Raw genomic sequence first — 1,123,643 nt, forward strand, 5'->3', positions numbered from 1 at the left:
CATGGTGAAGAGGATAAAAAGTGAATATTTTACGAGGCTAATATGCATAAACGGATCTGTGAAGGGCAAAGGGTGTCAGAACACACACACAGAATTGTTTCAAAAACTTCAAGTAAGCATTACTTGTAAAATACACTGCATAAATTTTAGCACCTGCTTATAATTTCTATTTGTACCTCAAAGTAGTGAGTGTGTTGTGTTACAACTTGAATTAGGGAGCTGAGAAATGCTACTGTTCACAGCCACCAATACCTGAAAGACGTCAGCAATACAGAGCAAAGTATTTTTCTCCAATGCGATATAGGAAAGAAAAAAAGAAGATACATATTCACATGAGAAAAGTGTCCTGCTGTATTATGCAAACTTTTTTTTCAGGATAAGATCAAACCAGTTGAGAGAACAATATGGATACCTCTCGAAAGATAGGAAGAGTCGACAGATAAATGCGTGCAATTAGTAAGGAAATGATTGGCGTCATCATTCTTTCCCTGTCGCTATAGTTGAAGTTTCACCACAAGATCTGGATGACGATGGCTGTCGGTTCTGCCCTGGCAGTAAATGGACTTCTGCTACTGTGATTGCGCTTGTTTTCCCCTTGCACAGGTTCTCCTCCACGAGATTCCTCTTAATGTTTGTCTTTAGAAGCTGTTCGCATGGTATGCCGATGTAAATGTGACATTTCTGTCAAATACCTCCTTTTCAAGCTGAGGTTTCCGACCAAATATTTTGAGAGATGGTGCTTGTTTTTAGGCATGAGAAATGCAATGTAGCCTACCACGCAAGTTAAAAAACAAAAAAAAAAAAAAAAAGACTGGGTATTTCTTTCTCCTAACTCTTTTATCTTGGCATATTTGCACTTGGTACCTAACAAAAAATAGCTGTTTGGAGTTTAGCTAGAGTCTGAACATATAGATAAGAATGATGGAAGAAAAAAAAAAATCTATTCTTTGAAATAACTAGTAAAATGTTATATTTTAATCCTGTTTAAGATACTGTTATTATTTCACTACATCATTTTTATTGCAAGATCTGTCATTTTGGTTCTTACTAAATACTTCAATAAGGTCGTATGCTTTTCAGAGAAACGTTTTCTCCCAGCTACTCTCCATCTTCTGAGGGGAAAAAAAATGTTTCTTTTTCTAGAGATTTACAGCTATCCCAGCTTTAGCTCTAGCTCTGTGAAGGATTGTCAGGCCTAACACTGGTGGTCAGTAGTGCTGTGCATGCTTATCAAAGGCAAAACCTGTTGATACCGTCGTCTTTGTGCTGTCCAAGCGCTCAGAACTTCTCCCACAATGCAAAGAACTTAAGAAATTTCACTTTTTCAGCAGTGGGTGGGGTTTATCTAAAATCTAGCTCGATTTTAGCTAACCTTGTAGTGACTTTCAAAATCTTGAATACAGTTGGCAAAGAGAAGGCTTCGTGAGATCTTTCACAGGTGCAGAAGATTTGGGGGGGTATTTTTTCTTTTTTATTTTCTGTGGATGTAATACTGTAAATCAATACAGAATTTGAATCTTTATTTTCTGGGGATGCCATACTGTAAATTAATACAGATTGTAGACTGTGAGCAGGCAGTGGGTGCCAGAACCAACAGCAATAACAGTACAGACTGATACAGTAAAAAAAGGTCACTTCTACTTTTTCTTTAGGAAGTGAAGTATTAGCATGGCTTTGTACTGGATACAGTAAGTAGAATAACATAGCTGGGTCTTGGGATATAATTTACAGCTATTTAACCACTGAAATTGGTAAAGCTGATGCAAGGCACGAGCACTTTCCCCTGGGTGGCAGAACTACTCACTGGTTGACCGATCAAGGTGATAATCATTGCTCCTGACATTGATTTAATTTGTACACTCCTCCAAGCAGGCACTGATAGCCTTGTGGTTTGGTACGGCATCTGCTATATTTTGAGTATAAGCAAGATTGAAATGACCGACTGTGTGGCTGTAGAAGGGCAGTGTAATGCCCACTGCAAGGCAGAACAAGGAACGTCAGGAGAAAAATACAACCTTTTTTTTTCTCTCCTTTGTTTAAATGTGTACTACTATGAGCAAGACTGTAAAGAAAGTCCCACAGATCTATCGGGGACCTGTTAGGAAGCTTAAAATATTTATGCATTAGTGGTAGGTAGTCCTTGCACCCAAGATTCGCCTGAGTTGGTGTGGGGGAAAGGACAGCGTGGTTGTGGTGCGTGATGTGTGTGTCTGTCTTGGTGCCTTCTGCTGGCAGAGTGATGGTACAGCACGATTGCTGAGCATCCCCCCGCCCTGGGTTGAATCCTTCCAGAACCTGGTTATGTAGCTGGAAAACTCACACAGTCAGCAAAACGGAAAAGAGATTGAGAAACAATCTGAATTTTTAGCAATGGGAGAACAGCACCAATCTCTTGACACAAATTTCAGCTTACATGGTGGAAAAACATGTAGTGGGAACGGGATGTTTTGGGCCGGTCACAACCATGAAAGTGCTTTCTGGAAAGTGTCACACACTCCTACGGGAATACAACTTGATATTTTAAAAAGTCTCTAATGGATCACAGCCATGGTGGTTCTGGTTTCTTATGGTGGTTGTCCCCAGGTTGCTTCTGTGTGACGATCTCAGTGGTTGGGAAGTGGCTTCTCCTTTTTACATCTGTTTGCCTCTAGCAAATGTCAGTTGTAACTCAAAACTTTACAATTAAGTATATTTTAAAGCTGATGGATGGTGATAAATGCTTCTTACCTTGTAAGACTTATAATTGTGCTGCAAATGGGGGTATACATTTGAATGCTTTCTCATCAAGCCTTAGTTCGTGGCTGTGCAAAGGCATGCAGCTAGCCAGAAATAAAAAGGGCAGCAGCTTTCTCCTGCTTAGCACACGCTTGCTTGCTGACCCTTCAAATGCTGCATGCAGAAATGCTAACTTTAAGTTACCATTGACTGTCTCATTGTTTATAGTGTGAGAAAGACTTGCATTTATTACAAAGTATTGATAAACCACAAGGTTTGATAAACCCAAAGAATGGTGCAGTTTATCAAATGAATTTTGAAGGCAGCTGGTTCTCCCAAGCCCATTAGATGAGTACTGAGGAATATTACCTTTTTTCTTTATTATTGGAAGAAGAGAGTTTCAGTAATTTTGCTGTTCGGACTAGGAGCACTAAGCCCACCTGATCAAATGATAAAGCTGTAGCACAGACCTGGATCAATAGTGTAGCAACAACATGAGCAGAATCAGGTAATTCACTCCTAGCATAACAAAACCGAAGCTTTCAGGGTGGCACAAGCCTGGATGGCTGGAACGCAGTTTATCTTTCTGGCAGCGATTGTTGCTCTTTACCAATACACGATAAAATTATATTGTTCCTTTTGCGAGCCACCCAACACGAGCAACGCCAACCCTGCAAACTGTTTGCACATTGTGAAGCAACGGCTGTTTGCGATGCTGCCGTGATACCCAGAATGAGTTGCAGCGTTCTGAGGAGTGTTTGCCCGTCCCCACATGGATGCCATAGAAACATATAGGTGGCCACGGCATTCAGGAATTGCTGCCATCTGGCTCCGTCTAAACAGTGAGCATGGGGTAAGCAGGCACGGGGAGCCCGTGCTGGAGTTCAGCAGAAGGGGACGCAAGCTCCCAATCGCGGTTGTGTGGAAAGGGCTACTTGGAAATAGTAAGTGGTTCTAGCCTGAGGAGGCTGAAATTTGTGTGCTCTCAACCTGGCAAGGAGCAGCAGTTTCCACAGAGAGCTGGAGGAACCACACAGAGCTGCTCTGGCAGCAAATCCATCAGGGCACTGTGGGCAGAAACACGGAGACCCTTGGAGTTACCATGCTTTGTATAGGCCTGTAGGTTTTAACCAGTATTTGGCTTTCAGGAGGTCCCGGTGAAACTCTAGCTCTGGGACGGGCTGACCTTGCTTGGCCTGGCAATAGCTGCTAAGTTGTTTGCGCTGTATTCAGAAGTGTGTTTGGGGAAGGCACAGTGTCTATGCAGTGGCTCTTTTGCATTTTCTGAAAGAGCAAGGACAAGATCCTGCGTCAAACTGTTAAAAATCTTTCTCTTCACCCTCAAAGCTCTGCTGAAATGCTTAAAGAATAGAAAAAATCACCTTTTTAAGGCAACAAAGGTAAAATTAGCCTTTTTTAGTGCATGCCGCTCAAGACTTCGTTCTCTGCTCCCAGAAGACTGTGGACATGGCACCTGGCAAAGTCAAATGCGAGGGCAGGTACAGGGCTTATCTCATTGCAGCAGTTACCAGCAACTTTGCAAGTGCCTGTTACCAGAGGAGGTGTTCCTGGCAGCCCTGTGAGTGCTACAGAAGCCCAGTCAGAGGTTTTAGGGGAGATTTTTGGGGAGCTGGGGACAGGATGCTTACAGAGAAGGGCAACTTTGGTGCAGAACTGAATGTTGGGTTACACTGGAGGGAGGTTTAGTTTTGTTTCAAGAGTTTAGGGAGAATATAAGCCTTTGTATTGATAACACCACAAAGCGGTGTTGTACATCAGTGTTGCGGAGACTGATAGTTAAGGGCTCATTGGTGAAATCCATCGTTGGTTCTCCTCAGCAGTTAGATTTGCAGTACGTGTGTGCATCATCTCTCTGGCTGCCCGTAGATTATCTGTTGTCTTTTGAGGCATATAAATGAGGCAAGTTTCCATTTCAGAGGGCAGTGGTCTCATAAGAGTTTGGCACCCTGCAGCCAGGCGTCTTGTAGAAGTGCTCCCTGCAGTGCAGTAATTTGCCACCGGTTATGTGGGCTGGAGCTGATGCTATTTCATTCCACCATGAAATATGGTCATGTGAGAATCAAGCCCAACTTCTCGCAGGTACTGCGTTGTGTAACATGCTCCCGTTTAGCAGACTGAGCCGTTCCTGTGGGGCTACTGGAAAGTTATGTGCTATGTGATATAATTAGTCGTTCCCAGCCATGCCCCGCTGCAACGTAGCAGTGGGTCACTGTTTTTCATGAGAAAATGTGGCAAAACCACAGTGTTCGGCACTGCCGTGGTTTTTCTGCTACTCACCAAGGTAATGCTTTAGATTCTCCTTAATGCCTGTGTTGAAGGCCAACAGGAGAGTTTAGAGAAACTCTACTTTGCCATGATTGTTTTTAGTATCTAAGAAATAATTTCTTATTTCCCCGATAAAGGTCAGCAAGGGAAATTGTATTAAGGTCATTATTTAATCTGATTAATTTTTCACAGGTAGAAAGATTATTATTTTTTAATGTATTATATTTTAGAAATTAGACCTAGACAGCATCTATCTAACAGCATTCACAAAGAGCTATTTTATTTTAACTTGTTATCTCAGAAGTGCTGGTAAGAGGCTGTTTGAATGAAAAAGGAAAGTGCAATTTTTAAATATATAAAATATTAAGTAGGGTCTGCCCTGATTTAGTGTTACAAAAAGCTACCACAGCATGCTAGTCCTAGGAAGAGGGGGTAAACAAAATGGCGAACGCTGATTAATCACTGTTTAAATGAGAAACACAAAGTGTAAGAATGCAGTAAACTACAAAACTTAATACCATCATCAAGCCAAGTGAGAATAGTAAATATTTGTCTCTCCCATCAGTTTAATTTACTGATACATGTTTTTCCCTTGCAGATGGAAAAATCTGCATAGTTACACTATCAATATGCATAAATAAATGAAGTATGAGGATGTGAATTCTGAGTAGACATCAGGGCACAAAGTGGCCTGTAGGCACCTTGAAAGACCTTCACAATGTGGTGAAACACTAGTTGCAGATAGGATTGTTAAGGCCGAGTGAGTTAGAAGCACTGGAAGGGAACAGAAGTGGTGCTCCCAGATCTCACATTCAGAAGCCACGCTTGGCTCAGCCACTGGCTCCTTCTTCGTTTCCTTGAAAAAGGTGAGCAAGGGCAGTAGACAGGACTCTGCACAGTGCACGGAGAGATACCCAGTCTAGCACGGGTGCCAGAGTACAGCCATGCTGGGCATTGTGCTGCCCAGGCTAATTATTCTGCCAAGATGACAAATTACAGTCCCTTTTTTTCTGGACTTACAGAATAGCCATGCCCTTGTTTGCTTGGAGGGGATTTGCTCTCTTTGTGCACATATGCGTGCGTATCTGTATGCACGCATTGCCCCACCTGTCCATCATCCTTCTCCATCTATAAATGTATTGCTGTGACATAGACTGTTAGCTAAAATAGATTGTCCTGTTAAAACAAGCTAATGGCTAAGGAGAGACTACTGTAAAAGAAAGATGGAAATTCTGATTAAAAAACTGAATATATCTTAAAGGGGACAGAGGAGGGAGAAAGAGAGAAATGATGAAACATGCAGCACTCATTATCGCTATGCAATACTGTGACCGCCAGACCCTGGCAGCTCACGAAGCGGGGCCCCGTGGCTGCAGTACTGCGGTGCACACTGGGAGGACTTTGCAGCAGCAGGCACTGCGTGGCGGTGCAGCACCTCTCCCTCCTGGTCCCACTTGCTGGACACATGCCGTGGCTGTGACTGAAACACAGACCCAGAGCTGCCTGCGTGCTGCCCTGTGCCCACAGGCACGAGGCATAGCTCCCATTGAAGCCGGAGCATGTTTCTTGTGCCACTGTGAAGGTAACACAGCTAAATAGCTTCTTGTGCCAAATGAGTTAGGGTTAGCAGGAGCCAGTGCTCAGCTGTAGTCTCCACAAAGGCAAGCAGAAAAGTCACATTGATTTCAGCAGCTGCTCTGTTTATGACACAGCTTTCCAGCCTTCATGATAACCTCCACATCCTCAAACTAATGAAGGTGTAGTCGCTAAAGGAAAAATGTATAAAAAGACAGCAAAGCTTCTGAGGTTTAAAAACAAGGTAATAAGCTGCAAGTACAATGAAACACCCCATCTGCTGCTACTGCAGGACGTGTCACCTTGATTTCTTGTGCTTCCTTCCCAGCATCCATTCACCTGGCATGTTGCATGAGAAATCAGGTGAGGGTAGGATTTGCTTTTTAGGAATTTTGGGGGTGGATTGTAGAAATGAATAAATCCTAGGCTGTGATATACGTTCATCTGAGTGCTGCTAGTTTAGCCTCCACAGAAAATACGCTCTACTGTTACAATTTTGGGGCAATAAAATCTAATAAATCATATGAGACAGCAGCTGGAACTACAGTCCTCCTAAGGTCCACTTAAGAGCTGAGACTTTGCCGGTACGTAAGCACACCACTCAGCTGTTGGCAGTACCCTGAGCACACGTAAGTGCAAAACTGTGGCTGCTACAGCTGGACAGGTGTACCTTTTCCAAATTCCAGACCTTCTTTTGCTAATCTATAGACTGCTTGTAAAAAATAATTAAAAAAAAAGGGTGGGGGGAGTATGGTCTTGATAGTTAAGGCCTGGGGTAGTTAGTCACATAATGTTGCAGATAGGCTCTGAAGGGATAGTATCAACCTTAAGTCCTTCTTGAGGAAGCTTCCTCCATTGGCCAAAATAGAAAAAGGTGTTTATTTGCCGATTAAAATCAAACCATCTCCCAGAATTACATAAACTTGCATCGAATGTGTTTAGCACGTGCGGGGATTTTATGCTTGTAGTATACTATAGTAGTTGAAGGCCAAGCTTGTTGCATGCATTTAGCTAGGGTAAGTGCCCAAGTACAACTTGCCTGCTGAGCCTTAGTGTGGGTTTTGCTGCAGCAAAGGGGACTTCTGTGAGGCTATTTCATATGAGAATGTGGCCTCAGCTCTTATTACTGATACATATTTTAGAAGCTTTAATAATAAATGAAAAGGCTTATAACTATTGGAATATGGACCCTTCCTTTCATTCAAGCAGCAAAATGCTATATGGATTTATAAAAGGAGACTATCTTTATGAATGCACTGAAATAACTACAAGAAACACTGTAACATGGGACTGGGTTTGAAGTGCTTTTTTTATAGTAAGCTCATTATGGAAGCTGTTCACAACTCGTCTTTTTCATGCATAGCTAGCTTGAGCCACATTAGTTCTGTATTGCAGAGTTCAGGGCTCAAGGCCATATTCCTTTTAAGTGTAAATATGTAACTCCTCAAACTTGATTCCCCGCTGTAGGTCCCACTCCTGTTTTCACATTTCCTTTTTGGCAAGTTGGTTTACGGGCATTGATTCAGTGCTGTTTCTATAAAGGTGGATTTAAAAGCAGATCATCTGTGTTGAATGCCAGAACTGGGACACAGAAATATTGGTTAGTGCTAGTAAAGCAGCCTGGCTACAGCACGCGTTAGATAAACAGGCAGACTTTTCAGTGAAAGGTGTCTTTCCAATGACGGTTCACCATCCAAGGCAGTCTTCTCTCTGTCTTTTTTGCAAGCAACTTCTGCAGCAGGATTTGCATGGAAGGAGCGTTTGGCCTTTCCTAGCTTCTTTCTCATTTCATGCAAATATGAAGTAGAAAAATGCCATCTCTGCCGTGACCTGTCTGATGATGCCCAATTATTTTGACTATTTTTGGTTCCTGATACATGTTGGGCTGTGCCCTGATGGCCGAGAACTGTCAGTGATGACTCCAGGAGCTCTTCCTGTAGTTGTACCTATTGATTCAGAGTTCAGCAACTTGCAGGTAGCGTTTGGATTATTTTTCCCTATATGCATTTCCTTACATTTATCTCTGCTGAAAGTCACCTACCTCCCTTTTTTTGCCCACTCATTCAGTTCTGTGAGGTTTCTCTGGAGTTCTTGAGCATCATTTTGGCATTTGACTACACAAACCTGCTGGTTTATTTGGTTTTGTTTGCTTTGGGTTTGTTGGTTTGGGTTTTTTTAAAATATATTCTATAACATGGAGTGAAATAGCATTTGGTGGACAGGTATTCTGTGTTGTTGCTGGTGACAGTAGCATTTATTTGTATTTGAACAGTGCAATATGAATGGGACGTTCCTAGCAGTCTAGCAGTAACATGTGAGTTTAGCTGGTCTTTAATCCCTCTCCATCTTTCTAGGAAAGGTTATATTTCTATATAAATGATAAAATAAAAGGTCTGGTCAGGTAGGTAGTGCTGGGGAGATCTTATTTACAGTTGAATACAGCTCTGTGTGGCTGAACTGAAGAGGAAAATATAATCCCCAAACCAAGCAGGGAAAAACTGAGGCAACAAAAGGTGTGAAGATTAGAAGCGGGAGTCACACATGACAGTCTCGTGCTCCCGCAAGTGACTTTACTTAAGTGAGCTAATGAAGTTCTTGTAAAAATACATACACTATAATGTAGTTTGATTACTTTTTCCTTTTTAAACACCATGTTTTTGTTAAAAGTTCAGCCTGAGCAAGCATTCTGCTGATGACCCTACTTTTACAGACTATCGTGCTAACATTGCTAGTTTTAGCCTGTGCATTAATTGATTTGCAAACCACACGGAGTGGATTCGTTCTCTTTACTACTCTACATTACAACAAATGCTGCAGACTTATCTTTTGAAAAAGGTATAGGAAAGAAGTTTTCAAGTTTTACAGTCTTGCTTAATAACACATTTCCAGAATCTTTCTAGGTGAATCCAGAGAAAGGAGTGCTAGTTTTGATCTTACAGGATCACTAAAATCTCCAAAACCAACCAAACAAAAAGATTTCTTACAGTAGCGCTTCTCATTAATTTTAAATTCTAAAGGCACACTGAAAAAACACTCTTGTATCATGATCACTACTGTTGCTTCTCCTTCAGTGCCCAAACCACTTCTTATTTCCTCCCATGAAAACCTTCAGAGTTTGGTTTTAAGAAATACTGTTCCTACTGACTTCCTGCTTCATCACTTCTAAGGCGTGGTTCTGTGGTGCCTTCTTTCTATGCTGTATTACACATCAACTGTCCATTGACCTTAAACTTGCCAGACTGCATTAAAAAGCTTTGGTTTTGTGACATGGCACAGGCATCTGAAGTCTGGCCAGTATGTCAACTAGCTACTGCTGATTGCCTTTACTTTCAGGAATTCAAGTTCTTTTCTAAGTGATTGTTTTATTTGCAGATTTGACTGTGCTCTTTATATTTGGCAGAGAGCCCTATTATCCGTAGTTACACCTGTATCTTGTGGGAAGCGCTCACCCCCTGCACTGCAGCATCACTACACCAATGTGCATATATAACCAGTACTTCCCAGATGCCTGGTCAAAATTAGTCCATCAACAATTAGTTCTCCAACAGTTGTGAGGTACTAATTAGCTCTCCTAAGATTTGAGGACGTCTTTTTTTCCAATGTTCTTGTTACTCTCTGTTTTTCAGTTTTATTTCCTAGGGAAACAACACTTATGTGACTGCAGTGTCCACCCACCTGTCCCTCCTGCTCTGAATAATTTCTGAAGCAAATGACCGATTTCATCCAAATTTGAAGGAGGGTTAGCAGTCTCCAAATTAATTAAGTTTCCACAAGCTTCAGGAAAATTGACAGCTGGGTAGAGGAAAGTGAGAAGCAAATGAATGCTTCTGTGCCCCCAGAGGAAGGCAAGAATTCAGCCGTTACCCATTCAGTTGGCCCCAAGCAGATGGCCAGCCAGGACGCACTCGCTTTCTCCATGACCGCTGGGGGTGTCCTGGTGGCCTTGGGACACCTGATGTGACTGTGGTGGCAGAGGGACGGATGAGAGAAATCCAAATACTTTCTTTGCTCATGGCGCAAGTTACTTTCTTTTCCTACTGTTGTACACAGCCAAGATCTTAAAAACCATTAAAGAGCCAGTCATCGTTGTCTGATATGTACATCTGCCATGAGATGCGAATGTGCTCGTTGCTGTTGCACTTTGACTAGCAGAACATTTCAAGCACTGTCCTCCAGCATAGACTTAAAAACCTTTGACTTTTGGTTTTAGTTAATGTTTTGAAGATATAATAGGAATTTAATATGTTGAGTAAGAACAATTATTTGCTCACTTATAATGAGAATTATGGCAGCTGTGTAATACAAGTTTTTTCCCACTAAAATGAAGTTCTAATTAGAATGATAATGTCTGTTCTTTGGCAAAGATTTTGAAGTAATTGCGAGGTCACCTACAACTTTGTTTGAATAGGCAGTTAATTCTCAGTTTCATTTTAGTCGCTAACTTCTGTGACTTTCACCATAAACCCACAGCCTCCCACTAAATGTAGTTTCACAATAACAGAGTTTCAGTTAGCTAGATAGTAAAGGTTTCTTTTGCATTTTAGCAAAGAAAGGCACCGTACAGACAATTCAGGGTGATATTTATTGACCCTGTATATTCACTTCCTAAAAGTTAAAAGGAACAGAGCTTGTGTTTAAATCTTGATTTTCAGTATATCATCTTAAATGAACTCTAAATGCTGATAAACCTTACAATGTGTGCTGCATTTGAGGTAGAAAGTGACATAAGCAGCTGTGCAATATCAAGCTTTCATGGTAGCCGAGTGTTAGTAAGTAGTACAGCAAACCACGGTTAAATATGTGCACGTTAACAGAAACCTTAAATTGTGCTTTTGTTGTTCTTCTGGCAGTTTATAATGTTTTACTCTAAGGCAGGCGTGACTCTCTGGATGGCTCAAGTTGATCAGCACGGGGCCACACACCTCTTCCCTCCCTCCCGGCACTCTTCTCTGTCATATTCCCCTTCTCCTGCTCTGCTGCCCAAACCCCAACCTGCAGCCCGCAGCCCTACCTGTCTCGCGACTTCTCTGCACCCTCCGCCTATGCCACCGTCTGTCTTCTCCTGCACTGTGCGCACCGCTGGGGACAAGCCTCGGCAGCCCAGCAGGTTCTCCCAGCCCTGGAATATAATCAGAGGTTTCTATGGGTGGACAGGTTTTTTTGCTTGTAGTTTCTATCTAATGGATCAACAAAGTCTCTTAAATTCCCCTCTGTTAAGAAAAATTAACAGGATATTTGCAATGTGCAACATGCAGTATAAAACCAGGAGCTGAAAGGAGCCAGAACAGCAGTTGGACATGAACATAAACTGACACCTGTTAATGAATTTTGCAGATTAACGGTTCCTGCAGGCTTAAAAACTTAAAGCCTAAAATGGTCTCTGCACATTCAGCTGCAGAACTGATTTAGTCATCCTTTCCCTTCTCTTTGAAATTATTTTTGCCCTATAAAGTTGTAGAAGAGTCCCCCTTGTGGTATACGCCATAAAAGCAACAGGCAGGACTGATTTTATCTGGTCTAATTTTCCCCTCTGGTCTGCAAGTTAAATGCATAGCGCTCTATTAGATCAGAAGCATTAACAAATCAAAGCGTGCCCTGAGTTTTTCTTGGGGAGTTTTGCAATTGGTATTAGAACATCAGAAAGTAAAGATATTAAGACTGATTTTCTTCCACTTATCGCAGCTCTAAATTCACAGCTTGTCAACTGGGGGCTTCGTTACAGCTTCTGCAAAATGTAGTACTGGAGGGGTGAGTGCAGAGGGTGAGAAAGCTGCAAAGAAGGCATTTTGCAGGATTTTCCTCAAGTCTGAAAAGCTGAAGTGGGGGAGAGGAAACAAGTCGGTGGGTCTGTGCTTCCAGAAATCCCACTGGTGCTGGGAAAGATCAGAGCCATTCAGTGTGGCTGTCAGCACTGAACTCGCCCCTTGGTGTTCCGGGAAGAGATGCAGCATCTCTTCTTCTGGCCACTGCCACTTTCCTTCTCCTCCCTAATGTATTCAAATTTGTTTTTATTGAAGTGTATAAAAGTTTGAGCGCTGCGTGGGATGGCTTATGGAGCTGCGAATTATCATTTGCATGTTGTTCATCTCCTAATGTGTTTTCTGCTTTACTCCTCCACTGTGGGTGTGTTAATAACTTTATCCACTAATGAGCTGTTCAGGGCAGTTGTGCTTTGTGGGCTGCTCTATCTCCCTCGCAATGCAGAGGGCTTTCTTGAGCGCACAGTGATTTTATTGGCAATACATCTGGTTCTGATTCTGCCAGGTCACTCTGTCCCCAGCACGAGTGTGATTGCATTCAGCTCCAGACAGCAGGGAGGAGAAGGAACTGTAGTTTTTGTAGCATGTTTTGAAGGCTGAATTAGTGTTTAGGCTGTCTTACCTGCTGATGAAAAGAATTCCCCTCTCCTTTGAGGGCTCACACCATACTTCCCCCCCCCCCTTTTTTTTCCTTTTCTTTTTTTCAATTGCAGCAGCCGCTGCGCCTGTGTCCATTTGTTATCTCTGCACAGCGAAGGAGGAATTCATAGCTTAGAAGCTTGACACCCTGCAACTTTGATGCAGCAGCGTTTCTGGATAAAGCCTGGTTTGACTGTAACTGTTTCCTACAGTGTGGGAGACAACAAAAAATGAGGCCCAAACTATGCAAGAATTCTGCACTTCCGTGTAGAGTGGTCTTTAAAAGGGATGTCCTTTCCATTAAACCAAGGATAGTCAACCACCCCGCTCTGAGGGTTGGCCACACAGACCCTCTGGAAGCATTTAAGGGCTATAAACTGTTTACCCTACTAATTCACCAAACACGCAGTTGCTTGTGAGGCTTCCCCCTCACCCTTACCCCTGTAACGGTCCCTGGTCCCTCCCTTCGCCTGGGACCAAGGACAATTTATCACGTGGGATGGGGTGGGGAGGACGTCCTGTCTGATGTGCTCTGGTGACCAGGAGACAGCCACAGTTTGGATGATTTCTAGTGGACTGGTTGTACCCAGGGGCACTGGAGAGCACATGGATGCCCAGCCTAATCTCCTTGTGGGAACAGGGGGGGCATGAGACATGGCTTGCCTGGACCAGCTAAAAGAGGGAAGTCTGTAACAAGTAATGTTTTTCCCTTTTATGGGAAAAGTCCTTCTGTGGGATGGCTCAGGTTGGGCGTGTAATGGTCCCGTAACTTTTTCCTATCTGCCTCCCTGATCTGGGTACCATAAGAACTACCCAACTAACATTTCTTGCTTTCTCTGTCTTGCCAACCTCCAATTTAAAAAAACAAAACAAAAAAACAAAACAAAAAACCCTAACCAAACAAACAAAAAAAGTATTTCTTGGGCTGCACTCAGAAACCAACCAAAGGCTTTGCTCATTTATCTGCAGGGTGCAGAAAATTTTGCATCTTCTTAGATGCAAAATTGTCAAAAAGGTTTACAATTGGGAAGAGAGGGGAGACTGTTTCAGGGCGTGTGTAACAAAGGGAAGGGCCCAGACTCCTGTGAGGAGTCTGTGACACTGTGAGGCCAGTGTCTTTCACGGTGAGGGAAGAGAAGTGCAATTTTTCTAGAGTCGCTTAAGCATTCAGGGAGGAGTTGGGGGACCCAGGGTACGTGTGGGTCTGCCTTGAGGTCATCTGCAGAGTTGGTGTCTAGCTGCCTCCCCAGGTAGGGTGCTAATATGTCCTGGGGTAAATCTGTTTGCTCCTTCTGATGGCCTGTTGTTCAATATGCAGCTGTAACACATGTCCATGTGAGGACCAAGCAAACCCTTGGATCAAACCAATGCGCGAGGTGAGACGGGAGCATTAAGCTCTTGGTCAGACCACCTCGCAAGTATGCTGTGAAGGCATTGGGAGTAGAAGACCTCCATACCTCCTGAAAGAGCTGTGCAGACCAAAGCTTGGGGTAATTGTCTTAGATGCCCCTATATCCAGCTCCACAATGCAAATGCATAGCCAGGACGTTCCTGTTCTGCTTGAAAAAAAAACCCTGGGCTTTATTTGGGGAAATAGCCAGTTTTGGAAGTTGAAGTAGCCTTTGGACAAAGCAGCAAGGTTCAAGATGCACCGTATTGGGAAGCTGAGGGGTGACTTAGACCCCACACCCTACTTCTGAGCCCTCCTTTGCTACAGCTTAATAGTGGTGCAAAATAAAAAACAGTAACGCGAGTTACAGGAAAACAGGAGAATGAGATTTTTTTGGTCCAGTTTAGAACTCCCTTAAGGGCCAGAAATTGGAGGGTTTCTGAGCTGTCCTCCACCAGTGTCGCTGGATGTGTTTTTGTGCAGTCTGAGTAGGGCCCAGAAGATGTCACCACAGGACAGTAGGAAAGCAGGCGAGAGCCTCGAGTCCTCTTAAAAACACAGAGCAGAGTGCCAGATCTATGCAATAACCAGCCCAGGCAACCTCTAGGGTTTCCGTTGTTGGATTTCTATTTAGAAAACTGTGGTGGTTTTTTTTTTAATAATCAGATGAACATCAACACAATTATGGTAAGAGAAAAGCCAAAAATGTGTTAGTAGTTGCAACGCTTTTTTCCAGGGAGGATTTTTTGGTAAAGATTTGCATTCTGGAATAGATATTTATAAGCAACTTACAAGACAAAACTGAAGACTATTTTTGAACAGTCTCAAAAGCAGTCATGGGAAAAAACTCATTTTTCTCCATAAAAGGAGTGGTCAGATGGTCAAATGAGTGGGTTTATTAAAAACAAGCAGTGTCCTGCTCTTGTTTTTGCATTGCTCTGGGGCTGTTCCTCTCATTTCCTCTTCCCTGCCATAAGTTTAACAAGTTTCTCATTTTTACTAGAAAGCTAAAGGGTCATTTTTTAAAGATAACAATGATGTACGAATAAATAAAGCAACTTTTTCTTTTGCAAAGTCAGCGTATAAAAAATGATGCAAACAAGTATATCCATGATGTGTCAAAGCAATCCACTTGGGACTGAAACAGGCATCCACAAAAGCTTTATGAGATCTGCAGCTGTATGCTGAGATGTATTTTAGTTGCTTGCACTTACTTAACTCTTGAGTCTCCAGTCTAGTCCACTGGGAGATCAGAGTGTAAAACTCATCCTATCCAGAGCCTTACAAAAATTGCCACGAGCATACATAGTAGCTCCAAGCAGCTTTGCCCAATTGTTTCTGTAGAAAATACCAATCTCTACAATATTTCCCAATGAATTATGTTTCTTATTTGCCAGGAGTACTAAGACTTTGAACACACTAATGGAAGAAATCTATATGCTATGCTACGTGCTAAAAGAAAGGGGTATGTTGCACATTGTTCCTAACGCTAGGCTTGTGACTCCTCTTTTCGAGTTTGCACATCAAAACTGTCACAACACTTCAGTTACGGTAGAAAAGATTTAGATCTATCCACGCTGTGGTCCCCTGGCTGCCTTCAACACAGCATATCCCCACTTCGCAGGCCGTAAGAAAAGCAATCTGCCTTTATGCTGGATGAGTTGGGCTCTTACAACTCCCAGCTGCTGCCTGTTTCTCCACCTCATTCCTCTGGGTCACCACCGTCCTTTGGGTCACATTGTAACATGACCCGATTTCTGAAATGTGTTCCCTTTGCTGGTGCTATTTGAAGAAAAATATATCTCAAGAGAAGCCGCTCAGTATAGGACAGCTCAAAACAAACTACTTCTCAGGCAGTTGCAAAACTTGCCAACATCAAACAAGGCTTCAAGTCACACACATGAGGTGTGGGGACAGTTATTTAATAACACATGCTTTGTAAATGGACAAAGTTGTGAGCTTTCCTTTAGGTTCAGTTTTTTAAGTTATTATCTATTTATTTATTTTTAAGCCATAGCAAAGTTGCATTTTTTTCTAGTGAGCCTTAGCAATACAGCAGGGAGAGAGTCCCAAGGGAGGGAGTTTTTTCCTTCCTGTGTTGAGGCCTGAGACTCATACCTTTGACACATAACTTTTCCTATTTTGTGGCTTGCGTTGTCAGCTGAGTTTTGAGAGCCCACCAAAGTAACAATTCACTGTGGTCACTCTAATTTAAGACTAAGCCAGTGCTGCAAGCAGACATCATCATGAGCCACTGCGCTGGCCTGGGGCTGTGCACAGCCTTTATGGGAAGGTCAGGGGCATCCTGGACCCATGCACTGTCCAAGTAGCAGGTCTTCAGGGTATATTGCTGTTGTCCAAATAAATACACAGGTACCAGCAGAGGAACCCTCTCTGGCAGAAGGTGACGGAGAGATACAGTTCCTGACAGAAGCACTTCATGAGTACGCAGCCTACATTCATCCATACAGATGCCATAATTCACCAGGCTTGTACAGCACTGCACAAACTTTCAGCAAATAAAAAGGCTTTTATTTATTCAATAAAAGCTAAAAATAACTAATACTAACAAATAAAATCTTTCCCCAATGGTATCTATAGCTCCAGACTGACTCAATATATACATCCCTGACAATTCTTCCTATAGCTAACTAATGCTTTTGTAAGGGACATCAGCAAAGAAAAGTTCACACAGCAAAGAAAAGTTTCATTCAAATATAAACCCAAAAATATATGCCCCTGCTTAAAATCATTAAGGAGGACAAGCCAAATTGAAAAACCTCATGTTAAAAGAAGCAGGTGGGCTGCAAAGCCAAGGATTCAGCTTCAGAAGTTTTCAGAAGTTATCTGATCAGCCATAATCGCTCACATGCATCATGGTGGAGTCATTGTGGCACTATTTTCTTCTGTTAACTATGTACCAGTGCATAGGTAAATCAAGCCAGTCTTCTCTCATGCACTGAAAATACTTGCGGCATCTCAAAAATTTGAAGAAATATGGTTTTTCCTTGTCTGGTTACCAGCAAGCATAGAAATAGACCAACTTTGGGGGATTATGGGATTATCTCCCCTTTTCTATATGCTGCTGATTAGGTGAAGGTATTTACTGTCTCATTTTATACCCTGATGAGTGAGGTCTTTACTGTGAGACAACAGAGGAAAATTTCAGGCCCAACTTTCTGATCTCACCACGTTCCCATGAAGAGGACCTCTCTTCTTGGTCAGGTGCAGACAGTCATGCGTTAGCTCTGCCTACTCTCAGTGCCTGCATACCCTCCCTCCAGAAATTTGTGGCCATCCTAGCACATCTGTGTTTGGCAGTCAGGATGGGATAATAAGGGCAAAATAAAGAGTCTGATGAGCTTCCTGATTGATGCTGCTGCCTACTGCAGGCAGGAAAGAGTCTCTGCCTTCTGTGGCCTGTAGGTAGCACTGACCAATACACAGTTTAGCCAAAATGAAACCCAGCCAAAAGTTGGAGAATGGGATGAATAAATCTGGATTTCTATACTTTTTCCTTTCCATACTGTAGTACTGTTCTAGACACTTTGACAAACAATCTTGAGAACTGATGCTCCAAAATCCAGCTTTTCATGCAAACAGTCATTTGGGTTTGTACCGTGAAGTCTATATTTTATCAAAAAGTGATATGTTGCATTGTATTTGAATTGCTTTCCTGTAGGATTAATTGTGTTTGAAGAATGTACATTTTCCTTTTACCTTTTTCATTGTAAGTGAACCATTGCATCTTTGCAAATGCTTGTCTTCTTTTTTTTCTTTTTTATTTTTGAGAGGGTTTTTTTTAGATTTTTTACCTAGCTAGCATAAACTGAAGGAAAAAAAAAGTAAGAACACAGATAGTCCTAAAGGGATGAACTTAACGTTTTGAATTAGAAGCTGAATGTAGCAGTTGAGAAGTATGGTAACTCAGTCACATAGTTAAAAGCTGTCTTCTATGTTGGATTGCAAAATCAGTTGTTTTAACTGCCTGGCTTTTGAAATGGATCTCTGATAACTGCTGCCACACAGTTCAGTTTAGCTTCAATGTAATTTTAACTCTCATGTTCCAACACTGTACTTTCATTCTATGCTGTCAGCATCTTTACTGACTTCTAGTGTAACTAATAACCATCTTCCTACCCTTTTTTCTCTACCTAAAATAGTGCAGTCACAACATCATCACACTAGATGGCAATGACATCCACAGAAAAGGAAAACAGACTTGAGCATTGAGTTCTGCTGAGGAACTGAGTTATTTGAGAGATTTCACCCCCTCTTATTTCAAAAAGAATATTATATTGGCTAGAGAAATCAAGGTTGAAAAAATAAGGCACCAGTGATTTACATAAAAGAACTTGCCAAGGCGTGTAGGTGAAATGTGTGTATGAGGACAGCACAGCTATTATTTCCAGGGCTGGTTAAACTTTGAACACTATTGATGTCAGAGAAATGAAGGAAAGCCATACCTTAAAAACTGAATACCAATGTCTAAAACTGCAGTGGACGAGCGAAATTACAGTATAATTTCCTTTCAGCACGTCGTTTCCATAATTCTCCTTCAAGCCTTGTCTTGGATGTGTGCTTTGTGTCTTGCTTCTTCCTTCATTTTCTTTCTTAATTGAACCATGTAGCTGTAAATCCAGAAATTAATATTTTAGGAAAAAGAACGGGGGGGGGGAGGGGGAAAGCCTTTTATCTGTTAGAAATCTACAGATTGTTTGCATAGTTGAGTCTTTAAGGGCAGCAATGTCACAGAAGTGAAATTTGCTTGGAAATGTGTACTTTGCAATGTGTTGCTTCCAGTAGAAAAAGGATCAAAATGTTAATCTGACCTTGTGTTTTTGTACACATATACATATGTACACACACACGTATATATTTATAAGTGTACATATACATGTTTATATATAGATGTGTACACAATCACGTGTATTTATATTACCCCACAGCTTGGATGTAGGTAAAACTTCAAAACATTTCTCCCCTCCCCAGGTCAGCCCCGCGCAGAAGGCTCATGTGCCTCTCTCAGGCTTTATCCCAGAGAAATTTTTGAGCACATTCTCCCTATGATCCCTTGGCTTTTCCAGCACTGTGTGTAGCTTCTGGCTCCTTTCCCTTCCCTCGCAGCAAATCAGCTTTGGAGCGTGTGGAGCTGGAGCTATCAGCTGGTGCTTACTGGGAAAGCCCCTCTTGGCCACTCCTGCCGCAACACATTCCTGAGTGCTGGAAGTAAGAAAAGGGATACCACAGAGTCAGTACCCCGCAAGACTAATGGGGGAATCTTCCTGTCTACAGGTGGCCTTGGTTTAAAAGGCCAAAGCCCCCTATGCAAGACCAAAGCAGCTCTGTACGTGAGGGTGGGCTGTTTGTACTTGCCTAAGTGGGTCCTGGCACGTGCCACTGCTCTCTGGTTCTCTGTTCTGGTGGGCTACAGAGACCCAGCTTTTACAAGCCAAACAGTTTACCCTGCGTAACCTCAGCGTAAGGTGAAGGTTTGCTGTAGGTACAACCTGCAGAATACACATCCGCCTCTTGGTTAATTGCCTTGTCTGCCATCCAAATGCTGAATGGACCATCTCCTGAATGCCATACACTTTCTTCCCTAGCAGTCGTGTGAGATGGCAATGACCTTTCGCAAGAAAAGCTGGAAAAGCTTGGAGGTTGCAAGACCCAGGTGCCAAGCTCAGGGGTTTATTTCCTCATTAAGGGCAACTGTGTGTCTGCTTGTCTGGCTCCAGTGCGTGCAGCTGTGCTGTCTGCCCACGAGGACCCAGATCAGTGGGGCTTTGCTGCTGAGCTGAGCTGTCTTTTGCAAAGGTAAGCAAGTACGTGCAAGGAGGCCTCACACTGCTGTGTATTTAAAAAATACACTTTTCAGAAATGAGTTCCTCATGTTTTCATGTAATTGACTTTTCCTTCCTGAAATGAGCACCCTGTGTTATGCTGCCAGCTTTCTAGTTCTTTCACCGCAGCAAAAACCAAAATTCTGACATCGTACATTGCCCATCTGCCCAAAGCTAAATATTTTGTTTTTAAAGTTCATTTGAAATTAGACATTTGTTTTGGAAATATAGGGTCTCAGAAAAGGTAAGTAGGCTTTATCTCTAAATCTTGCTATTTTTTTCAAGCTCTTGACAACGTTTCAATGTTTATTCAGTGGAACTTTTGCTATTGACTTAAAGTAATAACAGACCAGCCCCAAATCTTCCAAATGGACTCTCTGCTGCCAATAAATTATACTGTATTTTCTTACTTAAGGGCATTTCTTACACTTAATGTGGGAATTCAAAAGGTTATATATAGAACTGGGAGCTATACAAACAGAATTATGTTTACAATGTAAATGTTTACCATATAATCTGACCTGTTCGTGCCTCTTGGCTATGGTGCTGTTATTAGCTAGTCTGGCTAGATATTTTTAGTTTTCCCTGTTTATATAGCATCTTCATATACTTTAAATTTATCCATTCATTTTTTACATGGAAAAATTTATCAATAAATAGAATTTTGGGAGGAAGACATTGGTATTATTTGGAGAAAATATTTTAAACAAGTAACAGACTTACTTAAACTGTATCTCCTAGGGTTATAAAGTTGCCTGCAAATTTAAAGGAAATTTAAATCACTAGAACTTATTTCTGTTAAATTCTATCATGCTGGAGAAGTTTTGGAGGAGTAAAGAAAAATTAGTATTAAAAAAGGTGAACACACCAGTATAGGCTGGTTGGCTTGACAATGAGTCTGAGGCTGGATATTGGAAAGATATGGCCAGATGCAATCAGTGAAAGATTTAAGACAACGTAATTAACACCAATCAAGAGCATTTTGTGAAAAATAATTCTTGGGAAGCAAATATGAAATCTATTCTGACGGGGTCAAAAATTTAATCAATAAAATTAACTTTCAGTAGTGGGGCTGCAAAATCATTTGCAGCACTTAAAGTCACAGGAAAGAGCATATCATGTGGTTTTAAATTGAGACTAGTCCATTTAGGAAAGTGAACAGTACAGTTCAAACAGGAGTCAGACTCTGATGGTGGTGAGTGAAGTCCCGCAGCAGCCAGCCTTGGTGAGCCACTGTCCGTTCTGCCCTTCAAATCTCAGAGGTGAGGTGGGCAGAGTTCCTCCAAAACTCGTTTAGATAGTCATGTAGACACAGAAAAAGAAAAGCATTGCTAACCCCAGTAACTGTAGATCATAGGCTGTTAATAGCCTGTTCGGGATGCTTCAAGGTTGCAGTGATACTTGCGTGTATTTTTTTTGTCTCTGCTCACAAGGCTGATGTTTACTTTTTGTTTTTTAATTAACAGTGAAAATCTAACACCATTGTTATTACCTCATTAACCCTAGTCCCAACAAAATCAGGAAGGTTGGCAGCACTGAAACAAACATTTTCTATCAAATATGGAGCCTCTGTATACTTTTTACCACAATGTACACATTAATCAGTATAACTGCACTGCACTGTAATTATACCGATTAATGTGTACATTCATCGTGAAAAGTATACAGAGTTAGAAATACTGGTGCTAAATTGTTTGGTGCTGTTTTCAGGACAGCATACATATAGAAAAACCAGGATTGGAGACCAAAGAGAGGATCCTAACAAGGCAATGCATAAAGGAGAAGATATCTCCTCTTGTAGCGTCACTGCGGATAAGGAGCAGAGAAGAAACCCTCTGAGTGTGCAGAAATCCCAGGGCAGGTAAGGAAGGGCTTTCAGTTAGTCATCCTAACCCACAGGTCAGATTGCACTGGAAATAAACAGCAGGATCTGACCTGTCAGCAGGGCTCTGCAGGAAACCTACTATCGAGGTTTGCTCAGGACAACCTGCCTCACTGTAAACTGAAGTCAGCTACATGTCTGGGCTGTGAATTGTATAAAATATCCAACCTTCAACCACACAGGTGGTGCAGCACATTCTTGCATGACAGCATTCACTATTTGTCCCGCTGGGAAAATAGTGTCAGGCTTACTCATTCGTACAGAGGCATCCTTTTCACAGGACCTTCGCAAAAGTGAGAATAAGTCTTGATCTTGAGCAAAATGTGACAACTACTTGCTGATAACTGCAGTTCCTTATCAGTGTTGTAAATGTGATCAGCCCTTGATCAAGTGCAATGTTTTAGGCCTCCTGAGGGTGGTTACAGGTTCCCAGAGAGGTAGTTTCCCCCTCCTACAGTTAGAATTAAATTCACAGCTTTAAGATACAATAATGTTATTTAATCCTGGGCTAACGCCCCTTTATGCCTACTTACCTGGCAATAACACACCCTTTATGTGGCTTGATCACAAAGGTGCTGATCTGAATCGTTTAAAAAGTCATTTTAAAAAGTTAACTCCAGATAATATAAGGCACTGCAAGGCAGCTGTTGCAATTTGGAAATCATCCTAGATCTTCAGTATGAGGGAGAAGATAAATGTTTTTCCCCCTTTCTAGGGCCTCTGTTGTGGCATTAAACCATGGGTTTGATTTTATTCATTGTGTTCTTCCATACCTGGTGCAAAATGGTGTCTGAACTTTTTTCATAACTGGTTTTAGGATAACTCTCTTGAATCCATCTTTTATCACCAGATGTGCAGGTTGGCAGCTTGTTGGATATAACTGTATTTCATGTATAACTGTATTTCTCTGGCTCTTCTCAGTTTCAGTACTAATTTATATAATGAATGATTTGGTTATTTTGAAATTGCAACTACAATAAATTGAGGGATTCTGTTATACCTTACACCATTTAAAAAATGGAATAACAGGTATAAATGACATAAACCAACCAGTAAATTAGCAGTGAAAATACATTTTGAAGAAACCAACACAATCAAGCCAGAATTGCATTTTCTTCCCAGAAGGTAGTCACTCCATCAGTTCCCCAGTGAAGTTATTGAAATCAGAAATGAGGTAAATTTGCCATCTCTTAGATGGAATTGATCATTTATAAAGTACAATGATTTCAGTGGTGGGGGAAGAAAGGGTTTAGCAAGGGCTAAATAGCCTGCAGGAGTGCTATTGAATGAATTTAGTCTGTCCAAAAAGAGTGTATTTTGTGCCAGATTTGTTGAAACCACGTCTAAATAAGATTTTGCAGAGTAGCCTGTATCTGAGTGCCCCAAATGCTGTTGAACTGGCATGAGTGATAGACAGCTTGTTTCCATGTCACGTGTCAGGGAACTAGAACAAATCTGTTACAAAGGCAGGGTGAAAATTAAAGAAGTGGGAGGAAAACTTGCACAGTCCTGTCACTTAAGTCTGTAAGCACTAGCAAAAACCAAGGAGGAACAACTCGCATGGGATAAAACCATACCAGTGTGAAGGTGGGTAGCAGAAAAGTGTTTGGAAAAACGACGAGAGGCTTCAGCAAACCTCCCCCATCCCCCTCTGCAGAGATTTAATTTGCTTCTGGTGCCAGAGCAGGTGAAAACAGTTTGAACGAAGAGGTGCAGCCTGTGGGGAATCATGAAGGGCTGCTTTCTGAGAGCCTGTAAAACTCGGCTTGAAGAGAAAAATAATTTTTAAAGAGTTTCTTCTGCTTCTTTTCCTTCCTATTATGTTGTCTCTTTTCCTCAACCTCACCTCTTGTTTCCCAGGAAGCGGCTAGGCAAAGGCCCTGGTGTTGAGTAACTGAATGGGTATTGGGAGTTTTTCTCACACCTTTTTCTCTGAAGGACATGCTTTTGGGGGCTGTTTCGGTACCAGAGCTGGCATATTTTGTGAGTGAAAATACTCTTTTTTTTTTTTTCCTGAGCGTTTTCCTCACAAACTGCTGGGTTTCGCTGCCGACTGCCTGACAGCTTTAGCATCAGTTTAGCCTTAAAAGAAAGCCGCGCATCTCTGATGCCCCTTTGCCTCAGTTCAGCCCCCAAAATGGCGGACCCAGCTGCAGAACAGACCCAGTATAGCCGACGTTTGGGCGGGAAAGCTTTTCACCCCTCGTACCTTGTCCCTTGCAGAGCCGCGAGTCCTCGGGTGTTACGAGCTGCCGCTGAGGCCGGGCTTTGGCTGCGCCTCCCGCCTTTTTCGTGGCCCAAGCGCGGTGACAAACGCCGCTGCCGTCGCAGCTTTGGGGCTGGGACACCGAAAGTCGACGGCGGGCGGGAACGGGCCGTCACGAGGACGAGGCGCGCGAGCGGTTGCCAGGCAACGGCGGGCGACCGTTGGGCCGAGCGCGCGCGGGGCCGCCTGAGGGAGGGCGGCCGGGCCGGGCCGGGCCGGGCCGGGCTGCCCCCGGGCCCGGTGCGGGCGGAGGGCGTCGAGAAGCGGCGGCAGGCCGTGAGGGGGCTGTGCGAGGCGGGCTGGGTGCGTGAACACCGGCCGGCGGTGCCCGGGGGAGGCGGCGCGGGTCGCGGGCGGTGTTTGGGGACAGCTCTGCCCGCTGAGGCAGCTGTGGGGGCGGCGTGCGAGGCCTCGTGTTTCTCTGGTCACAAGCTGGCTTCAGAGAGGCACGGTTACTTCTAGACGATCCCTTCCCTCGCTTCTTAGAGAGCTAACGCAGGTATAAACCCTTTTGTTCCCCCAGGGTGCCGGTCTGCGCCGCTAAAACGATGAAGTGTTGAAATAGTAACAGGCATTGCAGTCTTAAAGCTGCGTCTGGCCGGACAGGAGTCTACAGAGCGACAGGTTTAACCTGCAGCACCAGTTGCTTGTGCCTCTGTTCCTACGTCCTCGAGGGTGAGTTAATTTGTAAAATTCACATCAACTGCAGAGTCTTCTGCCTCTGCGCAGATGAGTTGTGGTTCCAAAGTCGGACAGCTTAGTCTGAGGCTGGCCACATTATTTAAGTAAGGTAACAGATTTGGCCTGTCGCTAGAAAGGCTTGGTTAGGGGAGGGAGTACGGAAATTTTTCTCCAAAACACTCAGGTTTATGCTGCTGGTTGCTTAGGTAAGTGGCATGCTGTTCGCTCATGGAAGTGTATTCCACCCACCTTCAGTGCTAGTCAATAAGGACGGATCATTTTGATCCCAGTTGCCAAACTTTTGGACGTCTTCACAGTTTCCGAGTTGCTTACAAGGCAGGGGAGCCATGTGTTGGCTGAAAATCTCCATGCATGCTCCTGCAGCTTCAGTTTTATGGAAAGACAGTTGTTGATTGAGGAAAGTGTGGAAATGCTTGGATTTGTGGGGAGATGGAGGGAAGAGTCCTATCTTTCAGAGATAACTGAGTAAAACTTGTTTTATTTATTGTCCCATCCCACTTGTCTTAGTATTGTATAGGTTCCCATATACGTACAGATTTTTGGCATTGCTGGGTCCCAGTGAACATTGGTTCTTAGTCTGAACTAATATGCTTGAAGCAAATAAAAATTATGTCCATCTGTGTCTAAGAGTACCAAGAATTTGGCCACTATGCTGTTGTCTGCAAGGAGAGTTGGGGACATACGCTGATGTTCCCCACAGTCTAGAGGTTCATCTCCAGTGATGTTCAAAGTGTAATTTGACTTTAAATGGATTCAGACTTACCTGTGGGGCACCTAGGCTGCAGCCGAATGCGATCAGGGAATCACAATCTTCTGTAGGGAGGACTTTAGAGAGAGAGCAGCTGGCAGCCAGAAATACTATTGGTTTTGATTCACCTCCTTCACGAAGCTCATCATAGCTTGGGGTTTTGTTTCTGGAGTTGTCGGTGCTGCAATTTCATCTCCTCATTTGAAGATGTAGGGGGGAAAAGTTGCACTAAAGGGTGGTAGTAGGGGTATTGATGTGCGTGCAGGTGGTTGGATGCTGATGTACAAGGGCATCTATTGAAAGAGTGTGTGTGTATATAAAGTAGCAGATTTTTTGTTGGTGGTGGTTTTGTTCTGAAGCTCGATTTAAGTGTAAGTTCTTCTGGACATTTCTGACTATTGTAAAAGTGTTATGTTTGGAATATTGTCTAAATCTGAGTGAAATCAGATACAGGCTACAAGTACATGTCTTGATACATTTTGAAAGTTACGTTAACAGACATAAAAACGTGCAAAACACTGGTTGACAACTATTTGCATGGTATTGGCATCAGTGCCGAGTTCAGATCGGGCTCCAATGCAATGCTGAATCTACAGGTTATAAAGAAGGCATGCAAGATCAGACACCCTTTTTATACTGCAGTTCAGCCCCCGAAACATGGCAGAAAGCCTATACATCAGGTGAATGTACTTAGTAAGAGACTTACTGTTGGGTTTAAGTAATCGTACTTTGCGTTGTGCTTCTGTTATTCGACAGCACTACACATTATCAAACCATGAGGTTTGCGTTGCCGTATACTGTTAGAGCTGAGAATAGTTTCTGGCTTGTGGCTTATGTGTGTAAAGTTATAGTTTGTGAAAGCTGTTTGCAGTCTTCAGTCTACTAAAAGGTCCAAAAGGCTGCATGTTGCACCTTTTTGTACTGAGACTTAATGTGGTGAAACTAAAACTGTGGGGTCACAAAATTTCAATTCTATACAGAGCCAAAAGGGTAGGAAAGGCCGTGTTTTCAGATGTTGCAGTTCTCTGTAAACAAATATTTCAAGGGTTCCCTGTTATTGCATATATTGAATGCAACATAAAGCAGCAATCTAAGTGCTGTTATTGTTCTATGGACTCATACTGTACTAGGCAAAAACACACGCTTTGTGTGGAATTGCTTGTTACACATAATATCCCTCTACAAAAGAGATATTAGTGTGATGTAGTTCACGTGGCCTTCTTTGGTGACATCACTAGAAATGCTTACTGTGAGCTCTGTGATTTCTTTATTATGGCCCAAATGTTGTGGGTGTCAAGATATTTGTCTGTTGTGTAGGCAAGCTGGTATGCCAATAACTTCTGGCTCTCGAAAACAAACACAGAACTCCCACTGCGGAGTAGAAGCCTGGAGGCTGTACTTCAGGGCCAGGAGTCAAGTCCAGCAGCACTCAAATTCAGCAGCGGGTCCAAGGATTTTAAACTGGAATTAGCAAGGTCAGAAAAGGCAGGACTCCCAGAGGACGTGCCTTGGAAATGTCAGTTAACCCACAACATCATGAAAATTATTACAAGTAACAGCTGCTGCATCCTACTGTAATTGTATACTGTATTTTGGAAATCTTGGGGATTTTGTTCAGTCAGACCTGGATACCAGGATAACCTAAGCGGTATATTAGTTTTTAAGAAAAATTAAGTTCTGCAGTGAGAATTTGATTGACGGTGATTTGAATGCAACTGTTAAATTTCTTGGTGTGGAGCTGGGAATATCACGTGTAGACTCGTGGTCTCAGATATCACCTCTGCAAGATGCGCGTAAGCAACTTTTTCATATGAAGGAATGATGCTTTTCTAGACCTTTGGTTGTTTCTTCTTGTGAAAATACTATCCCTTAGGAGCCTTTCTTGCACTAGCACTTGCTAATACACATTTCTGTTGTGTGAAATTTTGAAATCTTCAATAAAACTGAGGTGGTTGGTAGGCTTAAAGCCACCTAGTAAATTTAAAGCCTGAGAAAAGTTTAAGCAGAAAGAACAGAATAAAATTCTTCTCCAAAACAGTGTGACATTAACTGTGATTTGGACTGTGTTGAGGTTTATATCCAAATTCGTACATGCTAAGACTATTTTTGGAGTCTGGACTTAAAGCTAGCGTATCTATGAAGACTAGTGGGTAAAGCTTTCTGTCCTGAGTAAATCCAGAGCTTGAAGTTTCACACCTAATTCTCACGCTGGTTTGCTCAGAACAAACTCCTCCTTCCCCCAGGAAAAGAAGTTTGAAGGTTACATGAGAAATTAGGGCAGGATAATTGTATCATTGAGTTACATAAGCCCACAAGGTGACTTGTAAAGGCCAAGGAAAAATGTGTTAGAGAAAAGGAGAGTCATGGGAATTCAGAATCAAATTGCTGACGTGTATATCGTAATCTAGGATGAGCTTCTCTTAATTGGCAGTCGTGAACCTTCCACCCTGTGAATCTCTCTCCTAGGATGCAGGAGAGATGCGTAGACCTATCTAGGACCTACCCAGCAGTGATTTGTACAGTGCAGGTTCGTATTTGGCTTCTCAGGAATAGTCCTACTGCTATCTGGTATTTTAGATTGCTGCTGGATAAAGATAAGCTTCCCTTCAAAAGTGGGTTTAGTTTTGGGGCAGGTATCCAATCATCCCAGCTGGGTTTGGTTTGGGTTTTTTTTGAGAAATGCTTCTTCTAGTTCATACACTGTAAGAACAAAGACCTGACCTGGGAGATGGTGGCTGGAAAACACCAGCAGTTGCTTGCAGGCAAAAGGCTGGATATAGTCACAACGGCAACCAAGTCACAGGCAAGTGCTGTCTGTAGCACTCGAGGTTACAGAGTCAAGATGCATGTGGAGTTGCGAAGTTACACAGCAGTTTGGTAGCAGGTCCCATGAAGGAACCGACCTCTCCCTTATGCTAGTTCACTGGTTTTGGTGAACTTTTTTGGTAAACCTGCTTTTAAGTATGGGCTCACGCTTGATGTATCAGTGGTGGTACTAGGGGGTTGGTCTGGAATTCTTTCTCTCCCAGTATAGTGCCAGGCATTGAAAATACTTTCAGTTTGCTTTAAAAAATGGTCTTGTTTTCTGTAAGCCCGTTTCTTTAAAAGACTAGTGAAAGAGGAATGAGTTTACAGGGTCTGGCTATGTTTCTTCAAAAGCTCCGTTTTAACCATAGTGGTATTTCCAGAAAAAGACAGTAGAGGGGGCTCGTGAAATACACATGCTTTGGTAGTTTCTGCAGTAAAATACCGAACTTCTTCATTTTTCTGCTGCTCGGGGTGGAGGATGGTGCTGAAATCGTTTTTCAGGCATACAGTGCACCACCACTGTAGACTGGAAGCTGAGGATAATTTTGAGAGGATGCCAAGTGAGATCTACTATGGGAAAAAGCCTAAGGCACCCGAGGAAGTTAACTTTGGGTTATGTTTATTTTTCGGTTTTAATGTATGGAGTATATATGGAGCATGGAGTGACCTCAGTTCCTTCACTGTGCCGCTTGCAGTCCTAGATTCAACAGAATGAGCTTTTTAAAAGGCCTTTGGAGTGGCTTTTGATATTTTATCGTCTTGGCAAAAATTTCTTTCTGTTTTCAAATAATCACAAATTATGACAGCATCCCTCTGTACAGAGATACGACCAAATAGTGGATTTCTCACGATAATGACCCAATCTTAAATGTGACATAAATGTAGAAGGGATGGGAAAGGTGAGTCAACAATGAACAAGAGCCATATGGGTAGTATAACCCAGTTAGCAGTATATATCATGATGCAGCTATAATACACACACATAAGCAGTTTCTTTGAGTGAGAAGTTATTTCTTATTTAATCAAATCTTATATGTTTTTCTATGTTTTAGGGGTGTTTCTTCAATGGGGTTTTTTTGTGCTTAATGTGTCAGCATGTTTGCTGTTGGTAAGACAAAGTATCACGAATACTAGGAACAGAAAAACAGTCCTACTGTAGTAAACCAGCGTCGTTCTAAATGTTACATATATGACAGCATTTTGTTCTTTTCCATCTATGTTTTAACCATCTAAAAGAAGTGCTCTAAAAGCTACCAGTTGCAGTATTTCAGTGCCTGGTCTGCCAGCGTGCCCGGGACACTGAAATACCACAGGATTAGCACATTACTTGTAAACAGAACGAATATACTATTGACTCAGAACAGTATTGCAAACAGTAGGACATAATACAACATCGATTAAATATGTGCTTAACTGTTCTCTTAATGTTTACTGTGCTGTTGAACAGATTAGAAAGGTGAACAGATTTCTTTTTAACTTGAGGTTTTTCTCACTGAGACACATTTGCTATTCGATATGCTACCTTCTGACATGACTTAACTGTTGACAGGAATGACCTTTGATTTGCTGTCAGTGACATCGTAGTGAACCTTGGTCAATATTCCCTTGTAGAGACATGGTCATAAGTGGTGTGTGGTGTGTTTAGTTCCACATTTCCCTTCCATAATAGCAATGACATAATAACCAATGCACTACTGGAACTAGAGTGTATTTTTTTTTTTTTCCCCCCAGGTAATTGAATTCATATGGATTTTGGCCTCATGTCCTGTAGGAAACCGCAAGTACAAGGTGCTGAAAAATCCCCTGTAAAGCTAGGGAATGAAAGTGGACCTTTACAGACTAGAGCTTTTGCTGAAACATTGTGTCCTGGAAAGCGTATTACAAATGTTCATTCTTAATGGCGTTTAGATGATATCTGAAAACAAAACCCTCCCAGTAAAATAGCCAAACAGGGTGATTTTTTCCATGCAAAGGACTACAGTCCTGTTGTGTATATGTGTGTCTGATGCAGAGTAGTATTTCCTGGGGACTGTGGAAATGTATCAAAACCCATAACAAGCCTGTTAATAAAAGTATCTCATTCTGAATACATATTTTGTCCAAAGTACTTTGTCAGTAAAATATCGGGTAGGTATAAAGTGCCTCCCCCTTAATTCTTCACGGACCAAGTGCTGTAAAATATGTTATTCACAAATCCTTGACAGAAGGATTGTGTTGTAATAAGAGAGCTTTTTTTATTGCAGAATAAATAGGAATGTGTGTATATAGAAGGGCTCAATCATGCCAAAAAGACGCACCATCTCTGGCAGGCCTTTTATAAAGCTGAACAATATGAGGGGTTGTCTACTGATTTTGGACTTAGACTTGAGGTGTATTATTGATGGCTGTTCCCCTTCTCCTTCTTTAATGGTCCAGGAATGTTGTCTGCCACAGTGTTCATGTGAGCGATGTGGTTTGGGTTTGGGTTTTGTGTGTTACCGGCAGAAGGAGGTAACTAGAGTGGTACTGTGAGCAACTGAGGTGAGGGCAGGAGCCGATGTCCCGGCCATGTAATTGGCTGCTGAAGAAAAGCAACCTCCAGCACCTGTTATATGCATTCTGCCTTCTCATCGTCCAGTGATTTTTCTAAGTACATGAGTTTTTTTCCATTTTCTTTCAATTTTATCCGGTTTCCTCATAGTCCAGGTCCTGTATGTCTAGTACACCTGCTAGCCACAGCCTCACCTGTAACTTGTTTTCCTTCTGGAATAGCAGATCCCAAAGATGTGGTAAATCTTCTTCCACCTTTCCTTAACATGTCAATATATGAACTGACTGCAGAAACTGGGTTATTGGGGCTGACTTGAGACCGGTCTGCTCCTGTGGCTGACCCTGAGTGAAAACCTGGAATTAGGTAGATTAGGGATCTTTTGATCTTTTGTTCCTCCGTACTGAGTTTCATTCTGTCACTAGTGGCTGGAGATTAGAAGTCCAGAAGTGCAAACAGCCAAGTATCGAAGTCTAGCTTATGTATTGAAACCTGACACAAGGTTTGGTAGAAAGGTGCTGTGCTGCTTTACAGCTCATTTCAGCCTCGTGTTGCGCTGTGCACACATGACAGAATATCCTTGCATCTCCTGAGCTGTGCCTGGTGTGGAAACCAAGTGTACAGCTCTTCATTGCTTTTTGCAGCTTTACTGCAAATTAGTTTTACCTTGAAGTTGTAACAAAATTGTTCCATTTGTTCCTCATACTTTGATCTTGTGGCCTATGTTGAAGAGTGAAGTAGCTGGGCTAGGAGGAGGTGTTTTACAGGCAGCAAAAATCCTCTGGGAGCTGGCTAAGCAAATCCAGGACTACAGCAGAGCTGCCGAATCTGACATGATCCTAAATAGTAGAAAACTTCAAGTTCTCAAGACTTCTGAGATCTTAAATATCAATCAGAGGTAGAATAGAACCCATCAAACCCTTCCCTTTCTCTCTTTGTTCTTTTTTTTTTTTTAGTAAGAAGCAAGTAATTATGCAGTCACTTCCTGTTGAAAGAAAAGGATTCAACCCAAACCCTAATGCTTAACCCTGTCACAAATGTCTGTTGCTTTGGGGAATGGGGAAGCAAGAAATAAAGTAAAAGTATATTGTGCTATTTCTTAAGTAAACTGAATATGAAAGGCAGAAGTATTAATGACGAACCATAAGCCTTCCCATGTAAAGAAAACTTTGAGCAAAATTAATTGAATTACTTTAGCATTTGTTGCAGCAGCTTTACAAATTGATGTATTTTTATACTAAACTAGTTTTTTTCCTTATGGCAGGTGTTTTATGTGAGGGTTAGTGCCAGCACAAATCTTTCTGTCTTCGAGCTGCTGCAAGCCACAGATGCTACCTGCAGGACCAGAGATCAGTCTATAGGAGTCTAAAGTCTATACAGTCTATTAAATCTAAAGAAGGGGGGAGGTGAGGGGAGAGAGAGATGGGGGGGGGGGGGAAGTAACTATAGCTGAAAAGGTGTGACTGTGCTCCATTTTTCCTATAGATCTTGAGCTGTGTTTTTATCTATGTGATTTTGTTCTAAACTATTACTGTTATTTTTCCTCTTTTTTTCCTGATAAATACAGAACACTACTCTGAAGTGTGTCCACCACATGGCCTCTAATAGAAATCAAACTGGCCAGCCTGGATTTTTATAACCACAGCAAAATTAAACTTTTGGGTGTACTATTTTAGGTCCTAGCAGAGACTGGAGGAGATGATAGGAAATGCCTCTTCTCAAGACTGTACAACTCCAGTTTTAGTTGAGCAATAGATATTGCCAACTTAAATGTCTCGCCGAAATGTCTCACCTAATTAAATGCCTCAATATCTAAATGGAAATCCTTTTCTACCCTAAATCAATATGATTTATAGGGAGACCTGAGAAAAAGGAACTGAACTGAATATTTGTAATGAGAAGGAAAAAATTTCCTCCCCTCTTCTTCCTTTGAAAATGAAAAAGAACCCCCACCCATTAGCCGAAGTCTTGCCAAACTTACAGTTACTGGAAGCAGCTGAGTGGCTGGACAAGCTGGAGCTGGATTAATGAGCAGAGTACAAGTGGGCTTATTGGCGCAGAGGTCCATACTGTATGGAGCATTCATATGAATCACTGGGTGAAATGTCTCCTGCAGTCCTTGACATAAGTCTTTCATGTTGAGGTACTTCCAGTTAAGTGGCTCATTAATGGTGCATCTTTTGCATCATCAGATTCCCTCAGGAGTTGTCTCAAATTTCCCCTCATCTTTGTTGGCTTATGTACAGCAATATCCTTCTAAGTCCTTGGCATCTGTCCCCTGTATGTAATTATGTGGAAATTAATCTCCTTGTATCTGAATAGCTCATTTTCCAAGATTAACATGAGGGCTGCTTGCATTATTATTAAAAAAGCACCTAGATTTATCAAACAACTCTGCAACACACAGGCACATAAACTTCAATGTGTAAATAATACGCTAATATTCTAGCTGTCTGGTCTACAATCAGATGTTGGAATGCGAATGCTTTCTTTTTTCTGTGAAGACAGCAAATGTTACATGTTTTCCACTATGTAAATGGCCTTAGTTACCATTAATCAAAATTGCTTATCAGCTGCAAAACACACTTCTAGATGTGCATCTCCAGGGCAGCCCAAAGCCAAATGGGTGACAGGCTTCTAATAGATATCTCATGAAACCCTGTTCCGCCGGCACTTGTCTTTGTTAAAGCTGCACTGTAGTCCATGTTCTCATCCCGTGATACAGGGTGTGATATGTGTGGGCTGATCTTAGAAACCGTGACTCCTTCATGCTAGAGTTAAAACAAGAGCATGAAAGCAATGCAAATATGCAACCCGAACACATGCAAGTCTTGTTCCCACAGATCCCCGAACTTTGAGGGTTTCGTGGAAGACTGTAAAAAGCTCACTTAAAAGAAGCATCCAGTCAAATCCACACAGAGGTTCTCTCAGAAGTCAGATATCCCAGTGGGCTATGCTATCATTTCCCATTTGAGCAAATGTGCGTTTCCAGTGGTATATGCTGTTACTAAGGTAAAAATTGGAGCCCATACTAGTACAGGAGGTTGGCTTCTCTATGGACAGCAGAACAGAAAGCGGGTCAGGGAATGGGCTAGAAGTCAGCAGTGAGACTGCTTCACAAGCAACTAGTTTTGCACTTGGGGCTGAAAATATATAATCCATAAACTGCTTTGAACTGTATATATAAAAATGTGAAGTTCCAACAGATTCTGTTGGTAACTTTCTGAGCAATGGTTTCCTGTTACTTTCCATGCAGCAGAGAGTTAGCTGTGTTAACAAAATGAGAACTGGATGTATTTAAAAGCTGCTGCCCCATTAGAGTAATATGATTCACATGAGCATAGACCTCCATGTGTTTGGGAAGGTGGCGCAGCCAGTAGTGCAGTAACAACAGCCTAGACAGTCTGTTTGGTTGCTCAGCCTCACATCAGTCCCTAGAAAAGCACATCCTCTTGGATTCCATTTCCAAATATTTTAAGAGCAAGAGGATAATCAAGGATGCATTTGTCAAGAGCGAATTGTGCTTGACCAGCTGATTGCCTTCTCTGATGAAATGACTGGTTATATGGTTGAGGGGAGAGCAACAGACACAAACTACCTTGATGTTTAGAAAGGCTTTTGACAGGATCTATCACAGCATTCTCATTTGGAAGCTGTGGAAGGTATGGGCGTGAGGAACAGCCAGCCAGATGGGCTGAAAGTTGCCTGAGCTGCCAGGCTTGAAGGGTAGTAATGATGGGCCAGATGTCCACCTAGCAGCTGTTTAAGAGTAAAGTACCCCAGGGGTTGATTCTGGGGCTGATATCGTTCAGTATCTTCATCAACAACCTGGATGAGGAAACAAATTGCCCCCATGGCAATTATTATGTTGCCCTTTATATATGTGTACTAGTTAGTAACAGAACCTGTGAGGCTGCTGTATTTTCTGGTGGTAGACTTGGGAGTTTTGCTAGTGCTGGGTTTTGCAACACATGGTCTTCTGTGAAGTTGTGGAAAACTTCTAAATAGGCTGAGTTTACTTGCCAGTATTAGAATCAAAAAGGGACCCTGGTAAAGTAATATGTGGGACCTTGCTAGGTCCAGTTCCATGAGCAGCTTAAAACCTTATAAACAAGGTGAAGCAGTCCAGCCCCAAGAGCAATTAAATTATTATTTTAGCAAATCTTATAAATTTGACTTGCTGGAGCAGTTTAGTACCTTCATGCAATATAAAAATTATATTACAATGTGATTCTCGTGCCAAACAATAGCACTTCGAAATAGGTCCACTTTCCTATCTTGGTATAATTTTCCAGAATAGCGGCTTAATTAATTATTTATGCTGAGAGGTCTTTTGCTCATACACCACCTTCAAAATACAAGCTACAGGACTAAAATCTATTAAAAGATGTAATTTTTTTTCTGATATAATGTCTTAAATTCTGAACTAATTATGTAGTGGCTGGAAATATGCTGTGATCCCACATAAAATAATTTGCTAGGTGAAAGGACAAAAATAGTAGCTTAATTTTGGTGGTCCCTGAGGAGGGCAAAAGTAAAATATTGTTTCCAATACAGAGTTTCAAGATTTTGTGGCATTAATTAAAAACATGTTTTGGGGCTGTTACCTGTTGAAGGCCTTAGAACTTGCAGTGCCTACTAAAGTGCTCTAAAAAGAAATAACTTCAATTATGCGTCACAGATGCTGGTTCTCACATACAGGTTTGTGTTCTCATGATGCTTGTTTTGTAAGAACATAATATAAGAAGGGCAATACTGAGAAAAAATGTGCTCTCCCAGCTTCCAGTCATTTTCAACTCAAGGAACCTCCTAAGCCCCATATAGTTTCTGAGGGCTAGGAAGCTCGGTGAACTTTTCTTCCATGTTTGTTTGCATTTTCTCCCTGACTACATGTGAACTGTTTGCATCCAGGACATCTTATGGGAAGGAATTATATGGTTTAACTAAGTATTGTGTGAAAAAAGTACGTTCTCATGTGTGTTCTTGAACCTGCCACCTGCTAGCATAATTTGGTAACGCCCGAGGTCTTGTGCTGGAAGAGACAGGCAGTAGCTGGCCCCTATTCAGCCTCTCCTTGCCACTCGTGATTTTACAGATATCTGTTGCTCTCTTGTATCATCTTTTCTAGATGAGAAGGTCCTGGTGTATGCAGTCATTCTTTGTATGAAGGAATTAGCTCTTCAGACCACTGGCCATCCTTGTTGTCCCTCCTTGAACTTTTTCCAGTATGGGTCAATCTTGTTGAGGATGGGTGAGAAGGACCAGAACTGCAAAAATTATCCAAGCTCTGGACAAAACATGGATTTAGACAGCAGCATAACAATGTTCTTTGTTTGCTTTTTTAAGAATGCTGAATGATTTCTGGGTTTTGATGACTGTGTACTGAGCTGATGTGTTTGTTAGAATATCCTGTGTAACCCTAAAATCTCGCTCTTGAGTTGAAATAGGCAGGATGTCCCCCATCGTTGTATCTGTGAAGTTAGGGCTGTTTTTCCACTTACGTCACTTTACATCAGAGCTGATCTGTCATTTTAACACACTGTTACTCAGTCCTGTAGGTTCTCCTGCAGTTCTTCACAATCTGCTCTTCTCTTTACTAACTTAACATACTTATTAGACTTTGTGAGTTACTATTTATCCCCTTTTCCATGTTGTTTGTGAATACCTTTCCGCATATACTGCAGTGTAACTAGTGGTTACCACCAAGCAGCCAAATGCATTGGTTGTTTTGAGGTAGAAAAACTGTAGTTGCTGAAGAATGATGGAACTGATTCTGGTTTAAACACGGGGCTGTGTTGCGAGTGTGTTTGCTAGGTCATTACTGTTGATTTTGGACCTTACGCCCATTACCTCAGGTCCACTATCTTACCCACAGCAGTGAGACTGGGGCTGCTGTTGCAGGATCCCCTCAGATAGTCTGCAGTTTGTTTCCTTGCTCATAACCTTCAGTCCTACCTTTCTAGGCAGGGCATACAACAGGGAGCCTGTCTCTGCTTCTTGGCAGAGAGCTGCTGACCACTGGCTTCTGCTTTCTTTGGTTTTTACTAATTCTCCTACTTCAGTCTCCATGGTTTTTAATCAGTCCGGAATGAATTCCTGCGGACCTGCTTGGGTAGGCTTCTGCTCAGTGTTTGGCATGTTTCTGCCAGCACTTGCCCAGCCAGCCTGAATCTGGCTTACTTTTATCACTTCAGGCTTATGTATGATTAAGCAAAATTTCATTGAAGTTGCCTGTATAATTCTGCTTAGAAACAGTTTTCTGTGGAATACAAAATAGTTTTCTGTTAATATTTTCTATGTGAAATACACGGAGATACCTTACAGAAACCCAACTTTGCTGATACAAGTTCATTTAAAAACCTAATCTAATTCCTTCAATTTAATTGGAAGAATATCAGTTGTTAATAAAAACAGAAACCAGAGAGAAGTTTGATTCTGCATTGGTATTCGTAAGGTAGAAAGCTACGATGCTTGGCAAAAGTCGTTCCAGCCCAATTTCTCATCCCCAGCAATGGCCAGTAGTGGGTTTTCAAGGAAGAACCTAAAGAACATGCTGTTCTCCTGCTATTTTTTGTCATAAGCAGAGGTAGTTTTGCAACGTTTGTCTAACATTCCCTAGACGGAGAGATGCACACACAGGCAGAAACTCTGTGCAGCAGTTGGTCAGGGTCAGGGCTGGCTGCAGGGTGCCTTGGGATGAGCTGGCTGTACTGCCCATGTGCTGCACAGCTGGCCCTTCCCATGTGCAGGAGTTGGCACCCAGAGCTGATGCATCCTGAGTGCCCTGGGTTTGCTCTGCATGCGTAGGCCGTCTGTGCAGCACGTGGGCAGCAGATGTTGTGTGGCTGGACAGTGCTGGGCATGCATCGTGCACGTGTGCTGTGGGGACAACTGTGCAGTGGGCTGCTCTGGGGGCATTGCTGATCATCTTGGTCATCTGAATGTCTCAAGCCCGCAACCTGTATACGGACAAAACATCCTTTGCAAAAGATGATGTGTCCCAATGAATCTGGATAATGCAGGATACGCTTAGCAATAAAGAGTTTTTAAATAGCCACTGCAGCTACATTTCTGGTGCATCTCAAAGTTTGGGACTAACCTCTCTTCTATTGAAGCCAGGGCCAAAAATCACACTTGTTTCTACCAAAGCCATCATTGGGATCCCCTTCTGCTTTCACCAAAAATCCTACTGACAGTACGTATGAGAGGAATCGGACAATAGGGAAGGGCAACGTGCAGTGAAACCAGCGCCTGTTTAAATCATGGCAGTTGTGTCAGCGACTTGTCTGGAGTCAAGACTTGGGCCATGGCTTTTAATTCTTCCGGTGCTGAATTTCCATTCTGCTGACAGTGAAGAGGAACGACTAAAATCATTGAATTCACTGGCTATAGGAGTAGGTTCAGCTCATTTCTTGGTGCAAGTGCTCTTTGTCTTGCGTAATTCCCCTATTGTTAAGAAAAATCAGTCTCGATGCATCTAACTCACAAGAGTTCCACAAGGCTTGCAAACATCTCTGAGGTACTCACAGCTGCTGAAGTGCTTTTGATTGACAGTACCACTTTCATGTAATTCTTCCGTGTTTCCTTTTGTATTGTTTTCAATTACAGTAATTTCAACAGAGCTGTCTACAATCAGAAACTATGGAAATTGAATACAGAAAGATGTAATATTTCAAGGAAGAGTAAGTATAGCAGTGTCATTTTTTTCCTAGAGAAAGGATATAGATTTCTCAAGACTAGCTCTGTATTCTCAGTTTAACTGGCAGACAGGAAATGTTTTTTCTTTCTTTAGGTCCCAAAGGATGTTTCTTTGTTAGAAAGCCAAACCTCCATTTCCTCTATTTCTTATAACCGATAGCAAACCTGGTGAACATAGAGTAGACTTGGCACCAAATGCATGAACTTGTAGCCTATTTCTTTTACAAACCAATTTCGTTTGAACATTGGAAGTCTGCCTTTGTTTTCTGCTAGATAACTTGGTAGGCAACTAATTGATTTTTCTTGTGGCCAGATGCTGGAGCCTACCCTGATGTTAATGAGACTTCACTTACACAGACAGTCTCAATGAGGTTAACAGCAACCCGTGTGTGCATGGAAGTCCCCAGTGCAGCTGTTCTATGCTGAGAAATGTTAGCAGTGGCTTGGTCTCAATCCCCACTTTGACCTGCAACAAATTCCCCCTTTCTTCCCCAGGATCCTGTGCATACACTGAATATGGCTGGACAGCATAATGCATACATAGAGGTACCCAAGCTAGCTTTGGTAACAAAAACAATAGCTATGTACAGCCACAAACCTGCTTTTAAGAGGGCTAATTGTAGTTTGGGTGGCAGAGCATGCTGTCCAAATTGCTGTGCAGCTAACACATGGACTCATGTCCTGTGAAATGGCAGGATGGAAATTTCAAGAGCATTTTGAAACAAATCAGTCTTGTAGCAATCAAAAAGCTGTGACCGCAGCCAAGTGGTTAGGTTGAATAAGTCGGGTATCCAGGATGCGGAATAAGTGTGGCATGATGATTTGGAGCAGGTACTATGTAGCTGAGAGGGTTGGAGAAGTATTGCAAGGATATACAGAAGTACCATCTTAAACAGCGCAAAACTGAGACACAGCAGAAAACAGCACTGGAAGTCAAGCTTCTGGCTGCTTCTGGCTATTACTGGCATGTAATTGTCAGCTGGAGGGCTGCAGGAGCAGAAGCATCGTATGGCTGAAGCTGGCCTCACGTTCATGGATGTAAGACTCTCAGCATCAACTGTGTCTTTGTATTTTTCTGTATAGGGGTTAGGAACCTTGGTTGCTGGAGTCTGCCATCTCTGCAAACTGGTCTGAGTCAGTATCTGCAACATTACCTCTTTGCTGTCTTTATATTATCAGTGGATGATTTTTTTTTATTTCCTTCAGATCAGGACATAATACCTGTGTGCTTTAAAGGATTGCTGCCTAATGAGTTTCTGTGATTCTGAACTCCAGTGTAAAGTTTCTCAGCCATGAGGCTCTCCTTTGCAGAACTGCTGAGGTTATTTTCATTTACAATGAAATGAGAGGTAAAGTTTAGCCTCCCATTTTGTTTGGTTTTGTGCCCACACCTCTGAATTGCTTCTGCAGCAGTTTGTCTGACCATGCAGCTATAGAGACCAGACAGAGACAAGGAAGGCTTCAGCTGTTAGATTGTCACTCAGCTGGCAATACTAGTGTTTAAGTTGGGTTTGGGGAGTTTTCTAGCTGATAAGTAGATTTATATGTTTGAGTTTGATTGTTCTAGGCTGACTGTTGTGTTTACTTCTGGTTAAAAAGTTACTTTAACAACCAGTTGCTTACTTTCACCACAGGCAGACGTTCATGCTTTATTGGTGGATTAGCCACGTGTTTCTTGTTTAAAAGTTCCAAAATATTCCCGCATGCTGCTTGTCCTTGATGTGTGAAGCACAAGGAGAATGGCAAATTTAGGAAGCCCCTTATAACAAGCATACAAATAAAAATTAAGAACTCATTAAGGACCAAATTATAGGCTAGAATTGTGATAGTTGGATATCTTAATAAAAAAAATTTGTTCTGCTTGCAAACAGCCTGCAGAAACATTTTAAAAGATTATCTGTGAAGACAGTATTTTCAGAAATAAATACTACATTTTCTTAGAGGAAACTATAGCAGTGAAGGAGCACAGGCAAAAAAAGAAAACATGCGAGAAACAGGGCTATTATGTTGCCTGACTTGAATTGTCTACTTTACTTATCCTGAGGTTAAATTTGATCTTGATAGTCAGTTCTGCGATGAAGTAATTTGCTGTAGCACTCTGTTGCACTACCATTCAAAGAAAGCAATGAGGCTTTTTGACTGGTGTAGTCCAGCTTTTATAAAATGGGAAGCTAAAATTGTAATTTTATTCAAGCCATCAGTAAATGTCAGCTGTCTTAGCTGGCAAGAAAAATAATATAAATTTTAATAAACTTGATTAAAAAAGTTTTATGGTACAAGATGAGTAGTCAGGCTCTGAAAACACATGTAGATAACTACTGGTCAGTTTTCATGTAAATACTTGATATGAAGTTAACCACTGTTAATAATTTAATCATCAGGCTAACTTTGATAAAAGGCCGTCATTAGCACCTACCTATTTTGTCTAATGCTGAGACACCAAGGTTGTTTTAGGTCATGTTCCCAACAAGAATGTGTTTTGTCCATTTGTCTCCAACTGCATATTCTTTGTAAAATCATAATAGCCGGATGTGGTTAGAACATCATACATGATATTACAGCTCTTAACAAGGCTTTTCCAGGAAGAGATGTTGGAGACTTGTCTGATATAGTGCTTACACCCATGTCCCAGCAAAAATACTGACATCTTGTCAGACCGGATGCCTGTGGTTAGCTTACCAACTACAAGAGAGGAGCAGTGAGGCTGTATGAGCTGGTGATCTTCACAACTATTTCACTGGTCTTCAGCAAAGTCCCTTGACCCTTACTGCAAAGTTATGCAATAAGGTGCTTTTGTTTCACTAAAACAAACAAACAAAAAAACCCCAACCCAACACCCCGTCAGTCTATCATTAACTTACTCGAAGCGAAGCAACAGAACTGTACTTTTCGGATAGAAAATATGGACTGTGATCTTGTTGCTACCGCACAAAGCAAATGTCACCTATTTGCAAAGTAATTCTTCCTACATGTTGATGGCTGGCTTCGCCACTGAATTATTTTTAAATGGGATCCATTTAAATGCAATCCACTTTTTTAATTTCCTCCTAATTAGTCTTCTATAGACATTATGTAGGTCAGTGGTCCCTCAAGATAGAGGTGACCTGCTGCAGGAAGGATAAATAGGAGTCCAAGGTTTGTTCACAGGCCTCACAGATCTGTGTTGCTCTTCAGAGGGTTGATTTTCTTTCTTTCTCATTCCTTTGAAAAAAAATCTTTGGTCCAAAGCAACCTTGAAAAACATAAGGTAAGTGCAACCAGCTCAGATATCTGAATCTGTGAAGAAGCTAAAACGAGCTCCCAGAAATTAGCTGGGATTCATATGCCAGTTCTGTGATCTTTTTGACATCTTCTGAAGAGAAATACTGCTCGGAAGATTTCCAACTAGTGTTGCCCAAAGCAGAGAGTAAAGCAGAGTTCATTGGGCATGATGCTGAAGACAGACAATCTAAGACGTGTAAATTTGTAATGTGGGGGGGCTTTAGGATGCAATGACACTTTCCTGAATTGGGGCTCAGTTGCTGGTGGTCTGGGAAACATTGCCATGGTCATGTTAGGGTTTTGTGAGAAGCTTTCTTTGCTTAGGCTTAGTCCATTGTATAGGACTGAGATCTCAGAAAATGAAATGACAAATAAAGCATCCCATTGCTTCACTTCAGCTGGGTTTTACTTTGTTACAAAAAATCTTTCAAATGAAGAAACTTACCAGAGCATTTTATTGGAAAGAACCAATTGTTCGGTTGCTGTAGGCACATGAGATGGACCTCGGTGCTTTCTGCATTCACCCACGGACCTTACTTAACTTGTGGAAGCCATATCCTGTAAGAAATCAGTGCTCATTCAAGCAGTGTTTGGACAATGCTTGGCACGCAGGAGGGCTGATAGAGCTGACAGGAGCCTGACCAAAGTATGCGTGTGTTTATACAGCTTGTGCTTATCACGGGGCAGAACTTTCCTTCACCACAATAATACCCCAGTGGACACTGCTCTGCTGATGTACGGAGGTTCGCTGTTTCCTCTTCATTATGTGGTCACTGCCTTGTGGGCAGAGGCAAGGTACTGAGCTACATGGACCTCACCAGGCCCAGTACGGCCATCCTTGTGGGTACCTCCTGTGTAGCACAGGGAGAGGAGCTCAGAGAAAAGCAACGTGTTTGCTATATGCTTGACCCAGATACTGATGGGAAGAAAAAAATCTTTGAGGTTTTACTATGCACACTGGTGTTTTGCTTTCCATAGAGAGCAGTGGTGAGCCAGAGAGGCAGCTGTTTCAGCGGGGGAAATACAAATAATACAAATACCAATGGCAACGGGTCTCTTGTTGACGAAGAAGCTCTTTTCCTGGTTCCGATGACCCACTGTAATATATAAATCTCCAATCTGATATTTCCCCCCTCCCCATTCGTCAGATGAACTGTAGGTTTCAATAGCTACTTAAGATCCTGTGGTTGAAATAGGATCCAGGAGGTGTGTATGTTTATACTTACCAGCTGCCATAGTAAAAGCTCTGTGGTTTGATGATCCAATTTAGTATAAATCACCACTTTAATGCTCAGTTATATATCATAGTGAGACATCAGCCTTTGAGAAGGGTCTTTGCGGTTGTTATGGTGCAGTGATGAGGCCAAAAATGCTTGCTGCTCTGAATAAGGATCATTGTTAAGGTGGACTGACCTACCACTGTGTTCTACCAACCCTTGCAATGTATAACACATCCTTTCACCAATCCTTGTTTAAACTGCAGGCCTTGAAGCTACATCTTTCTTAGTTGCTGCACCAGACTCTCATGTAAACTTAGCACAAATGCTTTGTGCTGCTGCTTCAGAGCTGTTAATTGGTGCCATCGCTTGGTCGTTGTTTTTGCAAGAAAATCATGGTGCATCATGTGCTTGCTGATTCAATTTGGGGTGGGGGTGGTGAAAATGTCATTTGTTCCTTTTGAAGTAGATTTCACATTTCTGCCCCATGTGCCATTTTTCCTGTGCTGTAACAGTTGGATTTCCAAACAGACATTGTGGAGCCTGGTGTGTCCAACAACTTTTAATAAGGGTTTCCAAATGTTTCAGGCAGGAAGGCCTAAATATTAATGCTCCTAGGAAAACAAGAAACTTAACCCACTTCTGCTGTGTGGAATCCATTCATTATTTCCAGAGGTGCTGCAGCTTCTCAGATAAGACTTCTGTGTGTTTTTCTGTTTAGGAGCTAATTCAAGTTTAGCTGCATCCAGTCAATAGTGTCTCTGTTGCCATGATGTCTAAAGATGAAGATCCCACGTAATAATTTATTCCTGTCATTTGAGTATGAGGCAAAATGTGTAAGTGAGAGAGAGAGAAGAAAAATAGATGAAGTCCGGGAAAAGAAAATTGAGGTGTTTCTGTAAAGCTTGCGGAGGTGATGAATGCTGTTGATGTAATATGCAAACAGCAAAACAAGTGGTTTGGCAGCCACTGCAAAGCAATTTACCTTGCTGACCAATATCACCTCACTTGCATTTGGCAGCCACTTGCAAAGCAATTTACCTTGCTGACCAATATCACCTCACTTGCATTTCTGTGCTCCTTTTATGGCTCGTGCACTCCTGCGGTTCCTAGTCTCTAGCTCTGTGCCTGGGTTGGCCAGGGCTGTTCTGTTTCTGTTGGTGCCTAAAAAATGATGTTGCACAACTGCTTGTTACTAAAGATAATAGCAGCTTCATCATAGCTTTCAGATCCTCTGTGGGAATGCATAACCTCCTGCCCGTTGCTGTGGAGCGTGCATGATGGTAGAAACAAGGCTCTGAGATCCCCTGGGATTTTTCCCAACCTGCTCTGGTTCGAGTGGGTATCAATTAGATATGTTAGTCAAACATTGAGAGGACACTGTTCTTAGCCTGGGCTTTAGGACACAGAACAAGTGAGAGCCCTCAGCCTGATCCAGATTTCACTGAAGACAGCTAAAACACTGATGTGGACCCATCTGCTGGGGAGGAGGCCACATTTTCTGGCTGGACTGCATACTCTATGGCATAAAACCGCTAAAAGGTATGATAGCAAGATTGAACCCTAGCTCTGTGGGAGCTGTACCCAGTTTGTAGCGCAAAAGCTGCAACACAGCACTCAGAACGTGACTGATCACATCTCGGATGCAGACACTGCTCTGAGGTCCCATTAGAAAGGGTGGCAGGCTGCTCTAACCGTGACCTTCAGTCTGAGAGGGTGGGATAGCCCAGCTGAGACTGTAGCAATGAAGTGTCCGTGGGCTGAAAATGTCAGTCCTGTTCAAATCCCTGTAGCAGCAAAAAGTTTCACGTGCGCTGTAAGATGGTAAGTGAAGGAATAAATATCATAAAGTTCCCTCACTCCCTGCCTGCAGTGACAATGTTGTTTGGAGCCTGGATTGCAGTGCTGGCACTGTGGAGCCTGAGCCGGGGCTGTTGGTGCTCCTGGACCTGGGAGTGTGGCACTGGGGCTGCTCCAAGCAGGCATAGCTGCTGAGGCTCTGCTGGTAAGTCCGAGCAGGCCCTTGGAATACCCCCACAGTGCTGCATCTCAGCCCCTGACACCGTTTTGTTAGAGCTGGAGGCAGCCCCAGCATCTCTCCATCAAGGGCAGCCTAGCTCTGACCAGTGGCCTGTGGATGTTAGTTACTGGTACTCAGCTATCCCTGTTCTGTGGGTATTGGTGGGCTTTCTTTTGGGGACTTGTATGAGCAGTAATAGTCACCTGGGTTGCCCCAATGACCGTGAGTCAAGTGAGAACACGTGTATTTAATCTGGAAGGCCACCCCTTATCGGATGAGGAGAGCAAGAGAAAAGGATTGGGTAAAAATTGCTGGGTATGATGGACACTGTTAAAATGGATGCAAGCAGCAAGCACCAAATACTGTGCACCTCAGTGAGTTCTGGCTCACAGTATGAAAATATTGTCTGGAGAAGATGAATTTTGACCTTAGGGTTTTGGTTCTTAGTATTTCCTCAGTGTGGCTTTTTATACTCGGGTAAGAGAAATCAAAATGAATATTTAATGTGAATGTGTGTGGGCACAATGCTGGCTTGCAAAAGCCAAATCTACACTTCAGAAGTTTCTGTAGCAGTGTCCATATAGGGGAAAAAGCATAGATGTTATAGGTGTTTGGTTTCTTTGTTATTGTTGCTTTCCACTGTTTTATGTGGCCAAGAAGGCTGTGCCAGCTGACATGCTCTGGTTCCTACAAAGGTTTTAATGTCCCTGTGACTGAGACAGGCTGTCTGTTTTGGTAGATCTCAGGAGTGATCTTTGACACAACTGATCAACTTTTCTGTTTGATTGATAATTGTGTAGGATAATTATGTGGCAGCCTGGTTAAGTCTTATCTCAATGGAGACTATTCGCTTGGCTAATTCTGGTCAATATGAAGCAAGCTCCCTTTCCTGTGGTATACCATCAGCGTTTCATGTATTTGCATTGTTATTGTAGCAATGGTAAGCTGTCTTTTAACAGGCATATTAAGTGGCCATAAAACTGCATGTTTCAAAGCACAAATGTGTGTGCTTAAGTTTTTAAGCCAAGGTTAAGAGTGGGAAAGTATAGCTAAATCTTTCTCAATAACAACTATTTTGCATTTCAGTTGGCAAGTCCCAGGTGTGTTTCAGACTAATTGCTTCAAAATATGCTTGCTCACAGCCGTAGGCCAGCTGTGCAACGACAGCTATGAAATACTCAGAATTTAACAAATCTGGTCTTTTAAGCCTACGAAACCACATAGTCCACAGAAATGCTTGATAGGAAACGGCTCGCTTTTCTCCTGTACCTCTTTGAGACCTTATGGAGTTTTCTGTTTTCTGCTCTTGGAGAAATGCTCTAATTTGGTGCTTCAAAGGTGCAATAAGCTATTTTAAAAGGGCACAGTTTGGGCTGTTTCCCCTTGCAATAACTTGAAAATAATTGTCTTATATACTTTATATTTCCTGAGACCTGTTTTCTTCCCCTTGCTTTTTCCTGGGTGAGGAAGTATTTATAAAACCACCACTTCAATTCTGTCTTTCCATATTGTAGTGACAAAAGAGGTAGTCTGCACTAATGTCACAAAGTATCACTGAGGGGATTATTAATACTTTGGTTCTGTTATCACAGCTTGTAAATACCAGTCAAATTCTGGCAGAGGTGTATTTCTTCCCGAAAGCGCAATGTGGTAAGATGTTAAAACTGTCAGTGATTCAGAACAAACTCTTCACTGTAGCAAGTGTGATTGGAAGGATACTTGTGTGATTAGAACAGGCAGCTTGGGAAAACACCTTTGAAATCATCCCTCAAAGGCGCCTTGCTGCATGTTCTCTGCAGCCTGCTTGGGAAGAAGGTAATAATCAGTAATTACATGGGAATGTTAGGCTGCCCATCTGCACACTCTTATCTCCACACTTTGCTATACCCCTACACTTCTCTTCTTCCTAGCAAACCTGACTTTTGCTGCACTTCAGAGCTAAGTACACTTTTGTATTCTTTGCGAGAGAAAATCATAATTATTGATAGTAGGCTCAGAGTTGGCTTTAGCAAAGAAGAGTAGGGAGGTGAACTGTGGTATTTGCCTACGGTTGAAGAGATGAGCTGGCTGCTCTGAGGGTAGGCTGAGCTGCTAATCCTTCCCTCTTGCTTGTACAGGCCTATGCTAAGATGCCTTTGGGCTGGCTTTGAAGGAGGACTGATTCACTGGAAACATCTACTCCCATGTTCTTGCTTTGCAAGCAACCATACCTTGTAGTGTGTCCCACATCCAGAAATTTGGATTAGGAAGAAGTAAAGGAAGGTTAAACAGGCAGTGTTATGGTGGACTGGAGAATCAAAGAATAACCTTCCCAAAGTCATAGCTGGATGTGGTGCTGGGGACACATTTTTCTGTGATGATGTATTTTTAGTGTAACTTCACAGCATCCCCTGCTCAGCACTTCTGTTACGGAAGCTGCTCACCCCACCTCCCTGCTTCTTTGACTGTGCCCTGTCTGCACCTCTCCTGGCAAGTGCCCAGACCATTTTAGAAACATCTGCTCATCTCTGATGTAGCGCTGGCTTTGCTAATCTACAAAGGGATTCACTACTTCAACGAGAGAGTTTGTGTACTTTTTATATATGTAGAAGTACTCGGAGGGGGCGAGGGGGAGAGCTAAACCAAACTCTCAAAGTATTGGAAGGGCAGCTCCTACTGTGCATGCTTGCCTGCTCACACACGCACACGAAGCTGGGCGATGGAGCATCAGGAAGGAAAAACAACTGAGGGTTACCTGTAATTATGTACATTTGTACTTCTCATTCTCAGATCTTTTCAAACCACGATTATAAATTGTCTTGAAAATGTGGTAGTAGCGTGAATCCACTAAAATGTTGGCAAGTGTGGAGTGAAAGATATCTGCTACTACGTACCTCCTGACAATGTGCAGCCCAGTTCTCCCGTTTGCAGCCCACAAGAAGAAAGCTGAGTGCAAACACCCTGAGCTTGCAAATCCAAGCCTGAGGTGAGGCCATCCCCTCTTGAGCCAGCTCAGGGCACAGCAGGAGACTCTATTGCTTGGGCCACCCCTGCACAAGACCGTCCGTCCTACCCGTATAGCAAGAGCTCAGGTGTGAAGGGAGGCAGCGCCTGCTGCCTTCCCCACAGCAGCAGCTGCTGCCTCCCACCTTAGGGCAGCAGAAGGAGAATGCCCTTCTCTCCAAGACCTCTGCTGGCTTTTCCTCCCACTCCTGTCCTTCATCTTTTACATGTTGAGGAGGACTCTGTTCTCATTTTTCTGACCCGTCCCTTCACCCTAAGGGGGTTGGGGCAGGGTAGATCGGTCTTTGTAGCAGGAGTAGGTAGGGGACTTGTGGAGGCCTGCTGGTGCAGTCCTCAAAGGAAAATGATGAGAGCAAGTGATGGGAAGGGGGCTTTCCTCCTCCCTCATGATTTTAACCCCAGTGCCCCCTCCTCGCCTGCTCTGCATCCTCCAGGACACATTCTGCTGCTGCAGAAGGAAAATCGAACCTTGCCCCTGGGGCTGAGATGCCTTGAGTGCTAAAGTCTCCCTTGTCTGCCAAGGACACTGTCCCACATAATAGCCTCTGTTTGGGGTGTGACCCTGCATGGGCATTGTCCTGGTTTCGGCTGGGATAGAGTTAATATTCTTCTTAGTAGCTGGTACAGTGCTGTGTTTTGGATTCAGTGTGAGAATAATGTTGATAAAACACTGATGTTTTAGTTGTTGCTAAGGAGCATTTATCCTAAGTCAAGGATTTTTCAGTTTCCCATGCTCTGCCAGCAAGCAGGTGTGCAAGAAGCTGGGAGGGAGCACACCCGGGACAGCTGACCCGAACTAGCCAAAGGGATATTCCATACCATAGAACGTCATGCTCAGTATATAAACTGGGGAGGGTTGGCCAGGAGGGGTGGATCACTGCTTGGGCATCGGTCAGCGGGTGGTGAGCAATTGCATTGTGCATCACTTGTCTTTTCTTGGGTTTTCTTTTTTTTTTTTTTTGTTATATTCCTTTTCATTACAGTTATTATTATATTCTTATTATTACTAGTTATTATTATACTTTATTTTACTTTAGTTATTAAACTATTCTTATCTCAACCCACGAGTTTTATTTTTTTTCCCAATCCTCCTCCCCATCCCACTGGGAGGGGGGAGCGGGGAGCGGCTGCGTGGTGGTTAGTTGTTGGCTGGGGTTAAACTACAACAGGCATAGGTATTTCCTTGTGTTCTGGGAAATTTTAAATACTGGGAATATAGTATTACGGAAGAGAGAGAGCTGGGAGGGACCTCCAGCAGTCGGTAAGTCCAGCCCCTTACCAAAAGTCAAGAATGGTTGCAGCTAAGCCATTCCTGTGAGATTCTTGCATCATCTCAGTTGCAGAAGACTTGTAACCTTCCTGGACACTCTCCCTGTATTTACCTCTCCGTTAAAAACCCTCTGTTAACCTCTCTGTTACTTCTTACCCTAGCCACTGCAGATCCAGAGAATGGGTGATCTGTTTTCTTGTGGCCTGCAGTGGCTTTTTATCAGTTTGAAGATGGTTATTGTGTGTCTCCCCTGTCTAGCCCTTCTCCAAGTACCCTGGAATGGATGTGTCTGGTTATTCCGGATGGATGCCAAAGGAGCGACTCTCTGGACTCGCTTCAGCTGGCTCTTACCTTCCAGGAAGGGTGTTGTGCAGTACAGGATACTGCACTCTGGCAGAGACCTCCCTGATGCAGTGTGAAAGTACATGGTAGAACATAACCTTTCCTAGCTGAAAGTTAAGCTATTCTGCTCAGGAGAGAAGAGAGCAAAGGGCTACTTTTAATTTATTTTTTTTAAAAGAAGTAGTTAGAAAAAATATTTGAGACAGAGGGGAGACAGGTTGTTGTCATTTTTATTTAAGACAGCCTCGCATAATATCTTTTTCCTCCTCCTGATAGACATGGATCCATCCCTGATGACATTGATCCACCTTCAATGGATGTATTGGGAAATGAGAGTCAGGCACTGTAATGGCTCTGTGTTGTTGGCAGGATGTCTCCTTCAGGTGCTTCAAGGGGGGTACTCCTGTCCTTGCTGTGATCTAAGCCTTTCTTCTCCCCAAAGCACAAAGCTGGCTTAACACTTGCTGACAGTTGTGAAAGGAATTAGTTTTCACTTGTACATTATGTGTAAGCTGTAACTGGTGTTGCTATTACGCAGTTGAACTCTTCCCTCTTCTTCCCACCGAAAGATCTTGTAGTAGAAGACAAAAACATTCTTTATAACGCTGTAATGAACGTGAGCAAAGCAGTTCTCTTACTACAACCCTGAAGTGCTGAGCAGTGAATGTCGATCAACTGAAATCCCCCTAACTTAAATTGTATATCTGTTCATTAAAGCTGCATATAGGATCACAGCGCTTTGCTCTCTCAGATTGGAGCCTTCTTTTTAACCCTAACATACCACAAAATTTATCATACACAAGGAAAACACTATTTCTATGCAAACTTCTGCTTCTATTTCTTTTCCATTCCTTCTTGTTGTGAGTTTTTCCCCTGGTGTTTTATATTGTGCCTATTATGTTAGTATCTGAGTAGTTCCTTGGTTTACGATTGTCAGGCTGTGTTGGAAGTTAAGCCTTCCTGTGGGGCTAGGTGTTCCTCTAGCCTGCATGCAGATTAGGTACGAGCAAAGCAAAGGAAGGCTAGTGAGGTCTGAATCTTGCCTGGCTGCCACCTTGGCCCTCCTAGGGGAAGGGCAGGTACAGTTAATGAACGGTGTTTGAGGAGGCAGTTACGGTCCTGAAAGAGATGCAAAAGGCGACGCTGATGGAAGTTTTTGAAAGAACGCAATTTTCTTATAATCTCCCATGTTGTACAATGTTGTTCATGTTCATAAAGATATAGTAAAAAGGGCCACGTCTCTACTCTTTGACATGCAAAATGTTTCACTTCAACTGTATCAAGAAGGCTCAGTGTCAGAGAGGCACTAAGATACTATGAATGACCAAAACTTTATTGTTGTTGTTATCCTGAAATGCTTGCATATTGTCCAGAAACCACCTCTTGCTGACAGTCCCATTTTCTGCATGCTTCTGAGAAGCCTATTGAACTGGATTTCCTCCCAGACATTTTCGGTAAACACCAAAAATAGGTTTTTTTCTCTAGCCTTGCCATGTATGATTAAGAAAGATCATTTATTATGGCTTATTGTAAGCCGCCCATTTATAATGGCGGCACTTAGAGAGTATTAGTTTCATCCATCTTCTAGTGCTTTTATAAATAGTGAAGAGCAAACATGTTTTTAATGTTTCTTTACAATAACGAACAACATTATTACCTCTGTTAAAGCATAAAAAATAAAGCAAGTTAGAAGCTTTCATCAAAATATCTATAAGCAGTAAGGTGGAAACTTTTACTGCCTAGCTGCTGGGAGTGTACATGCATACAGGTGATTCAGCTGAATGCTTGTGAAAATGTACATATAATTGCTCAACTTAATCATGAAATTTATGGGACAGTGAATGAAATATCTTGCTGTGCTCTAGAATAACTGTGTTTATGGTGGCCTTCAGGAACCACAACTTCAGTTATATTAGAATATTTTTCTGACAAGCCATAGCTTCTTTTAAGCCAAAGGCATGGTATTACAAAAAGAAGATAGCCTTTGATTTAAAAATTCATAGGACAAGATGTGGAGATGATCCCATTTGCATTTGGGATCTGCTTGCAAATGACCTCTGCGTGCTGTGTCCTATTCATGAAATTGCTGTTTCTTTAATGACTTTTGTGCACATGTAGTCATTTTTTTAATGTTCTGTGTGTACCAGGAAGAGAGGCTGATGGTGGGAGGCTGTCAGAGAGTAAACCACTTGCGGCAGTGGACTAGCAGAAATGTGTGAAAGTGAGCCCGGCCAGGTTTGTTGATGGGGAAGAAGTAATGTGCAGTGGCCCCTCTGGGAGGGGAGAAGAAGGTCACGAGGCTGATATGGCTGGTATCAAACTGGGAGCTGCGTGGGAAGTTGAGACAAATGCCAGAAAGCCTTGGGCAAGAAATGAAAAATGATAAGCAGCCTGAGCAAGGTTAGGAAAAGGGAAACTGAGCTGTAAAATTGCTGTTGCTCAGAAAATGAGCCACGAACTATGCAGAACAGGCTGGACTTCTATAGGGGTAAGGATCCTCTGCACAATGAATGCCCTGGGGAGAGGAGGAAGCAGAAACTGGGAGGTATGAATAGGGGGGTTCATTGTGTCTTGTCTTGGGATTAGTGTTCTTCAGGTTATTCAGCAAGGAGCAATTACATCTCTATTTCCTTTAATCTGATAGATGCCTCTGAGCAGGTAAGATGTCACAACCACAGGGGCTGACCGAGGGAGGAGAAAATTTGTTAATATGAAAGGAATCTATTGGCTCTACACTAGGGCCATGGAAGTCCTATAGTGAAGGGTGTCTGCCTCTTCAGTCCTCTCTCAAATTTCTATCCCACTGTTGCCCTTCCCAGGGCAGGAAGGATGTCCCTGAGCCCTCCTCCCCAAAATAGCGAAAGTCACTTTTGTCCCATGTTGTTGGAAAGCTCGGGACTGGTTCTGCTGAAAGGGCTCCAGATTTATCTGTCACTAATCAGATATGATGACTATTCTGGGAGATTATGGACCTCTTCAAACTCTCTGTGTCTTCAGGAGACCAGCCTGGGAATTTGACGTTTGTATATATTTAGCTCTAGAAAGTATTGCCTTCCAAAACAAGATTTTTATCAAGAAAGGTGATAGAAATATAATGGGTACACAGTCAGGAATACTTTGACGTAACAGTAGCCTGAAGAGATAAGATACATGAAATGCTTCTATAGTTTTACACACAGATTTGAGAGAGGATTATGAATGGATTTGAAAGAGAATTTCTGATTCATGCATGTATGATTTCTTTCACTAAAGATTTCTGATATGCTACCATTAATATTTCGGTCTATTTTTAGACAAAACAATGGTATAGCTAGGCAGCTGGTCTGTAATTATTGTAAATGCGATAGTAAATGCAGTCAATCAACAGCTTAGAGAAGAGCTTATTGGTATGCCATTGGAAAGACAGTGAGGTGGTGACATACTGATTTCTTTGAGATGTACAGGTTTTGACAGTAGCTAGATACTCAAAAGCGCAAGTCATCAAAAATATTCTTTGTTGCTTTCTCTGAATTTTTCGTAATCTCTAACATGTCGCAACTCTGCCTGTGCATTAATGTGCACTGTCCAAGCAGATGTGTTTCTATTGCTATCCCAGTGACTCTGGGGAAAAAGGGCCAGACCGCTCCAACCTCTTATCTCCTTTTGCAAGCAAAATGCTCCTCAGCGAACACAGATTTGTAGCAGCAGAAATGTACGTGCGCTCTCCCTCCATTTGCATTTTAATCCTATCTGGAAAACAAAACTTCAAATAGCACTTCACAATCTATCTTAAATAATTAAAAGAATCATTTCTGTGTATTGTTGAAAGATATGAGGAATCTAATTTAAATCCAATTTCAGCTGGCTCATGCTGGCTTTTAGTGTCCCTCTGGCGCTTGCTTATCTATTTCAAAAGTTGGTGAAATTCTGTTGAATTTCTTCTTTTCTTCCCCTCTCTCTATTTTACACTTGGGTCTTTTTCTGACACTGTCCTAAAAAGGAACAGTGCAGAGGACCACAAGATAGTCCTACTGATTTCAGTGAAACACTAGAATTATCTCGGAACTGCTGCTTTTATTGGTAAAAGGGTACACTAACAGATAAAGCTGTAAGTCTAGCGTACTCCGTAGTGCTGTGCCTAGTGACAGGAAGAAGGCCACTGAACATACAGTATTGCTTTCTGTAGATACTCGTTTTATATCTTTGTAGAGCAGATTCAGTGCTGCTGCGCTTTCTACTGAAAACCACACGTGACTGTCAAGTGCGTGGTTTTGATCTTTACATCACCCCTGCAGAAAGTAGTGTCCACGTTCAGTGTTTCAGTGAGAGGTGGAGAAAGAAGGAGGTGCCTCCTTCAAAAGTTTGTCTCTCCAGCAAAAAGGCAAACTGGTGGGTGGGTGGGTGATGTGGTTTTGGACAAAAATGCTGTGGTCTCAGTGGATATTAGTGTAGGAAACAGTGGAGAAGGGGACAGTAGCACCCTGTACACAGCATAAAGCAGGTGGTGTGGTTGGTATTAGGGAGGGAGATAGTGCAAGATCATTTTGGCCAAATAACTGAAAACTTACCAAATCATGGAACGCGCATAAATAATAAAATGAAGGAGGTTAGCTGGGCAGCTGAGAGTTGAATATGGACAAGACCCTTGTACTTAGCTGGAAGTATTTCTTCTGTCTAAGTTTGGTTCACACAATAGAGAGAACTGTGCCAAATTGATGTGACGGTTGCCATAAGCGCGTTGTATTATCTAACTTTTCCTTTGGTGTCCCTACTTGAACAAATGAACCGAGTAAAGCTTTCCTGGAACTGCTTCCCAGCTTGCAGAGCTTGCTTCCAGCACGCTGTGCTTCTCAATGAAGCAGCTAAATTTCAGGTAGAGGGGCAGGGAAGTCTTTTCTTCTAAATATGTTCAAATCTTTCTGAATGGACTTCGTTTGCAGGACCCCAAACTAAGTGATGGAATACCCACTCCTGGCATGTTGAAAGCTCCATACATTCAGAATTAAGCCCCCAGCCTCAGCATGATGGTTTTAGGTGGTGAAGTGTGAGGTCTTGGCTCCCAGTACAGCCAGTGGAGAGAGCTGGGCACCACAGGGTGATATGTGGGGAGCTGTTTAAAGGTGGCTGTGGGAAACGGAGTGGATATGAGCTCTGCCCCATCCCAGATGCTTTTGGGTGCTTGTTCTGAGGTTGCACATTGGACATTGCAGGAATCAGGGCCCACAATTCTCTAATAACAACTGCTAAACAAGGAAAGCTCTCCAGTTTCAGAGCAGAGCTGCCAGAGGATTAAGCAGCAACTTCCTTAATACTGTGGTTTAATTAGTAAAGCGTGGGCTTGGGGATTATAGATGTGAAGGTTCAATTCACTTGTAGTCTTGAGACCTCGCTGGCTGTTGTCATCAGGGAGCCACTGAGTATTGTTTGGGGCACCCATGGGGGCTTCTGCACGTGATGGCACATGTACTTTTGAGTTACTCACAGTTCTGGTTCTCTGACTCTTAAGACTTTTTGCGTTCCTAATTTTGCCTTCCTATCATTTGGAAGCAGGAACTGCTGTTGTACATCCCATCACCTACGGGGAACTGAAGGTCAGATGCTACTTTCCGGATGCTAGTTGCCAGGCTGTTTTGCTGTAGCCTCCTGTATTGCTGACTGGAGAGTGGATGGGGCTGCCCTGCCTGTCTTCCCCTGAGAGCTGTCAGTGTGTGACAAGGGAATGATATTGGTAAGATGATGCAGGTGATGATGCCACTGCTTTTTTTGGACTGCAATAGCATCTCAGTGGGAGCTGCGTGCCATGGCCAGGGAGCTGGGTGACCTGCATCATCACAAGTGCACACATAGAAATTGTGTGTTTGTCAGACTGCTCTCCTGCAAGCCCAGCTAGCAAAGGGACTTGAGCTTTGCAGTAAGAGACCTGCTTCTTGCCCCGAGTCTCTAAGTAGCTTTTCAAAACATGATTCAGACTCCTGAGTTATACAGGCTCTTGAGAAAACAGTTTCGTTGACTGGATAAAATCTCAAAATGTCAGTGTATGAGGCCTCTTATTTTGTGATGTGTTCTGCCCAGCAGCACACTGCTGCTCTCGAGTAATTGCAAAGAATATGGGCTCATGTGCTGGTTGTTTCCATATCTTATGTCAAGACAGGGGGAAAACGGGGGGGGGGAAAAGATCCTGTGTTTCATCTAGGGGACAGGTAAGGAGAAGGAAAACTCCCCCTAAAAAAAAATGTGCTACCAAAATTCAACTGTGTGGAAACTACCTCTCTCAGTTCACTGAAGGGATTGATCAGAACCACCTGAATTTTGCTACATATGCAGCTGTATGAAACATTGTGAAAAACAGTGCAAAAAATGCAAGTGCTGAGGTTTCTTGAGTGTTTTCAATCTGTAGATAGAAAGCGCAGCTTGCACTGGGGCAAATGTATCTGCTCACTTAAAGCCTAGCTTAAAGAGTGAATAGTTTTAGTACATCAGAGCAGTCTCCTCATGCCACACAAAATAAAAACAAACTCTGGGATGCAACTGGGAGAAGCTGGTGTTTAATAATTCCTGGATATGGAGCTACTACTGGAGCTACTACTCCAGAACAAGCAGCTCCCAGAGCTTTGAGATGTGGAATCAGACAGGTAATGAGAAGTCCTCTAGCAAAACTTTGCCCTTTTTTTTTCTGTTTGTTTGTAGTTTTTGTTGTTTGATGGGGGCACGGACAGGACAGGACATGACAACACAGCTCCCCTCCTCCAAAAAAAATATAAAGTACTATTTTAGTCCTCTAAAACTCCTGAAATAAAGGATTTAGGAGGATGTAGTTGTATATTTCGATATACACCCCACACCTTTTCCTGTGCTCCTTCTAACCTCAGCCACGAAGTCAGCAGTGCAGAGTGCAAAGCAGCCATCAGATGGGGATGAAAAGACTGGCTCTAGAGAGGTGAACAACAAGCAGGAGGGAAAGATGAGAGTGAGGGGAGAAATAAAAGGAAAAGGTGTGAGAGACAGGCAAGTGGGGGCAGGAAATGGAGTTAAAAATGGGCAAAATTGTCAGGGGCTGAAGGGTCTGTTGTACTGAAGAGGGCTGAGAGGGAAAACCTGAGCCAGGTAGAAATCTTTATAATAGATGTTATTTTACCTTCCAGCTGTTCTCACCAGTAAATACACGGTTGTAGGCAGACAGATGAAATAAAGGCTCCATCGGCTGCTGAGGCTCCTGCCAATCCATCCTGAGCACCTCTCGGGAGGGGAGACTTACAGTCTGATTGTAAGCGTGTGAGGAATGGGATAAGAACAATAAATAGCTTGTTTTCGTCTCTGATTGAAATCAGAATAAAATGCTGGCGCAGAGATGACAGACTAGCGTAACCTATTATGCTATTCAGACCCACTTTGTTTTTCATGTTTAATTGTATGGTAAAGCAGCAGGATGCTTATGGAAGCATAAGAGGCTTCCAGAGAGGGCTCTAGCAAACTATGCAATCCTGAATATGAAATAGCAAAACTGAGAGAGGTTATACATAAAAATGTAGTGTTATGATACCTACTTTCCTTTTTCTGTATCTTCCATCATTTCTGACTTCTGAAAGCTGTCTCGCTGTGGTAGGTTGCTTGGTGCGGGTGTCCCAGCAGATCAGAGTACTCAAAGGATTAAATATCTGTACTTGATGCTTAGCAGGCAAGTGAGATTTGTGAGCTAGTAACTTGTTTGCACCAAGTTCCCTTTTGGGCAATGTCAGGCTCCAGGGCTGCCAATCTAGCACCTTTCGGAAGCTCTGCGTTAACAAAAACGGAAACTTGCTTTTGAACACAAACACGTACTTAATAGAATAATGCTTAATTTCAGGGCCTCTCTGAGACGCGGGATCTTTGTCTGAATTCCTTTGACAAAAGAAAATTGAGGGTTTGTTTTTTTGTTTTGCTGTGTTTTTGACTAGGGCTCCACTAATTAAGTAGCAATTTAGTTGCTTACACTTTGAAGTTTCATTCATTACCTGTCCTGTGTTAAGTCAACAAAAGGCTACATCTAAGGCAGTGAGTCTCAGGTCATCACTTTTTTGGCTGCCTAATTAAATGTAATTACTTTATTTTGTGCCGGGGTTCATACTTGTAACATTGCCTTGTAATAATTTAAATTGCATGTATGCTGCAGGGGGACTGTTTGACGCCAGAGAGGAGACGTTCCTGCTGTCCTTCCTTGCAATAGCATGCAAGTCAAAAGTACAGAGACGTCATTTTCCTACCTACTTATTAGCTGCCCTACAGGAGAATCACCAGTAAGGCACTCATTTTATAGGGACAGGATGTATAACGGACCCACTATTGTGCCTAAAAATAGCCCGCGTTCAGGACATGCTGGTATTAGCCACAGAGGGAATCCTAGACATCTAAAAGTGAGTGACCTTCCCATGGCACATGAGCTTTGCATCCGTTCTCTTTTATTTTATAATTATGACAGATCAAAAGCATTACGCTGCCACTCATTATCTCTTTAGAGGGATTTGAAGAATTACTGTCCTCTTGACAAGCAGAATACTTCTGGTGCTTCTATTTGTTGAGATCAAGCAGCAAACACCCCTCAAACAGAAAAATCACCTGTATTTCATTTTTCCCCTCATGCATTAGGAAAAAGGTTTTGTTGCAGAAAAAGTAAATGAGTGGCCCAGCGCAGTTAATGAGCTCTGGTAAAGCTCCCTGACCCATGGAGTAAGTACAAGCCAGTCCGAATTTTGAGTCAGACTTTAATGATTAATAATACGGTAAATCTAGTCTCACTAGCACTAATAATAGGAGTCGCCTTTGGCTCTTTGTTGGCCACTGAAATGAGCGCATCTTCGTGGTGTGTCGGAGCCCTCCCTTTTTGTCAATGGTGCCAGCAGGTCTACAGTGAAGCAGTTAAAACTAATGTGAGATCTTAAGTCTCTCAAGCTGCATTCAAGTTTAAAGAGGCAAGGGGGCGGGGGAAGCCAAACAACTTCTGGCTTTCTAAGGGCTAGATAATTTGTGGAGTGTTTGGAGGAACATCACAAAGAATACAAATGGAAAAACAATTAATCAATTTAATGTAAAAGACGGATGGGGGCTGTTTCTTTCCAGAAACAACGTCATATCAGTATTTGGGTACAAACAGGAAGCAGGAGTTCATTTATAGTGTATTTGGTTCAATATAAAATGGCTTGGGGGGGGAAGACTAAATTTTTATGGCAGTTTTGTGAGGGGCAGCAAGATACAAATCAAACATGCATGTATTTGCTGTGGGGTTTTGGTTGGTTGGTTGGTTGGTTTGTTTGTTTTTAAATAACTGTTAAGAAAACCTGATTCCTGCTACATATTGTTTCCATGTAAACACCTTTGGAGATTCAAGTGCGGGCTATGCCTGAGCTACTTCTTTATCTTGCTGCATATGCTTGGCATCCAGCCCACTAGGTTTATCCTATTTGTGACAGAGAGCACATGTCACTTGCAGAAAACAGTGGGAGATATTAGGAAAATGTTTGCTCTTTGATTATGGTAGTAGGCCATCAGGATTGTAGTCTGTTTCTTAATCTGCAGGAATACGGGGAGGGGGGACTATATGTTCAGCTGATCCTCTTTTGTGTTTAGGACCCCGTTATATGTCGCATCAAGAGAGTGTTTTATATGAGGGATGAGGATGTTCATCTCCACAGAGCAGGCTAGACAGCATGAAAAGCATTTCAGTTTTGCCCCAGTAGGTACATAAGCTAAACTATATAATTTACTTTTCTCTTCTGACTTACATTTACACTCGCTTACAGCCTTGTTTGCCATCTCATGATGGCATAAGCTTATTGAAATAGGGAGCCTATCAGTCTGTGTTCGCTTTTAGATGTAGGGATATCATTAATGATTAACTTCCATTGAATATCAATTTAAATCGGGTCCATGTAGACCATTCATTTAGAATCTTGCAAACGCAGAGTCCTCAGGCTCAGACCTCCTTAGCAGGCTCACGTAACCAAATTCATTTAAGGATGAGGTAAACAAGATTGTGGTAATACAGGCAAGAAGTCTTTATGGACACCTACTGCGGAGCGTCAGAAGCGTGCTTTGCATGTAACTAGTGGTTCGGTTGGAGAGGAACATAGAGCCGTGCCTACTACTGATGAAAAAGCTTGAAACACATGGAAAATGCTCCTGCTCAAATTCTGCCTCTTGTGAAGCCCTCTGCATGCTATGCTGGCCATGCCACGGAGATCAAACTTTGCATTAAAGGAGTAATGGAGGGCTGTCTTCATAGCTAAGTTTGTACAGCCTCCTAAACCAGCAGGTCCCTGGTTAGGTGTGTCTGCCCCTACAGAGATTCTGGGCTATGGAAATTCAGTGGCAGAAGTAGAGCTTGTGATCTGCAGTGGGGGCCCTCGTGTAGAGCAGGCTGAGATGGTCTATCTTGCCTCTGCAGATGGGCTGTCTTAGATGAGCAGGCAGGTGGTAGAGCTATTTAAAGCCAAAGAAATGAGGAAAAGCTGAGAGCTGCTATAAAATGTAATCTGCTCTGTGTTTTCTTCTCCAAACGGTAAGAGACCTGTATTAAGAGAGACTGAGGCGGTCCCCATCTTACCTCCACATTTCTTGCCTCTTGCTTTGCCAACGTTCAGGGCATCCAAGTCTGGCTTTGTCCTGCCAGAGAATTACAATGGAGAGGAATTTGTACAATGTACAATAGAAGCTAAAAAGAAAGAAACCACTCTTCCTGTCATTCTGTGTGAGGATCGTGAGCCGGTCTTCCTCTGTTTGGGCAGAAGAACAAGTACGACCCAAGTCACCAAGCAACTATGCAGCATATTAAAAAAAAACCAAACCAAAACCAAACATGGAGGTGTTAGCTGGCTTAAACCAATGCATAACGGTGCATGTTTTACTATAGCTTAGATTAACACTTACGTTCCAGTTTGCTTCCTACCAGATGGTTTCAAGCACAACTTCCTCTTGTAGTGCTCTCGGTGGGCTCTTGCAGGATGACTGGCAGAGTTCCTTTTCCAAACTGAAGTGTCTCAGTCTACACTGTCCTTCCTTGTCCAGGAGCTGTTCTGTATTTTTGATAAGACTGCTCTGACTTACACCCCCAGCGCTATCTGTTATAGCCTTTCTTGAGATGAGGAGGCCAGAGTATTCAGGTTGTGGGTAAACCATGGATTTGGCAGCATAATGATATTCTTGGTTTCGTGTGCTGTTTCCTTCCTAATAGTTCCTAATGTTTGAATTGCTTTTTGACCTCTAATGAACACTGAGATGATGTTTTCGTGGACCTCTTGACTATAACATCAAGCTTTGGTAATGGTCAGCTCAGCTCTCACTGTTTCTGTGTATGCAGTTAGAATTTTTTTTTCCCTTATGCATCATTTTACATGTATCAATGTTGAACTTGATCTGACATTTTATTGCCCAGCTTTTCAGTCTCATATGGTCCTTCAACAATTCTTATCAGCCCTTATTATCTTAAATTGCTGAGAGTTGTTAGCAGACTTTTATCATCTCTCTGCTCAGATCATTTTGTTAGTATGTTGAATAAGGTTAACCATTCAAATATAGTCAGGGCAAGTCAGTTTGCGCATAAACTATTTGTGAGATGGTTCTTACGTTGGGTGTAAGTACTGTTTGGCTCCCTTAACGCTACTTGGATTATTACCCACCATTACATTTGAAAGAGTATTTGGACCCAGCATGAAACTTGTGAGGCCCTAAGAAATCTCTCCACCAGCTGCGATCCTGTTGCTCTCAAACAGATTCGAAGGGATTTGGGAGCAGCAGTCACATAGTCTCCCTCCAATAGATTTCTGGGCTGTGTATAGACAAGATATGAAGCCAACATCCAGATCTTTGTTTGCCAGGAGCCGATGAGGCTCAACTTGAACATCAAAAATACCAAAACAAAATACTTCCAGCCCCTGTGTCCTGTTATCAACAGATGGTATTGATAGGCTGTTCCACAGTAAAACAACAAAGGTCTAACCAGGATCTTTAACAAATTGCCAGCAGGGAGGCGGGGAGGGAGGATAAAGGAAGAAGAAAGATGGTGCCTTTAAATAGAAAGGAAGGAAAGGGAAAAGATAATACTTACAGTTTTATAATTGCACAAGTCCTGGGGCCAGCAAGAAAAAAAAAATCCATCCTATTGGAGACCCACAAATGGCAGCAGAGTAGGAGAGTGAGGAGAGGAATGGAATTGCTCACAAAATTTTGAAGCCTTTCCAGTATTAGAAACCTTGAATGATATCGGGGGAGCACCAAACCACTCAGCAGCAAGTATCATGTAGGTTAATTCAGTTTTCTTGTGCGCGCAGCAAATGTCCTCCGATCTGTTGTTGTCGCACTCAGTTTCAAAGGAGGAACTCCATTTTTTACAAAATAGTCATTGAAAAGTAGCTTTGTCTTTCTACCAACTCCAAAGACAGGACTAGGTAAGGGCACCTACTTTTGAGAATAGGGTAAGCAGCACTACAGGAAACCACAGACTGGGAAGCCTGACTTAAGAACTGGGCAAATAAGGAGGGACTGTGCTCTAGACCAGACTTATCTGATGCTTTGATAAACATCATATATCTGAGAGGAGCCCGTGGGGTGTCTGCAAAGGCAAGTTAAGTAAGTCTCACATTTTTTGAGTTCTTTGAGGGAACCCCATTGCTGTGTGTGTCCCGACTCCCAGATAATACAGATTTTGAAAAAGTATTTGGCAATTAAAGGCACTGTGGGATGAGAGGGAAGGTATTTACATGGTGAGTAATTAGTTAAAAGACAGGAAAATTGAGCAGGAGTAAGTAACCAGCCTTCAGAAAGGAGAGAGATCACCAGCAGGTTGTGCGAGGATTTGTTCAACGTGCAATATACTGAGAAATGAGGGGGAGAACCATATGGTGACAAAGTTTGTTGATGATACCAAGCTTTTCAGGGGAATAGGCTTGAGGGCCAACTACAATGGGCTGCCAACGCACATTGAGACTCAGTGACTCATGTGACAGGACATACAAAGCAGGGACAGTGGCGGTACATGAGAGGGTGGGGGAAGAGCACTTACAGCTATAAGCTGACTCTTTCCACCTCGGTTATAACTAATAGCGCTGTGAAAACACTGGCTGAGTGCAGCAGCAGTGAAAGGAAGAAGTCACATGTCAGGAGCGGAGATGACTGTAACACTGTGAATCTGTTGTAGGTCGGTGTAGAGCAGTCTGTGCAGTTCTGGTCCCTTCATTCCCAAAAGGATGTGGGCAACTGGAAAAAGCCCAGAGAAGGTTGATGGGATAAGCAGAGGTCTGGCGTGACTTCTGTATGAGCAATGACTAAATAGGAGGCCTCATCGGCCTGGAAAAACACTCAGGAGGATATGATAGAATTATATGAAATAAGGAGTGTCGCAAAGAGGGTGACTGCAGACCAACTGTTCAATGCCAGCATAATTTTTTTTTTTTTTCCTTTTCCCATTGTAACCAGGTTTCGAAGTTCTGGTCAAGATCTCCAAGTTTGGTCTTAGTCTGCCAATATCTTTTGCCCGTGAGTGATGGCACTGCAGAGTGGAATGGATCGCAAGCAAAAAGCAGGTATGTCTCTAAGTGTTTTGAGGTTTGGTGCATACTTTAAAAACCCATTAGCTGAAATACTGTCTATACTTTTATGCAGCGGAATATCAATCTCAGAGCAGTTGCAGAAGAAAGTACTTAATATTGAATTTTCTTGCCTTTAAATTTGAGTTATAATGATACACTGTTGTGGCTTTGCATTTCACAATACAACTCTAAAAATACTACACAAACACTTTAAGATACTTTCCTCGTGATTGTAATGTCTGTCTTGGCAAATGGTGTGCATTATAAAGATATATTGTAGCTGTATTGAAGGTACATGTTACACCAAAAAAATCCTCATTAAAAACAGATGGTATATTAATTATAAATGTATGTTCTTTTTGTAAACTGAAGTTGCTCTTAAAGCACCTATCAAAAAAGTTCAAGTAACAAACCCTTTTTTTGCTTATGTATTCCATCCTCCTTATCTATAGGGGGAAAAAAAATCCAAAGAGTATAGGGGCTCGAGCTGTAATGCTGTTGCTATTTTCTTGAAGCTTTCAAATAACTAAATGTTGCAAATCAAATCTTGGTGTGCTGCATAAGGAACTCTGCATTCTCTCTCCCTATATAGCTTTTGCATCTCAGATTTACTATCGCATGTCAGAATAACTTCTTCAGAGGGGTTGTGTGTATATATAAGAACAAGGTGGTGCATGGCGATCTGAGGAGAAATTCTGAAGAGTAGATTAAGTATTTTACCTACACAGTCTGGAGGTTGTGATCATTTAAAAATATGTCTTGGGGGGTTATAAAGAACCTTTTTCAGGTATAAGGTAACACTAGTAAACAATGGTTAGCAGAACTGCTGAAAATATTGAGTCCATTTAATCCTCAAGAGAATCCTTTGAAATCCAAGAAATGTATAATAAAGGTTGCTGTAGAAGTGGGGTGAGAACATGCCAGATTTCCTCTTAGGCAAACACTTTGTTCCCAGTCAGGCAGACTGGATATTCAGCATCTGAAATAAAAACAGTGTCTTCATAAGCCACCATCAGTACCTGACTCACTCTGTCTCTCCACACAACTGCTTCAGTCATGTGTCACGTGCGTTCAGTCATGTGGTTTCTCCTTATTCAAACGCCTTCCTTGATCCGTGCTATTCTGGATTCATTATTCTTTGCTCTGATGAACTGTAATCATCAGACTCTTGATTTCTCTTATTTTGATTGCAGTTTCTTTTGTGATCCTACAACATTGTAAATGCTGCTGTTTTCTCTTGATGTCTCTTGGGCTATCTTACCACCTCTGTGCCTCAGACACTTCCATCTGTAATGTTACTGCCCAAATTCTTCTTTCACCCCTGTTTTCTAGTGCAATCTTTTTTAGCCTTTGAGGTTTTTGCACTTTGTCTGTTTCACAAGGCCCGATTCATGCACTCCCGGTCCCTCTTTCCCATATGTGTTTCAGGTTCTACTCTGAGCTCCTCCATTATGTCCACAGGGCCATCCACAACCACTTGTCACCTCCTCCTTAATAGGATATTAAAAAAAAAAAAAAAAAAAGTAGGTCAGTTTGTCAGTTTGCTGAGAACATTTCCTCTGAATTTATCTTTCAAGCTGTGTTTAGTTTTTCATGGGTGTGAAAGGCTATGCTGATGACTGACTGATGGCCTGGCCTGTTTTCTAGGTAAGCTCTGACCAAGTTTTATGGCAGAATGATGCAAACATTTATAAGATGCTCCATTTTTTAAACAGTAGAAAGGAGAGAGAAGACCTACTGTAAACTGAGCCAGAACAGAAGGAAGGCCATTCAACTATTGACTACATGTTTTTCCTGTCATCTTCTCATTTCAGTTAATCTCTGAAAAACTAAGGTGTTTCAGCAGAGGTATCTGTAGTTACATGCTTGATCGCTGTGTGAGTGTATGCATGGCCAATATTTCTGTCGTTACACTGGGATAGATACTGCAGTTAATTAGCCATTACCGTGCTTTGGTGCTTCGGCAGCTGCTGGGGACAGTTAGCTATGGCATTGCTCTAGGCTGGGAGGGAAGTGAGGAAAGAGGTTATTCCAGTAAGTAAGTGCCTTGCCTCCTGTTTGTAGCTTGGCCTGTTGCATCTTGCCAGACACACAGACTCCTCCAAGTACTTTCACAATCATCTCTTGTCTCTTCAATTACCACTTCCTCCTCCCCCTGCCTCTCTCTTCCGTTTGACCTTCTGGTAATTCCTCCGGCGCTAGTTCAGAACGGTGCAGCAGGCTATACTACCCCCTCCAATTAAAGATATAAGTATGTGGCACATTAGAAGTTACCTAACAAGCCTCTAACCCCGCCTCAAACGAGAGCCCGCAGTCTCATTGATCTTGCTTGACGCATTTTGAATCCCAAATTTTTGTAGGCTGCAGTTAACTGTCTGTCACAGCAATTTCAGGTTTTTGGAACTTCGCTGTTGCTTTGCTTTTTTACTTTGTGCTGTCAGCCAGGAGTAGTAGGCTTATCCTTCCAGATTTAGGCACAGACTGATTTCCCAGGTTCACATATTACACTCGGGGTTTATTTTTAATTCATAAAGACCACTTGAGGTAATGATCAGCAATCAAAGAATACGCAATTATCACTCTTGCAAACTTTCCTGTGCCTCAGTAATTAAAGCAACAAATTAGTTAAAGGCTCCAATGCGGAAGAAGATTGGTAGACTGTGGTCAAGACACACATTTACGGATTTTCCCTTAAGCTGCTTTTCTTGAGGAAGCTTTGATAAAGACCATATGATATCAATTATCATTAACTCTGTGTGGTTTCTTTGCATTTGGAGCTCTCAGACGTTAGTAGACAGGAGCCCTGTGTTAAGTCTTTAATGTATAACTGGTATTTATGCTGCATAGCCTATTCTCATTTTGATTTGTCAGCTGACATTTGAAAGGGAAGATTTGAGACAATTTATATGCGCAGACTGTGGCCTGTTGTGCTGAGTGACACTTCCTCCTCTGATCTGATTTGAGAGAGCTATTCTAACAGCAGCAACAACATATTTTAAATGCCAGATTCAGAAACAAACATTTTAATTATACCTCACATTCAGTTACTGCCTGAAAAAACTGAAGGATGCGTTTTGTTAAGGTGTCACTGCCAGAGCTTGACAACAAAGTCAGCATGATTTAATAAACTGATTTAAATCCTCTCTTCAGAGAGTGCACCCTCGTATAAAGTCCCTAAACATCAAAGTCTCTCTTGTCTTGAGCTCTGTTCTACAGTCTGTCAGTGTGAGCCTTCCTTCACAGGCAGCAGAAGGAATTCAGCAAACATGTAGATGTGATTCATTCTTAAGATCTTCAAATATGTGGATGAGTCACTGATAAAGTACATGTAAGTTGTGCTGACCAGATTTAGAGTGCAGCAACCAGCACTGGAAATTACAGGATGTAGCTGGGAACAGATGAGGGAGCCTGAAAACTCTTATAATTGAGGAAGTACATATGAAAATCCACAGCAGGCTGGAGAGTTCATTTCACTGAAGGAAGGCAAAAAGAAAAAAGCCTACATAATTCATTCTGTTAGGATTTACAGACAAGTTTAGGCCTGATATAGTTCACAACTCCTCTTTGCTACTTTTTCAGTTTGGGGTTCTCAGCAATTTGGGGAGGTGGGGGGAAGGCAGACCAAAAAAACCAACCCTGAAATGTCTTTAATCTGTAACTTTTTGGAAGTTGAAAGGCTGCATGTGATTGATTGGCAATAGTGGCTCACATGTTAGCTGAGCTTTGTGTCCGTGTCTGATCTGGATGCTGTGAGCTGGGGGGGAGTCGGGGGCTGTAGCATGGATGTGGATAACCAGGAGGCGGAAACATCTTAAGAAATTATATTTTCATTATATTTTGATTTTCTTTGTTAGCAACAGATAGATAGAGCTAGATCATAAAAGCTGAGGGAACCTTGACAATTTTCTCCTGACCTTTTGTTTACGTGTCAGAGCCCATGGGTTGCTGCTTTACTCCGTATATAAGAACACCACGATTTCAGCGACAAGGAAGGGGGAGTTATGTTTGAACACACCACGTGTTCTCAGGCAATGTTCTTCAACCCAGACAGTGAAACAGCGTGCAGCATTTTATACCCTGTTGGTAGCGAAATCAACTTTTGACTCCCAAGAGAAATTTGGAGACTTCAAATGACACTTCTATAGATTACTTCAGTCAATTTGACTGACAGCTACATGAGGTTATCACCTTCTGCTATTTGTCTTTCTGACTTAGCACATCCTTTTGAGGCAGTCCGATGCTACTATGCCTTGTGTCATGTTTTACTTAGGGCTTTTCTTCTGTTCATCTGAAGCCTGCATGGCTTTTTTTAAAGCTACAGTAGTCAGCATGAAGTAGTACAGGTGGTGTTTTCAAGTGTCGTAACACAAAACTTGTATATGTTTTGCAGCTACTAAATACGCAACAAACCAGCCTGTTAAGCAGCCAAATTCCTGCTTGATGTCAGCACACAGCAGGGCTCCACCTGCACAGCAGGCCTGGACTTGACCTTGTGATTTTTCACACTGATTCATCAGAAGGTTATTGGGCTGGGATGTTGCTATAATCACGGTGTAATTGGAAAATCTTATGCTGTTCAATCACCTTTAACCACCTACTCATGTAACTATATATGAGCAAACATCTTCAAGGACAGCATGCCAGGGATGCAGTTTCCCATGGCTATCAAGAAGAATTAAGTGGGTTGCAATTTTTCTCAGAAAGTTTCAGAACTTTTGGGTTATTGAGTGCTACAATCAAAAATACCAATTCAACAGCTTTTAAAAATATCGTCACCTTTTTTTTGCTAGACATCATTTAAAATAGTGGTGCTGTGTTAATATTTCCTATTTTTCAACATTTTCAGTCTTTCTTTTCCCTGGCCATCTCTTCATGATATTCTGAACACCTCAATGTTCAGCTTGCATTTTAACTTCAGATGTCTAATAGTTCTTGCTTAGTTGATTAGAAACGCTTGTCCTATACTCCTAATTTCTGAGATTTTTCTCAACCAAAGGTAGTGGGAGCATAGATGGGCACAGGTTTACCTTTTCTTCCCAGATTTTCCACACCAGGTTACACACTGCATTAAATAGAAACATGAGAAAATCCCCTATTTATTTCTTCTGTGAAACTCTAATATTTGCAGTGTCCTCTGACCCAGGCACACAGTGTAAACTTCGCAGATTACAGGTTTCTGTAGCGACCCCTGATGTTATTGAACAACAAAGCCTAGGTTTTTTACTTGAATTATTGCTAATTTCAAGCTTCAGACTATCATCTGCATTAAACTTAACATCCTGGCACATACAGGGCTGGTTTAATACAAGACTTTCATCCCTCCAAGAGGGTGGCATTCCAAAATGATGCTAAAAATTCAAGATGGAACTGAGCTGAGTGGTTGATCTCAGGGTGTCTTCACCAAGAGAAGGTCTCTTCACACATAGAGCCCATGCCTAGAAGAAGTTAGAGCCTGAGCATGTTGCTGTCCAGTTAAGATGACCCAGGCTTTTGGTAAAATCTCTCCCGGGTAATGACGCCCCCAGATCAAAGAGTGAGTGGCAGCATAGCAGTAGAAGAAATGGAGAGAGGTAGAAGGAAAACAAAGAGATTTTCACCAGCCACTTGAAAACTGCTCCATCTTATAAGCACTGTGACAGGCAGCTCAGAAGAAAACCCAGACAGGAGAGATGAAAATTTCCACCGGCAATTTGAAAACAAGGGAGTTTGGAATGCATGCCCGTGTTAAACAGAGGCTGGCCCCTGGCTTAAACACAGCCCTTGCTTAACCAAAGCTAGCTAAGAAAAGCTTGCGGTGCTCGAGACGTGCAATTTCTGAGCATGGTTAGTGTTGTAGTGAGAGCTACCAAAGAAACAAAAATTTAAATACATCACAACAGCAGAAATGCTGTGTTTTGATTGAGTAGTTTTGCTATTGACAAGGATTTGAATTAATGGAAATAAATCATTTCCCATCAAAGCTTTTCATGAATTACCCCAGTCCTTTCCATTTTAATAGCAGATTAAGGCAGGAAAAAGTGCTCGCATCAATCTCGCACTGCTACTGAGATTACGTTTAGTGAAGCCAGGAATTAATTATATTTACTGAGGTACATCTTGACCATTCATTGAGCTTTTTGTTATTGCTGCATTTTGTTAATCTTCCTCAGCAAAATATGCTGGAATTGCTTACCCTTTGTCTAGGCTTTTACTGTTTACACAGAGCCATCTCCAAACTAAATATTATGCATGCACTGTAAAGCCTGCAAAGCAATACTCTTAATCTGCTGGGTTTATGCAGTGGAAGTTGAATAGGTTACTGAAATGTATAGTGATCCCATCACCTCTGCTCCTTAAATTAAGACCTAGTGGGATATATCCTGCAATGCCCTTTTCTCAATTTTCAGGTTCTTATGAAACAATACTTAAAAGGATGTGGGAGTTAGCTTTAAAAATCCCATTAGTAAACTGGATTAGCATCCTGACAGTGTGCAGCTCCGAAGCAGACACCGGGAAGCTAAAAATAAGGTGCTGTTTTAAAGACTCCTGTAGAGAAAGCATGCCCTCAAACTTCTCTTAACTCGCATGGACCATCTTTCATTGCCTCACTGTGCGGCTGTGTTATTAGGACAGAGTCATGACAGGCTGCATGGCAATTATGCTGTGTGTTTCATTGCACGTACAGCTCTGCCAGCCCTGCACAGCTTGCACTCTGGAAGCTAGAAAAAACCCCGTTAAATGCAGTTTTGTTTGTCTTTTTAAAAGAAATTATTAAGAAAAAAAACCCTATGAGGATTAATTAATTAATCGGTAATGTGATCACCATCTGAATAAGACCTAGGCAAAAAGCCTCCAGTAGAGGGAGTGACCAAATTAAAAATCCCATCTAAACTGCCTCTGAATTATATGTTGCTGGTAAACATTTTTATTCCTCAAGTGTATGTGCCCTGGGAAGCAGGGAACTATCTTAAACAGGACTGTGTTTTACAGACCCTCATGTGTGAGGCTGACAGTCACACTCCCACGTGTGAGCCAATGCAATTCAAATAGTGACATTTAAATATGTGAACAGGATTAAGAAGAGTTTTTCCTTTCTGCAGTTCATGCACTGTGGCTGCTGTCACCTGGGTTTACTGCTCTGCATTGCAATATTCAGTATGTCACAGGCATGCATGACAATAATCACACTGCCTTTCCCTTCAAAAGAAACCCAAAAATCCCAGCTTTGATCCTCAAAACCCTCACTGAGCTGAAGTCCAAATACGGGTCATATTTACTTCTCCTTCTAGAAAAATATTCTGATTAATCAAAAGGATTAAAGATTGTATAGCTTTTAGGTAGCACCTAAAACACTGGTAACAACATCTTTGAGGTACCTGTGTATTTCCCTGATGATGAGGCTAATCTGTCTGTCCTCTTTCAAATCCATCTTTATTAGCCTTCCACAGTCACCTAGGCAAATGCACATAAAAATGACTCTCTTCTTCAAAGGCAGCTCAGAGAAACTAGTCCTAACCAGGGTGATGATGAACCATAAAAACCCCTTTCTCAATGAACTTTGGAAATGCACATTCTTTCCATCACATCTCAGTTTAATCTTTTTTTTTTTTTATAAAGTCTTTTTACGTACAGCATGAGTACTCTGAACTGGGATCTTTATATTGCAAGGCATCAGACAGTGGAGATAGAGTTTCAGAAGCCTCTCTACTGAACAGCTCAGAGCAGTATTCAAAACCTGTCCTAATATAAAAAAATAACATCTATTTAAAAATGTGATTAGAAAAGCAGTGTTTGGGGATGCTAGGGAAATGGTGCACTTGAGAAAAGAATTGGGGGCAGTGGGGAGGAGGAGAGAGAACCCCACCTAGAAAAGAACTTCCAGCATTGAGTTTAAATACGGTTTTTGATAGACAACTAGCTTTTTGAACGATCCCTTACCTTTGTACTTTCTTGCAGCTTTCAAATGTAGTTTTTTCATTTTGTACCTAAGCTGAACTGTGTGTAAAGTAGTAGTCCCATTTCAGGTGAATTTTTAAGTTCCATAAACTTCATAATTGTAGCACACAAACACTTTTTCCCAAAGACAAACAATATAATATCCTCTGGGGAAAACAAGAGGTCTCCAAGTTTAGAAAACAGGCTGGAGTGATCATTAGTGAAGCACAATTTCATGGCAGGAAGTCGGCTTGGATCCCGTCTATGTATCCCAGACATTTTATGGTCTGGATACAGAAGGCTCATATGGTGAATGTTGGGGTTTTTAACAGCCATATTTTGGGCCCATAAAATAACCAACTACAACAGTTAATTTTCACCCACACACCCAAATTGCTAGTTGGTATCACAATTTCAGTCCCCTGACACCCCTTACACAAACATACACTATTCACCACCAAAAAAAGTAAAACCAGGAGGGCAGTCTTTGGGGATTGCAATGAAAGTTAAAAAAACACACACCCCATACACACAAAAACGAGCAGCAGATGACTGATTATACCTTCCAGCAAGTTGCAGAAGGAAACAGTTTACAGAATGTGTTGCCTCACAGCTCTTCCATCTCTCCATCACCTCCCTGTCCTTTTCCTTTCTTTTCTGCTCTGGTCTCTGTCGTCCTCCTTTCATAAGCTGTTGTAGCCCAGAGCAGAATCAGCAGCTTCCAAGAGTGCCAGCAGCTTTAAAGTTTGCTTTAACTCTTTCCAAAACAGCTCCATGTGTTTTAGCAGGAAATACAACAGATAGGTTGCGACTGTGTTGTTTTGTATTGTGAGAAAATGTAAGCAGGCAGGTAGGTTATCATCTACTCATCCTAATGAGCACTTAGCTCTACTTAAAATACTGCTACGCCACAGAAGAAAACTCATCTGAAAATGAACAGCATGACCAAGCTAAATTGTGAAACACATTAACCTTGTTGGTCATTCAGTTCAATAAAAATAAAAAAAAGGGAGTGAACACTTACTAAGATGGAGATTTTTTCTTAAGCTGTCTGAAGGATTTGGCTCCCAAGTCCCACTAGAAGTTAGTTAGAAGTAAGCCCCAAGTCCCAGAGGTGGTTTTGAAAAGCTTGCTTAGTGCAAGTTTATTTTCAGCAGAGACACATGTTAATGTGTAAATATCTATCTTGAACTAGGATCCTCTTGTTAGGAAGATATGGGTGATTAGGGATGCCTGGAGGATGTAATCTTTTTAGGGAGAGGGGTATTATTTGATAAATTATAGCTAGCTACTCGGTAACTTAAACTGGGTTGAAATTAAAGTGGAAGTTTTCTGGGGTGCATAGGTCCTCCTGAGCTGTATGAAATGCTGGGCTAAGCAGCAAGAGCAGGATGCTGGCTCAGCACGTTCTAAAACAAGGAAAACGGACAGTGGACTTGAAAGGCACAGATTTATAGACCAGTCCTGCATTTACAGAATGAATTATGTAGATGATTTAAGAGGCCCTTTCTCTTACCTTTTTAGGTCCTGACCACTTTCTATGGGAAAATTATATCAAGCATAGAAAGAGGTCAAAAAAGTCTAAGGTACTGGAAGAACTAGCTGTAAAATACAGATTTAAAGATGACTAAGCCACTCCAGCCAGCCATGTCACCTTTCTATTTGCCTCATCTAATCAATCTTGCCTAAAACAAGCTACATAGTGTAACACATTGCATCTCCTTTTACTGTGTGTACAGACTGGTCATCTTCTTCCACCCAGCTAAGCCAGAGGGGAGCTCAGCACATAGCTTGTAAACACAATTCCTTTGGAGTCTGCATGGGAGAGGTGGTGTTTTTCCCGAAGCCACGTCCCAGGAACTTCTCTCCTCAAATTGCTTCTGTAGCATCATTTCATAGTTCCTCATAAAGAAGACAACAGCTTCCTTGCGGCCTTCCTGGGCAGAGAACATGTGAAAGAAGCTGTAATCCTCCTGACCTTTCCCTGCCAGAAGATGTTTTATCCTGTTGAGGGACTCAAATCACATTTCCTGGGTGGAACTTGCCTACGCCGCACACTTCAGCGTTCAGAGCTGGTCTGTCCTGGCACCTTGCCCTGCGATCCCACGGCATCCTTCAGGTGGGGTCCCCAGCTTCACCTCACACACTAGTTCTTTGCAAGACTTTGGCCTAGTTTCCAGTCACCAAGTTTCTTCACTTGCTTGATCTGTATCTGTCTGCAGTCTTCCAGCCTCAATGAGTGTCTGGACTAAGCCCTGACAGCATGTTTCTCTTTGTTTACCTGAACATGGGATGCACTGCAGTAGCTCTCAACAGCATCCTGGCCCATTTTACTAAAAATATATGTATTACAGGTACTATTGCTGCTGGTGAGCCAGGGACGGGAGGGGATTTACAGCTCCGGTAGCACCAGCTCTTTAGATGTATTTTTTATTTTTCAAATGCAGGTAATTTGGCCGGCAAAAGCTGCTGCTTGAGAACATTTGAGAAACACCATCTCAGATCAATGTGCCTTGTGAGACTGGCGCAGCAGACAGCTTTCACTGGTACTGTTTTAAAAGTCTGTAGTAGGGTTTGTGCTATTCACGCTAATTCTGATGAAGTCCCATGTAACACGTCAAAGATAAAACATGTAGGTTTTCCAGACTGCAACATTGTTCAGGTAGTGGTGGTTTTAAGAGAAGGGTTAAGGCCAACCTGAGTTCAAACAGAATACAGTGTAGCATATCCACATCTTGAAACATGACAGCTTTGTGGGGTACAATGAATGTCTGACTTTACAGATGCATGGAAATTCAGACTGTAAATCCATTATTCTGGCATGTTGGGGAGAGTAGTGAAAAAATAGCTCTGCACCCCACTCATCAAGATTATGACATACTATGCAAAGTATTGTTTATCTACAGCCTTACTTATATTCCCTTTGGGGCCTGAAATCCATGTCTAAAAGACAGAAGAGCTGCAATGTTGTTGTCTGGCATGCAGAGCTCTCTTTTTTGAAATGTGATATATATATAGCAAATTTCAGCTTTAAATATGTAACAATAGCAACAACACTCTTGAACTAACTGTTTACACCATTGTGGAAAACAGAGAACTTCTGCCATTTATCACTCAGCTTGAACCAATACTTTTACATTTCAGAGGCAAGTTTGGGGCAAACCTTTTCTGGCTTTAATTTTCAAAGATTTTATTTTGTTTCTGATCAAAGTGATACAAAATGAGCCACAATGAACTTAGCCAGTATAGCACCACTAGAACTAGTTTCCAGATAGCTCATTTTAATTTTCTGTAAATCAGATTACAATAGTTAGCCTTATTGTGTGGTTTGCGTGATGGCAAGAGAATTTAAAAGCAAACTTCAACACTCAGCAAATTCATGGAAATCCAATGACAAACTTACTGAGCTAAAAGCAGCTAGGGAATGTTGAACATGGGAGACTGCAGTCTAACAGAGCACAGCTGGCAGCCTTAGTTTAATGATTCATCTTAATAATTACCATGGAAAATTAAAAGATTTAATCCGCCTATAAAAGACGCCTTCCCAGTATTTGATGTTCTCTTCCAAGGCAATATCAATTAATACAATGGAGTGAAATCTGAACCACAGTGGAGAACCGCTGAAATACTGGCTCAGGTCAGGGAATACCACCATGCGTTAGGAAAAGCTTTGGAGTTGCTAATATTGGTGGGAGTAGGTTTTTTTAAGAATTACTCCTCTGATGCATAATGTGGAGCACTAATCTAAACTTGAAGGGCCATAATCCGCCATGAACTCCACCATCGTGGACTCTCTGCAAGTTATCTTACATGCTGGAGTAGTGTCAACTGGCAACAGCAGAATGCATACTTGCATCAGCACAACTGAAAAGAATTTAGGTTAAATGTTTGGCTACTGCTTCTGTTCTGATGTCCACAAAATGGAATATACGAATGGCTGCCTGCAAATTCAGTGTTCCCAAGTGCAAGAGACATGTTTTTCCACAGACAATATTTTGGATTGTCTTGCTTACCAGTTCCAAAATGCCCATCTAAAAATGTGCTAGAAATTGATATTTGGATTAAAACAAATCTTTCAAACTTGCAGTGGTTTTATAAGGCAATCCTGCATGTAATTCACGAAGTAAATTGGACGTAGCCTCAAATACAAATTCTAATTAGTTTTCCTTCTCATATATGGGTAGTATCATAACTAACACTCTGCATCTGTATTCAGTCCATCAGGTTGGTTCCTGCTGGAGGAGTGTTTTCAACTATTTTAAGCAACCATATTTTATGCTTTCATAGGCTGGGTTTGTAGCGTAAAAAGAATGGTGACTCCTGCTTTTAAAACAAATCATTACATGTTTGCTGCTATTTTTCCCAGAGCCCTTTGCACACCTTTTTCTACCAAAACCAGAACAATCTGTTCTTTTATAGAAAAAAAGAAAAAATGAGGTTAACCCTGATCAGAGTATAGCCTTTGCAACCGTTTTCATCCCAGAATTGCAAGAGCAGAGACAGAAGCTGTGGCAATATGCTGTAGCTGAGGAAAGCATTTCCACACCTAGCGACTTCGAATGCAGAGTAGGGCTGCAGCGGCTCTCGCACATCAGACAGTGGATCAGGCTGACCTGGCACAGGGGCTCGTTGCAGACGTGGAAGATGTGAGCTAGTCTACAAGGGAGCGTGTTTGCAGGCAGCAAGCCAGTTGTGTGCAACCATTAGCTCAGGAAGCTGCTGAGCTGTGGAGTGCAAAAAGCTGGGAGGGCAGCCCAGGGAAAGACGGGTGCAAAAATTGCTTGTTGTGTGTTTTATTGGGGCCTTCGGTACTGGGGACAGTCTGAAACAGAGGCTGGAGCAGATGATTCGGGAGGGCTGTCTCGGTATAGCTGTTCCTATATTATGTTCAGGGCATGACATTTAGCAGGTGTGAACTTTCCATGCTTCCTAAACCCTGTTGGTACAAGTTTCACTGACACTGGGGAGAAACAACCGACCCAGATAAAAACCACTCATCTAGTGACATTTACTCCTCTGTAGTATTTCAGAAGCCCAGGTCCAGCCCGTGCCAAAATTGCAGGGCACATTTTAGATACTAGTGTGCAGTACTCCATTTTTTGTAATGTAAGTGGGAAAAGCCGTGATTCGGTGAGTTGAACCAGACATCAGCTTTTTCCTTGCTGAGGGCAGATGACTCTCTCTCTCTCTCTCTGTATTTCTCCTATCCTGTTGTTCCTAATATCTGCCACAGGGAGCAACCCAATCTGGCGTTGGCTCCATTTTGAGTGTAAAGCTCAATCTAACAAAGTTTTAACAAGTATCTTCTAAGCAAAATCACTGGATTAAGTAGACTCTTCTACCTTCTTACTCCTCCCCTCTTCCTCACACCCTTCCTCTTACTGTTCCGTCCTGCAGCACATCCCTGCCCGACTGTACCCATAAGTGTACCAGGAGACTCCCCTCAAAACTAACCCATTTCCTTTTCTGGGCAATTATTCCACCAGACAGGTTCCCTAGGCTGGCAGCGCTCTGTGAAACTGCTTGCGGCAGGCTTTGCATGGGGCTGGGAATGAGAAGATGCTTTAGCAGTTTTGCTGACAAATGTTTTAGCCCAGTCTAAGCAGCGTGACCTGGGTGACCTGCGAGCATAGGGGTGCCTGCCTGGCGTCTCCCCGGGTCTCTTGTGTGCGAGAGAAGGTCTGCGGAGCAGTGAGAAACATATTTTTTGAACTTTTCCCAGTATGTAGGCTGTGCCACTTCAGAACTTTCAGAACTAAAAACACTAAAGGGAAAAAAACCCTCCCTTTTTATAGCCTACTGTCTCGTTGAAAGTGATTTATGAAATGAAGCTTCCTGCCCACCCAGTGCACAGAACAAATACAGACAGTGCTTTGAAATAACTACAGTACTATGCTATTTTCAGTAATATTTAGCTCAGACTTAGCCAAGAAAGCCCACTAAGCTTAGCAGACAGACATAAAAAGAAACGCTCTTTCTGCATTTTTGTGTGCGCATGCATCTATTTTAGGTTTTACTCCTCTTTTCTCCAGTTGCATAGCTGACTATCAATGCAGCAAAGTCCCAGCTCAGGAAAATGCTTTAAGCCCACTTCTCAGTACAAGTAACAGCTCTTGAGCACACACCTAATTTTAAGTGCCTTAATGAACTTAAGTATGTACTTACATTGAGATACTTTTATTTGCTGTAGTGAAACTTGTTGAATCCATTCACTTCAATAGCAGTGGAAAATATTGTGGTCCATGTACTTGTATAATTTGATTATATTTTGTGTATGTGTGTTTAGGAAGTACTTTTAACTTTTCTGGGACTACGAGGTTTTATGTTGTCACAAGATTATTACCTGTCACAGCTGGCATCAGGAGCGCAGCTGAGGAAGAAGCTCTAGCTGACACTGTCTTGGCCATCACCTACTATATTTTCTTTACACCCCTTTCTTCCCTATCTGCAAATTTTGAGCCGTAACTTGTTTTCACAATTACATTTAGGAGAAAAGATAAAAACAAGCCTACCAAGTCATTTAGGTCTGTCAAGTCCATTTCTCCTGCCTTCAGCAGTGGGTGCCTAGGGAAGAATATAAAATCAGATTGAGCGTACAGTGATAGTTCTCCAAAATACTCTTCCCTTTTCCCCAGTGATTTGGAGGTTGAAGGACTTCTTAAGCTAGCAATGTTATTTTTGCACTAGGTGGACTTTTATTTGAAACAGTCTAATGCTTTTGAATGCATGTAGAGCTCAAGCATCCACTCTTGCAGCAAGGAGTTTCACAGTTTAATGGGATGCAGTATGACAGTGTCTCCTTGGCTGGTTTTAAACTTGCTGTCTGCTGGTTCTGTATGACACTGCCTGGCTTTGTGGCATGAGACAGCAGATTACAGTTCCCCTTTGCTCTTCTCCGTGCCACCCAAGCAGTCACAGAGCACTCTGTCATCTCCTGCCCTCCCAGGTATTTATTTTCCTTATTAAGAGTCCTCCTTCCTGCAGGAAACTTCTGTTGGCACCAATGAAGATGCTTGCAGGAGTGAGTGCTGGCAGGATCACAGCGTTACTCAAGACCAAGAGAGCAGTGCTTCATTTAGGTATTGTGAGTACTGTCTGTAGCGGGCATTTCTGCCTGCATCTGGATATCTGGATCCTTAATGTAATCCAGTGTTTGTCATAGCTCTGTGGAAGTAGGGCTCCTGCCACTTGGCTTTCTACCCTGAGATTTGTGGGATACATATGCATTTCAGTTTCTAACTGTTCCATCATGAGAGTATCCTCTCACATAAACCTATGAAATATATGTAAAGCTTACCAGCTTATCTCAGTTCACCCCCCACCCTACCCCCCTCCATTTTCTAATTTTCCTGGTTCAAGTTGCTTTTGTTATTCTGACCAAGCTCTGGGATCTGTCTCACTGATGAAAGAGACGTCAGTGGTGCAAAACAATCTAGAAATCTCATCATGTTCAAAACACAGTAAGAAAGGTCTCTCTTCTTGGTGTTCCCACGCTGTTAACACGTGGTTTTCTTATTGTGGTTTACTTTATAGATCAAAACCATGTGCTGTATTAGGAAATGCTGTGGAAGGTCCGTTTCTCATGGTAGTTTATCAGACGAGATCCTTTAGAACATACATTAAAAATACATCAAACAAAATCATTATTATAGTTCACTATCTCATTTTAAGGGAATGGTAGGAAAGCACCACCAGCGATAAGGACTTGGACTTTGTGTCTGTGTTGCCATGTAAGCAGATAAACTCCCCTACCCAAATAGGTCTCCAAAGAAATCTTATAAAAAGATCTTTTAAAATGAGAAATAACATGTCGTTTTAGTTTAATGATGTATTACTCAGTTGCATAGTCAGATTTAAAAAGCGCCGAGACTCCACTAGATAGAAAAATAAGTAGTAGTATTTCATTTACATCCTACGCATGACAGTACATGTCACTGTTTATTCTTTCATGGTCAACTAAGGTAAATTTTTTGATGTGCTTTTTCCTCATTTAAAACCCATTTGGGATGTTTGTGTCTTACAGTCCTAAGACCTGAGACGGAGTATGTCTTTTACTGCTCTAAGAAGTAGGATAAAAATTTCAAAGGCAGTAGCTGCATGCTCTGCAGAAGAGCCCAGGTATAATGGGATGCTTGGTCCTCAGCCCCATAATTACGAAAAATAGTACCTTATCAAAGACTAAGATGCTGATTTGCAGACTTTCTGATACATGACTCAGAGATGCATTGCTCCTTTTATATAGCTGTTTTTCTTTCTTCTCCTAATTCAGGAGAGTCTTCAACCCAGCACTTTCTGTCATGCATTAGTAACTCTGAAAACATGTTTACTTAAGTACAAAACCACATTAGCTCAGCATTATTGTATGCCTCCAACACACATAAATTACAATATATTGTGGGGTAGGAACTTTGATCAAGAAAAGCCCACACTGAATTAACTTGGAGGTGGGGAGGAGGGTTGGAGCATTAAATGCTTCTTGTCTCCTTTTCCTCTCATCCCTACGATTCTCACTGCCAGTCAGTCTTTCCTGTTGCTCGCTATGTCTGCACGGCAGGCTACAAGAAAATAAAGCGCTGACAATAGTAGCCCTAGGAAAACTACGCTATTTCATGGATCTAATCTCCTTCTCTAACATTCATTTCCACATGCAGAATCTCAAGTGTCACTCACAGAAAATCCTCACTTGTTCTCACCAACATCGTGTTTCTCACCCTAACAAACAGCACTGGGGTTCTGGAGTAGAAAAGCAGCCTTGGGAAGGAAAAATGCTATAGAGAGACCCCAAAAAACATAACTGATAGCCAAGATTTTTCCCCATCAGAGGGTCTATACTAGGATTTTTGCCCCATCAATACTGCAGGAATCTTGTACGGTAGAGACAACTATTTAGCCTGGGCAGTGAAGAAGGTGCTGTTCACATACGCTGTTGTTGGTGGAGGACATAAATGGTGAAGGGTGGCCTCAGTGCTCCAGACAGGGCTGCAGCAAGGGCCCAGCACACCTTCTGCCACCAGAGATGCCAAGTGCCTGCACACAGTCCGGCTGGCCCTCGCTGGCCAGCCCTCCTGCTCACTGCAAGACACCCTCTGGATGGGAGGTGGGCAGAGCTGAGAAACAAAACCAGCATGTTTCTTCCTTACAGACCCAATACATTTGACCCAGTATGATGTCTTGCAGGTCAACAAGTCTAGAAAGCATGTTCCCCCTCACCCCCACCATCTGATAAAATAAAGAACACATCCTCCCAATCCTATGCTATTTTTTTTTTGTGGAAGCTCTGCTCATCCCCTTTTGGAGGACCTTTTGACTACCATTACGTGCTGCGCTGAAAGAACTGGTATATTGCTGCTCTCAAGTTGATTCCATTGCCATTGATGCCAGCACCAGAAAGGACACAACAAATAGCTTCACTGCCTGGGTGTGATTTAAAGATTGAGGAACCAATATTGCTTCCATTGAAGCTGGAAAAAAACTTTGCTCCTGATGCAAGTGGAAGCAGAAATCAGTCCTTACTTGTATTTGAAGTGTTGATTGATTTTGTTAATTGGACATCATGATACACTGTTTATTAGCTAAGTAAAAGCACAGATTCTTCCTGTGCCAAGTATTTGATTTTTTACTTAGTATTTGTTTGTAAGCATAGAAAGCCATAAAGGTTGAGAAACTTTACACTCAAAGTGAGTGACTTGCTCATCTATTTATATATACACAAGTGTACAGAGCATTGCATGATAGTTTGACTCTGATACTACCACGTTTTCTGTATTATTCCTCACTTGTTTTTTGCAAGTTCAAACATCCTCTAAGCCCTAGGCTGTATCTTGTGCTGTACATGTTAGTAAAAGCCACGTACAATAAGAAATTGATACTGCTGTTGTATGCATATTTGTCCTTTTAAAGGGTTTGGATCCTGCAAATAAGTGATGTGTCTTGTCCAGCAGTCCACCTTGTTGCAATAATCCTGAAAAAAATCTTTCCTTCTATTTAGTTTGGAGGCTTATTACAAAAAAGTATATTACAAGAAGTATAAAGTTTAGCAATGTGTGAAAACAGAGAGGAAGAGTACTAAGAATTTTTTCTTGTGCATGTATTCATCAGACCACCTCGCTTTCCTTGCTACATCGGCTCTACAGTTTGTAGTTCAATTTATTGTGAAAATTAAGCTACTTTAAAAAATAAAGATAGCATGACATTTCAGAGAAATTATCAATGGAGAGCATCATTATGTCCCTCGATGTCACGTAGATTAAAGCTGTCATCTCTCTAGCTCCAGAAGTCTTGTTTAAGAAGTGGACCCAAAGATAATGAAAGGAGGATGGGTTCATTGCAACTCCACAGATATTCAGGGCAAGGTACCAGTGCAAAATGAGCCGTAACTAGTTCAGCAGTCCTACAGAGTACTACATACAGTCCACGAGACCTTTGGCAGCACATCAGCCCATATGCTACTCCACGCCATCATAGCTAGTGTGGGGGGGCATCAGTAGGGAGGGAAGACATGGCTTTTGTACTTGCATAACACTTGTCTGGTGAAATGTCAGATCAATCACCAAAAATGGCAAGTGAAAGTTTATATAATGATATCCCTGTATACATTGTGGGCTCCACTGGCTGTACCTTACACAAGAAACAAGATGAAAATCTGCCTCAGTTGAAGCCCAAGGCACTTTTTCCTAGTAAATATTTGTTATGGTTATGCAAACTAACATTAAAGAAACACATATATTCCATAACATCTGCAAGGAACTGCTGAGACATGTTTAAATATTTCCTATGCTGCACATTTTATTTCTGTGTTCCTCAAGGCTGTCCTAAGAATTAACAATTATAGTTCATGAGCTAATTCACAGCAGTGATAGCAGTTATAGGTATTGTAGCTGCCATTAATTTTTATTATTTAATATAACCAAGTAGCTGATAAGGGACTTAAGCTTTGCTTTATGTTAAACTACCATGCCACATTATGGTTATCATGTTATTCTGCACATATTATGAATAAGCAAAAAAAGAACTAGAGGATTGAAGGAAGCCTTTCTCCAGGACTCGGGTAATTTACAACACACAAGGAAACTACCCATGTTTGTTAAGGAGGGTTACCTAGTTTATCTTTTCTCTGATCAGAAAAAGAAAAATTAATTGATTTAAGGTCACTGTAAAGGTCACATCCCAGGGAACAAACTGGTTATGACAACACTTCTCATTTTGAGAGAAAAATTCAAGCCAGTACTGCTCATGGATTTCTACGTGCTCATACAGGCACCCTTCTCTAAGCCTGCTAATGCATTTGAATTTAACTCTTGGTACAGTGATACAGCTCTTGTAATAGCAGAAATGGATTTATATGGTTTGATTGGTGTCTACAGAAACTCTCTAGCAGCATCAGTTTATGCAATAACTTATGTTTCACTATATGCAGATCATCTGTGTTCAGGTCCATTGAGTTGTCTTGTGCTTTTGCAGGCTCCTAGTACAATATGTAGCTTTAAATGATCCAAGATGGCACACTCCCAGCAATTCATCACAAGTACAGCAGGGTTCCCAAATCAGAGTTCAGATATCACGCTTGTCATGCATAAACTTACTGGAATGAGTTTGCCAAACACAAATAAAACAGTGTCTACTGTCAAATGCTGTCAGAAATTACTACTAATCCAGACATGGCTTTGCTTTAACCTGACAAGGTACAAGGGTAACCGGGCTCAAGTACACTACACTTTGCTGATTGCCTCATTAAAGCTGAGGGAGCCTTTAGGAGTGCCATTTGAGACATAAGAAAACGCTGTGCTCACATCAGCAGCCCATCAGGGTGCTGTCACTGGAAATCTGCTTTATGGCAAGCACATGGGCCTGGCCACTTTTAAGGTCCATCCACAGTATCGGGGGAGATGCACTCGATCACAAGTTCATCTAACCCTTTTTGAACCTGCTGGTGCTGCATCAGTGGCAAGTCCCAGAAGGTTATCATCTGACTGGCACTGTAAATTGAGCTGTGGTTTCAGAAAACCATCAGTGTTAACTCTGGGATGTTTTCTGACTGTAGCTGCCAGTTCAGAGCTCAGCATTAGGTGAGTAGGCTCTGGTTTGTTTTTCCTTAATACATTGCCTATGTTTATCTACACTGACACTCCTCTACCTCCTTTTTACCCTTTCAGTCTGGGTGAGAGATCCTGATGCAGTTTCTCATTGTCAGCAAAGCATTTGACCACCCAGAAGAGCTCAGTGTCATCCACAAGCCTGGAGATTTCACTGCTTGCTTCCCTCCTCAGTCATCGATAGGACTGGCTTTATGCCACAGCTTCAAGGAACCCGCTCAGCCCTTCCCCTCTAGCTGCCTGGCACAGCAGCAGTTTGCAGCGACAGGTTACACGCTCTGGCTAGGAGTTTTGCAGTCTCACAGCTAAATTCCTTCAGGACTTTCAAGTGATGTCATTCAATCCTGGGCTTTAATCACATCTGTCTAGTGTAACTCAAACTGACCTTGCTCCTCTGACCAGTCTCTGCTGCAGAACAGAGATGTAATGTCTCCAGTACTTTCAGGAGGAGAGGGTGATGCAGTTACTATTTTGTCTGGCACAGCCTTATTATCCCCAAGTGCCCCTTTTACACCTTTGTCACTGAGTGCTCCTATTGATTCCCAGGCTGCCTTTCTGTTTTTGAGGCATGCAAGAGTGTTTGCCATCAGCTTGATCACCCTTTCCAAGGCAGTCTGCAAACTGTTTCAGCCCTCCCCATGTTTTGCTAGCACCTGGCCTGCCCCACTTGGAGATCCCTGTTCCCCTTCCTATTATTGAAGGCTGAGCTTTCCCTATAGCATTTCCTTAGCTTCCTTGCTAAACCATACAGGGGCTTCTTAGACCACTTTTCTTGAGTTGCAGCACAGGCTTTACCTGAGCTTACAACACAGTAAATTTTGAGCTGCTTCCAGTTTGCTTGTAGGCCTCCTTGTACCCTTCAGACCCATGGCCACACACTCTTCTATACAGCATGCCCCTAGCACTCCTGGACACTCAGCAGCCTGACAACAACTGTTTCCACTGATTTTCCTGCCTCCACCAAGTCCGAGAGCCCCACTGTACCAGGGCTATCATCTCACATCAGGTATTAGAGTTCCCCCATCTTATCTGTCAGGCTCCTTGCACTGGTAAGGTCTGCCTTCACCCCTTCCCTTCCTGCTGCATGTCCTACTCCCTGGCACTGCAGGCAGTCTGCTTTGCCATCCCTGTTTATTGCAGCTGTGCTGCTCGTACGTGCCCCGGCCTTTCTGGGGTGTGCTGAACATAAGACACATCTTCCTTGACAGCCCAAAAGAGGCGCTCCCCTGAGCCTGCCAGCTTTCCCTGGCTTCTCACCAAGATACTCCTCCACAGCCATCCCCAGTGCCAGCACCTAGTCCTGGGGCAGTTACAGTGCAGCCCATTCCTCACGCACAGAGTCCCTCTGCCCCAAAGACTCTCAGCCCTCCTCTCTGCCCCACTCCTCGGCCAAGCACCGAGCTCCAGTGCTTGCTGCCCCTTGGACAGACAGTGATTAAGGGATAATGCCAACCACAGGGCTCCTGCACTGAACCACCAGCATATCCCTGCTCCCCACCATGCCATCAGTATCCGTGAGGTCCACAGCTCCCCCAAACCCAGCCCTCTGCTGTGTCAGTACACTTGTTTTGGCAGGCATTATCAACCTGCTCACTGGCTCTCCTGGGGACAACAACCAGCCCTCCTCCATCACTCGTGCCCCATCCTGACCCCAAAGGTCCCTCCAGTACAGGAGGAAGATGCTGCTTTCAAGGGAAAAAACATGATCCCCCCTCCTCACCAGCACAGCCACCTCCTGGCCCCAGGCTCCCCCTCCTCAGCATAGCAGGGGCCATGCAGGGCCAGAACTGCCCCACATCAGCCACCAAGGCCGCAGCAAGGGAGCTGCAGACAATCCGGTCTGCAGCTGCCCAAGCAGACTGGTCCCAAGGGAGCAACCCCATCCTCAGGGCCCAGAGCACCTCACCCCCCAAGCCTCAACTAGCAACCACCTACACTGAGCTCTGTGCAAGAACCCAGGGGCTTCCCACTCTATTGCTGGACTGATACCTCTGTTCTGAGCTCTGATTATTTTTTAGTTTTTAAAGGTTCAGATTAATTTTGTTTCCCCTTTGAGAAAGGGATTAAGGCATCAGCTGACCCTTGCTCTAGCCTTATTACACTAGCAACAAGACAAGATCTCACTTTGCTGAAACAAACCCATAAGCAAGCACATGGGAAGAAATCAGCTGACCCAAAGTCCACGTGCTTTCCTATAAGGTATAGATACTCACCAGTCCAACCCCTCAGGCCAAACTGATGCAGAGAGCCCCAGGTTAGGGAGATACCACCCTTTTATTCTCTCCTGGGTTGGAGGAAGTCCCACTCCCTTGGCAGGATTAAGGCATCACATGACACAGCCTCCAGCCTCCACTCCCGAATTAAATAATCAGCAAATTCAGCTGGCCCTTGCAAAGTCCCACACGCTCACCTGGCCTGTAGCCACAGCCACCCCCACTGATCACACAGGCCCCACACTCCCAACATTACTCACCTGAAGGAGCCACACCTCGTCCTTTGCCTGCCTTTCCTGGGCAAAACTGCGTCGCCTACACCCTGCCTTTGGTGACCCTTGTTTTACCGTGAGGTACTCATTCAGCTGTGCATCTGTCTGCCTGCCCAGCCTAAAAACCGCTGCGGTGGTGTTCTTTGTGAAGTCAATCTATGAAAATTTCTTCCATTTCAAACATTGGGGCCCCTAGAGTGCGCTTTGCTTTCCCCGGCTGCTGGGTATGGCACGTGAGCAGGCACAGCCCACACCGGCAGTCGTGGTGGGGCACTAGCATCCTCATTCATTCCCCTGCGCATCATCCCAGCCAATATTTTATCAGCAGCTGCTGGTGAGCCACAGGGACGGCTACTAAGACAAACTTCGGTCAGAGGGAGTCATGATCCACCAGTTGTCAAATTCACCTGACATCTGCTGGATCCTAATAGTTGCCCCAGATGAATGATGCCATATGACGAGCAAAAATACATTTTTTAATGTCTTTTAATAAATGTACAGCCAAACAAGAGCTTCACATCGATGCCTCTGTGACCGTGGTTTGCGTCACAGGCTGAAGAGGTGACCATCAATTTTATGATGCCTGTGCACACGTTTCATCTCCGAGCCATTGAGGCCAGCATTGCTGAGAACAAAGGGTAGACAGAGTTGACTTATACACACGCCTGTCTTCTCTGACATAGATCCGTCTTCCATCACATGGCTTTCATATCATCTTGAAAAGAGCAGATGAGGCTACAGAAGCTGTCAAACTCTCTCAGCTTGCTTAGCATCTTTCAGACACTTGCTTGACTGATAATACACAATGCCTTAGGCTAATCAATACAGACGCAGGTGCTAGTCCCCACCTTTTTCCTGAATTTCCTCGTCTGTGAACTGTATGTGTTTCTATAGGCTATATATACTGTACTAAGATTGAGCTGTAGTGTGTCAGAACTGCAAACCTGTTGTGAAGTTGAACAGCACCTGCTTGACACCTGGTCAGAGTGATAGACCAGAGCCTTAAAGTTCAGTAGGAAAAAAAATAGCTCCTAGAAAGATGTCATGCTAAAAGGAAATCAAGAGAAAGATCAGATAAAATGTAGAATCAAAATACTCCCTCTGTTAAGGTCCCCCCGTCTCAGCCTATTTTGTTCTAGCAGTGCCATAAGTGAATTTTCACTTTGGAAATACAGCTGCCGTAGTTTTGTTTAACAACTGCACAGCTTTGGGCAGCAGCTCCATCACTGAACACTGCTGGGTATTACGCAGACTGAGTGAACACAGATGCCTTACCCCAAATATTTACAGCTAAGCAGACAGATTTGTGCAACTAAACATACTGAGCAGAGCTGATGTGTGGTGACTGAAGCAGTTGTCATTTCTCTGCCTGGTCTCATTTGTGCCTGGAGACTCCCCGTCCCTATTCCAACCTTTGACCCAACCCAGGGACTCACTGAAGTAGAGCCAACGGGGATAGCGTGGCCAGGGGCAGCCCCAGCCTGGGGACATCGACCTCCTCTGTGGGGACGGGCTGAGGCCAGGCACAGGCAAGTCAGGGTCAGGATGCAGATCAGTGGGTCCACGGCCAGGGTGGCGGGTTGACCCTGGCCAGCAGCCAAACACCACCATACCTTTCGCTCACTCTCCTCTCCCAGGGTATAGGGAGGAAAATGGAAGGGGAAGAGACTCATGGATCGAGATAATGACAGTTTAATAAGAAAAGCAAAAGCTGTGCATGCAAGCAAAGCAAGAAGAGGAATTATTCACTCTTTCCCATCAGCAGGCGGATTTTCAGCCACTTGCTGGGAAGCGAGGCCTCAGCATGGGTAGTGGTTGTTTGGGAAGACAAATGCCATAACCATGAATGTGTCCCACCTCCTTTCTCCTTCTTTCCATGAGCTTTTACTGCTCAGTACAATGTCATATGGTATGGGATATCCCTTCGGTCAGTTTGGGTCAGCTGTCCCAGCTGTGTCCCCTCCCAAGCTCCTGCCCACGCCCAGCCTACTGACTTTGGAGTGGGGAGGAGAGAGAAAGCCTTGACACTGTGAAAGCCCTCCTCAGCAGCAGCCAAAACACTGTTGTGTAACCAACACTGTTTTAGCCAGAAATGCAAAGCAGGGCTCCATAGGGGCTGCTATGAAGAAAGTTTATGTTATAACTCCATCCCATTCAGACCCAGTACAATCTCTTCCCCTTATCCCATACCATTTGCATCATGCTCAGGTCCCACATTAGCTATACATCTAAGTATCCTGTGATACTTACAGGGGATGTGATACACCCAGTCAGTGCTGTGTTTCTTGGCCTAGGAGTCTATGAGGTTATTTTGCAAATCAGTCCCATCATCTGACTCAATTCTTTCTGGCGTACTGTGTCACCACAGAACTTGCCTTTCAAGGCCTAGGATGATGTTTTGGGCGGTGGTATGGTTTACGTGTTTCCAGCCACCAGGTAGTCGCTTCCACCACATTGAGCACGTAGTGGTTGCCTTGGCAGGTTTGTGGCAGCTATCCAACATAGTGAACTTGCCAGGCCTCACCACGTTGATATCCCAGCCACCACCCTCTGTTCCAGGGAGACTTCACTCACGTGGATCACTTGATTGTGACACTTGTTTCGCATTCATGGGTGACCTCAGTGGTCAGGTCTATCCCTTGATCATGAGCCCATCTGTATGTTTCGTGTCTCTCGAGATGTCCCAATGATTCATGGGCCCACAGAGCTACCAATAACTCACCCTTACATTCCCAGTCCAGGTCCACCTGAGCCACTTCCATTCTGGTAGCCTGGTCTACCTGCTCGTTGTTTTGATGTTCTTTGGTAGTGCAGGTTTTTTGGCGTATGAGCATCTACATGACATATCTTTACAGCAATGTTTTCTACCTGGGCAGCGATGTCTTGCCACAATTCAGCAGCTCATATGGATTTACCTCTGCATTACCAGTTGGTCTATTTCCATTGCTGTAGTCACCCCCACAGGACATTTGCCACCATTCATGAGTCAATACAGAGACAGAGTACTGGCCACTTTTCTCATTCAGCAATCTCGAGGCCAGCTGAATGGCATTCACTTCTGCAAACTGACTTAACTCACCGCCTTCTTTGGCAGCTTTGATGGCTTGTTGTGTGGACTCCACACAGCAGTTTTCCACTTCCAATGGTTTCCTATAACATGACAAGATCCATCAGTAAACACAGCACAGTGCCTTTCACCTTCTGATGACTCGTATGGTGGAGCCTCTTGTGCACAAGTCACCTCCTTGGGCAATGCTCTGAAATCCCTGCCTTCTGGCCACTCCGTGATCTCTTCCAGGATTCCTGGGCAGTTGGGGTTCCCCATTTGAACCCATTGTGTGACCAACACTACTCACTTACTCCATGTAGCGTTGGTTGCATGATGTGTAGAGGGAACATCCAGTGCAGCACAGGCAATCATGGTGCCAAAAGCTGTGCTTCTGTACCAACAGCTCCTGAAGTGACTCATACACTGCTAGTATCTTTTTTCAGTCGGGGTGTAGTGCGCTTCAGATCCTCAATAACCCAGGTCCAAAACCCTAGAGGTCAACCTTGGGTTTCTCCAGGTGTTTTCTACCTGAGGCTCCAGGTGAAGCCATGCTCCCGCATGCAGTAAGGAGCATGTTTTGCATGGCTTTGCACTCTGGAGGGCACCAGGAGCCCTGCCTGGGGCCTGTCAAAACCTGGTGAAGGCACTCTGGAGATATGCACTGGCCATATGGGACTCTTAAAGGGTGATCAAATGTTGCTGGTTGGTCCTTGGCTCTCAAGTCGACGAATTAGCTCATGGATGGGAACCAGGGAGTCTCGGTTGATGTGATGCTGTTGTTGGTGCTCTGTCATGGTAGCAATTGGCACATGCTGTTCTTCAACATGCAGGAACCCCACAACAGAGAGCTCCTCTGAGAGGCTGGGCAAGGTAGGCAGCTGTTTCATCTTCTCTGTATCCACAGTGGCTACACCAAAGCCTCACCAGTACCCTTTTGTGTCCTTGAAGTACTCCCTTGGCCTGAGGTAGTCTAGGCCAAGAATACATGGGGTCTCTGGGCTGGTCACAATAGGATGCTTCTGCCACTTGTCCTCTGTTGGGCTCACCTCAGCCTCCAACACAGACAACTATTGGGATGCCCCTGTCACTCCAGAAATCCAGATGAGTTCTGCCACTTTCCCTCTTGGTCACACAAGAGGAACCAGCAGGTGCTCAGGGACCAAGGCAGGCTGTCTCCATGGGGCACTCTGACAGCCAAGACACTGGCCTGTGGGGACAAGGAAGGAGAGAGAGTCTTTTCAAAATGTCAGAGCAAGCGGGGCAGTCTCTCCACAGTTGGTGTATCAAAATCTGGCCAGTCCATCATTGCCAGGGTGTTGGAATATGATGCTGATGCATTGCAGACCAACCTCATCCACATGGTCCGTGTACACTGGATGTCATCCCAATCTTTGGAGATCTGGTCGTCATCCAGGTCACTGTAGATGACTTCCAGCACTACTAATTCTCTCAGTTACGGGATACCTTCCTTCATGGTGGTCTACTTCCCTCGATTATTCACAAGGTCATATTTGAGGGGATATCTTGCCTTCCCATTGGACAGGAGCCGCCTCCAAAGGCTGTAGATTGTTGCCTGTTCTCCAATTTCTTTGTCAGGTCCCCACGCCTAGCAAGGGATTGCAGCAGCTGGGCTTCCTTACCCTCTAATTCCTGACTGTTGGCCTCACTATCGCAGCATCGGCCACTATTGCAGCAATATGCTCCCCTGGCTGGCGGCTGTAATCTTTCTGCATAACTTGAAGTTCACACAGGGTTAGGGACTGGGTAGTTTCCACCTCTTGGGTGATTTCCCTCACGTCCTCCTGCTTTTTTGCTGAAGGACCAGTTTCCTGATCAGACCCTCCTTCCTCCTCCTCCTCCTCCCTTAATAATCGATGCTACAGACCTGTCGAACACAACATCCAATGTTTCTTTTTAACTGCAGGAGTGATCACTTTAGTTGGTGTTTGGGTCCCTGTCTGATCCATGGTGATAACAGGATCAAACAGTTTATGTTAGGGTGTGCCAGAACCTGTGCAAAAAAGCCAAACACCTCAGTCCCAGAGGAGACAAGGGAGGTGTGATCCCAGCTTTTATTGCTGAGCACAATGTCATATGGTATGGAATATCCCTTTGGTCAGTTTGGGTCAGCTGTATTGACTGTGTCCCCACCCAACCTCTTCTCAACCCCAACCTACTGACTTTGGAGTGGGGGGAGCAAGAGAAAGCCTTGACACTGTGCAAGCACTGCTGGTGTGTTACCAGCACTGTTTTAGCCACAGATGCAAAGCCCAGCACCGTACAGGCTGCTACGAAGAACGTTAACTTCATAACGCCATACCAGCTAGCCGCAATACCACCAGGCACAGGCTGGGCCAAGCACCAGAGCCTCAGGTTAGAAGCAGCTCCCATGGGATGGGATCAACCCTGGGTGAGACCTTCCCACAGCGCCATCTCCAGCCTTTCTCCATAGTCACCAAAGGAAGGGGGCAGCTCTCAGTGAGCCCTGGGCCCAGGCAGGCAAACCTCCAGGGGGAGGCAGATGCTCTCAGGACCCTTACACTGACCAAGCCAAACTCACCGGTTGAGTTGAGCTGGCCCCAGTCTCAGCCCCAGTCATAGGGTTGTTACACAGAAAAGTGACATGGTGAGCTTTTCAGTAGGTCCTGTGGTCCCACTGCGATGAGCTACTAACTAATCATTAGATGTGATGTGTTCAAGTATAACACGTCAAGCATAGCGTGTTGAAGAATCACCTGTTAATGGCGCTGCAGTCATCACCTAATAGTGAAATTCATAATTATTAATTATTAATAAATAATTGATAGAATTATTAACAAAGTGAAATTATTAAATAGTGGGGGGAAAAGTGAAATTGTAATTTCACTGCAATTTACAGAGTTTTCATCTCTTTCTTCACTCGTTTCCCACCCTTCACAGCATGTGTCCGTGGCGGGAATGCTGCTGAGCAGAGGGCTGCGGAGTGAAAGCCTCAGCTAGGACTGAGCTCCTAGAAGACAAACCCCTCTCACTCACATGCAAATCCAGACTGGCTTTTTTGGTTTTCCCCTCAATAATACTGAAAACATATTTCACAGGTCTCTCTTTTTCACTGAAATTAGTGACTGTTCCCTGTGTGCTGCTGACCCTGCAGATCAGGTTCTCCTAACCACTGTAATCACTGCTGCTTCTCCCCCTACTCCCCCACTAGACGGTGCCCACACATACTGGAATGGCACGTTTTAGTCTTCTACCTTAAGACAGTTCTCCTTTTCTTCTGTTTATCTTACATCTTACGGAAGAGATCTATTATAGTTCCGTGTTTGCAGCTTAGATATTGGGCCGCAGAGAGCTGTGCTCTGGAAGAAGAGCTCTGTAGAGGGAAAAAAGGGAGATTAGGACCAAGCTATCGAATATGCACTGTCACACTGTACGTGGTTGTAAAGCTTGGCCAAGACCAAGGTAATATGAGTAAGCATGTTATGCCAGTAGGGACTTGTAAACTTTTTTTATCAAGTAGCAGCTCAACATTATATAGTGAGGACCATTTTTTGATGTTATTAAGACTTTTACTCTATTATTTATCTATAGTATATATCATCTACTGCTTTATTATGAGCTCAGAATATAGATTATAGAATATATCCTAAAACTGCATAAGGTCATAGACTCACAGAAAAATTTAAGCCCAAATGTAGACTTAAAGCAGGGCCCACTGCCTGTCCAGCAGCATCCTAAGATCATTGCTAGGAGAGCTGCTCCCTGGCCAGTCAGTCCCAGCCTTTGGTGGTGCATGGTGGCTGGTCTTCCCTATTTTTTTGGTGAAGTTCATGGAGCTCCCTCCAGCCCATTCCTGCAGCTTGCTGTGGTCCTGCTGAATGGTCACCCTGCCCTCCAGCACCTCCATTGCTCTGCAGTTTGGCATCACCCACAAATTCAGTGAAGGTATTCTCCATCCCATCATCTGGGTTGCTGACGAGGTTAACCAGTAGTGCCCCCAGCACCCCAGAATTCCACTCCAGCTGCGCCCCAAATGCACTTCAAACAGTTGACAGCCCCCCCATTTGGGGCCTGGCAATCCAGCCACTGTTTCCCTCACCTTATGGGCCACTCATCTAGTCCATAGCTATCAGCTGGGCTGCCGGCATACTGTGGGCAGCTTGTACCGAAGGGCTTGTGTGGTGGGTTGACCTTGGCCAGCTGTCGGACACCCACCCAGCTTCTTTCTGGGTAGAAGAGAGAGACAGGGAAGAAACTAAGATGAAAAAGCTCATGGGTTGAGATAAGGACAGGGAGATCACTTACTAATTAACGTCACAGGCAAAAAAGACTTGACTGGAGAAAATTAATTTAATTTATTGCCAATTAAAATAGATTCAGATGATGACAAACAAAGACAAAACAACACCTCCCTCCACCTCCCACCCCCTCCTTTTTCCAAACTCAATTTCACTCCTTCATTCCCAACTCCTCTTTTCCCCCTCCACCCTGAGTGGCACAGAGGTGGGTGAGGAGTGGGGGGTTATGGTCAGTCCATAATGGTTCCTCTCTGATGCTGCTTCCCCCTCACACTTTTCCTCTGCTCCAGCGTGGGTCTTTCCCATGGGCTGCAGTCCTTCAGGGAATATCTGCGTGGTCTGGTGTGGGATTCTCCACAGGCTGCTGTGTGTATGTCTGCTCCAGCATGGTCTCTTCACAAGGTGGAGAGACCTTGCATTATCTTATTCAGTATAAGAAATAGTCAGTATCCCAAATCCTAGAAGAATGTGGTTTCTTTCCAGCAATATTTTGAATCCTGCAGAACTGAATGCATTCTTAAATAAGAGATGCCCACAATTGCTTCTCATTCACAAATGGTTAGGAATTGCCACAGTGGGTAGACTAAACGTCCATTGCGCTCAGTGTCCAGTCTATGGTGTGTAGGGGAAGATTTTACGGTATGGGAAAGGCAGACAATTTTGTACAGCCTTCAGAATACTGTCAGGTGTGCTTTTTAGGGTGAAATGCAATACTAATGTCCCCCAAAAAAGAAAAAAAAAAGTAATAGGGTAGTAGGACAGGAAGAAGGGTCTATGAATATTAGTTTTATCCTATTATAGAACCACATGGGAAAATGCAAAGCCAAGATGAGATTTCTATTTGAAGAAATAGAAATTTCTTCAAATTTCTTCAAGATGAGATATTCTCAAAATGTTGCGCTCATCATTTGTAAAGTCAAATACTTAATAACTAGAAAACTGAGGATGGTAGAATGGGAACAGGGAATTTATGTAGCCTGGTAGCAGCGTTTCGCTTTTTTCCTTTGTAGGATGGGCCAGAATCACAGAATGGTTGAGGTGGGAAGAGACCTCTGGAAATCACCTTGTCCAACCCCCCTGCTCAAGCAGGGCCACCTAGAGCAGGTTGCTCAGGACCATGTCCACTTGGGTTTTGAGTGTCTCCAAGGATGGAGACACCACAACCTCCCTGGGTGACCTGTGCCAGTGTTCGGTCACCCTCACAATAAAAAAGTGTTTCCTGATGTTCAGATGGAACCCCCTGTGATTCGGTTTGTGCCCATTGCCTCTTGTCCTGTCACTGGGCACCACTGAGAAGAGCCTGGCTCTGTCTTCTTTGCAGCCTCCCTTCAGTTATGTATAGACATTGATAAGATCCCCCGTGAGCTTTCTCTTCTCCAGGCTCAACAGTCCCACCTCTCAGCCTTTCTTCGTAGGAGAGATGCTCTAGTCTCTTCATCTTCTTAGTGGCCTTTTGCTGGACTCTCTGCAGTAGTTCCATGTCTCTCTCATACTGGGGAGCTCAGAACTGGACCCATGTCCTGGTTTCGGCTGGGACAGAGTTAACTTTCTTTTTAGTAGCTGGTACAGTGCTGTGTTTTGGATTTAGTGTGAGAATGATGTTGATAACGCTCTGATGTTTTAGTTGTTGCTAAGTAGCGCTTATCTTAAGCCAAGGACTTTTCAGTCTCCCATGCTCTGCCAGCAAGCAGGTGTGCAAGAAGCTGGGAGGGAGCACAGCCGGGACAGCTGACCTGAACTAGCCAAAGGGGTATTCCATACCATGGAACATCATGCCCAGTATATAAACAGGGGGGAGCTGGCCGGGCAGCGCGGATCGCGGTTCGGGAACTAACTGAGCATCGGTCAGCGGGTGGTGAGCAATTGCATTGTGCATCACTGGTTTCCCGCCCCCCCCCCTTTTTGTTGCGTTCCTTTTCATTACTATTATTATTATATTTCATTATTACTATTGTTAGTATTATATTTTAGTTTAGTTATTAAACTGTTCTTATCTCAACCCACAAGTCTTACTTTTTTTTTCCTTTGCTTTCCTCCTCCTCACCCCACTGGGAGGGGGAGGGGGAAACGGCTGTGTGGTGCTGAGTTGCTGACTGGGGTTAAACCATGACAACCCAGTACTGCAGGTGTGGCCTCACCAGTGCTGAGTACAAGGGAAGGATCACCTCCCTCAACCTGCTAGCAACACCCCTCCTGGTGCAGCCCAGGATACCATTGGCCTTCTTTGCTGCAAGGGCACATTGCTGGTTCATGTTCAATTTGGTGTCCACCAAGACCCCCAGGCCCTTTTCTACAAAGCTGTCCTCCAGTTGGGGAGCCCCCAGCATATACTGGTGCCTGAGGTTATTCCTCCCCGGGTGCAGGAATGTGCACTTCCCTCTGTTGAACCTCATGAGATTCCTGTCTGCCGATTTCTTCATCCCTCTGGATGACGGCAACACCCTCTGGCGTATCAGCCACTCCTCCCAGTTTGGTGTCATCAGCAAATTTGCTGAGGGTACACTGCCCCATCATCCAGATCACTAATGAAGATGTTGAACAGGTTTTTGCTCAGTATTGACCCCTGGAGTACACCACTCATTACTGGCCTCCAACTAGATGTCGTACCATTGTTCACCACCCTCCAGGTCTGGCTGTTCAGTCAGTTTTCCATGCACCTCATTGTCTGCTCATCCAGGCCATGTTTCAACAGCTTCTTCGTGAGGATCTTATGGGAGACAGTGTCGAAAGCCTTAGTGAACTCAAGGTGGACAATACCCTCCACTCTTTCCTTTTCTACCAAGCCACTGATTTCATCATATAAGGTGATTGCACTGGTTTTGGCTGGGAAGGAGTTAATTTTCTTCATAGCCGCTCATAAGGTGCTATGTTTTGGATTTGTGGCCAAAACACTGTTGATAACACAGTGATGTTTCAGCCATTGCTGAGCAGTTTTAGACAGCATCAAGACCTTCTCTGATTCTCATGCTGCCCTGCCAGCGCATAGGCTGGGGGGTGCACAAGAAGTTGGGAGGGGGACACAGCCAGGACACAGCCAGGACAGCTGATCCAAACTGGTGAAAAGGGATATTCCATACCATATGACATTGTGCTCAGCCATAAAAGCTGGGGGCAAAGAAGGAGGAGGGCTAGTGGGGGATGTTCAGATTTAGGACGTTTGTCTTCCCAGGTAACCATTAGGTGTGATAGAGCCCTGCTTTCCTCGAAATGGCTAAACAGCTGCCTACCGATGGGAAGCTGTGAATGAATTCCTTATTTTGCTTTGCTTGCACACGCAGCTTTTGCGTTACCTGTTAAACTGTCTTTATCTCAACCCAGGAGTTTTCTTGGGTTTGACCTTCTGATTCTTTCCCCACACCACTTGGGGGAAGGTGACGGAGCGGCTGTGCAAAGCTTAGCTGCCTGCTGGGGTTAACCCACAACAGTCCTTTTTGGCACCTAACATACGGCTTACAGGGTTCGAGGTAACAACAGGTTTGATTGGCATGTGCTAGACCAAATGTATAGCTGTGGTCGCTGTTTAGCTACTAATTGGCAGGCTCCTGTGCTTGCCACAGGGCTTGCTTGCCTTAGTGTATATTAGAGTGTTGTACTTGTTAGTGGCTGCTTTTGGCTTTTGCAGTGCTGCTTATCATCTTTCGCTGCTGTGCTGGGGAACATTTTGTTATCAGCAATGGCCATGTGCCAGGGCTAGGGCATTGCTGCTGTTCCTGGGCTGCTGTACTGGACAGGCTGGAACTCCAGTGTGAACTCAAGTGAAAGGGACTATGACCTGGGGCTAAGGCCATGCATTAGCAGGTACTCCCCTGAAAGGACTGTGGCCCATAAATAAGGCCTGCCAGAGCAGATACACACTGAAGGGACTGCAGCCCGTAGATAAACCCATGCTGGAGCAGATACACCCTGAGGGGACTGTGGCCCATAAGTAAGGCTTGCCAGAACAGGTTCACCTGAAAGGCCTGTGGGCCGTGGATAAGCCCACACTGGAGTAGGTACACCCTGAAGGGACTGTGGCCCATGGATAAGCCCATGCTGGAGCAGGTACACCCTGAAGGGACTGTGGCCCATGGATAAGCCCATGCTGGAGCAGGTACACCCTGAAGGGACTGTGGCCCATAGATAAACCCATGCTGGAGCAGATACACACTGAAGGGACTGTGGCCCATAGATAAACCCATGCTGGAGCAGGTACACCCTGAAGGGATTATGGATAAGCCCACACTGGAGCAGGTACACCCTGAAGGGACTGTGGCCCATAAATAAGGCCTGCCAGAGCAGATACACACTGAAGGGACTGCAGCCCGTAGATAAACCCATGCTGGAGCAGATACACCCTGAGGGGACTGTGGCCCATAAATAAGGCTTGCCAGAACAGGTTCACCCTGAAAGGCCTGTGGGCCGTGGATAAGCCCACACTGGAGCAGGTACACCCTGAAGGGACTGTGGCCCATGGATAAGCCCATGCTGGAGCAGGTACACCCTGAAGGGACTGTGGCCCATGGATAAGTCCAGGCTGGAGCAGATACGCCTTGAAGAGGCTGTGGTCCGTAGATAAACCCATGATGGAGTAGGTATACCCTGAAGGGACTGTGGCCCAGCAGTGACGTAACCCAGGCTGGCTTTTGTGCCCAGTAATTCCACACAACACACCGTCTCTCCTGTTCTGAGTAACCACTGTAACACATGGAACCCGTCATGGACTAAATGAACTCAATGAACATTTTATGGACATTTTGCAGGGGTGGCTAGACATCTGCTTGCCAATGGGAAGTAGTGAATGAATTCCGTATTTTGCCTTGCTTGCACACGCAGCTTTTGCTTTATCTATTAAACTGTCTTTATTTCAGCCAATAAGTTTTCTCACTTTTACCTTTCTGATTTTCTCCCCCATCCTACTGGGAGGGAGCAGCTATGTGGAGCTTACCTGCCAGCCAGGGTTAAACCACAACAGCTGTCCAGTGCTGTACTCAGAGATGTCTGACTACAGTTGGCAGAAAATGCTCTCCTGAGCTCTGCTTCATTTTAAAAGATGACCACTGGACAAGGTAGTCCCCTCAATGGACAAACATCTTTCTCAGGTCTGGGGAAACTGGTTAAGGTTCATGTTTTGCCTAAGGAGATTTCAATGGACACTTTTTTGCTTATCACCACTTGCAGGTATAGGCAATTTCACCATCTCTTCCTCCTTTTTTCCCTCCTTTTGAAACGAATAAAGCATTTACTGGGTTCAGAAGTGTGCTGGAGCCAGGCTGAAGAGCCTGCACCACAGTAGCAGAAGAAGTCCTGGGTTACAGCTGCTATTGGAAAGTATTTTGTAGAGTAACATTTTGGTGAAATATATATATGAGTTCACTGCAGTCCTACACCAAAACTTAGGTACCTAAATTTTATATTGTTGCAATGATGTCAGGCATTGTGGCAGCCAGGCTCCTCACAGGGCTAAAACCTTCCTGACAGCACTGGCAGAGAAACAGCTCATGGTGATGGTGAGAGAAGACCACTGACAGTGAGTGCTTTCAGGAGGGGCTTGTGATGGGACCGGCTCACAGCTTCTTTCAGAATCAGACATACAACTCACAGGACCACTTACACCTGCAAATCTTTTGGAAAGAGATTGCATTGCGTTGCAATTTATTTTTAAAGTGCAGCTCCCAGCTCTCTAAGCAAATTGGTAGCATCAGTTTCTAACTCAAGAGCATGCCCTTCAGTGACTGCTGCGCAGATAATTAATGATCTGTGGGACTGCCACACAAACCCAATTAGAAGTTGCTCATCCAGACTGTGGCCCATTTCTTGGGGCCTCAGCCCAGCAGGCAGTGATATTGGATCATTCGCTACCACTATCTTATCTCTGGCTGGTGCAGTTCACAACCTTAGTTTTAGTATACTAAAGGGTTAAATAGCATTAGGGCAGTTGAGTCCATTAAGTCTCTGACTGAGCAAAGCACTTAAGTAAGCATGCACTTAGTTTGGTTATCCTGAACAATCCTTACCTACCCAAACAATCCCCTAGCAAAGGAAGTAAGCCAGAATTCACAGGATATAACCTCCTTTTACCATTTGCAGGAAGTGTCTTAAGTGGTTTCACTTAAGCTTTTGCTGGTGTGACTCTGTACCCCCATTTATAAATACTTCTGAACAATGAAATAATGGGAATAGGTTGAAAGGTTTGGGATAGATAAGCTAGTCTTAGTCTTTGGGATTCAGGAGCTGTGCTGGGATAAAACCCCTTGAATATGTACATCTAGAAAAATGTGCAAATAGCCATGATCACAAGCCCGTCTTCAAAGTCAGGGAAGGGTTTTATCCCCCCCCGCCTGCCCCCCCCCCCCCCCCCAAGATAATGAGAATCCTCCTTCCTTTGCCCAGGGTCGGTGGATGTTGTCTCCCCAGACTCATAAAGCTAGATTGTGTCCAAGAAAGTTATCCGGTCCGGAGCTGCCCCCACGCAAGCTCAGCCTGTTCTTAAAGACTGCAATCCCCCACCTCTGCTGGGCAGTTCCTGGGCTTCAGGGTCTTACAGATGGTGTTTCCTGCTGACCTGAAGCCTCCTTGTCTCAGGACAATCCCACGACAATCCATCCACGATGACCATAACCCAACACTGTTCGCATCACCTTTGCACTGCCCTTTTCTGAGTCCCTCACCTTGGCAGCGATTTCAGTCACTCCTAAATAGAGATGGATCTCTTCATTTTTATTTTCTAAAATCAGCGTATGGGGTGGGGTTTTTTAATGGTTTGAAAGTACAAAACCAACTCCTTGTACTATTCTTGGCCAAACATATGTAAAGTCAGATGACCCTGACACTTCTGACACATTTTTGTGTCCTGACACATTTTTATGTGACAACAACAGGTATCAAATACTTGAGAACATGCTCTCAGCTGGACAGAAGCAATACAGCACTCCAGTCCCTTCTCTGTTCTTAAATGGTGAAATCTTGCACAAAGCCAATGATGCTGAATTTGTTTAGAGTATGGGTAGGTAAAAGTACTCAAGTACTCAAGTGCTTATACAATGTAGTCTTTTATATTTGCAATGCTGTAAAAGATACTGTAAAAACATCTGAACAGCAATATGTTGTTCTGTGTTTTCATGATCTGATTCCCATTTATTTATTAATTGCATTTGTAATTCGGGTCCTCAGGTGGGCTTCTTAAGTTGTTCCAGCATCAGAGAGGAGGCTGCAGACACAGGATGACAGGGAATAGATCACAGCCTGGTCAGGATGACAGGTCTGTACCAAGGACGGCTGACAACTGTTTAAATTAAGCAGCGGATGTTGGGTATTGGCAAACCATGGGTACTGCACTTTCCTGTATCCCAAGGCCTCATGTTAGACAAATTCTCTGCCTCTTTAATTCCTGTATGTCTCTAAACAGTCAAGCAGTATTTTTTGGACTTGACCTTATGTGCAAATTACAAACCACATTCAGACCTGGAAGAAGATACTATATTGCCATGGATTTCAGCAAAACTCTTTCTAGCTTGTCCAGCTCTTAATTTAGCTCCTCTTGCTTATAGCATTAATAACTTCATAAAGGAGGCTAATTAGTTCAGAGACTATACAATTAGCAGAGAAACCAATGCCTTCATCAAAACGAGAATAGCTCTCCAGGAGATGATCTGGTCAACTGATTATACTGAGGCTCCATGACTTCAGAGAGGATCGGGTGATGGGCAGTGAACCCTATGGCACATTCTAATTCTCCTTGCGGCTTTTGCCTTTGTGAACTGCCAGAGTTATCTTACGGGACTTTCCTGTCCTGCTTCTGGGATCCTTATCAGTTATTGATTGTGTCCTGCAGATTAAAGGAGTTGTTTCTGTTCAGCAAAAAAACTCATTCTCGGCCAGCACCATATGGGAGTGCTTCTGCAAAGTGTCCCACTTTCTGCATTTCTCTTCTGCCTTTGACAGCAGGAAGGTATTTGAGTTACGTTATCCGCAGTGACTAGCCCCTGTACCCCGGAGACCCTGAAACAAGGAAATTATGCTATGGATTAGAAATTCCACCCCAACAACCTTTCACAACTTAACCCTTTGTACTCAGACTTCTAAAATCAAGGCAACACTGACCGTTTAGGCTGTTTGATAGATTTTCCTCTAAGCCAGTTGCTTGGTATAAGGCAAAGAAAATAACTGATGGGGTTGGGAGAAACATCAGATGTATTAAATATATCTTTTTCGTCTTTATTTCACCAAAGCTTTGTGTGTCCAGTTAGTATTTTGCAACATACAAAGATAAAAATACTGCTAAAGGTGGCACCAAAGCCAGAGTTGTCTGGCCATGAGACCACATTTAGCCCAGACTCCCCTCCAATATCATTACCAAAAAGAAGCAAGTTACAACACTGTGGGTTGAGACGGCATGAGCCAGCACCAAAACCTTAACCCTGGTCCTGCCCTCAAACTGCACACTCCAGGCTCATCCTGCCTCCCACTGTCTGTCACAGTTCAGACCCCTGGAAATTTGGCCATAGCTCTGGAGCCGCCAAAATATCCTGAGCCTCTTTTGGCTTAGCTCAACGGTGCAGCGCTCCAGTTGTGTGCTGGGGAAGCCAAAGGCACACTATAGCACGTGAGGGATCACTGAAGTGTGGGAGATGATACCTGGCCATGAGCCCTCTGTCTCAGTCTGTAGCCGTTTTAATAGTGTGGTGCCGTTCTTTGATATTTATAAGGTAAAAAATGTGTCCTCTCAGTTACTCAGAGCAGCCCAGTTTTCTGTGCTTAGCAGACGTTATGGGGAACACGTCCGGCTTCTAGAGCTGCACCAGGGCTGCAGAGCTAGCGAAGGAAAATACTGCCCAGGGTTCTTGCTTAAAGAGAACAATTTTTCAGTGTGTTTTAGGTAATTTTGTTGGTTTGGAATTTGCATTTCACTGTAGCCAATTGTGGAGGAAGTACCAACAATTCTGTTCCTTTTCAATATGGCCATAATTACGTGTACTTTAATGTCCTTTGCAGGGTCAGAGTAGTATCTGGGGTCTTCATATGCGTGAGACTCAGCCTCCCAGTCTTTGTTGAATAAACTTTTACAAGAGCCCTTTTTTGTTTCTTACAATGTCCAGTGCTTATGTGGAAATTTTCATAAATTCTTTTGGTTTGCTATTGGTATTGTAATTAAAATAAATGTGCATATTATGATGCACAGTAACCTGCAGATATTTTGGGAGTTTGTGCATTCAGTAGTCTCATGCATCTCCGGATGTCATTTATCAAAAACAGATGTTCTTTATATCACTATGTCTTGTATCAATGTCTATTTAAAGTTAAACTGAGAGCAACCGAAGCCAAAAGAAGCATGCTTTGATTTAAATAAATCAAAGCATATCACAGTCATAGCAATTAATAATCCAAGACTGGAGCAAACATGAAGAGTAGGAGAAATCCATTCAGACAGGATTGGTTTTGTTTCTTGCTGCTTTTCTAAAGCTTATTAAAGGCAGCAAGTCTTTGATTAAACTAGATCAACTTCCACAAAAATCCCTCGGTAACAATAGGTATTAAGAGGCTCAATCCTGGCAGCCTGAGCAAACAGCCTGTATAAATCAAGGCTGGGGTTTTGGTTATAATGGTCCCTTACTTATGACAGGTCACAGAAAGCGATTCTTCACTGGAATCATTCTCAGCATTAAATGCAAAAGCTCCTGTTAATGATACAGGATGAGGTCTCAAGCTGTAATTATGTTACTTGCATCATGTATCAGGCAGAGATATTAGTGAAGCACGACTCAAGTAATTATAGCTGCAGGAGAAGGAGCCTTGGATTATAAGACAAACTTCAAATTGTACCAGAGCAGCAAAATCAATGTCTGGTTTTATTCTTGTTAAAGTCGGTTAGTATTTTGTGTGCCTTCAACTGGAGGGCATCTTCTTCCCATCTTCTCCAGCACGCATTTACCACAGTACCAATTCTGATCTGACCGAACGCTGTTGTCTGAAGAGGCCACCCTGGAAGAGCCAAAACTTCAGAAACACTTTTGGGAAGTGGCGAAAGAGTGTCCTGTTGAGAGGGCCCCAGTCTCCAGTGCAGATGTAAGAAGGGAATCACTGGAGAAGAAAGTTACTGGTGGAAAATAGCAGAAAATTAATCTTTATGTTTAGAGTAGGTGAGAAAGTCTCACCAAACCTTTCAACTCTTTCTCCTGAGAAATTTTGCTGTAGTAGTGGAAGACACACAGCGCATTTCTAAGGAGAAAACACATTTTCTTACCACAAAGCTAAAAATAGGTATTCGTTCTATGAAACTGTACAGTGATGATACCATTTTCCTGTAGGTGTAATTATTTTGGAACTAGGAATATGTATATATATATTTAGATACTTGTAAACATTCCCCAGTGATTTGAAAGATTGGTACAATGACACCTCTGACGTTTTGTTGGCACACTTGAAGGCTGGCCTAGGAAAGACATCCACAGGCCAAAATCCTGCCCTCTGCTGCATGCAGACAAGAAGGGCTCCATAGGGTGCAAGCCAGCGTGCCGAAAGAAGTGTGGCAGCATTAAGCAATAATCCTGTCACATTTTCTGCAAGCAATAGGCTCGTCATGTTTTCTACAATACATTATTCCTTTGCCTTTCTTTCCTTTGCCAGCTGTAGCCCAAGCCGCTCATTCTGAACATGGGAAAAAGAACATTTTGTGTTTCCAGAGAGGATGGCTCAATCAGAAACATTCACAAAAGCTGGGACCGTAGAATATTGGTGAAAGCATCATTATAAACCTGAAAAAAAAAATAATATTGTGGTCAGAACCTTTTTTCCCATCCAAAATGTATTTATTTTTTAGTTTATCCAAACAATTTATAGCAATTGAAAAAGCCAGAAAAATGGGGGGTTTCCCCCACATTTTCACATTTTTTTTAATGTTTCACTTTTTGTTCCAAAAGGACTTTTCTACCTGATGCCAGCTCCAAGGGCAAGTCATAATCTTGACTGGCAAGCATTGCCCCCCCCGTTCTCCTTTAACAGCAGCTCTTTGCTCATCTGCAGAGCCAGCCCTGAAATCATTGGGAACATGAGCCAAAGGTGTTGGTAAGCTTTAGGTATAAGCTTGCTATATCCATACCCACTAAAGCAGAAATTAAAATGATTGGAGAGAGTATAGCTGCACTTAGTTTAACTAATGACCCAGATGGCAGATTGGAGGCATTTATTTGTTTTGCCCTTACCACTCGGATGGCAGTGCCTTGCCCTATCAGAGATTTCAGCCGTTCGGGAGCTGCCATGATGTTGCATCTCTCGACACAGCGTGTGCCATCGAGCGGCGTGGACCGGTGCACGTGGTCTGTCTGCTCTCCAACAACCGCCCAGGCACCCAAGGGGACGGGGGAGCAGACAGCAGCTTTTCTCCTCTTTTCAGCAGACGCTCAGAGATCTGGTACTTATTATCTTCTGAAGAAAGGGCACAGGTTTCTGCAAGCAACTTGAGCTCGTATCAGCACTGAGATGGCAGCGCATGATGTAACTGGTCAGTCCAGAAAGACAAATTGGCTTGAAGAGGGAAACGAACACAATGCTCCGACCCTTTGGCTTAATTACTTTCTGCTCCCATCAACAGGCCGGGGTTTGGCAAGCAAAACACGAAGCGAGGCAAATGGAGACGCTTCATGTGAGAGGAGGACGTAGCCCCATCTAAGCCAAGAGATGATATATTGCTTGCAGAGCTGACTGTGAAAACAACGGCGCCTAAATAAAGCTGTGAATCATCCCACCGTCTCACACCACTTCCACTGGAGTAGCTTCCCTTCTGAAAAAATGTGGCAGACCCTTTGATTGCAAACATTGCAAATAAATATGTCAGTCCTGGCAACTCTTTGGACAGACTGTCGGTAAGCGGGTACGTGTCCCCCCAACCCCATTGGGGTGGCTGCTCCCTTGCTGTGGTGCAGGATGGGACCATCTCCACCATCGAATTAAAGTGAAAAAATGTCTTGATCCTTGGTCCGGTTCTGATGCCTTCCAGATCCTGAAATGACTGATCATTTTCTGAGCAGAAAAAGAAATGCATGTGACATTTGCCTTGATTAATGGTTGACGCTGAGTATGAGTGCCGCTGGTGGGGTGATTAGGGATAGGTTTTAGAGTCACTCCGATTGCCTTCAGGGCTTGTGGTGCAGGCTCTCAAACCAGGAGAAATACTTGAAGGAAACCTGATGAGGTTAACTGAGCCAGCCCTGGCTGAACCAGGGGAACCTGATGCGCATTACTTTTTTGGTGCATATGTTGAGTGAAAAAATATACCCCTAAAGGCTTAGCATGCGTATTTGTTTTCTCCATTTTTCTTCGTGAGATGTAACTCCCAGGTACTTGAGCTCATCTTCATTTAATTTACTTGGAATATTTGGGGGATGAAACAGGATAGTGGATGTACCCCATAGCTACAATCTGCTCAGTCTCATCTAGTCACTGAAACCGAAATGCGGTTCGCTTTGTGTTTCACTTACTTAAATTCTGAAAAACAAGAGGCAGGGAAAGCAAGGAAAAAACCTAGAGAACGGGTGAAGTGAAAAACATGCACTTTAGAAAGTGTGGGGGGAACTATATATACATAAGTCAATAAATAGAGCGCCTATTTGGGCTGCTGTGCACTTTGAGAGGTGTTCTGCTCTCCTCGAGGTAGAAAAATATGTTTGGTTTTTTGTAAACTGTGTACCTTGGATGAAAACAATATGATTTGAAATGGTGGTGAAATACACTTTTCTACCCTAAATTAGCAAACAAACTCTGTGAACCTGAAACAGACTTTGCCAAATTCACAAAACCTCAAACACCGCAAAGTTTGCCACCTCTAACTTGAGCTCCAGGACGGTGTGAAGGTGTTTGAATGGTGCAGCATAAGCCCGAGATCTGGGGAGTGTATTAGAAAGATGAATATTTACTGAATATATGAGAGATATAATCAGTGGAAACTTTTGACATGCTTTATTAGCTATGAAGTTTCAAAAAAAGCCCAGAAGAAATGCTCTTTGAGCATTGGCCTGTCGACAGAGATTTGGCTGAGTTTGCAGGCTCTGGAAGCGTGAAAATCCTAGAAGCCCCTTAGGAACTTTAAGTTTAGTGCTATAAAACAGCTATCTCAGGCTTAAGGAAATCACAACCTTAGCAGTACATCTGTAAAGTCCAGCAAGCCATGAACCAAGCTGATGATAGAAAACTAAAGACACTGCAAATAGAAAGTTTCTGCCTCCTGTCTTTGACGATGGTACAGCCACACTTGATGCAAGAGAGCGTAAAATAACACGCCCGTGGGAGCCTCGCAGCTTGGTGCCCACGGGGCCGTTCCTCTGCGCACACAACTGCTGCTTGCTTTTGTGGGCACAACTGCAAGCTAGATGTGGCGTACCCTCTTTAGCAGGCGTTTTGCCTGTAGGCTTTCTTGCTTTTCACATGGGACAGCGAGACGTTCTTTGATATTCTGTGAATTCATTGGTGGAAGTCAACAGAGACTTTATTTCTCCCTTCGTTTCACTGGAGGAATACCAGAAGGGAGTGGAAAAATTTGTTAATCGCAGACCGATTCCCCTACAGGTCTTACTTGACATGGCTAGAAGGAGCTGAATCGATGGTTTGGAAGAAATGAGAGGCTACTTTTGGGTTGTTTGAAAACATGTTGACTGTCACTGTGAAGTCTAGCCCAGGACTCACTGTTTAAACGTGCTCTTTTTAACGTCCTCACAAAGTCACTACACATTCACTGGACAAGAGACCAAGCTTTTGGCAGCAGAGAACTGCAGGTAGAAGAGGTCTGAGAGTTTGGCAGCAGCTAATCTGCGGTCTTCATTTAAAACTTGATCAAAGATACAATTTAGAATAAATAAATGGCTGCAGCAAAGCCATGAAATTCAAGGAATGGTGCCCTGAAGAGGTCCAAGGGCTGAGCCAGTCTTTCAAGAGTTTCTTAAACCACTCATCATGCATATAAATGTAATTTTACCAAAAAACTGTTTGCTTTCAAATTCTTTCCAAAGCATGGTAGACCATGGATGCTTAAAAATTTGTTCCAATGTTAACATTAAGAAAATGTATACTTAAATAACGGTTTAATCAGGATAGGTAATGGAAAATAAGGCAGAGCAAAAAAGCCAGCATTGTGTGTTTTGTCCCATCTCACAAATTGTGTGTTTTTCAAACTGTTACCTGTAGTTGGATTTTGTTGTCCCCGTTTAAGCCCTTTGATTGCTGAGCTGGAAAATCCCAGCACTTGAAACCCCGGCCATGTTTGTCCTTATGCCAGTAATGTAAAACGGTATATAGGATGCGCGTAGGAGAAGGAGTCTTCAAAGTGGTGGGACTGTTTAAATGATTCCACGGCACTAAAGGACAGAGGAGCAGGGACCACCTGGAGGACTTTTCTTCTGTCCCTCCAGCTTTCTCCTGAGCGCCAAGAGCCATGAATCTGTGTAACTTGCCAGTTTGGGGAGTAAACTGGCAGAGTGACAGCTCACGTCTTTGTTGAATGCTGCCTCTGTGGCGGAGGGAAAATAAGTGTGATGTAACAGTCAATGTGAATGAGCACAGGAGGAATTTAATATATGTGACTCCAATTTTTGGCAAGTTATTTCTTGCAGCAGTGAAATAAATACTCCACAGTTACAGGCTCATTGACTTCTTTTATCACCAGTAATAAAAACAAAGCAGTGGCCCGAGTTGAATTTTTTTTTTTGCATCGCTATTTCCAGGAGAAAAAAGAAACATGCTGCCTTCGGGAATTGAATACGGGTATCACACCTAGAGCAAGGGATTGCATTATTTTTTCCGTGTCATTTACTGCAGTTTTGACATACACATTTTATCCTGTTGAAATGTTGAGTAGGAAGGCAAAAAGGGGAGCACATCAGAAAATTTATCAGATGGCTTTGTGGGAGGGGTGGAGAGCGGACTGATTTTCCATCTACAGCTGGATGCAGTTTTAATAAATGCCAGGATATCCAGGGGGTTTGGGATAGCTAACTATGCTAGAAATGTTTTAGTGGTAAGTCATTAGGTGAATGAAGTTCTCCTTCCTGAACTTAAATGGGATTGTTAGAGATTGTTAGAAATCCTGAAGGAAAGTCATGTCCCCCATTAAAAAAAATACGCTTTTGCTAAATTTTGCTGAGGGCTTTCCTTTCAGAATTGCACAAACACAACTTACCTGGCGTTGCATTTAAAAACAGCAAAGAAGTGGAGAAGCAGAAGCGTATTATTAATTCTCATTGGGTTTTGCTTAAATCTCAAACTAGAAGAAAGATGTTGATCAAATAGGAAGCTTTCAGCTTGCTTCCAGCTTTCTCAGCCGAAAGGACAGAATTTTGCTCCTGTGAGAACAGCGCAGATTTAATCCGGTTAAAATCATATTAAACCTGCAAAGAGTGCCACCAAAGCTACAGCTGGAACTACATCCGTTGCCAACCTAATATGACCTTCTTACAGTCAAAGGTTTTTCAAAGGCACTGCTAGGAATAATAGAAAAGAAGAAAAGGAAGCAAAGCTTTGCATCCTGAGCTTCGAGATGGGGTACGTGTGTTCTCAAATACTCAACAATTTTTTAGGTAAAGCCTCTACAGTTTGACCACTACATCCGGCATAGCTAACGCAGTACATGGTGAGTGCGTTCACACCAAATACCCTTGAAAGGCTGTGGGAAAGTTGCTTTGTGAAGGAGGTTCGTCAGGAGAGAGTGGTGGGTACTCAGAAGGGCTGGCATTCGCTCCGTGAGGCTGACTTTCTCAGGTTCCCTCCAGAGTCAATGCCAAGAAAGAAGAGACGATGACAGAAATCCTTTCCCTGCAGCACATCTGGTTGTAGCTAGACTGCTTTATACTATACGCTAGTGGTATTGCAAAAGGATGTGCTTTTCCATATGTTGGGGAGGGGGGGAAAAAGCAAACAAACAAAATAAAATCCAATCGCACAAAATTCCTTCCTTTCTTAATTTCTCTCCAGAGCATGGAGAGAGTCTGCACAGGAGATAATTAAAAGCATGCTTTGCATGAGCCCTGATGCTGTGCAACTTCTTCCCTTGGCCTAAAACTAATTAAGGAGGGGTTATTTTTTATTATTATTACTATTATTTACAGGACAAACCACGCCTATTGTACAAACGGCACCTTTTCCTGAAAAGCCGGAGCGGGCTGACAAGCTGTTTCCTCCTCTTGTATTGACGGCAGCGAACGGCAGAGAGCAGATCTTCCTGCAACGCAACAAGCCCGGAGCGGCTCTCACCCTGTCCTGGCACACAAGCAAGAACACGCAACATCTGAGTGCTGGGGGAAACGGGACACTCGAGCTTATTTTAAAACTCTTTTATTAAGGTTTGCAGTTTGCTAATTGCTTTGCTTCCTTCCCCCGTAGGGTTTTCAACAAAATATCGCCGACCAAGGACGGCAGCATCTCATCTCCTATAAACAGCCACGCTTAACAGCAGTGTTTCCATCCAGCATGTTGTATTTTCCCTTGCCACCCAGCTTCAGTTTAATGAAGCTGACGTGTTTTCAATTAGTTTTAAACTCCACATTAGAAAATATAACCATATATTTCAAGTTACATGTAAAATTCAAGCTGGAATCATGTTCACAGCAATGTGATTGGGTTTGGCTTCTTCCACGCAACTCATTTCCTTTTTTCCCAGCAGTCTGTCGTGCCGTTCCTGGAAGCCCAACGTTGCTCTGACATGCCAGGAGAAGTGGCTTTTACACTATTTTCTTTAGCTTGTTGATTTGTTTTGTATGATGTCCAGGAGAATTATTGCCTTGCAAGTCGCTGATGCTTGATCTCTAAACTCTGGCCATGCTCATGGCAGGTTACACACCCCAAAGCCGTTTCCCAGGTTTGTGGAGCACATCCTTGCTCTTTTCCTCCTCCGTAAGATGGTGAAGCGGAGGAGGATGTGGAAGGATAGGCTCCTCTTTGTGCCGTTCAACTACGATTTGTATAGTGTCTCAGCTGGAGCCTGTCGCTCAGCCTTAGGCTTGGAGGTCTTTCAAGATCGCTCAAGGCTGCCATGGGAATGGATGTTCACGCCGGGAGGGGTCTGACAAGAGCTAGGCACCAACCAGAGCTACTCCACAGGTTTTTCCATCTTCTTACTGGACGTAAGCAGCTAAAACCTGCCTGCATCCCTCCTGCGGGGCCATGGCCTACACCTCCTCACCCCACACCCACCCCCTTCGGTGTGAAGACTGTGGCGAGGCATGGTGGTGCCCAGCTCCCCATCTCTCCCCAAAGAGATGCCACCGGGGTTACTTTTCCAACGTGACAAAAGGGACTGAAGCCGAAACCTGCGGCATGCTGACTGCTTTTGAAGCAGCCACAGCATTTCACCCCCTGTCACCTCACAGGAGAAGGGGGTCTGTGCTGAGCGAGTTGCACCAGAACCCGGGGACCAGAGCAAGCGGCGGAGAAAAAGATGCCTTAAGCATCCCTCCCTCCTCACCGAGCAAACCCATACCGGCCACCGAAGAAAAAGGGAGAGGGATAACTGTGCTAGCGATCCCACAAGCTCCCTCCCCGTCTGAGCGAGTGAATCCTGCCTTTAAATCAAGGCTTCCACCAGCGAGCTCCCCGCCGGATGTTGCTAGACACCGCTCCTTAATGAGACTGACGTGTATTTTTAATGTGGTAATCTTCTGGCTCTGGCAATTGTACAGACACCAAGACTACAAAAGAGTCACTTCAATGCAATGAGCTGCCAATGAGCCTCACGTCAAAAAGCCACTCTGCCACAGGGACGAAGACATTGCAAATAAACACTTGTGGGGAACTCTCTCTCCTTAAATAACACATTTATAGAGCATCCAGATGTTGGTTTAACACTTAACGATTGTGGGAGAAAACAAAGCATGAAGGGCTGTGTTTGGTTTGGTTTGTGTTTTTTTTTCTCTCCTTGATCTCGTATATTGAGTGTGTACAAACAGATATGGTCTAAAAAAAGTATAGGAAATCCATATATATGTATGTATGTATGTATGTGTGCCAAGATAGTTATTGGTTCATGATAATACCTTGGTACTGTGAGGATGGAGGTGGGAGGATGACCCTGCGAGAAGCGTGCTCTGCAACGCCGGGAGACGTGACTTCGCTTTGCTTTGGGACGGTTGCAATGAACCCATCTTACCCAATTTATTTCCAGACTGGTTGCAAGAAGCACAAGGTGGGGGCGGGGGGGAGAACAACCCCCCCAAACCTTGGTAATGAGGTGCCAGAGGTCCTAAAAGGAGATTTGAAAACTGAGGAGCAGGAACCAGATGAAATCTTACGGCTTCGACCGGGGCTTTGCAAACGGTGCAGCGTGCTTGCCTGGTCCTTCAGGGGATGGGTCCTGCCTTTGAAACTGAGGTGCCCCAGAAGGTCGAGGATCACTTGCGAATAGAGAGCGTGGACCCACCACTTCACTCCCAGGACTTGACCACCAGATCGAGCTGGGCGAGCCTGCCAGGCAGCCGGGCATGGGCGAGGGCAGGGACGCTTCCCCAAACCCCAGCAGCTCCATCCAGAAGAACCTGCGAACGCTTCAGAGAAGCTCGTTACGGTCCCGGGGTACCGCTCGGAGCGAGAGATGTGTTTGGAAGCGAGGGGAAAGAGCTTGTGTTTTAATGAGTCACTTCACAGCGAGATTTATGTAGAGGAAATCTGGCTGCTTAATCCAGACTTCCTCCTGGCATAGCCTATTTTTTGCTCGCTGTTGTTCTCCTCGCTTCCTTTGTTCCTCGGGTGGGGGGAGCCCTCAGCATCCTACACAGCTCTGCCATCGGAGAGGCAAGAGCAGTTCCAGCTGTTGCTGCTGGAGATCAGACCGCCTTCCCGCTCCTCTCGGGAGCCAGGGCAGCCTCACCTTCCCGGCCATTTCACAGCTCCCCAAGCCTCCCCTGCTGCTCTTATTGGATCCTCCAATTGCATTATGTACATTCTTCCCCTAAAGCAGCAGTAATGCTGAGCAATGGCTATTTCTACATGGGAAGAAGCGGGAAAACAAATAGTGGATGGCATTGATAAATCCAGTTCTGGACATCCATTGCCCAAAGAGCCTGCGGGAGTGTGGACATTCCCAGCCAGCGTGAAGTCATTAAACTGAGCATCGCTGCTGGGCTGCTTGTGGGACTCTTAAAGTATTGAAAACATCGGGAAACACAAACTTAGATTAATATGGGGCTTGTCGTGCATGGGGCAACCCCATTAATATGAGGCGACTGCGGGAAGCGCTATTCCAGATTAAATCACTGTAACAAAACAAGGTCCACGAGCACTGGTGTCCTCCGGGGACGACAGCACTAGGCACTGGGCAAAACTGGTTTTTGAGGCTCCACCACCAAGCCCAACGGCCACATGCCTAAATTTTGCCCCCATGGGAAACTCCTCTGTGCTATCACTGCATAAAATCTATTTTGCAGACAAGAGCTGAAAGCACAGCGACTGTTACTAAATTGGGCTATTTTGGGATAGCTTTGGGGGAGAGGAGCATCCAGGCTCCTGCCCCGAGGGCTCCTGGCATGTTTGACACCAAAGAGTCTCTGGATGAAATACAGACCCCCTCACCTGAGCCCGGGGTGTCTGCGGGGGTTTCGGATCACAGCTGAGGTGCCTGCAGTGTTTAGGCCCCCTTAGATAAGGCAGGAGGCTGGGGATTTTCAAGGTCAGAGTTTGGGGTTTAAGCACATAAAATGCTGCCCGAGTTCGGCTTTAGGCACCGAGACCCGTTGTCAAGCTGGTTTTAGCTTTTTGATCACTAAAGTGTCCCGGTGGCTTCTCCATGGTGAAGGCACCAGGGGACACGTGGGCTCATCCGCTCGACGTTTGCTAAAAACAGAGGCCAAGACTTGAACAAGGGTTTGGAAATCTCAGGTCAGTTTTGCGGAGCAGCGGGGATGCTGCATTTGAAGGAGAAAATCACAGTTTTGATATTTTCAGTGCTGACCATCCTCTATATCCTGTAGTATAGCCCAGCAAATGATGAGTGAGCCCTCCCCGCAGCCGGCTTGACTCTACCTTTCTCTTTCCACCCTGACCTTCGGGATGCTGCCAGGCACCCACAGCCCCCGCAAGGCTGTGCTGAATCGAGGGAAGTTATGATGGGTTCAGGGTTTTTTTTCCCCCCTTCATTCTGGCAACTTTTCTTCCCTCCTTGCCCCCAAACGTCCAGGCCAATTAGGATAGAGATAGACATAGATAGAGCAGAGGTTGAATTATTTGGTTTTGGGTTTGGTTTGGGGTGGCTGGTTCTCGGGGGTTCACACAAGTCAGAGCCTTGCCTCTCCCTCTGCGGGCAGCATCCAGCACCACCCACCGAGCCACAGCTATCTGAAATCCTGTCCTCCGGCACTTCGTCCCTCGTCCTTGCCGCCGTCCTTGCCGCCGTCTCCTCGTCTGTAGGCAGGAGCGCTGCTCCTGCCCGCCACCGGGTCACTCCCAGCCCCTTCGCTCTCTGCGCCTCTCTTTACTGCATCCTGAAAGTGCGCACGTGTGGAAAGTTTCACTTGTGCCCTTTTTTTGGTGCGCTCGCATAATACATATTTCCCGGCCTGAGTTTCCCTTTTCCCATGTCTAACACACTGTTTCTGAATTTTCCAGCTCCCAACTGTGCTACGTTAGTGCCTTTACTTTTCCCATCCCCTGGCCTGCGACTGACTGGCTGGGTCTCCTCCAAATCAGGCTGTTTGCTTTCCTCAAATCCTCATCCTCCGAAAAAACTCGAAGCATGACGATTATTTCAGGGCCTGCCGTAAGTGTCGGAGACGATTTAATGGAATGCCACTCGCAAAGACTTTCTGCAAAGCATCCCTGCACGCGTGCTCCTCTGAGCGTCTGTTTTAACAAATAATGCTTAATAATACCGAGTTAATACCTGAACTGAGGTCACACTCCCCATGCAACATCCCCACCATAAAATTCAGCCGATATAGGCTCTATCTCTTTTTTTTTTTGTCTTGTAGGAAACTCTTATATCCTAGCTGCAAAATCTGCCCTGGAGTCTGGCAGAGTGGAACGAGAAGCCGTCGCTTAAAAATCAATTCATGGTGGTCTCGAGCTATGTTTTTGTTCTGGCACATTAAACAGAATGAAGACATATGTCTGAATTTAAGACATCCTTTTGGTTCCCTGTATACACGAGCCAGCCGAGAAATTTGAACTATTTCAAAGCGCTAGGAAAAAGAATTGTAGGCACATCCTTTGTTTAGGCATATATTTTTAATTATCCTGCCTTTTAATATTCCTCTCCATTTGAGTATAATCAGAGAAAATAGATCCTGCTGGGCATTGTCATGCTTAATAAAAGTAAGACTGAACATCTGCAAATTTGGCGACAGTGTGGCGCATATGATGCACCAGCGGCTGAGCTGCATTCTTGTGTAATTATAACACCACATGCAGCTGTAATAGTGTAATTCTCTGTTTACATTAGTTCTAGCACTTACCCTAAACTCCGCTGGGTCGGGGTGCTAAGCGTTTGCAAACTGGTGGTGTTTTTTTCCCCTACCAAAGAAAGCCGAAAGGACGGGAGGACGGTACGTTGTCTGCCCGTCGGGGAGGGATGGGATTCGGGGGAATAACTCGTGCAAGGCAGGAGCCTGCCCCGCCGTTGCAAAGCAGGGCTGCTGTCGCCGAAATTAGTCCCGTTAGAATTAAATCAGTGAAAGTGAGAGCAGACTTCAGGCTTTCTCTCTTCCTATGGGTTTGGGGTTTTTTTTTTTTGGCAATGCGAAGCCCACATCCTGCAGCGGCTGAAGCACACACGCTTAACCGTGTATTCTGCAAATTGCACCGCTGCCCCCAGGGAAAACACAGTTCTGCCCCCACCTAACCCTTTGCGGGATGGAGAGCCAAAGGCAACACTTTCTCCGTCACCCCAGAGAAAGCTGGGCCATCCCGCCCTTCTGCGGAGCTGGAAGTCAGATATAAACTCTTCCGAGCGACCGATGCACGTGGGCATGTGTGGGAGGGAAAGAAGGAAGGTCTTCTCCTTGCGGGCAGCTGTTTGCCTCCTGCACGCTTCACCTCCCGCCTGGCTGCTGTACGTGCTGGGTGTGCTCTGTCCTTCCAGGGCTGGGGAATAGGGAAAGCAGGCAATAGGGAAAAGTGACCGAGGAAAGGGAACAAGATGCATATTGACGTTCCCAGCCCTGGCAGACATGCAAAGCTCAAGCTCTCAGCAAATGTAAGCCTCTCGCTGAAGCGTGCTTTGCCACCAGCCTTCCCTGCACCAGCGCTTCTCCGAGAAAAAGAACTGAATTTAGACCTGTCAGCTGGGTAAACGAGCCTGGGATTATTACAGATGTGTTCTGCCCTTGTACATCCAAAATCTTGCTGCACTTTCAGGTTGTTTCTGTCCAAAAGCACTTTGGTACCTAACTTAGCTTCCACAGCTGTATCATTTAGCTTTCCCCCTGAATGCAACAGCTCTGCGTTTGCAATATTGTGTGTCCCGGCATCAGCCCACTCACAGAAATACAAGGGTGACGATGCTGTAGGCGCGCGGTCACCTCAGCCCCAGCCAGAGGTGCGGGACGGAGCGGGTGGAGGATGTAACAGACCTCTGATGCTCTGGACTGTTTTGGGGGACAGGGATGACCTCCCCCTCCTGCCCTAAATCAGCCCCCTGCAGTAGCGATAGGAGGAGATAATTTTTACGCAGCATCGTAATTTCATCTCCAGGAAGATCTCGACCTTTCTCTGGGACCAAAACTGGATATTCATGTGCCAAAAAAATGTCCCAAGCCATAAGGAGAAAATGCAGGTGGTGAGTAAATAAAGCTATATCAATCACGCCCACCTAGCAAACGGGGGCTTCACTGGCCCGAATCTCCCACCTTGCAGCCTAACGTTGGAAGCTGTTAAACCATTTCCTAGGAGGCTCGGGGTGGCACCTCCGCTACGACGGCTCAGTCCTGACGTTTTGGGGGCATCTACCAACATGCAGCACTGGGCCTAGTAAGAGGAACGGAGATGTTTCTTCTTCTGCAGCTGGCGGAGGGCAGTGCCGACGGTGCCGTGCTTCCCAGCGTGCTCCTACGTGGACTCACCGTGCCCTCCAAGTAACTGTTTTCCCCGGACATTAGTGCAACTCAGGTGCTTCTAAGGCACCCTTTTTTATAAAGGCAGTGCCAAACTGAAGCTCTGCCATACCCTTCTGGCTGTTCTACCCAAAAATGGAGACCTGTGGGCTGGCAATGTAACATCTGATGCTTGAATGCTTCGGAGCGCAACCCACAAATCTGAGCATCTCCATCTTTCAGTGACTTTCTAAACCATTGTGCTGTAGGGGGAATAAAATGATCCCCCCCCGTACTCAGCCTGACGTTCACCGTCGGTGTGGGAGCTGCTTTATATGGCACCGAAATCGCAGAGCTCGGAGGGTCCAGGAAGCCGCCCCCAGCAACGACGGCGCTGCCGAGAGTGAATGCTCTTATTATAGCGTTGCTTTAACTAACAGGCAGTGCTTTCCCTTTGCACATGTGCTCGGCAGCTGCCTGGCCGATCTTTTGAAAGGATGCCACAAGATGCAACACCAGATGCTCGAGTTTCCAGAGAGGCCGATAACGGTGGACTCGACTGTCTTGTTCTTGGCTGCTGCGCCAGAAAGGAAAAGGATAATAAAGGACCAGCTCACCACGGCAGGGGCCGCAAGCTGGGAGTTTCTTTATGTAATTTAAAAGCAATATGGCCAGAGAGGGAAATGATGTTGAAGGTACTAGGCCAGTTGTTGCATCTTCAAGCGAGATGGGACCTTTGGCTGCTCTGACCTCCTCGAGCTGCGACGATGACCGCAATCCCTGGGGTTACCTCACCTCATTGTAAGGCTAAGGCACGGTGGTGGTTTGCAGTTTACAGGGCCTGTCTAGTGTTCCAGTCTACCATCTTATGTGCTGATGACAGCAGCGAACGCTAGCAGGGAGTGTGTACCGTTCCTGTTCACACGAGCGGCAGTTTCTCTGCTCGAACGCGCTGCCAGAGATGGGCTTTGCCACGGGTTTCGGGATAAAACAGGCTGGGATGGGAAGAGGGAGGTCAAGATTTTAGGTCTAATCTATTTTATGCAAACTATAGCTGTGTCCTATGGAGAGTAAAAGAATATTGCGTCAGTAACCAAGCTTTAGAAACCTGCCTTAAATCTGGCGTGCCTTTGTGTCTGAAAGACTTTTTATTACAGTTCAAAGTGCTTTTGCATTTCGGTTTCAACATAACACGTTTTCCAGCGTATTTTCATGACTCGCTTTCATGGCTGTATGCTTCAGCGCTGTAATTATTGTACCAAGAATACTTCAGAGGTGGCTTGCAAGCAAGAAGGCATGCAAAATCATACCTCCCTACTGATGTGTCCGATGGCTTTCCAGATGATTCAGGCAGGCCTATCAAGGCAAGAGCAATGGGAGGGAGAGGATGGCACGACCTGCAAAGTGCCCGTTGCTGCTCCTGCTGAAATCCCTGGGTGCAGGATTCAATCTCGGGCCTCTTGACCGAGTTGCATATTAAATGAAGTGCAATCATACAGAAAGCAGCTACCGTTACCGACATAACCTAGAAATACACGACAGCATAATGGCAGCTGTAAAACATCATTAAACAAAGCCATTACGAAATCTTCATGGTGGTCTTCTGCAATGGCTCTGGGGGCAAGGAACGTAACCTGTTCCCAGCCCCTGCTTGATACGAGAGGGAGGGTGAGTTGGCAGATCGACGTTAAAGCTTGTCCCTTGGTGTGTGTGGCTTGTGATATCCCCCAGTACGGTCCAAAGAAGATTTGATTATTGTTTGTTACACCGTATATATTTGTAAATGTATGTGTGCGCACACTGTATTAATCCCAGATGTCTACTGCTCTCTGCAGAGACCAGGAGTTTTTCCCATCCTTTGCGTCTTAGCTGGGTTGCTTGGGGTTTTGCCCTCCTCTGTAGTGACAGCGAGGGACGGGCTGTTGGCTTAGCCCAATGACTCTGTCCTGCTCACGCTAATTTTGGGATCAAAACGCCATCAAATTTTCATGACTTTTGGTCCGTACTAAAAGCCTTGTACTGACCAGCAGGGAGTGTTTGGGGTATGGAGGGCGGGTGTTCCCTGGACTGATTTCTTTTTGCTTGATGGCTTCTGACCATGAGGGCTGGTTGTCCTGTGCCGATGGTCCTCTGCTTCTGTAAGTGTGCCGGTGAATACGTCTGCTTCGGCCCTGGAAGAGGTGCCCTCCCAGCTGCGTGCTGTAACGGGGGGAGAGGGGAAGACGCAGAGGGTGTCAACACCACGTGGCATCCCAGGAGCTTTGGGCAGCATCTCACCAGGCAAACCACTTGCTTGATGCTCCAGGTGTGACACCCAGCCTTGTGCGCGTCTCTTCTGCAAGTGCACAGCAATGGGCAATACTGTCTTCCAAAAAAAGCTCCTTCCCTGGCACATTTGAAACAAACCTGAAGAGCCTACCCCAAATCCTCCGCAAAGAGATTTCCCTTGGGAAGAGCACAGCAGTGTTGCTCCATCCGCGATGTGACCACGCTGTGATATTGCAGCGACATTCCTTGTATTCCCTATGCATTATAGCGTTATGTATTATCTCATGCACCCACCCACACCATTCCACATTTATTCATCATTAAACAAATACAATCAGCCCCCACATTCCAGAAATGCGCCGGCTTGCAGCTAATTAAAACCACCGTACACTTCGTTATCCCAGCTTTTCTTTGGCTCCGGTTTCCACAGTCCAAAAGAAATGAAAAGGAGTTGGTTCTGGCACGGCTTTTCCTCCTCTGGCTCTGCATTCCTCGGGGTCTTCTGGGAATTGCTCGAATTCTCAGATGTTGTTAAACAATCAAAGAGTAAATATTCCATCACATCCTGATTTTTCTAAAATGGTTGTGGTTGCAGAGACCAGCTTCTGTAAAGGGGGCTGAGCCCAGCAGGCCTGCAACTAGTGGTTACTGAATGGCCGCAAATTAAAGGCAGCCAAAAAAAAAAAAGAAGCAAGCCCGGACCACAAGCGAGCGAGATCGAGACGCGTGCTGAAGTGTGGATGACTTTTGTGTCCGCCGATCGCCAAAGGGAAGGATGTGCTGGCTTTAGAGGGACTTCCAGATTGCAATGCGCCCCTTCTCTGCATTCACCCCGAGTCCCCCGATAAAGTCCCGGAGCCCGGGTGAAATTTAAATGCACAGATTTTGTGCAAGAGTTGCAAGCTTTAATGTACGCGTCTTCATAGCTGCTGTCCTCCTCAAACCATCACAAGTGGTGGTGTATATCCAAGGGGCTTTAAATTGTTGTGGAGGTCAAGTTAGGCTGTGGCTGTCCCAGAAGAGGGCAGAGGTGCTCCTTCCAACCCAACTTGGCATTGAGGTGGCTTCAGGAGTTGGTAGTACCCGCCACCAGCTCTGCAGCCTTCGCAGCACCTTATCTGACATCTTTGGAAAGCGTGACATTCATCATGTTGCTTCTCCCGCTCCCAGCGTGTCACAATCGAATGGCGTGGGCTGTTAAGAAAATGACTGGCATTAAAGAGAAAAAACTTGGGGTTTAGCTGGAGAAATCTTTCGGTTGCAAGCATACTGGTTAACTGCATGGCTCTGTACCTTCATGAGCAATTAAATTTAGATGGCAGATCTTGAACGGTGACTTCTTAAAAGTGGTCCCATGTCTGGGGATGATATTGAGAAATTTATTCAGACTGATATTGTTCAGAAATTTAAAATGTGCAACCAGGAGCAACTTTGTTGGTCCTTATGTATTTCTTCTCAACAGCATACAATACAGATAAAGGTGAAATATGAGTAGACTTATTTTTAAAGGATTTTCATGTAATCTTTTTTCATTTAAATGCCTATTAGTTAAAATCACATCACGGGGACAAAACATAAGGTGTTAAGCTCACTGATTCAAACATTAATCCTGGCCTCAAGGATGAGTATTTTACCACACCATGAAAATAATACCTCTCTACCTTTTAAACAAACATCTCATTTGCTTAAAAGTGAAAATTTTGAAAGCTATCACACAATTTTTAGGTTCAGTGACATTTTCAAGCTGGTTGCAAGGTTTAGTATAACCGTGGAAGTCTGCAGGGGTAGGAGGGGAGAGGTTTGTAGGAGAGGCAATAGCATCTGTTGGAGCAACGGAGATTTGGAAAAACAGAGAAGTGTTGGGCAGATTGCCTCCACTTTGCATATTTTTCTTTTCCTTCCCTTGTTCCCTCCCCGTGGCTTTGCTGCACAGAGCATCCCATCCTTCGGAAATAAATGCTGTATTTTATCCCCCAACAACAACATAAAGTGACCGTCCCTCCGCTTGGGTGTTGTGTTTGCCCAAGCAGCAGGTGACTTCTCCGGTCTTCATCCGCTTCAAATCCTCTCGTTCCTCCTTTTAAAACACCCTTGCTTTCAGGAAGGCCGAGATGAGTTTCCATTAAAACAAGCCCTCCCTCCACTGAATGAAGGCCAGCTCGGGTGGCACAGCCGCCAACTCGCCGAGGGGACGAGCCTTTCATCTCCCAGCTGCCCTTCCCGCCCGGCTGTTTGTCCCGGCCCCAGCAGCAAAGGTTGTTTGTCTTCGGTGCAAGACTTCAGCCCACAAAACTTTGAAGTTTCCTCCCTGGCTCAGTGTCACCTACTGTTCCTGTCAGCAGCGGCCAGATAAACCTGATGGGCTCAAGGTGTCCGCTCTAATGCCTTCATTGACACGTAGGCCTGTCTTCAAACGCTTGGGTAAATGGCTGAGTGTGGAGATAGTAATGCGTCATTAATCCCCTGCCAGATAAGCGTCCCAGCGTATGTGCTGACCCTCGCTTCCTAAGGCCCTAACAACCCCCAAATCTTACACATTAGCACCTCGCCGAGATCAAAGATTTCGCTTTCCTTTCTTTCTGCCGTTACCTACTGGCAGGGTTTAGGCACCGAGCCCTCTCCGGCTTGAGCATGTCTTCCCCGAGTTACAGAGCAAATGGTTAAATGACACTCGCGTGAAGGTCTGCGTGCCTGTCCGCGGTCATTTCCCCAAAGAAATAATCTGGGAGAGGGCTGGGAGAGGAAACGTTTTCTCTTACAGGATGGAGACGACATACAGCAATTTTATTTTTTTCATTGCTCACGTGAGTTTATAATAAAAGCGGTAAAATCCTCCCAAGGCTTATCATTATAAATATTGTGTGGAATCATAATTTTAAACAATACTTGATACTAAGCTATATTATCTAACGTGACGGAAGGGATATTGCTTGGTCTTTCCTGAAAATGCCCTGCAAAGCCATTGACTGCTCTTGTCCTGCACGACAGACCAAGCCCAGAACAAGTGCTGTGAAAAGAGTGTCCTCTGTGGACAGGTCTGCAACGTGCAATGAACACACACGCAGCATCTTACAAAAAGAAGGTAAGACATTTTTCATCAAAAGGCTATTTTAATTTCTCCTTTGACATGCTATGGAGCACCATGCATCTGCATGAGCAATAGCTATGGACAAGTACTGCCTTACATGTAACATCTTTAGCGTAAGTGTAAAGTGTGCGGTAAAAGCGAATACTGGCATCAGCCATGCTGCAGCTTTCGGTGTTTCAGTCAGTCATGCATAGTATGTAACGTGTTTTATATAGAGGTGCCCGTCTGTCGTGGTTTAACCCCAGCCAGCAGCTAAGCACCACGCAGCTGCTCCCAGTCGGGTGGGGAGGAGATAAAAAAAAAAAGGTAAAACTCATGGGTTGAGATAAGAACAGTTTAATAACTGAACTAAAATAAAATACAGTACTAACTAAGAATAAGAATAGAATAATAATAATTGTAATGAAAAGGAATACAACAAAAAAAGAGAAATAACACCCAAGAAAAGACAAGTGATGCACAATGCAATTGCTCACCACCCGCTGACTGATGCCCAAGCAGCGATCCGCCCCTCCTGCCCAACTCCCCCCAGTTTATATACTGGGCATGACGTTCCATGGTATGGAATACCCCTTTGGCTAGTTCAGGTCAGCTGCCCCGGCTCTGCTCCCACCCAGCTTCTTGCACACCTCCTCGCTGGCAGAGCATGGGAAACTGAAAAGTCCTTGGCTTAAGATAAGCGCTACTTAGCAACAACTAAAACATCAGAGTGTTATCAACAATATTCTCACACTGAATCCAAAACACAGCACTGTACCAGCTACTAAGAAGAGAATTAACTCTATCCCAGCCGAAACCAGGACACCGTCTTTAAAAAAGTGTCAGAATGTTTAAAACAAACAAAAACAATGATATTATGTTGAAGATGTTAGAGGAGTTGGATCTACCTCAACCAGCCACCTCAACAGGCAACCAGATCGGAAATAGGGGCATCTGGAGAGGAGTAGATGAAGACTCATGTAAGCCAGCTAGTAGAAAATGGTGAAAAGACAAGTGTAGTTAAGGCTCAAAGAAATCAGTACGTCTTTTCAGGCAAGGTTCATCACCCCGGAGGTCTCAGGAGGTCTTGAAACTGCTGCTGGGTTTTGCCCTAATACCTTTTTTTAAGAAACAAAAAAAGGTCCTTTCTTCCCAAAGGCACCCTCCTCCCTCTCCTTATGCAATATCTCAGTGATTAAAGCATCTGTTTAGGACGTGGGAGATGCACATTGAAGTTCCTCCTTGCCTGGAGGGGTTTGGACCTAATCTCCAACATCAGGAGAGCATCCAGCCAGCTGGGCAAGCGCATGAGCCGGAGGAGAGGGAGGAGGAGAGGTCTCCCGCCCACCCGCCCAGGCCCACATCACAGCTCCTAGAGGGCTGGGTAGCATAAAATTAAAAAATCCTCTCTTTAAAATGAAAAGAAAAGGGAAAAGAAGTGTTCCTGTAGGTCATACATCATACTTTCAAAGAAGAGAGCTGGCATCTTCCTTTTTACCCCCAAAGATAAGTAAGAAAAAATAATATCCTGGTGAAACCAGGATTTAAATGAAGTTTCATAAAGTTTTAATGAAGTTTCCTGAAGTTTTCATTTTGAATGAAGTTTTTCTTTTATGCTGTTAAACAACTCCTCCTGCCCATGAAAGAGCTGGCAGTGACTTTCCCAGGACAAGTGAAGGGTGGTTTCTGTACACGGAGGCCAAAGCTTTATCACCCATGGTTTGTGCTATGAGCCAATTCCTTGGGTAGGAAAGAAATGATTTAGAAAGCAAATGCTCGTAGCACATTTAGCAAACGCTGCGCAGAAAAAATGATGCTAGGTTTGGTTTGGCTGTGATGGCTTGAATGTGCCACTCCTTTAACCACAGAGGATGCTTTACGCACTGGCTTCTCCTGCTCCATTCGTTACAATAACTCCTGTCCTGGACGTGTGGCAGCGTTACCAGTAGTGAAAGCACATGAAAAAAAATGCTATTAGTAAAGAATATATTATTTTAACAGTGTTTTAAGTCATCCCTTCCAGAATAAGGGGGTTAAGCTTGTCATCAACCCATTTCCAACGTGCCAAACTGTTCCTACCACAAGTCCAGTGGGATTTCTAACTCTGTTTTGTTCAAAGGGGTGGATAATGGATGGAGGAATGGCTCCATACTAAGTTGGAGGAGATGATGCTTATCGTTAGCCTTTGCGGTGATGGACCTTCACCGCTGAGGTCCTCCCTTGCCCCCAGGTCCTGGGAGGTCTGCAGTGAGCCATAGCTTCCTCTGAAGCTGCAGACACAGCGGTGGGCTCTGGACCTACTAGGACCCCTTGCACCAAACTGGAATTGGGGGCAAGGTGCATCGGCTTTAGCTCAAAAATGAGCTGGATGTATCCGTGGGAGTACCTACGCAGCTTTACACTTAGAGACTAGGGATGGGATTCGGTCACCTACATGTTATTTGAGGTGCTATGGGGGGTATGTGGAACATCGGCAGCTCCTGTTCCTCAGGGTACAGGTCTCCTGCAGGTCCTGCGTCGCATCTGCTGGTCCCCTTTGGCTGGAAGTGAAAATGAGTAAGTGTTCGTAAAGGGGTTTTGGGTCTCCTGGTGGGGTCTAGCAGGCGAGGAGGATGCTAGACCGAGCCATTATCTGAAGTCAGGCCGCGGCAATCGGCAAGTGGAAGAGCAGATGTGAGATCTTCCTACTCAATCTCCTGCCTCCCCTTTTGAAGTGTGAGATTAATGACCATATCAGATTGTTGACTTTACAGAGGCTGTAGTCGGGGCTAATGTCATAGTGTGATACTTCAATAGCGGGAGGACGATCCTCGTGTCTGACAAAAGCAGCTAATAAACAAAGATAAATTGAATGTACTTCCAGGTTATTAATGACTTCCCAGCACAGTAATCTCTAGAAACAATAGGGAAATGTTTACTCAGCGGGTTATAGTTTTACTTAGGTTAATGGCTGTTGAATTAACTGGCAGCTCGGGCGATGCATCAGTGCGTGCTTCGCAGCAGCATCCTGCAGGGACGGATCAAATGGTATGTTTTGGGTTGCGGGGGGGAAGGAGAGCTCAGCTGTGACCTGTGTCTTCTCCAGTATGTGGAGACACTGGGAAAAATAATTGGAAGCACTCTTCGCCCAGTGCCGCTCAGAAGATGAAGCGCTCTGTTTATCTGCCCGTGTTTGCCTAGTCTTTCTTCTTCATCTTCAAAGCACTCGGCTAGCATTATCCCATTAACGTCCGAGCGGGAAAGGTAAGCAACAGGCACCAGCGTGGGGACAAGCCTCTGTGCTGCTGACGTCCGCAAGGGAGCTGGCTATGGGGGACATCCATCCCAAAATGGTGCGTATTCCCCATACCCGGGGCAAGGAAAGGCCCACGCTGCTCAGGTCCTGCTCCTTATGGGATTAGGATGCTGCCCATGGTAAGAGCTGAACCACTGCTGCCCGGACACGGATTTACTGGGAAAACTCAGAGGCGGATGCCTGGCCTTGATAAATCATTTCCAAGAGATAAAATGAATCCTCTCGCAGGGGTTTTGCTGGAAATAGGAGCTGAACGTACACATGCACGTTCAGCCGGGCACCTGAGCTACCAGCAGTGACTGTTTGCCCACGGGTAGGGTTATACTGGCTTTAAATACAGGACTTCTTCCCATTTGAAAAAAAAAAAAAGGTTTTCTTTTTTACACATGGTTGCCCAGTGGAAGTAGAGCCAAAGTGTAAATGGAGCCACCGAGAAACTGAGGTTTGTTTTTCTATCGCTTTTCCGAACAATTTGAACACTGTAATTTCGGCATGTGGTTCTGCTGAAGGCAATCCCACCAGGACGCTGCAGGACGTAGAGCAGTTTCTCCATAGGCAATGGTTCTTTAAGGAAGAATTTATTAATTTCTTCTTCTTTTTCTGCCTTCCTTCCAGCCCAAAATTGCTGAGAAAAAGCTTGCGAGCCCGGGTGCCTAGGAGGAGAGATGGAGGGGGCTGCACCAGGGGTGAAAGCGGTATGGTTTTAGGAGAAAAAAAGGTAGAATTCCAAATATTTGGAGTAGCAACACAATCCCAACGTTGCTCTCAGCTTTGCAAATCTTTGGGTGTCGCTCTCAATGAATTCCCCATCCGCTGCCAGCCAGAGGGCAAGAAAACCAACGTGAATTACATCTGGTCTCACGCTGCCAGGAGCGACGCATGTGGTCTCACCTCCAATTAAAACCTTTATAATAATAAAAAAATAACAATCCCCCATGCTTTCTTACCTCGCTGGCAAGGGCGCCGCGAAGGGCAGTGCCTCGGTTTCCGCGCGCAACGTCTTGACATGTCGTCTTTTTTTTTTATCGGGCGCTTAAATTATAGCTCCATCGTCGGCGGTCACCTGCTGAGCGGCGCTGTCGTTCGCACTCCCCATCTTCCTGTCTGCTGGTCATGTCAGAAGGTCGCGCAGCGTGAGCGGGCTGATTTATGGGCTCGCCGGAGCGCACAAAGGCTTGCGGAGGAAGTCGGAGCTCTCCCGCCAGCGCCTTTCAAGGCCGGCGAGTCGGGCGGCGCGGGGCTGCCGTGAGGAGCTGCCGCCCAGATGAGGCCGCCGCGCCGGCAGCGCGGTGCTGCAGGGAGCGCGCCTGCCCGAGGGAAACGGGCTGCTTGGTTGGGTTTTTTAAGCAAAGGTAGAGGGGGAAAAAAAAAAAACCATAAATAATTTAAAAAATCAACAGAAAAAATAATTTTTAAAATCAATATAAAAATAATTTTAAAAAGTCAGTATTAAAAAATGGATACTTCGCCCGTAATATCCATTGCTTCTTATTTAAAGAACTGATGCTGCTCTTCAGGGATGTCTTATTGCTTTGGGAGTGATGCGTCTCAAGAGAAACCCAAACCTCTTTTTTTTTTTTTAAGCCGGGTTTTCCCCTTGCGCGTTTGCTGCCCAACTTTCCCATCGGTTCCGTCCTCATCCTCCTCTGCCTGTTTTGCCCCGCTGGGTTTTCCAGCTCCGCACAGGCAGGTCGATGCCCTCCCCACGCCTGAGTCATGCCCGGCTTGCAATAGCCCATGTGAAAAGGTCGAGAGCTGAGTTGAGGTCACTGGCAAATATCCCGGGACCTTTTTAGCCTCGGTTTCAGCATTTGCTGCCTGAAGTCTCATTGATATTTAGCATTTTAAAAAGCTAAATAAATGCAGCGGTCCCCACATGTGTCCTGGGGGTATTTTACTTGTGAGGGAGCACTATTGTCTCGAGAGCAGTGTAATATTAATCAAAACAAACCCGCTTTTTTTTCTTTATATTTTTATTTTACTGTTAGGAAGAAGGATCCTTATGCTGATTTACTAATTTTTTAAAATTTTGGGGGGCTGATTTTTCGTGCTTGTGCGGATCACTTCCACGGCAAGTGTACGTTCAGCCTGCGCTCAGCTACACTTCACATGCGGCATGTGCTCCGTGGGAAACAGGAGACCTGTTATATGTCCCGATGGCTGTGTTGATTTATGATATTAATCTTTACAAAGAAAGATTAAATTCTTGTTTTGTAGCCTTTTTTCCTTTTATGCTTTCCTGGTGGAAAGTGCTCCTGCGGTTTATTAAAGAGAATGGCAGGCTACCTTCCTTAGGTGAACACATAGGGGGAAAGCATTTCAATTTTTGTGTTGATATCCCATGTCCTTGCCATAATAATTGTAAATCTCTTTTGAAAAAGTAATTTTCTAAGGCAGAAAGTATATTTATTTTATGGCTGGGTTAACCGCAAAGGGCAGTTATCGTTACATTAAGGTGTGTGCATGTATGTGTATAAAACCAATGATATATATGTATATTTAGATTATATGTTGATATATATAGAGTACCATCATGCGTATAAACATTTTCTTTTTCACTTGGGAATGAAGGATGAGGGGAAAAAACCCCAAACAAGTTCTCTGGCCCCAAAATTCAATGAAAAATTACACTCCAAAGTATTCGACTGCATTGAAAGGGGAAATACTGCAACAGTAGTTTTTCTTGCGCTGGTTCATCACTGTGTTGGATACAGTTAAAGGAAAAGTTTGCATGAGTCTCGCGCAGCAAATCAAAACGTTTCAATGAAAGAAACCAGCTTTGAAGGGACCACCTACCATAAACATTATTCTGAAAGCCTAAATTCTTAACACAAGCATCCAAAGAGTAAATGATAAACAGATGAGGGAGCAAACTGAAATTTCACAGAGTTGTAACTTTAACTTTCTGCATGTGTCGAAGAAATATGTCTTTTAAAAGAGCAGCGGAGCTGTTTACTATTAACAGCATCACTTTATTTATATACACAGCACCCGGCACCGTTCTGATCCACTTGATCCGACACTCGAAGGGGTTACTCCTCGGCTGCCAAGCTGCAGTTTCATTTACTGTAATGTAACTTTTATTTTTGCTGGTCACTGGTGTACACTACATTACAGTGGTCAGATTGCATGCATTTTTTTCTTTTTTTAATCTTTAGATCTTCTATACAGCATATTTCCAGGTGCATACAACTCTTATTACTGACCACACTGGGAACAAACAAATTGCAGCAGCTGCAATGCAAATTTGGGCACTTAATAGCCCTGGATTGGCTTTTTTTGTTGCCTTCCTCGAAGTTGTCCATCACTTTCTGACCCCTCCAGCAGCACTCAGCACCTGCCGTGTCCGCCAGCACCCTCCGGCCAGCCACACCACCCACTCGGCCGTGCCCCGCCGTTTCCGAACGATTTCTGCTGGTTTAATTTTGCCATCATTTTATAAATTGGTGACAAATTTATAAACGAGTTCGACAGCTCATACAGCATTTGGATGTGCAGCTCAAGAGAAGACGTCAGCTTATCGCCACTATCTGTTTGGAGTCAAATTGAAGCAAGAATCTGGAGCGTGACTTTAAAAATGCCAACCAAATTCACTTGAGCACACCGATCGCTTCAATATATCGCGAGCCGTGTACAGAGGATATTTACGGCTGAGAACAACAACAACAACAAAACAACTCAGCCAAATTGATTTTGCTGGCTGTCGGGTCACTGTAAAAATCCTGGAGTGCTCTGAATAAAAGGCACCACCTGAAATATAAGAGGACAGTGATGTCTCGGGCCAAATAAAACACACCCACAAGACTCTTTGGTAATAAATAAACAAACACATAAATAAAAGGGTCTAATGAACGAACCGTTTGCCTTTCACAGGATGCTGTGGAGCCCCGAGCGCCCAGGCGCTGCATCCTGGTGGCTGCTGGCAGTCGCAGTCCTCCTGGTGAATCACTCCCAGCATTTGCAAATATATTCCTAACCAGCAAGTTGCTGGCTTGCCCTGTTACATCTGAAACAAAATTATTCGGTCCAAAGCCTTTCGATTTTGGAAGCGTCACACAGTTGTGACAGCCTGACCTGCCCAGTTAGATTCGTCTTGTATGGAGGAAACCAGACTGGTGGTGGTGGTGACTGGTGTCACCTTCTAGAGACACCACCATGGTCCAGCAAAACTGGGCGTCTTGTGGAGAATGAGGCTTTCGGTGCTTGTGGTGCAACATTTAATTTCCTATCTATGAATAATGGGAAGTTTGGACTGACCTGAGGTTTTAACACCTTCTTGGCCCCAGAAATTCAATTTGTACTTCTGAGGCAGCAGGTCCTGGATTTTTCTGTACCTGAGGCAACATCCCACCTTCACTGTTCAATACCGGTGACCCCAGCATTTCAAGATGGGAGTTTGATAAAAGCCATAGGGTTAACTGCCCAAGGACACCTGGGATGCCCATGCCCTACTAGCACCCTCTTCTTCTGTATATTCTTCTTTAAAAATCCTTTCTCCCCTATCCCTAGTTTGGAAAGTGCGTGAACACCACAGATCCATGGGCATGGCCGGATATCCCAAACCCGACCCTGGACATGGCCTCCCCTTTCCCCGCCTCCATGGGTCCCAAACTGAAATGAGCTTGCATGGTCTCTTTTGAAGAAAAATTAACTGTGCCAGGTAGTGGTGCAGCTGAAAGGGAGCATGGACTCTTCGTATTTGGGAAGGAAAAAGAAGGCAATGAGCCTAAATCCAGAGCATTTCACGGTCGAAACCCCAACCATTTCATTACGGGAAGCCCAGGTCCCCTGTAGCTCCTCCTTGCACCTCCAACCTCACCTAGCAAAGGGCAAGGAGTCAACACCGGGTGAATTTTTGGGGTGCTCCATGCTACCGGCAATGACCAAAGGCCATCCGGACAGGACTGAAACGGTGATGGTGTTTCAGTGTGGTGGCCATGTCTTTGGGATCCCAGTCCATGCTGGGATCCCCAATAACAGGGTTTGGAAACAGCTACCTCGTGCTCCACGGTCGATGGGATTCAGTTGGCGTGCGTGTCCGTCCAGGCTTTAATGAAAGGATCCTGGGCGAAAGCTGTTCATCTGCAGTCTCTCATTTCAACGCATCCCTAAGTATACTGTGTGCGCCCTGCAGAACTGGTAACCTACTATCAAGGGCCTGATACTGCGAAAAGTGGAGCAATTCCTGGGAGGTGCTGAGCATCCGCAACCCCCAGAAGTCCCTCCGCGCTTCCCAGCACCAAATAAACAGGGAGAGTTATTCCAAGGTCTGCAAACCAAAGCAAGGATCCAACCCGAGCCAGCTCTTGCCCTGTGTTATTTGCATCTTGCTATGTTTAACTCCAGATCACAGTTTTTAGTAAATTGGGCTCGAAAATTATTCGAGCGGGTTAGAGTTTGGCTGGCGGCTGGCAAACCTTGGGTAGTTATTTCCTGTTCCTGTTATTTAGCTACTTTTACATTTGTCAGAGGAGTTAATGCGGTTGCCTTTTAGCAGCAGACATCTCTTCTTTTTACGCTGGAAAGTCTGTAAGAGAGCAGGACGACGAACTGTGACCTGGGGCCAGCAGCCCTGCTGCTGCTTGAAACCCCAGGAGGAGGATGTGGTGGTGGCCAGGAGTGGGACGTGGGCTCTCCAGTTCATACCTCTGGATACCAGACCTGGAGGCACTCTGGCAAACAATCCGTACTAGAAGAAGCCAAAGCTTTGCTTTCCAAGATTTTGGCCCTAAAAAAAAAAACCGCGTGTTCACCTACAATTCTGGACATTAATCTTGGTCCCATTGTGTGCAACGAAATAATTTGTGGGTTTTTTTCCAGCCTGCCTAGAGACACTTTCCAACAAAGACGGTGACGCAGGGATGGATTTGTGCAACAAGACGGCTGTAGCGGTGGAGCCCTCTGGACCTTGCGCTGCCAGAACGACCGCTATCCAGAGCTGTATGACGACTGAGGATGTGGCGATGCAATATCTGGCTTTATAAGCAACTCATGCAGACGCTGTACCCAGTCAGAGAATGGACCCTCACGCAGCTTTGCTCTTACTCAGTTTTCTTTCTTGAAATTACAGGAGTTAAAGAAAAACCAACAAGCCCAGGTATGCAACAATTGGCACGAAAGCAATTTCAAATGGGAGCCTCTCCGGGTGTCGGCCACACAGCAGGAGCGTCGCCGCTGCATCGTGATGCTACCGTCTCGCCTTTTAGGACTAAAAGCATCCCTTGGCTAATCGTCAAGCCCGAATTCATGTAATCATTATTTCAAGTCTGTGCTTTAATTCAGTTCACTGCTTGTAGAGCATAATAAACCCTACTTCACCAAAAAAAACCCCAACCTTATAATTTTGGGGTATGATTTTTTTTTTTTAATTAATTGTGATGAAACATCTGATGCAGTAAATTAAGAGATATCAAGTCTACGAGAAAAAAAGCTAGGTCCTATGTTAGAAAAATAGTTTTTATGAGGAATCAAGTGCTGGCTTGAATCACTTTCTGTCCTTCTGCTCTTTACACAGAGCTGCGCCGTGGTGTTAGCTATATTATACATGATCATTCGCCCAAAGCTGTACTCTTCTTCTCACAATAGCTTCATTACTACCTAATTCACGAGCAGTTCAAGGGCAGCTAGACACTTGCCTTTTCTTTCTATCAACCACCGTGACACAGGGCATAGTTTCACTTTCAGTGCAAGAATATGGCCCCAAACCCCATCATTGTCATTGTTATCCCGTCCCATGCGAGAGCCTTGGACATCGCTGGCGAGGAGTCGGATAATTATAGGACTGAAGTCCACCGAATAATGCCAAATCGAAACCATTCAGGCCACGGTGGTTTCTGGGATGCTTCTTGCTGGAGTGAAACCTACTCACACGAGGAAGGGCTGGCTGCTGGGACATGGTTTTGGGCAGAAGGGCTGAATTTAATGTCAGCCTAACCAGACCAAACACGGTGCTAGTTGTGTGCGCTCTTCCCCAGTACGATGGTGTAAATGCTTTCTTAGACATCCCCTGGGGTGCAGCACTGGGGAAAGACACCCCGTATTTACCTTCCAACTATGTACAGAGTATATTGTAATGCACGCGCTACTTTTACTTACAGATTATAGGGTTTTTTCCCCCTAAACTGTCATGCTTTCCTCCAGTTAAGTCATACTCACAGGTACAAGACCAAGCCTTGGTGATCACGGGACTGTAGTAGAGAAATTTTCTGTGGGTGTTGAGCTGGGGGAAAAGGTGGCTTGGAAATAAGGGCAGCAAAGGACTGTTCCTGTGTCCTGGGAAAAAAGGAGCGATGCCCTGGTTGTAGGCAGATGCTAAGGCTCCTGTATTCTTGCTGGGCACGTGAGCAGCTCTGCAAATTTTTGCTGGTATACCATTGAAATCCACCTCTCTGTCCCACCAGAGCCTTGGAAAAGCTTTGTCTTCTGAAGCCACCATATGCCAGGGCAGAATTAAACTCAAAGCTCAGCTAAAACGGGGTGTGGGCAGTGGCGTGGTTTTGCCATTCTGCCAAAAATTGAGCCCTGTTGTCATCCTCCTCCCATTCTGCACCCGGCTGGATGTGCTTTGAGCAATAACAGGTCGTGCCAGCGTCTGACAAATGACTCCCGTGATGCTGAAGGCCACTTTGCATTACCTGTGTGTGCGACCAGCTGAAACACGGCATGAGTTTTGCTAGGCACAAGCATCACTTCCTGATGCCATGGCAAATCACAGACTGAGCTCTACTACTTCCAGGCTGAGCCAACAAGAAGAATTAAATACAGACAAAAATTAAGGGAATGAAGATGATAGAGGCTCTGCTGTTGCTAGCTGAAAGGAAAACCAATTTTGGACTGCAGCGGCAGAGGGCAGAAATCAAGATGCTCTTGGGATGCCTCTGACCGCCGGTCCTGCAGTACTGCACCACAAGCTGAATCAGGAACCAAATCTAACCCAAATTAGGTTAGAAAAACTTTGTGGGGCCACAGAAATGGAGTTGAGGAAAGGATGCGGAGCTGAACCTGACTGTCAAACCCACGACGGCGATACTAGCCACAGAATAGCTCTGAGCTAAAGGTAAGTGGAGCACAAAGATGCGAGTTCCTCGACATGCAACACATAGGTCTCTTTTTTTGGTCATTTCACTTTAAAAAAAATTTGTTTCAGGTCCCTGTTTTGCTAGACTGTGAATCCTTTAAACACAACAGGGTTGGTTCCTAGTTGGGGAATAACCACAAGCCAATTAGAAGTTAAATTGTTGAGCAGTATGCATCTAATTGAAGTCTCTACTTTCTGCCTGCTATTTTTAGTGTTTGGACCGAGCTGCAGCCCCACGTAGGGTATAATCATGTTTATTTAAGAGCAATGTGTACCTCAGTGAGAAAAATAAATCCAGCAGGCAGAGTTGTTTTTTACCAAATATACATGGGCGGGTGGTACACTTCAGGTCTAGACTGCTCTGTCTCTCGTGTTGTACGCTCTGTCTCTCGTGTTGTACGCTATCTCCCATCGGGCAGGCATTCTTTTTGCTTGGGTAAGCAAGCTAAGCGCTCAGGTATTTGAGGAGCAATTTTGTGACAGCAAAAAGTGATCGTGTTGGAGTTTCTGGGTAGCTTCCAGCAAGGGGAGGCATGGGAAATGGTTATTTGCTGGAAGTTCTCAATGTCTGGGCTCTAAACAGTCAGGGGACTGGTGGGACTGGGATGGGACAACTTCATCATCAGGTTGGATGTCTTGAAAGTCAAGGCATTTTTGTCTATGCTCGCTGGATGACTAAAGGGCTAGGAAGGGGTGGAAAGGAGAGAAAGCAGAAGGACAAGGGAACCAAATCCCATCAAAAATAGAAGAAAAGGATCTTTCCAGCAACTTGCCAAGTGGACATAAGAGGGCCAAGACAAGTCAGCAGTAAATCAGAGGGTGGACAGCCACACGATAGCCGCCATCGGGTTGCGCGTGAGACCACCAGGTCAGTGCTATAAAAGGTGGAGAAGAGCAGGGGATAAGGATGCAACCACGTGAGACGCATGCTGGGAACCAGAGCGGAGATGAGCAGATTCATAACATTACGTACAGCCTGAATGATGAGGGAGAGCGAGCTTAAGAGCTTTAAGAAGTTTTTCAGCCAGAGGTTGCAACAGGAGCTCTGGCTCTGCCAAAATACCTCATCAGTCATCTTAGCTTTAGCAATGATAAGAAGAGAGATAGGGAGGCCGATTTGTGCCTTAAAAAGCTCTGTCTGTACCGTGACTGCTCGTCGTGACCTAATCGGCTTGTTTCCTTAAAACACCCCAAGGAAGTAAACAAAAACAAAGCCCCAGCAAAATCCAGTGTTATACTTGTTCTTTATAACATCTGATTTTTCATATTCATCTCTATTTTATATATGCCTGTTGAATAGCTCATGTGCATGCCAAGTCACATTGGGAGGAAAAGAGTGGGTTTTTTCAGGAATTTTGCATGCATTCCTCTTCCTCACCACAAAAGGGGTTTGAGTTTGTTTCAGTGAGAAGCCATAAATTTTATTCAAAAAATTCCCACACTGATTTATCCTACCTCAGTGGCTCCACAAAATGCAAAGCCAGTACTAAACAGAACCCAGCAGCACCCCTCCTAAAACACAAGCCTGGAAAGACAAGTCTCAGAACTTCAGCCTAAATCAAGAAGCGTGTGCCCTTGCTCCTTATCTTGTTGCACAGCGTTAGATGTGAAATCCTCAGATGGAGTAGATTAGAAAGTTATTAAAATGATGTTGACAAGGAGGAAATAAAAACCAAAATATACGCAAACTGATGATCTGAAGCTCAGCACTGTTTAAGGGATAAACTAAGAAATTGGGGTTGTTGAGTTACCCAAACACTCCTATAGAATACATTTAGCTTTGTAACAGGCAGATGCGGGCAATGGTCTTCAAATTTTAAGAACAGTGAAGGCTTTTAATAGTAATAGGCTACTTAATAGTAAGACGTGTTCAGGACTAAGGTGTTACAACAACAAAGAAAACTCCAGATTTTAAAGGCTCTTGCTTTACTAATTATTTATTTAGTTACATCCACAGCTTAAGACAGAGTCAGATCTAAGAAAGGATCAAGATGCCCAAGTAATAAGGGTCTGGCTTTCTAGGCCATTGTATTTCTGACACAATGAAGAGTTGCCTAAAAAGAAAAGCTGAAAAACGCCATCAGGAACACGACGTCAGGTCCGGTCCCATCTCCAAGTGGTGTTTAAACACTTCTTGAAGCTGGTTCCCCCAGTCTAAAGATGATGCTTGGGTTGCACAGCCACGTTCACATCAACACAGTGGGCAGGACGTCATGAGCTCGCAGGACGTGGCACCACCCATAGGACATGCCAACAGGACCCTGTGCAACATCAGAAACTTCATGGGGCAGAACCTGGCCTTTTCCCAAACCCAGAACCAAAGTTCAGCAACATGGACAGACGATCTGTTAAGCAGCAGACGAGTACGGGCAAAACACAGACATGAGGGCTGCAGCTAATACCTGGGGTTGCTCAACAGCACGAAAATCAGGCGCTAGACAGCTTTCAAACGTTAGAAGCATCCGCCGCTGTTTTGCTGACGCTTACTGTATGAACTTGAATAACAAAAGGTCAGATAGCAACCTATAGGGTGGCACGCAACTCAATATTCAACTTGTCAGTAAACTTTTTAAAAGCAATGAAACGTGGAAGATGGGCAAGGGAGAAAACTAATATTCTTCTGTCCAGCTGGTTGCTGTTGTGGCATTTTAATATGCTATGGTACCATGAAGACTCCACTATAAATGCAACAGGCATTTATAATCCACACGATACAAATAAGTCCACAGAGGCAGAAACAGGATATTTTGCTGGAGAATAAAGGAACCTGGCAGAATTACGTGCCGTGATGATTCCTTGTCCCAAGTTGTCCAGAAAAACCTTGATGGGCTTAAAGAGAGATCCAAATAAGCTTTACAGGTCAGATGGAAGCTGGAGGTCTCTTTTCCCAATATAATATTTGGCCAACAATTAAGTGATATTTTTTGAGAACATGATATCTAACCCAAAATAAATGTAAGTTATTTACAGCTCTGGAAAACCCTCCTATTTAGAAATTTTCAATGCACATGACATGAACTGAAGGAAGGGTTTCCCCCTCTCTGCTGATCCCTTTGGCTTGCAGTGCATAAAAATATAACCTGGGAAATACTAAACTGATCTCTCCAGGAGCCCATCACACCTCTCCTTGCCGGCGCCTCCACTTAGTGCAGTAGGACCATCGCAGCCGCTGCCAGCTTTCGACGACATTGAACTTGTGCTGTTCTCAGCCTCTGAGCTCCCCGGAGAATATGAAATCCTACAACAAGGATTAAAACACATCAATAATTTGGGTCACAAGGGTTTCCCTTTTGCATTCCTATGGCTTTCTAGTTGATCAGACAAATAGGCTGACAGCAGCTGCTACCAACAGGCGCTGCTGGCTTTCTGACGGAAATAATATCAGACTGCTCCGGCAAAGGGCATCCAGCTCAGGAATGGGATCAGCCCTTTATCACTCTGCTAGAAGTAGAGTAGATCACTGGCATGTGGCCAGGTTTCATGGACTAGAAAGTCCCCATCTGCCTCCCAAGGGACTCCTCACGAAGGAGGAACTGGAAGCTCTCCCCAACACATGATGGGACAAAATACTTCAATATCGCCCATAACGGTGCCTTGTCTTGACAAGAGGAAGCCAAGACAACATCTTGCATGAATAAGCCTTCTCTAAAATTCACATAATTTTACGTTGAGTTTGAGTAGGAGCATTGCCCGTGAATGAAGGTGTTGGCCCCAACCAGCTTGGGGACAGACAGGCTGGGCTGTTTCCTCAGCAAAGATGCCTGAACAAAGGTAGTGTACACCCTGTAACCCTGACAGTCTTAAAAAAAAATTGAAAAGCAACACGTAGAAGCAGATTTCTGCACAAAGGATTTGGGGTTTAGGCTGAAAGCTCAAGAGCCCGTGAGATTAAGTGGTCCCTGTGGATGGGAGTGGAATAAAGTACGGTCCAAAAACAGCTCCAGGCTCTTCCCTTACCTCCTCTCTGAGTGCAGCCCACGGGTTGTGGTATGCAAGAAGTAAGTCTCCAAATAGGGGAAAGATCTGGGCTCGTTGCTATCGTGGCGATCGCTCATCCCCCTATACAGGCTGGGCTGCAGCCAAAAGAAATTACATTTCTTGGATGATCATTTATGGTCAGGCATTCCTCCTGGCTAAGGCAGCTAAAGCCTCGCTACTGTGAGACGTCTGGGACAGCAAAGCCACCGTGATAGTGAAGGATCAGTGCAGGCCAGTCCTTTGGGAGGACGGGCAGTTTGGGGCCACCTAAAATCATCAGAGACCTGCTCATATACAAGTTAAAGAGGGAAGAGGAGGGCAGAGACCCCTGGCAGACGTTTGTGATGGAAATCAGCTCCATTAGCATTTCACTTCTCCACTTCCCAACCCACACCCCACAGACCACGGCCTGCGCTCACCAGCTGAGAAAGAGCTGCCACTCGCATGAACCTTCCCAAGCTCCTCCCGGAGATGAGATGACCTCAGCTTTTGCACCCACTGTGCAAAAAAACCTGCTTTTCATTAGAGGAAGAGTCAACGGAGGCTCTCCACACTTCTAAAAAATGGACCATGGCAGGACCTTTTATACCATCCGTTCTCATTCTGCTACACATCAATGGAGAGATGCTCCTCGAATGTGCAAGCTAAAATAAATTAAATTATTAAAATTAATTATCGTTTTGATTTACTGTTCCTTGTGTGAATCCAGTTATTCTGAAAAAGAAGTGTGAAGTCCAGGTCCTACCTGACCAGGATTATCTGACTTCTTACCAAGTTGTGAAGTTGTCATTTTGAAGTGCCGCCTGTACACCACGAGACTGGCTATAAAGCTACAAACCCACGTGGATCAATAGAAAATAGAGAATTAAATGTTAAGGTGCAAGAACAAAACTATATAGAAATACTTTCGTCTGTGGTGAACTGGCTTTCAGGATTTAAAAAAAAAAAAAAGAGCAAGCGAACCAATTTTGGAACATGTTCTTCCACACTTTGGCCTTCTGTTCATTAGTGATTTATGATGGCGTTGGCGTATTTTTAAGTCAACCTCATAAAACCCAGGAATATTAAGTAGTGCACCGTAAAATTAAACATTTTGGGTTTTTTTCCCCTCAAAGCTCGTCCACCTTAAGGCAAAAGTGGTTAGACAACCTGAACCGCTACAAGAAGTCCTTCATTGGGCAGGACAAATACGGATGGAGGATGTGCCGCTCACGTCAGCCTGGAGTTTCAGGAGGTCATTTCAACAAGGACATCAGGACGGAGGGTGAGATGGGGCTCAGAGTCGCTGCTGGCTTGCCAGGGTTGTTCGTCCAGTGACGGAGCTCTTGCGCAATCACTTATTCTTCTCAAAATCAGCATCTTGAACCAATTACGTGTTTTAGAGGAGGTTTGGTTTGAAACTAAAAATAAATAAATAAAAATAGACCGACACTGCCCTGTGGGTCTGACACCCACATACTTGCAGCCCTAGATCTTATTCTCCAAGAGGCAACAGCAGGGCCTTAAGGAGCCAGTATTCAAGAAAAACAAGACAAAAGTAATAATTAAATAAAACCCACCCCCAGACACTTATAGTATCATCCTTCCCACTGCCAATAATCAGCATTTAGAGAATTCCTCAGCCAGTAATCGCACCCGAACCTCTGCCTTCTATGAATTTGCCTTGTCCCCACGCGACTTTTAATTTATGAGTTTTCATTTTGTGGCCACCAGTTACACAACTTGGCCGTGTGCTGGGTTTGTTTCAAAGCCGCTGGCTGAACAGTCCATCTCCTTCTTGCATTGTAAGAAACAAAAATAACCACTCGGTCACCTCCTCAGCATTGTTTACAGCTTCGCAGACCTCTCATACCCTCCCTTAGTCATCTCTTTTCCAGCTGAGAAGAGCTGCCAAACCTTGCCTTGTATGGGAGCGTGCCCTCACCTCCTTAGCCTTTATTTTTCATAGTTCTGCTATACGATATGCTTCTGGAGTCGCTTGGTATTGCCATATTGTCCTGCAATATTTTCCTAGTCTGCTACTGGGATTTTAATTTTTTTTTTTCCTTCCAGATTTACCTATCCTGGCTCTAAGTTTGCCCTACAGACTTACTATTAAAAAAATCTCAAGCGTGGGGGGAAGAAAAAAAAAAAAAAGGCAATTAGAGCTGAGAAGCCCAAGTCGCAGCACCCATCCTTCTAGGACATCATCACCTCCTTCCACCACAAGCAACAACTATCTGTTCCCAGGGCTTGCTCCCCCGTTATTTCAAAAGAGGGGGCAAACCTTTTGTTTTCTCCAGCAGCAGCAGCAGCCTCATCCCTTTGGTGAGGCTCCTCACCAAAGCCTTTGCCATCAGCTGGATCGCCTTCCTCTGCCTCCTCGGTGATGCCTTTAACCGCCTCTCCTCGACTGGCAGAGCACCACTTTCTCATGCAAGAACTCCCGCTGGCTCTTCGCCCGCTCCACAAGATCCATCCATTCGCCTACAGCTCCTTCTCTTTCCTCACCCAACCGTTCAGCTTTGGGATTTGGAGAGGTGGTGGTGGTGGTGGGGGGGGGGGAAGACCACCCCTGCCAGATGCTCGGAGGGGGGAAAGGCTTAACATCCCATTGTGGTCCAGCTGAGCCTCTTCCCCCTCCCCAACCAACCCTTTCATCGGAGCTCCGGCCATTTGCATGCTGATGGACTTATTACTCACTTAAATCACCTGCTAATGAGTCCCCCTCCCTCACTGAGAGGTAGATTAGAAGCTCTGCCCAGAAGTGCCCTCCTTAAGTATCTCAGTTATCCTCACCCCCTTCTTAAGGTGTTAATTAGGGACGCAAGTCAGGCACTGGGGGGGGGGTGTCTGTGTGTGAAAAGCTACTTGGGGGGAAAAAGAAAATAGTAACAAACATCACTTTGGATTAGCAAGGATATAGTATATCTGTTTGAAGGAGCACAAGGTATGGAGGAAACCATACCTTTAATGCTCTGCAAGGGGTGGTGAGGAGCTGGGCCACCTGGATGCTCCGCTTCCCACCCCAAGCGAGATCAAGGTTTGCTTCACCAAGGCCTCAGCTGAAAGGCTGACCATAAAGAGCAGCTTCAGCAGGTGGGTTAGCTCCCCACAAGAACAACCCAGCCCCAAATATAAGGGAAAACAAACCAAAAAAGCCCCCAAAGCTTTCTGTATTGCGTTACATCCATAAAGGTTTTCACCTGCTCTCTCTGTTCAGGGCTTTCATCTTTCGGAGCCAAAATGTGCAGTTTTCTGCTCTGGGTCAGGAGAGGTGAGTATAAAAACAAAAACAAACAAACAAAAAAAGGAACTTTTCTCATCTTAATGCCTGTGGGTGGATTTAAGGACTTTTGTAACCCTTTCTTGCACTGCCTGAGTATAGAGAGGAGTTTTGTTCCTCAGACAAGCGTTTTCAGTGGCATGGGGGTTTCGTGTTCAATGCGATGTGAAGATCGGTGGAAGCAAGAGGAGCGTGAGCATCTGTTTTAAAGCTTTGTTTAAAAAAAAACCCGGGATATTTCTTGTGCTACAGCTTGGGGTCAAACTAGTTTCTGAGAGGACTTAGGAAGAAAATTAGAAGAAAATAGTATTTGCCTCCCCGAAAACTCGTTTCACCACAAATCACAGTAAAAACTGCGCCGTGTCCCATCCTCCCCGCTTCTTCCCTGGTAAGATTAATGCCTTCGTGCCAATATTGTCACCGGCTGCAGCAGAGAGGGGCTTTCTGATGATGCTTCTGTGAAAGCATCTTCTTGAAATCTGTATCCACAGCACGGAAAAATCATCTCAGGAAAACCATAGTGTAGTTGGAAGAGTGATTCCATTTTCTTTTTCGAATCATTGAAGCCATCTGCGTTTATACAGCCCAGGTAATCTCAGGGCTGGGGTGGGGCTCTGGGGTTCTGGGATGTTGCTCTATTATTTTTAGCCGAGTGCTGCAGAGGTGCAAGGTATGTAACAAGCCGGTGGTTACGAGTCCAGAAGGGGCTTAAAAACCCCCCTCAACAATTAGACAAATTAATAGCAAATTGGCCTGTAAAAGGATATCGAAGGGAATAGGACCTTTAAAAGCTGTAATACTGCAGTGGTAGCTGTTAGGAGGAGTATGCGAAGGAGTGGACCGCAGACACGGATCCAGCCCACGCAGACCCCTTACATACTGTCCTCTACCACCACGGGGGCTCAAACCCCGCCGAGTTATGTGCTGCTTTCTTACTCTGCCCTCCGTTAGACCCTTGAAAGGTAAAAAGCTTCGGCGGGGCTGTCACCAGCTCCTTTCCCGTGCCTCCACTAGGGAGGCAAGGCACCCAGTTTAAGGGCTGAGCAGGGCAAGCGCTATACCCTCGTGCTCTGCATAGGGCTGTGCTGCCCATATAGCAGGGACGACGGGATCGTGCTTATTTATGCTCTGCCGGGGCTGAAGCCGCCCTTCCACTGCCTGTGCATCACATAGGATTTAATTGGGAGAAATGAAGGGGAAGGGTTATATTTGCAGAAGGCTGTAAAGCTGCGCCGCCAGCAACCAGTGACTAAGGGAGGTTGCTTGACAATGTTCCGTTTTTTTATTGTTATAAATAACAATATTTAACTTTATAGAGCTTTATTCTTTGCTCTTCCAGCCCTATAGCCAGGAACAGCAAGTAAGCAAGAGGTGCTAAACCTCCTCACCCACCAAAGCCTGCTGCTTCTATGAGTTCTACTCTTTGCTTAGAATAAGGGGGGGTTTCTGTCCTTTTTTTTTTTTTTTCCCCCCCAGAAATAATGTCATTAGAGAGGAGACGGGTCGGGGAAGCGCATCCTGAGACGCCTTTTACTACAGGGGTTACTGGATTGTGTGTCACGTGCTTAAATAACGTGTTTCTCCGTACGGATCAGAGCATGAGATCCAGATCCGGACACATCAGCCAGTTCAAAGTCAAGGGCTTGCCACATCCCATCTTTTGCAAGTCAGATCAATATGTGTTCGACTTCCCATAACCCTTATTTTTTTCGAGGTTGCAAGTGTTAATTCAGGCGTTTCTGAAATACAGAGCATCCGCCGGTGGGGGGATGAATACAGGAGGGACCGTGGTGACGCTGCGTATTTATTCCTTGGGGCATCCCGATGCTCCCACCCATCTTCCAGGTGCCTTTGCCCTGTACTGGGGGCACAGAGAGCTTTTGCTTCGGCCTCCCTGAGACCACGTTTACGGGTCAGGGCTCAGGTACTATTTAGCCACATTTCTGAGCTGCTGTTGGCACTAAATGAACATTTCGACTTCCCAGGCTGCCGAAGACCTAACACAGCTTCAGGTTCTGGGGGCTGAATGATGCCCAGGGCCAAGGGAAGACTGAAAATCTCTCCCTTCAAGAAGTGGGGTTTTAAGTCTTAACAGACATGGGGTCATATTGTCACCATTTTTTTTTTCTAAGGGATGTTACTAAATCCAATTTCTTGGTGCTCTACTTGAAGAACAAACCCTGAAAGTTCAGATGGGGCGGAAATGGGAAGAGATCCTGACTGCACGCTGAGGTGTGGTAAGAGGAAGGGGGGAAAACCCCCACAAAACCATTGCTTTTGTGAAATCTAGCCATGAAACTAATTATTCTGGAGATCTGCTGTGTTAGCATCCATCCTGCTGGGCATGGGCCACAGGAGACAGATGCAACCTGTGCTTTGGAGGTACCTTACGCCTTGCGTCCGTGCTGACTTGAGCTGCTCCTCTCGCCTAAGAAGGGCTGCTAAAAATGCTCTTTCCCCCCTCAGACTGAGAAAGTGAAGGATATCAAGGCATAAGAAGCATAAAGTAATTTTTGATTAATGCACAGACAAGTACAGAGATGGCCAAACTGCCCGAAACAAAAGAGAATGGAGAACGCGGCACTAACGATGACAAGAAATGGTACCCAAGGTTTTTCAGACCGAAATAAATAACCACTTTATTAAGGTGTCTGAAGTGCCGAAGAGTGCTGGGTATCGCCGCAAGGCCATCCTGGTGCCGAAACGTGTCTGCGAGGAGGGAGCTGGGTGTGACGGTGCTGAGCTCCATGTCCACCCTGGCGCCCTTGCGAGTGGGCAAGATTTGATATAACATGATTCTGAACCAAAATGATGCGTAATTGCGATTTAGTGCACCATAGGTGTATTTCTCACTGTCTTCAAAGGTGTCAAAGCTGTGCTGGTCTGTCTGGGAAGGAGAGAGTGCTGTAACTGTGTGGAGAAAAAAAAACCCTAAGCCTCATGACAGTACTATATGTACTAGGGATAAAATATGCCACCATTTACGTCTGATCTGAACTTATCTAAATAGTCACTGATGCTTTTATTTATAGCCAGGTACCTTCATTGCTCCAGTGCCATTAGCTTTCACTGGGCATAATTGTAATTAGTAATAATATGTTATGAAATAGTAAATTTTTAAAACTATATATATTTTAAAAAGTATTTTTAATTTTTTCTTTTTTTTTTAAATTTTTGAAGCCTTGCACAATGATTAAAGCAATGACTCAAGCCTTTGAGTCGCGAACTCTTTCAGGGGGCTGCTTCAAACCCCAGCCCATGCTGCAACTCTGGTAAAAGCTGTTCCCGAGGGCAGACCCGGGACGGTGAGACTTAAAACACATGCCGTCCAGCAACGCCACCGCGCAACATCGCTGCGACCTGCGGCTCGCCATTTAGCTTACGGCATCCACAGCTCTGGCCGCAGTCGCTCTGGCTATAGCAGCCTTTCCTCGGCTGCTGCAAATAGTTTGATGGGCGCAAACGCCCCGGTGTATTTAGGTGGTTTAAGGAGCGTCAGTGTTTTACCCTCCAGTTTGGGGCAGCTTTGGCTGTTCTCAGCCTGCCTGGATGCTACCCAGCCCCAGCCTTGAAAAGAGCTGGAGGGAAGCTGGGGATGATCGCTCGCCCATGCAAGAGGAAGGCTCTTTTTTAATCGTTTCCCTCTACGTGGGGCTGCGTGCTCCCTCCTTTGCGTTTTCTGTAGCTGTGAGCTTGGTTCAGCACCAGCTGGCACTTGCAGACTCCTGCAAGAGCTGCAGCTTGGGTTCACGTTCAGTAATCCCACGTTACCAGTGCAGCCCCCGAGGTCCCTCGATAGGCAGCGTTAACACTGGAGGCACCAAACACTAGTGAGCGGGTTGCATTTTAAAGCAAGAGGTGGCACTGCTGGAGCATCCCTGCAAACGGGACACGGTGCCCTCAGAGCCACCCAGGGATGTCCTGCTTTACAGTCCGATTTGGACTTTGGGTACAAAGCACTTTTGGGTTGTACAGGGAAGACCCCAGGACGGTTTTGCATCCCGAACATCTTCCCCAGACTGTAGGCAGGCCGAGGGCAGCCTGCCAGGCAGGCACAGGACAGAGTTGCCAGCACCGCACTTGCTGCCCACCAGCCCCATTGCCGCACATGGCCCCCGCTCTCGCTCCCCGCACGTTTGCAACCACTCGCAATAGGCGGACAGTATTAGAAGCTAAAGGGGGGGGTGGGAAAAAAAAAAGCATGCTTGCAGCTTTCCCTCCCTCCAAGCCATCCCGAAAGGGAGAAAGCTCACAGTAACAGGCTGCGAAATGAAGTGAGAAATAAGTCTTTATTGTGCAGGGAGCAAAGATTGCGCTGATGGAGCCGTTGAGATTGCTGTGCTCCTCAGCACCCGTCCCGTGGTCAGCCGTGCGCCGTGGTCCAGCACAGCCCCTCCGGTGAGCCTTTGCTCCCTCCTCACCCCAAGGAAAAATTGGGCAGGAGGGTGTTTCGCTGCCGCCTGCCTTTCCCGGAGCCCCGGCCACGGTGCCCGTCCTTGGCCCCGCATCTGGTGGCCAGAGGGTATCGGTGGCTACCGTGGCACACTGTAATTCCTAAAAAGCAGCTGAATAAATAGTGGTAACCGAACAGCCTTTCCCATGGGGTGCTGGCGATGAGCCACCCCACTTTCCCCTCTCTCTTTGGGCATTTCCACCCCGGGACACATCACCCCTCCCGTGGGGCAGGGAGGGACCACGGCGGCCACGCGCAGGCAGGGACGCGCAGGCAGGGATGCGCAGGCAGCTCGGGCTGATTTTAAAGAACGGTTTATTCACTCGCAAACAGACGGTCGCATCCCTTTGACCTAGATTTAAAAACCCAGTGTGTACAAAGTCACAGTCATGGCTTGAAGAGCACAAGGCAGCACCCTCGGAAAAAAAAGTCATTAAAAGTCCCGGCGTTATGTACAGCTAAGTGCCAGCTCGAGTATTCACAACACAGTAACGTACTGCAATTAGTCGCTTAAAAGTAGTTCCCTTGAGAAACAACCTTCCACTCCGGCGGGGCCGGAGTCCGTCCCGTCCCGTCGGTCCGTCCATCCGTCCGTCTGGCGATGCTCAGTGCCGCTGGCAGGTGTGCAGGCGGGAGGCGTCGGCGGGGCCGTGCTCTCGCTGGAGGCGGCACGCCAGCCCCTCGGCGCACTGGCACCGCTGGAAGATCTCCAGGCCGTGGGTGCCTTTCCGCCGGTGCCGGGTACACACCTGCCCTTCCCGCAGCACCGGCTTGCAGATTTTGGACCAGAAATGACGGGCGCAGCACAGCCCGGCCGCGCAGTCCGACGAGCGCAGGCAGAAGTCCCCCTCCTCACCTGCGTGGGGACAGCGTGGCACGTGCTCAGCCTGGGATGCTCCCACGGGGAATGGTGGGGCAGGGCGGGCATCCCCCATGGGGGACAGTGGGGCAGGGTGGGCATCCCGGACCGACCCCACGGGGGACAGCAGGACAGGGTGGGCACCCTTTGGGGACAGTGTGGGCATCCTGGACTGACCCCATGGGTGACAGTGGGGCAGGGTGGGCAGCCCCACAGGGGAGAGTGGGGTCACAGCACCGGGGACCCCCTTACCTTTGGCAGTGGGGAGCCAGGCGGGAGCGGGCGTCCGTCGGGGCAGAGCCTCAGTGCCGATCTCATCCAGCTCGGCGGCTCCGTGGGGAGGCTCCGGGGGGGTGCAGAGCCCTGCGGGAGGCAGCGGGACGGCTGTCAGCCACGGGTGAGACCCCGACATCCCCTCCTGCAGACACCCCCCGGGGGGGGTGGGTGTGTGAGTGTGTCCCCCTTCCCCAAGCCCTGCCGCCCCTCACCGTTGCTGCAGGTCGTGCCGGGGCAGCACATGGCGTCACGCAGGCAGCGCTTACGGCGTCTCCGGCAAGCCAGGCAAAGCGGGGCGCCCCCGCCGCGGGCCGCCCCCCCGCAAAACTCCTCGGGGCCGCAGTCCTCGTCCTCGGCGCAGGGGAAAGGCTGGAGGGGGGGGGGCAGAGAGGAGGCGGAGGGGGTCAGCGGGGCCGCCAACCTCCCCCCTCCCAATCGCCGGTGTGTCCGTCCCCCCCCCACCCCCGCTTCCATCCCCGGTGCATCCCCGCTCCTACCTGCCGGGTGGCGGCCGGCGGCGGCTTGTTGCTGCCGTCGAAGGGGGCGGCGGGGGCGGCGCTGGCCTCGGCCGCCCCCCCCGGGGGGGGTCCCTTGATGGCGTTGGAGCTGAGGGCGCCGCCGGGCGCCGCCGCCCGCCCCGCCGGGGCCGCGCAGCTCAGCGCCGCCAGCAGCGCCACCAGCCCCCGCATCCTCGTCCCGTCCCGTCCCGTCCCCTCCCGGCCCCTCGTCCCCGGTGGTGTCCCGCCGGTGCAGCAGCTCCCGCGGCCCCCGAGCAGCAGCTACCTGCGCTGCCCGCCGCCGCCTTTATACCCCCGGGGGCTGCCTCCTGCGCCCGCCCCCTCGGGGAGGAGGGCACGGCGGATGGGATTTCAAAGGGCCCCCGGGGGGGGGGGTTGTGCCGATGAGCCCCCAAAACCACCCCCCCACCCCGCCCCGAGGGCTCCGTCATTGGCCGCCGGCCCGGGAGGGGGTTTCGCAACGGCGAGGGAAGGACCCCCCCCCCTCCCCCGGCATCCCCCCCCGGTCCTCGGCCAGATGCTCCGCACGCCCCGACGCCGCCGCTGTCTCCAGCCGGGCGCGCCGCCTCGCCCGACGGGAGGGGACGGGGAAAGGGGGGGAAGGGGGGGGCTCACCCCATGCAACGCCCCCTCCCAGTGGCTGGGAGCCGCGGTGGGGTGCAGAGAGGACCCCCTTTCCCCCCCCCCCACCGCCCCCACCCCGTGGTGGCAGAGTCGGTCCTTTGGTCTCCTATAAGTCTGCACCCCCCCACCCCCTCCCCCGCGCCCTTCCTGGCGCCAGCGCAGCTTTGCAGGAAGGGAGGGGGCCGCTCCGCACCCCCCCCCCGGCCCGGGGTGCGTGTGTGTAGGGGGGAAGGGACTTGGGGGGGGGGGGGGCTCAGCCCCGGTCCGCACCCCCCCGTCGGTGTCCGTCACCCCCCACTTCTCCTGCCCGCGCACTCGCCTGACCCCAGCCCGGGCAGCGCCTCCGTCGCGATGGGGGGGGCAAGATTGGTGGTGGTGGTGGGAGCTCCCGGACCCTTTGATGCGGGGAGATCAAAGGGGTCGCCCCCCCCCCCCCACAATTCCCCCCCCCTCCCCCCGGTCCCTGCACCGGCGCCCTCGGGGCGGTGCGGGTCCCCCCCGCCTCCCTCGGGTCCCCCCCGAACCCCCGCCTGCCCCGGGGCAGCGCGGCGCGGCCGGCACCACGGCGCCCCCTGGCGGCCGCGCCGAGGCAGCACCGCCCCCCCCCGCTCCCGCCCCCGGGGAGTTTGTGCAAGTGCAGTAGCAAACCCCACTTAACGGCGTTGGGTTCTCGTGATATGAACTGCCTCCTGCTCTTCTTCCCTTGGGTTTTGTTGTGTTTTTTTTTTTTAAGCGGGGTTTGAAAGAAAAAAAAAGACGGGTGGAAAGCCTGAACACCCCACCCAGCCCACCGTAAATATTTATTCCCGTCAGGGTGGGCCACGTCAGACGTCGTCGCCGCCGTCTTGCAACCAAAACCCCACCAGCGCTCGCCCACCTCCAGCGGGACGGGTATCGCTGCCGCGCTGCGGGGAGCTGCTATCGGGTAGTTCAGGCCCAAGAGGCTCAAGCCGGGCTAATAATTGGCTGGGAAAGTTTCGGCGAGCACCTAACGCAGGTGCTGGCGGAAGCGGTGCCGCTGAGTCAGCGGCCGGCGGACATCCCCACCGCAGTCAGGCGAACCGGGGCCTTGCTATTTTTAGCCTGCAAGAATGAGGGCCACACCTTGCCCCGAAATCCCTGTGTTCCCCTTGCAGTTTCAGGTGAGGGCCACGTCACCCTGGGCTTTTCATTGTATTATCAACTTCTATCTGTGATCGCTGCATCCTGCAAAATCATTCTGTGATGTTTCCCGGCTCCTGCTTCGGCAGTTAGCAAATTTATCTCCCTCCTGGGAGGACGTTTTCTTGCTCCTTTCCCCAGTTTTTACCTGTCTCTGTGGCCATACAGCACTGAAGTGCACCCTTAACCTTAACCTTGCTGAGATTTAAAGGAGACAGTTGTGTCACACGGGGGCCGAGCACTTTCCCAGGGATGGATTTAAATCCATCGGGATGGGCAGAGGCTCAGCATCCTGAACTAATCCTGCATCATCCTGCATACAGAGGTGATGTCTTCACGCCATCCCATGGCTGTGCTGCTGTTCATGGCCGTGCCTCCCATCACCACCTCTTGGCATCTCCCGGAAGGGACAGTGACGACAAGGACACCGTCGTTTTTTGACACGGGCGTTGTTTGCAGTCACACCCCACCTGGGGACGACGCAACCCGTGTGGGAAATACGGTCCCTGCGTACCCTGGACTCGCTTATACTGGCAGCAATCAAAATAAAAAGCGAACTCTTCATCCCTGAAGAGCAAACATGCTGCCAACGTGCTTATTGCTTCGTACGTTCACAGAATAATTTGGGTTGGAAGCGAGCGGTGGGGGTCACCCGGTGCCAACCCTGCTCGAAGCAGGACCCCCGTCGGCCTCGGACCCCTTCGGCCGGGCTGCTCGGGGTGATGCCGGTGCCCAAGTAAGCACTGAAGTGTAGTAACTGGCCATTTGCCTTTGCATCCTGCAAAAAATCTGGATCCCGGTACTAATTTCTAAGTACCATACATTTTGTTCGGTTACCTCTTACTGCGTATCGTCATAAATGAGAATAAAAAACCCAATTTAATCGCTAACCAGAACTCCTCTCCCAAACTGGGCTTCTGCTGTGGAAGAAAGCCGTCGACACGCCGTTCAAAAGTAATTATTTTTATTTCAACTCTATAAAGTATACAACAGGCACTCGGCAATTACAGCTGCAGGGAAAATACAGAGCAAAACAAAAGCGGTTAAAGTTTATGAAAAAAAGTTTTTAAATCTACATCAAAAGAGTGCAACCGGCCGACGACCGGTGGATGACTGACATTTTTCCGACAAACAGAACCTCCTTCATGTAAGAAGAAAACTGGAGAAAATAAGAATATAAAACAAAGGGCTAGTGTAAAAACAGCGTAAATTGGGACTCGGGACGCTAGGCAACTCCAAACGAAAATCTCCCCTTTTGCCGGTAAAAGCCCTAAAACCGCCCAAGTCTCAGCGTTACGGCTGGTTTACGCGGCCGGGGAGCTGCGGAGGACGAGGAGCTTCCGGCTTTTCCAGCTCAGCTCCGCGGGAGCGCCGAGGGCTCGCCGCCGCGGTGGGTGGCGTACAGGAGGAGTCGGGGGGAAAAGCACGGATCCTGTTTTGTTGAGTGGTGCAAACGAGCTACGCCTTTGCGTCGGGGTTTCAGGTCAAAAAAACGCAGGTCGGGCTGCGCACCGAGTCGCTCGTCCTTTTTTGTTTTTTTTTTTTTTTTTTCTGGGTGGGAGATTTCTAAAGGGGTTTGTGTGAGACGGGAGGTTGGCGCTGGACGGCACGATGGGTTGAATCTGCACAGCTTAGCAAAACAGGAATACCTGTCTACGGACTGATAGGATGTCATATATTAATTTGACCCGCACATAACATTTATACATTTCACAGAAATGACTCTGTATCTCATTAACAGATACACAGCTCTGGTACATTGAACAGAAATAAGAGAACGACTTCATCATTTCTGTAATTCATCAATATTATATAACAAAGGCTTAGAAATCGGTAGCAGAAAGAACTGTAAAACGCAGCAAGCTAAGAAAGGACGACATTTTGAGGTGTGTTTGTCTTTGTCATGCAGCATAACACCAAATTTGTAATTTTTTGTTTTTATAGGATGCCATGGATTTAAGGCACTTGCAACAATGCCAGATAGCTAGTCATGTTCTAAAACTATGGGACAGATGAGTTAACAGTACAGCTGACATAAAGTTTAATAATACTGACAATTATGACATTAATTCAAGTCTACCTTGAGCTAAAAACATTACATTACAAATAAGGAAATGAAGTAATAATGCCATGGAACTCTAAAAGAAAAAGTTATTATGTGTACCACAAAATATCAACACGAAAATACCTATTTACATAAATATTCGCTCGTGGTCCTGTTGTTAAATAAGAGTTTGCTATGGGTAATGCAGCGCTGTGAGAAGCTACGGATCGTCTGTGTCTTAACGACACCCATCTTAATACACTCGGTTTAAATACGGGAGCCGACATCCCCTTACGTAAATACGCCGTCGTCCCATATATTAAAAAAGGAGACAAAGAAGAAAGGACAGTAAGTGGAAACACAGAGGCGATCCGTTGTTGTGAATATATCTCTCTCTCTCTAATGCAACTCAAATATATTACTTATAAATGAAGGCGTTTATCATATACATATGCTAAGTACGTTGTTTAAAGTATGCCTAGGAAAGGTGATGAAAGTCGAGGGAGGTGTCCGATAGCAAAATAAACTTACATTAGGTACAGCGCGTGCCGCACGCCGCAGGTATTAATTGCCGTGCTTGGCACAAGGAAAAAGGGATAGGAAGGAAGAAAAACAACTCATCAGCCCATTTTAAAACCTTCTTCCCGTAACATTTTTGGGTTGCCCCCCAAATCGTCGTGATAGTCTTTCCTCCCGGCAACCCCTTGACTGACAGCTGCATCTCAGCTACTAAATGTCATCATTTTGGGACAAACTCCTCTCTATGTTCTTCTGTAGGAAGTTACCAACCGCAACAAGTTTTCTCCTCCGATGTCGCCGTGTCGTCGAGTGAAAAACCAGGCGGATGCGAGTAAAGAATTCGGCTTTTAGGCAGCAGCCGGTTTGCTACGATGCCTAGGGATTATTTTAGCCCTAGTACTCAGCATCGGCTTTCAGCCGCTGCCATCCCTCAGATAAAGGCTGAAAAGCGAGCGTGTATTTGCCCTCTACGAGTAATTCCCGGGAGACGTAGTTACTGTCTTTTCCCTATGGTTTTGAAGGCAAACAAGGTTTTAGTGATTAATGAATAGCGGAAATAACCTGAAGTTACTGTGCCGACGGTGTTGCCTCACCCTTTGGAAAATCAAGAAGGAAATTCAGCGACACCGACTGGTTTCAAAGGCGTCGCGATGACCGAGCTCTTTAGTTTGCTGGCGAACAGCAGACATTGTCAATGCTGTCAAAGAACGGGAGAAAATACCTTTTTAATACGCTCTATTAAGTCGCTTTCATTAGGAACATGGGAAAGAGCTGGGATTTAGCATCGGGGAAATAATTTTTTACTGTTAAAACATACATTTTCTGCGTACTAGGTAGGCAAAAGTCACATGAATGACTTTTCAGCAAAAGTTGATCTTTCGACTTCCAGCGTACACAACAGCTCTTGGCAGCTCTGAGATGAAACGGGGCAGCATCTGCTAATTTGCTGGGGTCTGTTACAGAGACTGAAAGCTGATGTTTCTTGTTGGTACGATGGGATAAACTTTTAGTCCCATGTATACGCAACAAACAGGCATCCAGGACAGGATTCCTCTGTTACGTCCTATAAATCAGAAGAGACTGTACTCAAGCAAAGGAAAAGCAGTGGAAGTGAAAGGCGTACACACGATAATATTGTTTTCCCCAGCTCTTTTTTCCATACGAGCCGACTCGGCTCTAGCCAGCCCCGTGCCTTAAACACAGTCACTGGGGACCCGGTACACCGGAGACACGGAGGCCTCGCACGAACACATCCAGTGTCGGTTTTCCATTTAATTCCACTGACTTTCCTGTGGAGCTCCTTACTCTGGTGAGGCATGAGGATTACATTTTTATGGGCAATATTACCAACAGAGCCAGCAAACTGGCCCAGTACCACCTTTTATTTTAATTAGCTTCGTACTATATGCAGAAAAGATGCAGACACGGAGACGTAAAATCATCTAAGAGCGTGATGGAGAACGATGCCTCTTGCTACATATTTCTGAAATGGTGGTTGACTGAATAGGTATATTCACAGACGAGGGATGTACATAGCACCTATAAAGTACATTACGGGTCTTAGGTTTTCCCTTTGGGTTCTAAAAAGGTAAAAGTTAAGCTTAGTTTTATGCCTAATAGCTAATCAATAAGACCAGTGGGCTGCTGTCGCTTTATTACAGGACCATTATTTAAGCACTATTTTATATGTAAAATGGATTAATTTTATGATTTTTTTTCATGCAGTTATGTATTTGTACCAAGGGAAAGGAAAAACAACCCCAAACGTCGTGTTACAGTATGTTCTCAGCTGTACGAGAGAAGCGACCCATATCTGCCTTAACAGCATCTAGAGCAGTTGTGCTTTTGTTTCACCAGGCTAAAAAAAAAAATTCTCAAAAATAAAGAGGAAAGGTAACATTCAGTCTTGTCATGAATACTGCTCGGAAAGAAAAAGGACAAATTTTACCACTGCTTTGACATGAACTCTTTGACCAGTACCGTTGTGGTCCTCCTTTGCTCCTACACTGGCCTACAGTAGAAGACCTACGGAGTTCGGAGGGTGGGAGTAGCCCAAATCCTGCACTGTATTTAGCTACAGCACTTAATAAATTACTATTGATCCTACTGATAAAGCCAGTACCTTGCAGCTAGAATTAAGTGCGTCTTACACTACGTATCTCTCGACTTTTATAATTAAGAGCGTAGCAAGATCGTCGCAGTGATAGAAAACATATTTCTTTACTGGTGAAAGGCTTTGCGTCAGGACCACCATGTCAACTGCTATTTTAAGTTCGAACATAAAACATGAAGAGCACTATTGTCATCTAAGCAATAAGTCCTAATGCCACTGTAGTTACTGTAGCAGCATCAATCAAGGCATCATGGTGACCCCGAGCACTAATCCTCCCCAATTCTTTCGGTTTCGCTGGCAGCCATGTCCCAGGAAGCTGTCTTCAGCAAGGCAGAAGCAGGTAAGAGAAATACATTAAAAATCTATGTCCCATCCTGAGTTGTCGTCAGGGGGCGGTTCATCACTGTCCTCCGGGAAGCTGTCAAAATTGCTTGTGTCTGTTGGAGATGCAACCTGCGGAAAGAAGAGAGTGACAAGAAGGGGACGGTCATCACAGCGGACCTCTGCAGACATTTCCTCTTGATCTCACAACCCTCATCGTTCAAGAGCATTCACTGCTAACTGCAGCCAGCAAGAAAAGTTCTGCATTCAACAACTTTCTGCCGAATCCCAGGAGGACTTCCCACAGCCCCCCTACTCTAATGATCCAGGCCCTCTACGGTCTCTAGTTCAAGAGCAACTGTCCCACCCGTTGGTAGAAGGTCGGCAGAAAAGCCTTGGGCCTCCCCAAAGCCCACGATTTCCATTTTATGGCTCCAGGATCCTGAATTGGAGGCCGTGAGCTGGGCCCCTGCGGCCTTCGAGTTTCCTGACAAGTACTGCTCAGCCTATGGAGCCTACCAGAGAAACCCATTTTCCTAGGATGAAGGTCAAGTACGTTTCTTTTCTGGAAATAACGTCATTTAAAATCTACCGTAGCTAGATAATTTCTAATTTTCTTGCTTTACGATGATGACTGAGACCTTCTTCCAATGAGACCCTGATACATTCAATGCAATTTAAAAAACCGAAACAATACAAAAACAGACCAGCAGCTCTCCAGACCGAAATAATCAGTGTCTTACTAGAGAAAATCGGTACTTTAAGCTGTACCCCAAGTAGCCAGTGCAGGCTGGAGGGGACTGCACTTGCCATAGGAGCGCTGGGCAGGAAACACTTGCCGTATTTTTTTGGCCGCTTCACTTGTGCAGCTGGTGGAAAAGCCACGGCCAGAGGCCAGCCTACAGTCCAGGAGACGTATTTGACGCTGGATGCTGCTATAAGCTTGGGAAAAGACCATTTGATCAACAAGAGCTCCAGCTTCAGCTCTAAATTGAATTTGCTGCCCAGCTGCATCAGCATTTTCCTGCTGCTGAAAACATCTCAGGGAAAATTAAGATTCTTGAATACCCAACTCATTTTGAAAAAAAAAATTCCTGTAAAAGCTTAGTGGAATACTACAGAGTGATGAGATGCTTCACTATGTACTGAATACTGTAATTTAATTTTTTTTGAGTTATCCAGCTCTGTTTATTTTGTTGGTGCTGGCACTGTTGGGTTGGAGAGCCTCCACCCTTCAGGTCCTCACCCTTGGGGTGCTCCACACCCTTGGGGTGCTCCACACTTGCCCTCCTCCACAGTCCCATGGGCTGGACCACATCCCTCGGTTTCTCTCAGCCCATGCCATGTGAGCTCTCCTTCTGGGAGCAGAATCATGGAATCACAGAATGGTTTGGGTTGGAAGGGACCTTAAAGATCATCTAGTTCCAACGCCCCTGCCATGGGCAGGGACATCTTCCACTAGATCAGGTTGCTCAAAGCCCCATCCAACCTTGAACGCTGCCAGGGAGGAGGCATCCACAGCCTCTCTGGGCAACCTGTTCCAGTGCCTCACCACCCTCACACTGAAGAACTTCTTCCTTACGTCTAATCTAAATTTACTCTCTTTCAGTTTAAAGCCATTACCCCTTGTCCTATCACTGCATGCCCTTGTAAAAAGTCCCTCTCCGGCTTTCTTGTAGGCCCCTTTAGGTACTGGAAGGCTGCTATGAGGTCTCCCCGGAGCCTTCTCTTCTCCAGGCTGAACAACCCCAACTCTCTCAGCCTGCCTGCCTAGGAGAGGTGCTCCAGCCCTCTGATCATCTTCGTGGCCCTCCTCTGGACTCGCTCCAACAGCTCCATGTCCTCCTTCTGTTGGGGGCCCCAGAGCTCAACACAGAAGCGTCCAAGATGTATGTACAAGACACCAGCTACCAAAGTATAAGAGATGTAGTTGGTGTGGCCGTTCATGGAAGACGCACACGAGCTGGAGCATCTTGCGAAAGCCCCTCCACAGCGATGGACAGTGCGTAAGTGGAGTGAAAGCATCTAAGGAGCTCCCCGGGGCTCCTCTGCAGATGTCCCCTCTGGGAGCACCTAGCAGCGCAGGCACGGTTTTTTGAACTCTGGTTAGATGAGGCTTTAACGGAAATAAGTTCTGCTTTGGGAAACAGATTGCCTTTTGTGTTCATCTGACAAAATAAAAAGACTGAGTATATCCAACATCTCAAATGTAGAGGGTTTTCTTTTTCTTAGAAGAAATACGATTTGGGGAAAAACAGTTGGGTGAGTTGTTACTCTGCTGATTGACATTGTGTGATTCCCCACAGCTCTGAGGCCCAGGCCACCTACGTGGCCTGCAGTCCTTCACTGTCAGAGTCATGGGAGCAAATGTCCCTCTCAATGCCCTCTCCAGCTGAGAAGGGACACTCTAGATTTATCTCCTGTCCATCCAAGAAGATAAAGTGCAAACATCAGTATCAGCTTTCTGATCGTTTACCAACGTAAGGGCTTGAGATGAATTATGGCGCAGGGATCCGCATGTTGTTCTCAAAGGCAAGAGCTGTGAGGCAAGACAGCTAGCACGTCTTTGGAAGAGTCAAGAGGCAGGAGAAGCTTTTAAGGACAGCTACCGTCACAGATTTCAGCTGTGGTATCAAGGCTCAGCTGCTCCCTGGAGCAATGTCCTAGCAGCAGGCTGTAAATTGAGATCTTTCCTAAAATCCCATGGAATAAGAGCTAAGGAGCAGCTTTCGATTGCCTCACTAGGAGTACCACATAACTGCTAATGAGGGTTAAAGAGCCGGGGAAGGCCTTTTTTCTTCAAAAAAAGATAGTTAGTCTCTATGTTTAGCCCTGCTGGCTCCTTTACAGCTATCAAGTAGAGGTGCATTGATTGAAGGAAAAATGGATTTCTTCCCCCAGAAACCTGTATTTTGGGTCCTTTTCCAGATACGGCTCTCACTGGCAGTTGGGACTTTTGCCAAAGCAACGGAAAAACTTGCGGAAAACAAGGCTGAGTGGGACAGACAACTTTGGGGTTGAAAAGATTCACTAGTTAATGGAGGCAGGTTTTGGAGAGGATCTCAGGAGTATGTCTAGAGAAGATATTACTCCTAAGAGCTCTAGGAAAGAATGAGCCGTGTAGAATTGGGATTAGGGCAATGTATGGCTGTCAGCACTGAATTGTCCTGGAAGAAGGATTCCTCTGAAGAGGGAAGGATGCTCCCGTCTGCTTCGGACAGCCTTGATGGTGGTGTGCCGGCCAAAAGGGTGACAGCAGATTACTCTCTTGGGAGCAACCACAGACATGTTCCCTGGTAGGGAACCAGTCCCAAGAATGCACAGCCTTGATGATGCCGAGAAATAACGCCAACGAAGTGAACGGGGTGCTCACACAACCCTTTTCTCCTACCGCGTTGGACCTAACTGAAAAAGCACAGAAAACGTCATTTCCTACCCAACAGGCAGGAGAGCGGCCTTCCTCTAGGCAATGCCAAAGGAGCAGAGACCATTTCTGGTGCTGGAGCAACGTCCCAGCTTGGGGACGTCAGGGAGCAATTCATGCCCATAGAGAGCAGATACTGCTGAAGTCACCGCTGCCGGTTGCGCTGCCTGAGGGTTAGACGTGCAGGGTCCATATGTGTATTGGGTAAAAACAGTATTGGAAATGCTCTTACTGAACTAAAAATCCACTAAAAAACAATTGGAGAAACATAGTGGGGCATTTTCAGGCTACACTGACATCCCGCACAGGTAAACCACGAATTGTAACTGGATGTAACGGTGCAAACTTGACTTTATTAGTACCTGACTTGAAATGTGGTGAAGAATACTGCTGACAATAATAGTCATTAAAAAGAAGCTTAAGAGAAAAAACACGGTTTCGATTTATAAAACATTTATATGTTCTTTGGGTATCCCGCTTTAGGCAGTTATTTGCGAAGTCCTGCTTTCTCTCCCACTGACTGCCAGTCACTTCAGCAGCCCACAGGGCAAAAAAGGGGGGGATGCAAAACCCTCTTGCTCTTTCGTAGCTGCTAAGAAAACTTTGGGATGGCAGATTTAGCCCCGGAGCCGTGCCTGCCGCTGCTGCAGGAGGTGCAGGAGCACGGGCGGACAGAGCAACGGGGTGCAATTAAACACGATTGCTAATGTCATTCTCTCGGTGATCCCGCGGGAGAGGCACGGAGAGAAAGGGATTAAGCTGAAACAAGGAGGGGAGGCTGCAGAACAGAAGGGGCCAAGGTAATTTCTATCAGCTAATCCTGTTTGGTTTCCCTTTGCGGCGGGCTTTGTGGGTAAAGAGCTCACAAAGACATCAAAGGAAGAGCTTTGCTCCAAAGGAAAATGAGTCGAGCTGTCCCTCCGCGTCTGCTCCCAGTTAAACATAAACTAGGCGGTAACAGGGCTTTTCATGTAGGACACGGACACAGGAAAAAAAGGGTGAAAAGCACAAAAGAAAAGACAGAGGGAAAGGTTAATGCAAAAGAAAAGGGAGATGGCATACAAATCCCACTTGCCTCGTCAAAAGAAATAAGAATAAAGGGGAAAGAAAGAGGACACATCTGAGAGAGGGGTTGAAAGTGGCAGCTCTCCACTGAAATGTGAAAAGTAGATGAAGAAACAAGCGGAGCAGGTGAGGAAGAGAAAAACATGTAGCAGTGAGTGATCCTGCCCCGATCTCCTGCTGCAAAGAGCACTTCATTGCAGTCATGCCCTCCCCAAACCACCTTCCCCTGGAAGAGACTGCCAGGAGACCAAGTATAGCTGGAAATGTCTCTAACGTGACTTCTTCAAGCATCTTCAGAAGAAATAAAGCACATGCTGTTGCCACTTAACTCCAGTGTATTAGTGCCTGAAGCTCACAACGTTCTTGTAAAAGAAACTTATCGGCCAGGAAGGAGAAAGTAAGTAGGAAAACTTACACTTGGTATGATAGGAGGTGTCAGTGTCCCTTTTCGTAACCCTTCCCAGTTAAAGCCTTCAAACCATCTAGAAGGGAGGGAATAATGAAACAGTTAGACATACGGCGAAAATCTCTCTGTAGCACAAAATGAAATTTAAATTGCTTAAACAGTGGGTTTCAACTCCCGTAGTCATCTTCAAATTGTCCAATTCGCCTTAATCATTTTTCCTGTCATCTTTACATATGTTTTTGGGGACTGAAAATGAAGCGTGTGTAGCAACCCAGTGGTGATGCTGTGGCAAGTACAAATTACCTACGCTCAGAAGAAAACCGTTCCTCACTGCAGGTGTCCTGGCAGCTGCTCCTTCCTTTCTATAGGGTCGATCCCTCCCATACGAGACCCTTAATGTCCTTTCTTTGTATGACACTGGGAGCTAAGGGCATGCACAAGGACGTTCTCCTCCTGGTATGGGCACCTCGGGTTTGCTCAAGCTACGGCAGCTTAGGTGGGTGGATGAGCCCTGAGCTGAGCTTTCAACCCGTCCACCCAAAATGTCCATCCAACCCATTGCTGCTGCTTTGGGGATGAGAGAAGAGAAGGACCAGCATGGATGGATGAGATAACCTGCTTCTGCCATGGCTCTCTAACTTGTTTTTATTTCCTTCCAGCAGCGTGAAAACTTATGAGACATCGCTTAACAACTCTCTCCCATCAGACACAAAGGGACGATGAATTAACATTACAGGTAGAGAGAAAGTGGGGGGGGGGGGGGGGCAAGGGAAATGGAGGAAAACCTTGGAAAGTGATTCTGCAAACCAAAAAAATCCAAGCAGGCAGTGGCCGAGTTGGATTGCTTCCAAACGCTCTTCTGCAATTAGAGTAATTAAAGCGTAACGGTCACTGTGCCATGCGTTTTGCTCATAGGCAAGGCTAGCTTCTATACCAAAACACTGGGGGGAAAAAAGTCTGATGGAAATTCAGTAAGTGTCTAAAGCACACTAGAAGGGAAAGGCCAAAGGAGTTTAAGAAGAGTATTTTTTGCTGAAAATTCAAGTGCTTGAAATGCATGTTTCCGTGGGTTGCATCTGATGGATGGTGGAGAAGACACTTACTTGTGCTTTTGGATATCTTTCACTCCATTTTTCAAGTTCCCTAATCTTTCTGATGGATTGTCCCTATAAAACGAATAACAAATCGGTGACTTTCTTAATCCTTCTGAACGATTCATTTCTTTGCAAGCAAGATCAGGGTGATTCTATTTCATGCGCTTACCTGCATAGTTTTTTAATTAAATTAGCAGCATTTTTGGCAATCTTCTTTGGAAATTCAATCATGTCTATTCCCCTTAATATGATGTTATAGGTCTTCATGGGGTCTGGGCCTGAGAAAGGGGGACTTCAGAGGGGAGAGGAAAAGGATTAAAAGCTTGTCTTTAAAATAGCACTGAAGATTGATTACAAAAAAAAACCCAAAGCAAAACATAGTACCCTACTGAAATGCGAAAAGGTAGAGGACAACTAGCAATGCTTTGCTTCCTCTGATCTTAACCATTTCTCAGCCAAGGAGCTGAGATACTGTCAGCGGTGCTGGCTGGAGGGAAGTACCAAAGAGCAAAGTCATCTTTTCTGCAGCAGCACATGCTAAACCTCTCACTTCCACGATGGCCCATGTCCCAACAGCCCGAGGAACAAGGGTCCGAGCAACGCTCGCTGGCTTATTCTCTGTTTGATGTTGTGACATGCTTTCAGTAGGGATTAATTAGGTTTCCACTGGTTTAACAGAATAGGGGCCTGGGTCTAGCCCCCAAGGATAAGCAGGTTGAGGTGACGGATCCTTTTCCAGCTCCTGTATCCCGGGAGTGAGCGATGGGGGATGAGGCGAGGAAGTGTAAGGAAGCTCTTACTGCCAACACGAGCAGTAATATATACATCCAAAACTAAATAAGGGAAGGGATGGATACAGGGACTCAAGTCCCCACGGTGTCAGGTCCACCTCCTCTTTTTCAGACGTGCGGCAGCCCATCACTGCACCTCCCTGGCTGAATTGCAAACCCTTTCCCCACCACGTTCAGCTCACTCTCAGTTACAGTTCAGGGCCAAAAATGAGGTTTTGGGCGTCATTTCACAGCACCTCCTAAAAAGCCTGCTCGTGTCTTGCCCTTTGAGAGCTCTGCATGGAATCTGTGATTTAAAGCGGAAAAACTAAGTCTGAGGTTCAACAGCACAGTGCTGTGCCGCTACAGCACACGCCAGCTCTGAACCTTCCCCTCGCCTAATCAGGGTGACAACGGCAGAAATATTCGGATCTATTTTCAGCAGCGGTGCCGGCCCCGATGCCCATACCTGCCAGTCAGGAGTTCATACATTAAGATTCCCAGTGACCAGTAGTCTGCCGAAATGTCGTGACCTTTGTTCAGGATGATCTCGGGGGCTACGTACTCCGGAGTTCCACAAAAAGTCCATGTTTTCTTTCCAAATCCTATTTTCTTTGCAAAGCCAAAATCGACCTGCGGAAAGGAGAAGAGTACCATCAGGGCAGAGCACGAGAGGGAATGTCAGCCATGTGCTCTGCTCCTCTTGAAGTGAAGCAAAGCCGAAAGGAGGTTTCCTCGTGGGAATATTCTCCTAACTAAAGCATCGCGAGTCATTCCAGGACCAGGCAACCGCAGTGACCTTTTCGCCAATTTATCCTTTGTAATAGAAAAGGAAGATTCTCGTGAGGGAAGAAGAACAAATGCCAGCACCGAGGGTTTCTTGGGAGATGTAACTTTGTATCATTCACAGCTCAGGCTGATTTATTTTGCTTTTGTTTTTTTTTTTTAACTCCCAGCCTTAACCCGAGCAAGGAACTATTTAGGCTAAATACTGACCATTTTGGCATCTACTGAAAAGTCCAGATTTCTCTCCCAGTATAAACAGCGATGCAGGCCAACAAGTGACCTCCCCATTTGCTTGAGGCTGTTGGAACATGCTGGTGGGCTCACAAACTTAAGCGTGCCCCTATAGCAGTGCCCCTATGGCACTGGCAAGCACGGGAAATCAGATTATACTGGGAACCGAGGCTGTCTTTTGGGGCCCAGGCAGAGCTCAGGTTAACAGGCTGACTGTATTTTTAGCTCTACCCCCTCTGCCCTCCCCTGCCTCGGCGCTGTGCTTGCCCAGAGCTGTGGTCTGTAGCACACTCTGGTGTCCCTTGATGGCTGCAAGATGCTCCTACACCTTGAGCTGGTCAGGAGCAAAATGTCCTACGTGGTCACAGTCCCACAAAGGATCTGGGACACTTCTCGTGCTATCACGGATGCGTCCACGAAGACCAAAATGTCTAAGGAGCTGGGTCGGGGTTGGTGACGGGACCAGCACAAACCCCAGTCCAGATCCTCCTGGGGTGGGGAGAAGGACAGTCCTGCACCTAATCCTCCTCAATCATCCGACACCTCGCTGGACCCCCCAGCCTTAGCGAAATGCTGTGGAGGATAAACTCTGATGTCATTCATTAGGCTTAGCGTCACGGTGACACACGGTGGCTGCCACCAGGCCGTAAAGGTCCATGATGGTGATGGTCTGACTTACTGCTCCCACCTGCTGACGCCGCTCCCGAGTTTCCCTTCCCAAAGGCAGGGAAGAGTCCCCAGGCCAAGAGGCAGAGACCTTGGCCCCCCCGTGACTCTCAGGGAGGGCATCAGCCCCTCTTGGACGCACCTCTTTTTAGGAGTGCATTGCCCTGTCCTTCACTGGTGGCTTCCCAAGTGCCCACATCCTCCAGCACCTCCCACCGAGGGAAGTCTTTCTTTTCTTCTCCCCCTCTCCATGGTCTCACCCGGCATTTGGGGTGTACCTTACATGCAGGGCACATCTACAGTGATTTCTGAGGCAAAAAAGTAGTATGAGTGAACAAAACAATACAGTGACACCCATCAGTAACTCCCTAATTTGGGGGGTGGAGGTCTTGCACGCGCTGCCGTCCTGGTTTGAGGAGGTGGATCTGGCAGGGGGACAGCACCGAGAAGGACCACGACCTTCTGGGAAGAGCAGTTTCAGGCAGAGCCTTACGCAATCGTCCCAGAGGAGTTTGCACAGATCAGTCAAGTGTATTATCGGTGCTAAAACACAAGTGGCCCTCCTAAAGCAAGCAGCTGTATTGGCCACGGTTCAGCAACACAGTCCAAAGCAATTAATAATAACAGTTGCTTGCCATGACAGGGTCATGATTAATATTTCCATTAAGAACGCCTTTTTTTATTGCTTACACAAAGGACCTGACACAGAAACAGCAGCTTGCAAAATTTGCTTCACCAGTCCCCTAATAAAGCCCACAGACGCAAGTCCTCCCCCTCTCCCACCAATATTTGAAGACACCTATTTTCAAGTCATCTTTTCATCTTTCAGTAGCTCCAAAGCAGCTGGGCGGATTTCCCCTGATGCTCTTTTCTAAACATTTCCAGTTCAGGACTTCAGATCTGAATTTCAGGCCGGAATTCGTGTTTCCCAGCTCAGCTGCACCCTGAGCCTCAGTCTGCTGGAGGCTTGGGAAAACATCCCGGTGGTGGGTGACAACACCCTTGCCCTGATCTCATCTCAGCATCTACTGATGGCCACCATCAGAGACAGGACCCTGGGCTGGGTGGGCTTTGCTTCTGACCCTCTGCGGCTAATCCTCTGTTCTCCTCTACGCCTAGCACCAGTTGTCTGGTAGTAGCCGTGACTTTTTTTGGCAAACCAGATGTTGCAGGCACTCACCAGTTTGGCATAACCTCGATGATCCAGAATGAGGTTTTCTGGCTTGAGGTCCCTATAAATGATCCCTTTGGAATGCAAATAGGCAAAAGCTTCGACCACGCATGCCGTGTAAAACCTGGTCGTCGAATCCTCAAACGAACCTCTACGTAAAACGAGAGAGGGGAAGGGGATAAAGCGATTAGATCTCTTCCCTTACTGGACTTCACTCTACTGTTAAAGTATCTCTACCGTTCAGGAGAATCACTCTAATACCCGGAAAGCGCCTGTTGCTAAACTCACCTTTATATATAAATTTAATTGCATTTCCATTTCTGAAGTTAGCATCTTTGCCTTCAATCCACCTTCATATCAAACATTTGAATCTAAAATATTTTTATTTATTTAATAAAAAAGTATTTAGTTCTATTTTAGAATTACATCTCGTAGAAGTAAAATTTACAAATACCTTCTAAGTAAAAGGCGATTTTTTAGTATAATCTTTGACTTTTGGGTGATAAAGCTATTTTGAGCTGTGGAGACCAAGAACTCCCCTACTAATGTTCATAACCGAGACAAAAAGCAGAAAAATTATAGTTGTTGGGACTTGGAAGTGTTAATTGCCAATTCAGCATAAACTGCACTTTTGGATCCTCGTTTCAGCACCAGTTTGCAACCAGTTTTCCGAAGCAAACCATATCCCCCTGCCCGCCGGGAGCTGGCGGTGGGAGCTGGCTGAGCTCAGAAGCGTGTCTAAGCTAGGTGGCAGCAGAACCACAATTTAAAGCCGAGAGAATTGAAGACGAAATTATCAGGCTTTGACAAAGACGATGAAAAATACAACCCGGCACCTGCTAACTTTGCTACGCTTCTCGTTTTAATGGTCCAGAGAAGGCAGGCTGTTAGGAAAAGGAAGAATTACAAAAAATCCGTTCTAGGTAATTAAAAAAGAATTTAATATTTGCTTTCCGATCAATCTTTCCAATGCATTCCTTTCGCTTTCCAAATTTCATTAGATTATCTTCCAATTAGGAGCCTACTACATAGTTACACGTGATCCACCGCATCTTTTCTTGCCCCCGGGGGTGGATTACGTGCAGGTCCCACGTACGCGCTGCAAGGTCAACCCCTCCCGAGGCAGGAAATACCAGGGCCGCATTTGCTTGTGCATTACGGCGCCGTATGTAATTACATGCTTTCCTAACTATTTTTTTTTTCCACGGCACTTCTGCATCCTGACGGCGTAGTGCTCCTTGCAGGGTGTGGATTTGACGCATGATCCTGTTTCCCACTTTGATGCGCGGCCCTCGTTTAATACGTGATCGCTGGACACGCAGAACTATTTGATTTCCTCCTGCTCATTGCTATCATACCTGACTGTGTCATAAATATTAAGAAATATTAATAGGTATTATTTATCACAGTGTCTCCGTGATAGAGGTGGATGTTGCTATTCACAGTTACAGAGGGCGGGCAGCAGAGCAAACGCTGAGATGAAAAAAGCAGGTCTTCCTCTGGAATGGGAAATTGTGATTTTTCAGATGACTTGGAAGAAATCTGCATTTTTTACCTTGAAAATGCACTTTCCCACGGCTTTCATTCGCAGCTGTGAACTCTCACGAACGCCGCTGCCGCCCGAGGGCCTTGGTTTAGAAGTCCAGAGTCTAAACCGGCCACGGCAGCAATGCCTAAAGGTGCCGCGCTGGAAGGACCCTATCTCCGGAGCGTGTCTTGCAGGAAGGCAGCAAGACTGGCCTTGAGGTTGCACCTCCTGCAACGCCTGGCCGCACCCCGCGGGCTCACTCTCTGCCATCGTACGTGGCGCCCAACGTCTCTGCCACCCTTAAGACAGCCCCACATTTCTCTGTCGGGTGCCTGAGCCTCCAGCCAGGCTCTCAAACATGAGAAAAGGTAGCACGGGCACCGAGGACACAGCCGTGATTTCTGCGGTTGTAAAAAGTTCTTGTTGTAGGTAATTAAAAATTAAATTAATTAATTAAATGAAAATACGCTGCCAGCTCTTCAGGGGTACCCTTTAGAGATCGAGATACAGGGAAAGGGCAGTGAAAGACTTGTCGTAGATGCAATTTATCACATGACTACTATCGCTACCTTCTCTATTTTTTCAGAGAGGCCATGAGAAAGTAGCTCTGGCGAAGTCTCCACTTACATAAAGCCTTGTACGTGTCGGACGCAACCTGCATCAGTCTTTCTTCTCAGTTATGACCAGATTCACTTGGTCTCTAGTCAACTGCACAGGAACAAAAATACCTCCTCACCCTTCTGGGATCTTAAATTAAACCTGGCACGCTAAGATCCCGATTTTGCCCGTCAAAGATAAAAGACCTTTGGTTGTCTGGAGGCGTATGAGAAAATATTCCACTTTGTAGGAAAATAGTTTCTTACAACTCACCTGTCCCTGAGAATTGTCCAGAGCTCTCCACCTAGACAGGCTTCCATCAGCATGTACAGGTACTTGCTGTCCTTGAATGTCCTGTAGAGCCTGTCGTTGGCAAATGAGAAAATCAGAAATAAATCCACAATACAAGCGAAGGCACCAATCGTTCCCACATCTCGCAGACCGTGGGCTTCACCCCACGAAGCACCACGGAGACTAAGGGGAATCTTTCAGAGCTAGTGCTACATTTAAGGAGATCGTTTCAATGTCTTTTCTTGGGTGGGAAATATTTCAGCAGAAAAGGATGGGCGTCTGAGTGGCGAAGTGTATCGCGGACCTCAGAAGAAGAGGTCACCACTACTCTGGGTGCTACATATAAAATCTGCCATTTCTAACGGCATAACCTGACACTTGGCTTGCCAGGTGTGCTTGAAAGAGACGTTCGCCTACCATTTTTTCTAACATCCGTATCATCTTATTCTTCATGCTACAGAGCCCGGCTGCAGATCGGCAGTCTGCCTTCCATTTGATCATTTCAAAGGCACGCCGCCCAGTTTGTGATTCATTTCAGAACTTAAACCCACCGATTTGGTGGAGCTTAAAGAGACCCCGCTGACATGCAGGTATCTAAAAGTGCTCTTCCTCTTCCTCCCAGGGACTGAATGGGGAGGAAAAATTGCCTAAAGGGATGGATGGGCCAGGCTTTATGAACCCGTCCTCCTTCCCAAGTGCAATCTAAATCGTGCGGTAAAATCCATGCTCTGTGTTTAATAAGATACATCAAACAAATGGAACTATAAAACTATGGAAATCAAAACAGGGAATTCAGTATTAGCTGTTTTACTTAATTTTAATGTTGAACTACTTTTGTACTTCTCGTTACGTGTGTGGGTATGTCGGCTCAGGTTGCCTGCAGGAACGAGCCTGCTGTATGTGGATATTGGAAAGGTTTCGTTGCAGCTGCACTGTTTAGAAATCAATTTTTAAAATGCGAGCTCTGCAGCAGAAGGGGATGCTGAGGGATATTCTGTTATGGCGTAATTGCTGCACTCATGGGAGTTTCCAAGAGTTAAAAATTAAAGTGCTGATGCAACACGATATAAATTAAAACAGGTGGTTCTGCAGATTCTAGCTCTTCCCAGCTAGTGATAAATCCAGTCACTAATATCTTTTATGGAGCTGCGTGATGGACCGGGGGGAAAACACAGCAGGATCTGATTCCTTTCGAAGGCATTCAGTTAAATATTAACTTAAGGTACATGGCAAAACTTCCCGGCAGCTACAGCTTGGCTCTGATACGCTTTCACATCACGACGCTAGACAACATTTGTCTCCTGTCTGTGTTTGCGCAGCATCCAGCACACAGCTTAGCAGCAGTCACCCGCTCTATTTTTGGCCTGTTTTAACAGAAAAAAGATCCCAGCAGGCGCAGCTGTGATGCAGGCAGGAGTTTGGGTACTGAATATGCTCAGTACTTATCTACCTGGGAAATATTCTGTACTATTTGCAGCCACAAGAAGATTTAAAGGAAAAAAAAAAAACAACTAGTGTTTTCAGATCTTTCCTTACTCTAGTATTACCTATGTCGGCATTTAAAACCTCAGTTATAACGTGCTTCTCAGAAAAAGTTGGAACAAACTTACTGACCATTTCATATGGTTAAACGTTATGGGTTTAACAAAAAAAATCCTATTTCTTGCCAGTTGGACAAAACATAATTTATCTTAATAAACATTTCGTCTACATTAAGGTTTACAGAAATCCTATATATTCAAGAATCCAAAACATGAGTAACTAAATATTTTTAATTGCTCGGTAATTTAAATGCTACCGAAATAAGGCATTACTTTCTCTAGTTAAGGTAGCCCTGCTGAAAATTGCTTTCCCGAAAATTTTATTGGCATCAAATCTGGTCTAAAACGTGCAGAAAAAAAATAATCAAATATTGTTTATCAGCTGTAACGGAAGCATGACGTTTATACATGATGAAACCGCACTATTTCAGTAGATCAAGCAGTCTTAAGTTTGAAATGTCACAATATTTGAATTCATTTTTTATTTATTTTCTTATTCATCTAAATATTTGCAGATTCAGTGCAGACATCCACTGCTCAACACTTGTCTGGCCCTTTACCAAACCCAGAGCATTTTGGTCTGCGAGATTCTTAGTTTATCTACGAGTAAATTTTATTTAGTGGTACTTAGCCTCTTCTGCTTCTTTTGCCCGGTTTAATGCATTTTAATAACCAAACTGAACTATTCTTCAAAGATTTTTAACGAACAGTTTCATGATGAATTAAGAAAATAATTGAGTTCTTTGGGAATTCTGTCTTTCCCGTTCTGATATCCCAGGGGTTGTGTCCTTGCTCCAAGATCATTTTAAGCACAATTAATCTACCAAAGTGATAAGACTTCTGCCTGTAGCATCCAGAAAAGTATTATCCCAGCTGGTCCAAGAAAGGGTATAAAACAGATTATGAATAATTTTAGGATACAAACTATCAGACAACTTCAAATCCCCGTGGATGTGCAAAAGGAGAAGCGAGGGGGAAAAGCAGACCCAGAGTTTGACAAACCAGGTATTTTCTAGCTGCGGCACACGCAATAGCAAAAGGTTGAACTTTATGACTTTGAAAGTCCCTTCCCACTGCAGGATTTCCACGGGCTATTAAAAATAGTTAAGGGAGGCTTGTTACTGTAAAGGATGGGAATTATTGCATGATACGGAAGGAAAAGACCTACGGCTAATGCATCCTTTTTTCACTTGCCTGCTGGAAGAATAAGAAGTGGGAATGAAGAAGCATTTATTTTATTAGCTATGAGTATCAGTGGCTCCATTAAGAAATGTTTGCAGGCTCGGGCTTTTTATTTAGGAGGGGATATTTCTGGAAATGGTGTCAAAATGTCCCTCCGCTTGGCTGGCCCCACACTTCACCTCATCCCCATCCTGAGGACAGCTCAAGCTTCAGAAAATAAATCTATAGGCTGAAATAGCCTGCAAGGTATATTTGGCTCTAGCCTAGGTAACGGGGGCATGTTTGTGAATTGAATATTATAGCGTGAAGGAAACTGCAGCCGGGTAGGGTGTCGGGCTGCAGTTGTCACCCATGAATCAGAGGCGAAGCCACGGGCTCCGAGGGAATCCCAGGGATCAGCCCCGGGAAGGAAACACCCCCTCAGCGACTGATGGGTGGTCGTCCCGGCCACGCGCTTGCCTTTACATTTATCAGAGGGGCTTGGTTTCGCCCCTGGGCTAGTACGTCTCTCCGGAGGAGTTTTTGGGAGCGGGGTTGATCTCCTCCGGGAAAAGGCAAGTGCTTCAGGCATCTCCCCGAGGGTGGGACGAAGCACCCTTGGCTTAGATGCGAGGCTGCGCTTTTAGATACCTCCAGCTCGGTGAAATGCATTGCCCTGCCAGAGGTCCCCACCACCCAGCGCTCTTATCCTGACCTAAACCATATAAAGAACCATCTCCGCTTCCTGCTGACAGATACTCGCAATCCTTGAAGAGTCAGAGAACTTTGCTATTAGGGTTAAAACAAACAAAAATGCCTGCCACCTGATTTTATTCGCTGAAGAATAGCATCTGCTTAGGTTTGGAGAAGGGGTACGGCTTTAGCGCATTTGCCCATGATGAGTCAAGGTATGCTGAACTGGATTTATCCAATACACCTGAAAGAGAAGCGCTGGATACAACTATTTATTCACATGGCAGCGCATGACCTCAAAAGATTAAACCCTACTTTCCAGCTTCCCTTTGTGCGAAGGGAAATTCAGAAATTCAGAAAAAAGAGGAATATTAACCTTGAGCAGGGGCAACGCCGAGTCACGCTGTGTACGTCTACACGGAGCATCGCCCGCCGGCATCGGCAAGGTCTGCCCAGGCTGCGGGCTGGGGGTGTGCTTGCTCCAGGAGCCACGAAGCCATGTGAGCACAGCATGGGGTCAACGCAAACCGGTTAAGACCTGAGTTTAGTTTAGGCTTGGGCAGATGTCCCCCATGGGCAGAGTAATCTCACGCTGGCCTGCAGAAGACCTTATTCCATGCACTGTACCGGCAGTGCCTTGCAGGGAAGCTATGGCTAAAGGGTTTTTCTGGTGATGGACAGATTATTCCTATGTGGTTTTATGAAATGCCGAGATGGGCTGCGCTTCGCTCCCGCACGGCAATGCGTAAGGCAGAGGGACGGTACCTCACGATGAAGTCCGAGTGCGCGCTCTGCATGATCTGCTTCTCCGAGCGGATGTGCTCCTGCTGCCTCGTGTCCACGATGTGACGTTTCTTCAGTATTTTCATGGCAAACGTTTTCGATTCTTCGCTTTTCAACTGGACCTTGGGTAAAGCAGGCAAACGCGTTGGTTAGAAGCAGGGCGCATCCCCCTGCCAAGCTGTGACAGTCCAACTGCATGGGGACCCAGTAATCCCACCACCCTACCTTCAAATAATTCCTCTCACCTCTTCAGTCATCAGCCTCCCTTCGGTATGAACCAGATTTCTAAATACTCGGCCTATTGCTAAATTGAAAAGCCATTTCTAAAACTCCATGTGTTTTAGGGAAAACCCAATCATCAGCGTTACTCTCAGGTCAGAAGATGTTGCTAGCTAACGTACAACTTTCACAAAGCCTTTTTCTATAGCTAGTAACAACTGCACCGGCTCTGGCAGGGAAACGCAGTCCTTGGATGCTCGTAGAGGATGAGCAGAGCTGGCTTTTCAACGGCACTGCTTGGTCACGTCTTTACTTTTAACCTTAAGCCTCAGCAACCTATTTTTAGCCTGATTTCCCCGAGACGAGGTTGAAGGGAGTTGTTTGCTTGCTTGCCGGCGTAACCCTGGTAACTTCTGAACCCTGAGCCATCCCCAGCCCGCTCTGAGGGACCGGTATCCATCCCAAAGACAGCTGGAAGGCAGCCATCCTTTCCATCTTGGCCATCCCCTCTTAGTCACCACCAAACGAGAAAGGAACCTCGTCATTGACCTACCAGGCCTCTTAATTTGCTACATTCCCCCAGCAGCTGCTCACAATAATACTGCCAGTTAAATGCTTCTCCCCCTTTATAGTAAGAGGTGCCATTTGGCCACTTCTATTTCGGTTTTCTTGTAGGGATTTGGCTTCAGCCAGCAGACGAGCGGCTTGTCTGTCGTCAAGCCCCATCAGAAATCCAGCTTGCCTTTTAGGCTGGGAGACAACATTCATGCAATCGCAATTTGTTTAATATAATATCTAATTTTATATTTTCTTGGTAACAGAAATGCGGGCTGATATGAGACACGGCACCTTCCACACTTTTCCCCGGTTGCATACCGTAACCTTGAACAGCTTCCTCTGCGTCTGCTTTGTTCACGTAATGGTTCAGGTCGCAGAGAAAATGCAAGGAGGGACGGCATCCTCAGCATCCTGACTTTGTCAGAAATCAAACCGGTACTCTGATGTCCACGAAGACACATACAGCTTAAGAAAATCAAACCCAAAAGGCTGATTCTCAGCTGGCAAAGAGATTTCCAACACCACCACACGCGATTCAGAAATAAATGCTAATAAATGAGAGTCCACCTGTTTATGGCCAACGTTTTCATCATTAAGTTCTTCAATATGTATATATGTATGCATGTATTTCTCTATCTGTTTTAAAACCACCGGGGTTTCGGTCCCCAGATTCGTGGCTTCTTATTTTCCCCGCAGCCACAAGCATTTCCCAGCCCACATGAAACTTTTCTTTTTCCAAAGGCGCTATTCTGCATTTCACACTGAGACTCGTAATTATTATCTTTGCGTGAAGCCTGTGTTTGCCATTTAATCTTCAGGGAGACAGGGTACAAAGACCTAAACAATCCACATAAAAACATTTCTCCTCATCTATGCAGTAGAGCTGCCCAGTTATTTACTGAACTGCTGCTACACGGCGCTGCCTTCGCTATGGGGTTTGACCACAGCTCAAAGCAGAAAGAAATTCTGCATTTATGGCAGACTGAAAGTGATAAAAACATTTTTGGTTTGGGGTTAGGGTTTGGGGTTTTTTTTGTTTGTTTGTTTCAGTTTGAATAAATGGCATATGGACTTTAGTTCAACTGTTTGAACTAAATTATTTGATATTATCCCCTCTCAATCCAACCAGGCTCTTTCAGGGGAGCAGGGAGAGGAGTGAGGTGACACGCAGGGAATGAAGGCATGATGAACGTTAAGGTAAAATCTGGGCTGAGCAGAATTCACCAAAACTTGCCAAAAAAAATGAAGGTTTAGTCTGGCTAAGCATATACTTCTGGAGAACTTATCCCTCTTGCTTTTGAAGGTAATCCAGCTGGCTTGGTTTCCCTTCAGACCTGGGGATGGACAAGCACAATCAGCTGCCACACAAATTATTTCAAACAGAAGTCTGTGCAAATGCCTGTTAGCTATTACAGATCAGATTTGTTTTCTTTCAGCCTGTATTTTTTAGGGTTAGGCTGTCCACAGACAAATAATAAATGAACAGTGGAGCCAAGAAAGTAGCTCCAGTAGCAAGTTTGAACACTTCTCGGTCAATCTGGACGTGAAACAATTAAAAAAAAAGAAAAAAAGAAGGAAAAAAAAGGTATTCAGCACTCTAAACCTACTTGAAACATAAATTCTTATTTTCCTAATGTCAATCTGTACTAGATATCAGTGTTAAAAATAAACACAACCACCTGGTGAAGGCTCAGATGAATAAATTCCAATATTTTATAATAAAGAGTAGTATGAGTAAATCCCCATGTGTCCCCTGCTGGTATTATCATTTTAATACCATGGATTCTGACTACCTAATTTTTGTGTCTTTCATTAAAAAGGCTATTTCTTTTATTAATTACTGTTTTTTCAAGGATGCCTGGGCACATGATGGAGAGTCTGGGGAAGTAACCTGCTTTCCCATACGCACCTGTACAGCTTCAAAATAAGTACAGGAAAGGAAATTACTATAAGGAAGCAGAAGGCAGTGGTTTTATTCGGTGTTTGATGACGTTATCACTGCCACAAATGTTTAAATATAGAACAATCAGGCGGCTACAATTAGCTAATGCAAGACTTTGACCTAACGCCACAGGAGAATTTAGATCCATTTTCCATTCCCACTCCCGTCGTGCTTCAAACCGCTGAGGATTTGCGAGAGTTTGAGAGCGCGAGGGGATTACTTTGCATTAAATGTGCTGATGCACCAAAACAAGCTGCCGAGATGCAAAATCTAAGGCTTCCATTTTGGATCACCTGGTTGTCCATCCTGCAAACTTCTCCTTCTTCAACACGCCTGAGTCCTCCCCTTGCTTTGGTGTTCCCGCCAAATGTGGTAACTCTGAGGACTATTTTAATGATGTAAAGCTGGGGAACTCCAGGTCATTTCTATTATTCTTACAAACAGTAGTTTTTAATATTAAGCTCATGTTGGTTAACAGAAAAAAAAAAAACCAAACATGTCTAACCCTAATCTCATTCCAAAAGTAGGGGAAAAAAAAAAAAAAAAATCCAGGAGTCCCCTGGACTTTTTATTTAAAAAAAAAAAAAAAAGGGGATTAACGTTGAGCAGATGAGAATGGGCTGCTAAGAACACCCTGCCCTCCAATTATAATGAGAAAAATAGCAGAGGGAGCCACAGAAGCCACAAGGATTTTGACTCTCAGCTCAGAAGGAGGGGGGGTACGTTGGGCAGGAAGCTCAGCCTCCCAAAGAAACCCACCACAAAAATCTCCCAAATGCTTCAGAAAAGGGAAAAGCGTGCAGTTTTCCATGGAAGGCAGTTTGCAACGGAGCCATCCTTGTTACACAGCTCACGAGATCAGCTTTCACTCACTTGGAAGCCACGTCTTATATTTCAAAGGCCCCGGGACTATTGATTTGGTGGAGACCTGCTGGAGCCTTGGGTTTCAACCGCTCTTCTCTGAGAGCAGCCGAGCCGCTAAGAGGATCGACACAGGGTAACCACCGGCCTCCATCTCTCACAATCTTTTCTTTGCAATTTAAAAGAATTTCTGGTCCCTTCCCTCCTCCTTTTTTCACTCCTCTCCTCGCATTGATCTTACCTAGTCATTGCCCTTTCACCAGCGCAAAAATCTCCCAAATCATCTCTCTTGGACATCCAGTGCACTGATGGTAAGAGCAAACATCAAGGCCACTGTAAATGTCCACATTCAACGATAATATTGAAGTCGCATATCTGCGGAAAGGCCCAGTGGCAGGGAAAAATTAGAAATAAAATTGATAGCACTGAGTATACTCCTTCCCTTTCTCGCCACCATCATACACACGTTTCAGCTTGCCATTTTACGTCCGTCTCATCTTTGAGCTCTGGCACGTGGTCCACGGCTGCAATTCCGCCTCCAACCGGCACGGACTTAATCGCAAAATGCAAAGCAGGCTGAACAGCAAACCTCCGCCAAGAGCAGACCCGTACCATCCTTTCCAGTGCAATAATCCCCAAAGTAGTGAACCCCGGTAAAGCTGTAGTTACTACTGATGCTCTCCTGGTCGGATGCCCTCCTGGTGAATCTGGTTGAGCTCTTGCCCTCTCTGTTACAAATGAACCTCTGGAGGAGGATATCAGCCCTTTCAGTTGTGGAAAAAGAATATATTTTCTCTCCAAAACACAAGAAAATGCAATAGGGAACGTAGTTAAATAAAGTCCAAACACCACCTTAAAGAGGTGATGTACAAAGCCAGAGAGAGAAAAGGTAAAATTAATTAGATTAGGTCATTCTGCTGGATTCTGATCCAGGAAATGAACTGCATCCCAGTGACAAAAGTAACAGCAGAAATGTTGTTTATAACTGAGCCAATTGTAGAACCAAAACAGAATAAGAAATAGTTGTTTTTATTTTGCATATATACGTATTTGCATAAAGATATAAAATACATATAAAACATATTGCATATATGTTTATATGCATATCCAATATAAATATAAGAAATATCTATACATTTTTTTATATTTTGCAAAATATTCTGGTCCAAGCACTGCAGCGATGGGATATCACACTCACATTTGGAGCCGTGGCTGCATCTTTAACTGGTATTAACTGGACAGGGCTACATGGGAAGAGTCACACTCCTCCATCTTTTAGCCCCTTCCTGTCACACGAGTGCACAGCCATCGCTGACCTCCTGAAGAGGCAGCTATTCCTGTCCTCCGCGTGTGACACCCGTCCTCCGCGTGTGACACCCGTCCCCCGCGTGTGACACCCATCCAGACCTCTGAAGCAAGGAAGCCCCACAACACCGGGCTGAAGCAAGCAGCTTTCTTCTGCGCTAGCCCCACAGCCGCCCTCTCCCTGCGTGCCTTGCCGTCGTGCGGGAAGCATCGTCCACCCAGTGCCACGGCCTCTGGCTGTGCTTCAGCGTGGTGCCCCATTCCCGTGTCACCAGGTGGTTTTTTTGGCAGCCTGAGTCATCGTGACAAAGCTAGCCCCGGGCGAACCCAAACAGATGGGTCACTATCTGAAAATACATTCAAGGAGAAGCTCACTTGAAGAGGACACGAGGACACGGCAGGGAAATGGGCTTCATTTTGCTGCTATTAAGTTGAATTCACAGACTACCTTTAACTTCTCAGCGTGGAGAAAACACTGCTGCGTCAGTAAAGAAACTTTAAGAAGTCCCTTAGGAAGGGGGCGAAGATGTGTTGGTAGCGAGTTGAGCAGAAGAGGAACGCTACAAGATTGGGACAAGACGCAAACACAGCAGAGAAGAGAAAAGAAGAGGAGAAGGAGAGATGGAGAGGAGAAGGAGAAAAAGGAGAAGGACAAGAGAAAGAGAAGAGATCCAACCTCTTTTGCTTTCCCAAGTCCTTTTTTCGTTAGACCTCAGCTAGCTTCTCCTGGCCTCCTCGTGCTTATATGAAAATGTTGGAACCACCCCAAAAGCGTTGCTTTGCTTTATGGTGTGTAAACTGCTGCAACTTCCAAAACACACAGTGCGCTCGAGGTCTGATTTTTTTTTTTTAAACACAGCTATATTTCATGTACAAATAAATATGGTTTTACACCTTAGTGCTTTTTCAGACTTTCTGGGAAAATGGATATTGATGAGACAAAATCCAGACCTCGATGGAAAAAAGAGTAAATGGGTGTATCTCTATGTTTCCTATCCTGCCTCTTTCTCTGCCTCTATTTACTATAAATCACGTATGTGTATTACATATAGTCTGCAATGTGAGCAATTTCCATGCAACTCCAGCGAGAGCTGAACTGATACAATGCAAGCTGACCTTGAGAAACTGTAAATGTTAATAAATATTTACCAGAATGTAGAACAATCCCCCAAAGAAGGATTTCTTTTCAGTGAAGACTAGTGAGGTGCCTGAACCTTGCCATACCTAGCCTCAGGATGTGCTATTTTAACTGCACCTATCTCATTCGTGCCCCGTCTTCTTCTGTTCCTGCATGATCTTCTAGGAGAAGACAGCAAAGAACTTCTGATTTTCTGAATTCCCATTTACCGCAGACGTTGTGCCTGTAGGTTACAGCTCTTGCACGGCTGTGCGTTTTCCAAGAAGCCCTACGATTGTGGTTTTTTTCTCCAAGGAGCTGCTACAGATAATATTTGCCACTATGGTACCTTGTGCAGACCCCTGAAGCCATGAAAGAGCAACAGATCCAAGGGCATGAAAGCAGAGCTGAACACATATTTATATTTATAGTTTATCCTTCCTGCATTTTGGCAGCTACATAGAGGTTACAACTGGAATGGTGTTTGCCACTCAAAAATCTCCAGATTTCTTCTCACCGATATAACGGAGGTATTTGAACACGAACTTTCACAGCGTCTGGACACGGCGCTCACAAAAACCTTGCTCAGAAGCCTTTTCTGCTGATCTTCAAGGGAGCTGGCCGGGCTCCCAGCTAAATGGGAACACACAGAGAGCGGAGTTTGTGCAAGTAAAAAATATTCCGTTTACTCTGGAGATGTGGCTTTTTCCTAAACACACAGTAACGGTGAGCTTTTAGGAGCCGGACAGAAGCTCTTCTTGAACTCGTGTCCACGACTCACAGACAAGTTTCTTGTTGCTCGTGCCTCCCGCTGAACCACCCGTGCGGGCACGGCGATACCTCTGTAACGCCAAAGATGCTTTGCCAAAGGGCTTTTGCTAGCTGTGCATTTTGCTATATGTGTATTACTCGGATATAATGGAGCCAGAAATCTGCGTTACCGCGACACGTGAATGTCTTTGTATCACGTTAAATAATAACCGACTCAACCGCAGCGCTCGGGAACTGAAGTGCAAATGCTTTCGCTCGCTGGCTACGTCCACGGGCCTTTATTTTCCGCTGTTTCCCAGCTAGATGCATTCGAACCAACAAAAATAGCAGCAGCTGTTGCTGAGCGCAGCACTTGCAAGCTGAGCTCTCCTAATCCCAACAGCTGAACTGTTGCACGAACAAAGCGGCGACTTCTCCCCCCCCAGCAGAAGAGTACAGCGTGCTTTTAGTACTAAATATATTTATGTTCTTCCAGGATGAAACAGATTACCCCATAATAATATTCTTTGCCTTACAACTTGCTTTCTTGCCAGCATTTCTTTTCATTAGGCAACCGAGGGAATATCTTTCTTATATTTATGCCTCGAAGCCTGCCGTGGTGCTCAGCATCGCAGATCTCTCCGTTAGGGTTTTGAAGGTACTTTGCCCACCTCTTTAAGGCCAGATTCAGCCGCTCTCCTGACCTAAGGCTTAGAGAGAAATTGTAGTTTGCATAGCCAAATTATAAGCAGGCTACGCTGTGCTCCTCACTATACCCTTTCCACCTCGTGCTCAACGTCACGGTAGTTTTGGGTTAGCTGCATGCTGCGTGCAAACAGGCACGGCGATTGGACGGGGTCAGGCTGGAAAATAAGTCAGGACTAAAAAAACAAACCACCTAAGATGGAAAGAAAAATCAGGGAGTGAAAATTAAGTCTTTAAGATATACTGTAGGCTGAGATTTTGAGGGATGAATCAAGAATTAATTACAAGTGGGCAGCAGGGTGAAAACCGTCCATGACAGTGACCTTATTTGCTTTGAAGAAGTCTAGATTCAACTGGTTGGGAAAGCACTAAATATCGTATCACAATCTGAGTGCTATGGGACTCTACAGGAAAATAAATTGCAAAATCACACTCTATGAATACACCTAAGCACACACTAAAAAATGCACAGTCCTTAGAAAACCTCAGCTATTTAACAATTAAAGTTGCTTAATCAAATACTCAACTGTGCTAAAACCCTGTAATTCTATGTTTTGATCCCTGTACTGAAAATTGATATTCAATGCTTGACAACCCGCACAACTAAGTTTTTTATAAGCAAGGGCATTGGGAAATATATTAAAATTTGTGTCTTTCTATAAAGCCCAGAGGTAAATAGTATTTTTCAAAAATGTCTAGAAGGAAAAGGCTAAAAAGCACTGAGGAATGTAAACTGTTTCACGCAGAAAATCATTCCAATAAAAACTAAATAGCAGAAGAAGGGTTATACAGCTAAAATATGCAAAACCAAATGGAAAAACTCACTCCTGTGGTTTCTTGAAAATATCAGATGGACCTAAACTCTCCAACCCCATACAGGATCCTGCCCCGCTCCTGAGTTTGGCTTTGTCTGCAATACAGCACCTATTTTTACGTCTTATTCCTGCCTCCAACCGGAGCTGAAGCCTCTGGCTTGACAGCTCATATCCTGAGTCGGCCTCTGACAATATTTGACGGGCTACAAATGGCATCTCATCTTTCCAAACCTTGACAACATCCTTTCCATTAACAGACAAGCCCTGAGAATACGTTTCCATCTACAAAGGATGTATTTAATTCCATTTAGAATTAAAAATCAAAGGAAAAATAAAAAAATAGCTCTGCAGTGGTCCAGCCCCATCTGACGGTATCATTAAAATTAAGCTTCCTGCATATAGTTAAGAAGGGAAGGAAAAAAAAAGGGCCAAATCTTCCTAACCAGCATTTTGCTCGGCTCAGTAGCAGTAGTTTTGTTGTCAGATGAATGCAGGATTTACTCAGGTACCTGACCTTCAAATCCCTCACTGAAATCGCAAGTTCTTCGCCTTGACGGCACCCAAAACGCCCATTCTTTCAAAAGGAAGGAGGCCAAAGGATTCCTGACAATTCAAAATAAAAATTAAGAGGTTTCAGAGAGAAGACTGATCTTTCTAATAAAAAGCTTTGTAATAGCTGGAACAAAAGGATAGCTATGCCATTGGAAATTTCCACTAATAAAGATCTGAATTATGCATCTGTCAGTCTATTGGAAGACAATTATGGCATTTTTTTCCTCGCCATCTAATTAATTCACTAATGGTTTTGTTTACAAAACAGGCTAGAGGCTATAATAAATTTGATTGCACTTCATAATCGGTGGCCAGATTTCTCTTAGAACACGAATAAAAATGAAAAATGCCGTACTGTCTGTTTTAAAAAGGTCTTGTATAGCCCCAGTAAAATGTGGCTGAAACTAAGGCTTCATTTTTATGTGTATGTCTTTATTAATCTCCATATTGTAAAGGCGTTTAGCTTTTAGTGGCCACCATCAAGCCAAACGGACTTCAAGGGGGTCTGTCTAGTATATGGCACCATAAATCACTTTCATTAATGGCTTGGACTATGAAGTAAGAAGAATGTTATTAACTTTGCACCTATTAAAATCAAGCCAGAGAGGGCTGGGAGCACTTTTGAGAAGAGCAAGGGAATTCAAACTGATTTTTACAAATTGAAACGATGACTTGAAATAAAAGGGACGCTATTTAGTAGTGGCAAAGTGCTGCCCGTAGTTGTCCAGCTCTACCTGAGCAGAGGAAGGTCCAGGTTGGACTAACGCGCCTGGTTTGGGCATCGTCCCAAAGAGGTGAGAGCCAGCTGGAGACTGAGGAACAAGAACGATCACAGGCCTAGAAAGCACGAATTAGATGTAAAGCTCAAAAGAAGCACATTTATTCTTTCAAAGAAAAGAGTTCTTCAGGTTCACGTGATAATGGTCTTCAAATATGTATAACCCAACCTCAAGGGTTGTATGTATTTGTACTTCAAGCCTACTACAGGCTACAGGAGGGAGATGTTAAATATTAGGAAAAACCTTCCTGGGAATCTCCTTCCCTAAAGACTTCAACAACAAATTAGGGAAAACCGGTCAGAAGTGGTTAGGTATATTTGACTCTGCCTTGGTGATGATCTCTTTAGGTCCCTTTCAGCCCAAGGTTTAATGACCATATGGTTGAAATATGTGCTCTAAGTGCCACCGACTTCTGCAAAACTGCTGAACGTTAAAACATATAATTAAATGTTTTGTCAAGTCAGGGCTAAAAACCGAGACTGTCCTTAATCCGCCTATTGCCTGCTGCCTTCAGGATGTCCCAAGCCATATGTTACCCATAGGAGCGCAGAAGGCACAGCTCCCTGCAAGCTTGCGTACGTGCAGGGACGGTGGGTAAGTCTATAGGTTTTCACTGGCAAATCTGTCCTGAGAAGTGAACAAAGATGTAGCTGAAACCAAGTCTCAACCAAGCTTGCGATGGGGAGTGGAGAAAATCCATTATTTTTGCAATTTTGTAACAACAGGAGTGATTTAAAATCGCCTCCTTCCCCCATTGCTGAGTGATTGTTGGAAGCGATAACTGCATAAATCAATATAACAAAAAGGTATGTGGTCAGGCGTGGACCTGACTTTTGGTCTACCTGTGCTCAGCCATCACCTACATGAACTGATTTCACAGCAATAATGACTCTAATCCTGTATGTTCAGATACTCCAATACATTTATTTCAGAGCTGTCTAAAATAATCTTGATTTAAATCCAAAATAACCGACCTGGGGCAGACGATTAGAAACACAGGATTGAAATTAAAAGGAAATTAAAAGAACAAAGACAAGAGCAATAAAGTTCAGGAGAGATGATTTATGAAGGCTGAGGACACCTGACCTACATCCCCGTCCTCTGCAAAGTGGTGCTTTGTGGGCCATGAACCTGAGATGACGTTCCCTATTCCAACGGATTATTGAGGCACCTGGATCCCAACACAGAAGGTGCTCAACCGACGCAGTGCTGAGAAGCCGAGTTGCAAAAAATACTGGATGCATCTGTTAATCCGTGCTATTAAAAAACAAGAAGTCACTCCTACTGTTTTCCTTCTGCCCTGCTACGGGAGGTGTCCATCAGCTGGGCGAGCCGTGCCCCAGAGCAGCTTGCACCTACTTGGCAGCCCTCCGAAATGCGGGAGGGTTGTCCTAGGAATGTGGCACCGCCGGCCCTGGGCAGACTGTGGTCTCTCCAACCCGTCTGTTCGCTTTTCAAACATTGAGGATCACACAGGTCCTGCTGTAAGTGAACAAAAGCCTTTCTTTGCTCTTGTTCCAGTGGCAGAGCTGATCCCCGTCTAAAATAGCACAGCCACTACTCAGCTGGTTTCTCCCCTCGAGAGAAGCCTGGATAAAAGTTGATTACATAGTCCAGCTGGGGATGAAGAAGGAGAACAGCATCCATAAGGACAAGGCATGTTGCAAGAGGCATCAGGTAGCCATCCAAAAACTGAGCAAACAATGTACCACATCAATGCAAATCTGTTGGAAATGTCTCTTGACATACAAAAAATAAAACTACCTAGAAAAGCAAGACAAAAAGATATTTCCACGTGTAATCTCCACAGAGTTGAAAATAATTTAAATTTTGGGCTGTCTTGCCTAAAAGCCAGGTACTTGTGTACAAACGCATTGAAGGGGTGACCTCTCCAAACAGCCAGCATTCACAGAGGTGTCTGGAAAACCAGCGTATATTGATACAAGCCACATCTGGAAATTAAAATGCAGACGAATGGGAGCATTATTCCTTCTTGGCCAGCAAGACCCAAACTAAGCCCTAGACATTCCAGTTTCCAACCAGACACCACCAGTTGCCCTCTTGAAGGGTATGTAGATGCCCTGGCGGGGCTTGCCCACAGTGGCCGAGGTTAAGCTATAAAAACCCTCTTCCGTGCAATGTACTTTATTTATTTGATCAATTTTAGTCTTGGAAAGTGCAAAAAATGTGAATGTTTTCCAGGAACAAATTCCAATGCTGCTGTGCACTAGCAGGCTACCGTAACACACTCAGGCAATAAAAGAGACAATTCCTCTGATACATTTTGCATTAGTTCATTTTTTAGCCTTAAGTTATAAAACATATTTTTCATGGAGAAGATAGAAGCAAAAGGTAGCAATTCTAGGCTCAGTTTTGACCACAAGAATATTTTCTGGTTTCAATAACAAAATTTCCCTTGGTGGTAAAGAAAAATAATAAAACCCGGAGTGTTGAGCTAAACTTTTAAATATCTTTTATCCTTCTGTGGGTACTTCAGTATTATTTAAGAACTACAGAAAATGACCTTACCCAACATTTCCCTGCTTAGGAGAGCAGGGGCAGTGTGTTAAACCCCCCCCCCCGAAGAAAACCCCTACGAGGTGATGGAAATGTTTCTCCCATCTGCGGCTATGTAGGCGGCATCAAGGCTTCTTGAAGGCTTCTGAGATTTGGACATCTCCTAAGAATTAAGTATCTCTACCTGACTGTGATCTGTGGTATGTCGAAATGACAGAACACGTCCACTCCTGCTCTTCCTCACACCTGGCCAAATGTCACACATCGCTAAGATTTCAACATTTCAAGATGACAGTATCTTAAAGCTTCCAAATTAACTCTGTGAGCAGCCAGAGATAGAGGACTGGCCCATGGCCATCAATAACAGTCCAATTTGCTTTCTTATCTGCGCGGTTTGAGGTCCCATAAGCAACTCCTCATGAAAACAAAGTCATGCACCTTCCCAGGAACATCTTCAGTTTTCAAACATCTTGACAGCATGCGTCAAAAAAGCCTTAAAAATGAAAACAGACCTCACAAGCTCCTTCACAAGATTCAAAACAAGCCCCAAATTGGTGGGTCACCTCAGGCGGAGAAGCCAGCGGTGATGTTAATTTAGGAGACAAATCTCCTGAGCTTTATGCTGTTGTCAACAGAGGGTGAAGGGCCTTCAAAAGGGAGGTTGAGTGCCACCCGAATGAAACTCCGGCTCTAAAGCATCCTCAGCAGCAGATGACTATAGAAGGAGCAGGGAAAGGACAGCCTTCCCAGGCTATGGGTGAGCTCTTGTGACTCTCTTCCAAAACAACAGTTGCTAATATAAATAATTAAATCAATAAAGAATAAATCCAAACCCCAGGAAGGGACCAGCGCTCTCACAGCCATGCTCTCCTCCGCACGATTTCACATACATCCGAACAGGAAAAGTCGGAAATAAATCACATGGAAGAGCGAGTCGCACTTTTAACACAGAATTTACCCGTTACGTCACAAAGAATCACCGCAACACTTCATTTCACCGGTTTTCCAATTCCCAGCACTACGGGTGCGTTTGGCTCCCGTAGGCTTACGGAGCGGGGATTTCCCCAAAGTTTCGTAATGGCAGCAGTAACTCTGTTCCATTTTCTGCCCCTAACTTACAGGAGTTCCTAACATACTGTACTAGTGTCTGGTATCACAAGCTCCTCTGTGGTCAGCACCGTGATGTAAACTAAGCTCCCTCTTTCTATTCTAAGTTTTTGTATTTACATGATATTACAAATGGGTCACACAACGGCTGCCGTTACAGTCTCCTCCCGCTCAGGCTTTGTTTTAATAAAGACTCCAGAGCTCTAAATCCAAGCAGAGCAAAAAGCAAGCTCAGATTTTGTCCCTTCTCTAAAATTCTGCAAAAAATAAGCAGTTTTCTGTGACGTGTTGTCATAGTTCAGACACTGAATGCACAGCTTTCATGATAACCAAGTAGAACTACCTCTAGACCTGAATTAGAAACTGCTTAGAGGAGACATCGTACCGTTACTCCGGTTCGGGTTAAGTAAAATTTTAGGTTGCTCTTTCAATCTTAGCACCCAACAGCCACACAATTCTTCAGGTTGTTTTTAAAAGGCAATCAATGCCATAAACATAGGACCACTTGGAGAGAGGAGATGTGTGCTCCTCTCTCAACCTAGTACATAAATTCTTCTTGGTTACTGCAAGGCATTTATTTGTACTTCTTTATTGACCAGGAAATGTAATTCAGCTTTCTTGAATCATTAGAAAATATATAATCCCACCACAGAATTTTCTTCCAGTTACTCAGGTGTAATAACAAAGAAAAATTAAGAGACTCGTAACACAGTACTTATTCTAGGACATCACACAAACTTCAAAGAAGAAAAGGTTACCTACCAGCTCAACTCGTCCAAACCCTCCGACTCCAAGGGTGTCAATGATGTTGAAATCAGACAGTTTCAGGTTGGCGAAGAAGGCAGCTTCGGCTTCGTATCTGGATTTTTTTATGCGAAAAAACGGAAATTTCTTAGAGGTGCAAACATGAGTACTGCGCAATACTGTACCCGAATGGCGTGAGCGTGGAACAGCCTTTACCTGCTTAATTTCCATCTTATCTCTTACAGTTTGCTTTTATTCACACTCATCGTTTTGCTGGTCCCAATTATAGTATCGTTCCGATGTGCACCGTTTCCCAAGTGAGAAAAGCAAACATACCTACTGCATGCCTACAATGCAAATGTCTGGTACTGCAATTCAGCTCCAGCTACCCAGCAAACGCTACATTTTGACGTTTTCTACTGATCTTCTTGTGGGTGCTTTTTTTTTTTGGTGTCTTTAAGTATTTTTGGAAGATAAAGTCTCTCATAGGAGTTTCTCTTATCCACAGGCTGGCAGTAGTTTCTATAAATTTTTATTGAAAGTGGCAAGATCATTAAGGTCCCTGGAGAGAAATCACAGCCAGGTTTTATGAAATCAGATCCGATAAGCTGCGGGCTGGTGTGCAAATGCCTGAAATGAATGACTTCAGTCACATATCAACATTCCTAGAAGAATATCTTCAACTTCTTTTCCTCCTATAAACTCACTTGGAGTAGACGTCCCAACCCAGGAGGTCCCAAAATCCAGATGCTCTCTCTTAAGCCCACGTCCAACTGGCTCGCAACACAAGTTCACCAAGCCCTTGAGTAAGGAAGCATGCAAATCGAACACATGCAAGCCTGCCAAAATAAGCTTCCCATGACTATCCTCATGAATATGATTCCTCTAAAATAGCTCCTTGTCAAGGTTTATGGTATTTTTAGAAAGGCTCGGAGGGGAAATGGATGAACAGGATCCACCCACTCAATAAAGTTTGACATTCAGCTGCCGGAGAAGTCCCCGTGCGTGTACGACCTTTGGCCGCTGGGGACACAGACTTGTATGGGAAAAAAGCGTTGACGGGATTATGGAGAGAGGCATGGACGGTGTAAAGGGGGAGCTGGCTTGGTTTTCAGTACTTAATTTTAGCCATAATATCTTGCAATTAACCGACAGACCATAATCTGCTATTTCACCTGGATGCTTCATTTGTGCATGATAACGCTAGCATAAAGATAAATCATCAATAGCGTTAGCCACGATCGCATATATGTATCCACCTGTCTATCTTTTTAATGTACCTTGTCCGTCACGCCTGTCTCTAATTCAATAATGGGATGGAATTGATTTATTGACTTATTCCCTTCAAATCACCTTCTTTAATCTATTTAAAACTGCGATGACATTGGGGGAGAAAGAAAAAAAATTTAAAGTTAAAAGGGAAAAATAAAAAGAGGCGTCAAGAAAGGTGAAAGGTCACATCATCAAGCCCCAAATCCAATGCGATAAAGCGCAATTTTATCTCGGGGGTGCTGTCGACAAATTACTTAAGCTCTGTTTTATTATTTATACTGTCACCGGATCCTCTCGATGACCTTGCTCCTGTGGCCACAGCAGCCTGATGCATCCGATTTTGGAAACCAATCAGTCCCGAGCCTGCTCTGAACTTGGGATAACCTTGTGTGACACAGCTGCTTATCGATCGCTTTATACTCATCATGAGGTGCATACTAAACCTGTCACGGAAAAACCTTTGCTAAAGGAAAGACATATTTATACGTTCCCTTCTAAATCACAGCAGACACATCATTTTAGGGGTGACAGAGCAACGAGATGGGTCTAATTTTCACGATAAATGTGTAGACCACTTAAATACCCTTAATGATTTATAATTGCTAGGAAGATGAAATCCCAGCATGGAAAATTTCCCTTCAACAGCCAAACAACGGATGCAAAACTTCAGGTCAAGAAGCCCTGCGTTACCTTTGCCCAAGGCTTGGGAGCGGAAGGAAGCCATCTTGTGCTCCCAGGGAGGCAGGGGACCAGCTAGGCCCTCTTCTCCCCTGAGCAACTAGCGAGGATTTCTCAACGCTGAGCAAGCAGGGGATGAGAGAGGCCAAACAGCAGTGTGTCAGAAGGGTTAGGGTCTCCAAAAACATACGGGACAGAGAGGGGAAATGTTTTTTTTTCCCTGTAACACCTCTTATCCTGAAAGACGGCCAAGTCCTACAGAAATGACGTGCAGTTCACATCGTGTGACGTGAGAGGACAACAACTAGGTAAGACATGGCACGGTGCTGGCAAGGCAAGCAGGAAGCTAGTCCCAGCCCCTGCAAATTCCACCAATTCTCCCGAAAATCCCTCGGTTTGATGGGAGACGGGATCTTGCGCTCCAGTCCCAACTTCTTCATCGTTTTGTGTGTTGAGTCGCAGAAGCCGAAAGCTCTGCTGATGGCTTTTAAAGCAAAAAAAAAAGTGCTCATTTATTATTTTGCTCAGAAAATGTGCTTGCAGCATTATTGTGATTGCTTTTTTGAAATCTCTTGGCTAATTCTCTTTGACAGACTGCTTACGTGTAGTTAGTACATACAAGTGCAACGAAGCATATAAAACAAATTGGATGCAGTTTTCTAGATACTGTGCAACAGGCATCCAAAACCCAAACGAAATTCCAAAAACATATAGCGAAACCAAACCACGTGTAAAATCAAGCAAGCAAGCAAGCCCTTCACATGCTTAGTAACAACAGTCACATCTGAATTCTGTTTTATTCCCAGCTACAAAGGTCAAAGTCCACTTTCAAATCAAATTCCTATAGACTAAGAGGAGTCATGCACTTCAGCCCTGCGAAGCTTAAGAATAAATCTCTTCAGTCACTTAAATAAGAATATCAAAATGCAAATATTCCCAAGCCATCTCCTAAATCAGAAATCGGGGTCTAATCCTCATCCTGAAATTTTGAATATCAATTCTCCTTCTGTCCTCCAACTTCCTTAATTTGAGCGTGCCGTTCCCTAAACAGAAACTCCCAAGGTTTTGCAGCATGTGCTCCTCGCTCGACAAAATTATAGCGAAAAACGTACGTGATGTCTTGTTTTATCACCTCCAAAAGAAACGGGATTGGGAGGGCAGCACAAAGAAATACGGAAGAAGTTTAAAAATTAATGTTGGTGTGTCTGTAGGAAAACATTCGGTTCTGGACCAGGCTGAAGAAATCTGCTACGCTCAGATACTGGGAAGGATGCTTGGGATATTCCCTGGGAATATAACAGAGATGGGATGAATGGGAGAGACAATTTGACCACACTTGTGCAAGACGATGTGGAAATAACTCAGCACTCTGCGGGAAAAATACATGTGTGCCAGGTCAGGGCATATTTCTTCTGGGTACCACTTTGCAGATGCCACAGTCTCTTCCCATCCGGTACTTAGCAGTCTAATGAGAAAGGCAGTTATATTCTAAATACGCAGCTGTATGCCGGGGCTCTGAGGCTTTTCAAACAAGAAAACGATTTTTTGACCTCTGGAAGAGTTGGTGATTTAAGTTCCTAAATTAATAGGTAAAAAAGGTGTATTGGGAAGACATCTCGGGCAAGCACGGAGGCGTGAATGCAGATCAGCATCACATCCACGTTCGGCGACGTTGTGGAGCTACGCAGATGCAAGGCTCAAACTTTCTATGCTGAGATTTCTGGCGTTTTCTGACTCTAGTTGAATTAGACACATTAAGAAAGAGCCCTTCTCTGGATATTTTGGTAATTGTGCTTCTTGCCCCAGCTATCACAGGCCAAAATGCCCGGAAACTCGCAGCTGGAAGTGCACAAAAAGAAAAAATACAGAGAACGTGTGATCCAAATAGGGAGAAACAACAAAAAGTCTGTTCTTTAATCAAGACCTTTTGAAATTAAGGCTCAGATTTGCACAAGAGCTTGTGGGAGGCTAGGTATCAGATGCACCAAGTATTGGGCCAGGTATCCCAATGCACTCTTAATGGGACTTTTTTTACTTATTAAAACCAGGTTTTGTCACCTCCCCTACCAAACCAACCCTGCCCGAGCTTACAGACCACTCCTGTAGCTAGCAAGAGAGGTATCTTCTCCATAGGGGATGTCAGAAAACAGCACAGAGAAGATGTTCAGATCTAGGTCAAACACGAGCCATCCTACAGAATCTCCCAAGCTCTTCTCCAAGGTTTCTTGCAAATCTGAATGACAGAGGTACCTACCGAAATCTCACTCAAACGACTGGCTTTCTGTAATGATCTTGTCCTAATGAGTATCAGTGCCCTCCTACGGAAGAGTTGGGGCGCGGGACCATCACTTCTTTCTCTCCCTCCAAATAAAATACATACTCCTAAGGAGCTGCTAATTAAAATGCCTTGATTCAGCCTCCTCTTTGGCACGGACAGGCATCACATGCAAGAAACCAGAGTAATCAGAGGGATCAGGAGTAAATACCATCGTCCACATGTCCCGTTACTTTGAAACAGCAGCGCAGGAGCCACAGCCCAAGCATTTGGGCAATGCCTGTTACGCAGAACGGGAGAGGAAAACATGTGGCTTCTTGCACTGCTGGAGGTTTCCAACCATTTAAATGAGCGATTGCCTCCTAGGACGATTACTCTGAAACACATTTCAAGCTTTTCCTCCCAAAACTACAAATAAAAAAAAAAAAAAAAAAAAAAAAAAAATCTTCTTACCTAGGCAGCTACAAAGGATAAATGAGAAAATGCGAGGAGCAAAGGTTTGCAATTACCCAACTGCTCAGCTTCACTAAACTAGCTCACGATGCCTATCACATGAGCTAAATGTGTTGGGAAACATTAGACATCTGTTACCAAACTGTCATCTTGATAGAAAACTTGGCTTCTTTCCACCTGCACGCTGCCAACTAGATGTAAATTGTAACCAAATGGGAACCAACCACCAACTCCCTGATAAGAGCGAACGTAACCATTTTGGGTGGATAAAACCAGAATTTTGGAGCCTTCCTCAGTGACTGACACCTGCTCGTTTAACAGCTATTTTGTCAGCCTCATATTCAGTTTTGTCAGCTGGCCTCACCACTGTATCACCCATCGCTGAGGCACTGCACTTCTGCAGACAGAAATACTGAATCTCTGCAAAGACTAGAATAACTTGAGTTGCAATACTTGGATGGTGATGATCGGACCCAGCCTGCAAGAAGACACATGTGAAATGAGCCTAAGAGCTGCAGGGGGTTGGGGGGGAAAAATACATCACAAAAGGAAACCGTATTTCTGTGTCCACTGAAGAAGAGAGTCCATCTCCTTATGGTTCTTAAGATACAACTAGATTCTTAAGATACAGCTAGATTCTTAAGATATAGCTAATTTCTTTTTAGCACGCTGCTTCAGCTGATGCGGCACTGGAAAAAAAATGAGTTTGTGATAAAGGAAAGCAAAAATTGCCCCGAATTCTTCATTTTGTGACTATTTTTTCCCTATACATCTGAACACACATATTTTAGCCCTGGTGAAATAACCCACCTGGGTCTAGTCTACTCATGGCACCTGGCTGCTGTTCACCTGCCTGGCACCCTGAAGTCACGGCAGGCTTTCCGGATTGGATTCATCCTATTGACTTAAGAGAGATGCAACTCCAAACGCGAATGAAAAGTGGCAGAGGACATGGATCCCGCTCATGTAACGAGGAGGCTTCGTTATCTCAAAGCGATGTAAGGAAGAGCAGATGCAGCAAATGGTGGTAGGGCTCCCATGCCTTCCCTTCTGCGCCAGCCAGCCCTCTTCCCCGCCTGCTCAAATGACTCCGAAAAGCTCAGGTTCATGTATTTCTGAGTGATTTTGGACAAGGGGAAACCTATGAATGGTCATATGGGTGAAAGCGAAATAAAAAGCACCTCGTGTCGTGTCCACACGAGATCCTTACCTTCAACTACGCCCTGTTTGAGTGGGGCTCAGAAGATTTAGCCACATTCAGGCAACAGACAGAAGCATGGCACAGCGACAGTGTATTTTACACAACCAGCAAGATCCAGAGCCTGGGAATGCCTGAAAGCAAATTCTTGAGAGGCATTGAGAGCAAATCTGTATTTCTTTATGGTGCGTTGCCACTCATCCTCTCAGAGGTCCCACCCCACGTGCAAAACCCTTCTTATCTAGCATCCCCTCCAGATATCAATCCATTTGGGTCAGTACCCTTTTTTTTTTGGGGGGGGGGGGGGGGGGGGGGGGGGGAATGTCCCTTGACAAACCATTGCAGCAAAAAAAAATACCCAAGGGTATGAACCCAAAACCCTGTTGCGGAAGATCATAACATGATCGTCGGACTTCTAAGAGTCTGATCCTGCAAGGTGAAGAGCACTCTCAGGTCTCCATAGACTTCTATTAGCTGAAAGGGAGATGCTTGCCCCAAAATTACACTCAGGCAAAGCAGGCAGCGATAGCCGAGAATAACTATTTCCTAAATACCGTCCCTCTGTACGGGAAATGCCTATGTTTTGTGTTTCTTCCTCTGGGTACCAGATGTCCATCTCTCTCATGACGCACAAACGCACCTTTTAACTTCCAAATGTCCCTTTCAGATAAATGCTGGTATCGGTAAGAACAAAAATGTCAAAAGACCAGCTCTTTACCTATTTTACTGTCAATCGCATAAGGTTACAGAAAAGCTGAATTCTTTTCAAGCTCCGTCACGTTATTACAATTTATTAGCTCGTTCACAAATACAGGATTGCAAAATTGTTCCAGGACATCTCCATTGGCAGTGAAAGCAGGAAAATGCCGATCAAAGACAGTGAGCTGTTGGATAAAAGTACCTGCACAAGACGAGTGTGATATCTCCCATTGGCAGTAAGCTGTTGCCCACCCGAGTTGTATTAAGCAGGGAGCACTGACATGCCATTGCCCTAAATCCAAGCGGGGTTTTCTGCCCTTTCGCAGAGACAACGGACTGATGGCATGTCAGCATACCCATAAATAATTTCTGCCTGGTATCTGCTATCCTAATGCTAACCCATTCCTGGGAGGGATGGGTGCTACGGTGTTACCCACAGATCTTGACCTGTTAGAGAGGATTTACTTGCGGACGAGGATTTGCTGCCCTGCACCAAAGACGACCAAGGAGGAGAACATCAAACTCATCTTCTACGCTTCCATTTTTTCTAATTGCAAACAACACTGAAAACGTAAAAGGTGTGTATCGATCTATCTACATGTATCTGTAGATAGATAGATATAGGGAGAAAGTATAACTATATAACCCAGCTTTTCCTTAATTCAGGTCTCCTTCTTCCAGACCATCCTTCTGAGGTCAGCAGTGCAGTGGCTTTAACTCCCAATTTAGCTGCTACCACTTCCTTCTACCTCTTACACCTTCGACTGAAAATCCAAATCAAGAGAGATTTCGTTTGGATTTTTAAAAGCAATATGCTAGTAGCGGCGATGCAATTGAAAGCTACAGCTGCACGGATCATTGCATCGCAAAGAAAGGCTGTCTTTCTTTTCAAGTTCATGTTGTCGGGGCTGGGAATTTCTCTTGGACCCACCAGCATTTGAACTCACAGCATACTTGCCTTTAATGACTTTCACATCAGGAGAAATAGCATACCTCCTGGTTTAGATTTTCTTACAGAAAGTGAACATTTGAGTGGCAGCTAAAACAGACATTAAAGCTATGGCATCTCTAACTTCCTCTGGAAGGGGAAGGAGATCTGAAATTAAAAACATAAAGTTAAAAAACTAACAGAGAAATTATTTTTTCCCCCTACTTTAAAAGCACATTACTTTTCAATTAGAACTCGGCGACGTGAACATGATATGCTGTTATAATAAGCTGTGCTCATCGTAAGTTTTTTCAGTAGTTAAGCAAACAGAAGATTTGTGTGAATTATGGGGCTTTGAAGACTTGCTATTGCACGGAAACCAATTTCACTGAGAAATGTAATTGAATGCACTCAAATACAGTCAGTTAAAACAGCTCAGAAAGACCTTCTCATCATCCAGGCTCTTTGAAAAGTCTTAACTTTGAAGCTAATATTGTTGAACTCCTAAACGTGCCAAGAGATTGGTAATACCTTATTAAACAACTGATGCCTATTGGGTTCAGCACCTCCCGTCCAGCAACAGTATGAGCACTGCAGTGGGACCTCATCTGAACACAGGATGTGCAGGGAGCAACTTGATCAGGAAAAAAAACCCCCTAAAATCCAAATTTCACCTTTTTTTCAGATGTTCGCTGTGGGATCCTCTCCTCTTGTAACACGGGGAAATGCATCACTCCCTTTAAAACACACAACTGCTCCCGTGTTATCCAAGCTCACAATCAAACTGCTCAGAAAAAACAACCCTCCTTTCTCCAACCCAAGCAGACAGGAGGGTTTTGTGTAAACGTGGGTGTAGTTTGACTGCTTGCACCCCGTTATTACACACCCACACAATGCTCATGTGCCAGAAACAAGCCAAAATTTGGGTGGAAGAACCAAACAAACTGGGATATAAAATGCCAGCTGAGCGGGGGGTGATAATGCCATACAGGTATGAAGCGGAGTGCTTTTGATAGAGCACAAGGTTATCAGGATGGTTTTTAGGGATTAGGGTCCCTGGTTTTCACTGAAAGTCAAAGGGAGGTCAACACTGAAATGCGTATTTTATTTTCTAGATGCACGTGTTTCTCCTTCAACTTCTAATGAAACAGCCTGATGCTTCCAAACAGGACTCTCTCTCAGGGTCCTACTTCGGGAAGTCCTGGTTTCTGCTTTGGTTAAAATAACATTTGCGCTTTTGTAATACGCCTAACGGCGAGAACGTCCTGAAATAGTTCAAACAAGATACCCTACAGAATAGACTGACTTACAAAAACAAGACTTTAATCAATTTTAATTAAAAGGGGCAGAGGGAGGATGTGGAGTATTCCTTCCTCTGGTGGTGTTTCCTGTTCTGTACAGTATTAAAAGATATTGCTTAAGGAGGGGGGGGTGTTTCTTCTCCCCCCCTCCCCCCCCTTTTTTTCTTTTTTTTTGGTCTTTTTTTAAACTCTGGATGTTGCTAGCTGGAGACCAAAGAAACTGCCTCATTGCCATTGTATTGCATCTCTGTCTTGGCACAGCAGTGGGGGACTGAACCCAAAATAGTTGCTGATAGCACTATTGTGTATGGTATGCTGGCTTAACCTGGGTGGGAAACTCATTGGCGACAGTGGAAAAATAAAACACGACTAACTTTTCCTGACTCCAAGACAGGCAGCAACAGCACAACCTGAAATTCCACGCTAAACAAAATCCTAAGGAAAAGCAAATGATTTTTCACGGCACGTCAAATGCTGCACTCGGACCTTGACATCTTAATTTCATTTCAATGAAAATAACATCAAATATAAAATGAAAGATCATTTTAAAATGTTATTTATCAACATCTTTTTTTCCCCAATAAATTCATGTCCAAATCAAGTATTTCCGTAAGGCATTTCCTTGACAATCCAACATTTTCATTAGAAAAATTCCCACCAGTTTTCCTTGGGCAATGGGTATCGTCACAGTTGCTGGCTGGAAGAAATACTGGTTTACTATCCTCCCTTTACACATAGCCCAGTATCATCACATGCTGATGCCAGCAGGTATGCGGTACTGGGGTTTTTTTGAGTTTTACTGTGAATTTTTTAAGGATATTCAGCTGAAATATTACACCCACTAGATAAAAGGTAGCTATTATATGCTTTAGCTCACTATAGTCCACTGAGAGTTTCACGTCCTGGCCACCCCATCCCTACTTCCAAGAAAGCTGTCGGCATTTTCTTGGGTTTGGGGATTTTTTGGGCTTTTTTTTTCCCCCCCTACAGCTGTGCTCATTACAACAGAAGCGTGGGGTAAGGATCAAATTGCAAAGAAACATTTATCATGCATGCGACACATGCATCGCAAAGAGAAAGCTCTTCTGCCTGGCTGAAGCGAATAAACTGAGAGCACAATGCACTTCAGCTGGCTTTTTTCTCTCTGCTATGCCAGCACCCCGCAGTATTATGCCTTAATGGCCTTCTTGGCACATTTCTCTCCTCACATGCTAATGCTAATATGAATAAGCAACCTTTCAGAATAAAATACTAGATTTATGATGTCGGGTTGCAGCACAACATCTAACATCCCACTGCGGGGTGACACGGCTGGAGTCAAATGCAGTTCATTGAAGGATTGCCAAGGACTTTTTGCCTATAGCGTATTAATTCCTGTACAACTCTTCCTAAATCATGGGTCACTACCGAGATAAAATTTGGGTTTAAATCCCCAGATTCACCAGCTGAATCAGCTATAGTTTGGGTATACTCGGCAATACCGAATTCTACTGTAGCGCTCACACCCTAACTTTTAAAGTAATACAGAGTCAGTGAAAAATAAACCTCCTATGGTGATGCTAACTGCCCTTGAATAATTTAGAAGGAAAAAGAAGTATTATGGTAAGGAAGGAGACAATTCACTAACTTCCCTCTATTCTCCTCATTAGCTCTGAATTTAACAGTTTGGATCTGTAGACAAGAAAATATATTTGGAAGATAAGGCATCAAGGGTTTTTCCTTTCACCTTTCTGATTGACTTCAGAGGAAATACCTACAGATCCCTTATTTTTTCCTTTAGAAAACACCAAGGAAAACCCATGCTTAAGAAAAGTACTCAGGAAAAAAGCATTTCACATTAAAACTCCAAATGAGCTCTGTAAGGTCAATAAATCCCAGCTCCCAAACTCGGTTCAAAGGTGCCACTACGTACCACAGAAGAACACCAAAGTTATTTTAAGGCAACTTGTTGGGAGTCATTGCGGAAGAGCCATGGCCATGTTACAACCTTGGAAAGTGAGATGTGATCTCAAGGAAAACTCAGTCTAATTACAGCTTGAAATTGCTCAAATCACTGTTAGTTCTGCTCGTTGCTCTTCCGCTTTACAAAATCTCACAATCTAATTGCAAATTGGATCCCATGAACCCCAAATCAGCTCATCTAAGCACGTAAACACTGAATGGCCCTTTTGCCTCCAGCCTTAATGTAGAACTCTGTTGCTTGCCTAAGTAAAGGCTCACCATGGCAACAACAATGCTCAGATTAAAAAGACTTGGTTGCCATTTTCTTCTCTTAGGATTTTTTTAAAGAACGTGGAGAACAGATCAATGTATCGCTGATGTTAGACATACTTATTTGTCCAGCTCCCCGTGTTCACTACTTATTGCACATTTGTTCAAGTCCCACGGGTTTCAGACAACAGCGTGCCGCTATGTTTTGCCCTCGTTTCTTTTTTCAAATGGCCTTAATCCTCTAGGAAAAAAATCACTTGCTAGATGGTTTCCAGCTTGACGGCTGCCAAGAAGTAAGAGGTCTACCTCGAGTGAACTTGTGTCCCTTCTCCAAGGGTTGCCCAGAGATGTTTCTGCAATGTTTCCTGCAGCCTCTTCCAAATTCTCAAGTAGACCCATGTGTGATAGGATCTGGAGATGTTGCTGTAGCAGATGGGTGAATGACATTCTCTTAATCCAGTGGCTCCCCCAAAACGCTCACAGATCATCAGTGAGAGCTACTAATTGCACTGGGGTCGCTGGACTAAACCTCCCGAAGCCTTACTGCAAAACTCTCAAGCTTTTATTCCTTCGGCTAACGTTTGAGCGCTCCAGCCATGCCAGCACTGCTGGTGGAAGCTGTTGCATCTGGCATGTTTCATCCTAATTTACTTTGGAAAAAAAAAAAGGTGACATATAAGGGGAAGGCGGGGAGGAGGGGAATATTACATAAAATCCTACCGAAAAAGCGGGAGCAGGCAGGAAGCAGATTTTTCCTTACAAAGCAAGTACGTGTGCACACAAAGCGAGGTTTTTCGCTCCGCTTCTTTATTCTGGCAGACAGATGAAACTGTGGGAAGAGATCAGTGAAACTGGGTTCCACATAACCAACCCCATCCCGGTATCACCCTGTGTCAAACCCACTTTTAATTTGATTTATCTGCCAAGATTTTGCTTTCTTGTGTGAGTATCGCTTTCGAAAGCAAAATCAATGTCTTGGGCCATGCAGGTCCTTTTGGCTCTGCGTGGGAGAGACTCCGCAGAGGCAGAAAGTTGCCCCTGGAGCTTAACAATTCTACGCAAATAACGAAGGCCAGTATCTGGCAAAAGTCAAGAAAAAGCATCAAAACAAAGGGCCAATTTAAAGAAAATCCGGAGAAAGAGAAAAATCAAAGCAACTGTGCATGCACCGTCCCACAAACATCTAAGAAACGTCTAAGAAAGAAGAACAGGAGAACTAGAAGGTCTAGCTCTCAACAAGGCTACGGCATGACAAACATACAGGGGGCACGAAATGACCACCGCTGAGATAACATAATAGCAGCCACAGAAGACACTGGAAACATGAAGGCTACACCAAGTAGCCCATCCTAAGGAAAGAGTGATTTGTTGTGTTACATCAGGTTAACAAATCAAATTATCAAGTCACGCAGATCATCTGTAGATGGTAGATGGATCTCTAGATCATCTAGATGTAGATTTCTACATCTAGATGTAGAAATTCCAGTCTAAACAGGGAAGGAGAGTATTAAGATGAGATTACTGACCACTCCTCAGACAGGCAAGAGTGGCTGTGATCTGCTGAAGGAGCTCCGACAAGACCTCAGCAAAGACAAGACACCCAGCATGGGTGCGCAACAAACTCCAGATATGCTATCTGTCAAGCCTAAATCTTTAGGCACAATTAATGATTAGTTTACGACATGGCTAATCAGGTGGCCCAAGAACAAAGAAAACTTGTGACTTGATGCCAAATGATATGCAAGACCCATTTCAAAGTACTACCATTGAAGAATCTGCCTGTCACAGAAACCATGATGTACTGAGATTTAACACGGCTGGAGGTCTGAAAAGAGGTTTGAAATAAAAGCACCCCTCTTGCACTTAAAAACTCAAAAAGGGAATTCAAAGAGTAGCTAAAATAGTTGATTAGGAGAATTAAATCCTAGCAGCAGCACGTAGGTATCTGGAAGCATATAGCAAACATACCATCTATCAAATGTGGACCTAGGATAGGTCAAAAGGAAGTCGGCGTGGCTGAACAGCAGGATGAGATAGTACATTAAAAGCAAGAAGGCATCCTTCAAACATGAAGCGGTTTCCAACAAATCAATAAAGAGAAAAGAAAAAAAAGAATCAAACCCTGTCCGGTTGAAAGGAAAAACACCATAAGGCAGAAAAAAAGTAATGCAAGTAACAACTTCAAAAGGCTTAAAAACAAATAATAAATCCTTCTCAATCACAGCAGCAGCAAGGAGCCTGACCGTAGGCTGTAGGGTCTCCAGAGGCTCATGCTCTAGAAAGAGCACACTGAGAAGAACAAAGCCCTGTGAGAAAAGCTCAGTGCACTTTTTACCCCTGGGTTCAGCATGGAAGATCTTGGGGAGATCCTCCCACCGCAATCTTCCTTCCCAGGGGAATCACCAGAGTAACCGCCTCCAATTGAAGTGTCAGTAGGGAACCCAAGCCGACCAAAGGAACGTCAACCCATCTCCAGGCCCAGATGGCGTTCACCCAGCACTTCTGCATGAACTCAAGGTGAACTACTAACTGTGGTTTGTAACCAGCTCTGCTCGCCGAGGGATGGAAGTGGCTTTTTGATGTGATCCAGAGCGCTGTACTCGACCAAGCCCAACATCTGTCCTAACAGAATTAGTTGACACATGGATAAATCTGACTTCTTTGGGGAAGAGCCAACATGCTTCATGAGTCTACTGGAGTTCTTTGAAGGAGTCGACAGGCACATGGGCAGGAGAGATCTGGTCGATATAGTTGGCTTGGATTTCCAAAAGGCATTTGACAAGGTTTGAACGGCTGTTAGAGAAATTAAGCTGCAGTGAGATAAGAGGAAAGATCCTTGCATTGATTAAAAAAAGGTTAAAAATAGGAAACAGCAGATAGTAATAAATGGCTGGTTTTCCTAATGGATGGAGGCCAACAGTGCTCAAATCTTTCCTGCTCAACATCTTTGCAGATGATCTGTAAAAGGGGGGAATAAGTAAAATGACAACATTGGTCAAGGATATTAAATCACCAAACACAGCAAACAAAAGCCCAAGGTGAAAAATTGCACAAGGACTTAAAGATACCGAGGGACGAGATAATACATCCGCTTGAAATCCTGTAGAAATGCAGTGATGAACATCAGGGAAAAAAAAAATCCTGATCTTACCCATGCAGTAATGGGTTGATTCATCCACCTTTACGCCCCCTCCCATCTCAAAACCTACAGCGCAGAATTGGAAAAGGTACCGAGAAGTGTGATGGTAAGTGTGCACAGGTCTGGACTGGTTTCTGCTGCAGGAATGACTGTGTTAGGGGCTTCTTCCCGGGGAAAAAGACAACTCGGGTAGGAGATGACAAAGCTCTAAAACTTGGGTGTGCCATGGAAAGCAGCTAAGCAGATTCTGGGGAAAAAAAAACCACCAAGGGCTGCTAAATATATTGACAGCACCTATATGCAGGAAGTCCCCGAGTCCCAAATCACTGGAGACTGGTGGATCACAAATCAATACGCATCTCTTTGCTCTTATTCTCCTTCCTAGGCACCCGCTGTTGGGCATGGTCAGAGATAAGATACACGGTTAGCTACATCTTGGTGCAGTGAGGCCACTCCTACGTTGGCACTTCCAATGTATCTGTACATAACTGGAATAAATTGAGAAACTCAAGGCCCCTACTTGTAATGTATAATAGCATTAAAAAAAACCCCAGAGAGTTGTGTTTCACAGTGCCTGGTGCCTGATCTGGAAGCCTGTTTGTGTTCTACATGGTGAGAGATGAGCTGTTCAATCTTACAACTTGTCTTGACTAGATAAAAGGAAGTTTTTATCAGACATTTATTTAACACATGGCGGCTAACATGAGGAAAAAGCATAGTTCTCACTTACTGATGCTAAGCCTAAATTCACCACATGAGAAAACTACCAAGTGCTTTGTCAACATTTGAATATTATCATGTGCTAATTAGAGAGAGAGAGGAAAAAAAAAAAAAGGCCCCAAACAAACCACCCTAACCCCCAAGTTTTTCTACTGCAGATAACTCCCTGGCTTGAAAAGTGATACAAGCTGTCTCATTTCGGGAATACAAGCAAGCTGGAAGGCTCAAAACTCCTCACATCACAGCAGTTCAACAACTCATTTGCCTCTCTTCTAATGGAGAAAAATATTTCCTAACGCACCTCCCACGTACTCAGCTCGTTTTGGAGAAGGGCTCATGGCATCCCAGGAGCAGCTGACCATGACTTGCATGGTTGAGCGCTCCCCAAAACACACCTCCAAGCCATGCTCCCCTACTACAACACTGAAATGTCACTGGCTACACATCATCTACTTGGTTCAGTGCCCCAGATTTGGAAAATTTAATTGAGTAAAGGTACCGATGGGTGTACTAGCATGCACGGGCAGGTGAACCTAGAGAGGACCAAGGGGCTCTGCTGAGAAAGACCAATGGTAATTCAGGGGACATCGGATCAAAAGCAATGAGTTTCCTAGAAGTTTCTTAGCATCCCTTTGCAGGCTCCCATCCGTTTTCCAGCTGAGACAACTTCTGAAAGGCACTTTCCCATACTTCCACTGGAGGGCAGGAATATCCCACGTTTCCACAGGCGACCCTTCAGCTCATTGCCACACACCCATATGCTTAAAACAGCTTTAGCAAGGCCTTGCCTTCGGGAGACATTCTTGTACACTTACAGACTTTAATTTGGTTTCTATCCTGCTTTTATGAGTAGCTCCATTTTTTCAAAACAACATCATTATTGTCATAAAATAACTACAATATTCCCAGTTTACCCCCATATCAATACCTCCCCTCCCAGCGCCCCCTTTGCCTCTGCTCCCTGCATTACCTGCAGCACTCCAAGGTCCCCTATTTTCCTCACCTACCTTTCCTATAGGTAGCACAAATACATTGGAAGTATGTACGTATGTGCTGATCAGCGGGTTAACATCCTCACTGCTTCCCCAGGAGCCAATAAAAACATTTTTAAAGGCCTGCAGAGCTGATCTGGGGAGCCATGGCTTGTATCGTCTGTATCTTTGTTAGTGAAAACTATCATCAAGAGCAGAAAAAACTTGATATACTGTCTTCCATAAAGGGACATATTGGAGTTACGGAAGGGGTCACACCTAAGGTTGATCTGCTTGACAGAGTTTATTTGGTTTCCAAAAGGCATCTCAGAAGGTTCCCCAGCAAAGGCAATTAAAGACACTAAGCTGCCAGGAGACAAAAGGAAAGGTCTTCTCGTGGAGGAATAACCGCTTCAGAGAGTGGAGGTCCATCACCTGCGATCCTACGGGGTGCTGTGCTGGGGCCTGTGCTGTTTGACGGATTTAAAATTCATATGGATAAAGGTCCAAAAGCAGAGCGCTGAGGTCTTCTGTTGACACTAAGCTATTCAGAGCAGCAGAAAAAACATGAAGAGCTGCAGAATGACCTTAGGAGATTCAGTGACTTGCCAATGAAGTGTCAGATGAAATGAAACAGAGATGAACTGATAGGCTTAGAAAAAATAACCCAAACTTCTAATGTCAGAAGACAGGCTCCAAGATGATCGTTCCCCCTCAAGAGTTTATAATAGTCCCATGACAGCATCAGCTCAGTGCTCAGGCATGGTCAAGAAGACAGACTGAATGTCAGGGATTAACAGGGAAGGAGCAGAAACCAGCCTGCCTTTATACAAACCTACAGCACCCTGTACCTCCGTGGCCTTCTAGTCCACCCTGGTGCAGACAGAGCGCTGCTGGGAAACACTCAAAGAAAGGCAACAGTGCTGGTCAAAGGGAAATGCCTCAACGTGAATAATGACTCAGCAAGCTGGGACTCTCTGGCCCGAAAATTGCCTGCCATTTGGCATTTTCAAGATTTACTTAATAAAGGGAGACACTACTTCACTGAAATCTGTTTTTTTGGAACGACCGAAATGCTTAATATCTGGGGTAATGCTGAACATGGTCTGCTATAAGGAACTCTTCTCCACGTTTAAGTACCTAAGTTTTACAGACTAATTCTTTCACAACTGAAACCAAAAATGTCAAAATTTTCTTGCTATTTGCTATAATGACCCTACGTTAGCTCATTAAACAGGAAATAATTCTGCAGGTGAAGCTTTTTCCACTTTGTCTCCTTCTCTGCCATTTACATTTACATCTGAGGACTGAAGACGGGACAGAGTAGGATGGCGCCAGCTCCAGTTCTGCCTTAGTTTTTCTGACTTCTGGTTAATTCGCTTCATCTCTCCGTATCTGTTTCCTTATCTGTAAAATGAAGACAGACTAGGAGACTTATTCAAGAACAGATCACCTGGGGATGTCTGGCACCAGGTCAGAGGTCCACTTTGCTTAGTATCTCCTCTGGAGAACAGCCACGAGGAAGAACATGGAGAAGCAGAGCAAGCATGTAGTGATAGTTCCTTGAATACTCTTGCGGCCTCTCGAGGCTGGATGGGTTTGCAGGAGCTATTGTAAAGGTGTTACATGAAGGAGCAGAGTTTTGCACACCAAAACAATCCTAGGGGTCACGAACCTCATGAGAGGCTCCGTAACAAGGGCTTTGGGACCAGGAAGCATTGCTTAGCATCCTCCTTGGCCCACATAAGAGGAGGACTGTGCCACTGTTTCTACTATTGTAATAAATCCAAGTTTTTTCCGTTAAACTCTTAAGTATCTTTGTGGCACAGGGATGCCTAGAGCTGCTTTTTCCCACAGAAACCTAAGCAGGCACAAAGAGATGATCCCCTCTGCTCCACGATACAATACAAAGCCCAGATCACAGCAAGGATTTCTTCCACTGCAAACACTTCTCCAATATCAGCCGGTGGTCAGTCTGTTCACAAACACTTTCCAAAAGTCCATTTTTGTCCTCAGAGAGGATCACACGCTTCCTTTAACGAGTAGGTTTTTCTCCTCCCTCTTCCAGCATCTTTAATAAACAACAAAATTCTAACTGCTGCTCACCAAGAGGATGGAGAGACCCAATAACACTTATTTTTTAACGTAATAAAATAATACTTAACCAAAAGGTAAATAGTGACTTCTGGGGAAGAACTATATAGCCAAACACATGGTTTCTGATAAAGATCCGTCTTCCTGCATTTCCCCTCTGCTAATGGCTACGCTGTCACTTGAAACTCCCCAAAGAGACTTAATGCCTTCTTCTTTTCCTGGAATTAGCAGCGGTGGTTTCGAATTAGCTTCCCTTTGCCTGAAAATGAATTAGAAAAGGCCTGAACTCAGCTACATGCCAAACAAGCCTAATTTTGTGAAATTTTACTGTCAAGCACTTCAGCATCGAACGCTGCCGACTCCTGATTAATACCAGGCAAGCCAGGGAGGGTCAGAACTCGTTTGTAAGTGATACATGGGGATTAGGAATGTCTGCATCTAGCAGAGCTAAATAGAAGTTTGCTTTTTAAATAGGTAGCAGTGGTTTATCTTATTATGGTATAAAAATATGTGTTTTGTTTGTTTATTTTCTAATAGAGTGGGTTTCAATGCTTTCTACGCAAGGCTATGCAAGACCTGCAATAGCCCTTTTGACAGCAGTCGTCGTATTTCCAAAGCTGCCGGGGCTCCAAATGGGCCAACCCCCTCCTCTGGGTTCACGGGGGAAGGACAAGCCTATTTCAGCCAAAAAGCTGTGGGGAAAAAAAAGGCTTTTCTCCCAGAGCTTCCAACCCCAGCAGCAGCCGCTGGTGTTGAGCGAGCAGCTACGTTGAAACATGCTGCCCTCTCTGCCTCCACCGCGTACTTGCCTTCCCTGGTATCTGTTTCCTGCTCAGCTGCTCTAATACTCTACATTACTCCTGTATTTCTCTTGATTTCTCTTACCTACTGTGCAGCTTTTCTATTCATCTGCAGCGCAGTGCAGGCTGCCCTCCCAAAAAGCAGTGAAACGTTGGCTGGAGATGCTCCTTTGCGATCCCGGACACTTAGGACCTAAAAATATTGGCTCTCAAACATCAGGTCTATGCACCACTCATTCTTTTTCAATCTCCAAGGCGAAGGAAATGGGGGCCTTTTTGGTAGCTGCATCTTCTTGAACAGATATTATTCCTAAATTAATCTTGTGCCTCTGTTCCGGCAGCTAGGTGTTTCCTACTACGTCGTCTTTACGTGTGTAGTTTCATGTTTTATTGCTGTTGACACAACTGGGCTGCAGCAGCATCGACCCATCCTTTCTGTGATATTTTTCATTTAATCCTTAGTTTTTACAGCAGATCCTCATTATGGCTGAACCAAGGGGTAAGAGGCTTGCCAAAGACACCTGCAATTTGGAGTAGCCTCCTTCAGCTTGTCTGTGCTTGGAAGCATCCTGATATGGTTGGGACACTCCCCATGAGCACTAACTGATGTTAGGTGCCTACTTAGGACTACTCCAGATGTAAGTCGCATGGGGGAATCCCAAAAGCCTGAGGAGACCAGGAGAGATGCAGCTCTGCCTGCCGCTGCCCAGCTTTGGGAAGGAGCGAGGGAGCCCCAGGCTCCGGCATCCTGCACTCGGATGTGCGTGGGAGTCAGCAGTGATGAACCGGAGGGATTATGTTTCCCCCGTAAACCAAAAGGTCGGGTGTCCAGTAGATCAAACGATCGAGCAGTGCACAGCAGACAAGCTCTCTGAATACAAGGGCAGAGGTTTGAGATCATCGCAGTTTTCTTCCTCCAGCTCTTCCTGCGGGGGCTGGACCACAGTTCCTGTGGTTATCATGGGGGTCAAGAGGCTGCGCGCTGTCTGAATTGGGAGTCCAGATCTTGTTTCAGGAACTCTCACAACGATGGGGCTACATCTGCCGCCTGGGTCCTCAATGTCTACTACACAGTCAACCTCTTTGTGCAATCTCTTCTCTGCCACCTACGGATCTGAGCTATGATGCTACAAAGTGGTAGGTCAGATTTATCAATCCTACCAGCTGAAAGTCTTCTACACCCAGTGGAGCCCTTCTGAGATCCCCAAGAATATCCTAGCCCACAGCAGATACCAGCAAGCTGCTCTTCTCCAGCTTCTCAAGTCCGAAAAGCTCATTGCCAGTCAAAAGACCTTTCCGGTCCTCTTAGGCTCACTTAGCACCCTGGCAGTTTTGAGAAGGGTAAACCTGGACTCCGTAACCAATCCAGTTGTTTTAACTGAATGGGCTATGTCTTTAGTAAACCTTTATGAAATTGTCAACATCATTCCAACCTGTAGGCCACTGGAGAGGCCCAGAGCCTCAGTGGAGGTAGGAAGAGACCGCTTTCTGGAGACCACAGGGTGCTGCCGTGAGCCTCCGTACTCTCCCACCATGGGGATGTGCAGCACCAGAAGGACCAACGGAGAGCTGGTGGCTAAGGCTGCTGCATCACTGCTTACCCTGACAAACACCTACAAAACATAAATCCCCAAAACCACCTACGAAGCAGAAGGGAGGGGAATCTAGTGGCTATTTTATTTATTCTCTTCTTTTGGAACAATTAAAAGATCCTTTGAGGCACAAAAGGATGTTTCAGAAGGCTGCAGAGGACAGAAAGTCATGCCTGTATAATCCAGGGAAACAGCAGCATTAAGTGACACAGGTTTGCCCAGGAGAAGTGGAGAATGAAGTTTTTCTCATTACAAAAAAAAAAGGAAAACTCAGTTTGAACAAGGGTTTGGCCCATGGACTCCCACCTTTGGTAGAAACTGCAAAGACAATTTCATGGCCAACAGACAGCTTTTACATATATATAAAATATATCTATATGGGGGTAACACCAACTGTAAAGAGATGCCTGAAAAGAAAGACCCACAAAACCAACTTCCTGGCATGGTTAAAAAACTATTTCTAGATGCTGTGTTAAAAGGTCAAGTGCTCACCACTCCCCTTTTGAACGTAATTTTAAAATCGCTTTACTGCAAGAACAAAGCGACCAGGAAGCACAGACGGTGAGACATATCCTGAAGTTGTAACGTGGGACGATGGAGATAACATAACAGTATCAATTTCTGATGTAGTACCTTGGATTAGATCTTAAATGCTGTTTTTCAGATCAGGAAGCCAAAGGACAGAGCAAAGCAACTTGCCCAGGGTTAGTCATGGTGCTGTTCAACGCTACTGAGAAGTTACAGGTTTTTAGCTACCCTGCTCCTTCCAGACCCAAACAGTGGGAGCAGGGGAAGCCACACAAGTTCATCTCACACTACAACTTACTAAACCTAACTCAGCCATACCAACTCAAACCAACGTCAAGGAAGGCAGAAGCAAGACGAAAAGCCATCTGTCAAGAGCGGGGTTATCTCGAGGTGATTGCCACATCAACCTGCGGAGAAACGCGGGTTCTGGAGAGAGCCTATAGACCGGATGGTCTTGAATAGGCCTGCTTGGCCTTACAAACAAGCATTTGTGAGAAAAAAATAGCCTAAAGATAATACTACTTAGCATCCCAAAGGGTGCCCTTGTTTCAGCTGATTCTGCGAGGAATATCTCGCTGCTGATAGACATTTCTAGATGTTCAGCATCGCAGCTGTGAACATCCACCTTGAGGCACATGAACGTTAAAACAAATGAATGACGTGTTTCAGGAACTGCTTATAAGTCTTACTGGTATTAGCCCTACCAAACCCCACCGTTTCAAAAGCCTTTTTTTGGGTATATCCTTGCAAAGTTTGCCAAATCCACTGGTTTTTAAACCCAGACCTGTTGAAAGACGTAAAATTTATCTTTACATTTTTAGCATAGCCTTAGACGCTCTGTATTCAAAGCATTACATTCACATTCTTCCAAGTTAGACTGAAATGCAACCATCTCCTAAGGCATTCATATACGCACCGTGGCGCTGCAATGACTGTCCTTAAGGAGTTTTTTCTAATTATTTCCTACTAATTATTTCAGCTCATCTACATTACTCACCTTGATTCACCGACAGATACTGACGCAGCGGATACTAAATGATACACTGTAATATATGAATTAGAGTATGCTTCTCTGCAAAACGTATGGAATTGTACGTGAACATCATGTTTCCAACTCATGAGCTGTAATTAATTATACCAAAAGGAGAGGGTTTTTTTTGTTTTTATTTGCAGTGGAGCACTTTGCCCTAAAATAGCCATAAGGGCAAGCAATGCAAATTGTTATCTCCTCCTCGGAAAATGTAAACCTAACTTTCAAGCATCATACACGGATTTTCAAAGCAAAAAGCATAAAAGCACCCAATCAAGATGTTTCTGGAAGGAGGAAACTCCATTAGCATCAACTTTCTTGCCTTTAACTTGCCTTGATTTTTCCCTTCCCAGTTTATTTGGCTCTAAGCGTGTTTGTGCCTGGTATACCACGCTGGCAATTCAGCAGAGAAACGGAATTATGTTTTTGAAGACCTCTCTTCATCTCTTTATTCTCTATTGCCGTAACAGCCCAGGTTCCCATAGAAACTGAGAGTAAAGAGCGAAAGCGTAAAATACGAATGAAGAGGTCTAAGCTGGCAGTGTTATGTTTTATTAGATGTATAAATATGACAAACTGGTGCTGGGTACGGGCTCCTTCCTAATGGAAAAGCCAGATAACGCTACACCTTATCAAATAAATACAGGGCATAAAAATTTTAAAGACTGGAGTCATTGAGTGCTGACTACTAACAGGTTGATACCGCTTTCTGAAATTGAGTCTTTTTCCAGATTATTCATTTTCGGAGCAAGCAAAATATTTCTCCTTATCTACAGGTCTGATCTTGAGTCCCCCAACCGCCCCATATCGCTATCGATTCTCATCTATTGACACTGGAGCTTTGCATTGCGGGAATGGGGCAACAAGCACTAATTTCACAGGGGTTCAGGACCTTGTAAGGTAGACTTTATAATTTTAAATGAACACTGGCGTATAGATTGAAGTTCTCCGAAAAATCGCTTCCATTGTAAAAATGGTTTTCTGAGTAAAGACCAGTCCAGATGCTTGCTTCATACTTGTGAAGAAGCTGATGTATTTTGAATGTGTTCCTGGATTATTCTTTTTTTAACAGAACTAGCTTCAAAAATCTAGTGAAAGGGGTTTATTAAAGATGCAGGACTTCATGAAAACTATCAATTTGATTGCCCCGGTGAACTGCCAATATGATAGTAGGTTTCTTCACATCATAACAAGATCACTGAAAATGGGAGAGAGATACTAACGCGACTATAAATTATTTCAAGCTCTGAATAGTTTTTAGAGGTCCATAATAAAATATGATTGAACATATGTGAAAGTAGTCATCTTCTTCTAAAGACACTTTCAAGCACCCATATACAAATATCCCATTAGTGTTTATCCCTGAGCACCCTCGTTGTGCCGTCTCCGAAGGGGTGACACAGATCAGCCTCTCCTGAGCCCCAGCAGTAGAAGAAGTGATGCCCTCTACTAGAAATGTTCATCTTCTAAGCACTTCCATCCATTAAAACTTGTGGAAAATTAGGAAAACTTTAAAGCAGCTCAGTTGAATATGATTTTTTTTTTCCCAAGCCAAACCGTGACATTCAACATTCACTGACTCGAAAGGGGATTTCATTAGCAGTGGCTCCTGTTGACTTCTGGAGCGGTATGGCCCCTGGCACACCTAGAGCTCAGCTTTTTTATGTTTGGCTCCTCTATTAAATGGCATAGGACATGCTGCAGGTCATACAGACATTTGAATTTCTTTCCTCCATCCGTGTTCAAAACAATATCGCAAAATGCTTGAAGCCATTCAAAGAGACTCGCTACAAAAGGACCCTTCACTCGAGAGACTCCTACCTCTGTATATGCCCTCATCTGAAACCGTCACCAACCCTTATGCATCGCATTAGGAAAGGGAAGGTACAGGACTGCTTGTTTCCAGCCTTTCTACCTTCTATTTCTCTCCTGAGAAGTCGGAGTATTTTTTCCATTTCCAGTACCTGTCCTGGATAACAAGGCAATGATAAAAATCTGCCTGCTTTAAAAAAAAGAGAGAGGTTGAAACACATATAGAAACAAGAGAAAATACTCTTAATTTTGCTTCTGCATTTAACAAGTTCACTTAAAGGAAGTTTAGGTTACCAGAGTTTTGTCTGAGTCGATTGGAAGAAAAGCATTTAATTATATTTAATTTTAGAGGGGGCTTCATGAGGTGCTGAGCGTGGTCCACGACCCGGGGAAGGCTGTTCCCAGCACTCAGTCTTGCAGGACTTTACCCTTTGCAAAGCCTGCAGCAAGAAAAGATGAAACTAACTCCCTTTTTTTTTTTTTTTTTTTTAAATGTCAGCTTCGATACTTAGCAAGGGCACATCTGAAGCAGCAGTAATCCCATGCAGGTCTTGCTTTCCCGAGACGTGAACTTTGGAGCTGTATTTTCTCGTTGATACGCTGTTTTTCACAAGCAGGAGGTCACGCCTTCGCTAAGCACATGCTCAACTCTTAACAAACGTTTTCACGTCCGAATCTGACCCAGATGCAAAAGGTAACGATTCAACTATCGCACAGCTATTAAAATAGCTTGTTTGGAAGCAGTGGGGTTGATAATGGGATCGCAAAACATCTTTCAAAGCTAAACTTAGGGCATTCATTTCCCTAAGTGTATGAAATCAGAAAGCAAGCTAGGAAGCCGGGGGAATTTAAGGAGCTGGCTAATGTTTCAAAGCAGCCAAGTAGGTGGGTTTTTTTGTTTTTTTTTTCTTTTTTTGCAAAAGCAGCATCTGTAGGGACTCCCTGGCAATTTCCCTGCATGTTAAGAGTGTCACAGCTGCTTACTGGCCTGCTGCCAGCCCATTCCTGATCACCGGCTCCGAAAAGCATTTCAAACAGTAAGAATTACATTTTGCCATCCAAGATGAATGATATCACTCCTGCACAGAAACAGCCTCCAAATGAAATAAGCAATAGCTAGCCATTAAAATCGCAGTGTGCGAGAAATACGCCTTTATTAGAAAGCATCCTCTTTAAAGCGGAAAGGATTAGGAAATGCACGGAAGTCTGGCAAAGCTTGCGATTTAATCCGAGACTAAGTTCGGTACAAGGATCTGAACGTGCACCTGTAGCTCTGACGGGTTCGGGTGGAGGTACCGCACAGTTACTCGCAGTAGATCAACAGCTGAGCAAATTGCAACTGCAATTCCACAAATGCTTTTTGAGCCCCATTGTATCAGACTAATCCCTTGCTTTGCTATCAACAAATTACGTTATTTGATGTCTTCTGTAGAGCAACCCGACAATCGCATCTGAAAATGAAGGAAGGAAACCTAAGAGGTATTAAAGACAGAGTGCAAAAACGTCGGCATGTGACGGTACGCTGCGCAGGTAGAGCTAGAAACACTTCATTCCCATCACTAAAATGAATTTTAAATACAGCCGTGAATGAAGTCCTTTTTAACTTACATCAGAAATTTCATTACAATAGCCCTATTATAAACCGCCAGGTAGTTTTACATTAACATCTAATATAATGGGCAAGATCAGACTTTGATCTTCTCTTTAAAGGTTTAGAGACACCGAGCTTTCTCACGTCTTCAAAATTTCACGTTATCTATATTTTTGATGTTTTATCTTGCTATATCTGCGTAAAAGCTGTGGGATCAGTTAAATCATGAGAACAGGTTTTCCTTTTTTTTTTTTTTTTTTTGCAGACGATTTAAAGATTTAGAGCTCAGCACTTCTCAAATCATTTAATGGAGCATTCAGTCAGGCACTGAGAAAATACAGCAAATGCAACCGAAGGCAAATCAATGTAAGTGGAGCACAGCTTAGTCAGGATAAATAAGTGCACTGCCCAGCTGTGGGGTTTGGGATGCCCTAAGTGCTGCGAACAAGCAAATGGAAAAAATAATAACATTATCGCACGGCAGCAGTTTCTCAGGATCCATCAACGATATTGGAAGCATCAGGTTTTTTTAAATAAACCTCCTTTACCCGGCGTTACAGAGTAAGTTATTGTAGCGGCAGGCTGGCACCTTCCCATTGCACCCAAAGAGGGGAGCGTCGCGTCGTGTGGGTCCCGCCGCCAGCTGCCGGCAGCGGCGAAGGCAGAGACCCATCTCGGCAGTGTCATTTGCTCTTCTACAGCACCTCTTGGCCTGCCTTCGATTGAGCGCTTCACGTTTGGCAAAATTAAGAGAAATCAAGGTTCAGAGAGTCTTGCGGTTGAGCGCTGGCAATAGAGGTGGCACCACGCTGCCAAAGCTGCAGTGGTCTAATATTGCTCATGCTCTCTAGGTAAGGATGAGATGCGGGTAGAAATCCTGAGTTTAATGTGGACTGCATTTAGACTGTAAGCTATACATGGAAATTAATTTGAGCCTTCAGGAAAACTGATTAAGTATTCTTTACGGGGAAGAAGGGAAAGAAGAAAAAAGGATTCTTTCGGTGGATCAGCTGCTGGTGGGATGGAGGTGTCAGCAGTAACTTCAGAGTTAAGGCTGCATTGAGTTTTTCACTTACAGCGGGATTAAATTTCTTCCATTTCACAGTTCGGTGATTGAATTTCATCTTTGAATTTGACACAATTACTGTTCAGGGCTCAACTGAATTTGCTATCCAGTTTTTGGGTACCACGCCTACTAACTTTAGCAGGGAAAACAATTAATATTCACTCAACTTTGAAATACGGACCTCCACCCTCCGCTCTTTCCCCTCTCCCTGCTGTTTAAAACAACTGCATACACCAACATTTCAAAACTTTGGAGCTATTCCCATCACATCCCAGGCTGGGAAGTTTCTTGGGTGAGCGGGAAGAAACTTCTTTATCTGGCAACATCTTTTCCAGCTCTGCCAAGACAATTTGGCAGCGGGGAGATGATGCTCCCCCACCTCCTCCCCCAGTGCTTCCCTCCCGGAGCCCAAATCTCTTCTTCCCAAACCTTCCCCAGGTACCACATACTTGCCCTTCAGCTCTCACTGGCTCTACGTTTCCTTCTTTCCTTTCCCTTACCAACGCTTGGACATAAAAGTGAGGTCTGATCCAACTCCTGGTAGGTCTCATAGGAGCTGGTGAGGTACAACCAAGGACAACTGGTCTAGCAGGCAACTCCGGTGCTGGAAAAGCCACAAATGATCCCACAACTATTTCCAGCAGTTCCAAAAATGAGTAGCTCCCTATAATAGAAGGATCACTGAGTTTTATTTATAATATATTTGACTCGGTTCAAGTGCCTCTCTGTTATTTAATTCAGAAGATGAAAGTGGGACAGAAATAGCCCATCTTCCAGTGGCGTAATCCTTACAAAGCTATTTAGATAAATCTTCAGGACAGCTTAAAAATGTGCTGGACGCCAAACGTACAGACCCAGGAACTCTGCAAAAATGTTTTAATGCTACCTTTGCCTCTCCAGCCCTCATGGATGCCAAAGTTTGCCAAGGTTTCTGTTTAAAGCTACCAAGACTGTGCCACACGAAGCCCTAAGTGACCATACTGTGATTAGTAAAGCATTCTCAGTAGCTTCCGAAAAAGTATTTAGATAAATGCCAAAGGAATGGTTAATATTTCTAATGCACAGACCTCCATTTCCACCAAGTGCTACCACGTACAACTGGAACTGCCAAGCACACGGATGCATTCGCGGCACCATTTTTCTGTTTCCTCTGGAATGAGACTCATTATCATCCGAAAGCTTTCTGCTGCACTTTTATTTCATCAGTACGGGCCCTAATTCTATAAAACAAATGCAGTACAGTATTATAATAGCAGCCTGCTTCAAAGCTGCTGATTTTTTTTCACTAGTGCTTCCATCTGACATCTGACACAGCCGATTATCATCTCGAAAGGTCAAGTTAGCAAGAGGAAAGTATATAGATTATTAGCTAAATAAAAATGACCTGTTTTTAAAAGCTAATTTAATATATCCCTCATGAGCGACACAGTGCATTACACAGTGCATTTTCTCTAGAGGAAAGCAGCAATAAAGTCTACCCGGCGCAGATCTCTGCATGAGCAGTGCAAGTCTGCAAGCAAACAGCAATTCACCTTCAGAAAAGAAAGTCACAACTTAGCAGTCTCCACTATCTTCACTTAGAGATATCACCCTGCGTGTTATCTTGACAGGCTCTTGTCTTTTAAAATGATTTCTGAGATCTTATTTTCTAAGTAAAGACCTATTTATTACAGCAGTTGGGAAAATCCAATAGCCAGACTTGGATACAAACTACCAGTGGCTTCAGGAAGAGATTACAAATTATTGGAGGCTAAACTCTGTTACAAGCAAAATTCTCCAGCAGAAAGAAAAAAAGCTCTTGCGTACCAGAGGCCAAATAATGCCATCTAAAGTCTCGGTTTTTCTAAACAGTAAGATATTTAAACTCATACAAACTTAACAGGTATCAACAATCAGTTACGATTTCTCCACAGCACTCACCAAGTAGGAGAATTATTTTAATTATTTACACAGCTTAAAAGAAATGATTGCAACCTCCGCTTTTTATAGCGTTAACGAGCTTTCTTTGCCCTTTCTGTAGATCCCACGAGGTTTTCCCCCAAGTCTGGCACCGCAGATAGCCAAGGCAAAAGCTAGTTCCCATACGGTCCCTAATTCAGAAAACAATTGACACAGAGGGAGATGGAGCCAATTATTACAGCTCTCAGGCTGCCCGGACCTGCTAATGCTCTAAGCCAGAAAATATTTTCTCTTGCAGAAAAATTGCTAATCTAATCGCACTCCGTGCGTCGGTGAATTATTTCAGCCAAAGTTTTCAAAAGCTGTGGCCCAAGAGAAAGTCAGACCTTAATTAAATCATTCTCTTTAATTGGTTGCTCCCATTTTGGAACGTCTAACTCCGAAAATCTCCCTTTTGGCAGGGGTTAAAATCTTTCTTGGCTTATCTTATCTGTATTTCTAAAAGAAAACAAGATAAAGAAATAAAAAGCATCCTTTCTTAATACACGGGGTTATTATCCACACAAAATCCGCAGACTGGCTGGATGTCAAAACCACCACGTCCCAGCGTGCTTGCAGACACAGCATCTGCATGCAAAGCTTTCCCATCTTACCGAAACAGGAGTCTGCATGAAGATAAGCTGCTTTCTGCTGTGTGCCACGGCCCATTTTTTTGGAACTGAAGGACCAACTCCAGCCTTAATACGTTTATGGAGAGGTTGGCCAGAACTTGCACCTATAGACCACCAAAGAGCAGACATCTACACCACAGGCACACCAACACGCGTGACCAGATCACCGCCAATCACCTTCAGACAAACACTGTGATCAGGTTATTAATAAAGAGCAGGCTTTATACGCAAGGTGCATTAAAATATCTCTTAGCCCAGCTGAGGAACGTGTGTCTGAAGCAAGTCCCCTGACAGGTCCTTCTCACCTCTCTGAGTGGGACAAGAGCGCGAGAGCTGGGCTCCTCTCAGGTGATGCTGAACTGGAAGACATGCCTCAGAAGCTGATTTATGTGCCTCGAGCACTGTTTAACATTGAGTCCAGGGAACCAGGCTTGAAGTAGCCCAAAGGAAAACCCCACTGAAACGCAAATAGTCTGTACAGCAGGTGCTTGTCACCAACTTTTCTTTCTCTACGCATCTATTCCTCTGGATCTGTGCTATTTACTAATACTTAGACCTATCCACGTGCAATAAGCTTTCAACTCCTAGAGACAACTTTAAGTATTAAAATAACTCTCAAAGACAACCTCATGAAGCAAAAGAAAAGGCCGTATAGGCAGGAGACACACGTAGAGCCAGCAGCGGCCCTCCAAGAAACACCACCGAGGAGCCACACAGGACACTCGAAAATACTTTTTCTCTTGCAAACACGGTGGCAAGGGAGAAACTAGAGGGACCGGGGGATACGGGGCTTTCATCTTGCAAAACACAATACTTGGACGCAGCAACGGGGGAAGCCTTCAACAGCAGATGGCACCTGCACACCAGCTACCAGCCGCCGGGAGACGTCAGGAGCAGGCTTCAGTCCAGCCACCCACCCAAGCACTCGCTTACGGCCGGGAGCCAAAAACTTTTCCTAAACCGGCATCTTCAAACAAGCTAGCGCTAAAAGGCACTGCAGTACATAGTACCGTTTTGTAAGCAGCGAATGAAAGGAAACGGGGCACCGTACCACCCTGCTTGCTCAAACTATAAAGCTGTATCTGTACTTTTCTCGTGAGAATAAAGTCAATTTTACCTTGAAAGCCAGGGTGGAAGGGGAAAAGCACGTACAAAGTATGCATATAAAATTGAAAAATATTAATAACCACCCTCTGCACCAAAACTAAGTCAAGGAACTGCTAGGATGCTTTGTTACGAATAAATGTAGTGAGAGAGGCAGTGTAAAGTGAAAAAAGAGACGACTCCGGCCTGTAAAATAAAAAGTTTGGATGTAGCTCTTTACTAAAACACAGCTCAAGTGAAGATGAAGGGTGTTTGGGGCCAGAGGTGCCAGGAAAGGAAAAGGCATCGTATGCCTACACAAAGGTCCCTGCCTCCTCGAGTCCTATGAAAAGGAGACAATTTTGGCTGTGAGTACCAAGATGTATTCCCCCAGGGCGGCAACGCAGCTGCAATGAAAAAAAAAAAATTCAAAAAGTGCAATCAAAATAGCCCACGTCTGCAGAGAGCCTGGAGCAACAGCATGAAGGCACCAGTGTGTGGACTTCAATAGGGTATTAATTTCAAGCCCCGCTGCCACAGGAGATCAACATCAGCAGATAATTCTGGATGTGACAGGAGAAAAGGAAGGCAGGGACCCTGGTCGTCGGAGTGGATAGGCTCTGCTTGGCTGGGCAAAGCCCAGGCAGCTGCCAGCTTTCCCAGCTTGGTGGTGAGGGCCACCTTGTTGCTGTCCTTGCCTCTGTGACACAGGAGAGGCTCTCCCTTGCTACAGCCGTGTCACGGAAAGGTCGGACCAAGCCAGAGGGGAACCTCATCTGATGACCTTGTTAGTGGTTGAAATACTGTGCAGAGATTAACTTCAGGATTTTTCTGGACGGGGAAGATGCCAGCATAAGGGATTCGTGTGCCTGGAGCTAACGGCGTTTGCTGAACCCTCACCTCACTTGGCATCAACAACTGCAGTAGCAACCACCTGTTTCCTCTTGGATTTACGAGAGCTGCAGTAGTGGCTCCATCTGGAAGTAATCTACACTTAGATGGGTCTCCTGCTTATTTAAGTATCATCTTCATGCCCTAGATACCAACGCGGCTGGGCCTGACACTAGGACACGAGCGCTATTCTTCTGAGACTCCCATTTTCTCAGAATGTGAACTAAATTAAATGTTTGCCTCTGCCCTTCACCTTTTGGTAAGGATGTAACTATAACATTCATTAGTCGATGAATTTATTAACTCGTCTGAATACATCTGAGGAGTGGAATATTAATTATCTAGTCTCACAGATGATACGTCGATGATTTCGGATTTAAGAGATTGAACACAAAGAACGGACATTAAGAAGAACTGCCAATCCCAAGCTTGCAAAAACCAGGGAAAAGTGTCTCCAAAATAGGTATTAGTTGGGTAGTAAGATATTAGTTGTAAAGAAGTAAATCAGTTCTGGTGCTGGAGTAAGCTCACGTTACAAAGACGATCTCTGTAATCATGAGGATAAAACCGGGTTCTTCCATTTAGATGAAAGCCACAATTTTTCTAGTCACCTGACTTTAAGGAAACTCACAAAGCGGCATCAAAGATGACTGAGCTTGGGCACACGAGCAACTCTGCTGAATTCCACTGCTTTCAGCGGCCCAGGTGCACGCTTGCTTTCCTAGACTGAGAGATGTCTTCTTGAGGGAAGGCCAAAGCCCTTGAAGAACACAACTTTCTTCAAGGTCTGCTTGACAGGGACTCCTGTGTACCTTCCCATGGGAGCACTGAGACAGCCTTGTGTTGGGCCTCTCAGCTGCCCGTGCAGGCCAAGAGCCGGGCATTTAGGACACAATCCAAAGGTGCCCGTGCAGAACAGAGAGACACCTACAACCGTCACGGGCAGTATGCAGATACCTAAAGCCACGGTCCCCCTGTGACACCTCATTTAGTGGTGCAGGAAGCCCCTCTGCTCACCTGAACTATTTTTGACTGGTGGCATGTATTTTCTTTGCCTTCAAGAGCCGAGCAGAGCTTGCCCTTTCCTTCAAACTGTGCCCAAGGGTAGGAAATTGTAGCTCAGTTGTCTACAGCAGTTTGATTGCTAGAACATCTTCCCAGGTCCTAGGAGCACCCTAACCGTATCTCAAAGCTTGGCTGGGAAAATACCAGGCTGCCAAGAGAGAAACTCAACAAAAAGTTGTTCAGCCCTTTCAGACCTGGAGGACTGTTGGATACATGGAAAGATCTTCTGACCCTGTAACTTCTGCCTAACATCCTCTCAAGTCATGTCTGCACTGGGACTACCAGCTCTGTGACCCCAGGGTCACGCTCTAGCGTGGAGATAAAAAAACCCCACCAGTGCCACCAGTTGGGTAGTCATTTCTGCAACGAACTCCTGCCCATGGCCCAAGTCCTGCTTTAGGAACATGAACCCTGCGTTGGATGTAGTCTAAACCTGTGCTTCTGCTGAACAGGAGCCTATAAATTAACAGGAGTTTAATAATCACCTTGATATGGCAGATTTATATGAAAATACATTTGCTGCCATTTTGTAGATATTTTTATACATATCATTTCAGTTCATATTTCTTAACTGACAGCAACTGATAAGAAAATATTAACTTGATCACATTTTGGCCCTGAACGTGGCCACCACACCAGCCAAAACCAGGCTCTGACACAGTGTAATGATGTCTCACAACGACGTCCTTTGTATTTACTCTGCGTGGTTACATCTGCTGAACATCTGACCTTTGCGTGGATCATCCTGATCCACCTGATACACGGTGAGACATGGGTATATAGAAAATTTCTATCCATCCAAAGGCCTTCTGCCACCTGCCACGCAAGCACTGAAAATGAGACGCTAGCTACAAGGACGCAAAAGAGAGGAAAAAATATTTTTTTTTATGTGATTTGAGTTGTGTAAAGCTTCACCAAACCTAAATGCGCTTTATGTGTCGAGTTCTTCCCTTTGACAAACTTCCCCTTGGAAAAGCTAGGCCCTTGAAGGAGAACTAGCTGGAGTTAATTAACAGCTGCTTGAAAAGTAATCCAGGTTAAAATTTCTGTCAAGTAGACTTTTCCCCCAGAGGAGTTTTATCTTGTGAGACACAGAAACAATAACTCTCAAGCGACAAAACTTTCTGAAACAGCTCACAATGCATCTCGCTTTACTCTCCAAGTAGCTTTGCCATTTTTTCCTCTTCTATTCATCGTTTTGCAGGCATGCGCTTGCTTTCAAGGAGCCGAGCAAACGCGAATATGGTATTTGACTAATAAATGCCTTCTCTTTTGAAAGAGCATTCCTTTTTTTAAATGGTTCTCCAGGCAGACAGCACTGATCCCTTGTGCTTTTTCAAAGTCAAAATGTCAATACACAAAGGGCAATAACGTCCCTGTCACCTACAGTCTCGAGTGACAGGACTCAAGCACAGGCCTCTGACTTTTCAGATAGCAAAGTTGCCAGCAAAATTGATCGATTCCTCCTTTTGGGGAACAATTCCTCCTTCACCAAGAATCCTTCGCTTTGCCCTTCCGTTGGGATGAAATACTTGGCATTATAAGAAAAGAAGAGGAATAAGGAAGATAAAAGCTCCAAAATGTTAAGGTCAACATTGGCCCACTGGTTCCCAAAATGAAGAGTTTATTCAAAACAGGTCCAAAACTGCAGGTCCCCCCCCCAAGACATGTTATAAAGCGCACAAGGGATCCTAAAAGTCACAAAATTATCCTGAAAAAGCCTCCGATACTATCTGCGTACACAAACATTTCCTGTGATAATAAATTACTACGCGATACTCTATTAATAATAGAGCTTACAATCGTAGACGTAAAAAGAGAGACTATGAAATGGGGAATGGCAAGTCCTATTTGCAAATTTTGCTTGGTGCCAATGGGTTGTGGTGTAACCTTATAAAAGCTTCTGTGATAATAACATCACGTTATTACTAAAACCAAAAATCCCCAGTTCCATTACCAATGTTTTCTTCCCTTTTGTTCACATGGAAATCAATATAATCCAAATAGTAACACTAAAAAAAAAAACCAAAACACTAAAATAATAATAGCACATGCCTGGGATACTTGGGACCATCTCTCTGAAGCTGCTTACGTTAATTTTCCAACACTTTGTAAAATGCTTCGCATAAGCTGCTACTGGCATTAAAATGCCATGTTTTCAGCTGGTACTAACAGCTAATATATATACAATAATATATATTTATCTATACTGCTATAGCACTGTGTCCATTTGACTTTGCCTTCTGTGCCCAAAATACCTATTTTCTGGGATGGTAAAAGAGGCTAATAGCCTCCTGCCTTTTTAATTAAATCAACCAGAATTTTAGGGAACTTAAGCATTTGAAGAAGAAAGCTTACAAGTTTGATTTGGGGCCGGGAAATACTATTCTAAACTATAATGCAACCCTGGGGTGCCTTCTAGTACCGTAAAATAAATTAAACATGATTAAAAATGTATGTCAAATATCACTCAAACATGATAAAAAAGAAAATACTATCTTAATTTGTGGGTACTTGGCAACATTAGCAAGTCTTGTGCAAGAAACCAAGTTTCTTGGCATGCATATTTACTTTCTGAAACAAAAAGTTATTTTTAATCAACTAACTAATCTCATTTTCTCTCCACAGAAGTGCCAAAGACCTTTGTTATACACTATTTCAAACCCCTCTGGTTTAATGAGAAGTTACTATGTATAACTTAAGAGTAATCTTAAATTTAGATGGCTGCAGACCACTGATTAACAGTCACACCGAGCATTTGACTTGAAGAGAACACCTATCCCCTTCTTTAATGTGGTAATAAAAAACATCAGGAAAAAAGTAAGATGATTTTATAAGAGGAAGAGTAAAATAGTTTTGTATAGAGCAACTTCAGTTTTCTTTTAACCAGCTTTTGCCTTTGAATCACACTGGCTTATATTCAGTAACCCTCTAATCAGAACATGTTCCTCTTCAAAAGCTTTATTGTTGCTATAGAATCAAAGTACAGACATAACAAAGTTTTCTGTTAAAAACAAACTGTAGATGAAGAATGAATGAAGAGTGGGTATTTTCTGGAAATATTTTAAAATACATTACAGTTCACTTCTGAAAGGAATGAATATTTATAGTACAACTTCAGATGAATATATTGCTTCACATCAAAGTAGCTCTAGTATTAATTCAAAAATGACAAACTCAATTTCCCATTTTTCGTCTCAGAACACGTTTTGACTTTGTGAAAATGTCTGACAGTTCTCTAAAGAAACAAATCATATTCAACAACAATTTCTTGCATTACCTGAGCTTTCCAGGATCTGTAATTTCTCACCTTAAAAAATATTTTAAGAGAATTATTTTGCGACAAATTTTGAAGATCCACCACGTCTGTGGACTCAAATATTGTGATTAAAGCGGACCTTGGGACCACTCGTCTCTGGGCACTGACGTGAGGAGACCCATCTCCCTCTGGTCCTCCCACGTTCATGGAGAGAGCCAGGGAGACAGAATGAGGCTCATCCAGAGGAAAATTCACAGTAAGCACCTAATTCACTACTTTTTAAGCTGTTTTATACTACTGTGTTGAGAAAAAACAGGGTTTTTTCTAATTACAATGATGTACCATCAACAACAACGAGGTTAAGATTTTACGCTGAACGCAACGAGCAGACACTTACTTTGCTTTTGCTTCTGCATCTTCATAGGCTTTATTGGAAACGTCATCTAGGCCGCCAATCAGATGTTTGAAGGAGCTGTAAAAACAAAGGGGCATTTTTAGAGGAAGAGTCTCCATTTGGGAGCCAAGCAAGCCAACACGGCTCTTCGGCAGCAACCAGGGGCCATCCCTCGATGCCGGGGATGGCCGTGACCGACCAAACCGGGGCCAGGGCCGGGCATCTGCTGGGAAACACGGCCTCAGACATGCTGGAGAAGGGGTGGAAATGTAATAACCAATGCCAAGAAGATCCCAACTTATTTATCCACCTTTTTTAGGGACTGAACCCCCTGCAATTACTGCTGAAGTTTTCCCTCCCTCCAATATAAGTTTTAGGGTAAATCTGTCACCGTGGCTGGCAAGTCCCATGATGGTGAGGTGCCACCACCGTATCCCTGTCCTCCAACCAGAAACCCTAGAAATCTCCCTGCTTTCAAAGTGAAGGATAATCTTTATTTCTGTATCTTAGCTTTCTCATCTTAAGAAAAACAGTGACCAAAAACACAGTACAGAGAAATAAAATGGGCAGCAGGGGGGGGAAGCAGAGAAGGAAAAGAAAGTGAGGGCAGAAAGGCAAACAAATTGTCGTAAGTCAAATTGCTTAACGACATTTAAAAGGAAATTTGGCTTTAATTGGGTTAAACTGAGTAAGATGGGGTGACACGTTAGGAGTGCCTGATACACCTGGTGCTGAGCTGTCTTCTGTACAAGCTGCGAGTAGCTTGAGCAGTCCCCTAACACCATCCTCTGTCCCAGGGGAGATACAAAGGGCATAGACATATCGGAAAAAGAATTAGAAAATCTTTTTATATCGTGAGTGACTCAAACAAATGGACCCAATGACCATTTAATAAACTAACAAGCCACACTCCAGAGAAAAAAAATAAAAAAATACAACTGTTATGTCTTTGGTAGTGATATTACACAGTGTCAGAGACTAAATAAGAAATGGAAATTGAATACCTTTAGTAATTTTAATAATTGAAATCAACTAATAACTGTAACTGAAAATATTCCAGATGAAAAGCACAGTTCCCTGCTATACATTTCCATTATTCCCAGCGTGTCTGTCACACATAGGGTTTTTTTTTTCCCAAGAAAGAAAGCACCACTTGCAAAATGAGGAAAGAGCTAGGCTAATTTGAAAGGATGAACTGCTGCAAAACTACAGTCTCTTGACTAATCTCTGCCTTAAGGTCACAGCTTCAGAAATGAAAGTCCTGCAGTTGCTCCAGCTTCTATATGTTCATGACACTCCTGAGGCACTAAACATAGAGCCAAAGAACAGAAATGGCTATTAACAAGGTGAAAAAAAATTAACTGAAAAGTTGAAAAAAATTAAAAAAAAAAATATCACCGTTTAGGACCATACTTACGAATTTAGGAATAAGAACAGAATATTTAATATGGCCCTCTCTCAACGAAGATTTTTAGGATGGAAGAGAATTAATGCTGTTCAGCAGGTGAGGAAAATACAGGGCAGGTTAATAAAGGTAACAGTCTGTAGGTCGTTTGCATTTTTCCCCCTAAATCACTTGGTTTCAGCTCACATGACATTATATAGGACAAAGAGCCACCGATGAAAAACCTACTGACCGAAAAGCTCCAAACCCCAGCTGTTCGTGAAAACACAGCAATGAGCAGAATTCATCGACCTGATGTATTTGGGTTGAGCGGAGGGCAGCTGTGGGAAATGCAATACGAGGTTAACCAGGGTGATTTCACGCTCCCTTTGGCCTCGAGCGCGATGAAACTGTTCGGACCGCGCTTTGCCCAAGCAGCTTAAACACGCCGTATGGTCTTAAGTGGGTACTTAAGGTTCCTGCTGCATCAGGAGATGCCTGACCCTAAGCAAGGTACCCCGTGTGCACGTGGCGAGCGGGGACACGACTTCCAGAAGAACGAAAGGAGGCTTAATTATCTTGCTTTATGAACAGCAGCTGGAAAAAGCCATATTTTACCCATTATTGTAATAAATATGAGGCAAGAAGTCACAGTCGGGAGAGGTATTTATACTGGTTTGGATCTAGAGCTCCTGTAACGGGCCTTTCCAGCATAGCCTTCTGCATAATTACAGTCATTACCGCTCTGGAAATATCCTCTGCCCACACAAATTCCCGGAGTTTTCCACTTTGTTTAATTCGTAATATTTTAAATGATACAATCTGCGAAATCATTTACGCAGCACAGGGAACGCAATGGGAACTCATTAATGAGGAAGAGAAGGCAAAGACCCCTTTGCTCTGGTATGGAAATTGCGTTAGGATTTTTTAACAAGGCAGGCTGTAATTTTCAATATTAAGACGTGTTAATCGCCAGAGTATCTTTTCAACCCCCAATTCCTTACTCAGCAGTGAAAATATGAAAAATTCAGCTCATTCAACACATCAAGGTTTATGTTTCTTGTGCTGAGACGTGCCATAGGATGAAGCCAAACCCTTGAAAGATGACAGTGAAAGCAAAGCAAGATGTGTACGTTAATGCTCACTTGCACCACAGATATGTAGGCAATTAAGTGAGACACAATAACACTGTAATCCTCCTGGAACACTATAAGACATGACCTAAAGCTTAAAACGCAATTTAAAATAGCTAGGCTTGGTTTGCTTTCATGTGGTTAGGAAAATGTGGCAGGATTTAACATCCAATTTTTTGTTGGCAATGCAAATAAATCTTTGTCTAGTGAAACATTATACGGGCAATTAAGAAAAAGTCACTGAAAGGAGTAACAGCAGTTTGTCTAATATCCTTAAGTTTTTATTAAAACACCTTAAGCAATACTTAGGACTGGGCAAGACACTGAAGTTCACTTGAGTCACTTTTTTATTGCCTATCTCAATGCTGTTGAAGCATCATCTCGGTCACAACTTCCCCAAGAATTTAATCAGAAAACGGCTCGGTTTTTTTCTCCGCATAGCCTTCTCTCTTAATTTTTTCTATTCTCTCCTCATAACCAATTTTCTCCATGGATAAACTTCACCCCAACTGGGAAAAACAGTAAAGCAGCGAAAACTAAAATCTCCAATGAAAGAGTTCAGCTCAGCTTGTATATGGTCAGTCATGCTAGGATAATACTTTTTTATTTATTTTTCTCCAATTTCCATTGCCAAGAGGGTTGATACAGCAACCTTTCTTGACACCTCATAGCTATCTCCGTTAAAAAACAAAATCAGGCTTTCAAATACAGACAAAAACGTAAAATCCAAAGTGGAAAATCTGAAAATATCTGAAATATTTAAAATGTTTCCTTAAAACAACCGGTATCATCTTGAGATGCGTAACCGAAGACGACAATAAGCAGAAAAACCAGCATTTAGCACTCCGTATCTGCAGATACCACGTCGTTCTGTAGCACCAGCAGCAGCTGTGCCTTGAGTTTTCGTGGCTCTCACCCCTCAGCTCCTCTCTCTAACATTTGCATTAGGCAATTCTGTACTCCCAGCACCCACAACATTTACATCTGGTAAATCTCAGCGCTCCAGGAAAATACCGTTATCAACATAAATAAATTATATGGAGGGAAAAAGTCAGATATAAATAAAAGATGAACCTGAATCAACTTCAGTGTAAATATTCTTACAGTTCAGGAGAATCTATGAACATTTTCAAACACTTTTTCAGGTTCAAGAAGTACAGGTGAAAAAAAATCAAGTTTAAAAAGTTGCACCAACTTCTCTCTCAGGGTGTCACCAGTGATCAAAATGTTAGGAATGGGTTTTGAACCTTTTCCTCCTGTTTTATCTCCATACAAAGTAGCTGCAAGTAAAGCGTGTCTGTACGTGTTTATTCAAATTGATTTACAAAACAGATGCTCAGGGTTGTCCCGCTTGTGTCTACACGATTTTTATCAGAAGATGTTTTATAGAAAATTTCCTAGAGGGCCAATCCATCACATCCAGCATATCATAATTGTTAACTTTTCCCCAATCAGTCCAACTCTATTTGTGCAACAAATCTAATAACCTCTCTGGGGAGCTTGAAAATTCACTAAGATGAGCCACGACAAGGCCAAGCTTACACTTTGGAGGCAACAACGTCGTGCATCTCCCACAATTAGCTCCTTGCTAGAGGATGAATTACTGCAGTATCACTATAGGAAATACTTAACTAGCAAGTGTCTCAATTTTATTTCACATAGGGTCTTAGCAAGTGTCCTGGTTTCAGCTAGGACAGAGTTAATTTTCTTCCTAGTAGCTGGTATAGTGCTGCGTTTTGGATTTAGTAGGAAAAGAATGTTGGTAACACACTGATGGTTTTAGTTGTTGCTAAGTTTATATTAAGTCAAGGATTTTTCAGCTTCTCATGCCCAGCCAGCAAGAAGGCTGGAGGGGCACAAGAAGCTGGGAGGGGACACAGCCAGGACAGCTGACCCAAACTGGCCAAAGGGATATTCCATACCATATGACGTCATGCCCAGTATATAAACTGGGGGAGTTGGCTGGGAGGGGGGATCGCGGCTCGGGAACTAACTGGGCATCGCTCAACAAGTGGTGAGCAATTGCATTGTGCACCACTTGCTTTGTATAGCTTAATTCCTTTAGTATTACTATTGTCATATTATTATTATCATTATCATCGTTTTTCATTCCTTTCTGTCCTATTAAACTGTCTTTATCTCAACTCATGAGGTTTTTTTTTCCTGATTCTCTCCCCCATCCCAGGGGTGGGGGGCAGTGAGCGAGCAGCTGCGTGGTGCTTAGCTGCCGGCTGGGGTTAAACCACGACAGCAAGTCATAAACACAGAAAGCCTATGAACTGTAAAGAAAAAATTGCTCTTGAATTAAAAATGAATAAAAGACATCTGACAACTAACAACTGTTATAAAATATTAATATGTTTACCTAGACCATACATTTGATCCGAAGAAAACTGTGTTTTTGCAACAAGCTGTCTGGCTCCCCAAGTATCCAAAGGCTTCTACAAATGCCTTGACGTGGTCAGATGTATAGTTTTACAATTCCCATGAACAGTATGTGGATTCTGCTGAACTTTTCAAGCCAACTTCCTAAGCCCCCCAGTTGGGTCTATGCTTCATGGTTGGCAGGAAGAACATCTCCTTCCTTCCAGACAGCCAGGCAAAATCAACCCGGTCTCCCCATTAAGCTTGACCATGGAGAAGACGCCAGCCTGCCTGGTGCTGAGATCCCTTAGCAAAGCTGTCATCCTCATTTGATCAGCCTTGTTACCATCTCGTTTTATTTTCCCTATTAGGTTAGTGGAACCTCTTCTTCAATGACAGCGTGCATGGACATGTTGAAACTTTGAATATAAAGTGAAATTCCCTGGAAATTTTTCCTACCGATTACTAAGTTGTTTCTTTGAAATGCACCTGACCAGGTAGGACTACACTATTTTTTTTCTGGCAAGATGACATCTCTTAATGTTAGAGCAAATAATCTATTTACTGTCATAGTCCTCTTCCTCGGGTGACCAAAATTAATGGTGCTCCCAATGTGATCACTGTAGAGCTTGTACGACTGCACCAGAGCAGCTACCTCACCTGGAAATCCCACCTCTGCCACTCGCTTCGTTTTCTATAGGTTTTCTAAATACTGGTAGCGATCTCAAACCACCTAGTCAATTCTCTTAAGCTGGTCCCAAACACAAACTCCTATAAATCCCTATAAATTATTTCCTAAATGTGTTGGCTCTCTGTGATGCAGATTTCTAAGAACTGAAGCCCATTAGATGAAGGAATTGTAGGTGCCCCTGTCCAGCTGATTTCCTAAAGAGCTCCTTTAATTTCTCAATTTCCCATTTTTAATATTGAGAATCAGAGTTACAGACCTACTTTTTAAACTATTTAATTTAAGCTAAATCAACAAATTATCATTTAATCCAAGGTTATCTTCCACGGTCCACTCATCACCGCTTACCAAAAACCAACCTGTGGCTTTGTGTTCATTATGTGCCAAAACCTGCTCCAACCAACCCTGCTGTTTCAGTGACCACTTGTTACACTACCCTATTCAGGAACATCTGGGTTTTTCCACTTTTAGTAGCAATTATTTTTCCCTCTTCTCTAGAAATTTACAGTCATTTGTAACAACACAGGTCCAGAAATCTCTCTTTCCACAAAAACTTTTCGTATTTATGCCATTCATGTCTAAACACATCCATATCCAAACACATCCAGAGGTCCCTTCGCTACTACTCCTTTACTATCTTCTTCAAAGTGATGTTGACCCAAAACAGATATCCATGCTGGACACCTCCTCCTTATTAGGCTCCAGTCTATCGAATCCCTATGAAATTAATCCCTGTCACCTTAATCATATTTTTCTCCAGCTGCGTTTCATGTGTGGTTGCTCCTCCACCGTATCTCCATTACCTCTGCACAAATTTTGTGCCTTTACTCCTGACACACAACATGCCTTTCTGTTTTCGGGATAAGCCCGTGATTCCCTCTGCTCGGGGGACCCCAGTTTGCCCTCTCTGGCTCCTTGCACAATCCCCAGTTTTGCAACAGATTCCTTGCAGAATTCCCCATAACGGCTGCAAAATCTCCCTTCTTCGCATGGTCACAGCCTGGATTTCTTCACAGGTTCCAGTTCTTGGCTAGAGCTAGGTGTTCCTCCTTGCTTTCTCATCTTCAGTAACGGCCTGCTGCTTATGTTCATTCCCCAGCACAACAAACCTATTGCTTTATGCCTTTTTTCCGTCTGCTAGCTCATGCTTCCCCCCTCTTCATGATCATTACCTTGAAGAGTCACGGTCCTTATTGAGACATCTGCCATCCACTGATGTCTCAGCTGGTATCTGCAATGCTTCAGTTCTATGTGCATCCACTTCTCTGTGTCTTCAAAATCAATCCAAGGTCCAGAATAATTTCCAGTTGCAACCCAAACGCTCATGTTTTTTCCCTCGTGAACTATAGCATGTGATATATTGTCCGTACACAGCTTCCAGCTCAAGGATTACACGCACTGATCTTCAGTAACTTCCATTCCCTGAATAAATATACTTCCCCTGTTGCTATTAACTTACACGCTGTTCCATTTTCTTCCTTCTTATTACCTTAAAAGAACACACCACATCTTCCCAGGTTTACTGACTCCCGCCACTTATTGGCTTCTTACGTCTAGGCCAAAATGGTATCAACAGACTGAGCTAAAGCACTCATTTAACACAATAAACACTCACATTCACATTTCTTCTATGCTATGCACGCTAGTATCAGAAAATACAATGCAGAGTCTATGTGAAATAGTTCACCTAGTTTAAAAGAACAACCAAACTAGAAGTTCAACACTGAGCCTGTATCTTCTTCACTGTTGGGTTCAGATTATCTTCCTTCCTAAGGACATCTTCCTAAAGATTCATAGAGTCATAGAATCGTGGAATAGTTTGGGTTGGAAAGGAACCTTTAAAGGTCATCTAGTCCAACCCCCCCTGCAATGAGCAGGGACATCTTCAACTCGATCACGTTGCTCAGAGCCCCGCCCAACCTCAAGTGCTTCCAGGGAGGGGGCATCTACCACCTCTCTGGCCAGCCTGTTCCAGTGTTTCACCACCCTCATCGTAAAAAATTTCTTCCTTTTATCTAGTCTGAATCTCCCCTCTTTTGGTTTAAAACCATCACCCCTTGTCCTAGCGCTACAGGCCCTACTAAAAAGTCTGTCCCCATCTTTCTTACAAGTCCCCTTTAAGTATTGAAAGACCGCAATACGGTCTCCCCAGAGCCTTCTCTTCTCCAGGCTGAACAACCTGCCTTCATAGGAGAGGTGTTCCACCCCTTTGATCATTTTTGTGGCCCTCCTCTGGACTCGCTCCAACAGGTCCATGTCTTTTCTGTGCTGGGGGCCCCAGAGCTGAACGCAGGACTCCAGGTGGGGTCTCACCAGAGCGGAGTAGAGGGGGAGAATCCCCTCCCTCGACCTGCTGGCCACGCTTCTTTTGATGCAGCCCAGGATACGGTTGGCTTTCTGGGCTGTGAGTGCACGTTGTCAGCTCATGTCCAGCTTTTCATCCACCAGGACCCCCAAGGCTGCTCTCAATCCCTTCATCCCCCAGCCTGTATTGATACCAGGGGTTGCCCCGACCCATGTGCAGGACACAGCACTTGGCCTTGTTGAACCTCATAAGGTTCACATGGGCCCACTTCTCAAGCTTGTCGAGGTCCCTCTGAATGGCATCCTGTCCCTTGGGCGTGCCAACCGCACCACTCAGCTTAGTGTCATCTGCGAATGTGCTGAGGATCCACTGGATCCCACTGTCTACGTCATCGATGAAGATATTAAATGGTACTGGTCCCAGTACGGACCTCTGAGGGACACCACTTGTCACTGATCTCCATCCAGACTTGAGCTGTTGACCACTACTCTCTGGATGTTGCCATCCAGCCAATTCCTTACCCACCAAACAGTCCATCCATCAAATCCGTATCTCTCCCAATTTAGAGAACAGGATGTTCAACTCGCAGGTTGTTCATGAGCAGTATTTATTCATTCACACGGGAGCGAAACGCAGCGTAATCTGACGTTAAGCCTTAGCAAAGTTAGCTGAAATTTCTCCTACAGCTTGGTTGGAGCCGGATGATGGGCTCCATCTCACCTCCTGTGTGGTGGAGACTGCTGATGAAGCCAGAGAGCGTTAAGGACCAAATCCCACTGAAATTCATTATTCTGGTAAAGGAAGGGACTTAAAAAGATAATTGCAAGACGGAAAGAATGTCAATGTTGTCCTTCTTATTTTCAGGACAAGGACAAGTGGGAACAAAATGGATTAAGTCCGTGGGACACATCAAATGCTTGCTGCACTGCAGGTTGTTTTCTTTGTTAGATCATGACTCTGCTCGTTTCTACATCAGAAAAGGATGCTGAAAATCCATTGTTGCAAAGCCTGTCTACATAGATTTGCAAGAAATAGCTATACTACTTTTTGGGTGTCTTTGGGGTGTTTTTGTGACTGTCATGGCCTTCTTGTTTCACAAGGAAATTAAAAAGCAAGGCAGCACCAACATCATCAGAGTTTGGTAATTAAAGATCCATCATGTACTACCGTTTGGCTTTCCTCATGGTATTTACAACTCCCACTGCTTCACCCCTGTAGCATTTTAATACATATTTTTTGAATTTCAGAAATGATTTTAGGCAAACCATTTCATCTTCTCATGCATAAGCAACATCCCATCTCAAACCCAACTCTCCCAGAGCTTGCTTGGTGGCCTGGCTCATCCCTCTGAAGAAAGTTTCCTGTATTATTACCCTCAAAATCCTCCAGCGACTAAAACAGCCCTACAACTGCTCATAATATTGCCAAATCCAGCGACCAGTCTTCCGTCTCTCTTAGGAACAACTCGCTGTGATACCATAGGTGCGACTCTTACCGTTCAAGTGTTAACTAGATGGGAGTACAGCAGCTGTATTAGCAGTGCGGCTCTCAGGTGTCGTGGAACAATTTGTGGATGTCTTGGGAAGGCTTTTACAAGGAAGCTGGAAGAGTAACCGTGATGACAAGATAATGCCAATGGGTAATATTAATGCCTACTGTCAGTAAGACTGAAATTCTCCAGTTTCTCAGAGAAATGGATTGACTGTTAAGGAAATTATATTTTCCCATAACTTGTTCTTTGGAATTGCAACATCAATTTTGCTGAAATGTTTCAGATCGAGACACACACAGAGCATGAAAATTGCTGCTTCAATAGTTACATTTGATTAAGCAAAGAGCTTGTCTTGTAATACAAAATATTAGGCAACCTTAATGACATGTGTTACTCCTCCTTCTGCTCAGAACAGCTTCGGACTGTAGGTAAAGCTGACTTCCAGTTTCCATTGCTACCTTGCGTATAACTCAACGTGAACGTTTACCATGACCACCATAACAAACCAAATGTCATAATATTCTGTGTATCTGGAAATAAAGAAATGCTGTTTTTCCTCATTAACAGAACAGCATCTGCACAATTTTCCAAATTTACAGAAGTCTTAGTAGATTTTCTCCGTATTAAAACTAGCTTCTACAGTTAGTCGCATGCCTATAAGATAAGAGAAGAGCTATGACAAGAAAGTCAGAACTGGTCAGGACACAGGACAACCTTCCCTGAACTATAAATAGTGCTATAAATAGCATTACTTTACTTGCACTATAAATAGGGTTCTTATAAATAGTGTTACTCTGCTACTAATTGCAGAGCACTACTAGAATCTCTGGTATAGATTAACTACAGCTTCATCAGTTTAAATTTAACTTGTACTTCCTTACTATTTCAAGGGCATTACATATGGAGAAAAAGGCACAAGAGACAAGCAAAGGAACAGTCTGTAAAATGATCAGGAATGCCTGACTCTGCAATTACTAGTTATTTGGGTTTTTTAATGCTTACAGTGCAAACCAAAAATACCTCTTACAGAAGTGTTCAGAAAAAACACGTAAATTACTTGTTGCTTTGTATTTCTCTGAATTAATGCTTGCTAAATCATCTAATTATGCGAATTCTTCTTCTCTTTGCCCCACAGAACGACAAGGGATAGCGTGTCTTTTATCTACCAGGCTACCTTGCTTGTGTATGTGAAAGAAAGCCACTCAGCTGACAGTCCTGAAGTTCACCATCTGTTTTCAACGGATAGATCATAATTTTTTTAAATTGATCACAAACAACTAACATATCAGAAGACCTAGCATTTTTGAAGGATTATTCCCCAGTTCAGCCGTTACAGAACATTAGATTTCTAGAAATGAAGGACTGTAAGAAAACTGAAGAGATAACTGAATACAAAACACTTGTACTGAAGTAGGATTGAGTGTATGTGGATCATGCCTACAAGACACTCTGGCATCTCTCGTATATCTCATCAGAATACAAGAAGGGCTTCAGAGGTCACTCCTAACCCAGCATCCGACCTTTGACAGTGTCTTGCATCAAGACTATGTGCCCAGGGAAGAGTTCAAGGACAGAGCAACCATTTGGGACATTTGCCTTGGTACTCTCCTATGCCTCTCCGAAACTTCCTAGCCCAAAGGTAGGTCCTACATATTTCATAAATCCACAGGATTTATTTTCCTTTTGAACACTTGCAAACCCTTCTCATTTTCCTACGGCTCTGTGAGCGATCCCCGCGTGAAGAGCCGCCTCCTTTTGGCTTTCACCTCCCTCCTGCAGGTTTCTTTGGGGTCTTGCACTGGGGGAGGCAGTGAAAAGTCAATCCCCATTCATCTTACCCATGCCTCCCATGGTTTCACAGATCCATACTACACTCCCTCGGAAGGATTCCCGTGGAAGAACTGCCCGTACCTTTTGATGGTCTATGCCAGTGCTGCACTGCCCTCACAACTGGAAAACCACCTCAAGAGTCATGTTGGATTTTCAAGGTAATGCTGATTTTTTTTAATCCCATTCCCAACAACTGTAGAGAGCAGCTAAATTTGCAGCACTATTTTCTGGAGCCCAGCCATTTCTTCTCTAGATTAAAACCCCCTAATTCCTTCAAGCTCCCTATATAAGACATCGTTTTACTCTTCTGATCTCCTCTATCTCCTTTGAGCCGCAGAGCTTCAAGCAGGGCTACGTTCTTTGGACGAGGGCTCTCCATCCCCACACGGACTAGAATAACAACATCTTGCTCTAACATTTGTCAGAATGACAATGCCTTTGTCAGAAGGACAACGCCTTTCGTGACATTTTGCCGACACAAACTCAGTCTGTGTGCCACCACAACGCCTGGATCCGTTTCCCCAGTAATGCTACCTCCCCACTTATTTCCATTTTGTCTTTCTGCGCTTCTTAATTGTCTGCATTTGTCACTCCTGAGTTTTGTCTTATTGATTTAGGGGGACCTTCCCTCTACTTCATCAAGGACACATACATACTGTGACTGTAGTACTCAAAATTAAAGGACCTCTCTGGAGAAAATGATCAAAGGCTCTAGTTAAAAACTGTAGAAGGTGCAAACTGGGGATACACCCTACCCCAAGGCAGGAGAATGATGTACTTACTCTCTGTCTATCACCAGACAAGTTACCGCTTCAGCCGCAATGACGTTGGCTGTTCTGACATCCTCCCTGAAAGAAAAAATACATTTCTTAAGTAAGCTGTATTATTTTCATGATAATCTTTTCATTTCCAAACATATTGCATTCTTAAAGCACTTCAAGAACAAATTTCTGGGTTTAACAGCTTTTCCCCTATATCGATTTGAGGTTCATCATCCGTACAGGCTTCAAGCACGCGAAAGCTAAAAACCACGCAGGAGCGGAAAAAAAGAAACAGGTTCCCCTTGTAAATAAGACATCCAGCCACGCACCGGCCCATGCTTTTCATCTGTTTTAGGCAAAGTCTTGTTTCTTACTATGCACGTTTGTGCATAGCAACAGTTGTATCAAAATATTAGCTATCTGCATAGATTTATTTATGAACATTTAGACTTCTGCTTATGTCCTTCTCCCCCAAAACCTACATAGTATCTCAGTGTTGGAACACAAAGCATCTAGTTAAGTAGGACGTCAGCTCTGCTACTCAGAGCAGGTACAACGTATACGGTAGGCTATAGGACTCGCTGTGCATTTGCTATCTGAGCACGGAGGCGGCTGGGACTGTGCCTATAAAAGGGGCCTGATTAGGACGGAGCTTTTGAAAGGTCTCGGCATTAAAACACTGCGCTGGTACTTTTCACCAGCTTTTTAGAAATTAAAAATACTGCACTTAGGATTTTTTCTGTATCTTCATTACCAAATGCTTTGTGTTCTCCCTTTCCCTGCCCCGCCGAGAATTTGGCCATGGCCTGCCCAAGCTATAAAATATGAAGTTAATTCATTTTAATCAGACTGATTTGGTGTTTCGCCAGGGTTTAAGAGATGCCGTTGCATTTTCTGTGTTGGCCAAACAAATGTACAGGATTCAGAGTCACCGTTTTATTCAAATCCACTCCAAACCTTTCCATGTATGAAGGATAAGTGGATTACAGGCAAAAGAGACCCAGCTCTTTTAAACACACCTAATTCATTTAGACTGGAAAACCACTGTACATTTCCACTGAAGCAGAAAATGAGATTTAAAAATGCCGTTAGAAATAGCAGTTCCCCTGTTTAAAGACTGGAGGTATTAAAGCAGTCATATAGTAAAAAAAAGGGTGGCGCATGTGAACTCATACAGGAATATGCACTCTCTCTTTTAGGTAATCATTAATTAATTACTTTTGAGCTATCTTTAATATCTTTAAAACAGAGCAAGCAGAAATACAAATGAAAGAAACATTAATATTCAAGCCTACATTGGAATGCCGTCTTTGAGTCTATTTTCAATGAAATTAAGTGTGTATTAGTGCTAATTTATCCATACCGATAAACAAAATCAGGGTAATTTAAAGCAAGTAGAAAGAAGTAGCCGAATAGCAGTAGACAATTATCTCTATTAACTTGTAAAACTTTGGTAAATAGAGAGAGGATAAGGAATGATAATATTTAATATCCCATTAAGTTGCTGTAGCCAACTTTTGCTGGTATAGTAATATATTAAAACGAATATGCAAACTTTTTGGTTGTTCATTAATTCCAGTTAAAACTTAATATACTTGTCCCATTATCTCAGATGCCTTTCTGCCACAAAAAGACACTTTATACCTTTATAGTTATAGATTATAGACAGGATTATAGTTACTCTATGATTACAGACAAGTAAAATACAGGCATTGATGGCTTCAGTTCAAACATTTTAAATAAACCTTAACATTAGAGATTAACATGCACAAGTAACTGTTACGGTTTCCACTATCTTGTACTTAATAAATCCTTTTAATCAGCATGAAATTAATGCAGAATGAAGGCACTTTCCCAAAGGGCATTTCACTTCGCACAAACACCCGAACCAGAGGGATGGCAGGGTTTTTGTAATGCAGAAAGTCACGCAATTCTGAGGTTTCCTTATGTTCTGCATGAGTAGAAATAACTGGTAAGTCAGGGAAAAACCAGGTTTTTTTTAATGAATGATAAAGCGGCTCACATATGAAGTGTGAAATCGCTGTCTTTGGGTATCTCCAAAGCCATCCTGCACACCCTTGCCTACAAACCCCCCTCTGCCCGCAAATACCGAACGAAGGGACTGACGGGGGAAAGCAGCTTTCTGTTTCCACAGTCTAAATCAATTGTAAGCGGGTTTATAAACCTTGCATGCTCTCGTGGTAGGGGGTGTTTACCAATCAGGCTGCAAGCAGGTCTAAAAATCTCATGAAGTTTCTAGAAACAGAAGGAAAAAAGCAACGTATTTTCAGTTCTATGCAAACGTTAAACGTTAAATGTGCCTCAGCTGTGAAATACAAGACACACTCAGACTTCCAAACACCGCCAACACCTCACATAGGCTTAAAAATGACAAACATACCTAGGGCCATGCCATCGATCTACGAATTAACCTCAGTCACCTTCAAGCAAAACAAAATTGTCAGTCTATCTTTTAGAAGGTAGTATTTCGACGGGCAGCCAGCAGCTACAGCACATGGCATTAAATGCAACAAGTAATTATTAGAAGTACACAGCGTTAAATTCAAAAGTAATTACTAAAAGTGCACAGCATTAAATGCAACAACTAACTATTAAAAGTGCACAGCACTAAGTGCAAAAGTAGCTATTAGAAGTGCAGGGCATTAAATGCAACAAGTAATTATTAGAAGTGCACACCATCAAATGCCACAAGGAACCATGTGAAAGCCTTGCTTGCGAGCACTGACTCGGACACTTTCTGGACTTCATCGCAGGAGTATTCATCGCTGCTCCCCGAGAAACAGCACTCTCCGTCAGAGGAATCGCCTTCACTCTCCGAATACTCCATCGCTCCTGTTTGCCTCCACCATTTCGTCCCGGGAAAACTCCTGCTTCCTTCCAGCCCGTTACTATATTTTGTCCTCTGGGCGAGCTCTGGTATTTTACAGCCCCTCCAGCTTCAAACTTTGGGACATGGAGAAAGGTCACAGCTGCTGGGGGGGGTGTGTTTCTAGGGTGCAACATCGGGAAATACAAGCAGAGGGTATTTTGGAGCCACAAAGAGGTACGCGGCTACACACAAGCGGGCACGGCTCCTGCCCCGGGCACGCGCTCCAAAACCGGGGCAGGACACCTTGTCCCACCGTGCTTCGGCTCCTTAACCCCACGGTGGAATGAGATGGCAACGTTATCCACGTTCCTAAGGCTCTTCCAAAGTGTGTTATCACACCACTACAAACATGAGGACATTATTTAAGAGATGAAATGCATATATATATTTTTCTTGTTATAGTTTGTTGCCCAGTTCACCACATGTAACTCGGGAAGTTCCAATAAGTTCTGATTCCAAGTTCCAATTTTGCTTCTGATAAGCTGCCAACAACTTAATTTAAGAACGATGATTTTTCTTTAACCGTTTCCAGGAACTTTTCTGATAAAAGTGTACTGATCACACTATTTATAAAGCTGTGTTGGAAAACGCAAATATGAAAGATATAGGCAGCTTTAATCAGAGATAAGGTCATACCTCAGCCTCTGTTCCCTGATTTTACCTTAGGCTGTAAAAATTTGTCTCAGATTTAAAAATCTTTGAGATGATTCCTATCTTTTTGCTTTTTTACCTTCCTACATCCCCTAACTCATCAAAGTCCTGCTCCAAACACTGGCTCTCCTAGCTCCTACCACACCTAACCCCTTAATAATGCCGATATAATTCTTCAAATAAACGGCAACTACACTTGGATGATTTAATTTAACAATGTACCGTTACATTTGCTTGAAACTTGCCGTTACGCCGCCGGCAAACGCTGCTCTGCGTTCTTCCCAGAAGATGGACGCAACTGGTGCAACCTTGGCATGATGTCTGCCCAGCTTTTGGGATCGGTCCCCTCCAGACGCAGCCTCCCGGCACAAAATAGCATTTATTAGGAGGCACGAGTACCCTGCTGCAGGAAGTATCACGTTTACAGCTAAGCCTCTTCTTGCTCGTCTCCTGACTGGCATTTTGTCAGTCAAAAGTGATTTCAAGCTAAAATACAGTAGAGACATTTTTAGGTCTCTAGGGAGGCAAAACCCTCTCTTTAAAGGCTAGAGCAAGGACTGGTTCTTCAGAAGATCACCAAATTTGGGTACTGCTCCTCAGAATACCCAATAAAGATAATTTTTATCTCCCATGTGAAAGTCACGGTGTAATCAGAAAATGCCCAGCAAAATAATAAGGGGAGATAGAGATGCTGGGTTTTGAGCTATTACCACTAAATTCAAGTTAATAACTGATTTTTCCCATGGTTTTTTTTTTTTCCTTTCACTTATTTCCGACATGCCTTGTCCTAAATACTTTAAATCAACCTCATTAAAAATACTGTAACAAGGTCAAGTGTACAGTGCCGGAAAGTGGTAAAATGCATTAAAGAACTTGAATATCAGCAAATTAGGAACCTCCGGATAGTCTTCCTGGGGCAAATTTTTAAAACTCACCAGGGAAGACCTAATTTTTTCTTTCCCTCTTTTCTTTGAAAACCCTCATTAACACCATTCTCAAATTTAAATGATCTAACCAGTCATTTCCAGAAGTCCCACGGGACTTGAGCTTTCTACCATAGACCTCTCCCAGGCAAGAGCAGCTTCTGCAGAGCAACCACCAAGGACCACACGCTGACCCATCTACTCTTGGTGGCTGGTCAAGGTCCTTCGGTTACTTGGTCAAAGAAAAATGGGTTGTCGTCGTCATTTTGAGAGAAAGAAATGAAAAAACCCCAACAATCCTAAATATACTTTTTGGGATACTGCCGCAGCCGATAGCTCTTTGGCAGTCTACAAGCCCGTTTAGATAGGACGGCCATCGCTCTTCCCAGGAAACACAGTCTGATCAAGACAGGTGTCACCTGTAGGAAGTTTTATCTGAAACATTAGGACTATCCTTGTAAATGATCACCTAATGCACACGGAAGCAAAAACGTGGGTTGATTTTATGGTACTCTCAATCGGTACGGTTTGTGCTGCCCTGCGCCCTTCTTTCTTACTTTTTCTCGGTAGCCATCGCTGAAGTCAAGTCAACGCAGACCTACAGAACGGTGACGTGGTCCATCCTGATTGATGGTGTAAGCCATGGTCTGTATCAGCTACCTGGATCTACTGACTGATTTCCATAGGGGAAAAACACCCCTTGTAGATGGATGTTCGGTTTCCCAATACTTCAGCTTTCTGAGAACACAACATCCATTTGCCGTCGGTTTTGACTATAAAAATATGTTACTGGAATTAATAAATACAACGCGGCCTACTAAACTTCTAAAAATTTTAATGCGAGCCTAATAAAATGTGCAACTTGAAAAAGCTTCACTTGAAAAGAGTTATGCCGTTTAATAAAACCTATGCAAATCCCCATAGGCATTAAAATCACACCTTCTATAAAGGGAATGAAAGGCGACAGGAAAGCAATTTTCCTTCAAGGTACCCCAATCTGAAGGCATATATCAAAATGCACACGCGACCACCCGCGCTCCTGTGCAATTTAGGCTGTATGGCTACTGGGAAAAGGAAACTTTTCTTATAGAACAACAGTTCAGTTCGTTCAGACAAAATGGTTTAAAAATACTATTTCACAGGTTTTTTATTCAATATAAGCAAACCGTACAACTCTCCAAAGAGGCTAGAAAATGTACCAACCCCTTCCAATAATTTGTTTTACATCTTGTGAGCATATCATTAGCACTTATTTACTGTTTCTAAAATATATTTATACTCCCAGCGGCTCCAGCTGAAAGGTTTAAGCCCTGCCAAGGATTGCACAATAGGATTTACAAAAAAGAGCCCTTCCTGATAACTTATTTTAATATTTCCAAAGTTAAGGACTCAAGAGGTGCTGAACAGGTCTTTCAAGACTCTGTTGGTCAAAAAAAATACCGCTCTGTCCTTACTGTACTGACACTTCTAAAAGCAAACGAAACTCCCAACAACTGCTGCTAAGATTATGCCAAGTTTTAACTCAAAATTCTCCCAACAAGTCACAATGCGCTGGGATCATTTCAGGATGCCATGTGAAGTCTGTCAATCATTTTCTGCTTCATATTAATGACAGATGTTATTTCATGAAAAGGGGAACGCCTGGAGGGCTTCTCCTTCTTTTCAGTTTCATGAATGACGGAAAATCAAGTCCAGTTTACATAAAATATAATTTATTTTGGCATTAATGCAAATGTCCTAATTTAAAAAAAAATTATATAATTTTTGCAATCTTCGTATGTATTTGGGGAAACAACCGCTGTTACAAATACGGCACGGGACTGTGACTGCTCCCTTGTCTGCCTTGCCAGTGCCTACAGCCCAGCCTTGAACAAGCCATTTCACTATCTGATTCCTGTATTTCACCATATTCCTATATAAGAATATATTTCTTTCACTATATTCCTAAATTTCACTATCTGATTCCTACATTACAACGAGAAAAATACTTTAATTTACTGCGTGATCCCCTGGGTCCACAGACAGAAGAAACTATGCAAGAGATGGCTGCGGTTATTTTTATTGGATTATAGATCTGACGTAGCGATGCTGCTGAATTAACAAGTGTTACGTTATCAGGCTACCTATGCTGGTATCAATAGATGTAATGCAGATAAATATTGCCAGAAAACAGTATTAATTAAAGCAGAAGCACTATCGCAGGCACTATCATCTATAATATGGTAATATTGAACCCACCCCTGCCCCTTGGAAGCGAACCGGGAGATGCAGAGGGCAGAAAGTATTGATAACACAGAGACCTTCTGTTACATTTTTAAAAGTTGGTGTAAAATAATCAGCCCCAGCTAGCCACCTTCACATTTATATACATGCTCATAAGCTGCCAGCGATTCAGGAAACCTAGAGGGGGTTGTGTCAGCTGAAAACTATTCTGAGGAGAGAAGGGTACGCGCTCCTCGTGATCTGAAAGCAGAGAAAAAAGGTCTTGCTACCGCTTGATTACCACGAAGCTGGCACGAGGATTTGCCCCTTGCTGCGAGGCATAATCAGGTTTTTCTGCTAACTCCTGGCTGCAAGGTAATCGTGGCTGCAACAATATGAAAGGGTTAGGAACCACACGCGTCACGGCGTTAATAAAGAGATAACTCTTTATTAACTTTATTATACACTTTCGGTATATTCTTACCATATTTAATCCATAATTGATAATTGCAAACTACTCAGGAAATAATCTATGACCTCTGCCACAACTAATTTAACCCACAAGCACTTTTCCTGAGCGGTAAGTTACTAATTTGCCATTATTTATGAAAACAGCTATATTAAAATCAAATCAAACTGTGATCCCAGAGTTCAAGTAACACGATACATCTATTACAGACAAACAATATCAACACCGCGCTCACGCAACGTCATTTTAAACCACGTGCAAGAGGTTCACGTGGTCACAGTTAAATCTCAGAAGCAGCTAAGGTATACAACACTATCTGCACACGTATTTTATAGGTGAGTAAACCAAGGCACGAGGAGCTCGAGTGAGGTGCACTAGATTATACTAGATTAGCCTCTGCGCTACCAGAACCGAGAGCTGGCTTCTCTTCAAGAATTAACGAGGCCGCATCCCTTTGGCCTAATGTCTTTACTGCGTTGGCATGCTCGTAAAGCCACACGCATGTGATCGCTGCAGAGGCAGGGATCAGGTTATCCCTTAACTGTGCCACTCGGATACCGCGCCAGCCTCCCTAGCTGTAACCACTATATTTATATCCCAAACCCTACACTAACACAGAAGAGTCTTCAGTCAGATTAGTGGAAACGACTGCATCTAAAGCAGCTTCTTACAGGCTGAGGTCCGCACATAGCCAGATTCTTTTTTTTCTTCCTTCAAGTATTTCTATGACTGTTATGTTCTTTTTCTTGCTTGGCTTCTTTGTGCGTGAGAGCACCGGGACAAACACCGTTTGTCATGCTGAAGCGATGAGCAGTGTATTTGTCTATTGAAACCACGTCTCATCGCAGGGATGTCTGGCCTATCTGCAAATGATAAGAGGCTCTTTCAGTTGGGAACATTTTTTAAGGGTTTATTGTGAATTCATTACTTTTTTTTGAAGAAGAAGAACTGTATTTTAAACAATGCTCTTGTTAAATTCCTAAGCACTGCCAAGAAGGGAAGGGAAGCTGTAATGAGATTATGGCTTCTCTATGGATGCCAGCAGCAGGATCTAGACGACAAGCTGTGGGAGCTATTTTTTCACTACCACTTGTCCTTGGCTGACACTACCAGCCTTTATCACCAAGCTTCCTGGGTACCAAGTTCCCACTCCCCTATACTTCAGGTCACTGCAATCCCACCTAAGGCATGTGGTTTGCATCATACTCTTATCTGCCTCTTCCCATGGCCAATGCCCTGCCCGTGCCAGTGGATCCGAGGGCCCCCACCCTGGTGACTGTGCCCATCTTACCTTCCTCCCCATGTCACCGACTCCTCCGGGTCCACCCACCTCTTCTGCACTTCTGCAGGCCAAATTCACTGCGCTCCTCTATTACCCCACAAATCATTTGACTTTCTTGCATACTACCCAACTGCTGTCATTGATGTCAAGGACTTCAAAGAGTTTGTCATTGCCCTGAGTGCGCCAATAGGCTTTAGTTGCCCCGAGCAGCCTCACTGGGACCTTCACCCAACATCTTCTGCCCATGGTCCAGGAGCCCCGTTTCAGCTCAGCCTGGGACTCTCAGTTGTAGGTACAGACTTGTCTCTTGTCTCCAGTCCTATTTCTTGGATGGACTTGGATCTACAATGTAGCTAGCTTGCGTCCCGTCTCCTGGATGGACCGTGCCTGATGCTGTAGCCTTATTTCTAGCCCTGTCTCTGCCCATCTCCTGCTGCTCCTGGCAGGACTCCCTGCGTGGACCCGGGACCTAGGCCATCCTCTCCTTGCGTCTGGGAGTGCAGGAGCACCCTCTTACCAGCACCCACCTCAGGACCCAGTTTCACTCAGAATGGGTTTCACTTGGCTAATTCCAGCAAACCCTTTCTTGCATTTGCTGCATGGAAGGTCATGCCAATAACGGGAACAAAAGCACCACGAGCAAGAGCAGAGAGCGCGCAAACCCTTCATTTTGGACTAGAACAAGAAAATTAACATCCTGGACACCAACAGTTAACGATGTGAAGGACCACACTGGCGCCTGCTGATACGAGTGCAGCAAGGGAGCTGGAGATGCTCGCTGCTGCTCTTTCTTCAGCAGCCTTCTCATGTCTTGTTAAGAGAGGTTTCACAGATAGCTTCCAGACTAGCTAGCAGGGTTCCTGTGAGAAATCAGCGTCCTCCGCGAACTTCCCAAAGCCTCCTGCTGATGCAATTATCTCTTCTGAGGCTCTGCAGGCCTGTGCTTCCCATCCAGCTTGTGCTTTCATTTGAGCACTGCTCTATACTGTAGCACGGAGAGACCTGACCCAACTTACAGCTGGCTGGAGTGAGCACCAGCAGCACGCAGAAGAGCTGCAGAGACTGAATCAGCCCATGCTGGGCTCCACACCGCCACACTCGACTCCTCTGATGGGTCAGGTTAACTCCCGTAAAGCCAACGAGAGCATCCCTCTGCAACATCATGGTCTGCGGTGCTGACGTGCTGATGGGGCTGTATTTTAGCCTGAGTACTCAATTTCTTATTCTGTGTGTTATTTTATGGTGGGAATAGCGCAGAAGGGAAAATTATGGGCAAAGTTTATCATCAATAAAGATGTTAAACTGCTCATTTTCTTCTGTCTTATTTTCTCCTGTCTTATTTTCTCCTTTCTGTCCACAGAGTGACGGAGCAGATTTTATACTTTGGCTCCGTGATCACCTTAAACTCATCTAAGATAAATCAAACCTGCGGCAGGCTTAGTCTTCTGGCAGATCAGTGCAACTCACCCCTTGGCCAGTAATCATTGGCACGAGGGAAAGCACCAATGAGTAAGGGTACCAGTGGAAAGGGACGTGGTGGGAACATGTGGCCAAGAGGGAACAGGGCAGTTCAGGACCAGTCTCTGGCACAAACACAGCCATACGGTCACTTAGGGTGAACCTATAACCACATCCTAAATGATCTGTGCTTGCCTAGAGGATACGCACGGCCAAATCTTCATCCTTGTCTTGTCTGTTGAAGGTGTGAAGGTGGGACTAGAAATCCCCCCGTCTTTCAGACGCTCAGTTTGCACTCCCTTGTGAGTGACCAAAGTAACTCCCTTTAAGAAACCACTGACTAATTATAAAACCTCCCAAGCTATGGAAAGGCTGCATTTCTAATATAAACCAGCACAATATCACTGCTTAAAACGTGCACCAAACCAAATCAAAAAAGCAAAAGATGTTTTGCCTGTGAAAGACATCGTCACAAGAAACCTTTTTTTTATCCATTAGAAAGTATTCATAGACCTTAATGAACAATCTCAGCAGTAAAAAAAGAAGGATACAGTACCTTTTAAGAAGTACTGCTAAAAACCTCTTTGATTATGCTCTATCACCACTAACATATTTACTAAGAAAAACCCCAAACCCAGTTACGTAATGTCTGGAGAGCAGCATACCAGAGTCTTAGAAAATAAAGTGAAAAATCTGAAAAATCAATTTGCTGCGGACCGAGGAGAAGCTAGAAACTTTGGAGAAGCCCTGAAAAAGCCAAAAGAGATTTCACGCTCCACCTACACTGAGCCTAGATGAGCAGGGGAAAGTCCTTTCAAGGCAGCATTTACAGTCTTCATTCAGTAACCACAATACAAAATAAATCACAACTTAAAACAAATATAACCCCAAAGTTGCTGATACTCCAGGCAGTCCTATCCAACTCATAACCGTAACTTCTCTGCAGATTTAAAAATCACTCCAGAATTGAGTTCGTGGAAAAATGTGCCGTCGTCCTGGATGGCGACGCAGAGTATTTCATCGCTCTTCTATCGGCAAAGCAGCTGTGCAGCACACATCTTCATTTGCATGGCATTTTACATTTATGTAGTTAATGCTAATTACTGCAGAGGTGGATGTATTTATTTTTCTAAATCTATTTCAGAAGGAAATGATCGGCCATGTCTGAAAGCTGAATTGCACTAGAAATACATATGGTGCTTTGTGGCTGGTACCGACTCTCCACTTGTCCTAGTGAATTCACGCTCACATCCTACAAAAGCAGAGGACGCGACACCTGAGTACTCACCAACGCACAGAAAGAACGATGTTTTTGGCTTTCTTACAGCTTACATTAACTCAGGTATGGCTGCCTTTGCCTTCAGGAAATATCCTGAACTCCAGCTGGCTTGGGTTTTTTTGTGTGCCTGTAGAAACCTATACTTCTATATTATAACACGATCTACACCATAAATTAATTTACATTCTAATTTTCACAGTCACTTACTTGAGATGACAGACATTGTCCTACTGCTTTTAAATATTCCCTTTTACCATTCTTCTTCATGCTAAGGGTTTTGTAGGGCGTATCATGATTTTTATTTTATTTTTTTATCTTGCAATCTTCTGGTGGAAAATTTCCATGACTTTCAAAGATAAAACCTTTAATTTAATTTTGGGATCACTTTCTCTCTCTCTGCTATATTAAGGGATGGTAACATATTGACTTCACTGTCGAGAAGAGCAGATATATCCATTTGTTTGGTCCCCATTAGTACACAGAACTGGACCTCAAACTCGGACTCAGACTCTAAACCACTTTTGGTTTCTGGGTCTGTAGAGTCGGGGCCGAACGCAAAGTCCTACCAGAGCTGGACTTCCCGTGAGCTCTGGAGTGGGAAGGGAACGGGACCACCTCCTGGGGACCCTCTTTTCTGGTTCTGGACATCAGCTGGAGCCGGTGGGAATTTCCTGAATCTCATGGATGACAAAGTCCATGTTCCTGCTATTTCAGGTATGCCATAAAATAACCTTCACAAACTTACAGATTCAAATTAAAATCAGTTTTGTCAGTATAGCCATCGAAGATGCTTCCAGAACCTGTTTCTCTAATGGTTAGTCACCTTGTCCTGTTTCCCAGTCTAAATTTACTCATTGCAAACTTAAATCTAAACCAATGGACCAAAACCATCCTCAAGTTAAAATAATTATTTTCTTCCCCTTTATATACAAAACTCCAAAACCTTCTCCGATTTTATTTCACCAAGTTAAATGAATCAAGGTCTCCTAACTTTTTGTCTTAAACTCTTTCGGCCTCTCTGTATCTGGACCAGCATGAATTCATCCTCTGGACCAGCATGAATTCATCCTCTGTGAACATAAGTGTCCTCAGTGGTTTGGAATACTCCAGACCAGATTTCACCGGGGTCTTCTACAAGGGTACAAATATTGTCCCGTTGTCACTGAGTACACCTCTGAACGTCTCCTAGAACTCCATCTCACGCTGTTTAATTTCTGCATCTGCACGTGGTGCCGCATACAATCTTGTGTTCAAGTCCAGACAGATGATACCTGCTGTGGTTCCCTTCCCAAGCCCAAAAATAGGGTTCTCCTGCACAGACACAACACGTAGCATTTTCCTTCAAGCTTCTGCACCAAACTTGGAAGGAAAGGATAATTAAGGACTGTATAACATTGCCATTTTCCAGCGTGTAGCTGCCTGAATGGGCCCCTCGCTTCTGATGCCTCTTGTTCTTCCCAGTTACGACGGTGCTCGTGACTTGATAGATTCACACATCCAGTTTCAGAACCTAGAATGATCTGAGCTTGAGGATGGAGATGATAAGGTCCCCTAAGTCCGAATCGACTTTCTTTTTAAAGCTTTGATTATCTTTTATTTGTAATAATTTCTACGCCTTCACCTTCATCTTGGTCACAGCATGGCCAGCTATAACAACCACCTCCCCTCCAGTGCCTACTCTTCATTTAGTAAAAAAAAAAATAAAATAATCAAGGTTTTACTTGATAAAACCAAACAAAAATCTCACAGTTACTTGGCCTGATCCCACTTCAATCACAGGACAGTTTAACAAAGAAAGCAAGAGCTGGCCCTGCTTGGAGGAGCAGAGCGAACCAGAGGAGCTCCAGAGATCCCTTCTGACCTAAGCCGCTCCGTGCTCCTGTGATGAGGACAAGACGTACAGTATTTCCGAAAACATCAATTTCAGTATTACACCAAACATCTGGTTTACAGTCTTTAAAGAAATTAGATTAGAAAAGATAAAATTACAAGTACCAGAGTAACCAATAACACTCTACTGAAAATAGAGCTTAGACTTGAAAAAAAGCCTAATCTTCAACTAATAAAGATTACTGCTCTTAAACAATGTGTTGCACACATAGGATGTGACATGTCCCTACCACAGGATTTTGCAGATCTCGTTTTGCAGAATGTGTTTCCCTAGGAAAGCCAAATCAAAGCAAGGAATCACAGAGCAAGCATCCAAGACATGATGTTTGACTCTCCACAACTCTCCTCTATCCACCAGCTGCAGAAAAACATCAAAATGAACTCTGCTAAACATATCCTTATAAAAGGAATAATCCCCTAGATTTATTATCTGAGAATATTGCAACTGCTAGAAGTACACTATACTGATAAAAATTACTTTCTTTAAAAAAAAAAAAAAAAGGGCAACTTTAAATTAAGTTTTACAACTGACGTGTCTAAGAGAATTACAAACAGCGCCTGTGACCAGCTCTTCTCTGGTGCTGCGAGAATCCTACCCAAGGAATTGAATTGACGTGGAAAAAAAATGCATTAGTTTCTGGCACCGGTGGGTGTGACACTTCTCTGACCTACAGGAAATTATGCTGCTGGGCGTACGATAGAAGTGTTAAAAGAGCAATTAGGGTTGTCACCTAGCATATTCCCAGGAGAAAAGTGATGGATCCTCAATTCCCAGCCTCGTCTCCTACCGACGGCAGCATGTTGATGAATATTGCTACTGCTCTGAACAACCCCGACAAAAGGTATTTTATCGCAGCAACAGTTGCTGGCCTCAACAGCACGATGTTATACCAGCTCTTTTGTACTGCAGAGCAGCCGCTCTTCTTCTGGGTGGACACATACCACCCTGACACAATGGATTTTATTGCTTTGAGGGCTCTGAGGGCTAGTTTTATATAATTTTATATGAGTTTTATATGACATGCGCTGATGAATACCTGAATATCAAGGTGGAAGATTCAGCAGCCAGCACCAGGGAACACACGATAAAGATCTAAGCAATTATGATAGCCATAATTTAAAACCATTATAACCCTTCAAGAAACTTTCTTCTCCTTTTATAATTTACATCAGCCAAGCAGATATTTAAGAACAAATTGTGATGAATCCCAACATCGTGTTGGAATACGAGGCCATTTAACACGGGAAATAGCAGAACGACTTGCATCAGCAAGTATGAGCAGGTAGAAAATTTGTTCTCCCCTTCCTTCACGCATCCAGCGTGCAAAGGTATTGCACGGCAGGACTGCAGCTCTCCTCCAGCTTCTCAGCCCTCCGGTCCATGTACAATTTGTTGGACCTTCATCAGCTTCATCTGGAGCAAAACCCTCCACAGGCCGCAGTCCCATGCAACAGCACATTAAAAGGTTCCAAATAAACCGAGTTAAGACCATACCTCTTTTGGTGAGGCAGACGTGCCCCGCTATGTATTGTATTTCAAATTCAAATCTGAATTTTAAATGATAGATGGACCTGAAATGAAACCATAAATTCTCACACTTTGAGAGCTGAGTGACTTGCTCCACAGATGCAACCGATGTGAGTCCAAGCTCCTCCTCCGACGGGGTGAAGTGCCTCTCTGGGTCTGCACTAAACCACTTCCAAGTGTTAAAATGGGCAATCTCTTACTGAAATTTGATAAGGGATTAAAAGGTTTAAAAAAAAAATGCCTGGCTGAAGAAGAAATATGAGTCAAAGCTTAAATAAAATGATCGAGAACTTTGAAGCAGGTTGGCTTCCAACCATTTTTAATCAATTCAACATTGAATTGCATTTTACCTCAATATATAAAAAGAAAATTGTGTCTATCCAGAGCTGGAGAAGGAGAAAGTTTAGATAGGATTAGAATTTGTGCATAAATCCCATTAAAAAGAAAACTTACATTATCTAAAAGAAAGCACTGCGGGTTTTGCTTATGGTTTGTTGTCATATCAAGTTGCTTAAAACCCACTGGTTTAGTAATAACGTCTACAGAACAAGAAAAAGAAACCTTTTTATATCACTCAATAGAAACAGAAAGATTACCTGGGCTTTCTCCCCTACAATCATTATTTAGCTCAAATGCCAGCAAACCGCAGCAGAATTTTAAATAGGCTATACTTGTAATTTATGGGTATCACTTTTCATAACCCACGTACAGCTTTACAAAACGACTATGACAAGGATTACTTGGTACTGTTTTACTATATTATGGCCTATGTCATCTTCTATAACCACAAAATACAAACCCTGCATCAATGATCGAGAATGGGATATTGCTTTTTTTTTGTTTAAAATCTCCCTACAATTTTCATCCTACCTGCAGTGATCAGAGCAGTGGCAAGCTCAGAGATCTTATCTATAGAAATGAGGTCTCCGGCTGAATTATATAGACGGCTTTTGAACATAGTAGTCTAAGTGGTCTGCAAAAGTCATCTGGAAATCAAGAATTACACTTCTTTGTAAGTGTTCTTACATTAATATTCACAATATGGATCTTTCTTGCTTGGCAGTAATAGTACCACTAAGTGCTCTTGGGATGTCAGTCTCTCTATGGGAATGCAATTTCTGCTCAATTAATTTTCTAAAGATGTGAAATCCTGGTGCATTCATGACATCGCGAAGTTTTAGATAGAAGTACTGTCTTCCCAGAGTATTAAAATTTCATATGCGTATTTCAAGGAAGGATTGCCATCAGCCTTATGTAGGCAAAATAAAGGCATCCCTAGGTCAACACTTCTCGATTCAAAGACATTTTTTGAAAAATATGTAAATTTTTTGGAGAAAAATCCATGAAACAACATTATATTGTTTTGTGCTTACAACCAAGAAGTTAAACTTAAAATAGTTGTTAATAGCTTTTATTCACCATTCTTTGCGCGTGTTTGCATGCGACAATGTGTTCGAACTGGGGGTTGGGGTTATTTCAAGTCGCTGGGCCACGTTCTAAAATGAGTATCACGGGCTGAGCCCTGTTTCACTTATCCCACAGCAAAAACACACAGACAGCGAGGCAGAAAACCAGTTGATAAGAATTCTTAGATCCCACAGAAAAAGACTAAAAGAAAGAAACTGTAAGAAAATAGGTTTTCACTTCACCTTTCAGTACTAAAATATAAGTAAGAATATGTCCTGGTTTCTGCAAAAAATTCAAATGCACTAAACAGCGAGGATTTTAATAAACTTTTCTCTCTGTATCACTGCTATCTTATTAGAAGACTTGATCTGAGTCCCCCAGCATCATTTAATGCCACATATTAAAGCCACGTGTTCACTAAACGCGTAAGAAAGCTAAATATTAGCAACATTTTGCTGAAGATGCACGAAACCACATTATTTTCTGATATTCTATATATATTTTATATATATATAAAGATAATAATACCACATTATTTGCTGATAAATAGCACTTACCCAGCTTCACAACTAACAGCTAACAAAACCCACGTGAACACCCTTTCCTTTGGCCCTTTGCAGTCATCTTTGTCGGTGAATGAGGTACGAGCCAAAGTCTAACGTTGCCAAAAGCCGGTACCACCGGGAAAGGTGGCAGATGAACCTGGGAAGTCTGCCTATACACCGGCCAGGAGCGGTATCCTCACCTCAGCTGCTCACCCGCGTGTTAACACCTGAAAGCCCAAAACATCGATTACTTAAAGCATCGGCGCCCGCAGCCAGGATGAGATATTTTGCAAAAAAATCCCCCTCTCTATTAGTTTTAATCAGCTTTTCTTAGCGCTTCGGGGAAACAGAGGGATTCCTGGCAGCGGCGGGGCACGAACACTCGAAAGTCAGGTACTTGGAGGCCGTTATCTGACGCAGGGTCTGCTCTGCCTTTTTACTTGGCAGAGGAACTCGACTTTGTGCTCTCCCTTGGGGAACCCATCTGCTTGGGAAGGGAAATCCAATAAAACACAACAGCTGCGAGAAGGCACTGAGGAGATACGCTGCAGATAGTCACATATTCAGCTGAAATCCTTCTCGTCGCAGTCTTTTAAGGGTGAAGAAGAGATGGCTATCTCCTCCCTTATCCTTTGCTACCGAGTCATGCGTGGAACCTTATCTGGTTAAAACGGTGTAATTGCACCCATCTCGTCACGGCTGGATTCGTGGACATCCCGCCGAGCATCCCTCGGTATGTGCCAAAGACAATCCCTTCGCACAAGGCGTAAGGAGGTGCGAGCGGCCGAGGGGCCGCAGCAGGTCTTCTACTGAGAGTCCAACCAAATGATCCCTGAGGTCTTACAGCCTATCTGAAGACCACAAGAAGGTACAAGTGAAACTTTATTTCCAGCTCAGTTCTATTTGCAATTACAAACTGAATTGCAATAATAAATTGAAATGGAAGTAATTCAATCTTAACAGGTGATTTTTCAGGGAGACATCAGGTCTTTGGTGACGGTAGTTCCTGCATGGTCGGTTCCTTCCTTCCCAAGCTTTTTCCTTTCCTATTCACTGCCTTCAAGATTTTTATCAACCGTGTTTATTTTTACATACTGAGCCCCATCAGGGCTGCATGAGTCTGTGCTAGATCCAGGGATTTAGGACTTTCTTGCATTTACTTTTAGTATGGAACCCCGCACATCATGACTGTAAGACTCCCATCCTATAGACCGATGCCAGAAATGGGCTCTTTGTATTATCAGCTTATGTGACAAGGATGCAAGTTAGACTAGATCACCTTGTCTCAGAATAAATATAAATGTTCCCTATTTAGAAATATGGAATAAATATTTCCAGTTCAATTTCTACAAACAAAAGTTAACACTTCCTGTACCTACAACAAGGATTTCAGAAATACTCATCTGTATATTTTCCTGCCTTGCAAGCCTAAAGAACAAAACCTTACTCATTTAAAACTTTTTAATTTCCTTTCCAGAAATGCTCATTTTAACATGTTTTAGAAAGATTTTTATGGTAGCAGGCTTTTGCATGCTTACTAAGCAGCATCACTCCAGCCTTTTCTTCACTGAAACCACTGTTGCTGCCTCCTGCTTCAGTATTTAATTCTTGTCACCACCACAAAGACCTTGTGCAGTATGTCGACCACGATAGATAAAAGTGAAAGTCCTCTATTTAAGGAAATAAACCCAAATTTCTTCTGGAGCTAATTATATACCAATTGTTTATGGGTCAAACCGATACAAGTATCAGAAAAACATACATTTAGGAGCTTTTTTTTTTTGGTTGCTTGGAAGCAGTCACCGCAGGAGTGACGTCCCAGTTTGGCCCATGCAGGCAACTGGAGTCAATGGTGTGAAAGCGGAGCTCTCTGCCTTGTAAGCAGCTTCTACAACAAAATTTACTTGCAAATTTACAACTACCAAGTCTTAAAAGTCCTGCAAATGACACTGCTGGGGTGTTCTGCACTTGCAGGCATGACTGCAGTGTCCCTTACTCTTTTCGTACAGCAACAGTTACAAAGACTTCCCCTACTTGTGCTTGCAACGGTTCTTTTTTCCCACTCTCCACTCATTCCATCTTTTTTGTCCCCTTTCAAGTTTTAATTTCACTTTATTGCATTTTTTCTGCTCTTCCATCATTGCACAGAGCCAGCATGGGGAAAAAAAGGCACATTTTGCACCAAAAGGCAAAATACAAGTGGCACGAGCGACCCAAAGAAGAAGCCAATCCAAATTTATTAGCATTTTTGGGCCGTACTGGTTTTTCTTAAGTGACCCACATTCATCACGCAACGCTTGTCGGTCTTGCAGCTGGCATAGCATTAGGCCAAGATGCCGAATTTCACCGTATTCCACCACACGTGACGCAGCGGGGTCCATCGACAGCCGTCAGAGCTCCAGGAGCGCGTTTCCCATTACTGAGATGGCAACAACGCTTAGAAATCATCCTCTGCTGATGGGAAAACCATTTCCAGTGGACCCACTCCATCAGGAGTATGCCCAGTGCCTCTCACAGAAATCTCTTAATAATATTTATATGATTTCGCACAGTGTTTTCAGAAGACCAGAAAGACAGAGAAGAGCAAACGCAGTTGTCTATAGGAATTAATATCGATATTTTTGTAGGTAAAATGTGGCTTAAGTTTAGTATGGATGAAATGAAGGACTACAGCAGAATCTGAGTGACGTAGCGCTGATACTAGGATGTTAATACCTACTTGCTTGCCAAATCTATTAATGATTTAAACCAATTATTCTTGTAATTTATTCTGAATTATTGTAATGAACTAGTGTCTCACTAGCAAGTAATTAATAATATTCCCTATGTGAAACAACCCAGAGGTACGAAATGACTAATTTTTTCATTAAAAAAAAAAAAAAGTGCACTAGTATCCTACCACACACAGCACCTTACTATTTTAATCAGCCAGTGGGTGACAAGAGTGTCTTTAAGATGTATTAAATGTTAATTATCACATTCAAGGACAATTCAATTAAATCTCGGGCAAATCAGAAGAGTTCTAGAAACGAGAGCCTTGCAGACCTACCCTGCACAAGGTATGTACCTACCAGCCTGGATCACACAATACAAGGCTAGACAAAGCCAAAAGACCGAGAAACTTGCACAGGTAAAGAGGAAACCATTTACTTCCATACAGATTTCCTCAAAATAAACAGCGTTGCAGTTGAATTGAGCAGGGGTCACATTTTAAGACGTTCTGAACAGTACAAACTGCTTCATATGTACTAAGATGACTGGGTTTATATATCTACGCCTGCATGTTATTGTTGCTTTTCTAAGTCTTTTTACTTTTCTTAAAAAATCGGTAACACTACTAAGCTCTTACGAAAGTATTTGGAAAATAAATAAAAAGTAGCAAACCACAGAATTCTGCAAAGATTACTTGCAGAAAAGTAATTTGCAGAGCAGCAGCAACAGAATTTGGCATACAGAGCCACATGAAACGGTCTTTGACCCATTTTCTTCATGAAGGACTCGACAGCTGCACTTTAGCATATTATTTAATAAGTCACTAGAGATAAAAACAAATAGAGAATAGAAAAAACCAAACTCTCCAATAATTACTTCACTTTGGGATATATTGATATCTTAACCTTGTTAAAGAATCAAAGAGTTTGGAGGAAACAAAGTCCTATTATTAGTAAACCAATTAATTTTTCAAAACATACTAATGAGCAGAATTTCATCCAGTTAAACAGCATGAATAAAACCTGAGATCAAAGTCTAGCTAATGAAAACAGATGCTCTTCTCAGTAACTTGTACGGAATTAAACAATCAGAATAAGAACTTGGGGTTTCTGTTTAGGTTTTCCTTGTTTAAGCTATTTAAATCAAGGAAGACTAGTATAATATTTTATTTGAACAAAATCACGGGAATTTGTTACGTGTCTGATTCTTTAGAGCTTATTCAGGCCAAATTGCCATCAGAAGAGACCTGCTGCTTACAAAGACAGGACCCGCTGAAGCAGAGAAGAACCCAAACCTCTTGTTCTCTTGTTCACCTCTCTCGTTCTGGCTAAGACATGAAAAAGGCGTGCACAAAATAGCTTTTAATTTTTCAAATGAAAATTGGAAAAGCAACGCAAACGCTGCTTCTCCAGTTCCGTATCACCAAAAGATGACTGGGACAGACAGTAACCTCTGGACCAGCCACATGATGCCTCTACAGCTCAAAAGTGAAGGCACCAGTGACCATCTCTGTATGGTCCTCTGGACCCGGGGCAGCAAACATGATACTTCACGATCTGCAAAAGTAACAAAAGCTCATTTCCAATGATTTTGTGTATTTTGTTCTAGGAATGAGTGTAAGAACCTACTTATACCTTAATTTTTTCCTTTCAAAACTGGACAAAGCTGGCATGAAGGCTTACAACCTACCAGTGGACGGAGAAGAGAAGCAAAACAAGGAGGTGGGAAAGGACAACTAAATTGGATAAGCAGCGTTTCCTTGGGCAAGGAAGGACATGGAGAAAACTGAGGTCCTTCAGCCTTCACTGAGCATCTATACCCCATGTATACATCCTCAGTGAAGCCCACTCGCACTCTCCGATGATTTGAGAAGCTGAGGAACCCATGTCCAAGACCTGCCTCTCGTTAGTCCCTACAGCTCCTGCAAGAGACGCTTAGGACTAGAAACGGCACGGGGACTGAAAAAAGATGACGTGACCTGCAAGCGATGAGGTATTGACTGATTGCAGACGAGTAAACTAATGAAAGCGTGCCCTAATTAAACCGTGTCTCTTGGAGTGTATCCTTCCCCAGCAGGTCCTGACTCACTGCAGCCGGTGCCATGTAAAAGCCATAAATCACCACAGATTATGTCAGGAGGGAATGCTTGCAAAGAGTCAGGACAGTAATTAGCAAAAGTCCGCAACGCTACTGGCAAATGAATTCTAGCAAAGCCTTACCAAAGCCTACCATCAAACATGCCACCTTCATTTCAAACTGTGTGCACATCAATAACGTGCTTCCTATCAACTGAGTTGCTCATTTTGTGGTCGGAGTGTTGGATGAGACCACGCTCCTGCTCCTCTCTGTGAACACAAGAAACCACATTATTCTTATAATCTCATAAATCTCATCACGTGCTCATAATAAAGGAAAGAGATAAAATACATGCTGATGACCATGATGAAATCCAGTACAGTGCATTTGATCATGTATAACATTATCCACTAAACTATGCCTACCGAGATGAATAAATACCATCCTTTGGTAGAGTTTTCATGTCTTGCATTATCAAGTTAGACCTGCTGTTCATGAAAAAGCGTATTTTTTTTTTATCCTAGCTAAATCGGAAACGTAAAGGTTTGCCTACGTGGCAGAGCCGTGCTGCGCGGAGATAACCCAGCTGACTTTGAACATCCTAAAGGCGTCTGGGGACTGGCAAGTCTCACTCTCTTGGCACGGGGCTCTTAAGGACACAAATTCAGCCGGCTGGATTCCCATATGGTTACTGGCACATACGTTGCCTAATTCCCTGAACAGGGTGGCTTGCTTTTTTTTGCACAAGCAACGTTTTTCACGTAAACATGACTGCTTTCCCCTTGTGTTTTTAGAAATGACAGGCAACTTAATCACATATATTCAAATACTCTCTTCGGTTAGGAAAGCAAAAGAGACGAACTAATAATGGAAAGTATGGCAATAAAGTGCAAATAATTTGCAAACATTGTAGCCATTTGAGTATGCAAAGATTGCCAACAAAACGATCAGCAAAATCACAGGTAAACCGAGGACTTCTGGAGCTGTTGGGGAGTATCAGCAATAAAATCTGTGAAAATTGCTGGGCTTAGGGGTCTGAAATAAAGCCCCTTTTCCTGTGGTTGACTTGTCTCTCTTCAAGCCTTGGGTACTGATAACATCTTGAGCCTGGACGGAAAATGAAGACACGCAAATTGTGAAGCTGTCCAATGCTTTTCCTGAGTGCCGGGAGGAACACAGTGTCGCGGTGTCAGTGTCTCATTACTAAATCAAAGCTCCTGACAATTAAAATACTTCCCTTCCACTCTCTCACTATCCTTAATCCGGAATCACCACATGGGAAAAGTATCTTCTACAGCCATAAAAGGAAAAAAAAGGAAAAACAAGGCTATAAGGTTAACTGCAATACTTTATTACAAGCCTTTCATGAACAGTTTTAAAATGATAAAACATCTCCTAAATGAGCTTGCATTCCTCTGAGATGCCCTGCTTAGAGAGGCGATATCCTTATCCGTAAAACATCAGATATTGCTCAAGGACACACGCTGGGGGTTAGTTTAAAACCTAAATCTTTCCTAAATTCTTTGTAGCATCAGGGCAATAAACCAACAGCACAAAAGGCTCAGACTTTCGCAGTGTTCAAAAGATTTTCAAGTCTCCTAGGTAGAGGGATCTCTCCAAAACTGCCAAATCATTTAAGCCTTTCTCCAAGTCTCTAGGAACCTGTCCAGAAAGGACACATGATGCAAGATTAAAAAAATATACTGTGATGCATATGGATTAACTCCTTTGCTCTTGTGGACAGCCCGGAATCCATGCAGATCAGCTATATTCCCATTTTCATTACAATAAAAGACTGGGCTCAATAGCTTGTTGAAGCAAATAGCTGCAATAATCCCTGTTAAATGCCAGACTGTTTGGTTCAAATTACTTCTGTTGGTGTTTTTCTCCCCAGGAGCGTCTTTTTAAAGCAGCAGCCACAAGTTGTCATTTAGGAAGCTCAGGTTGGATGTGACGGAAAACTTATGAAAAACGTAGAGCAGTGCAACGGGTCGACTGGTGACCGACTCGCCATCCTTGGAGATTTTCAAGATTCGGCTGGACAAGACAACGATGAATTTGCTCCAGCATCTGTGACAGACCCGCTTCAAGCAGGAGGTCAGAGCAGAGACCTTCAGAGCTTCCTTTCAGGCAACGCTCATCTGATTTTTGCCTATCTATCTCCTGTACATGAGTCCCTCCTCTCTCCAGTAAATTCAACTAATTTTTAAGGATCGTGTAATACAAGGGTCACTTTCTAGACTAAAACATACTTTCACTCCGGCACTAAGAACTGCTAAAAACCATGGTACAAACTCCAGATCACCTGAGTAACAAGAATCAAATGCCTTTTTATGTCGCCTCTCAGTTTTCCTTAAGGCAGGTATATTCAGAGAAAGCTTGAAGAGAGCACTAAGAGAATTTTAGATGAGGATTTCAGATGCAAGATAGGAGCGAAAATCACAACTGAGTCACCTTTACTTTAAAAGCACTACGTTAACCTCTGGTAATATTAGATGTTGGAAATACCTGGCTTCAGAACAGAGTAATATTGAGTTTAACATTGAATCCAGCTTCTTTTGCAAAGTTTCAGCCATTACCGGAGGGAATTTCAGAATGTCCAAGGTCAAGATATTAAAATCACAGGGAAGCCTTCACCAGCAGACGCAGTGGGTAACACATATTACCTCCCAGTTATTTGACGGAAGAAAGATTTACTCTACAGCTTTTGCACAAAAGCTTGCGCGTAATTTCTGCAAAGTCTTTCCAGGCTATTTATGGACTGACGCATACACTCCGCTCCTTTTAACTTCCAAATATTTCCATCGAGTTTTACCTTGCTTAATTCCTGTCCTTTCAGCGCAGAGATGCGAAGACACTCCCGACCACTTCTGCAATCAAGCGTGTAGAGGAGCTGGCTCTGGACTGGAGTTGCACACCAGCTTGGCATGAAGGAGCTGTATGTCTTCAGTCTATAAAAGCAATTCCTTGGCAAGGAACTTCATACATTTCCCTCTTAATTTCAGTTTGTTTGGTTTTCCCCCCTGGGTTTAATGTGACCCCACCTACTCAACTGTAGAAGACTAAAAATGATTTCGAAGGTTACAATCCAGGACCAGAAGAAGCTCATCTACGTATTTCACATCACCATCTCTACCACAGCATGGTGCAAAAGTCCCTCGGGCATTGCAAAAGACATGTAAGAATTAAAAATAAGGGTATCCTCACAGTAATGCCTTTTGTCGATTTTTAGCTAGATTATCATCGGACTCTGTAGGTAGCTAGGGTCTGGCGGCCGGAAGATATCGCGCTGTACGGAAAAGTAGGGTCCCTCTCCAGATAGCCAATAGCGTTTAGTTTATGGTGTAAACAGACGGAAGTGACGTTGTAAACCTGAGCTATATAATGCTGTTCTACTCACTAATAAATGCCATTTGCCGTCCACCACATTGGTGTCTGTGAGCTGATGGCCCGAGCGGCCTGGGGTTGGTCGCCGTGCCGTTCCTGAACCAAGTCACCACGCCTACGAAGGCAACAAGTGGTGCCGAAAACCCGGGAAACTCGCCTGGAATCGGGTGAACGGCGACCGGAGCGGCAGGACCAGCCCGGCGGGGAGGACGCTCCCGGAACAACAAGGAGGATGGAAGCCCTTGTGAAGGTCGTATCAGAATTACATAAGCAGTGGGGTATTGATTGTAAACTCAAAGATTTTATTCTCGCAGTTGCGAGGCTTTTGCAAATTGGGGTCATTGACCAGCCGGTGGATATTCTCCACCCCGAAGTGTGGGATGAGTGCACAAAAGCGTTAGCCGAGGAGACGATGTCCTCGGGTTGTGGGAAAAACCTGGGGTCGTGGGGGAAAGTCGTACAGGCTCTGCAGAGGGCCATGCAGGAGCGGGAGACCTGGAGGGCGGCGGGGAGCTGTTTGTTGGCCACCCCGAGGCAGGGAGTCGTGGCAGCCACGCGGACTTTGCACCCCCCAGACGATGACGATTTTGCTGGGCCTGGAGATCGGCAGGAGGGTGGCGCGTCCCCTCGATTCCCGAGCCCCGACCCGCACCCCGACCCGCTTACGGAGGGACAGAAACGAGCCAAATCCTTCTGGGGTGGGTTGGCCGAGGAGGCCAGGAGCGCTGCGGAGAGGCCGGAGTCCGAGGAAGTCTGGGCTAGACCACCGCCATATGCGCCCCAACATGGCGCCGAGCACAAAGGGGAAGGGCGGGACGAAGATGCCTTTGGCGGGAACAGGGAGGAAGCGCTAGTAAGCGCACGCCGCCGGGAAGGAGAGGGGAACGTGAGCGAAGGGCGGAAAGCCAATCAGAAGAAATGCCCTTATAGGGTAAACACCTCGCCGAGCAGAGGGCGAGGCGAACCAAGAGGGAGGGGCGAGCCAAGAGGGAGGGAACGGCCCGCCCGCAAGGGAAGCAGGCGGGGCCGGAGCCCAACAAAAAGGTACTGGAAACCGGAAGTAACCAGTCAGTCGAGTTCCGACTCCGGATCAGACACTAGCTGGGACGAGTGGCTCGCAACCGATTCAAACTTAGAGGAAGGAGAGACGGAAATAAACAAAGTTAAGAACCGAAATAACCCTGTTCAAATTAAAGAGAAATCACGAGGAGAAATCCCTCTCACGGACTGGAGGAAAATAAAGATTGCGTGCGCCGGTTGGGCCCCATCGGCCGCGCTAGCGTTCCCGGTCCGGGTGATGGATGGGGGACAGAGGGTCCACTCGCCAATAAACCCTAAGGATATACAAGCGATTGTTAAGGCGATCGCGGATAAAGGGCTTAATTCTGCCATGGTCTCCACCCTCATAGATGGTGTCTTTGGGGGAGACGATATGCTCCCGTTTGATATAAAACAAACTTGTAGATTGATCTTTGACGGGGCAGGAATGATAGTTTTTAAACAAGAATGGGAGGACAACTGTGCAAGGCAACTGGCCCAAGTAACTGGAGCAGATCATCCACTGCATGGCTCCAGCCTGCAGCGGTTAATGGGCACAGACCCTATAATGATTACCCCCCAGGCCCAAGCCCAGGGCCTACGGGCCCATGAAGTTATGGCAACTACTCGTGCGGCCAGAGAAGCTATTCGCACAGCCTCTAGAGTTATTGCCAAGCCATCGTCATGGTCCACAATAAAACAAAGTGAAAGTGAGAGCTTTACACAATTTGTAGATCATCTCCAAGCAGCGGTCGACTCTTCGGCCCTGCCTGCGGAGGCAAAAGGCCCGGTCGTAGCAGAATGTTTACGTCAGCAGTGTAATTCGACAACCAAAGAAATTCTGCGATCACTACCGGCGGGGTCAAGTATCGCGGACATGATTAAGCATGTCGCGAAGGAAGAGCACCTAGCCCCGATTCAAGCGGCTGTTCGTACCGCAATAGCTAATGTGATGGCATGTTTCAAATGCGGTCAGGTGGGCCACATTGTGGCAAACTGCCCTCGATCGGGGGACCTACTAACAGCGCTTCCCCCGCGCCAGGACCGACCCAGAGGACCGTGTTGGGCCTGTGGTAAGAAAGGACATTTTGCTAAGGACTGTAGATCTAAAACTCAGGGAAATGGGAGGGGGAGAGGGCACCTGGGCCACGCACAGCCCTCTCCCACTTGGGACGTGAGGCGGCCCAATTATGCCAATCCCGGATGGGGCAAAGCACTCCCGAACCCGTTGCCCCCTCGAGAAGCGACCAATTTTATGGTTCAACCGACGACCCAGCCGAACCTGTCCCCACCTCAGGGACGGCAAGGATCACCCCTTGGGGGCGAGACCCCAGGGTGGCCCTGGCAGTAAAGTGTGATAATCCGCCAGTGGTGTGGGGGATCTGTTCCCTCTACAATACCTTAAATGGCACCACCATTCGTGTCCCCTTTTTGATCGATACCGGAGCAGATGTTACAGTTATCCCTGAGACAAACTGGCCCCCGCATTGGAAATTGGAAGACGCCCCCATGGTGGGTGGAGTCGGGGGATTATCCCGAGCTCGAAAGAGTGCTCAATTGGTAGCAATCACGCTTCACACTGAAAAAGGACCGGAGAAAACCATTACCCTCTTCCCATATGTCATGCCAGGAGTCCCACCCCTGTTGGGAAGGGACGCTCTAACCCTATTAAAAGCCAGGGTGACAAATTTACCGTAAGGGCCACTGCCGTACACCCACTTCCACCAATTAGACTGACGTGGAAATCGTCTGACCCAGTGTGGGTCGAGCAGTGGCCCCTGTCGAAGCCTCGAATGGATGCCCTTCTCAAGATAGTTGACCGTGAACTACAGCGAGGTCATACAGAACCTTCCACTAGCCCATGGAACACCCCAGTTTTTGTAATATCCAAACGAACCGGCGAGGGGTTTCGCCTCCTTCATGACTTGCGTGAAGTAAACAAAAAAATCCAACCAATGGGTCCTGTTCAAACGTTGTTGCCCATGAACTCTATGATACCAGAAGGACAACCTTGTGCTGTCCTTGATATTAAGGATTGTTTTTTCTCGATACCTCTGCATGACGAGGACAAGGAGCGGTTTGCTTTTTCTGTTGTGTTTCCAAACAGCCAACGCCCCAACTTACGTTTCCAGTGGAAGGTGCTGCCTCAAGGAATGATTAACTCGCCTACTATCTGCCAAATTGCGGTGGATCGGGCGTTGACACCGGTCCGGCGCAGTGATCCGACCGCAACCATCATTCAATACATGGATGATATCTTAATCGCCGCGCCGTCGGGAAGTCAGGTGGACCAGTTAGTGTCAACAGTCTCAGAAATTCTGAAAACAAACGGGTTCGAAATCGCGAGCGCGAAGATTAAAAGAGGACCTTGTGTAAGTTTTTTGGGAATGGGGATCACAAGTTCTTACGTGACCCCTCCCCAAATAAAAATCCGTCGACGCATCAAAACGCTCCATGATATGCAACAGTTAGTGGGATCTTTACAATGGCTCCGCAACATTGTCCTGATCCCTCCCGAAACCATGGCCCCCCTGTATGATCTCTTAAAAGGAAAGAACCCATGGGAGCAAAAAGCTCTGACGACGGAAGCAATGAACTCTCTTGATTTCATTGAGCAACAGGTATCGTCAAGCACGCTTGCCAGGTGGAACCCGGATGTACCACTTGATCTGTATGTACATTTCACAGAAGGGGGGGGAGTGGGAGCACTAGCACAGGGCCCCCCTGAAAAAGCTCAACCAATACAATGGATAGTTCTGGGAAAACCGTCACGTGCATTCTCTCCAGGAGTCGAGTGCCTTGGTAATCTCATCATGAAAGGCAGAAAACTCGCCCTAAGACACCTAGGCATCGAACCCACCAGGATATACCTACCCTTCCATAAACAGCTCCCGACGCAATCAGTGGCAATGTCAGAGTATCTGGCCATAGCCCTCGTCGGATTTGGTGGAGAAGTCCGGTATGCTACAAAACCCCCCTGGACTCAAATGCTGGCAATTGTCGACATCGACCTCCCACAGAAGATCATGGATCGGCCCCAACGGGGACCAACGGTCTTCACAGATGCATCCTCAGTAACCTCAACCGCGGCGGCGGTATGGCAGTCGGGAAGAGAATGGCACTGCATTAAAATGACCGATTATGCGCTTTCAGTCCAGCAGTTAGAAGCGATGGCCGTAGTACTGGCGTGTGGACTGTTCCCAACGGAACACCTCAACATAGTAACCGACTCAATGTTCGTGGCCAAGCTTTGCTTAGCCATGTCAGGGCCCGGCGTATCAACATCCACAGCAGCGCTCATACTAGAAGAAGCGCTTTTTTCCCGAAAGGGCACCGTATCGGTCATCCACGTGAACAGCCACGACCCAATCAAAGGGTTCTTCCAAACTGGCAACGACAAAGCAGACGCTGCCGCAAAAGGGTTGTGGACGTTAAGAGATGCCCGTCAATTGCACGAGTCACTCCACATCGGAGCTAAAGCGCTAGCGAAGAAATGCGGGATCTCAGTCACTGACGCAAAACACATAGTAGCCACGTGCCCCCACTGTCAGAAAGCACCACTGTGGTCCAGTGGAGTCAACCCCAGAGGCCTTAAGGCATCCGAGGTGTGGCAGACGGACTTTACGCTCTGTCAGTTGCTGAAACCTCGAGCATGGCTAGCAGTAACCGTAGATACATATAGCGGAGTGATCGTAGCCACGCAACACCTTAGAACCGACTCCAAAGCGACCATCCAACATTGGTTGACGGTCATGGCGTGGCTTGGCGTCCCTAATCAGATCAAAACAGACAACGGTCCGAACTTCACTTCTAAATCAGTTCGGGCATTTGCTTTGAAATGGGACATCACTTTGACACATGGCATTCCATATAATAGCACAGGACAAGCTATAGTCGAACGAGCAAATCGGACTCTGAAATCTAAAATAGAAGTGTTGGCAAAAACAGAAGGTTTTGCCAACGCCGTTCCCCCGGGAGTTCAAGCACGCCTGCTAACGACAGCCCTTTTAGCGCTAAACCAGTTCCCTAGGGGAGAAGAGGTGAATAGCCCCACCCAAAAACATTGGGCCACTCGAGCGCTAGAAGAAGGCCCGTTAGTCATAATTAAAAATGAGCTGGGAGAATGGGAGCAAGGGTGGAAGCTAATCCTTACAGGGCGAGGGTATGCCGCTGTTAAAAAAGATGGAAAAGTTAAGTGGTGTCCGCTTAAGTCCATTAAACTGGACCTTCGGAATAAAACTAATGAAAATTGTGAGTTTTTGTTCACAGGATTGGATCATCGGTCGCCCCCGTAACCCGTACACCCCGGTGACAAGAGAAGATGACAAGTTGGCAAGCGTCCTGTCCAAGCCTAGGAGTTCCGCACTGGCAGAACCCAGACAACGGCAAACTAGCCTCCGCAAGGGGGGGCTACGATGCCTTTGTGTGATCTTGATTTTGGAGCTTGTCACTATAGGGCAGGCAGAAGCAGATTACTATCACCATCAGCCATTCAAATGGACCCTTGCCAGGTGGGAGGATCAGCACGTGATTAAGGAAAATGTTACAGCAGGACCTCCTAGCTTCGCTGTCGCACTATGCAGCATGATAACCACACCACCTTGTTTGGAAAAAATGCCCTATTACCTTTGTCCCGCATCTAATCCAGGAAAAGGGTACTGTAACTATCCTAACCAGTATTATTGTGCATATTGGGATTGTGTTACTGTCGCTTCTGCTTGGACCCCTATTCCCCGAGATAAATATCTATCAATATCAAGGGGACCACGAGGTTGTATACCAGGTGGGTTTGTTCCACCATGGGAGTTACACCTTGTTTGTCGTTGCACTAACAATGGCTACTCTAATGATCATGGGAGGGGCGGGAATAGGTACAGGAGTAGCATCCTTGGTACATCAAAGTAAAGAATTTAGTGCCTTGAGGATGGCAGTAGATGAGGACTTGGCTAGAATTGAACAATCCATAAGTGCATTAGAAAAATCAATCAGATCATTATCTGAAGTAGTGTTACAAAACTGAAGGGGATTAGACCTGATGTTCCTGCAACAAAGGGGGTTATGTGCTGCATTAAGAGAAGAGTGTTGTGTAAGAGACACTATGGCCAAACTGCGAGAAGGATTGGAAAAACGGAAAAGGGAACGAGAGGCACAACAAAGTTGGTTTGCATCATGGTTTAACCATTCACCATGGCTGACCACCCTGATTTCTACCTTGATAGGGCCAGTCGCGATGATTCTGATAGCACTGATCTTTGGACACTGTATATTAAACAGGCTCGTGTCGTTTGTTAGGAGCCGGCTTGAAAAGGTTAACAACATGTTAATAGAACGCCAACAACTGCTTTAAGAATCATCTGCTTTAATATTTTGTTCAAAATTTCCTTTAGCTATCCCCAGTTATACCCTGTTACTCCTAGTTACCCCCCAGTTACCTCTTGCCTAGTGTGCCTTATGTTTTCTATTCAAGTTTGTGATATATATTTTAAGATTGTTATAAAGACGATATATATATTCTTTACAGATTGTTATATTTTAGCCAATTTAATTACTCATAGGGAGGGGGGAAATGTAGGTAGCTAGGGTCTGGCGGCCGGAAGATATCGCGCTGTACGGAAAAGTAGGGTCCCTCTCCAGATAGCCAATAGCGTTTAGTTTATGGTGTAAACAGACGGAAGTGACGTTGTAAACCTGAGCTATATAATGCTGTTCTACTCACTAATAAATGCCATTTGCCGTCCACCACATTGGTGTCTGTGAGCTGATGGCCCGAGCGGCCTGGGGTTGGTCGCCGTGCCGTTCCTGAACCAGGTCGCCACGCCTACGAAGGCAACAGGACTCTTGCCAATGTTACTGCTGCTTCACTCAGAATTGACCTGGGCTGGTCACCTCAACACTCAAGTTACCTAAGAGAACAGATGGCTTAATTTGGAAGAAATTTTAAAAAACTTCTTTGTGACATCAGCCCAGGCAAGATTTAAAAAAAATTAAACACTAGGAAAATATAAAGTGGATTTGGACCGAAGAGAGCAAAGGCAAGCCAACAAAAGCATCATCCCTCTCTCCTTACTTAATGCTTAGCCCCTCTTGCAGAGTTTATTTCCTTTTCACTAGTTTGTGATCTCTGTTTCAAAGGGAAAAAAAAAGTACAAGACTCACATTATTGCACAACTTCTTTGTAAAGTTCCCAATCATCTTAGATCCAAAATTATGCTATGGAATGGGAAAATAAAATAGTACCTAGGACAAATGATGATTAACCTGCTGTAACAGCCATTATCGTCTTTATAAGATCATGGCAAAAACTATTCTAAAATGTTCCAGCTTCTTCTCAATTCTATAATTGAAAACATTTTTTCATTTAATTATAACATGATTGAGGAAATAATGGAACTTAGCAAGTGCCTTAAAGATGTGCGTTTTACAGCTTTAGACTTCAGGAATCAAGAACTTGATTTTACAAAGCCCAGAGGCTGGGGGGAAAAAAATTGAATTTGATAGTAATATAAAAATTATATGAATTTAAATCTCTGCCAGCCCCTTTAGCAGTCAAAGTGAAATTGCTTCATTAGGGAAGTCCTGCCATATAAGCCTATAACACTTGTTTCAGCCTGAACAAACCTAAGATCAAATTGAGATGAAGGTTGGCCACAGCCTTAGTACTTACAAATTAGCTTTTTCCCTTTTTATTGAATATAAACACAATTAAACCTCTGAAAATGGCTGCGTTCAATCCAACACATGCAGCTCAACGTTTCCCCTCTCATACTGTTGGACTTGGGACGATTTGCGTGGCACTGACGGCGTAACTCCTGAGAGCATCATTTCCATCTGCAAACTGGCCACAATCACTCTGTACTTCAAACAGCAAAAGCCTGCAGAGACCTCGGTAACAAACATATACATTTGCTGAAATAAATATAGGAAAGATACTTATTGTCAGCAAATTAGCATTTCCGAGAGGGTCTAGTGGTGAAGACCTGTGTATTTCCTAACTACGGCAGGAACAATTTATTATGTTGGCACCAAAATCTACACTCCAGTTCAAGGCCAAGAGAAAGTGGCTGGCTGGTGAGGAACAGAAAAGAATATATAGAAGAAAGCTGTATACAACGGCTCAGAATGACAAGAGGTGGTCTTAGCACATCGCTAGGACTCTACTCCTGGGAAACAACTTCAGACGCCTGGTAGTAAAGATGAGCCTGAAGGAGGACTAGAAGCCTGGCCAGCTTTGCGGGTCTTTCCAAGGAACTTCTCCCAGGCTGGGGGGCATCAGGAAGAAGCACAAAGATACTTTTTAGACACGTGCAATAAATGGGCATTTATGGGCATAAAATAAAATCTATTTTATGCCAAAATCACTAGTGACTATGGGAAAAGGTTGGATGGGGGTAAGTCATGCAAGCAAAGATGAAGAGTTGGTGTTTGAGGCAAGAAAGCAGAGGAGTCGGGACTGAAATAAAAATGTCCTGGGCAAAGCAATCATTTAGGATAACAGTAATTGCAGCAGCAGTCTTACAATGTCTTTGGAGTAACGAAAGACCATAAAACCTCTGGAGGATTTTGCCATATGAAAGCATCCTGGAGACTTTCTACACAGAGAACTTGACAGATCCGACCTAGCTTGGAGGTGAGATTTTAGAGAAAAGCCTGAAGATGACACGCACCTTGGAGACATGAAGGCCAGACAGGATGGCACTGCTGTGCACGAAGGAAGAAACCAGTGGGAAGCCTGCATAATTTATTGGAAGCGCACTGGCAGCCAGTTGTCTCTAGGAGGTATCAAAGAAACAGCTGAGATGCCTGTTTGGAGGAAGCCAAGTCCAGAAATGAGCTGTGAGACATCAGGAGAGAGATAATGAGCTGAAGTTCCAGTGAAGAGAGGAAAAAGACACGAAGGAGGAAACAACCCCTGCAAACCTCTGCACGGAGGCTGAACAGACACGGCTTCTCCACCACGTATAGTAAGAAGAAAGTTGGAGATGCCAAGAGAAGGCAATAGCTGGCAGCTCTGAATTTCAGTGACAACTCTAAAAGCATAAAAATGGATTGCTAGTCCTCTTTTTTTTAGGAATGCTTAAGAGTAGCTTTACTAAAAGACCAACAGTTGAGTTGATAGACCAAAAGCTGAAGAAAGGAAAGGAAAAAGGGAAAAAAAAAAAAAAAAACCAATCCATGCATTTAGGGTAACGCATGGACATGCATTTGGACATGGCCCTGAGCGACCTGCCCTAATTAGACTTGTTTTGAGCACGGAGTTGTACCAGATGCCCTCTGCAAGTCCCTCCCAGCTTAAATCATGAGTCGATGATGCTGTAATACCAGAAGACAAGAAATCCCAACAGCTTTCAATACAATAAATAGTGGTAAGAAGAGAGAAGAATGGGGCAGCAGCTCACATCTCTGTGACTGCGGAGGTCAAAATGTGCTCATCTGGTGAGGGATAACATCTGAGAGAGAGCAAGAAATGAAGGGAAAGAGTAAAGGAAGGTACAGATTATAGACAGGATATATGTTAACGCAGGCCATGAAGATGACTCCAAGAAGAGACCAGGTGAGAATTTTTTTGCATCTGTAGCAGCAAAGGAGGAGGACAGAGTTGCGGTGGGACATGGGGCAGCAAGTCAGGAGAACTGTGTCTTGTCCATTTTCTCTTCGAAACGAGAAAAGCAGCGAGCTATTGGGCAGAGGAAGGAGACGCAAGCTTGACGAATGATGGTCAGGGAATGAAGACAGCCGGGGGACTGTTGTTTAGTTGGAGAGATGGCAGAACGGGGAAGACCGTAATCATAATTGAGGAAATCAGCCTGCTGCAGGATTTCTGCCAGCGTAGTTTGGCAGCACAAGGGCAAATGGATTTGGGGATAAGGACCTTGCGTTTAGAGAAGGACAAAAAAAGAGAGGAGGTCTGGAGCCTTAAACCTGCAGAGAATCAACTGCCGCAGGGCTGGGCGCAGGAAGAGGGGGCCACGGGAAGGAAAGGAGAGGTCCTGGTGACTGCGAGAGGGGCTGGATGGGCTCTCAACCAGCCGGATGCCTACCAATAGTGCCAATGCGATGGCGAGGCTTTAATAAAGCAGGTAACTCAAGTCGTGGAAAAGGCAGCATGGTCCAGTCTATCCCATAGACCTAGAAACAAAAGGTTAATCCCAGCGCTGAGGCTGGGCTCCTCTTTCATCTTTGTTCATCGGCAGCCTGACGCATTGAAGGAAGACACCTAAGGCTCCCATATCCATCAAAGGTGTCTCTTTGGGGAAAAAACAACACCGTCTATCAGGGCGCTGTGGAGCGCCCCAATAATAAACCTTTGTTTAAGCCCTGTTGACAGGGTTTGCAGTATCCCAGCTATGACGGTTAGAGGGGAGCTTGCCAGCACAGTTCCCATTCCAGCTGCGGGGTCAGACCGGTTCACACACTGTCCCACACTATTAGCACAGCTATAGTTCATTCCCCGGTTAAATTCGACTTAAAAATGGAAAACTTGAGCCCCAGACAAAGTTTCTGAGGGTCAGTGATAACATAGTTCAGCCTAACAAAATCTTAGTAGGTCATCAAGCACCTGTAAGGAGCACTCCTAAATAATGCCACATGTAACAACCTGAATCTTTTGTGTTAAGTAAACAGATACCTTAGGTGAACATCCACATCGACGTTACAAGCAAGTAACACACTCTCCTAACAGGAAAACCATTTTAAAAAAATCGGCTTTCAGACATTTGTTACGGGAGCCAAACATACAGGTAACACGAGCTTCGCACATAAAGTCCCGATGCTGTAACGGGAGCGCTGCCGTGTCTTGCAAAAGCTATGCTCAGATTGCGCCTTTGCCTAAAATAAGACCTGACTTTGTTTCGTGATAACACAATCTATTTATTTTTAAATGTTAAAACGCTCAGGGTGACATTTCCAGCCAGCCTAGTTGCTCTCCGAGATCCCAGGGGCGAGGCTGGCTCCAGCTCCCCTTTCGGAGCCCCAGCGACACCCCACAGGGACAGGGACAGGCTGGGACAACACGTATTTGCTTTAACGTGCCGAGTACTTAAAAGCTTAACTGTATCATTTGCATCAACAGTCAATGCAACTTACTTCATGTTCAGAGGCTATAACCGAAAACGGAGCCATCAGAGCCCGATTCGCCACTGCCGGCATAAACAGCCCCTCTGTCAAGTCTTGAAATGGAGAAAAGATCTGTTCTAAGACTTAAAATTGATGTGAATAATAATTCAATTCAAAGCTGGGGTCTGGTAGACTGATGACTGTCAAGAAACAGATATATATACAACATAGGGATAGCATACGGTGTATGAAACTCCTTGTACTTACGGGGGGAAGATGAGGAGGAGAAAAGCAAACCTTAAGAGACTTGGTCTAGAGGCCCTGCGCCCAGCGCCCAACCCCGACGTGCATCTGCTCCGACAATAAAGCCATTTTCACAAAGGGTGGGTATCGCATCTCACCTCATCTCACCGAGCTGCCAGCCCAGGTAACGTTTCTCGTGCTGTGCTCACGCCTGGATTAGGAGTTAATTTGTCATCACCAGTTTACAGGACACACAAGCACATCTCCCACTGGTAGTGCAGCCGGCACACGTTTACTGTCCCCGACAGTTAGGCCCACCCAAAGTGAAAAGCTTCCCACCCTGTAACAAAGCCGTGAAAAAAAACTAAAAGCCAGCGAAAAAGGTGGGTGGAAAAAAAAAAAATCAGGCTTATCCCTGCGTTGTTACCGGGCTGATATTACTTGCTGAGCGATGCTTTGCAGATGACAATGCCAATCCGTGTTTCAGGGTGATACACCGTGAGCTACGAAGGTAATTAGCCCAGTCAGATATCATTAAATGCCGACGCAGACATGATTTCTTTCTGTGGTTTATTAGCCAGCTTGGTCCACATGGTCTGAAAGTTGTTTTTCCACCCTGGGACACAATACCTACATAATCACACACCGGGTTTTCCGCAGCCATCTTCAGCTGCTTTCCCGCCATCCTCCCCTATAACAAACTGCGCTAGGTTTGCTCTTCAACAGAAAAGATCTCCAGGATGTAAAACTGCTGGTGCCTGACGTGCTCCAGGAAAAGGAGCCACTTCTTTAATCAAAAAAAGCAACAAAGGAAAGAGGATTTCTCATTGCGGCAACGTTTTTACCTAGCGTTACGGCGGGGCGCTTACGCCGTTGCTTCTGCCCCCCGTTTCCAGCGAGATGGCCGGCACGCAGCCCCAAACGTTGCTCCATTTTCTCGGCTGGGAAAGGGACGGCACTGGAAGCAAAGACTCTGGGTTGTGAAAAAGTTCAACTGCTTGCAGAAGCGCTCCTCGAGGCTGCCCACCGCTCAGGGGACAAGCCGTAGCTTTGCGTAAGGGCCAGACTTTGGAAACGCAACAGTGAAGTCTTTTGGGTACAAATGATGTTATAGCTCTGCCACCGAGAGAGACTTTAGCCCGTTACCAAGCACATTGGTCAGACAAAACAAGCTGGCAAACCAAAAAAACCCCAAAATTGGACACTCCGGGCTCAAACAGATTCTTAAACTAAATGCCATAAAAGAGGACATTGCTCTTTTGATGCCTTCTTGTCAATTTAAATGAGCATTACTTGAAAAGGGTGATCTTAAAATCGTCTTTTAATACCATAGCGTTCCTAACAAAATAGAATTAAATAGGCGTTCATACAGACAAATAGCCAGCTCCAGTCCTATAAATATTTCATCCTTAATTTTGAGCGTGTCCGTGGCGGTTAACTATGTTACTTAATGGTTGAACGGCCTTAACATAAAATCTGGAGAATAGATGTGCATCACTAGGCTTCCCACTGGTAATGCTTATTATATGCAGCAGCTCAGAGGCTTTTTCTTTTTTTAGTCCCAAAGAAAATACAGTCGATGCCTCCGAGTGGGATTCAGCTGCCCTCCATGAGGCTGGGATCCATCCAGCCCAGCTGCCTGCATGTCCCGGGCAGCTCCGGAGGGGACAGATGGCAAAGTGGTTTCAGCGTAGGATGAATCACCCCTTGAAGGGTCACTGGGTTCCTGTAAACCTATAGACTACTGACCCCTAAGCAAAACTGGGTGGGATATGCAGCTCACTGGGGAAAAAAAGTCTATAAATTAGAAGGGGCATTGATTATTTCATGGTGTTGCAGCACTATACAATCCATCCAACTTTCCTTAAGTGCTAATTTATCTAGTTTCAGCGTTGCTACACAATATTCCTCTTCCTAACTCATAACCCACTGCATTACTATGAGCAAAACCAAAGTCATCAGGATTCTGGGGTTGCTGCACGTGGGAGATAACCCGCAGCCAGTGGTCGATGCTGGAGAATGTCACGGTTGGGATCCTGATGGGCAGGAGAGCTCAGAAAGGGAATTAGGTTGTTGAAGGATGACACGTTACAGAAAAGACATCTTAAAAATAGCAAGTCTGTAGCGGTGAAGACCCTTTTCCCCTGCTGAATAACCTGGATGACATAAATTAAATTAAAAAGTCACTATGTGTTTTTCATAACACTGAATATGAAAACATGATCAAGAAAATAACAGATTATTAGAAATATGTACTCAATGCAAACTTGCACCAACTCCTTCTTCCAAGGATGGGGGCCTAATTTACTATATTATGGCTAAATCATGATTGTGTTAAAATCACTAGCTAATTTAAATGGCCTACCCTTTGTATTTAAATTACTCAGCACGCAAAAGGAAAGCTATGAAAATATATTATTCTGTATTTTTAGAAGTGGAATTATTTTAATGTGCTTCTATAAGGAACGTTCTACTATTTTTAAATCATGAGGCTTAATACTAAGTATTTCACATAATGATGGTGCCTTACAATGATCACAAAATGACTAGGCACTGCATCCCAGTATTGGGTTACTACGCATCCTTGCAGAAAAAAATCCTCAATTTTCTATGCATGAAAAATTTATAAGTGATAGTTATTTTATATGGAGTTACAAGCCTGACACACCAGACCAAATCCATCCCGGGTATGAAAAGAAGAGGAGATTTGAAGAGGAGCCACATCACGGTATGCTGTAGTAAGTTCGTCTATAAATTAAAGCAGCCATCCCGGGAGGTGCCATAAGCAGGCATTGTTTTTTTAATGCCATGAAATGTGACGACACTCAAGGACGTACGTTTAAATGCGTGCATAGCTGCGTAAATGATATAGGAGCTAGGCAAAAAACCCCCCCGACAAACGTAGAGCGTTTTTTTGCTCTTTTTTTCCCTCTATGATTACATATTATTGTAAACCTGCTCTGAGGGTTAGCTAACATGAATTATCTTGTCTGCACCACGGGTAGTTACGCAGAGCAGCTGGCAGGCTGCGAGTTCGCACGCAGCATCCCCGGCAGTCATTCGTATTTCTGCCTCCGCATCCCTGGTAGGCACCCTTAGTTATTTTTTAAGGAAGTCAAGAGAATTATAATTCGGTGCTGTCGTTTTCAGTTCCACTTAACGCTTACAAACCTGAACAGAGCTAGTGGGAGTATTTTGATGGAAGCATTTTCCCAAGAAGACGTCCGATTTCCTCTGGAGGTCTTCTACAGGGATTTTTTTTCTCCTCTCCCTGTTAACACATTTATTTTGGATTACGGATTTTTTTTTTCCAACTAGAAACCATTTGTCATAAACCAGTGTTTCAGCATTTTGACAAAAGCATCATAATTTTGAAATTTTAGGATAAAATGTTTTGATTCAATCCTCAACATTTATTGTTGACAGTAACGTGTTGACATAAAGGCCTTATTGTTTAAGAATGTAAAAACCCCAAAATACTACAAGTTGCTGCAGGACAGAAATTAGGTGGGGTTGTGGGTTTTTTTTGTTTGTTTTCTTTTTTCTTTTGCAGAGTACAAGTATTGTCTGCAAAAAACCACAAAAAGAGGCAAAGGGGAAGAGTTTGGAGGATTCAGCCAGCATCAGAAGAAGCCTTCAGCCCTTCCAGGCTATTTCACATCCTCCAAATGAGAAAAGCAAACTGCAATCTCAGGTTTATACTCTTTTAAGTAAGCAAGAACTACCAGATCTGACCCCTGCAATCATTTCTACCGCTAACCGGTTTCGCTCATCCCAGTTCACACAAGAGGATACATCCCCCAAATTGTGCTATTTTAAAAACTTTAAAGTCAGAACATATATTTTAGATGAATAGTGCTCTAGCAGCTTTGTTACCCAATAAAAAGCAACAATATAATACCTCCGTGGTATTTCCCGTGCGTTACCGATTTCAGCAACAGGGTTTCTTTCAAGCTCTGAAGTAACGCTAAGGCAAAAAGACATCAGAAAAATTCTCGGAGACGTTCACTGCAGTAAGTGTAAGCAAATATATTCATAACTATAAAACCTCTGTAATTCTGCTTTCCTCCATCTGGCACAATCTTGTTGCCCAAAGTTATATATATTTTAAACTCAGCAGGAGAAATATTGTGCCTGCTCTGTAGGACTGCATCCTCAAAGGAAAGCAAATATACAGTTTTAGTTCCCAGGCCATGATTCAGTTGTAAAAAAGCCAGAACTATTAATAAGCTGTGCTCTTATAAACTAACGATTATTATCTTTAAGACTCAAAACAACCTGATTATTTATTAACTACATTTGAGTCACGAAGTTGGCTCTGAGCATGATTTCCCTGTAGAAATTGGAGCAACCTTATTTATGTACTTTTTGTTAGAAGAAGAGTAGTAAAATTTTGAATTTACTGCTAATTGTCTCCTAATGGCCATGTTTCCCGAAAGAAGTTCTTTGTTTGATAGAGTAAATAAAAAGCCAGATATTTGTTTTCTTTTTCTCTTAGACAATAAATAAAAAAAAGGGCATATTTTGTGCACAAGCCTTCTATTAACACGACTGGCGATATTCCTTCAGTAACTGATGTATGTTCATGATTATGTATTTTATGTAAACGGGCTTGTGAAATGCAAAGCGGCCGCTCCAAACGCAGTACGAGGCAGGCGATTGATAAGGCACAAAAGACTCCAATTCTGGTGTTCGCTGATCTTGCTTAAGTACATAATCATTTGTTTCTCCTTCTTAATGCGGTGTTGACTGTCGCTCGACTGAAACGGGTTTTGTTCAGTGTTATTATAAAATAAAGCTGCATCTCATTTCCAAGTCAATTGCCCTGAAATTCAAGAAATTTGGAAGCAAGATATTTAACAATGGGGAAAATCAAGCAGCTGAAAACCCCCGATTCATCATCTCACCGCTTAACTCCAGCCCTACTCGAGCTTTTTAAGTGATCATCTAAACACAGACACTGAAAGAGCCTTTGTGGGTACGATTTGTTGCAATTGCTCTCCTTGCTGTATTACTTTGGTCCTAAAGAAACCCTTTACCTATTCAAGCCTGGAAGAGTAGTTCTTGCGTAACTTGCCACGCGGAGCAAATCTGAAAAGCCGCACGGCTTTTTGGGAAGGTTCACCAACACCTGCTTGACTAAGATGTTACCAGCTTTCTGTATCACCAGCACACAAATTAGTAAAAAACCTCAAATTATTGACTGAGCAGCTTTTTGTCAAAATGCAGAACGATACTGCAGTCGGTTTGCTCTAGTTCCAACAATCTTTATATAAAAAGTGTGGTTCTTGTTAAAGAAAAAGTAGGACTGAGTGCCAGAGATCTTACCAAGTCATTTAAGATGCTAGAAACTGTAAACATAGTAAAGAAAAATTATTATTTGTCTTCACATTAAATAGCTTGTTGCCACATCTATAGTCTCAGACAACAGACTCTCGAGCTCTCCGCAAATCAAGAAGTCAACCGCACATCTGAGAACCTGGAGGCATCTTGTAGGAGGAGCAGATGGCCCATCCAAAAAAAAAAAACCCATTAAAATTGGCATTTCTTCTCATCCTGCATACTTAAACTGTGGAACTAATTGCCACAGAAGGTCATGGATTTTAAAACTGCTTGCACATGTTTGAAAAGTAAATGGACAACCCACCAAGGATTATAAATTATTAAAGCCACCAGCTCTGGTTCAGGATGTTCTTCAGCAATTGATTCTGGTTGCTGTAAAAGACAGGACACCAGGCTAGATGGACCTTTGGTTTCACCTGGTGTGATCCATTCTGTATTCTCATTTAAGACAAGAAGAGTCAATAATATCAGTTCATTCCTGTCGGAAAAGCACAAGGTAACCTTCATCTCGGTAGTCACAACGCAGTGCTCCCAGGCGGGATGCTGTTAGAGCCAACACATCTTGCTCCGTCCCTCTGGGTCCTCTCCCCCTTATTTCTTGATATACGGGGTGGCTGAAGTCGACACAGCTCCGAAAAACCACCCCAGATTTATTTTTACTAGGTGACAAAGGCATAGCTACGTTTTTGTGAGTTAGAGCACGCCTAACAACAACCGGGGCGAACCTGCCAGCTCATTTTAAAAGGCTCTGGATGAGTCCCTTAATTGGGACCCTCTTCCCTGCCAGGGAACTTCCCAGAGCATCAAGAGCTTTTGGCAACCAGCTGAAGACGCTCGCCGCAAGCTCCTGCGCAAGCCAACGTAATATTGGCTTGTGTTTTATGAAGAAATAAAGGGTGAAGAATGTGTACTTGGAGAAAGTGAAGCAAGTACATTAGTGATCAATACGTGCTTGCAATAATGTAATTAAACAAATCACAAAGGCCCTGATGAAGATTTCATAATTTACTTTGCAACAGCAGTATCATAAAATATCTTCATCTGTGCTAGAGCAATGCCTTATCTAAGGGCTTTGAGATCAGGGCACCCAAACACCAGAAGCCAGCCTGGACAGGACAGGGAGACATTTTAGTAGGGTTTAACTACTGCCGTGGTGTGCCCTCAGGAGATCAATCAGACCGAAGGTCCACCCGGCCACCTCTCCCGACCCAAGCGGGGGCCAGATGCCTGCAGGAAGAAAGCCAACCCCGCGGGGAACCATATGGTGACACCGTCTCGGTGTCACTTTGCCTCCTCGCTTCCAGCTGTCCGGGCTTTTGAGCTCTTACCCTCCAAAGCCTCCGGGAGGGTTTTGTTTCAGGGGTTTGCCAACAGCTTTTCCAAACCCTTTAAAAGCTTCTGGTGTTCCCTGTGTCTCGGGGCGATGGGTCAAAATCCATCAGCCATCACCCCCGGCTCCCACCTCCCAGGTCTCGCCTGACTTTATGGGCAGGGATCTACCCGGGGAGGGGAAGAGGATGGGAAATGCAGCCATAACGACTAAAATACCTTTTAAGATCACCCAATGCTTGTAATAAGTGTAAAAAGCAGCTGACGTAATGGATGAAATAACTTCCAGCTTGTCCTTGGAGGCTGTGTGTCGCGTCCACGGTCCACGAGCTACTCGCACAGTATTGCAGGTGCCGGGCAGAAGAAGGGCTACAAAACACCCTGGACTTAAAGAAAGCCCCGTTATTTAGCAACAGGGGTGATAAAAAGTGCTTCCCAACCCGCTCCCTCCTATTAGCCAAAGTGAAAAAGGTCTTTTTTGGTTCTTTGTAGACTCATTCTCCTGCACATCAACATTTGAAGCACTGCTTCAATTTTGAGATGACCACCACCACTACGGGTACATCTTCATCTCCACAGGACTCCTGGCTGGAAAACTACATTATCCTGAACTGAGTATCTACCCTGTGGCTGTTTTTCTTTCTTTTTCTTCTTTCCCCTGTTCCTAACTGGGCTGAAATGAGAATAGTGAATCTCTTCGCATTGCAACCCCTGGCATGACAGGAAAGCAAGGAACGGCTTCGTGCCAAGGCTGTGAGCAAGAGAAATCGCTGCAGGTGGGAACCTTCCATAATTTTCCCAGCCAGGACCACACAGCCCATTTTCCCATCCCTTTTCCATCACAGATCCCATTTGCTTTCTTACACTCTAATTTTGCTGCTCCCCAGACCCTTCCCCAACACACTTTGGTGGTCGGATGCTTCTCTCCCAAGCACACTGATTGCAACAGAAGGACTAGTACTTCTCCCTGGAGAAACAGAAATTAATCTATATTATCCTATAAGATATATATAGATATCTTTTATTTTTTAAATTTTAAATATATATATATATCTTGTAATGCCAGCCTGAGATGAGACTCCTGTTTGCCACACACATACTTGTGTGACCGCCTCTATGTCACAGAGCAATAAACATTTCCAATCCTCCATCCCATTCTCTTTTCCCAAGAAAATTCAAGGCAATTAGGTTAACAGGTCAGCAGATGGTAAGGTTTTAGTGGAAGCACAGTATCACGAGGAAGGTGTCCGATGAAGCTGAAACACGACTCTTGACGTTGACTGAGAAGTTCAGTCAAGGACATTGAAAAAGCTTTTCGAGACACAACTGTTCAGGCATAGCGAGGGCTGAGAGAAATGACAGGGTATTTAGTAAATTAAAATTTGTTAGATACCTCCCAACAAGTGATTTGTAATAAGCAGAAATTTGTGCATATTAAATAAAAAGAAAAACAGGCAACGTTTGACAGCAAGGGAGTGTGAAAAATACCCTCTTTTACTGCGAGAGTGAAGATCAGTGTGAACAGGAGCATCCATTTTACAAAATAAAATAAAGATAAATTTAAAATAAAATAATATTAAATTTAAAATAAAATAAGATAAGAAAAAATAAAAGCCACTCCAGCCTGCACTTTTCCTTTCCAGGACAGCCAAGGCGGCTGTGAAGTGTACGGGGCACTGCGTGTGTCTTGCAAAACCGAAAATATTTGAAGATGCCAGCATGCAAACCCATTTTACCATTTACCAGGTTAGCTATTTTCTAACTGCTGAGAATTGGTCTTATTCCCCCAGCATTTGAACCGAGTAAATAAATCCCTGTAGTCCTTCAAAAGTTATTAGTGAGCAACAGGGGAAAAGAATTTCTGGGGAAAAAAAAGAAATGAAACAGGTAAGAAGATCGAAAGGGCAAGAAAGAAGACAGCAGGGCAGCAAGGTGGGGCACTTAAACAGGTTTCGGCAATTAAGTTTTTAATGAAAAACCGAATTTTTAGGTTCTTATCTGGGAAAAGGAGTAATATAAAGGTCAGTTTAGCAGTAGCATCATTGCAACTACACAGAAGCAAACTCGGAATTAGAGCAGGGATAAGAGGAGCCTGAGCGGGACCCCAGCACCTCTTGCAGCATTTACAGAGATTTAAAAATGATTAATTCTGGAGTCTGACTCATAACCCTGGCTGCAGCAAGAGAAAACAACCATATATTAGAAAAAGAAACAGATCGATAGCATTGCCAATACTCTGATGTCCTATTTATTGATGTCTCATTCTGATCTCAGCCATCAGCTATTGGACCTTTTAAAAAGTTTTTGGGATTACATTCAGTTCCTACATTAATTTATGAATAAATAAAGCTCTGACATTGCCAGCTGCGATTCCGATTTAAAGAGGCACTAACATTTCCCTGCGCATTACTACTTTTTTCTGATGCCTGATGCCAACATCCGTCACAGCAATTCACACTATTTTAAGTGGGAAACATGGTATAAAGTTTTTTGGATGGTCAGCAAGGAAATTGTCTTTTGACACTCCTACCCATACAGACATACACGATTTTACTGCTCCTGCGAATTATCAGCGCACAAAACATACCCCAGGGATTTGGGGGAGTTAGAGGAGAAATGGTTTCTGTAACATTGGGAAAATAACTACGCAGGAGCCTCCAGAGACGGAGATATAAATGGGAAACAGTACAAATTTTCATGAAAGGAAGATGTGTTTTTATGTCCCACGAGAGACAGGTACTACCATACCCATTTTGAAATCATCGTGAAGGTAATAAAAAATTTATATATAAATCTGTTACCGTAGCTCAAATATCGCTATAATTGTCACCATGGCAGAGCACCTCCTGCATGACTCAAAGACCACAATTTCTTCTTCACCCTATGCACCACAAACACCTTTTGAAAAAATAATAATAAAAAAACAAACAAAAAAATCTGTATTTTATTCTTTACAAATGAGAAAGACGAAGGGAGGACACCCTTTGGCCGGGGCTCTCTGCACCAAGCAGGAGCTTCCTCCGGCAGCCCCATCCGCAAGCCGACCCCGGAGGCAGGAAGGCTTCCCAAATTCCCACACCTTTTCCATACGCCGTGCCCTAAAATAATTCATACCAGTTGCCAAGATGCCCTCGTCTCCTCAAACTGGCTGTCACCCTGCTGCGGTTTTGCTCACAGTCAAGTGAGTATGTGGTTCGCTTTGGCTTAATTCCATCGCAGACACATGCCCCCGTGGACTTATAAAGCAACACAACTGAAGATGATAAAACTCTAAGCGAAAAACAAATAACGTCGTTATTTTCAAAGACAGCTCACATGGACAAACGAGCAAACTAAGCTGCTTTCAAAATAAAACTGTGTTTCCATAACCCTGTTTTGCTTCACCAGTGTCCACCCCAGCCACGCTGAAGTAGCTACCTCTTCTGGTAACTGCATTAAAAACTCTCCTCTCAAAGACAACGGCCTAGAAATACAGTAAAACAGCCTTCAAACAAGCTGCCATTTTCATCTTACGATATAGAAAACATCTTTGCCAAAACCATTTCATATATTTGTGTAAGTTTAAATCAAAGCGTGGCATCCATATTTCCATTACTTTTTTCAGTACAATGCACTCCCAGCATTTCTATTTATACATAGATACATAAAACAGATATACAGGTATTGTGGAGGCCAGGGCAAGCCCTGCCTCAGCTTCAACGTGGGCTACTCTCCCAAATTCTTCCTCTCTTGCCACTACCCAGGAGACTTGAGGCTGCCGAGTGTTTAGGGATCCCCTCCTTCAAAAGGCAACGCGCTCGGCAGAAAATCCCAGCTACGGGGCCTCAAGAGTTGGCCAGTTTGGTCAGCGTGTTATGAACCGAACTATGAACATTTCTTTCAAGATCCCTCTCCTGCTCACCCAGGTGGGCTCCATCGCCGCCTCTCCAAAACATCAGCCCTCTGTCACGTGCCACCGCTCTTTTGCCCCACGGTCTGGAACTCCTCCTGGATCCCAAAGCCGGGTGAAACCCACAGCACCCAAAACGACAGCTCTATCTAAATGCAATATATGATGTAATATATAATGTAACAGTGAGGAGGCAATGGCTCATACTGTTCCGCTTTTGAGTTGGCCTATGGGAAACAATTTCTGAAGGAGAAAGAGCCTTCTCTTATATTCCTAAAGATTTGCTTTTCTGTCCCCTTTCCTTCCCCCATCGTTCTCTGGAAGACTGTCCGCCGCTGACTAAACCATGTCGCCCATCCAACGCGATGGATGGATGGCCGCTCCAAAAACCTCATCTCTGGAAGAGGATGCGGTGTGGTCCAGACAGATGCCCTCGTGCAAGGATTCAGCGCCGTGAACGCCACCAAGGCAGCACACCGTAATTATTAGCTGGTTTTGGTACGCGAGTCACAGAGTTGCACTGAGTTATTTTCCTTTGCTTATTTGACTGAATTGTTATTTCCCTGGTGATAGAAATAATTACTGTAAACAGCCTTAAAAAATGTTTTCTTTCCAATTAAGAAAACATCACCAAAAAATAACTGATTGTGAATACACTCTAAATTATGTATCGCTATACTGTAAATGATACCTCTGCTATCTCGGCGCCAATTAGCCAGGAAGGTAAGAGAACGGCGTAACAGTTGGGAGCCTTGAGCGTTACCGTAAGATGATGTGCCTGATCATTTCACGACTTGTTTTGTCCCTGCCGGTGTGCAATGGGATACTGCGAAAGAACGCGTGCCATCTGGTGCGAGCACGAGAAACAGAATAATGAATATCATCACCCGATGTCTGTGTCAGCATACATATTTCTGGGAGAGACTAGAAGATACTCGTTATCTGTCCTCCGGCTGTGCAGCACTACACTGAATGGACGCTGTAACTATTATTTTATATTGTCAGGAAGAAATGTCTTTTAGTTGTTACTACATCCTACACATATGAAATCACAACATGATTTAACAGCATGTAATTAAGTATTGCTAAGCAAGTCCCGGTAAAGTTTTGAAAAATTAGTCAAAGATGAAAAAGTAAAGAAAATACACTAAAAATTCGATTTTATCTTGAGCTGTCAGCCATAACCGTATTTTACAGTTGTAGAAACACCCTAAAGTTTTCCCAAGTTGCTGAACAGTGATGTCTTACACAGTCCTGAAAGATACTCATTTATTAGCAATTTATCGAGCTGCTGGATGCTTTACACTACAATATTTTCACACTATTCAATTTAAATCTAGCTACAGAACTACTGAGCTTATTAGCAAACTGGAGGTATGGTACTTCAGGCATGCCATCTCCCTAGCAAAAAAATATGTCAGTATTATGCTTTCCTCGCATGTTGAGAACACGCTCTCAATTATTAAGTTTCCATTTAGTTTCAGAAGATCAAAGTTATTATGTATTGAATATTTAAATATACGCAGACAAGTATTTATTGTAAATTAACTAATCTCAGTCTGAGCCGGTTAGCCAAAATACTGCATTTGTAACGCTGAGAAATTCTCATCACGGTGGTGCTGCACGTCACTGGAACTGTTTAGGGATGCAAGGTAGGAAATACCTTTTATTCCCCGTATTGGGTTTTCTTCAAAAGATGATGTTGTTTGGCACACTATTGCCTGCTCTCGCTATTAGAGTGGATGCCACGATATATTTGGTGCTGTTTTAAAAACATACCAGCTCTAAGAGTCAAGTTTCTGTGAGGCTCTAAACAAACAAAGAAAAAAGGGTTTCTATCTTACGTGTTTCTGGAGGGAAATTTAAAATTATAGTTCATCTCTAGCTTAGTATTAAAAAAGTAACCAAAATAAGGACATTCATTTAATAACCATATTATTTTACAATTAAGGTATAGATGTGTAGGGGCAAGACTAGAGTTTTGTGCTGGATACATCTGCCTGGCTGCCAAGAAGTGACACGAAATTTGGCCTTCAGACGTTCTGCCGCCTTCTTTTTGGAAGAAGGCTGATTTAGGAGGGATTGAACACCTTACCACAGCATCAAAGAGAAGCCCAATAGCTCTTACGCACAGCTAAGTACCCAGGATGGGATGAGTGTTTGTCCATTAAGATGAACGGGTGCCCCAAATTCCTGCCTAAAGCACATGTTTTACTATTCTTAGTCTTATTCCTCCCTAAGGAAATAAAGCATATTTTTATAATAATCACCTGTTGAATACGGATTTACAGTTTCTCTTCCTTTAGTTCAGCCTCAAAGGAAAAGGTTTATACAAAACGGGTCACTCGCACACAATTCCCACCTCCACCAAAATCATATATACACAATAAGACAATTTAAAAACCACCACCCCTGCCCTGCCTTCAGCCGTCTACCTCATCAAGACGACCACGATTATGCTCTTACCACACGTGAAAAATACTCCAGAGTTGCAAAACGTCAAACATTTTGACCTTCAAATGCACAGTCAGGGAAGAAAGTCCAAAGATGAACTATTTTCTGATGCCTACAAACATGGGAAGATGTACATTTGGCCACTCAACTGCAGAACCAACCTTATTTCCCCATTAAGGTGCCGCCTCCTTGCAACACGCACCACCAAGTGACAACGCCCGACTCCAAAAGCATAAACCCACTCCCAGTCTCTTTCCAAATTGCAAGAGCCCTCTGAAGGCTGCAAAAGTCCTTGAAAAATTATCTCAACGTAAGAGCTACATCGTAAGGAGCACTTACCCTTGAAGGGCTTTTTCTCCAAACCAATCTCCCTTCCCTAGAGTACGGAGAAAGACCGGATCTTCACTGGGGGAGTCTTCACGAGTAACATTCACCTGTTGAAAAGCCAAAACCCCCCAGCATTTAGAAAACTTTTAATAAACAAATGAAATTTGTTTGTTCAGAGAGGGATTCGTCATCTCCCGGATCTCTCAGGAAAAGCTCCGGTCCGTATCTCCTCCGAGAACCACGTAATTCTCCAGAGTCCTGCACTCTTCCCCCTCAGCATCACCAACCAACCTTCCAAGAAAACGAGCAGTTATTTTCCACTAAGGTACCTACTCCTCTTGCAAAAATGCAATACTTGTAGATTTTTGAAGGTTTTAACTCTAAACAGTGAGTTGGCTGCACAAGCACAGTCATCGCCCGTATGGAGGCAGCAGCAGAAACACGTTCCAAATGTTTTCTGCGTATCAGACAGACACATGGCATAGGCTTCTGTTAGCTTTGTTCCGCACGATTTCTTGCGTTGCTAAGTTCACTTAAGGGAACGGAATAACAAAAATAATATACATTTAGATATAATTGAAATGAAACAGTTTGGAGCACTACAGGATGAAAGACGCCTCCTCTCCTTTTTACTATCTCTCAAATTCAGGGAGGGGATAACTCTAGCTGGAGCAAAAAATCAGGTCTTTTCATTGACGTTTAAAGGAAAATACCATCTTGTTTTTTATTTTTTTCTTTTTGCAGTGAAAGAGAAAAGCAATTACGGCTGACGGAAAGCAGACTTTCTACCCACTGTAAAACCATGGGTAGTATAACCTAGAGTAAGCCTAAGTTGAAGAAGCTGGCACTGCAACAACAGGAAGATGACTTCACATCTGTGAGTGATGATTTCCTCTCACCGGGGGGTCCTTTTTATTTTCCAAAACAATTTCAAAAGAAAAATAGCAATTGATCATCTGAACACCCTTGGCTCTGGTTTCCCGTGCCAGTATGGGATATAAATCCCAGCTGCCATGTAATGACAAAGCCCCTGACATCCCGCTGGGTGCTGAGGATGGCATGACATACCAAGGATGCAAAGGTCTCCATGACAGATGAACGTTCTTGATGTAATGGCCCTCTCTGAGAAATATTTCTTCCTTTTCACCTGTTATCAGAGGTAACTCGTACCTCTTATGGTATGAGAAGGAGGGTGAAATACAACCCCCTGCTATCAGTGCGTGGTGGGGATCACCTCTCCCAACGTTAACCATCTATAAATCTAGTTGTCCAGTCTCTGTCTATGGTGAGTGGAGAGGGACAGGCATTTCCAAAGCCTGAGCTGTCCAAAATTTAATTGGGATGAGCAACTCTCTGGAGGTAGCTCACATACATGGGAAAATCTCTCATCTGCTTCTCCTTTTCAGGCTGTTTAGCTCTATTCAGAGCTTTTGCATATGCAAATTCACAAAGCCAAAATCTGGGATGTCAGACACATCCTTTCGGATTTAGAGACATTCCAGTTGTAATTTCACTATTAAATTTACAATTGTGGCCCGCACCTTCTCCCATCTCTTTTATGGATGGTAAAACCAGTGGGTTTGAGTCATTAACGAGCCCTCAGTCTACATCACGCTACATTTAACATCTGCAGTGACTCATCGAAGATCAGGTGAGGGTAGGGAACGCGTAAGGGATGAGCCAGGAACATTTGTAGCTGATGAGGGAAAAAAAAAAAACCAACTTGGGCAAACAAAGGCAACTTTAATGCAGATTTAAGCCCTTCCTCCGTGACCTCCGCTGAACTGAAGCAATGAGTGCTAAGGGATTACGGGAGTGTGATTTCTACGTGGTTCAAAGCGATGAGCCATTTGAATAGCCACGGCACCACTGAAGAACCTGCACGATCCAGCATTAAATTGGTGCCATGCCATGGCTTTTTAAGGGGAAAACGGTATACAATGGCACAGCATGGCACACGTCGTCTCCAGGTACAGGTAAGGTACAGAGCAGGCACGGAGCAGCAGCACTTAGCAAGCAGAAGGGACCGAGCTGTTTTCATCCGACTCATTATTCAAGAGATTTCTGCATGCAGGGTGTTTTGAACATACTTTTGATTTCTATTCACTTGGACTTGAGAAAACATGCTAAAATAAACTAAATGAGCTCAGGAGTGGGATCAAGTGCGGTGGATGGAGTCGACGGAGAAAAAAGGGAAAAGGATTTTGCTCCTAAAAGAACTATCCATGGAGCATGGGCTGAAAGAAAACGAAGCAGAAGTCTTTCTAAGCATTTCTGAGAGAAGTGCCGGGCTCAGAAACGTAAAAAATCTTCTCTGTTCACTTGACTGTCACTACAGACACTCTGACATAAAAGGCAAGGCAGAGTTTTTATAAGTAGCTCTCGCGATGCTGCTGAAGACAGAAAGTACACGTGAGGTCCCAGGCACATGAGCTGCAGCCAGCATTTTTTCTGGCTTATTCAACTGCCTGGGTCGGGTTTTAGCATGGGACACGGGACATTATGTGCCCCTGCTTCAAAAAGTCCCAGGCAGTATGCATTGTTTTGTTAATTCTATATTTCATTGCTATTTATTCCATGTTTCACTGCTGAGGCTCTATTCCTCCTATCCTGGGCTGTATCCTTAGCATGGGTTAGTTATTACAGCCACTGTGTAGCTCTTACGTCCCAATAAGAGGCATTAAAATTAAACCCTCTCCAACTCTGTCCATCTTCTATCAGTCACTGATACCTCTTTTGCAAATCAGTAAGCTTGGAAGAGAAAACTGGGCAGAATTTAACTGTCCCTGTGGGAATTCTGTCAAGCCACCAAGATCCAGCTAAGGGTCTGGGAATTTCTCAGCAAGCCTGTGTCTGTTGTATTATTTTAGCTCCCTTTTTCTGGCCATCAGCCGTTATAGTAATATAAAGTAGCAAAGGCCAGGGATAAAGCCAAGGAGCATCTCAAGCAGGACTACAGGGCTCTGGAGCAACGGCCAAGGGCATGGGTGGTTTTCTCCTCCATCCTGCAGGCGAGGTGTAAGGGCTTGAGGAGGTGCAAGACAACAACTGGTTGCCCAGCTGGTGTCAACAACAGGGATATGGTTTTTACAACCAAGGGACTCTCTTTGGAGACTGAGGACTGCTAGGAAGGGATTGGGATCCACCTGACCAAGTGGGGCAAAAGCATCGTTGCCAACAGGCTGGCCACCATGGCAAGGGGGGCTTCAAACACTCAACGGGGGCGGGAGGCACACCCTCCCATTATTTTTGCCCATTAAAAAAGGGTAAAAAAAAAAAAGGGGGGGGGGATTTGAAGTGTGCATCATGGTTGTCCTTATTCTGGGAGAAGAGGAAATATTATTTCTGAGTGGAGGGAAGCGAAAGGGCATGAGGGAATACCATTGAACTTGGATTTCTGAGGTCCACGATTATCTTAATTTCAGAAACTTGTCCATGACTATCTTATTCATCTGAAAAAGACCATTTTTTTCTTCCGATGAAGACCGGCTCCCAGAGATAAGACAGTGGAAGATGACAGTGAAAATCTAGTTTTAGTACCCGAGAGCTGACAGCTGCCTCAGGAGACAACCCAACGGCGTGTACAACCCCCACACTCTTCCTCTGTGGAGGCCATGGGGGTTTGCTACCCTTAATTACGCAAGGCCAACGTTAATATGTGCCTTGGTGCAAACATCAGACCCACGAACCAGGAGGCCGGGGTTGGCCTACTTTCAAGCATATTTATCCATTTGAGTTTACTTTCAATGTACCACATCTCATCTGCAGTGGGAAATCACTGTGTATTCCCTTGAGTATCTCCATCCTCCTACATGGAAAGAAGCCAAATGTTTCTCAAGCGTAATAGTATTAGGCCAGCTAAAAAAATAGTAAAAAAAAAAAAAGTTGAACGGAAGGAAAAAACTCATTCTCTAAAATCCCATCAGGATTTTATGGGAAAAGAGGTCAAAAAGCATATTTTCCCTGTGAGCAGTGGAACAGAAACTTAGACCTTTTTTTCTTCCCCAAGGAGAGAGCTCAGACTTCTCTGGCTTCCTATTATTTAATTTGGAGAAGCTGAGAAGCGATAGCCATGGGAATGAAGTCTGGAAGTCAGCCTTGTAAGAGGGATAACTTAGCAAAGAAAACATTGAGTATTGTAGGGTATACTGTTAAAAAAAAAAAATTGAGCTTTTTGGTCATTTACTGAGAGACTCAACAACTGTTTTCAACCCCAAAGTGTTCACTGTGAGCACATGTGTAGAACAGCATGAGATCTATTTTTTCCCCTTCAGGCCACTCTTCCCTACAGATACAGCGCCAAGAAGTTTAATTAAATGTCAAGTGTTGCAACATTTGTGCCTCGGGGAAGGGAGAGAGAAAGCGCTGGCTGGCGCTGAATTTCGAGAGCCATCGTTGCCATCATCCCATTTGCCTTCGAAGGGTGTCAACTTACCTTTCCTTTGCTGATTATAAAGAAAGTGTCCCCTCGAGCACCTTGTCGTATAATATACTCTCCGCTTTCATAGTGTGTCTGTGAGGGGGGAAAAAAAAAAAAATATTAAGATGAACAAACAGACTCGGAGACTGTTACTCAGCAGATAGTCTGGCAGTTTTGCAAGATAATGCTTATGGAAACATAACCCTGGACCGATTTTACCCCAGTCTGACATTGGCCGTGATATAAAAGTTGTCCTGTGTCAAGGAATATAATAATTAAAATGGAACCGTTTATGGCTTGCCCATTTTTCTTCTTACTGTGCTAGTGCCAGCTTTTGCCCAGATGAATTATCCTCACGGCCCAAATCCATTTACACTAAGTAAACCAGACAGAGGAATTTTCAACAGAGAATATGGTACATGAACTAAAGTGCAGTAATATGTCTTTTGTAAAAACAGTTCTCTTCCTTTTTTTTTTGTTGGTTTTGGTATTTTTCCAGCTTTGCTAGCAAGGGCTTTGTTCAACAAATAATTTTTGCTCTTCTCCTCTTATTAAAGTAGTTTAATTCGTCTTTTTTGCCTTATTTCGTGGAATATTCCTTGCTAAATTTATGTCACAGCTTATCAATACTTGCATCTAAACTTAATAGGATAGCTTCATCCCTTGTATTACCCCATCAAAATCAATACGCTTTTATACTTCACCAAAACACATAAAAGCCAATATTTTCTAAATAAAGACTCTACATTCACATTTAGCCCCCCCCAAACCCTGGCATTTTCTTCAGAGATGCTCTGCTCCCTGCAAATTCAACAAACATCAGTTCGATAGCAAGCAGAGACAGGGGAATGCTCAGAGCTTCCCACCCAACATCTTTACCTACATCTCCCACCGGACAAACGACTGCTGTTTTTTTTTAATCAAGCCCCCGCAAAGAGCTGCAGGCATCAGGTCTGCTGTGCCCCAGCACCCATTTGTGACAAAACCTCCCCAAAAATGTCCCGTGCTCTGCCTCGGGTGTTGTTTGAAGCTACACTAAAGCACAAAGCCCCAGAAAAGACCGCCACATCTTTTAATCCCAAAGGATGGCTAAACCACAGCAAGGATGGATTTGAGCTAAGACAGAGGAATTAATCAGAATCGTAGAATTTGGATAAGCTTGAGATGTTTTCTTTCAAGGGTATTTTATTGACCTGCTTTTATTTATTTTACGCTCAACCTTTTTGGTGCCATCTACAGACTGGTAACAGACTCCAACATGAAAATAAATAGGTAAAGGCTCATGTAAACGCATCTGAGAAAAACAACTCCTTGGTTTGGGAGCGTTGGGCATATGGGGATATTAATGAAAAGTAACTGTCCTAGGAAAAAGAAAAGATAGCTATGTGAACTATAATACAGAATTAATTACGTTAGTTCTTTAAAATACATATCGTTAGGCTGTGGGTCCTTACACCATCCTAGAAAAATTCTGGGCAAATAAAATCAGAAAGTCAAAGCAGTATGTTAGTAATTAATACTCTTCAGACTCTCCAGAAGATTAATAAATTAAAAAATAAAGTTCTCTATCAGAATCACAAATACTGAATATTATTGCGTCAGTCTTCAGAAAAGGGACCAGAGAAGGTGGGTCAGGAAGACTGACTTGTGGGTTGCCCTGAACCTGAACGGGCTCCGATGGATCTAAAAACCACAGCATTTTTCCTCTTTTCATGTGCCAGAATGGGAAGAGGAAAAAAAGCCTGGAGGAGACAGCGGACACAAACTCGCAGAGTTTTACTTCTTACGTGGGGTGTTTCTCCACAGTAGATTTTGAGGATGCACATTTTTGAGCATCCAGGTTGAGACTCCTTGAAAGGGCCTGATTTTAGAAGGTGTTGGGATCATACCCTCTCAAGTGGAATCTCGTAGGCACCCAAAAATCTAATGATTGAAAATACTGCTCAAAAGGTTTCCAATTTTAGTACGGGCAACCTATATTCATTAGACATATTAAACTGCTCCTGCTTATATGACACTTGTGCAATTTTCAGCTGACAATGCCTTAGAGCTGACCCTGAACTTCTGGCCAAATAACACATTCAACATGGCAAAACCTTCTTCCTAAAAGGCCATTTTTTGGTCTTAGTCACCAGTTACAACTGCACCAACCACTTAGCGCTGAGACTCAGTCCTGCTGCCGTATCTGATTCCTACCCTTGAGTCCTCCCAACCTTCCCACCCATGAGTCCTCCCAACCTTCCCACCCAGGCTTCCACACAAGGAATGGAAGGAGAACAAATCTGAGCTTTGAAGGATCTGAAGCTGCCTCTTACTTTAGCATCTCTTGCCTAATGTATATATTTTTTTTCCCTGGGCTCTAATCTCATTCAAAATACTGCAAGTCCTTCTTCCAACATTCAAATCATATTCCTTTAGTCCCTCCTTGAATGCCCAATCACGCAGAGCTTTCGCTTGACCTCCTCCTCATCGGCATCTCTCTCCGTGCCCTTCCTGCGGTCCACATCTTCGTCTTTATGTATTTCAGCCCATTTCTTTCACAGCTAATTCCACCTGGCCTTACCGCAATTCTTCTTGCTTGAATCAACCTGTCCTTCCCCATCCTCTAACAATGCTCTTCCTCTTAAATCCTCCTTTTCTAACACAAATCCACTCATCCGTGTGCTTCACCCTTCTAACCAAATTATTTCTGTCCGTTTAAACTGAAAGCACTGTTCAAAGCAGGCAAAGTGCGTAAGTGCTCGCTTACGACACATGCAAATAAAAATAATTACAAGCCTCTTGCTTTCAGCCGGCCACGTGTAAGGTAGCAATACGTTCTCAGGTACATACGGTATCATTATACAAAGTCATCTGAGGAAGCGCTTTGGTAAATGCTGCACATATTCATGATACAGCTGATTTATATTTTAGCAACACAAGCTCCATTTCACCTAGAGAAAACCAGTCCCAGAACGATATGAGGAAAATCAACAATTCCTATAGCTTTACAATGGTGTGGTGGCACATACAAAGGAATAATATTTGAATTAAAATCACAAAAAAGAAAAGCAATTAAGCAAGTGGGTTCAATGTGTCTTTACTAGCTTCAGACTGACCCCACTGCTTCTTCTGGACTTGCATTTGCAAGATTAAATTCAATGGCTGAGCTCTAGCAAGCTGTTGGAAGCCAGACTCTGTTGAAGGGGATCCTTCTGATGGACACAACAACAATTTGTTGGCATCTTCTTAAATTCTAGCTTCAAAGCCCTGTATGTACTGGTCAAAGAATTTCCAGAATGCCTTTAAAACAGGTAATAAATATTTCTATCCCACCTTTGCAGGCGCAAATGAATAAAAAAATTATGCAACTAGTGCAACACCCCAGATTTGGGCTTAGAACTTGAACCTTTTTGTTTTTTGACTTTTCTCCCAAGAGAAAGGGACTCTGGACAGAATACTGTATTTTCAGAGGCAATACCAAAGATCAGCGATGAAAGCTAATTTAATATCTCAGATAGATTTCACTGAAACCTAAGCATCGCATAGGTTTTTGAGCGTACTTCTTAAGACATAGCTCCTTCAGGCCACAACAAAATTAGAGCAAAACACAGAAATTAATTCCTAGCTGGAAGAGTTGACCAGACTATATTAACTATTCTTACATTTTCTTCTCTCCAGCAGAAAACCGGAGCTGAAATCCAGCGTAAAAATGGAACGGAGAAAACCCGAACAGAAACGCAGGCTGCAGAAGTACAGCTGTATGACCTGCCAAGGTCGAGATAACCAGGCAGCAAAGCTAATAGTTACACGGGTCTTGTGTGTGCAGGGGGAAAAAATAAAAGGTTAGAAGCTAAGGCGTAGAGGCCCCAGTTTGGCATCAAAGTCTGAGAAAGTTGGCGCTCAAGAAAACAGCGATGATAAAACCGAGAAATTACTGCTGGGAACGCTCGTATACCAGCAAGCCACAAATGTATATTTTATAAGCTTTGGCAAATGGGGATAAAGGCTCAGCTTCAATGAATTATAAATGCTACAAAATTTAGAGCATTTGTCATGCTAACTAGACTGTTGTTTTATAAAGTAACACCGGGCCCTTAAGGTACTTCTCTATGGCATGAGAGCTGCTTTATCACCTCTTGAATAAGCTCCTGGCCCCCTAGTACGCCATTTTCCTACACAATAAAACATTTTCCCAGTCTAAACCAGTAAGGGGTTGCATCCTTAGCAACGCAGGGACGTCCATGGGAATGCAGAGCGCAAGCCAAGCTTGCAACCCAAATGCTCATGCATTTATCAGAGGATAGTTCAGTGCTCCAATAAGAGGCTTCTTCCTACGAAAATAAGTGATAAAATAAAAATAAGAGATTAAAAAAGACAGTGTCTTGGTTTTTCTGGGTTTTTTGGCACATGCAACACATCCAAAATTAAAGATTGAAGGTTTCCCTACAAAGCAAGTTTTAATTCTTCCATTAATATTCGTGGCTTTGATTTCAGTATCTGTCCTATACATGGTTTAACTCCTATCCTATAAGCATTTAAATACTTGTAAAATAAAGGTTCCAAGTCTTTCCAGTGGAGCTCAACTCTGAACTCAAAGCCACAGCATTATATTTACAGAAAGAATGTGTCAGGCAGGGAAAAAAAATAAAAAAGGGAAGGCTCTAATTAGCTTTCTCAGGCAAAGAAGAACAGGTCCTTCACCAAAATGTTCTAATAGGAAACAAACCCGAAATATGTATAAGCAAGAGAAAGTTATGTATGTATTACATAAACTCAAATTTCCCTCAAATCTACTTCATCAACACCAAGGCAAGCCTGACAGGAGGAGGGAAAATAAAAAAAAAATGAAATTAAAGAGCCAGCCCAATTAGTATTTCAAAGTCCTTGGAGCGTTTCTCAACTGCCGTAAGCCAGCACAGTGTCAGCGGAGTGGTCCAGCACCTCAGACCAGCCCATCCTCTGACCCCTCAACCTTTATTTCTCTATAACTCCTTTTTTTTTTCCCTTGCAAATTCTGCATAATGCCAATTTGTTAATTCTCGGATCCTTGCCTCAGACAACTGCCAGCTTTTAGTCTCTTGTACAGTGTGAAATAAGAGTTTTCAGGATCAGGAGCACCCTTATTTTTAACAATACCTGGGATTTTTTTCAAACGTCTTTTGTGATTAACACAAAATCAAGGAGCTGAACTAATAGCTGTTCTTCATTAAAAAAATCTAATTGGTTTGTTACAAACTAATACAGCATACTAGAAGACATTTGCAACAAGGAGACCTGTGTAATCATCTGTTTTCCTTTATAATCCTCATTTTCTCACCAAGAACTTAAAGGGATCATTGAGTTTGACCAAATCACATTGAAAAAGGGCTAGATCTCACCTGTGGGAGCTACAGCCCATCTGGGCAACTCCTTCCCTTCACGCTTCTATATCACATAACATCATGTAACATTAGGAAGGCTGGAGAGGATAGGTTTAAATAGCATTTTTGATGGATTAGGGGGGCAATGCACGGCTTTTGAACTGAATGAAACTCAAAGGAAATTTAAAACAATTTCTAGGCTAGACCTGTAAAACTAGCATGAAGGTTTCTGGCTAGTCCATCTTGTTGGCCATCGACAAGCTAAGAGCCATCCCAGTGACACCAGTGACTTGTCTGTGCTCCTGGTGCAGTCCCATTTTAGGAAGCAGCAATGGGAAGAGGCTGTCAGGTCTCATTTCTGACCTACCTCCAACCCCAGGTCTCCGAAAGGAGCCGCTTATGATACGTGGTCTCCTCAAAAGAACCGCTCGCTGGCTCTGCTTGCTTGCGTGGCTGGCCAGGTAGGTGAGCAGAAAATAAAGCATTTCTCCCAAAGCATGGGAGACCCACACGATCTCTCACCCACTTTCAAATGCGAAGTAAAATATATCAACTTAGATCGCTATGGATTGATAAATACTTCCCCCTCCCCATATAAACCAACACCTTGATTTAAAAGCAATTCGGACAACGCAGACAGAAGAGCAGACTCGCATTTATCTTGATTTTAGGAAGAGCAAGAACTTCAACATCTGAACGGGGATCAAGTAGTGAACACTGCACCTTGCTCCCATCCTTAAGCTCTCCATTGCCATCAACGTTACCATCATCTTCAGCTACTTCAGGTTTTAATACTTAGGGTGAAAGCCTAAGCATGTCTAGAATATAGTTGAAAGTGGAAAGGCATACTAAATTGACACTACTGGAGTGAAACCACAGAAATCAAATTTCTTAGAAAAATGTTTCTCAAATATAAATGAAAGCTGTTTGGTGGGTCCAAGCTAGATGTGGATATAGCGAATATCCAATGTACATTGTACATACTGAAATCTAGGTATCAAACAGTCAGAGCCCTGTATTAACTGTTACCGTCACTCCAAACTATCATTTCCCCTTAGAGAAAAGATAAAATTGAAATAAAGTTGTTCAAAAAAACCAAACCAAACCCTAAACAAGGCCAGTTTCTATGCAACACCAGAGCCGCATTTTAATCCAATGCATGTACTGGTCTGTGTCTAAATGGCCTTCACATGTTTAGGTTCAAATCAACCTCAGCATACAGAGAAGCTTCAATCTTTCACAAAATACCTTTTCCAACCTAAATTAACGCAAGTCCTGGAAGCTCTTCCTCTCTTTAAAGTCCTCCTATGTGGCCCATCAGCACAAGTGCCTCTCTCCTGGAGATCCCCAGCTTGCCCAGTAAAAGCAGCTTCTACAAAAATCTTTCCCCCCGCCCCTTTCTTCTATTGCCAATTTTACGTAAAGCTAAGAAAAAATCCTAGCGCCAAGGGGAAAAATGTGTTTACTCAGTGGGTTTGATAGGGTAAGACACTGATAAGCCTCCCTGATGTGCTCAATGTACCGCACAGAAGAACTAGCAGAGACACAGAGCACCCCTTGATCGAGTCAGATCATGCTCTAAAAACAAGTAAATACCCTGCTTTATAAAATCCTCCATCCCGTGCAGAATGCCAACGCGCCGCCCCAGCCTTGAGTGGAGAAACACCCCATGTAATTAAAGCTCTCTTGAGAACTAACTGGATTTTTATGAGACCAACCTTGCGTTGAATATTGACAACATTAGAAACAGTGAGGCATTAGCTGCAACAACAAATAGCACCAAATTTTGACAATAACTGCTTTTTTGAGTCACTCTGCTCCCCGAGACCAAAACCGCAAGTCCTCCCCAACCAACACCTCCCACTGATAGAAGACCCAAACGAATGGGCTTGTCTGAGCACAGGTACAAACCAGATCGGGTGCTCTCAGTGATCACCCGATACCAACCCTCCCAGAAAAGTTATTTGTGCAATTAATTTCCTCTGCTAGCCATTACACAAGTATAGCATCACACACTGCATTTGCTTCCTCCTTCTTTTCTTCTTTGTTTGCAACGGTGCCATCGTGGCTAGAACGAGATGCGGGTGTTTGAAATCTGAATTTCTGTACCTCCTCCTTCCCAGAGAGGTTTCTATCACAACCCTCCGTTGTGCACGGAAACAACTCACAGCTCATAAACTCACAGTATTCCACTACCTGGAGGAAAAAATCAGCGTTCTTACTTCCCAACGCTATACCTGAAGAGCCAAAACTTTGTTTGGTGGGAGCGGCCAAAGCAGAGCAGCTCAGATGGACACCCCTCCAAGGCTGGCCAGATGCACGCACAGCATCTGAGCACTGCGCAGGAGCTAGCCTTGTCCCACCATCACCTGTGCCAACCACAAGAGCTTCAGACGCCTTGCCCTGCTTTGGGCACTCCTCGCGTGCCACCATGTTGCGACGAAGTCCTCCTCCACAGCACGCTAGGGGACACCTCACCCACCGCGCAGAGAAAACATGAGCTTTGCAACTTCAGACACCCATGTTTGGGTGAAGGCTTTGGTCCACTGCCCTTACTTTGTCAGTCGCCAGCTTCAACTGGAGCTTCTGTTCCCGATCACCATCAAAAACTGAGAAGCTTTTAAAGCCCGACCAAGTGTTGGCACAGGCTTCATGGAGAAACCTTGATGCTGGAGACCAACCCAACGGTTAAACTTCAGAAAACCTCATTTTTCCTCCAGCTGGATGCCTTTGACTGCTGTGTTTATACTGAGAACATTTAGAAAAAGCTGGAAAACAGATTGTGTGTTTGGAATGCTACGTAACCTGCGTCAACCGTGGCGCCGAGAGGCCAAAAGCCTGCCAAAGGTCACGTCAGGGGAGCAGAAACACAAAGGTGGCTTTGAAACGAGGAGTTTCACTCCCTGCAGCCAGGTTTGCACCACATAAACCAGCGAGGGTAATACAGGTTTGATGACAGTGCTCAATGTATAATCCATCTCCCCCAAGGTGTATTTCAAAAACAAAAAAACAAATAAAAACAACCCATCTAAATATGTTATTTTGCTGGCGGTTTAAAAAAATATTCACAGAACCATCAGCAAAACTCCAAACACAAGCAGCTTTCAAAATACTTTTGTTTCTGTTCTGGACTTTATGCCTTAAACATTTTTTCAAGTCTGAAATGACAACAACAATGTTAACAAAACAGAATTTAAAAAAAAAAAGGTTATTAGCTGAAAAATGCTGCAAAACCAAGCAGGTTAATATTGGTCTTCTGTATTGAATTCCTTAGGAATCATAAAACTTTGTTTTCCTGGTTTTACTATGTGTCTCACTCTCATAAATTATCTAAAAATGCTGCTCCTTGAAATAGCCAAAGGGCAAAATTATCATATTGCGGTCCTCTCCTCATTTATCCTGTGAAACGAAGCGCAGTGGGTGGCTCTGATTTTTTGACACTCGACACGTCTCAATATCCCTCCAAACAGCAGCTTAACTAAAGCAAGTGGGAAATTAAAATCTGAGAAAGATGCATGGTTGCTGGGAAGCGAGGGTTAACTCATGCCTTTTAAATTCAACAGCATTACGGAGCACAGGGTTGGGAGAGCAGATGAGGACGGATAAACCCAAGCGACGGGGGATGCCGCTGAGCAGCTCCTCCCATGCCCACCCGCCACCATACCTCGGGGGATGAGGAAGCGGAGGCTGGCCCACGGTGGGCTATCACAGCAGGAATTACTACGTTATCAGCACACCTCCACCATCCCAAATGGTTGTGAACTTGAGCTGGAAACCTGTGGATGACCCTACGGCAACCTGGGGTTGCAAACCCCTGTTTTTAGATTCAGCTGGCTCTAACCGAGCTGCAGTCTTCCGCAGGAAATTTTTCTCACTAATGGATTACAAACTTACTCTTCCTTCTTAAAAATCAAGCCGTTTGAATTCAAACTAGGTATTTGAAGATATATTTTAAAGTCAAAGCTGTTTTGTAATAGTTATAGGAGACTGTCGCCTTGGTAAAGCCTTGTGGTGAACATTTTATTTGTACTGCACTGATTCACTGTGGCTTCTTAATGGACTGTGACAGCAAAGAGAAAACAACATGCTCCTGGGCACGTTTTGGACAGGCTGGGTGTCTTCTCCAATTGTGGTCTCTTCTGCAGTTTACAGGTTGCTTCCAATTCCTGCGAAAGCATCCCCTGAACAGCAATAGTCTTAATGCACCTAAAGGGACTACTCGCGTCCGGACGTTCAAGTCCAGTGTATGGAAGAATACAAATCACTCCAAACGGTGGGTTTATCTGTCCTCGACTGAGGTTGTCTTTGCATCCTCATCAGATAGGAGGTGAGGATCTGGTAACAAAACAAGTTACAAATCAAACAACAAGGAGCAACTGGTATGCTAAGAAATCCCTTTTCCTTAGACTAAAAAAAAAAGTTGATGGCATACCTCCTAATATCAAGATATTATATCTGCTTCTGAGAACTCAGTCACATTGATTTCTCCAGGTAAAAGGAATATAACAGGATGTACAGGAGCACCCAAAGAGATATATTCAACAATTATTTCGTTGAAGCAAAAGCAAGTACAGCCTACACCTACTCCACTGGGTACGAAACGAAATGAATAAAACAGCAGTCCTACAACTGTCCTCTGCTGTTTCTGAAACGTAAAGATGCGATAAATGTTGCTAATTTGAAGTTCTTTGGTTAAATGATTGCTTTAATTTCCTGGTTGTTTCTTTTGGGGTTTGGCACTACTGTTCCATGAATCTGAATTTCACCATGCTGTGCAGAGAGCCAGTGGGGAGGGAGCATGCGACATGGGTAGGGATGGAGCTGGGGCTGGCACCCTCCTTCTCTTCCTTTGTCTCAAAGCCTCCTCCAATTTCAGTGTCCCACAGACATACAAGACATCCATGAATCGAGCTGGAACCGGTCCTCTCCCATACGAGCTGCTGGGTGGTACCCACCAACACTGCTGGGGACAAGGCAAGACAGGCGATGGAAATAAGGTTATAAAAATGGAAGTTGTGGAACAGAGAAACTCAGCATACTCAGTTTAGAGCAAAAGACAATCTCCAAACTGTGATTTTTCCAACTCTGACCAGAGCTCTGACGACTCCTTATGTGAAGCTGCCGGTCCTGAAACACAGGCTGAATTTTCACCATGAATTCAAGACTTTTGCATTGACCTGTAAATATGACATTACAGTTGTGATCATTCAGGAGCTTCCTGAAGGTTGACTTCTCGCATGGGAAGAAGCAGCAGCGCCACATCTCTGGCATTTCCACAACCCAGAGCACACAGCTGATCCATTTGGTTTCCTTTTACAGCATAAATTCAAGGTCTTCACACCAGAACATCCAACCTTAACGCGACTCTCCTCATGGTAACAAATAATGGATAAATAGGACCACTTGTAACTTTTGAGAGATACATACTTACACAAGATGTATCAGGTTTGACACTAAACAAACATGTCTCATCAAAGAAGTCCCCTAAACTAAGCAATACTAAGGAAAAGGGAATGAAATAGGGATAAACTTCAGTGGTATCATCTTCTAGGCATGAAAAACACAACATTGCCTTTTTTGCTCTGATTTTATCATCTTTCTTCTAGATGCTGCTGGACTTCAACCCAGTGCTCATGAAGTGCAATTTTCAGGGATACAGAAAAGGCAACACAATGTATAAGGGACCACATTTGGCAAACGTTGGTCCAGGTTCCTGCGTTCAAAAGGGAAGACGTGCACAAGATGAAAGGAGCTTTTCGCTCTTTCCTCTTCCCACTCCTGAGCATCTTCCTCACCACCCAAGGTGGCGGGCGGCACTGTCCTGTGCTCCCCGCGCCTTTTTCAAATGAACAATTTTCTGCTGGAGCAGCTTCTCTCTTTCGGACTCCTCGAAAGTCAGCACAGAGTCCTGTGGTGAAAGGAGGCTCATCCATCCCCTCCCATATAATCATAAGGTTTGCTCAGCTCTTCCTTTCTTGGAACCTTCTGATCTGACATGACTAAAGATCTCCTGGGCAGGAGGCAAGTCCTGCTGTCACCTCCAAGTTTCTTTCGCAGCCCACTCTCAAAACCAACATTTTTGAGCAAACCTGAGCGTGTTCAGGGACTCTTGAATGCCCATGGGACTGGCTGAACAGCAGAAGCTGTCCTGTGTAGACAAAGATTTGTTGAGCTTCAAAGATTTTTATACAGCCACCTCTAAGACTAAAGGATGTTGCAGAATATCAAGCAGATGATGAGACATCTACAGACTGTCAGCCAGGATGATTTAGACTGGACGAGCCCATTAGCGTTTGTAATGAAGACCTGAGATACAGTTTTCATTCCTAAATGCACCGTCCACTTTTAAGGGAGAATGAGGAAGAAAGAGAATCTTAAAAAAGCATTATTTAGTTTAATGCATTATTGCTAAAGAAATCGCCTGCCTTAATTTGCTCTAAAAGTAGACACAAGGCATTAGAAACCACATTGTAAATCTCGTTCCATCCCCCCTGTTACTGTAACGCAGTCTAACAACCGGTTTTGGAGAGCAATCAGGCTTCCTAAGTTGCAAACAGCCTGGGAGGCCACCACCTCTCAGCTACTTGTTCTCCGCTGTGCTGAGGCAAACCACTGTTTCGCTGTTTTTGTCCGCAAAACAGATCAAGTCGTAAAACGCTGTCACCAGCTGGTGCAGAGGCCACCGCCGTCCTGACCCCCAAGCCTGACACTGTCCCTGCTGCCCCCCTCCAGGTCAATGACAGCTTCCTTGAGCGGGAGCACGTAGGGCAGAGGTTCAAGAGATGCCCAAGCTGTTGCCTGCAACCCAACATCCTTTTATAAAGTCAACTTGTAGGAACATAGCAGAAGCTCAGAAGTGCTAATTTTTGGAGGCGCAGCCACTGAAAGTGGGTTGTCTATCCATGTACATACACAGCAAAGATTGACATGAAAATATAAGAGGAGAAAGAGGAGACAAAGTAGATGGCAGCTGGTGAAAAGGATGACTGGAAATCCTGATGCTCTTGGAGAAAGACCACATGTAAAGATGCTCAAAGGATGAGAAAGGGTGAAAGGAAGGATGGGGGGATCAGAGAAGGAAGCTCAGCCCTGCCGTCTGTCCGGGTTTCGGCTAGGACAGAGTTAATTTTCTTCCTAGTAGCTGGTATAGTGCTGTGTTTTGGATTTAGTAGGAAAATAACGTTGATAACACACTGATGTTTTTAGTTGTTGCTAAGTAGTGCTTGTACTAAGTCAAGGATTTTTCAGCTTCTCATGCCCAGCCAGCAAGAAGGCTGGAGGGGCACAAGAAGCTGGGAGGGGACACCGCCAGGACAGCTGACCCAAACTGGCCAAAGGGATATTCCATACCATATGACATCATGCCCAGTATATAAACTGGGGGAGTTGGCTGGGAGGGGGGATCGCGGCTCAGGAACTAACTGGGCATCGCTCAACGAGTGGTGAGCAATTGCATTGTGCACCACTTGCTTTGTATAGTCTAATTCTTTTAGTATTACTATTGTCATACTATTATTATCATCGTTTTTCATTCCTTTCTATCCTATTAAACTGTCTTTATCTCAACCCACGAGGGTTTTTTTTTTTCCCCCCATCCCAGGGTGGGGGGGGAGCGAGCGAGCGGCTGCGTGGTGCTTAGTCGCCGGCTGGGGTTAAACCACGACACCGTCACACATTGATTTGGTATCGCGAGAGGCCACCAGAAGAGATCAACTGCAGAAGTGCTGTCAGTGGGGGAGAGCTTCATTTCCTTAAGTGCAAAGAAACAGGAAAAGAGGAATAAAAGTAGATTAATGGGCAGGACGATCTTCTGAGAAGAAACAAGCATTTCAGGAAGATGAGAAATGGAGGAAGGAGAGGATGCTGAAAAAGCTGGAAAGTTCAAAGAGATACAGATGGGGATGAAGAGGGTAAAAGGCCAAGACAAACCTCAAAGATGATGAGGGAGAACTCAAGGAGAGGTAGTTCAAGGATTAAGAGAGCACAGAGATGATACAGGTGGGTGAGAGCAGCACACTGGGACAGGCTACGGAGTAATGGGAGAAGAGCTTTAGCAAAGAGGGTTGCTCAGGAAGACGAGAGAGGAACTGATATAGAAAAAACAGGATTTATTTCCATGAGAGATGACGGTGATAATGAGAGCCAGCAAATTAGTCGGGTGAACGCTGATAGTGGCGTTAGGCCACAGATCAAGCCGTCAATGAATTGGGGTAGAAAAACCAACACTTTGCTTGCTAGCTAAAATAACAACTGCTTCACAGATAATCGACATGAAATGTGGAGAATTAGCTGATAAGTAATTAGAAAAAGGATACCTAGGCAACAGAATGGAATTAATTAATCAGTTACCCTGACTAAAAATTAGCAAAGAGTAAAATCAAGTAAAATTAAGTTTAAAAAAATATATATGTATTATATAGCAAGTTGCATGGGGTTGATGCTGACTTGGTGGGGGTGGTGAGGGGCAATCAAACTGCCAGTTGGAAATGGGAAGTATTAACCTCAGCAAAAAGTTTGCATGCCCCTGCCCAGTCCCGCACATTCAATTTTGAGTATAAGCTCTTGTAGGGTTGAAATCTCTATCTGAACAACCCCCGTCCCATGCCATTTCCAGCCTACTTTCAACATTAACGCGCCGCTGTGACTCAGATTGCTTCATTTCAATAGACCGTTCAGGAAGGGAAAGGTGCTTTGTTTTTTAAATACAGAGACTGAAAGGTCTCCGTCAGCAATACGACAGCATATTGACTTTGACAGCTTTGTTTTGAGGAAATACAACCAGAAACAATATCGCACTACGGCAGTGCACCATAAAACGTCTCTCCAATCGCAAACAACTTAAGTATAGGGGTTTTTAATTAAATTTCATTGGAATGCAAGACAAGTAGCTGCTCTTCTCTCCTTCTTTCCTGAATAGCTCTGATTTGTTTTTCTCTTCATAATGGAAGAATGTGTGTGGAACACTAATTTCCCTCCGTACATCCAAAGACCGGTTCCACAACTATTAAAATGGCAATCAATTCCTTGCAAAAATGAAATTGGAAGTAAACAATGTAAATCAACATATTTGTTTCGTATATTTTTCTTAATTTGCTCCAAATTTTGTATGCTTATTCAGACAAGTTATTTGCATTGCCATGAGGATCCAAAGTAATTTTCTAATCTATCACGAGGAAAAAAAAAAGCATATTAATTGAATATATACAGCCACTCTTCAAGTAACCTGCGATGAAATATATTTTCTTTTGGTGGTCTGAATCAAAAAGGAGACTCTACCTTTCCAAACGCAAATGCACTTCAAATTGTCACTACAAACCAACTTCACTGGAAGCAAAATTGTGAAAAGCATTTGATTTAGCCAGTCTCTACAGAGTTTTACTGAAACAGGTAATTTGCCCAATTCAAACACCTGAATTCACCAGTTGCTTCCAGTTTGGAAACTTCTTTAGGGCTTTGTGTAGGTGACAACCAGTTCTGACTTAACACGTGAGCCTTGCAAGCACCAGATGAATTAAACACTATCACAGCTTATACTCCCTTTTATACCTCCGCGGATTTTGGCTGTCGCTAGAAAATATTCTCCTTTCCCCTCGATTTCTCTCATTAACTGCACAAAGGAAAAAAAAGCCGAGTTTTATCAGCCTGCATGCATACAAACTCAGACTCCACTCCCAGTCTGCCAACAAGCACTCTGGATTACAAAGAATTTTGGAAGTGAATTACACTGGAGTAAGCAAGATGAAATGTTTGCCTGAAATATATTTATTAAAGCAGCAAGTGAACTTTTCCTCTGAGTGTGCAATGAAATGGGAAAACCCCAAAGCTCTATGATTTTAAACAGTAATAACAACTTGTCGCAACGGAAATAGAAGTTGCCTTGAGCCATGCACCCTAACCTGGGTTGCAACTGTCTTCTTGACAAGAGAACTTGTCAAATTCAGACAAAAACTGTATTTTAATATAGAAATACAAAATATCCTCCCCTAAGTACAGAATTCAGTATTTATTACTGTTAATATAGACTTATTACTGCTAAAATAGGCTCATGCAACTCCAGCCACATCAATTTCAACTTTGCTATGAAGCTGTTACAAAGAAAATTTTACTGGACCTTTCTACTGCCTACAACTTATTCCAGGCTTTTGCGCAACTAGTAACGAAACACGAAGCTCTAAGAAAAAAAAATTATCACATTATGAATTCAGAACATGGTGAAAGTTTAGGTTACTAAAAGATAAAGCACGTCAAGAATTAACCCTGCAACAGTAACATCTTCATCTATCTCTCACACAATGACCAGACATATAAATATTTGACTGACTGCATCTATTTTGTGCTTTAAAGCAGCTTTTTTTGAGTATATCTTAATATCAGTCCTGAAAAGAAAACCAGACCGACACTGGGAAATGTAATCTAGGTCAGATTTTTGGCACAAGACGCAGCACTGCTAATGGACAGCTGACTATTTCCTTACCGGGCAAGGACAGCGCATCGATCCAGAGATGACTTCACTAGGGTTTTTTTTTGAACTCCAAAGCACAGAGAATTATATCTTTTGTGGCTTTCTCTGTGAGGAATTTGGAAAGTTACAATTTGGATTTACAAGCGGAAAAGCGTGGGATCGAGTCTTACTGCAACAGAGATGGGATCACCCGTCTTCACAGTTAATAAACCCCACTCCTACACAGCCAAGGAAAACCTTCACCCTGGTGAAAGAACAGCATAAAACTACGTGCTGGTAACAGCCATGTTATTTACATTTCCCGGTCTCTTACGGCGGACAGAAATCAGAAGGGACAGGAGAAGGAGAGCACATCTGTTCCACTGATGCCCGATTTAGGACATCAGTATTTTCCACTGCAGCGGTATCATAACTCTTCCCAGCAATGAGCTATTCTTTGCACTTGTCTTCTCTCTGAATTACCAATAGAGTCAGTTATTTTCATTTTATATGAATTTGGAGATACTTTGAGTCTTATTTTTCAGCACAAGTGTAATGTTGAATAGAGGAAGGGCATCTGAAGGACACAGATCTTCAGCAAGACATCCCTTCTTGCCTGTTTTCCATGACTTCCAGGCGAAGAATGAAAGACAGACTTGGTTGATCCCAAGAAGCCTGCGGCCGAGCGGGAAGCTGAGTTTCAGCCCTTCCCAACATACAGCTGGCTTTCAGGGGGGGTGTGTGTGTGTGTGTGTATTTTCCCCTCTTTTTGGGGATGCCCAAACACGCAGCGAGCTGTGCTGAGCTCAGGCGACCTCCTGACACCCCAGCTGTGCACTGGGACCCAACTGGGGGAAATTCAAGGATGAACACTGAAGCAGCCTCTCTGCGCTACGGCCCCTGAGCATACGGCAGCGTGACAGCAGCTAATATTTCATTTCTGATGCTAGGCATCTGTTACCAAAGCTGCCAGCTGCTGATGGAGAATCAAATGACTCGAGAAGGGGAGCAAAGTGCTCTTTAGTGCGTCTAGCAGGAGGCTTTGGGGACACGCAAACCCGACCCAGCGCGCTCTGACCCTTCACCTCCCATCTGGTGTGTAATACCAGGGACAACGAGCATTTACCCATTGCAAAGCTGGGTCTTCTTCTTGTCCATAATGCACCTCTGAGATCTGACTACAAGTAATCTTATGTAAAAAAACATTTTCAGAAAAGAATAGCCGACTTCTTCACCGGCCCTCATGTTTGCAAAACTCTCCTCTTTTTTTAAATGGGAATAGCATTAGTTTTCCTGCCATGCCGGCAAGTTAGGTCTGAATACTTTTAGTATTTCCACTTGATAGAAAGCAATGAAGGAGTGACCTGAGCTGACTTTCAATGGTGCGAACCTGTAAATCCCACCTGGAGTTCTTGGTGGGCATGTACTACAGGACCAGGCTTTACCTTCACCTTTCCGAACCCCTCACCAGCGAGGGAGGCAAAGCAGCCAAGGAGAGGGCATCACAGCATTAAACTATGTCAGTCCCAATTCCTTAGGCTATATTGTCCTTAGGCTATGGGCTACGCTAGCCATTCAAGTTGCCTAAATAGCTATTAGGCTGCTTAAAATTGTACCAGAGAGTATATAAACCTAGACTCCGCTCCGAGGTCAGAAAGATCAGGTTAAATACCCCTTGCTGTATACTAGCAATACTGCATTATGCACAGTCCAAAATGATACATATCTCTATTTCCTTTACATTGTCTTTTAAATTCTTGGAGAAATACACATTTTTCTGATCCAAGTACGCATTTCAGAGGCTAATTTCTCTGCTATCATACTTAATTGCTATACGTTTTGACAATGAGATTTTTTTTGATGGAAGCCCACACCCTGATTTCATTCCAGATATCCATTATCAATGCCAATTGGCACGGCACCGGTGCCGCCTTCAGCTCTGCAATACAGGCAAGGATCTGCCAGGAGCCAGCAGGTTACAGAGCCCGTCCCAGTCCAACCCTTCCTTCAAGGTAAAGACGGATCTATTATGGAGATGCTCCAAAAAAAAGGTACTGAAGACAGATCTGTTACAGGAATGCTCTACAAAGAGGTTCACGTCCAAGCTTAAGTTACACAACTTTTGGCGGCCTCTTGTGACAATGTTTTCAGATTATAAGTTTCCTCCCTCTTCTACTACTACAGGGTCTGAAGCCATATACCCAAACACTTGTGTATGACCCCCAAATACAGTCCCATGCTTTTATTTCCATAATCCCTGAAGACTTCAAATGAGAGGAAGACGTTCCAAGCTGTGCTCAACTCCCTGGAAGCTGTGAAGATTAGGAACGCATTTTTGAATTTCATGCCTTCTTAGGGTCAGAAGGAACCATCTGAATCAACTCATCCTCAGAAACACATAAAGCCAAACCCCAAACCCCCTTCCTCTAACCTGACAACCCATACACAGTCAAACCAAAAAGCTTCTCCTCCAGAGAGACACCCCATTTCCACCGAAAGGCGGCACGGGAGGAGGACTTAGCCATTACCAAGCAGTCTGTCCTAGCGGCTGCCAAACTTATTGTATCACCAGGGAGCCCTGCAGTCACCCGTTACCGCTTCCGGCCTCCTGTCCCCTCACGAGCCCGATCTGGCAGACAGGATCTGACCCCTACGGCGGTAAGAAATTCCACTTTGGGAAGCTTCACGGGAAATTCCCTACTAAGAAGGACAGAAAGCCACAAGGTATTAAAAATGTAAATAAGAAAACTTATCTCAAATGGTGTTTTGCTGCATTCTGCGCAGTATGGAAATAAGGCCATTTCAATTTTACCACATCAGTAACTCCATTTCTAATGTCTTTCTCCCTTCCTCCAGTGGCTTAGTCTTGTGGTTATCTATTAAGACATCCAGTGCCTACTATGCCATGGATTAAGCGGAAAGCCATTTCATCCTATCATAAAGACACTTTTCAATTACTATTATTACAACTTGGAGATACTGCAAATCATGCACCAATAGTGGGAAATAAGAAGTTAGTTCAAAAATGTATCCCCAAGACCTTAATTGAATGTTTAATAATATAGAGGCACAAAAACGAAAGCTACTCAAGTGAGTGTGAGCAAGTTCATTTCCCGAGGAAAATAAACTCCCTGAAAAAGAAACACCTGCCAGCCGGGCTGTATTTTGAGAAGCCACCAAGGTCTGGGGACGGGAGGAGGACCTCTCCATTTTAATGCTTGATCTTTTGCCTAGCACAAAGCTGGGATTTAATGACCGGCTCCATTACTAGAGGGTCTTCTTCAGCTGGTGCAGGGAGACTCAAAGCTTGATGTCCTGGCACCATTCCTTGGGTGGCCACAGGCGTCTCCACGACCACATCTACTGGTTCTCTTCATTTTTCCTAATTAATCCCTGGCATGACTTGCTCATGAGGCTACAGCCTGCAAGCCAGCCTTGTTCAAAATGCCAGTAGGTGTCACTGTGGGCAATGGGATAGGAGAAACCAGCAGAATAGAGTTTGATTCAAAGGGAAAACACCCATCAAGTTAATTAATATTTGGTTTTTTAATATAATTGCTAATTATATTTTTCTGCTTTTACAGATAAAAGTGCATTGTCTGCGCCTCACAGATAAAAGGAGCTTTATTAGAAACAATCCACTTTTTCTGCTTCAGACCATTCAGTGTTAAAGACTGGAAATCACGGAATATTTTCAAGTAAGCACAAGGCTGGATTTTGTTTCTTTGGTTCACTGTCACCAAAATTAGCCTATACATGTACATATGTATGTATTTAACTAGTGATATGTGGGTTAAAATTAGGGTTTTTTGGAAACTGCTATTAAAATAAACTCCCGAAAGGAGATGCTCAGCAGACCAGAGACATGCACACTCTCCCTCCAGGCTTCCCGTGAAGCCAGCGCAGCAAAGCCAAACCCTCAGCCTCCTTCTCCCCCACGCTCGCCCAAAGCCGTGGCACTGAGCAAGTACCTCATCAACGGGGAGATCCATCCCGTAAATCATGAGGTGGCTGAGAGAGCTCAGGCTGTCAGAAAAGCTCCTTTTTAATTCTGATATCAGGCCCTGGAGAGGCTCCATGCAAACCAGGCTGCTAGTCCTGAGCTTAGGTGGCTGGTGCAGGAGGAACCAGGACTGCTGCAGATGTTCATGTGTTTTTTTTTCATAGATATAGTTCTTTAACATTATACAGCTTTGTTTTATCTTAAAATTAGTAGTCAAAGCATTATCATTATTATCATTAAAAAAGGGATCATTTGCTATATGAATCTGTACCCTGCCCATCACACTGGAGCAAGACGGTGCCATACCTTGCTGCTGATACTCACATCCCTAGAAACAAATGGACTTTTAGAATAGTATTTATCTAATGTCTGATCTAGACTTTCCAGTTCTATTTTAAACTTCCTCGGATGGAAAAGGAAATATCCCAGCAGTGTTTTTGACCCAGAGGCATTGCTGATGTCCCAAGGACAGCAGCAGCCGTGGCTCCGGGCTCTGCTGGGGAGAGGGGCTTGACTTGAGCCCCATCGGCTGCAGCAGAAGCCACCAGAGGCACAAATTTGAATTATATTTCAGTTTGAATTGAATATATTGTATTTGCTGAACACAAGAAGCGAAGGGCAACCACCGACCCATTGGCCCCAACCTGTCTGCAGGCAAAAGCAGCAAATAAAATGCACAGAAAAACAGAATCCACATGCGCTTTGCCCAAATGTATGCTGCAAAGCCTCTTAAAACTGGAAATAGTAAAATAATGGATATAGGAAAATTAAGCACATGGCTGGATCACAGAGGAGACGTTTACTTGGATCTCCTGAGTCGCACCCTATGACCTCCCTGTTGTCCCATGTGCTATAAAAAATTCACGTCCATCTTGCATGTTTCTAAAAAAGAGTCTGCAAATCTGCCAGTGCAAATGATAAATTATGGATTTACTTAAATCCTTTTTTTCATATCTATGAAACCCTGGAAAACATCTAAGATTACCAACAAAAAACAATTTCATGGTTTTTTTGGTTTTTTTTTTTCTTTCTTTCTTTCATAGCTGTGACAGACTGTCTGAAGAATCCGCTTATGGAGAGCATAAAAATATATTCCAGATAGGCCAGAGCTGGGTTTAATCCAACCTATCAAAGAGCAAACACTTATGCCCAAAAACCTGTGTGACCTGAGAGCGGCAATGGCAAGTGCGGCGGCTTTATAAATTAGCATCTTATCAGCGACTTACCACTGAAAGCTTTAACATCCACTCAACCCAGTTACCGAAAATAATAAAAATAACATACTGGAGCTCCAAAGCAGCATTTTGGTAATTTTTTTTTTTCTGTTCTGCTGAAAACTGTTGCACGCTGCCTTCGCCACGTGCCCTGACGGTGACCATATCGTTGCTGGAGTGGCTTTTTATACCCACTATCTGGCTGAGAGGGGTTTATTAATGAGAGAGGGATGCCTAATGCAGGGGGACAGCGTAATAAGCTGGAAAGGACAACGCTACGCGAGAGGCAGCCGAAAAACAGGCAACTATAAAACTCTTTTGGAGGATACATTAAAAAAAATTATGGCAATACAAACACCGTGCTTGAAAATTCTGGCGCCAGCATTGGCTTTTGCATCTTCATTGCTGGGTGCTGTTGAACAGACAGGACAGCTAATGTTTGGTGCTGATGAGCAGGCTACGGCTTCTCCAGGTGGCTCCGCAACTGCGTGGCAAGCTACCGTGCTGCGTTAGCAGCCGAGGAAATCTCTCTTTACAACCCCAAACTCCTACCCTTCTGAGTGTCCTTCGGGATTCTCATGGAGATTTACGTTAATATGTGTATTCCACATGCTTCGGATGGCCATAAGAGATGTTATTCTCCAGCTGGGGTGCTTTGACCTAACTTCAGTGGATTTTACAATTTGCACTGGGAAAAAACCAACCCAGATCCTGTGTTTGTGGTTTAGGAAATAAGCCCAGAGAAAAGGGCAACAGTACTTCTGACAGGGAATTAAATAATAATATCCTACTGTCTCCGGGGGAATCCGTCTCCCTGTAGAAATCCTCCGGAAAAAGATCCCTCTGAAGCCACTGGGATTTTCAGAGTAAATGCAAGCTACTTCTTGAGAGATTTTAAAATTCATTTCATAAAAATCAGTTAAAAAGAGAACCTAATTCCCTGACTGCAAAGCATATTTGGCAGAAGCCCTCTGCGACCGGCAGGTTTGCATTGCTCATCGCCTGCACCCACCGCAAACACCCAACAGGTCCCACCGTGAGAAGACCCGAAGCTGTTATCCATGCCGGGCAGGTGGAAGTCAGGGAAATGGCTTCACGTGTGTTCATCGCAGGGATTTTATTGGAGAAAAGAGGGGTTTAGTGGTAAATGACGAGAAGGAGGGGACGGGGAAGAAAAGGCAATAGAGATTTTCTGGAGAAAGGGCAAGAGAAAGACCCAGCTGACCCATAGGGTCAGTGGACAAAACAAGACCTGTCTGAGCAAAGCTGCAAGGGCAGCAGCTAAGGTTTTAAAAGCCAGGGGTGGACTTAGCCAAGACCTTGGTAGGGAACGGGGTGCATCAGGGACAAGAGAGTATTTCTTGCTAAACTGGAGGCACAGCGAACCCTGCAATGCCGATGCCCACGAGACCTTGTAGGTCCCTTGCAGCCCGGAGATGGGATATGAAGCAGAAAGGGAGCCCAAGAAAGATGAACAAGCCTTAAAGAATTTCAAAACTAACCTTTAACATGTTTTGCCAAGGCTTGTCAAGGTAGCAATATTACGCTACTTCTAAAGAAAACATTCCTATGATAAGCAGAACACCAGTGTAATTTATTTTAGATGTACACATGAGAAAACCAAAAAAGATTACTTCAGCACTAAAGGATCACCCTAGTTGTACACAAAAACATTCACATCCAGGGTCTAAGGTACTTCTTTGCATACAACGGTTTTAATCATCGTTTCATCAGTACCATTAAATAGTCTCTGCCCTTTACACTGAGCAGAGGCTGTGATCCGCGTCAACCTGCCTAAGCCAAAGGGAGAGGTCCTGCCCCACCACCTCTCCCCGCTTCTGCTCAGCGGCATCGGCCTGAGCCTTCATTTGCCCCGCCAGCAGGCAGAGCAGCAATCCCTTGCTTGATTAGGGGGTTTGTCGAAGGGTGAATCCATCCCTAGCTCCTGCTGATGCCAATGGTTCAAACCAGAGCTTACCTACCACCAGCAAGGAGCCCAAGTAAACTAGAAAAGGAAAACCGGCATTCAGATGAGCTTCTTGGCACAAATCCTGCTTTTTTTAATCAAAGTCTTATTTTTTTGCCTGTTAAATCCAGCCAAGTCTCAGCAAAGGTCTGCAGGGACCTAAACTCAGCAACCCTTGCACAGGTGAGGGGGTTTTTTTGGGTTCTTCTCCCCAAGACACATAATGCATAACTCATTCAAAGTCCTGGCCACATGGATGCTGAACCTTTTCCCTATGTTCATTATATCATCTACATTTTGGAAAGGACAGAGATCCTACCATCTCCTCACGCATTCCTAATAATCCCATCTTTATACTAAAGCCATTATATCCATATTTTTAGAAAGTTTTCCCTATTTACAAACCCTCCTATGCTGTTTTTCTAAAGTCTAGATGCTCTGTTGGTATAGATAGCACCAGCGTTTCCTGCATTACACACTCTTCTAGCAACAAAATTGAGAAAAAGGAGCCAATCAGTCAAGGACTTGATTACACCTTGACTTTCCAGCACCTTTATTTTAACCAGTGGCACTCTGTTTTCCTCAACCACGGTCATATTAACCAGATAAAGATTTAGCCACTTTTATCTTGGGTATTCATGAGTTTCTATTTTCCGTTTCCCCCCTACTCTGTTTTTCCATCCCCGTTATTCACAAGACATTATTTGGTTGATTTTTGTTTGCAGAGACCCAGCGTTGCCTGGCCCAAAGGTGGCTTTCTGCACCGCTCCCACCGAACGGAAGAAGCGCGGTGGGATGCACCTTGGGTGCCAGATCCCAAAGAAGTAGAGGGAAAAAAAAAAACCAGGTGCCCCGTATCAGCATTGTCTCATTGAGTTTTTCTGCGTTTCCTTTCTGCTAGGACAGAGTGGCCACGGAAACCATCCAAATAATCACATGCATTTTTCAGTAGGATGGGAGAGTTAAATGGCTTTTCAGTTTGGTTGCGAATTTTGATTTTAACAGACAACTTGTCCTGCTGTCCTTCAACTTGCTTTCAAATGAAATAACAGCCTCAAATCCGAACAAAAGATTACGCTCTAGATAGACTGAACCATTCACCTGATGAAATTTTGAGTTTGTTTGCAAGCTGCTTCATCAGACAATAATTTTTTAATAATTTCTTTGTTACTTGTATGAAGAGCTTGCTAGATCCTTGTCGGTCGTGCTCTGAGCCCATGAGCTCTGCTTGTGCATTGAGGGTCTCATTTTAGCAATCTCACGGGATGCTCCAAGTGTCCTCTTCAACCCACAAAGCTTTTCTCCATTTGCATCACCCTCTAACAGTAAGTTCTGCAGATCTACTAACTGCTGTGTGAAGAAACACCTCCTGCATTCCTGCCATGGCAGAAGAACAGAGCAATCAGGATGGTCATTATAATACGCACATGGATGACGATGTTCCTGACAAGCATCTGCAGGGACCAGGGAGTATTTAACTCCTTCCCTCTGCTGTGATAAATTAAGCATGAGCTTATTTGTAATTGCCCAGAAATGGTCAGTGCCCACAATAAAGAAAGTCAAAAGCAAAACTTCTATCAGTGTGACACCTTTTTTCCCAATGCAAGTGCTAGAGCGGCTTCCGAAGTAAGCATCACTACACAGTCACGTCATCGTCTACAGAGAAATAATCACGCTTCCCTCTTTTTCTCCCTAATATCTTTTAAAATTAGATTTAGCTAATTCATCTGCATTTTGTACTCTGATAAAAACTGAAAGAGGCAGAGACATTTTCCAATTAGATCAGCACTCCTTGTTTCACGCACTGGAAGAAATCGCTTTTAATTCTTTGAACAGCTGTGATTTGTGGTGGAAAATACAGCATACGTGCACTATACATACACACATATTCCATGGGTTTAACGGCCAGAAAAAGTTTGTCAATGACTTAAGAGGAGGATACTATTCTACTCCATTGCTCTGGACATTGCAACTGAGTACTCTATTGTACTCTTGCACATCATTTTTCCTAACTGCATTTTATTTTCGAATGCTTTTTTTTTTTTTTTTTACAGTAGACTCAAAAAGCTTTTTTCCTGGAGCACCTGCAAAAACAAAGCTATGCTTTCATGAATGTCATTTGAAAAATTAATATAAGTACAAATCAAGTTAAAATTTTGTCCATATATGATTGAATCAATCATGACTGAATCTGTTTTGTTGCTCCCACAGGCAGCACTTCTCTAACTATATCCCACAGCTCCTTTGGTAAATATACCTCAAGAGAGTGCTGCCTTTAATCAAAAAAGATAAATCATAAAAATTAATTTTTTCCGAACCAAACATTTTACTCTTCTCTCTTTATTTCTAATTTCCCCTCGAATCTAGTTTGTGCCTTTAAATCAGATCAATACCTGCTGCCGATCAGCTTCGGTCCAGGCAGAACCTACTGCTACCTGCAGGATGGACCAGCAAAGGATTACGTAGACCTGGTTTCCTTCACCTAAGAGTGATCCTCAGTCTTATTTAGGCAGGAAAAAAATACTAATTACATTGAAAGCTAATTAATTTTGCAATTTTCTTCCTGTTCTATTCACTGTTGCCATGCAATTCTGCATAAAAGGAGGATTGTATTCAGACTCCATTAATTAAATGGAGGCATCCTCAGAATTTCTGATCCATACTAATTGCACAACGTAGAGCAAGAAGGACGGCTGGCATCTTCGCGTGAAGGCTGGCAAAACATGACAGCTCTGCCTAAGCCAGCTTGCGAAGCTGAACTACGCAATGAAACTTTCTCCAAGATCACCGTTCTTCATCAGGCGCTGCGACGGAAGGAGCCCCACTAGCAACAGAGATGAATTTTGTTTTTCTTTTACCATTTGCGCCTTATTCAATTCATCCTTTAATGGGGGGGGGGGAGGAAAAAAAGAGCGGCAAGCAACCTTCATCACATAAATTTACAGCAGCATTAATGAAATGGCTGCAGACAAGCGCTGTGATCCGTGCTTTCAGCACTTTGAGATCACACTCCCAAGATGTGCTCTGCATGCAGCCAGCGAGCTGCAAGTTTTCAGGCTTGGCATCATCCGCCTGCGGTATTTAACACATTTCTCTTCGCTCGTACTGCTCAAATAGTTTGGCAGCGCCGTTTGTCTCCGACCATATATGTGTTGGGATCAATGATGTAGCCAAATCATAGCTGCCTGGGTTTGGAGGAAGCACATTGCTGGCACTTGGACCTCGTAATGCATTAAATTAAATTAAAATTTTGAAGTATCAACGCTTCTAGTGAAATAATTTCCAAAATGCACACTGGGAGACATGGGAAACGGCAGCCCCAGGGCCCTAACGCACTCCCAAGCCAAACTGTCCAGCTACAGCAAGGAAAACCTAGGACTAGTTAATGAAGTGGTTTGCATACTTGATTTAGGGCAATATATTTATATTATATTTAAATATCTATTTTATATTGCATATAATATAACTATTACATATTTGCAATAGATCATAAAATATTACACACATATTTATATACATATAGCAATAATATATATATGGCAAAGCTATCTACAGTTCTGGCTACACAATATACAAGAAGAATCCATTTGACGTAGCTTAGATTTGACATTATCTACGCAAAAAGAATCTCCAGTATTTCAGCAACCAGACTGAAATTGCATTTGTTGCTTTCTGTCGCTCAAACTGCTCAGATTCATACATGTAACACCTTACACGGATTAGTACGCTAAATCCCAAACAGCGAAGGAACATCAAGTACACAGGATTTAGAAAATGCTAGAGTCGAAAATGCCAACGAAACCTTAATTCAACCCCCTTCTGTGTATTTATAACTACAAAACTTTTAAATCACAGATTATTTTCTCCAGCTCCCCCAGGCTCTCTGAATTCCTGCCCCTTTCCCCTACCTTGAAAGCCCTGTATAACTCAACGGAGCTGGGACAGATATTCAGGCGGATAACAAGTCCATCCCTGACACACGGGCAAAGCAATCTCCTTCTTTGAAACAGGATTAGTAGTTTGGGTTGGGAAAAAAAAAAAAAAGAGAACGATCACCTGTAGGTCAGTAGCCGCAATGAATAATTTTAAATCAAATGGCTAAGTCATCAAAATCATAAGCAACTGGAAATGGTTTCAAAAGAGACAAGGTCAAGCAACCTTAATTATACTTATTGTTACCTGAACTACTGATTTGAGATATAGATCTTTCAGGGATATAAGGCTTACATTTGAATGACACAGAGGATACCCTTGAAAGAGGAAAAACACTACCAGAAAGTGAACCAACTTCAAGATGGAAAAGAAACCCCTATTTTTTGCCCCAAAGGAGAAAAAAAAAAAAAAGAAGGAAAAAAAGCGAGGCAGAGATGCCAGCCCAGAGTCTCCGAGCGCTGCCGGTGCCCACTACTAGCTCATCCCCCTCCTCAGCCACGCCGGGAACAAAGACCCTGGACCGACCTTCCTCTTCCTCCAGACATTTCAAACACCTATCTCAAGCTCGGCTGTCCTTCTGCCTGCCCGCTGGTTTCCCTTTTCTCAGCATCTACTCTCCTGCCTCCTGCCAGAAGTACCGATTTCCTCCTGCTGAGCTCTTGGAAAGCTCTTCCAAAACGCACGGTCCGAGCTGAAGGCCAACGGATAGGAGGCCCACCCACCGCCACCCCACCCACGTCTCCAGCGGTTCCTACTTGTTCTCATATACACAACCTCACGGAAAAAGGCGCCAGGCTTCAACCGGGAGCACGGCAGGGAAAAACGTCGCCTTCGCTCCATCAGCGAAGTGCCACTCGTCTGATTTTGTCCCCTCCTAATCGCCAAGAGAAAGCAAAGGTGCTTAACAGTGGGCAAACGCATGTCCTATAGGCACTCCGCTATGCCATGGGGAGATGAAGCACCTATACATTTACCATGAGGAGTCACATCTTGAGAAATTATACTAGAGGTTGGGCATTTTGGGGCTTTTGTTTGGGTTTTCTCCTCTATGACCATAAACTCCCTTTTTTTATTCTCTCGCCTGCGGCGTAGTTCCTGGCAATTTGATCCACTCCTTACAGACTCGCCGTCCGCCTCCCTTAAGGATTTAATTTCATTTAACGACTGGAGTTAATCCATAAAAACTAAAAATACTGGCAACGACAGTACCTTCCAGCTAATCACTGGGTGAGACACCAGACGCTGCACGCTGTCTGTGCAATATTAATAGTGCCGTGACGCAGAGGGCTTTTCACAACACCTCGGAGTCCTTATAGATACTAGTTTCTCCATTCCCTTGAGAAAAAGAGGTGAAAACTCTGAGAGACCTGAAGCCGGGGAAGATGCTCTTCCCTCTCCTCCCAAATTTCCATCGGGGCAGCGACGCCGCTGCGCTACCTTCCAGTACAGGGGCTGGCAGAGGGGACGGGACCCTACATGTCAGCGATAGCGTCATGTATGTGGACGGCATCTCAGTTGCCCTAAGTTATTCTACGGGTGTTTCGATGCATTTTAGTTTCCTTTAAAAAAAAAATATATCAATACTTTATTCCCTTCTGTTATAAACTGCCCACATTATAATGAAGTGCCATAACGCTAAGGCTACATGTTCTTAGAAGAGAACTGTTTATTACCAAAAATCCATTTATTTTTGTGATCTATAGCTGATACATATTAAGGGTGCCTGATGGAGGGAAAAAAAGACTACTTTTTTTTTTTTTTTAAACTCTAAGGAAAACAGAAAGTCTGTAATCAGAAAAGACAACCATAAATTGTTACAAAGCCTTCAAAAGTGGGGAAAGAAAGGTCAAGGCTTTTGCATTTTCACAAAGTTTTTCAGGTTTATTAAAAAAAAAAAGTGACTTTTAAGCTTGGCTATTAATCATCTACAGTGAGTCTTTCAATTTGCAAAAAAAAAATTCCCCTCTTTCACCCAAGGAAACTAAAATTATTCAGATGTTTCACGAATAAAAATAATGAGCAAGAAGGCACTTCTACTGTTTTCCAAAGCAGATTTGCGTTCATCCAGAGCAAAGATATTTATACAATAAATACCAACCCAGGTATTTAATCTGAGATACGCAGCACTCGGATGGGGGTAAGGCACACAGCTATCTTTAAGCAGTATCCTGTCAGCTCTTATCTTTTCCAGCTACGTTAATCCTCCAATATTTAAACATAAACACGTTGATTTTTCTTTACCAAAATACAGCACAGTGAAACTATTTTGCCACCGGTTCAATGCCGTTAAGCAACGGAGCCGTGAGCCAGAGGTATTGGGCAACAGGTTTTTTTAGGAAGGAGCAGCCCAGGGCGTGATGCTTGAAGAGCCAGAGAGAGGTCAAGAAGGGCTTTTGCAACTGAAGAAAAATATGAAAAAGCAGGAACTAAGAAAGAAAAAATAATAAAACATTGGGATAATACTAATTCTATTCTGAAAATCTAAGTATTAAACTTTTACTGGACTCTAGTGCTATGTGTTCCCTCTTGCATCCCAGACACACAGCAAAGGCGGATGATATGCACCACTCTGCTAAAAAATAAAGATAAAAATCGTTCCCCATACAGAGTAACTGATGAATTTGGGTCCTTCATCCCTTGCACAGCACGAGCACCGTTAACCTTTGCTTCCCCGCCTCTCCCAAACAGCTAACCCCTGCCAACAGCTTAGTTTACGCGAAGCGGAGGCTGAGCTGACCACAAACCCGTGCTTTTATTTTGACTCAACATCCACTAATTTAAATCTTTCTTCTCATCCTACCCCATAATTTGGATGAATCTCGCAGGAACCTTGCATCAAATGGGTTCTGGGCCAGCAATTGCAAATGATTTGAGAGGACTGTCCTACAGGCAGATAGAAACCTCATCTCCTTAAGACAGTGAGCTACCAAAACCCAAGTAAAACAAAAATTAAGTCTTGAGCTACAGAAACATATTACTTGTTGACTCACACATTATGTTTGGCAAGCACAAGGATAAACGGCGCAATAAAATCGGGGCCAGGCAGTGCTGTTCCAGCAGAGATGGCATTACAGCCAAACTAAATCAACCTCTGTGCTGGAAGGGACGCTCGGCTTCCCAGGGCGGTGAAAATCACTGCAGCGTTACCCAACGGTTTGAGAGATGTTAATGAAGTCACCTATACGTTACATTGATGCTTGTTAGTATGCAATTTGAGAAATAGTAATGTAATTTTAAAAAACACAATGGGAGAAGACAGAAGGGTCAGGTTTGGGTGCTGGGAAAAGCTGTGCCAGGGTTTAGCAGTGATTCCCAAATCCTGGGACTGGGACTATAGGTGCAACCTAAAGCTGCTTGAGATGGTGTCAACTGCAATGATCTACAGCTGGAGAAACCTCCGTCCCCAGAACAAGGGCTGGAAATGGGGTAAATTCTTGGCAAAAACACAGCATATCAGTAGCTTGGGTTTGAATGTGCTAAAATTGAACTCAATAGACTTGTTTCTACTCTCACGTATATAAATTACGAGCAATTTCATTGACGGGACTGATCTCGCCCAAGTCAGAAGCCACTGCAAGAGCAAAGGAAATTCCCCTGGGTTTTGTTAATTCTCGAGTTATCCAAGGAACTTGTTGTAGTATTTCCATCAATTCTAGAAATGAAATTATGTTATCAAACACTGACCTTTTTTCCTCCCCACTGTCTTTATAATGTCATTTCCAAGTTTGATTTGGATAATGGGCAATTAGACCAGCTTTTTTTCCTTGCTTCTGGATTTTAGTTAACAGTTTTTAGAAATTATTTAAAGAATGTAGGACAGAAGTGTTGCATTATTCACAGCACTGTATCAAAAGAAAAACTGCATGAAATCTTGATATTAAGAAAGAGGGGTTTTTTTTTCCCCCCTGCCTCAAACCGTGCCAAATCGGTCACTTTTATCCAATCCTTGTTACAGCAACAGAGAGGATAAAATAAAGTTATTGCTGCTTAGTTTCAATAGGTTAGATACTGTTAAATACAAAATGCGTAGTATCACAGTAGAGAGGTTTTTTAGTTTATGTAAAACGTGGTATGTTAAATCAAAGGCAAACGCAGAGGGAGTAACAAGGGTGATTCCAAGTGGGAAATTGGGAGCCATATCCCAGTACAGTCTGGGACGACCAACCCCTCTTGCCACAGCCTCCACCCTGGGGGTACAGAGTTATCCCCACAGACGCTGCTTTCGTCCCTCATTTCTTCACTGATGTTTGTTACGATTTCTTTTCCCCCTGCCATGAAACCTGAAGTGTCCCTGGAAAAGTTTTATTGACTTTATTCTTTTCCTTAGCTCTTGACAAGGAACTTAATGCTGGTTATGCGATCCAAGCAAATTAAACTATCCGTTTCTGCTTAGGCATGCTGTTTCGAGATAGGCAAATTTAATTCATAGCCTATCGAGTTAATATGCCTTTTCTCTCTAGATCTGAACACTTCTCCGGCAGTAAAGGAAATAAAGCTTATCTATGAATATGCAATTATTCTGTATGACAAACAGCTGCTTTGTTGGGATTACAAAATTTATCTGTATACTAAATAAAAAGGCAAGGAACTAACAATGTCCTATCAATGCTCTGGGGAAAAAAATAAATCAACTTAAATGTCAGCGGCGCCATTTTTTAAAATCAACGGCAGAGGTGGTACACATGAACATTTTTCTATAAACATATTTATTAGGGTTGCTCGTGATGGCAAGGCACGTACGAGAAAAACCAACAAGGAATGAAATAAAATACTGTGGTACACAGAGACTTCCTGCAGTTAAATCATACAGGGCTACATTTTGAAAAGTTTTATTAACAGTTTCTGTAATATTTAATCACATGCAATTCTGCAGGCCCAGAACAGATCGCTATGTGAGTAAACTATGTGAACAAACTGCCTGCAATGCAGTTCAAGTATTTTACATCTATTTTACACGTTCACTTACAGGGCAAGGTCGGGGTTTTTGGTTTGTTTTGGGGGGTTGGGTTTTTTTTTGGGGGGGGGGGGGCGGCAGGGAGGGTGTGGGTTTTTTTTTTTCCCTTAGGTTTTTTGTTGTCGGGTTTTTTTGGGGTGGGGCTTGTGTTTTTTGTTTTTATTTTTAAATAAAGACTCATTAAAAGCCTGACACTAATGAGATACTAGTTATAGCCAGGCAGGCAAAGCACAACTCCATCCATACCATCAAGTATCTCAACACATATTGCATCGCCCCTCTCCGCTGTAACTCCTCCGGGACCAGCTTTTCCATGACACCTCCTTTAAGGCACAATATTCCCCTCTAATGTAAGTGTCCCATCAAATTTGAAAGGAGATGGTATTTTCACATCTCCCCTTCTCCACCACTGAACCAGGGCTGGAGAAGAAGGATTCCCTTCTGCATACCGCAGGAAATTATTGTTTCGCTCCCCAACTGGATACAAATCCAATTAAAAATACGTAAGCCCTGTTCAAAACTAGATTCATTTTTCACCCAGCTCTTCTCATCGTCTCGACATGCTGGAACAGTCAACCATAACTGAGAGCAAAATTGTGAAGCTGTTCTTTCGGAAAAAAGAGCCTGGATATTGCCACCAGACGGCTCGCAGACTCTGAACTCATTAGCTCTCAAAATTAAAAGCACTTACCTCTTCAAGGACATCTGCAAGCTTACTAAGTATCTCCTCAGGAAGGCTCTGGAATGTGGGAACACTGCAATACAAGAGAAACCTCGATTAATGGATCCCTCTATACAGGTCATAAATCTAGCTGCATTTCTCTCATCTCTCTTCCAGAGATATTTTGCCCTCATCATCTGGGGCTGAACAAGCGTTCACCAGAAAAGCGGCAAATATAATGGATATCTGATCCTCTTCTAGCAGCCAAGATGTATTTTGTGACGATGGGAGAGCACTTGCAGTAAACATCTGGAGAACCACTCGTAAAGCTGGTAATCAACTAAGAATCAATTAAGGATTTACTGGAATTAATCTGTGCCACAAACCTGCTCAGTCACAAGTATGACTGTGCAAATTTTTTCTTGGTCTGCTTCCTCCCCAGCAGAAATAAATAAATAAAAAAGGGCACAAAAGATCAGCTCCAGCCAGCAACAGATAAAAGACTGACTGAAACCACACACAGGCGTAACAAATGCAAAGCGGGAAGCCAGGAAGGGTCAGCAACAAAAACCAACATGGAACCACTGTAAGAATTATTGAAGACTTCATCGGGAGTTTTACATCCAAGTTTGTTTGTTTTCTTTTGCCAAAAAGGCAACTTTTCCACTTGTTTGGTAGCATTTCCCTTAGCAAAGGTCTCCCAGGCCAGGCTGGACCTGCTGGTTGAGGTGAGAGGGCAATGCAGCAATGAAGAGCCCACCAGCCCAGGGTCCACAGGACTCAGATTTAATTCAGTCTGGAGCAGGATGAGGGCTATAGAAGTTGGGTCTCCAAATCTCCTGCAAGTACCCTGACCTTGAAGCTGTACCTCCACTACCTTATAGCCCGCCCAGCGAGGTTGTGGGGAGTCTCCCACCTTGGAGATATTCAAAAGCCATCTGGACGTGGTCCTGGGCAACCAGCTCTAGGTGACCCTGCTCGAGCAGGGGGGTTGGAGCAGACGACCTCCAGAGGTCCTTGCCAACCTCAACCAGTCTGCGAGTCTGCAATACCTTGGTCTCTCATCCTCTACTTTCCATAAAAACTCAATGTTCATCAATATTCCCAAGTGATGCTAAACAAAACACATAGACACAACCTACATTCCAGAGGCAGAAAAGCAGCGCTGTACCTGCTTTAATTAAAAACACTTGTCATCGGTAGACTAATTAGCAATGCAGCTACATGAAATATTAGCCCAAGCCTAGCACTGAGCCGATACAGCTCTACTGAGGCTATTTCCAAGAACAGTTCCCTCAAGAGTTGCTTTATCACGCTCCATTACATGGTATAAACATAGTCCTACGCTCCTAATATTAAATTGAGATCCCCGATGCGTTGCTCTGATTTCAGGAACATTGATGATCAGGTGCAAAGTGAGGAGGGAGGGAGCTGTTGGGAGGAGTTTCCTGCTGAGAGGTAAATATAACCCCAAATAAATCACGTTTTTCCTTTCACACAAGGTTTCACATTTTACTTTGGATCACATAACTGCATAAAAGTTATTCTCCACATTTTGGGGAGCTAAAAAACCCAAACCAAACCCATATGGTTTTTTTCAATCCTGAACTCTGGAGAGCAAGTCCTGGCATGTGCCTTTGGGGTAATCACCCCACCTATGTTTCGTGAGCCCTAAATGCTTTCTGGATGCGCAATTTGGTGCCTGCTTCTGCACCCAGAGAAAACCCACCCACAAAAGCAAAGGGATGTCTGAAGACCTTGCAGAGGGCTTGCTAGCAAAACCCCAGTATTTTGTCGGGGGCCAAGCACAAAGTGCCTGGTGAACTTCATTTGTGAGCACAATTAAAGCAGAATTTGCTTTTATTAGCTTAAACAGATGCTATGCTGCAGTGGAATTAGAAAGTTTGGAAGCCTTCATTATGTTTAAAAAAAAAATAAATAACTTCAGCTAAATGTATTAAATGGTAAGACAGAATTGGCCAACTAAGTGCAGGAAAATATGATTGTTCATGCTCTCAACAACATCTTTTGTTTTTTCCTTAGGAAGCACTCTTTTTCACTGGAAACACATGGGTCCACAATGTAACAAGAGCAAACAGAAACAACTAAAAAGCAATTATATGATGTCCTGGCCTAAGTATAAAGTCAAAGTTCATTATACCAACTCTAGCATTTCCAAATGAGGAATAAACTTATGAGAGAAGATAATAATCCCGGACATCTGGACAAATTTTATTGTGGTTGCACCATTATACTCCCAAATTGGAGGAGAGTGCATCACAGCATATTTTTTCACAGATAATTGTGTCTGTGCAATCCAAGGGAGGGTAGCGGAAAACATCTATTATAGACCAAATGCATAAGAAACACGGAAATAGCATATGAGCTCTGAACAAATTCTAAATCTTACTATTGAGAACTTAGGATATTAAGTAAACAAGGAAAAAGTTGTAAGCATTTCTCTTAGGAAATTAACACAGCAATAGAGCAGATAATGAGAAAAACAACTTGCTCACAAACCAAACTTGAACTGCATCACATCACAGAATTACACACTTAATAGCACAGATTTATGGTGGTTTATGGTGGGCTAGTATCCTTCTAAACAGCTAAAAGAGACAATACAGCCAAATTATATTTGAGTCTCTTAAGAAGAGGTCTTATAGGACTGCCCATTACTTCAGTACCAAAAAAACCTGTACTGAACAAACGCCTTTATAAAATAGCGGAGAGAAAGCATTTATTGACCTGTTAAAAGATGTTACAAATTCAGGTCAACAGAACTGATGATAACACTGATAGAAGAACAAGATTTGAAAAGATGCTCAAGTGTATGAGACAGTATTGAATGCTTGGCTTGATTCTCCAGGTCAATAAAAATATACCCACCCCCCCCCCCCATGACAACGTTAAACAGATTCATAAAATAGATTCTTGCTTTCCTCCAAGATCTGCCTGTATTATTTAAAGATTTGTATACAAAAATCAATGTTTTGGAGATTATTTCCATGTGGGTACTTGCACTCAAAGGAAAATGGAGCCTCAGCTCTAAAGGGAGAGCTTAGAGGAAAACAGCCGAGCTGCAAATTGCTGCAAGTGGGAAAACACACGCTAGGAAGACAAACAGGAGCAGAAGGCTCAAAGGAAGTCTTTGAAGATGCTGCAACACAGCAAGAGGTAAGAAAAATTATATTCCGTTTCCTACAATTTTGTGAAATTTGTGGAAAAAGTCTGAAAATATACAAAAGAGAACATTCAGCACTTGAGTTCGGATGTATTCATTATTTATGATAGAAGAAATCACAGCAAATACAGCTCCATCTCATCAAGAAATGACTTGCTCTGTGCCTAGCAAAGCTGGATCAAGTAAACCCACACTTCCTCTGACAAGTTCTTCTCCAGCTGCTTCTTAAGACCCATCAATAATGAAGATTTTAAAACATCCATGTCATCTACTCTAGACAGTAACAATTGCTACGGCTAGAAAAAAGACAGTCTAGTATCTAATGTTGAAGTCTCTCAACGAAGTTTAAAACTCATGACTCTTCTTCCTACCTGCAGCACACGTGAAGGACTTCATTCCACTTTTCTCCACAACCATCTCCCCTTTGGAATGGGATACGGAATATCCCATATCGGAATAGAGATGCTTTCACAACTGACATTCTACTCACTTGCAGCCCCCCTTGCTACTCAAAGTTATTTATGGTGATACGGGTGTTAAAAAGTATTTCTACACAATTATTTATGCCTATTTTATAGACCCTCTTTGCAAAAGTACAGTCCAAGATCCACATGAAGATCCAGGCCACCCTACAAAGGTAGCACATAACAAGCCAAACCAGATCCCTAACTTAAGGAAATCGGGTTTTCACAGCAAATGCCAATAAACCCAATACTTTTTTTTAATCAGTCCACAAACATCGCAATGCTTTATCACAGAAGATGTGTGACTGCCATCGCAGGTAACAGGATGAGGAGCAACCTCTGACCTTCTCCGGTCTCCCTGCCCCAAGCCTCGTCAGACTCTCCTTTGAGCACGAAAAGGAGACGTAGCTGCACTGGTGGAGGAGCTGCTCATGCTGGCAAGGAGAGGTGACCTTTTGCTGGCTATATTCCACGCTATTCAGTCACGGAATACTTTGTAGGAGATGACAGTCCATATACCCGGTGAGGGCACCGTAGGGAATCGCTTGCTGTCTGCGGGAACGGCAGAGCAGCTATTCCGGTTGGCTCCGAAAGCGACACATTTTCAGAGAGAGCTCAACATGCTGAACAGAGGCTGCCAAAATAGGGGAAAACAGCTGCGCCAAAATGTCCACGTTGAATCTCCGTCCTGATACAAAAAGCAAAGACGTGCCCACCCTGAAGGCGGTGAAAGGAGGCGTGAAAGGTCAGTTTTCCATCCCTGGTGATCTGCAGTCACTGAGCTGCTCTCAGCTTTTAGGTAGGAGCAACATCCCCCATTAGCAACGCTTTGATTCATCCCACGGGATTGCTTTTGTACTAAACCAGCAAGGGCTTCCAAATAATCCTGGCTGTAACCCAAGGGGTTGATTTTACCCGAAAAAATATTCAGTGGCAGAGATGCCAGCACTCCGACAGGACATTTATCTTCCGACACACATGAAAACTGTGCAGGATCCTTGGCTGTCTTCTTTCTTCAGCCCAACACAAAAGCAGCTATTCACTTTCTAAATGCATTTCAAGATGTGTTCCCCAAACTTTTCAAGGGTGTTCACTGAAAGTGTTCACCCAGCTTTGCAGTTGGCGTCAGATGGTCCTTGTGGGTTAACTCCGAAACAAACCCTTTATTATTATTGGTTGGCACCATGCAGGGTAAGCATAGTTTAAAAATCAAAACAGATCAGTACAAGGAAATGAAGTCTGTCTGCATTCCCCAAAACTTTTTTTTTTGCACCCAACTGCAATGAAGGTTGAAAAATGCTAACGTCCTTGCTTTACCACTTTTGGCATGCCCCTACAGCACTGTCTCTCTGCTCCGAAAGAACTGAGGCTAAAGCTTACCCAGCAGAAGCTGACGCTTGATTTAGGATACTCACAAAAACCAATGTTTTGAACAAATCAAGCTGGAAATGCTACGTCCAGGCAGCCGCCCACTGGCCATCAAGTTGTGTCAGGTAGGGACTGCCGGCTCTGTCAGGATCATGGCCTCAAAAAAAAAGAACTAAGAAACGTGTTTGCAGCCTTATTCATGAAAGTTTACAAAAATTTACTGTGCAATCTTTCATGTTATCTTCTCTTTGCCTTCTTAAACCGGGACATGTTGCACCAGAGAATCCCACGTAGTCCCACCTTTCCCGTGTTGACATCTGTCCTGAGATCTGGTTAGTATTGGTTAAAGTGGGATCTTGTAGAAGACAGTTTCAGAAGGAAAAAATAAAAATCTCTATTGCTCCTTCGCCACACTCATATCTTAGGGGACAGACCCTGTCCCTGTCATGTATGTTAATACAGCCATACAGAGGAAAAAAAAATGCTGATTATGGATTAAACCCTAACCCAGCCAGGAAGGCAGAGAGCGGAAGCGCAAAGCAAGACCTGCCTCTGTGTTTTGCATCGTTCCGTATGTGGGATTTCATTCCAGTACTTTAAAAATGCATTTCCATCCTGGTAAGCAAGTTGCACGCTGAGTTTCAGATCATCAGCAAAACCATCTCCCAGGGTGCTCGGAGATGCCATGAGGATTAGCCGGGGTCAGAAGTGCCCGGCAATGCCAGAGTGCTGAGATCATCCAGTGACTGGACCGTCTATCAGCTTGCTGGGGAAAAAATGCAAAAATTTTTGAGGAGGTGGTAGGACGGGAGTCTCTCTTGAACGGTGAGAACAACTGCAAGTAGTCCCTGAGGCCGACCCAGCTGCCGGATGCCTCTGTGCAAGAGCTAGCGTGCAAGAGAGGCAAGCGTGCCGAGTGAGAGAGCTGTATATTCATTTGGTGTTGCAAACTGTTGCATTAAAATACAATTCCTCTTTTCCGTCAGATTAATAGGTATTATTTGGAGGATAAACTGCTGGGTTTTTTTCATACGTAGTACCCACCCCAACAGAAGTGGCAGAAAATAAGTTCAGAAAAGGTGTATTTAGTTTCCAGAAACTCAATCCTTACCCTATTACAAATGTAACTGATAAGTCAAGGCTAGTTTTCCTGAAGCAATTTCCTGCACGTTTTGCTTAGCTTAAAGAGTATCAGAGAAAAAGGAGAAAGGGAGATGGAGAGCGACAGTCACGCTCGCATTAATTACGCTTACGGCTGGCCTTGAAAGCAGCTCATACAATGCAACTCTTCGGAAGAGAGGATAGATTTGTTCTGCAGGTACTGTAGATGATTTGTCTGCTGTGCTAAAGCTACAAAAGCATTAAAATTATTTGCAATTGTTAATCTCGGAGAGGGTGAAAATGTTATAGCTACAGATTTAAAGCTCTGCCACTCATAACACAGACCTCATTCTGGTAAATAAACTCCTGAAAGGGGTTTGTAGTATATAACCAGATGTCTGGGAGAAAAAAATTTACTAAGACCTGCTATACATATGAAAATGGGAGAGTCGCAGAAAGCAAATGAACTGATCTTCTTCCTTATGAGCAAAAGATTAGTAAAGCAAGTGCAAAGGGTTGTGTTTTTTTCCTCTCGTGATGAAAGGACAGCAACGATGCTAACGGATGAAGCGGTCTGCCGACATCACGAGGCCAAAACTCTGATTTCCCTGTGGGCAACGCACATGGGGCAGGCGAAACGATCGCAAAAGGATGCGGTTGCACACTTATTTTGGTCCAGGCTCTGTTTATGCTCAATAGGCTGCTCAGGTACTCTGGAGTATTATTTTGCCTTGCTTCTGTCAATCCCTGTCTTTCCCTGACAGAGGTTCATTGTCAGAGACAGCCCTCCTACTGCATCTCATTTTGCAGTCATTGGGGAGACTGTTCAATTTCAAAAAAAAAAAAAAAAAAAATTGTTGCTGTCATGATGAGAGGGAGGGAGAGAAATTAGCAGGTATGTAAACCCCTTCACCCATTTTACATGCATTCACTCAAGGTTATTCATCTTGAAAAGCATAATTGCTCCCAAAGAGCTACAAATGCTCACCAGCAGCAACTGCTTTGGAAACATCACTGAACTTTAAGCAGGCACAGTTTTGGTGACTCATCTCAAGACAGAGGATTCACACTGCCCAGCACTGCTGCTCCTGTGCCAGCCTACGGAGGAAACCTATACCTGCTATTACCACTTGAGTATGTTACGGGATTTTTTTCTGCTGTAGCAGTTGGTATTTCTTCATATTTGCAAATCAAATTATACCGATAGTCCTAAAGGAAAGCTTCCGTACCTTCCAACTCACCCGTCTTTTCCAACATTATTATACAGGTTATTAAAGATAACAGCTGTCGCAAGAAGCCTCGCACCCCTGTACCCTGCCTGTTTTGTTTCTGTGATCCTGCATTCGCAATACAGCCAAAATTACATTGTCCTTGCCTTGCAATGTAATTATTACCTCTTCAAAACAGTTTACTGTCAAGGAGTTTCCTCCAGCATTTTTTCCCCATTCTCTGCGAGATTTCATAGGAAATGAACCCTCACCCTTCAGCCTCCGTGGATGATCCCAGAGTGGGTGCACCGAGCCCGATTTCTGCTTCTACGTCTTGACTGAAACTACAACTGCATCACTGCGGCACCGGAATAAAGTCAAACAAATACCATTATCTCACACAAGACGCTAATAGCATGCCTAAAAAATGAAAAGACGTTTGCGACTGATTCTCGTGCTGTGTCTCAAAAGAGATCCTTAAACACTGATCAATATTTTGAAGACACAGTAGAGTTTAAAGAAGCGACAAGTCGCATTTGCATGCACAGTCCGTTTTGTCCCATTCCTCCAAATTGGGTATTTACAACATCTTCAAAACCAATTGAAGCCAGGCGTTTTGTCTCTAACAGATTTCTACTGCACTTGACAGCAAATTGTCATAATAATATCTTTTTCACGAAGACACTGACAATATTATTTCCAAAGCACGGACCCTGGTTTGCAATGTTCGCTGCTGTTGTAATGCTGCTTCCCGCCTCCCTCCTTTTAACCCGCACCGTTAAATGAACATATTAAAAAAATTACCATACTTTTCTGTCTTCCTGATTACATATATACAAAAGAAAAATAAGCTGTAAATGTTTTCAAGGTCATCCAAATCACAAGCATGTCATGTTCTCCCAGGCAACTTCTTTCGGCGCCCACCAAGCCCAAGGGACCTGAGAGTTGGGTCCCTAATATTGAACTTTCAAAGAAAAATTACTCCCCGACACAGATGTTTACTGAATCTACACGATTCACAAAGCAAGCATTACAAAAATTTAAATATCTCCTTTTTTTGTTATTGTTAATTACTACAAGAAGAGTCAGAAGACTTTTTGCACTATAGCAAATGAATAATATAGGATAAAAACATATGGCAATCCTGCCTGACACATTCCCACGTAGTGAGTTGGCAGAGGTGACCCCGCGGTTGGCAGTGTCATCAATTGCCAGATGCAGCAAAAAGCAGCAGAACTGGCTTCGGGGGCAATCTTGAGCTCCTCGCTCCGGATCGATGCATCTGAGATAATTTACTGAGGGACAAGTCCAAATAAAAGCACTTTTGATCATCACCAAGAATAGTCTTCCAGGTATTGACTTAGTTACCTCCTCCGCAGAGAAATAAGCTACAAAAAAGGCACCAGAGTCCAGAACAGTTTGTTCCTCTTCATGGTGGAAACCCAGGACAACCATGTTTGCATGAGATAATGAGAGTGGCTCCCCGTAAATTCATCTCAGAGTGCTTGATAGAGGCATTTGAGACCTTCCTACAGACAAGTGGTTTTGGTGCAAACCCCAGGTAACACCAGCAAGTACTGCAAGACATCCAGGACATCCTAACCAGCCTAATTCAGTGATTCTAACCCAACACACTGATGGGCAAAAAACCTTTTCCTTTCCAACTTCTAACCTGCGCAGGCCCGGGGCAGCATTGAATAATTACTACTCAGTTGGAGACACAAGAGGAACACTGACTTTGAGATTTGCCCGAAGCAAAAATACACAGCCAGCAAATCCCTTCCTATTTTAAGCAAAGTCATTCTCTTGGCAGTGCGCTCATTTGCCGGTCGCAGCGGAAAGGACGGCACACGTGTTTTTGATTTGGGGATGTAATTCAGGACATTTATCCTCTGTGAAGCTCTGAAGGCCAACAGATGGCGGCTCGTCTTAATTCCTTATTTCTAATGGCTTTTATTCATACTCTTGGGACTACTGCTGCTGTTGCTCTTTGTCTTTTCATAGAAGAGCTCTGTTATCTCTGAATGCCTTTTTATAGATGTTACAGGGACCTTTGCCTGAGTTGAGTTTGGATGTACTTGAAATGTGTAATACTACGTGTTTTAGGAGGCTCAGCATACCAAATACCTTTAAAATGCCTCTAAAGCCATAACTGATACACCTCTCTTTCTCCAGGATAAGCCTCAGTCCCCTTATTGAATTAAAGAAACGAGAAGAACAATTTAATCTTTGAGTTTACAATGCTGTTGATTTTCTTCTCGCCTCCGTAAAACCCTTACATCTTGGGAATCCAAAATTTGCTACGTACAGTAAGCCTCCGCAGCATTTTTTTTGTGTGCTGAAAATAAAACGCAGCTGAAAATGAATTAAATGTTGAGGATTTTCAAGTGGTTTGGATTGTATTGGAGAAATAATCAAATAAGCTTGACAGATTCGAAATGCGGTTTGAAAATTCAATTGTTTAAGAAAACATAATCTTGGGAATATTACAGACAGGCAAGCAATATAATGGGTAACAAAAAACTCAACCAAAACAAACAAACAAAAAAACTTGCCGGGAAGATGGTTTCAGTTATTCAACACAACTCTCTTCAGCTGCTGTCAAACTATCTTTACTTACCGCTTCCTCTGCATTTGCTCAAAGAACAGCCCATCTCGGGGCTGCAACCTTAAAACCGGCTTCCAGATTCTTGATTAGAAGACATCTCTGTTAAGACCGGGTACAACCCTACGCCCAGGCTCATCCCAAAGTCCCTGTCGGGAGCACGGCACCCAACCCACAACAACCTTCAAACTGGAGCATCTCGGGTTTGGATGAGCATCAGCGCGAGCAGAGATCCAGCCAGGCGGATGTACTGCAATGGGCAACGCGCTCCAGGTACAAAGCGGTTTGGAGAAGGGAGGAAACTTTCTGGCCAGCAGTAAGCAGCGAGAGCGACCAGCCACGGGTCAGTTGATCCGCGTAATGGCTGCTCTCGTGCCGGAGGGGAAACCCTCGGGAAATTCTGCATTGGATCCAACACGCATTGGATCTGTCCCCACTCGCATTGCAACAGATGTTTAACTTTGCTCTATCCAGCACGTCCTGCTTTTCCACTGTTTTTTTTCCACTGCAACATGAAAGCTTCCCTAACTTCTATCAATTTGTTTAACTAATTGCTAATCAACAGAGTACAAAAGATCAGCACGTCACACAAATGCCTCCGTATCCCACGAAGGAATCTCCACAGGCACACTGCTACACCAATCCTCCTGAGCTGACAGGGGACTGAGATCATTGATACTCAAGGATCATTTGCCTGTGGTTGAACCTCTAAACCTTTTCCACTTGTCCTGTTTCAAAAGAGCGATGAAGATCATATTGAAACTTGAGTGTTTGGGCATTTTTAGTGGGTACTCCCTGAGCCAACATGGTTGATATTTAGATAGAGAAATAATACACGGGGAAGGCAGGACACAATATCAGGACTTCTGTTGCAGACATGAAGCAAGTAGAACGGAAACCTGACCCTGAAATTAGCCCACAGGTACGCCAGTGAAGGAGAAAGGACAGGGGAGATAGATCTAAAGGGAATGAAGTTGACGTCCTCATTTTTGGTGCTCAATCTTTGCCCTGAGCCCTGTAACCCAGGATGCGCCGCGCTGCCCCTCTGTGCCCATGGCAGCATCCAGTGAGCCTGGCTATGCGCAGAGCCTGTCCTCATGGAACAGTCAATCTAGCACCCTATCAAAAAATTATTTTTAAAATATAATTTATGCCAGTCAGCTTTTTTTTATCATAGAAAGAAGGTAGTCATGATAAGATTACGGCTGGCTGACAAAGGCAAATGTGGTTATTTACTGTACGTTGATTTATTCAAGGCCACATGGCATCTTGATTAAAAATGCCATTATATACGTTGAGAAGGAAACACTTTAGATTAAAATCTGACTCATTGACAGATATCAAAATATAGTGAAAAGAAGTGAGCAACGGCTGTTGAAAGTACTTCCCATAAATCCATTTCTAGTTCACTGTCATTTCTGTTTTATTGAAGATCATTCCTCAAGTTTGCAGATGAGGCAATTTACTCCTCTCAGGTGATTAACGTCTAACAAAATGCCCCTTAATAGTCCAAGTATTCAATAACTCATTTTTCGAACAGGCACGTAGATCACAGCCGCAGCATCAGAGCGAGCACGCAAGCATTGACTTAGAATGAGGTAGCCAAGTCCTCCCCAATAACCTCCTCCAAAAAAGCTCCATTAACATTCTTTGGAATAATGAATTTGTCATTCGATACGGGTTCAGAGTAATTATTACCTACATGGGAGAAAGATCGGATGGTGAAGATCATCTTACAGGTGAAGGAAGGCAAGGTCCAGTGGAATTAGAAATCAGATAAACTGAGCTTTTTATCTCATTTCCCAGTTTCTAGCAATAAGGCAAGTACTAGAACAGCATTATCTGGGACAGAGCCATCTTCATTTGGGAGCCTATAAGACAAGGTTGGGTATTTTCTTGTAAAGACATGCTTTCTTCTCTAATAAAAATTCAGTGGCATATGTCTTTGGAGGTTGTAACAGATCTTAGTGGTTTAGGGAGCCTGTCACTTTTCAGTTGTCCCTTAGACATCCAGGACCTCATGAAGACAGCACTGGGAACAGCTTACTTCGGAAGGGTGGAAATTTACTGAAACATCAGTTTAACCTGTCATCTGAAAACACAGAGGAACAAAAGCTCCTGGATTTCTGGTGCCATTTGGAAGGGTAAATCTCATTAGCCTGGACTTGTAAATCCAGGTCATGGATTGCAACCCTGGTTTCCTCCAACAGACGATCCAGGACATGCTGAGCATCTCCCGCCCTACAACTGCAGTGGACTAGAGGCTGTGTTGGACAGGACATCTACTCCCTTCAGACTTCTCTATGTTGGTTTGATTAGCTCTATCTCACCTCCTGTTCCGAAGGAGGGTTTGGACCAGATGACCTCAGGGACCCTTCAAACACGAACTACTCTGTTATTCTATGCTCTGAAAGAAAATGCTGATTTCTTCTGTATCTGCTCTAGATAAGGGCTTACACTTTCTTTAGTTGTTTCGAATATCAAGCCAAATCGATTTTTTAAAATAACACCTTTTATCTTTCCACCCTAGCGCGAAGCATTACAAATCCTGTGTATATGGATGTGTTTGTGCACACGCATATTCCAATTTGCTTTGAAAGTTATCTTCAAAGTTTCGTATATCTAGCAGTTTGGATTTTCTTGTTAAAATCAGTATCTTATTGATTTGCAGTGTGCTTCGGCCCGCTGGTCCTCCTTAGCCTCGTTGTTAGCAGCTTAACAGAAGACTAATTCACTACAGGTCAGCTGTAATTTTGTAAATTATTAAGAAGTCAAGGATTTTTACTGTCCCTCTGAGGACACTTTAGCCGAAGCCTGATTTGTCTTCATCTATAGTTCAGTTCAACAGCATAATTCCTGCAAGCATAGTCTTTGAGATCATTTTCGTTGTATGTAATGCCCTTTCTATTTTCTCTACACTTTAAAATATGTATTTCTAATTGCATTGTGAACTGCTGGGGCACACAGTGAGTTTGTCTTCATTGAGCTGTAGAAACTCTTTTCATCTTCTTCCAGAAATAATTATGCTGGTTTATCGGTGTCTATATGAAGTTTAAATTATTCTTCCTAATATGCATTACCTTGTATTTTTTGAAGTCACAAGTAATACGCTGCCCAATTCCCACAGTTTAAGTCACTCTGGTGATTACTGGCCTCCTTAGTTTTCGGTAATCTATGAGTTGTATTTATTGGCAAGTCACTTGTGCGATATTTCCAGAGACAGTATATAATTGAATTTAAAATGCATTCCTGATGCTCATAAAAGCAATAAAAATGTCACCTTCTGCCGCACATTAAAAATTCATCCATGCAAGTAGAGGACAAATGCATAAAATGATCATTACGATGTGCAAATCTACTAGATACAGGAAAACGAGACCGGTCTCTGACTGGACATAAAAACATTTAATAGATCTGCGCTCAAATGGCAGTATTTATTGAACTTTTTCTGAAGTTGCCAAAGAAAAAATGCTCCCGTTAGTCACTTGACTAAGTCCACTTTAGCTTGCTTCAAAAATGTGATTTGTACCATTATTAACAAGAATGTGGATCCTGTGTGAAATTAGAATTAGTTCCCTGAAATAAAACCCCCAGAATATACCATTTCACATTAGGCGATCCTATCCAGACAGTCAAATTATCTATGTGACTACTTTTCTGATGAACATATACGCCAAAGGGGAGACTATTAGCATTTTAAATCTATTCCCACTCAGAACAGAACTTCAACACTTGCTTAAGGTTCAGAAACTCATCCCTGGGTTTGCCGTGGACAGCTGCCTCCGTGAAACCGGGCCAATGGAGCTGCTGTCACATGTCCCTTCCCTTCTAAAATGCTGTCCAGACGCACCTTCTAGATTCTTGTCTCTCTAAGATTTTTTTCCACATCTAAATTTGTATTAAAATCACCAAAAGATTCAAGCCAGCCTGCTCCCGTGGACGGGACATGGAAATAACGTTCAGAAAATCCAACTATTTTTCTTGACTTGAGCACTCTTCTCAACCAACTGGCTGTTGTATTGCAATGCTTTTTTTTTTTCCTCTTTAATTTTTATCTTACCTAAAGAAGCGATAAGCCTTTCAGGGAAGTCTGCTCAACTCTTATTTTTGTCTGCTCAGCACAAAGTAACATTAACAGGTAATTAAGCACATTGTGAGTCATTAACTCCTCTCAAGATTCCCAGGAGACTTCTTAAAATTGGATTTAGAAGTAGAAATTAAAATCCATCTTTTGCTCACATGGATTATTTTTCATAAGTGTGAAATATTGCATACGGTCTTCTTTTCCCACGTCAGAATTGACTGATTTTGGTTATTGCAGCCCTGGGGTCAAGCCCCAGTCGTTCCACCCCGCCGTGTTTGGCAGCCTTGCTGAGAACCCGGGACCGGCAGCACCACAAAGTGTGCACGGGCTGATGAGTTTTCCTCCTCTGCTCGTCCTAATTCAAATGCAAACGCCTCCAGGAACTCAGCGTTGAGGATTTTCTATGCTCCATGTTGTTATGGTGCTGATAGCTTGTTATTCCTAAGATACTTTGTAGAGTTATTTAAAGACAACAGTTTGAAATGATTTAACCTAGCAGAATATCTCAGTTCACGCTCCAGCAGCAGGCAGGTTAGACGGAGGTGGTTTGTATCGCCGGCCTGACGCTGCTCTGCATCTTCATCTTCTCACTCCGAGTAATTATTTTCTGACCAAAATCTACACTAATAGGGGATTTATCTTTTAAGTATCAGCATCAAGATGCAGCTGATGCCTTCTAAAGGGGCGGAAAAACCCTCAGAGCAGGAACCTTCTCCCCAGAACCTCAAAGTACACACAACAAACAAAAGTTGTAATTTCAAAACCAAAACCAAACCATCATTTTAATTAAAACTCGTCAACAATTGCTCAGGAAAGCCAAGAATACTTGCTCCTCCAAATCTAGTATTTATTAAAACAGACTCATGCAGTTTTGGCCATTCAAAAACTATTCTTATGTGCTACCGCAGTTTGCCATATGGTTTTGCTTGGAAGATCTCAGGAAAATACTTGCACCAAGGAAACACCAAGTGTGCCGAGCAGGCTGTTCTCAGCCTTTCCTGGGGAAATTGCTCCGTCTGGCAAGGAAAAATGCCTGCCTTGGCCAGCCAAAAAACCATCTCATGGAAGCGAGACTCTCCTGAGATCAAGGTTAAGCATTGGTGAACATCTGCACTTCTTTTGGAGAGTCTCTTCACTTAGAATCTCGTTGCAGCAGAGATTGAGAATGGGCCACCTCAAATATCTGACAACACCACGGTTAGGACATTATCCTGAGGAGCAGGTTTAGGTCAGCCCAAGAATGAGAAAAGAACTCGATCTTGATCTATCAGACACAAATCAGTATGTGTGTTGGTTCAAAGTAGATTGAAGAAAGAGTAGAGCTCTGTTTCTCTCCAGTTTGGTGAATGCTCCTGCACTCACACTCAGTTTTTCACTTCTGTTCGAAGCTCCCAAATAGGAGCCAGATTCTTTGTTTTCTTCAAATCAACATGAATGTAACACAATGCAACGAAGGGGGAAATGTAGTTCATTAAAAAAGCCTTTCTTTTTTTTTCTGGTCAGTTCATGAATCAAAATCCCTCTACCCCAGGCACTCCCACCTTTACACACATAAGTAATACGAGCAAAGTCATTAGAAAATTGGCCCACATCACTTAAGAGAATATTTTCACGCACACTGTGACACAAAGAGAGACACTGTGAACTAGGGGGAAGGAAGACAAAATAATCAATTTACCAAACCTATAATCTTTGGGAATTTAGTGATCAAATAAGTTAATTTTACTTGGCAGGATTTCACACTAAACAAAAGCTTCTGAACGAGATCTACTGTCGTACATGCCAATGGCTACTTTCTGTAACAATTTATTTTCTGCTAATTATACTTGCCTATCTTTAGATCAATACTTTCTATATCTTCATACTTCAGCTTGTTAAACCATTCTGAAGGGAAACTACTATTTGTATGTATAAGGCAGACTGCCAAGTCTCAAGACAATTACAAATAATAAATGAGATACACATCTAAACAGCTATTTCTAATCACATTAAAGGCTTTGTACTTAATCTTTCTTGTACTTTGCTAATACAAAACACAACAACTACCAGGTAAAAAATACGTACTCTGCTCAGAGAGATGAATGAAGATGTGCTTGGAGAACGGCATACGCAGGGCCTTTTCTAACCTTCAAGCATACCACAACAAAAACAAGAACTTACCCTATTCAATGTGTTTTCCTGTTGGAAAAGCATCTTCACATCTGAATGGGCAAATAACCTTCCTATTCTCACATTATCACAATACACCGCTCCCGTAACAACACACCACAATGTTCAAACCAGCACCAACACGGTGTTGCTCCTGCAACTATGAATACTTCTGGCACTTCAGAGCCCACTGCTGTCTTAGCTACCCGACTTCTTGACTCCCTCATACTCCTGCTTCAACCGGTTTTGTACATCAGTGGATGTAGTCTCCATCCAAGACCGCAGACTTTGCACGCCTGTATGCTGCACTGTCCATCCAAACAAGCTGCATTCGACAATCACAAGCTAAAAATACCTCAAATACTCAGAATAGCGTGGACTCAGGCTGAAACAATAGTAAAGGCATGAGTACCTCCTTCAAAGCATTCCCCTTGGAGTGAGTTTCTTTCTTGTAAAGACTACTGGTTCACACCAAAAGACATTACAAACATTTTTTCTTGCCTTTGAAGATCAATGTCCAATTTCGTACCGTGGGTTATTTAAAGAGAAGAATAAAACCCATCACCTTCATTATATTTCTCACCTTGTTCCAACTTACAGGACAGAGAAAGAGAAGCACGCAGAGGACAGACGCAATGTTTGGAACCATGTAAATCACAGAGAAGACACAGAAAATAACCCTAGCAGCTGGCCAGGTAGCAGGACAAGCTTTATGAGCCACCACCATCCATCATGCTCTACAACCCGTGTCCAGACTACGATGTTAATCTCATACTGCTCTCAGCCTGTTGGGCGAAACTCAGAAATCCACTGCTATCGCAGCACAGTGATAACCCCGGTGATAACAAACTAAGAGGTACTAGATAACTAAAAGCAGTAGAAGTTACACTCAACGATAGAAAAATATTAATTCAGGAAATATGTGACATACTCCCTTTGCTCCTAGGTCCATCAGCAGTCATGGGTGGTTGTAGGGGTTTTGTCTGAGTATGAAGAGGAGGAGCAGAACCTGCCACTCTGAGCAAAGAAAGAGTAAAAGCTCCCTAAGCCACCTTCTTACGATTTATTTCAAATATTCGTTAAAGCCAATTTTCTTCTTTTACCTGCCAAATTAGCTGTTGACGAGCTTGCCAAGCTGTAGGCATGCAAGACAAATTAGTATTGCAATATATAGGATATAAAAGTGGATAAACACAAATGGATTGCATTAGTGTAACACATTTAAGCATCCCTCATCCTGAACATTTTGCAGAGATACAATCTAAATACAGAAAGGATCTCTTGTCCTTATGAATCATTGTTATTATCCCATGAATATAACGCAATATTATCACAATATTTCACTCACACCTCTAATTGCACCCAAATAGCAAACTAGCAGCTTTTTCTATGCTGAGGCTTCATCTCCAACGCAGTATGCTTTCACATCTCTAGCAGAAGCTACAGCATCTTTTTGTAATGTCAAGTCCAAAATTAGATGTGCTATTCCTTGCCAAAGAGTATCAAAGGGTGGCCTCACTGCACGCTTCCTAGCAGACAACCCAATGGAGGGCTGGAGTTTAATGAGCTATTCATTTGGAAGCGTGCCCGGTTCTTTACTTAATTTGGCCTTTAAACTCTAATACAGTTCAGAGTACAGGATGTGTTCCCAAGTTATGCGTTGCGACAAGATGAATTCAAAGACCCTGTCCCTATTCTTCATCTCAATACGGTTTGTTTTGTATTCAGCAACACAGTTTATTTGCAGTCAGCAACTGTTTCATCCAGATTACTAACAAAGACTAAAATCTAGACCAATTCATGCGTTTTATGCTCCCATATGCATGGTTCCAATTTGCAGAGGAAGTAATAATTCATTTTATTTCAAAGCTCCTAAGAGCCAGCGCATCCTATTTCATTTTTGCTTGAACAAACATAGACTTCGACACGTATTAAGCCCCAAAGGATTTCCAACCAACAAAACATGATTACACGATCTTTATTCAAACGCGTACATCTGAAGGGTTTTGTGTTTATTAAGAGTTAACTGAAGTGACAGCTAATCAGACTCTTGAAGAAATCTTTGTTCTTGTTGAAATACATTTTTTGCAAAGGTTTACCAAACGGCCCGGGGGAAAAAAAAAAAAAAAGAAAGAAATATTTCAGGGACAAGTGGCACATCAATTTCCATTTTTCCATCAGTCTGTTTCTCATCCACAGTTGGGTTAGCTGGGCAACGTGATAATTGTCAGCCATCCATAAGGAAAGATGAAATGAAGGCTAACGCCTTTGATATGCAAGTTTGCTTACAAAACCGTATGGGTGGTTTGGTTTTTTTTTCACTGTGGTTCTCTTCAAAAGTACCAGCCAGCCTTTTCCAGCAGAGAGAAAAACCACTTCTTCATAACCTACCTAAATGTATTTAAGCAACAGTTATCAAAATGCCTCCACTTGTGAACCTGTATTGGATCTTTCTGAGTTACAGAAAATAAATGTCAATTAGATAATGTGAGAAAACAACACCTTTCTTCGACTTTGCCACGGTCTTTTTCACCGACCCCATTAGAGGACGGTTTTGGCTGGCAGACGAAGGTGTTGCTGATATTGCTCCTATCCTGTGACCATTTCTTTCTTGAAAGAAGAACTGGCACCACCTAAGTACCACACTACTCTACGGACGTAACTCCAGTTATCCCAAGTTTTCCTCTCTTCCCCAGCCACGACAATTTAACTTCCAATGCTCTGATTCAGGCCGCGCATCTTTCAGACCAGGCAATCCGTTTTAGATCTGTGTTTCTAAAGCATCCTTTATAATGGAGCCCGAAGCATGTTTTTAGCCAACACCACATTACTAAGCACTACTAAAACCGGTGGCAGGAGAAAACAGCAACGACAGAGGCTGTTTTCATCAAGCCTAAAGCCTTGTGCAAAATGCTGCGTCTTCGCACTGCAAAACCACTTAGTAAATACTACACAGCTTCACACCAAATTTAAACTTCAATGAATCCTTCATAAAAAAGTGGACTCCAAGTTCACACACTAACTTACTGATATTGTAATTCCTGCCTGAATGTTTCAAACCAAATCTCAATGTCATCAGATGTCTTCTATCTCCACTCAAACCCGAGACACGACTTTGAGGATTTGGGAATGGTGTAAGCATGGGCATGAATTCAAGGACCAGCTATAAGGGACACAGTCAGTTGAGACACAGTCATCAAACATTAAATATTTACTATTTGCCCTCAAGGTAAACCTCAAGGTTTGAAATTTTACTCATGTTTTCATTCCCTTTCCAGACCTCAACTTTCCTGGCTGTGTCTTCATGCTTAGGACTCACCGCCGTAGCAGAATCTATTAGTGGCAACTTGTATTTGTCAAAGCAATGTAACAAGCCTGATAATAAAATTACTCCATGTTTCACTCATGCAAAGCGAGTGGAAGTTGCACACCAAGGTCTTCTCTGTAGCTTCATCAAAACCACTCTGCAAGTTCTGGGAATAAATGAAAAATTTCATCCCACAGTAGCTAAACACAGAGTTTGAAGCCTCAGACAGCTTTCTTGCACACACTGCTATCGTTTTAGGAATTTTATCACGTCCGTTCAGTTCTAGACATGATAAATAAAAGGCTAAAACTCAACTATATGTAAGCCCTGTTGCCACTGTGACCTCCTCAAGTGCATCAGACCTCCACATTTCCTATTTTGTCATGTAGTTTTAACATTGGAGCTGGATCTCTGAATCGGAAAAAAACCACCCAGCAAACCTCACGGTCCTTCAGTCAGGATGGCTACAAACAGCTACAGCTCGAGATTCCCACCACGCTGCAGTGGTGTCACCATGGCCGGGAGGAGGAAATCCCCACGCACCCTTCAGCTGAAAGCTCGTGCGTTGGCAAACCACAACCTTGAGTGTGCAGAAATATATAAAAGAGCCTAAAATATGATGCCGAACTACATGCAGGCTATTAGAAAGGTAACTGCTGTTTATTGTCATTTCGATGCCCATCAGGCATTGTAAAAATAAGCCGGTTTAAGACCGAGCAATGAAACTAATGTAAAGAAACAGCACTTAGGCATCAAGTTAGCCTTTTCTACTAGCGATTAAGCAGTTGCCATGGAAATGAAGCTGATCCTGCCTGACCTATTTTTCTTATATGTGGTGGTCATCATGTGAAGAATTACTTCTTGCTGTGGTATTTTGCCTCGATAAATATCTAAACTTGAAATAAAAAGATCAGGTTTTTAAACTACTCAGCCATACACAACCCCCCATTTTTTTTCCATCAAGGCTACTGACTGCAAAAGTCCCAGCTATATTTATTTAACAGTCAATTTTTAAAGTACAGTTCACATTTTCAGACTTTATTTGAAATGTGAAGTCATAGGAAACACATGCCACTACTTTGAAGCCAAAGGTATTTAGAAGTGCTCATTATTGCAACAAAAAAAATGAGATTGAAAAAGGAAGACAGCAAGGTGATGCAAAAACACTACACACCATGAGCCTACTAGACAGCAAAACAAAGATGATGGGTACAACTCCTGTTAAGGAAGTGGCATTTTTTATTTAAGAGGTCTACCCAGCACTGGCTGAGTAACCAGCATACCCATGTCGGTCTTCTGCCACCGCTCTCCTCTGTGGCTGGGCATGGCAGTAGGGCGGGCTTTTCCCCTCATCTTGAACCAGCTCTACGTTAGTTCAGGGCTATCCGCTTGCTGCCAAATCGCATTGAATTCCACTCTGCCTAGTGCCAGCTGTCCAACCACGACACCAAAACACAAAGAGGCACCAACAAGTTCAAAACCGGCCCATGAGATTCCTCCTGAAATCCTTCCACAACAGTAACCTCAAACAAACATATACTTCGACATGCCTCTCTTGAGGACAGAGATCCCCGCCACCTCTCTGGTGACCTGTCCTGACCTGCACCATCTTTCCAGGAAAGGTATTTTCTCTCTTGTCCAGCCCAAACCTCCAACCTCAACTCATAGCCGTTGCTCCTTGTTTTACTACTTGCCAGCATCAAGAAGATTTTGACTCCGTACCTTTGAAACTGCCCCTGCAGCAGTGGGACACTGCTCTTAAATCCCCGCTTAACCCCCTCTGTGTCAATCTTAAGAGGTGTATCTGGAGTCCAAAACACATTGCTCCAGGTGTGGCCTCTCCAGCACCGAGCAGAGGGACTAAATGCTTACCCTGACCTGCCAGCTGTGCTCTTCCTAATGGACTAGTCATGATGACAGTATGCTGTGCTCCTACTTAACTTGGACCCCCAGAATGGCCCAGGTCCTTTTCTATAGACCCCCGATCCAGGCAGTCAGTCCCCAGCCTCTGTCGATGCATGGGGTTATTCCACCCCAGGAACAAAACCTCTACCCTGTACTCCATGTTGAGTTTCACAAGGTTGCTTTTGACCCAACAGACAAATTTCTAAAGGTCCCTTTCAAATGAAGGTGCTCTCTTTGGCTTGGCACCGACAGCCCCCTTCCCCTAATTTATCCCTGGATGCACACTTGCTGAAGAAGACTCTGTCCCACCAGCCAGGCTGTCAACGGAGACGTGGACTATCTGCCCCAGTATCAACCCCCACCGTACTCCACTTTTCACTGGCCCCAGCTAAACATCAAAGCCGTTAATTACCTCTCTCCAAGCCCGACAGTCCTGCCAACTTTCAACCCATCTAACCATCCCTGCATCCAGCCCATTCGTCCTCAGCTTCCAAATGACAACGCTGCAGGCAACAGCGTCAAAAGCCTTTCTAAACCCAAAACAAATGACATCCGCTGCTCTCCCCTCATCCTCGTAGTCATTTCAATGTGCAAGGAATCCATCACCGAGAGAGCAGAAATTTCTTCCATTACTTCTGAAATATTCCATCAACAAATTATTCAGCCCTAAAGCTGCATTTTTCATCAAATAAATGGTTTGCCAAAATGCTTTGCTTGGCATTGTGTATTTGCAGGCAAACTCAGATTTTTCATTAAGATCAAAAGACAGTTTGGATACACAGTTTTCAAACACGAAGCCTAAGATATCCTTCTAGCAATTAGTCTGTACTCAAACTTTTCCACCAGCTGTGGAAAAAAAGGCACTTTTTCTACTACTTTCTCTCCCTAACATTGCACATATTTTAAGCATTTCAATTTGCACGCAGATAAGCACGGCTTCCTTGGAGCCCACTAGTAATTCTCTAAAACTTTTGTTTTCACCGGAGACCTCAGCTGGTTTTCCAGTTACCAACTCAAGACAACGAACGGTTTTGCAAGGAGAAAAAGTACCAGCAAACGTAACCCAAAGGCATGACTGACCCCGGCCAGACCCAACGCTTGCATACGAGTGCTGGCAAGAGTGTTTCTCTGCCATGGATTTTCATGGATAATAAAACACCATCGGTGAGAAGCACTGGGATTCATTTAACATAACTGGGCCACTGCCTATTTAACTATCACTTTGGACCGAAAGAGAAAAAGCAGTAATAGCCTGACACTGATTTCTGGAAGGCACGTTGCATACAGAATAACTAATGAAGAACATCTAGGATGTTCCTTACAGCCCAGTTTTCAGTATCTATTGGTTTAGGGTGCAGGCTGAGAGACTGTTCAGTTCCATGCAAGCATCTCTAAACGTGCCTCATTTGGGCAAATACATTTATTAGCATCATCAAAGTACTCATCTTTGTTTGTAGATGAAAGTGCTTAATCAATTGTAATTGAAAATCCGTTAAATAATTTAAGGCACATAAAAATGTTATTTACTCCCAAGTCTTCTAACAAGCTGAGGGCTTCCATATGCGACCAAATATATTGCAGTGAAATTCAGGTATTTCTTCTCTGAAGAGGGCGGGGGGGAAGATACAGAAGCCAAACTTCAGCCTGTAACCTGTCAAGAAATGCTCAGGTTACTCACTCATTTGAAAAATTAACAACAATAAAGATAATAATCCTCCTTTCACATAGGAACTGATGTATATTAATATGTGATTATTAGCTGAGCGAAAGGAATTGAAGTTTGGAAGCCTCCAACTGCATTTCTACCAGTACATAAAAAGTTTCGGAGTGGCTGCCACCGAGGCGGCCAGTCTCACTTTGCCTGGTCAAAAAGCAAAATATTTTAAAGCAGGCACCTGGCACTGCCGAAATCCTTCTCCTGAGCATCGCTGAATGATTCCTTTGAGGACAGGAAACTGTCAGCTGCTTTGGTAGGTATCTATTTGTAATTTGAGCATGAAAATAGACACAAGAATAGGGACTGTCTGGGGCGATAACATGTTGGATAGGCGGATCAATGTTTTTTTATGAGAAATGTCAGACACAAGGATGAGCTCTGAAATGGCTGTGACTATCAAATGGCTGCACACTAACCAAGGGCTCCAAAACCAGCTTTGGGGCCCATGAGGGAACAGAGTTAAATGGGTCATGGGAAACTTATCCTTGAAAAACAAGGTTAAGAAACAGACCTGGATCGTCAAATCTATCATGTCGTCTTTGCTTTTCACCCAACAATGTGAATCTGCCTTGCTAAGACCTTGAGAGCACTCAGATGCAAAACGCACCTCCTCAGTCTACTGTGCTTGTGTTTTCCCTTTGATTTCCAACCCATTGATTAATGGATTAATAATCCCATACTAATCACTTAAAAGGAGCTGAAGGGCTTTGACCTCTTTGGATGGGAGCTCTGGACACTTGGCCCAATTCAGCCACCCTGGTCAAACCATGAGCGTGTTACGTTTGGGCACACAGGCAGCATGACAAACCGGGAACATCTGTGGCCATACAAGAAAGATAAATGGACAAGCATCGCATCCCTTGCTATTTTCAACATTGCCAGTAAACCGTATCAGTATTGTTTTATAAATGACGGAGTAAAGACTACTGCATTTTGCCTGGATAAAGGCCACAGGACTGAGTTTTCTGTGATTCCTTCTAAACTTTAAAACTAGTATCAATACTTGCATGACCCATTCTCAATGGCTATCAGTTCAATTACAAATAAGAGATTAGTAAATTGGAAAAGTCAGATAATAAACCGCGTACTCTGATTTCTGGTGCAACACAGGACTTAGGACTTTTTGAACTAATTGCTTAAAGCAGAACACAATTTTTAGAAAAATATTAAAACTTGATTTTGAAATGACTGATACAATCCATCATAATCTTTTTCATATTGTTTCAATAGTTAAGAATTACCTTTGCCATGACACCAGGCTTATTGCTGTCCTAGCTCAACTTCTGGCCACATCCTTCCTTCCTTTTTTTTTTTTTTTTTTTTAAGAGCCTTTTACTAAAGACTTTTCCCTGCAAAGACTCCTATCAACTGCGACCATGTTACTCTGTTGTCTTCTCTAGGTTAGACTAGATGTACTGAGCTCCTTGCGTTCCTCACTATCAGGCATCTTTTCCAACCCCATGCTCGCTCCCAGGGCTCTTCTCTCAACTCTGCGCAACGTACCTGCCTGTGTCCCTCCTGAATTACAGACAGCTGAGTTGGGCGAGACCTTGCAGCTGCAGCGAGCACACCATACGCAAGCTCATGCAACTGTCCTGGTTTCGACTGTCGGTTCGACGACTTCTTCAATCTTTTTTGGCCTAGCATTGCATTAGTTTCATTTCCAGCCACTGATGCAGACCCTCCAACCCTTTTCAAAGCTAGCTTTCAGCGCTTCATACCAGGTCAAGCTCCTCACAGGTGTCTGATTACAGAATGTCACTGCTTCCACACTTACCATCCAGATTCGTTTCCACAATAAAAGACCAGAAGAAAATTTCCCAAGGCTTCCTTCTCACAAACCCACTGCTTCTCACAATCCTATCATCATCTTTTACTATCTGAATCCCATTTCAGTTGCTATATATTTTGTCCAAGATCAACATCAGCCCATTTAATCAACAGCAGCCTGACATAAACTCTGTCTTCCACTTCTGGAACCTCTGAGCTGTTGCAAGGTTCATTAAAATCAGTGTTAATGACCAAAACCCCACCCTCAACAACTCTTAAAGTAATTCTTTGATGCAAGCTACCTAGACTTGTTGATTGTAAAATAACTAATTCTAATACCTGTTGAATTTCATCATCAACATACTGAACAGTTTGATTACTGTGTATTTCCATTTCCAATTCATTTTTCTTTCTTTAGACAGCATCACCATTTCCACGCCTTACAACCCAGAGTGGGACCAATATTACGACAACTATCAGTTTTTTTCCTCTTGCATGGCCTTTAGCCCTATTAGTTCTGTATTTTTTCTCGTATGCTTTTGCTTCTTTTATCACGTGTTGATACTTTACTTTTCTATAGTTCCTACTTCATCACAACCACCTTTCCTCAGATATTCCGAAAGACAGAGTCATTAATGTCACTATGCTTCAGCAGCTGCCTGTTGACTTAAGTATCTCCCAGCTATCACATTTCATCTCAATGCTGTTTCGTCATCTATCTACCTCTTCTACTCTTTTGGCATGGGGTCCCAAACCGGGACTGTCCCCAACTGGCCTCTTTGGACAGCTGAGTATCTCTGGGAGCCCACGGGTGGTTTTGGTTCAGGTTGGGCTGAACTGCCACCCTACACTGCTTCACCGGCATGCCACCAAACTGGGCAAGTATCAGGGGTATCTTCTAGTTCCCACGATGGCATCGGGGATATCTTCTATTTTACAAGATCAGAAACTGCCTCTTCCCATCTCTCTACAGCTTTGCAGAACGTCTCTCTACTTAATCCATCCACTACGAGTCACAACTGCTACTCATCGTTGGTCATCTTGAAACAAAACGTAAACGCGAAGCATAAACCGTGCTCTGAAAAACCTCCAAAATGTCTCATCTTCTGTAATTCATCACAATTCACCCATCTTTAATGCTTTAATACCAAGCATCACTGTTCAGCTCTATTCTGCCACAGTTAGGGTGTGAACGACTAACCTGGGCATTTTAAATAGTTCACAGATCAAAGGCCCAGAGATTATCACCATATAGCATCTGCAAAATAACAACCTAACAAGTCTTGCCCAGTTATTCTGGTCTGCCTCCTCAGCTCATCTCTTGTAAGGGAAACCTCAACAAAGCCATCCAAGGCTGTCCAGGATGTAGCTAACTGCTGCAGATCTTGACTCGGAGATCATGCTACCTTTCCAGAGTCCTAAATTTTAAATCACACTATAATGTGATCAGAATAAAATAACCTTAATATCTAATAATTTCATCTACTTCAATATTTGCAGTATAAACCCCAAATCTTAATGACTACATTTTAGCAAGCAATGGAAAACAATCTTCTTGGTGTATACATAGCCACAAACATCCATATATATTACAATAGAAAATGTTAATTTGGTAAGGACTAATTACTTCAAACAAACTCTAATACCTTAATATATCTCCAGTTATGCCTAATGTTCCGCATCGAGCTGCGAAGAGCTTGATTTCTTCGCTGCTGCAGAAAACACAAATGTTTAAGTCGTTTCTCAGCCTGGTTTGCTCTGGAGCTCAGAAAGCCGCTCTCCTCCGCACCATGACAGCAACTAATAGTTAGGCAGTGAGCCAGGATTGGTTTTCACCTGACACAAAATTACCGACAAAGAGTTTTCTTTCTCCAAACAGGCAGGATGTCGGCTGTACCCATCCCCGACGGCTCGGAAGCACCACTGTGACAACAGAGGACCACATTCTGGTCCCATTTGTATCAGGGTAAGACCACACTGACACTTGGTTTACCAATGATGACGTCCTGTTGATCGATCTTTACCTGAGATCACAATCTACAGGTGTTGAAAAGTAAAATGTGATTCTCATCATGGGAAGAAATGATAACTGATGACAAATAAAAAAAAGACAGCATTCACCCTAAAAAAAAAGGGGGAATTTGGAAATTAAAAAGTAAAAACAAACACCTTTATTTTTAAAGGCTAACAACCAAGAGAAAGAGTCCAAGATTTAATTCCTGACATCACCTTGCCTTCTTCATTAATCAGCAGCTATGTTAAAGCAGGGGGCTAAACCACTCCAGAAATACAAGCGTCCCTAGAGCTCTAGCCTGCATATAACCCTGCAAGAACACGTACAAAACATCACCAAGAAAAGCTCTGCTGTTAACTGATCATACAGAACGGATTAATTTATTGATAGTCGCAGCCTTATTCTGGCTTGTCGTCAGTTTTTCGCTGTCTCTGCCTTCCCCGCAGACACCGACCCCCTTGCCAGTTTGCTTCCCACAGCTCCTAGGCTGGTCATCTTCAGCAAGTTTTACAAAAGAGAAGCACAGCCCATCCTTGCACCTACCTCCAGCAAAACTGCAATAAAACCATTTTGGAGCTGCTGTTGGACAGTGTTTCAAATTCGTTTTTTTCTTAAAAGAATGAATGAGACACTCCATCGGTCTTCCTGAGAGCATCTGCTTTGTGAGGCTCGCCATACAACGAATAAGGGTATTTTGACTGATCTGAATCATGAATTTCTTTGCTTTTCAACCGCTGATTGTTTTTTTCTGCTCATTTAAAAAAACAATTTCTCTCTTCCAACTTAGATGGCGGGATTGCTGACTCAACTGAATTCTTTTGTTGTTGTTGTTGTGTTTTACCCCTGCAACAGTGAGTCTTTATGCTTTATCCTTCCTGCTTTCTACGCAAGGTTACAAAGCTTCATCGCTACTACCTTTTAACATTTAGCAGTGAAGTAACTGTCTTTCTCTTTTCTTTCTATGCAAATAACCTTGAAGAGCCCAAATGGCTACTTGTGGACCTGCAGAACAGATTTTACCTGGACCATGTTGACTTGGAAGCACTACAATAGAATAACCTATAAGGAGAAGGCAGCGATTTAAACCAAAATAAGATCTTGTGCCTACTGAGATGATGAGTGCATCTTTGAAGGTGTTTTTGCTCGCTGACAGAGTCACTATGGGGGGAAAAAGGACATATCTGGCTTTGTTCTCCTTTGAAATGTAAAGACGTTATCTCACATAGCACAGCAATCCTACCAGCAAATTAGATTTTACCTCACCAAGAAAACTCCGAGTTGAATGAAAAAAAAACGGGCAAAGAAAGTCAAATGCTTCAAAATCCTCACCATCCACAGACATCTTATTACCGCTACCACCTGTGGCCTCTGTCGCACAGCCCGCTGTTTCCATTTCTGCACCCCCTGGTCCCTGCGACTGGCCGTTTCCCACTAGACATATTAATTCATCATTTCTGCAAAGCCCTAAATTGCCCCATGGATGGATGGTAGGAGCAAAGTCACTGTCGGTCACCTGCCTTGGGTAAATTATTTACTGCCAAATTGCAGATCGACAGCAGTGGCAAAAGGGAAATCAAAGCACGCCCCATTGAGACTCGCCGCGACTCCCTCTTCGGTGTGCAAAGGCTTAGGTCTGTGCAAAGAGGGTAGGTTTAGATCGGACTAAAGAAGAAATGTTCTACGATGAGGGTGCTGAGGCACTGGGACAGGTTGCCCAGAGAAGCTGTGGATGCCCTGGAAGTGTCTAAGGTCAGGCTGGATGGGGCTTTGAGCAACCTGGTCTAGTGGAAGGTGTCCCTGCCACAGCAGGGGTTGGACTAGATGATCATCAAAGGTCCCTTCCGACCCAAACCCTTCTACGAGTCTAAGATTCAGTGACATTAAAACAAGATACAGACTTATTCCCATTTGTATTAATCCACATTTCAAATAGAGCTGACACCAAGACCACTGCCATCTTCAAGACAGTCCAGGGGCTGCTGTCTTCAACCCCCTTAATGCACTTAATCAGGTTACTGCAGCTGCCTTGATTGAAATGCTCCCACAATAAAAAAAATAGCAATTATTCCTCCCCCTTCCTCATGCTCTGAATCAACAGGAACATGAGACTTTTGCCTTCTTTTCACTTCTCCTCCCTTTTCCTTGTGGTGCATTGCCTCTAATAAAGCTTTTCCTTAGATTAAAACATGCTTGGTCAATATGAAACTTCTGTCATTTAAAAAATATCTGCCCTAGCCCCCTTCATATGCATTAACAGCATTCACAAGGGATTACAGAGGCTAGATTGTGGGTCCTGAAATAATTCATTACAAAAAGTATTTTAAAAAAATCTTAACCTGGCCTTCTCTCCACCCAAAGATGAGAAAGACTATTTTTCTTGTTAAAGGGCAAAAGAAAATCGACAGTTTGATACCGTGGCGCATCATTTCAGTTCTGCTTCAGCGCCTGCCTGTGCACCCTGGTGCGGTGAAACCACCTCCTCACGCTCAGTCACCTGCAAACAGAAACTTCCTTCGAGATATCCTCAAGTGTCCCCAGCACAAACTGAATTTAAAGCAATGTGGTAAAAACCAAACAGACCAGACAGACAAGATTTTGTGCAATTTCCAAAGCCTAAACACGGCTTTTTTTTCCACGCAAGGCTACTGAAATACCACAAAACCTGTATTGCAGGCTGTCTTCATACTTTATGCATGAGCCCGAGAGGTGCAAGGACCTCCTGAGAGCTCCTGTGGGCACCTTGGGTATCTTCACCGTCTGCAGCCTTTCACTCAGCTTCTCGCATAAAGCCACCCCTGAATCCTTCCCACGCCTGCCCAAGGAAATACAACAGCCTTTTCCTTCTTTCTACCTTTAGACCACACCTAGTTTGCTTCCTGACATCTTATTTACTCTCCGGTTTGCATCCTGGAGGCTGCTGCCGTCCTCTCCTGCTGTGGTAACTCATTAACGCTCTTCCCCACCGTGTCTGCCTCAGCTGCCCACCCGTCTCCAACCCGCTATTGCTCCCTCTTGCTTTTATCTGGGGGGGCTCGGTGATCCTTGGCAGCCCATTAGCTGCACTTTGTTGACACACGCACAGATTCGTGGCAGTTCGCATGAATTACAGCCTGGGATGTGGCTCTCTGTGCACTCTAGTTTGTCATTAACACTGAGAAATCCAAGCTGAGAAACACAAAGCTAGTGGTGGTATGCGTGGCTTTCTAAAATGTCCGTTTTCCCCAGCGCTCGCTGTAACACCCAACTTATCTAACCAAAATGCAGAAGATTTAACACATGATTTATCTAACCAGACTTTAGAAGACTAAAGTTTCAGTCTTGCAAACCCTCTCAAGTCATCTTAGCCTTCCCCACTAAAGCTCCAGGTATAACTCAGTGTAGCTCCTCACGGCGTGGTGAGTTTAACATGACCTTCAGAGAGTCAGGGGCTAAGCTGTACTTCCATCTCATCTTAAAGAAAAAAACCAAAACAACTGAAAGGGACAGTATACAGAAATTTTTTTGATTTGTTGCATACAAGTACAAATTCATTCTTCATTTTGAGGATCAGTGAGGAGTCCTATAACACCATTAAACCTTCCTGCACTAACTGTGCTCAAAGTTGAGTTGATTTTCTGCCCGCTTGATCATCCCTCTTGCCTATCCTTTTGCTCACAATCATGAAAACAGGGTAATTTTAACCCTCACTGTGGACTCAAGGTGGCTGTAGGCCTCAGCCAAGAATGAACTAGGTGGACGTCTACTCTGAAAGAGTCCCCATTGTTTCCAGGTGCCCACTTCAAAGCCGGCCCTTCTTGTGATGTGGAAACATTCCATCCGCTCATGCTTTCCAGCTAAAATTGCCACATAATAGACATGCTCTAATGCAGATCAGTCATTCAATCTTCCCGCTCTTAGCAGACCTGTGGGGTTCACGCGGCGTGAGGCGACAGAACAGTGCATCTTCAGAGAGAAAGGAAGATACTACTTGACAGCTCTCCAAACTGGAGTAAAATTGTGGGTGGCATACGATCCGCCCCGCTTGAGTTATACTAACAGGAAAGAGAGGGCTGAAAAATGTCACGTGTGAATGCTTCAGAAGAAAGAAACGATTCGGAGCTTCCTACAGACAGGAGTCAGAAAGCCAGTTCAGCTGCAAAGCAGTCAAATTCTGTATCTATTACCCCTCCCTGGTTTTACTCTTTCCTGGGCTTCTTCTTATGGTCAGTATGGGGCACGGTAGAGGAAGGTGAGCTGATTTTCAAGTTTTGTCATCTCATCTACAGCTCTTGGGAGATGCTGTTTGGATGTTTCTGGCCTTCCCAGCTCCATCCAGCAGATCATAATCGGTACATAAGCTTTCTTGTCACTGTATCAATAGCACAGTTCATGGATCTCACGTTTGATCTGGTGTTCGTCAGCCTGGACAGCAACAGTGAAAGTAAAAGCGGGGTAACTTGACAGAATTCTTGGTTGCCTCTGAGGTCAGATGGAACCTGATCATGATGTAACAGTCCAGCTTGTTCCCCCTACAGACACTCCTTGGACTGTCTTTGAAAATTTGGACATCCTGAAGGTGGGTGACGGCCAGATCTTGTGGTTGTGAACACCCTTCAAGACAACGCTCTTGGCCTTCAAAGTCTTGGACTGCACACCTGTCCTCGTGGGGATGGTCCTCTCCATTTTGGCTTTGAGCAACATCTTGGCATGAAAAGGACGCCGGTCTAGATGGGGTCCTGGTTTGAACCAGTACCTCTATTCATATATTTAGCTTTGCATTAAGAATAGATGCATTTATTTGCCTTATAGAAATAAATTCCCTTTTCCTCTTTCTCTGCTATCCCCTCTGTTTGCTTTGTCTACATTCCAGTACTCCACAAAAGTTGTCGTCTTTAAGCCAAAACCCGTTTTGCAGATTTAGTCAGCTGAAACAATCTTAATGTACATACTTCACCAACTCACCATCGATCTCCACCTCTCTTTTTCCAAAGTCTCTTCTCCCTTTGCCTCACTCTCTTAATTTCTCTCCCACTTCTATCCAGTATAATTTCACCCTAAGATGCACTTCGGGAAACATTTCATGCGAAACCGCAGGCAATCTTTCAAAGACAGTCATTTAATAAAGCTTCACACATTTTTGTATTTGCTTTCCTCTCACTGACAAACGACTCGCATGAAATGCAAAACCTTCACTCTAAAATCATTACGCTACTCACATCGACCAATTTCAGTACGCATTGCCACAATTAAATACGTGGCTACACACAAAAAACTTCACGACCCTAATTCCCCACGCAGATAAGCCGTGGGTGCATAAACTCCCATTTCTTAGACATAACCAGCTCAGTTCTGCCGTGTCTGCCCAGATCAAAACTTCCCACTTAAGCCAATTTGGAGTTGGATAAAACTGTCAACGAGACTCAAGATCAAGCCAAAGCGCTACAACAAAATGTTAAAAAGGCTGAAGAGTGAGCATTTCTTCAGCCAGATGAAAGGTTTTGACATTAAGTTAAAAGCTTGGGCTAACAAGATACTTTAATTTTCTTTCTACTAGCACTACTGAATTTTTATTTCTAAGATTGAAGATCGTGTGTGTATGTGTGAACTTCCTTTAAGTTTCCACTTCTAAAGCTAGATCCTGCCTCCGAGGCGACACAGACATCATTTGTTCTCTTGATCTGTTCCAGGGTCTTGGATGAATCAAAGTTTACACGGTGGACCGGAACATGAAGCCTCTTTTTATGGAACATTTAGGAAGGTTTTTTTTGTAAAAAAAAAATACAATATTTACTCTTCCAAGGCATTCTGGTCTTTAAACTTTTATGATTTAGCAGGAAATTATTACACTTGCCACAGCATAAGGCTTTTTCCCATCTTTTATTTCCTGGACAAATTTATTTCATAAATAGCTGTTTCCTTAACTGAAATATTCTGATCTTGCTTAAATAGAATTATTTTTAGTACAGGCTTGAGAAGGAAATCATTCTAACGTTGTAACAATGAACACTGCAGTGAGACGTACAGTAGACTTTAACACAGCTGTAACCTCCACTGCAGAATGATGCTCTTTCTTGCTTGTATAAGGGCAAATATATTCAATGATATATAGAAAGCACCAAGTTGGGTAAAAACTAAAGAAATGTTCAGCAAAAAACCTATACCATAAGGAGTTACTAAATCTACAGCCCAATATTATATTTTAACTTTTTACTGTTAGCTGCACTACAAACTAGCTTGATCTAGCATTGATTTAGGCACATAATGAGCTACCGAAAATTTGTGTTTCAAAGGGAATCATTGCTATGATTTGTCATTCAGCATATACACAGGGATCAAAAAACACTCTGGATTTTCCATCCCTCACTTGAAGCAGATGCTGCTAGGGAATTAGGCCATCTTTTGATCACTTCAAGGATCATCCTTTGACTTTACAAGCAACAGAAAGGGATACACAGACCGGTTCCTCATAAATACGGTGAAAAAGAGGATGTTCAACTTGCTCCTTTCTCCAGTATATTGCAGTTGATTTATGTAAGTCAGAAGAGTTATCTCAAGTTTTATAAGCCCATGAAAACTACACACTACTACTCCTCGGAGCAAACCGGGTGACAGCCTTCTGGCCCAGGACCTATCGACAAAGTAGATGTGGATTTCTTGACCAGGAAATGTACTTTTTACGGTTTTCTTATGGCGTTCAGATGAAAGGCCTGGACTATACATGCTCTGGACATAAAAGGGTGAAACTAAGAAAACAGTAACTGACCTGTGTCATCAATATGTTCCTTCTGTGGAAAAACACGGCAAAACCACAACACTGGCGGAAGGGGTAATATTTCACATAATGCCTACAAGGAGCCCCAGGGACACCAGTGCTCAGACTGCATCTATTTTCAGCAAGATGAATGAGCAGATACGAATACTCTCATTTCACCCCCAAAAGCTGCATTTCTATTGTATTTTGTTCGTAGATGAAACTACGTTATTGAAGAGAATGACCGTTATGTTGTTGTGACTAATGACAAGATTAGACAGGGCAACTTTTTGAGAGCACTGCAAGCAGAAAATAATGCTTTCCATCCCCACTGACTTTTCTGTGAACAGGTACCATTTAAACCTTTGTTTCTATTCCGTTTGATTTCTTAACAAGAGCATTTTCATTCACTTATTAATTAGGAAAGAAAAAAAAAAAGAACACAGAATAAGGTCAACAATTGACATACTCCATGTTTTCAAGACTTAACCTATTTTTTCCTTAAAAAGATTTAGAAGGAAAGCATCCTTAAAAATGAGCATTTAATGTAATAAATGGAATTTATGTTGAGCTTGAGACAGCTATTGATGCACAGAAGACACAATGGGTAGGCACCATTTTGTAATGACCTTCCCACAGCTATCCGCCCCATCCTACAATTGTTGCGTAGGAAGAAATCTTTTCCTAAGTTCAAACTGTAAGATTTAAAGAAAAAAAAAATTTGCTTGCCTTAGGTCTTTCTAACGAGCGTTAATACGTGGCTCGACACACTGTAATAGGCTATGTCCAAGAAGCTCAGACACAGTGTGAGAAAACGCTTCTTGGTTTCCTCCTCACAATATTTGCTTTAAAATTAAAGCTGGGCAGGCTCTGTGGAACCCGCATCCAAATTAATCTTGACAATCTTCTAGAAAATCTTTATTAAAGCTCAAAGCTTAAGAGCTTAATGTGTGCATAGTTTCTGCTTTGAACCAGCCAGAGGCTCTAACCCCCAGAACTGATCTTATATTCATTTTTTGGTTTCATTCACCGGCACACAAGAAAGGCCAATGCTTGTTAACGTTTGAATTTATGATTTTTTAAATCCTTTCAGTATGGCAACAGGTTTTGTTTTCTCTCCTGAGTCTGCTTGTTAATAACCATAAACTGAGACACCTGGAAAAAGCCAGACTTTGGTGACTACGCTTTCATGTCATCCCTGAGCAGCAGAACATCTCCATGGAGCTCCTGGTCCTCTCCAGGGAAACACCTTGTCCTCATCAGACGCCGTGCTACCTGGCTAATTATTTTAGTTTTATTATTTTTTTATTATTATTTTTATTCATGACTGAAAATAATCACAGGTGAAACTCCAGGCCACAAGGAGAGGCCAAGAGGTGGGATGTCAACCCAGCCAAGGACCAGTGTAGCAAGTTGGGCAGGTCGCTGCTCCCAGATCCGAGCAGCTAACGGTGCCCCAGCTTCAATTAATTCCTCACCCGTGGTCCTGGCTGAGCCGCGGTACAGCCACACTCGTGCCCAGGGTATCGGGCCCGTGGGATCACCTGCTTGGCTCCACTTGTCCTGCCCCATCCCTAAAGCCTTGCCTGGAGATCACAGCACTGTGGTCACCCTGTGGGACAGCCCCATTTTGTGACTCCCTGACAGTATCATCACAGAGATTTAGTTAGTATATATATATTTATGTATCATTTTTTCTCTATATATTTTATATATGATATATTAAATAATAGCTATTTATATTTATTATATTATAGTATTTTTTCTACATCCCTTTTTCCTCCCATACTAACTGGAGAAAAACTAATTAGAAGTTGAATGAATACAGGCTACTCCTAGAGTTTATGTTACTGAATGCCCAAATGAATGTACTGTGCACGTTTTTCCAATTTTAGAAGTCTTGTGTTTGAAAACACATAAAAAAGCAGGTCAGAAACAAAAGCAGATCAAGCACGTGACACGGCAGGGTGAAAATTAGCATGGACACATTAGGGAGACCTGTTATCTGTCATCTGATATGGCTGTGTGGGATTAATTTTTCATCCAAAACATCCTTTTTAAGGGGTCTATCATTACTCAGGTCACTAGTTTGCAAACTGTAAGATCTTCTAGATCTTACAACAGCGCTCTTCCCCAAAAACCTCTCTCTGGAAAAAAGAAGCAACTTCTGGAAACGAAGCAATAATTGCTAAAACATTTCCCTACGTTGAAAATTAGCCGCATCCAAAATAAAAAAAAAGAAAGCAATCAAGTACAGCTTCCCCCTCGAGAGAGGTGAAAAGGAGCCCAAATCTGAAGGATTTTGGTCACATCCCCATCCACCATCAAGAGAAATCATCTCTCGGGTATCATTTTACCCCTCGCACTGCTTCTGCACAGCGAGGGGTTGTCGGTTCAGGGGGGAAATGATGCAGCGGGGAATGTTTTGAGCGGGGACAAGCCTGTTGTAGTGAAGCCTTCGTAATGATGGGATTACTTACAGCGTCACACTGACTTGGGTGATTTTTTTCTCTAGGATTCGGTGACATTACGCGTCTATGTGGGATTGCTTTGCTGACATGAAACATAGCCCGTTCCTCACTGCTGTGGCACACTGAAATTATTGGGATACTAGACATCGCTTTGGCAAGGAGCTTTGTTCCAGTTTGAGATGGCAGCACGAACCGAAAGAAAGTTTGAAAGAGTCAAATTTAAGGAGTCAAAGACTTGGCTTTCTTGTTACTCCTCTAACCCATATTTTACTGCAACCTACAAGTTTCTCTAGAAACTTGCTTTTTACCTCTAGAAGCACAAGAACACACTTTGGATGGACTTGCTTCTTTCTACAGCAGTTTACAAACCAGATTTTTCCCTAGGGAAGATGTGGTTTGTTTGTTTGTTTTTTTTTAAATGGGTATTTTCTTTAGTAAGGTAAGCTTCGAATGACTCATATTAAAGCTTTTTCTCTTGCACCTCGGCTGCATGACTATTTGCCAATGAATAACTCACAACGGGAACGAAACTAAACCGCAGCAAGACTCCCTCCTGGGGCTCGCCCTCCTTTCGGCTGGAGGATACAGCTTACAGATGGTTAAACAGCAAATTAAAAAAAAAAAAAAAAAGAGATGAGAAGGAAACAAATCAAATACTGCACTCACAAAAAAGTCAAAAGATGAGGACGGCAGTTTCACTGTATTTTTTGATAAAGTAAACAAGTGTCATACCTTTTTAAAAATTCCATATACTCAGTATGCTTGATGAGGCCTGTCCTCATCATTATTGTTTGAAAACATTGCCGATCAATAGCCCAAAGTTTCACATTTACGAGAGCTGGAAAAAACAAGACAAGGGGAAAATGTAATTAGCAAAATGTCAAAATTTGAAAAACCTGTTGTGAACTGCAGAGGAAAACGAATTCATTCATGAGAAAGCATGAAAATGGGTACACACTTCAAAACAGTAACATAAAACTCATCCACTGGACAATGGACTAAGCATGCACTGAAATGATCTGAAATATCCTCCATTTTAGCTGTAGTACACGGGCTTTTGGAAAGATCACCTAAAAGCAACTGTGAGATGAGAAGAAATCAATGCAGGCTGAAAGCAAGCAAGAACTAGGGGGTCAGTTCATCGTAACCTGGCACACATCATTGCCTATGACACCGAGTGATTTGGGGGAAATTTTTAGCGCATTATGCGGTTTCCAAGACAGCAAAATTCATTAAGGTTTCATCCTACTCCCAAACTAGATGACAAATTTCTCCTTGATCTCGAGAGATTTTCCAGAACCGAGTCCTGTTATATCCTAATAACTGAACACCTCCCAATTCCGGAAGTTTTGAGTAATTTTTTTCCAACTTGACTTTTCAGGTCTCTGATAAATTCCAAGACTTCAATGTTACACACCATACGCTACATCATATACTTCAGAAGCAAAGGCTCGGTGTAAAAACAAGCATAACATTACCATTGCATAAAGTACAGATGCTCAAAGAAAACAGGATCATGTGAATTGGATGCGCAGAACCCCAAATGGTCCAGATTTTCATCTCTGATGTGGCTTAGGCATTTGCATTAACTATAAATGCTTGCATACGTACAGTTTGTAATAGAGCTTCTCCTCAGAGAAGCAGTTTAATTAAACAAAACTACTCTGAAGACCTCTGCGCTTGTATTAATTATTTTTTCAGAGAGTAATTGCAATAAATTTCATCCCCATATCCCATTCCACTACAGGAAACAGACATGAGCAAAAAGACTTTCAGCAAAATATTTACAAATATTCTCACCAATAAAAATCCAAGAAATGACTTTGCTTTTATTTCCTGGTCCTTTAGTTCACAAACACCCTGGTTAATGAGTTTTTATCCCTAACCACATCTGCAGGATGCAAAACCTTCAAAGTGCAAATTCAAATTTTTCTTCTCAAATCGCATTGCAGAACTAAATGAACGCATCCCATCATTTAAAGCCTCTTCTCATTTTCAAGACAGAAATTCCTTTTTCAGAAGCTTTTTTAGTTTTATAATCAAACTGATGGGAAAGAATAACCTATAGCTTTAGTATGAGAGATTTCTGTTAAAAAAAAAAAAGTCTTTCACTCTTTTCAGAGTGGAAGAGACAATTCATATGAATGGGATTCTCTATTTTTCTGGCTTTTTACTGTCTTCTGGAAAATAGGGGTTTTAATTGATTTTTAGATGAGCTCTATAATAGAGGAAGAAATGAATATTATTCAATGGGGGTGTGGGGGGGGACACGACTCACTGAAAAGGACAGTCTCCTGCTGTACTGGCTGGTGATGATGAGGGTTGGTATCAAGTCAGTAACAACTCAGAAAAATCCCAGTAAATTCACTAAGAGCAGGAAAATGCTACCTTGTAAAGTAGGTGCTTTCTATCTAGGTGAACAAATGTAGGTGATTTCAGCCAGCCTGGCCATTTCAGGATGGTTTGTATTCAGCGTGATGTACGATTGTCAGACAAGGTAAAAAGGTGACTTGCTTAGTCATGAATGGTAAAAACACTGATAATTGAATATTTTAAAAAAACATGTGGTGAATGTGAAAATAATGAATGAAATAGCGGTTGGGGTTGGTTTTTTTTTGATTGGACTAAAATATCCAACAGCATCCCAGTGGCCTATCACAAACATGTACCATGAACACATCTTATTAGTTCATCAGAAGTATTTTTTCCAAAGTACAGCCATCCTTTAGAGTAAAATTCAAGTTTTCACCTATATTTCTTTCATACAGTCTTTGTAGCAAAGGCATGAGTGTTAAGCTGACACCACTAGCTGAGTAAGCTCAGAAGAGAGCAAATACTTAAATTCATCTTTTTTTTCTATTGTCTCATGTTACTCTGAAAGACAGGGCATCCTTCCTATAAATAATTCTGTCTGCTGCTGCTTCCCAATGTATTTTAACAGAATCATCATCTTCGATCGGCACCTGGGACCAAATTCCTGTTGGAGTCCGTCACAGCCTTCAAGATCATGGCCTCCGAACGGCAGAGTCCCCATCCTTGGCCTGTCGGATGCGTTTATAGGCTGTACCTCATTATGCCTTAAATCAGTGACTGATGGCAATCAGCTAACTCTTATTTTTCATGTACGTAGCGAACGATGAACGTACTCAGTGGATTTTCCTTCCCGCAATGGGTTCAGCTATAGCTGCAAAGATACCACCTATCTCTGAGGTCCACATGGGTACCACGGAGCCGGAGAAGTGGTGAACATTTACTCATTCTCCTCTGATCCCCAGATGCTTTACGAAGCACTACATCGTATTTGATATCAATCCCCAAAGACCACAAAGAGTTGCTGCTGCATGGCCCACGCTAGGTATGTTCTCACTCGGGTCTCTTAATGCACTTAGGTAAATGGCAGACGTAATTTAGTACCTCTCGAGCAAAATGAAGATCCATTTATTGCTGCTAGAAATTGTTCTGTTAAAACAAATCTCTGCAGCTGGCAATCTTCAGGGGAGCACAGGACCAGAGGCTTACTTAACGAGCCTAGAACAAATCACATTCCCCTGAAGGTATCCCCTAGTAACCCAAGTTATATATACATACAACTATTTTTATACGTATGAATATATATATAAAATCACATATATACACACACTTATATATAATTATTTATAATTTAATATATAGTAGATGTAATACAATTATATAATAAATTTCATTATATGATTTTTTTATATATATCCCCAATTATACACGCAGCTGTGTACTAGCTAACTGTACGAACAAGCACCATGCAGCTCAGGAAAAGTTAAGTGCAGACAATGCACTTCTGCACTGCTAATTATAATCACTACTCATACTTTATATGCACATTTATCCTGCCTAATGATAAACAGATGTTTTAATACTGGCTAATCACAGTAGAGCTTTAAATGTCAATACGACCCTTATAATCATGCGTGAGCATCATCTCCTGTTACGCTTAAAATCCTCTGTAAATGTGTTAGAGGGTTACTGAAGGAACAATACAAATTCTGTAAGATTTGACGATATTAACAACTTCAAAGAGATAGACTTATGAGTGCCCTGAGATGAAAAATATGTATATGGGACGTATACCACAAAGTCTATTCTGCCATGAATAACCGAGTCATAACAGATCGAGACAGAGGTGACGCAGAGATTTTCTTGTTCGTCCCTCTGCAAAGAGCATGTGCTGGATGTTGGAGGTAAAATTTTCTGTGAAGCTTGATTTCAGGAGAATATCTTATTCTCTGACTGCAAGAACTACAACCATAAAGGAATATGATAAATAACATCATGAAAACAGATGTGTGTACATATACCTGTAATGGGAGTTTCCTAAGACTACCCAATAATATAAAATATTATACTGCAATCAAAGCAGCTGAGCTGGAGTTACAATACAATTAAAGTTTATTGCCTCTTTTACATATTTTTTCATACTAAAATGTTATAGCTGGGGTTTCGTTTTATCTTTGTAACAGCACATAACGCAATCAGTGATCATCCTAGAAGCCACCAAGATTTTGGCTGGCACACAAAAAAAAGTAGCAACGCTGTTAAGGCAGCAACATGCATGCTCACAAACTAAGGTATATTATAAAAATATATATTTGTCATAAACACTCCTCCTTCCTCGGATCGGAGACACGGATAAAAATAGGGATGCCCAGGACTAGGACCTTTAAATGACTGTTTAGACGGTATCACCTTAGGAGCCACAGCTCTCCAGGTGAGGCTATCGGACGATGCTGGGCAGCCTGCAGTCGCTGCAGAATATTTTAATTGCGTGTTAGAGATGAGCAATCCCATCAAAACAAGGATTCGGTGCAAGCTCCTGACAAAGGCGCTAGATAATTAGAAAAACATGGTTAAAGCACTGAGAGGTTAAATTAACTCAGCAAAGGCACAACTTCTTATGCTTTCCGGGAAGATTTCCTTTGAGAAACGGATTCATCTGAATCCGACAGTCCAGATCAAAGTGATGCAGTGCAAGGGCTGAAACCAAAGCAAAATGCTCCTGGATAACCAGGGAAGAGCAGTAAGAGCTGAAGCAAAACAATCGGGATTTCATGGGTCAAAACTGGACAGGGGTGGACATATTATCATTAAAGTTTAAATCTGAAGTGTTCATCGTGGTCAATGCTCAGTTTCTGATAACAAGTGGACTGAAATCATTTCAATCGTTTCAGAGTTAGACCCCTCTCTACGTGAAAAGCAGTGATTTAAGCAAATAAACAATTTCAATAAACAATTTCAATAAACTTCTCTTTCCCAAAACAAGAAGTTTTTTTCCAAAAAAAGAACTTTTCTTCCTATTCATTTACCTGGGCAACCTATGAAAATACATCCCATTTTAAACAGGTGAAAATACTTCCCCTGGGATACGGAGACCCCAACACAGCCCAAAGCTTGGGCTACGTCCTGGCTGGTTTATCCAGGTCCACGGGCTCGCTCATGTGCCAGGAGGTCTCTGAGCATCAAGGAAAGCAAGATAGAGCTATTTTCTCTGGTTGCAAAGGATCATATGGGCGTATCCTTCATGATGCAGCACAAACCTGATGGATTCAGCAGCTTAGATCCTCTCTGAGTGTGTTCCCCCCTATCCAAGGCAGGGCACAATTTCAGGGTGATGCAAAGGAGGAAAACTACAAGCAGATTTTTAGGTCATAACCAGTCTCGAGCTGAACCCGCAGATCTTCCCACCACCCGATGGGATTTTACCACCGGCGCGTGCACAGCCGCAGTCTCCGCGGGGCCACCCCGGTGTCTTGCACCGCTGGGTCGGAGCCGGAGGGACGCCGGGGACAGCAGATGGGCACAGGACGCGGCGCCGAGGAGAAGGCGGCCAGAAGGCTGCCCTTCTCCTGCTCGGCTTTGCACTCTTAAAAGACATTTGCAACATTTTGGCTTCGATATGTCTCTTTCTGAAACCATAGCACCATGTTTTAAACTGCAATTTTTATTTATCTGGTCTTTACTGTATATACTGCTATCAGTTACACAGTATTATTTTGGTGTCAGTAGCGGTAGAATACGTATTTCCATAAAGATTAGAGAAAGACATCAGATTTTCTCCATTTATTGCACTAAATAGGGACTATGCATTATTGATCCTCTCCAAGGCTTAATTCTCTTAGTTTTTTTATACTTGTCGTCGTGTCCTCAGCCTGCTGAAGGACAAAGTTTTTGCTCTTTTGCTTCTTTTCTACTCGTGGACCCAACAGCTGAAAAGCCTGAACTTCAGGCTCAGATCCAAGCTACTCCTTTTCTCTGTATCACATGCAAAAGCAGTGAAACGGGGGAAACTGCAAAGTTTTAAGTGAAAAAAGTATTTACAAAAGAGCAATATTAGTATTATTTATGTGTTATATAATATTACTTATTATATGTTAATATAGCTGGGGAAGTCCTTCAGGCGCAGTTGCTACGATGCACCCGAAAATCAAGCATCATTTTGCGTAGCATTATTGCAAAACCATCTTCCCAACACAGATTTTAAGCACGGGTTGCTTTTCTGCAAAGCCAGGTCAATCACAAACCGTCCTTTTAATCACAGCCAGCGCAGCAAAGCTTTATCAGTAAAACATTAAAAGAGGCTTTAAATCCTTAAAATCAGAGCAACCACCAGAACAGTGCCCAGATAGGTGTATTATTTCAAAATGAAATGCAATACTCATACAGCCCTGCAATCCTTTAGCATCTCTCCAAGTTTTTAGAGGCTCAGTGAAGCCTTTCCAAGTTTTTCAAGGATCACCGAGTGAATCATCCTCAGCTCAAGCGCTCGCTGGCGGTGCTATTGGACCTGAAACTTTTTATTGCCTTGCACTGTAAGCCAGAATTCATCACCTCGCTTTTGCTTTTAGGCTATTTTATTCAAATAACTGTTTATCTGCCCAGGAAAGCCTCAGGCAAAGAAACAGCGGCATCTTCGTGTCCTTAGGGCCTTTCTAGCAGCAACGATATGTAAAATTTCCACTCACATTGAACCATCCTTCCACTTGGGTTTGATTTTGCAGGGATTATTGTGCAAATTACCGTCGAGGAGAACGCAGTCATTTCCAGTTACTTGTGTTACGTCATGTATATCGTATATAAGGATGATGAAAAGCACATTTAACTAAACAGAAGGAGCACACCGAATTGTTTTACCCCACCAGCCACACCGTGAATCATGAATGGGGGCCCAGCAGACTCCATTTCGGGATACGACATGGAGCAATGCAAAGGGGATGTATTTAACAGCTGGAGCAGGAATGAATTTCTCTATTCTCAGATGTTTCGAGTTTCTAACAACGATGGCACCGGTACAGTGATGACTTCATCCCGATGCTATCTGTTTTCTCACTAGGTCCTTTCCCGTAACTCCCCAGGGGGATTTTGTCACCTCATACCGTGCAAAGGAGTAATGTTACGTTTGGCCAAGGAAAGACGCAGCATTCAAGCAGAGACAGATAAACATTTAAATATGCTTTTTCTCCCAATACAGTTTATATCCATGTGCTCCTGAACTGGGACAGTTTGTTAAAAATGATGTTTCATAATAAAAAATGAAAACATACCCACAGAAGCAGGAGAAAATATTAATATTTTTATTGCATTCTCAGGCCAGAGCTGTGGCTTTTCCTGGCACACAGAGCGCGGGACAAGTATTAAGGAGAATTAAGAAGGAGGAAAAAAAAAGGGGGGGGCAAAAAGCTGCCAGCGGGCCTAAAACTAATCCTAACAATGGAGAACAGGACGATTTTGGATGCCTAGGGTTTGGCACGTAAGGATGCTCAATGGCAGGGTTATGGCAGCGCTTCGTAACAATTTTGGGGGCGCAGTGTCAGGATGGCAGGAGGACACTCCAGCCATGGTCCTTCTTGTGGTGCCGGGCTACAATCGGGGGGTTTTTTGCCCGCACAGTGGCAATCCTGCACTGCGGCATAGGTGCAGGATGAGGTTGTATCATTTCCATCTACCTCTTTGTGGACTGCCCATTTGGTAATGGTCTTTAAAGCAGAGGTCAAATATGCACTTTTAGGAGTGCCTGAAATTATCAGCATATTACTGCGACCTGAAGTACGTAGAGCCAGATTTCATCTTTACTGTGATCTGTCACATTTTTTTTAATCCCGTCTCCCTCCCTGAGCTTGACTAACTTGAATTTTGATGTCAAAAACGTCTGTACTACATACATTACAAAACCCCATTGCGCAGAAGTTCCTGGGCTGTATTGCTCACGTGAAGGACTGAAGTAACTCCTGTTCAAAGGCAACAACTGCTTCAACACTTGAGCTCTTTTCAGGTCATAAATAAAATTAATTTCCTATTTGGATTTGCATGATCTTTCAATAAAAAAGAGCCTCTGCTTTGCCACGGAAGGGTGCACTTAACACCGTGCTCAACCTACCCCAGCCTTTCCCCCTTGGCACCAGACCCCATCTCGGTGCCTAACGCAGAGGAGGGCAGGCAAGGAAATCCTCAACACTTCGGCACGACTGCACCCGAGTGTTTACAGCAAGAGACGCTGTTGCATGTGTATCTGGGATTATTGGTCATTAAAGAGAGCTGGCAATCGTGAGACACCTCGCAGGAGGATGCTGCACCCGTGCATGTCACCTCTAACTCATCTCCCGAGTCTCCCGGCAGGCGATGCTGGATGCTCACCTACACGTGGTGTAGATGCAGATAAGATAATCTTCACTTTGCACGAGAGGTAAGTCCTTTTTCTTTTGAAAACCACACACCGTTTGCACTTTCGTAGTACTCGAAGCACAAGCCGGTCCTGAATCACATTTTGGAATCAAGATTACTGTAGATTTACAAAAATGGGCATTTTTAAATACTAAATGAATAAAACATTCAAAAACTGATTAATAGGCAAGTCTCAGAACTGTATTACTTTTTAAAGGACTGTTTTTGGCTGCTGTTTAAGCACTGGTCACAGTGGTGACTAATAATATATTCAGGTTATGTGAGGAGGAAACAAAGCAGGAAGGACACGACTCAATGAAAGTTCTCCAGATAGCTCTACTTTTGCTACAATAAACTATGAAGACCCCGGACATCCCAAGGAACTGTATATATTTTGTTACATAGGAATGAAACACGCCTGGATAAGATCACATACGATTACGAAAAGAAACTGATGGAAACTGTTATTAAGAAACTCTGCTCTTTTCCACCAGACTAAATCACCTCTAGCATTAAAAAGCCAGTGAACCAAATTTTAGGGGTAGTAACATTAGCGATGAAGACATCTGGGAAAAACTGGGGCAAACAAAATGAAACACTGCAGGTGTACTGTAGAAATGACTCAGTGGAAATTACGACCACACTGTCTGTTCGTCTTTAGTAAGAAACCAGTAAACAGAATAGCACTGTTGCTATTTAATTATAATTAACAGAATTCACTATTGGTTTTACTGTGGCTTCGGTACGTTACGCTGGAGAATGTGGGCTGACTCCTTCTCCCACTGAAGTGACTGGGCTCTGCGGAGTCCACAAAATGGTCTATTTCAAATAAAAATTAAAAAAGGATCAATTCATCCCATTGCCCATGTTATGCTGCTGTTATTCTTTGAAGGAAGAGATGCACTTGGTGTCTGAAGGACACCGACGGGAGACCTTTCCCCCTTGTGCTATGGACTCGCTGTCCCCGCCGTTCATGCGTGTGATTCAGAGGAAGAGCTGGTCCTACCCCAAGCTCCCCCCCCCTTGTCTACCCCAGGGAAGCCTTGCCTCTTTGATTCTTTTGCTGTGGGCAGTCCCCCCCGCCGCCGTGAAAATCCTGTATTGCAACAGGAGAGGAATGAATATGTATAAAGAAACAGCAACTGGAGTCTAGATGACTTGTGCGAGCCCCGAGGCCCTTGTAAAGCTTCAAGTCAAACATTGGTTGACTTCAATGGAGAGGATTTCATCCTTACTCCTCCATCATACGGCTTACAACCTAAAATACCCTTACACTTAAGATCTGACAACATCTATCAGCCAGTGCTAAGTACAATAATCTGTATTAGACACTATGTAGGATCCCAGGACTTTTCTTGCCAGAAGAGTGAACCGAGTAATCCAGCCTTCTGCCCTAACAACCACCTTCACCCAACGGTTCAAAGAAAACTACGTGTCTCCTAATGAATTATTCAGGAATAACCCCAGCCTGGGTCTTTTTTATTAAGGCCCACAGTGTTTGGCTGAGGGTATATATTGTCATTTGTTTTTATCTAACATCATTCCCAGTCTTCCTATGGCCTCCCAAAGATATCTCAGTCCTCTTCTGAAGACGCGTAACTTCTTGGTCTTAATGACAAGCCATGACAAGGATTAATTAAGCATTACGAAATTCTTCAATTCTATCAGGTTTTTTCCTTGGAATTTCAAAACATCCACATCATCTGTACTACAAAACCTGCTAATTAGATGTCCTAATATGCTCTTTTCAAGCTAACTGCTATTTTACATAACCTTTACTATGTCATTTCTTATTCATCCCTTCTGTATAAATGTAGTTCTACTCTTCTTACATTCCTATGATACAGAAGTTTTTCTAGGTTTTTAATTAAACTTACCTTGTATGAGCAACCGCTCACAAACTACTTAAGAAATTGTATTCATTATAGTATTGAATGTCCATACAAAAGATGAAAGCTGAAATAGTTCCTTAAAGTAGTTTAGGCAGAAACTATTCAGACCAATTTGAAAGCCACAAAAAATACTTTCAAGTACTGTTTTGAGTCTGATGGAGAGTGGTGTGCGTTAGGTGAGATTAACGGAAAACCAACAAGGGTCTAATGCAGGTCAGAACCCTAAAATTTAGTTGCTCAACTCATTTAATGCAACAAACACAAGAGGGGTTGAAGTAAAATGTCTCCAATTTTTTGCAAAAGGAAAAGGAGAAAACAACCCAAACCTCTCATGGGGGTGTAAGATTCAGCCTGGGACGCAGCACCTCATTGGCACGCCAAGGTCATAAAAGCATTACCAAGAAACCTTGTGTCTAAGAGTAATGAGCAAAGGAATACATTCACATTTTAAAGAGACCTGCAAATCAGTTCTAGCTCGTTGCCTAAAGGAGCCCCAAGAACAAGGAAACTGAATATACCCAATTAAAGAAGGTATCTTAACACTACCCTAATTTGGAAGGGAAGGCATTGAGATATGAAGAAGCCAGCTTGGGGGCCAATTTAAAAAGCAACGGAAAAAATAACAATAAAGAGATGAGGCAACTCAGAGAGACTCCCCGTTGTGGAAACCAGTCTCCTGCAATACAGGTGGGGCAGCACCAGGGGTCTGTATTTTGGGAAGGGAGGAATCGCTCTGCTGCTAGCAAACAAAAATGGGTCAGAAGACTTGCATGTGACTTAGTGGTATTAGGACAAAAAGGTCCTAAAAGCAGAAGAAAATCCCAGGCGGCAATACCTGTGGCTCCTGGGGTCTGACCAGGAACGCTGCCAACAGCCTTATGGAAGAATCCGTAAAGGCGGTATAAATCCGTCCCGCAAGTTGTTCCGTTTCTTGAAGCCGTCAAGGCTGGACAAGCATCCCTTTGACGGTCCTTCTGCTGAAAGAGCCTCTTTCATACTTCTCATTTGAAAAATGTACACGTTTTGGTGTTCACCCTGAAAAATGATCTTGGGAAGTACAGTGGCTTGGCTAGTCGGTAAAGAAATAAATACAACGAGCAGGCACGAAAACACAAACCTACAGGGCAGAACCTGGGGTTAATTTTTAAGATGATCTGCACAAGTTTAGAACTCGTTTGCTTATTCATAGCAGGCAAAGGTTTAAATGAATGATTAAAGCCAGCAGTCAGTATCCTAAAGAGACATATGCTTGAAAATTGTATGGGGCTGACTAGTTTAGGAATGATCGGAGAACACAAAAGAGATTTTATACTCTATTTGAACGAAAATATCGCTTTAAGGATACAGTGCTGCCAGATAACGTCTGCTTGTTAAAGTAATAAAAAGAAGCGCACATGTAATGCCTTTTCTAAAAAGAAAGCTGAAGCACTTTATAAGCAATAATTATGCTCACAACATTTGTGAAAGCTATAAAGCATTATAGATTGATATCACTGGAAAAGAAGAGAAGAAAGTGCCTCTGCCACTGCTGGCAGAAAGCTTTGCTAAGACTTCAGCTCTCCTGAATTCACCGATTCTCCGGCAGACATGCCCATCTCTTCACCTCAAAAATAAGCATTGGTTCTTTCATTGCTCCATTACCACCCAAGGTAGTGCTAACACCTAAAGCCAGGTGGAAGTTATCCTCTTCTTTCCGCAGAGTCATCACCAGACCTCCAGCAGTCATGGAAAAAGGTGAAAAAGATGGTTTAAATGTTTAACTTCCCAGCAAGCCACAAAGTGATGAGGTCCTTTCCTCCACCCTTACTCCAGGGTCTCTCACTGAGCTCCGCAACAGATCTTGATATTAAAAGACCTAAAATGAGCAGGAGTTTCAGCTTCATCGACTGATTTTTTTCTAAAGGACAACATCATACAGGTCCAAGAAATCTATTTTCCACTCTGAGTTATTAAGAACGGTTTTGTAAGGAAGAAAGGTTTTTAAAGAGCTGTTCACATATAGCAAAATTAATGATACTTTCTAAAAAGTAACAAACCATTATTTTACTGCCTTTTTTTTTTTTCAGCTCTAGGTGCTACTTGACTATTTAGCTACAAAAGTAGCTCCTACGGCCAACTTCCCATAAAGCTTATTCAACCAGATAGATCAGCGTGAAGCCGTGTGGAAATCCATTTACACAGCCAGACGCTCACTTATAATTCTGCACCGTGGGACGCTTTGATTCCTGAATAACAACAATACGAACGAGAAAAGTGCCATATATGCCTTCACTAGGTGTAACTAATTGACCAGGGACACCTTTCTGGCGAGATGCTTTTTATTGATTGAAAAGCTTAATAAAAGCGGCACATAGTATAGAACAGATGAGTGGGGTTTTTTTTTTCTTTATGTAACAAGTACCAAAATATCCCTGTGCTTACTTTCTCAGCCCTGGTATGCATAAAAACTCGTTACAGCTCCAGCGGACAGAGTTTGCTGCAGGAGCTAATGGGATCCCCAGGGTCCCACTCACGGTTCCCGGATCTCCCCTTGTAATGAAGCCATGCCTGGGACGCATCACACGGCCAGGGCCGTAGAGCAGCGTCTCCGTGTGCTCGGCTCCGGAGTTTCCAAAAGGAGGATGACCCCACTAGTTTTTAGAGCTGCTTCGTAGCTTTTACGGAAGCAGCATTGTCATATATTTTTACTTCTTTTACGTACCAGCCAGTTCAAGTGCGTGTCTCGAATTTATTTTGCTACTGAAGCTCATAGCTGCTCACTGGGGCTTTGGATACGCAAACTTAAAACGTATTGTGAAATGATGGCACAAAAAAAATAGAAATACAAAGGAAAAGCAAAACCGCGGCTGTCCATATGAAAGCAAAGTAATGTAAAGCATTTCTTTTTTACATGATGCTATTAGTAGAATTAGTAGCAATTATTAGTAGCTTATTCTGCTAAGCAAAAGGACATGCATGTAAACGAAGGATGAATTTTTGGACTGTGTAATACTAAGCAAAGCGATGGAATAAATCATTCTGTGAATAGTGTAAAATCGATGACAGCTGAGCTCTATAATCCACTATGCAGCAATGGCCCTAGTAGGAGACTATAAAATGGAAATAATCACAAAACTGAGACATTTGCACATTCCTAACTAAAAGAGAGGCAGAGCCAGGGCACAACCTTTGCCAGAGAAGTGCAAGGCTCCAGGGCTGGTGTTCCCCTTCTCCAGCTGGGATATTTGTTTCATCATGAAAAAGACACCACGGAAAAGGGACAGATGGGCAGGTTATCCACCTTTCAGAGGCTGTAAGGAAAATATCATTCTCCCCAAAGCCGTGACATGTTTTGAATCCGACTATTTAAATTCTTATTGCCACCTTCTCCTTGACCTCCTCTCTCTTTTCACTACAAACCTGAAATGTTATTTTAAACCAGACCTTTAATTACTCTCTGTGATGTTGTTAGCAGAAGAAAACTGTTTTTTCCCCATTTAAATTAAAATTCACCTGAGTTCCTAACCACTAGTCACATAAACTTCAGTCAGCACCAACTCGACCAAGTACAGCAGCAGAAGGGAAGATTTTGTTGCTTTGCACCATATTCAACTACATATTTTCAGCAAAATACTATACATAATTCTGAAATTTAACGTAGTACAAAATTACTCCATTGCTGCCACCTGCAAATAATGCTAAACTGTCAGATATGAGCTTGAATAACAGTATTTTGAGAAATCCAGAAAAGTTAAACTGCATCGTGGCGGCGCACTAGCAATATTAAGCAATTACAAACCTCAACAACACAGAAGCTTCTCTCTCTGTGATTAAAAAGAATTCAGTTTGCTAACGGAACTTTACAATAATTCCACATTTTTAAACTATTTCCTTCTTTCCCAACAGCAGCATTTCCAATGCAACAGTTAAATACCCCATCCCCAATCTGCTCCCTGCTGTCTCAGCTAACGAGGATTACACACTTTTGCTTTGCTGTGTCAAAATATGCGAGTTCCTGGGTCTCGCACAAACCCCACTGCATGAAAGCTCAAGATTTTTCTCTCGAGCACAGACTACTTGCGGCGAGCACACTTTTTAGGAACTTGTCCCATCAGCTATCACTTAGACCTGTTTACTTTGCACGTGCTTTTTAAAGGGTGTCTTACAGATGCCACGAGAGCAGCAACGACAGGCTTAAACCCCTCTGTTCCTGCTGTTCATCGCCCCTAATTGCCTCTAAAAGTAATCCCAGCTATAATTCTTTCCATTTCCCTGTAAGCGCCCGAGCTAGCAGACAGGGTGTCCACCTCTGCACGCTCTTCTCCATAAACCAGGAGCTTCCCCAGATTGGAGATATCCCTCCCGACAAACCGCTTCACCTCCAGCCCCACAGGGCAAGCTGCAGAACTGCCTGGAAAAATGGCTATTTTTGTTATGACACTGAAAAAACCCTTTTTTTCCCCCCCTCTCAATATTGCTTTTGGAGAATCTAAGCCATGTATAAACCCTGTGGTGTTATGCACCGGGTATTAAAGATCTGTCCTAATGGTTTAGCTGTACTTAAATAGCATGGAGTAGGGTGCAGAGTATGGGCTGGATTAATGCGTCTGTGTGCCACATCCACTCCTCAGGGTTACGTGTCTCTGCCCTCAGGAAAAGCTGCGTTTTGGGGGACTTCATCTATTGAACAAATTCAAAACCCAAGCGAGACCTCATCCACAGGAGATGTAGGTATGTGAGGTAACAAGATGTCTCTGAGATACCTCCATGAAAAAGGGCAGAAGACCCAAAGCCAGACACTTGTGTAATATAAGTCACACTTATAGAGAAAAAAGGGTCTGGTTGTGCTGTACAGAAGTAACTGAATTACACAAGATGATAATATTTTTCTAACTCTCCACCTGAGGTTTAAGCTATGACTCGAATGCTCATCTTCTCTTTCTTTACGTCTTCTTTTCTGTACTTCCAGTCGCTGCAACTTCTTTCTCCCCCTCATTAATTCTGACACCTTCAAGCTGTTAAGTGCTGACCCATGGGAAGAGCACACCAGCTACAGCATTTGGCTGGGGGGAAAAAAGAATACAGCAACGCTACCAGCTAATGCAAACTAGCTATCGATAACCTCCATATCCATAGACCAACAAAACACTTAAGGGCTGTGTGAGAACCTTTCTGCTTTCAAAGAGAAGGGACTGTGCCTTGAGAGACGTGCAAGCCAGGTAATTCAGTCTGCCTCTACGTTTTTTTCCCTAAATTTTAATTATTAGATGATTACAGGGGAATGATCACATATGCTTGCCCTGGTCATCGTCTTTACATTAGGGATCTGCTGCTGGTGATACCTGGACAACGTAGGGCACCCGGGACGGTCATCCTCACTCGTGCCGGTAGCAAAGCACCATTGGTAAAAGCTGTGATCAACTACGCTGACAGTAGGGAGAAAATCCTGGGATGCTAAAGCTTTTTCTTTTGGCTCACGCATCATTGCATAGCCTAAAGTATTGGTAAGCTTTTAACAGCTCCATTAATTCAACAGCAGACACTGGCATTTGCCGGTGCAACGCCTATGAGAACGAGAAATGTAAGTGCAGCTTTGCTTCTGCTCGCAAAGCAAAGAAAAAGTCACATTTCTGCTCAGTTCTTGACCAGGTTTAGTTCTACAGAGTGGAACAGCTGGCAAAAGTAACATATACAACCAGTCATTTAAAAAACATCTAAACCAGAACAGGGGACATTTTTGCTGCAAGCTGGGTACAGCTGCTGAACTGCGCTGTTGTTTCTAGCAAGAGTCACAAAATTTCCTCACTTGAGCTGCTTCACCATTTGTCTGTTTTGACAGCACGTTTACTTTAGCAAGGTTTAACAAGCAATCACATTCAGGAGTCTACACTAAATTTTATTCAGTACCAGAATTAAAATTTTAGGATATAATTATTCAACAAATCATCGCCTCCTTGATAAACACGTAATTCTAGCCAAGGCAGGGATCGCAGGCTCACCCTTCCTTCAGAAAAAACGAGTTGGGGCTGGACTGTCATTCTTCCCAAAGTATCCACACTTCTACTACCCAAAGCATCCCCTATTAAAACAAGACAATAGCACCTGATACCTACTAATCAGATTTAAAATGTCTTTCGGGGGGATTATTTCCTCCCTGTATCCAGACTTCCCTGTGAGCGTGCAGATAACTGCGATCGGGTCCTGCTGCTGATCCTCCTTCGTCTAATGCTGTTTTAAATTTGTTTATTCACACCAAGATTACCCTATGCCTCCCCAGCGCGACCGGCTGCCTCCAAGACCACGGGGATGGTGGGGAGGCATCTCCAGCATCTCTCCCCCCAAGCAAAGCGGCGCTGGGAGTGCAACCCACCGACGGAGAAATTAGACTGCAAAGCTTTTTCCCTTTGGTGCACGGCTTGAAATCCAAATAGGTCGAAGGGGATCAAAAATTAGCACCATGTGCTGGTTGTTTGCTGGCTCAAGTAAAAAGAGATGGTAGCTTCAAGTCCAGCTGCATGAAGATAACTGTGCAAGCAATTAGCAGACAGCTTCCTCTCCAGTAAATCTTTTATCCCTTTCCGCAGTGTGCTGATCATAGCAAAAAAGCCCACAGATTAAATCATTAAAAATAGCCTGTACATCTGATGGGTCCTCCAGGGGAAGGGGAAGGGTTTTTGCTATCCATACGATGAGTAAACTGGCTCTGGGACCGTCAAAAGCTTCTCCTGCCTGCCATCATTCCCTCCCCACCCTCTGCCATGCATCATACGTAATTTAATGATATTTCTGCTCCTACGTAGCTTTAATGTTGCGTAAGATTTGATGTCCGGTTGTGATTTAGCCCGTTTGCTGTGTTTTTCCGGTCTCTGTGTCTATGTCTTCCTGAAACGACCTGATCTCTGGGAAAGGACTTTTCTTGCTTCTCTATTTGGAAACCAGTGGACAATCACAGTCTGAATAAAGCAAAAGTCAAACAGCAGCAATAGCATCGGATACCGAAGAGCATTGGCAAGGAAATGGAAAAGGGCAATTTTAAAATATCACTTATGAAATGGAAGGACTGAGCATTAATGCCTCTTGAAAACAAGGTCTTGTTATTCATCCGATGAGAAAGCAGGAGGTAGAAGATATGACATTGCCTTAAAGCACCCTGAGAACTTCCAAAAACATTACCGCCTTGATATTTGCCTAAGCACAGACAGCAATGGCTGGCCTCGCCACATAGCATTTAACATGAGACCAGAGAGAAATCTCCCCCACCTTCCCCAAGTGACAGGACAGCATCTGTCCCCTCCTCCCTTTTTGGGGAGAAACCCTCCTCCTGCTCTGCACCAAGGCATGTGGTTCAAACACTCAGGTCAGACAGTTGAAAACTGGATGGTGAGACAGGCGAGAACTACGCGATGGTCCCTCCAGACCCCGTGCTCCAGAGCCTGGTCACCTCCGTCCCCCCTCAGAGGCCAAACCCTCCACCCACCCACCCAAGCTGCTGAAGGGCAGACAGTGTCGCAGCAGGAGCTAACGGTAGGAAAAAGGGATAATAGTGAAAAGAAAGAAGGTTTTCAGGAAGGGCTGGGGAGGTGGAGAAGACGAGCGAAGGAAGGGAAGGGATGTCACACCAGGAGAAAGGCACAGGAAGGAGCAGCAGAAAGCAAACAGGAGGGCACCTTTCAGGTAGCGCAAGAGCCACTTTGGGGTGGTGCGGGAACTCCTCATCACTTGAGAGCCTTTTTGGGGCGTCTGCTTCATAAGTCAGTGTGGGAGGACCTCTCAGGGTTGCAGGAGCAGGTCTGGATCCACCAGCACTTGGATCACACGTGGGTGGGAGATCTGGAAGGTTAGTCTCCACCAGAACAGAAGTAGTTGGCATGTGCCAAAACCGCTTTGCGTAGCAAAGCGACACACGGCGAGCAGGGACGAGCAGGGGACTCCCTTTAATACCAGACTGCTGCTCTGAACCAAACTTGGAGGTAGACCGAGCCACTGGCAATGCAAAGGGCATAAAGCCTGCTTAAGTACAGCTGCTTATTGGCAGAAAGAGCAAAAAAAGCTAAATATAAGGAATTTTTCTGCAGAAGGAAAGAGGGATATAAAGAAATTAAGGCAACATTTGCTGCAGTGGGTTTTCTGCCTTGCACTACTCACCTGCACACAAGGCTGGGAAAAAAGGACCAGCCCCAGACTGCACGGCCAAAGGCGCACACATAAAGAAGTTGCAATTTCTCTCTTTGCTTAATTTGTTTCCTCTGGGAGATTAATCCCCACAAAATGACGGGGCGGGCTAACTCCCCTTTCCATAGCAGCCCATAGAGTTTTGCAGCTTTAGTTTTGCAACACATCACAAGGCACTACCGTCAGCTCAATGTGCTGATGGCTCCCTTCCCATCCCTGAACCCTGGGAAACCCACCAGCCTGCCTGGAAGAGAGGACCTCAGTTCTTCACTCAAAGGTAGCCGCACATCAGCGTACAGGAAAATTATTAACACTTGTCCTGAGCCTCCAAATTTTGCTCCTCTAACCATCCGATCTAGGCGGCAAAAACATTTTGCCTGAGCAGAGGTAGATGTTCGTTTTCTTTGGATGACAGCGTATTTAATGTGATTCATGAGAAGCTATTTTCCAAGCCGTTAAATACATAATACAGAAAGAAAATAACACTGCGTATTTCATTAGATAAACTTGTGGGTTTTCAATACATGCTGCAAGGGACAGTTTGGAATAAAAAAGTTTCCAATGCATTTATTGAAGTCATTAAGGGGCATACAGCTACAATGGCTGTTGATTAATACATACATCAAATAAAAATCCCTTGCTGATACGCAGAAGCATCATTCCATCATTACAGATCATTTCAACTTTGATGAAAAATGCTGCTAACTTAAAACTAACTGTGGTAGCAGGCATCTCGGCTGTACTGAAGCACTTCAGTGATCAGAAATCATGTTCAAAACTGAATATTAAAGAGACTTTTTTCTTCCTATAACAACATTTATTAATTATTTTAAAATTTCTCCAGTCCCCAGCCAGCAGCAAATTTTCATAATTCACATAACACTTGATGTTGCATCCCAAAGGCAAGCAGTAAATGAGGTTAAACCGCACTGAAGACTGCCTACCCTGGAAAGTTTGCTCTTCTACTTTGGAGCTAACTACATGTCACTGCTGCTGTGCAGGATTTCTTTTATTTTTTTTTTTAGTTTTGAGAGCCAGCAGTGAGCTCAGCTGTTAGGAAAAAAAGACACAAAAGAGCGAGCTAACCAGCGCGGAGGTATAAAACAAGAATCAAAACTGGACTTGGTTGTTTGCAGTTGGTAAGGAGGGCGTGCGAAGCAGTAAGGGCAAACGAGAAGGTGGCCATCACAGGGAAAACCAGACTTAGATAAACCTTAGAATAACTTAAGGTGAACTTAGATAAACCTCAGTACAACTTCAGGTACACTTGGGACAGGTAGAGTTAGGAGAGACCGTGGCAGGCGTGATGCAGACAAGCCCGTGAGCCTCAGCGCACAGCAGCGACGCTTCTGCATCTGCCCAGGTTTCGAGATGAAAGAGAGGGAGGAGGTGGACGCTGAAGAAGAATCTACTCTCCTAATCCATAGGGAAGGCATTTTACAGCTCACTGCCAACAATTCAAGCAGTTCAGCCTATACAGCCAAGCAGGCTGGAGCAATTCCAGGTATCTATTTCTCCCCTAATGAACAGGAGCTTGAACTTCTTATTAAACAGAGAGAGGGCATCACACCTCCTTTAAGTGCTCCACAACCAGATCCAACAAACCGCCAAACCTTCTTGAAACAGTAATTTCTTCCTGCCTGTACCCTGAAATTTGTTACCGTATGTTTTTCTATACTAACATTAAATGACGCCTACCGTTACACATTTAACCTCCCATAATAGCCATGTTTCAAATACCTTCGCAGCACATACTTCTTCTGATTCAGGGAATTGTAACATATTTATGCCCTAAGATTTTGATTCTGCAAGACATGGAACGTGCTGGACAGGATCCAAAGCAGCCCGTACGTGCATATATACATTAAGAGAGCAAGTAACTAGATTTCAGCAGCATTATTTATGTGCTTACAGCTCGCTGCGATTCCACGTATTCAATTCATTTGGCCTGTGGGCCAGATCCTACTGCCAAAAGCGCCGAGAATTGACTGAATTAGGCCTTTAATGAGAAAGAAATTGTTTTCTGCAAATCCGCAAGCTCTGAAATGAAGAAAGAAATCAGACTGAGATGAGACACAGCGAGAGCCGCAGCAATAACTGCAACGCCGACTGGTTTTTCCATAGTTATTCCTTACCATGCTTTGTCGGCAAAATAAGGTAGGTACATTACTGGCCTTGGTGACTTTGACCAGTGAGAATTTAATCCTTAACGTTCATTTTTATCACTTTGAATCTTTGCAAAGTGTGTATTTTTGTGTTCTTCAGAGATGAGCTTGCAGGCTTATTAAACATGGTTCTTCAATACGTATTCAAATGGGGATTCAGAACACACTTATTTTAACAGAGCTTTAATAACAAAGAGTTGAAGGCAGCTACAGTTAGTTTACTGAGGCCTGGGAGTTTTAAGTAGCTGCTTTTAATTCGGATCTTGAATTTTTTTTCCCTACTTTCTCCTCCACAATCCTTCCAAAAAAATGGCTTAAGGCATTATCTGACTGACAGGAAGCAAAGCAGATAACGGCAATGTACACCCAACGCACCTCAGTCATTCCTATGCCAAGTAAAAAGCCAAATACTCTTCTCCCCAAGCCTCGCAGCTTGCCAAATTTCTGCAATTACGCTGATCAAAAGCTATAAAAAAATAACCCTTGAGAAGACAGACTGCATCTGCGCTCCTACTCCAGCCATCTCTCTCTGTGGCCTTCTAACCGGCAGATCAGGTCTCCTTCCCAGAAATAGTGACCACAGTGCCCAGAAAATTAAGATTTCATTGGAAAGTTTTCTACAACAAACAACAAAGACAGCTTACAGGAGTGGAAAAACATTCATTTCAGAACTACACATTCTCTAGGCATGAGGGGCTTAAAAACTCAGTAGCCTAAAAAAAGACAGGACAGTAGTAATAGCCAAGTACAAATCTGCATTTAAACAAACCATGCAAAAACAGGTAGCAGAACTAGGATCAACTGCAGACACTTTCTATACAAGCGCTTGAAAATCTGTAAATTAAGAAACATGAATTGCAATGTCTTATTTTAAGCTGAAAATACTCAGCATCTCAGAAACTTGTTGGAAAGGACTTTGTAGCACAGTACAAAACACCTGGGAAACTGCAAAGTCAGAATTACTGGACAGCCTCACCTATCCTTCTTTGACCCAGTGAATACCCACACTGTCTCAATAATACTGAAGTCTCCTCTTAAAGCAGTCTTGGTCGAAAACCAATTCTCATACCACTGCAAAAGGTCTGCTTTCAAAGGTTTCTGCTGAAAAAAAGTCACTCGATACTCAAATTTAGCATCCCCGTGAAAGTGCAAAATCAAAACTACTGCTACCGCATGGGTAGCCTCAAAAGAGAAAATAACACAGAAATGAGGAAAATTGTTAAAAGGAAACGAAAGAGAGCAGCCAAAAGGGAAAAGAAAAATTAGTGGTGGCATAGAAATTGTTTTGTTGCATCCATGACAGTTTTGGAGGAAATGTATACCAGCTATCCCCAAAATGACTTTAAAGGAAGCAATAAAAAGCTGCAATGGCTGACCAGCAAAGTGCAGAAAGGTATGAGAAGGAAAAAGGCAACCTTTAAAAATGGTGATTGTACCTAGATGAAGAAAAAAATAGAGAACAGCACAGACTCTACCAACAGAAATGCAAACCCATGGTGTGGTACCCAACAGAGATTTTGAGGAGCATCTGGCAGACGGTAGCTAGTCAAACCTTTTCCAAGCACATCAGAAGAAGAAAGCTTTCCAGAGAACCTGCAGGACCTATGATGCCAAGTTTTAAAACAAGGATTGAAAACAGATGAAGTCAGAGCAGAAAAGCTGGATCAGGACCAGACCCCACTGTTCGGTCATGAGGAGCTACAGGAGCTCCCTGGCTGTCTTACTATCAACAGGAGACAACACAAAAAGAAATTAAACGGCCAGCAGAAAGGATTTAGAGCAAATAGACAGGGTAAGGAATTGCCTAGATCAGTTCATGCCATCTTTAACATATACGAACACACACTGTTCTGACTGTCAATCTAGTAATTTTAGCATGTAGCCCATTGCTTAGATCAGCCTTCGCAATAAAGGAAAAACAGGGCGGTAAATGCGATGCAGCTTTTTGAACAACTCCCAGAGGCTTTAAGAAAATTGCACATCGCTCAGTCTGACTTCTAGTATCAGACAAATCAGTAAAAATTACAACACAGTGTAGGTATGAATACATATGAGGAGTCAATACAACTTCTCCTGAGTGTCTGAGCAGGGTGTCAATCCCTTGGTTCCTTAAGCTTAGCATGTGGACAGGTTCGACCTCGCTGTAATGTGTATTTCAAGTAAGTTTTTGACATGGCCTCTTAATAAAGGTTCTGACAAACTCAGCTGTTGCAGGGTAAAAAAAAAGGGAATATCCTCTTCTGCAGGAGGGTTAAAAGATGCAAAGCGCACAAGAATCTGGGGATCTGTAGTGGGATTCCTGCTTTCCAACATGCTCTGAAAAAGAAGGGCAAGGTGAGCGTGAAGGAAAGGGGATGAAGTTTGATGATCACGTAAAACTTGTTGGAGGTAAAAGCTGAAGAGGAGCTGCTGATGGATACTGTGTAACCCAGACATAAAACTGGGCTTGGATTCAGTGCCAATGGATGCAAAATAACGCACGAGGGGAAAGCTGACCTTACCAACAGACAGACAAGAGTGTTACGGCTGTGCAGAAGTCACCATGCAACGGGCTCTTAAATTACCAGCTTGGTGTTCAGTCATGGTCAAAAAGAGAAAGTTATTAGGAAGAGAAACAGAAAACCAAGAAGAAAATCCTGCTGTGACGCTGTAAAAACCCACCGTAGGTCCCTATCTTCAATCCCACACGCAGCCCTGATCCCCACGTTGCAAGGAGGCTAAAGCATAGCACAACGGAGCACAGAAAAGGGAAGGGGAGGAGGATTAGGGGCATCTGGCTCCCATATGAGGGGCCTGCTCCAGGACTCCTGGAGGCTGGAAGGGAGCTACAGCCTACTTCGGATGTGCTCAGAAGAGGCCGGAAAGAGGTGGTAAGGTTGGGTAGACATAACAGATGTCTGTAAAATAAGAAACGGTGGATAAAGGTGAATATTGGGTAATTTATCACTGCACCTTCTCACATGACAAGCAGTAGATATTAAACCGAACATAGAAAAGGAAAGGACAAGGACTTCACTGCCACATTCTCCAGGAGCCAAATCTATACGTTGTTTGTAGAACAAAAATTAGAAAAAGAGAACAACAACATGAGATGCTGAACCGCTACGGACTCCTCTTCTGGCTCAGGACATCACCAAGCCACCTGTACCCAGAAGCTGACGGACGCCAGCAGCAGCAGCGCTGCGTATCTGCTGTGCTCTCGCCCTTCCCTGTCCCTCAGTATCATCATGGTCCTGGCAGGCGCAGACTTGGGCGGCGTGGCGCTGATTAACATCACGTTCATTAAGCCAAAGAGGCCTCTTGTTGATGAGCGCGCCTGCCGGAAAAGCATGCATCAACAGCGGCACCGAAAACATCGACGTGGGAAAGGACCCTTGGTTCTTATTTAGAAAGGAAGGGATAAATTACCGTCCCTACAAAGAGGTTTTTCCACGCAATTCTTGTGAAAAGACTGTTAGACAATTAAAATCCTCCAGTAAAAAAATGTGAGAAAACTACCATGTAAGCAAAACCAGTGAAAATAATTATGTGACAGCAATTCAAATACCTCACACACTAGCATGAGATTAGAAAGTGGCAGAGTTTCGAAGGGTTTTACATTACTAAATGCCTAAGAGAAAAAAATCTAGTACAGAAATGAGCTAAAGGCTCAGATAAGAACCCATACAAACTCAAATGCAACCTGAGTCTTGTCAGCAGCACAAGAATAAATGACAGGCCAATGCATAGGAATGGTGGCTCTTTTGTATTTTACAGTACAAAGCTCTACAGACATTCGCTGCACACTGATACCTTTCCCCTCTCCTCTCGTAGTTGCAACCAGAGAATACGCTTTGGAAACACTATTTTTTCTTTGTAGGATCAGCTACAGCTCTCAGATCGAGTTACTGGGGTCGTTGTCATTGTGGCTTCAATTGCACAAAATATCCAAGCTTGGAAAATCAGTGTCACTGGGGGAAAATAATTTCATTTGAGATGTAATCATGCACTCCTCCCCTGCACTAGATTTAAAACATATGCAAGCCTGCGCCATGGAGGACATGTAAGTCTGACAAATTACATTAACATTGCCCACCTCATGGATAAGCAATAAAAAAAGTGATGAACCATGTAGGTGGTTTTCTTTTTTTTTTTTACCATGAAGATGTTGCCCTTTCAGGTTAGGCTTAACCCAAAGTTGTTTGAGAAAAGCAGCTAATTCCTTACCTCCAAAAATTTGAATTTTCATGCTTTCCAATCTCCCCTGACAGAAGTTAGGTTTGCAGAGGAGGGACCACCAGTCTTACACTTCAGATCTTCAACATTCGTTCTAGAGCATGCATTTAAACGTGGTTTCTGTTACCAGATTACCGCAAATCCAATTTTCCTATCAAGTGAATTGCAATTAGAAGAGCAAAAGGCCATAAGGGACTACGATATCATGTATATCACGACCATTTGACCAGATCTGAGAGACCAACGTGACTACCCCAATACTCTTCCAATCACCTGCAAATGTTACCACCGGAGCGTTTGGGATTTATTTTCGGATCACTAAGAAATACGTGCAGCTGACCCACACCAGTAACTGCAACTTCAATACGTTCTCTCATCAGGAAACACCTACTTAGTTTCCATGTGCCTTGCACTAAGTGCTGGAAATCAAGATGATGAGCAGCACCAAACCAAACGCCCTAAAGCAGCCTTAGCACATTGGATCTGCAACAAATGTAAGTCTTCCCGGAGGAAGAAATCAGGCACGTCTGGCCAACGCTGGTTTCCATAAATACAGACTGGTGGCATTGCAAATAGGTCCAGCCTTTAATCCTTCATCAGCTGGATCTCGTAGAAATGTTCCCATTATTTCACCCAGCATCAATACCAGCAACATTACGTATCTGCCTGTTTGAACAGATTTTAGCCCCTTTTCAGCCTCGATTGTGCAGAAATTCAAGATTAATCCCAAACAAGCACCAGGGGGTTAAATCTCCCAGACGCCTGGACTGCTGGCCACGTGGCTGTCCCTACTGCTCCACAAATGCTTACATTTAGGAGACAACTTTTAACATCCTTCTTAATTATCAGAAATTGCTCCAGGTCCAGGTAAAGCAAGCTCAGCAGAGAGATTTTAAAACAGGGTCAGGTGCTTGGCTCTGCTGAAACCTGGTTAGAAAATATTTAGACAATGGGTTATTTCAGAGGGCAGAGCAAGGCATAATTATCTTCCCGAATCACATTGTTCTTTCAATGTTTTCTGCATCTGATACTGCCTCTTTGGTAGTAGTGGCAATAAGCTCTTAGATAGGCAAAATCCTACAGGAGGTGAAAGAGTATTTTAGCAGCAGCCTCTACTAAACTATACGTAACATGAAACTGCTCCCTTGCTACGACCCAACTCTTCACGTAAACGTTTTGGAAGTCTTCTAAAGCTCAAGCAAAGTGTTGCAACTCGACCACTGTCATTTAAGCGGCAGTGCTGCGACGGTTCATCGCATTTGCAGTGTTGACAGCCTCAAACCTCGGTGACCGCCAGCGGTTCTGCTGTTCCCAAGCAATCACACCCACTTCTGCATCAGTTTAGTATCGACCTGCTTGCAGCTTCGTACTCCAAAGCAGCGAGTAGCTTTATTTAACGAGACTTTTATTGGAATCCTTTTAGAAAATTGCTGGGACTATGGATCGTTTGGACATTCCAAATCCATTCTTATAGGGTTGCTCTTATCTAATCTTGATTAATCCTCTCCCAAGATTAGACTTATCAATGGGAAGTAAAGAAGTATATTCGTCTATAAAATGTATTTTTATCAAAATGCCAGGCCTTTACACTACAAAGACTCAAAGAATATGCAACAGGAAGAAGTGGAAGCACGGTTCCTCTACAGCTACAACCATTAACATAGGACTCCAATCTCTTGGAAGGAAAAGCCTCACCATTTTTGATGCATGCCGACACACAAAGGGTTTTTGATTCCAATAAGCTTGTTTCAAGGCTTGTAGTATCTTTCATCATGCTCCATTTCTATAATTTTACTTTCTTTCCAGCTACACCTAGTTCATTAGACATATCAGAGGCATATTAAACTAACTACAAGTAGGTACAGAACCACAGCAAAGCAGAGGTTACAAATCTCTATCCCAAAGCAGACTCCTGGCCTCTGACAGCTTAGGACAGCAAGGCAATCTTCAGGTCATCACGTGTGCGACCTGGTAAACTGAGGGCAAGCAAAAAGGCTGAGCAGGGGAAAGAAAGCTTGCGACATTGGGCAAGTGTAGTCCATGCAATTAGCTTCACATTTTTCAATTACTCTTCAAATCCTTAAGTTTCACATAGGTGCTTTAAAAGATGATTTCTGCCACTTGCATGCATGCACACGCTCCAGCCATTAGGTATTAACCCAATTAATAAGAATTTCCCTCTTCCCGTCTGTACCGACACCCATAAGCTGTCAGCCGAACTCTAGCCCACACCAGCTGCCGCACCACAGCCGATTCCTCCCAAAGGGCATCAATACAGGGATGGAAAGACAAGGACTCATGTTTAGTGAGCCCCTATAACAGCCGTATGCACAGAGCAAGTGAGAGGATGCCTACAATAGCCTTCAGGCTCTCGTAGGACAGTATTCCTCAATGCCACAGTTCAGGCAAAGCACCAAAAGCAGCAACTATGTCTAAAACCAAATAAAATCCAGTTTTCATCTAGTTAACCGGTGCAGACAGCCCAACCTCTTTTCTGTAGCCTGCAGATGAGATTTCAAAGCCATGCAGGATGAGGCTCAAAAATTTTGGAGGCTTGAAGAGTTAATTTAGTTTAGGTTGTTTTCTGACACCTGAAAATAAAGTGATCTTTCTATTTCCCCAGGAAAGCTCTAACACGGAGTTTGCAGCCTCGGCCCCTCAAATCAATGTGGAGCCAGCAAGCTGAGCCAGCGTTACGGGTGGCGAGTTGGGCAGATGAAGACCACTCTCATGAGCACAGTCATGGTCACACGGGGTTAGACCAAAGGTCCATCTCCTCCCATGCTGTTGGTCTTCTGAACCTGCCACCTACTAGTAGCTTCATTCACATCTCCTGAATTCCTGTACTGGAAGAAATGGACAACTCATCTGTCTTGGGTCTTCATGCTACTCATGATCTTACAGACCTCACTCATAAATGCTCTGTTGTCTCTTTTCTAGATGAAAGACTGCTAAGTTTATTTGGTATTTTATTGTATGGAAGCTGTTAACTGACTTCATTACCCTTTTCACTCTTCTTCCAACGTTCTCCAGTTCGACTAGAGATTTTCTGAGGCTTGGAACCAGAAGTGTACGCAGTATTCAAGATATACACAAGCCATGGATTTACACAGGGGTAGAAAGACCTTTGTTCTCTCTCTTCTTTTTAAATCTCTGTTTCTCTCCTAGTGCTCAATTTAGCTTTTTTTGAGAGACCACTGGGCTGACATTTCCACAGCACAATATATCATAAACTCAAGACCTCATTCCTAAATTATAAGCCTCAGCTCAGAAGCCATCAGCTTATAGAGAAAAATAGAAATGCTCCATTTTCTCTGAAGCTTTCAATTTCTCTGCCTTCATTCTCCTTTTTAACACCCAGTCACACATCTTCCTAAGATGCTCACAATGCTCTTCACAACTCAAAACACTCAATTTTGATTAAAAAAAGTATGAATAGTCTGGATTAACCACAGCAATAATGGAGGAGGGCTCTGCACAGGTGACGAAGGCGGGAAACCTCTCTGCATCCTTCCCAGATGCTCCACATGACTGCAAAGACATTTTCTGGTGTTACAAAATCTGAGTCAAAGATAAAACCTGTCATCGTTTCTTGCTGCTCTTTTAGCAACGGATTGGCTGAATGCTGTGATCGCACAGATTACGAGCCAACGTGCCAACGGTGAAAAAACCCAGAGTATTACAGCATCCCCCAAAATACTAAAGGAGACCGTCAATCTGTTCGGATTGGGGCACATCCATTTAGACCTGCCAAACTTTTGCTGGAGCCTATTTCTCTTAATGTACTTCTTCCAGGGGGCTGCCAGCAGGGGTTTTTGGATGGTTATATTGTAAAAACGCCCACTATATACAATAAACTACTGACAGTAGAGATTGTTGGGTTTTCTCCCCTCTAATCATCTTCAGCAGTTGTGCCACTGATTGACTGTAATAGCTTAAATACAACGAGATACAGAATTGGTTTGCATTTACCAGCAAGACCATCACTTGCAGCACAGAGCCAAAATACTACTCTAAAAATAGCCTCTTCTTTCAAAGAGCAGAGAAGCAAATGAGACTTGGACGATGCATGACTGTTGAATGAAATGCTATTTTTCTCCGATAACCGAGATTTTTTTATAGGCATTTGTCATCTTAGAGAGATAATTTTAAAAGTACCTACTACATAACATACATTTAGAAGTAGTGACTGCAAAGTCAAACACTATTTCACTATTAGCAGCCTTCCAGTACCTAAAGGGGGCCTACAAGAAGCCGGAGAGGGACTTTTTACAAGGGCATGTAGTGATAGGACAAGGGGTAATGGCTTTAAACTGAAAGAGGGTAGATTTCTATTAGCTGTAAGGAAGAAGTTCTTCACTGTGAGGGTGGTGAGGCACTGGCACAGGTTGCCCAGAGAGGCTGTGGATGCCCCATCCCTGGAAGTGTTGAAGGCCAGGCTGGATGGGGCTTGGAGCAACCTGGTCTAGTGGAAGGTGTCCCTGCCCATGGCAGGGGGGTTGGAACTAGATGATCTTTAAGGTCCCTTCCAACCCAAACCATTCCATGATTCTACTCCCTAACAAGATGCCATTTTAAATAATCCACATTATCGGTATGTTCAGATTATTAAATCTGAGGAACACAAAAAAAGAACAAAGAGTAACATGCAGCGGGAAAAATACTTGATGGGCCTGCCATATATTTTACAATGGGGTAATCAATACTCAAACATTCAGTGATAAAAGTAAACACCTGTTGATTATTTTATAATAAACCTACAAAATAACTTAATCATAGATTTTATACTTTATGTATAATCTAGTTGCTATTTAGTTTTTCACTGTATTTTATTACAATTCTACCACTTTTCAAAGCCAAAAATTTCACAGTGAAGTCCTGACCCCGGTGAGGGGACGCTTATTTTAACAGAGAAATGGGATCTGGACCATCAAGGCTAGATTCCACTTTGTTTGCTGATAGTCTTCCATATGATTGAACCTTCCACAGAAGAAGCTTCTACATTTAAAGCCATTTTTATATCCCGTCTCCACAGAAATAATTAACATCTAGGACGTGCCGCAGAAGGATTTGGGTGACAGAACGAGTGCCCTGGATGATGCCGAATGAAGCAAGAAGTGGAGATGGGCATCTCCTTCTGCAATCCATCACAGCAACACGTTCACTGTTTTAGGTCATCACGGTGCCAATGGGGCAAAACCAGTATTTGGGCACGTTCTTCTCTCTATTGTTGGAAATTCAGGTTCTAGACAGATTCAATGTCCAACGACAGCATTATTATATATACTACTATATATTGCTATTAACTTTCTACTATGTTATGATTCAGAAATAACTTTGGTCTCGGGTATCACTATACAGTAACTATATCAGCTTGTCAAAGTAAAACACAATTATTAAAACCAAAAACCTGTTAAGGTAACCAGTAAATTCTTGCATATCTGTAAAAAGAGAAGCTGCTAATTGTAGAATATAAGATCGTAAGCAGAGCATGAGAAAAACAGATATCCCCGATTACTCTGACAACACACATCACGGCTAAAAAGCTTTAATAGTGTCCTATTTTACGTTAGCTCAGCCCACTTTATCCACCCTGAATAACCAAGAACAGCCTTCCCCTATCTCTCAGGGTTGTTTTTGTTTTCTTTAATTTATTTTTTATAAAGGAGGTTAGTCTTGGGAAGCCTGTGATTTTCTTCTGTATCTATGATACAGAGACCAAACAACAGCACGCTACCTCCCCACTGTATATGGGATCCCGGAGCTGTAAGCACACCCAAGAGCTGCTCCATCATGGACACTATGACTTGCTTACACAATACTGGGCTTTCACTGGGATAGTCTCTACATTGTAATTCGTGACGGAAGGTTATTTATCCCCACCACATTTATGCTCAGCTCCTAGGAGAGTTTCACATCATTTCATCTTCCAGCTAAAAGAAAGAGCATTGCCTACACCTGCAAACAGGTGAAGCGCTTGCCTGAGCTGTAACAGTTTCTAAACTAAATTTGTATTCCCTTTTCCTTGCGAATCCATGGGGAAAGACTCAAAATCATATACTGAAGAAATTACTGTCTTAAATTGGCAGTACTTTATGATCCAGTCATAAAAACATGATTATCAGACAGGCATGGCAATCTTTTGGATAGTGATGGGTGTCTGCCTGGATTTTGGTCTCCTTGGGAGCCACAGCACATCCAGACAACAGAAAACCCAAAATTCTCATGTTTCTGGGCTCTATTTTTAGCAAAAGATACCGAGTTATCTAAGGAATGGAACAAAATAGACGAAAATGATCTTTAACACGCTGTTATGTTTCATAGGCTGGACTAGTTCAGAAAGAAACAAGCTATTAACAAAAGAACATGTCGGAATTTTAAAATGCTAAAGTGCTGTTCGTTTGTTAAGTACTTTTCTGGTGTTTGTGCATGAAAATGTACTTCCAATTTAATAACCTTCATATTCCAATTTTGGCAAACTTTGCTGTTGACTACAGAGAGCAGCTTTGGCTCTCCCTGGGGCTATGCAGCTGCCATGAGATGGTAAAAAGGCACAAGGTATCATCTACCGATTGCCTTTCAACTTAAAACACCTTTCCTCAACGGTGGTAGAAAAATAATTTGAAGTTAACTGGATGATTTTATGTTATGAAAAGAAAAAGTTCTGTGCTTGCATCATGTTAATTAAAAAAGAAAAAAGAAAAAGCATATCTAAATATGAGCTCCAGCAGCAGTGTGCAATCCCAGATTAGGTTAGTTTTAAACTCATTCCCAGACAAAATTTAGGATCACAGTTTCAGCACCAGTTTAAGTCTATGGATGCTGAAATCCAGTGCAACCTTCTCATCAGACAAGGGCTTTGAGAGGCAGAATTATTATTAATCTACCTATTTGTGCCATGTTTCTGCCAGCTTTGGGTGAAATGTCATGAACACCAGAAGAGGAAAACAATTCATTGCTAAATCATACAGCTGAACTTCTCTTTAATCAAAACGGGTTCATTAGCCGAGTTTCAGCAGCACAGGTCGCAACCTTGAGATGAAAAATTTAGTACGAGTTTAAAAGAACGAACCTGTCCAGTATGCCAAGGACGTATCAACAGAGTGGGTTTTAATTTGTATATCAACGTAAAGAACATCTAATTTAAATGTATGTCTTTGAGTGTTTAATGGATCAATACATTTGTGTAACGCATGTGATGAAACAAGTCAGCTTCTGGACCGAAAGGGAAAAAGGCAAGCAAAGGAGAGTGAGAAGATTTGCCTGGATTTCAGTCTAGCAATTAATTCCCTCCTTGGATAGAAACACAGTAATCACAGTAATTTGCAGTTTGCTAAGAATATACAAATTTGGGTGAACCGTCCTTTTACAGCTTAATTAGAGGCTCTGAGACGCTGTCACAGGTTTTGTATTTGCATCGTGTTGCTTACCGCCTTGTACATTATTTTGCCTAACTCATCACTGCACCTAACGGAGCTGGATGTGTACATTCTCTGCAGCTGAAGAATTTTTAATTCTGAATATCATTAACAGCAATTTCTTATATTACAAATTAGCTGAACTACATTAGAGTTATGTCTTCATTGTGGAAAAAAAATGTTGGTAAGAACACCAAGTCACAAATATAGAGGGCTAAGCAAGCATTCCCGGGACAAGATGAACTTTCTTTTTTGACTGAGTATGCAGATTGAGAGCAAACTCTACCCAGAGATATATAATTCAGCCTGGGAAGAAAATGACCTTCAAGTGCTGTATAAGGAATATGAAGCATTAACATCTTGTATGTGGAAATAAATAACATATAAAATGCTACCTAATGTAATACCTTTCAGGGATGCAAAAGCTTTCATCAGTATCACGAAGATTCAGGTAACTGGACTTCTGAAGACTTTTCCTGATGTCTAAAATTATCTTCTGAAATGCAGGGGAGGGTGTTTGGTGGTGGGTTTTTCTGTTGGTTTTTTGTTGTTTTGTTTTTTTTTTTTTAAATAATCACTGCATGGATGCTCAGTTTAAAGATACATGCTGATGAAAATACGTTTTAGCTATGGACAGTAAGAAAATGTAGTTCCAGAAACAGGAAAGTGATGCAATTTTTTAAACTAAAATTCTGTATTTTTGTGAACAGCCCCCTCCCCAGAGACCGCATATATGTGAAAACTTCGGACAATTGGGTGTTTCAAATGTTGCATTTCTCACAGCTAGCAAAAAAATAGTAATTTTCACTTAAGAACAGAAAGGTTAAAGGACAGAAGACTGAAACGCAGGAAATGTAGGGAAGGTTCAGTCCAAACCTCAAGTCTCTCAAGGAGATAACTCAGCATCGCCTCCAGAGTTTCAGTCAGGTCTGACCTGAAAAGGTACACCACAGCCAACCCTGTGAGATTTTTAAACATCCCTTTTAGGCTTACAAAGTCTGTAGGAAAACCTTAAAATTTATACAGTTAACAATAAAAAATAAACTGCACAAGGGTGTATGTTTAGCATTGGCTGGGAGCCCTCTTGAGAATTGTATCTGGAGAAGATAGCTATTTTCTTCTTCGTATACTGTCTTGTCCTAGATGTTGAAAATTAGCCATATAAAACTGTATTGTAGGCAAATTGCTTCCTTCTTTAGGAAAGCATTTATTTAAAGTAGTTTTTGCAGGGAAGTTTTTCACTTACACTCATTAAATAAACAAAAAAAAACCCCTATGAGACTTCCAGAGAACTGTCCAGTTGCGAACCGATGCTTTGTTCAGAGTCAAGCTGTAATAAATACATTCATCCTTTGAATATGTCAGCTCCTTCTCAGTCACTTCTCAGCTGGTTAGAAAAAACTTTTTAGGAAAAATTACTAATTGGCATAACTGGAAAATGTTATGGGAGATGGGGAGATGAGTTGTGACCCACCTATTTTTCCTTGAACATAAGGACATATTACTCTCGTTTTCCCTTTTCCGTAATTTTTATGTGCATATAAACTGTCATTCATACAAATCCAAACAAGATTTTTAATGATGGATTCAACATTAAAACCAGGAGCCCTCAAAAAAAAAAAATCAACTGGGATTTGCTTTTACCACCTATTCCCTGACAAAGCTGCTTTTGGAAACATTTTTGCCTGTACACTGGTTGCAGGACAGAAGCTTAGTATATTAAATTCATCAACCTCATTCATGCCTTAGATATTTAATTATCATATTTATTCCCTACCCTACATTTCTTTAACCAGGCTATGCAAACAGGAGACATGGAACAAAGTTTACACACACTAGGTAAGATACATATTTCCCTTGGAACCTCTCCAAGTTCAAAATGTAAGCAAAAAATAACAATATTTGCATGCAGTTAAGTATTTCTGTTTTCTCAACATTTCAGAGCAGCTCAGAAACACCACGTGCTGGAGATGCCTGCTGGGATGGCTGAGGTGTTGTCCACAAAAAAAGTCTACGAAAACCAAACCTGCGTGCGTGGGTGACGTGGAGCAGTGGATGGGTTCCTGCAGGTGTTCACATTGCACGATGCTGACCCTACTCCCTAAAATTCAATTTTAGGACAGCACTGAAAACCTGCAACTGTCTTATCCAAAATCTTTGCAGCTCCTTCTGCCTATAAAGAGAACACCACTGTTTTCACCACAATCTCCATTACTAGGCAAAGTCATGCCCCAGATGCACCAACGGTCCCACCCAACATAAGAGTTAAAGCACTATTTGCTCAAATGCTGGTTCTTGCTGGCATTACTGGTCTCACTCTTATGTAATCCTCCAATTTCCACATGTTAACAAGCATTTAAATAGCTCTGAAAGAAAGCCAGAGGAAATCTAAAAGGGATCTACCTTTTGCAAACTGGGTCCTGTTGCATTTGGCATGTGCTGCTGCTTTTCTCCCCTGGAATAGGAGTTCAGTGTCTCCACTCAACCTTTCAAGGTGTCTCCACCTTGTAATACAGCCTAAAGACATTATGAATGTCAAGCAAAAGTATTTTTAAAAAGCCATTTTTAGTGATTGTCATATTCCAGCCAGTTACAAGCGCAGTAAATGAACATAATTTTTACATAAGTTCAATTATATTCAGCTGAGGCCAGAATGGCCACGACACTGCCAACTGTACAAATCCATCTGTGCTGGCTAAATGCATTCAGATTAACCCCTAATTCTTGTACAGAAGGAACTGACTCCTTCCTTGAAAATGAGCCTTTTTGTCAAGATACGGTGACGCGAATATATCATCACTAAAGAACTCGACTCACTGGAGCTTATCTAGAACAGAGAAAAGAGTCATTCCACTATTTCCTTTCCTAAACTACAAGGAACTACCTAAAAAAAAAATATTGGAAGAGATGACAAGGAATAAATAAATAAATAAAAGCTGCTAAATCCTTAACATTTCTTTTCAGCTATTACCTGGTAAGAAAACCACAGGTAGTTTAACAGTGAAACGCAGTGCTAGAGCCGATGGGAACACTGTGTGTGTTTGCTGGAAGGGTACCCAGACTCAACAGCATCTTGTTGCCCGGTGCATTGACTCGCTCCTTCTGCAGCGCAGTCCAAACTCCTGGGTAAGCGCAAGCCTGAGACAGGTTTTGTGTGGTTTTTCCCAACCGCAGCCAGCCTGCAGCACACCAGGCTCTGCCCAATACCCAAATTACAGTAGCATCCTCTGTGCTATGTATTTCTGTACCTTTATTTTCTCTTTCTGGTATGGTAATTGCTGTGCAGATGAGCTACGGCTAGCAAACCGAGGCTGTTCAGCTGACTTCTTCCCAAGTCTGAGCCAGCTGAATGCCTTGAAGGTTTGCAAATTACTCCTTGAATGTTAATGACAAGTTCAGGGCAACCATAAAGAAACTGCAGTTTATACCATGAGAAAAAGAAAACAGCATTAACTCTGAACCTTGGGAAACCATCTTATCAGGAACTGAAAAGCCACCCCAACCTTACTGACAAAATATAGCGTCCTGACCAACCAAAGGAAACAACTTTATGGGCTGGAGGAGTCGAACTCAAATTTAAGCAAGCACAGGTTCACGATTTCACGGAGCAGAGGTTTCGGCACAGATGTAGGGAACCTCTCCAGTCCCAAACCAGCCCCCTGCGGTTACGCACCATCAAACCCTTCCCCCAGCTGATCAAGGTCTACCTAAAAACCAGCTCTGGACCCAGCCACTTTCTGCTAGAAAGCCAGTTCAGTCCTCAGTGCTGCTGCACTAACTTGTAATTATTTTTTGTGCGTGTTGCTTTTTTGTGGGTTTGTTGGGTCGGGCTTTTTTGTTTTGGTTTTTCTGGGGTCTGGTTGCTATCAAGCATAGATGTAAAATAAGCCTTAGCCCAGCATTAGGTTTTTAGCTGCAATACCAGACATCGACCATGTTCTGGGAAGGAAACAGCCGCCGCCTTAGGGCAACTTTGGTGGTTTCTTTTGTTTTGCTTTTTTTCCTGAGAGTTACTCAAAATGTTTTGTATTTGATCTTATCTGATTTTATAAAAGGATAATCAAAGTGAAAGTTGGTTCGTGTTCAACAGTAATCTAGATAAAAATAAGCTAGAACTTCAAAGTTTTGAAAAAGTCACGGATTTTTACATATTTCAGTGGCATACTAAAATAAAGACTTTACTGCTGACATTTAACACTCTTCTGCAACTTAAGTAACAAAATGTATAAATGATGGCTTCATCACATTTCCTTGAAATATGACATGGAAAATCCGAAACAATGATAGAATGAAACACTTATGTTTTTCCAAGCATTATTTCCCTGTGGAGAAGAGAAATATTTCAATCTATTAACTCCTAAAGTCAATGGGGACAGAAAGGACAAAGGTCCATGCACTGCTTCAGACACAACTACATCAATATATAGACATATCACAGATGGACACAAATACTCATTCTATACAGATATACATATCTACATATGTGCTTATCTAGATATCTATGAATGTAATATGTGTGTGTATATATATGTATTTTAAATATAAAAAACGTGTCTGTAAAGGTAGAGGCTCTGTTTTCTGGATTATTATTCATGCAGCTAAGCAAGGATGTCAAAATTTCCAGGAGCGAATCAAAGCAAGACCCAATGCTGATGGATGTCTAAGGCAAGGGATTTTGATAGCCAACATTGCAGTGTCACATAGGAATAACAACTGCCCTCCAACTGCAGGGCTGTCAAACATCAGCGTGTCTCATCTCCCTTTCCTCTGTCAGTGTAAAGAAGCAAGATTAAAAAAATACACAGTTACGCAGGCTGTGGGTGATGAAGATGCTACAAGTGGGACAACATCTAAAAGAAAAAACTCCATTTGTACAAATTTACCTGTAGGCTCTGTTGTCAGCAGTTGAACTATTTCTTCCGGAGCTAATTTTAATTCAGCCAAATATGCAAATCTTATTAAAAGTACATAGGACATGGACTGTGAGGCCATGTCACTACTTTTAGCTAGGGTAGTATACGATGATCTAATCTGGGAATCAATCAAGAATCACTCAATTACTGCAAGGTCTTAAATTTCTTATTCTTTGCCAGGAACTGAGTCTATTTTTGGATTGACATCAAACTCTGTCAGTTGTAATCTAGCCTGATACCCGAAAGGCCTACAGTACTTAACCCCAGAACAAGAAATATATCCTGACAATTTCTCCCACAGAAATCCCTCATTTGCATGGTTTGTACCGAGACCCCAAGGCTCAGCAGAGGCTAAAAGGTCTTTCATGAACGTTGACAACAAGTAACAAGTCTTAAGATGAAAACAAAGACTAAAATGTCAGAGTAGAACTGTTTTGCTACTTGTAAGACTCTATTTTATTACTCATTGATCCAAGTTAAGCTTATTATTTCATGCTTCCATCAAAAGAGCAAGGTAAAAATGATGCATTGAATATGAGCAATATTCACATAGCATTTATGAACTGCTGGAGATTACAACGTTTGGAAGTAACTGCAACCTGGATCTTAGCTTAAAACCATATGATTTGCATTTTTTGTCACTCTCTTTCTTTGGGAAGCACTTAACACTTCTTTTAGACATGCCAGTATCTAAGGGAGCAGTGGGATGGAAGGAGAAGACAGAGCTGTGGGGCTTCTTTAGCTTTCTTCTAATTTGACGCCAAGCTTACGCGATAACACCTTCTCCTACACTCCAAAAGCTACTCATCAATAGTGGTTTGTATTCAAAACAGGACTGCTACCTACTGAATTACACTGATTATGAGCAGAAGCAATCATCAAGCTGGTAAACTTTGCCTAAAGCATTTAAATCAACTTTAAAAACTTCACTGAGTATTTCGGAAAGCCTGTAAAAAAAATATTAAAACAATCTAATTGACTTAGGCACTGAAGTCTCATTTCCCAGTGCTCATTATAAAAGAAGCAGCCAGAGTCCCATTGATTTTTTTTTTTTTTTAAATGGTGCTTTGGTTCCTAAATGTCTGGTGCTTCTGAGAACGGGAGCCAAGCACTTTAGCCGATCCCACATCTTAAGCATTTAATGCATAGTGCAGACTGCATTACCATTACTTTCTCCCTTCCTCAAGAAAGCAAAAGAAGTTGCAAAACACTGAAATCATAGGAAAACAACTGTGGGACATGACACTGCTTTTTAGAGACAACTCAGCTACAACTAGACCAATTACCATGGCTTCTGATACAGGTTTCTTCTCCAAAAACTCCAGGACACCATCGGTTAGTCTCATATTATAATTTATCCCAAGGTACTCATGCTCCTACCCATCCGTGAAACTTCAAGGTTGTTTCTGCATTTGATATGACTTCTTGCTGAAGTACAGGATACCAGAGACCTCGTCATCTCATCCTCTTGGGCTCTTTCTCAGTCAGGTCTTCCTCTTTGTAAGCGAGGTAAATTTGGGAAAGACCAAGTGAGGGTTTTTTTCATGCCTCTGCCTTGCTTTGCGTTCTTGAGACATGACTCACAAATTCCCTGACCCTACTGACTACTAGCAAGAACACTCCCTTCTCTTGCTTTTCTGAGTATTCTGTGGTTGACAGCATCTTTTTATTATTATCCATATATCACATGCTCTCATATTTGGAAAGTCTGTACCTCCTGAATTCACAAGGCAGCCCTTCCTCGGCTCGCCTCTCCTCAACAAGCTGCATCCTTCTTTATCAAATTTCCAGGAATGTAAAGTACCTCAGCAATCCTCGGTACTGTAATTAAGTCATAACGTTGATTACATACTCAGCCTTCCAATATCTTGTTTATTCTTCCTTATTAGCATACAAATATCCAAGATATTCATTCACTGTCTAGCAACTTTTCAAGGTGATGCTTATTTCAAGGCAAAGTACAGGCATATCTGAAATAGTTTTAAACTGAAAAAGAAATATGTCGGTCTGCACATACACAGAAAGCGCTAATGACTATTATAAAGCAACCCACACTTCACTATTCATCAAAAACAAACTTATCCTGTACTTGTCTTACTCATAGCTGAAAAAATTCTGCAACAGCGGTCTAAAAAGTAAGAATTTTCACTACAATATGTTTGAATAGAAAAAAATTTTAAAAAGTATAAAATTACTACTTACTATGACTATGTGTTTGTATATATGTATCCATAGTTGGTATATGTATATATACATATACACACACACAAAAAGAAAAAATCACAAGCCTTCCTGGATTAGCAAGATCTACAGCCTGTCCAACAGGCTGGCACAATTTTCCATGACAGAAATGCGACTAGGAGCAAAAATAAACACAATTTCAAACTAATACAGAAGGTTTTAATATAGGGTAACATGAATGGTTAATATTGTAAATATTATTTGTCGGGCACATGCACAGGACTCATTTTATGATTAAGAATGGTAGTGCTCAGCTCTTTTCTAAAGGCAAAAGCTACATGTCTCAAGAGGGAACCCTAAACTTCTCATTAGATACCAGTGCTTGATTTTCAGCTCTGTATTATTTCAGACAGAGAAACCCACGAGAACCTGAGATTTAAAATGGCAAGTAATTTAGGCAAATATTTAACTGATTGGAATTAGGTAATAATTAACAAACTTATTAAAAACTTCAGAAAAATTCTACGTTTGCTGAGCATAGCATGTGGTTTACACTGTAGTTCAACCTTTAAAAGCTCATCTCTCCTTCCAAAACGTATATTCATACTTCATTACATTGCAGTAAGGTAATAACAACTCAATTCACATTCAGTCCTGCTTTCTCTTTGCCCTGCCTTGCCAAAAGTCTGCCGAGCGTGGGCAGGAGGCCTTCCAGGTAGGAAAGGACCCGACGTGCGCAAGCCTTCACCGTCAATGTTAATGGAGTCTCAACGATGCTGTCAACATGCTGTGACTAAAATTATCTCTGCACTGGAGATGATGATTTCGCTCGTATTTATTGAAAAGTAATTAGCCATGTTTGCCCATCAAGACACTATATTGCTTCATTTTAGAGGGTTTAAATTAGCTTCCATTTAAATTGTTTTGTAAGAGCTTAGAGTTTAGTTTGTGTGGCACTGGATTAAGGCAGAAACCCTGAACAAAGTAAATAATCTCTTTCCTTCTGGATGGAAGGCCCCATTCTAGTCTTATGTAAAGCGTGTTTTTTTAATTATATTATTTCCTGGTGTCTGGTACATAATATGCACCAATTTTAATCATGAGGATAGATACCCGACACTTCCAACCTCATCAGAAAGTTTCCCACGGCTAAGAAATACTGAGTTCAAGTATCCTTAGACTTGATTTATGAAGTATTAAAGGCAATTCACATTCACATTTGTGATCCGTAGATCCAATTCTTTTCCTGCTTGAGTGTATTTTCACTGAAGAGTGAGACCAGGTTACCAACAGAGGCCGTGACAATGCAGCCCGTCTAGGAAATACAACGTACCAGCAGGACTTTACAGCGGCAAAAAGCAAGCAAACCCACCCACCCGCATCTATGAAGTGAGGGATTCCCAAAATACCGGGCCAAGGTCTACCTTCATTTAAACCAGAGCAATTTTTCTATTCTCAAATGGACGGTGTTAAAGATAATCATGGTTCTCGTGTTGGAGTTAAAATTGTATGGTATTACAAAACTGATGCTTACCGTACTTGATCACACTGGAATTTGGGTGGGGTTTTCTGTTTTAATAAAGATTTAGGCCTTGAGAAAATCATTAATCGGTGAGACGGAGAGGTGGCTGGTTACACAAACAGTATTTCAGATTTCAGTGTTTTAGATTTCTACGAATAGTATCTTAGATTTCATCCGCCGTGATACAAGATCAAAGCAAGAATATTACAACTTATATAAAAGGCAGTCAACTGGCAAAACGTGCCTTACTGGGGAATAAAAGAGCAAAGATTGGAGAATGGCTAAGAACGTATCATAGGCATACTGGAGAACACATAAGCTTAAGCTGGTGCTCGGCATCACAACACAAATACATTATTCTAACTATAAACAATATTCTGCTTTGGTGTCCACATAACTACTTGCTTTTCAGTCTTGAAATATGCACGATATCATGAGCTTTACTAATAACTGGTACACTGCGTTTTCTTTCCATTCATATCCAGAGAAATTCTCATTTCACATGTATAGAAATAGAATTACATGATATTGGTGAAGTGGTTCATCTGACTTTTCTGAATTTCACTAGTTTATCATTTCTTACAGCTCTAACTCTCTTGCAGTAGAGTTATTCTCAATTAACACTTGCTAAGTGAGAGGGTAGATTCTCTGTTAAAATGTCTATTTTGGGGAGAAAAAGAAGGAGAAAAAAAGAAACTTCCTTTGTGGCCTACAGGTGAGAGAAACTGATGTATGTCTGAGGGACTGTAATTACGCCAGAAGGACACTTCGACACATTCAGAGTACTTTAGGGACTAAATCCAACTACGGACTTCAGTTGCCCTTGGGATTCATTTTACTCAAGTACTTGCCAACGTTTGCTGTACTAAGAGCTGTACTCCAGGCTAGACATCCTCATGCTCAGCTATTAAACTGGCAGAGCCAGCAGATTTCCACATCCCTCACTCAAGAGAATTAAATATATGTTTTATATATGTATGCTGAAATATATATGCTATATAAAATATAAAATACATATTTTATTTATATATCTCTATATCTATACATATTTATATAATAGAAATAAAACATGTATGTATTTCTATAATAAATAATATTTATACTTTATATTATTATTTTTATATATATGTATGCTGAAATATTGGCATTTTGACAAACTCCCCAAAGCAAAGCAGCTCAGGGCTCATATCCTCCTCTATGAATTGCGCTTCTCCCGGTAAGGCAAACCCACCAATTTCAATAATCACCTTAATTCTGAATTTTCCTGATTTTATTAGCTTAAATGGGACTGGTAATCCAATTGCACCCCAGACTCCTTTAAATCAGACCACATGCTCTGCCTAGAGCCTAAACCACCCACGATAAATTCACGCTGTACCCACGCACTCCAATCAGCCCATTCAAACCTCACAACTGCCTACCCTGGCCTGGCATATTTTCCAAATAAAAGGCAACTGCAAAGATTGAAACAAATACGGGCTCTGTCAAATCATCACTTCATGGCTTATGAAACTTGAAAGACTGAGCGCAGGTCCAGCCTCGTGCTTCGGCATCTAAAGCAAATCCAGCCGAGATATTAAAATTGACTGAGCCTCTAATCTCTTGGACTGACCAAGGCTACGTTACCAGTAATGGAAAAAAAAAATAAAAAATGAAAAAAAAAAAAAAGAGCTACAACTATAAAACTTTGTGTCTTCTTTCTGAAATTGGTCTGTAGTGCACTAAGCCCTTGATTGTGAACTATCCAAGGGACAATTTCTGAATAGAATATGCACAGGGCTTAATTCAAATCTGTAGGTAACATCATATCAACAGAAATAATTTATTATAAAATAATAATATTAAAAATAAAATATATAGGACTCTTGTCTTCCTTTTAAAGAAGAGATTTGTGTTTAACAGCCAACTAAATCAGGAAATACAGAATAATTAATTTTTTATGTTTTCCCCTATCATGCATTTGAAGGTATGAGCAAAACTGTATGAATGAATTTTTACACCTTGTTAAATATATTTTATTTTTCCTTCTGTATCACCCTTTTCTCTAGTCCTGTGTATGTATTTCAATTCTGTTTAAGAATTTTTTTTAATGTATGCCTACAGAGTATGCAAAATTGTTTCCCTTATTCATTTCTGATGACCTGATCACTCCAATACCGAACGTCTCATTCACCACAGCGTAAAAGAATAGGTCACACTGAGCCGTATAATCCTGTAAGAGTAACTCAAAAATTCATCCATGCAAAATGTTCATGACCCACATTTTCCTGACTCAAGATAATATATGATACTTGTCCATCACTGTCCCCTTCCTGTGACTTGTACAGGTCATTAATAGATTTTTGGGCACCCTTCTGTGTATCAATTCCCAGGCCATCTCTGAACACCAAAAATATCTGCTCTTCACCCCGCTTCTCATCCAAGCAACACCCGTCCCGTATCTTCTGATATTGCACTGACAGCACACATCAAAAGGAGTCCAAACTAATCTGAGATTAGCATCTCGCCCACTGATCTTTCTCCGTGTGTCTTTAGAGTACGTGGTTCCCAAAGTATTTTAAAAAAAAGAAACCACTATGCAAACAGCAGGCACCGAGTAGCATTGAGACTTTCACAGGGATCCTCTGATGGAAGTCAAAACGCAATTTGACACATCACATCCATATCTTCTCCTGATGTGAAATAGAAAGCAATCACATCTGCCTCATGGGTAGCAAAATATGCATAACATTTAGGGCATAGAAGTTATCGGAGCGACATTTCCCCACCCTGAGGCAGTGCAGAGGACTCGGTCTCGCTTACAGCTCAATTCTGCCACTCATTTAATACCGTGCCCATGTTCCCCTGCCCCTGGCGACCACCACCAGGGAATCAAAAACCTTGTCTTAAGGGCATTTCTTTCTTCCAAAAAACGCATTTGAGGAAAAAACAATGAAGGTCCATTCTGCACTGCCCCTTTTGTGGACTTTTCCCAAAGGCGGCACGAACGAGCCATGGCAACATGACAGCCCGACACCAAACCTCCAGCACTAAGAGTCAATCCATGGCCATCGGAAGCTCGTTAGAGCGGTACTTGGACTTCAGTGATCTTTATGGTCCCCCAAGGATCAATACCGGGCCCCACTCTGTTCAACATCTTCATAAATGATCTGGATGATAGGACTGAAAGCACCCTCACCCAGTTTGTTGATGACCCTAAACTGGGTGGTGAGGTGGACACATCAGAAGGGGGAGCCATCTTACAGAGAGACCTGGACAGGCTAGAAGTAGGGGAGAGCAAGAACTGTACGAAGTTTAACAAAGCCAAGTGCAAAGTCCTGCACCTGGGATGACATAACCCAAGAGCCCAGTACAGGCTGGGATCTGTGTGGCTGGGAAGCAGCCTTGCTGAATGGGACCTGGGGGGGTCTGGTGGACAACAACCTGAACACGACTCAGCAGTGTGCTGCTGCAGCAATGAAGGCAGATCGGATCCTGGGCTGCATCCGCAGGGACATTACTAGCAGAGACACGAGATGCGATCATCCCACTCTGCGCTTGTCAGGCCGCCCCTGGAGTACTGTGTCCAATTCTGGTCCCCACAATTCAAGAAAGACATGGACAGACTGGAGAGGGTCCAAAGGAGGGCCACAAAGATGATCAAAGGGTTGGAGAACCTGCCCTATGAGGAAAAACTGAAGGAGTTAGGTCTCTTCTCCCTGGAGAAGGCTCAGGGGGACCTCAGTATTACAGAACTTAAAGGGTGGCTACAAAGATGACAGAGGCTCTCTCTTCACAAGGAGCCACAGGGAGAACACAAAGGGCAATGGTACAAGTTGCACCAGGAGAGGTTTTATTGAGACCTAACAAAGATATTTTTTACAGTGAGAACAATCATTCACTGGAACAAGCTCCCCAGGGACATGACGGAGTCCTCAACACTGGAGGTTTTCAAGAAATGACTGAACAGGGTGTGAAATAACCTCAATCAGGCTCCCTTTCCCACGAAAGGTTGGACCAGATGATCTTTCGGGTCCCTTCCACCCTGGACTGTTCCATTAGTCTATGATTTGACAACACACATAGTTTTAACATATAAATTTGCTGCTTCTCAGCCATATCTTACCTCCTTTTTAAAAAATATAGATGTTATCCCCCTAGGTTTGTGATGAAATAAATTGTCCACACTTTCCTGGAGAGTCCAGCAGTGTATTGCAAGACTCGTGGTTGGCTCAGCTTATTTTTGAAGGGAATCGCTGAGAACAACAGCATACCCAAAACTCAAACCCAACTACAGTCGCTGATTCCACAGACTTTGGGTCTTCTGAGAGAAAGGTCAACATGATCTAGAAGCAGAATTTGAGAATTTAGGTTTGTAATTGAGGTTTAGTCAAAAGTTTATTTCTCTCTTTAAATCAAAAGACAACACTGATTGACATAAGAAGTCTTCTTAACAGAGCAGAACAAAACTCTGAGTGCTGGCAGGAAATGTTACTTGTTACAGGCTACAGCCTGATACCTTTGCGTACTATTTGGCACCTCTCGCCACAAGATCAATAGCTTAATTTTTATTATAAAGATACTAGTCCCATCAGCAAGGGGCAGCAGTTGAGGACTCAGTCCAATCTTTCTCAACAGAGCAGCTCTGATCATCACCTTATTAAACAAACATCAGATATAATCTGCTCTGCAGTTTTAGATAGCTTCTTACAGGAAAAATCACAGTGAAGGGTGTTACTGGAGAACAGCACTGTGTAAGTGAAACTTAAGTTTCCCTTTCTGCTCCTCAAGATACCTTTTATTACTCTGGTTTTCAGATAAGCATTTCTAAAGGATAACTTCAGCATATACTGCCTTTCTTTAATGAATTCTCCTATTATTCAGGAGTGACAAAGTTCTCCAGGAAACTACACAAATCTGTAAGAACTGTAGAGAGGAATAACCAATAAAAACAGGCAATTCTTCAAAACGGATACACACACACAAAATCTCAAGAGTCCATGCAAAATTTCTGCTCCCCATCTTAGAGTATTTGGGGATCCAGAAACCTAAAGCCAGTGGGATGCTCAAAAGCTGGGTTATAGGGTTCCAAAAAATCAATAGTAAAATCTATAAAACGTTGTTTAAATAGAAGTTTGATACCAAACCAATGTAACAAACTAATTAATGGCGAGAATATCTGAAGGAAAGATACTGCTGTACAGTCTTTTACAGGAAACTATTTCAGGGAATGATGGTACTTTGATATTCAACAGGAGCCTGACGGATTTGCTGTCTTCTAAAAACAAAACTCAGATATGTGGCCACTGAAATGACCAGATTCCCTTGCCCAGAGGTCTGATTTATTATAGCGTCGCTGACATGTTCTCCTGTTCTCTTACCATGAAAGCATCTCACCCTGCTGAGTTGAACACACTCGGTTTAGGCTACAGTAGCGACCGCTCCTAGGCAGAGAGGACAAAACCATACTGCTGGGCTCGACACGCCTGGGCGCAAGATTTGCTAAAGGGAAATTGCCTGGGAATAATCCTGACAGCTTCTATTTTCAAACATGCAAAGTTTATGATTTTAGTCTGAGTTATCTTATTGAAATCCCATTTTACATCGATAATTTAAAAGTAATTACAAGGCTGAGGCTTTACCTAGCGCATTGTTTCATTACAACATCGTTTTAAGACAAAAATGTGTTAAACTTTGGTTACAGAGGTATATCTGAAGGTTTTCTTTTCTTCTGTGATGATGGCAGCTCTGAAAACAAGAGAACTCCCTGGTGCCAACATCCGAAAACATGGGAGTCTGAGAAAATACATACTCACTCTATTTCTGAGAGAAAACGGCCTGGATATAGCTACTGATATAAAAAGGCTTATGCACTGGGATTTTTTAAAATATGTATTTATACAGATAGACAGAAAAGTGCGTTAAGAATCAAGATCAGAAGATACAGCCCAGGCTTATTCCTATCATTTTAGCAAATGTCAAATGAATGAAAATACATGTGCCAGATAAGAGTAAATCCACGATAGCGAGAATCAGCAAAAGAGATTTTTATTCTGCACATTTTTATATGCAACCCTAGGACAGTATCTGCCCAAATGACTTCTATTTGCCATCTAATGAGCTCCATTATCATCCTCTAAAAGACAACACCACTACTCTACTTGCAGAGCAGCAAGGGGGGAAGCAGCGAAGCAGAGATGTTGCGTTACTAATGCTCAGTTAGATGTGGAGGTAAAAGATATCGAAGTGATTACGCTAATGCAACCGTAATGCAAAAGGCATATACTGTGATGTAACCTCCACCTTGGATTGAAATCCCTGTCCTGGCTTTTGCTTCACAGCACAGGCTCTGCAGAGCAGTATCCCTCCGGACACGACAACATCAGGCAGTCTGGAGGTGGCGGGGAGCACCGAGGGGTCTGAGACACCACGGTTTTGGAGTTAAAGAAAGCACAAAACAAGTGGAAGGTGTTAAAAAAGCATTAACTACTTGGCAAGGTTGCAGTTATTAAGGCTTTAGAAACTTTCTGCACTAACCTAACTTGACTCATTAAAATCCTGCACTGAAAATAATAAATTTCTAAAGCATCAGGATCAGTCAAAATTTTTCTTGTAATGCATACAAATACATTAAGCCCTGAAAAGACTAAAGGTAAATACAATTTGGCTGTATTTGTACTAATGCCAATTTCAAACAGTTACTCTGTTGTCTTAGTTCTTTATTTTCAGTTTTCAGTCAAATAAGCATCTTCCTATCCAAAAGCATTTAAATAAATATGGAATTTCTAGACCACGTGGGATGAAGTCATTCATTAAACCCCAAACAGAGTATACACATACTGATATCCAGAAGTACACATAATTCTTTCTGAGCAAAAAAAAAAAAAAAAAAAAAAAAAAGAAGACTCTAAACTTGACTTGACAAATTTTGACTACTTAATTTTTGCAGCAGCACTTTCGCCTGCCTAACACCATTTCTAAAGATAGAAATAAATCTGAGGTACAACCGCTGCACAACCCAAGTTGTACTTACTGGAAGTTTCCTCCCGGTCCCAGAGGAGCCAGTGCTGCCCCAGCATATCTACCTTTTGCTTGGGTGTATTTACAGCAGCTGCAGCCTCATCTTTGGTGGCTTTTTGGCAGATCCAAGAGATTTACAGAGCCCTGTGGCTGGGGTTAGAATGTCCTGTGCCATGGTCAAGCTCAAGCACAGAGGTGCTGAAAGAAGGGGTGCAAAGGGATCCCGCATTTACGCTGCACTATGAAAACACACCATGAGCATCCAGCTCCGTGCACACCCTAGGAGTGGGAAACTGCAGCACGCAGTAAAAAGTCTACTTTCTTATTTCCTTTATTCCCTTTTGATAGCATTAATACATTCTGCCTTCAAAAAAATAATTCTCCCCTTATCTCTCCTCTGCAAGCCTTCATCAATCAAGTCTTCACTGCTGTTTAACCATCTTTGCCTTTGCTAGACGGGTTCCCAGCAGCTACCAGACCAGAGATCCCTCTTGGATCTCCCTCTGGAGAAGGACTGAGTTTGCAGAGGGTGGCTGGGAGTCGGTGCTCCCAATTCTGAAGAGGATTTCTCAGTTACACCACCTTCCTCTGACTCTGGTGTTTGCTACCTGGAGATACACTCATTGCAAGCAGTGATTTTTTTTAGTTGAAAAGTCTAAAGGAAAACATCTAATGCAATAAATTCTGAAGTAGAAACATTTTTGCTGGAGATAAAAAGACATTACAGAACTATGCACATTCCTACCTTGTTCATCTGTGTCCTAACACCATTAATATACTAGGATATAAAATGTCAAGATACTTCATTTGATATTAATATGCTCAGAGCTCTCAGGGCATCTTTGCCTTGGATTTGGGGAAAATGCCATGACGTGGAGGCAAACAGCAGGACTCTGTGACAAACATGCAAGCAGATACCCACTCCTTGGTCTTCCACCACATTACTGTGCCCCCAAAAATCCTTTCTGCTGCAATAAACTGCCCTGGGCTGCTCTTCCCGCCAAAATGATTTCAAGAATCATTTAAATTCTCAACTAGCAACAACTGGGCTCACTTCACCCTTAGTATCAATCCAATTTTGTCCTGAGGTCAGCATGGTCAGGCTGGCTCAGGAAAGCTTTGGCACTGATTTGAAGAGGCACTTTTGCAGGTAGAGAAGGGTGGGTTAGGAAAGGGGATTTTTAAAAGCTCCAGGATCTGGATGGCAGAAGCAGCTCGTATTTGGGATTCAGCATAACCACATGTGGCTTATCTGCACCACCTTCTTCACACCTCAGGAAAGACAGCGCTATTAGATTTTCCAATAGCCGCTAGAAGACTTCTAAGACGGGGTTTTTGTACTTGGGAAGGACCCTTCAAACTCTTGGCTGTTCTTTTCCAACCACTTGAGATGGCCATTTAGTCACTGCACAGTCAACACCGCAGCGATGCCCCAACCTGGCCAGAATAGCAAGGCTGGAACAGGAATGAACCTATCTGGTCCAAACCCACCTAATTCACAGTCTGTGGACTTCAGTGTGGTCTGAATCTTCACCACAAGCCACCCAGGTAAAAAAAAAGGACTTCACAAAGGTGGGAGATTTATCCCACTTGCTAACAACAGGGTAATTTAGGTCCTCTACAGGTCATCACATCTTCCACCAAACACATAGAGTATTTGAGGTTCTAGCTCAAATTAACAGAAAATGAAGTGTCACATGTTACCGAGTCCCTAACTAATACAAGGATCACATGCAAAATCAATTTAAAGCAGATTAAGTCTGTGATACGCCCAGCTCTTCCGTATATGTTACGAACAACCACAACATTGAGCATCAGGGAGCAGCCCGCTTTTTAAGGACACCTCACAAAAAAACGCTCCCCTCAAAGATTTTTGTATTTGGGAAACGAGACAGTTGACAGAACTGGATTCAATCGATTGATGCGGAAAAAAACTAATAGGGCTGGCCGGCAAGGAGCTTCCTGGCTGAGTGCGCAGACTAATAAAAGCTGTCTTTGGGGTTTCAAGTAATGCTCCGGCATATCTAAAAGCTACGGACAAAGCATTTCCCTTTTACAGTCTCTCAAGCTTAAAGTGCATCGGGGCAGTCTCTTTGCTTTTATAATTTAGGAGGAGTTGTCAACAGGCTTTCAAGACTCTTTCGGAGGCCAGGAGATTGATTAGCATGGGAACGACGTGGCCAAATCCAATTTATTTGGAAGAGCCGGCTCTTCCAAATAGAGGGAGAGGCAGAAGGGGAATGGAAGAAAGTCATACAGAAGACAATAGAAATTATTTTCTATATGTACAATATGGGATTTGTTACCTTTCTGGCACCAGAGTAGAGCTCTATAAGATTCCTGTTATGTCATTAAAGACAAACCCAGCTATTTTAACATTAGGGTGCTTTCACTGTTTCTGGAATAGTTAAGGAATCTTCCTTCACTGGGGTTTCATTCACTTGAGGAATATACAATATCACCATAATACCAGTGCATTAGAGATGGGTAAGACTTCATTTTATTTCTTCACAGTAAATTCTAATACTTAAAAAAATAAAGTAAAAAAGTTTAATTTTGAAATTTGTTCTGAAAATATTTTGTATCCATTAAAGACTGTTCAACTTTGCCTTCATTTTTAACCTGCATTATTTCTAACTAATATAATACGTAGAACAAAAATTTCAAATAAATTACCTGTTAAAAGAAAAACAGCTTGAGGCCAAATGGAGCAATCTCACCCTTTCCTAGTGATTTATTTACTTTTTTTGTAACCAAAGCTAAATGCAATTAAAATCAACATGTTCCTGTACAGCAGTCTTGGCATAATAGAGTATTAAAGAAATCCAACAACCTTCTAATGAGCGTTAAATGTCACACTAACAGTTGATATAAAGACACCAAAGTAGATGGTATTGAATTATTAAATGTAATATGGGTTATTTTTCAAGCATGATGACTCCAGCATCACCAGGGAGCTGCAAGTAACTGTAACTGGCAATCTGACATCTGAAATTATTTTAAATAATTAATGGTACCTAGCAATGCTTTCTGTTCGAGTTCTTATATTGTTTAGATTAAAATTAATCATTGTGGGGGAAAAATGCACATCTGCTAACAACCCTCTAGCAGAAAGTGTAGATGTTGACAAGCATCTGTTTCCATCAGCCTGGGAAGAGCCTTTGGTTTTCTATCAGGAATTCACAGTTATAAATAATCCACACCTTCCAGATCCGGCGGGTGACATTTACCACCTCCCTTCAACGGCAGGATGGGCGACCTTCTCGAAGGAAGCTGCCATGTTGCTCAGCTGTACTTAACTCCACATCTTCAATGAGTATTTCCACTAAAATTTCTTCTAAAGCTTTGCATGCCTTTGATCTGAGACTACTAGCATGAGCTACTACATTTTTTTTTAGTAAACCTTTCTTAATTCAAGGTACTATATTTGCTGTTCTTTGATTAGAGGGTGCAATCTTTGATGAGAGAGAGATGTGTTTAACGTTTCAAGTATCAGTTCTCCAGAAATCCTGTCAGAGAGACATCCCTTCTCATATGAAGGCTTCAAAAATATTATTTTATCATTCACATTTCCCTACACCAGAAAACTCCCACTGACCCTCCTCTTGCTCTTCTTGTTGCGCTGATTTATACTGCTGCTACGAAGAAGAAACCCCATGTTTGACATGTTCAATTCTCTAGGAGGCCCTTGACCAGTGATTTCCCAGTAACTACCCCAATAACAGAATATATACATCAGGGACTCATATACACTTAGTTTTGCTTCTGGACCGGCTTGCACTAAGCAGCAGTTACATAGAATATTCATATGTATCCTGGAGATGTACATCCTCAATCTCCATTAAAAAAGTTTCTTTTTCTTTCCCACTTCCAAATAATGATTTCAGGAAAAGACAGACAATATCCAGGTAGGACTTCTGCAAATATTCCCACCGAAGCGCAGTTTAGCATTACTGTTCCTTAAGCTGGAAAATAAACGCACACGTTGGTGCCCCTTGCCCCACCTCTCTGCAGCTCATTGCCTCCTACAGCACAGGAGGAAGTATTTTTCTTGGAAATCAAGTATTTCAGTGCATTCTTTGTAATGACGCCATTAGCAGATGCTGGTTCACTGCTTTACCTATGCTCGCCTGCGTCCTTGCAATAGAAAGAAGTATTATCTGTTATAACCTTACTGCCACTCTCTTTGCTGGCATTCTATTTTATAAGATGATTCAGAAGTCATTTCTGAAGATGGCTGATCAAGAAGTGTTTAAATGACACAAATATAAAAAAAACTTTCTATGGTAAGATGTTTCCAAGTGTCTGGATCCTGTTTTATCTAAGATCTGAGACCAAAGCTATCCAGAATCCCTTGGGAACACCATGAACTATCACTTTTATGTATCAGCCCAGGAGCTAATCTCACCTGTGGCCAGCCAGCAGCAAGAGCTCTGCAGCACCTCAACGCTTTGGACTTTACTACCCTGAGGTTACCAGTGAAGCAATGCTTTATGACACATTTCAAATAACGTCTTATAGAATATATTCACCATGCTGTTCATGACTTCTAGCTGAATTTTAAAAAATAATTTAAAAAAGGTATATAAAGAAACAGTAAAGCCTGAGCTTAAAATTTCATTGCTAATATTTGCATTAAAACTAGTAATTTCTGGTCAGTAACAACATGATGTCATCCGCTCTGGCAAGGAACAAATCGGCATATATGCATTTCATCTTAATTGCCGTGAATTCTGCATGGATTCATTTATTTTTTACTTTGTGGTCTGGGCACATTACTTGCTTCTGAGAACACCATCCCGTTGCTTTCTTCAGCTATGGAGAACACAGGGTAACACAGAGCTACACAAACAGCTTCAGGCTTGGGCTCAAGAGCTTGGAAGAGGAATACACAGCCGTACTGCCAGACAGGGAGAAAAGAGCTTTAAAGGAGTTATAAAGTATCTTGAACATGCCGAACAGCAGCATGTTTTGAGTACCTTTGCCTAAAGTGAATGAAACGAAGTAGAAACTGCTTCTGTGATATTACTTATGAAACTATCTGTTCAGCATCTTAACGCATTGGTAAATTTGTGTGTAAATTTTTCATACCACAAAGAAAATTTACTATTTTCCACTTCCGCCCATTCAGAAGGAAGCACCACATGAACTTAGTGAAATACCCTAACTGGAGAAGGCATTTCACTTGGACTGACCTTCTCTTTCTGTTCAGAAAGTTAAAACTTCCCTACATTAAACAGCAACTGCAGATCAAGAAGTTTATACACAACATCAGTCCCATGTCAATTTTTGGTACAGATCTACAACCAACAGCAGCAAAAGGTTAACAACCGTGTATCAATCGGAAAACGGTTCCTTGGAGGACTGACCTTGGCACGGGATGGTGGAGTTATCAAAAAGCACATCTTCTCAACTACGGCAGAAACAAACTACACCTCAAGGCAAAACTCCTGCTATCAAAAAGGAAAACATAAACCCAGCCCTGTCCATCACACCCTCCCTTTCTGCATCCCTATTCTACATCTCCTTAAGCGATCGTAAATACTGATGTACTGACACAGCGTTTGCTTTTAGACCCAAATTGATGAGTGCTGAAGTGCGGCAAGACAATTATAAAAGCAGGTAGAGCTTGTTGAGAGATTCCCAGGGCACTTTTTTAAGCTGCCCATATGAGAAAGCTGCTGCAGGTCAGTCCCCTCAAATCCACTGTCACTCCCAAAATGTCCCGGCTCTATCAAGAACCCAAAAAGAGTTATAGAGGTACGGACAGACTGTCTTCTAGGTGAGGAAATAAAGCCTTTTCAGGTGGAAAAAAGTGCAGCAGGTTGCCAGAGAGGCTGTGCTCCATCCTCAGAGGTTCCCAGGACCCAACTGGATGAAGCCCTGAGCAGCCTGGTCTGACCCCAGAGCTGCCCTGCTTTGAGGAGCTTGGACTAGAGACCTCCTGAGGTCCCTTCTGACCTGGATTATCCTGTGGCCGATCATCTTTGCCATTTCATTTGGATGGATTTTTTTTTTTTTTAGTTCAAAATAAATTACAAGATTAGCGTCTGTTTAATCTGTAGCATGGGAAGACTGCACTGGATGTGCAGGGAAAAGTCAATGTGGCAGATGGGAAAGGAGAGAGTAAAGCAGTTCACGGGACTGGAGTGGGTTACATACGTGCTAGATAATGAGAGCCATCAACCCTTCTCCTTGGGCAGCCTCAAAAGCTTTGGTACCTGAATCCTGGACTAAGTTACCTGCGAAATCAGAGCAGATTCCATAAGATGTTCCCCACATCCTCACGAGCAGCACTTTTACAGCATGTCACACTGCAACACCTTCCTCCTCCTCTAATTCCTTTGCAAATCATAGATACTCTCCTATTTTAGATACTTACAATTTTTTCATTTAGTTATCCATGACAAAGCATAAGTATTTTAATCAGCAAGCACATTTTTATGAGAAAACATTCTTTCTGAATAACAAGGGCTAAGTAGGAATTTCTTGTTCCAATAAGTATGTATCCAATGTAAGTACCTAGAAAATGTAAAAAATACCCAAAACTCTAACTCAAAAGAAGCCAAACACTCTTGATTAGTATCATATGCAGAGAATCCTGTGATACCAGGTAAAGGAGATCTAAACGTTTTCCCAACAAAACGTACTTTCAGGCCAGGAATAAAACCAATCTGCTCTCCAGAAGCAATGCTCCCAGCTGCGCTTGCACCACAATGGTAGAGATGGCTATGCGTTGAGTTGCTCCATGTAAAATTTCCAGGGAAAACATGCTACATTCCTTAAAATGTACAGAACTGATATAGACTTAAAGATGACCTTGTGTTCAACGCGACCAGAGCAACCCACCCACCCTTGCGAACCTCACTTTTGCAGTCCTGGTTGGCATTAAGGCTCCCCGTGTCGTAGCCCAGCATCGCTCCAAACAAGTAGAAATGCAACTTTCAGGTCTGCTGAACAGCACGTTTTATCGATAGATCACAATCGCAGGAACATCTGTGCTAAATAACTCTGTATTTATTCAAACCCACAACATGGATAATTTCTCATTACTCATCTGAGATTCCCCAGGCCCTGCAGCTTCACTGCAGGCCAGGATGCAACAACTGCAGGGAAACAGCGTCAGGCTGGCTTTTCTCACTGAAACTCTAGATCTTAAAGACTTTAATTATATACCCACGCCATTTATTCCAGTTTTTTAGCATTTGCCCATCAAAAATGCTATAAGAGTCCCAAAGGAAAAAGTGTGACTATCTTATGTGGCTCTATCCCTATGACAGATGTTAGCAATGAATATAACAGCTATTAGGATCGTGATGAAGGGGAGAGAAAATGAGAATTATGACTATGGGATGACTTGGTTACACCTATATTATGGACTGGTATAATGAAAACACAGAGCAGGGACAGTAGGTTTGTTGGTTGGGAGCTGGATGAAAATAATCATGCTTAATCTCACCAATTAAAACAACTTACAGTGAAAAATTGTTGCAAATGAACTTCCCCCCCAGGAAATGTTCTTTAAACAGCCTGGGAACCAGCCAGGTTGCAATTCAACAAAATTCACGTAGACTGGTAAAATATTTTACTGTCAAGAAAATGTAGCAGTATTTACACGGGAAAAACTGTTTTCTTGTAAACAGCTCCTACGGTTAGCTAGAAAGGAAATACTAAAAAAAGAAAGCCTAAAATAATTTGTACTATGCAGTAAATCTCTGAAACAGACTCCGCAACATAATTGCAATACAGCTAAAGATAACTTTATGGAGCCAAAAGGAATTTCTGAAGCCCATAATACATCCAGCTGCAAATATAGAGAGCTCTGCTATTTTTATGTATAATTTATAGCAGAAAACACTATCCAAAAACCCGCACCTGAGAGGGAGAGGCGATACAATGAAAGCGCTTACTTGCACACCTTGCTCCTCCTTACTCTACAGAGGTAGCATTAAATTTTGGTAAGATTGGGCTGCGACTTTGGAAATTTAGTTTCAGGATAAATTCTGGTTTGGTTTTGGACAACTTAAGTGTGCTCGTCCTATCTTCTCTCTCCCTCAGATCCCATCACCGCTTTAATAAAACATAACGATAATACCAAATTACCAGGAAATAAAATGGAAAAAGGAAAAAAGATGGAGGAGGTCGAGGCAATTAAGTTTAGGTAGTAAGCACTAATCATAAACACTAAGCTAATGAGCACAGTGGTTTTAAATTGCACCTCGTAATTAAAGATATTAATTTAAAAATGGTTACATCATGTCTCATTTCCCAGCTTTTCATACTTCCGTGCTGTAGGAGAGGATGAGAAGGGGTATTGGACTACTCCTCCTGGCATCTATCACTATACTCTTGGAGGGTACGACACACCTCGCCCTCCCTGAATGCATCAAAAATAATCATGCTTGTAATAAGAGATAGCGATATTCTTCACACTCAATAGCCAAATGATGTTTATACACATGCTGGAAACGCGCAGAGATACCAAAGAGCACGTTATCTAAATCCTGCAGGCTCTCTCGTCGGGGCTAGCCAGGCCGATACAGAATAATGATGTTACCCTCCTTGTCTTCCTTGAAATCTCTCTTTAAAATGCTCCCCACTGGCTAAAAATAGGGCTGGACTTAGCGAGACCCCTGCATCCACGCTGCAGAAAGCTGTTTTCATCCCTCTGCTACTCCCGGTCATATGTGCAGATCAGAAATACTCTCTTTCTTGCTCCTCAGTTGTGCTATTTGAGTTTTGCTTCTGCTGGGGACAGGAGCCTGGCAGGGGAAGCACAGGGCAAGCAGAGACAGGGGCTCTCAGCAAATTAGTGCAAATCAGGAACATCAGCAACAACAGTTCAGGGTTGGGGTTTTTTTTAATCCAGACACTGCCTGGCAAACTATAATTGGAGCTGGGGAAAGGGCAATTCCCTTTATTTTAATCTCTCTCCACTAATTACATGCCTTTATTCCAAAAGCACAACATTTTGCAGACATGCACGCTGACTTTGGGAAGGTAAATCAGGACTGAAATCTAATACTAGATTATTGGTATAAACACCTTTGTTAAAAACAGAGCCTAAAGACAGATATTCTTTGTTGTCATTTCCAAAAAATTAGACTTTATACAAATGACCGCAGGCAGCAAAGCTAACACGCCTACCTCCTCAATCCTGCACCTGCCTCTCCTTTGAGCTGAGAATTTAATAAAACGGTAACAGGTCTCCCAAACTTGCACTTGTTAAACACAACTGCAGGCTATGGAGGTTCGCCCCATTCTGCCACAGAAGAGAGAAGATCTAGACTAAAGGTTTTTGGTCTTTAACCAAAATTATCAGATCAAACCTAACCCATCTTTACTTCCTAAACCCCAGTAAAAGCTCTGGGCAGCACGATTAAATTGCACCCAGTACTGTCGTGCATCTCAATTTGAGAAGCGAGGTGTTTTTGAAAGACTTGTTAGGTGTTTTTATTCATAACCAAACTGCATTTACAGAAACCTTTTGGCAGTCAGAAAGCACTGGGTGTTGAAGGGATGCGTTTAGACCTTCAGTTTATTTTTTTTCTTCTTTAAGCATATATGGATGCAATCAAACTCCTCCTTTCTTGTCCAAGAGGAACATGGATAAGGAGGAATGGAAAGGAATAAAGTCAGGCTCTTTAGGGATTATATCACTCTCCTCCTCTGTTATTCTGAAGGAAAAAGAATGCAGCAGAAAAGGTATTGTGTCCATGGGAAAACGCAGAGGGGATTTCCACCCTGTTCAGCCCAATTTTCCTCCCAGGCTCTCCCATGGAGGCTCAACCCCACAACGCCAACACAACATATCTGCGCTCTGTATTAGCTTCAACATTTACAGCAGGACTATTCATATACACACATATAAATTTATATAGATTTCTTTAAACATTTTGGGGGGGTGAATCTCATTTTCTCAGTAATTAATTTCAAATTCCAGCTGGTTTTCCACTCAAAATGGGAAGGTTTCAAGAAGCGGCTGAAATTCCAGGATGAGCAAAGACACCTACGCTAACCACTCACCGGGAAAAACCACCCAGCCCCAACACTCGTCCCATACCCTTCTTTTATTTTCCAACTAACAGTGATGAAATACGACAGCCCGTTAAGCCAAAAGCCTGAGCATCCTTCCCTGCGTGCTATGGCAATCCCGCAGCCCGGGTTGATCCGGTGTCCTGAAAACGAGAAATGGCAGAGAGAGGAGGCGGTGCAAACGCGATGAGAAAATCTGGCCAAGCCAAGGATGCAGCAGCAGCGTCCTATCAGGGAGTTAAACAAAAGCAATTGGAAAATATAATTTACTTGGTCTTATTTATTTACTTGCTGCAGGTTTCTCCGGATAGCCCAGAAAAAGCTGTCACGCGCTGACGCAAACACATTTTTTCTACAGCACTGAGTGTTTCCCCAGGATCTGCTTTTTCCCTTTTCTCATTCTGAACTAACCTGTGATTGTCTTAACTTTTTTTTAAAGTACAGGCAACCCTTACCAGCACTTTGCCCAGATGCAAGTAAAAGGAAAACGTTTCCCAAGGGAAAACGTGGGTCTTTAAAATGCAGTGTTTACCAACCCGGCATTTGATATCACTTCAAAATAGGAGATCTCAGCAAATAGGAGGCCTTATAGCCAGAATCGATATGGTATGGAAAAGAGAGTGATATCAAAATGTGTTGTCTCTTCTGTGTATAACACACAGAGCTAATACACCTAATAACAGAAGTAGGTTTGAGAACATATTAATACTCCAACAATTTTACATCATCTTGAATAGCGACTGAACTATTTAGGCAGAAATCATCTGAAGGATAATATACACACATTCAGGAAACTAAGCTGAAAAGTGGTTTATCTTCTGTCCAGGCTCAAAAAAGGGCCAAGATGACCATTTAGCAACCTCCGACGCAATGTCGTGGTGCCAGCAGTCCTCATTTTTGTGAGAGCAGGCAAGTGCCAACAACTAAACACTCGAGTGCAATAACCGCTCGGTTTAGCACATCTGCTCTATTGACCTTCAGCCTTACATCTGCGCTCGTGCTCCACAGCATCCCCGGCCCGCCAGATACAGGTTCAATTAAGTAACACTGAATAGCTCTAGGAATAAAAGTCTTTCTCCCTCTAAGACTCCAAGAAGTTTCTGTGTTCCTAGTAGTTAATAAAAGCCAGATTTAATGTACAAAGGAAGATTCAGAGATAAACGGGTTCATTCCTACATACTCCAGTGCAGTAGCACACCACTAACCACTTCCTGTTGCATACTTATATGTGTTAAATATTGCGTACACAAAAAACCCAATACAGGCTGCTTCTACAAGCAGAGGGTAAAAAGCCAAAGTATCAGTTACTGAAAATAAAAATGCATTCTGTTGTTATGGCAACTAAACTTTTTAACAACATTAAGGAAATGATAGCTCATCAAAAGCTGCATCTTGTTGTTATAGCAACAAAAACGTTCAAAGGAATTGCTTGTAAAGATTTCTCTCTTTTCCTTTGCATTTTTATAAACACTCCAATAGAATAATACGCTCTTATTAAAAGGACAGAATATTTTGCCTTTTTGCAAAACAAGCAACATTCATAGTGATTTAATGAAACAATTACTTTTGGTACTCATTTGTGGGCTAGACTGTTAACCGTGGATCCCAAGGAAAGGGGATGCTTGTTGCGCCAACTCCAAACCACTGCTGTGAGACTCGTAACTAATTATGATATTGAGATTGTAAAAAGTTTGATGCCGGAAGCAACATTTTTGATGGGGAACAATTAGTTATAATTAGTATTTTGCTTTACTAAATGCAGCCTTAATCCAAGATGCACCGTGCAATTTGTATAATACAATTAATTTTCACACAGTGTTTAGAAACAGCAGGTTTTGCCAGATTTTGAGAACCAGGATAGACGTAAACAAGAAATATTTTTAGAAGCCAGATGTAATGGATCAAGGAACATACCTTCTCTAGGTATTCAATAGATTTGTTGAGCTTGAACTGCTGATGACAACGGTACTTCTCAATCTCAATTAAATCTTAATATAGCATACTGCATAAATATAATTCAGTACCAGCAGCAGAAAACTTTATGCCAGCACATAGCAGTAGTGTGTTTTATAGACTGAGAATATACCACCTTTATTTATGGTAAAATTAGGGCAGTGAATACATTTTGTTCAGCTGTGTGTGTGCAGAGGATATAAAAATGTAGTCATTTTGTAAAAATACAGGACCCTAAAAGAAAGTCTTCAAACCACTGAAATATTGCATCATAAAGAATATAATAGTGCCCCAAAGCCCTATGTATTCTGGTTTTAAAAAGTGCAGAAAGTAACCGTTCCTCACTTGGCAGCATAATCCTGTCAACTAACAATCACTTTTTAATCCAAGATTATGGAATAATCAGAGATACAAATAAACATGGCAGCCCGGCTGATACAGACTGGTACAAAAACGCAATGGCAGAGATCTATTGCTGGAACCGGGTAACTCGTACGAACGAAGCATTTACTGTCCCGACTGAGAGCACGCTGCTAACGACGCCTGCCGAGGACCAGCCCTCAACGCTTCTAGCTTCTTTGCAACATCACTTTCTCCTTCCCAAAAATACACCTGAATCCGTACCAAAAGTTTAGTCTTAACTAGAAAAGTTTCCAGGATGGGGATCTCAGCATGCTGCCTGCTTTGTGGTACAGGGTTTTCATTTATGGACGGTTCTGAAATACGGAAGGTTTTACACATAGATTTTTCTTCTCCCCCCCCCATATTTCTTCTAATGCATTTTCATGTCTTCATTTGTACCTAAGCATCAGCATACTCCAACAAAACTGCCCGTGTGCCTGTCTGTATGCGAGAACAAAAAAAGGCCATTTAACTTCATGAACCGATGGATATTTTAAAATTAGCATAACTGCCTCTAGCTGTTTGAAATGTAAATTCTATTTTTGGTCTCTTTTTCGAAGGAATCCCAGCCATGCAGACACACAGCCTGCCTCTGTCCCTCCCAAATACCCAGTGACCTTTTGGCCGATTTTGTTCGGATATGATGGGGGTATAATTAAACTACGCTCAAAAGCTATTAGTCACGCAAGCCTTCTGCCAACAGGTGACTGGGTTTGAAGAGGAGATCACTTGATATTCTAAGTGCCAGAAAATAGTTCAAACATTATTAGAGACTCTGTGAAAGGCCCTAAGTGCCCCAAATAGGAGAAAAACTTCAGTCTGAATATATGTTTTCCTAGATGTACCTTCTCCTAGACATAAGTTTTCCTAGTACAATCAGGAAAATCAGGCAGCGTGGCTTCAGGTTTGCAAAAATATCACATTAATTTTTGTAAGAAAAGCCACTCTGTTAGGTGGCAGCAGGGACAAAAGCCGCGTGGACTTTGCTTCCCCAACACGGGTATTCCTGTTCCTCACTTAGGGGAAAAGTTACAGGACAGATATTAATCCTGACAGTCAGGCAAGCGCTTTCATCCTAAACACAAAGCAAATAAGATCTGGTTTTCTACCCAGTTTCCTTAGCAACTGCATTGTCTCTTCTGAGCAATAAACCGGGGATTGTACAATATTACCTAACAAACCAACCTCTGGCATTCACACAGGAGCTACCTGCCAGCATGAAGCTGCTTCCCAAAGCAGGCCCTGAAACTGCAGACGTGTCTGCATGGTCCTCCACCGGATGGGGACCTTGGCTTTAAGTGGGTGACGTCCCTCGGAGAAAGCTGTTTTGTCACCACACACGGCTACCCGTGCTCGCTTGGATGCTGAACAGGAGGCACCCGTGCGGGTACAGTCCGGGAAGCAGCATCGAACAGGCAGCTACGAACTTATTTATAATTGCACACGCTTCAGATGGCTTACTCTGCCTCGGGGGCACGTGAACAGGTATTTACTACATACCGAATATCCCCTCCTAAGAGAGAGATCGAGAGATGACCACTCTGGAGTCTTTCATGTGCATCTCTCGCTTTTCTACCCATTCCCAGCCAACTCCATCCGCACACGCTGCACACACTGATGCAAGGCTAAGGCGGATGATTTTTGTACCCGCAGAGGATCCCCTCTTCTGCATCGCATCTCTCCAAGTGCCTTGTGAGCTCTCTGCAAGGGCCACCTCATTACTTCTGTTGCAGCCGATGACATTCAGCTGATGAGAACTGCTACTGACACATTTCCTTCTTCTTTATAGAACTGCATTACAAACTAACTCAACCAACAAACCCAACTGTTACTCGCCTCAAAAAGCATTAACAAATCTGCTTTTACAGGTTACAAGTTCTGGCAGCATTCACTGGCCTTTAATTTCAAAGGTTTGAGAAAATCCAGGAGAGCAGCACTGCCCTTCTGATGACTTACTGCTAAGGCATCCCTTCCACCAACGCTACTCCACACAAGTTTAAACCCAAAAATTCAAAGAACTCCTTGATGTGGGACCTTTTTTAAAATTTAAGGTTATTTTGCAATATCCAAAGTGTTTGTTTTCATATGTTTAAAAAGCTCAGAGGCAAATACACGTTGATTTTACTATTTGGGCATTTAATTTTCCTCTTTACTCTGCCAAAGTAAAAATTTCACCTTATATGAAAAAGGAGGCCATTCACATTAAAAGCACTTCATGTATATTTTAAAGCAACGGAGAACACTTGCATTTAGATCATCGAATGCTGTGGCAGGAGGGAAGCCCTTCCTGAGGCTTAACTCGAAAGCTACAGCAGTAAGAGATTTTATTGGGATTCAATTACTGTTTATTACGTTCAATTTTGGTCTGGGCCATCTCCTGGAAGACTCGTGTATTCTCAGCTCCCATAAAAAGCAGAGGATGTTCAAACACTTCAGGTACACTAGAAAATACTAGAAAGTATTGCTGGATGGGAAAGGGAGAACAAGGACCTTAGTGTGCCGGAGCAGGGAAATGTGGCTATCGGTCCTTATCGCAGATTATTATAACACAACGGCCAAGTCCAAGCCACGCTGGATGCTGCTCGAGAGCACCTGAAGACACAGCACTTTACATTGAATAAACTTCATAGTGGTTTGCTGAAATGCTTATAGAAACAGAGCCCGAACACTACGAGCAACCAGCTTGCTGTCATTTGCTATGAAATTAAAGATTGCCTATGGTGACAGATAGAGCACACGGGTTTTTTAAACTTATTTTAAAAACCAACTCCTTGATCCTACTTATAGATAGTTCCACGATCCTACCTACAGGCAAAGATCAAGTAGAGTATATATGATTGCATTTTGTACAAAATTGCTTTCGGCAGATCCTAGTAACTCAATAAGCAGAATTAGCTCAGCTGGCTTAACAACACAGCAAGCAAAAGCATCCTTGGGTGCTCAATATGTCTTGGGTGAACTGGGTGGCAGCAAGTCCCTGAGCTTATTCACCACCACTTTAGCTGGTTACCTGAAGGGAGTCCAGGACAAAAGCATGTTGGAGAGGCGCACGTAGGATACCCTTGCAAACGTACTGCCAACCCCCTGTTAGTAGGTTTACGTTATGCAGAGGATGACCAAACTTTTGACTTGATGGAGAAGGGAATGGTGAAATAATCTGATGTGATTCCGTAACAAAACGGAATTCCCTCCATCCTTACCTCTCTGACACTAACTGCTAGACTGTCCATTGAAGGAGGAGATGTAGACCTTCCTCCTCTAAAATATTTTCTATAGTGATTTGGTGCTGCCTAATATCTTGTAGATACTGAAATAATTGATTGAATAAAAAACTACCCCCAGACTCTCTGTGCTCCTTTCATCACTGCTGCCATAGTTTCCAGGGAAGCAGGGAGAATGACACAGGCTTTAGCATCTATCAAGGACATGACCTCATTCTTAAAAACCAAAATAAAACACAAAAAACCTACTATTTTTTTGTTCAAATAAAGCTATACTGTATCTGAATATAGTCCATGCTATACTTACACAGATTTACTAATATACTTCAAAAGCAGACACTCTCCTTGTCCAAAGGCAAAAATCCCTCCTTTACTGGACATTCTTGTCCTTCAAATCTCTTTTTTTTTTTTAAAATGTATCAGAAGAGAAGAAATGATTGGGACTGGCCTAATTTGCTGTGATGTCAAGAAATCTAAATGAGATCAGGAGCTGCCCGAGCCCCATCTTATCCTCTATGACTCTGCCTGGCGACGTGGTGAACCTACAATTTTCATCATTATGGAAACAGACACTGCAAATGCAGCTCAAAAGCACTGTCTAAATTTATAATAGATAATACCTACAAAGGTGACCAGAATATGCCACAAAGAACGACCAGAGCTCTCCATCTCCTCCAGTTTTCCCAGGGAATGGTAAGAAAACTACATTTTTGGAGAAGGAAAGAAAACTGGATGTCATCTGCTACCGCAGACGAACACAAAATAATCATTGTCTTGACACTGTTCTGCAATATTTGTATTGCTGCTTTGAGTTACACTGACAAGTTAATCGATGCCATGTCAGGATGTTGCTGTGATTATTTTCTGTTTTGCTGCACGTCTCTTCGATGACTAATTGGCTGCTCAGCCATTCAAGGTTGAACAACAACGATGCAAACGTTCAAGCAACTGCACATATTATTATAGTCAATGGTATTTTTAATTACACGGAAGCAGCCAACGCCGCCGATCATTAACAACGATGACATCCATTTATACCATAAAGCGTGCTTAGCAAGCTGTTGCTCTATAAGGGAATATGCTTAAATGTTGATTTAAAATACTGAATAGTAACAATTCTTCTGATGATACTGAGGCATTGAAAAGCTGCCTTCGCCTCCACTGCGTTTTGGTATTATAGACATTAAGCTGTCACAGGCATCAGGCTAGCAGAACAGCAAAATGAGCAACTGCAGAAACAAACACTATGCCATTAAAGAAATTGGAAGAAAATTCTAAATCCTTTTAGTAAATGATAAACCCTGAGGAGTTTTGTGGAAACTATTAAGGAACTGGATATACATTTTTAGAATTAAAAATAAAAAAGAAGTCACAAGTAGCACTTGGGTCCGAGAGGTCACATCCTGCATCTAAGCCATCAGGCTGGTATGGAGATGATCTTGACCTAAAGAAATGAACTTTCTTTCCCAACATTAAAGAAATGCTGAGAATATATGACAGAGAAAAGACATACTGTATCAAAAGGCCTTCCTCTTTGCTGTTTTTGAAAAGGCTCTTCACCTTTTGAAAAAAAAGAAATTCTGCTTCAAACTACCCTACAGAAATGTCTACAAATATTACTTATTGCCATGAGCACTCTAAGAACAGTAATCATCATTAGGAAGTAGCTCGTTGCAGACCTTGGTTGCCTCCTACTTGAGAGGGGCTGAATGCCCTTGGTATGGAGAAAGCTGCACGTAGTACTCTCATGATGCTAAGAGTTTATTACAGCAATAATTTTACCAGCAATAAAGACTTTGTGGCCAGAAAGTCCAAAGGATGGGGGAAGAAAGTGCAAGGAGCAATCCACTGGCCTGCCATACAGCGGGAAGGACGCAGGCTGGCTTCTATAGCCATTAAAAGCCCACTTATTCAGCTCTTAAGTCTCAGAATTCTTGAAGGAAAGCACGCCAGTGATGAAATTATGAAAGTCTTCTGCATTTGACAATATGATCATGAATAGCACTAAAAATCATCAGAAAACTTGCAAACGTAAAAGGGTGCTAGAGCTGGATAACAACAAGTGAATCATGTATTTACCAATTCTGGAGAAAAAGGGAATAAACCAGGAGAGCAGAACACTTTAGGGAACCACTTCTGATGATGCTGGACACTGTTTTGGAAAGAAAGGACAAGAAGTAGACCTGCTACAGTAAATAAAAAAAATAAACCCAAGAGGCTGCTGGTTCAATAAAGAGTATTTGAGCTACGCAAAATAAAATGCTAGCAGGTACCAGTTAAGAAGAGTTTTGTGGATTCAGGAGTTGTTCAAATCAAGCAAGAGACTACGAAATAGGGGGAAATGAAGCCAAAAGAAATACCAAGGGACTGGTGAGACGAAGCAAAAGCCAGTTCTTGTGCACCTTGCTAGAAGATGTGGAGCTGGGAGATGAACGAAAGCTGCAGAGGTGTTTTACCAGCCTGAGAGCAGAGAGATTTGTGAATCTGGTAGAGAACAGAAATCTGTTAGGTATGAACTACAGAAAATACTGAAAGATGGAAGAACTGTTTAATCGCTTTTTCGTGCCGAGACCAACATTTCTTAAATACTTGCGAACGAACTAACGTCGAGGAGCCCGAGGTGAACAAGAACACCAAATAAAAATGTTGGCAATGCTCCTGCTGAATTGCTACAAGAGAAGACTGTGTTAAACGAAAGGGTTCGAAACAAGTTACAGAGCATTAGATGTCTGAAAAAAAGTCTCAAAGGAAGGAAGGAGGCAGTCCCATGTACAGCAGGGCAGCTAAGACATAACTAGGGGGAAATTTTGCTTTGAATTGACCCAGAACCTAGTGACTACTTGAAAAATGAAAAGACAAAACTGATTTGGGTCCAATAAAATTTTTGTTCACTCTATGTTGTGATGTTTTATCCTGAACTCTGAAGAAAATTTCTTTGGCATTTAAGAAAAGTGTTCCCTGAAGATTATGGATGCCCAACCTCTTCTTAGTCCACATTCTGGTTTCTTTCAACACAGCAGAACCCGAAGTGAAAATCAGGATGCCACAGAACTGATTGGGGATCATTCAGCAAAATCCTTTCCATTGCATTTTCCGCAAGCCAAAAAGTGCATTTTGCATTTCAATCTCTATTTCAAAATCCTTTTTTTCCTGAACTTTAGATTCCACAAGAGGATTTTGCTATAGATAGCACCCATGACACAAAGCAGCTATTGTAGGAGCCAAAAAGAGGGCTGAGTCCGTGTGTTGGTTGTATCCCATCAAACAAGTGGACCAACTGGCGCTGCCAAGCTGCGCTGGAGAGATCCGATAGCGCTGTAAGTGCTATTTCCGAATGCACACTACCCACTTATCCCTGCCGCCGACCTGCCTTTGCTGACTCGTTATTTGTAAGACACAACAGAGAGGAACGCAGGGGCTTTACATACCTGCCTTTCCTGCGGAGCCACGGTTTTTATTTCTACACCACCATTTCCCCACTCGTTATTTTTAACAGATTAGCTGACAAGCGGCTGGGAGAAGTTTGGGTTTGTTGGCTGGATCTGAAGAGAGATGGGAGGGAAGGGAGGAGGCTGTGCCAGCAGTAGGAGCCGTTATATGTACCATATAACCCATACTCCTCGCCTCAGCCCATCCTATCCTCCCATCCCATAGTCTTCTTCCAGTTTGTGAAGGGGCATGTCTGCCCAGCACAGGTTGCCCACTCACCCTCTCCCTAAAATCAACATAAAACACTCTCTCGCCATCATTTTTGCAATCCAGAAAGCTAAACCATCATTGCTGCTCTCTACTTCAAGGTTCTTCCTCGACATCACAAAAGAGCATCCTTCACGCTTGGCATTCTGAAGTACATTTAATACGTACAAAATGAAGCATTCCTGTTATTTCCCTGAAAATATTACAGAACTGATAAAATAAATGTATATTCTGGCAGGAATTTTGCAAGAGAGCTCACGTGTATGCCTGCAGAAAACACCCATCTGAGTTACAGGGCAAACAGGAGCCCATCCATGCCAGTGGATTCGCTTTAGGCAGGGGAAAGCATTTTTCCAGAATTTATTATAATGGCAAACTTTCTTCTGGGAAACCACATGCTGAGTTTTTCATACACATCAAAGGATCAGCTATTTAGCCATTACACTGTATCAACTATCAAATCATTATTCTGGCTTATTGCTGGCTTCACAGCAAACTTGAGTTGCGCAGGGTATTTATATAATTACTTTTGAGTACAATTTTGGAACAGATGTGAACTAAAAAGGCACAGGGACCTCCAGGCATATTGGTTCGAAACCAACACACATATATAAGAACATACAGCATGTTCAGGTGATCCCAAATCTTTCAGCACACCAATGGGCACCAGTATCGTATAGGCAGCTCTGCCACTGCCTTGATCTGGGTCCTACAGAAGTCACTCTGCTTCTCTGCTTTTCATTACTTTGATTAAAACAGAAATACTAGCACATCTTAAACACACGGGAGATGCAGGCGTTATCAGAGTGGTAGCAATGCACTTGAAACAGAAAAGCATCAGGTAAATGAAAAACTTTATTAACGCACTGCTAGAAAAGCTTGTTAGAATAAAGCAACTTGGAAAAAAAAAAACCCAAACTTAAATTTGCCTCATGGTCCAAATCATTTAAAGCTCCAGTTTACTGCAAATATTGTCAAAGCATTTCTAAAACTGTTAAAAAATACAGGAAACAATGCAAGACAGCATGTTCCCATCATTCCAGCCTGAGTTTTAGGATGCGGAGTCTCAGCCAGCCCTATTTGCTACTTGTCACTATCGATACCAGTTTAGTGGGTTGTGCAAATTTGGTCAGCTCCTTGATGCAAGCTCATGGAGCATCGATTACTATCAGTTCTCCTGCACAATGCCTATTTTCATCAACATCAGCAGTCCCAAAAGACAGAGGTGCATGGAGAACTATTCACACAGAGGATGAGAGCTAAATTATTTTGGCACAACAGCAGGAGGAAACGTGCAGGTGGGTCTGTCATCGGGACAGATGAACAGAGGATTTAGCTCTCAAATTTCTTCTCTTGCAAGTTCACAAACGCCACATTCATGCTATCGATCTCCTCCAAGTAGCAGCACGCTGGCGCTCGTGGTACAGCCGCAGAGCCCTTCACTTTGGCGTCAGTCCCTCCAAATTCAAACCGCAGGGAAAGGCGCTGCTCTCCCTGGTACAGGCTTCCCATTGTGTTCAAGTGAACTCTGCTCTTTGAAGGGACAAAAAGCAGCAGAGGCAAGTGACACAGAAGTTACGAAATGCCACTTTAAAGTAGTTATTTGCAGCATCAAAGAGTGCTGAGAAGAAATGGGGATAATGCTAATATCCAGACTGAAATGCATTAATAATTGCTACGACGACTTCAACAGCAACAACACATTTTCTTGCTCAAACTCATCCTAACCGGCTTCTTGAAAGAAGCAAACCTTATTTATCACTATTTCTGGATAAACACCATCAGAAGGGTAAATAACCCATTTCTATCACCGTAAGCAGAGAAACCCAAAGTAGATGCCCTCTTGAGTATTCACAGCAGGCTGCGGGCTACCGCAGGAGCCCTGCCACTTAATTGCTCATCAATCACTTGCAGCTCTGGCCACAGCCACTTTGTACTGAATTCACATCATCCCATTTGCTCTCCCCGGCCCCTTGGACCACAGCAGCATTCTGTGTCATTTTGAATGTATATGATGTCCTAACGCAAAACCAGATAGTTACGATGTTCCCTCGGCAGCATTGTTTGTTTGTAAATGCCCCGTCACTCAGAGCAGACTGACGGTGCTCACGCACTAAGTCAACTGACTTGACAGATCATCTCATCTTTGCGTCATCCTACGGTGACAAACATTTCCTGCTGGTAATTTGTTCTCTCTATGAAAGTTCACATTGGGAAAAGGAAAAATGCTGGGTTGATTCGTGCACAGTGTTCGAGTGCGGTGTTCAGCCAGGGTGGCTGCATGAACCGGGGAAGGTGATCGAAGCCCACCCGCATGCAACACAACATACCATCTAATTCCTGTCTGTAAGAAATACACACTGAGGTTTGGTGTACAGATTTCGGGTGACCATTTCCAATGTTACAATCAATTCATCTTTTGCCAAATGAAGTTAAAAAAAGAATCCTGCCATTTCTTTATATCAAGTTTAAGTTGACATCAGTGGTCGTTGCCTCTGTATCAAAATTACTCCAAGTAGTGCTTGGGGTTTCTTTGCCATTTCAAATACTGTTCAAGAAAATAAAATGTTATCATTCGGTGATAAAAGACCCATATATCTCCATGTCTAGCTGATTTATAAACAGGAGGTGGATTTTTTTTCTCTTAACTGTTCAAGCTCTGATGTAATCCCATCCAGGATGGCACCCCGATCTCAAATTTCATGCTCCCGGTACAGCAAAATGACCGTGGCACAGTCCACGGCATGAAAGGCCACCTCTGTCCCTAAGGCTTACTCTAAGGGTCTTCCTCCAAGCAGCTCATCTTTCTGCTGCTTCCATCTACCACCTGAAAAAAAATCACACTTCAAAGTGCAAGGCTTAATCAGTGGATTCAGGAGAGGAAAAAAACCCATGCAGACAGCCCTAGGGAGAATGCCTCTTTGCCAGAGAAACCAAGACGTCAAAGATCAGATGAGAAGGGTCTATCTGCAAAGACTGCAAGGAGCAGAGTACTCCGAGCACTCAGGCACACAGACTCATCCATCAGCTAAGCCAAAGGACATAAATTAAAGCACCGCTACAGCCGTCTGCGGCAGCTCTTACCCAGGAGTTAAATTGCTTTAGGTGCACTGTAACTTAATCCTCTTCAGGATTAAGGCCACTTCATTCCTGAATGAGAGCTTTGACACAGAGCTCTAGTGGTGCTTGAACTTCTGGCGAGGGCGAGGGACAAGCAAAGCCAGAGTAGAAGTGCTCCAGTGCTGGAAATCAGAGGACACATGGGCAAGACAGCCTGGTAGCAATGGGGATGTGCACACTGATACATCAGGGTTGAAAACTTAAGTTTTAGCCCTTTCATACTCCACCATCGCAAAAAAATCCAGCAAGGCCGCTCATCTGCAGAGACTGCTGTTAAACTGCCCATTCACAGCACTATTTGAAGAGGGCTGACATTAGTTTTTATTAAAATACTGGGGCTGGAGGGGAGAAAACTGATTTACAGCTGGCCAACAGAAGCAATATTTCCACCAGCTCCCATTCCCAACTTGCACAGGTGAGAAGAAATTGTACTGAACTTATTATTTCCTCCGCTTTCGCCCAAGTTGGCATTAAAATATACTTTCCAGGACTCTAAGGATGCAAACACGAGCTCCAGACCCTGGCGGAGGTCTGGCTACAATGTGCTGTGCCTGTCCATGGCTGTCCCCTCAGTGGTGAGGAAGAGATAGCAGGAGAAAGGATCCTACTGTTTAGCTACAGGCTATTGCAGAGATAATGAGAAAAACTTGTTCCTCGGTTATGTCACTTCTGCCCTAAAAAGGACACATCTTCCCACAGTTAAAAGGATTCGCATACTTCTCTCATTTAATCCTCACTTTCTTCTCCGAAAAATAAAAGTACTGACCTGAAATGAAGCCTAGACTATGACACAGGATTTAGATTAGCCAGACCCATCTCTGGAAAGCAGGGATGGTACAGCCTGATAAGGCACCCAGAGAAGCAGCTTTATATTCAAAACCCAAAAGGTTAAAAACACCTGTGTTTGCCAAAAAGAGAAAGGAAAGAATAACGGGGAAAAACTGTGCCACAGGGAGAAAAGATGAACAATCTAAAATGTAACAGCAATATTACCATAAACATGTGTATTTACAATTCCAGCATTTATCTCAAATTATTTTTATATTGCGCTCCACTACTAGTTAAGTTATAAATATTATCAGTGAATCAGGTGAAGAAATTCTTCTTTTACAAGAATAAGGTATTTACAAGAAGAAAACATTCTTTCACCTATTTTTACAATACCCTTTAGTCTATCATATAACTGACAGCTACAAAGTTGGACCACATTATTTGTAATTCTATCACAAAAGGGTTATGAGTTTTCAAATATGCATTCACATGCATTACACTCCTTTAAGAAATGACTCAGTAAATTTCACATGGCGCTCAGTTAAAAAACTGCAGCCAGTTCTCAGAAATGGTGCATTTTACCAAATCCCTGGGAAATCCAAAAACAGCAAATGAGAGACGAGGTTTGGTAATACCACATGAAAATTAAAAATCCCACTAGCACATACTTCTTTCCCTATAAATGGCAAGTATTCTTTAGTATTTCAGAGTGAATATTATTTTATTGTTACTAGCTCTAAGAAGCAGGATAACTCTGAAATACTATTTTCCAGGAACAAAGATGTTGAAATAATGTTAACGACTTGACAGAGTATTCACTTATAAACTAAAATAGTTCATCACCTTATTTTCTAATACTCTCAGAGCTCATGGTTAATCAGAATCAGATGAATTAACTTGCAGATGGAAGGTCTTTGGGGCATAGGTGATACAAGAAGTTTTGGCGACTCCATTAACAATGTTTTTTCTTTGGCTACATACTTAAATTCCTCACCATTTTACTACCAGGATCAGTGTTACATGATAGACCAGGAACACCTGAATTTCTAGCTAAAGCTGATTGTTAAACTTCAAAGGTGGCACCTCACTGAGCCAAGGGCTTGCTTTGCATGTAGGAATTTAACCAAGTATTGTGGCTCAAACTTAAAACTCTTCCTACACGTCCTGTTTGGATGCAGTATTAAGTTCCTAGCCTAGCTCGATTCAGTATTTACTCCTTATTCCAAAATCCTTTTGTTAATTTACTATGCTCTGTTAATCAGACATTATGTTTCATGCTAGGTTCAGCTGGAAAAAAAATAATCACTATTTTAGAGGCACACTTTCCAAAGCATTAAACAATACCGTCTGCCAAGCCTCCTTTTCCAGATGCATAAGAATTTGTGAGCATCATTAAACTGTCCCCACAAAGGTCTCGCCAGCTGCTGCAACTTATTTGCATATTTATTCCATATTTGTCTTAATTTCAAACAGCTACTTTCATCTGTAGCCGTTCTTAATTTTGCAAACCAGTTAATTCACTAAAATTAGGAAATCATAAGAAAATGCTGACAGATCATTAACTATGTGCTGGATAATACTACCAGACCACAGTGACTTCACCTGACACCTTCTCGTTTCCATTCCAGAAATTAATTTTCATGCCTGGTGCGTTTCCTCTGTTCTTCTACTAAATATTAACACGCACATCAAAGTGAGGTGAGATTTTACAACAGGGTTAGCCAGTGGCAGAGACTTAACCAATGGGTGCTTTTAATCTACAGAAAAAGAAAGCAAAATCCTTTGTTAGCTTGGAAAAATCATCAAATTAATGAATGTTAGGGGTTTCTATAAATAAAAGGTTTTATATTGATGACTGTTTTAGATGGTTATCTAAAGACAGGTGATTTATTCTAGACAACGCTCATGAAAACAATCTTGCAAGAATTTTCAGAGTCCTACCTGCCCTGACCAAGCAGGCACAAGTACATGTCCCGTGTACAGTTATGCCTTTTTAAAGCTTTACGTAAATATAAATTAATATCGCTAATATACTACCACAAAGACGCTTTGAGCGTGAAATGATACAGGCCCAAATGCACCCGCATGGTTTCTGCAGCTGTTAAGCAACCGCTGTTGCATTCGCTCCCTTCCCCAGGGGAATCCATAGCCCCGGAGGAGCCATCTGCAAATCCACATTTGCTGGACAACTCCGAACAACACACACCTTCCTAACTGGCCAAATGGTGTTCATCTGGTAAAAGTCGTTTTGAGGCCACAGCTCATTAAGATGAACACACAAAAAAAAAAACCCTCAGAGAGATACATGCCCCCAGCTTGACACAAGGCACCATCTTGGTCCTTCTGTGTGGCGGGAATGGAGCAGGGAGGAATGAAAGGTGGGAGTTTAGGAGATGAGAGAAAGCAGAAGGAAGAAGTCTGCATGAACTTGCTCCTCTTGTGTATCAACATTTCTGGTGCCAGAACAAAACACAGACTTGCTGGTGCCAACATCTTCTCTTACCCAGGTTAGTGTCCTACAGTACCATGGCGTGGGGGACCTTCTGCTGAACTGAGCGCAATGGTGGGATGCATCATAGGAAAATTCGTATGCATGTTCCCAGCAAAATGATGAGCGCTCACACAGGTAAGATACTTAGAGACATGTTAAGTTTGATGGGTTTTCAACTATGCCTGTGATTTTGCAAGGAGGCCCTGTCTGAAGTGAATACTCCATACGCCTTTGCCCTCTGTCACTCCCTTTGCCACGGTAGGAATATTGGATTGACTTTGAAACTTACTTAAAAAAAACAAAACAAAACACATAAATACAAGGAACCAGAGACTTCCAAATGTTCTAAAATCAAATTACTGGTTCAGTACCTGCAGGAAGTCAACCCTTAAGGACAACAGCTAAAAAGTTTTAAAAAAAAATCAAAATAACCATCAGTAGAAGATTATAAGCTAATTGCCTGCCAAGCCTTTTTCTATTATTTTTTGGAAGGTATGACTTTGAGGAGATTATTTCTCAGTCAAGATAAAGATGGCCAGTGTTTGCTGGTACACCGGCATTTCAGGCATTTCCACTTGGCAGGAAGGTTTACGAGCTCTTATGGCCAGACATCACTCTATTAGGCATATGGACATCACAACCTGCTTAACTGGGATAAATAAGCATGGCAGCTGATTTTTTATGTGCTTATTTTTTTAATGTTGGATAGCTTGTCTAAGCACCTCCAGTCATCCACAGTGAAAGATCTCCCGGAATTCACCATCAGGAGGGTAAAAGGCTCGGATAAGCTGACAGACTTGTCGACGCTACGAGGATGGGAATTTGTAATGCTGGCTCCTGAGGATATGTGAAATTGTGTTGATGTAATTGGAAAACGGGGATAATTAGGTTTCTCCACTGGGGAAACCAAAAAGACATTTTACATGGACCACATCAGCGACCAACGGTGATGCCAGCGCAGTTTTCCCTAATGATACAAAACCACCTATTTGCACCATAGAGAAAATGGTGGCTTTCAAGGCTTATAGCAAGTGTGTGGGTTAGAAATGTACTGCTTTAGATGCAACATATTTATAAACACAATTTCTTAAACAAAATCTTATTATTTACAGATTTTGAAAACTGCTAAGAATATGCTCAGAGGATGCTGCTTCTGTATTTTTTGGTAACAGAACGGTAACCAAAGCTCTTAGGTACCTAAAACTGCAAGGAATCAGCTATGGTTGCCTGCCATGCCTAACAGAAACCATTTACCTTGTAACAAGAGTTATCGTAAGAAATGGATGAAATCCTTGTTCTAGGTAGAAATAAACCGGGAGACACTTCACCTGATGTTACTTACAACAGCAATGTGATTAATACGCCTCTTGGTGGGGATTTTCTTCTCCTTTTCCCTATTCAGTGGCTGGAAGTTGCCCTGACACCTTACATCTGGTTTGATTTTAAAGATGGTCAAAAAATAGCAATGACAAGAATCACAATAATCACATGCTATCTTGACCATCAACATCAATGTCTAAAAATGACTGCTCGGGAATCAGTTCTGGACTTTCTGAAGTGCCCGAGCTTGGGTCTGTGAAATGCAGTGAATTACTGAAGTGTAGTACTATGGTATCACCAGGACTTTAATTTCAGACCCTCTGTTTTACAACAGCTCTTGCTGTTGGAGGAGATTCACATGGGCAACCATAATATGTTCCCCAAACCTAATATTTAGCATAGGTGTCTCCTGCTTTCATTTGAAACCTACATCTGCTTAAATAACCATCTCTATGGGCAACATCAAAAAACATACATTTATAGAACAATGCTGGGACGAAGGTAAGGTGAGCATTTACTTCTTGCTTAGAGGGGATGGTAATGTTATCTCTGCCTTTTAAATCTAACCATATGGCTGAACATGAAAACCTGGTTTTGAAGGATTAATCTTGCAAACTATTCAAAAAGTAATTGTGTTAAGCTGCTCCCCGCCCCCCCCCCCCCCTTTTTTTTTTCCTTTGAGAAGCTTTCCAGTTTGGCTTTCAGATGCTGAATCAACTGCAGCCCCAACTGGTACTGTTAAAGTTGCAGGACAAAACTACCTGTGAAGCATTACACCTGGTTATGAGAAGTCCATCTACTTAAGGCAATTACTCATAAAAAGACTGTTTTCAGCCCTTACTCTGCTATTTTGTTTCTGGTTTGTTTGTTTTTTCCCCTTACCATGAAGAATGAATTGCTACTTTCATTTAGGAGGAAGTACAAATCGTGTCATCATTACAACAGAGCCTGTATTGCAATGCTAAATGCTAAAACCTACAAATTTTTACGCTACAATGAAGCATCAAGGCACTTAGAGTCCCTGGGAATTGAAAATCGGGAACCTAGAAATCGTCTCACTCCTCTATATTTTTAATAAAGATTTCTTACCTACCCTGTTCTCTCTTCAAGGTAATTATATGGGCAACTGCGATCAAACTGTATAAATTCACTCAATAAAAAAGCTTATTGCAGTGTGTTTTTAAGGAGCCATAATGTTTCCAGTATTTTCTTCAAGTCTTCAAAATTCATCAAGGTGGATGCTCAGATGAGAGCAATGCCCTCACCACTTGCCGCAAGAAACCACTGCACATTCACCCAACTCGACACCTCCTCAAATAACCACTGCTCTTGATTTTGCTTGCACGAGTCCCTGGGCTTTGGCAGCCCCCCCAAACAATAACCCCCCCTGCATCCACGTAGCTACGTGCCAGGCGCTGACACCATCCGCATTACTGCCAGACAGAGCCCTGCTCCGTGTTCAGCCCACACGACTGCTGCTTTTACAAGACTGAGATGGGAGATCTTTGTGTCAGTTTTATAAACAGAGATCTAAGAAACAGGAAAGCTGAACTAGTTGTTTACTTAAATGGGGAGTCTGTGACATAGCAGGTATCAGACCGCCGTATTTCAAGTTTCAGTTTACTGCCCAATCCTTTCCAAAAAAACACCACAAACTCTTCTGAAAAGCCCTACACCCTTTAAATAGGCCTCTGAACACCACAAGTAACAAATCGGACTTCCAATATTCCCCCCTCACCTTGCAGAAATGCATGCGTCATCCTTTTTGTTCACTACCACAGATGAGAGTGATTTAAGATGCTCCTTCGCCCATCAATCTATACCTTTTCGCCTCTCATCCTGGCACACGGAAGAGCAAGTACAGTTAGCAACACCACTGTCCTATCCTTAACCGCAGACTTTGACCACAGAATCACAAGATTATAACTTTATTGTAGACTGCGGTAATAGAAGAATCTATTAGATTAGAGTACAAGATGAGGGCTGAGATACCCGCTGTAAGAGAAACAGTAGCAACCAATACAGAATACGACTGGAAAACTAACTAGCTTTGCGCATATACCTTCTCTTAACGTTTGCTCAAGTGTGAAAAGGCTGTGATGATAGCATAATTATTAATACTTACAATACCCACTTTTCTTACAGGTAATCCCTTTTATTATCCTCATGAACCATTTATGTATGGCCACAAGCATTTTCAAAGTAGTAGTAATAGGGGAAAAAATAAAGGCAGGTGCTTTAAAAATATTTCTAATAGCTTATTGGGCTCCAATTCTGAAAAACAGTTAATGGATTAAAAAAAACAAAACAAAAAAACATTAACACACTTTAAAAGTATATTTTGCCCCATATATGGAAAACCACCATTTTCCCACTAAAGCTACATGTTACTGCCTGATGCACACACGAAAACGGAGCGCTACAAATTTTGTGGCTTTCAGGAGCAGCCCATGAAAAACAAAACCAGACTGGGAGCATATCGGACCAGACTGGTTTTGCAGCCCCTTTTCTTGTGTCCATTGGAATGTGAAGAATGAGAAGAACTGATACTGGAAATCACTTTATTACAGTTCCCCAGCCTCAAGCACCTTTTTGGTCAGCTGCTGCATCTAGAACAGAAAGGCAGGGGGTGAGACTGTGCCCCTGCTAAAGCAGAAGAGCCACTGGCTTTGGGGGAGCACAGCCACCGTGCCCTTCCACCGCAGCACGGGCAAAGTGGCATCACTGGAAAAAACTGCTATGAACATTAAAAAATGCCTTTCAACCTCTGACCATGGCAAACAAATTACTTCTCAGGGGTGTGGCACAAGGGGAGCGTAGCAACACAGGGCTGCTCTTACTTGTTCAGCAGTACGTAAAGATCCCACTGCCCAGGAGCTGGGCAAACACCGAATGCAGAAACGATTCTCACTCCATAAAGATGATGACTTTGTTGGGAGACTCAATTCTCTCTGCCTCTCTCTAATCGCAAGACACTTTTTTTATTATCTCCTCCACAACCTCAACGCCATCTCTTAACAGCAGAGCTTCTGGTAATGTGTGTCTCAATCGTGACTACAGTGACTGATCCAGGACTCATAAAAGTCAATAGGAAACTTCGCCTTTGACTGTAACGAGCATTTAATAAAAACAATCTCCCAGAAAGGCACTTGTCCCATTTCTTCCCCGTGCAGTCTGTGCTCCACAGCTATCATTCTGTCACTATCAACACAGCATTTTTCAAAGAGGCAGCCAGAGACTCAAGTAATGCTCGCTGTGCCATCTACATCAACACAAGAAACAACAGAGCCTCTGTAACACAGCTCGCGGCCTTGCCAGGAAAAATTTGGGTGAATTAATTTTATACAAAGATGATGGTATTTCCTCGCTAAGTATTTTGGGGAGTGGTTAGAGCGAATATGCCAAGATGATCGAAAACATGAGCTGTGGACTTCCCAGCTTTTCCCTGTGTTAAAACTGCTGTGCTCTCCCTCATGCCAGGTCACTCATCTTTTTTAGGAAGGTTTTAGCCAATGGGACTCCCATCACTAATGAAAAATTAATTTTTCATCTCATATTCTAGAGATGAATTATTTTAAATATTTTGGTCCGCTCATACTTTATCACAAGGACTTGGCATCTTCAAGAGGTAGGCTTCCTCTCTGAGACACCTGTCTCTCCAAAAGTCTGCCCAAATGACAGTAGTAAGCTTTGAAAAACAGGGATACTCTCTTGTACAGGCTTAGAAGTTTGACATCTAAAAAATATAACAAGTTCATCTGCATTGGCTGGAAGAAAGAAGCATACCCCATGATGAAAACAGCTGGGAAAGGTTTGTGGAGTAGACCAAAAATGGCTGCTCCATGTAGAATGGGATGATCCGTATGTGCTAGAGCCTACACTCAAAAAGTTCCGAAGTCCCTCATCTTTCTGCTCTCAGGAAGTATTATAATAGCCCCTGCAAATGTATCTTCTCTTTCTGCTACTTGGATAACACTGTACGTCAGTGACTACCCATTCGGAAGCCAATCTGATGGACTACCTGCTCATGAAGCTCATTTGATGCCATATGATGGCATTTCTGCTTTGATTCGGGTTTGATTTTCTACAAAACTCGGGTAGTGAGAGAAAACCTACCTTAAGAAACACAGTATTGCAAAATCAGAGGGCTACTTTAAGGAAAAATGTACATGCATCATTAATTCCTCGGTGAATAACACATCATGGTACTACACTTAGACTGCACAAGACTCCTCTCTCGGGTCTCCTGTCTCACTCCAGAGCTCTGAACAAAAACAGTACATATAATAATTTAATTAAACACTATATGAAAAGCAAGTGGCCAAAGGTACAATAAACAGGTGTTCTCAAACTTCTGAGGTCCCTGGTTTTGCAATTCCCATTGCATTTTTGTATCCCAAATTTTTATTTGTAATACAGAAATATTGTTAACAACATTATATCCTGGGTATTAAGTATTTGCCTGTGCATGTGCCCCGCTGAAAGTTATTTTCAAGTCACCAAACAAAAAACAAACAAACAAAACAACAAACCCCAAACACCCCCCACACCACAGAGAAGGGTATTATGTGGAGAAGTGGAAGGATTTCTTCCAGAAACCATGAAGAAAATGGTACTAAAAGGAGGAAAAGTATAATTTCAGAAGCGATTATCGTCCTCTACCAGTGATTAGATAAAGCTGCAGTTACCAGCCTCATTTTCTGGAAAACAAGAAAAAGGCTGGACTTAACGAGACAAATTTAGTTTAATACTATTAATATAAAGCCGCATTTTACTGAAGTTAGGAAGCATGAAAATTAAAGTCACTAAAGTACTATACAAACGCTAACAAATTAACTCATCTCTATCAAAACCAAGCAACACAGAAAGGATGGGGTTTGCCAAAGGCAACCGTGAGCACACAGCACAGAGCCAGGAGAAGAGCTTAAGAGGCTTATATTCAGTCCAAGAGATCATCCTTTATCACTTTGTAAGGAATCATTGCTTGGAAAGCTGTTCTCAACTAAAATAAAATCATGCAAAATCTTCCTGCCAGCAGACAGCTGTCTTTACAAACTTGGATACATAAATGAAGAGATTCATTAAAGGCTACTACATTTCTGGGTAAAACCTGCAATGCGCTCGGTAAAAATATATCCAGGTCTGTAGTTTGGCACCAAAATTCATAGAGAACAGAGGAATAATGATACAGTCATACTCTGATATTCTGAATTTTTCAAAGCTAAACTTATGGGAGACAAACTCACACACGGAGCCACAGGAGCTACTCGGAGACCTCTCTGCAACGATGGATTCGAGCGTTGCTCATCTCCACCATCACGGAGGCTGGACGCAGAGCGAGGATGCAAGGAATATGCGCTACACCGTGTTGGTTTCAAGTTATAGTAACGTACGTTTTGAGCTCCACCTCTGAAGCCTGCTCAGCAGCTGGGGCACTACCAGAGGTATTCACTGCTGGACCGTAAGTGCTGAAGACACCTCATTAGGACAACGTATCCCGAAGGAGAGAGGTAGGCTTCTCCAGGAGGTGATTTACAGCATCTCTTTTAGCCATCTCCACCTCTCCGGTGACTGCACAGGGAGGCTGAAGTTGAATGATATCCCCTATCATGTCAACAATTACGCTGCATCACTTAATTGCTGTCAGGGATAAAGCATTGCTGTAATATGGAAAGCTACACGAAGAGGTAACGAGGTGGCTATAACGCAAAGCGTTAGTTCCTTTTACTAGCAAACAATCCCCTACACAAAAAACTTTGGAGATATCAAAATAGCTCTTACTGAGGTGCAAAGGAAATAATAATTTTGGTCTACGGCTCGTGATCAAAAAAGCCAGTAACAGCATCGAAAATGCTGCAAAGCTAAGACCAAAACCTGCTATCTGATTCCAGCCATACCTATCAGGATGGGAAAAAATGACAGCAATCACAAGTGATTTGGAGAAAATATCGTTCCAAGGAACAGGAACACTCTCGATGACACTTACCCTCTTATTTATGACCTCCCACTACTCCAACATAGAGACAGACAAGGAGAGAAGAGGAGAGAGACCAAGATAAAGCCAAGGATATTGTTTTCGGGTCGGCACACAAATACAAACCACTGCAAATTTAACCAGAAGATCACACCAGGGAGTCTGCAGAAACAACATCTTGCCGCTGTGCTACTGCAAGAGTAACATTTAGCATGTTGTTCGCTTCCAGCATATATAGGCGGAGGAGCAATACGCTGCTGATATCATGTTCATATCTTTGATAAATCATAAGTCGCCTTTTGAAATAGCTCCTCTCGAGATTAATAAAAAAATACTGAAATCAAAGCTCATCAGGATTTTCGACCTGTGTAAATCTTGGGCACCAAGCCATGACCCCCTGACTCCTTCAATAAAATTCATGCTACAAAACATGGTCCCACTCTAACAACAGCCAGCATTTACAGAAGCAGCAGTCGATGCCAACTACCTGGCATCTCACTTGGCCGGCTAATAAAAAGATGGCAAAATAACCCATGAAAACTGGGGTCCATATGGGTTTCAGGTATAAAATATGATTTTATACCTGAAGAAGCGAGTCAGTCGCTGTCACTGAGCAATGCCCGGCTCTTCCAAGGTCATTTTGTTCTGTTCCATATTGCCTCAAAGCCAGCTGTTGTCCTATGGCGGTTCTCAAAGCCACTTTGATTTGCAAATGTAAAACTCGTACTAACTTTAATTCTGACTTGGGAAATTTGGTAGGAAAATGAGAGAGCTTAAAAAATTACATAAAAGTCATATAGAAGCATGGACGGAGAGTCAATCTCCAAAATTAGCTTGCATTTTTCTTAAACCGTGGTAGACAAAACTGGCCCTTACCCTCAGCAACAGCAGGAAATCTTCCATGTAATCTCCAGGCAATTTTATGAAAAATGAACAGCACCAAAAGACATTAAAAGCAGTAGCTGATTAACATGGATTTTTATTTTTATTTTTAGGATAATGTTCTTTCTATTGCAGGCCATTTGTTTTGTGTAACAAACTTAACCTTGCAAACAGTTTCAGTGTGCTGTTCCAAAATGCAAATATTAAATGAACATTAATTTCTAATTGACAGGATGTCCTGTGGCTTTTATCACTACTTTTTATTAGATCTGGGAAATGAAAATGCTGATCACACTTTCATAAATAAATCATCCCCCTTTTTCTCCCCCTCCAACCTCTGTTACAGATTCAGTAGGTGAGCTTTCAAAAATTATCCACCTTTTCACATCTTTCAGGACTGCATTTCGCATCACAAATTCATCTGAAAATTTCTATCCACTTTGGGATATTTAGCTTTTTTTTTAGAAAACCCCAATAGGAAATGACATAATTAAAATCAAATTCCTTAGACTTCTGGTACTTAGGTTCCCTCCATCCATTTTCAAGTGTTTCTTGTAACTCCAACAATTTTTCTAGATTTGGCTCTATCTTCTCACGAATATCTACCTTCAGCAAGATGGGAAGCAACAGCTTGTTGTCACTACGCCCTTGAGCTGTTTGGAAAAGTTCAGAAATAGGGCATTTTTTTTATAAGTTATAACCAGTTAAAATTTGACAGAGAAAGCAGGAGTGGTTAGGGAATTCATTCGGGGATGCAGAAGAAAAGGGCTGGTCTCTGTGTCTTGCTAGAAAATTTACCCTGGACAAGCAAAGGCCCTTTCATTCATGCAGTATGCCCATCATAAATCCTACCTACAACGTGAGATAGCTCGGTCCATCACATAGAGGGTAAGACTGCTCACCTGGCACATTTTCCACTTAACAAATTCTCTCTTTTTCTTAAAGGGTAGCTTCTGGAGTTTGCCTTGAAATGGGGTTCTCCTGTTCTATTTTAGAAGAATACACCCAAAATAATGCATTTCTATTCCATTTGCTCTGAGTGATACTGAAAAGCTTAAAAGTATGCATCTTGGAAGCAAAAATAAGCTCGGCTTCATAATACTGAACGTTGGCTTCCCAGCTCTTTGCATCCTGAGAGTGACAGGCTGTTTGCCTGCATTTCACTGAGGCTGCCTTTCCAACCACCAGAAAGCTTGATTTAGTGAAATCTGTGATGCATAGTAATGTATACGATCCCCTCCAAGCTTTGCTCACCTCTGCATCATTCCTATCACCTCTAGATGTGGATTCTCAAGTGCCTAATACGTGGTGACGCACATTACCCCTTCTCTCTCTGGTGTGGGGCTTAGAGAGTTCCTGCCTTCCCTTTGCCAACCTGTTTTCACGAAGCTTGGAAAAACTTCATACTGTTGAGATCAATCGAACTCTCCACCTTCCTGGTGGTGTTGTCTAAGGACTTCAAAAGTGATTTCCAGACTGATGGTAGGCAGGCACACAGAGCCACGTGCTTTCCGTGACTCCCTGCAAAGACCACCACAGGCAAACAACTGGAGACGCCTTGGGTTTTACATCTTGACCCTTTACATCTTTTTCAAACACTTCAATCATCAGCAACACTATCAAGGTCCTAGCCCCCATGTAATCTATTACCCCTTATAATTAGAAAGGGGACTAGTACGTGCAAAATACAAAATTCCCTTTCAAAACACCGTGTTACGAAGCTCAAGCCTTTTCCTACCTGAAAAACATTATTGCCACTTTCATGTTGAAGGTTGTTCCCCTTCAACACTTGGAAACCTCACCCTGACGCAGCATGAAACGAACCCGGACAAAACTCCCAGCTGCCTCCACTCCCGAGTCCTGCGAGCCACCCCCAAAACAAACAAAAAAAGAACAATTTAGGTCAAGGAGTCTTCCTCCCACACTCCAAAATAACCCGCTCATATTCCAGATAAGAATGGATATCTGTGCATGCAGCGGAGCCTCTGCATCCAGACGTACGCTGCCTTTCAGCGCCTGCCATGACTTCTCAATTAAACCCTCAGCTGAGGCGGCAGGTAGTAAAATGGGTGCAAAATACACAGAAACTTCAACTACAGCCTTTCCCCATGCATGTCCATAAATAAAACCAGCTGAGCTTGGGGGTTATGCTGCCATACTGTCCCCTCAGCCCAAAGAATTAACGTACAAATTAAGTTAGTTTACCTTCATTCCATGTCTCATAATTTATATAAACCATTAATTTCTCATGCTCCTCGTAAAGCCATACAAATCACAGATCAGGTGTACAATAAATAATAAGTGACAGGATTTTCAAAAGATTTTATATATCAGAGCTTGGCCCATGAAGTGACGGAGTGGAAACAGAAAAGTGTTTTCTGCAATACATTTAGAAAATGGACCTTTAATGAAAAAGAAAAGATTACATCATAGAGTTTTAGCAACTTAAATTTTTTTCTTTTATTGTTTTTTTGGTTTATTTTGAACTTCCTAAGCTGTGGATTTACTCCCCACTGTTCTTTCTGCAAAACTAATAACAACAGAAAAGTGTCATACAGTAGCAATAGAGCAGTGAGGAGCAACAAGAGCAAAATTACTGAAATTAATCAAAAAATAAGCCATCTGGTATTATAACACAAGTGTGCAAAGCAGTGGTTATAATTCAATAATCTTACTAAGACAGGAAAAAACTGGAAAGGCAAGCTGCACAACATCAAAGCAGTAAATATGTAGGGTTTTGAAGTAGTAAATGGGTAGGGTTTGGGGTTTTGGGGGAGCACCAGCCTACTCAGCACTCAGCTTATCACCTGGGGGGAGAAATGCTTGGATTTGTAATTCCGCATTTCCTCCAGGAGACCTAATCCAAAAAAACAACTCCAAAGCTCCCGAGAACTGCAATGCAGTAGCACAGGAGGGAATTACAGGGTATCCCAAAGACAGAGACAAAGCTACCGAGAGATGACACTGAGTCAACAGCAGACTTCTCCATTCCCACTTGCTTTTATCTATTAATCTTCAAATTGAAAATGAATAATATTATTCTAGGAGTGAGAGGTCTCATATGGATATTGTCACTGTGCCTACCACCAACAGAAAGGATACAGGCTCCCCTCCAGTCTGGTTTTCTTCCAGCATAATTGATTGATCTCAGTCAAGAGACAGTATTGGTCTGCACGTACCAACCTCATTTATATGTTTGTGCAAAATACAGGTATTTTCCATGCCCATATAAAACAGGAGGTTCCAAATACTGAAAGGTTTCCTGTTGAGATACAACCGCTGTCTTACTAGGTGAAAACAACCATGTTATCTCATAGCAGGTTCACAGTTTGCTCACGGACACCAGACAAATATTTAATTAAACACTAGGGAAATATTTAGTTCACAGACTCTGTTTCTACTTAGGATCGGAGATGATGTGAAGGCAGTTGATAGTCCAAGAGAAGTCACCAAACTTCCTGCTACAGAAGTAGTGAATCGATAGCCTCGGTACCGCGGGAGAGCCCTGATGCAGCGCTAGCAGATCACAGATAATTCTTGGGTTTAGATCTGTTTTGATATCACATTACATGAAGCAAACAAAATAACAAAGCACATGACACACTGGCTGTGTCTATTTTGCACACGTGAACAATAGAAATCTGGGGTCAACATTTAGCTGATTTGTTCTGTCCACTGAAAATAGTCAATGATGCAATGTCACATACCTACGTCTGCTACAGCGCCACACGGCCAAACCCCAATGTCGCAGGCCATAAACCATAATGCGCACGAGGCTCTTACAAAGAGGACGCAACTGTGAGGACTACATCACCGAGGGTGTGAGGGGAAAAAAAAAACACCCACACAGAAAGAAAACATCATCTTAAAATGCACCAAAATTATGCACATCACATTTATGCTCCAGCTGACAGGAGTGTGAACAATTGCTGTAGCCATGAACTCTGAGAAACCCAAAAGCAGCCTGGAAAAATCTCTCTTTCAACTAAAATAATACGAGTTTTCAGATTAATCATGCTAAAATTTTGATAGCCAATCCCACAAACATGTCAGTGATCTAGCCACTTCAATTAAAACCTGATTTCATTAGCTCTGTAAGTTTAAGCAGATGAAGAGACAAGCTAAGTTTCCTTACTATATTCCCTTCCCTCCTTCAAAAGCAAAAAGTGTGTGTTAAGGAGTGCAATTATAAAAACACCTATTTCATATGCTTAGTGAGAGTATCTAAACCAGGTATTAACTACAACAGCACACTGGGTTTTTTTTAAAGCCCTATGGATGTATTTAACCCTTCAACTCCTACTAAAGTCCAATGAGATTCCTGCTTCTACATCTCAAAAACTATTCTGATATCCTACGGATTTTGGCTGTTCTTTTATAAAAATGAATTTATATTAAAAAATCATACAAAGCCATTCGGAAACGTATTAAGAGAGTCGATATCCCTCTTCAATTATCAGATACGTAAGGAATTTCCTTGCAGAGCGTGCTCACCCATTTAACCTACACACACCTTGATGCAGGGAAATAATTATCCACTTAACTTACTCCTTTCTAATCAGCTTCAAAGAGTGCAATTTACTGTAACCAGGAGTTAGGAGGGGAGGCGAGGCCAGGAGAGGTGGATGAGAGTGGCTGCGCAGGAGGCACGGTAAGGGCTGGTGCAGGAGCAGGGACACGGAGGAAGAGATGCTGCAGCACAGGGCAGGAAAGGAGGAACCACGGCGGCTGCCGTCGGTGCACGAGCAGATTTCGGGTTAGGTCTGGGCAAAGCCAAGAGCAACAGCCCTGTACTTCAGTGATCTCAGCTGCTACACGGAAAGATTCGTTATGAGGAAAGCTGGATGGAAATGGGAGCTCTGGTGGGCATGGAGAGCTGGGGAAAAGCAGTGCAGGAAAGGGGCTTCAGGGTCAGCTCATACATAAAACTTCCACTCCTCCTCTTTCATAAAGAGGAGAATTGCCACCTACCTACCCAGTTATTTTGCCCTCATCATCATATAGCTCGGAGAAAGCTATTCAAATGGTGCTGCATCACTGTAGGTTTGTTGTATGTCATCCAGCAACCTCTTAGCAAAGACAGAGGTAAGACAGCTCTCATTTCAGGCAGTACGGTACGGTTCCTGTTTGCAAATAAAGTATCTTTTCAAAGGTGATCAATGTGTTATGGAGGCTTCTTTATTTCTATGAATTATCCTCCTTCAGGGCAAGAAATAATCATACTCAGTATTTTTCACATTGCCATCCTTTCTTTAAAAAAAAATAAAAATTGTTTTATGGGAAAAGTAGGCTCTTAAAAAAGAAGATATCTGACAACTCTATTTGAAGAATAGTCTCGTGTATTTTTCCTGACTATCCCTCCAATAATTTCTAGGCTTCTGAGGATAGAGCCCTCCCTTCTTCTGGAAAAATTCAGTTATTCCCATCCTCTCGCAACCTCAGTATTTGGTGCTAATCTGCTAATCCAGTCATCTCTCATGCACCCATTGCTCATATTCTTTTCCTGCCAGAGGAGGGCTGAGAAACCTGGAAGCAGAGTCTGGGTCTTGCCCAAGGGTGTGAGCCTCACCTGTACAGCTGACAAGAATTAGATAACAAGAATATCAAATGGGAAAATGATAGCATACAGCAAATGTTCTAGAAATTCAAAAGCCATCTGGAAATAAATTAAGAATTTATCAGAATAAAATGTTCACTGTGGAGGCATTTGTAACAGCATCTATAACGCTACTTGCATAAGCTCCCTTTTTTCCCATTAGCTTGGGTAATGTACAATTCATGAGTTGTACTGGCACCTCATTATCCAATTAAAATTACTCATTTTTAACAAAGAAATAATGTCGGAAAGGGAATGATTAGGTTAATGATTAATTCTGGCTACTCATATATGCAATAGCTTTGCAATTAATTTGGGGAGGTTTGCATGTTTTAAGCTCCTCAGCATAATTACGACAAGCTGCATCACTGGGTCTTACGGTTCTCCTCTCTAATTAATTTGTTAATATAAACACAAGAGGAATCACTCCTAGAAAATAAGAGGCACTGCCAGAAGTAACAAGAGATGTTGTTGTTTGGGGTTTTTTGTGGTTTTTTTTTTTTTTAAAGAAAAACAAAACAAAACATTCAGGAATAGTTTACTGACATCTTTTCTATGGTCAACGAGAGGGGTTCGTCCTCTTTCTTTGGCAGCAGACCTGCCACCTACTTTCGTCACACTACTGGAAAGAGTAACACATTGTATCTGATCAGTTAATTAAGTGGTTTGATTTAATAATAACATAATAAGTCAACTTAAGAACCATCCAGCAAACAATTTCCTAGGTGTTAACCTCTGGAAATTGCATTTTAAAATCAAGGCTGTATTCTTTTAATAAATTCAATGTGAGATCCTGATGAATCACTTGGAGGGAAAGGCACTGATAATTCAGAGCAGAACATCCACAGACATGCTTCTCTGGTTTACTTCCCTTATTTTTGATTAACTCCTTACTTAAAGCCCCTTTCTCTTTCCTGGTGGTAGTATTTTGCACCCTTGGCCAGAACAAGCTGCGATTTCCTCCCCCACAAACGACCCCCAAGCTTTGCTGTCAAGCCCTGAGTGTGCACCAGGACCCCCCAAACACATCCCAGAGGCATGCGATAACGTAAAAAGCCTGTTTTCATGGCGCTTGGCAGTTCCTGATGAGCCACAAGCAACTGTGAAATATTACTTTGGAGGCAAACCCATTGGGGACCTGACGAAATTCTTCCTTTTGGTCTCGATTAACAGTATTTATTGTTTGTATCCCACCTATTTTTACACCTTTTTCAATAGCCATCTCTTGGCAGCACACAGTCCCCTCAAAACAGCATTAATTACAGGGTACAGGCCAGATTTTTGCCTCTCAGCTCATGGGGGAAGGATAAAAAGCACACTGCCACATGTCTGCCCTGAGGCCAGCCCAGGGCTCACCCTTGCTCCACGGAGAGGTGCGGGAGCGGAAAACGGACATGGTCAGTGTTTCCCCGGGTTCGCCAGTCACCAGGTGTCGTCGCCTGTAGGCTGGGTTACTGATAATGGGATCTGCAGTCCAGCCAATGCTTGAGCACCTTCAAAACCTGAAGATAAAAAGCCAAATTTTTGGCCATTTTGAAGGTTTGATATTTGCTCTTGTTGCCCATGAGGACAAGACCAGGGTGATGGAGGATTTTAATCCTACTGCAGAGGAGCTGGGAGCATAACTGCAGCAAACTTAGACATCTCAGCAAGCTTTGGTGGAGAAAGGTAGGCTGGATGCCTCCACACCACTGCCAAAAATTACTGCTTTGACAAACTGGAAATCACATACATTTTCCCTGGAGATGCTTTGAAAACCAGGCAGAAGACATTTTGGAGGGTGAAGGTCCTGCATCCCTGATGGGTTGGAAGTAACTTTGTTCTGGTGTGTTCTTCACATCCACTCCTCTAGTATCGGTACGGGTCATAGTCAATGAAGAGGATGATGTGGCTCTGTGATACAGAGCCAGCGCTTGAGGAGAAGACGCATGCCTGCCGCATGTCCCCAGAGACACGCTGCCACAGCTGCTGCAACACGACACCGAGAAACTCACTGTGTAGCAGCAAAAAGGGCTGTGATTTATAGCAAAAGCTATCACCGAGGACAAACTTGTCACAAGCAACGCTGGACATTTCATGATGCGGCACAAAAGCTCTTGCAAGCAACGTAACTGGAGATGTAGGGCCACATCAATTTTTAGCCTACTGGGAGAAGATCCTGTTACTGGGACATTTTTCACCATTACCAAATCACAGTTTGTATGACTCCCAAGTGCTGTAAGCAAATAGGCACCCTCTTTAAGGACTTCATGATCTCGTCCATTAGCTTTTTAGTCTCTAGCTTGCTTGTGATGGCCCCTGTCCATTGCTGGTTTGTTCTGCAGAGCTTCTTTCGAGAAACTTCACTGTAAATCATCTCCCTTGTCCCATGGCACTCAGTACAATTAGTCAATGTGTTTTTCTAAGCATTGTCTGTTAACAACAACCAAGCACTCGCATCTTTCGCCTTGTATTTCATATTAAAAACACATGAAAAGCATTCAGTTTGGTAAAAGCTTCTCTCTCCCTTCCCCCCTGCCCCCGTAGATCTTAGCCTATCTAAAAAGCAGCATGACTTCAATACCAAGAAGGCTGATGCCATATTCACTGCAGTGTAGGTCACCCAATCAAAGCAACTTGCCATCAGAAAAGCGGTACCCAACTCCGAGCCTCCCCCTCTGCACGGACACGATGGGTATTTTCCTTAACGCATCCTATTTCAGCGCTAAGGGGGGGGAAACAACAGTCATTTTGTAATGCTGCTTAGCACACAGATACCTTCATTTCTCTTCCTCTAGTGATCACTCTCAACACAACACTCGGATGTGGATCAGGCTCATCAACCGACCAGTACTTTCCCTCCTTGATAAGCCAAGCCAAGAGCGTGAAAACATGCATTAGCAGGCTTACTTCTCCCAGCAGCAATGCATTTCTGAGATGTGTTATACTACAGCTTTGACTACTCAACAAAATCATACCGCAAACAATCCAAGAGCTAATGAAATCAAGTCAAAGGCAGAACAGCTACAGCTTACAGGCTCCAGGCTGATGAGAAAGAAGGCTTTACATTAAGGAGTAAAGATCCACCGCCCCAACTGTTCTTTATCCGTACACAAAGTCAAGCTTGCAGGGATTGCAGGTGCAGAAACACACGGGGGAAAAGCAAAGATATTTACTGCCAACCACCCGCTACAGAGAGGAGAGAGGAGCCATGGAGACATCATGTCATGAGCCGCCCGCTCTCTTCTGATGTAGAAATGGTTCATGGGCTAAAGGGAAATGGCATGTCAGCCAGCCACGAGTTTTACTCAACAACAGCAAGCAGCGAGGAATGGGAAAGGCTGATGTGAAGATACAGGACATGTCACTGTAGAAGTTGCTAACTGACAGGAATATTTACAAAAATGTAACCTGACAGCAGTCAGGTACTGCTGATATTTCTGACATCCATCAGCTATCTTATGCTTTCAGAGCCTGCTTGGTGATGTAAAGTAAAATTACCTTTGCATTCACTTTGCATTTGTGATCACAGCTGTCAAACCCATGATGTATGAACACTGCCTTTTTTCAGAGACAACCAATTAATTTTATTACGCCAGCTGAGAACTTTGGAGATGGAGTTACAAAGCATTTAATAATCAAAGAAAATAGTGAATAATATAAATAGAGATGTCCTCCCATTCCCTATTACCCTATTCACACGCTTTCTAATAGTCTCCAGACCTCCCCATGAATTATGCCCATTTTCATTTGGAAAAGCACAAATATTACATTTATTGTAAGCGGTGACTGAAACAGGCTGACAGGGAGAGGAGCTGCCTCCATGCAAGCACTGCTAAAAAAAGGTTTTCCATCAAAAAGAGGAGACAGGCTTTTCTCACGCTAATATTTCCATCGCACAATTTCCATCATTCCTTTTTCTCTTTAACCTTATGGTCACAACAATGTCACTCGGCAAAACAGCAGGTAAAAAAGAAATACAGCCTGTGTATATTCAAGTTACACTGTTACATGGCATCCAGCTTGCTCCCTTCAGCTTCGTCCAAGAGCTGCTGAGGGGCTCCGTGGCGGATGGGGCTGCCAGCGAGCTGGCAGGAGGAAGGAGCCGGTCGTCAGGCTGCTGCCCGTTGCTCCCTGCCCGCAGGGACCGTCACTTGCTGCTCATACAGCAAAAGAGGGGAGAAAAGGTGGCACTTGCTGCTAGCGGAGTCTAACATCGTCAGCACCCCAAATGCAATGTGATGTGCAAGTTCGTTGATAGAATTCAGTTTCTTTGAAATACTATTTCTCTTGAACAAACACTTGACTGCAAATAAAAACATAACCTAAGCTTGTAATTTCCTGCTGCAAATCTTGATTGATTAATATTGCTCTTCAAAATAGCTACTAGAATGGCATAGAGGTAGTAAACCAATGGTGCATTTAGTTTGCTCTGTGCATTATGCACTTTCTTTTGGAATTATTTCCTTACAGGAAAAAAAATGACGTTCCTTCGAGGGTAATATTCCCACAGCAAAGTTGCCTTTCCATTTTAAAGCCCATCTTTGACATAAAGGATTGACTCATCCACACTTGTCCACGGCATTTGAGTGAATAGCACCCAGGAGATATTTGCCCAAAAATATATGTATCAGTTTTCCTATTGCACTTCTTTCATTTGAAAAATGTTCATCTTTCATGTGTAGGAAATATCTTACCCATTTGCTTCATGGGAAATAAGAAATCAAAGACCCATCCCCACCCCTGCCTTCCAATAGGATACAAGGCAGTTTTTCCTAAAAATAAGCAGCACAATAGTAAAAGTCTTTCCAAGGCTTTTTCTTCAGAACACTGAATTTAGAGTCAAATTTGGAAGGGTTGGGAAGTCCCCACACCATAGTTTTTCTGCAAAAATCATCAGTTCCCTTTATATGCAGATGGAGCAGAACCATCAACTTCAGGATCACAAGTGGTTTCCGTTCCCTGGAGCACTGCACACAACTACTTTGAAATGAAAGCCCATCCCAGGAGGATACGCCTGTAATTTGAGGACTGTGGGAGGGGGAAAGCAAGTTGGGAGTGGTTTTTGAAACTTGTATTAAGTAACAAAAGCTTTATGGGGCTTCCCACCCTCTCATCTATCTCCTTTACAACATAAAACACAAATTACTCTTGTTATTTGAGATGTAAGATAGCAAAAAGAACACATATCTGTATTTTGACTGCTTTAGGCTTTGGTTTTTGGTACTCATCATAGTAGAAGGGATTATACAACATTTCATTTTCTATTATGTGAAACTCCACTATGATTTTACATTATAACATGCTAAATACTCTAAACAAGATTTCTGAAGCTTCATAAGGGATTTGAATAGCCAGCTGCTATTAAAGCTGAAATTATTCGCAAATATTCAGCTTGCGAGTGACTTTAATAGTTGTTCTTAGTGAAACAACTCTGCACAACACAACAAAATCAAAAGCTGCAGTATCCTAAAGCATGCCAAGGCAGAAAGCTCTCCTCCTCTCTTGCCTTCTCCCCCCCAAATAAGATGGCTCCCCACTTAGAAGACAAACAAGAGGTTAAAGCTGTTGATTAATTCATAGTACATCCATTCATTCATTCATCAGCATCTTCTACAACACAGTAACACATCAGAAATCCGCATACCTGTTGTTACCTGTCTGCAATGGAAATATTTTGATCAATATAAAGTCTCCTGACCAACGGCTTATTGCATTTCCAAAGCCTATTATTGCTAGAAACAATTTTCTGGGGAATTCTCTTTTTGTTATGAAGATTTTTCTTTAACTTCCATCTCCCATGGCTGTAGATTATACACTGTAATATATTACAGTGATGTTTGACTGTAAGAATCTGTCTGGATTTTATTTTCATTATACATATCGAAAAAGAGTATACAGATTTTTAAAAGTGAGAAAACCTCATTAATAAGATGAAAATTTGAAAATCTTTTCCAAATGAAACTTTTTTGGATTTGTTTGTTTGTTTTGTTCTGTTTAACAACCTCTGCATATACATTCCAAGTTTTGAACGGCTCTAAATACAACCGTGTTTCTCAGCAAAATAGGGATGCAACATCAAAAACATTCCATATATGCTTTATCTTCCCAAGCTGCCTACAGACACCAAACCAAAACAAAAACATCCTATTTCAAAAGCTTTCTGTTTTCTACCACCACATTTATTTGCGCTATTGGAAATATTTCGCTTGGGTGAGCAATATTTCAAATCTTATGTCAATGCAGGAATATTCTCAGTCTAATTATAAAAACTATTAAAAAATAATGGAAGCAAAACAAGACATTACCATGGAGTTTTATCTATCTATAGGTGGCTTGTGAAGTTAAGTTAAATTCAATTCTCTTTTTTTGAGTAGCAGAAATTAACCGAGGGATCAGTGCAACTAATGAACTACTTAACAGGCAGGATTAAGAACGCTGAGGTACAAAATGACAGCATCCATTAAAAGAAAAAGTCAGGTGAACTAAGGCCACTGGAGATGTACTGAACAGGAATATAAGTTTTGGCTTATTTTCTCAGTGGCTTTGCATTCATGGACTGAAGTGACCACGTGTAGGCGGACAGAGCGTGCTGGGCTCCTTCAACAGGTGAGGTGCCAGATCTACTGGTAGGTCTCCCAAAGATCTCATTCCTCTGCTACGCACCTTTGATGGGAAGATCAAGGTTTCCAAAGACCACCATGGCTTGGATTGGTGTAGATCATAGACATTAACGGGTTTCACCAGAGCACGAGCAGGATCTGGCCCAATGACTCAGTAAGAGGCTGATTCTGCACTGCAAGGCAAGTGTGCTCCATGGTGGACCTTCTGTCCTGGTCCCCAGGACCATAACCTGGCCACACCATCACTGGAGCCGAGCATGAGACCCAAGCGCCCACCACTGTCTTTGGCTAAGAAAACTTCATGAGAGATGAAGCTGAAATTGCTGCACAGACAAGGGGCGGAACACAAGGCAGTAGCTGCGGAGAAACTCGTGGGTGGCCAGGGAGCAAAGAGCTGCAACAGTCAGCTGGGACACAAGGACAACGTGAACTCCAAACAAGAACTCCACTCCATCGCATCTTTTGTTTATGGTAAATTTTACTGTAATGTCCCACTAGAGATACTTATCTGTGGCTGATAAATGGCATTTCCATACATGCCAGTAAGTGCACTGAGGACTGCAACAGGCAGTGGTGAACCCTCTGAGATCACATCTCACTGCAAGAATTCATCGGGGGAATGCTGATCTCCAAAGGCATTTCAGAGCCACACTCCTATCCAGGATTTGAGTTTCTTGTCTGCTATGTACTAAAAAGGCACATGCTTCAGGTCTGCTTCAAAAATAACATCCTCTTACCCTGCTTTCTCCCTAACTCCTTGGTCTCTTGGGAAGGAGCCGTGTTATGTGACTACAGGTCTAGGTAGCCCAGTGACCATTCCTTCCTTCACATACATGCACCTCTAACAGGAGGACAGATAAAACTAATATTAAGAGTCAAGAAAATAACCAGCCGGCTAAATGAACTGAACTTTCCACCATGTAATCAGCCACAGGTCTCCAGATGCTCTGGCAAATAAAGAATCTGCTAAAATGAACTGTGAAAGATATAAGTAAATAAAGGCAGGCAAGCTGTCTAACTCTACAATATCTGTTGTACTACTATCATGAGCTCCCAAGTTAGCCCTGTCTCATGAGCCTCATTTTACAGCTTATCTGTTAGCAACATAAAATCATCAAAATCACTCTGGGGTCTGAAAGTCAGGCTGGGTTCTTGCTCCATTATGCATCATTGTCTGCAGACTATTCTGCTCACAGCAGTTATTCCAGCAGTTGCTAAAAACATCTAGTTTGTCATCCCAAAATGAATCACTTTAATAATTGTAAAAGATACTAAACAAAATGCTAAAAATTTAAGCAAGCCATCAAAGCAAGCACAAAAGTTTGCATGTATGCAGAGAAAGCTGACCTATGAAGAAAGCATGTTTTCAACCTTAATATAAAGCACGGAGAAAATTAATTCTCCCATTAATGGAATCATTCACATGATCATCTCCATTCCCTTTTTTGGTCTCACATCTTTATTCTTTTAGCCTGTTTTCTCACAGTATACCATTTCCATTACTGCAGATATATGGCACAAGCACATTTACGGAATGGTAACCAATTGTGCTTGGACTTTAACATATTTTCTTTTGAATCGATAAGATACATTTTACAATGAGAAAACAGGTTAGCAAATGTATGTGCACACTGAAATCAAACTAGAAGATGTTTTTCATTGATTTAATTTCATGAAATGGAATCAGATTCATAAAACCATTTAGGTTGGAAGGGACCTTCGGTGGTCCCTGGCCACCCACCCCTCAAAGCAACTCCATGTTGCTCAGGGCTTTGGCCAGTCCAGTTTTTAGTATCTCCAAGGATGGAGATCCCACCACCTCTGAGCCCTGTGCAAGCACAGCACCGTTCTTTATCGTATATACACACACACATAACAGTCACTAGCAAGAAAAGACAAAAGGATAAAGGCACAGTCACATAAATCTAAACCACGTTTGTTTTCAAAAGTCCAAAAGGTTTCAGTGAACTCGAGCCAAAACCCATCACCACTTGAGTCAGATAAACTACAGCAAAAGGTCTACAGCATAAGTAGGCAAAAATCTAGAAAGACTTAAAATACTTTGAAAGGTGCAAAATACAGTTTTTTCTGGCTGTTTACCTCTGCTTGTATAGTTAAGTAGGACGAAACCATCTTCACCCTGAAAAGCACTTCCTTCAATCGCTGCAGGGGACATGCAAGAAGTTCTTGTGTGACAGCACTCCAAAACACTTAACACATTAAATCTTCCTTCAGTGATATTTCATTTGCTTTCTATACTGCTTCTGTATATTCTGCCTTGACCTTATCTGATACAGCTTTCACAACTGATGGTGCCATTTGCCATTTCTAACTCTCCATTTCAAGCTTTGATCAGATATTACTCTATTCACCATGCATTTAGGTCCTACATCAAAATAACTCTAACTGGGAAGTTTTATTATCAGACTTCAACGAGGGCTACACTTGAGCACATACCCTTGTTAAAAAGTTATATACTAACAATTAAAATTAATTACAATTTATTATGTATTACTCATTATAAATTTGTGTACTAATACCCAGTAAATGCTGCTATAGCACAGGCAGTTGGCTTACCTATAAAATAAGCTTACGAAAATTGTGGATTACTATGTGCAGTCATATAAACACATTCTGATCTGTATTCTGATGATTTATTATATTTTAAAGATATGGCACTCATGCAGTGTAATTGGCTGTGGTATATTTTGCATTACGAACACAACAAATTTGCTTTTGTGGAGCTGTTTCAAGCAGCTGTTCAAAACAAAAAAGTAATTAGCGAAAGCAGCCTTCAGTAACAAACTGAATGGAAAAAATGGTTTTCACCAAATCTACTGTAAAATCTCCACCATACTATTTTATGCAAGCCTCTCAGATTACAGTTCCTTTCTCAGTATTTTACTGCATTTCTGTTACATATAAACATTCACAGACCAGTGTGTGTAAATAACAGTTTAAAGAACAGAATAAAATATTTCCACAGGAATTGAGTGTGATGACTTTGTGATCAGATAATTTTCAAACCATTGAAATATCCATTTTATAAACACAGTATTTTCAGATAGTTAGGAAAAGCAATTGAGTTTGGAACAGAAAAACTAAAAAAAAAACCAATCTGCATTGGCAAGAAGGTATGGTCTTACGTTATAGCCTGTATAAATCTATGTATATAGAAACACATACATATATATGTATCAACAAAAAATTAAGAATTGCACAAAATATAAACTCCCCAAGCCAAAATAGTAATACCTAGGTGCATATTTAGATTCTCTCTCCTGCAAGTTGAATTAACAATTATTGCACATGCTCTGACCCCAGCATAAGGCCAAGATAACCAGGAAAACACTAAGTGGGCACTGGGAGAACATGCTCTGTGATGGAGTCTCCAGGCGAGACCTACCACCACCACAACTATGGGCAGACACTAGTTTAAGCACCTTATTTACATAGCTTTGCCTTTTGCTTGATAGAAAGCAGACTCATTGCACAGTAAAATAAATGCACGAGTTTTAAAACGTGCCCATCAGCTCATTGTTTGCCAAGATATACAATCTATAAGATTTTATCAGCATGCTTCCATGTTAGAGCACGTCAAGTTAAGGCGGCAACAGCGTGCAAATTAATCCAGACTTCTCTATGGGCAGAGAGAAGGATTTCTGCAATACCACGCAGTGACTTGGGATCCCATCTCTGCCAACGGTGCGACAACTCTTCCATGCAAACCAGAAACCAAGATATGCCAGCCGGGGAAAGCTCAATGGCAATGCACAGAGCTCTTTGCCTTGTTTCCCCTCTCACTTCTCCCTCCCTGCAAAGCAGACGTGGAAGGCAACGGCTGCCTCCCCATTACAACAGCAGGAAAGGATTCACCAGCTCGGGGTGGAGACAGTGCAGTGCGATGCTGGAGACATTCAAAGTGTAAAGAATTATTTCCACTGATAAATATAATCTGGAATTGCATTGCATCACCTTATAGTGGTACAATCTTATTTCATTATTCTACATCTACCTGGTTTAACCTCGGCCTAAACAGAATCTTTGCAGAAACATATTCCTTTAACGTTAAATCTTGTCCATAAAGCTCACTCCCCATGACCTGATGAACACAGGGCTCTCCACGCCTCAGCGATCAGGAAGCACTATTAAAGAATACAGGATAACTCTCCAATCTCTATGTTCTAGTTAGATTTCCAAGTTCCCCAGAGCCTGCAGAGCACGCCCCAGCCATTACACAAGGACAAGGCTGTAGGCAGGTGATAGAAAATGCAGTGTCTGGGGAGAAAAAAAAAAATCACCCTTGGCAAGTCCTGCCAGAAATCTCTTTGGTGAGCTGCAGAAGATGATCAGACAGCTGCCTGCCATCCCCACCATCTCACGTCAACACGATCCGACTTCAGAGAAGAGGAAATATTCCCATGCCAGCACGATGCACAAAATCAGAAGAGGATGTGACCAGCTAAATCGTATGTGTTGCAGGCAAAAATGCTTGATGGTGTGAACGGTTGACGGGTAAAGCCCGTGGCAAGCTTTGAGACTCTTCCACTGCCTGCCCACACAGTAAATCTTACCAGATATTTTAAAATACCTTTTCCCCCAACACACATCACTTCTGTTTACAATGTAAGCTTTACACAGGCTTGGAAACTGTAGTAAAAAGAAACAGTAAGAAATCTTGTTGCTTAAAACTGGATGCAAACCCAAAAGGTATTCGGCAATTATCCGTCGTTCTGAGATGATTAAATACAGGCACATTATGATCAGCTTTTAATGCTAGTCAGAATAGGTTTCACAAAGAGAGCAAACAGAACCTGAACAAGCCTCTCCCGATGGATCTTTTCCTACAGCTTCACCTGGAAATCGCACCCTTGTTATTCAAGGCACAAACATTTAAGAAGCAGCCAGGATTCACTTTAGCAGTGTATAAATGCAAGAAGGAAAGACCAATCTATCCCAAGCCATTTTCCTCGGCGCTGCAATCCAGAATTACAGTGTTGGTATAACTATAGGAGGAGTTAGCATATCCAACCGTGCTCTTTTTCCCAGCTTGTGGCATCTTTGCTTTTCCATTAAACATGCATGTCTTAGGACATGAAAATAGCAGCATTGTTAGAAAGCTGCAGTCAGACTATGATACTTTTGTTAAACCAACTGCATTATTCATGAGTATGCATGTCTTCTAGCCCTCTGGAGTCAGAAAGATTGAATTTACAGCAGTTTCACATAATGTTTTTCCATACAGTGAGAAAAACTAATTACTTCTTCACCGAAATTCATCATTGTCATAAAAATTAATGGACTTTGAGTAGGCGTGAACTTAGCCCAAGATGTGGTCTTAATTATCAAGTTAGTCTTTAAGCAGTTACAGTCACTGCAGTGGTTAATAAAGGTTAATGCCTCTACTATTGGAGAAATATTATATGCAACTTGACAAATATTTGGTGGAAAGTAAGTTACAGAAGCTGAGAAATAACTCCACATTGCAACAAAATTCATCCAGCAAAAGGTCTTCTAGACAGGCTGTTTTCCTTGTGAGGGCTCAGAGACGCTGACTTTTCATGTCATTAACCTTTATGTCCTAAAATTCAAAATTGTAGAAAATATTGAGTGAAGCAAATGCTAACTTCAGCTCCAGCCTGAGTCTTCAGGATTTCTGTGGCATTTCCAACAGACTGTGGAATATGTAACACATAAGAAGCTGGAACAGCTAAATGGCATTAGGCAGCTGAAGTGAGTTTAAGGTACAATGTGACCAGTACATCCTTCAACTCTTAAAACCACAGCAGAACCTTTTGGGATTGGGAGTATTTCCCCCTCTTTACACACCATTAAGCAAACCTTGTGAAGACAGAGGTCCCAACAATACAGGCAGCTCCGGTGAGCCAAGAAGCTGGCAGGCAGCACCTCTTCAGCTTTCATCACAGGCAGAAAGCAGCTGCTCTTCCAGCTCCCGTTGCCCTTGCTGGCTTGGAAATGTGTGTCCACACTGGTCCCCCACTGCCTCCTACGACATACCAGTGTCCCTCGGACACAGCATTGCTGATACATCAGCCTCAAACCTAAGCAGCTTGCAGAGAATAATTAAGGTTTTATAAAGAACTAAATTCTATCTGGACCAGGTTTATACATACAGATAGTATCTTTTATTGGACTCAGCTGTGTAACATATATAATAATCACACACCAGGCAATTTTTTTTCTCAACCTTGACTTAGTTTCAAGGTTTGCTGCTTGATTTCAAGCCTGAAGGAAGGCTTCAAGACAGGAATGTGCCTGAGATCTCAGACAGCCCTGGCTGCACCAACATTACCACTACTGCATAGCCAAGCAATAGTTCAAATAGCCTTTATGCAGTTCTGCTACATAAATCGATGTACTCAAGTACATCTGTATTTTATAGTGCAGGGAAAGAAATTACTTCTCTCCTCTATCAGGTGTCTTCAGTACTACTTACAACAGCAATGTTCTGACTGGATGGAGACGCTCTTTAAAGCCAGCGTATAACTTGGAAGTGGACTGATGGTGTTTGGGTAATGAAGGGCTTCTACAAATAGCACACTCACAGCGAGTCATGGGGAGCTCTTGTCACTGAGCTTACAATGAGTTGGTCACGGAAGAGCTATTGAGAAGAAGGAAGGATCACGTGCATCGTACCTCACCGACAGCACGCAAGCCGTTCAGCGTTATTCCCTGCAAGAGGACAGACCTTCAAAGGAAGCTGTCAGGACCAGAGAGAGCAAACTATGGATGACAAAAGCGGAGGTAAGATTAAAAGACTAATGTTGGGTCCTCCTCATCTCCAGACCCCGAATCTCTTAGAGACCCACAGATGGGCCTTTTTTTTTCTTTCCCTTCTCTTTTTAGATGGAGATGCAGCTCAGAAGCGCTTCCAATGGAGGACCTCACAGCACTCCCAGGTTGGCAATACAAATACAAGCCACCTAAGCTACTAACGTCTGCTCCTATCCCAGCGCCAAACACTGGGGAGTCAAGAATTAGAGAAAGAAGGAAGTCTTAGCAGAGCATTATTTGTGCCTAACAGTGAGCTTCAAAAAAGCCTTGTGAAAATGCAATGATCTTCCCTACTCTGCAGGTCGCTCTGCTGGAAGTCATACTAAAGCTGGACACTAGGTAAAGGATACATATATGGATCTGTAGTATTTGTGTCCCTTCCTATGTAAGTAAAAATAACAGTTGCTTTTTATTTGGCTCACATTCAAAGCCAGAAAACACCGTTTGCAAAAGGTGGTTTGTAGAAAGGCACATCTCCTCGAACAGCCTGGAACATTTTGGTTTGGAAGGATTTGCACTACTCTGCATCAGATTTTCGTTTCAAACACACCAGAGAGCTGTAACACTCCACTGCAGTAAGAATTACAATAGTAATTAAAAGACATTTACGTTGTTCCACTCTTAATGTGATGGCTGAGATCACACACATGATGAATTCAGAATCTGTGTGTTAATCGCCCATACAAATCCGTCACAGTTAATTAACTAAGACTATAACATAAAAAAAGCAGCAATATGGAAATGAGTATTTCTTTCCGCAAGGAATCATTTCTTTACCAGGTTCTGCTTCTATGCTATTCAAGGATAAACTGATATTAGAGGACAAAGCTGGTAACGCTTTCCCTTTATCAGACTAAAAGCAAATAAGGACTATTTTTAAACACAGTTTCATAACATTATTTTTCCTCTTCCAGAGCACAGCATGTATAACAAACATGTTGAGAAAAGATTTAATTTGCAAAATAAGTTGGAAAATAAGTTCCTCCAAACCTCCCACCCTCCAAAAAAATCTCAACATCTGGGAAACTGTTCCCAGTCTTTCTGGCTGATCTGAGCCGTAAACCTTCTCTACAGGAATTAAAAAGTGCACATTTTCTGCATCTCTACCACCTCTCTGGTTTCTGGCCAAGACGACACTTTTGGGCAGGACTTTCACATCCCTGCTGGATGCTCTTGATCGTCCTCCCAATGAGCCATGACGCTGTCAGGTCAGCTGCAGCTGGAGCCAAGGGAGCTTCATTCAGGGAGGTATTTCAGGGATTTTTGGGCAAATTGCCCAGCACAGGAGGATCAGTAGCTTCTAGTGCTGGCACACGGCATGTGGAGGGACACGGTGGCTTGTGACAGGGGAGGACTGGGGCCAGCCCCTTCCCAACTGAGGACTTTTTCGAATATAATCCCTTTTCTCTATAGAGGGAAGATCCAGCTCTCGTGAAGAGACATACAACAACTGGATAAAAACGCCTTCTCACCTTAAAACCTGACCAACTTTGAAATGCAATCTCAAAGACGGAGAGATTTGAGCCTACTCATTTCTATCGAGACAGGGTAGGATAACAGAAGATGCGATGACAAAGAATCGCGAAAACACCGTGAATTTGTTAAATCTTTATCCAACCCTACAGAAACCGCAGAGCGTAGCTTAAAATGAAATCATACCCACTTCATTCACAAGATCATTCTACACAAAGCTGCAAATCACTACAAATGGAAATGGTCTGCTTCAGCTGTTAGGGTAGTTCAGGAAAACCACTTAGCTTGTCAAACACTTCGCCATGAGACTGTAATCTGCAGCGAGCACTATATACCGACGGCACAAGGTTGGAGGCAAATCTTGCCCGACATTCATGATGCTGCAGTTCCCCTGGAAACTGAGGTTAATGCTAATGCACCGTGTAAACCCAGGGCAACAGTCAACTCAAGAGTCACACTCACATACAGCAATACTTGTTTGTGCATCTTTAAGTATAAATATGTTGCTTTTTGTATTCTGTTTTACTGAAAAGGAAGCAGCATTTTCGGCTGCTTTTGCTCTATTTTATTAATAAAAGATAAGAATGCTTTGGGAGAGAAAAACCTTATGAATCCTATCTAGTTGTTGGTATGAGCTGGGCTGCCAGCACCACAAAACCAATCTGTTTCAAGACTTTTCTCTCAAGCCCAGCAGAATTCAAAAAGATTCCTGGCACATTAATTTTCGTTATAAAATCTCTATAAATTTATTAGAGATGAGTAAATATGGCCAAAAAATTACTCAGGGTATAATCTTAAGTCCTGTGAAGTGAAAGAAAACCTTGCAGTCTTTAATGGATTTGGGGCCTTAATCTTTTAACCGATTTATATACCCGGCTCTGGTCCAGCACTGAACCAGATCCATAATTTTTACCCTTAAACTCAGGATTGTCCTTACTGCCTTCACACTGTGTATCACTACAGCAAGTCAAGGATATTCTGAAAGCCTTTCAACTGTTTCACAGGCTTCATAATGGAAAAAAAGAAGCCGCAACCATCCCAAAAACAGTTGAAGTGTACTACTGGGTGATATACTGACACCACAGCATCACTGTGATACACCCGTCAACGTGATACAGATACATCAATGTGTTTGGAAAGGGGAATGGGACAGGGGTACAGGGTTCAGCAGCGCCCACCCAGCAAGGATGGAACAACTACTTTCTCAATGCTAATTTCAAAGTCTTTAACACATGCATTAAAACACCACCAAGGGGCAATGTGGTAATGAGTCATCTTCATTTGATGCTTAGTTTTAGATTTTTTTTTATATATGTATTCCCATTATGGAGACAGTGCAACACATCCATGCTTTTCTCCAGCCAAAATACCGTGCTCTGAAACCAGCTGAAGGAGACCTGAGTTGGTAGCATGACTGCAGCCGCTCCAGGGGCTATAGATTATTGTTACCTGAGAGAAGCGGCAATAGTAACACACTCTGCGTAGTGTATCCCATCCCAGCCCTGTCTGAAAGCTAATTCCAGACAAATATTTATGGGACTCCTGGGAGCAAACACATTCACATAGGGCCAATTAGAGAAAAATATGCTTTCAGTGATGTCTTTCCATGCTTCTGTTAAGAGCCAGAAAGAAACAAGGGCATAGCAAAGCTTGGGAGTCTCCCAGTTTCCTAATAATATCACTTACTGCAGCTGATGTACTGATGTAGCCTTTTATTTGCCCATAATTGAGGGGAGATTTGTATCAATGAAGCAGGAGTTGAATACCTGCTGTTGAATGCAACCATCATCATCTTCCTCTACTGGGAAGGGAAGGAAGCAGGATTTCTTTTAAACCACAAAAAAGTCTACAGTAGCAGCAGCCAAAACTAGGTTAGCTTGCTTCCCACTGCTTCATAATGCTCGGGCATTAGTAAATCATTTTAGATATTAGGATGTTTGCCAAGCAACAGTTAAAAACGCAACAATGCTTAAGCAAATATGGGAAACCTTTTGTAATTAATTTGAAGCAGTCAAATATTTGCACAGTGTAGAACAGCAGCAAAAAAATTCCAAATCAAGCTTGAAGTGTAATATTATTTGATCCTCTGAAGATTCAAAATACTTCATTTGAAAAAACGTATTTTAAAAACCCCCATTCAATGGGCTGTATACATTTCCTTATAATGAATATATGGAAGTGCAAACACTATTGGGCAGGTATAAGTACCCAATTACAATCTAATCGGATTACATTATTATTGCTAGTAAAATTTGTTAACGCTTCAATGTCCACAGTTTCCAGGGAAAGTCAATGGCAGGTTAAAAACCCCTTCTCTTAGTAAATGAAGATGACAACAGCTAATGAAAGATCTAAATTTGTCAGTAACTAAATTATATGATGCAATTAGAATTGTCCTGGGTACAAAAAGAATATACTAATGAGATTCAATGGCACATCACCAGGCTACGGAAGATTTTTGTTCAATAATATGCTGTCATCAGCAATTGCATACAAATAATTATTACTTGCATAAGAATACAGCCTAGAAACCCCAAACAAGATTGGTGCCAGCTGTATCGCAGAAACCAGCCCTGCCCCAGAAAGCTTACAATCTCAGGCAATGACGCAGACCCCTGAAAGTCATATTATCCCAGTTTTATGTACATCCACACTGAAGGACAGGAGGGCTTATCCAAAATCACATCTTGTTTCTGGGACAAAGCAGAAATCTCAACTCATTCTTAAACTCTGTGCTTCATTCCAGGTATATTCATTTTCTTTCAAATAAAACAAAATGCCATCCTATGTGAAATATGGTACAACTGAGTATAAGCTCTGTAGGTACCCTGATGCCCTCACCTTCTCCCTATATAAACGGGCCAGCTCAGGATACATTCAAACAGCTCATAGTCTGAAGCAAGAGAGCACTTTAATGCCTGTTAAATCTTACCCAAACTTTATAATGCAAAATAAAGAGGATTTATGCACTCTTTTTTTTCCACTGCTACCCGGAGCAGTCCTGACCGCACTCCTCCTCTCCCACACTTATTCCCACACACTCCCCCCCCAGCTCCTGCCAGCAAAACTGTTTATCCAGCTGCAGTGAAAAGTGCACATTTAGGTTAAAAATAACCTAAAGTGTTTGGGGTTTTTTTTTTTGCATGTTAAGGGGGAGTTAATATTTAACCCAGATTACTTCCCAATTCAGTTCCTGTGTCACTGGACACGGAGGTGTGCACCTGAGTAATGGGAGGTGGACAGGGCAGAAATAGGTGCATCTCCTTGAGCCTTGCTCCTGCCAAGGGGACAGCGTGAGTAAAGGCTACGAGCCCTCACTGATCCTACGCCCACCGGGAAGGTGGTTACAAAGGTGATGCTACCAAACTTTCATACCTAGGGACACAGCTCAGAAGACGCAGAGTTTGGGAGGTTCAGGTTGGACATGAAAGAAAACTTCTTCCCCAAGAGGGTGTCCCTCTGGGACAGGGCACCAGAGAGGTGGGGGATCTCCCTCCTTTGGGGTTTCAAGACCTATCTAAGTAAATCCATGGCTGCCCTGGTAGTCCCTCTTCAAGCAGGAGGTTGGAGAAGGCTTGCCGAGTTCCTTTCCAACCAACACGAGCCAAGGATCAATACAGAGGTGTCTGCTCATCACGGCTAGACCACTTTAGTTTCTCCAGAAGAGTTTTTACACCCAAAGCATGACAGCCTTCAACTGCTTCACTAATTCAGCTAAATTCTCCTAAATTCCCCCTATAGCTACATCTTTGCACTATCCCATACGATGGGAAATGAGTCATTACCTGCAGTGTAAACAGAAGGTGGCCTTACACATACTACCGGTCTCCACATTAATTGCATGCATAATTTTCAGTAGGTTTTGGTATCTGGCATACAAGTAAACTCCTCCCTGCTGCAAGGAATAGACAACACTACGTAACCCTTCCATTAAATATAAACAGCTTCCCACGTTGCACTTTTAAAAGTGGAAAGTCAAGACTGCCCATCACTGAGGGCAAAGAGGAAAGCACGCAATGTCCCCACGGGAATACTTTGTTTTAGCCAACAGAATTTTTAATACAAAAGCATCAACCTCAGTGTGTGCCACAGGTAGCGTCAAAAACATTAGCTACTATAGTGCAAATCGACAAGTGCCTGTGTGATCAAAAAGGGGGAAAAAAAAATAAAGTTCCCTTTAGGATGACATGAAAGCCGAGCTAACAGTTTGTAATGGCGCAGTGATCTTTGCGCATCAAACGAGGCCGCCTCAAAACCAGCAGTTAAGATGCAATGAAAATAGGGCACTAAATAGTCGCTTGTGCAAGCTGCTTAGAGCAAGGGATTAGAATAAATTGTTTCAGATCAATCACTTGAATACCTCATTCTTTTAAAACACCTTTAAGTTCTGATTTATCATCCCCTTTCTTAGCGCTGTGCACTTTTCTGGATGCCCATGAGTCACCCTGGCTATGGATGTGGCCAGCTCAATTGATGTTTTTCAGCAGTTGGTAGCGTTTTATGAGCCTATGGACCAAATACGTCATGTAGACATCAAGGCTATGAAGTGTCCCTCTTGCTTATCTCCTCTCTCAGCAAAACGGGGATAATCAGCTCCCTCCTGGTGTGAGAACGAGGTGGGATCTTCTTATTTTGCATTATGGTGCTGTCTGAGGCTCCTGGCTAAAATGGTGGACATTTGTGCACATCTATTCTTTTTATATATATATGTGCGTGTGCATATATACAACATAAGATCAATAGACTTCAGGCAAAATTTGCTTCCCACTTAGAGGGCTGAGCAAATACATGGAGACTTTAAAATGCCTGAGTGGGCACAGAGGGATAAACGAGAGAGGCAACAATTTTCTGAATTTGGATCAGTGGTTGGGGAGGCAGCAAAAGGCAAAACAATACTCATCCCTCACCTGAATAGTCAAAGTTCAGCACAGCTAGCCCTAAGAAGAGGTAACTAGAAAGAAAACCTGAAAACAGGTTACCTTCAAGGCATGGAGTTTCCCACTATTCATATTGCTTTCCAGACCTGAATTTCTGCCCCAAGAGTTTGATATCCCCATCTTGGCTTCACAACCTAGGAGAATCCCTAGTACAAGCTGTTCAACACTGACTACTACTGAATATGTTTTAAACACCTACGCACAAACACACACACTGGAAGGTGGCTGTGGGCAGAGGGATGGAGAGAGATCACAGAACTCCACCGTCATTGCAGAAGCAGGAACTACATCATTTGCTGAGCAACAAACCACTCTGAAGTAAAGTGGAAACAGAAGTGGGACCATGGTTTCTCCTAATTATTCCCTTCCAGCAAAAAGCATCTTTCTGCAATTCCAATCAGGCTCTAACTACTGTGTCAGGATGTGTGGTGCAAGGAGCACGCGTGTGGTCTGCGAGCAATGCTGCCATGATTGCCGTAGCTCCGGCAACACTAAACTAATCCGCAGCCGCTGTGGCTCCTGCTCAACACCTATAAAACTATCAGTGTTTATATTTCTCCTGGGGCATAAAAAGGCATGACAGGCCTTGGTATCAACTTGTGTTTGATATCTGTGAGCAGGGATGTTATAAAAACAAAGAAGAAAGCAAACTTCACTCTTTTGCAGAGTGTATCTGCCAACAACAAGTCTGTATTTGGGATGTCTTGCAATGACTGTGAAAAGGATCACAGAAGTATGTAAAAATGATGAAGGACTATAAAAGCACAGGGAAAAATGCAGAGAAGAAATTCAAAGAAAAAAAAGAACTCTGAAGTGGTTCAAGAGATTCATCAAACAGAGAATATGGGATCTAATCAGATACTAAACAGTTTTTAAGTGGACAATGTGTCTTATCAAGGAGGGAATGGGCCAGGAAGGCAGGAGAGCCACATCCCATCACCATCTCTGCTGCCAACACTCAGAGGTGTATCTGGGCAAGCGCTCGGCCCCTCTGAAACAGGGCTGGTAACATTGATGCACCCGCCACGAAGTGTTTTCACATCCAAGGATGACGAGCTCAGCCAATTTAGCCTTCTTCCTAGGCAGCTCCTGTCCCCCACTCTGACTCCCCATCCCACAAGCGCTCCTCCCTCCAGCTCACTCCCGTCTCCTCTAAGGATGAGCCCAACCACAAAGCTTTAGGCATCCTACCGAGTTCCCAGCACGAGTCCTTTGAGAACTCATTGCCATTTGCTCTTAGCTCACTGGATTTTCTTCTTGTCTTCTGGTATAAGCTGTCAGGAACATGGTCCTCTCCCAACGACTTTCATAAACACATTTACACAAGGCCCCCTGTTACTGCAGTACTACATGACTTTTTTGGCAGTGCTCAAGTTACTCCTGTAAGAGTACTTGGTTTCACAAGTGTTATTTTCATGCTTGCACATTGGGGATGTAATTTCTGGAGAGTTTCGCCTAGGAGATCTCTTTAAGGAAATAATGCTTTGCTCTGAGCAGCTCCATGTCCGGCAGCGTCACAAGCATCGCAGCTCGATGGCCTGGCACACCAGGAACAACTTATCCTCAGATTTCGGTAAATTCCCAAATGCTGCCTTCTTCAATGCTGACACTGTCACAAAGAAATTCTTCCCTTTGCCTTGCCCATGAAAAAAAAAAAATCTAAGTTTAAAAAGACAGGCTCTGAGCTGGGCATGTTGTGTGAATTTAATCAATCGTTACTCCTGCCCTCTACTACAGGTAAGGCAGGCAGAGTAACCTGAGAGCTGAACAACAAACACAAGAAAAAAAAGACAATTCTACTTCTTCAAAGCTAGCAAGGATTTTTCCTTCTTTAGATCTCTGCATTTAGTTTTCAGTGCTATCTGGGCGGCTCAAATGGCTTCAAATGTCTTGAGTTCAACTCAATTTCCATCAAAACAACAATTTAGGGTGTGCAGGACATATCATAGGAAAGAAGACGACAGCTTTACGGTGGCACCTGCACTTTATATTGTTTAGACAGGCTGCAGACTACCCTGAAAAACCAAAGAACTAAGAAAATATGGTCAAGCCTCTTCACGCATTCCTTTGTCCTCTGGTTAATTAAAAAACAATACACTATTTAAATCTCATTTCCTTCTACTGGGTGTCAAGCAGAGGCTGAAAAGTGCAGACCTTCACCAAACCCATTTCAAACACTGATTACTTTTAAACTCAGAAGTAAAGGTTTTTGCAAATAACTTAGGAGGAGTGAATCCAGTTGTCAAGAGTCTGTTGTCTGGACGGTTTTTATTGCAGTCTAAAGACAAATAAAAGCACTCTCATTCTGATTACATGCAGAGAGAAGATGCAATTCATGAAATGTAATGAGTTTTTCGGACCTGCAATACCAAGAACTTGTTTAGTTGCCCTTTTTTTTAATTAAAAAGCCTATCTGCCATTTTGTCTATTTATTTTGTATCCAAGTGCTTTTAAACACTGGCACTTAAATAATATAAAATCCATCTTTGCCAGAAACCTTTAGAGCAGATAAGTGCAAGTAAATTACAGCCTTCTTTACAGCATCACAAACTTGAGTAAATATTGGTCATTATAGACTCCATCTAAGGTATCACAACACACTGGAAGCTTACCATTTTTTTCCCTGACTTAACCGAGTTGCCACTAGCAAATGGATTTATGGTTAGACGATTTACATAATAGAGAAGATTTCAGTTGTTTTGTCACTGAGTATCTGTAGATGAAAAAGGCCAGTAAGTTTGATGAGACAGTATACAGTCGCCAAAAATACAGTAGTATTTTTCAGCTCCTATTGAGAATTTTGCTTCTTTTAGGAACTATAACTGACATGTAGCATTAGTGACTTTAAATTGACACATCACAGCAGTAATAAAAAGCTATGGCAGACGAAGGCTTGCTAATATACAGCTCTAGCTGCCTAAACAGTCCTTCCTTAACTTTAAATGTTTTCCCACAATGCTTGGTCTACGTAAAAAAATCCCACTTCAAACAACGTCCATGAAATCAAGACACTGAATGGCTCCGCTGTGAAAGTGGCAAAGGCAATCAAAGCAACACAAATGTATCAAGAATAAAGATGGTGCACTGAACAGTAAATAATGAACATATTTCTTTTTATCAACACAGAAACTGTCTGCAAAACATCTACAACTAGAGGGCTGCTTTCTGCTCCCTTGGACTTGAGTTTCACCCTGACAGCAGATGGGGGGGAGACGAAGCCCTCGCACTTATCCGTGCCCTTAAAGACCTTACAGGGACCTTCATGCCTGCAGAATACATCACCAGGGTGCAAAGAGGAAGGTCTGCTCAGAAAACCAGCCTCTCTGGTGGCTACGCATTTGTTTTAGAGACTGCCTCCTGGCAAGAGGCCCCACAACGATATAGAGCAGTATTGCCTCCTCACGTTGAACAGCTTTTTTAAACCAAGACAAACTCCATGTTTATGCACAGGAATTAAAAGGATACAGAGAATATAGCCCATGTGAGCCAGACACAAACCTGAAGCCCAGACTCTGGTATCGGATCCCTGACTGAGCTGATCACAAGACGCCAGGAGAAATAACCGGGGGTTGTCATTCTGTTCAATGCACCATCAGGTGCCGTCTCCATCAATGCCTTCTAGCTTATGTCCGCCACAGGGAAGGGAAATGCTTTCCTCTTAGTCCTCTCTCTGATAAACTAATGCCCTACTACTATCAGCCAGCTGAAAATTTAGCAAAGCTTCGAAGGAAGAAGAAACAAAAAAAGATTTGCTGCTGTTCTTACCTGTTTATTAGTACTGGTTCAAGAATTCAATTTTGTGGAGTTTATACTCCCCGAATAGAAGATGGCAAATAATTTGCATGCTGCTAGCCCAGTCAATTATTCTGGGAAATGCTGAGAAGTTGGGTGTCAGCCCCAAAAATGAGCATGGTAATGTACAGGGGACACTGACCCAGCTCAACAGAATTCACAATTCCTGAAGGTAAATCAGCAACCACAGATGGTGAAAAGCAGGGAAAAAACCTACTAGCAAAGTCAGCAGTGTAGTACGTAAACTTGTTTTCTTCCATCTCTATTTTGTTTTTCCATATATTAAATATAACCTCAAACACTATGTAATACAGCACATGGCATACCCATCTGCTACACCAACACCTCTTACTCTGAAAATACCCATGCCACAAAAACGAGAGCGGAGACTGCTTTCAGAAAGAGGCACCTAATTCCCATCAGCAACTTCCAGCAGCTTTGTCAGTCACAACGAACTCCAGAGTCCCTCCCAATTTCCCACAAAAGCCACTCTTCATCCCCTCCTGTGTAATCCAACACGTGCTGTCTGCTCTTCTCCCCCATTTCCCCACTGTCCTCCACTCCTCCAGGGACGTCCGCAAATACAATAGGAAGATGCCCTCCACTGATCCAACACTGTTATAGGGTGCCCTGCCTTATTTTGAACCATGCAATAGCTAAAAAAGTATGTAAAACAAGGAAACAATAATTAGCGTTATACTTGGGGAGTATTTAAGAGAAGAATACTTTTAGTTTCAGTGTTTGCACACGTATTTCTTCACTGCACAGGCACTAAAAGCAGGAGCACTGCTCTGGATCTCCAGACTGAACTTGGACACGCTGCTGGTCTCCATTTTGCTCGCTGTAAAACAATATAGGACAATAAACAGCGCCGGTCTGTCAACAAAAGCACTTTGGGTATCCTTTACATGCTCTTTAAACGTCTGTGGAGATCTATCGATGACCTTTAACCGTGCAGAGAATAAATCTTACCGCTCATGTTGTGCTGCATGCTAATGCTGCTTTACGGAAGCACTGCCCTGGGAAGGAGAATATCCTTTGCAAAGGCATGAAGCGCCTCGGTTCAAGATTCAAAAGTAGAGCTGGCGAGAGAGTATGATGAGTAAGGGGAAGGGAGAAGAAAAAACTTAGTGCTAAATAGCTTTCCAGAGAAGCATGAAAGTAGGTTTCAAGCTAATTTCAAGCTAATTGTCTATGGAGACAAACTGCTTTCCTGCAAACACCCAGGTAAATGGGACTGTTTCACATCCAGAAGCTGAGGGCATCATTACCCAAGGAGCAAGCGCTGTACAGGGGGTATCGCTCACCTTGATAATGGCCCTAACATTTAACATTGAAAAAAATACTGCTCTTCCCTGTGGGCTGGGAAGATCTGGAGCCCATTGCTACCAGAGACAGTGGAGGCAGCAGGATCAGCACGGTCCAAAGGGACCAAACACATCAGTCAGTGGAGATGATGCTATCGCTCGGCAGAAAACAATACAAATTGCAGTAACATTTACTTACTAGTTACTTATTTAGGCTTATTGTTGGGACATTTTGTTTTTTAAGATCACCTTAATGGAAGTTTATTGAAAATGATGGACTTCAAATACAAGGAAGCACAACTCCTCCAATACTGAAAGGTATAATCAAATCTTTAAAATTAATCTATTGTAACTCAAAGAAATCTTGAATTGTGAAGGGTAAAAATATCTTTAAAAACTATGCTTTTATGGACACCAGGAAAGGCAGCATGGGGTGATTTAACTTAAGCATCTTCTAAAGTGACTTTAGAGTACAAAAGGGGATGGTTGCTTTGGTTCTGAAACACAAATTGATCACTTCTGTGCCTGTCTTAGTACCAAGCAGCTTTTTGTTCCCCAATTAGTACCAGGAAACAGTCTAGAAGAAGAAACTTTTATAGATTGGTGCGTCAAAACAAGACCCTGTGCAGTCTGCTGCATTTTAATCTGAGAAAAGACCATGTATTGTTGAGTCCATAAATTAATATAAATGGCAAATACTACTATTGCATTTGCTTGGTTATCAAACTCTGCTCAAAGAGAAGGTTTACCATCATTAGCAAAGTTCAGTCACCTCATTTATCAAAACTGCTCTAGCCATATTTCATGCATCAGTAACGTTTTCGGAGACATGAATAAAAGGGGATGAAAAGGAAGCTCTTGTGAAGTATTTATTTTACAGCTGCTGTTAATATTAACTGCTTCTTCAAGGGTTGCATGGAGAAAGTCATAATCTACTTATAAACCGTGTTTAACTGTGATGGTTTCTCAGATTATCCAACTCCACAATTAAAACAACATGAAAAACAACAACATTATTTTCAGGAGTATTTAAAAACAACTCAAGTGCTTCATTTCCCCTGCATGATGATCATACTTCTTTTGTAACAGACAACAAATATCATTTTATTCTGAGCTCTGGCAAACAGGTCTATGTAGTTTTTAAACATGGACTGACACTGAAAGCTTTTTCCTGTAGTAAAACGATTTCATACTATTGAGTTTTAAATAACATCATATATCTGAAGGAGAGGAAAGATATTCTCTGCAACAGTAACATGAATGCAGACATCATCCAGGGATGAGCAGATACAGCTCAGGATCTACATGGCTTTCCAGAGGGCAGCCAGGGTACCTGGCAGTACACACACCTACATTTGGGCTGAATCACTCCCTCTGCTCCAGCTTTACCACACAGTAGACCAGTCTTAAAATTGCACGTGATGCCTAAACCTCCAGGTGTTACAGGAGCTGCTCCTGCCAGTGTGTTTGATGAACCGTCTTCAACAATTTTACTGGGCTGAATAGTTTTACAGACCTTTATTCCTCCAGGTATTCAACCTCATTATAAAATAAAACTAGCATTCAAGACACCTCCAAGCTCCATTTGCAAATTCAGCTGCAAGAAGTTTTCAAGTCCCATTCCTAAAGGTGTCTCAACTTAAAATGATTCACAAGTTTTCCAGGCTCCGTTTCATAACACCTTTTCTAAAGCCTTAAAGTAGGTGCTGAAGGAAGGGTTACAGAAAACGAGTAATCCAAGACTAAAACCTTCAAGCTATTCTACAATTAACTAGGAAACAATCTAAATAAGGAGAGGAAAACTAAGAGATTCATGGGATGCTGCTGCATTTGTTTCCTGCCTTCTTTCCAACACACTGGCATGCACACCAAAATATTGTACTGAAGAAGTTTCTCTTCGATTTTGCAGAAATGTTATGTTTCATAGACTCCCAATACAAGCCATCAACCACGCTTCACCGTCTTTCTTCCATTCCTGCCTCAAGACAGCTTGTAGTGTCTTCACAGAGCAAAACCACTCAGCTGGCTCCAAAAGTCAACACTGCTTTCTGTCTCTCTGATCTAATGAGCATTGCTAGAAAAGACAACTCACATCAATGCCTCTCCCCCGAAGCATCTGCAGGTGTGCCAATGAAGATAATAGCAATATTAAACCAACTACAAGGATCAAGGGGGAAACTCTGGGTACTGTATAAGCACTGTGACAAAGCTAATCTAGAATAAGTTTAATAGGGGAAAAAGATAAACGAACATTCAGTTTAAAAAAGGTAAAAAGAAAAAAAACAATTCCAGTCAAATGAGCCACAGAAAACTGAGCCCCTAAACTGCAACACTTTCCATCCTGAAAAGACTAGCAAAATGCTGAAGACACCAAAGGCAGGCAAACTAAACAAAGTGTATTGTTAATAACAAAACAAACAAAACCCAAAAGGAAAAAAAGAAAAAAATTTCTTTTTATTTCTTTTATTTAAAAGCTCTAAAGACTTTGAGAGACAAGGCAGATTTTCTCAAGAAGAGGCAACACAAACACCCCAACTACAAGAGCATTTAAAGAAGCAGCAAGCAAGCGCTAGGGCTTTCTTAGTCTTAATAACAGCTCAAATCAAAGAAAGAAAAATCCACACTGACAATTCCTGGAGGCAGGGCCAGTGCTTTATAACCCAGCTGAGCCACACAGCAGCAGCACTCATCCCTCACTTCTTTTTCAGTTCCAATTGCAGTTGCTCCTAACCCAGGAACTGAAACACAGGAGCCTTCAAATTAATACGTTGATCCAATAAAATTGGGAAAATAAAGCATTTCTTCAGAGACTCAAATAAAACGTTGCCAGAGCTTGCACCTTCCTTAAGTCATTTTTTATTTCAGTCTCATAATTCTTAGGAACTGGATATATGGGACTTTCTTTTCTTTCAGACCTTTTATGTTAGAAACACTGAAAAGGGCAAAAAAAGAACAAAGAGTGAAACTTTCAAATTTTGGGTCATAGTGTTTAAGTCAGAGTAAGACACTACCTCTGTTCTGTGTTACCAGGGGTAGAAAACGTAAGGTACAGCAAAAAGCATCTATTTCCCAAATAGGGTTGGTAGCTTTCTATACCAAAGACTCTTCAGTGGTGAAAGCCTGAGTCAGAGACATTTCAATGGATAGTGTTCTTCAAACTCCTGAAGTGGTAAGGATCAAACCCTCCTGTCCAAAGAATCCTGAAATAATAATCAAAAGCCAGTACGTACATAGTTCGGGGGGGGAAGGTCACACACAGAAATGGGAGAAACAAGGTATATGCAACGCAGTTCTGCAAGCTCACGACCTCTTGAAAACGCGAAGCGGCAAAGCGCTGCTTACAAACAGACCATCAACAAGGAGCCCCGTATCTGCTTCTCCACAGACTCATCGCTCCCTGAATCAGCTTGCTCCTTAAAAGACCATCAGGATCATTCTCACTCATCATTAGAAAACATAGCTCTTTCCCCTGCCAATTATTTTTGATTGTACCTTGCTTGCAATATTTTGCTCAGCTTTGCTGCACTGCTAGAAGCCAGTTGAAGTCCACATGATTGAAAATAGTAAGTCAAACCAAAGGTGAGGATAAGCAATAACCCTAAAGCTTTTGTACAGATGGTCAGCTGTTACACTTCGGCAATGGTAGTGTGGCCACAGCTCTCGTAATTGATGCGGTGACTTGAATCTTGAGGCACTAGAACTGCATCAAGATTAAAAAAAAAAATCACTTTATTGGAAGGAAACCACTTTAAGCACTGAATTGATACTTAACCAAAACCAAATCGAAATTGATTTTCTTTTGCTCAGTCGTATTATTTCCATTTCCCATACTAAAAGCGCAGTTCAAAGGAACAAGCTGCCTTGGCTGGTTTCTACAGTCAACAAGCTGCAGCACCTGAAACACCCCGAACTGTACAAGAGTTTGTCCATCAAGTACATAGCCTGGCTTCTGGACCTTCTTATTTCCACTCAGAAAGGTATATGTGTAGAGGAGAATGACAACACAGCATTTCACACCAAGGGTGCATCAGGCAGATGCTACCTGCATGCCACCAGGCAGGACACAACAGCATGCCCGACCTTGGACTGAAACTTTTCATGGACGGTCATTCCATACACCATGCCACTGTACTCCTTCCTATTTAAAAAGAACTAATAATCCAATAAGTATCAAACACACCCCAAGATTAGCCATTCCCTATTTCCTCTTTTTTGCCCTGCTTCCTTAACCAGCTCTTATTTTTGCCATTGAGTTCGACAAGCCTGTTGACATTTCAGGTACACAACAAACCCAGTGTTGTATGAATATTCAGTTTGCTCTTCCCATCTCAGACTATTCTCTCTGATTAGACTGTCTCTTGGTTAAAATTCCACTGCCCTGTGCTGCATGGTCAGGACCACCCATCCCTACGCTTGTACCTCCTGAGCCACGGAGATGCCATAATGAAGATGCTCCTGTCTACTGAACAAGAAGAGGGGAAAAAAGTTCTGCTACTTGTCCGTTGTCCTCAACATCATTTTCTCCTGTTGTCTTTCCCTTAGAGGAATAATCCAACTCCGCTTTGTCACACTACCTGGCAAAAACCGTAAAGGTCAGAAAAATACAGGCAGTGCAAGGGAGGGTTTAAGTTACTTTCTCCAAGGATATAACCATTTATCTCCTACCAGGCACACCAGACTGACCTGTGACCTGATCATCTCTGGCTTGGCCAACCTTGGTTTCATATCTGTAAGTAATATCAGAAAGGTTTTCACCAAATGGCTGACTATCTAAAGTCAACTTCTTTCCAACACAAGTGATTGTTTTAAGAAGATCTGAGCAAACTTTACACTAGCTCCCATAACTGTTAGAAGAGAACATATGAAGACAACATCCTTCTCAAAGGCTTTTAATGAGTCTCTGCAGTTTTAATTGGCAACTGACTGTTGCCTTATTTTTCCTTGCAAATTATCCACGTTACCAAGCTCCTTGTAAAGTTAGGGTAAAGTCTGGGGCTGCAGCTAGCAAGCTAGGGAAGTATTTCCATAGGACTTCACTAAAAAAAAAAGTGGTGGAAAATTCAAACTCATCCAAGCTTGGCAACAAATTGATAAACTACCGCCTTAATCGTGCTGCACGACACTGAGTTTTGTACAATTAGCACTGCTGATAAGCAACAAAACTTGAGCAACTCTTGTGCTGGCTTTTGAGGAGATACCCTCCTTTCTGGTGAAAATAAGATTTACATAATTTACAATTTAACAACTTCAGCTTGTGCTTTCTTTTTTTCACTAATATTGTTTTCCTAAAAACATGGACTGGTGGTGAGTGTAACTCCACTGAAACCAGCAGCGTTGCATCGAGATGTTTTTGTGGGAAGTTTTTTTTTTTTTAATTTCACCCAAGACAATATAATTTCAGATGCTAAGGCCACCTCTCCAATAAATATAATATCCTTAGTGCACGAAGAATCCACTTTTCACAAAATCAGTGCTCCCCACAACTGCCTGTAAAAATACTACTTAACTCTGCGCATCAGATTATTCTTTAAGAGGAATGAGAACTACTGCACATTATTAACAGCAGATAAATATCCACTTACTAGGAAGATCTTTTGTGTTATCAAATGAAGAATTACAAAGTTTTATATGCAACCCAAATTCAACTGGGGGGTTTTTGTCTTTTTTGGTTTTTTTCTGACATCTCATACAACCCATGTTACTAACAAACAAAATCACATTTGAATTTTAATACTTTTTTTCTTCTTTCAGACTCTTGGGGTAACACAGTTGGAAATCCTGTTTGCTTTGCAATGAGCAAGACAAAATCCTTTCTTGGTGTACAGGAAAGACTCCTAATTAACAGACTCTAATATTGAGCCGGGTGGCTTGGGTAGAGCCAGGGTGCATCTGCACATCTCTTGTCCAGCCTCCTTTACCATCACTGGACTCCTACATTAATGCTATACCTGCGGAGGGGAAGCAAAGGGCAGCAGGCTCCCAACCGCAGCGAGTCACGCGCGCGCCGATGTTTGCCTTGGTGCTAACAGGCAACCAAGGCAGAGATTTCAGGCACGCCGGCATTCAGCCTGTTATTAACCTACGTAGGTGGTGGTGAGTTACGGGGAGAAAGTAGCCAGCCAGGGGAGAGGTAAACAAACAACAAAACCCAGCATATTTTTAATATTCGGATCACATGCCGAGTCAACAACGTTATTTCTGAGTAATCTGAAAACACAGCTTACCGCCTTTACTATTTTAAGACACTCAACTAGCATCCTCAAAAAGACGACAGTAACAATTTGAGATATACAGGTAAACAGGTGTATTTGGAGAATACCACTCTTCCACAGGATTAGAGACATCCTTCTAGGTGTGAGATAATTTATCCATAATGAGTGGAGTTTTCTTTTCCTTATTCTAATGCACTGAATTTAATTATTTGTTCGAATCGGGGAGGAAAGTCTGTGTTCTGCATTAAATTGCAAGTAGCATCAAGTTTTGCGTGTAGGCATTTGAGAACTCTGGATAATCAATACAGCTAGAGGAAGAAATTAGCTGCCAACCTGTGAACACCAGCGCTTTAGAAAGCCATGACAATGGCATACTTGGAGCATCAGACTGAAGAGCCTCTACCAGAAAAAACGATTATTCTTTCTGTAATATCTGGGAACGTAAAGCAAAAGCTTCAGAATAACCAAAAAAAAATCAGATGTCAAAAAATTGTAAGCAGTTATCTTAAAGATGAGGCCATACGTCATGAGATGTGGCCCTACCTTACTCAGTGCTTCTGAGCACCCAAGGCTTTGGTTGCTCTTTCTTCCCAGGCCCTGGTTAGACCCCATCCTGCTTTTGTTTAAGACTGCAATAATATTGAAAAAACATTATAATAATTCTCCTGGGGCAGGCTTTCAAAAGACCTGGGTTGTCTTATTAAAGAGGTCATAACGAAACAGGAGTCAGATCAGAATAATTAAATTTTAAAGTCTTCTAAATTAATTTTAAAAGACAGTCCTTCCTACAGTGATTTATCCCTTTAAGTTTGCAATCTCCTACAGAGCGAGCACCAGCTGAAGAGCCCATGCAGACTAATGCAGTGAGTAATGACACTAAAAACTTTCTTATTTACAAAGCCAAAGCAAGAGTACACATACAAACGAGATAAGAGCATGCGATGTCAACGCAGCTGACACATCATTATGGCCCAGAGGCAATGCTGAGCTTCACACTACCATAATGCATCCTTCATTCAGTCTTTGCTGCAACTTCATTTTTCAAAAAGAAATACTTAACATCTTTGTAATGAAGTACTGGCAGGCACATCAAAAAACACTTCTGACACTCTGGAGATAATGGAAATCTATCTGGGGAAAATTGGGAAGCCCTCACTTAAAGTCTTTCTCTAAATGAAAGTTGCATGATGTTCCTTGACACATCCTCACCATCTCCAGCATCGATGTTGACTGGATGTCTGTTCTCATTACAATCATCAATTGGTCATTTCTCCCAAAATAAACCTCGTAATGATCAAAGTTATCATCAGACTTAATGGAATATTTACTAGCATTCGCCCTTCTAGAGATCAATGACATTTATTTACCATTTACCAAAAGAACAAACAGATGTTTGAAGTTGTTTATTATTAGCAGCAGCAACCATTTAAGTCTATAATATGCCCTAAATTGATCCTCACACCTCCAAGACCTCTGTTCAGTTAGGTCTAGCTGAAACAGGTCCCCAAAGTCAAGCTGTGACCTTGTGTGCCACCACTCTTGAAAGGATATAAAGCCGATTACAATCACAACTGCTACCTACTCACACAATAATAAGAGAGAAAATACCTAAAAGTCACTTGCTGGCATTGGAAATGGGATTACATGCCCAACAGCTGCTGGCAGGAGGAGGTGCATAATTATCATAATTTTACGATGCCGGTGGGAAAGGAACAGACTATAACGACAAATGCAGACATCTCTTTCTTGACTAAAGATCTCTCTGAGGACGGTTATAGTACTGACCTTACTACTGCCCCCAATTTAACCAGGAAAAAAGGTTTTGGTAAAACTAAGTGCCAAGTGGCAATCTGGAAGTTTGCTCAAGAGAGGAGACTTAGTACATGAAAAAGCGAGCAACAGCAAAACTGATAGTAAAGACTGCCGCCAGTATTATTTCCTGTTGGAGTCACTTGTACAAACAGGTTGAATACGGACACAGGTACAGGATGACTATGCAGGATTATATGATGGTACTAGAGGATTAGGTGCCTTTTAGCTCTGCATTTCTAAGGGGAACTAAACAATAACCATCCTCTTGTTTCCTTTCCCAGAATTCAACCATCTCCCCTCTTTCTCTACTCTTTCCAACTTTCTATAGCTGTATTTATCCCATAAGCCTGCAGCTTATCTGAATTCATCGCCATCAATCCCCCAAACCTTTAACTGGACAGAAAACCAGGCTGAACATGGACAATGCACCTAGGGGGCAGGAAGGTATGGGGAGGAGAGGGTGGATCAACACCCGCTTCCCATGCACGCTCATGTTCCCCTTGGTTCCTTGGTGGACTAGGGGGAAGGAGATAAAGCATCTCATAGAAGAACAGTCCAACACACTGTCTGAGGTAGCCTGGAGGTCTCTGGGGCCAGGGCTGTCCCCATCGAGCTAGGCATGACTCATGCAATACACACATTTGCGACATCATTCGGGATTACTCCAAAGCTAATCACTTGGATTACTACGCAGCATAAACTGTGCCACTGATGAACTGACTATATCATAGCCGAGGATTTACGTGCAATAAAAAGTACTTGTAAAAAGGCAAGGTTTGTGCAAGTGAAAATAGAGTACACCAGTCAAGTTCTTTAGAATTATGTAGAACAGCATGTTCTTCACAAAAAAATCTGTCTTTTCCTGTTTTGTCATTTCTGTCCATTTGTTCTCTTTCTTTCTCTCTCTTTTTGAAGCAAAATTAAGTATTTCTAAAAGGCTTTCTTCTGAACAGGGACTCGCATGCCTCATTATTTTGGTACCACTTGTTTGTCTTTGTATTATTCTATCCCATCTGTACCCTTCTAACTTCTCCCCTACAGCCTCTTTAAACCACAGAACTATTTATCATCTCCTATAAAAACCTCTCCGTTCAAGATGTCACCATAAACTCTTATCCTCAAGATCAAGGAGGACTGTGACATCTCTCAAATCTCAACTATTAATCTGAATTTAAATGAAAACATATTTATGTTGTACATAGCAATGTGATTTTTCCTCTACTTATTGTGCAACCCAGGCTTTTGCCCAGAACATTCATAAAAGAAATCAGATTACAGGAGAAGCGCTGAAGATTTAGAGGAGGGGATCAGTGCCATCCAGGTTTTTTGTTTAGTCAGCTTAGGGGGAAAAGAATGACTTGTCCTGAAAAATACATCAGCTTAACTTACTGAGTTTCCCTTGCTCTTCTAAGCAACAGCCATATACATCATGAGATTCAGGAGGAATCGTAAGGAAAGCTATGGTATTAGCTATAGGCTCCTCTGCATAAGGTAGCATCAGCCATGCTGTATTAACATAGAAGGTTCCCTACGTGAACAAACCTGAGCGAAAGAATCCGGTGAAGCACTTTTGCATCATCTTCTTGCTCACAGTGGCTACGTTCAATACTACAATCCATGCCCTAAAGAGTTTAATTAAGAAAGTGGAATATCTAACAGAGGCTGGAACTCCAAAGAATAGATGAAAAGAACTCTACTTCCCAATGAAATCCCAAGTCATTCAACATCAAAGTTCAAAAATAATCTTACTTTTGACAGTTGCTGTTCGGGTGCAATTGTAGAGGATGGCTAACTCCCCAAATACTTTGCCAGGTCCCATGGTGCACAGCTTCACACCTTCTTTTGTCACTTCAACCTTCCCATCTGTGAGAAAAAGAAAAACAAAGACCATTTTAAAAGGGAAATTAAGTTTTTTCAGACTTAAGTTTTAAAATGTATTCAATTATACTGTGAATAAAAACACCAGAGCCCTACAACTTGAAAACCAATTAAATGTATTACGAAGGAGAGCACATAAAGTCAGAAAAAGGTTAAAAACAACTGTTGCATATATAAGCTTTCAACACTGGAGTTTTTTTAGTGGAGTATCTGTACGGTCAGGAAATACTTACTAGTACACTAAGCTCAACATTAACTTTGTTTCATGTATTACACTTTCAGGTGAAATTTTCTCCAATTTTTGCGTTAAAAAAGAGAAAGATTTAGGCCTTCAACACCACACATGAAAACCACGGCGTAATTTTGCTCATTTTCACTGAGAAACTAATCCCCGAGAACATTCATCCATGAATAACACAGCTATTATCAAAAGGAAAATTACTTTGACCCATGGCCATTATTTAATTCCCATCTCACCATCCCTTTCCTTTTTGAACATTTCATCTTACAAGAGCAAGTCTACTTTATCTGCTTACCAATACCACGCTGACAGGAGACTGTGAGGGGGATTTAAAAGCAAAGGTTGAATGGAAAGAAAGCAGCTCAGGGCCAGTCTGGGAGTTTCAAAGGACTTCTTAGGAACAAAAGCCAGGAGAAGGGAAGGAACCGAAGACAGCCCCACCACCTTGTGCACACACAAGCGATGTCATGACAAGAAGCAGAGCACACGCATGAGGGGAACACGGGGTTATCATGCCTATGACCACCATTTAGGCTGTAACAAATAAAGTGCAAGACAGAAAACTGAGAATTTCAAATGTTATCCAGTCACTAAAAAGCCTCCTCTCACCCCAAACTGGGAAGCAGATTGTTAAGGGATCCTGCTACACCAGCCCCCAGCGCACCACTGACATAGACCCTGTGGGTCTATACATGGCAAGAGGGAAGGTCAGCGTTTGCTGACTCTTACCCGCCTTACACCTATCTGCATTTGTACGTTAGATACCAAAGTGGGCCTTGAATGCTTGCAAAAACAGGTAACTCCACTTAATTTGATAAGAGATTATACAACCCTGCCTCCTGCAGAGGGAATCCAGACATACTCACCACAAAGCAAGACCACCATCACAAATAGAAACTTCTCCTACATAATGTATATGCTCTAAAATACAGTCCTGTCAGCCCTATATAGCTGTGTGTAAATCTACACCACTATACCCACGATACCCCACAAAGCAAGAATGACTCCAGCCTAGCCATGCTACTCTACCAAAACAACGCACCAACGAGAAAAAGCAAACTTTGAAGACTCTGAAACAAGTTTAGACACCATATCCCTACTAGACACATCATAAGGTAATTCAAATTGAGCAGAAAACTTCAAAGATTTCCATAGCAGAATAAAGAAAGAGGGTAAGGGGATGCAGAGGTGAATGGAAGGAGGTATTGTATTAAGGCAGGGAACACTTTAAAGGGTACCTTTAAAGGGCACAAAGTATTTTGGAGCAAGAGGGGTCTTACACTGTCTGGTGCAATAGGTCCCAAGATCAATTGCTTATTACAAAAACTAAATTAAAAAATCTTGTTATTTATGAAACTAAAAGTTACTGTTTGATAAATATCTAACCTAAAAAAAAAAATCTAAATATCTGACCTAAAGGTTACCTGGCCTGTGAGAGTGTAAGGATTGCAGCAGTGTATTCTGCTGCACAGAAGCACAGAGTTTGGGAGGTTTTTGTTTATTAAAATTTCTTTATTACAAGTTATTACTAATAAGCAACTGTATATATATAATGCTACTACCAGAAAATTACTACCAGAAAGCAAGTCTATATTTCAATATTAAGAGCAAGTCTCTAAAACTACCACTAGTATAGCAGCAAATATACTTATGATTGATTACTTATATGTATATATCTACACACACACACACTTATATATAAGGAGGAGAAAATGCCATTTCCTTTGGGAGACGCTGGCCAGTTACGGTGGGCTGGTAGTCACGGTGTGCACAGTTCTGCAGCTCCCTTCACAGCAGGGAGAAATACATAGGATGGTGTCCTGGTTTCGGCTGGGACAGAGTTAACTTTCTTTTTAGTAGCTGGTACAGTGCTGTGTTTTTGGATTTAGTGTGAGAATAATGTTGATAACACTCCGATGTTTTAGTTGTTGCTAAGTAGCACTTATCTTAAGCCAAGGACTTTTCAGTTTCCCATGCTCTGCCAGCAAGCAGGTGTGCAAGAAGCTGGGAGGGAGCAGAGCCGGGGCAGCTGACCTGAACTAGCCAAAGGGGTATTCCATACCATGGAACATCATGCCCAGTATATAAACTGGGGGGAGCTGGGCAGGAGGGGCGGATCGCGGCTCAGGAACTAACTGGGCATCGGTCAGCGGGTGGTGAGCAATTGCATTGTGCATCACTGTTTTTTTCCTTCCTCCCCCCTTCCTTTTTTTGTCGTATTCCTTTTCATTACTATATTTCATTATTACTATTGTTAGTATTATATTTTACTTTCGTTATTAAACTGTTCTTATCTCAACCCACACATTTTACTACTTCTCCTTTCCTTCTCCTCACCCCACCGGGAGGGGGAAGCGGCTGCATGGTGCTTAGTTGCTGACTGGGGTTAAACCACAACAGATGGCAATATGTAAAGGCAAACGAAATATAAGCATATGGCAGCCGTCATGTTGAGTATTAATACTAGCTATTGATACTGCACAGTTAGCACCTATTAAAGGTCTGCCAAGAATGCACTCACCTGTATTAGCACAGTAAAGCAATCACGGAAATACTAAAATACACAATATAATACTTTGGGGCTAATAAATAACCCTGAGAATTAAATTCTGAGATTGCTGATTTATTGTTAGCTTCAAATAGACCCCAATTCCATTCCTTGTATAGGCTAACTTTAAAAGTCAATTTATTTTTCTCATTATTTTTTATAAATGCTTGATTCATTTGTTCATATATAGAGATATTTATTTCAAGAATGAGCAAAATCAACCTTTAATGGTGCCTCACACACTTCAGAGACTCCTAAATGATTTCAAAGAACACTTTTTTTTTTAATAGAACTGAGTTTCAGCAGAGCTGGAATGGGGATATTTCTGCAAAAAGCTCTACAACAAATATCCGCAAAGGGAATGAGCTTACCTCACTTTTAGCTCATGGAGCTGTAACCAGTTCCAGAGAAAAGACAGCTAAATCTGAGCAGTAATGCACAAATAGATCACATTATTCAAAAGCGTTTTGAGATCTGTCCCACTGCTCAAGATCTCATCTGTTGCTTCCCAAAGCAATCCATGCTGATCATTCATCTTTGTAAGAAAGCTACATGTATTCCCATATCCCATTTATTTTCTTCTAAGGTCTTAGAACTAAGAAGCTGGGTTCTGATTCTTACAGCTCAGTGGGTTTTTTTGGGGAGGAAGCATTTCTCACTGTATTAAAAAATTATGTGGTTCACTCATGATCATGCACGATTACAAGTCAATGCTTCATCATCCACAGATACTCTCCAAGGGTTCAGAGGAAAAGGACACAAAAATCCCCACGGGGGAGTGACGATGCTGGAAAGGACCGCCTTGGGGGTGGAAAGAGCTCACTGGAGTAACACACAGAAATATTAGCTCAGCTCCCATCAGTTTACAGCCTATTTTTCACATGTAGAAAACCGAGCTCTCACTGCCATACCTTGGTGACAAATTCCTGCCTGATTATGGCAAAGAACTTTGAGATTTGAGATGCAAAGCACAATATTACACAGATTATTTTTACTACAGTCTTCATGACCCTTTTACTGCATCAACCATTTCCCCCAGTACGCAAGCAGCGTATCAGCGATGAAATTAAAATACCAATTGAAAAAGCACAGAGAAGACTTCCTAGCAAAATATGTGGATACAGGCAAGAATGCAACAATGACAGAAATTATGTTGTTTCAGAAGAGCCTCACTAAATCAGTTCGAACATGAAAGCAACCTCTATTCCTGCAAAGCATCGATGAATCTCCTCCTCTAGACCCACAGCGTTCTCCAAAGGAAAGGTTTCACTTGCAGGAACACAAGCAACGCCTTAGCGAGGCTGTATTTTACATTCCCACCTTGTGACCAAGTGGCAGCTCTCTGCTCAGGTTGCAAAACAGCTCTCGGTTAGTTCCAAGTGACCTTCTCGCTACCGAAAGGCAGTGCCTTGGCGCTGGGGATGCATTACTATTGCAAACAGGAGCTCACGATGACACCGTTTCTGCCCCGCGCTAAGCCCAGGGCACAAAGCCCACCACAGCCTGGTCCACCTCTGCACCACAAGTAATGCAAGTTAAAGTTACTGGGTTAAAGTAACCAGGTTCAAGTACGCTGCCTTTCCCCGCCGCCCCTCCTGGTTTTTAACAGGGTGCCGTGGGGCTGTCCTCACGGAGTTCCCTGCAAGGATGAGCTGCTCCTTGCTCTCAAGCTTTGCAACCTCTAGGCACAGCCAAATACAGTCTCTATGAGATCTTTAGGAATGAATCGACTGGTTCGAGAGGTGGTCAGAGCACAAGAAGCTACTTGAGTAACCTTCACCTTGGTCCACCACCCCCAGCTACAAGGCTGATGGTATTTTATGGCTCCGAGCCCACCTCTGCTGCTCCTTCTCCCCTTTCCCAAAGCTCTGCGATGCTTCTGATGCCAGAGCCGAGCAGCTCCCCAGTCCCCCTCAGACAGCTGTATTCTTCTACCAAGCCACAAAACAGTCCGCGAGAGACTTCATTAGACAAACTCAGCTGCTGTAGGAGAAGACAGATCTATTTTTTTTCAAAGTACATAAGAGAAAGATTGAACAGGACAGTAGCCTGAGGAAGGCTGGAATTGAAAGGCAAAGGTATTCGATCTTTGACGCTACAGCAAGACAAGAGATACAGGTAGGCTGCTCCTCTTTCAGTATGGTTTAGTAATAAATGTGCTGTTTAATTACAATTTATTGTACTGGAGAAAGTCTCCCATTCTCCTGTTGTGTAATTAAGCAATCTGGAACATTAAACACCTAACAATAAACTCCCCAGACCGTGAGCCAAATTCACCTCATGGAAATAAAGGGTCTAACACAGCTATAAACACAAGGAATTTTACCCATTTTCTTTTCCTAGCCGGCAGCCTACTCAGTGCAGTTTTCCATGTAGGAAATAAATTGCTTTGACGTATCAACCAGATAAAGAAACCAAAAGAAATGCAATACAATACTGATCAATTAATGGAGACAGATTTGCAACTTCCTTTGACATCTCCATAAGACAAATACTAAATAATGCAAGTGATGCTTTACTCGAGGCAAGAAGATTGGAAAATGCTGCGTTTCTGCCAAAATATTGAGCATTATTGAATTCAACATTGATATTTAATTTACAGCTGAGCTGATTTTGTGGTGCTTTAGCTTGCATACAAACTACGCATTTTTATATCAGCTGTAAGAAACTATTCCATATTGATGGAGGACAATTCAAGTTATTTTGCATATAGACAGAGCATAAAATAAAATAAAAATCTCTGTGTCTTCACTAGCATGGAGGACTTACCAAGAGTAAAGGCTGGCAGCTGTATTTTGGTGGCTATACTTTGGATTCCCCTCAAGTCCCTATTCTTCTCCATTCCTATACAGACAAAATATGCTCTAATATCATCTGACCAATGAGTCACTTCATTAATGGTCCTGAAAGCAGTGAAATGGGCCCCTGCCATATCACGTCGGTGTTTCTGACGCACGCTTTCAGCAAGGCAAGTTTTATGAATCAATTCTCCAGCTCAAAAGGGTGCCATCCATTTGGCTTTCTCACAATGAACATGAGAAGGTGACCAGCGTGAGGATACAGAAGAGGACGATACCTCCAGAAGCCACCAGCCTGCTCCCAACAGAAACAGCTGCCAGAAATCAGTTTAACCATGCATAAACTCAAAATATTTTGGGTTTGGCAGATGCTCAGAAGTCTCAATTATATGGGAGGCTCTTTGGTCCTTTTCCCAGGCTCTGTTATTTGAATCACATCCCACCTTTGGCAAAAGAAATTTTTATGCTGGAAGTTTTCTACCCTCATTCCTTGGATTCAAAGACCAGCAACCTTCCTCTTTTATCCTCGTTTATTTTTTCCCAGCGAGCCTCCTGGACAATAAGATCTAAAGCCTTATCCTCATTCCTTCACACAGATTTTTATGTAAATGCCATTCACCTAGGCGTAAAATTTCCGTGTTGCCAAACGCTTTGTCCTCTTTCCCATCCATTTTTTCACTTGTCAACCAGAACTCGCAACTTTTCTTAGCAGCTTGTAGATTAGCTGAGGAAACAGAAAATTATTTGTGGTAGGTGCAGCTAAATTCATCCATTCTTGCTGCCTCCTAATATGTTCATGGAATGTTGTTTGCACTGTTACTCATGCTTAAATGCACTGTTCAATTCCAACAGATGCAACTCCTCCGAGCGATGAACAGAAGCCTTGTAGTAAGCACAATGCTCCTCTCTGGCAGCTACAAGTCAGTCCAGGCTGCTACCAGTAAAGCATTGCTTTGAAAAAAGGGAGAGCATTATAAAAATAGCAGCCTCAAATCACCAGGATGATCTTGCACCCCACCGCCGAGGGCAGCTCTGTGAAAGCTCTGAAACAGCTGGTTTTGCAGTTTTATACATAGAGCTTTTGGATGTAACTCAAGACAGCTTGAAAACCGGAGTCGGTTTGCAAGATTTCAGGGAGCTGCACTAAGACTTCGGGAAATGAAGCTTTTCCTATGAAATGCAAGACGGAACGGCTTCCCTTGCTGCCCTGGTCTCCACCATGTGTTCCAAGCCCCGGGACACTCGGCCAGAGCCATGCTGTTGCAAATTAAACTCTGCATGCTAATGATATTGTAGTTGCAACTTTAATTGCAAAGTGGCTAGTTGACACCAGAACCAGTTCAATTAAGACCTGTTAATATTTTTGTTTCAAAACACAGACCAATAATGGTCTGAATTATTCATGGAATTGTGCCCAAGCCACTGTATGTCTTAACTGTGGTGGCTGTAGAGTATTACATTTCCTAGTGATGAATATTAACAATATTCAAAGTAAATCTATTATTTTTTCTTCTTAAAGTCCTTCTTAAAATAGGCCGACACTGAATTGCTCCTTCCCCAGCCCCACGTCTGTGGTGTCTGCCCAGATAGCAGCATCGCTATCCTGTAATCAGGCGATGCAGTGAAAATAACACCACTGGTGTCAGTGGGCATGGTTCACACCTTGAGGCTGCATTTCAGGAATGATGGAAATAGTTCCTGGGAAATAGTCTATACATGGAAAGTGCTCTTAAAAGCACTTGCTCTGACAAGTTATTGCTCTTATAAGTTACTGTATAACTTCCCCAGGATGCCAAGTTAAATATGGGTTATCGTAAGCACAGAAAAGTAAAAATACAGATGACTGAAGCACGTACAAACAAAGCAGGATCAATTTTGTCCCGTATAACACCAGCAAAGCACACAGGCCATTTTTGTTTTGATGAGGACATTCAGTGCTTTGCCACTTTGAGTCCATCCAATTAAACATTAAATAACATCTTTGGCTGAACTGCATCCGTGTTCCTCAAATAAATTGAACGATAAACTAAATTGCACTAATGTGACTCTCAATTAGTAGGATAATTTTTTCTCCCAATAATTAAATGGTCATTTTCTCTTTCCGGGCACAGAAGAAAACAGATTAGTTGACTTGAGGAATTTGTCAGCCTGTGTGTAATTTATATAATGGGCAAAATTCTTGCGGTGCATTACCGGCTCTCCCTTTCTCCTCCCAGCTTAGAGGCACGGGTGGAAAGCCACTTGCTATTTCAAGCCAAAGTCTTCCATGACTCACAAGCCCAAATCAGCCCCTTAGTTTTGTAATTTTAAAGATACAAGAATATCTGAGAGGATATCTAAGAATCCAAAGTGCATCTCTATACAGCATGAGGTTTCAATAACATACACTTTCTTCTGTCATCCAGTAAAGCCTTTAACACCAGAAATGGGGCAGTCACATTTCTAGCTTGTATTTCTCTGTTTCTCCTCCTGGGTATAAACAGGAGACATCTGGAAGGCCTAATTCTTTATTTTCAATTGTATATCCTAGCAATGCCTTTCAGACATGGGTAAGAGCAATCAGTTTTATCATTATTCACATTATTGGTCCCTTTTTCAGATCCTAGACCCTTAGGAAGAAAGAAGCAGGTTCTCCCAGGAAGACACTAATTATTCATTACACTTCCATGCAAGGTTTAAAAATAAAAACACTTTATATTGCAGAAATTAGGAAAATAACAAAGCAGGGTTCAGCATGAGCTCACATGTTCATTAGGATATAGATTTCATCACGCAACTCCAAAATGACAGGAGGGATGGGAGGGGGATTCCCACGATTCAGTGCAGAGTTCATGAATGACTACTCAATATTTTATTTTGTCCGTGCTGTTTCACACTTGGACTGCAGCTTTATTTGTTGGATGCTATTCAAGCTCTGCTCTGAAAACAGAATAATAATTTGTAATTAGTTTTCTTCAGGAAATATCACTACGGATCTGTAGATTTTCCTGAACAATACTGAATATATTTCAAAAATTGCACCTGAGATGAAGCATGAGTTATCCCATCACACAGTGATGAAGGGCATTTAGGTCAGAAGCACCCACTTTGGAGTGTCCAATAGAAAAGACTCAATTTTGAGTTTAATTTATTTTAACAATACTTATCGTATACACTTTGTTTTCTGAAAGCTCAACTCCACCAACTTTAAATATAGCTTTCAAATACTCAGCACAGTGGCAAACCATAGTTTCAGCTCAGAAAATGGGGAACTTTATTAAACCCAAACTTTTCGCAACCAGCTGGCCCCAGCCTTACTGGCATTCACCTACGGCACATGCAAAAAGGAAATGGGTTGTCCCTGAAAGCAGCCGGCAGCTTTAAGCAGTGCCTTGCTTTGGCTTTCCCTGCTATCCAGTGTCTCCTTCTCTAGAAAACTTACTTTCTCCAGGGTTTTACTGACGATGGCCTGCTTCATTATTCACAGCTCCATGAACTACTCAAACACGGGCCATGCAAAGAAAGTGATAAGTCTTCAGGTGGGGGAAAAGAGGAGAAATAAGAAGACTAGGGGTTAAAGCTGAAGCAATGCTCTTAACACTCCTTGCTTGTTCTGGAGCTGTCTAATAAGAGGGATTTCCAGTCTGCTGGTCCAAAGTCTGGAGATGAGCACCTGTAATCTCCTTTAATGGGATGTCATTAATACCGCAAGGTCAATGGTTATCAAGTTACAAAAAGGCAATGTGGTGTTACAGCCAGTCCTCAGCAACGGTAGGCTTTTTACAACCAAACCTTGCCAGCTGAGCTAACCCAGTGGCTCCTACCAACAGCAGGCTGCTTCCTTCCCTGTCCCAGTTTCCATCGCTTTCCCAGCAAGCTGCAAAGACCAGTTTTAGTCCCTTTGGTCCATGGCTCACCCCACCCCAGTATCCCTTCCCCAGCATCCCCTGCCCTCGCCAAGCCAGAGCTTGCCCTGAGGCTGTGCTGCTTCTCAGCCCATGAGCACTAAGCCCTGATAAGTTTATCCCTTACCCAAATTTGGGTAAGTTTTGACAGAAGAACTGTAACAAGGGGGAAGAAAAAAAACAAATAATGCACATTTTGCCAAATTTTAAGTTGCATTCCAAAACATGGCAACATTGCAAATTGTTGCAAGAGTGTTTTGAATATGGAGAAAAATATAATTTTTCCTTTGACGCCTCCCTGGAAAAGACTAAACAACTTCTGACAACGTTTTCCAGAACGATTTCATTTTAAGCTGGCATCTGCAGCAGAAGTTTAAAGCTCAACCTTTTAAAGTTTTGCAAGTGACAGGGAACTGAAAGTGGGGCTTGACAACGCTCAGCACCTGGTCAGTCTTGAGATTAATAACACTGTGGAGTCTCATCTGTAACATACTTACAAAAAGTCCTAAAGTAAGATTTTATCTAACAAGCAAAAAGCTAACAAGGAAGGTAAATGAAGCAAGACATGAAGAGTTATGACTCTCAAACCTGCTGGCATAACCAGTGAAACTACGACAAGTCCCTTTGTATGCTCCAGTAAACCCTTTTTTAGTTGAATGAACTTATTTCACCTCCTATAAAACACTCTTGAAGAGACAGCCCGAATTCGATGGACCACTGGGACAGTCTCCCCCACGACTGCTCATCGCCAACTGCTCTGGGGCAGTGGAGAACAGGGAGTGGCTGGGCTCCCTGACCCGATAACCTTGTTTGGGGGGATTTCCAGTGCCAAGGTTTATTTAGGAGAGTTAAGCAGACGAGACATACATCAGCTTCTCCAACATCAGCAGAAGCCCATGCTGAGATGTCCACAAGACATGTCCAAAAACCAGGAAGTATCTACCAACCCATGCTGCCCCACCTCGCCTCGCTGGTTTGGACCTGCTAGCAACATGGGGGGAGTTTTGTTGTGCCCTTTCAAAAATGACCTGCTATGACTATTTTTTAACATTTGCTTTTAAGAAATGGTTTTGAAACTGGGCTTGAAACAGTGAATCAACGCATACAATCTCAGCACCCCGAAGCAGTGAATAACAGTAACACTTCCTGGATTTAAATCGAGACTTAACTCTAGAGAAAGGATTACTAGAGATAAGAGCAGATCTGCATCCGAGTTTCTACCCTGTCTGCAGAAACGTTTTGAAAAATAGGGAATGGAAATAAAGAAGGTAATTGCCAAAATCTATAACAGCAGCCTAAAGGCAGAGAGGAGCTTGGAGGATCGAGAGCATCTGAAAAAAGGATAAAGAAACTTCCTCTGGGCTTTAAAGGTAGGAACTAAAACCTAGATGAGAGGAAGGCAGGAAAGTGAAGCAAAGCATAAAGAGCACAAGGCATACCCAGCAGAGTGGGGAATAAGTATGCAGAGCAATGACAGACAAAGTGTGGCAGGGCAGAGAGAAAATAACCCAGGTAAAGACGTATTGAGTTGGTTGGTGAAAGAGGACTTGGGAAGCAATCAAAGCTGTCCCAAAGGTCAGCCCATCTTGGGCACCACCACACAGCAATGTAGCCTGTGGACATGCACAAATAGAGCAGCAAACAAGGTTGTTGGACAGAAAAGTCATGCTGGAGACTGCCTAACAGAACGCAAGATCCATCCAAAGCAATTCAAAGCAAGATTTCACCTTTAGAAAAGTAGAAGGGATGGACTGATGGTGTTTTAACGCTTCAGATATAGTTCAAGTGCCTCTACGCATTATGGTTAAACCTCCTTAACATCCCCATGTGAAACAAACCTCTTGCAAAGCACACTGCTAACATTACCCTTGAAAGGAGAAGCAAACAGTTACTGTCTGGCTTGCTAATAAATTATCCCAGAAGAAATACTCTGCCTGTGCAGAGATGTTAGTTCTCAACTATTTTCTCTTGTGACGTTCACAAGTAAACCCTGCAGCCGAAGCAAATTAAATGGGTACCTTCCACTTCCAGCCAGGTGGCTTCTGTCTGGGAGGATCTAAAACATGGGGGTTTTTTGCTGTTAGTATAGTTTTTATTATTATAAGGATTTTATTAATGGTGGAACCTAGAGGACCCACTCCCCAGTGGAGATGCACATCCTCAAACACCATATAAAACATTCAAAAATATATACATGTATATACACACACCTATCTCCTCTCTTTCCAAGCTTAAATTTCAAGATCTTTACAACTGTAATATATATATATGTTCAGGGGGATGGATAGGCAACCTCCAGAACTCCCTTCCAACCTCAATTACTCTGTGACTCTAAATTACTTCCGATGTAAGGTTTGTTTCAGCCTAAAGGTGTGCACATAGGATTTTGCAACTTGCATTGGCAAGCACCATATGAGTTTGTTTGCAATGAGGCTGTAAGACCACATTAAAATCTGTAAGATGGCAAAAAAAGCTGCTAGAGAAACTTCTTAAAATAGGGTGTGAGTTGGCAAATAAAGATAACAAGGACTCAAGGAGATAGTTAGCTATCGAGCAGACAGAGAATATGAAAAAATGCAATTAAAGTCAAATCCAGTTTTGCCTTATGTACAACATTCCTGAAGATTATTCAGGTGATTTAAAAAAAAAATTAAGAAAACCCAAGGAAGAAACAAGAAGCCATTTAGCACAAATGGGAAATGTTTGTCTGGGACAGATTAGTTACAGTCAGCACAGAGAATACTAATGAAGTATGGAGTCACACAAGTGCCTTGCAAGGCCATAAACCTCCTCCCTTTGCCATAACTCATTACCAGACACTTTTTGTCTGTGACTGCACCGTTAAAGATCTGCACGAATTTCTTGTCTACACTGCACTGATTCTAGTTTCCCCCCTCAACTGGAGAGCCTCCCAAAAAATTAACAAGTCTGCTTGATTCACTGAAGACGCTCAAAAAACGATGGACTGGGGAGCAGATGGAGAGATATGCAGGCTCCTGAGTAGGATTCAACATGGCAGAGTACGCTATTACTCATGTAACAACAGCAAGACTAGACCACATTCACTGCATGACTACAGAAACTTTATTACCCAAAGGATCAGCTGAAGGATTACAAAAAACCTGCCTGATTCAGGTTGGGGTAATTTGGGAAAGCAATATAAATCTTGGTTTGCACGTATCTGTTTATCCCTGCTCGCAAAAGTCCACGACTGCTTAGGCTGACAGACAAGGTACGGCAGGGGATGCAGCAAGACCCATTGCTCCAGTTGTGAAGCAGCACCACCGCAAGCCCTGGCTAGCCAGATTTCAGGGGTAAGAGCAGCTGCGGAGCTGGAAGGCAACATGCCAAGGCACAGCCGAATAGCATGGAGGCAGGGAGAGGAGACCGGCGCAGAGAGGCACATTTAGGGTATACATACATAAAGATATATCGAACATAGTCCTCCCTTAAACGCTAAAGAATTCTTCACCATCCTCGCACTGTACCAATAGTTACCTGCTGTAGGGCACCCACGCAGAAGCAACTTCAACATAAGAGGGTTTGCAGCTGCTAATTCCACACTTCCTCAATTTTCTAGTGGATAGCAGAGCACGCCAAGAAAAATTTGTGTGATTTACATGTTGGGGGATTGCTCAATTTGAGTTTGGTTTTTGAGGAACTCAAATAGTTAAGGTGAAATTCATGAGAACACACCTTCCTGCGGCCAGTGGCAGATGCACACAGGTCATGTTGGTGGTTCATCCTCATACACAGTTACCCATTGCTTCTGAAACCTATATATCAAAAAAAGTTATCAAGAATAGATGAGCTTCATATTTATCCCAGATAAAATACTGAAAAGCCCGAGTACTTTTCGGGGAACATCAGGTTCTGCTTGTCAATTTGACTCAGTCTTACCTCAACAAATAATACGTTTCAATCTCAAAAGCAAACGAACCCAACAACCTCAAATACAGATTGCTTTCCCCCAGGCAAGTGATTCTGTAGAAGGACGCAGTCCACCCTACCAAGCTGCAATGTTTGTCTCAAATTCCCATTTTGGCTGAGCAGCTCTTAACCTGGAATTGTAATTGAGCGGCTCTCAACCTGGAATTGTGACTGCAATGCCACAAGTGCAAATTGCCCCTTTTTAGTACTCAAAGCCTCCTGTGAGCACGACCCACCAGTGCATCCATACACTGATGTATATAACATACAGGACTCTGCTGTGATGGGAGGTTTGCAGGAACTAGACTGCACTTAAAAAATAAGTTCAGCCCATGAGTAATTTATTACCATGGCTCACAGCAAAACCGTACGGTGCGAGAATGCATTGCGAGCCAGCTTGCTCCCAGGTACAGGTGCTTTCATATCAGGGTACTCAGAGATCCCTCTGGATAAATCCACACTTGAATATTTCTATATGAGATCTTGTTTCTTCAAGCTGTGCACGCAGTCTTTAGTAAATGGGCCACAGCAGCCCCTCAGGCAACCTCAAGTTAGGGTGGGAAGTGTGAACAGGCTCCAGCTGTATTTTGAAACTCTTTGGTAAATGACACACACCACCTTTCAAACTAGGAAGAAACCGGTTTTATGATTTATAAAGAGGGGAGGAATCAAGAAGGCAGGTCTGTAACATGGGTGCTGGGCTGGGAGCTGGATGAAGGAGACTGATGGAGAGTGCTGACCCTGAGGCTGGCTCTGCTCCCGGTGGTACAAGCATCTCTGGTTCATGACGGGCTCCAAACCGCGCAGACTTAGTTCTCCAAAAAACAAAGAAACTTTACACTCATCTTCAGGGTTTCCATAACAACACTTTTGTTACTGACGTATTTCAAATGCTGAGAAACCCCGATTTATTTTTTGTTCTCAGGCCTTCTAAGACACTTAGTTAACTTCATCTCTCTTAAAACACTGAGAAGTTTTCTGTTGAAGACACTGAGAAAAGACATATTTTGTTCACCTGCCCTAAACAGCTGTTAGATTATGCTATCTAAATTTATCTTCTAGTTGCAATCCTCCTCCCTTGCTCTTTAGAGCTCTGGCTTTCATTTTCTGGCTTTTCAAAATATTTTGGAAGTATTTCAAAATGTTAGCCAAGAAAAAGCCAAAAAAATTGAAGCTATAAACATATAAACCAGTGGAACTGACCAGTCAATTTAACTTTACTCTTTTAATTAAAATGAAAACCAGACTTTGTATGCAATGTGGTAAGTGACACTGGGACATGCAGTCATTGCAATCTCTTATTAAACACAACAGAACAAAACCAGAGGTTGAGAACCCTTTCAACAGCAAAAACCATCATTCCCTTCTCTCCCTTTTTACCCATGATAATCATATGCTTGGAAAGGCAACGATAAAAGGATACATTTTTTTAAAAATTGAGACAGCTACTTCATACAGAAGTTGCAAATCCACAAAAATAAAAGACTAAAATTGATAAAAATGTACACACCAATAATTTTACACTCTATTATACACACATACACCCACATATAAATACACTCTGAACACTGTTTAGAACATATAATTCAGTTGACTGCCAAACACCTATAGCTCTGAATGGAAATCAACTTTGCAAAGAATAAAATTGTTCAAGGGAAATCCTGAATAGCTCTTCCAGCCTCTGATACTGGCCACGTCCTTGAAAGACACTCTGTGGGGCTAAAACACGCCCCACGGAGTAAGTAAAAAGGCCCACTGGGCTCAAAAGTACCTTGACATCAGCCAGACAACATACATGTCCTGGTCAATTCTGATCTCAGAGTTAGGTAAACAAAAAGTGTCCCCAGACTGTAAGTTTTCTGGCCTAACAAAGAGGTAGCTGAAGGATGGGAAGCATCCAAAACCCTGAGCCCCATATAAAGATGCAGATCAGAGGACAGAGGTTTGTGCCAGACAGAGGCGGCATGTACTCTTCACCTACAGCTAGCAGAAGACTGAGCGTGAACCAGTCCAAAAACACTCAAGACTTGAACCAAGTTTCAAGGTAGAGATCCTGCAATAACCAGGGAAGTCTTTACCTCTTTCAAGCAGTACCACAATAGCATGCGGGTTTTTTAGCTCACTTGTAGCTGGATTCATTCAAGTGCTACGATGCTATAATGCTTTTAAAGTGCACTGCACCATTAGCAATGCAGCATGTGCTGCTTCCCTACCTCTCCCAGCTCCCTACTATGGATGTTAAATAACGCAAAGAGAACTGTATGGATAATCCACCTGGAGAACATCTGGAGATGAAGACTTATTTGGTCCTTCCAGCCCATCCTGCTTGGCCAAGGAGAGAGACAGGAGCCAGCCTGGGCCATTCGCCTTCGCAGCTCTCGACCTGCTTGATGGCCACTGGTGGCAAGTAACATGAAGGACTCTGGCCCAAGCATGTGACATTTGTGCAGGCTCCATCCCTGGAGGTTTTTAGGACCAGACTGGATAAAGCCCCAAGTAGCCTGGTCTGACCCCAGAGCTTGCTTGAGCAGGAAGCTGCACTTGAGACCTCCTGAGGTCTCTTCTGACCTAAAGTATCCTACAATCCTATCTTCTTCCTCTATCCATAAAAAGAAAATGAGCTAAAAGGAGTGCACAATTATATTATCACCATTACTAAAGATGCGCATCTGAAGGGAAAAAAGGTATTCTTGCTATTTCCATTGTTACTGTCTTTGGAAATGTGGCACCTTATCACACAGTGCTCCGGGTGCCAAGTAACAGTAAGTCTACATACACGACTACAGATCTCAAGTTCACAAAGCACAACTCCTCCCTCCCCTATTCTCCATATTTTACTGGTAAATAAATACCTGGGATGAGATTGAACTACGGCCCCCTCCACGGGCCTGGCAGCTGGAAGGAAAGCTCAGACCACAGCCTGAGCCAAGAGGCAAAGTTCTCAGTTTACTGACTCAGATGAAGCAGGAAAAGGTCTCGAGTAAATCAATGTTTTCAGCTGACATCTGCAGTGAGCCCAAGTTTGAGTTACACAGAACCAGTAGCATTTCGGTGTTTTCATTTCTTGTCCAGACACAAGAGTTTTTGAATAGCTGGTCAATAAAACCTAGCAGCATTTGACAGCAAAGTGTTACTGATAAAATGGGCACTTCAAAATTTTACTTTTTTTTTCCTCCTAAGGCAAAAAGTGAACAATTTATTCTGAAAACAAATCCTTTTCCATTTAACAAAAATAATTCTCCACCAAGAGGGGCACTGTTAGATTCCCAACCACCTTTGAAACAAAGTAAAGAACCTTCATTAGTTACTTCAAGCTTCTAAACTGGGAGACCAGTTGACCAACATGCTGGGGTCACTCCTCTTTTTAGCCGGTTGCCAGCCCTTCCTAACTATCAGACACATGCTCAGCCTTCTCCCAAGTCATGCTCTGCAGCAAGACCCTCAAGATGAGGAGATCGCGTGGTTCATGCCACAGACTCATCTGGTTCCATCTGCCAGGGCGCACCGTGCGGGCGTCACAGCGGGCTCCTATCAAGCAGATCCTTCCAGGTACCACAACGGGACTTCTCCATATGCCCCATCAGTGTCAGCCTGCGGGAGAGGCACATACAGCAGTAACGCTGTTCTCTTCAAACATTATACATAAAGCTTCTTTACCAGGAGTATGAGTGAATACGGTAATGAATGGAGCTGTTTTAAATCTTGGCAGGTGAGAATATCTTTGCTACACCTCTGGCTGGCATTCAATTGCTTTACAGAAAGGAGTGAAATGATCTAGAGACTCTCCACTGATCTGAGGCAGAAACATCTGCTGAAAACAAAACCATCTGATTCACTGAACAGAGCAAGGTTAGCAGGAGGAGAGAGCTGCAGCCAGCCACACATCCAACAAAAAGGCTAGCATTGGTAATGCAACACAGCGAAACAGGCTATCGGAGCAAATCGAGATTGGCAGAGGGTTTTTTTTGCTACGAGCCTGAACACCTCTCAGCTCTGTGAACAGGGAAAGAAGTGTGCAGCAAGGGGACTTGGGAGCTGCTCCCCTTCCAGTTTCTATACTGCAGCCTCACAGGGAGATGAATGCCTGTTATTTAGTTATTTTAGCCTGTTTAGTCTACTTTGCACTGAGAAGACTCCTAACTCTGATTTAAGACCTCAAAAGCACCCTATGGGTGAAGGAAGGACAGTTTATAGCTTTTTTCTGCTAGGCAGAGAGGGGAAAATAGCATCACTGTCTCAGCACAAATTTTATAAAAAAAATGTCAAGTGTGTCCTAAACCATCCAGAACAACCAAGAAGAGAACCAGGAATACAAAAACAACCTTGTTGGTAGCAACCAAACCACTGACTCCTCAGAGACCCTCACATGCCTGGAGGATTCAGGTTTCAAAATAAACTTGTGGAGGACACGTACCTAACGATGACTTCCATTTGTTCAACAGATTTTGCTCTTGTATTGCCCAGCATCATTTCCCAAATTCACTCTCCGTTCACACCACAAATGAGCATAAGCTCTCGAATCTCCATGGCTATCCAGAGCTTTTCAGCTGACACGGGCTGCTTCCTTCTGCAGTATACAAGCACATCTCAAAATCAAGAGTTCACTGAGCAACAGGGAAAGGATGCAAGACACATAGGCTGGATTAAACAGAGTCATTCTGCCTTGCCTATGCCTAAAAAGACATGCTAACAAGCAAAGTGGGGACACTTTGGGCAAGTGAGATGTTTTAGGCTATACTTGCTTCCTTTCTCAGCTAAATTCAATCCTATCCCTGCTTTCTCCAAAGGGATATGAAATCACTACAGAAAAATCAAGAGAGAGAGCAACCAGCAGAAATGGGTTTGCGTACAACTCGAAGAAAAATGAAGGCTAAGCTGAACGTATTCTCTGCCAGCCAGAAAGGACCATCTGCATTTCCTTGCTGTAGATCAGGCAGTCTCACCACCAGTACAAGAATTATGAGGCTGAAGAAGTCAGCTAAAATATGGAGCTGTGTTTCTCTGAAGGCCACGTATGGATGCCTCGCTCCAGATGGCAGCTGACACCTGAGAAAGGGAATGGGGGAGCTGTGTTGGAGAACATCGAGTTAATAATTTGGAAAAAATACATGCGCTATGAACTTCAGAAGGTCATTTGGTTCAAAGAATAAAAAGCAGGAAGAAAGTGAGAGAAACTAAATATGTAAAATAGAGTCATTATTCTGAGACAGAGAAAAGGCAAATTTATCATCCAGGAGCTACTTTTTGGACAATCAAAAGCCATCACCTAAGAATCAAGGTGGCAGGTCTGAGGCAAGAAACCAGGGCTTAATCTAAACTAAATGTTTCATTCTTCTTCCCCTCCTCTTGCAGACCTGCATATTTACATTATACAGCATTTGTTCCTACAGCAGCAAAGAGATACACTGCTAAAGGGTGTCATGGCAATTCCAAAATTGCACAGTTATGTGTTTGGTAGGCTCAGGCGAGAGCAGCATGTGAGTTCAAAAAGATACTTACCATATACAGAAACTAGAGCACAGGCACATCTAGCTTAGCTTTTGTAAAGTGTAGCCTCTTCCTTCTAAAGACTAGAACTAGCTCAGACTTACACTTTTCTTAAAAGAAGGGCCAGTGTGCTTGTCTGGTGCCTTGGGAAAGCCCAGAGTGGACCTTCTTTCAGCAGACATACCAGACCAGCTGTAAGAACTTAGAGATCCTTCTTTCAATCTTATTTTTACCAGATCTGCTTTTCACTGTTGCTTTTCTCTAGAAAAATCCAACATTGTTGAACCCACACCAGTATGGAGAAAATGCACCAGAAGACCCTGCCCTGTAGAATGCACCTCTGCAGTTACCAGAGATGTATCAGCTCACAAGGCAGCTGAGGATTTCTGAACCACACCAAAGAATGGGAAGAAATGTGCACACATGAAAACTACACTGTACATTGGAAAAGCTTAGGGTAGTGGGTAGTGGCATTTCTGGGAATAGATATCCTAGGGGCTGGAGATCAGACTAATACGGGCTGCTCATGTTGTACAAACATGATAACGTTCCCCCTCCTCCATAGACAAGACAACCAAAAGGGCTGCGAGGATGTTTGGAGACATTTTATACAACACTGGGTACCATCCACCTGAAATATCTAAGTAAGAATAATTATTTATTCTTATGAGGCTTGCTGGGTGATCACTGCTACAGAAAAAGATTGCTTTGCAGTACAAGCTCTTGTTTAAAATCAAAGTTGACAAATGGGAAAATTACAAGATGAGAAACACCTTGTAATATAGAGGAATGTGGTTTCTCAGTCAAATGTATTTGAAGTCTCTTCTGAAAACACGAGCAAATTGAGTTTTACATACATAAAATATACGCTGAATTTTCAAGTAGCAAAGCTTCAGTTCACTCACTGCAGCTGCAATTTGCACTACTCCAGGTTAATCCATTGTCTACTCTTTAAAAGCCTGAAATTTTTATTTTTATTAGGTGCTACTTCATGTTTGCAAATCAGTACGTTGACTCAGCTCAGTCAAATGTGATTTATTACTGCCTGTAGACATCAGAGAGAAGCAAGAATCAGTGCACAGACATTAACTGTTGGAGGTAACATAGACTGGCAACTCCCATTTTGGTTCTGCATTATGTCGCCAGTCTCTTGACTGTGGAAGAGGAAAAAAAAATCTTATCTTTCTCTCTCTGGGCAAGCAATTTCAGAAAACAAAGCAGACAGATCTGATGATCTGCCTACAAACAATTTTTCAGCTCACAGTCAGCAGCTTCATGCTACATGGTGCGATGAAGCAAGTTGTCCTCAGCAAGCCAGAAGAAAGTTTTACCATTCCTATTCAAATGAATAGTCCATGAAAAGCATAACGGCCAAACATTAAAGCCAAACTTATCAAGTACTAGCGCACAGGCCAACAAAATCAGACTAGGAGTTTTGATTTTGGATGGGAAACAGGCTTGGCATGCTTGAAATTTATTTTCACATGGCAAATGCTTGCTTTCATGTCCACACCCCAGGGCAACAGCCTGCAGATGCTAACATGTATTTCAATATGCAGAAGCCCAAAGCACGAGCACCTGACACTAAACATTGGCAATTCACTTCTATTTCAGTACCGCCACAGGGATGGCAATTATAATCCTTTTTCTCTGCTTGGCCTCACACTTCTTCCTGCCTAGAAACTTCCTAACTCCCATATATCCACATTCGATGCTTCCCTGTGTCACACTGAAGCTGTATGCTTGTTTGGAATACTGCAGCACTTACTGTAAGAACACATCCCAAAGAGTTGTCCTGTATTTCACTAAAATGCAAAATGACACACCACTTACTTCCCCATGAAGCCTTCTGCATGGAAAAAAGCCCCTTCCCCTGGGGTCATTCCTGGAGCGAAACCCAGGAGCTCTGCTGGGTAATCGCCAGCACCAAATATTTTTGTTCTCATTTGTGCAGGCTAAAAGGCTGCAGGCTTTTCTCCCCAGCATGGATGCAAACACACCTAGGCTTTTTTTCCCCTCCCCATTCAAAACCTCTCACAAACCTCAGCTAAGTCAGGTGATGCACTTGTTAGAAGGCATTAGATGAAATGGAGTCATCTTCCCATATAGCCATTTGAAACAGCACTTTAAAGCATCTGTACTCAGACAGCAGCACATGGCATGTCTTCTGCTTACTTCCAAAACTGCTTCTATCTTCCACCGCAAGCAAACCAGCAGCTTTTATCAGCCCAGGTTTCACCTTGAGGCAGCACATCTGCTCATCCGCATCAGTTTGCCGAAGAGTAAGCGTCTCAGCCCCTCGTGCTGCAAGGGCCATTTGCTCCCTGGACCTCTTCCTGGGGAAGAGGAAGGACATAGTGAACAGAGCTCAGAGTGTGCTTTGGGTGTGAAATTCAGAAGACTTCAAGAATTGAGCCCTAATTAATATATAGCAGACACACCAGTGCCAAGAGCTCTGGGTGAATACACACAATTGTATATACCAGAGAGAGTTCACACTAGACTGAAGTCTGTGGATGAAGATTAAAATTGCAGAAGGCAGCATTAGTTAAGGAAGAACATACACAAAAGAGCAGGAAAGGTTATGGACAAGAGCTTCTGAAAAGCAGCAAAGGAAACACAGAACCACCCACAAATCTCATTTGTTCTGTTTTATTTCTCTGAGTGCAGAGGGAGATGAAAGGAGGAGGAGAAAAAGCCAAAGAGGGTCCCAACGCTGAACTTCGACATTGATTTTTCCTCTGAGGGAGGTTATTTATTCCTATTCATAGGAACATCATTGTATTTTCAAGAACTAACTCCCATCTATTTCCCAAGAGGATACATCAATTTCTCTTCCATTGAGCAATTTGAATAAAGCTTTCTTCTACTTCTGCGAGTGGCTGCCTTCCTCCTACAACCTGTAATTGCCCTGACACTTCTCGAGGTTTTTAATAACAAGTATATAATGTTATATTGAACGCTCGTGGATAGAAAACTGTACCTTGCACAACACTGCAGAGCCATAATACAGACGATGATTATGGGTTTCTCTAGTACATTGTATTTGTCATCAAAGTGGTGCAAACTATCTCAGAGAAACACAGTGATGATACTCCAAACTCACCCATAGCAGGAAGCTGTGCTCCCTAAAAATCAATTTATTAACCTCTGGATGGGCAAGCCCTTTCCACCTGATGATCTCATGATTGAACACCGCCTCCACTAACATGATTTACCCCTTGGAAACAGAAAACAATACCATTGTTGATAAGTTGTTGATCCATCTTTGAGCTTCAGCCTCTGCAAATTTGATTGTATAAAATAAAGCATATAAAACCGCCTCAAAGCAACTACAGTTGAGAACTTCTGCTGGGTGAAACAGGTTATAAGGAATAGTAAATAGATACCCTATTCACCTTCTGTAACATGAATTAGCAAAGGATTCATCTCTAATGCAGGTATCACTGCCTCCTAAAGCCAAGTGAGCCCTCCCTGCTCTACATCCTACGAGAAGGGCGTATCGCTTGACACAGCAATATTCAGCATCCACAACACCGTACCGCTGGAGGCTACCGAAGTCCAGAAAGGACAGGCTAAAGGGAGGAGAGAAGGGGACAGTGATGTAGACAGTGCAGTACCAAAGCCATTTGCTGCAAACTCTGGATGACACCTGGCATCCAGAAGACCTGATCAATCCACACTGGTTTATACTGATGTGCCTCTTCAGAAAACATAGCCACAGGAAGTGGTACTCCAACCACAGGAGTGGCACCAACATGGAGAAATAAGATGTGGACACCTTCAGCAAGCAGACGAAGTTACACACAACTGGTAAGGTAGCCCACTGCCAAAAATCTGCAGACAAGGACACACCTCAGAGTATGAAAAGCAGAGCAAAACCAAATGGCAGTACCAAGCTGAAGAAGATGCTCACTGATGACCGCAAGACTGCGCACCAGCAGAGCACGCTGACATTCCCCTCCACTGCCAAAGCATCCTCAAACCTGCTGCTGTCTCTGTGCAAGAGAGGTGAAGGGGTGCATTAGATATGTTTTCCACAGGGGAACGACGACAATCACTCTGCACCCGGTGCAGGATACAAGCCTAAATGACTCCTCCTCACACTTTCTGGCTGTCAATAGGGATGGGATCGCTGCCAACTGAATTGCAGGCAGGTAGCTCATTGTGCTGCCAGCTGAAACATGAGGTCTGAAACTGAATAAGTGATGTCATGCTGAGCCATTAATAAGGAGAGAGAGCTGGCTGACAAAGGCAAACCTACATTCAGCTACTCTTAAAGAACCCCCCTTCCATCCTCCCTCCTGCCTTCCCCACTGCCAAGAGCAACACAGCTGTGACTGGGAAATACATGGCACAAGCAGTTCACAGATTTAGGAGGGATTTACACCTTTTAAATAAGCCATTTAATCCCACCAGCAAGACTGCCACTTTTCAGATGACCTAACTATGCTGGGAACTACCTGAAGGTCCACCAGCTACGTAAAACACCTCTTTGAAGGATGGTGGCTGCCTACCTCCTGCTGAAAAAGCTGTAATATCGCCTAGGCTGAAGGCTGGTTAATTATTCCCTGGCATGTAATCCATTTCAGTGATCAGGATTAACGAAAGGGTCACCTGGAGAACGCTCTCACAACACACAGATCCCACAGCCTGTTGATCCAAGTCCCCGTGGTGTACAGTAGGGAGAACACGTTAATTATGTTGCTCAATGGCCACTTTGGCAACAGGAGAAAGCAATAAGATTCTCCCCCCTCATCCCTTACTGAAAGCCTGGGAACAGTTAATGATGGCTATGGCAACTGATATATAATGCCCCAAGAATGTACCAAAGGTCTGGGATTAAGTGTCAAAGATTGAGGTCCAAATCTTGGCCTATCCAGAAGGCAAACTATTTTCTTGCATTCCTGATCCCATTCCCCCTCTTTTTCCCTCCATACTGCTCAAGCCTTCCTCCTGGTGTTTTAAAAGCAAGAGATACCAAAGTATCTCTTGTAGTGATAACTAAGTGTAAGATAAACTAAGTGTAAGTATACACTTAGTTTTTGCAACACTATTGCAGAACATGGATTTAGCAGGTATAACCTTGAGATTTGCAAGCATTTTTGCTGCCAGCCATGATCCTTGCTCCCCAGAGCGCAGGTGGGACAGGGTAGGGGCACAGGGCTGTTCACCTGCTGCTTGTCAGGAACTCAAGGGCAGCAGTTATTTGCCTGGCTTTCACTGGGGGGGGAGGAGAAAAAAAAAATATCACCCTCAGGAGGTATCCAACTCAGGACCAAGTCTGGGATACATTTCCCATCCCCGTAACACTGTGGTGCAGCTTCAGGATCTTGCCTTGTGTGCCGGACCCCCTTTTGGGGGAGGGAGAGCTGACATTCTGGAGACAGCCTTCAGCCATCAGGCACTTTAAGGCACCTTTAGGAATTCAAAAGTTAAGCAAATATATAAGGGCCTTATATATTTGAGGGCTACACATTTAAGAAAGGGAAGATACCTTCTCCTTTCTGCTGGTCCTTTGCTTGCCAGCTTGCCTTTTGGTTTTATATTTATCTGTGGTGTTGTTGATGCATTTTTTTTAATGAATCTCCGCAAACACAAGGATTTCCCAAGCAAACTAGAAGCAAAGAGTTACTAGAGTAGGGCTCACCATTTCCAGCACAGTTTAAATCCCAAATCAACATTTTCAGCAGAACGCTTTTCCACTTTTGCGACTGGATGATACTGAAGCAGGCTAATGAGAGAGGAAACGTTACTTTGGATACCTTGAGACAGCAGAATTCAAAAAGGAAACATAAAAACGCCAGGAAAAAGGAGTAAAATACAGAAACATGTATGAATGGTCTACTTAGCACATGTCTCAGGAGGAGGAGGCAGCATGCAAACCTCAAACACACCCACAGAAATGCCAGTCCAAGTATGCTGGCATGTTAAATACCATCCAACAATTTACTCGGACACAACCTTAAAAGCACTTTTTCAGTGCCTGCTGCCTTTTTCAGTGGCAGAGACATGTTTGCTGCATTTTATGAACTGCATTTGTGTGCCAGTTTAGGGGGAGAGGAAAAGCAGTGAGGAGGAGAAGGTGGCACAGCCTCCCTTTGTCAGAGTAACTTCTGAAATAGCCTGGAGATAGAGAAGCAATGGGGGAAGAAATGTTCTTTCTTCTCAGACTGGAAAACAGAACAAACATTAATAGTCGAAGTGACACTTCTGAATTTCACTGCCCAAGATCAAACCAGTGCAATTATTAATTTTTAACATCAAACACAACCTAAGTGTTACACCCTTCTGCTGTCTGCCCAGCCAGCCTAGCTCCAGGACCACACACAGCACCCTTTGAAACAACGTGCACCAAATACATGAGCTGAAAAATCACGCCTGGCAATACCACTGCTTCCGCAAGTCACCCCTGCAGCCAGAGCCCTCAAACCAGTAAATAACCCCTTCCAAGAAGAAAAGAAAGGAGCCCGATTCCCAAAAGCAGCAGACAGGCCTGGCCACACGCTATCTGTGGGAGGAAGGACCGGAGCACCCACATGGCTTCACACAGCTGCTCCCCGCTGGCTGCTTTTCAGATGTTTGCAGATGAGGGAAGCTCTTTGCAGGGAAATACAGAGGATTTTGCTTCCTTGCACCCCTCTACCCAGAAATGGGGGGGGGGTAAGATGTGACCTCTCTCCTTCCATCTCTGCCTGTTCCCACAAAGTAGTTTATTTTGGAAACTAAGATGGGAGAAAGTAATTATTAAGTCTCAAGGGGTCCAGAAGGCTTTTCTTCGGAAAGACGATTGCCTGTAAGAGCTGCTATATATGGAGAACACATTAATTTATTCCTGCTGTCATATGTACAGCCAGTCTAGCCAAGGCAGGATGCGTTCAGGTCTCCCGCCCATGCAACCCTGCAGCTGTAAAAGCAAACCTTGGACCACAGACAGTAGTGAGTTAGCATTGCCATCAATTAATTCATTAATTCCTGGCTCCTTTCATCAAGACAAATGGCAGTATATACCAGTGCACTCATGCTCGGATCCCAAGCTGGTGTCCAGTGAACCCCAGCTCCTGGCAAACTGTGCTGGATACGCTGATTAACAGAAAGTAAGATGCAAACAACTGCTCAAATGTCCAATTAACACAAATAAGATGATAAATGAATCCCTGCAGTTCACAGGTGGAAAAGAAGCAGAAATGTTCCTTTATATCTTCCTTATTTGGTTAACTTCGGGTTGCAAAGAAATGCATCTTTCTGTCTCTATCCTCCTCTTCCCTCTCTCTGGGAGGCACAATTTGAGAGGCAAAAGCGATGGGAGAAATTTCACTGTGAGCTGAAGGATCCTTCCCCCCCCTCAGGAGATCTGAGGCTCTGTAATTTGCTCTGCTCTCCATTTTGCATTTTAAGTGTTTGATGTGCCTAAAGCATCGAACAGGTGAAACTGGAAAAAAGCAGGGATATGCAGCAAAGTACAGTGGTCTCAGGAAAGTGGAAACTGAAATCTGACTCTCAATCTTAGGCATATTCTACCGATAAATGTCACTGGTTTGCAGATAAGTAACTTGGAACAACTACAGCTACTTCACACTAAAATCACCTCTTTTTACCTGAAAATCATTTCCTCATTCCACACATCAAATTTCAGGTTTTCCTTTGTAGGCTTAAAGCATGATAATGAAAGGCTAAACGTTTAAGCATTCATTATACGCTTACCTAAATTAAATTTTATTATTAACATTTTCCTTACTTGGATAATTGTGTTTATCGGCAATTTGGAAAATAGGAATGGTATAAAATAAAGGCATGTGGTATGTGCTTAATTTCATGCAGCTGTTTCATACCTATTTCTCAGAGGAGAGAGGAGGAAAGGCCTCCCCATGCTGCACTGCTAAGGGATTTCAGTGGTACAGGCTCCATTGTTCCCACAACCAGTTGCTATTTACTCTGTGCAATTACATCCATTAACAGCCACACACATTTATACCCAATTCCATTTAAGGGAAGACTAGACAAAAGCTAAGAGCAAAAGGCAAAGCAAGAAGTTGTCCAAAAGGTTTAATAACAAAAGTAAGTGCGCATTAAAATTTTAAACCTGTTGCATACCAAACACCGGAAGATTTTGTTACAAGTCCTCCTGTTTGCTCTTTTTCACATCAATTTGGTTGTGAAAGGAAGTCATGGAAGATTTACTGCTCTTACTTCATCAACTCTTATCTTCCACACACACACTTACAGAAAAAGCACTGCGCTGCAATTTGGAAGATAATTAAAACTATATTACAAAACAAGAGCTACAAACTCATAATCAGCATCAAGAACATGTACATCATTGATGGTGAAAAATTGTAAATATTTTCAGGCTAGCAGGCACGGTTTGCAGTACAGTTTCTTTTACTTCTCTTGAAAGCTCAGCTCTTGATCATAGAGCTGCTCAGCCAATATTTTTTAATATCAATGCATTTAAAGGAGCTCAATTTAAGCTCATACCACTCTAATTTTTGTACCTTTTATTGGTGTTGAACATGTAATTCCATGGACACGTACGGGTTACAGAATCAAGATCTATATCACCATTGCACTCCTAATTTATGACTTAAAATACTCAGCAAGTGAGGGCTGATGATTTCCTTACATTTAGAAACCAATTACGAGCAATTTATTAAGAATAATTTCTGAAGATTGCCACAAACCTGCTGACAGGGTAGCAAATTAACATAGGAGCCATATTTGCATACTATTTACAAACAGTTTGTCTCTGTATAGCCTCTCTGAAAGCAGCTATTCAGTGCATCTGAATTTGTTGGAACAACATACTGCACAATTTTAACCCACAACTGATTCTTTTAACTTAACCCATTTCTTATTGGAATAGTTGTCTTGGAAAAAACATACCTGCTTTTTCTCCTGAGACTCAGAACGCATTTTTTTGTTCACTTCCAAGTAGCTAGGGGTTTCTACAGTTCATCCAAGAGATATAACCCACAGATTGGGCATATAACCCGTAAGTATGTATTATCTCAGTTTTCGGGACATCATAGCTTTTGGGCACAACTCCTAGAAGAAAGGCCTAGGAAGGACCAGAACAATTCAGTTCACACGAGCTGGGGAACCACTGGGAACAGAGTCCCACATTCAGGAGAGTCATATCCACAAGGAAAGGGGGTGAGGGATCTGCTCAGGGACAGGTAGGAGTTAAGCACTATCCTGCTGAGGATACTTCTCCCTCCTGCCATGGGAAAGGGTGGAAAGCTGCAGATGTAAGCAACAAGCCCCAGTGGACTGGGTAGGCAGAGATCAACAGGGAGATGTGGGAAGGTAAATGTGGGACTTGGATAGACTTGCCAGATCTATCTGAGGCCACGTCTCTCCCGCCCTGGTTGGTGGTGTGGCGGGGAACTGTCCTGCTGGGAAGCCACGAGACTTGCATCCCAACCCATAACCCAACTTGAAACCTGGACCTTTTGGGTCAAACTCAGACACAACAATCCTGGAATTTGGCGTTGGCCAGAGGCAACAACATGGTGAAGGACATTTGCACTGAAGGTGAGGATACAAATATTAGTGGCTCTTAGTTCTGGGTATGTTTGACTTTATAACTTTAATAGTGCTCTTTTAACAGCTTGCTATGCTAATTTAATTGAGCACAAGGACTTGTTTACTTTCACAGGCAATTGAGAAAGTAAAACTTAAGTCCTATATTCACACAAACTCAGAAGAACCAAGTACAACCAGCCAACCACGGTTTAATGGGAACAACCACAAATCAGACACTGCTATTCCGCCATCCAGGAAGTGCAAGGAGTTACCTTGCTCAAAAGCATAGCAGAGAACACAGGACAGCCCCCACAGCATGTTACACAGCTATAATTTCTCATACAATGCAATATTGTGAGCAAACCCTTTGGCTCATCCCAAAGCAGCATGATACTTCAAATCACCTCCATATGAATCTTCAACAGCATGCTTGGAACACACAACAGCAAAAATTGAGGCCAGGTCCCCTTTCCTGGACCAACTCTGCCCAGTCACAAGGAGCAGCTATGCCAGCCTTCTATTGAAGACAAAGTTTGGAAGAAATACAGCCAGCAGCACACATTTTGGAGCTCTAGATCCCTTCTGCAGTTTTGGGGTCAGCAGCAATGCTGTCTATCTCAGGCCCAGGACGGAATCACTCAGGCGCACCAAGTCCACGCTCTGCTATCACATTGCATTTCATCCTTTCTGTGCCCTGACCAAGTATCATCCTGAGACTGATTTTTTTTTTTCTTTTGCATCTTATTGGCCACTCTTCCTGAACCACCATGCTCCACTAATGAGACATCTGTTCGAGTATTCACTTCAAATTGATGGTGATTCCTGAGCCAGTATCACCCATTTGCTTATTTAGCTTTTATTGAGTCTTACTCTTAACATTATGAGTCTAATCACATCAACTCTTTAAGGTTAATAGCGCCAAATTCTTAAAACTCCCATCCAAAGACAAGCTCTCTATTTCCTTGGTTATCCTGAGATCCGTTCAAGTCCTAGAAACAATCTGAGGTACAGGAGAATTAAGGAAACCAGAAAAGAGCAGGTGGCTACATAGGTACCTGCTTTCAGACCACTACAAATCACTTAGAAGGCAGCAGGTTAATGAAGCACTTTACAAAAGCCTGCTCTGAGGTAGACCCTTATTAGCGTTGATATAACATAGTCATTAGGGCACATACTCTAATCTGACATGACTTAGCTGACACTTACAAAGTAACTGATCCTCAATGCTAATGCTGTACTACAGACCTGCAAGACAACTGGAGGAAAATGCTGCTTTTAGCCAGTTGTTAGTGCTGGTGTGAAAATCAAAGTGTGATTGTTAGATTCATGCATAGTTTGGGGTTTTTCTGGTTAAAAGCTGTTCTTAAGAAAAGGATCCCTACAAGCTTTGCATTTACTTATTCAGGGAACGCCAGAAAAAAAAGAATGAAGTTTAGCTTGCAGATCAATCTCTTTGCAAACACTCTCCTGTACAAAAGCATCTATAACAAACGGGCTGCTGAGACGCCAGCACCTGATGAGGCAGGAGAGGCAGGACAGGCTGAGCTGTCAGGAGAAGAGCTGGGGGCAACGGCCCTGCAGAGCACCGACTGCCACACAAGGATCTGGAGGAGCCGCTGTTCAGAGCCCAGGCAACCCCGTAATCCTTCCAGATGACAGCTGAGTGGTGTGAAGCCTTATCAGTTTGGACCTTCATGCTTTACCGCATAAGACTTTTGAAAGCGGATTACGCATTGAAGGAGGCTGTGTCACCACCGTGGCTGACACCGGCAGAATCGGGAACCACGATTCATCGATACGGCAGCTACGTTTGCTGTAGCATTAAGGTATTGGAAAGATTCAGATCCTTCGCCCACATCTGAACCCTGCCCACAGACAACGCTTAACCACTGACACGGTGCTACGACTGCGTTTGAGCTCTTTTTCCCCTTTACCTTCTACTGCTGCTCATATGTAGCTGCCAGTGGCAAATGTCAGCTCTTAACTTTCCAAGAGGAAAAGGCATGAACAGCTGCTGGTGTACAAAGCGTTACAGCTGCACAGCTTTTCCTCTGCTTTAGAGAGAAAGAACCAAGTTTTTTGGGTAACTCCTACTACTGAAATGCAAAGATGGAAATTGTGTGTCTGTAACAGACTTGAAAACTCTATGAACGTACCTAACAGAAATAAGAGACGATGCATCAGGATGAGAATGAGATTTTCTGAAATACCTGCTACAGATTTCAGCTCTGCCAAATTCAGACCAGAGAGAAAAATCAACCACAATGAACATTTTATACAATTGTTTTCTTTACATGAGTCTAAAAGGCAGAAGTTATGCCTAGAAAGAACGCCTGTGGGAATACAAGCAGCAATACGAGAGATGCAGTTGCTTCACACAGAACAGTTTCCAAATACCACGAGCTCTGCCCATTTCATCTGATGAAAATTCACATTAATGCTTTGCACCTCTGATTTAGAGAGAAGCAGGTAGTTACATTTTGACCAATCGCTAATTCTGTGTAATTGCTGTTGCTGACAGCAAAAAAAAAGGGGGGGGGAGGCAAATTGTGCAATCGCTCAACATCTAAATGCCACATTAAGCAACCACAATTACTAGTTCATTTTTCCAATTTGCCAGTGCAGATTCTTAAAAATCACAGCTCAACCTGCACGTTAACATCCTTCACAGAAGCAAAATGAAGAAGTACTGTTCATGGAGCCCTTAACTTAGGGGACGTCGGTTTTGCACCATTATATATGAAACAAGAATTCTAAGCCCCCACGTTTTAGTTATTTTACTATATTTTCCATTGCCAAAATTCCTGTTGGGTATGCCAGCATGAAGCAGAGTAATTACTGAACCGAGCAAGTTATCACTTTGCAGTGAGTCTGTATGGAGGAGGACCCAGGGTTAGTCTTTCCAATTTGCAGCCTACTCCAATTAGAGGTTTCACCGACACTGTAATACTCCACATACATCACCAGATCTTTTCGGTACAAGTCTCACGATGCTTTACAGTGCAGTAAACCAAGTCAGAGAAGAATGAGAGTTAAGGGGATGAGCTGGTTAAGAGCCCAAGCTACTGCTGCAGTGGGTACGTACACACTGAATTACTCTGGGTATACACCAGTGTCAGGCATGACAAGGCAACAGGTCTCCCATCACTTGCTGAGATTAATTTAAAATACTTCTGAAAGTCAAGGGAGATCTTCCTCCCAAGAAGTTTGTGTTGTTACTAAAATAAAACTGCATACTTTACAAAACAAGCACTTACACTGGCAGAAAGCAATAAACTTTATCAATTGGGATGTTTTTCCCTAGCAAATACTACTTCTACTTGCCAATCAAGTGTATTTTAGTCAACACAAAAGCTAAGATACTTTTCATTTTTGTTGTTTTCTCATTTGGAGACTTTTCCAACAACCAATTTGGAGAAGCTGCCAGTTAGGTAAATATTTTGTCTTCAGAGCATATGTTATAATAGACACAAACAAAAAAAGTACATTAAAGAAGAACTGACATTAATAGCTGGTTAGTTACTTTGCTGCCTGAAGTGGTGTTTCATCTACTGTAATGTCAAAATTTCTGCACACATCTCCAGTGGTGAAAGGTTTTGGGTGCCACCTTAGAGCGCAGAAGGGTGCAATAGATACCACTGCAGAGCACCACAGCTGGTTTCCTAAGCATGGCTATTTTGCTTAAGTTTCTTACAAAATATGATTACAAGGAAAAAGTTTTGATAAACAAACCTCAGTATTCACATTTGTGCTTAATTTTTTGGAGTAGAATATGTATTAATAATATTTTATACATCCCAACTCCCCAATTAATTGCCCTACATGACAAGACTGACTGTCCTCTAATTCATGGATATAACTGCAATTTTAAAAACTGTGTATTAAATACTCTGAAAATCCTCATACAGGTCTCCTACCAAGAGCAGGAAGCAACTGAACACAGCAGCAGACTTAACCTTGGCCAAACCTCCCAAAGTGGCTCAGACAGAAGAACTTGTGATGTTTAAAAAGCTCACATAAAAACTGCATACTTGTAAAGTAGGAAATAGCCTATATATGCTCTCGCACCGACTTGTTTAACAATATTCCTTGCCTAGGCAAATTGTCCCTGCCTTGGTTTCTCCTAAATAAAATCATGATGGGCATTTGTGAGAAACAGAATAGAAGGATATTCTGTTTGAGCCTGCTTTGAATTTGAGCTTTACTTCTTTCTTTCCCTCTTTTTGTTGAGTCCTTGTCTTTATTCCTATGTGAACACCAATGACCCCCACTGCAGCAGCAACTGGAGTCCCACTTCTAAGGTGCTTCAAAAGCCGACTCCTCCATCAGCACAACAAGGAAAAAGAAGAATAGGTATGAACAAAACTCTGGCATCCTGCTTGGCATATTACTGACAGGCATGTTCTCAAGGAAAAAAAAAAATCAAGATATTGGAACAACGTGGTCCTTGTTTTGGTATCTGTGCTAGCAGAGAAAACCTCCACTGAACTGCTCTCCATTGCTTCTAATCCAGTTAGAAAGAGAGCTCAAAAATCCTCCCAAGCACCTCGCTGTCCGCAACTAGCATCATGGCAAAGAGCTTCCAGTCTTCTTCAGAAGCCACACTGACTGTGGGCGAACTAAAGCTTGTTCATGATGAAACAGTGCAAGGGAGAGGTCTCTAAATTATTCTGCTCTCAGTTGCACCATCAGGATCAGTCTCATGACTGCTTTGGTTTCACAGGGAAGTTCTCACTAGTCCTTTTAAAAAATACCACAACAAAATAAAGCAAGGTTACCTACTAAAAGGGCAGATGGTACTTCAGCCACATGCTAAAGGGAAAGCCCAGATTTCAGTAACAGACACACCAGGAACCAGAATTTCAGGGGATACATAGGATCCATAAGCAAAGCCATGCTCATGGTTTTCTCCAATTGGACCCATTCAGTTTATCATTTTGTTTTTGTCTTCAAATGACTAAACCGGATTGGGCATGGATTATGTTTGCTGGATTTTAACATCAGTTCGCACAGCATACAGCAAAGAGACTAGCAGAAAATTTCCATGTTGTTGTCTCTCAGACCCAAAACCAGGACTCTGGGCATGAGCACTAATTAAAGAAAACATCTTTCATCTTCCTGAAGAAATGTGAGCATTGTAACTGCCTCAGGCTTGCTAAGTTAGATTATCACTGAACCATGCAACGATATTTTCACATGCCTCCCCATTCTCTCGCTTTTCTGCAGTAATGAAACCAGTGGGAATTCAGGTAGGGATGCACCCACAAATCAAGTCCTGACGTTTCTTCTTCTGGCCGGTGACAAACAGCCTCACAAAAAGAAGACGCAGTATCTGTCAAGAAAACCTAGCCAGCTTTTCTTTTTATAAGGTTATTTGTCACTCTTCAGTGCGTTCAAGAAATTTATTAGTAAGCTCAAGTTATTTGATAAAAATTGCTAATTCATGTAATCCAAGCATATTCCACTACCAGCATACAGCACTTGCAGATGCAAACCTGAGAAGTCCCATTCCCCCCCCCCCAAACACAACCAATAGTTTTCCTTTTAAGAGGAGGTATTTTAAATTGCAGGTCCTTATCCTTTTGATAGTTTCAGCAGATAGGAGCCAGTGGAACACAGCTCCTTCTGCTGAAGGCCAGTGCTCCCACAACTGCCCGCTGCCCTGCCAGGCCCTAAAAGCACGAGATGAGAAAGGGCAAATTTACCATGTAAGAAGTCTGGAAAATTTGTCTGAGGTTGGCGTTTCCTGCTCCTAATTTGCAGTTTTGCAGGGCTGGGAAGTTGGTGGGATAGAGCCTCTGCTCCAGCCAGCAGGGAAGATGACAGGATCACAGGTGGTAAAAGCTTTTTATGTTGAAACAGGTTTTTCTACTAACCACTGCCATCTTTGCTGCTCTAGGCTCCTTCTACAGTGAGTTGTTTCCATACTGTCTCATACACAGTTTTTCACTGGTCTCAGTATGACCGCTCAGATTTAACGGCTATGGTGAAGGACCCCGTGGAAGCGGGCGGGAAATGAAGGTGGTCGCCTGTGTCAAAAACATACTGACGCCCTATATCTCTTCCAGGGGAAAAAATAAAACAAATAAATTAATTTTGAAGAGAGAGAGTATGTCCTCTGAGATAAAATGTATGATTGTACTTCCAGAGATTGATGAGACTTGTAAAGAGAGAAAGCTCAGTGTATGAGGCAGGTGCCATAAATAAAGGGACAGATAAAAGTTTACTCTGACAGTAGAACAGTACAGAAATGAATACAATTTTGTAGCTCCACAGTCCACGGCTCCTCGGGGAATCACTCACTGGAAGGTGACGGAGAAAAGCAAGCCTGCTGTTGGCAGGCTAAGGTCAGAATAAAAGGTCTGCACCTCTAATAGAAAACGCTTAGGTGTCTGCAAATCAAAAAAAGTTGAAAGAGGCAACTGCAGATAGCCTAGCTCCAGGTCTGCTGTGCGTGGGCCTGCCAGAACCAGCAAGATTTCGTGTCAAGAAACACTTATTTCCTGGCACCTTGCAAGGCATTCGGCAAAGGGAAGGGCAGACGGAGCCCGGAGGAGGGCGTCTGGAAAAATCACAGCTCTGTCCAGGGGATGGAGATGGTGTTGGTCAAATTCAATAGCTCAGTCTCAGCTTCAGCCACAGTAACTTGCTCGATATTTGGACAAAACTCAGAAAATGAGATTGGTTATGAAGCTAGCAGGAAGGAGCCCATACAACACTTCTGATGAGATGCGCAAGGTCCTAGCAAGGCACTTTTAGAGCACTACAAAGGAGGCACACAGGCTGAAACCAAGACCATGCATACAAAAGTACAGGATAAAATGCTAATCAGACCTTAAAGAAGAGAGAGGAAAAGGAAAAAAAATGTGGTCACCCCTGCCTTGGCTTGCTGTCAGAAAAACCAGTCACAGAGGACAAGGACTCATTTTCACAGAGTAAGGAAGAGCAGGTGATTGCAGACTGGAGGAGCCCAGGATAGGAAGGATTCATTTTTGGTCAGTGCCACTCTCCTCCCTCTAGACTAAATGACATAAGAGGGAGAGCCCAGCTTAAATTAAGAGGCAGAAGCTAACCCAGATGCTGAAAAGAGTAACAAAGGGGTTTATTTCTAAGAATATCCTTTTTAATGCATTTCTCAAGCTTATCTTTTTACACTGTGGTTGCATTGTTACAATTCTGGTTTTTTAAGCAGCCATACTCTCTTTTTTATAAAAACAAGCAATAAAGCCAACCTGGAGCAACCTGATATACAGCAAGGGCTTCGTTCAGAGCAACACCACCTCCTTTCCTTGTTCTTTGAAGAGAAGTGGAAAATATAAATGCTAAACTTTTGATTAGATTTCACTTGATGGATATATCGATGTGTTGATCAAACAGCATAAGTTTTTTTTGTAATAAAAGCTGCTTTAACTCAGCACATCATTAGCAATTCCTTGATTTATTTTCTTCATCTTCAACAAACATTCTTACTGCTGGTGGTGGTGATGATGACTGATATTTTCCAAAACACTCAAACAGAAGACATAAGGAAGTAATTTTCAAAGTAAAATCAAAGCAATCTAAACAGATGAATAAATTTATCTGACAATAAAGCCCCCAATAAAGACATCTGAAATATGGTATGCAAGCTGCAGTGGCTCCCTGCTAGAGATGGCATGAACCTCTCCACACTGAGACATTACGTGCACCGCGTACACAGAAGCTTGTCGGGTTTTCGCAGACACATCCTCTGATCTCACACTGCTCCGACTTTCTTCATACAATCTTTCGCTTGTGCATTTCTGCAGACCATCAAGGCTACGAAGATGCTGCCACCGCAACGCACTTCAAACAAGGCTAAAGGGAATTCCACAATAATGAGCTCATACAACTGCTTTGTGCTTTACGACACCATAACATACTGTTCCCGTGACAAGATGATGCTTTGATGGGTCTTTAGATTTAAAATATCCGTCTTTGAAGACTTTTAAGTACTGATCTGCTACGTTGTGCTTAAAACTAGTGTTAACACTGCAGTGCCCGTGAAGACATGTGCCTTAGACAGCAACAGGTAGACACAGTAAGCCAAAAGCAACTTTTTTTTTTGGTACTGATAAGTTAGCCCACCACCGCATCACTCCTGTGTTTTAGAGGGGACAGCAGCAGCCTGACACTTCACATAAAAGCTGCGTCAGTGATGCCTAGTGCTCCGAACAGGAATGGGTACTCCAACCTCAAAACACGTAAAGGGAAACAAAAGTTAAAGTCTTCAAATTACCTGAAAGTTACTCTTTCTCTCTCTGACTGGAGTAATTCCTCACCAGCTTCTTTTACTACTGTAGAGCAAACACTGGCTTTTTCAGATGTTCCCATTACACAGTAATACTTATGACCCAGTATAACCACAAGTCTTAACACCAACAGACTCAGCCAAAGCTGAGAGGAGCAACATCTCAGCTTTTTTTCCCCCCCCTATACAACTAAAGTTGGTGATATAGCAAACATTTTAACCTAACTACATCAAACAAAATGTTTTAAGTGATGTTCAGTATGTCTTAATGACCTTTTGGTTTCAAGCAGGCCACGTTAGAAAGACTAGCTTTACTCAAAATACAGCTTCACACAGTGAACAAGGTCATGGACTAAAGAGAGACTACAAATTTAGAAGAAAAAAATAAAATTATGTTTTCTGTACTAGAGCTTAGGGAAACAGAGCCAGAAAATAAACTCTTCACTTCAAAACTGAATTTTACTGTAACTGGTACAGTAAAAACAGCTATTACACCAAATACCACTGCCACTTGACTCTGCCAATAAAGGTAACAGAATAACACGTCCTCTTCCCAGCAGCCACGCCAACCAGTTCACAAAAAGCTGATGCTACCTCCCTTCCCGAAGTGTGTTCATTGGCTCAATGATTTGAAAATGCAAAACACCATATAAAAATTAGCCCCTTATTTATGACCCAGGGTCCTGGTTAGTGTTGCTGTCTGTTCAACTGAGAGTTTTACTTGTGTTCTGAAAGTCCTCTTCTAGAACACAATAACTACCAGTTGTTGTTAGCCTGTATTTAGGAACCATTGTGTTTCTGCATATCATTCAAATATTGATAATAAACAATCAAGTCTTCTTTTGATTATCCTGCTTGTTCACAAAGCATAAACCAGTGTTTCCAGGGATACAGGCAGAACGGCACAGGAGCAATGCCTGTTCCCTTGCACTATGAGGTTGCTTCGCTCACATTTCTAAGAACCCTTTCTGCCATGATTTTAACTGAAAGCTCTAACTGCGTTCTCCTTGGGCAGGCTCAGTGCTTTTCCATTTTTATCTTCAGGTCATCCCATTTCTTTGCTGCCTTTCACAGTTCCCAGCTCTAATTTAGTATCTCACCCCTTGCATTTTGGTCCAGACCCCAGCAAAACCCCGTCAGCCATGACTCCCAACAAATCCAGTTTGGACACTATTGTTCCTTCAGGTATCTTGCTGCAGACAACCCCCAGCCCATCCCAATGCCAGCTGGTGTTACCACCGCCAACTTCAGCCAAGTCTCATCCAAACTTAAGCCCAGCAGTAGATAGGCAGCTTCTCATGTGTCTTGGTCTTCACCAGTTCATTAATCCAGTGCCAACCACTTTTGAATCTCCAAGGTAGCTGGGGAAAACCCTTTCATTTCAGTGCACAGCTCGTCCATTTTTGCTGTCATGACTTATTCAACACCTGTTTAATACCTCTTTGGGAAAATATGGCATTTAGATCATCAAGAACTGAAGACTAAAACACTGTCCTGCAGGGACCCCTAATGAAAGCAAACCCAGAGCACTCCAGCATGACACACGTACTCTGCAGCTAGACCTAACACTGGCTTTTAATGGACATGGAGTGTACTAAGTTACACAGGGCCATGGGCCAGCAGCAGCAGACAGGCTAAACTAGAGAAAAAGCAGCAAGAGCAATGGAAGTGCAATTTATCAACCATCTTCTCTTCCACATCCCAAGCTTCACCCAAGACCATGTTAGAAAGTTTCTTGCCATTTTGACAAGGGCCCTCAAGTCACCACATTTGTATCTTTAGTATCTATCTGTCTAATTTGGTACTACAACACTTTCATTTAGTGTCATATACTACACATGTTGAACTCAACTGACTTACAATTTAGGCAAAAAAGGTTACTGAGAAACAGGCGACATTCCTTTAGGACTTACAGAATAAGTTGTCAAAGCACTCCTCATTAAATGTATGCATCCTATATTCACAGGACTTTGTAGTATGCACAACTCCCACTCATTGCTTTGAACTTAAATTGGGCTTGAACCAGACTCTCTGGTCTAAAACCTTTGATTTTTACAAGGCTTAGAATGAAAGCATTCAGATTCAAACCCAAATCCCTGAGACTAAGTTGCATCTCCAATTTTTGACTGGATGCAAGAACAAAATTAGAGGTTTTCCAGTCCCAGATCTGCCCACCTTGTTAGCTTCTGAACTTAAAAACAACAAAACAAAATAACACAACACCCTGCCACAATATATAATCAAGGCAGCAGCAACTGAAGATGCTATGAGCATGTGGTGCACACAAATCCCTCTCTGCTAATCCCATTCCCTTACAAGGATGCTATAGAGCAAAGAGGAAACTCAAAACTTGGAATGACTGGACAAAAATGAAGAGATCGGATCTACATGGTACTACCCGACTCCTTCCTGATCCCTTGTGATCCCTGGTACAGCAACGAACAGAGCATGTTCCAGCATATAAAGCCCATGCTCTTCCCTAGCAGTGTTTTACATGAATGACTCATCTCTACAAATGATAATGGAGCTAATTGTTCCAAAAGTATTCTGCAGCATGTAATAACCAGTACGTAAGTACGTGAAAAATTACCCACTGTTTCAAACCAACCATTTTGCACTCTGAAATTGGAAGAAATCCAAAATCCCCGGTGTTGCTTGCAGCAGGAATGTCTCTTCAGCCAAGCCATGACAGCTGGCACATTACATGCTTTAATACTGCGCAGCATCCTCTTCGCCCGAATGTGTAGGGCTTAAAAGGAGGAGACATGTACCTCAAAGTCTTTTCGGGGGGTGGGGGGGTGTCAAGTATCCCCTTTACTGGTCGCTGTATGACAACGGCTGAGGAGCCATTGCAGAAGAGGGTAACAGGGAAGGCACAGACAACGTTGATTTGAAAAGCAATTTAAAAAATCTTTACAATTTTCAATTCTCACTCACTATGCCAGTTATCTCACATATTCTATTGTAAGGTTAATTGCCTGCCAAATGGCCACTGTGAAGACTTAGGGAGCAGAAATAATTCACCTAGAAACCAATGTTCGTGTTCTTCAGCTGGCACCAGGGTCCTTTGCATTTATAAAAAGCATTCTTAAAACACAATAGCTACCCTTCAGCTTCAAGAAAATAAACATGCCAATCCTTGCCGTTAAGCCAAACCAAGCTTTCAAGGACGTAAGCAAGCAAAGACCTCATGCTCCGAGGTAGGCACAGGGTTTGGTGGGACACTGACTTCAGCTTTCCAGAGGAAAGCCCGTCCCACCACCTGCCAGATAATGCAGGGAAGGATGGCAAGAGCCAGCCAGAGATTTGTGCAACTGAATCCAAAGGCCAGTGAAGCTTGAGGAAAATGCCAACGAATCCTTAAAGTGAAATTGGAAGTGTAAAAGTTACACCAAGCAAACCAAAATGCCAGTGCCGGCGTTCCCCTCCTCGCTTCACTGGAAGACCACTTAAATTTTGGTTCTTGAGTTCCTCCAGTAATTTTTTTATCCTGAATCTGTCCCCCAAATCACATACCTGCTAATTAAACTTGTCCTAAGGCTAATTTACCACTGGGTGAGGCTGAATGAAATGGTAAATCTCTATAGGAGAGAGTCCCTGGGTGACTAATCCTTCCCCATGTCCCGGGCCTCTGGTTTGCCAGGGAGGGTGCAAACACAGCCCTCCCACTGCCAAAGGCTGCAGGGTCCTCCTGTATTTGGGGAAACCCCAGGGATGGGCATACCTGAAGAGCAAGGGGCTCAACGTCAGGATGTCATCACTCTGAGATGGCATCTTCCCTGCTGGGGACAAGAAACATGAGACTACAGATCTGATCTAATGCAGACATTCACACTTGGAGAGACTGACAGCCTCCAAAGTTTTTTTATGAGTATCTACAGCAAATACGTATACATTACTCCATATTCTCATCTGGAAAGAGAAAAAAAAGAGTCAAAAATTGAGTCTTGCCCTCCAATCTGCATCCTTCTCCAAAAATAAAACAAATTCTTCTGCTCTTGACAGGACACGGTCTGAAGGAAACCAGCTCTGATGTCCACAGCCCTTACTGTATTTATCACTGCCCTCTTCACGGCCGGACAGCACCTCATAGGCAGGAATCTCCATCCTCCACCTCCCCACCCACGTTGACAAACCGTGAGCCTGTAGCTGTAGCCAAGAACTTTATGACCCTCTTAAGTGGGCTAACAGGAAATCTGGGGGAAACTAATGGAAAGAGAATACACATTCATTAACATAGGAGAGCAGGCTAATAAATATCAGAGATGCTAATACAGGTATTAGATCACCATCAACCAACCACGGAAAGCATTATTTGCTGTTTAGAGCAGAAAACATACAAGAAATTCTCGAAGAGAGGAGCTATGAGTACAGGTTTTCCAAAACCACTTGCTACTCTTTTTAATAAGACAATATGATTTGACTGACAAAAAAAATGATGAAGGTACTGTCAAGGAGGCTACTTAAGTTGATTGATCATCTGTTTAAGGGCAATCCACCTCCTGCTGCCAAGCACAAAGCTCAGACATACAAACAGTAGCAGTTACAAAGCCCAAAGTCTCACTGATTGCCTTCATTAATGCTCTGAGTAAGCCTCATCCTTAGTAGATTTTGTTGGATCTCTCAAAGAGAAAATCCAGATAAAAACCTTTTGGTACAAGCCCTCACACGATCCACCTCCACTGGGACCTCTTCTAGAGTATTTCTCCTCCCAGGTGGATCTGAGCAAGCCTTTTCTCCAGGGAAACAGAGAAGCTGGCAATGAGAAAAGCCAACAGTCCTGAGAAGCTGGGCTTTATGAGGTGCCCATCACCCCAAACTCTACTGCCAGCAGTGTCTTCTCCCAAGTCGCAGCACAAGGAGAAACACTGTTTTTCATCTCTGTTGCGCTCGCAGGTCTGGCACATACAAATTCCCCGTGCTGTAATCAATCTGACCTGCAGTACATTTTCTGCTACCGCTACGCCATCCTCCTTCCTTGTCACTTCATTAGCTGCATGGTGGCCTGCAAAAATCACGCAGCAGTAGGGGGGACACAGGTTTCCGCCTGTCAGTGGCCGCGGATAAATGACTGTTATATTCACTACGGCAGAAGCAGAGGGGTTCAGCGGACATGCACTAACATCCCTTAGATGCTGCTCGAACTGAAATGATTCATCAGCCTTACTGGGCAGGTCGTCAAGACAGGACCTTGCCCTCTGACAAAGATAAAGAGCCCATGAGATGAGGCTTAATTTTCTCATGGAAGAAATATCACCTTCAAAACAAGAGAGTTATTTCCAACATCCACTGCTACCACAGAAATAAAATCCAAAAGCCAGCATGAAAACAACAGCTGGCTTGTTCTTACCCATCAGGGTAAGGTAATAAGACCCTGATGGACCAAACTAGAGATGCCACTATTGGGTCCACACTTGACATCCCAAACTCACACAGCCGGCTAGGCAATGAGTGCCAGAGGAAGGAGGCTAAGGAGAAACATCCCCTTCCACAGTGTGGCCGTGGCAACAACACTCCTACGTGAAAATGCCCTCAGCATAAGCTGCTGACAAGGGCTCGTATTAGCCATTTTGCAAGAGCCATGAAATAAGACCCAAAAAAGCTACTACCATCTGTTCTACCTCCAACTTCTACACTGTTTAAGACTATTTTTTCTTTACCTTAAATACATATGAATATACACACACAAACACTGTCTCCTTACCTAGTGAAAAGAACTCAGCAAAACACAAACATGCCCACAACGACAGAGATCAGCACACTCTCGCTCGCACAGCTGACATCCCACCCCTTGTACAAACAGCAAAGGGACATCGGCTGCACAAGCATTGCAACTCCTCCCCGCCGGATGAGTCAGAGGAGCCCATCTGCTTAATAAACTATTTATGCTATAGCATTTCTCACATACGTTCGTGTCTTATAATATTTTTTAGCATTTCAAGGAGGGACAGAGTGCAGGTATTTTGCCATTTATTGCTGTAGCCGTGTGCTGGTTGCCTGGGAAACGGCCGGAGGGGGGAATTACACCGGCTATGTTGGCCGGAGTTTGCAACGGAGGAAAAAAATCCTATCCTCACCCTACTTAATATGCCAGAATATTAAGAGACCATTGTATGCATGCACACATGTGTGAGATGATATACGCTACGTCACCCGTTACAAGTTGGGCTGACTCCATACATTGCCCCCATTGGCACTATTCTCTCCCCAACAGAGTAGGTCTGGCCAACAATAATAAAATCTGTAGCCGTTACATAGCATTTTATGCCAAAATCTACAGAGTAAACAAGTCCTATATTCACTCTCACACCTGACTGCTGTCTTGCTGCAAGGTGCTCGGTGTTGGGCTGCCTGCAGGTAAACAATAGGGCATCTTCTCTCTTGTTTTTGAGTTAATACATGCGATTAATAACAATAAAAGCCACTGATCTTTTTGGTTATTGCCTTTTTCTTTTTTAAGAAGAATCAGAGCAAAACGTAGTGATAGATGGCAGATATTAAAACCCAGAGGTGAAGAACACACTGCATCAGCAATGAAATTCATGAGACTCATTTGTTAGAGCCGTTATACTCCAGAGAGTAGACAAGTTTGAGATGTTTCATGAGGACTGAGGAATCTTGTTTTATACTAAAATCAAAACAGGTGAGGAAGAACTCCAAACAGGCTCTTTTACCTAAAAACTATGCCTGCCTTTGTGCTATTTTACCAAAAGACTTTCCATGCAATTTTACTCTGTTAAAGCAAACAAAAACATTATTCACTGAAGCTCAGCGATATTTTTTCCCCCCAGATATTTATAAGCTTTACAGTGCAACCCAAAGTATAGCTCTCAACATCTGGCTTACCTAGTTCCTTAAAAGGCCATGATTCAATGAAGCCCAAAATTGGATTATCATAATTTACCAAGGGACAGTGGAGAAAAAGGGAAAAATAAGGAAAGAAGAGTGTATCAGTCACCTCTGAGCAGAAAATGGGAGAAGATACTAACCTGGCAGGTTCTTCCTTATCTTATTTATCACATGCTGGTAACAAACTGTTTAAGAGGAAAATTAGTGGTTGAAATTCGAACAAAAAGCAGTGTCCCAGCAGGTCATGGCAAAAGTTGCTCGACTGCTAAAACCAGAGCAAAACACCCACTGTATGTTAATGTAAGAAAAACATGCAAGAAAAACAGGAAACAACAAAATTACAAGCCCACATATTTTCACATTTTAAAGTATACCAAAACCATATCTAGACTTCATGAAGGAGCCCATCTCTACCAACCAACCAGCAGCCTAGCAGCAGGAATTTAAGGCAACTTTAATGCAGAAGACATGTTTCTCTTTAGCAGATGTTAATAGTGGTTTAAAATGTAATTAACTTGTGTCAACAGGCTACTATTCATTTAAGCATGGACTAAATAGTAAATCACAAGAGGAACTGTCATTCTGCTGTAGATACCCTCCATGGAAAAGCTTTTGGAAGTTAAAGGAAAGGAAAAACTGTCATCAAGTGTGTTGAAAACAGCTCTTCATGTGATTATTTTAATACTAGGTATCTACTTTTCTAATGCTCTAGATACTTGCATAGAAGCTCAGCATCACCCAAGCCACCTCTCTCCTTTTCAGATCTCTTCTACCATCTTCCCTTTAATTTACACCACCAGATCATCAGACAGAGAGCTTTACCTGCCCTCCCCACGGATACATACAGCCTTCACAAGCTTTATGTAGATTATCCAGTACTTAGAACAAACACTGTTCTTCCTTGAATTTTATGCAATAACTGCTACAACACTCAATGAGTATTTTGCTCAGTGCTTTTTCCAGGGTCTCGTGAAGAAGCCTTCAACTACCCCTGCTTTTCAAGGTGGTGCGAGGCAATTCTCCTTATGTATTTGATACATTTTAAGGGTAAAACATTCCCGTAAGTTATCAGACATTACTCCTGGAGTGGTATCCTTAAAAGGAACCTTCAGCCTTGTTTTGCATTTGGCTGCTCACGCCACAGGCAGCTCTCCCCATCCCTCCTTCCTCGCTCACCTGATGTAGGACAGGCCCTCCTGTTCCCCCTCCCCAAAACACGACAGCCTAGACACAACCATTTACACCATACAAAACCCCACTGCCTATTCAGAAGGTCTCATGTTCAGGTGAACAAAATGATGTTTCCTTCATGCTTCCTGCTCCTTCCCTTTTTACAAGAACATCTATTGGTAGGTTTTGATTCAACGAAGAAACAAACTAGAGACTGGTTCATGCAAACCATATAATAATCCTGGGCAGTCCACTAAATTTAAAGGCTCGAGATTTCATCAAAATGAATCCTGTGAGAACACTACTGCAGTAATACATAAATTTTCTTTAATACACTTGTAATTTGCCAGATTTGTTCCAAAATTTCCATATCGCTGTTGGAAGCAATTGCAAACACAAAGGACTTTGACTTGCAACACATGTATGCTAGAGAAGGTAAATCTAAGACTATGCATCAGGGTTTTTTCTATTGCATCTGGGACTTTTTACCTGTTTTCAGCCACTAGTTTATTGTAATGCCTAAATCTTAGCCAGCCAGAGGAAGCAAACACTCCAGGTTTCATCAGAAGGCTTTATATTATTCTACTTTAATTCTGATCTAAAGTGAAATTAATTATGACTGAGGGTATCTATTTGCTGTCTGAAAAAGCAGGGGGGAAAAAAAAAATCACATTGAGGGAAAAAACCTGCCTACAGTACTGTTGGTTTTGGTTATCAAGTGTCAGTCCCAGGCTTTGATGTGCCCTGCGTTCAGTGACAGGATACCTTAAGCAAAGAAACAAAGAGATCAACTGATAGCTGTCACACAAACAAGAGAAAAATTATCTTTTATATTCTCATTCTTTTAGAAGTTGTGCTATCAAATCTTAGATTTCCTCCGTGATACTTTGATCCTGCAGCATGTGCCAAGCACACCAAAGATGGCACCTGGTCTGTGACAAACTCTTCCTCAGCTGTACAGGTCAGAGAAAATATCTCATCTGTTCTGCCCCATCCACCAACAAAGAAAATTATGAAAGCAAAAAGAGTGACAGAAAAGGAGAAAAGAACGATGGCACCTGCAACATATCTCCCAGAGCATAAGTACCATTAAAAATTCATTTTTCCCTTATATCTCTCCTGACATCTTACAGCAGTGCTGGAAAAGCATTAAACCTGCCATGCTGGAGGCTTGGGAACTGAAGATATCCAAACCCACTCCCGTGAGTAAGAAATGGGCAATCTCTCCCTTGTGCTTTTATATCAGATTTTAGCTAAACAGACAGTGGGAAGCCTGGACATTACCATAAAAACCTTCAGCTAATGCTGATGCTTGCAAGAACAAGCAAGCCTGCCTAACTTTCACATCAAGCACTGCCTGAGAGAACGATGATGTTACTGCTAAGCTTAATGTAACATAAAGCTGCATCTGAAACCCATCAGGTTCAAACAGCACAGCTTTTTATGCTGAAATCAGTTACCTACCAAACATCTTGGTAACACAACAAATAACCCAGACAGCCCAATATTACACTTTTTGCAGAGAGACTATTGGTATTTCCCACTGCCGATTTATCTTCTACATATACTAGCCACTGCAAACCAAAGATTCGACAAATACAATTCATCACACAAGCTAAGGAGATGGCACCTTCCAAACACCTCATGTTTTGCAGGGCATGGTATTTGTAAATCAGCAAACTGGATTTGTCCCTTTGAATTTGCCCCAGCAGCAGCTGGGAAGAGCTGTTCACAGGATGAGAGAAGAGTCTAATGTCTCATTAAAGGTCCCTTGCTATTTTTTGAAATATAGATGGTGTTAACCCTGATTTCTTGGCCGACTCGGAACTGGTAATTGCTAAAGCTGTTCAGCATTTCCTACTCCATTTCTGCTAGTGGCTGTTAGGGACTAAATACTGTCCCCAGCAGCAGATATTGCCTGTAGAAATGTCCTCCTCAGCCACAGGTGCCCAAGAAAGCGAGAGAAAGTTTTGCATAGACATTAAAACTTCCTCAGTTTCCTTTAGAAGATCTACATAGGAAAAAAGCCCTCCCGGAGTAGCACTACTAATTAAAGCCTGCGTAACTGAAGTTGCAGACTGCAGACAGCTATTTGCCTCGACTCCTAGACATCGACACACAGGAATATTGCGCTTCTCCAAAGCCAGGAAGGCTGGAACAACTGACTTACCCCAAAACACGGGCTTGTAAAGAAGAGCTAAGCTTATTTTAAAGACCTAATTACTCTGTCATTTTAATGATGGACCTGACAGAGCACACTGCACCAAAAGCCTTTCAACACTGCAAAGAAGTCGACCATCACAAACATGGGGCAAACTGCATCTGCTGCCAGACAGTTTTGTTGCAAGCTTAACTAGTGACATGCCACATATGTTCAAAGCAGCAAAAGTGATGTGCATTTGCTCTTGTAGGGGCCCTACCAAGCTAAAAGAGAAGGAAAAGGAAATCTTTTGGAAAGGGAGGCTTCACTGTCTAATGGGTTTTAGAACAAAGAAAACAAAACAGTTAAAAATGTCTATCCTGTCTATTGTTTTTATGGAGCATTCTGCTGTGCTTCAAGCTGAAATTTCCCATCAAATGCTTTTCACATGCTACAACTACCTCTCTTCTCAGACAAAAACATATTGGCATCATTCTGATACTGATCATTTGGAAAACTGTCTCAAAATACTATTCTGCCTTGCCAGGATATCATATTTCAGATCCTGAAGTGACTTAAAGACATTGCCTTGAGATGTCCTTGTGTCTCTCGTTATTCTCCTCTGTGCTTGCTACAGCTTACAAAAAACCCAAACTAACAAACTCACAGCCCTGTAGTGTCTATAGCAGTACAGAGCCCAAACTGGGGTCAAAACCTGCAAATTCTTGGGTTTCTGTCTGTGCATCTCATGCTCTTTACAGCCAGCCCTGTTCAGCCTGAGTCTCAAACATGTTTACTCTATTACCACAACCTGGCTCACGCCCAAGCGCTTGGGAGCAGATTCCTAAATTTAACCTTTGAAGGACAGTCTTCTGTAAGATAAGGGAGGCCTACAAGAGATGAAGCACTGCAAGCTTCAGATGGATTTAACTGACAATTGTAAAGCCCATGGTTTAGAAGTGCACCTGCGAAACAGAAGTAGAGCACAAGCTGTGGAGGTGGCATCGCTCTGCAACGATTGCCTTCTGCCAGTATGAACAGGGAGAGGGGAGAGGAAGATCAAAGCAAGACCCCTTTCTCACTATCATAAGTGTTACCGCCTTTTTATTTCTAAAACAGAAAAGAAAAAAGGTCTCAGTGCAGCTGAGAAGACAGAATAGTTTTTTGTTTTTCCTCCTTTCAAAGAGCCGTGTGTGATTTACCTCCACGGCTCCCAGGAGCATCAATAGCACCCACACAGCTTAATCCCAAGAGACATCCGAGAAACACAGGCAGTACAGCAGGATACTGCAGATAAACCACCTAGTGCCTTCAGAAAAGAAGGAAAGGGATATCCTGCTCCCAAAATTGTTCACCCTGTCATCCTGATTAATAAGCCTAAACTACTTGTATTTTAATTAGGTGTGGTCTGCAAACAATTCACAGCAGAATTGTCAGCCACATGGAAATAGAGTCTTTAAGAGTATGCATAGATACAAAATACATATATACACACAGAAGAGCAAAGACACTGTATTTTATACCACCTCTGAGAGATTACATTGCTTTAGATAGTGATCGTTTCCAGTATCAACTATGACAGAGAGAAATTATAGGAGAGGGGAAAAAAGAGCACTTTAAGCAAATTAAGTTCACACTTTTGGGAAACAGATGCCTAACACTCACTTCTACCGGCAGCATGGCTTCCAAGCCCTTCTTGGTGAGACCCACACACATTTAGAAACCACTAGTTTTCTTCACAGCAAATACAAAGTGTTTTCAAGCATCACGTGGCCTCTCACAGAAGGGGAAATAAAGAAAACAAGCATCTACATAACATCCCCATTTTATACAAGATATTCATGCTGTAACAAACCCAGGAAAAACCGCTAAGATGTAGCGGTGGCTGTCACAAACCAACCCCACTGCTAACACCGAAACATCTCTGCCTGAGACCATGCCTGCTCTCTTTGAAAGAGCAGCTGGAAAAAAAACCCAAACATTTCCAACAAAATTCATCATTGCATTTACTCCAAACAACTAAAAATAGCATCATTATTTTCTCAAAAGAAAGATACCTTGAAATAACAAGCCCATTGTATAACCCTTGCCAGAAATAATCATTTATTCTTCTTTAGCTAATTACATATTGAAGTCCAGACTTTTTTCCACCTACACTGAGACAGTCACATAACCATGAAAGCTTTCCAAGAAGTTTGTGTTGTGGGTTTTTTTTAGCAAATGAATTGTATAAGCTCTGCTATGTATATACCTAAATAAGCTTTATAATAAAAACAAACAGGACTAAAAGGCATTTCTGAAATTGGCTTTGTTTATTTTACAGTAAATCAATAAGGTTTTTATTCAGGTTCTCCAACAGGCTGCTGCAACCTTTCCTGAGCAAGGGTTGGGGCCAGCTGATTCAGCAGCCAGAATCATACTCTAACACTGCAGCTATTGTAGGACCTTGCAACCACAACCCCTTTCACATCCTCGGGTGCTGTAGCTACTGCATACAGTGAAAGTGAGCAGGACCTCCTGCAGATGGATGTCCATGTGGCATAAGCCCAAAACACACCAGTCATCTTTGGGAAAAATAAGCATTCCAACGGCAAAGGAAGCAAAAAGTTGCTCCAGCAATTCCTGCCCGCAGAAGGGATACACGGTTTGCATCGACAGTTGCCAAAGATGCAGGAAGAGAAAACCATCTGATTTCTTTTCCTTATGTGTGTCAATAAAGAAATACATTAGCAGGAACTGGTAGCAAAAGTCTTCAGTGCTCTTGTACAAATAAGGCAAAGCTGTGGCCAACCAGCAGGACTGAGCACACTAGTACTCATTAGAAGATTCCAGACTTGGATATTAATGAAATGGTCACCTTAGAGAGCTGAATTTATCTGGTTTTAAAAGGAAGAGTGTGTCTTCACCTATGCTTAATTTCTACAAAGCAAACTGCAACAAAATTTCAAGCTTGCAGTGGCATCTGGATTGACATTTAGTTGTAATGAGTAGCTTGTCACAGTGCAAAGCTCTGAGGTCTTACATAAACTTTTACATCAGTTTTATTTAGTGGAAGGTCACAGTATCTGATGTGTAAGTGACATTTTAAAGGTAAAAAAATCAGATGAATTCTTGTGTGGTCAGGTGCTCCTGTGAAGAGGTAGCCCAAAAACATGTGGGTATTTTAGCATATTTTCAGGACTCAACAGGATTAAAAGCTTCTCTCTGCATTTGAGCAACTGAAAAAAATGCCACAGTAGGAGCTGACATCTAATTTTCAGTTCCACCCCCTAAATTTAAAACAATGTTTGATCCTGATTTCAATCACAGCAGTGTAAATCACAATAATTCCATTATGTAAAACCAGCATGTGATTTTGCTCCACAGCTTTACCTTCGAGAAGTAATTTTAAATTCTTATTTTGCAATAAACTAACAATTTCTATGCTCCTTAGCGGAAGAAAGGAGGTGTTTAACAAGCAACATACTTCAACTAAAATTAACAGCAGTGCTTTGGTGGTACCAAACAATCTGGAAACAGTTGCTATGTGTTACTACCTACAAAGCTGTAATCCTTTCTCTTATGTCAACTGCTAGCATGAAGACTTCCCAAAGAAAATCAGAAAGAATAGAGGTGGAAACAGAATATCTAAGCATTAAGTGAACAGGTTTGGAAAGCCCAGTGCAACACACAATGCTTCAAAATGATGGTTAAAAACCAGATTTCGGGCTGAGCACACTACTGGCTTGGCTTTTGCCTAGGGCAGGAAAGGCTGGATATCCTTTTTCACTGGATAGTGAAAATGAACTTCTGCTAATACGCTCAGTGCAAACAGAACAAATCTGAGTTTTCAGAGACTTTACTCTTAGAGGGCTACGATAAAAAAAAGCAGAGACAAAGTTGAGACCGTAGTTTCCACCTTGATGACACCAACCAGCTAAAAGAAGTATTTCACTGGCTATCAAATTTCCAAGGCAGATCTGCCTCCTGTTCTCTGCACAACCCTCAAATGATTTAAGAAAATGAATAGAGAAGAATATTTGTATTTTATGCCTGTTTTCCATCACACAACCACGACAGAATAGCCAGCAAGAGTGATGTTAGGAAAAGTGGTAATCCAATTCATGCCCACAAAATTACAAGCTGTTAAAAATAAATCACAGACACCTTACAAGTCGAGCAAAATGATCTGTCTCTGTAAATGAAGGTGGAAAAGATGTCTTTCAAACCCACTTAATAGTAATGGGTAAAGGCAGCGAGGGCTGTTACACAGAAAACTGAAGGGGCGAAAATCATAATTAAGAATCCAATCATGTTTTAGCTCTCAGCAAAAATTTTGACTTCCAAAAGTCAAGTTTTAATTCCTAAATGTCCTCTTTGAGGAAAAGAAAAAAAGAACAAGTGAAACTCTGCAGAATCTGTTGCTTGCACAAGATTTCACCTCATGAAGGGAAGCAAATTCGGGTTTTCTTTGTGTTTGTGCAGATGGCAAACGATAGACTAGCAGCAGACAACTTTCCTGTAACGCTCCTTCAAATGCCAGCTTTGAAGAACACAGAGATAAAGAACAGTTCTGTTTAAAAAGAAATATTGTGCTTCTTGCTCTGCTGCTATGTTTTATTAAGAAATGATGTTGTTGGGTAACTTGGCATGCTTGGACTCACCAGAGGTTTGACACTTTGGATTCAACGCTATGTGACACTATGCTCTGGTCAACCACAGGGGCAGGAAAACATTTACTATTTGTTTTGGGGTTGTTTTTGGTTTTTTTAAGGGGAGATGCCAATCCTCTCCTGACAGGTTACAGCACCTTTCTCTCTTACCATCTGGACTACCTGCTAAATACAAACAGCAACTCAAGTATAGGGCTCTACACTGAAATAAAACATCTAATTGCAATAGATCACCCAGAAGAATACAAACGACATTCGAGAGCGACGAAAAGTTTTAGTAATGGTTACAAAGCGTCATTATGAATTCATTTTATTTCTCTCTCAGTTCACAGAATATTCAGATGTATTGATCCTCATATGGTCCAGCAAAAAAGCATCTAGGGAGTATTGATCGCCAAGATACAGCCATGAAAAAACTAAGGAAACTCAAGCTTCAGTACTGGTTATTTACACAACTGGAAAGAAAAATACTTTCTTTCATGGCCACGTATATCAATTGTTCCAAAATAATGCTCTCATTTTCTCCTTGAAAAACTGGTTATTCACACTGTCAGGGTTGATCTGGAAGTTACAGTTAGTTTCCTTCAGAAACTTTTACATTAAATTCTAAAATGTATAGCAAAAACTCTACCAAACATATTATTTCCTATTGAATTCTAGGTTCCATGCTTCCACAAGCCTTTCGCTACGGGCACCATTTCATACATGCATTTAGATCATGCCATTTATATCACTAAGCCACTTTTAAAAAGTGACAGTTTCATGAATGCTGTTAACAAATAAACAATAAAAAAAAGCAACTGATAAGAAAATTAGGTTCCTCAGTACCTGAGTAAGGTGTGGACTTCTATTGAGACATATTACCATTATTATCTGTTCAATTCCTAGTGAACCCAGGAAGAGCTATTCAAAACACAGCACTCACTCCCTGAAGCTTGCAGAATACACATAATGCAACAAAAAAGCCTGCATGCAGCCAGCTCACCTACATCTTCACTTCGTTTTATGGAACCAAAATCTTCTTGCAATGAGACTGACACCTCCCTGACCTGTAAGATGCTTAGATGTCTCCAGCAACAGCCAAGACCCTTCTTGGGGCCTCCTGCCTCCATCCCTCCCACAGCCCCCAGAAGATTACATATGTCCCAGTTAAGATAAGCTTTCCATTTGTAAGGGCGTAGTGTACTTTCAAAATTCAAGATTTCTCCCCCAGGACAGTAAGGCAGACCCAAGTTTTCATGACCAGTGGTGTGAGGAAAAAGAAAGGTAATTAGCTGAAAAAATTCTCAGAGAAAATGATTTCCAGATCAAAAGAAAAAAGTGAAAGCTTCAAATTTTCCCTCAGGAAAATAAATTAGAAGCTTTTATTTTAACAATAAGGTCAGTATGCTTCTTTTCAAGCAAGAAGAAGTGCTGTAATCTGATAATTTCAATTCGTGTTTAATAGCATACTAGAATTATACCATAAAAGTTTGAGATTTGCTTTTGAATATATGCTATTGAAGCAAAGTGAGTCAAAACAAAGAATCCAAATTGATGCCCTTTACCTTCCATAAACAGACTATTTCAACAATAGCAAGTCAATACAAGCCATTATTTTAAATCACTTGGATTCTTCCTGTTGCAAAAAAGTTATTAAAACAAGCATGCACCCCAACTATCTTCTTCCAGTGAAAACTGTACTGATTACTCCAAACTATTTATTATATCCAAGGCTGATGGTCTTGAAACAAATGCAGAAGTAACTCGGGTAATAAGAAAACTTTCTATCTGTGTCTAGTAAGTCTCACGGGGGAAAAAAATTAAGATTCTTACAGTCTACAAATGTTCAGTGTCCCAACAAGGCAGCATCACCTTACCTTGCCTGGGACTTGGTCAAACCTAGATCTATAAGCACAGCAGTGATTTCCCTCATCCACTGGCTACGTGTGAAACCCATCAGATACTGATAGATGCTCTTGCTACAGGAGCAGTTTCAACTAACTTACCAAAACACCGCATGAAATACTACACTCTAATAAAAGAGAGGAAAAGAAAAGCTGTCCAAGGAAAGACACTTCAAGCACAGCCAGAAATAAAGCTCCCTAACTCCCTGTTGCAGCAGGAAGGAAACTTTTGGGAAGCATGTGCTCAGTACCCTCTCAGAGAGTGTTTGGAAAACGAGATTTCACCAAAATCCATCCTTTCTGTTAGAAATATATTGACCTTGTTGACATATTTGGATTTTATTTCTTTAACTCATATTTTATTTCTTTTTTAACTCAAAGCATCATTGATTTAAGAACAGATCACTGGAGAATTTTCCAAGGGCCACAGCGATCCACTATGAACTTCTACTCCACTTTAATCACAAGTGCCAATGCACTCCCTAGTGACATATTCATATTATTCTGGGTGAAAACAGAGGGGGCATAAAGCAAACAAAACAAGACAAAAAAACCACAAAAAACTCCCCAAAAACCATGCAGAGGCTGCATTTTCTGATCACTTTAACTGCCCACTAGATGCACCAAGTAGCTTCTTGCGTCAGAGGACAAAAATGCCTCAACAGCAACTTTAGATGCTAGGGCCGCTAAAACTAACACACATGTATGCACGTATTTATATCAAGGCATTTTAAAAAGGAATAAAAAAAATCACTTGAACTATTAAAAGATTTGTGGTGCTTTTAAAATAATTGAATGCATTTGAGGGGCTTGACTCATGGTATGCAAGCTATTAATGATGGAGACCCCACAGCCACATGGGGGAAGAATAGGCCTGAGGTCTCTGCAAGGCTGAAGGCACTTGCCAAATCATCCTTGTGCCTTGACTAGGAAATTGCATGGTTTGTTTTATTAAGACCAAATTAACACAAATCTATTAAATAGCATCAGAGTTTAAGACAATGAATTAAGCTGACAAAAACCAAAATACTGAAAGCTGGTTTCTGTGGGCAGCAAATTCCCTCCAGCTACTCTCCTCTCCAACATCACCAAAGGGTAAATGGGACCTACACAACCTGGATACAGCTACAGCAGGACATATCTGGTTTATACAGGGAACATTCAACAGAAGTTATTTTTTGCATTAATTGGACAGTTTTCTAGTAGTCGCTTGGTACTGAATTAAAAAAACCAAAAACTATCAAACTTGTCAAAAACCAGTAAAGCCATACTGTAGGGCTGACGGTTTTCAAGGCAAGCACATCACTCAATCATCACAGCAATCTCTGGGAAAGTCCATATACAGTGAAAGGTTTAAAATCCCACGCTGATCTGCTTCGAGCTCCCTCGGTACATGGCAACCCACTCCTGCACCGCGGCCATAAGGATTTGAAAGCTTTGGCAGAAAAACTGGACAGCCACCAGTTATCTGAACCCGTATGAGCCAGATGTGGTTTCAGGGTACAAGAAGTATTTATCTGCACACCCATTCCTCTGCAGAACATGGAGCACCCTTGGAATAAGGGCACATAATTTATTAGGATGAATACATTACACAGTGAAAATGTTCACCTGGGGAACATCTGGGAAGTCTGACAAAAGCAGCCACATGAGCAGCATCTCTAGCTATCGACAGCCAGCTACAACCTTTCTAGGTGTCTTCTTTCCTCTGGATACAAATTGGATTAGCTTCCTCCCCATGGCATCTAGATAATACTTCTGGCCTTCTGATTGTTACTATTTCATCCAGCTCATGCTCACGAAACAGACTGATGTTTCACTCTTAGAGCCAACACTGAAAACACCTCAAATTTCTCATCTTTGCCTAGTATGTTACAATTGTACAGTTAAAAGTGAGATGGGCATTTGTGTATTTTTTGCAATATATTTATTAGAAAAGCTTTAACAGCCTTCATTATATATTCATTGAACCAAAACACGAGTTACCTTGGAAGTCTTTACTAGTAACACACATTCAATGGAATTCGTCACTTCACATCATATGAATTAAGAATCTAAAAACTGAAAGCTGTGATCATGCTTCTCTTCATTTTTGTACAGTTTTGGTACTAAATTTGCTACTATGCAAGTAAAATGTATTTCTTTATTTAGAAGTAGGAAAAAAGATGCATTGTATTAGAAAACTTGCCACGAACTTTCTTAACAATCCTTAAGGATCCTATAGAAACATCTCTTTTCTGGTTGTTTATTATTTATAGATATGGGGAGGTTTTGATCTTGGAACAATTCATGTATTGTAGCTATTTTTCGGATTGAATTCTTGCTGAGATCTGGCCTTTTCTTGGTTCTTTGTCTACAAGTGCAGGGAAAGAAATTCAGACAGTTTCAAATAAAACAGTGTTACTCTCATTTGCAGACAAACAGAAAAGACAACAAAGGTTTAGCTACCACAGACTTTCAAGAGAACAGATGAAAAGAAAAAAATCTTTGCACTGACACTTCAGGAAATCAGCTCTGTAAAATAAAAGGATCTGAGCTGACTGGGTTTGTTTTTTCCAGGCTACACAGTGCCTACGACAAAAGCTCGTGTAGAAATAAGAAGATGATCCATTTATCTCAAATGAACAGAAAATGCCATATGTTTCCATCTCCAGATGATTTCACAAAGAATATTTTCCTTTGTCAAAAGGATCAAATAACTATACTGTTGCATTAGGTAGTTAATGTATAAATAACCACAGTAATTTCAAATTGCAGGTGCTCTTCCCAGGTATATTATAGAAGTATACCTGGTTTTACACAAATCCATAGTCAAAATACTACTCAAGAGTATATTGCATACAGACACTGCTGATTCAGCTCATTAATAAATTATATATTCCTGATTCATTTTTAATCCAGGCTGTCATTTCTTTTTGTGCATATCATACCTGAATTCATCTAAAGCCTACTTCTTGTAAAAATACATGCCGACACCTGTCTGGCACATATATTTGAAGTTTAAAACAGGAGTATATTTTAAATAAAGAAATCCAAACATTGAGTACAGAAATAATCCATCAAACTAAACGTGAATAGAGGTAGCAAGAAAAACAGCATGCAAACCTTAACTTCAAGACTACTTTATTCGAGTGCTCAGCTCTCCTGCTTTTCACTTGATTTTGTTTGTTTTGAAAGACATCAATCTTAAGCATGTGAAAAAGCAATGCTCAAAAAGCAAGCAGCCTTTCCACTAGCTCACAGCGATGTCGGCATGGTCTTCACCGGATATAAATGGTGACAATTCCTTAGATTTCAGGGGATCTGTGGCAAATGACTGCTCAGAAACTGGCCCACGATCTCACACACCTTCAGCAGATACTCGGCTCCTGCATCCCCTAGACAAAAGCGATGATTTCTCCTGCTTCGGCCGCAGGCTTTGTCTGAATTGCCATTATCAGCCCCAGACATGTCACCTATTCAGTCTTCAAAAAGGGAATGGCAGAGCTACAAAAATATTTTGCAGCATAAAAAGTGTATTCTCCTCACGCTCCTCTTCAGGTTTATTTTTCTTACCTTCAGACAGAAGCTAAGGATGTAATATTCCTGTCTAAAAATATTAAAAACAAAAGCAAAAAAGCTGAAATGGAAAAATATTTTTCTCTACTGGATCTAGATGACCAGAAAGAGTGATGTAACAGATTTCTGCCACTCTTGCCACCCATGTGCTCAGGACTACTCAAAAGAGGAGGGCAGTGGGAGTAAGAGCTGTAATTTTTGTCATAGAAACTGCACTTTATACAACTATACAAGAGAATTTTGTCCTTTTTATAGCTTGTTTTATGCTGAATTCATGCACCCTCTCAGTATGTCCCTGTAACCATAGGGGATGGAGAGAGACGAGAGGAAAACACTGGACATTTTGGTCACCCTCTTTCAATGACACTCAAACTTTTTAGGGAAGGGGGAGATGTCATGAAAGGCAGATACATACAGAGAAGTTTACAGCCAGGAGGACATTCCTAGTCCCAAGTAACACACTGGGAGATCCTATCAAGTAAAGATGATGTCCAAATTATCTGGAGGACTCTTACACATCCAATGCAAACCCTGTGTCAGGCTGATGGTACATCTTCTCAGGAGGTTCACAGTGGCCGAAAATGAGCGACATTCTGCTTTAAAGGTGATTTTCCAAAACCTGCACACTTGCCCAACTGATTAAACAGAACAGAGACAACCCAGTGGGAACTAGCAAAGTAAAAGATTTTTCTCCCTGTGCTTTTTTGCTGACAAAAACAACAGTGAAAAAACTCTTTACAGAATGGTTTAAGAGGGATCAACAAATACCAGCTGCTAATGAAGCGTGCTGCTTTAGCTATCTCATTGCCTTATGTTCAAGGACCAGGATGACTGCAAACATCTCCTGCATGCAGATTGAGAGGAACATTATTGACAGTGGTAGGACAGACACGCTGAGATGACAGCAGCTTCCTCGAGCATAGGCACAACAGCATAAAGATATTACTAAAAACAAAACAGAGATGAATTAAACATAAGTACATTTATGCAGATTAAACATCACGAGGAAGTGTCTGCGATACTGTCAAAAAGAGGCTAAGGACGGAGCAAAGCCTGCTGCCTTTGATTCCCTTGAATTTAAAGGATCAAGTTGACAGCTCTGAAAGGAGATGGCAAGTCCAGGGGAGAAATGAGTGCAGTCAGTAAATACCTCAAAAAAACAGAAGGGAGAAGATAGAGTTACGTGTAGATGTTATGAGGAGTACCAGAAAATAGTATTTTTATTTTCTCTGAAACATCAGCTTTTCCGCTCCCCTCTCTCTGCTAGCCTGGACCACCTTTGGAGGAGGAGGATAAAGAGTGAGCAAGCTTGGAGTGTAGGGATGCATCAGATGGCCCCAAAAGGAAGAGACCACAGTCTCACTACAGCCTCAACCCAACAGTTCAGAGGTAAGAAAAACACTCTTCCTTCACCAGGACCCTTCTCTCCTTTGAGCAAGAGAGAAAAGTAACTGGCTTCTGCATGATGCAATGTGGTTTCCACTCTCCTCCAGGGAGAAAAGGGAAGCAAAACGATTTTTTTCTCCAGAATCTGGGGAAAATTAAGGTATTTGGCCTTCGTGTCTAATCCCTCGTAGGCTCACCTTCTTCAAGTATACTAGAAACTGAGATGCCTTGAGCCGCAAAGTGATCCTGAACTAGAAGTCCAGATGGTTTAAAAAACACCAGTGGGGAAAAAAGCTGCTAGGTCCTCCAAGATGTGCAACTAGAAGCCATCTACAACCATAAAGCGCTTAACACCTCTGAAAGTGTGATGTCAGGAAAGCCTGAAGGCACAGTGCTCACTCTGTAGACCTGGCGATGCTCACCAATGGCAAATACAGCACCTAAACTCCTGCCTCAACTGTTGCTTAAGCAAACTAGTTTTGCTAGCTCCTTTTTCAACATCTTTTGGAAAAGTCATGCTTCTCATGGGATGTCATGTAATCAGTCACTTAAATGGACAAAAGGAGTATTATAACAAGGAACACAAACTTTGCCTTCCCACACAGAGCTGGTGTGAATACAAGCTAATCATATATGAGCCATAGAAGGCTCTTTGCCTGAGAGGCCAAAGCCATGAAGACATTGCCTTATTTTTCCATTTTTAAAAAAGGCATCACATGACTGCGTGCAAAGCTGCAGAAATGATTACTAGCTTCTATTAAAAAAATCAACTTTTTACTAGAAGGTTTTGTTTTCCTAAGTAACAAAGCTATTGTTTCTATTCAAAACTGGAAAATTTGGTGCCAAAGTAAGATCAACATTTCTGAAGGCTTTCTCTGGATTTCTGTGGAATAAACACTTCACCTAGTTCATATAAAGAGCTTAATTTTTTTCTTTTTTAATCTGCCTCAAACATACACTACTGTGCTACTGCTAGGCATAATGCAGACAGACAGACTTGCTAAAGTGATATATTTCAGTGCAAACACTTGATTATTGTACGGGCAGGAGATTTGATTCCTTTCTCCCTGGGGATGCATTGTACACTTAGATACCTTTCTATGGCTAAGGATTGGCTTATTTAATTTCCTTGGTGAATAAATGTATTTAATGCAGGTGGAAGTAAACATCCCAAAACCAGAGTGTCCTGCTTCTGACTGGGGTTAAACCACGACACAGACCCCTGCTGTTACCTGCCCAATGTGGATATATGTGCACAGGGGTACTCACCCACAGACTTCCCCTGGGAAACAGGGAAAGGAATGGCAAAGAACTATAGGAATCTCTGCTGAAAAACAAATGAGAAAGCTTCAGCAAAGATGAACTTTGCAAAGTCATGTTTGCTTATTCAAAAATTAAGCAGGCAGTCTCCAAAACTGAGAACATTTCATGTAAACCACACTATCCGGCATCCAGAATACATTTTACACAGCTTCTTCATTTCTCTAAAGTGGTTTTCAAGCAACTCCACAGCAGCAGAGCTAATCAAAATGCATTACAAAATTAATATTTCATGCCAGAGCCCACCCAACAGGTGCTTCCAGCAGAGAGGGCTGGAGAGAGGCAGTTGCATGGATAAGGAGGAGCTTGGCAGTGAGCCCTGATGTGTCACTGCATGGGGACATCACTAGGAGGCTTTAGTTCTAGAGCGAACAGTGAAACCCCCTTATATCAACAACTGCATTAAATATACCCCTCACTAGAGCAAAGCCCAGGCAGGGGAAGCTACTCATCCTTCCCAGGGCTTCCCAGAGCAAGGAGAGGGGGCAAAAGCTATAGGAGCCTCTGCTGGGTTTCTGTAGGAACAGATGTATGTCAATGCACATACACACTTAAACATGCAGCCTACACCCAACTACCAAACTAGGACTGTCCTCACTACCAAACCTATTGGTATAGTCCAATTTATTGATAGACCTCCCCCAGTAAAGGTCTGTCCCAGGACACATTCACACAGCACAGCAACATTGCTTTAGGGTGGGACAAGCAGCCCACAGCAAAACAAAGAAGATTCTGCCTATCTGTGAACTTGCAGCACTAAAAAGGCAGATTAAAGCATGTTTTCCTTGGAACATCTCTGAATTTTTGCATGAATATGTCATATGGTATTTGTCACCTGCAACATTGTATACATACTGGAAAAGAGCAGATGTTCTCCAGGAAAGACAAGACTTTCAGTAGAAATCCTAGGTTCAGCGTGACATAAGGATTGTAGGGGGACTAACACCCACCTCCCAGCATATCACACACCCATGAGCTACACCAAATTATATCAGTGAACAAGATTTATAAACACCACAAGAATTTCTGCAAGAAAGGAACAGACAAGGAGATTTTAAGTTAAATTAGTGCATGGGTGCACACAAACACTGTAGTATATAGCTTGTGTATGTACATAAATCAGCCACCAGCAAAGATGCAACCCTGCACCACACAGAGGCCAAAGCAAGAAGTGAGTATTTTTGGAAAAAAAGAGAGAGAGACTCTAGACAAGAGCCCTGACATCCTCCTCCTCTGTGTTGAAGCAGGTGGGTGGGTGCAAAGTCACACAAGATGACAAGTTATGTTCCCTCCATATACCCACAAAATGCTTAATGCTTCGTGGGCACAAGTTAAACCTCTTTTCTGCTTGCAATTATTGTGCAAGTACCTTGCATCCAACAGCTAGTTTGGATCCCTGTAAGTCTTCCCAATATTTAAGCACTTGAATTAATATATTCGATATTTGAAGAGCAGGTGGGCAGCAGAGCAGCCTGAAAGAGTGAGAAAGCCATACCATAACCTAATGACAAAGGGACAAGAGGAATAACACCAGCTCGTTTCTCTTCGAAGATGAGGCCACATGAAGCAAAAGATGAAAATAAATGTTTTATAACAGCAGTCACTACCATTACTACCCAATGAATTTTTATTTCGCAAGCCCATGCAAAAAAATAAGAAGATTCCCAGACAACAGAAAACCACATCTTTTAGATGAGCTTTTCCTTCCTCCCATTGCTGAACGTGGATTTCCCGTGATACAGGAAAGCTGTTTCCTCCACCCAGCGAAGCAACACGAATGAGTGACAGAGTAGCTGGTGCAATGACAGATGATATCAACATCTTCATCCTGCCACAGAGGGGCCAAGAACACGCAGGGAAAAGGGTGCTGAAGAGCCTATTAACAGATGGCGTCTTAACAGTTGGAGCAAGAGGCATCTAAATTAGATCCAGACTGGAATCAAAAACACATCACGTTACCAACAGCAGCACCACCGCGGAAAAATACTTCTGTTATGATTTCCAGTGAAAGAAGCATGCTCCCATCTGCAAGTGCCACCCAAAAATAATGGCACAGCTTCAAGCAGTGCCATCAGCCCATCCACCTGATGGAGCAGCCACAACATACCTCCTGAGCAGGGAGCTGAAAACAGAGCAAACTCATTTCTGCTCAGATAAGAGCACCGAAGAATTTCTTTGGGGGTGTTTATATATTTGTGTGCACGCATATATATACGCTAAGCATTCAGAAGGTTTGAGGCCAAGGTGTCACAAAACTTTTTCTTCACTGCTTTATCTCTATATACCATAGAGCAGTTTTCAGTGCAACTCTAGATTAAATACAACGCAGCATCACTAAAATTCCTGTAAGATCTGTGCCAGAAGGCTGCTATGGAGGACTCACACGAAGCAGCATGGCCAGGAAGCAACACCTGCCCACTTTTGAAGGACCATGGTCAACACACCCCCCCCTCACATCCCATGGTATCAGCTTTGATGCACAAAGAGCCATTCAGAAAATACAACCTGTAGCATACTATTAAGCCTGCTGATACCAGTCCACAGCTGAAGTCAGCTGAGCTCAGGAGCCACAGCCTCCCTAGGAATATAAAAGCTCCTCCACTCATCTTGACTACCCTGACTCCAGAAAAAACTCTCCCCAGCCTCTGATCCCTACACAGCAATTAGTTTGAAATACTTTGCTAGATAAATTAAAGCAACTTCTGGCCAAACGAGACAGACAAGTTAAAGGGCAAAAAAAGGCACATCAGTGATGCAGCTAAGATTTTTTTTCTCATATACTCTTATCTCAGTAATCACACTGCAGAAGTACACAGCCTTCAGGGATTTAAACCCTTCGGCTCAAACCCCAGCTAAGGTTTCCTACAGGGGAACGCTCAGAAAAATTAATCCAGATTAATACTGAATGGTTATTTATCCTCGAGCCTCTGCACAGGCTCTTCTTCAGAACAGCAAGGCTTTCATGTAGTTTGCTTCATTGGCATTGCAGGTGAGTCACGCTAAACCGAGCCAGGGAGACTTTAAATCCAGACAAGAGTATCTCTGCAGGGGTGTAACTCATTGTTCACCCCCTTTTCACAGGGATTAGCTCTTCTGGACACTCCCACACAGCACATGTGCAGCTTGGGACTCTGCCTGGTGTTGCAAAACACTTAGCATGTCATTTGATCACATCATCTGAAACAATGCTGCTGAAATTTAAAACTACATCAGCCTCTGTATTTTGTCCTCACCGACTGCCATGTCTTAGCTCAGCTAAAATTTTTGCACCCTGGACTTAAAATCATCCCGTCAGCTCTGTCCCAGCAAAGGGATAAGGGCAGAAGTGTTACTGTGGATGGAAGGCGAGGAAAAAGCAGGTTTTTGCCCCAACCACTACCATTTTAGTAGGGTCAAGTCAGCACTGTCCTCCCCTTGCATTTGGGAAAAGAGTAAGGAGCAAAAGTTAGTGCCAAGCACCTCTTCCTTCACCAAAGGGAGGGCAGAAAGGAGAAACAAGGCTAGAGGAAGGACTGTCTTTAGACAATAGGAATTAAACAAATATGGAGAAGGGGATAAACATACCAGTATGGGTAAATCTTACTCAAACTCATTTGTTTAGTCTTTAATTAGGTAAACTTGAAATAAGCCTTCCAAGCCATAGGCAGCCCTACCTATAAAATCTTGTCCAAATATATTGCTCTTGCTGGCCAATGGGGAAGCCTGGATATTGCCACTGTAAAAAGGAATCAGTTCTCCTCCACATCTCTGTGGGTTTTCTGTTTGCCCTTTCTTGCACAATCTCTTTTCAGAACTATTATTATTTTCCTTATCATTATGAAAATGGTTAAATCTTCCTGTAAAACAAAACAGCAGGGAGAAATGCCCTTTAATGGTTATTTCCAAAGTAAGGTTTGTGTTTACATCAAAATTGAGGTTAACACCCCTAAAATAAGTGTTCAGCATGTGTTAAGCACAGTGTGAAGAATTCTCAACACATGCAACCTTCACTGTAGAAAGCCAGTGTGCAATTTTCTATGATGCTGTTTTTCTTCTTCCCTAAAGCAAATCACTGTTACTAGGCAGTAACATTATCTTTTAGCATCTTGCCATTTACCGTTTCCTTATTAGCATTCAAGTCCATATGAGCATGATGGATTTTTAACAGTGCAATGTTCTTTGGTCAAACTTTTGCATAGTCAAGGCCAAAATACCAATATACTCAAATTTCTCCCCCCGTGCTGTAGTCTCAGACTAGCAGAACTGCTCCATTATTTTCATTATAAAAAAATTAAAATAGTCTACAGAGATACTGTTCACTACGTGCTTTAACTACACTGCAGAACCAATATACCAATATAATTCACTCACATGTGAAAGTATCCTCATAACACATTCAAATACAAAAACGCAGGCCATCATAGACTGGTGACTTAACCAACCAAGCTGGCACCTAAAGGCAAAGTGTTCAACATTAAAAATAAAACATAGTAAAGAACACCAAGGCTTTCAGTATATCAAAGACGCATGCAGCCAAAGACATTTGGAAGTGAAATTATACAGTAGATTCCTATGCAACAGCAGAGAAATTATAAACATTGCTTCAATAAGGTAAATGTTGCAATTCACACATGGGTCAAATTAAGTATGGCAAGTGAAGAAAAGATGATGCAACTCTGGATGGGAGTGCAAGATGCCCCTACGCACATTTTCCTTGCAATAGCAACACATTAACTGGGATCACATACACTAAGTAAAAGGGGCAGCATATTGCACTGCAACTTTATGACGCACCCAGAGACAGTGAGGTTGAAAACAAACAGACCACGTTGGTGACAGTCTTATGACAGAGAAGATGGAAAACTTTCGTGGCCATGGTGCAAAAACCTGTTTACTATCCCGAAATATTCCAGTACTGGTCCCAAGAGTTGCTGACCACCAACAAGCACAAACAGGAGAAGTACTAAAAGGAAAGAAAAGCAAGTGTCAAGGACAAACAGAAAAGAACCAAGGGAAGGAGTATTTTAGCTGAGAAGAAAGGAAAAACAGGGGAAAAATAACAAAAAAAACAAGCTGAAAGAGGAGATGATGTTGTTGTCGCTTTTAAGCAAAGACAGTGATTAAGTAAAGGAGAGACATGACTGTTCTCGGGACATCAGAATAAGGAGAAAGAGATTACACAGTGGAAGGAGAATTGAAACAGAGAGAAATATTCATTGAGTGAAAAATACCAGGTCCTTGAAGATACTGTCACAAATTCAGCCACAGGGAGTAAATGTTACTGGGAATATAAAATATTTTCTTCTTCATTTCACAGGGACAAGGAGAGAAACAGATCAGGAAGTGAATGATGCTTCTATTACTCCAACATATTCAAGAGCACATAAAACGCAAACATACTAAAGCTATTTGAGAGGGGAAAAGCATAAGGCACAAGAGGGCAACAATTTCAAGTGTAGGTATTATGGGCTCTCCTCACAACAAAACAGTGTTTCATCACAATGGTATGAAACAGAGCCGATTCTCTCCACCGCTGTTCAGTTTTGCTGTGGTCTGAAGCAGCTTACGGGTAGCATAAATCTTGTCCTAGCATAAACAGATGGCAAAGCCATGAAAGCTTCATTTGGACTGATGATACCATGCCAAAGATAGGGAAGAGGAACTTCATAGCTGAGCTGAACCCACCTCCGTGGCCAGGAGAGGGAGGTCCCACTCCCCATCTCCTCTGCCCCCAAAATAAAAAAGTCCAATAGCCCTCCAAGTCCACCATAGCGAAACAACCATCTTTGAAACCTGGCTGTCAAGTGGCATCATCAAAGTAGACCATCAAGAAGGCAGAGGGGTTCCTGTCCCAAGCCATGCAACCCAGAAGCAGCAGCAAGATGGAAAGTCACAGCAAGGAGAGAAGGGGCAGCCTCTGCAATGCCTAAACTCAAGTATCCAAATTTAAGGTGGACAACAGAAAGGATTTTCAACACAAATGCAACTTTGTTGCCAGCCACTTGGCTCCAAGAGAGCTCTGCCATGGCATTAGGTAGGTTGACTGCGCATCTGCAAAAGATGGAGTCTTTCCATTTGACATCCCACATCACCAAACGGGATTTTCAAGAATCTGCCCATCGTCAGTACCTGCAAGAAGCACGGGACACGGTCAGAGCACACATTCTTCATGCCAACACACACAACCCTCTGTCAGGCAACCAGGAACAGGGGATACCCAAGAGAAACCTTTAGAAAGACCTTAGAGAGTAGAGAGCCATCAGTCTCAAACACAGCAGAGCACATGGAAATGGCAGTGCACGACAGCGGGAACAGCAGTGCCTTCTCTGAGCAGCATCGACAGCATGGGGTGGACATAAAGCAACGCAATTAGGGGCTTTTTGGAAAGCTCAATGCAAAACACTTCAAGGGAGCAAAGGAAGCATCAACTGTCCTCTGAAACCCATAATCTTTGAAAATAAAACTGTCCAACTATTTGACAATCCCAGAGGATATGATGGTTCAGATAACACCATGAAAGGGACTGTTCCCTACACTTTCCTCTTCTGTTTTGGTTACTGTAAAGTATTCCTGTGCTCTTCTACAGGAAAATTAGCTTTGCTGTTTAACAGCTGCTCCTCATCTGGGCCAGCAGCACCTGCAAAACCTTGCAAAGCCAGAGCTCAGGAAAGACAACAAGAAAGCTCATGATCCACAGCAGCTCCTGCCACTGGCAGGAACCAACACAGCTGGATCAGCCCATGAGCCCTGCACAGCACTCCTTTCCCACCCCCATTTTTTCTTTTTACATGACATAACCCTAATCATGAAAAAAACAAACAAACCAACCCCATGATACTGAACTATGTTCATAACACATCATGGCTTTTGGTACAATAATCAAAACATTTGTGCATGTGAAAATCAAGAGAAGCAGCTACAACTTCGCTTGACCTCAAACATCTCTCTGCCCCCAGCCTGGAGTAATTTCTGGTTTTGTCAAGATATGCCCTGTTTTGGTTGGTTGGGGGTTTTTTCCTGTTATGTCTCAGTCTTCCTAAGATCCTAAAAAGGATCTCACGAAAGGAAGAGGTGGCATAAGGAGGAGAGCAGGACTGCACATGGCAACCAAGGGAGGGTGGTGGTGCAGCCACCAGCAGACCAGGTTCAGCAGCTGGGGAACCGCAGCCTGAGACTCCAGATGGGAAAGATACACAGCATGTGCCCTTTTTGCTCATTCCCCTCACTGTATTTAAGCAGCATAGATCATTAGTGAAACAAAGAGATAGGGTTGGCTTCCTTAAAAAAAAATTGCTATTATTAGCTGTACCAGCTGGATCTTATCTACTTTTATTGCAACTAAAAAGCTGTCAAGCTGCTCTCCTTGAACAGCACACAAATCACCACCTCCATTGTTTAAGCTGGAAATATCTCAGTCTTTCTTACATTCGCCAAAGAAAGTTTTCTGAATATGAGAGCTCTTACAAGCTGAATAAAATTTTACACTAAATTAAATTAATTCAACAAATCACAGAAATCAGACCTTCCTCCAGCTAAATGGTTAGCTTTAATTCGTGGGCTTGTTACAATTCTTTTCTCTACCATAATACAATTATGTATGGCAATTAACCTAACATTTTCTTCACAGTATCCTTTCTTTTAAAATACCTGAATGAAAAAATGCTTAAATGTATCCACAATATGTTCCTGATTGTTCTACCCTGCATCTTATTTAAGATAAACTACGAAACCACACGTAAACCTTATGTTTACATATGACTTGAAACCATATGTAAAAAGACTGAGAGCTCTACAGATTGTGGTAGCCTTTTCTACTGTATTTCTTTTAATATTATAAGCTTATCAAATACTAGCAAGTACTTTTTATTGCTTTAGTATTTGTGCATCAGTGCTAATACAACGCAAGCAAAGCAGAATCAGACAGTGTATTGTAGCCACAATAGCAGCTTTTCAGAATGAAGTTTTCCATGCAACATTTGAAAGAGTAGAAGTTGGATCCTTCTGTCCGCCAGACTATTTGACCATGAACTCCCATGAAAACTATTAAACCACAACATCAGAATGTCTAATTCAACTTGTAAGTTTTGTGAATCTGGAAGATTTTAAATTTTTTTATTTAATTGATATAACTGTTGTTATTATTTTAATATTATTTTGCTCTTACTGAACACAGTCACACAAAATGTTTGCCAAATCGACAAGCCTACTTTGCAGTTTAGCAGCAGCTATAAAGCTGTGTTTTAAGATCTTCTTCACCAGCTCTCGAGAGGATATTCACAGAAGCATTTCAAGTATGCTTGTATACCTAACATACAGATGAGCCTCTCATTACTACTTCTGCTGCTAATGACAAGAAAGGTCTGGCAAAGGATGTCCACAGATCCCAATTACTCCTCCTGAAAAAGAAATCAAAACCTGGCAATCTTTGCTTCTCAACTCTGCTGTGCGGCAAATTCAGAGTCAGGATGCCATAGCACTGAGCCTATCCCTAATAATCCCCATCAAACATATGTTGATTCTGCCAACACCGAGTCATGGGGGTAAAGTAAAAATGAAACTGTTAGCCTTTGTGGGCAAAAACGTTACAGTCCAAAATCCTGTGCTGCCGGGGGTTTTGTGTGCTTGTTGTTTGAAGTGAGCCTTCACGGGAAAGCACAGCAGAACAGAGAGGTTAGGGCTGCTGCTGGGGAAGGTGAAGGGGAAATGGAGCCTGCAGACAGCCAGCCAAACAGGAGTATGTGAAACAGGTAAACTGCTCTTCATTTTATTGAGCTGTTAACATCGAAACCTGTTGCACTTCTGCTTGCTGACTTTTAAATAGCCACATGCAATATTTGTCTGCAGGGCACAGGAGACAGCAACAAGTCCGCAAGTTGCATATAGCCAAGCCAAATGTTTTTTAGAGTATTCATATAATTACCGTGCTTTCCACTGTCCCCCTTAATTGGTGTTTGCAGAGCTGGATTCCTGCAGTGCAGCCTGTAGAAATACAGGACCTCAGCCAGCAGCAACAAAATGAATTTAATTTAATAAACTAAAACACTGCTGCAACTGCCTTGGATTGGCAAACTTGGGAACCGAACTCAGGTACCTCCACAGGGAGAAAAACACACCCTCAGAAATCACTAACTATTCCCATATAGGCAGAAGACCAGCAGGCACAACCTGTGTTATGAAGCCCAGCGCCTCATAACTGCAAGCAAAACTTCAATGCTTTTCAAGTTCAAAAAACTCAAATTGCACTCCCATCCATCCAACACACATTTTAGAGCTTGGCTATGAAAGACAAACAGCCTACAGAATTACAGTAGGGCAGATAAAAGGACATACTGATGCTTTAGGTCCCACAAAGTGTTTTTAAAAACAAAGGAAATTCCAAAACAGCTAATTCGGGTGACAGGGTACAGCTTTTCAGGGTGCAAAACGCTGTTTCACTTTCATACCACATAAAACTCAAGCAATGCACTCGTTTTAAGAACAAACAACTAGTTTTGCATTAGTCCTCAGCAGATGTTTAACAAAATGTTCTTACAGGTGCTGTTATAAAATAGTAGGTTTCAGTAAAATAGAAAATAAGGAAATCCATTGGAAAAGCTTCAGTAAGCACGTATCAAATTTGCCGCTTGTTAGTAAATACAAAACATCGAAGACAGAGCACAGTGCCTGAGAAAAGCCATCCCTTTGAATGCTTAATGTCTGCAGCGACCTCTGATTGCAATTGCTAGGCTGTTGCAAACATTCATGCAGTTTCAGGTTTGGTATTCAAAGCCCCAGGTGCTCTGCCAATGCTGTCATAAATCACATTTACACAGCTTCAGCTGCGCCGCTGAGCTCTCAGCACACCCTGACCCAATGCTTTCCAGCCTGTGACATGCCATCTCCTCCTCCTCAGTGCCTTGGCCTTTCGGGGCCTGTGTGAAGCCCAAACACTGCAGCAGTGGCGCATGCTGTACGCAGGCAAGACAGGCATCCTGCAGCATCCTCTCCTCTATCACACAATGTGTCCAGCTTTGATACAGAGGGAAGAGGACACTAAATTGACGGTTTTCTGCAAAATTATCCACAGTGATGCCAAAACCCCTCTTTGTAGTAAAGCTACTTTAGAGCCTACTGTTGTACATCTACAGTTAGGTTTGTTTGCTCCATGTATACTATTTTGTGCTGACTGACAACAAATTTCAGTTGCCAAGTTGCTAAGTATCCTACCATGACTCTTGCAGACTTTCATTTTTACTACAGCATCCGACAAAACTTCGCCTCCTGCCCACCCCTTTTTCCAGATCATTTATGAACATACTGAAGAGCACAAGGTTGAGCAGAGATCTCATGAACGGCATCACTGACCACATGGAGAGAGTAGGAAAGGTCCATCCTTCAGGGAACCTGCCAGCAATCTCTTTCCTTGGAGATATTCAAAATTCAGAGCCAGGAGTAACTTGACCTCACATGGACATCATCCCTGCTTTGAGCAGCAGTCTCCAGCCTAGAGAGCTCTAGAGGTCCCTTTCCAATCTATATTATTCTATTATACTATGATTAGTCCCTAATGCAACATTTACCCAGAGTACACAGAGGGTAATTAAAACCTCCTGCTATTATTTTGTTCTCTGCCCTTACGACCACTCCTATCTGGCTCAGCATATCACAGCCACTGTAACACGCAATGGTTGAATGGTTTACTGGAGAGTCCTGATTTTTTTTTTTTTTAAATCTAGGAGTCAGTGAGACTTGCTGATACAGGTAACTCACATACTACTTTACTGTGCCACTCTGCCCGCAACACAATCAACTCCATCAGTCTTGTGTAACACCAACTCTCCTATTAGCCCACAACCTGTCACCAAGCTTGGAGAGGCCTTTTATACATCAAGGTCCTCAGTGAAAACCAGGCACGCCTGTTCAACTGCCCTATTCTCTGCGTTTCTAGCACATCTGCAGGTACACATAGAGCTTTGATTCTCCCTTGGCTGCCTGGCTGCCCTGCTTAAATGAGACTGCACTTGTTGAAATTGCTCTTTGCATTTTCTTATTTGAAATTTATTAACTTCTGCCCTATCCCCTCCTTTTTTTCCTGAATAAAGAGTTCTTACTGACTTCATTTCTAAAGAGTATGCACTAACAGTTCATCTGCCCCTTTTCTATTCTGAAACTCTCCTATAAATTCAAACTGCTGGGAGCACTTTATGACAGAAGAGATGAAAAGATCATCTCTTGGCTTCTCACCTCTAATTTTAATCAACTGAGGATCCTCCTTCCGCAGCCTGACCAAAACTCTGCCTAAAACCCCCATTCTCCCATCGCTGGTAGTCTTCCTGCACTGACATGCTCCACCTTATCCACAGCTTTAATTTACATTTCATAAACCTTGAATGTGTTGCTGCTTTGCTAGCAGAGAGCCCTGACCTTCCCAGGCAGCTGCTCCATCCTCATCACCATTTCAGCAGCCCCATCTGATTTGTCTTCCCTGTTTCATGTGCAGCTTATTCCCCCCCAGCTTTTCCAAATCAACAGCTCCAGCCTCCCTGTCCTCCTGCCCCAAAGGTCCCACTGCAGCTCAACCCACTCTCAGCCAGGCACCAGCTACTTTCAACCTGCAGATTTGTATCTGAACATTACTGAAATCTACTAAATTAGGCCCAAAATCAAGCTCTAAGTATTTCTTTTTACAACTCTACCGCTTTACAATTCTAGGTTCACGTGAACTTTACACATATCTCCTCTTTCAAATTTCCTTGGGACTGGATGCTTAACTCTCTTAAAACATCTTTAAAAATCAGCTTTAGTGCAAAAACACAGAGCAAACCATCCCAAGTAAAACTAAAATTGACCATTACCAAGAAAGCTCTCTGAATTCAGAGCTTGTACTGAAGAACAGAGAGAAAAATCCCAACTAAGAAAGAATAAAATGAGGACAATATATCCCTGGAAATGTATCTTGTGGTCATTCTTAAATGCCACTATGCTGCAATGTTTTATCTGACCCAAATTCTTCAGTCCCATATGTGAAAATCCACCAATTCAATCAACACATAATGCAAGCAGAACAGCACCCAAGCATGTACATCTGTGCTTTGTAACACAAACACATTTTCACACAACATTTCTACACACCAACACTTAAACACAGGAAGTATTTCAGAAAAGGCTGTTTTCACTCCCAGTGCACAGTTCAACAGTCCCACATCGTGCTCATGAGGTGCCTCACTGATACAGGGAGTCACACACGGTCTTGCCAGTGGCCAAAAAATACTGGCAAGCGTCATCCAGGTGGATGAGCTTTGGCAGGTCTGACACTAGCAACATGCCTGGGGAGCTCACTTAGTTAAATACTAGCTCTGTTTCAGCAATTACATCCCATACTGCTTACAATTGACAGCACCTTTCTATATAGTGCCTCAAAATTGAGGCATCTTGACAAATTCTGTCAGGAAGGAAAATGCATGCTACGGAAAGGTTCCATAGTATCTTGAATTACCCTGGTTTTATCAGCCTGCAGAGAGAGATGCCCTGTTCCATGTACCAAAGCAGTTTTGGCTTTGCACATTCCTGCCCTCATCAGCAGAAAAAAAATTAAGGATGGGTTTTGCTACATCCTACACTTCTTGTAAGGGAAGTGAAGCCTCTTGATCCGAGTTGGAAATAAAAGGTAAATATACAATTCCTCATATTCAGGCAGGCTATGTGGGGTTTTTTGTGGTTTGGGGTTTTTTTTTCCTTTAAATATATCCTTTTCCTGGAACTCCAGACACAAATGCCTCTCTCTGGAAAAAATATTCATTGTTTTAATCACTAGAAAATGTTTTGGGTTTTTTTCCCAAATGAATACTTTAATACATCTTAAAGCTGTTATAATTAGCATGTAATCCAATGTCATACATTGTAAACCTTGAATCCTCAGTGATACAGTTCCATATACCAAAAGAGATGCTACTACATTGTCCGACACATGATAAAAAGCTTACTAATTAGCTTTTCTTAACAATTAAAACACATCAATAGAAAATTGATTTAATTACCATCCGATCTACTGGAAATCACAAGTGTACATTAACAGCTTGTTAATGAAAGGCATTAGGACTTGCACTTTTAATGCACAGTTGGTAAAAAGGTGTATATCTTGGTATTGGAGCTCTGGACCCAATTTTGCTAGGTTTTTCTCAAGTTCTTAACCTTTAATACTGGATGTGTATTAGAGACTGTTAGAATAACAAAATTCCCTTCAAAAATTGATTTGGCTGAGAATCAATTGAAAGGCAATTTGCATTGCAATAAACTATTTCCTGCAGAGAAAGGGAATGGCTCTAACAAATATGAAACACAACTCCCTGCTATCACTATTATAGAGCCTACGTGTTCACATACATGCATTTCCACACAGATGCTAACGGAGGCATGATTAAATATTCATGTTGTCATCTCCTACGCATAGCACAGGTTGTATTGCAGGAGTATTTCGCTCTAATCAACAGCAACAGAAGTCAGTTGATACCGTGCTCCAATCTGAATCTTGAGAGCATTGCTGGTGACCTGGCTTCTTCAGAGATGCGTAACAGCTACAGATATAATTATTATTCTACTTTGCTGAACCAAGAAATAACACATCTACATGCAAAGACGTGGAAACTACACCCACATAGATTGTTCTCTTTTACATGCAATTAGCTGGCACAGTCTCAGCAGCCACTGAATTTCTGTACGGTCATACATCAGAGAAAGAAAACCGCTCTGCCTTGCTACAGTTGTTCCAAGTATTTACATGTCAAGAGACATTTGGCTCTACCTTTTATAATTAAAAAACCCACATAAAACAAGAAAGTCAGTACACCTTTCCAGGAAACCTGTAACCCGGCAATGATGAGACTGTGCCCAGTGCTGAGCTGGAGTACCACTGGAGCTGCCATCGCTGTGTCACAGCCAGCCGCACCTGCACAGGCTGTTATTGCAGTTACCAGTTGCTAGCAACGCTTCCAAGCTCATCTGACACGTATTTTTCCTACATTGCTGGTAAGGTTTCCAAGTGTAGAAACAAAGCCTTCTGGCACAATATATTTGGGTAGATTTCAAGCTAAGTTAAGAGAATTGCTTTAATGAGCTTGGGAAGTGATGACATGTGGCAAATTGGGAATCTGTTATGCAATTTGTGGCACACATCTTCACATATATATTGGACAACTGAACTGAATCCAGGCAGTAACAGCACTGCAAACCTTGGCTTGAACCAGCCGCGTAGCTCCTGATGTGCAAAGAAATACTATGTCTAGATTTCACCCCTACAGATTAGCACAGTGGCAACGCCACAGGGAACTCATGGCAAAAAATGGACAATGAAAGCACAACAGCCCAGAGAAACTCCTTACCCTTTCAGCAGCTACCTGCTCCATTTTCTTTCCCATGCCAAGATCTGGGCAAGTGAGTACTCCTGTACTGTGCAACTCCATGGAGCACAGACAGAAAGTCATAATTCAAGCAGACAAACAGACCACAATCTCTGGGGAGCTGCCTACATGTGGACCTCATGACAGAGCTGACTTAATACATATTCATTGCAACAGAAGGCTGAATCCACATAAACAGGCTCCTCCTGGGACACTCTTACCCAGTGTGCATTAATAAGCCTTCAAAAGTTTATCATAAGAGAGCCAGATCTGCTCCAAGGGACAGTCCCCATGTAGCTTTCAAATATTTATTCAATTATACACGCTTATGTTTGAGCTAATTTGCCAGTAGTTTTGTGTTAAGCTTATTCAAAAGAAAGGTTGCTTCAACACTCTTTGCTCACTTCATGCCCTACCATTCTTGCAGCGTTTCCAGACATTTCTTATATATGCTTATGTGAGAACCTCTCCGTTTTTCCTCTACAAGCAAATAAGGGATGGAACTGTCTAGGTCAACTTAAAGTATCCTTCTTTAAGAAACACCACACATATGCGTGCAACTAAACTTGATATAAATCCTACTCCTCTACTAAAAAACCTACACTAGTTCTCAGCTTGGTGTTACCTCACACAGCTTTTAAAGAGCAAAAAGACCAATAAGCATAAAACATATTAAGCTCCATGGACAAAATTTCAGATGAACCTACTGCTCACACCAACAGTGAGGCTCGTCCAACAAGCAGTTTGAGCCTGAACAAGCTTCACCAATAACTCATAGTATTTAGTCCTGCTAGCTGTATCTTGAGAGATAAATCCAACCTAATCGTACACATTAGGTCAGGGTACTGAAAGCCCCCAAGACTTGAGCCATCCCAGGGTTGTAATCCAAGATCTCACAAGGCAGCCAACTTCAAACATTTCAAAACATTTGTTGACCGTCAAGAAGTCTTCATCACATAAAAAACCCCAAGTGAGCCAGCACTAACAGCAAAAGCAAACCACTGTCCTCTAGCAAGAAAGGATTCACATGTTTTCTGGGCATTAGCAGCTGAGACAAGCCCCATGAGGGGCTGCCACTTACCAACCTGAACACCCTTGAAGATGATTGGCACACATAATAACTTTTTAAAAATTTCCCCACACTCCCAAACCATTTGTACATTTTTAAAACATTGACCTCCAGTCTTCACCTCCACTATACATAAATACAAACATTTTTCTAGGGACTAATTTTAAACACAAAGCAAAGTTCACCAGAGAAGGAGCTGAGCTACAGCATTTAATACTCCTGTTTCACTTTCCACCAGCTTCCAGCAAACTGCCTGCGTGAAATTCATATCCTGTTTAGTATCTTCAAATCCCTAAGCAGTCTGAGACCTAGTCTTTGCTATGGTTCTTGGTTTTTTGGGAGTAGAAGGGAAATTAAGAATTTCACACGCGCAGTTCCCACAGGCGGCTTGGATCAAAGGCACTAGCTGGGGAGCAACCGCTCTGCAGATGTGCATGCGGAGGGAGCCGCTTCTCTTGAAGGATGCCACGTCAAGGCTGCGAGGTTTGCCACAGGGGCAGGGAATTCACCAGGGGAAATCTAAATCAGATCTAAACACCTTTAAGTTTCCTGCCTCCACAAGTTTATAACTTAATCAGTGTTTCAGATCACAGCTGAGTAGAGGGATCATATTGCAGCTCTCCAATCAACATTGAGAAGTCCACAAGAATTTGCACTATTATTCTGGGACTACAGAGCAAAGCACATCCGTACCAGCTGAAAGCTGTACTACATCTACTCTGCTATGCCAGTTAATGTGTAGAATTCACGATGCTTCCAAGACCCATCCACAAACTACAGCACAGAAATACACTGTGCCTGCTAACCCTAAAGTCAGCCAGTGCACGGTGACATCTATGACCATCATGTACTTATGGGGAATACAGCAGGGCAAGAGTCAACCTGCTACTTGCTCTCTTGGTGCCTTTTCAAAAATAACAAGCAAAAGTGGCCACACTTTCACAATCAGTAGTCAACTCCAGCATGCAATTCTCTTACCCAGCTCTATATTATTCTGGGTTTTAACAAAGCTTTTAAAGGAAGGAAAAATATCCATGTAATTGGCTTATAAGGTCCCTGTGCAGTTAAAAAGAAGATAGGAAAAACCAAGGAAGTCATGCATTAGTGTGGAAGTCATTTTCATGCCCCACTTTCAGCTGTGGAACATTTCTTTTGGAAAAGAGTCACTTAGAAGTAAACTCTAGGGGATTCCCCCCCCCTTACAACAATAAATATTTCCTGTGAACTAGTGTTTTGAAAGTCTCAACAGGTTTAGCAGTTCAGTTTTGTACAGATAAGCATCCAAGAGTTCAAGTGTGTATCAAGGCTCCTTTGATCACCACACCAGACTGGAAATCCTAGTAGAAAAAGCTCTCTTCCAAGATTTCCTGTATCCCTAAATTTTTGCCAAGGTGGAAATTACTTATTCCTTTTTCACAGCAATTCAGTGTTTTACTTCCAGCTTAGCTGCAAACAAGAGACACGAACAATTTAAGGAAGCAATCCAACAAAGAGATCAGCTTGCACACACACAAGTACACAGGAAAATCTCTTGGGAGGACTGAGGCTTACAAAAGTTTCTCAGAGTTAAAAACAGGTGTTGGCTCATCAAAAATTTGAGGTGGTGGCCATTGAACAATGTGGCCATTGTTTGCATTGGACTGCTCTATCTTACAGAAAAAGCTGGCAAAAAACAGGGTTTAGCCTCCCAAGTTAAAGGATCCAACAGATTTTCTCAGCCCAAACAGAGGACCGTGAGCTTACAGAAGCCCACCATCTGCAGATCAAACAGGAGCTATAACTAAATATTTGATATCAAGCCCAAAGCACCCTCAGGTCCTTCAACTCTGGATGCTAACCTAGAGCCTGCTGCTGCATTTCACTGCCACAACAGGTTAAGCCAAGATTTTGTGTGTCCATCTCTTTTCCTGTACCTTGCAGAAAAGGACTGCAAACTAGAGCTCTCCAATGCTCGCTTTGAAGCACAAGGTCTGCCGCAAGGCTTCTATCACCCCGTCCCAATGTGCGCTACCTTAACGAAGGGCTCCCAGTAACAAGCAACAGTGCAAAAGGACCCACTGATTCTCCAGTGAGACACTGCAGCAACCAACCCTCTGAAACTAATGAAAGTGCAAAGCAGGGACCCAAATGCCAAGTAATGTTTTATTGATGTCACCCATGGTCTCAGCAGGCTAGAAACATGCTTTGAGTTGCAGGACTGTCTGCAACACTGCACCGATGCTTCTGCAGGTTTTTTTAACAATGGAAAAGCTCCAAACTATTTCAAAGCATGGAGGAAATTCATATCGCAAGTCCTGTTCTCTGGGAAGGGAGAGGGAAGGCAATCCAATTATCTCCCCAGACAGGAGGATGAGCTTTGTATGAGCAATCAACATATGCGGACAGCTAAGGATATCAGACAGCAGCCAAACTTGGGCCCTGCTCCATTTACATGCCCAGGCACACCCCATACGGCTCAAACAATGTACTTCACTGAAGTTATTAGCAACAGGGAAGGGAGGGTGTGGGACTCATGCCCTGCTTTTGACTTTCATTTGCACACAGAAGACTCAATAATTATCAGGTGTATCTTGAATGAGGAAACCCAATCCTGACCCTGCCAGAAAACAACCCTCTCAGGCTAAGTGCTGTCTTGGAGGAATATGAAATGACAACAGAGACAAAAGGGCTAATTTCAGGTATATATAAAACACACTTTTTACCATTTTTTACTTTTCTATTATTATATACTCACTGTGGGTTAATACATGGGAAACGGGAGAAGTCTCAGCTGATGGGTGTTACTGGGTGCCCTCCTGCAAAGGGCACACGAGGGTGAGACAGCCTGGGGAAACCACTTCCTCACAGAGACAGCCAACAGGTACTCAAACCTCTTATCAACGAAGTATTATCCTTGTTGCTTTTCTACAGTGAAAGAACATTGCCCTTCTTTTAGGCTTCCCAGGACTATGGTTTAATTAGGAAGGTGTTTATAGCAAGGACGCTTAGATGCACCTCAAATAATGACTTTTTAACCTTGCACTGCAGTGCCACCCAGGAAAGTTCACTCTCAGTTTAAAGCAACAATAGAAAGGCACAGTTCAAGGAAACATTGAACCAATGCATGGTCGCAAGAAAAAAAACCTGTGTTCTTAGCAGCCACCTCCTACAACCCACAACGCTCATTTTGGTGTCTCTCATTGAACAGCCCTTTAGTTTTAACACGCTAACCGTTAACTCGAGCTCAACATGTGCGCGCGCACACACACACACACACAAAACTCACCCAGCCCTCAGAGGAAGCAGCAGGCGGTGGAGGTAGCCTTCACCTCGGAGAGGAACCACAGCCCTCCAGCCACGACAACCCCACTCCCAAATGCCAGGTGGGACTCGCAGCCGCCGGCTTTTATAGGCAGCGGCCACGTGCTCTTACGCGTCACTATTGTGCATACATACGTCATTGTGATTAGCCCGGGAGGCCGGGAGCCCTCTAAAGGAGAGGCGGGTACGTGACGAGCTCGTCAGCGCCTAATGGCCGCCTGCCCCACAAGATGGCGCCCGGGGAGGGGCCTTGGCCCCTCCCCGGGCGCCATCTTGTGGGGCAGGTGGCACTGAGCTCCAAAATGAGCATTTTAGAGGCCTTCTGGAGAAGTCCGAAGGCGCTTTTTTTTTTAATTATTTAGATAAAGTCATTTCATAGGGGATGTATAAACACTGTTCCTTCAGAAGGTCAGTGATTTAATAAACCCCTCACTGCTTTGAAATGTCCTTTTCACTCCACTGAGAAGGCTGGATTTTACCTCATCTTTGGTGAACTCTGTGACTGGACTGTGTCCCAGGTTCAGGTTGGAAGAAGAAAAAAAAACCAAAAACTAATTCACCTTATTTTTTCTCAGTGTTGGTGTCTGAGGCTGCTCGCTGGCATTGGTACCCATAACACAGAGCAGAGAGAGAGCACCATTTCCCTCCCTAAATTTCAAGCTCTTACTTCAAACCTTCTTATTCACAGACGAACGCTCTTGTTGTCCCAAGTTCCCTTAGGCTTGAAGCACTTCAGCGAGTCTAGAAATATTTTTGGCCAGCCAGAATGTTTAATTAGGAAGCAGCAGAAAACTACGGCAATAACCTCCAGGAGCCCACAAAACCGTGACACTGACCAGGATGGACCTCCTCGCACCGGAGGGTTTGTGTCCTCCATTGCAACCACCGAGACGCATCAGCACAACAAACAGTTCTGCAACTGTATTTAATGTCTTGAGATTTGACGCCCATGTCCAGTCATTAAATAATGCAGTTTGGGATTGAGATCTTGAGGCAAAGGGCACTGCAAAATCCAGTCCTTGGAGGAACATCCAAGCCCTTGAGTTACAACCCAGAAACTCGTGGAGAAGAGCTGGAGGGCTGCTCTGCCTCCAGCAAGGCTCAATGCCTCTGTATATAAATACAGGTCCTATGCTCACAAAATGCACTTGTAGGAATAATTTAGTAAGCTTTAAATTTCAAAAAGTAAATGTTTTTTGCAAGTCCACTGATTTCTGAATTCCTGGTTATTTTTCTAAGTTTGCAAGAAAAATGTGGAAACGCTTTAGGTTTACAGATGAAAATATTGAAAACAACTGCAAAGAAGCTACTAGGGGAATAAATATGCCCACATAGTTCATTTATTTAAATATTGTTTATATAACTGAAATACATTAGGAAATCTTGAGTGAGTGTAGTACGTTGAGATCCTTCTTTTAGTGCTTGCGCCTTCTTTGGTGGCATTTGTTCTGCATCTGTTTATCAAAACTTGCAAGGTTACAGCAGTTAAGAGGTGCAGATGCCTTTTGTTTCATAGCTTGAAAATGGACATTTGACATACCGGTATAATATTTCAGTTATGAAGGCTATTGGCTTATTAGTGTAAGAAGAAAAATCCAGCAATGATGTGAGATTCCTGCCTCTTTATGGCCCTTATGCCTAATGTTTACAGGATTTTGTTAATCCTCTTGGAGCAATTTAAAAAATGTAAACTCAATCTGAATGTAGTGTTTATCTGGCGCCTTTTTATGGGTGTTTTAGATTTGGTATTTATTTCATTCTGAGTCGTGACTAATTGGTAAGATGTTATGTCAGCGCGTCCAGTCTGTGTGTACAGTGAGGAGAAAAACTCACATACCCGGTCACGCCGTGGCACCGTGTTGCAGGAGCTGAGCGCAGCTTATTAACTATTCAAGTTGATAAATAACAAAAATCAAATAAATGTCTGTGGACACAACAACTATTAGTAGAGAAGAGCCTGTGGGAAAATGCAGAAATGGAAACTCCCTGCGCAAAAGTAATATATTTACTCACCGCTGCCTGACATCACTCTCTAGGACTATTCGTAGAGACGTGTCCCAGGAGCAGCATCCACCTCGCACTGACACACACCTCCCAAAAACGTGAAGGAGAAAAACATGGAAAGCCTAAAGCTTTCCAGCATTAGGCAAGCACGGCCTTCTTTGTCCCTCAATAAGACAGATGTATTTTCAACTCTTCTTGCAACTGTAGCTCTTCTTGCATAGACTGCAATTTGCAGTCCAGGAATGCAGCAAAATGCTCAAAAGCAAAACAAAGAAATGTCACCTTCCCAGATAATCACCTGAAATAATCCCAGCAACATGTAAACTGGAGAACTGATCTATCATTTTCTTGTTTATAAGCCTCAAGGGCATTCAGGAAGTTGAAAATTCAAGGGGAAGCTGAATTTGATTTTCATTAAGAGGTATCAGCACTCTCCACAGTTTTTTCTGGCTACTGATCTATTGTTTATATCAGAAGTGAAGTCCGTAGCAACTTAAGGGCTCCTTACAACTGCCAGCAGAAGGGGAATGTCTGATCTGATACTTAACCAATACTCACATTTCTCTGTGTACAATGGGAAAAAACTTTGGATTGCAATTTTGTTCTCTGGGATACCAAATACCGCTCACTGTAAGACCTTCTGCTGTGGTTAGAGCGCCTTGTTGTTTTTAACTTTCATTCAGTACAGCTACCACAGCTCTGGACCACACCCAAAACCTCATCTAATCTGCACTTTTAGACTTATTAACCTATTAAACTGCTTATTCTTACATTTTAAGCAGGACTTCTACTGGTATTAAATGGCATGTTTTGAATGGAAAAGTTCTATGCTTGACAAAAATTCACTTCTCCATTACAGATCAGATTAACTGTTCCTGTCTCAGCAAGCACATGGTGAGGGCAGAAGACTGCGGCGGCAGCACTGGCTTATCCGACTCGGAGCACGGATGCCCATATCTCAGTTTTCTCCATCTGTAGTTTCATTAATCTAATGGTAGATCAGCACCAAGTATAAGGTCCAAAGCAAAACAGCCCTTTTGTCCCAAATCTAACAGCCTTCACACATCTCCTCCAAACAACATTACCAAATCCCTCCTTCTGCCCCTAAAACCGCCATCCTAAAAGCAGCAATGGAAATGTTTCGGGTCTTGAGGAGCAAGAAGGGCAGCACAGGGAGCAGCCTCCTTCGAAGCCCCCACTCCTCATCCTGCCGTGGGCTTTTACGAGTGCAACCGTGCCGGGGAGGCACTGCTGCAGGAGGAGGTGGCGGAGCTGTGCAAAAATCCTTTGAGGTCTCTTGGATTTGGAGCCTCTCAGACAGGAGCGCTGCTGGAAAAAAAACAGAAGTCTAATAAACCATTGGAAAAGTTGGCTGTAATAGGTTAAATAGATGCCAGCCTTGCCTAAAAATGCAAATGAAACATGTCTCCAGATTTCACAGAGAGCTGCTTCGGCTCTATTGAAAGAGTTAGATGTCAAGTCAACTTTCTTTATTAGCTACCGCTACGCGTCTGCTCCCCAAAGGTGGCTGGAGCACGGCTGATACTGCAGAAACAATAGGAGAACAAAACACCAGTATTTATAAATCGAAAAATGTGCTTGGCCCGCAACGAAGGCATCGCTGTGTTAAATATTGCACCCTTGCTGGATTTTACAATCCAGTGGGGTCACACTGTCTGGAATACTACAAAAACATATTTAATCTTCTGGGAGCTGATGAACATGGAATATAAAGTGCCACTGTAGATTTTCAATTCAAAAATAACCAGAGTTAGAACCTCGTAAATTGTTCTGGCCATAGCAGCCACCGCTTAAATCTTTCTAAGCTAGAAGCTGATCTGTAGGTCTCACAAAACAGAAAGGATTTTGTCTTGCATAAAACCATCTTGGGCCAAATCCCATCTTGGTTGTGGTGATGCAGTCTCACTGACACACCAGGTTAACTAGTGTTGCAGTGCGGCAAGAGTGCACGAGTATGCCCCCCAAATTTAAAAGACCCTCAACAGATCCCAGGCATGTTATTAGGAAGCTCTAAAGCGTCACAGAAAAGTTTGGGAACACTCCTGAAAGGATTATCTTGGAGAATAAAATGCAATGCAAAGTGTTTCCCATCGTGCGCGTTGTATCACGGCAAGCACGCAAACAGAAAAGGTAATCTCCGCTTTTAAACGCTCCAATGTGCAGCAAAGCAAACGGCTGACACCGGCTACGTTTCTAACAAAAGGCTACAATTCAATGAAAAATAAACCTCGTGTAAGCAGTCCTTGCCATGAGAGCTATGCAGACATTGGCATTGCAAACTTGAGACTTCCTACAACGTGTAGTATGGATCGGTCCTGCCTGAACAAGCCTTACCAGAGGGACGGACCCCAAGCATGAGCGATAGGATCTCTTCATGCCTCCAGCTCTCAGACCCGTTCATCAGTCCAGATCAGCCCACCCATTTTCTACAATCTGCCTGGCTGAATTTTGGCTCGTGAAATCTCATTAATGACCCTTAAATGCTTTGTCATAAGAGATAGATAAAAAGAAAAGCAATATATATACCATCTCCTACAGGTCATGCTCCTGATAAATACAACCATATGGTAAATGCAACCGCAATGAGCATCACAACAAATAAACGACGTACTAATTAAAGCTAGTCTTACAGAAACACTGAGTAATCGCAACCCGTCCTCCCACCTCCAGAAGAAGCAGCAGGAAACCAGCAGGAGAATCTCATCCAGAGAAATGGGGGACTCGGACAGAAAACTCAACTATGACTGTGGCCAACAAGAGAACAGGAGTCTCAAGAAGTCCTCACTAGTTAGGAGAAAGCTTGAGGTGGTGAAAAAACCAAAATGATACCCAAAAAGAGGTGGGAAAGACCAGACAGAGCTGCCTGTTGCCAGAGCTGCCAAAGGGAAAACTCTTTTCAGATCGACAGGTCAGGCATCAGGAAGGAACCAGCAACGGACCATATCCCAGAGAAATCCGCATTATACGTTGAAGGCATCACACACATTCACGCCCCGATCGGCTCAAAACGAATGGCTGCAGGCAGCCAGGAACATTAGAGACTACAAATCCCATATTGAAAGTCAGTTGTTGGTTGTAAGAAAAGGATTTTTTTGATTTTAAAAAAGTGTCTTTTCTTCATTCAGAGCACAGAAAGTATCTGGATAAAACCACAAAAATACCAAGACAGTCTTCTTACCTACCCCAAACTCTACCGAAAAGGTATACCTTGTGTTTAATCAAATGTAGTATTTTAAATATGAACTTCGCTTAGCTGGTTTAAAAACAAAATTTGAAGTTAATCACTATGGGCAACTAACCTCTGCCATCTAAAAAAATAAGAAATTGACCTATTATACCTCCAGAAAAGCAGTTAATTCCTTAAAATACGTAGACTGCTGTTCAGGAACAGCTTGAATTTTTTCCACCTCCAGTGAAAACCATCTGTTCTGCATGGTAGATTTCATGACTTTTCAGGTCCATTTCTAAATTGAAATGGATGTTTTAATGATGAAAAATGGGGAGAAGTGATGAATACTTCATTAAAGCACATTATTTCCCTGTCAAACTTCTATTCTCCTGACTGTAAGCAAAAATAATGTCTGAGCAGAGTTAACGTCTTGGGTTATCAGGACTGCAGATGCCTCTTGGTATTTGGTTGAACAAATAAGCTATTTCATAACCTGCAAACAAAAATGATTCAATAAATTGGAATTTTAAATTGGAAAGACACTAAAGAGACGATATTTCTACCTGTTTACTTTCAATGCACCATTCTTACGACCAGCAAGGCACATTAAAAACGTCAATAGGTATACAGTATAGACTCAACCAGCGGTTCCTTTTGCAAACTGTATTTAATTATTTTAATAAGATGAGAGAATGTAATTTCCTACCAACGCAAGCACATGATGAGGAACCAGCAAACTGTAGAAAACATTCATATCTATCACGCAAATAAACACGCACTGTTTTTCTATAACATTTCTCAGTATATTTGCCAATTACCACGTATTTTTGGACTGAAGCAAGTGTTCGCTCAAGCATAGAGAAATGATAACATAAATATCCAAACAGGGCTTTCTTTTGCGCTTAGGCAATTTATTAAACCAACAAGACATTTCAGCATGGCATGAAATTGAAAAAAAATAAGCTAGAAGAGAGTGATTGTATTAGAATTCAGAATAAAATACCAAAAGCCTTCAAAACCATCAAGCATCAGAAAAAAACATGCAAGTCCCAAGGTACCCTGCTATCCCAGTGGACTGGGTTAACCATGCTCCGCTTCTGCCAGGACCCTGCCAAGACTTTCCAAATTAACATCTGACTTTCAGTATGTCACCTTCTGAAAATGCCCAGGAGGAGACTTCTTAAAAACATCTAGTATTCAAAGGATCGCTACGGTGCCTTTGATAATCAATTCCCTTTTCAGACATCTAAAAGATCAATGGACATTTATGAAAACCTGAGCCTGTGTTACATAGCTTGAAGTTTCTTAGTAAAATTGTTGTTTATTAGAGATTCCCAATGAAATAAAAGCCAAATCCAAAATGCGAGCGGGCTATCTCAAAGCTAACCTCTGAACATAACATGCCAAAACGCTTCTCCTTTACTTGAAGACTTCCAGACAACGGTTGAAGTCTATACAACCTCCTACCTGAATGGTATCGATTCCCCTATCCTCAGATAGGCTTTGATAGAAATACAGTTACACTTGCTTAAATCTTCCTCTCGCTGTCAAAAAAACATTCGAGTCATGGGGACATTCAGGAAAATTAAAGCAAATTAACATAAGACATCCAGACATGGGACACAAATTAAAACTCTTCTGTTGAGCCCTCCTTCCCCCAGGTTTAGGGGAACAGCTAGTTAAGCTCCTTAGTAGCTCAAGAGGCATCATAAAACTGGCTTTGGTCTTCTCCTTAAAATGTGTGCCACAAAGGCCACGGCCACGCCATCACCATCGGTATAAACACATGGTTGCGCTTTCCGCATCGCGGGTCATGAAGAGGAGCTGCTGGCTGTGCCGAGAGAGGATAACGTAACGTACTGCCCAGCTCATCCACAGCCCAAAATTCGGTATCGTTTGCAAATGAGATTATTGTTTAGCTCACAACGTAAGAAAAGCTACGTAAAGGTGTAACGGTGCTTTGGTTATTTAACCAAACTAGGGGAAATACTACAATATACGACAATACTCAATTGAAAATAATGTAGTTTAATGACATTGTAGTACTAAATATGATTCTTGATTTAATCTAGCAAATTTCAGCTTGTCGACAGGAATAGAGTGATTAGGCAGAAGGAATCTTCCCGGATTTCTCCATATTCATCTGAACAGGATATCAGGAAGAAAATGATGACAGTAGAGACTTTGCACGATCAATACATAATGAAATAGCTTTAAAGTAATAATGTTTTGCTTGCTCAGTGCCTGCTTCTTTTCTTCATAATTGCTTTTGCACTGAAGTTTTAAGATTGCATTAGCAACCTCAAAATCATCGCTACGAAAACAGCTAGTTTATACCTCTTGTATCTTCTCCCAGCAAGTTAATCCCAGGTCGAAGACTTTCCACTGCTGGTGCTGCTTAGGTGCTGAATTGGGATTTTAAGTAGTCGTTACATTTTTTCTCTGTTTGTTTCTACAGCGCAAGACACAGGGACTGTACAAACAAGCAAGTTCTCTCTATTCGTACCCTCAGCTCAAGTTTGAGAAAGCCTGACAATGTCATCTGTACCTCTGGTGAACAAAAAAACCCACACAGCACATTTATTTAAAAAATACCATTTCATAGACCCATAAAGGGGAGGTTATGAGTGGATTATATAAAAAATATTGAAAATCCTTTCATCGCAATCAAAAACATTATGGCAAGCCTATAGGTCATTGCCAAAGGCAATGAACAATACACGATCTGATTTCTGCGAGTTGAGCTGACTGGCGCCTTTGAAACCAGTTTTGGCACCAATATAAAACACATTTCTGTTGGTTCAAGGAACCAGAAGCAACAATGTAAAATTAGCTTTTGAACCAAATATAAAAGTACATTGGGTAAAACATCTGTCTGTCATTAATTTTCCTCCACAGCAGCAGACCAAAGGATAGTCCTCCAGGTGACCCCAGGATGTGTATATTATTCACAGTATAGCAGTCATTTCATAGAGTAACTGCTGTGTTTAATTTGGATCCAGACCTTAAAATTTTCTAACATAGTTTAGAAGTACGATTTGGAGCCAAACGGGATACAAGGATTTTCAGTTTGGGTTTATTTTCCTTTTGGTAAGTATATTCCATATATAGTCCTCCTTCTAAACTGAGAATTCTTGCATATGTAATATAAGAAGGAAGGCAAGATTTAGAAATACACGGCCTACCAAATAGCTTTAAGAACTAAGAACAAAAGAATTCAACAAGATAAATGTGAAGGCACAGGTACAATAAATTCTATCCTTTCTTCCAAAAAAATAAAAAATGAAGAGTGAAATCAAGAATAAAATATTGTCTACAAAACAGTTTGCAAAAGCTGTATTTTTTTTAAGCCAAGAAATTTGCAAGTAAAAGTTTTTATTCAACTTATTCTATCACTTTAAATAGCTGCATACTTAAAGACTTCCAGTCGATCAGATTTTAAAATGCCCTTTTCATAGAGATGTCTTCCAAAATTTTTGTCGGTTCACTCTGCAGACGACCTATTCTCCCCCTGGACAAGCCAGAAAAAATTTCTATATAAAATCAGAGGAGGGAAGGATACCTGAGACACCCGTCTTGAAATCCTGTTTAAATAACACTATTATTAGACCGTAATCTAGAAACAAGAGGTATTTAAATTCTAGCAATCAGATCAGTCATATTTCCTATGACACCACACGGTGAAAGGACGGCCTAAGGTAACCACGCTCCATTTACAAGTTGTAAAACAAGCTCGATACCTTGAATGTAAAAGTTACGGGCGCTTCAAAGTCATTTGCTCCCTTAACAGGAGATTCTCTTGAATTCATGATTATACTAAATTTGGGTGTAAGCTTTCGGTGTGGATCTTTTCCATTGCTGTCACTTCTGGAATACGCAGACGTGCCTTTATTATCAGTGAAAAGCCCATGGTGATTTTTCTCTCTACTAGGAATAACAAGTAATAAAAGAATATAGCAGACGGAGAGAGATGACAGGGGAGAAGCAATGCCCACTCTCAGTCAGCTCCCACTGGAGAAAAGTCTTGAATCGTCAAAAAAGAGAGAAGGAACCATTGCTTTCCGATTGCAACGTCAAAGAGACGCTTTTCAGACATACACGGAAAAAAGCAACACCAGATGTGCCTAAATATATTACAGTCCATGGGGTTTCTAACCCAGCTCTACAGCCATTCCTTTTTTGCGTAAGCCAGAAACCTGAGAAGTACAGTTCCAATTCGGCAAGTATTTCTGCTAATGATACCTTTCTGGAAAGGAGGGGTTTAATTTTCTTTGCGTGATTTCTATTATTTTCTGTGTTTCTGTTGGCTGGTAGCAATGCTATGCAACTTTGTTCTGCTTTTTTCTTTCTCTAAAAGTGCATTTCTATTATTTTCTAGACTGGAGTTCCTGGTGATTGATTTGTCTCAGGATGAGGCTTTTTGGCTACAAAACAAGGGGAAGAAAGGGGATCTTTTCTATTAGCAATTATGTTCTAACTGCGTATCTCTGAGAAGTTTTTTCCTAACAAATTTTAAAAAAAAATATTTCAGGCAGTGTTCAGCAAAGCAATTTATTAAGTAATTATTTTTAAATCCTAGTCTCCAAGGTTTGCACAAAAGCACACAGTTTTCTGTGAAATTAATGCTTACAGGAAGATCAACAGGAAACATTCATAAATGCCTTTCTCCAAGGCCGACACAAAATTAGCATCAAAATTCATAACCTTTGGGTAAATAGGGACATATGCCATACATAAAACTCGACTTGTTTCTCTAGGGGCACTGGATGTATCTGTTCAGGTTTTTGAGACCCTGAATCTCTGTAGACTTCCATAGTGAGACGATTTTAGTGCAAGACACAGCAGGCCAGGCATGCTTTCCAAAAATACCAAATTGAGATTACATAAAACGAGTGGAAAGACTGAAAAAGAAGAAAGGTTTTGATCAAACAATTTATGGCATTTCTGACTGGGAATGCAAATGAAATAATGTCAGTGACCTTAAAAATGAACTGAAGCAAGGGGTCCTTGGAGGCATGGAGTCAGAAGAGAAGGTTTTTTTTCTCCGAGGGTGAGATAATGCTTGGACTAGAGCTTTTTAATACATTGTGCTCAGTAAATCCAGTTCAGGGACAAAGCTCCTGTAGAATATTTGACTTCTGGCATGAAAACTACTATGTTGAATTAGTAAATCATTCTGCAGTAAGTTACGTTTTTGAGGCTTCAGAATGCTTATTTTCTGGAGATCTGTATTCACTTACTAATCATTTTCATAGATGTTAAGTAAAAAATAAAGGAGGTTGTTCTGAAGGGTGCTTTATTTGTCTTTCTTATGTAATAGGCGTGTTTTGTTTCAATTTTTTCCCATAGGAAACAGCTGATATTAGCAGTACCCAAACTTTGGAAGAAATGTCAACAGATGAGACATGGAAAAAACTTCCACCCTGCTAAATGTAATTTTTTCCTGTATCACATGAATACGTTCCCAAGAAACCTTGAAATACAATACATCCACATTTACTTTTCGTACTGTTATCCAGTATCCATAGCGTTCCCCAGTGTTGTACCTTACCAGTGATGGATACCAAGCTTTATCCCAGTCCTTGCCTGGATCACTGTACCTGGCTTATAAAGGAGATCAGACCTGCAGTATTTTGGGGAGAAAGCAGAAAATGCAGACCTTCGGCTGCCACGTGTTTCCCAAGACAGCAGTGCAAGGCTTTTGCCTACCTCCCCCCCACATCAGCCTCCCCCCGAAAATTGTTCACTTCTCCAAAACTCTCCTCCTTGTCGCACAAGGTGATGCTTGACAAGGGCTTGCTCTTCTCAAGGATGAGTATCATCTTCTCTTGGGAACAGTTTTGCAAAGTATACTGCCGATTCTATAAAAATAGTGGGTTTGGAAGCCAGACATTTCCCTGTCCCTCTCAGACCAAGATAGCCTGGAACTTGATTACAAACACGTCACTCTGCGCAGAAGGAACACCAACCACGTTGCAAATCTGAACTGACATTAACAGAAAAATGGAGATGGTTGGTTGGTGGGTCTCTTGGGAAAAGCCTCTTAGAGTGTCTCCCAGGATAATTTAGTAAAAATATATTTAGTAAAAATATAATTTAGTAAAAACAATTTCTCTGCAAGACCATTTCTGTTCCTAAGAACTACCCAACAACTACTACAGCTCTCTCACAGTCTCCTTCACTCTAAGGAGAAATAGGAAAGAACACATAATAGTTCTTAAAGCTTTTGAGAATGAAAAGCTAAAAAGAAGCTATAGACATGGGTTTCTAGATGGACCATACACACAAAAACCCATGACGTCTCACTGGAAGGCTTTTTAGAGTTGCCCTCTCCACAGGGCACTGATACCAGATGCACTACAGAAATGACCACCGCCACAGTATCATCAGCGTGTCGATGGACCTCGACTGGTCCCTGGTCCAACCTCTCTTTGGTTGGCTTTGAGCAGCCACGTCCTGGAAAACTCCTAGGATGGAGAATCCACAGCCTCTCCAGTCATCAATGCTTTGGTTGTGCCTGGAGCAAGAGCCCAGGGAGCAGGGGCTGGAAGTGCATTGCAGCAGCTTACCTTGCTTCTACTTGGCTAATCCTCATTTTGCTTTCAACTAATTAATTAGTGCATTCATGGTGAGCAGATAAGTGCTAGGGATGGAGGAATAAAGGAGAAGACATTTTTCTTTTTCCCTTGTCCAGAATGGGTAGATGACAGCCACTGGAGATACTAGAGGTCATAGCCTTTGCTCAGGCTATCCCAGTCGTTTTGCACAACAGACATCTCATCGCTAGCATAGCGGAAACAGAAAATCCATCGTCGTTTAATGTCTGTCTAAAGCTTAATTCAGTCTAAACTCACCAGTTACTCTGAATGACTCTTACTTCTGTCAAGCGACATATAAAAAAAGAAAACTCAGAACAGGAAATACGTACGCAGAATCTAAAATTAAAAAAAGGAAAACCTCTGCATTACTGTGGATTTTCATCTGTGAGCCGAGCTCAGCAGGCACTTGATCATTACCCCAAACCGCTGTTTATTTCCTCTCCTATACCCTGCGGTACAGCAGCATTCACACCCAAGGCAGGGACGGCTCAAAGATTCCCATGGGTTGTCTCTGCCCCTTCTCCAGCGCTAATAAACATCATTATGAGAGAGCAAGCCATGTGTCATATTCATCGCATCCAACACACCTCCCGCGTTCATCCTGCAGTATTTCAGACAGTGGTATTAGACATGTAGTATATAGCTCGCCCATACGCAATTATTTCTTATTCTCTCCTAAAACAGGAGACTTCTCACAACAGTTGCTCGGCTGTGTTATCTATGAATATGCAACTATGACAATTTATGGAAGCGTACATTGGGTTTTGCTCATAAAACAGTTTAAAGAGTCAGCCAAAATGGGTTTTTTAATAGTGTAAACCCTGTTGTTTTACCTTCTGAAGACTGCTCGCTGGACAAAGCTTTCCTTTCACCCATCTGGCTCTGCTTGGACATTGTTCCTGTGCTTTTGAGGCTTCAGTCGCTGCCCTATTTCTGGATCAATTTGGATGCCAAGTAAATAGTATTCAATCAAAATTACTAGTCATGGTTTGGCAGCTCGCACAGCAGTTCACAAAAGCACGTAGGAGGATAACTAGATGACAGCTACACAGTTGCTTTCCAGCACAGAAGCAGCAAAAATAATATGCGTGCAGCGGGTAACAGAGTCAGGCAGGCTTTCAATGCCAGCTACGAACCTCTGCCAGTTAAGGCAAACAATCATTTAATTTTCTTGCAGAGAGGGAGATGATTGACTTCTCATTCAAAGCAGCCCTGAGAAGGTCAGCAGAAAAAAAGAAATATGGAAAAATAATGTAAATATCCAAGCCGAGATGGGCTTCAATGTGCCGGATGGCCCATATCCACAAGCACAAGCAGGGGCTAAGCAGATTAACGTCACCAAAATCTAAATAAAGTGCCCTTCTCTGGGCACCGCAGAGCAGCTTCACGGAAAGGATAATAAACTCCATCACGAACGCTTGGACGCAGACGATGCCTGAGCTGTACAACTGCCCGAGAAGTCCTGTTCCCAAATTAACAGTTTATTCCTCTACTTGTGTTTTAAAACTGAATTCGTTATGTAAAAGGACTCTGTGACCCCACTGTTAAGCACACTGGAAGATGAAGCTCCAACAGCTTCCCCTCAACCACCTTCCCAGTTTCTAATGACAAGGGATTTTGGACAACTGAAATTATGGGCATATAAAATTTACACACGAGCTGAGGCAATGTCAGCGATTACCAGAATGACCTCAAGGCTTAGAGAGGAATCAAGATTAGAGGGAGGCTTGTTTTTCTGCAGTAATTTAGTAGCAAATGGTGACTTTTGTTTAGACCTTCTGAAGAAAAGTAGTCTTGAAACAGGCACTTTACCAGTTTCATTAACGTGATATTGAGAGGAATATTACATGTCTAAAGCAGGGACAATTCCCAGAGCCTCACACAATCTTTAACAAATCAAAACTCTAGTGCTGAAATTTGTTTGGTGCCTTTTTTGGGACGTGAATCTCAAACTTCTGACGCTTCATCCTCTGTGCTTCCCAATTTTATTATGCAGTGCAATTAGATCAGCTCAGCTTCTCGATTAAGGTCTTTGCTTGTAAAATGCCGAATGTTTTACAGCTCTCAGCAGAGGCTGAGACCACTCAGCATTTCACCTGCATTTTGTTTGCCTATATCCTATATCCTAAACAACTATCCAGCTCTTCCCTTCATACTGTGAGTATCTTCATAAACCAACTCGAGCAGCCTCATGTAACACATTGGCATACTCTGAGCTTGCAATCGGACTGAAGTGGCCCAGCGATTTCAAAAGATTAAAATAGGAGTAAGGAGAGAAGTAAAACGGGCCAAGATTTAAGAAGCCAACAAAAGAAGCAATCGAATGTTAAGCGCTTGGCGATGGGTCAGAAGTCAATAGCATCACATTCAGAAGGACATGCGGGTCAATTTGTGGCCGACTAGTCAAGATAAACCAGACCTGCCTACGCATCAGAGAAAATATTGCCCTATGTTTTAGACTCCTCTGGATTGAAAACACTGTTCTCCTTGAATAATTTTGACTATGAGAAGTATATGACAGCCTCTCCTTGCCTAAAGAAAACACATATGTCTGTTCTTCTGCGTAAGGATCAGAACAATGTGTTTACACTAGGGTGACATTTCACAAACTGTGTCTCCCTTACCCTCCCGCTTACTGCTTGACAAAGACGGCATCAAGCCTGGACTGATGCATGCTAACAGGAACAAAAAAGCTCTATTTCAGCTAGTAAGTGGAGACAGATCGAGAGGAATTCAATTACAGACAGAAAATATATATTACTAACCTGTACGTTCAAGGTAAATTTAAATGACTCCTTTATAGGGGCTGAGATACAGCTGAGATTTATTCGAAGCTTTTTTATGCTGCTAAAAAAAGTACATTTATTGTTGACTTCCATCAGCACATATGGTATGCCAGAAAGCACACGAAATAATCATATGAACAAACAACTACTGGTACATAAATGAAGGCGAAATCAATTCTCCCTCCACTTACTATTGAATGAAAACCATTCAGAAACACTAAACATTACAGGGACAAAATTGGCCCTAAAAACTGAAAAGGAAATTGAAGAACTGAATTTGCTTGTTTAACTCAAATTATGTATTTCTTCTACTGTAATGTTTTTGATTTCAATGATATTCACATTCTCTTCTCATATACTCTTTTACATGGACATACCAACACTGTATTTGGTTCAAAGACTTTCAGACTGAGGGCAACGCGTCTTCGGGAAGACTTAGCACAACAGCACCACTGTTAAATTGTTCAGCGTGGCGTTTATTTAAAAAGGAATGTTTTAAAAGGGCACGTAGATCTGCAGCATGTACCTGTGCAAACACTGCTGCAACATCACCAGGTTATTCGTATTCACAGTGCTCCCTCACCAATTCTGTAGGTCCGCTGCTTTTTAAATATATTACCTTGTTTTTATTTATTCTGCAGTGCCATAAATAAAAATGCTCAAGTTAAATCTCCCTGATCATAAATTCAAAGAGGGAATCTACAATTGAAGGAATTGGTTACTCTAAGTGTTTTCAGCTACCATAGTGTGTGTATAAAATATCTCGGCGAAACTTAAACTGTATCAGATCTATAACAAAAAAAATACGGATTCCTGTCAAAAGCTGCCAACCCTCATTAATCATGTCCTGATGAATGAAACCCTTTTCATTGCCATGAACGTATATTCGCTCTGAAACGGTAGAAATGTTTCAGGTTAATCTTTTTGACAAAGTAGTCAATTCAGTGAAATAATTTTCTCCATATAGCCTGGATCCTCAGCTAGTATGAATTCGAGAGGCTCGGCCGGAGCCAATGAAGTTCTGCTGATTTATATCAGCTGTGGCCCCAGCCAAAAATTTCGCTCTGTTTCAGTGAAAATGCATTAGTCAAAATCCTCAGGGAACCTTGGGACATATTTTCACATGTTAAGCCGATGATCTGCTTGGAAAGGCTTCCAAATTTATTTTAGAAGACAAGCTGAAAAATGCATGGTCATGTTATCCTTTAAAATGGTGCTGTGAGGGGCTAAACTGACCTTTGCTTAAGTGTATTTTAAGAATGAGAGTCACTTGGGGAATACTTAATGTCTTGGAATAAACATATTTAGCTGGAAATGAGACCTAAACAAGAACAACATATAAAAAAACTGGCTGTGTGTTTTAGCATACTGTACTTACAGTATCTTTTCTTTAGAAAAGAGGACATCGGGCATAAAAATGAGAATTCTGGTCTTGAAGTTTTCTTTGACCCTCTCATAATTGAGCATGTGAAGTACAGCATCACAGCACCGGAGCTCATCATGTTTAATGAGCACTGTTGTCTGACCTGATAGGAAACCCTACTCCTTATTTCAACGGGCTCCAAAAGTCATTTTTAACATCACTTAGTGCTAAAACTGTTAACTGCACAAGGAAAGACATACATTGATCTTGAGTTAAGCTTTTTCCACCGTTTTCAAAATATTTCACAATAATGATTAAGGTTTGGGTTTTTTTCTTAACCAGCAGTTTATCACTGAAAGCACAACGTTTAGCAACACATAACTAAGAAGAGTTTCTTTGCAATCCTTTAAACAAGCCTGGGACAACCCGAAGCAGAGGCACTGCGAATATACCACTCGCACGAGGACTGCAAAGCAGCGGGTTCGTATGCATTTCCTACTGAAAGTGAGGGCCAGAGCAGAGGCCGTATATTTTATCAGCTTTCAGATCTAAAGGTAATTCTTTCCTGTTAAAAAACCTGATCATCTAATTTTCAGAACTGTAATTTGCAGAATTCTTCCTGAAAGGGATCACTTGAAAAAGAAAATTCAAATTACAGACTTATTTTCAATGCAAGCAGAAAGCAAAGTATAAGGAAAGTCCTACATCAGTGATGCTGAGCGTGCAGGGGCAGGATTGGGCCACGGCATGCTGCTGGCTGAAGGTCACTCTGCACAGGCTTAGCTTTTAAATATCAGAAAAACCAACAGGGATCAACAGCAACAGTAATGAGTCGAAGGTGACACATATTAGCGAGACGGAGGATTTTAGTGTGGGTGGAAGGGGAGGTCTGTCTCCCTCCTCCGCGGCGTTAACAAATATTTATACAAACTGGAACAGATTTAGGACAGGCTGAGCCAGACCATCCAAACAGGAGGCAAAGACGGGCTCGCTCCTGAACGACCCCGAGTTTGATATTTAATGTATCCTCTGGGATTCAGGCCTGGCTTAGACTAAGTCAGGTCAATAAAAATGAAGTCGAGCTCCCAAAGTCTAGTAGTAACTCAGTAATTTAAACCATTAGAAAGATGAGGTTAATAATGGGGCTAAAACTAGAAGTAGGGTGGCTGTGCCGAGCCCAAACCAGAAAAACCCCACACCAGACAACATTACCACTTCCACTTCAAATGAACGGAGAAGCCAAGGGGCTGCACCGATTCATGCATGGGACGTGAGATGAATTATCTGTACCTAGAAAAGCCCAAACTTGCCCTCGCTGATGCACAGACACATGCCATACGCTTCAAGTGAGGTACAACACTTAACCCTGGAGCCACTGCCACACACACTGCAACACCATTACAGGATAAAAATCAAACCACTTTGAAGTCTCCCCTCTACAGACAACTCAAACACTGCTGAACAACCAAGTCTGTCCTGCCTTATCTTGGAAGCCGTAAGAGATCTTGCAGGTGGTCCTCCGCCTCTTGCATATCCCCAAGTCCCTCAAGGTCTACAGACCTCCAGACTACCTGAACTCACCAATTTGTTGGTGGCCGCTATTTTGCAGACCTTGACATGGCAAAACCTTGCTTTGTGGATTGAGGAAGAGGGCGAGGAAGAGCAAAAACTTCTACTGCTTTTGAGACTATTAAACATCTCCTATCCTGTCTCGAGTGCTTTGTGTAACCCCCCCAGCTCACCACAAACAGGCAAGTTCTCCGAGCCAAGCGGTAATCAAGGCTAAAATTTATCATAACAGCAATACACACTTATTGAATGAACTAGCCGGGCTTGTCACTGCAAATCCCTCCATACAGGGCCCGGAGGGAGAGGAAGGGAACAGAAATACTATGTCCTTTTACCCTTTGCTTTCTTAACCTCTGTGCTTATAGCCCGAGCATCTTTCTTCTAGAGGTGTCACATCCATCCCCCACGGTTTGGGAACTGTACGCTGTAGCGACACGGTAAAGTGGATTCTGCGACTGCAAAATACACTGCCGGGAAAGAGGTCCCACGGCTTAATTGGGAAAAGACGATCATCTCTCAAAACATCAGTGTTATTCTCGCAGTGCAATTTAGAGCAAATAAAAATACTGTGATGGTTTCTTCATTTATGCTATTAGCAGCAACCCCCCTTTTTTTGTAATACAAAACCTATTTTTATTTTCAAGATCATTACGAACAGCCATAGACTCATTAAGTGCCCTTTGTAATCACTCTTATGCTAACACAGGCTGCAAACGTATGCAGCCGCAAAAAGAAGCCACTGTCGCACCGGAAGATATTAGCATAAAGCCCAGGGCAGGATCCGTTTTTCCCCCAAAAGCAACATCTTAGCAGCCTTGTATTATCTTATAACTACAGATTGGTTTACTCCAGAAGATGACATTCAGAAACATACATTTCATGGATTTACTAGTACACGGCAGTAGGGGGGACAAAAATGAAAATTTTAATATTTATTCCTACAAGTGCTGCACAAACCAAGAGTAAACAACTCCACCAACTACAAAGGCAATCTTTTATTCTGACAGCACAACATAATGCTCCTTACGCAGATGCGGGGGGGGTGGGAAGAGGCACTGTACAATGCTGACATCCTCTTCTCTACGGCTGCCTTGCTCCCAGGACACAATTGCCAGGCCCTGCATTCAAAGCTTTGCCCACACACCAAAAAAAAAAAAAGATTAACAGACCTCCAAGACAGAAAAAAACATGAAGGAAATTCCAAAGTAAAACACCACTTGCAAACCTCATCATTCTTGTGCAATTTAATATTCAGAGGTAAGTAGAAATGAAAGAAAATTAAAACCTCCATTTGGTGCAATCCAGCCAGAATCATAACCTTAACTGCCACAATTACTTAGTGTATTTCAAATTCCTCTAACGTTTCTTCAAGCAGTAAGAAGATCAAGCCCTGTGATTTTTTTAATAGAAGAGCTGACTCATTTTTCCTAGTATTATTTTACCTGTTAGCAATTTATTATTCAGATTAATAGGAGGGTAATAAGAAGCTGTGCTGCAAAAATTATGCCCGGGCTGTGGAGTAGAGTTGCAACGTGCAGAAGGAGCGCGGGAGCAGCCTGCTTCTCACCAGGTCCTCCTCCTCATTTTTCCCGTATAAACTAATAGATGGATTGCAAATCTGCAACCAGTGCAGACCCTTTCCTGCCTGAGCGCTCCCAGATCAATCCCGTAATAAATACTTCGTGCCTGTTCAAACAAGTTTCGAGGCACTGGGAAATATTCGTTTGGCAGGCGCTTGGGCTGCTTAGTCCGGGAGGTCGCAGGAACTGCAGAGCAGGCATCCAAGTTAGGCATTGCCTGCCCGAAAGACATCTCCCCATCGCTGCCCTCTCCTTTGTGGGCGGCAGTAATCTTTCCTGCCCACCCTTTTCTCAAGTTTTCTTTGCCCCCCCAACCCGATCCTGCCTGTTGCTCGTTTATCTGCAAGTCCACATCACAACCCTGCCATAATTTTTGCAGAAAGCGGCTCTATAAAGATTTGCTTTTTTATGATCTTTTCCTTTTTATCACCTGCAATTTGAGACTTCTTAACCGTGCAGGCTTCATTCGGATGTTGCCTTGGCCAAGGCAACACCCCAGCGCTCCCAGGTTACTGCTGAATGAAGAACAGGCATGAGTAACAGTCCTGACCACTACAAGAACAAAAAAAAACAAAAACAATTTGCCATAGAGTCTGAAAAAAAAGCTATTTCAGCTGCTACCCTTGGTGCCATGGGGCTGATGGCAAGTTTAGGGTTTGATGTATGCTCTTCTCCTGTATGTTCTGCTTAAGTGCCTTCTGCGGGACAGCTGCTAACAAAAAGGGGCTTTCCTAGCGGCCACCTATCGAGAGAGGCAAGGAAAACATGAGGGCAAACAGACAGATGACAAAAATGGAGAGGAAAAAAAAACAGGAAGCCAAACGTTCAGAGAAAACTGAAAGGCAAAAAGAAAATGATTACCATAATACTGCCGGCTGCAAGTCTATAGGTGTATTTGCGTAAAGGGGTTCTGCTGTCAGCTAAGACAACGTGATGCTTGCAACCCAAGTGCTGTGTCATCTTTTTTCAGTGGTCAGTGTTTGCATCCTGAGAGTGATCATGGTGGTGCGTATAACCCCAAAGTTATGTACTATAACCCCTGTATATATATATATAAAATATATATAATATATATAACGCATATAACCCCAAACTTTAATGGTATTTTCTTCCTCTTCTTCCCAGTTTTGCTTCTGAAAAGGATGGGGCTCAAGTCACATTTTGACTCTCACTTGCACTTTGGATGCCTCTCCGGATCAGGGATGCCAGCACTTCCCAGACAGCAACACCACCGTTGCAAGACTATAATAATTCCTTATTTCTACATTACTTCTACACATAATGCAGTATTAGAATAAATAAAGCCATCCCACTTGTAAATCTGAAGTAGTTATTTTAATAAAGAAGCAGAACCGTACCGTCAGTGGTTGGTAGACCTTTCACAAGGACATCAAAAACCAGGCACCTCCCTGCTACATCTGCACATCCCGCACATGCCGACAGGATTTTGAGGTCTCTGGTTGCTGCCTGCGTATCGCAGTAAACTGTACTCACTCACATGCCATTTATTTTGCTCAGGAGTCAGAAGGCATGGCATGAGGCATCCTGAGGAGGAGCAAATTAGTCCAGTCACAATTTAGTGCAAGGAAGAAGAGAAGCGACTGATGATCTCAGGCACTAGCAGATATACCCCTGGGTGAGCAAGAGAAGAAAACTTTTCCTTTAGTGCTTGGAAACGAAGGACTTTTTGTGCTTAATATAAAGAAGCGAATAAATTCAGAAAGCGCCACTGCAAGAAGGATGCTGAAAAATTTGATTTCAGGATTATTCAATAACACTTTTCTTCCCTGTTGTTCTGATGAATGAGAATTTGAGTTAATTTGCTGGAGTTAATTATTTATTGTTATGAAACATCACGGCTCCCGGATGGTCACTGTTATTGTAATAATTGCCGGGGAACCTGCAGCATCTTGCAGGGGCCTCTTCTGTTTTATTCAGTCGAAGAAGAAAATAGATTATCTGCCAATTCCCAAAAATGTTCGCCCTCTTCATATTATCGCTGCAAACATACCCTCTTCCCGCTATTGGCCGCTCTCCTTTTTCCAATGAAAGGCATCAAGTGCAGATTGATTTCAAAGAGAGAGAATTAAGCAGCTCCTTTCATGCAGATTACCATGAAAATGAACTCTCGGCAAGAAAACCCTGGTGTAACCAATATCGCTCAAGTAGTTCAAGTACTGGCAAGCCGATTGTCCTTGCCCCCTCCACGAACAACAACCCTCATTCCCAAGGATAGAGCACGCCGCTCACACTAATAAATAAATCTAAGATAATATATGTGTAATTATGTGCCTCGGTATCCCACCCCAAATCTAACAGAGCCATTGAGCTCGTCGCCTCCATCTACCTCTGACAAAGCACTGAGAGCCCATTCGCAGATTTGGGGCTTGGGATGCCGGCGGTGCTTTGCCAAAAGGCTCTTCTGAGCTGAAAAACAAGAGGGAAGTGGAATGTAGCAAACACTCGAGATCTGTGAACCCTTCTCTGCTGCTCCCCGGCCAAACAAAAATATAAACTGCAGGAGATCAGCGTGTCTCTGGTTTTCACCCTGCAAGAGGCCAAACTGTTGCTCCTTCTGTTCCAGGAAGGAAAAAACAAAAAGGAGGACTAAGTGAATTAGCGCAGTTTCTTTGCAAGGTCTCCTAACACTAACCCCAGTAAGACAGCTACCACGCTTCGGCTTCTCTTGGGCTGGAGAGACGTGCAGCTGGCTGCATTTCAGTAAAAGTGGGAATCATTTAGCTGTCCCTAAAACAGACAGCGAGACAGTATCACGATGAGAAAGCAGATTTTCACAAACTCTTATTACTAACACAACCCTTGCCCTGTTCTTTCTTGACCCCGGGCTGAAACTCTGACGGACAGAAAATAAAAAAAAAAAAGGTTGGGGTGAGCATTTATTTTTTTTTATAAAACATGTTGTTTCTTTAAACTGAACATGTAAATCTGATTATCAGCTGCTTCAGCAGAAAAAGAGCAATTAGATTGGGAAAAGTGTAGCCAGCAGTGAATGTGCATACAAAGTAACTCTGGAGTGTAAACAAAGCTGGTTTAAACCATTCCACTTTATTCTTTTTCATTAGTTTGCAGAGATTATATTCAACTATTTGCTTTTTAATCACATTTGAAAACATTAATTTCGTATAAACAGTCCTGATTTCAAGTGCAAACACTGCTTAATGAGAACTAGCGGGGAAATGATTTTAGGTCCTGTGGAAAATGAGCCTGCTTTCATTTCAGGCAGAAAACTACTCGCAGTGCAAAGGGCATTCATTTTATTCCTAGGGAAAATAAAAATCCCAAAGATGAAAACCAAAAATGCGACTACCATTCGATGTGGATCAAGGTTCTCTCCAATTCTCGAGAACAAGGTAAATGGAGAGGTAAAAAGGGGGGAAATCTCTGCTTTTAAGTGACGTGCTCCCCTGGAGAAGTAACCTCGTGCCTCCACCCAGGCTGGGAAGCCGCCCTGCGGGAAGGGTCCTGGGGTGATGCTGGTGCCTGGCAGAAGATAAGCCAGCAGCACACGCTATGGATAAATACAACGTGAAGAGAATATGTTCCATCTATATTGCACACAAGCACACCTTTCGAAAAGTCCAGAGCCTATAAAAAGCTAATCCTTTGGGGAAATAAACAAAATTTACTGATACGAGACCAATTTTGAAGGAAAAAAAAAAAAAAGCAAGAACAAATAACAATGGGAAAACCAGAATCTGAGGATCTAAAAACTTTTTTAACAATCCAAGTCAGGATACACAGTCTCTCTCTGTTCACTGCTGTGCTTTCTTCTGGTCAACAGATCCATCCTACATAACTTAAATGAAGAAAAAGAAGAGAAAAGAGAAGAAGTGGTATTATCTCCAGTGTCACTCTGTCAGAAGCTGTTGCTATTAGATATTCACAGTCATGCTCCCCTGTTAAATTAGCAGGGGCTGCTGTGAATTACTAAGCATTGCCTCGGCAGAACAAAAGGGTGGGAGAAGAGGCAGCCTCTATAAAGCTTAACTTAAAAGATTAAGACTATAACAAGTACATAGATAACCCCAGTTTCTGCAAAAGATGGACTTAGGTAGGAGGTTATTTAATCAACGCACACATTTACTTAAGGAAGTCAAATGGCAAGTTATTCTGAATGAAGGAAAACAATAGAAGAAGTAATGGGAGCATTTAGGGAGACATATCAATAAAGCTAACCCGCCAAACAGCCACTCTGGTCATTTGAGACCACATTACCATTACTTAACCAGCCCGAATTACTGACTGCTGTGCTGAATTTTCACTGATGCATTGAACTTGCTTTCCTGTAAATTCCCAGCGCTACGCAGCTGGCAAAGCCTGGGCACAAACGCAATACATACGGATGGCAACAGAGAGCCTCTTTTTTTCACCATGGCTTTCCTACCCGACGTCCGTTAGTCTCGTTTCCTCTAATTAAACAAAAACACATCTCCTATAGATTACTAAAATACTTTGTGCATTCAGCTACTGAATGAAGCTCTAAGGGTCGGAGCAGTCTGTAGCATGTGCTTGTACTCAGCCCTACCGAAATCTTCCCGTTGTTTTCTTCCTCCGAGTTTGACAGCATCATTATGGAATGAAAAAAAAAAGGTTTGTGTCATTCAAACCCTCTAAAACGTCCTAGAGAAACAGAAGCTGTTTGACTCGGACCTTTATGCAACACACCACCCCAGCTTCAGCACAACAGGGAGAGATGCAGACAGAAGAGTGATCTTTGCCCCGAAATTCATAATCTATCTTATGTACTCCCAGCTGTCCTCAGTATTGGCCATTACCTTCTGCCTCGTACTGTCCTTTCCGGACTCTCGAGTTATTTGAAGAGCACAAATAAAGGTGCACAAACACAGCTAACTGTTCTTCTGAAAGTTTTCAGAAATGCAGTATTCATAATGGTGAAAAACAGAGCCAGCAATTTTTTCATCTTTTATTCATCTGACTATCTCTAACTGCAAAAGAATTGTGAAATTGAAAATTAAAGTTTGGACAGACCCAGGAAAGCAATTCAAATGCAAATACCAGCAGCTTGGTGCAAAGACAATGAAATTCAACACATGGACATCGAATTAGAACAAAAAATTCATTAAAAGAGGTGTCAGAACAGACAAATAACTGAGCAACCTGGTTCAAAACATGATGTCAGAAATTTCAATGAATCTGCTTTACAAAATAATCAGGAACTAAATACTTAATATAAAGCTTCATCAGACACCTGGCGTGAGGTGAAACGTAAGACTTAGGCCATGCATTCGCTCTCTTGGGGTTTATCTGAGTTAGAAAACTGTTTCTGCGCACCTATACAGAGATTTTTCTGTGCGCCTCTACACAAACTTTCTCTCATTGTGAACACTTTAGACATTTAGCAGGGCAAGCTATCATTTTTCTCAAACAAAATAAGTCTGAATTGGTGAGATTTACATCAGCATAATGCCTCTGCATTGCAGGAGTTCTCCATCTGGTTGGTTTTCTGCTCTTCCCCGCTTCGGGGTTATCAGTACCATTGCCGAGCGTCCTTTGGGAGTGAAGATGAAATTTTGGACTAGCGGCTCCGTCTCTCTTCACAATGCCTCGTTCATCCTCCTGAAGCTTGATGAGGTCATTGTCTTGAGTGCTCCGAGAAGCGAAGAACATATCAATTTCCAGCCACGACTGCTGCACTTGCATGCTAACATCAGCCAGCGGCTGGCTGGTTTAGGGGCTGCGTTAGCTTGCATCCAAAGGAGCCGCTGGGGATGGGAGGACGGAAGGATGGATAGCTCCTCATATGCCTCGTCCTCAAAGTTTGGAAACTCTGAGGTTTCACAAATACAGCGTGAAATCTAAGACGACTTAACACAAGAGGTGTTATTCACAGTAGCGTGAAGATGATCCAAAATCCACGCTTGTCTTTCAGTTCACCGAAACCACTTGGCACAAGCGTCCCAGAACGATTTTAGGTGACAAAGTAATGCCTGGCTCCATCAAGACTTCTGATAACTCAGAGAAGTAGGAGGGAGGTTAAAATAAAAGTTGGCGTAATCAAAAAGATAACAGAGCTCCTTGCTTCACTCTTGTACAAAGACTTGAATTTCATTCCTAGCAAAGCAAATGTTTCTCAGCTGACCAACCCTGCTGATGAACCCAATATATCCTCTCTGATCACTCGCACTGTACTCAGTTTGTTTCCCCCAAATACACTCCTGCCACCCCTCCTTCCAACTTCCATGAATTCCCTACCAATCTGGTAAAAAATGATACAACCCATCACAATATACACATCCCGAAGCAGGACCAGGAGAGAAAGCGAGTTTTACGAGTCTGACACGTTTAACTGTGCTGACACATAGACCTTCCTTAGAGGTCAGAGATGCTCGGGGATGCTGTCGAGCACGCCAGGCAGTAAGGTCCCCACAGAGGACACACATCAAAGTGATTTAGGAACTCGAGCTCCTTCCCTTTTGGGGGATTCTGTCTGGCAGGCATGTCGACCTTGTTTCCTCACGTCATATATCAGTAGCCGAGTACTTATCACAAATGATGTTTTGAAAGTCACGACTATTTAAGAGCAATACAGAAGAGAGGGGATAACTATTTCACTATGCAAACATTATCTCAGCTTCCTCTGTTCCTCCTTAGGGACTTACAACCGAAAGTGATCTCCGAGATGATGTACAGCCATTTGCCATCACTAACCCCCCCAGACCTGCAGACAGCTCACCAGCCTCCCTCCTTGCAGGAAAAAAACAACATACTTCAGTTAATATGCAAGACAGAAGCCAATGTTTTCTGAAAAACTGGAAATGAGCATCTTCCAGAAAAGCAAAAACATAATAAACAGCCTAATAATGCCTGCATACTTTATCTCCATCACACATAAGCAAAGCACAGATTTTCTGCTAGATCATATTAAATATACAAACCCACTTAAAAACATGAACTCATAAACTTAAAAACATGAACTCATAAACATATGGTTACACCTTGCCACAACTTTGGGGGGTTTGTTTTTCTTTGGTTTTTTTTTTTTTATTTTGAAAGGGCACAAACCGAACAATTCTGAACATCTTCTGAAAGGATGAAATTGCTGCCAACTCAAATCTGAATCAGCTATTAAACACCTCTACAAATTACCTTGATGTCTGAAGAAAACAAACCATCCCAACGCTAGCCAGAAACGTTAGAGAATTTGGGATGAATCACAGCCGTGACGTTGCTGTCGTGGTTGAAAAGACACAGTCAAGACACAGTCATGATTAGGTGACGTTATCAGACGTCCCAGAACAATCACCCACCCATACGTATTTTTTTGGCAGCTGCTTTTGAGAGCTTTTCAGGTGTAAGACTGGTGTGTAGTGCGATTTATTTCTGGCTGCAAAAGCAACATTCTCACCTCATCAGCTACTTTATCTACCCATTAAGTAGCAAACTCCTCTTAAATCTCGGTTTCTTTTTCTTTAAAGTGCCCTCCAAAAAGTAAACAAAGGTACTTAAAAGGTCAGAGACAGGTTTTCTTTCTTACACATGAAAGACGGAGGCATTTTTAAGCCTACCAATATTTTCAAAGCTAGTCTCCTGTATCGCCTTCAAATAGCTGGAAGAAAAGAAAATGCCTTTCTGCACCTGCTTTTTTTCTCCCTCTAAATGAAATGGTTGTTTCCTGACCCACTGAAAAATATGAAGCGGATAATGAATGACAGAAACAAAAGCGTTTTCAGACTAAGAAAAAGGGACCCCGTGGGCAAGTGTAATTCATCTGATGTGGGGATGCAAGACTGGATCAGAAATAAACGGGGTGCTAAGTGATCTCACCGGTTCTTGAAACAGCAATTATGAGATATATTAGTATATCCAAAAAGTGAAGCAGATGTTGTCATCTGCTTGTTTGCTGTAGCAAACTGGGATCTGCATCTCCTCTGGAGTTACTGCCCCATTGAGACCCAGCAGGTGGAAACCCACGCTCCATGAGACAGGAGTGAAATGGGAAGGAAGGATGAAGGAGAAACGCATTAAACAAGGAAGATGCCTTGGTTTCCTTGCACACAAGCACACACACTGTCCTTTACACGAAAGGAGAGGAGCACGCTGGTCATGACCACCTTTCAGCCAAGCTTCCAAGTTAACAGATGCACAGGAGGTGCCCCTGAGGTCCCCTTAGCAGCACCTGCCCAACCCAAGGTGGCCCGCCATCATCACGCTGCGCAGCAGGCCTGCTGGGAGGGATGAGAGGGTCACCGAGGTGGGAGCACCTTCCCTCGTCTCAGGCTAAACTGAAGAAAAGAAGAAAAGAGATCTCATGCAAAGGGATGGCGTGAGGAATGGGATAGAGAAAGGCTTCGCAGTCCCACGAGGTCTTGCCAGCCACATCATCCTTGGTCCCGTTCACCAGCAAATTGAGCACCGAGAGCTACCGCAGCCCTACAGCCACAGCAGATGAGGCCAAGTAATAAAAAGAGGTGAACAGAGGTGAATGACAAGCCTGAGGCTTATTTCTGTATATGGCTTTTATGTGACTCCTGCAGAGTGCAGGCACACTGATGCAGACCTCGCCGTCTCAGGGCAGCCGTTCCCTGCGACGCCTGTTCTAGAGAAGAGCTGATTTACACTGTCAGATGGGTGTACCAGCACCCCAATGTACTATAAACAAGACTTGGCATACGGTCTGTCATAAAAGGAAGCCAAGATAACGGAGTGCAAGTCTGCAGGAGAAAATGTGATTTCTTTCCAAGCAAAAGAAACTTGAAAGTACAATAAAATCTTCAGCCTCTCGGTCCTTCCGTAGGGTTCGGTCAATAATGCATACCAAACCAAATTGGATTATTTTTACCTGGATTACTGATGAAAAGATTGTGAAATTGCCTAATATGCATTCCCTCAGGATTTTTCACAAAGGGTGCCATTGACTAATTCTTGGTCTGCAGATCACTCGGAACAGATGCTTTGAATACTTATAACCTGAGCGTATTAATTCAACTGTCTGTATGAAACCTGTTTGCTTCTAAAAATAAATGTCTTTTCCCAACCAAGACAACTGGGTTTTGTTTTATTCTTTTTAAGATTAAATATAATCCCCTGGGCTCTTTGGGAAAGTTCTGTGCTGTCTGGGCACACCGCTCTGTGGGTGCTGGTGAGATCCTAGATTTACAGCATGTAAACCCTCAGATTTACGGCACCCTTGTCATTCTGCTGAATCACGTTGGACTCAGCCTTGGACACTTAATTTCAACTCCCTTGCCAAGGCAGTATTGGCTTGCTCATGCCACTGAGTCCTACTCCTTCATCCTGCTTGCTGTTTACTCGCTTGCATGGTTTTGTGCATGTTTATTATATTTCCTGTTCATCCCAAGGCTGGGCATCTACACGGTCCAGAGACTCCATACCCCAAGCTCCTCTTTCAAACTATATCAGCCGATCTAACAAGGAATTTCTCCTCCTACAAGCCTTGCCTTCCTTTTAGACTAAAGCAGGTAAAACGACTTTATTACCAATACCATTCTGCCATTCAATTACATGATTCAGTAAGAATCTTTGTGTCCGTCTTTGCCATTTTTCCTCAATAACTTTATCTGTTTACTGATCTTGTTTTTCTCCATTCATTCAGAAGGCACGTCCCACATGGTATTACACCATTCTCCAGGCTCCTACAGTGCAAGAATCGATATCTTTTGAAAGACAAAGTGCCTTTTTCGGAAGCCAGTATTACCTTCCCCTCCCCTCCCTGCAAGCCTTAGCTGTGTTGGCTGCGAAGCAAAATCATTTTTGAGGTTATTAACCTGTGCTGGATAGCTGATGGGAGAATTTTGCACACCTTATAAAATGGATTCGTCTGGTTCACATAGCAGCCCAAATAGTTGTTCATTGGCATGATTAATACACTGAACGTACCGGTGATTGTTTCAGCTCTGTTCCTGTTTCAGGTTATGGAATTGCTTTTGCTGAGGTTGTTCTTTAAATTAAGAAAGTTTCAGATTGCCTTGAAATGCAAATTCTGAGGGCAGCGTAGCAACAACAGCTAAGGGGGGGAACGATTACAATTACAGAAGGAAGAAAATAGGAAGGATTTAAAAAAATCTCCTGCGAGATCTTTGTTAAAACTTGTCAACAACATTATCTGGCTACTCTCGTGCTGTAAGAATTAGGGTTTACTTTGGGAAATACCACTAGGCAAGGGCAGGAAAACTGGGTAGGACTCAGAAGTGCAAGATGCTGTTTTAGTGCCATGTCATGGATCCTGAAGTCCCTTTCCTCTCTCCAGCTGGCTTCAAAATAACAGTAGTTTAGGGCACATTGTGTTTTTGAGGCTCTGGGTACAGAGGAAGATGCGTATTGCCAAGATTACAAGAAGGGGTGATGCAGGGAGTCCTTGCTGTAAGCTGGGTAGCAGGGTTAGCGGGGGGGAATAAGGCTGGAAAGATGTATCGGGAACCCTACAACGTTTATGCAGATATTCAAGCACCTCAATTCAGGCATTCAGGTTTGAAAACTGTGGCCCAAAGTTTACTTCAAAGTAAACTAAAAAAATTTTATTGCTACAAAATACCTACCTCTTCTGGGGTGAGAGAAACCTTACATCTGCATCAGTAGTACAAATACCGCTCGCAGAAGGCAATATGAAATGCAGCGGGTCCAATTCATAGGCAGGGTACCCTGCCTAAAAACCTGGGTTAGTTTTTGCAGGAAAAGCATGAGCATTGCAGGGCTACGGAGCAGAATTTTTAGCCCGCGACAAAGGCAACTGCGTGGGGATTCATGGGTGCTGCAAACTGCTCCCCAAGATACCCGCTGAGTTTAACACCTGCAGCACAGGCACTGGGGGAAGGAGCCTGGAGGGTCTGGCCCTTACGGTGCCGTTAATGCGCTCTTTAATATGAAGGACACTAATAAAGCACCAAGTCGGACACCAAGTTGAACACTGATATTGCTTGGTATATAAATCAGTATCTTTCACGAAAGAACTAATTTTATCAGCTAAAAAAAATTTCATTTCTACATGCAGTACTTCGGTTATTGTATGAGAAAAGTCCCTTACAAGCTCCTGCTGGAAATCTCCATCACACCAGGAAATTTGGAATATGACATGAGATCAAGAAAAATCATACAGTAAGGACTATGTGGCAAACCTACAGATAACTATGACCAGGAGATCGTTCAGGAAGGCTGCAGAGGAAAAAATATAGATACCTTCAAAGACAGAGATCAATCAGCCAAAGAGTAAAAAGTGTTAGTACCGCTCCAGTCCAGCCAGATGTTTGGTATGTCAAAATGTTCTGGAGGTTGTTTTTTATTTTTTGTTTTCTTTTAAGATCAAAAGTTGATGAATTGCAATGAAGCTCTAAACCGCTCTGTTCTGACCATACAAAAAGATAGCAAAGCGTCACTGTCTGAACAATAATGCCTCTCCACCCAGAAGGGAGTGACTTGCTTCGGAACAGTAGGTTGGCACATTTCATAGGTACCATGCAAGTCAAATGAAAATCCAAATTTACTTAGCATGTGGCCTTGATAATGACTCCATTAGCAAGGTTTTTAATTTGCAGAGTCCCTCCAGCTGAACTTACCACAACTAATAATTCCTATTGCCTGGGAATGATGTAGAAGACAAGATGGGAGCACCACTTCTTCAGTAAGTGGCCTTTAAATTCAGAAAGAACAAAGTTTTAATCCCAAGTCCTAAGTCATGCACTGATGGATGAAACTTCTGAAAAAAGAATGCCATGAACCGTTTCTGTCCAGTAGCATATTAGAAGCACACTGTCTATATTCGGATATACCAGGAAGATCCCTTGTTTCCCAGTTCTTTCCTTTTCTTTTTTCACTGTCATTAGTCACCCGTGGGGGTGTGAGGCCTGAGGGGTGGAAATGTCCTTGATACAGAGCAAAAACCCAATCAGCAGAAGCAGGTCTCCAGACTCCATACGACAGGGACTTTTAGCCTTCTCCAATACGTACTGGAGGAAAAAGCACTCAGCTTCTCTTTTAGATGACTTCAGGCTTTCAGAGCCAGATGCTCCACCTGTACGTCCTTTCCCACCGCAGAATTAAGCAACGAGAAAGCTGAGGCATGTTGCTTAAACCATCATGCTCTTTCATTAACAACCCCGCAGTCAAAGTTTAAGTTCTTCACCAGATGATAAGTTTAGGAGTTGTTTTCTCCCTACCAGCAAAGAATAGTTTTCACACTATTTCTGTGATGGAAAGCCTTGAAGAGGAACTGGGTTGTCCATTCCTCCAGGCAGCACCAAGATATGTTGGGTAAAGTCAGCATCCCAGCAAAACTTTATGCAAAAGCCACCATCTGGAAGAGGGAAGGCACAATTCACAGAGCTGATGAGTTTTAAGCACTCAAAGAATTTAATTTAGGTTGACCTGTAAAGCAGATAAAAGTCATGGTCTTCTGGCAAGCAACGCTCCCTTCACCAGGGTGAGACAACTGCCAGTCAAACTACTGAAGCTGTGACACATGGTAGCAATGGGCGATTTTAGAAAAATCAGTTCAGTCCTCTTTTCTTCATTCTGGTCTGTTCGACTTTCATGACATGGAGAACTTCAACATCACTAGGAAAACCAGGGCGTTTTCATAGCTTTCAGTCCTGACTGTATGACAGAATGATGTTAGAATTCAAAGCAGTCTGGAGAGATCAGCAGTAATATTTTAGCACATTAGCAATCGTCTGCCGTCAGAAAAGCTAATTTTTTTCTCATTATAGCCTGATATGAAGCTATGATGTTGAACAGTTTAGTTCGCACCTGCTCCCAACCTGTTCTAGTCAAGTTTACGTGGTAATCATTAGGCTTAACCAGAGGGGGGAAAAATAAGGGGAAAATATTGGTAAAGCACTTATTTCAAAAGAAACATAGTAGCTAGTAATCCACACCAAGAGCAAATCAAATGGATTGCCTTTCTGGTTCTTAAAGCATTGCCTTTTTCAGAAGCCTACACTTGAAAATTTTCAAGGGACCAGGAAGGACATCCATTGACAAGCAACAATACAGTCTCAGAAGCCATCAGTGATATATTCTAAATACCCTGCACATAGCAAAGGTAGTAAAACAGATGCCATAGAAGGAAATAACTAAGTCAAATTAATAAAATTACAATTTTCCAGAATGCATATTCCCTTAAGGATATAGTCATACTTGAAATTTAAAAGTGTTTCTACACTTTGTAAAGAATTGCTTATGTGAAATTTGTGTACGGAGTTTGACTGATGCTTTCTTAAGCATAAAACACCCAGAATTACTACAACTTCTATAGCAAACTTCCATTTCTTTCATATTACTAGGCTTGAACAGCAGGTAGTGTAAATGTTTCCATTTGTTCCATTCCAATTCCAATTCCAAATGTTTCCGCCACATTCCTGGCACCAAAGGCTTTCAGCCTGAATTACGTCCCCAGTTCCTACATTAGCTGTTTCGTTACTGCGCTGCCTCCTTTCAGCGGAGGCAGCCTGCTCCCAGGGGGATTTTGTTCTGCTATGGAACAAAGACAATGGCTTGCAACAGAAGAGTGGAACTGCTCTGCTTAGATATACCTAATCCCCTTTTTAGCCCATTTATGTTTCTGGCCTTCTTCTATCCTGTTAGCATGACTTTCACCACTAAAAAATGCATTTTTGCTGTTGAAGCTTGTTGCCTGTTCAGGTCTGTTGGTGCCTCCTGTTTCTTGGATGATGGAAAGCCCCCTCACCCCTGGTATTTTTTCATTCCCTATTCACCTTCTCCACAATATTTTTAATCTGTATCATCTCCTTGCTCTTTCACTGCCTCTTTCCTACATCCCTTTTTGATATGGGATCAGCATTGCACAGAGCACTTAACGTGGGGACAAACCAAGATCCTATACCATGCTGTGCCTATGTTTTTTGGTTTACTTTCAACTCCTTTCTCAGTAAAACCAAATACACTATTTGTTTGGGGTTTTTTGCTTACCACTGGACACAAGGAGGCACAGCCAGGGCACACAGGAATGACAACTCTGACCTTTCTCTCCTGAGTGCAGCAGATAACTTAAATCCCATCACTGCGTGTATGCACTAGAGCTGCTTCTTCACAGTTACTAACATCAAGCTTCACTTTTTCAATCATCCAATCACTTCCTATATATGTATTTTGTGTCTGACATTCCTTGTACATATAAAAGCGTAATTTATACAAACAGGTCCTCAGGAAAACAAACAGCCCGTTTTGCCTAGGGCACTGTTTAAAGTGTTATACCATGAAGTGCAAACATTTCCAGATTTATTCTTGAGGACTCGTATATAGTAAATGTGCTCAGTTTACACATCCCAAAACTTATTTTCCTTAATGCCAAATTAAGTAAAACTTGATCTGGGATCATAAAAAGTAAAAACCACTGCATTTTCCCCAGCTTTGGGATCATCGCCGGTAATACTCAGCTGTAAGTGGACGTCAGCCAATGGCTTTGCTGAGGCTGCAGACGACAGGGTGGAACCGAGCTGCTTCTCTGCTCACAAAACTTAGGTGAGCAAACAAGCAAAGCTTATTTTTGTTGGCAAAGCAAGCCGATGACCTAAAAAACATACTTAGTAAAAACTGCTGTCTTATCCCGAAGCTCCAGCTAGCACAAAACTCTTCCACCAGCACGGGATGTACAAAGTCAACACATTCAGCATTCACCTGTATTAGTTATAAATTTTAGAAGAAGTGACAAGTGAGCTACGGTTGTGCCTTTTTTAGCCTGCCCTGGTTTATGTAATGAAATTTTCTCTTCTGTGATCATTTTTAAGTCGCTACCTCAGCTTTCCATAGTTGTTTTCTTTCCCTTCTTGATTTTATTTGCAGAAGCGAGGAGTTTCTGGTAAGAAATCATTAATCTTAGTCTACAAAGCTCTTCATCAATCGACAGCAGAACTGAAATATGATCCATTTATCGCTTTGTAACAGCAAAATTAGAAGCACGATGACCCACTACTGAAACCCAACTGCAAGTGTCCTCCCCAAGCATATCTGAGAAGAAACTACGAACTAAAGAGCCAGCACTGGCAAGCAGGCTTCATTCTTCCTCTGCCATTCGGAGGAGATAACACCTCTCTACTCACCGACATTCGCTGCTGTAGATGCTGCTGCTTCCAAGAGGGAAAGGAAAGTAATTTAGGAATCGTCATTTGCTAATCGAATAATAGCGTGGGTTTGATTCAATTCACTGCAGCGCACCTTGGAACAGTTCTGTTCTCAGACTGCCAGATTAAATTTATTTGCAAATTTTTCCTAGAGGTGACTTCATACGAGAAATGTAAATTCTACATACTTTTCCCCTTTGTACTAATGGGATTATTTTGATGGATTTACAATGGCACGTTCACAATTTTTTGCTTTCTACATAACTGAGTCTTTCAATCTTTATAAACAACTTCAGGAATTTATTCTCGGCAAAGATTTCCTGCCCTTCCCTACGGGTACACATGGACACGCATTTTGAAAATCCCAGTTACCCCACCATGAGCTACCCAAATGGGTCAGCAAGGCAAAGTCCCCTACCTAAGGATGGAAGCGGGATTTTGTTTTCTATGTACTTTAAAGGTGGATTTCTTCAGGTTTAGGAAACTATGCAAGGTTTATGGGAAAGCCTCAAGGCTAAAGCACATTGCACTTACCGAGGATCAAATTTGCAAGGCTTCTTGCTGGTCACCAGTGGGCTCCCCTCGCACTAATAGCTCTGTAAAATGAGGTTATGGGGAATAACGTCCTGAATAAACACGGGACAATCTAAATAAGTCTCTGACAGGACTACAAGAAAACCTAACACTGATGTTAATGACAACCACAGCGCTGAAACAGAATTAAGTTGTTTATGGTAAGCTTTTATAAATGGTGATTCTTTCTACTCCTTATGGAGCTCTTAAAAATCACTAATTTGTAATCTTAGAGTGAATACTTACTGATTTCTGTTCTTGGATCAGAGCGATTCTTAACTCAGATATCCCACAGTTTGACAGCTGATCTGCATAATATTGTGAATACAGTGTATAACAAATCTCAAGACAGTGAAATAAGCCTTCAGTGCATCTCTTTTCTGTGCACTGCAATACAATGCAAGATTTATGGAAAATGCCTACTGAGTGCCAATTCCAACTCGTAGGTATTGGAAAATTAAAACTATATTATAAAACATATCGTTCTTGTTACTTACTTAGGGGTAACAAAAGCCCAGCAAGAGTTTTTAACCCTTAAGCTGCGTAGACGTTAGTCACCCTAAGGAATGTCATTTATCTTGTTGCTTAACTTAATAAACCCTTTCTACTTCTTACTGACTTGGCCTGATCAGCATTGAAAAATCATCTGTGGAAGTCCACATATAAATATACTATTCTATAGTACATTTACTCCCATTAGCTTTCATTTACTATGAGCATTTTTTGGTTTGCTTTGGCATAAGCTTTTCTTCTCTTTTTAAGCTGCGTTATTTGAGGACAAAACATGAAGGAAAGGTTTAACTTACTGATCATCTTACTATGGTAAATAACAACATTAAAAGAACGGGACCAGATTCCTAGAGCATGGAGACGGCAGCTCACCGACAGATGGGACTGTGCCGGTTTATGTCACCCGAGGACCTGGCTCCGAATGCTAACATATGATAATCGCTCGACTACGGTACTGAGAAACAAATCTAGCGAGAAGTCAGAGTGATAAGGAGCTTCACGTTACCTTCAAAAAGATTAGTAAGCCAGGTTTTTTTAGGTTTTTCTTGCAGATGGTCTAGTGACGGAGACTGTTAAGAATCAGACCCCAAAAGGATCGGTGGCAAACTTTCAGGAAGATCTAGCAAAAAACCTTCTGGTGGCAACTATCCCCACCTGCAGAGGAAAGAAAGCCCTAGGGATAATCCCCCCAAACCCTCGTGCTACCATGGCAGAAGCCTTAGTTACCCTGCACCAAGCCAAGGGGCTCTGACCCATCATCTGTCCTTTCTATCCTGCTGGTCTGGCACACACAATTACAAACCAGAAAAGACAGATGCTACGGTTTCCCCAGTATCAGGAATAGAAGCTGCCAAGTATGTACTTTGAGGTCCCAAATTCTCCAGACTTCTGAAAAAAATAGAAGTGACTGAGCATACATACTTGGCTCTTTGATTCCCCAATCTCCTCCCCAGCATGTTTCCACCAAGAAAACACAGCCCTGCTTATTCTGACAGTTAAATAAGACACATTTATTTTGCAAAAGTAAGATGGAAAACTGAGATTACCATTAAAATTTAAAGGGGCAAAGCAGCATAGGAAGCTGCCGGGACATCTCAGCACTCCCCAGCGCTTCGGTCTTCCCAACCACCACCAAAAGCACCTAAGGAAACCCAAATGCTTCAATTCCCTGACGATCACGATCTGTTTGGCCAACAGAGCACAAGACTAGGAAATAAATTACCCTCCGAGAGGCAGTTATGAGCAAGGTTAGTTCTGCAGTGTTAAATATTTTCGACTAAGTGGCATCTGTGAAAAAGGCTTGTTTTTTTCCAAGAAGGAAAACAACGTACTGGAGATAGCTGACAAATGATAACAAGCAGGAGCTGCTGATGAAAAGCAGAAAATAAACTTCCTTTCTTTTCATTCATCATGCCTGAGGTCCAGTTGTTCCCTCCAGACGAACATTACCAAGGACACCTCCTTCTCTTCTTATCTCGTACCGACTGGGAACAAACACATTCCTTGCTTAAAAAGTTTTCCATGGATTTAGTTCAGTCCAAATTTTAACACAGGAAACCAGTGTTTAAAGGAGATCTCTGGAGATAGTTGTCATTTTAGGGCATGTTGACCACTTGGCTCTAATAAAAGTCTATACTGGGACCTAACAGTTTCTCAGCCACTGTGGAGCGTCTACCCCATGGATTACTGCAAACCTCAATGGATCATTGGAAAACTACCAGGTTTAGGGGCAAAAATCACCTCATGATCCTTAGGAATATTTTCCCAGGGACGTCTGCACTAAAATTCACAAGTTATTCACCATTTTGCACTGGTGAAGTTAGCAGGGCTTTGCCACAGACCGTTCTTTATTTCCCACTGAAGATCTTTTATCAATATTATAACTTGACTTCACTTTTCCAATGGAAACAACTGCCATAAGAGGACATGGCAAAAGAACACAATGTTTTGGGCTGAAAACCCTGAAAAAGCTAATTTAAGTAAGATTTCTCCTAGTTATGAACAAAGTCCTTTTACAAGCTCCGGGACGACTCCATCCTCCGCCAAGAGCAATGACAGAAAAGAGGTGGAAGCAGATGAAGAACAACAGGCAACACAAAATATGATTAACTTTAAGAAACCTGTGAAGTTATACATCATTACCAGGAAAAAAAAAAAAGCCACAACTCAGCCAGAAAATAACTTCAAGTTTCCTCCTACTTCAAGATAAGAGTTTATATCGTTTCAGCAGTGATAAACAGTCCCTGGTGGATCTCTACTGGAAGGATGCGACTGCATAACTACAACAGGATTATTGCTTTTCAAGATCTGCATCATCTCAAACCTCAGCTGCTGCTTTTATTTATCATGTGAGAAAGCCTACCCAGTGTTATTTCATGTTCTAGTCATTTCACAAAATAGCTGTTTCCAGTCAGAACCGAGAGGTTATAAAAATATTTAGCACAAGGATGGCAAACATTTTTATTAGTTTTTCAATCTTAAATTCCTACATACTCAGATTGCATTTAATTATCATCTGTGCCTAGATGTGCTAGGAATAGCAGCTGCCAGGATACATTGTCATTTCCATTATTTTAAAAGAATACAGTGCAAACGTTGATCTGACATTTTGATATCTTAAAGATTTGTTTCCTAAGAGCAAAATTCTCATTTCTCCCGAAAACTCTTCTGCTACACAGAAGTTTGAGATCAGCACCAACATACTAAACCAGAAGAAAAATAAGAAAACTTTGCCGAAGAATGCAATCAAAAAATCTCCCCACCTCCCTCGCTTTATTCCCTTTTTTTTAACTTATTCTCAGATTTCTCCCTGTCAAACTTCTGGTCTGCAGAGAGCCTTGGCCATACAAATCCGTGGGAGTTCTTCCCCACTGATAAGAGGAGACAGATGAAATCTCACCTGAATTTCCCCTGGGGCAAAGAGATGTTCAACCAAGGTGAAGTGTTTAAGGAACATGGATATATACAGAAATTTTGCCTGTGTGTCTTACCAAGAGGAATCGCTATTGGATTTCCCCATTTTGCCCATTACTGCATGAAATAGTGATGACTAAGTCACCACTAGAATCAAACCCAGAACAACTGGCATCACTGGAGAGCTAAAAGCGGCGGTGTTTGCAATGCTTTACCCTTCCGAGAAGTGGTCTTGAGCACTCAGTGATCATATTGTACGTGCTGAATATAAACTGGAGATTGGGTCTGAGAGGCTGAGTCGGCGCCCCATCAAGCAGAGGGTCATCAAGATGGCTTAAAACAACTTCTTCATCTCCATTTCAACTGATTTGTATGGTGCACTTTCCAATTAGAGTACTAGAGACCTTGGATGTCTATGGACTAGAAATCCCTTTCTTTCTCCATTTTCCTGTTTTCACCCTCTCATTTTCCACTACAGATTGGGGGGGGGGGGGAATCTTACAAGGTAGAAGTGACCTGACTTTCCACTTTAAACAAGAAGCAGGGAGCCTTTCTCTCCTTCTCCTTCCTCAAACTGTTTATTTTGAGCTCTCTTTGTACAACCTAGAGCAGTAAGAAAGGGCACGGGCTCATATGGTTTGATTATTTTTTTGGTAGATCAGCTTTCAAAGTAAACAAGCAATCCAAAGCGAATCAAGCCTAACAAAAGGGAACATTTTGCCTCTAATGTTCCTTTAATAATAGTTTGGATTGCTAACACCAGAGTCTTTCTATCTGCATACACAGACTAAATTATATAGCCATGTATTTTAATGGGCAGAAACAAAGGTCAAAATCCAGGCCCTTTCATGTATGCTATTATGATGAAAAGTCCTTTTATTTTACATTTCAGTTGTGGGAGTTTCAATAGAAGGGAGTCGTGGAACGGTGGGGGAGACAAGAAAGACATTTGTGCCTCCCTTTTCAGCTGCTATTAACAAAATGAATGAGGCTTTATCTCACCCATTTATTTTGTAAATAAAGCCCCCTTAACGACAAAGCAGTCTTTGCATAACTGCTGAGAAATACAAAAATGAATAGCACATCAACTATGATCTTACGTGAGGAAAAAAATATACATTCATTATGTCTCCTATACAGTGGGAATCTTTTTAAAGATTTTTAAAGATATGCATTTTCTTCCCTGAAGAGGGCAAGATGAATATTTGGCTGCCTGCAGATGAACCAGGTTGTACGAATGCATTTACAGAACAATGTATCTATTTGATAAACTCTGAATACCCCTCCCTAGCAATTAAGACTAGAGCTTTTGCTAAATCTGCTCCAGCTTTGTTCAATACTACACTGCAAAGAGACCGGCAACTTCAGATTCAGAGAAGCCAAGATAATGATGAACGAAATGGCAAGAGGAGTACATCACTGTGAATATGAGCAGATCCCAAAGAAAGCTGGGCATTCATTTTGAAAGTGAAAATATTTTCAGGTCATCTTGACACTAAAACTTTTACAGGGTTGCTTCAGAACCTGCCAGCAGTCCTCTCTCATCCAAATCTAACGGGGAAGCTTGTGCTGACAGCAGGACTTGAATGAGGACAGAGATACGAGACTCAGCTATTCAGGTGCTTGGCAGCATTCGTATAAAGGCATTATACACAGTCCCTCCTCTCCACTGATCAGAGTTTGGCAATACCTTTAGAAACGTGAAGTTTGTTGATGATGATGATGATTATTATTATTTAGATAGCTACAAGAAATTATATTTGATAGGTCTGAAGTCATTAGCTCCCAGCTTTGACTGCATTTTCTCCTCCCCCTCTACCAAATACTGGCTTAGACTAACCAGAGGTTAGGTTTTCATTACTGAAAATGAATTATGTAATCAAATCATATCCTTAGAATATATGTACATCCTCTTGCCATTCCTTAACATAAATTATATAGAGTTTGGGCCTTTGTTTGTTTGTTTGTTCTTTGAAAAGAGGTCAGTATGTAAGATCAGCGCAGGTGGGCTACAGGTGATTTGCTCACCCCGCACAGCATCCCAGCCAAGCAGAGGGGCAGGTCGCGGGACAGCGGTCGCAGCCAGCCTCGCATTACTCCTCTCTGACCACCGCTTCACTGGAGTTCTGCTTCGCAAGCTCATCTTCTAACACCTGTGAGATTTATACAGGCTTTCTTTCCTAAATCCCAGCTCAGGTGACAATGAATGTTCCCACTGCCCGTATAAAACACTATCGTCTTTCCTTCTGTAAACTCTGTTTTGCTTCCATTCAGCAATCTTGCTAATGAAGTCTGTTAGGTTCATATGAGTTATTACACAAAATATACATCAAATTGCGGTTTGGTTAGAGTTATTTTTAGGAGAAAGGGTAAGTAAGAATATCTCCCATAACATGTTGTAGCAGTATTGCCGTACTATGTTTATATACCTCTAGTGTTCTTATTGCATTTAAAGTGCTAAGATTTAGTTCTGCAGCTTTAAAAAGAATTACTTTATACAGAACAAATATCAAACTATATTTATCATGAGCGCAATCACTGCCTATAAAACACTGCCACTGTGATCATCACAATTTCATATCCTATTTCATCTCATGAACATTTTATGAAATAAGTACAAGAAATATTTACTTCTCCATCACTAGTATGAGTAAACAACTACTCTTAGAAGAGTTAATTATTAAGACACTGTAAAATTAAAATAACTACATTATAACAGTGGAAGATTTGCATTCTGTTGTCCTGTATATGAAAACAACAGCGTGCAACTCAATTTCTCTAAGAGACAGGCCATACACAAGGCTCTCTAACACTGACACAGTAAATGAACACAGCACCTGAACATTCAATTTATCATATCCTGGAAGACTGCTATAAACAGGTTTTAAGTTGATAAAAATTTGGAAAAATATAGAAACAAACACTTGTAACGGTGCTCACACAGGCTGGGCCTCAGTATTGCAAACCCAAGCCTTCTCAATACTGCAGCCACACAGAGAAGTCCACACTTTACCTATTTATGTAAAAATACTTAGCGAGAAATACTTGTGGATTTTTATAACCAATAAATAACCACAGCTTTGACTTCCAGAAGAAAAAAAAAGGGGGAGAAAAATCAAATTTTAGTATGAATTGTAGTAACTCCAAAAGGAAGCAGTTGGAATAGCGCCCATTTTCTGTAAGCGGTAGTTAAGAAATCCCCAAAAATTAACAAACAGGTTTGTGCTCCAACTTCATACTGACAGATTTTGTAACTTTTACAGTTCACAAAAACCTGTGAAGATGCATGAAGCCCTAGGTTAAACGCTGAAGTAGATTTAGATGGAGACCCAGACTGCTAGAGCAAATGTACAGTTGCTTCTTTGATCCAGTGCGTACGTTCTGGTGATTTTTTGAGCGCGCCAAGTTTTCATGCTGCTCCCATAAAAAGATGGTTATTAAACAATGCCAAAACCAATAAAGTTGTTACCTTAAAGATAAGCAGGTCTCAAAGTAACATTACCAAGTTTCTCGCAAATGTTCAGGCTAGACATAAAACAGTCTCAAAGCATCAACTAAGGGCTAGAAACAAACCTGATCTTCTCCAAGGGAGGTGGGCTAAACTCCATGGAAATCCTCAAGAGATATACCAACCAAAAGGTGAGCGTGTAATGAAAAAGATGCAACCAGAAATGTTTTGAGATCTCAACCCTTCACTCCTCTGCCCTACAGACCTTCCCCCAGGACTTGTGAGATAGAGGGGATGCAGTGCCAGATATGAAAACATATATTGACAGCACGTTTTAAGGAACCTGGTTGATAACTTCCCTTGCTCCTTTGGCCCGTATGCACGCTTGTAGCATAAGGAGCTCCAGGAATACTCTTTTAATGCCACTGCATTGCCCAAGGGACAGTCTTCAAGCCCTACAAAAACACTGGCTCCATAAGAGGCCAGTTTCCAACAGGCAGCTACTGAGATGTCTTGCACACCTGGAATTACACCTGGTATTTCTGCCCTTGCCTTCTCCAGCATGTCCTCATAAAGTCTGCTCTGCAGTAGGGTAATCTTTGGAATGAAGACATCAATCCTAGAGAATCTCTTAAGCCCAGAGAGCCTTAGAAAATGGTCTTGCCCTGATATGTAATGGTCTCAGCACTAGACATGGGAGATGTGGGGAGGGATTATTGATGAGCAATATTGAAAATTTCGCAGAGTCATGACCACTAAACCACTTACCTCCATGGGAAAACAAAGACTCAGATGGGAAACCCATGAAGGCTGCAGGATTCCAGTGAGGAGCAGTATCTCTGACCACAGGAAAAACCCTGATCTGATTCTTGCCCAACTCTACACTACCAGGATGAAGAAGGAAAAAAAAAAGCAAAAAACAGCAGAAAACATTAAACAGAGGAGTGCACAGAAGAAACTGCTGCCACAGTACATTTTCACAAAACTAATGGAAAGTCCTGTGAAAGGCAGGTTCTTCAGAGGCTAGTGATTTGTTGGCATGCTGTGCAGAAAATCCCACTTTGCCATAAATGTCTAATTGATTCCTTCCTACACAGTGCTCCTTACAGACACTGAGTAAATGCTCTCCAATCTCAAGAGCCATCTAACACCTGTGCAATGAGATGCTATTTTTTTGACGTTTGCTTGGTAAGGCAGATCCAAACCCCTCGAGAAGAGGTTTGGAGGCTCAGGTAGGGCCCAAAACACTCGTACTGAAAGGCAGAATAAGTCTTAGAAGCAGAACTGCCTCAATTGTGTTAGAAAAGCCCCGATGGCAATGGATGCAGCTATTATTACCTTCCCGGGTGTCCTTGGGAGATGCAGAAAGGTGGGAACACATATCAGAGGACCTAGCTACATTATCAGGAATATATTTGGAAAGAGCACTCAAAACTGTCTGGTCCTACACCAAAAAGGCAGGAACTTCATGGTGGTCTGAAGGACCACCAATCTGGAGGAAGTCTAGCGAGGATACTATTTGGGCATACGTGACAAAACGCACTATGCAGCCAGGCAAATCCCTGCCTGCACGGGCTCAGCTCCGTCTCTCTGGGTACGATCTCAGAGCACGAGACTGATCCGAAACGCCACGGCAGACGCAGAGCCAACGTCTCTGGATTTAACTGACTGAACCGGAAACTGCATATTCACTCTCAGCCCCTGAGACTAAACAAATTAAAAACAGACTAAAGATATTATAAAGTTTGTTCCAGCCAGCATCCTTTCACCAAAGCTGGGGGGGGGAACCAAACAACAAACCCCTTAATATAGTTTTCTTTGAGATGAATGATGATCACCATCAGTATTGGTGAATACCAACAAGGAGAAGCTCATGTGTTTGGACTTTGCAATGACAATAGTAGCAGACCATAATAAAGTAAGGGACCTCTTGCAAGTACAGTGTACAGCAATATAAAAATAAATGTGGTGCAGGTCGAGACATGATGCACTCTCTCCACCAAGGTGACAGTACCATTGCCCCCATTTCGCTATTCTGAACTTGCACTTGGGAACAAAGTCATTTAGCCTACTTAAACCCAAAAAGGGTCTCTGTTCTCCATTTCTCTTTCATTTAGAAGAATCAGTCCTACCAAATCCTTTCTCTGAGAAGAGAAGGAATTGACTCAGAAGACCCCAGGGCTAGAAGAGCAATTACGTCCTATTAAATCAGATCCTTATGAGAGTAGCCCATAAAGAGACAAAAGAGGGGTCAGAGGGAGAGTGACACAAAGACAGACTGAATGCAGCATTTGTGGATGACTGCACATAGCATCCGAGAGTCTGCAGTGATCATTGTCCAGTTAGGGGAAAAAAACCACGTAACTGCACAGCTAGGAAAAAGCAAACAGGAGAGAAAAGGGTGACGCACTCCAGCACACCTTCAGAAGTGAGGACAAGTATAAGTGCATTGGCCAACAGATTGATAATAAATTCTTACAGCGTCACAAAACTTGGGCAAAGGCTGTGATAACTCGCAGGAGGCAGCAAGGTGATGTCTTGAGGAACACCGACAGTATCTATATGCCTGCTTTGGTTTTGATTCAACAGCAAAAATCCCCAGAGACTGAGGAGATGCTCTGAGGATTTCACCCATCTGAGACCAGATAGCTCTGCTGTCTCTGATGGGAAGTCTTCTACGGCCTCTTGCATTTCTCTCTGTAGTTCAAATGGCTACAGAGACTTTGTTTCTCTTCCCTTATCAACACCAAGCTTGATGGCCTGGCAAATCCTGCAGTTTCTAGGAATACGTTCTTTCCCAAAACATCTCTGACTCCCAAAAAAACATGTTCCCATGGGAAGTCACAGTTAGACACTTCATTGCTTTGGAGAAGCTACCAAGAATGAAGCAAGAAACAAAGTCTCCTTTAAAAATAAAAGGGAAATCTCCATGACTGAAGACAAAAATAAAACGAAATTTAAGAAGAGAGGAAAACTACTAAAACAAGGGCTGGGGGAAGTAGAGGCTGTTTCTCAACATGGGTTCTTAAAAAGCTGCTTCTTCCCTTTGCATGCCTACAGAAGTAGGAGCCCACAGGGTATTGGTGGAGCTATTTTTCTTTACTCAGGTTCTCAAGCTGTGGTGCAGAGGCGCAACCTCAATATTAATTTGCAGAAGGACAAACAGTCAGGGAGGATGTTACAGCACTCACCGCCAATACAAAATCATGAGTGACAAAATAGTTAATCCAAGTATTTTAACCTTTCTTTTTCCCCCAGCTCACTGTATTATTCTTCCGTACTTTATGGAAATAGCAAGAAACATAAGAGGAGGACTCTTTACACCTATTAATATAGCCTCTAAAAAAATTAGAACATCTGTTTATAATGGCATGACTGTTATTCACATGAGAGCCTAAAACTTGAACTTTGTCACCTGATTTATCTACAGCTCCACTGATATATTTTCCTTTCATAATGTAACCATCAAATTTGACGTACTGCAGTTGACAGGTTCAGACAGAGAGGGAGCACAAGAGGAAACATTTGGTTTCAGATGTGGGATATCACATTTATCCTCATTAGGGTGAGGTAACACCCACACATAACTCAAACCTGTCAACAAGGTACAGATCTAGATGTATCTGTCTGAAAGAGATCTTCCCAGGTTTTCACATTTTTAAGTGCTTTCAGAAAATTTTAGAAACATTATGCCCCAAGAACGCATAACGACAAAGAAGTTAACGAATGCAAACCTGCAAAACTAGAACTTGGAGAATGTTTGGGGTTTTTCCTTAAAGAAAACTGGAGGTGGTGGACTAATTTTAGAGGCAGAATATGATTAACCAGCAAGAACCTTTCTTGGCTCTAAAAGAAACTTCAATTTTAAGACAAACAATCTGTTGAACCACTTTTAGAGCAATATACTCTCTCATAAGAAAGGTAATATTTCTGATAAGTTTATTTTATTCTCAAAATTATTTTACTCGCAGAGTTGAGAGTGCCAGTATAGACTAGTTCAGATGTATAAGCCACAGCATCACTTGTTCCCCTTTTCACTACCAGTCTCATCAGCCTGGAGGAATACTGTTGCTGTAGGTGGTCAGAGCATGTATGTTTAATGCTTCCAGCAATTTCAGCCCCTAAAGAATACTTGCTTATATCAGAAATAAGTTAATTTCCACCTTCAAAGCACAGCTATAAGGGAAATTTTTTGGTGTTGCTAGATATTAAGGGCATCTCTTTACCCAATTCAGTTGATATGCAAAAGTTGTGGGCTTTTCTTGCTACTTAATGAACATAGGGGAATTAAGGGGTGTTCCCTGCCCCAAACCATTTCAGAACCTGATGAAATACCAGTTCCTACCTTGCTACTTCATATAAATCCTTCTTCTGTAGTTCATGAGAGCCACCCAAGACAAATGGACACGTGCCATTTGCCTCAAGAGTCCATTATAACCAGCTTCCTTCCCGTAGGGCTTAAGGGAAAACTTTGGAAGGGAAGAGAAACGCTCAACTTGTACAAAACGCTGCTCAGGAAACACGGGTACTACCACTGCCCAAATCCAATGGCTCTCCACATCCTAATCAAGGTCTCTGTCCTGAGAAGACTTTCACAGCCATAGGACCTAGTTTGTGTTACTATTTAATGATCACACAGATACCTGATGACAGCACCGCTGCTAAGGAACAGACAAATATTTAAAATGCAAAGAACAGTCTGTAAACAGCAAAAACCCTGCCTGAGGGCAGGTAAGGTATAAAGCCAAAAGGAGATCTCTTTTCATTGGGCTCCAATTGCGACGCTACCTTCTCTCCCACCCTGGCACCTATCTAATAGTGCCTGTTATGGAGCCCTTCAGGTTGTTGTGCCTCACTGTGGGTACCTCCTATTAGGGTTTCCCTCCTCTCTGGAAGAAATACGTTGGCATCAACCTAATGAATTTTATTAACTGAACAAACGTATCCTTGACTATCTACATTTAATACATAAGGCATTTCTAAGGTGGCCTGTGCCACAAATCCATCAGACCCAGTTACCCCACAGGACTAAACTAAGTAACAGTACAAGCAGGATGAAGCTAGAGAAATAAAGTGTTTTAAAGACCGGGATATGGTGGGGCCAGCCGTAGTCCTGGAAGTCGGAAGCAGGTGAATTGAGGGCCCTTATTTTCCTACAGGTGGAAATCTGGCCAGCAAGACACAGACTATGGCTAGAGTCAGCCCAGAACAAAAAAAAGCTTATTAAACTTATTAAAAGCAAAGCAGCCCTAAATTTGGGATTCTGCTTGCTGACAAATTTCAGTTTCCGCTCCTGACTTACAGCTTTGTTTTCTCACTACCAACCCAAAGAGGAACAAGAGCCCAAGTTCAGCCCAAACCAGTATTTCCAAGGCTTCAGACCTGGTAGAAACAGCAATCCTTGGGCTTTCATGCCTAGGACCCCGTCTGCCTCCGTGCAGCAAGGCTGTCCTGGAGAAAGGGACCCACAAGGGCTCTCCAACAAGCATAACTCTCATTCTGTAGCTCCTCAGGGCTATATCTTATGAAAGCCCACGCAGGAGCACACCAGAAAAGCAGGCAAGTTTCCAGTTAAATCCTACCTGTATTTCAATGACTTTTTTTTTTAAAACAAACAAACAAACAAAAAACACAAACCATACCAAAAAAAAACCAACCAACAAACCAACCCCCAAACTCTTCACATAAAACTTTTCAGATTCAAGAAATGCAGAGCCAGTCCAAAAAGTCCAGATGCACACCCGGAAGAGGGAAGTCTACCAGGACTGGGGCAGCCTCCTCTTTTAGAAGTGATTGAGCATATTAGCAGTTACTGGGTTTAGAGGATGAGACGAACCACACATCTCCCTTAGCCTTGCACAATTTAAGAGCTATTCCATGCAAACACCCTTAAAAGCGAGCTCCCAGATCAGTGCATGTTCAGGCCAGAGGGTGTTTAGATTGAGAGCTCCTCAGTCTGATGGGCATTTCCCTCCTGTTGGGACCGATGAACAAAATCCAATCCAGCTGAAGCATGGCACATGCCAGAGGCACACTCCTACCTCTCAAACTCCACACTTGCCTCTATCCAGCATGCTGCAGATAGAGAGAACATCTTCCTTTTGAACTCAGTACCTCATTCTGATTTCCCTCTGATAGCACCTCACCATTTCTGCTCCAAGAACATTTCCCTCAGCTTCCTCCTCTCCCCATCTAAATCACAATTTATAGTATCCGCCTATTTTCCTGTACTGTGTTTCACTTCTCCCTGCCCAGCTTTGCAGTTTGACACATAACAGGTTGAATAATAGAATGTATGAAAGATTTTCCTCTTGTGTTTTCAATAACCTCAGTCTTTTCTCAAGCTTCACTGTATTAACCAACTTCTCATCTCTAGAGTCCAACCTGTTTGTACCAGTGCTGCTCTCACTCCTGATAACAAAAAAAAATACAGGGATGTAAGACATGGAATAATAGGACGAAGAATACAAAGTTTTTATTCAGTCATCGCATGCATGGGAGCACATGGCTGGAGGGGAAAGAGTCAGGCCTACCAGAGTGGGTAGGGTTGGGCAAATGCACGAATAAAAATGACTGCACATGTAAACCCAGTATTGGACAGCATGAAATTACCTTTCCACTAGAACCAAAGAGAACACGGAAAAGTGGAGTCAAGCCTTTTCCTGACTCTTTGCTGAGGTACAATGCTACAGCCATTCCCACCCAAGGAATGTAGCAAACCTGGAATTACCTTCAGAAAGCATCATTAAGCCATAGAGAAGAAGAAAGAGTCTGGAGGTCAACACTCATCATTATCCAGCCTTTTAAGATTCACTGAGCTCAGCAAGTGTCACATACATATAAATTTTAACATCCATGGTAAAGAACCATACACTCAAGGATCATAATTATAAAGGGCTCACCAGGACTAGTAGAGTCCTTGTGTCCAGAGGGGAAAATTAAAACAGACACTACTACTGCTGCACCGTGATAAACGAGAACGCAGAAAGTAACAGTGAAAATGATGGATGTTTTCAAATCCATCTTACTTGAATTATTATTTAAAATTAGTCTAAGGAAACATCACCAATATATAACTCAGACTTCTGGTAAGAGGCTCTATCTAAACGCTGAATCATAAATTATAAACGAGCATTAAGAGTATTGGTTATCAAATGCTCTACATGAGTAATTTTTATTCATATTAATCACGGCTATAAGTCCAAGTAAGGAAAGAAAGAGGAATTAATGGAAGAAATACTTGCAGTGTTTATTTGATTTTTGAGAAACGAAAATACCTCTCAGTAATACTCATAAAGATGAGCTTCTCCAGTAGAGTTTTGTAAAGAATATAGTTGGGGGCGGTGGGGAGTGTTAATAACTGAGAGGACACAGAATGCTAAGCCAAAATGAGCTAGTGAGCCTGTTCTCATAACCATAATCCAACCTATTTGATAATGTCTTCTTCCATTTCCATTACTTCATCATCACTCATTGCATTATATCTAAACACAGACTATAAACTCTTCATAATTTTGTTTGTAAAGCATTATGCATATTTACAGAGCTATCTAAATAATCTTAAATTAAGTTACAAGACCAACCGAAGACTGGGGGAGAGCCAAGTCATGCCCTCATACATAGAGGGCTGCCAGAAGAGCAAAGATAAGCTAAAGTGCCCAAAAGACACAAAAGTTGTCTTTGACACACATTGTTTGAGAAGACAAGAATCAAGAATTCAGGGATAGAGTTTGGACCAACAATTAGAAACATCTGGTAAATTCAAGGAAGTGACAGTTATAGTACATCATCATCAGATGTGTCAAATAAAAGGTCGAGTACCAAGCCGTGTTCAATACTCCAAACCGTGGTGGAAACAGTTCTGCCCATGTATGCCCCCAAAATCCTCTCCAAAGGATGCGAAGAGGCTGAGCAGGAGATAAGCACACGCTGATTTTGACGGTGTCCTGTTGTTATGGTTTTTTTCAAGGGACAACATTGAATGCAACATCCAAAACCAGCCATGCAGCAAAAATACTGTGAGCATGCCTCTGTTGTGGTGTTGTTTTGGGAAGCAAGCACAGAGCTGTGCAGTGAAAAACCTCCACTTTTTTACTATGAAAAGAAATACTATTCAAATATTATTTTAAAGCAGTTTTTTATTATCAATAGAACAGATCCTGCACCTCATCAAAGTAGTCTCTGTATTCAAATGGAGGGCTGAAAAACCTAAATCTTTCCATGTAATGCTGGGGCTGGAAACATATAATTTGCTTTGGCATCCCCCACTACCTACTTCATAACGCAAAATACCATTTGAATGTGCAAAATTTAAAAATATTAAAAGCTGAAGGAACTAAACCTGTGCCTTGAGAAAGGACGTAACCTTAAAAGGACAGAACGTTACAGCTGGTTTGGGAAACTAGTGAAGAGCATTTGCAACTATACAGCATTAAGAGTGCGTTGGGTTTGTGTGGCGGGGGTTTGGTAGTGGGGAAGGGGCTACAGGGGTGGCTCCTGTCAGAAGCTGCTAGAAGCTTCCCTGGCTCCAACTCGGACCCACCGCCGGCCAAGGCCGAGCCCATCAGCGACAGCGGTAGCGCTTCTGTGACAGCATATTTAAGAAGGGGAAAGACTGCTAAAAGGGAAGAAGAGCTGCAGTGAAGAGAGGAGCGGGATGTGAGAGAAACAACCATGCAGACCCCGAGGTCGGTGAAGAAGGAGAGGGAGGAGGTGTGCCGGAGCAGAGATTCCCCTGCAGCCCGTGGACGACCCCACGCCGGAGCAGGTGGCTGGGCCTGGAGAAGGCCGTGACTCCGTGGGAAAGCCCACGCTGGAGCAGTTCGTGGAGGACTGCAGCCCGTGAGAAGGACTTGTGTTGGAGAAGCTCATGAAGGGCCAATGCCCGTGAGAGGGACCCCACACTGGAGCAGGGGAAGAGTGTGAGGAGCCCTCCCCCCGAGGAGGAAGGAGCAGCAGAGACAACGTGTGATGAACTGACCGCAACTCCCATTCCCCATCCCCCTGCGCTGCTGAGAGGGAGAAGATAGAGGAATCGGGAGCAAAGCTGAGGCCGGGAAGAAGGGAGGGGTGGGGGGAAGGTGTGTTTTTAAGATATGGTTCTATTTCTCATCATCCTACTCTGATTTGATTGGTAACAAATTAAATTGATTTTTTTTTCCCCAAGTCGAGTCTGGTTTTTGCCTGTGACCGTAATTGGTGACTGATCCCTCCCTGTCCTTGTCTCGGCTCACGAGACTTTCGTTGTATTTTCTCCTCCCCGTCCCACTGGGGGGGAAGAGTGAGTGAGCGGACGCGTGGTGCTTTGTTGCCGGCTGGGCCTAAACCACGATAAAGAGTTTGGCAGGAAATGATGTTTAAAGGATGGCTTAAAGAACAATTTAAGAAATGAATTTGCGCATGTACACGTACATATAAACACACAAGTCATACATAACCTGTAGTGTTCCCATATTTGCTCAAAAGATACGGGCAAGTGAGAAACCTCCATTCCCCTTCGGTGTTATCTGGCCAAAATGCTTGCAAGTCTACCAGATGGCTCCGGTAAGGAGCAAGAAGAATTTTATAAGCATCTATCCATTTGCATTGTACCAAATCAAACTGAGAATTCACTTGTTGTGTTAGCTGAATTATAACAGTGACATTCGCCTCAGAACGTATTATCAGTCACTCTCAGAAGAGGGATGCTGTAGTAGATGGACACAAGGTTTGATCAACCTTAGTAACTCCTACAGATGAACATACACTTCCTTTAAAAAGAAAACACATATATAAAATACGCCCAATTTGACATGTGAAGAGTTAAAGAACTTGGAAAGAATAAGATACAAAATGCAAAGAGCTGACATTTTGGAGAAGCGGAGCACTGGCAGCACTGATCCCGTTAAAAGATTTTCAGAAACCTGACGGCTCCATGCTCTCCACTCATCCACTGCTCTCGTGTTCCACCAAGAAAACAAAACCCTGCCACAACACATACTGTGACAAATCAGATGTGCTAAACTGCAGATGCTACACTTATTTTGTGCACAGGACAGAAAAATACCATTTTCTATTATATGATGCATTGCTTCTGCAGAGAGCCCCATGTGCTTTACCAACATTTATAAGCTTGTCCTCACAATGCCCTATAAGGTAGCGATCGATGACCATATTCTCCTTGTTTTACAGTCATTTCCCATTTCCATAACACCATTCTTTCTGTTAAGTCCCTAATTTATATAGCAAACCATTGGTATTGCCTCAAAGCCAAAGAACTATATTTAGTGGAGGTTTATTCCAACGGATCTCAGTGCAAGGTTAACAGCCTTCACCCTCTTTCTTTATATAGGGAGGCACACAAATCTAGTCGGAAATTTTCCAGGCAAAAGTAGTCCACACAATTTTTCAACAACCATATTTAGACAACGTCTTTAGCCTCTTTCTTTGAAACGATTTTTCCCATGAAATAAAGTTTTCGTCTCTGTATGTGTTGAAAAAAGGAAATAAATACTAGCTTTTTAAACCGTACCTTCCATGACATACACCAGGGAACCCACATCTCCTTCCTTGATGATGCAGCTGTCTTTGCCATACTCCACGGGATACATACAATCCACAATCTCTTGGATCTGAGACAGTTCCAGATTCTTCATGAAGTCATTGTCAAGGATCGCCTCCTTTATTAGCTCCTTGGACCTGAGGCAAAAAAAGACAAGATTTATCCACGTGTCCATCAGCCGAGCTCATTAATAGCATGTGAACTTCAGCACGACCGCACGGTATCTCAATGAGTATTTCCTTGGAAAAAAATTTCAATATTTTCCCTAAAAATCTGATAAAGCCCATCTGCAGAGAAGTAAAAAAAATTACAGAAATGTTAACTTGTAATTATTTTTTGTAAATAAGTTTTAGATACATCAAGTATTGAAATAAAAATAGATTTCATGTGATTGCAAGATCCTCTTTTAGCTACAAGTTTCACATCTATAATAACACCAAAGAATAACAGAGCTACTCAAAATATCTTCCATATACAAAACCGAAAGGAAATAAAAACAAGAAGTTAAAGGATTTATGACTTAGTTTATTATATTTTCTATTAAATTATACAAACTGGAGCACACAAAAGCACGATACTGCACTGATTCTTTGAGTATTAATCAAATACCAAAGGCTGTTATATTCACTAGAGGAGGCACCACTGTTACAGGAATAACACCACCATTAATTCATTTCTTTGATGACTAAATGGAAAATTCCAAAGCTATATTAATATGCATAGAATTATACGTGCAGTTTTGGTTTGGCATGCAATCAGGTTGGAAGTCTGGAGGTCTTAGTAGCCACTTTGCAAAGTTGAGTAAGGAAGGAGTTGTTTCTGAAGATACAGATTTCAGAACTCAAAGTTCATGCATTCTCTGGGAGACTACCCAAATGGGAATGTAATACAACCTGCTATCTCTAGAAGTGTCTCTGCCAGCATCATGTTATGACAGAAAATGTGCAAGAAAACCACTGATGTGTTTTTCCTGATTTTCCTGAGATTCTTTCAATTTCTACAACTAAAGTGCTTGCTACACGGTGAGTCACGCTCAGGTGAACCCTCCAATCTTCCCTTCAGACTGTCAAGTTCAACTTCATCCATCTGCTAATGCAGCGTAACCACCATGTTATGACATGTTGCAAAAAACTCCTAAAGCAACTTGTGCAAATGAACAACTGAGAATGCTAAATCTGTATCTAGACCAAAACTAAAGCCCCTAAAACACCTACAGGGTGGACACCAGGTCCTCAGCCCTTCATTTCTCACTCTGCAGCTTCACTTCTGTGGGCTGAACTATTTCCTAATGTGAACATAGCCCAGGCAGATGACAGCTACCTGCAGAGCTTATGCATTCAAAAGAGTTTTATCTTTTCGAAATATGAATATGAAACAAGATTTTCAAAGAAAGATACATTAACAAATCATGTCTTCTTGAAAAAGAGCCAAACTGGGACTTCAGAAGTCCAAAACCAGCCAGACAGCCTTGGAGATACTATGCCTGTGCTATAGTCCTTTTAAAGTATACCTCAAGGTTATATGCAGCACAGATTCGATTCATCAATGTTTAAGATGCTTTTTATGCTTTTGATAGTTTTGAGGTTATTTCAACAAAACATGCTACTTTACATCAGAGTCCACCAGTACTGACGCAGCTGAAGCGCAGGATGGGAAGCAGACCAAACTTTTCAAGTACGGTCTGCAAGACGACACGGACTCAGACTGCTACAAAACCATTGTGCTCTTCAGAAATTTAATTTGACTTCACATACTGTGACTCCAATTCCTTGTGCATGCAAATAAAAATCACCAGAAACACCTACATCTGTGTTACTTTTTGCTTTCAGTAATGCAAGAAACTGGTAATTTGTAAGGTTGACCAGATGACAGATAACCCGATTTTCTTATTCCCTCCTCCTGTGCTAGAGTGAGGCTATGCTTTTTACGCTATGCCTTGACTCACTACCACTCTTTTGGTCTTAGCCACCCCCACAGGTCCCCCAAATCCTCCTAACAAAGGCACTAATTATTAGCATTACTCAAACTGCCTGCCAAAGAAGAAAGCGTAATAAAAGCTTTTGCATTAGTCATATCAACTAGCATTACAATTTCAGCCATTTATTTCATTCCAACGCTCAAAATGAGGCTTTCTCCTTGATAAAATAAAGTCAGCCTTTCAAGTGGAGTGTTTGTAAGAATACCCGCAACAGACTGGAGGGAATTCGGACGTGATTCAAGTCAGACCTCCCCTGTTAACTTAGAGGCCCTCAGCAAAAAACAATGCTTTTCTTGTCAGAATCGAGCACAGGGAAGGATTCGAAAAGAATTCGGGAAACTTGGTCTAAATGACAGCGAAGGAGCAGCATAGGGGCTAGGAAAGTCCATTAGAAGTCTATTTTGTGGAGAACCAGCAAAACATGAACAAATTTATTGAGAGCAGCCCTGAGGAGGACTTGGGGGTGTTGGCTGACGAGAAGCTCAACATGAGCCGGCAATGTGCACTTGCAGCCCACAAAGCCAACCGTATCCTGGGCTGCATCACAAGAAGCGTGACCAGCAGGTCGAGGGAGGGGATTCTCCCCCTCTACTCCACTCTCAAGAGACCCCACCTGGAGTCCTATGTGCAGCTCTGGGGCCCCCAACATGGAGCTGTTGGAGCGAGTCCAGAGGAGGGCCACGAAGATGATCAGAGGGCTGGAGCACCTCTCCTAGGCAGACAGGCTGAGAGAGTTGGGGTTGTTCAGCCTGGAGAAGAGAAGGCTCCGGGGAGACCTCATAGCAGCCTTCCAGTACCTAAAGGGGGCCTACAAGAAGCCGGAGAGGGACTTTTTACGAGGGCAGGTAGTGATAGGACAAGGGGTAATGGCTTTAAACTGAAAGAGGGTAGATTTCGATTAGCTGTAGGGAAGAAGTTCTTCACTGTGAGGGTGGTGAGGCACTGGCACAGGTTGCCCAGAGAGGCTGTGGATGCCCCCTCCCTGGAAGTGTTGAAGGCCAGGTTGGATAGGGCTTGGAGCAGCCTGGTCTAGTGGAAGGTGTCCCTGCCCATGGCAGGGGGGTTGGAACTAGATGATCTTTAAGGTTCCTTCCAACCCAAACCATTCCATGATTCTATAAAACTAAGTGAATTTATGAGCTTAATAGTATTATTAGAGTCTAAGAGCACATCGGAACCAACTGATTCATAGCCTCTGCCCTTCAACATAGAAATATCAGAGAAATTAAAGCTCAGATGCCCACCAAGTCATTTAAACCCTTTTAACAACCATATGAAATACATCCATTAAAAGGAAAAACACGCTGGCCAGGACATCAATAACGCAGTTTCATCTCTGCCACATCTAAGCATCTTAAAATTAAATATCTCCATAGAATGGTCTGGATAATAACTCAATCATGCTTGAATGTAAACAAAATAGGTATTATTATTATTTACGGATAATTAGTTAAAATGAGACTTCAAATACAAAGGGCATAGCATGAGAGAAAAGCACCTCCAGCTGCCCATAAACAGTGCTGGCTGTAGGAACAAGCACGTTGTGACCCAACTGTGTATTTATGAGTGTATTCGCATCAGACTAAACCACGCTTCATAGTTTGTAAGCTACAAACCTTTTCATCAGGAAATATTCCATCCATCTTTAAAACAAATAAATAAAAAGCTTAGTTTGACATATTTGAAAATTAGTTGATACTAAAAATACAATTGTCATAGCTACAATAAGAGTGGCTCTATTGTTCCCTGCAAGAGAATATTCGTCACTCTAATAATTCAAAAAAATTATTCATGCAATGTAGATTACCATTCCCACATACTTTCACATGCCAGGCCTTCAGCAACTTCTACATTGTTTTATTACACACTTTTCTTTCAATATAATTCACAGGTGCAATTTCAGGTAAATAGATTTTTCTTTCTTTTCTATTTATTTTTGTATGAAATGAAACGCAAAGCATATAAATGAACTCATAGTTCATAATTATTCCATAACAAATGCTTTTCTAAACGACGCCATTCTTTAATCATCATCATCGGTATTTTAAAACAGCATCTATCCCAGACATGTGAATACACAAATCTACCTAGTAATACAAAAAAGGTATTTAAAATGGTCAAAAACTCACTTCTGCTATTGCAAGTGGTTTAAACAAGATACGGCTGTTTCATCACCTCTTGTTTCCAAATAGTATTCATTCTGTATTTTCTGATTCATGTTTCTAATAGAAACAATCTGCAAACAAAATCAACTACAGTATTTGTAAGGGAAAAGACTATTTCCAAATGACGCTGTTTTAAGAAGGGGGCATTTTCATGAATATTTACTTAACGCTGAATTGAACGGCTCCTAATGCAGAGGGTCATTCAGAGCAGAAAGTGGTTGTTGTCATCTTTACTCTCCAGAGGTAGGAACCTGGCACTAAGCCATCACTATTTTTCTGAAAGATTAATGATCAAATGCGATGGAGACTTGATGAACAGTTTAAAAAAAGCCAGAAAGGGCACAATCCTCTGCGATACATCCTTTCCCAAATCAGTTTAAGCCCATCACGGTAATTAATAAGGCAACAGTAGGAACAAGCTAATTGCATTCTAATTTGCAGAAGTCATGCAAAAAGCACCTTAAGAAGTTTGCTAAAAATACACTTAATACGTAAAAACCTGTACGCCTGGTCGCAAATGCCTCTCAGAACAAAGCATATAAATGTGCGTTAATTCACACACCTCCTAATCCTCTACTGGGGGCTGCTCCGGTCCTCCAGCCAGATCAGAGCCAGCCACCAACCCCCCCCAACAAGCCAGCATGACAGCTCGGGAGCAGCAAAATGCCTGGAAAAAAATTCAGCCACGTTTTCTGTCACAGCAGACAGGGGCTCTGCACAGAAGCTGCGTTTCAGCTGTGCTGGAAAAGGCTTGTATTAAAGATTTGCCTTATTGCAGTGGCCATAAACCGCAGAATTTGGCCAAGCATTTTGCTGAAAACCCTGCTGCTAACGTTCGCTGGCTACTCAAACAAGCATGAAGGCAGAAGATAAAAATTTTGGTTTGTAGCAGATGTGAAAAAACAACCTGAGATGTTATGCAGCCCTAGATAAGAAGCAAAGTTAATGCTACAGTGGTTTGCAATGTACATAGTAAAATACCAAACCCTGTATGACAGCTTGTTGTTATCCTGACAGTAATTTACATTTTACAAAGAGCAGAACGAATAGTGATCTCAGGCTCTTCACCCACAGCAAAAAAACCACGTTCTCTATGCTAGATTTGTACCTTCCGGCACGTACGATAAATATTAGAACAAAAAGTTAATCTTCGTCCCAAAAGGTCTTATTTCAACATCGGAAAAGCCGCTTGCTGAGTTTAAGGAAGGGAAGGATTTAAGTGCAGATGGAAAGACTACTGCCGTATACATCTAGGGACGCTTACAGAAATGCAAAGCCCTCCTTGACACGTACCAGGCTGGTACAGCATCAGTTTGCAATGGAGTTTGCAGGAACCTGAGGTTCAAAGGGAGCGGCGGTAGCTACACAGGTATCATTCTCCAGGTAATCTACTGCTGGCACGAGTTGATTAAACAGAGGTGGATCAAGACGAATAAAAGAAATCAAGAGTTCAATGTAGACAACACTGACACAGAGCGGTTGGAAGCAGATCTGAATTTTATGGTGTTCACAAGTATACCACCACAGCTATGTACCAAAACCATTTTAAACTACCAGCAAGAAAAATGAAAAGCAGTGTACTAGGCAGACAGGCTGGAAGGTGTCTCAAAAAAGGGAAAGACAAAGTACATTTTGTATTAATAGTCGAGAAGAAGAAAAAAAAATACACAAGACCTTTTCTTTAGCTGTTCCTCTCTCCAAACTTTAAATAAACTTTTCAATATGAACTTTTATGCCAATACTAATGGGAGGGGAAGGAGTATTTTTACTACGGCCTCCCCCATCAAGAGTCTGCCAACTACTACTAATGACCTAAAGCCCCGTATTTAGGAGGGAAACATCTACATGAATTTGACCAAGCAGAGAGACAGAGCTCACTGCCAGGGCTGAAGTTTAAAGCGGTAAAAGTGCAGCTCCCTGGGACATGAGAACTCCTTATTTACTCGTATGATAAACCTTCCTCAAAGCTACTACAACCAGTGGCATCTTTTTTGTGCTGCTTCATCACTGCTGTAAAAATCCAAATTAAATACACATGTACATCCTTTACATCTATCCACCAACTAAACCTATCAAGCGTATTTGTAGAAACTCATGCCCAAGCACTACTTTTTTGGGAGCTTCCATATCCATATCCCTCCACAAGGAATTAAGCTGATTTCAGTAGATGAGAAACATGGAAAAAAGTCTGCAGCCTCTGACCCAGGCTATGATGAGTGATACAAAAGCCCAGACAATCCCTACAACAACCATCTGTTTAAAATCCACACTGTGAAATGTTTAAAAGTGTTTACTTCTACAAAATGTGGCCATGGAAAGAAAAATACTTCTTGAAAAAGAGAAAACATGGCCAAGTATTATGCCTGCTCCAGATTTCCAGAAACTATTCAGCAGGATACAGATACACTGCAAAAAGTGTTGAACAGATTTTTTTTTTTAAGTTGTACCTAGACATACCTCCATTTCGTGAGGGGACATCCATTCCAAATAACACAAAAAGCAAAGGCTGGAAGTTTCTAGCAGGTTTGGGGAAGCTCTTTGCTCAAAGCTCACATTCACAGAGCTTTTAATTATGTTTTTAAGCCCTTGTGTACTTAAAAGAGTACATAAGACTAGAACATATACTCACACGCTGCTCTGGAATAGGACCTCAGCATTTCAGTTCCCAGTCTAGTTAACACCAAAGCACTGGAGTTACCAGTTATGAACCTTTTTATCTCTTTAACCAACAAAACTAAAGAAAATGTCTGATGGAAGGATGAATGTTTAATCACTGAGGACAGCGACATCAAGAATGGACAAGTTAAATAATTGGAATAAGGTGTTTTAAAAGTCCTCTATAGAGATGCTCCCTTCTGCACAGAAAAGCCCCCACCTTCTAAAAAGCAGTAAGTATATAGATACAGAAGCCTTACCAAAAAATTGCTCTTGCTTACTATGAAATTATTCAATCCACCAACTGGCCCATAGATCCTACACGTATTCATCTGCATACTTGATCTTCTTGGCTCTGTTTATGAATACTGTGGCCTGCCCAAACATACAGAGGTTCAAAAATAACAGCAGAAAATCAAAAAGCCTTCAGTGATATCAAAATGACTGTCAACAAGAGACAGCAGTCAAAATCTCTTCCTTGCACTCATCCCTTTTCAACAGGTTGTGTTACATATTGTAGTTAACTCTTAGGTTCCTACATAAGAAGTAGAGGCAGAAAGTAGTAGAACTTCCCGAGATGATTATTTGATCCCTCAACCACCAACTTGAAGTCCATAGTCCTCAGGAAAGCTGGTTTTGCAACCAAAGTGTTTATGTTGTTAGAAGAATTATTTGTGCCAAGTCAGTCACGGAAAAGTGGAGCGTCCTCCCCGACTGCTCCAGGAGGTTTTGCATTAAAGGCAGTCACAAACATCCGCAGCGTAGGGCCGTATGTACTTTTTGCATGACAGCAATGCGATAGGAACTGTCGCTTTCTGGAGTGCATAATACTGGATAACGTCTTTAAACACTACAGCCTGCAAGCGAACAAATGGATCTTCTTTTACGACTTACTACTAGGAGCAGAACAGTACAGAAAAGCCCAGACCTTTTGGTAAAATCTAGGTCTTGTTTGGACTGTAATGCCATTAATAGTTGATAACTACATTAGCTGTTTGTTTTGGCTATGGATAAAGACTGCTTTGAATGTTTCTTAAAGGGAATTTTAAATATAACTGCAGAGAGCTATTCTTGTCTCATTAACTGGGAATAAGAGTAGGATTCAAGTCCGGGACTGAATAACATGAAGGCCCTTAAATATACTTGTGGATTTTCTTTACAGTGCTTGCCTTTCCCACAACATACAACTCAAGGCGTATCTTCAAGTTGCAAGAGGAAATTTCTGAGTAGGATCTTAAGCATCTTCAGCCAAGATGGTTACTGCATACTTGGATAGAAGAATATGTTCTTCAGAAGAGTACATTAAAATTTTTTTAAACTGACATTTTGATTAAAGAGACAAGCAACAGGGGAAGTAACTGTGCCCTGATCTAAACCTGTAAAAAAGGAAAATAACCCCCCCATTTTCATTTTTCTTGTACTTAAATACAACTTACAGTCACAGAATCGAGTTGCTCTGTAGAAAATGTGTCGATCAGACAGCTCCACTTAGGATTTCTAAATATATCAGTAAAACATGCAGCTCATTTGCACTGCTGTTCATTGTATCATATTTTGGCACTCGACATTTAAGAAGCAAAATAATTTAAGAAAAAATTTTAAAATCTCCTTTCACCTACGCTGAAAACTGTTGTTAGTATAAAAATACTGTAGGCAAGAGTTGGTTAACTCTTGCATTTTAACGTGTCTCACCCCACCACAGATCTTAATTTACCACCCTTTTCTAGGCTAGTATTTCGCATCCTACAAAAACCCAGGTTTAGATACTGGAAACGTTGGCAAGCTCAGTAAAAAAAAAGTCAGCTCTTGCCAACACAATTCGCCTACTTCTGAAATATCTGACACCTCCGAGGAACTCCCACATGAGCTTCATCTTGAGAAACCACTACCAATACCTCCAAACAGGATCAAGCAGCTACTTGATTACCTGAAGCAAACAGTAGAAGCTTTGGGCAGCTAATTATAGGTGAAAACATGTAGCAAGGTCGTGGTGAAGGAGGAATGGGGTGTCTCTCAGAGATGCCTGGCCAAAAAAAGTGGTCTTTTGAGGGGTGTTATCCCAATGCATCTCGCAGTTTTGGTGCTCACATCCACCGCAACTGAGCTGGAGACTTTTTGCACCAACAAAAATAGCAGATAAAACATATGTACCCATATGTCGCAACACCAAGGGATCCAGAAACAATCCAGACTCCTCCAGGAGGAGTTCAGTTAGCAAGACTGAGTCGCGGAGATCCAGACAACACATCTTGAAGGTCACGACGATGCATCTTGAAAAGAACCACCTACTTTAAAGGCAACAGTTTCTCCATCAGTCAAACAATTATCCACGTACGCTTCCACTCTTGGCAGCTCCACGCAGCGAACTCTGACTGGAGGCAGGTAAGAGGAGTCTATCTAAATGGCAACTAAAACAGTTCCCCCAAGTTTATTAGCGTATTTTGAGGTCTGTGTGGCTTCATAGTGATAAATGAACATGTGGACAGAGAATTGCATTCAGATGCCCTGGAGAAGAAAGTTACTGATAGCCGCTACGGAGATGGCCTTCACCCTGGTGGAATAAGCAGGAAATCTGCCAAGTGGATGATAACCTAATTTAAATAGATGCAGAAATCCAATTAGAGATCCTCTGAGCAGAGACAGCTCATTCTCGTCTCTTGGATTAGAGGCTATTAACACGTCGCAAGCTTTTCTAAATGCACTGTTGTCCAGGCAGAATGAATGTGCTCTGCAAAAGCACTTTGCTCCTCCTTGGCGTAAGAACATCAAAAGTGAATGCTGTCACGACAGCATAAATATATAGCTGCTTCCAGTGTAAGTTTAGGATGGGGTTTCACAGAAAATGTGATGTATGGAGGGGGAAAAAGTGACAGAGATTTAACGTCACTTACTCTGATTCACCTAACACTTCTGATGGATGTTACTGTCACTAGGAAAGTTGCTTCAGCTCTTTCGCTTTTCAGCCGCCTGGAGAAGTCCCCAGCTTAAATGCCATAGGTGTATGACAGCAGAATGCAGACAAGCGCTTGGAGCCTTAGTCTTTCAATAAATATTCCTAGGGATTTTAGGGAGAAGTATTTCTTCCTGCTTTACGAGTCAGTAAAAGGACTGACGTTAGCAGCCATGCTTTGAGACATAAATATTTGAAAGATGTATGGGATTATCTAAATAACATACCCCCCCGTGAGAGCCAAGGAGCAGCCCGCGGGGATTTAAAGGCAAGCACTGCCGATGTACCTACTTACAGCAGGGTCACTTCGGGATACAGCAATCCCGAGCGGAGTTGTGGGAGCACCGTCATGCAGGCTCTGTCTAGTCTGCTAATAAACCAGATTGCAGCCGGGCAAGCACCTTTTGGCAGACAATATGAACTCTAAACAACCATACAACTTGATAATGTTTAAATGGAGAAAGAACAGCAGCAGGAAGCTCATACGGTGGAAAAGCAGGGAGGCTAGGGCTCGTAGCAGGGCAGTACCACTGACAGTTTCTTTCCCTTCAAAGTCAGATCAGGGAGAGATTGTCACATTCAAAATATTATCTTCTAATTTGTACTTCCACTGCATGAGCATTGACTGTCACTATCCTGCTGAGCTTTGAAGACTATCCCGAAAGCAACTGCCTCATATATGATGCTTTTTTGTTCAGAAATGCTCTTGCTAATCTTATTTTAGGAACTCTGCTAAGAATCCCAGGCTTGTGATGCTGCCTTTTGGCTGTAACCAGAAAAAGGTACAGAAACTCTGAAGCAGAAGGACGCAGGCTTCGGCGTTGTCCTCACGGAGGGGCGCTGCGGGTGGGACTGCGGTCCAGCGGCCACAGCAAGGATGCCCAGCCAGAAAGCAGGCATGAGAGCGGCACAAGGTGACCACCTCCAGAGAAGCAGACTTGTCACAAAAAAGCCAACGCGACCCCAAGCCTGGAAAGTTGCAGCCTCAGGGCAAAGTGTTCATAAAGTCTCGGGCTACCTTGTAAAGAACAATCTACAGGGGGCAAGAGGAGACGCGCTGGGGATTCAGAGAAATTACATCCAGCCACGTAAAAACGCAAGTCAGAAAGAACTTAAAAGAACTGTTTTGAAGAATAATAGTGACAAATATGATGTCAGAAGAAGGGCACCAAGGCAAGGAAAAGATGAAGAGCTTTTAAGGACTTTAGGAAACGGCCCTTCTTTGATCAAAATAACTGTGCTCCAGAGGAGTTGAATGCTTTCAGGAATTTCAGCCTGAAAGGATGTTGAAGGGGAAATGTCATATTTCTTGCAAATGGGAGGATATTTTTGCACAAGCAGCATACTAGTAACCTCACATTTCACGGCATCACTTGTCTTCAGGGAATGCTAGTGGGAATGGACATACGAAGGTAAAAGGATGGCAGCAACACAAATGCGTACTGCCCAGGTAAAGCTGAGGAACGGCATGCTCACCGGGGAAATGATCCTGCTGAGCAAGTTTTGGAGATCATTCAATAAGGCAACCTGCCCCTATAAGCAGTTGTAACCTACTGGTGTTACAGCCTAGCAACATCCCAGCGTGGGAGATGTTGAGGTATTCCCAAGGGAAAGCTCTCCTCTTTACAAACAGGACCATTTCAATGAGAAACAAGAGCACTGCTTTTTTCTTGAGGATAGACAGCAACGTGCATTAAGCAGATGACTGCTATTCTACCTCCTTTGCCAGGCCAAGAAAGCCATTCCTTTAATAAGACAGGAATACTCAAGATTCATTCTGTTGAGACGCGAGGGATGGGAAGCATACTTATTTGCTATCACAGGACAGGCTCTGCAGACGGCGAACAAAGCTCTGTTCTCAGAGACAGGGTGCGTGAAATGTACCCGCAGCTTGTCGCTGTCGCGTCAGGGGACAGGGGGGAATTCCCTTTCAACCACGGGAAATGTAAAGACTATGGGTGAACGTGGGATGGGATTATACAAGCGTAACGGAAAAGGAGACAGACACATACTGATTTGCTGGTGGGTAAATCCATGAATGCATACAGCAATGAGGATTTGAAAGCGCAAGGAATCACATGTTAGAGAAAAGGTCAAGATTACTCAAATTCCACTGAGAGGAACGCAGGACAGCTTCAAAAGCTTTAGGAAGGATTGTATCTTTAATCCTCAAGGCTCTGGGATGGTCACCTTACAAACCTCACATGGTAGGGCCTGGAAAACCAACCCACCATTACAAATGATGCCCTGGATCTAGGATTTGTTGTGTCAGGTCAAATCCAAATGAAGACATCACTTGGCCATCAGTATCCCATACTTTAACATTGCTGCAAGAGTGCAAACAAGAACTCAGTCATGTATGTTTCTCCCAAAATATTTTTAATGTGTGACATGTGGCAGATCAAACTGTTTGCTGCGTACGGATTTAAAAGCACCTAGTACAACATATGCTATAGCTATGGGCAGTTATCAATGCCCCTGCTCCCCATAATTTAGAATAAAAAAGTGCCGCCAGTCTGCTGCCCGGGTCCCTAACAGGAAACCTTTTGTTCATAGGAAGGCTCTAAACGGGGGCACTGGAGAGAAGAAACAGGTCTCGAGGCTGAGAACTGTAACAGAAAAGATAAGCCAGAAGAGGGCACAGAATTAAGTTACCTTTATCTGCATCATATGAGCAGAAAAGTAAGTTTGCTCACGTGCCTTATGTACTTTTATGATTATTTTCTTTTCCTTGCATTACTGTCCTGTACTTACTCTCCAATTTCCCACCACCCTTATGTCTCATCACCTCCCTACACCATCTTCAAACTCAGAAATGCTTGCTCCCGTTACAACTCTGGATCATCTTCCTTTTTTGTCCGAGCACCTTACTTGAAATTCCTAGTGCATCGCACCATCGTTTCCTTTTCTCTTTCCTTCCACCATCTTCCCAAATAGTTTCTCCCCTCCTGCTCTCCCTGCAAGTTCCTGCCCTTTCCTATTTCCCTGCTTCCACCGGGCAGTCGGGCAAGCAAACAGCAGCCAAAGCAAACCAGAAACCGCAGCCTGCAACAGAAGAGGAGCAGAAAGCCAAGCCCCAGGCCAGGAGGCAAAGGTCTGAAAGAAGACACAGCCAGCTTGGGAATGGGGCTGCAAGGAGCCAGAAGGACTCTGAGGGTTTAACGTGGAAGAATAGGAAAGGAAGAAGGAAGCAGCAGAGGTACTTGCATCAGATTTGGTGGAAAAGGGGGAAAAAACCACAGACAAAAAAGCAGAACAGTAAATCAGTGTATCACAATGAGACGGAAACAGCGGTCCTTCCGATATGGCACACGTGGCTCTCTAGGGAAACAGTTCGCTTCCTCTGCCCCAAATATTTTACAGGACTAGGAATGCAGTTTCGTTCACTTTCTGAAAAGCACTGCTACAACTCTTCCACATTTTGAGTTTGTTCCACGCTCTGCAGGCTGCGTTTAGGAAATATTTACATGAAGGAATACACAGAAAGAGCTAACGAGATGGAGAAAATGTGCGTGCCAAGGAGCCGAGTTATTTTGGTATAGGAAACAAGAACTACTGGAGTGAGCTGAAACAATTTCAGATCCAGTTTAACCCCAACAGACCTAAAGAGTGTTACTTGCAAGATAAAGTGCATTTTAAAGATGCTCAGACAGTTCTTTGCTTCAAAGTCAAAAGCAGATACAAGCCCTTTGCATATATGCTAATATACCCTATATTCACGAGCAGAACATGATTAGAAGGATAAGCCCAAGCGTGTGTTAAACCAACGAGCAATGAAAGTAACTGGCACTGAAACTCCTGAAAAAACACCTCCCGTTAGTGAGTTTATGAAACAAAAACATACAAATCTTTGAAGTCAGTGAGCAAATAGCAGAACTTCCAGTAATTTTTTTTAAATCTAAATTCAGCCTATTATCTCCTCTCAGCTAGCAAACAGCAACAGCGGCCAGAGCTAAAAGAAAACTCTGTGACAATACCAGTTATTTTCAATGGACTTCAGTTTATTTACCCGTATGCACACACTGTGTAGGTCACCCACTGATTCACCTATCTTAAATGAAATACCTCTGCTCACCTAACAAAACGTTTTTAGTTAGCTATGATACAGCTAGACAGATCTTTGGAAATGCACTTTAATTTTACCTGTGTCCCTATGAGACAGATTCACTCTAGAAATGAAAACTCCTGAGTTTCTCCATTATGAAACACTGAGAACAGGCATCCATCTCCTCCAGCTAAACCAACTATTTAGTTTTGCTTGCGTCAATTTTCTCCCTCTATTACAATAACAAAATTACCAGCTATTTAATCATTTTTAACCTTGGTGTCCCTTAGGACAAAAGCTCTCTAAAATATGAGGTGTAATGTTCCTAAACGGACGCTAAAAGCAACATTAAGATTTGGCTTCCCATGTTTTTGTTTCTCTACAGCGTATGGTTTCAGTAGTTGGTGGCATTAACTTCACAAGGTGCTCAACAAATAACAGCATTTCTTTCCTCCCATATTGTAACTCATACGAGTACGCTTGCTCAAATCCAAGGCAAGAGACCTTAGGAATACAACAGTCAGTTTTCATCTGCCGGTTTTATGTACATGCATCTGCAATTTTTTGGCAGCGATCCGAGAGCGCTGGTATATACGATGCTATTCTGTCCAAATCCTACTTGGACAATTTGCCTTTCTGCTCAAGGAATAAAATCTAACAATTCCTATATATGGTGGTTAATAAATCTGCCTGCTACTTTCAGGGGGTTTTTTGCAATAGAGATACAATGCTGTTCTATTTATAAAGGTCAAGTAAATTGTATGCAGTCTGTGGAGCCCTAACATCTCTGTATTATTAAAACAGAATATTTTATTTAGACAGCCCCTTTAGAGAGAGGAAAAAAAATTCTCAGAATAACGTCTTTTCCCCTCCAATCTGAGTTAAGGTATGTACGCAATTTTGTGTACACTGAGGAGAACAGGAATACAAGTGTTTATTTGTTCTTCACTTGAATTATAACAAATATTATTTTTCAAACACTCTATAACATTTTTACAGATTGTTTGGATAAGCCACAGCTATAAATCCTGCCTGGCTCTCAAGCAAGGAAAAAGCTTTGCATTATCTTGTGGGCAAGGAAATAAACTGCCAAGAACAGCAAAGGGGGTTGGGGGCGAGAAGCGGGGTTAAACTGGGTTTAACATGCTTAACCTGGGTCCCCGGGACAAAATCATTGCCTTCAGCCATACCTCTGCCATCTTCCTGTATTGGAATGATGCCCCACTGATCGATACTTTCACACAAATTATTGAGGAGGTCAGACAAGGATTCAACAACATAGGAAGCTGACAATGCTCAAATCTTCCTTAGTTTTGTTAGAACCAGCTAGACGTTTTTTAATCCAGTGAACAACAATTTCAAAATAAACAGGTTTTATGATCATACTGATGATTATGCCACAGTAAAATGCAGAGAGGCCTGTGCGTGAGACCGCTTAAATTACACAGCTAATAGTACCTATGGAGATGCTAGCACTGCAAAAAGCCCATCCAGGAGTCTGAGGAAGGCAGCAAATGAACGAGCAAACATAGAAATCCCATCTAAACTAATCCCAATTACAGCATTTACAGTTAAACGCTGTGACTTGCGTTGAAACCACAATACATAAGAAATTCCTCAACTGAACCTGGTTAGGAAATTGAATTCCTGATGACATTTCATCTTTGATATTCTGCTACCACGGCCTCTAAGGTCTGGTGAATGCCTGAGAGCTGAGGGCTGTCCTGTGCCATCGAGCCAACATGAAAGAACACGAGTGCGATCAAAAATGCAGCTGAGGAAGATATCTCCCCGAGTTTCAGTTTTAGAGTTGTCGTATTTCTCCCTCAAGCAGTTCAGAGAAGTCTGTAGAGGCAAGAGAGGTCAAGGAGAACAAAGAAGTGCCAGGCAGAATTACTGCTTGCAGGTGCTCTAATTTCATTTTTTTGGACAGATATGCCCAGCACACCCAGCTGGAAGTTAAGCAGCAGAAATCCCAAGTGACCAGCTATACTTTCCAAGAATCAAGCTGGGCTCCACATAGCTTTTAGACTAGAAAAAAAAAAAAAACATACAGAAAGTTTCTAGCCTGAATTTTAACTATTCAAAACTGTCAGCTCTTCACACTCTTGGCGCATCTCTAATAGACATAAACCCAATTTTAAAGATCGTTCTGTGATTTACTCTCAGGTTAATAGGAAAAGAAAACCTTAAATAAATCTGACATTAACCTGTATCTGTATTAAGTTTTTGTTATTTAGGTGGCAACTTGGGGAAAGCTTCTCTGCCTGTGAAAATCAATGCCCCTTAAATGAGAGCACTGGAATTTTAAGTGCCCTGTTTTTGTTAGAGACTATGCCTTGTAGTTCACTATTTAATTAGGAATGAAACCTAATTTCTAATCACCGAGTGCTCATGCTTACAAAGGAATTATAGTTAACAAATTCTCTGGAATATAAAAATTAAGACTTTACAAATGCTGGTTAATCAGCATTAAAAGCCAGATAGATCAAAGCCTGCAATGATGGGGGCAGACCAAAGCTTGTGCTGGCCACAATTCCCTCCTTCTCAGGTACAACACCGGGTGGCCCAAGCCGCCCAACTTCTTGTAAATTAGGAGGCAAAAACATATGAACAGCACAAGTATGTCTGAAAAGGAAAAAATAAAGGAATAAACTAACTTCATACTGCACTCTGGCCACCCTTGAGGTTGCAAGAAGCACTTTATGCGGGCAGATGAAATCCTCCTCGTCAAACGCAGAAGAGGATTGTTGTGGATCTGCAGACTCCCTCTCCTAATCTGTTCCGGCAAGACGACTACGCTATTTGCTTCCTTTTAAAAAAAAATCAAATTTATGCATACATGAATAAAGGGCTAACCGTACAATCAGTACCAACAGTACTGCCAGGAAAAGAGCCTGCTGCAAGATAAAAATGTCATGTAAAATGCTTCATATAAGGGAAGACGCTTATTTTTTAGCTCGTGCTTCTTATATGGATCAATAAGGCTTTGGTCACAGAGAAGAGTTTTAGGGGGTTTAGGGTTTTGGTTTTTTAAAGCACTAACTGTGTTGTACCTAAAACAGCCTATGGATGTAGTGCTAACAAAGGGCCGAGGAGAGAGAACACGTGCGGACACAGGGACTGTGTGCCTAAGAGCTTGCCTTTTTTTATTTTCAGCCGTGACAGATGTCCTTTCCCTACCACTCAGAATTACTCTTTTTGCAAAGAAGAGAAGCCACGAACAGCCAAGACATTTGCAGACAGTACAAAAAGCGGTTTTGAGGGTGTGAGAGGGAGGGTCAAAAGCAGAAATCTGTTTATTTGGCACCTAAATATAGCCCAGTTAACTCAGCAAACATTTTTTCTCTATTACATGCTATTTTGTCTATATTTAGAGGCTGTAAGGAACCAGCTGTAGCATCACCATTTTATTACATTCTCTGATGGGGAATTTGCTTTTGCTCCCCAGAACAAATCTCTGCCGTTAAGTGACCATGACCATGACTTGAGTCTTGGGTATAAAAATTAAGTTTTCAGCTGAAGCACCAGCAGTAAGGATGAGCTCTTAACTTGAGCCTTACATGAAGGAGCTCAGCTCAGCTATGCCTGGCTGTGAACCAAGCCTCTAATAATCAAAGAGGACACATCGGGAGGCTGCTATTCCAGATCAGCCACAGGTTGATTAGTTATTTCATACAACATGACGCAGCTGCTGGTAGAACTCAGATTTCAACCAACTGCATTCAGAATGGAGGCTGCTTCTAAGAAAAGCCTTTTCGGATAGTAAACAAAAATAAGTTTTGGGATTTTGAGATTCTTGTTTAAAAAGTATTATAACCCTCCAGAGTATTTTTGCCTTTTTTTTTTTTTTTTTTTTTGTAATAGGATTGCACAACTGGACACCTGTAGCATGTGGAGGAAAACTTTTTTTGTGATGAAAATTACCATACATTAGGATTACGGCTACATAGAATTTTTTTTTTTTTTCCATAATCACTTAAATCAAACCTTGCCTGCTGAAGTTTTACCATACAGACAGATCTCTGTCAATGCGGCATCTGATTTACCTCTTTAGATGAGTGCACAAATAGATAACTGATTTAACTTCTCAGAATCTCTCCCTGCACAACAGATACTTTTTAAAAAGCATAGGCCATGGGCAACAAAAGGATAGTTTTTTACTCAAAAAAACCCATATTCTACAATTTTTCTCCAATGCTTTCAGGCTAATTTGCTGAGGTAGCTGTCTCTTCTTCTCAATGTATGTACCGCAGGGAAGTGCACTTCAGTCTGCAAAGCAATCCAGAGAAAATGGTATCAAGGCACTGAATGGCTGTGTCTGAGCAATCTCAGGATCGCCAACACAAACAGATAAAAAAACTAGACTTTTAGGTCTTCCAAAAATGTGCAGAGCACAAGAAAGGTTTAAAACAACCAGATGATGTTGGTGGAATGAAGAAAACCTGTACAGCAGTGTAAGAGAGAGAGGTGTAGCACTGCTTGTCTCCCAGCGATGGTTCTGAAGCATCGATGAGTGATGTTCAGACTCCATGCTCAGGACCTGGCAGCCTTCAGTTCTGCCTTGCCTGTCTCTTGGTGACCTGAGCGATGTGATGTCAGGCTGCAGACACTTGTGATTTAGGGTGTGATGGCCCCTCTCACCTCTCACGGTTTGTACTGGGAAGTCAAACGGAGAGCCAGGGCAACTCTGAAGGAGCTACAGAGCAAACAACCTGACATCAAGTTAGCTTCTTTGTGCATCATATTCTTCAATTGAATTGATAAGAATTCCATTAAGAAGCTTGGGAAAAGCGTGGAATATTATCTCCCCATGATATATCATTTCTTCAGTATGAACAAAGTCAAAAAATATTTCAACTGCTGACCAACGAAATCAGAATAGGTAATGGAGCTGAAGGCTTCCAACTATACAAGCACCATATGTAATTTTTTAAATTTCAGGCGCTATTCAGGAACTAGCATCTAAGCCTCATAAGGCGCCTCCAGCATACATTAAAACTTCAAATACCTGTAAAGATCCTACCTTCTCGGTACGTTACACAAGCATCCACATTTTACATAGTTGTCTTGACCATCCTTAAGACATCTGCATCACTTCAGTGCCTAAGCCAGGTTGTCCTAACTCACACTTCCAGATCCTATACCATGCAAACAGGGTACATGTTCATGAAGCTTTACATTTTGTTTCCTACATATTCATAAGTTTTGCATCGGTTTAACAACTCTGCCGCAACGCTCTGGAAGATTGTTCGGCTGTATTTCAACAGTAGCCTTCCTCAGTATTAGCCCCACAGCCAAAACTGTTGTGGCCACTAAATCCAGTGAGCTTAATCAAATAATGTGGCTCCAATTTATAACATTTGCCTGTCACAGACCGCATCAAGAATCTTTTGTGGTGGAAAAAGTTGAAAAAACAAGTGGAAACAGGTTCGTTTTGATTAAACCTGCAATTGAAAGAGTCCTCTATAGCTCATAGATGGAATTTCCAGTCGAAACAAGGAGAGAGAAAAGAGCCACTGTGCTCCGGAGGTGAAATCTGAGTGACATGGACTCATGTCCCTGGCTCTGCCCAATTTCAGTCAGGTCTCCCATGCATTTGTCCTCACTATGCTGACGGGGCAGCCTCACTCTCTATGGAAGCTTTGCCATTTGTACCTGCAAATACTGGGATAACGCCTTACCCTGGGTTTATACATCCTAAGTGATGGTCTAAATATCAGGCTAGTGGTTTCCTATTTGAGCTCTTTTTGGCTTTCAAATAAAAAAATAAAAAAAAAAACCCAACCACCTGTTGTGTCTGTGCAAGAGTAATGGCACAAAATCACAAAGCTGAGATTTGCTTGATGATGTCCCTTTTGGACTTGCTTTGCCTACCTAAATAACGGTAAGACTCATCCTTGTACAAAGTCCGAAGGAAAAAAAAAGTTGGCGATTTAAGAGGGAAGTGATAATTTGTTCCTAGTCATGGACAACAGATGCTCTTGAAGTACCTGCCACGATGGCTGATGAGAAAATAACAACACTTGCAAAGCAGAAGGTAGAGCAGCTGCTTCCTGCACGACAGGAGCAGAGGTCAGGTCCGCCACCATACAGAGCCAAATGTCATTTTCCCCAGTGCCTAATTCCTAACAAACAGCGGTGGCACACATAACATACCTGCGTTCACAATTACTGGCTAATGTGCTCTGGTATTCAGGCTTGCCATGCCTGCAGAAAACACTCCTTGACGGTGCATGCCCTCCTGCAGGCACATTAATAAATCTAGCAAATGAATGGAGGGAAATAAGACGGATAGTTAGCGTTCCCTTGGGACTCCTCTAATGAAAGACTGCTGGGCCGCAATACAATATCCACCCCGCAACAGATCACTGCGCCGCTGCCAAAAAAAGGCCACATGAGCTCTTCCTGCCAAGGCAAGCTGCGACTCCCAGATACCCTGTCAGAGTCAGTTAAGAAGCAGCAAAATAAGAGAGCTGCACCACCTGTGTCCCTTCTCCAAGCAGAAGCGTCGCGAAACTTCAATTACCTTCCCCCAGCAACAAGTCTAACTTCAAGCGGCGAGTCAGAGGCTGTGTCTTCCTTTCAGCAATGCCCTGAACCGAGGTAACATCAAGTAAAACCAGAGTATCTGCCTTACTTAAGCTCTCCCAACGTACTCATTATCATGGTATCTGAGTACATCTGTGTTTGGGTATACTGCTAATAGAGAAAAGCCATCGCCTCTCCACGCTTCATTTCTCACGTGTGCCTCGCAGAGCTAGGCTTCTACTGGGAAAACAGAAAGCAATCAAGTATCTGATGAGCAGGAGATGTGTTCTCCCCTTCGTGCAATTGCTGTGTTAAGAGGATTTCAATGTGCAAAGATATGTAAGGAAAAAAACTTATACATAATTTTTATATATATACACACACACATACTCCAATTCAACTAGTTCTTAAATATCTAGCAAGTTTAGATAAATAGCACCATTTGAGCACTCAGACACAAGTTACGCATGAAGCTATACGCACACACCCCCCCCCCTCCCATTTCTAACTGAGATTGAGCCTCCCCTTTTGTCCGTACGCTCCCCACCAGTGAGATGTTGCTGTTATTTGGTCCATAGGCAGGACTGTAACAAGGGCGAGTAACAACAAACGCTATAACGCAGCCTCCCGGAGCTGGAGCAGCACTTCATCAAACAGCGCGCAAAGACGTATCGAGTCACTGCAGGATGACATTCAGCCATCGCACAGCGTGCGCCGTGATGTTTTGTCAATACAACTGAAAGCCATTACCGCTAAACGCCCTGACACCAGACGCTCTCTTGCTTTGTGTCCTTTTTGGTGCCGGTTCTTTAGGGCAGGGGATGTGCATTATCTGTCTTTCGGCTGAGCCGAGCAAGGTGCAGGCAGCCAACGTGATAGAATTGCTGTTTGCCCGTAACAGGAGGCCCACGGGATGTCACATCTCATCAGTCATGAGTCGACTGATTTTGTACAAACTGGCACACCAGAAAAGCTGGATTGTCAGGAAAATCAAGCCTCCCGCGGTATCTTGTGCTACAGCCACTGGAGGCTCTCTGCCTCCTGATGTATAGGGGAAACAAAGCAGGTTTTTTAGGGAGATGTAAAGTCTGGATTCTATCAGATGGGACAGCTTTGTAGAAGGAAGAGCTTTGGGGTTGAGAGGGAAAAGAAGGGCAAGCATCCATAGGAAGAGAGAAAAATCTTGGGCAGAAGAAGGAGGAGCAGGAATAAGAGACCCAGGGAAGTAACTGAGGGCTCAGAAGAGAAGGGAGAAGAGGGTGGTGAGGCCTTTCCTGGGAAGAGCAGTCTGCCCTGCCATGGTGGGCAGAAAGGACAGTGGCGTGAAGGCAGGGGGCTCTGGGAACACAATGCCAGAGCACATGCCGCAAAGGGGACAGAGAAGACACGCAGGGGACCCTAGCAGGAACCTGGAAGCGGAGATGAAGGGAACAGACGCAATGAGTTCAGCCCACAGCAACTGCAAATTGCAATACTCGCGCATTGTACAATCCCACCCTGCAGATTCATATCCAGCTGCAGGTCACTGCAGAAAACTGGAAAGGAAGTATCATTTCCTCGTCCCTCCACAGCCCTCTCTTCCACAACGCTTGAACGCTCCGTTTTTCCTCCCTCACTTCTTAAAGCAGGAAGAGAGAGAAAAGAAACCCTACTGCCTCGTTTGCCTCTTCCAGCCTCTTCCCCGAGTCCTTGCTGCCGTTCGCTCCACACCTCTCTGCAGCCTCCGGAGCCGGGATCCAGCTGCCTAGCCAAAGACAGCAGAAGTGAGCTGCTGTTATCGCAGCTGTGGTCTCGATGACAGCTATGTTGAACAGCCCTGCTGAAGACCGTGTGTCATTTATCAGGTGTCAAAAACATGTCTCTGTTTTGTTCATTAAACATACATACCAAACTACAAAACACAGCAGTTGCCAGAAGAGGTGTATATCTCCTCTATGTGACCAAGTTTAGTCACCGTTAAACCTCACATGTAACCCCTTATAGACTTTCACTAATTTAAGCAATACTGAAACTTCAAGGCAAAGAGGTGGAGAGTAACTCCACTGCGTATGTATTCCCAACTCAGAAAGGCGGATGCCTCATCTTCCATTTTACCTAAAGGAATTTCTCAGGGTTTTAAGTCATGATTTTCAAAGCATCTCTATAGCTACTAAGATAGCTATTGTTTCCAACAAGCATAAAGGTAGAGCTGAATGGCATTATTTGCATCACATTTGGTTTATCTCCACTTTCGTTAAGTGCTTGGCTATTGCCTTGATGTGCTGTTGCCTGAGTCATACTGCGATTGATTTCTTCTATTCATCAGAAATGTTACCCACCAAGAAAGTTATTTTCCTCATTTAGCCTGTGGACTACGAGAGCACTAATGAATTCCCCTCACCCGGTGGATCTTTGCACACAATTGACATCAAATAGGCAGTTTAAATAGTAACAAGCACTGACAGATCCCAGGGACACTGGGGGCACGGAGCAATGGCTTTAGATTTTCATCACATCCATGTCACCAGTTATTTACTCTTTTGCTCCTGAATCTGAATGATACTCCGTGGCTGCTAAGCCGCAGAAGCCAACAGCATTTGGACGTTCCCAGAGCCCAGCTGATACTGGAACAAATTCCATATACTCCACCGATATTAAAGCGTGATTGTTTTCTACCCTAATAGAAGTCCATCTCGTAGTATATTTGTGTTAATGCAATACTCCCGCACATGTGGATAAGTACATACGTGCACATACACTATTGTCATTATATATATTTCTCTTGAACCTAGGATATCACATTTAACACGCAGTATGCGTGCATTTACAAGACTCCAGTTTCATTTTCGGTCAGCCCAGCCAGCTACGTTATGATGTCTCTATTTGTTCAGATCACCCACGATCACCACCTCACAGAATATTAAATAAGTGAACAAAATGAGCTGGCCTGGCTGGGTAGTTTTCGAATCCACGTCAAGCCCACGTCGCAGAGCTGGTCCACAGCTTTCCTGACACAGTTTGTGTGTTTAACAGGAAACACCTCCAATAAATATGCTCACAAACCAAATCAAAAAAGGGAATTTTGGAGAAAGAAACACAGCTCCGGGCAGGAAAAGTGTTGCAGTATGACAAGGGGCTTTTTTTCAGTGATACCCTACTTCAAGATTGCTCCTAACAAACAAGCACCAAGTACAGTCCAAATATCCCAATCCTACTTTGCAATTTTAAAGTCTGGGAGCCCATTTTCTACTTTGAAACCAGGCACCAGTGTTCAAGTTTGGCTATATGTGCTCAGGCACTAGTTTCCAAGGAAACCAGTGACTGCATGCGCATTGCAAAACGCAAGTCCTGTGCTCGCTGTTTCACAAGTACACTGTAGCTATCTCCGTGACACAAACCCTTCCAGGTAGATGCTTTACCACTGTTTCTAAAAAAACTTAATACTATTTCAGACGTTTAGGATGTCAGTACACACAGTACATATCCAAGCAACATGCACACTTGCAACCAAACCACTTTCCGTAGATGTTGAGAGAAGGAGAAAGGAATTATTTGCGTTGTTTTAGGCTCCAGTGCAGCAAATACTTTTGGTTTTTCCTGTTCTATCAGCCCTTCGAAACAAAGACAACCTACACAAAACGTGAATGTCAGGGACTTCTCTGCCTGCACGTACCCTCTAGAAATGGCAAAACAGCAGATGAAAAACATTTATACAAATATTTATCCTTTAGCTTGCTACAAATGCAAGTATTTTGGCACCATGAAAAGCCAAAAGAGAAGCAATACCAGCAGCACAGGCAGTAAGGAGCATCATTTATGACAGTAAGTGGCATTTAAACCACCACCTACCACCTCCAGTTCAAAAAGCACAGCTTTCCAGGACCCCTTACCTTAAGATAAGGTTCGTATTCAATGAATCCTGAAATCTTAGCATCCCGCAGTACCTATCCCAAGCAGGATAACCAAAGAAAACAGGTACATATCAAGTCACTGTGTCCTTTTTAACTCTCTAAAGGAGCAATTTTTTCCCCTTGACTCATATTTTGCATCTGGTGCTCAGTGAGACAGTGTTTATTAACGGCATGGAGTCCACTCGCCTTCCCAGCGAGTCTGCAACACAGGTTGCTGCGAGCAGCTGGCTAGTTGAAATTTTGTGCTACTACGTACATTTTTTGCTCAGTATCAGTGCTCTGATCTGGGTTTTTTTTTGATTCATTTCAGACATGTAAGACGCATACTGTCATTAGGAACACAGGCTGCTAAAGCTCAGGACTACTTTCACAGAGAGCCTGGAGAGAAGGCATTCATGTCCATGGTCTGGGACCTCATTTTCTGTTGATGTACTTTATCCACCTACAGCATTCACCCAATAATACAGATAAGAGGAAAAAAGTGCATTCTGTAGAAAATGAATTTATGGAGATGTATTACAATTAAAAAAATAGTTTCTACGTTAATGACCGCCTTCATTTAAGTGCTATTAGCTTGCTTAAAACTCCTGTACTTGCTGAATAGTTTTGTTTTGCGTATAACCACCATAAAGATGTCAATATAGTTTCTAAACAGAACTACTTTGCTTTAAAACATCGTGTATTTACACTACACTGCTAAAATTAATATCTGAAAGCAGCAGAAATTCAGAGAAGTATGTGTTGCTTATTGCTACTAAGCACAACTAAAAATAATTGAAATTGCAGTGACGCTTAATCTTGCTGTCACTCATCAAAGCAAGAATCAGACAGAAAATGACAAAACAAATATGTGGCTTTAATAGCTTTGTCCGGTGAATTGTTTTTATACCTTCCTTTGAATAAAACACCTCTGGTCCTTAGAGTTGACATTCAGCGTAAACATTACCGGACTAAACAAGTGTACTTCAGAAATGACCCAGAACACTGCTCGCCAATAGAGAAAAACCTTCGTCCTCTGCATAATAAGTAAATACGATATAGTTATTCCTTACCACCACTAGTAACCAAAGCCTCAGAAGGCTGAGTTATACAAAGAAAGAGCCAAACTATCAGCAATCTCACGCTTGCCACTTCACAACGCGTTAAGCAGCACAGACTCCCGAGGCGTGAGTCACACGTGTGCCTCTTGCGTACAGGAAAGCCCCATCCACCACCACCACCACCACTGCCAAGCCAGACCTGTCAAAACAAAGTAAAACAACATTTGACTGACTTGCAATCGCTGCTATCCTTCACACGCTGCATGTTAAAACTTCTGTCAGGAAGCGTATCATCCTTCACAGTAAAACCTCATCCCCGCGAAGCGCGAGGAGGCTCTGCTCTCAGCCCTGCTGCAGGAACAGCAGCGGAGCAAGTCGGGTGTTCGGGGAGTCAAGAGAGGAGATGGCTCACGAGGCAACTCTGCCAAGCTGCCTTGGCCAGCCGTAGAGGTGAGATAACTTTAGGACTGGGCTGCTGGGTAGGCAACAAGTCCCACGTACCCAGATGCAGCAGGACTTGCTACAGGAGCGGGCTGTCCTTCACAGCATCCGTCAGCTTCTCCATGCAAATCAGCCAGCTGACGCCAAACCCAAAAACCGCGATAGGGTTTGAGTGGCACCGCGCTGCTAGAACGGCGGGAGAAAAGTCAATCTCGTCCCCTTGACAGCCGCCAAGACGAGTGGAAAGCTAGTCAGCGGGCGCCTAAGGGAGATCATTCCCCAAGGCAATGCTCTTGGCCACGTCTCGTATTGGTGGGCACGTCATCCTTTCTCACAGACCTCCTACCAGTGGAAAGACGCTGCCGCATCACTACTCGACACATACCAGTAAAGTCCTAACCCTAAAGTCCTAACCCCCTAAATCCTGCATACCGAAAAAAACCCCACTGACATCAATGGATGTCAGCGTTAAATCAAGAATTAGCAGATCTTTCCTGGCACATAAATTCTTTTTCAGAACAATGTTAAACTACATTCAGATGGATTCAACGTTATATCACATAGCACATAAAAGCAACCACAGCAGTTAATTACTCTCAAATGATAAATGCATTTCAATTGGTCGCTGGACACATCATACTGAATTACATCTTGATAGCGAAAAAAAAAATTTAAGGTTGCACCACTACATCCATCGCTGCTGCTGACTGCTTTTGATATGATGTTTTCTGCAGCGTGACAGCAAAACCAGAAAGTAACAGGACTAAAGAACCCACCATCCCTCATCTGATTTCACAGCTCCTGTCCCACAACTCAGGAAGCAATCATGGCGGGAGGGTGTCTCCGTTCCTGATCACCGGTCCCTCAATCGTCTCAACCATCAGTTTCTAGTGGTTAAGTTATGTTGCAACCATCCTCCAAATTATTTTAGAAAGAGGAAAGCATGGGGCTTAAGAAAAGAGGTCAGGGTTTTGGTTTTTTTAGAACTATAGTCTGAGAGTTTTAATTAATGAACGGCTGCTGGGTACCGCAGCGTACATACCAGCAGATAATTTTATGCAAACATTCTAAATATGAAGTGCTTTTCAAATACTTCTGGGGGGTTTATTACTATTATGATCACTTAAAAATATGTCTCTAGTCCACAGAAGACGTGCACGCTCGCCTTCAAAGAATCAATTTGGCCGTTGAAGGGATTTTGCTAAATCTCTTGTATGTATGTTGTACTTTCCCTAAGGCTATGCAATCAAGTATTTTATTTTTTTTAAACCCAAACTCTTAAATATGACTCACAGGCTGCTCCTCCCCCCAAAAACGAATCTCTGGGATTTTGGCAGATTCCCCAACTTTACATTCAAAGCATTCCTAAGTCTGTTAACGCACAAAAACAAGTCGTTTTTCATCTTACTCAACATTTTCTATAAATGACACAGCGTTTTGCCGTTATCTCAGTTAATGACAGAGCATACACCACCTCTGACAAGAGAAGATCGGGCCCTACACATGTCTTCACACTCACGAGCTCTCTGCTTTGTTTCACGTTCTGCTTCTACATTTCTTTTTCCCTTCTGGAAAACAAAATACACTGATTACACAGTCTTCCAAAAAAGCATACAGCTGTTGCAAATCACCCAACGAAACAGCCTTTTAAAATTAAAGTCCTGAGTATTTTCCCACGGCAAGTACAACATAACGAAAGCGAACAGACGAGAGTTACAGCTTCCTAGTTAAAAAGGCTATTCTTTAGTCTGCAGCTCTATAAAATCTTAATTGGAATAACAGTTGGTACAAACTCGGTCTCACAGTATTCTTTTGGGGCTGACAGGCTGTTAGCAGCCACGATATATCCTACGAGAGGTCAAAGGTGTGGAAAAACAAACAGAGCAGCAATTTTAGAAGATGAAGAGGAGATAACGATTTGTCATGACATTTTTCTGCCATGGAAAACCATCCAGCTTTCTCCACAGTCTGTGCCCACTTACTCCAGTCACTTCTTCCAAATTATTTCCTTTGGAGGGGGCAGAAAGAGAGAGACACTTATTTTAGACACCTGGCTTCTAGTGACTTGAATACGAAGACTGATAAAGATGCCAATGCCTGACTTCGCTCACTGGTATCACAACTTGGAAGAAAATGGCGGGATGTGTCCCTCCACAGATTTTAGCTATAAACTGCTCATGTGAGCCCACAAAGTCCCGTTTCACGTTAAAAAAAAAAAAAAAGTTTAGAGGCAAAATAAGTCCAACCCTGCAACAGCAATTAAAACTCTTAACACTCTGAAACGTTGGGGTTTTTTTTTTTAAACTATATGCATCTTAAATGGTGGCGTTTATGTGCAAGGTAAGAACTTGCAGGAAATTTAACGGCATTTTTTCCATATGAGGCAATTAAATTCAATTTCACGCTTAAAAGCCATTCAGAGTTTACCCATTTTACAACCCAGAATCTTCTCTGTGGAATCACAGCAGCTTCCATCGACACTTCACCACAGAGTCAGACCCACAGGTATCAGAAGTCTACCATCGCCCTCACGATCACTCCTCCTCGTTTGTAACAGACTTGCTACTACTACTGCTCCTACCAATCTCCAGCCGCCTTAGGTGCTCCACCGGACCAGGAGGACAGGCCCAGTACCACTTAACTGCAAAAAACCCCACAGGCTACCAAACAACGGAAGATTTCCTGTGTGTCCTCTTGGTGCTCCTACTTCTGGATAATGCTGGAAGAGAGGCTGACACTTTGGTGGCTTGTCAAAACCAAAGGTCGGATGCCCTTACCTCAAGAGTCACTGAGGTTCGGCATGAACGGGGCAAAAAAGTCAACCCTTCTTTGCGGATTTTGGTAGGTCCTGTTCTGCTTCCAGGTCCTCTCCACCTTAGCCTCCGGTACCACCACGAACGGTTATCTTGAACATCAAAATGTCACCAAGATTGTGTTGCGTTTGTTTAATCAAGACAAGGACCTCCCCTCAACCACACACGAGCACTGTGTAAGCCAGGTGCGCGACTGCACGTAGAAAAGCATAAGAAAAATCAAAATTTAGGTATTAATGATCCCAAATAAACTAAACTTGTTGTGCTTCCTCACTCAGTCTCCCCGGTACATCCACTACTAACAGAGCTGGTCATCTGGATTGTATTTTAATCATGAGAACTACAGGTAAGCAAAATACACAGCTCATATTTTCCTTTATTTAGGTAGCTGTATCTTCCTTTCCATTGGGATGCTCAAATTCAAAGTGCTCATCGGTGCAGTTACGGATTTAGGCAAGCACCCAAGATGACCCGTCTATCACCAGAAGACGTCGTGTCACCTCAGCCGGTGTCCATCCTTGGGCACGAGGCTTTGAGGGCTTCTCGTCACCGTAACATGACAGCTCAAACAGAACAGTGAACGCTTCCTAGAGCAATGTGCACTCCTGAAGCTGTGAGCAACTACCTTTTCCCCCTCAGCGATTAAGGTCTGAAGCTGCAAGCTGACTTAAATATTGCAAATAGCGTTAGCGTATCGACCATGGAAGGTCAATACGAAATACTCCCTCAGGCGGGTGGCACGTGTTACGCCCCACACGAGACTACGGCAAGGCATTCACGCAACGAGCAACTAAAATGTTGGAGCTGGAAAATGTTAATTCAAGGCTTCGTCAGGCTTCCTACGGATTTCACCGTACTCGGCAGAGGCTCCAGGCTCGTTCTGCTGGAAACCTGACGCGCTTCCCCGAGCTCTGGAGGGCTCGATTCACACTTCGAGGGCACCAAGGGACAAACGCGCACGCGTCCCTGACAGAAAAATAAGTGGTTTTGGATGCGATACGCTGTCCTACAGCTTAACTGAGGGAATGAATGCCTCTGGGCCGCCTTATCCCCCCTTGGACCTTTACCAGACACACCACGGCTCGCACAGACCCACCCGCCTGCCCGCGCCTCAGCCCGCCGCCCGCTTGCGGGGGAGCCATGTCGTCGTCCCCCCCCCCCCGCCTGACAGAGCCCGGTCTCCACTTTTTGGGGTGTTTTTTGTTTGGTTTGGGGGGATTGGTGGGTTTTTGTTTTTTCGGTCCACCACAGTTTCTCCCCAACGCCCTTTTGAATCCGGAGCCGCGGCCGTTCGCCTTAAAAGGGCAAAATATCTGTGGAGAAACGGCGGCGGGAAGGGGCGGGGGGGGGGGGGAGCGGGCGGGGAGGCAGGCAGGCAGGCAGGCGAGCCGCCACACGGCAGCCGGGCTCGGCCGAGGGTCCCGGAGGCGGCGGCGGGGCCGGCCCATGGCGGCCGCCCTCCCTGGGCAGGCGGCCCCGGCGCGGCGGTTGCCAGGAGACGGCGGGGCCCCGCCATGGCGGCGGGAAGGGCCAGCGGCACCGCCCGGCCTCGGCCCCAGCCCATAACCTACCGGGGGGAGACGAGCGAGTGCCGGCGGCGGCGGGCAGGCAACTCCCGCTCTGCCATCCCCGGTCAGGGCAATGGCGAGCACCTGGGCATCGCCCCTCGCACCTGCCCCGCCATCGCCTCGGCCTGGAGCGACGCAGCGTCGAGAGGCCGAGGGCCCCGTCCGCCATGTGCCCTAACAAGCGGCTTGGGGGGTGGCCTGCATCCCGAAGCCCACCCAAAACAAGAACGACCCCAGCTACCAGGATGGCTCGAACGAACCTCCGTGACCCCCGCGCTCCCGTTTAATTCAGCGAGGAGGATGTCGACCGCAAAGGGGAGGCGGATTTGCCCACCGACCGGCAGCGGCGGCGGGGAGGTCGAGCCCCGGTGGCCGCCAGCCGAGGGGCACGGCCCGGCAGCAGCGGGCAGGGGGAGGCGAGCCCCGGGCCGGCCCCCACCACCCTCCGCTGTGCTTGCACATGAAGCCAGGCGCTTCAGCAGCGGATAATCTCTTTTTCTCCTCTTTTTTTTTTTTTCTCCTTCCCTTAAGGAGTGCTGAACCAAATGCATTGCGATTTATTGGCTAGAAAAGATACTAAGGGGGGGGGAGTCATCCCGCTCCTGCGAGGTCTCCGTTTTCTCCATTAAATCGCTACAATTTGCTTAGTCTGCGGCAAGTGTGAAACCAGGGCAGAGCATCTCCCTGGCGTGCTGGGAGCTGAGGTTCCCCGCAACTTTCCCTTCCCGCCGCCCCCCCCCCCCTCCCCCGGACCAGGACACTGCAACGAGCCCCTGCTACTGCCTTCCCCCCCCCTCCCCAAAACGCCAGCACCCGCCGGGCAAGGGCGGCCAGGCAGGGCGGCGAGGAGGCTGCTGGAGACCCGGGCACCGCACCCCGCCGGGCTCCAAGTTTCCCTGCCCGCACGCTGCCCATCCCTGCCCGCCCCGCTGTGAATCGCTCCCTGCAAGGACGCCGCTCCTCCCCGGAGAGGAGAGACACCCCCCCCGGGTTTCTCCCGTCCCCTCCCGCAGCGGTAAAGCCCCCGAGACCGCCATGCGCTCCAGTTCAACCCGCCGGCAGCACAAACTCCCCCGGCGGCAGCCCGCCCCTGCCCGAGCTCGCCGCCGTGCCTCCCCCGGCGGGATGGAGGGGCGGCCGGGTCCGAAAAGAGCCCGGCCGGGGCGGGGGAGCGCGGCTCGCCCCCCCACCTCGGGGCTCACTCCTGTCGCACATTCCCCCCCAAGCCCGGAGCTCGCAACTTTCCCACCCCGCGGACCGCGGGGCCACCCGGGAGGGTGCGGGGGCGGGCGGCACCCGGGGCGGCCGCGCTTCGGCACTCCGCTCCGCGCCCCCCCCCCCCCCCCGCCTCCCCGGTCCCTCCCCGGCGGGCGGCGGCAGCCAGGACCGGGGGATGGAGGGGAAGAAGCGTCCGCCGGCTGCCCCGCAGGCAGCGAGGGGAGAAGAAGGGCGAGGGGGGCTGAGCGCGGCGGATGGAGAGGCGAGGCACGGAGCGCTCCGCTCCCCGCGGGCGGTGGGTACCCGGGGTGAACCCCCTGCTTACTGTGGGCTCTTGGGGTAGAAGGGGAGGGTGACGTGGCTGAGATCCTGGATGTCAAAGGCGGTGGGCTCGGCCGAGATCGCCTGCCGCTTGGTCCTCTGCTCCCCCTGCAAGGTGCCGGCGCTCTGCTGCTGCGCCTGCTGGGTGGCGGGCCGGATCACGGAGCGGTACTTGTCCAGCTCGTTCTGCAGCTTCTGGATCAGTTCGTCCTTCTGGTCCAACTCCAGCTCCAGCTCGTCGATGAGCGCATCCCGCTGCCGCAGCTCCTCGATCTTCTCCTGCAGCGCGTACTGTAAATCCCGCAAAGTGCCCATGGTCCTGCCGCCTCGCTCGCCCCTCGCCTCTCCCGGCAACTTTTCCCCCGAGGGCCGCCCGCCGCCTCCCCCCCTCCCCGCACTTGGGCCAACTTCGCCTCCGCCGCCCCCTCCGGCCCGGCCCGGCCCGGCCCGGCGCGGCCCCGCTGCCCGCCGGGCCCCCGCCGCAGCCGGACCCCCGCCGCCGGCACCGCGCTCCGAAGCCGGGTTGTTAGGGGCGATTTCGATCCGCCTGCGTCAGGCTAGGCTGGAGAGGGAGCGGGAGGCACACACACACACACAGACACACACGCGGAGGGGGAGGGAAGGAGGGAAGGCGGCGGGGAGGGAGGCAGGGGCGCCTGCGAGGATGCACATGCACTCCCCGCTCCCTCCTTCCCGGCCCCGCCGGCTCCCCGCACCGCCCACGCCCCCGCACCGCCGGCCCGCGGGGTCGCCCGGCGGGGGATGCGGGGAGGGGGACGGGGGGGGGGGCTGGCCGGCGGCTCCCCCCCCCTCCCCGGGGCCGCGGGAGCGCTCCGCCGCCGGGAGCCTGTGCCCAGCCTTCCTTTTGCAGGAGGAGGCCATCAAACAGGTCCAGACCCTGGGAGATGGCTGCACAAACCTGCCCTCTCCGTCCCACTGTCGGGGTGGCCCCCGCTCCTCTCCCTTCCCATCCTCTGCTCCAATCAAGGGTGCTACTTTTTCCCTACAGAACTTGCCCGGCTTATCTCCCGTTTACTTTTTGTTGTTGTTGTTGTTAAATAGCCAATTTTTGTTGTCTTCTCTGAGTGAAAGCACAAGCCAGTGCCTGGCACGGCTCCTCCTCAGCCTCAACAAGCTTTGGGCTCCAAAAACCCAGATTTTAATGTGAATATCGGTCAAGTATGTCTGCACTGGAAAAGCCCGGAGGCAAGGCATATGGGTCTTAAAGCACTAAAAAAACCCTAACTTAAAATATGGGAAATAGACTTTGTGTGTAGCCCCAATACCCACATGAAAGTGTGAGCTAGCTTCTGCCGTACCAAACGCGATCGGATTTTCCCAGTGTGCGAGCGCGATGCCTCATGCGCTAGGATTTTCTGCGTGCTGACAAACCGCTACGCGCCGGCTCTACCTATGCGATACAGTCCACGGGTCTGCAGCACAAAAATAACAAAATAAAATAAATGAGCCGCATCGGCTGAGCCCTCGGTGCCAAACGGCTCTGTTTTCTTTTGTCTTGTCTGCGTTTGCCAGGCGCAGAAGGGACGGCGACGTACGCCATGACAACGCGGCTCCTGGGCTTGGCCCTCCAGGGCAGACAGAGGGATCTGTGGGCAAGAAAATAGCTGGTTTGGGGGTTTCTCCGATAAGATTGCACAGTCTGGAGGAGTCGGGGGTAAAAACCCCCGCAGCCCAGCTAAGCGCAGGCGCCCCGCAAGAGCTTCTGCGGCGCCGGGGCACCGACAGAGTTTTGTGCTCGGATGTTTTCAGGGCAGCAGAAGCAGCTGCTTCAGTTCCCTCTCTGGGAGTTTGATGTGGGGAGGAGAGAGGTAGGATGCAGCCACGGATACGTTTTTTGGAGGTGGGTGGTACCTACGTGTTTGTATCTGCTGTTAGCAGCGTGTCTAGATCTCCCATTCGGGCGTTAGCTGGAAATGAGAAACATCCAGGCAGAGACCGTGTTTATGGGATCGAGCTTTTTTGGTTGTTTGGGGTTTTTTTTTTTGCCTGTTACATACTGGTGCTTGGCTGAGTCCAAAGTTCCAGCTTTCAACCTGCAGATGGTCTTTATAAAATAAATTTAAAAAAAAAAAAAGAACAGATGAGGAATTACAACTGTTCCCTGCTCAGCACTGTTGTTTGAAAGGGCCTGGCCTCTGCTCACAAGCCTGAGGCTTTGCGGGTTCGTCAATCTATTTGATACCTCCTGCATTTTTCGAGATGCACGTGAAAAAAAAAAAGAATTGGGTTATGCAAAACGCTTCAGTTTTCGGTCCCCTTGCTAACATGAGCGCCAGGCACAAAAGCAAAGTCCCCTGGTTGTTTTCACAGGTTGCCAACGCGCTTTAAGTTCAGCAGCATTTTTTACTGTATATTCCCTCCATTTCAATCTTGCGTAACTCGCTAGGAACAAAAGTACCAAATATCTTCCGAACATTTCCATTTTAAAGAAGTTCGGCGTTAAATAGATGCGCTCCTGCTGCCTACAAACTAGAAATCAATGATAAATAAAATATTTTAATAGCATTCAGCTGACATGCTTGAAGTTTTATTGTTTTCCTCCCTACAGAAGCGATACCAGCTTCTGGACGAGGGAGATGGCGATACGGTTAACTGAAGCCCACCGGGCTTCAAAAGAATAACAGCCCTGGGGGGAAACTTGTGCATAATTTCTCAATGACAAGCGGTGAAGTCACATTCCTTGGTTTCTATAAGAGGTGCACAGCCTGGGACTGAGACAACAGTACCTAGATCAGCAAGGATCCGGAGAACACCATGAGAAATTGCGGGAAATAAAACTGGCAAGGAATTGAGCTGAGTATATCTAAAGAAAATATTCATTTACAGGTGGGAAGCAGATTTTCATAAGAGCTACAAGGTCCAAAGAGAGATTTTATGGCTCACTTTTAGATTTGGGACTATAATCAACAGCTGTCAAGTCTAAGGCTGGTCTTCCCCAATCTAAGGATGAGGCCAAAGCGGCCCAAAGGGTTTCACAACCTGACAGCCGAGTTCTGCTGCGGGAAGGCAGCCGGCAGTTGCCTATTTTCGGCTCTTCATGCTCTCCCAAAGAAACCATCGGGTGAGTGCAGATCTCCTCCCCGCGGTTCATACTTCAGGCTTTTCCTGCAACTGGCTGGCATATAATCGCAGGGATCCCAGCGTACCGCCCCACTCCGATCAAAATAAATCCTCTGATCTCATTCTTTTCAACTTAAAGTTCCCAATTAAAAAAAAAATCTCGGGCTCTCAGAGCTGCTTTGTCTTCTTGATCCAGTGAACGGAAAGAAACAGCTTTAGGGAGAAGAATGGCAGGAATGCACCAACCGGCTTGGTTTCGGGAGGACGGGGCGAAGCTGCTGGCAGTTTGTTAGGGGAGCCTTTGGCTATGGTCGTCCCGAAGCCTTTTTCTGATCCAGCCACTGCGATACTGTGCCTGGATGTCAAGTTAAGCAGGAAGCAAAAAAAAAGAAAGAGCATCTGCAGACGGCATCCTCTTTGCCCCGAAACACCACGCACCGGGGCTTGCTGATGGGAATCACACGAAACAGGGATGTTTCTTCTCTTCGAATAGGCTCTGATGTACTCACAACATTTCCTCTCTGCACAGCTCCTAGGTTTTAATAGCTTTTGCTTCTAAACCTTTCAAGGATCATCTGTCACCAAATGCACCCACTCAGCTGCCATCTTCCAAGCTAAAAACATATTTGAAAGCTCTCGATTCTGCAAACATCTCCCTGGGCTTGCCAGTCAAAGCGCAGGTAGCAAGCAGGATCGCTGACAGGCAAACGTCACCCTGCTACAGCCGGCCAGGACGGCACAGACAGAGAAGCTGGAGATGCATCACTGAGTACATACATAAACATTTTCCTCCTCTTGGAAGCATTTTTTTTTTCCCCTGCCTAATCCACTGCAATCCACTCCTTACTCTTTTCCCAAAATATCTACGGGAGCAGATCAGCCAGCGGTAGAAAGTTGAACCGCTTGGATTTTGCGATGTATTTCTCTGCTGGTCGGGGCTTTGTGCAGATTTGGGAAGGTGTGTGACCCACGAGACTCTACCCGCCGCTGGCACGCAGCCACTTGCAAAGCCGACTGCGTTCCCTGCGTGCATATGCCCAGCAACACCTTTACGACGGGAAGAAGGATAGACTAAAAATAGAGGAAGATCTAGAGGAAAGCAAGCACGTACATGAGCTGAACTCTTGCAAAAAGCTTGCTATAACCAAACTCAAGTTGCGGTTCACCCCTGAGGGTCACCACGTCTCATCCGTGGGATGCTACCTGCTATCCCACCATGCACCCAAAATTCACGCCAGTCCCTGAGGCAGAGGAAGGAGTGCCACCTACTGAAACATGAACACGTCTGACACCTCCCTAGGGCGCATTTGGCCGTTCTTTTTGCCTTTCGCCCCAAACAGAGTGCCTCTGGTAGCTCCTTCTGGTGCCACGGTGCCCTACAGATTTGCGCGGGGCAGCTGGAAAATAATTCAGCCCCTGAGAATGGGGATGAGGCTGGACTTACTGCGTCAAAGCAGCCTCGCCGAGACCATGGGCGCAGGAATTGGCAGTATTTGGGGAGTGCTTCAGCCCCATTTCTCTCTGAAAATAAGCCCTATTTTCTCGTGACATTAGACGTTCCTCCTTATTTTGGTCCTTTCTGGAGCCTCTAAAAATGAGCGCTGAAACCCATTTGTTCCTCCCCACTGAAGGGATGGAGATATCCAGGGTTGGGCACTCTTGCAGTGAGTGCTGTCTTTCAAACCCCATTGATTCCTGAGTGCTGGAAGCCAAATCAACATCTCAACTGGATTATCTCGAGGATTTTCCTTTAGTACGTAGAATCTTTCCATTATCAGTAAGACATACTGAGAAGTAGCTCTTGCGAAGAGCTTGCTCCAGCCTGCCCTAGGAAATCCCCCCCAGGATGACGATCATTTGGAGTAGAGTGCACGAGAAAAAAAAAAATACCCTGAGACCTATTAATGTCACAAAAAAATGCTCACTGCAGAGACGAGAAAAAAATAAGTGTGCTGTACTGCAATTGGTAATAATGCTTAGCTTTTTATATCGCATTAGGGGCATACATAACAACACAAAAACGAATGTTTGTGTCACGCAAGGCAAAAGGATGGGGCATTATGAGTGTATAATAGCACAGAATTATCCATGTAACACGGTGGTTTCAAGCCCTCCTCCCCTCGCGTGCACAGATGCATGTGCCAGAATCAGATTTAAGATGCAAGTTCCCCGTTGTCCTTCGTGGGCCCTTTGCCCGGAAAAAATAGATGGCACGAAGGACCTAATGCGCTGGCAAGGTAAGAGAGAACCCTCCCCTCGTCGTTTTTCCAGGCTGGAGGAAAGCCTGTACCTGTGGTTCCTGCTGGGTGGGCTGCAGAGATACAATAGAAGACTATCAGTCATCTGTATGGGAGGAACATGACTTTTTTTACTTAAAAATGGCACAATAAATTATTCTCAATATCCCGAAGTTGAATACGCATTCAACAGGCCCTTCAAAGCTGTTTCCTTCCATTAGAGCAAGCAAAACAGTCGCTCTGACTTCTTTTCCCCACTAACAAGAGCCTATTCACACCAGCCCTGCCTATGTGTCTACAGAAACCACAGATCCTCTGCCCTCCAAAAAGCACCTGACACGCTTTAATTGAAAGACGTCTTTCTAAGCCAGGCCTTTTCTCCCACGATCGCACGGGAAGCTGGATTTTCAACGGCTTACCCCATCAGACGGCTGCATGTGGTGGCAGCGGGTCTCCGCATCCCTTCCCTTCAGTGCTGGTTCCGCTGCTCACGAGTCCCTACGGGGTAGGAGGGGATGCTACAGGCTTCCCAGTTGCACCTTCTCATATCCTCAGCCTAAATGAAATCTTTGGGGCTGGGCTTTCTCCAGGAAAGAGTAAACTCATTTTCTGTGCGCCCCTAGATACGGAGCTGCAAATAGCAGCAGATCTCCAGGCAGGTCAGGCGTGGGAACCACCGTCCCTGATCCCGATCCATCCTGCCCATACGCACCTCGAGTGACTGGTTGATTTTTTTCCCCACCTGCCAGAAAGGGCTGGACTGCCCAGCCAGGTCAGACACGAGCAGAGCTTAGACACGTCTTCCCGTGGGCTGGATTAAGTCAGAAGCGGTTTCAAAATGATTCAGCTGCCTAAGAAGTCTCCTTAGGCTCATGTTAAGCAGCAACTTGTTCTGAAAACTGCCAACATAAATACTTAGTGCTGTTTTGCAGTTACTACAATTAGACACTGACTATGCCCCTGCTTTTCTCAGCAGTCCCAGGGCACTGACTATGTAGAGCAAAAGCAGCATTTAGACAAGGAGAGCCCTGGAAATGTAGTTTTCTTTTGCTTTCAGCCTTAAGCTACCGGCAAATAAACCCAGGGACCAATTAAACTACATGTAAGGATGCAGATCTAGTCTTGGAGCCATGAGATACAGGATATAATGGAGGTGAAGTTTGTAGAGAACATCAACTCAGTTGATGTAGTTGGAAAAACAGTTTCATTCTGGCTTTCATGCACGTATCCGTGAGATCGGGAGAAGCTGAAACATTTGAAGGAAGGCAGGAGCCACGCTTTGGATCCGAGGCCACTGATTTTCATGGAGACACAGCCAGGATAGCCAGGCCAGCTTCCTGGCACTTCTCGTCAACCAGAGTTGAACCGCTTGGGACAGCCCATGCTCAGCGACCCTTTTATCTTCACTATTTAACATACATTCCTCCTCCCGCTGTACGATACCTCAGTGTCACGGTGAAAGGGTGGGAGAGCTCGGCGACTCACCCGTCACCCAGCCCACGCACCAAATGGCGTGGGGTTACTGCCCGAGGATGAAAACAACCCAGCCTGATCCCACAACAGGGACAACATCCTAATGCCGAAAAGCTCTGCAATTCGGTCAGTCATTGAACGATCAAAACGCACAGGCTACCAAAAGTTTCCCAAACCTCGCTTTTCAGAGGCAAGACCCTTACAAAGCCATTGACGCAGCCAGAAACCCTACAGCTGCCTGACACACGCTGCGTGTCCCCTTTGAGTTGCGTTGCTTAGGAAAGGCGCTTGGGCGGACTATAGATCTGACCTTACCGTGTTACAAGGTCCAGGCAATCAGGAACTCAACGGGGCGTCAGGATATCTGGGGTCAAACCCCAGCTTTCTGCCTTTGTTTCTGACTTCATCTACTCCTACTAACCTTTTCCGTGTGAGATCGTCGCTTCGTTTATCTTTACGTGGGACTCTAGCAACAGCAGCTTCTAAGGGCACGTTTTGGAGTAGTGATTCTTGCATCGGTTTTTAGCAGTACGCTGGTAAAAACTTGCGTTGACCAAAAGTGAGGTTTGTCTTGTAAGCCCGCCTGCCGTTCTTCATGGTACACTTTTAAAACGCTACACAAACACAGCTAAACTCATCAGCTGTTACCACGCAGTTACATCTTTTCCTTTCTCCAACCTCCGTTGCCTTCCGCAACTTGCTCGTTTTTTTAGTCGCGGTTCTCTGGTTGCAAGAGGTGGAAAGCAAAGTACTCAGGAAGGTATGAACAGCAAGAGACTTGTTTTCCCCCCAGATTCTTTCAACTGATAGCAGCTCATTTCTACAGCCTGATTTTGAAGCTGCTTGATGCCATTTCTTAACTTCCCGGGTTTAACGGTGGCAAACCACTTGCTAGCCCCGAGCATTTGCAATTCCGGGTGTTCCCTCTCATCGCCCTTTTGGACCCTGCAGCATTTCTTATCTCTCCTTGCCAGTAATGCACCACTCACCTACCGTAATTGCCTTGGTCTGTTGGGCTGATTTATCCAACCTTCAAAACAATTCATTTATATTTGAAATTGGATTAGAAATAAACACGTATTCCGCTACCACAGATATGAAAATAACCAGTGCGTTATCATTATTTCATGATGAATGCATTGAGAACAAGTGCACTGTCTCTTTATGTAATCAAATTAATTCCCCTGCTTATTAAAAATTATTATTTGACTGTTCCAGGTATTTATAACAATAAGTATGAACCATAGATTTTAAATCTTTGTTTTACATGCCTGGACAACAGACTGGTGTTTCTGAAAGATAAATACAAGTCGTACTGAAAGTTGCCTTCCTTTTTAGAAACAGATTTGTGCTAGAATTTATTCTGAAGTCTTTGTCTGACATCTGCATGTCCTGAGCAACTACAAATATTTTACTGAAGTACCACCAGACTTTCGTTTAAGTATCTAGAAGTGTTTATGTCCACAATTCTAGCAACACTAAACCCTTCCTTGCAGAAAACATTTCCAGAAAAGGTTTGTACTCAAGAGTTGATCCCCGTGATCATTTAAGGCTCAGAATAAATGGCCGCGTCCCACAGAAGACCCGGCTCATTCAAGTACCAAGGAAATATCCGCGAATCATCCAGGCACAATCTGCAAACAGGGGCTCACATCGCGTTTCACAAAGGTTTTACAGCGCTCCACTGACTTCTACAGCTATTTCTTATTTATGCTTGGGGAAACTTCATCAGGTTGGGCTCTCCGAGTGTGTAAAAGTGTTTATGCTCACAGTTTTCTCTTTGTCAGTGTTTGCTTGAACTGATTGCTCTACTCATCAGAGCATTAGAGGCCAGTGTTCGCCTGATTTCCTAAGCATTGCCAACATCTTTCAACTGACTGCCCTGCTGCGTTGGGTGAATCAGGGGATGGGCAGCACTTTTATTCTCACCTTTGCACAATTTCTGCTTCAAATCAGCAGCTAAACCCCTGGGTAAGGTGCAGGGCTCCCTCCTCGCTCTCGCTGCACGGCCACTACCCCATCCCGGAGGAGGACGTGCAACCGCATCTCCCCACCAGCCACGGGCAAGTCGGGTTGTGCGAACCCGGGGCTGCGGTGCCTTTTCTGACTCCAGCTCCATCTCCAGCTGGTTTCGCTCTGACCCTGACTCCTCTCTGTTGCATAGTATTAAAACATGCGTTGAAACATGCTGGGCAAGTTCACCTATGCAACTCTTCCCCACCATAAAACATGCTGGGAAGGTTCGCCCCTGCACATCTTCCCCACCACCTCCTAATCTTAAATCTGGGTGGAGAACAGCACAATTTTCACTGCTGGGGAATTACGATGCCGACTCATGGGAGCTTCCTCAAACCTAGAAGGAAAAATCCTTTGGAAGTGATGATGCTGCAAAGGCAACAAGCACTTTAGGTCTGCTTCTCTGTGCTCTAGAAAGAAAGATTTCTAGGCTGGTATCAACCTTTTATAGGCTACTTCTCTGCAAAAACTCTTTCCGCTGAAGCTTTATCGTCTCTGTTTTCACTTGAGCGGCTTGGCCCAAACAACAGAGCAATTTCTTCATACTCTTATTTATGCAATCTGTATACGCAAAGCTCAGTGTACAAACTCATCTTCAAAGCATCTGACGTGCTGTGAAAGGCTCTCGTGTTAGAATAGGAAGGATCAATATTGATACGCAGCATAAAAACCTGCATTGTGGCACACAGAAAAGCAACGTATTTTATACTTCTGCTCCCTGGAACAAGAGTGCGAATTCACAACCCGCTTCAAAAATCCCCCTGCTCCTTTACAGATACACAAACGTCGATTTGTTGTGCTGTGTTGGTTTTTTTATTTTTTAAATCTACTCTTTTCTTTTTTCTTCTTTGCTTAAAAGCCATGACTATCAGCAAAACAACTGTTTTTCAGCTCATGATTTGGGCATGACGTAGCGTGAAGCGCTGTGTGCCACCTCCCCGCGCGGTGGGTACTTGGCCCCGCTCTGTTCCCTTACATGGCCTGCAGCTCTGGCAGGCACAGCATTCTCCACATTCTTCTTTTTTCCCCCCCTGCTTTTTAATTTTCATTTCTTTTAGGAGGAGAAAACACAAAACGCAAGGAGTAATGCCGCCCTCTGCTGCCCTGCTTTCCCAGCTTGAGGTGCGTGCCTGCAAACCTTCACACCAAATACTTGTTGAATCAACGCCACCACACAAAAACAGCAAAACATCAAAAAAAAAAACCCCAAACCACCCACCCCAAACCAAACCACCCCCAAAACACTCAAATCAAAAGGCAATATAGAGACAAAAAAATGCATGCATTAAAAAAAAAAAAAAGAGACCATGGGGGCCAAGAGTATTGCTCAAACTCAGCTTTAAATTCCCACTGATATATTAATATTTTCTATTTCTCAGCAAGAGGGCAGGATTAATATTGCAAGTTTTTGTCAAGTTAGCTATAACAACTCTAAAAAAGTGAACGTGTGGCACGTTAAGGGGCATATTTATATGAAAGTGGGCATTTATAAAACCACAGTACTGCCTCTTTATACGTCCCTTATCGTAGTCAAACTCACAGCCTTCCTTCTTCTTAATATTCAGTTTACTTGATAAGCCAATTATTTCAGAGATACAATAACTCTACCTGCAAGTCCCAGCAGACCAGCCATCACATTTTAGGTGGGCTTTCTTTACCACACCTGTATGTGTTTCCCCCTAAAGAGACGCAAAAGATAGATTGATTTGTTGAAAGTTTGAATCGATGATTTGATTCAGTAATAGACATTAAATCATTGATTCGTACCAATTCCTGGCACTTGGCTCAACACCCGGTACATGCTGCCACTACGAGAACATGCAACAACTCCGAGCACGCACATAAAACTCAGGACACATAAACCTAAAAATCTCTATCTTTTAGTGTTAATGACCAATTGAATGACCAATCTGAAAAAGGAAGACATTTTATTTTCACTATATACCACAATTCTGTATTTAGTCTCATTTCTTTAGATTTTAAATGATTTCATTTTCAGGGGTCTGAATCTTTTTACTTTCCATTTATATTCCCTCGGAAACTCTCAGAAAAGTCAATTAAATCAAAATAGCTCAGGCTAATACCACCATACATATACACAAATATCACTGCAATTGCAATTAATCCATCACCTCAAAAAAAAACAACCCACCTTCCCAAACTCCTCAGATATGCAGATAAAGTTAAACTTTGCAAGCAAACTCTTATTTAAAAAACATTAATGTAATTTCCAGATGGAATTGGTATTGATTGGGCAGCAGAACAGCAAATGCTGAGCACGGAGGTCTTAATTATGGGGAAAGAATCAATATGGGAGCCCCACTAGAATGGAAGATTTAAATAGATGTTTTTTTCCCCTCAACCTTCTGTATGTTTTTGTAGAGGACACTCAGGAGACTGCGTAAATAATGTTTTTAAAAGCCAAAGCAAACCCAAACAGATTAGGAGATTCAGGGAAATAAATTTATCCTCAGGCTGAAACGGTACAGTACCCAATTCTTCGGTGGCAAAGCAAGGTCAGCCCAGGGTCTAGCTGAGATTAAGCTAAAGGATGTCCCAGCTTACGTTGTAGAGAGAAGTAAAACCTTTTATTAGCCCAGATAATGATGCTGGAAGAGAGAGGCATGGTTTTGAGGCTAAGCCACAAAATATATTTGTGATATCTATATGAAATAAGCCACAAAATATCTACCAGGAGATGAAATTGGAGATGTGAACCCTATGTCTGATATCCAGCCTATGAAGGAGCAAAATTCTGCAATCTGTGCTCTTTCAAAAGCATAAGCAACAACCGATACGCCATAATCATTTCTTGTTCACAGGTTGCTACAGCCTGAGCTGGATTTGAAATCTCAGGGAGTATTAAAGCATCTCCATGAACCTGCATGGACAAGAACTGCACCAAACATCTCCGCTTTGCCACACAACCTTCTTCTCGAATAATGTTCTTACTCATTCGTTGATGGAAACGAGTCCATTTCTCACCTGTGGCTTCTTCTCGTACTTTTATTAAGAGGCATTATTTGCAATTACCCCAAATACGCAACTATCATCTGCATATCGATGCAACCTATCAAAAAGTTTCACCAAAACCATTAGAGCTGAAGCAGGCTTTGAGATTTTCAGTGGAGAATTCACTTCACCTGGGTAATTCCTTGACGAGAGGGAAAGCTCAGAGCAGAGGTAAATGCCAAGCCTTTCCATTTCATCTTGGGAAATCAAAAGCATTTCTTAAATGTCTCTCTCATTAACCCATTTTAACAGGGTTCTTCCAATTCCATAACAAACTGCATCTATTTAAATTCAATACTAACTAAGAATTACCTTCACAGCAAAAAGCAATGCTTATTAGCAAAACAAGAGCAGGAGGAAAACGGGAATCCTCCGAGAGATTTGCCTTTAGACCCAGACTTATTGAAACGTCCTTTGAGGAATCAGGATGGCAGATGCCTCCTCATGCAAATAAGGAGTCTTAGACAAGTTTTCAGCATGATGCCTTTAGGGAAAATAAAAAACCACACAAAAAGAAAACCAAATCTGAATATATCCACTTATATTAATAAGTAGGAAGAGTCAGAGAGCGTGTATTTCCATAGGAAGGCCTATAGTGTAAATCCATTGTCTGTCTGCAACACAACCAGTTCCAACTTTTTGGAAAAAAAGACCTCTTTTTCTGAGGCTACGCGTTATTCATCCACCCGAGAGAGTAATGCAGACAGAGCATTTGGACAACGACCATTTCCAGTCCTAAAATCTCAGTTAACGCTAATTAGTTGAACTCAAAGCTTTGAATTAATGCAATATTTTTCCTTTGTAACTACTAAATGCTTTTTTTTCTTTTTACTGGAAAAGCCTTTTACCGTACGTTCAGGTTTTACTGCCCACTGAACGGCACGGCACGTGTTTGCAAAACTGGACCTTCCATTGGTACATCATTATTGGGACTTCCTCCATGATGCTAATGGGTTTACAAAAAAGGTATACGTTAATTGATATTTTCCCCTTATCCCTCTACCTCTTCAGCAACACATGGGAAAGAAACAGTAGAAATGTGCAGAGACTGGAGCAGAGTGTCTAGAGGATAACTTCTTGCATCGTGCTCCTAACAGTTTTCAGAAACATCTTCAAGTTCTCGCAGGGACCAGTGACTAAAGCTTCCAAAAATGTACCTGTTTCCCCCCCCGAAGGAGAGAAGGGCCATTTGAACATAAATCCAAGAGAATTTGAATGCAGTTTGTCTGTTGATCATTCAAACCACATCGTTTAACCTGTATTTTTCAACTGTAGCTTTTGTTTGTTTATTTTTAGCTCATTTCTGTTTCTAAAAAACAGAGAGCAGCCTAAAACATAAACTAATTGCAGCTCCTGCTAGCTGCACGGGTTAATTAACATAATTACTCATTCGCATCCTGGTCAGCTTGCTGAGTTCATGTACTATATTTCCAGCTTGAATAATTTAACAGGTATTAATTATTTATACCTTATAGCTCTTTCAAAGGAGTCGTTCGGAGTCAATGCCAGTTATTAGACTTGGCAGACAAAGCCAAGCGCTGCCCCACGAGGGCCAGCTCCGCTGTCGTGCCTGCTTTATCCCGGGGATTACAGAAGGGAAATGGGAAGGGTTGCATTTAGCCACCAAAAAAAGCATCCTGCATTAAATCTCCCTACGTCCAGCACTTGATTTATAGACGACGCCAGCGAGTTCAAAGGAAACTGAAAAAAACGCATCTCCCTGCTAAGCACCTTTTTCCTTTGGCTAGTCAATATAATACATTTGAAAGGGCAAGACTGCAAGTCAGCAGACATCCTTCCCCCATAATCTTGGCGATAATTTTCTCTTCCAGTAATCAAAGCGCTGGTTTCTAGCTAGGGAAAGACCATACAGCCACAAAATGGTCATCAGAACAGCCAAAAAAAGGGGGTTATGCTGAACATCACCCACCCACAGCTTTATCCGTGCCCATCCCACCGGCTGCCCTCTGCAAGCTGCCAAAAAAGCCAGGGTGATCTCCTCCTGCCTCTCCGAGCATCCTTTGCTTCGGTGGGGGCCTCGACGAAGAACTCGCTCCATGAGAACCCGGAGGGAGAAGTTACGACCAGCGTGTAAGCAGCAAACAACTAACTCAATGGAGAGGTAACGACTAGAGACCAATAACGACGTGTATCTACTGGTGGCTGGGGTTGAACTGCTTTTTCCGAGTGCTAATGTCCCCGCTGCGGGAAAGGATACTGAGCAGCTGGAGATGGTGTTGAAGGCGGCAAGCAAATACCAGAGCGCTGCAAAAAATACCTTTATCGAGGACAGAAAGGTGCTGATTTGTTTAGCTTATGGAAAAAAAGAAGAATAAGAGAAAAATTCATTCTATTACGTAGACACTATAATGTAGATGAAGTGCTCAGTATTATTAAATGGCATTTTTGGAGTAGCAGTGAAAGGCATTAGAAGAACTGGAAGACGGGTAAATTCAGATGAAAAATAAGGCACCTATTTTGAACACAAAGGGCAAATAACCACGAGAACAAACTCCCAAGCAAAGTGGGAGATCACATGCATCTCCACGTGCAACTCGAGGTTAGCAGTGCCACCTCAGCCACCTTCTCCTCTGCTCTGCCGGTGAGCTCTGAGGTGCCCATCACTCCCCCAGCTGAGCAGATTTATGTTATAAAAGCCCCAAACCAGCCAGCTTTTTCCTGCCCAAACGTATTTATCCACAAATCTTCCCTCTTGCTCTCCATCTCGGGGTCGCTCGCTGCCGTCGCTGGTGCGGAGGACATTGCAGCCATCCCACGTCCCCTCCATTTACAGCGGCTGCAAAGAGCCGTGCCGACGGGAAAATATTTTGCACGGCCAAGCCATGTGTGCCAGCATACAGGAGACGCTTCTCCCCGCCTAACAGTTGTTTTTGGGGCTTTGGCAGCTTTTACCCAGGAATCCTTCCCCAGGGTTTAACCGATAAAAATACCGGTGTCCGAACAGTGCAGCCTTTCAACCTCCCCTGGTCCCCCCAGGCCACTGCAACCTCTGGTTGCATCTGCGGAGCTCCTCGGAGGGCGGTGTGGTTACCCAGATGTACCCGAGGGCACCGCTGGCTATGTACTTTACCTTATTCAAACCATCTGTTTAAAGATTTCTGGTCTATGAGTCCTTTTACGAGAGCAGAGGGTGGGGACGCAGACCTGAAAGCGTTTTTTCATTCCCGGGAAAGCTTGGGGTCTGTGCAGCCCTCCAGCTTTTCCCTCTGCAACGACCTCCCTCCATTCCCCGGCAACTCAAACGTCATTTTTTTTTTTTGGATCGTTTTTAACCACTTCCCAGCATTAAAGCTAAGGGTCGTCCTCTGCATTTCGCCTCCTTCACCGGGGTCTCGAGGGACACGTGACCTGAAGTCAAAGCTATGGGACGTGGGTCTGTCATTGCCTTAATCATCAAACATTTCCCTTCACGTGGAAGATAACGCTGAAATAATCCGCCTGTGTTTAGTCTCCGGCAATAAAGGACTGCCTGGTAGCCTCAGCTGGTGTTTCAAAATGCTCCCGTCCTCTGCCACTGCGTGGTGGGTACACAGAGCCTCGTGCGGCCTCTCCCCATCAGTTGCTTCTTCTGCAGATGCGTGGAGAGAGGGGTTGGTCACAGCACCCACGTCACCCAGCCCCTCTCCCCCCCTGCAAGACAAGTGTCACCCCGTCCCCGCTGGATTAAGTAGCCACGGCAGCAGGGGACGTGCTGGAAAACCAGGCGTTTCGGGACCACCATCGACCTTGTGACGTGATTTATGACTAAAGGGAGATAACACGTTGTGGTTCTAATATTCTGCGTTACACCCTAGGCTGATCCTGTTCGGCAGCGTTACATCCCTTATCGGAGGCATTAAGCCAGCGCTAAGAATACAACCCAGCCCGGCAGCCCCTAATGTACGCGATGCCCTCGTCCTCCACAGCGACCGAAGACCGTGGATAACGCCGCTACGCTTCATACCTGGTGCTTATGAGTATTGCTGCTTGTCAGATTCTTATAGCTGCTCTTTTCTCCCTTGTCTCCTTTCCCTCCCGTAAGACTTTGTGGCCAGGCAGGAGATGGCATAGCATCCATCTATTCAACCCCAGCCTTAAACCCGATTTAAATTAATGCTCTGTCCAGACCCAATCCATCCCTCGTTATCCCGCGCAGTGGTACCAAACCTTTTTTCCTTGCACTACCGACTACTCTGCCAAGCTCATCTGAGCTAAAAAAGCAATGAAAAAATTAGGAGAGATTGGCTGTGTGAAAAGACAGAACAAATAGCCTGGTTTTAATAGACCTTTTACTATCGGGCCAGGAGCCATTTGGGTTTTCAGAGCTCAGACTCCATTTCAAGGTGCATCCAGGAAAGCTATCAATACGGAGAAACACGCAGTAACCATTTTCTTCCCTCCTCCCCATCATTCGAGGCTCTCTGTCCATCTCCTGGCACTAAGCGGTGCCATAAATCAAAGGCAACTTCAGTTTTCTCATTCGCTTGCAAAGCCAGATCCTTATTATACTGGGGCATATCGCAGTTTAAATGTGAAAGCTCCTGCTTAGCCACTCCTTTCAGCTCAGACTTGGTATTTTTACGAGAGGTATGCTTCTGAAGCTCTTTACAATCTGAAATACTGTCCCTTTTCCGCATATACTTCTGGTCACTGGGATTTTTTAATTTAGGATTTTTGCTCTCTTCTTGCTGTTTGTCAGTTGTGGCCACGCAATAACTCGGAAGGAGTGTTACAATTTCATGAGGCCAGTAGCTGCAAATCTCCGAGCCTATAAATAACATCTACGTGAACACGTGCCATTTAATGACGTGTTAAAAAAGCACGTATACTTTGCAGTCTGCAAACACCCCCCTTTCACCTAACATCTCCCATCAGCGATGGGCTGCCGGCTCCTTTCCTGCGGCACCGTACACCATCGTTCTCCGGCCAAACCTGTACCTTCGCCTCGTCTCTGCTGGGGAAGGCAATGCAGGTCCATAGGAAACATGGCCGGCGTTCACCTCCACCAAACAACACGTCAGATAAGCTGTCCTGAATTTCTTCTTCTTGTCCTACTGCTTCTCAAAAGGCAAATCCGAGCTGGAACCCCTGGTACATCCTCCACGTGGCGCCGGATCTTATTTCGGAGATGCCAACGATGCAGGTCCCAAATGAACCTGCATCGTTTCTCATTTCAAGCCTGAATTTTCTTTCAATGCTCTTAAATGAGAAGCACACTTAAAAAGAAAAACTAAACTGTTAAAAACTAAACAGTTAAACTGTGTTTAACCTCCTGGACGCTTTTATTGGTTAAAGATCAGTAAACTGTCATTATTTTAGCGTGCCAGGCCTGCTTTATCACGCTGATAAACACAGTAATGACTTTATGCTGAATACATCTTTGAATATATACAAGTGGAAACTGTATTTGTAAAGGCAAAAATGAGAGACCACCTAAAGGGTTTAAAGATCAGCCAGTAATAGGATGACATTTCGCTTCTTCGGGAACATTTGTCCGTAATGAAAGCAAGGTCTAAGCACATAAAATTGGGTCGTAATTATCCCATTATCGTTGCGTGGGTCTGAAGGCTAGACCAAGATAATGTCAGAGGAAAATGTTTCCTCCACACTGGGAAATCATTACCTCAATAGTTTCATTAGGGGAGCATTAGGCTCAAGCAGCTTCTGCTGCGAACAGACACTCGGACAACAGAAACAGCCTGAAACGGCGTCTCAGCCGTTCCCTCGCACCCTGTTACTTAAAACCGCCCCTGACGATACAGGTTGGGGAGAGAAACGCCTGTGGTGGGACCACCAGAGAGAAGAGGAGCGGAAGAAATCACACAAGCTTGAAGCCATCCTCATGTTCTCAGCATGGCAGCTGCGAATGACGTACCTAAAGACCTATATAGCATGTGCTAGTATATATAGGAGCTATATATATTACGTGTACATACATAGATATCGGGAGCTATATAGGATATACCAGCAACAGCCCCATCTCTACAGCAATGAAGATGTCTTCAGCCACCCCGAGTCCATCTGTTGCAAGGGAGCTGTGGCAATCCTGATGGTCTCCAGGCGAACGACCGCCTCTGCTTTCAGGACCAGGCACCTTAGACTAAGAGGAAAGGTGTTAAAATAAAAGGAGAAAGAAAGGAGGGCCTCTGTAGAATAAAACGGAAGCGTTAGCACAGCTTTGCCAAGACACCAAGGGCTGGAAAGAAAAGTCTCCTGCCCATCAACAGCACAGCCTGGCTATAAACGCTAGAATCGCCCAAATCCCACTTAATTCACATTAATTGAAGGGGGCAGGAAGAGTTGCATGATTGGGATGGTAAACTCAATGGTCATAGCTTCCTTAGGAAGGCAAAATGTCATTACTGGGCAAGTCCCTGGAAAAAAAATTATCTTATGGGTCAGCATCTTAACAGATAAAACACAGAGCGGGACATGTGTTATGGACAGCCATCGGAAAACAGAGTGGATCAGGTCTTTATACACTGGCTTTTCAAATTTTCAAAAAAAGGTGGACCAAAGGGCCATTAAATTTTCTCTGCTGATGATCTTCAGCAAGTTTTGAAATACCGAGAGAAACATTTTGGAGAGCCAGAGGAAAGCAAGCGCTCCACGAAGATTTTTAGCAGGTAAATGGAATTGCACGGATAATTGCGTCAGCTTGACATCGATCCTGGACCTCCTTCGGGATGTGCGATTCTCAATTTAATTGCTGAAGAAATTAAGGCAATATAACGAATGCCAATCTATATGGCTCTATGGAAAATAGATCTCACGAAATGAACTTAGCGAGTTTTATTAAACCGCCTGCAAATTGGGTTGAAAAAGCATTCGCAGCGACGTAATGTAATTAGGCTGCTGTAAACTGGCTGACTTACAAACTTGAGCTCGTTGAGCGTGTCTCCAGCTTCAGGGTTTTTTATCTCAGCGGAGGGGAGGTTAAAAACGATGAGCTACCATCGGAAAAGCACTCGGGAGAAGTGTGAGAACGGACGGCTAATCCGGCAAACAGCGCGGGCAGGATTTAACAGCAGGACCGTGAAGTTTGACAAATTCAGGCTTGAAATGTGGAACAAATACTTGAGGCAGAGCAATTAGGGCAATTAATCTTTTCAACAGTTTGCAAGGGACCGTGGTGATTTCTCAGTCACCGGCAAATTTTTAAACCACGATCGGAAGATTTTTTAAAATTATTTTTTTTTAAAAGACAGAAATACACTACCGAAAACAAAACCTCCAGAAAGACTAATGGCCCATCTCCTGCAAATCAGGCTAGATGAGTACAGCAGGCCTCGCTGACCTTATAAGAGACCCACTTACGAAAACTAAAGTAATTTTCATTCATTCTTCTGCCATCCGACATCTTTCAGGCACGCTAAAAGGGCTCAAAAGTGGATATAAATGTAATTGTAAAGTCTCTTTCTCTAAAACAAGGTTACGTGCTGAATTTACAAACGCTGTCAGCCCAACATCCTGCAGACTTTTCAGTCCGGAAATGTGCGCAGAATACAGATGGACGGACTTTATCAGCTCCGTATTATGCCTCACAATGTGAAAATGATTGCATGACGAGTAAATCCAACACCCACGCAAATAACTGCTGCTTCCAGTTCCTAATGAGTCACAGACCCAGAACGGGGTCGGAAGAATAGTCATTGTGGGAGCAAAAAATCCAGCTCAAACGGACCGTTTCACATACTTGCTTGGGCAAGAGCGATCAAAGAAACGCTAGTTGGGGAGATGAATGACGTAATTGCAGTAAACAACTAACCAATATATTCATGTGAATTTTTTCCCCTCTATTTTCACATTTTATTTAAAGCCTTTTAAAGAGAGTTGGTTCTTAGCTATTTAATATTTAGCAACAGAATGAAAGAGGAGGAGAAGGAGAAGAAGCCTCCCTGATACAGAAGTCAACCAACCCAACATGAAAGATGGAAATCAGTTGTACCTGCTCTCTGGTATCGGAGTAGCAACTACAGGTTATGGGTCAACCCAGTCAAAAAGGTGCAAGAGTTAATAATAAGCCGCAGCAGGAGGACCTGGGTGGGAGAGACGCAAGTGATTCAACATCTTCTGGATGCAAATAGTCTCTGCAATGAGCTGATTATCTTCACTGATGCTTTAGGATAGATTTAACTGCACAGAGTCAGAAGAGATTAATCAGGCACCAAAACTTCCGTAAAACTGGCCTTCACTTGACCCGTGACACCATTTCCACTTCCCTTTCCCACGCATTTTTGCTCTCCTGCCCCTAAACATATGGTTTTATGGAGTAAGAAATTTCATATCCGTAACACCCGCACCAGTTCAACACATTTTTTCCAGCATCTCCTCCTGAGAGGAATGAGCCTCTGGTTGAAGCCGCCACAAGCGATTCCCCACCAGAAGATAAAACATTCGCTTTGAGTTTTTACTTTTTTAATTATTATTTTAATGCCATGGACGGGAGGGACAAATTTCAATTTTCCTTCAACCCTCTCTGCTCCACCAGGACTGAGTTATGCGGGGAAGGGATGATGCAAAATGTCAGGGTTTCTGCAAGGGAGACCAATCCCTCTGGTCTGTGTTTCCAAAAAGGCAATCCAGTCCTTTCCCTGAATCAGGCATCTGATAATAAAACTGCAGATCAAAGCAAGAAACGTGCTCCTGGCAGGGAAAGCCTAATTGCCAAAACACCGTGGTAAAGCCCCAGCCACATGTTATGCGATAAAAGGGAACATATAGATTTCACCCTTTACCTTGACACAGATTTTGTAAAGTAGTGTGAAAAATCAATGGGGGGGAAAAAAAACCCCCAACCAAACAAAAACTTTTTGTGCTGCTTTGATTTTTGTTTTTTAAATATTCAATAGTCCTTTTCTGAGCTACAGAGGCAGCTTAAGACAGAAATAAAGTTGCGGAGAAGGCGGCCGGTGTATCGTCTACCCAGACATTCACCAACCTGCTCCCCGAAGCAGCGACTCCTCGCTGTGTCGGGGTGTGAGCTGTGACAGGGTATGCATTTCACCTCCGCAGAGCCCAGACAGCAAGCCGGAGCCTTTCTTCTGGGCTTATACGTGAATAGATGTCACCTCACGGATGCCCAAACCCCAGGAGAAGAGGGCATCAGAAATGACTTGGAAAGATTTGAAACAGATAGTGATATTTTAAGGTTACCGTGCAATCCTACTCTACGCACTGTCACTAGCAGAAGGAAACACAAAAAGGAGGCAAAAATGGGGCAAATACAGCTTTCCCAGTTTGGGGGGAACGTTCCATTGTTCAGCGATGTCCATAAATGTGGTCGGTACCTCAGGTCTCCTCCTGACCCTGCTGCTAGCCAGTACACTCACCCTGGGTAAGTTATTCACCTTCCCCATCTGCAAAGTGGGGGGAAAAAGACTAATTTCCAAAGGAAAGCACTTTCAAACCTACTGATAAAAAGTACTCTAACACCCGCGGTGTTGTTCTATGAAAATCTTCTCTATAGAAGCTGATCTTGGGATTTTTTTTCCCTCCATTCAGGCTGAAATGCCATCAGAACCGCCCACAAGACTTTGTGAAAATGGTAAACCTAAACCTCACTGTGGCCCCAGCCAAATACCAGCCTCCGGCTGAGTGCCGCATCCCCATCCGTCCATCGTATTGCCAGGTAAAATGGAAGATTTCATCTGAAATGGAAACGGTGTCTTGCTGTGCTGCATCAACGAACGGCCTTTATTTGTCCTTACAGTCTGAGCCTCATCCTTGTTTTAATTCCTTTGCTGACACTAACACATTATTTTTTAATAAGCTGATGCTTTCCCATTTACTAAAAGAAACAAGTCATCTTGCCCGTTTACTAAGTCATCAAGCCATTGCCCATACGTATATACCATTATCGACACTCGCCATAATGAATCCAATCATCGTACGCGTATTTATTCCCCATCCTCTTCCGTTACCCGCACGCGTCGCTGCTGTGCTCCATCACTGCTGCTGCTTTCCCTCTGCACAAGCTCTACGGCTCTGTCTTCACACCCGTCCTCCTGGCGGGTCCTTTTGATGGATCTGGAGATCCGCTGTAACCTGGTACTACTGCGCTTATCTGAGTTTTTGCTGTTTGCAAAGCTAAATTCAATGGTCTAAAAGCAGATGCAGCAAAAAGGAATGAGCAGTTTCTCCAAGGCTGTAGCATCTTCCATCCTGCTCCTCGTTGTGGTGGAAACATTCACATAAATCATACCCGGTTAAGCAAACATGATGTACCCCAGCATCATAAAGCGTGGTTTTTTTCCCCACTTCCACTGAGCTTAATTATTCCTTGTTTCTTCTTTTCTACACCAGACTGAGTCCTGGTTAGCTGCCATCTGCCACGCTCAGACTTCTTCAAGCGCTCAAGGTTTGTCCCTTTGTCTCCAGAGGGACAAAATGTGCCTCACCACCAAGATTCCCTGCGTTTAGCATCAAAATGTTAATACTGTTACGCTGCATTTAAAAAAAAAAAAAACAAAAAACCAAAAAAACAACCAAAAAAAGGCATTTTTCCACCACTTGCCCCCAATTACACAGTAAACACACAGCCTATGCGGAGAAAAGCACCTTGCTGGAAAATTGAATTTCCTAACCTAAGAGCCATTCAAGCTGCATGAAGGGTAACGGGCCAAGTAAGCGGGCAAGTCCAATTCAGCAGAAAGCTGGTTATTCCTGGGGGCTTTTTTTAGGAGCTCCAATATGGATTGGGGAATAAAATTCCTTAATTGCAGGTTATAGTAGCTGGGATCAAATATCGTGTTGCAAAGAAGGGCTCTCCTGCTCCGCGCACGGCTGCGGCTCCTTGCTAGTAGGTGAACGCCATGGCAAAGGAAAATGCATTTCTGCCAGGTAAATATTAAGACCTAGGTAAGACACTTAAACCAGGAGATACTTATTTTGAGGAGATAACTACCCCGTTATCCTCTTCTAAACAACTTTATTCTATCAGTGATCCAACTGCAAAATAAACCGATACATGTTAGTAAAGGAAAGATCTCACGCTATTACTTAACACCCAGTTCTGGTCTTGAAAGGAATATGAATTGAGACAAGCATGTTAGAAAACTGCTTGTGTCTATAGGATGCGCTTCTCTAGTTAAATCTTCCCCAGTATTATTTTTACAGAAAAAAAGTAGTCAACTTTCTCTTTCATTTTTTTTTTTCCCCCCCAAAAGTCCAAGATTGTTTTCTCAGCCTTCCAATTTGGTATTTGAAGAATAGGAAAATAGTCTTTTTTTTTTTTTTTAAGGAAAATTTAAAATTGTCTTTGGGTAATTATAGGATGACTGCTACTTTCTTAATAAAAGACAACAGGATAAGAAAAAAAAAGGGGGGGGGGGGAAGGAAAATACACTGCCGTTTGCTTCTCTTCAAATGCCCATTTTATGGCCAGCCATCTTCACAGACGTTCTCGTTCAGGTATCACAATGCTCGGCTCCCCGTGGATTTCACTTGGATTGGCTTTTCAAGTTTTGTCCGTAGCCAAAACCGAGGCTGATTTCAGCTCGGACTCAATGAAATAGCACATTATTTTCCTAACCAGAGGCTGAGCCACACCGAGCAAGCGGCACCCCCAAAATACAGGTGTACCGAGTTGGCTGTGCTCAGCTGCCCAGAGCTCAGCCCCTTACTGAGAAAACCAAACCGTCACGCTTGCCTCGGCTCTAATGCTGTTTTCTATATTAAAAAAAACCCAACCCCACTTCTCGTTGCCCTCTGGCGATCACCTAAAAATGGCCAAGCTGTCGTCTGCAACGGTGTGTAAATACCGCTCTTCATCCACCTTCTCGGTCCTTCTCTATGACACTGGTGGAGCTGCCGATGGTGGAGACTCCATCATCTTGTAGCTCTTCAGGGACCACCTCCACGTGAGCAGAATAGGACAGGACTGGCAGAAAGAAGGGGGGAAACCGGTGCACAGGGAGGCAACAGAAAACAAGCCAGACGTGCGCAGCAAGTGATTTCCATGCTCCTTCTGCCTCTGCAGAGGTGCTGCAAGCGGTGAAGAGGCATTCGTGACCCTGGTTTCTGAAGGTCAAGGTTGGGGTTACCCCAACACATCTCGCCCGCACTGCAAGGTTTAAAAGAGCCCGCGGAAATGCGAAATGTCCCAGTGCCCGCTGCCGAGACGAAGCCTGTAGATATGGTCAGTGCTGAACGCACGCAGCCAAATTACCCCAAAATAGCATCTTCTCCTCCCTTGACTGCAGTGAACGCGCTCAGACTTTGCGTGCAGAAATGAAGCTGTTGGACAGAAATGTCCAGGTTGTCTCTGCTTTCTTCGTACTCGGGTAGCCCCCGGTCTGGCGAACGTCAGGGCTGCACCAGGAAACGCTTTCATTAAATGGATGTGGGTGGGTTGGAGACATCCCGTGTGCAGCTCGTTGCTGGATGCTGAAGTACAGCTCGCTGCTCTTGCTGCTCTTCCAGCGGTTCATCAAGGCAAGCTCATCCCGCTCCCCCACGCTACCCAAGTTACACAACTTTAACAGATTGCTTCATTTTTCTTATTTTCATGTGGCTGGGCCCCCTGAGCCCTCTGGGTGTCCAGGCAGGGAAACCGAGGCAGAGGGGTGTGCTGCAACCCATCCTCCACGGCATCATCGATGTGGTCAGCGCGGCGTTGCACAGCGCGGGGACGGGGACGGGAACGTACCCAACATCACCCAGCTACGAGACGCAACTTTAAAAGTAACGCAAGACAAGGAAGCACCCTTAAATAATAAAATCCTCACTCTGCTCCTCAATGGCATGCTCAATGTCTCGAGCATGCGTTGTATTAGTCGCCCAGGAGCTATGCCATGTTCGTTATCTGTGGTTCTCTTCTTCCAGTCATCTTCTCAGGCACCACTGCCCTCCAGTGATAAGTGCTGGGAGATGAAAAGCAAAAATGCCTCAGAGTACCCTTGGAGACACAGCCTTCTTATTGCCCACGTTTTCCCCTGCGTCCGCCAGACTAAAGCAACTTTCCAGTTAATTTACCGAAAATACTCTCTGCCACGCTACAGCCTGCGTTCCCTTCGGCTCGTGACTGCAGTAACGATCCCGACCCACCTGGGAGCCGCTTCCCTCCGACCGCAAAAATAAAAGTTTTTTTTGCCACCGAGCCATATTAAAGTCCATCGCAGCCCCAAAATGCTGGGCACGTTCCTATAGACAGGGGACAAAACTGCCCTCTAAGAATTGCAGAGCAATTTGATAAAGCGGAGTTGCCCACCCAAGCCTCTCAAGAGCTGTTTGCTGCTTCACGGCTTTTCGCAGTGCCGCCTTTCCTAATTACTTCAAATCTAACTTTTCCGTGCTCACCGTATTTCCGCAAGAGACTTCCCAGCGCACAGAGTTATTTTCTTTGGACTTTCAAGAAAACCCTGGACTTTAGCAAGAGGGGACATTTGTTGTATTTACTCCTTCTAGCTTCTTTTTTTTTCTTTTCTTTTTAGAGAAATTTTTCAACTAAGTCCAGCAACTCCCCGCCAGCCTCAAAGCATAGTATCTCTCCTCGCATCTTTCTCTGCACCATAGTCGCTTCTGACATGCCTTCAAACCCTTAAAAACAGCCCAGCTGGAAGCCACCCTTCAGGGTGCCTTTCTTAAGGGCCCCCTTCCTGCTGCACCCACTGATTCCAGTTAGTAAAGTTGCCTTTTGGCTTAATAATTACACCAAAGACATCCACCACGCACCCAAATTTTGGCACGCGTGTTAAGCCACTCAGAGGATTTGGGTATATTTGTTGTGGATCTCGGCACATTAGCTGCTCAAGAAATTATCCCCAGTGATCCTTCCCGCTTTCATACACCGCAGGATAAATAATACAGAGCATGGCTCTTGGCCCAGTCCTCAGCATACGAAGCATTAAAGAGTTTAAAGAAATTAAATACTGATGATATTGCATGCAGATACATAAATAGAAAGTGGAATTACAAGATTCAGGACCTGATCCCTTATTACAAACAACAAAACGGATTTTTTTTTTTTTTTTTTTTTTTTTAAAAACAGAATTTATACACTGATTGGTCATTTAAAATCCTGGCAGTGATTTTTATCTTGGAGGATTTTATAGCAACTTCCAACGAAGAGCAAAATGCAAATGAAAATAACTCGAAATTCCCATCCTGTTGCACTCGCTGGAATCCATCACAGCCTCGCACTGTACTGCATTACTGCAAACCGTATGCCAGAAAACCCAGATATTAAAGATACTGATGTCCTGAACCTGTTTCCCACCTGCACAGTTACCTTCTGGGCCTTCTATGTTAATTAATACTTTGTTTTCTACCAACGTGTCTGTACGCTGTTTGAATCTTACAGTCACACGATCGGCTTGTAATTAATTTACTGCTACAAGGACATCGCAGGTGTACGTTTTTACCCCATTCTACGTACCAGTAAGTCTCAAAACCACAAACGCACCAAGAAAGCCAACGCCAAAGGAGCGCAAAGTAAAACCGATTTAAGTCAAACAGGAGGCAAAACTTTCTTTACGCTTAGTTACATCTTCAGCTTTTATTTTGCTACCGTCTCTAACCCAAATCGTACGTCGCCACAGGTCAGGAAGACTTTACGATCACGTTCACCTGCTGCTGTACCAGTACGTGCTATCCATAACATGCCTCCATTAAAGCTCCACTTGATATATTCTCCCTGGAGAATATAGAAAGGTTGCCAAGCCCTAGAGAGAGCAGGCAGTCCTGCTCCAGCGTGTATAACAGTATACAACGCTCCTCACATCTTTAATGGACAATTTTAATGGACCCTCGCTCTTTCAGAGATACCGCAGCGTCTCTTGGGAGGGGAAACGCAAGGCGAAGCTGCTTCGGCGTGTCCATCGCAGCTCGTCGTCTTTCAGGAAAGCCATCAGCTGTATTTCAGGACGATATGCAATTTCCTCTTCTAATTGATACTTAAACGAAACGAAAAGTTATACCTGCTCTGTTACACTGGAATCAAATGCATTGGAGTGCCTTGCAAAAGGCCCCCCCCAAACCAACAGGCGTCTTTATCAGCAGAGAAGGATTCCAATGAGCATTTTTATTTAGCCCGACATTGTTTAAATCAGTTCATTTGTGCTACAGCGCAACATTTTCCCTTGACACAAGTTTTCCGGGATTTAGTCAAACTTCTACCTGAGAAGAGAGGAAGCCATTTGACACCGAAGCAGATCTCCTTAATCTAATCGTCGAGCCTCAACCAAAACTGAAGCTGGCAGCAGAGCGGGAGGTTAGCAGGGGACAGCAGACCTAGCCCTGGTCACAGGCTCGCCAGGATGTCACTCGAGCCTGCGCCGAATCCAGGATTGTCCCTTCTTGGCTGCACGGCATCTCTGCTCTCCCAAACCACCGCAGCTTTGGTTGACCCTCTTGCCATGAGGTCTGGGTACAGCCACGACCCCCTTGCTGGCAGATTTGACTTCAAAGAGCTCGTCCCTCGGGAGCACTAAGCCACCGGCATCTCAGAAACTCCAGAAAGATTCAGTTCGGAGGGTCTCTGGTCCGCTCCCAGCGCAGCCAACATTGCAGCTACAGCTGGTTGCTCAGGGCCGCGTCCAGGCGAGTCGAGGCAGTCGCCGAGGACGAGGAGCCCACAAGCCACGGCATCGGCAGGACAGATTTGGGACTCACAAAGTCCCTTTTTTACTCAGGTACGTGACCACCACCTGCTCTTTCCACCTCTCAAGACCCCACCGGACACAGCCGAGAGATTTGGTTGCGCTACTGGAGAGGTTGCTCCCCCTCCCTTGTAGTATTTCGCACAAAGCTCGGGCTTTGCCCCAAATGGGAATTTGATCCAAAATTATAAGCGTCGCCATTTACGCTTGCAGATCCCCGCGGTTCGGTCCGGAGCATCCTAGCTCCTGCTACCGCACGCGCGGCCCTGAGCTCAGCCTCCCTGCCTCCCTCCGGCTTTTTTAGCATCTCCTTCACGTGCACATGCTTCGTTTGTGACTCCAGGCTTTTATTACTAATGGAACAAATATGCTGAAAGAACATCCATGAGCAAAACGTAGAAAAACCCTATTAAAAAAACAAAACAAAACAAAAAACCCCAGTCCTCATCTTTTCCAGCCGGGAGGTCACAGCGGAGGGTAAAGCTCTTTAAGAAGCCCTTTGCCAAGCTCTGTTAGATATTTTCCAGGACCTGCATCAACTCTGCAGGCAACCAAGTGGATATCTTGGGAAGGCTTTTTCCCCAAAGTTTCTCATTAGTAAAGCTGCAAAGAGGAACTTGCAGTCTTATTTTAGTCCTTTCTATCTCATTTTACTTTGATACGCTTCACCGCCCGGGGGATTTTCGTTAGAGAACTACCTTTTCCATGGTACAATTCTGACAAAAATGACACTTGCTGTGACTAAAAAGAAGCCAAATAAAGAGCGACTGTGGCCAAGCAGTTTACAATACCATATGTGCCTACATCCACGCGCTGCTTTTAAAAACGCAGTGGCAGGTGAGACGCAGGACCCTTTCTCTCCTCCAAACCAAGCGACGTCCACAAGCTGCCGCGGAAAAATAACACAACGCGTGTGCTAGATCCCGTCTCCCTTTTAGATTTTTTTTAAACTGAGCTCGCCCCGAAGATCTGAGAGAGAAAAGCGGTTTGTCATGACCTTGCCTGGGAGCGCAGCTATAGGTTTAAAGCTTATATGTAATCACGTTTTCAGGGATTCGTAACCAAAGCAGGCGAGCTCTGGGCAGGCAGAAGGTGGGTTACGCGGTAATCTGGCAGCTGCCTGAAAATCTGTCCGCCTGCGGTTCAGTCCCCCCAAGGGAGGCACACGAAAGCCTCATGACTTGAGGCACTTAAAAATAGGCAGAAGGAAGAATTTGCGATGACGCCGCTGGGAACAACTCTGCGTCAGCCGGGGACGGGCAGCGGCAGCTCATCCCCTGCCCGTCCCGGGCCTGATCCTGCCCCCGGGGACCACGTAGTCACCCCCTGCACGGTGCGGTGTCGGTACGAGGGTGCTGAGACCCAGCAGGTGATGCACGAGCCGTTAGCCATGATGTCATGGTTTGGGATGTCACAGTGTTGCAGGCTTTCCTCGGTGCAAAACTGAGCAGTAAAGAGTGAAGCCAAATATGTCAAGTTTCCATTAAAAACCACCTGGAAAATTTTTAATTCTGCCATCTTGCCATCCTTCTTCACAAGGGCCAGGGATCATATCAAATAATCTAATTTTTTTTTAAAATTTCATGTATTTATATATAAATAAATCTATGTTTTATATTATTTTTGCAGGAGGTGGAAGGCAAAGCTCAATTTAGCTGCTTTTGATGTGCTGCCATAGCGGTGATGCTGTTCTGCCCGTGAGGAAGCACCGGACGGATGTGATGGAAAAGGCGGTGTCAGTTGCCAGGTCTGCTGGTGACAGACAGACAGACAGACGGACGCCTAGCCATACCCGGCAGAGAGGTGCCATCCGATGCCCTTCGGGAGCACGATTTCCCCGCGTTGCGGCTCGCTTTTCAGGTCTCCCGTGAGCTGAAGGAAAGCGATGCCCAGGGAGGGGGGAGCGGTAACTTCAGCCCATTAAAAATTAAGAGAAGGGAAATGGTTTCAATTGATTAATCATAAACATTTGCTCCTCTCTCTCTCTCTCTAAAATCCTTCCGCTTATTTTACTGACCTCGGCCCTCTCGAGGGACACGATGACCCGTGCCGTACCTCTTCCTACGGCGTGCAACAACCCGCTGGTCTCCAAACTTCACTCAACAGCCTTCGCTGCTTCATGCCACAGGTTAAGTTGCTCCATTCGAAGAATTAGAGAGGAGAATGACCAAGCCAAGAGTCCCGCTCCCGTTTCAGTCGCTCCCTTTGCAATATTTTCTGGCTATCCCCAAGTTCAATAACAGCTGGTCAAACTTCCCTCCTTCGTATTTTCCTCTCTCTTTGGGCCAGCGACACGCTACCGACACTACAAGCAACGAGAGCAGCATTAATTCTTCCTACGCCAATATAATTGAATCTAATAAAATCCTTACGATCTTCGGTGTCAACTACCCAGGGACGAAGCATCCAAGGAATGCGCTGTCGCCGCGCCAGGAGCAGATGGGAGCAGATCCGTGATGGGTAAATGAGGGAACAGAGGCATTTTTTAGGGTAGTAATTAATGTCAAAATTACTGCTGTCCCCCGTACCCTTCCTCTGAGCTTTGGAAACTGATCCTGATTCTTACAGAGATATCGCTGAAGAGAAATAGCAGACACACAGAGGACTCGGAGATAGCAAAACCTGCCTGTTTAAACTATTTAAGGCATAGCTGCTTAGCGGTATCAAATATTAGATGAGCTGTGGTTCAAAAATGTCCTTTCCTTAGCTTAAAGGCTGTCCTTAACATAACTGAAGCGTTACACATTTGCAGCAGGTTACACATTTGCCCCCCAACAGTCAAAAAATAAAGCAAATGCTCATTTTCCAGCCTCCCAAGGCCTCGAGGGACGGTGGTTACAGGTACCGGGGAAGCAGTTGGGTTGTTTTTCACATGGAAGCCAAATGCAGGATCGATATTGCTTTAGCGGCTGGCAGATGATGAGATCATGTCTAAATTAACACAACTCAGCCACCCGGCTGGGAGCTGAGTTCCCAGAAAGAGGGCTGGGGGGGAGGAAGGGCACAGCCCCGGCTGTGAGGGAGAAACTCTCTCTTGCCACGCTCGGGGTGGTTGGAGCAAAGCATGGGTGATGCCATCAACGGCCCAGCCCTCCCCAGCTCCGGGGGTGGTGGAGACGGCCACAACGAGCGAGCTGTAAGCCAGAACTGTGTTATGAGGGAGGGAGAAGTGATGGAGAAGCACAAGGTCGTGCAGGGGATGCCTTTGCTTTAGGCTGGGGCAACCCAAGCAGCCCGGTCCAGCTTTGAGGATGACCTTGCCTCGAGTTTTGGAGTAGAGACCTCCCACATTGCCCAGTTTTCACCCTCTGCGTGGTCAGTCCTGGCCCGAGCGGTACCCAAAGCAGCCATGAGATGGGTTGATCCTGCCAACATCAAACACCAGCTTATCGCAAGCGTTGGAGCCAGGAACTATATAAAGTTGAGAGCGTCCGCTCCAGTCCTCCATCCACAGTACCGTATAGACCACCCGCAGCCTTTAAACACTGGGTTTAAACACCGTGGGTGAACACACACTCTCAGCAACACATCCCCCCCAACACCTCAGACAAGGTGGAAGCGGGGAAAATGATCGATTCATGCCAGGATTTCATCTGGAAAACCATCTGCAGGACGACCGGGCCAGGGCTGTGAAGCTGAAACCACGATACACCCCCATACCTGGCCTTAAATGTTAGACCCCACTGCCATCTTGTGGCAAACGCTTCCCAAAATAAAGTAAAAGAAGGGAAAACCCGTTAAAAAGTTGCAGACAAAGTTAGGTGGTGCGGCGAGGAAGGAGGGGTAAGTTATTGGGAACGGGGTGGGGAAACTCATCGCTTCTCTTCAGTGATGCTGAGACTGAATCCATAGCACCGTGCCAGACACAAACTGATGCGGAAAAAACACAGAGACGGGATGGTCCAAACCAAATTTGCAAAGTCGAGGACATAATCACACACATAAAGCGTAATTGCCTGTACAGCCGTGACTGCCTTTTAAGTCGTGGCTCTGGCACATTAATACCGGCAAAGATTTAGTCGCTATTTCAAAACATTTAACAGTTTCCAAAGTAATTTAGCGTCGCCCTGGTTCGAATAAGGCTTGTCGACCCCAATAAGCAGGATTAAGCTGGAATTAGATATTGCACCTCTGAACGAAAGAACGCAGTTGCTGGAATTCACCGAGAGGATGATTGAAAAGACGAGGATGACGGCTCACGTCGATCATTCACGTGGCACGAAGCATCTTCGGATGCTGAAAACCCGCAGATTAGCGCCCTTTGGGTTTTCAAAAAGCACCTCGCTGCAGGAACGAGGCAGTTTTGAAAATCCCCGGGGTCCTTACCTGGCTGTTAGTCCTAGCCGAGTGCTTTGAGCACACCTCGGCATTTACTTTTTGCATCGTTTATCTTTTACAGCGCTCGCGCCGTGGCGGAGCCTTTTGCTTAGCAACTGGGGATCAACTTCCTAGGAACTGCTTTCCAAGGCGTTAGCAAAGTGCCTCGACTGCTGTATCATCCAGTCACGCCGCGGATGGCTCTTACCGCGCTAGAAAAAACAGCAACAAATTCTTTTTCCTTCTTTGTATTGCGATAAAGCAACGGCCAGATGCTGTATCAGGCAGCATCGAATCCGCGCGTGATCCGAAACGCTTATCTGGTTTAGGTACAAGTGAATAAAAACCTCACTGAACAACCATAAATTAAGGAATCATTGACAAGAAGCGCGTCTCTCTCCTCGACACAAATCTCCGCTAGCAGGAACGGCTCAAGGAAACAGCAAGGGAAGAATTACATTTTGAAAAACAGACATAGGAAGTGGCAGTGTCCTGGCTATTTTGAAAGAAAATCTGATTTATATCAGAATAGCTTTCTTCCATTAAAATCTATACAACTAAGTTATCGGGAGGCATAACGGCATAAAAACAGACTTCCAGACAAAAGATAGCAGGTCTTTCAATACCTTCCTGTTTTCACAGCCCCTTTCTCTGGATCTTTGCAAGTCCTTACAACTTTGACCCTGCTACACGTTGCAGGGGTGGGTTAGAAGAGGCACAACGTATTGCCAGAGACAAACTCTATTTTCTGCTTTCAGCTGGGGTTTAACTGCTTTTTGAGTTTCTATCGTCCCGTTTACTAGTTTCGGCTTCTTGAGAGTTTTATATGTCGGTGTATATTACAGAGAAGCTTGCCCTAAATAAAATTAATTACACTGTCGGTAGCTATATCTTTATCTTCAGAGATGAAAAAGCCTCTGAAGGTTAATCCTGGACCCAGACAAAAACATTTCTATCGGCATTAATTTGAAATCAACGCACAAAACAGACCGGTCTAAACATCATATTGGAGTTTTTACAGTATGGAAGTTGTCTCTGGGTTTTAGAAAGGAGGTTTTACCCGTCTCCAACCTCTCAGGGGCCTGAAGGCTTGTGGGATGAACAGTTTAGACGATGCCATCAGCTGCTGTCGCTAAAACGCAGGCAGGAGACTGTTACAGGTCTATAAATTACCCCCCTAAATAAATTAGCCAAAACACTGTCAGCAGTTTTTAGATGAAAAAGCCAGAGAAACCCACAGAGACATTAAAGGGAGCTGGCACCAGACGGACCCACTTATACCTCCGGTCGGCATCGAAAACTGGGAAACATCGTCATCCTCTTGGCAGAGGCCGACTGCAGCAAAGCCCTTTACCCCCCAGCGCCCAGGATGCCATAGCAGCAACCCTGGAACCCGATCAACGGGCGAGACGCCGCCCGCAAAAAAGACACGTTTCTTTAACCCGCTGGTGGGTATCAATTTGGGGGCAATAAAGGAAACAAAAGCAGGTTGGCGGGTGCAACGCGTTCGGTACACCGTGCGGCTGCCCGTCACTCTTCCAGCAACGAGACGGGAGCAAAAATTAAGCGGACCTTAATTAAAACCCAAGAGCAATCCCAAACTGGCTTGGTTACCATCGTCATGGCTACCACGAGCGAGGCCGAGGTATGGGAAGATGCCGGGGGGATGAAGCGCCAGCCCGGAGGGCGGTGGGAAATGCCCACAGGCCCCACCGAGAGTTTTTCCTGCACACCGAAACAACATCTCCGGGTGACGGGAACGATGCAGGATGGGGCAAACGACCTTCACAACAACACACGGACGCAGCGTTTTCTGGCGCTGGCCTGCCAGCCCAAGCTGGGAACAGCGGGGGAAAGTCTGAGGCGAGGATTAAACCTCGCTAGAGCCGTGAGCGGGTTTAATAACTTTTAAATGAGTTATTACACATGGGCGGGCACCGGGGTCCTTGCCATTACTGCAAGGCGCCAGGTCGCTGTCACCTTCCCTTGCAGTAGCCGAGGCTCGGGACGATCACAGCCTTCAAAAAAAGCAACGGCAAAGGAAAAAGTTGGACCTGGGTTTCTTCTCCGGCTGCAATACGCAGCCTCCGCTTTGGGCAGGGGATGCGAAGGGATGCGCTAACCCGGGGAAGGACGAGCTGACACGCTCTGCTTGTGTGGCCGGCAGTCACACACCTCCCTGGGCATAGCGGTTTGTTTTATTAAATCACCCCATACAGTCAGGAAAAAGAATAATAATAATAATAAAAGCCCAAAGCCAAGCACTCCTCATTTATCTTTAAACAAGTAATAGTCTCGTTAATGAAGAGCAGAGGACAACTGCGGAGGAAAGGGCAGGAGCGTGGTGTGGGTGACGGCAAGGGACGTTTTGTGAGAAGATTGAGGAGAGCGGTGTGGATCCGCACCCAAATACACCCGGCTACGGGAAACATCGTCCGGAACGATTTTCCTGAAATAAATCGCTATGCGTGGAAGAAATCAGACAGTCTCTTACTTGGCAAGCACCGGCGACAGCTTCTGCCGAAAGGAGGGTGACGCCGGGTCCCGCACGCTGCGGGCGCACGGAACTGGCGCGCTCCCACAGCAACTTCCCCGTCACGCACGAAAATACCCGGGAGCCGGAGCGTGGGCCGGAGCAGTGCCACGCTCCCCCGTTTTCACGCGGTGTATTAAGGCAAGAGGGTCACGCACTTGAAACTCCCAGAGACCCCATTAAAAAGGTCCCCCATTAAAACACCCTCCGTGAGCGCCCGACACCGGCGCGGGGGGGGGGATAACCGGAGGCAAAGCACCGGTGCAAAGCCCACGAGTGGAGGAGCGTGGGCTTTAGGTTTTGGGGAGCGATGGGGTCAGGAAAGGGGGGGGCTGGGGGGGGGGGGGCAGCACCTGCCCCGGGGATGGGGCGGGCGGAGGCGGGCGGGTGGGTGCTGCCCGCCCGGGGCTGACTCTCGGGCAGCGGCCAAACAACTTCCCGGCTCCGCTGCAAACTTTTTCCCAGCGCCGGGGGAAGGCACTGCCGCCTCCCGCCGCGTCCTCCCAGCCTTCCCCCCCCCCCCCCCCCCCCCGCCTCCCCCGGCTGAGCATCCCCCCGGGGAGCCGGAGCGGAGCCGCGGCGGGGAAGGGAAGGGAAGGGAAAGGAAGAAGGGGGGCCGGACCGCCGGTAATGGGTTATCCGATCCCCCGCAGGGCTCCTTCCCGGCGGCTGAAAGCCCCTAATGCTCCCGGCGCTTCCTCCAGCCCCCCCCCCCCCCCCGCGGCACGATCGATGCCGCTTCTCCGGGGAGCCGAAGCAGCGGAGCTGGCGGGGGGGGGGGGGATGCAGTGTCCCGCCGCCTCTCTCCCGGCCACCCCACTCGGGAAGGGTTTTTGCGGGACGGGGGGGTGGGGGGGTGCCCGCTCCTACCTCTCGGCCTTGGTGAACTTGCGGAAAGCCTGGCGGAGGTCGTGGAAGGAGCGGTAGGTCTGCGGCTCGGCCGAGATGCCCTGCGCCCGGGTGGTGCGGGGCCCGATGTGCGGGCTGGGGGCCGGTAGCACCGACTGGCATTTGTGCAGCCGCCGGCGCAGCTCCTGGATCTCTTCGTCCTTCTCCCCTAAGCGCCGCTCCAGCTCCTTGATCCGTTCCTCCTTCAGCAGCAGCAGCTTAGTGAAGTCTCCTTCCAACTCGGTCATTTTGGGGGTAAACCCCCCCCCACCCCTCACCACCACCACCCCCGGCGTTAGTACCGAGCCGGTCCCGGGTCGGGGCGGGTAGCTCTCATGGAGAGCAGCGGCCGGATCCGCTCCCCGGGAGAGGGAGAGGGGCGGGGGGGGGGGGCGGCTCCTGCCCGCCCCGGGTCAGGGCAGCGGCCCCGGCATCCCCAAGCGCTGCCCTGCGCTCCGCCGGCAGCCGGCGAGTGGAAAACCTGGAGGGGGCCGAGGGGAGGGGGGGGGGGAAAAACACCCACCCACCCCCCAAAAAACAGAAAGAAAGAAGGGAAAAAGGGAGAAGAGAAAAAAAAAAAAAAAAGACAAGAAAAGGGGAAAGAGCTTTTGTGCCACTCTGCGAGGCTGGGATCCTGGAAATAGCAACAATTACCATGTGATCGGAGGGTGACGCAGCTCCTTGTAACTGGAGCCGAAGACTTGGGATTCAAACAAGAGCACCTCATAAATATTAAATTGCCTTCTGCTAATGAGCCACGTGGAGCCGCCCCCCCCGCCCCGCCCTCCCTCCCGGGAGCTCAGCATCCCACCCCCCGGGTCACCCCACATCCCACGCTGCTGCGTACCCCTCATGGCTCCCCTGGCACCCCAGTCCCTCCCGAGGACCCTCATCCCTGGCTCCCTGGATCTCTGTCCTTGCTGGGGCACCTTACATGCCACCCTGCCATCGACACCCCGTGTACCTCCCCACTGGGGGACCCCACATCCGCCCAGCATCCTTCCCCACATCCCACCCCTCTGGGCACCTGCTCCTCTCCCCATCAAGGACTCCGCATCCCTTCCCACCAGAGTCCCCTGTTCCCCGCCCTCCTCCGGTCACCCCACAACACATGCCAGCCACCCCCATCAGCCTGTGGGGCACCCAACTCCCACCCCCCCCCCCCCCCCCCCCCCCCCCAGCACGCATGGACAGCCTGCAACCCCACGCCACGAGGCAGCAGAGCCCATCACCATGCACACAGACCCTGGGGCCCTGGTGGCACCGGGTCCCCCGGGGGGGATGCTGGCTAGGGAGGGCAGGCAGCCCGAGTGCTCGGCAGCAGCTCTGAGGAGGCAGGAGCTCACCCTTCCTGGACTTATTTGGAAGAGCCCATCACGCACATGAATTTTTAATGCCGGCTGGCAAAGGGCACCATCAGCTCCCCTATCACATTTCCCTCCCGAACCACCCTCGCTTCCAGGAAGGGGGGCAGGAACCCCTTACTGCAGGCAAAAAAAGGGGGGCCTGGCCCAGCCCCACAGCCAGGCCTTGGGCCCAAAAGGAGCCCAGGAAGCCCTCAGGGTCCACACCCCAACCTGGAGCAGCCGTGGGGGTCTCGTCCCCTGGGTTTGGGGCTCACAGGCCTGCTAGGGCAAGGCAAGGACGGGGCAAAGCACCAGAGCTGGGCTTGGAGGGCAAGGCTGTATCACAGGAGTCTTAAATTAAGGCGCAAAAATCAATTAGCAGCCTCTCTTTTAATGAGTTGGAGGCAGCGGGGTGTTTTCACACACTTGTGTCTGTCCCTCCACCCTTTCATGCGTGGTTGGAAACCTCCGGGATCAGAGCTGCTCCCGGTTCCCATCCTCAGCCCAGGAGCAGCCCTGCGGCCAAGGGGTCAGCGGCAGGGCTGAGGGGGGCAAGTGCTGGGGGAGGAAATAATTTTTTTAAAAAAAAATTATTATTAATAATTGCATTTTGCTTTATTGAAAGGCAAAGAGCGCCATCTCGTGTAGGAAATGACCGTGTAGTGCGGGGCAACGATTTACAGACAGACAGACGGACAGACAGACCCGCCACACACTGCTTTGGAAGGGAAGGGGCGATGCTGGGGAGCGGCAGCCGGGAGCTCGGCCGCGCGCTGATGCTCAGCGCCTTCTTGATACGTTTCCCTGTTAAAAATCTTGTTTCTTAAAAAAAAATTGCTTCATTTAGGAAAACAGGAGCACCGTCCCCCTGCACTCCTCGGGGCCTTTGTGAAAGCGATTGCTGCCGGGGAACTAGAGAAAGAAACGCACCAGGAAAATAGATAATTTCCTTATAAAACACATAATCAAGCAGTCAGATTTCACCAATGTCAAACCAGGCTTTTCAGGGTTATGTTTTAAACTCACTGCTCATTATTCATGTTCAAGGATCGCCTATGAGCTTTGGCCTCTACACAGAAAACAGGAACGGGGATAAATACTGAAATAAAGACAATTTAAACAGAGGTGATAACCAAGCAACACACGAGTGCTTCATACCAGATTAGCATAGAGTCATAATATGGTCTTAATTTGAGGTGGAGGTAGTCCTCAGTCCCCGGGAACATCAAGATGACCTGCATGCGACAGCAGGACGCAGGGTGTGGGATGCTCCTTCGCACGCAGTGGGGAAGGTCCCTCCCACAGTCCCTGGGATCCCTGGCGTCGCTGAAAGCCCCAGTCGCCGAGGTACAGGGCTCCTGGAGAATTTCAGCATCTAATAACTTCAGAAGTAACTTCTCACTTCAATAATTGCCAAGACCAACCTGGAAGCATCGCCAGAAAAACCAGCAGAATGCCTGTAAAAAAAAAAAAACCCCGAATATACTTGGCTCAAGTATATTTGGAGAGCGAGGAGAGGGGTTTAGCACTCGTGTTGGCCACGCCGCTGCCATTCCCCAACCCTCTTCCTTTCCCGACCGAGGAAAGCAGAGGGAGGGCAACAGACCCGCCGGGACCTCCAACAAGGAGCAGCCGCAAGGCAGTTCCCAAACGTAATTTTTGCATTTTTAGCCTACAACGATCACATGTGCATCAGAAGAAGGATGCAACTCTCCCCAAAGAGGTTTTTAAAAACCAGCTAAACACTCTTTTTTTTTTTTTAATTGGAACTGTGCAATTCCATGTTTCTACCCCAGAAACGGTACTTTTGGGTTTGAGTCGTTTCGCAGCCCTAGGGGCCAGCAGCGCAAAGAGAAAACTCCAAGCATACTGTGAATTAAGTATAATGCTATATTTACTGTGAATTAAAACAACGGCTAAGATCCGGTCATCGCCACCATGCGCTGACAGGCTCTCCAGTCTTCACCGCTACATTACTGGACCCCAAGTACAGACACTGCCTATGATTCTCTCTCTCTCTCTTTTGATAAATGGATTTTTTACTTAAAATAAATAAAATCTCAGGAGCAGAGGACAGCAGAAGCAGGTCCCACCCTGCCTTCTCACCCCTGCAACCTCGGTTTTAAGTATATGAGCAGTCCAGCATGTGATCATTATTAATATCCCATCTGGCTTTGGTTGCTTGGGAGTCGCAGAAGGGAAAACATACTCAGTCGTCTACTTTGGATCTAGATTAAGGGATATATATATATATATGTGTGTGTACATGCCACTAAGAACAGACATTGAATTAAATTCATGAGCTTACTGACAGCCACAGCAAGTCACCAAGGAGCGTTACCAATTTTACAACCAGCAACTGCTGCAGCTTCAAGGTCGGCTCCTGGGGAAGCCCAAATAAGAGTTATCCGCAGAGCAAGCAGTTCACGAAGCCTGCGAGATCGCAGCCTCCCCTTGGTCCTTACATCAAGCCAAAGTCACCCTCAGCATCCATCGGCCCTTCCAGGAACACGCCTGGTGCGGTAGCTGGATTTAGCCTAAAGCAACTGTGGTTTTATCTAAAGACGAGCATCTTTCCAAAAGCGCGGAGATAAAACACAGCCTGCAACGAAGCAACAGTAAGAAGAATTAAGGCGCAGAGCCGGGCCAGACATCTTAATTGGCTTTGACCCTCTGAAGTCCTCCAGACATCCCGTATGTATGAAAAACCCGGCAGGGAGCGAGGCAGCTCCTAACTGGAAATCCTTCAGGGCAAGTGGGTTTGGAGGCACACAGCCAGCGACCTTGGAAGATTCAGCGCTATCCCATCTTCTTCCTTGGGGGGGGCGGGAAAGGTTACGTACCTGCCTGACCTTCCCTGCAAATTCACCAGGCACCTGCAGAAAAATACCACCACAGCCAGTCCCATTTATTCTGGCTAGTCCCATTTATCCTGGCTAGCCCTTGGTTTTAATATTTCGCTTCTAAGATAGGGACGGTTGCATCTATTGCCAGCGGTAAGGATGGGGGGAAAAACTGGTTGTAGCCCAGGTAGCTCCTACAAGAGCTGGTAAAGAGTTTTACAACTACCTAATTATTGGTGCCTTTTATTAGCCCTTTTTTTAAAAGGCAGCTTTTGAGTCTGACTGGTGATACCCCGAGGGATTATAGCTTATCCAAGGCAAGAGCATGACACCCTCCATAAGAAAGGGCAACGTTTTGCCAGATACACCGATCCCAGAGCATCCCGAAGGAGCGAGTCCCTCCGTTCCCGTGACTAACTCCCAGCTGTTGTTGAACATCCACAGCGACAACTTTTCACGTTCAGAGGAGGCAAAAATGCAATATGCTGCTGGAAGTAACCCTGTTGGCTTTGGCCAGCGCTGCCAGAGCTTGTTTTCTTGGCTCCCAGCGGCTCTTCTGTTAGGAAGCACTATAGAAAACAGTTTACAGAAAGTAGATATGTAAAATATGCCAGCTATCGAACCCAGGAAGGATCAGCGCCTTCATTTCTCATTCAAGCTCCTTCTAATAAAGGCAGATCGCTTTCAAGCCCAAAGCATGCAGACATTACTCAGACTGGGGCTGTAATTATCCCGCTGGAAGCCGTGCCAGCTATCCCTTAGTGTAACTTTAACAGAGTATCAAAGGTGATGCTGAGTTTTTTTATAAAATCAATACCCTGGCTTTTATTCCGCCTGTACAGCCCCCACCATTTCTCTTTTAAACTCGCTTTTGCAAGCAAAGAGCCTCTGCAGCAACAGAGCGGACTTGAGGTCACAGCGCTGTGTGTTTTGGAGGAGCCATATGAAGTCAGTAATCCCCCCCCATGTTAAAAAAAAAAAATATATTTAAAAAATTAAAAATCAGTATTTATGATCTATTTAGTGACAAAAGTCTATACATATTTTTTCCCCTCCTTCTCTTAACATCAGCTAAAGTTTTGTGGCAGCTTCCTAAGGGATGCAGCCGTCTTACGGAGCAGATGACACAGATGGAGCAGTAGGTAGGACTTTATGACGTTTAGAGGGGTTTACACTTGCATTTATAGAGGGGCAGCATTAATAAAGGCAGTGGTTAAAGAACCCATCAAAGGTATTTTGGTTTTAAAGGGCAGCAGATATTTCATAGGTGTCTGTCTAGAAGGTCTCTCTTCAGACACGTGGGTACCGTGCAAGTGAAGATGCGGCCCCAGGTCCTACGGGACACGGTGCCCCAAGGCCCAGGCGTGACGCCGGTGGCCCTCGCTGGCCGGCAGTCACGTCATCGTAGCATCTCCCAGCCCTGGCTTGTCACGCAGCCCCTGTTCTCCCTTCACCTTCCAGCTTTATTTGGTAAGTCACCCCTTGGGAATAGGTGCGACGCCAAAAGCAGGGGGGGAGCAGATCAAGTGCTAACTGAATTCGGATGGAGCCCAGGCGCTGTTTGCCTTCTTCCAGGTTTTTCTTTTTAATTGTTTTTCGTATCACACACAAGATAATTTGTTATGGGAGGGCACTTTAAGACTACAAAGAGGAAGGATTAATTTTGTGCTGTTTCCATCTTCGGTGAAGATCATTTACAGTCCCTGTTTCACCAGGTAATTTAATAAACTGTGTCACCTCCTCAGTGTCTAATTTACTAACAGCTATGAGGCCTTTTCACCACGCAGTAACTCCCCAAATGGGAAGTAGAAAGCATCCAAACACAGTTTTCTTTGCATGGAGAAACACAAAAAGAGATATTCATATTTAAAAAATCAGCCTTCTCAATCCCCTAGCAGCTGATGCTACAGGGCAGCACACATGCTGAGCTCCTTGCAGAGCTTCTTACAGTCTTTCTTGCTGCCTGACACCTTCAAAAAGCGCCTCTGAGCCGAGCACGGTGCGTGAGGATGTATAGGCTGCGTGTCTTACGGCCGCAAGCCCTGCAGCTACTAAAGTGTGCAAGAAATACATCGCTCCTTTGCATCATAGGCAGCACCCGGCGATGCTGCTCAAGCATTTCCATAGAACTGGATTTTACCTCCCTGCGATTAATTACAACCCATCAAATCTTCCAGCAAAATGACAGTGAGTTGGAGAAAAAAAATCCTAGATATCTGTGATCAGAACAGTTGCCTTCTGAAATTTCATTGAGCTCACAGAAATATAGTGATGCCCCACATTAAATATTTTTCTTGCAGTGATAAGCTGGAAATATTTCCTTGTATTCTTCTCCTCTTGCTTTTTGGCACATTTTCTCACTGTTGCTTGTGACTTACTGCTTTGTATATGGTCCCACAGGTTTAATTTCTTCTCTTATTCATATAAATTAAAATCATTATCAGAATGTCGCAAGCAGGATGTCATTTTTTTTAACTTAAGGAAAAACAGGAAGTTGAAAATATTTATTTGGATACATCGGTATCATCACGTACACGCTCTTATTGCCGAGCTCTCACCACGACCGCTCAACAGCATCAGAGGCTGGTGGGAAAAAAAAAAAATCCTCCAGCAACTCCAAGGACAGCGGGGATTTCATTCTAGTTTTATCCAGTCCGATCCCCCAGGCCCCGCGTGGGATTTTGGCATGTTATTATATAAATAATATTAACTCTCCCCTCTGTAGGCATTTGCACGACTGCACATGCTCTCAGACACGCTCCCTTTCATTCTGCAGGCAGCCGTGACGTACGGCTGTCTCGTTTCCCCCTCCTTCACCATCCCGCTGCAACCCAATACATTTTTGCCAGTACATGGACTGCAAGGCACACTTTCCTTTTTAATATTGAGTGGGTAAAAAAAAAATTAAACTGCACAAGCAAGATTTGTTGGGGCTACAAAAATGCGGCATCCAAATTTAGACGCTCTGAATGCCTACGTCTGAATTCCTGATGGTTTGGTTTTTTTCCTCTATACTATCCCAGAAGAGTTTCCCTCTCTGCGTTTGTGGTTCTTAAGGCTGTATCCTCACTCCCATTCTGCACGTGGTAATTTTTGCAAAATGTTGAACGCAGAAAAATTGAGAGCTTTGTCATAACTCAATAAAAAAGTCACTTTCTGCCAGCCTTGTGTCCCTCCCTTGCCTTTTAAACCGAAGACTGCCACGTAATAACTTCCTTTATCATCTTCCATCACTTGATCTCATTACAAATTTAGGTGCAGGCTTTTCTGAACTGAGTGTCTTTTCTGTAAAGATGTTTTTAAAATATCTAATTAAAAAATTAAAAATGAGTGTAAATCGATGATAAAAATCCCTTCACCTTTCAAGAAAACTCATCCTCCAGAGCATTTCAGCTCTTCTGCAACCCTCACCTGGAATGGCAGTAGATACATCTGAAACATCCCCAGATTTCTTCAAAGGCAGAAGGAAGAAACTGGACCAGTACGTCTCAGAAAAGCACTAAGAGACCACGCACGGGAGGAGGAACAAAGCCTGTTGAGGAATGTTGTCCAAGACACATGCAAAACAGCACATTTATAACCCAAATCTTGGAGAAGGCAGAGCCAGCACACGCATGGGGGGTTACCCTGTGGGGAGCGAAGGAGAACGACTTCAGGAGTTGTAGGAATTCAAGCCCGAGAATATACATTTTTCTGCTATGAGACCCATCACAGCACTTTCTCGTTCTTGCAAAAACCACAGGAATGAAAGAGCCTTTGCGATCACTTGCTTCTCTGTCCAAAAAAAAAAAGTAATCCTCTCCAGAAATGAGCTGCCATACTTGGTAGTTGCATTTCCCCAGCACGAGCAGCATGGCCTGCGAATGGCATTATTGCTGTGAAACGGGGTTCTGACACGTGGAAAATATTTAATCGCAAATATTAAATCCCAATGCTTCATTCTTCTGAGAGAGCGGGGAGAAGACACACAGTAAGAAGAGTTAAGTTCTTGATTAAAATGGCTGCTCCCAGGTTCCTGATGGGAAACGACACAATTGACCAAGTCATCTGACTCCCTGCTGCATATTACCATGCCGAGCAATGACTGCGTCCTTCATTTCTCTTGAACCAACCAGGTGGTTCCCAGATGAGCACTCGGAGCCTCTTTCCATGCTTTTGGAGAAAAAAAAAAAAAAGACAGTTCCAGACATTAAATGTTTCCATCTCCTTTTGTTGCACGGTGGTGCTCTCAAGATGAGCAAAATACTCCTATTTGCTTCTAGGCAAGAGCCCTTCATTGCCCAACCATTGCCATGGAAAGATTGAATAGTTTTTATTTTGTCTCCTTTCTGAAGCACTGTTGATACAGACTAGAAATATATTCAAGTTCAATATGCTTGAGACTCTTAAAAGCAAAACCTCTGAAGTCAAGAAAACAACAGGTCATAAGTGACAGCAGTCAGAGGCTTCTTTGTTTGCCACCATGCAGATGACCAAAGATTGCCTGAGGGTCCACCTATCACTCCTAAAGCATTTTGTTACTTCCACTAGTACGTCACCCAAGAGACGTGGACTCCCCTGAAGGTTTTAGGGTCTTTTCAGGGACGTTGGTACAGGCACCCAGTCTTACAACCACAGCAGGCTCAGGCTGGAGGCACCAAGGTTGCTGTCCCTGGCCCAGCCCCGCTCCCAGCAGGGTCAACGTTGCAGCTACGGCAGGTTGCTCATGGCTGTGTCCTGGCAAGTCAGGGCATCTCCATCTCAAGAACAGATACACCTCACTGCTTTTTTGTGAGGAGAAAGAGAATATTGTATTTATTCCCACATCAGATTGGGAGAAATCAGAGGATCAGGACCTAAGAACCACCACTTGAAGTGGGGGAAGAGATTGGAGGTCTGGAAGAGGATGTCCCCGTACATCGCCAAATCTGTCACTACCTAATGGCAGTGATGATACTGCTTATATTGCCTACATTTGACAAATAGCAAGAGAAGCAGCTTGATGGAGAAACTGCAGACTTTTCAGTACCTTCTAACACAAGGTGGCCATGCCACGGGCTGCAACGCAAGAGGCGCAGAAGAGGTTTCCAAACCCAAGTCCACAGGACACAGAGCAGAGCTCTGCTCCAAAGTCACCTCTTCTCCCTGAGAGCTGACAAGGTGCATCACGGCCCTCGCATCAGCAGCTTCATTTTCCAAAGCACTAAGTCCAGGTTTAACATTTCCTAATACGCTGCAGACCATTGGCAGTCACGGAACAAAGCGCCTTCATCCTTTCTGCTCTGCACGCTGTGTCATGCCTAACAACATCGGTGTCAGAGGGCAATGTCCAGCAGCACAACACAGCTGCTGACGGCCACCTGGCCAACCACAAATACATTAAGCCACCGACAGACTATTTGGAGACAGAAATGTTTCTGTAAAATGCTCAGCATCTCATCTGTGACAAATCTAAAAAGCTTTCTGCTCCTTACAACCATGCTCAAGTGCCAAAATAAAACCAGTACGCTTAGCGTGACAACTGACAGTTATCTTGGGAAGATGACACCAGGCCTGACCGCAAAAGGCTGCTCTTCCTGAGCGCCCTCCACATTTATATTTGATCGCCTCCAAAAACAGGCTGCGCTACGGCTGGGGGTATTTGTGGAAGTCTACTTTGAGCTATAATCCACCTTTTCCTTCCTGAGGTCTGCTAATCTCTTGCCTTTAAATGTAGCACTAGAGATGACGACTCAAGTGTAAACAGCGAGAAGAAACTCACTCGAGATGTCGAAAATGGCTCTTTAAAGTTAGGAAGGTGACAAAGCGGTTGGAAAACAACCATTGCCTGTTTTGCTACAAAGGGAACATTCAGCAGCAACAACACCGAACATGAGCTGGTCCCGTGCCAAAAATGGGTCTATGGAATCTGTATATAAATTTCAAGTGATGACTGTAGTGGAAACAACGACCTCCAAGCACAGCCTTGAACTCCATGTTTATTTTCCCCGCAAATGACTCTTGCACTGTGCTATTCCGTCTTCAAAACAACCCGTCAAGAGTTGCTTTCACGAAGCGGCAGCACGTGCAGTCAACTCTGGCTTGGCATCGCCCACATCGCCGAGCAACCCCACCGAGCTCCAGCTGGAGGCACTGGGGTGGGGGTCTCCAGCCCGACCCCGCTCCCAGCAGGGCCAATGCCACAGCTACAGCAGGTTGCTCAGGGCAGTCCCCGAGGATGGGGACCTCCCACCGCTCACGGCCCTGTCCCAGGGATGCTCTTGCATGGGACTCTCCATCCATCAATGAGACTATTTTTAGACTCCAAAGCCAGCCCCCATTCCTCACTTTGCTACCGCAGCCCGACTCCTGAGCAACGCGGCCACTAACTCCATTACTTACTATTGTTGTTATTCTTCTATTACTTGGCTCGTAACCTGCTTTTCTAGGACACCGTGTGAGCTTCAACTACTTTACAGACACACTGAGAATATTTGACTTTATGAGACCGGCTAGCACCCTGTGACATCCCCGTCACATGCTGTTTTGCACAGCCTTTTGACTTTTACAACTTGATATCAATATTTAGGTGTCTAAGATTAACTGTTAATTTTATTTTCTTTCAGCAAAGCTTGCATTCTCAGAGAGCATGCTGTAGCTTCCTAGTCTTTATTTGGATTTCCACAGCATTTGAACAGTAATAATGTAATTTCCCAGCAGAGCTGTTAACATTAATCTCTGACTGTGAGAAATTAATATCCTGAATATCAATGTTCATTTCCACTTCAGTTTTGCAGCTATTTTTACCTCGTTTCCCTTAAGGACTCTGTGCTTTCTAAATACATTTTCATTTTAAAATCCCAAGCAACTGTACATTCAGCTTCTATGCCCTTTGCTTTTGGAAGCTACTGACCAGATAAACCATTCAAAGAAGAAAGATCCTGAGCTGCCTGCGAACTCTTCCAACACAAGTTTTCATCAAATCTTCCTTAGGAAAAGGCTTTTTTTATGATTAAATAATTTTTGACTAAGAAATAACACCATGCACTGCTCACCACAAGTGTTCATACCATCTTGCAGGGAGAAATAATTAAAAGCCCCACAGATTTGCAAAGGCACAAAAAAGCGTACAACCTAGAAGTTCAGTCAACGCTGACTTCAGCGGCAAAAATCTTACGTATTTCAGGTAGAGCAGGTCAAACAAATTAATGAAGGTTCGTCTCATCAGGTGCAAATGGATCAGGGATACACTACAGTTGGGGACTTGATTTCTTTTTAAATCCAGCAAATATTTACACTAAAAAAATGAGAGGAGTTATTGGTGCTACCGAAACTACTACTGAAACATCTTGCATATAGTGAGAGCATATGGTTGTCACAAACTGTCTTTAGAAGCTGTGTTGTCTGGTTTTGTAGTTTGGTGTTTTTTTTTTTTTACCTAAAGTCCAAAGCTATATTTATGACCTTTTTTTACACTTTCTGTTAAAGCTGAAAACGCGCGTTCAGCAAGAGGTACCTAACACCAAGGGAGCACCTGTAGTATAGACCAGCTCAGTGCAGTGAGCAAAGCCAACAAAACCAGATGCCTTTTTTTTTTTTAAGCATAAATTACTATTTTTCCTCTGGTCAATTTGTTCTTCATTTGAGCATTTTATGCATCACCTGCTTCCCATATTAGAGCCTGAAAACAGGTAGATAAGCACGCTTTGCTCCCATGAACCACCTTATTCATTGGCTAAGAGACAACGCTCTCCGTTTTTCAAAGTAAAAGGACAGGGGAGAATTGCTATTCAGAGTCACTGTTTACCATCCAGATAAAGCTGTGTTTATGCATATATTAAGAAAAAAATACCATTTATTTTAGAAGTTATTTCAGAAATCTTTTTTTTCCCCCTTTCCAGGCTCAGCCCCATGGGCAAAACAGTCTCTTGCCAGTACCAAAGCCTGGTGCACCCAGCTGAACCCGGCCCTGTAGGCACCAGAAAAGCTTGGGGCAACTCGCCTGGGAAAGGGGTTTTACAGCCAGCCTTCAATGACCGCTCAAGGCTGGGTATAAAACCTCTTCATCCCCCTCTCCACTGAAGTCAGGACCCGTTAAAAACTATTTCTGAGATCCACAAAGCAGACTTCAAACCAACTTCAGGTCTTTGGCAGACATTTTTCCTGTTGTAACTGGACTCTTGCCACTTAAAAATACATATATATGTATTTTTCTTACATCATAACAGGTTCTATCACATATCGGTTTGAGGCATGGGAAACAACACTCCGAGTGAACCTATACTCGAAGATGCACGTGCTGACCTATATTCTGCATCTACCTTAAAGACACTATGAAATTCCTGTTCCCACTAGCCATAAAAGCAAGCATTTGGCAGAAGGGACTTGTCGCCCACATGCAAGATCCTCGTTACATTAATTCTACTTACGCTGTGGTCACACAAGGAGGGGATGTGCTACTCTAAAGGGTACCTGCATTAAAGAAGTCCGAGAAGTCCTCAGCCTAGTCAGGATTTTTGGGTTGATGCTTGCAATATCTTTCTGCAGAAGATTTTTTTCCAAATCTAACTCACCTGAAGTGCTGCATCTTAGATTTCTAGTACAGGCTCTCTTTTTTTTCAGAAGTCATTTACATGCAGCTGAAATCCTTCCAACATCTAAAATACCCTTATTTTAGTTAAAAATCAAAGTGCATTTGCATAGTGCCAAACAGTTAATGCAATCAGTCTTGCCAGCACCTCTGCACTCACATTTTAATAAAATTTAGTGTCCAACATGCTCTCCGCTGCATCTCTGAAAAACCATGATCTTTGCCGGGTTTTGTATTACAGCTGACTTGCACAGCGTGATGCACATACTGCATTCAACTCATGCACTCCCACTCTAAACCCTTTACTGTAACTTCTGATTTGAGAAGAACGGGCCCATTGGCACCCCATGTCCAAGCCACGAGGGTCCTGTTCACCATCCAGGTGTGTCCTGTCCTGTGAGGTGGCTGCCCCAGAGCACGTCTCAAGAGGAACAATTATTGCTCTGTATTCTCTCCATGGCAGGCTACTGATTTTTTTTCTACTCCACGCAGAATATATAGACTTTGCTTCTTTATGGGGATACACTGTCCTGTACGTGCGCTTTGGCTTTAGCTCCTTGCAAGTGTGGCAACTCTAGCTCAAGTCAGACATTGCTTCGATCTGGGCTTGCTCCTGCTCGATGCACTGCCGGTGCCGCCTCCTGCAAACACACCTCAGTGCCTTGCAGCCAGACCCTTGTCCTTTTTTTTTTTTGCTTTTGCTCTGCCCCTGCTAGGTACTGGGGGCCTGTTTCTCCCAGATTCACTCTGGGAAGTGAATTGCAAATTTTGGTGGAGAAAACAGGTTGCACTGTTCTCACCTAGCCCTTCAATTTGGCAAAGTTTTGCAGCTTCTTCCGTATTTAAGCAACAACCTTCTCACTGTCTCTTCTCAGCTTTGGAGTACTTAATCAGAAGACACCTCCAAACCATCTCTCTAACTCAAAAAACCCCCTCAAAGCCCTTGTGTCCTGCTCAGCTTTCCTGCCTTCTTGGTTTCCCTGCAAAGGAGAAACCTCACAAAGCTTCACTCTTTCCAGACAGGTTCATATTCTCTCACTATCTACAGCAGCATCTTAAAACCAGCTTGTTCCTCCCCATCCAGCAGTAGAGACATTGAGCAGGTCTTATCTCCTTGCCCCAGCAAAACTTAAAAAAACTTGAGAGAGGAGCTTAGGGGACAAGAGAGTGAGATACACAAGTTGCTGAATACATCAGAGAACAAAAAGTCAGTCAGATCACAGCGTCCTGAGAGATTTGGTGGTGCAGCCTGTCAGCTTTAAAGAATCAGCCACCGCCTCTATGTCCAGCTTGTTTCGAAGCCAAGAGATGCTGCATAGCTCCTGGATGGAAGTGTAATAAGCACAGCTGACAGTGGACACGATTGCTTCTCTCTAGGTTTTTTTTTGTTTTTTTTCTTCCCCAATCCCTCTCAAATCAAATCCTTCCAGAGAAAAACTCCATCTAAGGCTAAGTGGAAAACATCCAGCCCAAGTCTGGCAAGTTTATAGGCAGCTAGAAGTGGGTCATTTCAGAAGAGTGAGCAGTAGCCTTACCTAGCACAGCCCATTACAGCCTGGTAACTGGTGATGCTTTGCTGTGTGTATTTCCTATTTCTATAATTAATATAATGATTTTTTCCCCCCGGATTAAAGTCTGGTTGCATCTCCATAAGACCTGTGAGGAGCCAGCCTAGTGGTAAATGCAGCATGGCCCAACTATTCAGTCAGGAATGAGAACTGAAACAGAGTTTCAATACTGATAAATAACAGGTAGAGTTACTGAATACCTTGAATATTTTTCCTGTTTTTTTTTTTTATTTAGGACATTCCTGCAAGACCACTTTTAGAAACCCAGGGAACCTTCTGCAATTTCAAGATAAACACATTTATTTTCTGTGCTCTGTCCTCTATATACACTTCATATTCAACAGCATAAAAGTTTCATCTGATATAAACTGAATGAGTCTGCTTACACAGTGAAAAAAAAATCTGTGCTATTTCTGGAACATAATTACTTGTTGATTCCAGAAAAGGTAATAAAAAAAGAAAAAGGGTTTGTTGAGTGAGAGGAATGGAGACCCAGACCCAAAGGGAAATACATTCCCTTTGCAAGGGAGGTTAACTCTGCAAAGCTCAAAGTGCCCAGAGGAAAAAATAAGCTAGTGGAAAAAAAATAGGAGGTCTAACCTGTGGCAATGCTGCACCCCGGATAATCAACAGTTTCTGAGGGCTTGTAAGGAGCCACATCCCAGGGACTGCACCAGATTCTTACAAGATTGGCACTTTTTTAAAAAATTGGACTTTTAGACACTGATCTAAGGTTACAATAAACATACACGCTGTACTTCCATTCACACTGAAAAGGTCTTCAAAAGTGGTCATGCATGCTATGAAAAAGCATGATCCTACCCTTCCTCATGATTTTTACACTTACTAGATGAATAAAAATATCGAAAATTTTTCCCACAACTGTGTTAAATATAGTTTTATAACAACATTAATTATTGAATGTTCTGGTAGGAGTTTTGTACCAGCATCTTCCTCTAGATGGTTTCAGTAATTGTGGGGTAGTTACAAGGATGGTGCATTATGGCCTGTGGAAAAGTTATGGTAAACCACAGATAGAAAGTCTTCAGTTCTCTGGTGGACAGAAAGCGTGCTGCCCGCCCCTGCCTGTTCCTGCCAGCGGTAACACCTAGACAAGCTAATTCATACTGCTAAGAGGCTATTCCATAGGAAAACGTAGGTGAATTTCATTACAGAGAAGAAATTCAGGTCAGGCCATCTGTCCATCACAAGGAGCACAAGGAGAAGATATTTACCCCTTCACAGCGACTTTTGTGACATTTCTCACCTGCGAGAAGTGACAGTGATGTTAAAAAGATAAAAACCCAACAAAAATCAAACCCGATTGATTCCGAGAACATGACAAAAATGAAGCCACAGCACTTGAGCCCTGACTTCACGGCCATTTTCAGCTGGGAGTTGATGGTCTCCTCCCAGATCCACAAGTCAGTCTGTGGTTCTTCCTGGACTGGTGATGGTGCAGTTAGAGCAGTCAAATCTTTAGAGACAGCATTCATTTGTCAGAAATCAGGTTCCCCCCCCCTTCAAAAAACCTCAGTAAGGTTTCCTGCTTGACATCGAGAAACATTCCATTAAAAAAATTAAATTAGGCTACCGCAACATGCCATGAAGACCTTCGACAAGGAGAAAAAAAAAGGAAAAAAGAGAAAAATATACTCATCCAGTATTGACTAAAATTGATTAAACCTTTTTCAAAAGGATACTTTTAAAAATGCAATGTTTTATATTGAAACAGTCCCAACAGTTGAGTCAACCCAAAAGGAATTTCAGGTTTCTCCATTCCACAAGGGGAGGGGAAAAAAATTAAAACACATACACCATTATTCCAGTTGACCAAAAGTACACATTTTTTGTTTGCTGCCTGAACCAGAAAGCAAAGTTTTCCACCCAGTTCTGTCCTCGGGGGCAAGGCTCTGCAAGTGGCAGCGAGCTGAATTCTTTTGATGATGAGTAAAGCAGAAGAGTGGCTAGCACGCTGCCGGCTGCCTTGGCTCTGCGCTAACACCCTATAAAAACCTACATGCGTCACCCGGAGCAGCAGCAAATCCTAGCACACTTTGGGATGAAATCAGTGGAGTTGGCCCCAACCATACTTTAAACATAAAGTTATTCTGCTTATTGCGGCAAGGGGCCGTAGCACGAGTGCTCAAGACCCTGTTTGGCAACTGCTTTGAAGCAGAGATGTGCTGGAAATTATTCAGAATTAGAGTCAACTTTTCTGGTTGCTCATCCAGAAAGGGTCTAACGATCTACAGGCTACTCCAGGTTCTATTTAGATTAACCAGCTTTTTGGTAACTCCATTGGAAATCAAAGTGTAGGTCCAGAAAGCACCTCCAGAAGTGGTCTCCAGGGCTTCCCAGCCTTGTGAAAGGCCCAGGTTTCACTCCATCTATCCATGAAGAGCCTCAGTAGAGCCCAGACATTCACAGAGGTGGTCCAGGTACCCTTCTCCTTGCAGGGACTCAGAGGTTGAGCCACATGGCCCCACTCACTGCCTCAATGGAAACTGGGAACCATTTATCACTGGACCACCCTGTCTGATGTCAGTAGGTGTCCAAGGGACATGGCAGTGACCAAGATTCCACAACTGCTGTCAGCAACCCACCCTTAATTATCTATGCAGGAGAAATTGCATAATCTACAGCAGAGAGACTGAGCTAAGACAACCAAAGACTTATTTTCCCCATCTACCAGGGACAGGACATTTTGCTACTCCCTATGTATTAGAGTATTTGGGGGATTTGAAGTCTTGGCCAATCCCTCCTCTTTTTCTAGAAAGAGAAATTCTTATTCTCCCAGACCTTTTCATTTTTCTTTTGTTTCATAAAGTTTCTTCTCTGAAATATCTCTTACAAATATGTACTCCTAAACTTCAAGCTAATACTCATTTGCATGAGTATGCATCAATTACTGTTGATATTTTCAGATTAAAAAAAATTTGCTGTTGAACAGAGCATCACCGCACACATTTTATATTTCCACCCACAATCTGTTTAAAGAGTTACTCGAGCGATCCCATAGGTAACGTGGTACCAATCATCGTCCCCAGGAAACACAGCACCCCTGTTCAAAGACCCGATGCTTCAGCAGCAGGAAATCTCTGGCAAGGTTAGAGAAGAAACCAAACAGCCCACGAACATGCTGCTTTGATCCATTTGCGACCTTTCCGCAACAGAAATGACTCATGCAGACCACGAATGGGACAAAACCTTGAGTTTGCTCCAAGCAACGGTTGGCTCCTGTCACCTCCAGAGGTCCCTTTGGACGCTATCGCTTCTCAACTCTGAAACCGTGTTGGACTCCAAGGTGAGGAGAGGTCTGCCCAGTTCGGGGAGGGGGCAGTGATGGTCCATCCCATCCCAAAATATCAGATATATTTTGATTGCTTTCTAGAGCAGCTGAATGTATTCCCACTTAAACTTCACTTTTTTTTTGGTAAACTGCCAAAAATTTATGGTTCCAGGGAGAATATTTGTTTACAATTCAGAATTTACACATACATTGCTCAGTTGCATGGTAACTGAACATTTTTTCCCCAGACATACAAATTAGTAATTAAAATATCCAGAACACGCCATTTCCAACCAATACCCAGGGCTACCTATTATCTCAAAACTGTAATTTGTTACCGAGCGCTAGAAAGACTTCAGCAATTTTCAGCCGTGAAAAGTTTTGTGACAAGTTTGGCTGCTTTCAAAGGGGAAAAAAAAAGCAGTACATTACATAAGTGTTGCTAGGAAGGTTTGCCAGGAAGGGTGGACATCTCTTTTACGACAGCTCCAGCAGAAAGTTAGTCTGGAGCTGCCTGATAAGCCACGTTTCCATTGGAAAAATGACAATTTGCCAAAGCTGAAACTTTCTCGAAGAAATGTCAAAACTTCAGGAGAGGCCATTTCTTGAGTCCAGGATGGTGTCTCTGCTCACAACGAGAGTGACCAGAAGTAAAATGGCCAGGAAAGCTTGTAAGGTGGATGTCATTTTAATTTATTTTAGTTTTTCTAGCAAGACCATACCTACCCTGGGCTCCTGCACCAGCCCCTCCACCGCAGGAATCTGAAATGATGGCAAGGGCTGCGGCGGAGCAAGGAGCCTGCATCACCCAAAACTGTTGCAAAAAGGAGAAGGGGTCTCCAACGCTGCCTACTCCAGAGCTTCTCTCTGCTTTCCCCCGCAACCCTCCACCCTCTTATTCCAGCTGGATGCTCCTGCCCGTGGGACCATCCAGCATTCATCTCCGGGAGATAAATAGGTGTCAGGGCCAGAGGTGTTACGAAAAAACCGAGCTGAAAAGGCGCTTTCTGCTAGGGAGAAGCCAAGCTTTCAATTAACAAATACATTTGAGGGGGTATGGATTCAGACCTACACATTAGACCTTACCAAATTCACCAGTCTATATGAAAAAAACCCAAAGCACTTAAATCCCCACAGCTTTGTCCCACTTGCCAATTGCAGCTCATAACAGTGAACCGTTGTTTCATATTTACAGTGAACTTGAAGCAGAGCTAATCTCAATCCCTCTTTCTTGGTCACAGCTTCGACAAAACGGTAGGAATAGACTCTGGAATGGTGTTGTCAGTTTTTAGTTATTTTAAAGAAACACCGTTTCACTAGGCATGGAAACTTTTGAAGGTTTAAGCTTGGCTGCAGCTGAAAAGTGTTTATTTAAAAACACCACTTCAAAACGAATATATTTCCCATACATCATTATGCAGGGCAGCTTCAGGGAGGGTGCTGGCAGGCTATCTGCTGGTAGAGCTCATTTTAAACAGCAAGGCAAACTGCAACACCCCAAAAGCTAACAGGGCCCCAGATTTATTTAAAAAATAATAAAATAAATGCTTCAAAGGACAAAAAAATACCCCTTACCTCTATGCTGAAGTGACACAGGCCGGCTCAAACTACTCAGATTAGTCTATTTTTCCATTCTATTATATTAAATATTTACTCTGTTAGTGGTTAGTAGTCACACATCCAAAAATAAACACCACTACCTTGCATCACAGACCCTGTTTTGTTTGGATTTGGCCTAACATGGAGGACCATCCCAGCCACCCACCTGAACTCGGGGACAGCTTGGCAGCCCCACTGAACAACACCACCACGATTTTGCTGGCCAGATCCAAACCCAAGCCCTCAGGGAAGTTCACATTTAGACCAGGCGGAGGGACCAAGCCTCATGATTTGGACCTGAACTATTTTTTATAACCTCCCGCAGAAGAAACAAGCCTTCCTGCTTCTGACCTGGGCTCCAACGAGGTCTCATACCCAACGAGCTGACTCTACACCAGCCTCTGCCAGGAGGACCCTACGCCTTCAGGCTCAAGGCCACCCATGATCAAAACCAATGCACCAGAAAACAGACCACCTGACAAACCACTGAGGGAAAGAAAAGAAAAAAGGAAAAAAATAGAAGAACAAGACTTGGAGAAATATTTTAAGAAATATATTTCTTGGCCAGCACTAATTCTGGTTCTCAGCACTACCTCAGGCTGCTGGATCGGAGGTAGGTATCTAAGTCTCCACCACCGAGATGTCCATATTTAGTGGGGCAATGGGGTCAGAACAGCACTTAACACCATTTGGCATCTCTCCAGTTTGTATAGGTGAGTAATTTTTCCTGTACCTACAGAGTTTGAGGAGTTGATCACCCATTCGCAGCTCTGTGCTTTCCTTTCCCAGTGATACTCAGCACCCACTTGTTATTTCTCATATCCTTCGGGTCACAGGAACTTTTTTTTAACTTCATTTTGCAGTTCTTCTCATACCCCTTTTTCCCCCTCTTTCATCCCTAAGGGGGTTCGGTGCAGGCTGGTGATACACAGCAAGGGACAGACCATACAGTCCTGATCTACTCCACGGCACCTCTGCCTGAGCAAGAGCAGCCAAAGTTAACCTTGGCTTCATTTTTTTCCTGCCACAAGGAAAGTCAGTGACAGGAGAGGGAAAGGTGGCAACAGGCTCTTCGTGCAAGGAGGAACATCCTATCTGTCCCACACAAGGCTGGCCACAATTACACCGCAGGAACCCCACAAGAAATTTGCCAAATAAGAGTAGACGTGCAGTGTCACCTGCTGGGTTTTTTTTCCTCGTGCACCAGATGCAGCTTTTCAGACAGTCCCAGAGTGGAAAAACAAAAATAAAAGAACGACCTCGGGCACTTGCAAAAATGCAAACCACCAGCACAACTGCAATGTCAGTGCGAAGAAAACTCATTTTCCCGTTTCTTACTTGCTCCTCTGTCCCACTGGCTAATTAATGGACCGGTGTTTACCTTGGTGTTTGGATTAGGCTCACCCCTATTTTGATGGGCATCGTCAAATATGCACCCGAGCAACTAATTTTGCCCCTTCTGCAGAGAAATCACTGGGCCACACTCACCCCTCCTGGTACAACGTGTTGTGAGGTTAAATGATGCTTCCTACTGTTTGTTCTTCCCCTTCCTCCACAACTTGAACAGGGCACTTTTCTTTCCTTCTATTTCTCAATGAATTAATAAACCAGGGACTTACAAAGCTGAAGTCAGGACACCAAAGCGTATCGTAGCCATGATTTCATTCCTGATTTGCTGGTAACAGTTCTGTACCTGTTTTATAAACTTTTATGCTTGACGCCTTAAGGATATCAGAATGTCCCAAGTGCTTTTCTGCAATACCACAACATAATAAAGCACGCCTTAATTCCATGTGCTACAGAAACGCTTTTTAGAAGAAAATTACTACATATTAGGTACAACGAGTCATGGAAACATGACTACCATTTTAAAAGTGAATTGGGAAATATTCCGCATGCCTGCATTCACCCGGCTGACACAGGAGTTACGAAATGGTCTTTGAAGAAAAACACAAGGGGAAAAAAAGCAAAAGCCACATGGAAGAAAACAGCATCCCAAACTATTTGCTCTTGCCTCCCCAGGTGGCCAAAGCTCAGAAGAGGCAAAAGACTCAGCTTAGTGGTTAGGTCTGGCTTGCAAGTGCCAACCTGCTACTTGGAAAAATCTCATTTTCCTCCCTGGTCTCCCAGCAGAAGAAAAGTCTCCAAGGTCCACCAACGTCGTTTTATTTTTTAAAGTTATATTTATATATAAAAATAAATATAAAATGCCTTCAAGCCTCATTCCCCCCATCTCTCCTACCTAGACTTGCCTAGTATTTTATGCAAATTGTTACCATTTCTCTTATCAATGGCCTTATATCCCAAGATCACTGCTATTTTTCCTACCTCCTCTATTTTACATGCATAGTTCACTATTTGCCCCCTCCAAAAAACTAGAACAGTGGCATTGACCCCGTCTTCTTTACACCTGCACCCAACCACAGGGAGATTCCCCTTTCACCACCAGCTTTCCCTTATCAGGTAGGATTTTGGATTGATGTTAATATTGCCAACTCCTCAGCTCCCAGCTAATTCCTGCCCGTTCGTGCCTGAAGGGGATGTACTCCATCACGTGGGCTCACGGGAGGACCAGGAGATAGCTGCAATATTTAATGACAACTCTCTTGCTCCAAACAGAGCAAAAAACCTCATGGAATGGTGTATTATTTGTCCCTAGAAATGTCTTTTTCCTTTGGAGGGTTTATAGCCACACGGATAAATTTATGCTTTCCATTCTCCTCCCTTGGACACACCAACAAACCACATTTCTTCGCTTTGGTTTGTAACATCTGGCAATGGCCAATTCACGCTATGTTGCACCGCTTGGGTGGTTTCCCCTCGTTTGAACCTTTGTCCTAAGACAAGCCCCTGAGGAAGCTACCAGGATCCAGAAATTAGACTTGTATTAGAGCCCGAGCACCGAGGTCCATGTGCCATTGAACAGCTTTACTTCAACCAAAGCTTCAGGATCTCTCCAGAGCTGCAAAAAACCCCCCCTCTCTCCTGTATTAAAAATAGATTATATGCCGTAGGTACCCATGCAGGCTGCAGCACCTTGAGTTCATGCAACCTTGTGCAGGGTGTCCTTCCAAAACAAATAGACAAATAACTGCAAGTCCTGTCTTTTCCATGTCACTTCTTATTTGTCCTGAAACAAACAAACAAAAAAAACCCCAGAAAGGACACTTTTCTCCTGCGCGCACGTAAGCCACAAAAAGGTGCTGCAAAATAACCGCCTCTGGCCTTTGAGTTTCATTATTTGTTTTGTGAGCTTTGGTTTCAGCTGGGAGAGAGTTTTAAGTATATTATTTTCACAAGTCCTAACAGAATTAGATTACTTACTGTCAGTGATTTATACAGTAAATCCAATTGCTACTTTTCATTTATGTTTAACGTAAACCATTACTATTAGAACATCCTATTACGTTAGAACGTACTTAAAGGTGAAAGAAGAGCTGGTTGGGAAGTCAAAGCTTAGAGAAAGCCATTTCCACATGAAATAATTTTAATGTCAGCTTACTGCAGGAGGAACAGGAGAAAAATAACCAAAAAGTAAGAATCAGATTTTAACCGTACTTACGCTCCTATGGTACGGAAATATTCACCCAGATCTTCCTTTTCATTGTCACAGCTCTTCATTTTGCCTGTGAAGTATGTATTCAGAAGTTTTCTTTTCAAATAAATATTGTTTCCTTCCATTTTGTGAGAGCCATGACCATTGAGAATGATGAACTAGCCACCTTCTTTATTTTTGTATGAAGGACAGCTTACCCATAACATTTTGCAGAAAGGAATATATTTTGTCATGGTTTAACCCCAGCCAGCAACTCAGCACCACGCAGCTGTTCCCCCTCCCTGCTCCCAGTGGGATGGGGAGGAGAGAAAAAAAGGTAACACTCATGGGTAGAGATAAGAACAGTTTAATAACTAAAGTCAAATAAAATATACTACTAACTAATAATAATATAGTAATAATAATTGTAACGAAAAGGAATATAACAAAAAAGAGAAATAACACCCAAGAGAATACAAGTGATGCACAACGCAATTGCTCACCACCCGCTGACCGATGCCCGAGCCGCGATCCGCCCCTCCTGGCCAGCTCCCCCCAGTTTATATACTGGGCATGACGCTCTATGGTATGGAATACCCCTTTGGCTAGTTGGGGTCAGCTGCCCCGGCTCTGCTCCCTCCCAGCTTCTTGCACACCTGCTTGCTGGCAGAGCATGGGGAACTGAAAAGTCCTTGGCTTAAGATAAGCGCTACTTAGCAACAACTAAACCATCAGCATGTTATCAACATCATTCTCACACTAAATCCAAAACACAGCACTGTACCAGCTACTAAGAAGAGAGTTAATTCTATCCCAGCCAAAACCAAGACAACCTACATTACATAAACCTTAAAACCTATGACTTCAAAGTTTGTCTTCATACCCTCCTACTTAAGCAGGAAGACTTTGTTTTATTAAAAAAAAACAAACACCATAATAGCTTTTTGTTAGTTACTTCTAAAGTACACAATATTATTAGGCCCATGATAAACCTGTCTTTTTCCAAGACCAAGTAGACATTATAGTATTAGTATCAAGAAACTGCATGAAGAGAAGGGGTGAAAAAAATTCAGGAAGCAGATCGGGAAATTTTCAGTATAACTAAAAATAGCTGAATGTAACTTTCAATTAACTTTCCAAGCATTTGGGTCTAGTGACATCTTTTGAAGAATTATTTGCCAAAGGGAAAGACACACCAGCAGGTACCGAATTAAAACACACTTCTCATAACAAGGAGACAAAAACATTTTCATAACCAGCGTTGCCACCAGCTCCAGTTTTAAATCACTTTTTTGCAATTATTTTGACACAGATTTTAGAAACCAATATCGAGCAGACAAATTGGGAACGAGCGCGTTTCACGTGCTGGACAGTACACAGTTACCTGTGCTCACGTACCGGACTCAGCTTCTGCGTTGTGATTATTCAGGCTGGCATTACACCAGGCAACAAGGATGGAATTACAAAACTATAATTTATACTTTTCCCCTTGTGATCCCCATCAGCAGCACTTGCAGAAAACCCACGAGACCGCAGAAGCCTTAATCGCAGCAGGCTCATGCACCGCGTTACAAAACACATTGGACTTGCAAGCAGGGGAACAGGAGAACATTTATGGATCAGCGTAATGTCAATATTTGATCAATATCCAAACATTAGCCTTACACAAACACAGCTCATATCAAACTATCATAAGTCAAAGGAGTACTTATGACCACAGATTTATCTTGAAGCCACAGACACACAAAACTTTTATAGTTTATTCTATTTTCTTTGGCAGCGGCACGATCCGATTCCCTCCGGGCACAACGTGTGCCGGTGGCAAATCGCTGCTGCTTCTCTGTGGCACGATCAAACCCAAAAACGTCCCAGCCACAAGAAGGGAAGGTGGCAATGCAAGAGGCAAGAGACTCCCCAGCCCAAGGGATGGGGATGCAGAAACTCCATTCTTGCCAATTTTTAAAAAGAGTTTGTTTTTCACCTGATGTCAGTTTTGGAATTGGGACCAAGTGGATTTTATATAGATATGTATATAAATATACATATACACAGGCTATTTGCTCCAATATAAATTCCTTTGCAGCCTAGAAGTAATCCTCTAGCAGGGTATGCTACAGGCTGCTGAAACATAGGATTGCTTTTTGAAGCCATTAAGACTTAAATTGAATTGTTTATACTTATAGACCACAGTAGCATTAAGGTAAGCAGATTTATTCTGGGGAAAGGGAGCATAACGATGTTCATATAGCTATAATGGAGTTGTAACTGTGTTTAACACAATCTGTAACTCACGGATCTTAGTACCCACACACGTAACCCTCCCTAATAACGTATATGTGCCCTGATGAATCTGTAGCCTGCTGGGGAAAAATCAAAGTCCTTTTAGCAATAGCCCATTTCTTCCTCCATTTCCAGCAGACCACCCCCCTGCAGCGGACATGCCACTAACCAGAGAGCCACTGCACCCAGGTTTCCACGCACCTGGAGCACAGCATGGTCAGCCTAACCCCGGTGTCCCCACCAAGCAGAGCAAACAGAGGACTCGGGAGATGCTTTCAACACTACCAAGCAAGGGAGGGGTGTTGGCATCACAGACACATCTACGCTACAGCTGAGCTATTCGCACTCAACCTCATCACCATTTTTATGGTTTTTCAAGGCTTGAGAAGGCAGATCTTCTTGTATCATCTTAGATCACAGCTCCACACACCAAAAGCTAAGATGAGGTTTTCTTAAAGCCCAGCCCCCAGCAAAGGTCTGCACATGACTTACTGGGTTATGGGAAAGACACACAGAACCTCTGGGAACAAGGACTTACAGAGCAGCCTCCAGCACCATCCCACATCTCCAGATGTGGGGATGCACAGATGCTCCCGTCTCAGGCTCCTTCACCACCCCAGCACCCGAAGCCAGATCAGTCTTTTGGAAAGCACATCTGTATCCATAGCTCTCCACCCTCCCAGAAAAACTCCCCATCACCTCTCACCTTCAGAGAGCCTCTGCTTTCCTTCCCACTGCATGGCAGACATCCCCACACAAGTCCCTCTCTCCATGTTCAAGCAGGTGTGTCCTCAGGCTGGGTCCAGCCCTTTATCTTCTCACCACTTGGCAGCCAGTTCTCCCAAATCTGCTGCAGCTGGCTCTCCAGTGAGGACTTGCTTGGTCTCACCTGTAGCTCAGCTCCTACGGGCCCAGCTCCATGGGCTCCAGGGCCTCTTGCAGATCCAGCCCAGCTGCATAGCCTTGGTTAAAACACCTGAGAAAACTGTCAGGGAGAGTCACATGAGCTAAGGAAGGTAAAAGAGGGGACGTGGTTGAGATGGACCCACTCCCAGCTCAAAGATTCAGAGGAAAAAACTCCAGTACAGAAAGCTAAGGGGACAATAAGGGCACTGGAAACATCATTGAGGTCCCCTTCCCAGGCATGATGGAGGTGAACCTCCCCACCTGGCCGATGACCAGCCAGCAAACTCTCCTCAGGTGTCCAGTTGGGGGTGGTGAACACCTTACTGCCTGCCCTAGAAGCTCCCAAGTCTCAGCTAATCAGTGCGTGTATTAACCAGTAAATACCTGCTTTATACTTTTTAAGCTGTGCCTCTCCTTCTGGCAGAGTCTCTTTGTGCACTATATAAGCTGCTTAAGCCAAGTAACCCACCGAAACTCACGTGACTTCGGGGCAATGTGGAGCCTAGGAACATCTGCCCACTGTGGCATGTCAAGCCATTTCTAATGGACGTGGACAATGCCCCTAGCATTGGTGGTTTCCAAAACCATGTCCTCCAGAGTTCCCACCCCCTTCTCTCCTGAGCCTCCCCGGCAATGCTCAAGGAAAGCCCAATGCTAAATTAAAAACTTCCCTACTACAAAACCTGAGCGAGCGGAGACTGAGAAGTGACCTCCCCAAGAGGTCCTGGGCAAGGCACCCTGCTCCTCCTGAAATCAAAGATGTTTTTAATGGCTTCATTACTACGCTAATGGACAGCTACTGATCCCCAGCAGGACTTGTCACAGCCAAGATGGAGATTTCCCATTAACCCCTCGCTGGGCATCCCGGGAAATTTCTTGCAGCACTTCCAGGGGAAGCTGGAGGATTGGGCCCACCTTAGGGTTTTTATGGCAGTAAGTAATTAACACGAAGGGGCGACATCTGCTCAAGTATCATTTTTCTTGAGCTGGAAGTGCTTTTCCCTAATCCCACCTGGCAAGCCAAGGGAAACCCTCGAACAGGCAACCCACTGCTGGCGTGATTATGGAAAAGGAAACAATTATGTCTTACTGCTCTTGGGGCTTCTTGACTATGCCTCTCGAGAGGCTTTCAAGGAAACATAAACACAGATCACGTCTCCTCTTTTGATCACTTTTCCTCTTCTGAGCAAAATCTGCCCTGGAGAGAGGAAGACAGAGAAGAAAAGCATCACAGCTGCCGTTCCCGCACAACCTGAGGGCCTTCAAAAAATTATGCTAAAATCCCAACTCCTTTGGTATCTGAATGACTTTCCATGGGTCCCCCATGCCCGTATGTGTTGTTATGCTTCCCCCACACCTGTGGGTCAAGCTAGTGAAAGAACAGCCACTTTCTACCCCAAAATGGGGCTTGGTGACTGGCTTTCCATCCCAGACTCTTCTATTTACACGTCTAACCCCACTGGCCACCTGCATTTCGTCTAATGAGCAGACAGCTTTCCCTCTACAGCAAGACTTTCCAGTCTTCCTCACTTATCATCAGACTCCTCTGTTACCCGCGCTCAGGTAACATCTCACATTTCTCTCTTTCCCCCAGAGAGACTTTTTCATGACTCTTTTTTAGTAATGGTCACGTGAAGATGCATGACACTTAATTTTTTGGAGCCAATTTGCTCCTCCCACTGTCACAACTTCAGGGCAGTGGCATTTATTTGATCGCTGAATTATTTCGAATCATTTCCCTGTGCAGTCTGAGGTGCTCGGTGGCACGCTGGTGTTGAACCTGAAATCTAATGTCACTGGTGATCAAATCTTACCAATTCCTTATGATAGATGAGATAGGATAGCACACTAAAGACAGAAAAATCCTTTTGATAGGGAAAAAAATCCAGTGTTCATAGAATCATAGAATCATGGAATGGTTTGGGTTGGAAGGGACCTTAAAGATCATGTAGTTCCAATCCCCCTGCCACGGGCAGGGACACCTTCCACTAGACCAGGCTGCTCAAAGCCCCATCCAACCTGGCCTTGAACACTTCCAGGGAGGGGGCATCCACAGCCTCTCTGGGCAACCTGTGCCAGTGCCTCACCACCCTCACACTGAAGAACTTCTTCCCTACAGCTAATCTAAACCTACCCTCTTTCAGTTTAAAGCCATTACCCCCTGTCCTATCACTACATGCCCTTGTAAAAAGTCCCTCTCCGGCTTCTTGTAGGCCCCCTTTAGGTACTGGAAGGCTGCTATGAGGTGTCCCCAGAGCCTTCTCTTCTCCAGGCTGAACAACCCCAACTCTCTCAGCCTGTCTTCACAGGAGAGGTGCTCCAGCCCTCTGATCATCTTCGTGGCCCTCCTCTGGACTCGCTCCAACAGCTCCATGTCCTTCTTCTGTTGGGGGCCCCACAGCTGGACGCAGGACTCCGGGTGGGGTCTCTTGAGAGTGGAGTAGAGGGGGAGAATCCCCTCCCTCGACCTGCTGGTCACGCTTCTTTTGATGCAGCCCAGGATACGGTTGGCTTTCTGGGCTGCAAGCGCACATTGCCGGCTCATGTTGAGCTTCTCATCAACCAACACCCCCAAGTCCTTCTCCTCAGGGCTGCTCTCAGTCCATTCTCCACCCAGCCTCTATTTGTGCTTGGGATTGCCCTGATCCATGTGCAGGACCTTGCACTTGGCCTTGTTGAACTTCATGAGGTTTGCACAGGCCCACCTCTCAAGCCTGTCAACGTCCCTCTGGATGGCATCCCTTCCCTCCAGCATGTTGACCCCACCACACAACTTGGTGTTGTCGGCAAGCTTGCTGAGGGTGCGCTCAGTCCCACTGTCCGTGTTGCCCACAAAGATGTTAAACAGCGCCGGTCCCAGTACCGACCCCTGAGGAACACCACTTGTCACTGGTCTCCACTTGGACATCGAGCTGTTGACTGCAACTCTGAGTGCGACCATCCAGCCAATTCCTCAACCACTGAGCGGTCCATCCGTCAAATCCATGTCTCTCTAATTTAGAGACAAGGATGTCATGCAGGACAGTGTCAAATGCTTTGCACAAGTGCAGGTAGATGACGTCCGTTGCTCTTCCGTTATCCACCAACACTGTAACCCCATTGCAAAAGGCCACCAAATTTGTCAGGCACGATTTGCCCTTAGCAAAGCCATGCTGGCTGTCACCAGTCACCTCCTTATTTTCCATGTGCCTTCGCATAGTTTCCAGGAGGATCTGCTCCATGATCTTGCCGGGCACAGGGGGGAGTGACTGGCCTGTAGTTCCCTGGGTCTTCCTTTTTTCCCTTTCTAAAAATGGGGGTTATGTTTCCCCTTTTCCGGTCAGTGGGAACTTCTCCAGACTGCCATGACTTCTCAAATAAGATGGGTAGTGGCTTAGCCACTTCATCCACCAGTTCCCTCAGGACCTGTGGATGCATCTCATCAGGTCCCATGGACTTGTGCGCCTTCAGGTTCCTCAGATGGTCTCAAACCTGGTCTTCTCCTACGGTGGGCAGTTCTTCATTCTCCCAGTCCCTGCCTTTGCCTTCTGCGACTTGGGCCGTGTGGCTGGAGCACTTGCCGGTGAAGACTGAGGCAAAAAAGTCGTTGGGTACCTCGGCCTTCTCCATATCCTGGGTAACCAGGTCTCCCGTTTCCTTCTGGAGAGGGCCCACATTTTCCCTCGCCTTCTTTTTATCAGTGACATAGCTATAGAAGCTTTTCTTGTTGCCCTTGACATCCCTGGCCAGATTTAATTCTGTCGGGTCTTTGGCTTTCCTAACCTGATCCCTGGCTGCTCGCACAATTTCTCTGTATTCCTCCCAGGCTACTCGTCCGTGCTTCCACCCTCTGTAGGCTTCCTTTTTGTGTTTGAGTTTGTCCAGGAGCTCCTTGTTTATCCATGCAGGCCTCCTGGTGTTTTTGCCTGACTTCCTCTTTGTTGGGATGCATCGCTCCTGAGCTTGGAGGAGGTGATCCTTGAATATTAACCAGCTTTCTTGGGCCCCTCTTCCCTCCAGGGCTTTGTCCCATGGTGCTCTACCAAGCAGATCCCTGAAGAGGCCAAAGCCTGCTCTCCTGAAGTCCAGGGTAGCGAGCTTTCTGTGTGCCCCCTCCTTGCTGCCCTAAGGACCTTGAACTCCACCATTTCATGGTCACTGCAGCCAAGGCTGCCCTTGAGCTTTGCATTCCCCACCAGCCCCTCCTTGTTGGTGAGAACAAGGTCCAGCATAGCACCTCTCCTCGTTGGCTTCTCCATCACTTGGAGAAGGAAGTTATCATTAATGCATTCCAGGAACCTCCTGGATTGCTTATGGCCTGCTGTGTTGTCCCTCCAACAGATATTGGGGTGGTTGAAGGCCCCCATGAGGACCAGAGCTTTTGAATGTGAGGCTGCTCCTATCTGTCTATAGAGGGCCTCATCCGCTCGGTCTTCCTGGTTGGGTGGCCTGTATCAGACCCCCACTATAATGTCACATGACCCTGCCCTCCTGACCCATAAGCTCTTGGTTGGCTCCTCATCCATCCCCAGGTGGAGCTCCATGCACTCCAGCTGGTCATTGACATAGAGGGCGACACTCCCTCCTTGTCTTCCCTGCCTGTCCTTCCTCAAGAGCCTGTATCCTTCCATTCCAACACTCCAGTCACAGAAGCCATCTCACCATGTCTCTGCGATGCCAATAAGATCATAGCCCTGCAGGCATGCGCCCACCTCTAACTCCTCTTGTTTATTCCCCATGCTATGTGCGTTTCATAGAGGCATTGAAGTTGGGCCCCCAATGAAGCTGACTTAGTGGCTGGAGTGGCTGGAATTCCTTTGTGCTGCTCTTCAGGTGCTCTCCTGCTGACCTGTGATCGCTTTCCAGGCCCTGGGCATCTGTTGCTGGCACTGGCATCAGACTGGTAGGAGTGGGATGGCTTGAGGTTCTGCTCCCCCAGCAACTTTAGTTTAAAGCCCTCTTCAGCAGCTTGGCAAGCCTATGACTGAAGGTGCTCTTCCCCTTCTCTGACAGATGGAACCCGTCAGCCCCCAGTAGACCAGGTTTCTCAAAGCGAGTCCCATGGTCTACGTAGCCGAACCCCTGGCTGTGGCACCAGTCCTGTAACCATTTGTTGATTCGCCAGATTTGACTGGCCCTTTCAAACCCCTTCCCTTTGACCGGGACAATTGATGAAACAACTACCTGTGCTCCAGAGCCCCTTACCGCTACTCCCAGGGCTCTGTAATCCTTCTTGATACTCCACAGACTGCTTCTGGCTGTATCGCTGGTGCCCACATGAAACAGCAGCAGCGGATAATAGTCGGTGGATTGTACGAGGCTTGGTAGTCTCTTGGTGACATCCCTGATACGAGCCCCCCCGTACGCAGCACACCTCTCTAGAGAGTGCGTCAGGTCGGCAGATGGGTGCCTCCGTACCTCTCAGAAGAGAGTTGCCTACTACTATCACCCATCGCCTTTTCTTAGTTGCGCTGGTTGTTATACGGGGAGCAGACCGGGCTGCCTTACTCAGCTCCGGCGCCTCTCCTGATGCGACGGGTCTTTCCTCTTCAGTCTGCAGAGCGGTGAAGCGGTTCTGCAAGGGCACCCCAGGCTTCGGGGGAAGTCCCTTCCTCCTGCAGGTCCTTGCCGTTGCAAGCTTCCATTCTTCTGCATTATTGGGCTCCCCGCTCCCTTCCATGAGTGCCGGTGGGGGAGTTTTGGGCTGTTTGGCTGTGGGCTGTGGGTCCAGTGCAGACTGCGCTTGGAACCAGCTACCGAACTCCTTCTCAGCCTCCCTGACGTTACGCAGCCTTCTCACCGCCTCCTGCAGATCCGCCGCTGGCTGCAGGAGGCCCTCCACCTGGGCACACCGTTTGCAGGCAGGTCTGCCGCCCGTCCCTGCCCCAGGAGAAAAGCCTAGGCACTGCCTGCGGTCTGAGGCCTGCGCTGCAGCCTCTCCCGTCAGCAGCTCCGTCTGGGTGGAGGCATCGGCCGCCGCTGGGGCAGATGGTGCGGACCCCTTGCAGCCTTTGCTTTCAGAGGAGCGCCCGCCATTCTGCCTCGAGGGGCAGGTGGGACGAGTGCCCTTGGCCTGCGCAGATGGCCACAGAACGGCGCCCGGTTGCTGGGTGATGTGGACTTCGAGCTTCTCCGCTCGGCCCCGTGGAACGTCCCTCCTTCGAAGAGGCGCCCTGCCCGTGTGAACTGCCGCGCCACGCCCTGGCTGACGCACCACGCCCTGTTTGCCCGCCCTGTTCGCCATCCTCCTGGTCGCCAGCGCTCCTGAGGGCTGCCCTTTGTGGGAGCCGGGGCGGCCGCCGTTACTGCTGGCCCTGCCCACGCCTCGTCGGCCGCTCTCCCTCCTGAGAGCTGCCGGCTCCTGGCGGGTCTCCGTGCTCCCCGGGGGTTTCCCCAGCTCAGGAACCACCACCCCCCGCCCTGTACGCCGGAATCCCCCGCTCCGCTGCGGAACGCGCCTGGGCCGGAGCTGATCGCCTCGGCAAGTGGCCGTTATATCCGACTGTTATATCTGCCCGCCACTCCCAAGCTCTGCCCAGGAGGTCAGGAAGAGCAGCAGATCCCAAACCTTCTCTGGGTACTGTGCTCAGTGGTAGGCGGTCATAACTCTTTTTTTTTTTTTTTAATAACATATGCTCCAAAATCTGCATTTGTACCCCTGAATTCAGCGGAAAGGTGGGTACCGGAGCGCAGGCATTTCCTTGGGAGCAATCGCATTTTTGGGCCAAGAAATGAGCGAACGCAGCAGCGCCTCGGTGAGACAGCGGTTGCGCTGCGCGGGGAGCGAGATGCGGCTCGCGTTGAGGGAGCAAGGCCCCTGTTATCTACCCGCCGTGCAGGTATACCTAATGCTTTTAAAGCTGAGCAAACACCGGTATGGCACTTTTCCAAACCTGAAGCGTCAGCAACACCTAATCGTAAACGCTTCATTTAACGTGCCTCGAAACAAAGCCCGAGGCTGCTTTAAATGTAGTTCAGCGTCAGCGTAGGCAAAGGCTGCTGGTGGGGGTCAGCTTCAGGACTGGCAAAACCTGCAGGCTGTGGTATGGTCGTGGTCCAGCATTGAGGTGAGAGAGAGCCACAGCAGGATGCAATTGCAGGGACGGATCCTTGTGCTGGCATACTAAACTTGCACGTCATATGAGAAATCACTCTGCCAAACCGCCGCGGTACCCATTTCATTACTGTTAAGGTCCAGAAGGATTTTAGCAGAGGCAAACATTCAATTCGGCTGTTGCATCAACAGATGCAGCACGATACCCCGAGGACCGCAATATCTGGATGCTCAGAGCTTGCCACACCTGGAAGCCACCCATCGCAGAGATTCGTGTCTGCTGAATTTATTTGCAGCCTTTTCTAGGTGCAACAAACCCTCCCCAAAACCTGCATTGGCTTTCCTCGCTGCAAGTATATTTAGTCTTTGCTCGGACGATGTTTTCGTAGTGTCATGGTTTAACCCCAGCCAGCAACTAAGCATCACGCAGCCGCTTCCCCCTCCCTGCTCCCAGTGGGATGGGGAGGAGGACTGGGAAAAAAAAAAGGTAAAACTCATGAGTTGAGATAAGAACAGTTTAATAACTAAAGTCAAATAAAATATACTACTACTACTACTACTACTATAATAATAAAAATTGTAATGAAAAGGAATACAACAAAAAAAAAAGAAATAAAACCCAAGAGAATACAAGTGATGCACAACGCAATTGCTCACCACCCACTGACCAATTCCCAAGCAGCGATCCGCCCCTCCTGGCCAGCTCCCCCCAGTTTATATACTGGGCATGACGTGCCATGGTATGGAATAGCCCTTTGGCTAGTTCGGGTCAGCTGCCCCGGCTGTGCTCCCTCCCAGCTCCTTGCACACCTCCTCGCTGGCAGAGCATGGGAAACTGAAAAATCCTTGGCTTAAGATAAGCGCTACTTAGCAACAACTAAAACATCAGCGTGTTATCAACATTATTCTCACACTAAATCCAAAACACAGCACTGTACTAGCTACTAAGAAGAAAATTAACTCTACCCCAGCTGAAACCAAGACACATAGCGATTCCTTCAGACCCGCGGTTTGCAGGCTACGTGCCCTTAGGCCACCAGTGAGAGGGATTTATCGCTCCTGCCATCTTCCTCCAGCAAGCCAAAACCTCCTGTTGAAGCCAGGACTGGCACAAGGCTGTGTCCCTTCTCCCAGCATCTCTGCTGCTGCGGCAACGGGGACGGATCAGCTGGGAAAGCCTTCGGCACCGAGCAAACTAACCGGTGTTAAAATGGTAGTGCGGGGTCAGCCCTTAAGCCACGATCTGACTTCAGTCTTTTACGTTTATTTACAAAAAAAAGGGCCGGGGTAGGTGCTGTCGGAGCGGCGGTGACCCAGCTATCTGGTCAAAGGCCTGCCGGGAGCCGGGAGATAGAGCGGGTTAACGTTTAACCTGCAGGGACTGTAAACCAGCCCCAGGGCTGCTGAACCTTTGGAGTTTGATATGATGATTAGGGAATAACTGGAGTGACACGTCGCAAACTCTCCATAATCAAGGAGACCTTTTTCCCCGGCGGTGATCTCCAAAATTGCTCAGGTACGCGGCCGCTCATCCTACCCCAAGGTTTGGGGTGCGGGGACCGGGTCCCCCGCGAAACAGGGCTTTTGACCGGGATGGGGAAGAAGCAGCTCCATCGCGCGCCTTCCCCCGCCCCACCCCGATGGTGCCCCACCATCAAATTCACGCCTCGGGTGCTGCCTGACACTGGCTGGACTGGGGAGGCCGGAACCCCCCTGCACTGCGCAGCTGGACCCACGCGCCGGCACAGCCCCGCACCACTCGCCTTGATTTTTTGATGAGCAAGGTGGGGAGAGAAGGGCTCCTGGGGGGCCTGGGTGTAATTTCTGCCCGGCAGCGGTGGCAAGGAGCTTTTTTTACCGCTTCCCCCCCCCCCCCCAGCTGATTGCCGGCGGTTGCCAGAAAAGCGAAGCCAGACAAAGTGGAGGGGGGAGGAGGGATTTTACCTGCGATAATTCGGTCTCGATTTGTTAAAGCGCAACTTTCTAGGGCTAATCATTAGAGATCTTTCCAGCTGACTTCTTATTCCTCCTTCTCTTTGCAAAAGGTTGATCTCGATTTCAAAGGCAATCACTGATCCTAAAAAATCTCAATTTTCCCTAATCTCTTCAAACTAGCAGGCTTTCTGTCCAATACATAATGCTTCTCTTGAGCTATTTTCCCTTGGTGAAATAGGAGGCTCAGGTGGGAGCAGGCGCGGGCAGGAGGTTGGCTTCAAAGCATCCGGCATGTGATGCTGCAAATAAAATCGGGGGGAAGGAGGCTGGGCTCATCATCGGGTGCCCTTCATCCTCAGAAAGGGCTTTTTGGGGCATGCTGCGTGCATTCGGTAACACAGCTGCAAAAGCCGCGCGCGAGAGGAAAGGTTTTCCATTCCTTTGAATTTATCCTGCTTTCCTGCAAATACCTATGAGTTCCCACTTTTCGTGGGACCACCTGAGCTGGAAAAAACCCCTGCGCCCTGGAAAGCAAAAGGACTAAAGCCTCGTGCCGTGTTGCTCAATCGGACTCCGTCCTGCAGCGTGTCTCGCCCCAGCGAAGAGCTGGTGGCAGCTCTCGAAGCTTCAAGCGTCTGGTTTTAGGAAGATAATGAAGAATACTTCATGTTAGATATATATATGTATGCATATCTATTGCTTGGAGCCTAGAGGGAGGAAAAAAACCCCAAAACCTTGAAAAGCGAGCTGATAACCTGCAGGAAAATAGTTTCTCTAGTATCTACCTGTTTGGGTTATTAAGGGTAGAGAGTGAATATACTTATCCAGTCTTTTCGAAGGCTGTTATTCCTCGTGAGGAGCGGTTGCACTGGGGGGGTACCGGTGCAAAACGGCCTTCATTAAATGTGTCCAAGTGGCTCAACACATTCAAACACGAAGTTGTATTGATCCGCGCAGGATAAACATGGTTTCGTTATCTCATTCATGGAAACAGTAACCAGGTTTCCCCGAAAAGGGCTGCGAAGGGGCAGGCTCAGGGTGCACGAGCGGTGGGGGAAGAGAGCAGGGTCCGGCCACAAATACCACCTTTCCTCCTCTCAACAAAAATCCCGGCACGGGAGACAGCCCTTGAACGGGGAAACCGATTCCCCCTTTTCCGAGCAAATAACCCAAAAGCGAAGTAAAATCCATGGTTTTGGGGTAAAAGCTTCTGGATTCATCTTGCTCCTGGCAGGACGGAGCAAAGCCATAGGATCTGCCTGCGGTAGCTGGCAAGGAAACCATGTGTAGAAGTAGCCATGGAGAAGTGAAGCAGTATTATAGTAAGTTTGTTTCTTGTCGATACGGAGTTTGCTAGGCATAAAAGTACCTTTTCTTGCCTTGGTGTTCTAGAGCTTTAACAGAAACCTAAAATAAATGAGAGCATTCAATGGAGAGAGGAAAATCAAATGAAGCAATACTCTGATTTAAGATAAAAGCAGTACTTTCCTTTTCTAATGGCGTGGGGTTCCCGATTCTGTGACCATGATAGCTTGGTAGTATTGTTAAAAATTTGGTCAAAAATGAGGATGAAATAGGAAATGCACTGGGACAGTTTGCACCTCTGAAGGTCCTAATTTCAGTGTAAACATCTGCATAAAATACAGCCGCCTCCTCTTTTTTTTTTCTTTTCTTTTTAGCATAATGGTCATTATTAACAGCAAGCCATCTAAGGGTCAAACCCCTGAAAATGGTTGAATCCCAGAACAATTATTTCTATTAAGTGTGGTTGGTTGTTTTCTTTTTAAATAGTACTAAAAATACTGCCTCGATGTGCTGCAGTCGTTCACACTTTCCAACAGCAGCCATGGAAGGGGAGTTTTCCCCCTGTGAGGGTGGATTTGCTAATTGATTAATGGCCCAGGGAACAAAGAAGGAGAGAAAGTAATCATGTTTCCCCAGGCCCCGTGACAGTGGCTCTCCTCCCTTACCCTTAACGATAAAAAAATATAGCCCAGCACACCGGCACTGCTGCGAGGACTGAGGCTGACGCCTGGAATAAGGGGAAAGTGCCGATATCCCACCACTTTCAGAAATAAAACATCCCACCGTGACTTGTATCCTGGAAATAGTCCGGATGCACTGATGGATATGAACCCTTGGGTGGCGGAGGTGGGAAAGCGTCCTGTCCAAAAAGGTGTTTAGATGTCCTCAGGCCAAGGGAGGTAGGAGAGAAGGGGGGAGAGAAGAGGTGCTTGGAAAATTGGGGGCTGGAAAGCCTGTTTTACTGTGCTTGGGATTTGTTGTGTTGGGATTTATATCTCTTAAGAAAGAGAGGTGTGATTTCTGTTTCCATCCCAGGGAAACCCAACTGATGGAGGAAAGCTCTCTAGCAACAAGGCTTATAAATTAGCTGTGAATGACACTGGGCTGGTAATTAGTAGGAGGGACCTAATTTCTAAGAGTGGTGCTACAAAACCGGATCCAGGTGGTGCATTGGGTCGTCCACGTGCGCATCCAAGCCCTGAGCGTGCAGCGTTGTCCAGCCCCGGCCTCCGATGCTCCTCCTGAATCAGGAGTGGAGACTTGCGGAGTAACTCAGGCTGGAGGTACCCTGGAGTGGGGCTCTCCAGCCGGACCCCGCTTCCAGCAGGACCAACGCCGCAGCTGCAGCAGGCTGCTGAGGGCCGTGGATCCAGGCATGGGGATCCTCCACCACCGCTCGCACGGGGAAGGGCTGTTTCTTTGGGGCCGGCCGGGCTTTCTTCGAAGGCGGCAGCGTGTGGAAGCACTGGGCACGGATTAAGGCCAGATCATCGTTAACACACACCCCGAGAGCACGGCCACCGATTTTTCTGGCACTTTCAAAAAATGCATGGAAGTCTCCAACACCGGATTTTGCAGTGGCTGTGATTAATACCTCGCGCAACCTTGAACGCTCTTGCTCCCTTATTCCTAACGGATTGCTTGAGCATATCCTGGAGTACACCAATGTCTAGACATGCTGGTCTAGAGCCTAAAAAATTTGCAGGATGCCTTACGAGAAGAGCCCAGAAGAGCTCGCCTGGTCTTATCTAATAAGGCAGAAGCCAAAGAGGGATATTGCTCCTGCTGTAAGTGCATCAGCTGGGGAGATGCTCTATTCCCGTCCATCCCCCAGCCCCGTGGCTTGTGCTCACTGCTCAGCGTGAAACCATCACCTGGAGTGAGATGTTACTGGAAATTACTCCTTCGCGGAGGAGAGGTACAGAGATGTATGGCATTTAAGGCTCCCGCATGCAAATGCATTCAAAGCGGCAGCCGCTGAGGCACCCAGCCCGTAGGGAAGTGCAGCGTGAAATAGTGCAATTTGCGGGGGGGGGAGGGAGAAAAAAAAGGTTCTTACACTACTCATCTATCTAGGTCGCGGCTGGGGACAGACTGGAAACCTCAGCTGCTATGGAAAGCCGCCGAGGTTTGCCTGGCTGCAGTCCAGCCGCTTTCCCGGCATGGAGAGGAGACGGTGCCGGCGCGGGGCGATGTGCCTGCTGGCTGCAGGCAGCCCGCTGCCTGCCTCCGCGCTCCGACACCCAGGGCAGCCTCCCTTGTCGGGAAGCGGGTCACTGCAGCACTGATATACCTGACAGAGAAGAAAAAAATTATGAAATCGGAGGCGGTGAATATTAGAGATATCTGCATGGCGCAGCCGTCCCTTTTCGTCCCCACCTCTGTCCCGGCCTTCGGGAACATGAGGATGGGCTCAAGTCCAGATATAAGGGCTAACAGAGACTCGTGGAGCGCTGTGCAAATTTGCACCAAGTGCTGCGCTTTGATTGCTCAAACCCCTGATGAAACCAGGATGCAGCAAAAGCAAAATATAAGGGGCCAAATTTGCAGTACGCCAGAGCTTTCCTCTATAGGGTGCATATAGAGTGTCTCTGCCCAGGCAGGGGAGGATGCAAAACCAATTTGCATTTTAATTGTTTTTTTTTTTTGAACGACCGCTTTTTCCTTCTTAAGCAGCTTGGGAAAGCATCCGACTCATTTTTGCACAGCAGCGTGCTAATCCTGCCCCATGCCATGCTGAACCCCAGCTCCGGAGGAGTCGGCAGGCACAGAAACCACAAGCATCAATGGGGTTTGGCTGCTGCCCTCAGCAAGGGCAAAACAAAACAATAATCGGGCTCCGATCACTGCAGAAAACACTCATTTTGGAATTAGAGACAGGAGAGAGCTATTGCATTGGGCACTCCATCTCCCTGCCCCTGCACCTTGGTAGTAACTAAAACACTGGACAACCTGGGGGCACGGCAAAAAAAAAAACCAAAATCAGAGGGGTCTCACAAACCTCAGCAATAAATAGCTCCAAAATCTGGCATTACAGAGATGCCTCTATTTCCAAGTATTTAAGTCGCGGTCTCTGGACCTCAGTGTGGCAGAGCCTGAGTGACACAAGGCTGAGATCCTCCCAACACCTGGGTTCGTGCACCATTTTTCACGCTGAGAACAATCCGTCTATTTAAACTTAAAGCACCTGTTTAAGTCTTCCAGGATACAAAGCTATAGGAGCACAGAGCAAATAATGTCCACAGGCGAAGTGGGCAGCCTCAAACCTTAGCTCTTCCCTTAATGAACCCCGAAAGCAGCATGTGCTAATAAAAGATTTTGGTGCTAAACAGCCAGTTATTGGAAAAGGCTTTTTCCGTTATTTCCGTAGTATCGTGGCATGCTCAGAAAATCTGCTGTAGCCAGATATGTTGCACTTCTTTACTTGCATTACTGAGTGGAAAAGGGGAAACATAACCCCCATTTTTAAAAAGGGAAAAAAGGAAGACCCGGGGAACTACAGGCCAGTCAGTCTCACCCCTATGCCCGACAAGATCATGGAGCAGATCCTCCTGGAAACTATGCTAAGGCACATGGAAAATAAGGAGGTTACTGGTGACAGCCAGCGTGGCTTCGCTAAGGGCAAATCGTGCCTGACAAATTTGGTGGCCTTTTGCAATGGGGTTACACTGTTGGTGGATAAGGGAAGAGCAACGGACATCATCTACCTGCACTTGTGCAAAGCATTTGACACTGTCCTGCACAACATCCTTGTCTCTAAATTGGAGAGACATGGATTTGACGGATGGACCACTCAGTGGATGAGGAATTGGCTGGATGGTCGCACTCAGAGTTGCAGTCAACAGCTCGATGTCCAAGTGGAGACCAGTGCTGAGTGGTGTTCCTCAGGGGTCGGTACTGGGACTGGTGCTGTTTAACATCTTTGTCGGCAACAGAGACAGTGGGATTGAGCGCACCCTCAGCAAGCTTGCCGACAACACCAAGTTGTGTGGTGGGGTCGACACGCTGGAGGGAAGGGATGCCATCCAGAGGGACCTTGACAGGCTTGAGAGGTGGGCCTGTGCAAACCTCATGAAGTTCAACAAGGCCAAGTGCAAGGTCCTGCACATGGATCAGGGCAATCACAAGCACACATACAGGCTGGGTGGAGAGTGGATTGAGAGCAGCCCTGAGGAGAAGGACTTGGGGGTGTTGGTTGACGAGAAGCTCAACATGAGCCGGCAATGTGTGCTTGCAGCCCACAAAGCCAACCGTATCCTGGGCTGCATCAAAAGAAGCGTGACCAGCAGGTCGAGGGAGGGGATTCTCCCCCTCTACTCCACTCTCAAGAGACCCCACCCGGAGTCCTGCGTCCAGCTGTGGGGCCCCCAACAGAAGAAGGACACGGAGCTGTTGGAGCGAGTCCAGAGGAGGGCCACGAAGATGATCAGAGGGCTGGAGCACCTCTCCTAGGCAGACAGGCTGAGAGAGTTGGGGTTGTTCAGCCTGGAGAAGAGAAGGCTCTGGGCAGACCTCATAGCAGCCTTCCAGTACCTAAAGGGGGCCTACAAGAAGCCGGAGAGGGACTTTTTACAAGGGCAGGTAGTGATAGGACAAGGGGTAATGGCTTTAAACTGAAAGAGGGTAGGTTTAGATTAGCTGTAGGGAAGAAGTTCTTCAGTGTGAGGGTGGTGAGGCACTGGCACAGGTTGCCCAGAGAGGCTGTGGATGCCCCCTCCCTGGAAGTGTTCAAGGCCAGGTTGGATGGGGCTTTGAGCAGCCTGGTCTAGTGGAAGGTGTCCCTGCCCATGGCAGGGGGGTTGGAACTAGATGATCTTTAAAGTCGCTTCCAACCCAAACCCTATGATGATGATTTCTCTACGTGCAATGCTCATGTTATGTGCACCAAGAGACCTGCTGTACAGGGGGATTGCTTAGGGTCCTCTCCCCAAAATTTGGCATTAGCTCAGGGCGCAGCCACAGCAATCCATCCTCCTTCCACCTTTCTGTCACCTTGCCTCTGCTCCTCCGGATTTTCCTTCTGCCCCGCCCAGCATCTCCACCACCATCCCATGCCCTTCCTCATCCTTGTGCCATGGGGGGTCCCGGGGTGCCCTGTCCCCCTCATTCTCAGTACACCCACCTGGCCCCATTTTGGCCCTGTTTGCTCTCCAAGCAAGCTTGGGAGTTATCATTGCCTTTTGGTGCCTCCATCTTTGTACAATTGAAAGCAATTTAAGGCCGTAACAACCATTTTGGATGACAGGATTTAGCGATTTCCTACTATGAAGTTCTTGGTCCTATGAGCCCACAGCACGTGCCCTGGCTACGAGGACCCAAGGAGGCAACTGGTTTTGCTCTTGCTGGTGTTCAGCATCAGCCCATCATCACGATTCCTCAAGCTCAACGTTGCGCCAGCAGACCCTGTTTCTATGCCTGGCTCATACAAATGGCTTTTGCACAAGCTCAAAGCTCAGCATGCAGGAAAAACGGGGCAGCCTGAAATTATAGGTAGCGAGTCCATCTTATAAATGCCCCTTTGCCAGTGTGTAACCCAATTCAGATTCAGATTTCTACTTTATGATGTTTTCAACCCAAAAACAAAACTTTAAAAAAAAATCTTTAATTAGATGTGACCTAAAACCACAGCTCTGAATCAAAACATCTAAACCCAGGGTTGTTCCAGCCCTGAACCTAGATACAGATCTGAAGTTCTCCCATCTTCTTGATTTTTAAAAATAGGCCAAATCTGGACCTAGGTCTTGTTTCTCGTAAAGTGCTGGACATGGCTTTTACAAGGTTCCCTTCCCAGCATCAACGGGATACAATGGCATGAAGGACTCATCGTTGCGTACTCAGCGCAGGATTAGGCACCTTACAGGTGTTTCCCTCCTAAGACACGTGCACCAATATGTTACAATATCCCTCTGCATCTCACTGGAGCGCTGTCCAAAATCTGACTGTGGGTTTAAATGCTATTTATTTTCATGCTACGTGAGGGGAATATTTTGCTTTTTCCACGGTCTGTGGTGCTTTGTTTTGTTTTTATTTCAAAATAACTGATTTAGGAAGAACGATCCGGTTAACTTTCTCAGGAGGGTGGACTTTCTCCTCCTAGCTGTATTAATTTATTTAATTTATCTTAAATTTGATTGCAGTGAGCACCCCTAATTAACCTGATTTTTTGCTGATAATCACTCACAATGGAATCAAATCACAAATCCGGGGATGGATTGACCGGCACACAGAAAGAAGCCGCCCTCCGTGCGTTAATTCAGCGAACGGGATATAATTTGATCCAGGTAGGAACTCACGGTCACATTCTTTTGTGCGCAGTGTCTGGCTTCATCCTGAAGTGATGCATTGCATCGGGGGCTTGAGCAGTGAATCTGTACGCATGAAGCACTCCTTGCTCATTCTTCTTCTCTCTGTTTTTCTCTAACATACGTGCTGCACATCACTACATGTAATAGATGCTGTCTTTTATGAAGCAGGATCTTATTCCTCCAGGAATTCTTTGCCCGATGCCAAATTATGATAAGGGTGGAAAAAAAATCCTGAGCACTGCTAAATGTTGGGAAAGGTTGGGATCGCTGTCTCAAAGCCATGGCTGCAGTGGTAGCGCAGCAAAGAAAACCCACTGAACAAAGTTTCAGAAGAGTGTAGGTCCAGAGTTGGCCATAGGAATTCCAACACATCACCACCAGATCTGCCTTCTGTACAGATCCTTGCACATGTACAAGTGCGTGTCAGGCAGGTGCCTCACCTGCCCGAACACCAAAGGTTTGCCCCCGGTTTAGTCTTCAAGGTCTCCAAGTGCAAAGCCTCCTCTGGTTAGGACAGGTGGAGATTGGGCATGTCCTTCAGAAGCCATCTGAAGAAGTCTTTCTCAGTTAGCATGATGAAAACAAGCTAATTTTTCGAGAGCGTTGGGCACTGATATGACCGACCTTGCATTCTGGAAGAAGTAACTGAAAACACTGAATTTTAGGCAGGTGGCTGCCTTGAACTTTGCCTTGCTTTGTGTAGCACTAGAGGGCACAACAGCCCAAAGCAAAAACTGAGACTCCTGGGAAAAAGCATTTTCCTGTAGCCCTTAATCCTGTGTGCACCCCAGGACCAGGCCAGCAGCTGGGTTTGGTGCCCTTGAGGAGGCTTTCTGCTGTACCTGACCCAGAAGATAAATAACTTCTCTATGTCTTTTATTTACTGTGGCTTTCTTTATCCTGGTCTTCAGTTTTTCATACTGTCACATCTGGCTATAGCTCATTCCTAAACCACAGATTTCAACCCCCAGCCCTCCCACACACCCCAACATCTTCTTTCTCCCTACCTTTTCCGTTCCAAGCTTACTATTTTATCTTTTTTCTTTTTCCCCTCCTAATTTCCTTTTCCATGTCTCTTTGGGCTTTTCTTCCAACCTATCTGTCGGTGCAGCCAAACACCTTCTTCCTCAATGCAGGCCAGGGTCACTCATCTTTGTGAACCGCATGATGAAGTCCTTCTTCCCCCCAGACGCCTTGTCAAGATGAGTTTGTTGAGATGCTGCCTTCAAGCCACAAACGAAGCCACTGCAGATTGAGGGAAAACTTTATTTCTTGCTGTGCCTCCTCGCACACCAGCTCCCACAGACATTGACAAAATAAAAAAAAGAACTGTTTGGTTGCCTCTCACTCGGCTTGGAGTGGGACAGTAAGACTCCTCTGACCATTTTCAGACCATTATCGATGAGCTCAGCATTCCTCCAGCTGAGACGCCAGTGAAGATCGCAGATGACCGCAACAACACAAAATGCAACCATCACTTTTTGTCTTCACCTAACAAATGGCTTGAGAGACGGAAAAATCCCACGCCAGCAACGTGCTCAGTTCAGCCAAACTGGGGGCAGAAAACCAGCCTGAAACATCATGGTCTTCCTGTTAGATTTGCTATAAGAATTCATTCATAAATTCAAATGTCCCCGTGACTCCATCACTGTGCTGAAAACGTTTGCAAAACAGGAATGAGCATGGTTAGTTCAGGGGCTGTTATAGGCTCAGGAAAATGGAAAGAGCTCGTGGTATGTTCTTATTTACCTGCAAGGATCCCTGTTTGCTTACGTGCTTTAGGCCTTCCTCTTAAGTCAGCCGTACAGGCATTCACTTGCCTGGAATAATCCCAGAGTGGGAAATAACTACAGAAATAATCAGGGAGGCAAAACCAGAAAAATGACCAGAGTACCAGCTCCTCCGGGAGCAGGACATTGCTGCAGAACAGGAGAGGGAGAGGGAAGGAGGTGGAAGGAAGGAAGGAAGGAAGGAAGGAAGGAAGGAAGGAAGGAAGGAAGGGAAAGAGAGAGATGGAGAAAGAAAGAAAAAAGAAAGAAAGAACGAAAGAAAGAAAGAAAGAACGAAAGAACAAACAAAAGAAAGAAAGAAAGAGGAAGAAAGAAAGAGGAAGAAAGCATGAGAATGAAGAAAAGAAGGAAAACAAAAAATACAGGAAAGATGATTAAAAATAGGAGAGGAGAACAGAGACACACTCACCTAGCAAAAACATAGCAAAACCAAAGAATATTGGCTAGTCTTCACATCTTTGAATATTATTCGGGGCCAAGACTTGCTCCCTGCCTAAAGAAACTCGTGGGTAGGCAGGCGTCATCTTTTGCCCCTCGCGTGGCCTCCCACCGTCGATGCCCCTCCTCTGTCCCCTCTGTGGGGCTGCTTCTGTCATCTCCTCTGCCCAGACCTCCTCCCCTGCTGGGCTCCCTCTGAAATGCCCGGCACAGTTAGAGAAAGGGCTTCACCGCTCCTGGGTGCAGGAAGGGGTGAGCGTTGGGGTGCACCATTTCTCCATGCCCATCTCCAGGCTCACCACGCCTTGTGCCAAGCATTCCTACGTCTTCGCTAAGCCCAACTCCTGGCACAAACATCTTTTTTCAAGGGCGTTGAGCAGCTCCAGCATCACCTACTGCCAATGATGCCTCAGGCTCCCTGGCTGGCCCCTTTCACTCTGTCCATGTCTCTCTCCATATTTCTACCTTCATCCCCAGTTTTCCCCTTATGTTAGCACTTTCTGAGCTCCAGATGCCTTCTGCTTTTGGAAACTCCTTCTGCTTCCAAACACGATCCTACCAGTATCTTTTCTTTGGTCTGTAGACTAGGAAGCTCTCCATGAATTACTAAAATAAGAGGCAGTATCATTGTTAATAAATGTTTCTGATTGGATGACGAATCATGACAAGATATAAATTTTGCAAGTGTTATATTACACAGTCCACAACTAACACACAGTCCACAGAGATTCACCTCCCATAGCCAAGAAGACCTACATTTTCCAAGGAGGTATTTGACTGTCTCCGTCTTGGACATCTGAAGCAGCAATTGAGTTGCAGAGCATACACTGATGCATGTTCCTTAGCAAAACTCAGCTAGTACAAACCACACCCTTCTCCAGTACATCACCAGCGTACTAACTGGGTTATCAAAGCCTTTCAGTGCAGCTGTGGCAGTTGGGCAGCCAATGCACACTACGTTATCTCTGACGAGTCTGTAAAGAGTTGCTCCTTGAAGGGAAGAAGGGCGTCTGCCTCCAGCCCGCTCGTAATGGAGCGTGTCTAAAGTGTCATTCCCTGGGAAGCAGTTGGTTACGTCCGCATTTAAAATCTGTATCTAAACCATTCTTTTATTTTTCTCCATGGCAGGAAAATGGGCAGAGGAAATACGGAGGCCCACCACCTGGCTGGGATGGCCCTCCGCCGGAGAGAGGGTGTGAGATCTTTATTGGGAAACTGCCCCGAGACCTCTTTGAAGATGAACTTATACCACTGTGTGAAAAAGTAAGACTTTATGGCGGGTAGTTGTATTGCAGAGGTTAGTGATGATCAAAGCTGCATTTCAAGGCTGAACTGGAGATGATTTGGCCCAGACTACTGGTGGAGCTCTGATGTGATATAGTCAAGGAAGCACCCGGTCTTGTTTAAACACCTCCCACCTCGCTGACCAACCTTTTTCTTTCTGTTTGCAGATTGGCAAAATCTACGAAATGAGAATGATGATGGACTTTAATGGCAACAACAGGGGCTACGCCTTTGTGACCTTCTCGAATAAACAGGAGGCGAAGAATGCAATAAAGCAACTCAATAATTACGAAATTAGGTAAGCGTGGCGAACACCTTCACATCAACTTTAAATCATATGTATTAATCTATTTTGTTATGTAAGGCATATTTTTCCTTGCAGCCCAGAGGAAGGTTATTTAGATACCTAAGCTTTAAGAGGAAATCACCTCTTGTCTCCCTGTTGCTTTATGCCATAGTACAAAGGCAGTATGTAGGACTCATCAGAGCCAAAACCTTTTGCAGGAAATGTCTTCCTTACAAAAAAAAGAAAAATCTACCAGAACGTTGGAAAAAATATTTTGCTTTGGATCAAATTACCTTTTGCCTAACCATTGCTGTTTATTTCATGTTCCCCTCTGGGCTGTTTTTCGTTGATTTATTCCTATTCACAGTCTCTCTCGTGACCTATACTGCAGATATGTTCTGGGAGACAGAGCGATTGCAAAAAATGGTGAAATAGGATGGAAACCAATTGGCAAAACAGTGACATTTCCTAATAGATAAGAACAGAAAAAGCCCTCATGTTTGTGACTAAAAATTGGGAACAAAACACCCAGAAATCAACAACATATGGGCCCATCAATATGTTTTGTTTTGATTTCAACCACACTTAATGTTTTTTTCCAGTTCAAAGTGGGATGAGTAGATGCCTTTGCTTAGACGCATGTAGAGATAAACCATTCTGGCAAGTTTATGGCTTTCATTTTTGTTTTTAATAAAAAAAGATGGGTTGTGAATTGCTTTACTAGCAACCCTAAGGATGAGCAGGTCACAAGGCACACAGGGAGGGCTTGGAAATGTGATTTGTATCAGAGGTTGGAAGGTCTTAAAGATCAGGCTTCATCCACCTCCACCTCCTCTGCTTACTTCCCTTGTTCCAAAGACTCCTCTAAAGAAGTTTTTAACTTCTCAACACCTGCAAGAGGTACTTGGACCACAAAGAGGTGAGCAAAGTGCATGTAAGGAAATTTTTACTTTTCGGGGTCTGCAAAACTGTTGGCATCAGTAAGCTCCCAAATGGTGTCTCTCCATGACAAGGAATTTTCTTTCCCCAAAACCTCGGTCATGAGGCCCAATGGTGACTGGGAAGCTACAAGTCAGTGGCGAACACAACGAATCCTGGCTTATACTGGTGGCAACACAAGAGTCACTGCTGTGACCATGGGTGGTAGGTACAGTTGCCTGGTAGCAGCTGGTTTTGCAAATAGCAAAAGGGACAATCCCAGGAAGCAAAAGCAAAATTTGGCTTTGGTTTCTCCCTGATCTCAAATCCTTCATTTCAACTGTGCTGCCTTACTTTGACGTCAAATTCAGCAGAGTGGCAGCCTTCACGTTAGCTTTGCATTGAGCAAGACCGCTTGAATATCCCAAACAACATATGCTGCAGGAGTAGGAGGCCTTGTGTTTGACCTTGTGTTTTGGGACAAGAGAGGTGGTTTATTTTAATTTTTTCCTCTCTTTGAGAACTGATCCTGACAAACCAGCAATGTTGTTTATACTCAGGAACGGGCGTCTCCTCGGAGTCTGTGCCAGCGTCGACAACTGCCGCCTGTTTGTGGGAGGGATCCCCAAAACGAAGAAGAGGGAGGAAATTTTAGCAGAGATGAAGAAAGTCACGGACGGAGTCATGGATGTCATTGTCTACCCTAGTGCAGCCGATAAAACCAAAAACCGGGGTTTCGCTTTTGTAGAATATGAAAGCCATCGGGCAGCAGCCATGGCCAGGAGAAAATTGCTCCCAGGTTAGTACAGATGGTGAGGGTGGTAGGGATGGCTTCATCTCAGGGATCACCCATGTACACGTTGCGTTGCGGTGAGACTGAAGTCTCCAGAGTGCCCAGGTACCCAAGGAAGCGAACGCTGCCGGGTTTTCTCTTCTCGGCTGCTAGAGACACCCAGAGCAAGGAGGGACCTCAATACACCATGGGTGGCTGATGGAGTCACCCTGGCTCTGGGGTGCAGGGTGGGTGATTCACTACAGATCCTGATGTAGCACCATGCTCATTATCCATGCTCTTCATTTAGGAGCCTGAATTTATGAAAAATACAGTTAGATGGATTTAGCTGTATGTATCCATACAGCTCTGTTGCAGGATATGTATTATCCTGTGGTTATCTTGGGTTATGTATGAAATATAACCTCAATTATGGCCTTTCAGAGAGAATCACTCAGGAAAGCATCCAAGAACATATTCAGTCTTGAGAATGTACTGAGGATGTTCCTGAAAATGGATATTTTCCGTGTGGGAAGAAAACTTCAAATGAGGAACCACTTTAGGTTTTAAACAATATAAAGAATAAGTCTATGCAATTTAGTGCTGGGGGACATTCAAAGACCATTGTGAAGCAGAGAGAGGTTTGGCAGGTGTTAGATGAAGGAGTCACTTAACATTAAGTGCATTTGCAGTGATTTCACCAATTTTCTCATGCTTTCTTATGCTTGGCAGCTCCTGCACTGCTTTTTCGAACCCAGCTCACTTGCTGGTGAAAGAATCCAATAAACCTTCTGTTTTGAGACTTGTTCATAACCCACCAGCCTTCTTTCACTCTTTCTATATGACAGCCCATGAAACATCCCGAGTAATTTAAATCCTTTTTTCTTATTATTAAAAAATGAGCATGATTTCAAGCGCTGAATACACTCAGCTATTGTGGGATAGATCACACTGCCTATTTTTCCTTTTATTCTGCATCAGTTTAGCATCTCCCTGATTGTGGGAGCACATTCAGCTGGTCTGTGCTTCGGCACAACTTTTCCATGGTTTCTATATCGAGAACGAAGGAAGGAGCAGGCACAGCCACAGCTGCCGACGGCAGCCTTGAGGGAGCGGAGCATTTGAAATCCTGAGCAAAGACAGCGAGACAGATGGAATGAGCACATAGCCCTGAACAGACATGTGCAATGCGCTAGTGATTTCCAATTTAGGGACATCGCGGTAAACAGTTTGGGGAATTTCAAAGGCCTGAGCAGGAGCCAGAGTCTTCTGATGTTGCAAACATACGGGAGGAACTTGAAAAAAGTTTCAAGCCAGAACTGAATGTGTCTCCAGCTGATGCATTGGATGAATGCGAGATGATAGAATATCATTATCAAGACGCTTCCTTTACTCTGAACCTTGCTGCTCTTTGAGGGAGCTTTGTAGAAGAGACAAATGCTCCAAAAGGAAGATGCTTTTTATGAAAACTTTGACCTGTCTCCTGGTTAAACGAGAGAGTGGAGGAAGACTGGGGTTTAGCAAGAAGCTAGTGCAGGCACCAAGCTTAGCTCCTTGCTGCAAGTCAACAAGGTCATTATTTCCACTATTGAACAGAAAACAGCAATTCAGAATGGGGGACACGGCCTTTCATTTCAGCCTCTCTATTTCTGGTCACTAACAGCCCGAGTCAGACTGGGCAGTGCTGAAAGCTGAACATCAGCCCGACCTTGCTCCACAAATCCCAGCTCATTCATGAGCCTTCCTAGCAGGGAGCAGCCTCTTTCTGTTTAGTTTGCCAATTTTCACTTCCAATGTAGAAAAACAGGTCTCCAAATTCTGCCCTCGCCCTTCTAATTTTCCATATTTTGGAGTTCCCATCCCATCTTAGATGGGTTACCCAAGCGGAGACGCAAGATAGGATGCCGTTTTTAAAATCTCTCAAAAAATGTTTTGCAGGATTCTCACTTTGCCTCTGTCGGCATAGGCATCCCCAGGTTTCTTCCAAGTTTTAGCATAGTTAAGGCCTCGGAGGATGCAGTCTTCATGTCATAAAGATCAGAGAGAAAGAAAGAAAAAAAACACAGAGAGACCCACTTACTCTTTGGGGGACATTTACAGAAGAGGCAGACATTTTATTTCATTATTTGGAAGGAATATCTAGCACTTACCATGCTGCTAAGACAGAAGGTGGTCCCTACTGTACATCCAAAGAACTAGCTGCTGGGCTGATCAAAATTACCGGAGAAAAAGTGGGCCACAGATAGAGCAGATGAAATCTGGGCCTCTGGATATTAGTGGGCGGCCAGATTTCAACCACTCCTGAAGAGAAAAGGGAGGAAGATCTGCCTGCAAGATGTGCAGAAGGGACAGGGAAGAAAAAGAGGAGGAAGAGGTATCATTGCCGTCTGGAGAAGACAGGAGGTGAAGAAACCATCGCTACGTAGAGGTCCCTCTGCCTTACCCGGTGTCCTGCTGCTCATCACTGCGATGCCCACAGCTTTGGGACAAGGCTGTGGCAGTTTTCATTGCATATTAAACATCACTAATTGACTAATCAATTAACAGGTTAGGTGGCTCAGTGCAAATGATTACGGACCTGAGCGTGACATCATGGCGACATGATCACCTTTAACTACCTCTTTATTTGCTCTTTTTATTCTCTGCCCCTCAGCGGCAGATACCCACACCCTGTTTTATGCCTCGTTGCTTTTTGTGTCCCTCCTTTCTACTACTTCTGCTGCAACTTCACCCAGCGGGGACCATACGACTTCAAATACTTGCACACAGAGACATCCTTGCTTTTACTACCTCATTTCATCCAGCTGGGACTTCTGGATCCCTTTCCTATTACCTAGGGAATGAAACTTTTGCAGCCAAGAGGGATTTTTATAAGTTCATGAAAATATTTCCCTTTAGAGAGCACTGCAGGGAACGTGGACGTTAGTGAATCACGTCATATTTTCACTTCTTTAATTCTGGACGCTGCATTTCTGCAGGCATCTAAGGTATTAGCGGGAGCATGCTCAAAGTGTCACCATCTGCTTTTGGAAATGAGTTAACAAAGCAGCCGTGCTTTGAGCTAGAAAGGCTTATTTCAGTCCCGTTCGTAGAATTGCTGTATTCTGCTGTTCACACTGCACGTGAAATAGTCTCTGAGCAGAAGTGAGAGGAACCAAAGCCTGTCGGACACTGACCGTGCCAATTCCTTTAAAGGAAGGATCCAGTTGTGGGGACACCCTATCGCCGTTGACTGGGCAGAACCAGAAGTGGAGGTGGACGAAGACACCATGTCGTCGGTAAAAATTCTCTACGTGAGGAACCTCATGCTCTCGACCACTGAAGAGACCATAGAAAAGGAGTTCAACAACATCAAACCAGGTAGGAACCCACTGACATGGTAGCTCCTAAATAAGTACTGCTATTGCAAATGGAAATATGTTTCTCCATTCATAAAATGCCAGAGGAAGAGATAAAAATAACTGGTTTTCCGCTGTAAAATGTTCATCTGTAATGCCACAAAAATCGTCATCAGGCTGAAGGCTCCCACCCGACGTGCACATCATGTCATCCCATTAAGGGCTGCTTAATTTCCAGCTAACAACACTACTAACCTTTTTAGGATGATTGGCAACTGGAAGAGATCCAAAATGCTGCGTGGGGATGCCTGTGTCATAAAAATGATTTTGAATCATTTCGGTCTTTCTTAAAAAGAGAGAGTTGGTGAAACAGCTGGGTGATTTCAACATTCCTCTTCTATGGCAAGGGATGATGATAGAAATGCTTTTTATCTAATCCTGCTAAATTCTGAATTCTATCATTTTCATACAAACCCCCCCTACATTCTTCTGTAAATTTGTGAATAATCAGTGCTTATCATTTAACGCAGAATATGACAGTATTCCTTCGTGGCGTATATCACATGCACTTAGGGTGAGATTTTGCAAAAAGCAAGTAGATTTGTTGGGAATAAAAATCCTGCTGGCTTTCAAAGGAGATTTTACTTCTGAGTTGCTCCAGCTTTAGGAAATTCCACCCAAAAACAACAAAGTAAAAATAACCCATTTCTGCAGGTCTCCAAGCCACACAGTCCATTAGGCATTAGTAACTTATGCTTGGCAATGTGAAATCGCCTTTCGTCTAGTTCCTATTAACTTCCTTCTATTAATTTTGTAAAATACACTACAGAGCTTCATTTTTCCTTCACTAACTTTTCATTTCTGCTCTATACATTTCTTTTTTTGTACTAGGCTGCAATGCAAAGGTCTTTACGAAGTTTCTTTATGAGCCTTTTCTGTCCTTTTAATGTTTCTAGCTAATACTTTTAGCCACCGTCAAGCTGTTAGAGATCCCATTTTACCCCTGAGTTAAATATGTATCATCCCACTCTCTTAACTGTTTCCTCCTTTATTTACCCAATTTTGCTCCTGAACGTTGAACTGCTTGCGCTCCCCAAAAACACATTTATGCCCATTTAACACTTCGGTGACTGTCATCTGCTTTGCTCCTAAGACAAGTTTTCTGGTACAACAACAGAAGATCCGTATCATCTTTAATTTTCCTTTCATCACTTTATCATTTTACTTCTCATGCTGGAAATTCTTTTTTTTTTTTTTTTTTAATGGACAGCTTTATTTATTGTGGATAAAATCAAGAATGCCTTTTTTAAACCTGTGCCGTGCTTTCAAAAAAATGTGCATCAGAGCAGCAAAACCTGAGCTTTGGGGAGAGCAAATACAGTTTAAGTTATAGCGAGATTACAATCAAAACGGTCAGCAAAGGTCTGAAATAATTCACTTCCCCCCCTTGGTTATCTGCCTTATTCATTGTGCCGCATTTTGGTACCGCTTGCCTGAAGCGTGCATTTGATCCAGGGCATTAAGAAGCTGTTTTGACAATAACAAGTCATCCAATAAAAAATGATCCTAACCGAAGGAGTTACGATCCAGAGGTGCCCGTGACAGAGCAATTACCACATCGCTACGGGCTCCATAGACACTACAAGGAATGCTGCTTATGCATTTCAAGTTGTAATATAGTACAAGTATCACCCCTTAAATCTGTGCCAAATTCGGTGCCTGATGACTTCCACAGAGATACGCATCACTTGTCTCACTGAAAAGCCCTGCCCCTGCTCCCTAGAGATTTTGGCAAAAATCCTCATCCCTGGCAAAGTTTCCAGCAGGAAGGCTGTGCTCTCCAAAGGTACCGAAGGGGACGATATTCCCCCTGTAACATCACATGGACGGTCTCTCCGTGGAGATGACCCGAGGGCGGGTATCACATTGCTTTGCCCCAGCAGAGGCAGAAGCAGGGAAGAGCAAGATTTTTGGCTCAGGCGAGGATCAGTAATACAGAGCGCTCTCAAGGAGGCAAAAGGGGGATTTTCAAAGCACGGAGAGTTCATTAAAGCCTTGACTTGTAAACAAGGCATCAGCATATAACTCCCATAACTTCGGGCTTAGAAAATCATCCTCCGATCCCAGAAGGACATGAAGTGCTACTTACCGTTCCGGTGTCATTGTGAAGACGTGCAGGCTGCTCAGGTTACAGGCTTTATTTAGCCTGCTGGAGCTCCTAATGACTCCCCCTGAACACCAAAGAAATATATTTTCTCCTGCAGTTATTTAAGTAAGTGCTTTTTTGCGGCAATATGACATTTCCCTGTGCACCTGTTCAGCTTTAAAGGGTAAGAAGCCAACAGAAGAGTCGTTCAGCATCCCTTAGCCATATTTCCAAAGGATATGTTTGGGGGTGTTATAGTTTCGGTGGCTGGGCTGGTTGACGATGCGCTTCCCAACCCAGAGGAGCGGGGAAGATGAACAATTAGAGAAAAAAAGGCAGGTATCTAAAGCTTGTGACCACGGGGAATAGGACCGGTGCGGTTATTTTGGAGACAAACTTATTACTGCTGAGTGTCTCAGTGCCGAGAAGTTCCCGGCAGCAGAGCAGCTGACAAGGGAAAGGGAAAGCTGTAGAGGATGGACATAGAAGAGAAGAACAAGAAACCATTTACATTTGAATTATTTTGGGTAATCACAGAGGTGGAAGAAAGATTCAGGCTTGAGGCACCAGGGTGGGGGTCTCCAGCCCAACCCCGCTCCCAGCAGGGCCAACACCGCAGCTGCAGCAGGCTGATCGGGGCTGTGTCCAGGCAAATCGGGGCGTCCCTGGGGATGGGGATCCCTCACCACCTGGTGCCCCGTCCCAGGGATGCCCCACTCGCACGGGCAAGGCTGTTTCTTAGGGCCAGACCTGCTGCCCCATCAGTCCCAGCCCATCCCCATGCTTGGGGCTGCTCTGTCCCGGTCAGGACTGGGTGCTCGTTCTTGCTCAACATCTTGAGTCAATGGTTAAGAGCAGAGCCTCCTTGTTTTACGGCAGAAGCATCAGCTTTCCTGAAGCTGCCTCCAAGTAACATGTGCGATGCACGTATGAAACCACGGAGATGACGATCACATGGTGACGCTACCTGTAGCTCACCAAATCCTGGGCTGTTGCGTGTCCTGCTCAGCCATCCAGTCTTGGTGGTCTGTCATGGAAGGGAGACACAAGACCAAAGGTAGCGTCCAACAGAGCATTTTGGACAGGAGAAAACCACTCCGGTTTAATGGGAAACTTACTGATGTCTGACCCGAAATACTTCTAGTTTGCCTTGAAATACTACAACCATTATATATTTACTTTCCTGTGGCATATACATCCTAAGAGGTAGGAAGACACCGTCCTCTTGTTCTTTTACCCTTGGTCAGCCTTTGCTCTCTAAGGGCTCATAACCCAACACAGTTACTCTTTCAGATCTGTACTTTCCAACTAATACCCATTTCCAACTAATATTCCAACATTTTCTGCAGGTGCGGTAGAAAGAGTAAAGAAAATTAGAGACTACGCCTTTGTGCACTTCAATAAGAGAGAATATGCGGTGGAAGCCATGAAAGCCTTGAATGGGAAGGTAAAACTGCTGTAAACGCTAATTTGTGGGGCTTATATGCAGTACATTATACGCAGCTGAAACAAAGCTGCCTGGTTTATGAGCTACAAAAACATCCAGAAAGTGTTAGCCCTATTTTCTCTTTGCAGGCTGCTTTTATACTCCTGAATTCGTTTTTCAGCAGCTCTGATGTACACACGCATTTTGGCTTCTCGCTCCTTGCATTTGTGTTAAATGTTTGCCCAGCTCAGACTGGAGTTCACTGCTCAGAAAAAAAAAAAAAAGCAGAGCAAAGCCGAAACAAGGACTAGCAAACGAGGGGTTACGGGTTCCCTTGGCTCACGCTCACATCCTTGTTCCACGTCTGCCAACAAAAACACTCGCAGGGCAGCATGTGAATGGCAAACCAGGACAAACAAGGTCAACCCAAAACATCTGCTCCAAATTCAGATGCGGATTTGCAAGGAGGTTGCTGTATTTAGTACTTCTTGCACTGCATGTAATTCACGGCACTGTAATGCAAGAGCTGTTCCCAAAGAGGTGTTAACCCCGCTCCTATTTTTAGTGCTACTGCTATTCTCCATAGGAGCACGTATCATCTCGCTGACTTACATGCCACTTTGCAGGGAAGCGAAGCCTTTTGAAGGCTTCACAACTGTGCTAATTCGGTTAAGGAGCCTCTCCTGGCTGGGGTCAGGGCTGGGTGCTCTCGACACGTTAAGCCTTCACCCGACCAGTGCCTTCTTCCACCCGTGGAAGGGAGATTTTGGCTTTTTGGGGTGGTTTTCTCTATCTTCCCGTCCCATTAGCAAACCATGTGGGGAAACTGCCTCCCTAGGCAGGATAATCCCCGTGCACTTTGGAGACTTAACACTTGTGCTTCTCCCGTGCTCTCTCCCCACCACCCCGGCGTGAAGGTGCTGGATGGGTCCCCGATCGAGGTGACATTAGCCAAACCCGTCGACAAAGACAGCTATGTCAGATACACCCGGGGCACAGGCGGCAGAGGTACCATGCTGCAAGGAGAATACACCTATGCCTTCGGACACGTGTACGACCCCGCCACTGCCTACCTGGGCGCCCCGGTTTTCTATGCACCCCAAGCCTACGCGGCTATCCCCAACCTCCACTTCCCCGCCACCAAGGGGCTCAGCAACAGGACCATCATCCGGCCCCCATCCATCCGAGGTAACTCCCGTTCATGCCAATACTCAGCGCTAGCAAAATATCTCCTCCGGGGCTTGGGTGGCTGCTCCCTAGACTCGTGTTGAGGGCGCTGGCTTTGCCCTGGATACGGGACCACTTCCAGAGAGGGATGGAAAACACAGTTTTTAGGCTCTGTCCTTCCCAAAGGTGTAGCGATCTTCCAGCAGACTAAGCAGGGCATGAAAAAATAACCATTTTCCCAGAGCGAGCTTGAAAGAGCTTCCAGATTGCCCTCGGTCTAGTGTAAACAAACCACGAATCCTCCTGGTTTTGCCCCAGCAAGGAAGACCAAGTAAAACAATTTTCCTTTCCCCCCTTCAGAGCCAACTCCCTCAACCAGCCACCAGCACAGCTCGCCGCTGTGTTTCCTCTTTGCTTTGAAGGTCACAGGGAAAGTTTTACCAGTCCTGGTGTTTTCCGACCCAAAGCCACGGAGTTTCCCAAGGAGGTCACGTTGCCCTGATGGAGGGGAGGGAACCAGCACTGAAATCAAGAAAGCCATTAATTCTGTGCTCTGGGAGATGGACTCCTTTTTTTGGAGATCATTAACCTAATAATAAGCAGTCTATGAAAACAGAGAGTATTTCTGAAAGCTGCTGGGGCTCTGCCTTTGATCTTGGGTGACCGCATCTGGGACCAAATCAAATCCCCACGCTCAGGTACCCCCAAATTAAATATCGTTGCAGGCATCGTTTGGTAAGTGCAGAAGTAAGCGTCGGGGCTAGCAAAAAACCTATATATAAATCTGCCCATTTGATCTTCCTTCCAAAGATGATGCCTGTGGCAGTCAGCTTGTGTCCTCAAGTCTGTGGCCAGGTCCCACGGCAGGCTGGGACCCTGCGTGGCACCCCGGTAGGGCTGGCAAGGACGGTGCTGGCCAGTTTTTCCCCCTTCCCAAGGAAGGGGACAGGGGAGCAGGAATTTCCCTCGCTGCCCCGCCATGTTTTTTGCCCGCACAGGTGAACCCAGCTTCTATGAAGGCTGCATGGGGAAAGCTGCAGACGTGATAGCCCACCAGCCCTCTCTCGCCTTACAGGCTCCCCAGACTCCCAAGCAGGGCTCCCCGAGGAAAAACGGAAGCATAACGGGGGGAAAAAAAAATAAAGGATTTTGGTTCATATAAGCAAGGGATTGTACAAACTCTGAATTCTTCAAGAAAGTGAAATTACACTGGTGGGTAGCAAGTGATATCAGCTGTCCCCTCTCTGCCTTTCAACTACAAATCTGGGTAGAAAGGTGTCACGAAATCAAAACTGACCAGAGAAGATGAAAACTGGGTCAGTCTCACCTACGAGCCCAAAAAGAAAGGGTGTCAATGTCGAGTCCGGGTTATCCTAGCAGCAGGCTATGGGGGGCTCCTGCCCATCTTCTTCCCAAACCCGGCGAGTGGGGCTAACTTTTCCATTTCAGCGAGAATCAGGGTAATTTTTCCGGTGATTTGATTCAGTTTAATGCCTTCTTACATTCCTAGAAATTTACATGAATGTACCTGTAGGGGCTGCGGGAGTTAGAGGACTGGGAGGTCGTGGCTACCTGGCGTACACGGGCCTGGGGCGCGGATACCAGCTCAAAGGAGAAAAGAGGGGAGAGGATAAACTCTACGACCTCTTGCCAGGAATGGAGCTCACGCCGATGAACCACGTCACGCTAAAGCCCCAGGGGATCAAGCTCGCCCCTCAGGTACGTGCGCGAAAAAGAGAGTCAATATCCCAGCCAGAGGTTGTCTTTGCCCAAAATGCTTGTGGGAAAACGGCCCCCTGCTTGAATCGGCACTGGGGACCGATAACTAAATCCGTTCTTGCATCTCAAAAGACATTAAAAAAAATAAAATACCACCGGTTGCATCTTGCAATACCCACCCGCCTCGCTGGAGAACGGCGTCTGCTCTCCCTTGGAGGAGAGTTTTCATAAACACCCATAGGTGTAAGATGAAATCCAGCTATGGCTGTCGCTCCATAAAAGCACTGAGGGTAAAGAAATTCTCACCCCAAATGGGTTTGATAAACAGGGTGCATCGCTTGGGGCGTCACCAAGGAGCGAATGCGCATATGTAGAAAAATAATGTACGTTTTAAAATCATCTATGGGGAAAGAGGTGTTGACTGCCTGCACAACCCAGCCCAGCACAGAAACTCTGGTTGCTCAAGGAGGCTTTTGATGTGGTTGTGTGTGCGGGACTGGGATCCAGATGGATGGATGAGGGCTGAGGAGAACAAACCCAGAACAAATTCCCCGAGTTTCTGAGGTCCGGCTCTTACGGCAACTCTTTTCCCCTTATATCATCCAAAGCAACATGAGAAACTAACTTCACCCTGAATTTTGAAGCACATCTTTGCCTATTAACACTTCAATTGCCACAGCATCCGTTTGCCAAAGTCTACGAAAACATCTTTTCTCCCCCAGAAAACTGCAAAGTGGGTTTTTTTCCCCTCTGCAAAATTTCATAGTCCCCTTGCTCTATTTTATCAGCCTATAAGAGGGGTGAAATAGCCTGGGTGGTGCTGCACTGTCTTAGGGCAGGTGAAATTCGTTTTTTCCTCTTCCCATCCATGCCAAACCCCCACTGCGTGTATTTCAAATGGTGCAGTAACAACACCAGGCACTTGCAAAACTAGTTTTTTGGGGCACATTTTCCCAGCAGCTGAGCTCCCTAATCCACTCGCCGCTACTATTTCACAACAGCTGGTCTTAAACAGCGACAGCTTGCTTCATGACAGCCTCGTTAATAGGACAGCCTCATTAACCTCATTAATACCTGTCAATTTGGTCAGCTTCTCCCATCCGCTGCACTGAGACCATTTCAACAGCATCTTTGAATGACGGAGTTCATTCCTGCTGCCTAGCTGGGATGCTCGGTGTTAATAAGTAGGTCTGCCTTATAGAGAATTTAAATGTGGATGTAACGTTATAAAACCGACATCCGTACAAAGGCGTTGGGACAGCAGGGAACAAGCGTTGCCATAGTCGAGAAGTGTAACGAACAAGTTTATTTACACTACAAAGTGCTAAACTTCAGTTGGAGCTGTGATTACGAAATTAAAAGCAGCAATGACATTTAAATTCTACATGTTAATTTTAAATAAAATTAAGTGTAAATTTTCAATAAGGTAGACCACAGAAAGACGCAGGTTGGAGGCACCCAGGGGTCTCTGGTCCGACCCAGCTGGCAGCATGGCCAACGGCACAAAGCACCAGGACCCAACATCTTCTCAGCTGAGTGTCAGGTCGGTGGAGCTACTTGAAAAAAAATAACTAGTCCGAGCACCACTCACAGGGAGGCACGGGAACCCCACGCTGTGTTCAAACCCATTCAGGACAGCACATACCCAGTGGGTTAAAAAAAAGAAACACAAAGCCAAAGCAAGAGCGTTTCCAGACAGCGATTCCCAATTACCATGGAATAAGCTGTGCTAAGGCTGGGGGCAACATGGTTCAGCATTTCTCTTTCAAACTAGAAGCAGAAATCGCCTACTGAAGCCTGTATAATTAATTGGATGGAAACACAGCCTTTTTTCTTTTTTCTTTTTCTTTTTTTTAAAAAAAGACGACTATTTGGACTTTTCATGCACTGTAACCCACTAAGCCAGGGAGGCAACAGAGCAGGGAAGATGAATGCAACCCTAGTGTTTTAGCACTGTTAAATAGAAGTGCATAGATAGAGTTTCTGGGGAGAATTCAAAGAAAACCACACCAATAACAAATAAAACAGCTAATCAGCAAAAGGACAAAGAAGTCCGATTTAACGGGGTAATAATTAACTGCAGGAATTAAATGGATTTTTAAAGTATAAAACATTTAGATGAATCTTACACTTCAAGGTGAATGTAGCATCCTGTCCGCCATTTATTTCATGGTTTTTTTGCTAAGCCACGACATCCCTGAAAACCCGTTGGAGGGAAGGAAGCCAGTGCAGGGCTGGAGCTGGGCGAGAAGGCTACTGCGCAGCAATTAACCCGAGCAAAAATCCCTTTTCTCCCTCTAGATCTTAGAAGAAATCTGCCAGAAAAACAACTGGGGACAGCCTGTTTACCAGCTCCACTCTGCAATCGGCCAAGACCAGAGACAGCTCTTCCTATACAAAATCACCATCCCTGCCCTCGCCAGCCAGAACCCCACCATGTACGTAACTATTGGAGGTTGTCTGGGTTTTAGGATTTTTATTTTTTTTTTTTAAATGGGATTTTATCTAGCATCTCTCCTCAAAATACAATTGCACAGGTCTCTCTTTCCTTTTTTTTTTTTTTTTAAATATATTAGGGAGAAAAACATCCACACACTAAAATAGACCGATAGTGATGTCTGCCATGCTTGGCGCTCTCTCTCTGGTGGTGCAAAGATCACAGAAAGCCAGAAATAATCAGGCAAAAGGCTGCTTTTTAGTACAAAAATAAAGCATACGATAGCTCTTGCGGGAAAAAGAAAGCGGCTTGAAGGAACGTGCTGATAATTCAGCTCCAAATATGATTCTAAACATTTCTGACCTAAAACATTGTTTGCTGTGTATTTTAAAGAAAAACCCAGACTGCAGCAGGCTTTCTTTTGGGCTGAAAATGCACCGCACACTCAGAAAGGATGTTGTGTCCTAAATGAGACCTGGGGCCGGTAAACTCGGCAAAGAAACCAGTCTACTACGAGGAGAGTACTTCTGTTAATGCATCAGCACAGTAAAATAATGTTTCCATTTGATATGTGGGATGATGCCATCTATGAATGGATCAAAACATCTTGCAGGGAAGCCCTAGAGAAAAAAGACCAAGCTAACATTTTGCCGTACTCGCAGACATCCCTTCACACCACCCAAGCTCAGCGCCTATATCGATGAAGCCAAAACCTACGCAGCAGAATACACCCTTCAGACGCTGGGGATTCCCACGGAGGGAGCAGAGGTGCCTCCTGCAGCGCCAGCTTTTCCAGGTATGGGAAGGTCTGTACAGCAAAGGTCTCCTGGAATATTTTTCTTTTCCTGCTGCTTCCTTGCGGATGTCAAGAATGAACCCGGTTTTGGCCGCTGAGGACAGACTTGGCTGTCCTCCCCCACACACCTCTACCTTGACTCATGTTACTTACGTGTACGACATCTTTATTGCCTGTATAGTAATTTATATCAGGACTACCCAAATTACGGTGTACATACCACAGAGCAACTGAGGCTGGAGTCACCGGGGTGGGGGATCTCTGGTCTGACCCTGCTCCCAGCAAGGTTAATGCCCAGGTACAGCAGGTTGCTTGGGGCTGTGTCCAGGTGGGTTGGGGTACTGTCCAAGGATGGGGATCCCCCACCGCTCGGGGCCCCATCCCAGGTACGGCACCTCCCCTTCGCTCCTTCCAGTTTGTGGATGTCTCCCTTCAACTGGGAGCCCCAGGTAGGATGCAGGATCCAGAACTGGCATCCCCAGTGCCACATCTGGGATGGGTCCCCTCCCTGGACCTGCTAGCTGCGGTCTGGCCGATGCCACCCAGGATGGAGTAGATCTTCCTCACTGCAAAGATGCACGGTTGATTGATTCATCATCCATCCGTCCTCCTCCAGCACCCCCAGCTCCTTTTGAACCAACACTTTTGATTTCATCCGCCAAAGAAATGACGCAACCATGAAAGTTAGGATCTGATCCCAGCTCTCACACCCCCGCTGGAAAGGGTTTTTTCCAGTTTGGGAGTTCATACTCAACAGCTCTTGCAACTACCCAAAACAGCTTTGGAAGTCATGGAAAACAGAGGCTGGGAGCAGGAATCCAGCTCGCAGGCATTACATTTACTGCGCTCTCCAGCATGACGGTTATTCTGATGTAGTGGGAGCAACGCATACCAAACTGCACATGAGGAATGCATTAGTCAGTACTACGGAGTTGTGTGGAGTGTCTCAAGGATGGATTTAAAAAAAAAAAAAAAAAAAAAAAAAAATCTATCCGGCTTCCTGCCACAGGAGTCCGCAAAAGCCACAGAAAAATCAATTTGTCTGGGTTTGTGCAGGCTTCCGCAGCGTGGAAACCAAATGGGCTCTTTATTGAATCCAGTCTCCACTTACTGCTTAATTATAATCTCTCCTTTTTCTTTCATCCACCCTCATTTATTTTTCTTGGAAACTCAACAAATTGGCATACATAAAAGTTTCTGCTTGCAACACACGCTGGTCCTTGATCAGGGCTTGCTGAAGCCCAGCTCAGCTCAGGCCATGCCCAAGTAGCAGCTCATTTCTCTTATGAGGGTGGCAGATAAGCTTTAAATGACAGATTTCTCAATTCCTCGTCAAAATGTTGCACCTCGCCTTGCTGATGCAAAGAAGATACTTTGAGTGGCCACAATACTCAAATTATAGCAAATTTCTCATGTTTTCCCCTAAGGTAACACCTTCAACAACGCAACGTGCTCTTGGTGTTGGCCAATATCTCCATTCCCCCCACCGAGAGGACCTTGGCTTTGACTGACCTTCAGTTGATCCCATTGCCTAGCTGGTCGGTCGAAGATTTTGGACCCTGGGAGATGTAGTTTGGCAGCAGAGCCTGGTCCAGCAGAGCCAATGGGTGCCCCAGCTGCTCTTCCCAAATTTGGGCTTTGTCTTGATTCTTTCACAACAAAATATTGTGGTCTGGTCGACAAGATGCTATACCCTGCTTTCAGACAAACCAGCCCTAAACGATGTTTGTTTTCCCAGTGATTCATTTGAAATCAGCAAAGCTAACATTTTCCCATGGAAAATTTTGAAGTGTTGAAACCACATTTTCCATTAGAAACGGATGGGAAAAAAAATCCAGTTTGCTAAATATTTTCTCCCCAATATTGCATAGAGGGAGTTTCCCTCCTCTCTAACATGGCTGTCCTGAATTGCATGTATTTTGACTGTGAAGGGTATATCAGAGCCATATTTTCTCTATGAAACCTGCCCAGATTTCCCCTGTATTACTTCATTTTCTTGCCCTCCTCATGTCATGCATGGGAGGTCGTGTACAGAGCACTGTTAACACCTCTTAGCTCAGAAATAATCGAAGCCTAAGGAAAAAATATTCAACAGAGTGGGCATTTTTCAAGCAGCATGTTTAACAAATAATAGGTGAGAAAATGCATTAATTTTACAGCTTTTTTTTATTACCTTTAACGTGGAGAAAAAACATGCCAGAAATGACCTATTTAATTAAATTAGATTATTCCCATTAACAAACTCATTGCTCCCTACGTCATTCCCATCGACAGCAAAGTCTTCCCATCAAAAACTACCAGGCGATGGTGAGTTTTGGACGTCCTTTCATTAATCTCCATTTTTTTCCCTCCTTTCCCCTGCAGGATATACCATTGCTAATGCAGCCGCGACCGTCACAGCCACTCAGCTCAAACAAGCGGTGACCATGGGGCAAGATTTAGCGACGTACGCAGCCTACGAAGCCTACCCCGCCTTCGCAGTCGCTGCACGCAGCGATGGCTACGGAGCATATTAATCCTGTCTTTACTCGAGTTCCCTTAAATTGAGCACAGGCGGGGGGGGGGGAAAAAAAAATTTCAGTCTGGTAATTCTTACACCCTCATGATTTTAAACTGATCTGTCGCCTAAGGTTAGATTTTAGTCGGAGTTTCATTCCTGTAGTTCTTTAGTTTCATAACAGGATATTTGGGGGGGAAAGAAGAAATTTAAAAAAAAAAAAAATAGCTCAAAATCAGATTTTCACACTAGAAAGCAAAATCTCAGCCCAGAAAATGAGTGGTTCTCAGGTGTGTGTATATACTTACATATATATATATATGTATATATACATACACACCATTGTGTGTGTGTTTACAAGCAACAAGCTGTGCCGAAAACAGTTGGTCCCGTGGACGTTGTGACGTGGGACCGGGGAAGGATGGGGTGCCGCCAGCAAGCCCCGCCGTGCGCCAGGAGTTCTCCTCCGTTCACCCCGGAGTTCCTCAAGCCAGGCAGAGCAGCGGGTAAAATGAAAGGCTGCCCTTCGGCCACGCGGAGGTCTCCGGTTTGCCTCTTCCTGCCTCCGAGCATCCCGTGCCACCAGCGCTCTGGCGATGTGTTCAGGCATCTCAAGCTCCTTTTAAATTCATTCTGGCACAGCCAGGGAAAAAAAAGACGTTTATCATAAACGTGTCTGCCCAGCCTAACAGGCTAGTTTGCACACTCTTGAAGGCTAATTTGATTTTTTAAAGCAGGAGGCAAGCATTCAGCAGAGTTTTCCCTCTTACTTTGCTACTTCCCAGCCATACCTACAAGTCACAAACCAGCAAATAACAGCATTTTTTTTCCACCTCCCATGAAATGGCACACTCAGTGAAAGACAGGAAAACTTTTAGGACTATTAAGGTTGAGGACCAGAAAAATGCTACTCATTAGGGCCAATCCTCTACTTAATTAGAGCACAAGAGCTCACAGCCATGGCCCAGTAATAACAGGCACCTCTACAGGAATAAAATTATATACAAGGAGCATTTTTGACAGGATGGAAAGAGCCCTGCCTGGCTGTCAGCGCTGCTTTACACACTAAAGCAAGGCTGCTGGCTGCTGCGGTTCTTGCAAAAATTAATTTAGTGGAAGAGGGTTCATGTCAACAGTAAAGGCGCCTCTTGTTTTGGAGAGCAGCGGTATTGCTGTTGTGTTTGAACACTTTGGGGATGCTGAGAGCATCCTTTGGTTTCAAGCAAGAGGGCATTATCCGTTTATTTTTGCCATCGGATTGAGGCAGGAGTAACGATGCTCTAGAGATATGGGAGAAACCCTGTGTTAGATAACTGCAGCAGACATTAATCCTATATAATATATCCTATACAGTAATGCACGCTAAGAAAACTTGAATCTGCTCAGTCTAGGAGCAAAAAAACCCCTTTTGGGGGGAGAATTTGCAACTGGGTTGACGATGCCCATCGATTCCAACAGATCTGGCCCCAAATTTTTCATCCGATCTGGATGATGTAATGTGGCACCGTACAAGCCGTTTCAAATGGAGCTTTTCCTGTGCGTCGCCAAAGCTGTACAAAGCACGACGGTCTGTGACAAGGTGTTGACTACCAGGAGCTAAGTGTTTTCTATTCTCATGCTTCGGCTGACTCGATTTCACTAGGAATGGAACAAAAACACATAAGCTGTATGGTTTGCGGTCCTATTAGACCCTTTCTATTTATAAAGTAGCTCATTAGGGTGATCCTAAAGGTATTACAAGCCCTCTGTGGTTGCTGTTTGGCACGCTTGGCTTCGCAGAAAACGACAAACCTGTTCACAGAGGGCGAAATAACCGAGAGTGTTATGGGTATTGTGGCTTTATTTTCTCTTCTGTCTATGTCTTTTAAGTCGTGTTTGACTGCCAACGAGTAACATATCCATGCGTGCCTCTCTCTCTCTAAAAGACTACCGTTGGCAGAAAGTGTTTCTCGCTTTCCATGTTCAGTAACTTTAGTCTGCTTTTTCAGCTATTTATATAAGTTCAGAAAGATGTCAAAGAAAAGGGCAAGAAGCAGTATTAAAAAGTGTGTGCATGAAGCACTTATTTTTGTACGCGTAGTACAATATTTGTATAGAGTTTTAACACTATGAAGTGTAGTGAAAAATCACACTATCCATTTACTGGAGGACAATCATGTACGTTTAAACAGAATGAAGTGAAAATGGCATCTCAATCATCCGTTACAAGGAAATTATAACCGGGATTAAATTCTGTGAAGCAAGCCTGTAATTCTAGAGTAATCCAAGGACATTAACTGGACTTTGAAATATCATTAAAACTTTTTAAACCAACATATGTGCCTCAATCCTTTTATACCCCAAGTTTCATCTGAAAGGGTCATCCTGTGCATGCTAAATAAGAGCACACTTTGCTCTGTAGGGATCGATTTGAGGTCAGACAGGCAAGGTCACAAGCTGCTCGGCAATGCCGAGAGTGTTTTCAACATGCACTTTGGTGTCACTTGGCATGCACACGCAGCAGAAAATCAGCAGTGTTATACTTCTGCACTTTGAAGTAAAAAATCAAGGGGTTAGGGTTTTTTTCCACCACCTCTTTGGCCAATATTTGTCTATCAACGCTGCAGGAATCATTTTTGCTATAAATTTATTACAGAGGTATTACCTTTGTTCCTTACCTGATCCCAATGGAGATGTCTTGGGGCGATATCGATAGCAAGACAGCAACGTGCAAAAATAAGGGGGTAAATGGGGCGATACCTGATTTAGGGCTGGGAGAGATTGGTCCCACCTTGGGAAGAACCTGTTGCCAGGTTGCCGATAGGTGAATCAGCTACAGCTCTGGTCGTTTTAAGCAGATGAGGACCTGCTACTTGGAAGACCATCATAGTTAAATGACTGAGCAATAACAACTCCTGCTTCCATGCCCTGTACAAGGGATTCTGGTTTTGCACCTTTCCAGAGAGATCCTGAGCCCAAGAAATGGGGGGAAGATCTGGTACCTTGCTCCTTACAGCACTCAGCACTCAACCAAAGGCCTCCCTACCAAGCCAAAAGAGATTTCATTAAAATAGCTTGACATTGTTCTTACAGACTTACAAAGAGGTCAGCTGTATTCGGGGCTTTAGCAAGAACAGCAGCTCTGCCAGCTCTATTATTTTACCTCATTAGCTTTTCCTGATGTCCTGCTTTCGTTTTCTTTGAAATCAGGGCAATTCCAGAATTTGCTTTTGTGCTTTAACGTTCGTCCTCTTGGAGAACTGAGATTCCCTCTTTGCTCAGCAGCAGCTGGCTGATCAATTTTGGAGAGCAAGAATGATTTTTCAAAAAATCTCAAACCCACAACCCAGCTTAAAAAACATTATTTCCCCTTTGTAAAGATGTGGGTTCCCAGTGGATAGCAAGACAAAGCCAAAAACCATATCCATCCTCCACGAACAAGCCTAAGGCATGTTTGAGCCGTAAGCGATGAGAAGGTCAATGGCCCAGCAAAATCAGCGGATGGCCACACGTTTGGCTGCTTGCAGGGCAGGAGGTACAAAAACTGCATTTTCCTTCACCCTTCTTCCAGCCAGCCCTTTCCCGGAGGTCTCTACAGCACAGGGCCTCACATCTGAGGCGCAAAGCGAGAATAAACCATGTCTGAGGATTACACAACTCTGCCTTTGGAGCTGGATAGACCCTGAAACATCCCATCTGGAAACTATCTGTCTCCCATGTCCCACTGAAACTCCCTCTAGAAGTCCATGGGACAAGGTCACCAATGACTTTCAAGGGGAGTTGCTTTATCTTTGAGCTTGCATGGCTCCCTTTTCCCACCAGCCCAGCTAAATCTCCCATAGACCATCTCTCCTCCCCATCGTGTACCTACCTGAATTTCCCTTTTTTGCGAAAAAACTCCCAACCCTTTGAAGGGTGACATTCCAGTCAGGGACCACAAATCACTGCTGTTCACTAGCTGCCTGGGGGTCAGCATGGCCCCGACGCTGCTCATGGTACTCTCATGGGATGCGCCTTTCTTTCAAGAGCTGGAAATTATTGTGTCCCCCTAAAACCTTGGTCTCAGCTCAAATTGCAATTCTCGGTTGCCCTTTGTTAAGTCCCGGTGGGGGGGCTTAGACAGCCTCTCCCCACCAACCCCTCTCTTTTGGGGGGTGCTTGGGATGGGCTGCTCCCTCCCTGGAGATGCCCTGCCACCTCAAACTCCTCACCATGCCCAGAGACCTGTCCTGGCCTGGCTCCAGCTACCTGCAGCAGATGGGGACTGTGCATGTCCAGATTTGGGGCTGGTTAAGGGAAACACTGAAAGAGTGACGTTCCTTGGTCCCCAGAACCACCTCGTGCGTATGCAGCCCCAGTTGGGAAGACGTTAAAAAGCAGATAGCCGCTGGTGGACCTGTAGATAGGTTGCACACAAATATCCTCTGTGGGATGCACGCAAACAGCACCAGGCAACTGCAGGATCAGACAGATCCTAAAAGCCTGCGTCAAAGCCCGGAGGCAGCAGAGAGATTCTCCACTTTCCCCCCAGTGCCTCAACTCAGATCCTAATTTAGCATCTCTTCTGCAGCTCCAAATACTGTCGGTAAATTCGAGAGGTATAAGATGTTGTGTGGGAGGAAAGTTACGGCGTGGTCAAATTTTGCAAAGGAGCTCTGCGAGGAGGCTCAGCCTGCGGACACAAACAAGTTTCTCAAGTCCATACTAGTTTATGTCCCACGATTAAGGAGAAAAAAAAAAAAAAAAGGTGGAGTTTTGCTCGCCTCCCGAGCACATACACAAGGCACAAATGGCTATACATTGAAGGAGAGCGGGCCGAGAGAGGGAAGAGCAACTGTAATGAGTAAACGCTATATTTAACCACTGGCGAGTTGCCCAAATTCCTGGAAAATTTTTTTCCAGGCTTTGGCTCTCTTCAGCGGCGAGCTCGTTCTCGTGTAAAACGGCACTGGCACCTAGTGGCTGCTGGATTCAACCACAGCACCCCGAAAGAGGCGTGCAGGTAGGAGGGAAGGGCTGTTTGTCACCGCAGGCCAGCAGGAGATGACAGCCACAGTGCTATTAAAGGGCAAATAAAACCGAGGGCTTCTCTCAACAGCCTTTCGCACGCTGCGGCGCTCGGAGCCGCTGAATTTTCGAGGCACAGAAAATTACGAAAGGTTCCGAAAAAACTCCCCCAAAACTTCAAGAAGCCTGCGCTTACTGGTGACAAATAAATAAATAAGCCTGCTACGAGGTGTTTCACAAGGGGACCTGCTCCGGGGCACCGGTGGGACTCTCCAGATACCCTAATTCTGGCTCTCAACACCTCTTCTCCCATGAGAAACACCAGCTTCCTAAAAACTCTCTTTTGGGGGCAGATGCTCACGTTTTAGAGGGTAAATCTTACCCATGAGCATTTCAACTGTGCAATTCAATTTTGCTTGCATAAACATGTTCAGTACGAGCACAACTAAAAAAAAATCCACAGTGTAATGCAATAATACAAACAAAACTATCTGAAACAATCAAATAAAACATTTCAGTGTTGCTTCAGAAAAAATGAACCACTATTTCCCTTTTCCCAATGTATTTCTTTTAGGAAAACAGGAGCACTCCTGTGCAATTTATTCTAGTTTACGCAACGTAAGAAAAAAGGCAAGTAGAGAGAGAGTGATTGTTATACTGGGATTCATTAGGCAGTGCCATTTTCAGACCAGAAAGCAGCTCCGGTGTTTCATAAAGATGATCTGACCCTCTTTTAAGGGGCTGCGATGTGTTTCGCCATGCACGGTCCTGCATGAAAACATGAGCAAAGTGGGAAAAACTTTGCAAGAAACTCTCTGGATCATTTTGTAACGTGAGCATCGCTGAACTGACCAAGCCTGTCCCATGGCACAGCGGGATGCTGGAGCAGCATCCTCTGCTGCTGCCCGTATCCCGCAGATGCCACCGCTGCCGTCAAAGCGATTTTGCCGATGAGAGCAGGGCGGACGGGCCGCCTGGGTGAGTTATTAGGAAAGGACATTAAGAGCATCTTCAGGGATTTGATTCCCAGTGGTGTTCTTCCAAAGCTCTCTCTTTCCTGACTCTATATTGCAATTGCTTTGAGCTCCTCCGGATGGGGATCTCTGAGGCTGATTGCAGCTAGTTTAAAATGAATAATTCATTCTCTCCTACTGATTTTAAAGAGAGGCAAAATTATCTGACTGACGGTTCTCTGAAGAATTAAAGAGATTGCATACCAAATTGGTACACATTGTTGGAGCTTATTAAACATTTACAATTGTTTAGCTGTAAGACACTACAAGAATCCTAAATCCAGATCTGAAAGGCATATTTTCTTCTCCCTGTGGCCCCCGGATCTACCATTTAACAGAGGCTGGAAGAGACTTGGGGACTGCGGAGCCGTCCCTGCTTACGGCACCCCATGGCAGCGCTGGCGGGAGGCACCTCAGGAGGGACCTGCCACCAGCAGGTCAAGATGGTCATGGCTTTGTCCAGCCAGCTCCTGGAAACCAGCAGGAGAAGATCCTCTACCTTCCTGGGGAGCTTTCTGTGTTGAAATCCTTTCAGCCAACAGGTTTTGGGACTGTCCTTCTGCCCCTTCAATGGTATCTTCATTCTGTGGTTTGATGAAACCCTCCCTTGATCTTTCACATGGGTTGGAGGGGCACCACGAGCCCTTCTGGTGACCTACCTGTAGGTGATTCAGGCTTTGGTCATCGGCTCTGGGCAGTCCTTCATCCAGCCAGAGCCTGCTCACCTTCCATCCTTCCTGATGCTAAAACGAAGCAGGCTGAGGTCTGTTCAGAGCTGCCTCACCCACAGCTTTAATTCCCAAGTTCATTTCTTACTGATTTCCATCTGCAGTACCTGAAATAGAAACTTATTGCGATGAAATCCAACCCTGCTCTGGTTGGACGTGAGTCACCTTTTGCTAGCAGCTGCAGGTTCTCCCTCACCAACAGGTCCCTCCCAAAATCCCCACCCTGCGTATGGCCCCTGGTGTAACCCCAGCGCCCTGCCATGACACCCTCCTATTGAAACAACCTCTGGCACACGTAAGCATCCTTATTTTTGATCTTTTGGATGTGTCCCAAAGTGATATTTAGAGGGTAAAATGCCAGCTGCTGCCCTTTGCTGTGGTCGGAGGGCTGGGCAGGAGCTTAACGCGAGGACAACAAGAGTGGCTAAAGTCAGCTCCAAAGTCTTTCTCACCCAGCATCCTGCCTCTGGACTGTGCCGCAGATGCGTGATGTCTTCAGGTCATAAAATCAGAGCAAATAAATTTAGTCCTTCCAGGGACTCAGTGGAACTCCAGCCCATCTGTAGTTTCTTGGGCCACTTGTAATTATTTGAGAGCTTTCAGAGGGCTTCTCTTCCAAAAACTTGCCCAGTGTCCCCTTGAAATGACACAAACCCACATGTGGTGGGCAGCACGGAGCCCACCTGACACACTGGTCGGTTCAAAAGTGACCTTTGTGAAAGAGAATAACACAGTCTAGCAGGAAAAAAACCTGCCCGCTGCTTCAATATTTTATTTGGCGAGTGACTGACCTTCCTTTCCTTACTCGAGACCTCTGCGGTAGGACCCTATACAGCCACTCTCATCAGGCACCCGTGAAAACGAGACCACTGATGTATAGAGAACTATGCGCAATTCCATATGACACTGTTGCCCCACCACCACCCGTAGCCTATGGTGGCTTTTACCTCAGAGAATGAATCTTCCAAATGTCCTAAGCCAGAATGCTTAAATGAAATAATATTCAAACCTTTCTGATGAGTATCTATCCTATTTATCCCTTTACCATCCTAAGAGGTCAGCTTTGCACTTCAAGCACGATTGAGGAGTCTTCTCTTCTGATGCTTTGTGAATTCAGCACCTCTTTCCAGTTTTATGGACTGGGCTCAATTTTATGGACTATTTTATGGTCTGGATTAGCTCCCGATATGCACTAATTCTCTCCGAGAGAGCCTATTCACAATCAATAAGCACTTGTTTAATGACTAAAGAAAAACAGTTACATCTTTTATTACAATAAGAATCAACTGCAATGAGATCTGGCCAGGACGGGAACTGCTTGAGTGAGAATACGTTGGACTAGTGAGACTGAATTGCAGGTAAAAGTCAAAACTTTGCAGGAAGTCGAGCTCTGCGCAGCAAAGGATGACCAGCAGCACTCGAGGGACAGCAATGATGTATAGAGTCACGTATGCCACCAAAAAAACGTCCCAGGCACGCATTGTGAACATCGCAGATATCAAATCTGCTGCGCAAAGGAAACAATTCCTTTAATGAACGAGATCGCCTACAGAGTTGTGATTTCAAACGCTGAAGATGTGCCTTCAAATGGAACAGAGACGGCGCGACCGTTAGACAGTTTTTTCCTGTAGTGCCCGAAGTACCGTATCCTGTAGACACCCGGCTCCGTGTCGTGAGGGATGTGCCATTCAATAGTCACGTTGCTCCGACCAAGTAATCCTTTGGTCCAGTAAAACCTAGCAGACGAACCAAAAACCGCAGTCAGCAAGAAAATCCACTTTTCATTTGTTTTAATACCCCAAGAGCTCGCTAAGTGGAATGAGATGAATGTGCTCCAGTTAAGTATATTTTAAGAACATTTTTTAACCTTTCCTCATATATTTAGGTTATCAGAGCAGCAACCAACAAGCCAACCCAAAACCCGGCAGGGCTGAAAAATATCTGGAAAGATGGAAAAACAAGTCGGTGGTCCTTTTCGCAGATGAAGAATATTTCTACCAACGTGTTCTTACGTTCCCAACTCCGTATCATAACCCCATACAACATTACCTCTGTGAGCAATATTCATCAGCTTAGTCTTCCCTGCGCAGGGGGAATGCTGAACCAAGAGGATCAGTATTTATTGAAGGTCACAAGCAAAATCTATCATAATCGAGCTCAGGGCTTCCGGCACCCATTTCCACATCAGACTCCCATTTTCTTTTGCAGACTCCTTGTGCAAAACCACTGCTGCTCAACCTCAGAACTCTACGGACAGCCACACACCGTCTAGGGGCGAGGGATTTTTCAGCCGGCCATGATGGAGCACTTCTTGGGGAGATGAAGAAGATTAACCTGCTCTGCTTGTGATACTGCCAATGAGGGGCACTGCTGGAGATCCCCCTAATTGTATCCGGGCCAGACATGAGAGTTACCAAGTCCTACTGAGATATCACCCCCATTTCAGGGCTTTAACTAAAGGAAGCAGATGAAGAAAATACGTTGATCCATCGGCAATGGTAATAAAAAGTTTCCCCATACCGGTCTTACTGAGAAGATTGAAATAAATATTTACGGACATGACTGCGTGAAAAACAGTGAATGATGGGGGAAATTTGGTTTGGTAAACAGAGACCACAGGCTGACACAGGGCCCACGTATCTGCCTGGTTGCTCTTGTCCAAGGTTCTGGCTGTGGATCGCACTGGCTTGGCTTGGGACAAAGACAATGTTGTCTTGGGAAACGGCAGCGAGGTGACAGCACAAGGCCCAAAGTGGTGGGGGATCTCCATCCTTGGGGACCACCCCGATTTGCCTGGACACGGCCCCAAGCAACCTGCTATAGCTGCGACGTTGGCCCTGTTGGGAGCTGGGCTGGACCAGAGACCTGCAGCCTGAGCCCGGCTGTAATGCTGTGACCTAAAAACGCTGCGGTGACAGATCTATGCCACCACCCAGCCTCCTCCCCATCCTGCCCTCCAGGCTCGGTGAATCAGGACCACCGCTCTGGGACTCAGGAACTGGAACATAGCTCAGATCCCGCCTGGGAAGAGGCTTCTCACAGATGAGGTCATGGCGATTTAACCGTGTCTTATCTCTGTTGGCCGTTTGCTAAAGGCAGGGCCAGGCAAATTCCTGCCTGTAGCTCAGCCCCTCATCCTAAACAGTCCTAAGAAAGCAATTACTGCTCCCGTGGCAGATGCAGGGTGGGGCCAAACACTTCTCTACTGCAAACACCAAGACAGCACCCAGCAAAAGGGCAAGTCTGCACCGAGTTTGTCCCTGCTGCAATGGCGAGCGCAGGACAAAGGGCAGATAACGGCTATCTCCTTCCTCGAAAGCTGCGCCTCCTTTCAGTGAGCCTGCATCTCTTTTGATCCTTGAAAATACGCATTTTACAAATGCAGCTATAAACTGTTTAACACTTCGCAACACTAAGCTAACAAATAATGCGTTCCCTTGTGCTACTCTCCTATTGCGATGGCAGCACATTCAATGGTATTGAACGTTAGTCTTTCCTGTACTAAAAAAACCACAGTCTGACTTCACTAATATCTAGTAAAAGTGTTTGATGCTCCCTGTCCCCGTCGCCTTGATTACTCACATTTCAAAGTTAACACACCGACATCGTACAAAGTGACTCATTTTCATCTTAGCAGAACCATTTCCCCTTTCTTGTGGTGTTTGGTACTTCCCTCGGGCACCAGGAAAGGAGACATTACTGTCTGCATTGGTTTGCCTTCTGGCCAGCCCCTTTAGGCAGGAAAAGGCCAAACAGCTCCTCTTCCTTATCAGCAGAAGTATTTAAGCATCGTTCAGAGATCCGAAATCTGACCTTTCTCAGGAAGGAAAATAAGATGTCTAGATCCCTGTCTTTCCAGTATCATGGCAGCACATTCTTCAAGTTTTGCACTTTTATATGTTTTTCATCTTCTCGAGTGATGTGTTATTAAACATTTTCAGTGTTCCTGGCCAAGATTTTCGGAAATCTGTTGGGTTTTTGGAAGAGGAGGAAAGAAGGCAGGGCTACATATATGAGTGATAAAATGCCGTCATTTCCCTTACTCAAATAGGGAACTTGACTGGAAAGGGTGACGTCAACGAGAGTGACAAGGTAACACAGTGCAAGTGTTAAACAGAGGGCAAGCACTTAGAAATGCAGAGCTCCAAGTGCAGGTAGGAATACATCTCCCGCCTTGGGACAGCCGGAGTCCTGGCTACCAGATTAGGTTTAGAGAGCAGCTGGTTGCACTTGGGCAGAGAGAATTACACCCTATCAAATGCTCGTCATAAATCCAGAGGAAGAGCTTCCCTATGAAGCCAAGCTGTCGGGAACATTGCCTCTCTGACCTCGGACGTTACGTGTTTGCACTGGGACGTTGCAAGGTCAGAAGACCCCAAGACGGATGTTTTTCAGGGTCCAGTTTCTCACAGATAGATTGGAGAGGCAGGTGGGAAAATGTCTGCTTCTATTCAAACAGGGGAGTGACTTGAAATCGAACGGTTTGACAAAAGATGCCTTTGGTATTCCTATTTCGTGTGCTGACTTCTGGTGTAGCCCTGAAAGGTGACACCAGCTTTGCTGCTTAGTGGATATTTTTTCCTTAAGACTGACATCTCTAACCTTAACTTTGCTTTCTTACAAACTTTTTAAAAATTGTGGACTGTTTCTACTTTATGATGCACAGCAAAGCTGGCCAGTTTTTCCCTGTGAAAACCCTACTGCAGTGAACCTCTCATATTTTCTATTTGGTATCCTATTCATCAGCACGGTACGGCAGATGGATGGATGTAGGCTACAAACAAGTTGGACCACGAACTTTCTGTAATTCTTGCTCTTCCTCCAACCTTTCCCAAACTTATAAGCCTTCATTGCTGAAACTAGACCCAAGGAGAAGACCGATTGTTGTGGTCTTGACAAGTTAACCACCCAAATATGGACCGATCCGTCCCCAGAGAGCATCAGCTGCAGGGACAAGACCAACCTACGGTTGGGAGCTCTGAAACGAAGCCCTTCAGGTTAAACTCAAATTACTCCGTGGAGTCTGCGGAACAGTGAGATGTGGTCAGGGCACTCACCTGGTGTCCCAGGAGGCATCGTTCTGTACCACGTGCCAGCTGTCTGAAGTGCTGGTGTATCTCTCCACCGTCAGGAAGTTGTGTTCAGTCTGGAATAAAAATAACAGAGTTAGCCAGACGCTGAAAGGAAAGGCATGTGCCTATTTTTCTGTGTCACTTTAAACTGGAGAAGGGACTCCGCTTCTGTGTGCTTTACTGGCAAATGCGGTAATTACTAGCAAAAACGCTTATATTTCACTGCCAAAGCACAAATTTAAGCTAATAAATGATGCAGAGAACGAGTAAAGAACTTGATCATTAAAAAGAGAATGGACAGGTGAGGTATTTGCTATCAATGTCTATGCAAGATAAGTGATGGGACGAATTAAGTGCTTTTCTAATTTCCTTTGTTTTATTAAAATAATGCACCGGGCTGGTAGGATGGAAACTAGAGACCATGCTTACTACAACTGGATGGTACTGGATACCGACTGAGAAAGAGTGCTGGCCTAACGCACAACATGAGTGCCTTCGACTTCAATAGTATGAAGAGATCATGAATGGTCCGTATCTGACCAAATTAAGGACTTTGCCCCAAAAGCATTCTGGTGGCGTGAATTCCCAAAGCACAGGCTAAAGGGAGAAACTATCTTCCTCTGAACTCCCAGAAAACAAAAAAAAGCACTGGAAGCACATGATCTTACTCCTTCTGAAACCTGAACGTCAAAGATTAAAAAGCATCAGGCAGAGGCAGTAACTAAATATTCACTAATCCCGAACATCCCCAATTGCAGCGTCGTTGCGTCATATTTACCGCACTCTCTGCGGAGTTCCTAGGGTTCGCGCCTACAAAAGTTACTTCAGCGACTTCTCTCTGTGGGGGAAATTGAGATTTATATTAAAGACTGAGCAGCACATCGCACATTAAGCACATCCTCTGAAGATGCCATATGAGATTTTTAGTGGTTTGGTTGGGTTTTTGTGGCGTTTTGGTTTTTTTTTAAATTATTTATAATTTCACTTGTTGCAATAGCAATGGACAATGTATACTGTGAACTGGTATTCTGTGCCTTGCCATTCCACTTGTTCTGCTTGCTGGATAAACTCCACCATAGCACAAAAGATTTCGGTGTAAAAGAAGGAGGGAAATAGGTGAGGTTTTTAAGAACGCCTCCCTGCCTTCTTCCTACCTTACTGCTGGAGACAGCAATGAGACGAAAGCCCTTGCTCTGAACACCTTATCTAAATTTTGAGCATTGAAAACTGAACCCTTTCTGACATTTTTATTTCATTTACATTCCATACCAGAGGCATCAAAGGTGACCTGATTTCTGCTTGTAAAGAAATCACTGTACAATGTTTGCCTATTTAATCATCAACTGTTATTTTATGTAGAAGCAGAAGGGGAAATCTTCTTCATGTTGAACAAAGGGCTTTTATTTTCCCCTTCATTCACCCATTTTAATCACGTTCAGTACAATGACATTGGCATGAAAACGCTCTGTCTCCGCCTTATCAACCATGCCCACTAAGAGCAACAAGACCTTTTTGGTCTGAGAGCACCACGACCCTTTAGGAAACCCAGACTTTTTTTGGATGAGGGGTAAGAATTTAAAGACAATTTCCTAAACAGGTTGTAGCAAATCCTTGAAGCTCTCACCGCTCGATACTGTTGTCTCACTTCTTGTAGCACATCCCCAAATGTCTTATTCGCCGGCACGCGATCGGCAGTGAGAGGAGGCACCAAGGTCATGTTACCTATATTGAAAAGTGGGGGCTCTGGACCACGTGGTAAATCCCGAACTGTATTCTGGGAGAGGGAAGATGTGCTCATTATACATACATATAGATAACCAGTATCTCCCTGATGAATCATATGACTGCTGCGGCTCTTTATCCAAGTCTATTGCTTAGACAGATTTTAAGAACAAAGGCAATAAAGTGAGCGTAAAAACCAACAAGAGGATCTTCATCTGTGCTCTGCATGCAGGAGCAATCCCCGCAGGACACCCGCTAACCTGTTGCTGAGGTGCCCCAAATCCACCCGGCAGAATATCCCACGACTTCAGGAGGCAGCGCCCGCCCACCAGTCCTGCACGTTCATGTGGTCCACAGATACAACGGTAACAAACATTGCCACGTACAGCAGAAATGTAGCAGATTTTTTTTCCTCTTGGTAGAAAAGCAACAACTTCAGGCCATGCTGAAAGGTTGGGGGTACCTATTTCCTAAACTTCGAACCGAAAAAAACCCCAGAATTTCTCAAGTGGTACGAGACCCCCATTACAGGAATTATTTTCATACCCCGTGAGAATTTCTCAAAGTGCTTTCTTATGAGAAAAGAGAGGGTAGCAGTCACGCAGCCTCACTGAGGAACAAATACAGCCATCACCATTTACAGGATTTAAATGTCTCTAGCAGCATGTGGCGTATAGAAAATTTTGATTACCGTAGCAATAGCCCGTGCAAGTCCTCTGTACAGTTGAATGTAAGCAGAAAGGGTGTGCGGCCCATAAATAGTCGATGCAGCCTCATATCGTTGAACCTAGCAAAGGACAAATTTGGAAAAGGAGGGTTTGAAGGATTCTTGAGCACTTTATACAGCTCATCCTACTGCGCCAAGACAAGATCAGCACTATGCCTGCCGGGGTTTATTTACTCCATTACTGCTAGGGAAACAGCCCAACAACTTGCCTAAGTATTTCTGCTGCAATTTCAGGTTACTCTTCATTCTCCAATCCATCACAAACAGGGAGGACTGGTTGTCACTCTTCCAGTTATCACAGCTCTTTTACTCTTTTAAAGGTTTATGATGCAGGTTTTCTCTTCTCCAACTTATTGGGTTGGACAATCCCACTTCTTCCAACCTTCCCTCCCAGTTTAGGGTTTCTAAATCCAAGGAGTCCAGCCAATGGTCCACATCTTCCTCAAAGCACAGCATCTACCATGCCTTGTGGGGACCCTTAAAACTGGGTCTTGCAAGCTATATTGCGATCTTTTCCACAACAACATGGCACTGCAATTCATGTTCACCTCACGACCCTACAGCTCCAAATCTTTCTTCTGGCAATTTTGCCACTTTATGAAGAGAATTTCTAATTCATCCAAGTCATCAGGAGATTACTAAAACAGACCTGAACTCACAGGAGCTCCCTTTAGTACGTCTGACCATTGCCACATTAAGGCATCCATACGTACTCTCTAGCTACAGTCAGGAAACCACATTGGCCCTTGGACCGTGTCGTCTAGGCCAGAATAAACAAGGAGGTCTCGCAATTTCTGCCACAGATTCTTCAGCTTTTTGTGGCAAAGGAAAAGTACTCTAAACATACATAATTTCGCAGGAATTATCATGCCATATAACCAAAAGCTGAACTCAGTTAAACGTGTTCAATCCACAATTTTAACATTTACCTGGTATTCTTCATAGGTGGTAATGTAATGAGTGTAGACATTGCACAGACCTGCAATTACGACATCCATTCTTGGTGTACCATGAGAATCAAATTCCTAAGAAAGGAAATAAATCAATTATCTTGTAACAACTGCTTAATGCACTATTATATTGTTGTTGTTATTGTTGTGGGGTGGTTTTGGTTTTGTTGTTTGTTTGTTTGTTTGTTTTTTACCAGGACAGAATACAAAGTTACAGTGGGGAGGGGGCTGGATGTTCAGGAACGCAACCCTACAAGTGTAATTTGCCTTTATTAATGTCTCATATGCACTTCCCAAAGAAAAAGAGGAGAAATTACCTCATACTCCAGTAAATTCAATAAATTTAGGGGGTTTTTTTGAAGCTGATGTCTGTATCCTCCTAAAAAAATTGGTGATATAACTATGTGAGACAAGCCGTGGAGACAGCGTCTGAAATTAAGGTGGTACTCAGGCTGCAGCTGAGAACAGGATGTATCAATCAGGGAAATGTGCCATTTTTTTCCAATTGTTCTCATGTTGCAAAATCCTGGTAGGGATTAAGGAGCTAAACCCCTCCATTCCAGAAGCAAAACTCCTGCTAGCATCAGTTATGCCTGGATCCCAGTTGAATTAGCTTGTGTTGGCTTAATGGATTGAAACTCGATCGCTTTGCTTCTTTTGGGGAGGATATTCATTTCTACTGCATGTCAGTAAGCACACGCAAAATGTGTCTGAAGCAATTGTGAGAAGGAAACATCTGTGAGAGGCGAGACCCATGACCCCAGCTGCAGGGAGACAACGGAAAAACGAGAAGGATCAAGAAACGTGAAGTTCCAGATATGCTGCGCTCTGGAGAAACCTCTTCCTCAGCAACTTACTCTTTTAACAGCTTCCCGTAGCCTGCGTCCAGACATGGTCCTAGGGACATTAAGGGAACAACGTCAGTCTCCAGAAATGCAGGCAGCTAAAGCAGGAATCGCTGGTTGGACACGCAGCACGCCACCAGAAATTCACGTAGCGCTTGCAGCGCTGCTCAGCATCCCTTAGGGCTTCTCTGCGATGAGCTCAACCAAAACACCTCAAAACATTTCACATACATCGTCACAGCCAGGGTGAGGCTGGAGGCACCCCAGGGCGGGGTGGGGTAGAAAAAAAGGTGCTAGAAATAAATCACTGTCCTATTCAGATTTTCACCGTTGTACCATCACCAGTCAGAGCAATTCATCATAATGGTGTTTGTGGCATGAAAAAAAAAAACAAAACCAAAAGTTAAGAAGTTCCTTTCGTATCATTGAAACTGCATTTTGCAACGAACAGTTAAAATTATTTAGGAAGCTTGTTTGCATCTCATTCATTCCCATGGCTAGTTTACAGAACGGTGAAGAAAATGAGAAACCCCAGGTAACCAGAGCAGACAGTATACAAGAAAGCACATGCAGTGGACATATATGTGTAGTGCCTGCACAGCTATCATATATTGGGGACAATTTTTAGCCTACACCCCCTTTCTACCTGCATGCAGAAGTATCGCAGGTAGTTTGAATGAAACGCTGCCGGCTGCAATACATAGAACAAGACCAAAGAAATACATACGTGAACTCTCCAGGAACAGCAACGATTGCCAGCGATCCAATGGCAGCAATCTGAACATCCACGATGTCAGGGTGCCATGGGTGAGGCCGAGTCATCTGAGGTAAAAAAAAAGTGGATATAACTATTGTAGGATAGTAGCAAAAAAAGATAGCTGAAGTGTTTTCCTTCCTACAGTCATAAATCAGGCAAATAAATTTACTTTGTAGGCAGGCACGTGAGAGTGTTTTACCTCCACATGTACAGCAAGTTGTCTGACTATAACAGACAGATAAGGCACATGTAAATACTATGGGTAAGGCGAAAAAAAAAGGTGTTGCCAGAGGGGCAGCTTAAAGCAAAGTGGGTAAATAAGGTCAGGGTAGCACCTAGAAACCCCTCACCCGCATGGGAAAAGGATACTGTTAGGATCAATAAGGTTGAGCATCTGACCAGGAGAGCAAAAGTGAACGAGTGAAATCAGAGAGCCCGAAGGCGATGGGAAATGAGAGTTACCTCTTCGTTAGCTGAGGAAATGCACCCTCAGTTGTGACGCAGAGGGAGAGTTTCTAAGTCACCCGGAGGGTGATGCTCAGGGAACCCTCGACCTAGCCCTGACTTCCAACTGCCCCTTAGCAGGGACCACACTGTACTCGGACTCAGCACCATTGCAGCAGCCAAAACACACACTACAGCAGCATTTAATCTTAAAAAAAAAAAAAAAAAAAAAGGCTAGATAAAAATGAAGAAGCCTGTTAAAAGGAAATTAAGAACAACAAGAGCTCAAGGCTGGCATGGCTCCAGCAAATGAAATGCAAAATCCCACTCCAGCAAGCCAAAAAGATTTTTGAGGAGCAATTACTGGCGGCAAAACATGAATGACAAAATCTTGTGAGGCACACCAGAAGCAGGAGGCCTGCCAGAGCATCCGTAAAAGGATGCTCAAGAGGCGATAAAAGTCCTAAGAAGAAAGTGTAATTTACTCTCACCATCCTGGATGGAGGAGGTGGGGTGGGAGGAGGCTCTGCGCTGGGACCTCTTTTTATGAGAGATGAGGTGAGGAGCTGATTGAACACAAAGCAACACTGGGAAAGCTTTTGAAGAGACTGATGAAAGGAATAACAACAAATTGCCTCATCCAGATGGCATCCTCTAAGTTCTCTAAAGGACCTTGGACACGATCCCGCTCCACTACAGTGCATTGCCCCAAAATAGGGCATCAATTTGCTTTTAAAGTTGTAAGTAGGATTTTGGGAAAGCTCAGTAAGAATGAACATCAAGTCCTGCCCAGGACAGAGCAGACTCGAGCATGGGGATGAGCTGGGACCAACGGGGCAGCAGCTCTGCGGAGGCTGGCCCTAAGAAATAGCCCTTCCCTGTGTGAGTGGGGCATCCCGGGATGAGGACCCAAGCACTGGGGGATCTCCATCCTTGCTGACTGCCCCAACTCTTCTGGACATGGTACGGAGCAACCTGCTGTAGCTGCAGTGCTGGTCCTGCTGGGAGCAGGGTCGTGCTGGAGAACCCCACCCCAGGGTACCTCCAGCCTGAGCCTGCTGTGATTCTGCCTGTGGGTGAGTAAGTCTGCCATCAGTCGATGTTATAGCTCACAGGACTGTCAGACTCTTGCATAAACGTGACAGAAAAGCAGAGAAGTCAACAGGACGTTTCCAGAGGAAGTCAAAGCCTGGTAGAAACCTTTAAAGACAACACTGAGAAGGCGGGTAAGTTGATGCAGTCCCTAGAGTTTCCAAAAGGCACCGTGACGAGTTACTTCATTTTGCATGGACCAGTCTGTCACATGACAAAAAGAAAGGTCCTCTCATGGATTACAGAAGGAAACCAATGGTAGAATGGTAGAAAAATCCACCCAGGGCTATCAAGATCTGAGAACCAGCAGAGGATGTCCTGAAGCCAGAGACTGCTGGGAGGCAACGCTGAGCTCCATGCACTGTTGGCTTTCCCTGACCTCATGCATTTTCCCCGTGCATCCTGCTCAGGGCTGTTTCACAGGCAGAGAATTAGGCCAGGGTGGATCTTCAGTTGGGTTTTTTGACCCTAATGAGAGCAGCGGCTCTGGTCCCTCCTCCTGGGATATATGAAAATGATGCTCTGCAAGAGGAAAACTTCCACCTCTCTCATTCTGATGCAAACTAATGACAACATTTATTCTTGCTTTCTATTTTCATGCCTTCAAAGCCCATGCAGCCCTCTCTCCCTCCTCCTTCTTCACCATATGTGTTGGCACAGGCATCGTCTGTAGCGCCCTGCCAAAATCTAGCCCAGACCAGCAATCTCTGCACTTCCCAGGGCACACACCGGTGCATCCTTACCTCTCCGGTACTAAAGAGGATTGGCTTGGGTTTGTGGCAGGCTTTCGTTTCATTGGACGGCTCTCCCAGCAGCTGGTCCCGGATTTCATCCCAAAACGGATTCCCTTCTACTGAGCCTTGAGGGGGAAACATCTTTTAAACGCTGTTCCTTCAGCTGCCCCAGCAGCTATCGGACAGAAAACTCATTTATTACCCCCTCCCTGCTTATGTGGGATAGGATATTTCTCAGTGGATTCTGACTATCTCCCTTTTCTGGGGTGGTTTGAAAAGCCAAGCTTTAGCCCAGCTGAGCTCCATGTTGGCAGCCTTTGGGTAATGAGAACAAATGAGAAAGATTGCGCCAAAGCCAGCTCTTTCTTCTCCCCACTCCCCATCCAGCGCTCTCCTTCCTTCAGAGCATGGTCATACCCTTCTCCAGAAGCTTTCTGATGAACACAGACAAACTTGCGAGGGGGCTCTAAGACGGCACTTTCCTAAAAAACATCCCTTTGGAGACTGTCGTTCAACCAGCCGTTTTAAATGAGTCTGGGGGTTTGAATCTATTTGGGGGATGCCCCATGTCCTCCCCGTTTGTACAAAGCCATGTTGACATCTGCTCCCTAAAGTACCTTGTGTGAAGTTGAAAGCCCCCACTCCGTCAATAGTCCCCGCGGCAAAGCTGTGTCCTAAGGCTGGTTTACATGTTTTAACCTTAATCAGAAGGGGGAAAAAAAAAAAGAAAAAGAGATATTTTAAAACCAGCTCCCCTCGGTGTGCCAAGTCCTGCTGTGAGAATATAACGTTTCTTCCTTCCTTATATCTGCGTCCCGGGAGGTCCCGCTCTTACCGTGTGCGTGGCATTGAGCTCCACCGAGACATCACTCATATTCACCCACTGGTGAGCTGAGCTGAGGGGTCCTGTGACCTCCTGGGAAGCTTTTTCAAACAGCTCCTAAGGGACACACAAGGTGGAAATCCTTGAGGAGGAAGAAATCAGGAACCCAGCTCTTCTGAGATTCAGCTACATGAATTATTTCTTCAATCTGTTGACACTTTCCAGTGGCCTCTTCCAGGTGTTAAAGCAAGCGTATATTTCCCAAGCTCCTTTGTTTCTATCACCCCGTCTCTACATCCTGCGTGCCCCCAGTCCTGCAAGTTCTCCCCGTCTCAAGTAACAGAGGGAGGACACACTGTGGTCAGCAGCTTTGTGCGTGCCTTTCTTTTTACAGCTGAAACATGCGCCTGTTCCACGAGGATGGCAACTTCTTTTTCCTAGTTGCAATCTTTTGGCATTACTCACATCTTAGACCAAACAGCAGAAATGTTTTCTACGAGAAAGACGCGCTTTGTTGCATTCATTGCTTCGAAATGCATGGACTTTACTATGCATTTACTATACAGCTGACAGCTAAGCCATTCAGCTCTTCAGTGAACGGTTTTCTGGCACACGTGCCTCGAGTTGGTACATAGAAAGTGTTGCCAGAAGTTATACGGGTTTAGTAACATTCCTGTAACTGCAGTTAGGAATAGAGGACACAGCCTTTGAAGGCCAAGAGTCCGCAGTGTTAAAAACGACAGCAATGTTTTCCCTCGCCATTTGATACACACGCCGGGCCACACCGACGGGGACAATCTTTCACTTGCAAGTCACGATCAGCCTGGAGTGACTTCAGGGCAAGCATCTGAAATGGCGCTTAAAAGGAAACCACCACCATCAAGCCTTCTGCTCTTACTCCTCTGCTGGACCCGTTCCAGTTCCTGCAAGCTGCTGTCCCTGAAACGGTGCCAAAAAACGTCCTCTTACTGACTACTCTCACGTTACGCGAAGCCACAGACAGGGAACCGGTAAATTCAGGTGACTTTCGAGCCCAAGGACACAGATGACGTAAGGGAGCCCATAGGGTGGAGGACACCGGCTGAGTAAATGCAAAGTCAAGCAGGGCAAGATGAGTATCTTTTGTGGATGTTTAAGCTGGCACATTTTAACTCACTTTTGTGTTAGTTTGGGAGTGTGATGGCAAAGTTGGCCAACAAGTGGTATGTGGTGGTGTCTCTGAGCTCTTCTAGGAGTCTTCAACACCAGCGGTTTTTCCCATCATGAGACCTCGGAGATGCGTGCATGGGAGGGAGGGGGAGATTATAAGGGGCAACATCCACGTTACATACCGATGAGGAATATTGAGATTAAAAGCCTGAACCAACATTTTAAAATTGCAACGCCTACAATGATGTATCTAAATAGAAGTGTGTGCTTTCTGAATAATCAGGAAACTTTTCCTTAAGCGTATAAATATAGATTTTAGAGTAATTTAAATCTACAAACAAAATTCACAAAAACAAGTGCAAGAAAGTTGCTTAAATGAACATGCATTCCTGTAAGAACAGCATTCACGCACACTCGTAAAGCCAAATAGCACTTACCCTTGCTTTCGAGTAGATATTTTGCCCTATAATTCTTGTGCTGTCAAACATGTCATTACCGGGACCCATGGCCATGCACATCGCTGCCTGTTAAGAAATTTGTTTAAATGCTAGTGATCAGTTAATATGGAGAACCTGTGGCACTGCGAAGTGGATGAGTTCACAAGTGATTGTCATACTGTGGGAACTAATCGCTTCTTGTTAGCCATCTCACATTTGGGCACCGGGTTACCACACTAACCTTTGCAGCAAGATAAATTTAAGTTTGGGCTGAATGGCCAGAAAACAGGGTGTATGAGGGCAAGACACAGTAAGTTCCCGAAAGAGGTATCCAGAATAGTCCAAAAAGAGGTGATTTTTTGTTTATGTCCTCTTCACGCACAGTGGTCCGCCACACGGCGCTCTATTTGCTGCTCCAGCCTGAGTTTTCTCCTTATCAGAAGTTAACGTAGATCAGGTAAGACATACTTACCCCCCCCACGGGACAGGTGCTGTGTGGGTTATCGCACGACTCCCCCGTGTTTACGCAGAACGGGCCTTTGGTGTTGGACGACACATCTCCCAAGTTGGAGGATGCAAAGGCGGCAACAAAAGAGCCCTGCCAAAATCAGACGTGGTCAGATGGATTTTAATGCCTTGCAGTGATTGCAAACGTCACCTGCAGCTTTCCCTGCAGTCAAGGCCGGCCTTACAGCCAGTTGATGACCGTGTGATGCTGGTAAACATTTCTGAAGTGACTGGGAGGGCTGGAAGGGGGATTTAGGAGTGTCCCAAGGGTTAGGGACAGGAAAAGCAAGGGAGAACAGGATGCACAGGATGCAACTGCCATTTCAGGGGGACCTTCACACCGCTTTGGTATCCAGACAGCGTTTCTTCATCTACCTCTTCCATCTCAGCAGCAGCTCTTCCCCCCATGCCCCCAGTTTCTCATGTTACTGATCAGATGTTAATGGATCATCGTAGCACCTTGCACAGGATTTTTTTTCCTGCTGGTCTTTCATCATGACTGATTTACAGGGTGAGAGCTATTGGATCTGACTGCAGGAGTTAACGTCAAGCAGTACTCATTAGAAGCAAGGCTGGTTACACACTGAGCGTCAGCTGAATTCAGCTCTCACAGACACTCTCTTTTTTTCCCCCCCCTTTTAGAGATGGGATGCATCAACACCAGATATTTTGATACATTATCAGCTATTAAGCCATTTTCTTGTAAGACTGCTAGACACAATGTGCCCAGCAGACCATACAGCTAAATATTGAATCCTGCAAACACTTCTTAGCTTTGCATGCATGTCAACTTGCACTGACCTGCACCCATAACTATGCACTAGAGGGGAGTCTTGTTAAAAGCTTTCAGATAATTCACTATAAAAAGAAACATTTGCAAGCAGGAATTAGGTAGACTTCCTTTAGTTTCCATCTTTGGTGTGAACTGCACGTGTTCCCCTGCCCAGGAATTGGGCAACTGTTTCAAGGTACGTGCCGGCACGCAGGACACCCTCTTAATCAACTCATGACTCAAAGCGTCTGTGAGATGGGTTCATGTCCATATTTACATTTCAGGGGAAATAATGCTTTTTAAAGGAGCTGTGTTTGCACTCTGAGGATGGCAAGTCTTCTGGATAAATGAAAATCAGAAGGCAGAACTGGCTGGAAGCCATAAGAAAGAAGTGGGGTGGACCACAGACTTGATGCCACTCCACAGATGCAATATATTGATCCCTTTGGTTTAAGTATCCCACACATGTCTTTCTAGTATTTCCAATAGTCGAATCAAAATAAATTTGGTTTATTCCTAAAGTCTAAATAAAAGCCACTAATTACTTGTTTGGAAAGTCAAGAGTACGCCTTGCAATTTCTTTTCTCTAGAGGAAGAAAGTAAATAAATCAAAGCGTTCATCTTTGTCCTCCTTTTTCTGTGTTTACCCTGCTGTCCTATTTCAGGGTTTGAAAGAACCCGCTTTGGCCCACAGAAAGCGCCAACCATCCCCTCCCTGTTGCAGCACTTTGTTCCCCATTATTTTCGGTAGTCTGCTCCCACCTCTCCAGGAAGCATCCCCTTGTTCTTCTCCTGTTCGAACAAGTAAGACGCGTAGCCCATGTTGTCGCTGTTCACAAGGTGGTTTGTGTTGTTCATGCTGACCGGGTGCACGGCGAACCAGCTGAAGGGGAGTCAGAAGACACACACAGGGAACGCATTGTTCAATCCATATATTGGCAATTGACTCGTTCAATCTATATATTTGCAATTGACTTTTGGGAATTTTCTTTGGGAGAATACAAACGCAGACTGTTGGTACCTAGGGAGGGATTAACAAGGGCAGAGTTATTCCCATCCTCTCCCTTCCTGACCAGGAGGGCTCATGGCTATCAAGGTCCAGGTCTTGAGGCCACAAGAATTCGGCACCGTAATTATCAGGGCCACCAAGAGCTATTTCAGACCTGAAGTGACTCTTTTCCGTGTCCAGAGAATTATATTTTGGAGGGATTTTTATTTTCTTGCTTCAAAGAAACAAGGAGGAGTCGATGATGTAAAAAAGGAAAAAAGGAACACTTTCATTCTTACAAAAAAGGGAACTCTCTTCTTCCTCTTAACACAGTTAGACTCTCGCTTGTGACTTCCGAATGAGGAAAACATAATTAAGGCTTTGTTACTGCATGTTACTTCATTTGCCTGGCCTTGAGCTCTGAACTTCACGCGGCCAAACGCTGCCCCACAGATCTGTTGATAGGACGGGCGTCGTAAATGCTGCCTGCAGGTATGGCACACTTCCCACGAAACGTGGGGTGTTAAAGAAAATAACCAAGAGAAGAGGAGCCCAAAGGGTCTTGGAGATGCCGGGGCCGGGATCTGGTCGGAGGGGCAGAGCGAGAGCCCCTGAGGGGATTTTTCTGCACCCCTAGAAGGGAAGACCAGCTACGGTCGTCTTCCCCAGATGCCTTTGGGTCATGCCAGGAGACGTGCCCAGCTGTAGGTGGGCCAGGTGCTGCTGTATGTCCCAGAGTAGATGAGGGACGCTGACCTGGTTTATGCACTCATGGACTTACTCTTCCCTCAGAGACGCGTTGGTGACTAGCTGGGAGCAATGCTCTATGGGCAAGGGTCAGTGTTGGGAAGGAGAGCTTGTGCAGAAAGACAGAACTGCTACAGAACTGTGGTTTATCAGGATTTGGAGAAAAACCTGTTACTTCGGTGGTCAGTACCTGATAAGGCCTAGCTCCTGTCCATGCCCATCTACCATCTTCAGCATCACTATTTCTTTATCTGTGTTGGATGAATACCTGGATGAAAACGAAGTGGAGAAACCCCATTAGCGCCAGAGCCGTGGTCACGCTCTGCATTGCTCAGACATGTTAAATCTCCACTAGGTTGAGCAAGGAAATGAAGAGGTTATTACAGATATTACCAGAGCACAGTGAGACCTTAAGAGGACCACCTGAAAATAGCTGTGAAGGTAAGGGAAGAGTTATGGATGTTCCTGACCTCAGACGCTGCTTCTCCAGAGGGTGGAGAGAGCGCTCTCTCCGACTACAAACTCACGCACCAAGGATGCCATCTGACTCAAATGCTAAGGTCTACTAAAGACTTTTTTTGTCTTTCTTTTTTTTTTTTAAACAAAGCATGAGGTCATATCCTTAACCAATGCCTCACATGCTTGGAGGGGGCAACCAGAACTTCCGAGCCCACTCTTGCGACCAATTTTTGGGGTGCACACACCCCAGCGCCCAGGATGGCAACAGTGTCATTCTGCCACGGTCTTGGCTCCACATTTTCGACCGTCCCACAAATGACCAGAAGCACCAGCTGCAAGATGGCTGGGTGATGGTCCCAACTGAAGGGTCCTCTGCAGGGCTCTGTTTCTCTCCTGCTTGAGGAGCTTTTACCTGCTTCGTTCGGACGCTGGATTCTCAAGATAGGAGAAAGGGCTTCGGTTGATCTGGCTGTTTTCTACGGTGCCTCTGTTTATAAAAAGCCTTCCTCTCTTCATGTTCTGATGCGCTATATCAATGCTCTGAAAAGCAGGAAGACAGGGAATATTAGTCCATGCATGTAAGGCATATGTGAGATTACCTGGAAAAACTCTCTCTTTCCCTCCCTGCCTGTCCCCAACCCTCTCTTGGGAATTTGGGGGCTTTTTTTTTTTTTTCCTTTAGTAGTCTAAAATTCTAGAAAATTATGATAATATTTTGAAACCACCCACAACTGTCTCCTCCTAGAGAAAGACTTCAAGGCTTCTGTTTTTTGACCTGATTTCACTGGTAAGCATAAACCCACCTCCAAGTGTGTTTTAACACTGCGACATTCAGAGGTGCTACCACGAACATCACAGTAAGAGCTCCGTTAGTCACAAACGTATCTCCCTCCACCTTTTCTGTGTTTATGGGCTCTCATGTCAACAGACTGGATGACACCGACCTTTACGATGCCATTCACGATAGCGTTGAGGGACGGTCTGATTAGCCCTTTGCTAGTGATCCAGAAGAGGGTGTACTGGAAGTAGCCACCAGGCCCCGAATGCGTGTGGGTGCCGCTGAGGATGACATTGTCCTGTCGGTACAGCTCGCCGTACTTGCTCTTCAGTTTCTTGAGCACCTAAGAGGAGGGAGGTGGTCCTAAAAAATCCTTTTTCACGCCCAAAGGCTATGAAGATTTGTATCAGCCCTTGCAAAAACCCCAACCATTCATCTTCCTCCTCGGTATTCTCTTTCTGCCTGATACTGGTGTCACAACAAGTAGGTTATAGCTGTTGACTTGGCAAGAGCCTTAAAATAATAAAATCTGGTAAGTGAAGACCTCTATGGCCAACTTGCAGTGAAGCCCAGATCATCCAACGAGTCCCCAGTTCTCCGGCATCTCCCTCCCTCCTCTGTGGTGCTGGAGACCCAACATTACATAGGCACCATGATAATGTATTTGTCATTCGAATGTATTCATGATTCGAATGTATTCGTGATAATTTTTCTGCTAAGAAAAGCATGGTCAAAGTCCACCTCATTTGCTGAGGAATCAAAAGCTCTTCTTCAGCAGAGATGCATCGTCTCTCCAAGATCGTGCTGCAAGGAGATTCCAAAGCAAACGGCTAATGTGCTGCCGTGCTCAATATTATTTAGCAATGACTACAACCTTAATGCTAATACCAGTGACAACCCAAACTGTGCCAATCATTCATTTCCAGCCACGTACCTCCAGCCTCAGTCTCTGAGACACCATTCCTATGTCGGCGCTGACAAACACTACTCGCCTGGAGTCATCAACGTCTGCCACAATGAAGGCTCGGCTGTAGAGGCGCGTGAGAAGCCCGCCGCCCACCTGGTCCGGGTTGGCATATCCCATCTGGAAGCAAGAGCTCCATCAAGCCCATGCAGCCAAAATATTGAAGGATGTATTCATTTGCATGTACTCTTCTAAGTAGATTTGCCAGAGGGTCAGACGACTCATTCAACATATGAACACTCAGAGCTGCAACTATCTTGCCCTGTGATTGCAAGAATCATGGAATCATGGAATGGTTTGGGTTGGAAGGGACCTTAAAGACCATCTAGTTCCAACCCCCCTGCCATGGCCAGGGACACCTTCCACTAGATCAGGTTGCTCAAAGCCTCAAAGAAATTTCACCTAATGTTTGAAGACGACAACCATTTGGCAAGGCAGAGCCTCTAAACCAGAAGTCCTGCAAAAAATACTCAGAGATGATGAAAATCAGTATTTCGCCAACCCCGTGTTCAATTCCCCAACTTACCAGAGGAATTTCTGCCACAGGTCCTGTGCAGTCAGCTCGACCTACGCCCAGTAAGTAGTTTGCTGTTACTTCACTGCGATCTAGAATAAGAATAAATAGTAGATTAGTGGACACATGAGCAAGCAGAATCAGGGACAGAAGAGGCAACCCGGCCTTTTTAAAGAGATTGCACACCAGAAACATGCTTAACATCCCCAGAGGACTCAGCGGGCTCGTGGACGAGGGTTTCCAATGGGCTGTCAATGTGGTCAAACTGTGCTGAGGCTATTCAGGCATTTGGGGTGGTAAAGGGTGGACCAGGCATGAAGAACTGCAGAGGGAGCTCACAAGACGGGTCACTGGACTGTATCAAATGTGTCGTGATTCACAGCGAGGGGGAAACAAGCCTAGCTTCACCGATTAAGCTCTCCAAGCCCACCACTACCATGCAGAAAACAGATCTGAGGGTGTAAGAGCTGTTTTCACACAAAAAATTCAGCTCAGCAGCAGTGAGAAAAAGGGGATGGCATGTGAGGAGCTACCAGGAAAGGACTAGAGAAGAAAGAGGGGCACATCCATATGTCGCCCCTGGTGCCTCCAACTCATCCCATGTCCAGCACTGGTGTCCTGGTCTCAAAAAAAAAAAATCACAGAAGAGCCAGTAGAAGCTCAAAGAAGGGAAAAGCAGCTCTGGGCAATGACCTCCAGGCAAGCGGTGAGGAAAAGGACTCCCAAAGGGGATCATGTCTCATCCCAGCCATCATGAAGGTGCAGAAGTCCTACAGGATGGACGAAGCGCCTGGACAAACTCATGGAAGAAAAGCCATTGAGGGCTATTAAATTAAAAATAAAATAAAATAAAATAAAATTTATCTGCATCTCAGGAAATCCCAGAACCACAAATCACTGGAGGCTGAGATAACACTGTGGGAAAATATTTCTATCTGCTTGATCTGTTCTCACAGTCTTCCCCAGCCAGCTGCTGCTGCTCAAGGCAGGGCATCGGGATAAGGGGACACTCGCTCTTGCCAGTCTGGCCTTTCCTAGGCTGTCACTTAAAACAGAGGAGAAGTGAAACACACTGGCCACAGACTGACCACAGGGCATTTCTCTCGTTTAAAATGGCATGAGTGAACAGGGCTACCCATTAAAACTACTGTTCCTCCACCTCTTCCTCCAAGAGCTATGACACAGAGAGGAATCACTTGTGCAAAACTCTTACGTGTTACAACCTAAAAACATGAAGAAAGTGTGAACTACATCCAATTCGAGATCAAAATCTAGAAATTGGAAGGTCCCATTGCTGACATGTCGGGCGATGACCCATCCAGGGCAGAGGAGACCTCCCGGCTCTGGGAAAGGGCTCCTGTCACATGGAAACACCTAAAGCTTCACACTGTTTTCTTTCCCCATGAGATTTTATCTCTCCAGAGGACAGGCATGGGGTACATGAGAAGTGAACTGAGAGTTAGCTTTGGGCAGCTCCCGACACCCACCTGCCCCACGCGTGGTGACAGGGTTGGAGGCCTAAATGGGCTGCGATGGGATTGCAACTGCCGTGAAGCCCCTCGGTGCGGTGCCGGGAGCGAGGGGCTCTCGGGACCCACTCCACCAGGCGGAGAGAGGGAAGGGAGGTTGTCTGGATCCCTGCAGCCAGCCTCACGCCCCGGCCCCGAGGCTGTGCATCCACGCCCAGAGAGATGCTCGCGTTGGGTTTGACCACCACGCTCCTGCCGCAGAGGCCAGCAACAGCACCATGCCGCGGCTGTGCGAGAGGACCACGCGCAGAGAAGGTTATGAAGGCTCGGTGGTGGCCCAGTGACCCTCTACCTGTATCCCTTTAATTTAAGTTACTGCACTGGACACACACTCGAGCAGGGTGCGATGGTGGGACTGAAATAGCTCAACTTGCCGTTGCTCTTTTTGGTGAGAAAGTGGAGGACGAGGAGCACCACGGTCACCGCTATCATCAACACCAGGCAAACGATGAGGATCACCTCCAGGCGGGAGAAGGAGCACTTGGACCTCTTCCCACACATAGTGGGGGCACTGTGAAAGCAGAAAGGAGCCCATGGGGAAGGCAGATGGGGCAGCCCCGATGTCGGGCACGTCCCACCCAGAGCAGCACATCGCACCCTCAAAGAGCTGGTGATGGTTTGTGTCCCCCGTCCCAGTGTCAGAGCAGGCAGCAGCAGCGATGAGGATGGGAAGTGGAGATTTATTTTTCAATCTGCTTAAGACAGCAAAAATATATCTCTTGCGAGGAGTGATCACTCCCTGTCACAAGGCCCGATAAGACAGGGTGAAGCGGCCAAATTACCGATCCCGCATTTCCCGGGACGCTTTGCTCGCTCTTTTGAAGAAATCTTTTAAATAAACCCCACAATCTTCCACCAGATCCTACGTTCACTGAGCGGCCGAGGAAGATGCTGCAGCCTGAAACCTCGCAGCTTTTCTGCTGCTCGCGCGCTCAGAGCACGTCAGAAAACAATATTGTCACCATAATAAAGGTCAATTTAGGAAACTCAGTGCGAGAAAAGCACACTCCATCGCATGTCCAAGTGCAGTTCTCTCCTGGCTAGAAAAAGTAGTGGTTGTGACAGCTTTCCAAGATAAGACCCTATGTATAGACGCCGGCTTTCTTCATCAAATGCAGAGGTCTTTGGGTTGGCTTTTTGAATATTGTTCTTCCTCCTTGGGCAGAGGTTTATTTTGGGTTAAAGATTAACAAGAAAAATTATTCAAAACATGGCTATGGGAAAACATGCTATTTCCCCCTCTGATAAAAGCTCTGGTGACCTCTGATTTGTCCTGCTCTGGCACCTGAGATTTGCATCAAGGGCTTCAGTCTTGCCCGGTAGGAAGTGGCACTTGTAGCAAAGACGTGCCTTTTGCCCTTCCTGTAAGCATCTGTACAAGGTAGAAATAAGCCTTTAAAATAGCTTTGGACATTTCCACGCCTCCTTAGGTGTGTTAGTAGATAAAACTTACTGCAGATCCCATTTCTCTGCCTGTGACCGAACCACGTATCTGCCCCAAAAGACTGGTTCCTTGTTTAGAGCGGTGGTGGGGGGGTGTCTCCATCCTTGGGGATGCCCCTGACTCGCCTGGACACGGCCCCAAGCAGCCTGCCGCAGCTGCGGTGTTGGCCCTGCCGGGGCCCGACAGTCACGGGAGTGGAGATGGGGAAGGATGGACATGCAATTAGAAAGGGAAGAGTGAAGCAGAGCCTCTGATTTTCCTGGAGGTAACGTTTGCCCTATGTTGGGTCTGGGCATGGGGCTTGATAAAGCTCATGCCTGCGGGCTCTTCCCCAGAGGTGATATGCCCCAGAAACAATGAACCTGCAGAAAATAACTGCTGAAACGAGCGTTTATGGTCTTGGAAAGGTTGCAACGAGAAACATCACCAGAAAGAGGCAAGTGGTCACCCAGACTTGCAATAGGTGACTTTTCTGATCAGCTTCTTTTGCTATGGTAAGCTACAGCAGTCACGATCATTGCTGAATTTCACCTAGCACATTTTCTAGCGGCAACAAATCTAATATTACGGGTTTCCTTCCTCCCCTTTTTATTCTCCAAGCGTGGCATTGGCAGCCAGCTGCATGGCACCGCAACCTGTCCAGATAATCAATAACACAGCACCGGCCTTAAACACATCTGCACAATACGCAATTACACTCTTCTTTTTCCAACCGATTAAACTGCCGAAGTAATACTAAAAGAAGCAAACATTGTGAAATCTCGTGCAAACTTACCTGAGATCCCTTGTGTGTCCCAGCGTCTAGAGGAACGTCTCCCAGCTCGAGACCTGTTTCAAGCTGAAAATTTCAGCTTGAAATTTATTGCTGTTATAGCCCGGTGAGTCAAGCGCTGCGCAAGATAAGAAGAGACCAATCAATAATTTTTACCGCACAAGGAGATGGTAGGGGTTTTTTTTCCCAGTGCGTTTATTTTACGTTACGAACGGCGCCTATGTCTCTAAAATAACCTTTCCGGGATTGCACTGATCAGCTCTGGTGCACGAGGAATTTGGGAACAGGACTTTTTCTCTCCTTTTTGCTTCATCACAACTTGACCAGCCTGTGGGATGGCTGCTGCTTCCCATCTGGCTATGACTCCTAATCCTCATGGAAGATCGGTCCCCAGGGTTTCCAAACTCTGCTAGAAGAAGAACTTTAATACAGGATTGTATTTTAAGTGTAAAATACGTTTTATTAATGTATTTTTATTTGTTGAAAATTTTATTTATTAAAAACTAGCTTTTTCCATCTGTTTTCCTTTTGAGTCCCAGATAGGTTGCAACGAGCATAAATTCACCAGCTGCTAAAGCATGCTTCATCCAAAGGGTTTTGACAGTTTGCTCTTCCCAAACATGACGGGACCCATCATATCTCTCAGAGAGCGGCTGCTTGCCCTTGCTGGCAGGGGGGATGAAAGACCCCACAAGCAATACCCCTTTGCTTCCCCCAGCACCCGTGCGTTTCAGTGGGAATTTAAGGCTGGGACCGCCTCCGAGATTTTAACCTCCCACTCAGCTTCCAACAGGCAAACACCTCAGGAGGTTCAGTTGTTCCTCTTTCATTGCCGTTTCTTTCGCGCACCCTAATCCAAGGGTTAATATTCCAGCTAGCACCAAGCACATGCAGTCTGACTGATCACTTCAAGGTCACGTTCAGTATCGCCTTTTGACTCAGTGATTTTTGGACCAGCTGGCGGGGAGAAGCAAGATTTCCTGATACGTTATCTCCTCCCTGCCATACCGAAGGAATGCGCTTGCCCCTGCCGTCGGCGGAGAAACAACCTGCTTCGCCGTGTGGGCTGACAGATATCCCTGGCCGCCTCTGTGCTGCTGGGAATACCCTGCTTCGGGTCGCAAGGTTGCCCCAAATCGTGCACTGGCCTTGGAGGTAACTGAAGAGCCTCGTTTGACAAAACCGTGAGCAGTCAATCACTCTGCTGTCAGGGGAAAGGTCCTGGGACAGAGATGAGCCAGGAGTAGGTTGTGCATTGGCAGGAAGAGCAAGAGCTCTTCCTTAAGGTGGTATATTTGCTAGATCATCATGAAAACTTAAGAAATTGAGTTTTAAGGAGTAGGTATAGTGGTGGTGTGTCCTGCCAGTCTCACCCCAGGAAATGCAAAGAACCGAGGAAAAGACCTCACCATGGCTCTGTAACTCCAGAAAGGACAATCCAGCTGTTGCTGGGGGTGGAGGAGGAAAAGGAAGTTTGACAGCAGCTCAAAACACATTTTGGGGAATACCTTAAACATTTTCCTTTTAAAAAGACTGCTCAGTGAGGTTATGGGGACCCACAGCTCCCCATCTCCCCCAGGTGGCATGACCACGTCCACCTACTCAAGACTGCAGAAGCAGCAAGGTTTTTGGTACAGAAAAAGGACTTTCTGGACTGCAAAGACCTCAGGTGAAGTGCTAAGGGCATGGTAAATCCCTCTGAACTCCTGCCTGCCTGTGGAAATGCAACCCAGTGCCTCCAGAGAAGGTGGATTACCAAGATGGTGGCCAGGGAAGCGTTTATGGAGCACACAGAGGTCATCACGTGGCAGTGCAACAGGTACGCTGGAGCACCTCAGAGCCAGTGTCAGTCTAGTGAGAAACAACAACAAATTGGCTCAGAAGAGAAGTCCTGGAAATGTTTCCAGCACTTCTCAGAGGAAACTCTCCCCACTGGTTTCTGCACCTCATGTCCACCACGTCAGACAGGTCACCAGCACGAGGAAGGACTGTGGTCCCACGCGAGGCACAATGCTTACCCCAAAGTAGCCACACTAGAGTACCTAGCCCGAAAAATAAAACCCCCATGCAAAAGCTGTCCTGTCAGGTGCAGGATGCTCACGAACCTACTCATTAACCACTGATGGTCGAGATGAGTAACTCTGCAGATCCAGGCTGGAAGGAAACCTGAGCCTGGGAAGCAACAGTAGTCATGGTTGGAGAGGTCAGGACATCCCTGAAATTATGCTCCGTGTTGGGGGTGGAAGAAAACGTGGGATTTGAAAGCGGGAACACACGTCAAATGCATGCAGACCCAGGAAAATTATTTCCTTTGTGAGGTCCTTGTCCGGCGATGCCTGGACAGTCGGGGCCTACACATCAGTCCAGGCTGGTATCACATCGTAACATGTCAAGTTACCTTCTCATAAGATGAAAGGTTTCCCACAGATCATCCTCTTTCCCAAGACCGAGAGTCCTCCAACTTCTTCCCCTTCTCATTTTGCGCTAAATGAGACTAAAGAAAGTTACGTTTTATTTATAATATTTATCCTACTGAAAAATGGCTTCTACCCATCACTGCTACCCCACGATACCAATTTGCACCCTTCCCAGACACATCCAGTAACTGCGAACAGCACAGGATTTTCATTCTCAACATAGCGCAAACGCTGCAGAGCACTTTGGGACAAGCCAGCAAAGCCCTCGCAAACCTCCTCGGTTTGACGCCACCACCCAGCCGACTCATGGAAACGCTCAGCTGGTCTTGACTTCTCCTGACAGACGCTCTTGATTTCTCATATGAGACCAGGCACCAGGTTTTAATTACTTGAAAATATTTGACAAGGAGCATTCAGGAGATGGTGGATCCTCTCACTCGGTGCGATTAAACAACACGGGTTTGGAATAACTTTGTAGGTAAACCACGTAACGAGATCTCAGAGGATAAAATGATGCTATTTTTCCTCTCTTAAAAAGATTTCATACATTTGGAAAGTTAAAAATATTTTGTTAATGTACCCTTAATTAAAAAAGAAAAACTTCTAAAGTCACTCACGATTAATGGATCCACTGAAGCAATAAGGCAAAGCTGAGAGAAGGAAACCCAGTAAACATAGATTTGCAAATGTACATTTCCTCAGGCAGTGAAGGTCGTGCTTCCAAATCATTAAGAAAGAGGATTCAAACCACTTCTACGTATGATCCTTTAGGAAAAAAAAAAAAATTAATCGAATTTGCTTCAAAATATAAACCAATGAAGCATTTGCTTCCCTTTCTGCTCCTCATTTTTCAGTTTCTCACCCCTCCAGAGCAAGACCAGATCATTCCAGAGAACTGACCCTTTCCTCCAGCATCCACGTTTCGCTTTAAAACCAGCCTGCACAGAACCAGCATTTCCTGGTCTCTCAGAGAGCTCGCTTTGTGCAAGCCATCAAAGCTGGGACCATATAAAACTAAGCTCTTCCCTTATAAATGCATAGGAGAGCACGATCTTCTCCGCAAACGTTCTGAAACTGAATCCCTCCACCCTGGTCTTCCAATGTCGGCGTGCAGGAGAGGCGATGGGAAAAATCGCCAAAGAGACACAGAGAGAAGGTACACGCGGGACACTGAGGACTTCCCGCCTACCCTTGGCCTTCCAGGCGCTCTTCCCACAGAAAACTCAAATTTAAGCAGGTCACAGAAGAGACGATCACAGAAGAGACGAAATAGAGGACTTATTAATCTGTTCTGTCCCTTTGCTTTCCTTCCTTTTCTCTCAGTCCTCATTTTAACCCTGAATTTATCATAGCACCGGCTTTCCCACGGACCGCGGAGGGGAAGGACGTAACGCTCCATCAGTGGTGCTTCACTGTTGCCCGCTCCACTCAAGGGAAATAGCCTAAAGTCTGGCTGGTTTTCTCTTCCTCCCCTCTCGTTTTCGCGGTCCTTTACATGGTCTCGCAGCGCGGTTTGTTCCAGCTTTAATACTTGCTCTTGCCCGAGCTCCTTCCAACTGGAGGCTCAGAGTGGCTTCACCTGAATTTGGCAGGCGGTAGACGTTCATCCAAAGCCGCAATGCTCCTTGCAACACCCATTTTCGGCGAACCCACAGAGACGCGTGAGGTTTCCAGGAGCCAGTCAGGAATGCAGGATGCAATCGCAACAGGAGGCAATTTGTCCCCACCAGGAACAGGGCTGCATTCGCCACGTCCTACCTAAGTCAAACAAGCAGAAAAAACTTCATCTGTTAAAAATAATAGTAAAGAAAAGTAATGCTTTAAGCATTAAGGGAACGACTGCCTTCGCCGAGGCAGGAGAACAAAACGCTTCTCTAAAGGATCTCTGCTTTTCTGACGTGGCTCGTCGTCATCGGGACAGCAACCCGACCATCCCGTTTTTCCATGCCCGACCGAGTGTTGGTTGACAGACGGGAGACATCTCAGCATGTATGGCCCAAAGCCAAAACACACGCTCATTTGCATTATAATCAAAACTTCATTTTCTACCAGCAAGTCCGGCCCCGTGTTTGGGGTGAAGCATCCGTTGCTTTGTGCTTGCAAAGCACAGCTGCCTCGTACACCTCCGTCTGCTGGACGAGGTGTGGAGCTCTTGAACGTCTTCAAAAGGCCCTCCTGGAGATTCACACCAATTCTGCTGCCTTTCTGTTAATTAAACTCGTAAAAAAAGGAGTCCAGAAGAGACCCAACCAGCTGGTATAACTCACTGCATACACAGAGCTGGGAAGAGGACAGATCTGCTGCATGATCTGGCTGAATTTTTGTTTGCCTCTGCTGGGGAGTAGCTAAAGGGTGGATGGGTAATGAAGAGACTGACATTTCCTTAGAAAAAAAAAAGGAAAAAAGGGGCAAAAAAAGGAAAAAAGGGGCAAAAAAAGGAAAAAAGGGGCAAAAAAAGGAAAAAAGGGGCAAAAAAAGGAAAAAAGGGGCAAAAAAAAAAGGGGCAAAAAAAAAGGGGCAAAAAAAAAGGGGCAAAAAAAAAGGGGCAAAAAAAAAGGGGCAAAAAAAAAGGGGCAAAAAAAAAGGGGCAAAAAAAAAAGGGGCAAAAAAAAAGGGGCAAAAAAAAAGGGGCAAAAAAAAAGGGGCAAAAAAAAAGGGGCAAAAAAAAAGGGGCAAAAAAAAAGGGGCAAAAAAAAAGGGGCAAAAAAAAAGGGGCAAAAAAAAAGGGGCAAAAAAAAAGGGGCAAAAAAAAAGGGGCAAAAAAAAAAAAAAAAAAAGGGGCAAAAAAAAAGGGGCAAAAAAAAAGGGGCAAAAAAAAAGGGGCAAAAAAAAAGGGGCAAAAAAAAAGGGCAAAAAAAAAAAAAAAAAAAAAAAAAAAAAAAAAGGGGCAAAAAAAAAGGGGCAAAAGGGGGGGGGGTGTGTGCAAAAAAAAAAAAAAAGCACTGAGCTGCCCAGGCTTTTCTTTATTACACTGGAACATTTTGTGCCGCCATCTACGAAACCAGAAAGTCTGGCTGGATTTCTGCAGCCACTGAAACCAGCTGCATCAACCCTGCGTTTTTCAAGGGGGGGCAAATCTTTTTTTTTTTTCCTGGGAAGCCACTGCAGATGCCCCGTAGCGGTGAGCAATTCTCCAGCGAGGTCAGGCGTGTCACAAGCCTTGTCGCTTGGAAGACGGAAACCTTGGTTCAAGCCTGTTTGCTGAACCGTGGCCAGTTCCTGAGCAGAAAATTGAAACAACAAAATCATCTCAGCACGCGCATGTTGCTTGTACGGACTCAAGACGTTCACCAAAGCCTGGGATCTTGGATGTGAGGAGGTGAAAGTAATTATGAGGTCTCTTAGATAATGTTGGTTATTTAATAAAGAATGGCCAAAGTCCTTTTTATATGGACGCAGGAGGATGCTGACAGCAGGAGATAACTTTCCTGTACAGAGCTGTCAGCAAAAAGCTCTTCAGGCTTTGGCAAGGACACACCGGGGGGGTGATCCAGGCAGCACCATGTGGATTTTCTTCCCCACCTTTCCCGGTCAAAACGCTCACGTGCTTGCTCCAAGCAGCAGCAGGTAGCTCCATTGGGTGAAGGGCTGAAGTCGTGGACGGGATGACCGCGCTGGTACAGCCCCGTGACCAGGCTGGCACACAGACTGACCCAGAAGCACCAAGCGGTAGCACAAGATCTCTCTCAAGCTCACCAGTTGGTTGCCCAACACCTGGGACATGGAGCGATTTCCTTCCGGAGCATCTTCTGCCTCCAGTGGCCAACGCAGCAGTTCAGGTGTTTCACCAAGATCTGAGCTGGGCTTAAAGCTCCTCAAGTATTTCTTTGGAAAACTTGAGCATGGTGGACAGGTTGCCAGTCCAGGCGGGTATTAGTGCAGCTGCCTTCCATCGCTTCGTGAAACCTCCAGTTCTTCTGGTAAAGTCAAATCTGCCACCCCCGAGCTGGGAGAGCTCGTCCCGTTGGGTTCAACAGGAGCTTTGGCTGTGGACGTGCCTCTTGCCTACTCACAGGAGCTGTCTGAGCTCGGGCTTGAGGAAACATGGCTAAAGCCAGCTCTAAATGCATCACTTAAACTCAGGACCCCGCTTCTGTGGGTACAGGTGAAACCTAAAACTTCGATGGGGAAGCAAGAGGACAACAGTGATGCCAAAGGGACGGAAAACCAGAAGAGGAGGCCCATAAAGAGCTGTACAACGGAAAACCTGCTGCAGTCCCCAGCACTGGGCTACCCGGCGTCCCTCGAGGGCCTCAAGCACCCGTCCTTGCACGTGTGCTAAACAACTGGTCGGGAGGGTGAAGGTATTTTCCAGGACAGACGCCAACAGCTCTGCGGGACACGGCATTTGGGTACTTGCAGCTTAGCGGGAGACAGCACGCCACGTTGTGGAAACGCCACGGGTCCACGGCGTAGCTGAAAGCCGCTCCTGGTAACGGGATCAGACCTATTTGCGGTGGTAAACGGTGACTTTCCTGCAGGGAGCACGTATGGGAAGTTTAGGAAGGGCAGGTCGAACAGGGAGAAGGGCTTTCGCAAAGGTAGCAAAACTGGAACGGTTACGGTTTCTGAACTCAAAAGTCATGTGCAGGTCACTGAGTGATAGCTGAACTGAAGGGATATCTACCAAACGTTATCGAAATGTTGTCCTGGGATGAAGTATGAGCAAAGACCCTCCTGCCCTTCTGGACAACCAAGTCCTGGCCATTTTTTGCTGCTGTCTAATATTCGATAGAAGTTCAGGCATGGGAACACCCCAAAATTCCCCAGATCGTGTGCCTTAAACCTATCCACAGATTAAATGCAAACGGGTTAAAGCGTCACCGCAAACGGAAAATATTTTGCCATCGATCATCTGAAGCAGCAGCAAAAGGCCAAACACGCATTCCCTGCCTCATACGTAACGTTACTGCTTTCAAAACTGAAGCATCCCCCTTACTGCCCCTCTAGCCTGGCTGAGCTTTCCCACGAGCTAAAACGCAGAATGACGTCACGAAGAGGTCGCATGACAAGGCACGGGCAGGTCGTCCCTTCCACGGGATGACCAAGGGGGTAGAAACGAACAGACGTGGAAAAACCCCACGTTTTCATTTCCCTGAACAGCAGCACAAACCGAACGACAAGGAGGGCACTGGAGCAAGTATCAAAATCTCTGCCAAAAAGGTATTTGTGGATTTAACAAAAAAAACCCAACAACAACAACAACAATAAGTAATCTGGCTGCCAGATGAAATGGGAAGGTATGTTTCAATCACTCTGTCAAAATGCAGGCAGTGCGTGGAAGTACACTGAAGGGCTAAAAAAATAAGCCAGAGTATCTCTCACTGCTGGAAGGGACAGAGCTTGCATCTTCTAGCCAAGGGGGAGACATCAGTGCAGAGAAACAGATAACGTCCTCAGCTCCTTGCCCACTCCGCTTGCCTCTAAGCTTATAAAATATTAAGTGGAGAAGAAAAGAAAAAAAAAAAGTCACCTTGGGAGGAGAGCCGAGGCTCGCTCACCCGGCAGAGGGCTGCCCGAGCCAAAACCGCCCTGCCGCGAATGCAAATCCCCGTTCTGCGCTCAGACTCGCAGCTCAGACTCATGGCGCCCGACCTGCAAGAAGCCGAGACGAACTGAAATTAACCCAAAACAAAGGGTCGCTCAAATAACTTGTTTGGCAGCGTATCCTTCTCCCAGGGGAAAAGGAAAGCCAGCGGTTACGGTAACGCCGTGCTGTGACTGGCGTGTGCCGCGGCCGCAGGCAACCAGCGGCGAAGCCCATGCAGAAGCGATTATTAGTTGAGTTAGGGAGTACGCCGGCGAAAAGTCACCCAGAGCATCATAAATAGGTCCAAAGGAGAGACCCTTCGGCTCTGCGGCTGCTTTGCAACGCCCAGGGAGGGAGATGCGTTAAAACATTACGTGGGCAAAAGCGGGGCTCGGATGAATTGCTCTGACCCTTCCAGGGGGTGAAGGGACCCTGCGGGAAAGCTCTTGCAGCAAGTTGTCCCCATCGTGTTAAAGGGGATGGCACCAATTCCAAAGCGGTCGAACCCCATGGGATTACCTGGAGGATCGTCCCCGTCATCAGAGAGGGGCGATCAAGGGAGACGTCTTTGTTTCGAGAGAGGTCTTTGGAGAGCAAAATTGGTTAAGAGATTCCTAAGTCTAAGCTGGCAGCACTTTCAGTGCTTAGGGGTGTAGGAGACATCAGAAGAAACCCTACAGCAGGGAATTTTGGCTTCAGCCCATCGTCTCCTGGCCGAAGCACATTGCCCCAAGCTAACCCATTCCCCTTTTCCCCCCTTCACCAACCTGCAACAAGATCACAAGGCGGCTGGACGCGTTTGCAAGCGTTTGTTGGAAAACAAACACTTTGGTGACAGTAACATCTTCACTTGCACCCAAAACAGCGTTTGTCAGAGTCGCTCCCGGGCCCCGGATGGCTGTTTTGCTCAAACAGGCGCAGCAGCAGCCCCGTGGGCACAGCGCTTACCTGGGATGCGGGCGAGCACGGGGAAAGCATCGCTCTGAGGAAGAGCCAAGCAGCACGTGCAAAACGGAAGAGCTCTGGCACAAGCTTGGGAAAAACTTCTTACCCCCTGGGCCTAGAGATGGACAAACAGCAACGCAGAACTGGGCAGATCCTTCCCCAGCTAACTCCCACTGGCTTTTTCTGGGCAAAAATGGGGCAGAAAATGAACGAGGCGGGCTGCTCTATGCCCACCCGTGCCTACGCGCCAACCGTCTGCCAGCAAGAGTAACCACCAGGGCCAAGATGCCGCTGCTGAAAACCATCTGCAGTCAAGTCGGGGGAGTCCCACCTGCTCCCAAACCTTGCTAGAGATGCGCTGATTTATTTCAACAAGGCTGCAGAATGGATGCGCAAAGGGTGTCGTGCCCAAATCCCGGTGCTCCGCCAGCATTCCCTGCCAAGCCTACAGCGCACGCGGATAACCAGCAGCAGAAATGACATGAAGATGCACCAGTGCTCGAAAACCGATGTTAATTTTCGACAAGGAAGATGTATATTCCTGCCAGGTGACAGAAGAGACGCGTGGGAACACCACGCGGCATGATGCAAAGGGTTCATCTCTATTTTGGTGGCCTGGCTGTGGAAGGAGTCCTTATCAAATGGTCAAAAAGAAGCCGTGAATCCTTCCGGCAAATATTTGCTGCCAGTATCTGCTGAATTGGATGGGAAAAGTTGCCAAAACAGGAGGAACTCGTGGTGGTTTGTCTTTGGGGAGCACAGATACCCCGGCACCAGAAGAAGGGTAAGCCAACAGGCAATACACTGAGCTGCTGATGGGGCTTAATTGCTCTTTTCAGAGTACAGAAAAGCAAAGGGATCGTTGCCCTTGCTTGGTTTGTGCTCCTCAAAAACCTCCTGCCCCTGTATTTTAAGGGTCTTAAAACTTCCCGCACCTGGAAGAACTAAAAGCTAAATCGAGATGGATCTCGGCGACATCAAAGTCCACCCTCCCGGCAAAGATCTTGGGTTCTGTTTGTCCAGGACTCAGACAATTGCCAGGTCCTTCTCTACCTTAAGCTGTCCTTTTCCAGTCTTTTCTGGTGGAGATCCCTCTTTCAAACTTCAGCCTCCTGGAATCTGCACTGGACAACATGTTAAGGTTTACCCCTCCACACGCAAACCAGGCTCCTGTCTGTCCTCCTACAGACGCCCTCAAACTAAACAACTCAATGTCCAGTTACAAGTCAAGAAGAAGATGGTTTTACTGGCACCACGTGGGAAGAGCCATTAGCTCCGTTTGCTTCGATCAAGCCAGCACACCACCGGATTCCAGCTCTTTGACTGACTTCTTGCTCCACACTGGCACAAGTTCGCGGCGCTCACCTCTCTGATGGGCATCAATGGGAAAGGTCCACGCGCGCCCAAGCGTCACCACCCAAGGCGGACGCACACAATGCACCCATGCACCAGTGCCCCAGGGCAAGGGGACGACGTACGCGGTGGTTCAGCCTCTAACTGGGAACAGGATTGCCCCTGGACGATGCCCAAGGATCTCACTCCAGAAATACAAAGCTCAAAAGGCAAGCGTGGGCGTTCAAAGTCTCCAGGAGACCACCATCGCCCCTTGGTCTATGCTTCTCCAGAAAGCGAAGGCCGAAGAATCACTGTAGGGGTACCATACCTGAGTGGTTTGGGGGAAACGCAGCCGAAGCGCTCGACGGTGGGCAATTTGGGATCCCCAATCGTTAGCGCAATGCTGAACAACGAGCGGTTGCACTCCACGCACCGATCCCCGCAGCGTTAGCGCCATCACAAGCCATCACCCATCTTAAAAAGCCGGTGCTGCCGAGCCGATACTCACGGGGAAGGAGAAGAACAAGGCGGCCCAAGCGCCACAGTCTGGAGTTAACACTGATGCACGACAGTTTTGTCCCGTATCTATTCCCTCGGTCCCCTCCTCCAGACTGGGCAGCACCCAGAGCAAGGCCACGCTGCTGAGCTCCACGTCCCTGCTTGCCCAGACTTACTTCTCAAGACAGCACGCTTTACCAAAGCACAGCTCTGCTGTGAAAAAAACGAGACCATGTTTAGCAAGATCCATGCAGTAAGTCAGACACTACAATGCAGAATTCAGCAGATTCCATTTAATGTCATGTGCATATATCCATACATTTACTTATGTCAATGGTTTTGATGTGCGTGATGCCAGGTCTTGAAAAATCTACTCGTTCATTTACGTCTGGGAGCGTGAATTCTCTCAAGCAATCGTCTCGGGGTGGGTTTGCTTTTTTTTTTTTTTTAAAAAAATCGACTTTCAGCCACACAGTTGCAAAGATAATACCGTGAATCGAAGGTAAAGCATGCAGAGCTGATCCCTCAAATTCACAGACAGCTCTGCAAACGCTCTTGCAAAGGGTTTTGCCAAGAAGCACGGGGCGTGAGGAAATCCCCTCCCTCCCAAGGAGAAAGAGAACCGATAAGAAACGGGTTAGTCTTGTTTAGCATGCCAAGGAACAGCGAGGCGAAGCAGCCAAAGTAACACCCCATCAATTCTTCAGGGAAGTGTTTGGCCAAGGCTGAGGAACAAGGCAGAGAAGTAGAGATAAACCATCCCCAAAAAACAAGACAAGAAGAAAGAAATGACACTTTCACCACCGCGTACTCACAGAAATTTCCCTTTTTTTTTTTTTTTTTAGGTCGTGTTCAGTGACAGGACTGCAAGATCCTGGGGTCACGGATGTTTAACCCTGCAATGCGCTCCGTCCCAGCAGTTTTGGGGTAGATTTTTCAAGCCCTGGTGATGGCTCCCAGGAAGGCTCCTCCCATCCGCTCCCGGCTCCCGCACGATCAGAATCTATTGCATAGCATTTATTTCAGATAAGGCACTGTTTTGCCCAACGCGAACAGCAATTCGAAATCAATGCAGTTTCCATACAGTCCAAATTGGATGGCCTACAGTGCAATAACACATAAAATTAAAGGCAAGGTTTGGAAGAATAAACCCAGCTTTAAATTTAAACTTAATATTAAAAAGATAAAGGAAACTACATTTTTCAAAAGCCTTTTTATTTTCCTTCACCATTGTTGTTTTACAATACAAATATCACCTTGTGAATACACAAAAACCCTACAGAAGATAACTCTGCTTCACGTAAAATACAGAATGGATATATATATATTTATATATATATTTTCTCTTCTTCATTCTTTAAAAAAACTATTTTGTTCTGCACATTGGCAAGTTTAGGATAGAATACTTCCCCAAACATACAGTATGTATGGTAGGAGTGAAACTTATAATTACATGCAGTTTCTGCACAAATATTTTAAAGAAATAGATTATCTTTGTTGTTTTTCAACAACATTTCAATACGGGATGGAGAAACCATTCGTAGTTCACTCAGTGATCATTTGTAAAATTCTTAAAAAACAGGAATTCATGGCTGTTTTTCTTTTTAAAATACAGCTACCAAGTAGACAATAAAGTGATAACGTTTTAGTTTGACCTGCCCACAATGTGTGAGCAAGATCGGACCCTTTTTATTTGGTTTTTTTTTTCCCCCTACACATGGCAATTTCAACATTATAAGCAAATTTCCAGTTTAATTTAGCTATAAATGCAAAAATTAGTAATTATACAGTATATATAATTCTGCTTTCATGGAATACTTTATTTTAAATAAAAACATTTAAGACTGCCTACTGACCATACAATCAAGACAAGAAAGGCACTAGAAACATAGACAAATCTCTCTCTCCCAAGAAGCATTTTCTTTAAATTTTAACTCTCTATTCTCTGACATGTAAAAATCTTTTTAAATTTAATTTTCATACACATTTTGAAAAATAAAGTTAGGAAATACTTAGAAAATCACTTTACAACTTTTTCTCTTCTTTTTTTTTTCTTTTTTTTTTTGCACTTTTTGACACAGTCACTGCAGATTCTACAAAATCAAGATTACCAAACCTTCCTGTGTCTATCATCTTATTCGTAGCGCGGTGCAACAGGTAGAAAGATGATTTGATTTTACCCAAGGCAGGTATTTAGAAACCTTCATATAGTCATTTGCTAGAAAATGGCTTACAGCCCAATCTTTGGGGCAAGAGATATGAAAAGTATGTTTTCCCAAGAAAATAATATGCTTTATTCCCAGACGTGACTGGAAAGACCAGAACTTATGATATAAAAGCTTTCATTTATGCTGTCGCATCATATACAAAGGAACATGGTGATGGGTAAATGTAAATCCCAAATCTATTAACAAGAAATGTATAACAGTGCATGATAAGTTAAATTTTCTTTATTGTTGTCCAACGCAGATCCTTTGGAGAGAAAAAAAGATCACAGTGCTTACCAGGTAACTGAATAGGTTAAGTCAAGGGAACTGTTAAAAGAAAGGGTTAGGGAGCGGTTGATTTTTTTTTTTTTTTTTTATGGCATCTTCTCATACGGAGTTCTTAGCACTTGGGACAGGTCCTTTCCCCCCCATTTTGTCCGTCGACACGCTGTTATGTGTCGTTCACCAGGCGGCTGTATTTCACCTGCCTGCCCCGGTGCAGCACCGGCCAGGGGAAGGGCCAGTGGTAGGAGCGAGGTACAATTCCTTGGACATTCTTTTCAAAGTACTGGAAGGGCTTGTACCACCAGACCCTTGCAAGGAGGTTAGTTTGGGAAGCTTCTTTTAGCACCTGCGCAAAGATAATCAGAAAAAAAGAGAATTACAAAAGAGCACGTCGCTTACTCGCATGACTTCACTGCACGTCGTTTGCTACCGTTCACCACTGGCGTCTTGCTTACAGCTGCTTCCAAAAATCTCTCGATATCTAGAAACACCTCCCAAAGAGATCTGCATGGACAAAGATCAAGAGGAGCCAAGCTACTTTTCCACACCAAATGTGGCTCACCCTCGTTTCCAAGACCTCAGCTGTTCAACGGTCCCATAGGAAAAGAATGAATGGCCCAAAAGATGAGTCTCTCCTCTCCTTTGGGAATTTAAAAAAAAACACAACCCAAAGCACAGCTGTTTCCGTAAGCATCTCTGAAATTACATGTAGCTCAAGAATCGCTTTGGAGCCCAGCTGCGTGCCTACAGAGCACCGAGCAAGGCATGCCTCAACCCATCCGGAGGAGGTAACGAACCCTGCCCTGCCCTCCACGTGCTCTCAAACCGCCCCCACCCATCCTTTTGCTTCTCCCAGCCACGAGCAAGCCACAGCTGAGGCACAAGCAGTGGGCAGGCACCGAGGGAGTTAGCCAACTACCCTGCTGCGTGTTTTCAACGCCAGAGCAGGGAAGCGTTGTATCAGCCCACCGGAAAGTGCAAGCACGGGGCTTGTACGCTAAGCCTTCTTTCCATGTCATAAACTCACACGTAAAATAAATCCACTGTAGCCCTAGTGGGCTTTTGCTTTTAATTTTAAGGTCAGACACAAGCCACAGCCCTCTGCACATGGAGCAGCACCAGGAAGGACAGACTAGCACACAAATGCGTGCTCAGGTAAGGGAGCCAGGGATTGGCATTTCCCAACATCTCAGCAGCTTAGGGAAGCAGCGTTGAGCCATCTTCTGAGTCACATCATGCAGCAAAACAGGTACACTTCCATACGGTAAGGCAAAGGACTCTTCTGAAGCAAGTCCTCATTAGCGCTCAGGACAATCCTGACTTCAGCAGCTTCCAGCTCGGAAGCACGGCCACTCGGCACTATTGTTTTGACAGAGCCCAGGAGCAAATTCAAAGCGCGGAAGTCAGTCTGGTGCTGTATGACAAGAGTTACGAAGTCTGGGCATGGATTGCTATGGAACACAGCGGTTCCCAAAATGACTGGACATCAAAGTACACTCTTTGCAACCAGGCATTTGGTGGTAAAAACGTACCAGAGGGCTTGACTGTGGTGTATTGCTTCAAGCAGCATCAAACCCACTGGAATACTATCACATAGTAGCTAGAAGACCTTGATAGGATCTAAACATCCGTATCATCACAATATTAACTAATTTCCTATCATCATACTAGGTCTTTCTTAAACATAATTAACTGGAGTCTCATGCAACAGATAAGCAAAATATCTTTCTCCACGTTGCACAGAAAATATTTGGACACCAATTTGCTATTACACACCTAAGAGTAAGCTTCTCTTAACTCACTAGGTCTTTCCCATGGGTAACAGACTCGTGCATTTTCTCTCACATTCCTCAGCATTGTAAGCTCATCCCTTATTGCTCTAGTTCACTGGCAGGAAAGTAAGAACAAGAATGACAGGAGACCTCATTTAGACTTCTTCATTCGACCTTTGAATCATTTACTGCTGCTCGCTGGTTGAGTGTTACAAACCATGCTTTGCTCTCTCCCATCAAGTGCTGCGTCTCCTCCTAAGCAGCAGCTCCTTCTCAGTTATTTCCCTCATTACCTTATTTTTCATGCCTTTCCAGACACGGGCCTTAGGACAGGAGCAACCTGTTCTCTGCTGCACTAGCCTCCAAAAGGAAAACATTTCCCTTGGTCAGGGGAACTTACCACCACTTGGAAACACTTTGAAAAACTGGTTCATTTTTAGCGAGGCCTCATACTATTCTTCCAGAGATCTGTCATCTAACTAAAGGGCACAAGCCACAGAATACAAGGAAAAGCCAGTTGGCTTCAACAAAAAAAAAACCCAAGGCAAAAAAAACCCCACCACATCTAAATGGTTTGCTCTGCTATCACAAAACTGGCCAACTGGCCCAAAATTTAGTAGGACTGAAAAAATTGAGGTTACACAGCGGAAGCAGAGAGGCCTGCCTGCGGGCAGACCTTCAGATATTTTTGCGGTCAAGTCGCAAGTTGAACCCAACCGATCACGCCTCTTGCTTTCCTGCAAACCCAATGCGAGGTGGGGAGAGAGGGATGTTCCACAAGACACGGTGAGTCCGCTCCTACTCCTGCCGAAAGGCTCAAGGCAAAAGCGTGGATATTCGCCCACCGCCACGCTCGGCAAGCGGAGCCACGCGGATCCAAAGACTGGGAGAAACTCACTTGCTGGTTGGCCATTGTGTGATACCACCAGAAAAGTCTTGTAGTGATGTAGTAAGCCACCACCACGTCCACAGTGTAGTGGTCATGAGCAAGGAGGATGCAGAACATCCCAACCATGCTGAGTGCCCAGCAAAGCCAGTGATACCACCAGAGTCGCCGTGGGGAATCTGGAAAGAAGCACAAGCAGCGATTACTTCAAAGCGTAACGTTATCAGCGTGCAAGACTATTGCTGTAATTAGCAGAGGTCGCAGACTGCAATCCTGGGTGGGTAGTGCGATGCCTGCGTTAAGATTAAGAGCAGGAATGCTGAGATCACGATATAAGTATCATTCTTTTAAGGTGTAACTTAAAATTGTACTCAGGTAATCAGATCCATGGAAAATAGCAAGGTTATGAAATCTTGGAGAAACAGGCCCAATACATAATAATATAGGATATCCTGGTCTGTAAGGTTAACCGATTTGTATTTCAATATTGATTCTACATAGATGGCAATCCATTCCTCTTGCCTTTCATAAAAGATGAAAGCATACCTTAAGGCCTGATTCTTGCAAAATGAGCAACCTTGCATTTAGCATGGCATTCATCTCTCTCTAGATTAGGAGACACAACTGAAATACCATTCATCAGGCAGGGTGCAATGAAGGTTTCAATTATATTCTAAACAAAATTTTTTTGACATAAAATGCTTAATTCAGACATCTACGTGGTAAAGTGCTTTATTTTGTCTCCAAAGTTTTCTTTTTCAGTAAGCCCTATGTCTTTGAAGTTCTATTATTTTTATTTAATTGAAAAAGCGTGCATTTTTGCTTTAATTGTATTTACCGATCAGCACAACAATAATTCTCCAATTAGCAAGGAATTATACAACAGGAAATTCCACGTGAACAGTAACGAACTTACACTCTTTGATAAATAAGTATGTAAGAGTTAATATGACGGTGTGACCGCTGTACAGATAGTCGCCGCACATGTTGTGGGATCCTGTGATGGACAATCCTCCGCCAGCAATCAATTTCATTATCCTTCGCAGATGAGATTCCCAGTCTCCAAAAAGCTGGTGGAAGAGTAAAATACAAAAGCACAGTAAAATGTCAGCACTGACCTTTCAGAGTTTAAAGCAATGGCGTTAGCCAGCAACTTTGCCTTTCAGTTATTCTCTCTTTTTGCTTTGATACACAAGATCAATCAGTCAATCTTTTCCAAAAGCTAGCAGCACATTCCTAGAGGGGAAAAAGACTGGAAATGAGACGTGAGTTTATTTTTTTATTGATGCTTTGCATCTATTATAGCTAGCGTTCATGTGAGCACAGGCCACATGCACCTCCATCCATTTGTCTAAAATATTATTTTATTTCAAGTATTCAATGTATGAAGAATCAAGGAAATTATTACAATTTCTCTAGAAATACAATATCCCAAAGGACTACTGTTTTCTCCTACGCTCACAATATAGATTGAAAAAGCATAGAAAAAAGGCAATTTTATTTACACACATATTTGTGTATGTATATATGTGTGTAAAAACCCTTTACACCAGGTCACTTCCAGTTGCAATGAAAAACATGGCAACTTTTCAGTATAATACCAAAGCAAAAAAATGGTCCAAAAGTTGTTAAACTCCTGTCAGTGGCTACACTCAGAATGCTACGCTTACGGTAAAACAGGTAGGTGAGCAAAAATTGTTTTCTATGTTATTTATAAGGACTTATTGCTGCTACCATGTAAAGGTGTAATCTTTCTCCCAGGTCTTGTTGGCAGCCTTTGCTAATGTTCGCGGCTGTGCAGGAAAATGATTTTTAGTGGGAATCTTCAAGCAGAGCTGATGGGTTCAGATCTCTTGTTATTCGTGATATTCTTGCACTAGGATATACAATGGGCAGGGAGGTTCAGATATACATTATACAGTGAGGTTCAGAATAATGACTCTTGGAAAACCTATGACTTCTGTAATACGGTCTCAAAAAAATCCAGCTTCACCAATAAAAAGGAATTAAAAGTATTTCCCGCTATAGCTAGAATTCCGTCATGTTCTCTAAACATCTGTTTTCCTTCTGTTCAAGAGGCAATGCACTCTAAAATAAATCAAGCTTAATTTAATTCATCTTGTTCGTAACAGTGCAGGCCCTACAGATGAGAATCCAACAGAACACGGGGTGAACTGCCCAAGCTGTACATCCAACTGCCGAAACCCAGATTCAACACACAGGAGAGAGTATCTCACTCCAAACTCTAAGGCCTCCCACCGCCCCGCCTTGGAAAGTCTTCAAAATCGTTTCTTTCCATTTCATATTTCAAAAGAAACATATACGGCGTTTGCCAGAGCACGGTGCCAAACTTCTGCCCTGGCTTTAACTCACACAATCCACGCGAGCAACGGGGACGTTCCTCCGCACCTGATGGATTTGCTCTGACCCACCTCCAACCCACGGTGCTGGCTCAGAGGGTATTTCTGAAAAAACTTCAATTTTTGGCCTCAGGAAAGCCAAACAGAAGCAAACCAAGTCCTTCTGGTGAGGACGCCCCTCTCCCTCCTCCCAAGCGACCAAAGGGCAGCTGGCACTGTCCCAAGACTTTGCTTTTGCTTGCTCCCAGCTCTAAAACAAGCCCAAATGTTAAACAAATCCACAAAGAAAACGGATGCCGTGGGACAAGCGCAACCAGGACGTACCGAGCACCTCCGAGACCCAACACGAAGCAGGAACCATCTGAGCTCAAAGGAGCAGGACTAATGGATCAATGCACGTGACTACACGTGTGCTGCATCCTTACCTCATTTTACAAAGTTTTAAAATCCATGGCGACCATTTAACACTGAGAAGGAAACACAGATCCCCCTGGCTGGCCATTATAGGCATGTTTTTCTTTTATTTTAAAGCTCGGTCTTGCTTTAAGAAGTGGAAATTATTAATTTCTGATAGATTTAAACAGGGTCTTTGCAGCAATTAAACATTTCCTGCCAACAGTTCCTTACAAAACATTAAAATGCTCCCGAAAGCCCACTCTTCACAATCATATATAACTCAACAAGGTGCTCAGAGGTTATTCTTTTCCCACCAGTACATTTATAGCTTTCAAGAAAGCCCAGCTAATCCTTAGTCTTATCGGGGCAACGGAAAAGCACAACATAGGCTTGTCTTGAGTAATGAGACAGACTTGCCAACGCTGTAAATTCCAAAAAATGGCAGATTTACTCACTTCAGCCCATAAATACCTGTGTTCTTTCTTTTTTAATTTCATAATGGCTGACTGATCAAATACAAATGTTGACTCCTCTCCCCCTCGCTTCTCTCTACAAAAGACTTCAGTCCCTCAAAAAGTCACACGTGGCTTGGCAAACGCTCTGCCTTGTCAAACAACCGGCGTAGCACATTTGTCGGCTTTTATTTCCCCTAGGAACCGAAGCATTTCGGCTTTGTTTGTATGTACCAGCAATCCTCACCAAAACAGCGACAGAACGTGTACCGAGTCGAATCAGGATTCTATGACCCATAAATCACTGATTTTACTACCTGTCATCTAACTTACGGCTTGTGCACACAAAGCCGTTAACTGTGAGTGCAGTAGATATTTCACAGAAATTACTTCCCCCCCCCTCCCCTTTCTCCTGCTTAAATCAAGCTATAGCACAAACAACTCCAGGAGGGCCACGGAGATGAACCACTACGGACAAAGAGCATTTGTGTTTAATATATGCACCTTGCTCCCTACCGTAGAAGTCCAGTCTGTATTAGACTGCATTTCCCTACCACAAACAGCACGTTGCAGTAAGGACCACGCTTACACCAATGCTTGTGTGATATGAGATGGATGCAACACCACCATCCCTGTCCCATCTCCACCCCGAGCACGCGAATTAGCCTTCGGGGCTGACTACAAGAGTCTTGCCTAAGCACCTCTGCCTCTGTAGCCTGGTTTCAGCCACGGCTTTCGCAAGCCCGTTTTGTTCCTCGGCACAACAAACAGGAGTCAGCGCCAGATTGGGGAGGAGGTGGCAAGTCCTTGTGCTAACACAATCGCAAAAATATACGCAGGGACAAACGGCTGCAAAGGAGACAGAGTTTCACCAGCCTTAGAAAAGGCTCTTTTGGGCCATTTTCAAATACAAATCATACTTGGATTTGACACGCTGAAGTGTTTAGAAATAAATGAGTCACACATGGCACCTCCGCAGGTTGCGCACCTTCCGACTGCTTCGGTGGAGACAGAAAAATGCTGATCGAGCAAATTAGTTGAAAATGCTACAGAAATTGCGTACATTAGCGTTTCGAAAAGGGTGGGAATGCCTGCGCTGCCCCAAAGCAACTGTCACCACCTTCACCGAGAGGGAAGCTGATGATCTGCAGAAGGATGTCCCCATCATGCCAAACTAGTATTTTCAAATTAGTAACAATTATTGAGAAAGCGTTGCTCACAGTTTTGCTAACAGCAGGACAAGGGGAAAACATACAGATTAAAATATGGAAAGGCAGCCAGAAGAAGCTTACCTTTGGAGAACACTTGAAATGCATGCCAGGTACTGGGAGTGTAGTCACATACATTGTAATACACCGATACAGGTATAGTGTGCCAACTATACAGAAAAATCTTCTGCTAATTATAGACCTAGAAGGAAAAAAAAAAAAAAAAAAAAAAAAGAGAGAAAAAAATAAGGAGGTCACTCAATGCAAACAAAATATGCAAAGGTAAATAAACTAAACTACCAACTGTTCTTTTCACAATGCTTTTGACACTGGTGACCGTATCAGCTTACACCTGAGAATATTGAATTACTTTACAAATATTCCCACGCTTTACAGGTCAGAAACACAAGAGCAACTCAACTAACATTACCCATGAAGGTGATTACAGGAAATATAAGGATTAGAATACAAAAGCCTGTGCAGATTTAGTGTTGAAGACATTAAAAGGGATTTCATGCCCAAACCTCCCTCCATTAGCTTTGAGCAGTCATTAATTTTCTATTCAAGGCAGGGGATAAATTTACAATATTTTCATTATAAGATGAAAAGGAGTAAGTTTATTTCAGCTGACACACGCATTTAGTAATTACAAAGGGCTGCTTCAGAAGAAATAGCTTGTATGACCCAAACGAGTGAGAACACCTCTTTCCTGAGCAGCATTAAAGAGGAAGTAATTCACATCAGCAACAAAACCTCCAAAATACAAGTTTAGAGCTGCGTTGGCTACCGGACAGGGTGCTTTCACGGGAAGCCACTCTCAAGGCAAACAGCCATAGCTGCCAAGAGATTTATTCACTGAGGGCTGCCAGCGAGTCGCTGACGTACGCAGAGAGGGCAGATGCAATTTTGGGGTACCGTGATGCAGTTGTGCAAAACCAGCAAGAGCACACGGGATAAAGAGCTGCAGCTTCGACTCAGGAGCGACAGCCAGCCCCAAAACCGGCCCGTTGAGTTTCACTGCTACGTACCAGCTAATAACGTCACAAGGAAAGAGCTACGAGAATTAAACCCCTTCTGGCACATCCATCAGGACAGGAGCAACCTCCATCTGAGCTCGCGTAGAGTTCAGCGAAGAGAAATCGCTGCCAGCGTTACAAAAATCAAGGGCAAATCCAGTTACAGCAGTTCGTGACCCTAACCACATCAACCCTTTGCGTCTTGCTGGTTACAGACCCCGTTGGTTTCGGTTGACTTCAAATCGTTGTTATTTACAATGATGATCATTTGGGGAATACAAGGGTTACAACACAAGCTGCAAGTTCTGGCATTCATTTGTTGCTATTTTGAAGCATTCACTTTTTAAAAAATAATATTTCTGTCAAGCTGAGCTCTTTCGAAGCTCAAAATTGGCCATCTTTTTTATTTTTAATAGCTTTTGCCAGAGTTATTAAACTGTAGTGCTCCACTCTCGGAGGAGTATGACTTCGCAGTGCCAGATCAATAACAACTTGAGTGTCTCAATTTATCAGAAAAGCTTCAACTATTGCAGTGTAAATGCATTTTACACTCAAGTGCTCACTGCTATTGAAACACAGTATTTCATTTTTTTTCTCCCCCCTCCTGGTGTAAACATGGACAAAGCTGGGAATTAAAAAATTATACTTTATTAATGTAGCTCCACAGACTGAAATTTAAGAGTGGAAGGCACCATGCCATTGGGGCAGTGGTTTTCCTCTGTGTTTCGTATGGGGAATTTTTCTCTCGGAAGGGTGTTCTGATAAAGATCTCACACTTGTGCCTGGCTTTTATAACCAGACATGAACTTGCTTTTCTTTATAATCTGGTATGAAGAAAAACGGGGGGGTTGGGGATTAAAGACTGAGCAGCACTGTATTTTGAGAGACCAAAGAAGCGGTAGTGTTTTATCGAGCGCTGAACTTTTTTTTTTTAAATTAAAATTACCCACAAACCTTCTTGGTTTAGCTGGATTTAGCATATTTTAGCTTAGGAAAGTCTGCGTCAAAGTGCTCTGTACTGTAATATATAAAAAAAAAGTAAAAAGCCTCATATTTTCCCTTCTCAAAAGGATTTGTGCATGTGTGTGTGATTATGAGCCAGCTAGCAAGTACAAGCTCTAAGCTTATTACTGGCCAAGACAACTTTTATTACAACTATCTAGACCTCACCTAACGTGGGTAGCGAGCACTTCGCTTTTTCAATCCCACAAGCACGCAGGCTGAATCAGATGTCAAGCATGGCCAAAACCCAGCATTGTACTTCTCCCAAAACATCTGGGAATGCTTCCCAGAGAAGTTAATTCTGCCTCGGCAGCTCGCCTGGACTCCTCGAGCTCCCCATGGTGTGTGCGGAAAAAGGCGTGGGCAGCCCGGAGTCTCCAGCCAAGATCTGCACACCCATCCTGCTCCTGCTTTCTGGTGAGAAACCAACCCAACGCCATGGACAGTATTCTGTATGGATGTTCAAAGAAAGCTGTCACTGATTTCCTCGCACTACATCTAGTGCCTTGCCCCAAAGCCAGCCAGAAACTCCAGTCTCTGCCTGAACGTAAAATTAATTTTCAGGCAAGAAAGCAGTAACAGGGGCCAAGGGAAACCTGCACTGTGGTTAGCTGGACAGACACGGACAGACACACCCAATACCCTCTTCCATTTTGGCCCCAACTTTGCAGTCCAACAAAAAGGACATGTAGGTCTTATTCAACATCATCATGCAATCCCTGGACTAAACAAGGAAGACCTGAGTGATCAGTATCATGAATGACACATCTCTATCGTCCTTCATTGCTTGGGAGAACAGCAAGCTCAGCTTAGATGAAATCAGGTTATCGGCAAATAATGGATCTGGTAGGATAAGCAATAGGAATTTCACTGCTTGGCAAAGAAAAGTGTTTCAAAAAGTCTGAAACTATGAAGCTGCCTCCTTCAGTCAAAGGTTCAACCCAGCCACTGGCTGCAATTCAGCTCATGGGTAACAATGCTGCTGGTTCACCAGTGACCCTGAGGTTGCACTTGGAGACATCCGTGAATGGTATCTCTATCATCTAAGTAGGCGAGGAACCAGGTCTCATCCTGCCCAGCAATCACCTGGCTTTACATCTTATCTTCAGATCTCGAATGGAGTGTGGCAATGGCTATCCCTGACACCATCAGAAGGTCAGAGAAGTGAGGAAGGTCGAGCTGGCTTAATTCCCTCTCTTTATTCTCGAATTAAGTTTCAAAGGGAGGTGATAACCCATGCCACAAAAGTGATTCAGCTCTTTTTACAGCACCTAGTGGTTCACCATCCAAAGCCACGAGAATGAGGTCCTCCAGATAAAGCCACCTCACTGGGCTCCTGTTCCCGTGAGCACCTCTCCCTTTCTTCCCTTTCTGCTGCTTACCAACAGCTTGGGCCTCTTGGACTTTGATACCTCTGCTCATTGACATAAAAGAAGACTTTTGGTCTCCGAAGCATTACCTGACCAGTACACACACTGACCAGCGCTGACCAGCTATTCCAGGGCTGATACTGGGAATGGAAAGCTCTGCGACTCCCTGAAATCCTCCCCTAACACCAGAAAGAGCCCTTCTAAAGCAAGGAAAAATGAATGCATCAAAGCAAATGGGGGAGGGGGGGAATCTTCACATCTATCAACGATACCAACATACTTTATCGTCAAGTCAACCCATGTCTCACTGTTTCAAAATCTCCAAGGACCTTATGGATTCCTGCTGTTCTTAATCTAAAGACTCCGCTCAGCTCCATCGCAGGGTGTCTGATCCCTCATATTGGCCTATTCACCTGACACCCCATTCTTGAGGGCAATCCCATGTCACCTTCTCTAGGTGCTTCCCTTGGTTTTGAACAACATTTATGCTCAGAGACCCCAAGAAAGTTAATGGTCCCCCACATTCATCGGAGACAACTGGAGCAGGGGGGAGAGGAGCTGGAGTGCAGTTGGTAGCACTGCAGGTACCAACGTAAGAGTGATACTGAAGCTTACAGCCATAAACAAAACAAGATGCCAAGTCGGGGTAAATCCTTCCTCCTGTATATATGTGCACATTTAAAAAAAAAAAACCACACCCACAAAAAAAAAGCATTTCCACAGATTTTTACGGTCCTATGACAACAATAAATTAACCATTCTAGAAACTTTCCTTTAAGGAACGCCACCTCTGTAAAAGCATACAATGGTTTTAAAATTTCACCTGATAAAATACATTAAGTAGCATGAAGCAGCAGAAAAGATGAATAAACCATCGTCTCGGTCTTGTGGATTCCTTAAACATTTGTTACGTTCCTATGGAAATCCACAGCTGTGTTGCACAAGGGTATCCTACCCCAGCTCAGCAATTCTCTCTTTTCAAGCCGCCTGTACCTTATAAAACTGGTGAACCACATGCTTACATTTAAGTTTTAATGTTTTTCTCCATTATAAGGGTGAGTGATCCATTGGCCTCTGTTTTTATTTCTTTTAAAAAGGGAAATCTGTAATTCTAAGGTCATTACAAAGTCCTGTGAACCGAAGGATCTTGTATTTCACGCGGTGGGGCCCAAATTACGTTACTTCCTCAGTTTCCTACATAGGAATCACAAAAAAGAGTCAGTGAACAGGTAAAGAATGAGATGTTGTATTAGCAGAGGAGGAGACCCTCTTTGGGCTGGGCAGCTGTAGGGACATGCTTGTGCCTGGTTTTTGAAAGGAAAGGTGACATGCTACCTCATACTGCTTAAAGCCACTCGACTTTGAACACTTCATTCACAGCCATGGCAGCACATGGGTTTATATGAGACACTCGTGGTAAGGCAGCCCAAGGCGTGGATTTACGGCAGTATAAATAGCCTTAATTAAGCGCCCGCACGCACTCTGTAGAGGGTAAGCGGTAGGTTACTTCCATTGGCAGGCAAATTCACCCTTGCAATTCTGACCAGTATGAGCAAGGAGGCAGACAACCACTAAGACCTTGCAAATTCATTGCATATCTATGCTTTTGCATATTTTATGATCAGCTTTTGACATACTTTGTGTTTGACATTACCTGTCCCATCTAATGTCAAGCAGAAAAGGTACTTCGACACTTTTTCACGCAACACTGTCTAGGTGCACGGACTAAACCACTGCCTGTTGGTTTTGTCCAAGAGTATCATAATCTTAGGGTAGGCCTTTACATCAGGCAAACTACAGAGACACTACATCGATCCCAAGTTGGTACGCGGCTGTGTTCACAACAATGTAAGCTGTGCTCCCTCTAAATAGACAGGACAGTCAACTGAGTTAAGAACATCATTACATCCAATTCATGGCTTGTCCTGGTTTCGGCTAGGACAGAGTTAATTTTCTTCCTAGTAGCTGGTACAGTGCTGTGTTTTGGATTTAGTAGGAAAATACTGTTGATAACACACTGATGTTTTCAGTTGTTGCTAAGTAGTGTTTATACTAAGTCAAGGATTTCTCAGCTTCTCATGCCCAGCCAGCAAGAAGGCTGGAGGGGCACAAGAAGCTGGGAGGGGACACCATCAGGACAGCTGACCCAAACTGGCCAAAGAGCTATTCCATACCATATGACATCACGCCCAGTATATAAACTGGGGGAGCTGGCTGGGAGAGCGGATCGCGGCTCAGGAACTAACTGGGCATCGCTCAACGAGTGGTGAGCAATTGCATTGTGCACCACTTGCTTTGTATAGTTTAATTCTTTTAGTATTGCTATTGTCATATTATTATTATCATTATCATCGTTTTTCATTCCTTTCTGTCCTATTAAACTGTCTTTATCTCAACTCACGAGGTTTTTTTTTTTTCCTGATTCTCTCCCCCATCCCAGGGGTGGGGGGGAGTGAGCGAGCGGCTGCGTGGTGCTTAGCTGCCGGCTGGGGTTAAACCACGACATGGCTTTTCACACATGAAAAGGGTTCACGTTAACTGTGCAGGCAAACAAGACCAAGGCTATTTCTTAGTTTCTTAGGTAGCAGTTGGACTGAGCTTCTCCCTTCTGCACAAGAAGCCCACACAAACTGCAGTCTCCCTATGGCATGATATCTATTTCAGTTTGGGAAACCAAAAGCAGAAATACCACAAGAAGTTTCATTTTCTTTGGATGTAAACCAGTATCTGACCTCCAAAAGCTGTCAGAAGTATACCCTAGCACTCGGTTTTCAAAAGGTTTTACTTACTTGTATTTTAAGAGCAGCCACTGAACAAACCACAGTCCTACAAGGATCATGCCGTTGATTTCACAAATAGAAAAAGCCCATTGCACCCGATCAAAGCGATCAAAAAATGCATCTGGTAGGGGAGGCTGCACCTCCTTGGGAGGCACTCGTTCATGAACGACTGAGATAGTCACTGTGGTAAAGACGAAACAAAAAAGTGCATAAATAAAAGCCAGGAAAGTCTTGCCCCATTCCATAGGATACTGTGAGCGCTCTGGCTCTGGCATGGGGATCTTTATCATCTCCTTCTTATACCCATTTGGCATCCCGTTCAGCTTCATTTTACTGCTAAAGCCATTCTCGCGCGTGGTGTTGCTCATGCTGATGCGGATGTGCCCGTTGACGTGCCCATTTTTGTGAGCCTCGATGTGGTGAGCCATTTTTAAAGTTTCAATCATGTGCAATAGCCGCTGTCCGCTGTCGGAAGACACCCGGGAGAGAGGCGTCTTCTTAAAATCCTCCTCCGTGAGGTTGATCAAATCCTGCCCGGTGAAGCTCTTCAATGGCTCACAATACTCCGGCACAGCGTTTTCCGTTAGCCAATTCGTCACCTCCTCGGGTGACCACAACACCACTTCTTTCATCTCGCCAGGCAGCCGGGGCACAGTCTGACATCGATTTTAAATTGGGCAGCAGTCACTGCGACTCCAGCGCGTCAGAAAACTCCTCCTTGGCTTCATCTTGTCCGAGGAAGCAGGTTGGCGAGAGGCAAGTCCCCGTCTCTAGCCACCCGATACGAGCATTCAGGCGCTGTGGCAAGCATAGGAAACGGTTCACTTCATATTCGTGTTGGCATTCTTCTTCCTGGGGAGGAGAAAAATCCCAAACCAGTCATTAGGACAGCATTTACCAATAGTTTGCAATTCACGTTTAAAGACAAAATTACTGCAAAAGAACAGCTAGACTCTGGCATGGAAAAGACTAATGGGTTTGAGCTCTAGCCTTGTACACACAGCACTGTCCTTTCCGAGCTTGCTACTGATGTCTCAAGAACTTCAACAGTTTTGTATTATAAACACCACTTTGCAGCTGTGGGAAGGACTCCTTTCTGCTCTATATTTGTTAAATTTTCTATTATTATGCAGCTCTGGTCCATAACCAGTACCCAAACTCCTCTTAAAAATCATAATACTAACGGATTTAAGGATCTACAGAGCAAATGTTTAGTGTTATTCATGTCACAAACCTTCTCTCCCCCTTACAGACTGGTATCTTAACACAATGTGTTGCACCTAGTTAGTGAATAGGAAGCCTGTTTTTCGTTCTGCAAGGCAAAAATATCTGGTGTACCACAAAAGCTACTTTTCTACAGGTCAGCAACACAAAAAAAAAAAAAAAAAGATGTAGATAAGCAAGTTTATACTCTCTGGGCCAAAGCACCAGCAGGAAAATCAATGACCAAGCAGGTTAGCCAGAAAAATAAACCAAAGCATTTAGGTTTGCAGAACTCTAGCAGATGTTTAGCAGCTCTTCAAGGTAAATTTTATGGTTTCCATGGTATACCGCTACAATTCAAATAAATGTTTGTCATCAGCTAAAAAAGGAACCAGTAGAAAAATGAAACTTTAAAAAAAAAAAAGAAAAAGGAACTAGGTAACAAACTTCTGCACCCAATTAATTACAAAAATAGTTTAGAAAGCTTAGAAAAGCTGATCACTTCCAATACAAAAATTACAGGAAAATAGATGTTACTTTCTGGAACATCTTTCTGCATTTTTGAGACAAAAAGCAGCAAAATCCTCAGCACAAGGCGGCGATCACGTGGCAGTGAACGCCACCAGCAAATTCCCAGGTTTGAGATGTTTATTCAACGAACAAACAAAAAATGGTCCTCCCCAGAGCAAAGAGAGGAAAACAGCCAGAACCTCCGTCTCCAGCCTGCCATCCCCCGGACCAAGTCTCTCCTGCAGGAGGCTGCGGCATCATAAACACAAAGTGACCTAAAGAAAGTAACAGCATGGGGAAAACACACTTCATATTTTCAAAAGTCGTATCATGCCTTTATCAGCTTAAAGAATATTTTTAGCCTCTTACAAGCTACCAGATGTTTGTGTTTCATCGCAGGGAGCAAAGCTGCCACTGAGGAAAACCAAAATAATCTACCCTACTGGCATGATTTGAGTAGAAGTGGTACAAAACTGATACAGAGCTATACTCCTACGCAAAATGTGACCATGCTGCGCATAAATATATTTCTTGACCTGCTACCTCTAAACTGAGCAAGAAACAAGGTGCAGTTTTTAATCTGTTTCTCCGTGGAATGAACCAGGTCTGGCGACTGAGGAAAAAAAAAAAGCTCTGGATGAAGGACTGGCAGTACTTTGCGTACGCCACCCCTCACTTGCTGGGCATGCCATGCCTGCGCATGTATTTAAATCCGTGGAGCAAACAGGGATGAAGATTAATATTCCCCCTTGCGAATATCTACGCTGTTTTAAAACAGCGGAAGAGAGGATACAGCTCTATTTTCCTTCTTTCTTTTTTTCAGTGGGATTATATGTGCTGAGGAAGGCTTTTAGCCCCAGATCGCTTCTTTATTCAAGTTGTGTTTAGCAAATCGGTATTTAGTTACACAGCTCTGAACGTGGAAAAAAAAGGATGGATTGAATTATGCATGTTAACCCACATTAGAAACTCCTACAAGACTTTGACCGAAGGAGAGCAGCTCAGCTCTCCACCACGCTGGTCTCCGCTGTACTCACTGTAGCCACGTTATCACAAGGGCACCTGAAATCCTGCGTCTGGCACCAGCCGCAGCACAAAGCTCAGGCACGAGTCCTGCATCCTTACTCCATGTAAGTTGGCAGAGTTGGTGTCACCAGCAGTTAGGGGAAGATGTTTTGCCTCCAGCTCCCCGCTTGGCCTCAGCCTGTGCACTAAGGGCGATGTCAGCCTTGAGCCACCTCGCTTACTTACGTCTGTGGCTTGACTCGCTCACCGCAGACCAAGGAGATGAAAACACCATCACCTTTTTGATGTCCACAATATTTCAGTCTCAAGTGATGCACCAGTAATTCACAACTCAAGGTATCGGTGTCTATGTGAAGGAAAAATGCAACACACGCTTTCACACTTGTCCTAGGGTCGAAACTCAGGTTGAAATCCATGAGACGCAGCACCAGAAACTGCGCAGCATCAAATTCACAACTAATACTAACAGACTTCTCTACGGGCTTGCTGTTTCCGAGGGTAGCACCTTATAATCTTGATAAAGCCTAAGTTATTTATTTTTTAATCTTGTTACAACACCTGGGCTCTTAGTCTGCAGCAGGACTGTATTTTCCCATGCTGTTTAACAGCTACATCAGCTGCCTCTCCAAGTTTTGCTTTACAAATGCAGCACGGATTTGGGGTTGTCGGAGCACTCTGTGTACACCACGAGGTGGGGCAATATTAAACCTTTTCCATTTTAAACGCTGGAGTGACTGAATCAGTTTCCCAAACCACTCAGAAAGGAGGAAAGCAGATCTTTAACCGTTATCCTCCCGACATACCAGCCTTTCTGTCCAGCCCCTGACAACATACCGCAAGCCTCCTGCGTGCTTAAGGATTCAGGATCCCAAAGACACAGTGCAAAGGGCTGCGTTCATCATCGTTCAGGAGCCTGTAGCCAACCTTCAAATTACATCTCTTTACTTACCACGCACGTGCATCTCCTCCTGCCGCGGCTAAGCTAGTAGGTTTTAAGATGAGCTCTGTGTGGAGCCTAAAAGAACACAAATCTGTTGCCAACTGCAAATACTACTCTGATCCTGGCACAAGAGTCATAATATGCTGGTGTAACCCCATGATACCTGGCCTGGCAGCGTTATGAGAAATAGCAAATGTGTGTGTCTTGCAGTAAAACTGCAGGGTTTGGCAATATTGCTAAGAACTACCATCAATTCAGAAACTTGCTCGGGCTTTAAACTCACCATCAGTAATGTTATTAAAGGTACAATACAGAAGAATTGCTTGACTCCAATTTTTGCGTCTTTACGGAATACAAAATATATCTCCCAAGAGTCTTTGTTGGTTTTAAAAAAATGAGAAATCCCATCTCACACACAGAGGCACACACTTTCACCCCATCTCGTCCTCTGTGGATGGATGGACGGACAACGATGGCACGGGGTTCACCAAGGAGCAAGAAGCTGCTGAGCAGAAAGTTTCAGTCCTCACGGATGACGTTTCTGGGAGCTACTGAGCAGAAAGTTTCAGTCCTCATGGATGACGTTTCTGGGAGCATGAGCGCAGCGCTGGCCAGGTGCAATCCCAGCGCGCTGCTATCACACCACCAGCATGTAAATCACTATCGAGCACCTTTTGTAAAAGCAGAGTAACTGATACTCATGGGAGGAAGGCTTAGAGGAAAGATAATACTCTGCCAAGGACGCAGGCCATGGAGTTGTTTTCGTTGCGAGTTATAACAAGAAAAAACAACTAAAATTTCTAATGAACACCTATCATTCAAACGTCCATTTCACAGCCTGTCTAACGGGGGAGGAATAGGCAAAAAAGCTTCTTTACTAACACCTTCCAGCTTGTCACATTAAAAATACCTCGTTTTCTATCGTGCGTTCATGAAAGCTTGATCACGTGAGGTTCGCAGAAATGATATGGGAGACTAGCAGCCCTCGCTGGCCCCCTTGCTTTCACACAAGGTCTTCTCCTGTCCACAAAAGCTGAAGACAGAAGGTGGGGACGGGCAGCGGCTGCTGCCGGGCCACATCCACCGGCTTAGCTTGGTCCCACTGCCCCAGCAAGGCATGGGGACAGGCAGGGGGACGGGCACACACCCAAGCTTCCTCAGCCCTGATACGGGTTGTTAGCCTGGGCCAAGCAACTAAACCACTCCCTCCATCCGCAGCAGATCTGCTTCGTTAAGGAGCCTGTATCTGATAACGAATTATAAATAACAATGTGATTATCATAATAATACCAATTGCGCTATGATAACGATGCCGTGTAAAACCGGTATCTCAAAATACCCACCCCACAAGACTGAGCAGGATGAAATAACTTGAGCAAGGGCTCCAGTCCCCACCTCCTCGTGTTTACATGACCTTTTTTCCCCTGTTCCCAGCAAACATTAAAGTGCTAACTCAAAACTTTCAGGTCCTTTTCCACTTTCCTGACAGGGAGTATTTCCCACCACCACTTCAATCTGCCTGTATGAGGGTTGTAATTCCATGACCACGGCCACTCCAGCGGCTTAAACAAGTATTTGAGAGCGCACTGCATAACCTCGCATATTAAGATCTGTTCTCTTTAGCGTTGCTTTGCAGAGATGCGGTTGGGCATAAGGACCGAACGTGGGAGCACCCACCTCTTTGGTTAAAGGACAAGACAATCAGCAATAAAATCATCAGCTGGCTACACCTCCACACTCGACTTGGCGGCCAAGGTGCAGAAAACTCTGCCGTTTTCTGTCTCTAAGTCTGCTTGGAGGATAACTAAGCACTCACGTTGGACGTCACTGTTTCAGGTTTCGTTTCAAAGTCCACGGGCTCACCGCTGAGCGAGCGACGGACATACCCCAGGCAGGCGGTACGAGACTTTGTCTGGGATGGCTGCAGGGTCCAAGGAGCAGTAACCTCCCTCCACAACCCCGGAGCTGGCTTACAGGTTAACACGCCGTTCCCTATTACCTCTAAACTTGCAAGCAAAAAGCATTAAGTCTCGCAATTAACACTGATGAGACAAAACCACATCCACCTAAACCAGCAAAAAAAAGACACCCCCCCCCAAACCAGTTTGTTCATCTCCAATCTCCTCCTAAAGCACTTTGAAACCCGAACAAAGAAAACCTAAGTCTTCCCAAATCAAATCATGCCTTCATGTTTGTACAGTGCTTTTATTCTCTAAGCGAGGACCTTTGCTGCCAAGGCAACAGTCACTATAGAAATCAGTAAAATAACCAGCCATTTCAGAAACCGCAACGAGCTCCTCACCAGGAGCCAAGGAGATTTTCAAATCTTTTCAGAGGCAGTGGGTGTGTTTCAGTTGCAACACTGAGCATCCTTCCCAAACACCCCAAAAAGTTGAGATGATAAAACCATTAGTAAAAAATACTGCTAAAAGGAGCAAGGTCCAGGGATAAGCACAGTTTGAAGATAAAACAGTGACATCTTCTCCCTTGGAAAACAAACGCTGACAGGCACACTGATTATGTGTGCACACGTAAGCAGGAGAAAAATCAACCGCTGTAAGAATTGAAGTTTTAAAGCTTTAGAAACCAACCCACAAGTGAACTCCCCAAACCCCCCAGTGAGCGGAAGTTACGCGGAGACCGAATACTCCAGATGAAAGCCGGGAGCTCTCGTCCTGCATTTTTACAGCACAAAACAAACTGTTTGTAACAACAGGGTCTGAGTCACTGCTACAGTCACCTCCTCTATGGGCATTTTATCATCACTAGCAATAACACTGACACCTCAGTAACTGGATGTCCTGTTCTTGCCAAGCACCTCTGCATGTCAATTTGCAATGAAAGGGCGATGCCTGCTACAAATTGTGTGCTGGATATCACTAACGAGCTCTCAAGTAGTGTACCAAACTGCTTCTCTCCTTCCAGGATAGCCTTGCCTCCAAACCAGAGATCGCCCCTTGCAAGAGACTGCACCACCAGCAAGCAAAAGACTGTTGGCATTTTAAAACATTACAATAAAGCTGGTTTTGTGCTGTAAATACAAATACATGCAAATACAAAATATCTGTAAGTATAAAATTGAGGCACAGATGGGCTTACGAGTTTCATGGCGGTCCGAGATAGGTTTCCAAGGTCGGTCCCAGATGGAAAACATTGTCCCGCGACACAAAGTCAGAGCAAGTAGAATTACTACTACGAAAAGAGAGGCTGGGATCAATATGTGAAGCAACGCCCACGTACCCTGAATAGGTACTTACGCAGCTTCAGAGAGAGAAAAAAATTGCCTGCATACTACATAAATCCCCGAGCAGCCCATTTTTTTCTAAATTACTCCATAGGAAGAAGAAGAAAAACAACCCCACCGTATATTTCCTACCCTAATTTAACAAAAAAAGTAAGAAATGAAAATCCACTCACAGGCAGAGATCTCAGTATAACAGCTCTGAACCCAAGCCCGGAGTTCAGTGGCAAGGATTTCAAAATGAAAGTACTTGCATTAAATCTGAATAACCAAACAGCTCATCCTCAGATGTGAAACACTGCTAGTGAACACCTCTGCTACAAAAATGCATCATCTATATTGCATGTGTGTATGTGTATAGGTATATACACGCACGCGTTCTGTGCTAGGCGACAGACACACCTTTTCCCTCCAAACCTGATGTAAGCCTCATCCTTTTGCTTCTTCGTAGCCCTACATCTCTCTGCTCAACTTTCTTCCTCCCTCTTCTTCTTCCTCGGGGTTGGAAGTAGTTATGGAAACCGGCAAACCCTGACGAGAAGGCTTCACCTGACCAGCAATCTCATCACGGGAGCAGTTGCTAAGCAGGGCTTTTGTTTTGACACTACAGAAATCCTGCTTCGAGTGATCCGGGGGTGGAAAGGATGGGGTGGGGAGGGCAGGTCCTGCCTTTGGTTTAAGTTACAAACAATTATTTCAGACGGAAAGGTCTCCTCAAACGCAGGAGGGAGAGCTAGGAGCCAGGACCAGAGCCCCAGCTGGCACCCGCAGGAACAGCTATGGGCTTTCCACCCACGGCAGGGATAACCCTAGAGCACATCTCATTCTGTACTGCGTACCACAATCCTAACGTCTAAATCCTAAAGTAATGCAACACCTACGACAGAAGTGGGATGAATATTAGCTTATTTTTGAACAGCTGCAATAGGAAATCCGCCTTCCAACTACCCGCCCCAAATGCTTTTAGTTCTGTGCAAGAAAGATGCAAATAATACCACAAAGTTCATTTGCACTGGGGGGGAAAAAAAAAAACCAAACCACAACTATATTCAATTCCTAAGAATATTATCCTTGAGACAAAGTGGGTTTGTACTATTTCAGCCCTCCACTCGCAAAGGGGCGCATGAAAATATTAACAGACCGTCACAAATCCTTACACACGGGTAACCTGCTTCCACGCCAGGACCTTTAATCCTTCCGAAAAGGCTTCTACAGCAGGACTCAACCCACCAAACCCATCAGTCACTTCTTTGCTACATACAAACACAAACCCCCGTGGACACCACGACACGCGCTACGCTCTAACCTTGCACATCTGTTTTCCGGACCGAAGCAACCCTAAGTGTTTCTGGGCTCTGCGCTCGGGCGGCAGCAAGCTCTGGCCGTCGTCTTCAACACAGCTAAACACACATCTGTGTTACTCCTCGGGATCTGGGTCAGCCAGAGATAGGGCAGAGCTGGAAATAGAGCCCCGCGTCCTCGCGCAACCTCTGAGCTAACTCCATTACTAAAGAGCATGAAACGATACTCGCCTTCCTCTTGAAACTATCCAAACCTCCTTATATTTATACGCACACAACTGAATACCTCCAAAGAAAACCAGATGAAACACTGAAAAAAAAGCAGAAAAAGTGTTTTCTTCCCCTACAAGGCAGAGAAATGGGGAGAGGATGGGATAGGGCAGAAGGATGGAAACAAGAAAAGAAAGAGAGACTAAATGTTTGCGACATGCTCCATATTTTAACTCGGTTAACCAAGTGCAGGTGTTTTGGGGGGGGGGGGGGGTTGGTGTTTTGTTTTTTTTTTTTTTTAACCTACATCGAATACCTAAAAGTCATTTACTGTTAGAAAGTCGAATTTGTGGTGAGCCTCTGGGAATCTAAGTAGTAGCAAGAATTTAAAAAAATAAAAAAAATAATCAAAACAGAAAGGGAAGTTTTGCCTAAGGAAGCTGAAGACAGTCTTGTGACTGATGGTAACGTGGCTCTAAAATGCATATTCCAGCATAGTTTGCGAAACCAGCCATGCAGATTGGGAAGAAGAAAGCTGGCAGAAACTACAGTGAAACCAGCCTCCCTGAAGGCTTAAATCAATTAATTGTCATATTTTTTTAATATTTGGGTTTGTTACTGGACGTGTATTAGACAGCATCCAGACCACAACAGTTGCTTCCCCCAAACTGCCTTTTCCAGAGTTACAACTAAAGCAAAAGAAAATTAAGTTTACACGCTCAGAATTCCAGACTAGAATAATGTTTCCATATTTCATTAGAAACATAAATATTTTATTTCAAATACCCTACTTTTGAAGTCCAGCACATCAGACCCAGATCAAAAAGACTCCAAGCCTCAAGAGCTGAAATATAAATATCTATGTATCTTCATGCAAGATGCTGTTCTCTGCATTTCAGCCAAATGGCACACCATCAACATTATTAATTTTCAATGCTATTACCCTTGTAAAACAAAACAACTCCTGGGTTTGTCTTTATTAATTTAGTTTCATATAACACCTACTGATCCCTGGTCTGAAAGACAGAACACCACCAATATTCAAGATTATTTCTGGTATAAATACTCCTAACCCTATTTTTAAACAAATATTCCTCCTCTTTCCAGCAATACCTGTTCAGTTGTACCATAAATCAAATATTTAGATCTCAAAGACATATATCTCTACAAAGGAGAGGAAGACTCTTACTGCTCAGTTGGTCTAGAACAACCAGAAACCCAGGAAAGGCTAGAAAAAGGAAAAAAAAAAAAAAAAGAAAAAAGCCATTTTTGATTGCCAACGAGTTACGGGTATACAATCTGCACGATGGGAACTTGTCTTACTAGAGTCAGATCTACTGAAAATTCAGATGAACTGCCCTGGCATCTTCCTTTTGTGGTTAACACTACAAGCAAGAAAAATATCTCTCAGCTCGCTTGCCAAACTTCAGCCACCTTCTTTACGCTCTTCACTGCCAATCGCATGGATGCCAATTCTCGCTGTTTGCAGTGGAGACCTGCCACCGTCGGCGTTCGGCTTGATGGCAAAAACACGCTCGCGTTCATTCAGCAAAAGCCAGTGCGGCTGGAGAGATGAATCCTCTCCCCTCCCCAGTCCAGCCATCCAGCATCTCCCTCTTCGAAAGCAAGAGCGCCAGAAAGGGACGGCAATTCAGACCAGCTCTGTTCCCTGCTCTAAGGGTCCCTATATTTTTGCCTTTTATAGATGATTTCACGATTGTTGCTTGGTGGTTCAGGACTGCTGCTGGTGGTGCCACTGAACGTGACACTTTGACGCTGCAACAAGCTCCAAATTTCAGAATTTGGACTTCAGAAACCCAAGATATTCCTCCCCCCGCGCTGAAAAGCGGCTTTATCTCTGTATCGGACTCTAGATCTTAACGCCATCAACTATTCATACTCAGCGGCTCCCGATCTATGTCAGACATGCCATTCCTCCCATTGATTATCCTGTGACACTGGCAAATCCTACTTAAATCTTGCTTCTGACAACAATTCGGCATTGAACCCAAAGAACAGGTAACCACACACATCCTCCCCAAAATAGTAAGTGTTCCTAACATTTTTAGTTGCCAGATATTTTAAGAGCACAAAACAACATTGAAAACATGCTTGCTTCCACATTGACAGTGATGGCGACTGTGAGGCATCAGTCAAACAATTTCCAAGACCACAAGCAGAATCGCTTGAAATCATTATAGTGTGTTCAAAGTCTGCAAAATACTTCATGTTTTAAAATATTCCTCTCAGCTTAAAGTTATGATCAACTGTGTTCACAAAGATAAGAAACTTGTATCTTGCTATCTAACTGTTCCGGAATTATGAATATTTGAATAACCAACTGAAAGCCTCAGAAGTAAGTTCCTCCTGCAGACATCCAATTACCTCTAAATTTTTTTCTAGCGACACACTTGAGATATAGGAGATGTGCCTGCGTCATGTTGTCCTAACTTCTTTATGGAGATGTCCATTAGCCACCCAGCAATTCCGGTTACGATCCCAGGGAGTATCTCAGGCAGGGTGGCTCTCGGCCATCCTTTCTTCTGCAGGTAGTGACTCCACTGTCTGGCACACCGAACACGAAAGACTGGATGACTGCGTAACAGATTCACACGCTGAACTGGTAGGTTTTGAATGAGTCAATTAAATCAGTTCAAAAAGTAACCTGTAATTCCAGCCAAACAAGAGAATCTCAGCTCGAGATACTGGCTTAAGTATGACTGGCTTGCATTCACGTCATAGAAGTTTAAAAATAGTATTTAATGAAAACAATATTTCAGCTCACAAACTCCCCTACCTGGGGAACGCTATCATCCACCACCTACCCACAGCCCGTAAAACTGCTGCAAAGCAACTCAAAACAGAGTGCAAAGCTCAGTCAACAGTTCGTTCACACTTCACAACCAGAAATAATTAGAAATTTTAAATCAGATGCCTCTTGAGATAGTTGTTCATGTGATACCTCTTCTCCTGCCACAGAAGGGACAGAGGGATCAGACCCAGCCTGCTATCATCAGCACATGATTGTCCAGCTGCTAGCACGAGTGCGCAGCCTCTAGCAAACTTTGCTTACTAGTCTAAACATTTTCTTTTAACTAAAAGGCGGCAAACCAAGCGGTAGACTACAAACTGTACGATGCACTCCTCAAAATCCTTTCATTAAATTGTACATTAGGCAGGAGGAGTTAACAGCTTGTAGCACAGCGCTAGATGTCACGTCACTTCCACGACCCACCCCGACATAAGCGTCCACGGGCTACGTCACAGCGCGTACGCTTTATCGAGCACGTAACAACTGTAGCTCCCTGCGGTGAACCATCCGCACGCTGCTCGCAGCAAACAAATCAAATTGCTCAGATAATTTCAGTTGGTTTAGAAATTGAAAAGCCGCGTCCACCCTTGGGGAAAAAAAAAAAAAAATCAGCATTCCTTCCCAGAAAGTAGACACATGAATTAACTATTTAATCAATTAAGGGATGCCTGTCGCTCCAGAAGGATCACTGAGCTGCTTGCCTGCAAAAACCAAGACTGGGCTTCATAGCTCCTGTTACACCCATAGGTTAACACGCAATAAGGAGGACAAGCCCTGCTCATTTACGGCAGGAAGAGAACTGCAGAAACCCAGCAGCACTATTCTCCTTCCAGCCACCGAAAGAGGAAGACAAATAAATTGCAGGGAAGGAGATGAGAGGGAGGGAGAGGAGGAAGGATTTAAATCTGCAGTCACGTGGATGCCGTAGCTTTCTGCAAGCAGATGGGTGAAGCCCAGATTAGCAAGGTATTAACGAATGCAAGGCAGTAACGCCGATGAGGTGCAGCTCAAAAATAGCCGAACTCTGACCTGCCGAGCTGAGCTGAGCGAAGCTCCCCTCTCCCGGATGGATCGGTGTCGGCCACGAAGTCACGGCTCTGCTGACTGGTGGGAAAGGACGGGAGATCGCAAGAGAAGCAGAGCACGGTTGGAAAAAGCTGCTGAGGCTGAAGCTAAAAGATGAATGGCAAAGTAGATAACGAAGCAGCAGCCACACAGGAGAGCGCAATACTCGTTTAAATCAACCTTCAGCAGCAAGATGCAAAAGGCTCGCTGGGAATAAGCCCTTTCCCGTAGGTAAATACTCAGGAGACGCACTCTCTAGAGATGTCCAGCAGGATGCAATGTCCCTGCTGTGCACCTGAGCAAGCAAACAAACCAAGGGAACAACAATTACGTTGATGTTTCTAACGTGCAGGGGCTCATCCGAGCAGCGGAGGGGTTAGGATGTTACGGTACTGCAGAAACTCATCTGACGAGGAGCCCTTGAGAGCGGGGAGGCCGGTCAAACCCCGTCCAGCCACCTCGTGACAGGCTGCATGACTATGCAGCACTCCCTCAAGGCCTGGGAAATGTATATACTAAATACATTAGTGAACAGAATATTTTAAGAGTACCAAACAAACAGGGGCCAACCTGACATAGCTGCTGCTTTACCTACCCATCCCATGGTCAGACTCGCTCTACGGGACTATCCTTGAGCCGTGCTCTGACATGCATCTTTTAGGTAAATCCTAAGAACATCTTCAAGATCTTCTAAACCTGATAAAATATGGCATTTTAATAAAAGGCCATTAAAAAAAATAAATCTTCTGTGTACAAAGATCATGAAAATTCACCGTCAGACCTCTGGTAATGCCAGCGCTTCTCCTGCAAGCAATACAGTCTGTTGAAATGACTACTGATGGAAAAAAAAGTACTATTTTGGAAACGATAAGATCAAGTACTGTGAAGTGTTCATACCAAAAGATATTAAACAGTCACAGTTATTTGCGTTTGGGGTTTGTTGGGGGTTTTTTTTTGGTTTGGGTGGTTTTTGTGGGGGTGAGGGTGGGGCTGCATCACCAGAGATCGCACAGAACATAAGCAGACATGAAACTTGCTTTTAAAAGCAAGTATGTTATTACCTGTCCTCAGGCACTCCAAAAGCTTTTCATTGGGTCTGAAAATACCTACGTTCACAAATATTTAATGTGGGCGCGGGGATAAAAGTACCATGGCAGAAATCCTGATGAAATATACAGCTCACCCTACATGGCACCACAACAGCACTGAAAAAAAAAAAAGTGCCTTATTATAGGTTTTATTTCACGTCATTAGCGAAACAACGTAAGGACTTGATTTAATTTGATCCTGAGACAAACTTGTGCTGGGCTGAATCAGTCTTCGGCAGCCAAATTACAAAAGCCTGACCTCACAGCAACAGCCCAGGAGTAAAACAGCATCTCCCATCAAGTACAGGCAAACGGAAGGGCCGGCACACGAACCAGCCTGGTCCAGCCGCAGTGTGTGCATGTGGGTAACGCAGCCTGTCTCATCCCAGCTGAAATGCAAGACATGTCACACACAGAGCGCCATGTGAATTAAGATTTAAGGGGAAAAATGCTGATTTCAGACCAGAAAATCCAGCGGCTATAGGACAGCACAAGGATATCACGTTCTTATCTATTAGAGGGATTTCTTGCCCTCCCCGGAGAGCACAACGTCATCTGCAGGAGATGGGTTGTCAATAGCAGGGCTGAAGGCTCTCCTCACTTTCTGGAAGAGTAACGAGGAAGGATGAATGTTTAGAAAGATCCTGAGAAAGAGTGGTACAGTCCTCAGGAAGGGGAGCACCACACACACAGCGTCAGCCCAAAAATCAAGACACTTGCATTTCCTTAGTTCGCTAAAAGCCAGTTTTTGCCAAGTAACCAATCTCCTTACGCTCTTCCTTAAATAAAATATGAAGGGCAGGCGGAGACACAAAATACAAATGCATACACTTCCATAAGCAACAGGCCCTGTTATTGTAGATGCTGTATAAACCATTCAGGACAACGGGACGTATGTCCCCTAATGGAGGGCACAGAATTCAGGGTCAGTTAGCAGGCAAGGAAGTTTTGTATTAACAAGCGTTGCATTTATATTCCCCTTCGTGAACCACACTGCCTAGAAACAGCAGAAACCGTTTTGGTTCATGTATTATTTAGTCAGGCCAAACGGGTGAAAGGCAGGATCAAACCTCAAGACAAACATCAGATGATTTTGGTGTGGATCTCCACCAAATACGACACTTGCAATGGGACGGCAGGGCACTCGCCAGTTTGGTAATTAAGCCAGAACGGCTGAAACGATCCTTCCGTCAGATTTCTCTGCAAAGCTGCCTGAAGCGATAAAAGTAGTTATGAATTGCCCTATTGAAACTCGTTGCTGTATCTGTTTTCCAGCACTTCGCCACGCACGTGAGCGCAAACACAATGTCTTTACAGTTTCAAGTGTTAGCAGTTAGAAGTATCGCTTCGGCAGATTTCCCTGGGGAAGAGTAATAGCTACCTATGGAAGACTTGCCCCTAATCACTGCCATCTCCTTTTTCTTAATATTTTTTATTTCAGGCAGTTGGCTGACAAATAATGCTGTCTCAGTGCTCATGTTTACAATGCACGACATCTTCCCTTTCTCGTATTTGCAAAATTCGATTCAAAAGGCACGGCAGCTTTCAAACAACTGGCGGCTAGCACCTCAAAGTTCAGTCGTGAAAACTAACTGTGTATCTAGTTGAAAACCACCTTTCACCTCGAAAAATGAGGTATGTGGTCTAAAATATTTTCAGACGACCTTTTTACTACTCTGTATTTACAAAGTGGACTCGAGGTGGCCTTTAACTTGCAGCCAGATGAACGAGTTCAGGGCGAAGACTGTGCTTAGCTGTACAAGTGACTTCTCTAGGACAGGACAGGATGTGCGAAGCTCCGAGACAGAGGTGCTCACGTCTTTAAGAGACTCCACACTACTCTTTCCTATCATACAGGGCTATAAAGCTCAACAGGTCCCCGCTAAAGCTCCAAAAATACCGGGTCTGCCCCAAGCACGGGGAAAACCCGAAGCCATGCATCAGCTCGCGGCTGCCTCCTCCCTGATTTATTCAGAGGTTCAACAGAACTGAAAGTCATCTTCATACCCAATGTGATTTCTGAGTATAAAATCACTTCTCCTTACCTATTTTGAAAGGTACTTATAGACAGGAGTTCCTCCCTATTTCAAAGCTCTGCATAAAGCTGGATTTATTGATGCAGACCCATGATTCATCAGTAGAGCAAGCTGTAGGAGACAAACTGTATTATGCTGGAATCTAGCAAAATCGGGAAGGGAAAAAAAAAAAATCAGGAAGAAAAAAATCAGGAGTATTCATCCCAAAACTGAGACCTAGAAAAAAAACCAGCGTGAATGTTTGTGCCCTCTAGCTTTTTTTCTTCCTTATTTTTCTTTTCATCAGCAGTAGCGTCCGCTCTTTCCTCCCTCCTTTCCCCCATCCTCTGCAGCTTGTTTCAGCCCCGTGTGTCAGACCCTCCCCAGCTGAGCGGCACACGCTCCAGATTAAAGGTCAACAGGCTTCGGAGAAAATGGAGAGGCTGCTAAAACCAGGGCAGCGCAAAACCATCACCCAAAACAGAGGGCAGAATGTTTTAGATAACTTTGTGACAGACGGACAGCAGCACTGGCAGCCCAACGAGCCCCGGCAGCCTCCTCGTCCTCCTCCCCTTCCAAGGGTTTTCAAAAGAAGGAGAATCGGTCTGAAAGGATCCCGAGAACTGTAAATAAATTATGGCCCTGTTCATCAATTAGCTCAGGCTGCCCTGAAATGAAAGCCACAACGGGCTCTGTAATCACTCAAAATAAACTCCACTGACGGGATCTCTCCTGTGCTGATGGCTCAATTATGCCTGGGAAGACCGTTACAGAACATTAAACATTAACAAAAGTCTGAGCCTGCATTACTTTTCTCCCCGATAAATCTAATTCAGTAACTGAGTGCTTTTAGCTTAAGTAACCCTGAATTATTGGATCAACTCTTTTCCCACCTTTCCCTCCCAAGCTGCAAAAGCCAGACCACCGCATACAGGGAAAATGTTTGCAAATAGTCCCTTTGTTAGACAGTTATATTTTTATTATACAGGGAAGATATTTTTATCATTTAAAAATATATATGGTTTGGGAGAGGGTTGTTTATGTAAATTTAGTAGCTCAGAAATCAAAACAGGGGCAAACTGTTCTCCTGGGTTATGAGGGTTTACTCTAACCTCCCTAGTAGAGCTGCTTCATTTCTATAAAACCCAGTCCCTAGCAAAGAGTTGCACCGCTTATGTTTTCTGAAACTGCAAAAACTGTGAAGACAAAGAAACTTTAACACAGCAGAAAGTTGCTTTAATTTCTCATTTTGCTTTTGCAATATATTATTTGCTTTTCGTAGCTTCAAGTTTAACAGGACTAGAGATACCCGCGCCACCTGAAGCATCTCTCCATTCTCTCTCTGCAACCGTACTAACACAAAATAAAGTTTCTCGAGGCTTGCCCAGGTCAGATTTTTGCCGTTCTAACCTAAGTACAACATGCAAATGCATTGCGGAGGGCTGAACAATGCCAGGATTTCACTGCGGATTCAGGTAGGGTGTGACTAGTTTAGAACAGACAAACCAATGTCCCCAAAGAAAAACACGTGGCTGAGATTAAAAGAGAACATTTCAAAACACAAAAGGAGTTAGAAATAATAAGGAAAAAAACCCAGCGAGCTAGGAAGAGTAAGAAACTGAAATCAAAGTTGCACCAAAACTAACTAGCCGGTGGTCTTCCTACTAAATCCTCCTCATCCTCGATGCTTAATGCTCACCAATCCCAAAGCATCAGCTTCCCCAATATAAATAAATGGGATTTAACTGGGTTCAACTTCACGTTTTTTAAAAATTAATAAAGTATAACAGTGTCAACATTCTTACTAGTGAAAAATCCGCTTGACTGCTAAAGTGATCTTTTAAATTTACAAGAAAACAGTGTAATATGTACACTGGGACCAATGAATTTTTACTCCTGGTTATGAAAAGTAGCCCAGTAACAAGGGAGAAAACATCCTGAAGCATTTTGAAACGTAACTGAGTAAAACTACCTGCTTGTCTTCAGGATTCTTGTCCAGAGGCTGAAAGAGTAACTTCAATTCTTAAATTCACTTGTAAAACACAGAATAATTCCAGTTTCACAAATCAATAAGTAAAATTTGACTCGATAGCGAATTCCACCAAGCTCTAGATATGCTTTTATCTACAGCTTATATCTACAGCCCTTCGAAAAGAATAAATGCTGTTTGTCTTCAAGTCATTTGCCCAGGGCAAGTGTTATGCTACAGGTTTTCTGAACTAAATATTATATAGGTAAACATTATTTATTTATGTTGAACTCATCGCTGTTTTCCCTCCACCAGGTCCTGCGCAGGGAATACCTGGTACAGAGCGCTTGCTGGTTTTTAGGATCCATCTAGGATGGATATCCAGGATATCTGAAGTGCCCCTGGATAGTTCCTTCTTCATTGGGCACTGAACAGGATGGTTCACTGGTTATCGACGTGTGGCTGGGAGTGCTACAACAACAGGAGCTCATTTGAACCAAGGAGCAGCTTGAGAAATCACACTGTTCTCAAGACTGGCAAAGAGTCAAAAAAAAAAAGGGGGGGTGGGTGGGGGGGTGGACCAAATAAAAAAAAAAAAAAACCAAAACCAAAGCCAAAAAAAAGCATCAGGAAAGAAACTTCTCAGCACAGAAAATAACGGTTTCCTGAACTGGTTTTTGCCCTTATTTTAGGAAAGGCAACAGAAAATATACCCAAAGTTACAATGGCCAGTGATAACCACAAGGGACAGCGATAAACATCGAGTGAAGAGTTGCTGACAAAACGCTGTATAATGGCCACTTCCTAAAAGCAATGCTTAAAAAACCTGCCGCTTACAAAGCACACAATATATTTACCCTTGGCTTGTCTGTTGACTACCTTTCTCCTGACGCTTCACATGCTTATTGCAAAATAAAGTCTCTTATAAGAGAGTGTAATATTATAACCAAGCAAGACATTTACATTTAGTAAGTAAAATTAAGGCCCCAGTACTTTTTATGTGTTTTTTTCCAACTAGTCAAACTCTCCCCGCAAGCTATCGGAATATGAACGATTCAAACAGCAAAGTGAATCTCCTTACGTCTTTGCTCTTAACTTGGGTAGACTAACCCAAATTAGCGCAGCCCCAGCTAGAAGCGGCAGCACGCGTGCCGTAGCTGTGATTTTAAACCCGAGCTGAGCACGCAGGAGAGCTGATGTTAACGGCGCGAAGTGTTCCAGCTACTCACCTGAATTCAGCTCCAGCCCCTGCGCCCCTGAACTCGGGTTACCTGTGCGAGCTGAGTTCAACAAGCCTTTTCTCACAGGCTTCCCCTCCCTCCTGCCTTATATCCCTACCCTCTTCTCATGCGCTTGGGTGACTGCATGGCGGAAAAAACTCCTCTTTTCCTGGTTTTCTGCTGGGCTGGGTGGCGGAACCAGCTGGCTGCGCAGTCACACAAGCATAAGCAAGTCCTTCCCCTTTCGGTGGCAGCAGTGAGTTGTCAAGAGCAGCTCGGCTGTATGTTGAAACCATACCTCAAGTTTCCTAATCTGCCTTTCTATTTTTAACCAGAGTCATTTCCCCCCCACCTTCTCTGCCATGCAGACAGCTGCAGAAAGCAGCTGGAAACAACAGAGTGCTCCGTCAGGCCAATTTTCCTGGCAAAAAAAAAAAAAATAATCATTCACAGGCCGGCAGCAAGTGCACAAGGAGCAGCAGAGACACTCTCAAACGCTACCCTGAACCCACGGCTCAAGGTAGCCGAGAGGGAACAGGGCTGTCTTCCTTTTCCCTGTCCCCCATGGCCACAACAGCTCTTACCGAACACGGAGCGTGGCAACCTGGTTGTCCAGAGGACTGCCGCGCTCCTGGCCTCCTGGCTCACGTAAACTGGCCGAGATCCCAGTCAGCACCTCTTGTCCCTAAAAAACTCGAAGGAGAGAGGCTTAAGCAAAGATTCAGAGCATGGATCCGCTTCTGCGCTTAGCTGCCTGGGCTGGCTCTCTCAGGACAGAGGTGGAGGGACCATGCCTGCCTTCTGCAAGCCAGCATTACCATTTGATACGGCACTTGAGAGCACTTGCTGGGATGTCCCCGGTACAGAGACCTCCTTCGACAAACTCACATCTCTTGGGGAAAGGTTTGGACTTGTCTTCTCCTCCAGGTTTGGATATCTCCTCCTTCAGGCACTTGGTATGAGGTGTAACACAGACACACGGCGAACCCTGAATTCTCTCCTCACATGGTAGAACAGCTTTAAAAAGCTCAGCTTTAAAAAGATAATGTGCAGCCACGCTGTAAAGTTAGCCAAGCAAAAAGGGCACTTTCCTGAGCAGCAAGAGCAGTTTTGAGCTTTCACAGGCGGATGGAAACCCTGGGACGCAGAGCACAGGCTGTGCAAGGCACTGAGCCACGTGGAACAGCACAAAGCAGGCTTTTGGGGTTGGGTTTGTTGTTTTTGTTTTTTTTTAAAGTGAGGTCCAGGTTTCTGAGCTGTGCTCTCAAAGGTCTTATTAGAACGAGGCATCTCCAGGGAGAAAACTGAAAGTCTCCTTGTAGGACCAGGCAGACCTTTGGCCTAAGACAGCCGGGCTGAGAGGCTTGCACCTAAAACGGACGCAGCTTGGGGAGGGCAAGGCACAACTCCGACGCCAATTCCTGGAGCTTAAGAGTTTAGCTGGACATTCTGAGTCATGCTCTTGGATGTGGGCAACTAGAATAGCTTAAGCCCTTCTTGAGCTAAGGCCTTTTTCTTTTGTTCAAGCAACGGCTGCAAACATCGCAAATGAGGCTACTTTTGCTGTTCTCCATATAACATGTTTTCATACGCTACATATTTTCTATACCTCAAGTTAATTCCACAAAATAGGCTTATTGCAAACATGATCGATCAAAACTTAAACAAATGCAGACAGGACTCTACAGATTTTAAGTATCTAATGCCTCGGAGAAATCCATTTCTTAACATGCCTACAGAAACAAAAGTCAGGCAAAACAGAAGTCTGGTGTGGATTTAAGCGTGGCAAAGCCCACAGCAAATCTTCCCAGCTCAAACAGATTTGAATCACAGGATCCCAGGAAACAAAGCTGCTGAGCAAAACAGCCCATCAGCCATAAACCCATTTAAAATTAAGTTTCATTAATGAGTTACAGGATTTACAGGTAGGTAAGCAGCAGAAACTGATGGGATTCAGCAATTGCCACGCTGCTCCTGCGGCCAGGGGAGAGAAACCCCACCAGGAATACAATGGCCCGTATCCACATGCAGCACAAGTGGTAGGTAGGTCTGAGAACCTGCTCCCCACTACATGCACCAGCAACAGCCCAGAAAAGCACGCTGCTCTTGTCAGTTTGTGGATAACGACGCGTCTTAGTGACCATTTTCTGCATAACTCTTCCTGGCCTCGAGTTACTTCCACAAAGAGCTGAAACACTGCTTCCACCCCACCCAAAACTGCTTCAGAGCAAGTGAAATAAAAGCGTTATTCACCTACGGTTCCTCCAGCATGACAGCAATGCACGAGCTGATCCCACCAAGCAGCCCGGCATGCTATGTTTTCCCCTTCTACCTTAGTTTGAGCTACTCTCTTAGGAAAGTGCTTTTTCCTTTGTGCATGGGGAAGAGGTCTTCTCCCATGCTTAATCCGCTGGGCTACATCACTTTATTAACCAGTACAGAAAGCACAACAGCCACACACACCCATGCACGAAACCAAGATCTGCAAGTAACTTTGCTTGTTACCTCCTGCAAAAAGGGAGTTTCAAGGGTGAGAAACCACTTTAGCAGCTTTTACAAGCACTGGGACCGTGTGTTAATGATTCACCTGACAGCGCTGTAAGCAGATATTTGATAAGAGTGTGTTTTGTTATGGTCTGCTTTCCTGCCTTTGCATAACCAAACCAACTCAAAAATGAAGGAGGCATGGTATTACTTGACAGGACAGGAAGACGTTAATGCTCCTCTAAGCTTGCTTACCCCATCCTGCTTTAAAAAAAAACATTTTTTATATATACACACATGCACATATATACATACAGAGACTAAAAACCAATGCCTGGAGTAGCTCTTCTGTGTGTATACGTATGTGTGTATATATATAAAATATATATATATTTTTATATATATATTAAAAAAATACACACACACAGATGAACTACTGGAGGCACAAGTTTTTAAGTTTCCTCCCCAAAAGTCAAGTAAAAAAAATTGTTTAACTCATCAGTATAAATCTATCAGAAAGCTTCCAGATTAAAGGATGCAGTTCGAAAGAGGTTTATGATGAGAAGAAAAGGTGGCTATGCCAGAAACGCACAAATAGGATCACATACCATGGAAAGACTCAGCTGTGTATCTAAGACACAGCTTACCGATAAAGCTATATTCCTCTTTCTGAAGCGCGTTCAGCCCACCGAGAGGATTTCTGTGGTTTCCCTGTGACTCACTGTGTTCCTCTACACACCCAGGGCCTCCCTCGTCTACACCCGAAGCATTCACATTTTTGGGTGGCGGGTGATACAGTGACACACGCAGAGCGGCACAGTCGCGTGGCACTGCCTCTTCCTATGTACAGCTGCTAAAACAACTCACATAAAGTCTAAAATACATTCTTGCTTTTACTGTTTCATATAAACACTCACTGCAATTGCCCTGGAGATATTTGGCAGGAATTAAGGAGGGGGCTAGGGGTGGGGAGAGGTGCCCAGGATGGCAAAAGGGACAGCACCTTGTCCCTGACTTGCAGTTTGTGCAAGCAAGCGCCGCTGCCACGCCACGTAACTCTTATCACCTGGTACCGGTGTGCTGCAAACAAAACCTCCAAACCTAGAAACCAGAGAGAGAGCCCACTGTGCCTCAATGTCTGGCCACGGCAAGAGATGAACCTGTTTGACAGAAACACGCTGGACCCTGGACACAATTTGGGGGGGACAAGACAGGGGTACTCACCGGCCAGATAACTGCTGCCCCAGCTGCTGGCAGCCTGGCTGGCTTTTATTTGGGGGGGGGGGGGGGGGGGGGGGGGGGGGGGGGGGGGGAACAAACCCAACAACCAACAAACAAGAGACTAACCACAAGCTTGAGTGCCACCGTTAAAAAAAAAAATCCCCCAAAGCCATAATTTAGATCTTATTGTATCCGAGTCCTTCTGCTCGCTTCCAAAACACAACCCCCTGGCCCTTCACCAGCAGTCGAACACGTCTTTTAACTGAAACGGGATCATCCAGAGCCGGAGAGCTACTCACTCATGGAAATCAGGCGGCAGATAGCAGCAGCCAACTTTTCCTCTTCCCAGCTGCCAGCCAGACGCAACGCTTACAGCAAGAGGGGAGGGAGACAGCAGCCAGGCCTCTGCAAGCTGAAACGTTTTACGATCCCTCTGCCGCTTCAGCAGAGCAACTCCCGGACCTGAGGATCTCGCCGGCGTCTCCTTCGCGAGCCGAACTTCCTTCAAATTAAAAGTTGCCTTTCAACTTCCCCATGCCGGCAGCGTTCGTGCCAGGCTTCGCCAGCGCTCCTCTCCCCTCTGCTCGCCAGCCCTGTGCTTGGAAGCGCCTGGAAAGGAAAAGCAATGAGAGGTGAGCTGTGCACCGGAGGCGACGAAGCGAACGCTCGCCCGCTGCCGCCGTCGCTGCCGCTCCCTCCGCGGCCACGCCGTCTCGCTCCGCCGAGTGCGTCAGCAGCAAGCGAGAGGAGGAGACGGAGGAGGAGGGACGGGAGCAGCAGCCCGGCCGGAGGGCTGCAGTTTCCTACAGCAGCCGGTGTCAACGTCTCGCGGCAGCTCTGGGTTTTACCAGCAAAATACCAGCTAAAACGGGCGGAAATAGAATTATCATATAAATTCAGGTCTACTGATTCTTAATGTGTGCAAGTAACCCAAAGCAAAGCCTTGCATTAGTATTACGTTTGAAAGACTCAAGATGACACTATGAAGCTGAAAGAGTCAGTGCTTGGAGGAAGGATTCATTTTTCCAATATATAAATACCAGATGTTAAGCCCTACCCTAACAAAACCCAAAAAACCTCCACAACAAAAAAAAAGTCATATTTCATCACACTAAAACAAAGCAAACCAACAAATTCCCCAACCTTTCAATGAAGCTTTTAGCCACATCCCACCGCTGCCACCAGCGGCAGAGTCCCTGGGTAGGCAGCATCACCGGTCCCTGAGGGCACGCATCCAGCCTTTATCCCAAAAGACACACCAAGGGCTGGAAACACATAGGACCGAGGAAGCTAGCACCTCCTCCACACAAACACAGGGAGTGGTAAAAATGAGCAGGAAAGGAAAGCGTGAAGCATCCCTGGTGAGCACGAGAGGGAGTGGAGGACGTCCACTGGCCGCTCGCCTCGGGACAGTAGGGAGGTCCATGTAATTGAGTACAAAACCACAATACAAAGCAGACTGAAACCACATGTTGGAGAGACTGATGGGATGAGCAGCGCTGGCAGAGTCTTTTCCAGCAGCTTACATGAGAACAAGGACTCTACGCAGTCCACTGGCCGCTGTAAGCAAAAGAGATACTGTCCAAGAGTGAAGTCAGAGGTGTATGAAGTGGCCTGCTTCTACTCCACAGATGAAATAATGTGGAAAAAGGAAAAAAAAAAAATAAAAAAAGACAGACATCAGCATTAACAAATAGCAGCATCAGGTTTTCTGAACTCCATCCCAAGAGAGGGAGCCTGCTGCCAGTAATACCAAGGAATCTGCAGAGCCACATCGAAGAAATACAGGGTGGAAAAAGTATTTTTCAGAAGCCGCACACAGAAATCCTTCCATACTAATCTTGTCATACAGAAAACAAGTATTTTTAAGGAGTAGTTGGTTTGGGTTTTTTTAATAGATACATGCCCCTGGGCATGGCCCGGGAACAATCCTTGTTCCTAACAGATGTGGACAGCCAGGTATCAAACGCAACAACTCGTTCACCATCAGCTCCTCCACAAAGTTCAGCAGCCAAAAAAAGGCCACGGGTTTGTCAGTAACCTTCAAATACTGGTGAGGAGAGGGGTGGGGAGAAGGTTTTGATGAAGGATGCTGAACATCAAGTTGTATGTCTGCAAGCGCCAATTCAAGGAGACCACAGCGAGCATCTTGTTGTGTCAGTGAGCCCAGCCAATTCCCCCGCCTTTAGTTAATTTTAAAAAGTCTTTTGTTTTAAAGATCAACAAAAAAAGCACTTTGCTTAAATGGTCCAATTTGTCCCTTTCTCAAATAGCTTTTTCCCTAATTTAAGAATTAAAAACCACATCGGCTCATTCTCCTTTTCCTGCAGATCATCATTAACATGGGAGCTGGCTCAAGTGAACTAACCATCAAATTTCCTTTTTCATAGCTCTTTTAGGAAGGATTTTAACAGTTAAGCTGACTCTCCAGCCTGCTGGAGGTACAAGTCCAACTCAGTCCGTTTTATTTAAAATCTGAGGAGAGACGGGAAGTACGGATGACGCACTAGTGAGCTCCCTGTGCCTTTTTTCCAGCAGTCTTTTAGTACTTGAGCTCCATAACACTCAACAGAGGCATCTGCCCAACATCGTCCCGCTTTCTAGGAGGGATTCTGGAGTAGAACTGGTAATTACTCATTATCTAAGGATTTCTTAGATGTAATTCAATCGGTACCAGTTCTGTAAATTCCTCCCATTGAGCATGTATACGAGGAAATCAAGGATTAATTACAAGACACAGTACAGGCCGTGGATTCCTTGCTATGTCAATGACACTCATGTCTATTTTGGGCCATTACACACCTCATGGGACAGCAGAACTCACCTGGTGAGGACAGAGGCCAACTTAATAACTCACTTCTGACAATAAATGCGTTCATATTTAACAAAAATGCTCTTTTATTACTCCTTCAGATTTTATCTTTGCAATTTTTTTTCCCAGTGATCCACGACTGTATGGGTTCAGTGACCTCAAGGCACGTAACAAAGCCAGCCCCGTTTTCCCACAAGTGAGGTGGGGCCAGAAGGGACAAGAGATGACAGTTTGACGAGTAGTACAAGTAATTAATGCATTTATGCATGTTTAATGCATTTAAATAGTGCATGTGTCCAGACAGATACAACTTAATACCCTGTAAAGTCCTAAACAAATAAAAAGAAACATACTTAATGAACTCTTCCAAAGTACTTGCAAAGGGTTGTGGGGTTTTTGGGTTTTTTTTTCTTCCTAGACACTTCAGCCAGGACATATTTAGCCTAAGGGCTAAACTAGAGGACAGCCTGAACTGATGACATCATTTTCTTTCTATAGGACTGAACATCTGGGAGTACTGCTCTCAGCTAAGTGGCTGTTGCTCTGCTTCATCTCCACCTTCCCACGTCACGATTCAATATGAGGATGACGATCACCATAAAAATGCCTGAAGAAGAGAGACAGCCACCATGTGTTGACCTGTTTGCTTCTTTCCTGATCAGGACATGAGCTATGTGACACAACACTAGATTTGAGGTTGACTGCTGGCACTGAAGAGAAATAGCTACTACTGAGCTTCAGCACTAATGTTTCTTGGTAATTCCAGCACCACATGCACTGGCAAGAAAGCATCTTTCCAAAAGCCTTCCTGGGGAAAGGTCTTCCTTGCCTTGACAGCTTAAATCTGTCTAAACATCAAAAAAAGTCAGAGTAAGCAGATTATATCGAGTCACCTTTTCCCTTGCCCATCAGTAAACAAACTATGTATTAGTAGATGAAATCCAGCACTGAAGGTGGGAAGTAAAGCCTAGCGCAAGTAAAAAAAACCCTACTCATTCGCACCGCCAAGCAAACTCAACCCCAAGGCCCAAGCACCACAACCCAGATGAAGAAAAACAGCGACGACACTACCTCCAACTGAGCTGCAGGCATGGCTGAGAAACAAAAAGCATAAAGATGTAAAAATGTTTTGGTGTGAAAAGAGGAAGGAAGCCTGAGTCAGAGATAAGAAGAAATAAATAAAAATAAAGTTTAAAAGCAACTGATACACACGGAGTAGCTTTACCTTCTCCCATCTCTGGAGAAGTCATAAAATAGGCGACAATGTTTCAAGTGATGCATTTCTCTCTCCTTAAGTTAGTAAGCAGCTGTCCTTCCAATGTAAGGCTTCAATGAACGAACTACACACTCGCCCTTTCAGGAAGCATTTTTACAGGAGCCAGCAGGGAGGCACGTGGCTTACTGGCTACCGAGGACCGCTACCAGCGCAAAAGCGGGTACCAGTTCAAAGACTGATTACTGATTTCTAGGATCAACACCTACCAGAGAGGATATGTTCATATTGCTTCACATGAGCAATATAAATCCATACCTCAACCGCATGTATCCCAAAAACCTTTTAAGCATTTTTGTCTTTTTGTCTTTTTTTTCTTCAAGTAACCTGATTCTGGTCGCTGATATATCAGAAAAAATGTGCTACAGGAGTGTAAAAAAGCTACTCTGACCTCCGTTTGCTTCAAAACACTTTAAAACACCGTGTTCAACAACAAATTTTTTAAAAATTATTCAAACTATATAGCCCATTCTCTTCAGAGTGAAGCTATTTGGTCTTAATTACAATGTGACTACCTGCTCATTTGAAAGGAAGCATTAGCTATTGCACTGAATCACTGTTTGCTATAAGCATCAAACCCTCTACTTAGCATTTAGTATCACAATATGCTGAACAACCCATGCCACTCTAAAATTGCTGCTTATTACTCCTTCAGCACTTTCACCCCCCGAAACAAGTGACCTAGTTTATAGCAAACTCACTGTGCAACCTGTAACGCAGATCTCTCCAGAGATGCTGTGAATGCAACAAATCCTGTTGCTTATTATTTATATCAAGCTTATTATTTCTTCCAGCTCCAAGCTGGGTTTTTTAAACCACTTTTCTTAAGCTGAAATGTCTTTGTAAAGAAAACACAAAAAATCGAGGACATTGCTGAGTTTTGAACAGCTTTGGCAGAGACCTTTCAGCACACCTGCTTTATGATCCAGAAATGAAGCACTTTGTATTAAAGATGCAAAAATTCTTACTGCTAAAACAAACCTGTTCTGGCCATCACTGGTCCACCCTTGTCTTCTAAAGATTTTCAATCAACAAATGTGTATATTCCTGGTTGATATAACACATGATTTTGAACAGGCCAGTAGCTTATTGGGGGGGGGAAGGCGCAGTGGACACCCCCCATCTATCATCTTTCCTATTGAGAAATAACCTGAAAAATTATTATTACATATATATTAATAATAATTAGTATTATGTCTGTATTACAGCATTAACAGCCATTACAACTTCTCATGTGCAAGGCTGTTAAGAACGGACAGTTGCTTTTGAAACTGAAAAAATGTCATTAAATTTACTTTAATGGGGTTCTGATATATACTAGAAACATTAAAAGGTTGAGTTTTAAATCTATGAAGTATTTATTAAAATAATTTCCAGAAATGCCAGGTTAAGTGTTTAGGTGTATCAAACACAACGGGTGGTTCTGGAGTACTGATGTAGTCATCAGCTCCAGCAATTAAGCTTCCAGAGAGGAATGCTGTATCACGTAACGTGTGACTCACGGAGTAATGTCCAGAGGAAACCACACTTCTCTTTCTCTTCCTGTGAAAAGCTCAATCTGCTTTTAAGTTGAACCGAGTTACCTGAACAAAAATCCTTCCTCCAACAAAGGAGCTAATTTCAGCATCGCTTGCTTAAGCATGTGTGCAAGAACGAAGGTGTATTTTAAATCGCTTGCAAAGAGGATGATCACGCAACCTGCCAGCAAATCAGCGCCTTCTGGAAACTCAGCTGAAAACATCCCCTGCTCCTCCTTCAGAAGCGAATTAAGATTTATGTTGTGTTTTATTTGAACACGTGTTTGTACTTTGCCCTCGCATCAGTTTTGGAACCTCCCGATGCTTTGGCTGGCTGACCTGTTCCTGGGCAGCTCCCAGTTCACTCCCCTGCTGCATCTGACGCTGTGTGCGGTCACAGGACTCCACCACGTTGCGACAGCTCTGAGGGATCTCACACACACACACACACACACACACGCGTGTGCATCCCCATGAGCTCACTGACTGAAAGCTGTAAAAAGGATGGCAGAAACACCAGTGGGATCCCCATGCATCCTGGAGGTCTGCTAGGACACAGCACCTTTTGCTCCTGATGAAGGGAGCTTCCACGCCACTCATGTTGTCCAAGCCACGCAAGCAGCTTAAATCTCTGGAGTTCTCATCGAACTGGCATCATCTTTGTAAACGGATAAAAATCAGTCATTTTGCTCATCATGTGTGTTTCCGGGCTGCAGGGTGTGTACATCCTTCTGCTGTTCCTGATTAAACGCCACGGTTGTCCTTTAGATCATCAGAGAAACACCCGGATTTTCTGAGGGGCGGCTCTGCCATTAGAAGCCGGGGTTGCTCTGCGCAGTCTAACACCCAGCACCCTCTCCAGAGGCGAGAGTAGAGAAAAACAAGGTGGCACACTGTGTTACTGCAATTCGCTTTCATACAGGAGATGTGCAATCGGATACCCAGTTCAAAGCGAGTGTTTAATACCACTGTGGTCGCATTTTAACCTAGAAGAGCGACGCTTTCTATAAAAGAGAAAAATAGAAACAAGACACCCTTTTCAAACTCACCGTCTCAACTAGAAGGACATTTTTCACACGGCAGGGCATTCTTCACATGCGACTGCATCCCGCATCGAGCTGCAGCACTCCCAGCTCGTGAAGTGCCACTCCTATTCTCTGATCCACTTATTTTTTTCCCTCCAAGAAGTCTCATTACCCAGGTGTGTCAAAATCCTCCGGCTAAAGAAGTCACCGCCTCAGAACGTCAATTTGGTTGTATTTCTTCCAAACCCAAAATTTCAACCCAAAGGCCTCTCTTTACAGGCAGGCAACAGATTGTTTCTTCACCAAATACTGTAATGGGACACAGACTGGTAGCACCATGGATTTTTCCAAGAGTTAATTCCTTTCTTATTTGCCCCACATCTTGCAACAACACTGCTGGTTTTGTATACCAGTAGTTTGGCACATATCAGGTGCTCTGGCTTCTTTAAAGCTTTTGACAGATCAAGTTGGCCTTACCCAGAAACATGGCACGTAATGATGGATGCCAGCTGCTGCCACCATCCAAGGAGCAATCAAGAACCCTTCAGGAAAATACCCTTGCTTGTTTTAAGTAGTGACTTGCTATATCTAGCCAGCTATAATTTATTATGCATAAACAGAGCCAAAATGTCCATAATTGGGCTTATGCAGAGCACTGCAAGGCAAATGCTTTTCCTTTCAGAAAAAAGAAAAAAAAAAAAAAAAAAAGGAGTTTATACCAAAACCACATTTCAGTAACACACGGTACCACCTGCTTGTAGGCCTGCCCAGCCTTAAACCCACTTAAAACGGTGAGGTTTGAAATTGTACTAATGCTGATCTCTATGTCAGGGAGGCGCGGCGATGTGAGAGACTTGGCTATTTCCTCCGATTTCCTCTATTCTTCAGCAGCAGCACACAACCCTTCCACAAATACCAACTTCATGCTCTGCTGACGCTATCTCTTGCTCTTCAAAGGAGTTTCTTCTTAACCTGAGAGACCTAAAAGGAGCCAACACTTTCCAGTACAACCAAAATTAGCATCTTTTAAAAAAAAAAAAAAGCCCCAAACCAAAAACCAAAGCGAGAGTTAATACGTCATCATGTTTCATGCTTGAGGTCAACAACAGGGCTCCTGGGTGTGGAGGGGGCTTTTTCCTGTTAAAGATAAACTAATCCAGTCTCCGCATCCCAAGTATTTGTTTGCACGCCATAAGAGTCACACAGAATACAAACCAGAGAGAAATCCAACTCCTTAATTTGCAATATATTTTTGCGGCACCTCAGCAGGAGGGTTAATTATCCCAAACACATGACCTAAACCTGCTGTTCATGCAATGAGCATCTTCTCTCTTGTACCCAGGTAGCAGACCCAGAAAGATGTAGACCCCACTCAAAGACTCTGAAGATGAAACACGAGCCAGTTATCGATTAATCACTGCCTTGGGCTCTCTTTCTTTCCTACGTAACTGAAAGTAAATATTCACAGGTTAAGCAGCACAGACTCAGACATACCCACCTATCCAATACCTTACTCATTAATAAGCACGATGTGGATTAACACTGCAAATTAGAGCTTCAAATATCCACTTCCTCCCTCCCAAGGGCAAAGGGAACAACACAACAGAAGTGATAAGGAGCTATTTTTGAGGACTGTAGGGTGTTGTGTTCAATATCCTGTGTCGGCGCAGCCGGCGTTATCATCGCTTTACACACGGGTGAGCCGTGCGACCCCATCATCGCAACACACATCCTCTTCTCGCGACTTCCACCCGCAGCACACGGCGAGTGCCACGAGTTTACCTGGGTTCAAAGGATGACCAGATGAATTCAGAGCAGTAAAGCAGAAGAAATGACACTCAGGAAGGCTGAGCCATTAATCACTAAAGGCTCGAAGGGCTTATTGGGAAAGTCTGTATGCGCCCTTATGCTCCTCCCAAAAAAGGGGGAACATACAGCAATGCCACCACAGGCACGGGCTGGTTTTGGTATAACTCAAAATCTAACTGTACCTATATCTCTACCAATTACCAAAGTGCGATAAAAATGTTGCCAGTCCCTACTTTCAGGCACTGGCCTGTTAGACCTTGTTTTTATAACTTTGACCGCTGTGATGCAGATGAGAAAGAAGAAAGGACGAAGACCAAAGCGCTCGCTGCTTAGCGCAGGCTTTGCGCTCCAGGCCCAGGAGGCTTGGCTGTCCCACAAGGCGGGCATATAACACCTCCTGCAGGCAGTGTCACTTGTGCCACAGAAGCAAGGGATATGATCACAGGGTGCAAAATACGGCAAGGTACAAACACAGAAAGTATTAGAGATTCTGTTACATCAAAATTACAAAACACAAGCACTACCTTCTACTTCCATCTGCTTGTTTAAAGATGGGACCTTCGATTCATTTATGGGTTCTCCCTCTGATGAACACACAGACTGGGCAGTCGTTTCCTCTAGTCCAATTTATTCCTATAGGAAGTACAAGTATCAGTTCTGTGCAAGCATTAAAAATGACAGCCTGGTCCTTCCACCAGGACCACTAAAACTGATTCCTAGCACACGTATCCCCCCCACCCCAAATTCAGCATTTACTGAAATCCCAAGTCATGATATTTCTTACATGTACACTTTCCTAGAAGCACCTGAATTTGTGTCTTTGACTACAATGCCGAGCGCTAACTTGAACAGGCACCTGAAGAAACTTCATCCTGCTCCCACCGAAGCAAGTCTCAGGACCCCAGGCAGAAGCTGAAGCCTGTATTTTCCAGGACATTTTGCGTTCTGCTTAAGTGCAGCATCCATCCACATTGGATGAGGCTCGATGCGTATCAATTTCTAAATCTCTTTGGAAGTTATGTACTTTAGAAGGATGAATGCACATAGATTTGATTTGCAAGTAAGTAGCAGATTTCATTTCAACTCACTTCCTATTGATATGGTTAGTTTTAATGACCAAGGATATGTCCACAGCCTATATATAGCCTTACTAGAGAAACTACTAGGAGTTCTTTCAATACTAAAAAAACCCTAAAAGTATATTTACAGCGTAAATATACTATGCTGTAGCATACACAGAGCAGCAATTGCTAAATCAAGCCACGGCCAAATACCTTTCCCCTGGCATTCATCAAATATATTTTGGCTGGCATTTACCATATTCACACTTGCATTTCTGTTCTTGACACCAGTCACAACAGAAAGACTATGTACATCTTTTCAAAACCCACACAGAAGACCGTTACGCCACTCTGAACTCAGTATTGATCCTGCAAGTCCCTGTATGATCAAAGCATAGACAAGGGTAATCTTTCTGCGTGATACCCCACTGCCTCTTGGTTATTCCCAGTGGATTATCCAAACTCAGAAATAACTGGAGCTGATTCTGCACAAACTGGGTGGGGTAGATGTGTATATCAAACTGTGGACACCGCCATCCTTCCCGTGCTCTCAGAACCTTGAGTCAAAGGAACTTTTTAAAGACCTTTCTTAACTCTTCCCGAAGGATGACATTACTTGGATATTATTGTGCTGCGCGTTACGATTTCCTAGAGTAAGAAGAGATTAGTTTCTTCCCCATTCACACCAAAGAGGACTAATCCAGAACAATATTTCTGCAGACCTTTCGCTGACTGTTAAACGTTGTGTTTTGTAAAAAAAAAAAAAAAAAAAAAAAAAAAAAAAAAAAAATCACTGTCAGAGGTTTTACCCCTGCAATTACAGTTCACAAAAATGCAATTCTGTAATGAGTTTAAAATATCTAATAGGGAGTACAAAAGGGTAAAGGTAAACACTTGAGCTTTCTAGAGAGGTAGACTTGCTTTCTTGCCCTCTTTATTTATGCAGTACTGTTAGACTTGGTTGGTGATTGGCATTTCTGCAAAAATACAGTGCTCAAACATGCTCAGCTTCACACTGTGCATTTAGAAAACCTCAAGCCTTGAAGTGTTACTTTCTGTGTCTTCTACAGCTCACAAGTAGCAAAAAGCAGCAAATGCAGCTTCAGACCTCAGAAAACCTGTACTTAACCCAAAAGTAAATGGCCTTATTTTGCAAACTATCCTACAAGCACAATATAGACTATTCAATGTACACTTTTATAAAATTTTCATCCAAATTCATTATTTTAGACTGCGCGCAACAAAAACGAAGAGTCTCGAGAAGTTTTTGAGAAGCCAGAGCTCTGAATTGCTTCGAAAGCCAAAGAGGAGTTGAAATTCAGTTTTACTACAATGGAACCACTTCCATAATGCAATAACAATATTGGGGGGGGGGGGGGAGAGAGAAGAAAAAGCCTCTCTGCATCACCTATGCAAACGGCTGTAATTTTAAGTTTGCTGCAGCACCTCTCAAATGCGTGTGAGGGGGGACAAGCAATCCCTGAGCACTGATGCTGTGCGTGCAAGCAGCTGAGGAGACAGTCTTGCTGGATTATTAAAACACCATCGTCCTCAAACCTAAAGGCTTTCATCAACTTGTTTCACAGGTCCTTTCTAAAATACTGCCCCAGTGTTTAACACCTCCGCCCCCCCAATACAATCCTATAATTAAAAGTTCACAGTTTTGTGTGGGTGTTTGTTACTGGATTAGTTAAACAGAAAAAGGCCATTTACCCTCACAGGCTTCCTGTCCTTCCCAGGTGATAATTTTCTATCACTCTTCAGGCCGCCCTTCTCACTAAGAGGAGAAGAAAGGAACGCTTTATCTTGCATGTTTGGTTTTGGTTTGGCTCAGATGGTGAGATTTCTTCCAAAGCAAACACTCCTGCAACGTCACAGGCTATATATATATAGACACTCGCCAGAGGAGAAGGAGAAAGAAATACAGCCCTTCCGTAGATATAGAGTTACATGAAGAAAGACGTAAGTAGGGGAGATTATCAGACAGAAATAAAGTCTTTATTTTTCTAAAGCTGCACGCACAACGTTGACTCAGCCACTAAAGCCAGGCTGAATGATCCAAGACAAATATTGCATCCATCCAACAATAGGGAGTTTCTCACACATTCCTGGCTTTTGCCAGAAGAGGTGCTATTTCTGCTCGGCGAAGACTGCCATCCTGGCAGCTCACACACATTTCTGCGTGTCCAACTAAGCTTCAGGAAAGCCACCTTCACTCACACACCTGATGGCATGCAGGCAGATACGGAAGCGTCTGCAGGGCGTTACGAGGAAAGCTCTCACACCATTTCTGGGAACTCTGCACCCTTGGGTGCCTCTCTGTAGTGCCCGTACGCCACTGCACGCAGCACGGGGAACGGGCAGGAGGTCTGCCTGCACTTGCAGGGCTACAATCTCTGCGATGATGGAGACGTGGTGGGATAACTCACACGACCGGATGAGCATCTGGATGCACGCTGGCTCTTTATGAAGGACAGGACGGGTGCTCATGGGGGACTTTCACCACCCTGATATCTGCTGGAGGGACAACACAGCATGGCAGAAGCAAATCGAGGAGATTTCTGGAGTGCACTGATGACAACGAGAATTTCCTAACACAGGTGATCAAGGAGCCAACAAGGAGGGGTGCTCTGCTGGACCTCACGCTTACAAACAAGAAAGAACTGGTCAGGGATGCGAAGGTTGGGGCAGCCCTTGCTGCAGTCACCGTGAGATGGTGGAGTTCAGGACCCTGAGAGGAAGGAGATGGGGGAAAAAAAAGCTGCATCACAGCCCTGGACTTCAGGAGAGCAGACTCTGGCATCTTCAGGGATGTGCTTGAAGAATCCCATAGGATACAGTCTTGGAGAGAAGAGGGGTCCAGAAGAGCTGATTGATATTAAAGGATCACCTCCTCCAAGCTGAAGAATGGTCCATCCCAACAAGCAGGTAATCAAACTGAGGTGGCAGGAGGCCTACTCGGAGGAGCAAGGAGCTCATGACCAAACCCAAGCGCAAACAAAGTGCAGCAGCAGGGCCAGGTGACCCAGGAGTCATCTGGGAACACTGATCACGCAAGGATGGGGGTTAAGAGAGCCAGAGTCCATCTGGAGTTGAATCTGGCAAGGGACATGAAGGGCAACTGTAAGACTGACCTTCAGGAACTGCAGGCCCCTGAAACCACAGGGGAAGTCCAGAGCAAGGAATACTTACCCTTAGTAGAAGAGGATCAGGTTAAGGAACAGTAGACCGGACATACACCAGTCCATGGGACCAGATGGGATGGACCCACAAGTGCTGAAGGAGCTAGCTGATGTCGTTGCAAGGCCACACTTGATTTTCTTTGAACAGTCATGGCAATTGGGAGAAGTTCCTGACGACTGGAAGAAAGCAAATGTCACTCCTGTCTTCAAAAAGGGCAAGGAAATGGATCTGGGGAACTACAGGTCAGTCAGCCTCACTTCATCCCTGGGAAAGAGCAGCTAATTCTGGAAACCATTTGCAGTCACATGAAGGACAAGAGGGTGATCAGGAGTAGTCAGCATGGATTTATGAAGGAGGAAAATCACGCTTCACCAGCCTGACCTCCTCCTATGATGAAACAACTGGCTTGGTGGATGAGGGGAGTGCAGAGGATGCTGTCTGTCTTGACTTTAGTAAGACTTTCAGCACTGTCTCTTGTAACATCCTCAGACAAGCTGGCAAAGTATGCACTAGACAAGTGGGCAGGGAGGTGGACTGAAAACTGCCTGAACAGCCAGGCTCAGAGGGTTGTCATCAGTGGCACAAGCCCAACTGGAGGCCAGACACTAGTGGTCTACCCATGGGTTGATACAAGAGCCAATATTGTTTAACCTCTTCATTATTGACCTGGATGATGTGCAGAGTGTACCCTCAGCAAGTTTGCTGATGACACAAAACAACTGGGAGGACTGGCCAATACACCAGACGGTCACATTGCCACTTGGATGAACTTTGACAGGCTGGAGCAAAGGGCAGACAGGAACGTCATGGTGTTTGAAAAAAGGAAAGGCAAAGTCCTTCACCTGGGGAAGAATGACCCCAAGCACCAGTACAGGCTGGGGGCTGACGGACTGGAAAGCACCTTTGCAAAGAAGGACCTGCGGTTCTGGATGTCAACAAGTTACCATGAGCCAGCAATGCACCCTCACAGCAAAGACAACCACCAGCATCCTGGGCTGCATTAGGAGGAGTGTTGCCAGCAGGTCGAGGAAGATGATCCTTCCCCTCTGCTCAGCACTGGTGAGACCACACCTGGAGTGCTGGGTTCAGTTCTGGGCTCCTCAGTGCAAGAGACACGGACATACTGAAGAGAGTCCGGCAAAGGGCCACTAAGATGACAAAGGGACTGGAGCGTCTCTCCTATGAGGAAAGGTTGAGAGAGCTGGGACTATTCAACTGGGAGAAGAGAAGGCTCGGCGGGGATTTTAATCAATGTATACAAAAGCCTGAAGGGAGGGTGCAAAGAGGAAGGAGCCAGGCTCTTCCCAGTGGTGCCCAGTGACAGGGCAAGATGGCACAAACTGAAACACATCGGACCACAAGAAGAAACTGTTTTACTGTGAGGGTGGCTGAACACTGCACCAGGTTGCCCAGAGAGGTTTTGGAGCCTCCATCCTTGAAGATATTCAAAACCCAACTGGACACGGCCCTGGGCAATCAGCTCTAGGTGACCCTGCTTGACAAGGGGAGGTCGGACAAGATGACCTCCAGAGGTCCCTGCCAACCTCAACCAGCCTGTGATTCTGTGATCATTTTCCCAGTTCATTTGCACACCCAAGATATAATTTATGTTAAACACAAGTATTCAGAAGCAGCATCTCAGTCCTGTCTAAGGTACCACCCATGGCAGAAACCCACAATGTCACGGTGTTGACAGATCACACACCAGCTCAGCAGGAGACAACTAACACGTGCCAGATCTCACTCCTGAGGTTGAGATTCAGTTTCCAGTACTTGCTAGCTCGCCTTTGCTATGGTTTGGCTCAAATTCTGCTTTCTCAATGCGACACAGGGGTCAGAGACCGGGAACATTAACAGACCAGTCAGGAGGTGTTTCATCAGACTGCCTGGTATCATCAGATTGCTTAAAGCTCTCTTACAGTCTCCACCTCCCTCAAGCTTTGCCCCCACACCCCCCTTTTTTTTTTTAACATCACCTTTTTGATGAATGCTTTAAAAAAACCCTCCACAAATGCTCTGTATCACCTCTAAAAACCAGAGGATGACTCTCCTCTTTTATAACAAAGCAAGAAGAGTCAGACATGGATACCCTCAAGGTTTACTAGCTAAAATCTTCATTGACATGGCAAATATCTACTTCTTGCTGGTGTAAGGGAACAGAAGTCCTAAAGATTTTGATTTTAAGGCCAAGAGATAAATTAAAGTTGTAATTTCTTTAAATCTCCAACATTCCCTGTTCCCACAGCTGGAGGTGGTCTGGCAAAGAGAGGCCAGTGGGGGTCATCAGTAATGGAGGCAAGTACAAAACTGATCCTATCTACTAAGATTTCACCCTAAAAAGTTCAGGAAGCCTCTGTGCGGAATTCAGGTTTTTGTACGAAAAGCTCGAGAGAAAACATGTTTCTATCCAACCGTTAGCGCATTTGTCTTGACTGGTTCTCAGTTTAGCACACCTCCTCCTCCTTTTCCTCTCTTTGCAAATAGAGCGAGCACGCTGGGGGCTGAGCAGGGAGAAGGAGAGCACAGCTGAGATCTCCCATGACAGCTGTCACATTTGTGGCCAGAGCACTTGCGGTCTCTTCACCCAGCAAAAAGAGACGACGCTACAATTTTAAACTGACTCGGTGCACGTTCACAGGGATTTCAAGGCCATCGACAATTCTGGCTTCTTGCCACGGGTATTTTTCAATGTTAGCCTTGTGTCATCAAGTCCAGTGCTGAGACCCACAGAGCGTCCCAGGTTGCGAGGGGCTTCTGGGGATCAGCTAGTCCAGCCCCTGCTGCAAGCTGGACTAGCTCTGAAGTTAGGTCAAACGTACATTTTCTGGTAGGGTCTATCGTTCTAAACAATACCATGTTTCATACTGGAGCTAGGGAAGGTTTTTAAGGACTCTTCCATTTGCAGCTGCCAAGCTAGATTTTAATATAATGCAACAGATGTACAAAGAGACAGCACTGATCTCCTCGTCTTAACAGGGGCTCAGATTCTCAGCTCACCTACAGTTTTGTCTTTAAAAATCCCGCAGCTGCGAACATGAAAATTAGACCAGCATCTCAAAGCATCAAAGCAACTCATCCCAGTGAGGCTAAGGAGTTAGTTTCTTTACACTTACAGCACTCTTAGCACACAAGAAACGCCATTTATATGGTACTTTTCTCTTGGGTGGTATAAGCTACTGTTTCACACTGAATTAAAACCAATAAAGCAGAACCAACTAAACACAGAAATAACTACAGAATCCTTTCTGGACTTGCAAGGGAAAAGAGAGGCTGCTAATTACAGCCTAACTCATCTCCTCACTGCCATAAAAGCATTAGCAACTCTGTCTTTATAATGCACATCGGCACTGGCATTTCGTTAAATTGGGGATTTTGGTTCTCACGAAAGGAGCTGGCGTGGCAGCACTCCCAAACTCCATCTCCCCTGCGAAAGGGTGAAGACAGGTTGTCCTCCATAACCAAACCGCTCTCTGTTACTCCCAGTCAATTAATCTGCCACTTAATCTCACCATTAGTGGCCACCACCACTAGGAAGCCATCCAATTTAGGCTGTAGGCAACAGGGAGAAGCCTCAGAGAGGTACTGCTATTTATATGTAATACCGCCATGAGCTGCTTTAATGAACAGAAGCATATTTTCTTGCCTGAAGGCTGGTAACACCGAGCCTCTACATTTGTGTTTCATCTTTTTGATACTCTTGGCACTCTATTTAGGTAAAGAGTAGCTCAGATTACGTCTAAGGAGTACCGTGCAGCAGGTTTCAGGGCTATTTACTGATTAAAGCAGACACTCGGGTCCAGCCAGAAAGGTTTTGTACATGCTAACCTGCTTGCAAAGCCAGTTGCCTTCCACAGTAACAGAGCGGCTCCTCTACAAGAGTCACATTCAAGCCGTGAGACGCCAGCAGACTGCATCTGGCATTCAGACCCAGCAGCTGCTGCTCTGCAAAACAAACAGGGATACTGGGATGTCCAGCACATTACCGGTTTGCTAGATCCACCCATCAAAGCAGCCTGTGCTGTTGCTGCTAGCAGAAAAATGACCATTTCGCTGACGTTTCAGGGTATGGTGGGTATTAGAGGGAAAAAAAAAACCCCAAACCCAAAACCATAGGTGCACACACACACACACACAGAGATATGGAAACAGTATAGCAGCCAAGAGGGAACCAGGATTCCATCGTGCCCCAAAGAAGCAGGTATCCGATATCCAGGCTCCAGCTGAGGCAGCTACAACCTGTCCCCCCACATGTATCTTCTCAGTGGTCCCAAATCAGAAAAGCATAAACTTACGCCCAGGGAACATCCTTATACCAACACTGAGTGGATGAATGATGAACAACATAAAACCAACATAGAACAGCCAGCCTTTTCATTATAGACTCACCTCACAGGAACCTCGCTATAGTTTTGGATTGTTCATCTAGTGACAAAAATATCTGCGTTACTTCCTAAAATACACCGTGCAACAGGACAGCATGACTAAGATGGACACAGTAGCTTTTTCTCCTGGGTAAGAAAGGCTACAGGACTTTCTGTGATCAATGATGTTATAAACTCGAGAAGATTTCCGCAGAAAAGACCTACATTATTTATGAATTGCTTGCAATATCAAGATGTTCACCATAAGCCTCTGTAAGTCACCGCACTGCTTAGTTGCTCTTGCTGTTAAGAGCGTGACTATTTGTTAATGGAGCGGAAGACTGTATTTGCTACACCACTAAGTAAAGGAAAATTCAAGTTTCCACAGCCATCATGTATCTCTAAAATAAAACGGTAAAAAACGAGCAAAAACCTAACAAGATCTGCTGCGCTGCCCAGTGCCATGCTGAGGAGCTGTGCTTACTCAGTTTGTCTCCAGCATCCAAAAATGGACCACGGCTTTCCATGGCTTTCAGTGCTAAATTAAAGCTGACTGCAGAAAATTCACTGGTAAATGTTTATTAGCTGTTGCCACTCTAATTTTAACCTCTGGACATTGTTAGGGCCAATAAAAAAAAAAGACCAAAACCCAAGAGGCCAAATAATCCACGTAGGAATTCTCTCCTGCCTGTGCTATTTTAAAAATCATTCTGAGATTGAGGGATTTTTTTTTTTTTTTTTTTTTTTTTTTTTTAAATCACTGTTTAACTTCTTGTACTGGAAGCATTAAATTACACCACAACGTCGGACTGGACTGTGCAAGAAAGGAAACCTCTTAGAAAGGAAAGAGACATGGATTCCCATGGGAAATAACAGTTTCCAATACAAATACTTCACCAGTATTATAATCCATAGTGGGGAGCAGAAACCCCTATTCCTTTGCCTTTCCATGCTGAAGGGTGTGGGACTCTAGGAATACAGAGGAGTACCCCACGCCAATACACTCTGTATAAGCTTTTCTCCAGGCTCACACGGGCTCCGTCAGTCCCTGCAGAGCTGTTTCATCCACCCAAACTCCCCAGAAGTGTTCAAAAAACTTCTCCTCAAGCCTTAACTGCATCTTCAGGCATCAAAACCAGATACACTGTCGTGGTTCAACAATAATTTTCCTGCCCAGGCCCACTCCTTCCACTTCTACCAGCAGAACAGACCATAAAAATCTTAACAGAGGCAACTGCTGAAGGCCTACCCTGTGCAGACCAGACTGCCCAATGTTCATAGCAGCAGCTTCAGGACAGACTCTTTGTGCAGCTGGTATTACCGGCAGATGCTCATCATGGTGGTACGTGAGGTCATACCGTGGACTAGAACTAGTCCAAGATCTCCAGGTAGAAGCCCAGATGCAGATCTACTAGACAGCAGATGTGTTGTTCTTTATTTTCCTTCCCAAAAAGGTAATCCCTTAGGTGCAACCCAGACACCCCAGGGGTGTGTTTTGGATAGTTACGATGCCAACAGAAAAAACAAAAAACAAAACAAAATTGGCCAGTCCCTGGGGCAAGCAGCTGCCTGCAAGGATAAACTTCACTTGCATGCAGTACCATGCTGTTGCCAAAAGGCTTTCCCCAGTAATTCTGACCACATCAGCACCTACCCTTATTCCTTGGCCAACCATGTCCAAAAAAGAGCAGTGAGAAGCAGTATTCCTGGGTCTCACAACTCTGGCACTCTTGGCTGTACTATAGCCTACAGTCTTCTCTTCTTCCAAATTATCATCAGTCCAAGTAACACATCCTTAATTTAGCTTCCCTCTCCACCCTACAAGCTCACCACAGACTGATGGGAGTCCCATAAGCTGAATGACGCATCATTCTATACTTTCTGAAGTCAACAGACTCTTCAATTTGAGCCAGATATGCTGCCTGTTATACTGGCTGCTACTTGTTTTGTTCCACCTGCTACATGAATAGGCATTTCCTTGCAAAATAAAAGCTAAATTCCCCTATTGCAAGTCTGCAGGGTGCGCATGAAGGCAAAGCGACGGCAGATGATGCCTTTCCCCTTGACCTACAGCTCAGAAAAGGGGCTGTTCTCTGCGGAAATCATCCCTGCCTGTCCTCTCCTCATCTCACTACTCCAAAAGGTGACCGGCAGCCCTCTGCCTTTCTAATCCAGGTGCCCTGCACCATCCTCCCTGGCCACCTCCCAGGCCTTTAACAGGGCACAGGGACAGTATAAGAGGTACGGGAGCCTACAGATCCTTATGGAATCTCTACACAGCCATTTTGTAGCTCGACTCAGCTACAGCGACAACACAGACATACTCAGAGGCAGATCTACAGGACCAGACAATAGGATACAGCGGTACCCGTGACTTGGACATCTTGAAACCCAAAGGCACCATGCACTATTCCCAATTTCACAGCTGCTCCCAGCACCCCCAGTGGCACTACTATAGGAAACCATCTCACAAGACGCTAATGCTGGGGTTGACAGAGCTGACCCCTCTGCTCTGGGGATTTCCATCTGACACAATATTTCCTAAACAAGGGAAGAGACCATAGCAATTCTCACCAGAGAGAGGATGTTTGCACAGGCTGAACACAGCACCTAGAGACCTCATTTCTTATCTGGGCTGGCATAAGACCTTGTCTTCCCTCTGTGTCAGAGCTGTAGTTTGGTTACTGAGGACACAGTTTGGTTTGTTTTGAGGGTTCCCCCCCGCCTTGTTTTTTTAAACCATAAACCTACATACCCAGAGCTCCAAAATTAAAAAGCTACAGCAGACAAAGACCTTCACAACACAGCAAAAACAAAATCAATACAAAAGCACTTTCTCACATAGTAATTCAAAACCCCAACAGTACCAATGAAATACGATAATAAAATCTTTAAATGAGCCTAGGTCGTTAGATGCAACGCCAGTTAAAAGTTACCTACATGACAAGTTACAGCTATTTGTTGGTCAGAAAAAGCGCTACCTGCTCACAACATTTCAGATTCAGTTCCTCACTTAAATTTATTGATGTATTCTCCTCTCTCCAACTCCAGCTTTTCTAACTATCACTGCAATCTCCGGTTTCCTCAGGTAAGCACCTTGTTTCCGTACAACAGGTCGAAGACTTTTTAGCAGTGGCGTAGTAGTATTTTGCATAAGATAATATAGAGGAAATAGCTTATTGTTAACCACTTCAAGATAGACTAAGAGTCAGCAGTTTAGCATGTAAAAGCAATCACATGCAGCTTACGAAACACGGCTGATAAGCGTGAGCAGCAGGAAATACTGGAAGTGAAAGGCACAGACGAGTCAGGCTTTCGCTGGGAAAAAGCAGCAGCCTGACTTGCAAGGTAGCTGATAGTTTTTAATCTTATCTAGATGAAGGTATAATGCAATTATCTTATCTACCTATTAAATATTCCACACTTACTTAAAATTATTAAAATGGCAAACATCTGGTTACAGGGTAGCCGTCCCCTGACGTTGAACCCATGTCCACACAAATATTTCCATCTTCAAAGGATGTTAACCCACCTGCCTGTGAACATAGGTACGATTTTCTGCCCTCAAAGGCAAACCTGCTATTATTTGTTTTAATAATCTTAGTTGTGGACTTTAAACTCCTCACCTTTCTTCTGACACTTGTTTTTGTTTCCAACACAGTCACCGGCTGCATACGCTTAATAATATTTGCATTACAGCAGCTTGCAACATCACACTTGTATTACGCTGCTCTTTATTTCTTCAGCACGCTGCAAGCTCAGATCTTTTTCTTTAGCACGATTCCTTCTCCCCTACCGCCACAAAAGCCTGGCCTGTTTGGGAAGGGCTCCTGAACTCTCTCTGCTTCCAACTCGCATTTGCAGGGTCAACACTATTATCCAAATGAGAGAACGAAAAACGCACCAAAAAGCATCTAGACTATTTTTTGGTACTGACTGGGCTAAAAATCTACCACCAGCGGGTTCTACTGAATGAATCCTTAATTTTACCGTTTTTGTTAGAAGTCTTTTGTAAATGCCGGAGTTTGCTCAGGAGATATGCTCACAGACATGCACAAATGCACTCTCAAGATAAAATAGTTCTCGCGCACACTGTCATCCCCCAAAAGGTATAGCATTTCTTTACACTGCTAAATCAGAGCTACTGCAATCAGTAACTAAAAGACAGGCCAAGTGCTTTTTCTGCCTAAGCAATTTATGCTTAAATCATCATAATCTATGCAGAAAATGCAGGGGAAAAAAGTAAAGTACGACTTAATAAACTCTTGCTGATTCCTGCTGCAAACAGGCTCGCTTTTCTCCTGCAATTACAGAAGAGGGATTTTTCTCCCCCACCACTTTCAGTTGCCACAAGCAGCCTATTGTTTGGATTTAGCCATGCAGCACTCCTGATGCAAACCCACAGCTCACGTTAGCACGCCGGACTGCACGTAACTAAAAATCCAACAGAAGGCAATTCAGTCCCATTACAATAAGAGCAGCGCTTTGTACTAAATACCTGTTCGGAGAAAACAGAGATACATACCCTGCTCTGGCACAGCTAGAGAAGACAGTGCCCATGCATACCAGAGAAATCTTGCAATACTTCCAAATATCCAGGTGCCTGTACCTACGTTGCATATCAGATGACAGTTTAGCAGCCTGTTAAGAGCAAACATCACGCAGATCAACTGCCTCAAATCCAGGAAGCCAAAAATTGCTCAAGACTACATCTCTCTGCCTCCCCGCACAGAAACACCACGGTCGCATCCTCTCTCATTCAAAAACTGATTCAAAAGTCAGTCGGACACACCAAAATGAGTCATCTCTGTGCACTGGTACCTCAACTCTGAAAACTCCTGCTCCCTCCCTCCGCTAAGGGAACTGAAATGCCATAAGCTCACTCGTAGCTGTGGCAACAGCAAACGCAAATCCTGCCACACTGCAAAACTTCACCACAGTCTCCTCCAGCACATGTGAACTACGTGCAAGCAAAACCACCCTTTTCTTTTTTTCTTCTTCCAAGAATAAATTGGGTTTCTGAAAGCGGTTCCCTCCCCTAAAGCAAAAATCAAATCGGCAGGGCAAAGTTTAGCCAGACTAACATTGCTTTAGCAGGATTCGTACTAGCTGTGCTTTAAGGCACTTAGAAAACGGGCCCAGAAGAGTTTGGAAACAGTATGCAAGAAGAGGTTCAAGGTCTCTCGTGTACAACTGCAAAGACTATACCCACTGTTTAAATTAGGTGAGGAGCTACTGTATTTGCAGCCTTGAGTTTCAGGCTGACCAAATCATACCCCTGCTATTTTAATACAATAAAGTTAGCAGTGGATATTTAGGCATAGAAGAGAAAATGGGTTTAAGTGACACATTTTTAAAAAACAATCAGAATTCTAAAGAATATCAGCATATCTGAATGCAAAACCAAGAGCTTTTCTTGGGAGGTATGTCAGATATTTCTAATTAAGATGCAGCCAGTAACTGCATGTGACAATCAGAGGTTAAAAAACAACCGGGGGGGGGAGAGAAAAAAAAGAAAGTATCACCTAACAAGTTTCCAGCAGCAAAGCCTGTGTGAACTGTAAGACCTGAATTGCAAATTTAGCTTTGGTGAGTATTCTACCTCTGAGCTCAACAGATGCTTGCAGGATATCTACTTGTGGCATGCAAAAACTTCTCAGACGAGCTTCAATATTCTGAATGGCAAACAAAGAGTAAAGCCCCAACCGATGCTTCCTGTATGTTGAGAAGTTAGGGTGGGGAGCTTCTAGTTTTCTGGATTTGGTGGGGGTGTTGGTTTTGTTTTGCAGTGGGGGTTGTTTGCTTGTGTTTTGTTGTGTTGTTTTGTTTTTTTTTAAGGACAGTTTGTGTTACCATGTGCAAATTATTTTAGAAACTGAAAACACTGCAACCTAACCTTCACATATTTATGAGCAAAGCAAATCTAAATCCCACAGTCAGGTTGTTCTATCTGGTAGCAAAGCAAACGAGCTAAAAACGAAGGAAAGGGAGAGTTACCATGGGATACCAAGATGCGTCACTTCTCTTGGCTCTCTTGGCGCCACGTGACATCTCAGCCGTGAGTGAAGAACTCAGCAGATGGGACAGAAAAAAAAAAATGTAAAAAGGTCTCTAGATTATAGCAAAGTTTAGCCTTTTAAATCCAATTTGCTAACTGCTTATGGCTACAGAAATACAGGCAAACAATATTTATCTATAAACCAAACTATCTGTCTATAAATCTATTGCCACTGTGCGTATAAATATATGCTTTCCCTTCCAACAGTCATCATCTACACTTTTTGGTTCCTTACAGTAAATTTAGTCCAAGCACGTTCAGAAATACCGCCCTTGCCGTCTTCAGTAAGAACTATCACTTGCCTTTCAGAGGAAGCAAAGCAGGTCAGTAGTTTCCACCTTGCTCATAAATACAGAAGCAGCCACTTCACAGCAATAGACACAAGCAGTCGGAGTTCAAGAGAGATCAGAAGAGGGATAAATCACTTCGAATTTACTCTCAAAGTTATCACGCAGGTCACCAAATCCACGCCTCGGGATGAAGCCCACTGAACCAAGACGCCCTTTTAATTTTCAGGGTATCGCTGTTTAGCAGCGTGCCACTGCAAAGCTGCCGTGTGCGTGCGCAGCGCGTGAGCTGACCCCACCACATCCTTACCTAGACTTTGATTTTCACCCCACTCAGTCCAGTATAAATTTTTAAACATCTCTTGCTTCGCATCTTTCTTCTCTACACAAAATCGTAGAGCGGTTCAATGTTTGATTTCCCCCCCCTCCCCCTTTTACAGCTGCCAATTTCTTTCTCGCATGTCAAAACAGCTCTGATTCAAAGGACATTATTCCACCTCCATCCTCCTCCACCTCCCAAAGCCTCCTAACACCCACATGCTGCCAACCGCCAAAATCTCCAGGGAAATTTGGTCCTTTCATATGCCAGCCAAGCAAACCACCCCTCTGCAGTAAAAAGCGACGTACAGTGTAAGAAACCTTCACCCTCCAAGCCACCCTGGTGACTTCCACGGTGTAATCCCAGAGTTTCAGCTCTACCCAAACATTACATCATGCTGAAAATCGAGCTTGCAGGGAAATACTGAAGCCCATCTGTCTCCAATGCATCACGGTAACCTGATCATTACCCCAAGCACCAGCTGGCAAGCTGCCACTCCAACCTACCCAGCTATTAGCACTCTCCTATTAGCTCCAGATTGCAAAACTTTGGTAAAGTAACACAGCCAATTATCCAAGACAACTGCTGCTATAATCTGCTCTTAAACACCAACTTTTTATCACCTGAATCATTTGCTACTATGTGCCTGTTTCCCATTAACTACCAAAAATATGAAATAGTACAGAAGCCAAGAAATCCCACATTTAATCTGCTACTCCAACTTGTAGCCCCTGTGTTAGCACATATATACGACACGGCATTTGAAAACAGCTAAGCATTATTTATTACCTACTTACAAAATGAAGTTTCACGTTTCTGCAGCAACTTTAACACAGATGGTGTTACCTTCTTCAAAACATTGCTTTAATAACTGTTCCCTGAGCCAGGAGATACCGTCTTTAATAGCCATGGCTAGGTTTTATCCAGCCTCCTTTGAACACCTAACCTTTCAGCAACATCCTGCAGCAGGGAATATCACGGCATAACTGTGCACCACCAAAAGAAAAACATTACGAAAAGAAAAACTTTCCCTTGTTATAAGCTTGTTGCTTCCTTGTTTTATTTGACACTGGTTTTTTGAATGAGGACGGCCTGGGTACAGTCATCCTCTGCTCACGCTTTGCATAACATTCCTCTTCTCACTTCCTCCGCTCACAATCATTTCTTCTCCACACTGAAGAGTCAAAGTTTATTCACCTCCTTTTATACAGCAGCTGCTCTGTGCCTTTGATTATCTTCATCATCCTTTGCTGAACCTTTCAACCATTTCAATCATTTCAACCAGAGCAGCAGAGCAAGGCATCAATCACATCCCTGTCTGTGCATAAAGAAGCCTTCCTCCATCCTCTTGCTTCCCTCTGCTAAAGCACTCACCCTCCGCTGCTCAGGCACAGCTCGGGAACCACCTATTTCTTTTATATGTCCCAACCCAGGGTTCTCCACGTTTTTGCAAAGTACCCCAACCCAACGGGCACCCCAGCCCCTCTTTCCTGCTCAGAGAATCAGATGAGCATCCCCCCTCGCTCCTCACACATATCGTTGACCCCTACTCTGCACCGCTGCTCAGGCTTGCGGACATGCGACAGGTCTGCTGGCAGCTCAAGCAAGCCCTGGAGGAGAAGGAGCAAAAGCATCAGCGCTTTGCGTGTGCCGAAGCCAAAACACCGGGGAGGAAGGTGGCAGCGGGGAGAAGGGAGGATGGAGCTCGCGTTCAGAGCTGGCAAGCCTGAATTCAGAGCCCACGGGCTCCATATAAAACAAGAACGTGCATCTCAAGCTGCTTGTGCTTTGTTAAAAAAAAAAAAAGTATATACTTTGGTCACCTGTATTTATTATTTCCTGATGCAGTACCAGCAAAATGACCTCTACTGAGGCACACAGAAAAAAAACCAGCTTTTTTTATTAGTAACCAATTGCTGCTTTACAGCTTCATCGACCTTGTACCACATACCAGATTCCTTACCTCACCTATGCTTGACACGCACTCGTTTCCTCTTTTCATGTGGAAACAGAGTACCCAACACTTCTCGTATCATTAATAATCACACTACACCAAGGGGCAGAGCTGTATCCTGAAACTCCTGCCCGGTACGCAGATTTTTTCCCCAGTTTTCAGCACCTCAAACTCCTCCCAACACAGGATGATGATACAGATTTGCTTTAAAGTGTCCATTTTCACTTCACCCCAAATTACCACAGAGAAGCAGATACCGGCTGCAGATAAGAATTTTCCAGCTAAAACTAAAGAATCAGTGCAGAAACATTAAAAAAAATCCTTAGGCGGGCATTTTACCGATGAACAATGGGATTACAAATGCACTTCAGATTTAGCATGACTTTTGCAGGGACAATGCGTCTCGCACAAGCAAGAGGCAGCAGGATGCAGATGAAAATTTGCTGTTTATGTAAGTTCACTTAAAGAAACGATCTTCTAAGTCTGTAGACTTACTCCTCGCAAGGCTGTGGGATAAAAATAAAGTTCTTCCTTGGGACAACCTGCCAGGTACTCCTACTGCACAGTTTTGGATGCTGGTTGGAATAGACAGGAAGGATGGATTGATTTTGCTTGTGATGATACCTGGGCTTTCACTCAAGTGAGCATCCAGCACTCCACCTTGAGAAGAAAGAGAATCAACAGGTCCTTGAACAGACTTTCTTGGGTACTCCACCTGGAATTTCAGGTTTCAAAAGAGCTCTCGCTTACAAAATTCAAATTATATTAATATGGTCTGTGAAATAGCACTCCTTTGCTGGAGGCTACTCCTCAGGCACTCAGGTTGTTGGACGCTCTGTTCCTTTCTTTTTCCAGCGAGCCACTCCTTTCTAGACCATTTCTCCATCCAGTTTTCACACTGTACAGGGACACCCTCCTGCCCACCCAGTATGCACTCCTGAACAGAGACACATGCCCACTGGCATGTGATTTTGACACCTAGATCTCCTTACAACAAGGTATCAAATCTTGCAATGCCTGAGTAACCTTGTCCAACTGTTCACCAAGCGGATCGCCACCCTGAAAGGTCTCGGCTGTTTCACTGGTACCTAACGTATATCTTTCAGTGCTGCCTCTTTCTGAACAGTAACCTTTTGGCTGTCAGCATCATCTTTCTCCAATGCCCGCTTCTCATCCAGGTCAAATCAAGCCAAATGAGGGTGAGGGACAGGAAAAGAGTACAAAGACAGTTTGCCAACGTGGGTATTAAACGATGCGCAATGGTTCTTCAAAGCGACAGACAGAAAAGCCGTGGATGGCAGGGTGTTACTGCATTGTCACTCACCCTCCACTCCCCCTTGAAACTCTCCCTTACCCTGAATTCCCCCTGTACGCTCTTTCTGTTCCAAGCTCAGCTCAACTCACATTTTCATCTCAGCCTCTGGGCCTCCCTGCTGCCATTGCAGAGACTCAAGATGATGACTGAAAATCCAGTAAAACTATACTGTGCTTGTTTTTCCCCCTCCAGAGGGGACAAATGTGGAGAAAACTGACCGCTGTGCTAGAAACTGCAGAGAGGAGCTCCCTTTCCTCACCTTAACCCCAACACACACGGTGCATAATGTAACAGGAATAACAGGCCGATGGCTCCGGTCCCAGGCCAGCAGTGGTACCTCGCACCGTGCTCAGAGAGAGGCACTTCTCACGAAACACCTTTTTTAGGACAAGCGTACACCATGCCAAACTACACAGCACCCAAACTACGCCGATTTAAGACCGCCTAATTCACAGCGCTGCAGGTATCACGTTGTAGTAAGACAATCAACACCAGAGCTCTTGAATTAGCTAGTTGCATCAGCAACCCGAGTCGTCTGTGTTTGGTTTCCCTGGAAGTTTAAGATGACAACCTCAGAAATCATTAATTGAAGAGCTAAAGTTTTGATTTGGGTCTGGACTAGTAGTTAGCAACACTCATTGCACAGGGGAAAGAGGCTCAGAATAAAGTTTCCTAATTAAGGCACTGCTTTACAGTGGAGAAATACAAACAATGACTATCTGCTGTTGCCCCCTTCACTTTTGGCTAGGCAATTCTGCGTGCAAACAGTGGTGCATTTGAGTTGTGAAGCTGAGTACACAACATATTTCCCCCTACACACGGAAATTAGCTCACTTTCATACTGGCTGCTTCAGCTGTGTAAATAAGACCTAAAATACTGCCTTATATATATTCTGTAAAACTAAATCCTACAGAATGTAGCCAGCTAAGTCACAAAATTTTTAAGCTCTTTATCCTTGTGGTATACGCCTTTATTTCATAATTTTAACATAGCATTCACCGTAGATAACATTATTAAAATTTGATGAGGGAGCCATCTATTCATTATAAAACCTCTCTCAACAGAATGCTTTAGGAAAATCTTAAAGAGGGTGGGCATGAAATCAGTGTATTTTCATGCACAACTTGCAATTTTGTGATTAAGTATCTTAGGATACCGCATGCAATTTACCTGTGCAACCATTGCTCTAAAACCAGAGCAAGCCAATGCACTTAAAGAATCCGGCCTCGGCTCGATGATGTTACCACCTTGCTAAAAAAATCTGACACCTAACTGGTAGGTGATGCTTCAGAGCTAGCAGTGATTTAAGGACAGAGCTGTCCTTCTGCTTCGATAGACCTGCCCACAGCATTAGTCCTTCGGGGTTATGAGGAGAGAGCTCACATGTTGGCTTTGAGCAAGCTGACATCCTCACAAAGCACAAACACAACCTCGTGCTGAACATTATCGAAGTCTGAGAAAAATCATTTAGAGAAACAGCAGCTACAACATAGCTACTTGCCTTATCTCCTTTGTAAACAGCTTTTAAACTGCCAGGTACGGCTATGATTAAGGAGCAGCGGGAGACGAGAAGAGACATCCTCATAACTGCTGACAGGTAAGGTTATTTTGAGCTTCAGCACAAGCATTTAAAGATGAAAGAGCACAACGAGGATGCTGAAAGACAACTGACAGCTTGAGGAATACACACCAGTTTTCAAATAATTTCTGTGATGTAGGTTAATGTTTATGATCACAGCATTCACTGGGAATTAGATCATCCATTTAGCAGCAGGTTTGCCAGATCAACTGTCTGGGGACTTTGAACAGGATCAGCAAAAACCGTAGAGCATTGCAAAACTGGAGTCAGTGCCTTTGCATTCTTGGTATTCAGCTGCCTTCTTGGAGAAACTTCACAAAAGGCTAAAACACGGAGTGGGGGGGTGGGGAACAAAAGAAAACATCAAGAAGAAGAGCAAGTTGAGTGCTACAATTGATTTCAGGAACGTCACATGTTGTCCGTGTTGACTTCTATGCCCAGACCTGCTAGTCTACCTCTGCCTTATCTACATTGCTCGATTTTGCATCTCCTGCTGGCTTCATTTAAATGCTTTTCATGCAAGATTATTATTTTTGGAGCAGCAGAGTTTGACAAACCAGTACTACGGCAGGATGGTTATGCTGTCAGATGTAGACCATCCAAACCTTTGGCAGGTGGCAGACAAGTAGCTGCATCAGGCTGAGGAGGGCAGCAGTTAATTTGGATCGGTGACAGCATTCATGAAACATCTGAAGCAACCTTGTAAGCACAGTTAACATATCCTAATAATAAAAACAGCATTTGTGCAAAGCGTGTTCCTTACCTTTTCTGTCACTCGCCCTTCAAGATGTGCCATATAGCTCAGGGAGGTCCCAAGGCTATATTTACACAAGCTTTCCAAGAAACTATTAGTAAAGCTTGGGGAATTTAGCGATGCGGCAATGTCTGGAGATGGCTGCAATGAAGCTCCACAACGCAGAAAAGGGCAGGGAGGAACCTGAAGGTAGGAGGATGCTCTAGACCAGATGATATTTAAGTCTGCCTAGATGTAGCTTGGATGCACACATGATTTGAACAGTTGGGACAGTCATCGAGGACTCTGGTGACAGAGCAGACATCCTCTGTTGGGACTACAAAATCCCTCAGCATTTTAATACCAAATATTCTACCCATCCTTTTCTATGTATTTATCACCATGGAGCAAAACATATTAGCTATAACATTTTGTCTTCCTAAGTAGTACATGGAAACGTGTCAAAACAGTTGCTGACAGCCTTTCAACTATTCATTGGAAATGGGGACAGCAGAGGAAGGCCAGGAAAAAAACCCTTTTTGTTTCAATTCATCTTGAAAACAAATCCATGAGAACAGAGAAAAAACATTTAACAAATAAACGGAAACAAAGCATCTTGTGCAAGAATCCCAATAACCATATCATCTGTGGAATAATAAAACTGCAAAACCATGGAATAATTTTAAACAACTATGTCTGTCATTAAAATAACGAACGAACTAGTCAATACTTATTCAATAAGAGAGCGCTATTTAATAGGGTCTAGTTGGATCCATTGAACAACTGAAGTTGGAGGAAAACAACTGATTAATAATGCAGTTTCCCAAAAGGCACAAAAACCAGAACTATCACCATCAGAGTCTATGTCTCCTGGGTTGCAGACTAAGAGGATGCCCAGATTCATTAAATGCTTCAGCACGGTTTGAATACAGCTTTGCTGAACGCAAAGAAACCAGATATAAACCAGAGAGCAAAACAAGATTAGAGATCAACAAGACAGCATTCCCCTCGTGAATCCAAATAAACAAGACATTTTGAACTATTTCCAGCATGACTTCAGCACAAAATAACATTTGCACTTCAACGTAATAGTTGATGTTTTAACTGCATGCTAAGAGCTACGGGAACAGTCACGCGCAGCAGCCCCGAGTTTAACATTGGCTGCTCAGCCTTCAAAGGAAGCGAAAAGAGTTGCACAAGAGACATGCTGTACTTCAGAGCAGTAACTGCCTTTCAGATAAAGACTAAACGTATTTACGTTCACTCTTCAAGCACTTGAACCCAAGTAGACCATGCCGGTCGCTATCAAAAGTTTCGGTATTTGCTAGATGCTCTGTCCCATCCCCGGATGTCTCAGGTAGATGATGTGACACTTGAAAGGAGCTGGGATGGCGTCAGCCATCAAGCCATCTCTCATCTACACGAGAGCCAAGTAGTAAAAATTAAGCCAAAGCAAAAAGGAGCACAAGCAAAGAAGATGCAAAGCAAGACAGAAAACCCATTTTCTCTTTGAACACTTGCGAGAATTGGTGAGCACACCCTTACGGGAAATCCTGTTACTTGGGTCCGTAAGGTATGAATCAATCTTCAAGTAAGTCAGAGCCAGCCTCAGGACAAAGGAACAGTCATTTGCTAATTCAGTTGCCAAACAAATCCGGAGAAGGAAAATACCCTCCTTGGATTAAGGATTAATCAGCAGCAGGTACGGCCTATTTTCATTAGCTGCAGCCATTTCCTGTCACCACATCCTTTGCCTTTTCCAAGAAACAGGGGAGCAGCTACATGTCTGAGGGCAAATGAATTAGGAGACGAGCTTTATGCTAGTCGCTTACCAAGAACCAGCCAAGCTATTTAATAAGCAGCAATGGCTAGGCAATCTACCAAAGTCGAATCTGATCGATCTGAACAAACTGAGCACAGGGAACGTACAATATCTGCTCCAAAACTCAATAAATTTTTCAGTTTTGGATAAGTGCCCGAGATGTTATGCCATCGCTTCTTCCTTGGACTCCTCGCTCCTCTCTTGGTACACGATTGCTCCATTAACATGGGAGGAGGCAGCAGCAGCACATCAGACCATAGACTGGATTCAGGCATTCCCAGGGGATTGCACGGATTCACTCTTCATCCCCCTCACTTTTAAAACACAACCTGTGCCCTTTGTGTTTGTACCAAAACCACCCAGGCAGATCCTGCAACATCCACTTGCCATTCCCACTTCTATGGGATAGTTTTGATGCGTGCAGCTCACGTGTATCTGGAAAGAGTCGGGGGGAAGGTTAGTAGGGGAGTCAAACGGGAGCAGAGAAGGATGCCCACGCTTTCTCAGAGAGCGAGGGTAAAACCGGCAGCAGGTCGGCCAGGTGGTGCTGCAAAAGGTGTTGCCTATTGTGTGCAGAAGGTGAATAAAGGCAGTGCTTACACAGCAGATCCCGGGTTTTAGCCTGCCACGTCGCCTCTTCAGTCATCAGCAACTTCAAGCTTAGGCATTCCTAGCAGCAAAGGTATTACTTAAAAAGTCAACGTCACAATGAACTCACGTCCCACAGAGGATACAGAAAAACTCTAAATTCCTATTGTTACATACATGATTAATAAATTTCCCCAAAGGTGCTTTTACGTGTACAAGGCAACACCCAGAAACCAGTCATTGCTTTTAATAGAGATTGTCCCTCATGCATTTGGTATTTCACAGGGTGGTGGGGTTTTGTTGGGGTTTTTTTGGTTGGTTTTTGTGTTTTGTTTTGGTTTTTTTTTTAAATCTGCTCTAGCCAACTGTTGCCCATTTAATTGGGAAATCTGATGGCTGAAAATCTCAGTGCCTGTTAAACTACCGAGTAGTCCGCACTGGAATTTAATTTTAACCATTCCAAGCCCTTGCTGTACTCATACACATTTCTATTTCTGAACTAGCAACTTAAAAAAATTTAAAAAATTTTTGCCTATTTAGCATATGCTGAGGCTCTGTTCCCATGTAGTTAAATTTGGTAGATATAAGCATACCTGGCAGCAACAAGCTTAAACAAAAATCATTAAGAGATACAGAAACTGAGTTCCAGCTATAAACCACTGCTTTACACTGCACTGTCTGCTTTAAATAGTCACTGTCACACTGTTATTATACAGCAATCAATGCGTTTGCTTTGCACTTTGAGTCCAGAGAGCTGCCATGGTCAGAACCATTAAGTGCTACGTAAAAGTAAGGTCGGGTTTCTCCTTCAAAGCCAGTGAAGTTTAAATTTACAAGAGAATTCAGCAAGCAGCTATATCAAACACATACAGTGCCAAGCTGAAGGATGAGTATATTTATATAACAAAAGGCTTCCTGGATTATTTTAAGGCCCAAGTTCTGCAAAGCTAACAATTGAGGAAAGGGATGTTTTCCCTTTGTTTAAAAAAATAACACTCGTACCAAGAAGGTGGGGGGGAAAAGCCATTGAAGAGACAGCAGTATCTTGATATTGCACTATATTAGATCCCTAGATTTCAGCAACAAGTCATCCATGTGCTTTGTGACCCCACAAGTTTGGAACGTACATTGCCGTATACTGAGACAAACACACAAAAAATACAGAGGTCCCAGATACCAAGGCATCTGCAAATAATATCTTCGCGTAAATTACAAGGCATGCCACATGCCCAACAGTATTTGCTTTGAATCTTTTTCATTTAGCACGGAACAAAGCAGCCTTGCGCCTCTTGCACTGTACCTGTTGATATTCAACCCCTATTAAATCTGCATTAAACTTTAAGTAATAGATTACTACATTATTCATAACATCTGTGTATTGGACCCAGGGGAAACAAAAGTTGAATCAATACAGTGACATGAGATTCTGGTGTCTGGTAAAAAGTGTCTTCCACTCTTAATATTTATAGAGTTGAAGGAGGGTGGGGAAAGTAGGAATTTTTCATGACTGACCAAAACAAGCCTAGATATTACAGTTTGTCCAGAACAACTAGCACAGAGATGCCAGCTTTCAGAAAGCAGCAACTGCAAAATTAAAACCTGCTCATAACGATTCACTTTACGTGCACGTTTTAGCTGTTGCTAAGGAGTGTTTATCCTAAGCCGAGGACTTTTCAGCTTCCCATGCTCTGCCAGCGAGGAGGTGCACAAGAAGCTGGGAGGGAGCACAGCCAGGACAGCTGACCTGAACTAGCCAAAGGGATATTCCATACCATAGAATGTCATGCCCAGTAACAAACTGGGGGGGAGTTGGCCAGGAGGAGCAGATCGCTGCTCAGGCATCGATTGGTCAGCGGGTGGTGAGCAATTGCGTTATGCATCACTTGTCTTTTCTTAGGTATTATTTCTCTCTTTTTTTGTTCTCTCCCTTTTCATTACAACTATTATTATATTTTATTTCAATTATTAAACTGTTCTTATCTCAACCCACGAGTTTTACTTTTTTTTCCCCCCCTTGATTCTCCTCCCCATCCCACCACAGGACCTGTGTGGTGCTTAGTTGCCAGCTGGGGTTACACCACAACAGTGCGACACCCCCCCCCCCCCAAAAAAAAAAAATCAGTCACAGTATTTTTCTCATTATTTCTGATTACTGATGGTATTTCTTATAGTATCTGTGGAAGTGCTACCCAACATCTTAATTGTACAACACTTGAGATTTAGAGGCATGCGGTACTATAACATCTGTAGGAGAGGGGCTAAAACCAACTTTACCAAAAACAAATTTGCTCAGGACACCCGCAGGAAGAATTACAACTGCATTAGGAAGAATCACAACTGAAAGCTGCTTTTCTGCTCTGTTCCTCACCACAGCCTCCCAGAATCAGCCAGTTCAGTCTCACTAATATTCAAGAACATTTTGAGAAAAAGGCAGCAGCTTTCCCAACTAAGAACAGAAGGCACGAAAGACTTGGTTCACTTAATGTGCTAGTCACTCAGGTTACACACAAATTTAAAAACAGTTTTAAAAGCACACTCTTTCTCAAAATTTCTATGCCCAGTAGCTCCACTTTTATTTTCTGATTCTTAGGACACCTCCCCCTCTAGCTCTTAAATCAGTCATGGAGCTTTCCAGCACAGATCAAACTCAACAAAACCACAAAAATCTTAAAAGATGCCTTTCAGCTAATCCTCACACAGCTTCAAAGGATTATTAAAAGACAAAAACATAACTACAAGCAGCAAGAAAGGGCATACGCCCCATTTATTTCCTCTTTGCAGGTCATTCATCTACGTCAAAGCCAGAACTGGGAACAGGCACCAGGTATTCCAGCTGCCAGTCTGGTTGTCTACCCAATATATCACCCCGGTTTCAACAGCCAGAAGGGCAAATATTTCCTTATACGTAGGGGGTTTGGAGCATTTATAGACAACCTGAATCTTCTCAAGTTTTACTCTTAGTTATCCTTACCTGGAAGCAGGAAAAAGGAACCGATCTAAGTGATCTTTCAGTTGCCTTTTCCTAACATTATACAATTTAGTACTGGAGTTAGACTGTTTGTGTAATTTTTTTTTTTCTTGAATGAACAGAGCACAAGGCAGGCACAAGCAACATCTAAGCTAACAGAAAATGGAAGGAATCATCATATTCTCTACTAAGCCATGCTTTTAAATGAAAGCCTCACTTAGAGAAACCAGCCGGTACAGGTGCCAAAAGAAACAGTGCCATGCAGCTGGACAGTCAGACGATGCAAATACACAAGTGAGGACCGTTAACTGCTGCCAGTGCTGAACACTGCCATTGGCACACACGCAAAAAATGATTAATCCAAAGCAAAATGGATATCTGCCCGCGCAAGTCCAAAATGAGAACTTACTCAAATTCAGGTCACATTTAATATCAGTTTACAGTAAACAAAGTATTGAAAAAAACCACACCACTCCAAAACACACATGCTTGAAAATGCAAAATTCAGTTACTTACCTGAAATTGCTTTTCTACCCAGAGCACTCGATTCATCAGGTTAGAAGCTCACTATGAATATGAGAGTCAAAGCTCAGAAGACCCGCTGCTGGCTCCTTCTCACATAGTCATAAGAGTCACTATTAAAAAAACCCCAACAAATAAAAATAATTACACATTAAGAAGCAGAGCTAACAGTAAGCCTTCTATTAAAATATTAGGAGTTATTACAATGTGAAGATGACCTCAAGGTCTACCAATAGCTGGGATATACAGTAAAGACCGTGCTAACATGGACAGCTGCATTTTAAAAATAGTATTTCCCAAAGGATGTGGAAAGAGAGAAGGTCCCTGTGTCCAAATAAGGCCTATAAGCAGCTTTCATTGGATCTGAAGGAGGCCTGGAGTGCTTCTTCATCCACTTTGTGGCATCCCACAGAGAGCAGATCCGCTACTCCCCTCATGCACCAGCCTTCCTGCAGGAGCGTATCTTGGACATACACTCATTTTCCTCCCAGCCTGCACCAGGCAGGAGTGGTTTGGATGAGACACCACCCCGTTCCAGAACAACGTGGGAAACGGAGCTGCCAGAAACGGGCCACCACTGACCACCTGATTTGGCCAAGGGGCACCACAGACCAGAAGCCGTCTACTCCCAACGAACATCATGGGAATCTCAGTGTTTCGCTCTTGAAAGCCGTACCCAGTTCCAGCGACACCCAGAGCACCTTTTCTTTAACTAAAAGGGCAATCAGGCAGAACAATTCTTGGGATACACGTTGCCACTTGCAGCACAAACTAAAAAAATAAATCTCGACATTTTCTTTGAAGGGAGCTGGTAAAGTCACCCAGGCTCTGAAACAGGCATCACACAAGGTAACAGGTTTTGCTGACAAATAAGCTGATGCAGGGGGAGCAAAGGAGGAAGGCTGAAAGCCTTTTCTGCTAGTCTTCAAGATAACCAAGATCATTTACGAGAGAGAGGAAGCACTTGCACCGCAGCAAAAACAAAACGTAAAAATCAAAATGCACGTTCCCGTGGCTGGGAAGCAAATACATTCTTCATCCAACCCCTCCAGCTTTCAAGGGAGACAAAACCAGGGGGGAGATTCGGAAGAGAATCAGCCCTCTTTCGCATGGGGCTCTGCAGGGCTATTTCAATTAAACTCGCAGATAAGGGAAAACCTTTTGGATAAGGTCTCCCTGCTCCATTCACATTAGTTAGAAAACTGTGATTCATACATTTCCATTCAAATACTGGGGGGCAGGGAGGAATCAAATTCTCCTTGTTGAAGCAGAACCAAGTCCAAGTAACTGACTGCTGGGAAGCAAGGAGCCTGCGGCATGACAATTCTACTTTCTTGGACTCCTTTTTAGCTACGTTTAGAATTACCTGGAAATTCGCTTTTGGGTTTTACACTGCATTCTTGCCTCATCTTCAAGATTAATCCATGAAAGTGCTTCGGGGAGGGTGCCATCAGGCACCACCACCCACCCCCACCCCCAAACACCCACGCTGAGCACCCACCAGCCCAGCCTCCAGCGGCCAGAAGACTCCTCTCCGTAACAGGCTGGAAGTCAAAAGGCTTTCCTCTATCCAGATTGAGCCATGGCGAGCCGCCAGCTGCAGAGCTGCTCAGTAAAAGCCTTGCTATCCTGCCCTGTTCGCTGTAGAATCGTAGCAATAAGAGCTAATGTTTACAAAATGTAAGAGAAGTTATCCATCCCATGAACACCCGCCAGCACGTCTTCAGTAAGGAGGAAGGCTCCGTTTCCATGAGTAACTGCACTCTTATCTCGTAACAACAGCCACCCTCCCAAACACATCATACTCTCTCTGCTCGCAGGCACTCGCTCATCTGCCAAGTTTTATGAAGCCCAAAAAGCCGCCCATCTGCTGACAGCGGCATCAGCGTGAACCGCCAGAAAGCCAGCCTGCCGTACCCCTCCCCGCATCTGGAGGGAAAGCTCCAAACTCTGCGTACCCGCTCTTCTAGGAAGGACGGCTCCCCCGCTGATCCAAGAGACGATAGAGCATAAACTGGCGCTCAAACGTAAACACACATTTTCGATGAGCAAGTCATGAATCAGCATGTGCTGCTGAGCACCACAAGCGCTCCCAAGATGCTCGATACCGGCTGTTAGCCTCTTACTCTCCGGTATAAAGCCATGCAGACCCTGTAAGGACACGCTTTCTGCCATGTACAGAATTATTTCTGAGCCAGTTAGAAGAAAGGCAATTCACACTGACAGTTAGTTTCGTTTACTACCAAAGTTACACTGATAGCAGAACTGTACGGCAAGGTTTGATGAGAGCTCATTCCCATCTCAAGTTTTGCTCTTAGTTATCCTTACCTGGAAGCAGGAAAAAGGAACCGATCTAAGTGATCTTTCAGTTGCCTTTTCCTAACATTACACAATTTAGTACTGGAGTTAGACTGTTTGTGTAATTTTTTTTTTTTTCTTGAATGAAGAGAGTGCCAGGCAGGCACAAGCAACATCTAAGCTAACAGAAAATGGAAGGAATCATCATATTCTCTACTAAGCCATGCTTTTAAGTGAAAGCCTCACTTAAATAAACCAGCCGGTAAAGGTGCCAAAAGAAACAGTGCCATGCAGCTGTAGGACGCACACGGCGCTTCATTGCGTTTTTTGAAAAACCCTAACATTTGTTATATACTTTTCAGAAAATAAAAGGTCTATCTTACCTAAATCGATTAGCCTGTACGCCGAACTCCTCCATCCTCCGCTCCTTCCCCCAGAGGAAGACCCTTATGTTTGCACAGCGGTGGCTTCCGCTCTGCTGGGGTACAGGCTGCCAAGTTCAGGGCCCAGTTTCCTTAAACTGCATGTTAATATCTTTATGGAAGTAGTTCAGTTTCTGGAGTTGCTAAGCAATAGCGAGCCATAACGGCACGAGAGAAGCCCACTTCTATTTTAGCATGTAACGTGACAACGTTCAGCTCTGTCTGTGATACCACTTGCTCTAACATCCGCAGCATTTCTTTAATGCAGAAGCACCAGGTGAGAAGCAGTTCTGATGGTTTTGATGCTATGAAGATTAATGTCTGAAGTTACTTGCCAGTCTTGTTCTCCGTATCACAAGATGGCTAAGAACTACTAGTCATTGTCAATACCACCCAAACACCCTCTAGAGCATCACTAGCTTACTCAGAATATATGTACCATTTTACAACACCTGATCTAATAAATTGTAACCAGCAGAGCCTCAAGCTTAGGACAGGCTTAAGAGTTGAAGCTGCACCTCTGACTAATGCATTTAAATAATTACAGTTTGCAGAAACCTGCAGGATTTCCAGAAAGAGCAAATAATTTCTTTTATTAATATTCAAATGTTTTTCAGGTGAATGCTATCATCCTTATTATCCATGCAGAATTATAAGTGAACCAACCATCCGCATGATTTAGGAGAGGAAGTATCTGCACCTAAGTACCGAGGGCCACTTTTCGAGACTTTACAGAAGTAAAAACGTCTCCTTGTGCGGTACATCAGCTGTGCCTGCAAAGCACAGACATGAAGCTTTGGAGCTGAGGATCCTCCTCTTCCTCTTTTCCTTCCCACTTAACACATATATGCAAGCAGCACCATTGCAAAAGGAGCAAGGCTGTTGTCTTACTTTCTTATCCAACATAAACAGCAAGGATCAGGAATGTCTGCAAAGGCTGGATTAACCAGCTATCGACTGCTACTTAGAAAAGGCACCTCCATGATTAGAGCAGCATTTTCATTTTACACCCTAGCACAGGAAGGCAGGCGTATTTCCACATTACACTGGCATGTTTGCTTCTTGTTCACCAGACACACTAAAGTACTCCTGAAAATACACTGGAGAAACACAGCCTAAATAGATCAGTTGCGCGAGTTCGCCAACCCAGTACGCTTGTGGATTAAAGAAGTCAAATTAATTGATTTAAAGACAACGTAAGGGATTTTGAGAGAATGTTTAGCCGATGTCTAAGATGTCATTTTAATCCTCCTCACAGTTAATTCTTTGAACATAGGAAGCCAGTAAAATTTGTGATGCAGTTCTTACACAGAAAACATCTCCAAAGGCATGCTAATCGCTGAACTATTTTGCAAAGTGCTCCTAATCTACAGTTGTTTGCCTCTGCACTCTTCCTTCAGAGACAATAAAATCATACAGCTAATCGTAACGTAGCGCTCACTCCCAATGAAAGGGTAGGTAAGAAAAGAATGATCCTCATTTGTTTTATGCAGACAGGTCTGCAGTAGGGAACCATTACCTAAATACTACTTCCGTTCCACCACCACCACCCCCCTTGCTATTATATTTTAGGGTAACTTCCATTTTACACTTTTGTCTTTAATTGTAAAAAGGCAGAATATTTTTAGCTCCCATTTCCATTTTAGGAAGATTTAGAGATAATTCCCCCCTGCCAGACACACTGCATTTTTAATCAGTGCTTGGTGATTAAAAGCACTAAGGGAGGCAGCCCAGAAACATCCCCTTCATCTTTTTTGTATGGAAAGATGGTAGCAAAACAGCTCGCACGCTGCAAACTCATTCCTAGTGTCCCAAAGCCCTGAGAAAACTGTTATCATCGTGATAACATGCATCGTTATCATATGCAGCAACATAATTATGTGAATTAGCAAGATTTATTCATGGGATTACCTTTGTTTAGTTCTTCCAGCGTCCCAGTGACCTGAACGGGAGACTGCGAACAAAACTGAGGGGAGGAAGCTCAAAAGACTTCAGTGACAAATGAAAGATACTGTTTGCAGCAAGCATGCTTTCTTCGCTATTAAAATTTGCACTTTTAGCACAGAAGTACACAACTGTGCTCAGTCTCACATCTAAGACATCTGTGTACTTTCTGCACTAGCCTGTAAAAAGCCGGCCAATACACCACCAAGTCTTGATTTCCATTTCATGCTGTAAAGAATGTGAAGTATAGTTTTTAGAAGTGTGGGGGGAAAAAAGACTGCATGAGCACCAGTTAAGACGACAAACTTTTGAGGTCTCTTACTAAATAACTAGGGCAGAGAGAGGAGGAGATATAACAAAGGGGGAATCCACTTCCAGTAAGAAACAACCAGATCCAAAACCCCCTTTGCCTGTTGCCTGGATTTATTTTTAGGTCATGTCATAGGAGGTCTAACACACGACTACATGACAAATAGCAATCCCATTAACCGGAGACAGTCTCTTTCCCTGTTTCCATAATAATCATTCCCCTTCTCAGACCTCCTCCCCACCCTCTTGTAGTTCAGCCTTCCAAAAAACACCTTACAGGACACACTGCTCTCCACAAACCTGGCCCCAATGTTGCTATGAGTCTCCTTACCACTTAGGGTGCCAACTGCCCCAGAGACACTTGGAAATCTTTAAAAGAGATGGATGCCAGGACATCGAGAAGTGACTTGGTACACACTGATATTTTCAACTGTCCCTACAGGGTGAGACACTCAGAATTTCCCAGATTCACCTGAAAATGCTTTGAAGATAAAAAGCTAGGATTAGTTAATTCTAAAAAAGCAAGTTATTACTAGGTTAGAAAACATTAATAAAAGGAAACACACTGCAACTAACTCATAGTTAGGTCATTTTCAGGATATTCACAGTCGGACCTATCTAGATAATTTCCCCAGGTTATAAAAACCCAAGGTCTGATTATTTAGACAGATCATATTTTCTGGATCAATATTTGGAAGTTTCCACTACATACAGCTCTCACTAGCAGTCCATTTAGTGCATATATACATACACACACATATCTATTAGAAGGACTTTCTTGAAAGCCTCAGCTTTGATAATCATCTCAAAGCATACTGTTGTAACGTCTTTTTGAATGCAATGCTGTCTGCTGCAACATCTGCTTCTGAAATACACGCTTCTTGCTTACTGGCAAACCCACCAAGGGCTCCCTCAACTTGCGATCAGTAAACCCGCTCATAAAAGGCCACGTGCCTCTTCCCAAAAAGCGACTAGGAAATGACAAGCCTTCCCTTCAGCCCCTGACCTTTCGTACAACATACCTTGTGAGTTCGTTATGCAAACATGTTAGCGATAAGGAATGCAGGGTACGACCAGAGTTACGGACCTCGCTGCCGCTCTCGGAACACACAATAACACGAGTGAAGCTTTCTGTCTTCTGCCACCAATAAGAACTACTTCAAATTGCTTATTATACTGCTTATTTTTACCAATCAAACTGGTGTTTTGCATCTCATGGATCATTTTCCATTGACTGGTACCTGTTCTGGCTTTACAGGAGCTGGAGGAGAATGGGATGAAAGCCGAGGACTCCATGACAAGCATGGTCTACATGCTTCTGCTAAGCAGATGGAGACAGAAATGGTTCACCTCAACCTGCAAGCAACATTACACGTCAGAATTCACACTGTGTTTAAATACATGACTTCACACCCAAAAGCCTTCCTGTCAAGTTATCTACTGACTCGGAAACAAACCACAGCAGTTTAAACTTCGCTCTTCTCATTTTGCAAGTGCTTTGAAACAACAGGCCCTTAAGACATATTCCACCTTTGCAAGCATCGTCAAAAAGTAATAGCTGATACAAAGCTCTTACAAAGAGAGAAATCACAATAACTGGTTTGGCAAAAGGAGGTGCACCCTTCATTGACCAGAGAGTTGAGAAATTGTATTTCTCATACTTAAGATTTTTCAGCTTTTAACATGAGAACAATTACTACAAGTACAAGACTTCACTAGTTGGAATACGGTTCCTGCGGAGTAGTGGTGATGATGGCATGGGAAGAAGGGGAGACCAGGATGGATGCTGGTATGCTTACATGCAGATCTCAAAGGGAGGACGGGCAGAACGGAGAGACAGGGTTATTTACAGACTGTGCAGTCTGGAGAGATTAAGGCAAATAAGCAGGGCACAAAACCAGATCTGTTGTGTGTTTTTTCAGCTCCAGCAGGGTTAAGAGCATTAGTTCAGAGTCGCTCCTGGAACATGATCCTCCGCTGGTGACTGAATGTCTCCTTTGTCAGCCGTCCTGCGTCACAGGCACACAGCAGCTCTTTCTGGCTTCGCTGCTCCTCCAAGGACAGGCGGTGCATTGCGTGGAGTGCATCAAATTCCAGCAGTATCACTGGATGCCGACGGTTCTCCTGGGCAGAGAGGTCAGGGGATACACAGCAGGACAGCCGGAGAGACGTGCTGACAAGTTTTGTGTTCATTGCTCAAGCTTTGCAAGTACGCTAAAAACAACCTGCTTCATGAAGCACACCAGGACCTCCACTGAAGTGCAAAAACAAACCAAACAAAAAAACCTAAACACATTCCCTGTTCATCTGGCAAATACACTCAAAATGTGCCTAAGCAGCTTTCCCTACATTACTGCAGCAGTTAAAGATCTTTTGAGTATACAAAAATGTGCTCTTAGCAACACTGAAATTTATAAAGGAGGCTTCTTTAAAGCCTAAAAATACTTTAAAATATCATTCAATACTTTGTATGTGGGTCTCTTCTAAACAGAAGATTTGCAAGATAATTATACTGATATCAGAACAGCAAACACTGCCACGTATGCAATGCTTGGGCAGCTATCTCATTTTAACCTCCTTTTCAATTCACCTTACTGCCTAGGAAAACTTAATCAAAGAAAGGCTGTAAAATGGAAAAACGGAAGGTATCATTCCTGCAGCACACCTCTGGGCTGAAGCCAGCATACCCAAGACCAGGGACTACTTTTCACAGAGATTCCCTTCAGTGCTGCCATCACACAACTAAAAGTTTGGCATTTGCCTCCACTATTACAACCCTCAAATTCAGTCACCCCAAGCTTCAGGGCTTTTATTTTCATGATATCCCTGTGCAACAGAAAAAAAAACCTCAAAGCTGTTCTGCTACATCAGTTGAATCAACGTGTAAGAGCAGCTAAACAGCGTGCTCTGTGTCAGACAAGGCTCTGTCTGAGGCTTTGACTACTTTCAGCTCCAGGAGTTTCCTGAGCCTGTATTCAGTAACCCTCAGTGAATCTCTCATCCAAATATCTGCTCAGCTTCCCCCCCCCCACCACCCCAACTTGATCTTATTTAAACTCTTTGTGTCCATAACATTATCTGGCAAGGAGTCTGACACGTCCGTCGCTGTGTGGAGACGGGAGTCTACGTGCCGTTGCCCGCTCCTTGGGATTCCAGTCACTGCCACGTGCCGTCTCCCCACACAGATGGGGTGGAAAGAAATCCTTGTTTCTGGCTTCCAGACTACTTACAGATTCAAGCAGGTATGTTTACACTACTACCTAACTTCTAAGTTGTCACAAGCTGTCGGGTTTCCTCCCTCAGCTCTCTCTCGTAAACAGAAGCCAGGGTACAATCCACAGGTTGAGAACTCTCTTCCCCTCTGTAATAACATGTGGGAAACATTTTAGAAAACCTTTACTGTAAAATAACAAATACCAGAAATGTGCCTTTCCTCTGCAAGAAAAATTATACAGAAATAGACTTCATCTCAATAGGTTCCTCCATGATTCCCAAGATGCCACACTAAGATTTTCAAGCACTAAAAGTGGCAGAACAACTGATTTTTACATTCTGTCATGAGGCATCATCTCTGGTAAAGCAAAAATATCTCAACATCACAAAAAGCTGATCACTTCGGCCTCCAATGCTGCTAGCAATGTTCAACAAATGTCAACAACATACTTCATATTTCCTTTAGGATTTAAACAGCCTAGAGAATAAAAGGACAGAGCAGCAACCATCCCAACAGATGACAGAGCTGAGCATGGCACTGCCTGAAGGACAAATGACAACGCCGCTGGCTAACAGCGGGCGAATGCACATCTGCTAGGGTCAGTGCTAAACCATACCTACCAGATCCACTTACCAATGCATTTCTGCCATCACTTGTGGTCTATTTTTCTACAGTGGAACCTGATCGGGCTGGTGTTAAGCCAGCACTCCTCAAATACATTTCTAGCTGCTCCTACTTGCTACACAGCAATACTCAGTGGCAATTTTGGGAAGATAAACTACTGTAAACTGTTTCATATATAAAAATTAATCTGGTTATGGATGCCAGTAACTTTTCATCCAGTGAATGGCTTGGAGCGTGATATGCCGATCAAAATTAACATTTAGATATGACACGTTGCCCCACTACATCCCACTCCTGGCCCTCAACTATGTTAGAGGTCCTTGTTCACACTGCAATGTTCACGATGGCTGCATTCCACTCTGAGGGTAAAGGTTGCCTGTAATCGGTTTATACAGTATGTGAAACGCTTTGTTTATCCAAAAATATTTTAGCTCCGAGAAACATTAAAGCAAGACACAGATTTCAGCATTTGCACAGTAAAGAACTGCAGCTCCTACAGATATTGCCAGAAACTTTCTTCCTTAAGGCTTTACAGCTATAAAAGACTATTTTGCTAAAGCAAAACTACAAACAAAAAGCAAAGTGTAATGGTCTTAATAGTATGCTAAAAAGGGTTGTTCTAGCAAGGTTGAGAACAAGCAGAGGACAAAGCGAGGGTGCCATTTCACTCTTGCTCACTTTGTTGAGAGCAGATCATTGTATTAATCAGTAGGAAAAACTTGATGGTGCAGCAGGGTAAACCAAAACTTATGGGGTCTTCCGCAGTAAGTGGGCTCTGGAAAACCACTATAAAAGTAAAGGGAATTTCCCTGCAGCCTGGTCTACAATTTAACTTGCAGCAGTGAAATCCAGCTAGCCATCTACTAGACTTAAAGTCTTACAATAGTCATACCCACCTTAAAACTAAAACTCTGCCCAAAGCACGTTAGTTAGGCTGTTATTTAAGACAAGAGGAATTAACCACATCGGTCACCAGAGCCAAAAACATGACAGTTGACAGGGGAGGTTTTCAAACAAACAATCACAATTCAGCACAACTCATTTATCCCAGGGGTACAGAACTGGAAGACAGGAATATTGAGAATGTTATTGTTCACAAAGCAGTAAAGAAGCATCTCCTTTTCCAGCTCAAAGTTCTTCTCATTTAAAGACATGCTGTAGATGTGATCTCAACATATTTGATTCCTGATCCCTGTTTTAGTAGAGCAGCAAAGGCTAAATCAGATGTGCTGTACCCTCTTGCTAAGACCAGGATACCTTTGCTTGGGGGGGGGAGAAGAAAAAGAGGAGGCAGGGAACAGTTATCTCCAGCCCCACTATACTGGTTCTGTAGTAGTTATTGATTAGTGCATTTTTCTGTACCGTCTCCTTATTTAGCTCTGCAGGCTCCCCATCCCAGAGCTCCAGGTGCACGCTTTTCTTGGGTTGTGGTTTCCTTGTTTGCCCCTGCCAGGGAATTCCCAACCACAAGCTGGTTCTGCACCAGTTGCTCACTTCCATGAACTGCCTAATTAATCAATGGACTTATCTCAAGCTACTTCACAAATGTAGAATTAACCAAATATAGACAGAAAAAAAAAAGTTAAGCTTTTAAGACATTTCCTTACCTGCCAGATCACTGTTTTCCTGCTCTGTTAACTTCACTATATGCAGGTTTACAGCAAGGTAATACTACATACTTTTATATTTTTATGTTAAAAAACACTAGGAGATCCTATACAGCACCGGGGCAATGAAACAGCAAGTTTTGACATTACCAAAAAACATATGTGCAGAAAAATAAACCCTACAGTTTGATAAGCCGTTTCCTTGTAAGGTACTAAAAACCACATGGACCTTCATACAGGACTTACTCATACTGCCTTACAAGCTGGGATTCGCCTGGTGTGGTCAGAGACCTCAGACAAACAGGAACTGCAAGTAGTGAAACCCAGACAATCCAATACACCAAAAAAAAACCCCAAAGAAAGTAAGTTGGAATAAAGTTCGGTCATCTTGGTGCTTACGCTCCATGAGGTTAACTTCAGCCCTACAAGATTGTTTTTCAAGACTAGTCTTGTGCAACACTTAAATATAAGAACACTTAGACGAGGCTCAAGAGTTTAAGCAAAAGCTAGCAAGATTATGGGTCCCTGATGAGACCCCTGGAACTAGCCTGCAGAAATAATCACAGCTTTTATGTGAGAACACAGATAATTTCAGTCTTGCTCTAAAAAGCCAAAGAGGGTATTATTGCTTAGTATTGAACAAGTTGCAAGACCGAGAGCACATCACAACCACCGCATGACAGTAAAACCAAACAGCCTTCATTTTCCAGTTTTTTCTTACACCAGGGAGAAAAGCAGTTAACACCAGGCATATTAAGTGCCAAAATTAGTTGGTTTGCTTAAATGCAACATACAAAACCATCTGCAGGACTTCCTGAGGTACAAACAACAAAAGCAACAAGTCACACAAGATCTTCAAGTCTTAGTTTAAGGAGAAAAAAAAAGGAAATGAACTGTACTCCACCTTTGAAAGCCCAGGAGGGGCAGACAGACAGGCTTCTCGTACACCAAAAGGATCACACAGCACCTCCAGGTTTCACAAGACCCCTGCAATCTTTAAAAGTGAGATCTCTCTTTTTCTTTCTCCAAAGACACATGCTTTCCAAACCTGCTGGGAGAGAAAGCCTAATTCTTACATGAAACACATGTAAGTAGGCGTGCAAATGGCACCTGTGCTGCAGCAAGTTTCAAGCGTGTCAAACTAAAAGCCATAGAGATTTTAGTCTTTGCTGCCAGTCAGTACAAAGAGCAATAGGCAAAGTTGCCTTGTAGCGTTGAATTTACATGTCAGTACTAAAGTAGACAAAGGGGTTGGAATATAAAAGCGACCTTCAGCCTCCCTGTCCACTCAAATTCTTCTCCAAACACTTGTAAAATGACACGGCTATCCTGGTTAGTCCAGTTAAGTCATCGGTCTGCCACAGACAGACCAAACAACCATTGCCAGTGCCCTATCAGCAGTTTAAATTAGCGGCATAACAGTTCATCACCACCTCACCAAGAGACCTTTTCAAGTCTCTGCAGAAGATGGCGGCATAGAAAATAAATCCATTCCCTTCACTTTCAGAGATTTACAAGGATTATGCTCACCTCAGAGAAATTAGAACAACCTTTGGCCTTCTTCAATCCCCCTTTTATTTTGTTTGGGGTCTGAATTAATTACAGGCCAGAGAGCAGATGAGCATTACCTCAGTCTCAGGCGTGCGATGAACAATCTGCACCGCTCTGACCTAGACGGATTTCACTGACCAGAAGAAAGCCTCTCAGCACAGTGCAAACACCGGTGCGACGGTAATGAAAGCTGAAATCTGTTGTGCTATCTCATTTCCCATTCCTCTGCACAACACATTTTATTTTTAGGTTATAACATCTGATGCAGGAGGGGAAGAAAGGATGCGCACAGGCACAACAGCTGAAAACAAACTTGGAAACGCCAAGAACAAGACATTTCCATTTCACGTTTAGTTACATTAGCTACACCTTCAACTCACATTCAGCATTTCTGGCGTCACGGTGGCAAGATTTATACTGTCACACTGATGTCACCTTCACACGTGGTTTCCCCACAGTCACAAGCCGCTTACAAAGAGCCTGTCACCATCCTTGTTAACTAGATCAAATGCTGCTTTTTTGCCTCTTGCTTAATAGGGAAACAAAAGAATTGAACAAGCTGGGTTGGGTATGGAAGAGGAATACACGGGGATATTGAGCAGGGGACTCCTGAGTGGTTCAGCAAGGAAATCTCCGGCGTGAGAATTTGGAAGTTAGTGAAGCTCTTTTATAACTACAAGTTACGTGAGCCAAAGGCATAACAAAACTTAGCTCTGGGGAGAATCCAAAGGTCAGAAAGAGAAAGGTATGGAAGCATGCAACACAGAACAGATCTCCGTTTTAAGCTCACACAACATTGAGATACATGGACAAAGTGATCCTCCAGCAGTGGCCTGCTCCGTTCTTACACACGATGCTTCCCTACAGTTAAGGAACTTCTCACGTCACTGCAAATGTACACCACAGATATGCATCAAAGCAACAGAGCTACATAGTGAGACTTGGGCAGCAAGTTCTGCATAAGGGAAGAAAGTAAAGCTAAGGAAAAAGAAGAAAATTGGCCAATATCAAGCACACCTTTTCCTAAAGCAGCTTCTCTTGATAGAGAGCTAATTTTCACCTCGGACAGCTAGCGACGAAGGGATGCACAGCCAGAAGTACAAGCAGAGCCTTTGACAGCCTGAAGCTCTGCTGCAGTTCCTTCCTCCCCTCTTTCACAGTGAGGCTTTTTCTTTTTTAAGCTTATCAAGCACATCTCACAAATAGCTCATACCCACTTAAAGTCAGGGGTTAAGTGGAGCTGAAGTGAGACAGCATATCTGCTATTACACTGAAATTGTCTTACTTGTCCTTTCTTGCTAATTCTGTTGGTGCCATAGTTATCAATGGGAAGTAGGAGGAAGCTGGAAGGCAGACCTGCTCACCAGCACAGCACGATACAGGTAATGGCACAGTAATTCAATACATACTTGCCCTCTGGGAGTATTAAATTCCACGGCTGGGTCTGCAGAGGAACTCGGTGAGCTGGCTGAGGCACAGCCTGCTCCCAAGTTTCACAAACCGTGCCTGTTTCTTGGGTCTCCGGAGGCCAAGCAAGCGGAGGCTCTGCTATCAGTGTGCTGGAAGTGGTTTATTCCCTCGAGGCTGTAAAAAACACAGCAGTTCAGCAGCAACCCTCCTGACAATATCCTGTGCTCAGAGGAGCCACGGACCTCAAACTCCCAGCGAGGCTTTGCTGTCAGCTGCCCCACACACCAAATTCAGTAGAAACTTTTTTCTCCTCCGACACTGACTTGAGTCTCCTGGAAAGAGAGATTCATTTATTCGTTTGTTGCAGTGGCCAGAAGAGAGACCTGCACATATATGCAGAGGGCAATGAATCCAAGCTGGATTTGCACTTGACTAATTCACTGCAAGTGAAAAGCAAAGTTACAAGATGATACCTGGGAGAATGACAGGGGTGCTTTAATTAGTTTACAAAGTGTATAAGAATGGCTGATGGGCAACAATTACTGTGTTAAAAATCAATACATCCCTAGTCTGATGCAAATGACATCTAAATCTCAGTAAGAGTGCTTTTTAAGTGGGTTTAACACACACATTAACAAGTGGCAGATGACTTCCTAGGGGGCAGGGGGGAGTTGAGGGGTCATCCCTGTTGGAGGGCAGCACAATGTAATACATAAAGTAACTCCAGTTCACCTGCAACAAAGTAAGTACAGCTGAGCTCTGAGGAAGCAAAAAAAAAAAAATTTTTACACTTCCAGCCACAAAAGTTATTCTAACTTTCAAAGGTTCCCATAGTTTGCAGCAGAAAGTTGTTTCACATACTTAAAGTTTTCTACCCTCTGTCTTGACCTAAAAGCCATCAACTTGGAAAAGGAATTTTCAGGACCACACCCCTGCAAGGCTACAGTAATTGCTTTTTAATCTTGTTTCTTCTGGGCATTGAAAAGCATTTGTGCATTGCTGCAACATCCCTCCTATGCAGTTAAATAAGTGGTAAGAGATGGTTACCTCCCAGGCTTCGGGGAAACGATTTAGAAATTCCTTCTAAAAAAGATACGCTTTCAGAGTTTGCTTTTGAGAGCGCTCTGTTTGCTAAGCCTCTGCCTTCAAGGCAGAGCAAAGCCCTTTAGGACAAGCAAACCTGGGCGGGCACTACAAAAGCAACTGCGAGAGATGCACTTCAAGGCTCCTCCTTGGCACCTCGCAAAGCCTCGGCTGTTCCGCAGCAGGCTGCCTTTCCCAGAAGCAACAGTTCAATACTGAGAATTGCCCCCAACGCCACTAACGAATACACGCTTTGAGTTTAAATAGATGAAGGTTCTGATTTAACTTTGACCGCTTCCAAAGAGAAGGCGGCAGACAAGAAGAGATCCGACAGTCCTTCCGCTGCGCAAAGCGGACGCGCGGAGCTGGGGAAGGCACGGCCGTGGGGCTGACAGGCACAGCCAGATCTTCTGGATGGAGGAACCGCCGTGCCATGTCACAGCCTCGCCATCACCAACGTTATTCTGAAAGCCTCAGGCCCCAAAGCCAGAAGTATCACCAGCCTAGTTTTGACCTGCATGAGTGTCGTGGTTTAACCCCAGCCGGCAGCTAAGCACCACGCAGCCGCTCGCTCACTGCCCCCCACCCCTGGGATGGGGGAGAGAATCAGGAAAAAAAAAAACCTCGTGAGTTGAGATAAAGACAGTTTAATAGGACAGAAAGGAATGAAAAACGATTATAATGATAATAATAATATGACAATAGTAATACTAAAAGAATTAAACTATACAAAGCAAGTGGTGCACAATGCAATTGCTCACCACTCGTTGACTGATGCCCAGTTAGTTCCCGAGCCGCGATGCCCCCTCCCAGCCAGCTCCCCCAGTTTATATACTGGGCATGATGTCATATTGTATGGAATAGCTCTTTGGCCAGTTTGGGTCAGCTGTCCTGGCAGTGTCCCCTCCCAACTTCTTGTGCCCCTCCAGCCTTCTTGCTGGCTGGGCACGAGAAGCTGAAAAATCCTTGACTTAGTATAAACACTACTTAGCAACAACTAAAACCATCAGTGTGTTATCAACAGAATTTTCCTACTAAATCCAAAACACAGCACTATACCAGCTACTAGGAAGAAAATAAACTCTGTCCTAGCCGAAACCAGGACAATGAGCAACTCACTCTCCCCGGGGTCTCCTCTGTTAGTCCTCATCATCTCCCCATTTTCACTATGCAACCTCAATGCTTTTACACCTTGTTTTGAATATTTTTACTGTGTCTGTCGTATTTCAGCAAGAGCTGCGTTCCTTTCTCCTTCTGACAGTTTCTGTGGTAAACTTTGATACCGCATCCAGTTAACAAACTGTGGTTTTTGAAAGAAGTTCCCTGAAGAAACCAAAGTACTGGATTGGGGAGGGAGGGGGGAATTCCCCGCTGTGGTCCGCTCCTGTTAAAAATACTAATAGCCGGGAGTCTGAAAGTTGCATCTGCACGGATGTGAGGGATTAATAATCTCTTCCAAACAAGTCTGTCAACAAGGAAAAGGTTACTGGCTTTTGCACTACTTCCCTTTTTGAGAGGCCATCTCCTATAATGCATGTTACTCAAGTTTTCCGTTAGCTTTATAAACACCAAACAGCCTCTTCCAGTTCTAGCAGTTAATCAAATGATTTATGAAAGGTGCAAAAACACTAAATTGGCAGGAAAGAGAAAAACCGAGCTCCAGCAATGTATTTTCAAATTTGACCTGAACAAAACAACATATTTTCTCTAAAAAATAATGGAAAAGAGGGAGGAAACTTGAGCTACATTTTCCTCAAAAGGGAAAAGTGCTGCTGGGGCTGCAGAGAAATCTTGCGCTTGGGAGCAAGGAGTCACTGTCAGTAGAAAGGACCTTCCCCCATACGCCCAGAAGACCCCACGAAGCCTTGTTCAAAAGGGATAACAGTAACGTAACACCAAAAAAAGAGCGCTGGTACCATAAAAACACTGAAACCACGACATTAAACAAACCCTTTTGAAAACGGCTGTTTCTGCCCATTTCTGTTGAGCAGCCCAACATGACATTAACCCACCAGTCCTGCTTTACAGGATATATTTTTGGAGTTGCCCGCTTTCAGTTCCCAATGTAAGCAAGAAATTTATGTGCCAGCAGCACCCAGGTCCTTAGAAATATCTATAGCACAACATATTCCACTCTTCAGCAAAAGAAACCTTTAAACTGCAGATTTGACAAGCCGGTTGGCCTCGGATCTGGCAAAAGCATGGTTTTTGGATCCACCTCCCCCCAACCACAGGCCCCAAAACTGGACACACCTCAGGGTCAGGAACAGGAATCCGTTCCACCTCTCTAAAAGCCATCTGCGAAGTCTCGGGGCTCGCCAAGCAAATGCTAATTCCCCTTAATTGCTGGAATGGGACCATCCCCTCCGCAGGGAGGGAGGGAGGGGAGGCAGCCCTGCACAGCCAGGAATTGCGGCCAGCTCCCCCTGCCCTGCCTCGGGGGATGCTTATCCCTGACTCCAGCCTCACGCATACATTTGCTGGGAAAAGCGGATCTCCTTGAAACCCATAAATTGTGATCCTGGTCGCACTTCTGGATGTAAACATGCAGGCTGATCTCTTGCAGGGCAAGCACGACACAGTGGCACATATGACCTGGGTGGGAGCATAACTGGGATGCCTTCACTTGTTAGTTTTATTCTGGCTCATCGCAGACAGCTTGGTGAAAATCCAAACGTGTACACTTGCACCAAGCAGGATGAGGATCCTCCCTCCTCTCCCTTGCAGCTCTGCACACTGTTTTTTGGTTGTTAAAGGAAGGGGTAGTAACTGTGGCAAAGCATTCTCCCATGTCCCCCACAACCCTGCACTTGGAAGGGTGTTTGCTGAACAGCCTGACTGGGGGAAGGGTGAGAAACAACCTGGATGGCACAACTAAAGGGTTTACTGTAATAGGCTTAACTGCTGAGCTGGTAGCTGCAAAAGGGATATCTGAAGTCCCCAAAGCACCAGCAGATTCTGCTTTCATCAGATATGGGTCTTTCTACGTAGGATTAAAGATGGATTGACACATGTTGCAAAAGCAGTTTCATTAAGGAAAAAAGGAAACATTCTCTATAAACTATAATACAAAAGAAAAATCAACACAGACCCTAAATTTCTGATGCTGACCTTACCAAGCCAGGCTTTGTTTCCTGCTTTAGCACATTCAAAAACCAGCCCTCAGTTTACGCTTGATCAGCTGCATGTATTACCAGTTGTTACAAACAATCTACAACAACATTTTCATCCCCTCCCTGAAATTTCTAGGAAATTAATTGCATGTGAGCACGAAAAGAGAATCCCAGTTTGACAACACCTGCCAGAACAATTTTCCTACATTTTGAGTATATAAACAACACACACAAACCTGGTGACTGATCTAGCAAAGGCAGCTGTTGTTTAACTATCAAGCTCCCCTTCCCTTCTCACCTCATCAGAAGCCCCAAATACAGCACAGGGTCCCCGGCAGCAAGGCAGGACTCAGTGGTACCTACGCCATGTGCTCCAGGTGGGGCCAAGACTCACCCTTTCCGAGCAGGAGCCAAGGCACTCTCCTTCCACAGCAGCAGATCCTCCTCCGTGACTCGGTGGTGGGGTCCGCTTTCCTCCCGTGCGCTCAGCTGGGGCTCCCTCGCTTCCCACTGCTGTCCCTGCTCCTTCTAACGACAAGTAGCTGGAGAGATTCGATTTCTGTTTCCTTCCCTCTACCCGTCAGGTAACAGCCACCTCTCAGGGATGTCTATGAGCCCAGGGGGAAGGTGGTGGCAGCAGAGGTCTCACAGGACATGGCAGGGCCTTGAGAAGGTGGGAATGGACACGAGGAGGAGGAAGACATGGAGGAACGGCGAGAAGACCAGTCCCGGAAGGCTAGAAGGACTGCTTTAAGAGGTGATTTGAAAGTGTATGCTTTTAGCTGCATTTCTGAGCCTTGTACAAACCTCCACTCACTTTGATGACAAGTACCACCACAACTGGTACGTTTAATTTGGGAATACTTGCAAAGTCATGCTGAGAATACTTCTGTTAAATGCTGTGCTTAAAAACGTGTCGCTTTACTGAACATATACTGCATATTAATACTTACACTTGAGGAATAAGTTAAGTACGCAGCTTTGTAAGTACCTAAGGAAGTCTCCAGATAAGGGAATAGCTCTCCTCCTCCTCCCTACAGAGTTAACTGTAACACTTGTCTAAGCCACTGGAGGAACAGTGCTGCCCTCACCCTGCAAATGTAAATCATAGCAATAAAAATACCAATTAAAAAAAGAAAGGTACTTTGTTCGAAACAATCTAACATGCCCTGTATGAGACAATCTGTCTTCTACTTGTTGCCGTGAAAGGCTACATCATCATACAGGTATCATACTCTTTTAAAAAAAAAAAAAAGTACAGGACAAATAAAATATGTGCGTTATTACTAAGCATCCAGCAAGTCACTTCACTTAAATGACAACAGAGTAATTCACCTCTGCTTTATAAAAAAGGAAATGTTTTTAAAGCAGTCCTTGAAAGGAAACAAATCCTTAAGTTCAGAAGAGGATAATACTGCCTCCAGAGAAGCCAATACAGAGACTACTCCTCTTTTTATTTATTTTAATTCTTTCCCCATTTTTTAAACTATAAATACAGAAAGATCAGCATGTTCAGCTCTTCAAATACTTCAGACATTTCACTTTGCAGTGTCTGTGGAAACAAGGGGACTTTTCCTTCCTTCTAGCTGAAGTCTGTGTTGCCTCTTTTAGTGACTATTAGCAACATTAAGAGCAAAGACAAAAGGATGCAAGAACTATACACAGCTGCATGTCCAAAGCCCTTGTGCCTGTGAGCTCTCACCCTAAATCATCCTTCTGATTTCACACCTCTTTGTGTCTAGGATACACACCAAAGGCAAGCATACATTCACATACACACACTTTACCTAGAATACTGAGAACTGGCTTTATAAGTGCTGAAATCCCTTCCTAGAGGATGGACTAGTCAAGGCGGCTACAGCATCAATGTAGTAGCATCAATATCTTAATCGTATCTTACTAAGATCAGGCACCACAAATACCCCAGTGGCATCTTGCCTGTGCCCTCTGCCATTGCTCCTCTGCTTCCTCCCCTGCCACCAGATCCTTTCCCAGGGATTTCCCATTCATGGCATCTCTGCTCGCTTCAACCCCTTCTGCCGGAGGGAGAACGTGGTGCTCCGCCGGCCCCTCGCCGTCTCCAGTGCCGGAGCAGCAAGGCTGTGCTCCAGCTCAGAGAAATCACTGGGCATCCGCTGGGGGAGCAAGGGACAGGACTGCACTGGGCAGAGGGACTCTCATCCCAGAGGGAAAAGATCTCGCAGTCCCACACCATGCCGCATTAAAAGCATTGCTCCAGCACCCCAAAACCCACCAAGCCCAGGCAAAGAGACTCAATGGCACTTGAGTGCTTCTTTCCGACAGCAGCGAGTTGCACTAAGTGAATATGGCATAGTCTATTATACGAGAGTTACATTAAAATATACTCTGCAAGCATTTAAGGCTGCATTAAGCTCTATCCCAACTATCCTAATTCAGGAAAGTACTGGGAAACAAGCAAGTTTGAGCATTTCCAGCTGTCTTCACAGGTCCTGTCACTGCATTGGCTATTCACTGCCAGCAAGTGCTTTAGTTGTCACGTCTTACAAAAGCAATACTCACTTCAGTTTACTCTACTACAGACCCACAATTGCCTCACGTGGTGTGTTTTTAAACAAAAAAAAAAAAACCAAACAAAATCAACACCTCCACAGTCACAAATGAAGTTTGTTGACACAGTTACTGCAGAAGTTATTCCACTTCAGGGGCGCAGAGATTGCCATTAGTATTTTGCATGACACAGACCTGGAAGAAAAGTCAGTTACTACAGCGCTAGCGAGGGCAGAAAACACGGGCACGATCCCACGTACCGACATTCGCTGTGTTGCTATTTCCCTCTTGGTAAGGTCCTACTCTGCTAGGTAAACCACAACGCATTTCTCCATAACCTCCTGGGACACCCTTTAACACTGGAAACAGGGGAGATGAAGAGAAGCAGGGGGAGGAAATCAGCTCTGACAGCCATGAATTAATTCAGCCCAGAAAGCTCACTTTGAACAGATGGACCTGAACCTTTGGTTTCTCTGGGAATTGAATCTGCAGCCTCTCAACCTAAAAGCAGGGATTTAGTGATAGGGATCAGCGCTTACAGCTCCAAGGCATTCACACCTCACCTGGGTCCCAGGGTTGGGAAGCCTCCGCCTGCCACAAGCCACCCTGCCACTGCAACCACCAGCTCAGAGTAATGCACCAGTGAAAACCAGTCTCCCTCACTCTAGGAAATTCAAGCAGTTCATCTCCAGTGAACATCTGGAGTTGGTCCGCACGCTGAACACATCAAAAAGATTTTAATTGCTACTTAAATGAAAACGCCTAATAAATCAGCTAGGATCCTTTAGAAAGTAGCATGCCATCCTTATTAGTATTTGCATGCACATTAAACGCCATGCAATTAGTCAAAGTCTTAGTAATAACATTTATGCATGAACTTACACAAGAGATGGGACTGAACTGTGTGCCCCAACTACCTCTGAGTAACCAACACTATGAGATGCAGTTACTTTTTCCGATGTTAAAAAAGGGGTAAGGTGTATTTATTGGATTGTACGTTTGTATATCCAGCTACTTTGAAATCACTTCCCCCTGTAAGGTCCAACTATGCACAACGCAGATGGAAACACAAGGCAGTTACAAGCAGTAGCACCTTACCTACGAAAGATATAAAGCCTTCACCTCGACGCAGGTCACAAGAAAAATGAATCCTTCTCACACAGTGTACAAATTGTCTTTCCAAACCTATTTGTGCTTTAAAGTGTTCAGATATAGTTTATTAATTATATTTATTAAGCAGTCTAGACAAACATTAGATTAATTTTTCTTGAAATCAGGTAAACATGACTTGGATTTTCATAATTATCAAGCTGTTTTGGCTTTTTAATTTGCTACGACAAATTTCGCACACGCAGCGAGACCAGACTTTGGAACCTTCACCTTGAAAAGGTTGGAGCTTCAGTGTCCCCACAGCTGCATGTAACAGGAACACATGTACAACCCCATTCTCAATGGTGTCAGGATATCTTTGCACGAATACAAAGATCGCACACCGTAACACATGTGCTGACAAGCGCAGCTAGATGGAGGCAAGGAAAGCATTATCCACTTCACAGTTTTTGCGAAGCTTATAGCAGAAGGGCCAAACACTGACTGGGTTATTATCCACTCTGCAAATAAACACAAGTAGTTAATTTAGTAGCATGGCATTGCATCTTGCAGGCTGAATTTCAACACATCGCTATTACAGTGGAATCACTTGAAGGAATAGAGCAATACCCTATGATTTTCAGTATCCCTATGATTTCTAGTAGTCTGCTATCAGGCTACAACCATGAAAAGACCAAAAAAGAAGCCCTGAACACGGAAACAAGATTCCCAGATTGTTAATGAATAAAATACAAAACAATCTATGAAGCTGACAAACATTTTTGTAGAGTGGACAATTATTTTAAATATTTGCTCATATCCAACTCCAAATGGACAGTATTAAAGCACTACTACCAGTGTGAGAGGGATTACAAATTTAATGCAAACAATCTACTTTTAACCTCTTAAGTACTTTGTGCGATATTAGCAAAGAAGTCTAATGGGAGGAATCATAAAAGGATTTTAAAGATTGGCAGCCACTCAATAAAATGGCCAAGGAAAGTTCCCTGCAGGCAGTTATAAAATGATGCCGGTCAATTTACTCGTGCCGTGATGAACTGTGAGTTAAGCAGCGCCGTTCAGAAGTTAAGATCTTTAAGGAGTAACTGGTAGTTCATTGAGAGCATCAGCTCAAATGGACAGGCACAGAGAAGAAAACAGCTAACAGCCTTTTCTCTTGCATAAATCTGGTGCACCTGTATCTTAAACATCATCTGTATCTCAGGTTCTTCCCTCTCCTCCACTCCCATCCCACCCTGGCGCTGAGAAACACTGAATAAAGCTTGCAGGACGGACCGTCTCTACGCACGAGGTGGGAACCCCTTTCCCCAAAGCCCACATTAGGTTCTTACAGCAACAGGTCTCCCTCCTCGGAGATTTTCAAAATCCAACTGGACCCTGAAAAACCTGACGTACCTCTGAGGTTAGTCTTGCTCTGAGCAGGAGGTAACATAAATTTGTCTGTGACTGTCATCTCATAGCCACTTATACTTACTGAACTCTCAGTTGGACTCTGGCATTCCCTCTCAAAAACATTACAGGTGCTTGGAGACAAGACATGTGGCTCTATGGGTCTGTATCTTCTCGGCATAGATACCCGTTTTCTTGCAAGCGTTCCCAAAGTAATTCTGAACAAAGTATCAGAATGCAAATAATCCACTTCTGATAAACATGCTTCAGGCCCTGTTTTTGTTTTGAAAACGTCTTTTGATAAACCATCTATTTAGAGTTCGAAAGGGAGAGAAACTGAAATAGGGAATTGCACATGCATGAAAACAAAGGCAGTATCTGACAAGTCGTTTTGTTAATTTGCGGATAATTGCTCATTACTGCAAAATAAGGCTTTTGCACTGTTCCATGAAGAGTAGATAAGAAACCCTAGCCCATTACTAAGTATTGCTTTTGGCAAATGCGAGCTTCTCCTAGCACGGCGAGTCTCCATAAAATCATGTTTCCATTAAACGCATATCCTGGCATCCCAAAAATACTGGTGGGAACAGAACAACGTGTTCTGTCAAGTCATATAGTAGGGACCTTCACGTGCTTGCATTCACCCTTTTCTGTCCGTTCTTGCTTTGTTCACAGTGCTGTTTTGAAGATCACCTACCCCCACACTGCCTCTGCTCAGCACCCTGCCCCCCAAAAACCCAACTTCAGCATTCTGAGAAGAACACGTATGTTCCTCTTCCTTCCTCTAAGTCCTCTTTGCTTAACAATTAGACTAAAAATGCATTCCCCAGACACTCAAAATCCACAGACCATTGGTACTTCATATTCTTCACGCACCCTCTGCAAGCAGCAAAGCTCACCCCGAGCTCCCCGCTGCCTGACTCACCTGCTGGCGCTGGATTTTCACTCCCATTTAAAGCAAGCGGACCTTGAGCCCTGATGCACCATCGCTAGCCAAGCTGGCTAACAGTGCTTCCGCTGAAGGTGGCCACCGTGGAGTTACTTCATCAGTGAATGGTGAGCTCTGGGAACAGGATGCCATTCGCGTAGCCAAACAGGTATTTTTGCAGTAATCGCCCTCAAAGCGTTTTCAAGGTCTTTTTCATCATGGTAACAGCAGGAGTCATTTTTAAGCCTTTCAAACAGTTTTAAACTAACTTCCCTGACAAAGTTTTCCAGAGCAATATAATCCGACTACATAAAACTCTACAGAGAAGAGCAAGGGCACAAGGAAGACAAAGTACAGGCTTCAGAGCAGAAGAGACAATATAGCTCGATTGAGATGGAGCTGTTTCATTAGTATGTAGATTCAAAGCCATTCCTATGCAGTTATTGAAGCGCTACCCAAGCCTTCCTAGCAAGCAAAAATCCATTCCGTGTACAAATAGGGCTTTTATAGCTTGGCACAGTGCTGCGGACTGTGGAGTCAAACTTTTCAATGCCCGGTAAATTTTTACTTTAAAGTGGCAGGAGAGCTCATGCCAGAAGCCCGTACGAAATGCCAGCTCAGTGGCAGAAGGTCAAAGTGTGGTATCAGGAGATTTTATGGAAGTGTTTCAAGACAAACTTCTTAAAAGCATTGTGCTACCTAGGGAGGCACAGATTTATACTGCTAGGAAAGCCTAGTAACAACCTTTATGACTCCTTTCCGATCAAGGGTAGTATCTTTAACACTTTGCCTCACGAAAAGCACAGCAGTAGGGTCTCCTGTAGGTGGTGAGAGCTGTTTCTGTGTCTATTGAATCCTTGGTTATTTTGCTGAAGTTAAGAATAAAGAAGAAGCGTTAAATGCCAGAGTTTTTGTGCAGACTGTCCTCTACAAAAAACAAAAAAACCCAAACATCCCCTCCCCCCAAAACCAACAAACCTTCAGGTGCAAAAGGTGTTCTCTCATGCATAAAAACCCCAGAAGTCAGATCCACAGACAACTGAAGAAAGCACAGAGTTTAAAGACCAACAGCCCAAACGATTACCCCTTCTCCATTAGTACCTAAAACTATGGCTGCAGGAGAAGGAGAAATTTAATTTGAGCTGAGAGAAAGGCTCTATATTCTCTACGATTTTTATAAAACTATTTAAGTTAGTGTCAACAATGACCCTGAACAGATGTCAAGTATGAAGACTTTCAACATACCGGATTTTGTCAGCTATAACCACATCGTAATTAAAAAAAGAGATCGTAAAGCCCCATCGAAACCTGACCCGTCTGCTCAGGGTCTCCCCTTGCATCTACACAAATGCACCGTTAGATTCACTTACGAGAGCAAATTTGCAAACGCTTATACACTCTCCCATTAAAGCATTTCAATTGTCTGAATCTGCCATTTTAACAAATTCAAGTATAAGACTTTAAATTCAATTAGCACAAATCTCAGTGCTCCCAACGTTAAATCTGCAAGTGACATTTAATGGCATTCAGCACACACAAAGCTAAGCTAATACACTAATGGACCAGCAAGGAAAATTGTAAGATGCTCCAAAATGCGATGCTCTTTTTTAGTCAAGGAACTTAAAGGTATAGGCTGCACTGGACAGGAAGAGATGACAGCTATTACAAATCCTTCTTAAACCAAGGCTGCAAAAGCTCTCCTCTCCAGATACACCACACAGCTACGGCTGCGCAAAGAAGAAAAGCGGCTGCTCTATTCAGCAAGATCTCCTTCCAAACTGCTGGGTTTTGGGGGCAATATACCTAACGTAAGGCTGTTTCAGTTCTTAAAACGGGAATTACAACCTCTTTTGCTGTTTTTACTTCTGTTTCCTCCTACCTCTTTTTCTGATGAAGGCTTCGGCAACGCAGCCCCACTCACCACCGTTCCCCAGACCCACACCAACTGATGCTCACAGGAGCGCTAAATTTTCCTAGCCCTGTCCCAGCCGGCTAATAAGGTTGCAACACTGCACCCCAAGAAGCCAGCCCAGCGAGCGCACCTCAGGAATTCTGCTACCCTGCCTCCCCACTGCACACCTGCGCCTCACCCAACTCGGTAAGAAAGCCGCCAGTTTTCACACAGCTATGCTTCCTGCATTAGAAAAACCCACAGCTAGTGGACTTCAGGGATTCCTCTAAGTGTTTTTTCTAAGTGGCAATATGCTTCGCCTTAACTCCATTTAAATAAAGCAAGCTACCTCCAAAGAGCTTCAAAATCAGGGAGACAGAAGGCAGACCATGCTGGGAAGTCCAAGAGAGAAAAAAGCTTTAGTCTCGTGGTTAAGCAGAGGGAGATTTTTTGTTTGTTTGTTTAAATCTAAGCAAATTAGCGCAAGCAAAACCTACGGTTAGTGAAGATGCTTTCACAATAAAGATTTATTGGTGTTTTTCTTTGCATACAGATGTGTAATTGGATACCAGAGCAGCACCGCACAAGCCGATGAAGGAAGCATCAACAGGACGCGTTCTGCTCCATACAAGTCTTGCTCCTCTGATTTGGATGAGTGAACTGTAAAGACTAGCAACAGCAATAATTACGTTTTAAAAGCTGCATTTCTTTAAGAGACACATTATAGTCTCCTAAATTAGACTTTCTTTTCTCTTAACAGCTCTTGGTCAAGAGCTATCAGAACAAAGGTCGGGGGGCTACTTTCAAGGATTCCCCCCCCCCCCAACTATATTAACACATTTGATAAGACCAGAAACAATACAGACAAACATTTTAAAGGTGTTTAAATATTCACTTACGTTAATGAACTACACACAGCACAGGGAAACCAGTTACACTTAGCAGCTTATTAGGATGGATGTTCTCTTTATCAACAAAAACCAAGCCCAAGTAACCTGCACCAAACACTGCCTCTGCTAAGTAGGTTTTCGAAAGCATAAAATATATTTGAGATGAAAGCATCACAAAAAGACAGTAGGTTTCATGCTTTCTTCAGTCTTCTGCATCTCCCCCTGCCTTGCAGGGGGAGAAGACTTAATTATTAACTTGAGTGACGCCACACACTTTGGGAATTCAAGCTGTATTAGAAGCCGGAGTTTCCAATCCACATCCCATCAGCCTTTGGAGGGCTGCCTGCCCCTATCTGCATGCTGCTGTCCTGGGTGCAAAAAACCTCCGATGACACCAAAATCCTTTGGAAAACACTGACAGTACATGAGAGCTCAGTTCATGACCCTCAGATTCTAAAAAAAACCTCTCAAAACTCAGGGTTTTGAGCTCATTTTAAGCTCACCTCTACTTCAGGGCATTTTTTCCAGGTACAGTTGTTTTTGATGTGTTGCACTTGAATTACGACTGAAATAGCATTCAGGTGCTCTGCTCTATTTCAGCAAAGAACAGTTTGGACTTACCTCGCTGGGAAGCCTTAAAAATCCTTCGTGCACAAGACGTGTCTCTGTGAACCACACCGTGAGAGAAGGATCTCACGTCACATTCAACATAACCAGCGTTCATGGCCATGTGCAAATCTCCTAGTTCGTTTTTTGATGGTGCTATAGATTTGTTTTTTACTCCGAACAGGCCCTTCCTGACATGCTGGAGAACAAAGGTCTGGATTATTCTTGTCTGAGCATTTTTTATGGGATGTCCTGTTGCCCCAATTAAAAAACCTTAAATTCGGCAACCATTCCTTACGGCCAGACTGAAATTGCTATTAAATCTGAGTAATTCCCAGGCTGCCAATATTTAGCACACCAATTAACCAACGCTGAACAATGCAGAGCGGCAGCGACCAGAAGACAGGAAGAATTTTTAAGTTGCCATCACCCATAGCACGTGTGTTCTTCCTCCACATGTTCTGTTCAAGAGAACTCAATAATTATTTAATTAAAAGCAGCACCTATTCAAGCTTGACGAGTGTTCAGAGAAGCAATGATATACATGGAGAACAGGTATACAGAAGGCGCTATTAACAAGCCACTGCCTCTTAAGGATACCATTAACTCTGAGGAGTCAAATAGTATTCATTAATACCTCCAAGTCCTGAAAATGATCCACATACTTCGATTTATTAAATTTAGAAGTGTTGCAAGTTTTCATTAAAAGCTAATTAAACATGTGGAGACATGTTGTCTCTAGGCTGATACGTGAAAGATGAAAGAAGCGTGATAAATGATTTGGGAATCACAGTTTGTCGCACAGATCACAAATACAGTTTAAAGGCATCTGAGCTAAATTTAATTCTGCTCCACATGCACAAACCCAGAAAATCAAGGCAATCTCTCTGGATTTAAAGGGGGTTTATTACCTTTATTGTAAAAGTAGCCTTTATCTTTTGTCTGCCACCAACGAGGGTTGACTGCGTTCTCTTTCCAAACTCTAAACAACTTCACAAAGCTGAAGCAATTCCAACGCCCACCAAAATACTACGTGAAATAAAGCAGAAGCGCACATTACTCCAATGCAACATCCACTCCCCAAACAAATAAACAAACATAGCCAAGCCCAAACCCACCAAGATCAACAGCAGAGCTTCCACTGACTTCAACTGTCAGGCGTCACGTCTGTATTTTACACTGGTACGCAAACGGGCATGAAAGCCAACAGAAATCATTGTCATCCACGCGGACCTGAAGTGGCAGAACGGAGTCTGAAGGAATTGTTACGAAACGTGTCGTCACACCGCGATGCGCCGATGCCGCCATCGGCCAAAGCGACACGAGGACGTTCATCGACATCCCATTTCCAGCTCTGCTAAGAGAGGCTGCCTGCATCAGCAAGCTTCATCAGCACCATGTCAATATGGCAGAGCTCCCATTTTTTACAAATAATACTCTTTTCTCTCTCTTTCCATCCTTGCCTCACGTATTTACGGTGCCTCAAGGCACTGAGCCCTTCTTTAATGAGGTTTTCACACAAGACAGAATAAATTAGAAACCTTGATCAAAACAGGGCCTCCAGCAGGAACACAGTAAAGAGACAGCCACATGCATTATGTACCCCAAAAAATCCAAATAATCCAGCCCGTCAATCAGCAAGCAATTTCACAAGCAAACAGGGAACACACCCGCCTGCCAGGGTGCCGATGACGGTGAGGCCTCTCCTTCTCACCCGCCATTCTGCCTTCCAGCCTCTTCGTCCCCGAGACCCTCGGGCCGCTGTCACCCAGCAAACCTCAGACCCAGGGAGGTGGCACAGCCCTCGTGCCACCGCTACGGCCCTCGAAGTCGTCACGATGCCACGGACCTCCTCCCCGCTCACAGCGGATGCCTCCAGCTTCTTTGGGAATGGGAAGCAGCCTGCCTTCATGCCCCAGAGAGCTGAGGAGACCAGGCAACCCCCAGGCTGAGGAGGGGGCCAGGTCTGGCCTGAGAGGGGCCCTAAGGACCCACCTGGGCTGAGGGAACCGGAGCCCCCAGGCTGAGGGGACTGGGCTCACCCCCACGGTCCCACCTGAGCTGAGGGGACCACAGGCCCCCCAGACCCTCTGGGGCAGGGGGGACCGGACCCCCCCACTCAGACACCCTGGGGAGCAGGGGAACAGACCCGACCGGGCACCGGGGCTGAGGGGACCAGAGCTCCCTCGGGCCCCCGGGGCTGAGGGGACTGCAGCCCCCTGAGCTGAGGGGACCAGAGCTCCCCAGGGCTGAGGGGACCGCAGCTTCCCCGGTTCCCCCCCGGGGCTGAGGGGCCCAAATACCCCTGAGCTGAGGGGACCGGAGCTCCCTCAGGCCCCCCGGGCTGAGGGGACCGGAGCCCTCCCGGGAGCCCCCGGGGCTGAGGGGACCGGAGCCCTCCCCGGGGCTGCGGGGGCCTGGACACCCCCCGCGGATCCCCCGGGGCTGCGGGGGCCGCCGCTGGGCTGAGGGGCCAGGACTCCCGAGCTGCGGCCCAGCCCCGCCGCTACACGGCCCCGCCTCAGGCGGCGGCGGCCCCCCCGTCCCTGCTGTCACCCGCTGCCCTGCCCTGCCCTGCCCCGTCCCGCCGCCGCCGCCGCCACCCCCGGGCCTCCGCCCGACCCCACCGCCCGACCCCGCGCTGAGGCGGCGGCGCGGCTCACTGCTCACCGTGCGGCGCGGAGCCCCGCGGCGGGTCGGGTCGGCGCGGCCGCCGGGCGGTTCCCCTGGGCGGCGGCAGCAGCGGCGGCCCCGTATCCCGTGCGGCGGCGGCGGCGGCGGCGGGCGGGGCGGGCGGCGCCGCGCGTCACGTGACCGCCGTGTCATCCCGGGCCGCCATCTTGTGCGCGACGGGCCGGGACCGGCGGCGCGGCGCGGCCCTGTCAGGGAACGTTAACGCCAAAAAAACGTATTTCCAGGGGGATTTATCCCCCCCCCGCTGCTCGGTAAAGCCTGGGACACCGGAGCAGGTCGCTCCTCGCTGTGAAAACCACTGTTTTTCCTTAAAACAAGCCACCTTGAAGCTTTCTGAGTGCATGTAGCCAAAAAAAAAAAAAACCACCAAACCCCTAAAAGCCGGCATCAGCGTCACTTACTCCAAGCAGATGAGGTGTAGCAGGGCGTGAGAAGTGCTCGTACTAAATCTGGCCGGCATCCTGACAGAGCTGGGCCAGGCGTGGCCTCGTCCTTCAGGAGGTGAGGCTGCACTCCGTGCCGGCACCGGGAACCATTCCCTTTCCACAGGGAAAAGAGCCACAAGACCAGTGGGTGTGGTGTTGGAGCAAACTCTGACATCTGCTTTTATTTCAGTCTCCAGGGGCTGTTTCTTGCTGTTGGGCTTCTGTTCGCTGCCTTCGTCATAAGTTCAAGAGCTCTGGAGATGTGAGAAGTCAGCTGTTATTAATAAAATCTTAGTTAAAATGAAATCACAGGACAATTTAGCTTGGGAGCAACCGTTGGATGTCATCTTCTCCAGGTAGAAAGAGCTTAAAATAGAGTTTCGTGAACACGTAACACCTCACATCCTATTTCAAACCTCACACTTCACAAATTGTGCCTTGTTAATACAAAAAAAGCTGGGTTTTTTTCTACCCACAAAGGTCAAAAGCATTTTGCAGTGCCCACAGAGGCAGTAGGGATACCCGCATGCGCTGAGCTTGGTTTCCTGCAGGTCTGTTCCCCAGCGTGGGAAGATCTGCAAGGTCTGATTAAAACTTTTCCTGTATTACAGGCATTTGTTATCTCTCCAAGGTTGTTGCTAGCCAGCAGATCGTGGAGATAGCAGAGCCGCACCACATCCAGCTAAGCCGCTCCCAGGCAGTAGGAGGATGAAAATGCACATGGGAGGGACTGGATGTGCCGGTATGTCACAGAAACAGCGAGCAAGAGACAGTTTTTGCTGATCTTGGCATGTAAACATATAGAAATCTAAAAAAACCCCTCATGACTTATCCTATTCAACGAGTGATTGCAGACATTACCCAAGCAAAATCAAAATGAAGCTTGGATAAATAGTAGTTTATGCACTGGGACAGGTGAAACGCAATGGTGTCCTGGTCCTCTGTAAAGAACGACCAAATACTGCAGTTTCTTAAAACGTAGTTTAGCCATTCAGAGGGAAAATTCTCTGTAATAAAACTCAAATTTAGGGCCAGTATGAAAGTTACATTTTGAGATCTGCCATGACCTGCGGCTCTTTACACTTTTTCATCAGTGCTGATGAAGATGGAACGAGTTTTGTTTGACCTCAGGATCCAGGCAACAGCTTTCGCCCTGTGCAAACCGCTTAGTAGTTAGGAGGGGAAATGCAGATGGAAGAGGATGGCTTAGGAGAAGGGTGCTGGGGAAATCCAGCATGAGATTTCACTTGACTTTTCTCCCAGGCAAATAATTTGCCGTCCATTTTTTTACCTGGTTGTCTGTGCGCAGCACGCATGGGCTCAATATAAATGCATCTTTTTCATCTGAATAGGAAACCAAAGTCTGGGCACGGTATTGGCCACTATTTTGCCACTCTTTGCTTAACATCTCCTGGAAGTCATCATGGAAATGAGTGAGAAATGCAGGCGCCGTGTTGGGTCACCCAACTTTCTGGCAGTGCTGAGCCAGTCATGCAGGCAGAGGAGGTTTTCTCCAGGCGAATGGACAGGACCAGAGTCATCCAGAGCTGAGCCAGAACTCCTTGATCTTCTCCCATAGAGCAAGAAAGCACCTTGTAAACCCTCTGAGCTAACAAAATACTGCCTTAAACAAGTTTTCAGAGAGGCCAAACCCGACGTATCACCGACACAGCTTGCAAATGACTCTCCCCTCCTGCCCCCTTCCAGGCAGGTCCTTTCCTCCCCCGAGCTCTTGTTGCCACGACCTTGTTTTTAATTCAGTCGCTTCATCTTTTTTTGGGTTTGTCGCTGAAGACGACCCAGGCGTCGACGGCTTCAATTCTCTCATCCCTGAGGAGGGATTTATTTGTGAGTAGATTTAATACCGGCTGCTGGGTTCTCTTTTTTCCCCAAGTTGACCAGGCTTAAAATCTGATTCTTAGGAAAGCTTTGCAAGGCTGGCTTGCGTGAGCGTGGGTGCGCCAGGAAGGTTTTAGGAATAGGGAATTGGGCCAGCTCACCGCTGCCTGCCTCATTTCTCCTTGGAAAACAGGAAAGCTGATGGTGAAGGCGGAAGGGACCTGCTGGAAGCAATGCCAGGCTTCACCGTTGCTGCAAGTGCTGAGCACCCACCCAGCCACGCCAGGGATGAAAAAGCTTGTTGGGAGCGCCGCTGCGTCCTCCTTGGGGCAGTGGAGCCTATGGGCGACTTGACAATCCCCGTCACGTTATATCTTTCTATTTGCTCCCCTTGTGCGATGCGGTCAAGACAGGGACGTTCCTAACGGGGGTTCCTGCTTTTCGGCAGGGCACTGTTTTCTCCCTGACTTATCATTTCTTGCGACCCCGTCCTACTAATGCTATAATAGGATTAATGTCGCTGACACTTCCCCCAGGGTAATCTTATAATAAATTCCCCCTTTCCGGGGTTGTTCCCCTAGTATGGGCATTTTCTGGCAAATAATATGAACCTGAAGGCTGTGCAAATTGATTCCCAGGGAGCCTGACCTCCCTGTTGGGAATGACAAAGGGCCGTCCGAGAGGCTTAGAAATGGCTGTCCCGGGCTGCTGCCTGGGCTTAATCCTGCTGAGCCACTTGTGTTCCTGAAAACAACCTTTCCTGCCGGGATACAGCCAGTCCCCAAGTGCCGAAGGCGGGGAAGATGCCGAGAGCGTGTGCCGGCACCGGATGACATCACTTCGGGGGGCTCCCTGCGGGACAGAGGTGTCCTTGCGGGAGCGGGAGGGGACGACCCACAGCTCCGCTCAGCCGGGGATTTCTCCTGCTGGCGCTTTGATTAAATCGATTAATCAAAATCGATGTACACGTGAATGAATCAACAGTAAAATGCTAATAGATCGCGATCATTAATAATCATTAGGCATTGATCAATAATTAATAAACTAATGATACTCAATTTGAAGAGATACTTTTATTTAGATGTAATACATTTACTATTGGCACACTAATACTTTATTAATGAACTAATATTAAACTAACAAATAAAATTTCAATAACCTTCTTCATCTTACCACACTCACCGTAGGTACATCTTTCAGTACAGCAATGACCGTTTATCCAGTCACTTCATTTATGACATCACTTGATACCATATGACATCATTTACTCACTGATGGTATTTATGACATCACATCCGGTGGCATCATTTATGTAGGTTGCAGAATTTACGTAGGTTGCATCATTTATTTAGTGGCTTTATCCGTGATACCATTTAACATTAAATGGCATCATCAACTCAGTGCCTTCGTGATCTCATTTTAGTATCATTTTGACACCATATGACATCATTTATTCAGTGACTTTACGCTAACCCTGAAGTTAGATGGGGTTGCGCTGACCGTGACGTTTTTCAAAGCCTTAGAAATAGAAATGGCAGGAGCGGTCGTTGCTCCAAGCTTGTACAGCGCATCGCAGTCCCACGGGGCTTTGTCCCTGTCCCCTGACGGTGGCAAGTGGTGTTAAGGACAACAGTAGCCGCAGCAGAGCGAAAAATGAGAATTAAATACGTCGTGACTGGAGTCAAGCAAACGGCACGTTGCACTCACATGCCACGGTTTTAAGAAACTGCAGAGCAGGGCTCTTATCTGCAATATAAATGGTAAAAAAGACCAAAATATCTATTTCCAAAGGATGCAGTAGATTCCGATTCAGCTATTTTATTACTGAAACAAGTGATCAATGGTGAGATGGCGTCATCTTCTCAGATCAGCGATGTTATCCAGTGATCTGTTGTGGACAAACAGCATAAATGCAAGATTGTAGAGGTTTCCTCCTGTTTGTTTCAGATCATTAGAAAAATATGTAAACTCATTTCTTTAATTAATCTGGTTTCAATGGCTGATTGATTTTTTGGCTCCTGATTAAAACAGGAAAAGGGGGAAAACGCGTCAAAATTTGAAATAAAGGGAGAAACGCTTAACAGAGGCAGGGCAATAGCAACCGTTTCCCCATTTAAATAGAAGAAGAAAGAAAAATGAAAAAGAGGCGTGAAAGACAGTAAAAGAAGGAAGAAAAGACAATTCAAAGGAGACGACAAGCCAGCAGTTACAAGAGAGGACCTGGTTTTCCAGAGGCCAGCTGTGCTCAGCGCAGGGCTGTCATTGACTTGCCCAGAGCATCCCACGTGCAAGCGGATTGTCCCAGCTGGACTGAGCCACTGCTCTCCCCAGGTCCTGGAGACTGGTCGTGTCCATGGGCTTTGGGAGCAGAAATAGGAGAGCCCATGGCACCACCATTTCATCCCTTCAGTGGATCCGTACAACATTTCCTTTAGCGCCACGCTAGGCATTTCCCATCGGATAATGAAAGGGGTGACGGGGGATCCCGTAAAAATGGCTGGGGAATAATAGCTGCAGCTCAGACTTGCTGCCACGCAGACGTGGGTGGGAGATGATGAGCAGCCACGGGGCTGCGAGTGGGATGGAGCCGATGGCACCATGTCTCCCACCGTGGATATCACCGCTTCCACCCCCTTCAGCCAGCGACCCGCTTTTCGCCCGCATCCCGAGGGGACCCCCATACCACAGCACACGACAACCACAGGAGGTTATTCTCCTCCCTATTTCCATCGCCGCTAACGGGGTTTGCTGCTCTTGTTAGGTAAAAAAGGTGGTGTTTTCTTTTCAGGCAGCAGTGTGTTTCCTGAGAACGGCAGCTCCCAGGCTTTTCGTATCCCTCACCCCCTTTTCTCCGTCATCTCTGGCTCCGATGCTCTCTGCTGCCTCCTCTTTCAAGGAGCGAGCGCCTGCTCCCGACGAGGCTTGTCGAAACCCGCAACGCTTTCCCACGTTGTGCGTCGCTTCTCACCAGAACAGTCCCCAGCGCCAGCTTATGGAGCGAATTGTTTTAGCCATGCTTTTCACCGGGAGGATTTTAACGCTGGCGCTGGCATGCGCTTTTCGTCCCTCTCGCTGAGTTGAAAAGGAGGAGCGTGGCTGATGGAGGGCACCGTGCTACCCTCTCTGTGTAGGAGGGCAGCGAGCGATACAAGGAGACAGATACAGCAGCGTTACAGTTCGACAGGGCCGTTATCTCTGCGCTCTTGCAGGCTGTGGTAGGAGTTTTGATCTGATTTGCTTTGAAACTCTTACCGAAACTGCACCTCACATGTTGCAGCCCTTGAGTTTTCCTACGATGCCAGCGCTGCTCATTCAAAAAGCTTTTTTTTCCGTGACGCCTAACATTAACTGTAAATAAATAAACGTAAAAGTGGATTTGAATCGTTGCTGTGCTGCATGTCTCTGCTTGCCCGTTTCCTTGTAAAACCTGTGCTTATCGCCAAAAGGGTAAATTGTGTTTTTCCATACACACACTCACACACACACATTAGCAGGGCTTAGCTGAGCCTGGACCAGAGCCGACCCGCTCCAAGCTGGCACTGCCTCATCCTCCTCCCTGCAGACGGTGCCGGCGTGCCCGGGCAAGTCTGGCAGCACAGGGCTCCATAGCAGCCTGAGAGGCGTTAATTACGGAATGGTTAAAACTCAGTTACCTCAACCAGGCTGTGGGCAGGAGTTAGAAGAAGAAGAAAACCTTGCTCTGCGAAATCAGCAGCACCGAGGTGGGATTTCACAGGGGCAGTTGCAGAGCTGTGTCTTTGCAGTGACTCGGGGAGCCCCGATTAGCTCCCAGCTTTCAAAAGAGGAGATTACCTTGCGGATGCTCCTTGTATTCACTTTGCCAGCAGGTTTATTCTCAGAGCAGCGTGCTAAAATCGTGGGAGAATGGGAGGAAGTGGCTTTGCAAGTGCTCAAGGCTGAGTTTGCAGCATGGCAGAGGCTGGGAAGAGGCAGATTTCTTGGGGCAAAGCGGTATAACAGTTACGTTGAAGGAAGACGAACGGGGACTGGGTGCTTCACAGATGCAGAAGTGGTGATAGTCATTCAGTAATTCCCTGGATCCATCTGCTAGGAGTAGTTCCTAGCCAGCACGGAGCTCTACGCTCTCCAGCAACTCCTGGAGATGGTCACCTCGAAACTAATGTCCCACCATGGGGTCAGATGTGCTGTCACAGGCTGGAGGTACCCTGGGGCGGGGGTCTCCGGCCCAACCCCGCTCCCAGCAGGGCCAACGCCGCAGCTGCAGCAGGTCACTGGGGTCCGTGTCCGAGTGAGTCGGGGCATCCCCAGGGATGGGGATCTCCCACCTCTTGCACAGGGACGGGCTGTTTCCTTGGGGCTGGCCGGGGTTTCCCGTGCTGCGGCTGTGCCGGTGCCTCTGGGGCTCTCGCTGTGCCCCTCCGAGCAGAGCCAGTCCCGGCGTCTCCGGGACCCCTTTGGGCAGGGGTCGATGCCGTTGGATGCCCCTTCGCCTCCTCATCTCCAGCTCAGCAAGCCCAGCTCCTCCAGCCTCTCCTCGTATGCCCTGGCCCCCACCCATCACTGCCAGGGTGTCCCCAGGCTCGCTCTGCTTTGGAGGTCTCTTGGAGCCTCAAACTGGTCCCAGTACCCAGACGTGGCCTCCCCAGTGTGGAGCAGAGGGGCATGCTCCCTCCCTTAACCTGCCGTCCACCCTGTGTCAAGTTGAAAAACAGGATGATGCCTCCAGATCGTCTTCGAGTCACCTCATTTGGAGACTCAGAAAAACCCGTCTGGAGTGAAACAGTGCACACGTACAGGGCTGTCCCCCTGTGCTGGGCCGCTGAGCTCCGGACTGTGTCACCTCCATGGTGTCCAAGGAGCAGGAGCAAAATGATACCGGCAGGCTCCTAGTCAAGCTCTCGTGTGGTTTTCTGCTGAGCCCAGAGATGTTGCGGTCACGTAGCGACAGCTCTCCTTCCTGCTTGGTCCCAGGATCCGATCCTGGAGGCTTTTTCTGGTCGCACCCTGTATTTATCCTTCACCTCACATGATTTTGGGAATTGCCATTTCCAAATGGTTTGGGGATTTTGTCCCCCTGTGGTGCTGGCACCCAGGGAGGGCACAAGTTTCTTTCTCAGACTGGATTTTCTCAGTTTTCCCTGTAGGGGCAGCACTTGCCTTTCAAGCCAGTCTAAAGGAAGAAAAAGATCAGTATTTCAAAAATTAATTCCTGTTCCTAGTGAATGCGGCTCTGATAACAGGACTAACGTCAGCATGAGCCTGTACTAAGTGGGTTTAGTAGTCATCATTTAATGTTCAACTCACTGCCTAAAGCTGCTTAGTGATTTGCATCCTGTGTCACCATGCGAGCTCTATTCCTCAAATTAGAATAAGGTCTAGAAATCAAGCCTCCCTTTACTTTAATAATAATAATAATAAAGATATTCTGATTGTCCTGATCGAGTGTGGGCAATAGTCTTGCTCTGGACTGGAGATCTCCAGAGCTCCCTTCCCAGCACTGCTGCTGTCATGCCGCAGGCCAGGGAAATTAATGACACGATTTAAACAGAATAAATCTCTGCCTGGTTCCCTCTATACCTTTCAGGGAAACACTGGATCCTCTCAAAAAACAGATGGAGGTCCTCTTACCAACTGAATAAATATATAAAGTCAGAGAAATCTATAGGGAGCCAGGTTCTCCATGTGCGGATAAGCATCAAACGTTATTCCAGCCTCGGTACTAATAGTTTTTACTGTAACAGCCTCAAGAGACAATAATCTGATGCTGCCTTTAGGCAAGGGAGAAGCGAGGAAGCGAGGAGAGAAGCTGATGCTAAGGTTGTCATTTCGATGGCAAATTTTGGTAACTTGAAGATTTACAACCGAAATCCAAGTGGAGCTAGCATACATTACTTGAAGAGGACCGGAAAATCGTATAAACCATATAAAATTCAGAATCGTATAACCGCCTTGCTACTGCCAAACGTGGGAGAGAGCCCGACCCCTTCAGGGTGGCTACAAAATTTATCAGTGTAAAAAAATGTTGTTTACGCCTCTGCTAAAGAAAGAAAAGGCAACCGCAAAGCACGTTTGTCCAGAGGTGGTTCAGCTATTATTGCGGCTCGGACCTCCCTCGCTTGGGCTGCGAGTGCCATTCAGAGGAGACGATGGCAGAGGTTTTGCGGGAAGAACGCGGGAAGTGGAGCAGCTCCCATCAAATTCAACAGGAGTTTTGTCCCGGAGTGCCGGTCAGACATGTCAATCCTATTAGCAGTATTATTCACGGGTCACGGCATGAGGGCTGAGGGTTGAATGTGTTTGTTCTGCAAATTGGACTAATATTGTGAAGACCGTAAAAGAGGATATGTAACATGTTTGGCCTCTTGCTGGTATCTAAGATCCCAGGATATTATGTTTCCTCGGAATTACATTAGCTCAGGTCCAATTTTATGGTAACTTACAGCTAGGAAAGACTTCCATTTCATTAATAACAGCCACCATCTTTTTAACTTTTAATACATCATAAATCATAGCAAAAAATTTTTGCTCTTGATTTGGAATGAGACAGCTGGAACAAAATTAAATCTGAAGCCCCTCGAGTCAGCCAAGGCATGGGCTTGCTCCTGAAAGGTGCTGCGACACCCAGGTAACCTGGCAGCCGGCAAAGTGCGAGGCTGCGCTGAGTTTTTGGATAAAAATGCAGATCATGGAGATGGCATCGTGAGAAGTCATCTAAAGCTCAGGTCAACATATCAGCCCCGTCCTAAAAGAAGCTGTGAGTGGCTTAAACGCCTCTCATTAGATGGGCTGTGCAGATCAGTGCTGCACCGCTGGCTGGGGGACAGATTCGGAGCCGGGGACTGTCACACGGCTGTACCAGATGCCACTACCAGTGCGGCCTCTTCGCTGGCAGACCTCCTGGCAATCGTTTTCTTTGCTGCACTCGCTTTTACGGTGACGTTGCTGTCGTGACACACTCCTGTCGCGCCTCCGTCACTGCCTAGAAGTAATTATCTCCGCAGCAGTAATTTGATTTCCATGCTTCGCTGTCACTGGGCGTGATATCGCTACCGTACGTGCACCCTTAGTGCAAAAAGGATATATTAGGCACGATGAATAAGCGCCAGCGAATAGCTCATCCGGCGTCACCCACTGTCCCACGTCCCTCAGAGCTCAGCCTTGTACGCCAAGTATTGCAAACGTCCTTCGACGCCCGCTTAAATATACAGCAGTAATAATGCAGGGCTAATAATAATAGTATTAAGCTGGGTGCTAAAACACGGGAAGCTGTTTTTAACTGAGTGTGGTGTGGTATTTTTGATGCAGGAAGGATGTTTGATGTAAATGTTGCGAGAATAATTCATATTGGGTGTGTACATGAATACAGATGTGATTTGGATGGCACGCACAGGACGTTTAGAAATGGAAATCTCATTATCCTAGCAGTAATTCAGGACTATTAGAGGGAAGCTTAGGGTCTTTAATCAGTAAGACTGTATTAGCAGAACAGAGTTAATTGCAATAAAGTAAAAGGTGCTGATTAGAGAACATTTTTCTCCACCTAAGACCTGCTACCTATATGCGAAAACATCAGTGGGCCAAGTCCTGCCTCTGATTTGCTGAACCCTTCTCCTTCTCCCCGAGTCAAGGAGAGAAAAGGTGGCTTTGCCTCCTGTAAGGCTGGCCCCAAGCTGCGTATCTTTGCCTCGGTCTCGCAGCGGGAGGAACCCAGGCTGCCCTTTGCACTTGCTCGGCTTCTGGCTCCTGTTGATGGAGCTTGATGAAGCACAAGCGTCCTTGCACTGGGACCAGAGGCTAAAGCCCTGGGTGAAAATGCACAGCTCTTCTGGCTAATGTGACAAAACTCCAGCTGGAGGAAACAGGAGGGCTTGGCTCTGCTGCTGCAGGGTTGTGCCCAATCCCAGGGACAGCCTAGATTAACACCTGCACGTCTTCTTTTACCGAGCTGTAGAAATAGTGAGATCTCGTAGGGCAACAGCAACCAGCCGCAAGGGCAAGGGAGGGAACAGCCTCGGGGCTGTAACTGAGACCAAGGACACTGCTGTCCCTGCTAACCTTCTCCATCCCAAATCCACAACGTCACAAGCTTAAATTTGCAGCAAGTTCTGCTTGAGCAGCTGTTACCACAGAGCATTCTTGATGCGGCGTTTGCAAAAGTATCACTAGTGTTTATCCTCTGCAAAGATACATTGCTTTGGGCCACGTGCTCCAGTCAGGGCGGTATTGCTTATATCCCTGCAAAATATCCAAGGATCAAACAGTTCATTCTAGATTATTCAAGATTTGGACCAGAATCATGCATGAAGCCATCTCTTTCATAGGATCGCGGTGTCACCACAGTGCTGGACCTCTTGGGGTCCCTACTCCACCTCCCGCTTGCAGCAGGAGTCACCTCCCGTCTCATTGTGGGTTGGGTGTTCCAGGCCCTGACCTGCTTGGCATCAGCAAACGAAGCAGGGGACTCATCCCTTTCTGTTGGAAAACACTGCGTCTTTCCCCTTATATATGGTGCTCTGGGTTTGTTCCCTTATAAAAGCACGTCTCTGGCTTATTTTAAAACCCACTGATCCTGAGATGTCAACAGCTTTGTTATCTCTGTGCCCTGGGGGCTGTTCTGCAAGAAGCGTGGCTGAGAGCAGCAAAGGGCTGTAATTCAATCAGAGAGCCAAGTTCACCGTTGCAAAAATTTCCTTCCAAACTAGGTACAAAAAACCCTGCATCTCTTCCTTGCCCTGGATAGGAAGCCTCGCTGGGAGCTCGACATGCTGTTTCTTTCCTTTTGCTGCCACTTGAAGACTTTCTTGGATGTTGTCTGAGATAGTCCCTGTATCCTTGTCCGCCTGATGCTCAGACCACAGCCGTGCTCCAAGGATGCAGCTCCCATCATGCTGGTTACCCTCCTCTGTGCCCCAGAGCCGCTCTTTACCATTGGAGAGATCAAAGCCACCTCGAGATAAATCTCTTTATTTAACTGTAATTTGTCCTGAAATTGTTGATTTGGGAAGATCGTTGGGTTCACGTCCGGCCAGGCACTCCTGCGAGGTCTCCTAGTCACGATGCTCCCTCTCAGCTGACTCACCTCGTTCAGTCTTAGCTCATCTCCTTGGAAAAAGTGGTCCATAACTGTAAGCTTTCTTCTGGCGATGACCACACATTTTTCAGGGTTGGTCCGCTTTGCCGTCAGTTTGAGTCCAAGGACTTCAGTACCGGCTCTGTCACCATGGGTCTAGCTGCCCTCAGCTATTTCTGGGCTCTCCCACAAACCTCCTATATAACCTTTAGAAAACAGCTTAGAATAGATCCCTTCCTCCTCCCTTTGGAGAGCAGAGCTGTATACAGGCACGATGGCCATCTCCATGGAGAGCAGAGAACAAACTGAAGCAATTTTGCTGACTCCTAATGTCTCCTTTTTGTCTCAAGAAATACCTCTTTTTGTTTGTTTCTAAATCGTTTGAAAAGGGGTATTTAGAAAGGACTATTTGTCTTCCTTAGGTGACACAAGCGTGTCTAGTTCATACAGGAATGGCCATACGGGGTCAGACGTGAAGTCCCATACATCTCCTCCAGCACGTACGGAGCACAAAACTGCTGCAGCGAGACTTTCCCGGTGCCGTGCTCGGTGCCGCAGGGCTTCTCACAGGTTCTCTTTGTGTTTAACAGCCCGTGATTATTTTCAGCTAAAAATAACGTGCTCTAAGGTCTTGGAAGAATTAGCTGGCTTTCCTATGCCAAGAAGAAGCGCTGACTTTCTGTGTCAGTTCAAAGTTATTCTTGGTAATAAATTAGCCCTTGTTCAGACCACAGGTACTTTAATGGGCTCCTTGACTCTGGCTGCCTTGCTCACGGCCGCTTCAGGAGCCAAATGCCAATATATGCCCCAGGAGTCAAACACAGAGTGCTTTCATCTGGCAAAAGAAAACCCATCAACATTGCCAAATTATCCAAGAGGAGATCTCCAACCCTGGCTGGCATAATCAAAGCTTTTGCGAAGCGTGTTTTCCTTGTGCAAAATACGTAGGGGCTTAAAATCGTAATAGCGTGATAGTTTCAAATGCAACCATCATTTCTCCGTATTAAATAAACAACTCGTAAGAAAATACTTGTTCATTAGCAGGAAGATTTATAATGGCTACAGAAGCTACAAAAGGATATTCAGGCTGCCATCAGCAGCTTTGGTATGACCAGAAAAGCCCAGGCGGGATCTTTAAACACCCAGACCACAAGTATTGTGTTCTGTGTCTACTTAAACTGGAGTAAAAATACACTGACAACAGAGGGAGCAGATTGACTTTTAAAATTTTCCACGAGATAAGCAACAGCTTCGGCTAAGTACAACCGACTGAATTTCACCTTATGAAAAGTTTAAAGGTAGAGTTGGAGTTCAGGGGTGATGTAAGGATGGCACAAGCCACCATTTCAAACGAGACTGTTTTGTAAACTCTCTCGGCAAAAATAGGCAAGGTCTGTTTGTGGTAAGACAGTCTGCTTCAACCTCAAAGTTTAGCTGGAATTTCTCAGGCCAAAATTATAGGGAAGCTAAACCAGAGGTTTTATGAAAGGAACAGGCTGCAACCTTTTCGTGGAAGAGGGAATATTTTACAGTTAGCAACAAGATCCAAGTGTCACCTTTTTTTTATTTTAGTCTTATGCCAACCCCATGATTTCCCAAAAATAGACTCACTCACCAGGAATGTCACGTTCATCTTGATTCAGCTAATGATATTTATACTTTTACCTTGGATGGGATTAATTTTCCTATCCTGTTAATGCAGCATGTGATTATTAAGTATCTTTACCGCACGCATAGACATACATTTTCTGTGTCAGAAAGGAAAGCAACTGGCATTTTAAATTACTGAATGATAATTGTAGGTGGCTGTTTTTCATAAAGATTAAGGAATTCCTTTCAATATGATAAATGGTTATAAGACTCCCTTTTATACTTAATCAGTTCACAAGTGAATTTATTCGACAGTCATGGGTTGCGGGTCTATTGAAGAACATTTTCTGCCCCTCAAAGGCGTACGTGTTGATGTAGTGAACGTGTGTAACATCATATTATGGAGTACAGGTACTGAGACTTCCCAAATGATGGTTTTCGGTACTAACACCTCGTACAACTAATGCTACAGATCAGATCTCGCCAGATTTCAATAAGGCTCATTTCACATCCACATCTAAAGAAGTGCAGTCAGTGCCTGAGCAAAAGGGGATCCAATGACAAGCACTGAAGCAAAGTAAATTATTAACCTGGCATTTTAAGTAAAAAGTTGTACAAAATCAATATGCAGCCATGCGCTGTTGACATATCAAGTGCAAAAGTGAATTCCAACAAGGGAAATCTGCCAAAAAGAAAAGATTTTATCCTGACATGGGTGAAGGAAACACAGACATTCAATCAGGGTAAATGTCAGGAAAGCCAAAAGAAATAAGAACTCCCGTTCTGCACAGCACTACTTCCCCAGTCATAAAAGCAGTGACTTAAAAATGAGACCCTGCTGCTTATGAAACTCTGAAGCCAGACTTCAAGCCTCCTGAACGGACCAGCTCGCTGCCTTCAACAAAACCACAGCAGACCTCATAATCCCCCAAAGAAAGCAAGAAGAAAAATGCTCGAGTTTGACCACGTTATCAAGCAGTGCTCCCCCACGTACAGCTTGTTTCTGTACAAGGGCGTGCACAAAGATTCGTTTCCTCAACCGCGTCAATAACAACAAAGAAAAACTTGCCGGACCGCTATTTTGGCCTGGCATGCAGTCTGAGGATTTCGACTAATACCCTCTCCTGTTTCACTTCAAAAGCAGCTTTCCCTTCTCTTGCATGTGGGGTTGCACTGGTCCCTCTTTCACAGGCTGTTTCAGGAGTTGCCTTGAACCCCTCCAGGATGGAGACCCCCCCAGCTCCCCAGGGACCTGTCGCAGGGCTGCTCCCCGCTCCGGGGGAAGGTGTGCGTCCCCACATCCCACCTGAACCCCCCGGGGCTGCAATCTGGGGCCGGGGCGCCCCGTTGCATTGCCTGTCGCTGCCAAGAAAGGTTTGGCTCTGACCTCTCTGTAACCAAACAGACTCTGCAAACACCCAGGAACCTGAAGAGGGGTAAAACATCCCAAGCATTTTCTAGATTAATTCTTTCTTTTTTTTTTTCTTTTGAGTGGATTCTTCATACACATATATAGAAAATAAGATGATTTTCATAGCTCTTCGCTTTCAGCACAAGAGTCAAAAGGCATTCCAGAAGCAGGACACGTTAGCACCATTCCTCTACCCTCCCTCTCTCTAGGCCTATGCCTGGAGCACCGTTATTGTACTGTGCAGCACTTTTCAACCCTCTATAAAGAAGAGTAAATGAATTTACCTTAATGAATGGTAAATCCAACCTACAACTCCCTTTTCTTTTATCCAAGCTAAAAGCGTTACTGACACGAACTGATTTTGAGGGGCAAGCAGACAAAAGTTTTTAATTTGTTACCACAGACTTCAATGGGGAAGTTAAGGATTTTCTAGACAAAAGACTAAGACTCAGCTAACTCCAGCTGAATGCCTCTTTCTGTTCATTTTCCTTTTGTGTTGCAACTGCTAACGGTGCTAAAAGAAAGACCCCGATGACTGACGTGCCGGTTCATTCCCGTTACTGAAATCTGTGCTCTGAAACACAGGCAGGATCAGCTGAGCTCCGGGCAAAGCTGCAAAGCAAAATCAACAGCTTTCCTCTCCAAAGCTCTGTTTGCCATCAGTCGCAGCCTGGTTTTGGGTGGAGCAAAACGTTTCCAAAAGCATACACAGATTATATGGTTTGTTTGCAACCCACGCTGCCTGGAAAACATGAAAACAGCTAAATACGGAAGAGCTAAAACTAAACAAACTGTGAACGCGGAGAACAGATTTGCAGTCAGTTTGAGCGTGAGATTTATGGACAACTGGTATGGACTGCCCTTGCTACCATAACCGTGATGTACTTTTGACATGGCTGCAGACTTTGGGGAGGACAGAACAAGCATCTGTCTTCATTTCAGTCCTAAAGGGATCTAGGAGTTAATTCTTGATATTTGCTTCTCCTCTTGCGTGAGGGTATTGGCAAGTACAATTATCTCTCTGGCTTCCTAATGCCTCATCATCTCTCAAATCTAGATGAGAAGAAAGCTACGCTTCACAAAATAGGGCAGTAAAGAGCACACAGAGAAGAAAAGTGAGCCAGCAGTGAGTTGGTACCTCCCATGGAAGAAAAAAAGTGACAAAGTTAACTAGTCCAGAAAAGAAAGAAATGTTGAATGGAACTTAAATTGCCTCCAAACTTCTTGGAGGCCCGAAGAAATATCTGTAAAACAGCCTCTTACATCCATTGGCAGATAAAAGGTAATGTGGCCTAGGTCTTCCTAATGATAATGTGGGTGATCAACACTTTTTTAAAGAAAAGAAAATTTATGAACAGCAATAGAAAATGTAGAAGGAACTGAAAAGCAGCATCATAAGGATAATTGACTGCCTTAGGATTGGGAGAAATGTTACCTGACAACATTTTATTTGCTGAATCTATTAAAAAGGCGGCTTGGTCATGAAGAAAATCTATCTTAGATGACTGTTGTAATTTTAGAAAGCTGCTGACCCGCCGTGACTGTACATCTGCTGAATAAATTGGCAAACTGCCCCCGTTTCCAGTTCTTCATCCTGCATGATTTAACGAGATGTGGCTTTGAATGCAGCGTGGCTTCGCTTCACACCAACTCCCGACACTGAATGTTTCTGAAGTTCTTTCAGAGCTTTTCTGTCCCTCTTTTCATGCGGGGATGGATGGCACTGGTCAGGGGAGGTCATGCTATCGGCATTGTCACTATAAATAACACCCCTGTTGCCTTGGGCAAGAAGCTTGGCTGTAAAAGCGTGCTGCACGCTTGAACGTCTAGTCAGAAGCGGAGCAGGAGAACAGAGCACAGGGCTGAAGTATCTGCCGAGCTCAGTATCTGCCATCAAAGGCAGGCAAGCCACCTCCTTCCTCTCATCGAGCTTGGTAAATTTATCTTGAGGTCAGCCAGGTCATTTACTCTTACTGCTGGAAGGCTGTTCCCAAAGCTGCCCTTTCCAGATTAGAAACCTCCTAACGTCCAGCCCACGTTTACTCGTGTCCAGTTTGCACCCATCTGCGTGTCCTCTCGTAAGACATGTGCCACCCCAGCAGCGCTTCTGTGCAATTCCGCGCTCGGGCGAACGTGACTGCGGACGGCCAGCGCTGCGCACGCAGCTTCCCAGATGCAACCGCAGCAATACCCGGTGCGGGTAGCGTTAATCTTTCCCTGTCTCTTCGGATGATGTCTCTTCTGACCTGACTTAAACTCGTATTTGCCGTTACGTGGCCGTGCCGCACGGATGGCTCACAGTTGCCTGGAGATCAGCCGGTCTGTTCAAGCCTTTCTCTTCCTTTGTTATTTTGAGCTGACGAGTTTGCAGTAGAAATCCCTGTCGTTTGCTACAAGAGCACAGTTTTTCACTGTTAAATTGTTCTCTGTACTTGGTCACTGTCAAGCTTTGTGCTGTCAGCAAACTTCATTATTATGGCCTTCTTTTGGCCATCCAAGCCCAAACCCAGTCTGACAGAACCATAAAAAAAAGGTTGCCACTGGATTAATTATTACACTTGCCAATTCTTTCATGATTCACGGTTCTAACTCATCCCTTGCCTCGAGCATATTGCAATCTTTCAACTTTTTTCCTGCCTTCTATTTGGTGAAAATATAACCCAGAAATTTACCTTTTCCATATATAGAGCACACATCCACATTGTGTAGTTTCTCTCCTCCTCTTATTTATGTGGAAAAAGAAACTGTTATTTATTTTTACTCTTGGAAAACCCAGTTTGGCTGGATTTTGAGGGTTTCTGAATTTATCTCTGTGTTTTTTGAACTCCAAGCCATTCCACGGCCTGAGTGTGTTTGCTGTATGGGATCACGCTGCTCAAGAACTGGAAGGGCTTGACATTCCCCAGAAAGACAAGCCACATAATTATGGGGTTGTCACGCTGATGGAGTTGCCCACACAGGGTGAAGCCACACTGCAAGACCAGAAACTCTGCTTGCAAAGAGGTCAAACCACTTACGATCCCCAAAGGTTTCTATATTTTCTGGGAGAACAAGCCACGTGACACACAGCCTCATTACGACATAGCCGCGTGGATCAAGCCGTTTAAACAATATGACGCCAGAAGGGAGAACATGTTCTAGCACTCAGGGCTTCCGAGAGCGCCGTGTTCCCCATACGTGACCAAACGGGACTGATATCCCAAGTGCTGGGTGGCCAACTGAAAAAGCAGGGTGGCGAAAGGCCACAAGAACAGAGACGTAAGCGCAGTTATGGAGCTGTAGTCATACTCGGGGTTAATCGAGGTCAAGGATGGCCTTTCCCATCTGCAAGCAGGCGGTGGCTCTGCCCTAATTATCAGCCATTTAAACGAACTAGCCAGACGGAAAAGCTGGCCCGGGGAGCTTGGGAAGAGGCTTTGGCCCCAAGCTCCAGGAGATCACACTGAGCAGCTCTGAAGTAGCCACCCTTCGCAATGAGAGGGAGGGACCGGAAAGGTGATCTCCAGACCGAGCAGCCCAGTCATAGACCTCCCACTGACAACTGTTGACAAGTCGCAGTGCTGCACGTCCCAAACTGGAATGACGTGCAAGTCAGACAGCAACCAAAAGTATTAGGAGATGGTCCCTCTCTCTCCATTAGGATAGAATGGATGAGATCCGAACTCAATCCTTTCTGTGGAAAGCAATAATTATCAGTGCATGCGTCACTCCTTTTCCAGTTCTCCGATTGCTAACCAAAATGTGGCATCAGCTAAGGAAAACACCATCGCTTTCCATATGAGCGACGAATGTGTTTCTGCTCCCTGCTCACATGCACAGAAGACAAAGGACCCTCCAAAAGAACAGAAAGTGCCTCTGAAGAGCCTACGCTTCAAAAGGAAGCAGCGAGGATCTGGCAGTGCCCCCAGATTAAAGCGATTTTGCACCTAGGGTACAAAAACATGCCTCCAGAGTGATCGCCACTCTGCTGACATGGCTTTGCACTGAAGAGCAGAGATGTGATGCCAAATGACAGAGGATCAACAGCCCGGGTTTCTGGATGCCATCATCTCACCCAGCAGCAGCAGAAGGTCAGCTTTGCTTGCTGAGCACAAACACAAGCAGCTGCGTGTGAGCCAGTGAAGTTCACAGGGAAGAGGGTCACCCTCCTCAACTCATGGGAGAAATAAAAGCAGCTCAGTTATCACTGACGTTACAGAGTGCACAAGAAACTCCCAAAGCTAATGTGCTGGTGCATCATCTCCAGGCGTGAAGGCATGACCCAAAAGCAGGCTGAGTTGCTCCAAGTCCGCACCCTCCGCCTCCTCAGAGTCTCCACCACACCCCCTCATCTTTCTGACCCTCTTTATGCCAGATCAAACTCACCATCAGCTCGTCTCTACCCTGCCCCATCCCTCCTGCCCAGGCCAAGAGCCAGAACAGGAACACATCTCACGTAGATCTTCATACCTGGGCTGCCGTCTGCGCCTTGGCTAGGCTGAGCCTAGCCCCAGCCTTCAGCCCCTCCACGGCTGCCAAAAGCCAGCGACAGCGTGTCTGCAGGGTTCATCCGGTTAAATAAGATAGAATCTGGAGCATGCAGTGCCTTTGCATCTTGTTGGTTTTGCTTTTGGCCTTCAAAAGTTGAAATTCACTTACTTACGGACAAGAAATAACTAAACACCAAATGAACAGAGGATAGCTTTCTGCTCTGTGCCACCTCTGCTGAAGCTATGCAGACCTTACTCTGAAGATGCCACCCAACGGTAAGGCCAGGGTGTCCGAATAGCACCACTCCCGTGTTTCGTACTTCCCATGTTACTTTGGGACTGTGAAGCTCAAAGGCTGACAACAACTTCTCTTATTTCTTCTCCTAAAACCATGGCTGGCCATCAGATAATAAGGAATGGCTGCCAGCCAGCAGGAAGAGATCCTTGCTTGGAGGTCTGTTCCTTGAAAGTAAAGAAAATGAAAGGACAGGTTGCATGAGAAAGAAAGCAGAACACAAAATTAGAAGCCAACACTTTTTCCTCCCTGGACTGTGTAATTAATATCATTGGTTTTCAAAGCGCTATACGGAGAGACAAAACCTAGAACCGTTCCTCACTTCTACAGCTGCAGGCAGTGAATTCTGTCCTCTGAATTATCTGAATGCTCAGACTGGCAACGGGAGCAGTTTCTTCGCTCCTGAAAAGACCAGCTAATAACATAGACTCCAGCTGGGGGACATATTAAAATATGTTTTCTCTGCCCTTTGACTGCTAAAGAAATATATTGCCATTAATGGTAATTACAGGCCATCAAAGCACTGAGGAACAGGAAGGCTTTATAAGAAAAAAGCTGTTTTCAGAAAAGGTTAGTGCATTGACTTTCTCAGTTGCATTTCGAATATAGCTTGGTTTGGAAATTGATGCACCTCTAAGGAAAATCCATAGAAGAAGCAGAAATAAGGAAATTATTCAGGACAGTTCTTTGATTTGACCGCACTGTAAGAGAACAAAAAAATGCTAGTGAATGGAAATGTGACTTATGAATTAACCACCCCCAATATCACCATACCTGAAGATGGAAAGAAATGAAAAAGACAAAGGAGAACAAAAGAGAGAGCAATTTGATACGGTTGCATTTGGAGCAGGCATGTTTGTAATTTTTTTTGGCTTCTAATTTAAACATAAAAAAGACACAACAAGGACCAAAAAAGGACATCGCGATACTTGTGGAGGGTGAAAATGGCAACTTGGCTGCTATGTAAATGCTTTGTCCAGAGTTTTGGGGTATGAACTGGAGCTGTTCTCCAGAGACAAGATAATGCTCTATGTGAGGAAAAGCCATATTTTCAGCACCCAGAGGCTACACTTGACTAAGTGGCATCAGGCAGGTTGGTACCCGCTCAATTTCTAACTCACTTGGCCTGTTTGTCTCTGACACATCGTGGAGCTATCTGAGCAGTGATGTTCACATACCTCAACTTACGCTGTGTAGGCACTATGCGTCCGAGTCATCTGGTCTTTCTTTATTTCCGAAGGTGACAAATGCCCTGCACAGAAGTTCTGAAAAGAGCCCAGCTTCATGTGCAACCGTTCGAATAAAGCAACATTTTCAGCAGAGAGCAGCACGCAAAAATTCCCTATGGGACCAGAGGCCGCAAAGGCCTCTGTGGACTCAGACCCCATCAAATACGAAACATGTTGTAAAAGCAGGTCTTTCTCTTAATGTTTTCAAAAACATACTAAGAAGGGGAAATAATTAGGGGTGACTCCTCACAGAACGATATGTTACTGATAAGATTTTTTCCCGTCTTAACAGAGACATAGAAAAAATCCTGTGAAAGCCACCCAAAATACATAACTGAACAATCTAATGTGATATGACAGGAGGTGACAATTTAATGTGATGTGATAGGAGCAAGTAAGGGATCACGGTGGAGGGTAACTGTCTTCACGTGACAATTCAGGACATAGAATTCCCTTTCTGGAATGGAAACTGCTATCACAAATCAGTTTTTATTTAATTACCTTTTAAATTCACATTTTGAAAATCTGAAGATTTACAATCTCTAACGAAAAACTCTAGGAGTTCTCTTTTTCTCTCTCACACATAAGCTCATGTGCACGCTGCTGTAATATGCAAAGTCATTTTCCTACTAAAACCAGTTACAGATTCGTTACAGTGACTAATTATGTAGAAGATGGAATTTATATTTTTCTTGGTATTTTATAAAATACCCTCAAGAGGTTTCAAAACAACCTAAGACAGTATTTTCTGAAAACTGCACTGTAGGTAGTTTCATGCTGATTTTGTTATAAAAGATGATATGCTAGAAATGACTTGTGGTTAGATATGCCTAATATAAACTAAAGAAGATCATATGAAATGATGACGGAGCATTTGCATTTTTTCCCCTCTGGACCTCTTTTCAAACCGAAATCCAAACTACTTCTCTGCAGTGGTCTTGAAATGGTTACTTAGAAATTTAGTCCAGCTTTGTAAAATTGGAAAGCTCCCAGGAATCATTTTTGAGGAACCATTTACATCTAAAAGAGCTGTACTAGACAAATGATCAAAACACTTTTGTCTCACTGATTTTGAATTACCACTGTTTTATAGTAGTGTCCTTTTTTTTTAAACAATAACTAGTTATTAGCCTCACCTTCTTGCACAAACTTGTATTTTCCATGTTCCAGCCCTTTCCAGCACAGCTCCACGACCAGCGAAATGCATATGCAATCATTAAGAGTTTGTTTATCTGCTTAATGTGCTAGCAATTAAAATGAGGTGCAGTGGGCATTCTACCTCTCCACTGGGGAGATTGTCTTCTGAATCACCATGGGATTGTTCCCCCTTCTTTCAGATCCTTTACTGTAGCTTAAAGACAGCAGTAGGGCCTTGGTGATAGATGCAATGATAGAAACTGATATGAAGAATACCGGTGTAAAATCACCTTGTGCATGAAAACACTCCTTGGAATATTTTAAATATGAAATAAAAGTCTAGGAACTGGCCATATCGCTTGCAGAATTGGAAATATACTGTTAGGTTTGTATGTGTTTGTTCAAAATGATCTTTTGTGTCCTGACAGAGAATCAGGCTTTGCTCCTCTTTCCTGAAGTTACCATTTCGAATACTTCTGATCTCTAAAGAGGAGACAGAAATTTAACTGAGGTTACGAGTGCCAAACCTGCCTGCCTCTCAGCACTGTACGTGTTTGGTACTTACCTACAACTGCCTCGAGATCCCAGCGCAGGAAAAGCAGCATGCTGTGCAAGGCTCAGACGAACAGGCCACGAACGGCGACAGAAACAGTGAAGTACTTTGCGCTGCAACCGAGATGCAACTGAAACAGAAGCCCCAAGAGAACAACTGAGTGCATTACCTCTCAAGTGAGATTAGTTTGTTGACAGCTGACATAACTTGCTGCTACATGGTAAGAGATCACAAATCCAACCCCTGAGTAGTTGCGTCTCTATGAAACATGCAGAACAAAATCCTCACTGTCAGCAATTTTTACTATATACCCTAAAAGTCGCCATTATGCTTGGTAAGAAGTAACCTTTCACACTACAGAGGGTTGAGCCAAAGCCTTCAACAAGATAATTTAGTTTGCATACTGTACTATTTCCTTTCCTAAAGCCACCAGGAAACATGGCGAGTAGCCCCGCACAATATCACTGGGACACAGCGAAGCCACACCTCTCCGGTTTAACACAGAGAGCCCGTAACTTTGCCCAGAAGCTTTAAAACACTTACTTATTCCTATACTTTTCTTCCCTCTTTCTCTCTCGGCTTTAAAGGCTTTGCCTACCCTAACTGTTTGAGCCTTAGCATATCATTGCAGTAACACTTTGTTTTGGTTATTGATGAGGTGGGCGACAGGTGAGATACATACTTTCCAACAGAATTTCACCAGTTGACTAAATATGTCATGAAAATCTATTTATTCAGCGAAAATTCTCAACTGTATAAGCGATAGCCTGACTGTATAGGCAGAGAGTAAAGTACCTGATCTTTCTGTGTATAAAACATAGGTGTCCCCAGGACATGCTGTGGGCCAAAAGCTAAGCCCCTTTCCTGAGACTTGAGATGTTTTTGTTAACCTCAAGCCTTGCTTCGCCTACAAATAACTCAGTTTCCTTAGCTACAAGCTGATACCTACCTAGTAGCGAGGGTTTTCTTGAAGACGGGTATCATCGGCGCTGGGGATGTTTTGCTTATGCTTTTGCCCAAGCTGTTTTACAACCCAACGCGTCACTGGCGTGCTCAGGCTTTTCCACAGGATGCCTCTTTTTATTCTTTGCTTTTCTAAGCCTTTCTAAGCTTTTCTGGCTAGGTCATTACAATGGCGTCATGCCGTGCCGCCAGCCATGCCAAGCCCTGCCAAAGCGGGAGCAAGGGGGGGATGAGGATTGGGGTCTTCAGCATCGTGAGTGGCCATAAATGGGACAAAAAGGCTTTTTTTTTTTCCCCACATGGGTGACGCCCTGAGGGGAAATAGCCCAAGCTGAGGGGAGCCACCCTGACCTGAGGGGGACCCGCCACCTCCACCCGGGGCTGCCCCTTCCTCTGGCGGGTGCCCACCCGAGGCAGGCACAAGGCGGGGGAGGAGAATCGGGGGCTTTAGTGTTCGTGAGGAGCCATAAATGGGTCAAAAAGGCGGGGTTTTAACACGCGGCTGCAGCCCTGAGGGGAGAGAACCTGCTCTGCTGGGAGGTAGCCCGGCTTGAGGGGAGCCGTCCCCCCGGGCGAGGCGGGCTGGGGGGGGAGGCGGAGGCCCGGAGCCTATGGCTCCCCTCCGGGCCTCCGCCTCCCCCCCCCAGCCCGCCTCGCCCGGGGCGGGTCGCCTCATGTGGCTACGAGCCGCCCGGGTTGAGACGCGGCCCCTGAGGCGAGTGGAAGGCGAGAAAAGGCAGCTCCGCTCCGCCTCTTCCTGCGGGAGCCGCGCAGTTGCCGCCATGGCGCCGACCCGTGCAGGCGCTGCTCTCCCCTCCGCCGCCCTCCTCCTCCTTGTGCCTCTGGCGGTGTCGAGCGCAGGGTTGAGCGGCTACTTCGGCACCAAGTCCCGCTACGAGGAGGTGAACCCGCACCTGGTGCGGGACCCGCTATCGCTGGGTGCCGCCGCGGGCGGGTCGCGGCTACCCGCCTCCTGCGCGCCGCTGCAGCTCCGCGCCTTGCTCCGCCACGGCACCCGCTACCCCACGGCCGGGCAGATCCGCCGCCTGGGTGAGCTGCACGCCCGCCTCCTCCGCCGCCCCGCAGCAGCAGCAGCAGCAGCCTGCCCCGCCGCCGCCGACCTGGCCGCTTGGCAGATGTGGTACGAGGAGAGCCTCGACGGGCGGCTGGCGCCGCAGGGCCGGCGCGACATGGAGCACCTGGCCCGCCGCTTGGCCGCCCGCTTCCCCGCCCTTTTCGCCGCCCGCCGCCGCCTGGTGCTGGCCAGCAGCTCCAAGCATCGCTGCCTGCAGAGCGGCGCCGCGTTTCGCCGCGGGCTCGGGCCTTCCCTCAGCCTCGGCAGCGACGGTAAGCCCGGACCCTCCCACCCCCGCTTCTTCCCTGAGGGAGCCCCACGTCCTCCCCGCTGCCCCGGGGCTGAGGGAAGCCGTGAGGCCAGTGCCATGTCCCCCATCCCCAGGCTGAGGGGAACCCTGCACCCTGCCTCCCCCCCCCCCCCCCCCCCCGTAGGGACACCGCTGTGGTGGGGGGACTGTCCCCGGGAGGGTGTCTGGGTGGCCGGGCCCCGGTACTCCTGGGGACGGCGGTGCTTCCCCCTGGCTGCATCCCTGAGGCCCGCGTTTGCTTTCAGAGGTGGAGGTTGAAGTTAACGATTCCTTGATGCGGTTTTTTGATCGCTGCGCCAAGTTTGTAGCCTTGGTGGAAGAGAACGACGCGGCGATGTGCCAGGTGAATGCCTTCAAAGAGGGGCCGGAGATGAGGAAGGTCTTGGAGAAGGTCGCGAGTGCCTTGTGTTTGCCGGTGGAGGAGCTAAATGCAGGTAATGAATGCCTGTTACAGGTGGCTTCGGCTCCGAGTCTGGCTGAGAACAGCTTCCCAGACGTGTAGTTATGCAGAGTAGGTAATTTAAAATATGCTGTAAATCGGAGACGCGGTCTCTAATTAAATGCATGAGGCTGTAAACATGTATTGGTGTTGCAGTAATGAATGCTTGTTAGTCAGTGGTCAGAAGAAAAAGGCGTTTGAAAATATCTTTCCTGTAGATGAAATCAACTTTACCTTTGTTTGGAGGGATATGAGTGTTACTTTTTAAATTTTGCTTTGTCAAGCAGGTGTAGCTTTTGTAAAACCTGTTACAATTCAAACACACAAATAACCTCAGGAGAAGGTGGACCTGTATGTCCGCCTTGTAACCTCACTTGTCCAGAACAGAAGTGCTAGGTTTCCCTGTGTGGTCAACTGGTGGGGCAGCCGCCCCAAATAGGTGTTGCTGTTGTTTCCAGCATGTCCCTAAAGCCGCAGTCCCAAAGTTGCAGTGCACTGCTGTTCAAACTCAGCCGCTAATGTGGAGGGTGAGTAGTGGTAGTCAAAGACCACTCTGTGTTAAACAGACACACCTTCCCTGTGTTGACTCTTCTGTCCTTTGTGGTGATGAGGACAAACTAGCGGTTGACATCTATAGCATGTACGTCAGCAGACGTGCAGCATTTGATGTGAAGTGCTCTCATTTTCCCCTCATAGCAATGTAACGTGAAAAGCTTGCAGTCTGGAATTTGGATTCTGCGCAATAATTTGGTTGAAAACTGCTTATTTTTGGTGCTTGGCCTTTGGACTGGCGATTATTTATTGGATTACGTGGTTTGCATTGCTAAATTGTAATTACATTTCATTTTAGAGGCAAGTTGAGAGAAAGTTGCTACTTGTGTACCAGTGGCTTATCTTTTGCTTGTTTGTTGGATTTGTTGCAGATCTTGTTCAAGTGGCTTTTCTCACCTGCTCGTATGAGCTGGCTATAAAAAATGTGACCTCCCCGTGGTGTTCACTCTTCAGTGAAGAAGATGCCAAGGTACGTGCTAAAGGGGAGAGAGGTTTGAGAAGCCTTCAGAAGATGCCTTAGTGTTCAGATATAACTCTTTGCACAGTCAGAAGTTGTGAGTTGCGTGCCCCTTATTCTTCAACCTAATGAAGCACTTCTTTGGTCTCCAAAGAGCTCTGGATTAAACAAGCAGCAAGACTGAAATACCCTCCTTTATTCAGACTTAAGTACTGGTGCAGTCTTGATTTGTCCTGATTCAAATTGTCTTTTCCTATTGTGCTTAATTCATATAATGCTTTTATTTCTGTGACCTCAGAAATGCTCTGGACAGCTTTGTTTTGCATATGATAATCATATGATAAAATACCTTGATTCCAGAGGACATCCGATGAGGTCTTCTAGGTCCTCTAAGGCTTTTTATATGGTTTTGGGGACTATCAGATCTCTAACCCTAATGCCTGTTAATAAAACTAGTAGAACCCAGATAAATGAGACTTATGTTGGTTCCTCTTCTTTCAAAAAGTACCTGATGTACCCTTTGATGTTCAGTAAGGCTCCCCCAAGGCTCTTAAGGCAACTTAGCACCCCTGGGAAAGAGGGGAGACCTCTACATAGATGGGTGGTTGGCTAAAGGTAAGCAATGAAGTTAGGAGTAAATGCTCTCCTCTCAAAGAGGAGCGGTGTCACCGTGCACTTCTGCTGAGACCTGTGCTGTTCAATATATTTATAAATAACTTAGCAGTGAGGTGGGAAAGCTTCCTGATTATGTGGAGTTACTTGGGATAGTAAGAATATGAGGTGTTGGAGAGAGGCTTTGCAGGGGGACCCTGTGAGGGTGAATTACGCAGCAGGCAGGTGGTGGTCACCGCGAAGCGATGCCTGTGGGATAAGTCGTCGAAACTTCATATACGAGGTGGCCGTCTCTCAGATCCATTGTGCCACTGAGAAGTGCAATTTTGATGGTATAGATCCATGAAATTGTCAGCCTAGCTACAGTAAAATTAGTGAACAACAATTAAAAAAACAACTTTAATGCTAGGAATTGTAAGAAAAGGAACAGAGAACAAGGAGAGCTTTGTGTGCTCTTACATGAATCCAAGGCACAGTTCTGTCTTTTTGAGATGTGTGCGCATCTTCAGAATGTAGAAATAGACAAACGCAGTTAAAGGTATGGGATTGCTTCCATGTGAAGAATGATGAACTAAGCTAAGCATCTTTAACCTTCATAAGGCAAAATCAGAAATGCTAAAAACCCGGTGGATAGTGATTGTCTTGTCCTGTGCAGTACCTAACGGGTACCAAATGAAGCTAGCAGCAGGCAGGTTCACAGCAGGCTGTTTGTTTTGACACAGCGTGTAGCCAAGCTGCAGGGTACTATTAAGGCTAAAACTTGGTACGTTCAAAGGGGAGATTGGGTTATTGTGGGAGAGAATCCACTGAAGTCTGTTACATTTGTAGAAAACCACCTTGGGGCTCAAAGCCATGGGCTGAAAATTACTGGAGTCTGGGGAAGTGTGCCTGCTGTTTTCCCTAGGCCTGATTATGAGCGTGATTAGAGACAAGATGCTGAATTGGGTGGCTCTTCAGTCTGGTCTATTGTGTCTGGTTTTATGCTGAAGCGGTTTTAACTGGAGCCTTGATGTTTGGGGTGGGAGGGGTTTTTTGTGTGTCAAAGAGTTGTTGATTTCATGTGGTGTGCAGTAGCATCATTGCTGCAGGTTGTGGGGTTTTTATTTTCCCTTAGCGCAATAATAAAAACTTGTAAACTCTGTAACTTTAGGTCCTGGAATACCTGAACGACCTGAAGCAATACTGGAAGAGAGGATATGGCTATGACATCAATAGTCGCTCCAGCTGCATTTTATTCCAAGATATCTTCCAGCATTTGGACAAAGCGGTGGAAGAGAGCAAAAGGTAAATAAAAAGGCTTTTGTGCTTTGGCTACAAGGTTTCTGTGGTCAATCCTGAGTTGGATTTAATGTGAAAACAAGTTAAGTACTTTACTTCCAAACATAACGATGTTAGGTGAGTTTGAGCTAGGAGAATTTTAATGGAGAGAACAAAATTTTTAATAGAGCAATATTGCTGTAAAGAGTATATATTTTTTTTTTTCCTCCCATTGATGCTCTTGTGCCCAGCTAATGTATTTCCATCTTTTAACTTACTGATCCACACGGGCCTTCAAGGGACAGCCAGCTGCTGTGTCTGATAATGGTGTTCTCTTCCTGCACGGTTTGAGAAGAGGCTGTTGAGTTAAAACAATGAGCTTTTTGTTTAAAATGTCCTTGTTAAAAATCATTTGTGGTGAAAATGGAAGACTGGGTTGAAAGCATCCCTGTGATACGTTCTGTTATCTGGTTACTTAAGCACTTCAGCATGGCAATCTTTCTTTCTGCATGCGTTTGATTTGAGTGTCTTGTGTTATTAAAGCTTTCTGTTCAGATTAAAGGTGGTGAAATGTAATTATGGAAAAATAACTATTACAGATCAATCCAAACACTTAGTGATTCTAGACCACAACAGGCTGTTGCAGGATCCAAGAGGCCGGAGCTGTAACAGCAAACCAGCCTTGTTGGAACAAACCTGCTTCGTTGTAACTAGGGAAGGGCAGACTTTAGGCGATATACTCGGTACCCTGTAAAAACAGGAAAAAGGCACTTCTGTCCTGAAGTCATTGTAAATGCATTGATTTGTTGCATGAATCCAAAGCCAGTAGTTCAGCTGGCCAGACTGAGAACTCGGTCTAGGATATTTAGTTTCCCATCCTTATTCTGTTACAGCAAAGCTGTAGTTTGGGAACACCACTGTAGCTGTAGGAGTAACTGTTGTTACTTGTAGCCTTACAAGTAACTGTTAGTAGACTTGAAAATACAATAACCAGGTGTCTTCAGAGGATGGTGGTCTGATAAAGTGGTTTGTCTTCATCTGTTGCCATGATTTGACAACAGTCATTTTGTGTCAGTGGAAGAACAATAGCAGTGGTACTCCATCCGCTGAGTTGCACAGTCCTCAAAACTGCGTTTGTAGTGTCATGGATATAACCATGCCTGTACTTCCCTAAAAATTAGAGATGAGATGCCATGCCTGTGCTATTTTTGTGTATTGTTTACTCCTACGAGCTGGTATCAGTCAGCAGTCGTGATTCAGTATCTGTTTGGTGTTGATCTTGTCTCGTGTGAATCGGTATGTTGGGGAGAAGTAAAGTAGGAACGAAACTGGGATCTGTTGTGGTGTGGAGGAAGAAGGCTTCGGTTACAGGTTGGGATGTTTGTGTCACAGAATTACCTGCATTTGCTTTCACGTGCTGGTAATCTATGGGGGTTTTTTTTGAGAGCTGCTTTAGGCTTAAATGCAGTGCATTCATATGAGAATTAATTTACCACCTGTGTGCATGTTCCTCACGCAAACTGAGGAATTATAAATTCATAGTTTAGTGATCAGTCACATGAATTAATACCTTAGCAGATAAGTGTGGAAATGTTTATAAAAGTACATGGTATCAAGGATATGATCGTAAGATCATATAAATATTGTGGCCTTAAATGCTTGATAGAAACCAATTTGTAGGTAACTTTAACTTAGAACCAGCAAATTCAGCTTTGGTGTTGATACATAAACGTTAGTTACATGTGATGGATGTTCTTGCATTCCTAGCATCCTTGGGACTTTATTTCTGTATTTTAATATATTAAAGTAGATCAGCCTAACACCCAGCAGAATGATATTAATAGCTCTGATATTTGAGAAGGAAAAGCATGAGTCACGGATATTTGAGGCTGCCTGTATATATTTTTTACATGATAACCCGTTGGAAGACGTTTGTTTTTTTTTTCCTTTTAGTTGGCAGACTGAAATTACAAGTAGCATTCACATTTTGGCTTGGAGGAACGATCCATAAAGTTGATTATAACCATTTTATAGTAGAGAAGACAGCAAAGAAGTTTTGTTCCTTTAAAAGTTTGCTGACTGAGGATCCAAGTTGGACATTAACAGCGGTGGAAGAACTGTGTGTTAAGTCAGTTGAAGTGTAATTCTCAAACTGTCAGTTGGCTTTTTTGCTGTCCTTTAGTGTGGGATGCAGAGAAGACACCCTATGTTCATCGCTGGAGCTGTGAGTGACGCAGGAATGTTGAGGTCATGTTTAATATATGACACGGTTTCTTTCATCTAAAGGGGAGTTATCGCTAGGTAAACAGTACAAGGACTGTTTATCTTAATTACTTCTGGGATTCACCTGGAAAATCAGACTGACACGTCTGTTTTTAACAGAGTGTCAGCTTAGTATGCGAGAAGGTAAATGCATTGAAAATTTGCCTTTGACATGTACATGTAGACTTCCCCAACACTTGCATCCAGATTAGTTAGTGCCGTGGTCCTGCTCTAATGATTACATGAGCCCAGGGAAGGGAGCCGTACAGGGTTGGAAATGAGAGCAGAGGATGGAAGCGTACAGGACTCCGCTGTGTTATGTGGCAACGGCAGTCAGGAGCCTTTCTGAATCTTACCTGTGCTGTGCACCAGCCAGCACAAAGGAGATGCCTCTGTTCATTTTTGCCGTGAATGGGTTAAAGCTTGGCAGTTGCAAACATAAAATAAGTTTGGCTTTGGGGAGGAGTTGCTGTGAATGAAAGGTGGGCTGAAGGAAGCAGCGATAGTGACCCCTCTACAGCCAAGCTGGCTTAAGAAATTGTGCTGTCAAATGATCGCTCTGGTGTCTGGAAATTTAAGGCTTGTGTGGGAGTCGGTGATACCTCTCGTTTTGGTAGTGGTGGAGTCAAAGCAGTGGTTATGCCGTTTAAATAAACTTCCTCACTGCATCCTTTCTTCAGCCTACTAGAGAGCTAAATGAAAAATACATTAGGGCACAGGTCATTAACACCCAACTGTGAACAGATTGACAGGCACGCTGCTGTGATTGCCTCTGTCATGTGCTCTGTCTGTCTCTACGAACAGACAAAGTAAGAACTGGGAATGAGAAGATCAGGAAGAAGCGCAGGTTAACATGTCCTTCTGAAATCTGAGAAATAACTTCTAAATGTAGCTTGACTCATGTAAGGAGAGCGATCACTTTTGTTTCCTTTTAGTGTAATTTACTCTTTGAACAGTGACAGCCTTTCAGTCCTTAAATTGTATGCACTAGTTGCGGCTGTGTGTCTCACCTGTATATAAGATATCCTTGTAAGTTTAATAATAATTAAAAAAAAAAAAGCCGTAGTTGAAAAAAAAATCTGTATCTGTGCATCTGATTGATTGAGAACTAGATCAGCAGTCACTAAATTACAAGGTGGAGCAGGCTCCTTGGGGAAGAGCGAGTGTCTGAGAGCACTAAAGGACCGAGATAACTTCATCCTGTCTTTCAGCTTTGGCTGCAGAAGTTCGGTTGCAGTCCCTGGGGTTCTCATGTTGTATTGCGACCACAGAGGGAAGCAGGCAGTGAGTTTATGCATGCGTGTAATGGACTGGGACCCTAAAAATCTTGCAAAATTCAAAGCTGGGTGAGCCGTCTGTTTAGTCTGCATCACCCTAAGTGGGAACTGAAAGCTTCCAAAGTGCGTTGCCTTGCACAAAAGGAGCATGTCACTCCATCCCACAACATAAGGTGGCAGTCTTAAAGCACCGAAGACTTGAGTATAATCTGAATTGGACAACCCGGTGCAATTCAGAATATGTGGAAATCTGCCGCTGCCGATGTATTGGAACAGCTTGTGTCTCTTGTGATCTAGAGAGTGGAGGTGCAACTAATGCTTTTTCATCTAGGGAGAGAGACTTATCCCGGATGGCAATATGAAAGTACAAATGAAAACAAGAAACCATACAAATAAAAAAAATATACCTGTGTTAATAACAGTAGAAAATGTTTGGTTGTGCATGCATGTGCATGAGTGTCTCTCTCTCTCTCTCTCTCTCTTTTTTGTTTTTTTTATGGTATTGTGCAACTTCAAGGCAACAGGTTAAATACTTTTGCAGCAGTTCATTACTCAAAAAATGAACCTTTGTGATGATGAAATGTCTTTCAGTGGAATGTTGTTTCAATTTAGCAATGTTTAGCATTCATTTCTAACTGGCTGTTTGCTTTAAAAATTTGCTAACAACAAATTCACTTCCAGAGCATTATCTTTGCTCCAAGTTCTCCTTTCTTTCTGGAAGGCTTAGATTGGGCTATCCAAAAGTAGAAAGGGGAGCATTTCTGTTCCAGCAAGAAGCTGAGGGATCTGGATTATCTGTTCTGCTCCAGGCTTGGCAGTGGAGAACAGTGTTGGCAGTGCTGCATTTTTGTAGCACGCTCTGAGTATTTATATTCAATAGCTTTGTCCTGTTTTCATTCCCAGTTACGGCTGAATTAAAAAGAGAAACCTTGCTTTTATTGTAACCCTGTTTCTTCCATGAACTGATTCTTGCCCTTGCAATCTGATTGCTTAGTTGCCTTATTAGTTGCCACGTTAAAACTCACTTTTCTTTCTTCTGGGGAAAATATTTTCTGGTGATGAGTCTATCCTTAAGAAAATGATGAAGGTGGTAATAAATACCTATTTCTAATTAGTCCCACCTTCAATTTGCGGTGCGAAAGTTTCAGACATTTTAAGGATCTTTCGTCATATGAATTCTAATAGAATGCTTGGTTTAAACTAGCAATAGTCTCTTCTATGTAGGTCTTGCTGTACAGCAAGATGGTTTTGAAGGCTGTTAAAGGGATTTTCACTATATGATTGCTCTTGTCAACTGTCCCCATCCAGACAGCCGATGGAAAAGTGTTAGAATATCTATTCAGGAACTTGGGTCTGATGTTGGATTTATCAATAGTTGTATTAGTGACCACCTACTGTTAGCACACCCATGCATGGACCCTATTCTTCTGCACCCTCAGTAGCAATAAAGTATAAATGTCTAATAAATGTTAATTCTTCAGTAGAAAGCGTCTACTCCTTGAGACCTTACCACAGTCACAGTGGGCCTTGCAGGACCACATTCCTCCATACCTTCTTATCAGTCTGTAAGGAAATGTCATGGTCACATTTCTAGGGAGAGGTTGGGGGCCAGGACTCTCTCTTCCATAAAATTTTGTTTTTTGTAATTAAGAAAATTTGTATCATAAGAGTTGAATATAAATTAAACCAGGTGATTTGTTGTACTGAAATGGCGTAGTTGGGCAGTTGTCTCAGTCCATAAAGCACTTTATTTTTGTGAAGACATAAGAATTGCATTTTTCCGAAGTCTTCCTGCTATGGATAGAAAATACAGAGTCAGGCTATGCAACTATGTGGCAAAGAAGCTAATGGGGAAATACTCTTCACTAAACTGTTGGATTTTCCCCCCACCCAAGCCTAGGCCTTACTGAAAGCGTCCCTGCTCTTCATTCTATTGGTAAAACTGCCAGGTAGTGATACGTGCGTGCATGTTCACTTGCAGTTGTGCTACTATGGAAGAATCCTTGAAAGGCTGCTCTTACCAGTCAGCATTTGTTTAAACAGTTAGAAAGCGTCCAGTTTCCCAAAGCTGTGGTATTTAGAGACGCTTCAACATCGGGATGTAGAGGAGCAATCAGTGAGTATCACCTTACCTCGGAGGAAGCATTGAATTCTTTGCGGCTTGTATGTGGGCTATAGCTAGTGACCAAACCCTATTATGATTCTTCCCCCCCACCTAACATGGTGCTGGTGGTAGGAATGACCTCAGACTTGATGGGCCCCCATCCCTCAAGAGGCGTATCTGGTCTGTGTTGCATGGAACTGCTGGGGCTGCCAGCTCAACCCCGTTGCTCGCTGGCTTCTTGCCTTGTTGGGAGACTTGGCACGCTGAACTGGGAAGGAGAAAGGGGAAACACTACGCCTGCAGGAGGAAGCAACCCTGTTGCTGCAGTGTAGGGTATGGATCTGTAGGAAAACTGTACGTAGAAGGGATAAAGATGTGCATTGCTTTTCAGCTTCAGGTTTCTGTGAGATGCCCAGGTGAGCCTTACATCTGTGATCTGGGAATGCTGTTCTGCTGACAGGAACTGTGTGTGTTGATGAGAAATCCGTGTATTTTGGTAGTTAATGCAATACGAAGCCGCTGATCTTATTAAAAAAAAAACCACCTTAACAGCTACACAGTTGGGCAGGGGTGGATTTGAAAATTGGTTGTGGCGTGCTTTAAGGATATCAGCTATTCATTAAAGCTGTTTTACACTTTTTTTTCTTCTAGCTTCAAATATTTAACAAGTCTGCGTTTCTTGCTCGTGAAAGAGAATATGAAATACCTGTTATTATTTGTACTGTCCGAATGGATTACCATAAGGCTCTGGAAACTGGGAGGTATGCTTTGTGCAGCCATCTCAGTATTTAAAGTATGTGGCTAATGATTGAAAATACTAACCTAGCTGCACATACACATTGCAAAATACTTGGTGGTTTCCTCTGAGAGTAAGCAGGTTCAACGTATTTAAAAGAAGACTTATTTGAATTTGAATGTAGTTCAAGATCAAGTGAAGGTGATCTTTGTGGTTATACCAGGCTAAGCCATAAGGTAAACAGCTTAATTTGCCAATTTATTGGGAGCTTTTATTGTTTCATGTAACTTGTCTTCGTCTTTGCAGGTCAGTTCACAACACGATTGATAACCTTTCTGTAGTCATTTACTACTGTGCTCTAATTGCTCCTTTCAAACCTATGACTCAGTACAGACGAATTCAATATATGATCTAAAAACAATTAACTGTTCAAAACTATCTTTTTATAGTATGTACAAAGGGAACAGAGCAAAAAGCTTCCACGTATGCAGTAGAAATTATATAATTGGATTTAAAAAACCCCTTTTGCTCAGATCCTAATTGTTCAGTCATTTCTTTCATTAAAACTTCTTGGTTGTCGCTGGGATCCCACGTTTGCACAGTGCGGGTTCTTGGTTCTCTGGGTGCATCAGCAGGTTCGGGATGTCCTGCGTCCCTTGGTGAGAGTTGTAAACCAGTGTGTTTGATCACCCACCCGGTAGCAGAGCAGCTCCAAAGGAGAACCGGGGCTATGACACGTAGACATGTAATGTACATTATTTGAAGTGCAGGGCAGTTTGTAGCCCGATGCGTGCTGCATGGCCTTACTTCGAGGTATGAAGCGGCTCTTGCAGAGCCAGGTCAGAGGCGTTAGTAGTGTGCTCCCCAGAGGGTCCCGTTCTCAGAGGGTGTGGAGGCGTGGGTGGCTCCATGTGGCTTTGTATGGGGCCACTTCAGGAGTGTCCCCACTGTGTCCCTTGACTCTTTGGGCTACTGCGGAAGCCTGTGATGAAAGCTTCTGGACTAGGTGCTTGCCACCTCATCTGCTAATTACATAGTGATATATAACTTACCAAAAAGAAAAAAAAAAAAATTGCTTGACTTCCGTATATCTGTTCAGAGAGGAGGACAGGTGGTGTGCGTGTGATCGGTAAACTGATCCCTGTAATAAGCTGTTCATGTATTCACAGAACAATGTGCCAGCTGTACAGTTCAGTAGACCACACAGTTTAGATTAGTACACCTGAAAAATATGCAGGTCTTGACTTCATTTCCAGAAAATCGGAGAAGTGGGATGACTTTCGCTTCTTGACATGATTAAAGAGTGCTTTTGGGGAAACCAGGTAGAGACGTGAAATTCTCCATAGGTCCTTATAGCACGTTCAGCAGCATCCCTGTGTCTGCATTTCTGAAGTGTGTGTGTTTGCTGACTTCTCTCAGATACCTGGGCAGTCCAAGGGACCTCCCCTGGGAATGTGTCTTTTCATCTGTCTGCCTAGAACTGGATATTTGAAGTGTTGTTTGTGCCTTTCAACCCTCCCAGAACATACTTAATCTCACATTAATTACCTAATACTTGCTTGCTCAGGATTCCTTGGAAAAGATATCTCAGCAACTTTTGTAGAGTCATACCCTTTTATCTAAGGAATTAAAAAACAAAGCAAAACAATACCTAGACATCTAACACACAAATGAACTGATCTAACCAGTATTTAGCTTGGGCAGGAAGGGTTTGACAAGTGACGTGACCCTCTTGATTTGGTTTTGGCTTGTCATGATCGTTCAACATTGGGCATCAGCATGATGGTGCTGCGGTAATGCATTTAATCTCTGAGGTCTGTAAGAACGTGAGAGGTGGGATCGTTCAGAAAAGAGCCTTTGAGACTGCAGAAGCTCTGAAGTGAAATGCAGTGAAGCCTAGTTAGCTTTGGGTGATTAACTCTTGCGGGACTAGATAAGAGGTGTTGCTGTTTAATCAGGGTTTTAAATGGGTTTTGTGTAGTCTTGTCAGCTTTTCAAGTTTGCCTTTGCTGTGGGTGAGCTCATGTATGTCCTTGTTGGAAAAGAAAATTTTTATCTTGTCAGTATTTGTGGTGGTGTTTTGTTGTGTTGGTACTGATTCTGGAAATGAATGAGCACAGCTGTCTTCTGTTCTACTATTTAAGGTGGAAGTTTTGACACATGAGGACTTAATACTGTTGGACAGTTGGGTGGTTTTTTTTTTCCTTCCCACTAGTGATAACACTCTGAGCAACACTACTGTTAAGTATTTTTGCTGCCCTCCGAGTCCTGCCACTGCGTTCCCTGATCTCTGCTGTTTCCTTGTAGATTTAGAGTTCCTCCAGCTGTTTTTTCCAGTAATAAAGGGAATAAACAGGGGCAGGTGGGAGGGATGGAGAATTCAACCCATAGGTGAAAAGAGAGGTTTTTGAGTCCTTTGTCCTGGCTTTCGGATTGGGGAGAAAAAGGACAGAATGTAGTCTAAGCTTCCTTGTTTAACACTTGTTAAAACTTACCTTCTTTGAAGTTGCTGGAGGGATTTTGCATGAGGTTTGAAGGTTGGCCAGGTAAGCTTTGCTGTAGGGAATGTTTCTTCTTATCCCACTATCTCCTGGGGTTTGGGTTATCTCTAGCTGAAAGTCACATTGGTGCTTAGGAAATAAACTTCGTTTAAAAGAAAGTTCACTTCTTCCGTGTCTAAAGTGACATATCAGTAGTCCTAGGAAGAGTAGGAACAATCTAGTGTTGAGGATGGGTGAGCTGATGCAGAAGATTCAGGGTTAAACCCAAATCTGCTGAGATTAAGGAGAACTAGAATTTGCCTAAATGATAAATCCCATGTCTCTGCTTCTCCACAGTGCCTTTTTTTCCATGATGAGACTTAGCTTTTTGGGGTTGTGCTGATGAATTGTTCAGTAACTTCTTAATTTTCAGCGGTGGTCAGATTTACTTAGAAGGTTACAGCGTGGGCGGTTCAGTAGCTGAAGTTGACACGTCTCTTCAATGAACCCTGCTCATGTTCTGCCTAGTGACAGCCACTTCTGCTCATTTGGAAGTGCCCCATAAAATGAATATGAAACCAATCGCCAGCAATCACTTTCAGACAAGCTCGTAATATTTTATGGCAAAGTTTTATGCGCAGTCTCTTCATCTCCCTTTAAAGTTGGAAATGAGATTTTTTTTTTTTACTGATCAGTGTGCTTTCCCAAGTCATTGACTGCTAAATAAAAGGGAGGAAAAATGTGAATTGAAATATCATTAGCAGTTGCCTACGATGTGGAGAACTTTGTCTGATGCTTCCATGTGATGCTGAGTCATTAATCAATTGGAAAGAAGATTGAGTGTGGAAACCTCAGGCCTTCTGTTTAATATTTTATTAGCCTGTGCTACTGTGTTGAATTTATCAGTGTTTTGTTGATTGTGCTTTGGGCTCCTGTCTTTATCAGAAATGTAGGGGCAGTGGTAACCTTTGCCTGTGTACACGCTCTGAAGAGGCAATCTTTCATGATTTCTCCATAATTCAAAATATTGCTGTTGCTGTTTTAACCTTGATGGTGATTTTTATTGTCATTATTAGATGATATGAAACCACGTTTGAACTGGAGTCATGACCCCAGAGACTGAACAGGGAGTGCTTGAGTAGTCTTAGAAATCAGATATCCAGAGCTGGTGAGAAACCAAGTATACTGTGTTAAAGAGGCTATTGAAAACTGAGGATTGTATCGTATAAGGAAACAGTTTTAATCCTCATTAAAATAATATGGTGGGATAGCTGTGAGTGGGAGAGGTTTCTTTTGTCTCTTTGACAGGTTTGGCCTGTCAGCATGAGGATTCCATGAGATTAAAGCAGGTGAAATAAAAACTCAAGTTACAGTGAGAATGAACGCCTTGTTTATTCCTTCTGTTGTCTTCATGAGATTTTCTTTCCGTGTTCTTTAAAACTTCTGCGTGTGTATGTGTATATGCTATAATTTTGTTTCCTGTTTTGGAAACATATGTCTTGCCATTTTTTTTTAACTAAGTAGTTAACAATATTTTTTGTGATTTACTTCCATTTCAAAATTCCTGCTCGCATCCGCTGGAAAGTAAAGCCAAGCCTTGCTTAAAGCCAGTGCCGATAGCCAGAATGTTAATTTTTTTTTTTTTTTCTTTTTCCCTTAGCAGCTCTGAAACCTTTTTTTGGGGGGTGGGGTGTGTGTGTGAAATCCACTCCCTGTGGAGTAAATAATGCCTATGTAACACTTGTTTTGGAGACTTCAGCAGCGTATTCACATTACTAGCTTCCTTGCTTAGTAAACTATAAAATACAGACCACCACGCTTGGAAGCAGGCATGTGTATAAGGGCGTGCAGCTGGGACGAAAGGAAAATGTGCCGAGTTGCTAGGGCTGGGTGATAACTCCCCCAAGAGTGCTAAAAGAGCTTGAATGAAATAGCTGAAATAACAGCCGGTGTGTGTTGGTTTCAGCCAAGAAGCTTGTGGGGGCTGGCGGGTGTGATGATTTATAAGGAGTACAGTCAGAAGAGCTGCAGGCTCACCAGGGAGCTGAACAGTGCAAGGTGTGTTTCAGACTGCACAAACACCATGGCTGTATCGAGCTGGTAGTACAGAGCCCATCCTGTGCCCGTACTGAATTCCTGCTTATGTGATCAAAGTTCGAATCTACAGGCAAGTCCCCCAGTTAACCGTTTTTTGAGTTGCTTCAGACTTCAGGTTGGCGTGGAGGAAACGCCTCCGTTTCAGGCCAATCGACATGTGTCTTATCTGTGGGTGGACTTTCCTGGCAGCTGGAGTGTTGCCAAACATCACTTTTTGTCTCACGAAAGCTGAACGTGTATTTACATCTGCTGGAACAAGTGACCTGGGCTTCTGAGTGCCATTTGGAGATGGTCCCAAAAAGCCATCATCCTGATCTGGAGCAAGGGGCAAATTTTCATCTTGGCTGATGCTTCCTCGTGCAGCAAGCCAGCTCTTATTTTTCCTTTGGTTGAACAATGTGTCACTTTTTGTTGCACAAACTGGCTTCGTTTTAGGCTTTGTTCGTGGTATGAACCAGGGGCTTAATTTGCTGGCCTGTGTGCTGAGGGAGCATAATCTTCTTTTTGACTAGTTTGTGTTCTTGAGAATTAGTAATGGCAGTAGTCCTGCTTATAATTTGGACTAATAAATTGCAGAGGGACAGCCGTTTTCCTCCAACGACTGGATCGCTGTCTTCAGACTAAACTTTGGCAAATGCTTGATGTACCTTCCAAACAGCTGAACTGTATTACAGGGAGGAAAAAAAAAATTGGCAGTATTTTGCTATCAAATTAAGGTTCTTGTTCTAGCACGATATGCAGTTAAAAGCATTGGTGGTCGTAGAGGTAGGCAAGAAACACTCCTTAAAATCCTGCACTGGTGGTGGTGTGCCGGGGAGGGAAGCAGTTTGTGTGTTAAATCAGTAATCTGTTTGCTTGTGCAGGCAATCATGTGGTTGTAGTTAGGTCAGAGGGTAGTAGGGGTTTACTGTAGTTTCTTTATGCGCCAATAAGTTTGTACTTAGACTTAATTTTCATCTTGAAACTGAATTGTCACTTATCCTTTATTACAGCGGTTGGAAAAGGTTTTTGATCCTCAAATCTAGCAAAATTAATGCTGAAAACTTTGAAACTTTCCAGGTCTAAAATGATGATAATGTGGGGGCTTGTCTTCGCTGCACCTTGGATTAATTTAGGCAGAAGCTTATTCAAAAGACTTAAAAAGTCTGTGTCATTTCAAGTATTTAGAACAGCTAAAGAAAAAGGGTATGTTTTACTGGTAAATCATTGGTCTTTGAAGTGGATTGTGTCCTGGATGATCTCGCTTAATAGTTCGTTATGCTTTGTCATTCAGGTACTTTTTGCGTCTGCCAGGGAACAACAAACAAAAATTACTGACTCTAATCAATCCTGTTAAACACAGCTCAGCATCCTGGGAAAAGCTGTTGCATTTTAGCCTTAGGTTTGTAGTAAAGCAAATCTGTGAAACTTGTAGCAAAAATTTGATTTGGTTTAAAAAAAAAAAAAAAAAAAAATAGGAAAGACTCAGGGAGTTTTTCCAAACAGCCCGTGATGGGGGAATGGCTGTATGTATTTGGAATGGATCTGTGTTAACAGAAATAATGAGTTACTGCGATGTCCTCGAGCCTTCCCACGTGCTGACAGTGGAAAGGGACCCTGTCACATCCGATGAAGGGCTTGACTTGGTTTGTATGTTAACAAAGCCTTGCAGCTGGCTTGGTGATTTGCTGCCCTTCTCTGCCTCCTCCCATCAGGAATTGGAATGCTGTTTAAAAATCATGTATTTAATCCAAAACCAGTATATTAACTGTAGCATGGTCACTGGATCTTCCCATCCCTGGGATGAGCACAAGCGACTAGGTTCACACAGGGAGTCAGAGAGATGTACTGAGTATATGGACACACACCATTAATCTCTTTCTTCCTTTTGTTTGCCATATTTATATTAGGCTCTAGCTGTAGCCTAACTACATTTATTACAACTTCTTACATTTTATGTAAAAGCCAATACCTTAAATTGGGACAAAATTTAGGAAGCTTGGATGCTTTAAAAAAAGTCTGTAATATCCTGAAATTCCCAAACAGGCTTTTATCGGGCATTAGAGTAAAACAAGTTCAAAGTCTACTTTAAGCCTTTGTTGCTGACAGCTGTGCAATATGTTGGCATGTTTGTTTTAAAGCACAGGCTCTTGCTCATCCTTTGCGCTTTTTTTCTTTTTTAGTTCAAAACCCATTTCTTCACCTTTGATTGTACAAGTTGGACATGCAGAGACACTTCAGCCACTGCTTGCCCTCATGGGTTTCTTCAAAGATGATGAGCCCCTCAGGGCAAACAATTACGCCAGACAAACGCATCGGAAATTTCGCAGTGGCCGGATTGTGCCTTATGCAGCCAACCTGGTATTTGTGCTTTACCACTGTGATCAAGTGAAAACCTCTAAAGAAGAGTATCAAGTGCAGATGCTGTTGAATGAAAAACTGATGTCGTTTCATCACTCGAATGAAACCATCTCTACTTACGCGAACCTCAAGGACTATTACAAGGACATCCTGGAAAACTGTCACTTCAAACAGGAGTGTGAATTACCAAAAGTTAATATTACTGCTATTGACGAACTTTGAGGGAATGAAACGGAGTGAGTGTTCTGCAAATTGATCTTGGTTCTGTTTGACAGATGTTGTGAACAAGCACTTTTGATTATTTGCTGCTGCTGTGTTGACTTTCTAAACTTGCGGATTTGATGGGTTGTCTCAGTTAGCTCAGTGCACTGTTCATTTATTACATAAGCAGAATTACAAAAACAAATGCTGTAACAAGGATGTTGCTGAGCATTTGTAACAAATACGTGATGCAAGATGAAGCGTACCTGTATGTTTTTATGTACGAATAAGTAATTTCATTGGTCATTCCACTTATAATGTGGATGTGTGCTGTAGATGGATTTAAGAGCTGGAGCAACTTCTGTTTTATCAGAGCTGAAGGTGGTTGGACTGATTCAGTATTGCTTTGCGCTGCCTGTTTTGCTAGCTACTGTTTTCCTGTGGCAGGCAGGAAATAATTCAAACCTGCAAGCTTTTTTGCTCCTTTTCCTGAGCTTCTAGGAGGGAGAGCCTACATAGTCCTTTTCCACAGCCGCCCAACTTCTGCCTGGACAGCACCAGGGGAACATCTCTTTCTTGGTCATTTAAAGCAGGAGGAGTTGCAGTGTTTGCCTGAAAAGGGTCCAGGACCTAAAAGTCTTAAAGTTATCATTGACCCATCCCGCATAGCAAGTTAGCCTCCAGGATAAGTAAATTATCTTTACAAAGAAGAAATAAATAAATAAAAAAGGAAAAAATGAGGGAGTGGGATGTAGCCGCTCTTCCTTTAAGGTGCTCTGGGAGATGCAGCAGTTGTTCTCTAAGTGATCTGGTGTGTCCTTTCACTTGACACCATCAATTTCTTGTGTTAAAGCTTTGGGCTAGGGCATTCAGGTTAGGCTCTGCTACGGCTGTGAACGTCTTAGTCCTGTCCAGGTGCTGACAGTTTTCCTAGCAGCTCTGGTTGGAAGGGACGTCTGGAGGTCTCCAGTCCAGCCTCCTACTTGAAATGGGATTGTTGCTAACCTGAAATCCAGGCAGGTTTTGGACTGTAAAAAGCATCTGGCTGAGACTTGACTTCTGCTGGCTTGAAGGCACCAAACGTGGTGTCACTTACGTAGGCCCTATACATTTGATGTGCCACCTTGTTCTTGAAGTGAAGCTGGTTTTAAAGAAATTAATTCCATACAAGTACTGGCGATCTTTTAAAGCAATTGCACTTAAAGTAGGTTCACTTGCTACTGAAAGTTGGAAAGAATTTGAGAGCTCTGCAGTGTGGCAGAAAAAGGAAAAATGAAGATAACTGTCCAGAAGTGTCTGAAATACAGTAAGTCAGATAAAAATTCCTTCATCGCCCAGAAGGGAATGGCTGTGTGAACAAGTTGCCCCAAAGCAAATGAGGGTGTGGATTTATGGTGCTGGTAGCTCTTGAAATGTATACTCACACCCTGTGATGACTGTTCCAGAGCTCACCCCATAAAGTGAGGCGTAGTTTGCTGTGTTTACTGGGGAGGGGGTGAAAGGTTGGTATAACCCATTACCACAGGGTGTCAGGTGCACTGTAAACATTTGTACCCTCATTTGCTACAGGGCAACTTCTTTTTGTAGGCTCACCGTCAGAACTGGGAACTAAACTGCTGCAAAAACAACAGCAGGAAAGAGAAAGCCAAACTGGCTCAAAGTTGAGGAGTTAAACTTAGTGTATAATATTTTTATTTTTCTTGAGGACTTAGGCTTCTGTCACTTTTTTTTTAATATGGCTTGTATAAAAGCACTTAAGGCTTACATATCTGGAAGTTAAGGAGCAATTGAAAACCTGTTTTTCACTGTTGTACTCCGAGTTAAGGGCTTTTCCCTGTGTTGGGATGTAGGGCCCCGTTTCATTTGTGCACCGATTTCTGTGGAGACCAAGGTTCTGATAGCTGAAGATACTGATTAAAACTGGTGGATATTTCAGCATTAACATCCCGGTGAAATACTTGCCTGTGTTAGCTCTGCAGCGATTTTTCTGAAACTGGTGAAACGGTTAGGGAGGAGTATCGATGCTGAAACAAAGGTAGGAATATAGGTCAGGATAATTGTCAGCCCCAGCATATGACTTTTACTGCTATATCAGCTTTGCATGTCTCCTTTTTGTACATGATCTTACCTTGAGACTAAGTCAACTGATCATAATTACTGTGACAGATGCCTGTTAGGAACTTTATTGCAACATTTGAGCCAAGCTACAAAGAAATGAACCTTTGTTTAAAGGCAGTTAAGTTTGGTAAATAACAGACCCAAGAGTGAGAAAATCCACCTTTGAACAAGTATTTTTTCTGTGAGTCAGTAATCCTGTGATGATTCATGATTTGAACAGAAGGGATGAAAGCCTGACTATTGGAGATGAATGGAGGATTTCTGTTTGTCAGTTCAGTGAGACTTATTTTAAGACATCATATTTGTTAAAAGGTACATCCTTCTTCCTCGTGGAGGAGAAATACGTTGCGCTTGACTGCTTTTTGATCATGTGCCAGATGAGGTGGAAGAACCAAAAAATTCCTTCTACAGTTGAAGCATCACTTGCTTCTGCATTACCAAGTTGATTATATGCTTAAATTCTGTGCAAAGGGCTTCAAGGATGACTCTTCAGAGGCTGTTTCGTATTTTGCCTTGGAGTACAGGTCCATCATACCTCCAGCATAACAGATATATCTTCAGTGGCTGTCAGCAATTAGCTGAAAAGGAAAATGTGCTGTTTGCTTTCTGTATTTAAAGGATGCGCTGGCTCACTGCTGAGGCAGAATTAGAGGCTGAATTTGGAAACTTTGCAGAACTGTAGCAATAGAAGTGCTTGGACATGTAAATATTCTAGGCACTTGTTGATGTGACTGATTCTTACTATTGGGGAGGTGACTTCAGTATGATCCTTTTATTTAGTAAATATATAAATTTGTTTATATACTGAAAAGGAAAAGTAAAATGGACCAAATATTTCCATAAAGTTGGGCATTAGCTCAGTGAGCGGTATTTGGACAGGCTGCCATATGTCATGGCATTGCAGATTACCACATCCTGGAAAAGTCCTGTAAGAAAAACTGTCCTGCTTTCTCTTCCTTCCTGTGGCTCTGGACAAAACACCTCATCTCAGTCATCCGTTGAGGACTTCGTTTGCAACCTTTCTCAAACTGGAGGCTTTCATTGATGAAAAATACCAACCAAGTGTTCTTGGATGCTGGCCTTAAATACATTTGAAATGTATTTTATTTTGTTAAATGTCTAAAACTTAACTAATCTTTCCGGCAGATTCATTTGTTCCTCCTAATAAGTACTGCTGCTGTAATTCTGGTTAGCATCGAGCTGTCAAATCACTGGACACAATGTGAATTTGTAATAATATGGTACTAACTGGATGAATTTTGAGAACTTGTTTTGGATTTTTAGTGCTGTGAAATAAAACTGCACACTTTCTTCATCTCTGTTTTATGAGCAGTAATAATGACACGATCTTTACTGTCATGGCTGTGTTCTGCTTCAAAATACATTTGGTAGGTTGCTATTACTTGCATTGGTGTCTCTGATTATTTTAAGTCATCAAATTGCTTGATGATTAATATAAAATACCTTAATTAAGTTTTTACTCTCACATTTTGAGGTGAGTGAAAATTTACTCTTGTTTCCAGGAGCCCTGGTTTTAAAAACAGTGATAGTTTCCTGACAAGGTTTTTGCAGTATGCAAAATGTCTGGAAATGTCCTGCATTTTGAAGTGGAGTGAGGGTTGCACACAGGTTTTTGTGCAGTCCAGAATCTGCTGCAGTATTATTTTTCTAAACATTATCGCTCTCTCAATAAGAGATTGACACTATTGATTTGATAAAGAATTAGCAACATACATCATGCAATACTTTCTAAGCTGTCATTTCTTGTAAGTATTTAGCAATAGATCCTCGTTATTGAGTATCCATTAGCTACTTTGTTAATTCTCTGATTACCTGTACGTAAAAATGAAGCTTTGCCTGCCGTGTGCTCATGTGTTGAGGGTGCAGTGCTTTTCTAAGTGTGCTGTGACTGGAATGGCATCACCTTTGATCAAGGGCTATTTCTTCATTTTCAGAAGTATTAGTCTGTAAGACAGTTTGAAATAGAAAACAATCGATGCTGTTTTGTGTCAAACAGACCCCAAACTGTATAGTCACAGGAAAAGGAGTGAAATATCTCTAAGATACTAAACCCATGTATAACCTTCTAGGGGAAGAACATGATCACCCCCCCCCCCTTCTTTTAGATGTATAATATATTAGGTGGTCATTTTGTTAGTTGTTTAACTTTTCGAAAAGACGTTAGTATTATCAGATGTTACTTTGCAGTTGCTGGTATGGCAGAAATAATGGTTTATCTTTGAATTGTTAAATTCTTGCTTTCTTGGTATTTAAGTTACAGACTATTTCTCCTGATTGTCAGAGTCGTTTCAAACCTGGCCATCCTAAGAACTGACCTTACTGGACTGGAGTGAAGGTCTCTCATGTCCTCCGCAGTCTTCGAAGGGCAGTCAGTTATGGACCATCGGAAGAAGAATTACGTACAAATGCAACCAGTATGCATTGGTAAGCCCACCAAAGTGTGGTGCCAGGAGCAGGTGAGCCAGGGAGAGCTCATAACTTTGTTTTAAGATTCCTGGGGAGATTTTTTTTGTTCCCTCACCCTTCCTCCTCCTAGGAATTTGTTGTCTTGAGGCCAGCTGCACTTTTGTCACCGGTGTCATCATGTGATGGTGAGGCCACGCTTTGCTTTTGTGCATGGTGTAGTGGGTTTCTTTGTTTTTAAAAGTCCCGTCTGTTTTTTGTGTTGCTTTGACCGATGGGTGCGTGGGTGCGTTTTGTCTTTGATATGCTGCCACCTTCAAATTCGTCTTCATCATGAAAACTCAGCAACTCCTGTGTATCCAGTTCAGCCTTTGCCTGCTGTTTTTCTGCCTGATTTCTCAGGATTTGTGGTCCAGTAAGTAGAAAACTGTTTCTAAATTGTTTTTTCTGATGTTGATAAAGTTTTTGGAGAGGGTTTTCATTGACTGTGAAATATATGCCAGGCCAGAGCTAGGTTCTGCTTCCAGATCTGATACAGGTAGATGTTTGTAAAGGCCGTACGGCTTTTTTCCCCTCCTCCCGTGTTTGCTTCCAGAAGTGGAAAATGAAGATTATATATAGATTAACCTGCATTTACGGCTTTTTTTCCAACTTAGTTCAATACTTTAAAGAGAGATTTTTACTTAAAATCAAGACGGAGGTGGGGAGGTTCAGGCTGACAGCATGTGCCTTTTATGGTGGTGGATTTTTTTTTTAACAATTCCTTTGAAAAAGGGTTTAAAGCAAGCATTTTTTTTCTGACAGTCCATTGAAAGGTTTGAGCACACCTCTTACCGTGTTTAATTAACAAAAACAAATAATTGGTGTTCAGGGAAGGGATTATTGTTGAAGGACTAGGATGGAAGGAGCTAGCTGAATTAATGATGATTATTATTATGATGCTTATTTATTTAGGGGTCAGAAAAACTCTGCAAACTTTTCCACGCTAGTGACCTGTAGCTCTCAAACGCTTCACTGGATGTGATAACAAATCCTGAACCTCTTAGAGAACCAGGCAGTGCCCAGCTGATCCTGGGAAGCAAAGTATGCACTCCAGAAAGAGGAACCAGCCTGGATCAGGCTGAAGGTCCTTTAGCCTGGTGACCTCTGGCTTTTGGTAGGACGTGGTGCCTAAGCAAACGTGTAGGGATAGAGCAAATATTTCCCCATACACTCCCGATTAGCGACCGTTTGTGGCTACAGGGTTTTCTTGAGTTAAGGAACGTGGGTTTGCGTTTAGCTTTATATATAGCTCTCAATCAGTTTCTCTCGTACACAGCTCTCCTGTTGCTTTCCGAACCCAAAGCCTTAGATTTGCCTTGCAATGGGACGTGGTGGATGCTAGAGCTCAGCTGTAGGCTTTGTGAAGGTCCAGCTCCTTTCGTTTCATTTGAGCCTGCCACCTGCTAGACTGGAAATTCAGTCATGTTTCTAGGAGCCGTGATTTTAAAAACAGTAATGGCTTTCTGACATACTCGATTAGCAGAGTTAGTTACCATACGCAAATGCTAAAGCTTGGCATGTATTCTGGAGCAGTTCAGTCATTGTGTGTGATACAGATCTTGTTTCAGGGTTGTGTTTCCTGAACACCAGCAGTTCGTCTCATTCCTTGGAGCATTTTTATTGGGAGAGGAGTTAAACACTTGATCTCTTTGTATCCTACCTATGCTACTGATGGCTTGTATTTTCTTTTCCCTTTGTATCCTACCTATGTTACTTATGGCTTGTATTTTCTTTTCCCTAGATGGGAGAGGCCCATCTTGCTTATTTGTTCCTTGTGCTGAAATCATTCTAATTGTTACCATTGCTACTTGTCTTTTTGGCTTGGTTCTACCCTGTGCCTGTAAATGTATTTCCTGGACCAGACTTCCACACAGTATTCAAGGTGAGGGTGCACCATTGCCTTGAAAAGGGGCGAAATGATGATTGTTGTTTAAGTTTTCTAGATTTTTATTTCACACATCCCCCACGCCAAATAGCATCCCATTTCTTTCCTTGATAGGTGGTGAGCATCAGGCCAATGTGTGTGGAGCTCTTCACTGGTACCTCCGTCTCACTACTGACAGTGTTTAAAAGTATTGGCAACCAATGTTCTATGGTTGTTTCTCAAATAAGACACTATCCTCCATGTATAATGTATTCCTTCTTCTTGCTCTTAGAGGCTATTTACTACTGAGTATTTTGGTTGTGTAAAAATACTTGTAAAAATTGGAGCAATTTTGTGTGCTAATGTTTATGAATTTACAATATCCTGTCTTTTTAATTGTGGTAATTTTTTGTGAATAATTGGTTCATTGGAATGAATTTGCGAGAGGTGAATGGTAGAGGGAATATTTTTAAACAATCAGCTGCACAGCTTCAAAGCATGGCGTTATAGGAAGATAAGGTAGAAAGGAGCTTTTGAGAGGTCCTCTACTCTGTCCCCCTGCCCTCTATGGCATCTTCTATCCTGCTGATGGTTTGTCAAGGGCATTTCTTGTTCTCATCTATCATTCAGCGCATCTGCTACGTGGTGTGAGCTGCAAATTCAGTAAGCACTGATTTTTCCCTCATTCCCCGTGTATTGAACAGTGTTGGACTCAGATCTGACCCTGGTGGGACTCTGCTGGATACCTTTTTCCAGCTGGAGGGTGAACTATCCTCTACGTCTGGTTTTCCACGTTCCGTATCTGTGCTTTCTTTGTCTTTTATGGGTGTAGGCATCACTATCTGTGTCACCCGAAACAGCAGCCCAAGGCTTTTCTAGCCCTTGTCGTCGTCTGGCATCCCCAGGTTTCATTTCTGCTGTAGAGCAAAACTGGCTTGTTTACGGTGTGTTCGGCATTGGGCAGCTGTTGCAAGCTATTACTCATCTCAGTGCTGGCTTCTTCATGCCTACAAAGAGTTTGATCATTGTTCTGGTATTTTTCTGGAAATGGAAGTCAAGCAGCGTATCTGTAATCACCGTCTCCTCTTACAGATAGTTCTGGCCAAAGTACAGGGAGACGGCTCTTAATCCTCTCTGACCACTCTGTTGTGCTTATTTATTTTAATGCTTTTAATTAGGTGTATTTTATTTAATGCATGTGAAGCATTATTGCTCAGCTTACAGAAACGAATGATGACTCGTAGTCAGATGGACAACACGCTGTTCTAAGGGACACCCTGCAATTGTCACGACATTGCAGGGGAGGAGATACTGTAGGCTGTCATGTGTCCTCCGCAGCCACCGTTTTACAGAATGTCTTTCACAACCGTATCCACCTGTTGATTTAAAAAAAACCCGAAACCCTAAGCTGCTAGTTCCTGGTGTATCTGCCAAAAAAGAGATTTGAAAACCTTTGTCTTTTGATTTCCAGCCTATAACTTTATACTTGGCCTTTGTGTCCCAATTCTGTCTTCCAACATATGCTCATCGACCTGCCTGGTACCTTTGGAGATGCCGCTTGCATCTCATTTCAGTCTTTGCTTTGCCAGATCTGGTAAGTCGATCCCTCTTAATCCCTCCTCCTGACTCCTCCTCCTCACCTGACTTTTTTCGTGTACTGGCTCTTGTTCCACTTCAGTTCTTTTGAACACAAATGACCACAATTGTGCTTAGTTTTCCAGGTGACGTCTTACAAATGGCTCACTTGTTGGCAGTGAGATTTCCCCTACCTCCCCTCTTGGGAAGGTTAATCATTATGCAAGTGAGATTTTTATATTTATTTCATTGGTTGAGGGCTGTTTTCTGTGGCAGTGTGGAGGTTTTGTGCTCTGGCTCCCATCTTCTGCTACAGAACATTGTCACCAGGCGTCACAGGTCATTTCTTGTGCATGGATTTGCATATAACAAATTTGTTTATAATATAAAGACTGTTACTAATTATATTCTGCATTTCTTTCTTTGCCTGCACGTCTGCTGCTCTTATGATCCAGCACTGCTGTATAAAACCCGGTGCCTGGGGCCTTGTGCTTCCAGCCCTCTCAAGCATGAAGCACATGCGAAGTCCTGCTGTGGTTTGGCTTGGCAGGAAAGCCTTTGGGGTTCGGATTCCATTTCACATAACCCAGAATTATAGGGCTGTTCTTCAGCCCTCGTAGGCCTTTGTGTGGCAAAGAATGGCATGTCTTTCCTCTGCAGAGAATGCAGGCTCTGCCCTGAATCCACCAGCCTGGATGTTTGGGTTTACAGCTAAGCTCCCCAGGGATTGATCATCCAGTGCCTCAACAGCTAATATCAGAAGGTTCCCCCTTTGCCTTTCTTCTTCTGGGACTGAGGTCAGGTGAGATGGATACTCCTGTGTTGCCCTGCAGCAGATCTCCCCTTTCTCCGCCTCTGTGCTTTCTGCTTGTAAAACCTCGCTGTGCAAAATCGGTGGTGAATGTCACTCCCAGCGTGACGTGGCCTGACTGTCCTGCGCCTGTGTGCCCTATGTCCCTGGTCAGACAGGAAAGAGATGGTAAATCAAGTGGGTTCTTGATAAGTTAAAGTCCTTTTTAGTTTCTTTTTTTTTCCAGAAGGTGCTGCATCTGCTGATTCAAACCAGCTTTCGGCATGGAGCTCGAGATGGGTGTAAAAGCCAAATCTGGAGGTGGTGCTTTGAGCCGCAAGCTTCCAGCTGAATGAGGCAAGACAAAATTAACTGCAGAGGCTCATGTGACCTACTTCTTAAGCTCTCGCGTGCAGCCTTCAGGTCAGAAAACTAAACAGGAGGAGACAGCTTTCATGGTGAATGAGAAATTGTTTCCATCCCGTATGACAATGGAGAGCTTTCAGGTTGTTTTTAACTGTATCATGGTTATTGGGGCCACTTAGTTTGCTGTAGCATGAATGTCAACTGACATTTGATCCTGCTGAAAGTTAAAGGGCTGTTAACCCATTTTGAGAAAGAGGCTTTTCTTTATGTCCTGAGGTTCTTCCCAAGCAGTTCAATCTGACTGACCACGTTAGCTGTTTGCTGCCAGGTGCCCCCAGTACCCCAAACTCAGTTTTCTCTGACGATGACATAAAACAGTAGCTCAAGGTCAGCACAGAAAGACCTCAGCTGGCTTGCTGTGGAAGTCCAGTGGCTGTGCATGATGTTGGACTTGGGGTGAGAGAAGGTTACTGGAGGGGAGTGGGAAAGGTGGTTTTTCTTCAGGTCCGGGAGGCATAATGGGAGGGTGGCTAAATGGATGTAGGTGCTTCATAAAAGCTGAGCAGAGGGTGGCCTTTGCGTAGGAGGAGAATGGAAGTGTCCACTGTGGTCTGCACTACTTCCCATTGCCTCAGATGGAGATGGGCTGAGGTCTGAGCCAGCGTCTCCACAGATGCCTGTGGAAACCCGGGTGGAAAGACGAGGGAAGCAGTATAGGTCACATTATCGCAACAAAGCAGGGTGAACAAATAAAGGAAATTTTTTATACTGACAACAGGGGTTGAGTGGCTGGGTCAGCAGTGTAAGTCCAGGTGAAGTGCTCCGCTGAAGCATGAATAGAACTGAAATCTCAGAGCAGGAAAGCTGCTGTTCAGTCAAGTCTCTTGGTTTCTTTTCAGCAAGCAGAACATGCCTTATAGTTGTTGCTTTGGTTCAATGCACTGTATTCTTTTAACTTTTAATGGCTTTTTAAAGGTGGACTGTGAGGGAGGGAGAGCAGATCACTGAAGCACACTTTGAGGAGGTACACGCTCAGTCTAATGCCACCCAAGACTTATAAAGGCAGGGCCCTCCACCACCCAAGTGTGCTCTGTTCAGGGAATTGAGCTGATATGAACCACCGAACTGCTAGTCTCATCTGCCTTCCAGCTGGACGTGGGGTGAGCTAATGGACAATCGTGTGTCGAGACATACCCACGGCCCTTTATGAAATGTCCTGGCAGAATGTCGGTTCTGCTGGGCCCAGCCACTACAAAATAAGACGTTCAGTATGTCTCTTCTCCCTTGCGACAGCTGCCAGGAGCAACACGGTTGTTTGGTTAACCCCACTGGGTTACGAGTGCTGAAGATGTTCTTGTTCTCATTGCTCTTTGCTTGTTCCACCTTTGTTTCAGTGATTCAGTTGATGTTTGAGGTTCATGGGAGGAGATATCACTTGCTGTTCCTTTGCCACCGGACTCCTGGCACACAGTTGGCAGCGTAGGCTTGGGCACTTTCTTAGTGACTTGAAGGAAACGGCTAAGAAAAGAAACATTGTTTTCTAGTATTTCCTTGTATGCAATAAGCGTTTTCAAAGACACTACTTATGTAGAAAATTGGTGTGTTTGGATAAAGCACCCAACACATTTCAAAACTAGTAAATAATGACACCCTGATTTTTTAGAGCTCATCGCCTATAATTGAGGATGGCTTTTCTAAGAGAATGGTAAAAAGACTTCTCTACATTATTCTAAAAATTACAGACTTGAGATAAAGTTCACCAAATCTGAAGTCTTGCAAAAGTTTTCCTTAACATGGCTTCCTGTAGGAAGCTCATTTATCTTAGTTGGTGGCAGCGTACATCTGTCTTGGTTAGATAGCTTGCCTGGTAACCTGTGTAACAAATTACACTAGGAAACGGCACGGAGAAAAAGTGCTGAAATTCAGTAGTGTATTGCAGATCCTAAATCATCTGTCCTTGCACAGGAGTAAAGACGGATGAAAACAGGTGAACCACAAAGCCAGTGAATACCGTGGGGTTGTTCAGTGTGCTGGCTGAAAAAGTGCTTGGTGCTAGAGAGCTCATGTTCATAACTGCCTGGAGTCTGGAGACGGAGGGAGTGACGGGTAGGAGATGCTCTCACGCAGTGCTGGTTTCTTTGTAAGATTAGGATGAACTTCGACTTCAACATGTTGTGACAGGAGCTGACTTTGCTACCTGCCTGGGCTTGTCCAGCTGTAACACTACTCGGTCCTAGAAAGGCTGGGTTGCCTTGGCCCTTCCTTAACCTCTATTGACTCTCCTTTGATCGTGACTGCTTTGGTGACAGTTTCATCTACAAAGATACCAGGCTGGCTATCTTACGCCTTTTTCTGTGCTAACCTGCTTTTGGAAGTAGACGTATGCGGCTTTTAGTCTCCTCGCCTGAGTTCCCAGAGTACAGCAGTCTGTAGGGAAAGTGAGTCTGTGAAAATGAGCCTTTGGGTAATTTTCAGAACTGAGATCTTTATTCCAGTATTGTAAAGGGGACGAGGTAGGCATGCGGGCCAAAGTCTGTGATAGGGACAAGAAATCACATAGGGCAAAGGCAATGGATCTATAGCAGAAAATTACACACAATAAATAAATATCTTTACTTCAATATGACACACCCTCTGTAGACAGATAGGAGCAGCCTCATGTTCACAAGCCCTGGTCCTCATGGGGGCCTTCAGCCACCCTGATATCTGTTGGAGGGACAACACAGCAGGCCATAAGCAATCCAGGAGGTTCCTGGAATGCATTAATGATAACTTCCTTCTCCAAGTGATGGAGAAGCCAACGAGGAGAGGTGCTATGCTGGACCTTGTTCTCACCAACAAGGAGGGGCTGTGGGGAATGCAAAGCTCAAGGGCAGCCTTGGCTGCAGTGACCATGAAATGGTGGAGTTCAAGGTCCTTAGGGCAGCGAGGAGGGAGAACAGCAAGCTCGCTACCCTGGACTTCAGGAGAGCAGGCTTTGGCCTCTTCAGGGATCTGCTTGGTAGAGCACCATGGGATGCAGCCCTGGAGGGAAGAGGGGCCCAAGAAAGCTGGTTAACATTCAAGGATCACCTCCTCCAAGCTCAGGAGCGATGCATCCCAACAAAGAGGAAGTCAGGCAAAAACACCAGGAGCCCTGCGTGGATGAACAAGGAGCTCTTGGACAAACTCCAACACAAAAAGGAAGCCTACAGAGGGTGGAAGCAAGGACGAGTAGCCTGGGAGGAATACAGAGAAATTGTGCGAGCAGCCAGGGATCAAGTTAGGAAAACTAAAGCCCTGGTAGAATTAAATCTGTCCAGGGATGTCAAGGGCAACGAGAAAAGCTTCTATAGCTACGTCAGTGATAAAAGGAAGGCGAGGGAAAATGTGGGCCCTCTCCAGAAGGAAACGGGAGACCTGGTTACCCAGGACATGGAGAAGGCTGAGGTACCCAACGACTTTTTTGCCTCAGTCTTCACCGGCAAGTGCTCCAGCCACACGGCCCAAGTCGCAGAAGGCAAAGGCAGGGACTGGGAGAATGAAGAACTGCCCACCGTAGGAGAAGATCAGGTTTGAGACCATCTGAGGAACCTGAAGGTGCACAAGTCCATGGGACCTGATGAGATGCATCCGCAGGCCCTGAGGGAACTGGTGGATGAAGTGGCTAAGCCACTACCCGTCTTATTTGAGAAGTCGTGGCAGTCCGGGGAAGTTCCCACTGACTGGAAAAGGGGAAACATAACCCCCATTTTTAAAAAGGGAAAAAAGGAAGACCCGGGGAACTACAGGCCAGTCAATCTCCCCCCTGTGCCCGACAAGATCATGGAGCAGATCCTCCTGGAGACTATGCGAAGGCCCATGGAAAATAAGGAGGTGACTGGTGACAGCCAGCATGGCTTCGCTAAGGGCAAATCGTGCCTGACAAATTTGGTGGCCTTTTACGACGGGGTTACAGTGTTGGTGGCTAAGGGAAGAGCAACTGATGTCATCTACCTGCACTTGTGCACAGCATTTGACACTGTCCTGCATGACATCCTTGTCTCTAAATTGGAGAGACATGGATTTGACGGATGGACCACTTGGTGGATGAGGAATTGGCTGGATGGTCACACTCAGAGTTGCAGTCAACAGCTCGATCTCCAAGTGGAGACCAGTGATGAGTGGCGTTCCTCAGGGGTCGGTACTGGGACCGGTGCTGTTTAACATCTTTGTCGGCAACACAGACAGTGGGACTGAGTGCACCCTCAGCAAGCTTGCCGATGACACCAAGCTGTGTGGTGGGGTCAACATGCTGGAGGGAAGGGATGCCATCCAGAGGGCCCTTGACAGGCTTGAGAGGTGGGCCTGTGCAAACCTCATGAAGTTCAACAAGGCCAAGTGCAAGGTCCTGCACCTGGGTCAGGGCAATCCCAAGCACAAAGAGAGGCTGGGCAGAGAATGGATTGAGAGCAGCCCTGCGGAGAAGGACTTGGGGGTGTTGGTTGACAAGAAGCTCAACATGAGCCGGCAATGTGCACTTGCAGCCCAGAAAGCCAACCGTATCCTGGGCTGCACCAAAAGAAGCGTGACCAGCAGGTCGAGGGAGGGGATTCTCCCCCTCTACTCCACTCTCATGAGACCCCACCTGGAGTCCTGTTGGGGGCCTCAGAGCTGAATGCAGAAGGAGGACATGGACCTGTTGGAGCGAGTCCAGAGGAGAGCCACGAAGATGATCAGAGGGCTGGAGCACCTCTCCTAGGCAGGCAGGCTGAGAGAGTTGGGGTTGTTCAGCCTGGAGAAGAGAAGGCTCCGGGGAGACCTCATAGCAGCCTTCCAGTACCTAAAGGGGGCCTACAAGAAAGCCGGAGAGGGACTTTTTACAAGGGCAGGTAGTGATAGGACAGGGGGTAATGGCTTTAAACTGAAAGAGGGTAGGTTTAGATTAGCTGTAGGGAAGAAGTTCTTCAGTGTGAGGGTGGTGAGGCACTGCAACAGGTTGCCCAGAGAGGCTGTGGATGCCCCCTCCCTGGAAGTGTTCAAGGCCGGGTTGGATGGGGCTTGGAGCAACCTGATCTAGTGGAAGGTGTCCCTGCCCATGGCAGGGGGGTTGGAACTAGATGATCTTTAAAGTCCATTCCAACCCAAACCATTCTGTGATTCTATGAAAATTACATGAACCGTTTCCTTGCTTCCAACGAGTTTTGTAAAGCTGATTGTTCCTAATTCATCATTCAAGGTGAGTGCAAAGAAAACAGTGCACTTTTAAGAGTAGAGCAAACTGCAGCGTCAAAGACTTGCCTTGGCTGAGCTCCTCTGTGTTTGGATCTACAAGCTGCCCTGACTAGCTGTGGAAAGTCAGTCAGACAGAAATTGCTGGCTCTTCCTGCTTGCCACTTTCCTGACAAATACTCCTTTCCTTGTAGAGTGTCGTCCAAGTCCTGGTAGAGATATATTTTATACTTGTCTTGCTGAGATCCAACGTAAAGATGAGGCAGTGCCAGCAGCTTTCAGGCAAATAAAAGCCCTTTCAGTTCTCATTCTGCGTTTGCCCAACGGCTTTTTGCTCCATCACCTGCACCGTCTCTGCATTGCGTCTTCAAAACCTCGACCTGCATGTCTGCGTCCTGAGATGAACACCAGCTCCTCTGCTGTGAAAGCCGCCGTTGCTTGAACATCTCCCTGCTAGCTCACGAGGTGAAGCTGCATGTACAGCCCAGCGTCCTCACTGGGACATCGAGCCATTTGGATCGTGATTTGGAGCCTCACATCTGCCCCGGCTGGGTGATGGCTTGGGTTTGTAATGCACTTTGAATTGCCTGCTCCTTGGAGTGAAATCCTTTGCTGTCCTGGTTGCATCACTCGTTTTTGCTCTTGTAGCTGTGGCGTACAAACGCAAGGAAAGCGTGTGGTCTGTCTGCAAAAAGGAGCTGAGATTGCTCTGGCCTCTGCAGGGCTGGCAGAGAAATCTCTAAGGCACTGTAGGTTTTTAAAGCCAGGCAAAGGAAGAAAGAGAAACACGAATAAGGAAAAAGAAATAAGAATAAAGAGGTGAGTGAGAAAAATCAAGGGCCCACGTCAGAACTTAGTTTAGAGATCTGGGCATTGAGCAGTGCTTGGAGGACAGGGCAAATGTTTGTACCCGCTCTAAAAAGGAGAGTGAAAGAAGCGGCTGTCTGATTGTACATTTTTCATTATTACCATTTCCCTAATGATTACGGGGATTTGCTATACATGGGCTGGCTGTGTGGGGATGCCATCCCAATGGCTGCACCAGTTGCACTGGGAACCTTCAGAACTGTCAGTTACAGACTGGAGGGTGCGTAGGAAAGGAAGAGCCTGATGGTGAGCATTAGTGGTTGTGTCACTGAGGCACAGTGATTAAAAAAAAAAAATGACCTGGAAATCCCAGATCTGGGTTGTTTCAAGTGAGCTCTGAAGCAATATGAGAAGTGCGTAGGTGGATAAGGGGCAGCGCGTGTGCCCATCAGTGGGAATTGTGTGGAGCATGGAAGGTGGCCGTTAAATTGTCCTTAGAGGAGGAGATAGTTGCGAAGGTAGCAGCTTGTTAAAAGCTCTCTCTTCAACCCTTGTTCTGCTATCTGCTGGTGAGCTACAGAAGGATGCAAAGATGTTTGAGCGCTTAAGCTGAAGTTTAATATATCTCCTGCCTCAGTGATCGGAAGACGCTGATTGCTATGATATTCTTCTCTTCTCCCTCCCCTCTTTATTCTAAAATGAGAGCAGTGTTTTGTTTTCCTGACTTCTGGAAGGTGCTTTAAAGATGCAAAGACCCATGTAGGTGCAAGGCTTGTTCCTGGCTTGGGCTCGTTTCTCCCATTGTGAAATCTCGGCAAACTGGTTTTGAACTTACAGTTTCTGGCTGGCTGTAGCAGTCCTCAACAGCAGTGGGTTGTTGCCAACGCTGGAGGTTTCTGTGGCTGACTTGTCACTTCTGGAGCTTTTGTTTATCTCCAACAGCTTACCAAAAGTTGGGGATGATCCCACGTGTTTGAATTGTAGAACAAGGAGGGGGGAAAAATAATGTTTCCTGCTCTCATTACAAGGCCTAATTGCTTATGCCAGCAGCTAGTGCCCTACCAGCTTGTATCTCTGGTGCTTCCAACATACCATGCTTTGCTTTGCTTTTGTAGTTTATTTCTGATTCGATGTCTCATGAGTAAGGTTTTAGGGCTGCAGATCCAGACTTGACTTATACATAGGATTTAGAACTATTTGTGAAAAGTCATGGGTGAAAGGTGAGGTAGATAAGCTGGAACTGCTTGTTGGGGCAGTTCAGTATCGGAGCTGGTATCTTTGTGGGCTGATGCCAAAGGTATTACGTATGTTAATTTGTGGAATATTTAATTTTCAAAGGTACCGATCTTAATGCGTTTGGTTTTTGATGAGCAGAATTTGTTAGACACCCAGTGACTGAAGGACGCTCCATTAACTGGGGTGACAGCCTCCCCTGGGACTTTGTTGTCTGCGTACGACCAAAAGCTGCTGAGCCTGGGTCTGCCTTTCTTAGGTGTTTCTCCACTGATTTCCCCCATGGGCTCCCTCCTGAGAGCTGTCTTTAGGCTGTCTGTCCTCTGTAGGATCTCTTCCTCACTGCTTGCAGGTGGTGAGTGAACTCACAGAGGAACGCTGTGACGGCGGTGGACTCGGGGAGCATGGAAGTGCAGGCGCTTCACTGATCATGTAGGAAAACATAATCCGAACAAAGCCGGAGAAGCTGAGAGGAAAAGGTGCTGAAGATGACAACTTTGTCACCATCCTTTGAAAAACTAAGCAAGGCGCTGAAGCCTTCATCTGCAGGTTCCCCGATGCTAGGAAAGCAACTAAAACAGAGCAGAGAGAGTCTAGTAGTGGAGTAGTTTGAGCGCAGGGAGGATCACTCATCCGGCTAGCGTAGCCCTGGCACGTGGGAGAGCTTGGCTTCCATGGCACACAAATTCAAGCTTGGCCATCCTTCCTGCTTCCTCCACCCTTTGTTCCTGCTTTGCCAAACGTATGACGCAGAGCAGGCGGGAGCCGCGGAGGGAACGGTGTCACTAGTAGCATCGCATCTTTTGGCTCCTTCTCCTGAGGCTGGGACGTTAATTTGGGCGATGCTTTTCCAGCTAGATGTCAGCAAGGTAAGGGAATTAGCGCAAGGATTTAGGAGTACGTAGTTGTGCAAAATCAGGGACGGTGACTTCCCCCTTTGTATCTTTTATGTGGGAGAACACTGCAAGGGACACCCCTCTCCTTCCATGACACTTGCCCAAAGGCTGCAGTACTTCTGGGGTTGATACCGTCCTATGAGCGTGTCGTGGTTTAACCCCAGCCGGCAGCTAAGCACCACGCAGCCGCTCGCTCACTGCCCCCCCACCCCTGGGATGGGGGAGAGAATCAGGAAAAAAACCTCGTGGGTTGAGATAAAGACAGTTTAATAGGACAGAAAGGAATGAAAAACAATGATAATGATGATAATAATAATATGACAATAGTAATACTAAAAGAATTAAACTATACAAAGCAAGTGGTGCACAATGCAATTGCTCACCGCTCGTTGAGCGATGCCCAGTTAGTTCCCGAGCCGCGATGCCCCCTCCCAGCCAGCTCCCCCAGTTTATATACTGGGCATGATGTCATATGGTATGGAATATCCCTTTGGCCAGTTGGGGTCAGCTGTCCTGGCGGTGTCCCCTCCCAGCTTCTTGTGCCCCTCCAGCCTTCTTGCTGGCTGGGCATGAGAAGCTGAAAAATCCTTGACTTAGTATAAACTTAGCAACAACTAAAAACATCAGCGTGTTATCAACATTATTTTCCTACTAAATCCAAAACACAGCACTATACCAGCTACTCGGAAGAAAATTAACTCTGTCCTAGCCGAAACCAGGACAGAGCGAAAAGGATGTGGCCCGTTTTAATTTCCACCTCCACCACCTTGCAGGTGGGGAGGGGGCTGCGAGTGACGTTTCGGTGTTGGTGAACTTGTTACACTAGGCATGTCGAGATGGGTATAGAGGAAACCAGTGGTCATGCCTGGCTTGCAAGCGTTCACGTGAGTCTTGGCACTTCGGGGTAATTTCTTGGGTTACGCTGGGATAGGAATTTTGGATTAAGAAGGTGCTGCAGTGGACTTTGAACTGGGAAGATGGCTGTAGCAAATGCCTCCCAAGCAGCTGCTCACCGGGCCTGTTTGGCAGAGTTTATATATAGATTTTACTCTCTGTGAGTCCTGTTAGTGTAACAGTAGGTTGCACAATGGGCTTTTAAGAGAGCTTTTTGTCTAGAGATTTATTGCCTCTTTGAGATCGGAGTGTCAGGGCAATACAGACTTTCCAAGGGAGTGCTGAATAATCCCCGTTCTGTGTGCACAAGGGCAGATACCCAGGGCACAACTTTCTTCTGTCCCTCCCAGTAAGGAGAGGAACAAAAGTCTCTGATCCTGTACGCAGAGTGAGAATACCCGCAAATAAAAATATTCCCTGTAATGCTTTGGCATATGTAATAGGGCCCGAAAGTTGCCAAATCATTCCTGAAGCTGCTTTTTACCAAGCAGGGAGGCTGCTCAAGTGCCCTTTTTTTTTTTTTTTTTTTTTTTTTTTCCATCTGGAGAGATTTTGACCCCCTGCCTCCTTTGCTGTGGTGCCGCTTCTTTCCCCAGCTGCGGTAGGCTGAACCTTTTACAGCTTGTTAAATAGCCCGAGAAGTTCTTTAATGAAAATTAATTGATTGTCACTGATTTGCATGTCTCTTGAGGTAAGCAACTAGATTTTTTTTTTTTTTTTGCTTAATTTCTGATTCTGTTTCATCAATTACTTCCTTGAAGAGCACACACGAATTAAAACTTGAGGCAATAGCCACATATATTTAATTGTTAGAAGTTAATGTTACAGAAGTTCATACTATTTTCTGCATTGTGCTTGGGAAAACAGGGGAGAAAAAACCCTTGATGTTTTATACACAAAATGTTTCTTACTTGCTCCAATTCTCAGGTAGGTTATGAGCAGTCAATTTAATTCCTAGAAGGGAGATAACTTTGATGAAGTAAGAAATGAAGAATGATGCAACAAATGGAGATAGCGACTCGTTTTCTGTCTCACTGATAGATATCTAGGGGAAACATGGAGGTGTTACATGCTCTCAATGCTATTTTTTGTGTTACATAGTAACACAAGCTTTCTGTCTTTCCACTGACCTTTCTACTGTTCATTTTTAATGAGAGAGAACTGTTTTTCCTTCAAAAATGTCCTCACTGGAACTAGTTGTGTATCAGGCCAGAATGGTTTATAGTGGCCTACAGTTACAGAAGCCCCTCTTTCTGCCTTTTTCTTTTACACAGACCCCTCCTTGCTGCTCCTTTTTCTTCAGCAAATGTGTTTCCCCTCATGCTTTGGTCTGTCGGGCACGTTTTCAACCCTTTTTCTTTACTGAAGATACACAAAGGAAAGGTAACATGGTAAGAGTGTAAAGATGTGAATTTAGAATTCATCCCGCAGAAGGAGAATATTAAATGGTTTTTATCCAACTAAACAAAAAAAAAACCCACCTAAAAATAATACTTACAGAATTTAAGATGCATAATTAACTCATCAGAGATAATAACAGGCTCTTCTATGCTCCTGTAGAGCAGAGCCACAAATACAATGACAACTATGATTAATCTGTAATCACCTGTATTTTCCCTGAGACTTTACATAATTTTCCTGCCAGGTCAACATTGATTTGATCAGTTCTGAAGCTCTCACGTTAACAAATTTACTCAAATCCGTGTGCAAATAAAAGATGACCTGCTGACTCTGGGTGCTCTGATTTGGGCACGGCATAAAGTCGCTTCCGAGCCGCAGCTAAACAGACTGAGGAGCCTTGGATAATTGCTTGGATGCCACCATGCTGGCGGGAAAGCCGAGCAGTTCATGCTGTTCTGCTGTGCACCCGCAGACTTTCAGCCATTTAACGTGTCCTTCTCCCGATGCCCTCCAGGGGACGAGGCGTAGCCCGTGTCCTGGCTAGGCAACGGTTGTGGGAGGGTTCCGTGTACCAGGATGTGCTTTTCCAATGGATAATGTATTCGGGCTTGTTTGCCTGTTCTTCCAACCATGCTATATTGTTTTTATTGCAGGAACTTAATCCGCAGCTGGACAATCGAAAAAACAATCTAAGGAAAGGCACGAAATGAGAGATGCTAAAAAGTGACCCTGGTATTATTTAGCAGAGTTAAATCCCAAATGTAATACCATGGGTTTAACTGGAATTACACTGGGGATTAGTTCAGCTGATAGCTGATCGCACTGTAATAGCTGCCTGGCTTCAGGAGTTGGTTGAACAAGTGCTGCTTGCCTCCTTCCAGCCCCATTCCTTCACCTCCACGTTGTCCCTGCTCCTCCTTCCCCACGCTGGGCCCTCTTCCTCCTCCAGCAAGACCTCATTTGAGGAACCCCATTTATTCTGCTGTCTTTCCTTTCATCTCTCCCTTGGGGTTTCCCATTTTCTGTTTTAAGGGTCCTTCTCCCACTTATCTCAGGGAGCTTTGCAAAATCCCACCATCTTTTTCCTTTTCCATCGAGGTGCTTCATTCAGGTCACCGGTATCTTAAACTCTGCCGGAACGAAGGATAGAGATGAAACAGGAGTATTTTTATGGTGCAGGACATGCATGGCTGCTGGTGATCGTGTGATGAACAGGTACCAGGAGATGCCCACAGATCCCACGCCCAAAGCAGGCTCTGCGTGTTGGACCTAGAGAGAGCGCTTGTTCTTCTGGGCACGATTAGAAGTGAGTTACCTCCTCTCAGAGGAGAGGCAGCACTGTTTGTGTAGCTGTCCTCGTAGCCCTGGGCCGGATTCATGGACGGGATGGGTAGGGATCAGGAGAAGGTGGTGAGAGGACAAGTGCCATGCTGGATCGGGCCGTGCATCCCCAGGTGCAGAATGACACACCCACGGGGAACATTTCTTCCTTTGGTGCTGGATCACGGGCCATCCCAAGGATGTGGTGTGGTTTCCCTCCGCCAGGACGTTGCCTGTCCTCCAGTTCAGCAACGTTCTGGGATTTGAGCTTTTCCAACAGTGGAAAATTGAGGATTTTGGGCAAAGCCGTCAGGCACGGGCTTCTGTTCCCCTCACCTGCTAAGCTTTATGTGCCGGTAGACTCCTCTGTGTTTCTTTCTAACCCTCTTGGCATTTTGGCCCAACGGTCGGGGGCCAGCCTACAGCGCTGCTTGGTTTTAGGCGTTATTATTATCCTCCGGAGGTGATTTTTCGACGTGGTTTGTGTGGGATCTCGTTCCTCTTCCCTCTCTCCTTGAACGCACGCGTGGTTCGTGGCCGGGAGGAGGACCCATCCTTACCTGGAGGATGGCTTTTACCCCCGAGGCACGCAGCCAGGCCAAACCGCCGCCGTCCCGGCAGCGAAACGGCCCTTTTACCCGCTCCGTGCCCCGACGGCGGGAAGCCAGCTTGCCTGTCGGCTCCGTGTCCGCAGGCAGGATGCCGCAGCTGAGCCCGAACTCGTCAGGCAAGCCCCAAGTAGTTAATTTTAGGCGAATTCTAGACTGGCATCGTTAAGGAGGGAGGTTTTTGCCGTTGCGTGTTGTCCCCTCAGTCGCGAGCGCTGACTCGTCCTTTGCGGGTGCCGGACCCCGCACCGCCATGGCGCTCCCCCGGCCCTGCCGCCCCTTACCTCAGGGTGTGCCCCCCCTCGCCGGGCCGGGCCGTTGCTCCCTCCCCGGCCCCACTTCCCCGCCCGGGGGTTACCGGCCTCCCCTCGCTGCGGGCCGGGGCGGAGGAGGAGGAGGAGGGAGGCGGGGGCGGGCGCAGGGCCAGAGGGGCCGGCCCAGGGACGCGCTACGTGTCGCGGGAGCCCTTATAGCCCCGGCCCGGCGCGGCCCGGCCCCGCCGCCAGTCACCATGTCGAGCCGGGAGCAGACGGTAGGGACGCGCCGCGGGGGAAGGGGGAAGGGGGGGGGGGGCGGGCGGGCGGGGGCCGAGGCCGGCTGGGGCTGAGGAGGCTGTGAGGCACGTCCAGCTCCCTGAGGAAACCCTCTCCCTAAAGCCCTGGCATCGCCGCTTTCCCCACGGGCGTCGGAGCTCGCTCCGAGGCGGGCAGCGCTGGGGAGACGTGAGCTCCCCGGGCTCCCTCGGCTCAGGGGATCGAGCCCCGCGGGTCGTGTCGGTGGCTGGTGGGCGCCTTCTGCTCAACGCCGGGACCAGACCCAGGGTTTTCCTCTTGGGGCGCAGCCGTCACCTCGCAGAAGGACATTAAAACCATCCCGTTACGGTGCTGGGTGCTGAGGATGAATGCTCTCGCTGCGAGTCGGTCCACGTTGGTGCAAATGCGTGGGCGAGGTGCGTGCCCTGCAAGCACCTGGGCAAGGGCCCGGCTGTCCCGCAGGTTAGTCACGCATCTCTCCGCCGGCGTTCGGCAAATATGCCATCCTGCGTGTGCCCCGCGCACCTGTGCCGAAAGCTGCCGACTTCGCTGCTCGCCACGCTGATCCTCGCAGAGAGCAGCCGCCCCGGCAGCCTCCCAGGCGAGGCCGAAGGTTGAGTCAGCGAGGAGGTTGAGCGACTGCCTCGCTCACGGCTTTTTGGGTTTCGTCTGCCCGGGTCCCACCCGGGGAGAGAAGCTGGTGAGACAGCTGCCACCACCACCGATTGGCTTTCAGCGTTGCTGCCGAGCCAGTTTAAAAAAAAAAAAAAACAACCATGAAACACACAGCAAAGAAAAATAATAATAGCCAGAGCAAAACTCAGTTAGAAATTAAAATTGCAAATCGCAGTCACAGCCAGAAATCATTTTCCGCTTGCCAGCTGCCCTCCCTTACTTCTTGGATTTGGGATGTGAGGTCTGGGTCCCTCTGGCTGTGCATACATTTTCCAGGTTTTAAATCAGAACCATAAGAAATCTTGACGCAAGTCTTGCGGGCTGCTTTTGCTGGTTGATTGGTTTGTTTTGTTTTGTTTTTTTTTAACCTCATCGTAAATTTTTCAGATGGGTTTAATGCATTTCGAACACAGTGGTAATCTGTCCAGATAGGAATGCAACCAAAACCACGCGTAACAAAGCGCGCCTGTGCGGCAGGGTGTTCTTGGAAACGCGAAAACCTGTGGTTTAGGGATTATTTCAGGGAAGGGAGGTGCAAGACGTGAGCCGTGTATGGGAGTTTTGTTTATTGCTGTGACAGGAGAGAGGCATTACTGAACTCCCAGAATAATCCCTCTCCTTTGCCTCCACCCTGGGCTGAAAAAATGACCTTTATAAGCAAGATTGCGTCTGACCTTCGTACCGTGACTGTCAAAACAGATGCTATCTGGTTGACAGTTGTAGGCGTATTTTCATGTGCTTGTCTGCCAGGTATGTGATAGAATGAGAAAACGCATGATTTCACTAATTACAAGAGGTTTTGGTAATTATGATGAAACAGCGATGATATCCCATTAGTGATCCTCCCGGTCTATTGCCAGGGAGATGTGTTGCACAGAGCGTAGATGAAGCTCTCGCTCCTAACGTGATCTCAGCGGGTCCTCGGTTTCAGCCATCTCAAGTTGATATCAAAGGTCCGGGATAAGGTATTTCACTTTGATGGGGTCCCTTGATCAGCACAATTATTTGCATACGCACGCGGACGATTGCGTTCAGTCTCGCTGCAGTTACCCAGTGTGGTTCAGGAGGGCTGAGGCATCGGCGGCTCATCAAGAGCTAACGAAGGAGCAGGCAACAGCACGGTGTTGCACAGTTAGGCTGCAACTAGCAGCCTAAATGTTGTAGCTCAGAGGAGTTTTAATATGGTGGTGAATTTCTCATGACACCTTTTGTAGCTGCAACAGCCAAGACGGTCCCATTAGAAAATGAAGATGGGATGCACAGAATAATTTGCCCTACTGAGATCCCTATTAGTATGACAGCTCGTCTTTCTGTTGCCCCTTACTTAATCCCCGTTTTTCGTTCTTCCAGGAGCGTGAATCCTTATTACTCATAAAAATCCTTATTACTAATAAAATCTCAGGTTTTACTACTTCTTCATAGTGTGGGTGATGTGTTAATCTTTCTCCCACAGACAAGGTTTTGTGAGGCTGAATGTTCCCACCATTATTTGCTGTCCGAGAGTATGTCAAAAATGGGTTTCGCAGGCGATGTTGATTAGTTGTCAGCTTTTGAAAGGCGCAGTAGTGCTAGCTGTTACGAGATGGACTGCCTGTGTTATTTGACTATGCTCCTTGTTTTGGAAATTGAATAATTGTAAGCCCAGGATTTAAAACGTAAATTCAGCCTGAATCCTCCCTGGAGTTTGAGCCTAGTTTGAAGATGTTTTAATTGCACGCCCATTTATTAATAGAAGCTTATGGTAAGGTAGAGAGAAGAAAACTTAAAATGTTTTACTTCTGCACATGTTGTCCTTAAAAATGAACAAGGTACCTTAATTCTGCTGAAGACCCAAGACTTGCTGTGCAGGGATCTCTCTTTGGCTGGTTAGTATGGAAATGCTCTCTTCGTTTCTGCTCACGACGTTGGAAGGGGCATGAAGTCCTCTACGTGCCGGGCAGTGTCCTTCCACTCACAGACCTCGTTGACAGAAAGCCTTTATTTCTGACCAGTTTCAGGACTGACTTTCTGGGGAGAAGAACGGTCTTTAGTGCTGACCTTAAAGACTTTATGTTCCTTACACAGGCCTCCTGTGTGCCCCAGTGGCGAAATTCTGCTCTCAGGAGTAAGTACACCGTAAAGTAATTGCAGTGAGTAGTGTGGAGCTGTGGGACTGCCCTTGTTTATTGTGTGGGCTCTTGCACAGCGCGGCATTCAGGGCTGAGCGGTTCTTTTAGCCCCGTCGAAATAGCAGCTTGTTCTCCCTACACCTGCGGCGTCGCTGGTATTTCCACAGCTCGTTACCTCTCCCCACCGAGCAGCCTTTTCATAACGACCACGAGGATACAGATGGTGCAGTGTGCTCCGGGGAAACGGCTTGCCACGGAGCCCCAACCCACGGGCACGGCCCTGCCCTGGAAGGGCTGGCCCCTCGACGGGGTGACTGCCTGCGTGGCTTGCCACGTCCCTGTGGGTGCGTGGAAAATGCAGCTCAACGTATCTCATGAGATGGAGGTGTTCAGAGCTGCCTGCTGGCGTCCTGCCTCTGGCAGCGGGCGGACGTCATCCTCGCTGGCTGCTTTCAGGGAGTTTCCCTTTGGATGTCCTTACAGGTGCTTAGGGGAGAATGAAAGTCCAGTACTGAAACTGCTTTTTTCTGGGTGTTACAGCTTTGTCATCTGTCTGGTCTTGTAACAGTGTCTCCAGGAGGCTGAATGGCATAGCATGTGGCATCCCTCACTTTCACCGGGATGCTGTTTCCGTAGCCCAGTGGATCACAAAGCTATAACTTCTGATAGTTCAGTTTTGCTTGTGTAGGGCTTACATGCAGTCGCAAATTATGTGGTCTTATTTAAAGATAAATTAACATGTCAAAATAATTTAGATTTTTTTTTTTAAATTTATTTAAAGAGAAGGAAAAAAACCCGCAAGATCAGATGAGAACCCTGAGGAAATATGAAAAGGCTTAGTTACTTTGCCTAAAAACTATTCTCATGTTGAAAAAACTGCAGCCACAGGGCAGAGTTCAGGTGGACTGAGTGATATCACAGGCTGTGCAGTAATGTATGTACAGCTTCATCAGTTTAATTGCAAAGCAATGTAAACTAAAAAGTTTATTAAAAAACCCCAAACCATGCGTTCACCTCCTCGCACGCTTATTCTTTACTATTACCTTGAACGTAAAGACCAAAACATCTTTAAGAATGTTTATGTTCAAAGCAGTTCTGGGTAGCTCATCACAGCGACGCTTGCACAGGCAACAGTGCAGCAGGCAGCAGAGCCCTGATTTCAGGGAATTAGCGTGGCTTGGTCTGGGTTGAATTACTCAAGACAGCGTTTCTGATGTTTTATCCAGTGATTCAAAAGTCTTGCGTTTACAGCTGTGATTTATTTTGTGAAACACAGTGCCTAACTCATTGCACCCTGACAGTAAAAGGTGATTGTTTTCTAGTTGCTCATTGCATACTTAGTATTTCTTGGTTTATTTTCTATCACTTTTTTTGCTTTATATCTCTCTTCTTCAAAGATCACAGAAAGGTCAGCAGATTAACTATCTCGATATGCTGTTATTTCAACTTCCATTGTTTCCTGTAGCTCTCCCCTTTTCTCCCTATTTCTTTTGAAGTCCTTTGCTATTAAAAAGTTACCTTTCCAGTCTGTTGCCCCCACCTTGCTGTTTCATTAACTTGCGCCGTTTTGCGGGGCGGCCAGTGTGCCAGACCCGTGTTTATTAACTGTACTCTGCTCTATAAGAGCAGGAATGTTCAATTTGTGGACTTTCAGGGAAGAAAAGCCAGAAAAAGTTGCAGGCTCCTAAATATGAATGCCTCTTTCTTTCCATGGTTCAGGGAGGCTGAGCCCTCCAGGGGATGGGGAACGAAATAATCAGCTTGGTGCGGTCCAGCCCCAGAAGCTGCAAGCTGGGGACCTGGGTGGACTTTCCCCGAGTGCAGGAAGGCTTGTCTGGTGTCCCCTGGTAGTGCCGTGGCAGCAGGAGCAGCAGGGTATGTTTTCCAGGAGGCTGCGTGGACAGAGCATCTCCCGGGGCTGTAAAAGGGCATGCACGTGGAAAAGTGGAAGAGTTTTTCTGCTGAGGTGGGTGGTTCCTGCCTGAACACCCCTTCCCTCCAAGGGGAGAGGCAGGTAGGTCAGGCCTGAGCCCTTGCGGGTGTGCTCGGAGGTTAATCTTTTGCTTTCCCAACAGGAGTAGTGGCTCTTCGGGATACCTCTTCCATCTCCCAGGGGCCTCGTTTGGAGGAGCGCAGCTGAGCACCGCTGCTGCTGGTGGTGGTCGGCATGGCGGGTGCCATCTGGGATGGTGGCCGGGGCACCTAAACCTGACTGTGATTTCCCCAGCTCTGAGACGAAGCGCTTTGGGTCAGCATGTCGTTTCCTGTCCTGCTGCTGGACTCCTGGATAAATACAGACTCTGGCCTCGTCTGGTTTTCAGGTTGCACTGAAAGGCCAGTTACAAATCCGTGCCAAAACCCGTCACTCAGGCCTAGGCTTCCATCCATGCTCTCCTTGGGCAGCCCCTACAAGTGGTTTTAGGCAAGACAGCGAATGATTTTGAAGACCCCATGCTACCCAGACATGTGCACTGCAGCTGCAGCTTAGATTTAGGCCACGGGGATTTTGGTTTTCTGGAGGGTTTTCAAGAGAAGTACTGGCATACTTGCATTTTTTTATTTTTTTTTAACTGGGCCAATGTTGATCTTGGAGGGTGCTTTAAGTAGCCTTTAAAAATGAAAAGACCTCGCCTATCTGAAATCCAGGTGTTTTAGATAAACTTGCGGCTGTACGCGCCCACAAAAGATAAGTGGCATGCAGGGCCCGTATTAATGTTCCTAATGGTATGCCTGGCCTTGAACTTGTACTTTGGTCACAGTGCTCATACACTGTGGTTTCTTAAAAGTCCATTAAGAGAAATGCCGTGTAATTCAGGTTGCTGTTTATTAATTTACTGTTATCGTGAGCAGGGTGACTAATGATTATCTCTGATTTAGCTCTGAATCACAACTGTAGGAAGTGAGAAATGGTTCCTTAATGGTCTCGCAGCTTAATAATTTCTGAGTGAAAATTTACTTGGAGTGTATCATTAACAAAAGGAGGGATGCAAAAAAGCCTGGACAAGGCGTTTGGCGTGGATATGCATCATGAAGTGGGACACTGGGAAGTTAAGATTTTGCCTGTAGGGCTGGTGGCTCATTGCTCGTGCTGCCTCCTGTCCCTCACAGAGCGGTCCTTTTTCATTTACTTACAGCTTGGCTCGCTTACAACTATGTGTGTCCGAAGTTTTATCTACTGAGTGGGTGCTAAAATGCGTTGGCCTGTTTGGAGAGCAGAGCTTGAGAAAGGTGCCGGTTTGCATAAATTTTATTTTTTTTTTTTTTTTTTAACATGGGTTCTTTTTAGATGCAGCACTTCGGGGTCTGTTGAGACAATCTTTTTTGTGCATCTTTGGAAAATGACCATTTGTACCTACATTTCCAAGACTTTCTGACCTTGAGGTCTTCATGGCCTCTCTGGCAGAACAAACTGTTTTCTTCGATATCAAACCGTTTTTCAGCTTTCCATTGTGGTGCAAAAAACTGTGGTGGGTGGGAGGTCATTTTTCAGGCCTGCCCAGCCCTTCTAATGGGAAGATCATTTGTTTGTGTTGCCAGCGGGTATGGGAAGAGGGGGAAAAAACCCCTCATTTTAGAGGAGGTGACTGCTGCTGCAGGGGGCTGAGTTGCGTGCTTGCCTCTGCCGGGGACCCTGGGCATGATGCTGGACGAGTCACCTCAACCATGGCTGGAGCAACTCCTTGCATCTGCCCCCGTCTTTGCAAAGCTGTCTGAGACCATGAGGATGGATGTGAGGAGCATCGAGCTCTTGGAGGTGCAGCCTGAAGTCCAGGGGAGTTGCTCTTCAAACATGTGTTGTTTTTATAAGGCTTAAATATTGCAGGAGTTCAGATCTTCATCTGCTGTTTGCCTTACCCTCTGCTACTCTTCTGTGGCTGTAAAATTGGGGATGATGCCGCCCTCAGAGGGATACGGGGAGTTTGCATGAAGTTTTGAGGGACCAAGTAACAGTAACCCCCAAGGAAAATGTGTAACTGTCCTTCAGCCAGCCTTTGAGTAGTGTGTAATGACCAAGTCGTGTGCCTACACCTGGTTTAGGGAGTGAGGGAAATGCTGAATAGCCACTTATTCAATAAGAGTACAACATTCTTGGTGTTGACTTAGGCAAGGGTCTAGGTAACCCCGTGTGCACTCATGTAATTAAAAGCCTGTCTTGCAGCTTGTATGGGCACGGGTAGAGAGGGCAGGAAATCTTCATCCTGCTGTCTCCGAACTCGAGTCCTCAACTTGGACTTGTCTCATGCAGCTTGTTGTGTAGGGTGGCACGTTCAATGGTATGACTGTGAAAACAACCCTGCCTTCAGCCAACGGAAATACCGAGGGGACCGAGGAGGTACTGAGTGAGGGGAAGGTCTGTTTGGCCCCGTCTGTAGTTTCCAGCAGCAGCCGAGAGTGGGAGCCAGGGAAGAGTTTATGGCTGGGACGTCACGGTGCGTTGTCCCAGCTTCCATTGATTTACGACTTGAGATACCAGAGGCCGTGCCTTTCTTCCTGAAAGTCCTTGATGAACTTTCCTTCCATGAATTCATCTTAATGATTTTTTCCAGCCCAGTGGACTTTTGACCTGCCCGGTGTAGTTCCCCCGTTTAACCGTGTCCTGTGTGGTGGTTCTGGCTGAGTTTCCCCGCAGTCCTTCCTGCTGCTGTTTTTGCACTTTGCAAACCTTGAAAAAAATCGCTGAGGTGGAGAGAGATCTCCTCTTGCCTGCTGGAGACCATTGACCGTTGCAAAGTCAAGCGCACGGGGTTCACGACACCAGGTTCAAGACTGTGCGTCCATCCTGGATACTGAATGAGGCAGGGAGCAGCACCGTGTGGCCGTGACGCTGAGCCCCCACTAGCCTGGGCTTCTGTCCAGCTTTATTCTTTCAGCAGGCTGCCAGATGTCCTGTAGAGGAGAAGTGAGGCAAGAGGATTAGTTCTTTTACGGAAATATATGTATTTTAAAACCTGATGAAGCTGCTTGAAATGCAGATCCTCTGTAGCTCCCACTGTTTATGAAACTGCTAGAGCTTCTCAAAAGGTACAGGATTTCTTTCCTGAGAGGGATATGATGGGCATGTTAAAAACGGGTATCTTGTTCTCGTATCGTTTAGATCCGAGATGGGCTCGGTTCAACCTGTGCTAGCTTGGAGGGTGGAAGGAGATTCTGCTTTCTTACTTAGCAGAAGATGGAGCTGGTGTCCCACCTGCGTGCTCATAGCCATGGTTAGATGTTGGCCTCCAAGTCTGAAAACCTATTGCAAACTGAGTTAATCGGGACACAAAACTGCTGAATGCGGCTCGCTGTGTTTTGTGTTAGAGCAATGTCATCACGCCAGTTCAGCTTTTAAAGGTAAGTTAATGACGGTCCTGGTTTGTTGAACTAATTTCTGGAGCTCTTAAAGGGAACGGTTTTGATGAAATGGGATGTCACTCTGACATGTGGGCTCCTGGCATTCGCTGGAGGACCCTCTGGGTAAGCCTGTTCCACGTGGCATCTCTGAACAGCAGAGCTTGTGTTTTTGATTGTATCTTACAACTGAACAAAATTTAGCTCAGCTGACAATCTCCTGACACTATACTGCAAGTTTTTCTTTGCGTGGTATTTGGTGCAGGAGTCCTGGCTGTCTGTCTTGCTTGTTTTAAGGGATAGGCTGCCTGCCTTGCCATGGTAAGAGACGGGATGTGTACAGTGGCTTATTTACCATAGAGAACCACAACCCATTAATTAAATTCCTAAATCTCATATTCAAGAAAAAAAAAATGATTACATGTAAATACAACTCCTACCTGGAAATTTTTTTGATACTGAAGTTAATGTGTAGTCAAAATATGTACCCTTGTCCTCCTTTCCTCTTGTCCCTGAAATCTGAGGGACTGATACTCAGTTTACCGTTTCCATAACCTGCTATTTTTCTCCGAAAGAAGATACAGAAGCATGGCCGTGTGTACTGGGCAGTTTTTCCTGGTAGGGGAGCCGTGGTGTGCTGCTCTGTTTTGGTGCAGCGTTTCTCACGCAGATGCCGTTGTACTGTGCAAAGCAGCTCAGCTGGCTGTCGGTCATGGCTCTGTGCACCACCGGGTGCTGGATTTGCCGGCGGAGGTCACCGGGCTACACCATCTCTGTGTTTTTAAACTAGTCACCTCTCTTCTGGTCGTGTAATTCCCTTCTTTTTGTGTTTCTCGGAGGTTAAATAGACGTGCTTGATCGCTTTCTACGGGTGTTCAATCCCAAAACTTATCCATACTGCAGTGAGAACATCATTTATATTCTGTCTTTTTGCAAGACAACCAGTTTTTGCATTGTCGGTGGTCCTGCGGTCTTGGCATGATCCAGAGCAGCCTTGTAACAGACCCCAGGCGTCAAAGCAAAGCAGCTCTTCTTTTGCTATGTCAAACCTATTGTTTGCAAAATGAGCATGAGCCGAACTGCTGAAACGGGTTCATTTAGAGGAGGTAATTTAGCAGAACTGCTCTGAATATAAAAAAAAAAGGGCAACCATAGAAGGATTTCTTGTTTAAATTGTTATTTTTGTCAGCGGTTGACAAGATGCTTTGTTTGTCAAATACTTGTTGCCCATGCAGCTGTCCCTTGTGATTTCTGGAATGAAGATGGGAAGATTGTTTTTTATAACATCTGTCCTGGCCTTGCAAATTCATCCTGAAAATGTAGGAGCGCAGGATGACTCACTCGTTTTCCTGTGTCCAGGAAATTAGAGTAGTGACATCATCTAATTTAGAGATAAAGAAATGCCTGATCTGGATACCTTCAGAGAGGCAGATTTTAACGCCCAACCTGCTGATTTGAAGTCACGCAGTCTAGAAATCAGCGTCTGATTTGCAAGGTGACTGGAACGTGAGCCTGGTTTTGTTGGGGGTTTTTTTGCCAGGGTCGTATAAAACTTGATTGTGGCAACCCAAAACATGCAAATTTATACCAAGAGAAAAATATTTTAGCTGCGATCAAAAATAAGGGCTCGCTAAGAGCTCAGAAATTCCTGTGGGTTAAGAAAAAAACACTTTAGCTAACACCACCTTGAAAACCTTGTGTGTTGGCGATGTTTGGCATCTCCAACCGTCTGTCTCCAAGCTGAAAGACTGCTTGTTTCGGCTAACTGGGATGTCTCTGCTGGTCTCCTTAAGATCTTCTGTGTTACGTTCCTGGCAGGGGACAGGGGCCGAGGTAGCGACGCCAAAAGGAACAAGCGTCAAAGGCGGAGGATGCCAAGGAGCAAGTGAGGTCTGCTGTGCTTTATTCAGAGCGCTGAATGAAGAAAGGCAGCCCAGTTCAGCATCCTGCCTGGTGCGAGGGAATGCTGGCAACCCCAGCCCCGAAACCTCTGCAGGGTATTTGGTGACACATCACTGTATTACTCAGCTAAGTCTAAAAAGAAAACATAACATTATTTCTGCTCACGTACGGGCGGTGGGAGAGGAGACGAGTCCCGCGTGCAGGAAAGAGGGGAGACGACGGCACAGGAGGCAGGAAGGTGGGCGGTACGGTAACGCGTCGGGTGCTTGAGAAGTCCCACTTCCCTGTCTGGACCTGTGAGCCGGGCTCTGCGTCGTGTTGGTGGAATCCTGGGGGGGGGGGGGGTGAAATGGGCAAAATTCCCAGGGTAACTCCATCTCGGTGGGGTTTTTCCCTGGGAAAGAATGGAGCTGATTTTGAAGCATTTACCGCCTTAGTCCGTTAAATGAATCAAACTCAAGTTTGGGAAAAGTCTATAGGTTTAGGGTTACAGGAGCTAAATCGGGACTTCAGAGACTCTGAAATTTCTCCATCGTTCTTCTTTGATCGGAATCAAATCTTTGCTTCCACAGGCAAAACCCCCCCTCTTTCCTCTCTTCCTCCTTTTCTTTTGAGTGTAATAGTTTTGCTTTTCTGCAGCAAATAATTCTTTTACAGAAGGTTTTTCCCCCTTGTTGGTGGTGGACACTTTATCTTCTCCATGATGTCAGCTTGCACATTTGCAAGAGCAGCCGTAGGAATTGCTCTGGTAGAAGAAAATAATTTTTTAAGGAGAAGTCCCATGAATTCAATGCATAAAAATTAAGTTTAACTGATAGGACAAAAGATTTTTTTTTTAATTTTTTTTTTTTTATTATTTTTTGGTAAGATGGCAGGATTTGGGAGAGGATTTTAAACAACAAGTTAGATCAGCCTCCGGAGGCTTAAGCAAGTGTTTGACTTCAAACTTGAAAGCTTGCTTGATCATTTTATCATTTTAAAAGCCTATTTTACCATTTGCAAATACGATCAGCTGAAAACATTTTGAAAGCTTCTTACCCGCCCCCCCCCCCAGAGAGATGTCCAGGCTGCAGTACCAAAATAGGGCGTGTATTAAATGCTTGACTGGAAAAAAATGAATCATATTCCAAATGATGTGAGGTAGCCCTATAAATAAAAATGCAGCTGGGGGAGTCCTGACCCTACCCTTGCTGTTGGGTCAGGGTTTCCCCAGGGCCGTGAGTGCTGCCAGCCGCCAGTTGGATGCTAACTGTGTTCGTACGAGGCTGGCCCTTCTGCTAAGTGAGCCGGACGCGTGACTAACGTGCCCTTAATAGCACTGCGCTATTAAGAGCATTTCTCCGCTGGCTTCGTTCTTGGGCTGATCTGTGCTGTGTTTTCAGGAGGGAGTCCCTCTCCGGAGCGGGATGTTGCTGCAGCCTGCCACGAGCTGTGGCTCTTGGACAGCTTCCAGTGCCCTGCCTGTGCCAGCTACAGCAGGCAGAGGTTCTCCTGCAGCAGCAGAGGGGAATTAAGGGCACGATAAGGACATCGGTTTAGACCTTATCGGCCTTCGCGATGACCAGCCCCGCTTTCCTCCTGCAACGCTGGAGAGCTCTGCCTTCTGTGGATGGCTGAGCAAGGGTTGGCCTGAGGATGTTGTATGTGCTTATGGGATCTCTTGAATGTCCTGCTCAGCTCCCATCTCTCCTCCTTTGTTTCTACCGCTCGGCTGTGGCACGTGGCACTTGGTTCTCGCCCTGATCCCATTCGTTATGCAGCTGTGGAGATGCTGGCTAAAGAAGTGGGTAGGTGAGGGCAGGAGGAGATGCTGCCTTGTGTCCTAAGGACCAGAGTTTATACATATTTGAATTTCTAGTGGAACATGGCAAATCATCCATGTAATTCATTGGGACAGCCCTAAATGTTGTTCGTTTAGTGCATTTTCTATTAATTGTGCAGTGGTTCTGCTCCTAACAAATGTCAGTGATGGTTGGGAGAGGTCCCCCAGACATTGTGCATTTAGCTATCAGGTGAGAGGAGAAGCTGCTCCCTGATGACACGTCTCTTGTGGGTAGTCACACGTGACCTTCCGCTTATGTGGGCAAGCACAGCTGCTCCCTTTCAAGGCCAAATACTTAAGGAAGAGCTGAGGTTACTTTTTCAGATGCCATGAATTGAGCAGTGGTACCTCCCAGCGCAGAGGACACTGATGTTTATAGAATCACAGAATCATGGAATGGTTTGGGTTGGAAGGGACCTTAAAGATCATCTAGTTCCAACCCCCCTGCCATGGGCAGGGACACCTTCCACTAGATCAGGTTGCTCCAAGCCCCATCCAACCTGGCCTTGAACGCTTCCAGGGAGGGGGCATCCACAGCCTCTCTGGGCAACCTGTTCCAGTGCCTCACCACCCTCACACTGAAGAACTTCTTCCTTACAGCTAATCGAAATCGACCCTCTTCCAGTTTAAAGCCATTACCCCCTGTCCTATCACTACCTGCCCTTGTAAAAAGTCCCTCTCCGGCTTTCTTGTAGGCCCCCTTTAGGCACTGGAAGGCTGCTGTGAGGTCTCCCCGGAGCCTTCTCTTCTCCAGGCTGAACAACCCCAACTCTCTCAGCCTGCCTGCCTAGGAGAGGTGCTCCAGCCCTCTGATCATCTTCGTGGCCCTCCTCTGGACTCGCTCCAACAGGTCCATGTCCTCCTTCTGCATTCAGCTCTGGGGCCCCCAACAGGACTCCAGGTGGGGTCTCTTGAGAGTGGAGTAGAGGGGGAGAATCCCCTCCCTCGACCTGCTGGTCACGCTTCTTTTGATGCAGCCCAGGATACGGTTGGCTTTGTGGGCTGCAAGCGCACATTGCCGGCTCATGTTGAGCTTCTCGTCAACCAACACCCCCAAGTCCTTCTCCTCAGGGCTGCTCTCAATCCATTCTCTGCCCAGCCTCTCTTTGTGCTTGGGATTGCCCTGACCCAGGTGCAGGACCTTGCCCTTGGCCTTGTTGAACTTCATGAGGTTTGCACAGGCCCACCTCTCAAGCCTGTCAAGGGCCCTCTGGATGACATCCCTTCCCTCCAGTGTGTCGAGCGCTCCACACAACTTGGTGTCGTCGGCAAGCTTGCTGAGGGTGCGCTCAATCCTACTGTCCGTGTTGCCGACAAAGATGTTAAACAGCACCAGTCCCAGTACCGCCCCTGAGGAACACCACTCATCACTGGTCTCCACTTGGAGATTGAGCCATTGACCGCAATTCTTTGAGTGTGACCATCCAGCCAATTCCTCATCCACCGAGTGGTCCATCCATCAAATCCATGTCTCTCCAATTTAGAGACAAGGATGTCATGTGGGGCAGTGTCAAATGCTTTGCACAAGTGCAGGTAGATGATGTCCATTGCTCTTCCCTTAGCCACCAACAGTGTAACCCCATCGTAAAAGGCCACCAAATTTGTCAGGCACGATTTGCCCTTAGCAAAGCCATGCTGGCTGTCACCAGTCACCTCCTTATTTTCCATGGGCCTTAGCATAGTTTCCAGGAGGATCTGCTCCATGATCTTGTCGGGCATAGGGGTGAGACTGACTGGCCTGTAGTTCCCCGGGTCTTCCTTTTTCCCTTTTTAAAAATGGGGGTTATGTTTCCCCTTTTCCAGTCAGTGGGAACTTCCCCGGACTGCCACGACTTCTCAAATAAGACGGGTAGTGGCTTAGCCACTTCATCCACCAGTTCCCTCAGGGCCTGCGGATGCATCTCATCAGGTCCCATGGACTTGTGCACCTTCAGGTTCCTCAGATGGTCTCAAACGTGATCTTCTCCTACGGTGGGCGGTTCTTCATTCTCCCAGTCCCTGCCTTTGCCTTCTGCGACTTGGGCCGTGTGGCTGGAGCACTTGCCGGTGAAGACTGAGGCAAAAAGTCGTTGGGTACCTCGGCCTTCTCCATGTCCCGGGTAACCAGGTCTCCCGTTTCCTTCTGGAGAGGGCCCACATTTTCCCTAGTCTTCTTTTTATCAGTGACATAGCTATAGAAGCTTTTCTTGTTGCCCTTGACGTCCCTGGCCAGATTTAATTCTGTCGGGTCTTTGGCTTTCCTAACCTGATCCCTGGCTGCTCGCACAATTTCTCTGTATTCCTCCCAGGCTACTCGTCCTTGCTTCCACCCTCTGTAGGCTTCCTTTTTGTGTTTGAGTTTGTCCAAGAGCTCCTTGTTCATCCATGCAGGCCTCCTGGTGTTTTTGCCTGACTTCCTCTTTGTTGGGATGCATCGCTCCTGAGCTTGGAGGAGGTGATCCTTGAATATTAACCAGCTTTCTTGGGCCCCTCTTCCCTCCAGGGCTGCATCCCATGGTGCTCTACCAAGCAGATCCCTGAAGAGGCCAGAGCCTGCTCTCCTGAAGTCCAGGGTAGCGAGCTTGCTGTTCTCCCTCCTCGCTGCCCTAAGGACCTTGAACTCCACCATTTCATGGTCACTGCAGCCAAGGCTGCCCTTGAGCTTTGCATTCCCCACCAGCCCCTCCTTGTTGGTGTTTCCTGGTTTCCAAGAGGTCTGTGCTATGGTGGACTCTCTTGTCTCAGAGGGCCCATCTCTTTATACAGGAGGACCACCTAGGAAAAGTCTCCTGCCTCTGCCTGCAACCTGCTTTCACGAAGCAGGGGAACATCTTGTCCCACCAGGGCGGTGGCCAAAAAAACTTGTTTATTTTGGAAGCCGGGCCAGAAAACACTTGGCAGGTAGCTCAGTCAAGCCTGATCTTAAAGACACCTGAGATCTTAGTGTCTCCCAGTTTGTCAACCTCATGGAAACGTTCAGTAGGAGGGAAGGCCAAAAGCAGAGTTATGATTTGGCTTCTTGGTCCGCTGCAGCCTCGGTACAAAGTTTGGAGCAATGTCTTTATTTTTTTTCTCATTTCCTGGATGAGGTAAGACAGGGTGGGCTGAGCACTGAGATCATGCAGACGTGGCCAAACAGCAGATTTCCAAGTAAAGGAGAGAGCATGGCAGTGTCCTTCTTAACCATCTGGCTGGCAGAGGTTACATGGCTCTTCTTTGGAGACGCTGCCGGGTCATTTATTGCCTTGCTTGGAGCCTTGTTTGGGGCTGAATTATAGGTAAGAAGTTCCTCTCCCAAACCTCACTACTTTGATCTAGACTATTGCAAGAAATGCTGACTGGTGTCCCTAAATTGTCCCTGTTGTGAGGCCCAACATTCAGGCACGAGCGTGTTGTGATGATGATTGGATTATGTCTCTTAAATATGTTTGCTTTACAATGACGAGGTTAAAACTGTGAGAATAAAATCAGTAGGACAGCCCTGCCTCTGATTAAACCCTGTCCACCACTGATCTCTGCTTCCCAGCGGTCTTGCAGTATATGCTCTTTCTAGATGAAATCTCTCCGGGGTTTGCTCTCGGGCCACTGATGCTTATTTTTGGTGGTGCCTTCGCTCTGTTTGATCGTGCTTCAGCTCTGGCTGAAGGCGGTAAGTCGGTGTTCCCTGCTGAACAGCCCGGTCCCGGCCAAGCAAGCTGCCAGCCCGGCCATCCGCCGCGTGCTCACATTTTTCTCTGCCTTTTTTTACTTTTGGCGTAGCTGGTGACAAGAATTGGAGTCGGCGTGTGGCAGGCAGTTGCTCTGGGTTAGGAAGTGTTTACTGGCAAGATTATTAACACAGCAGAAAAATCAGAGGGATTTGGTACAGTCCGGAGCTCCCGGCAGGTGGGAGAGGTCTGACAGTGTTGCTGAATTGCAAAAATGCCCTCAGCGATGCTTTCCCAAGCTCCAAAAGATGTCAGCGTGCAAAGTAAAAGCTCCGAGATGCACGCACAGTGCAGATTTACGGCACAGCAACGTGTACTTTTAACATAACAATCTCGTTACATCAGCCACATAGGAATGTGTTAGTTCCTGCATCTTCCCAAGGCACGGATGTTATCATAGTTCATCTCCTGCAGGACAGATCCAGCAGATCAACATTTTGCAAAAGCAAGTGTGCGGCTGGAGTTCCTACTGATGCAGAGGGCGTGGAAGAGATTTGAAGCGTGCAGGTTCGTTTCTCTCCGCAGAAACATCAGTTTTGTCTGTTATGGTTTGCAAACAAATTGCAAAATACCCGCTTTATGTTTTTGAGTGCTACACTTGAGGAGTGTGTAATCACCGGGCAGGCATTACGCCGTAGCAGGGGAGGTTTCGCTGTAGGGCTGGGTGGTGGCAAGCTGTCAGGAAGGTGAGTTTGGGCACTCCTGCTTTGCTGAGGGTCCTTGCCCAGGCGACACGTAGTTTCAGAGCAGTGCCCAGAGCTCAACCAGGAGTAAACACAGCAGAAACGCACCCGTGCGTCCTGGGAGAAGGGATTATTTTTGTCAGCTGGATCTTCTGCGTGTGCTCATTTAGTCTCGCTGCCGAAGCCTGAAGCCCTGGGGACGGGTGAAAATTAAACCGTGGTTGTGCTGCCTCACCTTTGCAAGCTCAAAACGTTCAAACAGACTTTCGAAACCCCCCTGCAAAAAGACAAAACAGAACAAAACACAAAAACCAAATCTTGAGCTACTTACCTTTTATTTTCTGAGTCACCAGGATGTGTTGGGCTCACTCACTTTTTCAGGGTCAGGTCTAAAGAGGTTTTGGTTTTTTTGTTTTTGTTTTGCTGTGGTACCCAGGCTCTGTGTTTCAGACAGCGTCTTGTCCGTCCACTACACTCCATCCCCCAAATAACTCATTTTATCCTTTGAAACAACCGCGGAAGGGGGAAGCGATGTCAGGGACCCGCTCTGGTGGCTGCGGCAACGAAAATGGGAAGTGAGAGTCCTGGAATGAGAAGATGTGTCGCTGGAGGTGGTTGAGACAACAGTCCTGAAAACCTTTTTAGCCTGAGACTTCCCGTCAAGTCGTATGGTGGTGGCACGGGGTGGGAGTCTGTCACCTCGGGCCGGCTCTGGAGCAATTGCTTCTTCCTCCCAGAGCTTCTTCCAGTGCGATCTCTCAATCGTGGCGCCGACGTTGAGGCTTGCTGAGAGTTAACCTTGGAGGCGAGATTTATGACCGTTATCATGATTATTTTGGACAGAGATATTCTTGCCAGTACGTTAAAATGTTCTGGAGTGGAGTAGCTGTTCAGTGTGCCCACAAGCAATTGCAGATGGCAAATTTGCAGGCGTAAAGAGGCTAATTTTGGAGCCTTTCACTAAAATTGAATTGAAAATGGGCATGAAATTCTGAGTATAGTTCTAAATCGCTGTGGTGGGAAATTGGTCTCTGCTGGGATGCTGGCCTCTGTGAAAGATAATAAAAACAGGTGAGGAGAGGGGAAGGTATTTTTTCTCTTCTGTTACGGAATAATTTTCACCCAGACTTCTGTGCAGGCAGAGCCCTCTGTTGCGTACAGAATACCAAGTCTCCAATGAATGCTTATGCCTTTGCTGAATCATGTTAAAGTGTTAATGGCCCAGCAAGCAGAGGGGAAAAAAAAAAAATCAGGCTATTTTGCGAATACATTTTAAAGTGACCTTTTACTTTATTGTCTCTCCCATTCCTGTTTTGTTCCCCCCCCGTCTTGTCAAAATTTTTTTCTTGGACATATGAAAGATGATCACTTCCCTGCTGTGCCTTCGAACATAGAAATATTTATATAGCGAGATGTAAATCATGGGAAAGCCCAGACCTGCTCTTGTACTGATGATACGAAACGGATAAACCTACGGTCGTGAAGAATCCGGCTGGGGAGAAAATATTTATATCCTCTCTCCCTCTGGAGACTTTTCCTTTGGCTCCCTCAGTTGGAAACGTAATCCTCGCAATTAATAAGGTCTTGTAGATATTTTATGCGCAAAAAGTCTTTGTCGAAGTACTATTGCCAGAGCTGCACGGCACAGACAGGCTGTTTAGTCTGTGTCCCAGCGGAGAGGCTGGGGCCGCTCTGCCCGCAGCAAGTCGACGTTAAGAAGCACCGAAATTCAGGCCTCCAGCTCAGCATTGTGCCGGTTCCTCGTTTGCGCCGGGAAGCGCACGCGTACACGTTAGGTGTCGTTTTCTCTGCCTCCCATCCCACCGTCTTTCCCCGGCTGGGTCCTGGTCTCGCTCAGCTCAGCCCTGCTATGTCGCCGTTTCTTGCCCCAGCTGTAATTATTAACAGCCGTGTTATGTTAAACACGGCAAGTAAATTAGCACCTTAAGTTGCTTTTGTTTTGCAAGCGTAATTAAAATAATAGGTGAGTCTGCCTGTATTTTAAAATGCCAAAGAGGCAGGGAGTGTGCTGTCTGTATCTCTGCACGGACTTCGTGTCCTCCCCTGCCTGCCTGCGGGTGTATCAGTCACCTGGCAGCGCTCCCGCAGCAAAGCAAGTCGCCTTCTGCTGCTGACGGCAGTGGCGGTCGTGAAGGCATTGCCACCAGAAGGGCTCTGAGCAGAGGCAAATACTTGTCTTCAAAAAATGAGTCTGCGCTGTTCAGACAGAAATCCAACTTACGCCAAAGGCAACTATTTTCTTTGCCGTTTTCCCTTTTTGTACCAAATTGCCAAAGTTCGCTGCAATGGCTCATGCAGATTTTTAATGAATTTGCATTTCTCTCCCTTATATTAGTCCCAGCTGAGATTTTTCTTTTGTACAGAGAGCAACGAGGTAACAAAAGTGTTTTGTTTGGCTTTGTTTTCATCAGGGATCAACCAATGTGGTTTACCAAGCCCATCATGTCAGCAGGAGTAAGAGAGGACAAGTTGTCGGTACCAGGGGTGGATTTCGAGGCTGCACGGTTTGGCTAACAGGTATTTTTGTCTGGGCATGAAAACATGGCTTCACGTGGGAAACCCACATGCGTACATGAGTATGGCTCGGAGGTGGGGATTTGGGATCCGCAGGAAACGTCGGTGTTCCTTGTGAACTGGGAATTGCAAAACATCTACACGTGGGAAACACCGACACGCGGTGGTGGCGCAGCAGGATATTCTCCCTGGCAGCTGCTGCCCATAACTAATGTTTTTATGAATTCCACAGTTGTTATCGGGCTCCTTTGAACACGTCAGAAGCCCTAAGGGTCACACTTGTTGTTCCCAAGTGTGTGGCTGAGGAAGCCTTGGCTCAAATCCAGCCAGTCCTTGGCAGTGAAATGGGCCCGGGGTTGTCCAAAACAGCATGTGGATGTTTTCGTTCTGGGTCAGTGGGAAGTTTATTGGGACACCTAGGTTTACTGTGTTTAAAGTGACCTTGTGAGCAGCACAACAAGGCAGTCGTCTTGTCTGAAGAATAAATATTCCCGGACAGCGAGTCGCACTGGAAGCGATTACTTGCATGGCCGTTGCGGGTTTCTTATGTTATTTCTTGTTTCGTACGCCTTCTGATGTGTTGCCCTTCTCTTCTGCTTTGAAAGATAAACTCATTGTTTGGGGATTAGGGGCTGCTAGAAATGACAATTGCATTTATTTTGCTCTACTAATATTTACACAGCTCTATCTTTTGCCTCTTGTCCAGTTGTTTCTTTGCTTGTTAAATATTGGTATTTTCTTTGACGGCCAGAAGATCTTGAAAGACATGCTTGGAAGAGTTTGTAAAGCCATTCTGATTTGTCTTCGTATCAGTTTATGTGCTAGATGATGGATTAAAACACATTTCTGTTTTGTTCTCCTCTTTAACTTCAAAAAGAAGGCCAATGCCTAATCTGCTTTAATATAATTTCCGAAGCCAAAAAACCTATCCAAGACAATTTCCTTCTTTTTCAAATATCACTCAAAGATCCTGTGTCTGAAAGGTTTGAGCTTCTCTGGCTGATGATTATTCTTTGAAATAGACAGTGATCTCCTAACTTTCTATCAATTTAATTTTAAGAGACTATACGGGAGGACATTTCATTGCATGGACTATATGGATTAAATGGAAGGGCATTTGAATGCCCTACATTGCCAGCTCAGGAGAGCTATCAGTTAGGCTGTTGTACTACAAAAAACGGAAGGCACAGCCAGGAGGATTCATCTCTGCCCCAGCCAGGTTTCCTCTCCAGCACAAACATGGCTGTTCTGCATCAGACCAAAAGTCCACCTCGCCCAGCGTCTTGTCTCCATGAGTGCTCAATAGTAGGTGTCATGCCAAGGGTATAAAAACGGGTGAGCAGATGATGCTATCTCCGTAGCAGATTCTCCAAGGCTAAGTGTTTTCTAGGACAGGTGTGGTGTTTGGAGGTGTTCTCTCTCCTAAGTCAAGGTCCTCTTCCATCTCAACGAGTTTTCGACGCATGGATCCCTACCCAAGGGAAAGGAGGAGTTTGGTGCTCCAGGTGCACTTGCCGCTTTCTGACACAGCCGGTGGCAAGTGCTTTTTGTGCAAGTGGATGGAGCTGGGATGGGAAGCAACCACTTCGTTTTGGATTGTTGTCTTTCTGGCTGATGACTCCAGGAGACACGGGCAGCTGAAGATGCGCTGCTTGTCTACACAACCATCCTGCTCCTGCTCACACAGATCTGTGGGTGCTGCTCCTGCAGAAGGAGGTGTCTGTGGATGCAGAGGGGCAATTGCTGCTGCTGGAGCGTGTCCCACCCCACACAGCTGCGGCAAGAACCTCTCCTTGGATTCAGTCTGGGAGGGCAGTTGGCTGTTCGTAGGGGGAACAGGAGGAGGAAGAAGAAGATGCTGAGAGACTTACAGGCAAACAGCATCCTTTCAAGCTTCTCCCACTTACTGGTACCTGTTTGTCCCACCATGGCCCAGCGAGAGGTACTTTTGCAACACTGCTGGTTTGAACCCCTCCAGATGTTGGAATATATCAACTTTTCTCATGGCATTAATGCCACCCCTTCAATAAGAAGGGTTGGCCAGGGCTCTGTGGTGGTAACTGTGTGCTAAAAAGATGAATCCAACTTCCCTACCTCATTCCTTTCTTTAACTCCTTCTGTCTGAAGTTGCTTTAGTTGCCAGTGTCCCAGGAGGTATTGTGTTACACTGTCATTTTCACTCTTTTGACCTCAAACCTGAACCTCACTTTTCTGTCTCTTAACAGGCCTTTCTGGAGCTGGCAAGACAACCATTGGCTTTGCTCTGGAAGAGTACTTGGTCTCTCATGGCATCCCTTGCTATTCCCTGGATGGTGATAACGTTCGGCATGGCTTGAATAAAAACCTGGGTTTCTCGGCTGGGGACCGTGAGGAGAACATCCGTCGCATCGCAGAGGTGGCCAAGCTGTTTGCTGACGCTGGGCTCGTCTGCATAACTAGTTTCATTTCTCCTTTCACAAAGGTAAACTCACTGCATCATGTTGTGCTCTTTTCTGGGCAGCCTTGATCTCATGATTGTTCTTAGGGAAGAGAGATTTACGTAGAGGACTTCCTATACATGCCATCAGACGCTCCTTTTAACTTCTTCTCTGTTCTTTTGTAGAACACCACCGATACACAGGTACACGCAAACAGTACAGATTTCTGGAACGCAGTTTGACATGACCTCTTTGAATATATTCAGTGTTACAAATTGATTAAAAGCTAAGAGAAGTTTAAAATCTCCCTATGGAGGCTCCTACTATTAACCTAAAGAATAGAGGCATAGAAACAATAGCCTGTCAAGTGCTATCACTACTCTGTTTGAAGAAGTATTGATTGGGTTTTTATCCTTCCTGAGAATACCAAGTAGCTGCTGTTATCAAGCCGATGCAAGCAGTCCCTTTTTTCGACACAGGGCAGATAATTATTCACATTCTAAAGTTCTGCTGTCCTGCTTAACGAAGAGATCACCTTGATGTTTCAGATGGAAAAAGCTGAAAACAGATCAAAGTTGTAGATTTTAATTTTTTTTTAAGTATCTTTAAAGAGAAGTAGGGAAGGGAGATGAAAAACCCTTAGTAGAATTAGTGTAAATTTAATGAATCTCTACCAGAGACGAATTTACCTGTGTCGAATTCCAGGGCACATCATGTAGTAGGAAGGTCCTTGCTGCGATTCGGACACGTATGACTTTCCCGTCTTTCTTCTAACAGGATCGTCAAAACGCACGGAAAATTCATGAGGCAGCTGGACTTCCTTTCTTCGAAATCTTTGTAGATGCTCCTCTAAATATTTGTGAAAGCAGAGATGTGAAGGGCCTGTACAAAAAGGCAAGAGCTGGAGAGATCAAAGGTATGGAAGAGTGAGCTCTTATTTTGCCTTTTGCTTCCCAAAGCATTGGATAGCTTGTCCTTGCAGCTCTGCACGCAGAGGTGGGTTACTAAAGGCTCTTTGTAGTGCACAAGAGTATCCTCTTTCCCTCATCTTGCTGTCACAAGTGTCACTTGTACCCAGTACGGTTGAATGCTCGTTGGTTGTTTGTACAGCGTTGTTGGCTCTAGGGCACTGAGTATTACATTAAATAAATTTAGTTTGGGTTTAATTCTCTGTAGGATTCACGGGGATTGACTCAGACTATGAGAAGCCCGAATCTCCTGAACTAGTGTTGAAAACGAATGTTGCGTCGGTGTCTGAATGTATTCAGCAGGTTGTGGAGCTCCTCCAAACACAAGTAGGTCATTTTTATGCCAGCGTCGCCGGCAGCTTTGTAAACCTGCTTTCGGATACTGACTTTTTGGTGTGCACTTAAAAAACAGCATGTTACTTAAAATTGCTGTCTGTCTCTCTCTTTCAGAACATCGTGCCCACCGGCTCAATTAAGGATGTTCTTGAGCTGTTTGTACCTGAAAATAAACTCAATAGTGTCCGAGCTGAAGCAGAGATGCTGCCGTCCGTGGAGATCACTAAGGTATCGTCATGCGCGGATGCTGTGCTGCGATTCAGTCATTATTTAGCTGTTCGAAGGGTAGAAGCTTTGCCGGGGATGTTGCTAGAGGGGGCTCTGTTCCTCTGATGGCTCTGTCCTTTTGTGGCTGTGGTTTATGGCGAGCTGAAGTGTGGTCCTGATCCTCAGCCATTTTCTGCCGTGTCTCCTCCACCCTGTGCTGTAGCAAGCCAGGGCCGTCAGTCTCCTTCGTTGTGTCAGTACAGCCCCCGCAAGCAGTTGTGCTATGAAAGTACGTGAGTCTGGCTTAAAAAAAAACCCCAAACCAACCCCCCCCCATGGCTTTCTCCCCCTTTATGAATGTCCTATATTTGAAGCAAACCAAATGAGAGCGCTGTTGCAGCAGAAGGGAAGGAAAAGCAACCTCTGAGCGTGACCTGGTGACAGGAGTGCCGTTTGGGTTTGTTTTGCAGCTGGATCTGCAGTGGGTGCAGGTGCTGAGCGAAGGCTGGGCCACTCCACTGACCGGCTTCATGCGCGAGGCAGAGTACTTGCAAGTGATCCATTTTGGCACCCTGCTGAATGGTACGAATCCCCACGCTTTGCAATTAACGCTGGCCGGCAAGCCTCTGCGAGACGTGATGCTTACCCCGCGGTCTCTCGGCAGGCAGCCGTACGGAAAAGCTTAATGCTCGGCCGCGTTGTCCTCCTCCTTTCCTCTCGCGTGTTAAATGCGAGGGCTCGTAAAGGACCGCGGGGGCCACGAAGCCGTGCTCCGAAACGCACCAAAGGGTACGAAAGGCGACAGAGTTCACCGTGCTGTGGCCGGGGCCCTGGCTCACGGCTTTGACATCTCACACGGTGCCAGTTAAACATTTTGGCAGCCATTGTGTAGCTCTTTTCATGCTCGGTTATACCAGGGTAAATAAAGATGCAAACCCAAAGCCAAGTAAGCAGGGAGGCTGCCAGGCTGAACTTGAGGTGGGAGGAGAAGGCAGCCGTTCCTTGGAAACAGGAGCAGAGCCTCTTTTCACTTTTTTTTTTCCTGTTTTCCTGCTTATCTGTTACTGTAACTTGAAATAAATCAGATTTACCTATTCATTAGCAACTTGTTAGAGGTGCTTCATCCCTGGAAAAGGCAAAAAGTATTCAGGCAGTGATCATTTACAGCTGAGACCAGGGTGGTAGATATTTCTGTCCCGTTTCTCAGCTCTAGATGCCGTCGCTGTGACTTTACAGGCACGCAGGGTGCTCGCTTTGGGTTTTGTAGACCTGATAGTGATCTCTGGCCTCTCGGGGATTTGGGATCTTGACGAGCGAGCCCCTTTGAGTCTTGCCCTCCTTCTAGAGGATCCCGTGGTTGTGCGGGGCGGTGACTTGTTGCTGTTATTAGGATCTGGGCACCGTGCAGCAGATGCAAAGCTCAGGACTGCTCGCTTTGGACCGGAGGAGTGTCTGGGGGGGGCTTCTGCTTTCGGACACGTTGTAGCCTTTTTCCTCCTGCCTAGTGTGCAAACAGTGTTCAAAAGCACATGTCCTTGTTATCAGACCCCAATCTGTGGTCTTTGAGCTGCCTGTTGTGCCCGATGAGGTCGCAGAGGCTCCCTGTAATGACCGCGTTGCTCCAGAGCTCCGTGCTTTGTGCCGGAGGCTCGTCTCGGAGAGCATCTGTTTTTGGGGTGCCCCCCTGCCCAAAGCTGTCGGCATCACTGAGCACAGCTCCTCTGGGTCCGTGGGCATACGTGCAGGATTTGTAGAGCTCCGCGGGGTCAGGGACAAAGCCCAGAACACCGGCTTTTGAGGGGGGATGAACTCTCCAGAGCGAGGTCTTTGTAGTAGAGGGCATCAGCATCAGTCCTCGGTCCACCTGGTCTCCACGGAGGTCTCCAAACTCAACATCTGCGTGGTCAGGCCCACACGGTGACATCTGGGCAGGAAGGAGAACATCCCTGGTTTGGTTGGATGAACTTTAGGAAATGGTGGAGGGTTTCTATCTTCATAGTGCTGAGGCTGGGGTGCGGCGTTGCCAAAGAGAGGTTTGAGGCTGGTCTTTCCAGAATCGTTGGTCCAGCCCTTTTACCCTGGGGTGCGGGTGATGTTTTTGGCAGCTCCAGCTGTGCCTGGAAGGGCTGCGATTGTTTGGGTGGACTTGTGCGAGTTAGTACTCCTCTCGCTCAGACTTTGAGCAGTAAATCCTACCTGGATACTACCAACAGTTGGGTGGATGAGATGCTTTGCGCAGGGGCATGATGGCCACCAAGAAGAAAGGTGGACCTGCCCGTTGTAGGGCAACAGGAGCGCCGCCGAGTCTCCGGCGCTCTGCCCTCCGCACCGGCGACACGTGCCTCTGTCGGGACCGGGTGACAGCGCAAGCGTGGGTGTTGCACATCGCTCCCGGCCAGCGCGACCCGTGTGGGACGGGTGAGCGCTGGAGAGGCTGGAGCAGCGCCGTAGAGGACGGCGGCCGTGCCAGCAGGCACCCTGCCCGTGGTTAGGCGGTGCTTGCCGGAGGTTTTAAATGAGCGGCTTTGGTTCTTGAAATGGCTGCTGTAACTGGCGCCCGTGAGTGGTAATTATCTTACTTGTGTTTATATCCTCTCAGGAAGGAATCGCTCTGTAGCTGGTATGTATATAACTGTTCTGAGGTCGTACAGAAATTACTTCGATCTAGATTTTTTTTGCTATAAAGTAATTTTTTGAGATTTACAAAAAAAAAAAAAGAAAATTATTAAGGCTAGACACAACCATGGCCTGTTTATGATTCAGCCGGTTACAAAGTGGCGTGACACACACCCCTTGTCCTACCGACCGCTCTTCACAAAAATCCCAGTCGTGTAACTTTGTAATTACTTCACTGGAGTGATTTTGTTTTTAAACTCTGCCTCTTGCATTTGGAAATGGAGCGTGGAGATCCTCAGCTTCAGCATCGTTTGTTGGTTTCATAATTCAGCTTTTTCCATGCTGACTTTATTGCCTGATCACTGGTTAATATAATTTAAACGTATGAAGTTGATATTGATTGGATCCCATGTGACTGTAGTTATGATTATTCATGAAGGTGCTTGAAAATTGCTGTCTGGCAGACGAATGATACCTAGTCGTGAATTAAAAGTAAATGCAAACATTTTAATAAAGATTTTTAAAAAAATCTACCTCATAGTCAAAATCCTCAAATTAAGACTTGCAAGGGTCCAAAATGATTACAGTCAGATCAGAACAAATTGAATCGGTGATTTGTTCGTTCTTGTTTGTGAATGGAAACCCACGGGAGAGACTGATTCTTCTATATTAATACCGGGATATCTGAGGAGAAATGGGAGGACCTTAGTGGAGGACTGGGGGAGTGGGGATAAAACCAACATGACTTCGAGGTATTTAGGTTCAACACTGAAATTAGAACCTAGACGTGCAAATGTGGACTCGCTGTATACACACAGAAAATAGATTAAAAATGGACTCTGCAGAGAGATAAAGGAGGAGGAGTAACAGTGTAGAGAGATCCAGAAAACGACAAAGAAACAAAGCAAAGCATGACGGTGTTTTCCCTGTTGGAAGGGGCAGTTCAGGAGGTGTGCAGGGAATGAGATGCCCTGGGGAACACCAAGCCGGAGCCATCTCAACAGAGGTTGTTCTTGGGGCGGAGGAGGTAGGGGTTATATCCAGGGTTGCATTTTCCAAGTATGTTTAAATTTTTCGAAGAGGCTTTACAACAAGCTAACCGGAGAAGAACTGATCTTTCCAGGGAGATGGAGAGTCCAGAAAGTAAGGAAATGCTCCAAGTGTCTTTGAGACATCTCTGGCCCAAAGATAAGGAGCTTTCGTATTCCACTAACATCACGATTTATTAACAGTGCAGAAAAAAATGGGGCAGTGAATAAATTTGCATGACTGATGGTGGATCCCCGAGCTAGTCCTGGAAAATTTGGCTCTCCAAAGGGAGAACGTGTGCCTCTGAAAACCTCTGTTTACTCGGTCCCCAAGACCAGTGCCCGAGGCTGGAGGACGTTAAAATCCTCCCCCTCTCTTGCCAGACGGCGTTGTCAACCTGAGCGTCCCCATCGTGCTGCCCATCTCCACGGAGGACAAGGAGCGGCTGGAGGGCTGCGAGGCGCTGGCGCTCAGCTACGCGGGGCGGAGGGTGGCGGTCCTGAAGAACCCCGAGTACTTTGAGCACAGGAAAGAGGAACGCTGCGCCCGCGTCTGGGGCACCACCTGCGCGAAGCACCCGCACGTCAAAGTAGGTTTGTCCCCTTGCTGCTCTGGGAAACCTGGCCAGGATGGGAAGTGTGGGCAGGGGCTGGAGAACCGAACCTTTCCGAGGTTTCGAGGGCTCTGGGTGTCCTATCCGCTCTCCGAGCCCGACTCCTCGCTGGGAACCGTTCAGGCAGGACTGAATTTTTAGGCTCGCGAGTTAATGCTGCGCTTGCTGCGTAACAAGAGCATCAGATAACAAGCACGAGGTGAAAGGGAAGATGAGCGTGCTGCTGAGGAGCTGCTCCTTTCGTTCACTCATCTTCACCGATGTGCCGACATCCAAACGTTTTTTAGCACGACCACCAACTTAGCCCCCAAAGCTTTCCTGCGCTGGGGGTGTGACGATCTCAGCGATGCTGCCAAATGCTAATGCTGCAGATCGCTGACTCGTGCTCCTTTTAGCTACATTTTACTCCTCAGTTTGGCTGTTTCGTACAGGCAGCCAACAAGGGTGTTATATTTTTACAGCTTATCTCTTCCCACTTACTCTCTGGCAGTACAAAGAACATCATCCCTTAGAAGGGGAGAGCTCCAGGTTACACCGAGTGACTTGAGCTGTCTGCTTAAGAAGGCTAAAGCTGTGTTAATTCTTTTCCCCTACCTTAAAATACCTCTTTTAATTATTCAGCAGCAGTTGCTCACCTTGCCAACAGGCTTATTCCTCCTGCATATTCCCGGGAGGAAAGAGCGAAGAGTGAGGTGGAGGAAGGTCTTGTGCCATGACTTGTAGACCTCCGGCTGCCGGAGAGGAGTCCAGCCCCAAGCTGGGTGCAGTGGTAGGGACTCGGTGGCTGAGGCCTCGCTTTACGGGGTTGTGCTGCTCATGACGTTCAGCTCGCGTGGTCACTGTGAGAATGTTTTCCGCCTGCAATGTGCTGAACGAGAAGGGAAGGTCACCCTACAAGTGGAGTCAAGCCTAACACTTTTCAAAGGAGACTGGCAAAGGGAAGAGGAGATATTTTGCTGTCCGCTCCGTAATGCATGTGTGCGTGATTCACAGATGGTGATGGAGAGCGGAGACTGGCTGGTTGGTGGAGACCTCCTGGTGCTGGAGAAGATCAAATGGAACGACGGGCTGGACCAGTACCGCCTGACACCGCTCGCTCTCAAGCAGAAGTTCAGAGAAATGAACGCCGGTGAGTGCCCTGGGTTAGCACCGGTGACACGGCTCTTCTTGCCCTACCTCGCACCGGGAGATTTGTGTGATCTGTGGTTCCTTGCTCACAGCGCTTGCCAAATTGCTTCTCTATGCTCCCAAAGTGGGACTGTTCGGGTGGGGTGAGCAGTAAGAGGGACGCAGGGAACGGCACAAAAAGTGGCGCAGGGTCTCCTTGGTTAAGGACGGTGCTTGTGATGGGTTGCGTCCTCAATGGCCCTTTCCGAGCACGGGACTGGAAAGCGTTGAGCGTCTTTGCTCGTGTCCTCCCTGGCAGGTCAGAGCCTCTCTTTCCGCACCCCGGGCGTTTAAAGCCCTGCGCTGATGTGCTTGGCCTTCACCCATGGGGGGACAGCTCGGGTGTCTTCTCCCAAGTGTCCACCCCAGCAGGCTGGAAGGCGTCAGACACCTACCATCACTTTGGGGACAGAACGTTGGCCTTCCTGAAGGTGCCATTGAGCTTGGAGAGGTGGCAGGTCACTTAAGAAGTCAGGGAACTCGTTGGAGGTGTCTGGTGGCACGTAAAAACACTGTAGGAGAGTTGATAGGACTGAAATCGGCCCCAAAGGAAGGGTGTGCAATGAAAGTAAACTTGGCAGAGCAATGAAGAGGCGCTGTACGTGTATGAAACGCTCCTCTAAGGTATTTAAGGCCTCGCTCATGTGAAGGTAGGACGCAGATCTTACAACGTACGTATCTCGTGACTGTGTCAAAATGTATGGTGTGTAAATGAAGCCGCAGGGTCTGATGGTCTCGCGCAAGCCTGTGACCCTCTGAATCTTTCCCTTTTAGATGCTGTCTTCGCATTTCAGCTGCGCAACCCCGTCCACAACGGGCACGCCCTGCTCATGCAGGACACGCGGCGCCAGCTTTTGGAGAGGGGTTACAAAAACCCCGTGCTTCTCCTGCACCCCCTGGGAGGATGGACCAAAGATGACGATGTCCCGCTGGAGTGGCGGATGAAGCAGCACGCAGCGGTGCTGGAGGAGCAAGTCCTGGACCCCAAGTCGACCGTCGTTGCCATCTTCCCCTCTCCCATGCTCTACGCCGGCCCCACGGAGGTAACGTAGCCGTCGGCTGCTCACCGCGACAAGGCGTGAGGCCTGTCCGTGGGGATGCCTGCTGCCAGCCTGCCCGCACAGCTCCAGAAAGCCACGGGGAATGGAGTCGGTAGCCGTTGCCTCGCTATTAGCTCCCTCCGTGGTCTGCCTGCAGCTTGCTGCGGCAGCCGTCTCTCGGCAGAGCTCGGCTCCGTGCGCTCCCACGCTTTCCCAGGCTGTGTGGAGAGCTGGGGAGGAAGCGGCTAGAAACAGACTTTACCACTGTGACCTTTTTCTCTGTCGGGCAGGGACGGCTCGTTTGTTTTCTCCCAGTGGTTTCCCTTCTGTCCCTAAAGCAGTGGGATGAAAGCGGTAGACGCTGAACCTCCCCTGAAGGAGGAAGGAGAGGGATGCGTGGGCAGCCTTTAACTGTGCGGGGCTCGAGGGCTGGTGGGCACTGGCTTTGCGTGTTCAAAAAGCAAACCGCTACCTCCATTTGCTGCCAGATTGGAACAAGACCAGTTCCCATCTCCAGTGTTTCCCTTGAAATACATGTCCTTAGGAGAACTGTGATGTTGCGTCGGGTCCAAGCAGTGGAAGATGAATCTGGGCGGCCTGATCGCCATGAGAAACTGCAGCAAGGCTGCTGACGCGTCTCCTTCCTTCCTTCCTTCCTTCCGTCCTTCCTTCCTGCGTGGGGATCGCCAGGATCTCTTTTGCAGCTCAGGGCGGGCGGCTCGGTTGCAGCTCAGCCCTCGGCCAGTGCTCCTCGTGTCTCTCCTTTGCAGGTGCAGTGGCACTGCCGAGCTCGCATGATTGCCGGGGCCAATTTCTACATCGTGGGCCGCGACCCTGCCGGCATGCCTCACCCCGAGACCAAGAAGGACCTCTACGAGCCCACGCAGGGAGGGAAGGTCCTCAGCATGGCGCCGGGCCTGACCTCGGTGGAAATCATCCCCTTCCGGGTGGCTGCTTACAATAAACTGAAAAGGGCCATGGATTTTTATGACCCGAAAAGGTAACGCAGGCAGCAGCATCGCTGTTTCTTCAGCCTACACGCAGCCCGCGTGGTTTGCGATCGCATCTGGCTTGCAGCTTGCCAGGGGAGAGGGAAAAGCGGTTGGTGTTCCTCTTTAGGAGAGGAATGGGGGAAGAACCTGTGAAAGCCACGTGCTTTCCCCTCCGAGAGCTGGCCCCAGGTCAAGGATGGGTCGCATGAAGCTAACGATGCGCCTTTGTAGCAATCAGGGAGGATGAGAAACGCAGTTTGGGGACTAAGTGGCAGTAGAAATGCAGCCTCTCGCAGCTGGAGAAGCGTGTTGCGTACAACTCCAGCTCCTCTCGAAAGAGGAACCCCGTTGCTGCCGATCGTAAACCCGGGTGCGAGGCCGCAGACGGGTGCCGCCGGTGCCGGCAGGTTTCCGACCACGCGCTTGGCACGGCAGAAGAGCTGCGCCGGGGGCGACTCGGGCCGCTTGTGCTGATTTCACCCCTGTCTCTGTTCTGCGCAGGCACGATGATTTTGACTTCATCTCGGGAACACGCATGAGGAAGCTTGCTCGTGAAGGTGAAAACCCACCAGACGGCTTCATGGCCCCCAAAGCTTGGAAAGTCCTAACCGAGTACTACCAGTCGCTGGAAAAAAAGAATTAACACTACTCCTCCTCCCTAGAAATACTTGTATTAAGAGTGAGCAATGATTGATTGATTCCCTATGACACAGATCAGTTACTTGGCATTTCCAGCGCTCTGAACTGTAGGATTTTCCTACCTGGGTCAGAGTGTTTTTTACTAATCATCAGAAATACTTTGAGCCTGGTCCTTCTCCCCTTGAAGCTGCCGGCAGCGTCCCCGTGGAGCTGGAAGGGAAGGGCAGCGGGCCCTTCATTCCCAGCTGAAGCGCGGCTGCGGGAAGCCCAGCACGGCCTCCGGACGGGCCGCCTGGATCGTTTCGGTGCCGCCGGGGCCACGCACCGGCCCCTGGTGCAGAGCTGGGACCTCGGCACCGGGATAAAAAAAAAAAAACCCGTGTCTGTCCCCTGCGTGGAGCAGAAATGAAGACGTGCCTTTCCGCTACCCCTCGCCCCGCGCCGCCCGAAGAGGCGGGAGCAGCCGCTGAAGCGAGGAGCAGTCGCTGCTGCCAGGGTGGGAGCGGGAAACGGGCACTCGCTGCTCGGAGCCAGTCGCTGCCCTCCAGGTTGTGCCTTAGACAATTTTTGCTAACAAACAGCGGGATTTTTTTTTGTGCCTTAGACAATTTTTGCTAACAAACAGCGGGATTTTTTTAACACCCTTTTTGGTTTTTTTTTTTAAAAGAATTTGTTTTAATCGGCCTTGACCATCACCAGTTCCTTGTGGCCGAGGCAATTGCTCACCGTTCTTCCTTGCTTCCTCCTGCTTGATCTCTCCGGTCAAAACAAAACCTGGGCTGAGCGTTACTGGTGCCCCGAGTTCAGCTTTCCGTGGGGACTCTGCCGTGGCGATCCCTGCGCTCGCAGCCTGGTGGGCCCACGGCGGGGGGGGGGAAGCTGTCCTGGGAGGCACCGTGAAGCCCGGGAGGTCTCTGAGAAAGCTCAGGGCAGCAAGCAAAAACCGGGGGTGCTGTTTTACGTGCTTTCGTGGGTATATCCTCCCACCTGGCAGGATCGGATCCCCCTTTCCTCTGCCCGCGCTCCTCCCATCCGAAAGGCAAATTAAAAGGCAAACCAGCAAAATCACAGCGTAAGGCGGGGCCGAGCGGCTCTACCCGCTGAACCAGGCGAGAGATGGCTCAAACGCTTGCCCTCATCTGTACCCGTAGCCCCGCGTGGGTACGGCTGACCTGATTTTACTTTGTGTCAGCAGGATGGTGACGCTGGCTCCGGCTGGGGGACGGCCAGAGGATGGCAGAAACGTCCTTGGGTCCCCCCCCCCCCAGCCATTGTGGGGTGCTGCTGTGCGAGGGGTGACGGTGCCGAGCCGAGCGCCGGCGGCTGGTGCTGCTCCCAGCTCTGGCTGGTGGAAAGTTACTGCAGACCTTACCTTTTTTTTTTTTCCCCCCTTCCTCCCGACGTGGACTTCGCCGCTGCGCCTGAGGCTTTTCCGCTGACTGGCAGCTCTCGCGGTGACCTCCGACGGGGCTGAGCAGCGTTGACTCAACACCGAAGCTTTCCCTGGCCCCGCGCCCCGTCTGCGTCTCGCCCCGAGCACGTCCCGCCGCGTCTCGGTGGTGGTTGAGGTTTGAGCACGAGGCCCCACGCGGCTGGGAGCCCCTCAGCCACCTGCCTGCCCCTGCCTGCGCCTCGGCGTCCTGCCTGCGCCTCGGTGTCCTGCCTGCACCTCGGCAGAGCCTTTCCCAGGGGAAAGGGCTGATCCTGCGGCCCCGCTGTGCCGGCGGCGAGGAGCACGCTGCCTCCCCGGCCACCGCGCTCAGGTGTGAGGTTTTGGGGAGGGGGAAGACAGCTATGCACTTGTTTGTTAGTTACTGCAACAACCTGAATCGATGATTTTTGTACTCGTCCTTTTTTATTAGACGCCCCAGGACCGGTCAGAACGTGTTTCGAAAGAAATGGAAATAGCATTCTCCTTTTCTTGTACTGCAGTTGTAATTACAAATGTTTTTACTGAACGTAGATCCAATCATCACGCTTCCGCTTGTAACTTAGGATAGCGAGCTACGTCGCAAGCTAAAACCTGTTTTGCTGTGGCCGTGGTACAGGGTCCGACACTACATCTGTGATGATTGATTGGGAATACTTTTGCAAAAAGGTTTTTTTTCATTTGTCAACTGTTTTGGGGGGGGGGTGTTGTAATTTTTTTAAGTATTCAGAGCAAAGCTGTATTATACCTCAATAAAAAAGGCTGCAAGGCCCGTGTCAGGAGCTGGAAGCACAGCAGCACCAGTGCCTTTTACACTCAGGCCCTCGGGCAGGGACCTGGAAGACAAAAGCGATACTCCCGTTTATGAGTGCAATGATGTCTGTCGTTTTTAAATCGTGAAATGGTGCTGTTGCCGCTCGTCTGAAAGTAATCAAACGGTTAAAAAACCACCCCCCACAGTCAATCCAAATGGTTACAGCAAAACACAAATGTTGTATTACCCTTTTAAAATAGCATAGCGTACTGATTACCTCTGATTAAACTAGAGTATGTGGACTAGTTTGGTTTTTTTTTTTTATTGTGTATTTATTAAAGACACGAGACTGGAATTTGTACCTCAACTGATGCATCTCATGATTTAATATATTCTAAACTTGATACTCTGCTACAAGACACTCACTTTTAATACAAAGAAATATTTATACGTGTAACTAACTCTGGCTTTGTCATTTTTTCGGGGAAAATTACAACCCTGGGGTTCGTCTGGGGCTGTGGAGGGGTCTGTAGCGGTAGGAGCCCGCCCCGTCCCAGCCTTGTACGCTCAGTGCCTCGCGTAGGGCGATGGCTGGAGCAGCCAGCAGCGAGGCCGCCCACGGAGCCTGCATCCTTTGGGAAACCTCATCTAATTTACCTTTTTGCTGTCTGGGCTGCGTAGGGTTGAACAAGTTACGGTTAACAAGCGTAGTAACAACGCTGCCCTGCATTTCTGTGCTGTTTCAACCAGCGCTGAAGCACCTTGTCGCTGCTAAAACCCGGCAGAAATAAGAGGCTGCTGCTGCCTCGCTTGCTCTCGTCCCAAGGGACCCGCTGTAAAGGGGCTGCGGGTCTCAGAGCGCTTCCCAGCTTGGGGAAGAGACAAAGGGAGAGCTTGCCGAGCCCCGCCAGCTTCCGTTCCACAGGGCTGGAGGCCCCGGCGCAGGGCTGGCCACTGGCCGTGTCCTCGGCTCGCCCTGCCGGGGCTCCCAGCACCCCGCTCAGCCAGAACAGTCCCTCACGGCACCCCGGGGCTTCACCCTCGGCTGCCCGGCTGCCGCGTCCTGGGGCTCCCAAGGGAAAAGGTGCCCTTGCCCGAGCCAGTCTCAAAAAAAAAAAAAAAAAAGCAAGCTGTATTGACAGAATTCAAACATGGGCACAGTGGCGAAGGTTACAGAAAACAGATCAACAAAACCACGGAGCAAACAAACACCAACATTTATTTACCTGTTCCTTAAGACTACGCCAAAGGTTTCTGTTTGCGCTGCGTTATCGGACTGGCAAGATGAGCTGCTTTACAGCCCGGGGCCAACTGAGGTACGGGCTGTACTGCGCACGCTGTCTGCCGGCGGCTGCGACGGCTGAACAAGTCCTAGACACGTTATTTGCCTGCTGGGAAGGTCTGTGCCGCGTCCTGCCGGAGGATTCGACCTTTAAACCCCAAGAAGGATCCGTTTCACGTGAAACTTTGCGTTACGACTCCGAGCTCGGTACGGGAGAGCCGATCGGCCTCGGGCCTGTGAAACGACGCTCCGTTCCAACAACCGGCCCCGTGAGCCGCAGGAGAGGGGTTGAGGCTTGGGCCCCCGCTCTGAAGGAGAGGCAGGATCAAATGGCGAGGAGCCTGGACCAAACCGCTGGAGACGTGGAATTAAAGCGGTCACGTTCCTGCACGATAAACCCCGCCGCTTCCCCAGCCTTTCCAGCAAGCTGCCAGGAGGGTCCGTGCTTTGAGAAGGACTCCCAGAGCGGCAGCAGGAGCGGGCGAGGACGGAAAAGTCCTTGGAAAAGCGGAAACGACACTCCGGCTGCGGGAACTGTCCTCGGGGGCAATTAGAAACAACTCCTTGCGCCTCTTCAAATCGGTCCCTCGAGCCCGCAGCGATGCATTACAGGCACGAGGTGAAGGCAAGGTCCAGCCGGCGCGCGAACAGCCAGGTTTTGGGAGAAACAGGCAAAAGGGAGTGAGGAGAGGATGCCCCCAGCATCTGCAAACGGGGAAGGGTTTGTTCCTATTCCCCTGCACTCAGTTTGACATTTAAACTCGCTTGAGGACACACTTTACACTCAATTAAAACCAATTAAGGCGGCATTCTTCAGCTGCCTGCGCTAAATCTTTACCAAGTAGGAAGCACCCTGCCAAATAACGTTATTGCGCCAGCCCGGCCTCTACCCCAGGTGTAACAACTACCGCGAGGGGCTGGGAGAACTTCGGAGTCAGAGCAGGCACTGAAAACAAACCGGATAGCTGGAGAACTTCAGCCGAGAATTCGAACCTCCCGAGAAACCAGCTTCCAGTAACGGCAGCGCTATTTGCACGTTTAATTTTAAGGCTCGTCCTTGAACTCGGGCTCTCCCAGAGCTAGCGCTGGCTTACGTCACCGCTGACTGCCCTGTCACTCACGTGACTTGCGGGATTAGCATTCCACGTCCCAGACTTTTTAGATTTCCAGGCACACCAGAAACACTGGGCTATGATTTCCTGCGTCCTTGGGTTAGAGCAATACGCGTTCAACCAGAGACCTTTTCCCCCATATCAAAAAACAAGTATTTTGGTTTTTTACATATCAAAACATAAGTATTAAATTTTTTAAACACGCCCCCCCCCATGTTCGGTACCCAAGGAGATTAAACTGGGTCAAACCGAGACCTACCGCGGCTGGTGCACGACATGACCAGTGTGCCAGACACCAGGACGCCAGTGAGAAAGCTGTGCTTAATGGAAATTGTCACCAGCTCCAGCCGTCTTTCTTTCACTTGGCAGCACTTTCTTTTCACTTGTGAAAGATAACTTTCACATCGTTATCTTGCCTTCGGTGCCTACCTTCCCTCGACAGCGAGCAGAGCCGTGACACAGCGTGCCAACCCCGGGGGTTCGACCAATTCCCACTGCGTATTCGTGTTGAATTAGTGCCCAATTCATAACATTGTAAGAAGACAAATCAAGTTATTGAAAACCTACTGACAAGAACTTCACCAGAACGCTTTCGCCACTCACATTTTTCACCCTTTGCCTTTATCGCTACATAACGTTACATGAGTTTACTAAGACCGTTACCGGCAAGTACAGCAGAACATCGCTAAATCACATTTATAAACCTCAAACCCCTTCCCTTCCCTTCGATTTTGCAGATCAGAGCACGTGACAGAGCAAAACGTCCCCCCCGCGCCTCAGAGCTACGCATACGACGCTTCACGGTACAATGCCACAGTGCAGAAGTGGGTCTTCCAGAGGAGGTTAAATAGCAGCAAGCCCTCGTTACAACGCATAATAGATCAGAAAGCCACAATTTCAGAGAGCTTCTAATATGTGGGGCTCTATGAAAGGCCAGTTAAGATTCTACTCCGATTACTCACATCAAGGGAAAAATAAAAATAAAACCAGCATTCATTTAAAAAGCCTCAAAAAAAAGCAGAATTCATACAAAATGAAAAGTATTCAAACATTTTTACAGTAGTTTACTATCTTTACTAAATGGCACCAGGTTTCAAGTGGTCACGTGAAAGAAAAATCAGTAACATTTCAAATTTTGCCTGAAAGTTATTCTAGAAGCAGAATTTCTGTCTTCGTATTTGCTGCTAAAAGGAAGAAGTAAATGTGAATTGAGTATCGACGAACCCTTAATCTATACACCTTCTGATTTGGTTGATTCAGTAAGTAGAAAAGATTTTCCATACTCAAGTTATCTACAGATTATGTCTCTCTATTAAAAAAAAAAAAAAAAGTGTGGATATATACATTTCATACATACGCACACGCTTGTACATATATACACAAACTGGTAACGGATCGTCTCCCCGCCACACCGGTGACCCGCTGACCCCACGCACCACATCAGAACCTGCCGTAAGGCTACACAGCGTTATCGATTACGGGACAAGACACCGGCAGTTGCTCTTGGTCTGGGCTGTAATTGTTCCACTTCATGATCTACTCTTCTAGTTGCGCGTGACGGAATTTCAATAACTTAGAATTTGTTGTATAAAAACAATTCCAGAAACAGAACTCCCTTATTCAAGGAACATCCCTGCTCCCACCCCCTGACATTGGTTTTGCTAACTGATTACAGAAGTCAAACTAAATCACATCAGAAACCGCAAACACACCCTTTTGTCTTAATCTAAACTAACGTGCATCAAAACATTCTGCAGTGTGGCGTCCTTCGATCTTCTCATCTTCTCAATCGCCCTGTGGAGATCCTGCTGCTGCACAGGCCGAATTTCATCTTCGTCATGGCTTTAAAAAGAAAGACAGAAAGAAAAAAAAAGCAAGATAATGCTGCGTAACGGCTATTCAAACAACGACAAGTAATCACGGAAAACAGCAGCTCTGACGTGGATCCAAAAATTACACTGGAAACACGCCCCCGTCCACGCGCGCGTTACCCGCGGGTACGGGAGATAATCGGAGGAACGTCACAGCAAGCGGAGTTACGCGCGTGCAAGAGCGTTACCAGCGCGTAAGCCCGGTAATACAGTGCGGTAATACGCTCTCTTGCTGGTTCATGCCACCTCAGGCTTGACACCGCGGAACAAACAGTCTTATTTTCATAGTCAAAGTGAATAAAGGTAACTTGCTTGTTGGGTTTTTTGGTTGTACGGTGGCAATTTGTCAAGACAAAGAGAACCTCCTGCTCTCTGCGCATCACAGCAAGGTTTTTTAAACCTCTATAAATTCGCAATTCGAATCAGAAAATACAAACGAATAATTGGACAGGGCGTAGCACCAGGAGCATTCACAACTGCTGTTCAGCTATCGTAACAGACGGAATAAAGACACATACCTCTCTTCTTCACAGGCAGCATTCACGTATTCCCTGACACAGAGGAGTGCCGCATCCCGGCACATTTCTTTCAGATCACTGCCTGAGAAGCCGTCAGTCTCTTTAGCAACTTCCAGGAGATCTACACGCCTGTCCACCTGTCCGAAAACAAAAGGTCAGAGCATGAAAACTCTGAAGTCGCTTACTTTGTTTGCCAAGGACAAGAACCAGTCACCTCCAGGTTATTTTCACCTGCCCTGAGAAGATCTTTCTCAGTCTTGACTTTTTTTGACAGCGAAAAGAAAATTATTTTATTAACTTACGCTTTGAACCCTCCAAGTAGTTCATTTCTTTAAATGAAACTGATGCTTCATCTCATAAAACTCTCTAGCTGATTAAAAAAAAAAAAAAAAACCAAACAGGCAACCGAAAGCGCACCATCACAGGGGTATATTCTGCTACTGACAAAGCTCCCGTGCTGTTCTGGAAGCCTACCGGATGGCAAAAACTGAATCACAGAAATAACGACCCCGTTTCCCAAACGCCCACACAAGTTTCCTGCAACGGCACTGCTTTTTTTTTTCGGTAGAGGGCTCGATCAGACCCTACGTGCATCTTTTTATCTACAGACAATGAACACTACCCAACGGGTCTCCTTTCACAGCCACAGCCCTTTTTTTTTTACGTTATCTGCAAGAGCGCGTTTTGTTTTCATAAATACGTCTTTTGACCAGTAGCACAGCGAGGCTGGAAAAAGTTCCCGTCACGTTTACGTTTTGTTGTTGCCACCTTTCAGCGCAGAATAAGAACTTCAAAAGCAGTTGTTCACCGCCTCAGCAACTCAGTTGTCGGCCGAGTTACCGAACAACTGCTCCTACTTTACACAACCACGAACCGGGGAACTTGGAGGCAAAATAATGTGTCTTAACTCCATGCACTGGATCAGACAGAACTCTTTCCAGCCAAGACCCCGTATTTCTTCAGTCCGTTTACAGAATCTCTGGTAACAGCCCCTTCCAGCACATTTTTCCAAAGCATCAAGTATTTCCTTTTCAAAAAGTTAAAGCCAAACTAGTCTCATAAAAGGCTGAAATTATGGGATGACTTCATCTAAGAGGAAAACCATTCCGTGATGATGAAGGCAAAGCCCCAGGTGTACTCTTTGCTGCTTCCAGCTACCCCTTCAACCCGGACACTCCCCAGGATAACCCAAGAACGCGCCGACATCCACTGAGCACCCTTCCAATTCCCCGCCGGTCCTCCCGCTTTTCTTGAAGGAGAAGGGTTACAGTGATACTGTCCTGTTGGCTCAGATCTTGAGCTTGTACTTGAGCCTCAGCTCCCTGACCTGCGACTCAGCACGCGGTGCTCTGGCTCTGGAGCGAGCCACCTGGCTCCCCAGGCATGGAAATTAAGGCAAAAGCGGCAGCTTTTTGTCAAATTGCCTCCTACAGACGCTACAGCCCGGCTGTCTTGAAGTGCTTTGCTTTAAAGCGTGATCCTGCACACAAATACCGAAGCCCGTGACAATCAGCTGTGGATCCGCAACGTATTCGCTCAACGTGGGGCTGAAGGCCGTCAAGAATTGAACGGAGCAGCACAGCAGCCAGCTAAGAATAAATAGAAAAACGGGCACGTTGTGTAGCAGGCATTAACAAGGATTTCCCTTTGAGTGAGAAAGAAGAAACAAGGTTTTAAGACAGGCAGGGAAATCGGAGGGCATGACTATACCTGTCACGTGAAGGACTGCCAGGAAGTTTGGCACCCTGCCTGAAAATAAGCTGGGCTTGAGCGATCCAATTCCTCTTCCTACGGGATAACCAATACAGGCTCATTTCCCCCGCCTCCCCCCCCGTGAAGAATGTTATTTGCGTGGCTGTGATTCACTGCCAGATGCTTGATATACCTCGCATTCTTTCAGGTCGGTAATTCAGGAGCAGATTGAGGTTTCTGCTGAAGGCCTTAAGGCCAAGGTGCTGCAACTCCCAGGCCCAGCCGCCGAGGCAAAGGAGCCAGAGCCCACTTGCGCGCAAGGGCGGGGTGGCCGCAGATACTCAGGGATGGCTGCAGATACTCAGGGAGCCTGTATAAAGGTCTGTTACTCGGCATATCTCCCCAACAGCTCTTGAAAAAGAAATCCGAGTCTGAAATCACCACTCGCAAGAGACGTTTTAGTTTGAGATTTTCTGCAAATAGGTCAGCTCTTCCTCCACAACTCCTTTGGCATTTCCTATCAGTTCTGTTCTCACAGCTCTGTCCAGTGTTTTGTAAAAAAGCCAACCTATATTCTAACCTATATAAACAATCCAACCTGACCATTTGCAAAGCAAACCTCTCCAATATCTCAGCCATTCGCAACGATGAGCCGTGATTTTTAGGCCTCTTAAAAAATGTAAGTTGGTTTTACTAACGAATGATATTTATTAGGAGAGACCTCAATCAAGACACACTTTGCAACATTAACTTCAAGACAATTAGTGCTGCAGACTAAATTTGGCAGGAACCCCCAGTAACACAGGTCCCACACCCTGCCAACAGACACTACCAGATGTGCTCGCACCTTGGAATTCCACTCATCTTGGAATGCAGACGGCGAGACGAACACCATACAATATTAGTAACAATATCTATAGCAGTTTCCCTCCGAAGGAAATATGAACTAGGGATCAAAGTGCAAAAAGCAGCACTGTCAAAAAATGTCATTCCTCCTTACTTGAGCCAATAGACTGTACAGAGTTAAAAAAAAAAAATCCAGTATCTCTTCTCCCTGCTTCATGATGTCTTGCAATTTCTTTCACTGATCAAAGTGATTTCCAAACATGATTCACCTTCAGCATCTTTAGGGAGATTACTATATTATCTTGTTATATAACAGGAAAATGGAGACAGAGAAATTAAGTAATTTTCCTTGGAGATGGTGATTCACCACAAAATCCGAGACTGCTGCTCTGCCTGAGGCTCACACTTAAAGCAGAAGGCAACTCGACTGCTTTAATTTAATGCCACACCTAAACCCACAAAAGATTCCTAAGTTATAATCAGAAATACCCTGGTAGATAATCTCTACCTTTCTCCAAGACAGTCAGTTATAAAACGTTTCTTCTACAACTCCAGAGCTTGCACTCATGACAACAGTAATACAGCAAATGAACCATTAAAAGAAGTCTACTTACATTTTCGTTTTTCAAAATTAGCTTCAAGATAGCTTCTCTTTGTTTCAGAGCCTTAAACGAAAGAGGTTAAAGTTACTCGAGTACAAAAATAAACATATGTCGCAACTATCTCGGTTTTGCATGGCGTGGGCTTTCAGTCACGATTCAGTGACACAAGCTGATCCCTCAAACGGGAGATGTGATACACGCTAAGGAAACCTATCTGATGGCAAATCACTCAGCAAAACGAGATCTAGGGTACTCTCGACTCCAGGAGCACGTGAAACTAAACGTTTGAGCACGCACATTTACGCTAACTACAGGGAAAGGGAAAACGCACTGACGTTTAGTCTTACTTTGCCCTAAGTGCAAGCAGCTGTCTCCAGAGATTTCCCACCACCTTTAACGGAGGGCAGACTCTAGATCTAGGGGATGCTTTCAGTACTTTGCTAAATCACATGAAGAGGATAAACTGTTCTGCTTTAAAAAAAAAAAAAAAATAATAATAATTCTACAGATGATGCTTGGGAAATTTTAAGCAATATAAATCACATACTGTGATGAGGTGACTGAAAGAAACAGTTCGGTCATGAGCATATCCTTAATAGCAAGGTAAAACACAGGCAGCAAAGAGACTCTTTTTTTGTGTCTCCCAAAACCAAACTTGGCCTAAATACACTTTTATTGTTAAAAAGGGAAAAAAACGACCCCATAGATACTCTGGCAGCCAAACAGTTGATACTCTGCCTCAAAAAATACTTCTTCCATTTCCCTCTGCCTTGCAGATAATTTCTTATGAGTAATTTTGGGCATTTTAATCTCAAACTTAGTTATAAAATCTGCAAGGCTTTAGCTACTCTACAGCGATACTACCTGTGCACACTTCCAATCCACAGCACATAATTATCTTGGCCCTCAATAAAAGAGGGATTGTGACCAATCTTGGTTGTATCGCAAAGTACCACAGACAAGAACAAGAGACCAGCAGTAAGCTCACGAGATGGCTGTAGCGGGATAAGGAAAATTATGTGTCTGTGCCCTAAATGACACCTCCTGTTGTAATTCTGAGCCTGGGAGAGGGAGCCAGCCCCTGTAATACCCTGAGGCGCTGTTACCTGCAGATAATTCAGCCTTCTAACGACGGTTCTTGATAGAAAGACACGCTAGAGTACTGAAATACACATCCTTGCCCCTTACTACTTCAAGGAAAACTTGAAGATGAGTAAGGTGTGTGAAACCCTATGAGCAGGCATCGCAGAAAAGCAGTTACTAGGTTTGTTTCGAAAAGTATCCGCCCACAAGGAGTGAAAGCCAATTCAAACATCATGGGTCTGGGAACATGACTACTCTCTTGCACAATCCGTAAGAGTTTTACTCCTCCAGTTTTGTCTCTAAGTTTCTGCAAAAAATGAATAACGAAGGGTATTTCTGCAGCCAGAAGGGAATACTGACAACCACGACTGAACTCTTTTTGTAATATTGATACAAAAATGTCTTGTGATATCGCTAAGTGTTCGAAGGTGACTAAAATACCTTAAAAAGGATGGTAATGGCAAAATTTATACTAAGGGTAACCTTGTGATGGCTGGCATAATTGATAAAGACCTTAACTACTGCCTGTTTGGCATAAATCATAAGTGGAATAAAAACAGTTTTCCAGATTGCTTGCAGTGCCTGACTGTGGAAAGGCTTGAGAAGAATGTAGGCTTTGGTATGCAGATTTCATTCCCTCTTCTCTCCTTGAAAATGAAATACTGCGTATCGACAAGGTATAAGTGGCAGTCAATATGTACCTGCTTCTTGACACTATCCGACCTGGCTGCCACTCTCCCCGTAGGCAAGTGCGTGCGCTCACTTTTGTGCTTTTTGTGATTGTTTTCAAGTTAAAACTAAGCTCTTTCCAGAGTGCGGTGTCTAAACCACTCCGTTCTTATAGATGAAGAAAACGGGTGGGAAGCGCTCAGAGCACGTGGAGTTGTTTCAGATAAAAGACGCAAGGAATCAAGATTTCCGTGAGAAACTTCACCTTAAAAAGCAAAGTTATATATGTGCTTCTAAAAAAACTAAACCAAGATCAAAATAATACAGTATTTCTTCGGGGAGAAAAAAAAACCAAACCCCCCAGCGACGTGCGTTTCCTGGCTGGTAAGGCACCTGCCTGTAGCTCAGCCACTAGGCACGCTGCGCGGGCAAACCTGGCACGACTTACAGGTTGGTTGATGTGAAACCGAGTCGGCATTCTTCTCATGATCGCAGAGTCAAGATCCTGAGGACGGTTGGTGGCTCCCATCACTATGACCTGTATACGCCAACAGAAAAAAAACCAGTCAGCCTGCAACCAGCTTTTGAAAACATCGCCAGATTGGAGTTCAAAACCAAACACGTGACTCTTCCACACTTTATCCACAACATCGACATTTAAGGAAGTTACGTAAGGTTTCTTGGTACCGATTCCAGCAACTGGATTTAAATAGGCAGCTTAAGAGAGCACTGGTACCACAGAGTACCATCTGGGTGGAGATTTTTACATTAGTCTGAAGCCTTCCGAGCCCAATTTGAAAGTTCAAACTCTAAGCAGTAACGCAAAACTTCTCGCTTATAAGTCTTGGCGATCTCTCTTTACTTCCTGGTGGTCTGGAAGGAACTTGAAGACGTTTCGATAAGGTATTAAAAAATGTGGCATTTTTGTGCTGTGTTGAAAAAAGAAAGGCAATCAGTTCATTGGCACAACCAACCAAACTGGCAAGCTTTCTAATGTTGTTTCTTTTTAAAAAAAAAAAAAAAAAAAAGAAATGTTGTTTCTTTTTTTTAAGCATTAAAAAAAAGCATTAAAAGTCAGTAAGAACCCATATGCACTGGTGTACTGTAACAGCAGCGCATTAGAGGTGTAGAAGCCAAGTTCAATACAAGGAGAGCATTTACCTCATTTGACTGCATTCCAGTTATTAGTTTAAGAACAAATTTACTTCCCATTCACATCAGCCTTGTTCTCTCATTTGTTATTGTAAGTTATGTACATTGTAAATACCCAGTCACGAAAGTGAAAAATGTCAGGGAAATTAACCTCCTATCAATACAGTTTCCTGACATGCTTCTGCTCTTTTGTCTGGGGTCACTGTTCCGCAGCCAGCCCTGGCAGCTCCAGCAGCCCCTGGCCAGGCTGGGTGGCATGTCCCGGAGCAGAGTCACCCTGCCACCTAGAGGCTTAATTATATGGCGGCAAATTGCTACGAGCAGAAAAAAAAAAAAAAAAAGCCAAAAGGCGCATTTTTCGCCAGGGCTCCGGCAGCCTTCACCTTCTAGAAAGCGTTATGCATGCAAGGGCTTTGCGCTCGCCTGCGTGCCAAACACAAGCTCAGGTTTAGCTGAGCCGCCTCTCGCAAAGAGGCATCGCCGTACCCGTCCCGTGCTTCCCCGGGGCCCGCGTCAAGGCCCAAACGTTGGACCTGAAGCGTTGCTCCCTCTGTGCTACCGGAGCTGAGGAGCCTTCCCCAAACCGGCTTTGTCTGCGGGTTCTGCGAACGTGGGACCCCTCCGGGGCATAAATGCAGCTGTACGGGGCTTCCAGACTCGAACTGTTCCTTCAAGCAGCACAGCTCTGTTTTCCAGGCGCTCTGCCCCAAGTTCCTGCTGGACTCAAGACTATATCCTTGGCAGGTTTAGCCCAAAGCCGAACACGCTTTTCAGGTGCAATCAACACAGGAACAAGTAACATTCATCACAACACTTCTTTACAATTCCCTCCTAGCGTTTGGAATTTTTGTTACTGCAACAAAAGCCAAATTTAATCCTTATTCAAAGGAAATCTGTTTGGCAAGAATCAGACAAGCAACCCCAAGCTCCCAAGTAAACACTTGGAATTAACAAAAGAGCCCAGCGAGCTGGCTGTCAAAAACTGAGACAATGCAAACGTCAAAACCATCGCTTAAAGAACGCTTCCTGAATCGCAATGACATCTCGGGGAGGAGCCTGAAATACGGTATTGAAACAAAACACTCCTGCTGAAAAACTCCCCAGAAACCTGAATCAACCCCTGCGGTGTCTCCAGCCGATTGTTTGCATCGCATTTTCCTTCGGTGGCTCCCTACCCTGCGGAGGCGTACGAGGAAAGTCACAGGACTTGTTCAGGCTCTGCGTGCTGAACTCGAGAGATGGGGAAAACCACATACTGTCTTACTGCAGGGAACAAACAGTTTGACTCGCTCCAAGAAGTTGTCAGTATATTGGGGATAAAAGATAATACATTCAAACACTGGAAGAAATGTGTGCTTGCAAGATCATATTAGCTTCCAGTTAAGTGTTCATACCATTGGCCTCCTAATTAATGGTCAGCCAACACTCTGCTTTAAAGCTCCTCAGTATATATATTCACTGTGTCCTAATCAGTTTTTAAAAAAATCAACTGAAAACATCTTTAGCACAAGCCTGAGAGAGGAGGAAAAGCAGATTTTACAAAGAAAGAACCAGTGGAGGTCAGAGCATCGGAACCCATTCACAGAAAAATACAGATTAAAAAGGCTGAAAATTTTAAAATTGCAGAAAAACCACCCTTTTTAAAGGCCTTAAAAAGATTGCTCCAGGTGACAGTCCAGAAACATAGCAAGCAGGCTTTTGTCTGTGATACATTCAAGTAATTTATTTCATAAACGTTTTTTGTTTGTTTGTTTTACAGCACCATCTGCTTTTGTATTTTTTTTTCCCTCTCCAAAATACAATACTTCTGTTGAGACTATGGGAGGGGGATGGAAGTGTACAGGAATAACGGGATGGAAGCACGGCTCCCTTTAATAGAATTTGTCTTTTGATAACGTCAACTTCTCTGCCCTTTCAGATTAACTCCGGAGTCCAGTGCTTGTCTAACACGAGTCTAATGCTTTTCTAGAAACAAACCAACCAACCTGCAACTGGGATGAATGCTCAGATCTTTCAATACCTTTCCTGAAATCAAAGATTCACTTCACCTGAAGAAAATACTGTTGACAAAATGTTTTTCAGAACAGTTCAAGAATTCCCAATTTTGGCAGCTCAAGCTATACAGCTATATTATTGAGACTTAAGACACTTCTGAAAATAGCACCTCTTAATTAAAACCAACATACCTACAAAAACAGCCTTCTCAAGAAGAAAAATCATCTATTAACGTAACTCATCTCATTCCCATAATATACTGGTAATCACTAACACTGACAGGTAAAGAAATTCTTTTGGCAATTATTACTACATGCAATCTGCTACTCTTCCCAAATGGCTCAACGCACAATAACCGAGAGGAAAGAATCGCATGACTCTTCTCGTCATCTTTTGTACCTACTTGGCAGTTATAATCGGTGTCCAGTCCATCCCACAGACTCATGAACTGAGCTTTCATCATAGCTGTAGCTTCATGGTCAGAACTCGATCGACTTCGTAAGAAGGAATCTGTATTAAAGGATTCAGTAAAGCAGTTTACTTTCAATCCTGCCATAGAAACTATGATGTTTGATTTCTCATGTGCAGACTCGCGTTATTCTCTATCTTATAAATACTTTTTTTAATAAACATTGTCGACAAATGAAAAATAGTTCTTACGATGAAGAATAGGAAAGCGGAATCTCACCACAATTTTAAGCACATCTTTTAAATTACATTACACGAGTATGTACCTATCACATGAGATTGTCCCAAATCTTGTGCTCCAAATTTTCACTTTCCTGAATTCATGGAAAGTGTAACTTTCACCTTAATTTCTCATGCAGAGATGGAAGCATTCAGAGTCTGGCAAGCTAGAAGACACCAAAGCACAGGAGAACAGCAAGCCGCAGGACTGACGTAAAGTAGGCTATACGCTTTGTTATGCAGAGCTCTCTGTTAGCGGTTGCCTAAAGAATTTCCAACAGCTAGAAAAACACCACATTTTTCACACCTATACAAAAGGATAAAAAGCATCTTAAGAACGCAGCCCCTTCATAAACCTGAACTGTGGAAAGGGTAAAAGCTTCGTCAGGCTCTGTTTCTGCAAAACGTACAACTCGCTCTAAGCGGCACCAGTGCTGCGAGACAATGAGCAATTTTAACTGAACTGCTCGCGTCCACAGGGACTTAAACACTAATGTGACGAGTCCAAAAGTACTGAACAACTGGCGCCTTTGCTGTCTTCCTGGCTGAACTGCCCCTCCTACTTCTTCAGCCTTATTAAGCTATTATTCCTCAGCTCTCCTCAAACCGTATTTTATTTTCCATTATGTGCCCTCACGGCAGAAGCGTTGAAGTGTATTTGGGGATGGGTTTCCCGAATAAGCAGTTCCCTTGACAGAAGAAAAGCTTTCCTCATGAACCACCTTAGCCCAACCAAAAATAAGCAGCAATTTGTTCTACTTGGAATTTCCTCTGCTAACACAAGGAAGAAATACACTGTTTTTCCTAATTTGCCACCATCACTTCACAATACTATTTATATTACTAAACCTTGTTCCATTAGCGCTCGTTTTGAGGAAAAGATGACAGTAGATCAATATACCCATCAACTTGAACCTACAGTTTAATGTTACTCCGCTAGAGTTACTTACAAAAAAAGATAGATTTTTACCTATTTCGTCAATAAAAATGATGGACGGTTGGAGCTTTATAGCCAGGGAGAAGACAGCAGCAGCCAGTTTTTGAGACTCTCCATACCATTTGTCCGTCAGCGTTGAAGGCTGGAGATTAATAAATCGACAACCTGCTTCCTTTGCTGTAGCTTTGGCGATCAGCGTTTTGCCACAACCAGGAGGGCCATAGAGAAGTACTCCTGAAAAAGTAACGGTGTTAATGCTCTCTGGTTGCCGTGCAGAAAACGTGCTTTGGTCTGACAGACCTGAGAGCGTCCAGGCTTGTATTTATTCCAAGTTTTAAAAGATAAGAAACCAAGTTACACAGTGTTCCATCAAATCAAATCAGAGTTATTTAAGATAGCCTTATTACAAAATTAAAGCTAAGAATATCTAAAAACAGGTATGATGAAATTGAAAGGAGACATTTGTCTGAAAGATGACTGTTTTATTACTGTGACTATAAAGGTTACATAAAACTAAAACCCTATTTATTTCCTGTAAGCATTTGACAGGCCTTGTTTATAGCCAGTTTCAGCCTTGCTAATAAAACTTAGCACAGAGGGGAGGGAAAAAAAAAAAAAAAAAAAAGGAGCCCACAGACATTTTAAACAAATTACCCACAATTAAATAGGGTATCTCATATTATTTTTACACTTGTCATAGTGAAAGAATTCACAGTAGTGTTTTTCTAACACAGTTGTAAAGAAAACAATTTAAAGAAAAAAAAAATTAAGTCAAACAAGCCTGAAACACAGAGAATTACTAGGGGTTTTTTTCTGTTTATGTGACTGATGACCACAAGCATAATTACTCTGAAGCAATGACTTCCTATTAACACACAGTGCAATCCACTAATAAAACTGGGGAGCTTGCCCTATATGGAAAGTCTGCTTTAAAAAGATAAATAAAAAATAATTTTTTCCTTCAGCTTATTAGATCATGACATTAAAGTCATTTTCCAGACAGTTCCAATTTGTGACTTAAACAGAAAGTAGCCTGGAAAAACTAAACCCGTTACAAAAGTGCTTCATTTTCCATCACTTAGGACACGAAACTGAGATGGTCGCAGATACAGGCAGTAATTAATAGTTTTCAGAGAATTTTCAGAAGACAATATTCCAGGGATCAGAGCAGTAAAGACAAACTTTGGCATTTTGTCCAACGTTTTATGTTCAAATTCTGCTTGTTTGCAGTAACATACAGCAAATATGGCTGTAAGCATTCCAGCAGAGAGAGTCCAACTTCTGTTCTGCAATTGTAAAGTTAATTTGTCACCCGTCGGTTTCCTTACTGCCTCAATACTGTGCAACTCAACGCCAGAGAAAATCAAGGGATCTCCGGAATAAAAATGGGATCTCTGTCTCTTTGACTGACTGGAATTTCTAGGACTAGAACAGAGAGATGTCTGCAAGATTAGCTTACACTGACGTCTCATGTTTATGACTTATGTTTCTATGACACCATAGAAATATTAACCAAGCGTACAAAGCTGTACAGCAGAGTTATAGCTCACCTCTGCCAAAGGACAAGATGGGGTATAAGAGGAAAAAAATCAACAATGTAGGCAGTTAAAAACACAGGCTACATAGATTAGGGCACCAAAACGTAACGCTGATAACTGAAAAGCAATTATCGCTTCATTATTAAGATGAAACTTATTCACCGGAATATGATTTCACGGCAAGAGGAGAGGAAAAACCTGAGGGTTTTCCCTGGCATCAGTCCTAATGGTTGCACTTTGGACTGGCAATCCACTTCCTCTTTCCTTTCTGGGTAATTGTAACTTCCCCCCCATACCAACATATAAATCCGTAACATTTCCTTCCTACCTTTTGGTGGCTGTAAGAGCCTGGAATTCTCAAACAAATATTTCTTCTTGATGGGCAAAATGACAGTGTCTTTCAAATCTGTAATAACATCATCTAAGCCTGCAATATCACTCCAGGTTACCTAATACGGAAAAACAGCGTTAGAAATGATCATCGTAGTCCCTGCCAACAAAAAAACATCCACAAGCTTAAAAGTAGTGCAAGGCCTCAAAAATAAAAAAGACAAGTGATTAAAAAACTCTGCTCTCAGCAACGCAATTTTAGTTTTAAGTTACAGAAATATTTTCTATGTATTCCCATAGATACATATATATGACAAATAATGTAATCCAAAGTAAAAATCTAGATCTTCCATGTCTGAACTGCTTTCATCGGAGTAACATGCAAAACAGCTTCTTACATGCATGCTAAGTGGGTCTACGAGATGTGCAGCAATACTCATTTCGTATTCAGTAAGCTTGACATTTTTCACTCCAATTTGCTTCATTAGTTTTTCAGCCTGGGGGAAATAAAACGCCAAGAAAATCAGAGAAAGAAATTGAATGCTTAATTCAAAAATTAGTTTTTAAAGAACTGCTATTTGGAGTCTGAAAAGCTTCTCCGTAAGCCACATCTGAAAAGAGGTTAAAGCTTTCTGAAGTAGAAAGTTCTGCTATTTGCTAATGACTTCTTGTCACCTGAGTGAAACTAAGTCATATGTCTCAGTTCCCATCAAATAAGTGTCACACCAGCCCTGCCACCCCCAAATCCACAAGTCATACATTATGACCTGAGAAGCAACCAAAATAAACGTTAAAACGCGGAGTTTGCTGTTCAGAACAGGTTTGCAGACACACCGGTAACCTCAGTACAAAATCATTTCCATAATCTCTACAGGAGTTTCCAAATCTGATACAGGTATGTTACGCTTAAAAAAAAAAAAAAAAAAAAAAAAAAGCCCATTAGTCCTTACAAACTTTGCACAGGATTCAGATGAAAAGCCTGAAACTTGTTATTAAATAGAACTCTAGAGTTCTTTCACGTGCTTAATTATCTTCATTCACAACCCTGCAAATAATACACACACACTTTAATGGGAGATATAATTGTATTGTAAAAAGCATGCCTCCCCCCAAACCTCCACAGCACTGTACCAAGGAGAGATTAATATATTTTTAAGAAAAAAAAAGATAATTCACAGAAGCCAGTCAATTTTTTCTATGTATTCAATGGTTTCTTTTTCCCAATTTAAAAGGAAAAGTCATTTGTTGTGTCAACACGCTTTCACAATTCAGTTTCTCTTTACACTCAAACTTGCGGTTAAGTCTGACATGCTTTTGGGATATTGCAACCTCTTATATAATAGCTGGCACTAGCACAGATTGTGAAAGCTGATTTTTAAATTGGGGCCAATTTTTTAACTAAAGATTTCATTAAAAAAGAAAAACCACCCAAAACAGAACTAGGTTGCTCAAAACTGCTGTTTGAATCTGTGAAATTTGTGTCAGCCAGAACACACAAAAAAAAAAAAGTTGCAACATTTCCTTCAATACTTTCCAAAGGAAACATTTAACTTTTCGTTCTGAAATGCACCTAAATCTTTTCCCAGAGCATTAACCCCTATGAATCATTCTAGTTCAACATAAGGAATGAGGCTTTTCACTTTTTTTTTTCTCCTCTTTCCAGGGCATTTTGACTGCTACTGGAGGTGGGAGGAGAACAGAGGGAGAGGGACAAAGTGCAAGCTATTCTTAAAAAGGCATTTGGACAGCAGTGTTCCTCTTTGTCATGAGTAACTACAGTCCCTGCCTCTACCATTAAGCTGCCAAAAAGCAGCAGAGAATTAAGTTATTTCTGCTCAAGGTTTTAAAAAGCAACCGAGAGACCGATGAGAGCACTATTTAACGCGACTGCTGCTCAGCAAAGTTGTCAGAAGCAGAAACGGCACTGGGACCACACACTTGCAGGTAATTAGAGACATCATCGCGCTCCAGTTCAACAGTTTTTCCACCACTTCAAGCTAGAAATTTTAACTTGTTATAAAATGTAAGCACTGAAAACACTAACAACCTAGATCCTGAGATTTACTAAAAAATAATTCTAGGTTTTTTGATTATTCCACATGCTTTTGTCGATTATTTTGTTGGTTATTGCAAGTCCAGTTTTCAGTTAGCAGATAACTCTGTATGAACGGTAACGAACAAGACCGCATTTCCCAGAAATGTTTATGAATAAAATCCTACCTGTTTCTGAGCTTCTACTTTTTGCTTTCTGGTCGGATCAATGGCATCAACCATCCATTTAATGGTAAAATATGTCACAGCACCAAATATGGTTAAACGAAAAATTAATCCAACCACTTCATTCCGGCTCAGGGGACGTGAAAATGCTTCGGCATGGACCATTTTGCCTCTCAACGCTAAATGTAAAAAAGCGCAGGGAGGAACAGAAAGAAAGAAAATTAAAGCTGAGAAAACATCTGCCTTACATTTAAACACCATTTTATAAAAACTATTTCCCACGCACAAGTGGGCAAAAAGCTTACCATGAAGTTATAATGAAGTATCTCAACAATAGCACAACCCCAACACATAAAACTGCGTAAGATTAAAACACGCAGCGCCGAGTAGAACGATGGTTTCACTTCCACTTTCAGTAAGCAGAGAAGAAATGGCAGCAACAACTTGAGGCCTTACTTCTTGATTGCATTGACATGCAAAAAGCTCCTGATTTTACTCTTCCCTCAAGAAATTTGCATTCCTTTCAGCTATACAATACCCTAATAAAGTAATAAGGATTAATTTATTTCAGTGCCAAGTTTACACTTCCATTAAGACTGACGTTTTGTGACTGTTATTGACCCAAGAATGCTAAGTCATGGAGACAAAGAAAACTACATATTTAAACAGGGAGTTCCTTTCCCTAAAAGGAAGTTTAAAGGAAAGGCACCCAATTGCCACATTAAGGAGCGATCGACGACTTGTATTTGAATAAAATGAGGTTAAGAGCCGGAGCCTGCACCTAGCAGAATGTATTTTGAGTTACTAATATCCCTGGAAAACTGAAAATGCTGGATGTGGCACACAGCTATCAAGGGAAAAGGCCGGCTGCTGTACGAGCCAAAGCCAGAAAGTATAGCACCTTCAAGTTAAGGGAGCGTGCTGCAGAGAGGAAAAAACTCTTCCTAAAACACCAAAAAATGACTTATAAAATCGGGGTCCTCTTTCCCCAATCTACTTTCTCCTCAACTGGCAGGGTTTCCGCTTGAGAATCCCCAAAGCTCTCCTCGTTCACTGCCCGATTTTCCTGCTGCAAGGGCAAAATCAGCGGCAATTCCTTTGGCAGCTTCCAACGCTCCCTGGCTGGCCTCCAAACTGAGCTGTCAGCCAGGGAAAAGCCGGACTACCTACAGCCAAGATATCCTTGAATTTGTCCTCACGTGGCTAGCAGTCGTGTTAATGTCGACCCCGTATTCAACTCAGGGCAATGCCATACCGTAAATTCTGTTTACGAGCATTTGGCAGACTGGAATTAGGAGAAGCACCACGATACATTTACCAGAAAATGTCAAGGGCTGGCTACTATATTCCAGTGTGGATCACTAAAACAGTTTTGGTTTTTTTTTTAACTCTTCATTCTTTGTTTAGAAATTTAAAAATCAAGGCTGTTGCTGTGCATATCTGATTGGAAATCAAATAAAATTTGCCTGCTTAGGCATCTAAGCAAATAATACAGAGCTAGGGATTCCGCATGTTCTCTTAAGCCTGATTTATTAAAATAAAAGGGCTATCTATTCAGTGAACAAGGAAAAAAAGCTTCCAAAAAAGCCCCCAAAACCCAATGAAAAAACCCGCTTCTTCACGCAATCCTTGCCCTGAATACCAACTGTAAGAAAAAGCTTTAACAGGGGAGAATTTTAAGCGCAACCTTTCTAAATGAACTTCTGCTTACCCTGCGTGAATTTTAGCGTCTATTTTCTAGGCAGATCGCTGAGATAACGAGAAGGGCAGTGAACCGAACGGCAAACTCTAGGTCCGCGCGGCTACCACTGCCTTTCTTTTCAGCTCTGCCTGCATGCCAACGCTTCGAAGACGAAAAAGAAAGCAAAAGGAGAAGCGGTGCGGGTTCCTCTTCTGTCCCCACAGCGCGGCGAGAGGGAAAGTTCAGTCACCGGTGGGAAACCCTCGCCTCTCCCCGAGCCCTCGGGCAGCAGCAACCGCTTCCCTCTCAAGGGCTCGCCTTTACCCCCACGCAGCCCCCGCCCCGACCGGCGGAGCGGCCCGGAGGAGGGGGGGGGGGGGGGGGGACGACGACGATTCCCGGCCAGGCCGCCCAGCCCGACCGCCTCACCCGCGGTCTGGCGGGGCCGGAGCTGACAGGAGGGAAAGGGCAGGGCCGCCCTGCCGAGCCGAGCCGTGCCGGCACCGGGGCTCTCCGCCCCGCTTGGCCTCCCGGGCCGCCCGCTGGGCCCCAGCCAGGACAGGAGAAGGCCTCGAGGAGCCCCCGGCTCCGCCGAGCACACGGCGGCGGCCGCTCGGGGCCCGGCCATGGCGGCGCGGTGAGAGGAAGGCGGCACCGGTGAGGGCCGGGCCGGACCCGCCGGCCGTGACCTTCCCGCCGCCCGGCAGGTGCCGGCGCGGCGGCGGGAAGCCGCGGTAGGCGGCCGCTCGTTCTCCCGCCGGGTCACTCACCCCTCGGGCTGGTCTCTCGGAGTCGCGGCCGGCGGGGCACGGCGCGGCGGCGGCCGCACGGGCGGAGGAAGGCGGAGGAAGGCAGCGGCGGCGGCAGCGCGGGCCCTAGCTCGGCGGCGGCGCGTCCCGCGCTTCCCCCCTCCGGCCGGCTCCCGCCGCTCCGCACGAAGGTTCCGCCCGCCGGCCCGGCCCCGCACACGGGGTCGGGTCTGCCCCGGCAGCCGCCTCCTCATAAACGCGCTCCGTGCCCCCTCGGAAGCAGCGGCATTTCGGAGGTTAATAGCTCAAGTTTGGAAAACGCAGTGTTTGGCAGATTTGGGATGCTACGGGGATCCGCCAGAGCGAAAATCATCGAAATTTAAGAACCCATCAGTAGTTTACTAAGAGATACTGAGGTAATAGTTTTCCAACTTGTAATGAAAACAGCAACTTCACTCTATAGACATAGGAACAGAAAAATGTCCAGAAAAAGGTTAAAATAAGGGGATCTCCGTAATACGTGTAATTAACCCAAAGTTTTGGCAACTTCTCTTCAACTTTTCTGCTCATCTCGGTGCCGCTGAAGTTTTAAAGCCTTTCAGACCTAGCTTTGCTCCCGAGAGCGCGCCTTACCACTTTTGTTTTATTCTTACCTGTCGTTCATACGTTGTCCAGGGGCTTCCTAACAAAACTCACCCTGCGCACCGGGGACGGCAATTTGTTCGTCAAGAGCAGTTAGCTTTTTATCCAACACTAGTTTTATTACGGGTCATTTTTAAACGTTATCCCTTGTACACGAACGCAGACGCTTCACCCGCTGAGGAGCCTACTGAAGCTCCTGGCGGCTGTCTCAGACGAGAACCTGTGGAGCAGATCCGCTGCTTCTGCTCTGCGATTTCCCCACCGTACCCGCTCCACCACCACCACCACCTCAGGTAGAGAACGCGACGCCGAATTACTTTCCCGCCGCTGATCTGGCTCGTGCCGAAACCCGGGCACGCTCTCCAGTCGCCTGAGTGGGATGTCATCCACCCCACCAGTATCCGTCCGTCATCGCGTCGGTGGCGCGTGGCGTTTCCACCATTAAATCCACGTGCAAAAAAAAAAATACCTTCTCAAAGTGATTGTGATTTTACCAAAGTACCGTTCCAGCAGTTTTGGTTCGGTTCCATTTATTGGATCAATATACACCAAAACATCCCAAAAATAAAAAGTTTTGAAACAACTTTTGCTTCTTCATCAGTATTTCCCTCTTATTGTTTTGTGTGCTACAGCTCTTCCAAATAAAAAGTGCATTTAATCAGAAAATAAATGTATCAATGTCTAAATGCACCTACTGATTTACAGAAGGCCTTCCTTTGCTGCTGCTCCTCCAGTCTTTGACGGTAAATAAGATTATAATCTCCTAGAGAATTTTTTTTTTCAATCTATGTAGAATACGTGAACAGTTTCCCTTTGATATTTTAAAAATGAATTTGATATAATGAGTGATGCTGGCAGCTTTTGCTATTAATTTGAGGCTTACACTTGTTCTTGCAATCACCCCTTCTGAACAGAAAAAGGATAATCGATCATTCCACTGTCTGCGTTTCATGCACTAGGAAAACGCGACTGTGTTCGAACTACCATTACCGCAGGAAAATATTTAGGACCCTTCTGTTTTTTCTCCCACTCTTAAAAAAAGTGACATCTGTTTTGCTGCAATTAAGGAGAAATGCAAACACACGCACAAGTAATAAAAGCTCGAAACCTACATTTTGTCACTGCTGTTTGACAGCTGTGGCGGTAACCTTTGAAAGAAATCCTCTGCTGAAAAATACTTTAAAAAATTCTGAGAGATGCGATTTTTCAGAAGGTGACCAGGGTCAGGTTGGAGGTGAGGCTGATGCAGAAGGCGTAACTTGGATTGCGTCCTAATTTCTCAAAATATTGAGAGCTTATAATTTCTTGAAGAAATATTTCTTAAAAATGGTGAGAAACACCAAATTCATCCTGCTTTCCTAAATACAGTCTCAAAACCTTTGCGTTGCTGAAGGCTCAGTGTAGGACTTAACTCATTCTAGCAGCTCTAGAAGACAGAGGTCTCCATGAAGTCTCCATCCCTCTGGTACGGCTGGAGCTTTCCTCGTTTGCTCAGACCTGGCCATGGCGAGGTGTTGCTTTGCAATGCAAATTGGCAATTTGCTTTCTTTTTCATCTGAAAGAGAAATGTCCTGGAAATCATGGGTTTATAGTCGAGGGGAAAAAAAAAAAAAGGTCTCTGTGGCAGCTGCTGTCCCCAAGCGCCTGGCGTGCCTTGGCTAGTTTGGATCACGGAGTATGCTCCCTACCGAAGGACAGATCTAGAACGTGGTAACGTAAGTCGCAACTCATTCGGCATTACTTTTTTATCAATTTTGGTTTTGCAGCTGTAGAAAAAGAGAACATTTTGGGGTTTTTTTTTTTTGATTGATATTCAAAAATGAGATTGCGAATTTCCCCCCCAAGTTGAAAAATTTCAAATCGAAATGACTTGGTTGGACTCTGGGAGTTTGTAGCTCTTGAATAGAGGACTAGAAGGTCCGCGAAAGGACCTAGCGTAGTCGGAAAACTCATCGGAGAAGGTAAGATGAAGGCTGCACGGTGTACGTACTGTTTTGCTTTCGACTGCTGCATGCTTTGCTATGAAACACGTTATTTTTGGTGAACTTCATTCTCCAGTCAGTGCAGGCTGACCCGAGCTTTGCCAGCGACCTGAACAGCAGCAAGATGGGAAGGGAGTGGGATACTAAAATCAGAAGGGTCTGTGGTGGTCGGAGGTAGGAAGGGGGTTCGAAAGACGCAGGGAACAACAAAACACAAAGAGAGGGAACAGGGATGACATGAGATAAACAGAAAGCAAGGCAAAGCGTATGGAAAGAACAAAATGAGAGGTGGGAAAGTAAAGAACACGCTGGAGGAAAGGGGATGCCTAGGAACAGCTTTGTAACTGGGCAAAAGCATTTAGTGGTTTTCCCCCGGAAGCCTCTTCCGAGCTTCACCAACTTGCAGATCAAAGACTTCCCGCGTCAGAGGATGCGGTGTATTTTATAGTCAATTTTGTCATGAATTTCTCTACTCTCTCCTTAAAAACTCTGGGCATCTGTGGCATTTTGTAGTCCCACAGTTTAACTTCACGCCACGCCACTGCCTACCTCTTTTTATTGTTTTGAACCCGTCGCCAGCTAGTTTCATCTGGAACCCTACATTTTATACCGAAGAAATGGCAAAGCAAGCAGTCCCTGCCCAGCCTCTTCAGTAACTTAAGATTTTATAGACCTCTAGCTAACTTTTTGAAGTGGGTCCTCAACTGTACGCAGAGTTGAAGATGGAGGCACAGCATGAATATTAACGGTGGCATGATTACGTTCTCTTTCCCTGTCCTACCAATCGCTGGCATAGTCCCGCAGGCTGGATCATGAGATTTCAGCAGTGGCTGTCGTTACAAAGATCATCGCTGCACGGCGTGATGAAAATCTGTCCCAGGCCTTGCCGACACAATGGTGACGGATAGATATCTGCTGCTCAGAGGGCTTTTTAGCCTTGCTCTGACTTGGAATCGGGAATCTAGCAAGACTTTCAATTAAGCCGCATCACCTTCCCAGCGACATATACATAGTCGGATGTTAGAAAGAGAGGGGCAGTCTTCAGACTTGAAGACTTTCAGAAATGTTTTCAAAGATGGTCTTGATTTGCTAGCCACATCTGTATTTGCCTATGGATAACCTCCGAGCCCAGGACCTAAAAGTAGGTTTCACGGGTTCATTTCATACATTTGAAGTTTGGGAAAGGAACAGTACGATCTCACTGCACACACACGAGTTGATCCCAAAATAACTACGAGCTGCCAATGCGATCACGAAAACAAGGCCCTGAGAGGTCTTGGGAGCAACGTTCCTAGCAGAGTTTGGAAGGGATTAATACCATCGTCCTTGGTGCCGGCAAGATACCCTCAGAAACACTGCATGCCATTCTGGTCATCTATATCGAAGAGAAATAAATAATAATGAAACTGGAGCAGAAAGTCGCTGCTGAGATGAGGGAGAGTGGAAAGTTAGGGGAGCTCAGCTAGCTTAGCGTAGTCAGACGACGGCTAAGAGGGACATTTCTGCCTGTAAGCGCACAAAAGGGTAAAAGCTGTGGAGTAGGAGCTATTTAAGGCCAATGCTGGCACAAGAATAAACGGATACAAACCAGTCACAAATATATTTAGCATGAAAATCAGAAGAAGGTTCTGGGAACAGCTTCCCGGTGGGAATAATGGTGGCAAAAGATCTTGAGATGAAACTTGGTACATTTATGAAAGGAATTATATAATATAGCATTTTGCAAAGGCTGAAGGCTGCAGCAACCCAGGAAATCCCTCCACCTTATGTTCCAGTTTATTTTGGGCCCTTAAAGGCAAAGCGTAGCATTTCACCCTCCCGTTCCTCCTCCTGCTCCAGCCATCTGCAGCCAGACTTCAGCACCTCTCTTAAAAGCTGTTTAAAGATCGAACAAGACACTGAATTTACCTTGCACTTTTGAATTCCGTTTTGCTGTTCCTCAGAAAGGAAAGCTTTGTACAGTTTTGCCTAATTTATACATGCAAAAATTGATATTTAATAGATCTTCTCATACCCAGAGTACTACGTTTTATCCAATTTTTCCTACTTGCCAGACTTGCTTATTAACCAATTTCCCACAGCATCCAACCAATATGCACGCGAGCGCTGTTTTTCTCCAAGTTGCCCTGCTCAAACGTATTTGATAGCCATTCCCTGGGTAATGCAATTACTAAGCAAACCACGGAGAGATTTCCCGCTCGTGTTCCTGTGAGGGCCGTCTTCACTGTGGTCTGATGTGTCTAGCAAGACACAAAGTCTCTTCGGCAAGGTGTCTTTCCCTGCCAGCTTCATAAAAACATTTGAGGTGGACTTAGCAATTAAACCCACGATCTGTTCTTTAGGGATGATACCTGCCTGGTTTACGTCATCTGCTCTTCATGGAGAGAAGGGAAAAAGGGTTGCCTGGGTTCTCTTCTTCCCGTTGGGCCGGTCCTTTCCAGGGTGTCTCTTTTCCAGTTGTATAGGAAGTGGTTTAATTTTCTTTTTGTTTCTGGTCCTTGCAGATTTTTGGAGATGTCCATCACCCCTTTGTAAAACAAACAACTGCCTTCTCGCTCCTTTTAAATAGGCTTCCTTCGAAGGTATGTTATCTTTGACCTCCATGGGATATCCCTCACATTACTTACTGTCCAACAAGAGAATGGCATGAAGATAGTATTTTTGAGGAAAGCAAATTTACAAATTTATTTGCCTAGTAACCCTGTTTCTTCAAATGTATTATCTGGCAAGCTCCCTCCTGATCCCTTAGCAGCTGGGGCAGATGCTGATTTCCAGCAGATTCCGTTCCTGACGCTCTACAGAAGTCATACATTCCAAGCTGCCTTAAAATTTTGTTTTGTATTGCCTCAATAGGCTAATATTTCACCTGTCCGCACACAAAAGGAAAAAAATCACACAAAAAAAACCCCAAAACATGCCCTACCAAACTATGAGAAAGATGGAAACTGGTAACTGAGACTGCAGGCTGCGTTCATATTCAGCAGCTCAGGCTGCGACAGGCTACCTGATGGTCATTTTCCTGCAAATCATTAACACCAGCAATTCCCAAACTTATAGGAGTTTTCAGCATAGAGCGTGAGGCACCTTGTACAATGGGATTTATTTGCTGAAGTTTTAAAGGAATTTAAAGGCTGATTTGGAGATTTAGAGACAGCGCTTCTCGCCCTGTCACGATAATTGTGATCAACGGGGGAAGGAGGGGGACAGAAAGCTCCACCAAAACAGCATGGCCACGATGGGTGAGCCAGCCGGGGTGACCCAAGGGGGGGGGGGGGGCACTTTCGCGTCCCTACCCCCGTGCTCGGTTACCGGCGGCCCCGAGGGCAGCAGGTGGCCCACCCCCCCGCTCCCTCCCCCGGGGCCTGGGCGGCTGCAGGGGGCAGTAGGTGCTCACTGTACCGCGGAGGGAGGGAGGGAGGACGGGCAGCGGCTCCGAGCCAGCCCGGCTCGCTCGGCTTTACGATAAACCGCACAACGGCGGCCCGGGAGCGGGGCGGAGGGAGGACGGGGTCCCTGGTGATGGGCTGAGACCCCCCCCCCCCCGCCCCGTGGGGCTCGGGGCCACACTGTGTCCGTTACCCCCCCTCCTCGCCGGTTACACAAGCGCAGGCCCCCCCGCCCGGCCCGGGCACCTCGCCGGGGCGGGCGCAAGCCGCTGTGGCACCTACCCGCGCTTACGGGGCGACCTGACAGGGGAAGGGGGTAGGGGGGGGAAGCCCCGTCCTCTCGCCCGCCGCGGGCCCCGAGCGCCGGCAGGCCGCGGGAGACGCAAAGGGCAGGAAGGGGCCCGGCTCCCGCTCCCCTCGGGCAGTTCGGGCGGGCTCCCGCGGGCCGGCCCGGCGGGGGCAGGCGGGCCCCGGCCCCGCTCCTCACCTCACCTCACGGCCCGGCCCGGCCGCTTCCGCCCGCGGGGGGAAGGGCCGGCGCGAGCGCAGCGGGCCGCCCACGTGACCCGTCGCAGCACCGCCGCTCGGCGCGGCGGCGGCGGCGGCAGCGGCGTCTCCCCGCGCCGCCCGTATCCCTCCGCCCGCCGCCTCCTCGCCCCCGCGGGGCGGCGGGAGCGGGGGGTGCGGCGCGGCGAGGGGCGGGCGGGCCGGCGGGCGGGGGCGAGGGAGGCGGCGGAGGCGGCGGGGCGGGTGGGCGGCTCGCCGGTTCGCGGGGGACTACTTTGTCCGGGCGGCGGAGGCGGCGGAGGGGGCGGGGCGGCGCTGCCTCCCCTCTCGGAAGCTGCAGCCATGATGGGAGTCTAGCGCTGGCGCGGCGCTGCTGGGCGCGGAGCAGGCCGGGGGGGATGAGCCAGGCCGCGCCGCCGGCCCGCACGCCCTGAGGAGCCGCCGCCGCTGCCGCCGCCCCGCCGCGGAGCGCCCGCCCGCCCGCCCGCCCGGCGGCGCGGCCCCACCGCGCGGCTCCGGGCCCGCCGCCGCTACCGCCGCCGCCGCCGCCCCGGGCGGGGAGCGGAGCGGGGCGGAGCGGGGCCGGGCCGGGGGGGCGCCCCGCGCCGCTGTCACCATTGCTGGGGCCCGGAGCGCCGGAGAGCTGCTCTCTCCGCCTCCGCCTCGCTCGCCTCAAAGACGGCGGCGGCGGCGGCACCCTCAGGGACTCGGCCCGGCTCCGGACCCTCTCTGCTCGGCCGCCGCCGCCGCTGCTCCCGCCCCGCTCGGCGCAGCGGCGGCAGGAGGAGGAGGAGGAGGGGGCAGCCGCCGCCGCCGGGAGCCGCCGCCGCCGCCGCGGGGGGAGGCGGGCCCGCCTGGGGCTGAGCCGCCGGCGCAGCAGGCCCCGCGCCCGGGGCCGCCCGGCGGCCGCCGGCCCGCCGCCGCCTCCCGGCCCCGCGCCCCGCCGCCGCCGCCCGGCCCCTGCGCGCTGTCCCGGAGCGGCCCCCGGCTGCCAGACATGACCGCCATCATCAAAGAGATCGTCAGCAGGAACAAAAGGCGATACCAGGAGGATGGCTTCGACCTGGACCTGACCTGTATCCTCCCGCCGGGGACGGGGCCCGGCACCGGGCGCCGCACGTACAGCTATTGCATCAGACCTGCGCGGCGGTTACCTAACGCGCTTCCCGGTGCCGCTCCGCCGGGAGGCCGGCGACTGCCGCCGGGGCTCGCCCGGGCCGCCGCGCCCTCCCCCGCCGCCGCCGCCGCCGCCTCGGCCCTCCTTTTGTCCGGGCGGCCGCCGAGCCGGGGCCCGGCAGCCGGGCAGATTAACGGGAGCTCCGTGATGGCGAGGATTAACGTTAGCGCTCCTTGGCGATTGCAGCCGGCCGGCCTGCTGCCACCCCGGTGTCGCGGAGGTGCTGTGTGTCCCGGTGTCCCCCCCCCCCCGCCTCCCCTGGCTCGGGGAGCCCCTGCCTGCTCCGGAGCAACGCGGGTCTGCCGCTTATCTCTGGCTGTGTTGATTTTTCGGCTCACATAGCAAATACGCCTGTCCCGCCGTGACTCACGTCCAGAGCACACTGGGGTGGTTTTTTTTTTGGGGTGTTTTTTTTTTTTTTTTTTTTATTTAGTAACTCGTCTTGAATCGCAAATATAATCGCGGCAGGCCCGTCGCTTTACTCGGGTTGCTTCAGTCTGCACGGCAGGAGAGGCGAAGCCTGCGTCCTCTGCCCTGATTTTCGTGCATTCAGTAAGGTAGAGCTTGTGCTCGGTTGCCGTACCGTTCTCGATGACAAGAGGTGGCAATCGCTTCTTCCAGATTAAAAAATACCTCATCTCCTAACGCGATGCGTGAGCTGCGCTTTGGCATAACCTCAGATACAGCGAACGCGAGGATGTGTTACAAACGAGAGCGCATTGGGTCTCGTCGAGGAGGATTGTGAGGAGTGTAATTCTGGAATATGTAATTAGTATGCAATTATGACTAATGAGTCAAACCATAGAGAAGCATTGCTAGTGTATCGTTTTGGTGGCCTTTGGAACAGATGTGCTGTAGCGGCAGCAGACAGATGTTTAGCTTTGAATGCCTTGCAGAGTTAAAGGTATGTAGGGGCTGTGCTGTGGGCACGGTCTTTCTCCGTGGTGGAGAAAGGTCATTGCTGTGCTTGAGAGGTTTCTGGAGCAAGAACCTCGCTTAAAAGTTGGAACTGTCCTAAGAAAAATGAGTATTGACAGTAGTATTCAGAGCTAGACTTATCCCTATGGAGAGAGCGCTTTCTGTTCTAGAGCAGGATCAGGGTGAAATTTATTGGGTTTTGAGCAATTACACTCATGTCGTAGCAAGTGCTACAAATACATCCAGTTCTTGGGCAGGATCAAAACCGGTAACAGCTGTAACTAGCGCAGAGCTCGTGCTGTTGCATTGAGCCTTGGCCTAAAATTTTGGTGGCTTTAAAACGGCCTGAAAGGTTTGTGACTTTAGCAGGTGGCTGCTGAGCTTTTAGTTAAAAACCAGCAGCTCTAGTACGTAATTCCTGCGTTCTGTTCGTGGCACTGATAAAATATAATTTGAGGCTTGCATTTTTAAACGTTTGCACTTGGTCCTTTCGTTGGCCTACGACTAGGGCAGCTGTAACGCTGACATAGGCCAGCGCAGTGCTTAACTGCTGACTTAACGACAGAAGTCCGAGTTAGATCTTTTTGATTCTCTGAGTGATGGCTTTGCCGGGAACTTCGGGGTTACGAAAAGAGTTAAGTGGTGGCAAAACGATGAGGTTTTGGCTTCGCAGTTGAAAAGTTTGGTGTTTCAGATATCTCTGCCCCTGATGTGCCATTGGTAGGGAGAGATTTTTTTGACCCAAACAGATCTTTTTAACTAGTCATCTGCTCCCGGCAAGAAAACTGGTGAATGTTGAACCTGGATTTTCTTGCTTGAGGTTGCTAATGATACGCCAAATGGAGTTTATTGCTTTTTTTTACTTTTTTTTGTCTCGTTAATTTTTTTCTTAGAACTTTGTGTTAGAAGTAGGCCACTGAACACTGGGCTTAGGCTAGTTTTTCTAAAAGGAGTAGCTGGCTGCAATTCTGTAATGAAATTTACAGCAAAGGTGGGTTTTTTTTCATGATTGCAAAAATATCTTTGGAAGAAGCTTATACTCGGTCCTTTTTTCTTTTCGTAGCTGCACATTTTGAACAGATAATTAATGAATGAAGACTGCTGCCTGTGCAGTATAATGGCTTTGCTTGAAGGCTGACGTTGCTGCAGAAGTGAAAGTTTAATTTTTTATCACTTTGTGCAGGCTTCTTGGAGATGTTCTTTTTGCAGGGCTTCGATGGAATTGTTGCTCATGATACCTGGTAGCTGGAAAATAACCTATTTATTTCTTACACGTGTAGACAGAGGACCGAGCTGGGAGTTAGCTCTCCAACCCTGCGATGTTAGATGAAGAAAGAGAAAACTTGAAACCTAAGTGAGCTGTTCAGGAAGGCATGTGGTGCATGGTAGGAGGACCGGGGTTTAAGTTCTCAAAGGTACTTCTCACTGTGTGCTGGAGCTTAAAATTTTGAGACCGAAACAAGCTACCATCTGCATTTCTGCTGTTGGTTAGCTTTGCTTCCCTGTGTACCCGTATCTGTGAGAGTGTCCTCTGTTACGGAGTACTGGTTATTTCAGGGTAGCTGCTTCTGTCAAGCTAAGAGAGACTGACACAAGTTGGATAGCCCAGTGATTTCGGCATTTAGCTGGGATGTGGGAAATGGAGCTGTGAATTCCTCCTGCAGTAAATATTTCTGTACAAGTGCTTCAGTGGTGGTGGCTCCAAAATACTCAGCAGCTTGTGATGACTACCTGGGCTTTGGGAGGTGGAGAATAAAATGAATCTGCAATGAGTCCAGGTGAGGTGCCTGATCTCCAGCGTATATTCTGTGGTCTGTCTTTTCTTCTGCCCATCTTTGAGGGAGGGTTCATGTCTCGGTGTCCCAGGTGGACAAAGACTTGTGGTCTTTATATTTCGGTCATGGCTGATTCTCCCAGGGCCTTGCAGGGAACACCTGAGTGCCAAAAGGCAGGCTGGGTTAGGCGCTGGAGTGCCAAAGTCCCCTTCGAGGACCTCTTTTTGGTTTTTTTTCATCTGTTGGGCTGTGTCTGATCCTTTTAAAACGGGCGCTGGTGTATGTATGGTACAGTACATCATGCTTGGGACTCTCAGTTCCTGATGAGTTGGTTAAGAATTCTTCTTGTGTGGATAATATAGGATTTTAGGAAAGGGAAATAGTGACTTCTCAATCAGTAGCTTTACATACACAATATGAGAATAGTTCTGTGTGCTAATTATGAAGCAAGTGTCTTTAAAAAACATACTGACATTACTTTTCATCTAATCAAATGTTCTTTTCTCTCTGAACAGTTTTTCTGCACCTCTTGGAAAAAAATATTTTGAAATTAGAAGAGGAAAGAGTTTTAAAGGTGCAGACATTAAAGCAGCTTTTTAATGCTTTATTTCAGATATTGTATTTATTCCTGATTTATTTGGGTTTCTATTTCATTTCTGTAATACTGGATACCTTTTGGTGCAAATGAGTGAGAAGGAAAGTTTGGATTAATGGCTTTCTTCTAAGATGGCTGCATTTCTTTATGATGCAATGACCAGTATATTTTCCGAGGCACTATAATCTTTGGTATTTCTGAAATTGTGCAGCTTGGTTGCTGACCATTTTACCGCAGGGAACAGTGAAGAGAGAACGCTTGCGTGCAAGTCTTGCGCATTGCATTGATTGCCTGTGTCTTAAGAGGTCCGTGCGTAACTGAGTTTAGCAAGTGGCTTGACTATTTGAGACTAAAGTGGAAAAAACCATGTAACTGCTTCTTGTGCCCATTATAGCTTTGGTTAAACTTTGTCTCGTATTTCCAGGCCTTCTGTTATGCGTGAAAATGGCCATCTAGCCTGAGCATAGGATAGAGCATGCCTACCCTGATGCTTAATTGAAGCATGTGTAGCTCGTGACCTACATAGTCATATAAACTGCAGCAATATTCAGTAAAGATTAGATGTTGGGTGCAGATTATTTACACGTCTCACATGTAGTTCATATCATATCATAAAAGGCAGAGAAGGCTAAAACTGCGAGTGGAAGCTTCTTAGAATATCATACTGCTTTATGCTATTTGCAGTCCTAAAGCTCTTTGCATTTTTAATGAAACTTTAAATTATGTGACTTCACTCAGAATGGCTCAGCTTCCAGGAAAAAAAATGAATTAGTGGCATGAGGTACATACCGCATTTAAAAATAGAGCCCGAGTTGGAAATGCCATTCGTTTAAAATATTTGGTTTCACTTTAAAATTGAAGTTTGTTAGATGTTTTGTAACAAGTTTTTCTTGCACACAAGCGCAGTAAGGGCTGGTAAGGGTTTAGAAGAAGCTAGAAGAAACCAACTGGCAACGCATTTTATTGGTGGAAAAGTATTTCTTTGTTCCGGAGTAAACCATGTTACTTAGCAGTGTTAAGAGCCCAACAGACTCGTTTTGCTTCTGGAGCCTGGGACGATCTTGGGTTTTGGACAAGAAGATTAGGGCCAGTTTTGCTCTGAATTCATCTAAGAAGTCTGTTTGAATAGACAGCAGTAAAACGGTACTGGCTGGGGACTTCTCAGAGTTTCATTCAGTTACCTGCTTGCTGTAGCATGTATTTGATCCTGGGAAAATTGGTCTTTCTGCACTGACCAAGGATAAAGATTTTTGAATTGTCCAGATGGAGAAAGCAAGGTGGTGATAGATGCAAGTGTGTTCATGCATTTTCTTTTCTGGGGTTAGAAACATGCTGGATCACTTACTTTTCCTCACAACCTGGAAAAAAAAAAAAAACCCAACCCTTTGACATATTGCCATAGTACGTGCATATTTGTGGATAGCGTTGTTTGACAGCTGGAGCCTACGCACAAAACCCCCACCATTCGAGCAAGTGCTCCGTTGTGCAACCCTCGCTGCATCCATTCAGAGTAACCTCAGCCCCTTTCTGCCCTGCTTTTTGACTGCAGTTGCTCGGAAAGGGACTTAAAAGATGCTGGACAAATTACAGCTCAGCTCTTTGCGCTTGCTTAAATGTAGTGCAGGCTTCCTAATGAACTACTTGATCTTGCTTCATCAAAAATTTTTAATCAATGTGCAGCGTTGCTGGAGGCTGTTTGCACAAGCTAAACACAAAGTTAAAAAATAACTGCCTGTGCACACTTTTAAATCGACAAAAGCTGCAAACTGATTCTTGGTTTCACGTAGCTCTGCTATTGAAGTGATGGCTGTGTGTTCTTTTCAAGGTGGGGAAAGAAACGAGTACAGCTAATGTGGACACTTTATAAATTTTGCTTATACGGTGACCTTTTAGAAAAAACACAACTGAAGCTAATCTTCATTGAAATCTGTTTGAAAGCTTAGTTAAGTGTGTGTAATTCAGAACATCCAAAGCTTTGCCGTTAAACGTTAAGAGGGTAATGCTGAATAAAGTGCAAGCTTTACTAGGACTGGTACTGGTTTTGAGCATTTCTTTTTTAAGGAAAAATCCAAGTTCATCTTCATTATCTCTTACAATAAGACTGAGGAGGTGTTGGCACTTGAGGCCCTTGAGAAATTATCTTTGTTGAGGCTGGTCAGTGGTTTTGGTGAGGACGGTTAGGTCAGCGTTGAGGACTTCGGAAAATGCCACGCGTTAAGCTCTTGGTGTAATTGGTTGGCCATGCGTCAACACTGGATCCAACTTGAGGCTTGAAGAAGACCGATGAATTCTGAAAGTGCATCTTTCTAGGAACTTGTGCTAGTCAGGAAGGCTTTTCTGTCCTCAAGATAATTACATGTGACTTCCACTGACTTCATGAGACGGTTACGGTGTATTTAGGGAAAGGATATAGCCTTGAGTGTGGAGCTTATGCAACACCTGAAATGGCTATTATTGCTGCAGTATAATACATGTGGAAAGATTAGTTGGCTCTTGATGGCTGCTAGGCTGGTGATCAGCAGACTTCTTTAGGACAAAAATGTGTTTTTCCTGTGTTATCCAGTGCTACACTTAATAAATCTAGTTTAAGGACTTTTTTTTTTATTACCAAAAGGTTTTGAAGTACAGTGACTGCTATAGAGAAAGCTAGTATTTGCTAAATGGTGTGTTAAAACACTGTGTTAGGGAGTACAGAATTTTTAAATTTTCTTCCAGAAGAGAGGTGACTGTATTTTCCGCTTCCTTCCTTGTAGGATGATTTGGACACCTAAATCCTCTTTGTTGTGGAAGCAATTGATAAAGTTTGTTCAGTAATAATATGACTGAAAGAATGTGATTTATTTACACATTATGTTAAAAACCCCTGTGCTAAAAAACGTAAAGCCACGCCAAGACTAAACTTCAGAATGTAATAACTACAAAGTTGAAATTTTGTACATAAAGTTTCTGTCTACTGAGTTGCTTTTGCCAGTTGTGAATCTCTGAATAGTTTCTTAAATGAAATTATATTTTTAATGGATTAATGTTGTTGCCACATTAATACTGCATAAGCTGACAAATTATACCCCTGGTACCTTAGCCTAGAGTCTTCCCTTACAACGTGTTTAAACAAGAAAATGGTTCTTGTATAATGATTTAAGGGACAATGGTTGTGTTCTGACAAACTGGAAGAAAAGGGAGGGAATAGGCAGTTGAGCTGTCAAATCCCTTAATTACATTACAGACCAAAGTTGCTGTCATTAGTCATAACTGACTCCCTTTTAAAGCCCACCTCCTTTCCAGTTTGAGCACCCAGCGAGTAATCTGGAACTCGGAGCTACGTGTGATTTGTATTCATTTACTGTGCCTAATATAGGGTGGATATTGAAGGTTAATTATTGCATTGCTTTTTCAGGGGGGTAAATGGGATATAGCCTGGAGTCGTGAGTAGTGATTGCTGGATATGCCTGATGCCTCATCTTAAATACTGTGGTAGTTGTGGGCTCCTTTGATTTGGCACTTCTGTGAAGGTTTTTGGGATTAAAGCTGTGCATGTTTATGCATTTGTATGAGCTATTGGGATGGTGATTTCCGGACTGTAAGAAGGGAATTTATTTGAAAATATGGGAACATTCGTAAGTGGCCCTGTAGAGCAGGATCTCTTCTGAAACACGAGTGCTTTGTGGGTGGTTGACTCTGCTTTGGGTTCAGAGATTGCTATTAGTCTTTGAATATATCTTAGTCCCAGATTGATATTTCAGATGTAAACAAATCCTTGTTCCAGTTTCTAATTCAAGCTAGCATCCTCTTTGCTCCGATTGTCATCTGCCTCGTTTGCAGTCTCGCGTATGAGGCCCTGAAAAAAAGAAGTTTCGTAGAATGGAAGTAAATAATCATGCAATTAGGCCGTGTATCATGCTGCATAAATCTAGGTTATCTTAATAACGATTTTTAGGCAACGTAGCTAAAGTAGTGAGCTCTGTGATTCAAATGGTAATTGACTGTGCAGCTAAAAAATTAACTGCTCTGTGTTTGGGATGATGACTATAGCGAAAGTTGGCATTGTTCCCTTTAAAGATGAAGTTCCAGCTTCACAGCCCCAACGTGCAGCAGTGCATAAAAACTGCTTAATATCCAGTATTTTGTAGTGGAGTCCTTAAGAAATGTCTTTATAAACTTAATTCTGCCTTTGTGGAGCTGTAGTATAATAGCTTTTAATTGCATGATTAATTTTCTTAGAGGCTTCTGCTTAATTCATTGCATTGCCTGGGTATATATTGGACTAGAATTGAAGTAGATGTGTATTTTCTATTCTTTAATTTCTTGTGTGGGTGAGTTAGAGAAGTAATGTCCTTTTTTTGTACTAACATTTAGAGGAGGAAAACACTAGATCTCATTAGAATGAAATTAATGTTATCTGCTCGGGGCTCGTTGGTTGAGAAACAGTTTATTAGGATGGCCTTATGTCTTGTTTTGCTGCTTGCCTTTATCTTCTCTTGGATCACCACCCCCTCACCCCCAAATTAAGGGTTGATAAATTCATACAAATCCTCGTTTTTGTAGCTTACGTTTTATAAAGCCTTTTTAGCGTGACATATTTGTCCTCCAGCCCGATAGCTATTTGAAATTCTCCTGTCTCTGAAAGTTTTGGATGTTCTTTCAGACTTGCAAAAAGTTGAGACTGAGCCATTTTTCACTTCCTGTCAGTAAATATCAAAGTAGTGACTCTCTGTGCTGACTTCTTTTTACTGAATAAAATTCTTGTATTTTTCTGTGGGTGTTTGAGGTTAGGATATGCTTAAGTACACATCGGTGCTTCTTTAAAGGAGATCCTGCAAAGTGTGGTAGTGTGCTGAGAACACGTACCAGGGAGGTCCCGTACTCTGCCTTGAAAGAGTTCATGTTCAGTTTGGTTCGTGGGTTAACGTAGGTAAATTTGTCACTTTGGAAATCTCCAACTGAGGTGCGACAGTCAAGCTTCTCATATACGTTGCCTTCTACTGAGAAGATCCACTCAGCAGGCGTGTTACCTTGAGGAGAGCTGCTCAGCCTTGCACGTACAGTTGTCCTTTGCCACTGGCGCAGCTCTTGGCCTCGGGCTGCTGTGTATTGCTGCAGCTAGTTGGGATGCCAGGGCAGGTATGATAAGATGGGATGCGGCTTCTTCCAAAGCACGAGCAGAAACAAAAAGCTGCCTTAACTGGACCTCTGCATGTTTTCACCTCTAGAAACTCGTTGGGATTGTAGGGTTTTGTTCAGTGCTGTGGACCTGAAGTTGAATTTGAGTAAGGAGTTGAGGCCCAATCTTTGACTCCTCAGCTGAAAAGTTCTGTCAAATTTTATATGAATAATATAATGTGCTGTTGCGTCATTTGCTATGCTCCTGTTTGCTCTTGGCTTTTTCTTAATGGGAAGGGTAGCTTTTTTGTCCTGTAATAACATCAGCTATTTTAGAGGGATTTGCACTCTTCACAACAAGCTCGTGTTTCCTTTACTATCTGCCTGCTTTCCCATCTTTATTTGTGATTCCAAACCATGTTGAAATGGAAGTTTAAGGCATCTTTTTCTCAGTCTTTGTCAGAACAAGCTCTTCTGTAGCGTAGGCATCATCTTCTTTCATGCTTCTCTGTTACTGGTCTTTGTATTTATGCTGTGAGGTTTATGAGGTTGATACCGTGTTTTGCAAAAAAAATGGTGCCTGCTTATTATGTAGATTATCTGTGGGGTTTTTTTACAATCTTCTTGACCCTATTAGCTGTTCAGCGAAGCCTCCATATGGCTGAGAGCTCCAGGACACGTTTCATACACCTCGCAGATGAAGGGAGAGACTCTTGCTCTGGGAATACTTCCCAAATGCAATATAGTAAGCAGGTCCAAAAGCCCCGCTATGGGATGGAAGTGAGTTGAGGATGTAGCTGGTTCCCGAGACAACCTGGCAGTATCATCTTCAAGCATCTTCTGATTTACTTCTTCACGCTGCAGGAATTTGAGTTCCCCTCCAGACCTGTTGTCAGCCCTGTGACCTCATCCGGACAGGTTTGCCTCCTGCATATGACAGAGCTGCGGTTTTGGTGTTCCTTGTCTAGGTGGCTGCATTTAAATTACAAGCTGCAAGAATGAAAAATAAAAAAAAAGAAGAAGAAGGAAAAAAAGAAAGGGTTGTAGTTGAAATATTGAGCATTAAGGGGTTAAATGCATTTCTTCTAAATCATAAAATGTTTCTCTCAGCCACATCTGAGTTGGTCTCTTTTCTTGTTCTTTAAGGCACAGATGGTAGAGTTGGCAAGTGCAGCTGGCTGGCTACAAGGAATCCTCCTTTGCTCTGAAGAACTTTCTTCCTGTTCATTTCCTCTATACTTCCTGATTATCCAGACTCATAGAAAAATAGTAAACTTATTTTGTGTTTCATGCTTGCTAATGGAAATGCCTCCTGGTTAAAAAAAAAAGTATGCATGTGTACAGGCTAAACAGTATATATGCTAGGAAACTTTTCTAGATTTGGCTGGGTATATTTTCCTATGTATCTTTTTTTTTTTTTTTTTTTGGTAGGGATGCTGTCAAGAAAATGGCACTAATAAGAGCTTGGCCATTTGTCAGGACTCTTAAATCTGTTTGAGGATGGAGTGTGGACACTTCTCGTAACACTTCCCCTGTAGCTTCAGGCTGTCAAGCTGTTGAACAGCAAGAACAGTTCTTTTTTTTTTCTTGCCATTGCTATATGGACTTGTTTAAGCTGGAGTTAAAGGGCTTGAGGTTAGCACGCTAACATTTCATAGCTGGTAGGGCCAGATGCGCTGCTAGACCACGTTGCATGGTTACTGAAGTCAGAGTTCCTGAAAATTGCAGACAAATTGAGACAACAAAGCAGCTTTCAGAGACTTCAAAGTCACTTTGTTCCTCTGCTCTTCGGTGTCGCTATCAAATGGGACTCAGCAGTTGACAGCTTGGCCACCCCATGCTAGAGGCTGGTTTCCTTTGCACTGTGGCTCTCCGCAGCCAGGAGGGTGATGGGTGATGCGTCGTGGAGCAAAACTGACAGCAGCTTGCGCGCGAATGAGGAGTGGGCTGTTTAGGAGCGGATTAAAGCAATTAAATGCCTTGCTTGCCTGAACTGGAAGTGAAAATTTGCATTCCTGGCAGTTGTGAAGCTTTTTTCAGGCCATAGATTCACTGATTTAAATCTGTTCTTTGTTAAATAAGGTTCATATTTGGAAGCTGGAAACTGAGGGTCGGGAAAAATGGACTGTTGTCCTTTTATTTGCAGGTGTCAGGTTCAGGTTTTGCGGTAAGTTTTTAGCTCCAAAGCATGACTTGAACAGTGACTATCATTCACAGCTTCAGGGACACTCGGCTTGTTTTAAATTTCCTTTTAAAGAAAGATGAAGTCTAATGCCTGGTAGGTCCTCCTGAAGTCTTTGATTGTAAAGGGCTAATAGTTTTAAAGTTGTTTTTTATTTGCTTTTTGATTTAAAATCTGTCGTCAGTGTTGGGTTTAAAAAGTAAAGCTATATGTAAATTCTGAAGCACTGCATGCTCTAGCATGCTTATAAAATAGGAAGATTAGGTCATTTACTTTCTGTTTTTCTGTTATAGCCGCCTTCATGAGTGAAGCAAGGATAAGGGATTAAATACTTTGAAATAGGACTTCATAAAATTACTTGGAAATTCTAATGACTCACATTCTAGATATTAATTGAGAATGTTGATCATTGCAGGAAAGGCTATAGCTGTCTATTTTTGCAACTTGCTTGTGGCTGTTTAAGAACTTAAGAATTGGTGAATATTTGGGTATGCTTTTTTGGCCACCTTCCATTATTAGGAAAAAGGCTGAATTTGTGAGCAGAATCAGTTATAGGACCAACACGGGTAATTTGCTTTTATATCTCTATGTATGTAAAATTTAAAGTGTATACTGCATATTCTTTAATTTGATCTTGGCAGAATGTGAATATATAGACAGCTATTTTTGAAAGTGATTATAACTGCTGATTTGCATAATGTTACAGGATTTTTCTCATAGCAACTGGAAAGACTATCATCTTTAGCATGTGGGAATGATTTCAGGCTTTAAGAACAGTGTTTTGTTAAATCTACGAACAGCATTAGAGCAAAGGCGTTTCTGAAGTGGCGTATGGATTATTCGCTTTGGTACGTCTTCAGTATTGACGAAGCGTCGCTTTTGCATTGTGGCATTTGATAACTTAGCAAATTATTGGGTGCTTTCATTTTAAGGTTCCTTGAGTATAGCGTAGTGTCGTCTTTGTTCATTTGAAAGCTCAAGTTTTGTAGTTAGTAAGAAGTATGAACTTGAGTAGAGGACGGCATTTTAGCGTTTTCCTGTTGTGTATCATGAGTCTGTCTCGTATTTTTTTTAATTATGATCGCTAACTAAAATCCCAGCCTCTGTGTTTACAAGATTGAGAAAGGAATGAGTGCTTTAAAAACTGTTCTGGGAATGGGTTTCTTAGGAAAGAGCTACTTTGGCAAAATGTGGTAGGGTTTATTTTATGGTTTTTTTTAGAAAGCGCATTTCAAATTTTGGTAGTTACGACAGTTTGGTTAACTTTGTTTTGTGTGTGTTGTAGAACTGCCTCCATAAATGGCTGAGGCTTTTTCCATTTTCATTTACCTGTCTTAAAAAAAAAAAAGGCGTGGAATTGATAATGAACTTGTTGCATGTTTTAAATCATCAGTTCTTCCAGATTTCTAAAATTATCAGTATCATTACCAATTTCATGATGACTCAGAATTCTTGCTTTGAATGTAAGCCCAGCTTCCAAGCTCCTCTGTAAGAAATCTCATCTTGGTAGCGAATCTCTTAATTTCAGCTTTGGAAATCAATGTTAAATTAACTGAGGTGTGAAAAGCAATGTCTCTGAACCGTTGAGCATGGCTGGTGATAGAAGAACTTGCTGAAGATGATGCTGAGTGGACGGTTGCTCCCGTAACTGGCTCGGCTCCGTGCAGTGATCACGGGCTGTCCCTGAGGAGGACTGTTTCGTTCCCCAGCATCAGAAAAAAAGCAAGCTAGTACCGATGCAGTAACAGCCATCCCTTCACTTGCTGCAGATCTTGGGGCATCTTTTCGCAGGAGAGGAAAGGGTGGAAAAGCTTGGTTTTTATGGCAGCTTTTTCAACTAAGTGATGAAACTGCTATTTCTACTCAGATATTTAGATCATCTGTGCAAACAGCAACAGTGCTTCCACTCTGTTCTTCCATCTTACGTTGCTCCTTAAAGCAAAAGGCATTCTTCAGTGGCTTGAACCAACAGAAGTGTTTCAAAGCAGTGTGCTTCTTTAGCATGCTTGTCAGAAGTGTATAGTAAAAAGACATAAAATGATCTTGACTTGTGCATTTGTCATAGTTGTTGCTTGCTTTCGTTCGGTGCAGGTGAAGCCTGCAGCCTCACATGCGTGCCGTGGAAGGGTGTCGTTTGCTCGCTGCGGCCAGTGTCCTTTAATGCCAGATCTGTTGCAGACAGAAGAGTGAGTCAGCAGTGGCGTGTGAATTGCATTCCGGTCTAATACTTTCAGATAATAAGTAAGGTACTTCAGGATGCTTATAGTTAGGTGGGGGAGAAATTGGCTTGCCTGTTTAAAAAACAGTCATGTTTTTCTAAAAACAGCCCCCCCACCATCCCTGGCCAGGCTCACTGTCAGATATTTGTTTTTCAGCAACACTTCAGTTTTTGTGCTGTCAGGTTGCAAAACCCCAGAGCATGCAACACTTTATCGAATCAGCATCAGTAAATTGATTCATACTCTTTCCCCCCCCCCTTTGAAGTCTTTTTCCATTTTCTTTACTTACAGGCATATTGTGGAACACCTTTTGGAATACCAGCTCTGGGTTTAAAAATGCACCTGTAACGATGCACGGTTAAGCTTAAGCATTCAATTCTGCTGTCTTGCTCCTATTTAAAAGAAGAAATGCATGTGAGCTGTGCATATACTGCTCATGCATCGCCCTTGAGGAGCGAGGGAGGGGAGAGGGGTCACATGAGATGTGAGAGCTAAAAGGGGATCATGCTTTCCAAAAGCGTGAGACCGCCCCAGTTATTTTGGAACTTTTTATCTCTCTCTGCCTGCGTGTTTTGAAGCTTTGGTGTTTGGACAAGTCTGTGAGCCTGCAAACTGGAAACGCTGCTGTTAAGATGTTCTGTTCCCTTCGCTTGGGGTGTCTGTCTGCTTCGCTTCCATCTTGCACCAGCTGGGAATCCTGGAAAGTATCTCGTTTCTTAGCCTCTCGGAGAGGAAAAGCCAACAGCAGAAGAAAAGCATCTGAACATAAACTGCAGGCTGAAACGCGTGAAAAAAATGTGTAGTAAAACTCACGATTGCGAACAGAAATTTGAGCAAGTTACATGGTAATTTGGTGAAGTTGGGGCATCTGTCTCATGGGTGATACTATAGTTGAAACTGAGTTTTGTTTTGATGTGGTGTGTCAAAATGAATTTATTTTACCGCTGTTGCTAGCATGAATGCTTGTCTTCTGCGGAGAAGTGCTGTGGAAAGCAGGCTAATATACTGGATTATTTTGCTATGGTAATTTATATAGCCCTGCTGCTCAGAGCAGGACGCAAGAGGAGGTGCTTTTGCGTATAAATGCTAGAACTGGCAGCGGGTAGAAATCAGATTGAAATCAGGAATGAGGAGGGAGTGATGGGGTGTGCTAGCTGAAAATCAGGGAATTCACTGTTAATAGGCGTCGAGCAGGTGCACATGATTTATAACCACTTTCTTCTGCTTATGGCAAGTAGTAACTGATAAAATAGTAAATATATTGCTAATTATATAGCGCCTTTTGTTAATTTAACAAAGAGGTGTGGACTGCTTGCAGAGTAAAATACGTTCAGAATGAAGTTCAAAGTTTAAGATTTATGTGATTTGATAGTATCTGAAGTTATCACAAGCTCTGAAAGTTAAGCAACTTAATGTTTTTTTTTCAAGATAAGCTGTTTTAGGGTTTGGGCAAGTACAGCATAAATTGGAAACCAGGCGTGAACCCCGTTCAGTGTCTGTATTTAAGGCAGCTACAGATATTTATTTGGATTTCTCAAAAGCTTTCGTATTTTTCCTCGTTGTCTGCATAAATCACCTTTTGAATAGTCCGAGCAGACCAATGTCTATTAATACTTGGATTACAACATAGTAGATGGTAATTCTCTTTTTGAGAGTAGAAAACATTATTTCCGTGTATTCAGTTCTTAATGTTTTTAAGTCTTCTAGTTAGCTGTGTAAATACAGAACTTGGTCCATGCTACTTCCCTGTGAGTACCTCAGCTTGTGGGAATCCTGCAAGGATGGAATAAAGTAGTTTGTATCCTACTTCAGGCTCTTCTTTGTGTACAAGTAACTGGAATATTAATATCTTGGAAGCTGCTGCAATGTCTTCCATTCTGATGATTACTCTTTGGAGCTTTGTTATATTTTAACCATAAAAATAAAAATGATTCTCAGAATTGTGGAATAATTTAGGTTGAAAGGGACCTCTGGAAATCACCTGTTTCAGCCCCCTTGTTTAAAGCAGGGCCAACTTCAAACATATCATGCTTTGTTCTTACTCCTTCTAAAATTAGTCTGAGGAGGAGTATGTTAATGCGGTAAGGTATGGTCTGTTTTCGAGCTGCTAGTTTCATTTCTGTTTTGCTTTTCAGTGAAGCTTCTTCACTACATTATCATTTCCAATAATGTTTAAAACTTGGGAGTACTTTCTTTTCTCGTTCTATTTAAAAAAAAAAAAAAAAAAATCCATATGTTGTTACACCACCAGGAAAATAAATACCAGTAATTTTCTAGCAATTTGTTGTGAATTCTTTGCTACATCAGCTCTAGATGTAAACTTACAATTTTCTTACTTGGCCTCTTTCCTTAGCACTAATTTGTGTTTGCTAAGAGGTACTTTTCCTAAGTTCTTTATCTCAGGTTGCTTTTGGCAAGTGAATTACAGGTAGTTCAGAATAAGAAACTAGAATCTCTTTCCAGAAGTGGGGAATTGTTCTTTAATAAACAAGATAGATAATCCTTTTCAGATCTGTACGTTCCCATCTATTGCAATATCTTACATTTAGGCATTCAGAGCTACCTTAGCACCGGCTATAGTGGTCTGTTATGTACAAATCATGGAATGTGATAAAAACGTTAGTGTTTATGTAGCCTTGCCAGGGCTTGCATGCCTGAAATGCACTTTTTTGCTTGTTTTGCTGTTTTGCCTGATACACCTGCTTTGGGATAGCTGGGGACTTGAGCATAGGTTTTAATTTGGAACATCTTGCAATTTAGTCACACAAGACTCTTTTAATAGTTTCCCATTGGATTTAATATGCCGCTCAAACTGTAAAGACCGGTATGTAGCATCTATGTGATTCTCGTGAGATGATGTCTGATAGAAGTGGATTACTTGACTCTGCTTTTGTAGTGGATTGCCTTCCTAACAGATGTTAACCGTCAGCTGCCCAATAGCATAGACTTCTAATAAGTTATCTGTTTGAGATGTGAGGAGATTTCTGTTATAGTGGCTGTGGTCAAAGCACTGTGTTTTCAAAAGTTTCCCTCCTGATTTCCCCCCCCCCCCCCCCCTTTTTCCTCAGCTTTTTTTTTTGGGGGGGGGTGGAAATTATGCCTTACTACTTCATATATAAAGCTGAATTGTTCGCATGTCGGAGTTGGTCGGAGTTGTTGCTCTGACTTTGATACAGTTAAACATTTGATTAATGTCCATTTAATGCTGTTGTAGAAATTTCACATGCTTTACAAATGTTTCCGTAACTTGCATATTCAGATATTTATCCAAACATAATTGCTATGGGTTTTCCTGCGGAGAGGCTTGAAGGAGTATACCGGAACAACATTGATGATGTAGTAAGGTAAGCCTTTGTTCTTCTTTTCCTTAACTTATTCTTGTAAATCTTAAGTATCCTTTTCTGCACTCATTTATGTTCTACTAAGGAAAGGATGTGTGTTCTGACTCACAGAAATGGCAAGATTTTTGCACCTCGTAGATGTTGCCTTACTAGCTTTCCTGAAAAATGTTGGAAACAACGAAAATGATATTTTCAAGAATTTTAGGCCAGACTGCTGTTCTGGGTTGATCTCGAACGCGTGTAATCTGCTTTTTAGTGTGAAAAATTGACTCAATAAATTGTGTTGGAGTAAAAGGGGGTTCTTCGCTTTTAGAAAGATGTCAGTCCATGCCTCTGTTCATGGTGTTGAGAGTTTCCTCAGATAGCTGATAGCATTTCAGAATATGTTTGCCCATATCCTTTCTTCAATCGATAAATTAAGTGCTTGATAAGTTAATTTTGATTTAAAGTAGTAAATATAGGTGACTTTAGATAAAGGCTTTTACATCTGGCTGTGCTCAATAATTGTGGGCGAGGGGAAAAATCAGCTAAAATTCGTTATTGCTGGTGATGCTTTTTGTAAGCACATTTTGTAAAAAAACCTACAGGTTGTCATTTTTAACATCAAATAAAGTTATCTACTCTGAACTGCTGGATACAACTGTGGAAGGTGTACTTAGTGTTTTAGGAGTAACACCCTACCTGGAGAATGTAGTGTAAGAGGTTGCATTAAAAACTAAATACGTGGCAGAAGCTGCCAAATGTTAGTGTTTTTAGGATCCCAAGTTCTGATTTTTTTAAATCAGGTGTGATGCTTTTGAGATCTTGGTCATTTGAGGCCCTAAATTCAGTAGCTCTCCGAGAGACTTGATGTTTGGGGATGGGGGGATAATGCAGTAAGGGGCATGGTTATGCAGTGAAGTTAGAAGTAAGTGTATCTGGGCAAGATGGTGCTGCTCACAGGTTTGAGATGCCGCAGAAAGTTTCTCAGAATCGTTGGCAGGCCAAATTAGCACTGCTTGAATTTCACTGGTAGTTGTTTGCATCCAGGTTTGTACAGAAATGAGTTGAGACAGCTCCTTGGTTCCCACACTGGGAGGAATTGTAACCCTCAACTGAGACTCAGTTGTCTGGAGGCAGCGACTTCCCTGCGCAGTTGCAGTTAGCTTCAGACGAGTTTGAGGGGGTTTTGTTTTTGCATATTTAACCGTTGTGACGAAGCTCGCTATCCACGAATAGTACTGAAAATGTCAGAGGCTGGATTTAACCAGGCTTGCAGAAGCGACCTTGTTCTGTCATGTGGTAGTGAGGAGAAGTCACTGTTCCAGTGCTGGTCATATCAGTGAGGTTCAGCTTAGCAATCTGTAAATACTGTTGCAGAGTGTGTCTGTCTCTGCTAGAATTGTTAAGAGGCGTGAAGTTGTGTTTTCTAATCGTATCATTGCACACAGGTTGCACACAAGAAAAAGCTTTTGCTGTCCTTTCAGGACAAACTCAAACTATCTGGCTATCTTTCTTTACCAGCAGTCAGAGCCACCTTTTCATTAAGTTGATGTGGGCATTGCATCTGCTATGTGAAATACATGGTCCCTTACGGACTCCACCTTCGGAAATTGTAGGATAGGGAGGGCAAAGGCTGGACGTGGAATAAATGATATGGGAATAATCCAAATACGTAATAATAGGCAGTAGTCTTTGAAGGCCCTCTTCCATTCACAGCATTGATTTCAGTTGCTTCTGTGTGAAGGAAAATACATTTTATTGGTTATGTAGATATGTGTAAATTAGACTTTTGAAAGGGAATGACTATGTAATTATTAAGTTGTCCGTAAACACTCTGATCAAAAGGACGAGTGATCACCTAAAAGTGTAATAAACCAAATTAAGATACGGAGAGATGTAAATTAAGTGACTGTAGGGAACTGGATGCTAAACTAGTGTTATGTTTGTTGCCCTCTATTTTTAAACGAGAATAATGCACAAAATGTGATCATGCAGCATTCTGCATGTTGCAATCAGCAGGTCCTTATCTGCTCCTGTCGTCTTTTTATTGTGGAATTTTTTTTTTTCCAAGAGCTTTTTATGCAGAAATTCAATGTGTTTGAGCTCCGGAGCAATTGGTATTGAGCCAGGATACACCAGTGGGCTTTTTCTGAATAGCTGGTATCCTGACAAATTTAATGCTAATACTGTACGAGAAGTACGACCTGGACTGCTGGCTGTCTGCTGTGACTGACGCTTTGAGAGGTTTTGGATGGAATTTTGTCCTTAGAAAAACACTTGCATGAAAGCTTATACTCAGCTTCGTGGATATTACTGGCAGAAGCGGAGTCAGCTCTCCCTGCTCTCCAGTGTGTTTTAAACAAGCGAGGACATCTCCTGAAACAAATCGCCATGTCCACCATCTTCCTTAATCTCTCAAAGTCTGCCAACAGGGGCACCAGTGGGAGTCATGAAATATTTTTGCCGATGAAATTGGAATCTCGTACTCAATGCTGCACAAGGAGCGTTCACATCTGTTCTTATTTTAACGCATCGGTTTAACCACAGAGTTCTTCTAGGTTCTTCTGGAATATTATGACTGATAACCAGAGCTTGTTTTTGCTTGAGCTTTCCAGGATTTTAGCAGCTAGTGTTTCTTTTCAATTTGAACAGCATGTTCTGTCATGGCTAATTAAATTCCTTCTGGCTGATGTGCAGATACACACTGTTGATGATGTTAAGTGTAAACATTTGTATGTTATTTCTTCTTAAACATTGCCAGGTGACACATCATATATAATCATGGCAATTTTGATGAATCATGTTTGCAGTTTGGCGCTCTGAGGCTTGTATGGGAAGTTTTTGTTATAAAGTGAGCATGAAAATGAGTGTGGAAAAAGTATAGTGGTCTTCCTCCTCCTTTCTGAACCCAGATATCGTCGGGCACTGTCCTCAGACTTCAGTGGCAAATAATGGCTGTTTTAAAAAGCTGGTATTAAAATAAGTGATTCTGGCTGTTCTAACTGGAATACGAAAGTTATTTTAACTGCTTTTTTTCATTGGAAATACCACTGTGGCAAAATATTTTGCATAGATGATTAAATTGGAAGTAAGTGTTTACAGATACCTTGTGTAATCTGTGCTTTCTGCTTTAAAAATAAACAACCCTTCCTCAGCTTAATATATTGATGTGCAGGTATCTTAGAAATCGGTGCAGATTGGTCCGCACAATAAATATTTGAGTTGCAGGTCAGATCTTGGTCTCTTCAGTTGCATAAGTAGTCTTATTCATCCTACTGGATTATTTGTATGAGTGAGGTTTGCAACACGCTGCCTCCTTGACTTTGAGGCACTGCAGGGCCAGCTGGGACTTGGAATGCAGAACTGCACATGCTGGATGGTGCTTTAACGATGCTGCAAATTAAGGTCAACGTTATTGCAATGTATATTAATACATGCCTTTTTTTTTTCTTAAGGTTTTTGGATTCAAAGCATAAAAACCATTACAAGATATACAATCTGTAAGTATGCTTTTATAGATGTATTTTCCAAAATAATGAGTTCTAAAAATAGCTTATGAGTGAAAGCGGCTTGTTGCTGTACTGAAGCAGAGCTAGAGATGTTTTGCACATTTCTTAAAACAATTAAGCCTGATTGAGAGCACTGTTACTTCATTTAGTGGAGCTGAGTGAGGTTAAATGAAATGCTGGTGTGTATTCATATTACTTGAACGCTTTTAAATGACTTGGCATCTAGCCCATCTGGAGCTTGTACCATGTGATTAAAAAGTGAAAAGTAATTCACAGCAGGCTTTCTGTTAATGTATTAATGTCCGCAGTGAAGAAATTGCCAAATGAATATTTTCCTGTTTTTTTTCTTTTTTTTTTTTTTTAATCGAACTGTATTGGTACCCAGGTTCTGTTTGCTTCCTTACTCTTTGACTGTCCCTGTTTATTACTTTGAAAAAGCTATTGCAGCAATTGGGAATGTGATGGTTTCTTGCTTTTGTAAGTGTAATTTTCCTCTGAAAATTTAGTTATGCAGAAAGCTGTTCTTGTTACAGAATGGATTTTTTTGTTGTTGTTGTTCCTTGATCATCTTTATATGTTAGCTTAGGCTAATTTTATTTGTATAAATGATTTGGTGATGTCAGCTAATGTTGAAAAGTAGGTCATGGTTTTCCTACCCCTCATTTTTTCCCAGAAATCTAAATTGAAGATTTATTGATTCTCTGAGCTGTTTTTTTTAATGAATGCGTTTCTAAATATCTGTGATTAATGGAAAAATTACTGTAGTATGGAAATCCAAGCAATGTATTACATTGTGGTCTGTTGGTCATTAAAAATAAGTATTTAAGTATGCCTCTGAATTAGCTGAAGGATTATGCATCAAGCAACTCTGCTTCCTGATGTTGGAGCGAAGTGATGCTAGAAGCTGAGAAATTATATACTAGTTACTGAAGTTGTCTGTAAAGCCTAGGGTAGCATGGGACAGAAAAAGATATGTAAATAAAATATGCATTAAAATAAACTCATTGGACACCTTTCATACAGTTCAGTAACAAAATTATTTTCTCCAGGTTAGAAGCTCTCCAGAACGTTAGCCTTTTAACAAATGCTGCCTTGGTGTCACTTGTGGGTGGAAAGGACAGTGCTTCCTAGAATAGCTGATAGCTCCTTCTGCATGTAGGTGCAGCTCTCTAAAGAGGTAACTTTCCGGATTTCTTCCTTTGAAGTCTTCTGGAGCTCAGCGCTAGAGATCTGTATCATGTAAAATCTAACTACTGTGGTTTTATTAGACCCCCCCCGAAGCCTCCTGACAGCTTCTGCTTGGTTTGGGGAGCAAAGCAGAACAGAACGGGTACAACTTAATTTCCTCCTGCTTCTTGGGGCTGAGTTCAGCTGTCAGCCTCTGTGAAGTGTGGCTCTGGTATCACTTACAAGAATCAGGGTTTGCTGAGCCGCCTGATACTGAGCCGCTTGTTTCAAATTGGCTCGAGAGGTGACAGGTAAAAACAATAGGTTGCTGTGTGTAAACTTCTGGGCTTGTTCAGAAAGTGTTTGGGAAGACTTCTGTGCATCTTAGCAAGTAGCTCCTCGGGGAGGTGGTGCTTGAAAAGTTTCCACTTTGCTGTATGCTAGCAACCTCATTTTACTTTAGAAAAAAGCAAAAACCAATCCTCCAACCCTACACAGGAACAACTTCAAAGTGAGAAGAGCTGTGATGAGACAAATGCTTTTGACATTTACATTGTTGATACATGTGTTTTCAACTGGAAAGAACTTGTCCAGGTGTGCCAAAGGTTTTTGTCTTCACGTTCTTCATATAAAATTTTAACCTTTCAGTTTTCGGTCCAAGAACCTCCCATCGATTTTCCTTGTTGCTAACTTCAAAACAATGGCAAGTGAAACTTCTTAAAATTACTATATTTGCCCTCAGACGAAAACTTTTGCAGGATAAAACATCCTTTTAAAGTGTGTGGGTTTTCTTCTTCCCCAAAACATGGATGAGTTGCAAATGAAGATTCAAGTGATTACTGCACAGCTTGGAAAGCATAGCTTTTAGACTGTATATCTCTGGCTAGAGAGGCCAGGTTGTCTCTTTATGCAGGGAAATTTTGTACACGCATTAAGTACATAAATGCCACTAAGTGAATTGTTGCAGTGTTTGGTCATGAGATGGGAAGAAATTGCAGCCTTCAGGTATTTCAGAGAACGACATCTCTTTAGATTAAGCTGATCCTTTGTAAATAATCAACCTATTGTCTGTGTTTAAAAGAAGGAGGTGGGAGTTCAGAGGAGTTACGTGATTATATTCAGAATTATTTCGAACACTGTCATGGGGTTTGAGTTCCCTTAAGGTAGCTGTTATATGAAGTTGATAATAATGTGTGTATTGAGGAGCTTTATTTAAAAGGATTTAGAGAGATTTTTCTGAACTGATGCTTAGATGATGTCAGTTATGCCTCATCCTTGCATCTTGGCTTTTAACTTACCGGTGAATGTTTGAGCAATCAGTTTCATTTTGTTTCTTGTTTGTGTTGGTTTTCTCATGTGTTCCTTTAACCCTTTGCTACTTCTTCAGTATCCTTCTTTATTTTAACATGCTCTGCCACTTTCATCCCCTAACTTCACATGCTGCCAAATTGTTACCTCCCCTATAGTAATAATCTCCATCTTCTCCAGTATATTTCTTTTAACTCTCCTACAGTTAGATAGTTAAAGGAAGGAGCTGTAATGAACAATGTGGATTTTACGTGCATACTTTCTGTACCTCTCTGTACGTGGGGTTGGGCTTTGGCATAGACTGCCATCTTTTTGGTAGCCTATAGTCCTGTCGTCAGTGGGATCATAGTTATGATCAGAAAGGTGCCTGGCTGGCAGCACGTAGGATCTGGGTTGCTTTAAACTCACTTTAATTATAAGGAGGACTACAAGAACCATGCCAACCCACTCCCCACCCCCAAAATCCAAGAAAATGTTCAGATTTCATCTGGAGATCTGACTGTATTGCAGATCTAATAGTGTTTAAAAAAAAACCCCAAAAAACAAATGCATTTGAAATGCTAAGCAACGGAAGCGTCCCCCAAAGTCTGTGTCAGTGGGATCTCTGCTGCAGATACACATGTGTTTCGTGTAATGAAACGGGAGTATATTTTGTACAGCTGTGTCTGGAGCTCTACATTTGTTGTGTACAGCTCCCGTAAGAGGGCATAAAGAGTGACATGGATATGTTCTGTGCTCAGTTTCTATCCTTGGTATCAACAAAACTATTTTTTTATCCCTTATGGTATTCTACTTGATACTCTCTCAAACTTCAAAATTTGAAGGCTTTTTTGCCCGTATGTGGATTTTTTTTTTTATGTTTTGAAGACTTTTGTCTCTTACTACCCCTTTGAACTGGGTGTTTCTTTAAAGGAAGAAGGATACTTTCTTGGATGAGATGCTTTGTGTTAACTGCTTTGCTTCCTAGCAGGCTCAACTTCCAAAGTTCAGATGCTGACTAGCTTGTAACAGGCTTTGCCCAGCACCGCTGATGGCTGCTCCAGGCGTGGTGACTCCATCTTGGGTGGACGTACTGTGTCCAACCTTTCTTCTCAAAGGCTTGAGTGCAGATAATGGTTATTTTGAGTCCCATCTGCCAGCTTAACCTGCGCCACATCACTTCTGACCCAGAGAAAGTGTCAGCAATGTGATCAGAGCTGTAAAAACTGCCAGACTTTTCCCTAGCAGAGGCTAGAGTCGAGAAGGCTCTGGAATTCAGAGAAAGGGAAGCGCTGAGTACGTGTGCAACCCCAGCAGACCTGCCTCTGTCCCTGGTATGTGAGTCTTGTGGACCAAGCTCAATGCAGCATGTACGAGGCTCCAGTTACGTGCAACAGTCATACAACTAGGAGCCTAAAAGTTTGCGTGTCTGAAAGTGTCAAGTAAGCTCCATGTGGCTCCAAAGGCTGCAGTCATAACATACGTGTTAAGGAAAGATAAGTTCATACCAGTTCTGAAACTGGTGTGGGTATTTGAACCCTATGAAGAGTACAGGTTATAATCAGAACAGAAGATCTAGATGTGTTTTGTCTACTGAAATGACTCCCAGTCATTGTGTTTCAACTTGGAGTCCTGTTTTGAGGCAGGATTGCTCTCGTTTTCCTTTCTGAACTGCATTTTCACTTGCATTGTGTAGGGGCACATCATTTTGCTTGCAGAGGGCAACTCCAAGGCAAATTATGGAGGGTGTCCACTTCTTGCCTTCTTTCCCCTTACCCCCAACATCTGATCTAGCTTGTTCCCTTACAGCATGCTATTTTGCCTGTGTTGGAGCCCTACTGATTGGATTGTTTATATCTGGTTGCTGATGTTTGTCCCTAGGCAAGTCATCCTGCAAGACTAATACAGTGTGGTTTGCTGTGCTGCTAGCTAGCTAGAGTGGGTCTCTTACGGAGTGCTGAGATAGACGTTGATGCAACTCTAAAGTCTTCAGAAATGTGCCATTTTCCAGGGTCTGTGAGGGGAAAATTGACTGACTGGCCTTTTGTTTTTTTTGAGTTCACCTAATTTCAAGAACAAATGCCAAGTTGGAGAGCAGTATCACAATCTCTGCTTGATACAAGCGATCTCCGTTATAATATTCAGTGGTGCTTCTAGTTGCCTGTGGTGGTCTTCTTGTGGTCCTGTAATTGGAGGAAGAATGCTTGCTTAGGTTGTGCTAGCCAAGGGTCCTTGAAATGCCCTTGTGATCCCCATCACCCCTAGCACCCATGTTGTCGTTGAGGCATCTTGACGTGTGTTTTGAGTTCAGAGTCAATTGGATGAAGGTCATAGCCGTCTACTCTTTACATGTTTGTGTGGGAGCATAAAGCTGCTCTAGCAGCTGGAGCTGTTAATACTACAGTGGAGTGTGTTGCATTACTTGTGTGAATGTCTCCATTGAGAGTCACGCTGACTAAAACATACTGATGGACTGCAATTACCATAGGATAAGTAATTGTTTTTCAGTAAAATAACTGATATTTTAGTGAGCAACTTTATACATCTGCAACAAAACAGTTTTTCTGTATGTAACCTCTAGCTATAGTTTTAAATCATAAAGGTGGTGGGTATACGTGATTTTCCCATATGTTGATGTGTATGTTCTGAGGTGTGACAGACTTGTCTTGAACTCTTGTCTATTTTTCTTTTTTAGATGTGCTGAAAGACATTATGACACCGCCAAATTTAACTGCAGAGGTACGTTTTTACTGTCTAGTATGTGTTGTTCTCTGTAAACTTCAGTGTTTCTGAATGAAGGTGTAAAGGAGGAGCTGATGAATAGTAATGTAGGAGATTTGGGCACAAGGAATGATGTCAGATTGCTTTGAGTCATTGGAGAAACTTGCTATATTCTTGACGCTTTCAAAAAAGTATGTTCCTGACAGTTAACTAGATCAAGATCTAAAAAGGCAATTGGCAGTCTACTGTTGCAAAAACTTTTGCAGAATGGGTTATATAGAAGTTTCTGTTCAATTCAGTGTGCAAACTTATTGTAAAATTTAGATGTGAAGCTTAGAGAAGTCTAGTTTTTATGCAGAAGCATCACTTAGCATAAAAATGGAGAACACTTAAGCCACTGTCACTATTCGTATAAAACAACTTTTTGAAGATCTAGAACAAACCTTCAGTTGCTTAATGAAACTTAAACCTTCATGCAACGCTTCAGAATGGTTGGGTAGATAAGGAGTACTTGTGTGTATGTAGTTGTAGGAGATGAATAAATTTTGGCCTTACTGGCTAATACTACATCATAGCAAGGGCTCAACTTCTTTTTTTATTATTACTATTTTAAACCATCCTTCTAGTTGTAAAGAGGGTGTTTAGAACATGACTAAAATGTAATTGGCTGCTTTAATGTCTGAATATAGAAGGACTGAAATTGTCATGTTGAAGTCATCTTCACTTCTGATTTGCTCTTGCGATGTTGAATGACAGTGTCCTGAAACCTCACTCAATGCATACAAGCCAGAGAAAAAGTATTTTAAGATCTACTTGAGCAGTACTTTGGGTAAGAGGAGAAGAGGCGTAAATGAAAAGGACGTGCTTCTAATATGTCCAGAACATATGCTTGCTTTAATTTATGCTTTTTATTACGGGGGTGCTCAGATCCTTTCATTGTCAATCCCAGCCCAAAATGTTGTTTGTGACAGCACTTTTCACAGCTCCTCTGCATAAGACAACACTGTTGCAGGGAGCTACATGTTGCATTTTTTTCTTTTCATCCCTGAATTAGTTACCTTAGATAACCAAATTGGGGGCTCAGGACTTCCCTTAGCAGAGGAATAACAGTTCTACTCTGAAATCTTCTTAAGTGAATTAATTTCAAAGGGAATTTCTTATTTGTGTACTTAGCATGAAACACCATAGTAGTTCATTATTCAACTTGTATGTTCTTGCATCAAATTCAAAGCCAAACGTTGAAAGCTCTTCATCTTCTTTGGACACTAGCTTTCTGTCTAGGGTTTTTGCAGTTTCTGAAGTACTTCTGTGCTGGAAATTGCCTTCTGCTTTGCCACAGGCTTTCCTTTTTATTTTTTTCGCTCCTTTATGTGCTATGGGATTTTTCTTGCAACGTCTGGGAGCTTGGAGAGAGTTATCAGAACCGTTCTCTATGCTGTGTGCTCCAGTGTTAGGAACCAAAATCCATGGAGGACCTGCACCCTCTCGAGGACCTGCTCAGGATTGTGCAGCTTAATCCTAAAGTTGCTTTCTGAGTCTTAATCCCTCTGCACCATCACAGGGCACCCATTTCATCTGCTCCTCATTCCATCTTTGAAGAAAACACCGCAAGGTTTACCTTTGATCCCAAATCTTGGAGAACACCTTCAGCATGCTGTTAGTACTTGGGATTTTTCAGGCTGTTCTTTCAGGACTACTTTGTCTCTACTTTTCACGGGAACCTTTCTGGATGTAGCGAAGAGACTCAAAGTTGTACAGACAAATTCGCAGCATCTCCTAACGGCTTCTTTTCTTAGGGGTTTCTAAATAAACTCCTCCTTTCATTTACATTTGCTGCAAAAAGTGACATCTCTAAGTTCACATAAAATGATCGTTTGGAAAGTCTTTGGATCTTCCATACGGAAGAATTTATTAGTATGTGTTCATGTTCATTAACCTTTGCTGCTTCTTTAGCAAAGGTTATTCACTTTATTGGGCTTCCCTGTTTGGTCTTCTGGGAGATTAAGTGGGCGGTCTGTACTGCGAGTGAATAAGCTGTCCTTGCGGATCCCTCCGAAAGGCTTCGGACTTGTGCTGCGGTAATTTAGCAGTTCCACAACTTCATCCCTCACTTCTGCTCTTTTAAGTCCTTGGGGATTCATCAAAAGGAGCCTTGCATGTGTGACAAGAGAGTAGTACTTACGAAACGAATACAAACACTTGCCAAAAAATGAAATGTATTCATTTTTAGACCAGAAAAGGAAATGGTGTTTCTAGCTGAGAATTTTTAAGTGAACCAGAGTTGTATTTATAAGATCCCAAGTCTGTCGATCAAGAATTGGGGTACACTTTATAAAGCGCTGTTTTCCTGATGAAACTAGTACAGCCTTACGTAATTTTGCCGGTCAGCATGGCATTGTCTGTCGTCTTATCTGAGGTGTTAAAGGTTTGGGTGCTTGTCTCTGCTTATTGCTTATTTTTTGCTCTCTTCAGTTTTCTTTCATTTCCTGCATGCTTGCTTGAAATTCTTTCCATCTCTAGATGGAAAAAAGTGTTTGTGTGCATGTATGTATCCATATAAGAAAAAGGACAACTTTGTTCAGTGGTTTGGCTTTAAAACCCGTAACTATTGCAAGTGCCTTACACGAGATTTCTTTTTTGATTACCATTTTTTAATATGGAAATTACAGGTTTTTGTTTCAAAACCCCTTTGAGCAAATTCTGAGAGTTTGTTCCCAACGTAGACCCAACCGTGCTCAGAATTTTTCAGCAAAATTCCTATTGTCTGATCAGTGACTGAGGTCTGGCCCTGTTTTCTCTCAGCAGGTAGTCTAATTATTGCTAGAGCAATGGGTTTTCACAAGGTTATTCTTTGTGCCAATGCACTCTTAAATTCTAGAAAGTTCATGATCTAAGCTACAGAGCCTGTGCCACTCATTTCAGTAGCGGTGTGAAATAGTCTCTTCATGTAGCAGGATGCTCGCTTATGTATTACTAGAGAAATGTCTGCAACGCATATAACATGCAGTACAGTGCTGAACAATATTGGAATGAAAAAATTACATATCTATATGTGAGATGGGGTTTTATTTAGAAAGTTAATTTTTTGCATGCTTGTCACAAAGTTGATCTGTCTAGTTGAGCTTGCTATAATTTCCTTTTGAGATTTTGACAAACGACTACTTCTCATTGCAGTTGCACAGTACCCTTTTGAAGACCATAACCCACCACAGCTAGAGCTTATCAAACCTTTTTGTGAAGATCTTGACCAATGGCTAAGTGAAGATGACAATCATGTTGCAGCAATCCACTGTAAAGCTGGAAAGGGACGAACTGGTGTAATGATATGTGCATATTTGTTGCATCGAGGCAAGTTTTTAAAGGCTCAAGAAGCCCTAGATTTCTATGGGGAAGTAAGGACCAGAGACAAGAAGGTGAGCTCTTTTCTGTTCTTCTGTTCTCCTACCTGTATCTTTGTGCTTTTCCTGCTTGAGGTCAATTTGAATAGTCAAGCCCTTTAAGAAATACTTTCCATCAGTTGTGATATCTGGTTTGATTTAGCTTTAACATTATTGGATCAGTGCAGTTGTCCTAAATGAAAAAGCTTTCCTAAGCAGCAGTAGCAATTAGTCACAACACTAAAAACAGTCTGTTTTTTCCGTCTACTGTTCAAGAAGATCTGGACAGTTTATTTTAAATAGCCTTTTAAATAGCATTCTGCTGTGTTGCATCAAATGGGTGGTTGATGAGTGAACTTTCTCGTTCAGCATTTTCAGCCCAAATAAGAGGATTATTCTAGCTTGTTTTGCCTGAATGGATGAGTTGTTCATCTCCTCGGATTCTCTTAACTTCTGTGGTCGTGTTTGGAGATGCGCAGTCATTACAGGGCGTGTTACAGTTCAGTATCCCTACTGGAAGAGTATACTGGAAGAGTCTGTTGTCGGATGCCCCTTTTCAATAAAAGGGTAGTTGAGCCCAGACGTTGGCTGCCTCAGAGCCTGCTTCATGAGGTGCTGCCATTTATTTTCTTGTACTTCTCCTGAGGAGAAATGGGAGGATCTCATTTCAGAGAAATGATGCTCACGGCTACAAGAGCTTTCTGTTAAGACCTTGTCAGTGGTACGGACAGACTTAGCAGTAACTGTGTGTTGGACCTTTCTGGCATGGTTATGCCGCATTAATGGGAATTTAACCTCCTTATTTGAAATCTTCTCCAAATATAATAAGGTGTGACTTGCAAGGTCACTTCAGCAAGCTTCCCTGCTCATCTTCCATCATTTCCTTGTGTATGTTGGTAGAGCAGCCCAGGGGGATCATCCCGGCAGGCCAGTTTCAGCCTACTCAAGTACAGAGCTCTCTGTGTTCCTGTAATATTTGCATAAAGTATTAATTTCACAGTGTGTAGACCTCTAATAAGCAGAGCTTCATGTTTGAAGGCTCTTGAGAGCAGAAGTGTCACATAAAGAATTTTAGAATTTGGCTGTTAATTCATTGGAAGGTGCAAATAACTTCTTAGTTTGCTCTCTTTACAAGACGGAGCTGTTATTCCATGTAGTGCCGAGAAGATAGTTGTGGTGTAATACTAGAGCGCAGACAGTGTCAAGGTTTCCCCATCAAAACTTTGTGGCTTTTGGTAAGAGTGCATGATAGTGAATAGGAATGAGCTGTGTGATGAATAAACAGTGTAAAGATCATCTAAAGACCTGGATAAAATACAAAAAATACATGGTGAAGCATGTTATACCTCCGTTTCCCTTTTGTGAAGAGAGGGTAGTATTTCTGCACATTAGTGTGTTGAGGGTGGGGTCAGTTAGGTGTTCATCAGTACCCCGGTGGTACCTCTGGCATGTTTGAGGTAACAGAGAACTTAGTGAACAGGAATAGTGAGAGCCTTGTTTAGCTTCACTGTAAATATTGTCTGTAACCAGCAACTTTGTTTTGGTTTCAATGTCTCTACTGGAAGAGTCGATTTCCCCCCCCGCCCCCAGCTCCACTTGAACATGGTTATCTTTATGTGGACAGTGGGGGCAGCATGTGATTCACATAATCCTTAAAGTGGTGTTTATGAACAGGTATTCCATTGCAGGTTCTGGGAGCTTTTTCTTCCCTTGTGGCCCATATTTCAGTGTTATACGTCAAGTGCTGCTCTCTGATTTGACACTTCACCACACCTTTATATAATTGACTTCCTGAACTCAAAGTAAATGAGGCATCAAAAGAGCTGTTTGCACCTAGGGACAAGGAAATACCTTTTTTGTTTTGTTTTGTTTTGTTGCTGAACCAACATATGTATGATGAAGGAAAACTGGCTTTAATTAGGTACCAAATTTTCTTCATTTAAAGCAAGCACAAGGTACGCACTTTGTATATAGCTGCTCAGAATAGTGTAGCTAAAATCACTGTTGCCGTTAATGTGCACGGCAGAGTGATTCTCGAGAGGGTTTAGTCCATGCCGGCAGGAAGTGTGAGTCTAATTGCAAGAGGAAGTATGACTAATTGGTCAAGAGAACAACCTCGAGTACTTCTGTAGCAAGCTTTTCCCAAGTGCCTGCTGGGAGAAGCAGCTTCACGGAGGCCTTTGCAACATTAAGCGAGAGTTGTTGGTGGATGAGGCTGACAGTTGCTAGATAGTCTGCTAATGTCCTGTCGTCCTGGGAAAGGTAGTGGGGAATAAGACATTGCAGAACTGAGTCTAAAAGTCTCTCTGACCAAAAACTGTTGTTTTTTTTTAACCTCTGTAAGCTGCCTCTTTTGACTTCTGTAACTCATCATAGTGGGGGGAACTTTTTCAGAAGAAGGGAATGATGAAGATTAGAAAGTATTGGCTAAATGGTCGTGTCTATTGGTCACCACCACTGTAGCAGAACAGGACTGATTTCTATTTTCTCTTTGAACCAGGGGAGACAAACTGTTTTCTGAAATTGGATAAAGAACTATAATTGTCCAGCCTGTTTTCAGAGCTGGGTGAGAAGTAAACCCCCAAAAAAGTCTTCTAAAAAAGCTGCTGCTTCCACTGTTTGAAATGGTTAGCTTATCACCTGTTTTTTCCTTAAGATGGACACTGAAATACTACTGTGATGATGAAGACTGACAAGTTACCTTCCTACAGCTGGAGAAGGTCTTTATTTATTCCTGCTTCTTCCTTGGAGGGTTTTATGGTGAGGATTAGACTCAGAAGGAAGCATAGTCTACTCAACGGATAGGTGTCATCTGGGAACGACTATTGAAGTGCTTGAACTGGAGATGATCCATTCAGGAGCATTCTTTGACTGTCATACTGTTGTATTTTTAGAAACGGCTCCTAATAGTGGTGTAACTGAACAGGAAATGGAAACCAAGTATTTTGTGTGAGGAAGTCTCAGAATGATTCTTTGAGCAGGGTAGATATCCAATGTCTGACGTGTCAGAGCTGATCAGTTGTGATGCCTGTTTGTTCGACATACTCAGGTGACAACCTCTGCTAAACCTGATGCCGTAAGCCTAGTCTGAGGCTGCAGCTTTAGCTTTACTCTCATAGTAGGGCACGTTATTAAAGTGAATGCAGGAATATTACTTCCAAAAATGTTTGTTCTTCATAATACTGCCTATGCTACACTGAGAGGAGAACCAGGAGTGGTACCTGACAATTTTTGTGATGTCTACATAGCTTGGCAGTGCCCTGTGAAACTCTGGCATAGGGACTAGAGAAGCCTATCTAATGTCCATTTAAAAAATGATGATGGTGATAGATGGGAAGTGTAAGCTTCTTGAGGAGAGAATACTTAAACTGCTTCCCTGGTCTTTATTCTTCTTGAGTAAAAGTAAATGGAGGTTGAATGCACCTCTTGGAATATTAGCTTGTTATGAAAGTGTTCTGCTTTGAAATCAGACCTTTGGAAAATGGAGAACTTTCTGTTCCGCTTAAGTGTGGCTGGTTCTTAGGATCTCAGGGTAAAGGCTATGTCTCCGGGGAGTAAAAATCTCTGGCTGGAGGGATGAAACTGCCCTCTTGGCTAAGAACTGGTTCTACTTCGAGATCAACTATCACTTTCTATAGCTGGGAGCGACTGTTTTCCCTTCGTTCTGGTCCCAACCTTGGTTGTCCTGATAAGGTGTGCTGTGGTTTCTCCGCGGGGCACATCCTTTATGGCATGAAGAAGCTATGAGCAGAGAAGGATGTGTTTTCCTTACCTGCATGGTTTTCTTCTGATTGGCAGCATTGGCAAATTACTGATGGTTTGCTCTGAGGCTGGGATTTTCTCAGTCATGAAGCTCAGATCCCAGGAAAGCAGACTTCAAAGCTCCCTTAAGAAGTGGGTCTGATAACTACTGAGATGACATCCGAACTGAAAACGTGATCAGTGTAGAAGGCTGCTTAAGAAGGTCATTGTACAAGTGCTGTAGGGAAAAGTCTTTTGGGTAATTTAGAAGTAGTTGAAGTGGTGAGGAGACATAGTTGTCAACTTTTTTTTTTACATAAGGGCAGGAAGTTAATATTTTCATGTGTGCAGAATAGATGCTTACTAAATTAAAAGTACTCTGGCCACTCTTAGCTTATGGCTGTTGTAAGGTGAAGCAGGTATTAGACCTAACAGTTTATGGAAATACTGTGTTCTAGGTTTTGTGACCAAAATGCTCGTAGACTCGTATATGAAAACCTTTTGTTTATCTCCAGTTTACTGCAATTTCACATTCAGTTTTAATATCAAAGTTTACTTACTGGTGCTGTTGCAAGTATGTAGTATGGGTTGTTATAAACCACGTAATGCATTTTTTTAGGAAACTAAATTATTTTTCATCTTTATCACTTTTACTTGAAAATACTAGCTATAAGAGCTTTAAAATTATTCCCTTACTTGAAGTTTAAGTTGATTTAAAATCAGTGATAAAAACGTTCTTTTGTTATATGTTCTCAAAGCAAGTGTTTACTTCAGAGTTGTAATTCAACTGAGAAGTCCTTCACCTAACAGTTTGGGCTATTGGGCCTATATTAATGAAACTTTCCACTTTTTTTTTTTGTGAAAACATTTTAGAGCATTTTGTAATAGAAGGTAGCATCAGGACAGTGATATTAGCAAACAAAATTAGAATCTTTTGACTTAAACTGCTGTTAAAATGCAATTCCTGTGTTGGTGCTTAAAAATGAGAGCACGTTCAAGGTGCCTCCTGCTTAATGTCTGACACTCCCCACCCCAAAAAAAAGCAGCAACACGAAACCATCTTTTACATGACGCTCAGGGTGTCTGAGGTGTTTGTTTTTAAGATATGGAAAAAATCTGCATTCTTTGCCTCATTGCTCGAGATGGATGTTTGGAGATAAGTAATAAAGTAACTGGAAGACCGGTGTCCTGCTTGTTCTGTGCTGGGAACTGCTCAGTAATTAATTGCCTGGTGTTAGATAATGTGTGCAAACAGCTTCCTCTTAAATGCGCTGCAGGACGAGTACAAGAGATGTGGACACGTGTCTAGGGAAAAGAGGAACGTGTACAGAGGCTGTCTTCGGGAAGGGTTTGGAGGCGGATTATGTCTTTGATAGTCCGTAAGGTGCCCAGGATGGTCCACAATGAAGAAATCGCTGAGGGTTGTCACGAGTTACTGTACTAAAAACCCGCATGGCTGGGTTTCTGTGCAGTGTAGAAAGCAGCACAGCACTCCCCTGCTTTCTAGGTACAGCCAGCTTACATGCTTTACTCTGTGTGCCGGTCTCCAGTGTAGCTGCTGCAGAGGTATGCTCAGCATAAATCACGATGGTTTATTCCAAGTGCTTTAGCTACCTTTTCATTCATGGTTTATTTGCCTTTAGTTATAATCTGAGGTAATGGGCAGGAGCTCTGTTAGTGATGCTAATAAATGGTCTTGATGTCTTTTGACGTTTGTTTTCCTTCTGTTTAGGGAGTGACAATTCCCAGTCAGAGACGCTATGTGTACTACTATAGCTACCTGTTAAAGAATCACCTGGATTACAGACCAGTGGCACTGCTGTTTCACAAGATGATGTTTGAAACAATTCCCATGTTCAGCAGCGGAACTTGCAGTAAGTACCCAGTACCCCGTTAACCTCCGTTAGCTCTCGTAAGGAACGCGTCGGCCTTTGAACTTGGTTTGATGATGGGGCAGTTACCATTCTGTTACGTGACACAAAGAGCTGCACATCTTGGTGGAGGAGAAGATCGTGCTTAAACACTTCATGTTCCAAAATCTGCTGGGTTAGTGTGGTCTGTCCGCTAGCATCCTCCCAGGTGTAGTAAGTTGAGGTCTGCGAAGGACTTGTATGGTTGTTTCACTACAGTTTTAAATTGGGAAGTATTTAACGGTTTGCAGGTAAGTGATGCCATATATATATTTATTTGGATATTTCATCCTTTCATGAAAAGCCTTTTTTTTAATATAGCAACTCTTGGGAAACATGAATTGCTGAAAAACATTTGCTTAATGGTGTGTTGGCTTCAAATGCAGCAACATCATTCTTCCCATGATGTTTTAAAAAAAAAAAATTGGTTCAACTGGGTAAATATCTAATTAACTCTGGAATAAACTTTTCTTTATAGGGAGGCTTGTAAAGTATTAATACACCTGTAAGTGATTAATCCGGTTTGCTGATACACAGTGTTAGTAAAGAACAGCAGATTCCTTGAAACTTTGAAGTATAAAGGCGAATTCACTTCTGTCCTTCTGTCGGGTGCGTTACAGGGCAGTAACTGCCTAGTGTTGGGTGTTCATTTTTTGTTAGTGGAAAAAGTCTTTCGAATGGTTTTGCTATGGGGATTACTGCAATGTGTAATTAATTCCAGTGCCTCCCGTGGCTTTGATTAAAATTGCACTATTAATATTGTTGTAAGACAGTACCTGAACATGTAACGCGCATAAGAAACAATCAAGCAACTTGTCAGGCTAGCTGTATTTACAGGAGGAGGAGGGGAGGAGCCTCTGCCAAAAAACCTCTGCCTCTAGGGTAGAGGTGTGGAGGTTACAGATTTATTTAATGTTTTGGATAAACGGTGCTATACTTATGAAATCAAGCTACAAGTATGAATTGCTTGTGTGAGCATTAACTTGTTTGTCCGTACCAGGCTGTTAGCATGCTATTTTCGCAGTAAGATGTTGGGATAAACAAAAGATTTGCTAAGCAGCGCCTCAGAAGACAGAATAGCTATCAACTTCAGCATCTTTGTGTACTGCAATATTTTACGTTTCTGTGGAGTTTTCAGTGATTTTTCAGACTGTGAAACCAATGGTCTGTGTTATTTCTTTAGTCATGTTATCTACTGCGATGGCAGTAATTTTACCAACACGTAACTTTAAATCTGACTTCCTTGTTATCTTCCTTCCATTGATAAGTAGCAGTTTTATAGCTAGGCCATTCACCAAGATAGTGAGGGTATGCTCGGTAGGGACTTCCACGGCTCTGCAGGGGTGGTTTCAGGGTGGCTACACACTCTATGGCAGGGTATGCTTCCGTGTGTACTGTCTAGAGAGCAGTCTGCATCTGATACTAACAGAGAAGTCAGGAGCAAATGCAGAAAGACTTCTTTGAATAAGTTTCATTTAAAATTTCTGGCTTTCGTGCTGGTGCCTGGCAGTTTCCAAAGAAGATCTGCTTAGGCTGCACCAAAAACCCCTCAATTTCACCTGTTACCCCTGCAGATTTAATTTGGAAAGTTACGCCGTGGCTGGCACTTTTTTTGGTGATGACGATTTACAGGACAGACTTACAGTCTGTGTCTGTATAGTCTGTTGGTGCCGGTTGGTTTGTGCATTAATATTAAATTTTGCCCTTGTTTTTGTTTGTTTGTATAACGGTTCTGTTTGTGTAAGAGTAGAAATCAGTTTGTGCTGACATTACTGTCCACTCTGCAATTCAAAGAAGAGATGAGAGAGAATAAAACCCCTCAGTTATGTCCACATAATAGAGATCAGAGGCAATATGCAAAGAAAAGTCAAGAAGTTGTCACTTCATATGGTCATTTCTTATTATATTAAGAAGAAACAGCAACTTTCTAGGAACCCTATGGTTGCCTGAGAGTAGTGCTACGAAGGACAGAAATCTGTTAGGTTGTTTCCAGTAACATCTAGCAAAGTTTGATGCCCTGCGGTGCTTAACTCTTAATAGATATTTATTTAACTTTCAAAATATCGTAGCTCATGATTGTGATTCTGATACTGTGCTTTTTGACACTTCAAGGCATTTCTTACGAAGTGACACTCTGTTTTGCCACGCAGATCCTCAGTTTGTGGTGTACCAGCTAAAGGTAAAGATATTCACCTCCCCTTCAGGACCTTCAAGACGTGAAGACAAGTATATGTACTTTGAATTCCCTCAACCTTTGCCGGTATGCGGTGATATCAAAGTGGAATTTTTCCACAAACAGAACAAGATGTTGAAAAAGGTTGGTTTTCTCGCTTTTCTGGAAAATGTTGTCGAGCCAATCCTGATGCAGGGCTGGGATGTTGGTTATTCTTCAGTGATGTGTAATCACAATATTTAATTCTTTGATGTCTACTTTTCCCAAGGAGAGAATCTACCACAAAATGAAAGCTGGATATTTTGCGAGTTGGTGAGATTAAGTACAAAGGTTGGATAAAAATTACACTGGATATGTATTGCAGTCGTTTGGGTAGTAGTGAGTAATCTAATTGAGGAAGAAACATTCTCATTTTAAAAATAGACTTGCATACTGAGCAAGTTAACTCCAGCTGTTTTCTTCACTAAATTTTCTTAAGGTTTGAGCAGGCACAGAATATCCTGTCTGTGTGCTGTTGGCTGATTTCTACCCATCTGTCAAATTTGGTTGAATTTCCGAGATAATTGAGTTCCTACGCACTTTGTAAAAGTATCTCTGCAGTCTATTCAGCCATCTCTCGGTTCCCAGCTGCAATGTCTTCACATTAGACATCTAGAGAATTCACTCAGAACTGAGAATTTTTATCAGTGTCTCAATTGTGGAAAAAATTAATCTAGAACTTATTTTGACACCAAAGTCAGTGAGTTCTTGAAGATGAACGCCTCATCACTGGGTTTCATTAGTTCTGGTGCTTGTGGAGCTGGTTTGCATCTACCAAAGTGAAAGGTGAGGATGAGACCATGTTGATTAAAGGCTACCTTTGTATTTACTACTTAAAATTCTTTATGAATAGTTGTCCCCTATTTAATGGATGATATAAAACTTACGAGCATTCATTGAGTGAATCCTGTGTACAGGCAAAGCATAAAAATAAGAAAATACTAGAGCGGATTGGGAGACAAACATAAGTGATGAGATAAGTGTCTTATAACTGTGCACGCAGGTGGTACCTACTAGATGTGTGTGTAACTACACATGCACACTATTTTGTGGGCTTGTTCAGTTACAAGGTATTGTTAACTAGTTTAATGGTGTAATTTCACTAGCTGGAAATGTCGTGTTCTGTTTGCTATGCACTGATGTCTGCAGAAGTTTTTAAACAGTTTCTTAAGGGGAATATTTTCTTCTTCTGCCTATTTAATGAGATGTTTTAGTTGGTCGATTCAGCTATATGCAATGCAGAGAACTGTAAAACGAAGCATTTTAGAAGTAGAAATTATACTTTAAGTCAACATTAAAATTATTGCCATTTAAAACTGCAATGCACGGGAGCCAGTTTTGAGAAAGGACTTTTAAAGGAGCACCCAGATAAGTACTGTGGGCTAGACGTGAGGGATGCAGGGAGGAGATGAAGCAAAACCCAAACATCTGAGACAAGGTCCTGTTTTATCCGGTCTCTGTCCTATCTTAACTGTGAATTTGTCATTTCTTTACCATCTTCAGTAACACATGGATTGCGAACGGACTTTGTAGGAAGCGTTGTGCTGCACTGCCCCTCCTCGAGTAAGCCCCCGAAGTATCAGCATGCAGCTCAGACGCTGGATCTTGGCTCTGTAGCACCAGGAACAAACTCCTGTATTTGTTTTACCTCTGTAGAGAGCACTGAGATCCAGTGACAGCATAAACTAGAGCTGCTCATTATCACTTACAATTTCTGTAGTATAAATTTGGCCTTCAAGAGTGTGTAAAATTGTCTGCAGAAACGCAGCAAGCGTGTTACTATGCTGTAGTTTCATTTCAGACTGTCATATCAGCCATGGTTTCATTTCTTAAGAATCCCTTTGTAGTGTCTGAGTAGCTAGCTGGTTTTTTTTTTTTTACTTTTTGTCTCTTCTTAAGTACCCTGACTATCCAGGTTGTGTGGATTACAGATAATGCAGAGATGCTCCTTTTCTCAGTGTTTTTGGACTGCTAGGGCCAAGAAATGCTGAGATGGTGAAAGCTCTTCTTTCCACATCTGCCAGCTTTTCTGAGAGATAGAAACTGTCCCTTCACCAGATGGAAGTCTTTTGTAAAGAAACCACCTTGATAATCTGCCTCAAAGATCTGTTGAATCTAGTGTCTAATTGCCCTCAACCTTGTGTAAGAATGGAGGCCAAAAGGAAGTAGGTATATGGTGTGACACACTTCTGGTAAGACCACCTCTGTTAGCTCTACTGTAAATGCAGACACAAATTGAGGGCATCTGGGACTGGCTCCGTGGATCCTCCCGGATGTAAGCACGTTAGTCTGTTTTATGAAACACTGCTGAGGTCTTCATAAGGAGAATTAGTGAAATATTCCAGCTCTGACGTGTGCTTTGGCACTAGAGGAGATCCTTCCACATGGTCCTTTTGACAACTTGTTAGGTAAAATGACTAAGATGGGAATAGGGCAGAGGTGAATATTTGTGGCAGAAAACCTACCTTGGCGCAAAGTGAACACATTTCTCTGCACGAGTGTTTCACATCTGTGCCTGTTCCTTTTCTAGATACGCTGACTCTACACAGTTTTTACTCAAAGCCCCAAAAGAGAGGGCCTTCCACTGTGGAGACTTGTTGCATTTTGGAGATCACCTCTATGCAGTAATCACCTAATTAATGAGGAACAGCATAGTTAAGAGGAACATTTCTTATCTTTCAGAAATTCTGGTTTATTCACATCTGTTTATGAAAGCTGGAATCACAGGTCTGTTGCCCATCACTGGTTCTTGCTCTTCCAAGGTTTTCTGTTAGCAGATTTATAGGTAGCTGCTAAACAAGTTTTCTTGCACACACTTAAAGGCATCGCAAATCTACCAGTCTGCGTTTTAACCTTCCATAAGAAACCTAATCAAAAAACTAATAACATTAATTGAAGTGTAATTCTCGATCCATTCTGGGCCTCAGGCTGGAGAGTGGCTGTGTCTCATCTCTGGAGATGAAGGAAATTTCTGTGTCCTCCTGCTGGGTCTGGTTTGGTGTTTGATACCACTGATCTCAGCTGAAGCGCTCCAGATTCGCTCACCTGTACTCGCTTTCAAATTTCTTAATCCTCTGAAGACCAGTAGCATTATCTGCAGAGCTCGCTAGTATGGAGGGTCCTCCTCAACTTTGATCAGGCTCTTCTTGGATAAACTTATTGTGCATGAAACAAACCAAACTTGAATGACCAAGTGACTTTTAAGTACCTAGCGTTGCAGTGTCAGTGTGAAATTTAAAGCAGTCAAGTGTCCTGGTTTTTTAATGGCAAAACTTAATTTAAGCAAATTCAGTGGCTAGGCGAGAGCTGACCTCAGCCAAAGGATTATTGGTTCTGGTGAGATGATGTTGGTAAGAGGGTGACTGCTTTGAAAAAGTTACCCTGTTTCAGCTCTTCCATAATCTGTGCCACCTGGCATCAGTTAGCAAGTCCACTTTTGGTCTTTTCTTGTCTAATAAAGTTGTTTACTTTATTCTTGGACCATTTCTTCAGTATGATGTAGCTACTTCCTTTAAAGAATGAAATGCATGCTCGTATGAGAACAAAATGGCTTGAGGCTCAAGTACGGTTATTATGTATGAATTGCTGATGGATAGAAGTTAGTAATTTGGGGGGGTGTTGAGCATGGTTTTTTGTTTTTCTGACTTGTAGCTTGGCTATTCTTCCATCTCAGACTGCTGCTGTAGTCTCTCCAGGTTTGCTTCCATGTATCTGTGTGAAGCCTTTTTCTTCCAGTTATTGATGTTGACATGATAATCTTAAAGTATTTCAGAGTATCCTTGTATCACTTGGTTCAATGAGAGTCTATTTAAAAATAATACAGAAGATCTCCTAATTTTCCTGCCTGCAGAGCCTGGGGGTAAAGGAGACCTTTTTCAGGAGTCCCTCCCAGTACAGATGAGAGGGAAACATTGGTGTGGGTTTTTTTTTTGTAAGAGTCCCTGCTGTTTTATACCTAGACTTTAGCGTAGGCAGGGCTGACAGCATTGTTTGAGCTTTTGGGGTATGCCATTTCATCTCTTGAGTCTGTATAGATGAGAAGTTCTGCTACACAGTTCGAGAGGACTTTGGGTGATTGCTGTTTAGCAAACACTGAAGAATGAACTCTGAAAATGTCAGAAGACTTCAACTGTTGATCTGAAAATAGTACAAGAAGTTCCATCAGCCATGACTACGGGAAGGCTGTGAGGCCAGCGTGGAACAGGTTGAAACAGGATCTCCATCTTCTGATTGCTGGATAGCATCTCCAAAACCCTTAGCTCGTGCTGCAAAGTGATTATAAGTGCCTGTAGATCTCTCTGCAAAATTAAAGTCTCAGAAGGATACGGGAACTCCTAGCCGATGGCTTACATGATCTTGGATTTGGATCTCGGTCTGCAGTTAGAGGCAGATATCGGCTGTAGAGTGAGGTATATTTTTCTGTCGGTTTGAGAACTGAAAAACTGCACAAGGTAGGGATAAGTATTGTATGTCAAAATAGTGTGATTAAATCAGCTTCTGTCTCAAGTGTCTGATACTGCACTGTAGATTTTATGATACAGATTTGGGTATGGGAAGAAATACATCTGCAATTTTTTTTTTTTTTTAAAAGCAGATGCCTGTGATGTAACTGGAAGTGAAGCAAAACACATTCAAAAGAAGCCTCTAGCTAATACTCGTTTTCAGAAGCCTATTCATTAAATTGTGTTCCTGTGAGCACTTGATCTGGTATTCTGATTTGCTGTATAAAGCCCACGTTCAGGTCATGCCTTGATTTTTTTTAAATTCCTGTCTTTGGCCCATATTACATCAACTTTCTTCGTTGTCTCCCATGAAATATCTTGGAGCCTGACGCTTTAGCTGAAGCTGGCTGAATCCTCACTTTGAATAATGAGTTTTGTTTTTCAGTGAAAGCAGCGACAGGGTTATCAACCTTAAGAGCTAATTTGAAAAAACATGACCAAGTCTTCCCCCAATTTCAGTGGCTGTGCCATGTTCCAGTACCCATGAACTCAGTTTATTAAGCTAAGTAAGTTAGTGTAGTGGGAAAGGAAGGAAAATAACTTGATGCTTTAAAAAGCTGGAAGGAGATAAAAGGATAAATGACCAGCTCATGTGATACACACCAGAACCACTTCTGTTCCACCTCTGATTTCCCCCCTACTTACCGGCAGAGGTGAATAGCTAGGAGGATGGAGCAGGACCTGGATTTTCCAATAAGAAATTGGAATTGGATCTCTCTGGTAAACCAAAATATGGAAATTAGCTCAGGAGTTGTCAGTTTGTGTTCTGGTCCTGTGTAGTATCAAGGAATGTTAGATTCTGGTACGTGCGGCTTTAACAGAAAGGCAGAAATACTGACTATTGTGGGAAGACTGGCCATTTGCATTTTGGATCTTTTGCCTGAAAACTCAAATCGGAGTAAAACAGAAGGTTTCATTTGTAAAGAGGAAGTAAATGTAGCTCAGTTTCAGATGGAGAAGTGCTTAATGTGCTAGTCAGGACCAACCTGCTAACGGTAGTTGATCTTGGTAACATCAACTCTTGACTGACAAAAGTACGGCAAGTGACGGAGAACTAAAACGAGCATTCAGCGCATCCTACGGAGCTACTGAGCTGAGAGCTTAGAGGTGAAGTTCCTGGGCATATCATCTTCAGAGATTGCCTAGCCAAGAGCAAAACATTGCTGCTTGTTCCGTAGCACATATGGAGACAGACACTCACGACGACCCTGCTAGTCATGATGATAAGCATGTAATATACTGGCTGATACCAGTTAGTTTTCCAGTGACTTTTTAAAATCACTGATGGGTTTATATTTTTGCCTCTTTGTACAGGTATGCCTGTTGCAGTGTTATAGTGGATAATCTTAACTTGTACATTTCCAGCTCTTGATGGTCATCTGTCAAATTCTGCTTAATTGAATACACTTAAACTGTCAATGCCTCATCTTCTCGTTAAAAACTTCCTGTTGAATAGAAGGACAGCAGACACTTTCAGAGCCTGACTTTATCTTAGTACTGGTCAGCAAACATCTGACTGGCAGAAACCATCTCCGTAAAGCAGTACTGAATCTGCTACCATAGGAGTCCTGTATTTGTAGGGTATTTTTGCTCAATTACAGCTATTTCTGTATAAAAATAAAGTGTTCTGTTATGCAGAAAGCTATGGGGGAGGATGTTCTCTGTTGATTAAATATTACTCAAGCTGGTTTGCACAGGTTGTCTGTTGGGTTTGGCTACTGCTTGGCAAGGTATGAGCAAAAACAAAAAATCTCTTTATGCCTCATGATTAGAAGTTTAACACTTGTTTAATTTATTGTCATCTGCTTTTTTTGTTGGTGTGATTGTTTTAAAACCAACTTTCGATGAGGAGTGACCTCTGAAAGCTTAATTGGTTAAAATTGAATTTGATTAATGCAGAGTTTTGCGTATTGTCTAGGAGAATTGGTGAAAATGTCTTTGCATGCAATGTAACCAGTGAGGTACTGTTGTCCAAACAAGTTTTGTCTGATGTTACCGATTTGTTTTTTGACCAGATGATGATACTAGTCTAATTAATGTGCCACTAGTGAATACTAAAGCAAGCTTGTTCTTTGTGTTCTTCCTCCCCCAGGACAAAATGTTTCACTTTTGGGTAAATACATTCTTCATAGGACTGGATGAAAATTCAGACAAAGTAGAAAATGGAAGTCTAGTTGCAGATCAGGAACTTGATGGTATTTTCAGTACAGAGCGCTCAGATAATGATAAGGAATATTTAATCCTTACATTAACAAAAAACGATCTAGACAAAGCAAATAAAGACAAAGCCAACAGATATTTCTCTCCAAACTTCAAGGTCAGTATATATTATGTGTAAACAAAGCTGAAAAGCTGCATGACGTTATCTGACTTGTCTGTCTTGCCTTATGGAGGAACCATTCGAAACTGCTGTCTGTGTAGAAATTGAATTCATGTATTAGTATTGCCACCACTTCGCAAAGCTTCTAGCTTTGTAAGTTTATCTGCTTTTTGGGAAGTCGATAGATGTTGAGAGACTGGGAGTAAAGGCTTTGGGTTGTTTCAGGTATTTATCAAAGCCATTAGAGACGAGTAGTAGGAGACCTGGAGACCCAGGTAGCATCTTTCCTGTACCAGCTGCGTTGCCATGAGCTCTGCACAGTAATTCCTGAGTTGACTTGCAGAGGTGCCTGTTTCATGGGAGTACCTTAACCTGTGAGTGTTTAGCTTTGAGGAATAGGAGCCATTGCCAGCAGTGTTTTTAAAAATGAAAAAGGTATTTTTAAGGATTTTAGCGTTTTTTAACTTGCTCGTAAAATATCAGTTAGACCCCAGCAGTGCTCGTTTGAAGGTAATGGTCATAGTTGCTTGTTGGAATGTTGCTTGGACCAGACTTTTAAAACACACACAAACACGTCACCAGTTACAGAGTGTTTTGTTCATTTCTGTGCACTCTTACTACAATCTCTTTTTGGGCTCACAGAGGTCTCGAAAGTAGGGCGGTCGAAAAGCTTAATGTGGCATGGCCCGCCGCAGTGGTATGTGCTGCTGCTATAACTCCACAGTCCCAGTGGTTGGTGCAGCTATGCAGAACTCCTTCAGCTGGGCTTGAAAAATCTGCTGCTTTGCCAGTTCTTTATTTTGTCAGGGGTGGTAGCGAGAGGCTGGCTAACCTCAGAAGAGCTCGCTCTTTATTTCCTTCTTTGCAGAGTAGAGAGAGGAGCGCTTGTGTGATTCAGTGTAGCGAAAGGGGCCATGCTGTTAAAAATTGCATTGTTACCTGTGCTCGGTTAAAGTCTAGGTTCCCTTTTTAAATGTTGTTTTTTCCTTTCCCAGGTGAAGCTATTTTTCACAAAAACAGTAGAAGAGCCATCAAATCCAGAGGCTAGCAGTTCAACTTCTGTAACACCAGATGTTAGTGACAATGAACCTGATCATTATAGATACTCTGACACCACTGACTCTGATCCAGAGAATGAACCTTTTGATGAAGATCAGCATACGCAGATTACAAAAGTCTGAATATTTTTTTTATCGGAGATAAAAAAAAAAACCACACACAAAAAAAACCAACCATGAAGAGTGACAAACTTGAATAAACTGAAAAAAGGACCTTTTTAAATGGCAAAAGGACATAGTGTCAGATTACCAATTATAGGAACAATTCTTTCCTGACCAATCTTGTTTTGCCCTATAAATCTACAGGGTTTGACACTTGTCCAGTTGGGAAAAAAAAAAAAGGTTACGTAGGTCTGATATGTATATACCTTTTTGTGTCAAAGGACATTAAAACTTCAATTAGGAACTATAAACATGGCACTTTCCCATTTTATTCCAGTTTTATAAAAGTGGAGACAGACCTAATGTGTATACGTAGGAATTTTTCCTTTTGTGTTCTGTCACCAAACGAAGTTTCGAAAATATACAGGTTCACATCCTGCCCCTTTTTTTGCACTTGTGTGGCAACAGAAAAGTCTGCAGTTGGCTAAGAGATGTTTCTAGAAGGTTTTACTACATTCTAATGCATGTATTTTGGATGGGGGATGGAAAGTAATGCTCAGAAAGGAATATAGCCCGCTGGAGCTTGGCCTGTGTACCATATCCGGCTATTTACATGCACCTTTCTTTAGCATGCTACCGTAATTCATCCTGGACAATTGAAGAGTCGCCGCTGTCACTGCTTGTTGTTTGTGCATTTTATTTTTTTAAGTGTAATGGTGCTAGAAAAGGCAGCTAGAGGGAGTGATTCGGTATTAGGGGTACAGGAGTGAACCTTCACAACATCCTAAAGACCCACAAATGAAGGGAGAAAAATTATTGGGGTCACAGAAAGGAAACACAGCAACAATGACTTAACCATACAAATGTGGAGGCTATCAACTAAAATATGGGCTTGAAACAAATTGTTACAAAATTTGACAATGATTTGTTAATTGTTTTTTTTTTTTTCTGAATTGTAATGGCTGCTCCATCTCCTGTGTAATCAAGGCCAGTGCTAAAAGTCAAATGCTATTAGTACATACATCAGTCAACATCTTACATTTATATTATTAGTTTTTCAATCATATTCCTGCTGTGAATACTTCATGTGCTGCCTTGCAAGCTTTTTTCTCATTGATATAAAAATATTTTGTAATGGTGCACAGGAAACTTCAATTGGAGATTCTCCAGGTTAGTGTTTGTTTTGAAGATTTATGATGCATTTATTCAATCAAACCTCTTGTCAGCCGTTCCACCCCTTTGACCTTACACATTCTATTACAATGAGTTTTGCAGTTTTGCACACTTTTTAAAAAAAAAAAAAATGTCATTAACTGTTAGGGAATTTTACTTGAATACTCAGTACCTATGATGTTTTAAAAACAGACATTACACACGATATAGAGGAAACCAGTGTTGCAGTAAATTCTCAACACTGTGTATATGAAGATGTGTACTTTTAAAAAGCAGAGCGTGTCCCAAATATATTGTTTGCTACTAAAATTTAAAAAAAAAAAAAAAAAACAAACCACAACCACCCAACAAATTAGATTTCTAAACTGGCAGTGTTGTATTATTTGTTCGTAGGGATATAGCCAGGAGTAGGGCTTTTGAGATTCACTTTCGGTATATAATTGACATGCCCAGACTGCAGATGACTTAAGAGTACAACTACTGTTGCATACAAATGTGAAGTAGCTGACAAAATTTTTCTCTCTAAAGTACGCCATGAATAGCTGTCCCCAAATTGACGCTTTTTTTAGGATGTAATACAACCCCCCCCCTTTAATTAACTTATTGGTGCTGACATTGAAGTTCATTAGCTGTGTTCTCACCTAGATAACAACTGTGTATGGAATCTGTAAGGGCCCTGTACGACAGCATTAATGGTAAGAATTTGAATGAGACAAGGCAGGACTTCCAGTAATTACTATTGGTAAACGAAGGTATAAAGTGCTTTTTTTTTTTTTTTGGTATCTGTTGGTCAATTTTGCTCATCAGATTCATGATTCTAACTTCTAACAAAGCTGATAAATATTTTCTGACTTATAGGTTTAATTAGACTTTAATAGCTTAACGGATCAAGATTGCTGGTTCCAGCGTTCATTATTCCCACTGTTATTGACGAGCAGGAGGTGGTTACCTTGGGACGTGACGTTTAACTCTTACCCTTCGAATCATGTTTCACCTTGTCTGGTTTTTTTAACAGTTGAAAGTTGTGTTGGCTAATAAACAAAAATGTTCATGCTTTAAAAGTATTCGGATATTGACACTGCTGCGTGTCCCACTTTGGATAATAAAAATTGGATTGGTGCGGTTCTGGTATGTAACACTGAGGGCCGGATTGGAAATCATGACGCGATGGGCTTTTGCACTGTTACTTTTCCTTTGGAATGTGAAGGTTGGAATGAGGGTTTTGATTTTTTTGAATGTGTCGATGTCTTTCAGAAGCCTTGCTTACATTTTTATGGTGTAGTCATTGGAAATGGAAAAATGGCATTATATATATATATTATATATATAAATATATATTATACATACTCTCCTATACTTTATTTCAGTTACCACCCCCATAGAAGTTGACAAGAATTACTATGACTGAAAGGTTTTTGAGTCCTCATTAAAACTTTATTTATGACAGTATTCATAATTAGCTTGAACTGCATTCTGTAGGTAATCTTTCCTTGAGTTTCTGGACTGTATGCTTAAACCTTTTTGGATGTGCAACAGCTTACATGTCTGAAACTACTTGAAGGCATCACTTCGGTAAGAGCTTACTGTTAGGCCCTGAAGCATCCCCTAGTCATTGGTAGCCCCACTCAAAATATTTGCCACAGCTATTAAAGGGCGGTTGTATAAATTTCATCCCGATTCGTTCCTGTGGCACACATTGTAAACTGAAGTGGAGTTTACATGCAGCATCAAAATGTTTCAGCTTTCGGGGGGGGGGGGGGGGGGGGGAGAGAGAGAACAAAATTTTTAAAAAAATAGGATGCTAGTGTGCAAGTTCCATGTTTAGTCATAGCAAATGTGTGCAATATGTTAACGATGCCTGTGGTTGCCACGAAGTGCCTCGTTTACCTTTTTAAATACTGTTAGAAAGTGTCATGCATGCAGATGGATGGGGTGGAACTGTGCACTAAAAGGGGCTCCAACTGCAGTGTTTGGCAGAGCTGCCTTTCTCTGCCGGTTCAAATTTTCAGTCTGTTTTCATATAGCATATATTATATATAGATACTAAAAGGAAAAAAAAAAAAAAATCAGTCTGTTAAGCAGCCTTACTCTGATTCAGCCTCTTCAAATACTATTGTGCTGTGCAACAGTGGCTCTGTGTGTAATGCTATGCACTGAGAATACACAAAAACCAAGTATGACATGTACAGGATAATGCCTCATACAAATCAGATGTCCGTTTGTTATTGTGTTTAACAACCCTTTATCTCTTAGTGTTAAAACTCCACTTAAAACTGATTAAAGTCTCATTCTTGTCACTGTGTGGGTGTTTTATTGAAGTATTTTGAGTATGGAAACGGTCAGCTAAAATATTTTGCTTGTAAGCCCTGAAATTTGGAGCACGGTCATTAGAGCAAAGGATGCTCCTTGTGCGTCAAGGGGTTTTAAGGGAACTGCAGCTTAAAACCCTTTTATGTTCAGAACCTTTAAACAAGTGTAGGCCTTGGAAGCGCAGATTGTGTGCAGGGCGATCAAATCCTTTACCGTGATGCTGTCACGGTGAAATGCAGGACCGCTTTCCTGGGGAACTAAGCCATTTTTAGTAAGGAAACTCTTTCCAAAATGCGCGTTATCTTACTTGTAATGTCGACCAGTCCATCTCCAGCGAAACGAGATGCGAGTCAAACCTGAGAAGTCTTTTCCTAAAGTGGCTTTAAATTGGCAATGAGATGCATTTTTCCCCAGTGGAAAAAGCATACTCAACACGCCTATCAAGTACGTAGCTTGGGGTTTCTTCTATTCTTGTTGCTCATCTATTTTCAAACTGGCACTTTACTTAAAACGTAGGTGGTGTGCTCCTTTCGTGTTCGGGGTTACCCTTTGAGCCTCTAGGAAAGAGAGACCGATAGCTCAGTGGATAGCCTCGGCGTTTCTAGTGATGGCGAGGAACCAGGGCCGTGAGTCCCGGCGCCGCTGAATCGGGTTACTTTAGGTAACTCTTTGTTATTCCTCCTTCCTTCCCGCTGGTGTTAACGTCAGCCCTGTATCACTTCTGGCTGAGCGTCTCCAAAGAATGTGCGGATCGAGTAGAGGTTTGGTGCTGTGGCCCGTTCTGCTCTTCAGTGGCAAGAGAAGTGGAAAGGAGTTTTGGTGCTGTATGCTGTATTGGTGTTTGCCAGCTGCGCCTGGCCGTTTTAGGTGAATTAACACAGTTAAGGGCTTTACACCATTTTAATACAACGGCAGGCGGTACTACCCAATCTGCTAATAACACCTTCCTTTTTTTGGGTAAGCTTGTTTTTCATCCAGAAAATGAAAGCAGAGTGGGAAGGTGTAGAAAGGAAGGATGGGGAAGCTTTAAGGAAAGTAGTCTGGGCAGCATTCAATACGTTGAGTAGCTTCTATAAATAGATAGATCTATATATACGAAGGGATTCTAGTCTGAAGGCAGGTGAAAAGCACTGTTGTGATGTGGATGGAGTATTGTATTTGACTTACGCTCTTGTCCTGTTGACTAAAAGTCCCGTGCTCCAGTCCTTAGCAGCTAAAAGCTGCTTCTATTAAAAACGTTCATTTTTTCCGTTTTTACGGCTACACGCCCGAGTGCTCTGGTGACTAACGTGATGATTGCGCTTCCCAGGATGGTGCTGGGTGCCTGTACGGGGGACGCTCCCATGTGCTCCGTCCCCGCACCTCCGCTTTCCGTGTCCTCCTCTGACCACCTCTCCTGCCGAGAGCTCCGGCGCGGGTGCCCTGGTGAGCTTTTGCTACCTCTGGCGTCGGCAGCAAACAGCAGCTCGGTTTATGCGGGTCTCTTTAGACAGCCATGGAGTGATTGTTAATAATTAATGGCATTTTTTTATTTTTAAAAACCGCAGCCAGACTTATAAATTGCGCTCTTTTAAGAAGGAATTATGTTGGTAGCAGTGTCTTTTAAAACTTTTTTTTTTTTTTGCAGTTGGTTGGCGTTTTGGTTATGAAATGAGCGATGACATCCGCTAGCGACGATGTTTCTATATTCGTCTAACCAGATTCCCTAAGGCGACGCGCTGCTGTGATCCCCGACCCGGTGCCGCGGGGAGGTGACGGTGTCCGTGTTGTGGGTGCAGCGGGAGCCGGGAGGCACAGCCAGGTGCAGTCGGACCCCTGCGAGGGGTGGACAAAAAGAAAACCAAACCAAACCAATAAACCCAGCCTTACGGGTTGAGACTATCAATACAAAGGGAGGGCAGGTCAAATAACGAGCTGGCTCGATTTTTGGAAGATGTCTTCTCAAAAACATAGTATGAATTGCTTGATACTTCTGCTTCTTGGGTTTCATCTCAACCTTATTCTTTGGTATGTTCTCAAAACCCACTCTTTCCATGTCTGTCCTCTATCCTTCTTGGTAGTTCTGCTCCTTTTTTCATATGATTGAAAGCGTCTTGTGGTAGGCAGATGAGAAAATCCATTTATTTTGAACTGATGAGTCTACTAGAATAAAAACCCGTACTTGTTTTTTTGCCTTTTTGGTATCTCTCGCTCTCTGTGCTTTGCGACTTTTTCTGGTTGGGCTTTTTTGTGGTGTTTTGTTATTTTTCTGTGTGTTCCTTCTCAATTTCTGCTTTTCTTCTGTGCCTTCAAACTTTTTAGCCACTGGTATCTTTGTTGCGATATAGGACAGGTAATTCTTTTGGCCTTATTTCATCTTTTTTTGTTGTTGTTGTTGTATACAAAGCTTTAGTCTGAAGGCATAGCAAGGAGAAACGCTTTTAGGTTGCTTTTCTTAACAGCTCTGAAAAATGTCAGGGTTGTGCAAGTTCAGCAAATGCGTTTGCCTCGGTGAGCTGCCGATGTGCTGTAGGAACCTGCGCGCGTTTATTCAGCCTAATGGGAACGATGAGCACGTGTACTTGACTTGTGATGAGCAACCTGCGCAAAAAAAACTTGTTAATTAACCGCTGGGCTATGTTTTCCAGCTGCGAATGTTTCTGTATGGGTTGTACCGACTACGGCAAAGTAGGAGAGGGTTTTAGTGGGTTTTATATTTATTTTTTGAAGACTCGTGTGCTTGATGACTTACCTTGTGTCCCATAGCTAACTCCAGATGATGAAAATAGGTGGCACGCTGCCTTCATGGGGCATCCTTTTCCTGCTTCAAACCCTGTTCATCTAAGAGTTTTAAGTTGATAAAAGATGATATTTTAGAGGCTGAAGTTTGTACTTCAAAATACCCTTTGTATAATTCAGGCTGCTTAAGGCTCTACTTCGACAAACTAGCGATAGTATCGGGATTATGTGGGGTTTGGAAGGTGAAGGGGCTTGAAAGCAGGTGGGAAATGCTGGGTTAAGAAACTTGAGCGGGCTGGACAGCTATCAGGGATACCCCGTCCTCCGTGACGTTTTTGTGGTAGAAGGAAAATGGCAGGAGAAAATGGGCAGGATTCTGTAATGGAAATATGTGCATGAATGAATGTTTTAAATGGAAATTAGTGAGTTTCAAGGATAAGAAGGCAAAGTCTTTGATGTAAAGGAGGATTTGGTAATGGGAGAGAGAAACCTTGTGGGTGGAGGCATGGAACTTGTGAGAAAAGGGGTGATGGCGCATGTTTAGACAGATTTGCTGAGGTTTTGCAAAGATGGTATAAAACAGCTGATGAGAGGTGTCTGAGAGGCAGCTGGAGGGCTGAGTTTAGGCGGGAGATGGATTTGAGGGGTTGGCTTGGGGGGATCATTTGCTTTAAAGGTGTTTGAAACTATGGCAACAGGATGGCTGACAGCTATAGGCTGTAGGTAGGACTGCAGCCAGCTTAGGAAAATGTTGGCATTCGCGTGGGAGGATGGTGAAGAGCTCGTGTAAAGATCGTGCAGCAGTGAAAGCAGACTGATAACATCCACTCGCAAGTGAAAAGGAGAGTTATTTCCCTTCTCTGAGCATTAGCGCTTGGGAAGGACGTGGGTTTTTCACAAGGCTTCTCGAAATCCAGATATACGGGGAAGTAGCTCTGGTCCGTGATTTTTGACCGTCTGAAGGTTCAGTGCTGCTCAGATCTGACTTACAGATGGGCTACGGGGGCAAACCAACTTGCAGCTGAGACATGTTGGAGAGGGCTGAGGGTCTGATGGCATCCTGGATAAACTGCAGCCCCATTGGAAGAGGAAAGGGCTGGAAGCAGATGGGAACCACTGAACTGAGAAATACAGAGTAATAATAAAAAGCAGAAGAGGAAGGAGGTGCTTCTGCCAGGCTGGGATTATTTCAGCCCCAGAGGGTTGTCCATCCTCTTGGCTCTCAACTTGGCTCTTTTGCATAGAAAGGAAGGAAAAGCTCTGTGCAAGAACCCAAGCTCACAGCTTGCGTATTTGTGCCCTGCTTTATGAACCTGGAAAGCCACTTCTTGCAATGTGTCTCCGGGATGATGTCCTCACCTCTTCCTGTTGAGCATAGAGGGATGACACCTGATGCCATACAGGTCGCTTTCCTTGAGCGGAAAGTATTTTGCCGCTTGATTATTTTTTGACGTGCTGCTAGCTTTCTCTCACCATTTGGCTTCTGATGTCTTCTTCAAAGGCCTCCTTTTGAACCACATGCTCCTTGCGAGAGTTTCATCCTCTCACCGGTGGCAGTCCGACATCTTTCATGCCCTGGAGGCTCCTCCGCACCCCAGAACGATGGCCATTTCCCAAGCCTTCAACGAGAACTTCAGCTCTGAATCTTGTTGCTTGAGTGCACTGAAAAGATAGCCAGTGACCGGTGCTGCCAAGTCAACCTTGAGCATCCCTTGTGCCGCTTTACCTTGTGCAAACACATTCCTTGGGAGGTATCTGCTGTTCTTGCTTAGCAGTTGGCACGTGTCCAGAGCGACGCAGGTCTTGGGCCGCTGAGTGCTTGCTCCTGAGCTGCATGGCACACCCTGCGCTGGTTTTCTCATGGGGATTTTGCCTCCAACGTTGCTGCTTCTCCTTCACTTCTGCTCCTTCTGCTGGAGGCACCAAGCTTTGGGACTGGGAGATAAGGTGCTGTGAACCATTCCCTGACTCCTGCTTTCTTCCTAAATTTGGTGAATAGTCTCCCGCTTTGAGTCCATCCGAGGTCTCTCTGCCCATCAGAGGCTGTTTGCTGGTTGCTAGCTTCTTGACTCATCCTCCAAGGTGAAGGGTTGGCACCCAAAGGTGAAGTCCATGCGTCCTTTTGTGGTTGGGTCTGTGCTGCAGCACTCCAGGGGATGCCCTTGCTTCCCACGAAGGTTGAAGCAAAGGAGGAAGATGCTGCAAGGAACAAGCTTTGCCACCTTCATCTCTGCAGCTCCATCGGGCAAAGTTACATTCCAGGAGAGTAAGATTGGGAGATCTTATTGTAGGGGAATAAGGTAAGGTCTGCCAAACTTTTCTGTTCACATAGGATAAAACCCTACCTGTTTGATAAAGATCTTAGCTTTGGCAAAGCATCTCTTGACCAATATCTGGAAGGTGATTTGATGCTGGTGGTGGAAGTGTGAATTACTTTATGCCGGCCTGTTGTTAATGTTGCCCCATGGCGCCCAGTTGCTACGTTAACCAAGCAGGGAGAAGCGGATCCTCGCTGCTTTGCTGCGAAGGACTGAAATCGGGGATGCCAGCCGCTGTCAACAAGATCAACTTCTCTGCAGTGAATTTGCCTGGCTCCTCTGCTGTTCCTGTGGATGACGGCAAGATTGCAGCGCAGCAAGAAGTCAGGACCTGTGCATTTGTGTCTTAGGTGAAGGTCCCAACCTGTGAGCATGAGCTTAGCTGGGGTTGCTTGCTCAGGTTGCGTACTTTGCGGAGATTTTCCCTCCCTGCTCATCCTTGTCCCTCTTCTTCCCTGTCCTCATAGCAAAAAAACTTTGGAGTAGGAAAGTTTGATTATTTTGGTTCAGAGCAGTGCATGACCTTTTTTTGGAGGAAACGCTGTGCCCGGTTCATCTGGTGCTTGTCTATAGCTGAACTTTTTATAAGTCAGCCCGCTTCCTGCAGCAGTTGCGTAGGAGCTGGTTTGGTCTTGCACGGTTTCAGACCCAGAACGGTAACCAACAGGTCGGCTCTTTCACCGGTGCTTTCGGTTTGATGCTCCATTCTCGCTTGATACCTGCAGCGTTGGGTGATTTCTCTCCCTAACGCTGCTAGTAAGATGACTCATGGCAGAAGCGGGCCTGCTGCTACTTGTCGCTTCCTTCTGACAAAACCATTGGTGTTTGGCTCATTTGCACATCTGTTTGTCGGGCTGGAGTGATTTATTTCAACTCGTGCATATTCATGTACAGCAAAGCTTGTGAAGTGCTGTCCAATTCCTCTCTCGCCTCTTTCCACATGGAGCACTTTCTTAATGAAGAATTAAGAGACCTTAGGGACCAGATGCAGCTCGATGATGGAAATAGTTGCACAAGAGCGCGTGTGATTAATGCCGTCTGACTTTTCCAACAAGTTGAAGTCCTTCAGACAAAGCAAGCTTGGCTTAACTGCAGGGAGAATGGGAAGGCAAGAGGAGAGGGAGAGGCAAGGTGAGATGTCTGGACAAGGAGATGAAGGATGCTGAATGTCCACAGAACTGGATATCTGAAGGAAAACCTGAAGCACAAGAATTGAGTAGCCCATTGCTGACTACTTGCTTTGGATGGTTGGGGTTTTTTTTGTTTTGTTTTTTTGGGTTTTTTTAGCTCAGCATCTTGCTGTAAAGCCTGAAAATACAAGAGTAACAGTTTTGAATGCACACCTGTGTAACCATACAACCGTTTGGGTTTCTGGCTTATTGAAATGGTTGTCCTGCCTCTGTAGCTGGACGTGACTGTTCAGGGATGAGTAAGAACAGGGTATGCACATATGAGACCGGCCCGTAACCAAAAACAGTTGGTGGCCAGGGACTTCCTGAGCCTGAAGTGGTTTGTCTATTTAGCAGCCTTCAAAGCACAGGTCCGGTTTCCCCTCAAATTGATGTATAAACTCTTTGCATCCACTGCATCTTCGGACAAGGTGTTTCACAGGTCCTATGACCTTTTGGGTGAAGTGAGGAAACATCTCCTTAACTTCAGTTGATCACTCCTAGTCCTTGTGTTGGAAGAGACAGTGGAAGGCCAGTCCTTCCTCCTCCTTTCTGTGCCACTTGCCATTTTGTAGATCTCTGGCAAAGACATCTCTTGTCCAGGCTGAAGACTTCTAGTCTGAACTTCACACAATACTTCCAGAAGAAAGACATCTCCAAAGTTTTATGCCATGGCAAAAGCATCCTTTTAGGAGCGATTTGCACAGCGACTGTGTTTCACCTTGTCACTTAATGTGCAGCTGTAACTACTGGACCTGTGCAGAGTTTGCATTTCCCAAGAGATCACGCAGTTTTGCGTCATCCTCTTTGTGACTTGGGGGGGGATGTAGTTAGTGGCGGAGTAGTGACAGTTCGGTGAGGAGATGGGCGCGGATGGTTTTTTCCCTGGGGGGTTTACGTGGCAGAAGTCCTGCGTGTTCAGTTGCCATAGGTCCACGGGCCGTTGAATGTGAGCCGGCTGCCTATCAACGCAGGCCATGCGGTATTATTGCTAAAATGCTTTTTCTATCTGGTTTGCGTGTTGAATTTAAAATCATAAGATCAAAGTCAGCAGTTTCTATCTCAAGCATGTGTTTCCTTTTTTTTTTTTTTAATTGAAGCCCATTAAGTAGTTTAATTGGGAGACAGTTGCTCTTGAATAAGCATTTTGAATTAATGAGCTGGTTTAGCAGTGCTTATGCCTAATAATGCTTTTTTTTTTATCTCACATGAGAGTCGGTCCTCACCTGTTTTCTCCCTCTTTGCTGCGTTTGTGAGGTGACCCAGGCTTTTATTCCCGGTAAGCCTTTGCTTGCTCGGGGCCATCGGGCGCTGCTGCCCTCCTACCAGTGTGCTGCTTGGGCACTGTGCAGGCGGCTGGGAAAGGGTTAACCCCTCCCTGCAAGGGTGTCTTCCCCAATGCAGGCTTAAATAAGGGTGGTGGTTGTGCTCTGCTGTCAGGGCTCAATCAAAGCCCCAGCGGGGATTTTACAGCCTCTTGGCTGCTCCATGTCCGTACAGGTGCCCGGCGCTCTTGCAGACGTGGTGTGCGTGAGCATCACCCGGCTACAGCCTCTGGGCGCTTTGGTCTCGCCAGGGCTGCAGCTTGGTTTTTTTTTTTGTTCCATTCGCTGCCGAAAGTTGACTTTTTATCTTATCTGTGGTCTTTCACCGCGAGCTGATGTGTTCCCGGCTCTGATTTCTGCTGCGCCGCGCGGTGCGTCGGACCCACCGTGCTGGGCGCGGGTTGCAGAGCTGCTGCAGAACAGCTGCGGTCTCAGAAAGTCTGTTTTCCTTTAGCCTTTCTCCCTCCTTTGCTGCAGAAAGAAATAATAGTAGAGCCGCTTTGTGCGATGTATGCGCTAGCTGCTTCTCTTGCTTTCCTTATGTTGATACTTACCTCTTTAGGGTTGGAAAAAACAACCGTAATCCTGTGATCTCTGACCTTCTCAGGCTCCCTCAGTTGGAGCCATATCCTCAGGCTGAGCTATAGCATCTTTTTAAAGTTGGGGGGTCCCCCCCCCAAGGCAAAATATGCTGATATCGGACCATTTCAGCCTGGAGGTGGCAGCCATCTGGCTTTCATCTAAGGGCTTTTATCGCGGGAGCCTCTACCAAAGCTTGAGGCCGTATCCAGCACCTGTGGACCTCAACCAGTGTAAACCGCGTGCCGATCCATGGCGAATCGCAAATCCATAGTAAATGCCGACAGCCTGTCTCTCTCCTCCGTGGACGTGGCCGTTCAGCACAGGGTTTTGTCGTTCTTGGTGCGGCAGCAGAGGCCAAATAACGAAACCACTCGCAACCCCTGCTGCTACAAGGTGCCCATCTCCCGTTGCAGGGTGCGTGCTCCCAAGGGGTGATTTCCTCTCGACTTTCTCGTCTTCCTCCTTGCAGCTTTTCCTTCTTCTCTGATTTAGCTGGATTCCTGGTAACGCAGAATTATTATTTTATTGAGTTAGATCCCAAATAAGGGGCCTGAACTGAATTGTTTTTCATCTGACAGGCAAGTGGCTTTGCCAGCGCATCCCTGACACTCACTGGAAGTGCAGGGAATGGCGAAGTCTAAAACCCATCAGCTTTGCACTGGATTTGTGTGTGTTTGGGCTTTGCCCGTTGTTGCGCAGGGATCTTTTGGCTTGTTGAATTAAATGTGGAATAACCTAACCCTTGTATGCCCCACTGATGGAAATACCTTTCTCGCAGCTCCGTCAGGATTTAGGTATGGGTCAAACCGGCAGAAGATGGTTGCCACCTTATCTAGGTGGTATCTTCCTCCTCCAGGCTGTCAGAGTTGCTCGTAGGGCTGAAATGCTGATGCTTTTCCACTCCCATGAAAAATTCGAGGATTAAAAATTCCCAGCCTTTTCCTGTATTGGGACAATCAAAGAAAACGTGAGATGTTTCCAGGTTTTGGCATCCTCTCGTAGATGCTACGGATGGAGCATCCTGCGTGCAATGGCGTGGGGATGCTGGTGCCTCGGGCTCAGCTCTTGGTCTTGCATTGGGTGTAATCGAGACCGAAACCTGATGTTTTTCCTCCGTAGCCTGGTGCAGCGCTCTGACTGCTGCAGAGTTCTTCCTCCACTCCGGCACTCCTCTCCCTGCGACACGCTGTCGCGGGCCGCGCTTGCTTGCACAGCAAATCGCCCGTTCGAACGGGTGTTTTCCCACGAAAAAGCGTGGCCAAGTCGGTGATATTTTCCCAACAAAAAAAAACCCATCATGGGCTGAAAAGATTTCTCCCCTGTTCAATTTAATAGCAGTGAGCTTCCAGGCTGTGCTGTAAAATCTGCCCACAAGTCTATTTAATAGAATAGGAAATTTCAGCCCCCCCCCATGAATGGATCAAGAGGGTATTTTTCACCTCCAAGAGACCCTGGGCAGAGGGCTACTAATACTGTTTTTATTCCAAATTCTGCTCACATGAGGAGGGACCAGGATGCGCAGGCAGGCAGAGCAACGTCTCCGTGGCCAAAGAGCTGGAAGCTGATGCGGTAGGAGATTATCCAGGAATTAAATGGAACGGAGCGGCCAGAAGGGAGCTGATGCTGCTTGAAATCACAGGGGCTTATCCATGCACGTCTGCTTGACCAACATCGAGGTCTCACGTGACAGGGTGCTGGTTTGCCATACCTGCTCGCTCTCTGGGGATGTGACAGCGATCAAAACTGGGCATCGGGGACCTCTCAGATACACCCTGCCTGGCCTGGGTTAGAGGGGTTGTGTTCATTTACCCACCCAGCTGTCAAGAAAGCTTTTGCTTTCTCAAAGACGTGGTATTTGTGCTATTTGTTCATGATGCTCTGCGGAAGGACCCGAGTGTTTTAGCTTCAGACGCAAATCATTTAGTTGTCAGCGTGCTATGCGCTGCTGGCTCAGGTTTTCTGACCCGTATTTGATTAATGAAGTCACCAGTAAAATTTCTGAGCATCCAAGTCTGCTTCAAGGAGATCGGGGATTTAAGCATAGCTGAAGGTCGATGAAACTTGGGATTCACCTTTCCTTTTGCTCTCAGAAAAGAGCCTGAAGGCTCCCAAAATACTCCAGATGTCTTTGAAAATGGAGCTCCCTGTTTGCCTTGATGTAACCAAAACCCGTGTTGCTAAACAGATTCAATTAAACTGAGACCATCTCCCGGTGAAATTCAAATTTGGTGATTTGTGACTAATTAGAATAGAATAGAATATTTTCAGTTGGAAGGGACCTACAATGATCAAATTAGGTATTAGGCTCCCTGAAAATTTCCCTGAATTTCTCCTCTGTACAAACTTTTCTTCAACTGAACATGGTTTCACAATTATGTGTCATTTTATTCACTATTTTTTATATATATAATCGCTATTATATGTAACTTTTATGCATACAGTCATGTGAAATACTGCATATTTTCTAATAGGAAATCAAAAATGTAGACCTTGCTAAAAATACCAGTGTTGATTATTGTGCGTAGTGACAGCAGGGTAAGGCTTGTGCTCTAAACGGCATCAGATTTTATTCAGGAGACATTTCCTCTTTTAAAAAAAAAATTTTAAAAAAGTCCCTCTGGTGAGCAGCAACACTTTCTCATGGAGCAAGATGAGGAAACAGACTCATCGCTTCTGATTTTATTCTGCATAGTGGGTCGAAGAGGGATACGGAACGCTTTCCCGCATCAGAGGACATCGGAGCAGCTCTGGGATGTCGCAGACTGTGCTGGTGTCTGTTAGACGTCTTCTGACCAACGCTATTTGTCTGAATTCCCAGGAATGCTGCTTGTTCTTCAGAGCGGAAAAATGTTCTATTTTTGGCCGTGACAACTTTTTTTTTTCTGGGAAAAAAAAGTTTTAAACAAAGCATGGCAAGGGTTCATGTGTGTGTAGGTCTTAATAGTGTGTAATGGGGAGGGAGCGAGGCTTCACAAATAAGCTTCAGGCAGATACATGAGGAAGCTATTAATGCTCTACTTGCGATTGAAGGCTAAGAAAATGCGTCGTTAAGTGGATGATCGTGGAGATCCTGGCGTGTTGGAGTGGAGGCAGACTTAGATATGTGGGAAAATGTCTCTTTGACCAGAAAAAGATCAAAACAAATGGGTAAATAAACATAGGAGCATATGTCTCAAGACTGGAAAAAAAATGAGATACGTGGTGGATCAAAACCCAGCGTCATTCAGGAGCTTGAGGAAGCCCTGGAGGAGCAAAGGGCCAGCAATGGGGCTAATATATATAAAAAAAAAAAGCCATTATGGGGTGGCAGCTCAAGGCTGGAGGAGGCTCCAGCCATCACTGCAGTTCCTGGTGGTGGTGTTGGCTGGTGGTGGGGCTCCTCGTGCCCTCCCGCCCGGCCTGTGGGGTTTCACCGGGAGAGGTGCCCCGCTCTAAGGTGGCAGAGGGGTGTTGGGTGCTTCCAAAATGGTCCACAGTTAGTTCTTATCGCAGATCAAAAGGTTGGTGGTGTGCAGCTCCGCGTGTGACGTTCTCTGGGTGGAGAAGTGTTTCCTCGTGTCCAGCCTGAACCTGTGGATGGTGATCTGGGGCTGCACCCGTTGCTTCCAGGAAGGGTTTGGCCCCCTCCGTGCCCTCCATCCCTGCCCATGCCGCAGTTGGGAGCCGCTCGCAGATGCCCCCAGTGTCCCCATGGCCAGACCCAGCAAGCCTGTTTACGTTGCAAACCCCAAATTGCACGTGCGCTTGCACAGCTTTAACCTTTGCAGGTAAAATGGAGTTAGACACCGAAAGTAAGGTTACTAGGGAAGGACCAGACTGGCTCGTCCACTTCTAGGTGATGGCTTAGAGAAGGATTCGATTGACTTGACTTTTTGGTGGTTCCTTCTCCTGTGATAGGTGATGCCGTGTGTTAGAAGTGTTTTATGGAGGTAGCCTTTTTTACCTCCTTTTCAAACAAAACCAGCAACCAGAGAATCTCGAATGTGTTTGGAGTCGGCGATGAATGAGCCGCAAACTGCTTGCCTTTAGAAACTGCCCTGCAAAAACTCGGGTTTGAGATCTCTCCGAAGTACTTTGAAGTAGTACTAAAGCAGGAAGTTAATTAGAGCTGCTTTGATATCTTACGGCGTGTTTTAACAGCTGCTTTGGAGGCAGCTCAAACAGTAAGAGCTAGTGTGGTTTAGTGCATGCTCCTGAGAGTCTGCGTTGCCCCTACCAGAAAGCCTCTGCGTGTCACAGCCGCGGCCGGTTGTTTTCTTTCCGAAGAGCTCAAGCTTGCTTGCACAGGGGGGACTTGGGAAAGTAAAATGGCCAAACCTCACTGGACTGCTGCTTTTTGTAATTTTTTTTTTTAAGTAATAGTAATAAAAAAAAAAAAAAATCCCTTGATGCTGTGATGTTGCAGCCACAGTCTAAAATTTCCCTGTTCCTCACTTCTGTTTTCAGTTGTCTTTCTCCCAAGTTCTCCAGCAGGCTAACGTTTTCCATGGCTTGTTTGCATTTAAATGACTTCCCTGGATATTTTAAAATGAAATCGTTGCAGTGAAGAAGTTGGAGCTGTCTCTTCTTGGTGAAGAACCTCTATATAGCCCAAAAGCAAAGGTTTTGACCTGTTGGTCCACCCTCTTGGAGGAAAACCCTGGTGCTTGCTGGCAAACATGAATTGAAATGTTTTACTGCGATGATTAATGGTTGGATTTGGGCAATGTGCTCTGTCATGGAAAAAAATTGACTCTTCTGAAGTTTTTGCTCACTGCAGCTATAACTTTTATCCTTTCTTGTCTTTTGACTGATCTTTAAACTAATCTTGATTTTTTTGTTTGTTATAATTTTGATTGAATGAGCGATGCTCTGGAGTTGCACGCTACGCATCAAGTCCTGCTCTTAGTCTTATTCCTTGAAGCCCATCTCCTCGTCACACAAGAAGGAAGAAGTGGAGAAACCACGTATGCTATTTGATGTGCATGTGCAAATCCTCGTATCGCCTCTCCGTTGTGCTTCTTCCCCTCCCATGGTTTAAAGGTGAAACGAGAACGCGGCGTTGAGGCTGGAGAAGCAGCCTCAGGCGAAAAGTCCTGGGTCAGCCCTTCTGCCCTACAAGGCGGCTTCTCGCTATGACTGCATCCTTCTGGGCAGCGTGACAGTCTTTGTCGTAAACATAATGGAAAGGGCTGCACCTTTTCCTAGAACAGCGATTGCTCAGAGGTAGCGTTTTACCCTGGTGTGGGAGTTCAGACTCGCAGAGCGGCTCCAGCCCAAGCGAAGCTCCAGCACCGCTTTTACCCACGGTTCCCTCGGTCGTATTCTGCCCACGTTGGGTTGATCTTAAGCAAGGTCAACGTCTGGGTATAGAGTTAAAAAAAAAAAAAAAAAAAAAAGATTTTGGTGACTGTGGAGAGTAAAATAAATAAAACTAAGAAAAATGAGGGGAGTTTTCCAGCTTGCATACCTGCAACCTACCTCTTGTAGCTTAATGCGTGTGTACCTAAAATGGGGGGAAACGCATATGTTGGTCACACAATAGGACTGAAAGCGATGACTAGCTTAATCGTGGGAGGGGGGGAGATATCCGGGCTTTTTCATTACTCTTTGCTCCTCCTCCTTTGGCTTTGTGTGAGCTTTTAGGAAAACGTCCGGCCAGGCCTGAGCTCTAAACATTAGGGGCAGGTCAGCGGAGGCCGTGAATCTGTGGGGCTCTGCTGACGTTAGTCCAATTAACAGCAGCGGGAGGATCTGGCTTTGCAGAGTTAGCGATGCGCAGGACCGAAGCGTGCGTTCATCCCTGGGGAGGACGAGCAGCCTCGGCGCCTTTCTTCTGGAGGCGCGTCCCAAGGCGAAGCTGGAGGACGAGTCCCACCAAAGCCCCGTTGCGCCTCCCCAGCGTCTCTGCTTTCTCTGCTTGGATCAGCATCGCTTCTGCTAACCCTTGGCCCCGGGCCCGCCTGCCTTCTGCAATGGCTCGAGCAACATCTGCTTTGCCCATTAGTGACTCTCCTCTCCTGGCCCCCAGCCCACGCCTTTGCTGCCATTGATTAACAGCAATTTCCTTCCCCAACCTGAAGGCGCACACTGAATGGGATTGTCGTCTCGAAGCACGGGGGAGCGTGTGGGTGTGCGTGCGTGCACGGGCGTGTAAATAGCACGGACTCGTTGCCCTGTTAGGCATCTTGGGAACTCTTCTGCTCGCTCTGAAGTTGGGATTGCCTTTCAGCCGCTTCCCCTTTGAATATAACTTATTTAATGCCCCTCTGTCTCTGACTCCTGAATCCAGTTCTCTCCTTGCTTTCCCCCTATTTTGCTTCAGCCGCCGTAGCGCTAAAAGTCGCTTAGCAGTGACTTTCGCTTCCCTGGAGCTATCTCATCGCTCTGCAAAGCCCCCTGGAAGATCTCCCTGTCTGGTTGCTGGATTCAGACTGCGGTTATTCCTGAAGCCGTAAATACTCGCACCTAATTTAACGCGTGCTGAAGCCGGGGCGTGGGGCTGGCGTTAATTACATTTTGGAAATGAAGTGCTTGTGAGCCATCTATTTGGTTAGATGCAGTAACCAAACGGATGATTAGGCAAGGTTTTTGGGAGGGATGTGACATCTTTCTATGCTGTCTGATAGAGGGCTACTCTTGGAACAGATGCTTCTTTTTGGGGTGAAAAACGATGCTTTTCTTGCAAGAGTCAGTGGAGCCTGCTATGGATGACTCCGGCTGGATGGGCTCCAGCCAACGCACTGCAGGGTATGGGGGGGAAAGAGCAAGAAGATGAAATACCTTGTAGCTGATCACCTGGTAAAAGTCACCACTGCTGCTTCTGCAATCTTTGAACTTGCTATTTATTGCTATTAATTATTAATTCTATTTGTTGTGCTATTTGTATTTTGCAGGAATTTTCACTGGGTTTCTCCTGCCATGGAAAACTAATGTCTGTTACAGTTCGTGAAACACTTACTTGTCTTTCTGGGAAGAAAGGGAAGTTGTTAAAGTGTAACTGTGGGGTTTTTTGGTTTGTTTTTTTTTTTTTTTACATAAATGATCTCTTGCACCTTTAAAAATATTTTTTCACCCAGTGTCCCAGATCTGTGACCCTTTAAAACTCTAGAAAACCAGTTGTATTCAAATGTTTTTTAAATTAGCAAGGAGCCCTGGCATGCTCCCCGCAAAGGCTGGAGGAGAGCGGGTCTGTGGACATTGCCCACGGGCAGCCCCGGCTGAGGTGTCCCCCTCTCTCCTGCTCGGGGCTGTCAACTCCCGTCTCTCCCTAAAGCATAGATGCTGTCCATCGTTGCTGCTTTTCTCGTCATCTGCTGCTGAGCCCCGTGCGAGACCGATGGGGTGGGAGGGATGCAGCAGCTACATCAGCATCTTGTAGTTCCCTGTCCTCGAGTGCCAACACTACCAAGATGTCGGCACGTTGTCCGTCGCTACGAGGTGAATGTGTAGGTGAGGATACGCTGTCTCATGGGGAAGAGAGAGCCCCTCGAAGAAGGGAACCGCTCCTGTGGGAAGTGCTGTACCTGGGAGGGCCTGGGTTTGTGGGACATCAACTGCTCTCCTATTGAACGGACTATGTTCGGTTGGTTTAATGCAGGATGTGGCTGCATTAGACCATCTCCGAAAGAGGAGACTAAGAGGAAGCCATGCCTCCGTGTAGCGCAGCATCATGACGTGGAGGCAAACCGAAGCACCTGAGAACATGAAGGAATAATCTGGTGAAGTGTCTAGTGGAGGAGCGAGGATGGGGCTTCGGATCAGAGAATAATTTAGGTCACAAGAGCTGTCTGGGAGTCTCTAGTCCAACCTTTACCCAATGCCATGCCAGCTGTGAAGTTACTTCGTACCAATGCCGCTAGCTTCTGCTTGCAAGTGGCATTACTGAAATCAGGTGGGATGGCTTTCCTGGGATGTCGGACTGCTGATTTCGAAGACCTGCTTAGAAAGGCACTTGGCCTCCAGGATCTTTCCTCTCGCAAATAGTGTCTGTCACCAAGCCGCCGAAAACGTGGAGAGGGAGGGGAAAAATCCTCTTGAATGCATGCAGGTCAATGTCCTTCCAGGAAAAAAAAAAAAGGGAATAATAGCATTTGGCTCACGCTAGAGAACAAACACAAAACCTCCCTGACTGCCTAAATCGCCATCTGCAATAGAAGGAAAGGGAAGAGCGTGTTTACCATGGCAGGCTTGAGGGTGATGCAGGCTGTCAGAATTATAAAATATTCTTGGAATTGCTAAATGTCATAGATGGTAATTCCACCTCGGAAAGTCTCCCGGTGCAAATGAAATCTATTAAACGTCGGCTCGACACAAAATGAAACTGGGCATCGGTGTAGGAATTAGCTGCTGTTTGGTCCCAGCTTATGGGGACTTGCTCAAGGATGTTTTCCCAGATGCTCCAAAGCCTGTAACCTGGTAAGGAAGGCTGAGCTGGCGAAAAAGCCAGGTTGGCATAGAGGGGAAGTCAAGACAGCTTGACTTCCATTCAAAGTGGAAACCAAACCAAGCCTTGAAACAGTCTGCAAGAGATGGAAATAGCAGAGCGCCGTGGATTTCAATGAGATGTTAGGAGTTGTTCAAAACTGGCAAGGAAGTAAAAGGAAATGAGAAGAAATTTTCGGCCGGTGGGATTAAAAGGAGAAGACAAAGGCCGTCATCTCCCCTTCCTGCTGCCGATGTCACCATCAGGAGACCTGAGCCTTCAGGTAGGTAGAGTTGGTTCATGGTGGATGAGGTTAAATGGTTGGGGTTAGACCTTAGAAGATAAATTACATTGGGATAAATTGACCAGGAAGGTGTTAGAGGTTCTTAAAGTCAGAAAAATCTCCCTTGGGACCCCGTGCTAGTGGGGGAGAGGCATGGTGGGCAAACACTTATGCCCTCCCATGTCACTATTTGAATGAAAAACAGCCACAATAATGCCTTTGGCTTTTGGATAAGTAGCTCCTGACACCTTTGAAGAAGCCTGAGGAGCTCTGAGAGCTACCAAAACCCACTATTGAGATGGTGGCGGCTCCCAGAGAGGATGCAAGAAGACAACTCAAGCCATTGCAAAGATGCAGGTTGACCTAAGCCCTGGCAGCAGTGAGGGGGGATAATATAATTAATACCGCTTGTTGGGCAATCATGGGAAAACATCTAGTCCAGCCTTTTCTGCTCACGACTGGCAAGTTTTAAACATTTGATCTCACACAGATGAGATACATTTGGCTCCCATAAAGGCCTTATATCTGTCCTGCAAGACAGACTGAATGGGAGACATCTAAACATGTACATGGAACACATTAACGGGATTAAAACTGGCTGGTGAATCTGGACATCCCTCTAATTGAAAATAATCGGAGGGTGTGATTCCCATAGCGAGGATCTGGCCTGGGTTGATTCTTGGCCATGTGCTATTTTCTATTAAAAAAAAAAAAAATAAATTAAAAAATTTTGCGTTACACTTCTGTGCTGCTCTGTGGGGTGAAAGCCTTGCCAGCGTCGTTTTCATGTTTTTATGAACTTGCGTGCTGATGAGCTTTTTCCAGCACTGACTCCGGTCCCGCAGCAGAAGTGCCATTTAGTCACAGCGCCGGGCTTGGCCGGGTTGCGTCCAGCCCTGTGTTGCACAACAGCCGCAGGTCCTCGGCTGCTGCTCAGGCTCCTCATCCCCATACACGACTTGTTCCCGCGTCCTCGCACCGGTGGTTGTTATTGCTTCTTTTTTTACCTCGCTCTGGCAAAGGGTTATTTTGGAAGGACCGATTGAAAAAAAAAAACAACAAACTTTACGGAAGTGGTCATGTAAATAAGAGGCCGCATGTGAATAAAATTAAGATACGCTCCGAAAAGCCAAGTAACGCAGAATTTGGGTAAATCCTGCTGAAGCTGCCTGGTTTGTCTGCTGTCACTGCTGAGGCCAGCTGTGGAGCTGAGTAACAGCCTTGGGAGCAAGCCAACCAGATGCTATTCTTAAAGTAAAAAGAAAAAAAAAAAGCAGGCACACCAGGATCCAACATCTGCTAGTGGCCTCGGCGTCGCAGGCTGAGGTTGCAGCATGGCGGGGGCTAAAGCAGGGGCTGCAGCTCTCCGCTGTCTGCAGGTGCCACCTCGGCTGCCGAAAACCCCTTGAGAAACCTCTCGCATGGCAAACGCCGGTGTCCAGCCGCCTCCCGCCACCTACGGAGGGAGGGATGTTGTAGACGGCAGGAGTGCGCTGGGTCATTGCTTCTGGGACTGTAAATCAGCACTGATGATGGGGATTGAAAAGAAAAAAGCCCGTATGGTGGGACAGATGGCCTCAGCTGAACTTCCAAATGGTGGTTGTTTAGGCCAAAGTCCCACTCGTACATCAACTTTAAAGGGACACTGAACGGGCATTTTTGGGTAGACCAAGACCTTGATGACTGTTTTGAGAAAAAAAAAGCAGGATCTGCCATGACATCAGCCTGGATGAAGTTTAATGATGGAAAACCTTGGGTAGGGAGGCACCCTTGGAGGTCCCTAGGGCCAACATTGCAGGTACAGCAGGTTGCTGGGGGCCATGGCCAGGTGAGTCGGGGCATTCCTGAGGATGGAGATCCCCCACCGCTTGGGGACCCATCCTAGGGATGCCCCACTCACACACGGAAGATCACTCTTTCCTATGCAGTGCTTAATGCACCCAGGTAATGAACCAAGAAGCACAACTGTCAACGCTTAAATTTGTGGTTTATGTTCCATAAAGAGTCTAAAAGTCTTGCTTAAATCTGGTCTCCGTTTGAAAAATCGAATCCTGCTTGTAGAGTGACAGAGTATGACCTTGTTGAACCGTGATTCCCTACGAGCAACCAAACCACTAATGATGGACACGTCGTTATTTTTGGATGTGGAGTGCCTATTACTTGGTTTGTTTTCAGTTTTTCTTGAGCGAGTTTGGCCATGGAGATCTGTGGGGGTTTTTTCTGGATTTGATAGCAGGGACCAAATTGAGACGCTCGAAACATCAGCGTGGTTTGCCTCTTGATTCAACAGACTTCTGAAAGATTCTCTCACAGAGGGAGTTTGGGGGAAGGCAAGGGTTTGCCTTTCAAATGTAGTTGTGATAGGGGATGAAAAGCAATGAAGAGCAGCAAGCATACAGAAAAAAAAACCCAAATATGCAGAAAATTTGTACTACATCATGGGCTGGCTACAGAATTATTTCCTTGCTTGCTAAAATCTAGAGCGACTCAGCCCTCTTGTTTGGGTTTGGCACCGAGGGTGCAGACTGGACTTGCTCTCCAGGAGGCTAGCAGGTCTAAACCTGACTGAGATGCTTCCAAAAAGAGTTTGTCTTTAGAGGAAAAGCTGATGCCACTTCGTAAAGACACGCTGTGATGATCCGGATAGCCCAGAGGAGAGATGGCAAAGGTGGAATACGTTCATATGAGGCATGGGATCCATATGGGAGGTATCGAATGGAAAAAAGGGATGGGGAGCTGGTGGAAGGAGAGCGATGCTGGAGGGGACCTGGGGTCCCAAGGGGTGGTGAGCTGGTCCAGAGGCAGCGGCGAAGGCCAGCCCTGTCCAGGGCTGCGCTGGCCAAAGCACGTGCAGCAGGTCTGGGGAAGGCATAATTCTCTCTGCTCAGCACTGGGGGTGCACGTCTGGATACTGGGAACGGTTTGGTGCCCCCAGTACAAGAGAGGCACCTGCAAACTGGAGCACGGCCGGTGTAGGGCCCCGTGGAGACTGGGGCAGGGACAGTAGCCCAGGGTTTTCTTTCAGGGGAAGAGTAAATGTTTTTTTTTTTTTCTTTTTAAGGTAACAGGCACAGTATTTTGAAATGGGTGTAAGGAAATCCTCCCTGCAATACGTATTTCTCTTCCACAAAATCCAGGGAACCTGTATATGCTTTTTTTTTTTTTTTTTTGTGGTATGTCTTCCAGAGGTGATTGCAAGCATTTATGCACAGCTGCAAAGTCGAGATGCTGCGCGCGGGCTGACTCAAAGCACAGAGGTTTGAATGACTGATTTTATTTAGAAAGTTTCAAATCCACTTACTTTCCAACTGTGCTGGTTGTGCTCATTTATTAACTTCCTTCTCCACCTAATTTACTGTGTGTCAGATGTTCACACCCAGGAAATGTGTGCTTGCATAACTGAAACTTTTGCAACTTGAATGTTCAGTGGTAACTTCGGCTTCTAGGTTTTGTTTTTTTTTTTTTTTTTTAAATTGTGCTTTGCAGCCTCTGCCGTGCGTGCAGATCTATAGTACTAGCGTGCTGTTAATTCCTAGGCTGAGTAAACCAGACCCACTCTCTTCCTCTGACAGGTGATAAAAGCTCTGAAAAAAAGCTCTGTATAGCGTGGGAATTGGCTGGGGTTTGGGGGGTGGGGGGGTGGGCAAACAAAGCACTTGGAGCGAAAATGTGAAGCAACGACAAGAAGCCAGGCTGCACAGATAAGAGCCAGGTCTGCTCTGGTTTTGATTCTTGAATTCACTTGTTTCATGTGGGCAATCAGCATTGTCTAAATACCATGGATAAATACCTGTGGTAGCCAAGCGCTCATTTCAAGATCACTTATTGCACGCCATATTAGAAAAAAATAATGATTAGCTCTATTTTTTTAATAATACTCAGGGCAATAATCTTGCCATGTAGCCGTAATTTCGGTACGAGGGTTTCATTGTTTGGAGGGTGCAAGGAAAGAAGGAACGTGCGTCGCATCCTGTAAAAGCATTGCTGGTTTTGATTTTTAATTTGCAGCTAGCGTTTTCCAGGGCCTGACTGCCCTTGCTCCTGCGTGCAGGAGCAGGGATCTAATCCCCCGGGGATCTACTCCCTATGCAGGGATCTAGTCCCCCTGCTCCCAGCATCGCTCCATGCTCTCCCAGCTCCTCACGCTGCAAGATCTCCAGCCTGGGCTCTGCAACAGGGCCAAGTTATGCACTGGCACCGGTGATCTCCCGCATGCAACCAGCCGAGCTATTGGGTCTTGGGAGATGATGACTGCACCGATGGTGCTGAACTGCTTCTTTTTTGATTTGTTGGAGCATCACGTACCCCAGCACTACGGAAAAACCCTCAGCATTGCCTATGCAGACATCAGGACGTGAAGAGTCTTGTCTGAGCATTTTGACTTGAGACAAACGTTACTTGTAATTGCACGTAAGTTGGGAGACCCTAATTTTGAGCTAATAAATGTGGGTTTTTAGTGCAAGCCCCGTACGCTGGAGGGTAAGGGGGCTCTGCTTCCACCTCTTGGTGAAGAGGAAGAACAGCCACAGAGCCACAGCACCCGGTCGAGCAGATGCTCACTTGGAGTCCTCGAGCTGTCCACGGAGCAGGGGAAAAGGTGGGCACAGACCTCAGAATCCTGGCGCAGGTCATCCAGAGACCAAGGGGGATCTTTGTCCCCCTTCACTGCTTGGCTAGAAAATTCCGCGGCTGCCCTGGTCCTTTGGCAGGAGCAGACTCCTGCTGATGGGGAGGTTGCCCAAGTCCATCTCGGGGCTCCCAGCCTGGAATTTGCTGTTGCCTGTCCAAGTGGGATTAGCAAGTTGTAGGGGAGGGTATCATTTGCCTGTGGATTTAGGGAAAGAAGAAATGCCCCCTTGTCTAGGCCAGTATGAACGCACTGTGGGAACTACAGAGAGCCACCAGGCAGGACAACCGCTGCTCCAGAGTTAGCATGGGGAGCATCAATTGTTCTTCTTATGGAGACCTGATGTCGCATTGTCTTGGGCGGCATATGGAGAGAGAGGCTATTTGAATGATGCTGTCACCATCTGCTACGAGGCTGACAGTGTGGTTTCCTACTGAATCCTCTCTAATCCAGGGAGCAGAGCAGATGCTCCACTGTGGACCTAACTCATTTTGAGATAGTTACAGTTCTTGCACACTGTAAGAGCAAAATTATTTCCAAATTAAACGTACGCATCTGAGGTGTTATTTAGAGCATGCAATTCATTGCTTTTCGGTGGATTGCAATCTCAAAAGACTAGATGCACGTAAAGATATGAGGTGAGACGGGTTAAGATTGCGATCTAACGAGGTGTTGAAATGTGTGCAGTGATGAGAGAGTTACATGGATTTTACTGGCTTCTGTATTTAATAGTTGTACAGACACAGCTTTCCTCAAAGAGGAGCACTGACTTGCAAGTGTCATCCTTTTCAATAAGCAGAGCTGCTCTAACAAAATCCTGCAATGCTACAGGCAGGCTTGATCACACATGCTGTCATTACCTCATCTTTAGAAAACCGTGTGATGTTCTGGAATGACCCCTGAACACCGAATTGTGACGAATTGTGGTCCTGAATTTGCAATAATACATCATAGACGGTTCTTTGCTTAGAGAAGAGTGCGAGTGTTGCCTGCAGATGTAGCATGCTGAAGACCTTATCTGAAACCACAAAACAGAACAGCTCTGAAACAAAATTTGTACCCTGGCCAAAAATGTGGAAATAAGAGCTCGTCAGACCTTCACTTAGGATGTTCTGGGTGCAACGCTGTGTTTGCTGCACGATGAGTAAATGCCACAATGAGAAACAACGCAAAGGTTCAGCGGTGGAATCAGAAACACGATTTATAACCTGGGTTGGGTGAGAACGAATTACTGGTGGTGGGCAGAGCTGCTCCATCCCCAGGGAAAAACGTGCCCGAAACAGCAAGACGACCAGTGAGAAAACAATTCGGTGTAAGTGGTTTCCCAAGCAGAAGATTCAGAGCCTGGTGGGATCGATGGCGCTTTGCAGATGATAGCAGAGCCTAAGGGATTGCGGAAGCCGGGTCACAAGCTTGGAAGTGAAACTGGAAGTAGGATCACCAGCGAAAAGGGTTTGGGAACTTCTGCTCTGCGGTTGGTGGCGGTGGTCAGAGCCCTTACAACGTGCAAACCCCTCAAAGGGAATGTCTCAACCACCAGGTCACGTTACCTTGCCAAGCTCCATAACTTAGACGTAACCACAAGCCTCAAGAAGGGGTATCTTAGGCTGGGAAGGAGAGAGTTATATCCCAGATCAGGTAGTAAACCGAAGGTGGAAAATCTAGGTTCAAGTCCATGAGCTGAATTATAGCGGGAATTTAAGTCCGTATGTCCTCCCCGAAGGCTTCTAAGCACCAGGCTGCTGGTTATTCCTACAGGCTTCTGTGAAAAGCTTCAGTTTTAATAAATCTAAATTTTTCCAGGAACAATATTTTGTTGTGAAAAATCCTCAAAAGAACCTGAAATCGTAGGCTTGCTAAGAAAAGGTGTGTATTATTTCCAGCATGGTGGGACTTCTTACAAGAATTCAGTGAGCTGTTTTGGTGTGAGAGTTTGTTAGCCTGTGGCCATGCTCTAACGACACAGGTCTTCTGGGCCCTTATTCCTGCAGATAGGCTGGTCTCCTGGCTAGTATGGAGATTTATGAACTGCTCTTGTCCTCCTCACCATGAGGGTTTCATAAATAACCCATGTGTTCTCCCAGTTCTCATACTTTCAACTTTTTTTTGGGGGGGGGGGTGGGAGAAAATGACTGCTCCCTCCAAAGAAATCCCAACTCTTGCTGATGCTATCTGGCATTTTCACGTTGTTGTCGTTTCTCAAGCTCATTTTGTGGTCCTGCGCAAGCGTGCGCCAGGGCATCTGGGTTTTGGTACACCACAGACATCACCTGCTTCTGAACTGCCGCTAACTTGAGGAAGGTGTTTAAAATGCAAAGGACCTAAATAGCTAGAAAGGAAAGCATGTTACTTAGGAATCAGGGGGAGCGGCCCATTTTCCTTTTGGATGTAGAATAGGGATTTTCAGAATTTGGTCTGGATGTGGTTGGGTGGTGTTAGAAGCTGGGCATTGGTCCCAGGGGAAATCAGCTCTACAAAACCTCCACATTTATTGGTACATTTACTCATTTTTAACTTTTTTTTTTTCCCCTATCCTGTTCTTTTTGTTTGATAGAAGGTTTTTTTTCACCTTCCTTTGGTGTCCGTAGCAGAAAGAACAGCCTTTACGGCAGCTGCAGAGGGAGCGAGACGTGCAGCTGAGGGAACACTGCGTCCTTCCTGCGGCATAAAGCTTGGCTCCGGTGGTGCTTGCTTCAGGTGGCTGCATGCGTGGCGTAGGTGCCACGAATGACTCACAGATGACTGTAATCCTTACGACTTCTTACAAGGGGTTGATCTGAGGTGAAGTGAGAGAGGAAGGAGAAATCTTACATGACTCTCTGGACTGGTTCTTCGAGGGTGATGTAGAAGTAATTTGCCTGTGAAGTTCTCCCTCTGGCAAAGCTTAGCCTTACAGCAAAATATTCTCAGGAGTTCTTCTAAACTTGTGAAAGTCAAGACGACCAACACATCCGGCAAACTGGACATACCCTGATGTGCGTTTGAATGCAGCCAAAGACTTTATTTAATGTGCCAAACTGCTGTGAAAACTCCTCCAAAACTAGAATTAAGCTTGTGCATCCAGGCCATCCTACAGCTGCTTCTACAGGAACTTACTTAGGTCTACGGGAGCCCTACATTCAAGCTTGCCCTGTCCTCCGTTGCCCGTATCTCTTTTGGAGGACCAGAAGAGCTTCAAAAGAGCTGGCTGTGGTTCCTGTAGTTGTTAGTATTATTTCCGTCCTGTTTCAGAAGTGCAGCTTGCCCATCCTCCTGCCCTGGTGCAACTGGAAAGAGTGGATGGATTCAAGAAATGCCAAAATGGTGCACATTTGGGATCAAATACAGTTTTCAGCCCTTACTGCTTGTCACCAGCCCAGGCACATAAGCGTGGTTGTAATCACATGGGTGCTACAACAGACGAGACAAAGGCTTAAGACGACATCGGTGGAATTACTTTAACCTGATGTCAGCAATACTAAGCTGTCAATGGGCAATCCATGTGTCCATTTCAAAAACGTGAGCGACGAAAATGACATGCCCTGTGTTCTGGGGCAAAAGCTTTGAAGATGCCAGAGGTTCGAGTAGCCCTGCATTTCTTGAGGTCTAAAATTCACATCTGCCTTTAGTGGCTTGGACCTAACCTTAACGTAAGCAACCGCTTTGGCATGTTACACTAAGGCTCTATCTGGATGGTGTTGCAACGTCCTCTGGGCTGTGGGAGAAGAGAGCGCTTGAAATATGCATGTTTGAGCAAGTTCAACGCAGCTTGCCTTTGCTGGAGCCTGACTTCCTTCCTTGGACGAAGCCAGAGATTTGTGGGCTCTAATAATGTGGCAGCTAACCAACTTGGCATATAGAAACGAGAAGGGCGCGTCCCTGCTCCAGTTGCATAAAAATGTCAGAGCATGTGGAGAGTAGATGAAGGTAGAAGGAAGACCTAGTTTATTTTCTTTCCTTCAAAGTGTATTGTGTTTCTTGTTGCTGAGAATGATTTCATAATTGCAAGTATATGGTGAAAATTTCTGGGTATCAGTAGAGAGTTGAGGTCTGAACCTGTGGCATTCAGGGGGCAAAATCTTCTTGTGGCAAGATTTCTTGACATTTTAACACAAGGAGCAAAGGGAATACATGTTGGTTATGGTTATGGGTGTCGCTGATTTCTTGGGTGAATTTGTCCCAACCTTTTTCCTCTGGCAGACACTGTGGTCACTTCTGCTCTTGTGGTCGGGTGCCACGGAGCTGCTATGCGATGGGTGTTCACCACTGCCAGCCACGTGATGACCTGGCTGGCCCATGGTGATCTCAAAGAACAAAACTAGTCCAGCATGGGCTGTTCTTTGTTTTCCAGCTTTTTGACACGCTCAGGGTCGTGTTTTTGAGCTGTACCCTGTGGCCATGTGGACTAGATGTTTCCTTCTGACAGCAAGAATTGAGACTGGTGTAACTACTGGTTTTCAGGGGCAGAGGCTTTAAAACAAATCATCAGGAGTTACAAAACTTGTTGTAAAACTGAGAGTTCATGTTTTACTTGTTACTGTTGTTCCAAATGTAAAACAGGAGAGTGCTTCAACATCATTGTCACAGTGCTCTTCCCCATGAGGAAAAAATGCCTTTGGTCTGCTGGGAATGACAAACAATGCTGGCAAAAGGAAAGTCAACAAGGCTAAAATCAAAATGCTTGTATTTATAATTGCTTTTACCATGGTCCCTGGAAGGCTCCCGTTGCAGATGCAGGGTCCTGTAGGGTTAGGTGCTATGCAGAAATAGAACAGAGCATAATCCCAGGCCCCGAAGTGTTTGAGCTATGTGGGACTCCTCCGCTGGCCAGATTGACACTGGCGCGCTTGGAGACTGTGTCACAGACATACTGGTTTTAATTGAAAAAAAATTTATAGACTTCTTTTTCAATTGCAAATTAAATTTCTTCTGTCTTGTCAACGGCTCTTGGATGGCCACTGCGGAAGGATCCCTTTGGTGAGACAAAAAGGCTACAAAAATAATAGAAATGAACGTCTGCAGCTGAAGAGCTTGACTGAGACTTGAAAAGTTTGCTTTGGGTGGGAGCCAGGTCCTGCTGAGGTCTGCAGGAGTTTTGCTCTTGGCCTCGGTGGGGCCAAGCTTTCACCCTTGGAGATCATGTCCTGAGGAAGAATTTAGTCTAAAATAATTTTCAAAACTTGTATTGTTTGACTCGCATCCAAGCGTTTTTTTGAGACTGAGTGGCTTTGTGTTTCTGATTGACTCGGATTGCTCCCCTTAGCATCTTCCAGGGGTGAGATCTCACCGAAGGGCCAAGCACAAGGGAGGATCAGATGTGAACAGGCCTGCTGCCGAGTTCCTAAACCAACAGCTGCTTTAATCGTGTGAGCATAAGGACTTCTTAGGTGTCTGCTTAAGCCGTATATTTTTTTGTGGGAGATGTGCCTTGGAGCCCTAGCACATGATAGAGCCACACAGCGGTCACGGCCAGGATCTGGAGCATGGCATCTTTGGGAGATCCCTCCCTCCCTTCTGCAGATGTCCTGTCAAGCAATTTTTTGAAAGAGGAGAAGAGAAATAGTAAAAAGCATTTTGATTCCTATTGCATGTGCATGCTCTTAATTATTTTCCCCTTCTTTTTCAGAACATGGCGTCAGGAAAAGCAACTTGTTCAATTCACAGCCCTGAAATCCCTGGAGATGCAAGGACGGGTTTTTCCCTTAGTATTAAGACCTGCTCTAGTATCACACTTAAGCAGTACGCAATTATCAAGATTTAAGGTTTGCTTCCTGAAGTCAATTGGTTCCGTAGCAGATCCCGACAAATGAATATTTTTCTTACTGAAAGAGAGTGTGAAATCATTTTAACAGGTTCCTTTTTGAAAACCTCGAAAACTGTTTAAGAAATAGATTTATAATGCATAGGCTCTGTTCTGTTGCACTTGAAGTTGTCCAGCATGGAGTGCATGATTTAGACTTGAAAAAAAAATTAATCTGTGAATCAGTGACTGCAATACAGGGGCTATTAACCATCAAGATGCTCCTTTAAGTCTCTGCTGAGCTGTTCTCTCTAAAAAGTGTGTGTTTGTGTGTGGAAGAATAAGAAGAATAAAAGGAAATCTGAGAAATTCGGGGGGGTTTATTTTTAGAAAAATAATTTCTTTTTGCTACGAGAACTTTTCTTTTCTCTGCTCTAAAATAAACCAATGATATGGTCCTGCTGTGCCTCAGGCTGTCTGCTTAAAATAAAGGAAGGGCTAAAAAGACGGACCATCTGGAAGCCTGTGCAGAAGGAGCACGCCAGTGCAGTTTGACGTGGAAGACCATCCTTTGGACGTATTTTTGAACGCTGGTCAATCCACTGAGGGCTTTTTTTTTTGTGTGTGTGTGTGTGTGTTGAGTTGATGGCAACATCTCAGAGGCTTTTGCTTCGTGTTCTAGTCCTGGTCGCTTCCTTTTTATTTCATTACGGGCTGAAAGGGAACGCCGGGACACGGTATTTCTCCCTAGAAGCAGCTTACCTCCTCCTGCTACGCCTAGCACCAAAACCATCTCCGTGGAGAATGGAGGGCAAAGAAAATGCATTTTCTCTTGGGTTTGGGGTTTTATTTTGGTGTTGTTTCCCTGGCTGGTTTCCTCCGTAACCAGGACAGCGCTTTGCATAGCTGGTTTCACTGTTGTGATGAGTGCCAGTTGCGCTTCCTCTCCCATGCAGAGGGTGATGGACGGTCTCGCCCTCACCTTTCCTTCCCTCGGCTTTGCAGGGGTGGCGGTGGGCACTGCTGTGGCAGCTGCTTTTCCTGAGCTTTTGGGCTGAAACTGCTGCCAGGAGTGGGGATTCCTCTGGGTCAGTGATCTCCAAACTTTTTTGATCATGCACCCCTATCTGCAAAAAAATTTTGAGCACGCACCTCCAATGTATGTGTATATAGTTATTTATAAATAATATACATGTGCTACTGCAATTCAAGTATTTCTTCCTGCAACCCAGTGGATCATCTAGCACACCCCACTTTCGAATTGCTGCTCTAGGCGATGAAAGCACAAGGGGAGCCAGGAGGCTGGTGGCACAAGCTTGGCCAGATCGCCTCTTTACCAGGGCACAGTAGGGTCTTCCTCCTCATCCCAGTTTTTTTGAGAGGCCTGGTTCCTCTGACACCAAAGCATGGAGCGGGAAGTTTTCCATTTTGTTGGATTTTTCAGGACTTATGCATTACTCAGCAGGCTTTGCTTCAATGCTGCTTCTGAGATGAGCAGAAATTTGCTCCCATTCCTGGGAAAAGGGATGAATCTCCAGCTGATGCGGTATTCCTCTTCTTAGGTTGTGTGCTCAGATGTTCAAGTCCCAGCCCTGCACGTGATGATGCGTATTTGACTTAACCTGCCCATTTGACTTAGCCCATGCAAGGGGTGCTCTGTCGCTCATGATTAAAGGACTGCTCAGGCATAAGGATTTAGAGCCTTGTAGTCACAAGCATCCATAGGGAAACAAGGCAGCTCTTTTGTTTTAAGAAATGTTGGGCAGTTCTGATTTTTTTTTTTATTTTTGGTGGAAATTTTCATGACACAAGCAAGATCAACTCCACCTCCTAAAAGAAACTCTCAGTGTTCCATGCAGCCTCCATGAGGAGATGATTCTTGGTTTTTTGGAGGGTGGTGGAGAGGGACATTTGAAAGCTGATGCAGTTTTTCGGAAAGGATAAGTGTAGGCACTTTTCCTCCTCTCAACGTGGCCCATGTAGAAAGTGTTGAAGGACTAAAGGACATCACAATGTCATGGACATTTGCGCCGTTAACTGCTGTTGCTTTCATCAGCCATATGTACAGCTGCGTTCTTTTTATAGTCCTGCATATGGCACTATCATAATTGAATTTTTCATAATAATTGATCTGACCTGTATCATTCTGTTCGCTTTAGCAGAGCTAATTCAAACAGATTGAGACTAGGACTAAAAATATGGTCCAGTTAGCAGAGGAACCATAAAAAAGCCTGACTTCACAGGAATGATGATGCACAATCTGCTTTGCCCAGTCCGGTTCATACTATTTATACGTAGCACGCAGTCAAGGCTGATACTAGTTTTGTCTCTATTTGTGTCTTCCATAAGATGTGATACGGGGGGAGCAGGTGGCTGCCTCTGTCCACGTTAGCATCGTTGTTCCCTCCAGCAAGGCCAGCAGGTCTAGGACTCTGTGGTTGGTGACTCTGTCCATGTTGTATGGAAAACATGCATGCGAGGGATTAGAGCTGCAATGTCCCATCCCTGGACAGCGGGATGCTAAAGGCTCTCGTATCATCTGCTTAGCTTCATACAGCAAACTACGGAAATATCAGTGAAGAAGAACGCTGGAATTGGTGAGCTGAGTCTGGCCGTGTATTTAGAGGGAAAAAAACCCCTTTGGTGGTCTCTGAATCTCCCCTTGCTGAAGCCGGAGCTTGGCTCTTTGGTTCAGTCTCTCAAACGAAGAAACAGTGGTGGCGGGCTGCGGACAACCGAGAACATTAGAAACTGTCCTACAAGATTAGGAAGCTGCAAAAATGAGCTGCAGCTACTTTCTCTCCCAGTGCTCTCAGCTGCAGCTGAGAATCTAGACCAGACTTTATTTTTGGCAAGGGGGAAAAAATAAATCTCCTTTGATACTGTGCAAAAAATGAAAGTAAATGTTGAGCCCTGTGCCTTGAGCAAGGATCTATTCTGCTGTATAGCAGCAGCATTTTAGAACTGAAATCCACTTGCTTTGATCGCTGATGGGGAAAAAAAAAAAAGACATAAAAGGGATTTATTGTGAAATAATGGATTTGATCCCTAGTAATCCTTTCTTTGGGATTAAACTTGGAATATTATTTTTGTGATCTCTGGAATTAGACTATGCTGGCGTAACAAACCAAAGCATGTGAGTTTCACTGCAGGATGAGGTTGAGCTGTGAATAGAGCCGAGTGAATTACTTGCACAGAACAAAGCAGCTGATGAATTTACAGTTCTATTTTTGATTGTGCAAGATCTAAAGGCATGCATAAAAACAGCAAATCCCCCCCTCCCGAACCCCAAACCCAACCCAAAGCAGAAAAGACCCCAGACCCTCTCTTCTTCGTAGTTGAAAGCACACCCGAGCCATTGGGATCTCTGAGAACTATTGGTTAGAGCTTCTTTTCTGAGTATTTTCTGCTTATGGGAATTAATTACAAGTTGTATCTGCTCCTTTTGGTATGACTGCGGACATGAGACGTAAAATGTCGGTGCAAGCTTGCTTGGTGCAGATACTTGTGTATGGCCACACTGCTTTCCAGAGAGATTTGGCAAGCCCGAGTTTCTCTGCCCGAATGGTTCCCACATTCACAAGCCTTAGGTCTCTCAACACATGGTTAATTTGGCCCAATATGTGCTGAGAAATCTTCCTGAGCAGTTTGTTTATGGGCGTATTAAAACAAAATAGGTACAAAATGTGCTGTGAAGCATTGGTATGTAACTTTGAGGTCCCAAATCTTTCACAGAAAGCTACTCCAAGGAACTTCGCTCGGTTTCCCTGCCAAATTTCAACTTTCCGCACTCGAGGTGGGGCATAGATGGCTTTTAAACAGGGGGAAAGTTCTTCTGTGTTATGCTTTGAAACAGCTGATCTTTTAAAAAAAAAAAAAAAAACAAAAGCTGTGGGACAGAGAGCAAGCTATGGAAAGGGAAAAATATTCCTTGCCTGCCCCATTCCTGGTTTTACTGTTGGACTCGCAACCTCACTTCTCGTTGCAAAGGTCACTTCTGCCATTGAACTTTGATCAGGCTCCCAGCCTCACCCTAACCCTGGGAGCTGCCATCCTGGCGTGGCATAAAAAGCGTGGGTGAAGAAGAAGCAAGGAAATGAGCCCTGGAAACCCCCTTGGGAGCAGGGGCCACGCTGGTCCGATGCCCTGTGCCAGCTGCGTCTCCAGGCTGTTGGCAGGGATCTGTCGTTGCACTGCTGCATTGCTAGCAGCCCCTGTTTTGGGAGCCGTGGAGCGCCCAAGCCAAATGAGAAGCATCCCAAGCATTACCTTTTCTGCAAAAGCGTTACCTCCTGCAAGCGCTGGGAGCAGGATTGCTATGCCGTCTCTCCGGGTTTGGGAAACTCATAGAGTGCTTGGATTTCCATTAAAACTTCTGCTGCTAGCTTGGGGATCCCTACCAAAAAAAACTTGTGAGGACTTCTTGAAACTGGGCAAGGCATGCCATGTAATCCCCTAGGAAGCAGCCAATGACTACAGCCCATTTTCCAAAGGTAAAACGGTCTCGTGCTTCCTTTGGGGGATAAAAAACGTGTTAATCCTTTCCATTTTTGGTTCAGAGAGAGCAAGCTACTTTTCCTAGCAGCAACATATATTGAAGGGTTACAAGCGGTGCCTGAGGAGCTTGGAATAAATCCTGCTTGGCTGATGTTCAGAAGCTTTTCTTGAGTACACTGTGTCTGATTATGGCTGCTGACAGCCTTGTACACAGCGTACAGCAGACACCACTCCAGTATAGCACCGTTGCATGCCACCTGGCAGAACCACGGGTGTAAACTACTGAGATTCAAAGACTGGCGTGAGAGTTTCTCCCCTTGAAACCCTTAAGAAACGGCTGGAGGGACGGTTCAGATGCACAGCCTCCTGCTCTGGGGTGAGTGTGTTGGTGCATGTGTCTTGTCTGCTGCTGTTTATGCAGAGCTGGTAGCTTTGCTCATAGGTACAGCTGATGGGGGGGGGGGGGTGCCCAGCAGGACCCCCAAGCCCTCGTTACAAGCCTTCATGGTGCTCCGGCCCTCTCTGTGCACCACTCTGCTTTCATCCGTTCAGTTTGCAATGCCTGATGCTGCTTCCTTCCCTTTCAGCCACATTGGGGAACATTACCCAGACTTCTCATTTTTCTACTGTAAAATTTTGCTGTTGAATATTCCCTGGCCCTTCCTCATTCCCTGTGCCTTTTCCCCCTACCTCCCACGCACGCCCTTGGACAGAGTGCACCCTCAGCAACTTTGCGGACAATGCAGAACTAAGGGGAGTGGCTGACGTGCTGAAGAGCAGAGCGCCGGTCCAGAGGGACCTCGAGAAACTTGGGGATTCGGCCAACAGAAACTTCCTGAAGCTGAGCAGCGAGACGTGCAAAGTCCTGCATTGGGGGCGGGAAAACCCCATTGCATAGATCCAGGCTGGAAACCAACTGGCCGAGCAGCTCTCCTGGAAAGGACCTAGGGGTTACAGTGGATGCTGCGTTGAATATGACCCAAGGTGTGCTCTCACGGCAAAGGCGGCAAAGCACGTCCTGGGCTACCTTAGGCGCAGCAGGGGCAGGAGATCAAAGGATGTTGTTATCCCCTCTATTCAGTGCCAGGGAGGTCAGGTCTGGATACTCTGTCCAGTCTTGGGCATTACCCACAGAGGTGGTGCTTGGAGGAAATCTGTGGAGCTACCTGCCAGAAGATGCCGAAGGTGCTGACCGTTCCCATGGGCTCAAAAAGAGAGAGGGTGCAACCACAGAAGACAGATCTGCTGGGAATACATTCATGGAAGAAGAGTCTGCACGGAAAACCGCTAATTATATTGATACCACCTCTAATTCGGTGAAGGACCTGAGCTCCAAACTGCTGGAGCCTGGTAGAGCTTTCTGGGGATGTATAGCTACGGGCTTGTGCTGTTCTTCAGTAATAAGTACCTGTTAGTGACCGCTGCTGAAGGCATGATAAGGCTTGAGCTGCAGCAATTGTTTTGTTCTTCTGCGTCTTTCTGGGAGGCCCTTCTTCAGTGAGAAGTGTGGCAGACGGCTAGAAATGTGCCCAGGTTTGGAGAAAACTCAGAGGAGCTGTTGGAAGTGGAGCTTGGGGTAGTGTGCAGGAAAAAAAGGATAGAGGATTTTTGCCCCATGCCCAGATCTCACACTTGGCAGGGCTGGGGGAAGAGCTGCTTTGAAGAATTTCCTTCAAGATCTCTCCCCTTGGATCTCCTCAGAAGTCAAACTCTAACTTGGTGGTTGTGAATGTGATTTGTCCCTCCTGGTCTCCTGGCTCAGCGGAGAACAGCATGGCCCTTGTGTCTGTAGGCATCCTCGAGTTGCCTTCATTGCCTGTTCTCTTGTGGTCCTGTGTTGGCTAAACCTACAGCCTTTTGTGCTTTTCCCTCAAAGATGCCAGAGTGCAGAATGCACAAGCAGCCTTCCTCGGAGCATCACACTCTCTCTGAGGAATCCCTTTCTCTTTGGATGCCAGAGCCAGGTTCCTTCTTCTTGGCCCCCCCATACCTCGTGTTTCTTTTCTGCAATGGCATCTGCTATCACTGGCAAAAACATGAATGCGCCAGGGACAACATTTTTCTTTTGCAAAACAGACCCAGTGCTCCTTCACAAAATTTGCTTCCTAACCTGAGCAAGAGGCCTGCCACCAATGCCCCTTAAATTAGCATGCTCAGAGGAAAGGTTTTGGGACACATCCCAATTTGGCTGGAATCAGCAAGAGAAATGCATGTTGACTTTACTGGGAAGTCTCTGTTACCGCAGTCTTGCCGCACAGATCTTTCAGCCGTCCGAATTTGCTTCAGAGACGTGGGCACTGACTCTGCAAGCTGCTCTGGTGACCAGAGGTGAGAGGACCGAAGAGCAGGAGGGGCTTGTCTGCCGGTCTCAGGTGGAGGTCGCAGAGAAAAAGCGTTGGGTGCTTTCCTGCCCATCGACCTTTTTTTTTTTCCTTTTGGTAGCGGGTGGTGGTTCTCAAAGATAAATGCAGCTTATTTATTTAGAGAACTCTTGTTTAAAAAAAAGAAAAGGAACGGGAGGAAAGAGCAAACCACAAGTACTGCCTTTCAAATGTCTGTGTTATCAAATATTTGGAAGTTTGGGGCCTGAAAGTAAGGGACAGAGCCACAAGTTTCCATTAGCAGACACAGCTTGACAAACGAACACACATGCTAAGAGCTGAGTAACTCCGTGGCAGTGCCAAACTCCCCTTGTGCGCTAGCCTGTATTGTATCCACAGAGATTTTTTTTTTTCCCCAACCTTCATTTAATTTCTAGATTTGGACTCTTTGATCCAAAATTCCCTATCGGCAGAGTGCTGATGCTTGGGAATTTTGCTGGAGCTGATGAATTAGTAGCGTACCTGCGCTGGGATTTGCACCACTGTAAGTTACACCTGTAACGAAGGATCAGCAGCTCATGGTTTGGGAAGTCTGGAGCAAAGACCACACAACATCTGTTTTTTCCCAAGGGAGTCGCTCTCTACAGGAAAGGAAAGCCCACCCTTGCTTGAACTCGGGCAGTACTAGTAGAGGAAAAGCACACTTATCTCTTGGGGAGGATCATATGGGCTTCAGATTTTGGTGGTGAACTTCTTCCAGCTTCCCAACCTGGCATCCCACTTTTCTAGTACATGTTTTTCCATGGAGGTTGTGTCTGGCGCTAAGACTGGTTCTAGTCTAGACTCACAGTGACTCACAGGTGACAACCTAGCGGTACAACAGATGTGACTTACAGTCCATCATGACCTTTGCATGAAGCAAAAGGGCACTGTAATTAGAGAATCGGGGTCCCTAGCTGGTAGAAGGAGACAGCAGTGGTGTTTGCAAATCATCTCACGTTCTGCTTGTGTTGTCTGAATACCTGTGCATGTAATTTCTGAGTAGCTGGGAAGAAGTTAGTCTAGGTACCGTTATGTTAAGAGACAAAATATATGTACTTATGCTAGGCCCCATGTTGGTCCCTTAGCACACCAGCGTGCACAGTCCTTCCATGTACGTAGGACTTAGAGAGGAGGCTCTCTCTTACAGCGGGTGCTAAATATCCAACCAGTGAGAGCATGCACAGGTGGAGGTCTTCAAGTTCACTTTTAATGTCAGGTGTCTCGTTGTAAGCACGCTCGAGAAGGAACGTATGGAAGAATTGAGAAAAAACAGGGCAAAATCTTGCTGTGAATGATGTAGGTATAAAAGACCATAGAAACCGTGGAAAAGCTGAATCTGGGAAAATACCCTCTGCTGTTGAGAAAAGCTTCGCAAAGAGATTTCCAGGTCAACAGTACTGCTTTCCTGAAATACAAGGGCATTAGTCCTGCTTTGTTTCAAAGCATTGTGTTGTAAAACAAAAATCAAAATTCAGTTTAGCTTTTTAGCTTGTCAGTGCATGCACCAAAGTTCATGCAAGGGGAATGAGGATCCCCCCCCTCCTCCCTGAGGACCTACTCCCCTCTCTGGGTGCCTCTTCTCCGTTCCTGCCCGTGCCATGGTTGGGGGCTATTCTCAGACCTCCCCAGACTCCCCTTGGCCATACCCAACAATCCCAACCGCTTCCTCTCATCACCTTGTGTGTTGGGTGCTCCAAGCCCTAAGCAGTTTGGTAGAAGATTATCTTCAGCAATCTTTCTGCCACCTCCGTTTCTGCTCCAGAGAATCAATACAGGACTCACCTCATGCAAAGATATACATTTCATCATGCCACCACTTACTAGCTCCAGGCCTACAAGCAAAAAGACATCCATGAGATGCACGTGCCTTTGATTGCTTGATTTTTCTTGGAAGCAAAGGAGAATTTCCCCTTCCTGCAATGGAGCCCGTGCTCCCCAAGTGCTGCCTGCAGCTGAGGAGGTGAAATCTTTTTCACCCTGTGGGCAGGGTAAGCTTCTGGTTATAGTAATGCAAATCTCTCTGTACCGTTTCAGCAATGCCCCGTGCACCAGCTGTGATGAGCTCTCAGGCTGGCATCTCATTTGTGCATGCCTGAGCTTTGGTGTTTGCCAGCCATGCTAAATGTGGTTAGCTGCACAGAAACTCAGTGTTGTCTCTCAAACTTACCGTTTATCACAAGTAAGATTTCAAGCACTTCCAGATAATTGTGGTTTCTGCCTGTCTAAGTGGTGTTTCAGCCAATCGTGTTGTGGAGAAAGACACCGTGTTTTGAAACTGGCTAAGTCTTGCTCGTCTTCTGATTTGTGGTTCTCGGAAACCCCTTTTGATCACTCCCTTTGCTCTGCCTAACAGACACAACGTTAGCTGCCGTGCTTCATGAGTTGCAGTTGATGATTGCTGCTGAGCTTCTCTGCTTTTCTCTCTTTCTGTTTTAAGCGTATCCTGCTTAAGTGTATCCTTACAGGTGCTTCACTTACCTCTGACCAGCCCCTGGCCCCTCTCCTTTCTTTGGGGCTCCCTGAACGGAGAGCTGGTGTTCATCTGTTTTCCTTCTCAAGTTCTAAGCTGGTGTGAAGGAGTCGTGTACACGCGCTTGGCTGGACTCCAGATATTGCCTCTTTCCTGCCCAAGAGGTTAAAAATAAAACCAAAACACCCCAAACACGCCAGCAACAGTTGAGTATGAGCTCTCCTAGGGCCTCATCAAACTTGGGAGCCACAGCCTGACATCCAAGGACACATCCAAGGCAGTGAGACTGATACGATTCTTCAGGCCCACGGTTTTGTCCCCATGCCATGCCCAGTGTGTGGTTTATAGTTTACATTGAGGTCTCAAAACTGTTTTCCCTCTTTTGAAGAACAGAGAAGATGCTGACCTGTGCTTCAGCCGAGTGGCCATTGACTATTCTTTCTTTGGAAGCATGGTGTGCTGTTATCAGTTCAGGCAGGCTAGTTCCTTTCATTTGACTGCAGATTTAGTCCCAGAGAGTTCCTTGCTCAGTATTTACTCTGTGTAAGTAAGCCTGAGATGGTATTAAAGAGAGGAACAGACTGTGGGTTTGAGGCCTGCTGTTGTAACTCGCTTTTTCACTTCCTGGCAGATGTCCAAGTCACTTGGACGTCTGTGAGACATTTCCATGTGCTGTCATGTTCCTGGGGCCTTCACACTAGTGTCTCCAGATTTCTGGGTAGGAGATGCTGAGGTACAGGAGAAAGGGCTGGAGGTGGTCTTGAGTCAAAGTAAGCATGGATGGGATCCTGACACTAAGCACTCTGGGCTGGGAGGAAAAATTGCCAGTGCCGCCATGAGTACTGGATCTTAACTCACGGTGGAAGCATTTCACGTGGTGCTCTGAAAAAGGCAAAAGCTAAAGACCTCAACTGCTGCAAAATTCACATCCAAACAGAGCAAACTCTGCTTGCTTTCTCTGGCAGAAGCAAACCAGCTGGGGTTTGGTTCTCTGAATATCAGTCAGAGTCTTCTTCCCCATTAACTGCATTTACTGCTTGTTTATCCTGCCAAACATCCAGTTTGTAGAAAGGTTTGGTGGGAAAACCACACTCTTTGATAAGAGACATAAGAAGACTTTTTTGGTTGGGGAAAAATGTGAACGTCTCCTTGCCTTCCTCCAACCATCTTTCCCCAATAAGGATTCCTCCTCCTCCTCCGCCTCTCCTTGTGTGCTTCGACTTCAGTGCATGAAAACTGATCCTTTCTACCTTCCCAAAGCTTCCTCAGAGCATGGCTGTAAGTTTGACTCTGTATCACCATGAGAAATCATCCCTGAACTCAGGGGAAAGACTCTCCTGTCCCTCATCCAGTGGATACTTATCATACGGCTTGGGTAACCACAATAAATCAGGCAATCCCCTTGGAGTTCAGCTGTATGTGCAAACTCGGGGATGAGGGTTTGCCTCTGGAGCTCTTCCCCACTGTAGGTGTGATGGCAGTTTTGAAGTTAGCGCTAGCTTGCGGGAAAGGACTGAATGCCAGGGTTTTGCCAAGAGAGCACAAGCTGTCTGCTGGGGCTAAACTTTGAGACCCTTTTTGTGTGTGTAGGGTAGGCTCGCTGCTTCCTGACAGCAACGGAGAGGTGCCGATGGGAATATCTATACTTTCAGAGATGTATGTGTTTGGGCTATTTGTGGACACACCCTTGCTGAAACCAACCTGCCTCTTGTGGTTTTAGCTCTTGCAAAATATTGAGAGCTGAAATCTAGAGAAAGACTTCTTTTGTTTCCAAAGAAGCCTTTATCTTTGGCCTTTATTTCTACCTTCACTTGTTTGGCTTTTGGGGCTCCTCCCACATGAGACAACTGTTGCTTGGACCAAATGCAGAGGCTACGGCTTGCTGAAAGGAGGAGGAGGAGCAGAAAAATCTCAACGTTGTTCAAGGGAAAATAACACTTCAGCATCATTATTAGATCTCTGTTGTTTTCAGTATCAAAGATCTGTTTCCCTTTCACTAGATCCAGGACAAATAATATACTATGAGCTGTATGCAGTTGCTTTGCATTCTTTCCATTCTTTTTTTTTTTCTCCATTGTGAGTCAGAGTGCTGAGGTTCTTGGAGAGCCTGGAAAGAGGAGAGTGCCTAATTTCCATGGGCACGCAGAGTACCAGCATCTGGACAGAGTTATAACAAGCAAAAATTATACGTAGTGTTTATGGTTATGAAGAATCTCAGTTTCTTGACCATATGAGGCATTCACAGATTCTGTAAGAGAGAAAAAAGGCTCAGCTTTTTATTAAAAGTGACTGTTCGATAGAAGAATAAAAACAGACCAACAGCTGGAAACGTGTCATCAATGTTAACAGCAGCTCTGCTGGCTGGAGCGAAGCTCACTGCATCAGGCATGCGGACACGTGTCCAGGTCCGTATACGTCGTCTCACGTTTCACCTGCTCTAGAAATCACGGGAAAACGTGTCGTTTTGGTGACAGGAGAGAAGCAAAAGCACAGGGATGAACGGATGAATCTTGTTGGTGGATCTGTATTAACTCTCCCTTCCAGCTCAGGGTGGAAGAAGATCCTGGAGTTCCGTGCCTAGGTGATTTGTCTTGCTGGGAGCACTGAGACTTTGCCTGCAAAACTGGATTTAAGCTACAACTGGAGATGCCCTTGCCATCAGCTAAAAGGAAGGGCACTTTTGTTTTCCAAAGGAAAGGCCCAGTTGCACCCGGGGAAAGAGATTTATGGCACAAACCAGGGTTGTCTTAATCCTGTGACCTGGGGGTTGCCAACCTTCACCATCTCTCAGCAAATCTACTAATGGGCCAGGTCCAAGGTATCGGTGTGCCTTTGACTGGTATGATCGCTATGGATACAGATAAATTATGTCGTGAGATGATCAACCTCCTGTTTTATACTTCTCCATCGTTGCAGAGCAAGGTGCGTCAGCCCAGCCAGCGAGACCCACGACCAGTTCTAATCTTCTCTGTCGTTTTTGCCCTCTTCTTGCTGCGTACACCAACAGTGAGATGCCGCTGCCGTTTTACTCATGTTGCATATCTTCTGCTCTTTGGTGTAAAGGTGGATGGTCTGTTTTTGTCCACAGAGACAAGACTATCCTATTCCCTTCACTGTTGGAAGTGGGCCATTTGCCCATTTCAATGGTCCATTTCAAAATATCCATTAATTTTTGTTTCACATTGCTTATCTGAGTTGGTGAAGTGTTGACTATTATCCTGTTTTCAGTAGAGATAGGACTGGTTTCTACTCTGGAAACGTCCAAAAGGAATTTTTTTTCATTAAAAATGGCCTAATAGAAACTGAGTGTGGGCACTGTCCCCACCAACACAATGGTGGTGCCGGTCCCGATCCTTTGCATGTCTCAAAGCACAGATACCACATCTAAAGGGAATATAGGGAAGCCAAAAATCCCTGTCAGGAAGACTACATGGCCATAAGCCAAGGGGGTTCTTGTTTTAATGAGTCAGAGCTAAAGCATCAGCTGAAGAAAACCCAGGGGAAGAAAACAGGTACTGACATCGGATGTACGGACTGCAGAGTAAAGGCCTGTATCTTCACTGTATAGTAAAGGTCCAGTCTGTAAGATCCATCTCTAAATTATAAAAAAAAAACCCCACCGCTGGTAGTGTCAGGCTGCAAAATGGCATCAGCCTCTGCAGCAGCGGCGGGGCAGGCGGGAAGCAGCCGTCAGCTGGGTGGAGACCTCTGCCAGTCTCCGCAGGCTTCGGGGGAAACTGGACCTGAGCCTGCTGACTTCAAGGTGTGTATTAATAATTGATACTGAAAATCCTCCACGATCAGTAGCAGGTGATGGAAAGCGTTTCTTCATTCTCGCAAACTGTTACCCCCACATATGTATTTTATGAAGCGTGGGAACCCAAAAAGCTTAAGTTTAGTTTCCATTACTCATTGTTTTAGTTTTACATAGTCATTTTTCTTGCCTAAATGGAGCAGTCTTCTGCTTAACGTTGTGCGATAGACCTAATTTCTTTCTGTGGCCCGCTCACCTTGGAGGCAAGGTCACAGCTTGCTGATCTAGCAAGCCCTGATTTTTCTTTACCCCACCCCCGATCACACAAAATAGTTTCTCAAATGTACCTGCGTCATGACCTCAATTTTGATAATCAGTCTGATTAAAGAAATAGTTTTCACAGAGAGAAAGAGGCAGCTATGGGGAGGTTCTGCTCTTTTCAGCCTCGTTAGCGCAGGAACAGAACAAACCACAACCTGCAAAGCACTGCAGGCAACCCGAGGTGTGATGCAGAGCCCTCAGCTGATGAAATGCAAGAATATAATGGTGGGATAATGGCACAACAGAAGCAAAACTATTCATTTCTAAATGAGTGCCTTCCTCTGGACTGCAGTGGAAGGAACATCATCTTGCCAGGAGGATCCTTGACATTAAAACAAGAGTTAAGGGGTAGTTCTTTGCATGGAGGTAATGTCTGAACTCCTGTCATTGATATTCAAATGTTGTGGGTCCAATTCTGTTTTCATTTTGTGCAAAAAAAAATCTCGTTGAAAGAATAAAAAACAAGTGGTTGCGTGTAGGAGGCCGAAGCACCGCTCTGTGTGCTCTGTGTCTTCAGGGCTCAATGGGAGTCAGTAGTTTTATGTCAATGCATGGCAGCTGAGCATCTGTGCCAGAAACTTTTCTACATTTCCCCGCCTCATCGACATAGGTTGGTCGTGCATTACGCCTGTCTCTAGTTTATTATGCAATAAGGGCCGTGCTAAATAGCATAAAGATTGAAATGTCGTTTAGACCTTGTATTACAAAAGTTCATAGCAGCCCCTGTCCGTCACACTTAAAAGAGCAAGGAAGTCTTGCCAAAGAGATGCCTCATGGGCAGTCTCACCAGGGCGTCCTTGCGCACGGCCAGGCAAGGCTGGAGTCTTTTCCCTTGCTCTGTCGGTAGTAGTGCCTTTCTCTGCTAAACTCACTCTTCTGCCCTCCCCAAAGACTTTGTGCTGGTCTCATCCGTGATGTATCAACTTCTGAGCCAGTCTTGGCTACTGCCTTGCAGAGGACTTGAGAGATCCTGCTGCTGCCTCTTCTCCAAACTTTGGATGAAGTGTGAGACCTGAGCTTTGGGTTTTCTTGCTCAAGCAGCTGGTGAAGGTGTCCTTCTACCCTGGAGCAGGTTATGACCATCTGGCCTTGGAGCCCTTCTGGAAACTTCTGGTGTGCCTGTACCTTGCAGCATCGGCGGATTTGTCTTTGAAGGGTGCTGTAAAGCCAGTATGTCCAGGACCTGCCATAGAGTCTCACCACAGGCTGGGTTTTTTTTAAGTACAAAGAAGTCCTCTCTGGTGCCTATCTGTCTGTCCAAACCTGCGGCAAAGTCCTGGGAGATGGCACCTTCTGCACCTGTTGGCCTAGGGTTTCTGTGTGAGCGTGGGTTATGATGGAGTTAACTCTGCCAAGCACCTCCAGCACTATCTCAGCACCGCCCTCCCGATTTGCACTGGTGGGTTGGAGTAGGGCATTCACCTTCCCCTGTCTCTGCTTCTGGCACTGGTGAGGCTGCTTGGTGGGGCACTGTATTGGGTTTGCTTGGCAAGGTTTTGGTAGCGGGGCAGCTACAGGGGTGGCTTCTGTGAGAAGCTGCTAGAAGCTTCCCCCGTGTCCAATGGAGCCAATGCCAGCCGGCTCCAAGTTGGACCCGCCGCTGGCCAAGGCCAAACCCATCAGCGACGGTGGCAGCGCCTCTGGGATAACATGTTTATGAAGGGGAAAAAAACCCACCTGCGCAGCAGCAATTGCAGCTGGAGAGTGGAGTGAGAAGATGTGAGAGGAACAACTCTGCAGACACCAAGGTCAGGGAAGAAGGAGGGGGAGGAGCTGCTCCAGGCGCCGGAGCAGAGATTCCCCTGCAGCCCGTGGGGAAGACCATGGTGAGGCAGGCTGTCCCCCTGCAGCCCATGGAGGTCCACGGTGGAGCAGATATCCACCTGCAGCCCGTGGAGGACCCCACGCCAGAGCAGGGGGATGCCCGAAGGAGGCTGTGACCCCGTGGGAAGCCCACGCTGGAGCAGGCTCCTGGCAGGACCTGTGGCCCCGTGGAGAGAGGAGCCCAGGCTGGAGCAGGTTTGCTGGCAGGGCTTGTGACCCCACGGGGGACCCACGCTGGAGCAGTCTGTTCCTGAAGGACTGCACCCCGTGGGAGGGACCCACGCTGGAGCAGTTCGTGAAGAACTGCAGCCCGTGGGAAGGACTCACGTTGGAGAAGTTCGTGGAGGACTGTCTCCCGTGGGAGGGACCCCACGCTGGAGCAGGGGAAGAGAGTGAGAAGGAAGGAGCGGCAGAGACAACGTGTGATGAACTGACCACAACCCTCATTCCCCGTCCCCCTGTGCCACTGGCAGGGAGGAGGTAGAGAAAATTGGGAGTGAAGTTGAGCCCGGGAATAAGGGAGGGGTGGGGGGAAGGGTTTTTTTTAAGATTTGGTTTTATTTCTCATTATCTTACTCTCATTTGATTGGTAATAAATTAATTTTTTTCCCCAAGTCGAGTCTGTTTTGCCCATGATGGTAATTGCTGAATGATCTCTCTCCGTCCTTATCTTGTCCCATGAGCCTTTCATTATATTTTCTCTCCCCTGTCCAGCTGAGGAGAGGAGTGACGGAGCGGCTTGGGTGGGCACCTGGCCTCCAGCCAGGGTCAACCCACCACAGGCACCAAAGGCTGGGAGTGAAGTATGTTACTGCCTTCATGTTTTTTTTTTCACCTGGTTTTGGTGCCTGACTTTGGTGGAGAGGATTTTGCCCTCATTCCTGAGGGCTGCCCACCTTTGTCAGTTCCCATGGATGTGGTTTGATGGACTTCCCAAGGAGACCCAGATATCTGCTTACTGCAAAAGGGGCATCTTCCGTGTCTGTTTGGATCAAGGGTGGACAAAATCCTCTGTCCTTCAATGGACGTTCAGGACAGGCTGCGTAAAATCGGCATCTCCTGTAATGCCACAGAGGAAAGGAATGTCTCTAACCCTTCCTTCCCTCTTTGTTTGCCTCTACGGCTGTTTGCCAAAGATCTCCTGCCTCCCTTTCACGGTGCCAGTGCTGCAGGTCATACTCAATTCGTGTTGTCCCTGTGGTCCTTGGGGTGCAGCTTGTGCATGAGAGACTGTTTTGTGCTCCTGGGTCTGCAGGACTGATTTCCACCTGGCCACCAGATATGCCCATCAGCGTCATCGCTGGCTCTTGACCGGCTGACTGTTCACGTTCCCATCTGGCTTGCCTGCAAGCTCATGGGTGTCCTGGAGATGATGGCAATAGGCTGTAACTATCTCGGATACAGGATCTTGCCGCTTCCTGACCTTGATGGCTGGTGAGTGGCAGGACCATGCAAGACTGAGGGGTTTTGGGCAGCTGGGCAATGCTCACTGTCTTCTTCATCTCAGTCTTGTGAGATTGACAGAGGTCACAGGAGCAATCACCATTTCCCATGAAAGGGTGACTCTTGCTCTGAGAGACACTGGTGTTGATGTCTTAAAATTGAGGCCAAGTCCACTTGTCCTCAGGAAAATCCTGTAGACACCAGTTTCTCAGAGGTCCTCAAATCCTGCTGCTCCTGTTAAAGCTCGCTTGACATAAGGCAACACGGCAAGAAATATCCTGGGTGAGTTCCCCAAAACCCGTAGTGCTTGTGTGAAAACGTCATGCAGGTATGAATGCATCCTTTCCCATGACACAGGGAGACGGAGTGGAAATGTAAGATGCATAGTCATAATCTTCTTAGGTGTAGATTGGCACGGAAATCTTGTTATGTTACTGGCTTAATAGTTTTTTTATTCCTGTATGGCTTCTATACAAGCTTTGGGAGATGTATTACTGACACAAGGGGAGGTTTTCTGTTCAGTCTTAGGTAAGCTAATATCAGTTTAGGTCCTTTCTGTTCCTCAATCAGTTTGTTCTTCAGCAAATTCTCTTCTCTTCTTTGATTGTGAAATTCACATCTTGTGTCCTGCTCCCTATGAAATGTTTCGGTGAGCAGGCTGAAGAATAAGACTATTCGTTCTTCTGCACATTTCTTCAAAGATAACCGTCACTTTATTTGCACTCCTTTGCAATTCTCCTAGAAACTTTCCTCAATTGACAAATAGAAGGAGACGCAGATTGGGGCTACAAACTAACTTCTCGCTGCTCGCAGAAGGCACATTGTGGTGAGGACTTGTGCTGCAGCTTCTATCCACGGAGACCTGGGTGGAAACCAGCCCAAGTGAAAGACGGCATAGGACAGAGTTGCTCCAGCACGGGGGAAGAGTTTTCCAGCCCCTGTGTTGTTCTTCCCTCACCCTTAGGCACAGCACTGGGTTGTTTTTGGGGGTTTTTTTGCAGGTAGGCAGGCAAGGTGAGCTCCATGTGGATAGGGGTCCGCTCCTACCTCCTGGGCAGGAGCATCCACCCACCCATCCACGCAGCCAGGCTGCGCGGTACTGTAGGACAATGGCATGGGACCAGCTGGGGTGTTGGATCATAGACAGATGGAAAGGTTTTGGGGGTTTTGGTTTGGGGTTTTTTGTGTGTGTGTTTTGTTTGTTTGGTTTTTTAACAAAATAACGGCATTTGAAACAGCAGAAGACGAGAATTAACAAGTGTTGGGAGATATTGGAACAATAAATTCCCCTTGATCCTTCACACCTTCAGACATCTTGGAAACATCTTCCTTGTAAATTGCAACTTACAAACCCTTTGTCATTTGATAAGGTGACAAAATTGGTAAAACATAAAAGCCTTTTGGATCCTGCTTATGGAATATCTCTTCCTGCTGGCTGCAAAAGACTTGGACCAGGTCAAACCATAGAGCCTCAAAAGTTCAGAGGTAAATAAGACGACCTTTTTTTTTTCTTTTTTTTTAAAATGTGAATTTAATTACATTTTAAAATTAAAAAAAGTATTGTTGTATGCATTTTCTAAATTTATTTTACCTAGTATTGGTCCCTGCATGAAGCTTCTATACCTTGAGCTGTGGTATGGTCGTGCTTGAATTGTTCTGATATGCGACGTAGAAGATGGAGTGGCTCTGCAGGATGGGCAGGGTATTGTGCATCTTCCAGTGAAGACCTGGTAAGAAAGCACGCGTGATGATAGTAAATTCTCATCTCAGACTCAGTCCACATCTGCCACAAGATCAGAATTTCTGGACAGATAAAACAGCTTCTGCAACTTTAAAAAAAATAATGTGTAGGTATATGTAACTTTGCAGAATTATTTAGGGCAGTGTTTCAGAGCGTGCTCTCTTCTCTCTAAATCATTTCATAGAGTGGTGTCCCCTGTAGGAATCTGTGGTTATCATTGAATTAGAGCTCACTTATAAGTAACGTCATAAGCATCAGGGTAAGTGATATTATTTGGAAAAAAGTAATTAAACTGTCCTGATGAGCAGGTCCAATCCGCAGGCTGAAGAAGAGCCAGGTCCTGCTGCAGCCTTGTGCCCGTTTCCAGACGCATCCCTCCCTCCCTCCTGGGGCTGGCCTCCCAGCACACCCCCATGGCTAAATTCCCAGGCAAGCCAGCAGTCCCCGGGCGGGTGCTCCCGTCGCAGCGAGGGAGTGCAAAATTCACGTCCGTGAAGTGCACTGGCCCAAGGTCTCCGACTTGCCCTATTAAACCTATCGCTTGTCCTCATCCAAGCCAGCACACCCATAGAAATGATCCTCAACGTCGGCGCCAGTAGAAGGAGGCAGTAGAAAGGAACGTTCATCCACTTGTTGCCACGTGCCAAAACGTTAACGCAACCCATATGTCCATACGTGAAAAAGAAACAATATCTTATGCAAACCAGCTGTCCCTCAACAGGGAACAGCCTTGGCGCTTGCACGTTGTTTTACGTTTTTCAAGTGGGGTGTAAGGTTAATTAAGAAATCCCTGTAACGGCCCTTTGAAGTAGGGGCAGCCGGGCTGAATCCTTCCTCTTCGTCCAGCTGTCCAAGCCCCCACGGCAGGGCAGGTGGGACTGCAGGCAGGACTTTATGGCTGGGGAAAGAGGGTGTCGCAAAATGGACAGGAGCCCCACCAAAGGGAAGAGGGTTTCCTGGGCTGGCACACGTGGCTGGCAACCGTCCTGCCAGAGGAGGCAGGTGAATCCGTGATGAAGCCGCTGGAGATGTCAGGACCTCCTGGGACCTCAAAAATTTTAAGCAGAGCTCAAGCTGAACAGGTTTTTCCTGTGCTGCATTTGCTTTTTCTTGGGTTTTCAAACAGGCTCTCTGCAAAAATGCCTTTCCTTGAGCGTGGAGCAGTGGCTAATAAATGAAAAAGTACTAGGATTTCAGTTTCCATTTGCTGAACTTCAGCATCTTCCCAGGCGTGCTTCCAGAAAAGCACAATAATAGAGTGGTTAAACCCAGAGACGCTACCACAAATGTCTCACTGTCCAATATTGGATACGAGGACATATCCGCTTCAGCACGCTAGCTATAAAATACTGGCTTAATCTCCCCGGATTGATGCTGCCTTAGTTATTTTAGTATTAACAGGTTTATAGCTGTCTGAGGGCCGGAGACCAAACTGCCCCGATGTAAAAGAGAAGGAATCCTACACAAATGAGGATATTTACCTTATTTGCATTTTAGCTCATTAACTAGGGTAAAACCCTGGCTCGCTGCCTCTGTGAAAAGGCAAACCAAATGATTTCCTTGTCATTGCAGACTTTCGGAGCTCCAGGCTCATTCCTCAGGACTTAGGCAATGTTCAAAAGACAGCTGGAGGTGCCCCCATCCCCATTTCCACCCCCAGGTGTGGAAAGACCGTGCCGTGCCCAGGGACGCCAGGAGCCCCTGGTGTCAGCGAGGATGTAGCTCAGTGAGGATGTAGGTATTTCTAGAGAGATTCGGTATTTGGGGCCGGACTCTGCACAGAGGGGCACAGCCAGAGCCCCAGAGGCCCCGGCACAAGCTGCAGCATGGGAAATGAAATCCAGGCTTTTCAACACATTTGTTAGCAACCTGGAAAAGAGGAATTTTGCTGGTGATGCTCCATTTTGCAGAATGGTAAAGCTGAGGGACAATGGTGAAGAACTGCAGATTCACTAACTGGGTGCAAAGAGTGATGCACAAAGGGAAAATAACCCAGATGCCACGTACGAGATGATGGGCTCTGGCTGATGATGAGCACTCCAGAATGAGATCCCAACATTTTAACGGATGATCCCGTGAAAGCACCAGTCCATTGCTCAGGAGCATCAAAAAAGCCAAAAGACCATAGGGAATTACCAGGAGAGGAAGAGAGAGCATCACGATGCTGCAGCACAAATCCACCGTGCTCCTGTGTCTTGGATGCTGGGTGCAGTTTTAGTCTTCCCATCTCAGAAGGGATACAACAGAGCTGGGAAAGCTTTGAGGAGGATGAAAGATCTGGAACGGCTTCTGTAGGAGGGACTGCATAAGCCAGATCTGTCTGGTTGTACATGACCTCTCCTGCTGTAACAAATCAGTGTTATCAGACGGCACTAACTTCAGCTGGAGGTAGGTTCAGGTTGGACAAGAGGAGGGTGTTGCTCTCAGGACACGTTTCCCCTGGTGCGTGGTTTTGGGGGTGTGAGGAGGTTTTGTGAGTTTAAAAGGGCGACGAACAAGTTCATGAATGAGGAATTCGTTCAAGGGTACTGATCGCTTCCAAAATGACCTATTTCATAAAATCCCTGAGCAGCGAAGTATCAGAAGCTGTGAGAGCACCCAGGTGAAATTTCTCTGCATGTTTTTCTTAGTCTTATGCCCTTCCCCGGGTTTTTGGCCAGAGTTCAAGACGGGATCCCAGGCTTAGTGGATTTGCACCAATACAGCCATTTTCGTGTTCTTCTGACACAGGAAATCAAAGAGACGTTCCCTTGTGAAGACGGATGTAATGAGCAAGGCATCGTGCATGAGTGATTTCTGCTTTACATCCTGATTCAAGCTGAACATTTAATGATGAAGGCCGGAGTTCAGAGATTGAAGGATGGAAAAATAAAAACCCCAAACTTGTGTGAAAGTGTAAAAACGCATTCTGTTTCAGAAAACTTGTGTTATTAGGTTTCTGAGTAAAAGAACTACAGGATATCTCACAATCCAATCATTCATGAACTGAATTGGTAAGCAATATTGACAAGATAAAAGCCACTTGCACCAAAATGCTGAATAAGCAGAGAAACTTGTGCAATTTGCAATGTGTTCATGGCTTATTTTGCCAGCAGAAAAGGATCTCAGTCTTCTGGGTGATTCACTTGCTGCCATTTGGCTCCACTTCAGAGGTGAGGGTTTCAGAATTACTCACAGCCCCGTGCTAACGAATCGGAAGTCATGTAACGCTATTGAAGTATCTTGCAGCTTTGCCCCCTTTGAACCCAAAAGAGGTACTGAGCAGATGACTTAAAAACGAGACCTTGCCGCTCTTTTTTTCCCAACTTGATGCAAGTTTCATTCCAGTTGTGCGCGAGTCCTTGTTTTAGACATACTGGTTTGCTCATGGCCGATACTAACGAAGACTCAACAAAACAATCTCAGCGCTTCCCTGTAAAGAGACAAGTGGGCTTTAGTTATTGATGATATGGTACTCTTGGTCACTACCCAAGCATCACAAAGACTCTTCCATAATGCCAGAGCCTCTCTTTTCTAATCCAACTCTTACAAGGAAGGAAGAGGCTTTGGTGCAGAGTGTTTGGGGCATGGGGCATGGTCTGGCAGAGATGGGACAAGGTAGAGTGACAGGGCTCAAACTTCTAACAAGTGCAATCCTCTTTTGACTCTATAGATGCTTTTTCCTCCCCTACCTCAACTTCTTCCCCAAGAAAGAGGGGTAGTAAATGAGAAGGACATGTATTTGTTGGTGGGAGATGGGAAAAAGCGACAGTCCTGTCCTGGAGGAACTGGACTCCTGTTGCCCCGATGGTGTGAACTCTTCCAGCTAGAAACTTCTGTCTCGCTGCAGAGGTCAAGCCCAAGAGTACTGGTTGCTGGTCAAACTCAAGAGTATTAGAAACACCTCTCTGAGAGATCTTACACTCAGAGGATACACGGGGGTGTCTGTTCAGCTCTGCAAGGCTAGGAAACCTTGAACCAAAGAGCTGAGATCCAGCTCTCCACTGTGCCTGAGCAGCCAAAGCTCAGCATTGCAACCTCATAGATGAGGTACAGTTCCAGTGGGGTAAAATAGTGGGAAACCACTGAGCTTAAATTGCTCTAATTGCATAGAAATTTTTTTCCTCAGTGTGTTTTGAGTTTGTCTTTTCCCTATGTACCTATCTAGTTGTGACTTTTACAATCTTGAAATACCTAGAGCCATTCTAAGTAGTGCTAGTTTTGTGTGATCTTCAACATTTCCAACACAAGCTCAATGCACATTTGTTGTCGGAGTTGCATTTACATGTGTGTAAGCACGGTGCCTTTGCTGAAACTAGAATCTGACACAAGAGAACAAAAGAAAAAACCCGAAGCCTTGCTCAAGCCATATATCTAAAACACTTGTAAAGGGACAGTTTGGAAGCCAGACAAAATTATTTGTTGTTGTGCCAGATACAGTTATTTTTAAAGCCCCCCAAAGTATTCCTTTTCCTTCCATGGGTCTGTCATTAAAAAGCTACAATGCACCCTGCATAGACATTCTTCTAAAGGTGTAAAGCTTTGCCCACCAAATGCTCCAGCAGAAGCTGGAGGGGTCACAGGAGATACTATAGTGGGGATCCTGTTGCAATCAATGCCTCAGCCTCGCAGGGTTGGGAGCTGTAGTAGAAAATACACAGTGCCGTTTAGTTCAGTGTAGATGGAGTTACAAGGTGACTGTGACTACGAAGCCACTCGAGGCTTCCCTGCCAAGACAAATTCTGCTGCCAGGGGTGCAGGCTGAGCCCCAAGGTGTACTGCGTGAATGCACCAGCCTGGTGCTTCTCTCCTGACGTGGGGAAGTGTGGTGACAGCAAAGCAGGCGCATCCAGGTTTCCTCCAATTGGCTTGTGCTTCACCAGCAGTGAACGTGAGGCTTAAGGGTGGGTTGAAGAAGTCTGCTGCCCGCCCCTGCATCTGCCATCTCTGGGCTACCACGGGGCACAGTTTCCAGGTCACAGCATGGATGTTACAGCTGCTCTTCATGCCATCTTCATGGATGGTGCCTCCTGGTCAGATCTGGCTGGAGCCCTCCAAGGCAGTGGAGCCTTCCACTTCCAAGGCAGCTCATCTTCGCTACAGGTTGCTCCTCTCAGCATTGGAGCCATCTCTTGGTGGGTAGTGAGGAGGAAGAGTGGCTCTTGCAAGGAATCATGGGTTTCTCCAAGAGCCCTGGCTTTGTCCCATGTAGGACCACTGGTGACAGCCTCCCTAGTCCCTGTGTTTTCTGCTGGGGGGAGGCTTGGCTTATTTTTCTCCACTTTTCAACTACATGGCCACCTTTGTTTGCTCCGTGGAGCCTCCCTGGCCAAACAAATATTTTTATTAATACTCGTCAGCAAAAATATAAACAGATACTGAGTTATATCCACAGGCTCAGTTCTGATTATTTGACCTTTAGTTTCTATTGACAACAGCAAAGTAAACAATTTCTGCAGCGACTCAATGCTGATTTCAGCCAGGAATAAACAAGAACACGAGATGCACACAGTGAGCTATAAGTTATTAAACCAGAGACCTAAAGCCATCGAAACTGGCAGCTGCACTAGAAGTATTGATGCCAGTGGAGCAATGATTCTCCCTTGCAAAATGCTGCTCTTTGCTCATCCTGCAGGCAGAGATGGGTTTGATTAGCATGGATCTGCCCAGCGGTATAGACTCGAGGTAAAGTGAACTTGAGATGGGCGTCTTCCCTCCTGACCGTCATTCACGTCAAGTTTTCAGATGAGCCCTGGAGCCAGCAGCTCCTTTTAGGAGCGTAAATGGGCAGTGAAGTTTCTGGGAAGCCTGTGAAGGTACCTTGTAGGTACTTACATAGTTGGGTATCTTCATCTGAAAACTTGGCCAGCCCCCAGCAGCTCTTCATGTTTCTGAGGCTGTGGCCTACAAGCTCATAGGGCAAGGTAAGCCTGGTAGATGCACGGAGGACACACCCTAGCTAATGACCAAAGGGCCCCTCTAACACCGCAAAACAGAAGGTGCAAGGAGAGCTTTCCAAATAGCTTCGTTCTGGAGGATCCCCGTTGGGTTTTGGTGCCTCTTACGCCATTTCAATTTCATGGAGGGGCTCAGCTGGGATCTAGGAGCGGGTCCTTGGCCTCCCATCTGAACTGGCTGTGTTCGCTGTGCATTTCTGCAACCCACCAAACCCTCCCACCAAGCCCAGCTCAGAGCGTTTTGGTCATAGTAGCTGAATGACGATTGTAATGCAGATCTGCGCAACAAGCCAAGCCTTAGAGAAGGATGTCCTTCTTGCCAGATCAAAGTGAGTCTATGAATGCCTTGTTAGGAGGGGCAAATCAGAGCGTGCTCATACCTGTAAAGTATTCCTCCAAACTAGAAAGCCCTTGGCATGACTGAAGGTTAACTCTTGACCTAATCAAGCAGATACTTTAAATTTAAATCTTAAAGATAAAACAGAAAAAGCCAAGGTCTGGATTCTCAAGAGACTTACATGTCTGCTATACTTCAAAAACTTACCTGAACTGCGCGTGTGCGAAAGTTTGCAAGATGACAGCCCAAATTACTGGTGTCTGCACAAGAGTGGCAACTATATCTGCAAGACAAAGACAGTGCCCTCTGCAAAGCCAGCTTTCAGCTTGTATGAGAAATCTTATGGAGGAGAGAGCTGTCTCTGGAGGTTGCACTGGAGAAACCCTGGCTCTAAGTTCAGATCCTTCAGCAGGTAAGTGCAAAGTGCTTGCTAAAACGCCGAGCAAGCCACCATCCTTGTGCTGGCCAGTTGCGGTGGTCCACTTTTTGATCTCAGGCGGCACTTCCCAGTTTACAGTTTGAGTCTGTGCCGTGGGACTTCTTGTTTAATTTTCTGCCATCCCAAGACAGCAATGTTTGCAATACTTCACAGTTTTCCTACAACAAACAGCCGCTTCTAAAGCTGGAATGAGAAAAAAGGTTTGCGGGAGGTGAAGTTTGGAAGCTCAGAGCTCATCTGCCAACACCACCCATGGAGACCCCAGTCCCTATGAACCCTCATCCTCTAGCCTAACTGGTCCTAAAAGGAGGTGTACTGGTAACAAATTGAAGCTGGATGAACAAGAAGCAAGTTGGGTCCTTGCTCCGGCCTCAGAGTGACCTCTCCAAAAGCACCTCGTCTGAGTGGCATCACGCAGATCTCCTGGTAGGGAGATCTTCAATGCACAACGGTGCAAGCTCCTCCTGATGGTCACCTCCTGTGGGATCCACCCCTCCCTTGGCTGAAATGAGGGATGCTCTAGCGTCTGATACACAACCTGCCCGGGCTGCGGCACTCAAGGGCTGTGCCCCAAATACGGTCAGAGATGCCCTGTGATCTCTGTGAGCTGTCTGAAAAAAAGCCCTTGTTTTGGTTCAAAGAAGCCGTTGATTTCCACTCGTGGCATTGGAAGAGCAAGCCCCCTCTGCTCTTTTTCTTTTTGAGATGAAATAATCAATATTGGCTTTTAAAGAGTCACTGTTAAGGCTGATTCGTTGCCCCACTGCACATGCACCTCTTTCTGAGTTCATGCCCTCGTGAGTTTATTCCACATATTTTTTACAGCTGCCTTTTCAGGCCGCAAGAGACTATTTCTGACATGCAAAACAGTGTTTTGGTCCAACACAAGCCCTGGTTTAAGCTGGAAGCATTTGCTGAAATGTCATTGGTAGTGAGAAAGGAAAACCCCAAAAAACAAAGCGGAGGCAATATAAAGATATCCCAAAAAATGACCCAATAAAATGACTCAGCTGCTCCAGAGGCAGGTCATAGCATGGGGTGGTGCAAGTCACAGGGCAGGGGTGGGATGCCCTGCCCTGCTTTTCTCCCTTTGGATCAAGCAGAGACAGTGTTAGTGCAGTTTGGTTTCGGGGTGTTATTTAGGACTGACGAGAAATTTTCCAGTGGAAGCTTTTTCCATTTAAAAAAAAAAAAAATTTAAAATTGCAGTCTGATGAACTTGAAACAATTTTCAGAGAGGAGAAGGTCTCAGTGGATCTTGTGCTGGAGCAATGGGAGGCTTCCCAGACAGGCTGGCAGGCGGGTTTCCACCAGACACCCCCAAATCCCCTCCACTCCCTGGGATCCCAATGGGTGAGCGGGATCCCACTCCCCAGTTTTGGAGCAAAACCAAGGGAATCAGTGATCAGAGAGGCCAGGGAACGAGCAAGGACAGCGGCTGGGAAACGAGGCCTTGACTTCTCCAGGGTGGGCAGTCAAGGTACCCAACCACTGCAGGCAACAGCCTTGAGGGATCCTGCGGTGCGTATGTCACACTGTGCCTCAGAGCTTCAGAAAGGAAATATTGGGGGGGGGGGGATTAAAGAATTAAACGAAGCAAAGAAAATCAGCAGTTTTGTCTTTTCTGCCTAATTCGGGCCAAGTGTGTGTTCAGAAAGTCAGAAGTTTTATGTAACTAACTGGAGCTTGGTGTCCTATTTGGCTCTGCTATTAACTTCCCCATCTTGCTTATGAGCAAGAAAGACGAATACAGATTTTTTTTCAAATTGGTTTATTTTTAGAGAAAGCCCATGTGCAAACTCAGAGAGATTATCTGACAACCATCTTTTTCTCTTTTGGTGGAGGGGACCTGGGTGGGTCTCCAGTCCAAACCCCAGGCACCAGCACTAGGTCTGGGCGGCCGCGGCGTGGCTGCTCTCCCTTGGGGTGCCTCTCCTCCATCCCTGCCCGTGCCACAGCCGGGGGCTGCTCTCAGGCTCCCCCCAGCCTCCCCATGGCCAGACTCAACAAGCCCAGCTCTGTGTTTCGAGGTGCTGTTGGTGGGTATTTAATGATGCCTGAGCTGAGACTGGGCAGAATTCATCTCACCTTGATGGTTTTGTTGGAGATGCGTTTTCTTCTCGATGCTGCAATCAAATACAGCCACACTGGATGCAGAGCAGCAGTCAGTGCTTCTGGTTGTTTTGCATTTTGATGCAGAGGTTTCTCAGGAATACATCTCGGGAGACCTACTTACTTGTCCTTCTCTCTTTACCAACACACTAGCCTGTGTTTTCAAGCTCCTGAGACTGTTCCTTGGTCCCTTGTGCTCAACCAGTAACTAAAATCTGCTCTTCCTTTCCCACACGCTACTGTAAAATAGTTGATAAAGTGAAATATCTCTAGACGTATGCAAAAACAATGAGCCTGGGCTCTGCTAGGTAGGTCTCCCATGGAAAATCTTCCCCAGCGTATTCACTGGCAGGACAGTGGGGGAGAGATATTATCTTTTCATAGCTGGGTAGAGCTCTCCAGGAGCCTGAGCCAGGCTCTTCTCTCCAAACCCATCTCTAAACATGCACTCAAGGATTTGCTGACATTTCCCAAAGCCCTTAGCAGGGAGTTGGGGGATCCACAAGTTTGAGGGTGCTGCTAGATAAATAAACGCCTGCTGAGACCTTCCCCAAAACCCACCTGCCATCTGGTTTGGGTGAGAGTGGCATGTCCCAGGCATTTGGACCACAGTCATGGAGGGGCATTTGAAGGACGAGCGGGGGACGAAGGGCGGTCACGCCTCTGTGGAGGAATAAATGAAGAAAGCCAGTCTGTCGTGGCAGAAGACCACGGCTGCTCGTAGTTACAGTATCTTTCATTTTCAACACAGAAAGGGTATAACCTGTGGTGCCTCTGCCACGGGCATCTCCAAGAAGGAGAGCTGCCCAAACCAAGAGGAGCAGCCTTTGCCATGACTCAAAACCGGAAAGGGCAGTGGCAAAACTCAGCGATCTGCGGCCGAGGGTTGCCTGGCATTTCAGGAAACGGCTCGGGTGGGTTTTAATTGGCTTTTAGCCTGTTCGGATAGCGTTGCCTCTTTCCTTGGGCCTTCTCCCTCTCCGTGTTGGGAACCTTTCTGCTCCCGCTCCCACCCAACCTGTCTCTCCTTAAAACACAGCTCTGTGATTTCATGCAGAGCAGGGAATTAAAACCCTGGATCCCACTGCTTTATAACCAGATAGGATAACGTTAATAATTCGCAACTAGTCCAAAGCAATCTCGAACACCAAAGAACCTGCAACGAAAGTGAATGTCTTCGAAGACTGTGCAAAAAGCCCTGTTTTTAGTATAATGACTGCTATTAGCAAAGAATAATATGCACATCTTAGTTTAATCTTCCTAAATCTGAACTGGGGATGACTAATTAAGTAGACAATTCAATGCCTGATATAGTCGAAGGGTTACGGTAGCCGCATGCGCCGCGCTGACCTTTCGGTAGTTGTGAACTGGCTGGCTCTCCCGTCCCTCCCCCACAGGCTGGGACAGCTGTAAACATCCCCGTAATAATGAGACAATTGTAATATCCTATTTATTTTCCATTAAGAACCATCCCGGCGCAGGCTTAGGTGGCCCGAGGGGCTGGGCAAGCAAAGCCCGTCCGTGCCCTCCTGCCACGACCCGGCCGCTGCTCGCCCTCGGACCCGTGAGAGCACCAGGGACCGTTGCACGCAGAGAAATGCCTCTGGTGCTCTCGCTGTGCCCCTCCGAGCAGGGTCCGGCCCCGGCATCTCTAGGACCCCTTCTGCGAGATGAAAACAGCAACCCTAGTCCCTCGTCACCTCTCACCAGTTCTTCCCATCCCTGATTTTCCCCTGGGTGCAGGAGCGGAGGGTGAGGAGGAGGGCAGGAAGTCGCTGATGCGTGTGGTTGGATTTCAGTTTGAACACCGTCCAGAAAGGAGCACCAAATATTAGTAAACAGATCAGGAAACATTTCCGTGTTTGGCGATAACTCCGCTTTTCCATGGCAGCAATCTCCAGTGGTTTTTCCACTGGAGAAAAAGACCCTCTTGGTCGCTCTGCTGAAACCGGAGCAGCTCAGATGCTGGACCCCCTTCAGATCCTGACCTTCAAACTCAGGGCTCTCTCCCCTTGGGGGCACGTGCTGCAGCTCCTGACTTTGTGCATGGAACTGAGTCCCGCAGAGCAGAGGGTGCATGCTCTCGTGCATGCCCAGGGGATTACAGGACCGTGCTGCCGCCGTATCCAGCATCTCTGTAACGACCCAGGCTGAAAAGGAAAGGATCAAGATGGTTGGCCTATTTTGTTTCTCAAAAGAAGATTATGAAGCAGTCTCCTTGCCATGTGTTAAAGAGGGTATTATTGCATACCAAAGGGCTCTTTAGGGCAAGGAAATCAAGGGCCCGTCAAGTCCTGGTGGTGCAAGCTGCAGACAGTCACGTTAGAAAAAAGACCCAGGAGTGAATCAAGCACTGAAGCAGGTAACTAACTGAATGAAGTCCTAGTTTTACCATTTCTTGACATCCTCAGGTCAAGCCTGGCAGCCTCTCTGGGATGAACACAAGCTGCTCATCTTGCAATAACTTGAGGGAAATATAATGGCCTGTGATTTCAGAGGACTGACCTGATGGTTCCTTCTGGCACTGTGCAGCAAACCCTGTGTTTCTGCTCTCTTCACTGTGACTTCCACTCAACAAAGCCAAATTTAGGTCCTTGGATCAGAAGTACGTGGTCACAGACCAGTTTTGGAAAGAAGACCTCGTTTTGTGCACAACACCTCCCACCGCAGCTGTTGATGGATGTTGATGCGGATGGAGGTGTCACCAGCATCAAGAACCGCAACTGAGAGGACGAGGGTCAAAAATGAGGCTCGTGAGGAGAAGAAGATTTCTGATGAGACAATCTCTCTATTGGACAAAATGCCTGCCTGATCCACAGCCAACAGCAACCCTAAAAGAAAAGGAGGAGGAAAAAGAAACAGAATTTGTCTGTTTTCATGTTAAAGTTAATGAGATGGTGTGAGAAACCTTATGATCTAATAGTCCTGCTTGACTTGAAACATCTCAGCTTAGTTTAGCATAGCTAATTAGCATGGCTATGGCTTAGCATAGCTAAATCTGGAATTTCAACACGCTCCTCAAACAGCTAATTTATAGAGCACCTGATATGCTGACAGTAATGGTCTTGGGTCAGAGAAGTGCCGTTCAAGGCAAAATTCACGTTTAGGTAAACTCTGAGAGCCGGACCACTCTGGGTGTCCAAGTCGCTGTGGCTACATGCCCTCTGCATGCACGTCAGCTGGTGGATTTGAGGTCAGAGAGCAGCAAAAAATGACACGTTTCACAGGTAGAGCAGTGTTTGGTCATCAGCTCAGAGCAGCACGTAGGATTGGGAACTGCAAGTCAAGAGGGAGAAGATAGCAAATAACATTGTCTTCCAAGGAATCAGTTTACTGAAATAAACATCTGACCTTGTCTAAAACCAAAGCAAAAGCCATAGATCTTCTAGCGGCTGGCGGATGTGGGTGGCACTTCTGAGTGCTCCTTGGCACTTGAAGGAGTCACTGGCTCTTTTTGAAGAGCTACCCCCAGACTACTGAGGTTACTGGAGGGCTTTCTATTATCCCAGCTATTGAAGATGCTTCCTTTCTTTTGGTTGTAAACATTTCACCTGGCAGTGCAGCCACAGTGGAAAAGCTTATGGTTAAGCCTGCAGATAGATCCCACCCAAGCGCAACCATGCTGCTCCAAAGGAAGGACCTCTGCAACATGTGTAACCTGACAGGCGTATGGGCCAGCAGGAGCCTTGCTCAGCAGAGCAGGGAAAGTTTCAACCCTTCTTGTTTCTCCATGGTGGGCTTAGATGAGCAAAACCCCATCAGGGAGGGGTTCACCTCATCTCAGGTCCCTCCTGTCTCCTCCCGGGTTGGGTGCTGTAGGCAGGCTCTGTGGGGCCTTGGCAAGGTCCCCACCACCCTCTCACACAGCCTAGGATGTGGCTCCACCGTCACCCTGGGGCCCTTCCAGTGCCTGCCCAGACCATGGGCTGCCCTGGGGCAGCACCGGGCACGTCTTCTTGTGAAGCTTCATATGGTAGAAGCCTGCTGGGCTATGAGCTGGGCTGCTTCAGGTGAGATGAATCATCCCAAACAAACACATCTCCCTGGCGATGCTAAAGGTGTGCACGTAAGGTCCTCACCGAGAACCCGTCAGAGGACACACCAATGTTAGCTGTTTTGGTGGCTGTCGATCATCCACCCATTGAGTCAACCACACTGATCCACTGGCCATGATGCTATTATTAATAGCAATTACTCCACTACTACTATTACTACTACTACTAGTAATAATAATAGTAATAATAATAGCGCACAGCATTTAGTAATAGCACCTTTGTGGGTATTGCACGTACACCTGAGAGATCTCTGGCTTCAGTTTCATCCACTGATGGACAACATGAAGAGTATAATGCACCTAGCTTCCAAAAGGAAAGGCTCAGCTCTGCACGCACCAGCAACCAAGACGTCTGGAAGAAAGATTTTTAAACTGACAGGCATGGTATCAGTAGGTTGAAGGATTTTTGCTGTATAGTCTTCTCTCCATGCCTACATGCCCTGTCTACATTAATGGCCCTGCAGAAGCATGCAAGCGGGATCTGCTCGCTTGATGACCATCACTTTTCTGGTGTGTTTTCAGATGGTCTTACCCCAGACTGCCAGACTGGGTGGTATGTCACTTCTCCAGAAGGAGGGGAAGGGAGCTACTGAGTATATGTACAAGACAAAAAAATGCCATGCCAATTGGTGTGAGGACAAGTTGCACCGGCTGTGCCACGCGTACCCTCCTACGGCACTGTGCACCCACCACGTGCCACTCCTCTGGCTTTGCCACCAGGTGTACAAGATCGGTGGTGGTTTTAAATGATGCCATCAACGCTGCCTACGAGAATTAACAAACAACACGTCCATTTGGGAACTAGGGTCTCCAGTGAGATGCCGCCACACAAATCACCTTCTGCTTTTGCCGTTTCAATCTCCTTCCTACACCCTTGTCCTACCTTTTCTGGTTTATAAAGATAAGAGGCTTTGGTCACAGAGAAACTACGGGAAATACAACTTTTCCCCCGCAGAACACAGCTCCTTTCTGCTGCTTAGGAGACTGACTCGCATCCCGTAGGATGCCCTCACTGAGCGTGGGACTGCCCCTGTAGCCACCCTGCCCACCTTACGCATTGGCCAATGCATCCGGATGCCATGTTGTCCCTTTCCCTGGTGTCAATGTCTTTTCCTTTTTGTCTACCCACTGATGAAGGGAAGAAATGCAGCATCTGAAGCCTCAGCTGTGCCTGAGAGGTGACACGGCTCCTGCGGTTTTATTTCAGCAGCCCGCGCAGCCATCTGTCAACGTGACTGCTACCGAGGAGGGATTAGACGAACTGCTGTAATAAAAGAAATTAAAGGGGAGAGCCCCCTCTCCTCCATCACCTCTGGGTCTGGGCTGGCCATCCCACGTGCGGCTGTGGGTCGTGTGAGTTTGCAGGGGCTGCACCGCCCACCCCGCCAGCAGCCGGTGGGGCAGGACCCGTGCCGTGGGTCGGGGTGCTCTGAGCAGCCCTCCAAACCTCAGCCTGAGCGCAGGGGAGTCAAAGCAATGGATGCAATTAGCGGTTCGGCACCTCAGCAGCGCGTAGGGGCGGGTTAATTTTTAGAATAGTCGCATCCTTACAGGGAGTCTTGGGGAGGTTATTTTGATTGCGCCGCTCCCTGCAAAGGGATCAATTCATCCTGTGATCCTGGGTCTAAGAGCGAGATTAGGAACAATTCACACGCAGCGGGATTAGACCCCAAATTTCCCTTCTGCGGCTCTTTGTAATGCAACAAAATGCTTATAGCCCTACGTGTGCTCACTCTTCTGTCGGTGTTTGGAGATGTTACTGTAGGGAGGTGAAAATACCCTCCCCCCGCCCCATCCTGGGCATCCTTCATCCCCAGCAGTGCCGAGTGTTAAGAAAGTGTGCAGGTCTGGTGTCCCAAGGGAAGCCTGCAGGACCGGCTTTGCCATAAATCACCTATAATCGCCCCAGAGCGCGTGTTTTGGTTTGGAAACACCAACCGAAAGCATCCCGAGGAAATTCCTCATGCAGCCTCCCAGCACAGCTGGGAAGTTAATGCGCAGATTTAAGGGGCTTTGCTGGTAATGGGCTGCAGATCAGTCGCACGCTCACCTTCTGCAGGGCTCATCTCCAGCTCTCATTCACCCAGTGAAAGCGCTAAGAGTGCTGGTGCGTTTTAACGAGGTTTGCAAATAGTTTCTACCCAGCTACTCTGCATGTCAGGCTTACACGCAGCAAACAAAACTATGCTGAGGCGTAGATGGAGCTTGAATCTTTCGCTAGCAATGGCCAACTGGGAATAAGAGTTACTTCTTTATAGCAGATGTGTAGCTCAAAGTTCACCATAAGTGCACTCACATCGAGAGCACAGCGTGTATTGTTCTGCAAGAAGGCTAAGCTCAGCCCTTCAAAAGACTATGGAACAACTAATTTCATTATTCAAAGAATAAAGTAAGCGAGCGAGCGAAAGCCAAAATTAACCCTCTGATCGCTCCCTGGAAGCAGGGATTTCTTTAACGCCCTTGAGTTAAATGCCTGTGCTCACAGATGCATGCAGAAAATCTGCCATACAGCGTCCGTCTCTGTTTTTCTCACTAGTTTAGGAGTTGAATATCACATTCCTTCAAAAATGGCTAGCTGGACCAAGGCCAGGTGGAGCACCCCCACATGAAGTCCTCTGTGTGTACATTGCATCAGTGAATACGGCTTGGGATTTTCATCTACAGTTATGACCTCCAGGGAAAACCAAAAGCAACAAGTCATGTATTTTTTTAAAAATTATCCATACAAAAATAGATCATTCTCTTACTGGCCAAATTAAAAAATAATACTTGCAGGCAAGAAGGGCAAAAGGAGAAGACAAGTCCCACAAGAAAACTTCACCTAGTTATTTTTAGGTAGATTTGAGCAAAGAAAAGTACATTCCTACAATTGCCAGCAAAACCACTTTAACTGGTGGATCTTTGCCTATGCTATTTATTTGTGCAGAGGAAGAGATGAATGCAAACCCTCACTGCAACATTGATATTAGCCTGGGCATGCCCAGATTCTGCCCAAAAGCTGACCCTGGCCCTTGTAATTTGTAATAATTGCAATAACAAACTCTGTGTCTCTGCTTTTCCTGCAGCCGTGCTCCAGCAACACGCCAGTGACTGGGAAGAGGGAGGTTCGGCTCCTGGTGTTTCCCTGGGGCGTGCATCCACCTCCATAGGCTTTGCAGGACGAGGCCCGTCTGGTTTCACCTTGCTCTCTAGCCATGGTAATGCAACGCCAGCAACAACAAGGGAAAATTGTGTCCCCTCCTGTACATGACCATGCATCGCTTGGCCACGTGGTTGGTGCATGAATTATTCCTGAGATTCTCCCTGCCCAACCAGACTCCTTTCTCTGGACCTAAGCTGCTCGCTCAGCATGACTCCTGCCTGTGAGTTTAGCACTAATGGAAAAAACTCAGGAGCGTTTCACACCTGAAGAAACATCCATCCCAGATCAGAACGTTAATAACGGGAGTCTGTCAAAGACCAGCTGTAGCTTTTATCCCATGGGTCTGCAAGGATGCACATGCGTGGAGGGGTTTGGTGGAAATCTGCTGCCCGGTCCAGATTTCTCAATGAACAGGACAAGGGGGTACATCATCTACTAGAAGTTTCCTTTATTCTGACAAATGTGTTCCATGAAGTGATCCTCCATGGAGAGAGAGTTAACCCCCGTCCCTGCCAAATATCTTCTTCTCTGGGTGAAGTCAACTCAGGCGGCCAAGGAACTGTGAGCAGGGCAGTCCCAGGGACGCCCCGCTCGCACGGGGACGGGCTGTTTCCCTGGGGCCGGCCGGGGTTTCCCGTGCTGCAGCTGTGCCGGTGCCTCTGGGGCTCTCGCTGTGCCCCTTCAAGCAGAGTCTGGCCCCGCATCTCCAAGACTCCTTTGGGCAGGGGAGATGCCGTTGGGCCCCCCTTCACGTCCTCATCTCTGGCTGAGCAAGCCCAGCTCCCCCAGCCTCTCTTTGTACACCCTGGCCCCCACCCACCATCGCTGGGGCCCTGGAAGTCTCCACCATACGCCACCTTTAAACTCATCCCATCCTTGTTTCCCGTTCCCATCTTGAAATGATCTCAGACACAATGAGCTTCTAGACCCTCTCCTTGCCAACTCACTGCAGGAGACATTGGTCCAGCTGCTTGTTTGTACTCACAGTTCATTGCCACACTTTCCAACAGCTTCTGCAAGTTGCTGGTATGCAACATCCTTGTTTGCAAGCTGAGCCTGGCTGGCAAGGCACAGGCCACCCCTGGTGAGCAGATGGAAAGCAACCCAGCCTTGCTTTGAGCTAGCTAGCCGTTAGCAGCCTTCGCCTACCCAGCAGCACTGAGCTTGGAGCAGACTGACCTCTAATCTCCTCATCAGAGAGGTCTGAGGGCTTGTGCCACGGGCTCTTGGTCTCCGAGGTAGTATCTCAGCAGTGCTGGAGGGATGCTGGAAGAAGCCAACACATCCTAAACATGTGCTTGGAGCAGTGTGCCTTTTCCACAGACCCCTTCTGGGTTCCACAGTGCTCCCAGCATGCAGCAATGCCAGCCAGCTCTCGCCAAGCAGGTGTGCAAGGTGAGTGCTGCTGCTGGGTGCATGAACACCTTGTGCATGATCCTTCCTGCCACCCACGAGAAGAGAAGATGAAGTGTCAGGGTCTTCTCTGCACCTTCCTTGTTTCGCATCACCGTGGCCCGAAACCGCGTCTTTCTTTGGGATGGCTCCGCTCGCCGAATGTCCTGCACGTATCGAAACTTACTGCCTTTCACACTGTCTGGGAAGCTTGCCTGCTCCTTTTTCTTTCATCGGCAGGGCATGGAAAGTCCATGGAGCTCTTCCTCAAGCCCTTGCTCCAGCGAGAACTGCGTGGCCTCTCCATGGGGGGAGATCAGCCCGTGGGCTCTGAGCCTGCCCAGCCCATCAGAGTCCTCCGGGACACACTGGATGTGCCTGTTGCGACCGGCGGTGGGAAAATGATCCCACAGCTCTGCAAATGCAGAACTATGTCCTCTTATGGGCGCTTTTCCTTCTCTGTGAGGAGCTGCCTTGCTCCCCTGTCCCTGGGAGGGAGCATTCCCAGTCCTGGCGTGGCCCTGGGTGGTGCGGAGGGAGGAGGGGGGAGAGCTCCTTCGAGGTGCTGTCACTGATGCCAGAGAAGGCCTGGGATGCTGGTCGCGTTGGCGTGCCTCTGCCAGGATGGTGTCAGGTTGGTCTGCCTCAAATCGGGATGGTGGATACGCAAGGAGGGAGTCAGTGAACGGCACCCTGTGTCCGTTGCCGTAGCGGGGACACATGGGAAGCAGAGCACATGGTTCTCGGGACTGGGAGCTGAGCTGTAACCACCCCTTGTAGCCTCTTCACGAGCATCTGCCACGCAACGGGGGTCAGCTCCCCCTTGCAGAGCAGCAAAGGAGCAGATGGGTCCCTTTCATTTGCTGTTTCGCTTCCCGTTTCCAGCGCACGGTCCTGGGGGTGCAAATATGACAAGCTCTTTTATCTGGCAAAACAGTCAGAAACCATCTCCAGCCACGTTTGGGGCAGAAAACGCAGTGTTCTCCCTAACCCAGAGCTGCTGTGTCCTGCTCAGAAATCCTTCGGCAAGTCCTTTGGCAAGAGCCAGGGGACTGGCTTAAACATCGGACTGTGATATGTTAAGGGTTTTATTTATACTTGCTCCGATCCCGCTGTGTTTGTGGTTCACGTTCCCAAGCTGGTCTCCAAAATTGCCTTTTAAATAAAAGGAGAGTGGGATTTGCGCTGCGCAGGTGTACTAAGGGAGGCAGCAAATCCACAATGACCAGGGTGCAGGGTGCCGACAGTCCAGGGTTTGGACCAGAATTGCCCCAGCATCTCCCTATAAAGAGCAATAATCATGCACAGCCCAGGGCTAGTGCTACAACACATTTGTGAGCAGCTTGAGAACAAAAATCTCTTTGTAGCGGAGCGTTTCCGAGACTCCATTTCTCCTGTGATGGGGAACGGCCACGTGCATGCTCACTGCTTGGCGGCTGCAAACGGAACGCCAGCTGTGTTCCACTGAGCTTTGAGGTGCTGAGCTGGGATTTTCTGTGCGCTGAAAAGGTGGCGAAGGCGAGTGGCTGAGCCCTTCCTCCCCTGCCAGCTCGTCCCCTTTCCCTCTGCCCTGGGCAAGGAAAGCAGCTGCCAGGACAGAGGCTAACCTATATTCCGGCGCTGGGCGGTGTCTTACTGGCCACCACTTTTTTTTTTTCCCCCCAATCTGGGCTGAAAAAGGCGGAGGATGGCCAAATCTGTGCACGGTGCGAGCATCACTTCCATGGCCTGAAAGAAGCCGGGGGAAATGAGACCTCGGTCCTTGCAGCAGGGCGTGCTTTGCTTTAAAGATCTTGACATGCGTGATCATCCTGGAGGAGAGATCTGAGCGGACGATAGCGCTGAGAAAGGAAGGATGTTTCGGCACCGGCACAGGTGAGGGAGGAGGTGCCATTCGGCTCGACAGGAACCCTGTGCCGAAAAGATAATTTCAAGCTGAGCTGTGGTTTACCGCAGCGTCCTCGTGACTGGCTGAGCGGTCGGGCAGCAGGGGCGGCGGGGAACGGGCTCGTTTTCCCACAGCCGGGGCCCACGAAGGCGTGTCAGGGCTTGGCTGGGGCAAAGCGGCGGCTTTCTACTCACCCGTGTGGCCCTGGCTTGCATTAAACCCCCCTGCATTAAACCCCCTTGCATTAAAACCTCTTCGCCGGATTTTCGGAGCAATCGGGGAGAAGTGTGACAGCCACACACAGCACAAGGAGCTGGGGTTTTTTCCCCCGCTGGGACGACGCCCGAAGAACCTGGTTATAGTGATGTTCAGCTGTTACGGGATGAAAATTGGGGAATGACAAGAATCACGAGGCTTTTCAAGGATCTCCGCGGGTTTCAGCACCACGACCTCCAAGACGACACCGATCTGCCCTGCACCCTCTTTGCTCAACGCTAAATCTCTCCACTTGCAATTCAGCAATAGCTCTCCCGGGGTTATTTCTCACCTGTTTCCATTCATTGACCTCCAGAGGAGAAACTTTGTTCGGCTCTTCCTGAAAAGAAAGCCAGTCACTCTCACTCCTCCTTGGCAAGGGCTTTCACTGCCGTGTGGGGCTGCTTCCGCTACAGCGGCTGCAAGCGCTGGCCGTGCTTTGCAACACTGCGGCGGTGTCATCACCGGCTGATCTTGAAGGTGCCACCTGAATGTGAGAATTAAGGAAAAATCCTAAGGAGGTTAACAGCGAGGCGGTGCGGTGAGACGGGGTAGAGCGGCAGCAGGCAGCTCCGGGATTTCAGGGCTTCAGCTCTGCCATGCAAAGCGGCTTACGGATGGCACATCCGAGCCAGAGCCTGGATTAGAGGCAAAACCGGCTCTGGCCCCAGGGAAATCTCTGTGCAGTGGCTCAAGGTGCTCGCTGGGTAGCTCAGAGAGTGCCCTTGTCCCCCCCCGAGAGCGCTCAGGCTCCTGATCCCAGCACCAGCCTCCTGACGGCACGTCACCGGCCATTTGGAGTTCGCTACGTTGAGTTTTGCAGCGTGGAGCAGCCGAGCAAACGCTGCGTGTGCCCAGGCACTCACAAAAAGTCCTTCGGTGCCAGGGCTCAGCCTGCAGCTGAGGTCGGGAGCGATGACCCAGACGCGACTGCACAGTCTGGGTGGCGCGGGGTCAAGTTCCTCTTCTTTGCATTATTTCGAAGAGGAACTCATCTGTCAGTGTTGCACGCCACGTTGGTGCCGCTGCTCAGCGACGTCTGCTTTTAAGCGGGTGCTGTACCAGCGCAACGTTGTCCCTCCATCAAGAAGAAGTGCGGTCACGGTTGGAGGATGGGGATGGCCCAGCTTGCCCAGACGTGGCAGCAACCTGCTGTAGCCGTGGCGTTGGTCCCGCTGGGAGCTGGGTCGGGCCAGAGACCTCCACACTTTCCTTCTTTCTCAGTCACACATGCCTTCTAGAAGAGCCAAACATGATGGTGCTGGCACACCCCAAGGACAGCAAGATCTCTAGCAAATCCTGGCCTCTGGGAGACCAGGTCTTGCTCCAGTGGCTTTGGCTGCAGGGATGTTTCACAGCTCAGCGCTATGGAAACCCACCATGTATTTTCAGCTGGGCAGCACCTCCCATCTGCAGCTGCCTTTTAAAAATTAAAAAAAAAAAAAACAAAACCCCAAAACTAAAATAACCTCTTAATTTATTTTCATATGCTTGCACAAAAATACAGCCCAGATCCTTGGAGACATGCGGTTTGTGAATCGATGTGAGCCGAGGAGCTGGGCGCCTGTCTCATCTTCCTAGCTCTTTTTAGAAACGGGCTAAATTCCTACAAACTGCGCAGATGATTTTATAGATCTGGGAGAGTTATTCCAACTAACAACAGCCACAATAGGCTCCGTGCAGGCAGGGTCATAACAAGACATCCTCTCTCCAGCCTGGCCTTGGGGCAGATGCAGCCCTGGTGTGGATGGAGAGGTTGGGAAGGGGTTGCCCCCCCGCAGCAAGCATGGCATGGGGACATGTCCACCGGACACGGCGGAGTCCTGGCCTTCAGCTGGGAAGGTGCATATGGGCTTGGTCTACCTTATACGGACACAGCTTCTCACCCTGGAGCTCACCTAGAGCTAGCTCAGCCTAGAGCTGAACATTTTCTCCTAAGGCACCGCAACGCATGTGATGAGCATCTGCTCCCAGCACCTTCCTTGCCTTGGGAAGGGAGAGGTCTCTGAAGCCCCTGGGACACAAGACAAGCAGATCTGTCCTTGCTGGGCCTGCAGATCTGAAACTGGGGGTAACAGGAGCTCTTTAAGCACATCATTAATAGCACTTTTAGGAGTCAGGCTTTGTGGCTCTGATGGGCTCCCAGCAGAGTCCTGGGGCTTCCTGCGACACTTGGTTTCTAAAAGGCTTTTATCCACTTCACAGCATTTTTACTCTATCTATCTCAGAGATCTGCAAGCAGGGCCAGATGCCAGGAGTGGGTAGAGAGCCGGCAGGGTCGGATCCTTGCCCACAGGGCCCTAACCCCATGCCAGAGAGATGCCCCTCAGGAGAAGAAGGTGTGCCATGATTTCAAGCCCACCTCTGGCAAGGCCCCCTCCAAAATTCATCATGGCATGGGATGTGATGGGTCCACCTTAGTACCCGTGACATGGTGGCAATGGCATGGACACATCCCGCCCGCTGGGTGGCAAAGCACCCCACATCTCCCTGCCCATGCCCGAGATTTCAGTCGGTACCGCCTCCAAAAACACCTCCGCAAGAGCAGCGCGTGGATGCGCATGGTGCTCAGTTCAGGCGCCTTCTAGAAGAAGGAAGAAAGGGCTGCGAAGATCACCAAGGGCGGGCTGTGAGGGGAAGGAGTGGCAGAGTACGGGGTCCAATGGCTCAGCACAGCATGCTTGGCTTTCTCAAATGCGTTTGATTGAGGACCGCGCGACAGTTGTGATGCGAAAACTGCCTTGCGTGGTGCGAACGAGGCAAATGTTGGGTGGATCACACCTGGCTGAGCCACAGGTCTCACAACGCTTCTGTTAGCAGGAGGTGTCAAGGTGTAGTTGTGTCTACCAAGCCTTCCTGCCAACACCTAGTCTGCTATTTTGGCCAATAATATAAAATCTTTCCTGGTGAAACACGCAGCTGATGCTAGCTGTTGGTGGGACAGTAACTAACAAGAAAGGATTGCTGTTAGAGACCTAAAGGTACAGTTAAACGCCCAGACATCAGCAAAATGCATCTCATGCAGCTGAATATCTTGTAAAAGCAGTGGCTGCACTAGGTGCCATGGGCCAGCCCTGCAAAGGGACGTTCACTGGGTGGACGTTAACACAACTGTGAGTTAAAAGGCTTTGAGCGTTTATGGCCCCGTCTTTCCTTGTGATGAGGAAGACAATAACATCGTCGTCTGAGAGCTGAAACGCTTGAATTCAACTTCGGGCATTGGCTGCGGCTCGTGACATATAGATCAGACGCAGCCGTCACCCTTGTCTGGGAACAAGGAGATAGTGGTTGTAATTGACGGATCTGCCAGTTAATCGAAAATTACATCCATCCAGGGAAAAGCCCAGGAAATCAACCAGACAAGTCTCTTCTGTTGCCATCCTTTTGGATACAGTGGCCTCTTTGAAATATCACCACTCGTTACCCGCCTTGCGTGGGAAAGTTAATACCGTCGTCTCCCTGCTCACATCTAGAAAATGAGCGATCGCCACAGAGACCCTTAAGTGCCCGCTGGCTGGAGCGTGTTCAGAGGAACATGTCCATGAACTTTTCTACTCCACCTTAAAAAAACAAGTCGTTTTTGTTTAAATCGTCTTAATCTGGGAGGAAGCTAAAGGAAAGAGGCGTTTTGATAGACTGTCATGATATGGGGAAGAATGGGAGCAATTTGAGACTCCCTGTGATTCATGTTTGAAAACCCCTGAATCGAAGATCTCACGATTTGAAAAATCTCTGAATCTGTGATTTGCTCATTATCGGGTATTTTGAGGTCTCATAATGACTAAAGCTGTAAGACTGCTGAAAGGATGGGGTCAGAGACATCTCCACTGATCTGTCACTTGTGGTATTGAAGGCTGCTGCTGATACAAGGTCCCTGCGAGAGCATCACGACTCTTCAGAGCATGCCCGTTTGCAAGGCAGCGAGAGGAACGGCACAGCGTTAAGTCAAAGATGCCTCATTTTCAGTTTTCTGCATGTCACACACTTTCAGGATTGATCTTTATTTGGATTTTTAGTGGCTTGGCTTGCTTCCGTTCAAAATTGAAGGGCGGGGAAGGAAGTGCAAATTTTAGCATGTTTTAATGCAAAACCCATCTTTGAAGAAAGGAGCAGAAAACAAAGAGTGAAGATGAGGAAAACAGCACAAGCGAAGAGTCTGGAAAGATCCCCTAAAGTTACAGCCTGCTCCTTCACCCTTAGAGGAAAGGACCCACAGCCTTCCCTGTGCACTAAGGCAGAGCTTGGACGAAGGCAGACTGGTGGGATGGGTCCCCAGAAACCATCACCACGGGTCCGGCAACGGTTGACCCGCCTGCCACGGCGACATCTTCCAGGGGAACCGATAACCCAGCAGAAAACCCTCTCGTACGGTTCAGCATGTTACTCCCTCAGGGACTGACTCCCGCAGGGCAGCCAGGCCTGGATGGAAGCTGGGAAGGACACATGAAAAATGGGGCTTGGTTGCTTTCGTACGCCATCCTCCACGGGGTACGGCTCTTTGACTAAGGTTTTCCAACACCACAACATAAAACCTTGTTTCAGCTGGGACTTTGGTTGCTTTTGAGCTCACGCTAAATCAAACCAAGTATTGGTTTGATGCCTCACCAGATTAGATTTATTGCACGACTGTCTGGCTCTTCGTGGCTACCTTGATCCGTGGGAGATAGGAGATCACATGCCTCTCTACGAGATTTGTGCACGTACATGACTACCAATCTTCCCCATTTCTGCACAACATGCAGTGACTGAAACCTGAGGGTTTGGAGCTGGTTGGTTCACACACAATAACAACATCTAGCTTTAAACTCGAGGACTTCACGGAAAGAAGAAGAAGAAAAAAAAAATCAATAAAACTGCATGGTATCATGAAATACCCTTCAAAGATGTTTTTCAAATTAACTCAACTTTCAAAGTTCTTAGTGTCACTTCAAATACTGCATTAGAAATGGTCAAACGCAGCAGTAAATTACAGTGCTCAGTTGCTGTGAGTACAGGATGTTGGATTTTTGTGAAATGCAGAGGTATAAGAAAAAGAGGCTGAATTGTACTTCTCTAATGGTTAAAATTCTGTCTGCTGAAAACAGCATTTTGTTATTTTTAGTGCTGTAGTAGAGAGAGGTACTAAACTTGTGACACGTGATTTAAGAGGAAGGGCAAGCTAAAATCAAATTTAGAATAAATAAATGACTTCTTGGTTAATTTCTCAGTAATTTCAAAATTGACTTCA

The 1,123,643-nt window shown here is 44.4% G+C and overlaps 9 protein-coding genes and 2 long non-coding RNA genes across 19 annotated transcripts; 5 read left to right on the top strand and 6 right to left on the bottom strand.

Annotated features, from left to right (window-relative positions):
• Positions 1-20,130: 20,130 nt before the first annotated feature.
• Positions 20,131-25,024, top strand: LOC127017754 (uncharacterized). The gene is made up of 3 exons (XR_007766645.1): positions 20,131-20,181; positions 21,918-22,068; positions 24,879-25,024. It is a non-coding gene; the product is annotated as an uncharacterized LOC127017754 (long non-coding RNA).
• A 119,947-nt stretch (positions 25,025-144,971) lies between these two features.
• Positions 144,972-146,503, bottom strand: DKK1 (dickkopf WNT signaling pathway inhibitor 1). The gene is made up of 4 exons (XM_050899319.1): positions 146,312-146,503; positions 146,027-146,183; positions 145,791-145,901; positions 144,972-145,535 (listed from the first exon to the last, which is right to left on the bottom strand). The coding sequence occupies exons 1-4, from the start codon at positions 146,501-146,503 to the stop codon at positions 145,285-145,287; spliced, it is 711 nt and encodes a 236-aa protein (XP_050755276.1). The 3' UTR covers positions 144,972-145,284.
• A 3,172-nt stretch (positions 146,504-149,675) lies between these two features.
• On the bottom strand, positions 149,676-673,201 carry PRKG1 (protein kinase cGMP-dependent 1). 3 transcript variants are annotated; one of them, XM_050898610.1, is made up of 18 exons: positions 672,936-673,201; positions 606,153-606,319; positions 475,539-475,652; positions 353,987-354,092; positions 317,209-317,272; positions 284,680-284,757; positions 280,257-280,351; positions 230,891-230,956; positions 218,916-218,990; positions 183,311-183,407; positions 169,304-169,443; positions 165,126-165,215; positions 162,737-162,878; positions 160,343-160,506; positions 159,273-159,395; positions 159,113-159,175; positions 158,019-158,085; positions 149,676-153,246 (listed from the first exon to the last, which is right to left on the bottom strand). In XM_050898610.1, exons 1-18 carry the CDS (start codon positions 673,199-673,201, stop codon positions 153,148-153,150), a joined length of 2,016 nt encoding a protein of 671 aa, XP_050754567.1. In that variant the 3' UTR covers positions 149,676-153,147. The 3 variants fall into 3 exon arrangements, with proteins under 3 accessions (XP_050754567.1, XP_050754566.1, XP_050754568.1); XM_050898609.1 differs by lacking the exon at positions 672,936-673,201 and adding an exon at positions 637,802-638,112; XM_050898611.1 differs by lacking the exons at positions 606,153-606,319; positions 672,936-673,201 and adding an exon at positions 553,999-554,059.
• A 2,436-nt stretch (positions 673,202-675,637) lies between these two features.
• Positions 675,638-698,706, bottom strand: LOC127017972 (uncharacterized). 2 transcript variants are annotated; one of them, XR_007766665.1, is made up of 3 exons: positions 698,671-698,706; positions 695,712-695,775; positions 675,638-675,756 (listed from the first exon to the last, which is right to left on the bottom strand). It is a non-coding gene; the product is annotated as an uncharacterized LOC127017972 (long non-coding RNA). The 2 variants fall into 2 exon arrangements; XR_007766666.1 differs by lacking the exon at positions 675,638-675,756 and adding an exon at positions 681,163-681,294.
• A 16,619-nt stretch (positions 698,707-715,325) lies between these two features.
• Positions 715,326-736,481, top strand: A1CF (APOBEC1 complementation factor). Of its 2 annotated transcripts, none has more exons than XM_050899059.1 (11): positions 715,326-715,424; positions 718,805-718,939; positions 719,128-719,258; positions 720,725-720,963; positions 724,132-724,296; positions 727,770-727,867; positions 728,764-729,034; positions 730,524-730,732; positions 733,034-733,170; positions 733,832-733,965; positions 736,330-736,481. In XM_050899059.1, exons 1-11 carry the CDS (start codon positions 715,326-715,328, stop codon positions 736,479-736,481), a joined length of 1,770 nt encoding a protein of 589 aa, XP_050755016.1. The 2 variants fall into 2 exon arrangements, with proteins under 2 accessions (XP_050755016.1, XP_050755017.1); XM_050899060.1 differs by having other exon boundaries at positions 730,548-730,732.
• Positions 736,482-744,648: 8,167 nt separating this feature from the next.
• On the bottom strand, positions 744,649-765,700 carry LOC127017934 (putative neutral ceramidase C). The gene is made up of 20 exons (XM_050899263.1): positions 765,565-765,700; positions 763,683-763,762; positions 763,127-763,276; positions 762,359-762,535; positions 761,827-761,954; positions 761,146-761,223; positions 759,983-760,103; positions 758,414-758,539; positions 757,942-758,028; positions 756,368-756,472; positions 756,150-756,231; positions 755,542-755,657; positions 753,233-753,327; positions 752,518-752,557; positions 751,640-751,735; positions 750,675-750,770; positions 749,886-750,035; positions 749,040-749,099; positions 748,247-748,335; positions 744,649-744,925 (listed from the first exon to the last, which is right to left on the bottom strand). The coding sequence occupies exons 1-20, from the start codon at positions 765,698-765,700 to the stop codon at positions 744,736-744,738; spliced, it is 2,202 nt and encodes a 733-aa protein (XP_050755220.1). The 3' UTR covers positions 744,649-744,735.
• A 15,022-nt stretch (positions 765,701-780,722) lies between these two features.
• Positions 780,723-881,012, bottom strand: SGMS1 (sphingomyelin synthase 1). 4 transcript variants are annotated; one of them, XM_050898800.1, is made up of 8 exons: positions 880,955-881,012; positions 851,361-851,479; positions 816,479-816,788; positions 793,884-794,726; positions 787,791-787,908; positions 784,207-784,360; positions 783,303-783,469; positions 780,723-780,978 (listed from the first exon to the last, which is right to left on the bottom strand). In XM_050898800.1, exons 4-8 carry the CDS (start codon positions 794,504-794,506, stop codon positions 780,799-780,801), a joined length of 1,242 nt encoding a protein of 413 aa, XP_050754757.1. In that variant the 5' UTR covers positions 794,507-794,726; positions 816,479-816,788; positions 851,361-851,479; positions 880,955-881,012; the 3' UTR covers positions 780,723-780,798. The 4 variants fall into 4 exon arrangements, with proteins under 4 accessions (XP_050754757.1, XP_050754760.1, XP_050754759.1 ...); XM_050898803.1 differs by lacking the exons at positions 816,479-816,788; positions 880,955-881,012 and adding an exon at positions 852,868-852,916; XM_050898802.1 differs by lacking the exons at positions 851,361-851,479; positions 880,955-881,012 and adding an exon at positions 825,140-825,184.
• A 23,711-nt stretch (positions 881,013-904,723) lies between these two features.
• On the top strand, positions 904,724-925,617 carry MINPP1 (multiple inositol-polyphosphate phosphatase 1). The gene is made up of 5 exons (XM_050898993.1): positions 904,724-905,288; positions 905,572-905,760; positions 906,689-906,786; positions 908,537-908,670; positions 921,762-925,617. Exons 1-5 carry the CDS (start codon positions 904,724-904,726, stop codon positions 922,159-922,161), a joined length of 1,386 nt encoding a protein of 461 aa, XP_050754950.1. The 3' UTR covers positions 922,162-925,617.
• Positions 925,618-944,179: 18,562 nt separating this feature from the next.
• Positions 944,180-975,166, top strand: PAPSS2 (3'-phosphoadenosine 5'-phosphosulfate synthase 2). The gene is made up of 13 exons (XM_050899161.1): positions 944,180-944,200; positions 962,841-962,946; positions 965,169-965,404; positions 966,138-966,276; positions 966,537-966,655; positions 966,779-966,892; positions 967,342-967,453; positions 969,471-969,491; positions 970,900-971,105; positions 972,123-972,258; positions 973,071-973,339; positions 974,107-974,336; positions 974,830-975,166. Exons 1-13 carry the CDS (start codon positions 944,180-944,182, stop codon positions 974,969-974,971), a joined length of 1,851 nt encoding a protein of 616 aa, XP_050755118.1. The 3' UTR covers positions 974,972-975,166.
• Positions 975,167-979,915: 4,749 nt separating this feature from the next.
• On the bottom strand, positions 979,916-998,193 carry ATAD1 (ATPase family AAA domain containing 1). 2 transcript variants are annotated; one of them, XM_050898821.1, is made up of 10 exons: positions 998,133-998,193; positions 995,685-995,860; positions 993,863-993,961; positions 993,463-993,583; positions 991,630-991,830; positions 990,376-990,482; positions 987,274-987,363; positions 985,086-985,136; positions 981,934-982,070; positions 979,916-981,386 (listed from the first exon to the last, which is right to left on the bottom strand). In XM_050898821.1, exons 2-10 carry the CDS (start codon positions 995,844-995,846, stop codon positions 981,266-981,268), a joined length of 1,089 nt encoding a protein of 362 aa, XP_050754778.1. In that variant the 5' UTR covers positions 995,847-995,860; positions 998,133-998,193; the 3' UTR covers positions 979,916-981,265. The 2 variants fall into 2 exon arrangements, with proteins under 2 accessions (XP_050754778.1, XP_050754779.1); XM_050898822.1 differs by lacking the exon at positions 998,133-998,193 and adding an exon at positions 995,987-996,013.
• A 7,383-nt stretch (positions 998,194-1,005,576) lies between these two features.
• PTEN (phosphatase and tensin homolog) lies at positions 1,005,577-1,052,737 on the top strand. The gene is made up of 9 exons (XM_050898763.1): positions 1,005,577-1,005,704; positions 1,021,851-1,021,935; positions 1,025,370-1,025,414; positions 1,030,573-1,030,616; positions 1,033,773-1,034,011; positions 1,039,449-1,039,590; positions 1,041,777-1,041,943; positions 1,048,433-1,048,657; positions 1,049,656-1,052,737. Exons 1-9 carry the CDS (start codon positions 1,005,626-1,005,628, stop codon positions 1,049,839-1,049,841), a joined length of 1,212 nt encoding a protein of 403 aa, XP_050754720.1. The 5' UTR covers positions 1,005,577-1,005,625; the 3' UTR covers positions 1,049,842-1,052,737.
• Positions 1,052,738-1,123,643: the final 70,906 nt, after the last annotated feature.

Source organism: Gymnogyps californianus, chromosome 6 (assembly GCF_018139145.2).
Source record: "Gymnogyps californianus isolate 813 chromosome 6, ASM1813914v2, whole genome shotgun sequence".
Classification (NCBI taxonomy): Eukaryota; Metazoa; Chordata; class Aves; order Accipitriformes; family Cathartidae; genus Gymnogyps; species Gymnogyps californianus.

What these genes read in the sequence shown, in the direction of transcription:
- LOC127017934 (XM_050899263.1), bottom strand. Translation starts at nt 765,700, where the DNA reads ATGTGTGGGAAGAGGTCCAAGTGCTCCTTCTCCCGCCTGGAGGTGATC. An exon ending in GGAACTCCGCAGAGAGTGCG is followed by an intron (nt 748,336 to 749,039) that starts GTAAATATGACG and finishes TTTTTATTCCAG; the next exon opens with ACTGAACACAACTTCCTGAC. An exon ending in GATGCCTCCTGGGACACCAG is followed by an intron (nt 744,926 to 748,246) that starts GTGAGTGCCCTG and finishes TTCGTCTGCTAG; the next exon opens with GTTTTACTGGACCAAAGGAT.
- PTEN (XM_050898763.1), top strand. Translation starts at nt 1,005,626, where the DNA reads ATGACCGCCATCATCAAAGAGATCGTCAGCAGGAACAAAAGGCGATAC. An exon ending in AACATTGATGATGTAGTAAG is followed by an intron (nt 1,021,936 to 1,025,369) that starts GTAAGCCTTTGT and finishes TTTTTTCTTAAG; the next exon opens with GTTTTTGGATTCAAAGCATA. An exon ending in CGCCAAATTTAACTGCAGAG is followed by an intron (nt 1,030,617 to 1,033,772) that starts GTACGTTTTTAC and finishes TTCTCATTGCAG; the next exon opens with TTGCACAGTACCCTTTTGAA.
- PRKG1 (XM_050898609.1), bottom strand. Translation starts at nt 638,112, where the DNA reads ATGGGCACTTTGCGGGATTTACAGTACGCGCTGCAGGAGAAGATCGAG. An exon ending in TGTCTGGTGATAGACAGAGA is followed by an intron (nt 218,991 to 230,890) that starts GTAAGTACATCA and finishes TTGTTTTTACAG; the next exon opens with CTCCTTCAAACATCTGATTG. An exon ending in GGTTTGGACGAGTTGAGCTG is followed by an intron (nt 169,444 to 183,310) that starts GTAGGTAACCTT and finishes GCTTTACCCAAG; the next exon opens with GTCCAGTTGAAAAGCGAAGA.
- A1CF (XM_050899059.1), top strand. Translation starts at nt 715,326, where the DNA reads ATGGAATCAAATCACAAATCCGGGGATGGATTGACCGGCACACAGAAA. An exon ending in CGGGATATAATTTGATCCAG is followed by an intron (nt 715,425 to 718,804) that starts GTAGGAACTCAC and finishes TCTCCATGGCAG; the next exon opens with GAAAATGGGCAGAGGAAATA. An exon ending in CCGGCCCCCATCCATCCGAG is followed by an intron (nt 729,035 to 730,523) that starts GTAACTCCCGTT and finishes TTACATTCCTAG; the next exon opens with AAATTTACATGAATGTACCT.
- DKK1 (XM_050899319.1), bottom strand. Translation starts at nt 146,503, where the DNA reads ATGCGGGGGCTGGTGGCGCTGCTGGCGGCGCTGAGCTGCGCGGCCCCG. An exon ending in CGCCGGCCGCCACCCGGCAG is followed by an intron (nt 146,184 to 146,311) that starts GTAGGAGCGGGG and finishes CCCCCCCTCCAG; the next exon opens with CCTTTCCCCTGCGCCGAGGA. An exon ending in CGGCACGACCTGCAGCAACG is followed by an intron (nt 145,902 to 146,026) that starts GTGAGGGGCGGC and finishes TGCCTCCCGCAG; the next exon opens with GGCTCTGCACCCCCCCGGAG.
- ATAD1 (XM_050898821.1), bottom strand. Translation starts at nt 995,846, where the DNA reads ATGGTCCATGCCGAAGCATTTTCACGTCCCCTGAGCCGGAATGAAGTG. An exon ending in AAGTAGAAGCTCAGAAACAG is followed by an intron (nt 993,962 to 995,684) that starts GTAGGATTTTAT and finishes TATTTCCCCCAG; the next exon opens with GCTGAAAAACTAATGAAGCA. An exon ending in ACACCGATTATAACTGCCAA is followed by an intron (nt 987,364 to 990,375) that starts GTAGGTACAAAA and finishes TGGCGTATACAG; the next exon opens with GTCATAGTGATGGGAGCCAC.
- SGMS1 (XM_050898800.1), bottom strand. Translation starts at nt 794,506, where the DNA reads ATGAAAGAAGTGGTGTTGTGGTCACCCGAGGAGGTGACGAATTGGCTA. An exon ending in ATTTCAAGTGTTCTCCAAAG is followed by an intron (nt 784,361 to 787,790) that starts GTAAGCTTCTTC and finishes CTCTTCCACCAG; the next exon opens with CTTTTTGGAGACTGGGAATC. An exon ending in ACACAATGGCCAACCAGCAA is followed by an intron (nt 780,979 to 783,302) that starts GTGAGTTTCTCC and finishes ATCTTTGCGCAG; the next exon opens with GTGCTAAAAGAAGCTTCCCA.
- PAPSS2 (XM_050899161.1), top strand. Translation starts at nt 944,180, where the DNA reads ATGTCGAGCCGGGAGCAGACG. An exon ending in CGTCCGTGGAGATCACTAAG is followed by an intron (nt 966,893 to 967,341) that starts GTATCGTCATGC and finishes TTTGTTTTGCAG; the next exon opens with CTGGATCTGCAGTGGGTGCA. An exon ending in GATTTTTATGACCCGAAAAG is followed by an intron (nt 974,337 to 974,829) that starts GTAACGCAGGCA and finishes TGTTCTGCGCAG; the next exon opens with GCACGATGATTTTGACTTCA.
- MINPP1 (XM_050898993.1), top strand. Translation starts at nt 904,724, where the DNA reads ATGGCGCCGACCCGTGCAGGCGCTGCTCTCCCCTCCGCCGCCCTCCTC. An exon ending in GGTGGAGGAGCTAAATGCAG is followed by an intron (nt 905,761 to 906,688) that starts GTAATGAATGCC and finishes GATTTGTTGCAG; the next exon opens with ATCTTGTTCAAGTGGCTTTT. An exon ending in GCGGTGGAAGAGAGCAAAAG is followed by an intron (nt 908,671 to 921,761) that starts GTAAATAAAAAG and finishes TTTCTTTTTTAG; the next exon opens with TTCAAAACCCATTTCTTCAC.